The sequence below is a fragment of the Lissotriton helveticus genome, chromosome 1_2 (genome assembly GCF_964261635.1).
Source record: "Lissotriton helveticus chromosome 1_2, aLisHel1.1, whole genome shotgun sequence".
Classification (NCBI taxonomy): domain Eukaryota; kingdom Metazoa; phylum Chordata; class Amphibia; order Caudata; family Salamandridae; genus Lissotriton; species Lissotriton helveticus.
Window position 1 is genome coordinate 252,832,088 of NC_136058.1, and position 1,061,754 is coordinate 253,893,841.

General features: G+C 45.4%; 2 protein-coding genes and 1 non-coding gene across 3 annotated transcripts; all 3 read right to left on the reverse strand.

The window, feature by feature from the left end:
- Window positions 1-121,403: 121,403 nt before the first annotated feature.
- Window positions 121,404-586,914, reverse strand: LOC144800615 (vitamin D3 hydroxylase-associated protein-like). The gene is made up of 15 exons (XM_078671693.1): window positions 586,648-586,914; window positions 420,824-420,937; window positions 383,065-383,208; window positions 345,956-346,089; window positions 319,981-320,187; window positions 318,964-319,004; window positions 301,544-301,668; window positions 282,576-282,701; window positions 194,550-194,647; window positions 192,778-192,877; window positions 168,407-168,450; window positions 144,986-145,025; window positions 135,397-135,505; window positions 134,072-134,217; window positions 121,404-122,548 (listed from the first exon to the last, which is right to left on the reverse strand). The coding sequence occupies exons 1-15, from the start codon at window positions 586,840-586,842 to the stop codon at window positions 122,429-122,431; spliced, it is 1,743 nt and encodes a 580-aa protein (XP_078527819.1). The 5' UTR covers window positions 586,843-586,914; the 3' UTR covers window positions 121,404-122,428.
- Window positions 200,074-200,146, reverse strand: TRNAA-AGC (transfer RNA alanine (anticodon AGC)). The gene has a single exon. It is a non-coding gene; the product is annotated as a tRNA-Ala (tRNA).
- A 270,594-nt stretch (window positions 586,915-857,508) lies between the features above and the next one.
- NSUN4 (NOP2/Sun RNA methyltransferase 4) lies at window positions 857,509-1,035,021 on the reverse strand. Its single transcript, XM_078671695.1, has 6 exons — window positions 1,034,885-1,035,021; window positions 1,012,805-1,013,247; window positions 981,857-982,011; window positions 981,434-981,594; window positions 870,550-870,674; window positions 857,509-858,017 (listed from the first exon to the last, which is right to left on the reverse strand). The coding sequence occupies exons 1-6, from the start codon at window positions 1,034,969-1,034,971 to the stop codon at window positions 857,741-857,743; spliced, it is 1,248 nt and encodes a 415-aa protein (XP_078527821.1). The 5' UTR covers window positions 1,034,972-1,035,021; the 3' UTR covers window positions 857,509-857,740.
- Between the last annotated feature and the right edge of the window lie 26,733 nt (window positions 1,035,022-1,061,754).

Below are 1,061,754 nucleotides of genomic sequence, written 5' to 3' on the forward strand. Positions count from 1 at the left end.
GTCTCTGAGAGCCTCCACTCTATGGCCATTAATGGTCACCCACTGCCTGTATTTTTAGTGTTCTCAGGCAGCTGAGTTTTCGGGACCATCTCAAAGTCTCCTAACGAGACAAGGGACATTTCTGCGGGACACCACCCACCTTGGGCACCCATCTCCTCCCCACCCAGGGCTAAACTGGCCATCTGACGGGGTGGTGCACGGGGTGGCACATACTGTCCTTTCTGAGGATACTGAGATCATACCGACGGTGTCCCACCAGCTTGTACTGAAAGCAGGTAACAGGCCCCCTATGAACAGGTTTACCTGTTGGGGGAGGCTGGGAACCCTTACCTTGGTTCCCTTGGGAATTACTTTGGGGACCTTTTTGGAACTCCCTCTGTTTACCCTTGTCCCCCACCACTCTTCTGCTGGGGACCCTGCCCACCTTTGGCGGAGTCTCCCACAAGACCCTTGTGGACCCTGGTACTGACCCAGCGGTCCGTCTCTTCAGCAAGCTTTCTAGGATTAGTCAACTTGCAATCAATAAGGTGCTGGCGTTGCTCTGGAAAACAATTAGCAGACAAGTGCTCCCTAGCAATCAAATCCTAGAGCGCTTAAAAATTATCAACATTGCTACCCCTCACCCAACCATCCATAGCTCTGCAAAAGAAAGACACATATTCTACCCAAGTGGTTCCCTCCAGTTTCTTACAATTTCTGAACCTCTGTCTATAGAGCTCTGTAGTTAACCCATACCTTGTCATCAGTTCTTCCGCCATGTGGGCAAAAGACATTCTATGAGAACTGGGCAAGTCTAACAAAGTATCCCTACCCTCAGTTAAAAAGTGGCCCCACAACCCCGCTCCCCAATGCTTCTCAGGGACACGTTGGGCCAACATTGCTATCTCATGGGCTGCAAACCACTGCCCAATACCTTCACCTTTGTGAAAATCTTTGATGACATCCTTGGGGATATGTACCCTGCCTTCTGAAGGCACAGATGATGCACTGCCACCGGAGGGATTTATTTCTAAGCCCTTGGCCTTGATCTCTAACTCCCTCAACATTCTCTCATGCTTCATTCTCATTTTCTCTCTTTCCAAAGACAACCTGTTATTCTCTGTTTCCCTCTGACCCTCCATCTTAAGCTTAGCCAACTCCAGCTTGAGTGCCCTATTTCTCTCCCTGTCTTCCAGCTGCCTGGGGGACAGGTCTTTGGAAGAGATGCTGTTGCCAGGTGGGTACGGCACCCCTCCCCTGGATGGAAATTCTGGCCTATCAATTTGGCCATCTGCATCCCCAACAGGCTCCACAACAAGATCAGGGGCATTTCTTGCTTCTACCCAGGCCCTCAGCGCCTTTTAGTAGTCTTCCTTTTTAGAAATGCCTGGTGTAGCAACTTTCAATTTCCTGCAGAGATACTTGAGCTGTTTCACAGTGTAGGTTTCCAACCTCTCTTCCTCAAAATCAAGATCCATAGATGCAACAGATGCTGGTTTACTCATGGTAGTAAACATTCGGAGTCTTCAGGAAAAACTAACAGTCCAAGGAAAAAGGATTCTAAAAAAAAATATGTGGTCGCGTTTGGTCTGCACTCACTAGTAGTGTACACCAATCACTGTATATGAAACACAAATGCAAAGTCTAAATCCTCACCGCTGACCATCAATGTTAGATCTGGGGGTCTATAGTTGGCAATGGTTATCACCTTTATCCAAATTGGGACCCTTACTTCTAAGTCAGGATAAGCGGATTACACTCCTTAATAACCCCTGCTCACCCCCTTGGTAGCTTGGCACGAGCAGACAGGCTTATCTCAGAGGCAGTGTGTTAAGCATTTGTGAATATACACAGTAATACAGTGATAACACTACAGATGGACACAACACAGGTTTTATAAAAATACGTATTCTTTATATAGACATTAACACAAGACCACAAATGACAAAAATCCACACTACTATACTTAAGATTACTAAAAAGATGATTAAAGTCTCTTTGTTCAAGTTGATGGTAGATGCGACAAAGTTCTCAACAAAGTACCTGGATGCGTACGCAAAGTAAACAAAAAAGGACTCACATAAGGGGAGATGCGTCGGTTCCGTGACCCGGGGGAATGGTTGCGTCCTTCCTCAATGCTTGCGCAGAGTAGGGGACTAGTCGTGAGCCGTACCGGTGCGGAGGTGATGCGTAGATACTCGACCTGTTGCGGTGCGCAAGATGGCGCCTTGATGCGATGCGATGACGATGCAATGATCCAGTTGCGATGCGAGAAGATGGCGCCCTTGATGCAGTGATGCGATGACAATGCGATGACGCCCTTGCAGCCTTGCGGCGACTCTGTACTTAGGAGCCGCGACAGGCCCTGCGACGCGCTTCTCCGGCGATGCGATGGCGACTCTCTCGATGGCGTCACGCTTCTCCTTTGATGCGACAGCAGGCAGCTTCGATGAACACACGCTTCCAGGGAGATGCGACTAAGGCTCGCTTCTCCGGTGTTGCGACGATTTCAGCTGCGCGGCGACACACTTCTTCTCAATGCGTCGCGCTTCCAGCTCCCAGCGGCACGCAAGTGACTGGAGTCAGAATTCCCAGCAAGGAAATTCAGGAGGGAGCTGGGGTGAAGTTTTTTGGCCCTGAGACTTCAGCAGGAGGCAAGCACAGTTCAAGCCCTTGGAGAATATTCTGTAGATGAAAGTCCTTACAAAGTTCCTTCTTCCTTTCCCTTGGCAGTAAAGCAACCACTGCAGGCCAACCCAGCAAACAGCACACTGGCATAGGGGCAGTCCAAACTCCTGCAGCTTCCTTGGTTCTACTCCTTGGCAGAAAGGTTTCTTGTTCCAGAAGTCATCTAAAGTCTGTGGGACTGGGTCCCAATATTTATACCCCAAAATCCTTTGTTCTCTGAAGTCAGAGAGGCCTCTGCCTAGTTCAACCCAGTTCCTGAGCACTTTGTTGACATGACTCTTCTCTTCCTTTCACTTTGCAGGGCAGAGACATCAGCCGCCCCACAGGAGGTGGAGCCAGCACAGGGGAGGGAAGATACAGCTCTGGAGCACTCTGTTGACAGGATTCCTCTTCTTCTTTCACTGTGCAGTGCAGAGATATCAGACAAGCCACAGGGGGTGGAGCCAGCATTGTAGAGGGAAGGCACAGCCCTATTCAGGTCCCAGGTGCACTCTCCCCCTCCCATCTGGATGTAAATCTCCCTATTCACCACTGGGGTGCCCCAGACTGTCTCCTAGAATTTCCCCAGCCCTGTCACACACAAACCCAGACAAGGAATACACAAACCAGCAGAGGCAGGCTCAAATGGTTAGGCAAGCAAATACCTGCTTTCTAAAAGTGGTATTTGCAAACACAGGATATTAAATTAAACTTTACTAAAAGATGTATTTTATTATTCTCAGTTCAGGCATACTAAATTCGAATTTCTAACATGTTCCCTGAGTCAGTTAGGATTATAAGAATGTAATAATCTTCACTGCCCATTGTGGCCTGTGAGAACAGGTAGCCTTCAATAGTGAAAAACGAAAATGGCTGTAATTCACTATTAGAACATGCTACACACATCAGAACATGTCCTACCTTATACTTACAATGCAACCTGCCCTTGGGCCTATCATAGGGGTGTCTAATATGAAGCAAAGGGAAGGTTTAGGGACTGGCAAGTGGGTGCACTTGGCCAAGTTGACATGGCAGTGCTAGACTGCACACAGGCCTTGCAATGGCAGTCCTGAGACATACTTTACAAGCTGTTTCTGTGGGTGGCACAACCAGTGCTGCAAGCCCACCAGCAGCATTTGATCTACAAGCCCTGGGCACACATGGTGCACTGTACTAGGGGCTGATAGTAAATCAAATAACCCAATTGTGGAATAACCAATCAGTACATCAATTTAACATAGGGAGCACTTGCACTGTGGCACTGATTAGCAGTGGCACAGTGCCCAAAGCATAAATCCAGCAAAAACATATCAAAACAGAGGAGGAAATCCGTCAAAAAATGGAAGTGAGACTTACGCCAATGATGTCAGGGCAAACACACTTCCTACAGTCTGTCCACACAGACTGGATGACAGGGCCTGGTAAGTGCTGACCGTCATCTCTAAAACTGTACAATTCTATGTCAGGTATAAAACATAGTTTCTGTGAGAAACTGGGTTTATGGTTGTCTGAGGTGTGAGCCCTGCTCAAGTAGCAACCACAATCCTTGTCAGGGTGAGGTACAAGCAAACCAAGTTAACCTGTGCAAACTCTGGTAGCTTGGCACTGAGCAGTCAGTCTTAACTGAGAGGCAATGTGTAAAGTATTTGTGCAACACTTCAAACAGTAAACAGTGAAAAAACCACCCAAAATGATCCCACACTCAAATAGGAAATAGATCAAAAGTTAATACATAAAACAAGACCTAAACAACAAAATCCCAATCAGTAGAACCTGTAGTCTGAATTTTTAAAGAAGAAAGTGGGAAATATCTCCTAAAAGCACAAAGCACGAACGGCGGCTAACTGGTCGAGCTGGACTGGGTCAAAGTTAAAAGTTTAGGCTGACAGCAATGGAGTACCGATCGGCTACAGACAGAGATTAGTCCTGCTGAAGTTTTACCTTCTCAAGTTTTTTTCCAGGAGTCCCATTCGCATTGGAGATGGCAGCTGGGAGCAAGGACAGCATCGGGGAGACTGTGGGCGTGGCACGAATAGGAGGCCAAGAATTGCGGATGCGTGGGTTGGAGCTTTGGGTTGGGGGCCCTCCACGATCGGTCGATGCTGCATGGTGAAGAAATGCACTAGTGGCGCTTCACGCTGATTTTCGGTGCAAGTGGCGCAGTCTTTATGCAAATTGGCCCATTTGCGGTAGCAAAGAGCGCAAAGCTTGATTTAAGCTTGCTGAGCCACACCAAGGGTCCATGTCCTGAACAGCACCACTTTGGGGTCAGGAACGCGGTCCAGGAGCTGGTTAGGGAGCACTTTGTGTCACCTAGGCTCAGCTCAGAAGGCCAGCAGACTAGTTCTTTGAGTCACTCTAGGATTCCGGGTTGATGATGAAGTTGCATGTCCAGTTCTCCCTTCCTATCAAGGTTTTATTCCAAACTCCCAGGATCGGCGTTGTTGCTCTAGTGGGTCCACCTCTCAATCGCACCTCCCTCTGAAGCTGTAATAGCAGAGATGGTTGGGGTGATTAAGCGAGGGAAGGAAAGCATGGGGACTGTGGGGAGAGAGACCTATAAAACAATAAACACAAACAATCAAGCATTAAAAAATGATGGTCTGCAATGTCCCGGGGCCACTACTGCCATTTCACAATATCTATATAGAGCTTTTGATACCTGTAAAGAAAAAAAGAAAGCTGCTCTGTATATTATTCCAATAAAATGTAAATGTAAATGTCAGAATTTGTAAAGCGCACAGCTACCTCCACCGGAGGTGTCCCGGCGCTGTCCGTATACCGCTTAGGAACCCTTCCTGGCTTTCCTGGGAAATGTCCACTCCTGGGCACCCCCAGGTGCAGCCAGGCATCCCAGCGCTTTTGGGGCCGTTGTGGAGACTAAGCAAGCTATTGCCCAGAGTTGCAGCGTGGGACCCATGATCAGAACAGGTACTGAGGCGAGAATATCCAGTCAGGGGAATTAATGAGTCAGAGACCCGCCGAGGCGGGAATCGAACCCTGGTCCCTGGCCAGAGCTCTGCATCAAGGTCTGCCTGCTCTAACCATTGAGCCACACTTCTCCAATATGAGAATACCTTTCATCATCTGAAGGCTCTCTAACACAAGAAACATCAGTCAGTATATAGTTGGTGTAGAAGTGGAAGCTAACTAAAATACACACACACTCTTGTCTTTTACCCACCATAATTACAAAACAATCTTGCATCACTGAGGGTGTGGGTGGGCGAGTAAAGACACACACCTCATTCCCCTGCTAAAGAAAGAAGAAAAACAAAAGCATTTTGATGTTAGAATAAACACTTCTGCCCCCTCAGGTTAGGCATTAGTAATTCACGCCTCTTGTAATGTCGCAAGTAACAGCAAGACCTTACTGTTTATGTCACAGCACAGGTAAGCCACAAGGTAACGCTCCACTGATTGTGAGCACAAGGAATTGAACTCGAATAGTAAATGGCATACATACGCGATGCAATCAATCATAAGCAGAAGGGATTCTCTGGGCAGCCCCCTCTTATTACTGCAATCTCTGTTCCTTGGCTTCCGAACACCTTTCTAATAGTTCCCCATACATGCCAACATTTCAGGAGAGCAAAGTGGGAGATTTAAAAAAAAAATCGGGAGAATGGGGCTTTGAATCGGGTTACTGTCATGTGTGGGCTTTGGAAGTGTGCTGCTGTAGGATCGGACATTTGAAACGCAAATGCACGTTTTTTTCTTACCTTTCAGAAGCACATGGAGCATAATGGCAGACAGAGAGGGTGATGCCTGGCAGGTTGTTGGCAGTGCATGTACCCCCACTCCCCTGTGGCAGCCCGGGCTGGACCCCCCCGCCCCCCCAAGTACTTTGCAGGTCTTTAAAAGACGATTCCCTTGTTAATGACGCTTTGTTGGTTTTTCACCCGTTCGAGAGCCCCTGCATTGCCGCTCTTTGCTGGAAGAATTAGCACTTTACACAATACCAAGCCCTGTCAGCTGAAACCCCAGAGGAATCGGGTTTTTGCTTGTACGAATCGGGAGACTAGCCTTCAAATCGGTAGTCTCACGCCTGAATCGGAAGGGTTGGCATGTCTGGTTCCCCCATAAATCCAAGCTTTGGCAATACCAAGGATATCCGGCTTCTTATCCAGAAACAAGAGTTTGGTGACAGCATCACCCTTACCGCCCTCATAGAAGATAAATTTAGTTAGTTTCTCGCCCTGACTCCGACAGGCTCTCTCGATACAAAATACACAGCAAGTGACAAACACCAGCACACTTCTTTTGTGCTTCCGGGTTCAGGTGTCGTCATTTGTGCGCCTCGATAAGACTCCCGGGCTGCTGGGAGTTGTAGTTCTGACACGAGTTGGAGACACTTCCACTGCATCTCTGCTCGCATCGGCAGCATACACCCTGACCCCGGGCACAACGGTCAGTGAGGTGTAAGATTCCCCAAGCAAGAGGACAGCAGGTAGCAGGTCAGCACAGCACAGCTGCATTTCCTTTAGAGCAACAATCTAGCGGCATGACAGTCCTTGTAGCAGCACAAGAATCCATAGGTCTAGAAGTGTACTGAGAGTTGATGTTTCAGGCCCATTATTTAGTGCCTTTGAAGTGGGGGAAAAGCTTCTAGAGGTGTCATGGCCATGCATCTCAAGATGAAGTGGTGAAGAACTCAGAAGTGCAGATAGTGTCAGGGACGCATTCTAGTAATGCTGCACTCCCCAACATCAATGCCTAGTCTGGAAGCCCCTGCTTATTGGCAAGATTCCTAGGAGGTGGCATCATAAAAGGCTGAACCTGGGAGCATACAAAGCGCTTGCAATTCTGTGCCTGCATGATTTAGCTCCCTCATGCTTACTGGATTTTTTTTGGAGGACTGCAGCTATTTGAAACCTGTCCCGCCTCCCTGTGCCCCACAGCCCGCCTGCATGTTTGTTTGGGGAATACCTTCTCTGCAGACTTCATCTCAGAAAAACCTGCAAGATAAAAGGGTATAAAAGTACAATTACAAACAGCTGACAGTACTTCTTTGTTGGTAAGGTGCATGTTTATTTACTTTATTGGATATTTAATATTTCACTGTTGGCTCAATGATAGGGCGAGCCTTTGCAGTTTGAAGAATTTCTCTGATTAGAAAGGAAAAGACTATTATTTTTTTTGCTACTGTTTTTGAGTGAACCTTGGAATTCCCTACTCTCCTGAAGGATGATACATCTATATACATTATTTATTTCTCTGCTACTTGTGGTGGGAACAGATTTCCTTCTGAAGTATTGTTCTGCTCGATTTTCCCGGCCCTCTTTTGAGGAAAGGTGATTGATGGTGACTTCAGTCTCTTATCATTCCAGTGCAAGGGTTAGAGTAGTGGATAGAGCCTATTTACAAGGCACTTTGATATAATTCTGTATTCTCCTCCTTAGATTAGGGCTTATACATATAGGCTAGGGGATAGATTCGCTAGTATTAGGGATAATCCGTCCTTTAGTTAGGGTATTATTATACTTTCAATGGAGTTATGCTGAATTCGGGCCTGGTAGGCCTCAAATGGGAGAGACTCCATCTTTCTTTCTGCCCCGGCAGCTTGGGATGCTTCTAGGTCAAGTGTAATGTTTTAGTTACGAGGTGTTGTTCGCTTGGAGAGAACCGGTTCAGGCCGGCCCTTGTCGAAGGATTGTATTTTTCTTCATGACGAAGACACAACATCAGGCCGGCCGGCTGGGAACGTGTCCTTGGTACGGGGAGGTACAAGAATTTGGTGGGCGGCAGGTTACTGGCTGGAATTTTCCATGAAGAAACACGCTTCTATATTAGTGAAAGCCCGAGATAGTTGGAGTCAGTTAGTCCGTAGGCGGCATCTAGCCGTTAGTAGCAAACCTATTACTTATTCCAGGGAAGACAGACGCCATTCCAAAGGCGGAGAAGAATCGAGAGACAGATACTCTCTTAGCAGAACAGCCAGGGAAAGAGAGTAGCCGATGAGAGAAAGGTTCCAGTGACTTGGAGAAGGGTGAAGGGAACAGCGCATAGCGGTGCAGCCGTGTACCCGTGATTGCGGAGGTGTGACTTCAAGACGAGCCAAGGCACAGACGAGAAGGGAACCTAGATGACTGCTGAGTGCAGACTTCATATTAATAAGGTGATGTCGACCCTTTCTTATTAGAGTGTACAACCTAATCTTTCACTTTTCTTTGCAGGTTATGTGTTGTAGTATGGTGTTATATGTTTGTTTATTGTAATGAGAAATAAAGTACCCCAGTTCTTAGTGAACCGACATGTGCTGCGTGTTCTTGTATGAGAGGGTAACCTATTCTTCTAGTCAGATGCTGCTATGTGAACAGATGCTAACCCTGATCAGGTAAGTGGTAACTGAATAAGGGAGAGAGGAGCCCCTTGAATTAGAGAATGCGTTGTACATTATCCAAATTGGCAACCGTTGTGTGATCGGGAATACTGTAGTTTTATAACCCTGATGAATAGTGAGACCGACCCCTTTTATGTAACGGTAATCATAGGATAAACTGCCGTCTGGGTAGAGAGGTCTGGGTTCGTATGGGACCGCGAGGCCGCCGATTCTGATACTGCCGTCTGGGTAGAGAGGTCTGGGTTCGTATGGGACCGCGAGGCCGCCGATTACTGCCATCTGGGTAGAGAGGTCTGGGTTCGTATGGGACCGCGAGGCCGCTGATTCTGATACTGCCGTCTGGGTAGAGAGGTCTGGCTTCGTATGGGACCGCGAGGCCGCCGATTCTGATACTGCCGTCTGGGTAGAGAGGTCTGGGTTCGTATGGGACCGCGAGGCCGCCGATTACTGCCGTCTGGGTAGAGAGGTCTGGGTTCGTATGGGACCGCGAGGCCGCCGATTCTGATACTGCCGTCTGGGTAGAGAGGTCTGGGTTCGTATGGGACCGCGAGGCCGCCGATTCTGATACTGCCGTCTGGGTAGAGAGGTCTGGGTTCGCATGGGACCGCGAGGCCGCCGATTACTGCCGTCTGGGTAGAGAGGTCTGGGTTCGTATGGGACCGCGAGGCCGCCGATTCTGATACTGCCGTCTGGGTAGAGAGGTCTGGGTTCGTATGGGACCGCGAGGCCGCCGATTCTGATACTGCCGTTTGGGTAGAGAGGTCTGGGTTCGTATGGGACCGCGAGGCCGCCGATTACTGCCGTCTGGGTAGAGAGGTCTGGGTTCGTATGGGACCGCGAGGCCGCCGATTCTGATACTGCCGTCTGGGTAGAGAGGTCTGGGTTCGTATGGGACCGCGAGGCCGCCGATTCTGATACTGCCGTCTGGGTAGAGAGGTCTGGGTTCGTATGGGACCGCGAGGCCGCCGATTACTGCCGTCTGGGTAGAGAGGTTTGGGTTCGTATGGGACCGCGAGGCCGCCGATTCTGATACTGCCGCCTGGGTAGAGAGGTCTGGGTTCGTATGGGACCGCGAGGCCGCCGATTGCTGATATTATAGGAGGTACATGGTATGCATCTTAGGAATTCCCTGTCCTTAGGTGGTAGATATATGTTGTTACCTATTGTGAATAGGTTCTAGGGAGGGGGAGAGAGTAACGTTCTGGCTGAGTTAGTAAGGCTCTGATGAGCTGGTTCTATCTAATCTGAGAAACCAGGCAGAACATTTGGCGTCACGAACCGTTTACGAAACCTGTGTGCGTTGTAGTTGTTTTTCTATTTGTCCTCGGCACGTACGTGATTTCGTTTGTGTGTTATTTGTCTCTATTTGTGTGTATAGTTTCGTTTTGTCAGGATGTTTTTGAAAAAGTCGAAATCTGTTTTTAAGTTGCCTGTTGATATTCCCGGCTGGGATTCAACGCCTTATGAGGCCTTGGCCCGCGAGTGGGCTGATTCTACTGGTTTGAGTGAAAATTGGAATTCTTGTCTGGAGCTGGCGGAGCCGGCTGATGTGATTTCCTGTTTGCAGAAGGCGCCAGTAGCGAAGGGTGATGAGCTTCCTATTTTAGGGCGCAGAGGTTGGATTGTTTTGTCTGCGTACAGGCTTGTACACAAGAGATTGTTGAAATTGCAGAAGGAGCATGTGGAAATGGAACGGAAGTTTGTTGAAATTCAGAATGATCATACTTTGTTGCGGTGTCAAAATAAATTGCTTGCCGACAAACTTGAAACGTATCAGACCATCGCTGAAAGGGCGGCTGTGCGGATTGCACGATATAAATACAAGAATCGTCGGGGTCGCGTTTCTAAACGGAAAGTGCGACTGGTCGTGGCGAAAGCCGGACTGGATTGGAATCCTGATGAATGGGATGGTAATATCTGGAATTCGAGTGATTCTCGTTCCTCGGATGAGGAGTCTAACAATCGCGAGTCTTCTCGCTCCGGACAGGCTTTTAAATCTGCTTCTTGTGCTGCAGATGTTGAGTCCCGCGACTACGATCGCTCTTTGCATTCTGTTGATACTTCTCATGCGGATTGTTCCCCTAAGTTTACTGATCGGGCTCCTTGTGGTGATCTTCCTGCGGTCTCTGCACATCCTGTTTTTCGTAGGAAGTTGCAGCAGGCTCCCGGTAATCCGAACGGTATTCCTTTGGATTCTTTGGAGGATTTTACTCAACAGGAAATTAGTGATATTTTGCAGCGATTTCGACAGCGCGCTGGTGAGACCTTGCTTACGTGGATGGTGCGCCTTTATGAACTGGGCGCTGCTGGCATTATGTTGGATGCTGGCGATTCTTTGAAATTTTGTTCCTTGAGTTCGGATTCTACTGTTCAAGATCATTTTCGTAATTATAATGGTGGTGGTCAAATCAGTTTGCTTCAGTTGGCGACTGAGGGTTGTAATCAAAAGTACCCTACTGAATCTGACTGGCCTGTGAATGACAAGCCGTGGTATACATTGCGCGATGCTGCACAACGTCTCAAAGAGGAGGTGATGAAAACTGCGATTTTTCTGAGTACTGCTGACAGGTTGCTTGATGGTTTGTTGGCGTCTTCTGTGCGGAATCGTATTATTCGTTCTTCCCCGGTTGCTTATAAGCAAGTAATGATGACTTTATTGATCAATCAGACTGGTAACGCGTTGTCTATGGTACTGGAATCTGTACGCCAGCTCGGTGAGTTGGGTGATTGGTTTAAACCTGACCGACAGTCCCGGTCTGACACTCGTACTCCTGGAGACAATAAGCTTACTAGACGTGACATGTTTATGGCACTTTTGGCTGATGGTGTGAGGAAGGAGGATATTGATGGTGAAACTACTTCTCGTTTGTGGGACTTGTTTCGCAAACGCGGTTTAGACCGAAAGGAGGGTGCCCGGCGTGTGCGGTCGAATGAGTGCGATCGTGATTATTCTGATGACAGCGGTGATGACACCCGTCGTGTGCGTTCTGATCGTCGTGATGATCGACGATATGTACGTGATGCGTCCCCTCGTCGTGGAAGGGAGAGAGAGAGAGAGGGGGAAAGAGAGAGGGGGAGAGATGATTATGTTAACAGCAGACGTAGAGATGAAAGGGATCAGTCCCCTGAGTTGAGGAGGAGGGAGGATCGACACAGATTTTCTGATCGAAATTCACAGTACAATACGGAGGACAGGAATCCATTTCGTAAGGGAGATGGATATGAACATGATATATTGATACCTGAGAAACGCGAGAGCATTTATCCTGATTTGTCCTGGATGATAGAACGCAGTAAAAATGACTAGGAAGTAGGCCAAGCTCCCGTACACAGATGGGCTCACCGAGATAATAGACCCTATGTAGATATTGAAATTTTTTGGAGACATCGTAATATTCAAAGGGCCCGAGCATTGGTAGATACAGGAGCGGAGGCCACTCTTATTCATGGAAAATCAAAGAAATTTAAAGGTCAATTTTTTACAATTACTGGTTTAGGGGGAAAGGAAACTCCCGCAGTACAAACTACAATTGAAATGAGAATAGGCAGAATTCCTAGAAAAGAATATTCTGTATTAGTCGTGCCACTCTTAGAGTACATAATTGGAATTGACATTTTGAAAGGAATGACTTTGCATTTGGATGATGGTTGTTATCAATTTGGAACTAAACATTATATATCATCCAGACCCGTACGGGTTGGTCGTTTAAGAATGTCCCCTATAAAGATTCCCCAGGCGACAAAAGTGGTTTGCCAGAAGCAGTATCGTATTCCAGGTGGTCATGAAGAAATTAGTGCCACTATTCAGGATTTGGTGGATGCAGGAGTTATAACTCCGGTTACTTCTGCTTGGAATAATCCTGTTTGGCCCGTGCGTAAGAGTGATAATTCCTGGCGCATGACTGTTGATTATCGAGAATTGAATAGGTATACACCCCCTTTGACTGTCGCAGTACCGGATATCATTACTTTAATTGAAAGAATTCAAAAGCATCCAGGTACATGGTATGCGTCCATTGATATTGCTAATGCTTTCTTTTCAATCCCGATTGCCCCTGAATGCCAGGAACAATTCAGTTTTACATGGAACGGACGTCAAATGACGTTTAGAAGTCTTCCCCAGGGCTATGTGCATAGTCCTACGATATGTCACCGGCTGGTGGCAGAGCATTTGGCTGAGGTACCTGTACATTCGAGAATTCAGATATGTCATTATATTGATGACGTTCTGATTCAAGGTGAAACACAAGATGAAGTTCAGACCCAATTAGACAAAATCCTTGAGTGTTTGCGTGAGAAAGGTTGGGAAATCAACCCGGATAAATTACAAGGTCCATCTCAGACTGTAAAATTTTTGGGTATTAATTGGCACGAAGGTCACAGAGAAGTGATCCCACAGGTAAAACAGAAGATTCTTGATTTTGCAGTTCCGAGGAATAGGAAAGAAGCCCAAAGCTTCATCGGCTTGTTTGGTTTTTGGCGTCAGCATATTCCACATTTGAGTCAAATATTGGCCCCCTTGTATCGAGTCACTCGTAAAAAGAATGCGTTTGAATGGGGTAAACCACAGCAAGATGCGTTTAGTTTGGCAAAAGAAGCGATTCAGTATGCCTTGGATTTATGGCCTGTGTGCGATGGTGATGTGGATTTGAATGTGTCTGTACAAGGCCTTTATGCAAATTGGAGTCTGTGGGCGTTATACACCTTTTGAGAAACAGTTGCTTGCATGTTACTGGGCTCTGGTGGATACCGAGCAATTAACTTTGGGACATGGTGTGGTCCTGCGACCTGAAATTCCTATCATGCAGTGGGTTTTGAGTTCGCCGAAAACTCACAGAATTGGACACGCTCAGGAGGCGAGTGTCATGAAACCACACTCACAGCCTCTTCAATCCCCATAGAAGTAAAAACCTGCAACACGCACGTTTAAAAGCAGGGCCAATACTCAGTTTAGGAAACCCACCCCTGTCCCGTGCATCCAGCACTCCGTGTGTATATGTTTGTGAAAATGATGTTTAAGGTGAATTGTGCGTGCATGCATCATTCTGTGTTAACACTTATTTCCTTTTGTGACTCTTGGCGGTGTAAGCTTGATTTAATCTGTTTGATAGGATGTAACTTTAGGCGGTATGCATTGTCATGCTTGAACTTATGAATATTGGTTTCTGCCTCGCCTCACTTTAGCAGACAATCTGAAACACGCTTGTGCTCCGCTTCAGCTGAAAGCGGAAAGACGCGTTTGTTTACCTTTCGAGAAGACGCGTGTGCTCCGTTTCAGTCAAAAGCGGAAAGACGCATTTGTTTACATTTCTCTCTGCGCAAAGAGAGAAGCCCAGCGTCAGAAGGCACGCATGCGTCTCAGCGTTTGGGTGTGGTTCGGCTATAAAAACCACACCCGAGCTTCTGGAAGATGCTTAGCCTTCCAGCCTTGCTTGGGGAAACATCGCGCTTCATCGGAAGACCTTCAGGATTCCTTCAAGGTTCGCAGATTGCAGTAAATCGTTTGAAGGACCAATTCAGGACAATGCAGCAACAAGATACTGAAAGCTAAGTGCAAACTCTTTTCCTCATAGGCGCCCACCGCTAGCAACCTTTTTTTTGGAAAGAACAATTTTTGGAACATTCCCTCTGAATTCACAAGAAGGGAATTATTGGAAGAAAGACATTTGAATTAATGTGTTAAATTTGGACATTGATTACAATTTCAGTTTAGTCTATATGTATATTTCTCTGTTTGCTGTATATGTATATTTTTTAGTTCTTTAAGCAGGAAATCAAAGTCATCTGAAAACGTGGAAGTGGTGAAAGATATTACAGTTAGCAAAAAAGTAAGTGCAAGTGGAATGAAGTCGGTTTAGGATTTTTTCTTGTAGAATTGGTATAATTGTGCATTTGTATCTTTGTAGTGAAACTGATGCCACGCTGCATTTAACTTCAAGAACTCCATCTCCTCATCATCTCATCTCTGCTAACCTGTTCCGACACACCACACCACTTCCAGGACGCGAAGCCTCTCTTAGTAGATCGCAGGTAGGATACTTAAACCTAGAAAGAGGTTAACAGAATTATAGATTAAAAGTAAGAGAGTGTCAACCCCATTGTGGCCAAGATACTAAGGTGAGCTTGTTGCTTTGCAGGTCGACTACAAGAACTCACATTAGCGTCAGATCCGGCCACTCTCCCTTTTAGCTATCCAGCATCTTGGCGCGTAAATCTGCTAACCACCAGAGGTAGGATAGGTTTCAGGGAGTTTGGCTCATAGCGTCTCTGCAAAACCCGTCAAGCACCTTACAGGTAAGATTACACAGCCTTTCAGGTAAGAGTGACTTGATTCACCTGACAGAAGGCTAAGCCCACGGAAAACAGTTTTGCCCAGACGCTATGGACCAAACAGGTCAGGTGTCTCTTCAAGACATAGCAGCTATGTTAGCTGAGATTAGACACGAGAATGCTGAACTACGTAGGGACGTTTCTGAACTACAAAATAATTTACAAACTTCTAAAACATCTTGGACTTCTCCTATTAGGCCAGCAACCTTTCAACCTACAATGCAAACCTTGTATAGTGGTGACACATCTAGTTCCCCTTCTGCATCTACCCAAATTCAGGTGGTTACCCCTGTTCCTGTACCCTTAGCTCCGCCAGAGAGATTCTATGGCGACTGCAACAAGTTTGCTATATTCTTAAATCAATGCCATCTGCATTTCGTAGCCAAACCCACAGCATTCCCTGATGATTCAGCGAAGGTAGCTTTTATTCTTTCTTATTTGGGTGGTGAAGCAGCTCTCTGGTCTGTACCTTATGTAGAAAGGAATGATGCAATTCTATATGATCTAAGGCGATTTAAAAACACCATGAAAAAACTATTCGCCAAGCATGTCTTTGTGCAGTCGGCTGATTACGAACTACTAAGTTTGAAACAAGGGTCCTCAGATCTTTTACATTATATCTCCTCCTTTAACAGATTAGTAATAGCAGCTGAATGGCCAGAAGATAAGCGAGTGTCTTTGTTCTATAGGGGGTTGAAGGATGATTTGAAAGACATGGTTACACAAATTCTTGATCCTCCCACTGACTGTGAAGAATTTATTGATCTGGTAGTTAAATTAAATCATCGTATAATTGAAAGAAAGGGAGAAAAAGGAAAGACAGATTTCAAACTTTTCTTATCTAAAGACAAAACAAATCCTAAACATGAATCCACGCCAAGACAAGATCCAACAGAACCAATGCAAATAGGGACAGTTAGAGGGCCTCTGTCTAAAGATGAAAGAGAGAAGAGGAGAAAATTGAATCAATGTATGTATTGTGGGAAATCTGGGCACTTTGTCAAGGAGTGCCCAACTCGACCCACAAAACCTAAAACAAAATCAGTCGATGTCAACGCGATATCGCAGTCGGAAAACTAGTGAACTCGGTAGATCAGGAGGTCAGTTTATCGGGTAAGCAACTTAGTTTGGCCTCTAATGCTCCAACTATCTCACATAGTCATCTCTGTATGAGAGTTCTACTTCAATCACAATTAGACAACACTCGCTCATGGTCTGTGGATGCTTTGATAGATTCAGGAGCCACAGGCAATTTTATCGACACCCAATTATTTGAGAAATTAGGTTTGCAAAGAACTGAGAAAAAGTCTCCAGAAATTGTCAGGGCCGTGGATGGAAAAGAATTGACTTCAGGTCCTATACAACATCACACTGAGATCTTGACTATGATATGTGCAACTAAACACAGTGAAGATATAACCTTTGATATTATTGATGCCCCTCAGTTTGGTCTAATCTTGGGTATTCCTTGGTTAGTCCTCCACAACCCTTACATTGATTGGGTTAATAGAACCATTCTCTTCAAATCTGATTATTGTCATGCAAAATGTTTTCGGCAATATCCAGGTACCGATCTCATAGTTCAGGGCTATAATTTTCCTAAACAAATTCAGAGTGTACTAACTATTACAGGGGTTCCAGAAGACTATCATGATCTTCTGGATGTATTTGACAAAACAAAAGCCAATACCTTACCACCGCACAGGGATTATGATTGTCAAATTGATCTGGTTCCGGGAGCTACATTACCATGTAGTAGAATCTATGCCCTTACTGAGAAAGAAAATGAACATCTTAGGACATATTTAGATGAATACCTTGCTAACGGTTTTATCAGACACTCTAAGTCCCCAGTCTCCTCTCCTTTATTCTTTATACCAAAGAAGGGTGGAGAATTGCGCACTTGCATAGACTATCGCGCAATTAACAACATGACTGTCAAGAATAGGTATCCATTGCCCTTGATTCCAACTCTACTTGACCAAATTAAAGATGCAGCAATTTATACAAAACTAGATTTACGAGGAGCATATCATCTAGTAAGAGTCCGAGAAGGTGATGAGTGGAAAACTGCTTTCCGCACAAAGTTTGGACTTTATGAGTATCAAGTCATGCCCTTCGGACTCTGCAACGCTCCTGCAGCATTTCAATTCTTCATAAATGAGGTATTAAGGGAATTTCTTGATGTATGTTGTATCGTCTATATTGATGATATCCTCATTTACTCCAAAAATACTTCTGAGCATGTGAAGCAAGTACGAGCCATTTTGAAGCAGCTTTTGCAGAATTCTTTATTTGTTAAACTAGAGAAAAGTTTGTTTCATGTTACCACCGTGGATTTCTTGGGGTATATCCTCAGTCCTTCTGGCATAGAAATGGATCAAAAGAAAGTGCAAGCCATAATTGATTGGCCCATCCCAAACAGCGTTAAACAAATCCAGAGCTTTTTGGGATTCGCAAATTTCTATAGGCGATTCATTAAGGATTTCTCACAAATCATCACCCCAATTACTAAATTATTGAGAAAAAACGTGAAATTTGAATGGGACGCTGAAGCTGAAACAGCTTTTCAAAAATTGAAAACTCAATTTACTACCGCTCCAGTTCTAAAACACCCAGATCCTTCCCAACCATTTATTGTAGAGGCTGATGCATCTCAATTTGCTATTGGAGGTATACTTTCCCAAAGAAGTACTACTACTGGTCAAATGCATCCGGTTGCCTTTTTCTCTAGAAAACTCAATCCCACAGAGCAAAACTATGCCATAGCAGATAGAGAATTGCTAGCCATTAAAGCTGTCTTCAAAGAATGGCGACATTACTTGCTAGGGGCCAGACATCCTGTGACCATTTACACAGATCATAGAAACCTTCAGTCACTTAAATCTGTAAAGGCTTTATCAGCTCGACAGTTAAGGTGGACTTTGTTTTTTAATGATTTTGATTTTATCATCACCTATCGTCCCGGAAAAGAAAACAATAAAGCGGATGCTTTATCAAGAATTGGAGGTAGTGATGATATGAACATTAGACAAGAGCCCGTACTTCCGATCATTCCTGCTGAACGTTTTCTTGTAGGTCTTGTAGACTCGGATGTTGTGTTAGATCTTAAAGAAGCCTTTCAATCACAATCAAAGGAGGAATGGAATAAGGCCTATCCTTTGTTACAGTGGAAAGAAAATGTTTTGTACATGAATAATCAGGTGTTTGTACCTATTGAATCTCTTCAGAAAAAAGTTTTACAGTTGTATCATGACACCTCTCTGTCCATACATCCTGGAGTAACAAAGATGTACCAACTGATCAAGAGAAAGTTCTGGTGGCCTACATTGTATAAAGACATACAACATTACGTGGACACTTGTACTGTTTGTAGTCAGAACAAGCCGGTACATCATGCTCCTAGTGGTTTCCTATTACCATTAACTTTACCACCTCAGCCCTGGCATACTGTGTCGTTAGATTTTATTGTTGAATTACCTCGCTCCAAGTCAGGCTACACTACGATACTCACGGTAGTAGATCATTTCACTCGCTATGCTCATTTCATACCTCTTTCTAAGCTTCCCACAGCTTCTGAATTAACTCAAGTATTCATGAAAGAGGTAGTGAAATTACATGGAATACCATCAGTCTTAATTTCAGACAGAGGTCCACAGTTTATTTCCCATTTTTGGCGTAATTTGGGGAAGGCTTTGAATATGGAAATTCGTACCTCCACGAGTTACCATCCCCAAACTGATGGGTTAACAGAGCGCACAAATCAAACTGTTGAACAGCTGTTACGTTGCTTGTTAGCCACTCATGATCAGGATTGGTCAGAAATTCTTTGGGCCGCAGAATTCGCATACAATAATGCTGATCACTCCTCTATTGGTATGTCCCCTTTCTTCTGCACTTTTGGTTATCATCCTAAGGAGATACTAGGATCAGATTTTGGTTCAACCTTAGTTCCAGCAGTTTCTGACTATGTAAAAGATCTAGTTGATATTCAGCAAGAAGCACAACAACATCTGGCACAAGCCAAAGAAACCCAAAAATTGTATGCTGACAAGCATCGTTCTAAATCACCTCTGTATTCTGTAGGAGACAAGGTTTGGTTGGCAACTAAAAATCTTAGGTTGAAATGTCACAAAACTTTCCGCCCCAGGTTCATTGGCCCCTTTCCTATAGAAAGAGTGGTCAACCCTGTTTGTGTGAAATTAACGTTACCAGCTAGGTTTCGCATTCATCCTGTATTTCACATCTCTTTGATTAAACCATGTAATCCTGGAACCAGAAGTCTTAAAAATCCTCCAGTTATAGATGTTGATGGAGTTCCAGAATTTGAAGTCAAAGCTGTTCTGGATTCCAAAAGGGTAAAAGGAAAATTACATTACCTAGTTGATTGGAAGGGTTACGGTCCTGAGGAAAGAACTTGGGAACCTTTGGTGAATCTGCAAAATGCTCCTAAAATTCTGAAGGTTTTTCATGCTAAATACCCTAACAAGCCCAAACCGGTTCCTACAGTGTTAGGAGGGATTCTAAGAGGGGGGTACTGTCATGAAACCACACTCACAGCCTCTTCAATCCCCATAGAAGTAAAAACCTGCAACACGCACGTTTAAAAGCAGGGCCAATACTCAGTTTAGGAAACCCACCCCTGTCCCGTGCATCCAGCACTCCGTGTGTATATGTTTGTGAAAATGATGTTTAAGGTGAATTGTGCGTGCATGCATCATTCTGTGTTAACACTTATTTCCTTTTGTGACTCTTGGCGGTGTAAGCTTGATTTAATCTGTTTGATAGGATGTAACTTTAGGCGGTATGCATTGTCATGCTTGAACTTATGAATATTGGTTTCTGCCTCGCCTCACTTTAGCAGACAATCTGAAACACGCTTGTGCTCCGCTTCAGCTGAAAGCGGAAAGACGCGTTTGTTTACCTTTCGAGAAGACGCGTGTGCTCCGTTTCAGTCAAAAGCGGAAAGACGCATTTGTTTACATTTCTCTCTGCGCAAAGAGAGAAGCCCAGCGTCAGAAGGCACGCATGCGTCTCAGCGTTTGGGTGTGGTTCGGCTATAAAAACCACACCCGAGCTTCTGGAAGATGCTTAGCCTTCCAGCCTTGCTTGGGGAAACATCGCGCTTCATCGGAAGACCTTCAGGATTCCTTCAAGGTTCGCAGATTGCAGTAAATCGTTTGAAGGACCAATTCAGGACAATGCAGCAACAAGATACTGAAAGCTAAGTGCAAACTCTTTTCCTCATAGGCGCCCACCGCTAGCAACCTTTTTTTTGGAAAGAACAATTTTTGGAACATTCCCTCTGAATTCACAAGAAGGGAATTATTGGAAGAAAGACATTTGAATTAATGTGTTCAATTTGGACATTGATTACAATTTCAGTTTAGTCTATATGTATATTTCTCTGTTTGCTGTATATGTATATTTTTTAGTTCTTTAAGCAGGAAATCAAAGTCATCTGAAAACGTGGAAGTGGTGAAAGATATTACAGTTAGCAAAAAAGTAAGTGCAAGTGGAATGAAGTCGGTTTAGGATTTTTTCTTGTAGAATTGGTATAATTGTGCATTTGTATCTTTGTAGTGAAACTGATGCCACGCTGCATTTAACTTCAAGAACTCCATCTCCTCATCATCTCATCTCTGCTAACCTGTTCCGACACACCACACCACTTCCAGGACGCGAAGCCTCTCTTAGTAGATCGCAGGTAGGATACTTAAACCTAGAAAGAGGTTAACAGAATTATAGATTAAAAGTAAGAGAGTGTCAACCCCATTGTGGCCAAGATACTAAGGTGAGCTTGTTGCTTTGCAGGTCGACTACAAGAACTCACATTAGCGTCAGATCCGGCCACTCTCCCTTTTAGCTATCCAGCATCTTGGCGCGTAAATCTGCTAACCACCAGAGGTAGGATAGGTTTCAGGGAGTTTGGCTCATAGCGTCTCTGCAAAACCCGTCAAGCACCTTACAGGTAAGATTACACAGCCTTTCAGGTAAGAGTGACTTGATTCACCTGACAGCGAGTGTGATTAAGTGGAAATGGTACATACAAGACAGGGCACGTGTGGGACCAAAGGGAGTTGCATCCTTGCATGAGCAGGTGGCGCGGGCGCCATCGGTTGAAATGGAGAGTGAATGTTCCGTACCTTTAGTACAGGAATCCCCTGTTAAGTGGGGTAAGCCATTTGATGATTTGTCCCCGGAGGACAGAAACCACGTTTGGTTTACGGATGGTTCGGCAAGGTTCATAGGTACAAAACGACATTGGAAGGCAGTGTCCTATAACCCGATCACACAAAAGTTGCTGAGTACAACTGGTGAGGGAAAGAGCAGCCAATTCGCTGAGCTTTATGCTGTTTATCAAGTTCTGAAGCAAGAATTACCTGGCACATGTCATATTTTTACTGATTCCTGGTCTACTGCCAATGGATTGGCAGTTTGGTTACCGACTTGGCATTCCCATAATTGGGAATTGCATTCAAAAGAACTGTGGGGAAAAGAATTATGGCAAGAGATTTGGGAAATGCTCCCGCAAAGTACTGTTACAATCTTTCATGTGGATGCTCATACCCCAATAGACTCCCTTGACAAATTCTTTCATAATATTGCAGATGAAAAATCTAAAATTGCTGAGGCACTGGTGGACATGCAGGATTCTGATATGGAAGGATTGGCGAAATGGACCCACCAGAAAGCAGGACATTATGGAGAGAAAGCCACTAGCAGGTGGGCCGCTGATCGAGGAATTTATATTCCTTTAGATTTAATCAAAGACATTATTTTGCATTGTCCCATTTGTCAGCATGCTAGACAGCGGAAAGTGCCTCAAATTGTTAAAGGTCATTTACATCGAGGAAAATTGCCCGCTCAAATTTGGCAAATTGATTATATTGGTCCACTTCCTATGAGTAAAAATTGTCAATACATTTGCACCATTGTTGATACATACAGTGGCCTATTAGTGGCCCTTCCCTGTAAACAAGCTACCCAAGTGAATACTATTAAAACGTTGGAATTGATTATGCTTTATTATGGTGTCCCATTCCAAATTCAATCTGATAATGCATCCCATTTTCGTGGAAGATTGGTGCAGGAATTTTGTGTGGAAAATAATATTGAATGGGTATTTCATATACCATATTATCCGCAGGCCTCGGGCCTGATCGAGAGGTCGAACGGTTTGCTGAAAAATCAACTGCGTAAGTTAACCGATGACAGATATAAGAATTGGAGGGATTATTTGTTTCAGGCCTTATTAATTTTGAATAATCGTCCCTTTCTAAATGCTGAATCTCCATTGATGCGTTTGTTCCCTCCGAATGTTGATGCAAAGCCCAATTCTATTGGTGACACTGTGATGTACTGGGAAATTACCCCCGGAGCACTGGCTCCATGCAGAGCGACCCCGGGGTCGGCAGGTCTAGACCTGCATGCCATGAATGATACTACTATAAAAAGTAAAGATCGAGTCATCATTGAAACCGGTGTTGGTGTCTGTATACCCACTGGAAATTTTGGATTAATCGCCCCTAGATCGGGGCTGGCTGTGAAAGGTGTTCAAGTGCTGGGAGGAGTCATTGACAGTGACTATCAGGGAGAGATTAAGGTGCTCCTGCTGAATAGCAGTGAGGTTGATTTACCAATTTATAAAACTGACCGAATTGCTCAATTGTTGATAATGCCTGTTTTCAGTGGTGAGATCACAAAAGGCACTGCCCCAACGTTGCTAACTGTACGAGGTCAAAAAGGATTTGGTTCCACGGATAATCCTGGAGCTAGAGTTTGGGTGCAATCGCCTAAGAATCCCCCTGAACAAGCTGAGATTATTGCAACCGGTCATGATAATACTGTTTTAGTCATGAGACCAGGGAAAGATAGCTGGGAAGCTGTCCCGGCTGACAAATGTTACCTACGAGAATGAATAATGCCTGTATTTGATTTTCTTTCAGATCATTCTCTGGACTGTTGCTGCAGGATGTGTCGGCGTTGGACTCCTTTTGGACTGCTACGACGAGAGAGGAGGGAACCCATCGACCCGGGCTGATCTGAGAACCCGAGTACCGCGTTCCTTTGCTGCGTGGGATTCGTCATCGAACTTTTGGACTACTTTGGCCAAGCGAGTGACTAATGCCCCTCATTTCTGTTTAACACCGATGCGTTCGGTGACTGACATTCTAGCGACTTGTTTAGTTGCTGTCCCTGCTTCATTAGAGACTTTGGCCCATATTTTTAATATATCGAATGCCCGTCCTAATGTCCTTTTGGGAGATTTTGCTACACATGAATACTGCCCTTTATGTACTGAGTTGTCCGATTCGACACCCCTGATCCAATCCCAGATAATCACCTATAATATCACGCAGGGTGATTTATGTTTTTTCCTTACTTGTGATCCCAATGCTATTTCTGAGTGTGTGCGTTTAAAATTGAAAGGTACTACTTCATTCACAGCTCATGAAAGGACTTTGTGCTTCCGAAGATCACCGAAATTATGTACCTCTGTTCAGAATAATATGACTTGTAAGAGTTTAGTGGTTACCCCCAGTCATTATCGTACAATGCTGCTACCCTCTGGTTGGCTTTTCTCGTGTGGTAACACATCCTGGCCATATATTCCCGCGAACATTTCCGGAGGCCCTTGTGCCATCACCAGACTGAGTTTGTTGATGTTCTCATCGCATCCTACTGCCAATTCTCGTGTGATTCGAGATACTGTGATGTTACAGGAGGACTGTGATTCGTCTATGCATTTATATTCCAAATCTGAATACCTTAGTTTAGCTATCTCAATTGTTGGTGTTCCTGCCTTGGCGGTCTATAATGCCAAGTCTATTGGGAAAATGGCCTGCTGGATGGTAAAATCCATTAATCATACTTCTACAATTCTGTCTGACATACTATTAGACGCCCAGGGTGAACGTAGAGCTATCTTGCAGAACCGGGCAGCTATTGATTATCTTTTGCTTAAACATGGACATGATTGTTCTGATTTTGAGGGTCTTTGTTGTTTTAACCTGTCTGACCATACGAAATCCATTCAAGCTCATATTGACAAACTTCATGACTTGACGGAAGAGGTTAGAAAACACATTGACCAGGGCTGGTTTGACTGGCTCTTTAATTGGCTACCTGATTTACATATGTTGCGTCAAATATTAGGGGGTATTTTGATTACTGTTAGCATTCTGATTGCCATCTGTTGCTTCATTCAGTGTATTCCTTCTCTACTTCAATACTGCAAACCTGGTACTAGACATAGATCAGTTAGTTTTGTTTCCTATTATTCTTCCACAGATGTTAGTTCTGTTTGATGAATGTATAATAGACTGAAGTCAAGGGTGAAATGTTCTGCTCGATTTTCCCGGCCCTCTTTTGAGGAAAGGTGATTGATGGTGACTTCAGTCTCTTATCATTCCAGTGCAAGGGTTAGAGTAGTGGATAGAGCCTATTTACAAGGCACTTTGATATAATTCTGTATTCTCCTCCTTAGATTAGGGCTTATACATATAGGCTAGGGGATAGATTCGCTAGTATTAGGGATAATCCGTCCTTTAGTTAGGGTATTATTATACTTTCCATGGAGTTATGCTGAATTCGGGCCTGGTAGGCCTCAAACGGGAGAGACTCCATCTTTCTTTCTGCCCCGGCAGCTTGGGATGCTTCTAGGTCAAGTGTAATGTTTTAGTTACGAGGTGTTGTTCGCTTGGAGAGAACCGGTTCAGGCCGGCCCTTGTCGAAGGATTGTATTTTTCTTCATGCCGAAGACACAACATCAGGCCGACCGGCTGGGAACGTGTCCTTGGTACGGGGAGGTACAAGAATTTGGTGGGCGGCAGGTTACTGGCTGGAATTTTCCATGAAGAAACACGCTTCTATATTAGTGAAAGCCCGAGATAGTTGGAGTCAGTTAGTCCGTAGGCGGCATCTAGCCGTTAGTAGCAAACCTATTACTTATTCCAGGGAAGACAGACGCCATTCCAAAGGCGGAGAAGAATCGAGAGACAGATACTCTCTTAGCAGAACAGCCAGGGAAAGAGAGTAGCCGATGAGAGAAAGGTTCCAGTGACTTGGAGAAGGGTGAAGGGAACAGCGCATAGCGGTGCAGCCGTGTACCCGTGATTGCGGAGGTGTGACTTCAAGACGAGCCAAGGCACAGACGAGAAGGGAACCTAGATGACTGCTGAGTGCAGACTTCATATTAATAAGGTGATGTCGACCCTTTCTTATTAGAGTGTACAACCTAATCTTTCACTTTTCTTTGCAGGTTATGAGTTGTAGTATGGTGTTATATGTTTGTTTATTGTAATGAGAAATAAAGTACCCCAGTTCTTAGTGAACCGACATGTGCTGCGTGTTCTTGTATGAGAGGGTAACCTATTCTTCTAGTCAGATGCTGCTATGTGAACAGATGCTAACCCTGATCAGGTAAGTGGTAACTGAATAAGGGAGAGAGGAGCCCCTTGAATTAGAGAATGTGTTGCACATTATCCAAATTGGCAACCGTTGTGTGATCGGGAATACTGTAGTTTTATAACCCTGATGAATAGTGAGACCGACCCCTTTTATATAACGGTAATCATAGGATAAACTGCCGTCTGGGTAGAGAGGTCTGGGTTCGTATGGGACCGCGAGGCCGCCGATTCTGATACTGCCGTCTGGGTAGAGAGGTCTGGGTTCGTATGGGACCGCGAGGCCGCCGATTACTGCCATCTGGGTAGAGAGGTCTGGGTTCGTATGGGACCGCGAGGCCGCCGATTCTGATACTGCCGTCTGGGTAGAGAGGTCTGGGTTCGTATGGGACCGCGAGGCCGCCGATTCTGATACTGCCGTCTGGGTAGAGAGGTCTGGGTTCGTATGGGACCGCGAGGCCGCCGATTACTGCCGTCTGGGTAGAGAGGTCTGGGTTCGTATGGGACCGCGAGGCCGCCGATTCTGATACTGCCGTCTGGGTAGAGAGGTCTGGGTTCGTATGGGACCGCGAGGCCGCCGATTCTGATACTGCCGTCTGGGTAGAGAGGTCTGGGTTCGTATGGGACTGCGAGGCCGCCGATTCTGATACTGCCGTCTGGGTAGAGAGGTCTGGGTTCGTATGGGACCGCGAGGCCGCCGATTCTGATACTGCCGTTTGGGTAGAGAGGTCTGGGTTCGTATGGGACCGCGAGGCCGCCGATTACTGCCGTCTGGGTGGAGAGGTCTGGGTTCGTATGGGACCGCGAGGCCGCCGATTCTGATACTGCCGTCTGGGTAGAGAGGTCTGGGTTCGTATGGGACCGCGAGGCCGCCGATTCTGATACTGCCGTCTGGGTAGAGAGGTCTGGGTTCGTATGGGACCGCGAGGCCGCCGATTACTGCCGTCTGGGTAGAGAGGTCTGGGTTCGTATGGGACCACGAGGCCGCCGATTCTGATACTGCCGCCTGGGTAGAGAGGTCTGGGTTCGTATGGGACCGCGAGGCCGCCGATTGCTGATATTATAGGAGGTACATGGTATGCATCTTAGGAATTCCCTGTCCTTAGGTGGTAGATATATGTTGTTACCTATTGTGAATAGGTTCTAGGGAGGGGGAGAGAGTAACGTTCTGGCTGAGTTAGTAAGGCTCTGATGAGCTGGTTCTATCTAATCTGAGAAACCAGGCAGAACAAGTATCTTTTGGGGGGTCATGTTTAACCATACCTTTACTAATGAGGTAATTATCAATAGATCAAATTGTTTTGGGGATGTGTTTTGTTAGTACCAACATTTACTTACCGTTTTCATGTTTGCTTCCATCAGCAGTACTTGCATCCACCAGGCCCCTTCTGATACACACTGGTGGGGAAGTGAAAGGTGTTTGGTAAGAACATATAATTAAATAGATAAACCTATGCTTGTATACCTTTCTATGATAAGTACTTATAGTCACATACCATGTATTCATTAGATTCACCATGAACACTGACCCTGAAGGCATCGACAACCCAGAGGATTCAGACGGTCACACTGAAGGATCCCAAATAAACCACCTATGGTTTTTCTCCACTTCCCCTTTACCCGGAGCACTGTTCTCACTTGGAGGTTATTCTATACATCAGGTAGTTACAGGGTCCTGGTGGCATAGGGAATGTACTTCTGGCATTTGCGTCTCGCTCCCACAAGATAGTGCAACCACATTTGCTGTGTTTGTGACCAAACATTACAGAATTGCAAGTCCACGTAAAAAAGATTCTTATCTGAGCAAGATGGAATCCTAGAACCCCTCCTTGGCCAATTTCATTGCTGTCCTAGTAGCATTACAAAATTAAACCAAGGATTTACGGCAGGCAGTTCAACAGTCACAAAACAAAACACAGCAGCTTACGCAAAGGTTAGATGGTTTGCAAGGAAACCTGGGAAGAACCTGTGCCAGACCCAAAACCATGTCTAATCAGGGAGGGAACACTCAGAATCAATTTACATTTAAACCACCTACCTTTGCATATACGGACTCTCAGTCACCAAAAACAGAGACTGGTGCAACCAGCAGGGAGAGTACACTAAACTCGGTTGTTTATGTGTTTGCTCCACACGCCATTCCACTAGCACCACCTGAGGGTTCTGTAGGAACCACCTAAATATGCAGCCTTTCCGAATCGCTACCTGTTGCAATTTATGTACAAACCGGCCTATTTTCTAGATGATTAGTCACGAGGGGCATTCATCATTTCCTATTCTGGAAGCACTGCAGCCACATGGTTGATACCCCTGGTAGAAAGGGACAATCCGGTCCTCTATACTTACATAGCCTTTAAAGTTGAAATGAGTAAACTATTAGATAAACATACTTTTATGCAGTCCATAGACACTGAGTTGTTGATTCTGAAACAGGGAAATAAGGACCTTATAACCTACTTATCACCTTTAATACTGACGTTGCAGAATCCGGATGGCCAAAAGGTAACAGAGCCTCATTGTTCTATCGGGGCTACGGGAAGAGTTAAAGGATCCATTTGCCTAGGTGGTTGGCTCACCAGAGGATTGTGAAGATCTCATTGATTTAGTAGTTAGACTGGATCATAGATTAACAGAAAGGAAGTCTGATCAGGGTAGAGTAGAATCAAGAATATTCAGAGCCCGAGAAATGAAGATGGAAAGAAAGGTAATGGATTAAGCGTAGCCTATGCAAATAGGGGGAATCCGTGAGCCTATTACTAATGAGGAATGACAAAGGCACAGAGATAAGAAACTTTGTTTACATTGTGGAAGGTCAAGTTATTTCCTAAAAGACTGCACCGATAAACCTAAAGAAATGGCCAAACCTATATCTGTGGTTCCCATGGATACGGGGAGCGCTTAAGCCCGGTGGTAGTAGACACCTAATTACCAGGCAGAATGGAAACTAAGGTCCTTTCTGAATTGGATTATACAAGTTGTGAACATCCCATCAAACATTTTAATGTACCTGTATGCATAAAGTGGGAAATGAGTAACAGTGATTCTATAGATCTGTTGATTGATTCTGGGGCCATGGGTAATTTAATGGGTGTATGTTTTGCCAAAGAATTGGGCATTTCTATTGTATCTAGGAACAAGTTGAGACAATAAGAACAATTGGTGGTAGGAACATTGTATCAGGCACCGTAGACTCACAGACAATACAACTGACATTGATAATGGCTGGTAACCATCAGGAGCCTAAACATTTGGACATAATTGTGGCACCCCAATTTCGTGCTATTCCAGGGACGGTTTGGTTATACCAACATAATCTGGTAATAGACTGGGCTTCAGGCACTATAGTGTTTCCATCTATCCACTGTCAACAAAACTAAACTGTTTACAAAAAGCTTTGTTAGGTTGGGAAGGTCTATATGTCATCCTTAAGGTGTCTGATACTGATATGCCTGTGGAATATTGTAATTTTACTGGCGTCTTTGATAAAAAGAAAGCAACCGTTTTGCCCCCTCATCGAGCTTTGAACTGTAACATTGACCTCCAACCTGGGGCTCAGTTACCCTGTAGCAGGATTTACACTCCTACTGAACGAGAGAACTTACACTTACGTTAATATCTCGATGAACTCTTGGGCATAGGTTTCATTTGCCCATCCTGGTCTTTGGTCTCATCTTCATTGGTTTTTTTCTTAAAACTTAGAAGGGGGTTGAGTTTTGGATTTGTATAGACTATTCAGCCCTTAATTTTGTCACAATAAAAATAGATACCCTCTTTCTCTTATCTCTTCCTTACTGGATCAAGTGAAGAAAGCCACCATTTTCTGTAAATTATACCTTAGAGGGTTTTACCATCTGACAAGGTTCGGGAGGGGGATGAGTGGAAGATAAATTTTCGAACTAATGGCCTTATTTACAAGCCCCTTGCGCCACTGGTATGTCTCTTTTCCCCATATTAAAAGTTATGCACTGGTGGCGCAACAGGCTTGTAAATAAGCCCCCAAGTTAGGTCTTTACAAATATTTGGTGATGCCCTGCGGGCTCTGTAATGCTCACGCTTCATTCTAATAATTACGCCAGCCCGCCCGGTGACTTTGGGGCAAAGGGTAAATGACCTCTGCTGGAATTGCGACAAGGAAAAGGGAGATCTTGCACACCTTATATACCGCTGCCCCAAGGTTAGAAAATTCTGGGATAAGGTCTTTACCTTTATAAACAGAACTCTAAGATGTACACTCAAACCAGAATTCGCCACACTAAAAACCGCTTTTGTGTCTACAGAGCTAGACTCGCAACAGGACAGAGACCGACTGGACCTCCTATTAACATCAGCGGTAAAAATAGTCCTCACTAAATGGAAAGACACCTCTAAGGCAACCTTCAAGGGCTGGCTCAACTGGGTGACGTATTTGAGGGGGGCTGACACAATCGCCCTGCAAAACTCACCGTGGAAACAGCCCCGCAAGGGCATGTGGGAAGCCCTGGACAAATACCTAGACACATATCCACGAGGCGGGTGACAAACCCCACCCCGGAGGCAAGTCTGTACAGAGTGATAGCAAACCTCTTCCTTCCCTTCTCTTTACTCTTTTTCCCTCGCCCCAAATTCTCACCCCTTTACCTACTTTCACAGGGTGCAAGTGGCATACTGAAGAAACTCAGGGTACATAATTAATTTGCAAAATTGGAGAAATGCATATTTCATGTCGAAGTGATTGAATTTCTTTGTTTTATCATTTCCACTGGAGAAGAGGTCTTCAAACTTTTTGATGCCGAGACCTCCCTGTTAAAATTTTCTAGGCATAAGGACCCCATCCTGATAAAAATGTCCGAAACCTGGTACTCCTCAACAACCATAAACATTAGGGGTGGGCGGAAGTTGTGTAAGGGACTTACGCGGAGAGGCACGGAGATTAAACCAATCGCCGTGCCTCTCCTCATATTTCCGTTAGGCGACGCCCGCCCGCCGCCCGCCACCCGCCTCCCGGCCGCAATATTAAATGACTTTAAGCCTAAAATAAGATTTAAATAAGAACTTACCTTATCTGCAGTGCACATGCTTTGTTCTTGTTCAACTAAAGAGCTTTGAAAGATGCTGAAGATTCTTCTCAACAGATATCTTTTTTTTCTTAATGTCAATAAACCAGGCCTCAAGTAAACACTGCTTTGTTCTTATCTTGTGCAGCAAATAAACATTTGGAAAGGTGCTGAAGATTCTTCTCTCCAACTACTTTTTTGTTGTGTCTGAAACCGAGGCCAGCAGTATCCATTGCTTTGTTCTAGTTAAACTAACCAAAGGAGTTTTGAAAGATGCTGAAGATTCTTCTCTATAGCTATCTTTTTTTCTTGAGCTCAACAAACCAAGCCTCCAGCAAACACTGCTTTGTCCTTGTGCAGCAAATAAAAAATGGAAAAGGTGCTAAAGATTCTTCTCTCCAGCTACTTTTTCTTGTGTTTGTAAAACAGGCCTGCAATACACATTCCTTTGTTCTTGTTCAACTAATAAAACGTTGTAGGGGGCTGAAGATTCCTCTCTGCACAGCAACTTTAATCTTGGTGTTAGTAATGAAACAGATACGTAGATTTGGGATTTCACCAGGAACTGTCACTGAACAAGTATTGATTACGAATGCATAAAAATAATTTCTGCGAGAGACTTGACACTGCATGGTGTCCACTAATCCCTTGTAATCTGGGGTGTAGCTTGAGAGGGCAACTCGACGTGTGCGAAACTTAGATTTTATGAAGTTCATATCGGAAAAGGCTGATTCACAAAGATAATTTGAGCCAAACAGGGAAAAAAGTTTCAATGCAGCTGTGTGGATGTTCTTAAACTTTTCAGCATCCACCAGAATCCAGAAATTAATGTCAGATTGCCTTGATTTCAATTCAGTGTCATTTTGAAATGTGACAATCTCCATTTCCATGGTGGCTAAGTCAAGGTTCGAAGCACACTAATTTTCTCTGAAATGTCACCATCATACACTTCCATGAAGGGGTTGGAAGTGAAAGTCACACAGGGCTCTAGTTGCTCAAAATCACTAAATCTGTAACTGAGCTCTTGATTAAGCCTCATGAGGAGGCTCCTGTATTTTTGTATGTCCAGGAGCTCAACCTCAGCTTTGTTTTCTGAAAGGATTTGGAGAACTGTGGGAAAGTGTTGCATCTTTCTTTTCTGTTCATGCTGTATGAAAAGGTCAAGTTTTGATTTGAATGTTTTCACAGAACTAATCATGTTGGGTATTGTCTTGTTTTTGCCTTGCAACTCGTATTTCAATAAATGTAATTTCACTACAAGACCGGAGGCTACCATTATGCTTTCAACTTTTAATGCAGACCCAAGCAGCCGCATATGTCATAAAGTAAAAGTTCTATACTAGAACATAACAGATGAAACAATAGCAGTAGTAACCAGGCAATCAGCCTCTTTTAAATGCGGCTCCAAGCAGATAAGTCAAGCTTTTACTTCCTCCTGACTATTATATAATTCTTGCCTATATGTTACTTTCTATATGACTTTATCGTTTATATTTAGTGGTAATACATATATTGTAACCCGTTTCCATTACAGCTTTAACGCTTTTTTTCCTAGATTCCTCCAACCTTTCATATTGCCGGTTAAAACACGGCCTACCCTACTTCACGCTCGAATTTCCGACCTCCAATTCTCAGATTCATCCCATTGAAGAGAAAAATATTTGCATGTCTTTAAATCCCGGTCTATCTGTACTATCATTTTATTTAATTGAATAAAGTGCTTTTGACTTGACTTGTACTATCATGTTGGCCGATAATGCAGATACCCTTCTTGCCATAGTGTTTGACCCTAACTGCACATCTGAAATGGCAGACTTAATTTCAGGGCTATTTTTAAAGTCTTTGAATAAGGACTCAGCCATTAGAAGCATTGCTTCCTTCACAATGGCTCCATCTGAAAACTTTGCTTTGTGCTTGATCAAGTGATGAATAGCTATGAAAGATGCTTCAGTTGCCGCAGTGGCTTTCTTCGTTGGGTTTGTAAAAAAAGATTGCTGTGTCTGCAATGCAGATTTCAGTTTGTTTACTTTTTGTTATTTTTATGTACTCCTGTTCACGATTTTTGGCTACAGGTCTGGGCTCAAATTAATCTGATTTTTCATACTTGTATCCCCTTTTCTCACATACACATCTTCCTGGGCAGCCTTTCCCCTTGCTGGGACAATGTTGATCTAAAGCCTCAGATTGTTGACTTACTACTGGCTGCTGCTTTCCAGCAAATAACGGTTAATTGGAAAGACTTCTCCAATATTTCCTTCAAGGCGTGGTGGTTTAATGTCTGTCACAATCATAGACTTGACACTGCTTATGTTTTTCCGACATGTATGGCTGCAAAACGCATGGACTTATGGTTCCCTGTCACGCTTTATTTGGACTCATGTACTAAGCGTTTGTTCCATCCACCACCTTCGCAACAGGAAGTCCTCAAACCTCCTTAATTGCTCAATGCATTCCATTTTTCTTCATTGTACCATCTTCTTATTCCTTTCGAATATTTTCATGCTTACTATGTTTGCTGTTTAACATGCTTTTCTTTTACCTTTTCTTTTTCCTTTCCTCCATTACCCAGATTTACCTTCTCATAATATTTGCATTTGTATGCTTGTTTTATTCTCCTCATAGTATTCAAATTTATATTCCAATGTACTTTGCTTTGACACCTGGTTTTTCTCTTGTCATTATCAAATAAAAATTTCTTGAACTTAAAAAAGTGATGAATAGCTATGAAAGATGCTTCAGTTGCCGCAGTGGCTTTCTTCGTTGGGTTTGTAAAAAAAGATTGCTGTGTCTGCAATGCAGATTTCAGTTTGTTTACTTTTTGTGACCTCGGGCTGCTTCCTTTAGGGAACTTCTTCTCAAAATGCATGTGCTTGGTTGAAAAATGCCTCTCAACATTGCCTTTTTTTCCACTGTAACTTTTGCTCCACAGATCAATCATACTCAGTTATCTTTAATTTGTGTAAATAAAAAATCGTTCTTCCAATCTTGATGGAAGTAGTATGTTTTACTGCTCTTTGGCCTTTTGGAGGGATCTGGCTCTTCATCCATGATTGTAGTAGTAGTAGTTAACTCTGTACACAAGAGTAGAAATGTTGGTGAATTCAACATCCAATCCCACAGGTAAGTGTACCATGTGGCCACCTTAAATTATGTTGCATTTTACGCCATTTGTAATTAGCAGCCATGCTGGTAAATTAAACAGCACAGTTGGAAAATGAGATAACTAACTCAAATTAGCTATGTTTAATTATGAACACTGGATGACTGCTTTTCACAAATGACCCTACATTTGATTCAGCATGACCTAAGAAGAGCCAAAAACTATGAGTTATGTGGACTCGGAGTTTAGCCGAATTCTGTAAATAGAAAGAAGTCTACAATTTCACCACACAAAACACCCAATTCACAAAGGTGAAAGAATTGCAAATATATATTTATTGTGTACTGCTACATTTGTAACAAACACTGGATTTCTCATAAATTAGGACAAGTTATCAAAACGTCTCCGGATAATGATCGTCCATGACAGCTGCAGATTTGATGACATAAGCCTCTCGTCTACGGCATCTGGGATCACCCACATTTAAAAAAAACTATCAACCTCCTAGACTAGACAAGACTAGACTATTCATTCTCCATTTCCTTGGGACCACACTCTTAAATGCCTGCCTTCACCTGCATTTTTGAGTTAACAAGTCAACACGTACCCAAGACAACTAAAAATTCAAAAAATCATTGCAATAAGTACATGCTCTTTTTTTGCTACTTCACATGAAAGCACAGTTACACGAAAATATGGCATGGACCTGTCCCAAAACCTAACTGAGTTTTAAACCAAATATTTCTTCCTTGGGTGAGGTGTGACCTATGGCTACCATATGCGAACTTCATATTGCACACAGCTAACTGGGGCAGGGAAAAACTGATTATATATCCTATGACAGCCTGCCCTATTATATACTTAGGACTGAAAATGTCTTAGTATCAGGATGACAATTGTTCTTTGACTGGCCCTTTTGCAAAAAGCCAGGTCACTGAGCACTGCGGCTCTTAACAGCCACTGTGCTCGACTAGTTTCTTAACTTCTTCATCAATCTGCCACAGGCCACAACTCACCCTGTGTAGCACTTAAGGTGGCAAAGCCATTGCTAGGGAGATGAAGTTACCTATTGGCTGAACTGTACAACCCGAAACCAGAAAACCTGGGATCAATCCTGGTTCCCCTCTTCAACAAACTGTGTAACCCTGTCCTTGTGATAGCCAACTAAGGCTGCTATGCAGACTACTAACTACAATCACCTGAAATACCAATGGGACGTATAGAGCTGTTCAAAGCTGTCAGCAGACTGAAAATTATAACATAATAAAATAAACTGTACATCTGTCTCACACCTCATCCACCACACGGCTACTCACTGCGTCCCCTAACATGATATAACCCTGGCCTGATATAACCGCACATTGGTGTTTATCAGGGAAGACCATGAAGCACTTCCCACATAGGATCACAAACCAAAGTAACCACTTCCAACCACCCACCGTACACATGCCATAGCTTGTTGACCATTGTAGGTAAAGTGCTTTAGTGCCACACAATGGATTAGTAAGCAACAGAATAGATAAAATGCTGTAACAGAAGGGCTCCCTTTTGTTTATTATCAAATAAAGTAAACAAAGGGAGAAAAGTTATGTTACAAATAAATACATATGATTTTCTTTCACACTCGGGCCTATGCAGACTATTAAAACAGCAACAAATGGCCAGCATTTGGAAAGGTGGCAACCCTAGTTTCACTATAAAACACTTCACTCTATGATAACACATGCTTCAACTCTGTAAAGTCCATTTTCAGAAAATGCATAGTTCTTCACTCTGTTCAGCAACACACTGTCTCCTAGGCTTGCACTCTCTGCCCAGCCTCCTACTTCCAGTATTCCAACTGCACTCTCTTGGCAGCTTTTTATTTCATCAAAATGTAGTCTCTTTTACAATTGTTTACTTTGCAGTCCAGTTTTCGTTTAAGTCAATTATGTTCTCACACTTCGTGCTGCACTGCACAGATTTCAGATGGCAGCATTCTCTCTTCACTGTCCTGTCCTACACTAAGCACATACCCATTTTCTCAAAAGTCATTCACTACTAACAGTACAGCTGCCCACTGTGCGCAATTGCTACATACCCCTAAGGCACACAGGTGTCAACCTCTTCAAAAATGTTTTTTGAATGTGCGTGCATCAATCTGTCTGAGACTCTGTGTTCAATCCCAGACATGGTGCTGAACCTGCTCAAAATGTCAAGTCCCGCCAGTGCATATTTGAATGTATTTTACTTGTCATCATCATCTCAAAAACCCTTCTGCTCTACCTGTTAATATTTTGGTTAGCCCACCTCTAAAAAATGTTTGATGGGTCTCCTACCTACATAAACGTATTCCAGAGAGCTGCTGGTGCCTTACTGCAAATGTAGGAGATTGGGAGTAAAAATGTATTTTCCCTTCTGACATTCCCCCTTTCTGTGGCATGAATATAGCAACTTTGCAGTCTGGGATTTAAAACGCAGAGAAGAACAAGACAAAACTCATCAAAGGAACTTGTTCTTTGAATTGTGACAATGCCCTGCTTATGCCTGTTGAGAAGTGCAGCAGAAGGTAAATTTGCAAAGGAAGAGGCACAGACCTACCTTTTTCAAAAACATGTACTTTCAGTAATGCTGAAGGTGCGAGTACTGTTCTGGTTGGCACCAGTCTGACCTTCATTTTCAAAGTGCACCTCATTTTAATTACAAAAATGCGGCTCAGTGCGTGTGAGGCCCTTTAATTTCAACCTCTGCTGCCACCGCGCTTTACTATTGAATGAGGATGTAAAGCGCGGTGGCAGGCGACATTAGAATCCAAGATCCTTACATTCTCTGAACTGCTTTCACTCTACTACACAAAGGCAAATATATATATAGCGCAGTGTAGAAATCAGTGAAAGGCTTTCACTGATTACTACACTGCGCTATATAGTTGCCTTTGCATGACAGTGAAAGCAGTTCAGTGCAGGCAAGCACCATGGATTTTTGTGCTGGCTGCCACCGTGCTTTATTGAAGGCAGGAAGATGTAAAACACAGTAGCCAGGGCCGGCTTTAGCGCTGGTGGCGCCCAGTGCGGCAATGCTTGTTGACCCCTCCCCCCAGTGACCACCTCCGCTACGGATTCCTTCATAACCATCCTTTAACAGTGCATCTCAAGCCCTCATAACTACTCTCTCTCAGATGCATTTATTTTAATTAGTTTTATAGCGCCACTCCTACCAACCAGTGTAAGGTGTCAGAACACTTTACATGACACAGATTTACACAGAGACAACAAATCAGTAAAATGTTACATAAGACAGAGGACAAGAAGGTATAGGAGTCACAGGTCATCCATACTGGTAGGCAGTATAGCTTGAGAGTGCTTGGTCAGGAGAGGCAGAAACATAGAATTTAAAACCTATCTCCTAACACCATGGTTGGGGGATTCTAATAGGAATTGAGTCCTACCCAAATTAACCTATTTTGCAACAACTGAGGGAAATCATAACGGTCCAGCCCAGGCAAGCCAGGCTATAAACGAAACTTTCCAAGATGGAGGTCTCCTCAGAGAAATCCAACATTTCCAATCCAAGGTGAAGAAGAGGTTTTTCTTGCAGTGCCAGCTCCTGTTTAAATCATATATAAGGAGGTACTTACAAGTGAAGGATGCCTCATAACGCATTTGTTCCCTTATTTTTCAGCACATTCTCACGTCATGGGGTGATTTATGCCTTGCTGTTAAGGTATGTATTAAAACTTTATCTTCAATCAAGAGCTACGAGATTGCCCAGGAGGTTTTTTTTATTAAGCACTGTGCTTTTTCCTACCTAACTTGGCCCTCAGAGGGAGATACTTGTCACATTTTGTGTGCACGGTTAGATGTGGGATGGTATGGTTAGATGTTGGGTAGTACAGTTAGGTGTGGGGTAGTATGGTTAAATGTGGGGGTAGTATGGTTAGATGTGGGTTAGTATGGTAAGATGTGGGGTGGTATGGTTAGATGTGGGGTGGCATGGTTAAATGTGGGGTAGTATGGTTAGATGTGGGTTAGTATGGTAAGATGTGGGGTGGTATGGTTAGATGTGGGGTGGTATGGTTAGATGTGGGTTAGTATGGTAAGATGTGGGGTGGTATGGTTAGATGTGGGGTGGTATGGTTAAATGTGGGGTAGTATGGTAAGATGTGGGGTGGTATGGTTAGATGTGGGGTGGTATGGTTAGATGTGGTGTGGTATGGTTAGATGTGGGTTAGTATGGTAAGATGTGGGGTGGTATGGTTAGATGTGGGGTGGTATGGTTAAATGTGGGGTAGTATGGTTAGATGTGGGTTAGTATGGTAAGATGTGGGGTGGTATGGTTAGATGTGGGGTGGTATGGTTAGATGTGGGTTAGTATGGTTAGATGTGGGGTGGTATGGTTAGATGTGGGATAATATGGTTAGATGTGGGGTAATATGGTTAGATGTGGGGTAGTATGGTTAGATGCAGGGTATAACGGTGAGTTCTGGAAGCAGTCACCAATTCCCAAGGCTATCAAGAAGGAGACTGTACAGAACTTCTCAGCATCCAGTCCTTGGCAATAAGCCAGCATTTCTTTTCATGACACAAACCTAATGGACGTAAATTACCTTAAATAAACCACTGTATTTTTCAACTTGTTGGGAATCATGCAGATATTGTCTCATGCGCAAAATATGCTGCCATCAATCACAGTGGTTTCAAGAGCATGATCTTTAAACATGTTGCAGGTACAATATGCAGGCAAAGTTATTTAATTAAGATGCTCATTTTCCTTTCAAGGCTCTTTCCCTTGGCAATGCTATGTTAAGAAACATTGGCACATTGAGTAAACATGCAATTGACTACACTTTGCCACCTTAAGGTCACGGTTTCATGTTGAACTCAAAAGGATCATGGCTTTAAACCTTGGATAAATTATGCTTTGATTCCATTCCATAGACTGCTTCCTTAGCAAAGCTTACAATACAAATGTGAAATACGCTCATTAGTACCTGGTTTTAATATTGATTGCAAAGTTATTTGCTTACGCAGCAGAGAATCAACACTTTAATTTAAAAAGTGTAATAAAAAGGTGATTGTTTATCAAGGTGATGCTGATCTTTGAATATAGACAGAAATTCCATTTCTGTTTTGCAACCGGCAATACAAGGCATAATTGTACTCTGATCAGTTACGATATTTGAGAACTTACAGTTGCATTTTTTTAGTGCGAGATGAATTCGTTTATCTGGAGAAATCAGAAGTTTGATTTCTTTTTGACTTGCTTCAGTGATTCCAAACAGCATATCTGCAAATGTAATTGTAATCTGCAATTGTTTTATGATGCAATAAGTAAAGCACACACGCTTTGGGATGCTTCAAGTCATTAGGACAGCATGGAGACAGAGTCTCATCAAAAATCAATTGTGTATTAAAACTATCTAGTGCATAAGGTGTAAGCACCAGTGGTGAATCAAATTGAAATATGTGTGGATGAAAGCAGAAAATGGTGTGAAAAGCCTTCTTTAATTAAAATTCAACATAATAGTTTTTTGCTATAGATATGATTAACTTATTTTCCATTTTATTCTGTTGTTACATGCATGCCATCAGTAATGTCAAGATCTTACTGAAAGTTGCATGCATTTTTTGAGTGATCCTTGTTCTACAGGCCTTGTTCTACAGGCCTGCTTGTTCCTGGAACATCACTCTCAGTGAATACTGAGTGCTTCCACTGCCAAGACCTTTCTGGCAGCTCCATGCTCGTGGTCACCCAGAACAGTGTCCCGCAAGTCACCTAAAGCACCAGGAATTAAAGGTAGCAGTGAGGTCTTGGAATCCAGTGTGGAACAGAGGATGACTTACTTGAACTTATTCAATCATCAAATGAACAACATGACTTTTTAAAACGGAAATTCAACCAGCCTTATAACCCTCCCTACCCAACGTGTTGGATTCACCCTAGAGGATTATATAGGATTGACAAGGAGGGTTTTTCCCTTTTATTGGGGTTTCCAATGTAGTAACAAGCTTTATTTCGATATAATTCATATCTTAAAAAGCAGTACAGATACATAACAATATAAAGCCAGTTCATGGATAATAAACATACAATTCATAATACAAGTGGCTTGAATAATATACATAAAAACAGTCTAAAATACATATTAAACAAGGTACAAAAGCCTGGTGGATCTAATGCGCCATGCCCAACCCAGAAATTTAGCCAAGCCACATGCAAACAGGGGCCGAGGATCCGATTTTAAAATTCGTAAGGCCTCCTTATGGGATCTAGTACCAAGCTCTCTACAGAGTGGCTTCAGCCATCTGCGGCGAGGGACTGCATAGGCCGGGCATTCAAACAATAAGTGGGGAACTGACTCTGTCCTATTCACACAGAAAGGACAAAAGGGAGTTGTCTGCGCCGGAACCTTCCAACTAGCAGTCAGTTGCCCCACTGGAAGTAAACCGACCCTAAATTTAAAGTATAGAGCACTATCCCAGGATTTTAGAATGATATCCAGGTACGGTTCGCAAAAGTGCACCTCCTTGACCAAAAGAAATTCCACAGTGGTCTTACACAAATTGGCCTTGCTGTTTCTGCCATCAGTCACCCAACTCCAATATAACTTCTTCAAGATTGACTTGGGCGGGGCAGTTCTAGAAATCCAGGCATCTTCAAGACCCAGGTCAATAAGGAGGCGCTTAACTTCCCTTAACCAACGAACCTTAGACCAACAGGGCGTTAGAAGAACTTCTTTTAAACCCTCTGCGTAACTGGACAATTCTGGGACTCTCCAAATGCGTGCCCACAAAAGAAGAGGACGCAGCCTCGCCTGGTCACTAATGGGCCGAGTGCCCATGTCTAAAAGAAGTGGGAGAGTTGGTGTACTATAAGGGAGGCCCATGAGGTCCTTGTGGAATTTGTTTTCTGAGCGGGACAATTGATCCACGTTCTGCACACCCCAGAGTTCTGCCCCATAAAAGGCTGCACTGACACCTCTTGCCCTGTAGATGTCAAGTACCGGTGCAATGGGTTTAAGGGATGAGGCACGTTGTTCCTTGAGGAGGGCCCCCACCACCCTCTTATGGGTCAACAGCATCTTTTGGTGATGGCATTTCCAACTCATAGAGTCACAGAGGCGAATACCTAGGTAGTCGAACTCCTTGACCCTCTTGAGTGGGACTGATTCCATGGTTGGTGGATTAACGGTCTTCTTCGGGGGGTTTAAGACCAGGAACTTAGTCTTCCCTATATTTATAACTAGTCCCCTTGAATCACAAAAGGTCTTAAAACTAGTTAGGAGACTCTGCAGGCCTGCTGGGGTTTTGGAGATCAGGAGGGTATCATCTGCAAATAAGAGGGTAGGTATTTTCCTGCCAGCCAGGGAGGGTGCGTCTGCTGGATGTTGTAGCAAATGCTCCACCACTCCGTTAACATACAATGAAAACAAAGTGGGGGCTAGCACACATCCCTGGCGGACACCTCTATTTACAGGAATTCGTGGTGTTTTTTGTCCCTGGTTACCCCACCTGATCTGCGCAAAGTTATCTACTTGTAACTTTATCAGCATGTTAAGTAAGTATGGGGGAATACCCAATGCATCAAGTACACTCCAGAGTTGGTTACGTGGGACCAGGTCAAAGGCAGTCCGAAGATCTATAAATGCAAGGTACAGACTGCCTTTGCCAGTACAACCACTTTCCAAAAAAGCATCATTAACCGGAATGATTGCTCAATAGTCCCCATACCAGTTCTAAAGCCAGCCTGGAAGTCTGAGAGAATTTGCTTCTCCTCTACCCACTGTAAGACCCTTCCTAGAACCACTTTGCCTGCCACCTTCTGAGTGGAGTCCAAAAGGCTTATAGGGCGATAATTAGCAGGGTCGTCCTTCTGCGCCCTTCCATGAGTCCGGGAGAGTCCCACCAGCCAAGCCAGCATTCAGTAGGGAAGCAATGAGTCTCCCCCACTCATCTGGATTAACCCGAAGCAAGTCCCCCGGAAGGCCATTAGGACCCGCTGCCTTGTTAGGAACAAGGCACTTAACCGCCCCCACTACTTCCTCAGGTGAAAAGAGTAATTCCTCATTGGGCTCTGTGCATTCTATGAGGGGCTGTTCCATCAGGGTTGCATCAGGACCCGCAGGCAGTGTATAAAGCTGGGAGAAGTGGTCAAACCACACTCCCCCAGCTATATTACATGTTATCAGCGAGTCCACTGGGTTGTCCCTAGCTCTTAACAAGTCCCAAAATCCCTTGGAATCCTTCCTTGAGCTAGCCACCTTCAGATCGTTCCAAAACTGGTTCTCATGCTCAACCCTTGCCTTAGATAGAACCCTTCTATATTTTCTCCTAGCAAGGCTAATCAGGTCACCCTCCTTGGCTTTCACCGCTTTAATTAGCTCCCTTTTGGCAGCACGGCAGGCAGAAGAGAACCAACTCGCATTACCCATGGGTCCCCCTCTTGCATTGCCCCTTGTGCCTACTGGGTGAACCACAAACAATTCACCTAACGCGTTGGTGGTTTCGGCAAACAAGGTTGGAACCTCATGCTTGCTAAATCCAGGGGAGTCTAAACACAACATAGTATTAGACATTATGGATTTGACTTCCAAGATCTTTCCCTCGTTGACAGCAATTTTGTTCCATTTCAGACGCCTACCACAATTGGAAAGGCGTACTTCTTGCGTTGTTTTCCATACGTGTGAGGTTGGGGCTGAGATCGCTCCCGTCCAAAGAGGGGACAGGGTCAGGAATAGGGGGTTGTGGTCACTATCAATAGATGGTAAAACCACCATGTCTATCAGGTGAGCCCAAATCCTGTAGTTCAAAAGAATGTAGTCGATTTGTGAGGAGTGGCCCACTCTATTAAATGTATGTGCCCCGGAGGAGTCTGACTTTGATCTACCATTAGTTGCCCTAAGGCCATATTCCAGGCAAAGGGCATTAAGGTCAATGGCGCTTTGGGTCCAGCTTCTAATGGGTGGTAAAGTGAGGGGGGTGATGCCTCTCCTAACATCATCTTCCCTGGTGCCCAATATATCCTCTCTAGCAAGGGGTTCAAATGTACAATTGAAATCCCCAGCTAGTATGACAAGGGAGTCAGCACCACAAGATCCGAGTCCCTCCTCGATGCCCGTAAGGGACAGCATAGATGTACCACCCCTTAACCCTCTGACATAGATGTTAAAGACTTCGAGCTTCCTCCCCCCACATGGCCCTCTAACTGATATTCTCTGTAGGTCAGATGATTTGGTTGCTATAGACCTGATGTTAAAACCCAGGGAGACACTAGCCCAAATTAATAGGCCGCCAGACGGACAGCCTTTCCCTCCAGGCGATTGTAACGCGGGCACAAAGTAGGTGGTATAACCCACCTTGTGGCGTGGTTCCAAGCACCAAGTTTCCTGGAATAAGCAGATCCCGAAGGATTCGACAAATGAATTCCATTCAGGTATGTCAATATTCCGTGCAAGGCCCGCTATATTCCAACTGACCACCTTCAGGGCTGCGCCAACAGCTCCTCCCAACCCTGACATAGGATCACTCGCAAGAGGGTCAAGAGTAGTGCTAGGAGCCTTATCCATGGACAAAGATAGAGATTCCCCCCTGGAAACCTCCGGGGGGGGGGGGCCGGGCAAGCTCCACCCGCGAGATTAGCGTCAGTAGTGAGTTGGAACTACTACCGGGAGTACCTTCATTTGGATTTACTACATCCGATGACGGTGGCACCGGAGGAGTCGGCACAACTTGGGGCAAACTGCATGATTCGTGCACCACCCTTTGTAAGGGATTGCTCGTCGCACCCTGTTCAACTGATACTGCCAGGCCTATCTTATCACTAGTGTGCTTCGGGACTGGATCAAAATCTAAGCAGCTGGTCGCTCCCTCCCTGTACCCATTTCTGTGCTTACAGGTAGGTTACTTTTTCCTAGGTTACACCTAATCAGCATGGGTTCAGTGCCAAATGTAGGGGATATACCTTCAGAGCTAGTTAGACAAGCTATCTTCGGGGTAAGTCAATCCACTTCTTCAAGGCAACTAAACCTGTTGAAAGTTGGTGCCCCATTCCACCAACTGCGGTTGCCCTGCCAGCCATCTCCAGCCCCTCCCCGAGCATGGTATCTAGGCAGGGACCAATTCCCCCCATGATTGGAACGTGTCCGCGGAGGATAAAAGAAAGTGAGTGGTCTAACTACAATAGGCGAGTTCCCACCATAGGTGTTCCATGAGCATATGTGGTGTACCGTGTTTGGATCTTCAAATGAGACAACAATACAATCGCCTGGAATGGATTTATATGAGGGGCCTATCCATGGCACCCTTCGCACCATTAAGATTTTACTTCTCAGGTGATTGGGTAACGGCCTGTTTTCATCCAGCCAGTGAGTTACCTTATTTCTCAGTGACCAAAAATGTTCCTGGTAATGATTGCCAGTTTCAGGTACCCCTGCTAGCACTACTACGTACGGCCTTGCATCTGGAGGAAGATCTATAAAGCCCTCACGATGTTTCTCTATATTTTGAGTCCCCTGTAGGTTAGTTTGGTGGGCCTTAGCTTCTTTCACCCTCGGGGCAGCGGCATCTTTCTGGGGTGGTAAAGATTGTGCAGGCAATTGTTTGGGTGCCTTCGCTAAAGGTTTAATATCTTTGAGTTTGTAGGCCTTTGAGCGAGGTTTGGGTATTGGTTTAACTAGAGGTAATGTTGGTGGAATAACAGTAGGTACCGGTGTGCTTTTATCATCATCGGGTAGGCTATTTGGTTTATTTTCCTCTAAACTAAGGCTTGCTAGGGTTAAAATACTCTTTTCTACCTCAAGCAGGTGATTTTCTATGCGCGATAATCTAATTTCTAGGGGGATTAGGAGTTTTTTTAGCGTTTCCCATACAATTTTCAAAAATTCCTCATCTCTTCCCTCTACCTCACATGCAGGTACCTCACCATTCACAGCACCAATTTGTGAGTCATGCTCCCCTTCTGTTACATCCACATTAGCCTCATCTGCATTCAAGCAGTTTTTTCCAACGCTTGGGTGTGCCTGGAATGGGACACCACCCCCACCTCCTACAATAGGCTTCCCGCCATTAAAATACTGAGCCTTTGCAACTTTAGCCTTCTTCCTAGTATAGGCAGATGTGGTATTACGCTTCCTTTTTTGGACTGCACCCTCATTGCTGGCACACAAATTGCTCCCACACACCCCTTTTACTTTAGGAATTATCTCAGTGGGTTTCCCCAATTCTAAATCCATTACGTCCAAAGATAAACTCTGGTTAGTTGGTGGATGGAGTAACCCTGGATTAGTAACTTGCGTGGGTGGAATTATGTCTAGGGTATGATGCACGTCCGCCAGCGTCATAATTGATACTGGGCCAGTCAAACGCTCTGGGGTTTTAGCAGATGCAATGTGCCCTAAGGATGATTTCTTAGACATAGCAAGATCCTGGGACAATCTTCTAGCTGCATCTAATTCTATAGAAACTCTCTGTTGCATTTTAGTAATTTCCACATCTATAGCAGTATTGGTCTTAATTATAAAATCGTCGAGAGTCCCATTCAACTGCTTCCCTCCTTTGGCAGCCCTGCTACGGCTTTCTCGCGTACACATTATTCCTAGGGTCCCACCAAAAACTAGTAAACAGAGAACAATGTCTATAGAACAGAGCTGGAACCAAGAGGGGTGGCACGGTCCGGTCTCACTCGGTCCCTAACGGCCTCAAACGGCCCGCCCTTTGCCCGGGCTTCGCCCCGTGCTCTGTCCCGCGTGCGTCCCGCATCGCGGACTGGGCTGAATGGTTTTGTGTCTCCAAGGCGAGAGGGCGTGGCCGCTGCGGGAAGAGGCTGCAGGTGTGTCCTGTTCCTGCCTCGCAGTCCCGCAGCGGTGCAAGCAGGGAGAGCGGCACGCCCGTGGAGCGGGAGCCGCGCATGGTGCAATCCGACGGTGAGCCTCCAAGGGAACAGTAATCCGCCCAGTTATTCAGCAGGTAATCAGTAGTGAGTGGCACCCGCCAAGCGGGTGCCGCGAAAGGTTATTGGCAAACCGGAGGGCGTGGCCGCTGCGGGAAGAGGCTGCAGGTGTGTCCTGTTCCTGCCTCGCAGTCCCGCAGCGGTGCGAGCAGGGAGAGCGGCACGCCCGTGAAACGGGAGCCGCGCCTGGTGCAATCCGACGGTGAGCCTCCAAGGGAACAGTAATCCGCCCAGTTATTCAGCAGGTATTCAGTAGTGAGTGGCACCCGCGAAGCGGGTGCCGCGAAAGGTGATTGGCAAGCCGGAGGGCGTGGCCGCTGCGGGAAGAGGCTGCAGGTGTGTCCTGTTCCTGCCTCGCAGTCCCGCAGCGGTGCAAGCAGGGAGAGCGGCACGCCCGTGGAGCGGGAGCCGCGCCTGGTGCAATCCGACGGTGAGCCTCCAAGGGAACAGTAATCAGCCCAGTTATTCAGCAGGTATTCAGTAGTGAGTGGCCACTGGGGGTTTCCTCCTTTCTAGTGCTCTCTTAAGAGCCAGTTGACATCATTCATTAATGCTATTCTTCAGGGTGGCATTGTGGCTACTGGGAGGAGTTGCACTGCAATTGGGCAACCAAGAAGAGTACTTAAAAGGGGAAACAACCATTACAACGCAACTTTTACAACGCACTACCATTACAACGAAACTTTTACAACGCAAAAACTTTTACAACGCATGTATTTACAACGCATGTTTTTACAACGCAGGTACCTTTACAACGCATACCATTACAACGTAAGTATTGGTAAGTATATAATTATATTTTAAATTTTATATGTTTGGGTTTTTTAAGGGGTATTTTTAGGGTTGAGGGTCAGTTTTTAGTTTTTGGGTAAAGGGGTATTTTTAGGGTTCAGGGTCAGTTTTCAGTTTTTGGGTAAAGGGGTATTTTTAGGGTTCAGGGTCAGTTTTCAGTTTTTGGGTAAAGGGGCATTTTTAGGGTTCAGGGTCAGTTTTCAGTTTTTGGGTAAAGGGTATTTTTAGGGTTCAGGGTCAGTTTTCAGTTTTTGGGTAAAGGGGTATTTTTAGGATTCAGGGTCAGTTTTCAGTTTTTGGGTAAAGGGGTATTTTTAGGGTTCAGGGTCAGTTTTCAGTTTTTGGGTAAAGGGGTATTTTTAGGGTTCATGGTTAGTTTTCAGTTTTTGGGTAAAGGGGTATTTTTAGGGTTCAGGGTCATTTTTGGGTTTTTGGGGTACAGGGGTATTTTTAGGGTTCAGGGTCAGTTTTGAGTTTTTGGGTAAAGGGTTATTTTTAGGGTTCAGGGTGAGTTTTGGGTTTTTGGGGGTACAGGGGTATTTTTAGGGTTCAGGGTCAGTTTTGGGTTTTTGGGGTACAGGGGTATTTTTAGGGTTCAGGGTCAGTTTTGGGTTTTTGGGGTACAGGGGTATTTTTAGGGTTCAGGGTCAGTTTTGGGTTTTTGGGGTACAGGGGTATAAGATAAAAATAAAATAAAATTAATTTTAAATGAAATCAATTAAATAAAATTAAATAAAATAAAATTAAATTAAATTAAATTAAATTAAATTATATTATTTTCAATTATTTTAAATTAAAAAAAAATTAATATATACTTACCAATACTTACGTTGTAATGGTATGCGTTGTAAAGGTACCTGCGTTGTAAAAACATGCGTTGTAAATACATGCGTTGTTAAAAGTTTTTGCGTTGTAAAAAATTTGTTGTAATGGCATGCGTTGTAAAAGTATGAGTTGTAACGTCATACATCCACTTAAAAGACCTGACTAACTTTCAGTCCTTGATATCTATGCATTTTGCATTAAGGAGAATGTGTCAATTCTGAGTATAACACAATGGGCAATGCTGTTAAAAAAGCATGTGTGTATCCATAGCCAAGTGAAAACTTTGCCAACAATCTTACACTAGCATTACTTTTTTTGGGAATGTCCTACCATCCCAACTTTGTCATATTCAAGCTCTCTGTGTTTTTGTGTGTGTGAGCTGAAATAATATCTGCAGCATCAGGTACTTTGATGTACTATGGCTGCTGGCTTACCATACTTGACTGATGTCGCATTTCAGAACTGTTATTATGTATGCACGTTGAGGCATAGAGTTTCTTTTCTGGATCTTGTGAACTATATTAAAGAAATTATTCCCAAAAAAACTACAAAGGCCCCAAAACATATAGGCCTCTGCATCTTTTAAAAGACATGAAAGTGAAGGCCCAAGTATCTTAAGGATCTACAGGACCAATTTAATTGCATTTCTTAATTACGTCATTGGTGATTCAGAAACGTTTGAATGAAAGACTGGAATAGAACATCATTTCATCCTTTGTTGACCATTAACTCATTTGCTTCAAAGGTCAGTCTCATGAGTCAGAGACCATCTACATGGTGTTAGGTTATTTGGGTGTTGCTGAAGTTCAAGGAGAATGTGTGAGCTAAAGAGCCAGTGTGTGACCCTAAACGCCGACAAAGACAAAATGCAAAAACAAAGTCTACAGTCCAGGATGTCTCTTCTTAAGAATGGAGCATATATTTCTTTTTTAAAGAAGCCTGGCCAGGTGCTCATGTCTCTTTGAGAAAATGCTCTAAAGCTCTGTGGAGCTAGACTGTCGTGACTGACCTACATGTTAGAGTGCTGATATCTTGAGCTTTAGGTAGAGTAGGGTAATGTGAATGTGCCTGCTGCCTACATACAAGCTGTGGTAGAAGACACCCACACCTTTTCTCATTCACAAAGTGGCCTGTACTCTCAGAGCACAGCCCTGAGCGTACATTGAATCCATTGATGTATCTACACAAAAATAACCTTGTCAAACTATTGATATGCTGTCATGCCTCCCAATGGGCAACGTGTGATTGTGTTTGTCTGGTGCCAAACAAGAGGCATATTTTAATGGGACCGCAAATGGAAAATAACTATGCTGGGTAATAGCTCCTCAAAAAAAATCAACATCAAAAGAGGCAGGTGTATGATAGTTTCCTAGAAACTAACAGTGTCTCATGTTGCTGCAGAACCCCTATGATTATTAGGATCTAAATCTGAAGGACAAAGTGGAACTGGTTCATATCTTGCAGCTCTGCTAGTGAACCAGTTCTACTACAACCAGGGCAGAAAGGAGGGAGAAAGACATTTTTTGCCAGGACTACAACATTTGGGACTGACACATTTTGAAAATGACTCAAGGCAATGACTCCAGGCACGACTTTTACCAAGCAGCATGTGTGGCTTGAATTATAACACACCAAAGGAATTGCACATTTTTTGCACAGTGGCACATTAGTACCACTGGGGCAACATACCAATGTGGAGTTTTAAAATAAACCGAGAGTGGTAATGGAGTGAGGAACCTAATCACTGCATTCATTACTTCCTGCCCTCATGCAAGAGTTCCTCCATTGTTGTGCACTACTGTGTATTGCCCTACACTGAATGCTTGCGATAGTGATTCCTTTAATGCATAGCAAGTAAAGGAATCCATCACCATGTTGGAAGGGCAGGCATTACCATCTGGAAATCCCACATTACTGCCCTTTGCCAGCTGAAAGAATGAGTGCTAACTTCTCTCAAGCAATGCACCTCTTTGTAGTGCATAGCTCTGCGAATAAATGTAGGGCATATCATTTATTGGGGATTTAAGACATGATTTTCGCTCTGTGTAGGTTTTTAGCTGTACATTTAGTTTAGGACCTCATCTCACAGAGAAAGACACAAAGGCATACACGTACATACTGTAGGAGAGTAGGATCCGCTTCTTATAGTTACCCCCACTTTTTGCTGATGTTGCACTGTTTTCGACTTAGTCTGGCTGGGATCCTGCTATCCAGGACCCCGGCCTAGCTGCTTTCTCCTATAAATTGACTGCATGTACTTTAGGTACACTCCAGATTAGATTTTGTGGTACCCTTATAAATGCCTACTATATGGTGTACTAGGTACCCCAGAGAGCTCCCACGGGCTGCAGCATGTATTATGTCACCCCTGGGAGACCATTCAAAATGACACCACAGGTATGCTACAGCAGCCTGTGTAAGGTGGTGTATGCACTATATCTACCTTATATCACTGCACATATAAACCTATCAGTCACCCCTATGGCAGGCCTCATCAACCCTGAAGGCAGGGTGCTGGGTTTTGTGTGAGAGGGTGCCCATGCATGAGCAGAGCCCCTCTGCAACCTTTGGAATCTATTCTCCGGGGTTATTATGTGATGCAGCCAACCATATACTCTGAAGTGCATTATAACCTCGCGGTAAATGCTTACTTTGAAATGTCTACAAGGAAACATGTTGTGTTTGGTGTCAAACACATTGGAATCATACCTCCCTGTCCGTTTTGGGGGGGAGGTATGATTCCACCCTCCTGGGTGGGTGCACTCCAAGAGTGCTTTGATGTCTGCACTGGGTGCACACTTGGTGTGCTCAAACCGGTTGCAGGGGCTATCAGCCCCTGCTCAAGTGCGAAACTGGACAAAGGACATGGGTGTAGCCACCCCTCTGTCCTGACCCTCCCATAGGTGGATGTCAGGGTTATCTTCCTTCCTCGGGATCTGGACGTGAAGACACAATGGACCCACCTCTCGATACCTTCAACTCTGGCTTTAGTTTTACAGAGTATTGAAGTGATCAAGCAGGGGGAAGGGAAATTATGATGGGAACAGCCGGGAAGGAGATGTGTAAGAAAAAATGTTGGCAACAACACAAAATACATTAAACAAATATTATTAAATGACACTTTTAGATGTGTTGATTCAAGCAGAACCTTTATGAGCTTCTAAATGCTTTGTCTCAAGTTTCCTATGATTATATGTGTGAGTTTAACAGCACTCACTAAATCTTCTTTAATACGTTGCCTTTTGAGTTAAAACACTCAACAATAATCAAATGATACTATCATAATGACTCTCTTGAACAAAATATGAATGTGCTGTGTCCCTGTACAACTGCACAAAGAATGACATGCAAATGCGCTCTTACTCAGCAAAGAAAAGTTCAAACTAAATTGTATTCCTGTTCAACAACAGCTTAATAATATGCATAATGCTTGGCATTAAAGAAAAAAAAAAGTTGTGATAGCTGTGCGATTACGGAACAATTCCGTATGCAAATGCATGTATAACAATTCCGCGTGTAAACAATTGAACGAATTGCGATATCTCTACACAGCAAAGAGATGCCTATGTTCTCCTCTTACCTACATAGTACAACCTACTCCGGAATCCCTTACTTGAAATGGATTGTGGCCTGGAAACACTGCAGGAGCCAACGGAGCCTGCTGAGAGCAGCAAAAGGGGCCAGCCGCAACAAAAGAACAGCCGACTGAAGCCACTGGGAACCTTCGACTGAAGAGAGCCCCACACAGGAAGCCTCAAAGACCACCAAGACACTCAATAAGGACCTGCAAGGGGGCAACCAGAAAATGGAACCGGTCTAAGAGCAGAAGCTCCGCACTCGTGAAGCCTCCGAGAATAGTGAGCACAGAGGAAGGGGCGTGGCCGATGATGAAGACGTTTCCACGCTCACCGTGCCGCCCTCAAGCATGAGAGGAAATGTAGTCCACGAGCAGAAAAACTCTCCTGCAAAACAATAAAGAGCTATGCTCATAATGATACAAAGGATAACAATGTTAAAGGCAAATTATATCACATCACCTACAATGAGAGCACCAAGCCCACCATTGAGTTACTGAAACTGCTTCATGAGCCTTGCCACAGCGCACCTTAGTGCGCAGTGGAAAAGGCACATGACTCTGGTGTAAAACAGGGATGTGTGTAGTGAGTGGGGCGGGCACTAGACCGCGTGCCGCCCTGGACCCGACAGTGAGTCCCCAGAGTTTGCCCCACCCCTTCCTTGGGTATAAAGTAGGAACCCCTGGCTACAGGACTTTAGATTTTACCTGGACTAAACTCTGCTACAGAAACCAAGTATCCTTCGACGATCTACGCTTTGCTGGATAACTGAAGAATCTCCCTTTGAGTAAACGAGTTACTCCGCTGCAAGGTAGGCACCTTGTCGCATCTGAGCGGTTGGCATCTACGCAGCTCCTGAAGGCAGATTTTGCAACACAGGAGGTGGGTCCCTAAGCTTCCCCATGGCTGATCAGTGCGCTCAGCAAACCTGAGACCCGCAGCCCTCGTGGGGACCGTGCAACCCGAACCCCTGGACACCGTGCACATTTGCAGCAGCATATGTTTTTTGGCAATACCCGAGGCTGTGCTTTGGGCTACTAGTAGTCCACGCACCGAGCAGTGTTTCCACTGAAGATTACTGGCCTACACTCCTAGAGTTGGGCTGATGAGCTCGGATAACGCACCTATGCGCCGTGAGTGGTACTACACCTGTTAATATTTGGCAGCCTGCACAGCGAACCCCCGTAAAATACCTATACTCTGCTGATGAAGGAAAATAATCCTGAAACACCGGTGTCCAGAGTTGGTGCTGCAACTTTGCTTTCTACACTTCCAGATCTACGAGAGGCGTACACGCCTAGAAGAACTGCATCTACCGTGATGCTCTTGGGTTACACCCGCTGGTGAGTGGAGTAGTGTGCGACCCATGAACTTTTCATTTACAAATGGTTCCCTCGAGCCATTGGGCTGACGAGCTCGGACAACGCACCTACGTGCCGTGAGTGGTACCAGACCTGTTAATATTTGGCAGCCTGCACAGCGAACCCCCGTAAAATACCTATACTCTGCTGATGAAGGAAAATAATCCTGAAACACCGGTGTCCAGAGTTGGTGCTGCAACTTTGCTTTCTACACTTCCAGATCTTCGAGAGGCGTACAAGCCTAGAAGAACTGCATCTACCGTGATGCTCTTAGGTTACACCCGCTGGTGGGTGGAGTAGTGTGCGACCCATGAACTTTTCATTTACAAATGGTTACCTCGAGCCATTGGGCTGACGAGCTCGGACAACGAACCTATGCGCCGTGAGTGGTACCACACCTGTTAATATTTGGCAGCCTGCACAGCGAACCCCCGTAAAATACCTATACTCTGCTGATGAAGGAAAATAATCCTGAAACACCGGTGTCCAGAGTTGGTGCTGCAACTTTGCTTTCTACACTTCCAGATCTACGAGAGGCGTACACGCCTAGAAGAACTGCATCTACCGTGATGCTCTTGGGTTACACCCGCTGGTGGGTGGAGTAGTGTGCGACCCATGAACTTTTCATCTACACTCCAAGAGTGTTCCGTGGACTGGTATTTTGTGATTCCTCTCGAGGTCCCTTTGTGATCCCTGGTCTGTCGACCTGTGGACCTTGTGAAGGTAACTTTGACTTTCCGTGGGCTTTCCTGGTTGCTCCAGACACGCCATGACTCTCCATAGCTTGGGGAGTCCCCAGGACCTTGATGGTCCTCGCCAAAGGATCTTTTCTCTCACCACATGGGTTACAGTTGCCATGGCTTGTTGGTCTCCAATCCGGACACCGACGCCCCAGCACTCGACATCCTTCATGGGACAGCTCGCCTGCGGACTTTGGTCATTGTCGACGTCTCCTGGTCCCCGTGGCAGCAAAATCAAGCTTCACCTCTTCGCACCTGAAAACCCAACATCGGTGGGCATTCGTCTACCGAGTCCCTGGTCACAGGCAAGTGACCCAGACTCTGTCCCCTCTGCTTTCAGGTTCTTCACAGCTCTGATCCAGGCTTGGATCACACCGGACACTTTTCCTCTTCACGGCAGCAGCACTTTGCAGCATCACGCCATTGAAAACGACAAAGATTCCTAACACCATTTGACACCTATGCACCCGGCTTCCCTGGGTAAGGTAACACGAGTACTCTGGTGCTCACGTGGGTGCTGGTATTAGAACCTTCCAAGTTTTAAAGGGTTTGCTTAAAGTCCTCTCCTAAGTGTCCTTAATCTTTTAAAATTCCAACTGCGACTTTCCCTTAGGATTGTACGGAGCTCGCGGCTGTGTTCTCACACTGCACCCGTGGGTCCCCTGTGTCACTACTGTGGGTGGTTCCTTGGGGTCCCAGCAATTCTACGTGCTCTAAGCCCTGTATCTAGTCAAGTTGTGGTTGTTATACAACTTTCTTAGTATATGGTTCGGTCTCCCCCTGGAGCCTCCTGTGTATTGTGCTATTTACTGTCATTTTACTACTGTATTATTGTGTGCCTTGTTCTCTAATCTCATAAAGAGTTTAGTAGCGAGTGTTTAGTAATAAATACATATGTTTTATAAATACCTTGTGTGATTCTCCTTTCATTTGGTCATTCAGGAGGTTCTAATCTGGTAAACCAAGCTGCTTTACATTCCTTCGAGACTTAGCCTGAAGGCTGCTCTGCATAGCTACCACTAGGATAGCTTTCAATAAAGGTTGTCTTTAACCTAATCATCAATAAGGGTCGATTGGACTGGTACAAGGTGCCCACTATAACTAGTGCACAGCATATACCAGGCCAACTTCTCAAATTGGTGTGTAGCGGTTGGGATTTAAGCTTGCTATTGCTTTACCAGATAATCTCTTTGAGTGACTAACTGAAAACGACTATAGGTACCTAGGTACATATAAATTGCGATTCTCCTATTAACATGACTAGAGAATCTGGATTTCATTAAAGACACGGAGTCTAACATTATGCTTATATCTTTTAATTGCAGACCAAGCAGCCGCATATGTCACAAAGCAATAGTTCCATATTAGAACATTCTGAACCAAACAATAGCAGTAAGCACTAGGCAATCAGCCTCTTTTAAATGTGGTGCAAAGGAGAAAGGAAATGTCCTAAGAACAAACTTCAACGAAGGGACAACGAAACTTCACAACTTGAAGAAATAAGGATGGACAAAACCTCCAAGATCCGTACAAAATGAGTGACGAACATGAACTCACGAGAGGTTATCTGAAAAGAAAAAGGCATAAATGAAACCAGGAATATAAACAAAGATCAATCCTGCAAAGGAACATAAGAACATAAGTGCAAGTTAAGTATACCATCAACCACCCAAGGGAAGGGTGGGAGGGATAATGTTAGCCTCTGTGTCTTTAATGAAATCCAGATTCTCTAGTCATGTTAAAAGGAGAATCGCAATTTCATTACAAGACCGGAGGATACCATTATGCATGTTGGTAGCCCTGTAAAACAACATCAGACTTATGAGTGATTGGTTTGCAATAGTGATGAGCAAAAGTCCTAGAACTAGACCAATCAGCAGCTTTAAGTATATCATCCAACTTACCACCTGACCAGAATGACTTACTGGCCATAGCACCTCTGATGGAATGAGGTTTGAAGAGATCCAGATCGACACCTGCAAGGCCCATAACAATTTTAACCCATCTTGCAATGGAAGCAGGAGAAATACCTTTGTGAGGTTTAACAAAGGAGATAAGCAATTGACTCACACCAGAAGGGTGAAGAGAGTTCATTCTCAGATCATATTCTTTCATACAGTGAACAACACAAAGTTTATTGCATATGTCAAAGCATGGATAGAAAATAGAATCAGATATAGTCTTGGTTCTTCTATGCAGTTCAAATTTAACTCCAAACATATCATAAGATCTATAGGAAATATCTAGAGCTTTAACATCAGAGACTCTTCGACATGAAATCAAGCAAAGAAGAGTAGCCAATTTGAAAGAAAGGTTCTTTCTGTTCAAAAGAGAGTTATCTGGCCAAGTACAGAAAAGGTCAAGAATTAACTTAACATCCCATAGAGATTGGCATCTAGGTTTAGGAGGCCTTCTAAGTCTGATACTCTTAAGTATTCTACAAATAATAGGATTTTTACCTACCGTTTTATTGTTGACAAGGGAATGGCCAGCGGAAATAGACGACCTATAACAATTAATAGACCTGTATCTCAGACCTCTATCGAATTGTTCTCCAAGAATATTAACTATATCAACGAAGGTGCCTCCACGGGATCCAGGTCCCTCTCCAAGCACCAAAATAACCAAACTTTCCAAATGTTGTTATACCGGTAATGTGTGCCAGGGGCCCATGATTCGTCAAGGAGAGTTGAAGCTGTCAACTAAAGTCTTGTGAGACAGTTGGATCTCCTGACACCTTCCAGGCAAGACGTTTCAAATTCCCTGTCTGAACAAGAGGGTGAATCTGACCATCTACATCTGTAAGGAGGTCTAGCAGGGAAGGAATCAGGAAGGGAAGATCGTAAGTTAGTTCCAGGGTAGTAGGGAACCATGCCTGGGATGGCCAAAAAGGGTTTATCAGGACAATCGAAGAGCGTTAGTGCCTCACCTTCTGAAGGACTCTCTGGATCATGGCAAACGGAGGGAAGGCATAAGCGTTGATCCCTTCCCACGATTGGAGAAAAGCGTTCACCGCTATAGCACCCGGGTCGGGCATCAAGCTGTAATAACTTTCCAATTGGAATGTTAGTCTGCTCGCAAATAGATCTATTTGGAAAGGGCCCCAGAAATGATTGAGTGAGTTGAAGACAGAGGTGTTGAGCTTCCAGTCGCTGTAGTCCAAGAGGAACCTCAAGTTCCAATCTGCACAGAGGTTAGATTTTCCCGGTAGATATTCTGCTCTGAGAGAGATTTTGTGTTCCAGGCAAAAGATCCAGAGTTTCTTGGCCAGGTTGGAGAGGTCCTCCGATTTGGTGCCACCTAAACGGTTTATGTAGGCGACAGCAGACACGTTGTCCATTTTCAGAACAACCGATCTGCCTTAAAGAGAATGCTTGAAACTCATCAGAGCATAAAGCCCTGCGGTTAACTCTAGGTAATTGATGTGTTGAAAAGATTCCACCTGAGACTAGACCCCTTCAGTGCTCACATTGGTATGTAGTGGTTGGGATTCAAGCTTGCTATTGCTTTACCAGATAATCTCTTTGAGTGACTAACTGAAAACCACTATAGGTACCTAGGTACATATAAATCAAGTCTGGAATAAAGTAAGTATTACTGAACTTAGAGTTGGGTAAGTCAAGGGTCTAGTACACCCTTTCTCCAACTCAAGAGAGTTTAGTAGTTCCCACTAGGTTAGGTAGGTGCCTATGCTCCAGCGCGGCTCCATAAGTCATTTCTAATCAATACTCACCATCACCTCGAAACCTTAACACACAAATCATGCACCAGTGGGGCCCATAACACTGCGCATTTACCCTGTTCACTTACACTAGGCTTTAAGGCTCTGGTGAATCACACTGGAGAAACGCTGTTGCATTTGGTGAAGCGTCTAAACCTATTTATCTTTTCATTATTTACACCTGCAGATTTAACATTTATCCATAGACTAAATTATTGAGACACACCACCATAGTGGCAATGGATCTGCTAGAATGAAAATTAGGCGTAGGAAGAATCAAAGACCAGCTTTTACTTCTCCATTAAATATTCAAAACAAACTTTATCATGTCTGACATTTATGCATTAGTAAATCTTTTTATTCAGTAAAATCTTAAACTTTATTTCAAAATGATCATTTTATTTGAGCTCAAGAAAGAAATCGCTTTATTTCAGATGACAGTTAAAATCAGCAAAGACAAGATAGTTCCAAAGTCATTCTCTCCTAACATCCTAACTAGCACCCTCATCTTATCCTAAAAACCTGCAAAGCAAACAAGAAAATTCTTAAGAGTCTTACATCCAGGAATCGGTCAGCAATCGGGCAGCATCTCCGATGGAAATGGAAAAAGCGACCCCAACTAGACAAATTCAGGGGTTTTTATACCTTAATTCCCTAACTTAATCTATCTAAAAAGTATCTAACAATTTTTATTCAAGTTTTCATTGGACAATTTCGGGGTGGGTGAGCATCATCTCACCATTACAGCATCAATTTCATAATGTGTCAGCGAAAAAAGAAAGGGGCTTTGTTTTAGGACAGTCTTTGGCCTAGGCATTTCTTCCAGTGGCAACATCTATACATCTTCCCAGGCTCTGAGCACGACATCATCTCTGTTTGGCACCCATCCTAGGTTCCGGGCCACATCAGCCTTTACCCTTTTCGAGCACAGGCAGTTCATTCTGACTTGCAGGTTTTGGCGCGCCTGCGCAGTTCAGCTCTTGCTCTCAGTTTACCCCAGCGTCCATTTTCATACAGGCCTCAAAGGCCACTTTTGGAACTATTATGAAAACAAACACTGATTTATGTTAAATTGTGAATTTTAAACCCGTTCTGTTTACCTCCCGCCTTACTACTGTTTCCCAGTTCGTTTTTACCTAGCAGACAAACCACATAAATGCGTTTTATACTCACATTTCGACCTCTCCATCACATAAATTAATACAATAAGCACATTTAAATTGCGTTTGTTTACGAATAAGCTGCACATTAGTTCACAACACGATAACAATACACATTAGCTAGTTTTATTTGTGCCATACAAGCAAGTTAGTCTTTCCCGTGTGTAAAAATAAAAATAAAGGGGCAGATTTATGATAACTGGCGCATCCCCAGGGATGCGGCAGTAATTTTGCGCCGCTACTCCGCCACCCATGGTGCGCCGCATTTACAATGCGGCGCACCGTGGGGCAAAAACGGCACAGATGCGTGACGCATCAGTGCCGTAAAGGTGGCGCATTGCTGGAGTTGCGTCGCAAGCGCTACGCAGCTCCAGCAAGGCTCGGGGGTGCCCCATCTTTACAATGCTGCGTCAAGACCTACGCCTGCTTCAAGCAGGCGCAGGGTTTTGACGCAGCATTGGCCTGAAAGTGACTGAGTGAAATCTTATAGATTTCACTCAGCCACTTTTGCGAGGCGCACCTGCCCCGGAACGCCCACCCTGCGCCGGAACGCCCACAAGTGCCTAGATGCGTCACGTTGTAAATGGGTCGCAGGGATGCGCCACGTTTACGCCGCAGTTGCGTGACGCAAACGTGGCGCATTCCCAACATAAATCTGCCCCAATGTGTGCACTTTACTGTATGGTTGGTTAATTTCACAAAACATGCAATCAGTCAACATTATAGTTATAGGACATTAATTTCACGAGGGGTACACAAAATTTTGCGTTTGCCACCTCGCTCCATCAATTCCCTCATCTGGTGATTCTATCACCAAATAACCCCTCAAAATTTTGGAAAACTTAACAGAACATGTTTCAACTTCTTCTTATTAGTATCATCTATAATTTTGTCTCTTTTTCTCTCGAATCTTTGAAAACTTTGTCTTTAATTTTTCCATTTCTATCTCATTCTTTTCTCTTATCCTTGCCAATCGTTCTTCGTTTCTTTTCTTCATCAAGTTTCTGAAATCTCTTCTACCTTTGTATATACAGCATAACCTTATAAAGAAAATTACTATCACTATAACTGTTATTGGAATTAGTATCTTACCTATAATAGAACTACCTATTTCTTGAAACCAGTGTTTAATTGCTGAGAAACTTTTTCCCAACCTTACAAGGACACCTTCAACCTCCAGTGGTTCAATTTCTTTATGTCTGTAATATTTATAATATACTTTTCAATGTTCTGACTTTTGTCTGGAATATAAGTACAACAATGTTGAACTTTCAAAATTCCACAGACTCCTCCCTCTTTTGCTAAAATTATATCAAGGGCAAGTCGATTTTGCATAACCATAGCTCTCATAGCAACCATTTCAGTATCTACCATTAGGAATCCTCCTGCTGTATCTTTTGACAATTTATCAACAATTGTGGACAATTTTCTGATCCAATTTGCATTGAACGAAATTCCCACTGCTGGTAGCAGTGCTCCAAATACATCACCTATTATTTCTAACACAGTCTCTCTTCTTTTTCTTCTTAAAACTTTACCTATTTCATGCTTTCCATTAGTACCTCTATCTACATGAAAACATTTAGGAAAGACCAAACCTACATAACATGTCCCATACCAGTGGTCAGGCAGTCTATAATAAGCTTTATTCCCACATATGAAATAAATTCCAGGGAAAACAGGATAATTTCCCCCTTTAAATCACCAACCTCCTAAAATTCTATAAGTGTCTTCACATTGACTTGCCCCCACAAAATAATTGTCATGCATTGAATTATCTCTTCTAATACAAAATGTTACCAACATTGGTGCATCTATATTTAATGTTACATTCACATTCTTATCTTCAATATTCTCATCATCAAATGTATAATATTTTTATTTTGCATGCTTCATCTTTTCTTTTGTGAGCCATTCTCCTTTCCTCAACCATATTTAAAAAGTTTTCTCTTCAATTCTCATTTTACAGGTCAGATTATTATTAAATGCATATTCGTGTGTTAATTCATCTACTTCTATAAAATATTCTCCCATCACTTTTGCATGTCTCCTTTTGTTTAGTTTGGCATCTATCTTCAACTTTGCAAATATTTCATCCACATTTGAATATTGATATTCCAATTTTCCAGTTTTATGAAACAAACTCGAGATTACACTACAAGTAACTCCATAAGTAAGAGGAAGGTGATGATAGGTCACCCCTTCTGACACTGATGCTGGCAACTTTACACAAACATAACAATCATCAACATTCATAGTGTTAATATATTCAAGCAATAATTTTGAAAAAGTATTCTTAGTGAAGTCACTAATTGACTTATCTTGATGCAACTCAGGCTTATACATATATGTCTCATGTACATTTTCTTTCTCATTTGGCTTGTTGGTACTCACATTCGGTTTTAATTTTGTTAAATGAGTTTGGAAAGGAATCCCAATAGCTAAAATTACCCATAATATAGTCAATAACCCCATGCATATTGAGCAACACCTGCACCATTTTCTAAAAATAGAACATTTTGTCTTATGATTGCTTATTGCCATTTTCTAAGACTTTTTCTTCGACCTTGTGTCACCTATAATTTTCACACCACACAGTTCTCTAACAAGTTTTCTTCGACCTTGTGTCAGTTTCTACTCTAAATAATACTATAATTAGGCTTTCTAACAAGTTTTCTTCGACCTTGTGTCAACTCCGACCTCTTCTATATTTACAAAGAACCGTCTCACTGGACTTCTGGACTTTTCACTTTAAATATCATATACTTTGAGCACCTAACTTCTCATTTCTTGATTGACTTCTTTACTCACTTTTCCCAATTGGCTTTGGGTCGTACAGGTTTTCTTGACTACTATTGATTTGAACAATATGTGGAAGGACAATGTAGGTCCACTCAGGTGACTTGTACCTCTGATTTGGACGTCTAACTCTTTTTAGCCTTTGAATTGTCTCTATTTTCTTGCCCAGCGTCTCTTTCTGACTGGTAATTTCATTCACTTGCTCTTCTTGTTCCTTTGCTGTATTTACTATTTTGAATTTCAATCCTCCTGCTCCTTTAGGCCAGTTGTCTCCTTTACAGACTTTCTTAGTCTTTGGTTCTACAGTGTTATGCTCCACTCTCCAAGCTCTTTTTCTTGTGCTTTTTCTTAATGGAGTCTTATCTGCACTGTCATCAGTTTCACTTTCTGTATCTTCTACTGTATCATTTATTATGATTTTCACAATGTCTTTGTCTTCATCAGTCTTAGTTTTCTCTACTGTCACTCTGTCAGGAACTCTTTAATAACTGGAACTTGGAATCTCATCCTTATCGTGAGTTACTTCCTCTTCCCCAGTTTCAGGATTTCCGTTCCTACTTCCAGAGTTTTCAGTTTGCGTTTCAGCTTTCTCCTTTTCTACAGCTTTCTCTTCACTTTCTTTTGCGTCTTTACTGGTGCTTGCCTTTACCGATTCTCGATCTTCAAGTTGATCTTCTGAATCTGGTATTTCAATAATCTCCCTTTCACCTTCACCTTCAGACGCAGAACTGGCTTCTGATACTTCCAGATGTCGACGTTCTTGTCGATCTTCAGTATCTGGATCCTTTTCTGGTTCAGCCTCAGAATCAAAGTCAGTTGTACTTTCACCGTCGTATGGATATTCAGGTTCAGGCACACGGATGGTGTAACTAGCATGAACCCACCTCTTCAATCCAGCACATTTAACTGCAGTATTGCTGATCAAGATCACCTGGCGTGGTCTCTGCCACCTTGGTACCAAACAATTCCTTCTTCGATGAACTTTCACTCTTACCCAGTCCCCAGGAACTAGATCATGAGCTGGAGTTTTCTCTTTGGGATTTGATTCAGTTCCCACTTGGTGGAGTACAGAAGTTACCACGTCAGATAGGTTTTTGCAGTAATCCAGTATGATGTCATCATTTATAGCTGGCAACCTATTAACTGGTACAAAAGCCTGTCTCATCACTCTACCCATCAAGATTTCGTGAGGGCTTAATCCGGTTTTTCTGTCAGGTATGCTTCTTAATGTCATCAACACAAGGGGCAGAGCGTCTGGCCACTTCATTCCTGTTGCCAAACACATCTTTGCAATTCTATTTTTAATTGTTCCATTCACCTGTTCAGCTACTCCAGAAGCCTCAGGTCTATATGCACAATGTAGTCTCTGGCGAATGTCCAGATCTTCACAAATCATCTGCAGTAAATCATTTTGGAAATGCGGGCCTCTGTCCGTTTCAATCGTGACCGGGAACCCGAAGCGTGGTATTATCTCATGCAAGAACAGTTTAGCAACAGTTATTCCATCATGTCTTCTCGTGGGGAAAGCTTCTACCCATCGAGAGAACAAACAAATTATCACAAGAACATATCTAAGTCTGTTACATGGAGGTAATTCAATAAAATCCATCTGAACTCTTGTGAATGGGCCACCCTCCCGTCCTATGGTTCCCACGCTTACAACAGTTTTTCTGTTTGGATTAAATTGCTGGCAGACCAAGCATCTTTGACACAAACTTTCAGCAATCATTCTGAATTTCGGATTATACCAAGTCTGCCAGAAGAGACGGATCATGGCGTATCTGCCAATATGTGCTTGACCATGGTACATTCGCGCCATATCTGAAATCATGCTATCAGGCATTACTGGTCTTTCATCTTTGTAAACCCAAATTTCATCTTCCTCCCTTTGTCTGCAACCTGATTTTAACCATGTATCTTTTTCTTCTGTGCCTGCCTCTTCCTGCATTTGCTTCACTTCCTGCCAAGTTTCTACCACAGTGGTTAGCATTAAAGGACTTGGAACATGTTCTTCAGTTTTCTCCCGATTAATTGAAATTTGATTTTTAGCACAATGCTTTGCAATTGCATCAGCATAACTGTTTCCTCTGGGGATATAATCATCACCTTTCTTGTGGGCTGAACATTTTACCACAGCTAATTTTTCAGGCAGCTGTATCACGTCAATCAATGTCTTTACGAATTCAGCATTCCGAATGGGTGTTCCTGCGGAGGTCAAATAACCTCTTTGGGACCAAAGTTGTCCATAATCCTGAACAACTCCATAACCATATTGACTATCAGTCACTATGGTTACTTTCACCTCTTTTCCCAACTCACATGCTCGTATCAAAGCAATCAACTCTGCTATTTGAGCAGAAGGAATTCCTTTCAGACAAGATGCTTCCAATACTTCTGCCACGGTACAAACAGCATATGCAGCACTTAGAACACCACTTTCCATCCTCAAGCATGATCCATCCACAAACATGCCAAAATCTGATTCATGCAAAGGTTCATCTTTTATGTCTGGACGAGGCTTTGTGCAATATTCCAGAACATCCAAACACTTGTGATCTAGCTCTCCTTTCACTTCTGCCTCAACCGTATCAGGTAACAGTGCTGATGGGTTAACATTCACACATCTTGCAATTGTCACATTCTCAGCTCCCAAAATTATTTTCTCATAACGTGTCATTCTGCTGTTAGTTATGTATTGTGTCTTTGCTCTTGTGAGGAGAATCTCCACTGAATGAGGTACATAGACTCTCACAGGAAATCCCATCACAATTCCTTCACTTTGCTCCAGACTTACACTGGTTGCTGCTACTGCTTTCAGACAACCTGGCAAAGCCTTTGCAACAGGGTCCAAAACAGCTGAGAAATACGCAATTGGTTTTCTCATCCTTCCATGCCTCTGAATTAATACTGACATAGCACATCCCTCTCGCTCACTGCAGTACTGTTCAAATTCTTTTTCATAATCAGGCATTCCCAAAGCTGGTGCTTCACACAATTTAGTTTTAAGCTGTTCGAATGCTTCAATCTCTGTTTTGGTCAGTACAATAGGATCTCTGATATCTGCCTTTGTCAATCTCTGCAATGGTTTAGCAATCAATGAAAATCCACTTATCCACTGTCTGCAGTAACCTACCATTCCCAGAAATATTCTTACCTGTCTTTGAGTTTTAGGGGGCTGCATTCCTTGTATCATTTTAATTCTCTCAGTCGTAACTTGTCTGGTCCCTTTAGCAATCTTGTGACCTAAATACTGTACTTCTTTCTGGCAAAATTGCAATTTTGATGGAGACACTTTATGTCCCTCCTCTGCCAAATGATTCAATAATTCTACTGTGTCAGCTACACAAGCATCCTTTGCCTTTGATGCAACCAAAAGATCATCAATATACTGCACCAACACAGATTCTCCAGGCATGCTCAAATTTTCCAACGATTTCTTTAGCAGCTGATTGAAAATTGATGGACTCTCAGTCTACCCTTGCGGAATTCTACACCATGCTAGGATACGATTTTGGAACCGAAACGCAAAAATTGGTTGGCTTTCTGGATGCAATGGAACAGTAAAGAACGCATTGCATAGATCAATCACAGTATACCACTCTGCATCATGTGGTATTTGATACAGAATCACTGCTGGATTCGAAACGATTGGGCAACATGGAACAACAATTTTATTAACTTTTCTCAGGTCCTGCACAATTCTGAATGTTCCGTTTGGCTTTTTCAATCCCATAATTGGTGAATTAGAAGGATTGCTCTCAATTTCTCGCAAAATTCCCTGCTCAATCATCTTATCAATTACTGGAGTAATTCCTTCAATTACCTCTGCAGTCATTTTATACTGAGGTATATTCGGATAACTTGCACCTTCTTTTACAGACACTTTTACAGGATCAACTCCTTTCATCAAACCTATATCTTTTCCAGTGAAATCCCACACACTTTCTTTTACTGCCTCTTTCAATTCAACAGGAATTTTCTCTTCATCAAAAACAGGACACAGTTTGTCCTGTTCTGCCTCAATCATGAGCATTGTCAATTTGTACAAACTATCCTCATCTGGAGTCTGCAATTCTATGCCATCTGGTGAACAATATATGGCACAGTTCATTTTACACAATATATCCCTGCCTAACAAATTTACAGGACTGCTGTCACACACCACAAACCGATGCATATCTTTGTATGTCCCAATCTCTATTTCAACTGGTTTTGTTAAAGGAGTATTCATCTTTCTGTTAGCTACACCTACAACCTGGATTGTCTCAATCCAGAGAGGAAGATTCTGGATTTCCACTGACCTAACAGTAGAACGGGTAGCACTAGTGTCCACTAGGAAACTTATTTCCACATCATTCACCTTTCCGCTCACAAATGGACCTGACTGATCTACCTCAAGAGTGGCTCCAAGCACACACTCTTCTTCCTCTCTCAGGCACCGTCAGAAACTTTCATCCGGCTCACTGCCATTCTCTTCTTGCAACCAATATTGAGAACACGCACTTGCTCTCTGTGGTCTTTTTACCTGCTCACCTCCGCTGAATCCTGTCTCTGCACTGTATCTCTGTTGATTCCCACTGTATGGCAGTGGCGGTTGCGGCACCTGACTTTGCTGATTTGCTATCTGCTGTTGCTGCTGATTTACCTCAAACTGCACCTGCGGATTCAATTATGTATTTTCCCCATTAACTCTAGGTGGACATTTACACTCGCGTTTCCAATGCCCTATCTGGCCGCAATTGAAACATGGCATTTTCTTTTTCATTTCATCAATATTCCCCACTATCTTAGATTTACCTTTGAACCCAACATTTTTGTTCTCTATTTGTGCTACTTGCTGTTCAGCTACTTTTACTTGTCCCCACATGGCTTTCTCTTTCAGCTTCTTTTGTTTTGCATCAATCTCCTCACTACAATATTTTGCTTGTCTCAGAACCTTATCTACTGAACTCGACTGCCGATCCATCATACTGTGTCTAATCATGTCTGAGATTTCTGGTCTCAATCCATATACAAATCTATACACAAATTGACTCATGTCCTTCTCATTTAGCTCCTCATAACCACTGTACTGTTTAAAAACTAACAACAACCTTTCGTAAAATGAATGCACAGTTTCTTTCGGTTCCTGTGTTGTTCTGTCTATCTTTACCCAATCAGTTTCTTTTGGAGGTATTTTGTTTTTCAACCATACTATCACTTGCTCATATTTCCTCATCACTTCTGGTGATGGGGCTCCTGTTTTCTCATCTCTTTGTAACTCCTCTCTTGGCCAATCCACAGATATTTTACATTCTGTCCATAAATCGGTTGGCACTACTTTGTCAAATAATCCATCCAAATCAGTCCACAGTACCTTTGACACTTTTACAAATCTGTCAACCTGCCGGTACCATTCTACTGGCTTCTTTCTCAATCTGGGAAAATAATTCGTAAATGACAATATGTCTTGTCTGCTCCAAGGCATAGGTACATATCCTCCTCCAGGAATTTCTCTCATAGGGAATTCAGTTGCCACTTTTCCATTCTCTCTAACGGGGAAAGCTAAAGTAGATTTATCACTATTTTCTTCTTTCTTCTCTGCCCATTTGACTCTCCATTTGGCTACGTCACCCGATTTGCGTAGCAACACAATCAAATCTTTTATCTGAACTTGTCTTCCTGCAGTATTCATATTTTCAATGTCTTTCTCTGCAAAATCTACTCGATAAGATTTCTGTAATGACTTTATTTTTGAAAAATCTATTCCATTTTCACTTGCCACTTCTTCCAATTGATCATACATTGTTTTTGCTCTCCATGTTATACTTTCACATAAAAACATGAGCTCGTCATCCTGGTAAGTTTTTAATCTGTCTGTTCCAATTGTTCCAATTATTAATTCCTCCATGTCTATTTTTAATTTAGCTACATCCAATATTTTTGATTCTTGCTCTTTTAATTTTAAAGTTTTTAGTCATTCACTTAATGCTCTGTCTGATGGACCCATAGGCGTTTGTGTCAAATCTATTTTGTCTGCACTCCTCTCTGGAGTCGCGGAATCAGATTCTGCTCCTGTCGGGAATCCGCATGTCAAATTTTTATTAAAAGTTAACTCTGGTGGATTTACACTCATACTCTGTCTTATTTCTGACAAATCAGGATGAGCTTTGTTGTAACGGAATAGTTAGTCTTGGCTCTCTTATTTTCTGATCATCAAATACCGGTATCACAGGTCCTATCGTTACTGGTACAGTTACAGCTTCCATATTTTTAGTAAGGTTTTGGATCAATTCATGGGCTGAACGCTCATATTCAGACACACTTGGCTGTTCATTAGTTTGTCTTTCCAGACTTAACATAACTCTGTGTGAATCATTACTTTGTACAGGAGTACCTGTAATTCTAGCTTCTCCTATTGGTGTACTCGGGATATATCTTGTTTCTACCCTTTCAAGGGAATCTCTGAAATTTGATGGTTGTCTTGGTGTTTCATCCACTTTTTCTTCTGACATTGGGGCATTTGGGGTAGTCCATAAAGAACTTGGCTGATATGGGGGTGGTCTCCTATTTAATATTTCTTCTAAAACAGCATCTTCTGATTCACTTTCACCATAGCTTTGATTTGCCAATTCAGTATTCTTTTTCTTTTCTGTACTCTTTCGCCCCTCATATTCTTCTACCAATCTGACTGGGTACATGCCATCGCACATACTTGCATCCCTCCATCTTCGCATTCTAGACTCATGTGTTTCTCCCCACAAATCTCTGCCTTTACCTCTCGGTCTAAGATGCCTACTCAACCTCTCGCTTTCCATTTGATGCATCTCATCTTCCCATTCCACCAAAGCTTCAAACTGAGTCGGTCTAGGTCTTGGTTCAAGTTTCAACATTTTGTCTCTCAAATTTCTCAAAATTGCTACATCAAACGATCCTCCTTCTGAAAAAAGCTAATACACCATCATCCTTGGTGTAATGTACCCAGTTTTCCAACCAAACACATGTATGGTAACCATATTTGCTCAACATATCGGAAGCAGGCGTCTTCGGTGAAGGAAGTACCCTTCCCTCTCTCGTAACTACCTCTTTGTCTTTTACAAACATCTTTTTCAGCTTTTTGAACCATGAGGATTTCTTCCTATCATCATCATAATAGTAGTATGACATTTTCGGTAAACTTTCCTGCTTTCAAAAGATCGCGTACTATTCTGTTGTTGATTCCGTAACACCAACCTAACACAGCGCGGTTCGCACTAATTCACCAGTTAGAACACGATACGTCACTATAGTGCTTAACCAATAGCTTCTGCTGCTTTCTGTGGTGAACTAATCAACTCCTACTCTGTCTTGGTCACGCGGACCAATCCCAGCGCAATACTTTTGACGTCACCAGCGCTCCGGCTTCTGCAGCGCCGACTGACCCCTCCTTTACAGGGTTTTTTCAAGAAGCCGTATTTACAAGATATTTTACAAAATCAGTTAGTACCTTTACACAAAACAAATCCACTAATCTGTTTCGCTAATAAAGTGATAGAATTTCCAATCACACAAGTCTTCTGTAACCGGAGTAGACGACGCTTATCTCCTCAGAATTTTTAGACTCGCCGATAAAGCAACACTACTGGCTTTACCCTTCTATCAGGCAATAACGATCTCGTTTCTCCAGGAAAGTACATAGAGATCACCTCCTTAGAGTCAGTCCCAGAGTTTCACTTGAACGCGTATTGCAATATCATTTACACACGTTCATACGGAAAATCCTATTCATAAATACATGAACTCTGTGTTACCAGTAGGCAGCGCGTCCACTAACCCACCACAGAATTCCTCTTTTGTTAGCACAAGAGAGACGCCACTCTCTTTACCCTTCAAACAAGTTCGGGTTAAGACCTATTACTCTCCCAGCAGTAAGTTTTAGTCAGGAAGCACAGAATGATCCCTATATTTGAAGGCTGAAATTTAATAGGCTGTCCTCACTATACATTTATCCTTTCACACCTAAGGTCCCTAAACAGTGATATACGCCGATACCACCGCAGTATTTGGCAATACTCCTTTTTTGAAACAGACTAATTCACTGTGCGACTACCTTGCCACACTTCCTCCACCTGCAGACGGAGGCACTGGCTTCAGCCTACTCTATGAAGCCTTTCCAGGACTACATGTAACGTAATACAAACTCAACAGACGTTAGTCATAATTCTGTACATCAAACTCTATATAGTACATTACCATACCCTAGCTAATTTCCTTAGCAACCACTACTCTGCTACCAAGTAATATACTGCTCCAGCGCAGCTCCAGAAGTCATTTCTAATCAATACTCACCATCACCTCGAAACCTTAAAACACACAAATCATGCACCAGTGGGGCCCATAACACTGCACATTTACCATGTTCACTTACACTAGGCTTCAAGGCTCTGGTGAATCACACTGGAGAAACACTGTTGCATTTGGTGGAGCGTCTAAACCTATTTATCTTTTCATTATTTACACCTGCAGATTTAACATTTATCCATAGACTAAATTATTCAGACACACCACCATAGTGGCAATGGATCTGCTAGAATGAAAACTAGGCGTAGGAAGAATCAAAGACCAGCTTTTACTTCTCCATTAAATCAAATTTTTATTCAAAACAAACTTTATCATGTCTGACATTTATGCATTAGTAAATCTTTTTATTCAGTAAAATCCTAAACTTTATTTCAAAATGAACATTTTATTTGAGCTCAAGAAAGAAATCGCTTTATTTCAGATGACAGTTAAAATCAGCAAAGAAAAGATAGTACCAAAGTCATTCTCTCCTAACATCCCTAACTAGCACCCTCATCTTATCCTAAAAAACCTGCAAAGCAAACAAGAAAATTCTTAAGAGTCTTACATCCAGGAATCGGTCAGCAATCGGGAAGCATCTCCGATGGAAATGGAAAAAGCGACCCCAACTAGACAAATCCAGGGGTTTTTATACCTTAATTCCCTAACTTAATCCATCTAAAAAGTATCTAACAATTTGTATTCAAGTTTTCATTGGACAATTTCGGGGTGGGTGAGCATCATCTCACCATTACAGCATCAATTTCATAATGTGTCAGCGAGAAAAGAAAGGGCTTTGTTTTAGGACAGTCTTTGGCCTAGGCATTTCTTCCAGTGGCAACATCTTTACATCTTCCCAGGCTCTGAGCACAACATCATCTCTGTTTGGCACCCATCCTAGGTTCCGGGCCACATCAGCCTTGAACCTTTTCGAGCACAGGCAGTTCATTCTGACTTGCAGGTTTTGGCGCGCCTGCGCAGTTCAGCTCTTGCTCTCAGTTTACCCCAGCGTCCATTTTCATACAGGCCTCAAAGGCCACTTTTGGAACTATTATGAAAACAAACACAGATTTATGTTAAATTGTGAATTTTAAACCCGTTCTGTTTACCTCCCACCTTACTACTGTTTCCCAGTTAGTTGTTACCTAGCAGACAAGCCATATAAAGGCGTTTTATACTCACATTTCGACCTCTCCATCACATAAATGAATACAATAAGCACATTTAAATTGCGTTTATTTACCAATAAGCTGCACATTAGTTCACAACACGATAACAATACACATTAGCTAGTTTTATTTGTGCCATACAAGCAAATTAGTCTTTCCCGTGTGTAAAAATAAAAATAATGTGTGCACTTTACTCTATGTTGGTTAATTTCACAAAACATGCAATCAGTCAACATTATAGTTATGGGACATTAATTTCACGAGGGGTACACAAAATTTTGCGTTTGCCACCTCGCTCCATCACCTATGTAAAGAAGGATCATCAAGGGGTAGCAAATAAAGTAGAGTTTATTGGATAACAAGCAGGTACATCTTCTCCATGTCAGTCTCTGCCTTCAACTAACTTACAACCACCCATTCTGGAATCTAGCAGCAATGCATCATCCCGTTACCATGGAACCTGGCAACTAGAAAGATGCATTACACAGACACCACATCTTCCCTCTTTACTTTAACAACAAAATTAAAGCAATACACTTTACATAAATTGACAATTCAAAACAATTCATTAACAATTCAAAACAATTCAGTTAATGAACTACACAACGGTAAACCCACATCTACCCCCTCAAATAAAAAAAAAAAAAAAATAAAAAAATGATTAGCAACAACAGCAAAAATAATTTTGGGGAAACATACTCAATTTTACATTACCTAACTCCTGAGACGAGCAGTAATTCCATCTGTTAACCAGTGCATGTGGTGTTTGGATTAAGACTAGAGGATGAAGCAGACAACTGTGTAGACAGTGCAGGGGCAGACAATTTTGCAATTATATAATTCTAGACGGCATGTTCCCAAAATCATTAACATACGCACAACTCAGAATAATAGGTCAACGGGTGACATGTTTGGAAGCAATATAAAAAACTTAGCATTTAAATCGTCCCACATCCCATTCCTTATCGATGTAACACATGACTATTCTCAATATTTTCATGTATGATGACTACTTCCAAACTCATAACACATGTCCAACGTTGTAATTTAAACTAAATTTTCCATTTATAACAATATCTAAATTGATTTGATCAACCCAACCCAAGATTTTTACGATTTTAACTATAAAAAACTATCATCACTAGATGAATCTGAATCGTTAATGGTTGTCTCATCAATCTCATTAATACACTGGACTGTTTCCTTTTCTTTGTTTAATTTAATTTTGCAGGCTTTGGTGAAATGACCAATTTTGTAGCAACGACTGCATTTAGATTTTAAGCCAGGACATTTAGTTTCGTTAGCATAATGCCCACTATGACCACACTTGTAACAAATAGGAATCCTATCATTTTTAGTACTTTGTGATACCATGTTAACTGTTAACCCTTCTTCTTTATTATCGTCCTTCAAAGCAACCTTAGCACACCGTTTAGACATCTCTACCTTCCTTACAATTGCAAAAATTTCATTCAAGGGAGCATCACCACAAGTCCATAATTTTTCTTGGATGGATGAATTGTTTGAGTGCATTACCAGTTGATCCCTAATTAAACTATCATGGAGTATCCCAAAATCACAATTAATGGCTAATTTTTTTAAGGCCGAAACATAGTCTTCCACAGACTCAGACTTCCCCTGTTTCCTTTTATAAAATTCATATCTGCACTGTCTACACAGTTGTCTGCTTCATCCACTAGTCTTAATCCAAACACCACATACACTGGTTAACAGATGGAATTACTGCTCGTCTCAGGAGTTAGGTAAGGTAAAATTGAGTAAAACACTAAACATACATGAACAGGCTTTTCAAGATTAATCTTACCGCCTCCACACAGCTGTCCACGCTATGCCTGCACCATGCAATAGCTTTAACTTTACAATAAAAATGCCTGCACTGTCGTCATGTAGGTAAAAAGAAGATCATGTATTGTGACGATGACTTTGTGATGCCAATGAAATAACGACCAGTAGATCTGGCAGCAAATAGCCAAAATATCTGTTAGAATTCCTCCTTTAGCTCCGATTCTCCGGTGTAGATCATAAATCTTGTTCCATCTTCCAGCTCTATACGTTCTTCTCTCGATCAGTTTCTTGTATCTTCTTTGTTTCTTAAAACAAGAATTGCACCACTACTCGAAGTATGCGGTCGAGTGTTGCTGAGGTGCTCACGGTGCGAATAGAGTAAAAAATAGAATAAAGTTGAAACAAGTTCCTTTTCAAGTCCGATTTGCGCAGATATCAGTGCGGCGATATACGTTAATAACAACAATCAGCACCACACGACGTGAAGTTAGGCGATAGTACCATGTTGGTAATATTCATCAATATTGTAAATCCTTACATTAAATAATAAACAGCTACGTTTGTAAGTCTGTGCACTCCCACGCACAATTTAACGTTCCTACTTACTTGGGGAAATCCAATTAATCTCAGCTTGTCGGTCTTTTCTTTTAAATAAACCAGAGCATAACGTAAATGTTCCTACTTACATGAGAAGGAAATCAATGCAGAGGTAATTTCAAGTTCAAGAAGAGGTTTTAAAAAGCAACTTCGCTTGTCTGTAACGTTTTAAGCACTCCTAAGCATCATTTAAACGTTCCTACTCACACGAGGAAATCCATGTAAGGAGTTTTGACATCACGAACAAGTTTAAAATTGAGGAGAAGGTTTCTTTAATTCGTTGACCAGAGAAGACGAATGAAGGAAATTGAGTCCATGTAAAATAGTCCCAAATGAGGAAAGAATTGATTTAAATTTCCAGCCTACGCGGTGTTAAACCTAAGGTCAAGGGACAATCGATATTTGCCCGGCGGTATCGCCTCTTTAACCCACGAATTATTAATCAATGAAGAGGCAGGCGCTGGAGACGGGAAGGCAGGAAACAAGGTTTATTCTCTCCGGAGGAGAACACATCAGTTCAGACAGCAGGTATCGTCATGAGGTGCTCTAACCGCATCTCTGAGGCCTGGCCTCTTATACACAAGTTTATTGCTTTATTACATACAACACATCCTTGGCAATGCTTTGATGTACGGAGGGATATCCTCCGAATCTCCCCTCCATACCCGTTCCCACACACATTTACAGTTAAAGTCCTCTCCCCGGTCACAACAGGTGATGATTATCGCGCAGCTGGACATTCCGCCGATTCATGGAATGTGGGGGTTTGGTCGGATCTCATAGGGTGAGGGCTTTGATCAACTCGGGGGTCCTTTGATGAGGAAAGCTTTCTACTGTACGGGGAGGGGCAAGGAACAGTATCGGCAGAGCTAGGTGTCGGCCTGGGAACGAGGAAGACAAACGGGCACACAGGAAAAGGGGTTTTGTATCAAAAAGGGCCTGGGACCATAAAGGGAATGAAGGAAGGTGTCGCGCTGGGGACAGGATGGGGTTCTGAGGCAGAGCTGCGCTGAAGTGGGGTTTATGACCCAAGGCATGTGCGAGCGGGGGTTTGTCAGAGTGCGGGCTTTGTGAGGGAGGAGGGCTATGCCGGGGGCCAGTGGCATGCGAAAAGGGTTGTTCTGATCGAGGCACCTAAAATGGCGGGTGCGCATGAAAAAAGTGTGGCATCAGGGAAAAAGGCAAGATGGCGCAGATAATGTTTACCAGACCGTACTAATTTTCCACAGTCCTCCCTTTAACATATCCAAGACATCTTGCTGGCCTATTTCCAATTCATGTCGACTGTGGTGGTCATAGGAAAAGAAGTAGGTACCCAGGTGAAGGAGTTATAAACATTACATTTTAAAATCTTTCATCTTAGGAGGCGGGTCTATCGATAAAAACTCGTTTGCAGGAAAGTCATAGTAATGCAATAACAGACAAAAATGATTCTGTAGTGAGAGCATTGAGTACATTTCATAGCTACTTATAGTCGTTTGGAATGTGAATTGATAGGTCATTACATATGTGAGTTCTGTTCATGTTTGGTTGGGGCATAATTAATACAATGGTGGCTGGGAGAGAAATGAGTCGTAGCAGAAACGATGATTGAGGGTGTCAATGTTCGAAGTTAATGAGTTCTCAGCATTCTTTGTCGTCTTTTGTTGGCGCTGTGGAGCACCGGCGGTGGAGCTAAGGGTCCAGCTCTATTCTAGGTCCCGCGTTGCAGGGCACGACCTTTTCCTCGCGTTTCTGGTCAAAAAGGTCCTTTTCGCCCTGTGTCCTTTGAGTTGATTGTCAAAAAGGTTCGTATGGAAGAAATGTGCGTGTGAGCAGTCCTTTAGGGTAGGTCGGAAAAAAAGGGGGATGGAGCAGGGCCAGGTCGGGAACAGACTAGGGGGACGGAAAATTTCAGGTAGGCGGGCTCATGACCGAGTTTAGAGAGCGGGGACTTTTCGGCATACATTGGACATCGAGCAGGGGCATCAGGTCAGCCCTTTCCTCTCATTTTGTCGAAAACAGTGCCTCGTCCTGCAGCTCCTTACTGTCGCGGTCTCGCCTTGGCCAATGTCGCAGATGTTCCATAGTCTGTAGTCAGGCCACGTGCTCCCACATCCGGTCCTTCTTTCCTCCGACAGTCGTACCCTTAAATGAGTTTGAAAAGACAGTCTTTAGTGAATTGGCAGAGGAAGGTAATCACATAAGTCTATTTCTCTCCCAGCTCCCGGCAAAAATGGAAACATCCGTCATATTAGGGTTCGCAACTAACATATAAATGATTGATGATGGGCCTGCTGGATTTACTATAACTTTCCTTCACAACCATTTCTGTTTGTTGGTCGTGAGACGAGATCTGGTACCTATTATTGCATTACAGTTACGTCAGTTCTTCTGACGGAGACCCACCTTCCTAGTACGAGCTTTACAAAGCTATACCGTTCTCCTGGGCTTTATATCAAAAAACGCAATGTGCTATCACCATGGTCTGATAGATATCTTTCTGAGAGATGAACATAGGCTAAACATTTTTCATTCTATCAATGCATCCTGCCTTTCAGCTAAACATTTTACTTTCAACAGGGTTCATTGCAACGATTTCTTCACTTCGGTCTAATCTTAATTTTGCAAACATCGTTCTAGTTTCTACATGGCCTCTTACAACCTAACTACTTAATTAAAAAACCGGGGTTTTATGGAAAACAACTAGGGACATAGAAAACTGTGGTAAGGGCGTAAATCGACCCATCTCTTACAACCGGGGGTGAGGGACAGTTCTATAACTCTCGTCTGGGGCAGCTGATATGAAACAGGGGGCGTTCCGGGAACATGAGGGTGTTTCGATCACCTTTACTGTTTGGGTATTGCGACAATTCGGGACGGGGAAGGTCGCGTTATCTGAGGCATCTTTTTATAACACAGGAGCCGCTGACATGTAGTTCCTTTATTTCGGGTCAGATTAGGGAACCTCAGTCGTCTTACCTGTCCTTTCCCTAATGGCCAAATCTCGGTTTCATCAATTTTTTAGCAGAAAGGAGAGGTAGTGACACGGCGTCAGGGTGATTTTTATTTAGGATAAATTTTGAGCAAATTCTTGTGGTATTTGGGGCCAATTGGTGGTGCACTAGGGGTGGGGGTTTGCCAATTTAGGTGCTAGTCGTTCGGAAGAGCGAGAGAGAGAGAGAGAGAGAGAGAGAGAGAGAGAGAGAGAGAGAGATGTGCAACAACAAGCTAAATAGTACACGTGCGACATGGGGAGTGGCCGTGCATTAAGATAGGCTATTCAGCGCATTATACAACATAAGACATTACGGGTCCGTGTTAGAAGGTTGAAAGCATGCAGTTTGGGATGGACGAGCATTAGGCCGGGTACAGGGGACATGCATCGAGTAAAAAAAGGGCACCATTGTCGCATTTCTTGCATTCTCGGTCCTTTAACCAGTTAAGTCAACGCGTCAGTCATACACAAACATCATCTCATAGTTTCAGACATACGTGACAGGTGTCCATTCACGCAACACGGATTAAGGGTGATCGCTTTCATCATGTCATACAATTTATTGGCTCTTTTGGTAAAAGAGCAGTTTGTGGGTGTGTTTAGGTGCCACCAGGCAGTGTTAGTCCGCTTCATGTATCAGACATGGCGAGGCTTCAGATCTTCACCATACCTTGGTCGTGATTCCGATGTGGCCTGCAGGGGGGAAAAGGAGGGGAGGGGGACAACATTCGAGCATATCAAAAGCGCGGGTACGAAAGTCTTTTACTTACCTCATACTCGTCTTATCTCCTCGGGATAGAATCCCTGGGGTTGTGGTTTCTGGAGCCAAGGGGGGGGGCAGTGTGTCCTTATAGGCTGTGAGTAGGAAAACGTTAGAGAATCAGAGGCACTTAGCGCGAGGTTTCTAGTTGGTAGGTGTATGTAACTATCGGGGTCCTTAAATCTCTTTCAACGCTGTGATGTTTTAAGGTTTATCAGCTCTTCGGTCAACTCTGTTCCCTAGTGCCTTTGAGTGTCGTATCTTTATAGTATTCTATCATTTACATCGTTTCACTTTACCCATCCTTTATATTCCATCTTTTACACCATTTCGCTTTTACCCATCCCCAGAAGTCGAGGTCTTTCTCCATGCGCGAGTCCCTGAGTCAGTCGCATATTTGACGGCAGAGTGTCGTGTCTCAGATTCGATCCTCCATCCGGGGCTGGGCAACCATCTTCTATTAACCTTAAAGAGAGAGCAGAGCAGGGTGCACAGAAAAGAACTCTCCCGCCGATCCCACATTTTTAAATAAAACATGCAATACCCGTTCATAGTTTCGAAAACCTTTATTTGCACAATCATTCAGCATGTTGATAGGACAGTGTGATCGGGGTTGGCCGGATACGGCAATGGCTAAAGTGCGTACAGTAGGGGGGGCTATTTTGTAGGATTAAAAACATGTTTAAAAAGGTTCATTCATTCATTTGCAGGGAACTAAAAACGTCTATCGAATAGTTGAGGGACCAAGGGGCATTCATTTCATAATTGGAAACACAGTTGGACTAGTTGTAATCAAATTCCTATAGGTATACCATGGGTGTGCGTTATAAGCGAGGTCACATGATAATCTCATAATGAATCGTACATTGAAAAAACATTTTTCACGGGGTCTTTTTACATGTTCGTCGAGTGAGTCCTCCCTCTTTTCCGTCAAGTGTACAGAGGATCATAACATATCTCGGAACATCGAGTCGTTTTAGCAAAAGAAAACACCACGAGGCGTTCGTAAGTTCCTATTGTTACCGGCGCCATTTTGGGCGGGCCGGGTTGGTCCGGAAGTAGTATCAAGGAAAAAAATGTTTCCTACAACCGGCAGTTGGACCAGAGTCCTTTTCGGCAGTTCGAGAATTCATGCTAACAGAAGGAGTGGCTATGTCATGCTTATTTCGTTAGCGATCAAGGCAGTTGTTCCTCACCGGAAACCTGCAGGGGCCGAGGGCTCCTGGGACTTTTGTAGAATCTTCAAGGCTGTGGGGGTGCTGTCGGAGGTGGGGGCTCGTGCCCCGGTGGGCAAGCGCCCGAGTTACATTGCTGTTCAAAGTTACTCTAGCAGCCGAGACCCGCCTTCCAGCGGACCCAGACGCCATTTTGAGGCCCTGCAGCAGCCCCCCTCGTCGAGTCTGCAAGAGTGGAAGAGACCTTTCTGGGGAAAAATAGGGAATGGAACTCCGTGTTGTGGAAGCAGGACGTTCGGCTAGGGTGCAGCTGTGGTGCCCCCACCTGGGGGGCGAGGGAGACTCGTTCGCGCCGTCTCCCTCTCCCGGTGCACTCCATGCCGCTCTCTTTCATGGGCATGCACGATGGTCTCTCCACACCCTGTGCTCCACAAGTCCCATGCCCAGTGCTGCGGAAGTATGGCCACCTGCGGCGCATGTTCGGTGCTGCGCAAGTACTGGGGCGCCACCATGGTATGTTCGGTGCTACGCAGGTATTGGCACCACCGCCTGGCTGGAGGAGTTCGGCGCTGGGCCGGGGGCTGGGAAACCTCCTATCCGTGGAGGTGGGAGAGGCTCGTCCGCGTCGCCTCTCCCTCCCAGCCCGACCTGGACTAATTTTCGCGGAGGTATGTACAGGACATCCCTCCCCCCAGAGTTGTCGCAGCCATTATTCAAGTGGCGCCGGTCGTGCTGCTGCGGCCATTACGGAGGGGAAAAGAAAGAAGTGTCCCGTCCTTCTCTGGGCCGGGCTTCCGGTGGATGTCGGCCGGACGCCCCTTGCTCTGGCCCCATGAACGGGTTCCTTGGCTCATCGGCTGCAGCCGGATCCAGTTGGCCCCAGTCCCCGGCCATTGGTGGCCGGACCGGGAAGACATGTGGCGGGACTACCTGCAACTCCCACGCGCCACCGTGGCCGGACTGGGGGAGAGAGAGAGGGGGGTCGAGGACATAGACATTCCCCCCCCTTACAACTCTCCGGTGTGGTCAAGGTGATCCCCTGGCTGGGTCCCGCTGGCCCTTGTCTCTCCTCCGGCTCCACCCTATGTTACGATTTCCCGGCCGACTGTTGGCAGCAGGACCCGCCTTATATGGGTTGCTGCCGGTTGGGCGTAGCCGTAACCCTGCCCTACTTTGGAAGGTTCCAGAATGGGGGGGGGCGAATGTTCTGCTGACTTTCATTTTCTAGTTTACCGTTCTTGTTTTCGAACGTTTTCTGTTGTTAGGGCATTAATAGGTGTTATTATTACGTATTGTTATTTGTTTCTTGTTCGTTATGTTAAATAAAAGTTCAAGTTCATCAGTGGCCTACGGATTTCGTTTTCCCATTCCTTTCTTTCCAGGTTGTTCCATGCTAAAGCTTCTATTAACAGAAGTTTAAGTACCACGGTAACACAGGCAGAGGGATGACGCAGATTCATGCATCACGTACACACAAACTCAGACGGGGAGACAGTACAAATATTATATAAAAGACCCAAGACAAACATAAAACAGTTATTGGCCATAATTATCTTTTTTCTATATGCTGCGCATACTTTTTGTTAGAGCAATGGGGCAGGCTTTAGTTATATGCCTATAAGGATGCGGGAGAAAGGAGGTAGTAGGTTTTCAGACATAGGCAATATCCCTAGTCCTATCGGCGAAGGATACTTGTGTAGCCCTTACCTCGAAATACCCTAAACTTTTCCTTACTTGGCTAAACGTAAGGATGCTTGATCATGTGTGTACATTATTCTTTCTGTTTTCTTCGGGGTTTGTCGTCTGTCAATTTAGAGCTACACTGGGTTTTCCCGTCTTATCGTTGTTGGATCTATGAGGACTCGAACATGTCGCTGAAATCGGCTTAGCGAAATCTGTGCCATCGGGCGTAATCGAACGTGGTGGTTCTATCTGGCCTGTTCAAGTCAGTCTGATTCATCTTTGTCTCGCGCCTTTTCCCTTTCTGCCGGCCTGTTATTCCTGTCGGTCCTCTGCTCCTACTCACGTTCAGTAGAGTCGGGCATTGGGCTTTCCAGTGCCCGGCATATCTACAAAAAGCACATTGGTTTTGCCCTAAGTCTGGCCGTCCTGTGCGTAGTGTCGGGGGATTACTTTCGGGACGTTGTGTTCTGGGGTCGTCCTGTCGATATGTTCCTTTACCTGCTCTGTCCTCGTCTCTATTCTTTCGTTGCATTGCTTCTTTGCGCCACATACCGAGGCAGTCGAGCATAATAGGCGTTGTCTTATTATCACGAAGGGCTATTTCTAACGTTTCTATTTTATCAAGATCGAAGGATCCTATCAGTGGCCACTGTTTCTCTTGACTTTCTTTGGTATACCTGTGCCACAGTTTACTATAGGCTATGGTAACTAATCCATAGTTTATGAACATGTCTTTATTAGGGGTGCCTTCCAGCGGAGCTAGATGATCCACCTCTAATAAACGGTCCGGGCTGAACCAGCTATCGACCAGTGGGGAGAAGACAGACATGACAGCTCACAACAAGGGACAAAAAGTCAGCACTGCCTATCTTATCACTGCGCGCAAAGACTAGACAGAATATTTCTATTCTGCGTTGTTTGCAGGCAGTGAATACCCCATGAACCAATAAAAATAAAAAAACAATTCAGTGGGGAGAATAAGTAGATTCGCAAAAGGTCTGCTTCCTCTACCCTTTCACTATCTGCAAAGGGGAACCTGTTCTTTCCTGTTTGCAGACAGAGAATCTCCAGAAAACAATCCGCGAACAGTAGTTCGGGGTCAAAAAACAGTTAATCAGTGTCCGTTAATAAATAATTAATCAGTGGGGGAGAAAGATAGGCACGACGGCTGCGTTACCTATCCTTCACTGTTTGCAAAGAGAAAGAGCCTACTGTTTCTTCATGTGCAGACAGTGAATCTCCAAATAGGTCAACAAAGAGTAATACTAGTATTTTCTGAACAATTAAACAATTATTTCGTGATTCGTCGTGTCTACACGACCTTACCCGGACCGTATGGACAGTTTCTTGTCTTCCGAATCCAGCGCCCGATCGTCCTCTTTTCTTTGTATTCCTCGCAGCACTCCTGATGGTTCCCAGTCAGGACCGTAGATCACTCGAGAGAGGTCTGTTCGGAACCAGTGAAGTTCGGATGATCGGCTGCCAGACGAGGGTCTATTGGGCAAGAGCTCTCCCGATCGTTGCAGTCGCTCACTCTGTCGTCAGGACCTCTCCCACTGGATCCACGAGTCGCTGATGGGCCCCACGCTTGGGACGCCAATTGTTAAACCTAAGGTCAAGGGACAATCGATATTTGCCCGGCGGTATCGCCTCTTTAACCCACGAATTATTAATCAATGAAGAGGCAGGCGCTGGAGACGGGAAGGCAGGAAACAAGGTTTATTCTCTCCGGAGGAGAACACATCAGTTCAGACAGCAGGTATCGTCATGAGGTGCTCTAACCGCATCTCTGAGGCCTGGCCTCTTATACACAAGTTTATTGCTTTATTACATACAACACATCCTTGGCAATGCTTTGATGTACGGAGGGATATCCTCCGAATCTCCCCTCCATACCCGTTCCCACACACATTTACAGTTAAAGTCTTCTCCCCGGTCACAACAGGTGATGATTATCGCGCAGCTGGACATTCCGCCGATTCATGGAATGTGCGGGTTTGGTCGGATCCCATAGGGTGAGGGCTTTGATCAACTCGGGGGTCCTTTGATGAGGGAAGCTTTCTACTGTACGGGGAGGGGCAAGGAACAGTATCGGCAGAGCTAGGTGTCGGCCTGGGAACGAGGAAGACAAACGGGCACACAGGAAAAGGGGTTTTGTATCAAAAAGGGCCTGGGACCATAAAGGGAATGAAGGAAGGTGTCGCGCTGGGGACAGGATGGGGTTCTGAGGCAGAGCTGCGCTGAAGTGGGGTTTATGACCCAAGGCATGTGCGAGCAGGGGTTTGTCAGAGTGCGGGCTTTGTGAGGGAGGAGGGCTATGCCGGGGGCCAGTGGCATGCGAAAAGGGTTGTTCTGATCGAGGCACCTAAAATGGCGGGTGCGCATGAAAAAAGTGTGGCATCAGGGAAAAAGGCAAGATGGCGCAGATAATGTTTACCAGACCGTACTAATTTTCCACAGCGGGTTCTTAATTCTTCTGCTTGTTATCTTCTGATCCCATCCTCAGTCGCCAAAATGTAAAGAAGGATCATCAAGGGGTAGCAAATAAAGTAGAGTTTATTGGATAACAAGCAGGTACATCTTCTCCATGTCAGTCTCTCCCTTCAACTAACTTACAACCACCCATTCTGGAATCTAGCAGCAATGCATCATTCCGTTACCATGGAACAGATATCAGTGCGGCGATATACGTTAATAACAACAATCAGCACGACATGACGTGAAGTTAGACGATAGTACCATGTTGGTAATATTCATCAATATTGTAAATCCTTACATTAAATAATAAACAGCTTCGTTTGTAAGTCTGTGCACTCCCACGCACAATTTACCGTTCCTACTTACTTGGGGAAATCCAATTAATCTCAGCTTGTCAGTCTTTTCTTTTAAATAAACCAGAGCATAATGTAAATGTTCCTACTTACATGAGAAGGAAATCGATGCAGAGGTAATTTCAAGTTCAAGAAGAGGTTTTATAAAGCAACTTCGCTTGTCTGCAACGTTTTAAGCACTCCTAAGCATCATTTAAACGTTCCTACTCAAACGAGGAAATCCATGTAAGGAGTTTTGACATCACGAACAAGTTTAAAATTGATGAGAAGGTTTCTTTAATTCCTTGACCAGAGAAGACGAATGAAGGAAATTGAGTCCATGTAAAATAATCCCAAATGAGGAAAAAATTGATTTAAAATTTCCAGCCTACGCGGGTTCTTAATTCTTCTGCTTGTTATCTTCTGATCCCATCCTCAGTCGCCAAAATGTAAAGAAATATCATCAAGGGGTAGCAAATAAAGTAGAGTTTATTGGATAACAAGCAGGTACATCTTCTTCAGGTCAGTCTCTCCCTTCAACTAACTTACAACCACCCATTCTGGAATCTAGCAGCAATGCATCATCCCGTTACCATGGAACCTGGCAACTAGAAAGATGCATTACGCAGACACCACAACCTACACCACATAACACTAGTATGTCTTCAAGGGCAGAAGCAAATGGCTCCATGCTAATTAAGTATGACCATCTTCCATTTCAGGAACTGAGGAACATGTGTGCATCTAGAAAACTGAAGACAGGGAAAAACCCTAGAACTCAACACCTCATAGAGGCTTTGCTTTTATATGACCTCACAAAGACCCCAGGTTCTGATGAGGCATTCAAGTTGGGTGGGGCAGCAGAGGAGGAAAGGTTAGGAAGTGAAACATCCATGACCCAGACTCTGAAGCTGACCAGGAGGATCAAGATGATTCTAACCTGGACAATCCAATTCTTCCTAAGATGGTGGAGAAGGCCAAATTTATCAAGAAGATGAAGATCTCCTTCTCAGGAATCTAATCATTCTGGTACTTCTGTAGGGACGTTGAAGAAAGTGGTACTCGCACAGCAGGGTATTCCTTGAAAATGAAGACTTGTAAAGAGTTTTCGTGTGCAGGAGGGTGGAAAACACTGTCTAGCCTTGCAGTGTGTCAATGGACATAGTAGAAGAAGCTCTCCCGCCTAGGGAGAGAACAACCCAACGCACTACTTTCAAAGGACCAAAGGTCTGATTCATTACTTCAACTGTGAGGATATTCGTACTCAAGATGAAAGAATGTTCAAATGTGTGATTTATTCATATCCATATCAGGATTTCAATATAGATGGTACATGTCAATAATCTGTATTCCACACGTATGTTCGGGTGTGTTATCACATCACACAACCCAATGCATTTCGGGCATGGCCCGTCGTCAGGGGAATTACTCTACAAACAAAAACATACAAGAACCAAATGTAATACGCATGTAACAATATCAGCAAAAACCAAACTAGAATCCAATCCCAGTAAACGTGTGTTTGAAAAATGAGAAGTGCTCGACTACGTGAACGTGACAGAGAAGCGAGAGTATGTGACCCTGTAAATGAAATTATAGCCTTAGAACCAAAAGTCACAACCGAACCATAAACCATAGTGAAACGCTATATATAGTGACTACTTCAATCAAACGGGTGCACAAGATAGAATATATCTTCAGTAATCCAGTAACCACCACCAATCATGCAATAAGAAAACGAGTCCCCGATCGTGGGTACTTACTCGTGTGAATGTAACAGCGGGACTCCGAAGAGTTCCACGAGGTGAACGCGCAGTGAGAAAGCAGGAAGTCAGAATATACACGACAGTGAACATAGAGATAGGACTAAACGTAATGAATAGAGTGTGGGCGCCATCTTGAAAGGTGCAAACCAGTAAGGCAAAAGTAAAGTAGACAGATCAGAGATAATTCAACAAAACGGGATGACAAAAAGAATCACAAATAACATAAAAATTCAATGCGATCATTGAGACCCAACGGGGCCATCGTGGAAAGGTACCGGATCCAAAAGTTCTCTCTCTTTAGTAGGTGGTTCTTATTGTTGCATGTGATAGGAACTTGTTCCAATATTTGGAATTTAAGCTGAGCCACTGTATGTCTGTGCTCAAGGAAGTGGGTGGCAACACTAGATTTTTGATTTTCAGTTCGAATGTTGCTCTTATGTTCCAAGATTCTCGTGCGAATCATTCTCTCAGTGTGGCCCACATAGCATTTGCCACATGGGCATTTAAGAACGTAGATCACATTCTTGCTGCTACACGTTGCGTTGACCTTCAACTTGATAGGGAAACCTTTCATCGGGTGGTTCATGGTATTGCCTTGGATGCTGTTATGACAGTTGCTGCAATTGTGGCATGGTTTAAAGCCACTGTATATCACTGCGGATTTGGGACTGCTGGTGTTGTTCAGAATCTCTTTCAGGTTTCTGCCCCTGGTGAAGGCAAAGATGGGGGGTTCTGAAAATAAACCATTAAAATCAGACTCATGTGTCAAGATAGACCAATGTTTACGAATGATCCTTTGAAATTGTGAAGAGGCTTTAGAAAACTTAGAGACTACCACCATACGTTCGGTGGGGGTCTTGCGTTTCGGTTGTAGCAAAGATGCTCTACTGAGTTTCTCACTTCGCTGGATAGCCAAATCCAAGATGGGATTAGGGTATCCCCTTGCGCGTAAACGATCAAGGACAGTTTTGATCTGAGTCTTGCTCTCATCAGGCCTGGAAACGATTCTTTTCACCCTGAGTATCTGAGCATATGGCAAGTTGTTTTTGAGTCCCATCCGGTGGAAGCTATGATAATGTAGGGTAGAGTTTCTGTCTGTGGGCTTGCGGAAGACTGTAGTGGACCAGTCTCCCACCTCTCTTAGTATTTTCACGTCCAAAAAATGGACGCAAGATGTACTATGTTCCCAAGTGAATTGAATACGCTGTGTGACTTGATTCCAAGTGTTGAGAAAAGTAATGAGGGTCTCATTAGAGCCTGCCCAAAGTAAAAAAATGTCGTCGATATACCGCAGATATAATCGACCATTTTCTTGCCAAAGGTCTTGGGAGAGAATGTGATTCTCTTCGAAGATTCGCATGAAAATATTGGCGTAGCAAGGAGCAGCCGAATTTCCCATGGCCGTACCGTTAAGCTGTAAAAACCATTTGTCAGAGACGGTGAAATAGCTATGATATAGCGTAAACAAAGTCAGTTCCATCAGAAATATTTTCAGATCTTGGTCAATGTCAGAATGGGCCAAAGTGCTCTCAATCGCATCAATACCCCCGTCATGGGGGATTGACGTATAAAGGGAACTAACGTCCACGGTGCACATGATGAGATGATCATTTTTTAGGGTATTCATGACTGGTTCTAATTTCAAGATGAAATCTGTTGTATCTTTTACAAAAGAATCCGCTGAGATGACAAATGGTTGGAGGTATTTATCCAAGAATTTTCCTACGTTTTCGTGAATGCTGTTTCTAGTAGACACAATGGGTCTACATGGCGGATTTGACGGGTGTTTGTGTAGTTTTGGTAGTAAGTACAAGACAGGAGGTCTAGGATTGGTGGGTGTGAGATATCTTTTGGTTTTGTCGTTAATAGTGCCATTGTCAAACGCCTTGTTGATGATGATCATCAAATCATTAGTATATTCCTTGGTGGGATCTCCAGGGAGAATGTCATATGTGTCGGTATCTCCGACATGAGCTGTGATTTTGTCCATGTAGAAGTTGGTATCCATGACTACCAGAGCCCCTCCTTTGTCTGCATTTTGACAGATGATGTTGGGATTGTCAGCAATTTTCTGGAGTGTGTTTCTCTCTTTACGGGTGAGGTTTCCCCGTTTCGCTGTCTGTATGAATGGAAGTTTTAAAATGTCTTGTCTGACTAAGTTCTCAAACGTGTCGATGATTTTGTGGCTTGATGGTGCCAAGAACGTGCTGTGAGGTCGTAGGCCTCTGAGCATGTCTTCCTCCTGTGTGGTGATCGGACAGATATTGCGAAAGTAGTGTTTCAAACGCATATTGCGTATCAATTTGAACGCGCTCACTTCAAGTTCCAATGTATTCGTACCAGAGGTAGGAACGAATGATTGTCCTTTCTGAAGGATGCGTGTTTCTTCGTCGGACAGGACCGTTGAGGAAATATTGATCACTAGGTTCTCTTCCATGTTCAGCGTCTTCCTTTTACTTTTTTGTTTTTCACAGGCGGTGTTTTTTCCGGTTCCTCGGCGGGTTTTTCCCCCCCGGGTTCTTTTTGTTGAGTGGTACCCAGCTCTAAAAAAGGAACCGCAGTGTTGTTAAAGGTACTGGGAGTTTGGGCATCAGTGTCTGGTCGGCTCTGTGCAGGTCTTGTTCTTTGATCATCCTCTGAGGATGAAGTTTCATTGGCGGAGAATGGATTATATGGCTTGTTAGGACGCCGGCGGGCGTATGCCTCGGCCCAGGAATAGACCTCGCCCAATTTGTAGTCTATAGTATCCCTTTTAAATTTCCTGAGTTTTCGCTCCTGTGTCTCCCGTATATGTTTATCCAATTGGATGTTGATATCCTCCAAGGATTTTTGTAATTCTTCGGCGGTCATGGTGTCGTCTAGTTCCTTTCTCACGTTTGTGATTTCTAGTGTAAGTTCCTCCAAAGTCTTAGATAGCTCCTCCACAATCAATAAAATAAGATCGAGGGAACATTTATTTAAGATCGAATACCAACGTTCCACAAACTTGGTATTATTTTTACAGAGAAGAGGTTTTAGTGGGACCCGTAGGCCACGGGGGATCCGTTGCACACGATGGTACCGGATGAGGGTACTTGCATGAAGTTTTTGATTAGAATGTTTTTTTAAAAAGTAGAGTAATTGACGAAGATTACTTTCTGCACTTCGGGTGTTGCCAGTGACGATGACATCCTCCTGTATCATCCCGTAGATTTTATCTGCATCATCTGTGGTGTATGCGAAAGTGCTTGCTTTCTGGTCGGTCATTCCAGAAACCGAATCAAAATTCATGGTGTAGGCGTGCTGAGTTCCAGTAGCAGAAAAATAGAAATGTTGAAGAAAGTGGTACTCGCACAGCAGGGTATTCCTTGAAAATGAAGACTTGTAAAGAGTTTTCGTGTGCAGGAGGGTGGAAAACACTGTCTAGCCTTGCAGTGTGTCAATGGACATAGTAGAAGAAGCTCTCCCGCCTAGGGAGAGAACAACCCAACGCACTACTTTCAAAGGACCAAAGGTCTGATTCATTACTTCAACTGTGAGGATATTCGTACTCAAGATGAAAGAATGTTCAAATGTGTGATTTATTCATATCCATATCAGGATTTCAATATAGATGGTACATGTCAATAATCTGTATTCCACACGTATGTTCGGGTGTGTTATCACATCACACAACCCAATGCATTTCGGGCATGGCCCGTCGTCAGGGGAATTACTCTACAAACAAAAACATACAAGAACCAAATGTAATACGCATGTAACAATATCAGCAAAAACCAAACTAGAATCCAATCCCAGTAAACGTGTGTTTGAAAAATGAGAAGTGCTCGACTACGTGAACGTGACAGAGAAGCGAGAGTATGTGACCCTGTAAATGAAATTATAGCCTTAGAACCAAAAGTCACAACCGAACCATAAACCATAGTGAAACGCTATATATAGTGACTACTTCAATCAAACGGGTGCACAAGATAGAATATATCTTCAGTAATCCAGTAACCACCACCAATCATGCAATAAGAAAACGAGTCCCCGATCGTGGGTACTTACTCGTGTGAATGTAACAGCGGGACTCCGAAGAGTTCCACGAGGTGAACGCGCAGTGAGAAAGCAGGAAGTCAGAATATACACGACAGTGAACATAGAGATAGGACTAAACGTAATGAATAGAGTGTGGGCGCCATCTTGAAAGGTGCAAACCAGTAAGGCAAAAGTAAAGTAGACAGATCAGAGATAATTCAACAAAACGGGATGACAAAAAGAATCACAAATAACATAAAAATTCAATGCGATCATTGAGACCCAACGGGGCCATCGTGGAAAGGTACCGGATCCAAAAGTTCTCTCTCTTTAGTAGGTGGTTCTTATTGTTGCATGTGATAGGAACTTGTTCCAATATTTGGAATTTAAGCTGAGCCACTGTATGTCTGTGCTCAAGGAAGTGGGTGGCAACACTAGATTTTTGATTTTCAGTTCGAATGTTGCTCTTATGTTCCAAGATTCTCGTGCGAATCATTCTCTCAGTGTGGCCCACATAGCATTTGCCACATGGGCATTTAAGAACGTAGATCACATTCTTGCTGCTACACGTTGCGTTGACCTTCAACTTGATAGGGAAACCTTTCATCGGGTGGTTCATGGTATTGCCTTGGATGCTGTTATGACAGTTGCTGCAATTGTGGCATGGTTTAAAGCCACTGTATATCACTGCGGATTTGGGACTGCTGGTGTTGTTCAGAATCTCTTTCAGGTTTCTGCCCCTGGTGAAGGCAAAGATGGGGGGTTCTGAAAATAAACCATTAAAATCAGACTCATGTGTCAAGATAGACCAATGTTTACGAATGATCCTTTGAAATTGTGAAGAGGCTTTAGAAAACTTAGAGACTACCACTTCTGTAGGGACCTCTGTTTCTCATAGGAGAGAATCATCCTATGATAAGTGCAGACTGCTTGAGTTTGAAAAAGTTAAGCTTAGAATCAAGAGAGAGCAGTTGGCCTTACACAGGGAATCCCCAGAGCTCCAGTGAGCTTCCAGAAGGTTGGGACCAGAGCCCCACGGTGGCAGCAACAGTATCCATAGAGGTAGAGAACATACTCATGACCATAGGAACCTGAACAAGATTGTCCCTCCCTACCAGAGTGGGGATGACATCCACAAATGGATAGCTGCACTGGAGAGGGCCTGTAAAGTATAGAAGGTCCCTCAGGAGCAGTGAGCAGCAATCTTGTGGCTCTCCTTTGCAGACAAAGGTAGAGACAAGTTCTTCACTGTTAATGAAGAGGATGTTGATAATTGCAAAGTCTTGAAGAGTGCTCTGATTGATGGGTTTGGCTTAACTACTGAACAATACAGGATTGAGTTCAGAGACACCCAGAAGGCACAGACTCAAGACTGGCTTGATTTTGTAGATTGTACTACTAAGGCTCTGGAAGGCTGGTTACTTGTCAGTAAAGTGTGTGATTTTAAAGGATTATACAATTTAATTATGAGGGAGCAGATCCTTAATAATTGTCAAAATCAGTTGTTGCATCAGTACCTGGGGGACTCTGGTATGACCTCTCCCCAATAATTGGGTCAGAAGGCAGACAAATGGGTCAGAACCACGGTGAGGCAGAAGGTTCAGAACCAAGCTGGTGACTCCACGAAGCAATATTCAAAACCCTCCGACAAGGGTGGAGAAGGGTAAAGACCAGAAGTCTTCTCTAGGGCCCCAAAAATCTTCTAATGGTGGAGAGTCACAATCCACCAAGGGAAATGGCAAGAAGAAACCATGGTGTCAAATCTGGAAACAGAAGACTCATTGGACTAGTGACTGTAACAAGTCCAAGGACTCAACTCCAACTACCACAGCCCCTAAGGCAACTGTTCCCCATGGTTCAACTCCAAGTGGCGGTACTCAGAATAAAGGTGTAGTAGGGTTAAGCCTGGGATCTGAGAAGGACTCTTCTACCCCAGTGAGCCAAGTTCGAAATCTGGGAGTCATCATGGACAGCTCCCTTTCCATGAGTCAACAGGCCAGCAAAGTCACCGGCCTATGCCTCACCATCATTAAATGGCTGAGGAAAATCCTTTGGATGCTGCCCCTTTCCACTCAAAAGACCGTAGTCAATGCCCTCATAACATCACGGCTTTACTACGGCAACATTCTGTACCTTGGCTCTAACAAAGCGGTAGTCGATCGACTACAATTGGTCCAGAACGCAGCAGTCCGACTACTGTGCAAAATCCCTCAAAACTCCGGAGTCTCGAGCTACCGTCGGGAACTCCATTGGCTCAGGGTTGAAAGCAGAATCCGTTTTAAAGCCCTGAACTATATGTTCAGAATTAAAGCAGGGACTGCACCTAGATACCTTCTAGCTCTGGCCCACCCCTATACTCCCAAGCGTAATCTTCGTTCGCAATCAGCTGCCTATTTCTGTGTACCAAGATTTAAATTGGCAAGAATGGGAGGCCGATCTTTTTCCCATCTTGGACCATCCCTTTGGAACGCACTCCCTCCCTTCATTCGAAAGGAGGAAAACCATGTCAGGTTTAGAAGGCACGTCAAGACCTGGCTTTTCGAACAATAACATGAATAGCCAGAACCCTCTCCTGACTTCTTTCTAGCTGTGTCTTGGCGCCGGGAAACCTTTTTTGGGTAGCTGTTGCGCCTTACAAATTGAAAAAATAAATAAATAAATAAATAAACTCTGGCCTTATCAGAGTTCCTACTCAGGCTGTACTGATCTGTGATGGAGGCATGGATATGGCCTCCTTATTTGTCAGTCCCCGTAATCTGAGCAAATACAGGCAGCAGCCTTTGATAAATGGAAAAGAGGCCTTGGCATTCAGGGACACAAGAGCAAGTGTCACAATGGTGACAAAAGATCTTGTGGCTCCTGAGCAAATCATACTTAGTGAGATGTACCAAGTGACCAATGCTAGCAATGTCAGGACAGACTATTCCTTGGCAGTTGTTAATTTCACCTGGGGAGGGGTAACTGGCCTTAAGAAGGTTGTGGTAAGTGCAGACCTCCCTGTTGAATGCTTGTTGGGCAATGATTTAGAAACTTCAGTTTGGGCTGAAGTGGAACTCAGGACTCATGCAGAAATGTTGGAAATGTTGGAAATCCCTGCAGATGTGTTTGCTATGACTAGGTCACAGGCAAAGATGTCGAACACTAAACAGGTCCTGGATCCTGGAAAAATAGACCAGGTGCCTTCCAAGAGAAGGAGCAGTAGGGGTAAGGCAATTTCTTCCACCCCGACCCAGAATACTGATAATTCTATTGAGGGAGATGATCTTAGACCTGAAGAAGGAACTGTCCCAGATGAGCTTGAACCTGACCAGGTTGAGTTCTTGGGGACAAGGGGCCCTTCCAGGGCAGATCTGAGCCAGGAGCAGCTGAGCTGCCCCTCTCTTGAACCCCTCAGACAACAGGATGTTGCTGAGGCTGCTGGGAGTGCTAGTGGGTCCCAAAGGATCTACTGGGATGATGGACTCCTTTACTCAGAGAGTAGAGACCCCAAACCTGGTGCCACCAGGAGGGTTTAGGGGCTTCCTATTGACACTAGCACACGACATACCTTTAGCAGGTCACCTAGGCCAAAACAAGACTTGGGACAGGATTATCCCTCACTTGGCCTCACATGTCTGAAGACACCAATGAGTTTTGTCGCTCCTGTGTCACCTGTCAAGCCAGTGGGAAGGCAGGTGGTACAACTAAGGCCCCCCTGATACCACTACCTGTGGTGGGGGATCTCTTTGAGAGGGTTAGGATCGATATAGTTGGTCCCATGGATCCTCAAACTGCATCTGGCCACAGATTTATACTGGTGGTGGTGGACCATGCCACTAGGTATCCAGAAGCAATTCCCCTTAGGACCGCCACAGCTCCTGTGGTGGCAAGTTCCCTCCTGGGTATCTTTTCCTGAGTGGGTTTCCCTAAGGAAGAAGTATCAGACAGAGGGGCAAACTTCATGTCTAGTTACTTGACTGCTATGTGGAAGGAGTGTGGAGTAAATTACACATTTATTACCCCTTATCACCCACAATGCAATGGGTTAGTTGAAAGGTTCAACAAAACCCTTAAAGGCATGATTAAAGGTCTCCCAGAAAAGCTTAGGCGCAGATGGGACATACTTTTGCCCTGCCTTCTCTTTGCCTACAGAGAGATTTCACAGAATGGGGTGGGTTACAGCCCATTTGAACTTCCGTTTGGACATCTAGTTAGGGGTCCATTGTGTCTAGTGAAGGAGGGATGGGAGTTACCTCTCAAACCCCCTATACAGGATATTGTGGGCTGTGTACTTTCTCTCCACTCCCGGATGGCTGAGTACATAAAGAAGGCAACTAAAAACCTTGAGGCTAGCCAGGAATAACAAAAGGCCTGGCATGACCAAAAGGCTGAGTTGACTGTTTATCAGCCAGGACAGAAAGTATGGGTGTTGGAGCCTGTGGCCCCAGCAGCCCTCCAAGACAAGTGAAGAGGGCCTATAGTTGAACAGAAGGGAGAGGTTACCTACCTGGTGGACCTTGGAACTCACAGGAGCCCCCATAGGGTGCTCCATGTCAACAGGCTCAAACCATGTGTTGGCAGGACAGACATGGGCTTCCTCATGGCTACTGATGAGGGACAAGAGGAAGAGTGTGACCCACTCCCTGACCTGCTCTCACAGAACCCTGATGATGATTCAGTTGCACTCATGAAGGGGACACTGGGGACAGTGTGCCTGTTAACCCCTTCCGTGCTCCCGTCGGACAATGGAAACACTCCCTACCCAGTACTGCGAAAGGCCAACGGCCGACGGAACCCCGCCCACTTATTAGAACGCCCGCACCGCAGCGGAATTGCCACCGCGGTTAACGAGTGAAAAATAAGATTTACAGGCAACCTGACCATGTATCAGGAATGAAGTCCAGAAGATGTTGGATTTGGGAGTGATTGAACCCTCAGATAGCCCTTGGGCTAGTCCAGTAGTCTTGGTACCCAAACCTCACACCCAGAATGGTAAGAGCGAGATGAGGTTTTGTGTTGACTACAGAGGTCTCAATGCAGTCACTAGGACTGATGCTCACCCAATCCCAAGGGCAGATGAGTTTCTGAGCACATTTGAGCTGACAGCTGGCTACTGGCAATTCAGACTAGCTGAGGATGCAAAGCTAAAAACTGCATTTACTACCAATTTATGGTGATGCTCTTTGGTTTGAAGAATGCAACTGCCACTTTTCAAAGGTTGGTGAATAAAGTCCTTACAGGCCTGGAAGCCTATAGTGCAGCATATCTAGATGATATTGCTGTCTTTAGCTCCACCTGGGTGGATCACCTGGTCCACCTGAGAAATATTTTGGAGGCCCTGCAGAAAGCAGGCCTCACTATCAAGGCCACCAAGTGCTAGATAGGGCAGAGCCAAGTTGTATACCTGGGCCACCTGGAAGGTGGAGGTCAAGTTCAACCATTGCAGAGCAAAATCCAGACCATCATCGACTGGGTTGCTCCAACCACCCAGATGCAGGTCAGAGCTTTCTTGGGCCTGACTGGGTACTAAAGGAGGTTTGTCAAAGGATATGGATCCATAGTGACCCCTTTGAATGACTTAACTCCCAAGAGAATGCCAAAGAAAGTTCAGTGGACAGTGAGCTGTCAAAAAGCATTTGATGACCTGAAGCAGGCCCATTCTACAAAGTCCTGACTACTCCAAGCAATTTATTGTCCAAACTGATGCATCCGAGTTGGGGGTAGGGACTGTGTTATCACAATTGAATAATGATTTCGTAGTAGAGCGGCCCTCCTCTGGAACGCACTTCCTGCTCACATCTGTGGCCTTAACAACTACCTAGATTTCCGGAAGGCCATTAAGACTCACCTTTTCCCTGCACAGTGGTCCTATTATCTGTTCCATCCGCACGTGTCAGTTGCTCGGCTGTCAGCGCCGGGATGCCCCTTTGCTGGGTAGCTGTTGCGCTTTATAAGTTGTGGTAACATAACATAACATAACATAACATGAAGGTCAGGATCAGCCAGTAGCTTTTATTAGCCGAATGTTGACCCCCAGAGAGAAATGTTGGTCAGCTATTGAGAGGGAGGCCTTTGCTGTGGTTTGGGCTCTGAAAAAGCTCTGGCCATACTTGTTTGGCACTCACTTCATTGTTCAGACAGACCATAAGCCCCTCTTATGGCTAAAACAGACGAAGGCTGAAAACCCCAAACTTTTGAGGTGGTCCATTTCCCTACATGGGATGGACTATAAAGTGGAACATAGACCTAGGAGTAACCATGCCAATGCAGATGGACTCTCCAGATATTTCCACTTAGAACATGAAGACTCAACTGTCAAGGTTAGTTTAATGTCCTGACGTTTGGGGGGGGGTTGTGTAGGAGAGTAGGGTCTGCTTCTTATTGTTACCTCCACTTTCTGCTGATGTTTCACTGTTTTCGACTTAATCTGGCTGGGAGTCTGCTATCCAGGACCCCAGCCTAGCTGTTTTCTCCTATAAATTGATTGCATGTACTTTAGGTACACTCCAGATTAGATTATGGGGTGCACTTATAAGTCCCTAGTATATGGTATACCATATACCCAGGACACAGGTACGCCAGAGGCCTCCCAGGGGCTGTAGCATGTATTATGCCACCCCTGGGAGACCATTCAAAATTACCCCACAGGTCTGCTACAGCAGCCTGTGTAAGGTGGTATATGCACCTCTTACTTAGATATAGGTTCCCTATATATACCTTATATCACTGCACATATAAACCTCTCAGTCACCCCTATGGCAGGCCTTATCAATCCTGAAGGCAGGGTGCTGGGTTTTGTGTGAGAGGGTGCCCATGCATGAGCAGAGCCCCTCTGCAGCCTTCGGAATCCATTCTCCGGGGTGGTCTGTGATGCAGCCAATCATATACTCTTAAGTGCATTATAACCTTGCGGTAAATGCTAACTTTGAAATGGCTGCAAGGAAACATGTCGTGTTTGGTGTCAAACACCTTTAAATCATACCTCCCCGCCAGTACTGGCGGGGGAGGTATGATTCTACCCTCCTAGAGGGAGAAATATGACAGCACCGGTACACCTGGTACCAGCTTTCTCGACCTTGGCATCACAAGATGGATGCTGCCAGCCACAGACACACGTCAGCCCTCCTGCTGCTGGTTGAAAATCCAGCAAGGGAGGCTGGACAATAGGTTTCCTGTCACAGGGAGGTGGAACCACATCCCAGGCAGGCTTTAGTGTATTGGGGCTGGGCAGGTGCACTCCAAGAGTGCTTTGATGTCTGCACTGGGGCACATTTGGTGTCCCTGTGCATAGTACAGCTCAAACCGGCTGCAGGGGCTATCAGCTACTTGTAATCCATACCCCAAGCAGTGTTTCCCCCAAAGAATACCAGCCTACATTCTACGAGGGTTCCGTGGGCTGGTATTTTGTGATTCCTCTCGAGGTCCCTTCATGATCTCTGGTCCGTCGACCTGTGGGTCCTTGCGAAGGTAACTTTGACTTTCTGTGGGCTTTCCTGGTTGCTCCAGAAGTGCCCTGACTCTCCATAGCTTGGGGAGTCCCCAGGACCTTGGTGGTCCTCACCGAAGTCTCTATTCTCTCACCGCATGGGTTGTAGTTGCCAAGGCTTGTTGGTCTCCAATCCGGACACCGAACCCCCAGCACTTGACATCCTTTGTGGGACAGCTCGCCTGAAGACTTTGGTCACTGGCAAGTGACCCAGTCTCTGTCCCCTCTGCTTTCAGGTTCTTCAAGGATCCGATCCAGGCTTGAATTACACTGGGCACTTTTCCTCTTCACGGCAGCAGCACTTTGCAGCATCACGTCATTGAAAACAACAAAGATTCTCAACACCATTTGACACCTATGCACCTGGCTTCCCTGGGTTAGGTAACACGAGTACTCCGGTGCTCACGTGGGTGCTGGACTTAGAACCTTCCAAGTTTGAAAGGGTTTGCTCAAAGTCCTCTCCTAAGTGTCCTTAATCTTTAAAATTCCAACTGCAACTTTCCCATAGGATTGTACGGCGCTCGCGGCTGTGTTCTCACACTGCACGCTCCCCCATGGGTCTCCTGTGTCACTACTTTGGGTGGTTCCTTGGGGTCCCAGTGATTCTACGTGCTCTAGCCACTGTGTCTAGCCAAGTCGTGGTTGTTATACCACTTTCTTACAACTGTGGTAGCATAGCCCCACATTACCTTTATTGGACCATAATTCACTCCCACTTTCTGCCACCCCTTCATCCTATCACTTCCCCCTGGGCCTAAAAGGTTGCCCTCTCCACCCCTACTTGTAAAGCTGGTTGCTCCTCCGCTAAATTTAAGAGAGGTAAGCTTCTAAACGTCGTAGAGATTCAGAGTTATATTACAGAGCACGCATGGTTGTGGTATTCTTTGTATCCTGCATTGTGTGAATGGTTACCTTTTTTTACATTTACATTTCCTTTAGCAACAGAAAAAGCGTAAAACTCATCCAGCTCACGCTGTTTCAGGTTGTAAATATGTGCCCAAGAGAAAGCCTCTGAAAGGCGTGATGAAGTGTGCTTTGCATTTCAAATCCCCCCGAGCAGGCTCACGCACCATGACCTGTTTAAGTCCTTTGTGTCTCAGAAGGGCAGACATGGAAATACCATCTCCCCAGGGGCAGTGCAAAGAACTCCCTTGCAACATAAAGGAGGGTGCATCTTTTATTCAGATACTAAGGTCGACACCGTCTTGGAAAAATGCACACGGTAAATCGGGCTAAAAGTGATCTTTTAGGAATTTATATAGCAACAGCATTCAGGAGGCTGAGGCCACTGGCACTGCATCTGCCCAATTCAGGTCTTCTTCGACGTAATAGAAAAATATATATACAACTGCCACGTTCACCATTTGAAACACAAATATAAGGGAACAGCTATTCAGCAGACATCTGGATAGTGGCAACACAGAAGGGGACCTAAGCATGCTGTTGCGAAGTAAGAAAAGGGACCTTCTGTGGATGACGAAGTCACTCTTATTTCTACTTTGCTTGGCTATCGCCTTTGTCTTTCTTCTGCCCCATTGGTCCTAATCAGTGAATAGGCGCATTATGGAGAAGAAAATGAAAGTCAAGAGACCAAATAAATTAAAAAAATACATACATACATAATACCAGTAATAAAACTCCCTCATACGTCATCAGCTACCAGGAACCCTGAAAGGATCGGTCACCACGATGGCTAGATGAATTTTTTACTCTATGTTCACAATGGCAATTCAGCTGACAGCTTGCAAAGGGAGGCGTTTTCACCATTAGTTAGGATGAAGGGATTTCAATGTACAAGTAGAATCGGTGGGTGCAGCTAGAGTAATATATGGTTTATATTGGAGAACATCTGGATAGGAGCCAGTGGAGGCAATATGGAACAGAAACGTAAATTTTGGTAAATGTTGAACGGTTTGGCAATGTCAGGCCTGTTCACTGTTAAGGAATATTGGCCTGCTCTTTAAGATAACAATGCTATGTCAGTGGCACTGTTCATTGTCTCTCCAATCCCTGGGAATAGGGATTGTGTAAGCGTAGAGAATACATTACCTACATCTATTGTCCTCCCCTAGGCAGGCTAAGATGGCTGCCTGGATGGAACAAGAGGCTTTAAGCAAGTTGCGCGTGGGGCATTTGCCATCATGCGTCCAGAAAGTATATGGATGTCCTTAGATGAATTAAGCTCAAATATGACTGAATTCTAAATGACAATGCCATTTATTTTTGTTTTAAAAATAAAAACATAAATAAAAATGTCATGAACAATGCCAATAGCTCTAACTTTAACAATGCCGAGACCATTGCATTGTAAATGCTTGTTTTCTTTGCCTTTGAGCAGTTCAATTGAGCGCTCGCGTTTTCACTCGCTCTGAGCTTCGTAAACAGGCTTGTAAATCTTGTTCTTATCTTGTAGCATTTGCTGTGCATTCAAGGAACTAGGTCAAATGTTAGACACGGTTTTCAAGGGCGCCTGTTTAATTTCTTTCTCTGACTTCAAAGGGAGAGGATTGCCCAGTGTTGCTTGAATGTTCTCCAATCCCCTCCCCCTTCGCTGCTTGAGCCGTGCCAGTGTGGCTTGTTTGTCTTTTGTTTCTCTCTACATATTTACCCATGCCCCAGCAGATCTGTCTGTCTTCTCGGTCTTAGAGCTTTCACTTTCAGTGCGATAGCCATTTTGTAACCTTCTGAAAGGGAGAAATAATATTTTGGAAAATAAAATCTAAATCCGCTGCCAATAAAAGTGAAGGGGCCAGTCAGAGGGAGTATTGTAGAGGTTTGTCATGGACTGTATATGTTGATATGAAACGCTGCTCCTCTCCTCTCGACAGACAGTATGGCTGTATTTGTGTGTCTGTGAGAGGAGAGTAGTGAAGGCTCAAAAGTGCCCCAATACGGCACACGTGTAGCCAATATACTGACTTTTGTTCATACTGGTGTGACCTACTTGTGACTTGTCTTATATTCAAGAGGTTTCAGTCCCTGCTGTGAAATGGTGTCTTGTACTTTATAGTCTTATTATTCCCAAACTACGTCAGTCTCATGGTAATGTTCTTCAGCTATACCAACTCGGTATTTGAGAGGGCACCTGCGTTGGAGTCTTTTCCACTTATGCCAATACCATATCAACCGTTTACCCTCATGCTTTTGCGCGGCCTCTCGCCCTGTAACTCTTTTCACCGTACCGCACAGTAAAATACCCAACCTCATTGGAGATTAATCAAGTAGTCAGTTGCAGTATCTTTGTATCAACTTCTAACCCCTAAAGTAGGGTCAGTTGAGTCAGTTCTCATGTGCACACAGTTTAGGGTTACCAAAAGTGCTGAGTCCTTCCTAATTGTTGTACACATATGGGCGTATTTTTGTACATAAGATACTTTATTGCTCATTATCTGCAAGTCTCCTATGTCACGTCATCCATCTGAGTTTATATACCAGTGTGGCAGAGAGGTCTTGAAATGCAATACTGCATCAAGTCAAGTCAAGTCAAGTTAAATAATTTATATAGCGCTCTACATACCCAGAGGGTCTCAAGGCGCTTGAGGAGGGGAGGGGAATTACTTGTCAAATATCCACGTTTTAAGTTGCTTTCTGAATGCTAGGTGATTCTGAGTAAGGCGAAGGTGAGTGGGAAGGGAGTTCCAGGTTTTAGCTGCCAGGTAGGAGAAGGATCTACCTCCCATGGTGGATTTGTTGATGCGGGGTACAGTGGCAAGGGCTTGGTTGGATGATCGTAGCTGGCGGGAGGGGGAGTAGAAGGACAATCGTGTGTTGAGGCATTCTGGTCCGATTTCGTAGAGTGCTTTGTGTGCGTGGGTTAGGAGACGGAAGGTGATCCTCTTATTGACGGGTAGCCAGTGGAGGTTTTTCAGGTGACCAGAGATATGTTCTTTACGCGGGATGTCTAAAATGAGCCTGGCTGAGGCGTTTTGGATTCGTTGGAGTTTTTTCTGGAGTTTAGCGGTAGTGCCGGCGTAGAGGGTGTTTCCGTAGTCCAGTCGGCTCGTGACCAGGGCGTGGGTGACCGTTTTCCTAGTTTCGGTGGGGATCCAACGAAATGTTTTTTTGAGCATGCGAAGAATGTTGAAACAGGATGAAGAGACGGCGTTGACTTGTTTGTACATCGAAAGTGAGGAATCAAAGATGACGCCCAGGTTCCGTGCATCACTGTATCCTTCACTCCAAATGTGCTGTTTTGCAACATGCTGAGGCTAGTGTAATGTTGGGGGCCCTGGGCCCTCATTGTTGGAAAGGACTGACGCAGACACAGTGAGCTACATGGTACAACTGGCCCAGAGCACGTGGGCTCGGCCTCTTTTATTCAAGCTGTGTCACCTGACCAGTGACATCAGTGGTGGGTGGGTGTTTAGTGTAGGGCATACAGAAACACTAGACTGCTGACTGTGACTCTGGGTCACTACATCCCTCCCAAACTTGGGGGAAAATTAAAACAAAAGAAAGTCCAACCTGTGGGAGAAAAAGTGCCGTTCGCAAACCCCACGACAAAGTTCAAACCTGTGGGAAAGAAAATGTACATACAATATAACACTGGACTCTATGGTTTGAAGTGAGTCTCTTTGGTGGATTGCAGGTCGCAGATGGTGTAGTTGCTACATCCAGGACTCATGAGTCACTGTGGCATGGTTTGCAGTTATTCGGCGGGTCCTATCTTCTGTCTGCGCCGCCTGGACATTGTTATCTGTCTTGCCTTTGCTTGGCATCACTGGTGACAGTTGGTAGTTAGAGAGAAGGGTGACATGATCTGAGTATTGTTTATCTTCTCGGTTCTCCTCTTCAGTCCTGGTCCTTGGTGATGTCTCTGGGCAGGCTTCAAAGTATTTCTGGGCAGATGAAAGGAGTAGGTGCATACATCCCTCTCACTAGGATGCCCCTCTCGCCGGTATTCCTCTTTCACAAGATGTCCGGGAGGACCTCTTTGCCAGGTTTCCACTGGACTGGTGTTTTCGGTCATGTTGCTCCACCATAGCCTTCGGGCCGTGAGCGGGGCGCTCCACGATCTTCACCGTTGTGTCCTAGTTCCACCTGAAGGTTACGCTGTCGACTCTTTTCTTGCACGTGAAGCTTTCCTCTCCGTGGGTCTTGCAGACGCACCGTTGTGGACCTGTCTCTCTTGTGGGACTTGCTGCCACCAGAGTCCCTTGAAGCCTTTGCTTCTTGGGCTGCCACGGGTTGGTGTGGAGTGGTCAGTTCCTCAGCCGGATGTGTGAGCACTCTCGCCATCCAATCTTCCGCTCACCCCAGAGGTAGATTGTTGTCAACAGTCCAAACTTGCCCTCTTCTGCGATCGCCACCTGGATGGATGGCTCGTAGGTGGATATCTTTGACTGGTGCCGCCGGTGTTCATGCCAGGCCTTGTTCTCCGCTGCACTCCCGTGTTCTGGTGCATGTCACCATCTTCTTTTGATGGGTGTGTGAGTTGACTGGTCACACCTCTTCTCTTCTTGTGATCTTCTAGTGGCACCGTGGCACTCACTACCCTTCTTCTCCTCCATTCCTTTCACGACATGGTTGGTCCCTTTTCTTGTCTTAACTACCCAGGCCATCTCCGTGTGGCGTGCACTCCACACGTGTCTCCCTGGTTGCGTCCTACCCTTAGGACACGCCTTTTCTTCCAACGACCAAAAACAGGCATCGCACCTTTCTTCCTGTCGCTCCTCCTTTACTTCGGGTCGGTGTTATCAGACCTCTTCTGGTCCCGTCCATGGACCTCTTCTTGAACTTCACGTCGGTCTTCATGTCAGAATATTCAGTTACTTTAGCTCTGACTGTCTGGCAAGTCATCTTCACAGTCGTTTCCTTCTGGCAGGTCATCTTCTCCTTTTCTTTCCGGGCGACCATCTGACTGGTCATCTTCTCTTTTTCTTTCCGGGCGACCATCTGACTGGTCATCTTCTCCTTTTCTTTCCGGGCGACCACCCGACTGGTCATCTTCTCCTTTTCTTTCCGGGCGACCATCCGACTGGTCATCTTCTTCTTTTCTTTCCGGGCGACCATCTGACTGGTCATCTTCTCCTTTTCTTTTCGGGCGACCACCTGACTGGTCATCTTCTCCTTTTCTTTCCGGGCTATCATCTGACTGGTCCGCATCTTCTTTCCTTTCTTTTCCGGGTGACCATCTGACTGGTCAGGTTCTGGCGGTGACTTTCTGGCAAGTCATCTTCGCTGTGACCTACTGACAGGTCTCCGAGGACGCGATCCCTGCGTTACTCGGTCGTGGTGGCATGGAGTTCCTTCACTCCGTACACATTCCTGCGCAGTGCTGTTCGGTCCTGAGGTGTGGAGTTCCTTCACTCCTTGCGCGTTCCTGCGCAGTGTTGTTCGGTTCTGAGGTGTGGAGTTCCTTCACTCCTTGCGCGTTCCTGCGCAGTGCTGTTCTGTGGCATTGGGGTTCCTTCACCCCTTGCGCTGTCCTGCGCAATGCTTTGCTTCTGGCGCGTCTCGGCGCTGTCTTCTTGCGTGTTCCTGAAATTTCCGGCGCGTTCCTGCGCTGTCTCCTTGCGTGTTCCTGGAGTTTCCGGCGCGTTCCTGCGCTGTCTCCTGGCACGTTCCTGAAGATTCTGGCGCGTTCCTACGCTGCTGGTGAGGCAGTTCTTGTTCTTCTGGCGCGTTCCTGCGCAGTTCTATGCTGTCCTGTGTCACTGGGCAGTGACGGTGGGTTTGTGAACACTGTGGTTTGTGTTGGTGCGCAGTCACCTCGTGTTTTGCTTTTCTTTGTGCACTGCTGTGCTTCAGTGGAGGTGCCTTGATTTTCTTGCTGTAGGTCACAGCAGCCTGAGATTGTTTCTGCCTGATTTCCCCTGAGTCCTTTAGTCTGTACCAGTGATGGTTTCTTTACTTCAGGGGCGCAGTTGCTCAAAATGGCCACTAGATGGCAATGTGGGGTTTACTAATGCAAATTACGGGCGTGTTTCTATGCTCCTGGACCCTCGCTCGGTTCCGTGGTGCTTGCCTTTTCTGGTTTTCCTTAGGAGGGCTGCTTGTGGCAGAGGAAATGGAGGACAAACTCGTGGCGTGACAGGTACTGCCTCCCTTGTGAGACCGATGGCCTCAGGCTGCAGGCAACTTTGTGTTCTTGTGAATGCTGCCTGGAATGCATTCCCCTTTCAATTTCCAGAGTTGGTCCCAGCAACTTTGCCCTGGCTGCGGACTTTGCGTCTCTGGTGTGGATGACTCGGGACTTTGCTGCGGGGGTCTCACACACTGCGGGTGCGGTCCCAACACTTGACTCTTCCGAGGTTCCTACACCGGGCAAACAGCAACTCCCTTTTCCCTCCCGGTAAGCTTTCTGTGATTATTTCGCCTGGGTCGGTGACTGGAGGTACAACTCACATTCAGTGCTTTGGTCTTTGCGGTGCAGGTCACGGCGCTGGGCGCATGCGGTCATTGTTATTAGCTCTCTGCCCCACGCTGCAGGCCTTTGCTATTCACGGCCGCGGGGGGGGGGGGGGGGGGGGGGGGGAGGGGTGCTTGTGCCGCTCCTCTTGCTGCAAGGTGGGCACTCATATCCGTCGGCCTCTATTGCTGCGCGGGTGGGCTCCGCTGCAGTTCCTGATGTCGGGCGCTCCTTTGTGGATCCGTCACCCCGCCGCCACAGCCTCAATCACACGCGGCACGGCGGTCGCTGTTAGCAGGCCAAGGGTGGGCTCCGCGAGCCTTGCTTGACTGCCGGGATGATGTCTGCACTGTTTGGGGGCACAGTCAGTACTTGTAGCGGGTGGGCTCCGCTTCATTTACTTAGGGCCCGGCAGCTCTCCGCACGCTGTGGGCTCACTCGCCTCACCGCCGCACTTCACCTACGCTGCGGGACGGGAGACGCTGCAGGCAGGCCGCGGGTGGGCTCCGCTGGTCCTGCTTCCATGTACAGTTTATAGTTGGCCGCTCGGCGGGGCGCAACGTTCATGCGGGTGGGCACCGCTTTATAGTGTGTTCTCGGGCGGCGCTAACAGGCAGCCGCCATTTGCACTGTTGTGACCGTTGCGGGTGGGCTCCACTTTCGGTGCTGGTCACGGCATGGGCCTACCTTCGGCCAACGGGCCACTCTTGATCCACGGGTGGGCGCCGCTTCAGTCACCACGCTGTGGGCTCCGGTCGGTCCGCTCACTCCCGGGCACTTCTTGCCGCGCCTCCACGACGCGCTCAGTTGCGGCCGGCGCAGGTGGCTCTGGTCGGTCCGCTGCACCTTCGCGTCACGCCGGGAGGCTCACGCTGGGCATGGAGGTGCGGGTTGGGCTCCTGGTCACCTCCTCCCGGATGCCTAGGCCCGTGGCACGGCACACGCCCCTCGGGCCTCTCGACGGCGCTTCCCCGGAGGGGTGCCCTGCACATGGGCACTTCCCTTCTTCTTCCCCGGGGTTGTCAGCTGCGGCACGCGTGGCTAGCGTCTGCCCTCCTCGTAGCCAATGTAATGTTGGGGGCCCTGGGCCCTCATTGCTGGAAAGGACTGAGGCAGACACAGTGAGCTACATGGTACAACTGGCCCAGAGCACGTGGGCTCGGCCTCTTTTATTCAAGCTGTGTCACCTGACCAGTGACATCAGTGGTGGGTGGGTGTTTAGTGTAGGGCATACAGAAACACTAGACTGCTGACTGTGACTCTGGGTCACTACAGCTAGGTCATTGTGCCCTGAAGATTCCATTCATGTGACCCTAAAAATTAAACCCTCGCAGTTTTGTGCTCTACAGCGTCCACGTCAGTCGGACAAGCCCTAAGTGGATTCAGATCTCCTTTATATAAAGATATTTAGCTTACATCGATGATGCTGTGTGAGTGAGAATGCATACAGAGCCACGGTTTGCAGGAGAGAACAGGCATACTAGCCGACCAAAAAGCAAAATATGGAAGTATACATTGAATATACAGATCTACGTGTATTTCCCGGGCAGTTAATACAGAAATGCCTTTCTATGGAGCTCATTGTATCATTTGATTCATTCTATGATGTTATTCGTAATATTTTGTCATCCGCTCTAATTCCCAGGATTTTGATGATGTCACACAACACTGTTTCAGCCCCGATTTACAGTATGTGGGAAATGTTTAACATTCATCAAATTGTTGCAGAACTTAACCATCGCCCATATTAGTAAATTAGCCTACTGTCCTGGTTTAGGAAAAGTTTCATTTTCCCTGAATAGTCTTAAGAATATTATCAAATAGTAAATTATCCGTCTTTCATCCGTCTTTGCACATGTAAATCTGCATCCTTAGTGTACACCTGAAGGCAAGAAATTCGAGGCAGTTGCTGTGCTTGTCAAAGAGGCTAGAGAACAGTGCAACACATTTCTGTGTGGGAGCTTGTGCTACAGACTGGAATTACTAGGGGTTTGTAAAGATTTGTTTTAAACAGTAAGCACCTGGCTTGAATGGTGTCTGGCAGGTTGTGAGCGCTAATATCTTTGGCTGGGTCTCTTAAGAAAGTGTGAGGTTTTATTGAGTTGGTTAGTGAACTGTCCAGATTTATGACATTAACCTGAACATTTAGTAATTTCTTCGGGGAAGAGGAATAGTGTTTAATGGGTGTGATCGGGCGCTTTAATCAGTTTATATAACACAATTTCGTGAAGAAATATATTTTCCATGATTGTCTGTTGCAACAAAGCCTGTCTAATTTCTTATAATATTTTTTACCTGTCCCTGTCTATGCAAATGGCATGTAACAAACACTAAGAGTTGTTAGTGTTTGTTCTGTATTTGTGTGTGGCCTGAGTCAGTAGGACCAGATGGCTGAGCAGAAGCTGTGTCCTCTACATGACATAAGACAGGTTACCTTTGTTTTCTGTTTCTATGGTTCATGAGCTGGTTGTTGCTGTGATTCAATATGTTTTTAGTCTAGTTGCATGGTAACTAGACATTATACTAGACATTACTCCTTATGTGTGTGTGTATATATATATATATATATATATATATATATATATATATATATATATATATATATATATATATACCGGGAACACATAAGGAGTAAACCTGTCTGATGTCATGTAGAGGACACAGCTTCTGCTCAGCCATCTGGTCCTACTGACTCAGCCACACACAAATACAGAACAAACACTAACAACTCTTAGTGTATATATATATATATATATATATATATATATATATATATATATATATATTCTCACACGAACAGGTAGCCCCCAAGAAGTTGAGACCGCAGACATTTCATGAGCTTGCTAATTTAATGGCAAAATGCAAGCAGGCAGCAAGTAACAAAACCGGCATCAATTTTCATAGCGCCAGACGCGTTTCGAGAGTCTTCACTCTCTTCTTCAATGGCAAATAATCCAACTGCGAAAGCAAAGTTCAAGTCACACCTGTGATATTAAGCTTACCCGCCCAGGTGGGCGTGGCTCTCTCACAGCATTCTGGTAGTTGTGGTGCGAAAAGTTCATATCCCCAGTGGGCATGCTTTCATCCAGGGAAAATAAAACAGTTTGTTCCCCTACGCACACATACACACATGTCTCAGGCAGCCGTGTGGACAAAATGTCTGGCTTTGTGTGGCGATGGCATTGCAATGTTTAATATTCCTCACTTTGTGCAGTCGGTGTCTGTTTATTCGCTTGCCAGGCTTCCTTATGGAAGGCATTCTGTTTTAGCTGCAGTGGTAGGACAAGCATTGGCAAAGCCAATAGGTCTCGCCAATGTGAGATGTGCTGACTTTGTCAATGTTTTTTTTGCCATGAAAATAAAAGAGCTATGCAACGAAAATAGGCACTATAACATGGTAGGTTTTGATCACGCCATAGCGCGTTTTCTTTCTTTCTTTTAGCCATGTTGCACAGCAGCCACGCTACTATACAACATGACTAAAAAACATTGACAAAGACAAAAGATCTCGTATAGGCGAGACCTATTGCCTTTGCCACTGCTTGTTTACACTTATAGCACTTTTCAATCAAAAACCCAGACCTGTTGGTTTTGTCAATGTTTGCTGACTTGTCACTTCCCTACACAAAATACCAGTATAGGATGCATTAGGCGTCATGCACTCATTACACTAAGTCTCTTGTATTTAACTTTTTGCTTTGGTGGGGTAACTGGTCTATTGTATCTTCCCCTGCTCTCCAATCATGGTCAAGGAAGTAAGCTTCCAATTGCTACGAGGACACACATATGTACCAACATTACCAAATGCAAAAGCTTTACCAACATTCCTTATGCTGTCAATAAAGAAGAGCCTAAGCAATAGGAAAATTGATAGCACTACAGATGGTATACCTTTATGCAATTAGAATCTTCATAACAACAATTTATGGGACCAAAGGAGCTTTGCTGCTTAAGTCGGAAGAAGGCAAGCGGAACGGTAGCTCTAATAGGTATAATGTATGTTGAAGCTCCCGTACCCAACTGGACTCTGATCCTTAGAGTCAACCATTTTGGGAAAAAAAGGACCCCTGATGCTAAAATAAAAACATTTTTTACTACATTAACGAAATTAACATTTTATAATGTCACTGTTTAAATTCCAAGTAACTCAAAAAGACTTCTGTGGTGCAGAAATGTTTAATTTTAAATACTTTAGTACATTTCATAAAAACGATTCATACAGAGAATACAATTTAACATCATAAAAGTTATTTCAAATGTTTTCTTGTCAGAGTAAAAAAATACGAAAATTCTCGTATTGATGACATTCAATAAAATAAGTAAAGAGAAGAGAGAAACAATGTAAGAAATTAGCATTAAGTAAAACAGGTTAAAATATCTGGGGATCTGGGTATCCAAAGACTTGTCTCGATTCTATGAGACTAACCTACGGCCTCCGCTAACGCGCCTTAAATCAGATATCCAGCACTGGAAGTTGCTACCCCTAACTCTCCTGGGACGTGCGGCATTATTTAAAATGATGTCCCTCCCCGACTTTTATATGCGTTACAGAACACACCACAACCAATAGCAGCGTCGTACTTCAAGGAAATAGAGTCCTTTGTGCGGGAATTATTATGGGAAGGTAAGCCCCCCTCATGGCCATGCAGAAACTCACGCTGGGTTGGTTCGACAGTGGAATTAGGCTTCCGGATATGAAACAGTATTATTGGGCTTCGCAGCTTGTTGCCATCAACCAATGCCGATATAGACGACACGATGACCCGGCCTTCCGGATAGACCAATGGCTCCTCCCAGGAGGCGGTTTTGAGGGGGGTGGTGTACAGATATTTCACCGATATCCATCCTGTCCAGTCCGACCAAACATGCTGTGCATCTATGGAAAGACGCTACCAGGAGTCTGGGTTAGGAGGGCAAACTCACCAGGGCCACACCTCTCTGGCATAGTGACCGCTGGGTCGACTGTCGCGGTCCCAGAGATTCGACAAATGGGACACCATTGGCATCTCCAGAATTGGGGACCTATGGAAATCGGGCGGGGTAATACCATTCACTTAGATACAGCAAGAATATTAAATGGCCGATTCCAAACGGTTTCGGTATTTCCAGATTAGGCACGCACTTCTTGCAGCTCCCTCACAAGGGGCTCACCTCCCTGAGTCCTCTCCGCTGGAGGACAGGATTTTGGATGGCAATTTGCCGGTGAAGTCTATATCCCTTATATATAGAAAACTCATCAACAACATGCCAGACCCCTTGATCCGCCTCAGGGATAAATGGAACCACAATGTGTATGGGCTGGAGGACGAGGAGTGGCAGACTGCCGTGACGTCCCTGTGGTAGGTCACCATCTCTTCCAGATTACGACTGGTCAAACTCAAAATCCGCCATAGAACAAATTTGTCTGGATCCTCTCTGGTCCACATGGTTTATGCCCAAGACACTAATTGCGTCTGGCACTGTGGACAAAAAGGCACTTTTATTCACACACTGTGGGAATGTGCTAAAATTCAGAAATATTGGGAGAGGGTGGTACGTATGATGGAGGAAACGATGGGACAACAGATACCATGCAACATAAAACTGATTTTGTTGAACATCTGGGACTCCACGGACCTCAGTGCCAAGGAGAGAAGTTGGGTGATTCTGGGCTTCATGGTGGCAAAGCGCAATATTGCACGATTGTGGAGAGCCCCAAAACCTCCCAACATTGGCGATTGGGCTAAGGACATGGCCTTGTGCATGGTGACGGGGATACCTATCTATGTCTCTAGGGGATGCCCGACGAAATGGTCACAGGTATGGGGGCTATTTCACGGAGATATATGTGAACCACCCAGGGGAGGGAGAGGGATGCAGTTGCACTGTTATAATGTATGGTTTTTGATGACATTTGGAATGTAGTGTACCATGGACTTTTTCCAGCCGTACTCATGTGCTCTACAGGCCCTTTGAGCACTGTGGTGTTTTGACTGTTTACATGCCTTTTTTCAATAAAAAGAATTTTTTAAAAAATCGACTCAAGCGACAGAAAGGAAGCAGCGCCCACTTGTGCTGGGCATGGTGCTGTTTGCGATGATTGCACAGTGCGGCTAAGCACCCAGGACTGAAAATCACTGTGAATGGTATTTATCTAATGCACTTCACCGCTTGCTTAGCTCCGCGTAGAGCAGCGGAGTTTTTTTGCGCTTAGCGGAACTCTGAGAACTCCGCCCAGGCTTACTCGGAACTTCCAATCATGTCTGCAGGAACAGGACTATATATGATTCTTTGGATCTCAAGTGAAAATACACACAAAGTATGCAAATATCCAGTTGTCGAACTTTGGACTCAGGCAGAGCAATGCCCGAGGAGTCAAAGATGCTGAACTATTTTGACATTAAACCGTAATATGGACCCGAGTGTGTGCTCTCTTTCCCTCTTACCTGTCTGGTGAGTCGAAGCTTCCTGTTCTGTAGATGAAGTCAAATACTAACATCCTCCTCTCTGACTCCCTCAACTGTGTAACCTGTGATGGAGTGAGAGACTACCTACTTCCATCTGTAATACTGAACATTTCTGCTAATACCTGTAGACAAACTGCTCCTGCATACAATAATAGAGATACAGGGGAGCAGGAGAAAGGTATGATGTAGACAAGAAAAAAAATTATATATATATGCCAGAAGAGAATGAGAGACACACAAGGAGATATGCAAAGTTGACCAGGAAAATGAGAGAGCAAGTTCAGGACAGAGGAAAAGAGACCGTAAACATCACAAACTGACAAGCGTTAGAAAAAGACACGCGAGGAAGAAATCTGAATGTAGGAAGAGAAGGAAAGGTGATGCAGGTATATATATATATATATATATATATATATATATATATATATATATATATATATATATATATATATATATATATATATATATAGACACATGGAGAGAAAAAAGGGAGAGAAGAGAGACAGAGGAGGGGAGATAAAGAGACTGCCGGTGTGGGGGCTGAGATAAAACCCAACATGGAAGAGGAATAGAACAGACTGGGACAGAGAAGGAGAGAGATAGAGAACGAGAGACAGACTGAAGAAAGTGGATAGCGAAGAAGAGAGATTAGCGAGAAAGAAATACAAAATCACCAAAATGGTAAGGAATAGCAAAACAGGAACAAGACCAGGGCAAGGAGCTGCCATGAATGTACAATACAACTGACATTTTCTTCTCTAACCCGAGTGTTATATAATGGGATGTATTCTGTGTCTACAATAATCTACATTTATTCTCTGGTGAAAAATGATTAGTATATGTCACTCTAAATTATAAATTATAAATGATTAGTATATGTGACTCTAAATTATAAAGTTGTTTGCTGAATATTTTAAGAAATAAATACATATTCTTTGACACATAGCAAATTATAATCAAAGAAACAATGTCCCACTGACATTTTTTAAATGCACACTAAAAATTGTTTTGTTTTGGTGGGGAAACATACGTAGGCAGCCCTCACTCAACGTTTGATCCAGGTAGAACGCTCCAATGCCTAGTTTTAAAATGACACCTTCACATCGACAACCAACGGTGTCTCTGCGGCAGGAGAACACTCTCCAAGAGGATGTAAGCACTGGTGGCTCGACCGCCCGAAGCACAGTCAGGGAATCTGCAGTTTCTTTGGTAGAACTTCCATAACCCCCCTCTTATGGATCTGTTTGATGCCCTATGCATGAACAAGATGTGCTACAAACCAAAACTAATACGGGTAATCAAAATAACCAGTGTGCACCCTAAATACTGAAGTCCTTGTATCCGCATTCATTAAAGGATGGACCAAAATGGGATATACAACTGAAATGTAATCTTTATTCCATCAGAGACAATGTAGGAGTGCATCATAGTCCAGCGTAGCCAGGACTCAAATATACTCTGTCGTAATTAATGTACTAGTTTTGCACACCGAAGTACTTCATTTGAAACGTATGTGTTTAGAATGTGATCAATAAAGTTAAGTGACAATTTACCTATTAATGTGATAGAAGAAATTAACATGATGCATCTTAGTGTGAAATATTTAACTAGGATGTGTGCAACTAGTATTTGACACATTCATACATATAACCTGAATTAATCACATGTAGGTATCATTTCAATGACACTTTCATAGTTTGTTGCATTAAATTCATGGTTATAAGTAGCTGCATATATTTGTTGAAATAGGCTTACGTTTGTAACCCAGGGCACAAACTAAAGTCGGTGGTCAAATTGCAGCCTAATATGTACGTTTGCTTAGCTTCATGTGTTATTTCAGGGAAACATCCTTTACAACACAACTTTTACCACGCAGTGCCTTTACGACGTAACTTTTACAACGCAACCCATTACAACGCATTGCGCTGGGGGGCGCTCTAGGATAGGGAATGTGTTTAATGTACTATCCAACACCTTCCCTACTATCCACGGGGACTGGAGTTGGAATAGTAAATTAAACAATTCACTATCCAGCGCCTAAAAGCATTATGCGTTGTAATGGTATGTGTTGTAAAAACCGCGTTGTAAAAGCATGCGATGTAAAAGCATGCGTTGTAATGTCATACATCCGTTATTTCATCTTAGCCTAACGCTCTTTGTTTCAGTGCAAGCTCATGTTGCAATTTCATGTTTTGGCTGTGTTTAGCCTTCACGGTAGAATGGTTTGTCTTATTTTTGTTTCTACTGCAGATGTAGATAAGCCTTATTAGTTAGAATAAAGGAACATTGTCTTAATTGATCGCAAAGCATGAGAAGAAGTCGGCAGAGGAAATCGTGGTAACAAGCGATGAGAGGAGTTCTCATGGAAGAGGAGAGGTATGACTAAGGACAAGAAAATGATTGTGTCTTATCTAGATGGGAAAGGTGCTGAAAGTATCCAGTTGTGCCAGAGCTACAGAAATTTCCCAAAGAAGAACTCACGTGGGCCTGCGCAAAGTGTTCAAGTGGATTCCGGCAGAGGATCGGAAACCTTTAGTCCAGGGTTTAATCATAAACAGACTGGACTACGGGAATGCGCTCTTATTAGCCATAAATGAGCATCACTTGAAAAGATTACAGGTTCTTCAGAACACCGCAGCGTGGTTGGTTTTAAACCTTCCGCGAGGATCTCCTTCTGCCCCATGCCTGAAGAGCCTTCACTGGCTCCCTGTAAAAAAACGAATCCTTTTCAAAACACTATGCCTAGCCCAAAAAACACATGTATGGAAAGGGCCCAAAATATTGGTCTCAAAAGCTCACATGGTATGTACCCCGAAGAGAACTCCGATCCAGTGCCAAGGCCTTGCTTACTCCTCTTAGAACACAAACCTCCAGGAATGGTGGTCGGGCTTTCTCCTTTCTTGCTCCTATACTTCTACTTATGTGGCTATACACTACTTAACTCATTGTCAGAGTGCTGTCTATGGAAGACTCTGAGGCTGACACCTTTCTTTCTTTCTTTGCGGACTATGTCTTTACCCAAATGTTTTAGTTAGTTTGCCCTTGTTAAGGTAGTGTAGGGAAACATAGTTTGCTCATGCTAGTTAAAGAAAATCATCTGATGCAGTTTAATCTTCATTTTTCCTTTCTGATAGTCTGAGTCATTATATTTGGGATAATCAATTGCTCTGTACTATATAGGGTACATTTTTTAAGAAGATTTGGACTCATTCTGATCTTTATATGATTATGGTGAGATTGATCTACATAATTTATTCTTGAATATATCATTACAATCTATGAAACTCAGTTCAAAGAGTCGAGTGGACTATTGAGTGGCCACATTGGCTGTATCGTATTGAGATGCTAATACGCGATTCTCCCTTTCACCGCGTTCTCTTCTAGAAATACACATCCCCTTTGAAGAAATTTGTGTAAATGGGCCTAGAGTTTAACACAACTCGGACGCTGCATTTAATATGAACCCCCCTATGTCTTTGCTGGTTCTTCTTGTGATCTTGGGCAACTCACTAGTAGGTATTAAGTTTAAGCAGCAATGTGACTGGAGACAATGTAACACAAGGGTTTGCAAGGCCTATAACAGGTCTTTGAAACATGAGAGAAGAGACATTATTTCCTCTTTCATACCTGAACCTGTGACATATCACTGTTATTGATGGCCTGCACGTTTAATGATTCTGTCAACTGAGGCCCAATTGTGCAAAATCTTTATGACCAGAAAAGTAGCCATACTGATTAAAAACCAGGATCAGGATATTTATAGCACGTATGAAACACTTAATCTCCCTGAAGCCAAAGCCTGTAAGCGCCATATAACTAGTTTCATAGTTTTTCTGTATGAAACTAGATGCTAAACACTTGAAGCTAAATACAGTGCACCTAACACTGAGATCTGTGTAACCTGCGAGATAGGTCTTCTGTCTAAAGTCAAAGCTTGTAGACTTGGTGTGCCCTGGGAGGTAGCTCGGCTGTACAAGTACTGAGTGTGTAAGATTCCTCAGTCTGGGATATAGTTCTGTATAAAAGCTAGCCACCAAAAACACAAATACGTAACGTTAAGGATCTCTCTGCTGAGCAAACCGGTAAGGAGGCATGACAAGAATATCATGCAGGATATGTGGGCACTGTAAGGAATCATGCAGCTGGGAGCTGGAAGAGGAGAACAGGAAGAAGGTGTTACCCAGACTTAACCTGTGGGCTATCTGTGCAATTCAAGGGATACTCATAGCTGCCAAGGTTTCAGATTGCTTATGTGTGACATGTTCATAATTTCAGTGACATAGAGAGTGATACTTTCTAAAGAGCAAAATCAAGCAATGAAGACAAGGGAAACACATATCAGGATATACACCAATTTAAGAAGACTGCCTCTTCAATGTGCCATCATCTCCTCAGTCAAGAACCCCATCTTGTGAATCAAGAGAGTCTCATAAGTCATGCAACTACTGACTAATGCCTGTTTCATCATATGAGGCCAACACCCTGTCAATTGGATAAACTTCTGATCAAAAGACATTCTAGTGGTAGGAACAACACAGGCCCTACAATTCAGACCAAGTTCTATCTCTAGGGGTTGTCAGAGAAAAGTCCTGGGCTCTGTAGTATGGCTGGCTTCTTAAATTCCCCAACAGGCGGCCCTGGAACTTCCATAGCGTTCAGACTAATCACAAACTCCCATTAAATTTGATTGTGTTATAATTACACACTGTGACTTACAACACTTGAAGTGGCTGGTGGTTATACTTACTGTTCTGTTCTTCTGATCTTTCAGCCTGAGCCCCAGGTAGTGTGACAGGTGTGCCAGCTAGTCACTGTGCATGGCAACTCAAGTGGGCCATGGCAATTAACATGCTTTCCCTCTGTGGCTGGGCTCGGAAATAAATAATTTGTGGGCGGGGAGCGGAGCAGCCATAAATATAAATTTAGCCATAGAGCGCCGGCTGCCCGACTGGGCCGGTGTGAGTAGCAGTGCTCTGCGAGCCGGACGACCACCAGGATTAGTCTGCCGTTGACCGACCTCACAAAATGTAACTTTGGACCCTGCAGTAGGCTCTGACAGTAGCAGGACGTGATATCGCACTCCCGGCCCCTTGGCGCCACAGCCCCAAAGTTGTGTCAGTACCTGACTGGGGCAAGCTGGCCCCAGCTATCTCAGTAGTAGTTGGGCACTACCCGGCGGCCGGGCAAGGATATCAGGCTGTCTAAACACAGAGCCACACAGCGGCACAGGGGTGGAATGTTGAAGATACATTGTTAGCACCACACTGACTCTGTGACTCTGTGATCCGGTTCAGCTGCTGGGAGCACCCGAAGCCTGCGGAAGCAGGGCAGGCTGAGGCACGTGCTCACTACTGCCACACATACTCAGTTTGAAGCACTTTGTCACAGGAGACTATGCATTATGCATGACAATGCATTTTAGTGCAGTCATGTGGAGCACCACACTGAAATGCGTTAGTCTAACGCCTGATACTTGGCAGGACTGGAAATTTGAGCACTGAAAGGGCTTAAACAGCTGGGATCTGGGAAAACAAAATTGGAAGGCATGACCGAGACTTTAGCTGTAGGATATCTGGGCACTGTAGGGGATCATATAGCTGGGAGCTGGAAGAAGAGAGCAAACACAAAGAGATGATGGTCAGAGTGCTGAAAACTTTTCAAAAACTCACCCCCAGTCACAGATCTGGGTTGAATCCATCATCGTTCTTTAGCTCACTTTGACACCTCAGTTCAGACCCAGCTATATGCAAATCAGCCTTGACTCTGTTTCTAGGAACAATTTAGCCCAAATAGTCAAGGCAGGTCTTCCCTGAACCGGAAACAAGCATCCTGGGACCGGTTTCGGGGGAAACACTCCTCTTCAGCCAGGCTAGCTTGAATCCAGTGGCAAAGTGAGCAAGGAACCCATGTCTGGGCATACCCTGCCAACTAAGGGCGAACAAAGCAAACACAAAGAGATGATGGACAGAATGCTGAAACATTTCAAACACTCACCCCAGTCACAGATCTGGGTTGAATCCATCATTGTTCTTTAGCTCACTTCGCCACCTCAGTTCAGACCCAACTATATGCAAATTAGTCTTGACCCAGAGCCTCATGGGAACAGTCCAACCCGAACTGCCAAGCCAGGTCTTCCCTGAACCAGAAACAAGCATTCTGGGACCAGTTTCGGGGAAACATCCCTCTTCAGCCAGGCTAGCTTGAATCCAGTGGCAAAGTGAGCAAGGGACTCACGCCTGGGCATACCCTGACAACTTAGGGCAAACTAAGCGATGATGGATGGTGTGGTGGAACATTTCAAACACTCACCCCCCTGTCACAGTTCTGGGTTGAATCCATCATCGTTCTTTAGCTCACTTTGCCATCTCAGTTCAGACCCCTCTATATGCAAATTAGTCTTGACCCTGTGCCTCATGGGAACAGTCCAGCCCTAACTGCCAAGCCAGGTCTTCCCTGAACCGGAAACAAGCATCCGGCGCCTGGTTTCGGGGAAACACCCCTCTTCAGCTAGGCTAGCTTGAATTCTATTACAGGACCGGAGGCTTCAGATTATGCTTCTCAAACTTTACTGCATCAACACAGCAGCCAATGAAAATATATTATTTTCTCAAGTAAACAATAAAATTACTACATTTCCCATGAACACCATGGTTATAGGCACGCCCCCACAGTCCATAAGAACCCCCTGCGTGCACATCACTTCCTCTTTCTTTGCTGCTCAAGCCAGAGTTAAGTGCACCTTCCCTGTTCCCTCACTCTGCTTGTTGGTTTGGGGGTGCTAGGGAGACTGTTGTGTATAATCTTTGGATTGGGGCGGATCGCTCCGCTACATGATTGAGGACATATGTTTATATGGTGCGCTTGTTGTTATTTAGCCTGTGAGCATGCTTTAAGACTATTTTGTGGGGCAGACGGATCGCGAGCGCTCACCTTGCAGGGCGCTCGGCTTGGGCCGGCTTTTTTGCCTCAGGCGACTCCCGCTGTGGAGCGCGCGCGCTCAGCGCTACTACAACGGTCGCTGACCGGCGGGGGGCCGCCGCGATTTGCAGTTGGGCCCGTTTCACCGGCAGCCTGCGGGCGCACGGGAGCTCCCTAATGCGCCCCGTGTAAAGGCCGGGTGGCTCACGGCCGACGCGCGCGCCAAAAACGCTGCTCAATTGGGCTACTTTTTAGTAGCTTTTGGTAGCGTTTTGGGCGGCGCGCCTCAGCTCGTTCCCCTGGCTCACTGGAACGCGCGTTTTTCTCGTTCCACACACCGGCTGGCCCCTCGTTTTACCGCCAGTGCTGGCTGTAATAGTCTAAGGTCCAGAGTGAGCACACACTCTTTATATATTGGGGACCTAGGTCTTTGGCCTTGTGGAATACAGCTTTGCTGAGGGGGTTTGGGTACAGTTGCCAGTTTTATTTATTGTGTGCAGTGGGCTGACCCCCCCCACCACCCCTACACCTGCCTCAGTGATTTACTATCTGAAAGTGAGCATGGAGAATTGGGTTAAATACCCCGAAGAAGAGGAGGCTGATGGGGAGGATAATAATGATGGGCAGCAGGAAGCTGTTCTGGAAGACAATATAGTCGAAGCCTTGGATGCCTCGGTTCAAGCTTCGGTGGACAGAGCAATGGAGACGAAGGTCCCCCAGACTGTGCAGCAAGCACTAGCAGTGGCCCTGCGCCCCATTCGCAAGCAGTTAGAAGGGTTTGCTAAGCGACACGGATATGACAAGGGGAGGAAGCAGAAGCGGGCTACTCCCTCTACCTCTACTTCTATTTCTGAAGAGCGCAAACTGTGGCCGCATGCACAATCCATGGCCTCATTGCCGGCTCGTGACGCCCCAACTGACCATCGTTCTGGGGGCAAGGCGAAGAGTAAGCGCCAGATCGTGATAGACACGGATACTACCACCACTAATACTGACACCGGTACGGATACTGATACCTCGGAGGAGCAGCCTCCTCCCCCCAAGAAAGCCAAGCCGGCTTCCAAGTCAGTGGAGGACAAAGCCTCTAAGGCTTTCCACTTTGACCCTTCGGACATCGTCCACCCCCGGTCTTCGGACTGGGTTCCGCCGGCGGACGTCTCTGAGTATATTCATGATCACCTCCGGAAGAGCTTCACTCGGGAGGTGCGCAACCGACTGCGGTCGGAGTGCCCGCGTCCGGATATTCCGGACTGTGTCGCTGACACACCGGAAATAGACGCAAGCATGTTGACATTTCTTAAAAAAATTTCCAAGGATCCTAAGAGGGGGCTTGACAGGGCCTGGCGGGGCTGTCAAGACAAGATGCTGGATGTCATTGGGCCCCTGGCGAAGATCCTAGAGATGGCCTTAGCGGCCAAGGAGGGTGCGACTCCTGTGGATCCGGACATCTTGGCTGAGTGGACTCAGCGCGCCATTTGCTTTCTGGGTAACGCAAATTGCGCCGTCTCTTCGGAGAGGCGCAAGTCCTTACTAATGCGCATGGACAGCAATTTAACGGAGCTGGCGGAAGCTGAACCTGGCCCTCTGGCCGGTGGGTGTCTCTTCGGAGACAGGTTCGTGAAGGACGTCACCAAGTATGTTGGCACCTTCACCGCATTGGATAAGGCTCAGAGTGGTATTAAGCGCGCCCTCACGCAGGGTGTTTTCAACAGGGCCGGGCGAGGCGGGGGTCGCTCGTCAGGCCGAGGGTTCCAGAGAGGCTCCCAGAGAGGGGATTTTGGCCGCGGCCGCGGCGAGTGGGACTCTACCCGCGGAGGAACCTTCTATCCCTCACGACGAGGCTTCAACAAAGGCCGTTTCCAGTCGGGAAACAACAGGGCGAATTTCAAGGCCCATCAAAGTTCCGGTGAGTCTGACAGATGTGTCTTTCCTTCCTTTGGGGGGTCGCACGCAGCATTGTCTGCGGCAATGGCAAGTGTTAACTCAGGATGTTTGGGTCTTGCAGACTGTTCAGGGATTCAGGCTGGAGTTCTACTCTCCCCCTGCGCAAGCGTTTCCCCCGCCACCTCTCCATTTTTCCCAACTAGATCACAGTTTTATAGAAGCAGAGGTGGCAGACTTGCTGAGGAAGGGCGCGATCGCTTTTTGCCAGAGAAGTCCTCGCGGCTTCGCCAGCAATGTCTTTCTAGTCCAAAAGAAGGGAGGTGGCAACAGACTTGTGCTCAACCTCAGAGATTTCAACCAACATCTGGTGTACAACCATTTCAAAATGGAGGGTATCCACATGTTAGCGGATTTGTTACAAGAAGGAGATTGGTTAGTGCGATTAGATCTGAAAGATGCATATCTTTCTATTCCGATTTTTCCTCCACACCGCAGGTTCCTGCAATTTCAGTGGCGCGGCCAGTGGTACGAGTATTTAGCTCTTCCTTTCGGTCTCTCCTCGGCTCCCTGGTGTTTCACCAAGGTAATGAAACCAGTGGTGGCCTTCCTCAGGGAGAGGGGTGTGCGCATGATCATTTACCTAGACGACATTCTGATCATGGCGCAAGACCGGTCAGTGTTACAGCAACACTTGACCATGACTACTTCCTTGTTGCAAAGCCTGGGGTTTGTGATAAATCTAGCGAAGTCAGTAGTGATCCCGGCTCAGGTAATAGACTTTCTGGGGTTCACGGTCAACTCCCTCACGGCGCAGTTGCTTCTTCCACAGGCGAAGTTGAGGGACTTAAAGAAGGAGATCAGGAAACTGCTGGACAGGCAATTGGTCTCGCTCAGAACACTGGCCAGGATTGTAGGAGTCCTGGCGTCCTCTATCCAGGCGATATTTCCGGGTCCTTTGCACTACAGAGCCCTCCAACGTCTGAAGATCAGACACCTTCAGAAGGGTCTCTCGTATACGGACTCAGTTCCGCTTACGGACGAGGTTCGGCACGAACTCCAATGGTGGCTAGGCCACGTGGATGCCTGGAACGGCAGAGCGATCTTCGGGTCGCGACCAGATGTGGTAATCGAGTCGGACGCCAGCAGATGGGGCTGGGGCGCGCGCTGTGGAGAGGTTTCCACAGGCGGCAGATGGTCGTCTCAGGATCTGGAACTTCACATAAACTGTTTGGAATTACTGGCAGGATCGTTCGCGGTCCGCACGTTATCCCCGAAGCAGACATCATGTTGCATCCTCCTGCGCATGGACAATGTGTCCGCAGTGAGGTATATCAACAAGTTGGGCGGCACGAGGTCGTCTCTTCTTGTCCAGATAGCCAAAGAGTTTTGGCATTACTGTCTTCAGAACCAGATTTCAGTCATAGCGGAGTACATCCCGGGTCAGGCCAACCAAGTGGCAGACTGGCATTCCAGACACTTGAGGGATTACAGCGACTGGAAGCTGCTTCCCCAGGTCTTTCTCTGGTTACAAGCGATTTGGGGTCCTTTTCAGACGGACCTGTTCGCCTCCAGGTTGACGTATCAACTTCCCCGGTTCTTCAGCTGGAGACCGGATCCGATGGCGGAAGCGACGGACGCATTTCTCCAGGTTTGGTCGGAGGGGACCCAGTATGCATTTCCCCCCTTTCTGTTGATTCCCAGAGTAATGACTCATGTGATACGGCAAGCGGCGGAAATTGTCATGGTGACTCCGTGGTGGACATCACAAGCGTGGTTTCCCAAGTTGTTACAGTGGAGCTGCGACCGCCCCCGGCTACTGCCGGAGTTGAAGTGGTTGTTGCAGGGCCCTCGTCAGGAACAGCACCCGTTGCTGTTGGAGGGCAGGTTATCCCTGATGGCATGGAGGCTTTCAGGGAACAGTGGCAAATGCCAGGAATTTCGGACAAGGCTGCTGACTTTATCAAGCAGGCTTGGGCACCTTCCACCAGGAAGCGATACTCCGCGGCCTGGAAGAACTGGGTGGATTGGTGCGTGGGACGACGTCTGGATCCCGTGGGGGCAGGATTACCCCAAGTGTTGAACTTTCTATCCGAGAAGGCGGCAGGTGGCCTAGCGTATCGTTCGGTCAACAACTTTCGCTCAGCCCTCTCGGCGGGGCATGCCCTGGTGGATGGTAAACCAGTAGGCATGCACCCGGTTGTTTGTAAGTTGTTGAAAGGCATCAGGGTGGCCAACCCTCCCAAACCCAAGTATTCAGGTTTGTGGGATGTCTCGGTGGTGATTTCTTTGCTCGACAGATGGCCGGTTAATTCTCTCCTGTCCAGGAAGCAATTGTGGGCTAAATTGGCCATGTTGCTTTGTCTATCCTCTTGCAGAAGATCTTCAGATGTCAGAGCGCTCGACGTAACAGGTAGAGTGTTTACCCCAGAGGGGGTTTCTTTTCATATTACAGGTCGTACTAAAACAATGTCTCGACATATATCTTATAATGCTTTTCCTGACAATGAAAAACTATGTGTGGTCCATTGTTTGAAGACCTACGAGGAATGTACGAAGGCCTTGCGGCCGCAGGGCTGTTCGCAATTGTTGATTTCTATTCAAAAGCCCTTTAAACCAGTGGCGGCTGCCACTATTGCTAGATGGCTTCGGTTCATTATGAAGGAAGCTGGTGTTGATACGAGTATTTTTGGTGCTCATTCAGTTAGAGGCGCGATGGCGTCCAAGTCGTATGGTTTAGGATCCAGTATCCAAGATATTATGCATTGTGCAGATTGGTCCTCTGATTCAACGTTTAAGACGTTTTATTACAAGCCGGTGGGAGATATTACTTCTGTGGTATTTAAACAGCGTTAAACTAGCATAATCTGAAGCCTCCGGTCCTGCAATAGAATCAAAAATTTGCTAGCATTCGCGACAAGAATTTTCAATTCTATTAAGGACACGGAGGCGAGGATTATCCCACCCGGCTTAATGTACTGTATGTATTAAGCTTACCCACCCTTTTATGCAAGAATTACGGGGTGTTGTTTCCTTTATTTCAGGATCGGATAAGAAGTCGGACTGACAGACGACTGACGTCGAGATGACGACCTGAAGTTCTTCTTCCACGTTGGAGGATTGTTTGGTTCATGTTATGGACTGTTTTGTTTGGTTCACGTTATGGACTTATCGCCTCAAAGAAAGAGGAAGTGATGTGCACGCAGGGGGTTCTTATGGACTGTGGGGGCGTGCCTATAACCATGGTGTTCATGGGAAATGTAGTAATTTTATTGTTTACTTGAGAAAATAATATATTTTCATTGGCTGCTGTGTTGATGCAGTAAAGTTTGAGAAGCATAATCCTCGCCTCCGTGTCCTTAATAGAATTGAAAATTCTTGTCGCGAATGCTAGCAAATTTTTGATCCAGTGGCAAAGTGAGCAAGGGACCCACATATGGGCATACCCTGCCAACTATGGGTGAACAAAGCAAACACAAAGAGATGATGGACAGAGTGCTGAAACTTTTCAAACACTCACCCGAGTCACAGATCTGGGTTGAATCGATCATCATTCTTTAGCTCACTTTGCCTCCTCAGTTCAGATCCAGCTATATGCAAATCAGTCTTAACCCTGTGCTTCATAGGAACAGTCCTGCCCGAACTGGGCTGGAAGAAGGGAACAGGAAGACAGTATGACCCAGACCTAACCTGGGAGATATCTGGGAACGCCAAGGTCTCAAACAGCTGGGAACTGGAAGAAGAACAGAGGAAGTTAGCATGACTCAAGAGTAGCATGAGGGATATCTGGGCACTGTAAGGGTTCATACAGCTGGGAGCTAGAAAAAAAGAACAGGTTGAAGGCGTAACCCAGGCCTAACCTAGGCATGAATTGTAGGATATCTGTGCACTGATGGGCTCATACAGCGGAAAGCTGAAAGAAGAGCCAAGGACAAAGGTGTGATCCAGGCCTATCCTGTGAGATATCTGGCCACTGCAAGGGCATATACAGCTGGTTTCTGGAAGAACAGAATAAGAGGAAGGTGTGACCCAGGCATAACCTGTGGGATATCTTGGCACTGTAAGGAATACCTGGGCACCCTTAGGAGCGCCTAAAACTGGGATCTGGAAAAGGAGAACAAGAGGAAGGCGTGACTGGGGTTTTAGCTGTGGGATTTCTGGGCACTGTCAGGGCTCATACAGCTGGGAGCTGGAAGCAGAGAACAAGAAATAGGTGTGATTCAGGTCTATTCTGAGGTACATCTGGGCAGTTTAAGGGCTCATATTGCTGGGAGCCTGAAGACAAGAATGGGAAGTTGTTCCCCAGGGTCATTGTGGGGGCCTAGGTACTGCGACACCGCTGGCAAAACACGTAACAGTACTTAGGTGCAATAGCATACTATGACAACACTGCCAAGTGCTAAGATGCATTAAAAGGCATTAGTGTCAATGAAATGGGTTAAATGATGAGCTGTGTTCCCTATTTCCAACAGGTTTACAAAATACTTTTACATAATATCTCAAACACTATGTTGTCTGGTTGACATAGCTCAGAGTCCCGTTCCTGCTCCCAGCAGGGCACGCTTCATTCAGTTCCGTAAATGTGCAAGGGTTTCCACTTCCTTCATGAAGCGCAGGCACAGCTCTTCCTGCCAAGGCAAAGCGACACACTGCACCGCTACAGGGAGCCCGACACTTCCCTCCACAGCCTGTAGGGACAGCACAAGAGGAATTAATTATAACACTACTAATACTACTTCTGAAACTATAACTACCCACACTACTAATGCTAACACTACTATTACTACTACTAATAATAATTACAATAACAATAAGCACCAGTAATGAAAAGCACTAATAGCAATAATATTAATAGTAACAATAATAATGCTAGTACTTCTAATAATATCTTTACTTCAATGGAGAAGAACAAGTTACTTACCTTCAGTAATATTTTTTTCTGGCAGAGACTCTGTGGTGATGTTATTAGAATAGAATATGTAATAAAATGGAATGTTGTGAGTTTGAAGGGACACTGGCATTCTAGGAGTGACAGTTGTCTCTGATTCCCTTGTAGATTGCATGTCGGTTTATGCAGGTAATAAATACTGACAAAATAACAATGTCTCCTGTGATGGCAATGCTACGATACTCTCCATAATTGCAGATTTATCACCTTAGAAATTCCCCAGGCATTAGACTGGACCCAGAACATTTTGAGCTGTACCTCTGCGCATTGGTAGATGAGATCAGTCGACTCAAAGTCATTGTGGTGCTCACATAACCACCACCCCAGCGCACTCACTTCAGTTTCTTTCATGACTACATCTGCGCCAAAAATGCAGAACCACAATAAAAACAATATTTGATCAATGCACAGCATCTAGTGAGATCTTTGAGGGCAATGGTCCAGTTAGCGGAACGAGAGGATGAGACGGAATCTGCGGGTACATAGAGCCTCTATCAGAAAAAGCGTTACCAAAGGTAAGTAGCTTGTTGTTATGATTAAAGATTCCTCACCTTAGAAAAATATCCAAGCAGTACTTTGCTGGAGGTGGGTCTGCAAACGGACTCAAACAGAATGTCCTGGGGGACAGCTATGGTGAAATGCCCATCTCTACAGACTGGACTGACCAAACAGTGCTTTGTGAACATGATAAGTGACACCTACATAGTAGCTTGGCAGATGCCCAGGACAGGTACCCTGTGTGCTAATGCCGAATTGGGATCGTTGCCCAGGTGGAGCGGGCCCACAAGTCCTCAGAAGGCTGCTTCTTAGCTAGTGCATAGCAGATTTGAAAGCACAGCACAATCCATCTAGAGATGGTCTGCTTCTGCACCACCTTGGCTTTCTTCACCCCAGCAAACCCAGTAGAGTGTTGATCACCTGGGGATCATTGGTGCGATCGATATCAAAAGAAAGGGCTATCTTTGGGTGCAAGCAATGGACCCTCCTCCTTAGAAAGATGAGGTGGATCAAAGAAAGTGGTCAGGAAGATATTCAGGTTTACATGAAAAGGAGTGACCATCTTTGGCAGAAAAGAGGCACGCATCTGAAAGAACAGTCTGTCTGGGTACAAAGTAGTGTATGGAGGGTTAACAGACAGAGCTTGTAGCTTACTGACCCCTCCATGCCGATAAGATGGGCATGAGAAAGTCCATTTTTATAGTCACCAGCTGCAAAGGGCAAGGAATCAAATCGAGCAAACATCAAGAATGCCAAGACTCAATCGAGATCCCATTGGGGCATGACAGAGGGAGTGGGAGGAAACAGTCTTGTAAATCCTTTAGAAACCTTGTCTCAACCAGGTTGGCCCAGCAGTCACAGGAAAGCCGATTTGAGTGAAGTATAACATTTAACAGTTCCCAGGAAAAAAGGCCTAACTCGGCTAACAAAGGAAAACAATAATGTATAATGCATCTAACAAGGTCACAGAAAGGGTATCCACCTGGCATTGAGCATCAAACCACAAATTTAGCCCAACGGCAGGCTTATACTATCTTGTTGGAGGGACGTGTGGTTGTCAAGATGACATCACAGACCTCAGTAGGGAGATCAAACACTCAACTGTTGCCACTCAATCTCTAGGCATGTAGTTAAAGATAGGGCACAGGAACCTGCCCTGTTGCTGCGTCAGAAGGTCCTCCCTGATTGTCAGCCAGATTGGAGGACTGATGCTCAGGCTCAGAAGTTCTGATAACTATACTCGCCATACCCAATCCTAAATCACAAGAATTACTGGTGCCCAGTTGGTCCTGATCTTCAGGAGTCGAGGCAGGAGTGATACTGGCGAAAAGGTGGACTGGAGGTCCACCACGAGGGGGAATGTGTCCCCATGCCAAAGCCGCATTTGAAACTCCAACATGCAGAAGTGCTGACATTGCACATCCTCAGTAGTGGTGAACAGATCGAACCAAGTAGCATTTGTATCTGCAAGACATCGATGACTGTTCTCATTTGTCCTGGAGTTCAGAGATCCCACAGGGTATTATGCAACGCGGAAAATGTCCTGGCACTCCGACCAAGTCCTAAGGCTTAGGGCCTCCTGGACAGAGCCTATAACTCCTCCCCGCCATGTGTTTGATGCAATACTACATATCTGTGGTGTTGTCTTTGAACACCTGAACCAGCCTTCCCTTCGAATCCTGATGGACGAAAGGAAGGCTTTGAATGCCATACAGAGGGCCCTCCGCTCCAGAAGAATGATGTGAAGTCAAGACTCCGCCAGAGACCAGAGACCTCTAATCTCCACCTTTCCTAGATGGCAGCCTCAACCCAGGAATGATGCATATGTCACTAGTAAAAGCTCTGGGTAGAGAAGGGAGAGGTGTCAGTTTCTGACCGAATCACAGTTTGTCAGCCACCACTTCAGATCTTGTGCCATCTGGACCAGGCCGGAGAGATTGATCTTATGATGCGCTCACTGGGACATCAGATCCCACTGCAGAACCCACATGTGCTATTGGGCATGTTTCACCAGCAGCATGCAAGAGAAGATGAGGCCCAGCAGCCTGAGAGTCAGTCTCAATGTTAGACCTGGCATCCTTGGCGCGGTTTCACCCTACCTTTTGTCTTTAGACATCCTGTTTTTGCCAATTTCGCTTTTGCTGGCCTTAGGACTCTGCTCACTTTACCACTGCTAACCATTGAGCGTGTGCTCTCTGCTTAAAACATGTTAAAATTCTCTTATACTCAATTGTACTATTTAATGTACTTATAAGTCTCTATTAAAATGGTACTACATGTGCCAAGATCCTGTAAATTAAATGCCACTAGTGGACCTGCAGCACTGGTTGTACCACTCACTAAGTGGTGTTATAAACATATCTCAGTCCTGCCATTGCAGAGCCTTTGTGTGCAGTTTAAACTGACATTTCGACCTGCAACTTAAACCTTTTTCAAGGCCTTAACCCAAGTTTTTAATACATGTACATCTCTCCTAAAGTAGGCCCCTAGACACCCCCAATGGCAGGGTGAAGTGTATTTAAAAAGTTAGATGTGTAAAACTCTCAAATTCGTTTTTTTTTTTAACACTGTAATGCCACACACCCTGCGGTCGGCGCCGTGCTTTGGGATTTTTTATCTGTCATGTCATAATAACTCGGAGGTCTTCAAACTTTTGGATGCAGAGACCCTCCTGTCAAAATTGTCCTGTGTAAGGACTCCCTCCTGATTCGCACATTCAAAAGATACTTAAATGGTCCCCGAAAATCATTTTGATAGCAAACCTCATAGATCACCTCTCAGCTATCTTCTCTCACCCTTCAACAGTAGCCCTCCTCTCTGCCCTCACCTCTCCTCTTGCATTTCCGCACTTCCTTCGCCACTTCACAATTCTCCTCATCCCCAACCTCTTAAATTGAACTCTCACCATCCCTTGCCGTCCTCGTTACCTCTCTTGGCTGTCTCCTCTCACCCTCTCCCTCTTTCACGTCTCTCACCTTGCGTCTGCTCACTTCACTCACATCATCCACTCCTTCTCTCCGGTCCCCTCTTACCCGCATCCTGCCTCTCACTCTGCACCTCTCACATTGCCTTCCAGTCCGCCTCGCATGGACCTATCTCCCATCCGCATTCATAACATATTATGGTACGTGTTTTGCACCAATATTTCTTCTGTATGTATATGCACAGTATGTTTGGTTTTCTATTTTAGCAGTCTGTTTATTCCTATTTCCTCGTTATACATCATCTTCCAAGTATTTGCCCTTATTTTTCTCTTGCTTCTTCTGCAAAGTTTGAGGGGCACTTCACAAGTTTGGGGTAAAGTAACCCTTTAATCCAGATTGTCCTCGAGCTTTTTTGCTGTTATGGTTCATAGGACACACTATATGCACAAAAGCAGAATAGAAATGACAAATTCTGGCTCCATGTTTGCCTCTGTGTGTATCATCGTGCAGCACGTTGACACTCTTCAGAGGCCTTAACTGCGCTTCAAAAAACTATACTAAATAATATGAGAGGCCTTAACATTTTTCAACCAAAACAGGCCCGAGGCTAATAGAAACATGCCTTATTAAAACAACCCTTTATGCCTGGTGTAGTAATTACACAAATGCAGGAAGAACTTGAAGAACTTGTAAGAGGTTTATTCTCAGGAGACAGCTTGTACAACCACCACAGATAAGTACACAAGCTCAACTGAAGCTTGACAGAACATTACATATCCAAGAATGTGACAAGAGAAAAGAATCATAACCATTCTAAATGGAACGTGTAAGATGGAATACCACACCTGGCCTAAGGAATATTCGACCTCATTAAAAAAAATGAGTCTTCAAGGAGGAATAAAGTATTGTGGGAAACAGTTTCAGGCAGGAAAATTGTTATAGATAAGAATGTGTGTGCGTGTATGTTTGTGTGTATGTCTGCGGGGTGAAAAGTCAGGGCATGGTGGATGAGGCAGCTTACTAACAAGTTCTACGAAGCTTCGGTTGCCTTGGCAACATGGAAACAGCTTACAGAGGATTGCAAAGGCAGCCACAAGTAAGAAGCATGAAAAGGACATCAGCTGAAAAAACCGCAGCAGCAACGAGATAGACCGGGAAAGGGAAAAGGGTGGAGTGCAAGGAAGCGGGACAAAATAATAACAAAGCACTCCAGAGCATTACACAGCTGCATATTTAGGGCCTCAGTTTCTGGCCCGGCATTTCCTGATGTTCATCCTGCAGTCTCTCTGATTGGAGGACAGTCATGGATGACGTTGTATTCTTTTACGATGTCCTCCAATCAGAGAGCACATTGAGAGACACTATTCTGAATCCAAAACAAAGAGCAAACATTTTGGATTCCGGATCCAGGCAGTTCCATGCAGGAGTGCGACAGGGAATGCGCAACCCCCTTTATATGTCTCCACGCCCCCCCTGGGGGTCATGCCCCGCAAATTGAAGACCCCTGTAATAACTCCAGATGGAGTTATTTGTTGCTACAAACTAGTGAATAACCAGTTTTTAAGGATATCTTGATAACTGTATTGTGAATTTTTATTGTTTTGGTTTATATCAGGGTTACTTATTTTTCTAAACTGGTGTGGTGTCCATTTGTAGTGTTTTCACTGTATTACTGTATGTGTTCAAAAATGCTTTACACACTGCCTCTGAGATAAGCCTGTCTGCTCCTGCCAAGCTACCAAGGGGGTGATCAGTGGATTATTAGAAGTGTATCCCCCTAACCCTGACTACAAGCAAGGGCCCCTATTTGGGCAAGGTACCTCCCTCTGTCAACTTTAGACCCCCATTTCTAACATTTACCTTTAGAAGACTGTTGGAGCAGGATGAGGCGATGAGTAGGGGTGAGCTGTGAGCGCACCTGCAAACCCCACTCTGCTGGTCGTAGGCAGAGTTTATTGCCAGAATCCGTACTTCAAGTGGAGAAGCAAAACGCCGCAAACTCTGCCAATGGAGCGGAGTTTACCACCCACCCCCAGTGTTTTCACTGTTTTACTGTTTAAACTGTTGCATGCACACTTTACACATTGCCTCTAAGTTAAGCCGAACTGCTCTGAGTCAAACTACCAAAGGACTGAGCACAGGGTAATTTGGAGTTTCTTTGTTCCTTACCATGACTGGGATTGTGGTTGCTGCTTGACCATGCCTCACACCCTAGTCAACCAGTAATCTAATTTCTAACACTCACCTAAATCCAGAATAGAGGCTGCAATGTCAGAATCAAAGCTTTAATATCTTGGCTTGTTGCTCTGGAGGTTAAGTGCGTAATCACAATGTGTCCAGAAGGGCTCTGATGAGTGACTATTTAGGAAGGGGTCGGGCTTCATTTTGGCACATTGATAATGAACCCCAGAAAATGCAGCAGGTCCACCATAATCTGGAGGTGAGTGACAACTCTCTTGGATGTGTTGGCCTTCATCTGGCAGCCGTTGAGGGAGGAGAGGACTGCAAACCCCGAAACCATAGATGGGCTGCTACCACTGACATCCCTTTCATGAGCACTTGAAGGGCACTTGTAAAGCTGAGAGGGCGCTCAGTGAACTGGAATGCTTGTGGCCCACCAGGAATCTCCGGTAATAGCTGTGCTCTGGCAGGGCGGGATGTGGAAATACACGTACTGCAGGTCCAGTGCTACCATCCAGTCTCCAACACCAGGGCATACATAACATGAGCCAATGTGAGCATCTTGGATTTATCTTTCCTTAGAAAGCAGTTGAGAGGGTGCAAGTCTAATATAGGACAGACGCCTCCATCCTTTTTAGGCACCATAAAGTAGGGTGAATGATACCCATCTTCTGGTGCGGGCACCCTCTTGATGGCTCCTCTCGGCAGAAGAGTCTGTACTTCTCATCACAGCAAGGAGAGCTGGCACGTCATCAGCTATTCTGGGGATGGTGGCAAAGGCAGATGGGTTTTCACACATGGAAGGGCAATCTCATTCTGCACAATTTAGAGCACACACTTGTAACTGCAGACCACTGGAACAAGTGGTGCCTGATCCTGGCGCCAATGGGATAGCTGTGTTGGAAGGGGGTAGGCTAGAGAAGCTTTGAGGGTGTGGCAGCTGGAGAAGTGATGGCCTGAATTGCACACAGGGTCTGGCTCCCATATCCTTTTTAGGATCTGCAACTCAGTACATGAAAAGGATGGGGTAGTTTGCTGAACTGACTGGTATGGCAGGTATTGTGGACACCCACATGTGACACAACCACATCTGCAGTAGTGGTGAAACGACTGTTCCTGGGACCAGGCAGTTGGAGAAAGCCATACCATGAACCGGCTCTCCAGAAAGTGTTTGAGTGACGTGTCTGCTTTGTCACTAAATAGCAGAGCCCCTTCAATGGGTAAGTTAACCAAGTTGATGATTGGACCCAGATAGCCCAGTGGACCACAACCAGACATGGCAACGCAGCACCACCATAGAACCTATGGCTCTACCCAGGGAGTCCGTGGTATCCAGTCCCCACCTGATGGTACACTTCACTGCATCCTGAAGGTCTGTGAGGGCTTGCTTGAGGATGGTACAGTCTTCCTCGGGAAGCAGCTCCCCAACACATGGGAATATTGGTCCAAGATGCATGCACAGGTCACCGACCACAACGCTAGGCGAGAAAATGCACTTCTCAATGGTGTCCATCCTCTTCAATTCCCTGTCTAGTGGAGTGAAAGGGAACCAATTTGGATTGACCTTGGCTGCTGAGCCAGGCTGCCATGGGAGGAGTGCTGGTAGACGAAGCCCTGACATCCTGGGGCAGAACACTGTTGCGTCAAGCAATCGTGTGGGCCACAGGAGCCCCTGTGCAAGGTTTGGCCCAGGCCCCCAGAAGTACATCGGTGAAGGCTTCATTGATGGGGAGCACAGCCAAACCTGCTTCTTCGTGAAGTATCTCTGTTAGAATGCTGGTCTTGACCTCAACCGCTGGCAACTGCGCATCATGGTGGCTAGGGAAAACATTCCAGAGTCTAGAGAAGCGCGCAAGACACTGGGGTCACACAGCTCCTCATACCAGTTTTCTTGTGGCTTGGGGTTCTCCTCTAGGGATTCAAACCTTTCTTTCTCATCCATCCCTTCAGGAAGAAAGGGTCTATGTACGGGAACTTAGCCCAGGGGTTTGTAGAGCCTTGACGGTGCCAGCATCAATGTCGAACAGATCTGGGGCAGTGCCAACTCATAGTTCGGGAAGATGATGTCCTCATCATCAAGCGGCACCTGTGGCATCAGGGATGGCACCAGATGGGATGGAGACAGTGGCAGCGTCAGTCTGGATCTTGGGGGCAGATCCAGAGGTCCTGGCTGGCATCCGAGGTGGACCTGCCGTTGGTAAGGCAACACAGACACCTTCAGCCGCGTAGGGTCCAAAGGTATGCCAGAGAGAGTCTGTGACACAAAGGTGGCATGCATGACATCATGGAACTCCTTCAACTGAACAGGCTCCAGGAATTTCTGGAAAATGCTCAATGGGGCTGGATGCCAGCTTTCATGTGGAGTGCGGGAGCAGGGCTTTGAAGCACGATGTCACGAGGGGGAAGACAAAGAACACTTCAAAACCTTTTTGTGCTTCTGTTTTTTTTTACCTAATTTCGAAGAGGATGTCAAGGAGTAAAAAGTGAAGCATACACAAGAATAGCTCCAGAAATGGTGCAGAGATCTCCTTTGAGAAGAGAGACAGGTCTTCTTCTGCTACACTGTCAGGAACTTCACCAGATTGTGGACTGCCATTGGATGCTTTAAGGCCTTAGCACTGTGGCCCGAACAGCTCCTTTTTTTTACCTATTTCACTGGCGCGAGGCCTACATACTAACTCATTCAAAGTTCCACTGGTGTGTGCTTTCTTACCCATTGACCTACAGTGGTTTGATGTGGAGTGCCGTTGAGCACAGGACTGGTATATCTGTACCAGGGTGTATGTGTGCCTGCGATTGGTCCAATATATGAAAGATTTAGTGCTGGGCAGTGTGTTCTTGGTAGAAGCATGTACTGGGTGAATATGTGCCTGAGGGTGGTGCACTACATGATGGAAGTAGTGCGGCGCAGTGCATACATGGTAAATGCATGTGCTGGGTGTGCCTGTGAGGGCTACAGTAAATGAAAGATGTACTGCTGTGCAGTGCGTGCATAATAAATGGGTGTACATGTGCCTATGAATGGTGCAGTGCATGGAGGCCCCTAGATAAAAAATTTGGAGATCCAGGGCTTCATGGTGAAACATAAGGAGAGGAGGTAGGGGATCCCCCCAAGCATATTTGTGTACAGCTGCAGTTCTGTAGGTTGGGTGGGACAGACTGGAGAGGGAAGAGGAAGGCTTCCCCATACACTTCAAAAGGGGCTCTTTGATTCAGCGAGAAGTTACAAGGAAATTGTCTAGGCACATCTCAGGAAGGAGATTTGGCTGATAAGAGATTCAAAGAGAAGGGCTGAGGGCCTGGGATAACCTCTTAATGCTAAAATCATTGTGGCTGATTTCCAAGTTGTAAACTCTAGTCGCTCCCATGGCCTGTTTTGTGGGCTATCAGATTTCGAGTCACTCCTGCTGTTACAGACTGCTTTCAAGGGGAGGAGAGGGCAAAAGAGTGGGCACTTCAATAGGAAACAGACCCCCAACATAAACTTAAGACTCAGACTCTAAATCACATTTGGTGTGTGGAAATGGGACTACAATAAGGTGAACTTGAGACCCCAAACCTGGTGAACTACCACGCAATTAGATGGGATGTGTGAGGAGGGGAATCTCTGCAAGACTTCGACCAGTGACCAGTACTGGGGGCCAAGGCCTGCTAGTCTCGCAACTGGGTGAGGGGAAGTCACAGAGGGAACCCAGGACCACCTACCCTGGAGAACTATTGCATGCCTGCTTGCCAATACCACTTTTCCCTATGAGGAAGAGGAGGGCGTTGGAGGAAGCAAGAACCAGTGGAAAGCCCCGTCAAGTGGATTCCCATTGTGAGGTGTATGGAGATGGCTGCTGCATCGAATACGTCATATCCTGTGTAATGGACGAAGTCAGCGATCCCTGTGAGCCATAGGAGAGCTGCCATGAAGTGAAGTGTGTAAATTGCAGTGCCAATTAGACCAAAGCCCTTGTACAGTGAGGATACAGTGACGATGTACGCCAGAGGGGGTCACCAGGACCATCGCTGTAGGAGTGATGCTGCTGTGGGGACCTATGGACAACTACACCGGGACAAAGGAAACACAGGATGAAGGAGAGGCACCAGGACCTTAGCACCAGCCACCCCGCCAAATCACCGTGGGATGAGCCTGAGTCTTACCTTGCAAGGAGGAGCCTCAAAGAACCTTCAGCCACTGAGGTGGCATGACCGTGTGCACTTAACTTGAGAACCGCTGAGTGTGCCTACAGAAGAGGAGCACTCAGGAACTCTGGTTACTCCAATCCTACAGGTGAGGGTAAGACTGATCGTGGGCCAGTCAGCCTCAAGGGAACGTGCTTCCTAGATAGCACTATGGTCCTGCCACACTGTTGACTTTAATTTAGAGTCAGAGTGGACTCTTGAGACTCGGACTACTAGTGTGGCTTACGCTGGATGTATGCAAAAAGAACAATTGTTGGACAGAATGCAGAACAATGTCATACATTCACCCCAGTACAGAGACCTGGGCCTAAATCCATTGTTTCTTTGCAACCCATGCCATCCCAGGTTGAACCCAGTCATATGCAAATTAGTCTTGACCCTGAAAACCAATGGGAATAGCCCAGCCCAATTCCAGGGCAGGTCCTTCTGGACTGGAAACAAGCACCCTGCCACCGGTTTCGGGGTTTCACCCCTCATCAGCAGGATAGCGTCACTCCAGTGGTATGGAGAGCACGGGACCCACGTCTGGGAATACCCATCCCACTGGGGGTGACAAATGCAAAAAGAAAATTTGATGGACAGAATGCAGAACAATGTCATACATTCAGCCCAGTATAGAGATCTGGGAATAAATCCATCATTTTTTTGCTCACTATGCCATTCCAGTTTGATCCCAGCGATATTCAAATCAGTCTTGACCCTGCGCCCAATGGGAACAGTCCAGCCAAACTGCCAGCAAGGTTTTCCCTGGACTAGAAACAAGCATCTTAGGACCAGTTTCGGGGTGTCACCCCTCATCAGCCAGGATAGCTTGACTCCAGTGGCATGGAGAGCACGGGACCAACGTTTGGGCACACCCGTTCCACTCGGGTGACAAATGTAAATAGAACAATTGATGGACAGAATGCAGAACAGTCATATATTCACTCCAGTACAGAGCTCTGGGCCTAAATCCATCGTTTGTTTGCTCCCTATGCCATTCCATTTTGATTCAAGCGATAATCAAATCAGTCTTGACCCTGCGCCCAATGGGAACAGTCCAGCCCAAACTGCTAGGCTAGGTCCTCACTGGACTGGAACAAACATCCTGGTTTAAAAAAAGGCTCTTTTGCTCACATATAAATATTTATTCTGTTATTTACTGCTACGAATGTTGTTCACCATCTTAGAATGGTAAATAAAAAAACTAAACAGAATGGGGGCTACGTTATGCAGTATGCACATAAATACGTAGTTACTCATGTATTCATACGTCATAATGTTGGGCCTTCTTCACAAAGTCATGAGCCGTGCTAACACATCACCACACGTTTATTATTTTTAAATTTTTTTACAAGTGCTGCAAAGCATTGGCAAAACGCATTTCCAAAGTCAAGCGGGCAAAACAGAAAGACATTTAGGCTTTGCCAATGCTTGCTTAGCAACGTTATTCTTTACCCCGTGGGCAGTCAAAATATAGATGTTGCACTCACCTCTGAGAAGCTTTTATCCCAGGGATCCTGGAAGTGGCCCTTGTAATGTTTCAGCTCTTCCTCGTCTTGTGTGGTCACTAGGGTAACGGGCACCACCCCAGCAGGAAAGTCCAGTACGTTATAGAGAATTGTGTAAGATATTGCCACTGTAATAAATGAATTACAACAAGCTGTGAGTGCTAGATTGAAAGGAGAATTTTAGTAAGAATTACTATAATACATTTTCTACTTATCTTGTTGACCATGGCCTGGTGGAAGAGTTTTTAGGATTTTGAATTAGAATTTGAGTTATGGTCGATTTTAGGATGCTTCTTAAGTAAATGTGCTCTCCCCAAAAGTCGAGGCGTATAGACTGTTGTAGTGAAGTAGCAAACTCTGCCAATCAGCAACTTAAACCCCAAGACATATTGTCCAATTGCTGATGCGCTTAGGCGCTTAGATAACCGCGGGCAATGAACTCCGCTCGCGGAGGTTGCAGAGATTTGTTAACTACGCATTACATTGAAAACACGGAATTCATGCAATAATTCCGACTCCGCCACATAGCAGAGTTAGCTACTGCACCCACAACCCTTTGATAAAACAGCTTTTCCTTTACATGTAAAAAAAGCATATAAAAAGTGCACAAAAGTGAACTTTGAAAAATACCAGGCAATGAGAGAGGTGATAATTGTAGAGTCACCCCTAACCTTGGAGGGGGGGGGGGGGGCAAGCAGACGCCTTGAGCACAAAGCGCATATCATGTTCAACGATTGGGAGGTGGTCCCATCCTCCTAGGACCACCCCAAGCAAAGTTATGGGCAAAAATACAATGCCAGCCAAAGGCCCAGCAAAGTATTCTGGGGCGAGAGTCTAGAGTGCAGTGAATATTATGGGATTAGCTCTCAGCTGAGCCAGAGAGCCTGCCCTTTGAGGAATGTTTTGATATTGGATACTATAATATTCACTGCACTCTAGAATATCGTCCCATAATTCTTTGCAAGGCCTTTGGTTGGGATTGTATTTTTACCCATAACTGTGGTTGGATAGGAGACAAAATGCAATTGGTATGCCTTGAAGGGAGGGTTCCATCCGGCAACCAATTCAGATGTTGTATCCTAGCAACAGAAATAGCAGAGATGTGGGTCAGAAGGGCTGGGGCACATGAACAGTGCCAGGGGTCGTTGAAACGCAAGCTCTGCCCTGCAGATCACACATGAACCTGAAAGCAGTTTGATTTTGGTGCCCCTGGAGAGATGGCACACCGCCCCCGGGTTAGGTTAGGCCAGCTGTCCATGCTTATAAACAGCGCGCAGCGCCCTACAAAGTAATGTGCTGCTGCATACCGAAGAGCTTCCCGGGATAGCCAATGGTGAATGCGGGGGACGGAATAGGGCACAGCATCACGTCAAGGTCCAGTTCTTTCCACTTGGCTATGAATTCCTGGCGGTATTCCTGTAAACAATAGTGAGACATGCATCTAGTGTGTGCACATTTAACTGATTCATCGACTGCAGAGGGAGGCAGAGATTCAAGACATAGGAAAAGACGAGTTAAGAGATGGTGGAGAATGACTGACCAGGAACCCTAATCGTAAATGATGGCATGGCAAACTACCCCTCCTCTGCCCACGAATCAGCTGTCCCTGATCAGGATGTCCCGTTTGTTCACTCAAAGCAGACACTGCATTGTCAAGCAAGCAATGGAAAAGCTATACAAGAGCTTTTGGCTTTTTATCCATGTTGTACACCAGCATGGCTTCTGTTCAGCATGGGTAAAGGTTAGAAGGGGAAAGTAGAGTGGAGTGGAGTGTGGTAAAGTGGAGAAGAGATGAGTGTTATGGAGTGGCGTAGGGAGTCGTGGAGTGCTGTAGATTGGATTTGAATGGTGTGGAGTGTCACGGAGTGGCGTAGAGTGGAGTGTTGTGGAGGGAGTAGAATGTCAGAGTGGAAGATCGTGGAATGGAGTAGAGTGGAGTAGAGTATCACAGAATAGAGTGGCATAGAGTGTCATGGAGTGGTGTAGAACAGACTAGAATAGCCTAGAGGTTGTTGCATACAGTGGAGTAGAGTACTGTAGAGTAGAGTGGAGTAGAGTAGATTGACGTAGAGTGGGGTGGCACAGCGTGGAGTAGTTTAGGAAATTTGAATGGCATAGAGTCGCATTGAGTAGAGTGTTGTAGAGTTGAGTGGTGTTGAGTGGAGTGGCACAGAGTGTCATGGAGAGGAGTGGCATATAGTGGAGTGAAGAGCAGAGTGGAATAGTGTGTCGTAAAACAGAATGGAGTAAAGTGGCATTGAGTGGCATACATGAATTAGCGTAGATCATCGTAGAGTGGCGTTGTGTTGCAGGGTGGCATAGAGTGGAGTAGAATGTTAAAGAGTGGAGTGGCAGAGTGGAGTACTGTGGCCTGGATTGAAGTGGCATAAAGTACAGTGATGTGGAGTATATTGGTGTAGAGTGCACTGACATAGGGTGCATTGGTTTTGAAAAAAGTGGTGTAGAACGCATTGGTGTAGAGTGCAGTTATGTGGAGTAGAATGGTGCAGACTAGACTGCAGTGGTATAGAGTTCAATGGTGTGGAGTAGAGTGGTGCAGAGTAGAGTACAGTGTCGTGGAGCGCAGTGGTTTTGTATGCAGTGGCATAAAGTAGATTGTTTCAGAGTAGAGTGGGGTGGGGTGGGGCAGGGTAGAGTGCAGAGGTGTAGAGTAGAGTAGCAAAGATTGCAGTGGCATAGAGTGCAGTGGTATAGAGTGCATTGGTACAGAGTTCAGTAGTGTGGCATAGAGTAGAGTGGTGCAGAGTAGAGTACAGTGGTAGAGAGTAGTTGGGGTACGGTGCAGTGGCATAGAGCACATTGGTTTTGAGTAGAGTAGTGTAGAGCAGAGTGATGCAGAGTGGAGGGACGTAGAGTGGAGGGACGCAGAGTGGAGGGGAGTGCAGTGCCATAAAATAGATTGTTTCACAGTAGAGTGAAGTGGCTTAGAGTGGAGTGGTGCAGGGTAGAGTGCAGTGTCATAGAGTAGTGGCAAAGAGTGCAGTGGCATTGAATGCAGTGTTGCAGGGTAGAATGACATGGAGGAAAATGGCGTAGAGTGAAGTCGCGCAGAGTAGAGTGGCGAGCCTTAGACTGGAGTCGTGTAGAGTGCAGTACCAAAGAGTGCAGAGGTGCATAGTAGAATTGTAGTGTGCAGTGGCATAGAGTAAAGTGTTGTAGAATAGAGAGGCGTAGAGTGCATTGGTGCACAGTAGATTAGGGTGGCGTAGAGTGGATTGGCATATAGTGTAGCAGCATAGAGTGTAGTAAATTTAAAAAAAAATACTAGTGATGTAGGGTGCACAGGTGTAAAGTGCAGTAGAGTGGCGTAGAGTAGAGGGGGGCAGAGTAGAGTGAGGCGACAGAGTGCAGTGGCACAGAGTAAAGTGGTGCAGATTTAAGTGGCAGAGAGTTAAGTGGCAGAGAGTTAAGTGGCAGAAAGTGCGGTGTTACAGAGTAGAGTGTTGTAGAGTGCAGCAGTGTAGACTAGAGCAACACAGAGTGCAGGGCTGTAGAGTGTTGTGAAGTAGAATGTACTGGCGTGCAGTGGTGCAGAGTGGATTGTGTACAGTGGAGTAGCGTAGGGTCAATTGGTTTTGAGTAAAGTGACAGAGTGAATTGGCGTACAGTGAAGCGGCGTAGAGTGCAGCGGTGTTGAGTGGAGTGGGACAGGGCAGATTGCAGTGGCGTATAGTTGAGTGGAATAGAGTGGAATGAGGTAGAGTGGAATGGGGCAGAGTGGAATAGAGTGCCATAAACTGCAGTGGCATAGAGTAGAGTGTTGTAGAGTGCAGTGCCATAGAGTGCAATGGTGTAGAGTAGATTGTAGTGGCTTAGAGTGTATTGGAATAGAGTTCAGTGTCATAGAGTGCAGCGATGTAGAGAGTAGCGACATACAGTGCATTGGCGTAGAGTGGTGTAGAGTAGAGTGAATTAGCATAGAGTGCCATGGTGTTGAGCCGAGTGGTGTAGAGTTTAGTGGCGGAGAGTGCAGTGTTACAGAGTACAGAGGCATAACGTGGAGTGGTGCAACGTGGAATGCAGTTGCGTAGAGTGCAGTGATGCAGAGTAGAGTGGTGCAGAGTAGAATGACGCAGAGCAGAGTGGTGTACAGTGCAGTGTCATAGAGTGCGGTAGTATAAAGTGCAATGGCATAGATGGCAGTGGCAAGATTGCATTGGCTTAGAGGGCAGTGTAGCAGAGCAGACTGCAGTTGTGTAGAGTAAAGTGGCATAGAGTGCATTTGTATAGAGTAGAGTGGTGCAGAGTAGAGAGACGTAGAGAGCAGTGGCATAGAGTACAACGACTTAGAGTGCATTGGCGTAGAGTGTTGCAGGATAGAGTATAGTGACGTAGATTAGAGTGGTGCGGAGTAGAGTGTCATGGTGCAGAGTACCATGGCGCAGAACGCAGAGTGCATTGGAGTAGGGTAGGTAGTTTCAGAGTTGAGTGGAGTGATGTATGGTAGAGTACAGTGGCGTAGAGTAGAGAGGTATAGAGTGCAGTGGTGCAGAGTAGAGTGACGTAGAGAGCAGTGGCATAGAGTACAATAGAGTACAGTACAGTTGGCTCAGAGTGCAGTGGCATAGAGTGTTGCAGAGTAGAGTATAGTGGTGTAAATTAGAGTGATGCAGAGTAGAGTATTTTGGTGCAGAGTTCCATGGCGCAGAGTTCCGAGTGGAGAAGGGTAGATTATTTCAGAGTAGAGTGGAGTGATGCATGGTAGAGTACAGTGGCGTGGAGTAGAGAGGTATAGAATGCAGAAGTGCAGAGTAGATTAGAGCACAGAGTGGATTGGCATATAATGCACTGGTGTAGAATGGAGTGGATCATCAGAGTAGAGTGCATTGACTGAGTGTGCAATGCAGAATGGAGTGGTGTAGAGTGCCGTGACGAAGAGTGCAGTAGTGCATAGTAGGGTAGTGTGGAATAGAGTACATTGGCATAGAGTAGAGTTGTTTAGAGAGGTGTAGAGTGGAGTGGTGCAGAGTAAAGTGCAGTAACACAGTGTGGAGTTGCATGGAGTGGCGTAACGTGGAGTGGTGCAGAGTAAACTGCAGTGGCATGGAGCGGTGCAGGGTAGAGTACAGTAAAGTGGAGTATGCATGGTGCAGTAGCACACTGTCATTACAGACAACACAGCTTCAATTGAAATGACCATTACATTTGCATAGGCATAAAGTGTTACTGATGAAAGTATACAGCACACAAATGATAATGTGTGGAAATGTCATCACTTAGTGTATTGATTGTTTCATTTACACACTTACATTTTGTTGTATGCTAGAAAAAAATAGCATCCTACAGCCTTCTGACCAGCATAACCTCAGCAGCCAGCATGAATGTCACATAAATCCTATCACTTTGAAGTCAAAAAAGAAAAAACACTAAGCTACCTGGAACAGCAAAGCCTGACATTTGAACTCTGTCTTTGACTACAAAGTAAATGTGGTACGATAAGAACAAGATGTAAAGACCTGTTTACTGAAATCCAGTACTGGTGGAAGAATACAGTAAATAGGATTTCGGCATGGGAAGGGACAAACTCAAGCCGGAAACCATAAAGCAAATAAAGCCAACAAATAGAAAACAAGCAAATGTGAGTTACAAAACACAAAGCCAATGGAAAGCAACAGTCAGCTTTTCAAATGTCCCCAAGATGTCAGACAACTCTGCTGTCTGGTAGACTTCGACCTGATAACGATGCACAAGCAGATTCTTTTTCTAATTCTCTTGTCTCATTAGCAGACTCAACAAGTATTGGCACAGCCAATAGGTCTCAACTTTGGGAACGATTAGCTATGCCAAGGTTTCCAAAAATACTAATCAGCATGGCTAAAGAGGTAAAAAAAAAAAGGCAGTGTATTTTTGTAGGCGCGTGCTTTGCACATGCACGTGCCTACAAAATGCGTTACTTTTTTTTAATTTACTTATCCAGGTTGGATTAGCAAATTTTCAAAAATGCTTTGTCGAAGCATTAAAAACAAAAGGTGAAAAAGGTGGGATGGGGAAGCAATAAGGAGGGCAGGAAGGATCACAAAGGACTAATGCTCAATTTGAGGCGGTGGTCCTCTGGCACTCATTTTCGGGAGTTGACACTTACTTTTCCTCATCAGACATTTCTGAGTGCAATAGAGGGAAGCACAAATAAACAGGAAAGGAGGAAGAGAAAGTAAAAAAAAACTTCACCTAAGGAAATAGCAGAAACCTGCAAAAGTGAGAAAGAGGGTCAGAGAGAGGATGTTAGTGGATTAAAGAGGGCCAGAGGTGGATTACAGGCTAAACAGACGTGATTTCATGGCTCTGACACTTAATACCGCCAGCAGTGGGCTTCTGAGCAGCTCTTTGGACACCTGCAATCAATGTTTTTCAAATTAAGCGCTGCAAAGAACTGGGTCTGAAGCAAACACGTAGGGCGTCGGAAGAAGTACACAACACGGGTGCGAGGGAGCAATGAGGAGCACCGGGGAACAGAAGCACATGGGTCAGAAAGAGTGCAAAATCCTACCATCAACATCCTACCGTAGTGTTCATTCTCAACGATCACTTATTGATTTCCATAGTCAATGCCGACAAGTAGATAGATAGCTGTAGATGATTTGTAAGTGTTTCCTAATCTTTGATATGACTTAGCTTGACGGTGGTGCTTAAGGTGGTGGTGGTATGGATGAGGGTGATGAAGTTGGAGATGAAAATGGTTAGGGCGGTGGTGGTTAGGGTAGGGTGATGGTAGTGATGGGTAGGGTGATGGTGGTTAGGATGGTGGTGGTAGGGTAGTGGTGGGTAATGTTTGTGGTGGTCATGGTTGGTTGGTGGTGGATAGGGTGGTATGGGATATGGTAGGATGGTGGTTTTTAGGGTAGCATGGTGCTGGTAAGGGTTTTAGTAGAGGGTAGGGGGTGAAAGTGCTGGTTAGGGTAGCTGTGTTTATGGTGGTGGTGGTGGGTAGGGGTGGTGATGGTTAGTAGGGAGTGGTAGTTAGGGTGGTAGTGGTCAAGATAGTGGTGGTAGGGTGGTGGTGAGGGTGGAGGGGGTATTGAGATGGTTATGGTGGTGAGGCTGGTGGTAGTTAGGGTGGTGGCGGTAGTAGGGTAGTGGTAAGGGTTGATGAGGGGGTTAGAGCAGGGTGGTTATGTTAAGGTGGCACTAAAGGTAAATTGGTGGTGGTTAGGGTAAAGTGGTGGTTTTGGATATTGTAGTAGGGGTGTATGTTAGGGGTATGGTAGGCTGGTTAGAGTGGTGGTGATTAGGTTGGTGGTAGTTGAGGGGGAGGTCGTTAGGGTCGTGGTGATGCTTAGGGAGCTGGTCAGGGTGGTGAGGAGAATGGTGACAGTTGTTAGGGTGGTTGTGATTAAGGTGGGGTGGTGGGTAGGGTCAGTGTGGTGGTGGTGGACATGGATCAGGTCGACAATGGCGGTGGTTAAGGTCAGGGGTAGTGGTAAGATAGGCTCTTTATGATAGGGTGGTTAGAGTGGCAGTTGGGGTAGGGTGGTTGTAGGAAAGTAGGATCTGCTTTCATGGTCACCCCCAATTTTGCTGGTGTCATTCTGTTTTACTGACTAGTCTGACTGGGATCCTGCTAATCAGGACCCCAGTCTCTGTTTCTTCCCTATATTGGACATGGTGAGTATTGGGTACACTCCAGAGTGGATACTGGTGTACCCTTGTAAGTGACTAGTATATGGTACTAAGGTACCCAGGGCATAGGTACACCACGGGTCTCACATGGGTTGAAGCATGTATTATGCCACCCTCGAGAGACCACATAAATTGTGCCTACAGGCCTGCCATTGCCGCCTGTGTAAGCTTGTGCTAGCACTACTTACAAAAGATAAGTTTCCTTATATCTGAAGACACTGCACTTAAAACCTATGAGACACCCCTAAGGCATGGTGCTTGGTTCTAAGTGTGAGGGTGCCCCTGACTGAGCAGGACACCCCTACAACCTTCAGACTCCATTCTCCCGGGTTCAAAGTGCATCAGGATACATAGAGTGACCATACGTCATTCCACTATGGCCATCTATAAACTGTCTGTAACAAACCCAGTTGCGTCTGGTATCAAACATGTTAGAATCATACCCCACACCGTAAACGGTGGGGGAGGTATGATTCCATGCACTGTAAAGCTCCTCCGGGAGGCCCTCAGTGCTCCTGGTATTAGTCTTCTAGACCCTGACAGCAAACTATGGCTGCTGTCGACCAGAGACACAATTCTGCCCTTCTGCTGAGACAAGGTTGAGCAGAGGAAGGCAGGATAAAAATGTTCCTGTCAGAGGGAGGTGGGACCACCTCCCAGACAGGACTTCGTGTATTGGGACAGGTGGGGGCCTTGCAAGACTGCTTTGAAGGGCACATTTGGTACCCTTCTTGCAAACTCTAGTTGAAACCAGTTCAGGGAGCACCTGGCTCCTGCTCTGGCACAAACCTGAACAAAGGACATGGGAGTATCCTCCCCACTGTCCAGCCCCTCCTGTGGGAGGGACCCCTGAATTGTCCCAACCGTTTCCTTAGGGCACTTACAGAGTTACCTGTGGGGGGGTTGTAGGTTGGTCCTTAGATTCATTGTGGGACAAGATTCAGTTCCAATACCACTTCGATATCAACCGTCTGGGCACTCTCGACATTGCTGGACTTCGCTTTGGGAACCGAGACTGCAACTGGGAAGACTCCTGCTGCTCCTCATCTCATTGTCCTGCAAGTCTGCTGCAACATCTGTGCCTGTGCTCCATACAGGTTCTTCACAAGGCCTGTGGACATCCAAAGCACCCGAAGGACTCTCCCTTGGAGTGAAGGAGTTACTCCCCTGCATCGCAGGCACTGCAACGAAGTTGACCTGTCTGCTGTTCCTGAGCTCCAATGGACTCCGAAAGTTTCAGCAACACAGGTGGTCATTCTGCAACTTCCTCGAGGCCTGCACTGTCTTCCAAGCAAGTTGGAAGCCAATTTCCCTTGTTGGAACCGCTGGAGCAGTACCCTTGTGTATTGCATCAACTAGCCGTTGCCAAGGCTTGTTGAGTCTATCCTCTGGAGATCTTCGGGCTCCAAGAAGATCCCACCTTATGCATCTACTGCAGCCAAAATCTTGCCTGCACCACATCCTTTGCATGGTGGGCCAGCATCTTTTGATGAGCTGCTTGAGGTCCTCTTGTGATTCCTGTGCCTCCAGCCTGTGGGTCCTCTTGAGGGTCTTCTGTGTCTCCAGTGGGCTCCCCCGATTTCTCAGGGCCTGCTCTGACTTACCTGCTTGTAGTGAGTCACTTGGACCTTGCTGGTCCTATCACTGCACCTTTTATGACAACTACATTGTTTGTCGCTACCAAGGCTTGTTGGTGCCCCTGCCGGACACTGACCTTCTTGGCTCTTGACATCCGACATGGGACAGCTTGTGAATGGCTCCTGGTCTTCCTCAGCATTGCCTGGTCCGTACAGCTGCAACTTCAATGGCATAGTCAACTCTCCAGCATCCCAACATTGGTGGGCATTCGTCTTCCGTGCCTCCTGGTCACTACTGAGTGGCAGACTCTGTCCCCTCTGCTTGCAGAAACCGCTTATCTTGAATCCACCTTTCGGTTCCACCGGACACTTTCACCTTCTTCGCCAGCTGCATCTTTTCTGAAGTCCTCCATTGTGGTCTATGGCGGTTTCCAATGTCATGTCACACACATGCACCTAGCTTCCCTGGTGTAGGTATCCTGGTTCCTGGGGTTTCCACGGGTGGGGTGACTGACCAACCTTCCATTTTCCACAGGGTTTCTTCAGGGTCCGCTTGGAATGGTCCTTCTTTAAAATTGCAACCACACTTACCCACAGACTTCCATTGAGTATGCGGTCATGTTCCCACACTGCACACTGCCTCCTTGGAGCTCCTACATACTCACCTTCGTTGGTTCCTTGGGGCCCCAACTCTTCTACATCTTCTGGGTCCAGTCTCAACTTAAGTTGTGGTTCGCATTCCACTATTTTAGCATATGGTTTGGTCTCCCCCTGGAGACCCCTGTGTATTCTGTGACACTTACGTATTCTACTGACAAAGTATTGTGTGTTTTGTGTTGATATCTCCTGGTAGGAGATACTGTAATGTGTTAGTGAGTGTTAATAATAAATAAATAAAAATTATAACTACACTGTGTGGTTCTCTTTCACTTAACATACCATACGATTAAGTACTAGTAAAACAAGTTACTTTACACTCCTTCTGGACTCTCCACAGCTACCACTTAGAGAACTTTCTAAGGTTGTCAAAACCACTAAAATCGTCATATGGGTTGTCTGGATTAGTGCAGGGTGCTACACTTACATAAGTGAGCACCATATACTAAGCTAGCCGCCTACACTGGTGGTGGTTGTTAGGGCAAAGTAGTGGGTGGTTTTAGGTTTCTGTTGGTTGTGGTTAGGCTGATGGTGGTGGCTAAGTTGGCTGTGTTTATGGTGGTTGTATTGGGAGGTGATCGCAGGGTGGTGGTAGGCTGGTTAGGGTGTGGTGGTGGTGGTTAGACTGGGGGTAGTTAGGGTTGGGTTAGGGTGGTGAGGGGGTTAAGGTGCTGGTAAGGGTAGTGGTGTTAGGGTCAGGTGGTGGTGATTAGGGTAGTGTAGTTAGGGGTTGGAGGTGGTTAGGTGGCACCAGGTGGAGGTGGTAGGGTGTTGGTTAAGGTGGTGGTGTTTAGGATGGTAGAAGATGGTGGTTAGGCTGATGGTAGTTATGATGGTGGTTAGTGCTGTAGGCAGGCAGGCAGGCAGGCAGGCAGACAGACAGACAGACAGACAGACAGATAGATAGATAGATAGATAGATAGATAGATAGATAGATAGATAGATAGATAGATAGATAGATAGATAGATAGATAGATAGATAGATAGATAGATAGATAGATAGATAGATAGAGTGGATTTTTACCTCAACTTCAACATGGTGCTTCAGGAGTGCTTTAGCAGATCTATAATAGTAATTGGAAAATTGAAATGTTAATAGCAATATTCACAGAAATATGTATTTAGTAAATGAGATGGGGTCAATGAAACCCAATAGTAACATATATGAACAGAATTTAACAGAGTAACAGGTCTCAGAACGAGGTACACACATTTCTAATCCCATTTAATTCTTTCGCTTAAGATATCTCACTGTAGATGTACTTGAATAAGCAAGTATATAGACTTCTGTGAATTTCTATGAAATAACTTTAATTGAGTGTGTATGTACCTCCTTCTGATAGATTTGCATTATTGATAAACCAGTAAAGCTGATTGGAGGTGAAGGAGCCAGGCTACAGACCCCTAACATTTTTAGGTCACACCTAGAGTCAGCGCGCATGCGCTGCTCTACGAGAATTGCTGTACTGGAAATGGAATAGAAGCCCCGTCCACTCCCCATCCATATTTTTCATTGGTTGTGTCTTTGTCCTTCATAAATGCTGGCTTCTGATTCAGTAATTGGATTGTTAGTCCCTCCTTAGTACGGCCTTGTTTTCATTTGTAACCTTCCATTGATACTGGCCCTTTGTATTCGGTTGTTACAAGGTATGTCTCTTTAAGTCTGTAAGCACTACTTTACTTAATGAGTTTTTTCTACGTCAGCCATGACATGCATTCCTGCAACATTCATTGCGTGATGCACGCTTTCATTTTCCAAGCAGTCGGTCACTTGTTAATTACTTGCTTTATGCTACCGTGCGCCCAAAATAAACACTAATCTCCTGTGAGCAGCCTGAACCCTGTCCCCTCGGGAGTGAGGGGGGCTTCCTCCCTTACCCCCCAACCTCTATGCAAAGACTTCAGGCTTAGTTTGCGTCAACAATTAAAAAAAAACAATGTGCATTTCATTCATCCGCATTCCCTGTGTCCGCTACTGGCTTCGGAGGTGGGGGTAGAAAATTCCACTTGCGTACCACCATCCCCTCTAATCTGCAGCTGGTTGGCTGTAGTTACCAGCCCTAGATCCAATGTACGAGTTTGGGCAAAGTATCTGCTCAGAACCTCAGCAAGCCTCTGGGCGTTGGGGGCGTTCACACCTCAATTAAGGGGTGGGGGTTTGTTATTCTAAACATCTTGTTGTTTAATTTGTGAAATTAGTGACTGCGCCTTCCCCTTGATCACCCATTCCACCCCACATATTTTACACCCAGACTGAAAAAGGCAAGTTTAATCAGCAGAATATACTCCAAAGCTGCTCGTTTACCCCCCACACCCCTGCCAGTGGCCACCTCTCTCGTCCACTGGGGAGAGAAGCCCTATTGTGTGCGCTCCTCTCTATCTAACACGGGCGTTGGGCGCAGATTCTCAGCCCCCCGGGCGAGTACAGCACCTTCAGGCCTGGGGGTGTGATCTGTGTTTTCTGCATGCAGTGAATGTGCCCTCCAGTGAGCTTCTTTGGTTGAACACCCCCACCTGTCAATTAATTGGACAGAAAACATACCACTCCCACCACACTTGTAGCAGCCGGCATCATTAACTTCATGGGTGGGGGTGGTAGCTGGTGCCCGTTCAGTGGTGAGGTCAGGTTGAAGCAGCCTGGAGTTGGGGGCAGCTCGTATCTCCCAGCTATTCGGATTACTCAGTTTGTCAAGTGACCTCTGACCTCAATCCCAAGGGGGGGGGAGGGGGGGTGTTGCTGCTGGTCGAGCCAAGCTTCGACCACCTCACTGCCCCTATCTCACCTTTCCCATATACAAGCTGTGGCCAACGAAGCGGCTGTAGAAGGGCAAAGACCCTAGGACCGCCCACCCCGGGACTTTAAATATAACCACTATTCTGTGCTGAAATTAAACTTAATAGTTCACTGAATGTGTCCTTTGTCTCGGGTGGGGTTAAGGGTGTCAGTGATTTCCCAAAGCTGTTTGAAGGTGAGGGTGTTTTGTCCTCTGGGAGCTGTTACGAGGCTTCCCACTCTTGCTCACAAGCAGCATGCCCCCGAGCTGGTTCATCTAAGACAGGGGTCTTCAACCTATGGGGCGCGACCCCCACTGGGGCCATGGAGTCATGGGAAGGGTGTCGTGCATTCCCGGGCCTCACTTCGACCTGGACTTTCAAACAGGCGGGCAACTAGAGACATAAAATATTTCGGGGGGGGGGGGGCTAGTTCTTCGAACCATAGACAGAGTGACTGAAAGAAGGGGTTAAAACACAACAAAAGCCTAATTTACAAGTAAATGGTCTTTAAAAGACCTGTTAAGTATTCGGGTGCGGCTGCAATTAGATCGTCGCCAGCCCGCGAAGCTGTGTCAGCCCGGGCTGACACACATGACGGGGGGGGGGGGGGGGGCTGAAGCCCCGTGAGCCCAATGGGTGTTGCGCGCCTGCTTTAAAAAAGAAAACTAACCCAGGCAGTTCATAATGAAATCCAAATACTTCAAGCTGCAATGTTCTCTTGTGCTGTGAAACCAGAGCTGATCAGACAGCTAAATTAGGCTTTTTTCCTTTCAGGATGCCTGCTTGTCTGAAAGGGAAGGAAATATGTGCTACGAGTTATTTTGAAAATGTAAAAGGCAATTTACACCTGAAAGAAGGCTTGGGAGCTGGTACTGGCTTTCACTGATCGAATCACTGTAAGCTTTGTGATGAGCTATGATTTAATTCTAATGGTAAATATATTTACATAGCGCTTACTATCCCAGTGGAAGGCCAGTAAGGAGCAAGAAAAAAAGGGAAAGCCGGCGTAGGATGGGCAGGCTGGCAAAGAAATTGTGGTGAAATGTGTTGGAAGAATAGGAGTGTTTTATACCCAGTGAAGTGCCCAAACACCTGCTAATATGCATTACAGATTGCTGCTGTAAACTGTCACTTACCTGACAGGCACATTGTGAATTCCTATTCAGACATTTCTGTAGCTGACTTTTTATCAGCAGATCAGTACCCCTAAGGCTTTTTATGGGAGCTGACAATAGGTTAAAATGTTGAGGTACTTCAGTTTCATATTCAAATTAATTTTCACAGAGAGGGTCAATGTACTGAAAGACCTTACTAGAAAAGGTGTTTCAGAATAGACAACTGATCTCTGCAGTGCGTGCTTTTAATTGCATTTATATAGCGCTTACTATCCCTAAGGATGCGTTTAAGGGACAGTTATGTACAAAAATTGCATTGTGTATGGTCTGGATATTACAAAAATCTATATTTCGGAAGCACCATTTCATCATAAAATGGTTTTCTCATTTTGTAGCAGTTTATCTTATACTGTGTATAATGCTAGTTTAATAATGACATATATTCACAGTGCTTTCTGTCACAGACTATAACTTCATAGCACCAACCAAGATTTATTTATGTGGCTCTCTAGTTACACAAAGACCATTTAAGGTGGATTAACTACTAAATGTTTAATAATGTACTATATTGCATTGCCTACTGAGTAGCACTTTTTAAAATGCATTTTTAATTTAAGTTGACCCTTAATTTATATGTAGCTACCGGACAGTGAAGGACTTCAACATACAGAATATTTAGTTTTTAGCCATACGTTTGACCCACCCAAGCGCTCACGCTCTCAAGGCCCTCCAGCCGCCCCCCAAACATGACTGAAATCAACAACAGCAGCAAACTAATATAACCAGGAGTCAGTTTTTGCTAAAATAGAAATGTCTGTTTTCATAATGTTAAAAATAAAACCTTTTTAGAAAAATAGTGTGAAAGAAGATTCAGGGACCTCTTCCTCCCCTGGAATTAAAGAAAGCATCCTACTTGGACCTTTCAGTTCATCATTGATGACTGTAAATGGTATGTTTCAATGATGATAAATGATGTTCAGAAACCCCCAGTTCCATGCAGTTGTAAAAGTCAAGCCACCAGCATCCCATGAAATATATTATGGTTCTCCTCGGATGCCTTGCACTAAAGTTGCTCCCTATACATTACAGCCATTATAACCAGGGCCACTGGGATTATGCGTTTGAGAAACTGCAGCGATTTTCACATAATTATAGATTTGCCACATAGTCAATCATCTGCCACATAAGCTGCTGATTTTAACACAAAATTGTATTTATAGCTACACCGGTTCCCTGGTTACTAAAAAGCAGCGACACATGTTGCTGCGCAGTAAGGGCCTTTGCAAAGCTGGACTAGTCACAGTTTTTTTGCTTATTGCTGTATTTGGGTGTTAAACTGGTATTTATGAGGTGCAATCACACATTGACCGTCTCTCTGGAGAAAAACAAACAGACTCATCACATTAGTTCAGAAAGGTGTTATCATCCATATAAATTTTGCCAAAATATGTTTTATTTATGAAAAAGTACCATTGTGAATTTTTGAGTAATTCTATTGGAGGCTTTTTGTTTGAACTCTGTAGTAAGCCTCTGATACACCAAACCACAGACAGCCACACACTTTTGGCTTGCTAAACATGGTTTAATTTTGTTTCCCCACCATAAAATGATTTGCCTACCTTTTTTTTTCAAGCGGGGCGGAATACAAAAAAAGAAAATTGTACTTTACGTCTGAAGAGACAGTTGTGGCCAAGAAATTGCCAACCCACACCCTCCCTTACTCCGCACACACAGCATTGCCTGTCCCTGCAGCTCCACAAGACCAACCTTTGCAATTTTCATCTAGTAGCCCGGCCATGGACAAGGGAAGGATCTGTCACTGTGAGCATTCCCAAGGCTCGGGAAAGGAAATCATTCCCCAATATAATGACTGTAGACGAAGGTAAAAGGTATGTGTTTGTTTAATTAGCGCTTGTGTTTTCAGCTGATCCTCGTTAATTGTTTCAAACTTAAGAGGATCACCTGAAAACACAACAGCTTGTAGCTTGTTTTCAGCCTGTCCTCGCCCCTCCCCTCCAACCCCTCTGTCCTAGTTTACTTTATAGGCAACCAAGGAGAACACAATCCCTAATTCACCCATGCTGTTGCTGCTCCATCTCTTGTATTGGTTCCCTCCTCCCAGCTGTTTCTGCTTGCTTTCCCGCCACATTAAGATCACTGTGGAAATGAACCTTTTAAGATGAGGATTCCAATAAATTGGAGAAAAGGGTCATAATGGAGAGAAGAACGTCAAATGCCAAGGCTAGATTTGTGCTACATGGTGCAATGCCGACGGCATCTGTTGCGTCACTGGTTGCCAGAAAACACACAAGACTACTTTCATGCCACTTTAGTAAGGAGTGAATTCTAGTTTGTGCTTTTAGCATAACCAAGCTTTTCCTATGAATTTCCAGCCAAACATCAAGTTTAAAAAAATCTTTTATAATGAGTCAATTTTGAAAATAACCTATTTTCTAGTATGTAAGAAAAAGATCACACCTATCGCATCCCAGAACATACCACAGACTCTGTCACAGAACATTAAACATGAAAAGAGACCTTTACACAAAGAGCTTTTTTACAAGAACAGATCTGCAGCGTTCGTAAGCAAATATAAATTAACAAAGTAATTATGACTGTCAACACTCTTATCATGCTTACCTTCACAACCAGTATGCGAGACAATCCTTTCCAACAATTGTTACATGTTAACATTACTTTAAAACAGGCTTTTTTCACTGTCAATTTTGAGTAGCTTCCCACAGCTAGTTGTGGCCACTCTTACCTAATAGCTTCTTCGGCTCAGTGCTACGGATTAGCAGGCTCTCATGGAAGAACAAGATGGAGAAAATCTAAAAAACTGGTCGCGTGGTTGGCAGACATCAATGTCAAGCACAAGGAAGAAGAGATGGGTAAGGGGTTTTAATAGACGAACAGAGCCTAGGTCAAGGTCCATGTTTCAATGGGAAGTACACAGCCACAAATAACAGCCAATGTGTATATGTGCATGGGGCCTTAGCTCGACTACGGAACCCTGGCCTTTAATAGTGGTGAGTAGCAACAGGTTGAAAGGTCATTGCCTTATACCAGACAGGATTCTACTGAGGAGCCGTTTCAAGACCCGTAGGACAGACAGACTTGTTTCCACGCAACTTTGGTTTATCCTGTGGTTCATCACTGAAGAGGCAGCACTCAACCCAGTCCTCACAAGTGGCAGCTCCTCCACTAAGGCTGAGGAGCATAGTCCCACTGCTTTTCGCAGTGAAAAAAAAGGAAAAATAATGATAATACCTCAATGCTATTATCATTTTATCTGTTCCTGCTGCGGCATCTTGGCAGGGCAGGCGGATCTGCTCTGCTCTCAAATCAGGGGGAGGAGTGGTGAGCACTATGTAAGTGCGCATGAATGTTTGGCTGGCCCTCTTGGGCCGGCCAAACATTCATGCGCACTTTGCCTGTTTTCCACCCAGCCTGTATTACAGCCTGAGCGGAGACCATGCCCAGGCTCCTATTTCCTAGCTGAGTGCTGAACCATGGCGCTCAGACCAATCATAATGCTGCATTACAGCTTTAGATTTTTTTATGGGGATACTGGGAGCCCGGGTCCTTCCAGCTTCCTGTTTCAAAAGAAGAAGCCAGGAAGAGGACAGAGGGAAGGCGGCGACTGGCAAGTGATTTTTTTTAACCCATTTTCCCTCCTCCCTGCCCCACTGCTGTTTTCCCGGACCAGGCACCAATGGTCCTCATATAAAAGTAAAAAAACAAGCATTTGCAATGTAATAGGTTTCGCATTTACGCGAATTTAAGCTATTGGCATTGTAAGTGACAATGCCTTTTATTTATGTTTTAAAAACAAAAATAAAAGGCACTGTTATGTGCAAGGTCAATAGCTCAAACTCGCGTAAATGCGAGATCTATTGCATCGCAAAGGCTTGTTTATTTATTATTATTGTGAATGTTTTTTGAAAGGCACTGAAGTGGACTGCTCAGACCACAGCGGAAAATTCTCTGGTGCTCCACACAATAACAAAATTGCATATCTGGTGCATGATAGCTTCTTGGTAAAGTGATTTTATTTGTACTCTGTTCCATGTAAAATTGCAGCTAATTAAATGCCGAAGATAAGGGCGAGAAGTGGACTGAACAATGTGCTAGTAGATGCCATTGAAAGAGCCTGAAGTACTGTGAAAATACTACTGGGGCTGGCGGGCACAGCCCTCGCCACAGCTGTCTATTCTTTAGAAACGAAAATACTGGTTTGGCGCTCAGTACACAACACTATCTAATGATGGTCACGGCGACACGCCCGCCCTCCTTTTGTGGCTTCCTGCGGGACACGCATGACGTATATGTGTCAAATGTTTTCCCCTCCACACAACCAGTGTCTTCTTCGCTCAACCTAAATATTTGTTCCTTAAACTTTATATCGCAATGCTTTTAACCCCTTCCATGCTGATGCGTTACCCACCGTGTGCTGATGACGAGCTGAGCTCGTCATGTAACGCGGTAATTACAAAAATGCCGCACACAGCGGGAAAAACGGCCGCACACATGCGGTTAAATGATGGGGCTGGTGAAGGAATAATTCTAAAACCGTAGGTTCTTTGCGGTTTGTGTAACAATGATAACATGTTTCTGGAACATTAGAGGGAGCTGCCTGCTTTCCATGCTGTCTTTGCCATTTTTAACAAACATAGTCTGGTGCCGAATAAACGAACATACAAACGTATTCAGTTTTATCTTTCTGCCAGGTCCAGATTTTTTTTATCCCACCGGTGCACCTTATTTGTACATGGAAGTGGGGTACAGATGGTGCACCCTAAGGGCGCTCTTTGAAATGTGAAGCAGAGGATCCTAACGACCTTCAGCTACTACCATACAAAGGGTTGGCTTTCTGCGTGTAGCCCACTGAGGGGTTCAATCTCCTCATCAAAAGCAGGTCCATTTTTCTCAAAGCAAAAGAAGGAACAGTGGGCTAAAACGTATCCATACTCACCAGGGCAGACAACAAATCTGAGAGTTTGTGCCTCTGTTGCCAGTGGCCAAACTTTCCAATGGAGCCCGATTCACATAACTAATCTGAGATAAAATACTAAACTTACTACTTTTGTTATTCACAGAAGGCATTTAGTAGTAATAAAGTTAGGATTTTGTCTTAAGACAGACTTAAGACGGACAGGTGTGCACCAAAAGGTTACACTGGCAGAAGTTCCGTTGGTTGGCATTAGAGGGGTTTGTAGAAGTAATGGGCACTTTGCTTGAGCTTTGAAGAATAGGAGATTAATAGGTTAATTTATAGCCTGGCAAACCGCCCTGCAACCTGACAAATCAGTAGAGACCATTTATTTATTTTTATTTATTTTGAGAGTTTTATATAGCGCGAACAAGATCTTTGCAGATAACAGAGCGCTTTACAAAGGCAGGTGGAGGGCAGGGGAACAAGGGGGCATAGTGGGGAGGTAGCTCAACATGATCATGTACATAGCACCAATATAGTATATAACATAGTACCAATATAACGTATAGTACAGGTATGAGGTAGCAGGCATAGTTGGAGCGTAAGTCATCACCAGGTTCATGTACATAGCACCAATATAGTATATAACATAGTACCCTTATAACGTATAGTACAGGTATGAGGTAGCAGGCATAGTTGGAGCGTAAGTCATCAACAGGTTCATGTACATAGCACCAATATAGTATATAACATAGTACTCATATAACGTATAGTACAGGTACGAGGTAGAAGGCAAAATTGGAGCGTAGGCCATCCACTCGCTGTAAATAAACACGTGCATAGGAATATATAGGCAATATCATAGCGCCAGACTGGTAATACTGTTCTTAATGTAAAACACACGAAATTGTTCAAGTGTATTTAGCCATAAGGATACTTTTAACTTCTTTCTTAAAAAGAAGGGAGGAAGAGATGAGTCTTGTTTCAGGAGGCAGTGCGTTCCAGATCCTGGGCGCCATACCAGAGAAGGAGCGTTTGTAGGTTTTTTCCTTCCGGAATCTTCGCGGTTTCAGCAGAAGATTGTTCGTGCTCCTGGTGGTTCTGGACCCACCTGAGATTGTCAACTTATGAGTGAGGTAGCTGGGTGATTTCAAGTGTATAGCCTTGTGCGTCATGCAGGCAATTTTCAGCTGAATTCTGGCTTCCAGAGGCAGCCAGTTCAAGGCTTTGAGGTCAGGAGAGATATGCGAATGCTTTTTTGATCCAGTGATGAGTCTTGCTGCCGCATTTAGTGACGCTCTTAGGGGTGCAGTTGTCGTTAGGGGGAGGCCGCAGAGGGCCACGCTGCCATAGTCTATGCGAGGGATGACTAGAGCTTGTACTGCTGTTTGGAAGTCTTTTGCTGGGAGGAAGGGTTTCAGTTTTCTCAAGGTGTTTATTTGGAAGTTCGCCCCCTTAGTAGCCTTGCTGATATGCTGCTGCATGCTGAGGTTTGTGTCTAGTGTTATGCCTAGGGATTTAGCTGAGTCCACGATGGTCGGTTGGACATTGAGTGCTGTTAGGTGCTTAAGCCATGTTTGAGCGGAAGACATTTTCGTGGGAGGTGAGATTAGGAGGAACTCAGTCTTCATAGCATTGAGTTTGAGGTGGTTGTCAGCCAACCAAGATTGGGTGCTTCTGATCGTTGAATTCAGACTCAGGATGTCTTTGGGGGATTGTAACTTGAGATATATTTGAGTGTCATCGGCGTACATGTGAAAGTGTACATTGGATGCTTGTAACAGAGTGGTGAGAGGTTCCATAACTAGGTTGAACAAGGTAGGGGATAAGCAGGATCCTTGAGGGACGCCTAACGATACCGGTACTGGGGAAGACATTAGGTTTTTGCTCTTGAATTTTTGAGACCTGTTGTGAAGAAAGGAAGTGAACCAGCGAAGCACAGTCCCAGATAGGCCCATTCTTGATTTTAGGAGTTCGAGTAAGCTCTCATGTTTCACTGTGTCGAATGCCGAAGAGAGATCAAGAAGGATGAGGAGGCAGGTATTGTTTTGATCTAACATTTGGATGGCGTCGTCGATAATGTGAGTCATAGCGGTTTCAGTACTGTGCCCTGCTCGGAAGCCTGATTGGTGTGGGTTGAGGAGATCAAACTGTTCTATGTGCTTTGTCATTTGCAGTTGGACGCATTTTTCTAGCAGCTTGGCGAGAGTGGGAATGTTGGTAATCGGACGGTAGTTGTTTAGATCGGTGGGGTCGGCTGTTGGTTTCTTCAGTAAAGGTGTAACTTGTCCAACTTTGAGGGAGTCCGGGATGGTTCCTTGTTGTAGTGAGCTATTGATAATTTTAGTCCAGAGTGGGAGTAGCAGAGGGATGAAGTCTTTTACGGCGGGTCAGTGAGGTGATTGGATGGTTTTAGAGTGCTGAGTATTCTGCCAATTTCTCCTTCAGAGTAGGTGTCAAAGGATGACCATGTCGCATTGTTTTTTAGTTCAATGGGTGTTATGCAGTTGGGTATTGAGTACAGGCTTGCGTCATTGCGGAGGTCTCTCTTTATATTGTCAGTTTTATTGTTGAAGAAAGCTGCGAAATCTTCACAAGAAGGGGTAGTGCTGATAATGTCGACAGCTGGGGGTTGTTCCTTAGATTGAGATCGAATTAGTTCGAACAATTTACTTGGACGGTTTTTAGCTTGGTCTAGCTGGATTCTGAAGAACTCTGACTTTGAGCGTTTTATTTTCCTGAAGTATGCATTTCTCTTTTTCCTAAGAGTTTTGCGATGCAATGTCGAGGGAATTGATCTCCAGGTACGCTCTGCCAATCGCATAGCCCGTCTCTCTTCATTGAGACTCCCGTTGTACCAGGGGTTGGATGTCTTCGTGGATACTCTTTTCAATTGCATTGGAGCGGCCTCATTGATTATTGTGGCCATGGAGTTGAGATAGTGGTCAGTTAGGGCCAGCACATCAGAGGTGTCGGTAGGGGGGAGTAGGAGATTGCAGCTGTTGGGGGGTAGAGAGTTTGGATTGAGTTTCCTCATGTCTCTTTTCCAGACTTTGGGCATGGCGTATTGCACCGGGATGAGTTTTACCTTTTCCTTGATGATGAATGTTATAATATGGTGGTCTGACCAGTCACAAGGTTGTATTGAGTCGAGTTGAGTGGTGCCTTCTTTGGAAATGACCAGGTCGAGGGTCGAGCCTTTGTCGTGTGTCGGAGTATTGCAAATTTGAGTGAGGTCAGATGCGGTAAGGAAACTTTTGAGGCTGTTAACTACTGCGTCACTGCCATCATTCCAATGGAGATTGTAGTCACCAAGGTAAATTTGTGTGTGTAGCCGTCCTGCGTTGATTAATATTGTGTCCATGAGTTGTTGGGAGAAGACGAGGTTGTCCCCCGGGGGTGGTACATGATGTGTAACGAGCATACAGGTTTATTCTCACTGGTGACATCAAGGCAGAAGTATTCACAGGAGGTAAGAGAAGGGGCGGTGACTTTATTAATAGAGAGGTTGCTCTTGTAAATGCAGGCGATTCCGCCACCTGTCTTGTTGGGCCTGTCAAGTCTAGTGATGTGGTAGTTGGGGGGGACTAGGATGTCCATGATAGGATTGGAGGATTCAGTTAACCATGTTTCAGTTAGTATGGCCAGGTCAAGGTTCCTAGACCGGATGAGGTCAGCGACCTCCATCGAGTGTTTTTGGGCCGACCTACAGTTGAGAAGTGTGCATTTGAGACTGGGGGTGCAGGGGGAGGTGGAGGGTTCCGTAGTGAGAGGGACTTTGGTGAGGTTGTTGGGAACAGAGCCTCTGTTGCTATACGTGGGGTGCCTACTGGGGTTGGAGAGAATCGTAGAAATGGACATGTGCGTGGTGGCTAAGCTCTTTTGGGTTGCCGGGACATATGTGCTGAGTAGGGTTTGTATGTCGCGGTCCGAGAGAGTCTTGATAGCGCGCTGGGGGCGGTTGGCGGTATTGCGAGAGGGGATAGAGGTCCAATGTGAGGGGTGGTTCGGAAGTGTCTTGATAGCGCGCTTAGGCCTGTTGGAGGTATTGCGAGAGGGGATAGAAATCCCATGTAAGGGGTGCCTAAGATGTGGGGGGGTGTTGTGTATTCGTTGACATGTGGTCGTGCGGGAGGGGTGCGGGAGGAGTAATTCTTTGAGAGAGTGAAGCTCTTCTTTCACTTGGAGGAGGGCGGTCATGATTATATCCAGCGTGACGTGTGTTCTCCAGTCTGAGGCGCTGTGACTCTTGCTGCACATGCAAGTCTGAGGGTTTGGGTCATTCATGTGTTCTCCAATCATAGCCTCAGCTCTGCTGGCAGAGAACTCCCACCACATTGAGAGATGCCCACCTGCCTGGCAGGAATCACATCACCTTCTGTGAACCCACCACCGGTTTCCCAGAAGGTAGAGATGTTTGCTGAGCAATGCCATGTTGGTTTTTGCCCCATTGCGCACACTTTTTTTTGTCAAACCAGAATTGGATGTTGGTTCTGGGGACAACAAAAATAGAGGTCACTTGAATTGTTTTCCACTTGCCACTTGCAGGCTGTCCTTGGTGGTCCCTGACAGACACAAGCATTTGCAATGTAAAAGGTCTCGCATTTGCTAGAGTTTGAGCTATTGGCATTGTTAATGACAGCGCTTTTTATGTGTTTTGAAAACCTTCAAGCAGTGCGTAAACACGTATTTAGTCGTTATAGCCATTGCTTACGAGAAGCAAGGCTGACAGTAACTGTGCCTCTTTTGCTGCCAGGCTTGCTTCTCCAAAGCAAGGACCAGAAGTACAAAGTGCATGTTTATGCATCGGTTGCAGGTTTTCAAAACGCACAAATAAAGGGCATTGTCATTTTCAATGCCAATAGCTCAAATTCTCACAAATGCGAGACCTATTGCATGGCAAATGCTTGTTTTCCTCAGGACCAGGGTCTGTGTGAGGTGCCACGGGTACAAATGTAGCAAGCTAAAAACATCAAATGCCCATATTGTATTCTAAGTGTGAAAGCATTTTGTCCCTGGTGGACACTTGTGATGGGAGACGGAGGGTCAGGCCAGTCTCGAACAGTGGTCTACAAACTTTTTAATGCCTCCCTACCCCCATGTCCAATCTTGAAAAAATGTCATCTCGTATACCGCAGAATTAAAACAGTTTAAACTATTATTCTACAGAATTGGCAGCCCATAACATTTTGAACAATTCAAACACTGCAATTTGCTCAGGGATTACTTTAAAATGCAAATACATGTTTGACAGCTTTGTTTTAGCAGCCTGGCATTCCTGAATTTTAAAAGTATCCACATTGCGGTTTTTTTTTCTAATTCTTGTCTAGGCAGTGCTTGCGCTACTGCGATTGCATAAAAAAATAAAAGGAAAAAAACCCATTTGCAATGCAATAGGTCTCTCATTATTGGACGTTCGAGCTATTGGCGGTGCAAATAATAACACGCCAGTAGCTCAAACTGTCAATAATGCAGGTCCTATTGCATTGCCAATGCTTGTTTCATTTAAGTTACAGGTTTCGGTGAAACTGATCCACCTGTAATCATGATTAGCCTAGGTGAATTTATGCCGTTCGTAAGTCATCCCGCGAGTGACATCTTTGTCCAATGTTTTCAAGTATATAAGTTATTGCTGGTCTAAAACTGATGCTCAAATATAGACCCTACAGGCTCAGTACATTCACTGCACTCCTCCCCACCACTCTGAGTACTCACCAGGTGACCAACTTGCCACCAAGGAACACCGTACCTCTTTTGTCTTCTAGTTCTACCCAGGGCAAGTACGGTGGTCCTATATCAAGCTCTTGTACCCCTTGTTGTTCACGAAGTTTGGAAACAGACAGGATCTACTTGCACTGTAATCAGTACGCTCAGAGTAAGGAGAAGATGTTCTACCAAAAGCAAGATCATGAGCGAAGAACAGGTGGGAATGGAGTAAAAGGTTTGAGCAATCTGCAAAGGAACTTTCACTGTGGACTGTATTCTGTGCCAGTGACTTCTGTGGAATTCAAAGACACGCGCACATGTGGGTTGGCGCTTCATAATCAAATGTTAGAGGGAAATATATGATTGAATCTACAAAATGCGTCTCTATGGATTCCTACAGACTTTAATGAGTGATAAACTTCGAGAAAGAGTCGCATTACACTTTTAAATGAATGTATATGTCTGTATGTTCACCATCATGCCGATAAAACGTTACACAAGATATTGAGTTCAAAGACAAATGACTAGGTGTACAGTAAGCAAGGAGCTAGAACAGTCCGTTTTGTAGGTCACAGGAATAGACCAACACTGCACTGTTTAATTCAATGTTTGAATTTCAATACAGTGATGTATATACACATTTTCAGGCATCAGTTCTGCAGGTTCTGTAGTGCAAATCTAAGAAATGTCCTCTCCTATAATTCAGAAGTTGAGGAAAACATTTAGTGGTACCTATTTAGCACTTATTTCTGAAAATGAAAGGGATAGCTTGTGCAAAAATCAGAAGTCGCCTTTTATAGTAAATTATTATTTCGCAGATTAATTTGAGGGCTGAGATTCTTTGTTTATATTCTTTTTCACTTTACATTTCATTAACATTTATAACTTTTAAAAACGTTTATGCTTACTGTGTTGCTGGATACTGAAGCGAAGTTACTTGCAAAACTTCTATTAGAAGAAATAATGGCTTGGGTAGAAGACCAAAAATTCTTGCACATTACTGGGTTTACGAGTCTGTGTTCTTCAGTAGACAAAAAATAGCCATAACACAGTTTAAGACAAGATAAAGTCCAATCTCAGCTGTGTGTTGTCAACCACTCTGTTTCCGCTACAAACAAAAGAGGCGACTGTGGCATGAATTAACATATAAGGGATCAAGTGTAAGAACTTAATACAACTTAAGTATTTCTAAAGAGTAGGTTCACGTTTGGGCGTCTTGGTGCTGAAATCATAAATGTTTGACATATCCAGCTCAATGTAAGTCACCGAGTTGGGTAATGTATTGTCTTTAATAATAGATAACTGGATAATGGTGAAAATAGACTTACAAAGAAACCTTACACCTAAAAAACTGATGCCGAAGCACAGATGTTGTTGTGGCCTCATTCGAGTGAAGATGCTTGTGACGTCATCTGTAGAATGATATAAACAGTTTGGGTATAAATGTCCATGAGCGAATTTGATGAGGACAACACTGGGAGCAAGATATCAGCCTGGAGGTGTCCTGTAAAGTAATGTTGATGGTGTTCTTGCAATAAAACGTCTGGCAAGATTATGGAGTTTGTGATTTCTTTGGAATAGAACAGATGTGGCCACCAGGAGCTCTCTGAGCGGAGGGCAGGTCATTCTCATCAATCCACCACCCCTTAGGATTTCCTCAGTGTAATGACTGATGGTGGCTATCTTGAATTGGATTGGGAGAATATCCCTGATGCATTAATAGGCTTTTAAGTGTCAGAACATTTCTGGCAAACTATTCCAGGGGATGTGCTTTTGTTCATTATTAAAGGAGGAATGTTACTCCAAGCGAATTACGGATTTTTTTAATGGAATTATTCTCTATCCTGGGAACCCTTCAAATGTACTTTGACCTGTTCAATGCCAATGTATTCAGACGAATGCTTATAACTGTTGCTACTATTTTAGTTTGTCATATTAGCCTGTTGTATTAGTTTATGTTGTCATTATACTATTTTAATTTTTAATTTCGCCGAGACCCAATTGCAATGGCTTCTATTAGTATGCCTCAGCCTCCACCATTCTGGAGTAATGGAAGAGAACCAGTTCTTCCTTGGAAAAGGTGGAAGAAGTTATTTGACTCCCATTTGGTGGCTATTGGTGGTGAGAAATGTTCTCCAGCAAGGGAGTAGTTGTTCTGCACAATTTAGGCATAGAAAGAAGAAACATTTACAAAAGTTTGGAAGAGATTCCTATTGGTAAAGGTGGTGGTGAAGCTGGTGACATATATGAAATGTATCTCAAAATGCTTGAGGCACATTTTGCGAAAACAAATAAATGTGATGTTGGAAAGACACATATTGTTCTCTTCGCAACAGGGTTAACCTGAAAGAAGTGGAATTTCCTTAGCTTCTTTGAGGAACTCAGTGATGACCTGTGAGTTCGTTGATCTAACTGTTGCACTAATAAGTTATGGGAGAAACTTCTTATGAAGAATCCGTACTTGAAGGATGCAGTTGCTATTATTGAAGGTACAGAGCAAGCATACTTGTCAATGGGTGAAAGATGAAAAATGATTCTGGCAAGCAAACTAGAAAGTTTGAAACTATTGTTGAGATTAATAAGCTGGACAAGACATCTAATGAATTTTTTAACTTAAATGCTAGTAACTTTAGATGCTACAGATGTCGATGCGGAAACCATGGTTCCTATAGTGCTAATCACATGGCCAGGAGTTCTGTCTGTAGGAAGTGTGGTAAGCATGGTCATTACGCTCGGGTGTGGAAAGTCACTAATGAGAATGTGAAGAATGAGAATGCTAATATGAGACAAATTGATGATTCTAATGGAAGGCATTAGGAAAATTGCACTTCACATAACTAGGAGACCTGTCTGTGGGGTCTCTCAAAATGCCAGAATGCAAGATCACTCTTGGTGATAGAGAAATTAATTTATTGGCAGATTTGGGTTCACCTTTTACCTAGATTGGTGCCAAGAATTGAGTGTTTGGAGAGGAGAATATTTCTTTGCAGAAGCCTGACATAAATCTGTTAGGGTATGGTTCTTGATTTGATTGTTTGATTGTACCCAATAAAATTTACTGTAAGGGTAGAGAAACTTTTGGAAAAGTGTATGTCGCTCAAAAAGGGGACAACTTGTTCAGTTGGTGGCATCAACGTGATCTTGGAATCACACTGAAACCTAATGCTACTGACCAGGTCATAATGGCTTCCCTTATCGGTGACAATGAGAACGCAGTAACACAATTCCTTGACATGCTTCGGGACAGTTTTAGGGTAACTATGCAATTTTAAACATAACATTATTCCAAAGAAATAAAGAAGTACGTGTACAAAGCACACAAAGTGCCTCTTCTAATGATTGCATCTTTTAAGTGTGAATTGGAGAGATGAAAACAATTGGTGTGATAGAGGAAATTGAATGCTCAAAGTGGTTGGCACCAGTTCTTTTAGCCCCCAAGGATGGTCGCAAAAGCATAAGCAGGAATGTAGATCTAGGTGATTTGAGTGGATGTATATGGATGGATAGACAGCCCTGGCCTAACATATCTGAGGTGCTTTCTCTTCTGAATGGTGCACAAATAATTAGTGTGATGGGCCCATCCTCAGCATATCATCAGGTTGGTCTAAGTGGTGAATCCAAATCATTGACATAATTCGTTACTCCCTTAGGTCCTTATTGTTTTCTTAAGAGACCTTTTGGGTTACAGACTGCGGGCACTTGTTTTCAAAGTAGAATGAAAACTGTTTTTGAAGGCGTATAGAAAGTTTGTTTTTTCCAAGATGATATCTTGGTTTTTAGTAAAGTCAAAGAGGAGCAAGACACAATCCTTGTGGAAGCTTTAAGTAGGTTGTAGATGCATGGTTTGATCGTGAAAAAGGAGAAATGTCAGTTTAGAGCAGGAACTTTGAAATATCTTGGATACACAATTTCAGGAGAGGGTATCAGTCCTAAGAAGGATCTTGAGGAAGTTATTGTTAAGGCACCTGTGCAGTTGGATAAAAACTACTTAAGGTAATTTTTAGTTTTAGCAGAATGCTATTCAAAGTTCATAAATAACTTTGCATCTATGATTAATTCTTTATGGTCTCTGGTGAAGAAGGTTGCTGAGTTTGTGTGGTCGGAGGATTGTGATGTTGTTTTTCAGAACATCAAGAAGAAATTGGGGTATTTGCCTACTTTGGGATATTTTGATGTGTCCAAAAGAACTGTGTTGATAATGGATGCTAGTCTCCGTGGCTGCGGCAGTGTTAACATAATTGCCGATGGTGAGGAAAGATTAATAGAATTTGCCTCCAGAGTGGTCATAGGTGCAGAATCCAATAACTCAGTTATCAAGTGGGAAGCATTTACCTGCAATTGGGCCATACTAAAGTAAACATTTTATCTGTGGGGTTTATCCTTCACCAGTAAGTGACCATGACCCTTTGGTTCATATTTTATCTTGCAAGGAGGGTCGGGCATGTCTCCACACATAGAGGGGGATAGACAGTGTGAGGGAGTACACCTTTGATGTGCAATACATTCCAGATATGCAGAATCAAGGGGCCGATAGTTTGTCTAGGATGCCACTTATGAAACAAGGATTTTCAGAAGCAGCTGGGTATGAGGACTAGGTCATCAAATTGGCCCAGTGGATTCACTAAAAAAGAAGATGAGGTGAAGACTATTCAGGAGGATAAACATATGAGAACATTGTGGGTTTTCTGGTGAATGGTTGCCCTGATGTAGCAGAACTGGATCATCAAAGTAGGAAGTATTATGTTGTCAGGCAGGAGTTGTATTTGATGGAGGCAGCTGTGTGTAAAGCTAACAGGAAAGGTCCTATTCGAGAGCAGTTAGTGAACATTACTCATGAAGGACATCTGGGAAGGAACATTACTCATGAAGGACATCTGGGAAGGAACATTACTCATGAAGAACATCTGGGAAGGAACACAACTAAAGCGTGATTGAGGGAAATTGTATTAGTGGCCCTGGGTGCATAGGATGGTGGAGGATGTGGTAAGAAAGTATTGTGTGCCCAAAATGATCAGAATAAAATTGTTGGACAGGCACCATTATCTCCTGCATCTGTGCTGATGAACCTTGGATGTTCGGTTTGGCCATTGAGGGTCCATTTGATTTGCTAGGAAAGTTTTTTCATTGTTTTGGTTGACTACGCCACAAAATTGGGCTTCTGCAAAATGTGTGAGTGAATGACCACACATGTGATTCTGGAATTTATAAAAGATGAATTTGAGCATGAAGGCATTCCAACAGTGATTATTATAGATAATGGAGTCCAATTTACATATGAAGAAGCGAGACTTTATCAAGAATTTGGACATTACACATTTATGCACAGCCCTGCATTGTCCTCAAGTTGATGGACTGGTGGGGGGTATGAACAAACTGGTGAAACCTAGTGCACAGAGAATTCTCCAGTGGAAGTTGACTATGCATACAATGTTGAGGGAGAAGTTGTGGGCGCATAGGACAACACCGAATTATGCCTCTAAAATAGCTCTCTCCGAGGGCATGGAGGGTAGAACGTCAGCTTCCAAACTTACCCCTTTTGGTTGGGTGCCTCACTAAGTTTGAAGGAGAGTACAGAGGCATTAAAGTCGAGGATTGTGAGGCATTAGGAGAGGTCTAAAGTGTGGCATGATAAAGCACCCAGAACTAAGCAGAAGTCATGGACTGTTGGTGAGTGGATTCTGGTTAAAGGCTCATATTTGGAAAGAAACGTATGTCACCATTTATGGGGCCTTTCAAAATCAGAGAGGTCAAGAGAAATGTAGTGGTCTTACACACAGGGGAGGTATATGGAATATGTCAAGGTTGGTGAAGTGTGATAAAGTTGTTGTGAATTATGATCTTCTCTCGGGTGACCACAGTGTGAATTCCACAGTCATTTACGAGCCTGGGAATGCTACAACATTTTCTGCTTATGGACTGCTGATTTGGCAACAGTTTTTCCAGTCACATCCTGGAGGCAATGGTCAATAACTGTTTTGGCTATGCCAATGCTTGTTTTATATTGGCGAGAAGTGCCAGCTTTCCCAACGAAAATAACGTGTTTTAAAAACTATGACAAAACAAGCATTGACAAAGTAAAATGACTGGCAACCAACTATGGGCATATTGGCTTTGCCAATGATTTTTATGTTTTGTAATCAGTAACAGAAGAGGGTGAAAAACAATATTGGAAACAAAAAGCTGTATGTTCCCAAGAGTTATACGCAATTCTAAATTCAGGAAGGGGTTACCATTTTAAATAACCTACATTTTCCATACTGGTAACATCATAAAAATAAAGTTCAAAGCATTGGCTTGTGCTATTGCCTCTCATCAATGTATAGTTATAAAACACATTGTTGTGAACAGAGACCCTATTTAAGTGTAAATGCACTTGCCTCCAATTGCGACAGATTTCATTTGAACTTTTATTGCATACCCATCATCCCTCATTTAGTATGATTATGTGATTGACATAATTTGGTTGCGGAGACATGCAAGCTATTTTGAAATTATTGGAAAATATTATGTCATATCTAGATGAGTTGACAACAATTGCAAAACTGGAAATACCCATACTGCAGTGCAACAGTAAGAAGATTTTATGGAAAGTATTTGTCACATTTACTTACAATACCACCTGTACGATTATATTGACAAAGTGATAACAAATAGTTTCTACATATCCAGACAAATGGGTTGGGCTATAAATGTCTCCAGATTGAAATAGCAAAACCAACGCATGGTCAAGGAAGGTTATATAGTGTCTGTAAGAGCAACAGTTCAGTTGCATGTATAGGAGTGACAGTTTCTGCCAGAGTAAATCTGATACACAACTTGGTGTTTCTGCGTTATTTAGTCTCTGGAACACTTGGTTACACAACAGGAGTTGTATAACCCCTTGTTTTTTCTCTGTTCACTCCTTTTTGGCAGTATACGTGTAGTATTGGGAAGACTGTTATAGTGCCATCCTGAGCTGATATCATCACTGGAATGTTGGAGGTGGTGCTAAAGTAAAAGTGAGTGTAGGTTAGTTGGGAGAATGACTAAGAAATTGAAAGAGAAGAAGAGGAGTGAGGAGGTGACAAGAGAAACGTGGAGATCAAGAGCTACTGTTCATGCAGGTAACCTTAACAGGAGATTAATTTCTGGCTGCGGGAAGGAAGTATCACAAGTACTTATGTATGAAATTATTCTGAAACGGTGCCCAGCGAGAGCTTCATGTCAAAGATTAGCTAAAAAGACAGCAGACAGTACAGCGCATTTCTGACAGCCAAGCTTGTTTTCAAAACCTGTAAAAGGTTAAAATAATGAAAACCACGTGAAATGTGAGTATAATGAAATCAATGGAGTGCATGTCCCCAGGATGCATTTGGAGAACTGTTGCAGCCAGCATGCCCAGCAGTGTTTCACTTTTGTGAAATGTTGAAAGGCTCTTTCCAACAGGAGATGCGTCATGGTTGTTAGAGCCAGTGGGACGGCACCTGACTTCCATCGCTCTAATTGATTAAGAATGTAACGAGCGCTGTTTATATGCGTTACCAGGCATGATGGATACGAAATCCAAAGATAGTGTTCAGGGATCTTTTAGATGCAGATAAAAGATTCTTTGTGGAACAGAGCCTCCAATAGTGAATGGAAGCCAGAGTAAGACAGAGTAATTGCTCATATAACTTTGGACCACATAAAGCAGAGTCACATTAGTCGCAAAATCACAAAGCCTTCAAGCAGGCGCTGAAATAAATGTGTGGTGCACTTTCAGACACCACCATTTGCCACAACTTGCGGTCATCACTACGAAAACACAGTAAGCAGTTGTAGAGCACAGCAGGTTCTCTAAGTTATTTTCACTCTTATTTTTCCCTCGATGAAGTTAAAACAAGGCACTGTGATTTTAAAAGTCTTTGCAAGAGATCAATAAACAGGATAGCTGAATACTGCCACAGAACAAGTCAGACAATGCCACTCTAGATGTCTCAATCAGAGCAGGCGCTGAAATGAATGTATGAAGCATTTGGAGCGCAACCGGCCGCCACTTTCTACTGGAGAGCATTTAGATAACAAGGCACTTTCACTCTATCTCACTTTATTGCACTCACCGAGATGTTTTTTTGGGAGAAATTCGGCTGACTTATTTGACTTTAGGGCCGGGTATTAGACCCTGGAGAGGGCTTTAGAGACGTAGAGAAACTAGCCCAGGAGTTGTATGCGCGAGCGCGCACCGCAAAAGTGAAAGTGCATCGCGATGCACTTGGCAAAAGTGAAAGTGATTGGAGGCGTGTTGTTTTGTTATGCTTTTGAGAGGATGGGGTAGAGAAAGTGCTGCTCGGGCAATCGCGATCAAGCGACCAATGGCGGAGCAAGGCGCTAGCGCTTGTGCGCATAATAGTAAGCTGGTGGCTGGCCTTTGGTAGCCCTTGAAAAACTCGCTTACTAAATGTCTCGCCAGATCAGCACATGCGCTGGCTCTAGCGAGACCTAAAAATTAAACTTATAACTTACATTTTTTTCTTTATAAATGCATCCCATTTTCCTTTAAGGAAAACTGGCAGCATCTTTTTTTAAAAAAGCAACCACAGACATGGTAGTCCTCTGACCTCAGCAGGCCACCATCCCTGTGATGGCTGCAATTCTTAATGGGTCACAAACTACGACCTACCTCAGTAATGTTCAAGAGGTAGGTCGATTTGTGACCCACTCGGAATTGCTACTTAAAAGTTGTAAATTGTGTTACATAAGGAATTGCGATGTCTTAATTGCGATTCGGTAATAATCACAATTTGGAATTCGCAATTTCTACTTTTTATACATCTGGCTATTATTTTTAACATAGCAATTAGGAGATGTGTGCAAATTGACATACCTCATGAATATTAATGAGGTAGTTCGCAATTTGTGACTCACTGGGATCACAGCAATGACAGCGATGGTGTCCTGCTGGTGTCAGCAGACCACTAGGTCTATGATTATTTTTTAATAAAGTAACTTTTTTTAATGCAGCCAGTTTGCCTTAATAAGGATGTATTTAAAAAAATACAACATGAAACGTATAAGTTGTAATTTTTACAAGTAGGCAGTGGTTCTTGGGACCACTGCTCTTAAAAAATATGTCTAATTTGCTAATGGGTTACCACCTCCTTTGAAGAAGTGGTAAAATATTAGTGTTTTGCAACCAGAAGTCAATTGCAAAACATAGCACTACCATTCGGTATTTGCAAATGATGCCATAAACACGCCCTTTCTAAATATCAAACTTGTTACCGAACTGCAATTTGAGGTTTGTACACTAAAAAAGCATTGTTGAGGTTGCAATCAGCATTATTCTACCAATCTGGCTGTTTGCTACTTCAAAAATGCTTCGTACATCCGGCCCATAGCATCATGGCCAGCATCAGCAACAAAGACCAGAGGTATTCATACCTTTCAGTCCAGACCAAAGACTAAACTCCCCCCGCCCCCCAATAAAACCAAGAAAATGGCCACCCCACAGTGGCCTAACAAGAAATATTAGATTTCTCTCCGAAGTGAGAATGCAACACTTGTTGCTGTCACTATCCTCATGGAGAACTTTTCATTTTGTAATATGTGTGCAAACATGCGGTTCTATACCTTATACTTATAAGTGATGCATTTTGTATTTCTTAAGTTTGTTATATTCTAGGTCATTTACATTTTACAAATCGATTTATGCTTTAAAGTATTGCATTAATTAAAAACCTTTGTAAACACCATTGATTCACAGCTGAAAAAATGCAACACTTGGATAAAGGAAATGATTTTAATGCCCATTCTTTCACATTACTCAGCCTCAGTTTTATTCCCTGTGTGCCAGGAAGACAACTACGCATGGACACAAAGGCAACTCCCACTGCAATTCATCAGAAAGTGGACATCCAGCTACCCACAGTGACAGGCAACTGTGAACAACACTTACCCCATGCCTCTAAATGTTCGGCAGACATGTGAAAACCTGGGAAACTGAAGGAAAAACAAAAACTTTTTTAATGTTTTCTGGACTATGACGTTTAAAGAAATCTGTGATCTAACAACATGCCTCTATCAATTGGGACCTCCTCAACGGTGCTCAAATTTAGGAAAGAGTTGAAGACTCGCCTCTTTAAAGAACACTACATCAGAATGCATTAACCATTCACAACCCAGCTTCCTCTCTCCTATTACTTGTTGACTTTATGCATGATTTTGACCATGTACAGTGTTCTGCCGTCTTTTGGCTAGGTTTGTGCTATAGAAAGAAACAGAAACATGCATGCATACATAGATACACAAAGCTTGTTAATTGAACTTAAGTGATGGTGTCAAGACAGAGTCCAAAACACAGTGAAACTATTGTATATATTTAGATTTTTATAGAGTGCTATTTGTTTCAGCTAGTTTATTAGGAGCCCTAGGTGAAATACAGAAAATGGGTTTGGATTCCAACTGGTGTAGGGAGGATCCTGGTGTAACAGTCTTTAGCCTTTATTGCCAGAGATGGAAAGTTTAGTTGCCTGCTGAAGGAGAGGCTACAACCTGATGGAGGATATTTAGTCCTTTATGCATTAATCTTCCCTCACATGCAGCATTTATCGAATATATGTTGTTACTTCGCAAAACAATAGTACGCATGTTTTTACTTAGCGGTTTTTACTTAGCGATTACCATTACTTCGCAAACTTTAACTGCGCATGCAGGGTGAAACCCAAAAACCGGTCCTAGGATGGTTGTTTCCGGTCCAGGGAGGACCTGTCTTGGCAGTTCGGGCTGGACTGTTCCCATGAGGCACAGGGTCAAGACTGATTTGCATATGGCCAGGTAAAAACTGGGGTGGCATGGTGAGCAAAAGAATGATGGATATAACCCAGATCTCTTGACTGGGGGTGAATGATTTGATTTGTTCTGCGTTCCTTCCATCAATTGTGTGTCTTTTGCTTTCTCGCCCTAAGTGTGCCAGACGTGGGTCCTGGGCTCACTGTGCCACTGGAATCAAGCTATACTGGCTGATGAGGGGTGAAACCCCGAAAACGGTCCTAGGATGCTTGTTTCCGGTCCAGGGATTACCTGGCTTGGCAGTTTGAGCTGGACTGTTCCCATGAGGCACAGGGTCAAGACTGATTTGCAGGAGGAGGAGCTTAACGCGCATCCGAGATGGCCGCGTGAGCCTCGCTGCCTCCCGCATTTATCCTGTGCAATATCCTGATTTGATGGAAGATCATTGAAGACACAACCCGGCTGATGTACTAGCAGGTTTTTGGGTCGAAATCGGACGCAGGGTCCCCGAGCTTTGCCGTCTTGAAATTTGCGGCCTTCTCCATGGAACAGCCTGGACCTTGAGTTGTGGCAGTGCCCGTTACGTTAAAAATATTTATACCGCGCACGTTCACCAACGGTTTCATGGCGCTCTTGACATAACGGCAACTGGGGTGGGGGAGTTACTGAAATGCTGACTGAAACAAGTAGGTTGTTAACAGTCTGCGAAAGTGAGCGTAGTTGGAACAGAGGCGGAGTGCAGTTGGAAAGGAGTTCCAGGTGGTGGGGGCCATAGCAGAGAAACTCAGACCACCGTGCTTTTTGCGTCTGGTTTTAGGAATGACAAGAAGATTAAGAGTTGCAGAACGAAGGTCTCTGTGAGGCACATACCGTGTCAAGCAGGAAGAGATGAATGCAGGGGCTAGGTCAGATAGGGCTTTGAAGGTGATACAGCCCAGTTTGAAGGTGCAGCGTTTAGTGATGGGGAGCCAGTGAAGGCTACGCAGAAGAGGGGTGACATGCTGATATTTTGGCTGGCGGAAAATCAAACGGGCTGCCTGGTTCTGGATAAGTTGTAACCGGTGGAGATGGATTGATGGAATTCCGGCATACAACGTGTTAGCATAGTCGAGTCTGGAAGTGATCAGTGCTAGGATAACTAGAGTTAGGGCATCTCTAGTGAGGAACCTACTGATTTTACGAATCCGCCTTAGATGAAAAAAACAGGATGAGGTGACTGCGTTGATATGAGGTCTCATAGAGAGGTCCTCAGAGATGACCACCCCCAGACTCTTCACAGTGCTGACCGGGCTAGGTGGAATCCCCAGGGAAGAGGGCCAAAAGGTGGAATTCCACGGATTAGTGGAGCCCCCTACAAGTACCAGCTCCGTTTTTGTGGGGTTCAGTTTTAACTGACTGTGGAGCATCCACTCAGCGATGTTGAGCAAAGTGGTTTGAAAGTTAAAACGGGAGGAAGGAAGAGAGTCAATGGGGAAAATTAACTGCAGATCGTCTGCGTAGTTAAAAATAGTGACCGGAGAATTACAGAGGGAAACAAAAAGGGGCTGTAGGTACAAATTAAATAGTAAGGGCGAGAGCGCGGAGCCCTGAGGGACCCCGCAGGTGAGAGGTGAGTAGGGCGCAGAAAAGGTAGATAAGTGAACTGCTGGAGTCCGGTGGCTCAGAAAAGGTCTGAGCCAGTCGAGGGCCACCCCCTGGATGCCGGCGTTGTTGACACGGTCGATCAAGATAGTGTGATCGACCGTGTCAAAAGCAGCCGACAGGTCCAAGAGGACAAGGGCCTGAGAGATGTTATTGTCGGCACCTTTCCTCAAGGCATCCATGACGGCCACTATGACCGCCTCAGTGGAGTGGAGGGGTCTGAAGCCAGCTTGTTGGGCATCCAGGAAGGAGGAATTCTGGATAAAGGTACTCAAGCAGCGAGTGACGTAAGTCTCCAGAATTTTGCCCAGATAGGGAAGGAGGGAAATGGGACGATAGTTACTCAGAATGGTGGGATCAGCATTAGTTTTTTTTAGAATGGGTATGACAGCTGCCTGTTTAAAAAGACGAGGGACCTCCCCAGTAGCAAGAGAGTTGTTAAGCAAGGCTAATGGGGGGCCAGGACATGCCAGGAAAGCCTCTCTAAGGATCTGAGGGGGGCAGCAGTCATTAGGGGAACCTGAGCTAACCTTGAGAAGAAGCGAGGAGAATTCATTTTGAGAGATTGGTGGAAAGTAAGTCAAGCGGCTAGGATTCATGGGGGGGAGAGGTACCGGAAGAGGTGATGAGGGGGGAGGGATGTTGTCTTTGATAGTGGTTATTTTGTCTATAAAATAAGAATTCAGAGAATCGCAGAAGATTTGGGTTGGTTGGGGTTGGGGAGTGATCCCGTCAGGCAGGGAAAGCTCATTGACGATAGAAAAAATGTCTTTGGCTTTGGTGTTAGAGTCCAAGATTTTTTGAGAAAAATAGGCTGTTTTGGCAGATAGAATGGCTTTTTTGTAGGTGTTCAGGGCATCTACATAAACCAGTTTAAGCTGGGGATCGTAATTGCGTCTCCAACGGCGCTCTGCCTGCCGAAGAGCAAGTTTATCAGCCTTGAGCTGCTCAGAAAACCACCGTTGAGCGTCGTGGGGACGCTTAGCTTTAATGGTTTTATAGGGAGCAACTTTGTCACAGGCAGATAACAGCCATTCTTCAAGGTGGGCAGCCTGGTCAGCGCCCGAAATCGTAGGTGCTGGAACGGAGGAAGCCAATAGGGTATGGAATTCGGTAGTGTTGGCTTTCTTCCAATTACGAGCAGATAAGTTATTAGTAAGAGGAGGGGGGCGGGGAGTGTGAAGATGGAGAGAAAAGGAGATAGAATAGTGGTCGGACCAAGAGCAGGGAAGAACAGAGGGAGGGGAAATATCAAGGTTGGATGTCCAAACTTGATCCAAACTATGACCTTTGCAGTGAGTAGGGGTATTAATATGCTGGTGAAAATTCATGCCTGCTAATAGGTCAGTAAACTGAGCAGAAAGATGGCTTTCGTGGGTATCAGATGGCCAGTAGTTGAAGTCTCCGACGATCATGATATTGGCATGATTGATCGAGAGCTGAGAGATGGATTCGCCAAAAAGTTGGGAAAAAAGAGGCATGTGATCAGGGGGCCTATAAACTAGGACACAGACAAATGAGGATTTGGGTAAGGAAAATTTGAGGGGGAGACAATCAGTTTTGGGAATGGGGGTCATCGTCAGCTCCGAAACTTTAAAATCAGAGCGGATAATGGCCGCCACCCCTCCACCGGACTTGCCGACAGGACGGTTAGCTTGCATAATATAATAACCTACAGGAATAGCTGCGAGAATGTCAGGGCCAGAGTCCTCGGTTAGCCATGTCTCGGCTAAGAGGAGGATGTCAATAGTGCTACCATGCAATAGTTGGAAAACTTCAAGCTGGTGGCGAACTAAGGAGCGGGTATTTAAATACAACACCCTCATAGGAACAAGTGTTGGGAGCGTGGAGGTACAAGGGGTGGAGGAATGTTCAAGGGAGGAAGGGATTTTAAAGACAGGGATTATCGAAGGGACAAGAATACCGCATTGTTGGGCGGCCCTGGTAGCGCGACCAGAGATGGGCCCTGGGAGGTTGTGTTTATGAAGGTCAGTGGAGGAATAGGAAATACAATGGGCATTACGGCGGGGCCCTGGGCCCGGTCGGCGCGGACGGGCGCAGACGGGCTTGACTTGTGCGCGACTTCGGCGCGAAGTCGGCGTTCCCGCTGCGCTCGTCCGCTGCGCTTCCGCCATACCGCCATTATATACCAGAGGTGAGGGAACACTACACCGCTAACCTGCAATGAGTAGGTGCAGGGCGGAAGTGTTGTCGCCAGCAGGAAGTGACGCTCCTTAATCTGACCCTCCGCACAAACGGCACCAAGCCGGGGCGGAACGGGGCCACGAGCGGATGAAGTACAGGTAGGAAAGCGCTTTGCTATAGTCACAGCGTTAAACACAAATACACTTTAAAATGAAAATTTTCAGTGTGCTCTTAAAATCAGCAGTTATTTTTAAGAAATTTCATCAGCATCCACAACACACATCCGCAGCCTAGATCGCCGCGTTAGTCAATGGGCGGGAGCTGGAAGCCCAGGTCGTAATTTAACAACAACGGCTTGAGGGGATCAGACCACAGCCTCACTACACTTTCGGTTTCGTTTCTCTGGCGCACTGCCTCATATATGCGGTGTGTCTGTTGATCGGACGAGCCCTGATGCCCGCTCATTGAGTTTCGAGCGGGCGACTGTTTGGCTGTGGACTCCACTTGGCTCAACTTTGCCTCCTGTATTCCCGTGTGTGAATTTCAAGGAGCCATTTGGACCAGATCCCAAGCCTCCCTCCGGGGCACCCGACTCGCCATGACGGGCAAGCCTGAGGGTGAGAAACGGAAGGTCAAGACCACCATCCGTGGAGGTTCAACCCAGACGAATGTCATGGATCGCTGTACACTTTCTAAAGGATCCCCTGGTGGCGCACCTAAGACCCGGGAGGAGGTTGTCGACGATCCTGCTGTGTTGGCAGACTTAACACTACAAGACGTGATGGGCGCCATTGCTGGTATTCAATCTTCTATTGGCCAACAGTATGAAGCCTTGGCTCTGAAGTTGGACACGGTGGCTATCGATGTCAACCTCATTCGAACTGACTTGGCCAAGACGAATGAGAAAGTGAAGTCATTAGACCTAAAGACATCCAGCCTTACCACGGACGTGTCCGACTTGCAAACAGAAGTGCGCAATCTTAGATCTGCTAATGACTTTTTTGCTCGTCGCTTGGAGGATTTTGAAGGCCGTGCACGGCGCAATAAGGTGCGTATTTTGGGGTCCCGGAAGAATCTAGTCCACTCGCCACTGATCTTCGAGTGGAGGACCTCATTCTTAATCATCTGGCACCAAAGGGCCTGAGCAAATTCTTTGCCATCGAACGTGCGCACAGAGTGCCAGGGAGGCAGGCGAAGCCCGGTCTTCCCCCCCGTCCGATTATTGCACGGATCTTCAACTTTAGAGATCGCGACGCCATTTTGCAGGCGGCTCGGACAAGCGGCCCTACGCAGTTCGAGAACGCCGCTGTGAATTTTTATCCGGACTTTTCTCAATCGGTCCAGAAACAACGTATGGGATTTCAAGGTGTGAAACGGCGACTAGGAGACATGGAACTAAAATATGTGTTAGACCTGGCACCTTGGCGTGAGTCTCCCTTTCACTTTTTGCTGATGTGCCTCAGATGTTTTGCTGGTGTTCGATGCTCAGGGCACTGCGCCACGGCCAATCCGTGCCGCAGTGCAAGTGCTCCCAATGTAAAGTGTATGTACAATTGATTTCCACGATTGGCTTATTTGGTTTACTGTCAGTCCCCAGTATCGTGCACGAGGAGTGCCGGGGTTTGTAGATACAAATGCTGCTAGTGGGCTTGCAGTGCTGGTTGCGCCACCCACAGAAGCGGCCTCGTAAAACATGACTCGGGTCCGCCATTGCTGACCCCGCGTACAGTCCCGTACTGTCACGCTGACTACGCAAGTGCCCACGCTTATCAGTCCCTGAACCTTCCCTAACCTCCATGTCAGTCGCCCCTATGGTAGGACTACGGGCAGGGTGCATTGAAGCGTAAGGTAGGACAGGCCTACAGTGTGGCATGTCCTCATAGTGAATTACCGCCCTTTTCGTTCTTCACTATGGAAGGGCTACCGGTTCTCTTAGGCCAAGATGAGCTGTCGGAACTATTACACGCTATAGTTCCGGCAGACTCAGGGAACGGTAGCATGTCAAGTTTAGTATGCCTGAACTCAGAATAATAAAATACTTCCTTTAGTAAGGTTTATTTTAATATCCTGGGTTTGCAAATGCTACTTTTAGAAAGATAGCCTTTGCGCACCTAACTATTTAGCCCGCCTCTGCCAGGATGTGTATCTGTTGTCTGGGTTTGTGTGAGTGACAGGGCTGGGAGATTCCCGGGGACAGTTGGGGCCCCCAGGTGGTAAATAGGGTGCACCAGGATGAGTGGGCGGAGTAGTCCTTGACTCTGAGTAGGGTTGTGCTCCACCACCACAATGCAGGTGTCAGGTTTCGCCGTTCTGTCCCCAGGATTGTATTGATGCTCAAAAGGGGCCCACCTCTAGATCATCCCTAGTCTGGCTATGGTTCACAGACTCTAAAGGAGATCAAGCGGGGAAAAATAGGATGTCCGGAGGGGAACAGCTGGGCTGACGGAATTGGAGACCTGCAAGACATACAAAGCACGAAATAAGTGGTATATACCCGGTGATACCAACTCCCTATATTAGGAATGCTAAGAGTAACACCTCACCTGTAATACTAACAGGAAAGACCGTAGCAAGAGTGAAGTAGAACGGGCTTCTTCTCATTCCCTAGGGATGCCTATATTCATAAAGAAAAGAAGAAAATGGAATTACAGGCTTCTCTTCTGCCCTTAACCGTTACTGAGGGTGAGCTAGAGTAACCTACCCCGAATCAGGACTGAGGATGACCATGAAGCCCAAAGAAACAGCACAGACTTCTAATTCACTCTTCTCCGCATAAACAAAAGAAAGTCAAAAGATGAACCCACAGGTTCATTCACCAATATTATTCTTGGTACCCCCTCCGAGGTGTGGATCAATGATTAGAAATCAGGAGTCCTGAGTATGGCATATGAATGTCTCACACACCCTTACGGCTCATGCACACCATGTCCTTAAAGAAAATGTTATGCTCGAATGACAGAGCACAAACGCAGCCCAGAACAGTACAAAATAAATCAATGGCCGTTGCAGATCCTTCTCTGCAAAAGCAACACAGAGAAAACACTGTCTTTTACGGTGAAAAGTCAAGACCCCTTAGCGTCCTGAACCAATGGAAAGAAACAACCCCCACAACGAGACCTGAACCAGGGGATCCGGTTTACCAGATGCGGGCGCTTCCTAAGCCCCACCGTGAAATCCACAGAGGTTCACAGGTAGCGGAGACTGACGAACAGCGGGTGTCTTCCAGCTCACACCCGGACGAAAGAACGAGAGGCGAGAACTCAGCACGCCGCTTCGGGCGCTTCCAAAGCCCCGCCAAGAAATCCAAGGGATTGCATACAAAGAACATGAAACAACTCCGGCAAGCCAAGTACACAGAATAATCGGCGCCGCATTCTCTGGTGACGCCGTATTTGTCTATTTCCTGTCGCCTGGCGTCATACTGCCGCGCCATCTCAGGCATCATGGGAATTGTAGTTTCTTGACCTTGCAGGTCCGTATCTACCGCAGGCAGTGATCTACCAGCGGCCGGGGAATCCTGACAGCTGGCTCCAACCCCCTGCGGAGCGTCAGATGTCCCTGCCCGCACTCTGAAAGAAGACGGCAGCTTCCTGTAAACAGAGTACTCCAGAACCGGGTTGAACTAGGCTCAGGCCCCCTGGCCTGCAAAGACAAAAGAATCTCGGTATAAATATAGGAGCTCCGCTCCTTACAAATCAGATCCAGTTTTGACCACGACGAACCTCTGCCTGACTAGAAGAACCAAGAGAAGCTGAAGGACGGAAACCGGTCGGAATCCTGGAAGACTGGCCTGCAGTGGTGCCTTGCTGAGAACGGAGAGGAAAGGACCAGAAAGGACTTTGTAGACTTGTGCCTGAAACGATCTCCAAGGGCTTGATCGAGAGCTGGCCCCCTGAACGGAACCCCAGGACCATTGGGTTCCATCTGCTTGTGCCCGTCTGCTGTTAGGCCTTAGTTCTTATTCCCTCGCCGGAGTTGTGACTCGGGTGCCTTCGCCCCCTCCCAGGTCGTGACAGCTCGGAGCCTGGTCGCCCCGCCGTAGAGAGCCCGCTCATCCCTGAGTCGCTCTCCGCTTCAGTGCCGGGCCGCCTGCTCTCCTGTCACCTCGCCGCTAACGGAGCGCGTTGTGCACCTCTCATCTCCTCCCGCCGGAATCTGCACGGAGCACATTCCATAGCCTCGGACGGTCCGTACGTCGTAACGTACCCGACTGTCTCGCTTTGCCCTCCTGCATACCAAGACCCGAGTTGCACCTCAAGAAAGGCCTCCCTGTACAGTGGTACCGGAAGCCTGGTGTTGCACCCGTCTGCCGTAGAACGTGACGCCCTCACAGATCCACGAGTACGACCCAGCGTGCTAAAAAGTAGTACGCCCCGCAGGCCTGAACGGCGCCTCGCCCCATGAGCTGCATCTACCCCGGATCGCCGCAACCCTCCACAGTCCTGCTCCTCCACCTCGCACCTCGAGGGGGACCTGAGCCGGAGAGATCCTCTGGAGAACCGTCGGCCTCGTTCGGAGTCCGCCCTCACCAGCCGCGCCTGAAACGCCTCAGACTTCCACAAGCAAGGTACACTTAAACTCCGTCTCGAGTTCACATCGGATCCAGGGTCCGCAACGTTCTTATTTCCCTGTCACCGTACCTTGCTGAACAACGAACATTTAAAGACTAAAGCTTGCCTAAGTATCATCTGTTGGCTTCGAATCGCTACATGTATATGGTCTTGTGATAATCCTGCTTGAATCTATCTTTTATATAAAGTCTACGTATTTTTGATACAACTACACGACTGGTGTCCATTTGTGGTGGGTCAGTGGGTTTACTGTGTGTGATCATAAATGCTTAACTTACTATCGCCCTGAGGATTAGCCTTGTCTGCTCGCGCCACACTACCTAGAGGGTGAGCAGGGGTGATTCGAAGGAGTAGTTCCCTTGCCCTGACGTGGAGCTGAGGGTCCCTGCTTGTCACAAGTGCATACCTGTGCCAACCAGAGACCTCCGGTTCCAACATTGGTACCAGCGGTGAGGATTTCGGATTTGCATTTGTGATTTATATACAGTGAATTACTGATCACCAAGTAGTGAGAGCAGACCAAGTAACGAGCCACAGATTACGTCCTTGCCAAGAGATCTCCAATCTCCGAAACCATGCCTGGTTCACTCCCCATGAGAGCACTCTCTGTTATCTCTGGATTCGACGAAGTTGACTGGGAAGGGCTTGGGCAAATGAAGGGTGACCAGTTGAAAGCCCAGTGCGAAAAGTTCTGAGTCTCCCAAGCGGGCTGCAAAACCAGAGCCCAGCGCATCAAGGCACTAACAGCTTGGAAGGAGAAGAGAGATCCGGAAAATCGAGTGGTATTGGACCCACCCGAGAGTCTTATCGAAGTGCCGGGAGGTCTGTCGTCAGAAGAGCTGGCGGACAGGGCCGCAACCAGAGTGCATGAAGTGGAGATGGCCAGATTAAAAGGACAGATGGCAATGGAAGAAAAACGGCTCCAGCTGGAGCATGAGATACGACTAAAAGAATTGGAGCTGAAAGCAAAGAGCTTGGACGCAGCTCCTGGTGGCAGCACAACGCCAGCCCAGGTAGAGTCCAGGGTCTACGTACCGAAAGATGTGGTGAAGGAGTATTTTAAGGGGGATGACATAGGGCAGTGGTTCCGTGCCTACGAGGTAGCCATGTCTTCCCACCGGGTCCCTGAGAAAGACTGGGGAGTGGGGTTGTGGGGACGGTTCCTGACCGAGGGGCGGGATACCCTGCTAGATCTTCCTTCTGAAGAGTCCAACTCCTACCCGCACATGAAAGATGCCCTGATGAATCGATTTGGGTTAACTCCTGAAATGTACCGACAGCAGTTTAGGAAGTGTGTGAAGATTCAAGGGGGTACGTATGTGGAGTATGTGACCTTTTTCTGCAGAGCGCTGGAGGGTTGGGTGAAGGGCAGTAAAGTAACTGATTATCAAGGGCTGCTTGATTTGATGGCATGGGAGCACTTGTCGGATAATTGTTTTCCTGAGTTACGCCAGCACCTGACCGATAGCAAGCTGTCCAACCAGAGGAAGCTTGCCGAGGAAGCGGACCGCTGGCTCAGCACCAGGGTCCACAAAGGTCCAGTGGGAGATTCAGCCAAAGGTGGGCAGGGTCCCCAGCAGAAGAGTGGGGGGGACAGGGGAAAACAGAAAGGGTTCCAAAAAGGCCCCCAAAGTAATCCCCAAGGGAACCAAGGGAAAGATTCTCAGCCTCCTCCACCCCCGAAATCAACCGGGGCCCGACAGGTAAACCTGTTCAAAGAGGGCCCATCGCCTGCTTTAGGTGTGGCGACCTGGGTCACATTGCCTCTGACCCTAAGTGTAGCTTGTTCGTAAAACCCGCACCCACTGGTGCTCCACCCCGGTAACTAGCTAATGTTAACTTTGGGGAGGAAGTAGCCGTCCGACTGGGTGGGGATCCCGTTCAGATGACCCTAGTCTCGCTAGGAGACAGTGAGATGGTCCCCGAAAACTACCTGCCCAATAACACTACAAAATATGCGCAGGTAGTGACCATCAACGGTAAGAAGGCGGAGGCTCTTCGAGATACAGGAGCCAGTGTGACTGCAGTGAGGCAGCACCTGGTGTCTCAGGAGCAGGTAGTACCGCACGCCTACTGTAGGGTTGTCAATGCTGACAATTCTGAGAGCCAATGTCCGATGGCTCAGGTTCCCTTTGAGTGGGGGGGGGGGGTCTCTGGTACTCTGCAAGTCGCTGTGAGGACCTCCATGCCTGTAGATTGTCTGCTAGGGAACGATTTGGAGAACTCCCCTTGGGGAAAGGTGGAGAAAACGACTCATCTGCGGATGGTGGGTCTACCCGACTGGGCGTGCGTGACCACACGGTCCATGGCAGCCAGTAGGGGTGTTGAAGAGGTCCTGGAGCCTGAGGGAGAGGCCCAGGAACCGGCCTTAGAGAGAAGGCGTAGGGGGCGCGGACAACCGGCTACCGAAGTTCCCACGGCCCAGGAGGAAGCAGACCTTGAGGGGATGCCCTGGAGCCTACCGGGGAACAGATCGCCGAACTGGGAGACCTGCCTGGGCTGACCCATTGGCAGCAGGAAGGGGGTCCCTCCAGGGAGGAATTCTGCCGAGAGCAGAGAGAGTGCACTTCTCTCGTAGGGATGCGGCAGCAGGCTGCAGACCAGGCCAATGGTGTTCAGTCCAGAAAACACTTGGTATACTGGGAGAACGATCTCCTGTATTCAGAGCCTAAGGCTGCTGAACCTGGGTCAGCCCGTGTGCTGGTGGTACCCCAGAAGTTCAGATCCTTCCTACTGGGTTTGGCTCACGATGTGCCGTTAGCAGGACATCTGAGGATGGACAAGACCTATGACAGGCTTGTCACCCACTTTTACTGGCCCCAGATGCACCGGAGCTCATATGCTCACTGTAGGACATGCCCGACTTGCCAAGCCAGTGGTAAGTGTGGAGGGAAGAACAAGGCTCCCCTCCAACCATTCCCCGGCGTCAGTACCTCATTCCAACGAGTGGGAATTGACATTGTGGGGCCCCTGGACCCCAAGACAGCCATGGGCAACAGGTTCATCCTGGTCTTGGTGGACCATGCCACCCGGTACCCTGAAGCCATCCCTCTGAGCACAGTGACGGCCCCCATGGTGGGACGAGCACTGATGGGAATTTTCTCTCGAGTAGGATTCCCTCTAGAGGTGGTGTCTGACAGAGGTACCAATTTCATATCGAAATATATGAAGTCCCTTTGGCAAGAGTGTGGTGTAACGTACAAGTTCACCACCCCTTACCATCCCCAAGGAAACGGGTTGGTTGAGAGATTCAACCGAACCTTGAAAGGCATGATCATGGGCCTAGAAGGACCAATGAGGCGTAAGTGGGACGTCCTCTTGCCATGCCTACTGTTTGCGTACCGAGAGGTGCCGCAGAAGTCGCTCGGGTTCAGTCCCTTCGAGCTTCTGTACGGTCACCCGGTCCGAGGACCTCTGAGTCTGGTTCGGGAAGGCTGGGAGCAGTCTCCCAGGAAACCTCCCCAGAATGTATATAGCTACATGCTGGCCTTCCGAAACCAGACCCGGCGATTCAGGAAACTTGCTGAGGCAAACCTGGAAGCCAGCCAGGAAGAGATGAAGCGGTGGTACGACCAGAATGCCACTCTGGTAGAGCTTCAACCTGGACAAAAGGTGTGGGTCTTGGCCCCAGTGGAGCCCTGTGCACTTCAGGATAAGTGGACGGGTCCATTTGAGGTTGTGGAGCGCAAGAGTCCTGTCACCTACCTGGTGAACTTGCAAACTCCCAGGAACCCTTTGAGGGTCCTACATGTTAACCGCCTTAAGCCCCACTTGGAGAGGTCTGAAGTGGGCATGCTGTTGGCAACCGATGACGGAATGGAGGAGGAGACCGAGCCTCTTCCGGACCTCTTGGTGGCCTCCGAGCGAGACGGGTCAGCGGATGGAGTTAACCTCTCACCCTCCCTGACCCCTGAACAGCAGAGTGATTGCCGCCAGCTGCTGGGGCAATTTTCTGACTTGTTCTCCCTGGTCCCGGGTGTCACAGATTGGTGCGTCCATGATGTGGACACGGGAGCCAGCTTGCCGGTGAAGCACAAGGCTTACCGTGTGACTGACAGGGTACGAGCCTGCATCAAGGAGGAACTCTCGAAGATGTTTGCTCTTCGGGTGATTGAGTCCTCCAGCAGTCCTTGGGCCAGCCCAGTGGTCTTGGTCCCGAAGGCTGCGACGCCGGGAGCCACACCCAAACTACGGTTCTGTGTGGACTATCGAGGTCTCAATTCGGTCACGAAGACTGACGCGCACCCCATCCCCAGAGCTGACGAGCTCATCGATCGGTTGGGGGCGGCCCGGTACCTCAGTACGTTTGACTTAACGTCTGGGTACTGGCAGATCGCCTTAACTGAAGGGGCCAAGGAGAGGTCCGTGTTTTCAACCACAGATGGGCACTACCAATTCCGGGTTATGCCCTTCGGGATGAAAAACGCCCCTGCCACCTTCCAGAGGTTGGTACACCGGGTGTTGGTTGGACTGGACGCAGTGTTCAGCAGTACGTGGGAGGAACACTTGCGACACCTATGGGAAGTGTTGGCGGCTCTGCGCAAGGCAGGCCTCACGATCAAGGCAAGCAAGTGTCAGATCGGGCAGGGTTCAGTGGTGTATTTGGGACACCAAGTTGGGAGCGGCCAGGTGGCGCCCCTTCAACCCAAAATCCAAACCATCCTGGATTGGGAAGCCCCCAAGACCCAAACGGAGGTGAGGGCCTTCCTCGGACTCACCGGGTAATACAGGAGGTTCGTCAAGGGATACAGCACCATCGTTGCCCCCTTGACCGAGCTGACTTCGAAGAAGCAGACCCGGAAAGTGATCTTGACTGACGCCTGTCAGGTAGCATTCGACACCCTGAAGACGGCCATGTGCACGGCGCCCGTGATCCTGGCTCCTGATTTCTCCAAAGAGTTCTTAGTGCAGACAGACGCTTCAGAGCATGGGATTGGGGCTGTCCTCTCACAGACGACTGAGGAGGGATGGGATCACCCTGTGGCCTTCATCAGTCGGAGGTTACTTCCACGGGAACAGAAGTGGAGTGCAATTGAGGGAAAAGCTTTTGCTGTGGTCTGGGCCCTGAAGAAGCTAAGACCCTACTTGTTTGGGTCTCACTTCCGAGTTCAGACGGACCACAGGCCCCTCAGATGGTTGATGCAAATGAGGGGTGAGAACCCGAAACTGTTGAGGTGGTCCATTTCTCTACAGTGTATGGACTTTACGGTGGAACATCGCCCTGGCATAGACCACGCCAATGCTGACGGTCTGTCAAGGTTTTTCCGCCTTAGTGATGAGGAACTCCCTGGGCTAGGGTAGTTCTCCCCACATTTCAGCTGGAGGGGACACGTGTTAGACCTGGCACCTTGTTGTGAGTCTCCCTTCCACTTTTTGCTGATGTGCCTCAGATGTTTTGCTGGTGTTCGATGCTCAGGGCACTGCGCCACGGCCAATCCGTGCCGGAGTGCAAGTGCTCCCAATGTAAAGTGTATGTACAATTGATTTCCACGATTGGCTTATTTGGTTTACTGTCAGTCCCCAGTATCGTGCACGAGGAGTGCCGGGTTTTGTAGATACAAATGCTGCTAGTGGGCTTGCAGTGCTGGTTGCGCCACCCACAGAAGCGGCCTCGTAAAACATGACTCGGGTCCGCCATTGCAGACCCCGCGTACAGTCCCGTACTGTCACGCTGACTACGCAAGTGCCCACGCTTATCAGTCCCTGAACCTTCCCTAACCTCCATGTCAGTCGCCCCTATGGTAGTCCTACGGGCAGGGTGCATTGAAGCGTAAGGTAGGACAAGCCTAGAGTGTGGCATGTCCTCATAGTGAATTACCGCCCTTTTCGTTCTTCACTATGGAAGGGCTACCGGTTCTCTTAGGCCAAGATGAGCTGTCGGAACTATTACACGCTATAGTCCGGCAGACTCAGGGAACACGGTAGCATGTCCAGTTTAGTATGCCTGAACTCAGAATAATAAAATACTTCCTTTAGTAAGGTTTATTTTAATATCCTGGGTTTGCAAATGCTACTTTTAGAAAGATAGCCTTTGCGCGCCTAACTATTTAGCCCGCCTCTGCCAGGATGTGTATCTGTTGTCTGGGTTTGTGTGAGTGACAGGGCTGGGAGATTCCCGGGGACAGTTGGGGCCCCCAGGTGGTAAATAGGGTGCTTGCACCAGTATGAGTGGGCGGAGTAGTCCTTGACTCGGAGTAGGGTTGTGCTCCACAACCACAATGCTGGCTCCACCCCCCTGCGGAGCGTCTGATGTCCCTGCCCGCACTTTGAAAGAAGACGGCAGCTTCCTGTAAACAGAGTACTCCAGAACCGGGTTGAACTAGGCTCAGGCCCCCCGGCCTGCAAAGACAAAAGAATCTCGGTATAAATATAGGAGCTCAGCTCCTTACAAATCAGATCCAGTTTTGACCACGACGAACCTCTGCCTGACTAGAAGGACCAAGAGAAGCTGAAGGACGGAAACCGGTCTGAATCCTGTAAGACTGGCCTGCAGTGGTGCCTTGCTGAGAACGGAGAGGAAAGGACCAGAAAGGACTTTGTAGACTTGTGCCTGAAACGATCTCCAAGGGCTTGATCGAGAGCTGGCCCCCTGAACGGAACCCCAGGACCATTGGGTTCTATCTGCTTGTGCCCGTCTGCTGTTGGGCCTTAGTTCTTATTCCCTCGCCGGAGTTGTGACTCGGGTGCCTTCGCAACCTGCCAGGTCGTGACAGCTCGGAGCCTGGTCGCCCTGCCGTAGAGAGCCCGCTCATACCTGAGTCGCTCTCCGCTTCAGTGCCGGGCCGCCTGCTCTCCTGTCACCTCGCCGCTAACGAGCGCGTTGTGCACCTCTCATCTCCTCCCGCCGGAATCTGCACGGAGCACATTCCATAGCCTCGGACGGTCCGTACGTCGTAACGTACCCGACTGTCTCACTTTGCCCTCCTGCATACCAAGACCCATGTTGCACCTCAAGAAAGGCCTCCCCGTACAGTGGTACCGGAAGCCTGGTGTTGCACCCGTCTGCCGTAGAACGTGACGCCCCTCACAGATCCACGAGTACGACCCAGCGTGCTAAGAAGTAGTACGCCCCGCAGGCCTGAACGGCGCCTCGCCCCGTGAGCTGCATCAACCCTGGATCGCCGCAACCCTCCACAGTCCTGCTCCTCCACCTCACACCTCGAGGGGGACGTGAGCCGGAGAGATCCTCTGGAGAACCGTCGACCTCGTTCGGAGTCCGCCCTCACCAGCCGCGCCTGAAACGCCTCGGACTTCCACAAGCAAGGTACACTTGAACTCCGTCTCGAGTTCACATCGGATCCAGGGTCCGCAACGTTCTTATTTCCCTGTCACCGTACCTTGCTGAACAACGAACATTTAAAGACTAAAGCTTGCCTAAGTATCATCTGTTGGCTTCGAATCGTTACATGTATATGGTCTTGTGATAATCCTGCTTGAATCTATCTTTTATATAAAGTCTACGTATTTTTGATACAACTACACGACTGGTGTCCATTTGTGGTGGGTCAGTGGGTTTACTGTGTGTGATCATAAACGCTTAACTTACTATCGCCCTGAGGATTAGCCTTGTCTGCTCGTGCCACACTACCTAGAGGGTGAGCAGGGGTTATTCGAAGGAGTAGTTCCCTTGCCCTGACGTGGAGCTGAGGGACCCTGCTTGTCACAAGTGCATACCTGTGCCAACCAGAGACCTTCGGTTCCAACAATATGCTATGTTATTCCCAGCCCGACTGCGTGTTGAATATGACAATCGAACATTTTTCTTTGTCAGGCCTGAGGAAGTGAGTGACTGGTTGGACACTTTGCCGACTCGCCGTGCTGGCCAGGAACATGCTGGTGGTGCGGAAGGGGGACTGATGGACCAAGAATGATTATGGTGCCTGTGTCCGGAACACTTTTCAACGTGATCAGCCGGAGTTCACTGACTTTTTTTGATCATTCCGTTCGTATCTTCGGAGGTAGAGGGGATGGCGGGACCCTTTCCTCCTCTGGGGTTTTCTTTGTGTAGATTAGTTCATGTTTCTAATTGCTATGGCGACAGGCACACTGCAAATTGGGGTGGCTTTTGAGTCAGTGCAAGGGTGCAGGGGTGCAGGGTGGGGGAGTTGTGTTGGGAACCTTGGGGGGAGGGAGGGACATGTTCTGGGATTGTTTGTCTTTTCTTCTTCAAGGGAAGGTACTTTCATTATCTTTGACATTGGTGTGATGCTCGTTTTGTGATGGGAGTTCATTGTGGATCTGGATGGGGGGTAGAGGGTTGAGGGTATTATGCTGGAATGTGAATGGGTTGGGTGATCGCATAAAGAGAGGGGTGGTTATGCAGCTGTTGCGGCGCCTTTCGCCTGATGTCGTTCTGCTACAAGAGACACACTTGATAGGAAACACTTGTCACGCCCTTAATAGATGGGGTTATCGTCCTGCTGCCCATTCTGGATTTACATCTAGTTCTAGAGGAGTGGGTATTCTGCTTAGGGTTTCCCTCCCCCTCGAGGTTGATGATGTGATCCTCGATGCCAGGGGTCGATATGTTGCACTTGTCGGGCGGTGGGAGGGAAAGCCAATCTCGTTGGTGTCAGTTTATGTCCCCCCGGGCTTGCAATCCACGACATTTACGGACCTGGGGCGGATGGTTCTGGGTCTCCCGGAGGGTGTTTTGATACTGGGTGGTGATTTTAACTCCGTCATTTCTGGCAGGATAGACCGCTATCCCCCCCCCCCCCCCCCCCCGAGATCTTCCTGCTGCGCAATCCTGGTTGGGCGACTTCCTGGAAAAATTGGGCCTCATAGACTGTTGGAGACTAATGCATCCAGAGCAAACACAGTTTACTTTCCACTCGGGAGCTCATGGTAGTCTTTCTAGATTAGATTATATCCTGATACCGGCGGCACTGTCCCCCTCGATTGGAGAGATTAGACACCTGGCCCGGGGTATATCGGACCATTCCCCTATTTGGTTTCATTTTAATCTTAGCATCGGGGCCGAAGGCAGGGTGGCTCCGATTAACCCCTGGTATTTCCTCAACCCTAAGACACGCGCTGAATTGATTAAATCATTTGATCTGTATTTTACTGAGAATGCTGGTTCTGTATCCTCACCTGTCTCGTTGTGGGAAGCTTTTAAGACTGTGATCAGGGGACAGGAATTGTCTTTGGTGGGGTGTGCCAAGAAATGTAAGAACGAGGCAATTGTTCGAAACTGAAATCACAGACCTGGAGACGGCATTGGAGCGGGGGGTGTCTCGAGAAGCATTACATGTCCTCCGCCTTAAACAATTAGAATATAAAACTTTGGTTACTGATGCGGCAAAGACGATGAGTAGGGAACAGCAGGGACGGCTCTATGATGTGGGTGATAAAGCAGGAAAATTGATTGCCTGGCTGGACAGAAGGGAGAGAGCGAATCGAGTGGTTCCGGTGATTGTGACGTGTGGTGGTGTGAGTGTAACTGATCCTGTTGGCATTGTTGAATGTTTTGCTGATTATTTTCGAAAGGTCTATACCTCGGTGTCCGACAGGCCTGAAGAGGATTCGCACTTGTTGCTTCGGGACATAGCGCTCCCATGTTTGTCGGAATCGGAGCGTGATTGCTTGGATGCCACGCCCTCGGTGGATGAGGTGGCTCTCGCGCTGCGCTCCCTTTGCTCCGGCAAGGCTCTGGGTCCCAATGGCCTTCCTGTGGAATTGTATAAGTTTCGCCCGGATACTTTAGCTCCCTATCTCCGTGATATGTTTTTGGCTCCCTCCCCAGAGATCAGCGTCTTGCGACCATTGTGGTGATCCATAAGGAGGGTAAACCACGAGATCGCTGCTCGTCTTATAGACCCATTTTGCTTTTAAATGCGGAGCCCAAGATCCTCGCCAAATTGCTTGCTAATCGTCTGATTACGGTTATTAGCGACCTGATTCATCCGGATCAATCGGGTTTTATCCCGCACCGTAACACGGCATTAAATTTGCGACATCTGCATGGTGTTCTCGCGAGGGCCCCAACGCTGCGTGAACCAGCCATCTTGGCGTCCTTGGACGCCATGATGGCCTTTGATACAATCGAGTGGTCTTATCTCTGGGCGGTACTCGCCAAGTTTGGATTCGGCGTGGGTTTTATTGGTTGGGTCAAACTCCTGTATGAAACACCACTAGCCCAGGGGGTGGTTAATGGCCGCGTCTCCGTGCCTTTTACTCTTGGGAGGGGCACACGACAGGGTTGTCCGTTGTCCCCGCTCCCTTTTGCTTTGGCATTGGAGCCTCTTGCAGCTTGGCTACGGTGGGAACCTTCGATGAAGGGTATACGCTGGACGCCGGAATTTGAGGATCGCATTTCCTTATACGCGGATGATATTTTATTGTACCTTACATCTCCCCAAAAATCGCTCAATGTGTTGTTTGACGTACTTACCTCCTTCGGGAAGAACTCGGGCCTCATTATTAATAGGTCGAAATCCTACATTTATGTACTTGCGGGTAATGTCCCTCGTTTGCCACGGGGCTGTCCCATCCAGTTGTCGCAGTCTGGCTTTAAGTACTTGGGTGCGTTTATCTCCATGGATCCGGCGGTTCGCTACGAACGTAATTTGCTCCCCCACTCCAATGGTTACGCTCCGATGTAGCGCATTGGCGTAAATTACCGTTGTCTCCCCTAGGGCGTGCGGGCCTTTTTAAGATGATGTCCTTACCGCGGTTCCTATATGCCCTCCCGAATAGTTTTGATGTCATCCCGTCGACATATTTTGGGGAAGTAGAATCGTTGCAGAGGCAACTAATATGGGACGGACGTTCGCGCATAGCTCTTCCAAAATTGACACTCCCCTGTTATGATGGCGGTATAGCGCTCCCGGATATTCGTAGGTATTATTGGGCTTCCCACCTTGCTGCTATCAACCACGGGATGTATGGCCCGGCGTTGAATCCAGCATTTGAAATTGACAAGTGGCTGCTCCCGAGTGGTGATTACTATAGGACACTTTACTCGGGATCCTCCCGTTCACAACTCACGGGACCTACCGCTATAGCTGTGCGGGTATGGCATAGCGCAACGGCGGCTATGGGCTGGAGTGATAAATTAACGGGTGCGACACCGCTCTATGCCTCTGCGAAGTTGGGTGGCCTATGGAGGACGAAGGGATTTGATAAGTGGGACATGATCGGTATTGGTAAAGTGCGTGATCTCTGGGTTAAAGGAAAGGTTAAGGCCTTCTCGGAACTGCAAATAGAGTATAAGCTGAGTGACAGGGAAAGATTTTGTTGCATCCAGGTACGTCATGCTCTGAACTCTGTGTTGCCAGTGGGTAGTGCTGTTCTGGATTCCTCCCCCCTCGAAGATCGTATACTAGATGGCTATGTGCCGGATAGTACTATCTCACTGTTCTATAAGAAAATGATTAATGACCGATCGAGTCTGCTTGATCGCCTCCGTGAGGCCTGGATTGCTGATGGTATTGAACTGGATGACTAGGTCTGGCAGTCCGCGATCTCCTCTGCCAAGGAGGTGGCGATTCCGGCCCGCCTCCGTCTGGTCCAACTCAAGATCCTCCACAGAATCTATGTCACTGGTCCCCGTCTGATTCATATGGGTTTCTCTACGGATGGCATGTGTCGGCGTGGGTGTGGTCTCCTTGGCACCTATCTCCATATCATATGGGAATGCCCTGAGGTGGTGCAATTCTGGAAACGTATACATGAGATTATGGATGATGTCACGGGTGTTGTGATGATGCCGGAAGCCCGACAATGTTTATTGAATATATGGGGTCCGAATGACTATGACGTGTCGCAGCTTCGGTGGGTGACTCTGGCCAATATGGTTGCGAAGAGGGATATTGCTCAGTTGTGGGGATTGCCAATGCCGCCTACAGTGACTGCTTGGAAAGAGATTCTGGACTGGTGTATGTTTCGAGAGAAAACAGTATATATCGCAAGAGGCAGGCCCAAAAAATGGGGGAAGATTTGGAACCCTTGGAACTCATACCGTGGAGATATTTGTACGCCCCCGCTCACCGCTATCCCGAGTCCTTCCCAGTTGCCCTGACCTACATCCCTTCCAGCTGTGGTATATTGTGCTGTTCATATGCAATTCTGCCTCTGCCTCCCTCCCCTCATCTGTATTCAAAGACGTTTTTCTCCTGCTATCATGTATCTCCCGTCCTCCTTGAGCACAGACCTAATGGTTGTATTATTACTGTACTGCCTTGCTTGTTTGTTTGATGTTTTGTTTCTTTGTGTTTCAAATAATAAAAAGTAAAAAAATAACTGATTTGCATATGGCAAGGTCTAAACTGGGGTGGCATGGTGAGCAAAAGAATGATGGATTTAACCCAGATCTTTTGACTGGGGGTGAATGTTTTGAGTATGTCAGCATTCTGTCCATCAATCGTGTGTCTTTTACATTCATGTAATGCAGCAAAAATGGATGCAGTAGTTCTGGTTATTAAGCTGACGGATCCTTTCATGATGCCTGCCTGCTGCCTAGAAATCTGTGCGCTGATAGAACTGCCCTTGACTTACTTAAAATGTATAAAACACAAATATCAAGCTTATAACTGCAACTCGAAGATGTTTTCAGCCATGGGGCAAGATAACTGCCTGCCTGAGATGTGTTGGGCTGATAAAATGGTCAGCTAGGACAAGTAAAATGGCACTCAAAATACTGGAGCTATCTTATGTATGGGGCTGGGACTAGGCCCGTCACAGGGTCTGGGATAAATCAGCCACAGACCTGGAAATAGGTATGTGATGGGGGTTAGAATTCTGTCAGTGTTGAAGGCATGTCTGCCAGATGGCTAAAGACATCCCTTTCATAGAGCAAGATGCAAGTGTGTCATGGGGCCAGAAGACAAGTCAGTCATAAAGTTTGAAACAACTTAATGTGTCTTGGCTCCTCTCTTCATATTTTCTGAACATGTTTTTGTTGGCCCTGGAGACTCTGTGCACTTTACCTTTGCCAACCGGTGCTAAAAGTGCTAGTGCTCATTCCTTTAAACATGGCAAATGTGTGTTACACCTAATTGGCACATTTAATTTACTTACGAGTACCAAGTAAAGAAGTACTGCATGTACTCGCAAGTCCTTTAAATTAAATGCTACTAGATGGCCTGCAGCACATATTTTGCCACCTACTTGAGTATCCCAAAGTCCCAGGCCTTCCATTGAAGCCTGTGTGTGGTTTTAAACTGCCAGCTCGATTTGGAAAAATCAACCTTTTGCCAAGCCTAAACCATCCTTGTTAATACATATGTCACACCTAAGGTAGGCCCTAAACAGCCCATGGGGCAGGGTGCACTGTATTTGAGAAGTGGGACATGTACTTTTAGGTTTTACATGTCCTGGTAGTGAAAACGTCTTGAATTCGTTTTTCACTACTGCACAGCCTACCCCTCCCCTAGGATATCATTGGATTACCTTATTAGGTTAAATAAGTGCTAACTTTTGATTGGGAAGAGGTAATTTAAAATTCTATTTAATGGTAAAGCTGGATTTTGAACCACAATTCTAAAAATGCCTCCTTTAGAAAGTTGGAATTTTCTGGTACTAACCATTTAGTACCTGCAGCCTGCGTTTGGGTCACATATTTGGTAACAGTGGGCTGTTGGCCTTTGTGTATTTCTCCCAGACAGTGACACTAAGGGGGACTAGGTGTTGGCAGGATGGGCCCTCCTGTCAGAATGTGAGAGGCAGAACTGTTCCTTGTCTCATTTTCATTTCAAAGGGTCTGCCTCCAGCACACTGCAAAATAACTTGAAACCAGCATTTTGTCACCCTAAATATCTTGGAGCCTGGGCTGGGGAAGGAGTGGACATTTCCAGGACCAGATGTAGAAAAGCCTAGATGTATGTCCCATTTCAAAGTCTGGCACCATGTATACATATTCGACCCTCAGGCCAATTCTTCAGATCACTCCTGGACCTGCAGAGAAACCCCAGAAGGACTGCTTTGTACTTCAGAGGACTGCGCTGTTACTTGAGGCCTGCTTTGTACCTCAGAGGACTCCTGTGCTGCAATCAGAGGAAGAAAACACATTTGTGTGGCATCCAATTGCGAACTTATCTGAATCTTGAGTTTGAGATTATTTAGTTAACACTTGAAGTGTTCACTTTTTAATAGAATTTCCTATCCACATCGTGTATATGAACAGCGCTCAATCGCAATTGGCTATAACTTTCGGGTGGGGCAAAGTCTCTTGCGACTAGATGCCTGCAGTTGGAGCTTTGATCTTTTAAGTGCTATTTTTCACCCAAAAAAAAAATATTCACAACTCCAGTTTTACTGATTGCATTTAATTAATTCAGGTGTTTTTGTATTTATGACAATGTTCTCAATTTTTCTAAATTGGTGTGGGAATTTTCTTGTGTGGTCTTTTCACTTCATTATTGTTTGAGTGCTGCAAAAATACTTTACACATTGCCTTTAAGTTACGCCTGGCTGCTTTTGTGGCAAGCTACCAGAGGGTTAAGCATAGGCTAATTTAGTGATTTTCTTTGCTGTTCACCCTGGCAAGGATTGTGGTTGGTGCATGAGGAGGGTTAGCACCCCAGAAAGCAAAAATCCAATTTACTACATCACCCATCAATTTGGACAACTCCATGGACAGTTAGGTTCATGCCAATTCCATTTCAAGCAAAAAGTGTTGTGGGGTAAAGAGCGTCAGTCAAAAATTGGTTGCTATGTAAGTGATATGTCAGAAGACCAATCTGTCATAAGACCGTAAACTGTAGTGTAAGGCTGGGCTTCAGTTCAGCCAGTGTTTGCATTAGAGACATTTTGGACACAAGGATAGAGAAGTCTCAGTCAGCGTTCTAGAAATATACCCCTTATTGGGATGAAGATATGTCAATTTAAGGGTGAAGGTACTCCAGGCAGGTCCTTAATGGACCAGGGTTGTCACTCATTGGCTAGAACTATACCAGGCATATGTCATTGGATGTGATGTTAAAACTGCCAGTGACATATTGGTATTCAGGCAACAAGGATCCTTCAAGGGTCTCTAAATGTGCCGATTCTTTAACTAGAGGGATGTCACTCATTGGGCTACAAATATTTCAGTCACATGGTCGGAAATACGTTAGTCAAAGACACAATGGGACAACAATGACGTTGTGGAAACAACAGTCCTTGGGATAGCCATGTAGCGTAAGACATGGTCTGGGAAACATAAGTCATGGCAATAAAAGAACAAAAAAATACTCACCAGTGGCTTTGTAATAATGGACAAGAGGGCCTTTATCACACGTGGAATTCGATAAAATCTGATTTGGTCTTTCAGGTTTGGGTCTATTAAATCCCCTTTGCTGAAATAAAAAGCAGTTTATTGGTAAAAGAAGCAAGAGTTCTCAACACAATTTGTAATCTAGCAAAGACTTTTCATCCAGGTACATGAATGGGACAGGGGATAATCCTGTTCTGCATACAGCAGCCATTTGTAAAATTTACGTTCGAAAGGTAAATAGATAATTTTCTTATAAATGAATGTTACCAAATAAACCACCCAACATATGGATTGCCACACCAGTCTCCTCGTTCTTTACAAGTTCCTAACAAAAGTAAATCTATATCTTCCTATGATCAAGGAAAGCAGATCATAAGGATATGAAAGGTCCCATCCATCTACTATTCGATTCACTTTACACACTGTTACATTACAGGTCTCAGCAATCAATTTGGTTGTCTCTTTTCTCAGGGACATATTTCAGTCAGTTAGACTTTCCCCTTTAAATTGTCCGGAAAGTGAATTGATGGGTACCACAAGGCTCTTTTCTCTCTCCTCATCTTTTTAATTTATATATCAAAACCCTGGTTCACTCTCTCAAAAACATGAAAGTTAAAAGTTTTAACTATGCTGCTGACATGCAACTCCACTTCACTGTTGACAGCACACTAAATACTAAGCTGCATTTCCAGGACACAATGCTGTTCATCTGGGATTGGATGAACACTAAACTCTGACAAAACAGAGATAGTAGTCACCAAAAATAAGCCCGACCTTTGGCGTCCTTCCTTCTGGCTCAATGAGAGGAGCCCTTCCCACTCTTCAAAGAAGTTGGTAAAAAGTCTTGGTTTCATATTTGACGAAGGCTCTATCTCTGAAACTGCAACTTGGCTCGGTGACATCCTTCTGCTTTTTCCAACTTCACAGAATTAAAAAGATCAAGAAATTCCTTACTACCGACGCCTTGCTTCAAGTTATATTAGCGTTGGTCATGTCAAGAATTGACTATGCCCATTCTCTTTACTTGGGTCTCCCTAAACATCTTACGTGGGGGCTTCACTTAGTCCAAAACCAGGGCTGCGCGGCCGATGTATCAGCTTCCCAAATATTGCACTATTTCTAAAGGGACAGAAGACCTTCTCTGGCTCCCAGTGACGCACAGATCTACATTAAAAACTTGTTGCAGGATTTTCAAAGATTTGCACATGAAAAATCCAGTTTTTATTAAATCTCGAATTTACAAGTACTGCATGTCCCCCTTGGAAGTCAAGCCAGGTTGCGCTGTAGTACCCTTTGTTAACATAGGACAGTTTGCCTAAGCAGCTAAGACCCTCTATTGTGGAACATTGTAACCTTGGGCCAACAAACAAGTACCTCTGTATAGGGTGAGCACCAGCAAAGCCTGCCTATACGCAAGGCAACACTCACGCGTGCATGGCATTGTGACGAACATTGCCTATTAATGGATTTGTTCTTTGATTAAGTGACTGTATTTTCCTGAAACTTGTTGCATATTGCCACATGTATAATAAACTCTTCAAGGAAGGTATTTTATACGTTTTTCTCTCTCTTAGTGCCAGCTGGAAAACATTAACTAAAATATGAGGAAAAACATCACTAGTATTGACAGCCTACAGTGATGGAAAAAATGCCCCAATGGTAGACAGTGAAATAAAAAGCAATTAGACTCAATGATCCCCAAATAGTTTGTAAATTTTACTTCCCAGATTATTACACAATTGTGAAATACTCACAATTTGTCCAGAAAAGTGTCACCTCCATCTGACAGAAGTCCTTTGTAGCCCAGATCAATAGTGGCGTATTCTACGTTTGGAGGTGTGAAGGCGACCAGCTAAAAAGAAAGGATGAAGGAGATTAGAACAGTGGGTCTAAACCGTTCAGTCTATTGAAAATACATACCTACGTCCGAGCGAAATGTCAATGGTAGACCTGGATTTAGGAGGCATCTAGAAAGTTTTGATCAAGCCCTGTTCACACAGCCATCTTTCCCATCCCAGAGGTCTAGTGTGAGAGCTTTCCACACCAAGGGACGCCATAATAGGTGGGTACCAATGTAAACTTTTTTTGTCAAGGGACCCTAGTGCTTCCTTGCCCTGGTATTCTGTCATCTGAAAGCAGACATCACTAGCTCTGAAGAGGTGTTTAATTGAAGAGATGCTAGAATAACCAACATTAATGATGAAGCACATCCCCTCATGTGATGGTTTTCATAGTTGTCTTTTCTGTAGTTGATTTACCTGCTATTTGCTGTACTTCACTTCTCATTCCTCGCAGTATCTCAACAACAAATGCTCTTAGCTCTCCACAATTTTTCAAAATCCATCAAAGATTGATAGATGCTTAAATTAGGTATGCCTTTAAGCTGGTGGGATAGCTCAGTGACCCTAACGCTGGCCGCTGACCTACCATGCATTCACCTACCAGTCACAAATTTGAATCCGGATGAGGCAGACTCAGCCTTTACCCAGATCAAATGAACACCATTAAACTTGCTAGTAGTAGCACTGTTTACTACATTGCTTAAAACTTCAAAACTGGAGTATGAAACACTCTGTAAAAGACAAATTATTTAGCAAGATATCAAATTATAGTGAAGTTAACTTCTTTGCCAACTTGTAACAAGCCGATGGATCTATTGGTAATAACTAATGACTTCTGTTGAGTGAGGCGCCCATCTGTTAAAGGCAAGAACACATATATGAACATACATCTATCAGACAAAAAACACGCCTACACCAGGGCTTTTTTAGTAAAGTGAAGGAGTTTGATTAATAAGGAGTCGGTCTGAATATAGCAGAAAGCACTACAAGATATCCAAAAGCATGACCTTAGTGTTTACCTAAGGTAGGCATTCTAAAAACATTCTCTGCAGGATTCAGCATTCATTCTGGCCTCTTTAAAATTGTATTACACTAACTCTTTGAATACAACCACCTCTGGGTTTGGTTACAGGCTCATTCTTCAAGACGCTGTTTTCACAAATTCTTCTTTAGACGGATAATTTGGTTTGCATGCTAGCGATACAATTCTTCTATGTCTTTGACAAAGGGAATGACTCCTTCTATATATGGATCTATATCAAACTTCTTCAGACCACCATCCGACTAGCTCTCCTTATACCTTGGTCAAACCTAAGGTTGCTTGGAACTTTGGTTGCAAACCATTGAGTGCAAACAAGGCACTTGTTCCCTTGATGAATGGTCTAAGTACCAGCTCCTCTAGAAGCACAAATCTCTCTTGTCCGATTCTGATGCAGATGCTCAGTCTCTTATACTTAGTGGATGCAAAAAAGCGAAACCAAGTTTTCATAGGTTAAAGTTCACCATGGAGTTCTGTTCAAAACTTTGCCAAGATCTGGTGGGAGGAGAGTTTCTTCCTCAAGTTTATGCACATTTTTGTGCGGATACTCAGGAATCCGTAATCAATTTCCTTTTACTTTGCAGTGCTTACAATAACAGCAACAGCTGCTACCACTTTTCATATCAGATGTGAGTGGCACAAACCAAGAGCGATCCTTTTAGGCAAATCTGTATCTTGGTTTTTGAAGTTTCCTATTTTTAAATTCTGAATCACAATTCTGCATATTGTAGGCTTTTACTCTACACATCTTAGCCATACTGTAAGTTTACAAAGTTGCATCCATTTATTTGTTATACAAATAGTTTGCATTAAAAATAAATAAAAAACAATAGTCTCTGGATAAAATCATTCATTCGGCTCAAGAGACAATTGATGGACGGGATGCAGAACAAATCAGCCAGGAGATCTGGGCTAAATCCATCATTATTTTGCTCACCATGCCACCCTAGTTTTGACCTGGCAAGATTCAAATCAGTCTTGACCCTGTCACTCATGGGAACAGTCCAGCCCAAACTGCAAAGCCAGGTCCTCCCTGGACTGGAAACACGCATTCTAGGACCGGTTTCGGAGTGTTACCCCTCATCAGCCACGATAGCTTGAATCCAGTGGCACAGTGAGCCACGTCTGGGTATAACCAGCGTACTTAAGGCGAGGAAGCAAAAGACACACAATTGATGGATGGAATGCAGAACAAATCAATACATTCACCCCCAGTCAAGCGATCTGGGTTAAATCCCATGAGGCACAGGGTCAACACTGATTTGCATATAGCTTTGTCTGAACTGGGGTGGCGAAGTGAGCTAAAGAAAGATGATGGATTCAACCCAGATCTGTGACTGGGGGTGAGTGGCTGAAAAGTTTCAGTACTCCGTCCATCATCTCCTTGTGTTTGCTTTATTTGCCCTAAATTCGCAGGGTATGCCCAGACGTGTGTCCCTTGTTCATTTTGCCACTGGGTTCAAGCTAGTCTGGCTGATGAAGGGTGTTACCCGAAACTGGTCCCAGAATGCCTGTTTCTGGTCCAGGGAAGACATGGCTTGGCAGTTCGGGCTGGACTGTTCCCATGAGGCACATGGTCAAGACTGATTTACATATAGCTTTGTCTGAACTGGGGTGGTAAAGTGAGCTAAAGAATGATGATGGATTCAATCCAGACCTGTGACTGGGAGCGAATGTCTGAAAAGCTTCAGTGCTCCGTCCATCATCTCCTTGTGTTTGCTTATATTATAATGGCAACAGTGATGGGTAATGTTATTGGAATTTTGAGAGCCAATTGAATTTCTTTTTTTGAATTGAAGCCCTTTCTTAATAAAAAATATGGATGGATGTCTTTTTATAAATTTATACTACACCCAAGAGTTTTTTATGGTAAAGAGAGCAACAATTTGATGCACCCAAATGCACTTTTTGGGCATTCACTGAGACTCCTGAAGAACTGGATCTTGTTTCCCTAAAAGCAGAGAAATGGCGATGATAGTGATAATCTAAGTTATATTGGGCCAGATGTAGGAACCCTAATACCGGTCGGTAATGACCAAAATTACCGAATTTCTGCCGTTACCGACCAGTATTAGGCATTTGGGGTGTAGGTGGCTACATTTCAGATTCAGTAATTTACCAAATCGGTATTTAAGAATTCGGTAAATTACCGAATTCTTAAATACCGATTCGGTAAATTACCGAATCTGAAATGTAGGAAGCACTCAAGTGAGTGCTTTTCACCTGTAAGGATTCGTTATTTACCACCAACTACAAGTTTGTGGTAAATTACGAAAACCCTAAAAAAAGCATTTTTTGCATTTGATAACAGTGCCATGTGGCACACATACATGCCCTTAGGGCATGTATGTGTGCCACATGTGCACCCATGCACAATTCAGGGGTGCAACAGGGTGTTAAAGTGACACCCTGCCACCCTTGAATGTTTCCCCCCTTTTACCGAATCGATAAATACCGATTCGGTAATTCCCATTCATTCCTATGGGCCTGCAGGCCCATAGGAATGAATGGGAATTACTGAATAGGTATTTATCGATTCGATAATACTTACAGAATAATTACCTACATAGCATTTACCGATTCTAAATTACCGAATCGGTAAAAATCGGTATTTTAGAATCGGTAAATGTAGTTTACCTACATCTAGCCCATTGTTTCAAGATGTAGCATGTCTTTCTTACTAGGAAGCAAGAGTACTGTAAGGAGAGATCTTGTCAACAAGTAAGCTAAATATTTTAGACAGTTAATAGGGTATCAGAGCAATGTGAATATGTCAATGATGTTCTCACTGGTGCTCAAAGTGCATTATCGACTACATACTACAATCCAACTGTGCCATTCCAACATGATACCTGAATGAAGTCTACAAAATAGGTCATTAGGGATACCACCTTCACACCTGTACAAATTGTGGCGCATGTTGCTAAGGCTGACAAGGATCAACACAGTTCTCAGTGCCTTAAATTTGGCACTTTTTTCCCTCTAATAGCCTGTGACGTGCAAGTTAAAGGTGACTAGTGAGAAGGATGGGCATATCAATGTAACCATTCCGCTGGTACAGGTCACATCCACTCATCCATCTAACTGATCCAAGCGTAACAGGATGTACGAGCTATGTCACTTATGTGCTTCTGTTTGTGTTTTGTCTGAGGACTGTATATGTGAATGTGTCTGTATTGTCTCTGTGCACAGGGATCATGTGAGCCTGTGTGTTGTTTTGAGTGCGTGCAATGGGTACCCTCATGTCACTTAGCCTGTGTGCACACGCATTTGTTGGTCTGTAGACCTATGTGCATCTGCTTGGGCTTCTACAGCAGGTTTGTTGGTATTTGTACATGGATTTCTATTTGTGGTTCTGTCTGAATCAGTGCCTGTTGATTTGGTATTTATGTGTGCATATATGCGTGATCTAATGGCGATGTTGTGCATGTTGTGTGTCTTAATGGTCAGGCACTATACAAAAGCCAAGTCTAGAGGATTTATTGAATGCACCTTCTGGTTATTTTTCCAATGTTTCTAGAAATGCATCTGCTTGTTATAGGTTGTTATAGGTTTTAAATACCAAACACGTGGCTTCCTAGATGGAAATTGTGCTTTCACCAATCTGACAAACCATCTCACACACGTCAAAAGATGTCCTTTGTATATACCTGATGGGTGTCTAGAGAAGGTAACATGTCTTTCATATGGGCTAAAAAGAAACATATACAGTGGGGAAACCAAACATGAACCTTTCACAAACCAATTCATAGCTAAACAAGCATTTGCAATGCAATAGGTCTCGCATTTACGTAAGTTTGAGCTATTAGTATTACAAATGAAAATTCCTTTTATTTTTGTTTTCGTTTTTAAAATATAGACAAAAGGCATTGTCATTTACAATGCCAATAGTTTAAACTTGCGTAAATGAGAGACCTATTGCATTGCAAATGCTTGTTTTTACTGTTTTGCTGACTTGGACTAGAACTGGAGGGGTAAAGTACCCTTCAGGTGGCAAACCTACAAACAGCCCGCTGCATATTGCCCAATTGTAACCCATGTTTTGCTGACAATCATTTTTAACAAATCTGTGAAAAAAATAGTATAGTCTTTTTTCCATATTCACATAATTTCTATCACGAATTTTGGGTTAATGTTTTAAAAAGGAGATGGGGGTCAAAATATGTATGTGCCCATTCCAGAACAAGGGCATAAAAATGTATACCACAGATCTTGAGGGCAGCACACTCACAAAAACATGGCTTCTGCCTTAGCACGTGGCATCAAAGTATGCTGCAGCCGGCTCCCGTTGACGAGCATTAGCTCAGATTTTTTAGCTCTTGTACCACTCACCCCACTGGACACGTACGAGAATTTAAATAATCTACAATTTGAGTTTAAAAGTTATAAAATATATTTTGGAGAATGCGGGCATCGATCCCGCTACCTCTCGCATGCTAAGCGAGCGCTCTACCATCTGAGCTAATTCCCCGCCTAAATTCGGTAGACACTGAGCCCCCTCTATTCATGTTCAACACAGGCATTCATTCCATATGTAATGGAGTTGGTGTTTTATTTAATCCTTTCGGTCTGCCCATCGAGATAACCAGCTCATCAGCAAACATGTTTTCTTACCTCAGTAGCCCAACAGAAAACTATGCTGACATTTATTCCAGTATAAAAATAAAATGTTAAAAACTGATCGGCATGAATTCTGACCCCTGTTATATGACAAAGAAGCATGCTGCCCCTCGATAGCTTGTTATAATGTAACAATGGATCTAATTGTATCTCACAAACTAACAAGTTCAATTCAACTCATCAAAACCTTAATCAGCGTCCTGCTGCTCGAAAGAAAGCGCCTACAGCGGATGCGCCTTAAGCAGACCACGTTTCATGGCTTCAGCCTCGTCAGTGAAGAGAAGTTTGCACTTTAACTTAGTTTCCCTGGTCTTTATCACCACCGTACGTTGTCGAATGAATGCTAGGAGAAGTATTAACTTCTGTTCCCAGATGAGGCATGTGTAAGTTAGCAATGGGGCGAGGGTGTGGCGTAACGGCCAGCGCTACCCCACTAGATGCTGGGTTCGAGTTTTGGCGTTAGCTCAACATGCTGGGATTCTGGGCAAATCACTCAATCTTCCGTGCCTACCAAAAATGAATGTGTCCTTGTGTAAGGTAACTGATGCTCATGTAAAGCGCTCCAATACCTTCGAGTCGCGCTATATCAAACTGCAAAAAACACAAGCAATGGTTGGGGTAAGGAAGAGAGGAGACTGGGTGGACACAGGGGAAGGTATTAATAGGGACGGGGGTGTAATACCTCACGACGGTAGGGGAAATAGAGATGGGTTCAATGGAGCACACTCTTGTGATAAGCCCGGTATTCACACTTTCCACTACAATGAGATTCGGCTCACGGGCCAAGGTCTCCAGCTCTTGCTGCAGCGGTGAAGGGGTGGTGGGTGGCGGCTGGGACCGCGGGGCTCCTTTACATTTTTGTGGTGTAAATGGAGTATGGCTGTAGTCTAATCTTCTGCTTACTGCACTCCCTGTTCTCTTGTCTGCCGATGCTGCTTCTGTGTGTCTAGCATGACAGAGTTGGTATTTTCACTGTAGTGATGGGATCGATGTGTTAATGAGTGTCAGTGCAGGTGCGTGCTTCTGCGTGATGGCTTTAGTGGGTGCTTGTGAGTGTGCGCACAGAAGTCGTTGTTTGAGCCTGTGTGATAGTGCCCATGTGTGAGCTGGCTACCTGGTGCTTGCTGTGCGTGCACTTTAGTGCTAATGTGCGAGTACATAGGAGCGATGTGTGAACTAAATACACAACGGCGACGGTGTGAGCGCGTCCACTGGAGCGATGGGGGGAGTGAAGTACGGGTGCGCATGCGATTAGGAGAGGTGTGAGTGTATGCTTGGTACGTAGAGTGGTAGAGGGCGTAGCAGATCATTAAGATGATGGAAACGCTTACGGTGTGTTCACTGAACAGCTGATATAAGTGCTGTATATCGTTAGCGCGTGCTTGTGTCTAGTGATGAGGTAAATGCCGGCTGTTCTAGCGCCAACTCTGTATAGTGGAAAGAGATGGGCTGAGTGCTAGTGAGGTTAAGAGTGCAACCTGGCCATTACAGTAAGTAACCCATGTGCCCCAGGGGGTTGCGGTCTACTCAGCAGCTACGAGCGGGGGGAGGATCTTGCACCCCCTAAACAGAGATAGGAAGGGGTTAAGGGAGAACCTGTCCTGCATGTGTGAGCTGGCTTCCTGGTGCTTGCTGTGCGTGCACTTTATTATTATTATTTCTGAGTTTGTATAGCGCCTGGTTACACTGTCAGTGTGTCCCCGCGCTGTCAGAAGAGCTAGTTGCTCCGTCAGTCAGACATAGACGGGGCTATTCTTTAGGAAAGAGAAATGTTTTAAGTTTCCTGCGGAAGATGAGCTCCGATGTTTCCACTCTTAAGCTCAGGGGGAGAGAATTCCATTTATGTGCCGCCAGAGAGCGAAAGGATCTACCCCCCATTCTGGCTTTCTTGTGTCTGGGGACAGCGAGGAGGCCTGCTCCTAATGAGCGGAGTTGTCGGGTAGGCGTATAGGGGCAAAGAAGGTTCCGAAGGAAGGCCGGGCCCTTGCCATGTACGATCCTGTGACCAATACATAGGACCTTGAAGTCGATCCTTTCATTGATCGGAAGCCAATGAAGTATTTGTAGAGATTTTTTTGAGGCGGCTCTTCTGGGCAGCCGGAGGACCAGACGGGCGGCAGCATTCTGGATTGTCTGCAGTCGACGCCGACTAGTGGCGTTGGCGCCTAGATACAAGGCATTGCCATAGTCCAGTCTCGAAGTGACAAGAGCGTGGACCAGGGTCTTCCTTGAGGATTCTGGGAGCAGGTCCAGGGTCTTACGGAGTTTCCGTAGAATCGAAAAGCACGTACCAGCTACCCGTCTGGTGTGGTAGTCGTAATTTAGCTTTGAGTCCACCCATACTCCAAGGTTCTTGACCTGATCACTGGGGGTAGGGAGAGGCCCCAGGGTCTGTGGCCACCAGGCAGATGACCAGACTGAGGGGGGTTTTCCTACAATTAGCACCTCAGTCTTGTCTCCGTTCAGACGGAGGCAGTTCTTCGCCATCCATCCAGCCAGCTCTTGGAGGCATGATGAGAAGTTCGCGGCGGCTTGTTCAGCTGGTTGGGTCAGAGCGACCACCAGCTGAGTGTCGTCTGCGTATGTCACTACTTCCACCGCATAGCGCTCCGCAGTAATAGCCACGGGGCTTTAGTGCTAATGTGTGAGTACATAGGAGCAATGAGTGAACTAAATACACAACGGCGACGGACGGTGTGAGCTCATCCACTGGAGCGAATGGGGGCAGTGAAGTACGGGTGCGTGTGTGATTAGGAGAGGTGTGAGTAAATGCTTGCTGTGTAGAGTGGTAGAGTGCGTAGCAGATCATTAAGATGATGGAAACGCTTACGGTGTGTTCACTGAACAGCTGATTTAAGTACTGTATATCGTTAGCGCATTCTTGTGTCTAGTGTCGTAGAAAGGCTGTGTTTGCGGGGAGAGAGAGGGGAGGTGCTGGTGTGGGAGGGGGAGGTGCTGGTGTAAGAGAGGGGAGGTGCTGGTGTGGGAGGGGGGAGGTGCTGGTGTAGGAGGAGGAGTGCTGCTAGGGCAAGGCTGTGTTTGCGGGGAGGTGCTGGTGTGGGAGGGGGGAGGTGCCGGTGTGGGAGGAGTGCTGCTAGGGCAAGGCTGTGTTTGGGGGAGAGAGAGGGGAGGTGCTGGTGTGGGAGGGGGGAGGTGCTGGTGTGGGAGGAGTGCTGCTAGGGCAAGGCTGTGTTTGCGGGGAGAGAGAGGGGAGGTGCTGGTGTGGGAGGAGTGCTGCTACGGAAACTGGCTGGGGAGGGGGAGGAGAAATGCTAGTTTATGGCCCAAAAGCGCGTGCCTGTGGCCACGTGAACTTCATGAAAACGCCAGCAAAAAGCTGGTGGTTTCATGAGGATTTTGAGCACTTGAATTCTCGATCCCTCAATGCGCTTGCGCGCATTGTAGGTCACGAGACCTAAAAGGCAATGACTAGTGCAAAGAAACAAGCAGAAATATTTTTTATGTGCCTCAACAATGTCCTATTTCTGGCATCTCCTACAGCATATTTTCCATGCTACTTTAGGTAAAACAAATGCAAAAAGATCAATTGATGGACAGAATGCAGAACAATCTCATACATTCACCAAAGTACAGAGATCTGGGCCTAAATCCATTGTACAGGGAAGACCTGGTTTGGCAGTTCGGGCTGGACTGTTATCATGAGGGACAGAGTCAAGACTGATTTGCATATAGCTGGGTCTGAACTGAGGTGGCGTGGTGAGCAAAAGAACGATGAAGGATTCAACCCAGATAAGTGACTGCAGGTGAGTGTCTGAAAGGTCTCAGTGCTCCGTCCATCATCTACTTGCATTTGCTTTGTTCTCTCCAAGTTGGCAGGGTATGCCCAGACGTGGGTCCCTTGCTCACTCTGCCACTGGATTCAAGCTAGCCTGGCTGATGAGGGGTGTTACCCCGAAACCGGTCACAGGATGCATATTTCCAGTCCAGGGAAGACCTGGAGTGACAGTCTGGGATGGACTGTTCCCATAAGGCACAGGGTGAAGACTGATTTGCTTATAGCTGGGTCTGAACTGGGGTGGCGAAGTGAGCTAAAGAACGATGATCGATTGATGATCTGTGACTGGGGGTGAGTGTCTGAAAAGTTTCAGCTCTCCGTCCATAATCTCCTTAGGTTTACTTTAAGTAAAACAAGCATTTAGAAAGCGAAAATGTTTGGCCATTGTAGTGAATGCATATAGAGATATACAGCATCCACAAACACCTTAACATAGGTTACTCATACATGCACACATACAGCGTTGCGATTGGCTCACCTAAGCCGTAATTTGGTGCACAGAAGGGGACTGGGGGCCAAGTCATGTTCTCCACCCGGGCTGCAATGCTTCAAATGAACTGGATTGCTTCAAATTAACAAAAACGTTCCCAAATCACAGCAAAGCAGTGCTTAATTTGTAAAAGAGTAAGTGCTGGGGCACAAGGTTTGCTCAGAAGCCTGTGGCTAGCATTATTGAAGGTATGGGCGCTGAATGCCAAGGCTCCCCCGTCTGGATTCCTTCCACCCCATGCCTTTCATCCACCACCACACAGTCACTGCCGCTTTATCTTGCTTTTTCAGGTTGCTTTTCTTCCCTGCCACGTCAGGAATCAGTTTGCACCAGCCCATTTATCCCGTTAACGCAACCTAAAACAAAAACAACTAGTAACCATGAAAGTTGGAGGAGGGTGTGGCATAATCACCAGATCTAACTACTTCGGAGCTGAGGAACCAAGTTTGAGTCTCGGCATTGGCTCAACATCCTGTGATTGTGGGCAATTCACATAATCTACCCGTAAATTAATATGTCCTTAACTGGTGCTCATGAAAAGCGCTGTTGATGATTAAGTGTCAGTGCTGAGGACCAGAAACCACTAGCTCAAATTAAGCACTGCTCTGTCTTGTTCTGGATCAGAGTCTGTGGGGGTAAAATAATTCCCCAAACATTAGTGCTGGTGAAGCCCGCCTGCAACTAACACTCAATGTAAGCACTGCTGCAGAGGAAATAAAGATTACAACTCCTAAAATATAATAATCTGTTCAATAAAAACCTAGGCCTGGATGCATGGTGTTTGCCGTACGCTGCCTATACATTTGGTGTATTTGTATTGGTAGTTTTGTAGCAAAGTAGACAACGCTTGTTGCTCGATTCTGATTGGCTATGGCATATTTTGCTTTGTTTACGTTGCATGCACGTGGTTCCCCTGCAATACATATTTGCATTGAGATACGAGGGATGGAAAAGTTTTCAGTAAAAACCATTCCTTATTTCCATAGTCTGCCAAATGCATTGATAACCCACGAAAACAAAGCTCTTTTCTTCCAGCGTCAGGCAACAGATGTTTCAAAAGTGTGTAGATGTATGACTGTCGTAAGAATATTAACTATCTGCATAGCCAGCAGTTCAACATCGGTTGTCCTTAATTCATATTTCAGCAAAATGCTTTGCTACTTCGTGGCGTTAAGAAAGCAAACCCCCATTTAAGAGAATGTTACAAAATAAATTCTCTAATATGCGGTAGAACTGAAACATTCCCCACGAGTGTGTGATGTCAATTTTACAGAGGTAATGGTGCACAAGAGCAAAAATGAAAGAAAAGAGTCAGTGAAAAACTGCAATAAATATATGTGGTATTATCCCCATGCAATATTTTACGTGCTTATTGGAGTGTTTAGGTCTGACTTGGCAGAGCGTCTGTCGAGATGAATAATACCACCAAATGATTCAAATATACATTGAATGGGCTTTGGCTCCACCCAGAGGATTATTTGTCTCATCACATGCTGTTTCCAATTTGGTGCATTGTTCTGCTTTTTGGGGAGTGTTTCCTTTGACAAATTATGCAGTGCAATGCGCAGAACCGGCTCCTCCACTAGGGCAGAAGAGCGTCGCCCTACTACTTTCTCGCAGTGTGAGAAGCAGAAACACAAAATGCTTCTCACACTGCGAGAAAACAAAAGGGTTTGGTTGGGCACGGGCCTGCTCTAGGGCAGGAAAGGAGTGGCTTGCCCACTGCTGAGGGCGCTGACTGTAGTCATGCGCACTCTATTTTCTCCATGTAGGCTGCATGCAGCCTACATGGAGAATATGTCCTACATGGAGAATATGGCCTCCTCATAGGCGCCAGGTTGGTCGGTGTCCCGGACAATCACAAAGCTGTCATTGCAGCTTTGTTACTGGCTGAGTGGAGGGAGGCTGCCTGCTTCCTGTTCCTGGAAGGAGAGGAGCAGAGACGATGCGGTACCGGGCTGGCGAAGGTAAGTTAACTTTTAAAACGTATTTTTATATTTTAAATTAAACCCCCCCAATGTACCCCTCCCCACCCGCGAGTCATGCAGGCCGCGACATGCCACGCCCGCCACACCCCCCTATTGCTTGCCATCTGTTGGCTTCAGTGTCACTCTTCTTTGCAGCCTCCGCAACTGGGTAATGAAGGCAAAACGTAACTCAAAATCCTTTCTGTGGGACAGGGCACACCCGTCCGCTGCGCCCGACATGATTGAGGTACTATTTATTTTTCTTTCACACTCACCCTACCTGGTATTTCCAGCATAGCGCTTTTTCTAATTTCTTTTACATTCTCTGGAGTCGTGCACTAAGCATAGAAGGGCATATTTTGTCATTGGACAGCGGCCCTTTTACACCTTGGACTGGAGTTAAAAAAGGCAATCAAGCCTGTCTTTAACATCTCCTTTTAACTTTAGTCCCACAAAGTAAGCAGGAAAGTGGTTTCAGTACATTAAATTAGTGCGACCCATGCTGCTGCAGGCTTCGGGGTGCTATTCTGTGGCAAAGCAATCCAGTCTCCCCATTTTCACTCTGTCCTCCTTTCCTTTCATATTGACAGCCAGCTTTATTAGCCACTATTTTCTAACTTCTAACTTTAAAACAAATCTCTGTTGAGAATGGGACGAGGCGAGCAGGGTTTCTAGTGCAAGCTGTGGGCTCACCTGCCTCCTGAACAACGACCCCATGATCCTGATTCCCATGTGGGTCGTCGCCTGATCTGCAGTGCAGGCGGTGCTCCCCGCCGTTTAGGTCGAGGACCGAAGACTGCGCTTGTGCAGTCTCCGGGAGGAGATTTAATGTTTTGGAGTATGGGGGCTTGAACCCGCCTCTCTCCTCCATTGGCTGGCTTCCTAAACTGAGGCCAGCCATTGGAGGAGACGGGCGTTACTCATTTAAAGCCCCGTCTCTTTTGTATTCGGGGGCGTGCTTTTTTGCGTTCTTTCACTGTGACATCACCCGTCACTCAAAACGCCAAAACACGCCCCCGTTTACGAAATTTTCGGAGCTTTGCGTCTGCCATTTTTTTCCCTGTTTGTGCCGTTTTTCTTGTTTTACAGGTCTTGGCAGTCCGTATGAGCAGATGAATATAATTCGGGACGTAATGTGTTGATCTATTGAACTGTGCAAATAACACTGGCCCATTGCTTTTCAATGGCGACACTTTGCCGTGTTTTGTGGACACGTCACACAAGACAAGCACAAAAGGTGGTGTTGCGTTGTAAACGGAACACAGTCGCTACTGCCAGAAACCTCTGTTTGGGTCATGTCGGGGTGAGCGATGCGACTGCTATGCAATTATCACGCCCCTAGTTAAGCAGAATGTATATTTAACAAAAATTACACAGTTAACAAACGTCATTCCAGGGGCCGCTGACACCTGCGGTGATATACGGCTAGTTAGGGCCAACTGAGTCATCAATTCTTCTCAGGTCTGTAAATGACCATTAAATTGGGTAATGGAGATATATGATATATCGGTGGTTTAGAAACTGCAGAAGTGCGCCATGAAGCAACGAGGCATTCGGTACACGCCGGCAGTACTATCTTTGTGCCACAGCGAGGGCCACCGGGGGTATGTATACCGGGGATGCTACCAGCCACGTCACACATCAAAGGCTCTATTTCGAGGGTGCAGTCGAGCGCGTGCTCTCGGGGCCACTTACTGGGTGGGCGCTCCTTTTTCTAATGCTAATCTATGTGGGGTGAGATGGCTTGAGAATGTAACACTGGTTGCAGTACGAAGACACGCACAAAAGTGTTAAATGCAAATATATATGTATCTGCGTATAAATGTGGGTTAATGGCTCAGAGTGACAGTAAACTAATGAAGTACAGGAAATACGGGGAGGCGAAACCACCGAGGAAATATACACATGCATGTAGATGTAAAATTGGAATTACACGATTGTTAAAACAACCAGCTGCTAGCTAAAATCTGAAAAAAAGTTTGTAAAACCGTGAATAAAACTCTGCGAAAACAGTTAATAAGAAACCCTCAAATATAAAACACCTGACAACAACAAAATAATAGAATATAAGAACTGAACGCATAGGCGTGGGCCAAATAATTCACTTGAAAAAACTAAACCCGGGAACTGTACCAGCGCTGACAGGTCGGAGCAGCAGCAAGCACCAAACCTGAAGCTTTGGTGCTTGCGTCTCTCAGAATGACCGGTGCCCAGAGGGCAGTAGCGCGTAGCTAACCTTGGACACTGGTGCTTGAGGGTCCCGTGACTGGCCAGTGCCCAGAGTCATGTTTAGTCCCTCCCTCCAAGGGCACTGAATGACCCGACACCGGTCCCGGCTAGTCACTGGGAAGAGCGCGTCCCGTGATGACGTCAACGCTCCTCTCTACTGCGTGGCAAAGACCACAGAACTTATCACATTTGCGGTTATTCAGATGAGAAGGTGTCTCTGTTTAATTCAATATAGCCTCAAAATACGAGGCAAAGAAATGCATTGCACAGTGGTTATTTATTTATTTATTTATTATTTATTTATTTAATGGTTTTATAAAGCGCGTAGTAACTCAGGGAGCATCCCAGCGCTGACCTGTTCTCCGAGGGGGGGGGGGGGGGGTTCAGCCGTCTGATGAAGTTAAGTCTGCGGGAAAAGGAGGGTTTTTAGGGTTTTTCTGAACTGAAGGTAGTTCGGTTCTAACCGGAGTTTTCGTGGCAGATGGTTCCATTGTCTTGCCGTGTGAACCGAGAAACGACGTCCACCGGTCTTGGCTTTTCTGACTCTCGGAACTGCCATAAAGTTTTCTGTGCCGGACCGGAGGTCTCTCTCCGCTTTGTATGGAACTAGGATTTCTGTGAGAAGGGGGGGCCGTTTTTGTTGAGGGTTTTATGGGCCAGGCACAGGGCCTTGAAAGTGACCCTTTCCCTGACTGGGAGCCAATGGAGAGACTTAAGAGCCGGCCTGGCGGAAGATCTTCCTGGGGTGCCCGTAAGTAGGCGGGCGGCGGCATTTTGGACTTTTTGCAGTGAATTCAGGGTGGCTTCAGGGGCTCCTAAGTAGATGGCATTACAGTAATCCAATCTTGCCAGGATTAGACCCTGAATGAGGAGCCTCCTTGCGGTCTCAGGGAGTAAAGGAAAGATCTTCCTACAGGCTCTGAGTAGTCCAAAACAAATCCCAGCCGTTCTTTTAGCCTGGGTTTTAAAGCTCATATCTCTCTCAATCCACACGCCCAGGCTCTTGACCTCTTCCTTGGGTGTAGGAGGGTCGCCTAGGCAGCTAGGCCAGAGGTGAGATGGTAAGGAGGGCCCCTTGTGGCCCATCAGAAGGATCTCAGTCTTAGACCCATTCAACTTGAGTGAGGAGAGGTTCATCCATCGGTGGACTTCGGAAAGGCAGCCGTGGAGGTCTGATGGGGCATGGTGGGGATGTGAGAGGGTTACGACCAGCTGGGTGTCGTCGGCGTAGTTGATAATTGACACGCCGAACGAGCTGACCCTCTTCTCCAGTGGGGCCATGTACACGTTGAACAACGTGGGGCTCAGGGATGAGCCCTGTGGCACTCCACACTGGAGGGGGAAGATGGATGAGCAGCTGTCGTTTTCCCGTACCTGAAAGGTGCGTCCTGATAAAAAGGACTCTAACCATTTCAGGGCCATCCCCTTTAGTCCGATCTGTTAGGTTAACAAACCCTCTGTAGGAGCACATTAATTTATTTTGGGAAGTCGGTGGCCGTGCAATTTTTTCTTCCATGAGTTCATGAGTAGTACCCCACTCGCCCCAATTCTAAAGCTCACTGCACTTAATTCCTCGAATAATCATCACACTATTGAACTGAATGTATTTAACAGAACACACTTCCTGAATTTGCCCTTTTTTATTATGGAATTTGCTCAAATGAATGTTGGTAGAGTACCGTCGACCTTTTCAGCAAGAAAATGTTAAAAAGTTATCACTCAGATATGAAGGCTCGCCCTCTCCCTTAGTTGCGAATTTCCTCGATAGCAGTTGTCCCCGTTTGCCTGTCTTTACCGGCTCCTCGTTATTCCTTAGCCTGTTCTTTTATGAATTCCAACCCTGCTTTCTTTCAGTATGTAACTCTTGAGGTTTTTTGTTTCTCCCTATCTCTTAATATATTGCATGTTTAGCCTCGTCAAGGGCCCCTTTCCCTTTTCCGTTTTCAATATGTGTCTTTTCTATACTCGCCCGTCTTCCAACCTATTTTCGTGCCTGTTCCTCGGAGGTGTTTCGGTATTTCTCATGTTTCTTGCCTTTCTGCATTTTCTCTATGTGGTTTTCTTTTTTCTGCTGTGTTTCAGACTCTTCGTCTGCTGAATGGTCACGGTTTTCGCCTGTCCGTGTTTCTCTCCCTGTACTGCGTTTTCAGTATTTCCGTGTCTCTTTCTCTGCAGGTTTCAGTCTGTTGCTGTGTCTCTTCTTATACAGTGTGTCTGGTCTGCCGTGGCTGTTTGTCTGTAGTGGTTTCAGTCTGGTCACCCTCTCCCCTGTTTTAGTACGTTAGCGTCTCTGTCATTCCTCTTTTTCGAATACGACTCTCTCTGTCCCTTCCACTGCTGTGATTTCAGACTGTCTCTCGTTTTCCTGTTTTTTTATATGTGTGTCTCTTCCTCCTCACCTCTTCTACTCTTTCATTCTGTTGTGTGTCTCTTCCTCGTTGTGCTCGTGTCCCCCCACCCCGCTGTTCCTCGTTGTTGTGCTTGTGCCCCCCCACCCCGCTGTTCCTCGTTGTGCTCGTGGCCCCCGCCCCTCATTGTGCTCGTGGCCCCCCACCCCCCTGACCCTCATTGTGCTCGTGGCCCCCCACCCCCCTGACCCTCGTTGTGCTCGTGCCCCCCACCCCTGACCCTCGTTGCGCTCGCTTTTCTGACCTCCCGCCCCCCTGTTGCTCGCTGTGCTCGTGCCCCCCCACTTCCCCCCTCCCTACAGGCTACCCAGGAAGGTAGCGTGGGGACACAAGATCACAACTCGACTGTTGACCAACATTAACTTTAAATCCCAGCCTACCTTTTTTGTTTTTGGAAAAAAGTACTTTTAAGGACACAGGTGTACTTAACACTACACAAATCAATGACAAATACAGAGAGATGCCCCTGATCTCAACTCACTGTGGGGGCTAAAACCTGTCCCTCCTCTTCATGTTTCTGTCACCCGGGTCACCCTGTCTAAGATTGTCCCCAGCCAGCTTTGGTAGAGCACGAATAAGGCTCAGGTGCAAATTACGTTTCCCACAAATAAAATGTGCAGTCAGTTCGTTGTCCACTCTAGTTCTTACCCGTCGCTTAATTGGACAGAAAAACAGTCTTTAGTTCTCGCACTCACCTCAGTGTTTTCAGAGAGGCTTCTGACCGCAGATGGTGGCCGGTGGTATTCATGTGCTGCCTCAGCAATGGACACCATGGACGTCATGCAAAGCTTGTGTCTTCACTGAGCGTAGCTGCCTTGGACTGTCAGGATGGTACTCAGTGCCTTCTGCTGCTACGAGGCTGGCTTCCTCAGGAGTCGCAGCCCACTTCCGAGCCAACGAAGACACAAGCTAACGCAGCTGCAGCCTGACCCAGGCCGATGCACATTGCGAGGCAGTTGGAGCCCCAGTCTGTACCGACACAAACAGCAGGTAGCGCTGACCCTCCCCGGGCCAATACACAGGGCAAGGCAGATGCAACCCACCTTAAGCCAATGCACACGGCAGGCAGTTAAAGCCAGATATAGACCAATAAACAAGGCAAGGTACATGCTGGCTGCGTTGGGCCAATGTACAGATATATGTACTCTTTCATGGTTCTCACGGGGAGCCGAGCTGTGCTTGCTTCCCTGCCCCCTGGCTGTGCTTGCTTCACTGCCCCCTGGCTCCTGACTGTGCTTGCTTCCCAGCCCCCTGGCTGTGCTTGCTTACCTGGCTGTTCTTGCTTCCCTGCCCCCCCGACTGTGCTTGCTTCCCTGGCTGTGCTTGCTCCCCTGCCCCCTGGCTGTGCTTGCTCCCCTGCCCCCTGGCTGTGCTTGCTCACCTGCCCCCTCTCTGTGCTTGCTTCCCTGCCCCCTCTCTGTGCTTGCTTCCCTGCCCCCTCGCTGTGCTTGCTCTCCTGTGTGTGTGTGTGGCTCTGTGTGTGTGTGGCTCTGGGTGTGTGTGTGTGACTCTGGGTGTGTGTGGGGGCTCTATGTGTGTGTGTGTGTGTGTGTGGCTCGGTGTCCGCAAATACTCTCTACTACTCTCTAATGCTCACCTATTGCCATTCTAAATGACAATACTATTTATTTATGTTTTTAAAAAAATGAAAAAAAATGTCATGAGCAATGCCAATAGCTCTACCTTTAATAATGCAGAGACCATTGCATTGTAAATGCTTGTTTTTATTCACATCTTTATATCTCAGAGTACGGTAATTCTGTTGTGAATGTGAATCCTTTAAAACATAGAATTACATTATTTTCCTGGAAACGATAGGTAACTCAGTTTGTGGCCTGGCTGTTCTTTCGTCAAATTTCTGTAAGTGTCGTCAAGTTTTTTTTTTTAAGTGTATTATCATTCAGTCGGTTTACTTGAATAGCACCACTATTCCATCACTACTCTTTGTAGTGATTGGTTCATTATTTAAGGAAGTGGGTTATTCTATAGATGCTCTATAAAGCGCTTCACTTCATTTTTCAATGCTCTTTCTAGCGCTTGGTTTATTCTTTGAAGAACTAGCGGGTTACTCGGTCACTGCTTTTTGTAGGTCTTTGTGGATTCTTTGGGAAAGCGGTTTGTTCTGTCTGTGCTCTTTGTAGTGCGCTGTTCATTCTTTGGCCAAGAGGGAAGTGCCTTGATAATAAGTGCAGGGCATATTTTGACATGTTTTGGTGACTGCCTACCAGCTGGTCTTACAAACAGAATACAAATTCCTAGGCACACAACATATCAATTCATTCGTATTATGAACAGTAACCCAATAGATTGAGTCCTCGAAAAAAAAATTCTTTCACTTCTTCTGTTTGAGCAATTGTAGTTCTTTATTGCCCAAAAGACCTTACGCCAGCCGACACGTGTTTCGTCAGAGTACAGAATTGCTCTGACTCTTCAGGGCTGGAAATAAAACAAGAAATGAACAATTCGTTGTGATTATTGTCACTGTACATAGTGACTAACAAAAGTTTGGCAACCATTCTTAAAGGAAATTATCCTTATCTTATACAAACAAAGTAAAAATAGAATGTCAAAAATAATTTTTGTTGCAGAAGTAGAGGTTTAAAAGCAACCAATAAGTCCTCTTGGACCATTAAACACATGAACCCCATTACATCACATGGTTCAGTATGGCCGTTTAATCCTGCATATGCTATGCACGTATGTGAGTGACATGCACATGCTTAGAAAAGTGAAAAAGAAGTGACTGCGACAAAAACGTCTAACTGTTCAATCCAGATTCCAATCATATTCCATATTACTTTTAGTACACACGTTGAGAATACAAAGAACCCGCATTGGAGATTTCTCTAACATGTATTTGTGGTCTGTTGACCATAAACTATAAGTAGCACACAAAATGATATACATCGTGCTCTGTGGAAGTGCAGATTCTTAGATAAGTGTACAATTTCCTACGCATATCGAAAGAAGCCGTGAAGAGAGAGTACCTCCACCTACAAAGTAGTATGTGAGACGAAATAATTCTAAAACCTGTATCCAAGCCAGCACATACCTTTCTTGAAATGTTGGCGTATAATGTAATACCTATTAAGAAACGTATGGGAATTGCTTTAGAATTAAAGAAATGATGGCAGGGTAAGCATGAGACCAACTTGTGATAGGTTAATAAAAGGATCACTACTACACTTACCACTTAACCGGTGATAATTCCGACCCGGTAAGGGTATCTTGCTCGTTCGATTGATGTGGCTCCCTCAATGTTTCTTCAATGGCTATGAGTACAGAACCGCAGTCACAATATCCCAATACCCGAAGGTTATACGTGGAAAAAATATAAACGGGAAACAATTATTTAAAATGTTTGTGAAAATCACAAAGGTCAATATACTCCATACCTATGTACTACTGGGGTATTTTAGCCCTAAAACCCAAGTGGGTTGAATACGTTCTGTCCAGGCTGACCTAATGTCGGTTGCTACTCTTGAGATTATAAATTTACTACTTGTGCCCGAAGAACGCGGTTAGCTACTAGTTCCAATGACTATCTAAATTATCACACGGAACCCGACACAGTCTATAATTTCACGAGTATTACCCCAAGCATGTCCGAAGTGGTGGAAATTAGACTAGAATGACCCCTAAGCGAACTGTAGGCTGGGGGTCAAACAGATGATTCATGAATTGATTTTTAGCCCAATATTAATTAAACACTCAATAGCCATAACATGTCGAAACTGACACAGTATTTACAAAAAACAGACTTGGAAGGGTTGAAGACACGATTGCCAGAACACAGCTCACCTAGAAAAAAGAAGTTCAAGTAACTGCAATGAAGGCCGTATCCGATGTGCAAAGGAAAATTGCAGTGGATCGGTAAAAATCCAATCGTCAATATCTGAAACAACGTGTCCGTATTACTATTGGATACCCTTCACTAAACGCATTAAAACGTAATAAACACGTGGCAGTGGTTAAGAAAAGAGTACGAAACTTACATAAAGATAGGTGCTCCACGGTTGGTAAGATAATTTGGCCGGAAAAACCTTATTTGTCAAGTTCCGAGGTAAAGTCCGTATGTCCCTGGACCTGGGTACAAAATTAATACCATGATTGTAAAAAACAATAATCGAGCAACCCCGATACTCTAAGCCCGACTCAAGTGTCCCGATGATTGCAAAATACCTTAACGTGCACCAAGCCGCGAATCCGGCGTTCTGTCTGCACGAGTTGCAACGGTGTATGCAGAGGAGGAAAAAGTTCCCGCGATTGCTGTTATTTTGAATGGCGCCTCCTCCGTGAAAGACTAGACCTGCGTGGTCTATTTCCGGTTGAATGTAAAATGTACAACCGGAAAGGGATGAAATCTCGGTGCATAATAGTAAAAAATGGCAAATACGCGTCGTCAATGAACACGAAACCATCCATATTCTCTGTATAAACAAGTGCGGGCACAAAGTCCAAGCCGAAAGAAAAATGAGCGAGCGATGTGAATCAAAACCCGATGGCACGTGGTGCTAAAATGGCTATGGGGTCATGTGCGGGGAATTATGTTAAGGTAAAAAGACTGTATATCTTGAAAAGAACCTTAAGAGAGACAATAGTTGAATATAGTATATGTGTACCCGAATTAAACAAATTGAACCCAGCAATGAATATTGTTGGCTGCTTACTAGAATACACGATGGCACACATCTATTTAAGAAGAGAAGGATATGTCGCGCCTAATCATTAGCGAAGTTCGCTACATGACATTGGTAGCGTCCTGTAGTGAGGAATAATGTGTGTAGCACGGCTCACCGTCACCCTGTGGTTCATACTCAGTGACAACCGGATAATTAGTGAACAGCACACGAATCATACATTAAAATAAAAAAACATTAAAATAAAAAAACCTCGGTTCTAAACGCAGTATTTTCAATGAACATCAATAGAGTAAACATGTTGTATAGATTCAAATACATGAATTGTACACTCTATAATTATACAGTTAGTCCAAAGTTACAGTGCATGGTTGATGGTACATGTTTATCCTATATATGGACACATTATGATGTACAGCTGTGTATTTCATAAACCTGAATGTGTATTTATCCTAAGAAAAACTGCATTTCGGAATCGCAATTTAGACCGCGTTTAACCGAATCCAAACGCATTATCCTAATTGCTTCTACCCTGCGAAGTCTCAATTCTCTGTCACCTCCCCTGGGGTTGTGCTCTATAACTTGGATACCAAAAAATCGAATTTCCCTATGGGTGCTTTGCGCTGGGTAGAGTGATGCATGGATTGCTGCGGGGTATCTAGGGTCCACATTTTTCAGAGCTCTTATATGTTCTGTAATACGCTCTTTCAATGGTCTAATGGTGCTGCCCACATGGAGGCGTGACTTGGACGCTGCCCGTGATGGCGGCGTGAGCGATCGGCTCCGCACCAGGTCCCGCAATAACTCCTGAAGACACCGGGAACAGTACCCCCTGAGTGGTACACTTCGCTGCCCTGGGTGTAGCGAGACCGAGGGACCCCGATCGCGACCTGGTGGGTGCCTGGACGCTGCATTCCTAGCAGGTCCCGAGTCCCGACGGAGCTGCGCCGCAACAAAGGAAGATGGCGGCTCCGGGGCACTGACGGAGCTCAGGCCGGGTGTAACGGGGCTTCGGACGGAGGCAGGCTGGTGGACAGAGTGCGGAGCAGGGACAGAGCGGAGGTGAGCCGGCGGACTGCTCCAGCACTAATTGGGGCGGCCGAGTGGTTGCTGCCGGCCGGGAGCCGGGCGAGCACGGAGCCCCTCCCCCGCCTCCCTGCACTACTGTACGGGTGACGTGCGGCGCCCCCGGAGCCCGGAGAGCTTGGCGAGGGTGGCGGCGGCCGCGGCGGAGACCTGTGATAGGGGCCCCCCAGCAGACCCCCGGGATTGTATGAGCGGAGGGGGCGGTCCTGCAGCCCAGAGGAGAGCACGGTGCGGTTATGCGGGGGAGCCGGTCACACGCTCCCCTTGGGACTCTGCTGTCTGTTGGCGAGGCGGAAGGGTGACAATAGCCTGCTGAGAGGCATTACTGCTGCCCGTGGAGTACGGAGAACAGGGGGTGTCCCTTGCTGCATAGCGGTGCAGCCCACTGTGGACCTGCGCCGGGCACGCCTGCAGGTTGTGTGGGGTGGGAGGTCCGGCCTGGGGCGGGTCGCCGCCTGCAGATTGGGCACCCCCACTATTGGACTGCGTTTGCCCTGCACGTCCTCTTGGCGTTTGGAGTATCTCTGTTGAGGCCCTGGCTGTGGGCTGCACCCTGCCACGTGTACTGGTGGTGCGTTGGTCTGGCGGACCCACGAGGAACTTTGGCTTCAAGAGCTGGGTAGCACTGGTGACCGGCTGGCCACACGACGGGGGAGGGCGCTCGGTTTGGTGACGACTTCGGAGCGGTGCTGTGGGGACTAAGATGGCCGCTACTGGTGGAACGCCCGAAGTGCTTGCACGGTCACAAGATGGCGGAGCGCCTGGTCCATTTGGCGCGACGACTCAGGAACAGCGGCTGCATGATCGGTTGGACAGTATCTTGGACGCGATCACTGCGACAAAAGAATCTCTACATCAGGATATTGCGCAGGTTGCCACGGGGCTGGGACTTCTCAAAGCGGACCATACGAAGCTCGCTGACAAGGTGAAGAACAATGAACAGCTACTGCAGGAGTTGAAGCCGGCAGTGGTCACTGCTGAACACAAACTGGTTGATGTCCTACGCCGATTGGAGACCCTAGAAAGACGAGCGGAGGACGCCGAAAGTCGTAATAGGAGGAATAATGTGCGAGTTGTAGGCCTTCCGGAGAAAATTGAAGGGGAGGATGCTGTGGCCTATATGGAGAACTGGTTTACCACGGTGGTGGCGCCGGAGGGCCTCTCTTCCTTCTTCTCTCTGGAGCGGGCGCACAGGGTCCCGGCTCGTCCGCCTCAGCTGGGTAGTCCTCCCAGACCAATGGTGATAAAGTTGCTGCACTATAAGGATCGGGACCTCCTGATACAGAGGGCACGCTCGCAGGGCCCATTTCAAGTGGAAAACAGTAAGGTTACGATCTTCCCGGACTACACTCAGGAAGTCCAGAGGAGCCGGGCGTCCTTCTTGCCGGTGAAGAAGGAGTTGAGGGATGAAGGGATCCAGTACTCGTTGCTTTTCCCGGCCAAGCTGAGAGTGATCCTGGATGGCACAACCCACTTCTTTCTGACTCCGGACGAGGCGTGGTCGTGGCTTGAGCGCTACCGTGTTGGGACTGACCGCGCTGGCAAAAGTGATAGGCCTGCGCAGCAACCGCCTCGGATCAGAAAATCTCAGCGCATTCGAAAACGGAATAGACTTAAGATGGCGATGCAGAAAGCCCAGATGGAAGCGGACAGGAAGGGGGCGCTGGCGGCAACCGCGATCATCACGGGATCGCAACAGGAGAGGACGTCGGAGGGTACTGGTTCCGACGACGATGGAGTGAAAACGGGAGGAGATGAATCGGAAGAGGAGAGCACGAGGGGTCCGGAGGTCACTCCACAGACATCGGATGAACTTTTCAATGAGTGAGGTACAGGGGCATTGCCCGATTGTGACTCTTATGTGGGCATGGCCACTCTGATCGCTCAGTGAACACTCAGGAGTGGGATTGAGGCCACACTATGGGACCTAAGGTGTGGGGTGGGGGCTCCGCTGCTTCTGGGTCAGGCGCTGAACCACCCTCTAGTGGCCCTTAAGGCCTTCTGTGGTAGAGTCCACAGAGTAGCGTGTTGTGTGTTATGTTGCGAGTTTGGAACGGGGCTGAAGCTGGGTTATTAAGTCCTGTCCTGGGGAGAGGGGTTTGGGGGGTTTTGTTGGGTGTTGGAGTTAGGGGATCCGGCTGCTGCGGTGTGAGGGGTGTTGGGCTAGTGCTGCTTTTGTACCGAAGAGACTGCTATGGGGACGTTACCTGATTTAAAATGCATTTCATGGAATGTCCGTGGTCTCAGGACGATGGTGAGACGTCACAAGGTGCATGCCCACTTAGTGCGGCGTGGAGCTCAGATTGCGATGCTGCAGGAGACCCACTTGACTGAAGCAGAATGCGCTGCACTGCAGAGGAGGTGGCGGGGGCAGGTGTTTGGGACCACGTACTCAGCATTTGCCAGAGGTGTGTTAATTTGGGTTAGAGCTGGGATACCGTTCCAGGTCATCTCTAAGCGGGTGGACCCAGAGGGCAGATATGTGGTAGTGGAAGGGAGGCTCTATGGTCGAGAAGTGACCCTGTGTAGTGTGTACGCCCCTAATACGGAACAGGCCTTATTTTTTGATAAATTGTCGGGCTCATTGGCGCATTACCTGGTGGGCCCCGTCATTTTGGGTGGGGACTTTAATTCGATAACTAATGTGGACCTGGATAGATCCCATCCACCATTGACCGATTCGACAGTGCGCAGGCTAGCTACCCAGAGGAAGGAGTGGCAGCACAGTTGGGGGTTACTAGATGTGTGGAGAGAACAACACCCTTCAATGAGAGACTATTCCTTTTTTTCAGCGTTACATGCATTACATGTGAGGATAGACTCTATACTCTGTAGTGATCGCCTGGCCGCATTGGTTAGACACACGGAATACTTAACTAGGACAATTTCGGATCATAACCCCTTACTGATATCGATACATTGGCAACAGGTGAGATCGGCGATTCCCACGTGGAGGCTACAGCCCCACACGCTGGAGGATCCGGTGTTTAGCGATGCCGTCTGCCAGGGCATAGAACACTACTTCAGGGAGAATGAGGGCACAGCGGCGACGAGACTGGTGGAATGGGATGCGATGAAAGTGGTGGTGAGGGGAGTGTGCATGGGCAGGTTTGCCAATGTGCGGACTTCGCTTTTGACTGACCTGGCGAAGGCTGAGAATGTGCTACGGGGATTAGAGCAACGTAGACCGGAACGACCGGAATTGCAGGAGCGATTGCTTGAGGCCAAGGAATTGGTTGCGAGGGAGACTGAGCGGCTGCGGTGCTACGATTATAAGCTATATATGGTCAAGGTGCATGCGGAGAGGGACAAGGTGGGTACGCTCCTTGCCAGGCTCGCTGATCCAGAACCTCGGGGGTGCCCAGTAATGAGCATACGAACGGAAACGGGGGACGTAGCTTACTCGCAGACGGTGGTCTTATCGCGCTTCGCGTCCTATTACACTGATCTCTACGAGTGCCAACTAACGGTAGACGCGCCTGGAATACGTGCGTATCTGGACTCTATTGCTTTGCCGGTACTAGAGGCGGAGGATGCAGAGGATATAGGGGGGCCCATAACGCTGGCGGAGATTAGACTGGCCATCAAACAGATGGCCAAAAACAAAACGCCGGGCGTCGATGGGTTGCCCATAGAATTCTATGGGAAATTTGTTGACATTTTGGCACCTAGGCTGTTGGTAGTGTACTCGGAAGCGGGACAGCAGGGATGTCTACCCGAAACGATGAGAGAGGCGCTGGTGGTTCCGTTGCTGAAGCCGGGAAGGGAGGCGCTGGATGTAACGTCCTATCGACCCTTATCCATGCTGACGGTGGACTACAAGATCCTGAGTCGTATCTTGGCCGCCAGACTCCTGCCGCTTATGACCAGGTTGGTGCATGTCGACCAGGCAGGGTTTATCCCTACCAGGAACACGGGATGCTCGCTCTCTCCTCTGCTATTTGCACTGTCCATGGAACCTTTAGCAGCACTGGCAAGGACGGGCGTGCACTTTCGGGGGGTGACGCAAATGGCGAGGGCGCACTATATATCACTGTACGCGGACGATCTATTACTGTACTTGGCCGACCCCGGACAAGCGCTAGAGGGAGCTGTAGCCATGCTCTCACGATTTGGTGAAGTGTCAGGCCTTAAAGTAAACTGGTCCAAGACCTGTGTGTTTCCACTCCGGGAGGGCACGCGCAGCCCCCCCCTTGGGCTGGGTGTGGTCTGGGAGCCCTCCAGCTTCACATATCTGGGTGTTCGTATCTACCATGAGGCCACGAACCTATTGGAAGGTAACGTGGGGCGCTGCGTGCGCGCGTTGAGGGGTTCTGTGAACTTCTGGGCCTCTCTCCCCTTGTCGGTGCTGGGCCGTGTAGCGCTCTTGAAAATGGTGGCACTCCCGAGGCTACTTTACTACTTTAGGACTTTATCGGTGTGGATCCCGCGGCGCATGTTTGCGGACCTGCAGATGCTGGTGTCCGGATTCCTGTGGGGGCAGAAACGGCACAGAGTAGCGTTGACGACCCTGACTAGGCCCAAGCTAGAGGGGGGGATGGCGGTGCCGTTTTTGAGCTGTACTATCTGGCAGCCCAACTGCAGGTACTGACGCAACATGTGGCCAGGGAATTCAGAGGTCTGGACATTACTAGGGGGCAGGGTATCCAACGGCATGTCTTATCGTACATTATCATGCAACAGAAGCTGGAGGTGCGGGACCTAACGCTGGAAGAAAAGACGCTCAGACTCTGCTGGAACAGGAGCCTGAAGAGAGCGGATATCTCCCGAGCGTACGCGCCGGAGATTCCGCTAGGGATGCTGACCGCGCTGCCGCATGGGGGCGACTGGTCCCCGCTATCGGACTGGGAGGAACTAGGGCTGCAGGTAGTTGGAGATCTATACATCGAGGGGACACTGGCCCCGTTCCGGGAGGTACAGGACAGGTTTGGTCTGCCAGACGGGGATTTCCTGTTGCATGCGGCAGTGATCGCGGCAATGCAAAAACACTGGAAAGGGGGGCTGGTGGAACCGGAGACGACTATGGTGTGCCAATACGTGGTTATGGCTGCGGGCACTACCAAGGCGGTTACCTGCCTCCATAATAGACTACAGCACGAGGGTCTGGCCCCGCTGGGGGCACTGAAGGCAAATTGGGAAGCTAGTATAGGTAGGCCCATTCCGGATGTAGTCTGGGGCCATGTTTTGGAGCGAACCTGGAAGGGAACGAGGAATGCCCGATTCCAACAGATACATTTTTTCATTGTTCATAGGGCTTACCTGACCCCGGAGAGGATAGCGAGATATTTTCGGGTACGGGACGCCGTATGCCCGAGATGTTTGGCGCCTGAGGCGGACTTAGATCATTTGCTGTGGGGGTGCCCGGGACTAGGGTCATACTGGCATGACGTGGGAGACCTCCTGAACGCAGTTACAGACAGGGAGGTGGATTTTGATATGGCTGCATGCTTGCTACTGTGGTTCCCTCATACAAAGCGGACGAAAATCACTAGCAAATTTATCGATCTGGGCCTTATGCTGGCCCAGAGGGAGATTACCTGGCACTGGAAGTCTAAAGAGGGACCATCGGTGAAGCGGTGGATGCATGAGCTGTTGAAATGGGCGGGCTGTGAGAGTAGAAATATCAAAATAGGACTAGCTACGTTGTATTTAGTGGAACTCAGAAGGTATATCTGCGGGCAAACCCTTAGGTTTGGACATGAAGCCCTCACACACCAACCTAGTTGGTGTCATGCTTCATCATCGGGCCCACCACAGTGACACCGAATGTGTCCCGGGTGTGCTGCGACTCCAGATTACTGAGGAGCTGGTATTCTTGCTGAGTGTGCAGTGCTAGTGAGAATGAGAGTGAAAGGTTAAAAGCTATACAGGTGGTCCCAGTTCCCGAGGGTAAGAGGTAAATTTAATACCTGGGCCCCTGTTAGCAAGATAAAAAGGCTGTGGACGATGTGGAGTGTATTAAGAGCTCCTACGTCCTTGTGGTCTACATGTTTCAGCCAGGCCTTTTGATTAAAACTGGCTTTCCTCAGGACCAATGAGTATGTGTGAGTGATGGTAAACTATATTAAGTGACAGTGTGTGGTAAAAAAGTGTTGCACTCGCTAAGGTGCCGTACGTGTAAGAGGGGGATTCCCTCTACTTTACTGTACATAAAACACAAAGACAATACAGACATACAAGGAGAACCAATGAGAATGGTATATACCAAAACACAACATATGGCCGACTTCTAGTGTGCGTGAGCGACCTAGAGCGGCAAAGAACTTGGCCATGAGTGGTTGCCATGGCTAAGGTGAACTATGGCGGTAAAATATTAAACGCGGTGGCAGTGGTGGGCTACACAGCGAAACAAGCATAGCGTGAGGTACAGGTAAGTATGGTACATAATTCCTCACACTTGCTACTTGCTGTTAAAGCCTCATGGGTCACTTGGCAGGGAGGGAGAGGAGACCCTAAACGTTGTAAAAGGTCATAGTTAGGATGGTACCTGTGGGGAGAAAATGCTGCTTACCCAGAGCGTCGTGTAGAGATCACTCGTTTACTCACGGTATTTCCGATCAGCGTGCTCCTGCGACCTATCGTCCTGCTCCAGTGTCCCGAGTGAACTGTGCATGGATCAGGTAAGGGCTTAAGTAGCCGGTTCAATAGGTATCACCTGGAGAGGGGAGAGGGTGCGGTCGCGCTGGCTAGTAGTGCGCATGTGCTGGTAGCTAGCGCTGCGCATGCGCGATGGGCAGTTGTAGCGCATGCGCGATGGGAGGCGTTGGCACTATACATTCGCGCATGCGCCTCGGTACCCGGAGTGGTACAGCATTGATATTAACATGTGCACTCTAGTGCGTGCGCCATGGGGGGGAATAAAAAAGGCCCGTGAGGGACCAGTGAAGTTAAAAAAGCAACAATAGCGAATGGAGGCGTCTGGGCAAACAGGGCAACTACAGAGTAGGGACAGACCACGAGTCTGAGCGCAGACAGGGATACAGACCACTTACATAGAAGCGTTTTATCTCGCTAGAGCATTCCACGGGATAGAATCATTGAGCCCCTCTATATGGGTAGAAAGGCGATAAATCCAGCGTTGCTCTTTAGAGAGCAGAGTTTTCTCATCGCAACACGAAGGTGCGAATTGTTCGATGACTGTCCAGGTGAAGTCGTTAGGGGTGTGATTTTGCACGATGAAGTGTTGGGTTAGCTTGCTGATATTTTTGCCACAGCGCATTGTGCTCCTGTGCTCGGTCATCCTGGTTCTGACTTTTCTGGTAGTCATACCGATGTATCTCAGACCGCAGCGACAGGTGATTAGGTATATTAGGTTAGACGAGTTACAATTAGTAAATTGCCTTTGTGTCCAGGTTTTACCAATTTCAAGTGTCAATGTTTTGGAAGGGGTAGTTAGGTGGCAGACGCTGCAATTGTAACACGGTTGGTGGCCTGTTAGTTCTGGTAGAACCCATGTATTCAAAATTGTCTGGCCTGTTAGTTGTGTCTTTCTGGGTCTCGTGGAAACCAGCTGGTCCCTCAGATTTTGTGCTCTCTTGTATGCGAACCGGGGGGGATCCCAGTTCCTTGTGCCCGAATTGATGATCTTCCAATTTTTGCGAATTATGCTGGAGACCTGGTTTGAGGCGGTATTGTAGGTGGTGACGCATGTCATCAAGGGAGTTTCTGGTGGTTTGACAACAGTTTCAAGGAGGGCCTCCCTGTTCTGGTTGCGTGCTCGCTTGCAGGATTTTGAAATGATTCTAGTTGGGTAACCACGGTCTTCCAACTTGTGGACCAAGGCTTTGGACTGATGTTTGAAGTCATGGAGGTTGCTGCAGTTCCGGCGTATGCGCAGGAACTGCCCAAATGGCAGATTCTCCCTCAAGGGTCTGGGGTGGAAACTGTCAAAGCGTAACAAGGAGTTCCTCGATGTTGGTTTGTAATGAGTGGTCGTTGTCAAACCCCCTTGATCAGCTCTTATGTTGAGGTCTAGGAACGCTAGTTCCGTAGGGCTGCTAGTGCAGGTGAACTTGAGGAATGGATCAAGGTTATTGATCCACGTGAGGAAATCTTTCAGTGTCTCCTCATTGCCCTCCCAGACAATGAGAATATCGTCAATATATCGACGCCAAATTGTTATATTTGCTGAGTAGGGGTTCGTGGGGGCTTCGATGTTGGTCTGTTCAAAATGGTGGACATATAGCCCCGCCACGCTCGGCGCAAAGACACTGCCCATCGAGGTACCATTAGTTTGTAGGAAGAATGTGTCCTCATATTTGAAATAGTTCTCTTTTAATGCCAAAGTGGCGCAGTCCAGAATGAAGTGACGAGGTGTGTGATGTTGCCAGTCAATCTCCATCAGGACATCATGGAGTACCTTCAGTGTGGCATCCTGGGGGAGGCTCGTATAAAGACTCTCCACGCCCAATCCAACCAAATCCAGCCGGGCTGTGAGAGTGTCATCAGACTGCGGCAGGCTACCAGGAGTGCCACTGATAAATGCATGGATGTGGCGAGAGCGTGGGAACTGATAGTGCAGGCGCTGCGCGACTATGTGGTAGGAGGCGAGGCTGATGTTGGTGAGCACTAATTGGAAAGGACTGCATGAAGCATTACTATACGGTAGATTCTACTGGGCGATGTCGTGATCTGGTTTTACTGTAATTTATGTACACTCGCACTAGCAGCAGCTGGGCAAGGGGGGGAGGGCAAGACACACTCACCTCGAGGTAGTTGGGATCACCATGCGGGCCATAAGGTGTTTAGGTGCTGGGATCTAGTGGTAGGTTGCAGATTAGGGTCCCTAGAAGACTATCCCTAGAGGACAGGGAGGCGCGCGAACTGTGTCCTATAGCTGGTCACCATTACCATATATGATAGGTTGCCATCACATTGGTTCCGGCGCCAGGGCTGGTCCTGGAACTATCTCGTTGTGAATGGGTTGTAAGGGGAGTTGTTGTTAGGGGGATTAAAAGCGGAAACTGTGTATCGTAGATATCTGACTATTTATACAGGGCGGGCACACTGGCGTATCAACATCTGTGAGACACCCCACGCCGCCTGACCTCCGGGTTGTGGGCTGAATGGCTGTGTATGTTATTGTAGTTGGATTGGTTACTCAATGATGATCTAAGTGTACTGCCTGTCCTGATTTGAGATTTTTGTTCAGAATCCGCAATAAAAACCTATTTAAAAAAAAAATGGTGCTGCCCACATATTGTTTATTACATTTACATACAAGTACGTATACTACATATTTTGTGGTGCAGTTGATGTTCGGTTTGATTTTGTAGCCCTGGTCGTTGGGTCCTCTAAACTCTTTAGTGTTATGTTGGGCCCATTTGCACATGCTACACATTCCACATTTGTAGAAACCTAAGCTATATGGTGTCATCCATATGTTGATCTTAGGACTTTTAGGCATGGAGGGGCTAAGCCTGTTGCGTAAAGTCCTCCCTTTCCTGAATGTGATTAGTGGCTGGGTGGGTAATTCTTGTGATAAAATATTGTCCCTTTTAAGAATTCCCCAGTGTTTGTTGAGTGTTTTCCTCAATTTCTGGTGTAGACCATTGTATTCAGTGATCAGACGAACTGTAGTAGAGTCTGATTTGTTTTTTGTAGCAACTTTTAGTGTTTCTGCTCTAGATGTTTGTCTTATTCTGTTGGAGGCTCTCGATAATGTAGCATTATCATATCCCCGATTTTTGAACCTTTGTTCCATATCCTGCATACAGGTTCTAAAATCTTGGTCTTTACTGCAATTGCGTCTGGCCCGTAGATATTCTCCATAAGGTATGGATCTGATTTGGTGTGGGGGGTGGCTACTGGCTGCATGTAATACGGAGTTACAAGAAGTGTCCTTTCTGAAAAGTCTGGTGTTCAGTGTGTTATTTTCAATGTACAATTCTATGTCCAAAAAATTGATTCTGTCTGTGCTTAGTTCCATTGTGAACTGCATCCCATATTTATTTCTATTTAGTTATTCACTAAATTGGTGCAGTTCTATGGCCGAGCCCGACCATATAAGCAGACAGTCTTCTATATATCGGCCCCAATAGACGTTGTGATCAATCCAGTCTGAACCTTCTGTGCCCCATATGTAGTCAGTTTCAAGGCAGCCCATGTATAGATTTGCAAAGGAAGGCGAAAATTTAGATCCCATGGCCACCCCTTTGTTCTGTTTATACCATTTATTGTCAAATAAAAAGAAATTGTTGTTTAAAATCAAATCCATCATTCCAATCAGCATTTCGTTGTGCAACCACTGTGTAGCTGGTCTGTTGTTTAGTAGACGGGTGATTGCTGTTAGTCCCTTGTCGATTTCTATGCTGGTGTAGAGGGACACCACGTCTAACGTAGCTAGTAAAAGGTTCGGTTGCCATTGTAAATCCTCTAGTATGCTAAGTATGTGCTTAGAGTCTTGAATATAACTGGCCATGGTACGTACTATAGGTCCTATAAATAGGTCTACATATTCAGACAACTTTTCAGTGGGCCCATTAATTCCCGCCACTATAGGTCTACCAGGAGGGAACGGCAGATGTTTATGAACTTTGGGGAGTGTGTAAAGGATCGGAAATGTAGGTCTGGTGGTCTTTAAATAAGATAATTCCTCATCATCAAGGATCCCTTCTGCATGCCATTTGGTCAGATTTTTGTTAATTTCAATACAAAGGGGTCCCATCGGATTGTATCCTATATGTTCATAACATGAAGTGTCATTAAGTTGAGACAAGATCTCTGTGTTATAATCCTCTACATTCATTATCACCACATTCCCCCCTTTATCAGCCTCTCTGATGATAATAGAGTGATCGTTGGCAAGTTCTGTAAGAGCTCTTCTTTCTCCTGCCGACAGGTTGCAATTTGTAAACCCTTTCTTGGTAGTTTTGTTCTGTGTGATTGTATCTAAATCTTCTAGAACTCTTTTATGAAAGTCATCTATCGCATTGCCCCCCGGTAATGTGGGTGTCAATTTAGATTTATTTCTTAGACCACTGGATAATGAGAGATCAGTATCTATTTCAAGTTCACCCAAGAGTTGAGACATGGTGTAGGGAGTCTCTTCCCTTTCAGTAATAGACAAAAGTATCCTTGTGGCTTGTACATCTTGAATGGATGGTACATCACACACAGCACCCAAATTCTTGTTGCATGCTCTTTTATTAGACATTGGATTGCACAGGAAATGCTTTTTTAATTTTAAGGTACGTACGAATTTATATAAGTCAATTTTCAGTGTGCATAAGTCCCCATCTTCACTAGGATTAAAACTTAAACCTCTACTCAAAAGACTGACCATATCTTGGGTCAAGGGCTTGGAGGATAAATTCAATACTTGTACCTCATCTGTTTTTTCTTTTACTTCATCATTCCTTTGCCTGATCTCAATTTTTCCCGGTAATTGTTGTTTACCGCCCCTGTGGCCTCTCCTGGTTTTGTACCTCCTAAAGGGGTTGTACCCATTCGCCGATTGCCTCTCCTTGCTGTTTTCACCTCCTGAAAAAAACTTGATCTGGCTACACTGCTCCCAGCTGCTCCCTCATTCTCACTCTCGCTTAAAGTAGGAGTATTAAGAGAGGAGATACTAGACGAGAGCGAAGTAGACTCACTTCTAGCTGCTTCGGTGGTTTTCGTGTTGCTAACTCTTACATCATCGTACTTCCTAGCATATGTATATACTCTGCCTATTTTGTAGTCTACCTCATCCCTCTTCATTTGTCTGAGTTTTCTGTCCTTTATATCTTTTTGGTGGGCCGCAAGTATATCTTTTAAGATAACATAAGTTTTTTCTGTAGCTTCTTTTAAGTTCAAGTCTTTTATTTCTGATTCTACGATGTCTATTTCTGATTGTAATTTAGTGACCTTACGCTCTGAGGATTCAATTAGAATGTCCATCAAGGTGAATGAATTAATGTTGAGAGAATCCTCCCATCTGGTTAATAGGTCATCATCTAATTCATCGTACGTTGGTAGGATCTGTGCTCTTAGTCCCCTAGGAACTCTTTTGAGCCTCAAATATTGTTTAAGTGTGGTGGCATCCCACCATCGGGCATTTTCAGTCTTTTTTAATCTTTCTAATTTGAGGAATTTATCCCTCAAGCCTTCTACTCTATTCTTGTTACCACTTGTTGTAGTTCGGTTGGAACCAGACTCAGTCGTCATGTTGCCAAACAGTTCCTCCGCTTCCCTGTCTCTGTTCATTTTGATGATACAATGTAATATTGTGTTCGCACCGCTTACTGCTTAAAATATCCTAGCGGTTAATCAGTGTGGCTGCAAAACCTGTCTGTCAATCTATAAACTCAAAGGCAATGGGTTTTATGGACAGGGACAACTTGCGCTCAACATAAGTTCCTGACAGCTTGTTAGCTTACAGACAAAGTTACAATTGGTGCCACAGGAAAAGGGAAACCCTCTAAACCCTTTACAAAGTGTTGAGAACAACACCTAGACTATACAAAATACAAATTCCTAGGCACACAACATATCAATTCATTCGTATTATGAACAGTAACCCAATAGATTGAGTCCTCGAAAAAAAAATTCTTTCACTTCTTCTGTTTGAGCAATTGTAGTTCTTTATTGCCCAAAAGACCTTACGCCAGCCGACACGTGTTTCGTCAGAGTACAGAATTGCTCTGACTCTTCAGGGCTGGAAATAAAACAAGAAATGAACAATTCGTTGTGATTATGGTCACTGTACATAGTGACTAACAAAAGTTTGGCAACCATTCTTAAAGGAAATTATCCTTATCTTATACAAACAAAGTAAAAATAGAATGTCAAAAATAATTTTTGTTGCAGAAGTAGAGGTTTAAAAGCAACCAATAAGTCCTCTTGGACCATTAAACACATGAACCCCATTACATCACATGGTTCAGTATGGCCGTTTAATCCTGCATATGCTATGCACGTATGTGAGTGACATGCACATGCTTAGAAAAGTGAAAAAGAAGTGACTGCGACAAAAACGTCTAACTGTTCAATCCAGATTCCAATCATATTCCATATTACTTTTAGTACACACGTTGAGAATACAAAGAACCCGCATTGGAGATTTCTCTAACATGTATTTGTGGTCTGTTGACCATAAACTATAAGTAGCACACAAAATGATATACATCGTGCTCTGTGGAAGTGCAGATTCTTAGATAAGTGTACAATTTCCTACGCATATCGAAAGAAGCCGTGAAGAGAGAGTACCTCCACCTACAAAGTAGTATGTGAGACGAAATAATTCTAAAACCTGTATCCAAGCCAGCACATACCTTTCTTGAAATGTTGGCGTATAATGTAAAACCTATTAAGAAACGTATGGGAATTGCTTTAGAATTAAAGAAATGATGGCAGGGTAAGCATGAGACCAACTTGTGATAGGTTAATAAAAGGATCACTACTACACTTACCACTTAACCGGTGATAATTCCGACCCGGTAAGGGTATCTTGCTCGTTCTATTGATGTGGCTCCTTCAATGTTTCTTCAATGGCTATGAGTACAGAACCGCAGTCACAATATCCCAATACCCGAAGGTTATACGTGGAAAAAATATAAACGGGAAACAATTATTTAAAATGTTTGTGAAAATCACAAAGGTCAATATACTGCATACCTATGTACTACTGGGGTATTTTAGCCCTAAAACCCAAGTGGGTTGAATACGTTCTGTCCAGGCTGACCTAATGTCGGTTGCTACTCTGGAGATTATAAATTTACTACTTGTGCCCGAAGAACGCGGTTAGCTACTAGTTCCAATGACTATCTAAATTATCACACGGAACCCGACACAGTCTATAATTTCACGAGTATTACCCCAAGCATGTCCGAAGTGGTTGAAATTAGACTAGAACGACCCCTAAGCGAACTGTAGGCTGGGGGTCAAACAGATGATTCATGAATTGATTTTTAGCCCAATATTAATTAAACACTCGATAGCCATAACATGTCGAAACTGACACAGTATTTACAAAAAACAGACTTGGAAGGGTTGAAGACACGATTGCCAGAACACAGCTCACCTAGAAAAAAGAAGTTCAAGTAACTGCAATGAAGGCCGTATCCGATGTGCAAAGGAAAATTGCAGTGGATCGGTAAAAATCCAATCGTCAATATCTGAAACAACGTGTCCGTATTACTATTGGATACCCTTCACTAAACGCATTAAAACGTAATAAACACGTGGCAGTGGTTAAGAAAAGAGTACGAAACTTACATAAAGATAGGTGCTCCACGGTTGGTAAGATAATTTGGCCGGAAAAACCTTATTTGTCAAGTTCCGAGGTAAAGTCCGTATGTCCCTGGGTACAAAATTAATACCATGATTGTAAAAAACAATAATCGAGCAACCCCGATACTCTAAGCCCGACTCAAGTGTCCCGATAATTGCAAAATACCTTAACGTGCACCAAGCCGCGAATCCGGCGTTCTGTCTGCACGAGTTGCAACGGTGTATGCAGAGGAGGAAAAAGTTCCCGCGATTGCTGTTATTTTGAATGGCGCCTCCTCCGTGAAAGACTAGACCTGCGTGGTCTATTTCCGGTTGAATGTAAAATGTACAACCGGAAAGGGATGAAATCTCGGTGCATAATAGTAAAAAATGGCAAATACGCGTCGTCAATGAACACGAAACCATCCATATTCTCTGTATAAACAAGTGCGGGCACAAAGTCCAAGCCGAAAGAAAAATGAGCGAGCGATGTGAATCAAAACCCGATGGCACGTGGTGCTAAAATGGCTATGGGGTCATGTGCGGGGAATTATGTTAAGGTAAAAAGACTGTATATCTTAAAAAGAACCTTAAGAGAGACAATAGTTGAATATAGTATATGTGTACCCGAATTAAACAAATTGAACCCAGCAATGAATATTGTTTGCTGCTTACTAGAATACACGATGGCACACATCTATTTAAGAAGAGAAGGATATGTCGCGCCTAATCATTAGCGAAGTTCGCTACATGACATTGGTAGCGTCCTGTAGTGAGGAATAATGTGTGTAGCACGGCTCACCATCACCCTGTGGTTCATACTCAGTGACAACCGGATAATTAGTGAACAGCACACGAATCATACATTAAAATAAAAAAACATTAAAATAAAAAAAACCTCGGTTCTAAACGCAGTATTTTCAATGAACATCAATAGAGTAAACATGTTGTATAGATTCAAATACATGAATTGTACACTCTATAATTGTACAGTTAGTCCAAAGTTACAGTGCATGGTTGATGGTACATGTTTATCCTATATATGGACACATTATGATGTACAGCTGTGTATTTCATAAACCTGAATGTGTATTTATCCTAAGAAAAACTGCATTTCGGAATCGCAATTTAGACCGCGTTTAACCGAATCCAAACGCATTATCCAAATTGCTTCTGCCCTGCGAAGTCTCAATTCTCTGTCACCTCCCCTGGGGTTGTGCTCTATGACTTGGATACCAAAAAATCGAATTTCCCTATGGGTGCTTTGCGCTGGGCAGAGTGATGCATGGATTGCTGCGGGGTATCTAGGGTCCACATTTTTCAGAGCTCTTATATGTTCTGTAATACGCTCTTTCAATGGTCTAATGGTGCTGCCCACATATTGTTTATTACATTTACATACAAGTACGTATACTACATATTTTGTGGTGCAGTTGATGTTCTGTTTGATTTTGTAGCCCTGGTCGTTGGGTCCTCTAAACTCTTTAGTGTTATGTTGGGCCCATTTGCACATGCTACACATTCCAAATTTGTAGAGACCTAAGCTATATGGTGTCATCCATATGTTGATCTTAGGACTTTTAGGCATGGAGGGGCTAAGCCTGTTGCGTAAAGTCCTCCCGTTCCTGAATGTGATTAGTGGCTGGGTGGGTAATTCTTGTGATAAGATATTGTCCCTTTTAAGAATTCCCCAGTGTTTGTTGAGTGTTTTCCTCAATTTCTGGTGTAGACCATTGTATTCAGTGATCAGACGAACTGTAGTAGAGTCTGATTTGTTTTTTGTAGCAACTTTTAGTGTTTCTGCTCTAGATGTTTGTCTTATTCTGTTGGAGGCTCTCGAAAATGTAGCATTATCATATCCCCGATTTTTGAACCTTTGTTCCATATCCTGCATACAGGTTCTAAAATCTTGGTCTTTACTGCAATTGCGTCTGGCCCGTAGATATTCTCCATAAGGTATGGATCTGATTTGGTGTGGGGGGTGGCTACTGGCTGCATGTAATACGGAGTTACAAGAAGTGTCCTTTCTGAAAAGTCTGGTGTTCAGTGTGTTATTTTCAATGTACAATTCTATGTCCAAAAAATTGATTCTGTCTGTGCTTAGTTCCATTGTGAACTGCATCCCATATTTATTTCTATTTAGATATTCACTAAATTGGTGCAGTTCTATGGCCGAGCCCGACCATATAAGCAGACAGTCGTCTATATATCGGCCCCAATAGACGATGTGATCAATCCAGTCTGAACCTTCTGTGCCCCATATGTAGTCAGTTTCAAGGCAGCCCATGTATAGATTTGCAAAGGAAGGCGAAAATTTAGATCCCATGGCCACCCCTTTGTTCTGTTTATACCATTTATTGTCAAATAAAAAGAAATTGTTGTTTAAAATCAAATCCATCATTCCAATCAGCATTTCGTTGTGCAACCACTGTGTAGCTGGTCTGTTGTTTAGTAGACGGGTGATTGCTGTTAGTCCCTTGTCGATTTCTATGCTGGTGTAGAGGGACACCACGTCTAACGTAGCTAGTAAAAGGTTCGGTTGCCATTGTAAATCCTCTAGTATGCTAAGTATGTGCTTAGAGTCTTGAATATAACTGGCCATGGTACGTACTATAGGTCCTATAAATAGGTCTACATATTCAGACAACTTTTCAGTGGGCCCATTAATTCCCGCCACTATAGGTCTACCAGGAGGGAACGGCAGATGTTTATGAACTTTGGGGAGTGTGTAAAGGATCGGAAATGTAGATCTGGTGGTCTTTAAATAAGATAATTCCTCATCATCAAGGATCCCTTCTGCATGCCATTTGGTCAAATTTTTGTTAATTTCAATACAAAGGGGTCCCATCGGATTGTATCCTATATGTTCATAACATGAAGTGTCATTAAGTTGAGACAAGATCTCTGTGTTATAATCCTCTACATTCATTATCACCACATTCCCCCCTTTATCAGCCTCTCTGATGATAATAGAGTGATCGTTGGCAAGTTCTGTAAGAGCTCTTCTTTCTCCTGCCGACAGGTTGCAATTTGTAAACCCTTTCTTGGTAGTTTTGTTCTGTGTGATTGTATCTAAATCTTCTAGAACTCTTTTATGAAAGTCATCTATCGCATTGCCCCCCGGTAATGTGGGTGTCCATTTAGATTTATTTCTTAGACCACTGGATAATGAGAGATCAGTATCTATTTCAAGTTCACCCAAGAGTTGAGACATGGTGTAGGGAGTCTCTTCCCTTTCAGTGATAGACAAAAGTATCCTTGTGGCTTGTACATCTTGAATGGATGGTACATCACACACAGCACCCAAATTCTTGTTGCATGCTCTTTTATTAGACATTGGATTGCACAGGAAATGCTTTTTTAATTTTAAGGTACGTACGAATTTATATAAGTCAATTTTCAGTGTGCATAAGTCCCCATCTTCACTAGGATTAAAACTTAAACCTCTACTCAAAAGACTGACCATATCTTGGGTCAAGGGCTTGGAGGATAAATTCAATACTTGTACCTCATCTGTTTTTTCTTTTACTTCATCATTCCTTTGCCTGATCTCAATTTTTCCCGGTAATTGTTGTTTACCGCCCCTGTGGCCTCTCCTGGTTTTGTACCTCCTAAAGGGGTTGTACCCATTCGCCGATTGCCTCTCCTTGCTGTTTTCACCTCCTGAAAAAAACTTGATCTGGCTACACTGCTCCCAGCTGCTCCCTCATTCTCACTCTCGCTTAAAGTAGGAGCATTAAGAGAGGAGATACTAGACGAGAGCGAAGTAGACTCACTTCTAGCTGCTTCGGTGGTTTTCGTGTTGCTAACTCTTACATCATCGTACTTCCTAGCATATGTATATACTCTGCCTATTTTGTAGTCTACCTCATCCCTCTTCATTTGTCTGAGTTTTCTGTCCTTTATATCTTTTTGGTGGGCCGCAAGTATATCTTTTAAGATAACATAATTTTTTTCTGTAGCTTCTTTTAAGTTCAAGTCTTTTATTTCTGATTCTACGATGTCTATTTCTGATTGTAATTTAGTGACCTTACGCTCTGAGGATTCAATTAGAACATGGGTACTCACAAACTTTCTCTCAGGGGCCAAATTTACAGTGTGGTTTGTGGCCGGGGGCCACACTGTTGGGGGCGGGGTCAGTGAAAGAGGGGGGCGGGGCTAGAGCAAAAAAAAAACGGTGACCATAAGGTTGAACACAGGCCCCTGCAGCGGACGTCTTCGTCCACTGAGCCACCAGACCCAGCATACACACATCTCTCTCTCTCTCTCTCACTCTCTCTCGCTCCCTCCCTTCCTCCCTCTCTTTCTCTACCACCCTTCCTCTCTCTCTCCCTCCCTCTCTCCCTCCCTCCCTCCCACTCTCCATCCCTCCCTCTCTCCCTCGCTTTCTCTCTCCCCCTCCCTCTCTCTCTCCCTGTCTCCCTCCCTCTGTCTCCCTCACTCTCTCTGTCTCCCTCTCTCCCTCCCCCTCCCCTGACTCTCCCTCTCTCTCCCTTCCCTGACTCTCCTTCTCTGTCCCTCCACTGACTCTCCCTCCCTCGCCCTCCCCTGACTCTCCCTCTCTCTCCCTCCCCTAACTCTCTCCCTCCCCTGACTCTCCCTCTCTCTCCCCTCACTCTCTCCCTCCCCTCACTCTCTCCCTCCCCTGACTCTCTCCCTCCCCTGACTCTCCCTCCCTCGCCCTCCCCTGACTCTCCCTCTCCCCCCTGACTCTCTCCCTCCCCTGACTCTCTCCCTCCCCTGACTCTCCCTCCCTCGCCCTCCCCTGACTCTCCCTCTCTCTCCCTCCCCTGACTCTCCCTTTCTCTCCCTCCCCTGACTCTCCCTCTCTCTCCCTCCCCTGACTCTCCTTCTCTCTCCCTCCCCTGACTCTCCCTCTCTCTCCCTCCCCTGACTCTCTCCCTATCTCTCCCTCCCCTGACTCTCCTTCTCTCTCCCTCCCCTGACTCTCCCTCTCTCTCCCTCCCCTGACTCTCTCCCTCCCCTGACTCTCTCCCTCCCCTGACTCTCTCCCTCCCTCGCCCTCCCCTGACTCTCCCTCTCTCTCCCTCCCCTGACTCTCCCTCTCTCTCCCTCGGCTGACTCTCCCTCTCTCTCCCTCCCCTGACTCTCCTTCTCTCTCCCTCCTCTGACTCTCCCTCTCTCTCCCTCCCCTGACTCTCCCTCTCTCTCTCTCTCCCTCCCCTGACTCTCCTTCTCTCTCCCTCCCCTGACTTTACCTCTCTCTCCCTCCCCTGACTCTCCTTCTCTCTCCCTCCCCTGACTTTACCTCTCTCTCCCTCCCCTGACTCTCCTTCTCTCTCCCTCCCCTGACTCTCCCTCTCTCTCCCTCCCCTGACTCTCTCCCTCTCTCTTTAATGTCTTGTGAGTGAGCATAGAAGACAAGTCTGTTAAGGCAGATTCATGTGCATAGCATTCTTCATACAGCACCCCGTGATTATCACACATCTAAACATACTATATAACTCGATTCTCTGCTTTATATTTCTAATCCCTGACTACCTCACTTGATGCAATTTTGGGTGAATCCTTAGTAGCACCTTATGTGGAGACATTTTCTCATCTCTTCGCCCTGTTCGTTTAGCTTTCAAATGCTATTCAGCCCTTTCCTATTCCCGAGAAAGGTGACGATTCTTGAGTTTGCCTGTCTTTGGCGTTCTCCCAGGGACATAATCAATACAATTACGTGGCCTGCCACTGGCAGACATTTCATTATCACATTTGAAAGTTGAGCAATGAAAGAAAAGAATGTGTAGGATGGTTGAATACGCAACTCTGACAGTCCGTCTAAAAAAGCCAACCCTACAGTCAGCTCAACATTTCAGAACAAAAGCGCCAACATTTGCCTTTGTGCCGCGCTAGCCCTAAACGAGCATTGAAATACTTATGGCGGCAGTGCAGAAAGATGACGCGTTTGAAGGTGGACTATTTGATTTCATACTGGAAACGGTTACTGTTTGCAAATTAAGAATATTATTGGGCGGCACTTTCAGTGTATAAACCTTATTTTACCCGCTGCTTCCATTTTCTGTATTCAGGCTGTTTCATTCAGCAGGGGCTCCATCATTTTACCACCGGAGGACTTCACAGGTCATTGAAAGACCATTACCGTGTTAATGAGGCTTTGTTCTGTTTCACCTCTTCTGAGGCCCCTGCAGCTCCACTCTATGGCTCGAATCTCCCGGCCCCCATAGAGCAGAGCCTCTCTGAGACCGGGCTGCTGCAACCAGTGGCGTTTACTGACACTCTTGATAACATTTTTTTTTTTTTTAAATGGTACATGTCTGCAAGCTCCACGGGCCGCCAAGGAAGGCTTGCCGGGCCGCCACAGGCCCGCGGGCCGTACTATGAGTACCCCTGAATTAGAATGTCCATCAAGGTGAATGAATTAATGTTGAGAGAATCCTCCCATCTGGTTAATAGGTCATCATCTAATTCATCGTACGTTGGTAGGATCTGTGCTCTTAGTCCCCTAGGAACTCTTTTGAGCCTCAAATATTGTTTAAGTGTGGTGGCATCCCACCATCGGGCATTTTCAGTCTTTTTTAATCTTACTAATTTGAGGAATTTATCCCTCAAGCCTTCTACTCTATTCTTGTTACCACTTGTTGTAGTTCGGTTGGAACCAGACTCAGTCGTCATGTTGCCAAACAGTTCCTCCGCTTCCCTGTCTCTGTTCATTTTGATGATACAATGTAATATTGTGTTCGCACCGCTTACTGCTTAAAATATCCTAGCGGTTAATCAGTGTGGCTGCAAAACCTGTCTGTCAATCTATAAACTCAAAGGCAATGGGTTTTATGGACAGGGACAACTTGCGCTCAACATAAGTTCCTGACAGCTTGTTAGCTTACAGACAAAGTTACAATTGGTGCCACAGGAAAAGGGAAACCCTCTGAACCCTTTACAAAGTGTTGAGAACAACACCTAGACTATACAAAATACAAATTCCTAGGCACACAACATATCAATTAATTCGTATTATGAACAGTAACCCAATAGATTGAGTCCTCGAAAAAAAAATTCTTTCACTTCTTCTGTTTGAGCAATTGTAGTTCTTTATTGCCCAAAAGACCTTACGCCAGCCGACACGTGTTTCGTCAGAGTACAGAATTGCTCTGACTCTTCAGGGCTGGAAATAAAACAAGAAATGAACAATTCGTTGTGATTATTGTCACTGTACATAGTGACTAACAAAAGTTTGGCAACCATTCTTAAAGGAAATTATCCTTATCTTATACAAACAAAGTAAAAATAGAATGTCAAAAATAATTTTTGTTGCAGAAGTAGAGGTTTAAAAGCAACCAATAAATCCTCTTGGACCATTAAACACATGAACCCCATTACATCACATGGTTCAGTATGGCCGTTTAATCCTGCATATGCTATGCACGTATGTGAGTGACATGCACATGCTTAGAAAAGTGAAAAAGAAGTGACTGCGACAAAAACGTCTAACTGTTCAATCCAGATTCCAATCATATTCCATATTACTTTTAGTACACACGTTGAGAATACAAAGAACCCGCATTGGAGATTTCTCTAACATGTATTTGTGGTCTGTTGACCATAAACTATAAGTAGCACACAAAATGATATACATCGTGCTCTGTGGAAGTGCAGATTCTTAGATAAGTGTACAATTTCCTACGCATATCGAAAGAAGCTGTGAAGAGAGAGTACCTCCACCTACAAAGTAGTATGTGAGACGAAATAATTCTAAAACCTGTATCCAAGCCAGCACATACCTTTCTTGAAATGTTGGCGTATAATGTAAAACCTATTAAGAAACGTATGGGAATTGCTTTAGAATTAAAGAAATGATGGCAGGGTAAGCATGAGACCAACTTGTGATAGGTTAATAAAAGGATCACTACTACACTTACCACTTAATCAGTGATAATTCCGACCCGGTAAGGGTATCTTGCTCGTTCGATTGATGTGGCTCCTTCAATGTTTCTTCAATGGCTATGAGTACAGAACCGCAGTCACAATATCCCAATACCCGAAGGTTATACGTGGAAAAAATATAAACGGGAAACAATTATTTAAAATGTTTGTGAAAATCACAAAGGTCAATATACTGCATACCTATGTACTACTGGGGTATTTTAGCCCTAAAACCCAAGTGGGTTGAATACGTTCTGTCCAGGCTGACCTAATGTCGGTTGCTACTCTGGAGATTATAAATTTACTACTTGTGCCCGAAGAACGCGGTTAGCTACTAGTTCCAATGACTATCTAAATTATCACACGGAACCCGACACAGTCTATAATTTCACGAGTATTACCCCAAGCATGTCCGAAGTGGTTGAAATTAGACTAGAACGACCCCTAAGCGAACTGTAGGCTGGGGGTCAAACAGATGATTCATGAATTGATTTTTAGCCCAATATTAATTAAACACTCGATAGCCATAACATGTCGAAACTGACACAGTATTTACAAAAAACAGACTTGGAAGGGTTGAAGACACGATTGCCAGAACACAGCTCACCTAGAAAAAAGAAGTTCAAGTAACTGCAATGAAGGCCGTATCCGATGTGCAAAGGAAAATTGCAGTGGATCGGTAAAAATCCAATCGTCAATATCTGAAACAACGTGTCCGTATTACTATTGGATACCCTTCACTAAACGCATTCTAACGTAATAAACACGTGGCAGTGGTTAAGAAAAGAGTACGAAACTTACATAAAGATAGGTGCTCCACGGTTGGTAAGATAATTTGGCCGGAAAAACCTTATTTGTCAAGTTCCGAGGTAAAGTCCGTATGTCCCTCGACCTGGGTACAAAATTAATACCATGATTGTAAAAAACAATAATCGAGCAACCCCGATACTCTAAGCCCGACTCAAGTGTCCCGATGATTGCAAAATACCTTAACGTTCACCAAGCCGCGAATCCGGCGTTCTGTCTGCACGAGTTGCAACGGTGTATGCAGAGGAGGAAAAAGTTCCCGCGATTGCTGTTATTTTGAATGGCGCCTCCTCCGTGAAAGACTAGACCTGCGTGGTCTATTTCCGGTTGAATGTAAAATGTACAACCGGAAAGGGATGAAATCTCGGTGCATAATAGTAAAAAATGGCAAATACGCGTCGTCAATGAACACGAAACCATCCATATTCTCTGTATAAACAAGTGCGGGCACAAAGTCCAAGCCGAAAGAAAAATGAGCGAGCGATGTGAATCAAAACCCGATGGCACGTGGTGCTAAAATGGCTATGGGGTCATGTGCGGGGAATTATGTTAAGGTAAAAAGACTGTATATCTTGAAAAGAACCTTAAGAGAGACAATAGTTGAATATAGTATATGTGTACCCGAATTAAACAAATTGAACCCAGCAATGAATATTGTTGGCTGCTTACTAGAATACACGATGGCACACATCTATTTAAGAAGAGAAGGATATGTCGCGCCTAATCATTAGCGAAGTTCGCTACATGACATTGGTAGCGTCCTGTAGTGAGGAATAATGTGTGTAGCACGGCTCACCGTCACCCTGTGGTTCATACTCAGTGACAACCGGATAATTAGTGAACAGCACACGAATCATACATTAAAATAAAAAAACATTAAAATAAAAAAACCTCGGTTCTAAACGCAGTATTTTCAATGAACATCAATAGAGTTAACATGTTGTATAGATTCAAATACATGAATTGTACACTCTATAATTATACAGTTAGTCCAAAGTTACAGTGCATGGTTGATGGTACATGTTTATCCTATATATGGACACATTATGATGTACAGCTGTGTATTTCATAAACCTGAATGTGTATTTATCCTAAGAAAAACTGCATTTCGGAATCGCAATTTAGACCGCGTTTAACCGAATCCAAACGCATTATCCAAATTGCTTCTGCCCTGCGAAGTCTCAATTCTCTGTCACCTCCCCTGGGGTTGTGCTCTATGACTTGGATACCAAAAAATCGAATTTCCCTATGGGTGCTTTGCGCTGGGCAGAGTGATGCATGGATTGCTGCGGGGTATCTAGGGTCCACATTTTTCAGAGCTCTTATATGTTCTGTAATACGCTCTTTCAATGGTCTAATGGTGCTGCCCACATATTGTTTATTACATTTGCATACAAGTACGTATACTACATATTTTGTGGTGCAGTTGATGTTCTGTTTGATTTTGTAGCCCTGGTCGTTGGGTCCTCTAAACTCTTTAGTGTTATGTTGGGCCCATTTGCACATGCTATACATTCCACATTTGTAGAAACCTAAGCTATATGGTGTCATCCATATGTTGATCTTAGGACTTTTAGGCATGGAGGGGCTAAGCCTGTTGCGTAAAGTCCTCCCTTTCCTGAATGTGATTAGTGGCTGGGTGGGTAATTCTTGTGATAAGATATTGTCCCTTTTAAGAATTCCCCAGTGTTTGTTGAGTGTTTTCCTCAATTTCTGGTGTAGACCATTGTATTCAGTGATCAGACGAACTGTAGTAGAGTCTGATTTGTTTTTTGTAGCAACTTTTAGTGTTTCTGCTCTAGATGTTTGTCTTATTCTGTTGGAGGCTCTCGATAATGTAGCATTATCATATCCCCGATTTTTGAACCTTTGTTCCATATCCTGCATACAGGTTCTAAAATCTTGGTCTTTACTGCAATTGCGTCTGGCCCGTAGATATTCTCCATAAGGTATGGATCTGATTTGGTGTGGGGGGTGGCTACTGGCTGCATGTAATACGGAGTTACAAGAAGTGTCCTTTCTGAAAAGTCTGGTGTTCAGTGTGTTATTTTCAATGTACAATTCTATGTCCAAAAAATTGATTCTGTCTGTGCTTAGTTCCATTGTGAACTGCATCCCATATTTATTTCTATTTAGATATTCACTAAATTGGTGCAGTTCTATGGCCGAGCCCGACCATATAAGCAGACAGTCGTCTATATATCGGCCCCAATAGACGATGTGATCAATCCAGTCTGAACCTTCTGTGCCCCATATGTAGTCAGTTTCAAGGCAGCCCATGTATAGATTTGCAAAGGAAGGCGAAAATTTAGATCCCATGGCCACCCCTTTGTTCTGTTTATACCATTTATTGTCAAATAAAAAGAAATTGTTGTTTAAAATCAAATCCATCATTCCAATCAGCATTTCGTTGTGCAACCACTGTGTAGCTGGTCTGTTGTTTAGTAGACGGGTGATTACTGTTAGTCCCTTGTCGATTTCTATGCTGGTGTAGATAGTCATTGGAACTAGTAGCTAACCGCGTTCTTCGGGCACAAGTAGTAAATTTATAATCTCCAGAGTAGCAACCGACATTAGGTCAGCCTGGACAGAACGTATTCAACCCACTTGGGTTTTAGGGCTAAAATACCCCAGTAGTACATAGGTATGCAGTATATTGACCTTTGTGATTTTCACAAACATTTTAAATAATTGTTTCCCGTTTATATTTTTTCCACGTATAACCTTCGGGTATTGGGATATTGTGACTGCGGTTCTGTACTCATAGCCATTGAAGAAACATTGAAGGAGCCACATCAATCGAACGAGCAAGATACCCTTACCGGGTCGGAATTATCACTGGTTAAGTGGTAAGTGTAGTAGTGATCCTTTTATTAACCTATCACAAGTTGGTCTCATGCTTACCCTGCCATCATTTCTTTAATTCTAAAGCAATTCCCATACGTTTCTTAATAGGTTTTACATTATACGCCAACATTTCAAGAAAGGTATGTGCTGGCTTGGATACAGGTTTTAGAATTATTTCGTCTCACATACTACTTTGTAGGTGGAGGTACTCTCTCTTCACGGCTTCTTTCGATATGCGTAGGAAATTGTACACTTATCTAAGAATCTGCACTTCCACAGAGCACGATGTATATCATTTTGTGTGCTACTTATAGTTTATGGTCAACAGACCACAAATACATGTTAGAGAAATCTCCAATGCGGGTTCTTTGTATTCTCAACGTGTGTACTAAAAGTAATATGGAATATGATTGGAATCTGGATTGAACAGTTAGACGTTTTTGTCGCAGTCACTTCTTTTTCACTTTTCTAAGCATGTGCATGTCACTCACATACGTGCATAGCATATGCAGGATTAAACGGCCATACTGAACCATGTGATGTAATGGGGTTCATGTGTTTAATGGTCCAAGAGGACTTATTGGTTGCTTTTAAACCTCTACTTCTGCAACAAAAATTATTTTTGACATTCTATTTTTACTTTGTTTGTATAAGATAAGGATAATTTCCTTTAAGAATGGTTGCCAAACTTTTGTTAGTCACTATGTACAGTGACAATAATCACAACGAATTGTTCATTTCTTGTTTTATTTCCAGCCCTGAAGAGTCAGAGCAATTCTGTACTCTGACGAAACACGTGTCGGCTGGCGTAAGGTCTTTTGGGCAATAAAGAACTACAATTGCTCAAACAGAAGAAGTGAAAGAATTTTTTTTTCGAGGACTCAATCTATTGGGTTACTGTTCATAATACGAATGAATTGATATGTTGTGTGCCTAGGAATTTGTATTTTGTATAGTCCAGGTGTTGTTCTCAACACTTTGTAAAGGGTTCAGAGGGTTTCCCTTTTCCTGTGGCACCAATTGTAACTTTGTCTGTAAGCTAACAAGCTGTCAGGAACTTATGTTGAGCGCAAGTTGTCCCTGTCCATAAAACCCATTGCCTTTGAGTTTATGGTCTTACAAACAGCCCTTGCTAATGTGTGAGGTCACAAAATGCCTATTGTGTGCTGCAGAACTCCTGTCCTCTGCTGCAACTTCTGGGGGTTGTTCTCAGCAACGTGCAGCTCAGCTCAAGTGCCTCAATTTCACTTCAGCTTTGTCTCTTTTTAGTTCGGAGATAAAAGGAAATATTTATGGAAAATAACAACTGTCAACCAAGTTAAGGCACGGGGGTGTGGCTTAGGCATCCGATGAGTTGGCAGTATCCTGCTGATCTCCGTCCATCTGCGGAGTAAAGAATTTAACCTTCGCCCACATTGAGACCATGCCCAGTGCACTCAAAGCTGGTCTCCAACGTCTCTTCATTGTGGCAGTCTCTTGAGTGAGTGGGGCTGAAATTATACCCGCTTTTTATCGCCTTTCAACACAATGCACAACTCTCCTTGAGGTACGAAGCGGCCGCCATTTTAAGCATTCCGGCGCTCGCACTACCTTTCCTCTACCTGAAATATTTCTAATTTTGTACTGCATATGCTGGGCTTCTTGAACCGTTTACAAACCCAATTACAGACTGCATGGAGCTTTTATTTCCATGATAAAATACAGTTTCACAAAAGTGCAGGGCAAGGAAAACGAGTTGTGTTGTCCTTTGAAATCAAAGACAATGAACTTCTGTGTCAAATACCAAAGGACCCAAAAATGGTCTCTAGTGGAATTATAAAGCACTGCGGTTCTACAATCATGTAACAAGTGGCATTCCCAACAAACCTCAGACTTTTCTTCAACAGCACGATTATCCCTGGGTCTATTTGTTACAGAAAGTGAGATTCCATTTCTGTTTTGGTTCACTTTTTGTTTGCAGCTGTCAGGACTGGGATTTTATCGTGAAAATGCGCACGCTGGGCTCTTTGAAGTACCAAGCAGCCGCCATTTTATGGATTCCGGCGCTCGCGATGCATTACCTCCACAGAGTACACATGTGACTTTGCCTTTTTGGCTCTCTTCAGGTCTGGAACTTTCCTTCATCCTACGGATCTCACATCAATGCCACATTATAATGCTCTAGTTTATTGTATTAAGCACCTGTAAATGGAATTTGTGTCCTTTTGGTGCTTACTGCGCAAATTACTTCACAACTCGTTTTTTTGTGACTACATTTACTGCTACATGCTCTTCATATTTCTCAGCAACATGAATTGTAATGTGATTATTTATACCTCCAATTTTTTCTGTGTACGTATTTGAGGTACTAGCGCATACAGTGTGCTGTTCTCTTATGATTCCTCCATTACACCCTTTTATGAGCAGAATTTCTCCTACTACAAAGCCTCTTCAATGTCAGACACACATTTTTAAAATGCCTACTGAATCACTTAGCCTCTCTAAGGCTTCCTCCTCTGGCACCAAACCTAAAAGAGTCAAGAAGGACCCGCCTTCTCCAATTCAGTCATCCTCAAATCTGGTCCTGTATACACTTCTGGACGAATTACATACATGAGTGCTACCAACGAGAAACTGCAGTTAATTAAAGATAGATGCATCAGCATGGAAGGTAAAATCACCGAAATGGAACAAAATGTGGGCCACATTCAGGACTTGACGACCAAGAATCCTATGTTGGAACAAGAAATCCAAAAGCTTAAGCTTCATACCAAGGATCTTGAAGATCACAACAGAAGGAACAATTTACTTATTTATGGTCTGCTGGAAAATATTGAAGGCCCGGACCTCCTTTCCTTCCTGAAGAAATGTTTACTTGAACTCTTGGCTCTTCAGTCTTCTGCACCTTTATACATTCGAAGAGCACACAGGCTTGATCGCCTTCAACATCGTTCCACCGTACTGCATGGTATCATACTGCTCTTCCTAGAATTTATTGACCTAATGCGAGTACTGAAATGTGCTAGAGAGAAACGCTGTCTTGTCTGGTCATAACATCTTTATTTCCAAAGATCTTTCTAATGCGACCAATGATCGACGCAAGGAATTTCTGGCACTACGTCCTAAAATGAGATCTCTGAGTATTCGCTATGCTTTACTACATCCCTGCCTCTGCAAAGTTACTCACGGGGGTGTTTCCCGCTCTTTTGAAGATCGGACCAAATTAAAATGATTCCTGCAATCTATCACCAGGTCATCCATGGACACGAATGTCTAATATACACTGTTCTCATGTTATTTCAATGCAATTACTACTTTTTAGGTTTCTAATTTGGTTCTCTAGTTAGGTTCTCTAATTTTTGATTACGTGGTTCGAAATGTTCTTAATATATTACCTTCTATTTCTCTCTGATGTTGCTTCTTGTTTTTGGATGCTTACTTGCCTGTGTCTCTTATTCCTCTTTTTTTCTATCAGATCTGGCTTATGGTTCTTGATCTGTCTCTTCTTTTTCGTATCGCTCTTATTTTCTTCTCATTCTTTCTTGCTATTTGCTACCCTTCCTATTCCTGTTTTTCCATTTCTTTTCCTTTTTCCCTTTCTATGTTTTTCGTAACCCTTAATTTGTCATGAATGAAGGCTTTACGTTTTTATTTATGTTTTTACAGTGTTCCTTCAATGTTCCTGTACCCGTGTTGTTAGTCTACACCATGTTTAATGTCGTATTGTGGAATGTTCGTGGTCTAGGTCATCCTGTTAAACGTTAAAAGGTACTATCTCATTTATCGAAACTTAAATGTCAAGTTGCTTTTTTACAAGAAACTCATTGTAAGGACGTTGAATCCCTCAAACTTAAACGTCATTGGGTGGGACATGTCATTTTTTCTCCTGCTCTTAATCGTTAGGGAGGTGTTGCCATTCTATGTCATAAATCCTTAAAGCTTCAAATTTTATCTACGGAGTGTGATACAAGTGGACAATGAGTAATACTTAATTCCAAGGTACCAAACAAACAAGTCACCTTCTTTAACAAATATGGACCAGTCAAATCTGATCCGGATTTTTGGCAAATGATTAAGCTAAAGTTGTCCTCTATTACTAATCCTAACATCATTGTCGCTGGAGATTTTAACAATTTTAACAATTGGCTAGACCCTTTTTCTGACAGGAAATCAAATTGTAAATTTAACCTGATGAATCCCATAAGGTATTTCAATCTGCTATTGCCCCTCTATGATGTATGGAAGACAAGTAATCCTGATAAATATGAGTTTATATTTTTCTCCAATGTACATCACACCATGTCACGCATTGATTACATTTTGGTTTCCAAATCCCTATTTCCCTCTATCCAATTGTCTGAGATTGGCTCTATTTTTATCTCTCACCATGCTCCTGTCCCTGCCTCACTTGATTTGTCCTTCACTACTTCCAAACATGCTCGATGCAGATTTAATAATTCCCTATTATCTGACCAAAACGTTATCACTGAGGCTTGCTCCCTCATTAATGAATGTTTTAAGTTCAATAAGTCTGATGACACTTCTGTCCATAATAACTGGGATGCTTTTAAAACCTCCTTCCGTGCCTTTACTATTACGTACAATGCCAGGAAGAAAAAATCACTCCCAATAATTATCTAGTCTCCAACATATCAAAACGCTTGAACATGCCTACTTTACATCCAACTGCCCTACTCACCTTCGGGACCTTATTAAGGTGAAATCAGATTTATTCAAACTAGCTACTACCGATGCATGTAATCTTTTACTTAATATAAAGTCCAAGTATCATGGGGTCCAAAACAAAGCGGGTAGAATGTTAGCTAATTACTTAAAAGTGAAAACGGAAAAGAAATCCATTGGTCCTATTCGTAATACCCTTACTAATAATTTATTACATTCGGATTCAGACATTGTAAATGCTTTCAGGTCCTATTATAATTCATTATATACAGATGAAACGCTTCCTTCCGAAAATGATATCCTATACTTTTTTGCTGATCTCCCAGGTCCTCGCTCTATACCGGAAGTTATGAATCTTCTTGAAAAGTATATTGTGCTGCAAAAGATCTAGCTTGCCATTAAATCCCTAAAAAGAGCTAAGGCTCCTGGCCCTGATGGTTTTTCTGTAGAGCTTATCTCCTCTTGCTTTTCTACTTTTGCTCCTCACTTACTTGAACTTTTCTCCTCATTCATTTCAAACTCTAAATCTGACGGCTCCTTTCTGAATGCTCTCATTGTACTTATCCCTAAACCTGATAAAGATCATACTTTATGTCAAAATTACCGCCGAATTACATTAATTAATTATGATTGTAAAATTTTTGCTAAAATTCTTGCCTCTCGACTTGTTGAGATTATACTTTGCTAGTTAAACCTGATCAATCTGGTTTTATTAAAGGTAGGCTAGCTTCAGATAATGCTAGAATGTTCTCTAATATTCTTAAGCTAGGGAAAAAAAATCCAGACCCTCTTGTTGCATTGTCCCTAGATGCTAAAAAAGCATTCGACCATATAAATTGGCATTTTATGTTCAAGTCTCTCAATTGGTTCGGATTTGGACCCAAATGTATTTCATTCATTAAACTATTATACTCAGAACCTCATGCCTGTATCTCAGTCAATGGTTTTTTATCCCCGTATTTTAGTCTGCACAGAGGTACTAGACAAGGTTGTCCACTCTCCCCTCTTATATTTCTTTTATGCCTGGAACCTTTTCTTGAACGCATTCGTCACAATCCCCTTATAACAGATTTTCAATACAATACCCATGAAATAAAATTATTTTGATTTACCTCTCAAAACCTATCGCTTCTATGCCCCCCTTCCTGCAGGAGATTGATCTATATTCTAAAATTTCTGGATACAAGTTAAACTTCTCTAAAACTGAAGTTTTGCCTTTAAATTCCTTATGTTACCAGTAGATGTTCTCTAATACGAACTTTAAATAGTGTTCGTCTAAACTCAACTACCTAGGTATTTGTTTTTTCTTCTACCATGTCTCACACTCTCTCCCATAATTTTAATACCTTAAAACCTAAAATTCAAATCTGCTTGCTTATCTTGGTGGGGCAGATTGGATACTATCAAAATGATCATTGTTCCTCTTATTCTTTTCTTGCGTTCTATACTACCTTTTCGCATCCCAAATTATTGTTTTAACCAAATTAATTCTCTATGGACAAAATTTTTATGGTGTAATAAACCTGCACGTATTGCTTTATCTAGATTACTTAAACCAAAAAATGAAGGAGGGGTATGATTCCCTAATTTTAAATTATATCATATCAACTTTTTGATCGGACAATTTTACCCTCTAAATCGCCAAGACGCGGATTCACCCATACCTCGCTGAGTTACCTTTGAACGCTCCTTGTTGCATGAATTCTATTTTAATTATATCTGCTTTATGTCCAACTTTACTTTCATTTCTAAATATCCCATTTTAAAATATTCTCAACACTTATTACATTCCTTATTTACTGATGGCTCTAATTTTTATCCAGCTTGCTTGCCTCCTCCATCTGGTACAACAAATTCAATACATTTTGTTACAAATCTTTCTACTTTAAACACTGGAAAGAAAAGGATATTTTTATGTTCACCAACTGATATCACATAACTCTGTCATACCCTTTACTACATTACAAGAACCTGCCCTCTTCATATATACCCCATTACTCACAATTAGCACATCAACTTCAATCCTTCCTAATATCCAAAAATGTCCATGATAGTTCTACTCCATATTCATCCCTCTGACCCCTTTATACAATATTTTTTCCGAATTCTCCCCTAAAGCTTCACTTATCTATAAAATGCTTGTTACCCCTATACTTGAAAGACAAAAACCCCCTGTTGAACTGGCATGCGAACAAGACCCCTCACTCTCTGGATTTAAAGATGGGATAAGTTATGGTACAAAATCTTTACCACCTCTAAAGCTGCTAATAGTACTCAATCCTTATTATTTTTATACAATAGAGTAGTCCAAACACCTGTTTTTATTCATTAAATTAATCCCGCTTCCGCTCTCCTTTGCTGGTCTTGTCTTTCCTCTGATGGCACACTATTGCATTTAATTTATTAATTTATTACTGCCCTAATGTTTTCAAATTTTAGAACTCCATTTGGTCTGTAACTTCTAAGATATTTCAATGCTGTATACCACTATCAATTTCAAATGTCTTCCTTGGTTCCATGTTTGATGAATTTTCTAACAACTCCTCTAAGATGAATTGTTTGACCTTTTCATTGCTCTTGCTTTTAAAGTTATTTTAACCTGTTGGAAAGATAATTCCAAAATGTGTATTTTAACACGGTGGAGTCTTATTTGTAATGTACATAGCATCTCTACTGTTTCTTCATTAACGCTCTCTCAGAAAATTAAATCTGATTTGCTTTGGCTTCCTTTTACTTCTTACTTATCCTCACATCCTTCTTTACACTAATCCATTTTCTGATATTTTTTCCCTTCCTTCTCCTCCTCTTTCACTTTCTTTTCTCTCTCTCCTTTTATTGTAAAATCATTGGTATAACATTATTTGATTTATTTAGTACCTTTAATTCTTCCCATTCCCTTTTAATGCATAAGGTTGTTTTCCCTTTATGTCTTTTTTGATGACATCATTTGTAACATGCTATTCTTTTTACCCTGCTAACTTTTCCACCTCATGTTGACTGTTAATTTGGTACTTTCTCTTATATTAATAAAAATGTATTTAACAAAAAACAAGTTGAGGGGCCAACTGCCTTGTATATCCTCCTAATTCAGGCATAAAGAAAGTATAGTAAAATGCAGTGGCTGCCAGCAAAGGTCGAAGGTGGTGGGGCTGGTACAGGGGGAAAGATGGGGGCACGGGATGCAATGTCACAAAATATAAATATACACTTGCATTGCTGCCGGGTCCCGAATCTCTGCTCCTACTCTCCTGTGCTCCACTCCAGGAACAGAAAGCACAGGCCAAGCTTCCCTGACCAACCACTACGCTGCAATGCAGCCTTGTGATTTGTCTGAGTGCTGTAACACGGTACTCAGCCAGGGGCTGGAGGGGTGTTCTCCACGCAGTCTGTACTGCAGCCTGCATGGAGAACAGGGAAGTTCACATGAATGTTTTGGGCCGACCAAACAGTCATTGCGCACTTAGAAGCGGGCAAACCTCTCCTCCCTTGCTCTTCGGCCTCACATCTCATGCAAAGTTACCAAAGAAGGGAAACAAAATCACGTGATAATAACATTACATTATTATCATTTTATTCCTTTCTTTTACTGTGGGGTGAGGCTCCTCAACCTTAGCGGATGAGCCACCACTGATAAGATGTACTTCATGTCGTAAAGGTCACGTCTTAAATAATAATAATACATGTTTGAGCTTGCATTTATTTAAAAGATAATCCTCCTGGTGCTTGAGCTCCATGCACCAATTCATAATTTGGCAACCATTCTTGCACCAGCCTCTGTCCTGCAGAATAGCTAAAATGATATCAAGTGACTGTAAGGGTGTCCAAGGTAGATCCAGGAAACCTGAATTCATGCCCGATATTCTTGTCATCCACATAAAAATTTATTTATATTGACCTGAAAAATAACTTCTGTAATTAGTCATTAGTTTGATTATCATTCAAATATGGTGTGAATCGAACCCATCTGGACCTGGGTTGAATACCCGTGTATGCCTAACATTTCCTCACACACGGACGTTCAACAGATTTCACACTTCACTGCCCAGCACCCGGTCATCCAGACTCACCCCTCCCGCATTGTGTTGCTTGTTCCATCTTCCTCCCAAGGTGTGTTGCTTGCCCAGTCCCCCCTTCTGCGTTGTGTTGCTTGTGCTACCCCTGCCGGCAGAAAATAAGCGCTATGATGCAATCAGCACTGGCCGCACTATAGCTCTTTTTATTCTAGCTTTTAGCCATGCTGCACAACAGCCACAGGTTTGTTCAATCTGGCTACAAGATGTTGAAAAAGCCAATAGGTCTCACATAGGCTAGGCCTGTTGGCTTTCCCAATAGTTGTTACACCGGGTACCACCGTCTGGTCAAAGATGTCCCCTTATTAGTACCAGTTTAAACCTCAAATATAGCAATAAGACATTTTTAGATGGCCAGCCAATCTTTACAAAGGGCATTCCACTACGCAGGAACACAGGTCATAACGTTTATAGAAACCTTTGATCCTTTGAGTTAGAAACAACTTTTTTTGTTAGAATCTGCAGAATAAGCTTCAGATGACCAATTATGTGGCAACTGCGATAAATACATATTTAGGTAAAAACGCCAAGGCTGAACAATCGAATGATTCCAGTCAACCAGGTAAAAGCCATGTCTACAAAACACAAGGTAAAGACGCAAATGGAAAAGTAGTGCATAGAGGCTGCGTGAAACTGGGATAAAGGGACAGGTCTGGGGAAGTGAAAGAAAAGGTGAATATTTTTGCCATGTGCCCTGAGTGGGGAACTGGTAGAAACTGAGGAAGGGGTGTGGTGGGGTAGGGTGAGTTTGAGGTTGGCTTTTGCCTCTAGAACTGGTAAGACAGTAAGGCTTGTGAGCTTGTAATGGGAAAGAAGTGGTGGATGTAAACTTATGAATCACACTCGGACAAGTGGGAAGAGGAGGAACTCCTACTTTGACCTCCACTGAAAATATCCAACTACACACAAAGGGAAGTATGAGTAAACTATGACTCACTCCTAGAGACTTATTGCAAAGTGAATATGTATGTTTGAAAAACTGCCCTCGCCCACAGAATTGTGGTATGCTTAATCATTGGGCTGATATACAACACCCCTGCACAGACCAATGCATGGGGTGGAGCAATAGGGAAGGGAAAACAATACAAACATAAGGAGTAGGGCTCAAGCAAACAATATGTGCAGAAAATGGACTCTAAGACCAGCTCTGTGATATCCACTTCCCGGTTTTATTTCATGGATTTCCTGGCCAGGAATAAAACTTCAAATAGAGGATGGTGGGTGTTGGACCTGGCCTCGTGGCGTGGTTCCCCCCCATTCCTCAGCACCCCGTTAGCCTAGCTCTGCACCCAGAAACCCCTGGTCGTCCCGTTCCCTGTCCGCCCCGCTCCCTACATGACCCCACCAACCAACGACCAGCCCTGCATTCCACCATCCTCCTTCCCGGTACGGGGCGCCCAGAACCTGCATCACCCCAGAAGGCCCCGGCCGCCATTTCCCTTCCCGAGGTCCCTGACTCCCTAGGCCTGGCCTGACCCCGGCCCCAGCGACACTTAGGCTCCATACGCGCCATGCCCAGTGGGGTAAAGGGCTCCCTGAATGAGATAAGACCAAGGAGTTTCAATTGCACCTCCGGCCTCCCCTGGGAGACTGGTTTCTCTCACACCTCTGGCCTTCCCCTGTGGGCCGGTTTCAATCGCACCTCTGGCCTCCCCGAGAGCTGGCTCCAGACCCTGCTGGGCGTCTGGGAATTCCCAGACGCATCTTCAAAAGGATCAAAGGGCCAACCGACGGAACACTCCAACGATCAGCACCGAGGCATGAGATCTGCGCCTGCGAGGGTCCGGACATCAAAGGGCCACAGCGCTATATCAAGGCCCGCCCAAGAACTAGCGGGCAGTTGTATCCTGCTGATCTGATCGCGGCTCAACCCTTGGGGAGAAGACTGAGCCCCGGAACTTATCGAGCCCTGCTGACGCTGTCGCGGCTCATCCTCGTGAAGACTGACACTGGAACTTATCGAGCCCTGCAGACGCTGTCGCGGCTCATCCTCGTGAAGAAGGAGCTGGAACCTCAGAGCCCTGCTTACCTCATCGCGGCTCATCCTTGAACTCTAAGGACATTCATCGAACACCCTGAGCCCTGCTGACATGGTCGCGGCTCTTCAAGAACTGACCGACACCCTGTTCACTCCGGATCGAGCCCTGCTGACCTCGTCGCGGCTCGAGGAGTACTCTGGTCCGGCTGGACCATCGACGCTACCAACACGACCTGGCTCGAGAAGAAGTGAGTAGAGCACCCAGTACGATCGCCATCCTCCGTATCCCCCGGCTCGAGGATTGAGAGCTGTGCGCAGGGTACGCTTTGTGCTGGCCTAAAGCTCGAGACTGTCCCGCTTCCCTCTTCCTCATCACTGAGACTTTACGATCCCTCGATCGCTTGTAAATACGTGTGCATTTTGCCTGAAATCTTTACTGTTGATAAAGAACTTGCTTACTGAAATCCCCGGTGTGGTGTCCGTTCATAAGTGTGGTGTGAGCTCAGTGTGTACAATCCTAGACTCGAAGTCATCCCCGGCGAGGGCCACATATTAAGACTCAGCATTATTTGTGGGAGAGGTGGGTCACGGAGTGGTCGGGAGAGCCTACCTGACCCTCTGGGATTGCCCCTTCTAACAGTGGGGATAGAGTTACCATTAACGACTCCTCTCTGCATGTAAGTCAACATATTTCTGCCGGTTATTGTGTCTTTTCCAACTTTCGTCAGAACCACAAGATCCCCTTTATAATAACCTCCTTTCCTACCTTTATTTCAGCAGATAGAGGACTGACTGTTTTTTATACAGGATGTGCATTTACACTTCAAACAAGATCTGTGGATTGGACATATAATCAAGTGAAAGATGTGCAAAAAAGAGAGCCAGATATGTGTATATATAAAGAAACATATAACTGCGCCGCTCTAGAATATGTTTACAACAAGGGGTGGTGATGGACAGAGTCTCTGAATTAAGCAGAGTACTCTCACCCAGTCAAGAGATCAGGGCTAGATCCAACACCGTTTTTTAGCTCATTGCACCATCCCAGTTTCAGAACCTGGCTGTATGCAAATTAGTCTGTCCCTGGCCCAGTGCATCATGGGAACAGGGCAGACCAGACTACAAAAGCCAATTCTTACACTGGGAAGGAAACAAGCTTCCGGGGACCGGTTTCTGCCATTTCAGGCGTCTTCGGCCCGGCTTGCTTGAATCCTGATGGTGCAATGAGCAAGGGACTCACATCTGAGTATACCCTTCCACGCTTAGGGTGGACAAAATTATTTACAACAAGGGGTGGTGATGGACAGAGTCTCTGAATTAAGCAGAGTACTCTCACCCAGTCAAGAGATCAGGGCTAGATCCAACACCGTTTTTTAGCTCATTGCACCATCCCAGTTTCAGAACCTGGCTGTATGCAAATTAGTCTGTCCCTGGCCCAGTGCATCATGGGAACAGGGCAGACCAGACTACAAAAGCCAATTCTTACACTGGGAAGGAAACAAGCTTCCGGGGACCGGTTTCTGCCATTTCAGGCGTCTTCGGCCCGGCTTGCTTGAATCCTGATGGTGCAATGAGCAAGGGACTCACATCTGAGTATACCCTTCCACGCTTAGGGTGGACAAAATTATTTACAACAAGGGGTGGTGATGGACAGAGTCTCTGAATTAAGCAGAGTACTCTCACCCAGTCAAGAGATCAGGGCTAGATCCAACACCGTTTTTTAGCTCATTGCACCATCCCAGTTTCAGAACCTGGCTGTATGCAAATTAGTCTGTCCCTGGCCCAGTGCATCATGGGAACAGGGCAGACCAGACTACAAAAGCCAATTCTTACACTGGGAAGGAAACAAGCTTCCGGGGACCGGTTTCTGCCATTTCAGGCGTCTTCGGCCCGGCTTGCTTGAATCCTGATGGTGCAATGAGCAAGGGACTCACATCTGAGTATACCCTTCCACGCTTAGGGTGGACAAAATTATTTACAACAAGGGGTGGTGATGGACAGTCTCTGAATTAAGCAGAGTACTCTCACCCAGTCAAGAGATCAGGGCTAGATCCAACACCGTTTTTTAGCTCATTGCACCATCCCAGTTTCAGAACCTGGCTGTATGCAAATTAGTCTGTCCCTGGCCCAGTGCATCATGGGAACAGGGCAGACCCGACTACAAAAGCCAATTCTTACACTGGGAAGGAAACAAGCTTCCGGGGACCGGTTTCTGCCATTTCAGGCGTCTTCGGCCCGGCTTGCTTGAATCCTGATGGTGCAATGAGCAAGGGACTCACATCTGAGTATACCCTTCCACGCTTAGGGTGGACAAAATTATTTACAACAAGGGGTGGTGATGGACAGAGTCTCTGAATTAAGCAGAGTACTCTCACCCAGTCAAGAGATCAGGGCTAGATCCAACACCGTTTTTTAGCTCATTGCACCATCCCAGTTTCAGAACCTGGCTGTATGCAAATTAGTCTGTCCCTGGCCCAGTGCATCATGGGAACAGGGCAGACCAGACTACAAAAGCCAATTCTTACACTGGGAAGGAAACAAGCTTCCGGGGACCGGTTTCTGCCATTTCAGGCGTCTTCGGCCCGGCTTGCTTGAATCCTGATGGTGCAATGAGCAAGGGACTCACATCTGAGTATACCCTTCCACGCTTAGGGTGGACAAAATTATTTACAACAAGGGGTGGTGATGGACAGAGTCTCTGAATTAAGCAGAGTACTCTCACCCAGTCAAGAGATCAGGGCTAGATCCAACACCGTTTTTTAGCTCATTGCACCATCCCAGTTTCAGAACCTGGCTGTATGCAAATTAGTCTGTCCCTGGCCCAGTGCATCATGGGAACAGGGCAGACCAGACTACAAAAGCCAATTCTTACACTGGGAAGGAAACAAGCTTCCGGGGACCGGTTTCTGCCATTTCAGGCGTCTTCGGCCCGGCTTGCTTGAATCCTGATGGTGCAATGAGCAAGGGACTCACATCTGAGTATACCCTTCCACGCTTAGGGTGGACAAAATTATTTACAACAAGGGGTGGTGATGGACAGAGTCTCTGAATTAAGCAGAGTACTCTCACCCAGTCAAGAGATCAGGGCTAGATCCAACACCGTTTTTTAGCTCATTGCACCATCCCAGTTTCAGAACCTGGCTGTATGCAAATTAGTCTGTCCCTGGCCCAGTGCATCATGGGAACAGGGCAGACCAGACTACAAAAGCCAATTCTTACGCTGGGAAGGAAACAAGCTTCCGGGGACCGGTTTCTGCCATTTCAGGCGTCTTCGGCCTAGCTTGCTTGAATCCTGATGGTGCAATGAGCAAGGGACTCACATCTGAGTATACCCTTCCACGCTTAGGGTGGACAAATTTATTTACAACAAGGAGTGGTGATGGACAGAGTCTCTGAATTAAGCAGAGTACTCTCACCCAGTCAAGAGATCAGGGCTAGATCCAACACCGTTTTTTAGCTCATTGCACCATCCCAGTTTCAGAACCTGGCTGTATGCAAATTAGTCTGTCCCTGGCCCAGTGCATCATGGGAACAGGGCAGACCAGACTACAAAAGCCAATTCTTACACTGGGAAGGAAACAAGCTTCCGGGGACCGGTTTCTGCCATTTCAGGCGTCTTCGGCCCGGCTTGCTTGAATCCTGATGGTGCAATGAGCAAGGGACTCACATCTGAGTATACCCTTCCACGCTTAGGGTGGACAAAATTATTTACAACAAGGGGTGGTGATGGACAGAGTCTCTGAATTAAGCAGAGTACTCTCACCCAGTCAAGAGATCAGGGCTAGATCCAACACCGTTTTTTAGCTCATTGCACCATCCCAGTTTCAGAACCTGGCTGTATGCAAATTAGTCTGTCCCTGGCCCAGTGCATCATGGGAACAGGGCAGACCAGACTACAAAAGCCAATTCTTACACTGGGAAGGAAACAAGCTTCCGGGGACCGGTTTCTGCCATTTCAGGCGTCTTCGGCCCGGCTTGCTTGAATCCTGATGGTGCAATGAGCAAGGGACTCACATCTGAGTATACCCTTCCACGCTTAGGGTGGACAAAATTATTTACAACAAGGGGTGGTGATGGACAGAGTCTCTGAATTAAGCAGAGTACTCTCACCCAGTCAAGAGATCAGGGCTAGATCCAACACCGTTTTTTAGCTCATTGCACCATCCCAGTTTCAGAACCTGGCTGTATGCAAATTAGTCTGTCCCTGGCCCAGTGCATCATGGGAACAGGGCAGACCAGACTACAAAAGCCAATTCTTACGCTGGGAAGGAAACAAGCTTCCGGGGACCGGTTTCTGCCATTTCAGGCGTCTTCGGCCTGGCTTGCTTGAATCCTGATGGTGCAATGAGCAAGGGACTCACATCTGAGTATACCCTTCCACGCTTAGGGTGGACAAAATTATTTACAACAAGGGGTGGTGATGGACAGAGTCTCTGAATTAAGCAGAGTACTCTCACCCAGTCAAGAGATCAGGGCTAGATCCAACTCCGTTTTTTAGCTCATTGCACCATCCCAGTTTCAGAACCTGGCTGTATGCAAATTAGTCTGTCCCTGGCCCAGTGCATCATGGGAACAGGGCAGACCAGACTACAAAAGCCAATTCTTACAGTGGGAAGGAAACAAGCTTCCGGGGACCGGTTTCTGCCATTTCAGGCGTCTTTGGCCCGGCTTGCTTGAATCCTGATGGTGCAATGAGCAAGGGACTCACATCTGAGTATACCCTTCGACGCTTAGGGTGGACAAAATTATTTACAACAAGGGGTGGTGATGGACAGAGTCTCTGAATTAAGCAGAGTACTCTCACCCAGTCAAGAGATCAGGGCTAGATCCAACACCGTTTTTTAGCTCATTGCACCATCCCAGTTTCAGAACCTGGCTGTATGCAAATTAGTCTGTCCCTGGCCCAGTGCATCATGGGAACAGGGCAGACCAGACTACAAAAGCCAATTCTTACACTGGGAAGGAAACAAGCTTCCGGGGACCGGTTTCTGCCATTTCAGGCGTCTTCGGCCCGGCTTGCTTGAATCCTGATGGTGCAATGAGCAAGGGACTCACATCTGAGTATACCCTTCCACGCTTAGGGTGGACAAAATTATTTACAACAAGGGGTGGTGATGGACAGAGTCTCTGAATTAAGCAGAGTACTCTCACCCAGTCAAGAGATCAGGGCTAGATCCAACACCGTTTTTTAGCTCATTGCACCATCCCAGTTTCAGAACCTGGCTGTATGCAAATTAGTCTGTCCCTGGCCCAGTGCATCATGGGAACAGGGCAGACCAGACTACAAAAGCCAATTCTTACACTGGGAAGGAAACAAGCTTCCGGGGACCGGTTTCTGCCATTTCAGGCGTCTTCGGCCCGGCTTGCTTGAATCCTGATGGTGCAATGAGCAAGGGACTCACATCTGAGTATACCCTTCCACGCTTAGGGTGGACAAAATTATTTACAACAAGGGGTGGTGATGGACAGAGTCTCTGAATTAAGCAGAGTACTCTCACCCAGTCAAGAGATCAGGGCTAGATCCAACACCGTTTTTTAGCTCATTGCACCATCCCAGTTTCAGAACCTGGCTGTATGCAAATTAGTCTGTCCCTGGCCCAGTGCATCATGGGAACAGGGCAGACCAGACTACAAAAGCCAATTCTTACACTGGGAAGGAAACAAGCTTCCGGGGACCGGTTTCTGCCATTTCAGGCGTCTTCGGCCCGGCTTGCTTGAATCCTGATGGTGCAATGAGCAAGGGACTCACATCTGAGTATACCCTTCCACGCTTAGGGTGGACAAAATTATTTACAACAAGGGGTGGTGATGGACAGAGTCTCTGAATTAAGCAGAGTACTCTCACCCAGTCAAGAGATCAGGGCTAGATCCAACACCGTTTTTTAGCTCATTGCACCATCCCAGTTTCAGAACCTGGCTGTATGCAAATTAGTCTGTCCCTGGCCCAGTGCATCATGGGAACAGGGCAGACCCGACTACAAAAGCCAATTCTTACACTGGGAAGGAAACAAGCTTCCGGGGACCGGTTTCTGCCATTTCAGGCGTCTTCGGCCCGGCTTGCTTGAATCCTGATGGTGCAATGAGCAAGGGACTCACATCTGAGTATACCCTTCCACGCTTAGGGTGGACAAAATTATTTACAACAAGGGGTGGTGATGGACAGAGTCTCTGAATTAAGCAGAGTACTCTCACCCAGTCAAGAGATCAGGGCTAGATCCAACACCGTTTTTTAGCTCATTGCACCATCCCAGTTTCAGAACCTGGCTGTATGCAAATTAGTCTGTCCCTGGCCCAGTGCATCATGGGAACAGGGCAGACCAGACTACAAAAGCCAATTCTTACACTGGGAAGGAAACAAGCTTCCGGGGACCGGTTTCTGCCATTTCAGGCGTCTTCGGCCCGGCTTGCTTGAATCCTGATGGTGCAATGAGCAAGGGACTCACATCTGAGTATACCCTTCCACGCTTAGGGTGGACAAAATTATTTACAACAAGGGGTGGTGATGGACAGAGTCTCTGAATTAAGCAGAGTACTCTCACCCAGTCAAGAGATCAGGGCTAGATCCAACACCGTTTTTTAGCTCATTGCACCATCCCAGTTTCAGAACCTGGCTGTATGCAAATTAGTCTGTCCCTGGCCCAGTGCATCATGGGAACAGGGCAGACCAGACTACAAAAGCCAATTCTTACACTGGGAAGGAAACAAGCTTCCGGGGACCGGTTTCTGCCATTTCAGGCGTCTTCGGCCCGGCTTGCTTGAATCCTGATGGTGCAATGAGCAAGGGACTCACATCTGAGTATACCCTTCCACGCTTAGGGTGGACAAAATTATTTACAACAAGGGGTGGTGATGGACAGAGTCTCTGAATTAAGCAGAGTACTCTCACCCAGTCAAGAGATCAGGGCTAGATCCAACACCGTTTTTTAGCTCATTGCACCATCCCAGTTTCAGAACCTGGCTGTATGCAAATTAGTCTGTCCCTGGCCCAGTGCATCATGGGAACAGGGCAGACCAGACTACAAAAGCCAATTCTTACACTGGGAAGGAAACAAGCTTCCGGGGACCGGTTTCTGCCATTTCAGGCGTCTTCGGCCCGGCTTGCTTGAATCCTGATGGTGCAATGAGCAAGGGACTCACATCTGAGTATACCCTTCCACGCTTAGGGTGGACAAAATTATTTACAACAAGGGGTGGTGATGGACAGAGTCTCTGAATTAAGCAGAGTACTCTCACCCAGTCAAGAGATCAGGGCTAGATCCAACACCGTTTTTTAGCTCATTGCACCATCCCAGTTTCAGAACCTGGCTGTATGCAAATTAGTCTGTCCCTGGCCCAGTGCATCATGGGAACAGGGCAGACCAGACTACAAAAGCCAATTCTTACACTGGGAAGGAAACAAGCTTCCGGGGACCGGTTTCTGCCATTTCAGGCGTCTTCGGCCCGGCTTGCTTGAATCCTGATGGTGCAATGAGCAAGGGACTCACATCTGAGTATACCCTTCCACGCTTAGGGTGGACAAAATTATTTACAACAAGGGGTGGTGATGGACAGAGTCTCTGAATTAAGCAGAGTACTCTCACCCAGTCAAGAGATCAGGGCTAGATCCAACACCGTTTTTTAGCTCATTGCACCATCCCAGTTTCAGAACCTGGCTGTATGCAAATTAGTCTGTCCCTGGCCCAGTGCATCATGGGAACAGGGCAGACCAGACTACAAAAGCCAATTCTTACGCTGGGAAGGAAACAAGCTTCCGGGGACCGGTTTCTGCCATTTCAGGCGTCTTCGGCCTGGCTTGCTTGAATCCTGATGGTGCAATGAGCAAGGGACTCACATCTGAGTATACCCTTCCACGCTTAGGGTGGACAAAATTATTTACAACAAGGGGTGGTGATGGACAGAGTCTCTGAATTAAGCAGAGTACTCTCACCCAGTCAAGAGATCAGGGCTAGATCCAACACCGTTTTTTAGCTCATTGCACCATCCCAGTTTCAGAACCTGGCTGTATGCAAATTAGTCTGTCCCTGGCCCAGTGCATCATGGGAACAGGGTAGACCGGACTACAAAAGCCAATTCTTACACTGGGAAGGAAACAAGCTTCCGGGGACCGGTTTCTGCCATTTCAGGCGTCTTCGGCCCGGCTTGCTTGAATCCTGATGGTGCAATGAGCAAGGGACTCACATCTGAGTATACCCTTCCACGCTTAGGGTGGACACATTTATTTACAACAAGGAGTGGTGATGGACAGAGTCTCTGAATTAAGCAGAGTACTCTCACCCAGTCAAGAGATCAGGGCTAGATCCAACACCGTTTTTTAGCTCATTGCACCATCCCAGTTTCAGAACCTGGCTGTATGCAAATTAGTCTGTCCCTGGCCCAGTGCATCATGGGAACAGGGCAGACCAGACTACAAAAGCCAATTCTTACACTGGGAAGGAAACAAGCTTCCGGGGACCGGTTTCTGCCATTTCAGGCGTCTTCGGCCCGGCTTGCTTGAATCCTGATGGTGCAATGAGCAAGGGACTCACATCTGAGTATACCCTTCCACGCTTAGGGTGGACAAAATTATTTACAACAAGGGGTGGTGATGGACAGAGTCTCTGAATTAAGCAGAGTACTCTCACCCAGTCAAGAGATCAGGGCTAGATCCAACACCGTTTTTTAGCTCATTGCACCATCCCAGTTTCAGAACCTGGCTGTATGCAAATTAGTCTGTCCCTGGCCCAGTGCATCATGGGAACAGGGCAGACCAGACTACAAAAGCCAATTCTTACACTGGGAAGGAAACAAGCTTCCGGGGACCGGTTTCTGCCATTTCAGGCGTCTTCGGCCCGGCTTGCTTGAATCCTGATGGTGCAATGAGCAAGGGACTCACATCTGAGTATACCCTTCCACGCTTAGGGTGGACAAAATTATTTACAACAAGGGGTGGTGATGGACAGAGTCTCTGAATTAAGCAGAGTACTCTCACCCAGTCAAGAGATCAGGGCTAGATCCAACACCGTTTTTTAGCTCATTGCACCATCCCAGTTTCAGAACCTGGCTGTATGCAAATTAGTCTGTCCCTGGCCCAGTGCATCATGGGAACAGGGCAGACCAGACTACAAAAGCCAATTCTTACGCTGGGAAGGAAACAAGCTTCCGGGGACCGGTTTCTGCCATTTCAGGCGTCTTCGGCCTGGCTTGCTTGAATCCTGATGGTGCAATGAGCAAGGGACTCACATCTGAGTATACCCTTCCACGCTTAGGGTGGACAAAATTATTTACAACAAGGGGTGGTGATGGACAGAGTCTCTGAATTAAGCAGAGTACTCTCACCCAGTCAAGAGATCAGGGCTAGATCCAACTCCGTTTTTTAGCTCATTGCACCATCCCAGTTTCAGAACCTGGCTGTATGCAAATTAGTCTGTCCCTGGCCCAGTGCATCATGGGAACAGGGCAGACCAGACTACAAAAGCCAATTCTTACAGTGGGAAGGAAACAAGCTTCCGGGGACCGGTTTCTGCCATTTCAGGCGTCTTTGGCCCGGCTTGCTTGAATCCTGATGGTGCAATGAGCAAGGGACTCACATCTGAGTATACCCTTCCACGCTTAGGGTGGACAAAATTATTTACAACAAGGGGTGGTGATGGACAGAGTCTCTGAATTAAGCAGAGTACTCTCACCCAATCAAGAGATCAGGGCTAGATCCAACACCGTTTTTTAGCTCATTGCACCATCCCAGTTTCAGAACCTGGCTGTATGCAAATTAGTCTGTCCCTGGCCCAGTGCATCATGGGAACAGGGCAGACCAGACTACAAAAGCCAATTCTTACACTGGGAAGGAAACAAGCTTCCGGGGACCGGTTTCTGCCATTTCAGGCGTCTTCGGCCCGGCTTGCTTGAATCCTGATGGTGCAATGAGCAAGAGACTCACATCCGAGTATACCCTTCCACGCTTAGGGTGGACAAAATTATTTACAACAAGGGGTGGTGATGGACAGAGTCTCTGAATTAAGCAGAGTACTCTCACCCAGTCAAGAGATCAGGGCTATATCCAACACCGTTGTTTAGCTCATTGCACCATCCCAGTTTCAGAACCTGGCTGTATGCAAATTAGTCTGTCCCTGGCCCAGTGCATCACGGGAACAGGGCAGACCAGACTACAAAAGCCAATTCTTACACTGGGAAGGAAACAAGCTTCCGGGGACCGGTTTCTGCCATTTCAGGCGTCTTCGGCCAGGCTTGCTTGAATCCTGATGGTGCAATGAGCAAGGGACTCACATCTGAGTATACCCTTCCACGCTTAGGGTGGACAAAATTATTTACAACAAGGGGTGGTGATGGACAGAGTCTCTGAATTAAGCAGAGTACTCTCACCCAGTCAAGAGATCAGGGCTAGATCCAACACCGTTTTTTAGCTCATTGCACCATCCCAGTTTCAGAACCTGGCTGTATGCAAATTAGTCTGTCCCTGGCCCAGTGCATCATGGGAACAGGGCAGACCAGACTACAAAAGCCAATTCTTACACTGGGAAGGAAACAAGCTTCCGGGGACCGGTTTCTGCCATTTCAGGCGTCTTCGGCCCGGCTTGCTTGAATCCTGATGGTGCAATGAGCAAGGGACTCACATCTGAGTATACCCTTCCACGCTTAGGGTGGACAAAATTATTTACAACAAGGGGTGGTGATGGACAGAGTCTCTGAATTAAGCAGAGTACTCTCACCCAGTCAAGAGATCAGGGCTAGATCCAACACCGTTTTTTAGCTCATTGCACCATCCCAGTTTCAGAACCTGGCTGTATGCAAATTAGTCTGTCCCTGGCCCAGTGCATCATGGGAACAGGGCAGACCAGACTACAAAAGCCAATTCTTACACTGGGAAGGAAACAAGCTTCCGGGGACCGGTTTCTGCCATTTCAGGCATCTTCGGCCCGGCTTGCTTGAATCCTGATGGTGCAATGAGCAAGGGACTCACATCTGAGTATACCCTTCCACGCTTAGGGTGGACAAAATTATTTACAACAAGGGGTGGTGATGGACAGAGTCTCTGAATTAAGCAGAGTACTCTCACCCAGTCAAGAGATCAGGGCTAGATCCAACACCGTTTTTTAGCTCATTGCACCATCCCAGTTTCAGAACCTGGCTGTATGCAAATTAGTCTGTCCCTGGCCCAGTGCATCATGGGAACAGGGCAGACCAGACTACAAAAGCCAATTCTTACACTGGGAAGGAAACAAGCTTCCGGGGACCGGTTTCTGCCATTTCAGGCGTCTTCGGCCCGGCTTGCTTGAATCCTGATGGTGCAATGAGCAAGGGACTCACATCTGAGTATACCCTTCCACGCTTAGGGTGGACAAAATTATTTACAACAAGGGGTGGTGATGGACAGAGTCTCTGAATTAAGCAGAGTACTCTCACCCAGTCAAGAGATCAGGGCTAGATCCAACACCGTTTTTTAGCTCATTGCACCATCCCAGTTTCAGAACCTGGCTGTATGCAAATTAGTCTGTCCCTGGCCCAGTGCATCATGGGAACAGGGTAGACCGGACTACAAAAGCCAATTCTTACACTGGGAAGGAAACAAGCTTCCGGGGACCGGTTTCTGCCATTTCAGGCGTCTTCGGCCCGGCTTGCTTGAATCCTGATGGTGCAATGAGCAAGGGACTCACATCTGAGTATACCCTTCCACGCTTAGGGTGGACAAAATTATTTACAACAAGGGGTGGTGATGGACAGAGTCTCTGAATTAAGCAGAGTACTCTCACCCAGTCAAGAGATCAGGGCTAGATCCAACACCGTGTTTTAGCTCATTGCACCATCCCAGTTTCAGAACCTGGCTGTATGCAAACTAGTCTATCCCTGGCCCAGTGCATCATGGGAACAGGGCAGACCAGACTACAAAAGCCAATTCTTACACTGGGAAGGAAACAAGCTTCCGGGGACCGGTTTCTGCCATTTCAGGCGTCTTCGGCCCAGCTTGCTTGAATCCTGATGGTGCAATGAGCAAGGGACTCACATCTGAGTATACCCTTCCACGCTTAGGGTGGACAAAATTATTTACAACAAGGGGTGGTGATGGACAGAGTCTCTGAATTAAGCAGAGTACTCTCACCCAGTCAAGAGATCAGGGCTAGATCCAACTCCGTTTTTTAGCTCATTGCACCATCCCAGTTTCAGAACCTGGCTGTATGCAAATTAGTCTGTCCCTGGCCCAGTGCATCATGGGAACAGGGCAGACCAGACTACAAAAGCCAATTCTTACAGTGGGAAGGAAACAAGCTTCCGGGGACCGGTTTCTGCCATTTCAGGCGTCTTTGGCCCGGCTTGCTTGAATCCTGATGGTGCAATGAGCAAGGGACTCACATCTGAGTATACCCTTCCACGCTTAGGGTGGACAAAATTATTTACAACAAGGGGTGGTGATGGACAGAGTCTCTGAATTAAGCAGAGTACTCTCACCCAGTCAAGAGATCAGGGCTAGATCCAACACCGTTTTTTAGCTCATTGCACCATCCCAGTTTCAGAACCTGGCTGTATGCAAATTAGTCTGTCCCTGGCCCAGTGCATCATGGGAACAGGGCAGACCAGAGTACAAAAGCCAATTCTTACACTGGGAAGGAAACAAGCTTCCGGGGACCGGTTTCTGCCATTTCAGGCGTCTTCGGCCCGGCTTGCTTGAATCCTGATGGTGCAATGAGCAAGGGACTCACATCTGAGTATACCCTTCCACGCTTAGGGTGGACAAAATTATTTACAACAAGGGGTGGTGATGGACAGAGTCTCTGAATTAAGCAGAGTACTCTCACCCAGTCAAGAGATCAGGGCTAGATCCAACACCGTTTTTTAGCTCATTGCACCATCCCAGTTTCAGAACCTGGCTGTATGCAAACTAGTCTGTCCCTGGCCCAGTGCATCATGGGAACAGGGCAGACCAGACTACAAAAGCCAATTCTTACACTGGGAAGGAAACAAGCTTCCGGGGACCGGTTTCTGCCATTTCAGGCGTCTTCGGCCCAGCTTGCTTGAATCCTGATGGTGCAATGAGCAAGGGACTCACATCTGAGTATACCCTTCCACGCTTAGGGTGGACAAAATTATTTACAACAAGGGGTGGTGATGGACAGAGTCTCTGAATTAAGCAGAGTACTCTCACCCAGTCAAGAGATCAGGGCTAGATCCAACTCCGTTTTTTAGCTCATTGCACCATCCCAGTTTCAGAACCTGGCTGTATGCAAATTAGTCTGTCCCTGGCCCAGTGCATCATGGGAACAGGGCAGACCAGACTACAAAAGCCAATTCTTACACTGGGAAGGAAACAAGCTTCCGGGGACCGGTTTCTGCCATTTCAGGCGTCTTCGGCCCGGCTTGCTTGAATCCTGATGGTGCAATGAGCAAGGGACTCACATCTGAGTATACCCTTCCACGCTTAGGGTGGACAAAATTATTTACAACAAGGGGTGGTGATGGACAGAGTCTCTGAATTAAGCAGAGTACTCTCACCCAGTCAAGAGATCAGGGCTAGATCCAACACCGTTTTTTAGCTCATTGCACCATCCCAGTTTCAGAACCTGGCTGTATGCAAATTAGTCTGTCCCTGGCCCAGTGCATCATGGGAACAGGGCAGACCAGACTACAAAAGCCAATTCTTACGCTGGGAAGGAAACAAGCTTCCGGGGACCGGTTTCTGCCATTTCAGGCGTCTTCGGCCTGGCTTGCTTGAATCCTGATGGTGCAATGAGCAAGGGACTCACATCTGAGTATACCCTTCCACGCTTAGGGTGGACAAAATTATTTACAACAAGGGGTGGTGATGGACAGAGTCTCTGAATTAAGCAGAGTACTCTCACCCAGTCAAGAGATCAGGGCTAGATCCAACACCGTTTTTTAGCTCATTGCACCATCCCAGTTTCAGAACCTGGCTGTATGCAAATTAGTCTGTCCCTGGCCCAGTGCATCATGGGAACAGGGTAGACCGGACTACAAAAGCCAATTCTTACACTGGGAAGGAAACAAGCTTCCGGGGACCGGTTTCTGCCATTTCAGGCGTCTTCGGCCCGGCTTGCTTGAATCCTGATGGTGCAATGAGCAAGGGACTCACATCTGAGTATACCCTTCCACGCTTAGGGTGGACAAAATTATTTACAACAAGGGGTGGTGATGGACAGAGTCTCTGAATTAAGCAGAGTACTCTCACCCAGTCAAGAGATCAGGGCTAGATCCAACACCGTGTTTTAGCTCATTGCACCATCCCAGTTTCAGAACCTGGCTGTATGCAAACTAGTCTATCCCTGGCCCAGTGCATCATGGGAACAGGGCAGACCAGACTACAAAAGCCAATTCTTACAGTGGGAAGGAAACAAGCTTCCGGGGACCGGTTTCTGCCATTTCAGGCGTCTTCGGCCCAGCTTGCTTGAATCCTTATGGTGCAATGAGCAAGGGACTCACATCTGAGTATACCCTTCCACGCTTAGGGTGGACAAAATTATTTACAACAAGGGGTGGTGATGGACAGAGTCTCTGAATTAAGCAGAGTACTCTCACCCAGTCAAGAGATCAGGGCTAGATCCAACACCGTTTTTTAGCTCATTGCACCATCCCAGTTTCAGAACCTGGCTGTATGCAAATTAGTCTGTCCCTGGCCCAGTGCATCATGGGAACAGGGCAGACCAGACTACAAAAGCCAATTCTTACACTGGGAAGGAAACAAGCTTCCGGGGACCGGTTTCTGCCATTTCAGGCGTCTTCGGCCCGGCTTGCTTGAATCCTGATGGTGCAATGAGCAAGGGACTCACATCCGAGTATACCCTTCCACGCTTAGGGTGGACAAAATTATTTACAACAAGGGGTGGTGATGGACAGAGTCTCTGAATTAAGCAGAGTACTCTCACCCAGTCAAGAGATCAGGGCTAGATCCAACTCCGTTTTTTAGCTCATTGCACCATCCCAGTTTCAGAACCTGGCTGTATGCAAATTAGTCTGTCCCTGGCCCAGTGCATCATGGGAACAGGGCAGACCAGACTACAAAAGCCAATTCTTACACTGGGAAGGAAACAAGCTTCCGGGGACCGGTTTCTGCCATTTCAGGCGTCTTCGGCCCGGCTTGCTTGAATCCTGATGGTGCAATGAGCAAGGGACTCACATCTGAGTATACCCTTCCACGCTTAGGGTGGACAAAATTATTTACAACAAGGGGTGGTGATGGACAGAGTCTCTGAATTAAGCAGAGTACTCTCACCCAGTCAAGAGATCAGGGCTAGATCCAACACCGTTTTTTAGCTCATTGCACCATCCCAGTTTCAGAACCTGGCTGTATGCAAATTAGTCTGTCCCTGGCCCAGTGCATCATGGGAACAGGGCAGACCAGACTACAAAAGCCAATTCTTACACTGGGAAGGAAACAAGCTTCCGGGGACCGGTTTCTGCCATTTCAGGCGTCTTCGGCCCGGCTTGCTTGAATCCTGATGGTGCAATGAGCAAGGGACTCACATCTGAGTATACCCTTCCACGCTTAGGGTGGACAAAATTATTTACAACAAGGGGTGGTGATGGACAGCGTCTCTGAATTAAGCAGAGTACTCTCACCCAGTCAAGAGATCAGGGCTAGATCCAACACCGTTTTTTAGCTCATTGCACCATCCCAGTTTCAGAACCTGGCTGTATGCAAACTAGTCTGTCCCTGGCCCAGTGCATCATGGGAACAGGGCAGACCAGACTAAAAAAGCCAATTCTTACACTGGGAAGGAAACAAGCTTCCGGGGACCGGTTTCTGCCATTTCAGGCGTCTTCGGCCCAGCTTGCTTGAATCCTGATGGTACAATGAGCAAGGGACTCACATCTGAGTATACCCTTCCACGCTTAGGGTGGACAAAATTATTTACAACAAGGGGTGGTGATGGACAGAGTCTCTGAATTAAGCAGAGTACTCTCACCCAGTCAAGAGATCAGGGCTAGATCCAACTCCGTTTTTTAGCTCATTGCACCATCCCAGTTTCAGAACCTGGCTGTATGCAAATTAGTCTGTCCCTGGCCCAGTGCATCATGGGAACAGGGCAGACCAGACTACAAAAGCCAATTCTTACACTGGGAAGGAAACAAGCTTCCGGGGACCGGTTTCTGCCATTTCAGGCGTCTTCGGCCCGGCTTGCTTGAATCCTGATGGTGCAATGAGCAAGGGACTAACATCTGAGTATACCCTTCCACGCTTAGGGTGGACAAAATTATTTACAACAAGGGGTGGTGATGGACAGAGTCTCTGAATTAAGCAGAGTACTCTCACCCAGTCAAGAGATCAGGGCTAGATCCAACACCGTTTTTTAGCTCATTGCACCATCCCAGTTTCAGAACCTGGCTGTATGCAAATTATTCTGTCCCTGGCCCAGTGCATCATGGGAACAGGGCAGACCAGACTACAAAAGCCAATTCTTACACTGGGAAGGAAACAAGCTTCCGGGGACCGGTTTCTGCCATTTCAGGCGTCTTCGGCCCGGCTTGCTTGAATCCTGATGGTGCAATGAGCAAGGGACTCACATCTGAGTATACCCTTCCACGCTTAGGGTGGACAAAGTTATTTACAACAAGGGGTGGTGATGGACAGAGTCTCTGAATTAAGCAGAGTACTCTCACCCAGTCAAGAGATCAGGGCTATATCCAACACCGTTTTTTTAGCTCATTGCACAATCCCAGTTTCAGAACCTGGCTGTATGCAAATTAGTCTGTCCCTGGCCCAGTGCATCATGGGAACAGGGCAGACCAGACTACAAAAGCCAATTCTTACACTGGGAAGGAAACAAGCTTCCGGGGACCGGTTTCTGCCATTTCAGGCGTCTTCGGCCCGGCTTGCTTGAATCCTGATGGTGCAGTGAGCAAGGGACTCACATCTGAGTATACCCTTCCACGCTTAGGGTGGACAAAATTATTTACAACAAGGGGAGGTGATGGACAGAGTCTCTGAATTAAGCAGAGTACTCTCACCCAGTCAAGAGATCAGGGCTAGATCCAACACCGTTTTTTAGCTCATTGCACCATCCCAGTTTCAGAACCTGGCTGTATGCAAATTAGTCTGTCCCTGGCCCAGTGCATCATGGGAACAGGGCAGACCAGACTACAAAAGCCAATTCTTACACTGGGAAGGAAACAAGCTTCCGGGGACCGGTTTCTGCCATTTCAGGCGTCTTCGGCCCGGCTTGCTTGAATCCTGATGGGCAATGAGCAAGGGACTCACATCTGAGTATACCCTTCCACGCTTAGGGTGGACAAAATTATTTACAACAAGGGGTGGTGATGGACAGAGTCTCTGAATTAAGCAGAGTACTCTCACCCAGTCAAGAGATCAGGGCTAGATCCAACACCGTTTTTTAGCTCATTGCACCATCCCAGTTTCAGAACCTGGCTGTATGCAAATTAGTCTGTCCCTGGCCCAGTGCATCATGGGAACAGGGCAGACCAGACTACAAAAGCCAATTCTTACACTGGGAAGGAAACAAGCTTCCGGGGACCGGTTTCTGCCATTTCAGGCGTCTTCGGCCCGGCTTGCTTGAATCCTGATGGTGCAATGAGCAAGGGACTCACATCTGAGTATACCCTTCCACGCTTAGGGTGGACAAAATTATTTACAACAAGGGGTGGTGATGGACAGAGTCTCTGAATTAAGCAGAGTACTCTCACCCAGTCAAGAGATCAGGGCTAGATCCAACACCGTTTTTTAGCTCATTGCACCATCCCAGTTTCAGAACCTGGCTGTATGCAAATTAGTCTGTCCCTGGCCCAGTGCATCATGGGAACAGGGCAGACCAGACTACAAAAGCCAATTCTTACACTGGGAAGGAAACAAGCTTCCGGGGACCGGTTTCTGCCATTTCAGGCGTCTTCGGCCCGGCTTGCTTGAATCCTGATGGTGCAATGAGCAAGGGACTCACATCTGAGTATACCCTTCCACGCTTAGGGTGGACAAAATTATTTACAACAAGGGGTGGTGATGGACAGAGTCTCTGAATTAAGCAGAGTACTCTCACCCAGTCAAGAGATCAGGGCTAGATCCAACACCGTGTTTTAGCTCATTGCACCATCCCAGTTTCAGAACCTGGCTGTATGCAAATTAGTCTGTCCCTGGCCCAGTGCATCATGGGAACAGGGCAGACCAGACTGCAAAAGCCAATTCTTACACTGGGAAGGAAACAAGCTTCCGGGGACCGGTTTCTGCCATTTCAGGCGTCTTCGGCCCGGCTTGCTTGAATCCTAATGGTGCAATGAGCAAGGGACTCACATCTGAGTATACCCTTCCACGCTTAGGGTGGACAAAATTATTTACAACAAGGGGTGGTGGTGGACAGAGTCTCTGAATTAAGCAGAGTACTCTCACCCAGTCAAGAGATCAGGGCAAGATCCAACACCGTTTTTTAGCTTATTGCACCATCCCAGTTTCAGAACAAGGCTGTATGCAAATTAGTCTGTCCCTGGCCCAGTGCATCATGGGAACAGGGCAGACCAGACTACAAAAGCCAATTCTTACACTGGGAAGGAAACAAGCTTCCGGGGACCGGTTTCTGCCATTTCAGGCGTCTTCGGCCCGGCTTGCTTGAATCCTGATGGTGCAATGAGCAAGGGACTCACATCTGAGTATACCCTTCCATGCTTAGGGTGGACAAAATTATTTACAACAAGGGGTGGTGATGGACAGAGTCTCTGAATTAAGCAGAGTACTCTCACCCAGTCAAGAGATCAGGGCTAGATCCAACACCGTTTTTTAGCTCATTGCACCATCCCAGTTTCAGAACCTGGCTGTATGCAAATTAGTCTGTCCCTGGCCCAGTGCATCATGGGAACAGGGCAGACCAGACTACAAAAGCCAATTCTTACACTGGGAAGGAAACAAGCTTCCGGGGACCGGTTTCTGCCATTTCAGGCGTCTTCGGCCCGGCTTGCTTGAATCCTGATGGTGCAATGAGCAAGGGACTCACATCTGAGTATACCCTTCCACACTTAGGGTGGACAAAATTATTTACAACAAGGGGTGGTGATGGACAGAGTCTCTGAATTAAGCAGAGTACTCTCACCCAGTCAAGAGATCAGGGCTAGATCCAACACCGTTTTTTAGCTCATTGCACCATCCCAGTTTCAGAACCTGGCTGTATGCAAATTAGTCTGTCCCTGGCCCAGTGCATCATGGGAACAGGGCAGACCAGACTACAAAAGCCAATTCTTACACTGGGAAGGAAACAAGCTTCCGGGGACCGGTTTCTGCCATTTCAGGCGTCTTCGGCCAGGCTTGCTTGAATCCTGATGGTGCAATGAGCAAGGGACTCACATCTGAGTATACCCTTCCACGCTTAGGGTGGACAAAATTATTTACAACAAGGGGTGGTGATGGACAGAGTCTCTGAATTAAGCAGAGTACTCTCACCCAGTCAAGAGATCAGGGCTAGATCCAACACCGTTTTTTAGCTCATTGCACCATCCCAGTTTCAGAACCTGGCTGTATGCAAATTAGTCTGTCCCTGGCCCAGTGCATCATGGGAACAGGGCAGAGCAGACTACAAAAGCCAATTCTTACACTGGGAAGGAAACAAGCTTCCGGGGACCGGTTTCTGCCATTTCAGACGTCTTCGGCCCGGCTTGCTTGAATCCTGATGGTGCAATGAGCAAGGGACTCACATCTGAGTATACCCTTCCACGCTTAGGGTGGACAAAATTATTTACAACAAGGGGTGGTGATGGACAGAGTCTCTGAATTAAGCAGAGTACTCTCACCCAGTCAAGAGATCAGGGCTAGATCCAACACCGTTTTTTAGCTCATTGCACCATCCCAGTTTCAGAACCTGGCTGTATGCAAATTAGTCTGTCCCTGGCCCAGTGCATCATGGGAACAGGGCAGACCAGACTACAAAAGCCAATTCTTACACTGTGAAGGAAACAAGCTTCCGGGGACCGGTTTCTGCCATTTCAGGCATCTTCGGCCCGGCTTGCTTGAATCCTGATGGTGCAATGAGCAAGGGACTCACATCTGAGTATACCCTTTCACGCTTAGGGTGGACAAAATTATTTACAACAAGGGGTGGTGATGGACAGAGTCTCTGAATTAAGCAGAGTGCTCTCACCCAGTCAAGAGATCAGGGCTAGACCCAACACAGTTTTTTAGCTCATTGCACCATCCCAGTTTCAGAACCTGGCTGTATGCAAATTAGTCTGTCCCTGGCCCAGTGCATCATGGGAACAGGGCAGACCAGACTACAAAAGCCAATTCTTACACTGGGAAGGAAACAAGCTTCCGGGGAATATGTTAGCGAGTTAGTGACTTAACCTATTGAAAGTATATTTTCGTTTTCATTCGTTTGCCGTACATCATGAATAAACCTTCAGCAGATTTCAATCATCATTATTCTTTGTAGTTATTTTTTATATGAAAATCCACGGTATAAAACAACCACGAAAAGGAGGGTGTATCGTCATAAAATTGGACCAGTGTCACCACACCGAGTTTCACAGTTGTTGAAGCTCGAAATGGTGTGGGAGCGAGTGCAGCTCCCTGAAGTCACACACTGGTTATAAAAGGGAGGTAATGTATAGAGAGTTACAGTGAGACATTGTGCCAACCTGTGTTTTACCATTATGCACATGCCCTAACCGTGAGCTACACTCCACCGGTAAATGGTGGATATCAACAGATTTAACAGTGTCTGAGTGTTCTATCGATATCGTATGTTCCAAACAAAGTCCTGTGTGACTACGGAATTCCACTCTTCCTCTATCAGTATATTGTGATATTAATCTCCGCACTCATCAGAGTGCTGCACCCCCACCAGACCCATTTTACTTCATCAAGGTGAGGCACTGTCTCTCCGTACACTGCAACGGTTCCTGGCAAATGCCCAATCTCCCTCTACGGCGAACCTGCTCTCCATCACATCACCCACGGAAGCGATCACATGATCGGAATCTTATTTTCAAAGACTAGAGCATGTCTACCCCTCTGGCTTGTCTTTCCTGTCTGGAGTATTGAATCATTTTTTTTTTTTATGTACGACATCTCCTTTTGCCGGCACGTGGCCAGAGAGCATGGTCACGTGATCGGAGACTAAATTGTTCAGCCTTATTAATGTACTATGCTTAAGTGTTAACATTGAGACAAATGAGTGTCATTAATCCGATCTACATTATTATAGATGTGCCACAGGTCGTATGACATTATTAGCGTGTTTTACACGTAATATATGGTGTGTACCTTGAATGAGCTCGGTATACATTTTAAAAGATGACATATGTGTCATGATGTGGCTCTACCTGGACCTCAGCGGCAGAACCATGACACACTCACATGGCACTCGCATGATGTCTCCTCCCTCCACAGGTAATCCATCCAACTTGTCACTGAAAGTTCAGCTGAGCAGGTGCGAAATCATTAACATATCAAGCCTGGTGTAAGGTCTTGACTAACTAGTAACCGGCCCTGGCCCATCCTTACTGTCCTTTCTATAAAGGACCTCATGCTTCTTTCTCGTGAGGGGTCTTTAAGGTCAGTCGGCCTCAGAATGGAGGGATAGTGAACACTGGAGGATGGAGAACCATGAAGTGAAAAGAAGGGAACGAATAAGAAGTACAAAAAGAAGGAGACAAGACTAGTGTTGGTGATACTGAAAAGAAAGATGGACAATAGATTGAGATTAAGAAACAGGGGCAAGGAAGCGTGAAAGGGAAAAATAACAAGGGGAAGATTATTCAATATAAAGAAGAGAAACCAGTGAGATGGCAAGGCATATGAGAAGACAAGCGACAGGAAAGAAAAGAGATTAAAAGGAGAGAGGAAATAGCAATGGGGAAAGAAAAAACAATAGCAAAAGAATAGAAATAGGAAAGAGAGGGGTGAGAGTGGTGAAAGTAAAAGGAAGAGGCAAGGAGAATGGGAAAGAACAGACTGGTGAAGAGGAAGGAAGAAGAGACAGAAGAGAAGAGTAGAGTAGAGAGAAATAAGAAGACGGACAAAAGAATAAGAAGGGAAAGAACAATGAAGACTTGAGAGAAAAAGGGGTGGTAAAGGACAAGGCATAGTGGTGGAATAAATAGCTGATTATATAAAGGATACACGTATATACGTATACACGTACATAAAAGACATTTTAGGGATACTGCAAGTCAATGAGGAGTTCAATAACCACATAGAAGAACGAGGCTAGGTTCCTTTAGAAGGTTATAGAACTCATAGGTGACTTGCAATTTTCTTACCATGTACACCAGGGAGTACTTCATTCTATACAATACATGACCACACCATCACCTTTCCCACAAACCACTTAAAATGTTGGTGCATCGCTCTTTCATATGAAAGAGCGAGCATGTTTGAAAACATTAAGAAGTAAAATAAAACAACTAGTGCAAAACGAAATAACTAAAAAAAAACTGTTAGATATTTGTTGCAAACTGATATTGGAAAAAGTTCAATACAAGTCAATTAAAAAATGTAAAAGAAAATATGTTGTAGCTCGGAATATGAGGAAACATGTAGAAAGATTCTAGCTTTTCTCCATCTAAGGAGTGCAAAAAATAAACATGCTCTATTTGCTTGCCTATGTAAGCAATTGAACCAGAACAGAATAAAGAAACACAAAGTTCTGTTTTTATAGCTTTAAACAGCTGCTTCATTTATGCTCCTTGACCTGACCTGCCTTTCACCCCAGCAGCTGGTTCTGGCAGCAGGCATTATGACATCAGCACTCAACTGTAGTAACTTATAATAATCAAGTTCTGACATATATTCTTTATAATAGGCGACAGAGTGAGTCACAAGCCACAGATTATAGAGAATTTAGAGACTGTAGTTTATGCAGGGACTACATCATCCCATGTATTATAAGAGGATAAGAAGGTGAGCACTGAGAAAGAATATTCAAGTGGAGAGTCAATGACCGAATCTGAGGAAGATCATTCTACCTGTTCTTTTTAGGTCGAGCCCACCAGACAGTGCAAGCTATCGTTTTGGAAACGACCAACTGTGGGCTTACCAACTACTTAAAGGGCTTAAAGCCTACCCATTTCTAACCATTGGTTCACTTAATGGTCACTCTAATTTGCTTGCTTCTTATTGGATGGCTTCCCTTAACCCAGCTTGTCCATCTTGTATTAGTTACTACTCTGGACCTATCTCTATATGGCTGTCTTCTATCCATTCACGGCTCACTTTTAGGGAAGTATCTTTTTTCTTTCAGATTAAACACTCATCTATTTTCCTGCTCTCTCCTTCAATAGATTTCCCCACAATCAATGTTGTTCTCTCTCCGCTATTGGAGGCTCTCTCTTGTGTGCTTCTCCTACCATCCAAACTACTGCCCTCCCCATGCTCTGTGTTGATGACTTGTGTCACTCTATCTAGTGTGCCATTGTCTCCTCACACTCCCTATTGCTTACCCTCACCCACTCCTCCATTACGCCTCATACGTGTATTTTTGAAAAAAATATATTTTTAGGCGTGGGGGTGACAGAAGGACCAGGCAGCAGATTGATACAGGCCCTTCCACCTTAAACAAGCATTTGCAGTGCAATAGGTCTCGCATTTGCAAAAGATTGAGCTATTGGCATTGTAAATGACAATGTCTGTTTTTTACGTGTTGTTTTTAAAAACAGATAAATAAAAGGCAGTCATTTACAATGCAAATAGCTTAAACTATCGCAAATGGGAGACCTATTGCATTGCAAATGCTTGATTACTGTGCTGTGCGCCAACCATAAACCCATCAGTTGCTATTCACTATCACCGACTGCCATTACGGGGCGAGGTTCCTGTGGGTGGCAGAGGGGGCAGGCTCTCTGGTGCCGCTCGCTGCAAGCCAGGCAACACTGCAGCCCACACTGCAAAAAGGAAGGGGTGGTGTGAAACACTCTACTCAAGACACAGAACCAGACACCACGAGAATGCTGCTAAGCAACAGATCGCAGGCGTTTTTGCAAGGATGAACAACGTCTGAAAATTGTAAACCTGCGTTCAGGACCTGTGAACCCCCTGCTACGGGGGTTCACAGGACCAAAATATTGATGTCGGACCCCTCTGTGAATCAGCTTTGTTATCACTTCCAAGGCTAGACCCGAACCTAGATGTTGACGAACTCCCCTCCCAATGCCTCACAGTCCTTGCAGCCGAAATCAATAATGTCGCTCCACTCAAAAGCAAAAAGATAAGGCCCACTCCCTCAGCTCCTTGGTTCAACAAATCCCTCCATGAAGAAAGGAAGCAGCTAAGACTCCTGGAGAAACAATGGAGGCAAGTGCCCTCTAAAGATAATTTGGCCACGCTTCGCTTCAACATCCAAGTACCACAAGCATATCTTCCTTGGGAAAGCATCGCACTTCAAAACCCTTCTTGACTCAGCCAAAATTAGACCCAAAAAACTATTCGATCTCATCAAGATTCCTAACTGCTCCCCCCCAACCTCCAAGTTGGAGGATTCTACAAAGCAAGCAGCGGATTTCGCTATATTCTTCGATGAAAAAGTGAAATCACTTGTGGATCAGGTCTCTCATCCTACCCCTCCAGAGGAGCGCAAATCCTCAGCCATTTGGCAGAACTTTGACCCCATCTCTGACGATGACCTCCTCAATTGCATCCGTGAAACAAAGCCCTCCAACCATTCTCTGAACCCTATCCCCAGTGCCATTGCCATTGACTTCTACACCCATTCCCTTTCCTATTGGACCACTCTGGTCAACCTCTCCCTTTGTCAAGGATCCCTTCCGGTCTCCTTCAAAACTGGGCAGGTCACCCCTCTGCTTAAAGAACCCACTGCTGATGCGAAAGACCTCAACAACTTCCGCCCCATCACTAATCTACCCTTTCTTGCGAAGATCACAGAAAGATGTGGAGCGAAACAACTCTCTCGTCATATCAAGGACAATGATATTCTTGACAATTGTCAGTCCGGCTTCATCCAAAACTGCAGCACTGAAACAGCCCTACTGCAAGTGGTTGATGACGCGCGGAGGATACTCGATACGGGGGGGTCCTGTCTTCTAATTCTCCTTGACCTTTCTGCAGCCTTTGACACTGTCAATCACAACACCCTCCTCAACACTCTTCAACAGAGAATGGGCTTGGAGGGCACTGTGCTTAAATGGTTTGCCTCCTTCCTCTCAGATAGATCCCAAATGATCAAAATAGAGAACAGTCTTTCATCTCCTGTGGCGGTAGGTCAAGGTGTTCCTCAAGGCTCTATACTTGCACCCACTTTGTTCAATCTCTATTGAGAACCACTGGGAAATCTCCTAAGTAAATCCGGGATCCACTATCATCTCTATGCAGATGACACTCAAATCTACCACAAGGTCGCCTCCACACACGATCTCTCCATCCTAAGCTCCACTCTCGACTCCATTCAAAACTGGATGTCAACTCATCAACTGATTCTGAATCCCTCCAAAACTGAATTCCTCCTCCTCTCCTCCTCACTCTCTCCTCCCCCGGTTCAATCATGGAGGGATCAGATGAATCTACTTAACAATAAACCCATCATTGTCGACAGCGCAAAATCCCTTGGTGTCATACTCGACAAAAAACTCGATCTAATCTCCCATATCAATTCCATTGCAAAGTCTGCTCGATACCAATTGCGCCTTCTTTGGGGAATTCGTCTCTTTTTCCCGGAGCAGGACCTTAAAACCCTGGTGCAATCGCTGGTCCTCTCCAGACTGGACTACTGCAATTCTCTTCTCACTGGCCTCCCCAAATCCCACTTGTCCCCCCTTAGATCTGTTCTCCATTCAGCAGCTCATTTCATTTATGGGGCCAAAAGAAGCGACCACATCACACCGATGTTATCCACCCTCCGCTGGCTTCCCATCGAGGCTAGAGCTATCTACAAGACTGCCTGCATTACCCACAAAGCCTTTCACTCCTCCTGTCCTCGCTACCTGGCGAATAAATTGAAACTCTCTGGAGGCTCTAGACCATCACGTAATGCGGACAATCTACTGCTTGAACCTCCCACTTTCAAGAAGGAAAGATCGATGGCCCAATCTTTCTCAGGCAATGCAGTGAGAATATGGAACTCCCTTCCGCCTCAGCTCCGGACCACCACCTCCTCCCAGGTCTTCAAAACGGACCTCAAAGTTCTCCTCCTCCAAAGACATCTCCTAAAGTAATTCACGCTCTCTCTATTATCTGAAGGAAGACCTCCCATCACTGAAAACTCTATTCTCCATGACTATGGAAGTGCCTCCCCAGTGCGTTCGTGTGGTTGGAGTGTATGCCATTTATTGCAGCATTATACTAGTATCTGTGTTTGGTTCTCTTTTGTAACATGCACACGCCACTTTTCTCTGGCAACCTCTCACATTTTGTTTGCTTTTGATACTTGCACAAGTGCCACCATTACCTACGTAACGTTTGTTCTTGTGCCTCTGTGTCTAGCATATATTGCAGTATATTACCTCCAAATGTACTTTGTTTTCTCTTGTAACCTGCACACTTGTCACTCTCTCCTCCTGTATTTCACTGTTTGCTACCTCATGTATTTTGTTTGCACACAATTGTCACTTTTACCGCATGTAACTTATCGTCTGCTTTTGTAATTTGTTCACTTGTAATTTTCTGTTTCTTTTGTGAAGCGCTCTGACGCCTTCGGGTAAAGTCCGCGCTATATAAAAACGCATAAATAAATGAATAGTATAACCCACTGAAAACTGTTTTGGCAAAAGCAACTTTTTACAAACAATTTATAACAACGTTACTGAGGAATCTATCCAGTAACGAAGAAACAGAAGGGGGCAGAGGGGTTAAAGTGAAACGCAGTGTCACGGAAAAGAGGGATGGCCTGAAAGACAATGCGTTAAAGCAGCCACAAGAAATCCAAAAAACAAGAACAACAAGCTTTCGGAGAGAGGTTGTGATGAAAGGATCAGCTAAAGTGAACAAACCTGCCGCCGTCCATCATGTCTGCAGGGACTCCTGGGATCTCGGAGTTACCTACGTCCAGGCAACACAACAGCGCTAAGGTCACATAGGGAAAGCAGAAGATGCTGAATAGCTGACAATAGGTGCATGGGCACCTTTGTTAACGTTAAAGCTCAGCCTTTTGTCGCTTAAGAGGGAGTGTGTCCTGCTTGCAAAAGCAGGTAGGACAATGCTATTTCAGAAAATAGTGCTTGGCCGCTTTAACTAAAGCTTACCAAGCAACAACACACGTAACAGGAGGTGTCGCCATTGGAGGTTCCAATATGAGACAAGGCGGTACTAAGGAGGGACTACTACGCTTTTTCACCAATGAACAGCAGCAGTTTACAGTGGACAATGACAAGCCGATCAAAAGCATAGGCAGAGAGTAGGTGGAGCTTCAAGTCCATATTCCAATACAGCATGCCTTACAGAGCAGCGCGTGCGCTGCCCAGGCTCGACCTAAAAAGGGCATTTTGCTCTATTTTATTTACCAATCCATCTCGGATCTGTAAATAAAAAATAGCCGTCCTAATCATTATGTAGGTGCATGTGTAACGATGCATGCACAAATCTACAAATTGTCTCAATTGTTTGGTTTCTCTTTTGATGATGCTATTCAGCTTTGCCCGAATGGATTAGAAAAACCAATGGGTCTCAAAATAGAGACCTACTGGCTTTGCCAAAGGTTGTTAGGTTCAAGTCCCTAAAAACGTCTACTGAGTCTGGGGAACAGTTTATAAATGTCAAGCTACCTGACGCATTTATACTAGCAACAGGATGGTTCAGTGAGCAGAAGGCTGCCAGCAGTGAAACTACTCGTAGGTGTTCTGGAGGTTGTGATTTGGAATCTTGCAAGACAGGTTCAGTCACAAAATCAGTAACAGTGGCAACTCTTATTTACATTGTTCAGAAACAGATGTACAATATGAAGGTCTATATAAAATGCTCATTATTAATTTATTACTTTCCCCTGCTCAACCACCCCTTCATGAATGGACCTTGCATGTGATTGGCTTTGTGCTAACCCTATTAGCGCGTCAGAAAAAGTGCTTGGCATGGCAGTTCTAGCTGGTGAAATTAATGTAATAAATATACACTTAATGGAGCAAAAGTATATAGGTATTTCTGTTTCTTAAATATTTAACGGTCTATGTTTTTATCACTTTTACTGATGCCCAGAGAAGAGACTCCTTGTAAAGTCGGTTCAATGTTATCAAAGAGCGGTAAATGTGAAGTAATGTCACTTCCTGTGATGTTACTGTTATTTTTTTGTCAGACAAAAAATAGAGGGGCCTCCCACTTTCCCCTTTCTGTCCAGGGCATCAAAAATAGCAGGAACAGTCATCGACCTGGGTTTTAATCTCAGCTCTGGTACTATATTTAGTAAATTCCTTCCTCTCCCTTTGCCACCAATTGTAAGCTCATGAAAAGGATAAGGATTGATTGTAGGACTGTTTCTAGTCCACGACAGGGGCTAATTTCCCGATCACATACTAGTTTCAGACATCTGGTCTTAAAATGACGACCTGCACCATACAGCTGTACATAAAGCACACCATGCTTAGATGCCACTGCAACAATAACAACATTCTATGGCAAGAGCTCCTCAGCGTCTTGGCGGAAGGGCCAGCCTCTATCAAATATCTGAAACGATTGAAGCTGAACGAAGTGTTAACTCAGAGAGAATTTTGTTTGCATCAAAAGCCACCAAAACTTCATTTCAAATGCCTATATGCAACATTATAAAAACGTTTACTTGGTGATTTCGCATATAACTTATAGCAAACAGTACCTAAGACCTAGCTTCACTGTTGTGGCTGCTGTTAATGTCTCACCCAAATACATTTGGGTCTGCAGACAGACACACATTGCAGACCTAATGGATCTAGCCTTGGCAAAGATGCAATCTTTTTATTTATTTATTTATTCAAACCCTTGCAAAAGGAATGAAAAACATATACGTATATAAACGTTTAAAAACGCTAGACTCTAACAGTAGCATGCATATATTTGCATAAAAAATAAACAGCAAAAAATGGCTGGTTGCAGAATCAATGACCAAACATAAAAGTATATATACAAGCAAAGATTGGCCTACCAGCGCTGGGACTCAAGTCGACTTCGTTTTAGATGTATGTACAGAGGAGACCTAATGGTTGCACTCTACTGTGGTGGGTAGGTGCAAAATGTGAATGACCCATGAATGGATGAAGAGGGCCCATGTATGTACTTTCTTTTAATATACACTTTGACAAAACACGAAGCTGACAAATCAGCTAACACTATCTTTAGGTAAAACCTAAAAATAGAAGGCTCTTTCAGATACGCACCGTGTGTCCAGCTTTCTCCAGCCTCTGCTTCATCTCCAGCACCGCGCGTTTCATGGAAGGAGAAGGCATGATAAAGCCGTCTGTCTCATAATACCCCACTCGCAGAGGCCGGGGGCTGGAGTATACCTGAAAAGAGAACAGTGTATAGGGCATGAATTGTGCTTGGGCTTAAAAGTGACGCGGTAGAACGCTCAGTTGTAATTTGTCAAACTACCCGATCCTTGCGGCTTGTTGATATGAGTTTGATGTAGGAGTGCAATTCCCTGACAAGGAAACCTGCAGAGGGCAAACTAACAATCTAGGGTGCTCCACCATCATTGGACTTTATGCAATGGGGGTATTTTTATGTATTTTGTTTTTTGTTTAGTGTTTTATAAAGTTTGAACATGACCCAAGAGCATCAGAGCACTGTACATACGATTGGAAACAGAATTAGAGTCCCGGGACATCAAAACTAACATCTAACATAAAAAATATAGAACAAAAAAACTAAAAAAGAGCAATACATGGTATGTTGCATCAGAGCTAGTATTACACATCTGCAATGCAGTTATGAAGCACTGGGACAAATTCTCCAAGATGTCTTTTTGGATTCAGATTCAGTTCCAGGAACACCGAGCAGTAGTGTTCATGTATATGGGTAGGGGGGTCTTATGGGACCTTAAATAATAAACAAGGATCATGGGGGCTGGCTTCGTGTTTAATGCACAGGATACTCCACTGCAAACATGGCAGAGTACTCTGTCCACCAATTTTACAGGCACCACTATTTAGAGAGATATTAATGTTTGTTGTGTGCTTAATAACAAATCCTCAATAGTACACTTATGTAATTGAAGTCTCTTTAATTGTTAATTGTATCAGCAATCTTATTGAAACCCTAAACAATTAACACATGTAAGCACACAAATAACACAATGATCTGACATAAAACAATTATTCCATGGACTACATTTCTAAGTAACTCCATCCATAGAAACTTTAGCCATAGCAAACTTCAGCCAGCACGTGAACTAAGCTGCTTCTTCAGGGTTGAAATAACAAGTATTAAAATTAGAAAATATTTAAAAAATATAGTCTAAATCATATGAGTAGGATCAGCTATATTCAGTTATACGAATATCTATACCAACATATAAACATTTTAAAGTTCATTCACAGATGGATCCTGCATTTTACATCACTATAATACTATATTTTGACAATTACATACAAGTACTTGATTTGACAAATTCTAAGCCAAATCCCATTCAGGGTTTCCTGTTTGCCCAGAGAACCAATGTATGAATTGCAAAATTAGACCAAAAAAAGCACTTCTTCAAAATAGTATAAATCATTCTCTTGTAAGAGCCTATCTGTTGATCATCAGATATAAGAGCACCTATACAAATAGTGAGGACTTTTGCTCCGAAGAACTGAGAACTCGCAATAGACTAGAGAGAGATTACCCTTTGAAAATACTGTTGGAATAATCCAGACGAGCCCAGAAAGTGCCACAAGACACCCTTCTGAGAGGAGATTGAAAAATAAAATATCAAATAAAAGTCAACAAATAAGATTTGTTATTAGGTTCTGTGCAGAAAACAGTAATATATATAGTATTCTCAAAAAGCATTAGGCAATTCTAAAAACTGATAAAGATCTGCATGTCGCCTTTACGACTAAACCATTGGTTAACTTCGGAAGACAACAAACCCTCAAGAATATACTTATTCCAAGTGATACCATTAGATTTGAAAAGAGTGAAATAGCCAATTGGCTGCCAGAAAAAATATGTGGGTGCTACAAGTGTAATGACTGTGTATGTTTGCAGAACATTTCAGACAAAACCAAAGAATTTCCAATCAAGATGGCAGTAAACTATTTAAAATCTGATCATTCATGAACTGTAACACTGTCTTTTGTGTATATTTGGTTACATGTTGTTAGAAATTGGGTTCTCTAGTTGGCAGAGGTAGGCGCATTTGGCCAAATAGGGACCCTTGCTTATAGTCAGGGAAAGGGGGATTCAAACTTTAGATAACCCCTGCTCACCCCTTGGTATCTTGGCACGAGCAAACAGGCTTATCCCAAAGTCAATGTGTAAAGTATTTGTAACAACACTCACAGTAACTTAGTGAAAACACCACAAATGGACAACACACCAGTTTAGAAAAATAAAATATCTTTATCTAAACTAAACAAGACCAAACCAACAGAAATCCTACATACACAGTTAAAAATATGACTTTCAAAAGGTTTCAAGAACTTGTACTATAGAAAACTATGGATGCGTGACTTTTACACAAAGTACCTGAAGATACGTCAAAATTCACAAGGCCAGACCGCCGCAGAGAAAGGAAGCGTTGGAAAACACAGCGATGCGTCAGTTCCGGAGTCCTTGGGGAGGCGAGGCGGCAGTTTTGCTGCACACATGAGAAGTGATGTGTTGAATCCGGCGTGTAGGGGGAAGTGAGGCGTCAAAAGCCAAGACAATTCAGGTCTGCGGGTGATGCGTGGAAAATTTGGTGCACAGGTACGACGCGTGACACACCGGAGGCGATGCATAGCTTTGCGAGGCTTTGCACGGTCTGGCATGGGTGCTGGGGGCTGCGCGGCGAGACTTTGCGTAGCCCAGCGAGACTGGGTGAGGCTTCGCGTCATCCGGTGTCTGTTCCGAAAGACTTTGTACGGCTTTGCGATGCTTCACTCCGGTTCTTGCAGAGATTAGCTGCAAAACCCACCTCTGAGGCCCTTTAACTGGAAGGAGGCACCTCAGGCAAGGGTAGGACTCACAGATGGCAGAGTCCAGCAGCAGCTGCAGATTTGCAGGAAGTCTTTTGTGTCCCTGAGACTTCTTAACAGGAGGCCAGCACACTTCAGGCCCTTGGAAATCTCCTTCAAGCTGGGGACACAGCACACAGTGAAGTCTTTCTTTCCTTCGCAGAAACAGCAACTGCAGGCCAACCCCAGACACACAGCAAGGGCAGTACTTCTCCTCATCTCTCAAGCTCTTCTCCTTGGCAAAGGTTCCTCTTGAATTCCAGGAATGATCTAAAGTTCAAGGGTTATAGGTCTAATACTTTTACCCCAAAATGTCTGTGTTCTCTTTGTGTCGGGGCTCTAAGCCCAGTTCAAAACAGTTCTGGGGGGCACTCTGCATGTGAACAACAACATCCATAGTCAGTGTAAGCCTTGGTTCCAGACACACCAAGGGTGGGCAGAGCCAGCATTGGGGCAGGCAGGCATAGCCCTATTCAGGTACAGGTGCTACTCCTCCCATCACTCCAAATGCAGATCAGGCCTATTCAGCCTAGTGCTGCATCATCCAGACTCCTGGAGCCACTGCACCTCCCCAGCCCCTGTCACTCCAAGGCCAGACAGTCAATCCACAAACAGGTAGAGGCACACAGGATGGTTGAACAAGAAAATAGCCACTTTCTAAAAGTGGTATTTTTAAAAACACAATTTATAAACCATCTTGACTAAAAGATATGATAACAAATTCTGAGTTCAGGGATACCAAACTCAATTTTTCAATCTTATCCCTATGGGAAGATAAACTTGTAAAATGTCACAAACAATAATGCCTTGGGATAAATAACCAACCCTAAGTAGGTTGGAGAGATACTTTAATTACCTCTCCCTCCCGATAATAATCTTTAGACCAAATCTGACGATTTAAAAGGAATCACTAGCAAAGGTTAACCCAAAACAAATTTCAAATGCTTTAGATAGCAAAGTGTTTATTTATTATCACTTTTCTCTTTTATATGTTTTAGTAAAGACTCACAAATAAGTAATACGCTGACTCACATATATATGTACAAACATTTACAACACATAGATATAGATATACAAGACATTTATACAACAACATAAACAAAAAGTATACAATTCACTTGTTTCTCGTAGCCCTAATATTTGATTAGGATGCTCTTTAAACAAAATTCCCTACCGAGCATTCCTTGTACAGAAGATCCTATTAATAGAGCATTAAAGGCTATCAACTTACGCCCTTATTTTTTCAACAATGCCTACAAACTTATTTCATATATTTTTTAGTTTTTATGGGTGTCTTCAATTATACTGTCGACACGTTTCAACCCATCAACTTTCGGGCCTCATCAGGACTTAGGCTTCAGAGTAACCACTTTTTTTCAAACATCACCTACAATATCAAAAACACCTTGGGGCATATTATCAAGGGGGTTTATCTCCGCTTTTTGGGCTTTAAAAGCCAAGAAAGCGGAGATAAATGTATCTCCCCATTACCTAGCTGTCGCTAACACCAGTTAGCGACAGCTAGTAGGAGATAGCGACTATCTTGGGCCCCACTTTGCATGTCAGAGAAATTTATCACTAATGACATGCAAAGTGGGCGTGCCAAGATGTTAGCGACTGGAAACAGTCGCTAACATCGCTATCTCCTATTACCAACTTTTGGAGATATTCGCGCTAAGCGCGAATATCTCCAAAAGCTAACACCTGCCCTGAGCTGTTCTTAGCCATGTTATCCAATGGGAGTTGGATAACATGGCTAAGAGCATTAGCTTGGTAATGCCTGAATATCGCTGACTTTTCAGCTATATTCATGCATTGCGGCCGATTTTTATCGCATTTGCGATAAACCTTGGTAATACCAAGGTTTATCTGCGATAAAAATCGCCACAGGTCGGCGATACATTTTTGTCTCTAACCAAGCAAAAGCGATAATTATTGCTATTGCTTGGTAATATGCCCCCTTATTTGTCTTCCTTTATCTACAAATATTAATCTCACAAATGAAATATGCTCATTCGAACAAATAAACGTATACATAGGAACATACATACAAGTATTTTGTTGTATACTGAAGTGGCAGCAGGACAGCCTAAACCTTAATGTGTCTAGAGTCATTCCCTTTGCGAAACGCATTAAAACATACGCAAAAATGCGACATAACAGTGACATAAAAAATACACCGTGTGGAAGAATAGGAAAGTGAACCAGATGAACGAAAGAATCGTGTAAAGGAAAAAGATCCCACTATTTGAATAAAATTCCCTTCAACAACTAAACCAGAATCAACATAAACCAATACCTATGGAGATCCATCCGGATAACCACCAATAACAAATTTCTTTCGAGTAGCCAATTTCTTCAATGTCATGTGTTTCCGTTTTCTTAATAACCAGGAAACTAGAGGCAAAAAATATACTAACTTAATCTGAATCGCAATGTATTACTGTAGACTATCCATGTGGCTCAAACACAACTGGCACTATACTTACTGGTATACGGGGAAAAACAACGTAACTGTTATTGAAAGTGTCCGTCGCACTCTGTAAGTCCTTGGTGTCTGCCTTTCTGAAAATAAGACAGATGCCGAATAAACATGATGCCGACTAAAAACGTACTTCTCTGTCTCATCTAACTTAAAGGAGAAGCGAGGAGACATCCCTATTCTTGCCAAACCGCATCCTAACTTAATGCGCTAGTCTCCGCTCACAGCAATCAATCGTCCGCCATTGCCGCATCCATCGCGTGCATAAGGTCACGTGATGCGGAAGCGGCGATATATCCGTACGTAAAGGATACTGAAGAAATACTGCGGAGGGGCCCATTTTAATTGTACTTCAGTTGTGAACAAAGAATACTATTAAGCTCCTCCATAGCAAAATAAGTTAAGTAAGTTACGAGTGAATCAACATGTGATAAAATGCAAATTATTACGCATCCATATATTTATTGTTTGCCATGCCTCCTAATGTACCACAAGTACCCTGATCAACATCCCACTTCACTCGCATCTCATACGGAAAGGAAAACTAGTATGCTTTATTATAAGTAAATGGAGGACCGAAATGAAAACTTCTGTTATATGATTAAAACGATCTCCTATGGTTCACAATTTACAATTAGCGACCAAAAGCCACAACTCATTAAAATGATCAACTACTAATTATATTAAATACTAACTATAAAAAATTGTGTATCACAAACCTTATCACCCAGTGTTAGACCGCCACTCCTTACAATCTAGTTTTACGAAGTACCCCAAATTCTAAAGTTAGCAACAGCGATATATACATAGAAGCAGGTATTAAAACCATGAAAAGCTCACATTTGCAAATGCTCCAGCACTACGTTTGACTTATACCAGCTTCAATTCATGTTTGCAGTAAAGCCCAAATCTCATCTTTATCATTAAGGCCCTCTGTAGCCGTATGGTATTTCTCTATAAATCTGGCCTCTAGCCTATTTAGTTTATTTTGAAGTTCTTCTCCAAATGAATTCGCAATCACACTTAGTACTGACCATTTTATGTTGTTTTCTGAACGATTTAAAGCAACGAAATGTTGTACCAAAGGAGCCCCTTGTACTTTACATTTTATCCTTGATTTATGTTGCAATACTCGCTTTTTTACAGGTTGAGTGGTTTGCCCTATATAATATTTCTCACAAGGGCATTTTATGCAATATAATGCATTCTTGGAATTGCAATTGGAAAATACCTTTTGGTGATGTATCTGTCCATTCATTTCCAATTGTTTGGAATCTTCTGTAAGTCTACAGGCCATACAATTTTGGCAACGATAACGACCGACCACAGGAGGTAAACAAAGCAAATCTCTCAGATCTTTTTTTGGGGACTCGGTCTGTCTACCTGCTCACCAGTTGTTGCCGAATGTTCTTTCCTTGTTTAAATGCAAAGAGGATTTTGGATTCCTAAAGGTTAAATCAGTTTCCAGTTTTCTTTAATGATTTTTTTGACGGGGTTCGCTTTTGGATCAAACGTAAGAACACACGTCAAAGGGGTATTTTTATGTGATTGTTTAGGCGTGAGAAGCGTCTCTCTTGGCGTACACCACGCTCTCTTAAATAGATATTAAGCGGCGACATAGAAATAAGCAAGACATGCAGAGGTTGCCCTTATTGGGCAGAAACAGAAACATGAACACCAGGCCAATTAGATAGATTTTAAGGCTCCAGTCAAAAGGACAGCAAAGATGCACCAAACATTAGTGAAATACCAAAAGACAAAATTGTTATGTGCATTTCTACCAAAACCCAAAGTGATTTGAGCATACAAGAATATTCAATTCATAATGGTCAATACCGATTTAAAATGGAGGCACACCACGTTTCACAATAGATACGCTGGCCATCAAGGAGCCACGCAAATGTCAGATCCAAAATAAGGAAGATTCAACCAGGGCTCTGTAGAGGGAATATAGGACATTCTATGTATAGGATGTTGCTTCTCAGAGTTCCAACAAGAAAGTAGTTCGAAGCAACCCAGTAGAGCCCCTGAGAAAAGTGTTTGAACAAAGGGGGAACCTACCAATTGTAATCAGGGTCATTCATTGAAATTCCTATCCAGTAGGAACTAGCGTGAGGGGTTGGAATAGAAAAGGTCAATACGTCTCGGTGCGCCTTTCCAAGGTAATTGGCGTTCACGGAAACCTTTTAATTTTCAACAAAAATAGTAAAGAATAACTTAATAAGTAATTTAAAGGGATAAAGACTCGGAAACATTAGGTCGGATTTAGGGACCCCTAAGGCAATCGCAATGGTTGAAAGTGGAGGGCCTAAAAATAAATACATCCCATTTGCTAGCCGAGTTATTCCAGGCCCATACCTGAAATAGAACGATTTTTCTAATCATGCAGCCGAGACACTACAGGAGCATGCAAGCGGAAGCCCAAAATATCAGCTGCCAGTAACTTAACATGCGGCGTTATAACAGCACAGGTACAGAGATCGACATATATACACCTACTTCATTCTAAATAGAGGTCCGCCACATGGATTAATTAGGGGGCAAACATGAGAGAGCATAAGTTAAACGAGAGATCATCTCTAGTGTGCCACCAGTAACGGACTAACGCACTAAGGGAATGGCAGAGAAAACGCCATCTGAACTACTTCCCCATCCTGCCAGAAAGCAACGCCCAACTCACCGGGAGTAAGCAGAGGATATCCGAAATGTGGTAGCTTCAATGGACAGAGAGCTCCACTAGAAGGTTCCCACAACACCAGGTGTCGGGATAATATGAACTCGGCGCCTGATATAGAGGTCGCAAACAGGCGCAAGGGTGCGTCACAGGACGTCAGAAAGGTTGACATAGATGACGGACTAAAAGTACTGAAGTACCCGACGCAAATACAGAGGTGGCCATATTATAATGATATAGTATCAACTTGTCCCATGAAAAGAACATCCAGGGGCCATTTCATGTATGCTCAAAGAAACAAGGAACAATAGATCAGACTAAATAAACCACCATAAAATGAAAGCATAAGCTCTCCAAATCAATAACTAAAACTGCCAAAACCAATAAGTGGGCTATGGCTTGGAGACTACTACCTAAGAAAAAGAATCTAAATCTAAGACGCCGCAAATCATTGATTTGACATTGATACCCTACAGGATAAAAGAGTCTCTCCTTAAGACACACTGATTTATACTTAAAGGCAAATTTATGCTATTGTTAGACGCACCCAAATGAGACTTCCACAGGACTTTATTCCTCTACATTGTTAAGCAAGGACAGGTGGGCAGTGTTTCTCAGTAGTGGATTTATTTCTAGAAAAGCAGTCTTTATTGAATGTTCGCAACTTTATTTCTCTTTACACAGACAGACAATTGCTCAACATTACTTCCTTTTATATCTTCATTTCTACACAGAAGGGGAAATTAAGGTAAAAATAGAGAGACTTGAACATGGAGTTATTAAATTCTCTCCTAACCCATTGACCCCATTTTTTCCAGCCTTTTGTTTGTAAAGAAGACTCCTGTGGTGATTGAGTTACGTCGAGGGATTTCTTCCCTTCCTTTCCTTGTTTTGTTTCCCTTCTTCCCCGGATTACCATTGTTGCTTGGCAGACACAATAGGTGGTTGGGTGAAGTTGTGGATCTTTCTTCAGTTCCTTGGCGTTTCCGCAGAAACTAAGGTGAGAACCTGACAATCAGGACATGTTACCCACACCAGTACATGTCCTACCTCTCACATACACTGTACCCTGCCCAGGGGGGTACCTTGGGCCTACCATAGGGGTGCCCAATATGTAAGAAAAGGGAAGGTTAGTGCCTGGCAAGTGGGTGCGCCTGCCAAATCAACATGGCAGTTAACAAACTGCGCACAGGTACTGTTGTGGCAAGCCTGAGACATCTTTTCAGGGCTACTCATGTGGGTGGCACACTAGTAGCATTTGATTTACCAGCCCTGGAACACTAAGTGCACTTTACTAGGGACCTACCAGTAAATCAAATATGCCAATCATGGATAATTCACACAGAGAGCATATGCACTTTAGCACTGATCAGCAGTGGTATAGTGCCCAGAGTCCTATAGCCAACAACCACAGGTCAGGAAAAAATAGGATGAGGAAGCAAAGAAAGTTTGGGGATAACCCTGCAAAAAGGGCGATTTTCAAAACATGTGAAAGTAAACATCTTTATGTTGGTTAAACCATTCATCCGCTAAAAGAAAAAATCAAAGAACTTATCAATTTGAGGAAAAAATAGATTGTAAGTCACCTTGGAGCAAACACTTCAAGGTTGAAGACCTATCAGCTGTCAGGGCTATTGGCATTGAACACATAAAGGCTAATTGTACAGGAGGAGATAGAAATCGCAAACTATGCCTTAAAGAAACCTTTTGGATTGAAACACTGCGCAAAGTAAATATAGGTTTGAAACTAGGCAGAGAACTAGAACTTCATACAACTCTACAATTATGCAGAATACATGGTTCTAACTTAGTTTACCACCCTTTCTATTTATGGTATGACTTACTACGATTTTCCTATTTATAGGACTCACCATTGAAGATAGAAAGTTAAAGAACGAGTGGTATAAAATTAGAAGAAGAGAACATTTTGATTGACCTTGTGGTCTATACACTGGCTAATGATGCTCTTGGTATCATACAATTATGAGGACTAGATGCTAGTTGATCACTCCAAACGGGTTTATACTACTCAGTTAGGAGAGCCGATCGGCTCTGATGGTGAACATATCAGTTAAACAAGAATTTAAGTTTGATTCCTCCCCATGGACACAACTAATTCATAGAAAGAATCTTTAAATGAACATATTTTCTATTTTCATTTTAAATCAGGGGATTTTGGATATGCAACTTAGTTTTTGTCAAAAACGTTTACAGTCTAATATTGTGCTTCCCTTTATGTTTTACAGGATTAACAGTGATCTGCAATACCAGAATAACCGAACGGCGTAATCTGGAGTGGTGAGCTTAAGAGTTTAAATCCCCATATGGGATTGTAATATCCTTGTAAAATACAGGAGCTGGGTAAGAATTGGAGTTTGATTCCTCACCATGGATATAACCAAATCAATAAAAAGATATTTTTTTCTAATTCAACCAATTTCAATTTCCCTTGCAAATTATTGGATTATGAATACTTCGAGTTTGTTTTAATTTGCATAGAGCAACATTATGTTTCATTTAAGTTTTACAGGACTCATAGTTATAAGTAATATTATATTATACGGTTTAGTTTTATGCTTTAAAAGGATCATTAGCAATTTGCAATACTAGAATAGCTGAACGGCGTAAAGTAGAGAGTATAGGTGTGGTGAGGTTAAGAGTTTGAATCCCTATAAGGGATTGTATTATAACTATTTGGTATAAACTAGAACAGGCCGTCTTCATACTCTTTTTTTTTTTTAAATGTATTTTTTCATGACGTTTAAAATGAATACTGAGGATTTCCGATGTATTCTTGTATTTGCGACTATGTCTCAGCTTTTATAGCGGTAGGTAATTCACAAATAGCCTATCGGCGTGCTGGCGAGATTTTGAGTGTGGTGTGGTGAGGTAATGAGTTCGAGTTTGTCATTTTCATAGATTTTGGATTTTCTCTTTTTTCTTTTGACTGACTGGACATGTGGACACTTTATCGTACGTATTTTCTTTGGGATTGCTGCCTGTGCTAGTTCAGTTGATGAATCTAGTTCGGACTGAATAGCTCACTGAGAGCAAAGATTTTTTTTAATGTTCAGTGGTCCCAGGTGCAATCAATCAGTGACAAAGCTGTCGAGGGTGCATATATCAGCGTTGGTTTTCTGTGACCATTAGTTATTCAGAAACGCTGCCGTGCGGTTGGACCTTTTGTCCAGATAGAGAGAGGGAAGCACTCAGGAGGAGATAGTTTGTTTATCTCACTACTGCACGGATTAGCTCTGACAAGTGAACATTACCATAGTGTTCGGATTTTTATTTCCTTTTCCTAGATTTCTTTACTTCAGTTTGATATAAAGATGTTAAGGCAGAAAGGAGAGATGCAGGGAAATTCACGTTCTCACGTATTTACAGTGTTAAACTGTAAGGCTCCTTTGGGATCTAATGAATTGCTGTCTTTTTTTGTTTCTTTCTTGAAGTGTGCCTTTGTTCAATGTGTGGGTAGCTATGAAGGATTAATGCTGTGACCAACCCGCACTTTAGAAGGAGGACATGCTTGGCTATGAAATGCAGGGATTCAATGTGGCTGTTTGCTATAAATAGCTACATAACTAGAAATGTTTATACCAATGTGGGTTACATACTGAAGCTTATCTGTTTCATTTTCTTTTTCAGTAATTTTGTTTACATTTTTCTTCTTTTTGGGTGACAGACCAACCACATGTCTATGGGATATTCCGAGAGGATGGACATGATAATTGTGATTATTAGATCTTATATGAAAAGTCCTTTTAGGAGGTCACACTCTATTAATACTTGTTCGACAATCAAACCATCACATGTAGAATCTAACTTAGAGGCGAATGGAAACTTCAACCAAATTACAAGGAGATTATTTATACTATTGTGAATAAGTGTTTTTTTTTGGTCTAACACTACAATCTTTATATTGGTTCTCTGGGCAAACCGGACTTGGCATAGAATTTGTCAAATCAAGTACTTGTATGCACTTGTCAAAATATAGGATGCATATGTTGTAAAATGCAATATCCATCTGTGAATGTAATTTAAAATGATTATTATTGGGATGTTCTTGTAACTGAATATAGCTGACGCTAATAATCTGATTTGGGCCACATTTTTTAAATTGATCTGGTTTCGGCCCTGAAAAAGAGGGGCTTAGTTCGCTGCGAAACACGTGTTGGCTGAAGTTTGCTATGACTTACGTTTGCTACGGATGGAGTTATTTAGAAATGTAGTCAATGGAATAATTGTGTTATAACAGATTGTTGTTATTTGTGTGCTTACATGTGTTAATTGTATACGGTTTTAAATACGTTTTCTACTAAGAATAAAAGAATTCAACCACATAAGTATACAATTGAGTATTTATGTTACAAGTGTCCGACAAGCATTATAATTGTATCTTGAATATAAGGGCCAGATTGGACAACTGGCCTTTATATGTGGCAGCTTGTGGGGGGCCATTTCATCATGTTGTCCAAATATTCTAATTCCTATTAAGAGCGATGGTCTGATGTATTTTATCAATTTCATCAAAAGGAGGTTGTTGATCAGGTCTTGTTCCCCCAATCATTACTGCTCTTTCTTGGCCATGAATATCATAACAGTCCTTTCGTTTATTTTTTTTCTTATTGACCTCATACCACCGTAAGCGTCTGCAATCGTAACATGTTAGACCCCTTTGATCCTGGGCCCCCTGGTCCATGTTCCTGCATTCGCTACGGGCCCCCAGGCCTGCTTCTTTGTACGAGGCTTGGTGTAATCCTTGGACAATCTTATATCAACCTTAGTGCCTTCCCCCAGCACAACAAGGGCGCCCAAATGTTACCTTCTGTACAGTCAAGCTTTGCCATTGCAAATGCAGCCCGGAGCCATTTCTCATACTCAGGAGCAGCTGGATCTTTCCATAGGATGCATAATTCCCTTCGGGCCAACAGAATCACATTTAAAAAAAGGCCAGTCTGTGCTCTTGATATACAGTTTTCCAATAAAGAGTTTAAACCAAAAATAACCAATGCTGGGTCTAGATTAACCGTGCGATCAAATATACCCGTTAATGCCAATTCCACATTCTGTCAGTACCTTTTTAATTGAGAACATTCATAAAACATATGCAGATCATCTGCCTTAAGCATACCACATTTAGGGCACCTAGGGATTGGGTTACTGACAAACTTAGCAATTCTATAGGGGGTATAATATATCCTATTGATAGTAAAGAAGTGTTTTTTTTCAAAGAAGCTGATTTTACGAACTTGTAGAGGTTTATAGTAGATGGAAGATAAAACTCTAGAGCTCCCATTTCTAATATTGATGTTCTCCAAACCTGAAAAGGTGGAGGGAGTTCGATCTCTTCTCTATCTAATAGACTCCTGTACCATATCCTGACTTCCTTTTTCAAGGGGGTGGGGTTTTGGAGTTTAGAGTTTAGACTCTATTTCCCAATTTCCGCCAATATTGGGTTTTTTCTGCAATATACCATGAGCGTAGTTGTAGAAATTTAAATCGTGAAAAAGAGTCTCCAATCCTTACTCTCAAGACCTCCCAGGGAAGAATCCCTTCTGCAGAAATTAATTCAGACCATATGGTAATGCCAGCGGATTTAACCCAGGAATTTGCCTCTACTCATTCTACTACCGAGGACATGATGTTTATGCCCACCTGGATAGGTGGGTGGGCTCCCTGGCTGTGCCCCTCTTTTTCTTCTCTTGAGTACATGGGATGGGAATTATTGGACCATAGCCCCCTGTGATTGTGAGTGAATTGGGGTAGGCTATGTTACCCATCACGAGTAGTGCATACAACCTTCCACTCTTGGGATGCAGTGTCAGACAGTTTTGTACATTTCTTTGAACATAAAGTGGACTTAGCTTTTTTGCCCGTCGTTGAATGGGAGGCCTTTAATGTGGTGGTCAGGGGCGTTTACTCCTGGGCCATTCCGGAATTGCGTAGAATGCTGCTCCTATGCCTCGACGCAGCAGAGAAAGAATACATAGAAAGGGAGCAAAGGGCGGTCGAGGATCCCTCCTGGTGCCCCTTGCTTTCCCAGCTACAGGAGCACGAGGCCCAACTTCTAGAAAGCCTGCATTGCCTTGACTACATGGCAAACACAGCTTGTGCACACTTCGAGGGCAATAAATCTGGCTGATTGTTAGCATAGCTCTTAACAACAATTTTCGTCACAGATAGTCTCGGTCCATGGCCCCTATAAGCCATCCTCCATCCCCGAATGAGATTCACAATGCCTTTACTGCATACAATTCTTCCCTCTAAGCTCCATGCCGGTGAGCAGGGGCACACAACGGGAATACCCCTTGTCCCCTCTTCTCTTCGCCATCATAATGGAAGTCCTGGTGGCTCGGGCCAGACAGCAGAGAGGGGACTAGGGCATTCCTCTTCTCGTCACCACACACGCTATTTTTTTATATGCCGATGACATCCTCATTTTATCTCAAATGTGTTACTGCTGTTTGCTCCCTGATGAACAGAGTTCAGTGAACTAACGGGACTCAGAGTCAGCTGGCACATGTCATGCATCTTCTCCCTGTTTATGGGGACACACTAGACACATCTTGCCATTGGGATAGACCCAAATAGCTGGGCACCTACTGCCTTCCGATACCTGGATATTTGAATCTTCCACTCCATTGCAGATTTATTGGATGCCGACTTAGCGGCTACGGTGCCAGCCCTGTGCTCCCAGGTGAGGTTCTGGAGGTGCCTCCTGATATCCGTGGTAGGTAGAGTAACCATTTCTTAGATGGTAATGTCCCCTACTGTCACTTCTCTAGCTACCACTCACCAATACCAGAAGCCCCAAGCCCCCACAATATCTCAAAGTGGCCCAACATGTTTTCGCAGAGTGGTGCAGTTCATCAACCCTGCGGCCGTGTATGCATCAACTGTCCCTCTTCTGGGTCAGCTTTATCTCGGACTGCCTGCAGTGCACTTGGATTCAGGCTGTCTTGACCAGACAAGGGGATTTATTTAAAAATGGACAGCTTTAACTCTTTGTGGCCTTGATGACCACCTCAGCCTTCATTCAGGTCAATTCTTAGTTTATGCCGAAATTGTTAGCCTGTTTTGGGATCTTTTGTGGATTCAGAGTAACCAGCCCATCAACCAATCCCTCCTCTAATCTCTTCACATGATAGGAAGTGGCCGACTATGATTTACTGGCTTGCTTGGTCCTTTATGGCGCTATCCCGGGATATTTTCCAGAGACGTATGATGAAGAAATTGGAGGAGCCCTCCACAAGAAGAAATGGCTCCCTTTTCTTTTGTAAAAATCCAACAAAAAAGTTTTTTTAAAAACACAACAATTTTAAATTATTCTCTCATAGGAGAGTCTGCTTCATTGAATGGAAAGCAAGAAAGAACAGAGGTGTGTCTCCAAGTCCAAATACTAAAAGGACAGATAGGCCTTAAATCGCAGAGGGAGAGACAGAAATGTATCTTGGCTCCAGACAGAGAACAATGGCATGGTAAGACTGATCCCAAAGATTGATATTGTCTTAAGATATAGTATATCTTATCTATACCCAATATATTAATGTCATTGTTGAAAGAACATTGTTTCACTGGAGTTACTAAGGCTTGCAGCTTTTAGTCTGGTCAGCTGGAAAGGGCGGGACTAAGAGAGTAGAGCCACCACCGATGAAAGTAGAAGTGGGACGGGGATTGCAAATGATGATTCTTGATTAGGGTGCTTCTCCATTAATAACAGATTCTGTGAAAAGTACACAAGGAGGAAAAACAAGGAGAGGCCATATCAGATTTGTGTAACTAAATCTCTATTGAGTCAGGTTGCTTGAAGACAAGAAGCATGAACTGACCACAAGTCATGGACAATACAATTCATCAGATCTAAGAGAAACTTCATCCAGGACAGAATCCTCTCCAGCTGCCACAACTCCAAGGAACTCTTCGCCATTGTACAATAGTTCACCAGACCCCACAGTGAAACTACCAACGTCCCTCCCGCTCAAGACTTCTGCAACAAACTCAGCTCCTTCTTCCACCACAAGATCAGGACACTCTACGACAACTTTGATGACCAAGACAACAACTCTGACCCTACACCCTCCACCAGAGACGCCAATCAGCCGACCCTCCTCACCTGGACCCCTGTCACCACAGAAGACACCTCAAACCCCATGAAAAGCATTCACTCCGGAGCACCAAGCTGACCCCTGCCCACAGCACATCTTCCACAGGACTGTCACAGCACCTGAACTACGACGTACAATCAACTGCGCCCTCAAAACAGCCACATTCCCAGATGACTGGAAACAAGCCGAAGTCCAACATCTTCTCAAGAAGCCCATCTTCTCAAGAAGACTGACCTCAGGAACTGCAGGCCCATCTCCCTTCTCCCCTTTGCCACCAAAATCAACAATAAAGTCATCAACTCCCCGCTAATGGACTTTGTAGAAACCAACAACATCCTAGACTCCTCTCAATCCGGATTCCGCTTCAACAACAGCACCGGGACTGCCCTCCTGGCCACCACTGACAACATCCGAACCCTCCTTGATCAAGGCCACAAAGCAGCCCTCATACTACTAGACCTCTCAGCAGCTTTCAACACCATCTCCCACGGCAGACTCCTTGACGCCGGTATCCAGGGAACTGCTTTAGACTGTATTGGATCTTTTCTCTCAGGCAGAACACAAAGAATAAGACCCCCGCATCGTATCTTACGCCTACGACACCCAGCTCATCCTCTCCCTCATCAAGGAACCCAACATCACCAGGCACAGTTTCAAAGAAGGAATGAAGGACGTCACAGCCTGTATGAGCAGCAGCTGCCTGAAGCTCAACTCGGAGAAAACGGATTCACACCCTCAGTATGGGACAACACCTGGTGGCCCACTGCCCTCAGAAACCCACCCACCCCTACAGAGCACGCCCACAACCTCAGCATCATACTCGACTCCTCACTCACCATGAACCACCAGATCAATGCTGTCTCCTCCACATGCTTCAACACCCTCCATATACTACGCAAGACCTTCAAATGGATCCCCCCAATTCCAGGAAAACAGTCACCCATGCACTCATCACCAGCAGACTGGACAACGGAAACGCACTCTATGCCGAAATCAACAAAACATTCTTTCACAAACTCTAGACTGTCCAGAACGCCACAGCCAGACCCGTCATTAACAACCCATGACAGGACCACCTCACCCAGCACCTCCGCGACCTCCATTGGCTCCCTGTTGAAAAAGATTAACCTTCAAACTGCTCACAAACGCCTACAAAGCCCTCCATAACACGGGACTCCAATACCTCACCGAAAGAATCTCCTTCCACCCTCCCAAAAGAAACCTCAGCTTGGCCGACCAAGCCCTAGCCATGGTCCTACACATACACAGGGCCAGAACGAGTAGCAGATCCTTCTCCTACATCGCAGTCAAGACCTGGAATGAACTCCCCCTTAGCGTCATACGAAGCCCGACACGGCACCTATTCAGAACACAGCTCAAAACCTGGCTCTTCGGATGACACGGAGCTGCCAGCACCCCCTCCCCCCCTTCTCAGGACCATGAGACCCACACAGGTGAGTAGTGCATTTTACAAACGCCTGATTGATTGATACATAGCTCACATAGTGAGCTTGCTGCAGGACAGGACATTCATTGTTTCGTTGGCAGAAGAAGGGAAGAAGTTGGTTGTTTAACTGTTGTAGTATGAAGCGGCTTGTTTGTGCAAGAATGTCATCGCAGGGTTAACTTCGCTTCAGTCAATGCTTCTGTTCAAGTGAGAAGACATGCAGTATTTGCTAAGACTGCATTAAATGTGTAGCCTTCTACTAGCATTTATGCCAAGAAATTTGTAAGCAAACTATATGTATATTGCTGGAGTTACTTCTTCCTGATTAGTCAGCCAAGATTGGGAACATTTCCCAAAGGGGAGGGCATTTTGGCAAGTTATGAGCATGTAGAGCATTCATAAAGATGGAGGCTTCTCTTAGGAGTCTGGTACACTGGACTGGCTCCAGGGAACAGAAGGGGAATGCATTGGGATGAGCATTAGTCACAAACAGATTCTGTACTTTTGCTTCTCATACTCGAATAGCCACATCACCAGAGTCTACGAGGATGGTTCCATCAAGGCTACCAAGTGGATCAATGAGAATGATTGGCAATTTATTAGCTATAAAATGCTGTATCGCCTTACCTTTATGGGAATTCCAGATAGTGCAGACAACTGGCTGAGTGTGGCCCAAACACTGTACTGCAAACATCAGTGGGGGGTCTGTGGCATTGCTTGAAAGGTATGTGAGAGAATCTATCTGATATTGCCTGCGAGCTTATATTGTTTATTCTTTTATTTCATGCAACTGATAAGGGAGATCAACTATGCTTTTATAATAGTGCTGCTATTCAATGAATTGCTGTATGTTCTCAATTACATTTCCTCATACCTATATTTGGCGAGGGTGGTTCTGCTGTTTCTACATGGTAAATCCCATTTACCTACACTAAAAAAACAACAAGGCTTAGATGTGCATACCTGTATAACACAACTGTGCATGTAGAAGAAGAGTGACATTTTGATCTGGAGTGAGGTAAAACATTACTGTAAGTGAGGATGGAGACTTTTGGGGTTTGTGGTGAGCAAGAGTGAAAAGTTGCAAAAGGAGATGTTAACTAGACCTCCATACTGGAGCCCTGAATAGGCCAACCTATTGTAAATGGTCTCTTCCAGCTGCTAATTCATGAACAATGTGTTTGTTTCCACCAACCACAGTCATACAATAAGACAATTTATCTTAAGTAACTTAACTGTTACTTCTCCCATGTTACACACACCACTTGTCTTTGTATCACAACTGTTGCTAAAGGCAAAATCTTACAGCTGCTAAAAAAAAAAAATACAAATAAAATAAATGAAAATGCACTTGACTTACCACTGCTTCTGAATGGATGTCTGGCAGCCCTTGATGGGAAATGCATTGAAATGTTTAATTAAGCACTAGAATGGAGTTTCATAAAAGGGAAAGCCTCGAAACCAACAGGAAATTTGGCTAAGTTATATTTTTACCTCCTCATTGAAGGGGATGGGTGGCACAGTTGGGTCCAGGCGAAACATGTCATCGCACAGGAGGGCTCTCATGCATAGGACCACGCTGTCCACATCCCTCGCAAGAGGGCCTAACATCGCAATAACTAAAACAAATCAAACAAAACAATCTCTAGCATACAAACAAAAACATCACCTTAGCACAGAGACATAATAGAAAATGTACTGATCTGAATGCAACCAACTAGCATCTACTCTACATTTGGCGATCTGATGACAGTAATTGTTGCAGCTAAATCCATAAAGCTAACAAAGAAGTGTCTGAAGTCAACACATACTTTTCCAGAGTGAAATAAGTAGGCACAATAACTTCAGACCCACTAATCAAACCAAAGATCCCACACAGAAAACACACACAGTTGAGTAAACTTCCAGGGGATATATGCACGAGCTGTTTCACATTAAGATTTAAAAATGTAAGCATTTTCAGATTTGAAGAAAATTTCAATGGGATGGTTCACCTCCTTTCATGATTTTGCGATTTGTACCTTTGCACCCTGACAATGTCCTAAGAACCTGGAATAAGGATTTCCACCCAGCTCACTGGTTTTATACATTCACATCCCATTAAAATAGTACTCTTCACTCCAGTACTCTTTTTTCTTTTAATTATTTCTTGGTTATTTAATTGTTTAGTTAACAGAGGGGTGAAAGTTGGGTCATAGAAGCAAATAAGCTGCCACAGTAAGCTGAAGAACCAGACGGTTGTTATCCAATTGTCAAACAAAAGAATCCTGCCAGGACTTAGTGGAATGTTGGACAATTGGCATTTGCAGTCAGGTCAGCATCTTCTGTTTTTGCCAGACACCAGAAGAGGCTCACCCTCGCCTCAATCGCAACCAGTTTTATAAGTACCTACAATGCAACATGCTCAGACGGTTTTCAGCCATTATCCCGCATTTTTTATCCGGCAGACTTTCAGTCCGCATACCATTATCCCGCAAGGTCATTGACCTCGCATACCATTATCCCGCATTTTTTCAAAACGCTTGTGCATTTATCATGCATGCCTTTACATCGAATTACGTTTTAAAGGCATGTATGGTAAATGCACAAGCGTTGTGAAAACCACGATGACGAGAGAGGTAAGTGGGTTTGGGTTAATTTTTTCGTGGGTTAGTGATTGTGTAGTGTAGTGTTGTGTAGTGTAGTGTTGTGTTAGTGTAGTGTACAGTTGTGGTGGTTGTTTCGTGTAGGGTCGTGCTGGGGGAAGTGTTATAGGGTTTAGGGTAGTGTTGTAGTGTTTGTGTAGTGTAGGGTCGTGCTGGGGGTAGTGTTTTAGGGTTTAGGGTAGTGTTGTAGTGTTTGTGTAGTGTAGGGTCGTGCTGGGGGTAGTGTTTTAGGGTTTAGGGTAGTGTTGTAGTGTTTGTGTAGTGTAGGGTCATGCTGGGGTGTAGGGGTTTAGGGTAGTGTTGTAGTGTTTGTGTAGTGTAGGGTCATGCTGGGGTGTAGTGGTTTAGGGTTTGGGTAGTGTTGTAGTGTAGGGTCATGCTGGGGGTAGTGTTTTAGGGTTTAGGGGGTGTAGTGGTTTAGTGTAGTATTGTAGTGTTTGTGTAGGGTCATGCTGGGGGTAGTGTATTAATGTACTGTTGTAGTGTTTGTGTAGGGAAGTAAAGTGCTTTATGGTAGTGTTGGGGGGGTCGTGCTGGGTAGTTTAAATGTCGAAAAAGGACTGTGTGTCAAAGGTGGGTGGTGCAGGGGTACTACATTAGAGTGTAGGGTAGTGTAGGGTAGGGTAGTGTACTTTTACTTACATTTACAGCTTTTACAACGAGTATACCTTTAACATGCGTTGTAAAGGCATGGTGCTAAAGGCATATTCGTTCTAAAAGTTTTCGTTCTTTTAATTTGCGGCCTAATAGTACATGCGGGATTATTTTTGCGGACTGATGGTATGCGGGCTGTTTGTCTGCGTGATAACGTCATATATTCGCTCAGACACCATATACTAAAACACTTACAGACCTCCCCAAATTCCACCCACTAGAAGGACGATTACTAATGGGAGACTTAGGAGCACACAAGATTAGACAAATATATCAAACTATAGTCACACATGGCACTACACTTGGTAAGTCACGAAGGACCTGGGTGGGCAGCATTACAGGTCTTTCAGATGATGATTGGGCAGAGGTGCTGGTAAGTCCATTGAGTCCAGCTACCTCCTGATTCACTTTAAATTCATCCACCAAGCCTATTATGCTAGGTCTCCACTCTACTGTATGGGAGTTGCCTGTATGCCTCTGATGCAATGGAGAAGACGGTACCTATTTTCATACAGTTTGAAGCAGTAGCGCTCTCCAGCCCTTCTGGCATAAGATAATGGCCTGTCTTGCAAAGGTGATGTCTTGGAGTGGAGTGGAGTGGAGAAGTGTGGCTCACTGGTTAGAAGCGGCGGCTCCTGAAGCAGAGATCGGCCCGGGACCAGGGTTTGATTCCCGACGCGGCAGGGTCTTGGTTCAATGTCCGCGGACTCGACAATTCTAGCCGAGGTGCCTACACTAACCATGGGTCCCACTCTGCAACTCTGGGCAATAGCTTGCTTAATCTCCACAACGGCCCCATCAGCGTCGGGGATGCCTGGCTTCACCTTGGAGGTGCCCAGGAGAGACCATCACATTTACAGGGAAAGCCAGGACGGGTTCCCCAGCGGTATACAGCGCCAGGACACTCCGAGATGGAGTAACAGTGCGCTTTACAAGTATACTTACCTTTACCTACCTTGGCAACTCCAGTTTGATCCCAAACAAGTGCTACTTCATAGTACAGACAAGATCGGAGGAAATCGGTATAAACAACATCTCCTATTCCTCAGGCTTACCCCTAGCCAAATGAGACATCACCCAACATTGGAAGGGATCCACTCCACCACCGCTGGGAACGTGGAAGAAAGCCATGGACAGGTGTATGGGAATGGAATTAGCGGTATTTCAAGCATGGGGTTGCCCGCAGAAGCACAAGAAAATATGGAAACAGTGGGCTGAATAAGGGTGGTATAGACTTGCCATTTGTGGAATCCCGCGAATCTTTCATCAAACAGGAAATGCAATCTAACCGACGTAGTCTCACCTAAAGCCGACACTGCTAATCAGCCCAACACTATGCTTTAACACTTGGGTGGGGCGAGGGAGGTAAGGAGTACCTAATCTGTGCCAAGTTTTACAGTGGTGTATTGTTTTTGCTCTACTCTAAACTGGTATAAAATTCGAATCAAAACCTGTTGATGTATGGGCCTTCTGGCCAATGCTGTACCATGCATAAACTTGAATAAAATGTGTAAAAAAAAAAAAAAGAAGAGACTCAACCATCTGGGGGAGGGAGTAACATGGAATTGGGGGAGCAATATGAGAAGGTAACACTGGGTCATTGAAGCCAACAGTAACTCTATGTACACTTCACTGGCCAATTGACACAATACTTGTACAAAAAGAAGCAGCAGTGAGCACTTCATCATTTTTCATGCACCAAGCATTGTGCAAACGAAACATTTACATTAGAAGATAGCAGTGGATGTTTGAGGCTAAACCTGCGCTTGGCGAGACTGCTAAGGGCAATTTGAGGTTTGATCTAAAGCAGAATGTCTGCACTGCGTATTGAGGGTTATAGTTGTGCTTGGGAAGGCAGCAGTGAACTTTTGAAGCTAAACTTAAGCACTGTGCGGCTTATTTCGGAATTTGAGGCGACACCTGTACATTGTGAGGCTGCAATAGGCACATGAGGTTATACCTGCACATAGAAACACTGCAGGGAGAACTTGAGTTTATGCCTGCACATTTCATGAGGACATGCATGCAAATTGACATGCATTGATAGACGCTTAAGGGTATATCTCTGTATGGGGCTGACTCTCCATTAAAGGCTATATCTCCACTTATGGGTTAACGAAGAACATACATGATTAAACACAAGCATTTGAGCAAATGTATTTATGTCTGCATTTCTTATTTCTGTATGGACACATGATGTTGGGTGTAGAGTCTTGACGCTTTGCTTAGGCGTTAGGCCCAATGAATGGGCATATGAGAGTTGTGTCTGGAAATTTGATGCTGCTTCTTGTCATTTGAGATCCTATGCTTAACATTCCAGAAAGTATCTGGATACCAGAAACTGCGCACGAGCATTTAAATCTGTGTCCTGGTACACAATGGATGTGACTGGGGATTGAAGCTGTAATTAAGCATACAAGGGTGTGCATTTGCATATGCTGGCTTTGCTTAACATAAGATGGCTGCATCTGAGTAGGTGATGATTATATTCCAATTAAAAAAGGGGGGTGGTGATGGACAGAGTATCTGAATTAAGCAGAACACCCCTACCCAGTCAAAAGATCAGGGCTTGATCCATCACCGTTTTTTAGCTCACTGCACCATCCCAGTTTAGAACCTGGCTACATGCAAATTAGTCTGACCCTGGCCCAGTGGACAGAGTATCTGAATTAATCAGATCACTCCTACCCAGTCAACAGATCAGGGCTTGATCCATCAGACACGAGTCCCTTGCTCACTGCACCATCAGGATTTAAGCAAGCCGGGCCGAAGACGGCTGTAATGCCAGAAACCGGTCCCCGGAAGCTTGTTTCCTTTCCAGTGAAGAATTGGCTTGGTAGTTTGGTCTGCCCTGTTCCCATGATGCACTGGGCCAGGGACAGACTAATTTGCATATAGCCAGGTTCTGAACTGGGATGGTGCAGTGAGCTAAAAAACGGTGATGGATCAAGCCCCGATCTGTTGACTGGGTAGGAGTGTTCTGATTAATTCAGATACTCTGTCCATCTCCACCCCCTTTTTGAAATATTTTGGCCACCACAAGTGTGGAAGGGTATGCTCAGACATGAGTCCCTTGCTCACTGCACCATCAGGATTCAAGCAAGCCGGGCCGAAGACGGCTGTAATGCCAGAAACCGGTCCTCGGAAGCTTGTTTCCTTTCCAGTGAAGAATTGGCTTGGTAGTTTGGTCTGCCCTGTTCCCATGATGCACTGGGCCAGGGACAGACTAATTTGCATATAGCCAGGTTCTGAACTGGGATGGTGCAGTGAGCTAAGAAACGGTGATGGATCAAGCCCTGATCTGTTGACTGGGTAGGAGTGTTCTGATTAATTCAGATACTCTGTCCATCACCACCCCCTTTTTGGATTATATTCCAAGGCATGTCATGGATACCCCTGGAATATCATACCAGTTTTCTTGTTAACTAATATAGAAAATCATTTATTTGAACTGCATTGTTATTCAATTCATTTTATTTCCATTTTCTTTAACTCCAGTGATATCCCCTCCTGTAATATCCTCATGACAACAGAGGTATAAGTGAATTTTGTGCCACCTCTGCTGCACCTGGTACTTTGGTGAATCAATGTCAATAGAAGAGAGTATAAAAAGCTTGATTTGCCTGAGTGGATGCAGATAGAAGTTTGCAGGTATCTCAATTTCTATAGCATGTGTGAAGGGAAAAGATAGTTTCAGTAGAAACCACACTGACTTCGCTTGTTCTGGTCATATTTGGGCAAAATCTATCAATTCATATTTTGGACACCCATGCTTGTTAACATTTGGTGGAGCGTTTTCAAACCATTAATCCCACATGACCTTCCTCGTCCATTTCCAGGTATTCTCATCAGACACTGCTGGGTCCCACATTGACCATGTTACACAAACGAATACTCTCTATTATCCCACAAGACTGGCACTTACATCTTTGAATGGAGTGTTACTTACCAATGGTTTTACAGGATACTTATTGAGGGATTTTCAAATTGCACTTTGTTGGGTCCTTATACTCTTCAATAGAGTCTAATTTATGGAGAGTTTTGTTGCTACACTACCGGACTACATGCTTTTCCATTCTAAAGTCAATTAAGTTTTTAAAGATACGCACAATAACAGTAGGAAACCCACACCTACATGTATATGAATGTACACGCAAGGAGCTTAGGAGGAAAAGACACTGAGACATTATTAGCTGGTTTTCTGCAGGCGGAGTCAGCGGCGGTAGCGAGGTACGTCTGTGCACTGTGCTGAGCCAAGCGGATAAGCGGGGATAGAAGATGGGGAGAAGGCGACTCCAGCTCTTCAGGACAGAAGAGGCGGCTAGTAAGAGACTGAAGTCACGGCAAAGGAGCCCTGATTTTCTGATCCTCAGTGCCTGGAGCTGCGGCGGAAGTCATCAATAGGCAATAAGATGCAGGACACCTGCAGATGCTAAGCAGACGCTGTTAAGTGTAGTGGAGCAGTGATCCTGTTTTGTAGCAGAATCTACATGGCGCATTGGTGACCCTTAGTGACTTCTGGTGTCCCCTGGTGACTTTGGTGAATTGAGGAACAGTGGTAGCCCACTTAGGGCTTTGGAGCTGGCTTGGCTGTGAGCTAGTTCCTGGGTGCTGGGGCTATATAGTTTGAGGAGGGGGCGAGGGGGGTGGGGGGGTCGCGGTTTCTCAGTGACCTGCTCTCTGACCTCTGTTTACCACCTCCGTAGTTGTCACTCCACTAGCCCAGTAGTCGAGGGCTGGTAGTGAAGAGCCCGTTGGGTAGTAAAAACTCTTTACTGACTGCTCTTTTGAACTTAAGCCCCTCAGCCCCTTTAGCCGGTTGGGAACTATTACAAGTAGCAGTACCAGTAGCAGCCACAGTGAAAGAGCTTCTCAAGATTGTTTTATGCCAAATGGTCAGCAGATCAGTCACTTAGACAGTGGTTTTCCAGGGCAACAGTGATAGTAGTTCATTTTGTTATTTTATTCCCTCACACACCCTAGTGTTGTCATGCTTCATCATTGGGACACCCTAACGCCTAGAATTAGGGTTTGGCAATAGGGTCCTAGGACCATAATATCCCGAGAGACCCTATATATCATTTTTTAATATCATTGCCAGACCCAAGAATAAAGGGACACTGGGGTCTGACAGTGATTTTTAATCTTTAGCCCCCTGGCCAAATACTATCTTACTAAGTGCTCCCTGAAATATGGTCGAGCCCACCCTAACTTCTAGGCGTTAGGGTGTCCCGATGATGAAGCATTACACCACTAGGGTGTGTGAGGGAATAAAATAACAAAAGGAATTGCTTCCTTCCCCACGCAGCAGTGGTGGTAATACTTCCGATAGGGCATACCACCTATTCCAATAAGATTCATACTGTTCCAGTTTTCCAATGAATTCTCTGACGGTGAACTAGGCAGTATAGGGAGTATCTTTTGTGATACAGTATTAACCTACGGGAGGGTGTACTCCCTTCTGAGTTCCTCTCGGCCCCTTACCAAGCAAGGGACTTCGTCCCTCGCATGGCTTTGTGTTTCATCAACAGTGAAAGAATCCATTAAAAAATCTTGGCTATGAGGCCATGGTGGAAAGCATGAAGCTGGTGCGGTGAGGGTGGTGATTTGGCATTAGAGCCTACTAGGATATGGTGCAGCCTGCGTCTTTTGGAAGATAGTCCTCTCTCTGTACTATTTAGTCCAAAGTTGTCGGCTATGTTCTTTCGATGGGTTTATGGTTAAGACAATGAGCCATTCTCCTTTCTAATTAAAAATGATCCCTAAGGTCCGTGTGCCATATCAGTCTACAAGTTGTCGACTCATTACGTAACATCTGAGAATGTCTGAGACCACCAGAGAATGGTTCCGTATTGGAGCCCAGTGCCCGGTAACTAAAAGGACAGGTAAATTGGAAGAAAACCTGAGGTCACTCAGTTTTTCTTCCCAGGAGGCTGTATCTTGTGGTCTTTCCCAGGTATGGCAGGCTTCAACTTCCTAAGTCAGAGCCTAGTGCCCAGTACCTAAAAGGGACAATAAATTAGAATAAAAACCGGAGGTCTCTTAGTTGTTCAGCAGCTGGGGGTGCGCGTGCCTGTCAGGGGACTGCATATTGTGGTCTTCCCTTTGGTGCTGTAGGCCCCAACCACTTGTGCCCAGTAGAAGATGACATTGAAAAGAATTGCAATCTGGTTGCATAAATGCTTCACATTTTCCCTTGAAGTAAAAAAAAAAAATCAATCTCCTGTAATAAAAGATCTCTGATGCATCCCTTTAAGTCTTACCCATCAATTTCAGACTACTTAATCAGGGCCAATAAAGAAGACATAGAAGTCACAAGTCCCTCTCTAGTCTTGGTTAGCCCTCTAGGCCGATTAAATTAAAATCTGAAAATGTGTCTTGGATAAGAGCATGTCATTGATGGTCAATGGTCAAGAAAGTGGTAGGGATGCGCTCTCTTCTGTTTGCGACTAACATCCTCTGGTAAGGAGGAGAATGAGGAGGAGCAGGAGGAGAAGATGTGGGGAATGAAAATCTCCCACTGTTTCGGACTCACTGGCACAAGGAAAAGACCCTGTGGCAGCAGCGGTGCGTCCATTAGGGCGCTGGGGCGTTGACCCACAAGCTGCGCTCGACTCTCCTGAGCAAGTCATTAAGAGAGGTTCAGCTGCTCCCTCAGCAGCTCAGAGTCTGACTGTCTGAAGGGGGTAGTCAGAGCCGCCAGCATGTTGACGTGACTCCGGCCAGCGTCATGCTGAATGACATGACTCAGCAGGCCAGGGAGTGGCGCAGAGACCACTGCAGGCAGCAGCACAAGTGCGCATGTTGGGTTTAGATCGGAGAATTTTTCCAACAAGCCCAGTCATGCGCACTAGTGTTTGCTCTGGTTGGCAGCTGCGCATTAGGAGAGCGAGGGTTGATCAACGCTGCAGCCCTCGGTCTCCTAATGGCTGGCGAGTATGCCTGCTAAGCCTATCCTGGCGCTGGGGGAGAGAGAGAGGCGTACTGCGTGTCGGAGAGCTCGAGAGAAGAGTGGGATTCTAGTTGCTGACCAGGACAGGAGGACCATGCTGGTGTGACCGGCTGCAGGAGAATTACCCACGATGGAGTCCAGGGAGCTGAGCATTGGTAAGTGACGGGCTCCTACATCCCATTCCGAGTGGAATCATTCACTATGATGTGCTGTAGTTTTGGGGAAGCGTGTCAAGTTATGCCACTCATTTAACATGGCAGTTCCTCTGCACAAAGCACCTCCATCTTGGACTGCGAGTTTGAATGTGTGTCCCAACGTTGAGAGGCCCACCTACGCATCAATCATTCATTTGAAGAAAGCACCCTATTCTTGAACTGACATTCCCAGAACTCTCAAAGCTCCTCTGTTATGAATTTCGGTGTGCTGAAATCAGGTATTGACATGAGGTCTTTTCATTCATTCTCCTCATCTCAGTCCAGATGGGAGGTCAAGCAACTAATTTTTCTGGTTCTATAATTCAACACTTCTAACTCTGCAGGTCACAAGGTACAGTGACAAGGTACCACGGGAACGCGTGGAGAAAGCTTCCAGAGTGTGTTTGTTATATTGACAAGGAAGTTAAAGAAGGCTGTGTGTCTGCAAGTGATTTGTTTGGCACTGCAATCGCTGACGAGGACTCGCCATTTTTATTGCCATCTGTCCCAGGCCTGCTTAGTCAAGTGATAGGGACTGCGATTTTAACAGCTGTGTTTTCGCTTTTTTTGAATTTTGGATTTTGTTACTGTTGCAGTGTCATTGGAATGTGTGCCAACGCATCTCCCTCCCTTCTTCATGATGCCCAATGTGTGCTGCTGGGCCGAGCGTGGTACGCATGGGGAAGTTAACTATGTTGGAATTTCAAGTGAGATAACTGTGCATTTGTGTGACTGAGGTGCAGCTGGGTGGTTCGTATGCTAGTGGTGGTGGCAGACTGGATGCCTGGGTGAGAAGGCTATGTCTAGCAGACAGTTGTGTCGGATGTACAAACACAAGCTGTGTTAGCTGAGGTACGTGTGCGAGCGAGAGACTACTGTTTGGCAAATTGTCTGTCTCGCAGTCCTTCCTGATGGTGGTGTGCGGAGCACAAGAGGTTGGGTGAAGAGAATGCGTGTGTAGGCAGCGACCATGCCTAGTCAGGACTGAATGCGTGGACAAGAACGACCTTGGAGGTGTGTGCGCGAACAGGTGTCTGTGGGTATGCTAGATAGCTCCAGGTCTAGATTACTTGTACAAGAAAGAGTGATGGACGGATGCATGTGTGAGTGAGCATGTGGTAGGCAAAAGAATGTTGGATTGTTATCGTGCATCTGCTGGGTTGAGTGTGCGCACATGTGTGCATATTATGGCGAGCGAATATTTGGATGGAAAAGTTTAAGGCTAGGAAGTGCTAGTTGCTGGGCAGAGTGTTAAATGTGATGCATGTCTAAGGACAAGACGTTTCCAATGCCAAGTGAGCAGTGATTGTGTGTGTGGATAAGTGTGCCATGCACAGCATGGATAAGGAGTCCTGGGTGACAAAGCTGCACTGGAACAGAGTTTATGTTCACACTTCATACAGAAGTGTGAGTTTTTAGGGTCGAACCATTGGGTGAAGGGTGCTTGGAAGTGAACTCGATAAGAAATATGAAGCTCTTAAGATTGACAGTGTTTTACTGTAATCTGAACATTTATTATTGGCTTATTCAAATCTAATAAAGTTAATTTAATGATGCCAGTGTGTTAGTGCTCAGGGGCAAGTTTAGTGTGCCTTGAGACTAACCTAATGTTGTAGTTAGCACACAAGGAGAGAGAAAAGTGGGGCTTGTGCTCAAGGTATGGCCAATGGGCAGATGTTGCATTTGCACAGGTAAGTATCAGCAGAGGCCTGTTTTTCAAACAAGTGGGAGCCTCCTCTCCCTTCCTTTCTCTCTCTCTCTCTCTCTCTCTCTCTCTGTTGCTTCTCTCTCGTCTCCCTCCCTCTTCCATTCTTCCTCCTTCTTCCCCTCGCACATCATCGTCTGGCCCTTGCTTTATTAACCTTCCTCAAACTTGTTTGAAAATGCACTATTTGCCCACTCTTTTTTCAAAACTTTCTCTGGGGGAGAACCCCTCCCCCCGAACCCTCCTTATGGCAGTCAGCCTCGCTCACCACGTTCACTCATCACAGAGCGCTCATCCTGAACTTTTACACCTCACCACTTTCAAATGTCACTAGCCGTCACTACCCTGTGGGGAGTCCCTGGGTGAGTGCCTCCACAAGACCACCTATCCAACAAGAGGTGGTTCAATCCGATTTAAGTAAGGTGGAGGACTTAACATTGCCAGACGTAGAACTGGTCATGAGAAATCTGCTGGAGATGGAGTTTTTTTTTAGTTTTTTTAAGTCTCCCGATGCAGCTGAAAGTGTAGGGCTGGGGCTATTTCCTCAAACCCTGAATATTAGGCCCTCTTTGCGCATCTTATATAGCAGCACTTCTTCTTTGGGGGACTCTATGGATTGTGAAATATTAATTTCGCCTACTTTACAGTGGACGTCAGAACCCCCTAATCCTGATAGGGAAAGGGTTCCCCAGAGGTGCTATTTTGTATTGAGAAAGTCCTTTCCTTTATTGTATTACTTCTGGAAAAATCAGTGTCAAACTCAGATCATGTACTGGACATACTGTCTGCAAAACAACAGGGGATAAAAACCTCAACACTTCTGGAACTGCTAGCTTGCACCCACAAAATGTTAAATCACTGAAATCAGTCATGACTGATTCTTAAATGTGAAGTCAACGATGTTGGTATTAAAGTGGGTAAACCCAGCACAGTACAAGGTTCCCAGAGTATGGCAGTCTCTAACAACCCTAATTTAATGAATAAGCAGGTATACTGCCTAAAAACATTATTTGAGGAGACCAGGTGAGAGGTGTTGTCAGAGCCGGGTTGGTGGAGTGGTTTGCAGTTTTTAAGAAATGACTAAAATCAATTGATGCTGTAACACCTTCAGCTAGATCAATGGATGCTCTTGATCTATTGAAGGACGAGCAAAGTGCGGAGTGTAATCTAAAAGGACCCACAGGTAGCAAGAAAAAGAATGGGAGATGTAAGAAGAAAAGGCATATTGTGAAACAGAAGGAGAAACAACTAAGATTTGAGAATGAGTCAGCTGTGGATAATCCCAAGCCAACATCATCATTGTTTTTTCCAGCTGTTCTGGCCAGCATTCCAATACAGTCAAAATCCACCTGCCAAGCCGGAAGAAGTCGCGGCTAAAATCCCTGTTGGCATCCAAATAAACTAAAGTCCAATTCCAAAAAAGGGTCAGTACTACATAATGCTTTATGGTGTTCAAGAAATTCCCAGCCAGGAACTTGGGTTAATGTGAAAGGCCCAGATTCCATAAATATTGATTATGATAAACTAGCAAATACTGATGAGGCTAATAAAGTACAGTTGGAACATATGAATGTTCAATGTGGAGATTTCTCTACGCAAAGGGTCCTTTTAGAGGATAATAATAACATGGTTTCTCATACATCGGCCACTACCCTCCGTGGTGCATCAGCTTGGAAAAACACAAGGCTTTCATGTCCATTAAATCATGGGGAAAACACCTTTAATCCATGAGCCAAATGTCCTGTTCCTGGGAATGACCTGTGCAATTCAAATAGTGGCTATCTGGGCCCCAAGCTGAAGATGAACAAGTTGAACTTTGTTATATTGTTTGGCCATGAAATGTATCCCTTCAAGAAGTTTGATCTTGTATTCTCTTTGGCATTGAAATCAGTGAAAAGTAGTGATATTGTAAATGTGTGCATAAATTCATCAGCCTCTGTGCCCAGTTCAATAACTACCTTTGGGTCAGTGATTATTGTAAATCTAATAACGCAGAACTGTGATTACTTCTTTAGCCGAAGTATTGATGTAATCCTTGTAGTGTAAAGAGTAGGGTTAGATTTCAATATGACTAGGGTGTCCGGTGAGAATAAGAACAGTGAATTGGTGACGATTGGCCAGATAATGCCATACTGCCAGGAAACCCTGAGAATGTTATTGTATCAAAACAGCAGATGAGTTATCCAATAGGAGTTGGTGGTAGCAAACCTGAATAGGGAACATTCTAAATACAACAGCCTGAGTTGTGGCGGGAATTCCCTTGGAACAATCACATCATGGAATTTGGCAGGCATGGGTCATCATGGAGTAAAATTGAATTTTCTAACGTATTTTAATCCAGCAATTGTATACCTGCAGGAAACCTGGGCATCCTCCGAGTTCACATATGAAAATTATTTTGTCTGCTTGCAAGTCAAAACTGGTCACCAAAGGGCATGCTGGTGGGGGAATTGCAACCTTGCTAAAGAACACTACCAATTGAAATCAATATTTGTTTGTTCATACTGCTAAATTAAGCCTGTTTTTAAAACTAGCTATAAATGAAGGTTTAGGAGGTACCTCTTTTTTGTTAGCTAACAAATGTGTCTCTCCTGGAAAAATGTATTGTCATCTGGGATACTTAATCTTTATCTGTATCCATGATATTAGTGTGTCGGAAGATTGCCCTAAGGTAATAACTGTAGGTGACCTAAATGCAAAAGTCTCTAATCCGGCATCCCGGTCGTTTGCAAATTTGGAAAAGTCAGACATTTGGTCTATCCCCGAGGTACTGCTACTCACTAAGAGCAGGACGAATAGGCTTTTTTTTATTGCTGGACTCCCTCAAAATCAATTAATTTGTGTTCTTGAATGGGCGAATCCTAAAGGAAATGCACGTATCATTTTCTTTTCATTCCTCTCATGATCAGTCCTTGATTGATTATAGGATTGTCGCCTATCAGATGAATGGGGCATGCTCTAACTTAAATGTGCAGTCATATCTTTCGAGTGATCATTTTATCTTGAGTATACATGTGGAACTATCGCTGCAGGATTCAAAGCTATGTAACCACTTGAGGTGATGTAGCCTATAATAAAACAAATATGCACATCTTCTGGGACTCTAGCAGTATAATGGCTCTAGGTTTAAAACTTTCAGAGGTTATCAATGGTACAGAGGAAAGGGAATGCTGGGATAATCCAGTATGCTTATGAAATTGTTCCTCAGTTTGTGGAATAAAGGCAACATTTCCATGTTACCCAGAAAAGTTAATCAGGACTTGAAGGCAGAAAATCAGGAAATAAACCAGCTGGTAAAGAAACTATGTGTGTCCTTCTCCATCCCCAGACAAGGTGAAATTTAAAGACTTAACAGAAGAGAACTTGACTAAAGGCCCTAGTTCGGAGAAGGGAATTTGATGAAAAATTGATTAAACTAAGAGACACCACGGCTTCAAACGATCTTAGAACGCATTGGCGATTAGACGCTCAGTATTGAGATTACAAAAATAAATACAAGTAATTTCCATCTCTGAAGCTGATTGGACAACTATATTTCCAATCTTTATGCCAGCAATCTCAGTCCTAGAGGCCCTCTGTATCTTACAGTAGATGCAATACTGTTCGATTTGTATGGGCCCCCCACACCTCAGAAGATCATCTGGCGCAATGGGCCCTGAGGAAATCCCAATCATTAGACAAAATGATACACTCTGCACAACTTCTTTGTGTCCATTATTTGAATGCTTTTATCTCTCAGGAAGCACCCCCCACCCCCATCTTACAAAGGTAGTATTATTGTGCCACTATACAAAAATGTCCCAGAGCCCTCTCCTGCAAGTTATAGGCAAATAGTGTTGCTAGATGCAGTGGGCAAACTGTTGGCTAAAAGTACAATTATTTCACCTTCAACAATGGGTAACTGAAAAGAACATCATTCCCCCACAACGGGCTGGATGTAGGAAGAATTGTAGTACATTAGATAGCTTAGCAATACCATAAGCAAAATAAAAGAGTACCCCCAGTCACTTGAAATATCGGTCTATACAGACTCTGACACCTCAATGGCATTTGAAAGAGTTGGTCGTCAGATACTGTGGAGAAAGCAGTTCCGTCAGGGTATGCCATCACATTTGTTGAGGCTAGTTATAGGCTAGTTATAGCTATCACCCGTCAACCTGGAGTCAAGAACGATCAGGTGGAAATCAGGGATTATCCCAAAAAGGTCTGACGCATAATGGCCTGAAACAAGGCTGCCTATTGGCGCCTTTGTTGTTTTCCTTATATATTAATGATATCCCGTCCTATGTTGGTCTTCAGAGGTGTCTTGGAGCACAGGAACAGTATGCAGAGGAACATTACTTAAATAAACATTTCCAAAAGTAAGATTCTACCTTTCAGGAAGAAGGGCTCTAGACTGGGGAGAACATTAACCAGTTTCTGGCACATGGAAAAATGGAGAAGGTGGAATTATATGTCTATTCAGGTTAAATCGTCTCTCATAATTGTGGTGAATACGACCATCTAAAACATTGTTCGAGTAAGGATATATTGCAAGCTATGCTAGTAATAGAATATACAAAATATTTTAGAGAAAAATGTCCTTCTTCCTGATGTTTGGGAGGTGATGGATATGCGGTATTAGACCTTCTTCAATGTGACCGAAGGCCGCACCTTGCGTCAGATTTGCAATCTGAATCCCATGGCTCCCTCATGCCTCCTACGACTGGAGTTTGGACTATTATCAACTTTTGTTACAGCACTAGAGGTAGTTTTGAGGTGGGGGATGGGTAGAAAAGCAGGGTCAGTATGTGCGGCTTTAAGGTATGAAATGTTCATTTTAAGAAAAGAAAAGAGAGCATTCTCTGTTACTTTTCAAAAGCCAGGGAATGTTCTGGCACAGATCATGCTAGGGGTTGTCCTATGACCAGATTTTTTTTTTTAAAGCTACCTAAAAAAACGTATATTACAAAGTAAGTTTAAACTGGGACATTTTGTTATGCAGCATCATGAGACAAGTGTAGTTTTACAAGAAAGCGGTTTATGGGGAAAAATCTTATCTTACTTGGAATATCACTTATGCGATTCGGAAAACGATTTTAATATTGAGATTAAGGGCCATATGTATCAAGGCCAAATGGGTTCGCAAACGCCGAAATTCGCAGAATTTCGGCGTTTGCGAACCCATTTTTGCAAAATGGTATGTATGAAAGTATTTGGGTGCAAAATAAGGAATCGCAAAATTTGCCATTCCTTATTTTGCGATTGCAGTTAAGGAATCGCAAATTTTGCGATTCCTTTAATGCAATGTATGATGCAAATAAAATTCCAAAATGCCCTTAAGGAATCGCAAATTACCACCAACTTGTAGTTGGTGGTAATTTGCGATTTCTTTTACAAATGCACTTTATGCAATTTGTAAAGATGCCATGTGACGCTCATACATGCCCTTAGGGCATGTATGAGCGCCATATGCGCACACATGTCATTTTCAGGGGTGCAGCAGGGTGTTCTTGAGACACCCCTGCACCCTTGAAATTATTCTCAATTTGCGATTAGCAAATTGCGAATCGCAAATTGAGAATAATTTCACATTCATTTCTATGGGCCTCCTGGCCCATAGAAATGAATGGGAAATTATTCCTTACTTGCGATTAGCAATTTGCTAATCGCAATTAAGGAATTTTAAGGAATCACTAAAAAAAAGCGATTTTCTACATACATACCATTTTACGATTTCTAAATAGCGATTCCTTAATATTCGCAAAAGGGTATGTTGATACATATGGCCCTTTATGTGTTACCCCTGCAAATAGTAACAGGCATCTGGGACATTGTGCCTAAGGGAGAGAAAATTTGTGCTGTGTAATCTCCATATACAAGATTTAAATCATCTCATTTTTGCATGTCCCTCCTTGAACTCTGCATGTTGTCACTTTTTTTCATACCGGTGTTTTTAAACTACGATGCACAATCAGCGCATGAGGTTCGCCAATGCTGGTGCTCTCCTTTTCCGTAAATGGCATGTGCCAAAATGTTTAACTTTTTTTATTTTGTATGATCGGTCTGGAATTTCTTTGAAGCCGTGCATGTTGTAGATTTTATATCGTTCTTATGTGGACCTCCCTCAGAGCTCCGAAAAATAAAACAAATAATTGAATTGGTGGAGTGTAATGCAGTGGGGCAGGGGACCTGGTGGCTCATCACAAAGTGTTGTTGGGCTAAAAGCCTTTCCACACCAGGCCCGCCAGTTAATACAATCTACCAATCGAATACAACGGAAATATTAACTGGAAAATGCCTCAGTAAATCAAAACGAATATTAGGGTGAGTAGATCCTATCTCAGTCTTCAAAGAAAAGAAGGTATGCAAAAATGGGCACAACTTGCTATTGCAACCAAAAATGTGCAAAATGAGCTTGGGGCCATTTGGGAAGGTATAGGAGGTCCCAGTCCTATCCATTTTGCTTCTGTCACGTGCATACATAACATCTCACAAATTTATATTTAAAAAGTACTCTGTAACAGACAAAGGTATTCTTAGACCAATAAAGGAACATGCCCAGCAAGCGTGTTCCTTTACGTATTCTGCACCATAAAAAAATACAATCCAGACCCAAGTTAAACTCTGGCATATACAAATCCTTGCATATGGCATACTTTAATATAACTAACTCTGGACCAAAATCAATAGGATGATTACTTGTCGGATTTTGGCAGGCAAAGGAAACATTACAGACCACATTATTGATTAAGATGAACTATGAGAAAAAGAGAATATCTCACCTGTCTTCTGGCCAGATGCACTGGTAGACATTCCTCGCTTGCTGTTGGGAGAGAGAGAGCTTGTAGCATGCAGCACTACATCTAAAATACATTTATAGTGATATACACTAAGTTTTACAGTAGCGTCAGCATCAAGTTAGTCACTGGTCAATTCACCAACTACATATCATGTTTGAAAGTGAAACTGTCTTATGCATGAAAGGTACTTCTACCTAATATTATAAGGAGGTGTCTTTACAGTGCAGTAGTTCCGATGAGCTTGCATAATTTCTGTTATATCACACAAACAGCAGCGGTCCGTGCAGGTATGCTGGGTGAGGCGGGGCAAGGGAGGAAGGCGACAGACGATGGAATAGGGAAAATTAAATAAATGAGTAATTCGGTCATCTGTCGACATGCCCCACCACCCCGGCTAACTGCCCCACAATGCTGACCTGCACAGAACGCTGCTGAAAACAAAGTAATCCTGCTACCAATGTTGAGGGACATTGGTGCCTTACCTCATCATGGTAGGATGTGCCAGGTTTCCTCCTAATAAAGTCTCCTTCCCCTTTAGAACTTTTTTGCCAAGAAGAGGGATATTATACTAATAGTACCACAATGCAGAGAGAAAAATGTGGGTAGTCGGTTCATATATTTCTAAGACAATGTCTGTGCAAATCTAAATCGCTTTAGTCTTGAGGTAAATCGTATTTTTGAGACACATAATCAAAAATACTAAAGAAAATTATTTATTCTTTGCACCCTAACCTTCTGACCTGAAATACCATGAGTGAAGACATTTCACCTTCTACCCCTTCTTGATCCTTCCACCAAACGAATAAATGACTTTTGGCAGCAGGACAGCAGCATCTGCTCAACTGGACAAGACTGCGATCAAAATAAAATATCACCTGGTAGTTAGTGCCATGACAAATTAATGAAGAGTTCGTAACCTGCCATGCACACATCAAGTCACCTGTAAAGTAATTTGCATAAAAATCTACTTAAACACACATTATAAACTACTTTCATTACCTGAGCCGGTTTCCGGTTGGTTTAAAGCCGCAGATCCCACAAAAGGAAGAAGGGAGGCGGACGCTCCCTCCGACGTCTGATCCAAACCCCAAAATGGACCCACCAGAAGATATAAGAGCTCCCTCGCCGCCAGAGGATCCACCGGGGGATTTCTTATGGTCCATGGGATTCACAGTTTGTCCAAATATTAAATTACTGCAGTCGTAGCTGAAATGAATCAAAACAGCAACACTCATGATATTTTAGTTTTTTTGGACGATGGACCCAGGAAAAGTATTAAATTAGAAGACATTGATAAAAAAAATTGCTGCATAAATACTTTTATTAAAGGTAGTTTACAATGCTGTTGGCCAAGCACAACCATGTGAACATTTTTGGTATGGTTAATTGGCACTTTTACATCATCAAAGGATTAATAGCCTTAGTCTCAGATACTACTATCTCAACAACTGACCACCACAGTTCTTCACCATTCGATTTCCTAATATCTTAATTATCTCAAAAATTATCACACGGAAGAAGCTTATCGGTCATGATAATAGACAGACACATTTTAAAATGGGACTTATCTCGTTCACATTTAAGATTTAATATATCAATGGGAGACAATATCACTTTAGAAAAAAACTTTCCAGTCAAACACCCTAAAGTATCATCCTCATATTGAGAAATTATCTGAATAATACCCACAATAACAGACACATTTGTTCCTATATCACCCTAACCTGCCTACATTGACCACACCATGATGTCTTTATTTCCAGACCGAAGGTGTCCATCCGTTTTCGACACTGTCATACGAATAAAGCCTTGAAACCCTGAAAGATGTGGGTGCGTATCACACTGTGTCGCTGCAACCAAGCCCTACCAGCTGATGAGACCTAATAAGGGAGAAAACGTTCCTGTGTTGCTTGTGTTCTGGTTCAGGGAGGACCTGGTTTGGCAGATCTGGCTTGACTGCTCCCATCAGAGCAGGGTCAATATGGCTGGCTCCAAACTGAGCCAGCATCATGTGCAGAATAACAATATACTGGAATGCGGCCCAAATAATTGCCAGTGGCTTAGATGAATTCAAGCATTCCATCCATCACTTTTTTGTATACTTCAGTACTCTAACCTCTTCCACACCCAGACATCTAGGATGAGAGCCACCTCCCAACTCAACTACGACGAAAAGTCACGGGTACCACTATGGATTACTCATTCGACTTATCCATTGGGAATTGCCTGTAACCAAGCCACTTGCAACATCCCAAGGCAAAATCTGTGGTTGTACCCCCTCTGTCCGCTGCCTCCTCCTATCTGCCAGTATCTCTAGGCTTCCACCTCCTCTCTAGCGACAGCCTGACACAGTCCTATGGTCTATCACAGAGCGCTATTTGCTCCTCTCCTCCATGGTCAGTGGCTACACAAACATCTCATGATAGCCAACTTGAATGTCAAGCTGATCGTACTGGAGAATCCAGCCACCTAGATTATGATAGTGACTGCTTAATTTGCTTTTTGATTGGTTAAGGAGTACAGATTACCACACAGCAAAGGTTTAGGGACATCATCATGTCAAGCAAGTGGGCTGCATTTGTCCCCAAGCACCAAAGTCCTATTTGAAGGCTCTATAAAAACACATCTTCAGCCAAGTGGCTATACTCAATCAGCAGAAATAGCATTATGAACTGCACCTCCTGGTGACAAGAAGCACATAGTTCTGCTTAAAGTACATATCAGCCACAAGCAACCCTACTTTGAGGATCTGTCTACAGTTTCATGTTCCCCATAGGCAATATATACAAGCCAAACGCAGTTTATTAATGATGAAGTCAAAACAAGAGTGAAACGTGGACAATGTGTACGCTTCTGCAAATGCAAGGAAAATGTATACGCTTCTGCAAATGCAAGGGTATTTTTCAGCACAAAAACACAGCTTTACCATGAAGTGTTTGTTCTAAAGGCAATGTTCCTAAACTTTGGAAATCTCAACAACAAATTGTTTTAACTGAATCATGAAAAATGGCTCCATTCACATCTAAAGAACCCTCTACTAGCCAACCTCCGGATCAGAATCCATGCATTGGAGACTCTTACACGTGACCAGTCTGTACTATATTGTTGCATTGTCTATAATTATATGGGCCTACATGTTAGCTATTATCTAAAATACTTGAGTCTCTGGAAATAAAATACAACAATACCTGTCCTGAGAAAAGGGCTGCTACTGGGCACATACATTTGCTTTAATGCATGTTCACGCATCTTCTATAACTCTTCACTAGTATTAACAACAGGGAAGTGGGAACTAGAAAGGCTCAAGCATGTAAGTGGACAAGTAGCAAACATTAGCCATGTGGCTGACACAAAATGATCATTGCCTTCATCGAGATCTGTATAATGAGCATGGACTGCTGAAGTGGCTCCCTAGCAGAAGAAGCAAGTTTCAAAGCGCCTTTTCATAACATTTCAGACACTTGTTTTTAACCACTTCAGCGCGGCGCAGATTCCTGCGCTGTGCTGAACGTTCTAATGAGCCAACGGACTCATGACGGAACGGTTCCGTCATGAGCACAGGCCAACCGACGCTCATGACGGAACCGTTCCGTCATGAGCATCGAAGGGGTTAACTAAGCTGTTTTAATCAAACAACTGGCTACAACAAGCACATGACAAAACACATTCGAAAGAGCAACTTAATATAGTGGTGTTCGGCACAATGGGAAAAACTATGTAATTCACTGATCCTTTAAATACCATTATACAAACTGTCAGCTGGATGCAAAAGTGTTTCATTTGGTTGAAAGTAATCCAGCCAGCTTTCTTTTCAGGAATCAAGGTTTCAAGCTCAACCACCCACAGTGAGAAATGAGATCCAGTGTGACTGAGACAACTGGAGAAATGACTGAGGAAGGTGTTAGTTCTGGTCTATGACCAGCAATGGGATGATCATGTGTTAGAATTTGAAGAGGAACCATCAGATGAAAATTGTGCTTCTTTATCTTGCATTTCAGAATCACCTCGTGGGTTATGGGGAGGAAGCATGCACAGGACCTGTAATGGCAAGGCAAACAGTTCAATTACAGGAAGTTGAGTACTTGAGGACAGGTGAACATCTGGTGAATCCTGAGATGGTCTGAGACTTGAGGGTGTTGTGGTCCTGAGCCCAAGATGAACTTTCAGGACCATAGACCAGAATCGTTTGTCCATGTTGTGGCATTTGAACATTTGCCATGAGATGCTGACGAGATGGCCACGTGCTATGGAGCTCCACTGCCGAAGGCCATTTATGAGGCAGCATAATCCAAAATAACCTTGAGAAAGATTCCAAAACAGAATGCGGACATCTTGATGGTACTGTGAGCAATATAGCATGAACAGTGACTCTACTAATTACCCATACTCAACGTTTTTAGAGACAAGCCTCAGGAATGCTGAACACCATGGTGGCAAATGACCCTCAAATGCTGGAATGTGTCCTCAGTTATACAGCACTGGGTGACAGAGAAAGACTGATGCAGAGATCAACACTGCAATGGGACTACCATGCACCTTTTGAACCTCAGGTAAATCTGAGTGGTGACAGATTCGTCTCAGTTTGTTCTGCTTGTCTGAGCTTAAAACGGTGCTTGCCAGAAGGTCCTTCCAGAATCATCATGTTTTAGAGCACATAACCGGAATTTGTTTCTTATCGCCTGGATGCTATTGATGAAATGTGGCAAGCGAGTTATGCTTAAGGAGACATGCAAGATGAATTTAATCCAAACTTAAGGCCTCTTCTCATCATCTGCAAATACTGTTACACAGATTTCTTGTCACTCAAACGAAGCTCAGCCAGTACCAAGCAGTCTCAAAACATGCTGGAATAGTCCAATATCAACATCATACTTCGTGTTAGATATCCCATGTTTCTCCAGATTCAAAGTGTGTTACTACAATTCTGCATCTGCAACTCACACACACCATATGCACCTAAGTGCACGATCTAGACAGACAGAGGGGCCATTTCTACTCTCAAATGTCATCAAACCTAATCAATCCTCTCTGACCTAGAGTGCAGCATTAGCCACATGGTCTCTGCTTGAGGAAATAGACACACCTACACCCACATTCTATAGCAGACCATGACCGACAAGAGACAGAAATGGTCACTTAAATGTACAAAGGCGGAATCCACAACCACTGACTCACTGATTAAAGACAAAACTAACTGTGGGGAGCAATGGACCTAATATTGAATAAAAACTAGCAGCAGTATAACACCCAGCACAAATGTGAATATGGGCCTGATGTAGGCAGAAATTACAGGAAATCACAGACATAAAAGGTCTTCCAAGAATACAGTCAGAAGCCAAATCTATAATTACTTTCCTAGAAGATAGGAATATGAAAGTAAAGAGTCACACAAACAGTTGAATCTAAAACCATGGAAATGCAGAAAGAGGTTTTGTACTGAGAGAACTGGATTCGCAGAGGCAAACGCTGTATCTTTGGACTCTCAGGAGTAGAAAACAACACTAATTCATCCTCGAAGAAATTTAGGGTAGAATGATTTCCATCATATATACACCAGATCACTTGTTTTCCTAAAACTCCTATTTTCAGATCCCTGCATTACCAGCACATAGAGCTTGTTCCAAACGCAATGAAGAAAAAATAAACAAATAGTGAAAGTATAAAAATAAATAGGTCACAAGAAAAGTCGAAGGCGACTGTAGCACTTCACAAGAGAAAATATCTTAAAGACAGAAATCTGTTTTTTTTCTGGTCTAGCAAGGGTCAGAGTGTCATACAAATAGAGAGCCTGCAGATATGGTGACATTCTTATACAATACCTCAGTTGGATGTCGGCTCGCAGCACTCATGACGATAGTTAGGACTGCGGTTTTGGATGATTTAATCACTCACGCGCTGTTGTACAACACTCACTACCAATGCTGGATTCTACAAATCTCCTATAACGTTTGCATCTATATTTTTCCAATTACTCCAATAATTCAGTTCAAGTAAATATTACCTGATCAATAGTCAACTTCTTGAAGGTTCGGTACACTTACAGCTGTACGATTCAGATTCAGATTCAGATTATAGGTGATCTTTACAGCTACCTTACTCTAGAAAGGAATGTTTAATGAGCTGCTCTGTACAGGTCATTAATGTGCTCCGACTTAATAACATGTGCCCAATTCTCATTTTTAACACTACATACCAACCACTGCAACAGTCTATCCTAATCTAAAGGTTTATAATTGAACTTGGAAATTAATAGTTCTAATGATTCTTGTGTCATTTGAGTCCAATATTAAGATTTACTTTTGTTAATTGGTGGGTTTGAAGACTCTTCTTTGGAGGTTCATTGTCTTCACTCATCGCTAGAGTTGGATGGGTATGAAAAGGAATGATTTACAAGGCAATTCCCCCATATTTTATCCCTTTAATTATTTCACTGCTGATTAGTACTTTCTCCAATTTCCCTGCTATATATTGTGTCTCACCCTAGTTGTTATAGTGCTTTATTGCGGGGTCGCTGGGTGGCCCTGTTGAAAAGTAATATGGCTTATTATAAGGGATCGTTTCTTTCGTGTTTAATGATTCTATCACTTGAAAGATACCACAGTTCACTAATTTGACAGAATGATATAATTGCAGTCACCTTTATATACCAAATACAAAATGAGTACAGAACATTCTATGGCTTAACACGAAAAGTCACACCCACCAAATTGGCAGAAATATTCTGGTGAACTTAAATGGGTCATTGCTTCCTCCAAGAGTCTAGGCCAGGCTTGAAAAAGGCAATGTCCATGTGTAACAAAGGTGTAGCAACTTTAATAAACTCTGTCATCCCTGTAAAAACAGATGAGAATGGCACATGGCTCATAACAAGATTGCAAAAAGACAACATAAAATATATATATCACATCCCTATATATATATATATATACCCTTGCTATCAACGACCCACAGTGGCTCAAAATTAAGCAATAAGATAGGAACCATCCCTCAGAATAATATATTAATTGTTTGAGGAAATTTTTTACCTTCCATTCGAAGGATATATAGAAAGGACTTCAATCTAAATTTCGCCTCACCAAATCTCAAATGTGTGTGTAAACTTTGCAGCTAGGTTGACCTCAAAGATAGCTGAAGGATCCAACACCCAAATGAAAATGATCTTTCTTTCATCATTTTTCCAGCAAAATGGACTCATGGTCACCAATTCAAGAAAATGTTAAGTGACTTCAAGTAATGTGATGTGGCCCTTGACTCATTGGAAGCTATATCGTGGGACCATTTGAGTTAAGTTTGAATTGAAATCATAATCATGTTATAATTAAAATTAAATATACGCACTTAACATGATAATGTTGATATTTTGAATCACAATATTTTTTAACATGATGTATGTGTTGCAGGGAGTTTGCGCAGACACAGAACCATGCGTATGATTATGAGACTTTAGTATATAGGGACTGAGACATTCTATCACCTTAGTACCCATAAGCCCTGGACCGACTAGCTATAGTGTCTCACATGCCCTACTACTCACTCACAGAGAAACAAGTGATTAGACTCCCCAGCACAGAACACTCCCGACTCTCTCAGGAATCGGGGTTGCATGACACACCCTTTCGCTAACACTCTTGTACTTGTCCATAATAAGATCTGACAGAGACACGAACAAGTTTAAAATATTTATTTTAACTAACGTGCTCTAATATGCAGTATACTTGCCACAATAGGCAGAAAAATTCATAACACAAATACGGTCACCATAGCAAGTAGTCCGTAAATCATAAAAGGGCCTGCGATTGTGAGAAACAGCATATCATAACCATCCTCCCCTTGTGCAGAAGCAGGATGATTATATTTTAGAAGCTCTCTGGGCGTTATCTGAAGACCCAGTACCACTGTCTATTGATGGTAGATCTACATCATAGGTGCTGTCATGCTCTTCTCCCTGGAAAGGTCTCTCTCCAAGTGTCCGCTACCTATCCATGTGTTCCAATATGACCAAAGTACGTATTCCCAAACAAGAGCTGCATCTGTATGTTTTGTCTAGGTGCTAGGGCCTGACCATAACAGAATAACAAGGGGCATTGTTGTTCGACCTTTTTCACGATGCTCCGACTAAGTCCCGGGAACCTGCAAAGTGTGAACACAGCGGTAAGTTCTCATGTAAAAATATCAAAAAAGGCATTTGCAAAATAAACTTGAGTAGTAACGTGCGCAAACAAGCGGTCAGTCTGCAGCGTACTCATGCTAACTTATGGAAAACAATGGTGTCCCCATGGGCCACGTGACATGTGTACCTTAACCTATATTTATTATAAGAATATAGCTTGGGGGTTAAAGTTTTGACCATGGTATTTCTGTACTAGAAACATTATTATGATTGATATTCTGTCATACAACCCAGACCTTGAGCTTTTTGCAATGTCTTCTTAGTTGTGGCAGAAGCCTTTGAAGAGGGCGATGTGTAATGTTGCTCTACAGTGTGCAGCCTTATAGATTTTACCATGCACTGCAGACTTAGTTTTCAGGCCTGAATGACCGCATGAGCTGGTACCGCCCTTCCAAGCGTCTGTTCACCACCACAGCGGCTGCTCCTGGTATATAGGAGGGCATGGGTCACCAGGTTCAATCCAGTAGTAGCTGCTGCAACTTCTGGTGACTCCTAAAAGACGTCCACAAACCTTCTCAGTTATTGATCATCTCTTAATTAAAAGCCAGTAACTTAACCAACCTGAAGAATCCTATGCAGAGTCCATGGTCATATACAATCAAACTTGCTTCTCTAGGACTCTAAAAAGTCGCATGCTGGACCGAAAGCAGGTATTGGAGGTTAAAGCAGATGTTGGAGGTTTAATGATGACCTGTTAAAGGTCCCATCCACTCTTCACTCAGGAAAAGGAACACGCAAAAGTTTTGTTATGGAGAATTTGAGCTCTTCCCAGTCTCCACAGACTTTTGAAATGCTTTCAAGGTTGTGCTGTTTGGGGGGTGAATTAGCATAATGATCAAAAGCAATAAAACGCTAAATGAGCAATTAAATGTACTTAAATTAAAGATTAAAATATGGAAACCCAATCCAAGAAAAACCCACTCTTTATAGACCTCAAAATCCTCTAATAGAACGCAACCCCATTCGTAGCTAAAGAGCCTTCGAGGCAGAAATCTACTAGCTCATGCAAATTTAATAAATGGGGGATAGGTCTGTTATTATATCTGAAACTCAAGTTTACTAAGATATGTATCTCAGTGACCAAAGTATCGAAGGGGTGTAGACACTTCTATTCCTATATTGTAAAGTGAGTTTTGCTTGTTTGCTGCTAGCATTGCTATTGCTTCCATTGATTCGTGTCTACAGTTTAACTACACAAAAACATTTTTTATAGGATCTGCACAATTTGATAAACGTACAATTTGGCAGCATGCCACTTTTATTTATTATGGGGGAACAAACATACTTTCTTCCTTGGGCTATTTCCACATAGTCTGCGTTTTTCACAATTAACGTTTGCTGCTGTAATATTTAACATACAATACTATACAATGTCTGGCCAGACCATACCCTTGTATACTACACAACGATAGGTTGTACCATACCATGACAGGCCATACCATACTATTAATGACAAGCCATACCAAGCCATGCAATGACAGGCATGCCATAGCATACCATTGCATACCTTACCATACCGCACTATACTATACAATGGCAGGTCATAACATAGCATATCACACTACAGAATGAAAGGCATACCACACTAGACTATACAATGACAGGCCATACCACACTATACTGTACAATGACAGGGTATACTATACAATGACAGGCCATACCATAGTATAATATATATATATTACCTACTGGCAGTCGCCAGCAGGTAGTTCGAGTTAGGACCTAGTTACCATAGGAAAATTGCAACATTCTATTCCCAATAACTTTGGCGCAGATTGACGAATCTTCGCGAAATTTTCAAAACTTATGGCCCTCTTTAGTCCACTCCTATCATGAAAGTTTCGGGGTGATTCGGCAAGTAGGGGCAGAGAAAAAGTGGGGTCCCAAAACGTGTTTTCTCCATGCAATTTTTTATAGGAAACTTTAGACACGGCTACAGCCCGAACTGCTGAATGGAATTACACCAAATTTAGCAGAAAGGTAGCCCTTGGTTCAGAAAGAGCTCTTCTTGTGAAATGGTGTAAATCCGTTCAGTAGTTTTTTTTAAATATTAATGGAAAAAGAATTATATATATCTGGGCCAAGCCTAACCACACATCTCATCGTGAGATCTGATTGGCTGTTTATCCAAAAAGTGCTGGCAGCCATCTTGGGACAAATATACATGATAGCACCCCATTGAAATGCATTGCAGTTAATAGAAGGTTTAAAGACTTTAGTTACATTCAAAATCATTTGTTGATGGTACCATACTCATTTTAGGAATTGTGGTGTGCTCTAAGGTGATTTTACCATGGGAAAAAGCCTTCTGCTGGGATATCATGAATCATGTTTGAGAAAAAACGATTTTCTCATGCTTTTCCCACAGAGGTTTGGAAGGTGATCTATAAACTAAACTGAGAGCATATTTTCTGTAAATTCACATTGTCTTTCTCAGTCATGTGAGAATGAAGTCTGACATTCTGAGTACAACATGTACATCCAACAAGGGCAGAGGCTGCCAGTTGATTCCTTTGTGTTCTACTGCAGCTTCTCAGAGTGTTCTAAAGAACAACTAGAGCGGTAACAGTCCTACTTATTACAAAGGAATGGCACACCTGACGCCATCATGATTGGAATAAAGTGGTAACTTTTAAAACATTTAATTTAAAAAGGAACAAAATGAGGGGGTTCATTTTGCTATAGAAAGTACGATTAGTGCTGCAGAAAGAAAAATTAGGGCACATTTTGAGGGACTTCTCAAACCCTCTTCTATTTTATTAAATAATTCTGACATGCAGACGGAAACATGCACTTTCAATACCAGCTGCAGACTTCCCTGGTGAGCAGTAGCTTTACTACAGTGATCTAATGAGCAACTAGAGTGCTAACATTCAGAATTTATGGCAAATATGTGACACATCTGAATGCCTTTGTGATGGAATCAAAGTAAAAAACTGAAAGTATTTCCTACTGAGGAGACTGTAGTAAATGATGAAATTAGGAAACTTCATAACAAATAAATCCCCCAGGATGGCCACCAGAGACAAAACAGCCCAAATGTAGCACAAATATCACCCACATGTAGCCCACATGTAGCCCAATGACAGAAGTGTGCAAAACACTTTTTATTTTTGGTGTTTTTTTGCAGTTTTATATAGTGCAGACTTGACAGGTATTGAAGGGCTTTACATGAGCATTGGTTACATCACACAAGAACAAATTTATTTTGGTTTTAGACATGGGGAGATTAAGTGATTTGACCAGAATCACAGAATGTCGAGCTGAAGCAGAAACTTCAACCTGGTTCCCCAGTTGCAAAGTCTGCAGCTCTTGAATTAACACCACATCCTCTCCCCTAAGTGGAATCAAGTGGTCAACTGGATAAAAAAACAAAGATAACAAATAATTTAAAAGTGCTTTGTCGCTATTTGAAAACTCAGAACATATGTCCTCATTTTAATTTTTTAGAGCACTAACCATAATTTTGATGCAAATAAGACCCTCTCATATATGTAATTTCTAAAGGAAATGATCTAGGTATTACGGTTTTAATTACATCAAGAGGACGTCAGGTGTTCCACACTCTTGTAATAAATATAGAATGTTAGCAATCTAGTTGTTCATTAGGATACTGTTGAGAGGTAGAGGTCAAGGGCACGGACTCTGAAAATTGAAGGAAGGTAGGAGGGTGCAGAGGTAACAATTCAACCACACTGGGCAGGCAGGAAGGGCAGTGGCAGCACAAGAGACTATGGAGGGCAGTGGAAAGGGGGGCAGGGGCAACAAACCAACAATACATGACTGGCAAAAGAGGCTGCGGCAATATACTAGACCATTGTGGGTCGGAAGGAAGAGACAGTGGTAGTACAACCATACATGCCAACAGACCCGATTCAGTCAGGGAACATCCAATGTTTTTAAGCCCAAATGGGCTTTATTTGATCTTTCTCCCGTCTACAATCTCCTCTTTTTCAATGCAAATACCCCAGTTTTTTTCTCAAAATCTCCCTCTTACCAAGTTCAAAATGTTAGCAAGTATGGTACATTGGATCATGGAAGGCAGGAGGAATTGGGGGAGGGACATGGGCTCAGATAACAGAGGACAGGAGGGACATGGAGAGGTGCACAAAAATTACCCTACAGGGCAGGCATTAGGGTTTGCAGCAGCCCAATACACCACACAGGGCAAGCGGGATGGGAGTGCAGTCCATTGAAAGCAATAGGGAGGGGACAGGACCATGCACATGGACAACAGGGAACAGAGGGGAAAGAGGCAATGGTAGCTAGCTGATCATAATGGACAGACCGGAGAGAAAGCTGCAGCATAACGGACCATAAAGGGCAGGAGGGACAGATCAGGGGCATTACAATGGAACAGACCAGCCAGGAGGGAGGGAATAGGGGTCTGCACATGGAAAGAGAGGGCTGGGGGCAAGGGGGTAAATGGGCCGGGGGCAGGGCAGGGCAGGAGCAGCAAGATGACCACGGAGGTCAGGCAGGATGGGCACTAGAAGCAAGACACACCATGGAGAGCAACAGTGAGACTATAACGGCATACACACAGACCATGGACGGGGTCAGGTGTAGATAGCTGACCACACAGGGAAGGTGGGAGGGGATGTAGCCACTCAGAAGACCGTGCATGGCAAGCGGGAGGGTTAGTGGCAGCACAATGGCTATGATGGCCAAGAAGGAGGGTGCAGGGGCATGCACAAAGGACCATGGAGGATAGAAGGGAGGGTCAGGATCTGGGCACAGACAAGAGAGTACAGGGGAAGGTGCCCCACAGCAGACCACGCGGGGCAGGCAGGAGGAGCAGTTGCAGCACAACAGACCAGGAAGGGCAGAAGGGTGTGACAGTAAAACGGACCATGGAGGACAGGAGGAAGGGGATAGGGGCATGGAATGTGGACAGGCAGGGTGGAGGTGGCAGGGGGAGGTTACAGTCATCTGACAATGCTAGGCAGGTGGGAGGGGAGTGGCAGCTCAACAGAATAGTAGATAGGAGACAGTAGATAGGAGTGGCAGGTCCATGGAACTTGGTGGGCAAAAAGGTTGGAGCAGAGGCATGCACACAGACATCGGAGGGCAGAGGGGAGGACAATAAGGGCAGCAAGCTAAGCACAGAGGCTAATCAGGAGGTCAATTATGGGGCATAGAATTGGGCAATGGAGGGTAGGAGGAGTGGACTGGTACATCATGCTAAATGGAGGGCAGTGGCAGCACATCAGACCATGCATGGCAGGAGGGAGGAGGGAGGAGGCTAGTCCATGGATTCAGACAACAGAGGATGGGGAGAAGGTGGATGGGGCAGCAAGCTAACTGTTCAGAGAAGGCGGGAAGGCCAGTGACAGAACAAAGGCCACACAGGGCTGTAATAAGGGAGCAGGGACATGGACTTGGACAATGGATGGCTAGGAGGAGGGAAGGCAGGAGCAGCAATCTTGGGTGGGGGTAGTACAATGCCAGGCCCTGCTTCCAACCCCACACCATCCATTGTAATATGCAACTTACTTAACGTTAAAAAAGAAACCTAGAATTTTGGTGTCCCTTCCTGCACAACACAGACATCCTTGCACCATGGTTGTGCCAGTGTCACCGCATGGCTGCAGTTTGTGCAGCAGTGCAAAGGGAAGCACAGAGTTGCAACATATTCATGTACATATGTTACATCCCTGTGCTTCGGAAGTGCCGCAGTGCAGCTAAAGTGATTGCAGTGTCACGCTGCAGTACTTCCTCATGAATCTTCACCTATAAATTCACCATACACTACTAATGCATTCTTTCAGTCAATCATGCTGTATACATATATTCAACCAAACTTTCACACATTACCTTGCAATTATAGTTATTTCTTTAACCAGATAAGGTAGTTCTGATAAGAACTTTTTTTTTCTTCTTGTTTCTTTTGTACTTTTTTTTAACAATGTTGCATTTTTGGTGGAGTTTTTTCAAAAAATGAACAAAAAATAGGGCGAATAAAACAGGAAACTTTTGGAATTATCATTCCAAAAACAACAACAAAAAAATGTAACAACGATGGTTGTGTTGCGCAGCACAAACTGCATCCACCGACTGCTCACCGAAGCATATAAGTTTCTTACACTTCACGCAGTGTTGCTCGAGAAAGGCGAATTCTGGACTAATGTCCATTGCAGGTGTTCTTGAGGATGCTCCAGACGTACTTGCCACAGCAGGTGAGGGGTTCAAAGCAGCTCAGCTCATTTCCTCCCGAGCAAGATTGAGAGATGTGTCGTCCGGAGATGCATTTACATAGAAGCAGTGCCTCCAGAGTATTTTTTCTCACTGCCTCTTGACAGGACTCGGTCACAAATTGCGCACGTTACCTTTCTCGCATTTACTTCCTTCTCTCCAGGTGGAAAAGTGAAGAATATCCACACTACAGATTCTGGCCTCTGTGGACGTTGTGCCTCCTGCAAGAATTCTTCTTCAGAACATACTTCCTCCTGCTGCTGCTGCTGACAGATGCCATTGAAATCTTTTGTTTTAGGTCACATGGGATCCGCGCACTCTGCGCTCACAAAGTACGTACCCGACGCGACTTCGCAAAAATATATTTAAAATTGATATGTTTATTATAAGTACACATATTTTATTTTTATGAATATATTAGATCATCTCTAGCCCTAATATATATATTAAAGACACATACATATCATTTTAGAACATAAAATTTTTTTGCAGGAGTCGCGCATCCAGCTCGCCCCAGCACATATATCACGTCACGCCACCGCGCAAGCTTCGCGTATCGTAATGCGCATGTGTCGCGAATGCTCAGGAGCAGGAGTTGCGGACTGGTCGCATACCAATCGCGCACATCACGTAATATTAAATGTATATGATGTAACTGAAAAACATGCAGCCGCCACACACCGTACGCAGAACCTTCGCGATTTTTCTAAAATAGCGGCTAGAATCCGCGCACCCACCGTGATGTGCACACTTTGGGTGCGCGACTCCAAAAAAATTTGGGAAAGAAATGAATTTTTTGTTTTGCAATTTTCAGAAAAACATTTGTTATTTAATGAATAAAATATTTATAAATAAACAGTTAAAAAACTGTAGAAAATCAGTACAAAAAAATAGGTATAACTACTATTACACTTAAAAATTAGCATTTAAAAAACCTTTGAAATTCACTGAAAAAACCATAGGTTTCAGAGACGTTATAGTTAGAAATTAGCATTTATAAAACCTCTGAAATTCACTGAAAAAAATCATAGGTTTCAGAGACATTATACTTAGAAATTAGCATTTTAAAAACCAAACATTATCGAGACACAATTCATAAGAAGGGCTACATTACTATTACACTTTCATGCTACTAACATCTGTATGTAATCTGGGCATGCTTCGCAAGATATCACATGGAACAGATATAGGAAATAGTTTTGGAAGAAAAGATATACTCTCTGGACCTGAAACAAACATGTTTTGTCTTCAGGGTATTTTTTGGGAATGTAATCATGGTCCGATTGAATGGGTAAAATTACAATCTCACAATGGGGTTTACCGAATAAAGTGAGTCTCGGGTCTCGAACCGCGATCTGTACGAATCTAGTCTGGCGCTAGCGATGTACTATCAGTGTAGCTATGCTACATCTGTGGAGCTGTAATGATCGCATTTACGATATTGTACTACTGAGTTTTCTTAGCCCAACTGCATGGTTAAAATTACAAACCCAAAAACGTGTTTTTTTTAAATATAACCGGATGGAGCGGGTCCCGGGTCTCGAACCGTGATCTGTTCCAAATTTGGTTTTTAGCTGACGCCGTGCTATCAATTTAGCTATGCTACAGCTGATGAGGTGAAGTGATCGCACGGACGATATTATATGACCCAGTATTTCTGAAGTGCCATTATGTGCTATGATAATATATTCCAACTACAATTCCCAACAATGCTGGGCCACATACGTTGTGATAGTGGTCCAACTGGTTGTAAATGTCTCTACTCCCTAATTGAATATATCAATAATATACATGTGGTGTTATGCACAACAATATGCAATGCAGAGAACTATATTTAGACAAAAAAATGCTAATAGTCTGGAATATTGCTATGCTTCTTAATTGTTGTTTTTTTGTGATTTAGTAATCTTTGTTATCTCACTTTTAGATATCAGACTGTGAATACATAGAAACTATATGGTGGCTGTCGCTATAATTTTTCGGAAAAATTACTAATTGAGGTATGAAAACCAAGAGACTGTTTTATGAAATATAGATTTAATGGCATTCTGCACACATAGAACAGCTATCCATACTGCGGTCACTATTGTCAAAAGATATTTGCTACATATGTTTATTGTGTAGTCTTCACCACAAACTATAAAAAAGAAGGTAGTTCTTTTTAGCATGTCTCCTCCCGATTTGTTTCTGAAACTACCTTGGCTCACATGTCAAGACATCATTATAATAATTGTGGTTTAAACTTCCCCAGAATACTGACTGGAATAAGATATGCAAACGATTTGAAAAATGATTATAAGAGTTTTTTTACTGATCTTAAAAACACTATATGAAATGACAGGAGCTATGTGCTTGTTTTTAATAGTTGTTAATTGTAGAGAGATGTATTTGTATTGTAATATGTATGTTTTTTATATAATTGCTTACAGCCCTGAAGAAGTCACGGATGTGACAAAATGCGTTGGCAACAAGCAATTCTGTTATTTTTAATTGAAACATTGAATAAAGAAAATTGGAAAATCTTCAATCAACTTCTTTTGAGATTCTTATTTGTGGGAAGTTTTCTTCTTAACATCAATAACACTTGTGAAATATAGAAATCTGATAATTAGGTACTTGTATATAAACCTTGTTGCGGGTCAATTTTTTGCGATATATGTTTCCGTGACTGTTTAGCCACTATCAGGGGGTGTATATGGGTCACATCCTCGACCGTGTCGCACAAGGAATATTTTGCTAGATAGGCATTACTAATAGTGAAAATTTGTGCCGGTCATTATAGCTCTGACCCTTGAGCGTTTTTGTGTTAAAAACCAAACAATCCCTGCAAGAGGGAACTTTGCCAGTGATCTTTTTAATAAATCGCTAAAGGAGGACTAAGAAAGTGACCAAACTACCAAGCCAATTCTTTACTGGAAAGGAAACAAGCTTCCGGGGACCGGTTTCTGGCATTACAGCCGTCTTCGGCCCGGCTTGCTTGAATCCTGATGGTCCCCGGAAGCTTGTCTCCTTTCTGGTGAAGAATTGGCTTGGTAGTTTGGTCTGCCCTGTTCCTATGATGCACTGGGCCAGGGACAGACTGATTTGAATATAGCCAGGTTCTGAGCTGGGATGGGGCAGTGAGCTAAATAACGGTGATGGATCAAGCCCTGATCTTTGGACTGGGTAAGAGTGGTCTGCTTAATTCAGAGACTCTGTTCATCACCACCCCCTTTTCTGAATCGTTTTTGGCCACTATAGGTGTGGCAGGGTATACTCAGACATGAGTCCCTTGCTCACTGCTCCATCAGGATTCAAGCAAGCCGGGCCGACGAGGCTGAAATGCAAGAAACCGGTCCCCGGAAGCTTGTCTCCTTTCTGGTGAAGAATTGGCTTGGTAGTTTGGTCTGCCCTGTTCCCATGATGCACTGGGCCAGGGACAGACTGATTTGCATATAGCCAGGTTCTGAGCTGGGATGGGGCAGTGAGCTAAATAACGGTGATGGATCAAGCCCTGATCTTTGGACTGGGTAAGAGTGGTCTGAAATGTAGGCAGCAGACACAAAGGGCACACAAGACAAAGCTGAGTGTTTAAAATTAACAGAACTGAAATCTGGGGCGGACCGCTCTGGGTGCATGGGGTTGTGGTGATGCACACTGGGACCAAGTGCAGTGCGACCAGGAGCAGGGAATGACGAGACCCCACACTGGTTTACACTCCGGGCAGAAGACCCTGAGCAGTCTTCGCCCCTTTATTTATCTCCTCTGGCCACTCTCAGGTGGTGGCAGCTCCTGAGGTTCGCTGGGGGAATTGACAGCAACACGAACTGCTACACCGCGCATAATACTTTTAGAAAGCCTGAGGACAGCGCGGGCATGATTTAGATGCTGGTGCTGTTCTGATATTTTAAAATTATTTTAAGAGTGTCACTCACCATTTTTTGTGCACTGTATTGATTTGTAAAGCACTACTTGAGTTGTACCTCGCCCGTTCCACCGCGGCTGACTGTGCAGTTTGTGTGGAGGGCGAGGCACCATCTTGGACTGGGTTGGACCGGAGCTAGCGGTCTAGCTCTTCTGGGGAGTGTCTTCGAGAGCGCAACGGATGAGCGCAGCGGGCGCAACGAAGGTGCGCCTAAGGTAAGCCCGTCTGCGCCCGTCCGCGGCCGGCCGGGGCCAGGGGCCATAGACCATGGCCAAATATTTTCTTACTCATCAGATGATTTACTCTCCTTAAAACCTCCTGATCATCTCTGCCCAACTTTACCCCCGCATATTTTGAAGACACACTTTCTGGCCCCGATCACAAATACAAAAATTCCCAATTTACCGGCACTCACGTAAACACTAAGCCACAGCTGAAACTTCGCTGCATGCATTTGAATACACGATCGATGGTGAAACACCAAAGGGACATTTTCTTACTACTGACCTCTCAGAATCCTGATATTCTTCTGATTACAGAAACCTGGCTTACCGAAGACTCACCAACAGACATTTTAGCTGCACTCCGGTCCGATTACTCCATCATAACAGCTAACCGTCCTTCTGGTAAATCGGGTGGGGGGGGATTGCCGCTATTATCCATAAAAATCTCAATTTCATTGCACTCCCCTCCTTGGTCTTAACAGATACTGAGAATATTGTCATCAAAACCGACACTGACAGTTTTGCTTTATCAACCCCCACACTCCTACGTTCCCTACATCACTTACAGAACAACTAGCCTCGCTGGTAACAAACTACCCTAGGATTGCCCGGATCGGGGATCTTAATTATTGGTTCGACAGCACAGATGTTGATACCCAGGCATCAGAACTTCTAGACCTGTTCACAGACATAAATCTGACCCAATATATACACTCCCCTACCCACGAGAAAGGTCACAGCCTGGACCAAATATGGTCCCATAACCTTCCATTTTCCGCTATTTCCATAATGCCCTGCATCTGGTCTGACCACTTTCTCATTCATTTCACATTCACAATCAGCAGGTACATGAGATCGTCACCTCGGGCGGGTGGGGAAATCAGGAAATGGAAAGACACAAACTTACCGGCCTTTCTAGATACACTGGCCACGTCACTGCCCTCTACAAGTACCGACCTAGACAATATGGAGATGGCGCTTCTGCAATGGCTCCAGCAGGTGGCTGACACTCATGCGACTCTAGTGAACTTCTCTGGTTCACGTAATAGTGATGCCCATAAATGGTTTACTCCTGATCTAAAGCATTTAAAGCTTGAGGTCCGGCAAAAAGAAAGGAAATGGCGAATAAACTACCAACCACAAGACAAAGAGGCCTACTGTTTTGCTCGAAAAAACTATCAAAAAACTATTTTAAAGCATAAAACAGACTATTTCTCAGCAAAAATTTTAAACTCTCAGAATAAATCTAAAGATGTTTTTAACATAGTTAACGATCTCTGCAACAATGAGAGAACTGCCCCTCCTGTAATCCCCACGCAAGAACTATGTGACTCTCTAAATCATTTTTTTAAACACAAGATCGTCACCATAAAACAGAGCATACCCATACCCTTAAATCAGGTTCCTACGGATGACAGTTACTTTAACCCTGTTACACTGGAATCCCTCCCTCCCATTGATACAAAGTCCTTCTAGGAACTCCTTTCCAGGGTCAAGTCAGGTTCTCCTAATGATATCTGTCCACCACATATTTTTAAAGAGACAGCTATTCCACAAGGCATTCTTCCTATACTAAATGAGTCCCTCTCACAGGGTAAGGTACCCAGCAGCTTCAAGAACGCTCTGCTTATTCCCCTAGTAAAGAAACCGGGAGCGGACCCGCTGGATTCAACCAACTACAGGCCTATTTCTCCCCTGCCCTATCTGTCTAAACTTTTAGAGGCGTATGTCTCTAGTTGCCTGTCAAACTTTATTGAGAGTACCGAGTATCTGGAACCGAACCAGGCAGGCTTCCGTCCATGCCACTCTACTGAAGCCGTGATACTAGCAGTACAAGACACTCTAAGGTCCAATGCAGATAAGGATATCCATCAGGCCCTTGTGCTCCTCGATTTGTCGGCCGCGTTCGACACGGTTGACTATGACATTCTGATCAACCGTGTTGAGCAGGCGGGCCTCAGGGGCCCTGCTCTGAGCTGGATAACCTCCTTCATTGAAGGCCGCACACAATCAGTGCGATTAGGGACTTTCACAGCTTCTAGATCTCTCTCCACCTGTGGGGTCCCTCAGGGATCCTCACTTTCCCCATTATTGTTTAATCTATACCTCCGCCCATTACTACACTCCCTAAAGAATTATAAAGTCACCATTTTTAATTATGCAGACGACCTTCAGCTTGTCTTTCCCTTAAATACTCCAGACACTGTGGCCGAGTTCCAAAAGACTATGACACACATACAGAGATGGATGAATGTCAACCATCTTAAGCTGAGCCCGGGTAAGACGGAACTGATCTTGCCCGAGAAAAGCGAACTAAGCTGGGGTCCACACTTTTGGCCACTTGACCTGGGCCCCCCCCCTGCTAAACCTATGTCGGTCAAGAGCCTGGGGGTCACGCTCAGCGCAGATCTTTCTCTCAAAGCACAGGTGGGAGCTGTTGTATCTGCCAGCTTCTTCCAGCTTAGAAAGATTAAAAAAAATAGCACACTTGTTGTCACATTCTGCACTGATTCAGGTGACTATTGCACTTGTTCTCTCCCACTCAGACTTTTCAAACAGCCTCTACTTAGGACTCCCAGCAGGTCTTTTGAGAAGACTACAACTGGTCCAGAACCAGGCGGCCAGACTTATCTGGAAACAACCAAAATGGCAATCTATTAGACCTGGCCTGGAAAAGCTACACTGGCTTCCGTTAGCTCAAAGAGTGGCCTTTAAAACCGGATGCATCACCTTCAAAGCTCTACAGAACAAAGGCCCCAATTTTATCAGGGAGCTAGTGTCAAAATATGTCCCCTCACGGAACCTCCGTTCCGCTCACAAGGCACTAGTAATTGTACCTCGGTTTAAAAGGAAATGACAGGGCTGCAGCTGCTTTCACCACCTAGCGGCTTCCCTCTGGAACTCCCTACCACTGTCGATCAGACAGAGCCAGGATCTCCTGATATTCAGACAGACCCTAAAGACCTGGCTTTTCAAACAGGCCTACCATTAGAGTATTATGTTGTGTTTATACTACCCTCTTCGATAGCGCCATGAAGCCCACGGGCGTACGAGCGCTTTAAAAATATATATGAACATAACATAACATAACAGAGGGCATTACGGGGTGAAGTGTCCTTCAGTGTCACTCCTGGCACCACTATCACAGTGCTAGGATTGTTAAATACCTTCCCAACTTGGCATAAAACTGCAACTAAAAAGTTAAACAAAGTCTTTCAGTCTCTGACTTGGCTGTGGGTTCGGCCTCAAGTTATAGTGCTAAGAATTGGAACAACTGTTTTCGTCCTGGCTGTCCAGCTTGGGATGGAAACAGGTGTCCTAGTTTTCACCTCTCTCAGTTGACTCAACTTGAGGGCCAGCCATGGAGGACCTTTCAGAGCCTGGCTGTGATTTCCTGATTTGGGTGGTCCACCCTCCGAAATCACAACACGCTCCTGGTGACTTCTTCTCCAAAGCTTGGCGTTTTACTGCAGTCCTGTTTATACGCAAGACTGTCCATGTTTCTGGTACGAAGAGTGTCCTGAAATTTCATCCGGTTCGGCGGTTGCGGATCAACACCGGATTACCTGGTATGAGCTGTAGAGTCTTGGCACGTCATCTCATGCTGGTGCATTTACTGCTCTGGACGTGGCAGGCTTGTTCATATGGCGGTGGAGACCACTAACTGGACACTGGGATGGTGTTCTGCCTATGTCTGCTGAGCATCAAGGACGAAGGGGACCGTTGCATGGTACAGCATGAGGTTCGTCAGTATTTCTTTAGGAACCGATGCCGAGCTGTCTCAGTATTGGTACCTTATGCCACAGCAATTCACAACACTTTGTTCAACGTGCTCATAAAGCGATCCATTTCATCATTGGCCTGGGGCCACTGCGGGGTGATACGGCAATGTCGCATGCCAAAGGGATGCAAGTAGGTCCTTGAAGTCTCCCCTTCGAATGGCAGCCCATTGTCCATCTTTACCTCCTGGGGTAGCCCTAATAAGGCAAACGTCCTTTCCAGTACTGGGGTGATGTTAGTGTAAGCTGTAGACTCTATGACTGACTATGGGATAATTGAAATAGCTGTCAATAACTACTGCAGTCACTCTCTTGTCTGGAAAGCTTCCAAAATCAAGGCTAGTCCGGGACCAGGTAGTCAAGCAGGGTTCCTCTGTGATGATTGGTGCCAGGGGTTCTTAATTGTGGGATGCTGCCAGTCCTGCCAGATTACGTCAAAATCATCAACTGCAGTTTCTAATCCTGGGAACCAGATCTTTTCATTCAGAGACTTCATTCCGATTGTTCCTTGGAGACCTACGTGGGCGAGGATGGACACCCACTCTTGCAGTCTCTTGGGGATTACGATGCGAGACCCCTGAAACACCAGGCTGTCTTCCGTAGCACTCAGGTCATCACGCACCCTCCATATCTTCCCCAGGTGCTCCTTATCTGTGCCGCACCAGTTGTTGGCATCTAGCAGGAAGTTGTGCCATGTGCCTCGGCATAGGGACTTCATGACTTTGGTTAGGAATGGATACCTTTTGGTAGCTGTGCTGATCTCCTCTATTATAAGGGCATGGGGACATGCTCCCTGTGATACCATGATCATTTATTGTTCCATTTTAACGGAGTTGTCAACATCTCCCTCTCTTGGAATTGGTGGACGCCTGGAGGGAAGTCTGCAGGGTTCCTCGATTCTGGGCAGTACACCAGCTCCATCTGCTAGTGTTGCAGCTGGATTGCCCAGCCTTCGATTTTAATTGGAGGTTGTGGAGCTATGCCTCGGAATAGCGGGACGAGCGGCTGGTGGTCGGTGACTACACAAAAGGTGTGCCCTCTGATATAGAGGTGGAAATGTCTGCAAGCCCATTTGATTGCCAGCGCCTCTCTCTCGATCTGAGAATTTCGCGCTTCCGTAGGTGTGAGGGCTTTGCTGGCAAATGCAAAGGGCACCCATTATCCTGGCTCTACCTCTTACGTGATCACTGCTCCAAGGCCCACAGGGCTAGCATCCACGAGTACTTCTGGATTTCGTGTTGAGTCAAAGTAAGCATGGTATTTGGCTGAGCAGTGCTTCCTTGACGTTCGGGAATGCATCTTTTTCTCACCCTCACTTCCACGAAGCATCCTTTTGGTCAAAGCTCACTGTTGCCAGTTTGGGGATAAACTGTCTGCAGTAGGTGGCTATGCCTAGGAAGCTACGTACTACGGATACTGTGGTTGGCACCTGCTGATGGTGTGGGACTTGCGCGGATCTACTTTAACTCCCTCCTGGTTAAACATATAGCCAAAGAACTTGATGGAGTTTTGAAAAAAAGGAACACTTGTCATTGGGGAGGGTGATGCCATGGTCAGACAATTGTTGCAGAGCTGCTCCCAGTTGTTTGTGGTGCTCTTCAATGGATGATGAGAGGATTAAGATGTCATTGTTGATGTTTAACAACCCTTGCAAACCGGATAGGGTTTCTCGGACTGCATCTTGAAAAACCTCGGCAGCTGATGAGTTACCGATGTACAGCCATTTGTATCAGCGCAATCCTATGTGTGTTGAGAACGTTGTTATGTAACGGCTCTCATCCACTAGCCTTAGTTGGTGGTATCCAGCGTTGAGGTCCAGCTTGGAGAACAATCTAGAGCCGTTAAGGTCAGCTAATATGTTGTTCATCGTGGGCGTTATGTGTGTCTTCCTTTTGATAGCTTGGTTGGGTAGGTGCATTTCTATGGACTACGGTAACGTGCTCTATCTGGGGTCTACCAAGGCAGTCATACGCCGTCTCCAATTGGTTAAAAATGCTGCTGCACGGCTTCTCTGTGGTTGCCGTAAACGGGATCACATTACTGAGAGCCTGAGGGAGCTTCACTGGCTCAGTCTTGATAACCGTGTAAAATTAAAGGCACTGTGCTTTATGCACAAGATCAAGCTTGGAGTTGCCCCCTCTTATCTTCAGGCCCTCGTTACACCCTATATCCCTGCCCGTTCACTTCGCTCCTCGTCCCAACACTTATTCTGCATACCTAAGTTCAGACTCTCGAGAATGGGTGGCAGCTCCTTCGCAACCTTGGGACCCAGACTTTGGAACTCACTTCCCTTGGCTTTGCGGATGGAGAACTGCCACATCCGTTTTCGTAGAGCCGTGAAGACCTGGCTTTTTGTCCAATAATTCTCCTGGGTTGTATTTTGCTGCAATTGTCTTTCAGCGCCGGGAAACCCTTACGGGTAGCTGTCGCGCTATATAAACTTAATAAATAAATAAATATGTACAGCGTATTTTGCCCGGCTGTTTTGGTTTCTCTGCGATCACCATGGGTGAGACTCATGATGTTGGACCAGTGACCTTCTCTATTACTCCTTGTCATTCAAGGTTGTGCAGCTCCTGTTCGACGAAGGACCTCATGTGGAATGGTATTCGGCAGTGTCGGAGTGCCACTTGTTTGACAGATTTGTCAATGTGGAGTTTGACTGGGGGTCCCTTCAGGCATCCAAGTCCGGTAAAGAGTTGCGGAAACAGGTCTAGTACCTAGTAAGTTTGAAGCGCTTTAACAGCATAAGCGAAGGTGACCAGGCCTAAATCTTGCGCTGTGTGGCTCCCTACCAAGGTGTCAGCCTCTCTGTCGACCACATGGAATATGGTTGTGATCTTAGTCTTCCGCTCTTAACTGGACGGTCATTTTGCCTTTTAGGGGTTGCAGTGTTTATCTTCTATAATTGAATATTTTTACGTTGGTTGGGGACAGCTGAGGGCACGGGTGAAGCCGCCAGTAGTGTTGAATGCCCATTAAGTTGACGGATGTGCAGGTGTCGATCAGGGCTTTGACACTGGATCCTGGCACTTCGATTACGCATGACTGTTGTGGACACCTTCATTGCTTTATGTTACGTGCAAACGATATGAGGAAGCATTCCTCTTCATCATCGGAGGGTTGAGTTTTCCAGGCAGTAATGGTGGTGTTGCTAAGCTTTGGACTTTTTCGGGGTTTCTGTGTCTTCTAGGAACAGTTGCCACACAGACTTGGATGGTGGTAGTGTTCCTGGTGCGTCTCTGCCTCTTGGCCCTCCTCTGCACAAGTTGGCGAAGTGATTGAGGGTGCCGCACATGAAGCAGGTCAGTCCTTGGGCTGGGCACTCCTCCAGGGGATGCTCTTCTCAGTATCCACATTAGGATCCAGGTAGTGCACTCTCCAGTTGCCTCTTACGGGTGTTCGGATTGCATCGGCACATTCGGTCTTTACTGTGACTGGTCTTTCTGGCTGTTGGCTGATGGCAATGTTCATCTCTGCTGCTCTGGTGTCTGACAAGTCATGTGACTGCGCCAGGACGAGGATGTCTTCAAGTGGGATTTCAGGCTGGAGAAGGAGGAGGCTTCTTAGGGTCTTGTTACTGCAGCATAGTATCACTTGTACTCTCACTTCCTTAGGCTGGTCGTCGGCCATGCACAATGCTGGCTAGTTCTCGCAGGCGTGTGTAGAAAGCTCCCATAGACTCCTCTTCTCTTTGGCAGGCTTGGCAGAGTTTGAAGTGTTCATAGTCTGGGTTGAGTTGCTGGTCAAAGTATGCATCAAGGGCTCTGACAGCAGCGCTGCAGTCGTTATCCGCTCTTGTGTTTGGCAGATGTGCGAAAAGTTTGTACATTTCCTCACCTGCGAAATGAAGCAGCAGTGATATCTTTATCGTGCTGTCTGTTTCTCTGGTCGCGACAAAGTAGTTGTCTAGCCACCCAATCCAGATCTTCCATCGGGGAGAGGCAGTGGCTGGGTCGGCGAGCTTGTTGAATAGTGGCAGTGCGCTGACCTGCATGTGTTGTGGGTCCACCGGCCGAGAGCAGAGAATGACAAGACCATACACTGGGTTAAACTCCGGGTGGAAGACCTCTGAGCGAACTTCACTCCTTTATCTCCCCTTGCCACGCCTGGCCAGATGGCGTTACAAGGTGGAGTGTCCTTCCAAGTCACCCCTAGCACCAAGAGAGTACTCGGGAACAACCTGGCATTTTTGCCAAAGCTAACTTACAATAGGCATACAAAACTGAGGCGAAATTAAAGGCGTCCAGTATTGAATGGTCAGTAAGATTAGACAAACAGGTCTGCAGTATCTCCTCACTCTCCCTCTGGAATGACTGCCAGATCAGCCTCCCAAACGTCACTGGGGAGGATGTGTCCTACTCACACAAGAAACAAATCAACAGAAACGGGCATCAAGGACAGGCGTATTGAAAACAAGAACTGTGGACAAAATTACATCATGTTCTAGTCAGTGGAAAGTTGAAATATAAAGTACATTGCACAGGTGTGTTCTGCAGGACTGGGGAACATGTAGAGAGCCTGTATTTAGTAAATGTGTAATCATTTGGGACACTTGCTGGTTCTTGCCACACGGTGGCGGTGTTTCACAATCCACAAAAAAGGGGGATCCAGTTCTAAATTGAATTTTGCATATAATTCAGAAATGTTTCCATTTGAGAATATGAGAATTGTTTCAAAAAGAATAATACACTTGGTTTACTTTAGCATTGACTGTGGTATGTTTGTTTTCACAAAAGGGACAGCGCCCTGCTTCTTCAGAACCTGAACCACAACACAGTCTTCAGATGAGGGATGGTCGAGGAAATTGACTAGGCCCATAGAGGAGTCATGTCCCTAGAACAAAAAATGAGGAAATGTATTAATATAGTATCTAAGAAATAACCTTATAACCTTAAACCAACAATCTGCTCAATGAACACATATGCTGGACCCAAATTTCAAAGTCACATCAAGAAACAGCCATCCTCTCATATAGATGCACTTCTTAGTCCATATTCCCCACACATGCACAGCGCTATATATATATATATATATATATATATATATATATATATATAAATCAACACTTAGTGGCAGTCGCCGCTAGGTAGTTATAGTTAGTTAAGCCGTTCCTAAGGAAAAGCATTTTTGTGTTGCTAATAACTTTGGCACAGTTTGATGAATCTCCATGAAAAGTTGCAAAAAGGTGCACCTTTTTGAGTAGTTTGTGCATAGAAAGTTTTGGGATGATCCATCAAGTATGTGGCCTGGCATGCGTGATGCGGCACTTTAAAAAGTATCCTCGCTCACAACACTTAATCTGTGCACTGCCGCTCTGCTGTGAAGCCCAGGGGCCGCAGCCCCCGCGCTCCGGGGACCCCCTCGCTCTCAGCTGAGGGAGATGGCTGCAAGCAAGCCTCAGTCTTCGCAAACAAAATGGTGCTCAAGTTAACAGCGCGCAAGGCCTGGCTGAGGCCTCCCCAAGTCAGTCCCCATAAATTAAACAGTGGCGGGCACTTCACAGGAACAGATTCTTCTAAGCCTCGCCCTCTCTCTTCATTAATTATGGTGTTGTGCGCACGCCTGACTCTGAGCCTCTTAATAAATTAATTAAATAGTTGGTGCACAGTACGCGCCCGGGCCGGCTCTTCATAATTAAATGGTGCGTGGGCGTGGCGGCGCGCAAATGTCTATGTGTCTGCGCGGTGCCGCGGTCTTCAGGGCGGGGGGGGGGGGGAGGGCTGGTGACTAATGCCTGCCATTGTCATGCGCATTGTAATTAAAAGTGTGCGTGACTTACACTAGTAGATGTAGAGAGCCATCCGGGCTCTCACCTACAATGTATCTTTTCACTGCACGCACGCACACGCAACCTTGGGGCGGGCTCGCCCCTTGGTATAAATAAACAAGCGGAAGACCGCTCGGGGTCTTTCCGGCTAAGTACATGCTGGTGTCCGTGTGCTTACTAGCTGTGTGCACACACGTGGTAGGCCCCGCATCACCATTCTACATTGGCGACGAGGCCGGTGTTTCCTGGATCCACGTGTGCCTGGGACCCCGGGTTGCCTGCCCGACGCCTGCCGCACGCTGCGGTGCATGCCGCTGTGTTGTCCCGGCCTCCCGTGCGCTTGAGACCCGCCCACGCGTCTCCCGTGAGGGAGCGCCTTCAGCTGGCGGGACTCGAGGCGGCGGGAGCCGACGTGCGGCCTGCTGCGGATCCTGCGGGTGAGTGTTCATCTGCCCCGCTTGCGCGGCCCCTGCCTGCCACGCTCCGCCTGTCGCCGCAGAGGAGGCGCGCCTGCAGGCTGCAGGCCTGAGGAGAGGCCCAGCGCACATCGCAAGACGGCCCGCTCTGGGTCCGCCCCCGCCCTTCGACGACGACGCGCATGAGGCGCCAGTACTGTGGCACGCGCGGAGACACGGCGCCAGGCCCCCTGCTGTGCCCCTGCCCTCACGAGCTCGAGGGAGGACGTAGACTTGCCTGAAACACAGGGGGTGATATTAAACAAGCATTGGCCAACACAAGAGGGAAACTCATGAACAGTGGCACAATTGTGGCCGTGCATCATTGACTCTGCCACCACGTTTGGTCCCTGAAGTCCTCATCTTCGCCACTGCTGACTCTTCCTGCGCCACGCCATACAACGCCTCGACACGCAGCGCGGCCTACGCCCCTGCCCTGCGCCTCACGCGGCCACCACCCCGGAAAGCACCATCAAAGACAGAGTGACGCCACGCCATGAGCCTAGTTGCGCCAGGAGCGGCCCAAGACGGGGCTGGCCAGCCCCCCCAGCAAGCTGTTCAGCAGCAACCGGCTGCGCCCGCCGCCCAGCCACAGGCCCATGCCCAAGCTGGGGCGGGTGCCCCAGCAGGACCCCCAGCGCCCGCGCCCCACGCGCATCAGCACGCTGGCGCAGCGCCCATACCACCATTCAGCGAATCAGCTGACCCGGCAACGGCGGCCATCCGCTGGAAGGCATGGGTTGGACGCCTCAATCTGTATTTCAAGGGCACAAGGGAGACCGACGGTATAGTGAAGAGGTCGCTCCTCATTCTCTATGGGGGTCAGGAGATCTATGACTTATTTGAATCGCTCCCGAACACCGGAGCCGAGGATGACTATGACGCCGCGGTCGCGGCCCTCAACGCGCACTTTGACCCTCAGCTGAACAATGATTTCGAAAAATTTAAATTCAAGCGCGCGTGGCAGTTGGACTCCGAATCGGTCGACATGTACTACACTCGACTCCGACGGCTCGCGAGCACGTGTCCTTTCACCAACCCTCGCGACGAAATCAGGGACCAGATCATCGTCGGCTGCAAATCTAAGCTACTGAGAAAGCTGATCCTCCGACAGCCAGGGATCACCCTAGACGAGATCCTCGTACTGGCGAGGTCGCACGAGTTGTCGGATGCCCGGGCGGAAGAGATGGAGGTCGCACTGCGCACCCCGGTGATCGCCCCGTCTGGGGCAAGGGCCCCGGCCATCAAAGAAGAACGGGTGGATGCGATCCAAAGAAGATTCCCGCCAGCAAGGCCGCGAGGTGGCCCGCCACGGGACAGTCAATGCGGGTACTGTGGTGTGGACCACCCTTCCACGGCCACGTGTGGTGCCAAAGGCAAGACGTGCCTCAAGTGTGGACGCATGAATCACTTCGCTGCTGTCTGCCGGGGAGGGAAGTTCAGGGCAGCAGGCCCGCGCGCCAGAACTGTGACCCAGCGTGTCCGACAACTGTCTCTCGACCAGGAGAGACCCCCTCCCGACACAGAGGCTCAGGACCGCCGGCCCAGATACGAGGACGACGAAGACGATGAGGTGTATGTCGTCTCCTACGTGAGCCGGGCATCCACGAAAAGACGACCGCCTCCAATGTGTTCCGTCTCAGTGGATGGGACGAATGTCAATGCGCTGATAGACACAGGGGCGTCCGTGAACGTCATGGACTCGGACCAGTATGAGCGCATGTCCCCAAAACCAACGCTGGCACCGTCCGCGGCACGCATCTACACCTATGGCGGAACGGAACCCATGCCCCTTCGTGGAGTCATTCAAACCACCGTGATCAACGGAGAATATTCCACTGTGACCAGGTTCCACATCACTGAGGGCAAAAAGGGCACCCCCCTGAGCTGTCACACAGCAGAGGATTTGGGGCTGGTGTTTTTTGCCAACCAAGTACACCAGGCTCACGCAGACTTCATGTTAAAAGAGTTCCCAGGACTGTTCAAGGGCCTCGGCAAGCTCAAGGGCAAAAGGTTTAAGCTACATATCGATGCGACTGTGAAACCTGTCGCTCTCAGACACCGGCGAGTGCCTTTCAACCTCAGGCCTCAAGTCGAGGAAGAGCTTCGCAAACTTGAAGAGTTGGGAGTGATTGAGAAAGTGTCGGGTCCGACACCTTGGGTCTCGCCACTGGTAGTCGCTCCCAAACCGAAGCAGCCGGGGGCCATACGTCTGTGCGTGGACATGAGGCTACCCAACACCGCTGTCAAGCGTGAACGGCACATCACCCCCACAATGGACGATATCATAGCTGACCTCAACGGGGCGAAGTGGTTTTCAAAACTTGACCTCAACTCAGGCTATCACCAGCTGGAGCTAGAGCCGGCCAGCAGGTATATCACCACATTTTCGACGCACGTGGGGCTGCGTCGTTACACTCGGCTCAGCTTTGGGGTCTCGTCGGCAGCCGAGGTCTTTCAGAACGCCATTCGCGAGGTGCTCTCCGGACTAAGAGGGGTGATCAACCTGAGTGATGACATCCTAGTATACTCATCGACCCTCGAGGAGCACCACGCCAACCTGAGGGCGACCCTGCAGAGGCTCGCCGACAGCGGCCTTACTCTCCACCGCGCCAAATGTGCCTTCTATCAGGAATCAGTGGATTTCTTTGGATATATCTTCACGAGGGAAGGCCTGAAAGTTGATCCTAAGAAGGCAGAAGCCATCAAAGCAGCAAGCACTCCACGGAGTCAAACCGAAGTCCGAAGTTTTCTGGGCATGGCCACCTACTGTGGCCGGTTCATCCCGAACCTGGCTGACATAGCGGAGCCCCTCCGTGCCCTCACCCGTGCTGATCAGAAGTGGGACTGGACTGCTGCTGCAAACAAGGCGTTCCAGACCATCAAAGCCAGTCTACTTGACAACACCACCATGGCGTACTTCCAGCCTCGGAGGCGGACTGAGTTGATTGTTGATGCCAGCCCAGTTGGGTTAGGAGCTGTTCTGCTGCAAGAGTACGGGCCGGAAGAGTGGAAGCCCGTTGCCTATGCCAGCAAGGCCCTGTCCGACACGGAGACCAGGTATGCTCAAATTGAAAGGGAAGCGTTGGCTATCAAATGGGCGTGCCAGCATTTCCACCTCTACCTCTGCGGGCAGGAATTCACGGTGGTCACAGATCACAAGCCCCTGTTGCCCCTCTTTGCGGGAACGTCCCGGCTTGCTCCCCCTCGCATCGAGCGGTGGGCTGTCCAGCTGCAGGGGTATCGGTTCAAGGTGGTGTTCAGGCCGGGAGCACACAATCCCGCTGACTACTTGTCGCGTCATCCAGATGTCACCCCGCCAACGGCCCTGACAGACGACGGGGAGGAGCTGGAAGAGATGGTACATCTGATCACCCAAGCGGCGTGCCCCGAGAATATGTCGCTCCAAGACATTAGCGACGCCACGGCGACGGACGAAACCCTGGTGAAAGTCAAAGAGGCACTCGAGGGAAATCGCTGGGCCCATTTTCTCGATGGTGCATCGTGCCTCCGGCCGGAGGTGAGTCACGCCAGACAACAGCTGTGGCAAATACGGAGTGAACTTAGTATCGGAGATGAAGGAGTGGTGCTGCGCGGGCACCTCATTGTCATGCCCGAAAGCCTTCAGCAACGAGCCCTGAGCCTGGCCCACGTGGGACACCAAGGTATAGCTAAAACCAAGGCCCGTTTGAGGAGTAAAGTGTGGTTTCCTGCAATGGACAGCCAGGTGGAAGCCATGATACGGTCCTGCCACGCGTGTACAATCACGGGCAATGACCCTGCACCAGCACCCGTGCTCACGGAAGAAGCACCCCAGGCCCCGTGGGCTCAACTCAGTATTGACTTTGGCAGTTTTCCGGACGGTCGGCACATGCTGGTGCTGGTAGACTCGTTCTCAAAATTCCCTGTTGTAGAAGTCATTGCATCCACTGCGTTCCCGCAAGTAAAGAAAGTCCTCAACCGAGTGTTTGCTACGATGGGGCTCCCTGAAGAAATCAAGTCCGATAATGGGCCCCCCTTTCAAGGGAGAGAGTTTCAGGCCTACTTGGAGGCTCTCCGGATCAAACATCGGAAAATCACACCCCTGTGGCCCCAAGCCAATGGGGAAGTCGAGAGGCTGATGCGGACATTAAACAGAGCGCTCCGGATTGCGGTTGATAACGGTGAAGACCCGGAGGCCGCCCTGGACGATTTCCTTGGAGCCTATCGGCAGACACCTCACTCAACGACAAAGTGTGCTCCCTCTATGTTCTGTTCAAGCGAGCTCCAAGGGATGGCATTCCCACTGCAAGCACGTGGGCGCCGGGAGAAAGGGACGCTGAGGCCATACAGGCCCGGCGACAGGCCACCAACATCAAAGCGAGCGCCAATCGGCATGCCAAAGAACCAGCCCTCCGGCAGGGGGACACAGTCGTTGTCAAGGATCGCCATCCTGGGTGGAAGTTTCGAACTCCCTTTGAGCCCGAAGTGTGGACAGTGGAGCGAGTGCAAGGGACTATGATTACAGCTAGGAGGAATGGCCAAACCGTGACGAGGAATGCCTCGTGTTTCAAGAAGATACTGGACAATGTCGACGTGCGTCAAAGAACTGAGAGAACGGAACATGGAGACCAAGAAAACATGGACTTAGATAACTATTCTGGTCCAGCACCTACTCCGCCAAGAATGGCCACTCCGCCAAGGCCAGTGTCATCAGGCCCCGAGGTCGGGCGGAGTCAGCCAAGGGTCGAGGATGCGAGAGAGGGTCCGAGGACAGCCCCGGCCGGGGTTGTCGAACTACCTCGGACCCAGGATCGTCGCTACAACTTGCGGCCCAATCCAAGGCCGAGTCAACGGTTGTTGGACTTTGCCTGTTCGTCTCCATGAGCAAGAGACTACAAACGTGCCTGCTGACAGTGACTAAAATAAAGGAGGGATGTAGAGAGCCATCCGGGCTCTCACCTACAATGTATCTTTTCACTGCACGCACGCACACGCAACCTTGGGGCGGGCTCGCCCCTTGGTATAAATAAACAAGCGGAAGACCGCTCGGGGTCTTTCCGGCTAAGTACATGCTGGTGTCCGTGTGCTTACTAGCTGTGTGCACACACGTGGTAGGCCCCGCATCACCATTCTACAGTACGGACTCCAGAGAAGGGTGCGGCCGCCGTGCCAGGTTAATTATACTAGAGTCCTAGCTCCTAGCCTCGCCCTGTCTTCTGCTGCGCGCTCGCCTCCGAAGCTGCAGGTGAGTATGTCCGACTCTGAGGCAGGGCAGGTCAGGTCAGGAGTAGTGGTCCGAAATGGCGAGCTAATGCCCTGGTGGTGCCGCTCACCGTCCCGAGGTCGGAGTGGAGAGTCTCAGAGAGGTGGGTGGTGGCCAATGGAATCCTGGTATGGGGCCCTGCCACTCCACTCCACTGCACTGCAGATTTCTTCTGTTCATTATACTTTTTGCAGCCCACCCCCTCCCATGTACCCCCCCCCCCCCAATCCACGATGAATACATTGCAGAGGGAGTATTGGACGGGTTGAGTTGAGTAGAGTAACAACAATACATACGACAGGCCTTTTCCAGGACTAGAATCTGTGGAGGCGGGCGACCAGGCCCAGCCAGCCCGCCTCCGCGGTAATTACCCACTGCTGCAGCTCACAGCCCGCCTGGAAAGCTGAGTCAGAGAGGCAGCACTCAGAGAGTGCAGGCCGAACCTGCTTGGCTCAGGCGCATGGTGGCCGGGGCACCACTTTCCGGGCGGCCCAGCTCAGCTCACCCTTAGTCGGGCCCGGCCAAGGCTGTCCATGGCCTCACACAATCACACAAATACACAAATTCTCAGAGAAACAGACATAAAAATATAAACAACCACAAAATTGCAGGGGCATACAAACAAACAGGCACACGCATACATTTCATAATGCCCACAAATGCATACACAGGTACTTACACAAACACTTTTAAATAGGCACATACTCGCACAGAGATGGAAACATAAATGCACAGATTACAAACACACACTTATAAATAGACTAGCAACCCGTCCCGACGTTGTCCGGGGCAGAAGGGGGCTGGGTGCAGCACCGCTGCAGGAGACGCTCAGCAGAGTGGCCAGCAGTGGGAGCAGCAGGAGTGTCGAGTCTGTGTCTGTTTTCCTTAGGGAACCCTTTGCATGGCGTCGTGAAGGCTGTGACGTATGTAATAGCAATAGTCGGGCCATGAATGTAGCTTTCCTATGTAACGCCTCTTGTTGATGGAAGCCGCGACGTTGATGGAAGCCGCGCCCCTTATAAGGCCTAGTTACAGAACTGATGCGCCGAGTGTGTCTGCCTGAGGTGAATACACATCAATTTCTACATTCATGGCATATGTGAATGTTTTTTCCGTTTACTTACACATGGCGAAGTCCCTCAAACCCCCGCCCACGCTGTTTATGTCACCTCCCTCAGTAAGTTACACCCGCCCACGCTCTTTATGTGCCCACCGTCACTATCGCTTACTTCTATAGATGCTTCAATGTTGCAGCAAGTTTCTGTCTTCATGCAGCGAGTTTCTGTGTTACTGAACTTGCAGTGTTTTCTGTGTGCCTGCTGCGCTCTGTGTGCCTGAAGCTCGCAGCCCCTGGAAGCGAGTGACGTTGTATGGGCCATGCCCCTCTGGCAATGTTTCCGCCCACAGGTTTAGTTTGACACGCCCATGCTACTCCCTAACAGCAGAAGAACGCTCACAAGGAACTACTTTACCCCGAATATTGTTTTCACTTTGTAATGTAGATGTTGCCCAAATGTATAGCCTATGTCCATCTCCTGGACCTCCCCTTTCCAACGCTGTATTGGGTGTTGTGATTGGTGGTGTACTTTTCGAGTTTACCTGGTTCAAAGGACAGAGTTCTCTCTTTATAATAGTAGTATAGATGCGTATTTAAACACAGACATTTACTTGTACAAGCATTTGGCCTCAAAAAGCCAGGGATGTTGCTTTCCCTGAAAGGTGCACATACATCAGTCGTCCTACTCCCACCTACACCCACCACAACTCCTGACGAATGCTGTACAGCCACAGTGCCAGAGTCCTAGTCCCTCCCCCGAATTAGCTGACCAGCGGCAGTACATACCGCAGCAGGCGTGTGTTAATAATGAGCTTTTTTTTTTACTGTAAGCTGCAGCGCGCACCGCGCGATGAACTGCCTGCCTCTGCTGCGCTGCCAGCTAGTAGACAGATGCATTGCTTGGAGATGTTTGGGATTTGAAAATAGAAAAAGAACGCAGCGTGAACGGAGAACCAGGGTTCAAATCCCAACGTTCACAGTTGACCACATTGTGTTATCCTGTGCAATTAACCTACCTTCTCCACCTTTCATCATCTGCCGAAAATTATTGGGAAAGTCTAGGGATAATTCAGTCTACAATGTGCCACCCACAGAAAAAACTCGTTCATTCTTTGTGGATGAGAAATAAAAAAGCCCAACACATAATTTAAATGAAAACATGTGGTGGGTAAAGACTGATTATCAGACACGGAGTCCTTAGAAGCCTCATATTCATTAATCAATAGTCCAGCGAAGTGCATACTGTTTGGGTATTTTCCAGATACAAACTGACGCCAAGAAACTAAGGGATGGCTAATCAGTCAATTGTGAGATATTTCCATTTGTTTGACACAGGATGTAACTACCAAAAGCCATTTGGGTAACTAAGATTAATTTAGCCGCTCCACAGGTTGCATGTATTGTTTACAAAAGTCGTGAATTTTCACTTGCTTATGGTAGAGCAAACATCTCAGTGGTGTGGAGTGGGCATTCGAGTGGGGGGGGCCTTGAAAAATAGTGGAAAACTTGCAGTGTGCGGTTATTTGCAAAGTTTGGAAGGCATTCCCAACCTTGATCTAGTAGAGGGTTTACACATGTTAAGGGTGGGAATAAATAGCTATCCAGTGTGAGGATGTGCAGGGAGCAAGCCTTGATGTATTTGGAGAACATGAATTTGACATGGGCTTAAATTATCTATATCCAAATTGGGAATGTGGAGGGCATAAGTAATTCTTTATTGTTTGATTAATTAAAATCTTACAATACTTCCATTACAAAAACATTTTCAATTTATGTAATACAATACAATACAATAAAAAGAGAAAGCATTTCTTTTATCCTTAAAATTGAGATGATTGGACTTAAATAAAAATATAGTAAACATTTTTTTTTAAATATCTATTTATCTGTTTATGATTTCATAAAAGCTTTTTTCCTCATCTACTTTTCTAATTCAGTAGTTATAATTTTTAAAAATTTTACAAAGGCAACGTTCATAACTATATCATTTGGATCAAGACAAATTTTCAATGCCTGCCTGCATGTTCTTGTGGCCCGAAGATTAAAATGAGGTTTAAGTAATGCACATCTTTCCCTGCTAAGGCCAGGACAGATACATAGGAGATGGACAATATTTTCTTCTCCACCTTTGCAAAGTCTACACAATAAACTGGAGTTAAATTTTTTCCATGGCAGAGCGTGACTGAGGCCTGGCAAAATTCCAAATCTTGCATTCATGAAAAATTGTTTACTTTTCTCAGACCACGGTATCTCCAAGTATTCTTGCACTTTCTTTTTTTCATATCCATTTATTACTGTCCACGCGTGCTTCCTTTTTGCCAGCATGTTTTTATCATATAATAGTGATAAGAAACTGGTTGTTCGATTCACTATTTTTTTGAACGATCCATTGTTTATTGTATTGTTCCATATAGGCATCAATGAAAACTCCTCTAGTGCATCATGAAGATATCTCCCAGCAAGTGATTTTTTATTATTATTTACTTCTTGCCAGAGTATTTGTGAAATTTGATTATCATGGTCATTCTTAAACCTATACCACATTTTAATAAACTGACCTTTTCTCGCTAACTCTTGATTGGTCAAACCAAATTCTAGTCTTATTTGTGCTGGTGAAGCATTCTTAGGAAGGTGGAAGAGAGATCTATATACTTTAGAGAGTGCCTTATTAATTGGTGCCGCATCCTTACCCATCAATGCCTCACTTCCATATGTAATAGTTGGGAGCAATTTAGCACCTATGATTTTCAATAGTGGGCCATAAGTTAAACTTCCAAGGGATTTTTGTGCTATCTTAAATGCTGCTGTTAGTGAGTTGGCTTTCCTTTGGATGTCCTGTTTCTGTAGGAGATAGTTTCCCTTCTGGTCAAACAGTACCCCCAGGTATTTGTACACCTCTATTTGTTCAAGTTGATTATTTCCCATGTACCATTTATTTTTTTGTCTCATATTTTTGTTCCTGGATACCACCATGATTTTTGTTTTGGTTTCGTTAATAACCATTCCATTTTCATTTGCATACAAGAGTGTACTGTTGATTAAACGCTGGAGACCTATTTTAGTGTGGCTTAATAGGATCGCATCGTCCGCATACATCAAGTTGGATATCAATTTTCCCCCCAACTTAGGGGGATGTGCATTAAGATCGTTCAGGTTGACCGATAGGTCTCCTAAAAATAGATTAAAAAGGAGGGGGGCCAGAACACATCCCTGTTTCAGCCCTTCCAATGCAGGAATTTCCTTTGATAATGTCTGACCATCTCCCATCCTTACTCTCACCCAGGTTTTGTTGTGCAGCAACTGTATAAGTTTTAGTAGCGCGGCCGGGATGCCTTTTTCAAAAAGTTTTTTCCACAGTAGATTTCTTTGCACACAGTCAAAAGCAGACTTAAAGTCTACAAAGCATAGATATAAGGGCAATTTTATTCTCAGTGATTTTTCAATTGTTAGCGATAATGCCATGATGTTTGTCATTGTTCCAAGCCCTTTAATGAATCCAGTTTGATTCATTGGTAAAATATTGTTTTCTGTTACCCATTCATTTAGTTTGTTTAAAAGCACACCAGCAAACAGTTTAGCATCTGTATCTTGTAAGGTAATGAGTCTGTAGTTCTCTGCAAGAGACCAATTACCTTTCTTATATATAGGAGAGATTAAAGATCCTCGCCATGAATCAGGGATTTTTCCCGTCTCTATCACTTCATTGAATACCTTTACTAGGTACGTCGACCAAAAATCAGGATTTTCTTTATATAGGGCAAATGGAATCCCGTTTGGTCCTGGCGCTCCATCTTTCTGCTTCTTAATCAATCTTATCAAATGCATTTTAGACATTACAAATTGTTCTTGCATCTCATCACTGGCTATAAAGCTGTTTTGCATACTCACAGCGATTTTTACTGCACCATTGTTGTTTAGATGTTTTTCTAGGAAAGTTACCCATTCTTGTTCGGTTATTGACGACGAGACTACCAATTTGCTTGGCCGTACTAATCTGTTTATGATTTTCCAGAATTCTCTCGCATTAGCCTGTTTACTTGCGTGTAATAGTTTGGACCATAATTCCTGTTTTTCTTGATATTTCTCATTCCATATAAGTTTCTTGAGGTGCTGGTTCAAAGTTTTTAAATTACTCAGGGTCTCCTCACTAGTCATTTTGGAATTTTGTTGTCTTCTGAGCCTGTTCCGTGCTCTTTTTAACTTTGTAATTGTATAGGGGAGATTCATGTGTGAGTCATTTTCATCAGCATCCTTATTCAACCTCATATTGCTTGTGTTAGTCCGAGATTGGGGTTTCACTAATTTTCTGGTAAATTCCACCCATTGTTCAACGGCTGACTCATTCCCATTGCCAGTGAAGCAACTCTTTATAATATTTTCAACTTTTTCATTCATGCAGTCCTTATTGAAATTGGTCCAAATTAATTTTTTATAATTTATCGTTCCAGTAAGACCTGGCATAGTATGATATTGTTGATTCATATTGTTTGTAATATTGGTGGTTATTATCTGCTGGCAATGGTCACTGTCTTCAACTTTAACCAATCCATAAGAGATTATATTCTGAAATATATTCAATGAGACCATTGTATAATCAATTCTGGAGCTTATATTATGGGCTATATATGTATTTGCAGGCGGACTATCATCTTTAAATCGTCCATTAAGGACTCGCAAACCCAGCGCTTCCATATCCTTAACGAATGTTGTCCCTATATGATTTCTCCTCTTAATGCTCGAAATGCCAGGCTGCTCTTGCTGCGGTATTAACCATTGTTGGTCCTGGGATTGTGTTACATCATCCCTTATAAATGGTGTTAATAGGTTCAGATTAAAATCCCCAGTCAGCACATAGTCTACTAATGGATTATTTAATATTTGTTCCAACAGTATAGTATTAATGGTGGCACATATATCCATCCTGCTCACTTTTGTTGGTTGGATATATACATTGATCAAAATTATTGACCTATTATGTTGCTCAGTATTTTTGTATTTCATTTTTACTATAAGAATGTTTTTACTATTAGCTGCAATTTTTTCATGTTCTACTTGCAAGCTGCAGGAGACAAAGGTTGCTAGCCCCCCACTTGCTCGACCATGTCTATGATTTTTTATTGCATTTTCATAGTAACCTACATATCCATTCAGTGCAAACGGGTGGAGTTCCCAGGTTTCTTGTAAAAATAAGATTTGACATGTTGTGGGTATACATCTTATTTGCGAGTTAGAAAGTTTGGACCCTACTCCATTTATGTTCCACGAACACATTCTCAACTTAGCTGTTTTTAATTCAAAAATTGGTTTTTTAATCCTTCATTGTTCGTCCTTGTTATGCAGGGCTTGCACAATCCATTTTTCATTTATTCCTGATGGAATATCTTTCAAGGTAGGTGGGGATGCCGCTCCTGATGTGCTAATGGATCTACCCCGAGCATTCCTAAGTATAGTTCCTTTTTGTTTGGTATTTTGCTCTGTTAGGACCAAGTTTGCCTCTTTGGTGAACGGGATTGGATACACTTTCGGGGCCTGCTTTGTAATAACTATTCCCCAAGCCTTAAATGTTGAAATTTCTTTTAGTATTTGATCTGCTATTGTCATCGAATTAACCGTTACCAGTGTACTTTCTTTGGAACTGTTCTTATTAGCAATAAATTCAATGGAGTTAATGTCATCATTCTTGATATTGTTTAATGCTGGGATTGATTTGAATAATCTGAGAATATTCCCTCTATTCAGAGTATCGCATCTACCTCTGGATTCATATTCAGGGTTAAATATCAGTTGAATTTTCTCCACTACCACTTGATTTTCTTTACGTGATGAATCCTTTGTTTGGGTTGTTTTATATTTGATTGTTTTTTCTCCTTCTCGTTTTTCGATTACTAATTGATCCCAAAGAGGAGATTTAATTTTGTGCTCAACTATTGTTTCAGAGTTCCTTCTAGGTTCATCATTCTTGATTCTCATCAAACATGGCTCTATGTTACCATTATAAAGCCCGTCTTGTTGGTCGGAGGATTTACTCATTGTTTTTAGTGACTGAGAGTTTCCATTCGTATGATCCTGTTTAGAGTCATTCACCTGGGCTTCAATTTTCTCAATTCTGTTTTGTTTTATACAAGGGGGGTTCATTCTAGCCATCTCATATGATCTTATTTCATTTTGACTTTTTTTATCCACATTATGTAATAGTGGTTTCTGTGGTGGCTCTTGTATGAATATTGAGAATACTTTCTTAGGTTCTTTGATGGACAACGGAGGACTTTTTCTTTCTTTACTATTTTCTTCTTCTTGTTTCAGTACTCTATTGTTTGTTAGACCATCAGATTTTATTGTTTCTTCTTGTTCCTGGTGATTGGTCTCTATTTTATCCTCATTTTTTTGGTAGTTAGACTTTTGGTTTTTTCTTGACTTACGTAATTTTTTCCTTTGCCTTTTTGTCATAGTATAACCTTTTGAGTCTTGCCTCTTACAGTCATATTCTCCTATTTCTGCTGTATTTATATCTTCATCATGCATTACATTCTTTTGGTTGATTACAGATAAAGGGTCACTTACATCATGTGTTTCTTCTTTGTCCTCTGACAACCTTACTACTGCTTTTTCTTCTTTGTTCTTTTTAGCAGTAATTTTAACCTCCTCCATATTAACTATATCCCCATCCTTTTTTTTCCTTATACCCAGTTCGTGCCCAATCTCTTTCTTTAGCACATTTTTTGTGTCCTCTATTATAGTGTGCAGGACCTCAGGTATTACTGCAAGTTTCTCCAATAGGGGCAAGCAGATACATTCCATGTCTATTTTTTGTTTATCATTTTGGACTCTGATTATCAGATTATTAAGCTGCGCGAGTTTATTGTCTATCCCTGCAACTGATGATGCCATCATGGTGAGGAGATCAATCTGAATGTCCATCTTATTTGATTGGTGTTTTAGTGCCTCTAGAGTTAGCGTTGATGTTTGATAGAATAGATCCCATTTTAATCCGACCGTTGGCATTTTTGTTCCGATCGGGTTGTTTTCCAATGGAGTTTCATTTATAGGATCTAATAAAGAAGAAGAATCTGTTTTATGAATGATATTTGCCTTTGAGAGCAACTCCTCTCTTGTGGAGTTATTTTGCCCTATTTTCAACATTTCTTGATTTCCGTAATCTTTATGTTTGAGTAATTTGTTGTGTTCGGTGTGACTATCATCCTTATAAGACTGAGGTTTCTTCCTAATTTCTACATTTACTTCCAATGGTATTACTGTCTGTTTTAACTCCATCATGCTGTTGGCACTTAGTAGATTTTCTTTTTCCAGCGTTCCTGGAGCGTTTGAGTCAGCTAGGTCGACATTGTTTGAATCCTCAGTGATGGTTACATTTAGGATATCATGATCATTAATTTGGAACTCATAGTCATTCCTTTGTAGGTCACAATCTCTTTTTATGGGGGTGCTTTCAATAATTTGCCTCATGTGCTTTTCGGCTATCATCGGATTTATAGGCGTTTGTAGATTATCTTTTTCCATATCCTTATGCATGAGTATGAGAGCACCAGCTGGGTCTTTCAAGAACTCAAACTTGTCCGGTATTTTTCCTGATTTTGCAAACATTCTGGCTATCGGAGAAATTAAGGTTTGATTTGATCTTGAAATATTGGCTTTCACATTTGGCTGCTGGAGTTTTTTTAAACGTCTGGCAGTAGTCCCTGTTGTTCTTACTTTGCCTGAACGCATTCTGGTTTTGCGTTTTGTACTATTTGATCCTTAGTGCCAACTACGGGTCCTCAAGTTCAGGGGAAAGACAGATTCCTGCGTGTCTCCACACTCACGCCAAAAGTACAAGAGTACAAGAGTACAAGAGTACAACAAATATTCTAGCCCTCAAACCCACAATTCCTTGTTCGTTTGTTGATGTCCACTCTCTGGGTGGCCTGTTCCCCTTGCCTTGTTGTTGTTGCACTTCCTTGCCTTCCTTGCCTTTCCTCCCACTCCCTATGAACGCACCCTCCCAAGCCCGTCTGCCCAATCAGTAAGGGTCAGCTGCTGTCAGGAAGGGAACAGAATCAAGGGCAGGGAGGTTGGCTGGCGCTGCAGCAGTTTAGCAATAAAACAACAACAAGCAGTAGAGCAGGAGCCCTACCCAGAGACAGTTGTCCTCGCACCTCCTTATGTGCTTTTAAACTTTTAAACTTATGGGTCACGTTCACTCTCACGACCTCTGGCGCCCCTTAGATAGATATCCGCTGTTTATAGCAATAAAGCGCCTCTGTTTGCTGTGTAGTGCTTTATAGTGCTTTGTGTACTTATATGAGCTCTATATGAGCTGTAGTTAATAATCCACCGGGGGGGGCCTGCTAGTGCTCAATGCCTATTACCCCACATTGCTCACCGCTCACCGCTTGAAGTCATCAGTGGTCCGTGGTGATCATTCGTGGCCTGCAGCGGTCTGCCGCGCCTCTCCCTCGCCCTCCCTCAATCGTGGGCGGGAGGCTGTATGCACAAAGTGGTACAAAAAAAAAAGCAGAGAGCAGAAAACACGGTCCAAGTCTGCCACAGAGCACAACAGTAGTCCACAAGCAGACCACAAGCACAAAGCAGTCCCCACTTCGCTGGAAGAAATTCGGTGCACTGTCCCCTTTTGTGCTCACCGTTAATTCTGCTCAAAACGGCTCCGCCGCTGCACCTCTTCCTCTGCCTCCGGCCTCCGCATAGAGTCACTAATGACAAGAGGGGGGGAGGGGGGGGGGGGGCGGCGGGCGGGTGCCTCGGGGGTGCTTCAATTGAGCGCGGCGTCTCCGGGTTCTACTGTGATGTAGCGAGTACCAAAAGCGGCTCCCTCGGCACGCCTTAGCCTGCAGCTTACACAACTTTCACAACTTGCTCTGACAGTCAAAGTTGGGATCAGAGCCGGTGCCGGGAACCCTCCGGAGCTAGGAGCCTGAAGCCTAAAGCCTGGGTTTCGTTGTATATTTGCGGCACACACGACACACGGAACACATGAAGCACACTGTGGCTGCGTCTTCACCGACCGAGATGGCGTTCTGGCGTTCTGGCGTTTGCAGGAAAACAGCGCTCTAGCACCCTCTGTGGAGGGAACACTCTCTAAATTTATGGGGCTAGGGGGGAAGTTTCTATTTGCTTCCAAGAAAAGTTACACACTTTGTTAACTTGCCTTTAGTGTTCTAGTTATGTACTTGTTTTATAATTAATTTGTAATTCCCTAACCTACTACCAAGTAAACTTTGCACTTCGAGTAGGAGAGAGATGGAATTCACAGTATAAACATTCAGCTTGAAGACGATCTTGGGCAACTGTTAGGGGTGCATATTTGAGATGGATATTGGTGGGAGCTACAATGTGAGCCAACAGACCGCGAGGAGCGCCATGATAAAAAGGGTGGTCCTGAATAGTTTCTGCTCATGGTCATAGGTTTCTTTGAATAACTTTTTCTTCAGTACTTTGTTGAGGATGAATGTTTGACGGTGAATTGAAGGATGTGGTGAAAGGAATTCCAAAAAGCATCCCCTGAGCTCTCACTGTTTTCCGCATGCTGCTTTCATCTGAATGTGGGACTATTGGAGGACTTGTGCTGCTTAACCCCAGGTTGTTTCCTGGCTTACATTTGGGGTCAAGTTACCAAGATAGAAAGGACCATTTACTTGAAAGGATTTGTATACATTTCATTTGAATGTAATTCTTAGTTTAATGGAAAGCCAGTGCAGTTCCTTCAAGGCAGGAGGTATTATACGGATTAAATGATGCTCCTTGGAGACTTGTGTGGATGTCATTGTAGCTCATTGACATCATGCATTCATTAAGTAGCGCTGTCTTTTTGCCTGGCTGTGCATCAAGCAGTTTAGAGTCATGTTTCTTTAAATTGCCATTGATTCCTGTCAGGGATGTGTCTTACACCTGTCTTTACTTACGGTCTTAAATTCTCGTTGTTCTAAAATGATGTGAGCCACATTGCCAGTCTGACAAGTGGCATCAATAAATGAGTTAACAGAGATGTTAGGGTTTGTAAAGCAAGTTAATATTAATCGAACTGTAAATTACATATGAGACCAAAACAAAACATTGCTAAATGATTTATGAGAAACCCTTAGTGGGTGTCTGCTGTACTTCAGATGAACCTGGGCCAGAAGTACAGCTACGTAACAAGGGTGAGAGTGAAAAAAGAGGAGTGGGGGGGCTTAAAGACAGAAAGAGGGGAAATGAGAGAGCGGAATGGAAGGAAGGAGAGGGGGGGAGATGACAGTTAAGAGAGTAGAAGGGAGGGAGGAAGAAAGGAAAAGGGAGTGATGGAGAGAAGAAAGGAGGGTGGATGGTAAGTATGGAAGACAAGCTAGAAGAAAGATAGAGATGTCGTAAAGCAGAAATGAAGGAAGGAGAGAAGGGAGGAAGCTTGCAAGGAGATGAGGAGAGAGTGATGGGGAAAGGAAGAAGACTGCAAGGGAGGAAGAGAAGGAACAAAGAAGGAAAAGAAGAATCGAGCTACAGAAAGGGTTGAGGGAGAAGGAAGAGAGGGGAAGAAATGGAAAGAGTGGAGAGTGATAAGGGAAGGAAGGGAAGTAGGAAAGCAGAGAATAAGAAAGGAAATAAAAGAAAGGTTGGAAAGAATGAACAAAGGTCGAGGGAGGGAATGTCGCCCATTCTCAGTTGTCCATTTTGTAGCCTTAGTGTGGTAAGGGGTGACCCAAGGGCTCAGCGAGCATACTTGCATTTACTAATGCTGATAAAGGCAGATTGAGGATCCTATCGCCACAATATATGGTGGTCAGCAGGTAGTGTTCCCCCCCCCCCCAACCCCAGGAGTCAGCAAAGATAGCCTCAGACATTGTAGCCACCCTTAATGTGGTGGAGGTAGTTCGTTTTTTCCTGGCTGACAGGGCTCTGCATGGTTTCCTCTCCTAAGGCTGATAAAGGCAGATAGCAGGTCTCCTGTCACCACAATGCCAGGGGTCAGCAGGATGGGGCCCACCCAGGAGTCAGCAAGGATAGCCTCAGACATTGTAGCCACCCTTAATGTGATGGAGGTTGCAATAGGATCCTTGGCATAGTTCTGATTGCTGCCTCAGTTAAATAATCTGCTTTTGACATATTGTTACAAAAGGCATAGTTTGTATGGTAAGAGTGTTTCCCACTTTCTCATTAGAACTTAAAGAAAGACAATATAGAGGCATTTCATTTAAATGTCGGAGGTTTCAAATCCAAATATGCTAGATATCTGGGTGGTAGGGCAAAGTGGTAGATGGTGGGCCGTGCCGCCGGAGGAGAGGGGGCTCCATGTGCTTTGCAGGGGGCCCCTTCAAGTTTCGTTACGCCAATGGAGAAACCGCTCTGCCTAGAAACAAGTTAGCCTGTGGCGGGCCTGGGAGGCTTGTTGTTATGGTGACCATTTCATTTCTGTGCCCCAAAAACAAATCGAGCTGCCTCCTACAACCCCATCCGGCCTCTCTGAGCCACAAGTGTGCTGTTTGATCGGAGAATGGCACGGACGAGGCAGCTAAACTCTGAGTCATTGAGTGGGGTTTATTTCCTCTTGTCGCTGGCTGCTGTATGAGGCTGCAGAGCGCGCAAAATGAATTCGATGTGATAGAGTGGGGCAGCCTTGAACTGCCACCTGCTGCTTCGAGATGCGGTGCAGCTTACAACACAGCAAGTCAGCAAAGCACCTAGCCTCAAAGACATACACCACAGGTGATTCACCCACTGTCTACAAACTCTGAACCGACTTAATGTTCTAATCTAAGCACCATGTGCTTAACATAACCATACTAGGCTGCAATAAAGAAGTGTAATGGCGTAGAGAGTGACAAACGTATTATTACTTGTTTACCTAAATGGGAGCACAAACCTTGAGTGCTGCATGCTTAACGTTGCAATCCCTATTTTGGACTCATTCTGGTGTTTTTTTCCGGATATTTGTAATTTTAATTGATGTCAGACCTGTCTGTCACTGTACTCGAGTGGGAAGCGCAGGCGCGGTGCAGGATGTCGGCACTGGAGTCTGCTCCTGGCCTCCAATCAGAATCATAAGCGGGTGTCAGTCAGTTGATGGCCTTCCTTTTATGGTTTCAAAACTTCGCTGGTGTAGGAACTAATAGTTCCACTTTATTGCATATGCAAAACAATGATCTTAAACTACAGGTGACATCGTAACTTAGAATCCAATAAATTCTCACTTCGACTGCATGCAGCAAATTCCTTCTTTTGGTGAAAGCAGCAAGCCAGCAGCATCATGCACGGTATTTACGGGCAGGGCTGGACTGACTATCTGGCGTTTTGGTGTGGTGCCGAGCTGGGGGCTAATTTCACTGCAGTGGGGGCTGATTTTGTTGATGAGGACCTGTGTGTGCTTCGAAATAAACAAAGCAAAACAAATGTTTTTCATCACACGCAGGTCCCCATCAACGGAATCAGCCCCCAGCTCGGCAGCACACCAAAACGCCCAGTAGCCAGTCCGGCCCTGTTTGCAGGCTGCTTGGCAGACAGTGGCATAGGTCAGTCCACGGGGAACTTGAAGTTAGCACAAGGGAAAAGCTCATGAGGGATCTGATCTGACTCAAGAGGTGCTACAGAGACATAACGAAGGAAAGAGAATGCCCTAGACCAGTGGTTCCCAAACTTTTCACTCCTGTGGACCCCCATTGAGTCAGCACCGGAAGCCGGGGACCCCCAAGAAATTTGTAGGATTTAAATTTCAAACATTAAAACAGTAATTCGAACAAAATAAACACAGGTGTACACAAAAGAAAAACTAGAATTACTAACAATTTTTGGGGCATATTTACAAGCCCCTATCCCCATGGGAACGTCACTTTTTGTGATGTTCTTGTGGCGATATGGGCTTCGCCTTATGTACAAGGCAGCGGTGAGCCACTTACTGTGGCTTAACTCTGCTTTGCAAATAATACCCCCTTTCATGCAATACTTAACGTGAAAGAGGTGGGCAGTGGGTGTTGCGTTGGGTGTTCCACTGCAACACCCATTGATTTTTTAACGCTGCCTCCTATTTACAAGGGCAGGGTAAATAGGAGGCTGCGCCAAAATTAAAACCAGGAAACACCTGGACTTAACTAGACGAAACGAGGAGAAATGCTTTATTTCTCCTCGATTTTGCTTTTTCCATGTGTGCTGCCTTATGCAGGACACATGGAAAAAGCAAAACGCCTTGGGTTTTTTACGTTCAGGAAGGAGGATCTTCCTGTACATAAAGAATCTTCCCCTGCACGCAGTCACACTTGCACTATGGTGCAAGGGTGCCTGCATTGGTGCTACCCTGCTAAGTGTAGGGCCAGCGCAGGGGGAAACGCAGGAGTGCACCATATTCTTGTAAATATGGTGCAGCCCTACGTTTCCGAAGTGGTGGACTGTGTCATTAAGCCAAGGAAGCTAACGACACGCTCCTCCACTTCTGTTGTAAATATCCCTCTTAACATTTTATATTGAAAGCATTTGCAAAAAACGAAATAATTTAATGGGAAGATTAGTGCTGCATCCCAGTGACAAACTTTTACATGGCTGGTTTTCTTTTGTAGTACAAGGCTCCTGCTCCAGGAAGGGCCAGCCTGGAAACCAAAAGCAGCCCAAGAAAATGTTTTCAGACCAGTCCCCATACGGTGCATACCAAGTGCAATGAATGAGCCTGGCCACTACAAAGGGGTCTTTGGAATGCTCTCCCCCAAAAGTTTTTGGGAAACAATGGTGCAGTCTACAACAGTTATCATTACATATTGAATTGTATTAGCTTTTAAAGAATAGTAAATGAAGACCTTATTATGCACCAGGATACGACAATCTGGGAAGAAAAATAAGTTACTGACAAAAGCAGTAAGTAACCGACTGACTTATGCACATGAAATTTAAAAGAAATTAAATGCATGGTACATGGTCTTTGCAGTAGGCATATTAACCCTCTGTGATACATTAGATAAGTTAAAGCTGCCACTGGACAAAACTCTCCTCTCTCTCCAGCAGGTACATTAATCACTGGTGTTATCTTGACACTTTTATTGTTGCTCGAAAACTGCTAATTCTGCAAGGAACTTTGAAGTGTTTTTAAAACTGCTGCCTGCGGACCCCCTGGGAATGTGTCAAGGACCCCTGGGGGTCCGTGGACCACAGTTTGGGAAACACTGCCCTAGACGATGAAATGAGCCAAGACGCCTCCCTGCTGCAGCCCACTGCAGTGAGACATCGGTGAGCCAGGGGGTGGTGGTGCTGCGGAGCCACCGCAGGTGAGTGCAGAGTTTTCGGCCCACATGGCCCAATTTAACAATCGAGTTGCCGCTGGCCGGAGACCTGATACACCTTCGGCGCGGTGGCAGCCTGTCCTGAGAGTGCAATGGTGGCACTCGGGCTAGCTTTAACACTGGTGGTGCCCTGTGCGACAATGTCTGTTGGCTCCCCCCAATGACCACCTTTGCCACTGATTCCCTCACTAGCACCTTTTAACATTGCCCCTCAAGTCTCCATTACAACGGTCTCCTAGATTAATTTAGTTTTATAGCACCACTTATACCAGTGTATGGTGTCTGATTTACACACATATGATTGTCTCTGTGCAATGTGTGTGTGATGTAAAGTGATCTGTGTATAGGAAATGTTACATCAAACAGGACTACAAGGTGTAGAGTAGGAGTGACATGTCAGCGATACTGATAGGCAATATAGTTTAAGAGTCCTCATTCTGGAAAAGCACAAATTCAGAATTTAAAATGTAACATCATTGTTAGGGTTTCTCTTTAATAATAAGAATTGTTTTCTACCCAAATTAACCCTTTTTTCAAGATTAGGATGATGAAAGACTGGGCAAAAAACATATAGCTCTAACATATACCTTGCAGTTTGCATGCAGCTCTTTGATGACAGATAATAGCTGAATGTTCTATATTAGTATTTTGACTTATAAACAAGTTACAAAAGGAACTCTCTTACAGAAGCAGTAACCTTCTGACCTATTTACATTATATGCACTTTATTATAAGCATAGTACACGTTCTTAGCAGCAGGTATTTTATCCCTCTGTGCTACCTTAGGATGAGTCAACATTTACACAAAACAAAACTCCAGTCTCTTTCCAGGAAGACGATTAATCACCAGAGTTATCCTGACAATTTAATTGATGCCTGAAAATTTCTAGAGGGCAGGAACACTGCAGCAGGTGCTTCTAAAATGGTAATATACTTTCAAAAATGACACCCCCAACCCAAGTCAGCACCCAGTGCTGTGGCATCGATCACACCACCCTAGAGTCTGCCCTGGTGGCACCAAGTGGCCAGAAAGACTCCAGTCATACCTGATTAGGGAGAGTGGGCTGCTGATGATCTGGGCCTCCTCCTCTCCATCCCGGTCAGAACTGAATAGCCCCCTGGACATCCTGGCTGCAAAAAGGTGGCTGAAATGCCCCGAAGGTAGCACAACTGTTCCCTTAAGTTGGAGGAGAACCTGCGATACCTTCAGCCGAGGCTCAACTCCCAGAGACGATCCCAGTGCTGGCCAGTGCTGTTGGGTGCTGGTGCATAAAACTACACGCCTAAAGGCTGCTCTGTGATCTGGGGCACACAGGGTTTAAACTGAAACGTAATGCTTTACAATACATTTTGCGCCACACCCGCAAGAACTGCCTCAGTTGTACAAATAGGAGTGGAAGTGAAGAACTCCACCTGGGGAAAACCGACAGGCCGCAGTGGATGATTACCCCAGGGCAGGCAGCAGTGAGTACCCAAGTGGACTACCTTAATGGTCTCCATTTCGCAATCAGCCCATGCTTGAAAATACACCATGTTGAGTGGAAATGGAGGATGTGGCTCACATCAAACAAAACAGGAAAAATACACACTGCAGAAAAACCAGGACGCGCAAGGGGCCCGACGGAGGAGACTCCAGCACTTACACAAACGGCTATGGAAAAAGAGGAACTCACTCTACACTATATCATAGCCGCTATCAATAACATTTGTACTTCACAGGAAACGCGAATAGACACCGTCTCCACAGAGGTCTCCCTCATTAGAGCTGACCTGACAGAGTCCAGGAAGTGGAAGACACAGCACAAACTCTAAATGTGGATACTAAGCTCCTTCAACAACAAGTAAAAGACCTACAGACTACGACTAAGGTACTCAAAACTAAACTGGAGGACGATAAAGGTAGATCAAGAAGGAACAATATGTGTATTTTTGGCGTGCTCGAGAGAGTGGAGGTACCTGCTGCGGACTTATTTGGAGAAGACATGATCATGAAACACCTGCAAATTTGTGGACTATCGAACTATTTCTTGATTGAAAGAGCCCACCGTCTATCTTCATACTATTTTAAGCTTCGTATTAAACCTACTACAAGTACGATGCATCAAGCATTTCTGCAGTGTGCTATGGAAGACACTCCATTTTTAGCATCAAAATGGAGTAGACTTTTTTGTCTGAGGTAACAGCTGGAGAAATTCAGATGGCCATAGATCTGCTGGACCACTCTGTAAACTCTGTCAATCTACGTCACAACTTTGGCGTACGTTGTGTCTTTTATATTACACCCCAGATGTAATCTTAAAATGGGGAGCAACTGCTTCGACAGATAGAACAAGCTGTTGCTGATGTTCGCACTGTGCCTATGTTTACAAATATTCTGGGAAGGGGTGATGAATTTTATGTCACTAACTCTGGGCTTGCCTGTACATTTATCTGTTAAGGAGAAAACGACAGGTATTAAGTATGAGTTTGAGGGGGCCCTCGGAAATTAATCTTAATTTATTATGCTGGCATCTGGCCGACTGTATTGCTAGGGCATGGATCTCGGGGAGTGCTCCTAAAGATTCTGGATGGTGTTCCCTTATCCATCAGATATACAAAGTGCATCTCAGTTTGGCTAAAGCAAGGGGCCCTTCTTCGCTGTTAAAGTTTGAAAGGATCCGGAAAAATTTTAGATGGAGTTTTTACTATGTCAATATTGAATAATTAGATACTGAAATGGTTTTACATATGTTTCTATCCCTGTATGGCAATATAATTTAATCTTGGTCAGTTTATTAATTAATTTATCTTTGAAATTCATTGCGAATGAATGTATGAATTTGTGAATCATAATTGTGCCGATTTTCTTTTAAGTCTACCCTGTCATTATCTGTGTTTCACTATGACCGATACAAAATAAATAAAAAAATGAAGGAGCCTACCGAATTCCAGAAGGAAGGTCAAAGCCAAGGCCCTCACCCCAACCCCATCCCCAACCCAGAGAGTGATATTGGCCCGAGTCTTTAACTCGGGCCCTTTTCCTCCTCTCACACCAGACTCTTGCTACAATTGCTCTCTGTTTACCCCACTACCTACCCAGCTCCCGCACTCAGGAAACATCCATCACAACATCATATAATAACAACCGCAGTGGTTAATCTCACTCTCTCATTCCCACCCTCCTTCCCATACTCTCAACATAGGACCCCACGCTTCCCTCTTGACTCCCATACACACATACTTACCTTAGCCCATAATAAATTAGTCACAGCAGTCTTGCTATTTTCACCTTCCTCTACCCACCCTCTCTCCCTAACTCCTCGCACCGGACTCCATCTAAGTCCCATATACTCTCTTGCGCCCTTTTCTCACACTCTTGCACCCCCTTCACCTCACCTACTCTTCAGCGCATAACATGGAACTCACAGGCATACATACATACAATATCATTTATCCCCCAAACTCTCAAAAGAAATCTGCTAAACGCTTCAAGTACAATTTTATTAAACCACACCCTGAAACTCCCTTCGCTGATCCCTATATCTCACTACACAATAGGATCACAACCACCGATATCATTTTCCACACCTGATGTAGAGCCCAATGGAGGGAAGCATTCCTAGCCTTATTCTCGATATCTTCCACTAGGAAACTGATTCAGTTTACTTAAGTTCAAAGACGCCGAGGGAGCTGCGGGCTGGGACGCACCGCGCCTGATCCACCCCCATTATACAAGATGTCACATCTCCAACCCCCTCTTCCCCGGTTACCACTAATATCGTATCCAGATGCTGCTTCCACCCTCACTTCCCCTCCCACCAATACACCCCTCCTCACCTCACCTCACCTAACCCACACACGCCACCTCCATCCAGTACGACTGTGACAACATCCGAACACCTTATAGAAACTGAACCCCCGCCGGATGTTAGAGGGGACATCAGAGCTAGCCCCTCTAACATCTCCCCCTCCATACTCATTGCTCCCTCTACCCCAGCCTTGCATCATAAGGACACTTCTAACACTCCCCCCATCCCAGTACTGAAACGATTCAGGCACCTACAATAGTAGTTGGACCGCCTCCGTTTACAATAGCTGCTCCCCCCTCTATCACCACCCCCTCCCCAATCATCTCTCCCCCTACTTCATCCCTGCCTCACAACTTCGTCCCTAACACGGACTCCCCCCATGCCAGCCAACCCCACACAGGCCACTTGTTGGCACATATTAGGACACCGCAACACCGCCTCCAATTCTACTCCTCCCCGCATCAGATCACTCACCTAAACAGGCCAATGCTCAGTCACCCACACCACAATCACAGACACCTACCCCAGTCTTAAATGATTTGATGAGATTATGTCCGCACTCCACCAAATCAAAGAGGAACTACACGCCTGCAAAAAGATTATATTGAGACAACTATGGCGCACCAGATCCGCAAGAACTCCTACATCAAGCACGCTCCCTACCCACCTACCTCGCACCCCATTCACATTTTACCTTGCTGGAAATCAACTCCCTTCCGTAATTCTGCTACCTGCCCAATGCAAAGCCTCAACCCATTTTCGGAGAACGGTCTACGCTCTCTTCTACACTCTTACGAACCTTCTCCTACGACCCCCACCTCTCCCGCATACTTGCCCATCCCTACTATCCTCCCAACCCTCACAGATACTCTACACACAGCAATAGAGGAATCATCGACAATAATCTTAGAAGAGTCACACTCACTCAGGATCCCACTTCTTCCCGCATCACACCCTGTCTTAAATGCACACTCCTGAACTGTAGATCGGCCTCTAGACACGCAGCCGATATAGCTGACCTCATTATCGCACAGGATCTGGACCTGATATTGCTAACCGAAACCTGGCTAGCAGAATCCTCCTCACCACTCCTTGACATTCTAGTCCCCCCAAATTATGACATCATCAGATTGGACAGGAGTGATAAGACTGGCGGAGGAATCGCATGTATACACCGTAGCAACATCGTCGTAAACAGATCCATATCCACTATATTCCCCTTGTGCGAATACATATGCCTCGACATCAACAGCAACGGCAACCCATTATGCTCTCTACACACTATCTATCATCCACTTGATGACAACCTCATCTTCATCGAACACCTCAAGGACATGGTCACAACGAACACTGGACAACAAAACACCGAAATATTCCTTGGCGACTTCAATCTCCACTGGAACGACCACAACTCAGTGGTCAAAAGTCTCAAAAACTTCCTCTGCACGCTAGACGTCACCCAAATCTGCAACAGCCCTACACACAATAATGGCTCAATCTTGGATTTAATAATCTCCAAAAATGACACCATTCAGCTTGAGTCGATCCAACCCTGTCATTGGTCAGACCACCGTATCTTCACTTTCTTTATCAATGAATCATTGAAACTTAATTTGGTTCAATCCACAAAACCAAAGGTATTGAAAAGAGACTTGAAAAATCTCAACCCAAACACATTACCTCCCTCCAGTTACAATCTACTTCTGCCCCCTGATGGATCATCCAACATGCATGATCTCACCAACCACTACCTCAAAGCTATGAACTTGATAATTAATGAGGTTGCTCCCCTTCAACTAAAGAGAGTTTCCACAAAAGACTCTAAACCATGGCATAATGGTCTACTTAACGAAGATAGACGTTCTCTTAGAACCTCGGAATGCAACTGGAGATCAGTACCATCTGCTAAGCACCTCAAAACATTAAGAAAAAAGAGAAATGCATATTATAGAAAGATCAAGCACACAAAAGCAGACTTCTTCAGCCACCAACTAGACCAAGCAAGAAACCGTCCCAAAAAACTGTTTGAATTCATCAATACTTAATCAAAGGATGAACCTCATCGACCACAAGACACAGCCCGTCCACAACCCACATGCGAATAATTCTCCACCTTCTTTAAACTAAAGACTGACATTATTAAGAAAGATCTCCTCAATGACTTGAACTCACACGCCAGTCCACACATCAAAACATCCCCGCTGCTCCCAAGTTCGTCACACCAAACCAGTGCAAAGTTTGACCTAAAAAACAACACAGCTTGGTCTTCCTTTAACACTTACATTGAAGAAGTTATTGGCAAAATCCTCAGTACCCTGAAGCCTGCCAATCACCTCACCGATCCTCTCCCCGCAAACGCTGTTAAAGACTGGACCCCATTGCTTCTGCCACCCTGGACCAAAATCATTAATAGTTCACTTCAACAAGGTTGCATCCCGGACACCCTTAAAGTAGGACAGGTATCACCCATCCTAAAGAAACCCACAGCTGACCCTAAGGACTTAAACAACTATCGCCCTATTTATAACATTCCTACTTTGGCCAAATTGTTGGAAAATGTGTACACCACCAATTGACAAATCACATTGATCACTTCGACACCAATCAGGATTCCGAGCAGGCCATGGCATTGAATCAGCTATGACACACATAATTGATGATGCGCTTCAAATACTTGATCAGAACGGTACATGCCTACTCATCCTACTAGATCTCTCCTCAGCCTTTGATACGGTCAAACACGAGACCTTGATAGATCTGCTGAACCACAGAATCGGGCTATCGGGGCAGTGCTTAACTGGTTTCTTCAAAACCGGACTTAAAAATACAAGGTCAACAACACCCTGTCCAAACCAGTTCCAGTAACGTTGTGAGTACCGCAAGGGTCCTCGCTATCCCCGACTTTGTTTAATTTATTCATGGAACCACTCACAGAACTTTTGCAATCGTCTAAAGTGCAATATCACATGTACGCAGACGATACCCAACTATACCTTAAGATACACTCCCCGGAAGACATTCAATTGCTCAACTCAATACTTGGGAACACCCAGACATGGTTGGCAGAGAACCATCTCACATTGAACGCTCTAAAAACTGAATTCCTCCTAATCGCCCCACTCGCCGAAGTCCCCATCATTCATGACTGGCTCAAACATTTTACTACATTCAACGTTCAACCAACCTTGGTGGACTCAGCGAAATCATTAGGTATAACCCTCAACTGCAAACTCAATATGCAGAAACACATTAGCAACACAACTAAGGGAGCAAACTTCCAGATAAATACACAGAGAAAGCTGAAACCCTTCTTGCCCGCCAATGACTTCAAGATGGCAGTTCAATCTCTTGTTATCCCTTGGGTGGATTATGGAATTGCCTCTCTCTTCCGCCTTCCTAAAGCAACAACAGCACCTCTAAGAGCCTCCATTAATGCAGCAGCGAGACTCATCATGGGCTCGAAAAGAAGGTCCCTCATCTCCCCAGATCTAAAATCCTTGAACTGGCTACCATTTGAAAGCAGAATTCACCTGAAAATTGCATGCATGATGAATAAGGCCATACATCACAATGCACCCAGATATCTCACACAGAAACTGTCATTCTCCGGTGGTATACGATCCACTAGAAGTGCAGAAAACCTTCTACTGAAACCACAAAGATTCAACAAGAAAAAAACATAAACCATTCTTCTCAGGATGGCCCCTAGGATATGGAATGCACTACCTCTAGAAACCAGACTTAATTCCTCCACTGCATCATTAAAAAAGAAAGTAAAATCGAGCCTCATGGCAAAATTCACCTGATCATATTCTAAGGAAACTCAGAAGATCTTTCTTACCCTCACCAGTACTCTCTCTATTACAAGGGTTCACTTGACAATCTGGATATTATAGTTGCCATTGCACTGACTCAACAAGACTTTATGCGATGACACCCTCTTTGCTTTGTTGCACAAGATGTTATGTATACCTGATCTACATGCTTTATTTGTTGTATAAGTACCCTCTTTGTTGTATAAGTAGCCAAAATTCCTGTAAAGCGCTCTAATGCCTGCAAGGGTCTTGTTCGCGCTCTATAAAACTTTCAAAATAAATTAAAAAATGAATTAGACGTCATACTAGAGACCACACGCAACGCCCCGCCTGTTCCCTATGAAAAAAACAAAATCACATTCTTCCCAGATTTCACTATTAACATACAAATACAAAGGCGCAACTTTCTCGACGTCCAAAAAGCCCTCTGAGACAAAGAACTCAAATATGCCATGCTTTTCCCAGCTAAGATAAGAGTGGAAGCAGAGGGAAATACCTGGTTGTTCTCCAAACTTGAAGAGACATGGGAATGGCTGGTGGAAACTCAGTGGGGTAGCAAGGTCAGGTGGTACCCGGTGCGGAAAATTTCTTGTCATGACAAGTGTCATCACTGAGGGGGTGGCAAAATGGCCAAAATATGTGTTTAAAACACATATTTTTGTCATTTTGTCAGCCCCCTCAGTGATGACACCCGGGGCGGCCCGCACCCCCCTTCCTACGCCCCTGCGGACAGTTGGAAACTTAAGCCCCTTCGGGAAAAGGGCAAGACATCTTGGGAAATGGCAAGAATGTACGGACTCATCTGGAGAATAACACCCATGTGGATACAGAAACCAACAAAGATGAATAGCAAGTGAAGTTGCCACACAACCAGTTGGATATGGGAACCCAATCATACAGATCACCACAACAAAGTAACCAAACAAGGGACATTGCACAGGCGGGCAAACTAGATCTGAATGAATACTGTAAAGAGTACCTTTTGATAAGAGTAGACACAGACAAAAGAAACTCGTTTATTACGAGTCAATTATCAGGTTATTACACCAATTAATTGCACATATGAAACTGGCACTGTCGATACAGTTATTGAACAAGGGGTGGAGGGTTTTGGGAGACCTAGTCCCCTTAGTTCGGTTGGGGTGGGATGACAGACGTGCTGCAATGTTGGGAGGGGGGTAGCTCACAAACTGTCGTGCAGGGAGGCATGGTGGGGGGGATGGGGTTATCAAGTTACAAACAGAAGCACACTCTGCATTTCTGGCAGAAGTTGGAGAGGGAAGAGGGGTACGTTTTATCAGTAGCAATGACACAACACATACAACCCCGACTATATGACACACTGCAACAGTGAACTACTCCAATGTGACAGGACAAAAGAGAAAATCAACAATATATCTTCTATCACTATTTTACCACTGAAAGGGTGGGGATTGGCAAGCAAAGCCACACCTCCTATGGCACCAAACACTATGGAATCATCCATCCGATTGCTCTCCTGGGATGTTAATGGGCTAGGAGACAAACGGAAGAGAGGGATGTGATCCAATTATCAAATGGCACACCCCAGACGTAACCCTCCTACAAGAGACCCACCTCGTAGGTAACACCTGTAGAGCATTGAATAGATGGGGATACACATTAGTTGCCATGCAGGGTTCACTTCAGAATCCAGAGGGATGGGAATACTCCTGCGCAGATGCTTCCCCTTTATCGTAGGGTGGTCCTGGACAGATCCATACGGTAGATATGCAGCAAAAGCGGTCACATGGGAGAGGAGAGACCATTTAATATCCTATATGTCTACATCCTGCCAGCACTACAGAAGATAGCCCTGCCAGACCTGAGCAAACTAATCCTTGAACTACCAGACGGTGATCTTCTATTAGGAGGAGACCTGAATATGACACTATGATGACAGAAGGACCGAAATCCCCTGAGATGCCACTCAGATGCAGGCTCTGGTCTTGCAGGCTTCCTAATGGCGTTGGGACGGCAGATGTCGGGAGAATGCACAATCCACACACATCGCAGTTCATATTCCACTCAGGGGCACACAAGAGTCAGTCACGAATAGACTATATCCTAACACTAGCAGACCAAGTACCTATTTAAAACTTCCCCACATACAAAAGGGCTAGACTCAGACTACAAAGTGATACTTCAAGGAAAAAGAGGGTTCTGTTGAGTCCCCACAGATTCTCTGGGAAGCATTTAAAACTGTAATTGAAGGATAGGCAGTCTCGCTAACTGTGGGCCATAAGAAGGACAAGAAGGCGGTAGTGACAGAGCTAGAAAATTGTATACTACATAGGGAAGCACAGACGTCAAATCAGATAATGAGACTGCTAGACACACCCTGGCCATAAAGTGGCAAGAAAACAGAAACTTAGTGATGGAGGCAGCCAAAGCAGACATGTGGAGATGCAAAACAAACTATGAGACAGGAGATAAAGCCAGAAAACTATTGGCATGGTTTGATAGGCCCGAGCGGGCGGACAGATGGGTGGCCTTAATTAGGACAGACCATTGAGAAATCCACATGAGATAGTGGAGGGGTTCGCAACACACTTCACACACCTATACTCACCCACGATGTCCACCACAATCAACGATTCTAGAGAATTACTGACCGAAATTCCTCTCCCTACCCTCACCCTGAAGATAAAGCCTTACTTAATTGCTACATTACAGATGATGAAATAATTGCTGTGATATGCAGTATACAATCCGTGAAAGCAATGGGGCTCGAAAATTGCACCCCATCTGTGGCAAATGTATAAAGACAGAAGACATAAGGGAGTCCTACCTAAAGATCAGAGATTGGCCTCCATAACAGTAATATACAAATAGGGCAAATGAGCTGAACTCTGCAGTTCCAATTGATCAATCTCATTGCTTAATGTGGAGGTTAAAATGCTGGCAACTAGACTCATACCCATTATCACTAAACTCGTCCATGTGGACCAATCTGGCTTTATGCCAGAGGGAAACACAGAAATTAACCTGCGCCGCCTTCGGGGAGTGTTGGGAAGAACTAGGACAATCAAGAAGGATGCAGTGATATGACCGCATGGCATTTGACACCATCGAGTAGCCTTATCTCGTTGCAGTCTTGGATCGAATTGGGATTGGCCCCCAATACATGGTATGGCTCTGCCTGCTTATACGCGGAATCGCTTGCACAAGGAGGGGTGAATGGCCATACTTCTCCGATGTTTTTCAGAGAAGGGACACAAAATGGCTGTCCCTTATCGCCAATGATCTTTGCCTTAATGCTAAAACCTCTGGCGACTTGGATAAGAGGAGATCCACTGATCTGAGGGCTGCACTGAACCGAGGGATGGGAGGATAAAATCTCCTTATACGTGGACGATAAACTACTATATGTGGTGTTGCCGGACTCCTCCATAAGTAGTATTCTGCAAACCTTCACAAACGTCTGAAAATACTCCAGTTATCCTATTAACTGGTTCAAATCCATACTATTTATTCTTCAGGACTCCACTTCAAAGCTGCCCCCGGATTGGCAGTTGCAGTAGTAAAGATGGCTTCCGATACTTGGGATATCTTTGTGTTTATAGAAGAGGTCTTGTTCGGTTGTGGCAATCTGCTATGCCCCCTAACATGATTGCAAAGCGACACACTGCACTAGAGATCAATGCCACTGTCCCTGCTTAGCCGAACAGCCCTTTTTAAAAAGATGGCATTGCCACGATTCATATACATCCTGCAAAACACACCATTCCAGTTTCCTGAAACATATTTTACCACCATAGAGAGTGAGATTAGAACCCTGCTGTGGGACGGGAAGCCCCCGCGTATAGCAATAAAGTCACTCATGAAAGGATGGTACTATGGAGGATAGCATTACCTGATATCTAAAATGTATTATTGGGATGGCCAACTGGTAGTGGTCAACCAGTGGGTACACTGATCATGCAATAAACAGCCATACCAGATGGATAGACTGCAATGGGCCCCAGAGGGTATAGATACGCCCTAAACATCAAACCCTAAACAACAACATCTGAAGGGCACAACACACTATTAATCTCTGGCACCAAGTGGCCAATAGGTTGGGATGGCATAATAAAGTGATTCAATCTATGCCCCTCTGGGAGGCAGAAAGACTCTGTACACTAATTTAATGCCCAGGATTTGACACATGGGACATGATCTGTATGTAAAGTTCTTTCAGAATCTGCCATGCCACTTAATTTCTAGTAGGGGGATTTGATGATTATGTGATTGTAATTAATTTCTGCTTGCCTCTATAAGCAAACATTTTGATACGTTACGAATGTAGAATGCTTTCCTTCTCCTATTGACTAAAAAATTCAATAAAACTTTTGGAACATAAAAAGTATTCTGGATTTATTAGGAGTTCATCTTTTTTTGTTTTCCCCTGACCTAACCCATAAACCTTTAATATTTTTGTGGAAGAAGATATGTTTTTGCATGTTACTGATGGGTTCACTCCATAAGTCTGCTCTGTACAGACTCTGCAAGTATCAGACTCGTGCAACGCCGGTATCTGTGTCTCAGTCTGAGTACTAGGGATGTGTCGGTCATATTCACCAGGGTATCTCAAAAAACAGTACAAAGTATTCCAAGCGCAGTCATATGGAGGACTGTTCTTGAGGATAACTCACTCCTAGCCGGGCACTCCTTCTCAGCTGGTCTAACTCTCAGACACTGTATGGGACAACCAGAGTACTCCGAATAGTACAGAAACTGTATCCCAGACATTCAGAAGACAACGTCACCAGGTTGTCTTGGAAACAGTGCTTGATGTCTCAGGTAAGGTCATCTGTTGGATGTATCGCTTCCGTGCAAAGTTCTCCATATCTCTCAGACACAGCCCTCCGAGTGTCTCACACTACGAGACAATCGTTATGGGTTTCTCAATCGGAGTCGTCAGGATGTCTTGGGCACAATCACCATGGTGTCTTGGAAACCTTTGTTGACTTTTCCTTCAGATCTCTCGATCCCAGGGACAGAACTGCAGGTGTCTCATGCCTTAGTCTAAGTTTCATGGAATCTTGGGCACAACTACCATGGTGTCTCAGGCATAGTCTTAATAGTTGCCCCATTCTGAGTCTTCAGAGTGCCTCAAACCCAGGCACCAGCGTTCTGTGAAAGCAGTCCTTGGTAGTTCAGGAACATTTGTCTTCTGGATGTCTCATTGTCAGGCACAGTCCTCTGGAAGTTATACTTTCAGATTCAGGCACAATCCTCTGTGTCACGTGCACTCATTACGGGTGGGTCTCTATAAGAGATTTTGGAGTGTCTCAGTCAAATTTACTAGGGTGACTCAGAAACAGTCATGGGTTTCTCAGGGACAATTATCTCCATGGTGTCTTACTCTAAGGGACTATACTCTAGGCAACTGTCATGCTTACCTTTGTATATATTGGCAAGGGAGAGAGCCTGGTTGATCTATAAAAGATGTACTCAGCAACTCTTGCAACGTATTTCATCCCTTCCAAACCCTCTTGGTGCAATTGTGCTCAGTCATTCAGGTAAATTTAAGCTTATGACTTCTGTCTCACCAACTTCAAAGTTCACCATCTTCAAAGTTCACCAGCCGCCACTGCCCTTGGCCAATAGTTCTGAACTCCAAATGAAAAGGAGGAGATGATGAGTTCTCGAAGTAAAAATGACACCACCCTAGAGCGGTGCCTTTGATAGTAACTACTGCCAGCCTGGTGATCAAGATTTTATGTGCGACCATATCAAAGGTGGCTGCTAGAACAAGTAATACAAAGACCCTTGCTATTTCAAAGCTCACAGGTTGGATTTGTCACAGGTCACTGGTTGCGGAATCACAGAAAATATTGGTCCACCTACAATAGCAAACCTGAGACAGCACCGCGGAGGCACTCAAAGATCGTTCACTGCTGAAAAAGCATTCTCTTGTGGACTATTATTGATGGAACAAGTGCATGAATTACTTCTCAACACCCGTTTGGGGGCTCCATCGGATCCCTGTCCTAGAGATATCCAACACCAAGTTTCTGGAACTATAGCGAGTGTTTTAACTCCAATTATTAATGTAATGTTTAGGCAGGGTTCCTTTCCATCAAATATGAAAGTTGCTTCAGTGCTCCCACTGCTAAAGAAACCCCAATTGGACCATTTAGATGCTAACAATTATTGCCTTATTTCCAGGCTTCCCTTTACAGCCAACCTTAAAGTGCCCAAGTTTAGAAGAATTTGTTGGGGTGGTAGGAATTTTGTTTATGGCGCAACCAAATGGTGGAATGCCCTACACCTCAATTTAAAGACCTGCTCCTCCCTGTTAGTTTTTAGGATGAATCTTAAGACCTGGGTTTTTAACTTATAGCTTCAAATTTAGTTGGCGTAACTATCCCTCTGCTGTGTTACCAGCACTAAGACGCCCAAGGGCATTCGAGTGCTTTATAAACTTGTTTTCATTTCAAAGCCAGTATAAGAGAACATCCCATGGCCTGAATACCCAAAGATCCCAAATATCTGGAAATGCTGCTAAATATAGCTCTGGAACAGATTGTTGAGAATAATTTAAGTTTAGTGATCTTCGAGGCCCAAAATGACATTGCACGATGGGCCCACCTCTTCTTATTGTATTTGCGTAAAAATTACAGTAGTGTCTTATTATACTTATGTAATTGCCATGCTTCCCCCTACAAACATGACCCACGGTACTAGCCTCTACTGACAATGGAATCAAATAATTTGCATGAAGTGGCACATCCCAGTCTGAGTTCCAAAACTTCACACTCACTAACACACAACAGCCGGTGGATTACAAATGACTCACATACACAATTATTAATTTGCACAGACACTCACAATTGATCCACTTCCTACCTGGTATGAAAACTCCAACAATCTGGGTTCTGCTAGAATGTGTGGCCATAGATGACGTCAAGGACCTCGGACTTCTCCATACACACAAAATGCTACCCCTGGCATTTGTCAAGCCTGTCCTGCAGGCCACTCTATTTATTTAAAGGCCAGCACAAAGAAAACTAGCAATCATCAACCTGGATCAACTGACTACAGGTGACATGCTCAAGTGTTTTGAAACTTTGAGAGCAGACTTTGCACAACAGAGTCCTGTTGCTGGTAGATATCGCCAATTGGCTCATTTTCTGTGAAGAAGATCTAGAAAGGCGTGTTACCTATTCCACGGACAGCATCACCCATCATGAGATTAATTAGGACTTGTGTGTCAAACCGAGACAAACAGCTAGACGTGCGAAGCCTTTTTGCAGTCGCAAACGGCCCAAAGGGCAGAATCAGGCAGTTTGCAAACGCAAAAAGGGCTTTTACGAATGTATAAAACCCAACCTGATATTCGGTGCCACATTATCAATTTGCAACGTTATAATTAAAGGATGCAATAAAAGAATTTCTGTGAAAACAGTTTATTATTCCATGATTGTACCTTGTAGTTAAAATTGTCTTTGAGGCTGATTGGAACACCATAGAGAAGCCCTTTGTTGTCCTGTTTCTTCGCATCCTGAAGCTGGGCCTCGCACTCTGGAAGGAAATTGGTCAAGCAGTTCACATCCTTGTGCACTTCGAGGGCCTTAAAAAGAAAAAGTTTCATCAGTATGTTACACAACAAGTCCATCAACACACCTTTACCATTCTTAATAATACACACAGGCAAGAAGTCCCACAACCAAAGGGTTATGCGCTAATTACTTACCGATTGATAATCTACATTGCACTGAGTCCAAGTCTTTCCTCATTGCCCTACATCCCCATTAAAAGTTCCTCCCATCATGAATTGTTTCATTCAGAGGAGCAAGAGGCGATGGAGAGGTTTGGGGAGGAGGTGTTGAACCTTGTTTGTTCAGAGCACCACAAGGCAGACAAAGGCTACTTATCCCCAACAGTTGTTGTTGAGGTCATTTGCCACTGGTGTCCTTGGCACTGGCCTTGGTTCTACAAACGGGGACACCCTTTCTGCACTTGACTCTCAGAGTAGCGAGGTCGAACAGTCACAGGCTTCACAGGAAGGTTGAGTAGAAGACAAGACCTCAGAACTTAGTCAAACAACAGACACAACAACGTAGTGTTCAGCCCTGTGCTCATCTTTATGAAAAAAGTATTTTTCATTTCATATAAGTACTACACATTCCAATTGGTAAGTTATAGAGCATAGTCATAAATTGCACTTTAACCATGAGACACTACACTTTCCTATTGCTATGACCATCCCCATTTTATTAGGGCACAGGGTCAAGAGCAGATCACTCAAAGGTTCTTAGGAGTTAAGTTACAGCTCAGTTAAATGTCTTAAGCTGCTTTTGCACAAAAATGCTTAAGAGGGTGCAACAGAGTTGCCCTTATGTTTCAGTCTCTGTCTTGTACGGAGGTGCAGCTGAGCCCTGCAGCTACTGGTTAGTTATCAGCAGCCATCTGAGCTAGCCGACAGCTATGGGTAGCATTCCTGACCTCATGGGGTGGACGCTTTATGGTGTACGGATGTTAGTGTGTCACCGAGAAGGAGAGATAGTACCCATAAGCAGGGATAGTGCAAGAGAGTAGCACTGCAATATTTAGTTTCCCAGAACACATCTCGATCGAATATTCAGGGTTTAGATCATTAATGGTTAACAGTGATTAAGATGTCATTATTGGGGGCGTGGCTTGGCCGGCTGCAAGATGTCCGCACTCTGAGTGAGCTCTGCCGGCCAAGCCTAATATCCGTGAAATATCCTGCGGACACAGCGCACATCGCCGCTCCACACCGTGCCACTGCCACTCACCTACTCCTGGGACGCAGTTTGCATGGTCTGGGACTACCGGCCACCCCCCGCCTTAATACACAGACTACATTACTTAATTCAACCAGTCAACACATAAGTCTTTGGAAGGCAGGGGGTCAGGGACCCCCTGGCCGTATTTATAAAAAATATGAAACAAAATTAAAAACTTTTAATAAAATAAAACCTTTATACAATTATTAAATGCACACTTCAGAACATTAGATTAACATCCATTTTGATATGGTATGATGGGCTAACCTTAACAAGTATCTAGTACATCGTGGTTCCTAACCGAATCTAACATCCTGAAAAATAACTGTGCATTCTAATAATTAAGTCGTACGGCAAGGTCGCTAACCGGTGTCAGATCCTTTTACAGCTACGCTCTCACGTTCGAGATGCGCATGCGCAACCCAGGGCACGTTTCACCCACGTGCGCGCGCAACCCAGGGCACGTTTCACCCACGTGCGCTCCATGAACTCCATTTAACCATAACAGGAGGGCCCGTACACTCGCGCACCTTGATGACGTCATAGTGTATGTGAGGGGTGGCTACCAGCCTGAGGAAAGCGTAGACTCCCTCCCCCGCACCCTTCTAAGCGATGGATATCCTGCCCCTGAAGTTCTGGGAGAGACCAGTGGCCCCTCCCGCTGGGCGGCCCCTTTCGTGAATGGGACCGCCCCCCTCTAAGGACCTTAAATTGCTGCTCACCGATTATGACCTTACCGCCAGACCCACATAATAAATACGACATTGCTATTCTAAGATGGAAAAAAAAGGCCTAAGGAAATTTAGTTAAAACCACAGCAAAGCACCCAAAACATATACATATGTACATTTGCCTGTAAACGGGAAAAAAGGCCTAAGGAAGAAAAGGCATTGTATTCCTATGATCTTGCATATCGCTACACAATATACCTACCAGTGTCCTTACCCAAATTCTGCTAACCAAGGGGATGGAGGGTGGGAAATTTAAACTGCCCCACGGTGGGGCGAGGAGCGAGCCTGGGAAGCGCGGGCAAAAAGAGGCCGCTTCCCGCGCTCCCCAGGCTCTTAACCCCTTCGCAGCCGCGGCCCCGCCCCCCCGGCCCGGAAGTGCCCAACGACTTCCGGGGCAGGGGCGGGGGCAAGCCACCACGAAGGGAATGGGGAGATATGGGAGGGGCCGGGCCCCGCCATGCATGCGTGGGGGCCGATTGGCCCCCCCTTTTCTGTTGTACTCCTGTCTCCCTGCTACGCTGCTGGGCTAAGATTCACCGCAGCATGTGTCCTGAGCCTGGGCCCGCTGCTGGCGCAGCCGTAACGGCCATCCCGGGTCTGAGTGCGGGCTCCCTCCAGGCCACCGGACCTGCCTCCTGCATCCAGCCGTTGTCACTGATAAACTTCATCCGGTACGTGGGTTGGGGGCTCACGGGTCGTACCGCCCGACCTGGTCTGCTCCTTCGCGGGCGCCTCGCTCTTCTCTCCGGCGCCCGCTGCTTAGGCCTCCCTCCATCGGGCTGGGCGACCCCTTGGCTCCCCAGTATGAGCTGCCCCCTTTCTGCTGCGGCCTGCCGGCTCCCTGGGTCATCCTGCTGCGACGGCTGCACTGCCCTTCCTTCTCCGGCCTGCTGCGACGACTCATCCATCGCACCTCAGGGGCACCCATTCTCCTTCTCTCCAGTGTGTGAGATGCCCGCCTTGCACGTCATCCACCACTTGCCACCGCTTCTGAGCACCACCGGCAACACTCACCGCTTGCCGCCCCCCGCTGGGGTCGGGCCGGACGTAGCCAGCGCTTGGGAACTCCTGGCCTCCTCACCCTTGCTTGGCTCCTATGTTCTGGCTCGCTGTTGGTGCTGGCCCTCCACCCACTGCAGGGCCGTGCTCTCGATGGCGCCCGGCACCTGTTGTGCCCGTGGTCCATCACTCCTCTGGCCTAGACCTGCCTACTCCCATGGGGTCCCCCCACCTGGGCGCTAAATTGAGGAAGCCTTCTTCCTGTGCCGGTTGCACCTTTGCTCACCTTGGCCCTGCAATCGCCTGACCGCTCCTTGGTTGGAACGACGTTGCGGCACGGTCAGCCTCCCAGGCGTCCTGCAGATCACTTGGCTGCTCTGCGGTCCAGCCCCCTGCCATTTGCCAGTCTCCACAACTTCCCTCCAGTGCTGGTGGGCCCGCTCCTCACCTGTTTCGACCGCCTGGAGTTGGGTTTGTCGCCGTGAGCCTCCGCGGTGCGTCACAACCGACCTAGTTGCACACTGCTTTGCTAATAGTTTCCATCAACGGCTGATCCTGCTCCTCTGCTCTTTCCAGAGCTGCTCCACCTCTATCGAATGCAGCGCTCACCTCCCATCTCAGCCTCCTCTACATTGCTGCTATACTGTTCCTCCAGACATGGGGAGGACTGACCCCAAGAAGGCCAAAATCACCTTTGATCAACGCCGCCAGACGCATCAGGAGGGCGCGGGCGCTGACAGAGGGGACCCCCCGGCTCCTTCCGACATGGCTTCCACTCGTGAGCATGACTTAAAGGCCATAATTCTGGATGTTAAGTCCACTGTCGCCAACATCGCAGCTCAGCTGGATCAGCCGTCGGCTCGCCTTGACACAGTGAAAGCCCGAGTCGATTCACATGATGCCCGCCTCCTTCCTGTAGAGACCAGGGTATCGGACACAGAGGATGCCGCCACCCAGGATCATCAGAAATTGTTACAGATGGACAAAATACTTGATCTCATCCGGAACAAGAACGAGGATTTGGAGGCACGCTCCCGCAGGAGCAACCTCCGCATCACGGGAGTGCCTGAATCAACCAATATCTCCCGCATGGAGGACTATGTAGAACAGCTGGTCCACAAGCTCTTTGGTGACATCCTCTCCCTAGTCTTCATTGTCGAGTGGGCCCACTGCTCTCTCGGCCCTCACCCGGGCCCTGGCCTTCCGGCCCGCCCCATCATAGCAAAAAGTTTGAACTTCAGGGACCGTGAAGCCGTCCTGCGGATGGCCAGAGAGAAGGGGGAAATCCGCCACCAGGGTAACTCCAGGTCATTCTATCCTGACTATACAACGGCGGTACAGGCGGCCCGCCACGAGTTCCTGCCGGCGAAACAACTCCGCCAGAAGCACAAGATCTTCTACCCACTGGCATATCCCGCCAAGCGGCGTGTCAAGCAAGGTTCCAAGACTTTCACTTTTTCAGAGCACAGGGAGGCGCTGGCATTTGCTAAAAAACTGGACAGGTCACACCGCTCTTCACCCTCCAACCCACAGGCTGCTGCTGCAGATAACCTTAGTGATAACGACTGACCAGATGGATTGCCATGTTTGTTTGGGGGTTTTCCTTTGGACCTTTTGTTCCTCAACCTCTCAGTTTGAATGGTGACTATTGACTCAACGTTGTTTCTCAGGCCCATCTGTTTTAACTCTTTTGCTGTTGGCAAGGTGTTTTATACCTCCTGCTGTTTACTCCCTGGTGTCTGCCACTACAGATGGCTTGGCCACCCTGTCTTTCTGGCAGGGTGTACGCTGAGCGTTGCCATGCCCACACAGGATAATTCCCATCTTGGACACAGACTCTTCCCTTCCCAGTTGTGGGTCCCTGGGGTTGGTAGGGGTGGTACCTCAGCCTGATTGTGGGGTTGTTGTGGGAGCAGGGTTAGTGGGTTTTTTTTGTTGTTTTTTTTGTTTGGGGGTGGTTCGGGCAGTTGGGCGATGGAGGCCAGTGCTGTGCGACCTCCGAACGAGACAATGCTGTTCCCATCACTACCGGCTTGTCTACCCGGCCCTTTCATGTTCTGGTCTTTCCCCTCCTTGGTCCATTTTCCTGTTGGGGGATTGTTTTGTTTGTTTTGTTGCCTCCTTATGAGCATTTGTTGTATTTTCTATTGCACTATCTCAATGCGATTCCATTGCTATTACACCACCACATTTTCTTGTCGTTCTTTGCACCGTGCGTGGCATTTACACACAGACTCTGTTCTCTTTTACACCATCTTCACTTCTCTACCGCATGACAAAGCATCATGACTGATACTACACTCTGGACATGGAATGTCCGTGGGCTGAATGACCACCGTAAGGCACGGCCAGTCCACGCCCACCTCATTTGGCACATGGTGGACATTTGCTTTTTCACAAGAGACTTACCTATACCGGCCACCTCCTCCAGACTCCTTTCCAGACATTGGGGTGAAATTCACTCCTCCTTGTATTCCAACTATTCCCAGGGGGTTTCCATTTTATTACGCAAATGGCCCCCATGACAGACCTCTTAAGTGCACACTGATCATGCGGGTCGCCTTTTGATCCTTCATGGCACCCTACGGGCCCAACCTGTGACGCTTGCTGCTTTATGTGGCCCAAACTGTGATGACCCAGACTTGTTTGCACAAGTCTGGCACCACATCTCCTCATTTGGCTCTGCAGCACTCCTTTGGGGGGGAGATTTTAATGTAACACTATCCGCTGCTCTGGACAGGTCCAGAACTCATGCTGCTCCCCCGAGCGCAGCTTCGCTCCTCAGCTCCATTCTCTCGGACAATTCCCTGAACGACGTGTGGAGTCACGCTCACCCTGCTTTACAGGATGGCACCTGTGTCTCTGGTACTCATGGCTGCTGGTCCAGTCTCAACTTGTGGATCACTGTCCCGGATGCCTTATGGCTCACCTCCGTAGATCACATGACACGCCAGGATACCCGTGGGGTGACAGTAAGCGCTATACAAGTTTTAAATCAATCAATCAATCAATCAGATCATGCCTCTGTTCGCCTCTCCCTCCATCTCCCATATTCTCCTCACTGTGCCTTTTCCTGGCGGCTTCCCCCTAAAGCATTACGCGATTCGGTCTACAGTGACGAAATACAAACTGCAATCGTAAACTACTTTGAGCTTAATGTAGGTTCCGTGGACTCACCGTCTACGCTCTGGGTGGGGTTTAAAACTGTTAGCCATGGGGAGTGGATCTCTAAGCAATCTGGCTTCTTCGCTCCATCCGCGGCACTCAAGATAGATTGGAAGGGGAAATTAAGGCGCTTGATGCCTCCCATGCCCTGGACCCTCATCTGCGGGGAAGCTAACTGACTTCGCCGATGAGGCTGGCAGGGAACTAGCGTTTCTCGCCAGGGAGGCGAGGGCACGCCGCTTCAGCGAGGGGGATCGTCCTGGGAAAACCCTTGCCAACCTCCTTCGCCAGCCGAGGGCGGCATCCTACATCACCGCCCTTCGGGACGGCGGCCCCAATCATACAACCTCCCCTGAGGAGATTAAAACGCACTTCATCACTTTCTACGCACAACTCTATAGGCCCGGAGCGGTGCCACGGCGTGAAGTACTTGACCAATATTTCAACACCCTTCAGCTTCTTTGGCTCGGCAATTCCCATTGGGAATATCTCAACGAGCCCTTCTCTTCAGCAGAGATCCTCGCAGCAATGAACAGCATGCCAGGTGAAAAGGCCCCCGGCTCTGACGGCCTGCTGGCTTCCTTCTATAAAGCTTTTGCCCCGCTCTTGGTTCCTCATTAGCTTCTATGTATAATGAATCTTTCGAAACAGGTTTGTTCCCCCCGTCGATGCGTGAGGCAGTGTTGACTTTGCTCCTCAAACCTGATAAACCACCCGAACAGGGAGATTCATATCGTCCCCTATCCCTCATCAATACAGATAATAACATTTTCGCCAAATTGCTCACTTCCCGTCTCCTACCCCTCATGCCGCTCATCGCACGCCCAGATCAGTCTGGCTTCATTCCCTGTTGCGCGACCTCTCACAGCCTCCGGACCATTGTTTCGGTTATTCATCAAATTAATCCTCCGCTCCCGGCAGTGGCCACCCTTCTCAACGCCACCAAGGGCTTCGAGACCTTGGAGTGGTACTTCCTTATTTTTTCTCCTCCCACGCCTGGGCTTCAGCCCAGTTTTCTCATGCAAAGTGCAGCTTCTTTATGCTCCACCTACTGCCCGTCTACGCATTAATGGACAGGTCTCTGAGCCCATTCCCATCGGACGCGGTACTCGACAGGGTTGCCTGCTGTCCCCCATGCTCTTTGCTATTGCCATGGAGCCCCTCGCGGCTCGTCTCCGGCAACACCATACCCAGAGAGGCATAGGTTTTTGCGGCTCGTGCCTTGCTAGTTTCCATGTATGCCGATGACTTCACTCTTCATGTCCGCCATCCCCAGGAGAACCTCAGCCCACTAGTCCGTGAGGTGATTCGCTTCAGCGGCTACTCCGGAATCCAGGTCAACTGGAGCAAGTCGGTACTGTTTCCCTTTACGGATGCTAAAACACCCTTTGTTCCCGACTATCCCTTTGTGTGGGCATCAAAGCCCCTTAAATATTTGGGCATTTGGTTGAGGAGGGACGTTGCTGAACTTTGGATAGTTAACTTCGGTCCGTGCCGTGGACTGGTTTGAGTCTAAGATTCCTCTTTGGAACCGGCTGCCACTCTTTCTGGCTGGGCGTTTCGCTATCGCCAAGATGGTGGTGCTACCGATGTTTCTATACTTATTTGTCAATATCCCCATCCCTTTAACCGCTCACTTTTTTTGCAGGATTCGCTCTCTGCCAATTACTTTAATTTGGGCTGGTCGGCAACCTCGCATTGCCTACAGTACCTCACTCTTCCAATGTCACGTGGCGGGCTTGGCGCCCCAGATGTCAAGCTGTATGCTCACTGTGCTCAAGCCAGTTTTCTTCACTTTTGGCTTCACCCCACTTCGTTTCAACCTCACGTCGCGGTAGAGGCTGACCTCGCTTCCTCGTGGCCGCTCACCACTGCCCTATTCCCCCCTGCGAAACTCCTTTGCACTGAATTAGATACAGTTGAGACGCTGGGCTTGGGACGGGCTTCGCAAATTTTCTGCCTCCGACATGCTTTCCTCGAAAAATATGCCACTCGCACATCACCCTGCCTTTCCACCCCTTCATTCTTCCGGGATAATCAAACACGCTACTCATCTGGGCCTCTCTACAGTCTCGGACCTTTACCCTGGGGACACATTTTTTTCTCTTGCTGCTGACTCTGGCACCATGGATACTTTGTTTTATTATCAACTCAGAAATATCTGTAGTAAGCTTCACCCCACGTTTCCCCAGCCCCCCCCCTTCGATGGCCTCCCTCAAACCTCTTTATACATCTTCCTCTCCTAAAAAACTGGTCACAAAAATCTATGCCTACACACTAGCAGCAGCTCCCATTTCCACTGACCAGGCGCGCGTGGCATGGGGCGATGACCTGGGAGCTGAAATCTCCGAAGCCGATTGGTTATACTGTTGTAATCAAATCAAACGCCTCTCCCCAAACTATCGTTTGCACCATATCCATTTCAAATACCTCCATCGGCTATATCGGACTCCCGCCCAACTCGATAAGCTTGGACTGATTGCCGGTGATAGATGCCTGTGCAGCTCTGCGCCCGCTGCTGACTTTTCTCATCTTGCCTGGCTGTGCCCCCCGGGTCTCTGCATATTGGCGCGAGGTATGCGCTGCGATTTCAACAATCACCTCGTCTCCAATTCAGTCTGACCCCTTGCTCTGCCTCTTAGGCTTCATTAAATTTTGTGCAAAGGCCACCCGTCACTTGACTGCCATGCTGCTGGTCCTCGCGAGGCGCAGGGTCTCAATGTGCTTGGGCCACAGGCCGGCGCCCAAGGTTGCCCTCTGGCTTGAGGACACTTCTCACTGCCAGACTCTCCTGGCTGAGTTTTGGGACCTCCAGCCTGCCAAATCTCATCCCATTGATATTTGAGATCCGCTTGTAACCTACCTCTTAAGTCGAGAGTCACACCGCCTTGCGACCTCTCCCGCGCTCCCCGCCGGCGTCCGCCCGCGGCAGCAGCCGGTGTAGGTTCATGAGCTGTCTACCCGCTGCTCCCATCCCCCCTCACACCCCCTGCCTTTTTGCCCTACTGACGACACTATTTTCTGCTGTACATTTCACTCCCCCGTGCTTACAGGTTACTGTCCTCTAACAATGTCCCCACTGTGCCTCAAGTTTCTGATTGCCTTTACTGTATTGCATTGTCATGCTGTGCTTCATTCATTGCAATGGTGGAATCTTGTAATTGTGCTGTACAATTTTCTCTAAAAAAAAAATTTTTAAATTAAAAAAAGGGGAAAAAAATTAAGATGTCATTATCATGGTCAGCGACCAAGAACGGAGAAGCTCAGAAAGGCTGTGTCCCTCTCAAACCAACTGGCACCAAAAACTCATCTTGAAACGAGCCTCCCAGTCACAACTGAAGACATCACCAGTCACTCAGCCCACCATAGGCTGCTGAGTGGCTCAGAATTACACGCTCCGGCACAGTCCTATTTGCTCAAGAACTGAAGAGGGCGACTGGGGACCTGTTCGTAGTACAGTTCACTCCTGGATCGCTCTCTCGGGATTGTCACCTCCGCATGCTGGAAACATTCTTTGCCTCTCCTCCTGCAGGTCCAAGCATACTTCTTTCCTCTCTTAGTAGCAGGTAGGCTTCTAGGCTCTTCACATAGACTCACAACACTTGCTGTGTTGGCTTGGCTTTAAGCGATGTCCTTTCAGCCCTGGGAGATTGGCTGTGAGACCGACACAAGCCTTGGGACACACAGCAACACTTCAGCAAATCAGCAGAGTTCTGCTTTACTTTGTTAACGACTTGGGACTGAAACAAAGGGGGGCTTGGATCCCACATATTCCTGAAAGGGGAGGTGAATCGACTTCTCATTCTTCAGAACTGATTTGGCTTTATTCTTGTTGAAAAGCAATTTACAGGCTACTCTCCACACAAAGCCTTTGCGCAGAGTGATTGCTCATTGAGAAATGGGACTGGCCCAAATCAGGAGTGCTGATATCAAGGGCACAATGAAGTGTGAGATCATGGCCAACTGGTTATCAACTTCCTGAAGTAGTAATCAGGGACAGACAAAAGGGCAGGCCCTGTTTAGAAATTCTCTCACCATATAAAAATAGAAGCTGCAGTCTCGACCATCGCCCCTACCATCTACCAAATGGCAGTGCTCAGGAAGAACAAATCAGCAGCCCCTTGCTAACAAAGTCTTCATGGAATTTCGAAGGGCAGCCCTGTCTCCATCCTTTTCACTTCAGTATCTGGGCTCCATCATCCAGCTATTAGAATACAGACAATACACTTCTACTGTCTAAGGAAGCTATTCCCACCCTGCACCTGGTGCCATGCTACAATCAGGAGCATCCAAAATGCATTCTACTGGCCTCAGTACTAAGACTCTGAGAGCTATGGGATGCAACTTTAGTGCAAGGGACAGGTTAATAACAGAGAAGCATCTCTTTAAACAGCAATTTTTTTTATTGATTCTGATACCAGCATTTGTAAAATGCACAGCTACCTCCGGAGAGGTGTCCCGGTGCTGGGGCCATCGAGAAGATTAAGCGAGCTATTGCCCAGAGTCTCATGGTGCTGGGCTAACCTGCCGCTGGCACTGGGGATCGATCCGTGACCCCATGGTCCGGAGTCAGGCATCCTGCCCGCTGCGCCACACCTCTTCCGCAATGATGACCACTGGAATATTACTCTCGGGTACACACTGAAGACCCTCAATCAAGGTTTGTTTTTGCATAACCAGCAATGGGTATGTATTCCAGAAAATCACTTTCTGGCTTGGATTTTACTTGATTTAATATTGGCACTTGCTACCTTCAGACAAAGGTTTAACTTGAATGTTGAAATGACTTTCTTTTAACTTGGGATTCACTTTATTCATTGTATGTGAATTGAATTGAAAAGTTTTTCTAGAGTGCATGGCTACCAGAAGGCCTCCCAGCACTAGAGACAGAGTCATCACCGAGCTATGAACAGGAGTCATGGAAACAGAGGTTTTTAGGCGCTTCCCGAAGGACATACAGTTGTCTTCCAGACGAATGTTAATGGGAGACAACTATATGTGCTTTGCAGTGGTAGGAATCTTGCAATATTTAAGCTCCATGGAAATTAAGTAATGAAACAAAATCGACTACTCATTCTCCAAAAATGATACACAAGGTACAGTTTAAACCTTGCTCAACGACAAGTACCTTGTCGGCTTCAAACTCCAAGTTCACTGAATGCCAAGTCACCTGGACTCACCCTTTTATGCTATGTTAGGTTAATTGGTTTTATTAAGCTCAACAAATCGCTCCCAAAAAAGTATCCCATTATACTGGCACTATAGACTGGAACCAGAGGATCCTCAAAAAGGAAGGGTGGAGCCACACAAATAAAAATAGCCAAGTCTTGATCAATTTTATTAAACAGAAACATTTTGACATAACCAAATATGTTGAGGCGATTTATTCCAATGATGGGTTCCTAAGTATGTTAAAGAATGGCCCCCATATTGGGAGGTGTGGATGTGGTGAGAGATAGTCAATGGCAAATAAGCCAATCTAAAGTTTTTTGCGGACTGGTAAAATTGTTTTTGCGCCCCAGTATGTGTGCTCTCACCCCTCGACACCCACACAAAGCTTGGTGAACATGACACAAAGGTTTAAATATACAATGCTGCCTAATAGCCCATGCAAAGATTTCAAAATTGAATCTGCCATGCAGCCGCGGTCCATTCAGGTAACAGCGGTGGGGCAGGATAAGGGGGGATTTCGGGGGACGATGCAGAGGGAAAGTTAATTATTTATTTAATTTTGCCTCTGCATCGTCCTACGAAATCCCTCCTTACCTGGCCCCACCACCCCACCGCTGTTACCTGCACGGACCACGGCTGCTGCCATGGTCCTTGGGTGTAGATGTATACAAAAGGGTTGTTACTGGGCGCACAGCTATTTAGATTCGTTTTTTATTTGTTTGTAAGGTGCTCCAGAGTATCGCCTTCTGACAGGAGGCGTGGGAAATGTGAGGGGTAGCACTCTCAATATTGAGAAATGTCCTCCGGGCTCCTCAAATGTCCTTATAAGAAGGTTTCTTGCAAAGTTAAATACAAAATAAACTGGAAAGTTCAAACGGCAGTGATGCTCTAATTTTTAATCAAATTTTCTTCATGCATCTCGTTGTATTCACAAGTATACATTTCATGATGTCATCACGGTTTAATAAATGCACTCATACTATCCCAATGCATTTCGGCATTTAAATCATGCCTTCTTCTGGGGACATGTTCTGTTAACAAAAAGAGAAAGTGTACTCTAAGTATTGACTGAATGAGAAGAAGACTAATCACATATATCAAACGTCATGGTGAAGTGGTCGTGCAGTTTAAGTTAAAAGTCGGTGAACGTGGTTCAACGTGATTTAAAACGGTTACGAGTGGATTAGTGGTTGGAGGGGGTGCTCAAGCATGCCTTTGACTTCAACAAAAAACCATTACTGACAATTACCGCGCTGCAATACGTGGCTGACTCGGAGAAGGATGGTGTGGTGCGCAGCGGCAGTCCGCAATTAAGTAAAAGGTAAGGTGAAAAAAGTATTACAACCGCAGAGCTCTTGGTTAAAGTGCACTTTTAAGAGTAGAGAAGTAAGTGCATGGCTTACCGTGCTTTTGGAAGTGCCTTACGCGTCACCACAACTTCCCCTTAATACTCTTCCGGGGTTAAGACTTCCCAAAGCCCGGTCGAGAAGATTTTGTTGAAGTCAAAGGCATGCTTGAGCACCCCCTCCAACCACTAATCCACTCGTAACCGTTTTAAATCACGTTTGAACTTTCCAGTTTATTTTGTATTTAACTTTGCAAGAAACCTTCTTATAAGGACATTTGAGGAGCCTGGAGGACATTTCTCAATATTGAGAGTGCTACCCCTCACCTTGGGTGTAGATGACATACCAATCTAGTAGCTGCATTTTGCACCACCTGCAGCCGGGGCAGCAGTGCCTCATTAGGTGCTACCTGTAAGGCGTTCCCATACTTGAGGCGACTAGTTATGAGGACCTGGGTAATTTTTTCATATAATGCAAAGGCATCCAGGTAAAGATCTTCCTGAGCATGCAAAGGAACTCCAACACGGGCCTTGCGAACAGCCAACACTTAAATTGTCATGTTCAGCTTGTAGTCCAATAAATGCACAGATGTTTTGCCACCTTTTTGGGGCGAGGGTGACTGCCCAACTCAGCAGACTACCGGTCCTTAGTCCATATCTTAGTGGCCTTTCCAAAAAGAAAAAATTCAGTCTTATCGACATTAAGCTGGAGAGAATTCTGCTTCGTCCAATTTACAACACCAAAAACGCAGTTACCGAACCTAGTTCTAGTGCATCATGATTATGGACTATAGACACCATCCAATTGGATGTCGTCGGCATATGATAGAATGTCTAAGCCGTATTCTCTAACAATTGTAGTTAAAAAGCCTTAGAAACTATCAAAACCAAACAGTGGAGAGAGAAGTTTCAGTAAAGAAGAACAGAGAGGAGCTCAAAATAAAATAGAGAAGAGAGGGCAAGTGGAAGGTGACAACCAAAGGATACAGAAGTTCAGCATTCAGGTGAATGCCAAAAAGTAGATTTATGAGGTTTGTTTTTCAAAAAAGGTCAGCGTCCCCTGTATTTATTTACTCAGTGAACTTGTTTTCGGCCTTTATTTTCTTGTGGAGCAAGTCCCTAAAAGCAGATTTATTCTGCCAGTTAATTTCTCGCTAGAGACTTGTTCTCCCGGAAGGCTGTGTCACACTTTGTTTAGAACCACTGGCTTTTCTGCAGCTTCTGTCTCTGGCAGCGTGTTTATTTTTAACTTGCATCAGAATGAGGGGCAGAAATGAAGTTATTCTATTCCCCCTGCTAGACCATGGCAGCAGCAGCTAGTCTGCAGTGATGCCCTTTAAATTAAAATCCGCAGGGGCGCCCATTAAAATAAGAAACAAAATAATTTGTTTGTAGAGGCTTTTGGTTTCCTGTTCAGAAACGGCATGAGGGCGGCAGTGGCGTAACGAAACTTGAGGGCCCCGCCTGCAAACTACATGGAGGGGGACCCCTCCCATCCTCTGTGCCAGTCTAGAGGTCTTAGGCCAGCGACCCGCCATACTGCAGGGGATGCGGGGCGATTGTTACGCCACTATCACCAACACAGCCGTTAGAAGTAACACTGGCTGGTGGAGTTAAAGGTTGGGCTTAGTCTGCCAGAAGGCTATCATAGGTGGTGGTCCATTCATTACAGGGTCTCTGCCATCAGTACGCCAGGGAAGTTTGCCCAATTTTAGGTGGGGTTCCTGATGCAGACTCCTGTCATGATATACAACATCTGGTCCACTCATCGTTCAGTTTTGACAAAAGTGCATCCACTGCTCCTTCTCGTTTCTGTTTTAAAACATTAGACAAAGCGACAATGCAGTATTTCAAAAGCAGATGTAAATGTAGGTGTAAATGTAGGTGTACTTATATAGCGCAAACCTGTCACCCAAAGGGCATCCTGGCGCTTGCTTAGGGAACCCGTCCTGGTATTCCCCTGTGAGAAACCCCGGCAGGGTGTCCACAAGGTGAAAGCCAGGCATCCCGCCGCGAGGGGCCGTAGTGGAGATTAAGCAAGCTATTGCCCAGAGTTGCAGAGTGTGACCCCGTGATTCGAGTAGGCACCGGAGCGAGAATTGTCGAGTCCGTGGAATTTTGAACCCGAGACCCGCCAAGGCGGGGAATCGAACCCTGGTCCACGGTCGATCTCAGCTTCCGGGTCTGCCGCCTCTAACCACTGAGCCACGCTTCTCCAGATGTAACTACAAAGAGCACATTTTGATAATACATTTTTATTAGTAGACAATAGCAATCTTAAGAGGCATTGCATAGCTTCATATACACTGTGACCCCAATTCCATCACAGTCTCTCTCTCTCTCAATGAGTCAGTCTCTCTCTCTTTCTCTCAGTCAGTCAGTCTCTCTCTCTGTCAGTCAGTCTCTCTCTCTCCGTCATTCAGTCTCTCTCAGTCAGTCAGTCAGTCAGTCAGTCAGTCTCTCTCAGTCAGTCAGTCTCTCCGTCAGTCAGTATTCAGACTCAGTCAGTCAGTCTCTACTCTCTCTCCACCTCTCTCTCTCTCCATTCTCTCTCTCAACTCTGTCCACTCTATCTCCATTGTCTCTCTCCACTGTCTCTCCCTCCACTCTCTCTACTGTCTCTCTCTCTACTGTCTCTCTCTCCACTGTCTTTCCACTCTCTCTCCTCTCTCTCCTCTCTCTCTCTCTCCTGTCACTCTCTCCACTGTCGCTCTCGCCACTGTCTCTCACTCTCTCTACTCTCTCTCCACTCTCTCTCTCCCTTCTCTCTCTCTACTCTCCCTTGTCTATCTGCTCTCTCTCCACTCTCTCTACTCTCTCTCCACTCTCTCTACTCTCTCCACTCTCTCTCTACTCTCTCTCCACCTCTACTCTCTCTCTACTCTCTCTACTCTCTCTCCACTCTCTCTCTCTCTCCACTCGCTCTCCACTCTCTGCCGACTCTCTCTCTCCACTCTCTCTCTCTCAACTCTCTCCTCTCTCCACTCTCACTGTCTTTCTCCACTGTCTCTCACTCTCTCTACTCTCCCTCCACTCTCTCTCCACTCTCTCTCTCTCCACTCTCTCTCTCTCTCCACTCTCTCTCCACTCTCTTTCCACTCTCTCTCCTCTTCTCTCTCTCTCTACTTTCTCTCCACTCTCTCTACTCTCTCTACACTCTCTCTACTCTCTCCTCTCTACTCTCTCTTCTCTACTCCCACTCTCTCTACTCTCCACTCTCTCTCTCTCTACTCTCTCTCTCTCTACTCTCTCTCTCTCCACTCTCCACTCTCCACTCTCTCCACTCTCCACTCTCCACTCTCTCTACTCTCCCTCTCCACTCTCTCTACTCTCTCTCTACTCTCCACCGCTCTACTCTTTCCTCTCTCCACTCTCTCTCTCCACTCTCTCTCTCCACTCTCTCTCTCCACTCTCTCGCTCCCTCTCTCGCCACTCTCTCTCTCCACTCTCTCCACCCACTCTCTCTCTCTCTCACCACTCTCTCTCTACTCTCTCCCTCTACTCTCTCCCTCTACTCTCTCCCTCTACTCTCTCTCTATACTCGCTCTCTATACTCTCTCTCTATACTCTCTCTCTATACTCTCTCTCTCTATACTCTCTCTCTCTCCACTCTCTCTCTTTCCACTCTCTCTCTCCACTCTCTCTCTCCACTCTCTCTCTCTCTCTCCTCTCTCCTCTCTCTCTCTCTCCTCTCTCTCTCTCCTCTCTCTCTCTCCACTCTCTCTCCACTCTCTCTACTCTCTCTCTCTCTCCACTCTCTCTCTCTCCACTGTTTCTCTCCACTCTCTCTCTCTCCACTCTCTCTCTCTCTCCACTCTCTCTCTCTCCACTCTCTCTCCACTCTCCCCACTCTCTCTCCACTGTCTCTTTCTCCACTCTCTCTCTCTCCCCACGCTCTCTTTCCCCACTCTCTATCTTCCCACTCTCTCTCTTCCCACTCTCTCTCTTCCCACTCTCTCTCTTCCCACTCTCTCTCTTCCCAATCTCTCTCTCCACTCTCTCTCTCCACTCTCTCTCTCCACTCTCTCTCTCTCCACGCTCTCTACTCTCTCATGCTCCACTCTCTCTACTCTCTCTCTCTCCATTCTCTCTCTCCACTCTCTCTACTCTTTCTCCTTCCACTCTCTCTCTCTCCACTCTCTCTCCACTCTCTCTCTCCACTCTCTCTCTCTCTCCCTCTCTCTCTCTCTCCACTCTCTCTATCTCTCACGCTCCACTCTCTCTCCTCTCTCTCTCTCCATGCTCTCTCTCCACTCTCTCTACTCTTTCTCTCTCTCCACTCTCTCTCTCCACTCTCTCGCTCCACTCTCTCGCTCCACTCTCTCTCCTCTCTCTCCACTCTCTCTCTCTCTCCACTCTCTCTCTCCACTCTCTCGCTCCCTCTCTCTCCACTCTCTCGCTCCCTCTCTCTCCACTCTCTCGCTCCACTCTCTCTCTCCACTCTCTCTACTCTCTCTCTCTCTCCACTCTCTTGCTCTACTCTCTCTCCTCTCTCTCCACTCTCTCTCTCTCTCCACTCTCTCTCCCACTCTCTCCTCTCTCCACTCTCTCTCTCCACTCTCGCTCCCTCTCTCTCCACTCTCTCGCTCCCTCTCTCTCCTCTCTCTCTCTCCACTCTCTCTCCTCTCCACTCTCTCTCTCTCTCCACTCTCTCTCTCTCTCCACTCTCTCTCTCCACTCTCTCGCTCCCTCTCTCTCCACTCTCTCGCTCCCTCTCTCTCCACTCTCTCGCTCCACTCTCTCTCCTCTCTCTCTCTCCACTCTCTCCACTCTCTCTCTCTCTCCACTCTCTCGCTCCCCTCTCTCCAATCTCTCGCTCCCTCTCTCTCCACTCTCTCGCTCCCTCTCTCTCCACTCTCTCTCTCCCTCTCTCTCCACTCTCTCGCCTCCCTCTACTCTCCCTCTCTCTCTCTCCACTCTCCACTCTCTCTCCCTCCACTCTCCACTCTCTCTCTCTCCTCTCTCCACTGTCTCTCTCTCCACTGTCTCTCTCTCCACTGTCTCTCTCTCCACTGTCTCTCTCTCCATCTCTCTTCTCTCTCTTTACTTTCGCTCCACTCTCTCTACTCTCTCTACACTCTCTCTACTCTCACTCTCTCTCTCTCTCTCTCTCTCTCTCTCTCCTCTCTCTCTCTCCACCCTCTCTCTCTACTCTCTCTCTCTACTCTCTCCGCACTCTCTCTCTACTCTCTCTCTCTCCACTCTCTCTCTCCTCTCTCTCTCTCCACCCTCTCTCTCTACTCTCTCTCTCCACTCTCTTTCTCTCTCCACTCTCTCTCTACTCTCTCTCTCTCTCCACTCTCTCTACTCTCTCTCTCCACTCCCTCTACTCTTTCTCTCTATCCCTCTCTCCATTCTCTCTCTCTCCACTCTCTCTACTATTTCTCTCTCTCCACTCTATCTCTCTCCACTCTCTCTCTCTCTCCACTCTCGCTCCACTCCCTCTCTCTACTCTCTCTCCACTCTCTCTCTCCACTCTCTCTCTCCACGCTCTCCCTCTCCACTCTCTCTCCACTGTCTCTCCACTGTCTCTCCCTCCACTCTCTCTCTCTCCCACTCTCTCTCTCCCCACTCTCTCTCTCCCCACCTCTCTCTCTCCACTCTCTCTCTCTCCACTCTCTCTCTCTCCACCTCTCTCTCCACTCTCTCTACTCTCTCTCTCCACTCACTCTACTCTCTCACTCTCCACTCTCTCTATTCTCTCTCTCTCTCCACTGTCTCTCTCTCCACTGTCTCTCTCTCCACTGTCTCTCTCTCCACTGTCTCTCTCTCCACTGTCTCTCTCTCCACTGTCTCTCTCTCCACTGTCTCTCTCTCCACTGTCTCTCTCTCCACTCTCTCTTCTCTCTCTTTACTTTCGCTCCACTCTCTCTACTCTCTCTACACTCTCTCTACTCTCCACTCTCTCTCTCTCTCCTCTCTCTCTCTCCACCCTCTCTCTCTACTCTCTCTCTCTACTCTCTCCGCACTCTCTCTCTACTCTCTCTCTCTCCACTCTCTCCACTCTCTCTCTCTCCACTCTCTCTCTCCTCTCTCTCTCTCCACCCTCTCTCTCTACTCTCTCTCTCCACTCTCTTTCTCTCTCCACTCTCTCTCTCTACTCTCTCTCTCTACTCTCTCTCTACTCTCTCTCTCCACTCCCTCCACTCTCTCTCTCTATCCCTCTCTCCATTCTCTCTCTCTCCACTCTCTCTACTATTTCTCTCTCTCCACTCTATCTCTCTCCTCTCTCTCTCTCTCTCTCTCCACTCTCGCTCCACTCTCTCTCTCTACTCTCTCTCCACTCTCTCTCTCCACGCTCTCCCTCTCCACTCTCTCTCCACTGTCTCTCCCTCCACTCTCTCTCTCTCTCCCCACTCTCTCTCTCTCCACTCTCTCTCTCTCCACTCTCTCTCTCCACTCTCTCTCTCCACTCTCGCTCTCTCTCCACTCACTCTCCACTCTCTCTATTCTCTCTCTCTATTCTCTCTCTCTCTTCACTCTCTCTACTTTCTCTCCACTCTCTCTACTTTCTCTCCACTCTCTCTACTCTCTCTCCACTCTCTCTACTCTCTCTCCACTCTCTCTACTCTCTATCCACTCTCCACTCTTTCTCTCTCTCCACTCTCTCCCTCTCCACTCTCTCTACTCTTTCTCTCCCTCCACTCTCCACTCTCTCTCTCCACTCTCTCTCTCTTCACTCTCTCTACTTTCTCCCCACTCTCTCTACTTTCTCTCCACTCTCTCTACTTTATCTCCACTCTCTCTACACTCTCTCTACTCTCTCTCTCCACTCTCTCCACTCTCTCCCTCTCCACTCTCTCTACTCTTTCTCACTCTCCACTCTCTCTCTCTCCACTCTCTCTCTCCACTCTCTCTCTCCACTCTCTCTTCTCTCTCCACCCTCTCTCTCCACTCTCTCTCACTCTCTCTCTCTCACTCTCCACTGTCTCTCTCTCCACTATCTCTCTCTCCACTATCTCTCTCTCTACCGTCTCTCTCTCTACCGTCTCTCTCTCCACTGTCTCACCACTGTCTCTCTCTTCACTGTCTCTCCACTCTCTCTCTCTCCACTCTCTCTCTCTCTCCACTCTCTCTCTCTCCACTCTCTCTCTCTCCACTCTCTCTCTCTTCACTCTCTCTCTTCTCTCTCTCTCCACTCTCTCTCCACTCTCTCTCTCCACTCTCTCTCTCCACTCTCTCTCTCCACTCCCTCTCCACTCTCTCTTTCACTCTCTCTCTCTCCACTCTCTCTCTCACTCCCTCTCCTCTCTCTAACTCTCTCCACTCTCTCACTCCACTGTCTCTCTCTCCACTGTCTCTCTCTCTCTACTGCCTCTCTCCCCACTGTCTCTCTCTCTCTCTCTCTCTCTCTCTCTCTCTCTCTCTCTCTCTCCACTCTCTCTACTCTCTCTCTCCACTCTCTCCACTCTCTCCACTCTCTCTCTCCACTCTCTCCACTCTCTCTCTCCACTCTCTCACTCCACTGTCTCTCTCTCCACTCCTCTCTCCACTCTCTCTCTCTCTCCACTCTCTCTCTCTCTCCACACTCTCTCTCCACACTCTCTCTCCTCCCCCACACTCTCTCTCCACACTCTCTCTCCACTCTCTCTCCTCTCTCTCTCCTCTCTCTCTCTCACTCTCTCTCTCCACACTCTCTCTCCACACTCTCTCTCCACACTCTCTCTCCACACTCTCTCTCCACACTCTCTCTCCACACTCTCTCTCTCCACACTCTCTCTCTCCACACTCTCTCTCTCCACACTCTCTCTCTCCACACTCTCTCTCTCCACACTCTCTCTCTCCACACTCTCTCTCTCCACACTCTCTCTCTCCACACTCTCTCTCTCCACACTCTCTCTCTCCACACTCTCTCTCTCCACACTCTCTCTCTCCACACTCTCTCTCTCTACTGTCTCTCACTCTCTCTACTCTCCCTCCACTCTCTCTCCACTCTCTCTCCCTTCTCTCTCTCTACTCTCCCTTCTCTCTCTCTACTCTCCCTTCTCTCTCTCTACTTTCTCTACTCTCTCTCTACTCTCTCTCTACTCTCTCTCTACTCTCTCTACTCTCTCTCTCTACTCTCTCTCTCTACTCTCTCTCTCTACTCTCTCTCTCTACTCTCTCTCTCACTTTCCACTCTCTACTCTCTCTCTCACTTTCCACTCTCTCGACTCTCTCTCTCGCCTCTCTCACTCCCTCTCTCTCCTCTGTTATGTTATGGTATGTTAATTTTATTTATATAGCGCATGGCTACCCCAGCAACGGGGCGTCCCAGCGCTTATGGACATGCCAGAAGGTACAGCAGCGCAGCCAGTGAGAGTAAGTTAAATGGAAGAGAACAACCAGGTTTTAATCTGTTTCCGGGAAAGCATATGGTTAGTGGTGGCCCGGGCCCTTAGGGGGATCGAGTTCCATAGCTTTGGGGCCAGGTACCTGAAGGAGCGGCCACCAGCTCTACTCCTCCAGATCTTAATTGTACCGGCAAGAGATAGATCCGCTGAGCGGAGGGCACGTGTGGGGGCATAAAGGGCACAAAGTCCCTGCAGAATTTGGGGACCAGAGCCATACAAAATTCTATTTGGTTATACATAGAGTTTTGAATTGGATGCGTTGTTTGATTGGCAGCCGATGGAGGCGTCGAAGAATCAGGGAGATGTGACAGGTTTTAGGTAGTGCAAACAGAATGCGAGCGTCAGCGTTCTGTGCTCTTTGTAGCCTATTTATCACTGTCAGGTTAGAGCCCAGCATAAGTACATTACAGTAGTCTAGGTGGGATAAGACTAGAGCCTGGACTATAACCTGGCGAGTGGGGGGCTCAAAGAAGCAGAGAATAGGTTTGAGGGAGCGTAGGCGACCATAGCAGGTGCCTGCCACTTTTTTGGCCTGAGTCTCTAGAGCAAGTGAATTATCCAACATCACACCAACATTTTTAACTACCTCCTTAGGAATGGGTGGAGGTCCTAGTGTGGGGGGCCACCAATGTTTGTCCCATCTCTGAGTTTCTTTGCCTATTAAAAGTACCTCTGTTTTGGAGGAGTTTAACTGAAGACAGTTCGGAGACAGCCAGTTTGATATGGCCAGAATATCTTCTTGGTATTTGGCTTGGTCCACCGCAGTGTTTTTAGAGAAGGTAAAAATAAGTTGTGTATCGTCCGCATACGATATTAACTTAATCTTACGATCTCGAGCCAACATAGCCAGGGGGCGGACGTACACATTGAACAATGTGGGGCTGAGCGCAGAGCCCTGCGGAACCCCGCACTCCAAAGGGTGCCTACTGGACGAGTACGGCGGGGCATGCACCTGGAAGGAGCGGTCAGATAGAAATGACACGAACCAGTCTAGGGCACTCTCTCTGACTCCGATCTCCCACAGTCGCTCAAGCAAGATCCTGTGGGAGACCGTGTCAAAGGCCGCGCTCAAGTCCAGAGAACGAGGTCTCGCCCTGGTCTAGCACCTCCCTTAGATGTTGCGTGACGGGCAGTAGGGCAGACTCCGTGCTGTGTTTGGCACGGAATCCGTTTTGGGACTCGTCCAAAATTCCATTGGATTCCAGGTAGGTGGCCAAAATGGAATTCACATGGGCTTCCACCACCGTGGCAAGGTACGGAAGTAAGGAGATAGGTCTGAAGCTATCCGGCCTAGCGGGGTCCAGCGTTGTTTTTTTTAAAAGAGGGACTACCTTAGCATGTTTCCAAGATTTAGGGATGGCTGCTAACTGGAGTGAGTTGTTGATCAGCGTCTGCCCCTCCCGTAGAATAGAATCCTGGAAAGTTCTGAACAGATCAGGTTTTACGGGATCTTCTGGGGAGCCGGGCTTTGCCTTTAAGGCCAGGGATTCCATCTCAGTCTGCTCAATGGATGGCAGGGTTTGAAGTGAATATGGAAGGGCAACTGGACCTACGGTGGAACTCGGGGTCGTACTGTGCCCATCCGGATGTAGAGAGTTGTAAATCCCTTTGACTTTGTCCAGGAAGAAACAGGATAGCTCTTCGCACTGTGCGTCAGATACTATCAAATTACCTGTTCCATCCGGAGCCTTGGTCAAGTCCTTTGGTCGATTTAATAAGTTTATGATATGCTTTAGTGGCAGATCTAAAATTGATTTTGGCCAGGTGATCGTATGATCGCCTCCAGATGCGCTCCAGTAGCTTGCATTGCTTTTTTTTGATTGCAAGTGCCTCAGAGTACCACGGATGGGACTGCACACGCTTGGGCCTCGACCGTTTCATAGGGATGAAATGATCAAGTGACTTATTTATCCATTCTCTGTAAGCTGTGTGGCCTCCTCCATATTGCTAGGCCAGACTGGACAAGATGTTTTCAGTCTGGTTTCAAACAGGACATTATCCAGTTTATTCCAGGGGCGTCTCCACAGCAGGGAGGGAAGCTTTTCCCTGCTGCTAACTGGGGTCTTAATCGAGATGAGGATCGGGAAATGATCGGTCGAACTGAGGGGAATAGGAGTAGTGATTGTAACTTTCCTGGATGTTTGTGAACACCGGATCTAAAAGATGACCTGCCTGATGCGATGGCCCATTGACTAGCTGGCTGACAAGCCTCCAGGTCTCACAGAAACTTTAGGATAGTGGGTGAATCACGATGCTCAAGATGGAGATTTAGGTCCCCCAACACAGTAAAGTTAGCTGATTGTAGAGCTAGCGCCGAGACAGCCGATACCAGTGAGTCCTGGAAGGCGTTCGCTGACCCTGGGGGCCGATATATCAGAAGCCCCGTAAGGGTAAAAGTGTCAGAGACCCCCACCTTAAATATCGCACTTTCACAGTTAGCTATGCTTGTGAGGTTAAGGGTACAGGTATAGTTGCTTTTAAAAATTACCGCTAAGCCACCCCCCTTCCTATGGGTCTGTTCTGGGCACGTATAAGGTAGCCTGGGGGGAGAGCCAGGGTTGAGACAGCCGGAGTGTCATCGGTTAGCCACGTTTCTGTCAGAAATAAGAGGTCGGGGGAATGATCTGTGAGAAGCTCATGGACATCTTCGTGGTGTTTCACTAGGGACCTACAGTTTAGGCTCAGTAGACTTAGTTTTGTGAAGTTATTTGCCACTGGGGCTGCAGATAATGTAAATGTAAATGTGGGATACTTGTAAAGCGCACTGTTACTCTAACCGAGTGTCCTGGCGCTGTAGACCTCTGGGGAACCCGTCCTGGTTTTCCCTGTGAGATGGTCCCTTTCTGGGTATCTCCAGGGTGAAACCAGGCATCCCCGGCATCTGGGGGCAGTTGTAGAGATGAGGCAAGCTTAATGCCCAGAGTTGCCGAGTGTGTTCCCTGGTTAGAGTAGGCACTGAGGCGAGAATTATCGAGTCTGTTGACCCTGGTCCAAGATCCTGCCGCGTCGGGAATTGAACCCTGGTCCCGGGCCGTTCTCTGCTTACAGGTCTGCCGCCTCTCCACACCAGCCACACCACTCCACCGTAATGTCGTCAGATGGACCTCTGAGGCCATGAAGCCACAGTGGTCACATTGTGTACACAGGGAGCCAGGGTGCCACATATGTGGTATGCAGTTTGCATGACTCCTGATAGCGATCAGCTCCTCACGTGCATAAGGGGCCATTCGGGTGCCTAGCGACCAGGGGTCCAGGCTCCTGGCGACGGATTGGCGCAGACGGGCTCGCCTTTGGCGACCCGCCGGCGGTCCGCTGCGCGCGTCCGGTGCGCGGGAGAATGATGTGCTGCCTAAGAAGGCACCGAACCCGCCTCTGGCGGAAGTGAGACGCCCTCAGGGGCCGGGCCAAAGGTCAGGAACGCCCTCCACGCAAGCGGCACAAGTCGTGGTGGAACGGGGCGGCGACCGAGTGACAGACAGGGTGAGTTGCACAAAAATACAATTTTAAAAGCAAATTGCCAGAACGTGGTATTTAAAATCAAAGAACAAACTTTCTACTCGCTGCTACAGCGCCTCGCATATCAGGCGCGTCCCTCTCTCACTCCCTCTCTCTCCTCTCTCACTCTCCTCTCTCACTCTCCTCTCTCACTCTCCTCTCTCACTCTCCTCTCTCACTCTCACTCTCCTCTCTCACTCCCTCTCTCTCCCTCCACTCTCTCCCTCACTCTCTCCCTCCACTCTCTCCCTCCACTCTCTCCCTCCACTCTCTCCCTCCACTCTCTCCCTCCACTCTCTCCCTCCACTCTCTCTCTCCACACCCTCTCCACTCTCTATCCACTCTCCCTCCACTCTCTCTCCACTCTCTCTCCATTCTCTCGCTCCCTTCTCGCTCTCTACTCTCTCTCTACTTTCTCTCTACTCTCTCTCTACTCTCTCTCTACTCTCTCTCACTCCTCTCTCACTCCTCTCTCACTCCTCTCTCACTCCTCTCTCACTCCTCTCTCACTCCTCTCTCACTCCTCTCTCACTCCTCTCTCCTCTCTCTCCACTCTCTCTCCACTCTCTCTCCACTCTCTCTCCACTCTCTCTCCACTCTCTCTCCACTCTCTCTCCACTCCCTCTCTCCACTCCCTCTCTCCACTCCCTCTCTCCACTCCCTCTCTCCACTCCCTCTCCCTCCACTCTCTCGCTCCCTTATCTCTCTCTACTCTCCCTTCTCTCTCTCTCTACTTTCTCTCTACTCTCTCTACTCTCTCTCTACTCTCTCTCTACTCTCTCTCTACTCTCTCTCTACTCTCTCTCTACTCTCTCTCTCTACTCTCTCTACTCTCTCTACTCTCTCTACACTCTCTCACTTTCCACTCTCTCTACTCTTTCTCTCTCTCCACTCTCTCTCTCTCCTCTCTCACTCCTCTCTCTCCTCTCTCACTTCTCTCTCCTCTCTCACTCCCTCTCTCTCTCCACCCTCTCTCTTCTCTCTCTCTCTCCACCCTCTCTCTTCTCTCTCTCTCCACCCTCTCTTTTCTCTCTCTCTCCACCCTCTCTCCTCTCTCTCCACCCTTGCTCTCTCTCTCTCTCTCTCCACTCTCTCTCCACCCTCTCTCTCTCCACTCTCTCTCTCCACTCTCTCTCTACCCTCTCTCTCTCCACCCTCTCTCTCTCCACTCTCTCTCTCTCCACCCTCTCTCTCTCCACTCTCTCTCTCTCTCCTCTCTCTCTCTCTCTCCACTCTCTCTCCCTCCTCTCTCTCCCTCTACTCTCTCTACTCTCTCTCTCCCTCCACTCTCTCTCTCCACACTCTCTCTCTCTCTCTCTCTCCACACACTCTCTCTCTCTCTCTCTCTCCACACACCCTCTCTCTCCACACCCTCTCGCTCTCTCCACACTCTCTCTCTCCACACTCTCCACCCTCTGCACTCTCTCTCTCCACCCTCTCCACTCTCTCTCTCCACCCTCTCCACTCTCTCTCTCCACCCTCTCCACCCTCCCGCTCCACCCTCTCTCTCCACCCTCTCTCTCCGCCTCTCTCTCTCTCCACTGCCACTCTCCACTGCCACTCTCCACTGCCACTCTCCACTGCCGCTCTCCACTGCCACTCTCCACTGCCACTCTCCACTCTCCACTGCCACTCTCCACTGCCACTCTCCACTGCCTCTCTCTCCACCATATCTCTCTCCACCATATCTCTCTCCACCATATCTCTCTCCACCATATCTCTCTCCACCCTATCTCTCTCCACCCTCTCTCTCTCCACCCTCTCTCTCTCCACTGCCTCTCTCTCTCCACTGCCTCTCTCTCTCCACTGCCTCTCTCTCCACTGCCTCTCTCTCCACTGCCTCTCTCTCCACTGCCTCTCTCTCCACTGCCTCTCTCTCTCCACTGCCTCTCTCTCTCCACTGCCTCTCTCTCCACTGCCTCTCTCTCCACTGCCTCTCTCTCTCCACTGCCTCTCGCTCCACTGCCTCTCGCTCCACTGCCTCTCGCTCCACTGCCTCTCGCTCCACTCTCTCTCGCTCGCTCCACTCTCTCTCGCTCGCTCCACTCTCTCTCGCTCCACTCTCTCTCGCTCCACTCTCTCTCGCTCCACTCTCTCTCGCTCCACTCTCTCTCGCTCCACTCTCTCTCGCTCCACTCTGTCTCTCGCTCCACTCTGTCTCTCGCTCCACTCTGTCTCTCGCTCCACTCTCTCTCTTGCTCCACTCTCTCTCTTGCTCCACTCTCTCTCTTGCTCCACTCTCTCTCTCTCTCTCTCTCTCTCTCTCTCACTCCACTCTCTCTCTCTCTCACTCACTCCACTCACTCTCTCTCTCACTCACTCCACTCTCTCTCTCAGGGGGGGGGATTTTTTTTACTTCATCACCATCTCCCTTGCACTCTTCTCTCCTCTGCCTTGCACCCTTCTCGCCCTCTCCCTTGCACCCTTCTCCCCCTCGCACCCTTCTCCTCCTCGCACCCTTTTCTACCTTGCACCATTCTCCCCTCTGCCTTGCACCCTTCTCCCCTTTGCCTTGACCCTTCTCCCCTCTGCCTTGCACCCTTCTCCCCTCTGCCTTGTACCCTTCTGCCCCTCCGCCTTGCACCCTTCTGCCCCCCCGCCTTGCACACTTCTCTCCCTCTGCCTTGCACCCATCTCCTCTCTGCCTTGCACCCATCTCCTCTCCGCCTTGCACCCATCTCCTCTCTACCTTGCACCCTTCTCCCCTCCGCCTTGCACCCTTCTCCCCTTTGCCTTGACCCTTCTCCCCTCTGCCTTGCACCCTTCTCCCCTCTGCCTTGTACCCTTCTGCCCCTCCGCCTTGCACCCTTCTGCCCCCCCGCCTTGCACACTTCTCTCCCTCTGCCTTGCACCCTTCTCCTCTCTACCTTGCACCCTTCTCCTCTCTACCTTGCACCCTTCGCCCCTCCGCCTTGCACCCTTCGCCCCTCCGCCTTGCACCCTTCTCCCCTCTGCCTTGCACCCTTCTCCCCTCTGCCTTGCACCCTTCTCCCCTCTGCCTTGCACCCTTCTCCCCTCTGCCTCTCCGCCTTGCACCCTTCTCCCCTCTTTCTCTCCGCCTTGCACCCTTCTCCTCTCTGCCTTGCACCCTTCTCCCCTCTGCCTTGCACCCTTCTCCCCTCTCCCTTGCACCCTTCTCCCCTCTGCCTTGCACCCTTCTCCCATCCGCCTTGCACCCTTCTCCCCTCCGCCTTGCACCCTTCTCCCCTCCGCCTTGCACCCTTCTCCCCTCTGCCTTGCACCCTTCTCCTCTCTACATTGCACCCTTCTCCCATCTGCCTTGCACCCTTCTCCCCTCTCTGCCTTGCACCCTTCTCCCCTCTGCCTTGCACCCTTCTCCCCTCTGCCTCTCCGCCTTGCACCCTTCTCCCCTCTGCCTTGCACCCTTCTCCCCTCTGCCTTGACCCTTCTCCCCTCTGCCTTGCACCCTTCTCCCCTCTGCCTTGTACCCTTCTGCCCCTCCGCCTTGCACCCTTCTGCCCCTCCGCCTTGCACACTTCTCTCCCTCTGCCTTGCACCCTTCTCCTCTCTACCTTGCACCCTTCGCCCCTCCGCCTTGCACCCTTCGCCCCTCCGCCTTGCACCCTTCACCTCTCTACCTTGCACCCTTCTCCCCTCTGCCTTGCACCCTTCTCCTCTCTGCCTTGCACCCTTCTCCCCTCTGCCTTGCACCCTTCTCCCCTCTGCCTATCCGCCTTGCACCCTTCTCCCCTCTGCCTCTCCGCCTTGCACCCTTCTCCTCTCCGCCTTGCACCCTTCTCCCCTCTGCCTCTCCGCCTTGCACCCTTCTCCTCTCTGCCTTGCACCCTTCTCCCCTCCGCCTTGCACCCTCCTCCCCTCCACCTTGCACCCTTCTCCCCTCTGCCTTGCACCCTTCTCCCCTCTGCCTTGCACCCTTCTCCCCTCTGCCTTGCACCCTTCTCCCCTCTGCCTCTCCGCCTTGCACCCATCTCCTCTCTGCCTTGCACCCATCTCCTCTCCGCCTTGCACCCATCTCCTCTCTACCTTGCACCCTTCTCCTCTCTGCCTTGCACCTTTCTCCCCTCCGCCTTGCACCCTTCTCCCCTCCGCCTTGCACCCTTCTCCCCTCTCTGCCTTGCACCCTTCTCCCCTCTGCCTTGCACCCTTCTCCCCTCTGCCTCTCCGCCTTGCACCCTTCTCCTCTCTGCCTTGCACCCTTCTCCCCTCCGCCTTGCACCCTTCTCCCCTCTGCCTTGCACCCTTCTCCCCTCTGCCTTGCACCCTTCTCCCCTCTGCCTTGCACCCTTCTCCCCTCTGCCTTGCACCCTTCTCCCCTCTGCCTTGCACCCTTCTCCCCTCTGCCTTGCACCCTTCTCCCCTCTGCCTCTCCGCCTTGCACCCATCTCCTCTCTGCCTTGCACCCATCTCCTCTCTGCCTTGCACCCATCTCCTCTCTGCCTTGCACCCATCTCCTCTCCGCCTTGCTCCCATCTCCTCTCTACCTTGCACCCTTCTCTCCTCTGCCTTACATCCTTCTCTCCTCTGCCTTACACCCTTCTCTCCTCTGCCTTACACCCTTCTCCCCTCTGCCTTGCACCCTTCTCCCCTCTGCCTTGCACCCTTCTCCCCTCTGCCTTGCACCCTTCTCCCCTCTGCCTTGCACCCTTCTCCCCTCTGCCTTGCACCCTTCTCCCCTCTGCCTTGCACCCTTCTCCCCTCTGCCTTGCACCCTTCTCCCCTCTGCCTTGCACCCTTCTCCCCTCTGCCTTGCACCCTTCTCCTCTCTGCCTTGCACCCTTCTCCTCTCTGCCTTGCACCCTTCTCCTCTCTGCCTTGCACCCTTCTCCCCTCCGCCTTGCACCCATATCCTCTCAGCCTTGCACCCTTCTTCTCTCTACCTTGCACCCTTCTCCTCTCTACCTTGCACCCTTCTCAACTCTGCCTTGCACCCTTCTCGGCGCCCCCTTGCCCCCCCCTGCGGACACCCACATGGTGCTTCTAACAAGAGTACTTACCTCAGGGCACCATTTTGCTGCCTCTTCCCTTCGCATATGAGCTTTGCCCTGGAGAATGCTCTCTCTGGGGGGCCCCCACTCTTGCCCTTGTCAGGGTCCTGAGCAGTGATCTATGCTGCCTTCTGCTCTCTCTCTGGGGCCACCACCCCCGTCCTTGTCAGGGTCCTGAGCAGTGCTCTGTGCTGCCTCCTACTCTCTGGGGCCTCCACCCCATCCTTGTCCTTGGCTCTTCTCAGAGGAGCAGAGCCCTGTGGGGACTGCAGTCTCTGGGCCCCCACCCCATCCTTGTCCCGGTCTCTTCTCTTCTCTTGTGGGGTGAGTTTTGCTTATGGAGAGGAGAAAGTGGGGGCCAGGCTCTGTGCTGCCTCAGAGGAGCAGTGGAGACTGCTGTCTCTGGGCCCCCACCCCGTCCTTGTCAGGGTACTGAGCAGTGCTCTGTGCTGCCTCCTCTCTCTCTGGGGCCCCCAGCCCCCATCCATCCTGGTCAGGGTCCTGAGCAGTGCTCTGTGCTGCCTCCTCTCTCTCTGGGACCCCCAGCCTCCGTCCTTGGTACGGTCCCAAGCAGTGCTCTGTGCTGCCTCCTCTCTCTCTGGGGCCCCCAGCCCCCGTCCTTGTCAGGGTCCCGAGCAGTGCTCTGTGCTTCCTCCTGCTCTTTCTCTGGGCCCCCCCCCCTCCTTTTCAGGGTCCCGAGCAGTGCTCTGTGCTGCCTCCTGCTATCTCTCTGGGGCCCCCACCCCCGTCCTTGTGAGGGTCCTGAGCAGTGCTCTGTGCTGCCTCCTGCTCTTTCTCTGCCCCCCCACATCCTTGTCAGGGTCCTGAGCAGTGCTCTGTGCTGCCTCCTGCTCTCTCTCTGGGTCCCCCCTCCTGGTCAGGGTCCTGAGCAGTGCTCTGTGCTGCCTCCTACTCTCTGGGGCCTCCACCCCATCCTTGTCCTTGGCTCTTCTCAGAGGAGCAGAGCCCTGTGTGGAATGCAGTCTCTGCCCCCCCCCCCCCTCCTTGTCAGGGTCCCGAGCAGTGCTCTGTGCTGCCTCCTGCTCTCTCTCTGCCACCCCCCACATCCTTGTCAGGGTCCTGAGCAGTGCTCTGTGCTGCCTCCTACTCTCTGGGGCCTCCACCCCATCCTTGTCCTTGGCTCTTCTCAGAGGAGCAGAGCCCTGTGGGGACTGCAGTCTCTGGGCCCCCACCCCATCCTTGTCCCGGTCTCTTCTCTTCTCTTGTGGGGTGAGCTTTGCTTATGGAGAGGAGAAAGTGGGGGCCAGGCTCTGTGCTGCCTCAGAGGAGCAGTGGAGACTGCTGTCTCTGGGCCCCCTCCCCCACCCTTGTCCCAGGCCTGCCTCCGGCTCTGACTGAAGAGAAACAATGTTGATACTTTGTTTCTCTTCAGTCAGAGGGAGGGGGTGATTGGATCAGAGCAGGCTGCACCTGCTTCAGACAAGACAGAGAGAGGCTTGCTTCAGCTCAAGCCTCTCTCACAGCTCTCAGAAGAGCTGAGGGGGCCGGGCCCCCTTCATTAACTGAAGAGAGTGGGGGCCCCCTGCACCACGGGGGCTGCGGGGGCGTTTGTTATGCCCCTGGAGGGCGGGTGGAAGGAATAAAGAAACACATGCAACTGGTGGGTCAGTAGGGGAATAAAGAAATACACACATTACAGCATGATCTATGGAGGGAAAGAAGCAATAGGGATCGGTGCGAGTGGGAGAAGATTGAGTGAGTAAAAACATGAGCACTCATGCGGAGTGCTCAAAGATAAATAACAAGCATTGAAAATGCAATAGGTCTCGCCTTTGATTAAGTTAAAGCCATTTGCTTTGCTAATGGTATTGTATAGCAAAGCAAATGGTTTTAACTTAATCAAAGGCGAGACCTATTGCATTTTTAATGCTTGTTTCTTTTTGTCAATGTGGAACAGCATAGGCAAAAGGCACTGGTAAATCCCCAACGAGAGATGAGGCATATTGGCTTTAACAATGCTTCTTAGATAATGTACACCTACATCTAGCCATATTTTATCAGTGTTGGGGTATTAAGATAACGCACCAATCCGTTAGAGTCGGCTAGTCATCGTAATTGGTAGAGTAGTTGAGGCCTGCATCATTCTTGTTTTCTGACCCCTGCAGGCCGTAGGCATTGAGGCGAGTATAGGTTAAGGAAAACGTTACATTATTTTTATTTACTCTTTTCTGCTTTCTGTTTAGCATAGCTAATTTTTCATTTCCTGCACATGCGCTTTTTAGATCCTGTATATTTTTGATGCGCTTTGTCACGCTTTGTTTGCTCCTTTTGGCTGAAAGATTTTGGTGCGTTTCTGGTGCCATAAAAACACATGACACCTCTAAACAGCATTGTGTTTATGGCGGAGGCTCAGAGACACATAGCGCGTGTATCACTGCCTGTCAATAAGGCGGCCAAATTACACATGTAAGCAGCACAGTACAGCTTATGAGTTTGGAGGCCAAAAAACACATGGGCATGTAAGTGCAATGGTCTGTCAATATGGCGGCCCAGAAACACAATGCAAATGTAAATAGCATGGCCTATCCAACTATGTGAAACAAGAGCCCCTCTCCCAGAGGATGTCCCAGGGCCAACTACATCAGGCAGAAATTCAAAGACCACGAAACGTCCAGCGCCAGACAAGGGGGATAGGGCACATTGTTTACTATTGATGAGGCAGGCACCAGAGAAGAGGAACTCAGTAAGCAACCTACTGTGGCCGAGAGCTGAGGACATCGATGCGAGAGGGGCACTCACCTGCCCGGGGCACCTCTGGAACCAGCTTGAGCGGCCCAATCTGGCGGATTTGGAAGGATGTCCTGACCTCATAGCAATGGGGAGACTAGGCCCCGCACACACAGGGCAAAAGTCTCACCAGAAGAAGAGGTGTTTCAGACTCTAAAAGCAGCACCAGCAGGCAACGAGGTCTGAGGGGCACCCTCCTTGTAACTCCAACCACAGCATCCGTCAGCTCACCTTGCGGCGAGCACAAATGCCGGGGTACCATCTTCTATTGATTGAGAGGTAATTATGGAATGGAGGGGAGAGTGAGCAGGTGCAGGGGGTAAAGTTGGAACAGGGTTTAAGTGAGATGGTGGCACCTAGAGCAGGGGTGCGGATGGAAGTACACTTGAGACGGGAAAGAGTAGGCAAGATCTTGACCCCATAGTATGGGAAGAAACAGCGGGGTACTCTAGGGGCGGAAAGGTCAGATAAAAAAAGTGTCAGAGAAATAGGGAGGGGCAGCTAGTACCCCAGAAACATGTATCCTTGGGCCTGGCAGAGCAGGGGAGGGCTAGTATTCGGGTCATAGGACAGGGGCGGTGGACTCTTCTTAGGTAAAAGGGACTCCAGGGAGCGGCGTGGAGCGCATGATGCAGGTTGTATCAAGGGAAAAGAGGTCAGAAGCGTGAAGACGGGGTATCTCATATGACGGGGGCGAGGGAGTCAGGACAGGGAGGGGAGGGGAGGGAGGGAGGAAATCGCCAGAGGACCAGGGGTGAGGAAACGTGAGATCTCCGGGACAGAAAACAAGCACGGCTGAGCAAAAGTGAACGCAATCGCGCTAAGGCCACGCTAATTGAAAGCACGCCACCATGCCCCTGACAGCAGCTGACATAACAAGCGCACAAAACAAGATAGCGTCGACTGTCCACTGTCCGTACGTACGCGTTCATGATTTGCTTTGTTTCAATGGCGAGAGCAGCCATGTTTGTCCATCTGTACGCGTGCATGTTCAGCTTTGGCAGAATCGATCGCAAAAGGCTCTCGCATGGCGAGTGCAGCGCCTGCGCGCTGCTAACGCCAGGCGAGACCTAAAAAAACAGTCCCTAAAAAGGGAGCAGTGAATGGACAGAAGGATCCTTGCTCTAGGGTAGTGCAAAACACAGGAAGAGGCATGACTCATGCATCCTTTGAACAAATAGGAACAAATGATAAGAGGGTGACAATGAAGCGATCAGATGGAAAGCATATGGGTGGGCTGCAGCCCACTGTTTGTAAACAACATGTCTCCAAGAGACAGCGTATGTGTGGTTAAGTCGGGACTAAAAAGGACCGGGCCAGACACAGGAGAGCAAAACCACTAAAAGGTCAAGACTTCAACAATTTAGGATCTAAACGATAAAAGTAAGTAGGTGAACAAGCAGAATAGAGGTTGTTAACAATTCAAACTGGCCTCTGAATACTCAAGAAAATAAAGGTAGAAGGCAATAACATTTAAAATAAAGATAACATATGGTGAGAATGCATAACCAGGGGAGCACTAAAACATAACTAGAGCGCCCCAAATCAAAACGAGGCAACACTAAACCATAATCCATAGCAGGGGGCAAGAACTTATTATATAGAAACAATTATTAAAACTGTTTTATGACGCTCACCATGTGCAATAATGTGCAACGGAGTCTGCCATAGCCAACTGGCAATAATTCAAACCATCGCCCAGCATTTTTCAGCAACAGTGAATGAAAGCTGACTACTGACTACTGTTTCATGACTGAAACGTGGCTTATGACTACTGTTTCATGACTGAAACGTGGCTTAAATCCCATTCCACTCCTTCCATTACATTGGCCATTCCTTCGGGATATAAAATGATCAGGTTAGACAGACCTAAGAAAATAGGTGGAGGAATTGCTATTGCTCATAAAAATCCCATCAATTGCTCTGTTTTGGCTGAACTCTGCACTCCGGATATTGAATTGCTGATTTTTAAAACAACTCATTCCACCAAACAAACCAGATTAGGAGCCCTGGTTTATCGTCCCCCTGGACCTAGCTCTAACTTTGTCAACATATTACTGGAAAATCTTGCGCCATATGTTCAAAAAGACAAAGATTTTTTGCTAATAGGTGACTTTAACCTTCACAGTGAACTTATAAATTGTAAAGAAGCACAGGCTTTTCTTAACGATCTTTCATTGCTAGGTCTCCAATCACACAATGTGGGCCCAACTCACGTGGCCGGACACACTCTAGACCTCATTATAACCAATTTCCCTAGTGTCACATGCCTTCCCCCTACACAGGTCAGCTGGACTGACCATTTTATCCTTGAGTTTTATACTCCCTATCCTGCAACCACTACCCTCAAAACCACCAACATCCCTGAAATACGGCGGCAATGGCATAAAGTTAATGAGGCCTCCTTTGCTGAGAAATTTGTCCAACCCTACCATGTGATTCCTGATGATAAAGCTATTGATATGTTTAGCAAAGACATTATAACAGCCATAGATAAGATAGCTCCATTAAAACAATTTAGACCCCGACCAGCCAAAAAACAAGAGATCTGGTTCTCGGAACAGCTCAGGAATCTCAAGAAAGCAGCCAGGAAATTAGAAAAGATTTGGAGATCTACCCATCTGGTAACAGATAGGAAACATTATTGGGACGCTCTAAGTATATATCATAAAGCTATCAGAACGGCGCGAAAAACCCATATTACCACTCTTATCACGGCTGCAGACAATTCCCCCAGAGTACTATACCAGGTCCTTCATTCTTTCACCAATCCTACAGCATGTGAGAGTGAAGACACTTCGTCACAACTACTTTGCGACAATATATCGCAATTTTTCTGTAATAAAATGGATCTTATCTATGCTAAAATAGTCAACTCGAACATCAATTTGACTACAAATACAGTCCCTATCTTTCAGGATTCAGAACTTGATAGTGGCCCTCATACTTTAGACCTCTTCCCCCCTATCACTCATAAAGAGGTATCTCTGCTCATGACGCAGATTAAAAGTGGAAGTCCTGATGATGTCATCCCGGCAAGACTCATGCCCACCTTGCTCGGAATCCTGTCTCCCACCATCGAAAAACTTGTTAACTTATCCCTCTGTACAGGATCTGTCCCCAAGCAGTGGAAACAGGCTTTAGTCAGGCCAATCAGGAAGAACACCACAACTCCATGGAATGACTTGTCAAATCTCAGACCTATTTCGTTGCTGCCATTTTTGGGAAAGCTCACTGAGAAGTATGTTAATCGTCAATTATCCAGCTACATTGAGAAAGCTGGCGGCCTAGACTACTCTCAATCTGGGTTTAGGCCGAAACACAGTACAGAGTCCACCCTCCTGTCTGTCACTGACGATCTGCATATGTTTCAGGACAAAGGCTACTCTGTAATTTTGGTGTTATTAGACCTTTCAGCCGCGTTCGACACCGTGTCACATAACATCCTCATTGACCGGTTGTCGAACGTAGGGGTTAAGAACAAGGCCCTTGCTTGGCTAAGGAGTTTTCTTACGGATCGGACCCAGACTGTCACCATGGGTAAATACAGATCAACTGAGGTAGAGATTACGAAAGGGGTGCCACAGGGCTCCTGTTTGAGCCCAACACTCTTTAACATCTACGTGGCACCCCTGGCAAGAGTGATGCGCAAATTTGGTTTCATCCCCGTGTCATATGCGGATGACACGCAGCTCCTCTTCCCCTTTCAAAATCTCACCACAGAAATAAGAAACTCCTTCTCCGCTGGCATGAAAGCCGTCGCACAGTGGATGTCCACCAACTTCCTACAGTGCAATGTCAACAAGACGGAAGTAATGCTGTTTGGAGATGCCAAATTACTGTGGACCCCTGACTGGTGGCCATCTGACTTGGGTACTGTTCCAGAGCCCAAACAGATTGTCAAAAATCTGGGGATACGCCTTGATCACGACCTTTCTCTCAAACAGCACAGTAATATGGTAGCTGGCTCATGCTTCCACATCATCAGCATGATGCGCAGAATATTTCCACTGCTACCGGATTCCTTCAGAAAAACTTTGGTGCAAGCCCTTATATTGAGTCGTATTGACTACTGTAACGGACTGCTCCTTTCTGCTAATGAAGGAGTTCTGGATAGGCTCCAGGTGGTCCAGAATACGGCAGCTCGCCTTGTCCTAAATGCTCCCCCTAGAACAGCATCAAAACCTCTATTACAGAAACTACACTGGTTGAGCATCCGACAAAGAGCCAAGTTTAAGATATGTTGCATTATCCATAAATGCTTAAACGGAAATGGCCCTATATACCTGGAGCAGAAATTTACCCCCTACACTCCCTCCAGATCGTTGAGATCTAGTGAGAATTTTCTGTTGGCAGTACCTCGTGCAAAAAAAACCAGACATGGAGGGAAAGCTCTATCTGTTGCAGGACCCACACTGTGGAACAAACTGCCTCTGGCCCTCAGGCTCTGCACAGACCATTTAAAATTCAGGAAGCAACTGAAAACTCTGCTGTTCATTGATAAAATCTAGTCCTTTCCCCTCATCTGCATATTTATTTAGACTCTATTTGGTATCACAGCGCAGAGATACTCCGGTTGGAGTCGATTCCAGCGCTATAGAAACATATATAAATAAAGCTTTTATCAACATTTCCAAAGAAAAGAAAAAAACGTGATCTATCTTCATCAGGCCATTAACTATTGTGATCTTGAAAACAAGCTTTCTATATGTGTTCAGTTGATCTATGTCATTTCAGGACAAGGCCGGGAAGCCAAACATGTGTAGAAGAAAGTAGTAGTCCTGAAGATACCAAAGTGACTGAGTTTCTGTGAGGTCCAGTTACATCTGAGGTTAAATTGAGGAGTTGCATTACAAATAGGGTTGTATGTTGAAATGTGGACTACGCTCATCAGGTGTCATAGCACCTCTTAGATGCATTAGGCATCTGAGGTGGGAACCCAATGATGAAGCATGCCACAAACTAGGTTGGTGGGTGAGGGTTCTTTTAAGAAACCCAATAGTTTGTCTGGCACATGAGTGGAAGACATGCATAGATGACAACATTTAATTTTCGCACCAATCTCTGTCCAGGCAGACACTGACTTGAGAACAGTGGATGCAGTCACCGTCTGCTCGCAGGAAGAACATGATACAGTTATGACTCCTGAATACTGGGATCAGCCTTCAAGATACATATTATCTACGACCATGAAAGCAACAGGTCTCCAAGACCATGTGACAAATGGCACCAGTGACATTGCTTTGAGGTGTTTCAGTGGTCAAGTGACATTACATGTGACTCAGTGACTATGAAAAGCACAGATGCTTCACAGCGCTACACTTGAAAGTTACATGACCCTAAATGGAACATACTGTGTTTTTTATGCTCTTTCCTACTAATCAGCAAATTATCTTGGTGTTTACTTTTGAGGTTCTTCACTCAGGTTGGGCAGCGACATCATTAATAGTCATCAGTAAAAATTAAAACCACTGACTCACCTTTTCGATGTATGTATAAAGGACAGACTCAGGGGAGAGAGAACCATTCTGGATCTTCTCAGTGAGCTGCACCAGGGACAGTGAAAGGATGGGTCCAGAGTTTACCCCAGGATTCTGAAGCAAGAACATAAAACACCTTTTATCACCAAATGTTCCTTTAACTTGGCAAAAGCCTTACAATTTTCAATTTGGAACTTCAATTTTAGATTAATAAAAACAGGCCAACAACATTTTAAAGAGTCAGTAACATGTTCAAAGAATAACAAATCCTACACTTCTGACCATGCCACCTAATCTACTTTCGTACACTCCTGACCATGCCACTTAATGTAAATGTAAATGTAAAATGTAAATGTGTGTATACTTGTAAAGCGCACTGCCGCCCCATCTCGGGGCATCCTGGCGCTGTATACCGCTGTGGAACCCTTGCTGACTTTCCCTGTGAGATGCCCCCTCCAGGGCACCCCCAAGGTGAAGCCAGGCATCCTAGTGCTGTTGGGGCCATTGTGGAGATTAAGCAAGCTATAGCCCAGAGTTGCAGAGTGGGACCCATGATTAGAGTAGGCACCGAGGCGAAAATTATCGAGTCCGCGGACATTGAGCCCAAGACCCTGCCGCATCGGGAATTGAACCCTGGTCCCTGGCCTGACCTCTGCTTCAGGGTCTGCCGCTTCTAACCAGTGAGCCACGCTTCTCCACTTAATCTACTTTCCTACACTCCTGACCATGCCATTTAATCTACTCTCCTACACTCCTGACCATGCCATTTAATCTACTTTCCTACACTCCAGACCATGCCTCTTAATCTACTTTCCTACACTCCTGACCATGCCACTTAATCTACTTTCCTACACTCCTGACCCTGCTACTTTATCTACCTCCCTACACTCTTGATCGTGCCATTTAATCGAATTTTCTACACTCCTCACCATGCCATTTAATCTACCTCCCTACACTCCTGACCACGCCACCTAATCAACCTTCCTACACTTCTGACCATGCCATTCAACTCACCTCACTACACTCCTAACCATGCAATTTAATTCACCTTCCTACACTCCTAACCATGCCATTAATCCACCTTCCTACACTTCTGAACATTCCATTTAATCTACCTTCCTACACTCCTGCCCATGCCATTTAATCTACCTTCCTACACGCCTGACCATGCCATTTAATCCACCTTCCTACACTTCTGTGTAGTAGCAATTCTGTACTTTAAATTCTGCAACATGCTTCTAGTTGGGTGATGTTTCCCAGTTCTTCAGCACTCATTACCATGCAGAGAAATAGTCTGCACAATCAACAAAGCGAAAGGATTTTCCAATCAAGTTTTATTTCCTCTATAAGTTAACTTTTGGCCTCCGGAAACTGGGACCAAAATACTGCCTGTGGATTCAGTCCGTAATTTAGGGGTTATACTAGATCAGAGGCTTAGTATGGAGACCCATGTAAAAAAGACAACTGCCTGCTATTTTGCCATCTTACGTTCCTTGAGGAAAGTATTGCCACTTTTACCATCTCAAGCCGTGCTAAAGTGATAAGGTGTACAATTCTCAGCAGGCTGGACTATTGCAATGCCATTTTTTTGGGGTCCCCTGAGTTTTTGTTGGATAGGCTCCAAAGGGTCCAATCAGCAGCGGCTAGGTTGGCTCTGGGGCTTCCGAGACGAGCACATGGGTTGTCCGCCCTTGCGAAGCTACATTGGCTACCTATGAGGCAGAGGATACATTTTAAGGCCCTCTGCCTAGTTTTTAGGGCTCTCCACGGAACAGGTCCTGCCTCCCTGCAATCGAAATTTGCTTGGTACGCTCCAACTAGACAGCTTCGGTCTTCCACGGCCAAGTTGGTGAAGGTACCAAGATTCAGGAAGGTCAGAGCTGGAGGCAGATCCTTTGAGGTGGCTGCTGCCAAACTCTGGAATCTGCTCCCACTCGAGATCAGGCAAATCTCTGAACTTCTTCTGTTTAGGAGAAAGATTAAAACATGGCTGTTTCCCAAGTTAACTCTGTAAAAGATCTCGCTCCAGTTGCTAACGTCCGTTCTGAACCAGTCAGCGCCAGGATGCCTGCAAGGTGACAGTGCGCTTAATAAATGTTTTAAATAAATAAATAAATAAATAAATAAAGTATATACAAACAAAATGTCCAGGTAAAAAGGAGATTGCGAATGTTGTGGGCAGACTGCAACATGAGCCGAATAAGTTATAAAAGTTGTGAATCTACCTTGATTGAGTGGACGTGAGCACATTCTCTTACAAATGTGGAGGAACCTGTAGCAGATATGTTTTTTCAGATGTATGTATTTCAGAGGTATATAGGAAAACCCTACAGCCACCTCTCAGTGCGAGAGCAATCTCAGAGCCAAACCAACAATGGCAATTGTCTGAACCACATTGATCAGAGAGTAAGAGATTATTTCCGATGAATGGTTTGAAAACAGAGCTCCTATTGATGGTTGGGCTAAAAACAAAAATGGCTTCCGAATTGCCACCATCCTTGAGAGAACACTCATCCCTAACAGAACAGCTTACCACGTGGCCAATGTTTAACTCTGCATTTTCCCACAACTCCTCTAATCAAGCTGCATAGCGTTGTTAACCAACTCCCACTGTGCTCAGGTCATTGATGTACTGCCATTATGATATATATAGTGGCACACTGAAAAAGTTAATTGACAAAGTCAACTAGAAAAATCCCATGTGGTAAAAACTGACAGAAGCTGGACCACACCAATGCAGACATGAAAACATTCAGATGGCTCCAATGGAAGCTAGCATCAAGTTGAAACGATTACAGTGTTTTAGTAAAAGCCCACAGATTTTCTGTTTTTGGTAATGGTTCAGGTTATTCTTTAGTCAGGTCAACAAAGACACTCGTCAGATTCTCAGGAGTACAGGGTTGTAGAACGTATCTGGTGCCTTTAGTCTGGAGCGACTGGTCAGAGTTAGAAGATGGAATATAGTGCGTATTGGAAGACAGAATTGGAGTGTGTAAGGAGATGGTTTGAACTGTGGTAGTTGGCATGCTTATTCACAAACCCTACCTTTTGCTTTTGGTTGCGCCAATTGATTCTCTGTTTTAGATTCTCCTTTTTCTCTAGCAACTCTTACCATTTCATGTTGGATGAGGCTTTCCCTTTATTTAGGATTCTTAGCTGGGCTTTTCCCTCCCATTACTTAGCATTTAACGGTCGCAGTAGGGTTTATGCAGTTATTCATGCCAATCCATCACGGACCAGTGAGGCTAAATGTCTCCCTCAGTCAAGGGCATCTAGTTGGACTGATTGTGTATCCATCATCTTCCTAATATCTCCCTCAGGCTTAGGCTTAAATGGCCAAGTCCTGAAGATGATCCCACATCTGGAGGATGAGGAGTTGATGTTGGTGTGATATCCAAAAAAGACACCAATGTAGGCAACAAAAAGAATGTAGAGGACTATGCTCATAAGAAATGATAGCAGAAGTCATATGGGTAACTCAAAAACCTGCCAGGCTCTTGGTAAATTCTGCAACAGGTGCAGGAAAAAGGACACTTTGGGAGAGTGTGTAAGGGTTGGAGAGATAGCATGGTTTGGGAGAGGTAAATGGGGGGAAGATTCGAAATTGGATCTCAACGCAGTATAGAGTGTAGGGGCAGAGAGAAAGAGCAAGGGTTGACCCAAATGCAATATGTTTTTAAATGGTTGTCTAGTGAATTTATGGCGCATTTATGAAAAAAACTCTTATCCGTGGATGTCCAATCAGAAAGCTAGAGTGGTCACAGGCTAGATATATTGGGAGTAAATTGAATAATAAAGGGTATAGGACTGGTGGCAGGCAAGGTGAATCTTTCAGAGAAAGGTGAAGGTACATTTGCCTGTTCCCATTAAATAAAGATGGGAACAGGTTTATATTCAAGGGCGGATCCCCTAGTTTACGTTACAGGGGGGAGTCAAGGACTACATGAATGAGAATATGTGCATGCAAGTGAGAACTGTACAGGACAAACATTGCTCTGTCTTTTCAAGGCAGTTCCTCTAATTTTATCAAAGCTATCGATGGAGCCATACCTGTCAAACACAGAGTGAGGATTATGCCTGTGTCCTGCAGGCCCAAGATGAAAGAGATATTGGAAAACTTGTGCGTAAAAGATGTAATAGAGCCAACAGAAATGCCCCAGTGTGTGGCTACCATAGTAATTTCAATTAAGGGGATGAGGGAACGGTGCATGGCCGTTATCTAGGGGGCCACCAGGGGTCCCAGCAGTGACCCATGGCTTGCGCCTTGCAACCCCTGGCACTGCAAGAGAGAGGAACCTTCCAACAAGTACATACACGTGAAGAACCGGGTTTTCTTAGAACACCCGAAGTCTTCGAGTTCACCTGTCTTGGAATACAGAGACACGGAATACTTCTAGGTGGCGTCAGAGATCAAATTTATTAGCTGCAGCTAGTAACAGTAATCCCAGCAATACAACACGGTGTACAACTCAGGAAACTGCTCAATTTTCGTAGAGCAAGACATCACCTTTTATCCTTCCTTTGCTCATTACAAATGCACACCCACTGCGACAAATACTGACGAATGAAATACATTTTCCCATACATTATTACATCATAAAAAGCTCACTTTACATTGTACCAACCCACAAGTTAATTATTAGGAATGTCCCAAATTCAATTTCTACAAGTCGGACAAACCCATAATTGAAAGCACTACCCGTAATGAAAAGACATAAGGAAAGAAACCAATTCAGATGCTTAATAGGATAAGATATGTGCAAGCAAACTAAAAGTTAACGATATCCTGAACACTGATTGGCAATCTCAGACAACGATCAGCCAGGGAAATTGGCTTCGCAAAGGGTCAGTTTCAGGTGACGGGGTCAGCGTCCTTCAGTTCACTCACAAGTCAGAAAAGGCCTAGTTAATATGCACATGAACAACGAAGCCCATGCAACTTTGTTCGTTCGGTTACCTCCACAGGCCTACGTGAGGGCAACACAAAATGACGTCACGAAAAAAGCAAACAAAATGGAGTCTGGTTCGCAAATCACAGAACCTCAGCCCCTCCTTTTGCCATTACGTAGGCAAACAAATTCATTAATAGGGACAAGAAGAAGGGCACATACAAGGTTTCAAAGAAAGTGGCTTTATTGCCAATAAAAGCTGCAGCTTGAGATAAATTGCAGGAGTGCAAAGTGATCTGGTTTTTCAGTAAGCAAGCCAGTTCTTATATACAGTTTTCAGAACCTGCATACATTAATTATTAACAATGACATCATGGTGTGACCATGCTAGAATTAGGTCCACGTGTACATTACAGTATCAAGGTGCATTTCAAAAATATGTCTACGTTCACAGTTTACATTAGTTGCAATACATCTGACCATGCAGCTATAGGTTAATCTTTAAACTACCGCCGCCTCCTGACTTTCAACCTTGCCTTGACCGGTTATCTGGAAATGTCAATGTGCAATGTTGATCTGATGTCAGCAGAGGCCCGTGTTTTCTGCTTTTCCATACAGATGACGCACTTGCTATCTATGTTATCTATGCTGAGCAAACACTGCCCTTTCACTTAACCGGGCGAGGGGCAGAACAAACTTGGCACGTCCTAGGTCAGCGAGCGATTCTTAGAAAGGTCTCGCTGAACTGACTCTGTACATGGGTGAAAGCTAGTAATACATTAAACAAGTAGGAGCTACAGTAGAATGAGCACGCACACGTTCACCATCTATCCTTTTCTGGTTTTAGCTGAATTTCAGACAACTTAATTTAACTCTCTGTGTACCAGCTGTGCATCATGGAGCAGCATTTCATTATGACTAGTGGGCTTATTTTATTAGCAAGCAGGTTAAAGACAGAAATTAATATAAACTACGGTTCAATTTAATATTTTCATTCAACAAAGGGCCAACTTATTTTTCATCTTTTACAAATCGACCCTTTGAACCTCAGTTTAAAATAATTTCATCACGCAGCATATCACAGTCTAATAATTATATTGTTCATTCTTATCAATGTCAGAAATGTCTATGTTCATTAACTCAGTAGTGGCTGTTTGCATCAGCATTCTTTCTTTTTCCTTTAATTTCCTCACTGGGCATTTAGTCAGCTGTCCCAATAGTTGACAGCACATTGGCAGGCAATTAATTAATAGGCAACAGCCTATTATTAGTAGGAAAATTGTTATGAACACCATTCCTATCTTCCAACCCCATGCGCTCAACCAACTCCAAAGTGAACCTCCTATATCCCATGTACCAGACTCCTGATGTGCTTCTACACCTATATGATGTAATCTTTTTATTGCTTCCCTGACAGTAACAGAGGTGTCAGGGACATAGGTACAGCAGGACGCCCCTATAACTGCACAGACTCCTCCCCTTTCTGCTAGCATCATGTCAAGAATCATTCTATTTTGTAATGAAACTAATCTCACAGCTTGAAGCTCTACTGTAATATTTTCAAGTACACTTGTAGTTTCGTTTATTGTTGCTTCGAGTAGTCTGGCTAATCTACGTATATCCCTTGAGTTGATAGATGGACCAACCCATGGTATTATTCCTTTAAATATATCACCTGCTATTTCTGCTGCTGTATCTCTTTCATCCACACTCCTTCTGCCTCGCCGTGGTGCATGTCTTTGCATGTCCCTTCGTACTTCCTTTGTGTCTTTTATCGCTATAGCAGGTAATACAAAACCTAGGTGACAACAACCACTCCAACTTGTTGGAAGCCATGTATAAGCCTTATCTCCACAAATGAAATAAATTGAGTCACCTACGTAAAATGGAATGCTAATATTTCCGGCCGTCATTTCAAATGTCATATTGCAATTTGTACTATTGCCCACCTGATAGGTCCCGTTACTCTTAATACAAATACTCCCTATTGCGTTGTGTTTTCTTAATTTTAACTTCAAAAATGGTATATTCTTATTTGCCTCTTTTGATGGGCCTGCTATCCCAATGCTTGTATTCTGAGTTGGAAAGATTGGGGTAAAGATGTCAGACAAGGGGAATGTTGCATTCTGCTCTACTACCTCCGTGCAATTTCCCAGTGTCAGAATCTCTGCCATATATTTGTTATATAATGTTCCTGCAGGCGGAGCCATAGTTGCCCCTGCACCACCAGAGGTGCTTTTCTTTAAATTCTGTAAAACAGCTATTATCTCTATCTTTACTATTGTTACGTAAATAGCGTAACAGGATGCTGCGAAAGGCAGTGGGACTTGAACCAGGGGCAAACTTTGGTCTACCGAAGCTGGGAATTGCAAACATATCCAGCAATCTCCCCTTGGTAATATTTTATTGGTATGATGCAACAAAGTCACAAAAGTATTGTGGTGCATATCTTCTCTGTGGGCTATTTCTTCAGGTGACAAAGTGTATGCAGGTATTGTAGCAGGTGTTGTTGGTGCTGGGATCAATTTTTCCATAGGATAGAACACATCTAATAGATATACAATAATTAATGCTAGCAATAACAGACAGAATATCACCCCAGGTATACACATTTTAGACTTGTACCATTTTTTCTTCATTTTTAAAGCTGTATTTTCCCTATCCATACCTATCTATTCTTATACTCTTGTTAATTGGATGTAGAGCTATTGATGACACTATGTTGTGAATTATCACTGTGAATTTTTACTATAATATAAGCTAAACACACAAAAAGCATGAACACATATAAGGTGAGGCTGTAGTACAGAATATATTGCGAACAACTATTCGTTAATATTTCAGATGGTCTCTGAGAATTTCTTGGTACTTCTCGCCTCCCAAAGATATGCATGTAATTTTGTAATGCACGACCCTTTGATATATATCAGTTGGTGGTGCAGCCACACTTACTTTCACAGGAGTGTCCACTATACCTCACCCCTCAGGTAATTTTCTAAAGCTAGCTGTCTCGACGACCTGGAAAAAGTTCTTTGCTGGTTGCTGCAGCAGCACGGGTGCTCGCAGTGACAGGAGGACTCGCAAATACCTCCCGGATCAGTTCATCTACTAATGGCTGCAGTGGCACGGGCACTATGCAGCTACAGGAGGACTCGCAAATACCTCCCGGATCAGTTCATCTACTAATGGCTGCAGTGGCACGGGCACTATGCAGCTACAGGAGGACTCGCAAATACCTCCTGGGTCAGTTCATCTACTCAACGTTGAACTTCCCTGATGAAGTGTGCTAAACTTTTCTTGTTCTGCAACTGAGCTATTACTCCTGGTGGTAGTGTGCAATATACCTTAGTTGTATTTTCTTAGTCTGAAAGTACTCTACTCAAGGCTTCTTGTAATGCTATGCTATTTAAATCTCGCATTAGTTGGTATTCTAGCTGATCAAATACTTCCTCAAGGCAAATGAGTGCATTTTCATTGTCTTCCTCACTGCTATTCTCAAAGTCAAAAATTGTCGTCAAAATATCTGTTAGGATGATATCTAGTAGTAATACTTCACCTACTTCCTGTAGAAGATCAGGTACTGGAATCACTGACATTTCATCTCCTTCTTCTTGGTAGATCTTAAGTTGTACCTTTTTTCCTCTTTGACTGGTTCTGGTGTTGGCGTGTGTTGCTGACCTGTGTCTTGACTGGATGCCGTCTCAGTGGGTGCCCTTTTTATATGGCTGGCATGAATCCAGGATTTGTAGTTGGTGCACTTCACTGCTGTCTTTGTAGCGAGCAGCACCTGCTGCGGTCCCTTCCAGCGGGCTTGGAGGCAGTTGGACCTCTGGAATGCTTTGATGAGCACCCAGTCTCCAGGCTTGAACTTGTGCCCCTCGACCTGCAGTGGCTCTGGAAGTGCTCCCTTCACGTGCTGGTTGATAGAAGCAAGAGTACGTGTAAGTGACATGCAGTAATCATTCAACAGTTCATTCGTCATCATAGGCAGAGCATTTTTGTCTGGAACTCCCCAAGCTACCATCGGCAACCCAGTGACAATCTCGTGTGCACTGAGTTTGGTCTTGGCATCTGGTGTGCTCCTCATGCTCATCAGGGCAATAGGTAAGGCATCCATCCAGGTCAATTTTGTGTCAGCACATATTTTAGAGATTTTGGCCTTGAGCACGCCATTTTTTCTTTCCACTGCGCCAGCGGCCTCTGGATGGTAGGCACAGTGTAGCTTCTGCTGTATTCCCAAGGCTTTGCATGTCAGTTTTATTAGTTCATTACAGAAGTGACTGCCATTGTCTGAAAATATTGTTTTTGGGACCCCAAAACGTGGGATCAACTCCTTTATCAGGCACTTGGCTGTTGAGATGGCATCATTGCATTTTACCGGGTATGCCTCTATCCATTTTGAATACATGCACACCACCACCAGGATATACCTATACTTATTTGTAGGGGGCATCTCCACATAGTCTATTTGCAGGGCTTCAAATGGCATCGTTGGCTTCTGAAAATGTCCCTTGGGTACTGGAGCAGTCTTACCCACATTGTACTGTGCACATACCATACATGTTTGACATATCTCCTGTGCTATCTTTCTTATGTTCTTGTTCACCCAGAATTTGTCCATGCAATTTACAATTGCATCCCTGCATATATGTGCCGGGCCATGCATGGCCAAACACATAGAGTAGACCATCCTGTCTGGTAACATATATTTATCTTTGGCATCATTCATCCAACATCCTTGAACAAATGACCCGTTCTTTGACCAACTCATCTGTTCTTCTGCTGTTGCTCCTTGTTGCATTAGTCTTATACCTTCACTTGTTAGATCTAGTGACTTCACTTCATCAGGTAATTCTTGGACCGTTAGTACTAGTGCTGCATTATTTCTTGCTGTCTGTTTTGCTGTAATGTCAGCAAATGCATTTCCCTGGCCTACCTTGTCTGTAACTTTCTTATGAGCACTGCATTTAACTATGGCCAATTTCTTTGGAAGTGCCAAGGAATTAAGTAATTTAGTGATCAGCACTCCATGCTGTATCTTTGTGCCTTGTGAGGTAATAAAACCTCTTTCCTTCCAGAGTCTTCCAAAGGAATGTGCCACATTAAAGGCGTATTGGCTGTCTGTATATATGTTAACACACCTTCCTTCAGATAATTCACAAGCTCGTGTGAGTGCCACAATTTCTGCTGCTTGTGCAGACAACTCAGGTATCTTACAGGACTCAACTACAGTTCTATTTGTTACAACTGCATAGGCTGCTGATGTATTTCCATCCTCTGTTCTAAGGCAGGACCCATCCACCCACAGTTCTCCTTCAGCATCTGCATAGGGTGTATCAGTCATGTCAATTCTACCCTTCGTTTGTTCTTCAGTTAACAGAATACAATCATGGTCTGAATCCACTAAATCATCAGTGGGGACAGGTAACAGAGTGGCAGGGTTAAGTACATTGCATTTGTGAAGTGTCACATGTGCTGCGAATAAACAGATCTCATACTGCGTGAGCCTGGCATTTGTGAGGTGCTGCGTGCGTGTCTTATTCAGTATCAACTCCACGGCATGTGGAACATAGACATCAACTTCATGTCCCATTATAATGCTTTCTGCACGTTGTAGTGCTAAAGCAGTTGCTGCAACAGAACGTATACAGGAAGGTAAAGCCTTGGCTACAGTATCCAAGGTGGCAGAGAAATATGCGCATGGTCTTTTGTGGTCACCAAATTGCTGGCATAGAACCCCAAGAGCACTCCCGTCAGATTCATGGACATAGAGTAGGAAAGACTTAGAATAGTCTGGTAGGCCTAAAGCAGGAGCAGAGCAGAGAGCTTGCCGAATGGCAAGGAAGCTTTGTTCATGTTCTGGCAACCACTGAAGGGGTTCGGGAGTGTCCTTGTGGGTCAGGGCCAATAAGGGTTTTGAAATCAAGGAGAAGTTAGCAATCCACTGTCGACAATAGCTGGCCATACCTAAAAAGGCTCGCACCTGCTTTTGGGTGCGTGGCACTGGTGTCTGTAGAATCAATTTAATGCGCTTGTCATCCAATCTTCTCTGCCCTTTCGACAGGATGTGTCCTAAATAAGACACTTCCTGTTGAACAAATTGTAGTTTCTCTGGGGAAACTTTGTGACCACGTTCAGCTAGGAAATTCAACAAATTGATGGTGTCAGTTATACATTGTGGCTCAGAGTTGCTGCCAATCAGCAGGTCATCTATATACTGTATTAGCACAGAATCTGGTGATAAATTGAAAGTATCTAGTTCTCTTTTCAAGGCCTGATTGTAAATGCTTGGGCTTTCTGTGAACCCCTGAGGAACCTTCCTAAAACAAAAGGTCCTCCCGGAGACTGAGAATGAGAACAGATACATGCTACCCTCATCTAATGGAATTGAGAAGAAGGCATTCTTCAAATCGATCACTGAAAAATATGCCATTTCTGGTGACAATGTTGACAGTATTGAGACTACATTGGGGACGACCGGGAACTGAGGCACCACAATCTTATTAATTTCCCTGAGATCAAGAATGAATCTATAATTCTTTTCAGTAGTATTTCCATCTCCCTTTTTAAGGACCGGTAAAATAGGGCTGTTGCAAGGACTGCCTGTTATTTCTTTCACAATTCCTTCTTTGAGCAAGTCAGTTACTATATCCTGCAACCCCTTTAGGCCTTCTGGAGCTATTCTGTACTGAGGTATCCTTGGTAATTTCACATTCTGTTTAATTGTAATTGTTACAGGTGTCATGTTCATTCTTCCTGTGTCATTTTTATGTTTCGCCCAAATTCTTGAATCTATTTGATCCAATATGTGTGCTGGTATAGTTTTTATTCCTATTGACAGTAAACAGTTGTCTATTTCCTCTGTCATTGGCCCATCTACTTCCAAGAATACTCCATCTGCCCTACACGTAATTGTTGCATTCATTTTCTTAAGCAAGTCTAATCCCAACAAATTAAATGCACATTTTTCTGATATTAGAAATGAATGGGTGTCCTGTAGTGGGCCTATACTGTATTTCAAGGGAGCCGAAATTGGGCTAGTTACAGGTATGTTGGTGAATCCCACTGACTTATTTATTTTTCCCGAGAGAGGAACATCTGGAAACTTTTTCTTTGTTAAGGAGGAATTGGTGGCCCCTGTATCTATTAGTAATTCCACAGGTGTACCTTCAATCTTACCCCTGACATATGGTCCAGTGGGATCTACAGGGATTACCATCCTCTGTATTAACTCTCTCGGGCCTCCCTATCGTGCATAATAGTCCCATTCCCCTTGGGGCCCTTCCTGATATATTCCATCGTAAGGGTGATGCACCTGCATTTTTGGTATTTGTGCATTATCAAAGAAATTTGTGTTGGGGGGATAGTCTGTAGGGGCAGGTTGTGAGTCACGTCCTTGCTGTTGATAACCAGCTCTTCCCATGCTCCTACCCCGACCTCTTGATCTCCCCAACCCACCCCCTCTCTGTGACTGTTTAAGGGGGTGTGGGCATTGAGCTCTCCAATGATCATGACCCCCACAATTAAAGCATCCTTGTGTGTGTCCTTGTTCATTTGTGGTGGTATGCTGTGCAGGGGGAGTAGAAAACGACCTTTGTGGACCCCCACGGCCTCTTCCTCTACCCCTTCTTATTTCTCCTCTGCCGCTATACTGGTTTGCCTGCTGAATCAAAACTTTAGTTTTTAACTCTTTTAATTTGTTATTTTTACTTTCCAAGTCCTTTTTACCTAGCATTTCGTAATACTGTGCCAATTGTAAAACTTCTGTTAGTGGTTTGCATGACCAAGTAGGGTTGTATTCTAGAATCCCTTTTTTAATAGATGGTTTTAAATTATTTACAAAACAAGAGACAAGTGCACTCTGTGTTGCTTCCTTTTCAGTATCTAAACCACTTGAAGCTGTGAAGACTTTCTGTATTCTAGCGAAAAACCCAGATACTGTTTCTTCAGTGTCTTGAATGCATGCATTTAATTTTGACCAGTCTATTTGTTTTCTGGGGATCAGTGTATTTACTTTAGCCATTATTTTTGCTGGTAAGGCTCTAATCTCATCTGATATATCATCTCCTCCTTTTCTAGTTTCTGAAGTTATATCGTCCCATTTTATTTTGAAAAGTTCATCATCTTCTCTCCTTATTTTTCCCCAAATGTCTGGTGGTAATATTATAGAAAACATTTGTTCAATGTCATCCAATGTCAGAGTGCCAACTCTTAGTATTATTTCTGTTTGCCTGTACCATTCTTCTCTATTTTGTCTAATGTCTGGAAACTGAAGCGCAAATCTATGTAATTCAACATTTGACCATGGTGTGTGAACTTTAATAGTGGGCTTCCCTTCCTGACTTCCTGGTACTTCTCTTAATGGCAGGGCTCTAGAAGTGGAAAGAGTACTATCTTCTTCTTTTTTAGAAAGAGTACTATCTTCTTCTTCTTTACTTTTTTTCTTTTGTATACATTTTTGTTGTAGTATCAGAAGAGTATCTATCCATTCGGCTAATATCTGGACAGCCTCTAGTATCTCTGTGCTTAATGCCCCTACATCATCTATTGCTGCTGAGATCGTGTTGCTATGAGCACGGGACAATCTGTCAGGTTGGGGGTAGCTGTGTTCCTCTGGCCAAAATTTGGCCCAATCTTTAAACCAGTTGTAACTTTTTTTGTCCAATTTATGCAAAGCACTGCGTTGAAGTGCAGGCGTGAAATCTGGGGGGAAGCGACATTTTGCAGTACGCCATGCAGCGGTACCATATTTCATAACGTCCATCACCCATTCGTGTATCATTTTCTGTTCTTTTTCTGATATTTTTTGTCGTAACCCCTGTCTACCAGAGTGAGAGAGAGGCGTGTCATGTAGTGGTATAGGTACTGTCTTGCTAGGTGGTGATGTATGTTGTGGTGTGTGTGTCTGTGCTGCTGATGGAGTTTGCATTGTTTGTGGGCTGTATGGTGGTGGAGTTGTTAGTAATGCTTCTATTACAGGATCTTCGGTATCTTCCTGTTCTAAGGGAGCATTAGGTAGAGTTGGGTAAATATCTGGTATTGGCTCGTGAACTGTGAAGCATTTGTCTACTTCCATTTCCTTTTCCCTACAATTACTTACATGTCTTTCTTCCCATTTCTGCCTATCATGTACCATTGCTTTTCCTTTCATACTTTTAGGTTCGCATGAGAATCTTGAAGCTACATATGACCTCCATGCATGGAAAGCATCCCACTGCAACAAACGTACCTTCTTCCCTTTCTTTTCACGTTCTCTTAAACAATCTTCTAAATAAAGCATTTTATCTTTATCAAACGTGCCATATTCTGGCCATTGCAATTCAGTATTTTTCCTTGTGTAATGAGTCCATTGATGTAGATGGACAATTGCAGAGTATCCCTTTTTCCTTGACACGTACCATGCTGGGGTACCGCGAGGTGCTGTCGGCTGAGTGACATCTAATGCTGCCCTGCGGCCTTTAGCTGTGCTCAGAAATAATTTACTAAGCATTTTTTAGTTATGTATGTATGTATTTATCAATTTATTTTCTAGATATACACTGTTCTACACTTTATTTAAACACTGTTGTACAACCTATTTCAGTAATATGCATATTTTTCTAGACGTCTTTCAGAAGCATGCTCTGTCTAAAGGCGACCACCCACGGTCCCTCTTCTAAAAGCGACCACCCACGGTCCTTCTCCTGTCCTTGAGATCCTCAAGATCTTTCACAGGTTGGACAGTCTTCCTCAGGTATCTTTCTTAAAGGCACCCTCAGACCTCCCCTAGAGACCCCTAATGAATCTCAGTATGTACCTTCTAATGTATTTTTAGAAAAACACTATTCATTTAATAAACTTGAGTTCAGTGCATTTAAGCACTGCCTACCTGATCATCAGACCAGACAGTATGATGCCGTTGTATGCGTCCCTCTTTGTTGTGGCAGCAAAAAAACCTGATGGTTCAAAGGAAGCTGGTGGTGTCTTTTGTCAAAGGATGATCAGCGGGAGCCTTGCCTTCTGGGCGTGTCAGGAAACAAGTCCTCTCCTCAGTAGCTGCGCAGATTACACCGAGACTGGAAGGCCCCTGAAGATTCCAAAGACAGCAGTTCTTTATCCCCTGCAGAGACCATCAGTTCCCCTTGGATCACGGCACCATTCTGTCAAAGCAAACAAATTCATTAATAGGGACAAGAAGAAGGGCACATACAAGGTTTCAAAGAAAGTGGCTTTATTGCCAATAAAAGCTGCAGCTTGAGATAAATTGCAGGAGTGCAAAGTGATCTGGTTTTTCAGTAAGCAAGCCAGTTCTTATATACAGTTTTCAGAACCTGCATACATTAATTATTAACAATGACATCATGGTGTGACCATGCTAGAATTAGGTCCACGTGTACATTACAGTATCAAGGTGCATTTCAAAAATATGTCTACGTTCACAGTTTACATTAGTTGCAATACATCTGACCATGCAGCTATAGGTTAATCTTTAAACTACCGCCGCCTCCTGACTTTCAACCTTGCCTTGACCGGTTATCTGGAAATGTCAATGTGCAATGTTGATCTGATGTCAGCAGAGGCCCGTGTTTTCTGCTTTTCCATACAGATGACGCACTTGCTATCTATGTTATCTATGCTGAGCAAACACTGCCCTTTCACTTAACCGGGCGAGGGGCAGAACAAACTTGGCACGTCCTAGGTCAGCGAGCGATTCTTAGAAAGGTCTCGCTGAACTGACTCTGTACATGGGTGAAAGCTAGTAATACATTAAACAAGTAGGAGCTACAGTAGAATGAGCACGCACACGTTCACCATCTATCCTTTTCTGGTTTTAGCTGAATTTCAGACAACTTAATTTAACTCTCTGTGTACCAGCTGTGCATCATGGAGCAGCATTTCATTATGACTAGTGGGCTTATTTTATTAGCAAGCAGGTTAAAGACAGAAATTAATATAAACTACGGTTCAATTTAATATTTTCATTCAACAAAGGGCCAACTTATTTTTCATCTTTTACAGCGCCAATTGATTCTCTGTTTTAGATTCTCCTTTTTCTCTAGCAACTCTTACCATTTCATGTTGGATGAGGCTTTCCCTTTATTTAGGATTCTTAGCTGGGCTTTTCCCTCCCATTACTTAGCATTTAACGGTCGCAGTAGGGTTTATGCAGTTATTCATGCCAATCCATCACGGACCAGTGAGGCTAAATGTCTCCCTCAGTCAAGGGCATCTAGTTGGACTGATTGTGTATCCATCATCTTCCTAATATCTCCCTCAGGCTTAGGCTTAAATGGCCAAGTCCTGAAGATGATCCCACATCTGGAGGATGAGGAGTTGATGTTGGTGTGATATCCAAAAAAGACACCAATGTAGGCAACAAAAAGAATGTAGAGGACTATGCTCATAAGAAATGATAGCAGAAGTCATATGGGTAACTCAAAAACCTGCCAGGCTCTTGGTAAATTCTGCAACAGGTGCAGGAAAAAGGACACTTTGGGAGAGTGTGTAAGGGTTGGAGAGATAGCATGGTTTGGGAGAGGTAAATGGGGGGAAGATTCGAAATTGGATCTCAACGCAGTATAGAGTGTAGGGGCAGAGAGAAAGAGCAAGGGTTGACCCAAATGCAATATGTTTTTAAATGGTTGTCTAGTGAATTTATGGCGCATTTATGAAAAAAACTCTTATCCGTGGATGTCCAATCAGAAAGCTAGAGTGGTCACAGGCTAGATATATTGGGAGTAAATTGAATAATAAAGGGTATAGGACTGGTGGCAGGCAAGGTGAATCTTTCAGAGAAAGGTGAAGGTACATTTGCCTGTTCCCATTAAATAAAGATGGGAACAGGTTTATATTCAAGGGCGGATCCCCTAGTTTACGTTACAGGGGGGAGTCAAGGACTACATGAATGAGAATATGTGCATGCAAGTGAGAACTGTACAGGACAAACATTGCTCTGTCTTTTCAAGGCAGTTCCTCTAATTTTATCAAAGCTATCGATGGAGCCATACCTGTCAAACACAGAGTGAGGATTATGCCTGTGTCCTGCAGGCCCAAGATGAAAGAGATATTGGAAAACTTGTGCGTAAAAGATGTAATAGAGCCAACAGAAATGCCCCAGTGTGTGGCTACCATAGTAATTTCAATTAAGGGGATGAGGGAACGGTGCATGGCCGTTATCTAGGGGGCCACCAGGGGTCCCAGCAGTGACCCATGGCTTGCGCCTTGCAACCCCTGGCACTGCAAGAGAGAGGAACCTTCCAACAAGTACATACACGTGAAGAACCGGGTTTTCTTAGAACACCCGAAGTCTTCGAGTTCACCTGTCTTGGAATACAGAGACACGGAATACTTCTAGGTGGCGTCAGAGATCAAATTTATTAGCTGCAGCTAGTAACAGTAATCCCAGCAATACAACACGGTGTACAACTCAGGAAACTGCTCAATTTTCGTAGAGCAAGACATCACCTTTTATCCTTCTTTTGCTCATTACAAATGCACACCCACTGCGACAAATACTGACGAATGAAATACATTTTCCCATACATTATTACATCATAAAAAGCTCACTTTACATTGTACCAACCCACAAGTTAATTATTAGGAATGTCCCAAATTCAATTTCTACAAGTCGGACAAACCCATAATTGAAAGCACTACCCGTAATGAAAAGACATAAGGAAAGAAACCAATTCAGATGCTTAATAGGATAAGATATGTGCAAGCAAACTAAAAGTTAACGATATCCTGAACACTGATTGGCAATCTCAGACAACGATCAGCCAGGGAAATTGGCTTCGCAAAGGGTCAGTTTCAGGTGACGGGGTCAGCGTCCTTCAGTTCACTCACAAGTCAGAAAAGGCCTAGTTAATATGCACATGAACAACGAAGCCCATGCAACTTTGTTCGTTCGGTTACCTCCACAGGCCTACGTGAGGGCAACACAAAATGACGTCACGAAAAAAGCAAACAAAATGGAGTCTGGTTCGCAAATCACAGAACCTCAGCCCCTCCTTTTGCCATTACGTAGGCAATAACCTAAACTCACGTCAATCTGAATCCAGGTCTATATCTATTCTCATCAGGTCATCAAGGTGTTGCTGTAGCATCATCTTATTATCCTTCACTTCTCTCTGGATGGGTCTTCTCACACAGATTGTAGCACAAAGACTACAAATGGCGGGACCACACTGGATGCATAAACAACACGAGAAAAGGATAGCTAAAGCCATACCAAGGAACATCAGAATCTTCCATCCCCATCTAGACAACAGTTCCCAAATCCATCCAGTCAATGACCAGTTCCCTTCGTCTACATGTATAGACTCAGCAGACTTATGTAACTTCATGATGGCTTGGTACACTGTCGGGGCATTATCTGGTATGAAAACGCAGCACCTAGACCGGATCAATTTACATACCCCACCTCTATCTGCTAATATGATATCTAAAACCATACGGTTTTGTAACGTCATAAGACGATCCGCCTGAAGCTCAGCTGTAACATTGCTAAGAGCACCTGCAGTTTCATTTACAGTGGCCTCAACCACTCTCGTAAGCTGACGAATATTCCTACTATTGGCCATAGGACCCCAAAAGGGCACAAAACCCTTGAAAAAGTCTCCAGCTTCTTGTGCGACAGTATCTTTCGCATCGATGACACCTCTACCATATCTTGTCTTATGGTAATTGAAAACAGCAGTGTATGTAGGGGGAAGCAAAAATGCCACATACCATATACCTGAAAAGTCAGATGGCAACCATGTTTATGCTCTATCGTGACAAACAAAATACGTGCCTTTAGCTGGCACGAACGGTGGAGATTTCTGGGACGTATAGACATAGGTGTGAACACACACACTCGTACCAAGCTGAGCTCTCGGATTCTGACCATTACCTTGCAGACAAAGGGGACCTCGGTGGGGTACAATCCAAATAGTGGGAGACCTTTTTCGTCTCTCCTTCTCTGTCAGGCTAATGCTATATTCAGTCTTGTTCCAACCAATATATGCTCGTACTTCATCCTTAGGGATAGCATTATACGCATCGATATCTCTGATCATATCTACTATTCCCTGTATCAAGGCATTATTACTCGCATTATCTTTGACGGAACGAAAAGGAGATGCTTCATTCGCATAAATAAACATTGCGTGGAGTGCCCACACTGACCCATTAGGCGAAAAAGGCAAAACCAAATATGGCATTCCCTTATCTGTCGTGTGCGGCATAAGACCACATACCCAGCAGTTCGTCTTATTTACTACTAGCTGATGCTGATGCAACAACTGTATAAACGAATTGTTAACAAATTCTGATCTTCGTGTCTGTTCATGTTCAGGCAACGTATGAAACTCATGTGGAGAAACAGTGGAAAAAGAAAGAGTAGGTTGGGATGTAGATGCATACGTCTGTTGTGTAACATAGACAATACAACCCACACAAGCCAACATAATATTCAAAAGCATCAAAAAACACAATATCAAAAAGCATTTGCTACGAACCAATGTACACATTTTCATTTTAAAATCAATTCTCTCAACACTTTTCTCAGATCCAAAAGACTCCATCCTCTAACGTGCTGCTCACGGCTATTACCTTCTTCACTTAAGTGTGTGTCAAGATCGTACTAACGACCATGAACCACAGACCTTTCGTCAATTCGCGGTTCACCCCTTAAGGCTGTACCGCGACCCTGCAGCTGAGTCCGGATGGTGACTCGAAAAAGAAAAATAGTCTCTTGATCTGAAAAGGTGTAACTCACAACAAAAAAATTCAAGTTTTATTTGTCCATTTATTTGTCCTTTCTCGGTCTTAGGTTGTAGCACTCTTTGCCAGGCACAGTTTGGTCTTGAAAAAGTGTTTCCGGATCCGTTGTATCAATTCTTAGATGTGGAGGCACAGAAGCTTGCAAGATATCGTCGTCCTCTCGTTCTGACTGAGTCCATTCCAAATGTGCGTCACTAAAAGGTACGAATCTAGGAATTCTTTCACATTCAGAATCAGCTATACCTCCCTTCACCCACTTGTCATACGGTAAGGGCAATGGAATCTTCTTACAATGGGTGGCATGCACCCAGTTCTTTTTACCAGCTACCCTAACTGCAGTCCGAGTCACTAGCAAGACTAAATGCGGTCCAGTCCACCTTGGCTCCAAGTTCTTAGTTCGTTGAAAATTCTTCGTTAAGATGTATTCACCAGGTTGAATCGTGTGACCTGGATCCGCAGTTGCTGTCGGTAAACTGTCATAGACCTGTTGGTGGAGAACACGTAATTTAGCAGTCAAGTCATGTAAGTAATCCACCAACATAGGGTACTCGATGTCGCTGTACTTCTTGGGCCTTGGGACACCCCATTGGCCGGACGACCAAACACAATTTCATATGGGCTAAGTCCCACACGAGAATGTACGGTCGTCCTCGTTGACAAAAGAGCCATAGGCAAGGCATCTGGCCATGTAAGACCAGAGCTCGCTGGTATCTTAGCTAACTTCAACTTCAAAGTGCCATTGTAGCACTCGACAAGTCCAGCTGACTGGGGGTGATTAGCAGCATGGAATTTCAGATTGATACCCAAACCCGCACACACTTTCTTCATGATCTGACCCACAAATTCACTCCCATTGTCTCTCCATACAATTCTCGACAAACCGTACCTGGGGAAGTACTCTTTGAGCAAAACCTTGGCTGTAGACAAGGCAGTATTATCCTTTAGGGGGTAAGCCTCTATCCATCTGGAAAAGGTGCAAACAACCACAAGGACATACTTCAAATTATTGCATCTCTCCATGTGAATGTAATCTAGCTGTATCACTTCAAATGGATACGTTGCGGGAGCAAAATGACCAGCTGGCGTTGGGGTTCCCTTGCCAGGATTATGCATCAAGCAAATCATACAATGCTTCACCAAATTCTCAGCACATTTAGGAGTTCCAGCATTCTGCCATACTGGAGCCAACAACTTACATATCCCTTTCGAACTTATGTGAGCCATTCCATGAGCCATAGTAACCACTGGGAGCACATACGCATCAGGCAACAACCATCGCTGGTGCTCCGACAACTCAACCCAACAACCTGTCGAATCCAACATACCCGTACTTTCTCTCGACGTACTCACTTCTTTCTCAGTAGCTTCAGCCTGAATCAACTTCACGCTTTCTATTGTGTCTTCACACATTCCACGTTCTTTTTTTTTTTTTTATATTTTATTAAAGCGTGATAAGCAATCCACAGAGGGAAAAAGCCAATAACATAGCCAGTGCCGGGAACATCATATGCCATAGGAGTATACATCAGGATTGCGGAGTTATCATTGAAATGATACAAGGTTAACGTTTTGAAATACAGCAACAAAAAAGCATAAAACAGAATTACAAAACACAAATATGTAAACCAAAAATAGAAATCAAAGACAAAAAAATCATATCTACGAGATTGCAAACCCAATACAGTCAGCAAGTCCGCAATGTGCCAAATAGCACCATGGGCAACAGTAGTAATACAGACCCAACAAATGTCATCCATCCCCCCGGCATCTATCGAAATGGGCATCAAGGAAACACAAAAATAGGTGAGCATTAGTATGAAAAGGCAGTGAACAGTATAGGCAGTCGTAACCTGGTAGACAGTCCGGAGCGCCGGCCTGAGTGAGCCAGTGTCGGGGGCGCGTCCAAACTGCATAGGAGACGCATGCGCAATGAATGGTTGTCGGGACGCTACCATCGTTGTAATGGGGATAGGACCACCAGAGGACACACACCCCGCCATTTGGAGCATGGGGCAAGCGCAAGCTGCCCCCACATCAAGGTGTTGTCGAGTGTGGCCACTAAGCAGCTCTTGTTCTAGCCCACCCCAGTCGGCGTGACAGGATGAAGCGACTGGGAAGGCGTTTCCTGAGCGAGTTTCGCAATGTACTGTCGGTATGGACCCCAAATGTCAGTTGGGCGGGAAGAAGTAGGAAGTTGTTCCGAATATTCAACACTATCCACGTTGCAGTAGGCCACACTCCTGAGCCATGAAGCTAGCGTCGGAACGCGTCGTGCGCACCAGAGCAGTGCCACCTCCCTTTTGGCCAAGAGGAAGCAAATGGACGCCAATCTGCGAAGATGGCGGGGGAAATTTGTAACGTAGCCCAGCAACGCAATTTTGGGAGTAGCAATCAACGTCAGTCCCAACATGTCGCCCAACACCCGGTGTACCTCCAGCCAGTAAGTGTGTAACCTAGGGCAGGTCCAGGACAGGTGCGAGAAGTCCGCCTGCGGGGCGCCACACTTGGGGCAGCAGTGGGGCCTACTGGTGTCAATTCTGGGAGCAAGCGCCGGGGTGTGATACATCCTTCGCAAGAATTTAAAGTGTATGAGCTTATGTCTACTGTTCATGGATACATCGCGGGTCACAGTACAACATGCCTCCCATTGGTCGTCCGAAATCGGCGTGCCCAGATCCCGCTCCCATGCAGCACGCACCACCCCGTCTGAAGCAGGAAGAGAGGCCAAGCACAGTTTGTAGATTCTGGACACCACATGCGCCCCCAACGTGTTTTGTATTATAAATGTAAGTACGGGGTTGTCTTCAGGGGAAGGGGGAATGTGGGAAATTCAGCTCGTAACATCGAGTGGAGTCTCGTTAAAGTGAAGGAATCCATGAATGTTCGGTCGGGGAAACGGGAGTCCTCTGTCAGAGAGAAAGCATGACCATCAGGGAACAAGTCGCCGATCGTGAGTAGTTGGAACTTGGACAGCGTACGACGAATCACCGACTCGCCGGTAATGGGGAGCCAGTGAGGGTTGGGTAAAGGAAGAGCAGAGGAATACAATATGTCTATGTGTAGAAATTGCTTCAGCCTGTCCCAGGCCCAGGCAGTGGTGGACAGCGGGTGTATGTCATGTGGGTCACGGGACCCCTTTTGGGAGAATTGCGTTAAGTGACAGTGGGAGCGCTGCATCAGCCTCCGGTCTCAGATGTGGGATCCTAGCATCCGGGTGAAACCAAGGGTGTGCATACGAACATTGCGCGACCAAGTAATAAAGGTAAAAATCTGGTACCCGAAATCCTCCTCTCTCATATGGAAGAGTTAATGTGCGCCAGGCCACACGGGGGTGTTTACCGCCCCACACTAACCGTAACAGGGCAGTGCGTTGTTGGGCGAAAAAAATCTTGGTGAGAGGGATCGCGATGTTATTGAAAAGGTACAAAAACCAGGGGAGGACTACCATCTTGAAGATAGCAAACCGGCCAGCCATGGACAAAGGGAGACGGAGCCACTGGTCCGTATTATCTTCCAAAAAATCTAGGTCTTGTCCGTAATTCAGACGAATAATGGACACTGCGTCAAGGTGCACGTGGATCCCCAGGTATTTAACAGAGTCCTCGCACCATTCCAGTGGGAAGGAGCAAGGCCACCGTGTGGTGGCGGGGGTGAGCGGAAACAGCTGCGATTTGTGCCAGTTGACTTTGAGGCCGGAGTATTCGCCAAAGCGAGCGATCTCTGACAGCAGGGGTTGCAGGTTGACTTCTGGGCTACGGACATACAGGACCATGTCGTCTGCATATAGCGAGACTAAGAGTGGGCCGGTGCGGAATTGGAGCCCCCTGTGGAGATGTCTCTCCTGAAAGTGTCGCACCAGGGGGTCCATCGCAAGGATGAAGAGGAGTGGGGATAAGGGGCATCACTGTCGGGTGTCTCTAGAGAGGTTAAACCCTTCAGTGATGGTGCCATTCAAGCGAATGCGAGCCGTGTGGGCAGTGTACAGCAGCTCAACCGTGGCAACAAACATCGCGGGCATGCCCATCCGCCGCATCACTGACAGGAAAAAATGCCATTCCAGAGTGTCGAACGCCTTTTCGGCGTCTAGAAATACAGCCGCCGCCGGAGTGGAGGGGTCGATCCTATGTAAGACGGAAAAAAGCGTACGGAGATTCAGGGAGGTAGACCTATGGGAAACAAAGCTGGACTGGGCCGGTGACACAATAGTATCTACCAACAGCGCCAGTCGTATCGCCAGCACTTTGGCCAAAATTTTATAGTCGAGGTTGAGGAGCGAAAGCGGTCGATAGGAGTCACAGACCGTGGGATCGCGTCCCGGTTTGGGCAGCAAAACAATGACTGCCTCACGGAGCGTTGGAGGGAGAACGCTGGTCTCCAAAGCCTCCGCATAAACTTCGACAAGTCTTGGTACCAGTTCATCCTTATATTCTTTGTAAAAGTCGGCCATGAAGCCATCAAGACCAGGCGCCGAAGAACCCTTCAAGGAGTCAATGGCTTCAATTATAGAGTCCGGTGTGATGGGATCGGCCAGGAAGTCTTGCATGTATTTCTCTAAGTACACCATGGCAATTTCATTAATATACGACCCTGGGTCCTGGCGGTCCCCTGGTAGGGCGGAAGTGTAAAGGCGGCGGTAGTAAGCCAGAAAGGTGTCGCATATATCGGGGGTGGAAAAAAGGTGTGTGTCCTGTGAGCCAATTATGTCCGTGATGTATGCAGCTTGTCGTGGTGGGCGAAGCAGCTGAGCCAGTAATCTGCCCGACCTATCCCCCTCACCATATTGGCGTGCCGAGTGGTACTTGCCCAGAAACCGCAGCTCCCTGTTGGCGGTTTCCCTGAACTCAAGGAGCAGCTCCAGTCTCTTAGCATCGCGGGTCGGCGAGGGATTAGCGAGAATCTCGCCCTCCACCGCCAATAGCTCGGCCTCCACACGGTCCAAAGTAGCACGGACCTCACGCAGAGCCCCAACATGCTTGGTGATACAGACACCCCTGATGATGGCCTTGAACCCCTCCCATAACGTGGCCCAAGTGGCCACAGAGCCAGTATTGATGTCGAAATAGTCCTCAATGGCAGTACGGATCTCCTCAGTAAAGACAGGGTCCGCAAGTGCTCTACCCGGGAAACGCCACTGTCATTCGTACCCACCCAACCTTGGCACCGCCAGGGTCAACATCACTGGAGAGTGGTCAGAAAGGGTTCGCGGAAGTGTGCTGAGATCAACCACCAATCCCGCCAGGCCCGGAGATAGTAGCCAATAGTCAAGTCTTGTGCTGGTGTTATGGAAGCTGGAGTGGTGAGTAAAAGCGGGGGCGTGAGCATGCAGTCTGGCCTCCACGTCTAGCAGGGAGAAGTGTGAGCAAATAGCAGCTACCGCAGCGCGAGCAAGTGGCTTGCGATCTGGGGAGGATGATGTACTATCCCTGCCAGGGTCCATCAATAGGTTGAAATCGCCTCCCAACGCCAGCAGCTCTATGTCCGAGTGGAGTAGTGTTCGGTGCAGGTCATGGAAACAGGCTGGGGAGTCAGTATTAGGGCCATAGTCCCCAACCAAAGCAACTTTGTGTCCATACAACACACCAGAAAGCAGCGCATATCTGCCTTCCCTATCCACCTTACTGTCCGTAACTACAAAGGGAATTCGTTTGTGGACAAGGATCGCAAACCCCCGTGCATACCTACTGTAAGTGGAAAATACTCTATGAGTCCCCCAACCCCTAGCCAATGAGGCAGTGTCTGCCTGCACCAAGTGGGTTTCTTGTAGGAAGAGGATGTCCACCCCATGACGGTCAGCATATTGCAGAACCTGTTTCCGTTTTCGAGTGGTGTTCAAGCCACGAACATTCCAGGACATCAACTTAAGCCTGGAGGGACCGGACTGCAGGCCTAGCCTGGCCATAGCGCTAAACCAAGGACTGTAAATGGTGGGCATACAGCTAACAGACCGATACCATGAATCTCGCAATCAAACACAAATATAAAATTTCTCACAGAAAACATACACCCCATCTCCCACCCACCTCCCAGCCTCCCAACCCCCCAGGAGAGGCAGAACCCAAACAAGCTCTGAACAGTTGTGCAGAACACAAATAGCAAGATGTACATTGTAATAGAACATATCTGCCAACAAAAAAATAATAAACCCCAATAGGATCTGAACAAACAGGCATTCGCCATTGGGGGAAGCAACGCAGCCCAGCAGAGCGTCCAACGAGGTATTAACACGTACTTGAACCCACCAGAGCGGAATTCTCAATTGCCATACAGAAGGAACCCAAAATAGAGAGCAACTGGGTGATCCGCCTAGGCCAGTTTCAGCGAACAAGTCAGCACTGGCCTGCGTGTCAGACTGAGGCGGAGAATGAGGCCTGGATCCGGGAGCCGAGCCCTGTTGTTTCTTGTAGCCATGGCAGAAATCTTGGGCCTCCGCCGGAGATTCGAAGATGCGAAATCGGCCGCCCACTTCCACTTTCAGCCGTGCCGGATAGAGCATGCCGTACTTCAAGCCGAGATTGCGGAGGGCGGCCTTTACACTAGTGTACTTCCTACGTGCCTCCTGCACCATTAGTGTGTAGTCCGGAAAGAAGGACAACTTGCTTCCCTGCCACTGTACCTCTCCCATCTCGCGTGTGGCGCGGAGTGCAGTGTCACGGTCCCGAAAGTTCATAATCCTGGCAATGATGGGACGAGGTGCTTGCCCAGTGCATGGCCTGGGTCCTAGAGACCTATGTGCCCGCTCGACGACAAATCCAGCCGTGAAGGTGTCTTTTCCGAACAGTTCGATGAGGAGGTGTTCCACAAAGGTATCAAACCGGCCCGTGGCAGTTGTCTCCGCCACTCCAAGGATGCGAATATTGTTCCTGCGACTACGCGCTTCCAAGTCCTCATTCTTAATGGCCACATCCTTAAGAATTTTTTTGACACGTTCCAGCCGTTTCAGTGTTTTGGCGGCCCCGTCTTCAACATCGGAGATTCTGGACTCCGCCAAGTCGAGGCGGCAGTCATGTGCTTGCACCGTGGTGCCAATGTCTGACAGTTTCTTCTCCAGGGTATCGAAGCGAGTGTCCAGGGCCTTGAAGCCAGCGCGCATTTCTCCCATCATGGCAGCTACCATGGACGCTGCGTCGCCACCGCCCGTTGAGTCGGCAGCACCAGAGGCCGCACCAGGCAGGGGGTCCGTGGTGAGGAGGGGAGTCTTATCGAAGCTGAGCTTCCTCTGCTTAGGATCTCTTTTCCCCATCTCCCAGGCCGTGTGGAAAAGCGCTGCAGCCGCAAATATGGCGAAGGAGGCGGACAGCCAGTCAGAAAGCAGGGACCGATACTCAACTCGGCGGCCCTACCACGGTGCCACCAGGGTGTGGACAGGCCAGGCGATGGTAAAGGCAAGAAGGCAGGACCCAGTCCCTGGGCGTGTGGTTCCAGAAACCAGAGGTCGGGAATAGCCAACTCCACAACCTCAAAGCGGGACCCACTCTTGAACGGGTGTGTCGCCACACTGCGCGCAGCGAGGCAGGGAGCAACCCTCTCTCGGTGACCTCCACCGGAGGAAAGGGGAAATACACGGTCTCCCAGCATGCGAAAGGCGGGGCCGCTGTGTGCAGCCGGAGAGCGCCGCCAGTTGCCCCAGCCGCCTCGTTCCCAACCCCCACCGGCCAAGCCCTACCGCGATCGCCCGAACACCAGCGCGGGCCCAAAATCGAGGCCCCGGCTCCGGCGCTGCCCTAGGCCGTAGGCCGTAGGCCGTCGCTTCGCACCGGGAGCCAGGCGCCCCAGAAACGGGAGCCGCGGAGGAAGGGAGATGCACGCGTGAACCCAGTGGGGGGAAAAGCGGGGGAAGGAAGCACAGCGGCCGGGAGCCGAGCCGCACTCACCCAGCGCACCAGCGCAGAAGGGAAGATGGCGCCGAGGTCCGGAGGCCTCGATTCCCCTCCACCGTTTATGCAGCCTAGGTTGCTCCCGTGGCACAGAAACTTCGCTCAGCTGCCCAGGGTGTCATCAGCAGTCGGCTCCTTGTATCTGGGGGAGGCAGGGGTAGCGGATCACATCCCGCTCGCTGCCGCTGGGTGCCCGCATGGAGGAGCTTCACGGCAGAGCGGCCATTTCGTTCGCCGCCATGGCCACGCCCCCTTCACACATTCCACTTTCCACAACCCATCTTGCAGGACCCGCAACATATATTCGACTAGTCACATCCTTCGCTGTTTCCTTTGCAACTTCATCTACAAACGCATTCCCTCGACCCACATCATCTGTAACCTTTTTATGCGCACTACACTTCACAATTGCAATCTGCTTTGGCAGAGTCAGTGATTCAAGAAGTTCATTCACCAATTGTCCATGCTGAATTTTCGTACCATGAGAGGTAAGAAATCCTCTCTCTCTTCGCAAGCGGCCGAAACTATGGGCCACACCAAACGCATACTGGCTATCAGTATAAACGTTCACTCGCTTTCCTTCTGACAATACACACGCTCTAGTCAATGCTATTAACTCAGCTGCTTGCGCTGAATTCTGTGCTATACGTGCTGTTTCAACAACTGTATGTAAAGTTGTGACGGCATATGCTGCAGTCGTCTCTCCATTCGAAAGCTTAAAACATGAACCATCTACCCATAGAGTACCATCAACATTCGAAAGAGGAGTGTCTTTTAAATCAACTCTAGCCTTTGTTTCTTCCTCTGTCCGAAGAAAACAATCATGCTGTTCCTGAACATCTGTCTCTACAGAAATCGGTAACAACGTAGCTGGATTCAACACATTGCACCTTTTGATGTGCACATGACTAGCCAAAAGCGTCAACTCATAACCTGACAAACGTGCACTAGTAAGGTGCTGTGTCTTAGTCCTATTCAATAAGGTATCCACTGCATGTGGGACCATCACAATCAACGTATTATCCAATACCAAACCAGCAGACTGTCGGATAGAAACAGCCGCTGCCGCTGTAGCTCTCAGGCAACTCGGCAACGCTCTAGCTACTGGAACTAACGTCGCTGAAAAATACGCACAGGGACGCTGCTCGTCTCCAAATCGTTGTGTCAACACGGACAACCTTCTCTCTCGTGTACGTACAGTGTAAAAGGTTTACTGTAGTCCGGGGTACCCAACACCGGAGCAGAACACAATGCATCACGTAATTCAGAAAAACTTTTCTGACATTTATCAGACCAAGGGATAGGATACGGAGTATCTTTAAGAGTCAGTGCCAACAGAGGTTTTGCTAGCAGAGAAAAATTAGGGATCCATTGCCTACAATACGAGGTGATACCTAAGAAGGCACGCACTTCTCTCTGGGTGGATGGCACATTCATTTGGGCAATCGCTTGAATTCGTTCTGGGGTGAATCGCCGTCCCTCCTTCGACAAGAGATGACCTAAGTAGGTTACTTCTTGACGGCAATACTGTAACTTTGAAGGTGACACTTTATGATGAAGGTCAGACAAATGTCGTAACAAAGAAAGAATAGCTTCTTTATAAATCTCTTCGTCATCAGCAGCGACCAGCAAATCATCAACATACTGGATAAGAGTAGCACCAGAAGGCAACGTAAAATTATCAAGCTGAGTTTTCAATGCCTGACTATAGATTGAGGGACTTTCACAATAACCTTGAGGAGCTCTCTTAAACCGGAAGCTGCGGCCTCCTAAAGAGAAGCCGAAAATATCTCTACTTTCCTCAGCGATCGGAATGCTAAAGAAAGCATTCTTCAAGTCGATTACTGAAAACCAAGCAGCTGAAGCAGGAATTAGAGTCAATAAAGCAGTGATATCCAGGACAACAGGAAACTGTGGCACCACAATCTTATTCACTTCTCGAAGATCGATCACAAACCGATACACAGGTGGCTGAGAAGCATCAGTACACTTAAGGACAGGCAGAACAGGACTGTTACACACATTACCTCTCGTTTCTTCAACTACACCCTTCTCAACCAAATCATAAATAATCGCTAGAAGAGCTCTCTCACCATCACTAGATATTTTATATTGCGGAATACGAGGTAGCCTAGCATTCGACTTAAGGGTAACAACATAGGGTGGAATCTGCAAGAGACCAACATTATTGGGACCTGTAGCCCAAAGTGTATCAGGAAGGGAACTCAATTCCAGTGGAAGACAATCTTTAGACAAATACATCGGGGAAATCACTTTCTTACCAATCGTAAGATGTACTCCCGAAGGAGAGCAATGTAATGTCGCATGCAATCTTTTCAGCAAGTCCAAACCCAACAGATTCTCACCACAACCAGTCGTTAGGATAAGAGGAGCTTCCAATTCACAAGGACCAATAGAAAGGGGCAAAGGATTAGAAACCGGGTTACAAACTGGGGCGCCAGAAAATCCTACTGAAACGTTGGTCAAGCCAGACAAAGGTGCGCCAGGAAGTTTAGAGTGCATAATAGAACTCTTTGTCGCACCAGTATCCAAAAGAAAAGGTTCTGCCACACCTAATGTAATCACTTCAACATAAGGTCCACTCTGGTCTACTGGAACTGACACTACTCCCTCTCTTTGCCCATGGCTGTCCTAACTATCATTATAACCAGCACTCTCACTCTCGACATAATAATCATCAACGTAGTACTGTGCAGACTGAACAGTCGGAACATTCTGTCCGTCAAAACAATTCGTAGAATTCTGAGGGGGAAAGGAACGCTCATTCCGGGGAAACACACCACGTCTTCTACCCCTAGGAACTTGTTGGAAACCACCACGACATCTCTGATCAGATACACCATTCGCACGCTGTAACAGAACCGGACAACTATGCTTAAAGTGACCTTCTTCTCTGCAATAAGCACACTGATTAGGGCCTGGCAAAAATCGCGGAGCAAAATACTCGGGCTTCTGTAGCAATCTCTGAAACTGTGGGGGTTGCTGAAACTGAGGCTGATTCGCTTGCTGCAAAAGAACTTTCGTCTTTAATTCTTTAGTCTTCTTCTCTACTTTATCCTTCTCATCTTTATCCCTGTTCTCATAATATTGTGCAGTAGCCCATATCTGGGCTGACGAAGAAACAGCCCATGAACTCTCAGAGTCCTTTAACTTATTAGACAATTCGGGAAGTAAATTAAAGACAAATGTGTCCACGAACAACCTCTGACCACCTTCAGTGCTCATGTCGTGACCACTATGATCAATAAACGTTTCCTCAAACCTTGTGAAGAAATCAGACACACTCTCATCTTTCTTTTGTTTGCATGCTGCTAACTTGTTCCAATTCACTTGCAAAGGAGGCATCATAGTTTTCATTAAATGAATAATTCTACCAGGTAATTCTGCAACCAAGGGTTCAGGTTTGGCACCTCCTACCTGTCGACCATCTGCAGCGACAATATTAGCCCACGTATCTCCTAATTCTTGCGCATGATTCTCATGACGAATCTTCGCCCACAAAGGTTGAGGAACTACATTACCCATCAACATATCTATGTCAGCTAAATTCATAATACACGCATCAACTGTCTGAGACAACTCCTTGTAATAACCAGCAGGATTCTTACGGGGGTCAGGTAAGGTCTGCTTAAGAGCCAAGACCTCTGCTCTTTTCCAAGGGACATGTACCCATACTCGCTGAAAATGAGCAGGCTCAGCCTGAATACCCTGATTAGCATTAGCAACAACTGCCTCTCTCCACAGAGGGGGAACTTCTCTCATAGGATACTGCTTCACTTTCCTCCTAACAAAGGAATCAGGTTTGTACAATGTCTGAGGCGGTAGCCTAGACCTAAAGACAAGAATCGTCTCTACGGCATCTGTAACATCAGATTCCACTATCGTCCCTTTAGCAAATTCTGACTGGACATCAAGCACTTCCTGCAGAATCGGACCCAACTCATTATCTTCCCATTCCTGACGGAGAAACGTACACATTACATCAAACACATACCTTTGCTTCAGTGGTTCCCACTGAAAGAAAACATCCATAATCGCTTGTAAATTATACCTCGAAGCATTTAAAACCCATCGTCGAGCCAAAAGATCCAACACTGCCCGCTCTTCGGGACTAGGAAACTGACTACGACTCTGCCTACGTTTCGAAACAGGGGTCATATTCAATTACCCAAAGAGTGGAGACAAAAGATTAGCAACAGTCTCAGTCATTCGTTTTCGAGCAGAAGGAGAAGTAGCCATAAGAACAGGAGAAAGAGTATTTTGAGGCAAAAGAAGAGTAGGGACAAGAATAGCAGGAGTCGGAGATACAGAAGTAGAAGACAAAGGAGTTTGAGGCAAAGCTGATGTCAAAGCTGGCAGCCCTAAATGAGGCTGCACCATAGAAGGAAGAACCATCTGTGAAGCAACAGGTGGCTGAACAACAGCAGGAGGCTGAACAACAAGGGGTGAAACAACCGGGGGTAATGGAGGTGCAGTAGCACCCTGCACATAAGGAGGTGGTAATCTCAGTAAATGAGAGATCAAAGGATCTTTTTCGGGGTCTTCATTCACTTTTGAAAGAGAAGGCTGCAAGGCCGGATAACATTTATCGATAGCCATGCAACGCTGTCTATCTAAGACTTCACTCGCACGCTCTTCTCCATCTTCCTTAAACTGCCTAGCAGCTTGTAGTACTGACATATTCTTATCTTTCCTATCCCTCTTTGCTTGCTTAATTTCTCGCTGTTTGGCTTCCTTACGCCAGAGGCGGAAAGAGTCAAACATCGCCAGCCGGGCTTTCTTCTTAAATAGCGCAACTTCCAAATTATCTAAAATATTTAATTCGAAACTACCATGTTGGGGCCATAGTAAAACATCATCTTTCTTCGTATAGCGAACCCACCCTTCATTATAAGTAATAGGACCCACTCTGTGTTTTGAATAGAGCTCGTAAGTCGGAGTTCCAACCGGAGTTATCGGACACGAATCCTCCAATCGGGAATCCCTGTTGCAACCACAACTAAACCATTTCCTAAATTTGCTAATAGCAGGCATCTTATAGCTCACTAATCTAGCTTCAAACTTCAAGGGGTTATCAACTATCAATACACTCGTAAATATACGAGCCCCTCGGCTTCGACTATTGCAATAACCGAATCAAAACCAAGGACCAAAACAAAGATCGTGGGAGCGACCCACTTATACTTAACCAAAGTATCTGTCACACCACCAGAAGACCGTCTATCGTCTCGCTTTACAAAGGATCAATCGAGGGTCCAAGACAGGGCGACAGTCAGGGCAGCAGTCCTTCGTAGCCGTCGGAAAGGGGAAGCCTCGCAGGAGAAACCTTCGGTCCACGTCGACATACAGGGGTCGATGAATTGGTTGGCCTTCCTCCAGAATTTTCTCACGGGGCTCCTCACGATCCTCGGGCTTGGACCGGTACAGCTGAAGTCGCCCCACCGTTGGGTGCCAACTGAAGAACCGGGTTTTCTTAGAACCCAGCGGTGCCAGGGACACACCTGAAGTCTTCGAGTTCACCGGTCTTGGAATACAGAGACACGGAATACTTCTAGGTGGCGTCAGATCAAATTTATCAGCTGCAGCTAGTAACAGTAATCCCAGCAATACAACACGGTGTACAACTCAGGAAACTGCTCAATTTTCGTACAGCAAGACATCACCTTTTATCCTTCTTTTGCTCATTACAAATGCACACCCACTGCGACAAATACTGACGAATGAAATACATTTTCCCACACATTATTACATCATAAAAAGCTCACTTTACATTGTACCAACCCACAAGTTAATTATTAGGAATGTCCCAAATTCAATGTATACAAGTCGGACAAACCCATAATTGAAAGCACTACCCATGTAATGAAAAGACATAAGGAAAGAAACCAATTCAGATGCTGAATATGATAAGATATGTGCAAGCGAACTAAAAGTTAACGATAGCCTGAACATTGATTGGCAATCTCAGACAACGATCAGCCAGGGAAATTGGCTTCGCAAAGGGTCAGTTCCAGGTGACGGGGTCAGCATCCTTCAGTTCACTCACAAGTCAGAAAAGGCCTAGTTAATATGCACATGAACAACGAAGCCCATGCAACTTTGTTCGTTCGGTTACCTCCACAGGCCTACTTTAGGGCAACACAAAATGGTGTCACGAACAACGCAAACAAAATGGAGTCTGGTTCGCAAATCACGGAACCTCACACGGAGTGGTTAGGAAAGGCAGTTACTAAACATACACTAGTAAAAACTATTGAGAATTATAGAAGTAGACCATTTCTGCCGTGGGCCTCCTTTCAGCTCAAGGAGCTAAAGCATAAATGCCGTAAAAAAAAGTCAGGCGGAAGCAATATAAAGCAGAGAAGATTAGATACAACAACCTAAATCAAGAATATCAAAACCTGATTGTCTCTGAAAAGACTAAGTATTTCTCCCCCCCAAAAAAAACTCCACAAGAGATTTGTTCAAAACTTTTGAGACATCATCTAATTTACCCTTTTAACCGGATTTCATCCCCCCCAGTCAGTTCTTTTGCGACTAACTTGCAGTCTTCTTTCAAGAAAAGATAGAGGGAATTGCTATGGGAGGAAGCTCTTTGGTAAAAGTTCTCTTGCTTCTGGAGGGAAGAGTGACTGAACTTGTCAGTCAAACAAAATCTAGAGCTTCCTCAGATCCCTGCCTCCCTAACATAATGCATGAGATTGTAGGCACAATCTCACCATCTCACTCAGTTGTTGAATTCCATTTTGGAATCTGGAGATTTCTGCTAGAATGGAAAAAAACTTCTATCTTCCTGGGGAAACAGTATTTAGATCGCATGCGATACATCGCCTGCCATTACAATGAGGTCATTAAAATGACAGCGTTGTAACATCGCGAACCATTACATTGCAAGTTGTTATAACGACTGGCCATAGGGGGCACAAAGGTGTTAATCCAACACCTTCCCTGCTGTTGCACAAACTGGAGTATAGTAAGTAATACTATTGACGAACGCGGCGATTAAGGCTGTGGTTGTGTGTTGTTGTGGATGCTGCTGCTTACCATTTCTTGCTGCTGATTTTAATGAGCACGCCTGATTGCATTTTAAAATTGTAACTTGCACACTTTCTATATTGTCGCTGCTGATTTTAATAGTACGCCTGACAAGCACTTTAAAATTGTATTTTGCACCCTGTTTGGGGAACTATTTGAAGCTACCCTTACCTGCACTCTCTTTCCCTCGTGGCCCCGTTCCGCCCCGGCTTGTGCCGTTTGTTGCGGAGGGTCAGATCGAGGAGCGTCACTTCCTGTTAAGTGACACCACTTCCGCCCTGCACTGAATCTTGGCAGGTTAGCGGTCTAGTACTCCCTCCCCTCTAAGTACTTAATGGCACTCTGGAGGAAGCGCAGCGGACGAGCGCAGCGGGAGCGCCGACTTCGCGCCAAAGTCGCGCACAAGTCAAGCCCGTCTGCGCCCGTCCACGGCCGACCAGGCCCAGGGCCCTGTCGTAACGCTCAAAGCTACTCTTATTCTCCTACCGACCTGCTAAAACTAAAGAAATCAGGGCCTATTCCCGCCCGTACTATAAGGGCGGCCCAGGATTGCGGCATTTTCGTCCCCTCCGATGTGCCTGCTCTTGACTCGTGTCACACCCCCTCTCAGGCCCCCCTCTCGGCACAGTCGCCGATCTCTGACTCATTACTTATATACTACCTCAATACCCGCTCCCTTATTCGCCACCAGCTTGAGATATTTCAACTGCTCCATCTGAGCAGCATTGACATCCTTCTTTTAACCGAAACCTGGATCACTGAGGACTCAGGCCCTGATGTCCTCGCTGCAATTCCCTCGGGATATTATATTATGCAAGCCAACCGCCCCGGTGGAAAAACGGGCGGCGGGGTAGCGGCTATCATCAGCTCCCAATATAAATTCTCTGAGATCACCGTTAATCCCATTCCTAAAACTGAATGCTTAGCTCTCAAATTCTCTTCTGAAAAATCGTCTTTCATCTGTGTCATTGTTTATAGGCCCCCTGAACATATGCCTCTCTTCCCCCAACTCTTTAGCGACTCAATCTCCCAACTTGCGATCAACCATGCTCATATCATGGTTATAGGCGACTTTAATTATTGGCCGTCTGCTGCTCGGGAAAATCAATCCTCCTTAGAATTCACCGACTTATTAACTAGCATGAATTTCTCCCAGCACGTTCATTCCCCCACACACTATAAAGGCCATACCCTTGATAAAGTTTGGACGTCCAACCTTGACATTTCCCCTCCAGCTGTTCTCCCCTGCTCTTGGTCCGATCACAGCTTTATCTCATTTCAATTACATCTTCACATTTCATGCCCTCCTCCCCTTGCTAAGAATCTACTTGCTCGCAACTGGAAAAGAGCAAATCTACTTGACTTTCACGCCACCTTGGCTTCCACTGCACCCTTGCTATTGAATTCGCTAAATGATCAAGCTGATCTTCTGGACGAATGGCTTCGTCTCGCCAGCAATAAAGTGGCCCCTATCAAAGCTAAACGCCCCCACGACGCTCAACGGTGGTTCACGGACCAACTCAAAACCGTTAAACTCGCTCTGCGGCAAGCTGAACGCCGTTGGCGTCGTAACTATGACCCACAGCTCAAACTTCTTTATACCAACTCTCTAAAAACCTACAAAAAATCTGTTCTGAAAGCAAAAACGGTATACTTCTCTCAAAAAATAATGGACTCTCATAGCAAAACCAAGGACAATTTTGCAATTGTCAATGAGCTTTCCCTGCCTGATAGGGTCACCCTCCAACCCCAACCTACCCAAACTCTGTGTGACTCGCTAAACTCATATTTCATCGATAAAATTATAACCATAAAAAACAATATTCCGACCCCTGCATCTCCTCTTCCTCCTCCCCTTCCCCCCAGGAACCCCAACTCATTGGTGGAATTTCCTCCCATTTCCCCTCAGGAATTTTCCTCTCTTCTTTCTAAAGTCAGCTCAGGCTCCCCCAATGACTGCTGTCCCCCTATGATCCTGAGAGAAGCCTTCCTTGCCTGTCCAGGCCCCCCACTGGCATTACTCAATAACTCCCTTGCTACTGGGGAGGTCCCTCGCTCCTTCAAACAAGCAGCTGTTCTACCCATTTTGAAGAAGCCCAATGCGGACCCCACCATTCTAAGTAACTATCGTCCCATCTCCCTCCTTCCCTACCTAGGCAAGATTCTGGAGACCTATGTCACCCGCTGCCTGAGCTCCTTCATAGAGAAATCTTCCTTCCTCGATTCCCAACAAGCCGGGTTTAGACCCCTCCATTCCACTGAGGCGGTCATAGTAGCAGTCATGGACGCCCTCAGGCAAGGTGCCGATAAAAACATCCCTCAGGCCCTTGTCCTTTTAGATCTCTCGGCTGCATTCGACACGGTCGATCATGCCATTTTGATCGACCGTGTCCACAATGCTGGCATTCAGGGGGTGGCCCTTAACTGGCTCAGATCTTTCCTTGACCAGCGTTCGCAAGCTGTTCATTTGTCTACCTTCTCTGCACCTCTCACATCCCTTTCTTGTGGTGTTCCCCAAGGTTCTGCACTGTCCCCTCTCTTATTTAATTTATATCTGCAACCTTTACTAACGTCTCTCCGCAACTCCCCTATCACAATTTTTAATTATGCGGATGACCTTCAGTTAATTTTTCCCATCGATTCTTCTCCCTCCACCCGTCTTAATTTTCAGTCCACAATGCTGTCTATCGCTGAGTGGATGTATCACAGTCAACTAAAGTTGAACCCCACAAAAACTGAACTTGTACTGGTGGGGGGTCCCTCAAACCCCTGGAATTCCTCCTTCTGGCCAACCTCCTTGGGGGCGGCACCCACCCCTGTGAGAACAGTGAAAAGTCTGGGGGTGATTATCTCTGATGACCTTTCGATGAGACCTCAAATCAACTCGGTCACCTCATCCTGTTTTTTCCATCTCAGGCGGATACGTAAAATCAGTTGGTTTCTCACCAGGGAGGCCTTAATCCAAGTCATCTTTGCCCTCATCACCTCCAGGCTTGACTACGCCAACACGCTGTACGCGGGTATTCCCGCATGCCACCTCCATCGGCTGCAGCTGGTTCAGAATCAGGCGGCCCGCTTGATTTTCCGCCAGCCTAAACACCAGCATGTCACCCCCCTCCTCCGTAGTCTCCACTGGCTCCCGGTCTCTATGCGCTGCACCTTCAAACTGGCATGTTCAGTTTTTAAGGCCCTCTCCGAGGCAGCCCCAGTCTTTATCTCATCCGCCTTGACACGTTACATCCCCCTCAGAGCTCTTCATCCCTTAACCTTCTAGTGGTTCCTAAATTTAAACGGAAAAAACATGGCGGACTGAGTTTTTCCGTGTTGGCCCCCTTCACTTGGAACTCCCTGCCACCTACACTTCGTCTATGTCCCAGTTATGACTGCTTTCGCAGTTTACTAAAAACCCGGCTCTTTCAGTTTGCCTTTGAATAACCCCCCCCTCCCTTGATCACTGTACTTGTCAAGAGCGCCATGAAACCATTGGTGAAAGTGCGCGGTATAAATAATTTTAACGTAAGGTTTAACGTAACTATTGCTAAGTCCAGTACGCCCCCTACAGCAAGTCGCTGTAACGCCTTGCCATGTAATGGTTCGCGATGTAACAACACGGTCGTTGTAAAGACCGCGTTGTAATCGCATGCGTAGTAAAGAGACATATTCATCCTCCTGTTGCTAAAAAGGCCAACACTTGATCCTAAGGAAGTAAAACATTTCTGCCCTATCTACCGACTGCCTCCACCAGCCGAGGTTCTAGGAAAACACATGAACATCACTCTGTCCAAATTTGTGGAGGAGAACGAAGTGTTGGGCTCAGCCCAATTTTGCTTCAGGTTGAATCATTGAACAGAGTCCGTCTTAGTGGTGGCGGCAGATGGAGTGAGAAACATATTGGATAGTGGTGGAAAAGGGTGCAATGATTGTGTTGGACCTGTCAGCAGCATTGGACACTGTGAATCATGAGATTCTGATTTACAACTGGCGGAGATTGGTATTGAAGGTTTAGCTTTGAAACTACTCTGCTCCTTCCTCTCCCAAAGAGAACACTTGGTGGTGCTGGGCGACTTCTTCTTTAAGCCTTTCACTTTGCCTCGTGGGGTACCGCAGGGCTCATCATTGAGCCCTACATTGTTTAATATCTATGTGGCCCCCTTGACAAAGCGGATTTGATCTTTTGGCTTTGCGCCGTAGCATATGCAGATGATACACAGCTGATTGTATCCATTTCGAACAACACTAAAACGATGGCACTTCGTATTAGCAACTGCATGAGCAGTATAGTCCAATGGATGAGTAACAGGCTCATGCTGAATTCAGCAAAAACAGAGGTCCTTCTCTTTGGGTAGAACGTGCCATCATGGGACTATTCTTGGTGGCCACAAACCTCAGCATTCCCCCCCCACCACACTAGTACCTACAGTAAACAAATTGGGAAAAATATTTGATTCCAACGAGACTTTTAACACACAAACAAACGTACCTCTTCATGATTCTTCCTATAAGGAAAAATTAGGCAGATCTTCCGGTATATACCTTTTAAACTACAAAAAGAAGTTGTAACAGCACTTGTGTTATCTAGACTGGACTATTGCAATGCACTATAAGTTGCTATCCATCAGCGGTGCTTGCAAAAAAAGCAATGTCTCCAGAATGCTGCTGCAAGACGGCTGAAGAAACTTCCTAAGTTACGATCAGTGTCTGGAATGCTTCGAGAACTTCATTGGCTACCGGGGAAGTAGAGGATTAGATTTAATTCCCTCTTCCTGGCCCATAAATGTAAATGTAAATGTAAATGTAAATGTAGTTGAGCTTATATAGCGCACAGCTACCCGCAGTGGGTGTCCCGGCGCTTGCTTAGGGAACCCTTCCTGGTATTCCCCTGTGAGATAGCAGGGTATCCACAAGGTGAAAGTCAGGCATCCCGCTGCGAGGGGCCGTTGTGGAAATTAAGCAAGCTATTGCCCAGAGTCGCAGAGTGTGAACCCGTGAGTCGAGGAGGCACCGGAGCGAGAATTATCGAGTCCGTGGAATTTTTTAGCCCAAGACCCGCCGAGGCGGGGAATTGAACCCTGGTCCAGGACCGATCTCAGCTTCCGGGTCTGCTGCCTCTAACCCCTGAGCCACACTTCTCCACTTTATGGAGCTGCCCCTGATTATCTAAGGAAGAATCTTAAATGTCATAAGCCTGGCAGATCATTAGGACCGGGCAATTGAAGAACAAACGGTGTTCAGAGAATCAGGAGATCCAAATATGGGGGCAGAAGCTTCATTCACACCACAGCCCATCCCTGGAATAACTTACCAGAACATCTGAGTCTGAGAAGTCAATCAAAATCTCGAACCTTCAAAAAAGGTCTTAAAACCTGGCTGTTGTCCGATTCTTAACACAGAGATGTAATGCTTGTCAGCAAAGACCATTTAGTCAGCAGATCACATTAGCGCCACAACAACATTGGCATTTGCACGCTTTATAAAACATGTCAATATCAATCGGCGACTCTTGGACCCAGAGGTGGTAAAATCTGTTCCAGAAACATAGGGTAAGCTCATCCTTCTGGACATCAGTTGGGTCTCCAATCTCCTTGTTGTTGGTCAGGATTTTTTATTACACTTATGGTGATTAACAATATTCACCATTGGTGAAAAAGTACAATAAGCTGGAATATGGCAGTTGACGTAAGTAACAAAGGTTTTTAAATGTATGTTGCGTGCATGGCTGCAGGTGAGTGTGTTTATGTGAGAGCCAGTGTGTATATGCAGTGGCGGCTGACGACAATACGAAGAGGTACGGCGGCAAGAAGGGGGAGGTGAGGCATAAATACATGAAAGAAATGTATAAAAAACAAATATCGACTTACCAGGCGCTGCGTCTTCCTCCTCTCCCGATCCCAGACTGGCCCACACTGCGCAGGCTCCCAGATGCCAATCGCAGCGCTGATCTCATGCTGGGAATGACATTCCCAGCATGAGAGAAGCAATGGGAGTGGTTGGAGCAGACTGCTTCGCCGCTCAGACAATGCCTGGTAGCCTGTGTCTTTTCTCCAACCGTCTACACAACAGTAGAGCGGGATAGAGTACAGAGACTGCACTCCTCAAAGTTGTGGAAAGCGTACGTGAGACTGTGGACCAGGGTAGAGCAGCTATGCTAGTGTTACTTGACCTGTCCGCAGCATTTGACACTGTAGCCCATCCGATTCTCCTCGAGAGACTTAAACATCTGGGAGTACAGGGTACAACTCTGCCCTGGCTCCAATCTTTCCTGGAGAAACGCTCCCAATGAGTATTTGTCTGCCCCTATGTTTCCTCCCAGAAGCCTTTTGTATGTGGGGGTTCCACAGGGATCTGCACTGAGTCCCTTACTCTTCAACGTATACCTCACCCGCTTGCGACCCTGGTTGAGACTCCTGGTGTGAAAGTGATCTCCTATTTAATTTAATATTAATTGTGGGTTTATATAGCGCTAGGAATAGACTCCCGGAGGAGTATCTCCACGCTTCGACCGCTGGGGAACCCGTCCTGGCTCACCCTGAGAGATGGTCCCTGATGGGTATCTCTAAGGTGCGACCAAGCATCCCCGGTGGTCTGGGGGGGCCGTTGTGAAGATGAGGCAAGCTGATGCCCAGAGTTGCCGAGTGTGGTTTCTGACTAGAGTAGACACCGAGGCGAGAATTATCGAGTCCGCTGACCCTGGTCCACGACCCTGCCGCGTCGGGAATCGAACCCTGGTCCCGGGCCGTTCTCTGCTTACGGATCTGCCGCCTCTAACCAGTGAGCCACTTGTCTTCTATGCCGATGACACCCAGCTGTTCTCACTCAAAGAACACTCGGAGGCGGCTTTTTTCAACTTTAGGCAATGCCTGAATAACAACTCGGCCTGGAAGTCTCAAAATTGCTTAAAGTTGCACACAGAGAAAACTGAGGTGCTATTCTTCAACCACTGGTCCCGCCACACCCTAAGCTCTGGTGGCCATCAGAGCTGAATCCTCCACGGACTCCCGTGGATTTGGCGAGAAATCTTGGGTTTAAATTCGATAATGATCTTTCCTATAAGACCGAGATTCGCCAGGTTTCCTCATCGTGCTTCTGGAAGTTGCGAGCCCAGAGGAAATTTCTCCACTTCCTCTGGATGGATTGCAGGAGGACTGTAGTCCATGCCTTGGTCACATCTCAACTGGACTATTCCAATGGTCTCTACTTAGGACTACTAGCCTATCTGGTCTACAGACTGCAACTAGTTCAAAAAGCTGCAGCCAGATTAATCAGAAATGCGCCATTCTGCCATTGCATCTCTCCACCTCTGTGGAGCCTCCACTGGTTACCTGTCGGTAGGAGAATTGAATTTAAGGCACTTACTCTGGCCTACAGAGCCACCAGGGGTCAGCCCGGCCTACTTGAGACTCAGATTGCAAAATTACCCACAAGACCGGGTCCTGAGATCAAACCACATGAAATTGTTCACTATTCCTTATTTCCGTATGGCCAGTATAGGTGGCAGAGCATTTGCGGTCAGAACTGCGAAGCTCTAGAATGCCATGCCTCTCCACCTTCGCATGAAGGAGCCAGAACCAGGCTTTAGAAGAGCATGGAAAACCTGACTCTTTAACCGTACATAGCTCTTCTTTTTGTGCCTTTTATGTGAATCTGCTCCCTTAGCACAGGTACACCTTCATTGGAGGTAGCCACGCGCTCTATAAATATCAAATATATAAATGGCCATCCAAACAGTAATGCGCACTTAGTAGAGCCTACAACAGCTCCCCCTTAAGCTCAGGAGGATGGCCCGGCACCGCCCAGCAACTCGGCTACCCAGCAGAGGCAACAGTGAAAAAGAAAATTATAATAAAGACATTTAGTTATACTTCATTGCATAGGAGTCACACCTGTTTATATGCGATTGTTTGTGTGTGTGTATATATATATATATAGCAGCGGAGGACGATTGCAGGACTTCTTGGACTCACAACTGGTGGGGTCCCCTCAGCGTGACTTTACAGGCATCACAAAGTGAAGCAATACCCATTACCCACCCACTGTTTTTTTTTAATGTTTGATGGGGAACACTCACGGAGCCCACTTGGGAAAGATATGGAAGACCACAAGTACCATAACGCCCGGAGGCCAGTGGGCGGGGCTTGTTTGTGAATAAAATGGTGGTTTCTTGCAAACGTTCTGTGAATGATTTCCTGTTGCCAGTGATCAAGGGATGAATATCCTAAAATGCGTATGGCTGTGAACTGTGGTTGCCTGCGCTGCCCTCCCTGCTGCACATCACGCTTGAATTGAGGACTGCACAACCCAGCAGTGGTGCTCTTTCCACAAGGTGCAAGTCCTTTTTTCGAAATATATGTATATATCAATAAATTCACTGAAAAAAACATAGGTTTCAGGGCTGTTCTAGTTAGTTGGACATTTCACTCGTACAAAACCATTGAAATTCCTCCGTTATAGTTAGTTCTACTAACTATAACTCGCGCGCCTGCAATCCACTGTTGATGATGTCACATATTACATCATTCATGACATGGTCAGTGACATCACTGATGACATCTCAAATGACATCACTGATGACATCATCCAGTGAATGTGCTTTGGTTTGTTCTTTAAATATGTATTATATATATAGCAATGTGCATTGAAGAATGAGTGGATATATAAATATAAATATCTTGATGGAGGATTTAGTAGCAGTGTGGTTGACTGTTTACTTGACTAATGTATAGTGTCTCACTAAATATATTGAATAGTGACTAAACTGTGTGAATATGGGTATCACTGTCAGTTGCTGCACTAGTTGGTTACTAGCTATGGGAAAGTTTAGATTAGTTATTGATTAGTTAACTGAGTATTTGTATGGAAGAGTGAATTTGTGTGTGGTTCGGTGGGGGGGTGTGACTGCCCAAAGATGTGTGAATAGTTGATTCAGTGGGTATATGAGGTTAAGACTACATGTTACAACAGTTGCTTGGGTGAGTGAATATCTTTATGGGTGTGGTGATGAACAAATATATCTCTCAGTGGTACATGTCCAACAAACTATAAAAATAAAAGGCAGTGTATGTGACAGTTGTTGTATATAAATAAGTATACATCAGACTCAGTGATTGTATGAGTGACTGTATGGATAACTGTATACTTGTAATAGAGATTTTATTACACACTAAGTATGAGTTACTATCTATATGAATAAATGAAGTGGTGTTTGTATAAGTGTGTAGCTGAGTAAATGCAAGAGTATGATCCATTGTTTGCATAAGTGAGTAGGATGACTGCATAAGTGAATAGAATGTGTGCTGGTGTGTAACCTCGATATAGGTGTATAAGTATATTTGATAGTGTTTTATTGATCATTGACAGCATGTATGAGTGAATCTATAGGTAAGTGATTAACTGTGTGTGTAGATCTAGGAATCACTGAGTGGGTTAAAAGAAACTTGTATTGGTGTGTCAATGGAGTCAAATAAGGTACTCTGTATTTTACAGTGAGTGATGAATGGTTATACTACTGCATGATGATGTGTATCTGATTGTCACGCGGATAATGTCATCAGTGATGTCATTTGAGATGTCATCAGTGATGTCACTGACCATGTCAAGAATGATGTAATATGTGACATCATCAGCAGTGGATTGCGGGTGCGCGAGTTATAGTTAGCAGAACTAACTAGAACGGAGGAATTTCAATGGTTTTGTACGAGTGAAATGTCCAGCTAGCTATAACAGCCCTGAAACCTATGTTTTTTTAAGTGAATTTCTAAGGTTTTTTAAATGCTAATTCCCACTTATAACATGTCTGAAACCTATGGTTTTTTCAGTGAATTTCAAAGGTTTTTTAAATGATCATTTTTAAATGTAATATTAGTTATATGTATTTTTTATACTGATTTTCTACAGTTTTTTAACTGTTTATTTTACATATTTTATTTTTTTAATTACATTATATATCTAATATAAATGGAAAAAAAAGTTTTTTGAAATATTGAAACTGAACTTTTTTTGTTTTATATTTTTATTGTAATATAGTTATATTATTTTCTTAATTTTTAGGTCTCGGCCTAGCGTACACTGCGCAGCAGTGTCACGCAGCCAGAGTTCTTTTCTCGGGGGTTTTGAAAATGGACCTGGAAATGCCACACAGCTCTTGTGTGTTATTTCATAGGTCCATTTTCATTGGCCTTTGTGTGCGTGTATTTTTAAAACAGAACACGCAATAGACCCTGGGCGGTTGCGTAGCTCCACCCATGGCCTACTGGTGTCTGTTACGCGCACCAAAGCCCATATGTCTTCAATTATCGCGGCCAGATGCGGCCGCGATAATTGAAGACATATGCTGGCAGTGGTGCACGTCCCCCCCCGCCGTCCCCGACATGTCCACTCCGCTCGCTGCCAAGCCCGTCCCGCTGCAGCCTTTGTCTGAGTTTGTAATTTATCTGAAATGCATTTCACTGCAGAGACCCGGTGCCAACACTCACCAGAGCTAATAGTAGTAAGAAACGTAGGTGATGCAGCACTACAGAAAACTGGAAAAAATATAAACACGTGAAGAGAAATGGTAGGCGCCATATTTTTCCACTCTACTGTTCCGTTTTAGCGGGTAAGATAGCACAGTGGGTTGAGTGGCTGTAAAACGTAGTGGGGTCTGAGGATGCTCCAATCACGAGGCGACCTTATACCTGTGCCACTTAGGAATGGAGTGAAACAGGAATGCATTAGGCAGATATATCCGAGGATTTCATTGCCTGGCTTGTTCTGAGCTGGTCATGCATTTGGTGACAGTGCAGTCTTTGGCGCTCTTCTCATAGTGTGGCGCATCCTTATTCTTGCCAGAAACATATGTCAACTCGTGGCATCTGTACAGAGAATGATGCACCGTCTAAGCAAGACTTTCTGAAGGGAGGGGATAGTCAGTCGAGGGGCCAGTGCTGCTTTTAAGCTATGCCAGAGAGCGTTGATCCATTGAGATAAAAATAAAATAATGGAGTCTCATTATCAGGTCATTCGAAACCCAGTTTGCTGAGTTTTAGTTGATAACAACGAGGAGCATTTCAGAGAAGTGCAGATGATCTTTGATCTGGCAGAGGCCCAGCTCTCTGTCTGTTAGTTGCTCCTTTTTGCATATTCAACACACATTTGCATTATTTTCAAATACAAAGTTAACTTGCTTTATAATGCGCTTCAAGCCTGCCAGGCTGTGGCAGGTTAGCGCCTAGAGTGGTGCTGGCTGACACAAACGCGTCTCTCCGTGCCCAGGTGTAGGCTGGGCTCTCCCCACAGTCATGCACAGAGAGCGAGCGTTGGCTTCTAGGCGGTACTTTATCTTCGGAAGCCGGGTGTTTGCACCTGGGAAGTCCGAGGCTGTACCTCCATGGAGCGGAGACTGGCTCGTGTTCGATGAGACCGAACCCATCAGGCATGGTCAGGAAGTGACGAAAGACTGATCCGAGGCACAGAGGACAGACTCGGGCAGGTACGAGGAAGCGCGAGCCATGACGGGCACGAGGAGGTACAGATTGAGTGACGGGGCTATAGTGTGAGGCAGAGGTACAATCAGTGCACCGTGAAATATTATGAAGTCCCACCTCCGGCCCTCACTCGGCCATCAATCTCGTGATCCTGGCAAGCCGCCCCCGAGCCCCCTAGCCGAGAGACGCTGTGTGTGAGTGACGGGGTGCAAAACGCGAGCCTGAAGAGGAACAGAAGTGGCCGTTTAGGTGTCTCAGTGACTTAGATACTTTCTGCTCAGTGAGCCTGGACTGCAACAGAAGTGGCCGTTCAGGTGGCTCAGTGAGTTAGGCACTTGCTGCTCAGATCGTTTGGAGCTAGCAGATTCTCAGTAGGTCCCCGCCATGACCAACCCACACTGTCATCCTTCTAAGGTCGACGCATTGAGTTACATTAAACTGGGAAACAACAACACCTTTTATATACAGAGATTAGAAACTACAGCTGCAGTACTAAGCGCTATGTAAAACACAGCGCATGCTCATGTTAAAGGCATGCCACCTATCCCCTCTTCTATTTGTATTCTTTTCTCCCTCCCTGTCGTTTTTCCAGTCACTCACTCTGGTGCCTCGGTTCCCCTGTCATTTATCACAATGGGGTCCTGGGGGGGTTTTGGGTGTTTTGGTAGCTTTTGGGCTGGGGGCGGGGCTTGGTTGGGCCCCCTTTTGGGCTGGGCTGTAGTATCCGTCCGGCCACGCGGCAGAGACACCATTTTAAGTGAGGTGTCTCGGCCGCTGGGCGGGGGGTGGCGGTTGGACAATTTTTTATGGACAAACCTTTCAAGTCTCCATTGTGGCTAGCGGCACGAGTGGATGGCCTGCAGAGGAATGGACTTCACGATGGTGTGGGTACGATGGGACATTGCAGGCTTTACGATGGGACATTTCAGGCTTGAAGGTGAATTTCACGGCGCGGGACACATCGCGGCATGCAGAGGAATGGCCTTCACGATTGTGTGTGTACGATGGGACATTGCAGGCTTTACGATGGGACAGTTCAGGCTTGAAACGAGGATTTCCCGGCGGGGGACACATCACTGGACGTGGGGGGAGCTCGGGAGAGCAGCATGCGGCTCCAAGCGACCGAGCGGATAGGCCTGTTCTGGCTAGTGCGGGCGGTCAGGCTCCCACGTGGGACTAGGTGAGTCCTTTCTGCCCCTACCCGAAGGGTCCATACGGCCGCCGGGGTGCTACTTTGGGGCAGGGGGGGAGTAAACCCCTTACGTGCGATTGTTTGCGGTTTGCAAATGTGGATTATGGTTATTAAATATTGTTGCGGTTCAAAATGTGGATTATTGTTATTCAGATACTTTTAATGATGTTCTTATTGGGGGGTGTAAATGTTTGGGAGTGTACGCTGGGGGTATGGACTTCTTAGTGGTGTTAGAGGTGGAGGAATGGGCGTTACGGTGCCGGTGGCGTTCTCAGTGCGATGTGTTGCAGGTTTCAGAGGGGCCTGCCTGCTCCTCACAGTCGGGGAGCGGTGGCTCGTGGCCTCAGCGCCTCTCGGAGCGGGAACATGGATCGGCGGGGGCGCGGGGGAGGTTTCCATCCCTGAAAGTGGGTGGGGGAGGGTTGCGGGCAGGTGCGTTACTACAGCGCAGGTGAGTATTAGGGCTGCGCATGGGGAGCACGTAGGTTGCAGGGCGTGCAGTGTAGTGCCGCCGGGCTGCCAGCCCGCCTTGTGGGTGCGGGGGTTTGACGGCCACTTGCCAGGGGCGGAAGAGCGGCGCTCCGCTGACACGGGCGCTGTTCGCGCCTTTTCTCACGGGCGCGGCCTGGCGGCGCCACTGTCCTGCAGGACTGCCCGCGATCATGGCGGTGCATCGCCTGTGAGGCGGTTGAGGCGTAGGATACATGTCCTCTCTGCATATTGATGCACAAATTACATTGCTAGAGCATTCTGTTAGAGATGAGAGTTAGAAACACTGATATTGTTTCTCTGCTTAACTTTTGTAAGGTGCGTTAAAACCAAACCCTTTATCAAATTAAAAGAAACATCAAACAACTATGTGGTACTACAGCAAAAGAGCCAACTGTCAAAACATACCAATCGCAGCGATCTTACAAATTTGAGCAAATGAAAGGATCGAGTCAATACCTAGCCTCAGAATTAAAGAACAATGTACACAAAGCTGCTTCTGAATAGGCAAAATAATTTCTACAAGCTTCTTACATGCCTTGTTCGCGTGACTAGAACACATGAGTCTTTACTATTATGGTCGCACAAATCGACTATAAATTTGAGAACTGTAATTTTACCACATTCTAACAAATCTACGGAGGGTTAGCGAGTCCCAAACGAGGAGGTAGGGATAGGTCAGGGAGTCTGCGTATTACGTGGAGTGGTCTAAAGTAGTGTTTCAGGGCAGTTGTATCCTGTTGGAGGCAGCTTTGAAATTGTTGGAAGACTTGCATCTTCTTGGCGGTGATAAAAAGAAAGCAGAAAGGTGAAGCCCATGCATGTGTCACGGATAGATAGAGTGACCAGCAACTGAAATGTGTACACGGTCTGTGGTTATTAGCCCTGCATCTCTTGGTAGTTGTCATCAATTGAAGTTTTGCGTGAGCTCTACACACTGGTGGATTTGCTCAGCCCCCAGGGTTGAATTGAGAGCGTTCCATAGTTTATATACCAAAGGTATTGCTGCCAGCACTTTGTCCCTTTTGTCCTGGCTGTCTGAGTCGTTACGTGCTGCCACCCAGAACAACCTGGCGAGTACGTAGTACTGGTAAGAAACAGTTTCTCAAATACTCCGTCTTTGGTCTCGCTGCTCCTTTATTGACGGGTTCTATCTATGCAGAAGTTACCTGGACGAGTATGCCATCTCCTATGCTAAGGTAGGGAGGAGATGTCTTGCATATGCAGTGGGAAAGTTTGATTACATCTTTCCTTGATTAGTAGTGTTATCTTGTGGTCATGGACACAAAATATTGTTTTACCGACTTCTTAGTACGAGGAATAGGGCTCTGTTGGGCAACTGAATGGTGTAGGCCCAGTGCGCTCATTCACTCTGAATCGGAATATGGAGCATATGGCCTTGCGTCCTTTCATCTAACATGAGCGATGCATGTGCACTGACAGGACTAATATCAGCTACTTTACCGAAGTGGTGGGGTCCACATGTTTCTGAAGTTGCGAAAGATTGGGTAAGTGGAGAGCAGAGCGGGATCAGATGCTTGGCAATCCAGGTATGGTATTGTACTTAATTTTAGATGGCGCTTATTACCCCTGTCGAGGTGCCGGAGCGCTTTTCAGGGGGTAGCTTGCTACTCCGGACCATATAAAGGATTAGTATAGTGAAATAGGAAGGTAATTGAATGGTGGATAGGTTAGTGAGTTTCTTTGATTCAGGGGGACTGCGGAGGGGTAGTAGAGGGACGGAAGTTTTGCGTTTATGTAGCGCACGTACAGTCTGTTTTAACACGAGGGCCATCAAAGACCTGATTGCACGGCAACTCTTGGTACATTTTGTGCTACACGGCTTTTTCGGTAGAGCAATGCGGAGTTGCACTTTGCGCCTCCGTTTCAGTGAAATATATTGAATTCGGGGCCCAGGTTCCTGTTCTTGCATTTTGTGTTAGACTCCTAAGCTATGAAATGTATACATACTTTTCTTTACAGTTTACATATTGCTGATCTTTTCTATGCAAAGGTGCATTACGGAGTACCACGCGGATATCTTCTGTAGGACCATTGTATTAGGGTGGAACAAGGAGGCAAGCGCATAGAGTTTATGACAGTGACATTTTTCACAGTTGAAGGCCTGGAGTGAACAACCTAACAAAATATCTGCAGGTGCACGTGTGTATACGGCACACAAAATTAACGTTTCAATGGGCCGCGGGCATTTCGAGTCGCGCGGGATGAGGGGTACATCCTTTGCAGTGGGCTTTTTCCTGGCGGACAGGCTCTGGGGGTGACGCACTGTGTGGAGGACTTCTTTCTGGGTGCCAGAGAGGAAGCACGGTCCCATGTCGGTGTCGTCATTCTACGTGGTGAGCTCGACTCCGTGGCCAGGGAGCACGCCCGCCGGAGGACAGGGGGGTCGCAACGCGCAGTGGGGTCTGACGCCGAACGGTGCCGCTGCCATGTCGGGGGCTGCGGGGTATGATACGTGACGGGGGGGGTTGGGGGCACTGCGGCAGGGGTTTCTTCCTGACGGACGGGCGCAGGTGTGGGACACGCATCCGGAGGGCTTCTCTCTGGTGGGACGGCCGGCTCGGCGGGCTGCCTGTAGGCGCTGAGCGGCTTCTCAGGCCTGGTGTTGACAGGGGAGGGCCCTGGGCGCCAGAGAGGGGGCACGGCCCCGTGTTAGTGCGGCATACCTGTAGGGAGCTCGATTCCGCGGCCAGGAAGCACGCCCCGGGGGTGACGTCGACTGAGGGCATGGCCCTATACAGTTAGTGACGGAGGGCATGGCCCTATGCGTGGGTGGCGGAGGGCATGGCCCTACGCATTGGAGACGGAGGGCATGGCCCTATACATTGGTGACGGAGGGCATGGCCCGATATGTTGGTGACGGAGGGCATGGCACTAGATCTGGGTGACGGAGGGCATGGCCCTATACATTGGTGACGGAGGGCATGGCCCTATACATTGGTGACGGAGGGCATGGCCCTATACATTGCTGACGGAGGGCATGGCCCTATACGTGGTGACGGAGGGCATGGCCCTATACGTGGTGACGGAGGGCATGGCCCTATACATTGGGACGGAGGGCATGGCCCTGTGGTTAGGGGGGAGGACCTGCCGGCGGTTTGAACGCGTGGCCCGGACAGCACGGGGTTTGAGGGGGGTCCGCGGCAGCCATATAGTTAGGGGGTGGTCCTGCCGAATGGGGCAGGTGGCGCGTCCCGGGTTAAGGGAGGGGGAGTCCTAGGGGGGGGTCGAGGACCGTTAGCACGTCCCTCGAGTGGCGGTTCTTCCTAATATATGGGGGAAGAGTAGGAGAACTGTTTGGAGTATCGGGGGGTAGGTCAAGCACAATAAAAGTATTTAGCCAGGTGGAGAGGCAAATTGACGTTATGCTAATTGTTAATGTTTGTGGATTGTGGGAATCAGTTAGGGGAGGGGGTGGGGGTGAGGCAGGAAATTACATATTTATGAGGTTTAGATTGTGCGGCGCAGGCCGAGGATGTTATTGTGTAGGATGCACCTGCTTCCAATAAAGCGGCCTTTATCACACTTACATTGAGTCTCGGGTCGGTGCTTTCTCCCCCCCCCCCCTTTCCCCAATGGGGTCCTGGGGGGGATGGCCGACCGAAGGGAGGCCTGCCCCGCCCGGGGGAATTTGGGGCCGGGGAGAGGGGGGGGTAGAGATGGCGCCGCACGGGGACGGGTTTTGGGTGTTTTGGTAGCTTTTGGGCTGGGGGCGGGGCTTGGTTGGGCCCCCTTTTGGGCTGGGCTGTAGTATCCGTCCGGCCACGCGGCAGAGACACCATTTTAAGTGAGGTGTCTCGGCCGCCGGGCGGGGGGTGGCGGTTGGACAATTTTTTCCCTCCCTCCCTCCCTGGGCCATGATTCGGGGGGGGGGGGGTGCCCACGGGCAGGCACCACTCTTTACGGGGGAGTTTCCTTTGCGGGGGAGTTTGGGGGTAATGGGGATTTTGGGCATTGTTTTGTTGGAGGCTGGTGCAAGAAGGGGTTTGAACGGGGTGATGAGTTTGTTGGACGTTACAGCTTGGTGTCCTTAGGCTCAATTCTTTTTTGTATGAATAGAAGCAGAAGAGTTCGTGCTTTGTGGATAATTGCTCTTTATTTGTATAGATAAAAACATAGACAGCCGACACGTGCTTCGCCTCTGTGGCGAATTGCGCCAGGGCTTTTTCAAGGCTATTTGCAATGTTTTGTATTCTGTGCAAAAAGGGGGTTTTTGGATTGGGTGGGGGGTTTTCGCATGTCGCTGGAGCAGGTGTGGGGTGCATTCTGTATGTAGGGGCGGTTCTTCCTAATATATGGGGGAAGAGTAGGAGAACTGTTTGGAGTATCGGGGGGTAGGTCAAGCACAATAAAGTATTTAGCCAGGTGGAGAGGCAAATTGACGTTATGCTAATTGTTAATGTTTGTGGATTGTGGGAATCAGTTAGGGGAGGGGGTGGGGGTGAGGCAGGAAATTACATATTTATGAGGTTTAGATTGTGCGGCGCAGGCCGAGGATGTTATTGTGTAGGATGCACCTGCTTCCAATAAAGCGGCCTTTATCACACTTACATTGAGTCTCGGGTCGGTGCTTTCTCCCCCCCCCCCTTTCCCCAATGGGCCCCAAACGCTCTATCTTCCGGCACCACCTTTCACATCATTTCACTTTATTATTTCCTTTCACACTTTAACTTATTGTTCAACACACCTTTTGTCCATCGAGATTCCTCTGAGAGAGCTTCTTTTCTTTCGGAGCACCCTCGTCTTCCGCCTCGTCTCTTTCCTCCAGCCTCACAATCAGAGAATGGGTGTCATGGTGCACACACCTACACAGACACACTCGCACGCACACACACACATGCACACACACTCATGCACGCACACACACACACAAATGCACAGACACGCGCATGCATGCACACACACAAATGCAGACGCGGACTGCAGAGGAGACTCGTTTATGTGGCGTGAAATCTCTCCTTGTGGAGTGAATCTTGGGACACCAGAGCAGGGGACCTGCATTACTGAGGTTGGTAGAACTGCAGATACAACAGTGCAGGAAAACGGATGGCTATTTGTGGTGCCTCATCTACAACTGGGGGCTAACACGAGCATATTTAATATGGAGTGTTCTTTATTGCCTTGTAAACTCGAGCCGAGTACTTTTTAATGATTTAAGGGTTCGTAGCCTTTGTGATTTTTTTATGAATACACATTACTGAGCAACAGATAAAACAGTTTGTGATGGATCATTCTTGGCCCGGCCTACAAAGCGATGAAGTGTGGTTAGGCGATAGCTCACGGCATCGCACACAATACACACATACTCACGCACACACACACATACATACATACAAATGCAAACATGCGCACACACACACCCACACACAAACACCCAAGCATGAACACACACACTCACGCACACACACACATGTGCATGCGCATACTCATACACACACCTACACAGACAAACTCGCACACACACACATGCACACACACTCATGCACACACAAACAAATGCACAGACTCGCGCAAGTGCATGCACATGCATGCACACACACAAATGCCGACGCGGACTGCAGAGGAGACAAGCTTATATGGCATGAAATCTCTCCTTGTGGAGTGACTCTTGGACACCAGAGCAGGGGACCTGCATTACTGAGGTTGGTAGAACTGCAGAGACAACAGTGCAGGAAAACGATGGCTATTTGTGGTGCCTCATTTACAACTGGGGGCTAACACAAGCATTTTTAATATCGAGTGTGCTTTATTGCCTTGTAAACTCAAGCAGAGTACTTTTTAATGATTTAAGGGGTCGTAGCGTTTGTGAGTTTTTTATGATTACACATTCCTGAGCAACAGATAAAACAGTTTGTGATGGATCATTCTTGGCCCGGCCTACAAAGGGTTGAAGTGTGGTTAGGAGATAGCTCGTGGCATCGCACACAATACACACATACTCACACACACACACATACACACATACACACATACACACCCAAGCATTAACACACACGCACACGTGTGCACATACTCATACACACACCTACACAGACACACTTGCACGCACACACACATGCACACATACTCATGCACACACACTCATGCACACACACACAAATGCAGTGCAATAGCATGTGCGTGAATTTCACTTTCTTGGAGCACAGGCTGTCGGTATTCCACCTGGTGTCTTACAACCTGCAATCGGTGCATAAACACGCACTTTGAACGTAAAGTCCTTGCTTACGATGAGCAAGGCTGGAAGTAAAAGAGACTGCCAGCCTTGCTTCTCATAAGCATGGACTAGAAGTACGAAGTGATTGTTTACGCAATGAAGCAAATGAATAAAAGGCATTGTGTTTCTGTCTCTCGGTGCACATCTCTGTCTCGGTGTGCATGTCTCTATCTGCGTGTATTTTTCTGTGTGTGCGTCTCTATCTCTGTGTGTGCGTCTCTATATGTGCATTTGTCAATGTAAGTACGTCTCTTCTCTGTGTGTGCATCTTTGCTTCTATGTGTGTCTCTGTCAGTGTGTGCGTCTCTATACGTGTGTCAGTCTCTATGTGTGCATAACTGTCTGTGCGTCTCTGTGTGTATGTTTCCATGTGCGTGTCTGTCTCTCATGCTACATCATTTCACTACACAAATACACTCCACACCACACAATTTCATGCCACACAATTCCACAACGAACAATTCCAATCCAACCCACATAATTCCACTACACACTACATGCATACACCCTATAACACATGGCTAAAAGACATTGCCATTTACAATGCTATTAGCTCTAACTCAAATATATCCGAGACCTATTGCATTTCCAATGCTTTTTTTCAGTTGGAATTACCAATGTTATCCTATGCAAGGAAATTCAATTTGCAGGTAAAGTATGTTCATGTTACTTTTGTAAGCCAGTGCTGGACTCCTAGATTCCGCACTGGGACCTCTATCTAAAACAGGCAAGTAATTACATTTTTATCGTTGGCACGATTTTTAGAGAATATTTGTAAGTTTCAAAAATCAACACTTAAAAACTTTTTCAGCAAAAAGCAGGCAATGTTAGCCTAAGGAAGGAAATTCAAGTTGCTGGTAAGTATGGTTAGAATTACTTTTCAGGATCAGTACTGGGCTCAAAGATGCAGCACGGAGGTCTCTCCTGATAACAGGTGAGTAAATTGTAATTCGTAGTTCGGTTGATTTTAGAGGAATATTTGTAAGTTCCAAAACTCCACACACAAGAATTTCCAAGTGAAACCAGTCAATGTTAGCCTATGGAAGGAAATTCAAGTTACTGGTAAGTACGGTTAGAATTACTTTTCAGGATATTTTAGAGGAATATTTGTAAGTTTAAAAAATCGACAGAAACTTTTTCAGCAAAAAGCTGGCAATGATATCCTCTGGAAGTAAATTCAAGTTACTGGTAAGTACAGTTAGAATTACTTTTCAGGATCAGTACTGGGCTCAATGATGCAGCACTAAGGTCTCTCCTGATAACAGGTGAGTAAATTGGAATTCGTAGTTCGGCTGATTTTACTTCGGTCCAGTATATATAAAGCCATTTTCCTACACCATTCCCTCCCTTCACCACTGTGCAAACACGCCCTGTGGCGCGTTTTAAGTTGGGGAAATAATTCCCCTTCAATCCTGAGGTTCCCTAGAGTCCAACTAGGTACATCCAGTAAGCGCCACAGAGCTGCGTAGCAGATAGATGTAAAAAGGGGCACAGCCTGCACTACCTCTCTGCAACGCAGCGCAGTGGCGCTTCCTGGAAGCACCTGGTGGGCTACTTGGCCCCCATGGTCCCTCAGGATTGAAGGAGAATTTTTTCCCCAGCTTAATACACGCCACAGGGCGTGTTTGCACACATCACCTCAGGCCCCGTCCCCTCCCTTCACCACTGTGTAAACGCTCCCTGTGGCCGTTATAAGTTGAGAGATTAAGGTCCCTTCAATCCTAATGGTCCCAAGGGTCAAACTAGCCCACTAGGTACCTTCAATAAGTGCCACAGAGCTGCGCTGAAAAGAGGTGTAAAAAGGGGCGTGGCATCTGAACACCTGTCTGCAACGCAGCTCTCTGGCGCATACTGGAGATACCTGTTGGGCTAGTTGGCCCTCATGGACCCTCAGTATTGAAAGAGAATTAATTCCCCAACGTAAAACGCGCCACGGAGCGCATTTGCACAGTGATGAAGGGAGGGGCATGGCCTGAGGTGACATGTCTGCAAACATGCCCTGTTGAGCCTTTTAAGTTAGAGAATTAATTCCTCCTCAATTCTGTGGGCCAACTAGCCCACCAGGTACCTCCAGTATGCGCCAGGGGGCTGTGTTGCAGAGAAGTGTTAAGAGGCCATGCCCCTTTTTACAACACTCTGCAACGCAGCTCTGTGGCGCTTACTGGAGGTACCTGGTGGTCTAGTTGGCCCCCAGGGACCCTCAGGATTGACAAAGAATGAATTCCCCAACTTAAGCCGTGCCACAGGGTGTGTTTGCACACATGTGAACTCAGGCCCGTCCCCTCTCACCACCATTGTGCAAACGCGCCCCATGGTGCGTTTTAAGTTGAGGGATTAACTCCCCTTGAATACTGACGGTGCCTGGGGTGCAACTATCCCACCAGCTACCTCGAGTAAGCGCCACAGAGCTGCGTTGCAGAGAGGTCTAAAAAGGGGCTTGGCCTCAGAGCACCTCTCTGCAACGCAGCCCCCTGGCGCAACCTGGCGCATCCTGGAGGTTCCTGGTGGGCTAGTTGGCCCCCAGGGACCCCCAGTAGTCAAGGGAAATGCGTTCCCCGCTGCAAACACACCAGGGGGCACGTTTGCAGAGGGATTTAAGTTGGGGGCGTGGCATCTGGCGCGATGCAAGTCTTTTTTTTTTCTTTTTTTAAGAAGGGGGGCTGTGTAACCCCTCTTTTTCATTTTTTTTGGCCATGGGCACCCCATCCCCTTGGGCCTGCCCCCCAATTTATTAATTTTTTTAATTAAAAAATGTGGAAAGCGGCCGTGTGGCCCCCCTCCTGTTGCTTTAATCAGCCCTGGGGACCCCATCCCCCGGGGCATGGCCCCCCTCCCGGACCTCTTGTAGCCCCGGGGACCCCATCCCCTAGGCCTGGCCCTCTCATTTGGGTACGGTGGGGGTCCCCAAACCCCCCACGGTCCCAGCCGGCTCGCCGCGTCCTGCGGGAGCCGGCATTGCTTTTCCACATGGGGGCAGCTAACATGCTGCTCCCCATTTGGAAAAGCAATCTGCTTTGCTTCATTGAAGCGAGAGCAGGTTTCCCTGCCCTCGCTTCAATGAAGCAAAGCAGTTTGCAATGACAGGGTGGGAGCCGCGAGGCTCCCACCCTGTCATTGCAAACTACAGTGTATCGGGGTGGGCACCCTGGGACACTGCAGGAGCCGGCCCTGGGGGGTGGCTGTCTCCAGGGCCATCAATGGCCCCAGGAGGGGGGGGGGGGCACGCGGCCCCCTTCCCATATTTTACAAAGCCCCGGGGTGGTGATCCCCGGGGCTAGGGGGTCCGTCATGGACCCCCCCAATTTGAATCTTTAGTGCCCCAGGGGAACAATCTGTACTGTTTAATCCTGATTCTTTCTCCAGTACCTTTAAGGTTATAAAGTATGATTACTACAAGGTCTTAGTAATACATTAACGACAATATTACCCTGGATAATATCCTTATTTTACAATTCAGCATGCAGTGTGAGTAAAGGTATTTTTCATAGAAATCGCCATGAAGTTAAGATAAGCACAATAGCCAAACTTCTACAGGACGACCCTTCTCAAAGCTCACGAAGCTTTCAGATATAGAGGATCAAGGAGCCACATCTCCTGGTGCATCAAGATCCTACATTCGCTTCAGCCCATCATAACAAATCTCCATGTCCATGTCCTTAGCCAAAAAAGTTCCATAAGACCAATAGAGCTCTAGAGCTCTGTACATTTTATAGAAGCAGTTCAAGGCCTCCCTTACCCCTTGGCCACCAAGTGACACTTTAAACAGTGATCCAGTCCCAGGCTTGTGGCTTGCATCTTGTTTGGAACAACTACTTGAAGGCACAGGGATTTAAAAACCCTCATCACATTTTCCTCACTTGCCACTTTAAGGTCTTTCACTTAACAAGTCAAGGGACTAGATTATTTGAATTTGAGTCAGTTATTCAGTATATCGAAAAGCAGAGCCCAGAGAGAGTGGACACAGGCCAACTGAACCAGAGGCTCACCTTGCAGGTCTTGAGATAGGCAAAGCCACAAGGTCAGGCATGAGGGGTTAGAGGGCTCCATCAAGGAGATTAATTTTGAGGCACTTCATTACAATGTTGATGTTCTCTTTCTAACAGAATAGTATCCCCAGCAGAATGGGCTTCAATACCACCCTCTTAGGTCCTGTTAATAGAAAGAAGGTCAGATGTAGATTAGGGACTGGGCTAGAAGTTAGATGCACGCTTTTCTTATGTTTAGAGTTGTTCGCCCATTTAAAGTTCTGTGGCCACAGGGTTTGTTGCATGCTGTGTCTGCCAAACACCAAGTGTATTACGCCCAAGTTGTCTATGCCCACATTCCTTCTGAGATCTATGTACCACATCGGCCAAAATATTCCTTTTCTCATTCAATGTAGTATTTGCCCCAAATTCAGGGGCTTTTGTAGGTTTATACTTTGAGGTTCTACTCCACCTTCAGGATCCAACCTGCTGCACAGGACATATTTTGACTATCTCAGTATTCTCTGTCATGGCCTGCTTCCTATCACATTTTATCCACCAACTTCTGCCCTCTCGGTCTTGTTCCCTCTCTCCCCTCACATACTGTATGCCTGTTTGCCAAACATATGCGTATGTGTTGCTAGCGATAATCCACTTTCACACTATGTATTATATGATGAATAAACAAATGTTTTTGGGATATATTTCCAGATAACGTTTTAGTCCATACAATGACAGCCTTTGGCAAAGCCAATAGGTCTGTTGTTGGCTGTCGGCCTTTTCATAGCTTCTTTTGACATGGTTTTTGTATTGTTGGGGAGGGTGCAGGGTCCTCATCAATCTAAAAATAAAACAGCTAGAGGCACAAATATGTTTTTGGTCTCAAAAAACATGATGTACCATAGAAAAGTCTGGCATTGAAGGAAACTGCTTTGCGTGTGGATGTGCTCCTTGTAAATGGCAGAATGCTATCACTCATAGGTAGCCAGTGCCTGAAGTGGGATTACCATTGTCCCGTGCTGTATGCTGTAGTGGGCCGAAAAAAAAAGAATAACAGAAAAGACCAATGGTTGAAGAGGGCTGGCTGAACGCCACTATAAATCAGTATACAAAGCATATAATTAGGGTTTCCGGTTTTCAGTTAAACCTAATTATAACCGATAAAACGCCAATGAAGGGAACATTTGGTTCATATTAAAAACTGTAAAACACCATATTCTACTGCTAAGGCAGACACTGGTATCAGACAGTAATAATGCAGTCCCTACTTTAAGCACGTTTCTGTGTTGGGGTTTCTGCTATGACCCACTGGGGTATGCTAAGCTACTTAATGTGTTCTTGTGGGCATCTGCAAGGTCCTTGGACTCCTAGGACCTACTTCCGCTCCTGTTTTGGGAGCACAGTTTACATCATATGGCTTCACCTCACTGTTAACCGCATGCTGCTGTGGTAGCTTAACTCGGAGCAATGTCTCAGTCCAGGGCAAGGGGCACATCCAGGATACCATCCTCCTTTATTTAGAAAGGGATGTAAACATATCTCCATTCATGGACAGCCTTGACATGGTGTGCGACTGGCTTGCTGGAATGAGGCATTGGAGTACTGAGAAATTAGATAGGAAGGAATTGACAGAAATAGGGAAGAGTTACTTGAAAGCAAATTTTATGACAGGGTACAGAGAAGGGACTTAGGCAAAGAAACAAATACATGAAAAATTAACAGGGATGAATGAGGGAAGGAAGGACACAAAATCAAACTTCTTTATAAACACTGGAAAAACACAATAACTTGGATTATGTATAAAGCATAAACGAATAGACACTAATAACCACTTTTACAATTTTAAAAAATATTGGAAAACACTGAAAAAACCCACCAGTATTCATAACAAATAGAAACTGAAAACAGAAAAGGTTACATCTAATTTAACAGAATCAAAAGGTATTTGCTAATGCCACACCGAAATTTTTTATTTTTTATTTGGCCTAAATCCTATTGTATTTGTTTAAATAACCTCTCTGGGAGTCTCTCTGTCTTCAAACAATCCCAAAGGTACACTTTAGAACTGGGAAAGCAGTTTTGAGGAAAAAAGTGAATGGTCCTTAGTAATGTAACTTGTGGCCATGTAAAGCACTCCAATAACTTTAGGTCGCGGTTGTGCTATATAAAACTGCAAAAAGAAAACCAAATTCTTAAAACAACAATACGTAAATGAACAAGTGCCTGCTATACACACTTTTTAAACAGCTCCTCACAGACGCAGCCTCAAACATATTACTATTCTCTAGTTAGTTTCTTCCTCGGCTCTGTTGCCTCTTCTAATTCAATTTTACAATTCTAACACCAACTCTCACTATTTGAGAACCCCTCCCACTGCATTGCGTTATGGGATAGTATGTAAATTCACTGGTGTGCAACTAGACTCAAACTTCGCGGAGGGCTTTTTTTTTTAATTTAAAAAGGTTTTATATAGCGCTACTGGACCCAAGAGTATCAGAGCGCTTTACAGATAGGTAAACAAATTGAGACAAAATTACATTGTGGATTAAACTAACAATAGGATAAGGCATTTCAGTTAGACGAGGGAAAGGAGGAAAGAAAGTAACAAAGAGATAACTAAGGGAGACGAGGAAGGTTGAGAAATAGGAGAGAGATGGGAAGAGGGAGAGGGGGAGCGAAAATAGGAAAAGGAAGAAAGAGGGGGTGGGTCGAGGAGAGTACAAAATAAGGACATTGTCATTACAGCAACATTAGGTACCCCAGTATTTGTTGAGAAGAAGCACCGTGAGTCTTTTTTTGAAGAGAGGGTAGGAGGGGTTGCAGCGAAGATCTTTGCGGAGAGAGTTCCAAATCGTTGGGGCATTACCAGAGAATGCATCTGATTGGGTCTTCTTTCTTACATTTGAGTCTCGGGGGGATGAGGACAAGGGCGTTAGTGCTTCTCAAGGACCTGGAGCAACCAGCTTTTTGTAGTTTGTCAGAGAGGTAGGAGGGGGTGTTTTGGTGAAGGGCTTTGTGAGTGATACATGCCATCTTGAAGGTGGATCTACCTTCAATTGGGAGCCAGTTGAGGTTTTTGAGGACAGGAGAGATGTAATCAAATCGCTTACAGTCAGAGATAAGCCTGGCAGCCAGGTTGAGAACAGATTTTATCGGGGCAAGGTGGACTTTAGGGGTGCCTACAAGGGTGGCGTTGCCATAGTCAATTCTGGAAAGTACAAGAGATTGGACAACGATTTTGAAGTCATCAGCTGGAAAAAAAGGTTAGATTTTTTTAAGGTGGAGAAGGGTGAAGAGAGCACCTTTAGCAGCATTTTTAATGTGAGGGATGAGAGTAAGATTCTGATCAATGCTGATGCCCAGGGATTTGACAGAGTTAGAGGTGGAGAGGGAGCAGTTGAGTGCTTTGATATCATTGATCCAGCGTTGGATAGGCAAAGAACAGTTTTTGGGAGTGAAAAGGATTATTTCAGTTTTTTTAGGATTCAGTTTGAGATGATTAAGATGGAACCAGGCTTGGACTTTATTCAAGGTATAATTGAGGTGAAGGATGTCATGGTGGGACTTGATCTTGTAATATAGTTGTGTGTCGTCAGCATAGAGGTGGTAGCTGATATTAGCTTGTTTGAGAATGAGGGCGAGTGGTTCCATGAATAGATTGAATAGGGTCGGGGAAAGGATAGAACCTTGTGGGACACCAAGTGAGACAGGTTAGGGTTTGGAGAGGCAGTGACTGAGTTTAATTTCTTGGGATCTGTTTTGAAGATATGAGGTGAACCATTGGTGAACAATGCCCTCAAACCCAAAGCGGTCTTTGAGAGTATTAAGAAGGGTGGGATGGTGGAGAGTATCGAAGGCAGCAGAGAGGTCTAGGAGGATAAGGATGGAGGATTCGCCTTTGTCAAGAGAGCGATGAATATCATCAGTAATATTGAGCTTAGCGGTTTCAGTGCTGCATCCTTTTCTGAAACCAGATTGGAAAACATCAAGGAGATTGAAGGAGAGGATATGGTTGTCTAATTGGGCCAGGACGCATTTTTCAAGGGCTTTAGAGAGCAAGGGAAGGTTAGAGATAAGGCGCATATTGTTAAAGTTGTTATGGTCAGCGGTGGGGTTTTTGAGGATGGGGAGATTTGACCTAGTTTAAGGGATGCTGGGACATAACTAGTGGCAAAGGAGGAATTGATGATATTGGTCCAAATGGGGGCAATGATGTGTTTGAGTTCCTGAACCAGCTGGGCGGGAAGAGGATCTTTGGTGTGTGAGGATGGTTTGAGTTTAGAGATGCTGTTGAGGACAGTAGATTCAGATACTGGACTGAATTCACTCCAGGATGCTTTGTTTTTAGCATGGGTGTTCCTAAAAATGGAGTCAGGGTGGGGTAGAGTAGGTAGAGAGGGGTCCTGACATGAAGGGGAAGAGGAAAAAGGTGCAGTAGGCATATTAAGGAGGTGGTGTTGGCTGAGGGGAGATTGGAATGGGAGAGGGGAGGAAGAGAAGGATAGTTCAATCAAGTTGACTTTATTCGAAAAGTAGCTGGAGATTTCTTTGCATCTTTCAACAGTGCCTGTTATTTTAGGGGGACTGGAGGAAGCTTGTTTTTTTACAATGCTAAAGAGTTCTCTGGGACGGTTTCTAGCCTTGTCAAGTTGCGAACGGAGGAAGGAGGCTTTTTCATTGAAGATGTGCTTCTTGTATTTGGCTCTGGCGTTTCTAAGGAATACCAGGTTAGCAGGGGAGGGATGATTCCTCCAAGAACGTTCAGACTGCCTGACAGACTGTCTTTCATTATTAAGGTCGGAATTATGAGGAATTATTTTTTATTGTTTAAGTTTAATTGGGGAAATTTGGTCAAGGGCTTTAAGGATAGCATTATTGTAATGTTCAGTTAGGTCATTGGTGCTGTGAGAAGGGGGGGAGAAGCAAGCGGGTTTTGATTGAGGATTCCAAATCGCCAGGGGGGATAAGGTGAAGATTACGAGTGTGGTTCATGGGTAAAGTGCCAATAGGGGTGGGGCGAGTAACAGAGCAGTTCAAAGTGAAGAAGATAAGGTGGTGATCAGACGAGTCTACGGGAGGGATCATTGAGAGCGAGGCCAGATCCTTGCTAGTTATAATAGCGTCAAGGGTGGCGCCTTTGGAGTGAGTCGGGGATTGGCAGAGTTGAGACAGGTCAGTAATGTCCATGGTGTCTTTAAAAAGGATGACAGCAGGGTCATCAATTTTATTCCAGTGAATGTTATAGTCGCCAAGAAAGAGATTCTTGGAGCGAGTGAGCGAAGATTGAACGATAAGATCAGACAGCCCCTTGGTAAAGGGGATAGAATTGCCGGGGAGGGTGGTAGATAGAATGTAAACAAATTGTGGGGGAGCCAGGAATAGTAAGATCAGCACAAAGGTATTCAAAGTGGAAGGGTCCTGGAGATGGACTGGCGTGAGATTAAGTTCATCTTTAAAGATTAGGGCAAGGCCACCTCCTATTTGCTCGATTCTATCTTTCCTAATGATGGAATATCCAGGAGGAATGAGCAAGTCGAGGATAGGAGTGGAGTGGGGGTTGAGCCAGGTTTCAGTTAGGAATGCAATGTCGATGTTTTCTTTGAGAATGGTTTCCGCATGGCACAATGCGGATCGGCAGTTAATCAACATGCAGTAGAGGGGTGGAGAATCAGGGTATTGGGTGAGGGACCAGGGAAGATAGTTGGTAGTTGTTGAGGGGGTCTAGGTGATGTCGGGTAAAGGGGGAGTCTGCTCGTTACCAAGAGAACTGGGATAGTAGACTGCGGGCAAGGGGGACAAGAGGACGAAGAGGGAGGGGGGAGACAGGGGAGTTTGGAGTAAGTTAACCTTCAAGGATATTGTGCAAGGAACATGTTGGGGAGTGGAGATCGTAGTTGCCGTGTAAGTGGGGGGGGGGGTATTGGAAAGTTCAATGGGTTTGGGTGGGATCAGGAAGTTGGTGGGGAGGGGTGGGCCATGTGGAGAATAATCGATGTTACCAGTATTAGGGGAGCTGTTGATGGGGGAGGTGAGAGGGGTGTTTAAGTGCGATGATAAGCTGTTTAATGAAGGGACCGATGTGTGTGCGTGATCAGAAGAGTGGGCCTTAGCAAGGAGAGAGACATCAGATCTGAGGGAGGAGAGTTCTAAAACAAGGGACGAAAGGAGAAATTCTACATTAAGGAGTGATAGAGTAAGAAGTGAGGAGTGGAGTGGATCAAAAGTTTTTGGGAGGTGTGAAGAGTAGGAGTTATCGAAGAGGGGGGATTGGAGAGAGGAAGGGGGGGTAACCTGGGGTGGGGAGGAGAAGGAAGTTATGATTGGTGGGAGGTTTCGTATTGGGGAGGGGGACAGAGGAGGTAGGAGTGGTTGAGGCATTAGGTTTAGGAAGATAGTTTGGTAACTGAGGAGGAGGGACAGTATAGGGTGGTATGGCAGGTATATTGAGGGTTGCAGGAGATATCAAGTGAGTGTGAGAGGGAATGGTCAGCAGAGGAGATGTGAGGGTTGTTGGGTGGTATGGGGGCGGTAGAACGAGGGGGGGGAGAAGATAAAGTACATCAAAGGGTAGGGTATTATGGGAGTCGGAAGGAGAGAGGTGAATGGAGGGGAGTGAATTATTGAGAAGAGGGGGTGTAGAGGGGTCCATGAGAGAGGTTGGGGGAGACGAGGAAGAGTTGTAAGAAGTTGAGGATGGAGGGGGTTTGTTCATGGGGCGATCACAAGGAGTGGAGTGTTCAGCAGAGCTTAAAGACTGCGGGGTTATAGGGGAGGCAGGAGTAAGCGTGCGGGTAACAGGAGTAACAAACAAGTTTGAAGGCTTAAGAGAAGTGGGTGGAGTAGACCCTAATTGAGGGAGGCAGTGGGCAGAGGGGCGTGAGGAGGATGGAGGGGTAGGGGAGAAAGAAGAAGACGGGGTGAGGGGACAGGCGGAAAGAGGGTGGTGTTGGGGGATAGAGGGGTGAGGGAGCGAGGACGTAGAGGTGAGAGGCAAGGATGTAAGAAGGTGGGGATGGGACAGTGGGGGTGGGAGTGAAAGAAGGGGTGTGAGAATCACTGGTGGAGGTGGATGGGAGAGAGGCAGAAAAACTGGGAGATTGGGAGATAGGGGTGTCGTTACAGGTTATAATGTTAAGAGAAGGGGTGGTTTGTAGTGTAGTGTCAATTAGTGGAGAGGAGAGATCATGAGAGCAGTGTCAAAATTACTTATGGGGAGTCCATTTACTGTTCTAATGCAATGTAAAAAACCTCTTTTGGCAAAAAGTGCATTTTAAAACACACTGATCTCACTAGGTCAGTAACATTGTTCTCCTCATAGCAGGTCCTGGAGCGTTCCCTCGGCATCTTTAGGACTTTGAATGGCAAATGTTCTATTTTAATACACATTAGGGTAACGGACCTGGGGTAAACACCAAGCTCTCGTGGACATACCACTATGTACCGAACGGCACAATCCAAACACATTGTACCAGTTGTGTCAACCTAATAGGCCCTAAAACAAACACTTTCAAAAGATATTTGAGCATTTTTCCCTTAAAGGAAGGTTTGGAAAATAGGAAGCAAAGAGTGCACACTTCTTTAGTTATCATTCTGTTCCTTTTTCATTTACCTGCTCTCAGTACTGATATGTTATCTGTAGAATATTATGTTAGTGTAGTAGATGGTTCTGTTGCTATCTGGGGGTGGCGTCTCATGTCCAACCTCTGTAGGACATAGAATGTTGAAAATATATCCTTTGGTGCTGTGTGACAGCTCCCATTAAATATTATTGGCTTTGAAATGTAGGAGCAGTAATTTAGCCTGTAACTCAACTCATGTTTCATTAATTCATGCCATTAAAGCAAATATTATCATAGACACTGAGCACACAAGTAGGATTATCCAGGATATTTCCACATCAACCATGCATGTCAAGTTGTCGTTGTAAAGTGCAGGAGCTGTTACCCTAGTTTTCTATTCGGTGCTCATCATACTGCACTTGGTACCCTTCTCTCAGTGGCAGGATGAGGAAGCAATCAGAGCTCTAAAAGTCTGATTAATTTTCTTTAGACCACATTCCAGTCTCCCCCAATGTGCAGCAATTAGCTCTTATAGAGACAAACATGGGCCAAGAGATCAAACTGTGATGCCACTTCAACTACTGCAGGCCCTTTAGTGAAGGAATGCGTCAACAGGGTGGAGCGAACCCACCATTGCCGCAACTAGGGACTCCTAGTCACTATCTTCCTTGCACCAGGAGGCCCCACCAGTGAAGTGAAAGGGGTCACGACCCTCAACAGTGCTTGAAAGCACGCCGCGGCTTTCAGCTGTTGGAGGAGCGAACCTGCCACTGCCGCAACTAGGGACTAGGAATCCCAGCCTTCTTTGCACCAGGAGGCGCCACCAGCAAGGACAGATGGGTCACGACCCTCAACAGTGCATGAAAGTTCAATGTGGCTCCCCATTGTACAGGACACTCGCAGGCATGGCCGGGACAAAGCAGTGAGCCAAAAATAGAGTATTTCAAAGAAAACCTGCCCTTAGGGAATTAAGAGTTCATTGTAATCATTTGTCTAGAAAAAAGACTTTCTTTCTCTAGAGACCCGTCACCCACCAAGGTTGCCCCTGGTGGCATGCTTCATCATTGCGGTTCGTCTCAATCCTCTATGGATTGAAGCATGCTGCAACTTGCGAATTACGTAGGAGCACTTTTTATTGTAGACTATGTGTAGTGCAGTGATGTGAAGTGGAAAGGGAAAGAAAATGTAAAAATACCTAACTAGTTGGCCACTCTTTTATTACCGCCCCAAGTTGGTATAGTTAAAAATCAGGAGTCATTACTGAGAAAAAACCGGACCTTAATGAGTCTGGTTGTCTCAATAATGTTTTTTTGTCACCATGCTTCTAGCTGTTCCCCTAATAGCTCTTCATCAGGACTCCACGGGTTCCAGCCCTGTGTGTTCCACTCCTAGTGAATCCTATAAGGACACAAAACATGCACTCCTAATGCGCATGCACTGTATACATACAGTTCTAGTGATTAATCTGTATTTCCGTTAATGCTATATTATTGCATCATGTTCAAAGTCAGGGGTAGAGGAGCTTGTAGTCACACTTTCGTCAAAGCCACCTCCGGTTCAGTAACCTACTTCTCTCCCTCGGGACAAGAGCAGGCCTGTCTCCGTGCGGCCGAACAGGGCCAGGCTTGGCATACCCTCTTGATTTTGGGATCCCACTGATTCTGCCAACAGTTTGGTGTAGGCACCCTTCAGATATTTGATCAATTATCCGACATCTGTTAAGTAAGTGGGCCTTTTATTATTTAACGCGCCTCCCCACTTTCTGCTACTTTGGTAGGAACAAGCTATGAGTAAACGTAAAGCTGGTGGTCTTAAGACACACATAGATGTAAACACCATTCCCAAGCGTACTACTATGGAATCCTTTTTAGCACGCGCTGTGGGAGTTATAGCCTAAGACATTGACATAGCAGAAAGGCGCATATTGTGGAGTATGGCTTTGCCAAATTGGGGCAGATGATGTGGTGAACACTGAGGATTCCAAATTTGGACTGGGTAAAGACCAAGAGACTCATGGTAGCAGTGTTACGGAGTTTTGGACGGTACGAATACTCACCAACCACCCATTGTGTCTGGGACTGTGATAGCTCCTTCTCTACCTCCTTCTTCTGCTTCTACAACCCCAGCATGTCCACCTGCATCGAAGTGTAAAAGGAAGGCATGGAAAGATTGAGTAACTATTTCCAGCCTCACCAAATCTCTTGTTTGTCACGGGGCTGTTGATCATGTCATCCCTACTGATGACCCTTTTTGGGCTCCTTTTTCGAGTAAATTAACTGTTACTATTATTGATTTATTGATGCCTCTTAGAACAAAGTTGCATAGGTTAGAGAGTGAAATGAGAAATGTAACATCTTTTCGTCAGAAATTGTCCACCAGGAACAGATCAGGTGTTAGTCTTGTTGAGCCACACTCATCAAAATCTGGGCAGGAGAACTTTGTTAGTAATATTGCACCGATTTGTCAGAATGCTATGGTTTTACCTGGGGCTGGTATTGCACCAAGGCACACTTTAGCCAGTGCCGAAGGTGGATGTGCACAGGGTGCGACTCATAACCCTCTGCCCAGGCACCCATTACTGGTAACTTTCATCCGAGTAAATCCACCATCCCTAGTACTCCGGCTCCGTGGGTGGCAGATAATCATACCTAATACCACATTGCCTAGTCATGACCCAGTAACAATTAATCTTCCTCCTGCGAGTTGTCCCTAAGTGGAGGGTTTGGTCAATGTTCTCCCCCCCCCCCCTTGTGACCAAAGTTAGTTCAATGGCTTAGCTCTAATTGTATTTAACCTACTGATAGAGCACACCAGATTTTGTTTGGTATGAAAGTGGGATAGATTGGACCCCTAAAGAAATACCTGAAGGGGGATTGTGTAGTTACTAATTTAATTTTCAGACCCTATTCTTCCCGTTGTAATCCTTGCTAGAGTAGTGCCATCATCTCTATTCATTCAGAATATGGCTTTATTTACCCTGGATTTGTTCCATCATCATCTACAGAGTCTAGACCATACCTTCAATGCTGTATGGAACTTGTGGAGAGTGTTAAGGCCCCAAATCTCCTTTTTGCTTTGATCTAGCTGTGTCCAATAAATTTCAGCCATTGAGTTCCTTAGAAGGCAATGACGGACTTAGTTGTGGTGGACAGATCTATATGAGGTCTGGAGATGATAATTCTGGAGAAACCGCTACGGTTTGTGATAGCAACCGGTCCTGCAATGTCTATTTGGGATTGGATTGTACTATGAGTAACCAGGACCCTACAGTTGACAATGTGGGTGGACTAATGAATAAGCTAGGTAATGCTAATTGGGCTAATACCATATCCAGCTTCGATGTCTTCTGTCTACAAAAAACTTGGTGTATGACCCTAACATTTGTGGAGGGGTTTTCCTCACATTTTTGGGGTGTCATACCCCTTCAATCCAGGCTGGCGAAAGGGGGCCTACAGATTCTTATTTCCAATAAGCTCCCTTTATAAATGTTAAGGTGGTTACATCAGTTAGGCCACATTCCCAACCACTGTGGCTTAATAGAAAGAGGGAAGAGACCTGGTATTGGTGAATTTGAACAATGATGTTTGATGCTACTCGTAGTAGAGTGGCTACTGCACTTGATCATGGACTGGAGGTCTTTTTACTCTATTCACTCTAATTTTGGATTATTATAGGCAGGTGATTTTAACATTGTGCACGGTCAGCTACAGGTGTATATGGCTTTACTAATCACGTAGTGATGAGGTGTACTCACTTCTGTCGCAATTAATATAGGGAGGTTCTAAACTCCATTATTTCTAAAAAATAAAACAAAATAAAAAATATAATTACTGAGGTGTGGCTGTGATTCCAATAGGAAGCAAGCCCCATTATTCACTGGAAGACATTCATCTACAATTATTGATCACCGGGTCTGGTGGCTCAGTGGACTAATGCGTCTATTGCAGGGGCCTGTGTTTGACCTCATGGTCACAGGTTCAATTCCCGGTAGGTCCACTCATCCTTTGTATATGTATTTGAGCTTGTAAAGCGCACTGCTACCCATCCATAGGTCTCCTGGCGCTGTAAAACTCTGGGGAACCCGTCCTGGCTTTCCCTGTGGGATGGTCCCTGCTGGGAGTCCCCAAGGTGGAGCCAGGCATCCCCGGAATTGATGGGGCTGTTGTGGAGATTAGGCAAGCTAATGCCCAGAGTTGCCGAGTGGAACCCCTGATTAGAGTAAGCACCGAAGCCAGAATTATCGAGTCCACTGACCAAGGTCCACGACCCTGCCGCGTCGGGAATTGAACCCTGGTCCCAGGCCGACTTCTGCTCTCGGGACTGCCGCCTCTAACCAGTGAGCCACACTACTCCACACTACTCCTTTCATCCATCAGAGATCGAGAAAATTAGTAACATTGAGTTGGGTAACAATAAACATCTGTTATGTAGCGCCAAGATGCCTTCGGGTCATTGTGCCCTTTACAAATACACATGTTATGTTATGTTTGTTTCTGATTCGGTAACCGCTATGAGTGGTACCCGGAATATTGACCCTTCAATATTAAGTGAGCTTAACCCTATTATTCTGCCATTCTTTTTTGGGGGTGAGAAACTTGAATCATTGACTATAGTAAATATTATTGCTCCAACTAGGACTAATGGGGTACAAATTAGGTGGGCTAGCATTGATCCCACTAGTATGTTATATAAAATAGTAAAATAGTGATGGCAAACTACCGAAATAAATGACTATTTAAGTGAGCACGTTTCTTTAAACCTGTTGGTGGATAATTTTAATCATATTATTAGTTCCATTAAAATTTAGCTGATGCATCCACCCAAACAATACATGGGAAATTATCAGAGGACGGTTTGACCATACTTGTACCTCACGGTTATTAAAGCAGGCTTTACTGCCATGATTGACATGTATGATCATGTCAATCAAGTAACGTGTACCTGTTACAGGCTGATGCATTCCCTTTGCAACATTTTTAAATGGGTCCCACTGTCTACCCATCTCCCATTGTTTCAGGGAATAATTATCAGTTGCCTGGATTATGGGAACGCTCTAACGGCATCCACAAATGAAGAACTTTTAAATAGGCTCCAGGTTTTGCAGTACACACCGGCCAGAGTGTTTTTGAATCTTCCCGCTCGCTCCCCTTCTGCACCTAGCCTGGGGCCCTCCACTAGCTGCCAATTAAGAAGCGGATACATTTTAAAATCTGCTGCTTTGTTCATAAAACTCTAAATGGACAGGGTCCCCAGCACTTGGCAAATAAACTGAAAAAGTATCAGCCAACACAGACACTCCACTCATCTGTTGACAATCCCTAAGGTTCGAACAGGTAAATATGGTAGCAGATCATTTTCGAAACTCGCCCCCACTCTTTGGAATTCCATGCTATTGCACCTGCGAACCGAATTAGATCACAAGAAGTTTCATAAGTCCCTTAAGACCTGCTAGTTTAAATCTACCCCTTTTTCAGCCATCTTTCCTGTCTGTCCTTAAGTTTCGGCAAAGTGCTAGGAGACCCTCGGGTGATATATGCGCTCCACAGGAACTTGTACATAGACACATAGACATAGGCTTTATGTAATTCTCCACAGGATATTGCAGTTGTTAAATCTTTTCCAAACATATAAACAGGCTCTGGCTGCTAGGAAAAAGATGCTTTCAGTTGAAGCGTGGAACAAATTGGCTTATGCAACAGGAACAAAGGACATTAAGTCATTTTGGGATACAATGTCTGCATATTTTTTTTAAAGGGAAAATATCCCACAGCTTTGTTCCCTTGCATCTTGTGATGCTTGGGTGGCACACTTCTCTGAAATTTTTAAACGGAGCATTAATGATGCCAAACATTGCGTTAGTGAAGTGATGCATCCATTGGAAATTACCAACAAAGTGCTACTTTAGCTCTAGAGGGTAGTGTTGGGGGGACGGGCCCCTGGACCCAATGGGTACTAATAGATGTTTTGAAATCTGTTATGAACTCTGGGGGCCTATCCTTACGAGAGTGTTCAACGCAGCTGCCGTTGACAAGATTCCATCCTCTTGGGGAGTTTTAATAATTGTACCCATTTATAAAAAGGGTGACAAAGCAGACCCCAAAAATGGTTGTCCTAACTCTCTCCTGGACTCATAGAAAGTAATGAGTACAGTTTTATTAATAAGGTTAGAGGAATGAGCCCAAGAACAAGTGCCCAATCTATTTGATCCCCAGTGCAGTATGGTTTTAGAAAGAAGATGGGGACTATCGAACAATGAATACATTTGGAGCTGCTAATTCGGAAATACACTAGAGCCAAGTCGGGAGCCTTATATCTTTGTTTTGCAGATTTAAGCAGCGCTTTTGATTTGGATGACCATAATCTTCTTTTGTCAGCACGGATTTCGTTAGGTGCACCCAGGACAATTATAGGACTTCGCTCTCATTTGTATGAGTATATATCTAGTAAAGTACGCTTTGGGCCTCAGGGTGAGTGCTCACCTACCTTTAAAGTAGGGTGAGGCATTCAACAAGGATGTGTGTTAACCCTTCTACTGTTTTATTTATTTATTAATGGGGTGGATATTCATTTGCAGGCCTTGCAAGCTTATGCTCCCTGGGCTGCCTGGCGTCCTATTCCAGTATTGGTATATGCCGACTATGCTCTTCTGCTATCACGGACACCACTTGGCTTACAAACATTAATAAAAGATGTGGGGGGAGTGTACGTCATCTAAGAAAATGGTGATTAATACATCTAACACATTTACCATGGTTTATGGGCCTAGGAATAAACAATGTAGAACTTTTTATATTGATACTATCCCAAATATTACAGCATATTCATTTTGTTATCTGGGTGTTCTATTCACAGGTAACGGATCTTGGGGACAGCACATTTTAAACACTAAAGTTAAAATGAGTAGGGTTTCTCAAGGGATTATTTAAATTTTCATCTAAATTAGGTAGCTGTCCCATCAAGGAAATGGTTGAAATTTACAAGGCTAGAAGGTTGTCCGCTGCCACATATGGGGCTGGTCTCTGGGGCTATGCCAATTGCACTGCCTTACAAGTGGAGGAAAACACTTTCTTAAAATGGCTACTTTGCCTACCTACTTCTGTCTCAAATAGGATTATCCACTAGGAGGTCGGTCTGCAGTACCTAGAAGATATACTTTTGGTAAGACATTTTCTATTGTGGCTATCACTACAGGCTAAAGAGGATGTTCATATTACCAGATCTATTATGTTCTATTGTTTAGTCTTGGACAAGGCTTCGAGTATCCCATGGTTATCTAATATTAACTCTTACTTTAATTTGTTTTTTAATTTGCCCATATGGTCAGGCCCTGTACAGGTGCTATCATTAACTATGAGGACGATCAAAGATACTTTTTTTCATTACAGATCTAGACACTGATTGTCTGTTAATAATACAAAATCCTCAGTCATTTTATACATGTCATATGAGATTGAGGAGTGATGTTACAATTATCTAGCTGGTGTAAGTATGCAACACCGTTTTGTTTTGGTAAGACTGAGATGTGGAATTGTGAATCATTTAGTGGCTTTCCGAATCATGAAGTCTTGCCCTTCTGATCAAACCCCATGCCCATGTGATGGACGGAGTAAGCAAAGCAGGGTGAACTTTGTATTGTTTTGTACATGTTATCAGAATTTAAGGAGTTTTAATCTAAAGCCTATCTTTGTTAGACAGAACATTGGATCATGTAAAGCTGCTATGTAATACTTGATTGCACTATGCAAACCCTCTATGTGTTCTAATGTGGCCCGTTACATTTTGAAAGACATCCGTTTAAGGAAGAGCCTTTTGTGTTAGCTAGCCCTTGATTTTAAATTGTTTTGAATGGATTTTATCTAATGGATTGACTTCATTGGAATGCCATTTCTAACTGGACTATCCTAATGCACTTTTATGTCTCTTCCAACTAGCTGAATAACGTTTATAAACAGAACTGCATTGACAGTTCATAACTCATACCCAAACCTGCAACTTTCCCTTGATAAAAATAAGACAGATTATTAAACAGTAATACCATTCATAAAACTATTTACAACAGTACTTGAAGACTTAGTGCATTTGTTCTTATCATATTGAATTCCAAGGACCCCCAATGACTCATTAGTGGAAGTTGGGGACCTCTGCCTAAACAATTTCTATGATGTGAACCTCAAAAAAATGCAAAGTTTCAGAAACAAGTATACATCAAACAAATAAAAAAATTATGAAATCTTTTCTTTAAATCACAAACAAAAATTAACCTTTTTATGGGAGGATAGAAGCTTTTCAGAATGTGCAGGTTATGCTCTACTGTATCTCTTTGTTTTTGTTTGCCACTAATGCGTCCTCTTTTTCTGTCAGCGCATGTTAGTGATTCAATTGTGGTCACTAATCACCAATACTACTGTTTGAAGTACTTGTGCTGTTTCCATGAGTCAAACTAAGGATGTCAACTTAATTTTTAGCATCCAGTTTAAAATGGTCTTCACATTTACAGAGCATTTTAACATTTTCAATTTTTATTTTTTGATTTCTTATGTATCTATACTTTATCAATCTAGGGACAGCGTTAGCGCTGATGGTGCCCGGTGAAGCAATCTTTGTTGACACCCACACAATTACCTTTTCCATTGATTTCCTCACTAACAATCACTAATGGTCCCCTAATTTCTTTATAGCTCCTCTCTCATATTTATACGTTTCTTTAATTTTTTTATAGCACAACTTCTCCTAATACAGACAGAGCGCTTCATATCTCACACATACAAATATTATACAAAGACTATGATGTATACAAGTGTGGGATACAGGGTGTATGTGTTTCATATGATCCATATTGGTAGGAATTGAATGTTAAGAATGCTTGTAAAATTGTAAATTGATACTTGTATAGCCCACTACTCACCCGCAAGGGTCTCAAGGCGCTTGTACGAATACCACTGTGGAACACATCCTGGCTTTCCCTGTGAGGTGTCCACTCCTGGGCACCCCCAAGGTGGAGGCCAGGCATCCTTAGCGTTGTGGGGGCCGTTGTGGAGATTAAGCAAGCTATTGCCCAGAGTTGCAGAGTGGGACTCCATGATTGCAATAGGCACTGAGGCGAGAACTATCAGGTCCGTGGAATTTTTGAGCCCAAGACCCGCCGAGGCGGGGAATTGAACCCTGGTCCCGGGCTAGACCTCTGCATCAGGGTCTGCCGCTCTCTACCATTGAGCCACACTTCTCCACTGCCGCTCTAACCATTGATAATAGCCAGTTATGATGGGTTAAACACTCATCTAGTTGCGCACTGTGCACATGGTGTGTTCCTACACTTTAATAATTTTTACACTTTCTCCTTTATATACACACATTGATCAATTATTTATTTTCATAATCTGATTTCTTCATATCATCGATATGTTATGCTTTCCATAATCATTGTACACTTTTGATCATTATATATATACACGATACATTGTAGAAGAATAACAATGTTTACAATTTGTAATCAATAATCACATTATTCAATTATCAATCCCTGCCCAATGCATTTCGGCACTCACTAGTGCCTTCATCAGGGGCTGTTCTGTCTATTTTTCTTGTGTTGATTGTCAGCCTATTATTCCTGAGACTTGTTGCTCTCTTATCTTCTCCAATTATAGTGACTGGAACGGTAAACTATTTTGGCGAACCTAATGCAAGACGGCTTTCTTTAGCAGCGACGGGAGATAATACAGGAAGACCAAATACCGCTTCGAAGGTCACTATAATTGGAGAAGATAAGAGAGCAACAAGTCTCAGGAATAATAGGCTGACAATCAACACAAGAAAAATAGACAGAACAGCCCCTGATGAAGGCACTAGTGAGTGCCGAAATGCATTGGGCAGGGATTGATAATTGAATAATGTGATTACAAATTGTAAACATTGTTATTCTTCTACAATGTATCGTGTATATATATATAATGATCAAAAGTGTACAATGATTATGGAAAGCATAACATATCGATGATATGAAGAAATCAGATTATGAAAATAAATAATTGATCAATGTGTGTATATAACGGAGAAAGTGTAAAAATTATTAAGGTGTAGGAACACACCATGTGCACAGTGCGCAACTAGATGAGTGTTTAACCCATCATAACTGGCTATTAACAACGGGCGTGACAAACCCAATTAGTTGCAGCACCAATTGAGTGGAGAGACAAACAAATTAAGGAGTGCTCCTCACACACCCCCATTACTGTTTGCTCTAACCATTGAGCCACAATGGCCATGAGTTATTTAAAATGTAACACATAAAATATTACTATACAAGGGTACCCTTTTGAGCAACCTTAGAATAAAAAAAAGATTGAGGGGGAACACACTAATTTTCTAAACAAACACGTTGACGTTTGCATTCAGCTATTTGATGCTGGTCACTGTGCCATATTAAAGGTATTGTTTTTTTTAAAAATAAAAGCATCTCTATGACAAAATCATTAACCTACAACCTACAATCTACATGACATACAAATCTGTGATTTGCATGTTAGATGTTGTCCTTTGCAGTGGGCACGTTTACCCTCTTTCTTTGTGATGAATCAAAACCTTCACAATACAAAACACAGATCTCTCCAGCAAGTACGTCAATCACCATGGTTAACTTGATATTTTTATTGTCGCCCGATAGTTGCAAGTCTCACGAATAACTTTGCAATATATATTTTAAAGTGAAGTGCTCTTGAACTTGGTGCCCAGTGTGGCGGTGCAATCCTAAAGCCGGCACTACTAATATTGAATTCTCTGGACAAGTTGCAGACCCTCTGAGTAGGAGTCACAGACCCCCTGGGGGTCCGTTAACCACAAGTTAGGAATCACTGAATTCATGTATTTCCCGATAACACTGTTACATATTTTAATTTAATTCCTGTGTGAAGCCAGGGGGCACGAAATAAGACTTGGAGTGGAAGTTCAGGTGCAGCTTGAGAAAGTAATCTCCCCCCTCATAAAATGCTGACAGATGGAGACAGTCTTCTGACAAGAGTATTGGGACTAAATTAGAACAATTGGAAAAAAGTTTTTGGACAAATGGGAGTAATCCTAGTGTGACAAAAAGGCTATTTGGCAAACCAACTAGTCTCGACTATATAGCAGGCAGCAAATTAGGCACATTTGATAGGTCCTGAAAACCTCATGCCAACCTCATTTGATTTTCAGAGCTAACGTATTGGGTCATCTGAGCAGTAAGCAATTACTTCAAAGACAATAAATACCTGCACTTAGTATTATCCATTTTAAGCATAACCACTCGTGCTAATGGAACCTCCTCCCCCCTAAGCCATTGTTGAAAATATATTTTTCCATGCTGGCCTCGGTCCTTAAAGAAGCCCGTATCAGTCTTCCATGTTCCATCCTGCGGTCTCTTCAGCTAAATGTAACTATTACAGGGAGTCTACTGCAAGGTCAGCCTTGAGGCACTATGAAGCAGGTGGGCAATTCTTGCTTCTCAGGACGTCTTCTTGGCCTGCCCTAGAACTCTTAAACAGTGCAACTTTATTTCTAACTATTTTATGCCCATTCCTCTCAAGGTCAACCTTCTCTCTGAAAATAAGCCTCTTCTTCTCTACTGACCCCTCCTTCTCTCTTCAATTCTTATTTTTCCTGGTCTCGCTACCTTTTGGCCAGATGCCAACAGTAGGCTGCAAGTAAAACACCTTTAAATGGCCTGTGAGATACCAATGTCCTGAGGAAGTCCCGTTCAAATCACAAGGATCTTTCCTCATTTGCTGAGACTTGTGTCCTACCTTCCTTCTTCCATGTTTGTTTTCATGCCCCCCTCTCTCTGTCTCTCAATGCATTGAGGCAGCTTTATGCTGGTACAACCAGGTATATAAAAAAAGAAACATCATATTATATAAAGTTCATCTGCACAACTGTAGTAATCTTTCCTTTAAACACTATTGGCTGGTGCTGGGTTTTTCTCTCTCTCTCTCTCTCTCTCTCTCTCTCTCTCATCAGCCTATGTTGGCCTGTGCACTGCTGCAGGGTGGAAAATTAAGGAGCCATTCATAGGAGCAACTGAGCAGGCATAGGCAATCATTATTGCAATTCTACCCTTCATCCGTCGCCTAACTGGCCTTCGTTTCTCATCTTCCACTGTCACAATGGTGTCCATATGAAGTTCATTGTATGGCATTATTATAATATGTTTTAGAACCCCTAAAGTACAAAGTTTTCAATACTGCATCAAATTTCACCAAAGTTTGCATACACTTGTAATCTATCTGTATTTTGGAAAATAAAGGTACAATGGCAGCTATACATGTAGCGCTTGGTGCACTCTATGTTGTCTGTTACCGCTCTGGCACTAGTAAATTAATGCAAAAACTAAAAAAAATATTTGATGCACAGAAATCTTCTAAGGAGTCCCAATCAAAAGTTCTGATATCAACAGTCACCGCAGACAATTGTAATTGTAAACTACCCCTGATGAGTCAAATCGCTTTTTCGGCGAGTAGCACGCTACTCCGGGACTCTTAGAGGATTAGTGTTGAATTAGTATAGTGAAACATGCAAGTAAATTTTAAGTGGTGGATTGGTTAGTCAGTTATTTGGATTTGGAAGGATAGAAGAGGAAAAAAGGTTTGTATTTTTATAGCGCTCGCTACCCCTGATAGGGTGTTGAAGCACGCTACTCCGGAAACCCATAAAGGATTAGTGATGAATTAGTATGTGAAATAAAAAAGTAATTTAAGTGGTGGATACTAGTCAGTTATTTGGAGTGAGAAGGATAGCGGAGGGATAGAAGGGGAAGAAAGGTTTGCATTCATATAGCACCTGTTACCCCTGATTGGTGTTGTGGCGCTTTTCTGGCGAGTAGCACGCCACTCCGGAACCCATAAAGGATTAGTGTTGAAAATTAGTATAGTGAAATATGAAACTATATAAATACCTTCAAGGTCACTAGAAACGATCAGTATTCATAAATTTGCTGTCACAAAAGTTGTTATGTTAAGGTAATTTATACCGCGCATGGCTGCCCAAGCAACAGGGTGTCCCTCCGCTAGCAGAGCCGGACGCCAGAAGAAATGACGCCAGATGGATGTGAAAAGCCAGGTTTTAATCAGCTTCCTGAATGCCCAGTGGTCGTGGGTGCTGCGGGCCACCCGTGGGATATAATTCCATAGTGCAGGGGCCTAGGCTTTGAAGGAACGATCCCCCTGCTCTGCATCGGCCAACTCGTGGGACGCATAGCAAATGAAGATCGGCGGAGTGTAGTACTCGCGTAGGAACATAGATGGTGCAAAGTTCCTGCAGGATTTGGGGACCCTGGCCGTGCAGAATCTTATGAATGGTGCATAGGGTTTTAAACTTAACTCTTTGTTTAATTGGCAACCAATGAAGACGGTGGAGAAGATTGGAGGTATGGCACTGCCTAGGTAAGGCAAAAAGAGTATGTGCCGCTGCATTCTGTACTAGGAGTCTTGCAGTGACTGTTTTATTGACGCTGAGCCGGAGACCATTGCAGTAGTCTAGGCAAGATTGAAGAACTGATTGCACGATCAGTTGACGGGTAGGAGCATAAAAAAAAAACAGAATAGGTTTGAGGCTGCGCAAGAGGCCGAAACATGTACCAGCCACTTTTTTTGCATGAGTCTCAAAAGAGAGAGCAGTATCAATCAAAACCCTTAAATTTTTGACAGCATTTTTCAGTTGCGGGGGAGAGCCCAAGGTCGCGGGCCACCACTGGTAATTCCATTTGTGGGTGTCACGACTAACCAGGAGCAACTCAGTCTTAGCAGAGTTCAACTGTAGGTAGTTGTTTGTCATCCAATCTGAAATTGCCAGAACATCTGCACGAAAATTCAGTTGGTCTAATGCCGGGTTGTTGAAAAAAGTGAACCCCAACAGGTATCATCCGCATAAGTTACCATTCTGATGTTACGTACTTTGGCCAGGAGGGCCAAAGGGTGGACATACACGTTGAACTACGTGGGGCTCAAGGCAGTGCCTTTGGGAACACCGCAGTTTAGAAGGTAGATACTAGACAGATAAGGGGGGGGGGTGGACCTGGAAGGAGAGCTCTGATAGAAACAAGCTGACACAGTCTAGAGCCCTGCCTTTGACCCCGATCTCCTCTAGCCGTTGGAGAAGGATCTTATGGGAAACCATGTCAAAGGAGGTACTAAGATCGAGTAGAAATAGTGCCGACATATTGCCCTCATCTAGCGTTGCCCACAGCTGTTTTGTGACCACCATGAGTACTGATTCCGTGCTATGTCTGGATCGAAATCCATTCTGAGAACTATCCAGAATCTGATTGGACTCTAGATATTTAGTCAGAGTGACGTTAACATGGGATTCCATAATCTTGGCCAGATAAGGAAGCAAAGATATAGGTCAGAAATTCTCCAGCAGAGATGTGTCTAGAGTGGGCTTCTTTAGCAATGGAACGACTTTGGCATGCTTCCAAAATGTAGGAATCGCTGCCGACAGGAGGGAGTCACTGATAAATTCCTGGCCCACCATCAAAAGGCAGTTGTAAAATTTCCTGAAGAAGTCTGTTTTTCTGGGTCATCAGGAGAGCCCGATTTTACTTTAACTGCTAAGGTAGCTTAGTCTTCAGGAGACACAGGTGGCAGAATTTCTAGGGAGTGTGGGGGTACTCTTGAGCTAGGGGTTGCCATGAGTTCAGGGGAGCTTTGCCTCGTGCCAAGTGCGTGTCTTTAGGGATTCTCTAGAGACTGAATTGGTCAATGAAATAGTATTGAATTTGGTTGTAGATCTAGGAGGTGCATCCTAATACAACATTCACTTAAATATCAAATTAAAGGCCCAGGACAATGTCTAAAGGCAGAAGGATTTTGCAACAAAGTTCTCCAGTGAGCAGACTCCCTGACTAACTTCACAGTGAAACCCTGGGTTTAATGAGACCTCACATGTAGATCTATAGCCATCTTATGTCCAATCAACATGAAAAGTTATATTATCAGTATTTGTATCAGTATTTGTATAGTGCATTCTACCATCAATATGGTACTAGGGTGCTTCTTTAGTCCAGGAGCCCTTTTTTACGGCTTCAAAGAGATTACTGCTACCAAATGTGAATCTCTTCTAATTTTCTCCTCACCTACCCCTGCCTTCTCATTTTTAAGGATATAGAAGCCTCCACAAAACAACTCCACATGCACAGGAGCCACACCTCTGTGTCACTGAATCCCATAAAATCTCTGGGAAACTTGAGCATCTGGTATCTCTAACCAAAACTCAATCAAACAAGATTCCTCCTGACCAACTAAAAACTCACCATCTTCCAAGTTGTCTCCAGCATGACACACTGAGTTGGACAAACTCTGGGCATACTTGTTTCCCCACCAGGATTCATTAACTGGACAATAAATATTTCTGTCATCTACAGAGACAAACCCCTCATCACCTTTGAAATTTACTGGGTCACCATTACCACTTTTACAATATCAAAGATCAACAATACCGTCTGCAGACATTGAAACAAGTTCAGCATCATCACACTCAACTCCCACCAAATTGCATCCTTGGCATCGCATCTGCATATCAGAAGAGAAGGCCACAAAACAAGGGTCTCACAGAAAGAACTCATGACCTCCTCATTCCTACATCACAGACCAAAGGCACTGTAGCTTAATACAAATATAAAGATGTAGGAGAACGGAACAAGAATTTCGGGGAAAAAAGTCTGCTTCCAGCTTCACACAAGGAATTACAGATTGGCTGTTGAAAAAAGCAAAATGACTACGACTTCCAGTGGAGATTCAAAGCATAATGCATATAGAAGGAACTGTGCTTCATCCTCTTCAAAGTACGCAACAAGGCCTGCACAGATACAAAGATCACACTACCCCAAGAACTAAGTGATGTGCTTGCAGACCATAAGGTCATGATAACTGATATCCTAGAACACAGCTCCAGATACAAGTCACTCAGTAATCTCCATCCTCAGTCCAAAAAGCACAATAAAATGGGTGGGGAACAGATTGTGGCAACCATTAAGAAACACTTCCCCACCCAATTTTAGGAACTGCCCAAACACTAGCCACCCCAATAGCTCCCCAGCAGATGCTTGTGAAGCTAGCTTTAGAGGACATCCAACTTTCCAAGAACACTCCTATCGAGGCCTCAGCTATTACAAAAAACTACTAAACTCCTTCCCCTCAAATCCTCAAACACCAAGCAAATCATACAAAAAAAGAACCTTGATCTAGTTGATTTAGCCAGCTGCTGATCAATCTCCAGTAGAGCACTTAGGCAAAAGAGCTGCTTCAGTCAAATCTCCAACTTCCTGGAAGAAAACAACTCCGCTTATAGTCACAATGGCTTCTGCCCTGGCAGCGGATCGCAATACACCAACATATCTATCAGAATTTGAACGGAATTGCCACATAATGCCTTGAGGCCTGCTGGGCACCATTGAGTTTAGTCTGCCTTTTCACCCTACTATAGGGTGAAAAGGCAGACTTTTTCACCCGTAGACTTTTTCATTCGTAGATCTTGGCATGTAACTAATAATTTTAGACTGAGCCTCCTCCTACCATTCTGGCTGATAAAGCATCAACTGGCACCCACCAAACTCAATTAATTTATTCTACTCTGGCTTTGAAATGGCGCAAGATTCAATTCTATGTCAGGACTGGAGGCGAGGATTACGCTTTTCTCTCTTCACTTTATTAACATAGCAGCCTCTTTTAAACAACTTCCTTTAACTTTGTGCTTGAAAGCGAAGAACTAACAGTCACATCAATCTCTGGGAATGTAGTACAAAAAAAACAGCCAATCACAATGAAACCGTAGTCCATAGGGTAACAAATCAGAATCCAGAACATTTCTCTCTCAGCTTCGATCCCCCCCTTTCTTTGCTGGTACGCAGCCCACAGTTAAGTTGTTTTCTTCATCTCTGATGGTTTTATTGTAAGTGTGTGTTTTACTGATGTTGTATGTGTGCAGTGCACAGTGCTGAAATTGTCCCGGCCGTGGGAGTGTTTCACCCGCTCCTCCGCGGCCCATACCTTCAGTGCTGAGCCGCGGTGCGGTCCCTCGTTCTTCCAGGTGGTGCTATGACTCCGACAGTTTTTCCTATGTGATGCATAATCCTTGTCAGCTTCAAATCTGACAGGATCGTACTCTCGTTGGGAGAGGTAAATACAAAGAGCCATTAGCGTGGAGCGAGACGTCCAGCTCGCTGGGTGTGTATTGCACAAAATACCCATTTGCCATGCCCTACATAAAGGCTGACACTGTAGTGTAGTTCCTATTATCCCAATAGGCTCTGCGCATTGGAATAATATCTTCAATAGTATAGACCTAGGGCAGAGGTTAACTAGGTCTTCTACTGACGATATTAGACTTAAAGTTTTTGGTTTTGCCAGCTAGCTCAGAGTTCACTAGAAACTTTCTCGAATAGACAAGGAGGAGTTTAACTTCCCTGGATAGACAAGAAGGGATTTAGTTTCTGACAACCATAGAACATGACAACTTTGCTCTCCCCCAATCAAGAGTGTATCTCTAGAGTCGTGTGAAAACAAAAGACAACTTATTTTGCTCAGTCAGTACGTGCATTCTTAGTTTCACCAGTTTGTAGAGAAAAGGAAGAGACGGGCGTGTTCAATAAAAGATGGTATTTATTAATCAGTCTCTTTTCTCGTACAAGAGAAATGAATCGATATTATTGCGATACTTATGGTTAAGTAAAGTGCATACAATAAAAGCAGAAGTATAAAATAATACTGCAGAAGCATTGATATGGTTTCTAAGCCATATGATATTTAAAATCGATGAAATAGATATATACATATATACATTGACTAATCGTACTCAACTGGTGCTTCTAACCACTCCTACCCCAGTGTACCTGACCTAAGCCTAATACATGAGCGGGAGTAGATAAGTAGCAGTTTAAGTTAAGTTTGTTTTGCCAAGTGACTGACTCAAGAATTCTCTGCAAGGGGTTGTTCAGTTCTGTACCTGAGATCTAGAATGGTTGAGGGCTGGTATCTCTCGTCTCTGGTCTTGATATTCCAGCTGCCTGCGAGGGCTGCTTGGAAGCGCCGGAGCTGGATTTCTCGGCAGGAGAAAACAGCGTCTCGTTCTCAGCGCGTCAGGAAGGCGGGGCAGCGCGTGTGGGCTTCACTCTCTGCTGGGCTCCTCAGCACGTCTCGCTGCTCCGATCTCGTCACCACCGCGTGTGTTTGCTTAAGGCAATGTCGGTAATATTTATACCTGTAAGGTGTCGAGATTGACGTAAGGATGGACATGGATACGTCAATAAGGATGTCATACGAACGGGCTTGTTCGCACATTCTTTTGCTGAAGTTCTTGGTGAAATCAAAACAATGGCCGCAAGGATTTTCCCAGGTTGTCATAGGTTTGATTTGTTTTGAGAACTCCGTATGCCTTATCAGGGGCTGGAGGAATAGTGCTTGTCTAAATAGATGACATGCGTTATTACCTAATCAGATAACACGTTTCTGTGCCGTGGTGTGGCTTAATCAGATAACAGTTTTTTGCACCGTGGGTCGGCTGCTAGTTAAGTATTAACCAGAACAGGGTCAGGAATAGGGGAATCGATACAGAACCTATAGGAATACATCACACCCACTCCACGCTGACTATGTCCATATTTACAAGATCTAGGCATAGTAAATATACTAGTAGAGCATGTGTATACCGTACCACCCCAAAATACATCCATATGCATTTTGAAACATGAAATATACGAAAAGATATATATATACATTATATGCACTCAAGCAGTATATTAATGCTAAATAAATCACGCATATTCATACATCATTATTAATAAAATATGAAAATTACACATGAAATGGCTCTTAATACAGAAGAAAAAAATGCGAGACCATTTCATCACAAAATAAAATATTTATGAACATGCCAGAGGGCAGCTAATGTCTCTAAAGTTCCTAAAATAGAAATATAGTTCTCTAAGAATAGTTTCTACTTTAAGCAGAAGATAAGTGTTCCGAAAAATTGTAAAATATTTTTGGGGCCGCTGAAAAATTATGTTCCGCTGTCCGTAAACTGGAGAAAATTGTTCATGATACTTTATTATCAAAGTTGAAGGCCAAATTCAGGGTGTTGGGAACGCCTTGTGCTAGCTTGTTCAAAAGTCATTATTTCTGCTCTGGTGAGAACATCATATCATTTAGACTCTCGAAAAAGCTGTCAACAGCTTCCTGTGAAAGTTCCATTAACTCGGAAAAAGATGTTACCATGCATTCGTGAGCATGATTGCCTTCATTGATGTTTGGATCAGCATAGCTGACAGAAGGTCGTACCTGATCGATGCTGCTTTCATCTTGAACCTCACTACCCCTTAATCGTAGTGGTGAAGTCTCCACGAATGCCGTCATCAGGATTGGTAGCCGCTGGGGACAGCACAATGCATGAGCCGTAACTGGACCCAACAAAGTTTCTGCATCCATTGGCGCATCCGATTGTAGCGTCAGACAGGTGTCCAACACGCATTCTTCTCCGCATAGCAAGCACCTTAATACAGGTAAAACACAGCTTTGCCACATAGGTCTAAATGAAAGAAACCAAGTCATGTTCAGGTCTCTAAGCCGGGACAGTCCAAGGATTTTAGAGATCTGGTCCCGGTATCCAATGGCTAGGATTGTTTCTTCCCTTGTCGCAGGTGTTTTGTCTGTGACACGGTTTGCCATAGCGAAATAACAGGATCAAAAATAGGATTCCTGCCACTAGTCCCAAAAGGAGAGGAAGTCCACCAAAGACGGAATGGACAAAGTCTGGAAAAATACCCAGAATGGCTTTAAATGGTGTTAGAGCTCTGAAAACACTGTCTTAAATACATTTGAGACTCCACTGGTATCTGAAATATTTAAGATTTCGTTCAGGATTTCTGCGAAATGTATGGGGGAATTAGTCGATAACAATGAATGAATCTCTGCCGTTGTCCTTGCAACTTGGAGATCATACGTTTCTTTTGATGACGTGAGCCTGGTCGGCGTCTGAAGGAGCACAGTTTTCATTCTGCTTAAAGTATCAACTCTAATGGAAGAAATTTTCAAATTCGGCCATAACCTTGCCTCCCTGTCTGGCATTGCGCTGGGGAACAATACTCGTTCACAGCACATGACCTTCGCAGTCGTAGTTATGAGATAAGCTATTCCGGGCACCAAGCTACAACATCTGCGGTCTACAATTATAATGTAACTCCCGTTCGATAGTCTCCTAAAGAATGGTTCTATTTGTGTCGCAGGTGTGCCTAGCTGGTGACATGAAAGGTTATTTGAGGACCCTTCACAGGCTCCGTGTAAACTAATACCATTACACAGAAGTGTACCGCTTAGTGACATGGCACAATTATCGCCACTAAGAAACACTTTCCGGCCTTTATTACTGACACATGCATGTGAATAGGGCAAGTTCCATGTTGACTTAATGTACCCTTTACCCAATTTTTCGTACATGCCAGCCTGTATATATTTTTGGCAGTATTGAAACCTGAAAGTAGATATTGGAATATTAATTATTCCATGTATTATCCACTCACTGACAGGTCGTTCTGACATTGTCAATGGTAATCTCTCGAGTTTCTCAATGCTCAGGATTGTATAATCAGCACCCTTCTGTGCCATACTGATTTGTTTATCAGTAAGGTTAAAGATATTGAACAGTGACGTTGTGTTGATTAAACACCAAGGCACATAGGCTGAACGCAGATTTTGTAACGTCCAGCCAAGTTGTACAATAGAACGCAATTGGGACTGACCGTGTTGTAATAACAGTAAGTCTTGCGATATTATGTCGATTGCTGAAGACACAATGCTGTCCAAAGAGTATATTCTGGAGGACAGAGTCATTAACCCATTGTCCACCACAGAAAGTGATTTTTCCAAATTAATACGGTCAATTTCCCGTATTTTATCTGATGTTTCAATTTGAGTTATTTTCCAGGCTTCGTTATAAGCTGCATATACAGAGGCTGCTATGAAGCGTTTTTGACGCTGTTTGCGTGGTCCCATAATGAAATCACGCAAGTCAGCACCATCAGTAAGTAAAGTTAGGTGTTGCTTAATTTCAGACAGTGTGGATGTTTGTAGCCATTGAAGGCAGAGTTTGCCCACACTGTACGTGGTAATTATCCCTGGGTGTTGTCTTTGGGAATATCTAGGGTCTGGCCTGGTCAATTTGAACCCCTGGATTTTGTTCAGGAATCTGTCTTGACAGTTATTAGTATCTGTGGGCCAGATCAACCACTTTTTCCAATCTGGATGTGTTCTGTTTTGGCTTAATATATGGTTTACGTCTATCTCCTCATCTGTAGAGCTATTACTGTTCATTGTTGGCTTTGGAATAGACGGTTTGTTTAAATCTTTGATTTTGGCTAGGCCAAGACAGGTAGTCTGTTGAATAGTGTCATTCAAAAATATCATTTGTTCTGGGATCATGCAGGCTCTAAACAATGATTCTATACCTTGTACTTGCCATTCCTTTGTACCCCAAACACTTTTTACTTCAACATTTTTGTCCCAGTAATCAAAACCAAATGCACTCATTTGTTCAAAAAACGAGTCTGAATATATCAATTTAGTGTTTGTAAGCATGGTCTTTGTACCTGTCTTATTTGATAATTTGAAATAAAATGTTTCTGCATTACTTGTGTTGAACCCTGAAAAATATGAATATTTGTCATAAAAAGTTCTTGAGCTACCTTTTGGAGGGGTTGCACAGTGTTCCCATTGATTATAATTTAAAACATTTCTAGGTTGTGCAGATTTATGCAGATAATGATTACTATAGTGATTATAGCAGAACATTTTATCATAATTAGACGAACCCTGCAAATAATCATGTTTTGTAAATTTAGCAGACATCACTAGGTCAGACATCATATTATTAATGCTTTCAACGTCCCAATCATCAGCAACTGAGCTTGGTTTTACAAAGTCACTCAATGAGATCTTGATTTGATGTGGATACTTCAGGATTTCAACCGGACCATAGATTTCATAATCAGTATTGTCCCATTCTACCCCACCGGGTATAGGATTGGCTGTGAAGTTGACTGAAGAAAGTTCCCTTTTCTCGATGTGTGAAGACGTGTGTGGTTTGAGGACCAAGTTGATTTTCTGGCTTGCTGTGTCCATTTTAGCATATTTTCCCTCAATGAAGTGTCCCAAACATAGTACCTTGATGAGCCAAAGTATGAGGATAAGTGCACCTAAGGCCACCCAGAATTCAATCCATGGAGAAATCAGATAGGTTTCTTTCAGATGTTGAAAAAGTTCCTTAGCTTTATTTTTTAAGGTTTTTGTTGATTTTTGTTCCTTTGATTCACTCAGGTTTTCAGATGAATCACTGAAGTTGATGAAGTAACCGGATGCCGTTCTGTCTATTGTTCCAATTGCTTCAGGATTGATATTTGCTTTATCAGTGTGTTTTGTTGCAGCAGCATAGTCATTTATTACTTCATTGTAGATTGGTGTGTCTCTGCTAAATGTTTTTATTTGGGTTTTTAGAGGTTTAAGTTCCATAGCATTGTTGCATAGTCCTTGTTGTTGTTCTTTTGGCATTTCAAATGTGAGTAGCCTCTTAGATTGAACCTCTGTGTTTGTAGCAAACCTTGGTGTTCTGCTACTTATCGGGAGTCCACTTGGCCTACTGTTTGTTATCGGCCACATGATTGTGGTTTTATCAGGTCGATTGATACAACCCTATTCTCCTTTTTACCAGCAAGGGGCGGTAGTACTACTGATCTTGTCCCGTTGATAGACAAGACAGGAACTGCTTTTCTGTAAGAAGGCCCAAATTCCTTCTTTACCGCGATCTTTTCTCTGACTAGATCCCCGACTTTTGGAATCCAGACAGGTCTTGCTGGGACAGGTGGTTTTTCTTCAGTGGTCGTTGGCTGTTGTTTCAACTTTATGTTGCTCAGGTCTTTCCTTGTTTCGTTTAAGTCCTGTAAAATAGCCAAACGATCTTTGATATCAAAGCTTTTTTCTTTAACCACTGAAGTCTGACTGTCAAGATCTAAGACCATCATTCCAGTTCCAAACAATAGTTCGTACGGACTGAATCCCCTCAGAGAATTTCTTGGCAGGTTATTTAGACTACGTTGGACACTTATTAGATGTTTGACCCACCCAGCACCCGAACCTAATACCTTCGCTGTTATAGATTGCTTTATGTCACGTTTTTTTCTTTCTACGATTCCGTTTCCCTCGGGATGAAATGGACAAGAATACCGCAATGCAATGCCCATGCTGGTCATGGCCTCCTTATAAGCTTGAGAGCTAAAAGCAGGATCCTGGTCAGAATGCAGCATGCCAATTGCGTATGTGCCAATAAAGACTCGCAAATCTTTTATAACAGTTCTGGCGTCAGCCGATCGCTGGGGCCACATCCAAATGAATCTCGTGCAGGAATCCACTGCGACCATGATATATTTATAGTTACCATCCCTTTGTAAGGGACCACAGTGGTCCAGGTAAACACAAGCTAACGGTTTATCCGAGATTAGAAGGGGCATCTGAGCTGGTCGTCTCACTGTTGATACTTTCATTTTTTGACATATTTCACATTCTAGAACATAGTTCCGTGTTTGTCTTCTCATTTGTGGCCACCAGTATCTCTGTTTTAATAACGATACTGTGGCTGAGATGCCAGCATGTACAGAAGCAAGTCCTTCGTGTGCCGCTATGATAAGTCCTAACCTATGTTCCATGTTTGGAATTGCCCTATCCCCCACTCCAGGGATTCGAGCAAACGGAACATTGTTTGTATCGGTCATATACGAGTATTTCACTGGAAAGCCTTTCGGGAGTGTTTCTATCGAATCTTTTCCTGTAGCGCTGACAGCTTGTAATATATCGCTGTCTATTTTTGTTTTTGACCGTGTGATGGCGGCTACGGAAGCCGTTTGCACCGCTGCCTTCGCTGCCTCATCAGCCAATGAATTCCCTGCAACGTGAACGCCATCACGTTGATGACTCAGTGTATGTATCACGTGAGTCTTTGGTAGTTCTTTTTGCAAATGAACTACTTGTTCCCAAAGCATTTTATGCTTGATTGTGCCTCCTTTTGCATCCTTAAAACCATTCTGAAGCCAGATCTGCAAGTATTCATTGTAAGACTGAACGCAATAATACGAATCGCACACTATGAGTGTGGGGAATTCTCGATCGGTATTTTCAAGCGCCATCTTGAATGCTAGTAGTTCAGCTCGCTGAGCTGTACAATCTCCTAGAGATTGTGTTTTAGTGACCGCTGGTTTAAATTTCCCTTCGTGCCAGCGACCTTTAACAATCGCGCACGCAGCACTGTAAGCTTGTTTACCCCCTACTGCGGGTTGTGCTGACCCGTCTGTATATATCATACAGCCGTAGTGCTCTAGAGGCAGAATTTCGATTGGCGGAGGACATTCAAATTCGTATTGGAGAAATTCTTGTGTTTTTAAGTTGGGATCAAATTCGTATACCACGTCTGTTGCAGCAAGAGAATTAGCCCACTGTATCCACCTTGGATGGAGTGCTTTAGCATTTGGAATGCTTGCCTTTGTTACCGCCTCCACGTGGTGTCACGATGATTATTCGTTTACCTTGTGCTAGGGCCCTTTCCTTTGCTACAGCAGTCTGTACCGCGGTCAGAATTTTTTCCGTTGGACTAAATTTCATTTCAGCCTTTGTGTACAAGTGTGATTTGTATGCAATTGGTACCTTTTCTCCCTCATTAGAGGTCAGGTATGTGAATCCGCATCTTCCTGGGATGACTCGAATCACAAGATTACGTGTGTTATCACGTGTTTCTAATTTTGTTTTAATTAGCATGTCTGTTTGTAAAGATCTCAAAATTTCTGTGTGTTTTTGAGTCCAATTGATTCTTTTAAAATCTGGTTTTATTAGATCATAAAGGGGTTTGACCCTTTCTGCAAAATTTTGCAATGTATGTTCTTCCGAAATTTAGGAAGCCTAGAATTGATTGTAAGTTTTTTAGTGTTCTAGGAGCTTGGAGTACAGCACATTTCTCTAGGAAATTGTCAGCCAGGCTTTTGCCTTCACTTGATAATTCATATCCTAAAAACAGGACTGTTAGATGGGCAATTCTTGATTTTTTAAAGTTGAATTTGTAACCCTCTGCTGCGAACCCAAGTATTATGGTGTTCACTCTCTTCAAGTGAGTATCCAAGTCATCATCTGTTAGGTAAATGTCGTCGACATATGATAATGCCTCGTCATCGTATGTTTGTAGTAATTCTGTTACTCTCTTTGAGAATAATCCTGGGCTATTCTTGTGCCCCTGGGGTAAACGGCAGAAACTTTTTTGCGAGCCATTTACCGAGAATGCAGTCAAATATCTGCTCTCTTGTGCTATATTTTGACAAAAGAAGCCATTAGAGATGTCTAATGTTGTTTTGTATTTTTTGCGTACTATGTTATTCATTAGTGCAGCACTATGTGAGTTTTGACATGAGTTAAGGTGTCTGTAATCCAAAACTAGACGATATGAGTTATCTGGTTTGGAGACAGGAAACAAAGGATTGTTCATTTGTGAGGTGCAAGTTTCAATCACCCCCTCGTATTCCAGTTGATCTAGGATCTCTTTTACCTGTTTTTTAGCTTCTTGCTTAATTGGGTACTGCCTCTGTGCAGTAGGTTGTGATTTTAACTGGATTTTGTGAGGAGGAGAGTCCTCATCCCATCCTACATGATTTTTATATAAAGCAGGAGCTTGAGCTACTGCCCACTTTCTAGCAAGTGTATATTTTTTATGAATTGGAATATGATTTGAGAAGGCAGGCATAATTATTTCTTCGCCATGAGGGCACTCTCTGACAAACTCGGGTGGCCAGTCTCGTTCAGCTAGAAGGATGTCATAGCCCTGGGAAAGATTATCCCAAAAGAGACCCCTTATTTTTCTAGTCTTATCCCCCTCTATACGTAATGTTATTTCATATATTTTGTGAGGTTTGCTAACTCTGGTGTCTGCAGTTTCCACTTGAATATATTCATTCGTGTCCACTGTCTCCAGATGATTCATAAGGACTTTGCGAGCTATGCTCACTTCTGCTGCGCTGTCTAGCATTGTCTGAGCCCATTCTCCGTTTTTCAGCTGTGTCCTCAGTATTCTCGGCATCTTTGACTACTTTAATACTGGCTACCTTCTTTTTTGGAAATTGTAACTTTTTATTTGGATGAGCAGGTTCCTTGTCTTTGGACTTGACGTGCTCTTCCCTGTGTTCTGATCGTCCTCTTCTTTCCGATTTCTGCGAGGAAGTCTGAAAAGATTGAGAGGGACGTGTATCATTATCTTGATATCTATCAGGTTTCTTTATATTATCCCTATTTCTAAGGTTGTATTTTTTCCCAGAGGGCTCACTTTGGGGAGACCTGCGTCCTTGGTTCGGAGATCTTTCTCTCCGCCGAGGAGACCTTCCTCTGGACTGGAATCTTTTTTCTTTAGGATTGGATTGTTTGTTTCCATCCCAGCTCTTTTTTTGAGTGTTTAAATTATTTTTAATAAATATCTTTTCAGGACTTTCAATCAGTTGAGGTTTTACCGGTATTCCACCCAGACTATCCCTTCCTAGTTCTTCATAGGATTTCTCTATGATGTCATGTATTCCTATCGGTTCTGAATCGATCCCCCTATTCCTGACCCTATTCTAGTTAAACAAACCAACAAGTTAACTAGCAGTCAGCCCATGAGGCAGAAAACCCCCATGATGCAGATACCGTTATCTGACGCAGTCACACTACGGCACAGGAACGTGTTATCTGATTAGGTCATAACGCTTGCGATCTAATTAGACAAGCGATATTCCTCCAGTCCCTGATAAGGCATACGGAGTTCTCATAACAAATCAAACCTATGACAACCTGGGCAAAACCCTGCGGCCATTGTTTTGATTTCACCGAGAACTTTAGTAAAAGAATGTGCTAACGAGCAAGTCGTATGACATCTTTATTGACGTATCTATGTCCATCCTTACGTCAATCTCGGCACCTTAAAGGTATAAATATTACCGATCTTGCCCTATGCAAACACACGCGTGGTGACGAGACGGAGCAGCCATACTTGCCGAAGCCGAGAGCAGAGTAGACCCCGCTGGCAGCAGCCCCGCCTTTCTGACGCGCTGAGAGAAGCTGCTTTCTCCTGCCGAGAGACCCAGCACCGGCGCTTCCGGGTAGCCCTCGCAGGCAGCCTGGAATATCGAGAGCAGAGAAAGAGATACCATTCCTCATTCATCCTAACTTCCAGGTACAGAACTGAATAACCCCTCACAGAGAATTCTTTAGTTATTCACTTGGCAAAAACAAACTTAACTCAAACTGTAACTTTCTATTCCCGCCCACGTATTAGGCTTAGGTCAGGTACACGGGGTAGGCGTATTTAGAAACACCAGTTGAGTACGTTTAGTCAAATGTATATGTGTATGTAAATATATTTTATTCATTTAAAACATCTTATGGCTTAGAAACCATATCAATGTTTTTATAGTATTACTTTATACTATTGCTTTTAATGTATGCACTTTACTTAGCTATAAGTATTGCAATAATATCGATCCATTTCTCTTGTATGAGAAAAGAGACTGATCAATAAATAACACCTTTTTATTGAACACGCCCGTCTCTTCCTTTTCTCTACATTCTGATGAGACTAAGAATGCACGTACTGACTGAGTAAAATAATTTGCCTTTTGTTCACACGACTCTCGAGATTGACTCTTGATTAGGGGAGAGCAAAGTTGTCATGTCCTATGGTTGTCAGAAACTAAATCCCTTCTTGTCTAACCAGGGAAGTTAATTCCTCCTTGAACATTCGAGAAAGTTTCTAGCGAACTCTGAGCTATGCTGGCAAACCCAAAACTTAAGTCTAGTATCGACAGTAGTAGACCTAGTTAACGTCTGGCCTAGGCCTTTACTGCTGTAGGTATTATTCCAATGCGCAGAGCCTATTGGGAAGATAGGAACTACACTACATGGCGCCCAACGTGTTTGGAAAGGGCGATAAAACTAACGTAAGACATTTAGAGTAACTCAGTCGTGCTTTCTCACTCAGACCCCTTTTCCCACAATACTCCAAAGACGTCTGGAGTGGGTGAAAGGTTATATCCGCCAGACCTCGCAGGAGGGAACTCCTATGTATGGTTCTTGGTATAGTCAACGTTGAAGGATACACTGTTCCAAAATATTGTGCATCTAATCTTTGTTTCCATAAGAAACCTGATCTGCAAACAAACATAATACCATCCTGTCGGTAAAATGGGAGACAGTGATGAAGAAAGAGAGGCAGTTAGATTAGCAGCTGAAATAGCAGCAGCTGATACTGCACTACAAGACGCAGACGGGGATATAATACTAATCCCGGTCACCAAAAGGAAATCTATAACCTTAAAACTTATAGAAAATGGACTGACACCTAGAGGTGGCACAGTCATATTCGTAATTGAGGCACACGAATATCGGCAGACAGAGGTATATTATTCATGGATACATTTTCCAGCAGCAAATGCTGTAACAAAGTACTTCCACTATTACAAAATAGAGGTACCACCTGACATTTACACTCCTTTCGAGGAGGTGGAAGTACCACTCAAATTTCAAGAGCATTTGCTCTTATTTGATGGCGCCCTAATACATAACAATCACATTACAAGGCTCGGTCCTTTAGGTAGACCAGGAGCAACGTGGCCGGTCCCAGCCGGATACACACCACATCCAGACATCGATAGGATGGCTGCAGCAGAGCTGTTAATACAGCTAAAACAATTAATAAAAATTCATAGACAATTAGTCCAGTATGTAATGCGGACAATTCAGCCAGCGATTAAACTTCCACAGCTGACCCCTCACCAGGGGAACACAAATAAAATTACACCACAGAACATCCAGTCTTGCCTAGGTAAAGTACCGACTAAACGGGAACAGATACCATTCTGGTTGGCACAAAAAATCACCCAAATAGAGGCGGTGTTTCCTGACACCACCCCGTTAGAAAAACACAGGATTCTGACTGTCTTCCAATGGGAATCGCACCACACATTGAGGACTGTGACACTTGGGGTACAGTCTTCACTTCCATCTACACAAAAACGCACGGTGTTCCATCCATTTCGGGAATACCAGATGTGCTAAAACAAATTCAAGATGAATACGGTCCAGAACCCGCTTTAACTCTTGGTATGAAATTACTAAAAGACTTCAAGCAGGTCTCGGATATACTATTAGCCAACATAAAAGGTGAAGCAGCAAACGTGGCGATCCGCCAGAGGTTAAAAGAGACAGATATAGCAGACCAACCAGCTGAAATTGCCAGAATCATAGAAAAATCCTATGAGGAACTAGGTAGAGATAGTTTAGGTGGAATACCAGTAAAACCGCAACTGACTGAAAGTCCAGAAAAAATATTTTTTAATAATTCACCAAAAAAGAACTGGGATGGAAACAAACAATCCAATCCTAAAGAAAAGAAATTCCAGTCCCGAGGAAGGTCTCCTAGGCGAAGAGAAAAATCTCCAAACCAGAGACAAAGGTCACCCCAGAGTGACCCCTCTGGGAAAAGATATAACCTTAGAAATAGGGATAATATAAAAAAACCTGATAGATATCAAGACATTGATACACGTCCCTCTCAATCTTTTCAGACTTCCTCGCAGAAATCGGAAAGAAGAGGACGATCAGAACAAAGAGAAGAGCACGCCAAGTCCAAAGACAAGGAACCTGCTCAGCTAAAAAAGAAATTACAATTTCCAAAAAAGAAGGTAGCCAGTATCAAGGTAGTTAACAATGCCGAGAATACTGAGGACACAACTGAAAAACGGAGAGTGGGCTCAGACAATGCTAGACAGCGCAGCAGAAGTGAGCATAGCTCGCAAAGTCCTTATGAATCATCTGGAGACAGTGGACACGAATGAATATCTTCAAGTGGAAACTGCAGACACCAGGGTTAGCAAACCTCACAAGATATACGAGATAACATTACGTATAGAGGGAGATAAGACTAGAAAAATAAGGGGACTATTTTGGGATAACCTCTCCAAGGGCTATGACATCCTTCTAGCTGAAAAAGACTGGCCACCAGAGTTTGTTAGGGAGTGCCCTCATGGCGAAGAAATAATTATGCCAGCCTTCTCGAATCATATCCCGATTCATAAAAAATATACACTTGCTAGAAAGTGGGCAGTAGCTCTAGCTCCTGCTTTATATAAAAATCATGTAGGATGGGATGAGGACTCTCCTCCTCACAAAATCCAGTTAAAATCACAACCTACTGCACAAAGGCAGTACCCAATTAAGCAAGAAGCTAAAAAACAGGTAAATGAAATACTAGATCAGCTAGAATACCAGGGGGTGATTGAAACTTGCACCTCACAAATGAACAATCCTTTGTTTCCGGTCTCCAAACCAGACAATTCATATCGTCTAGTTTTGGATTACCGACACCGTAACACATGTTGCAAAACTTTTGCAGTGCAAAACTCACACAGTGCTGCACTAATGAATAACATAGTGCGCAAAAAAGTACAAAACAACCTTGGACATCTCCAATGGATTCTTTTGTCAAAACATAGCACCAGAGAGCAGATATTTAACTGCATTCTCAGTAAATGGCACTCAAAAACAATTCTGTCGGTTAGCCCAGGGGTACAAGAACAGCCCGGGGGTATTCTCAGCGAGAGTAACAGAATTACTACAACTATATGATGATGTAGCATTATCTTATGTCGATGACATTTACTTAACAGATGATGACTTGGATACTCACTTGAAGAGAGTGAACACCATAATACTTGGGTTCGCTGCAGAGAGTTACAAATTCAACTTTAAAAAGTCCAGAATTGCCCATCTGACAGTCCTGTTCTTAGGATATGAATTATCAAGTGAAGGCAAAAGCCTGGCTGACAATTTCCTAGAGAAATGCGCCGTAATCCAAGCACCTAGAACACTAAAAAATATTCAGTCGATTCTAGGCTTCCTAAATTTCGGAAGAACATACATTGCAAATTACGCAGAAAGGGTCAAACCCCTTTATGATCTCATTAAACCAGATTTTAAAAGATCCAATTGGACTCAAATACACACAGAAATTTTGAGATCCTTACAAACAGACATGCTAATTAAAACAAAATTAGAAACACGTGATAACACACGCAATCTAGTGATTCGAGTCATCCCAGGGAGATGCGGATTCACATACCTGACCTCTAATGAGGGAGATAAGGTACCAATTGCATTCAAATCACACTTGTACACAAAAGCTGAACAGAAATTCAGCAACAAAGAAAAAATTGTTCATGCAGTTCAAACCGCAATAGCTAGAGAAAAAGATCAAGCGGACGGTAGACATATCACAGTCAGAACAGCAAAATCAGCCTTTGAGGCACTAACAACACCGTGTAATTTACCAACAACAACATTGAATCCGGAATGGATACAATGGGTGAATTCTATCACAACGGACAAAGTATACTACTACTTTGATCCAGAACTAGAAGAATTGAAAAATCTAGAATATGAAGAAACATATCCTCTGCCAATCGACATTCTGCCTTTACGACATTACGCCTGTGTAATCTATACAGACGGACATGCTCAACCGTCCGTTTGGGGAGAACAAGCATACAACCCCACATGTGAGATTACAAAAGAAGTGTGGCGCGGAGGTAAACTAAAACCTCTATTAACAAAATCACACTCAGTAGAAACTAATTCAGAAAAACAAACTGAAATAATAGCATTGAAGATGGCGCTAGATAATGCGGATCGCGAATTCCCGACACTTATAGTGTCAGATTCATATTACTGCGTCAAATCATATAACAGCGATTTGCAGGCATGGATTCAAAACGGTTACAAAGATGACACAGATGCACCAATAAAGCAGAAACTGCTCTGGGAACAAATAGCTCTTTTACAAAAAGAACTACCAAAGACTCACGTGATACACACGCTGAGTCATCAACGTGATGGCGTTCACGTTGCAGGGAATTCATTGGCTGATGAGGCCGCGAAGGCAGCTGTGCAAACGGCTTCCGTAGCTGCCATCACCCGGTCAAAAACAAAAATAGACAGCGAAATATTACAAGCGGTCAGCGCTTCAGAAAAGGATTCGATAGAACCACTCCCGAAAGGCTTTCCAGTAAAATACTCATACATAACTGATGCAAACAATGTTCCTTTTGCTCGAATCCCTGGAGTGGGGGATAGGGCAATTCCAAACATGGAACATAGGTTAGGACTAATAATAGCGGCACACGAAGGGCTTGCTTCTATACATGCTGGCGTCTCAGCCACAGTATCATTATTAAAACAGAGATACTGGTGGCCACAAATGAGAAGACAAACTAGGAACTATGTTCTAGAATGTGAAACATGTCAAAAAATGAAAGTATCAACGGTGAGACGTCCAGCTCAGACGCCCCTTCTAATCTCGGATAAACCATTAGCCTGTGTTTATCTAGACCACTGCGGTCCCTTACAAAGGGATGGTAACTATAAATATATCTTGGTCGCAGTGGATTCATGCACGAGATTCATATGGATGTGGCCCCAGCGAACGGCTGACGCCAGAACTGTTATAAAAGATTTGCGAGTCTTTATCGGCACATACGCAATTGGCATGCTGCATTCGGACAATGGTCCTGCTTTCAGCTCTCGGGCTTATAAGGAGGCCATGGTCAGCATGGGCGTGCAATTGCGGTACTCTTGTCCATTTCACCCTGAGGGGAACGGAATTGTTGAAAGAAAAAACCGTGACATAAAGCAATCTATAACGGCAAAGGTATTAGGTTCGGGAGCTGGGTGGGTCAAACATCTAATAAGTGTCCAACGTAGTCTAAATAACTTGCCAAGAAATTCTCTGAAGGGATTCAGTCCGTACGAATTATTATTTGGAACTAGGATGTTGATCTCTGACCTTGATAGTCAGACTTCAGTGGTGAAAGAAAAAAGCTTTGATATCAAAGACCGTTTGGCTATTTTGCAGGACTTAAACAAAACAAGAAAAGACCTGAGCAACATAAAGTTGAAACAACAGCCAACAACCACTGAAGAACCACCACCTGTCCCAGCAAGACCTGTCTGGATTCCAAAAGTCGGGGATCTAGTCAGGGAAAAGATCGCGGTAAAGAAGGAATTTGGGCCTTCTTACAGAAAAGCAGTTCCTGTCTTGTCTGTCAACGGGACAAGATCAGTTGTACTACCGCCACTTGCTGGTAAAAAGGAGAACCGAGTTGTATCCATCGACCTGGTAAAACCACAACATGTGGCCGATAACAAACAGTAGGCCAAGTGGACTCCCAATAAGTAGCAGAACACCAAGGTTTGCTACCAGTACAGAGGTCCTAACAAAGAGGCTCATCACATTCGAAACGCCTACAGAAGAACAACAAGGACTATGCAACAATGCAATAGAACTCAGACCTCTGAAAACCCAAATAAAAACATTTAGCAGAGACACACCAATCTATACTGAAGTACCAAGTGAAAATGCAAGAAACAAAAATCCTGAACCAATTGGAACAATTGACAGAACTGCATCCGGCTACTTCATAAACTTCGATGATTCCTCTGAAGGCTTCAGTGAATCAAAAACACAGCCATCATCAAAAACCTTTAAAGATAAAGCTAAAGAACTTTTGAAACAACTGAAAGAAACATATCTAATTTCTCCATGGATTGAATTTTGGGTGGGTTTTGGTGCATTTATCCTCATACTTTGGCTCATCATGGTACTTACTTTGGGACGCTTCATTGAGGGAAAATATGCTAAAATGGACACAGCAAGTCAGAAAATCAGCTTGATCCTTAAACCACACACATCTTCACACGTCGAGAAAAGAGAACTTTCTTCAGCCAACTTCACAGCCAATCCTATACCGGGTGGGGTAGCATGGGACAACACTGACTATGAAATTTATGGTCCGGTCGAGATCCTGAAATATCCACACCAAATTAAGATCTCCTTGAGTGACTTTGTAAAACCAAACTCATTTGCTGATGATTGGGACTTTGAAAGTATTAATAACATGATGTCTGATTTAGAAATGTCTGCTAAATTTACCAAACATGATTATTTGCAGGGTTCTACAAATTATGATAGTATGTATTGCTATAACCACTATGGTAACCATTTTCTACATAGATCTGCACAGCCTAGAAATGTTTTAAATTATAATCAATGGGAACATTGTGCAACACCTCCGAAAGGGAGCTCAAGAACCGTTTACGACAAATATTCATACTTTTCAGGTTTTAACACAAGTAATGCTGAAACATTTTATTTTAAATTGTCAAACAAGACAGGGACCAAGACCATGATAACCAACACAAAATTGTTATATTCAGACTCATTTTTTGAACAAATGAATACTTTTGGATTTGATTATTGGGACACAAATGTTGAATTGAAAAGTGTTTGGGGTACAAAAGAATGGCAAGTACAGGGTATAGAAGCTTTGTTTAGAGCCTGCATGATCCCAGAACAAATGATATTTTTAAATGACACTGTTCAACAAACCACCTGTCTTGGCTTAGCCAAAATCAAAGATTTAATTAAACCGTCTATTCCAAAGCCAACAATGTTTAGCAATAACTCTGATACAGATGAAGAGATAGACGTAAACCATATATTAAACCAAAACAGAACACATCCTGATTGGAAACAGTGGTTGATCTGGCCAACAGATACAAATAACTGTCAAGACAGATTCCTGAACAAAACACAGGGGTTCAAAATGACCAGGCCAGACCCTAGATATCCCCAAAGACATCACCCAGGGATAATAACCACCTACAGTGTGGGCAAATTATGCCTTCAATGGCTACAAACTTCCACACTGGCAGAAATTAAGCAACACCTAACTTTACTTACTGATGGTGCTGACTTGCGTGATTTCATAATGGGACCACGCAAACAGCGTCAAAAGCGTTTCATAGCAGCCTCTGTATATGCAGCATACAATGAGGCCTGGAAGGTTACTCAAATTGAAACAGCAGAGAGAATACGGGAAATTGACCGTATTAATTTGGAAAAATCACTTTCTGTAGTGGACAATGGGTTAATGACTCTGTCCTCCAGAATTTTTTCTCTGAACAGCATTGTGTCTTCAGCAATCGATATATTATCGCAAGACTTACTGTTATTACAACACGGTCAGTCACAATTGCGCTCTATTGTACAGCTTGGCTGGACGTTACAAAATCTGCGTTCAGGCTATGTGCCTTGGCGTTTAATCAACACAACGTCACTATTCCAAATCTTTAACCTTACTGATAGACAAATCAGTATGGCACAAAAGGGTGCTGATTATACAATCTTGAGCATTGAAAAACTTGAAAGATTACCAATGACAATGTCAGAACGACCTGTCAGTGAATGGATAATACATGGAATCATAAATATTCCAATCTCAACCTTCAGGTTTCAATACTGCCAAAAATATATACAGGCTGGCATGTACGAGAAATTGGGAAAGGGGTACCTTAAAACAACATGGAACCTGCCCTATTCACATGCATGTGTCAGTAATAAAGGACAGAAAGTGTTTCTTAGTGGCAACAATTGTGCGATGTCACTAAGCGGCACGCTTCTGTGTAACGGAATTAGTTTGCATGGAGCCTGCGAAGGGAATTCATACAACCTTTCATGTCACCAGCAAGGCGCACCTGCAACTGAGATAGAACCATTCTTTCAAAGACTCTATAATGGGAGTTACATTCTTATTGTAGACCGCAGATGTTGTAGTCTTATGCCCGGGACTCCTTATCTAGTAACTACTACTGCGAAGGTCAAGTGCTGTGGACGCTCATTGTTCCCCAGCTCCTTTCCAGACAGGGAGGCAAGGGCATGGCCCGATTTGAAAATTACTTCTATTCGAATAGATACTTTAAGCAGAATGAAAACAGTCCTTCTTCAGACGCCTACCAGGCTCTCGTCATCAAAAGAAACGTATGATCTACAAGTCGCAAGGACGACTGCAGAGATACATACATTATTATCAACTAATTCCCCCGTACATTTCGCGGAAATCCTGAATGAAATCTTAAATATTTCTGATACCAATGGGGTCTCAAAGGTATTTAAGACAGTATTTTCGATGGCATTAACACCATTCAAAGCCATACTGGGTATTTTTCCAGATTTCGTCCATTCGATTTTTGGCGGACTTCCCCTGATCCTGGGACTAATTGCAGGAATCCTATTCTTAGTCCTTATTTTTCGTTATGGCAACCCATGTCACAGACAAAACTCTTGCGACAAGGGAAGAAACAATCCTAGCCATTGGATACCGGGACCGGATATCAAAAATCCTGGGACTCTCCCGGCTTAGAGACCTGAACATGACCTGGTTTCTATCATTTCGACCAATGTGGCAAAGATGTGTTTTACCTGTATTGAGGTGTCTGCTATGCGGAGAAGAATGCGTGTTAGACACCTGTCTGACGCTACAATCGGATGCGCCGATGGATGCAGAAACATTGTTGAGCCCGATCAAGGTTCATGCTTTGTGCTGCCCTCAAAGGCTACCAATCCTGATGACGGCATTCGTGGAAGCTTCACCACTACGATTGATGGGTAGTGAAGTTCAAGATGAAAGCAGCATCGAACAGGTACGACCTTCTGTCAGCAATGCGAATCAGAATGTCAATGGAGAAAATCATGCGCTAGAATGCATGATTACACCTATTTCCGAGTTAGTGGAACTTTCCCAGGAAGCTGTTGACAGTTTTTTCGAAAGCCTAAATGATATGATGTTCTCACCCGAACAGAAATAGAGACTTTTGAGCAAGCTCGCACACGGCGTTCCCTGAATTCGGCCTTCAACTTTAAAAATAAAGTCACATGAACATTTTCGCTCCAGTTCACGGACAGCAGTTTTTTCAGCAGCCCCAAATATTTTTTGCATATTTTTCGGGACACTATCTTCTGCTTAAAGTAAGAACTATTCTTAGAGAACTAAGGTTTCTAAAATTTAGATAGCTTATAGACATTAGCTGCCCGCTGGCATGTTCATAAAGATATTTTATTCTGTGATGGAATGGTCTCGAAACTTTTTTCTGTCAGAAACCATTTCATGTGTAATTCTCATATACCAAATAAGCAATAATGTATACAAATGCAATTACTTTGGCATTTTTCTACAGCTTGAGTGCATACCATATATATATGTCTGCAATTTTTTTCAGTATATTTGAAAATTTCAAGATGCATTTATGTATTTTGGGGTGGTAAGGTATACACACTTCTCTATAGTATGTTGTACTATGTTATACTATGCCTAGATTAGTAAATATGTCCATAGTTAGCGTGGAGTGGGTGTCATGTATTCCTATCGGTTCGGAATCGATCCCCCTATTCCTGACCCTATTCTAGTTAAACAAACCAACAAGTTAACTAGCAGTCAGCCCATGAGGCAGAAAACCCCCATGATGCAGATACCGTTATCTGACGCAGTCACACTACGGCACAGGAACGTGTTATCTGATTAGGTCATAACGCTTGCGATCTAATTAGACAAGCGATATTCCTCCAGTCCCTGATAAGGCATACGGAGTTCTCATAACAAATCAAACCTATGACAACCTGGGCAAAACCCTGCGGCCATTGTTTTGATTTCACCGAGAACTTTAGTAAAAGAATGTGCTAACGAGCAAGTCGTATGACATCTTTATTGACGTATCTATGTCCATCCTTACGTCAATCTCGGCACCTTAAAGGTATAAATATTAGCAATCTTGCCCTATGCAAACACACGCGTGGTGACGAGACGGAGCAGCCATACTTGCCGAAGCCGAGAGCAGAGCAGACCCCGCTGGCAGCAGCCCCGCCTTTCTGACGCGCTGAGAGAAGCTGCTTTCTCCTGCCGAGAGACCCAGCACCGGCGCTTCCGGGTAGCCCTCGCAGGCAGCCTGGAATATCGAGAGCAGAGAAAGAGATACCATTCCTCATTCATCCTAACTTCCAGGTACAGAACTGAATAACCCCTCACAGAGAATTCTTTAGTTATTCACTTGGCAAAAACAAACTTAACTTAAACTGTAACTTTCTATTCCCGCCCACGTATTAGGCTTAGGTCAGGTACACGGGGTAGGCGTATTTAGAAACACCAGTTGAGTACGTTTAGTCAAATGTATATGTGTATGTAAATATATTTTATTCATTTAAAACATCTTATGGCTTAGAAACCATATCAATGTTTTTACAGTATTACTTTATACTATTGCTTTTAATGTATGCACTTTACTTAGCTATAAGTATTGCAATAATATCGATCCATTTCTCTTGCATGAGAAAAGAGACTGATCAATAAATAACACCTTTTTATTGAACACGCCCGTCTCTTCCTTTTCTCTACATTCTGATGAGACTAAGAATGCACGTACTGACTGAGTAAAATAATTTGCCTTTTGTTCACACGACTCTCGAGATTGACTCTAGATTAGGGGAGAGCAAAGTTGTCATGTCCTATGGTTGTCAGAAACTAAATCCCTTCTTGTCTAATCAGGGAAGTTAATTCCTCCTTGAACATTCGAGAAAGTTTCTAGCGAACTCTGAGCTATGCTGGCAAACCCAAAACTTAAGTCTAGTATCGACAGTAGTAGACCTAGTTAACGTCTGGCCTAGGCCTTTACTGCTGTAGGTATTATTCCTTGAAAGCGAAGAACTAACAGTCACATCAATCTCTGGGAATGTAGTACAAAAAAACCAGCCAATCACAATGAAACCGTAGTCCATAGGGTAATAAATCAGAATCCAGAACATTTCTCTCTCAGCTTCGATCCCCCCCTTTCTTTGCTGGTACGCAGCCCACAGTTAAGTTGTTTTCTTCATCTCTGATGGTTTTATTGTAAGTGTGTGTTTTACTGATGTTGTATGTGTGCAGTGCACAGTGCTGAAATTGTCCCGGCTGTGGGAGTGTTTCACCCGCTCCTCCGCGGCCCATACCTTCAGTGCTGCGCCGCGGTGCGGTCCCTCGTTCTTCCAGGTGGTGCTATGACTCCGGCAGTTTTTCCTATGTGATGCATAATCCTTGTCAGCTTCAAATCTGACAGGATCGTACTCTCGTTGGGAGAGGTAAATACAAAGAGCCATTAGCGTGGAGCGAGACGTCCAGCTCGCTGGGTGTGTATTGCACAAAATACCCATTTGCCATGCCCTACATAAAGGCTGACACTGTAGTGTAGTTCCTATTATCCCAATAGGCTCTGCGCATTGGAATAATATCTTCAATAGTATAGACCTAGGGCAGAGGTTAACTAGGTCTTCTACTGACGATATTAGACTTAAAGTTTTTGTTTTTGCCAGCTAGCTCAGAGTTCACTAGAAACTTTCTCGAATAGACAAGGAGGAGTTTAACTTCCCTGGATAGACAAGAAGGGATTTAGTTTCTGACAACCATAGAACATGACAACTTTGCTCTCCCCCAATCAAGAGTGTATCTCTAGAGTCGTGTGAAAACAAAAGACAACTTATTTTGCTCAGTCAGTACGTGCATTCTTAGTTTCACCAGTTTGTAGAGAAAAGGAAGAGACGGGCGTGTTCAATAAAAGATGGTATTTATTGATCAGTCTCTTTTCTCGTACAAGAGAAATGAATCGATATTATTGCGATACTTATGGTTAAGTAAAGTGCATACAATAAAAGCAGAAGTATAAAATAATACTGCAGAAGCATTGATATGGTTTCTAAGCCATATGATATTTAAAATCGATAAAATAGATATATACATATATACATTGACTAATCGTACTCAACTGGTGCTTCTAACCACGCCTACCCCAGTGTACCTGACCTAAGCCTAATACGTGAGCGGGAGTAGATAAGTAGCAGTTTAAGTTAAGTTTGTTTTGCCAAGTGACTGACTCAAGAATTCTCTGCAAGGGGTTGTTCAGTTCTGTACCTGAGATCTAGAATGGTTGAGGGCTGGTATCTCTCGTCTCTGGTCTTGATATTCCAGCTGCCTGCGAGGGCTGCTTGGAAGCGCCGGAGCTGGATTTCTCGGCAGGAGAAAACAGCGTCTCGTTCTCAGCGCGTCAGGAAGGCGGGGCAGCGCGTGTGGGCTTCGCTCTCTGCTGGGCTCCTCAGCACGTCTCCCTGCTCCGATCTCGTCACCACCGCGTGTGTTTGCTTAAGGCAATGTCGGTAATATTTATACCTGTAAGGTGTCGAGATTGACGTGAGGATGGACATGGATACGTCAATAAGGATGTCATACGAACGGGCTTGTTCGCACATTCTTTTGCTGAAGTTCTCGGTGAAATCAAAACAATGGCCGCAGGGATTTTCCCAGGTTGTCATAGGTTTGATTTGTTTTGAGAACTCCGTATGCCTTATCAGGGGCTGGAGGAATAGTGCTTATCTAATTAGATGGCATGCGTTATTACCTAATCAGATAACACGTTTCTGTGCCGTGGTGTGGCTTAATCAGATAACGGTTTTTTGCACCGTGGGTCGGCTGCTAGTTAAGTATTAACCAGAACAGGGTCAGGAATAGGGGAATCGATACAGAACCTATAGGAATACATCACAACACCATCTTTAGGGTTGGTGTTGTTTGGTTTCATTGATGCCTTAAACGGTCCTTATGGGATGGTGACCACAAGATCACTTCAGGGAACACACTCCCAGGCACTTAACCCCTTCCATACCAGTAGCACCAGGGGGAGTGTTCCCAGGGCTCAGACCAATTGTCGGTAAGGCTCTGCCCACATTGAAACATTGACTGTATCCCCTGTCCCTAATTTGCAGCCACCAGTATTGCCCATATCCCCCGTCTGTGGGGTGTGCTTTGTTAGTAGCACATAGCCGGATAGTTACATATATAGGGTTCTATAATTAATTACAGCTCTGTGTTGGGTTTACCTTGGTTTGGAGCATTTCAGCTATACCCATGGAGGCTTCAGAAGATGTGTATGAGGACCCTTTAGATTACCTCCCTTGGGAAGATGATTTTAATAATGCTGTGGATGCTTCTATTTGCAAAATGGTAGATGAGGCTCTGGGCCCAATGGAAGAGCGCCTTGCTCAGCTCATTGCACAGGAGGGCACCAAGAGGCCCTAGACAGCGCCAGCTGCACCTCAGCCGCCCCCTACCCTACCAACCCCCTACATACAGACTCTGTACCGGAAAAACGACAGAGGGAAGAAGGTATTGACCTAGACGCTTTTGAGCAATTAAAACACTTCTTTATGGTGCAGAGTCTTCTTGCAATACCCACACCCACCCCAGAGCCCAAGAAGGAGACTCTTGCCCTGCATTCCCCGACTTGCAAGATATTGAGCTATCAGATGAGGAGGAAGGGTCATCAAGAACATGGCGGCCTCCCCCCGCCCCTCTCCCAGCGAGGTGACAGCAGTGGTGTTTCAGTCAAACACATGGGACCCAGACCAGATCCTTTGATTCTTTACCCACTGTCGGTGGAGTGGGTCCCATGAGACAAGGTGACACAGTATGTAGCTAATCGCCTACGCAGACGTTTGGAAAATGAGGTGCATCGTTGCCCAAGAACAGAATGCCCCAGACACGCTCTAATAATAATAATAATAAAAGTAAAGTAGGACAAACCCCCGACATACTCCCTAAGATGACCACGTTCTTGGCCAAGTTTATTAAGGATCCTAAAAAGGGGATAGACCAGTCCTGGCAAGCTTGCCAGGACAATCTGTTGGACACTATAGGTCCATTAACAAAAATCCTAGACATGGCTGAAGAAGCCAAGGTTTTGGGTGCCATTATTTTCAAATCTTCCTTCGGATTGTCATCGGCTCCTTGGTGCTTCACCAGGGGCATCAAACCAGTGGTGGAGCACCTCCGAACGCAAGACATACACCTCATTGTTTATCTGGACAACATGTTCCTCATGGTCCAATGTCCTCACCAACTGTCGGTCCACTTACAGACTGCAGGAGACCTCCTGGAAAGATTGGGGTTTGTGATAAATGAGGGAAAATTCCTCAAAGTTCCTTCTCAGACAGCAATCTTTTTGGGGTTTACAATCAATTCCACGACCTCTACCCTCAGCTCACCGACCTGGACAGTTACAAAAATAAGGCATGAATTACAACGCACTTTGGCCAAACCTCACACTTCCTTGCATCAGATTGCCCGGCTAGTAGAACTAATGTCCTCCTCAATCCAAGCAATTTTACTGGGCCCATTGAATTACCAAGCTCTGCTACAGCTCAAGGCAGCACACCTTCTCAAAGGCCTTACTTACTCCCAAATGGTCATTTTTACAGACGAGGTTCCAGCAGAAATTTTATGGTGGCTCTCGCACATGGAGGCCTGGAAAGAAAGAGCGATCTTCGGATTGGACCTGGTTCTTAGAGAGTCAGACGCCAGCAGATCCGGATGGGTTCTCGCTGTGGCGAGTTCTCAACAGGGTGATCGTGGTCTCCTCATGAACAATCGTTACACATCAACAATTTGGGACTTTTTGCCGTGTCCTTCGCAGTTCGATGTTGGATGAAGGACAGAACCCAGTTGTGTGTGCTGCTCAAGATGGAGAATGTGTTGGTCGTCTGATACATTAACCATCTCAGGGGCATGCGTTCCAGGGTCATCTCTGACCTGGTGACCAGCTGTTGGCCAAATTGCCTGGAGCACAATGTCTCAGTGACAGCGGAATACCTACCGAGCCAGGAAACAAAGGTGACTGACTGGCACTCCCACCATGTGCGGGACTCCAGCCCGTGGAAACTAAACCTGCATGTGAATGCACCTTTGGAGGAGAGATGGGGTCCATTCTCAGTGGACCTGTTTGCATCTCAGCTGGACCATCCGGTTCTTCAGCTGGAGACCGGACCCTCTGGCAGCTGCAACAGATGCATTTCTGCAGGACTGGGCCCTGGAGAGAGGATATGCCTTTCTCCCTTTCGCTATGATCACTCGAGCCTCGGCCCAAAGCAGTTTTTAAGGCTTTCTCCGTAGGAGAAAGATTAGAGAGCATTATGAACGCTGCAGATTGCTCCTCAGATTCAACGTTTAAGAGATCTTACTTCACGCAGGTGCTGGATATGGCTCATTTGCTGGTGAGCAAGCTTTTAACCAGCATAATCCTTGCCTCCGGTCTAGACATGGAAAGAAAGGTGTTCCTAACTCTTGTGTAGGAAAGTTTAAATTCTATTAATGACACAGAGGCGAGGATCATCCCACCCGGCAAGAAGGTACTTTCTCTTTCTGGAACCCACCCTAGGGAGTAAATACCAAATCTATATGATGGTGTACACCTGCAACATTATTTTTTGAAGGATATGTTGATGATGACATTAATTTCTGTGGCTAATCACGTTATCACGATTTAGCCTGAACCGTCTCTCTTATTCCAAGGATCGGATGGTGCTAAACAGGATCAATGAGGAAGTGACTGTGGATTAACTTGCAGGAGGAAAGAGGGGGATCAGTGTTGAGAGAGGACTGTTACAGGCCCAACTGGATCCCAATTGGTTACCTTATGGACTATCGTTTTATGGTGATTGGATTTTATTTCTACTACATTCCCAAAGATTCATGGGACTGTTAGTTCTTCGCTTTCACGTAAAAAGTTAAAGGAAGTTGTTTAGAAGACGCTGCTATGTTAATAAAGCAAAGCGAGACAAGCATAATTCTTGCCTCCTTGTCATTAATAGAATTGACAAACAATCAAAAACAACATGTCCCTTAGTGTGTATTTGGACAAACCGATAATAAATAATACACCATTCATCCAAGCCTAGCAATATCACCAAAGAGCGCGGGCCGTTTGCAAAAATTCAACATATGAATGTTTATTCTGTAAAATCAGTTAAGAAAAGTCATATAAAGAGTGCATATAAGAAAAACATGGATTATTTCAAAATAAAACGTTAATGTTAATGATATTTGTAGAGCGCACTGTTGCTCATGGGCGTCCTGGCGCTATAAGTGATGGTCCCCTATAGGCACAGATGGAAATGCCTAGAACTTTATGCATTAAATAACCAGGTTTTTAGGGTCTCTAAACAGAGAGCCACATCAAAATTTCACACTGATCATACACATTGTTACAACAATCACAATAAATGAATGCAGGAGAATATCATATATATTAATTTTTTGTCATCATTACACACTAATCACAAATAACGCCATTGGTCAAACAACTATTTTGTACATTCTCTTGTTTGGCCAAGATAGGTTTGATTTAGTGCTTTTGTAGAACCAGCGCAATGCATTTCGGTGGGTTAAAATGATCCGACCACCATCTTCAGGAAAAATACCTGGTGTCTCCCACAACTTCAGATCGGAATTGGTGATGTGTTATCATTCAATGTTCACTCTTGGGAACTGGCTCCTCAAGGTCAAGTGCCACCCATCTGTTTTAGGGTATGCTCATCAAATGTGGGGCTCTCTCTGTGAGTCTTCAATGCAATGCAGTCTTAATATATGCTGAATTTTCTGTCACTCGAGTTCTGGGATTGAACAATCTCCAAATTATTGATCCTCCTTACTGTGGTTACATTTGTAGACTCCTTCAAGTTAAAATCAATGCCGGGCACGTCTGCCTCCAGCCTCACTTCGGTGGTCTTTCCATTGTGTATGTCTTTTTATATACAAGTCATTTTTGATTTTTGTAACATTGTGTATGATCTTTGTGACATTTTTATGTGGTTCTCTATTTAGAGAGTTATTTTATCTTAAAATGATCCATGTTTTTATTATATGCACTCTTTGTATGACTTTTTCTAACTGTTTTTACAGAATAAAACATTCATATATTGGATTTTTGCAAACGGTCAGCACTCATTGGTGATATTGGTATGCTTGGACGAATGGTGTATGATTTATTATCGGTTTGTCCAAATGCACACAAAGGGAATTGTTGTTTTTGATTATTTGTCAATTTGGTATCCTGTCCTTTTGTGTGAGATGGACCCATCTCTTTTTGTTAACAGAATTGAACCTAACCCTACAAGAGAGTTAGGAACAATTTTTACTATCTTACCATTCCTCTAGAACCAGACCTCATCAAGTCTTTCAATCTAGATGTGAGGAGAGGCAAGAAACGAGCCCAACTGAGTGGATTCCTTACCTGCCCCATGACGACGAAGACAGGGTCCCTCGTAATCCCATACCAGAGACTCTTTTCATCGCCCCACAGCGCGACCACGGTGCCCCGGAAGCCGATCATTCCGGAACGACCAGCTCGCCAAGGACGGACCAATCAGTGAGGAGCCTAGCAGGTCACGAGTGGCAGAAAAAGCCGGAACCAGAAAACCTCAGCGCGCCAGCTGGAAGGAGCACTGAGGAAGATGCCGATCGAGTCCAGGACGCCGCGACGCGTGGAGAGCGGCCCAAGGAGACTACACCCGAGAGCCCAGAAGATCCTGACATCCGGACAGAAGACTGGTGGATCCCGGGGGACACGCAGGAGCCGTCACAACTCAGGAGAGTTGTGGCTGACACTGGTACGTGACGGGTACCGAGGGAAGAGTGTGGGAGGGGTGGGACAAGGTTTTGAAAAAGGGGAGCACCGTTTGCATTGCTGTTCTGTTAATGGCCACCTGACACTTTGTTACTTTAAGTTGCATGATCAAACGCTAGGAAAAACGCCTGAAGTGAAGGCTGCACTCCCCTATCGCTACCCTGTTCTCTTCCTACCCTCTTCCTACCAAATCCCTTTTCTGGCCTAGGAAGACTCTGTACATCACAAGAAAACAATAACCACCCCCCCCATCACTTGACTCTAAATTACACACGGTGTGGTGACGGTAAATAGTATATGAAAAACCAGGATATGGGCAGTGACCCCTGTTTTCTTTTTTTCATCTTTTTGAGCTGAACCCCGGGGAAAGCCACCACTCCACGAGAGGACGAGGCGAACTACAGAACGCTTGTCAACCCCTGTGGAAGAGATACCAGCCCAGAGAACCATAATTTTTACGCTCCAAAACTGAACTTATTCTAAGACTTTATTTTTTTTTACTTATCCTGCTGCAGGGTTGTTTATAATCAATAAAAACCCTACAATATTTAACCCATACGGCCTCCTCACTTCTGTTTCCGACCGTCCCTCCGACATTTGGTGTCAGAAGTGGGATCGGAGGAAATGGAGGCCGTAGTAAAAAAAGATGGCAGAAGGCCAAGAACGTTTAGAGAGGATTATGGCCCAATTTTTAGAAACTGCCGAAACTGAGAGGGAAGCCTTACACAAAACCTTCACTGGACAAAGTCAAACTCAGGAGAGCACCATAGGCAAACTTGCCGAAGCCTTAGGGCAACCCCGTGGGTATACCGCCCCTCCTTCAATGGTAATACAGAAGTATGTTGCTGGTGAAGACCCTGATTTCTTTTTATCTAATGTTGAGAGACTTGCCCTGGCCGCCAAAGGGTCTGAGGATAGGTGGGGACAATATTCAGGACTGCTCCTTAGTGGCGACCTACAAGCCGCACACCAGGCTGCAAACCCCCTCGGGAACACTCCCTATCCGGACATAAAACGATGCATATTAGAACGTATGGGTATTGACTATGAGTGTTATAGGTTGCGACTTCGCCAAATCAAAGAAGGTCCCCAGGAGAACCCTAGAGCTTTATGTTAGCGTATAAAAGATGCAACAGACAGATGGTTAAAGCCCTTGACTTCCACCAAAGAGAATATAATGGAAAAGATTTATCTAGAACAGTTTCTTGGTTCCTTACATCCCCCCATCCAGAGATGGGTACGCCAACATACTAACTTAAATTTGGAAAGAGCGGTAGAAGTAGCAGCCGCCTTTTTTCGAGCCCAAGAAGTACAGAAGAGAAAAGAGAATCACATTTGGAAGTCCCCTATCAATCATTCCGTAAGGAATCCCCGACCACCTAAAATTCCCTTAAAACCCGAGTCTGTAACAATAGTCCCTAACCCCGTAGTCCCTGTACCCAGACCTTCCCCTCCTGTGGGACCCCAATGTTTCCAGTGTGGTGCCTTTGGCCACATAGCCAGAGTATGTCCTCAAAAAGAGGAACCTATGGAGATTGGATATGTGAGAGCTCTTTACAGTCAAATAGGAGCAGACCTATCCCCTTCCAAAAACAAATCGCAGTCAATGGAGAGCCTAGGCAAGCTTATATAGATATAGGGAGCAAACAAACCCTAAAGAGACCCCAGATCATCCCAGGAGGGAGATCACCTGTACCTACCACAGGTGTTGTAAATATCCAATGCATTCATGGAGATTGGAAAACGTATCCCATGACTAATGTTGATATACGCCAAAAAACAATGAGGACAAGCTTTGTAGTTGGTTCAGGTAAGTAGTTTTTAACCTAAACTGTTATAGACAGGAGCGCAAACAACTCGTGTTGTTTTTTTAGGAAACCCCTCACCCACCTACCTGGTAGGTGGCATGCTTTAACATCGGGGCCCAGCCGGACCACCTAATGTAATCCGGGAGTGCTTCAACGCCTGAGTTACAGCGGAGCTGATTGTTGATGTGACAAGAGTGAAGTGCTATGTGAAGTGCAGTTATGTGTTAAAAAAGTCTTTAGGAATACCCAATATTGATATACAACATACCCCTACAAAAGGTCCAGTGAATATGAGGTAGGACTTCTTCCCCATCTTCCCGAACCAGTGCTCTTAGGTACAGATTATCCTGACCTTCACCAATTACTACCTAACCGAGAGACAGGTCCGAGCGATTGGCGAGAGGAGGCCCCATTCTTCCATGAGACAGACCCTGAATGGGAACCAGGAAAAGTGAACAACAACGAAGAAAAGAAAAGAAAAATGGGAAACCCGTCCTTCTGACTCAGTCAGACAATCCTTCATGGAGTCATGATCAGAATTTTCATACAGCCCAGAGGGAAGACAAAACTTTACAGGAAGCCTGGAGACAAGCAGCTGAGCAGGAAGATCCACTACACGTAGGTCCCCAGTTCTTTAAAAAGAGGGGGTTGTTATATAGAAAGGGGGTATAAACCTGCCCATTCAATTACTTGTACCTCTTCCTTGTAGAGAAAAAGTCCTATTCCTAGCCCACAGTCATTTACTTGGAGGACATTTTGGTGGGGAGAAAACCGAGAAGGCCATTCTGGAAAGATTCTATTGGCCATATCCCCAAGTCAGGGAATGTGCAGTATGTCAAAAAACTAGTCACCTTCTTCCATCCAGAGTTCCTTTGAAACCGCTACCTATTATTGATATCCCATTTTCCAGGATAGGGATGGACATCATTGGACCCCTCTTGTCCTCACGTAGCGGCTATCGCTATGTATTGGTTCTTGTGGATTATGCCACTAGGTTCCCAGAGGCCATTGCCCTCCGACAGACCAACACCACACAGAAAGCCAAAGCTATGATTAACATCTTCTCACGGGTGGGCTTTCCTAAAGAAATAATCACCGATCAAGGCACCCCTATTACCTCCAAATTGATGAAGCAGGTCTGTCAACAGTTAAACATTAAACAGATCCGTACTGCTGCCTATCATCCGCAAACAGACGGATTGGTAGAACGCTACAATGCTACTCTAAAAACCACACTAAGAAAAATTTTAAACCTAGACTCACGGAAGTGGGAGGATATGCTACCATTAGCTTTGTTTGCCATATGGTGTGTACAACAAAAGAGTCTAGGGTATTCCCCTTTTGAGTTACTATATGGAAGGCCACCCCGTACCCTTATGGATATGGCCCGTAAGGAATGGGAAGAAGAGGCAGATACCTCCAAACCCCTATTAGAATATGTAACGAACCTTAAGACCCATTTAAATCAAATTAGGGAAATTGTAAGAACCAACCTGGAACAAGCTCAGGACGCTCAAAAAGCCCATTACGATAAGTCAGCCAAGGATCGCTCTCTACAAATAGGAGATCAGGTCCTATTACTACGCCCAACATCAGAACATAAATTATTAAGTCAATGGCAAGGGCCCTTTACCATGGTTGATCAGGTAACACCTGTCACCTACAAAATAGAAATGGGTCCTATTGGGAGTCCCACTAAAAGCTACCATATCAATTTATTTTAAAAAAAGGGAAGGCCCCACACCAATGTTGGTGGCTGAACCATCCCCCTCTTTAGTCGAACAAAGTATTGACAAAGACCTCGACACCAACCTCATACAATAGTTAACAGAGGTGCTACAACCACTACAAAACGTAGTTTCTCAAGTTCCAGGCAGAGCTACTTTGATGGAACACGAAATACACACAATACCAGGGAGAATTGTCCGCCTACGGCCATACAGAATCCCTGAGGCTAGAAGGGAAGCTATAGAGCAGGAAGTATTACAAATGCTAAAACTAGACATCATTGAGCCTTCCAAAAGTGAGTGGAGTTCTCCTATAGTGCTCATCCAAAAGTCAGATGGCTCCATCCGCTTTTGTATCGACTTTAGGGAGGTGAACAAAATATCACAGTTTGATGCTTATCTGCTCCCTAGAGTCGATGATATGATAGAGAGGCTTGGAAAGGCTCAATATGTTAGCACGTTGGATCTCTGTAAGGGATACTGGCAGGTGCCCCTAAAACCTCAAGCTAGAGAAAAAACGCTTTTTGTACCCCTACGGGGCTATATCACTTTAAAGTGTTGCCCTTCGGGCTACACGGAGCCCCAACAACTTTCCAACGGCTGATGAACGCCATGCTAAAGGATCACAGCCAATATGCAGCCGCATATTTAGACAACATTATTATCCACAACAATTCTTGGGAGGAACACCTTCAGCACCTAACCACGGTGGTTCAAACTTTGGGCAACGGCGGTCTAACCATCAACCCTGCCAAGAGCCGATTGGCTGCCCGATCAGTTAAGTATTTGGGGTTCCTCTTAGGTGACCTCAAGAAGAGAAGAGAAGGTAGCTGCCATATCCCAGGTTCCATTCCCCCCCAAAAAAAAGATCTGAGAGTGTTTTTAGGCTTGTTGGGTTATTATAGAAGATTTATCCCCCATTTTTCACAGGTTGCTAGTCCCTTAACAGATTTGTTAAAAAAAGACATACAAACAGAAAAACGTCTGAAAATCCTTCTCCTGTGGAACAAGCTGCATTCCAAAAACTCAAACACCTTATTGCCTCCCGGCCCTTTCTCTTGAATCCAGATTATGATAAGCCTTTCATCCTCCAAACAGACGCGTCTGACCAGGGTATTGGGGTCGTTCTGTCCCAAACTGATGACAAACTTCAAAAACGACCCATTCTTTTTATCAGCCGCAAGCTATACCCTAGAGAAACCCGATATGCGGTGATCGAAAAAGAGGCACCGGCCATTAAATGGGCAGTGGAAGCCCTCCGATACTATCTGTATGGTAGGAAGTTCCTCCTCTACACCGATCACGCCACTCTCAAATGGATGTCCCAGAACAAAGGTCATAATCCCAGAATCCTACGATGGTTTTTAGCTCTTCAACCTTTTCAATACACTGTTCACCATAGGAAAGGAAAAGATCAAGTCAATGTTGACTTTCTCTCTAGGTACCCTCAGAGTCCTTTTCTTGTAAAGAAGAAAGATAGGGTAGGGGGATGTGAGGAGGGGCACGAAACGAGCCCAACCGAGTGAATTCCTTACCTGCCCCATGACGACGAAGACAGGGTCCCTCATAATCCCGTAACAGAGACTCTTTTCCCCGACCCACAGCGCCACCACGGTGCCCCGGAAGCCGATCATTCCGAAACGACCAGCACGCCAAGGACGGACCAATCAGCGAGGAGCCTAGCAGATCACGAGTGGCAGAAAAAGCCGAAACCAGGAAACCTCAGCGTGCCAGCTGGAAGGAGCATCAAGGAAGACACCGATCGGGTCCAGGACACCGCGACGCGTGGAGAGCCGCCCAAGGAGACTACACCCGAAGGCCCAGAGGATCCCGACATCTGGACAGAAGACTGGTGGAGCCTGGGGAACACGCAGGAGCCGCCACAACTCAGGAGAGTTGTGGCTGACATTGGTACGTGACGGGTACCGCAGGAAGAGTGTGGGAGGGGTGGGACAAGTTTTTGAAAAGGGGGAGCACCGTTTGCATTGCTGTACTGTTCATGGACTCCTGACACTTTGTTACTTTAAGTTGCATGATCAAACGCTGGGAAAACGCACGTAGTGAAGGCTGCACTCCCCTATCGCTACCCTAATCTCTTCCTACCCTCTTCCTCCCAAATCCCTTTTCTGGCCTAGGAAGCCACTGTATATCACTTGACTCTAAATTACACGCGGTGTGGTGACAGTAAATAGTCTAAGAAAAAGCAGTATATAGGCAGTGAACCCGGTTTTCTTTTTTTCATCTTTTTGAGCTGAACCCCGGGGAAAGCCACCACTCCACGAGAGGACGAGGCGAACTACAGAACACTTGTCAACCCCTGTGGAAGAGATAGCAGCCCGGAGAACCATCATCTTTACGCTCTAAGACTGAACTTATTCTAAGACTTTATTTTTTTTACTTATCCTGCTGCAGGGTTGTTTTTAGTAAATAAAAACCCTACAATATTCAACCCATACGGCCTCCTCGCTTCTGTTTCCGACCGTGCCTCCGACACTAAATTACTACAGCTACACAGACGACACCCGGATAATCCTCAAGCTGAAAAAACAGGTAGACCTTCAGTGATCTAGTTTAGACCATTCCCTGGAAGGCATAGACCAATGAATACCAATCAACCGCCTGAAACTACTCATTTGAAACTGAGATACTCAAATGCAGAAAATGGATGCAGCACTCTACCTACTCAGGAACCACAAAAATGTTGCTGCAAGGCAATTATTTCACATATATTTAGGAGTCTACTTCTCTCCAAATACTTGGTCGGGTGTCCTCTTTCAAAAAACTTTTTTCATGACCCACAGGGGAATCTAAATAAAAAAGCAGTAATATATATAGACTAGAGCACTGGGTTTGTTGACATTCCGGCTGACCATCCTGTCGTTCAAGATAGATGCACATTGTTGGAAATTCCTTCTCTGGCCTCACAACAAAATGTTGAAACCGATTTGCAGCAAAGATAAGAAACATCTGTAGTGTAGTTCCTATTACCCCAATAGGCTCTGCGCATTGGAATAATATCTTCAATAGTATAGACGTAGGACTGTGGTTAACTAGGTCTTCTACTGACGATATTAGACTTAAAGTTATGTGCGCCAGCTAGCTCAGAGTTCACTAGAAACTTTCTCGAATAGGCAAGGAGGAGTTTAACCTCCCTGGATAGACAAGAAGGGATTTAGTTTCTGACAACCATAGAACATGACAACTTTGCTCTCCCCTAATCAAGAGTATATCTCTAGAGTCGTGTGAAAACAAAAGACAACTATTTTACTCAGTCAGTACGTGCATTCTTAGTTTCACCAGTTTGTAGAGAAATAAGAGATGGGCGTGCTTCAATAAAAAGATGTTATTTATTGATCAGTCTCTTTTCTCATACAAGAGAAATGAATCGCTATTATTGCAATACTTATAGTTAAGTAAAGTGCATACAGTAAAAACAGAATTATAAAATAATACTGTAAAAGCATTTATATGGTTTCTTAGCCATATGATACTTAAAATGGATAAAAGATATACATACATATATACATTGACTAATCGTACTCAACTGGTGCTTCTAACTACGCCTACCCCGGTGTACCTGACCTAAGCCTAATACTTGGGAGGGAGTAAGTAAGTAGCAGTTTAAGTTAAGTTTGTTTTGCCAAGAATCTGACTCAAGAATTCTCTGTAAGGGGTTAGTCAGTTCAGTACCTGGGATTTAGAAGGCTGGAGGGTTGGTATCTCTGTCACAGGACTCGATATCCCAGTTACCCGCGAGGGCGGCTGGAAACGCCGGAGGCTGGATTTCTCGGCAGGAGAAAAGGCAGCGTCTCTCTCAGCGCGTCAAAAGGGAGAGGCAGCGTCCGTGGGCTTTTCTGCATCAGCTGGGCTCTCGGGCAAGTAGCGCTGCTCAAAGCTCGTCACCACCGTGTCTTAGCTTAGGGCAGCGCCGGTGTATTTATACCTGAAAGGTGCCGTGTTTGACGTAAGGATGGACATAAGACGTCAGCAAGAATGTCATAAGGACTGGTCGTTCTTACATTCTTTGCAGGAGTTCTTGAGCGAAATCAAAACAATAGCTGCGGGGGATTTCCCAGGTCTGTTGGAGGTTTGATTTGTTTTGAGAACTCGGTGTGCTTCTCTAGGGGGCTGAAGGGATAGTGCTTGCTTAATGTGACAGCATGCGCTATGACCTAATCTGAAGACGGGTTTCTGTGCCGGTGTATGGACATTAGTGAATTAATAACCGGACAAGGGTCAGAAATAGGAGTATCAATATAGGTACCTAGATAAACACACTACACCCACTCCACAAATTTATGTACATATTTACTAACCTAAGCAATAGTAAACATAACTAACAGTGCATGTGTATACCGGACCACCCCAAAAACATTTTCGTATTTGAAAAATGGTGTATGCGAAATGCACGAAATGAGTATAGGTACTGTATGCATTCAAGCAGTATAATCATTCAATAAGGAGATGCACATTTTATATCGGCATGAATGATTTGCGAAATTACACATGAAATGGCTCTTGATACAGAAAAAAATTGCGAGACCATCTCATCACATATAAACACAATGAATTGCATATAAACTAGAGGTTGAGGTAATGTAATGTCTCTAGTATTCCTAAGAATAGAAGTTCTGTTCTCTAAGAATAGTTTTACTTTAAGCAGAAGATAAGTGCCAAAAAGGTAAATATTTTGGAATTGGAAAAAAGTTTTCGCTATTCAGGGGAGAAGAGAAAAAATAGTTCACAGTCACTTTGTTTTCAAAAGACTGAAGGCCAAATTCAGAGTTCAGGGAACGCCGTGTGCAAGTTTGTTTAAAATCATTCTCTCTGTTCCGGTGAAAACATAATTTCAGACAGATTCTCGAAAAAACAGTCTACAGCTTCTGGTGAAAGTTCTACTAGGTTAGAAAATGTCGCTACCATGCAGTCACGCGCATGATTGCTTTCACTGATGGTTTGATAAGAACTGCTTACAGAAGGTCGTACCTGGTCGATGCTGCCTTCATCTTGTACTTCACTACCCTTCAATTGTAGTGGTGAAGTTTCCACGAATGCGGTCATCAGGATAGGTAGCCGATGGGGACAGCACAATGAATGAGCCTTTACTGGACCCAACAAAGTATCTGCATCCAATGGTACGTCTGATTGTAGTGTAAGACAGGTGTCCAACACGCATTCTTCGCCGCATAGCATGCACCTTAATACAGGCATAACACAATTCTGCCAGATAGGTCTGAATGAAAGAAACCAGGTCATATTCAGATCTCGTAGCCGGGCTAAGCCAAGGACTTTAGTTATGCGGTCCCGGTAGCGGATAGCTAGGATCGTTTCTTCCATTGTTGCTGGAGTCTTGTCTGTGACATGGCTTGCCATAACGAAGCAAGAGTAGCAAGAATAAAATGCCTGCTACGAGTCCCAACAGGAGTGGAAGTCCGCCAAAGATGGAATGGACGAAATTTGGAAAAATACCCAGGATCGCTTTGAATGGGGTTAAAGCGCCTGAAAAAACTGTCTTAAATACACTTGCGATACCACTTGTATCAGAAATATTTAAGATTTCGTTCAGCATTTCTGCGAAGTGTAGGGGGCAATTTGTTGATAACATTGAATGAATCTCTGCCGTTGTCCTTGCAACTTGGATATCATACGTTTCTTTTGATGACGTCAACTGGGTTGGCGTCTGTAGGAGCACAGTCTTCATTCTGCTTAAAGTATCAATTGGAATAGAAGAGATTTTTAAACTGGGCCATAACCTTCCCTCCCTGTCTGGAGCATCATTCGGGAACAATACTCTTTCACAGCACATGACCCTGGAAGTCACGCTTACGAGATAAGGTTTTCCTGGCAGCAAGCCACAACATCTGTGAACTACAATTAGAATGTTACTCACGTTCGAAAGTCTTCTAAAGAATGGTTCTATTTGTGTTGCAGGTGTGCCTAACTGGTGACATGAAAGGTTATTTGAAGTCCCTTCACAGGCCCCATGTAAACTAATACCCTGACACAGAAGTATGCCACTGAGTGATTTTTCACAATTATTACCACTAAGGAATACACTCTGTCCGTTGTTACTGACACATGTGTGTGTATAGGGCAAGTTCCATGTGGACTTAATGCATTCTTTACCCAACCTTTCATACTGGCCTGCCTGTATATATTTTTGGCAGTATTGAAACTGGAAAGTTGTTATCGGAATATTTATTATCCCATGTATTATCCATTCAATGACAGGTCGTTCTGACATTGTCAATGGTAATCTCTCAAGTTTTTCAATGCTCAGAATTGTATAGTCAGCACCCTTTTGTGCCAAACTGATTTGTTTATCAGTAAGGTTAAAGATATTAAATAGTGACGTTGTGTTGATTAAACGCCAAGGCTCATAGCCTGAACGCAGATTTTGTAACGTCCAGCCAAGCTGTACAATAGAACGCAATTGAGACTGACCGTGTTGCAACATCAGTAAGTCTTGTTCTATTATATCGATTGCAGAAGATACAATACTGTCCAGTGAATATATTCTGGAAGACAGAGTCATTAACCCATTGTCCACAACAGAAAGTGATTTTTCCAAATTAACACAGTCAATTTCCCGTATTTTTTCTGCTGTCTCAATTTGAGTTACTTTCCAAGCTTCGTTGTAAGCTGCATATATAGAGGCCGCTATGAAACGTTTTTAGACGCTGTTTGCGTGGTCCCATGATGAAATCACGCAAGTCAGCACCTTCTTTAAGTAAAGTTAAGTGTTGCTTAATTTCTGACAGTGTGGATGTATGTAGCCATTGAAGGCAGAGTTTCCCCACACTATAAGTAGTTACAATCCCTGGATGTTGTCTCTGGGAGTATCTTGGGTCTGGCCTGGTCAATGTGAACCCCTGTATTTTGTTCAGGAATCTGTCTTGACAGTTATTTGTGTCTGTGGGCCAGATCAACCATTGTTTCCAATCAGCATGTGTTCTGTTTTGGTTTAAAATATGGGATATGTCTATCTCAACCTCCGTAGTGCTATTACTGTTAGGTGTTGGTTTTGGAATAGACGGTTTATTTAAGTCTTTAATTTTGGCTAGGCCAAGACAGGATGTCTGTTGAATTGTATCATTCAAAAATATAATTTGTTCTGGGATCATGCAGGCTCTAAATAATGATTCTATACCTTGCACTTGCCAATCTTTTGTGCCCCAGATCGTTTTCGTTTCAATGTTATTGTTCCAGAAATCAAAACCGAATGTATTAATTTTTTTTTAAGATGAGTCTGAATATATCAATTTTGTGTTTGTAAGCATGGTTTTCACTCCTGTCTTATTTACATTTTAAATAAAATGATTCTGCATTACTTGTGTTGAACCCTGAAAAGTATGAATATTTATCAAAATATGTCTTTGAACTGCCTTTTGGTGGAGTTGCACAGTGTTCCCATTGGTTAAAATTTAAAACATTTCTAGGTTGAGTAGATTTATGCAGATAATGGTTACCATAATGGTTGTAACAAAACATTTGATCATAATTAGATGAACCTTGCAAATAATCATGTTCTGTAAATTTAGCTGACATTACTAGATCAGACATCATATCATTAATACTTTCAAAGTCCCAATCATCAGCAAATGTGCTTGGTTTTACAAAGTCACTTAATGAAATCTTGAATTGATGAGGATACTTCAGGAGCTCAACCGGACCATATATTTCGTAATCAGTTTAGTCCCATGCTACCCCACCGGGTATAGGATTGGCTGTGAAGTTTACTGAAGAAAGTTCTCTTTTCTCTATGTGTGAAGACTTGTGTGGTTTCAGGACCAAGTTGATGTTCTGACTTGCTGTGTCCATTGTAGCATATTTTCCCTCAATGAAATGTCCCAAGCATAGTACCATGATGAGCCAAAGTATGAGGATGAATACTCCTAGTGCCACCCAAAGTTCAATCCATGGAGAAATCAGATAGGTTTCTTTTAGTTGATGAAAGAGTTCCTTTGCTTTATCTTTAAAAGTTTTTGTTGTCCGCTGTTCCTCTGGTTCACTCAGATCTTCAGAAAAATCATCGAAGTTGATGAAGTAGCCTGATGCTGTTCTGTCAATTGTTTAAATTGCTTCTGGATTCCTTTTTGTTTTTGGAATTTTCTTTCTTTCATTAGCATAGTCTGTGGTTACATCATTATAGACTGGTGTTTCTTGATTTAATATTTTAATTTGGGTTTCAAGAGGTTTAAGTTCCATGGCTTTGTTGCATAGTCCTTCTTGTTTTACTGTAGGTTTATCAATTGTGATTAGTCTTTCAGTTTGAACCTCTGTGTTTGTAGCAAACTTTGGTGTTCTACTACTTCTTGGGAGTCCACTTGGCCTACTACTTGTTATCGGCCACATGATTGTGGTTTAACCAGGTCGATGGATACAACTCGGTTCTCCTTTTTACCAGCAAGGGGCGGTAGTACTACTGATCTTGTCCCGTTGACAGACAAGACAGGAACTGCTTTTCTGTAAGAAGGCCCAAATTCCTTCTTCACCGCGATCTTTTCTCTGACCAGATCCCCGATTTTTGGAATCCAGGCAGGCCTTGCTGGGACAGGTGGTTACTCTTCAGTGGTTATTGGCTGCTGTTTCAACTTTATGTTGCTCAGGTCTTTTCTTGTTTCGTTTAAGTCCTGTAAAATAGCCAAACGATCTTTGATATCAAAGCATTTTTCTTTAACCACTGAAGTTTGACTATCAAGGTCCTGGATTAACATTCTAGTCCCAAACAATAGTTCGTACGGACTGAGACCTCTCAGAGAATTTCTTGGCAGATTATTAAGACTACGTTGGACACTTATTAAATGTTTGACCCACCCAGCTCCTGAACCTAATACCTTTGCTGTTATAGATTGCTTTATGTCACGGTTTTTTCTTTCCACAATTCCGTTTCCCTCAGGATGAAAGGGACAAGAGTACCGCAATGCAATGCCCATGCTGGTCATGGCCTCCTTGTAAGCCCGAGAGCTAAACGCAGGACACTGGTCAGAATGTAGCATGCCAATTGCGTATGTGCCGATAAAGACTCGCAAATCTTTTATAACAGTTCTGGCGTCAGCCGATCGCTGGGGCCACATCCATATGAATCTCGTGCATAAATCCACTGCGACCATGATATATTTATAGTTACCATCCCTTTGTAAGGGACCGCAGTGGTCCAGGTAAACACAGGCTAATGGTTTATCTGAGATTAGAATGGGCGTCTGGGCTGGTCGTTTCACTGTTGATACTTCATTCTTTGACATATTTCACATTCTAGAACATAGTTCCTAGTTTGTCTCCTCATTCGTGGCCACCAGTATCTCTGTTTTAATAACGATTCTGTGGCTGAAACGCCAGCATGTACAGAAGCAAGCCCTTCGTGTGCTGCTATAATGAGTCCTAACCTATGTTCCATGTTCGGAATTGCCCTATCCCCCACTCCAGGGATTCGAGCAAATGGAACGTTATTAGCATCAGTTATGTATGAGTACTTTACTGGAAAGCCTTTCGGGAGTGTTTCTATCGCATTTTTTACCGTAGCGCAGACAGCCTGTAATATTTCACTGTCTATTTTTGTTTTTGACCGGGTGATGGCAGCTACAGAAGCCGTTTGCACAGCTGCCTTCGCGGCCACATCAGTCAATGAATTCCCTGCAACGTGAACGCCATCACGTTGATGACTCAGTGTATGTATCACGTGAGTCTTTTGTAGTTCTTTTTGTAAAAGAACCACTTGTTCCCAAAGCATTTTATGCTTGATTGTGCCACCTTTTGCATCTTTAAAACCGTTCTGAACCCAGATCTGCAAGTATTCATTGTAAGACTGAACGCAATAATATGAATCGCACACTATGAGTGTGGGGAATTCCCGATCGGTATTTTCAAGCGCCATCTTGAATGCTAGTAGTTCAGCTCGCTGAGCTGTACAATCTCCTAGAGATTGTGTTTTAGTTACCAGTGGTCTAAATTTCCCTTCGTGCCAGCGACCTTTAACAATCGCACACGCAGCACTGTAAGCATGTTTACCCCCCACTGCGGGTTGTGCTGATCCGTCCGTATATATTATACAGCCGTAATGTTCTAGAGGCAGAATTTCAGTCGGCAGAGGACATTCAAATTCATATTGGAGAAATTCTTGTGTTTTTAAATTAGGGTCAAATTCGTATACCACGTCTGTTGCAGCAAGTGAATTAGCCCACTGTATCCATCTCGGATGTAGTGCTTTAGCATTCAGAATGCTTGCCTTTGTTACCGCCTCCAGAGCTAGTATTGGTGTCTCGATGATTATTCGTTTACCTTGTGCTAGGGCTCTTTCATTCGCTACAGCAGTCTGTACCGCGGTTAGAATTTTTTCCGTTGGGCTGAATTTCATTTCAGCTTTTGTGTACAAGTGTGATTTTTGTGTGCTATTGGTACAGTTTCTCCCTCATTAGAGGTTAGGTATGTGAATCCGCATCTTCCTGGGATGACTCGGATTACAAGGTTGCGTGTGTTATCGCGTGTTTGCAGTTTAGTTTTAACTAACATGTCTGTTTGTAAAGATCTCAAAATTTCTGTGTGTTTTTGAGTCCAGTTGATTCTTTTAAAATCTGGTTTTATTAGATCATAGAGAGGTTTAACCCTCTCTGCATAATTTATAATGTAAGTTCTTCCGAAATTTAGGAAACCTAGAATTGATTGTAAGTTTTTTAGTGTTCTAGGTGCTTGGATTACAGCACATTTCTCTAGGAAATCTTTAGCCAGGCTTTTGCCTTCACTTGATAATTCATATCCTAAAAATAGGACAGTCAGATGGGCAATTCTTGACTTTTTGAAGTTGAATTTATAACCCTCTGCTGCGAACCCAAGTATTATGGTGTTCACTCTTTTCAAGTGAGTATCCAAGTCATCGTCTGTTAGATAGATGTCATCGACATAAGATAATGCCTCATCATCATACATTTGTAGTAACTCTGTTACCCTCGCTGAGAATAATCCTGGGCTGTTCTTGAACCCTTGGGGCAAACGACAGAAATTTTCTGCGAGCCATTTATTGAGAAAGCGGTCAAATATCTGCTTTCTGGTGCTATATTTTGACAAAAGAATCCATTAGAGATGTCTAATGTTGTTTTGTATTTTTTGCGCACTATGCTATTCATTAGTGCTGCACTGTGTGAGTTTTGTACTGCAAACGTTTTGCAGCATGAGTTAAGGTGTCTATAGTCCAAAACTAGACGATATGAATCATCTGGTTTGGAGACAGGAAACAAAGGATTGTTCATTTCTGAGGTGCATGTTTCAATCACCCCCTGGTATTCAAGTTGATCTAAGATCTCCCTGACCTGTTTTTTAGCTTCTTGCTTAATTGGGTACTGCCTCTGTGCAGTTGGTTGAGATTTTAACTGGATCTTGTGAGGAGGAGAGTCCTCATCCCATCCCACATGATTTTTATATAATGCAGGAGCCTGGGCTACTGCCCACTTTCTTGCAAGTGTATATTTTTTATGAATTGGAATATGTTTTGAGAAGGCAGGCATAATCATTTCTGCGCCATGAGGGCACTCCCTGACAAACTCTGGTGGCCAGTCTTTTTCAGCCAGAAAGATGGCATAGCCCTTGGAGAGATTATCCCAAAATAGACCCCTTATTTTCCTAGTCTTATCTCCCTCTATACGTAAAGTTATTTCATATATTTTATGAGGTTTGCTAACTCTGGTATCTGCAGTTTCCACCTGAATGTACTCATTCGTGTCCACTGTCTCCAGATGATTCATCAGGATCTTGCGAGCTATGCTCACTTCTGCTGCACTGTCTAGCATTGTCTGAGCCCACTCTCCGTTTTTCAGCTGAGTCCTCAGGATCCTCGGTATGTTTTTTCAAAACCAATTTTATTGAGCAAGCAGGCAAGAAGGGGGTGGCACCCCACCAATCGGAGGTCACCACCAACATCACAGGTACAAGATATCAGATAAGAAGCAGGTATTCAAATATGCATTGAAAGTAAGCTCGACATTAATAAACTCCCAAGCCCACCCAATCCCACAACCCCCGGCCCTCCCCAACTCCCCGCAACCCCCCCCCACCCCACCCCCCCAAGCACGTGTACATACAGCAGCGGATTAAGGACATAGGTGTAGTGCTACAAGAGTGTCACAGAGTCAGGCCTATTACATCCATTCAATCAGACATCCTCCTCCCGTTCCACGGGGGGATCCAGAGACAGGCCCCGGTATTCGGCCCATCGCTTCCAAATTTTGTAGTGTTTGCGAGGGCAGCCCCGCGCCTCAAAGATCGGCCTCTCAAGGCCCATGAAATAGTCCAGGCCCGCCTTCCATGCCGACAGGGGGGGGGCCCTCACACTCTTCCACGCCTGCGCCAGGTCTCGCTTGGCCACAACAAGCCCCAGAAACAACAAATGCCGCTTATAGACGTTCCCACCAACTCCCTCCATAATATGCAGTAACCCCAACCGATGGGTGCGAGGGAGGTCCCAGCCGAGGACTTCAGATAGACAGCCCCACACACCTCTCCAAAAGCCAGACAGTCTACCACACAACCACACAGTATGCAACAGGGATCCAGGCACCATCCCGCAACGCAGACATTCCGGGGACGCAATCAGCCCAGCTTTCCACAGTCGTTCGCGGGTGTAGTAGGCCCGGTGCAAGTACTTAAATTGGATGAGCCGGAGCCGTATAGCAATGGCGGCCCCACGAGGGGATTCTAAAGCTTCTCTCCAGTCATCATCATCCAGGGGCCCCACGTCCACCTCCCAAGCAGCCCGAAGAGAAAGTAGGGTAGAGGAGCAATGAACAACTAGTGTCTGGTATATCCGGGATACCTTCTTATCTCCCAGGTCGCCCATGAAGACCTTCGCCTCGACCGGACTGAATTCAGGCAAGGAGTGAGGGCTCGGGGTGAGGGCATGGCGCAGTTGCAAATAACGGAAAAACTGAGACTGAGGCATGTGGAACTCCGTACGCAGTTCCTCGAAGGACTTGAGGGTAGTGCCGGACATGACCTGGCCCAGTAGCGAGATACCTATCGCCTCCCAGCCCTCAAAGCCTGCCAGGGCCGCGAGCTCCGGGAGCCGGCCGTTATGCCAGAGAGGCGTCTCAGCCGTCAGCCTGCCCCACCAGCCCATGCGACGGAGGGTCTGCCTCCACACCGCAAAGACCACTCTGGTAACCGACGGCAGCGCACGACGCAAACGAGCCGAGTATAAAAGGGTGTGCAGCGTGTGGTCGCCCATGAGCGACCGCTCCAATGCATACGCCGGGTCCCCCCTGTCACCATACCACCACTCGTTGAGAACAAGTAGATGGGAAGCCTGGTAGTACGAGAGGAGGTCAGAGGTGGCCAGGCCCCCGCAATAAGTGGATAGGAAGCACGTTTTCAACGCCACCCTGGCCGCCCCACCGGCCCACAAGAAGCGATCCAACGTCGAATTGACTTGGCGAAACCAGTGCAGCCCGATAGGGTGCGGGAAGTTTTGCAGCTGATATAGCAGTCGAGGAATTGCCACCATTTTAAAGATGGCCGACCTCCCAAAAATAGTAAGGGGCATTCTGGACCAAGTCTTGACATCGGCCTGGACCCGTTCCCAGACCGGCAAAACGCCTCGATCCCACGCTATGGTGCGCGATCCCGAGAGATAGACGCCAAGGTATTTCAGCCCATCCGTCGCAACACGCAGTCCCGCGGCCCAGGGGTCCGTCACGACCCCGCCACCCAGCACCCATAGAGTGGACTTGCGTAGGTTGAGCCGAAGGCCGGAGATCTCACCAAAGATGCGCATGACCTCCAGTACCCGGGGACCCGAACGCTGTAGGTCAGTAATGAAAAAGAGGAGATCGTCGGCATAAAGTGCAATCTTATCCACTAGGTCCCCACCCCATTCAAACCCGCGTATCTGGGCATCTGCACGCACCCGGGATGCCAAAGGCTCCATTGCCAGGGCAAACAGGTATGGGGACAGCGGGCAGCCCTGTCGGGTACCCCGATCCTCGGCATGTTTGATTATTTTAATGCTGGCTACCTTCTTCTTTGGAAATTGTAACTTTTTACTTTGATGAGCAGGTTCTTTGTCTTTGGATTGACGTGCTCTTCCCTGTGTTCTGACCGTCCTCTTCTTTCCGATTTCTGCGAGGAAGTCTGAAAAGATCGAGAGGGACGTGTATCAATATCTTGATATCTATCAGGTTTCTTCAAATTATCCCTATTTCGAAGGTTGTATTTTTTCTCAGAGGGCTCCCTCTGGGGAGACTTGTTTCCTTGGTCCGGAGATCTTTCTCTCCACCGAGGAGACCTTCCTCTGGACTGGAATCTTTTTTCTTTGGGAGTGGATTGTTTATTTCCATCCCAGTTCTTTTTTGAAGTGTTTAGATTATTTTTAATAAATACCTTTTCAGGATTTTCTATTAGTTGGGGTGTCACTGGTTTCCCACCCAAACTATCTCTTCCTAGTTCTTCATAGGATTTTTCTATGATTCTGGCAAGTTCAAATGGTTGGTCTGCTATGTCTGTTTCCTTCAATCTTTGGCGGATCGCCACATTTGCTGCTTCCCCTTTTATGTTTGCTAGTAATATTGCCGAGACCTGCTTGAAGTCTTTCAGTAATTTCATACCCAGAGTTAAAGCAGGTTCTGGACCGTATTCATTTTGAATCTGTTTTAGCACCTCTGGTATTACCGCCATGGACGGAACACCATGTGTTTTTGTGTAAATGGAAGCAAAGACTGTACCCCAAGTGTCACAGTCCTCCACATGTGGTGCGATCCCCATTGGGAGACAGATAGTCAGAATTCTGTGTTTCCCCACAGGTGTGGTATCTGGAAATACTGCCTCTATTTGAGTGATTTTCTGTGCTAACCAGAATGGAATTTGTTCCCGTTTAATGGGTACTTTACCTAGACAGGACTGTATGTTCTGTGGTGTGATTTTATTTGTGTTCCCCTGATGAGGGGTCAGCTGTGGAATTTTAATAGCTGGTTGGACTGTTGAAGTCCGCATTACATATTGGACTAGTTGTCTGTGTATTTTAATCAGTTGTTTTAACTGTGTTAAAAGTTCTGGTATTGACATTTTTCCAATGTCTGGATGTGGTGTGTATCCGGCTAGAACCGGCCACGTCGCTCCTGGTCTACCTAGTGGACCGAGCCTAGTGATGTGATCATTATGTTTTAGGGCGCCTTTAAACCAGAGCAGGTGCTCTTGGTATTTGAGTGGTATTTCCACCTCCTCGAAAGAAGTGTACTCATCCGGAGGTTCCTCTATCTTGTAATAATGGAACTCTATTGTTACAGCGTTTGCTGCTGGAAAATTTATCCATGAATAGAATACCTCTGTCTGCCGATATTCGTGTGCCTCAATTACGAATATGACTGTACCACCTCTCGGTGTTAGTCCATTTTCTATAAGTTTTAAAGTTATAGTTTTTCTTATGCTGACCGGGATGAGTATTGCACCCGGGTCTTGCTGTAGGAGACTTGTGTCTTCCTCTAGGGGTTGAGCTGCTATTCTAGCTGTCTCCCTTTCTTCTTCAGTTTCTGACATTTTACTGTCAAGAAGGGTTTTTGCTGCAGATCAGGTTTTCAAGGAAACAAAGATTAGATGCACAATATTTTGGAACACTGTATCCTTCAACGTTGAATAAACCAAAAACCATACATAGGAGTCTCCTCCTACAAAGTTTGGCGGATTTAACCTTTCACCCACTCCAGACGTCTTTGGAGTTTTATGGAAAAAAGGGTCTGTGTGAAAAAGCACGACTGAGTTACTCTAATGTCTTGCGTTAGATTTATCGCCTATCCAAACCGTTGGGCGCCATGTAGTGTAGTTCCTATTATCCCAATAGGCTCTGCGCATTGGAATAATATCTTCAATAGTATAGACGTAGGACTGTGGTTAACTAGGTCTTCTACTGACGATATTAGACTTAAAGTTATGTGTGCCAGCTAGCTCAGAGTTCACTAGAAACTTTCTCGAATAGGCAAGGAGGAGTTTAACCTCCCTGCATAGACAAAAGGGATTTAGTTTCTGACAACCATAGAACATGACAACTTTGCTCTCCCCTAATCAAGAGTATATCTCTAGAGTCGTGTGAAAACAAAAGACAACTATTTTACTCAGTCAGTACGTGCATTCTTAATTTCACCAGTTTGTAGAGAAATAAGAGATGGGCGTGCTTCAATAAAAATATGTTATTTATTGATCAGTCTCTTTTCTCATACAAGAGAAATGAATCGCTATTATTGCAATACTTATAGTTAAGTAAAGTGCATACAGTAAAAACAGAATTATAAAATAATACTGTAAAAGCATTTATATGGTTTCTTAGCCATATGATACTTAAAATGGATAAAAGATATACATACATATATACACTGACTAATCGTACTCAACTGGTGCTTCTAACTACGCCTACCCCGGTGTACCTGACCTAAGCCTAATACTTGGGAGGGAGTAAGTAAGTAGCAGTTTAAGTTAAGTTTGTTTTGCCAAGAATCTGACTCAAGAATTCTCTGTAAGGGGTTAGTCAGTTCAGTACCTGGGAGTTAGAAGGCTGGAGGGTTGGTATCTCTGTCACAGGACTCGATATCCCAGTTACCCGCGAGGGCGGCTGGAAACGCCGGAGGCTGGATTTCTCGGCAGGAGAAAAGGCAGCGTCTCTCTCAGCGTGTCAAAAGGGAGGGGCAGCGTCCGTGGGCTTTTCTGCATCAGCTGGGCTCTCCGGCAAGTAGCGCTGCTCCAAGCTCGTCACCACCGTGTCTTAGCTTAGGGCAGCGTCGGTATATTTATACCTGAAAGGTGCCGTGTTTGACGTAAGGATGGACATAAGACGTCAGCAAGAATGTCATAAGGACTGGTCGTTGTTACATTCTTTGCAGGAGTTCTTGAGCGAAATCAAAACAATAGCTGCGGGGGATTTCCCAGGTCTGTTGGAGGTTTGATTTGTTTTGAGAACTCGGTGTGCTTCTCTAGGGGGCTGAAGGGATAGTGCTTGCTTAATGTGACAGCATGCGTTATGACCTAATCTGAAGGCGGGTTTCTGTGCCGGTGTATGGACATTAGTGAATTAATAACCGGACAAGGGTCAGAAATAGGAGTGTCAATATAGGTACCTAGATAAACACACTACACATCCAAAATCACCTCAGAGTCAGAATTGCAGGAAAAACCTGGCTATTCCCTAACAGGTGACACCCTGTCGCACAGCAGTACCAGATCATAACAGATCATAACAATCACACAAAGTTGATTCAGTTATCTATGTACTAGGGGTTGGTATTAGCATCTCTCACTCCTCTTGGCTCCGGTCCAAGATTAAGTGCATCTGCAACGTTGCTGCACAAAATAGCAATTGTCTGGTCATCATGCCCACACCAAAATGCTTCCTCCTATTGGATAAGCGCAATCCTGGTAACAATAATTATTAGCAACCATGGGTCTCAATGATCTTTGCTTCACTCCGCATACATATAGCTGCTTCACAACAGAAGAATCCCAGGAGTCCCCAGGGCTGAGATACTCTTTCCATTCAGGTCACAGTAGAAACGTACAGTTTTCCATTGAAGCACAACCAAGAGAATGAGAGAATAGCTTGCTACTCGTCCACAAAGAAGGAATTCAGGGCACACTGCAATGCAATCGGTCATGTCTCAAACTGAACATAAAGGAATGTGTGTTTGCTCTAATTAATGTACAGTCGGAAAGGTAAATGTAAACTATTCCAAAGTAATGAGCATGTCAAACAAAGAATAGATGTGCTGCTCGTCGCACCAAATCTGCATGTCCTGGTATTTACAGGGCATTTATCCAATCAAAGATTTTCCAGGTAAATTTCAGCAGGACAAACCTGTCAAAATTTACCTGGAAACATCTGGGGGTTTGCTGCTAAGTTTGTAATGCTGATATGTGCTGTTAAAGGACATTCATTTCAAAATTAACTGCAAATGTAATTTGTAACTTTAGCTTCTTAAATTCACGTAAGACAAAGTTTTAAGCAGCAATTAAGGGTATAATGGCGAACCCTACAACATCTCAAAAGATTTTGAAAAGCATAAATCACGGAGATTTTGAAGCCCTAACTAATTCGACAGACCAATATTACTCCACGACCCATGCCATAATTAAGGGCCTTATTTATACTTATTACTCAATCACCATGGTGGAGAGTCTGTCCACCTAATTTATAAATGACCGCCAGCAGGCGGCCATTTACAAAGGCACTGGCAGGAACTGCCGCAATAGCGGTTCCTGACAATGCATTTTATTGTTTACTACAGGGCTGCATCAGAAGGATGCAGCCCTACCGCAAAAAATATTCTTTTAAAAAAGGAAATCCTGAAACAGGATTTTCTTCTTAAAAAGAAAAAAAGTAATGCTCCTCTCACCATGGGAGTCTTCGCCCATGGCTGGGGGTGGGGGGGAATTACACTATTTTTACTGTTCTATACGGCTATGTTTTACCTTTGCGTAAGGAACAGTAAACAAGCATTGGTAATTGTATTAGGTTTCACAAATGTGATTAATAATAAACTGTTTTTTGATGTAAGTTGTAGCTTGCTCAGTAGTTGTACAATATAAGTTACAGAAAGTCTGTTAAAGTGTTATGACTTGTTTATGTACAAAAAGGCAATATATTGTGCTGTTACTAGTTGTATAGTGTGGATAAGTAATAGCAAAATTTTGAAAAATTATATGAAAGAGGAAAATAATAGAATTGATGTAATAGCAATTTTATGTGTTTAGATGAGTTGACAACTTTTGGGCCCGGTGCCAGTGCATCGGCCGCACCATTCTAAACCATGATCCTATGATAAGGTAACTGCACTTATGACTGCCTGTATAGCAGCAAAATATTGCAATATTTGGTTTTTAGAGGGGTCCCTAGAGCTTTGGGCCCTGGTGTCACTGCGCCTGCTGTACCACTGAAATCATGACCCTAGTGCCTGCAAGGTAACTACACTTGTGACTGCTTATATAATAGCTAAATATAGCAATATTTGGTGTTTAGGAGAGTTCTGACAACTTTTGGCCCCAGTGCCACTGCACCTGCAGCACCATTGAAATCAAGCACCCTTTAACTGCAATTGCGTCTGCCTGGATAGTAGTGAACAGTTTAATAGAAGACACTCTTCTTGTCTCAAAACCCTCATGAATTTACAAAATTATTAAACCAATTCAAGCTCTTCTGCAAAGGGCAGGGCTTGGAAATAAACTCCTCCAAAACTAAGCTAATGCTGCTGAACCCCATAAGTCTTTCAAAGAAAACTTGCTCTTGGACAATACTCCTCTAGAGAGAGTGAGTTCCTTTGATTACCTGTGAATCAAACTATCAGAGGGCATGGCCTAGAAATACCATCTCAATAAGGCCCACCTCAAATTTTCGTAGGTAGCCGGGGCTCTGTGGAAGGAGCATTGTCTCTCCTATACCAAGCCAATAGCATCCACGCTGAAACTATATAGCTGTAAGGCTGTGAGCAGCGCCCTAATGGGCAGGGCTGTGGGGCATGGTAAGCGCAAGTGACTTCTCGGCTAAGGAGAACAAGTTTCTTAGAAATCTGTTATCTCTTCCGCAAAGCACCCCTCTCTGTCCATTAAAGCTTGACAAGGGCATTAAGCCTATTAGTGACTTAGCAAAGCTTTGCCCCCTGCTATTTTGGCAGAGAACGGTCACTGTTGAATTGGCACCCAATGCAGCAGCTTTTAATGAGGTTTGAGTCCTGGATATCATGAACAAAATTGGCTGGATCAAACATGTTAAAAGCTTTTGTCCAGCATTGGCCTATCAGAACATAGTATTGGCTGCCCACCAACCCACACCAGAGTCCAGATCAAACTATTATGCTGGGTATGGGTTGAGCAAAATGCATATTACAATAACAACCAGGGAAGACTAACAGAAGAATTTAGAGATTTGAAAGTTGGCCGCTCTATAGAATGCTGCCTTTAAGGTGCCAGCCGACAGGAAGCGTTACATCCAATTCAGGTATGGCAGTATGCCAATCAATGTTTTTACAAACTCTTGGCTGATAAACAAAGCCTAGCCTAAGGGCTGTCCTTGCTGCCCCTGTCCACACGAATCAATAGGTCATGCTCTCTTTGCTTGTACAGCATATGCAAAACCTAGAGGTTAATGGTTAGCCCAGTCTGTAGACAACTTGGGACTCGAGACTCCAGAGTGGCCCTACGCATATTGAAATCAGATGCAAGACCTCTATTTAAATGCGCAACTGTGAAATTTCTGGGCCACTCTTGGGCGATCTGAAGGAGGGAACTGTTAATTCCTTTATCTACTCCTGAGAGCCATAGATGTGATGACTCGCTTCAACAAGATTAATTGTCAGAATGGTCACTCATTTTTAAATGCAAATAGTCTTTTTATCTTTAATACAAACACATTTTAATTCTTACTTCTCTGTTTTACTGTGAATACTGGTGTACTTAAATAACTATATGAATCTTGTTGTGTTATGTCTTGGAATGTAAATTTAGGGTCTAACACAACTCTTAATGAGCGCATTTGCACTTTAGATAAGCGACCCATATTAACCTTTGGCTCGTCTGTGGCCCAAAAGCTATCATTTACATGACAATTGTTGCGCTTAGGTACCCTTTGCTTGCTGCAACAGTCTTGTTAACTTGTGTTATCTTTTAGCTGTATTTCTTTTTAACGCCTTAACCGCGGCGGTTTTTCCGCTGCGGTGCGGGTATTCTAAAGGGAGGGTGGGGCCGCGTCGGCCGTTGGACGTGCGCAGCACCAGGGAGGTAGCGCGCGCGATGTCCATCGGCCGACGGCAGCAGGGAATGGGTTAATATTTACCCCATGTTGTTTTTTAAGCCGGAATGTAAGAAGTTTGTTTTGAATGTTTTTATCTTTTATGGTATTTTACCGAAATAAACAGTTTGATGATGAATAGTATATTAGTAAAATTTCAGCAATAATCTGGATTTAATGAGGTCCCTAGAGCTTTTGGCCTGAATGCCACTGCACCTATTGCACCACTCATATCAAGTCCCTTTTAGCTGCAAGGTAACTGCAATTGTGGCTGCTTGCTTAATAGTCATATATAGCAATATTATGTGTCTACAGGAGTTATGAAAAGGTTTAGGCCCGGTGCTACTACACCTCCTGCTCCATTCAAATCATGAACCTGTTGTCTGCAATGTAACTGCACTTGTGGTTGCCTGTTTAGGAATACAATATAGCAATATTAGGTGTTGATTGGGGTGTCTGGAGCATTTGGTCCCAGTGCCACTGTAACTGCACTATTGAAATCATGACCCTAGTGCTTGCTAGATAACTGCACTTATGACTGCCTGTTTAGTTGTAAAAGATAGCAATATTAGCTGTTTAGAGGACGTCTGACCGCTTTTGAGCCCGGTACCACTGCACCTAAGTCATTCGATTAATGACCCTGTTGCTTGCAAGATAGCTGCATTTTTGACTCCCTGTTTAGTAATAAAATATGGCAATATTTGGTGTTTAGAGAAGTTATGACAAATTTTGTGCCAGGTGTTACTGCACCTGCTGCACCATTCAAATCAAGTCCCTTTCAACTGCAAGGTAACTGCACTTGTGACTGCCTGTTTAGTATTCAAATATAGCAATATTATGTGTTCTGACAACGTTTGGGCTCGTTGCTACTGCATCTGCTGCACCAATCAAATCATGACCCTGTTGTCTACAAGGTAACTGCACTTGTGGCTGACTGTTAAGTAGTAAAATATAGCATAGCTCTTGTATATTAACTTTATTTTTAATGTGCAATGTTTATTACAACATTTAGAATTTGATCATAATGACCAAATAGATTAAGATGAACAAAATCAGTCTGATAATGCCTACAATGTGCAAAGAAAGGTACTGAGACATGAATAGGAAATGCCACAAATGTCCTAAGGCTAAAGCATCTGCTTTACACTACTAAGTAGTAAACAGCAAGAATTCCAGCATAGTGTTAGAGCTGTCTGCCTTTTCCGTTGGAAGAGATCTTATATTGGTAGAAGAGATCTTATATTGGTAGAAGAGATCTTATCTTGACAGTGCATGAGGCTTAAATAGTGTGAACAGCTTTAGTAGAAGTATCCTAAATGCGTGCAGCCAGGGTAAGTTCACAAAAACAGGTTCCACACAAAAGTGAAAGAGCACAGTAATTCTGCCACGGGAACTGATAAGAGCCCCCTTTTGAGATGTATTAAATACAAGGAATTTCATGCAAAACCTAAAAATGACTCCATGTCCGCCCATCTAAATTAGGTGGGACGACATGTAGCTATTTCTCTGCCAGCCCTCACTCGCACAGGCCATTGGAGAAGTTTGGCCGGGGTGGAGACAGAGGAGTCTCTTCCGTGGCCAAACTTAACATCCACCAGCAATTAAATTTGTTGGGCAGACCACTGTATTGGCGTGGAGTGAATTCGGTCGCTGTTGCGAAGAAGCATCCTCTCCGTCAACATATAAATCAGGTTCCAAGATACTGGTCAAGTGCATAGATTTTAAAAAGCAACCCAACTGATGTCCTCCTATTCTATTGAGACTTATTTATAGATGTTCTAGAATGAAACACGGTTGACCTGTTCATTTCTGCAATCTTTTGTCCTTTTGAAATGCAATGTTTGGCGATTACTCAAGTTTTTGTTTTAAAACTAAATTAAAAAGATGGGCGTGTTTTTACGTAAGCACATCCGATGTCTCCTATTTCACATTAGTTTAGTGTACTACGCACTCCTTGGGCATTAGTATGAACTCTATTCTGTGCTCTCCTTGACCCTCATTGAGGAAGTCATCAGAAATTGGCGAACAGCCACTGACTTTGCAGTTTGCTATGTACCGTTCTATTCAGGTTATCTATTAATTAGCTTTGAAAAATATTTTTGCAGACTGCCTGAACAGATGTCGAGACTGTAATTCTAGAATGAAGACAAGTCAAAATTGCTGTTTCCTTAATGGCAAGATTGTGCTGTGCGCATCGAAGATCATGCTAAGTGTGCACTGTAGGGTCAGCACCACACCTTGGGCCTGAGGCAGTTATTTTAGAGTATTTTTCAATTTTCCTTCAAAATTGAAATAATGTAGACTCTACTCCTGCTTCAATGAATCGCAGCATACCCTCATGTCTTTTCATTTATTTATTTTTTTACATTTGTTGAGGGAACGTATTTGTCAATTTCAGGGCCACAGATATTGTGCTGAAATTCTTATCAAGTGAAAACAATGCCTGTTTTTTTAAAGAATAAAACATTGCATTCTCAAGCTTGCAGGGCAATACTGTACTATAATTCAGTGAATGTAAGATAGCCTGTACCTTTCTCCATACTAAGTAGAGGCTGTGCCAGACAAGAGCTGTTATAACAATAATGTTTGAGAAGGCTTCTCTGCTTTCATTCCATAAGACGGTTTAGGTAGTTGATAAAGACCAGGTACCACATAAGTCATAAGAAAATGCTTCCGAAATCAGTTTTCTTTTTCCTCTTTCTTTTTTTTTTTAAATCACAGAATGAGATCGCACATTTTCTGTATAATTTTGGTCACTTGACTGCAGAGGCAGCATAAGTTTGTTGCTGCTACAATGCCCAACAGGTCTCTGTCGGTTGCCCTTTTTTGGACTCGCATAAGTGGTGAAACTCCACCCATTGAGTTTATATTTGTGTTTTAACTTGCCATTGGTTAAATCTGGCATTGCTATTTGTATGTAGCTCATTAATTGGCTGGTGGTCCGAAACGTCATTTCCCTTTTGCTTCCGTTTTACAGGAAGCAGCACCGACTAACTACAGTATAGCTCCGCTGCTCCAGGTTATCTACTCATTTAGGGACTACTTTCTTGTTTATTTTCTATTGCCCTTCACCACTAGCTGCCGAGTTTGGAAGTGTTGGCTTTTTTGTTTCCTGTTCCGCCCCCTCCCGCCTGCTGTCCGTGTCCTTGTTCCCGCCCCCCTCCCGCCCGCTGTCCGTGTCCTCGTTCCTGCCCGCTGTCCGTGTCCTCGTTCCTGCCCCCCTCCCGCCCACTGTCCGTGTCCTCGTTCCCGCCCTCCTCCCGCCCGCTGTCCGTGTCTTTGTTCCTGCCCCCCTCCCGTCCGCTGTCCCTGTCCTCGTTCCCACCCCCCTCTCGCCCACTGTCCGTGTCCTCGTTCCTGCCCCCCTCCCGCCCGCTGTCCGTGTCCTCGTTCCTGCCCGCTGTCCGTGTCCTCGTTCCCGCCCCCTTCCCGCCCGCTGTCCGTGTCTTTGTTCCCGCCCCCCTCCCGCCCACTGTCCGTGTCCTCGTTCCCACCCCCTCCCGCCCACTGTCCGTGTCTTTGTTCCCGCCCCCCTCCCGCTTGCTGTCCCTGTCCTCGTTCCTGCCCCTCTCCCGCCTGCTGTCCGTGTCCTCGTTCCCGCCCCCCTCCCGCCCACTGTCCGTGTCCACGTTCCCGCCGCCCTCGCGCCCGCTGTCCGTGTCTTTGTTCCCGCCCCCTCACGCCCGCTGTCCGTGTCTTTGTTCCCGCCGCCCCTCCCGCTTGCTGTCTGTGTCCTCGTTCCCGCCCCCCTCCCGCCCACTGTCCGTGTACTCGCTCCCGCACGCTGTCTGTGTCTTTGTTTCCGCCCCCCTCCCGCGGTCCGTGTTCCCACCCCCTCCCGCTGTCCGTGTCCTTGTTCCCGCCCCCCTCCCGCCCACTGTCCGTGTCTTTGTTCCCGCTCCCCTCCCGCCCGCTGTCTGTGTCCTTGTTACCGCCCCCCTCCCGCCCGCTGTCCGTGTCCTCGTTCCCGCCCCCCTCCCGCTGTTTGTGTCCTCGTTCCTGCCCCCTCCCACCTGCTGTCCGTGTCCTCGTTGCCGTCCCCCTCCCTCCCGCTGTCCGTGTCTTTGTTCCCGCCCCCCTCCCGCCCGCTGTCAGTGTCTTTGTTCCTGCCCCCCTCCCGCCTGCTGTCCGTGTCTTTGTTCCCACCGCCCCTCCCGCCTGCTGTCCGTGTCCTCGTTTCCGCCCCCCTCCCGCCCGCTGTCCGTGTCCTCATTCTCGCACGCTGTCTGTGTCTTTGTTTCCGCCCCCCTCCCGCGGTCCGAGTCCTCGTTCCCGCCCCCTCCCGCTGTCCGTGTCCTCGTTCCCGCTCCCCTCCCGCCCACTGTCCGTGTCTTTGTTCCCGCCCCCCTCCCGCCCGCTGACTGTGTCCTCGTTCTCGCCCCCCTCCCACCCGCTGTCTGTGTCCTCGTTCCCGCCCCCCTCCCGCCCGCTGTCTGTATCCTCGTTACTGCCCCCCACCCGCCCGCTGTCTGTGTCCTCGTTCCCGCCCGCTGTCTGTATCCTCGTTCCCGCCACCCTCCCGCCCGCTGTCTGTGTCCTCGTTCCCACCCCCTCCCGCCCGCTGTCCGTGTCCTCGTTCCCGCCCCCCTCCCACCCACTGTCCGTGTCCTCGTTCCTGCCCCCCTCCCGCCCGCTGTCCGTGTCCTCGTTCCCGCCCCCCTCCCGCCCGCTGTCCCTGTCCCCATTCCCACCTTCCCTCCCGCCCGCTGTCCGTGTCTTTGTTCCCGCCCCCCTCCCGCCCGCTGGCCGTGTCTTTGTTCCCCCCTCCCGCTGTCCGTGTCTTTGTTCCCGCCCCCCTCCCACCTGCTGTCCGTGTCCTCGTTCCCGCCCCCCTCCCGCCCGCTGTCCGTGTCCTCATTCCCGCCCGCTGTACGTGTCCTCGTTCCCTCCCCCCTCCCGCCCGCTGTCCGTGCGCCGCCAATGCTTGTTAATTTTTTTATATTTGTTATGTTTGAGGTCGACTTAGTTGGTTTCACGGAGCAGTAAACACTGCACCCCAATTAAAGGTTCATACTATCAATATTTTATTCAATATATACGGATCGCTTTTCAGTTCGAGTAACCTGCATTTGGTCTCACGGACTCTTGCATAATAAAGTTTGATGTGAACTTTTTTCTTACGTAGGGTTGTGTATTCAGGCGGCGTCTTTTCATACACATGCGGTTCCTTTAAATATACTGAGCATGACGGGTAGTCTGCATGCACTTCGGCATTTGCGTGACACACGCGGGAGGAGAAAGAGGCTTTTGAATTTTCTGATACGGTGAGAATTACGAGGTTTACCGTGCATGAAACAACATTGCTGTTGCTCGTGTTACACCGCTTTCTCATAAGATTAGGCTCATGTTGTACCTCACTTAAATTTTTTAGAATACGGACTACTTATCTTTGGAAGGGGATCGGCATGCGCCATAGGCTGAGTTTCAGACATCGTACAGACACGGTGAGAATCATGGCGTTTACTATCGATGATTCATTATTGGAGTTGGCTTTGCCTCTCGGCATTTTGAATAAGATTGGATTTATGTTGTATCTAATTTGCATTTCCAGGACACGGAGTACTGCATTGGGACAGACATGCATATTTAGGAGCAGACGCATATTACTGTCAGATGGGTAAGATATCTTTCGGCATTACCGTTAACTCGCACATTGTTTTAGCAAGGCATTAAAGTCCTTTTTAGGTCTCATTTTAGCCAACGCGCATGCGTTGGCTGCGATAATAGGACACTGAGTCTCTCTGTAGTTGGTAGCACTCTGAGAGGGGATGGGCGGTGCAACTACAGGAAACAACTTCGTCAAGTGAGCACACAGACAAATGTGACTGACCTGAACAGCCAAGTTGGCCACGAGTACCCCAGGGGCAGCTGCTGCCTCTCACCGACCCTCCGTGCTGCCTCTCACCCAGCTACCCTCCGTGTTGCCTCTTGTACACCCACCCACCCTCCGTGTTGCCTCTTGTACACCCACCCACCCTCCGTGTTGCCTCTTGCCCAATGTGTTGCCTCTCGCTCAATGTGTTGCCGCTCGCCCACACACCCTCTGTGTTGCCTACCACCCACCCACCCTCTGTGTTGCCTACCACCCACCCACCCTCCGTGTTGCCTGCCGAACCCCCAACCACCGTCTGTGTTGCCCGCCGCCCTCCCACCCATTCTCCGTGTTACCTCCCACCCTTAGTGTTGCCGACTGCCCGACTGCCCACCCGCCCTCCGCGGGGCTCACCGCTGGCCCACCCATCCTAAATGTTGCCTAACCCTCTGTGTTGCCTAACCCTCTGTGTTGCCTAACCCCCTCTGTTGCCTAACCCCCTCTGTTGCCTAACCCCCTCTGTTGCCTAACCGCCGCATTGCCATACCCACGCTCTGTGTAGCATTACACCCACCCTCCCTCTGTGTTGCAGCCCACCCTCCGTGTTGCATCCCACCCACTCACCCACTGTGTTGCAATCCATGTTGCATCCCGCCCACCAACCTTCTGTGTTGCCTCCCTGTTGTCTAACCACCCACCCTCCATCACTGCTGCCTATCTCTTACTGTTGGCTCCCACCAACCATCCCTCCCCATTGCCTCCCATCCACCCTCGCTCCTTCCCTGTTGCCGAAACGTGTTTCGACCCAACCGCCCTTCCTACATCCGTGTTGCCATTGACTGCCCTCCCTCTTTATTGCATTCTGTCTACCCTCCCTCCGTGCTGCCTCCGCCCTCCTTCTGAGTTGCCTACTGACCGCCCTCCCTCACTCTGTATTGCCTACCACCTCCCTCTGTTGTAGTTCTGAAAATTCTGAACTCGTGAATAAAACTTCGTCGTAGCATGACGATTTTTATACACTATGTACAAGCATTTTCGTCATATTCGAGTGACGATTTCACCTCGAAATCGTCATTTTTGTCTTGAACCCTTGGCGTCCATTTTGTGTACGGCAGCCATTTTGTGGGTTGCCCTGACATAGGCTTATAATACAGCTAAATTCGATATCAAAGGACACGTACACCTTGATTGACTTTTCTCTGACCTGGGCAAGCTGAAACCTTTGCCTCAGGCCGAACCTGTTTGGTCAATTCCTCTTCCAGTGGCCGAACGAGATAGCATCAAGGCACAACATGTCATAAACCCTTTTCATCACACACACCCTGCCTAATCTTGCTCCCACCTGTCCCTGTTCCTTTCTCTCTGACTTGCTTTACGAGGAGGAGGTGCCCGTTTTTATTGGGGGTCCACCGATATCTGATGGAAATGTTGCGCCTTGCCGGGTAATTTGTTGTGGGCTGGACAAACTGAAATGTGGGCTTGTCATCATGACTCTGCTTTTTCTTTGTAGTGGAAACATGTGAATAGTATACTGAAATGTGGAGAATGTTTGCCTGAAGCACAATATTTTGTATAAAAAGAGAAGCCTGGCTTTGTAAGATTGAGCAGTCTCCTGAGAATATACATCCCGTGTTGTTGTACTTCTAGGACCTGTTACTTGGTTGCAGCCAATAAAATCGATCCTTAACTTCACCTAGAAGACTGAGTTTCTGTGGTCTAAATCAGGAAAGTACTCGAGGTCTTTGGGTGTGTACCCTGACACCACTGGGTTACCGGTTCTGAAAAACCCAGTACCTCAGTTGGCGCCCAACGTGGGGCGATACCAGCGGTACCGGTCCAGCCAGAGGTTCGTGAGGAGCTTCGTGTGAAAATTCTGGAGGAAGGCCAACCACTTCATCGACCCCTGCATGTCGACGTGGTCCGAAAGTCTTTGCTGAGAGGTTCCCCGCTTCCCGACGGCTACAAAGGACTGCTGCCCTGGCTATCGCCCTGATTTGGACCTTTGAAGTTTGGTAGAGCGAAACGATAAGACGAGTCTTCTGGTGACGTCATCGATATCTCAGTTAAGTATAAGTGGAGCGACTCCCAGTCATTAGTTGGTCTTAGTTTGGGTATCCCCTTGGGATCACTTTATTTGGAACTTGCAAGTGCCAAACTCAAAGGACTCGTGTATTCACGAGAAATATCGTAATCGATAATCCTTTGAAGTTTGAAGCTAGACTAGAGAGCGAAGATGCCTGGTCTTAGCAGACTTGGAAATTTGTTTTGTCTTGGTTGTAGTAAAAGGGATTTCCGATTGGAGGACTCGTGTCCGGTTCCTCCGATTGGAACTCCAACATATGAACTGTATGTGAAACATGGAGTAGGCCCCATCACATACAATGAAGTGTGGATCAAATACACCAGAAAAGATGGTGTTTTAAAATGGCCCCAATATGGTATATTTGACACGGAAATCTTAGACAATTTTGAAGTTAAACTTTTTAAGAAGAAAGCCCAGCCGGCGATGTTTGACTCTTTCCGCCTATGGCGTAAGGAAGCGAAACAGAAGGAAATTAAATTAGCAAAGAAAAATAAGAGAGAAAGGGGTATTTCGATAATGCAAGCTGCTATGCAGTTTAAAGACAATGTAGAAGAACAGTTGAGTGAGCAGTTGCACAGGCAACGTAAAATGGTAATAGATAAATGCTATCCAGTTTTGCCGCCTCTTCAGCAAGATGCAGCAAAAGAGCTTGAAAAAGATCCGTTAATGGCGCATTTGTTAAGATCGCCACCCCCCTATGCGCATAATGCTACGGCACCTCCGCAACCTTTAGTTGCGCAACCCGTGGTTGCATTGCCTCCTGCTCCTCTACAGCACCCACCAGCTGTTCTTCAGTTGGCTCCTGCTCCTCCGGTGCAGCCTCCTCAAGGGCCACCAACTTTTACATCTGCTCCTCCTATACTTCCTTCAACTTTGACTACTATATCGACTACCACTCCTGGTACTTCTCCTGACACTGCCTCTGCATCTGCCTTGCCTCACCCTGCTTTCCCTCTTGTCTTTTCATCGACTTCTCCTTCTGTTCATCAGAGAGTGGCTAGTACTGTCGCTAGTTTTTTGCATCCTCTCTTTGGTGCAACGAGTGTGACTCCTGACACAGAGCGCAAGCAATTGCGTAGTCAACTGCCTGATTCTAGGGAGAAGGAAACGTTGAATTGTTTGGCACATAAATGGGTCGCTGACCCAGAAAAATATGATTTAGAAAGTGTTATGGATGTCTTCACCCAGTGGGAAACATCGAAGCAGAGATACGTTTTTGAGAAAATGTGTGTTTTCCTGTGTGAAGATTTAGAGGAAAATGATTTGGACTCTAATCCTCCTGAGTTGAGCCATGTACAGTTTGAGTTTTCAAAAGGCGCAATTGTGGGTTCAGATGTTAAGAAAGCAGTTGCGACGTTGTTGTCACTTAGGACTGAAGGTGTTTCTAAGTCGTTGTTTGAATCTGATTCTTCTGGTAAAAAGAAGGGAAGACAATATCCCGTGAGAGAAGTTCCTCCAGTATGGAAGGAAGAAGTAGCGGCTGGTCCTGGTAATGTTCCACCAGCTATACCAGCACATTTTCAGCATGTATGGGTACATGTTCCTTGGAAGCGAGCTGAAGTTTTGGCCCTTAAGCAGACCTTGCCTGATCCCCATAAAAATCCCGCAGGGTATTACAAAGAGTTGTCACAGACTGCTGGGTCATGGCCATGGCAGCAAGAATAAAGGGCAAGCAGGCCAAGCAGGAACAGGCAAGGGAGTTGTTGAAGTCGATTGCTAAAACCCCACCCGTAGTCAAGGGGGAAAGAAAAAATAAACGAAAAACTCAGCAAAAAAACGCCCTGCGACAAAAGGCTACAGTGACACAAGCTTTGATGTTTGCGTTTTTGCACAGGGGAGGATTTAAATTGCTGCGTACAGATGTACGGGTTATTTGCCTATTTTGCACAAAGCGAGGGGTCTGTTATTATAAATATATGCACTGCTCATCTGCCTATTTTTGCACAAAGAAATGGTCTGCTGCTAGTATTATTTGCACTGTTTACCTGTTTATCTTGCACAAAGAAAGGATTTGCTGCTATTTATTTGCTGCTATTTGTATTTGCACTGCTCATTCGCTTATGGCTGCGCATAGAGTTGTTGTACTATTGCACAACCCATTCGACTCATTTGCGCAGAGAGTGTGTTTTTGCCTATTTTGCACAATGAAATGATTTGTTGCTATCTATTTCTGCTGCTATTTGTATTTGCACTGCCCTTCTGCCTATTGCTTCATATAGAGTGTTTGCCTATTTTCCTATTTGCCTATTTGCACGAAGAGAGGTCTTTAGATATCTACTGTGCTATTACTCTGCTCACTCGCCCCATTTACACAGAGAGTGTTTGTCTGCTCGCTCCTTGCATTATTTGCACAAATGCTACCTTTCAATATTGTTGTAGAATGACTGTATTTACGGGTTTACGCATAGGGAAAGGGTTGGCTAGGGTTTATAATTGCGCTGCCTATTTGCTCATTTGCACAGAAAGAGACTTGTTTTTGCCTCCTATTTTGAACTTCTTTAATGCCAATATGTATAGTCTGAATCTTAAAAATCTTTTCAGAATACATATTCACTATGGGCATCTCTGAGTATGTCTCTAATTATCGCCCTTTAAAAACCCAAACAAAATGCTGAAGTTTATCTCCTTTAATGCAAATGGTCTGAATAATATTCGCAAAAAAAATGCCATCGAATGTTGGTTAAAACTTTTTAATCCTGACATTATTTATCTACAAGAGACCCATTACAAAGACCAGGCGGATGCAGATAAAATATTCAAGAGTTGGGCCGGTTATACAATATCAGCTTCAGCCGGATTGGCGCAGAGAGGAACATGTATATTGATAGGAAAACATCTAGACTTCACTCTGGCAGGTACAGCCACAGACCCCAGAGGTAGATGGGCTGTGGCATATGGGAAAATAAACAATGTGAATATTATTTTAGCTTCAATTTATGCCCCTATCCTAGATGATTCTCAGCCAATCTTGGGACTAAAGAATGTCTTAACAGGCCTTCCCGGATTAATAGTATGGGGGGGTGATTTTAATTTGTTGCAAAATCATTTACTAGACTCATCCAAAAAAGATCGCCGTCAAAACAAACCGCAATCAGCGTTGGCGATTCAAAGTTGTAAATTAGACCTCGATATTAGGGATCATTGGCGAATTAACAACCCTCTCAAACGAGAATATTCATGCTTTTCGGCTAAATATAACTCCGCTTCAAGATTGGATTTTTTCCTAACCTCCCATGAGCTAGAGCTATATAACTATGTACATTTATCCAATGCTTTTTCAGATCACGCGGCGCTCTCTATGGAGGTAAAACTGGGACCACAAGATATAAGTGCTCCGAAACAATGTTTTTTTAACAAATCCAATCTTCTAGATCCCCAATGGTGTATAGAAATCGAAGAATTTATAGACCAGTTCTTTGCACAAAATAGAGGGACAGCCCCATTAAATACGACTTGGGATGCATTTAAAGCCACTCTACGGGGTTTAATTACATCTAAAGAAATCCCAAAATATAAGGCAATAAGGGAGGAGAGAAGCAAATTACAAATTGATCTTACAGAGGCAACCCAATACCACTACAGGATGAGAACATCGCACTCTAGGCAAAAACTCTCCGAGGCTAAGGGTAGGATGAGGGATTTTTATTACGCCCTGGGTGAAACTAATAGTAATTTTTACGCCCAGAGGATATATGAAGAGAGCGAGTACACTGGGAAGCTCCTGGCATGGCAAGCCAAGGAAAAACAGGCTCGCAATAGAATAAATCAATTAACCGACCCCATTATTAAACTACACGTTAAAACTACAGACTCAATCGGCGAGTCGTTTTTAAAACATTATGAGGGAGTCTATCAAACAACTGAAGAGGCCTCATCTGATTCAATAGGGGAGTTTTTATCCCATCTTACAATTCCCAAGTTAGAGGATGGAGATAAGAAATGTCTCATCGAGACTTTCTCAGAGTCTGAACTAGATAAGGTGATCGGTTCCTTCCCTAATGGTAAGGCTAACGGAGACGATGGTCTCCCGATCGAATTTTTAAAAAAATTTGGAGGAACTTTGCGTAAAGAACTTTTAATCTTAGTTAATGATCTACTCCAAGGAGGGACCCCCCCGGACTCTTTTCACTCCGCTGTAGTGGTAAGTATTTTAAAAAAAGGAAAGGACAGGGACAATATAAATTCGTACCGACCCATAAGTCTATTAAATACAGACTACAAAATTTTTACGAAGCTTTTAGCCAATCGATTGAATAAAATAGTGGGACGTCTGGTAGTTAATGATCAGTGTGGTTTTATTGCAGGCAGACATCTCCACTCAAATACAAAGTTTGTATTGGAGGCACTAGATTTTTTTTAAATTAATAAAGTGAAAGCCCAAATATGGTTTTTAGACGCAGAAAAAGCGTTCGATCTAGTGTCATGGAACTGCCTTTTTGCTATTTTGCACAGTTTTAGTTTCCCGAAAGTTTTTATTTCTCTTTTAAAACAACTATATACGAATTCTAGGGCACAGATTATTATTAACAATTCTAATATTGGGACATGCCAAGTCACTAGAGGTACCCGACAAGGTTGCCCTCTGTCGCCAATATTATTTGCATTATTTATTGAACCTTTGGCGATTGCGATTAGAAATATACGAACTGACACAGCCCCGGTAGTCGGCATGACTAACATAAAACTCTATGCCGATGATATTGCCCTGTTTTTGGATTCTAACCCCTTAAGTCAAGCGAAAGTTTTAAAAATATTCTCCGACTTTCAAAAATTAGGAGGTTACAAGATTAATGTTAACAAGACGGAAATTATTCTACTAAATTGCACTGTAGACACTTTAATCCCAGAATTTAGGCAAATATACAATCGATTGCCGAAGAGATATCTGGGAATATTTATATCGGATAACTTAGATGATTTGTTCTCACTTAATTATTCACCATTGCTAAAAAAAGTGGGGTCTCTTCTGGAACGCTGGAACTTATTACCCCTGTCTTTAATAGGCCGAGCAGCACTTATACAAATGTCAATTCTACCTCTTTTTAATTTTTTATTTAATGCAGCCCCCTGTGTTATCCAGGTCTCCTTCTTTAAAAAAGTGGATGCCTTGATTTCTTCTTTTCTTTGGGCCCAAAAGACCCCCAGGCTTGCACTTAGCACTTTATATTTCTCATCTGCACAAGGAGGGTTGTCCCTCCCAAATATTAGAGAATATTATTCCGCGTCATTTGCACACCATAGTTTTAGGTTTTTCTTCTTAGATGCTAACAAGGCAGACAATTTTTTTATGAAGAAGATGTTGTCAGAAGTAAAAATAACTGATCCAATTAGAACCACGAAGGATCCAAAGAAAGTTCGCTACAAGTCCCTCCAGTGGATTTTCAGACAGAAAATCCAGTTTCTGAGGTTCCATTGTATTCCCAGAATATGTAACACAACGGACTTGAATAATTTTAACCTTGGGGAAGAGGGGTGTCTGGATAGTAAAATAATAAATCTCTGGAAAGATAATGGCTTTGAGAAAATTGAGGACTTCCTTGTTGGTAACTGGTGGAAGTCATGGGAACAAATTGCCAGACAGGTACAGCATTCTCATTCCATTTTAAACTGGTCTTTTTTATGCTCAATCCAATACTCACAGAGCTGGATATTGTAAATCTTTATTATAACGAAACTATTTCAACAGCATTGAATAATAAAATTTAAAAAAAGATGAGTACTTGGATTAAAATATTGAAGGAGAATAAGGAACAGGAATTGTCTAGTAAGAGTATTGAGAGGTGGAAAAAAAGGGAAGATATCGAAATCAACCAACAAGTATGGGATAAAATAAATAAATTTAACAAAACTATCTTTCGCGGCGCTAATTTTAAACGCATGCAATTTTATAACAAATGGTTGATCTACAGAACTCCTTCTTATCTCCATAATATCTTCCCCCTAGTTCCGGATAAATGTTTCCGCTGTGAAGAAAAAGGAAACTGGAAACATATTGTTTGGGAATGTCCTAAAATTCAGCCACTCTGGAAGGAAATTGAAAAATACCTCTCCCTCGAGCTTAAAACCTCTATAATATTTGACGATTTAGTCGCTGTTTTAGGTTGTTCAGCGATTCACACTCAGTATGATGAATTCTTTTTTATTGCTTCTTTAATAGCTAAATCGCTTATTCTACAGTCCTGGAAAACCAACCAAGTACCGACATTTCAGGCTTGGAAGGCTAAATTATTACGAATCCAGGGCAGGGAAAGAAAATATGCGTTAAGATCTGGGGCACTAAAGAAATATGAAAAGTTCTGGAGTGTGTTCGAACAATAAATTTTATTTTTTATTTTTTATTTATTTTTATTTTTTTTTCTTCTACTTTTTACTGTCTGATAACATCCAAATCTTTGGAGTATTCCCAGATTCATTAGTCTGCTTTTATGCACTTTGCACTTTATAATTAAGCACTGAATGGTTTAAAATGTATTACGTTTTTTCTATTCAACTTTGCACTTTATAATCAAGCTGTTGACAATCAAACGCCAGTATTGGTTTGTATTTATATTTATATGCCATGTACTGTACTAAATTTCCTTACAATTGCATTTTGTAATATTGATATTGTGTGTATGAACTCTCAATAAAAAAATAAAAAAATAAAACAGACTGCTGGGTCATGTATCATGAATTTAGCTGACATAGACATGTTGTTTGGGAACGTTGTTCCACAGCCTTTATGGGGAAAGATTCGTCATGCAGATCATGATCAGGAGTTAGGTGACTCATGGGCTAATATTGCTGCTGCAGATGACCGACAAGTTGGTGGTGCTAAACCTGAGCCTTTAGTAGCAGAACTCCCTGGTAAGATCATTGATTATATGAAAACTATAATGCCTGCGATGCGTGTAAATTGGGATAAGTTGTCTGCGTGTAAGCAGAAGAAATATGAAACGGTTTCTGATTTCTTCACCAGGTTTGAACAAACGTTTGTCGACCACAGTGGTCAAGATATGAGCACAGAAGGTGGTCAGCGATTGTTCGTCGATAAATTTGTGCATAATCTGCTTCCCGAGTTGTGTAAAAAGTTAAAAGATTCAGAGAGTTCTTGGGCAGTTTCCTCTTCAGCACAGATATTGGCTACTGCACAATATTACGAAAATCGAGACAAAGATGAGAAAGATAGGGCAGAGAAGAAAATTAAAGAGTTAAAAACGAAGGTTTTGTTACAGCAAGCCTATCCGCCACGTGGTGGTCAAAATAGTGGTGCTCAGAGCAACTATCAGAATAATTATCAGCAGCCTCAACAGTATCAGAGGAACTCGCAAAGAGTCGAGTATACTGTAGGCCCCAATCAGTGTTCATATTGTAAGGAAGAGGGTCATTTCAAGTATAGTTGTCCTATTTTATTACAGCGTGCAAATGGTGCTTCTGGTGTAAGAGGTCGAGGTGTTCAACAAGCATCTAGAGGTAGAGGACGTGGAAATTTCCCCCAGAACACACAGTCTCTTCCACCTCAAAATTCGATGAATAGGTTCGATCAGCAGAATAACGCATCTGGTAGGACGGCTAAGTACTATGCTGATGATTACTATGCAGAAGATGAGCATATGGACGGTAATGATTGCTAGGACAGCCATAGACAAAGAGAGGGAGTGGTTTCAGTTCCAGTAGATCAGAGTGGGCCTTACGTTGAGGTGATTACATCAGATGTGTCAGAGCCTTTTCTGTTGGATACTGGTGCTACAAAGAGTTCTATTATGCACTCCAAACTCCCTGGCGCACCTTTGTCTGGCAAAACGAATTTATCAGTAGGTTTTTCTGGCGCCCCAGTTAGAAATCCGATTTCTGACCCTTTGTCCCTTTCTGTTGGACCTTGTGAATTCGAAGCACCCCTTATTCTGACAACAGGTTGTGGTGAAAACGTGCTAGGATTAGATCTGTTAAAAAGATTGTATGCGACTTTGTACTGTTCTCCTTCAGGAGTACAACTTACTTTAGGTAGAAAGTGGTTTCTCCAATGTATTTGTCAAGGGATAAACTTCCAACAGAATTGTCGTTTCTTCCTGATATTCTTTGGGCTACTGGTCCTAATGATGTGGGTGTTTTAGAAATACCACCATATGTTGAAACATTGAAAGCCAATGTTAAAATGCCACGAATTCCCCAATACAAAATCTCTAGTGAAGGTGAAAAAGCTTTACTAGCGATCATTTACGATTTGATTGAAAAAGATGTAATTGAAGAGACAAGAGGCAATGTTTGCAATAGTCCTGTTCTGCCTGTTTTGAAACGAACTGACCCTTCCCAGCCACCTGTTTACAGATTTGTGATTGATCTTAGAGAGGTGAATAAAATAGTTGTGCCACAATTTCCAGTTGTTCCTGACATTACTGCCCTATTGACTATGATTCCAGCTTCTGCCACCTGGTTTTCGGTGATTGACTTGAAGAATGCTTTCTTCAGCATCCCGATTGCTGAGGAGAGTAGGGATATTTTTGGCTTCAGTTTAGGAGGTCGCAGCTTCCGCTTTAAACGCGCTCCCCAGGGCTACTGTGAAAGTCCATCAATATATAGTCAAGCTTTAAAGACACAGCTTGATACGATTGTTGTACCTGATGGCGCTACACTCATTCAGTATGTAGATGATTTGCTTGTTGCTGCAGATACTGAGGAAATCTGTAAAGAAGCCACGTTGTCATTGTTGCGTCATTTGTGTGATTTGCACCACAAAGTGTCTCTCTCAAAATTGCAATATTGTCGACAAGAAGTGACCTACTTAGGTCATCTCTTATCGAAGGAGGGAAGGAAACTGACCCCAGAAAGAATTCAGGCAATAGCGAAATTGAGTGTGCCAAGAACACAGAGAGAAGTGCGTGCTTTCTTGGGCATTACATCATATTGCAGGCAATGGATACCAAATTTTTCGTTATTAGCCAAACCTTTGGTGGCATTAACGTGTAAAGATACACCCAATCCCGTTCCTTGGTCTGAAGAGTGTCAGAAAAGTTTTATTGAATTTCGCACAGCATTATGTTCGGCTCCTGTGTTAGGTACCCCCAACTACAGTAAGCCCTTTACATTGTATGTCCATGAGAAAGAGGGTTGTGCATTATCAGTGTTGACTCAGTTGTTTGGAGACAAGCAGCGTCCATGTGCATATTTTTCGTCGACTTTGGATCCGGTAGCTAAAGCATTACCGAGTTGTTTAAGAGCAACGGCGGCGGCAGCGGTTTCTATTCGACAGTCTGCTGGTCTAGTGATGAATAACATGTTAGTTGTGATGGTTCCACATGCAGTGGACACGTTGTTAAACAGAACCAAGACACAGCACTTAACTAGTGCTCGCTTGTCAGGTTACAAATTAACCTTGTTAGCAAGTCATGTGCACATAAAAAGATGCAACACACTCAACCCAGCTACGTTGTTGCCAATTGTAACAGAGTTAGATGATTCAGAACAGCATGATTGTTTTCTTAGAACAGAATAAGAAACATAAGGGAGAATAGACCTCCAGCACACTCCTCTTGCAAAGTGTGGTGGTACCTTATGGGTGGATGGTTCATGCTTCAAGCTTCCGAATGGTGACACGACTGCAGCATATGCTGTCACGACTTTGCATACAATTGTTGAAGCTGCACGTATTCCACATAATTCAGCTCAAGCAGCAAAATTGATTGCACTTACAAGAGTATGTGTGTTGTCTAAAGGAATGAAAGTGACTATCTATACCGATAGTCAGTATGCGTTTGGTGTGGCTCACAGTTTTGGACGATTGTGGAAAGAACGTGGGTTCCTGACTTCGCATGGAGCTAAGATTCAGCATGGTCAGTTGGTGAATGAGCTTCTTGAATCACTGACCTTGCCTCTGCAAGTGGCGATTGTGAAATGTAGTGCTCACAAGAAGGTGACTGATGATGTTGGTCGTGGAAATGCATTTGCTGACGAAATCGCGAAAGAAACTGCAAGGAATGTGATGAGCCGAATGTATGTTGCAGGCCCTGCAAGATGGGTTGGTGATGTTGGAATGTGTGAAGACACGATAGAGAGTGTGAAGTCTATTCAAGCTGAGGCTACAGAGAAAGAGTTGAACATGTGGAGAGAAAGTACGGGTAGAATGGATGCAAATGGTTGTTGGGTTGAATTGTCAGAGCATCAGAGATGGTTGTTGCCCGATGCATATGTGCTTGCAGTGGTTACAATGGCTCATGGAATGGCTCATATCAGCGTGAAAGGGATTTGCAAGTTGTTGGCTCCTGTATGGCAAAATTCAGGAATTCCCAAGTGTGCAGAGAATGTCGTCAAGAATGGCATGGTGTGTTGAAACACAATCCTGGTAGGGGAACCCCAACTCCAGCTGGTCATTTTGCACCTCCTACGTATCCGTTCGAGGTTTTGCAGCTAGATTTCATCCACATGGAGAGGTGCAACAATTTAAAATACGTACTCGTTGTTGTTTGTGCCTTTTCAAGATGGGTGGAAGCCTATCCCCTAAAAGACAACACTGCCTTATCCACAGTTAAAGCCCTTGTGAAAGAGTTCTTCCCCAGGTTCGGAATGCCTAGAATGGTCTGGATTGACAATGGGAGTGAATTTGTGGGTCGTGTGATGAAGAGAGTATGTGAAGCGCTAGGCATTCAGAAAAAGTTCCACGCTGCAAATCACCCCCAATCAGCTGGATTAGTAGAATGCTACAACGGCACTTTAAAACTTAAATTAGCCAAAATTCAAGCGAGCACTGGTCTTAAATGGCCTGATGCTCTGGCACTCCTATCCACCAGAATGACTGTGCATTCGCGAGTGGGACTTAGTCCCTATGAGATCGTATTCGGCCGCCCGGCCAACATATGGGGAGTGCCAAGGCCCACTAAGTTCAGTGAAATAGAACACCCTGTTTTGCTTGATTATTTGTACGAATTGACGGCTAAATTGCATGTTTTACACCAACAGGTCCATGACACCCTGCCTCCGGTCTCTGAGACTCCAGGCCACCCCATCGACCCTGGAACCTGGGTTCTCGTGAAGAATTTCCAGCGAACCAAGAACGACCAGCCCAGGTGGACCGGACCGCACCTCGTCCTTCTTTCCACGAGATCAGCTGTTCGAGTGGAAGGGAACAAGCACTGGATCCACGGAGTCCACTGCAAGAGGGTACCTTTACCTCTGCCGTACGACCAGTGGGTCCAGAAGGGTGTCGCCGACTCAGAAACTGAAACTGTGCCACGTTTTCTGCCTTTCAGTGATGCACGAGTAAAAGGAACACTTACTGAACAAGAGAGTGATAATATTTTGCAACCAGCTGTATCACCATCAGTTCGATTGGACACTACAGAACCTGAACTCCTTTTCCAAGATAATACAATACCAGGAAAACAACGGTATAATCTGAGGCCGAGAAATACGAACTAATAAAAGTTTTTTTTTCCTCCAAGTACTATTTTTGAAAGCGCAGCTCTCCCATCTGAGAAACTTGCTTATTTTTGTTTTTCGAACTGCCATCCGGGTTCCGCTGCTAGGGCCGCGATTGCCCAAAGTCTTTGGGGTGCAGCTGACGATGTTAGGTCTACAGTTCTGGTTGGTCCAAGGGAGTTGCCCTAGACTGACAGAAGCATTCCTTAGCAGAAACAACCTCCCATCGCGGGCAGCACTTTAGAGAGGATGGAGTTTTTTGAGATGGAGAGACCTGCCAAAACTGTGAACTTTAAAAACCGAATATGTAAAATAATGACAAAGAAAAGCTTTTTGATATTGTGCATTTTCATATTATTCAGTGTGCTGATATTTTTAATAAGTTATGTTTTATTCTCTTTTCGAGTAACATTTGCACCCACTACATCGCCTATACCTCCTCCTTCTACTGGTTCCCCACACTCTTTTCAACCCCTTCCTGAACACGAATCCGCTAGAAGATTAGAGTTTATTAATAACTCCTTTGTTCAGCTTTTGCACCAACACCAACTAGTAATGAACACAACTAACTGTTGGGTGTGTGGTCTTATGCCTCACACAACAGATAAAGGTATCCCTTATCTGGTCCTGCCTTTCACCCACAATGGTTCTGTGTGGGCATACAGAACAATGTTCATCTATGCACATGAAGTCTACCCCCTACGTTCTGTGGAAGACAATCCTAAGAATAGTGCTCTAGTCAAGGGTATAGTAGACATGATTAAGGAAGATATTTCCTACGAGACTATCCCTAGAGATGAGACACTAGTATACATAGGATGGAACGTAACCGGATATAGAGCTACTCTGAGTGAGAAACAGCAAGCTAAGAGATCTTCCCCGATTTGGATTGTACCCCATCAGGGTCACCTGTGTCTGCAAGGTACTGGCAAGAATCCCAGAGCTCAGCTAGGGAAAAGCATCTGCACTGAAACATATGTTTTTGCATCTCAGACTTCCCCTCCGTTCTTAGCAGCTAGGGGTACCTATTTCATCTGCCATGGTAGAGCCTATACATGGTTGCCCCCTGACTTTTTGGGCACATGTTTTGTTTCGTTCCTGCTGCCTCCCACCTACACAGCGGCGGCAGATTACCACAAGACAAGGATAGTTAGAGGTGTCTTCAGCGAAGAAGACACTGCAGGACAAGAATTTGGGGACTTCGTAAAGGGTTTTCTGCCGTTCTGGGGACCCATGGTTAACAGCAGGAACATAAGGCAATTGACAAGGGTGGTTGAGTCCACCGTAATTGAAACTGCTGGTGCCCTTAGTAACTTGGCTGCTGAGCTCCAGTCGGATCGTCTTATGACCCTTCAGAACAGGGTCGCATTAGATGTCATACTTGCAGACCGAGGTGGGGTATGTAGATTGATCCAATCGAGTTGCTGTGTTTTCATTCCAGATAACGCTCCAACAGTGTACCAGGCCATCTCTAAACTGCGTAAGATTTCCGAATCTATTCATGTGGATAAAGGAGATTGGTCTTTGATGGGATGGTTCTGGGAACTGATATCCGGCTGGGGATGGAAAATTCTGATGGTCATTGGGATGGTCTTAGCCATTCTTTTCCTGTTCTGTCTGTGCGTGCAGTGTGCTCCTGCAATATGTGGCCTCTGTGCTACATCATGTGTAAGGAAACCTGTATCAAAAGACGAACTAAGTAATAGAATGATGTTACAGCAACATCTCAATGACTTTAGGAATATAGACCTGGACTCAGATTAGCATGAGGATAGGTTAATTGCCTATGTAAGGGCAAAAGGAGGGTTTGTAGTTCTGAAAATTCTGAACTCGTGAATAAAACTTCGTCGTAGCATGACGATTTTTATATCAAAAGACCGAAAATGGCTAGTACACTATGTACAAGCATTTTCGTCATATTCGAGTGACGATTTCACCTCGAAATCGTCATTTTCGTCTTGAACCCTTGGCTTCCATTTTGTGTACGGCAGCCATTTTGTGGGTTGCCCTGACATAGGCTTATAATACAGCTAAATTCGATATCAAAGGACACGTACACCTTGATTGACATTTCTCTGACCTGGGCAAGCTGAAACCTTTGCCTCAGGCCGAACCTGTTTGGTCAGTTCCTCTTCCAGTGGCCGAACGAGATAGCATCAAGGCACAACATGTCATAAACCCTTTTCATCACACACACACCCTGCCTAATCTTGCTCCCACCTGTCCCTGTTCCTTTCTCTCTGACTTGCTTTACGAGGAGGAGGTGCCCGTTTTTATTGGGGGTCCACCGATATCTGATGGAAATGTTGGGCCTTGCCGGGTAATTTGTTGTGGGCTGGACAAACTGAAATGTGGGCTTGTCATCATGACTCTGCTTTTTCTTTGTAGTGGAAACATGTGAATAGTATACTGAAATGTGGAGAATGTTTGCCTGAAGCACAATATTTTGTATAAAAAGAGAAGCCTGGCTTTGTAAGATTGAGCAGTCTCCTGAGAATATACATCCCGTGTTGTTGTACTTCTAGGACCTGTTACTTGGTTGCAGCCAATAAAATCGATCCTTGACTTCACCTAGAAGACTGAGTTTCTGTGGTCTAAATCAGGAAAGTACTCAAGGTCTTTGGGTGTGTACCCTGACACCACTGGGGTACCGGTTCTGAAAAACCCAGTACCTCACTGTGTTGCCTCCCACATTCCCTCCCTCCTTCTGTGTTGCATCCCGATCCATGTCCTATCTATCGCCCTCACTCTATCTATCGCCCTCACCACAGCATCACTCAGGGCACCACAGCATCAATCTGTGCAACCATTCAACTACACTGATTCAAATATGTTCTCTCAATGTTTCAAGCTTTATTACAAATGTCACAAAAAGATGTTAATATTTCACTTCTGTTCTTGGATTTTCGTCACAATAAAATACACTGAACATAATCTTCACAAAAGTTATTTACAAAAGTTTCAGCTATTGCCATTATAAATTACAATAAATTTTATTTAAGTATTAAACATTACAAAAATTAAAAGCCATTGTTATTTGTAATATCAATACATTTAAGTCACGTAAATACAACGCATATTGCATTACAAATTCTATAGGTGTCACATTTGCGAAAGTTAAAACTATTGGCATTGTAAATGACAAAGCTATTAATTTCGCTATTTTCAAAACCAACACATAAACAAAAAATTGTCATTTACAATACCGATATCTCAAACTTTCCTAAGGCGAGACCTATTGCATTGCAAATGCTTGTTTTTTATACATACAGATTTGTATGTATATATATATATATATATCTCATTTGGATGGTTTTGTTTATTTTCCTTATCTTTTTCAGACTTTGGCAACTGATGGGGTGGGAAAATGAAAACGGTACTATGTTTTCCTGCTTGTATGTTCAGTTCGCACTGTACAGAAACTTTAACAACCATATTGGTCTGAAGAAAATGTCAACTGCATTTTTTCCATCTGTACAGGAGGTTAATGCACGCAGGCGCGGTGCGTCCATTGGGGCGTGGGGGCCTAGCCCCCCCGCCCGCAGCTCCCTCGGCGTCTTTTAACTTAAGTAAACTCTCAGTTTACTTAAGTTTAAAGACGCCGAGGGAGAACTGACAATCATGTCAGTCAACATGACGCCGGACCGCCCGGTCCGCGTCATGTTGACTAACATGATTGTCAGACCAGTGGGGGGCAACAGGCAGCAGCACAACACAAGTGCGCATGAGTGGGGACGGAGGGCGAATTTTCGCACCGTGCCCACTCATGCGCACTTGTGTTTTGACCTGTTTGCGTATGCCCATTAGGCCTATTGGCTCCTCATGAGCGTGCTACGGGCGAAGAATAGCCTTGCCCTGGCGCTGCCAGGATTGGCTTAGAGTGGCTGTACCTTTGGTGATAAAAGTGAGCTCTTTTTATCCTGCCTCCCGTCTGTGTGTGGAGGCGCTGCGCTCCCTCATCACACAAAATGTCCCACTGCGAGGAGGGTTAAGGGTAAAGAAGGGGACCATTCATGTTTAACCATAATTGTTTAAAAAACCACAGACCCTCCTGTGATGTAACGTGGAATTTATTGCCTTAACATCAGAGCGCGGAAGGCTGCGTTTGTATGGTTACATCAGTACTGACAAGAACTATCTACACCTGGGGTTTCACAGCTGGCGAGCTGTTCTCTCTGCGGTTTGATTGGCTGGTACCAGGGCTATTGTTTCAGTAATAACTCCACAAACTGAAGTGTCCACCTATCGAATAAGTATCTTTTAGGCATTTGCAGGACATAAACCTGGCCTGAGGGGCGGCGAATCGCTTTACATAATGAAAGCAGAGATATGCAAAGCGAGTAGTCTCAAATATAAGGATACATTGGGGCAAGTAGGAAGGTGGGGGCGCGGAATGTTAGGGCCACTGTTTGGTTTTAAAGTGACCATAGCTTATTTTTATGACATGAAAATACAAATACACTGCGGCATCCGCTGGTGGATATCAGGCACAGCAACCTGCCGGGGATACTGGTGGATGGGGGGAGGGAGAGGGGGAGTGGTCCTGGTGGCTGCGAGAATGGATGAATTGAATTCTATTGATGAAGGGTAGATGGATGAATGTCATGTGGGAGAGTTTGAATTCATGGCTGCAGGTGGATGGGTGAACGTCATGGATGCAGGATGGATGGATGAATGTCATGGATGCAGGATGGATGGATGAATGTCATGGATTCAGGATGGATAGATGGATGTCATTGATGCAGGATGGATAGATGGATGGATGAATTATGGATGCAGGATGGATGGATGAATGTCATTGATGCAGGATGGATGGATGAATGTCATGGATTCAGGATGGATGGATGAATGTCATTGATTCAGGATGGATAGATGGATGGATGAATCATGGATGCAGGATGGATGGATGAATGTCATTGATGCAGGATGGATGGATGAATGTCATTGATTCAGGATGGATAGATGGATGGATGAATCATGGATGCAGGATGGATGGATGAATGTCATTGATTCAGGATGGATGGATGAATGTCATGGATTCAGGATGGATGGATGAATGTCATTGATTCAGGATGGATAGATGGATGGATGGATGAATCATGGATGCAGGATGGATGGATGAATGTCATTGATGCAGGATGGATGGATGTCATGGATTCAGGATGGATGGATGAATGTCAGATGCAGGATGGATGGATGAATCATGGATGCAGGATGGATGGATGAATGTCATAGATTCAGGATGGATGGATGAATGTCATAGATGCAGGATGGATGGATGAATCATGGATGCAGGATGGATGGATGAATGTCATTGATGCAGGATGGATGTATGTCATGGATTCAGGATGGATGGATGTCATGGATTCAGGATGGATGGATGTGGTGGAAGTGTAATTAGAAGGTATGCTCCGCTCGCTCGCTACATGCCGCTCATCCTGAACTTTAACGGCTCACCACTTTCAAATGTCACCAGCCGCCCCTGAATGCACCATATGAAATACTTAAGATCTTTATTTACATTATCTCGGTTTGATTAGAGAAACTAATAAAGTATTCTTGAAACACTTTGTAACAATAACATTTCTTGAAACCGGTTTTATTTAATTTAATATATAATCTGTATTCTATGTAACACAGGCTACAGTGTACTGTTTTGTTCTGCAGGACTGTATATGTCCTGTATTGTTATCCATTTTATCAATCCCTGAAGGATGAAAGGGCAATATGGCCTTGTTGATATTCAAATCTAGTTCAAAAGAAAATTGGTTCTGTTGGGTATGAACAACACTTATTTTCAACGTTATTATTTAATTTTGTAAACCAGTACCCCCTCTGCAAGAAAAGAGAAATGAGGTTTCTTACAATCGAATGAAAGAATAACTTACAAGTGACTCTGTATTCTCTTTATATTAACCGCATCAATGCGGCGGCTTTTCCCGCTGTACGCGGCAATTTCAAAATTACCGCGTTACATGACGAGCTCAGCTCGTCATGAGCGCACGGCAGGTTACGCTCATGACGAGCTCTCGTCATCAGCCTGGAAGGGGTTAAATGAATCACAACCTTACAAAAATCATTTTATCTGTACACAAGACTGTCAATTTCTTCTATGTAGTGCAACAAAAAGTGAAAACAATGAATAGTGATCACGGCGCAACAAACGCCCGACATCGCCATCGCCATCCCAGAGGGCTACAAGATCACCCGGAGGGACCGCACCGCCAACCAGATGGGAGGAGGCATCGCCATCATCCACAGAGACACCATCCGCATCACGACCAACACCGACGACACCCTGACAACCGCCGAACACCTGCACTTCCAGATCCACACCGACCCCAAAACCACCCTCAGAGGCACCCTGATCTACCGACCCCCGGGTCCACGCACACGATTCAGCGAGGACATCGCCGACTTCATCAGCCCGCATGCCCTCCCCTCCCCTCCGCCGACTACATCCTCCTGGGGGACCTCAACTTCCACCTGGAGAACAACAACGACCGCAACACCACCACCCTGCTCGACAACCTCGCCAACCTCGGACTCAAGCAGCTGGTGTCCACCCCCACCCACCTCGCCGGACACACACTCGACGCCGTCTTCTCATCCAGCAAAGACATCGCCTTCAGCCACGCAACAGGACTCCACTGGACGGACCACAGCTGCGTCCACTTCACCTTCAAAAGAACGACCATCCACCACCATCAGCAACAGGTTGCCCGAAGAAGCTGGAACAAGATCACCGCCGACCAGCTCACCGCCTCCCTGAGCCAGCACCCTCCTGCCGGCTCAGCAAACCCCAGCCAGGCCGCCGACAACCTCACGAAGTGGATCAGCAACTGCGCGGACGAACTCGCCCCTCTGAGGACCCCGCCCAGCAGACCCGGCAGCAGAAAAGCCCCATGGTTCACCGACGAACTCAAGAGCTCCAAGAAGAACTGCCAAGCCCTCGAGAAAGTATGGAGAAGGGAACCAACAATGGACAACATGACCACCCTCAAGCTCGCCACCCGGAAACACCACCAACTGATCCGCGCCACCAAGAAAAATGCATACAAGGACCGGCTGGACAACAACGCACACAACTGCAAGGAACTCTTCAACATCGTGAAAGAGCTCTCCAACCCCAACGCCGGAAACAACGACATCACCCCGTCGCAAGACCTCTGCAACTCCCTCGCCTCCTACTTCCACAACAAGATCGCGGACATACACAACAGCTTCAGCATCCAACCGACGCACGCCACAACCGCAGCAACGCCACCCACCACCACCCTCCGCGCCTGGACTCCGATCAGCACCGAAGACACCGTCCGCACAATGAACTCCGTCCACTCCGGATCTCCGACCGACCCCTGCCCTCACCACGTCTTCAACAAGGCCGACATTGTCATCGCACCCCACCTGCGGGACATTATCAACACCTCCTTCGACACCGCCACCTTCCCTGAGAGCTGGAAGCACGCAGAACTCAGCGCTCTACTCAAGAAACCTACAGCGGACCCCACCGAACTCAAGAATTACCGCCCCATCTCGCTCCTCCCGTTCCCAGGCCAAAGTCATCGAAAAGACCGTCAACAAACAGCTGGCCGCCTTCCTCGAGACGAATGGATCCCTCGACCCCTCACAGTCTGGCTTCCGAGCCAACCACAGCACCGAGACCGCCCTCATCGCTGCCACCGATTACATCCGAACCCTGATGGACAACGGAGAAACAGCGGCCCTCATCCTCCTGGACCTCTCCGCGGCATTCGACACTGTCTGCCACCGCACCCTAGTGCAGCGCCTCGGCAACATCGGAATCCAGGAGAAGGCACTGGAATGGATCACCTCCTTCCTCGACGGAAGAACACAGAGAGTCCGCCTACCACCGTACAAGTCAGAGGCCACCGAAGTCATCTGCGGCGTCCCTCAAGGATCCTCGTTGAGTCCCACCCTCTTCAACGTCTACATGAGCCCCCTCGCGGCCATCGCACGCCAACACAACCTCAACATAATCTCCTACGCCGACGACACCCAGCTGATCCTCTCCCTGACCAACGACCCCGCCGCCGCCAGAGCCAACCTGCACGAAGGGATGAGAGATGTAGCCGAGTGGATGACGACCAGCCGCCTGAAACTGAACTCAGACAAGACGGAGGTCCTCATCCTGGGCTCCTCGCCCTCCGCCTGGGACGACTCTTGGTGGCCCCCCGCCCTGGGCACCGCACCCAAACCGACGGACCACGCACGCAACCTGGGCTTCATCCTGGACTCCTCCCTCTCCATGACCAGACAAGTCAACGCCGTCTCCTCGTCATGCTTCAACATCCTGCGCATGCTACGGAAGATCTTCTGGTGGATCCCCACCGAAACCAGGAAGACTGTCACCCAGGCCCTCGTCACCAGCCGACTGGACTACGGCAACGCCATCTACGCCGGAACCACCGCCAAGCTCCAGAAGAGACTCCAGCGGATCCAGAACGCCTCAGCCAGACTCATCCTCGACATCCCACGAAACAGCCACATCTCCGGACATCTGAGAGACCTGCACTGGCTCCCCGTCAACAAAAGAATCACCTTCCGTCTCCTCACCCACCCACACAAAGCCCTACACGACCAAGGCCTGAGCTACCTCAACAACCGAATCAACTTCTACGCTCCCAAGCGCCACCTCAGATCAACCAGCCACGCCCTCGCCGCCGTCCCCCGCATCCGAAGAGCGACAACAGGAGGAAGGTCCTTCTCCTACCTGGCCCCGAAGACCTGGAACTCCCTCCCGACCGACCTGCGCCTGACCCAAGACCACCTCTCCTTCAGGAAGAAGCTCAAGACCTGGCTGTTCGAGCAGTAACGGCACCCCCCCCCCTCCTAGCGCCTTGAGACCCTACGGGTGAGTAGTGCGCTCTATAAATGTCTTGATTGATTGATTGATTGACAATAATACAAAAGACTATATACACAATCAATGCATTCAATTAGACAATCTATACAAATATACAACAGTTACAAAGATCTTGTTTTGCAAAGGCCATCCACTGATGTAAACTTCTTGAAACCTTTTGATTTCTTTTATTTCATCAGAGTTCTAGAGTTAAGGGGCCTGTGGGAATTGTCGACGTTTCGACCCTATCAAGCGCCAACTTGTTGGTCGCGGCGGGTCTTTATCAAGGCGGTTAAATGCACGACAGTCCTAAATTCCAAGTGTAAGATTGTCACCTGAAGTCCGGATAAAATCTTCTGCTCGGTCGGTTGGAATAACTTTGTCTATATCCAATCCAGCACGGTGGCTTCGTAAAGACTGCTACTACCCGGCTTGTGATTTCCGACGAGTTTACTCAAATCGGTCAGCTCCAAGCTGTTCTTACAATTCATTTGATTGTAAGAAACCTCATTTCTCTTTTCTTGCAGAGGGGTACTGGTTTACAAAATTAAATATTAAACGTTGAAAATAAGTGTTGTTCATACCCAACAGAACCAATTTTCTTTTGAACTATCATTAACCCAGGTTCTGAGGGACACAGGGTCAACCCCGTTTTTGTTTATAAAAAGATATTCAAATCTATGCACACTGGGCTTTAGGTCTCTGAAAAGTAAAGCTAGGATCAAGCCAGATGCCTGGTTCTGGCTCATCTTGAGGTCCCAGCTCTCATGTACCCTGCCACCCACGCACTAACTTCAAGTGCAAAGAATTATAGACAAAGCATAAACCTTTGATGTGAAATAGGATGTCGTGATAGTCATCTTGTGGCTGAACTGCACAATGTGAAAACTGAAAAATGTAGTTAAGTCCCGGCTTCCCGGCTTGACTAAATTGTGGCCCTAGGCAACATTTAATGTAATCATTCCTCCTGTACTTGCATTATTGCGCAAGAGAGCGCCTTGAAATACAGGAGATAATTATGTGTGTTATACTGAATTCCATCTTGCATTTGATTTATTGGACTATAAAATTGCTACACGTAAAATAGGAATGTAGTACAGATATAGGGGTGCACATGGCAACCGACTTGCCCTTTGTTCACTAATAGCATCACCGTCAGGATCTGTTCTTACTTTGGGGCAGATTTATGACAACTGGCGCATCCCCAGGGATGCGCCAGTTATATTGCGCCGCTGCTCCGCCACCCATGGTGCGCCGCATTTACAATGCGGCGCACCATGGGGCAAAAACGGCACAGATGCGTGACGCATCTGTGCCATAAAGGTGGCGCATTGCTGGAGTTGCGTCGCAAGCGTGACGCAGCTCCAGCAAGGCTTGGGGGTGCCCCATCTTTACAATGCTGAGTCAAGACCTACGCCTGCTTCAAGCAGGCGCAGGGTTTTGACGCAGCATTGACCTGAAAGTGACTGAGTGAAATCTTATAGATTTCACTCAGCCACTTTTGCGAGGTGCACCTGCCCCAGAACGCCCACCCTGCAACGGAACGCCCACAAGTGGCGCAGGGCTTTACAACGTGACGCATCTGCCTAGATGCGTCACATTGTAAATGGGTCATAGGGATGCGCCACGTTTACGCCGCAGTTGCGTGACGCAAACGTGGCGCATTCCCAACATAAATCTGCCCCTTTGTTTTTAACTTCTAATAAATGCTACTCTATGCACCGATATAATCTGAAGTCTTAAAATGACACGATACGGCATTTTAAAGAAATACTTTTTTTTATTGTGGCCGCAGGCACTGAGAAAATAATACAAGTTCTTGGAAATGTTTATGTTGAAATGCGATGCAGTCCTAATTTCGTTTACAATTTACTTCCCAATGCATATTCTTTCGGGAATTTCATTGGCTCGTGAAGGGCACTTTATTGCATGGGGGTGTTACTGGGTACTATGTATACGAGCACCTGATAACTGCAGCTTTCAGAGCAGCGGCTGCGCTCACAACTCTTCCCCGGACTCATCAGGTGTTGCTAAAGTGTAACAATAAGTGTCACTCCTTAACTTCGAAATTATTAGGCACTGCAGGAAAAGTGGAGTGATGCACCTGAAAGGTACAAATCCGTTTAAATGCACCTGTATTGTAAAACGAGATTAATATTGTACAGTGGCTGTCTCGCAGGCCATGCTGGCAGCCAACAACCCCAACCCAACCATCCCAGAACACGGCTGGTGACGGGGGCGGTAAAGCCCTGTTTTTTGCAGTAGCAGTTTTATATAGCGCAAATTCAATCCGAGCACTAGTGACATTACAGACCGACACCTTCATTTTTTTTAGGCACGATGAGATTAGGTGATTTGCCTACAATCACAGGATGTTGAACCGACGCCGAGACTCCAACCTAATTCCCCCAACTCCGAAGTCGACAGCTCTGGCCGTTACGCCACCTGTCCCTTCAGCCAATGGCTGTTGCGCGCCTGGTCCAGGCACTGCAGTGCTCACCTCCTGCCGGAAGAGCTGAACCGCCCGTTCCATGTGCTCGAGCGCCGCCTTCCGCCTTTGCCTGGCCCGGACCATCTTGTCCAGAGTGCGCCGCTTGCGGCTGTTCCAGCGCAAAGCCAGCAGGAGCAGCGCCGCGACCGATCCACCGACCAGCAGCGCGCACAGAGGCGCTACCTCCATCCCCGGGGTCTCCATGGTGCAGAGTGAGCTGTGGTACCCGGCTCAAGGGGTAAAGTATGCTGCGCTTATCCTGCTCTGCCCAGCCTGGAAAAAACCGGAGTGGACCTCGGACTGAAGCGATAACTGAGTGAGCACCCACTGACAAGCGCCGTAAAGCACAGTAAAAGCCGCAGTGGATTTCACGGGTGCACGGACTGGAGTCGCTGAAATTTGCCCTGGGACAAATAAAGTGTGTTTGTTTTTATTAAATCACTTAATAGACAGACACTCGTTTTCTATTGTGGCGTAATGCCGTTCCCAAGGAAAGAGTTTTCGACTAATGTAAAGAATAGGACGCAAGTATACCTCACAGGCAGGCTGGGATAGTACAGCCCCTAACCCGTAGTCAGAGGCATCATTTTGGAGGACAAAGGATTTTTAAGGTCTGGACAATCGAGTACCGGATTATGACATAGAGCTTCTTTTAGTTTATTAAAGCTATTGTTTTGTGTTTCCGACCGTGCGACTTTAGCATTTGTGTGACGGTTAGTATGTGCTTTTTTATTTTGTTTTTCAGACCGTGAGACTTTAGCATTTGTGTGACGGTTAGTATGTGCCTGAATGTGTAATGTAAATACGAGCTCATGTAAAGGGCTCCAATACCTTCGGGTCGAGTTTGCACTATGTAAATATGCACACAAAAAAAGTAAGCAGATCGGTAAGGGGACAAGCTAGCTCGGAGAAGTTGTGGTATCTTGTTTTGGGTGCTATGTGGCTTCCCCACTTTCCTGTCTTGCTGCTCAGCCAGTGTGGATGAATAGTGGAATGTTGGTATGTGTGATGTAATATAGAATGTGGGGGGTGCCTGGTGGATGGATGTCAGTTGAGAGATTGGGTTGAGCAGCAAGAAAGCTGCCCCTGGTGGGGCTTTTCTATATTCAGTACTTAAGACCTGATCCTTCATTTAATCCTGTACTGAAGATTCAATAAACCTATTTAATCATCATACCTCGGCTACTTCTATACGTATTACAGAAGTGGGGAATAAACCAACGGTAATACCGCACTAGACCGAGGAATGACAGTATTTCTTTCTTCGAGGATGGCTGGGGGATGTTACGTATGGCTTCCACTTTATTCACCTGAGAGTGGATGTGTCCTTGTGTGATGCAGGACCCTAAATAGTTTATGCGGTCTGTAGCAAGAAGGGTTTTCTTTGGATTAAGGATTAGACCTGCTTCTGTGAGCGTGGACAGGATCATCTCCAGGTGGACCAGAGGAGTTTTCCAGTCTGGGCTGAATACTACAATATCGTCTAAATAGGCAGCTGCATAATGTTGGTGGGCTCTTAATATTAATATTATGTCCATCAATCTTTGGAATGTGGCGAGTGCGCCATGTAGTGCAAATGGAAGAACTTTAAATTGATACAGACCTGATGGTGTGGAGAAGGCCGTTTTCTCTCCAGTTGTCTGAGTAAGGGGAATCTGCCAATACCCCTTGGTGAGATCTATAGTAGACATCACTTTGGCTTTCCCTACTTTTTCTATTAATTCATCGACCCTAGGCATGGGTTAGGAGTCAAATTTAGATATAGCAATTAACTGTCTGAAATCGATACAAAAATGAAGATTACCATCTGGTTTGGGTATAAAGACTACAGGAGAGCACCATGCGCTACAAGAGGGTTCTGTCACCTCTGCCTTTAACATATCTTTTATCTCCATCTCTATGATTTGCCTTCTAGCAGCAGGAACGCAGTAGGGCTTTAGTCTTACAAGTTTCTCTGTTTCCTTAATTATATCGTGTTCTATAAGTGCGGTTCGCCCTACTACTCTGGGGTACTTCTCTAGTAGGTTCTTTATTTGTTGCTTTTGAGTCAGGGTCAGCATCTCACCCATATTAACTTCCTCTGGGGAAGACTCCACCAGTATTTCGGGCGGAAGGTCAGGGGTTTGGGTAAGGAATACAGTACCTATGATTGAGTCCTTCTCTCTTAGGGGTTCCTCCTACTTTTTTAACAGATTTACATGGTTTATTGTACCTCTCTGGTTTTTATTTTATAGGTAACAGGAGTGACTTTACCCAGGACGGGATAAGGTCCTTGCCATGTAGCTAGAAGTTTTTTTTATTGTTGCTGGGCACAAGAATAAAACCTTCTAGCTTACGGCAAACTCCCTCGATTTTGCCCCTTTGTCATATTCTCTATTTTGTTTTTCCATTGCTTTCTTATAAGGGCCCCCACCTAGTTTAGAAGTGCCTGTCGTCAGGTGTATGCTCGGCCTCTAACAAACCAAGTTTTTAGAGGGCGAGGACAGGTCAATGATGAAGCATGACACCAGGTGGTGTATGAGACCAGTCTTTCACTTTTAGTGAGATGCCTGCACTCACAAACTAACACTTTAGCACCTCAGTCTCTTAACTGGGAGAGGCCCAATTTGTGCTAAACATACTTCAGGGTACTGTCATCTTTTTGTGCTGTTCTGAAGCTTTGGACAGGAACTGTGTCATCACCTGGGGATGAGAGAACAGAGGTAACAGGGGGTTGGAATGAATGCCAATAAATCACTCTCTCATTTCTTTTTTCCCTTCTAGTTTTGGAACCTTTACTATGGGTGTTTATCTGTCTACTCTGGAGAAGGGAGCCTCCCCCAACCACTCCACCGGTTGGGTGTCTCTGGTCGTATTCGAGAGGTAATCGCTGAAATGGTGCAATTCAGTCCCTAGTATTGGGTTCTCCTGTAGTTGGGGGACGACCCCCACATTGCGTAGCTGGGGTTCCCCATCGATAGTCAGTAACACATCTGCAACAGGATAGGTTTTTATGGCCCCTTGTACATAGGAAACTGATATAGTTTTGTTCCCTATTATTTGGGCTTTTGGTATCAGCTCCCGGGAAACCACTGAGTGGCGACACCCGGTGTAGAGCAAAGCGTCGATTGGTTTGCCGTTAAAGTAAACCATTTTCATGTAACTACCTTTCTCTCCCCTTATTACCAGTACTCTTTCCTTTGCATAGCCCACTTCCATTGGTTCCGCTGCCTCTATCTTGTGGAGATAATTGCCCACATGCATCAAGGTAAATTGCATTCGCAAACGGTGCGAATTGCAAAATTCGTCCATTTGCGAATGCAATTTCCTTTTTTGGGATGCATCATGTTTTCTCATTTTTTCGCAATTTAAGGAATCGCAATTATGTTGCGATTTCTTAAATTGCGATTGCATTTAAGAAATCGCAATTTGTGATTTCTTAAATGCAATGCATGAATATTTTTTTTTGCGAATTCGCAAATAGGAAGAGGTAAATTACCATGAAGTTGCACCTCATGGTAATTTGGGAAAACTTTCAAAAATGCTCAAAAGTGCATTTTTGAAAGTTTCATTTTACACAGCCTCCATATCGCTGGATCCTACTTCTGACGCCATCTGTGGGAGGACTGCGTGGGTAAATAGACATGGAGGCTGAATATATTTCTTGATGGTGATGTATTTAGTGAAGTATTTTGATAAACAGGAATTGATGGGCCGGATGGTTGGATACTATTTGTTTTAAAGTGATGTTCTCTTTCTGTTTCTTCCAGGTTCCTCCTCTAACAAATGGAACCCCTAAGGGGCTTAGAGACAGAGAGACAGACAGCAGTAAGTATGATGGTTTATTATTCTTCAGGAGTCTTTATTCTACCTGCACAACACATCCTTCCGGAGTCGTTGTTGGGGTGTTGAGGGTTAAAGGGGCATGCAGGGTGATATATGGGACATGAGTGCTCAAAATAAAGATGCAAGTTTTTCTGTGCCTTATGAATGGAAAAAAGATCCCAATAACAAAAAATTCATAGGGTTAGCAAAATCCCTACATCCGGTGGTCCCTAGGTTTTTTTCACCTAGAGAGAACCTAATAATCCATTTTCTTCGGGATTTCAGTGTTTCCTCTTGCTACACCGCGGCTCCAGAAATCATTTCTAATCAATACTCACCATTTGCCTGAAACCTTAAAACTCACAAATCATGCATCAGTGGGGCCCATAACACTGCGCATTTACCCTGTTCACTTACACTTGGCTTCAAGGCTTTGGTGAATCGCAAAGGAGAAATGCTGTAACATTTGGTGGAGCGTCTAAAACTATTTAATATTTACACCTGCAGATTATTACACTTTACCATGGTTTTATTCAGACATTTCATTATTCAGACACACCACCATTTTGGCAATGGATCTGCTAGAACGAAAATTAGGCGTAGGAAGAATCAAAGACCAGCTTTTACTTCTTCATTTATCTAATTTTTATTCAAAGCAAAACTTTATTATGTCTGACATTTATACATTAGTAAATCTTTATTCAGTAAAATCTTAAACTTTTTTTCAAAATGATCATTTTATTTAGAGCTCAAGAAAATCGCTTTATTTTAGAAAACAGTTAAAGTTTAGCAAAGAACAGATAGTTCCAAATTCATTCTCTCCTAACATCACTAACTAACACCCTCACCTTATCCTTCAATCCTGTAAAGCACACAAATAAAAAGCATTAAGATCTTACATCCAGGAATCGGTCAGCAATCGGGCAGCATCTCCAGTAGAAATCAGGAAAGCGACCCCTTCTAGTCAAATCCAGGGGTTTTTATACCCTAGTTCCCTAACTTAATCTATCTAAAAAGTAACTATCATCCCTTATTCAAAATTTCATTGGACAATTTCGGGATGGGCGAGCATCATCTCACCATTACAGCATCATTTTCTCGATGCTTCAGCAGAAAGATAAAGGGTCTTTGTTTTAGGACAGTGTCTGGCCTAGCTGTTTCCTCGAATAGATACATCAACCAACTTTCACATGATCACAACGTTAAAATGTCCAGGTTTGGCACTCATCCTAGGTTCCGGGCCACGGCAGCCTTGAACCTTCTCGAGCACAAGCAGTTCACTCTGACTTGCAGGCTTTTGGCGCGCCTGCACTGTTCAGCACTTGCTCACTGTTTACCCGAGCGTCCATTTAATTTTAGGCCTCAGAAGCCACTCTTTGTAACTATCATAGAAACAAACACAGATTCATGTTAATTAATGAATTTAAACCCATTCTGTTTACCTCCCACCTTACTAATGTTTCCCAATTAGTTGTTACCTAGCAAATAAGCCACACAAATGTGTTTTATACTTACATCTCGACCACTCCACAACATAAATAAATACGATAAGCACATTTAAATTGCATTTTGTTTATATTTAAGCTGTGCATTAATTCACAACACAATAACAATACATATTAGCTAGTTTAATTGCAACATGCAAGGAAAATTAGTTTTCCCCTGTATAATAATAAAATAATGTGTGCATCTTACTCTATGATTGGTTAATTTTCACACAACATACAATCAGTAAATATTAACGTTATGGGACATTAATTTCGGGAGGGGTACACAAAATTTTATGTTTGCCACCTCGCTCCATCAATTCCCTCATCTGGTGATTCTATCACCAAATAACTCTCAAAATTTTGGACAATTTCGCAGAACATGTTTCAATTTCCTTTTGTTAATGTCATCTATACTTTTGTCTCTTTCTCTTTTGAATTTTTGAAAAACTTTTCTTTTATTTCCTCCATTTCTGTCTCATTCTTTTCTCTCATTCTTGCCTGTCGTTCTTCATTTCTTTTCTTTACTGAATTTCTAAAATCTCTTCTACCTTTGTATATACAGCATAACCTTATCATAAAGATTATTTTCACTAAGATTGTTATCGGTATTAGTATTTTACCTATAATTGAACTACCTATTTCTTGAAACCAATGCTTAATTGCTGAAAAACTTTTACCCAGTCTTTCAAGGACACCTTCAACCTCCAGTGGTTCAATTTCTTTATGCAAATCTGTAATATTTATAATATACTTTTCAATGTTCTGACTTTTATCTGGAATATAAGTACAACAATGTTGAACTTTCAAAATTCCACAGACTCCTCCCTCTTCTGCTAAAATTATGTCAAGGGCGAGTCGGTTTTGCATAACCATAGCTCTCATAGCAACCATTTCAGTATTGACCATCAGGAATCCTCCTGCAGTGTCTGTTGATAATCGATCAACGATTGTGGACAATTTTGTGATTCTATTTGCATTGAACAAAATTCCCACTGCTGTTTTCAGTGCTCCAAATACATCACCTATTATTTCTAACACACTTTCTCTTCTTTTTCGACTTAGAACTTTACATATCTCATGCTTCCATTAGTACCTTTATCTACATGAAAATTTTTAGGAAAGACCAATTCCACATAACATGTCCCATACCAATGGTCCGGTAGTCTATAATAAGCTCTATTCCCACAAATGAAATAGATTCCAGGAAAAACAGGATCATTTCCTCCTTTAAATCCCCAACCCCCTATAATTCTATAGGTATCTTCACATTTACTCGCACCCACAAAATAATTGTCATACATTGAGTTATCTCTTCGAATACAAAATGTTTCCAACATTGGTGCATCTATATTGATTGCTATATTCACATTCTTGTCCTCAATATTCTCATCATCAAATGTGTAATATTTAGACTTTGCAAGTTTCATTTTCTCACTTCGTTTGTAAGCAATTCTTCTTTCCTCAACCATATTTAAGAATGCCTTTTCCTCAACTCTCATTTTACATGTCAAATTATGATTAAACGCATACTGGAGCGTTAACTCATCTACTTCTAGAAAATATTCTCCCATTACCTCTGCATGTTTTCTTTTATTTAATGTATTGTCGATCTTTAATTTCGCAAATATTTCATCCACATTGGAATATTGATATTCCAGTTTCCCAGTCTTATAAAACAAACTTGAAATTACACTACAAGTTACTCCATATGTAAGAGGAAGGTGGTGATAGGTCACCCCTTCTGACAATGATGCTGGCAATTTCACACAAACATAACAGTCATCAACATTCATTGTTTTAATATACTCAAGCAATAATTTTGAAAAAGTATTCTTGGTGTAATCTCTAATAGACCTATCTTGATGCAACTCTGGCTTGTACACATAAGTTTCATGTACTTTTTCTTCCTCAATTGGCTTACTTGAACTCACATTTGGTTTTAATTTTGTTAAGTTAGTTTGAAAAGGAATCACAATAGCTAAAATTATCCATAATATAGTCAACAACCCCATGCATATTGTAAAGCATCTGCACCATTTTCTAAAAATAGAACATTTCATTTTATGATTGGGCATTGCCATCTTTCCTTACACCGTTTCTTCGACCTTATGTCAATCACTATTCTAAATTATACTATAATTAGATTTTTCTAACAAGTTTTCTTCGACCTTATGTCAACTCCGACCTCTTCTATATTTACAAAAACCGTCTCACAGGACTTCAGACTTTTTACTTGAATATCATATACTTTGAACACCTAACTTTCCATTTCTTTAGTTGACTTCTTTACTCACTTTTCCCAATTGGTTTTGGGTTGTACAGGTTTTCTTGACTGCTATTAACTTCAACAAATGGTGGCAGGACAATATATGTCCACTCAGGTGACTTGTACCTCTGATTTGGACGTCTTACTCTTTTAGGCCTTTGGATAGTCTCTATTTTCTTTCCCAATGTTTCTTTCTGGCTAGTGATCTCATTTACTTGGTCTTCTTGCTCTTTTGTTTTGTTTACTATTTTGAATCTCAATCCTCCAGTTCCTTTAGGCCAATTGTCTCCTTTACAAACTTTCTCAGTCTTTGGCTCTATTGTATTATGCTCCACTCTCCAAGCTCTTTTTCTTGTGCTTTTTCTTAATGGAGTTTTATCTGCACTGTCATCAGTTTCACTTTCAGTGTCTTCTACTGTATCAGTGATTATGATCTTCACAATGTCTTTGTCTTCATCAGTTTTAGTTTTCTCTATTGTTACTCTGTTAGGAACACCTTCATAACTGGTACTTGGAATCTCATTCTTGTCGTGAGTTACTTCCTCTTCCCCAGTTTCAGGATATCCGTTCCTGCTTTCAGAGTCTTCAGATTGTTTTTCAGTTTCCTTCTTTTCAGCAACTTTCTCTTCACTTTCTTTTGCGTCTCTACTGGTGCTTGTCTTTACCGATTCTCGACCTTCAAGTTGATCTTCTGAATCTGGTATTTCAACAGTCTCCCTTTCACCTTCACCTTCAGACGCAGAACTGGCTTCTGATACTTCCAGATGTCGACGTTCCTGTCGATCTTCAATATTTGGATCCTTCTCTGGTTCACAATCAGAATCAGTTGTACTTTCACCGTCGTATGGGTATTCAGGTTCAGGCACACGGAGGGTGTGACTAGCATGAACCCACCTTTTCAGTCCAGCACACTTAACTGCAGTAGTACTGACCAAGATAACTTGACGTGGACTTTGCCACCTTGGTACCAAACAATTCCTTCTGCGATGAACTTTCACTCGTACCCAGTCCCCAGGGACTAGATCATGAGCTGGAATTTTCTCTTTGGAATTTGATTCAGTTCCCACCTGGTTGAGCGCATAAGTTACTACATCAGATAGATTCTTGCAGTAATCCAGTATGATGTCATCATTTATTGTCAACAAGTTATTAACTGGTACATAGGCCTATCTCATCACCCATCCCATAAAAATTTCGTGTGGACTTAATCCAGTTTTTCTGTCAGGTATGCTTCTTAATGTCATTAACACAAGTGGCAAAGCATCAGGCCACTTCATTCCTGTTGCCAAACACATTTTTGCAATTCTGTTTTTAATTGTTCCATTTACCTGTTCAACTACTCCTGAAGCCTCAGGTCTATATGCACAATGTAGCTTCTGGCGAATGTCCAGACCTTCACAAATCATCTGCATTAACTCATTTTGAAAATGCGGGCCTCTGTCCGATTCGATCGTAACAGGAAACCCGAAACGTGGTATTATCTCACGCAAGAACAGTTTAGCAACAGTTAATCCATCATTCCTTCTCGTGGGGAAAGCTTCTACCCATCGAGAGAACAAACAGATTATCACAAGAACATATCTGAGTCTGTTGCATGGAGGTAACTCAACAAAATCCATCTGAAGTCTTCTGAATGGGCCACCCTCCTGTCCTATGGTTCCCAAACTTACAACAGTTTTTCTGTTTGGATTAAATTGCCGACAGACTAAACATCTTTGACACAAACTTTCAGCAATCATTCTGAATTTTGGATTATACCAAGTCTGTCTGAAGAGACAAATCATAGCGTCTCTACCAATGTGTGCTTGACCATGGTACATTCGGGCCATATCTGAAATCATTCTATCAGGCATTACTGGTCTTTCATCTGTGTAAACCCAAATTTCATCTTCCTCCCTTTGTCTACAACCTGATTTTAACCAAATATCTTTTTCCCCTACTTCTGCCTCTTCCTGCATCTGCTTCACTTCCTGCCAAGTCTTAACTATCGTGGTTAGCATTAAAGGACTTGGAACATGTTCGTCAGTTTTTTCTCGATTGATTGAAATTTGATTCTTTGCACAATGTTTTGCAATTGCATCAGCGTAACTGTTTCCTCTTGTGATATAATCCTCACCTTTCTTATGAGCTGAACATTTTACCACAGCCAATTTTTCAGGTAACTGTATCACGTCAATCAATGTCTTCACAAACTCTGCATTCGAATGGGTGTTCCTGCAGAGGTTAAATAACCTCTTTGGGACCAAAGCTGTCCATAATCATGAACAACTCCATAACCAAATTGACTATCAGTCACAATGGTTACTTTCACCTCTTTTCCCAACTCACATGCTCGTATCAAAGCAATCAACTCTGCTATCTGAGCAAAATAAATTCCTTTCAGACAAGATGCTTCAAACACGTCTGCTACTGTACAAACAGCATATGCAGCACTTAGAACACCACTCTCTGTTCTCAAGCATGATCTATCCACAAACATTACAAAATCTGATTTGAGCAAAGGTTAATCTTTAATGTCTGGACGAGGCTTTGTGCAATACTCCAGAACATCCAAACACTTGTGATCAGCTCACCTTTCACTTCTGCTTCAACTGTATCAGGTAACAGTGTTGATGGGTTGACATTTACACATCTTGCAATTGTCACATTCTCAGCTCCCAAGATTATTTTCTCATAACGTGTCATTATGCTGTTAGTCATGTACTGAGTCTTTGCTCTTGTGAGGAGAATCTCCACTGAATGAGGTACATAGACTCTCACAGGAAATCCCATCACAATTCCTTCACTTTGCTCCAAACTTACACTGGTTGCTGCTACTGCTTTCAGACAACCTTGCAAAGCCTTTGCAACAGGGTCCAAAACAGCTGAGAAATACGCAATCGGCCGCTCGTAGCTTCCTTTCCTGATTTGGATCGTGACTCTTGGCTGACTGTTAGCCTTGCCTGCTGCTTCCTCAAGCGAGGGTGTTTGACCGCTGTGTGCGCTGTGTGCACGGTGAGGAAGGCTGCTGCTACAGGGGCCGGGACTGCGAGACCCAGGTTGCAGCGCGGGATCTTTGGAGCGCACCTGGAGTCTCTTCCCGCCCCTGCTTCGCCCTGTTTGGCCGCCTGCCCTGATTGGCTGCCTGTTCTAACAACTGCTCGCGGCCCCCGCTCCGCGAGTGCCGCTCGTAGCTTCCTTTCCTGATTTGGATCGTGACTCTTGGCTGACGGTTAGCCTTGCCTGCTGCTTCCTCAAGCGAGGGTGTTTGACCGCTGTGTGCGCTGTGTGCACGGTGAGGAAGGCTGCTGCTACAGGGGCCGGGACTGCGAGACCCAGGTTGCAGCGCGGGATCTTTGGAGCGCACCTGGAGTCTCTTCCCGCCCCCTGCTCCGCCTATAAAGACACTCCCCGGACGCTAAGCGGGACGCGTGCGGGACGCCGGGCTAAGCCCGGGCAAAGGGCGGGCCCTCTGTGGCCCTCAGTGGCCGAGGTAGGCTGGGCTGGGCCCGGTTACTTTCATTGACTGTGTCATTTTAATTGTGTTACCTCCTGCCTATTTGATTTACGTCGGACTGTCTGAGGAAGACTTATCTATTGAAACTGCTCCGTAGCTTCCTCGAACTCTTCATCTGGTCGGTCTTCATTGCATCTCCAGGACTATATTTATTATTTAGGAGCATTATTTTAATATTTGTTATCACTCTTCTGGAAGTAAAGTACTTTTGTATCACAATTCTGTGGATTAAACGTTATAAAAGATGTCTAAAAAATTGCGTTCAGGAAGGGAAGTGGGAGGCACACCGGGCGCACAAAAAGATCTTATTCGTACAAGAAATAAATCTGTTAACAACCCCCCATTGAAGGGTCAATGCCAACTCTTTGATCTTTGGGATTTGCCCACCCCTAAGAACGCTAATGTGTCTATGAAAAAAGCCCCTGGTGCCACGGTCCATGAGGTTCTTACTCAAGTCATTACATCTCCCCTGCCTATTTCTGTGCAGCCCGCAATACAACAATCTGTATTAGTGGTGTCCTCTTCCCTTGTTCACTCTGAAGGGAAGGGAGAGAGTAAGGTCGATCTACCTGGACCTGAAGGGGAACCTATGAATCATCCACCTTTGCCTCATACTCCACAGAATAGGTTGGGTGGTGACCTGTCATCACTATCCATAGACCCTGAACTCTGCGGCCGTTATGTAAATACAGCTAAAGTGGAGACTCAGGCCCCTATTAAACTTTCGGGGGGTGCGACTCCCTCTGGGCTTATGTTGTATAGTAGTACCCCCTCGTTAAATGGTCAGGACATGTCTGATCTGTTAGATGCCTCTGGGTCATTGGGTCTTAACCTATCTGGTATATGCCGTCCACTGGAGGCGTGCGAAAAACCAAATTCTGAATCCATGATTGCTTTGGAACAATTATTAGCCTCTATTCTATGTCTTTTGGGGAAATTTGTTGGCAGCTCCGATTGTATCCTGGATTCAGTTACCCAAATTTTGAAGGCTTTGTTACAAAAGTCCTCTGATACGAGATGTGTTTCCCCTCCCATGATCGAACATAGCCTGCCAGTGGGGGAAATAAATGTGCCTTCAGTGGTCTCTAATATGAAGGCTGCGACAGCAGTTCTGAAATCACACACTGTAGCTATTCCCTTAACTGCAGTGCCGAACTGTATTAAGAACTCAGTTTTAGAGATCGAGGAGGAAAACAAATCCATCTCCGGCCCTAAAGGGGTTCAAGACCTATTCCCCATCTTCATGTCCGAGAATAAAAAAGAAGCTAATGATTCTAAACATGAGGTAAAGGTAAAAACCGGTAAATATAGAAACAATAAAGGGAATAAAAGGAAACCAATTCGAAAATACAGGAAGAAAAGGCAGCGTCGGATAATTTTTCAAAATTATTCGGCTGAAGTGGAGAATGAAGAAGTTGCATTGGATCCCTCCTCTTTATCCGCAAAGGCAGATGCTGAATTGAATTCATTCATTTCTACACCTTTAAAGGTCGAAAGGGAACCGTGTCCCCCAACGTCTCTGGAAGTCCTGTCACAATTAGGGGGTCATTTTCCAAGTCTCTCTCTACCACCTGCGACTGGAGCCCCAACTTATTATCCATCTGGGTCCCTTAACCCCTTGGCTCCTCCTTTCTCTACAGCCTTAGAGACTGGTGACTGCCATCTATTGGATCGCCCCCAAACAACATTAAAAGTTCCAGTGGACACTCTTGTGTTAGACTTTTTACCTCTATTTGATGTTGACCTTCCCTTAAACAGAGCCTGGCTACTTAAGCGTTTTAGTGAGAGTGAAAGTCTCCACCATATTCAAACTAGGGACATTGAGTTAGTTACCCTGTTTGGTGAAGTCAAGGTTTCTAGTATAAGGGTTAAATTTTATTCTCCTATTATTGTAAATTTGATACTGCAGCAAGCGGAGAATTTCCAACGCACAGGTATTGATGTTCTCCCGATCTTCAACCTTGGCAATACAAACCACTCCTTTGGGGAGGCATTTGGAAGAGATGAGAAGAAGGGGGTAGCCTCTTCCCTTAGGGATCTGAAGATTCGGGTCTCTGAGGGAAAACGCTCGGTTTCGCAAGTGAAGCCACTTCCGCTAACGCAGAATTCCTCTCTTATAGAGGATAATGATCGGTGGAACTGGCTGCATAGTGCCTTATCTACAAAAACTAAAGATAACCCCAGATTGTTTCATCATCTTTAACACTTCACTTAAAATTATTTCTTGGAACGCGGCAGGGATTCATAGTAGCCCAGAGAAATTTGATCTCCTATTTTCTCTAGGAGCTAATGTGATTTGTTTACAGGAAACTTGGTGTGTCAATACGTTGAATGTTTCTAAGGATTACTATGTCTTGGAAGTGCCTGCTGCCCCTTCCAAGAAAGGGCACGCTAGGGGGGGAATCGCCTGTTTATTATCAAATAAATTGCAATGGAGATTCTCCCATTATATTGATTCCAGTAAACTTTTCCATGCTATAACCATTGAAAACCTGTTTAATAATAGCATAAAGTCCCCTATCGTAATTCTAAATGTGTATATTCCTCCAGAAGAGTGTTTTAACGTGTTACTGAAGCAGGTATTTCGATATATAGATCAAATTAAAAATGTCCCATCCCCTCCAGAAATTATGCTTGTGGGAGACTTGAATTGCAAAATTTCTAATGTCAGTCTGGAACTCTTTAGGAATAAGTCTAAAGAAGAGGCGTACTTTGTCCCTCAAGCTCTTTTCCCTGATAAGTTAGTGACAAATAAAAGAGGGAAGATTTTGCTAAAAGAATTAGCGGCCGTCGACGGACTTATATTAAATGGGAGATTCCCGTCGGACGTGCCTGCAAAATGTACCCACAAGTCTCCCTTTGGGTCTTCTATCTTGGATTATGCAATCGCTGACTATGGCCTGTTACCATCTATTCAGGACCTTAAGATTATACCTACTCCTCTGAGTGACCATAGTATATTATTAGTAACTATTTCCTTAAATCCCCTGTCCACTGCACCTTGGTCTCTCAAGGGCAGTGACGCTGCCTTCCACGCTTCTTCGGGAAGGTGCTTTTGGAATCCCTCAGCCATTAATGGGGTATCCGATACCATTTTAGTTTTAAATGAGTGGCGTGGTAACGAAATAGTATACTTTGAAGAATTCTTGCGTAAGATCATCTCTTATGCTAATAAATCTTCTCGACCTAGAAAAGGGGTAGAGGTTCCCAGTATACTGCGTATCCTGAATAAGGAAATAAATAATCTAGTCCGTGAACAATATCTAGAAAGAGGCATGGAACGCGGAAAATAAATTTCCAGGCTAAAAAGAAAGAGAAGTAGACTTAAGCTAAAAATAAAAAAGGTTAAGGAAGACAATGTTTGGATCAATTTAAGGGAATCTGTTGTTCATGGTAGGATCAGAGAATTTTGGGCAATAATCGGTAAGGGGTGTGGGTCTAGACTAAGCCCCTCCCCTATCCCTATAGCGGAAGAGGTATGGATTACTTATATTCGGGATCTTTATGCAGGGAATTGCACTTCTGGTGATATTGCCTCTGATGATATTCCAGGTGATGATACCGCCATTGGTCCCACTCCGGAAGGCCTAATCAATTACCCCGTAGAAAAAGAAATTGAGTTGGCCATAAAAAACATGCGTGTCTCCGGGGCAATGGGCCCAGATGAACTCCCCATGACGGTCCTGAAACAGGATCCTGCAAGGTGGAGTAAAATTCTGTATCCCTTGTATAAAGCCTGTTTTATGTCTAAAACGGTACCTGCCTCTTGGAAGGGGAGTATCTTGGTCCCCATTTTTAAGAAGGGAACAAGGGATAGCCCCAGTAATTATCGTCTGATTGCTCTCCTCGACTCAATCGGAAAGGTTTTTGCGAAATGTCTTTTAGGATCCCTTTCCGCTTGGGTTGAGGAGAATAATATCCTGCCGCTCGAACAGACTGGCTTCCGCAGGGACCACGGAACGTTAGATAACCTCACCGTTCTTCATGTGGTTACAGATAAATATGTCCAGGTGAGAGGAGGGGTAGTGTATGCTGCTTTTATTGATTTCTCCACGGCGTTCGACAAAGTTGATCGTGGAACGCTGTGGAGAAAATTGGCTGCGCTTGGTCTCCCATCTTATTTGTTGGAGTTGGTGCAGGCTCTCCATACAGAGACCTGGTGTAGGGTCCTGTTGGGGGGTGAAAGGGGGCTATCCGATTCAATTCCATCTGGTAATGGCCTTAAACAAGGCTGTTTATTGGCTCCCCTTTTGTTCTCCTTATACACGGCTGACCTACCCGCCGCTTTGTCTGCCACAGAGGGCATTGCCCCGGTGGTGGGGGGGACCCCTATATCCTGCCTGATGTATGCCGATGATGTCCTTATCTTTGATCTAACCCCTAAAGGACTTGCAAATCGGCTACATGCTCTCCATATTTTCGCTGTGGCTCATTGCATGAAGATTAATATAACAAAAAGTAAAGTTATGTGTATAGCTGGCAAGAAGAGGTGTCGATCTGCAGATTTTGGCTGGTTTATCGGGGGTCAAAAACTGGAGGTTGTAAAGTCTTATATTTTTTTGGGGAAAGTCATCACGGCTAATCTGAGTGAGAAGCTCCATATAGAGCATTGCACTCGCAAAGCTCTTGCCCATGGCAAAGGTTTAAACTCCCTATACCATGAACGGGGAAACGGCACTTTCCGAGTTTATTGGAAGTGTATAGATCTAAAATCCCCGCAACAATACTATATGGTATCGAATTAATAGAGGTGAAAAAGTGGGATTTTTGCCATAAGATTGAGGGGAAACTTCTAAGATCTCTCTCTTCCCTAAATACTGCTTGCCCTTTGGCCGCTTGCAGGCTTGACTTCGGTCTTAGGAGTAGTTGGGTACAGGGACAATGTGCCCTAGTAGGATGGGTGGCCTGTCTTGCGAGAGCGGAAGTAGGGACAATGAGAGCTCTCCTTAAAAGTGAATTATTGGGTAATTTTAATGAGTTTTCTCAACTTGTCCGTAATTTTAGAAAAGCCGTAACTCTTTTAAAATTAGATGAAACCATTCTCTTTTTATATTCTCCTTCACAGTTAAAACTTGTTTTAAAAGCAGCCTCTTGGGACCTATGTTTTCAATCGGATAAAAAGTTAATTTGTGGAAAAAAGAATGTAGATATCCTTCTTGAATCCTATCTGATGAAACTTCCACAACCTTATGTTTTATGGTCCCTTCCCCATGGGATTCGTAGATTTTGGTTCCTTCTACGTTACGACTTAATACCCCTAAATCTTCTGTTATCTAAATGGTATGGTTCCTCTTCTTTGTGCAATTTATGTAATTTGAATATCCAGGACTGTATGCATGTTCTACTGATTTGCCCTGCGCTCCGTAAATTGCGCTCTAGATGGTTAAAAGTTATTTGTCTCCGTCTTGGCATTGTCACTTTGAATGACTTTCTTCATGCACTTTATTGTCCTCCTAATGAAATGTTCTACTTCCATATTTTTAATTTTTTTAAAGGTTTTTTAGCTATTTATTAATATTCCATGGAGATGCTTTGACTTGCCAATTTTCTACAGTTCTGTCGTGTATATCAGTTTTGTATTTAACTTAGGTATCTTATATGGCAGATCTCGTTTTTGCAATGTATTTGTATTGTTCTTAATTCTGTACATTTTATGTGGCCCTCTGTTGAGAGCCAAAACATAATAAATAAATTGATTACGCAATCGGTTTTCTCATTCTTCCATGCCTCTGAATTAATACTGACAGAGCACATCCTTCTCGCTCACTGCAGTACAGTTCAAATTCTTTTTCATAATCAGGCATTCCCAAAGCTGGCGCTTCACACAATTTAGTTTTTAGCTGTTGAAATGCTTCCATCGCTGTTTTGGTCAAAACAATAGGATCTCTAATGTCTGCCTTTGTCAGTCTCTGCAATGGTTTTGCAATCAATGAAAATCCACTAATCTACTGTCTGCAATAACCCACCATTCCTAGGAACATTCTGACCTGTCTTTGAGTCTTAGGGGGCTGCATTCCTTGTATCATTTTAATTCTCCCAATTTTGACCTGTCTGATTCCTTTAGCAATCTTGTTACCTAAATATTGTACTTCTTTCTGGTAAAACTGCAATTTTGATGGAGACACTTTATGTCCCTCCTCAGCCAAATGATTCAACAATGCTACTGTATCGATTATACAGGTATCCTTTGTTTTTGATGCAACCAAAAGATCATCAATATACTGTACTAACACAGATAGTCCAGGCATGCTCAAATTTTCTAATGATTTCTTTAGCAGCTGATTAAAAATCGATGGACTCTCAGTGTACCCTTGTGGAATTCTACACCATGCTAGGATACGATTTTGGAAACTAAACACAAAAATGTGTTGGCTTTCTGGATGCAATGGAACAGTAAAGAACGTATTGCATAAATCAATCACCGTGTACCATTCTGCATCATGAGGTATTTGATACAAAATCACTGCTGGATTCGGAACAATTGGACAACATGGGACTACGATTTTATTAACCTTTCTCAGGTCCTGCATAATTTTTAATGTTCCATTTGGCTTTCTCAATCCCATAATTGGTGAATTACAAGGATTACTCTCGATTTCTCTTAGAATTCCCTGCTCAATCATTTTGTCAATCACTGGAGTAATTCCTTCAATTACTTCGGCAGTCATTTTATACTGTGGTATATTCGGATAACTTGCACCTTCCTTTATAGACACTTTCACAGGATCAACTCCTTTCATCAAACCTATATCTTTTCCAGTGAAATCCCACACACTTTCCTTCACTGCCTCTTTCAGTTCAACAGGAATTTTCTCTCTATCAAAAACAGGAAACAGTTTGTCTTGTTCTGCCTCAATCATGAGCATTGTCAATTTATACAAACTATCTTCGTCTGGAGTCTGCAATTCTATGCCATCTGGTGAACAGTATATGGCACAGTTCATTTTACACAATATATCTCTGCCTAGCAAATTAACAGGACTGCTGTTGCACACTACAAACCGATGCATATCTTTATATGTCCCAATCTCTATTTCAACTGGTTTTGTCAAAGGAGTATTTATTTGTCTGTTAGCTACACCTATAACCTGGATTGTCTCACCCGAGAGAGGAAGATTTTGAATTTCCACTGATCTAACAGTCGAACGGGTAGCACCAGTGCCCACTAGGAAAGTTATTTCCACATCATTCACCTTTCCGCTCACAAATGGACCTGACTTATCTACCTCAAGAGTGGCTCCAAGCACACACTCTTTTTCCTCCCTCAGGCACCGTCAGAAACTTTCATCCGGCTCACTGCCATTCTCTTCTTGCAACCAATATTGAGGACACGCATTTACTCTTTGCGGTCTTTTTACCTGCTCACCTCTGCTGAATCCTGTCTCTGCACTGTATCTCTGCTGATTCCCACTGTATGGCAGTGGCGGTTGCGGCACCTGACTTTGCTGATTTGCTATCTGCTGTTGCTGCGGTTGCTGCTGATTTACCTCAAACTGCACCTGCGGATTTAATGATGTATGTTCCCCATTAACTCTAGGCAGACATTTACACTCTCGTTTCCAATGCCCTATCTTGCCGCAGTTGAAACATGGCATTTTCTTTTTCAATTCATCAATATTCCCTACAAATTTAGGTTTGCCTTTAAACCCACCTTGATCCCCTGTATTCTTATTCTCCATCTGTGCTACTTGTTGTTATGCTACTTTTACTTGTGCCCACATGGCTTTCTCTTTCAGCTTCTTTTGTTTTGCATCAATCTCCTCACTACAGTATTTTGCTTGTCTCAATACCTTATCTACTGAACTTGACTGCCAATCCATCATGCTATGCCTAATCATGTCTGAAATTTCTGGTCTTATTCCATATACAAATCTATATACAAAATGGCTCATGTCTTTTTCATTTAATTCCTCATAACCACTATATTGTTTGAAACCCAATAACAACCTTTCATAAAATGAATGCTCGATTTCTTTCGGCCCTTGAGTGGTCCTGTCTATCTTTACCCAATCAGTTTCTTTTGGAGGTATTTTGTTTTTCAATCACACTATTACTTGTTCGTATTTTCTCATCACATCTGGTGATGGAGCTCCCGTTTTCTCATCTCTGGGATATTCCTCCCTTGGCCAATCCACAGATATTTTACATTGTGTCCATAAATCTGTTGGCACTACTATGTCAAACAATCCATCCAAATCAATCCACAGTACCTTTGACACCTTTAAAAATCTGTTAACCTGTCGGTAGATTTCTACTGGCTTTTCTCTCAGTCTGGGAAAATCATTCGTAAATGACAATATGCCTTGTCTGCTCCAAGGAACATGTACATATCCTCCTCCAGGAATTTCTCTCATAGGGAATTCAGTTGCCACTTTTCCCTTTTCTATAATGAGGAAAGCTAAGGTAGGCTTATTACTATTTTCTTCTTTCTTCTTTGCCCACTTGACTCTCCATTTGCCTACATCACCCCATTTGCGCAATAATACAATCAAATCTTTTATCTGAGCTTGTCTTCCTGCAGTGTTCATATTTTCAATGTCTCTTTCTGCAAAATCTACTCGATAAGTTTTCTGCAATGACTTTATTTTAGAAAAATCTATTCCACATTCACTTGCCACTTCTTCTAATTGATCGTGCATTGTCTTAGCTCTCCATGTTATACTTTTACATAAAAACATGAGCTCATCATCCTGGTAAGTTTTTAATCTGTCTGTCCCAATTGTTCCAATTATTAATTCTTCTATGTTCACTTTTAATTTAGTCACATCCAACACTTTTAATTCCTGCTCTTTTAATTTTAATGATTTTATCCATTCACTCAACTCTTTTTCTGATGGTCCCATGGGTGTCTGCGTTAAATCTACTTTATCTGCACTTCTCTCTGGAGTAGCAGAGTCAGATTCTGCTCCTGTTGGGTATCCGCATGACAAATTTTGATTAAAAGTTAACTCTGGTGAATGTACACTTATATTCTGCCTTATTTCTGATAAATCAGGACAAGTACTCTCTTTCGCTCTCTGTAGACTTTGTAGTAATGGAATGGTTAATCTCGGCTCTTTTAATTTCTGATCTTCAAATACTGGTTTCGCAGGTCCTATGGTTACTGGTACAGTTACAGCTTCCATATTTTTAGTAAGGGTTTGAATCAATTCATGTGCAGAACGAACGAACGCTCATAATCAGACACATTTGGCTGTTCATTACTTCGTCTTTCCGCACTTAGCACAATTCTGTGTGAATCATTACTTTGTACAGGAGTTCCTGTAAATCTAGCTTCTCCTATCGGTGTACTTGGGAGATATCTTGTTTCTACTCTTTCAGGAAAATCTCTAAAATTTGATGGTTGTCCTGGCGTTTCATTAACTCTTTCTTCTGCCATCGGGGCATTTGGGGAAGTCCATAAAGAACTTGGCTGATATGGGGGTATGTTGGAACTGGGGTCACCAGTCCCCTAGGGTAGCATGGCACGAGCGGGTAGGCATCCGAAAGCACATGTGTTAAGCGATTATGCAGCACACACTCACACTGAGACAGAAACCTGGGCACGCAATAAATGACTCCACTCCACTCCAGAGCATGTATAAAAACAAGTGATTTGTATTAAGATAAATAATCAGATAGATAGAGCAGGATCAGGGAAATCATAAATTCATTTAAAATACATGTGTCTCAAAACTTGCGATCAATATTAGATGAATAAATATCCGTTCTGCAATAAATATTAAATATTGGATCAATAAAAAGTTAAATACATTTTTAGTGGGACACAGGCCCGACCTACGCCTTGCTTCTTGGTCAGTACCTGAAAGGAATACATCTCAAAGTCATAAGAACAACACTGCATTAAGCATCAATATCCATTTCCTCAGGTAAACAAAGGGACAGTTCCATAACAGAAACATCTCCCCGCTGTAGGAATAAACAATTCGTTAAGTGTAGTTCAAACATTTCCTTAAATATGAAACATTTCATTTGCCACAAAAGTATGTGGACGTAACTCTCCTCCTGTAATAGGAATTAAACATTTCATTAAGAATAATTATTCCATATAACAAGGTTGGGCATCCCTTTGGGAGAACTTCTCATTGGGCCCAGCTAACCATTGCATTAGCCAGCACTAACTAGGAGAAAACATTGCAATCTAGGTAACCATCCCCTTGTGCAGGTTTAACTGTATCAGGGCTACACCAACATTCCATCAGGGAAGTAGAAATCCCTACATTGAGCAGGTGTAAGTAGATCTCTGTTATAGCAGGGGTATGAGACCCTTCCCTGGGCAGGAGTAAACATTGCCTCAAATGAGGTCAACACCTTTCATTAGGCATAAAGTATTTCTTTAGGCATCACACACCATCCTATTACCTGATGCCTGAACAGGCAGGGCCTTCCCCCTATTAATCAGGAGCTTACAGGTAAAACATTTCCTGCAATAGAGATAATCAGTTTAGCAGAAGTAAAACACTTCACTGAGGGTAAAACATTTCATTAACCATTTCCTTAGGCAGGAATGAAACTCCTATGGCAGGAATAAAAACACGCCACTGCGGATAAAACATCTCATTAGGCAGTGTAACTATATCCTTATAGCATTAACGTTCCCCTACTCAGCAATCAACAGTTAACAACTCTTCAAGGCAGAGATAAGCCTGAGCTTAGAAGACTTGGTTTATGCATGTAAAGCCTTTTAGTAAATGTAAACATTTCTTTTAAAGCAAGGAGCACCTCACTCCATAACTGTGGGCATGTGCTCCACCTTTCAACCAACATGAATAAATGTTTCATTAGTCAGCAGACACAGTTCATTATGCAGCTGTTGGCGTTTCCACCCCCAGGCCAGGATCAACATTCTAATCCTACATTAAGCAGGCATAAACCTTTCAGCACCCAAGAGTAATCCTGTAAATAAGTAGAGGTTATAACACTGGGGCAGGGGTGTAATAAAACTTCTATAGTTCAGAATAATCCTGGTTCCAAGCAGGAATAACCCCTTCAAAACTCTTCCCCAATCATAGGTAACATCCCCCTAATCAGGAGTAAACATTACAGGGAAGGAATCAGGCATAGGCATTTCATTAAGTAACTTATAAATAGAACATTACTCATTGCTAGAGAGCAACATCTCATTAAGCAAGCACAGGCCTTGCTTTAGATTAGTAAAACATTTCTGTTAATTAAGGTGAACATTTCAATAAGCAATTCAGTAAAGCATTCTCAATGAGCATTTTACTATGCCTTGGACTCCCCTATGCAGGGCTAAGCCATCGCAGGTGAACTCAGTATGTCTTTAGGCCTACGCCGGAACCAGGGCCCAAACAGTTAATGAATGGCAAGCCTGTCCTCAGGCATAAACAGTAACTTAATGGCCTCCACGTCACTAGAGGCACATAGGGGCCAACAGGTGGGCACTTAAAGTCAAAAATACAGCGTTTCTCTGGGGCCTACAAGAGAGCGCTTGGAGGCACAATTACAGCGCTTCTATGGGACATTCAAGAAAGCGCTTGGAGTGAAATTACATCGCTTCCCTGGGCACTACCTCAGTTCCTCACATGACAGCGCTTGGCCACAGGCAATGCTGGGGACAGCGCTTCAGCAGGCAATCAGGTTTAGATAATAGCACCCTGCAGGTACAGCACTTCACAAGGCAGCAACCCCCTTCAGTACCTCATCACTCTTCACAGGGACAGCAAAGGAGCGTTGGGGGAGCAGGGAGTCAGCGCTTCAGAAGGCAGCAACTTCTAGAGCCACAGAAGTTCTTGGTGACACAGCGCTTCAGGGGGATAGCGCTTTTCAGGATTCACAGCGCTACGATATAGCAGGCAATTCACAGCAGAGGTAGCGCTCGGCAGACGGTTCATTCCAGGTAGCGCTGCTGAAGGGCACCACAGAATATAGCGCTTCAGGCAGGAATCACGCCCAGGATTCTAGCGCTTCACAGACAGCAGGGTGCAGGGCTATAGCGCTTTGGCCCACAGGAGGTGGGGGCAAGACCAGCAGGTCTAATAACATTCAGTTCAGGGTGCTGCAGTTCAGGCAAATATAGCGCTTCAGAAGGCAGCAACCCCCTCCATTACTTCAGCGCTCTTCACAGGGTCAGCAAGGGCAGCGCTAGATATACAGGACAGGTGACACCCCAGTAGCAGGTTAGCAAGGGAGACCCCAGGTGACATCAGGAAACGCAGGGTCAGTACCGCGCCAATACCTGTTTGCTTCTTCAAAAGTCCTGTGATGATTTAATTTCTTCTTAGCGCTTTAGGTTTCTTGCGCCCTTGTAAATAGAGGCTTAGTTTCTTGTTGGCGTGATGTTTCTTGCGCCCTTTGGTTTCTTGTTTCCTTGAAGGGGGTTAAGTTGGTGGCTGGTGTTAGATCTCCTCAGCCAATCCCCTCAAGTGGTCCCTGGGGGTTCCCTGCCGCGGGGTTAGGTCAGTGGGGGGGGTACAGGATGCCTCAATACTTGTAAAGCAGCACTCTAGGCCCTGTCATTTCCAGCATCATAAGACCCTGCCCTGACCCTCACTGCCTATCCTCCTGCGTAGGTTCTTCCCCAGGTCTTCCCCTCAGTCACTCTGACAGGAAAGTTTTTCTTCCTTTCCTTATACAGTGCCAGTTGACAGTTGGCAGTGGCAGTTGGTGTCACCTCACCTGTTCCAGAAGGTTCCAGGGGGTTCTAGGAGGTTCCACCATTCTACCTGTGGACAGGCTGGCAGGCTAAGTTGATACATTGTTTGGAGGGTTCCAGCCAGGCCCTAGCCACTAGAATGCGCCCACTAACCCCGCTGCAGCAGCAGTGGTCAGTGGCAGCCATGTTAGGGGTTTAAGACACCTGCATCTTAACATCAGTTTCACAGTACACAGGGCTTTCCTCACTACACAAGGCCTATACATTGTTGTTACAATAGGGGCATTCTAAATTAAAAGGGGTAAAAAAACGAAAAATTTCTGGGGAAAGGGCCAAGTCCCACAGGGGTGGTCTCCTATTTAATATTTCTTCTAAAACAGCATCATCTGATTCACTTTCACCATAGCTTTGATTTCCCAATTCTGTATTCTTTTTCTTTTCTGTACTTTTTCAACCAATCTGACGGGATACATACCATCGCGCATACTTCCATCCCTCCATCTTCGCATTCTAGTCTCATGTGTTTCTCCCCACAAATCTCTACCTCTACCTCTCGGTCTAATATGCCTACTCAACGTCTCACTCTCCATTTGATGCATCTCATCTTCCCACTCAACTAATGCCTCAAATTGAGTTGGTCTGGGTCTCGGTTCAAGTTTCATCATTTTGTCTCTCAAATTCCTCAGAATAGCCAAATCAAACGATCCTCCTTCCGGAAAAGCTAACACACCATCATCCTTGGTATAATGTACCCAATTTTCCAACCAGACACACGTATGGTAACCATATTTTGTCAACATATAGGAAGCAGGTGTTTTGTGTGAAGAAAGTATTTTTCCCTTTCTCGTAACTACCTCTTTGTCTTTTACAAACATGTTTTTCAGCTTTTTAAACCATGAAGATTTCTTTTTGTCATCATCATAATAGTAGTATGATATTTTCGATAAACTTTCCTGCTTTCAAAAGATCGCATACTATTCTGTTGCTAATTCCGTAACACCAAACTATCACAGCGCGGTTCGCACTAATGCACCAGTTAGAACACGATACGTCACTATAGTGCTTAACCAATAGCCTTTGCTGCTTTCTGTGATGAACCAATCAGCTCCTACTCTGTCTTGGTAACACAGACCAATCCCAGCGCGACACTTTTGACGTCACCAGCGCTCCGGCTTCTGCAGCGCCGACTGACCCCTCCTTTACAGTTTTTTTTTCAAGAAGCTGTATTTACAAGATATTTTACAAAATCAGTTAGTAACTTACACAAAACAAATCCACTAATCTGTTTCGTTAATAAAGTGATAGAATTTTCAATCGCACAAGTATTCTGTAACCGGAGTAGACGACGCTTATCTCCTCCGAATTTTTAGACTCGCCGATAAAGCAACACTACTGGCCTTACCCTTCTATCAGGCAATAACGAACTTGTTTCTCCAGGAAAGCACATACAGAGATCTTTTTCACCTCCTTAGAGACAATCCCAGAGTTTCACTTGAACGCGTATTGCAATTTCATTTACACACGTTCATACGGAAAACCCTATTCTTATACACATGAACTCTGTGTTACCAGTAGGCAGCGTGTCCATCTAACCTACCACAGAATTCCTCTATTGTTAGCAAAAGAGAAACACTACTCCCTTTACCCTTCAATCAAGCTCGGGTTAAGACCTATTACTTTCCCAGCAGTAAGTTTTAATCGGGATGCACGGAATGATCCCTATGCTTGAAGGCTAAGATTTCATAGACTGTCCTCACTATACATTTTTCCTTTCACACCTATGGTCCCTAAACAGTGATATACGACGATACCCCGCAGTATTCGGCGAAACTCCTTTTTTGAAACAGACTAATTCACTGTGCGACTTTACCTTGCCAGACTTCCTCCGTCTGCAGACAGAGGCACTGGCTTCACCCAACACTTGGAAGCCTTTTCAGGACTACATATAACGTAATACAAACTCAACAGATGTTAGTCATAATTCTGTACATCAATTTTTATATGGTACTTTATACATAACCCTAGCTAATTTCCTTAGCAACCATCCTCTGCTACCAAGATATAACTGCTACAGCGCGGCTCCAGAAATCATTTCTAATCAATACTCACCATTTCCCTGAAACCTTAAAACTCACAAATCATGCATCAGTGGGGCCCATAACACTGCGCATTTACCCTGTTCACGTACACTTGGCTTCAAGGCTTTGGTGAATCGCAAAGGAGAAATGCTGTAACATTAGGTGGAGCGTCTAAACACATTTAACTATTTATTATTTACACCTGTAGATTATTACACTTTACCATGGTTTTATTCAGACATTTAATTATTCAGACACACCACCATTTTGGCAATGGATCTGCTAGAATGAAAATTAGGCGTAGGAAGAATCAAAGACCAGCTTTTACTTCTTCATTTATCTAATTTTTATTCAAAGCAAAACTTTATTATGTCTGACATTTATACATTAGTAAATCTTTATTCAGTAAAATCTTAAACTTTATTTCAAAATGATCATTTTATTTAGAGCTCAAGAAAATTGCTTTATTTTAGAAAACAGTTAAATTTTAGCAAAGAACAGATAGTTCCAAATTAATTCTCTCCTAACATCCCTAACTAACACCCTCATCTTATCCTTCAATCCTGTAAAGCAAACAAGTAAAAAGCATTAAGATCTTACATCCAGGAATCAGTCAGCAATCGGGCAGCATCTCCAGTAGAAATCAGGAAAGCGACCCCTTCTAGTCAAATCCAGGGGTTTTTATACCCTAATTCCCTAACTTAATCTATCTAAAAAGTAACTGTCATCCCTTATTCAAAATTTCATTGGACAATTTCGGGGTGGGTGAGCATCATCTCACCATTACAGCATCATTTTCTCGATGGTTCAGCGGAAAAATAAAGGGTCTTTGTTATAGGACAGTCTCTGACCTAGCTTCCTCGAGTAGATACATTGACCAACTTTCACATGATCACAATGTTAAAGCGTCCAGGTTTGGCAGTCATCCTAGGTTCCGGGCCACGGCAGCCTTGAACCTTCTCGAGCACAAGCAGTTCACTCTGACTTGCAGGCTTTTGGCGCGCCTGCGCTGTTCAGCTCTTGCTCACTGTTTACCCGAGCGTCCATTTAATTTTAGGCTTCAGAAGCCACTCTTTGGAACTATCATAGAAACAAACACAGATTCATGTTAATTAATGAATTTAAACCCGTTCTGTTTACCTCCCACCTTACTAATGTTTCCCAATTAGTTGTTACCTAGCAAATAAGCCACACAAATGCGTTTTATACTTACATTTCCTACCACTCCACAACATAAATAAATACGATAAGCACATTTAAATAGCATTTTGTTTATATTTAAGCTGTGCATTAATTCACAACACAATAACAATACATATTAGCTAGTTTAATTGCAACATGTAAGCAAAATTAGTTTTCCCGCGTATAATAATAAAATAATGTGTGCATCTTACTCTATTTTTTTTTGTTTAAATATCCTTTATTAGGGGTACAGGAGAAGTAAAGCATGAATGGTACAATACATATAGTATTACATCTCAAGGATGTCTGTCATGTATACGGGGCATAGCACCCAATGCACTGGTTTTCTTGCTTCATACATCATGGCTACATTTTCCATCACAAACGTTTCAAACCATGTTTGTGTAACAGGGATATAAATTCCGAAATAAACATCAAGGGAAGGAGGGGAGGATAGGGAACAGGGGACATAAAGGGAAAATCAGGAAAGGGTGGATATGGTCAGCTGATGCTGGAGTAAGAGGTGTGCGTCTTTGTTTGGGGTGTGGTATCATGGGGAGCGTGAGTGACACTCAGAAGTGTCTAACGAAGTGGGCATGGCCCGGGGGGTGAGAGCATGCCCGTCACTACGGATATCAGGCGTGTGGGGAAGGACGTGTCGGTGGGGGTGTCATCAGGTGCGTCCGCGTGGAGTGTGCACAGGGGGTGCATCGTCGGTACTGTCCGGGTGGATGACTCCTGTCGTGGTTTGTGTGAGAAGGTGTTCCTTGTGGAAGGAGGTGAGCATTGTGTCCCAGAATCGCGCAATCGGGAAATGACGGAGGCCTGCCGTTTCCTCGTTATGGAGGGCGGTGTTTTCCGCTTTTGCCCAGGTGTCTAGGGATCTAGTGTCATCAGTATCACCCCCCAATATGTCTGAATCCGTGGGCACTGCCAGAGCATGTGTAGTAAGTCTGCCTCTTCCAGCGCACATCTCGGGCATTTGGCCGCCGCTCCTGGGAAATAGCGATTAATCTTACTGGGTGAGAGGTACGCTCTATGTAGTATGTAGAACTGTATCAGTTTAAAGCGCGCGTTCCGTGGCACGTGTCTGGGGCCTAATAGGATCATATTCCACTCCTTATCCGACCATTCCCTCCCTCTGTCTGTGGCCCAGTGGTCACGCAGTGGTTGCAGCGAATGTTGTGTGTGCGACAATAGTGCCTGGTGTAGCCAGTGCACTACGTGTGTGCCATCACCCATGACATGTAGGCTCTGTATCAATTGGTGCGTCGGTAGTTCATCAGTGATGTTGCCCCACCGCTGTGTGTATGCGAAGAGTATTGAGGCGTGCTGTAAAAATTGACCCGTCGGGAGACCTGTGTCTGCCGCTAGCGTTGCAAATGGTATCAGGACACCATCAGCATATAGGTCTGCCATAGTGTCCACTCCAGTGCGCGTCCAAGGTTCCAGCGCTGATTCTGTGACTATAGAGGTGGACTTGGGGGTCCCTAGGAGTGGTAGCGCCGGGGCATATGGCTTGGTCGCCCTCGTGAGCCGTAGGCTTCTGACATAACAACGTATCGCTACAGCGACGTGCAGCTGATTGGATTTCCTTGGGTGTGTCAGGGGGTGGAATATTGTATGTAGTTGCGTGGAGGAATACATGTCCGTATTCGTAGCAGTGTCTCCCAGGTGGTTGCCCGCTAGCCAGGCGGTGACCCATTGCAGCTGGGCTGCCAGATAATAAAGTTCGAGGTTCGGTACCGCGAGGCCTCCTTCATCGACCGGGGCATATAGTTTCCGGAGGGCTACTCTAGGCCGGCCCGTGTTCCATATCAGGTCTCTAACCATGGAGGCCAGTTCTCTAAAGGTGCGCACCTGTACGTACACTGGCAGGTTGGCGAAGTAGTATAAGAGTCTGGGGAGTATAATCATTTTTGTCAGGGTCACTCTACTCGGGACATTGAGTGGTAGGGATTTCCAAAAGGCAATCTGGGATTTTAGAGCCGTGATGGCACGTGTCAGATTACCATCCAGTACAGCTTGTGGTGTCCTGTAGATGTATACTCCTAGGTATTTGAACGTCGTGTGGTGCCATGGCAGCCTTTCCCCATTGATCGTGACTCCGGGGTCAGGGATGTCAGGGTTGAACGAGTATGCACCTGATTTGGCCCAATTAACCTTGAGGCCTGACATGGAGGCGTCGAGGTATGCGGGTGAGGTCCCTGATGTATAAAAGGAGATCGTCCGCATATAGCGAGACCGTGTGTATGCCGTCCGCGAGAGGGATCCCCCAGTGTACGCCCTCTGCGCACAGTAGTGCAGCAAGGGGTTCTATGGCTAATGAGAAAAAGTAGCGGGGATAGCGGGCAGCCCTGCCTGGTGCCGCGTTGCACTCTAATGGCGTCCGAGAGTAGCCCGCCCGTGCGGACTCGCACCACCGGGCGTCTATATAGCAATCCCACCAGTTCAATAAAGTCATCCCCGAGGTCGAATCTGCGCAGCACTGCCAGCAAATAGGGCCATTCGAGCGAATCGAACGCCTTCTCCAGGTCCAGGACTAGACATCCCGATCTGGGCCAGTCTTGTATTGCATACTCTTGTACCCTGAATAGTCTATGGATATTTTGGGAAGTGCATCTGGAGGGTACAAAGCCGTTCTGGTCATTATGTATCAAGCCGGGCACCAGTCCTGCCAGTCGTCGGGCGAGAGTCGAGGCTAGTACCTTGTAATCAGTGTTTAGCAGCGCTAGGGGCCTATATGAGCCGAGTAGTGTTTCATCTCTACCTGGCTTTAGGAGGGACACTAATGTTGCTTCATTCATGGACAGGGGTAAGTCTAAGTCTTCCAGTGCCGCAGCAAACACCCTCAAGAGCTCTGGAGTTAGGATGTCTGAGCATGCTTTATAGTACTCCGCTGGCAACCCATCAGGGCCAGGCGCCTTGCCGTTCGAGAGGGCAAAGATGGCGTCGCGAAGTTCCTCGGCAATCAACGGTGGCCCCAGGTCCTCTCGTTGTTCATCTGTTAGGGTAGGCAGCATGATGTCTTCCAAGTACGTGGCTATTACTGATGGTGCAGTCAGCAGTCGGGATTTGTACAGCGCGCTGTAATGAGCCACAAAGGCCTCGTGTATCCGCGTCTGTGTGTATACCACCGGGCCTGCCAACGATTGCACCGCTGCCACCGGCGTGACACGTTGTTCACGCTGGATCAGCCACAACAACAACTTGCCTGGTTTGTCGCCAAAGTGGTGAGTGCGGGCTGCGTGGGCCTTGTAATTGACATTTTTCAATCTGTCAATCAGGGTATCATGCTCCGCCCGTGTTTGTATTAATTACCGCGGTGGGGCCAGCGGTTGCAGACTGCTCCAATCGTAGCAGGTCAGATTCAATGCGCCTGAGAGCCGCTTCTAGGTGTCGCCGGGAGTGTGCTTGGGTGCCTAGACATTGTCCCCTGAGGACCACTTTGAACGCGTCCCATTCAATCTGAGGTGTTGATGCCGAGCCTGTGTTGTCTTCAAAATATTGTGCCGTCTGTGTGCTGATGGAACCCCTAAACGTGGCGTCTAGTAAGAGGTCGGGTTGCAACCGCCATGTGGGTATTGGTGGTCGAGGGCGATCCCACATCAGGTCTAGGAGGTGTGGGTTGTGATCGGAGTGTGTGCGTCCCATGTAACATGTGTCCGTGATAATGGGCAAGAGTTCACTAGAGACCAATGAAGCGATCAAGGCGGACATGTAGGGTGTGTGCCCCCGAGTAATATGAGTAGACCCTGGATTGTGGATTGCGAGAGCGCCATGCATCTTGCAAGCCCCACTGCATGGACCACGCCTGTAGCGCCTTCGTGGTGGCCTGAGCTTGTGAGTTGGGTAATGTAGGATGAGAACGGTCAAGTGTCAAGTCTAGCGAACTATTGTAGTCCCCGCCAATGACCCATGGGACCCCGTGCCAGGGGGCTAGTGTGCGTGACAAGCCTGTGAGAAAATCCGCTAACCCCGTGTTAGGCGCATAAATTGAAGTGATTACCATTGGGTTACCATCTAATTTGCCGTGGAGAGCCACCTATCTGCCCTCGGGGTCTATATGTACATCTTGTGTGGTCCAAGGGATGCCCGGCCTGACCCATACCAGCGTACCTCGGGCGTATGATGAGAACCCTGTAGCATAAAGTTGTCCGCGCCACCTGCGTCGCAGCGTAGCAATTTCAGTGCTGTTAAGGTGAGTTTCTTGAAGGAGGGCAATTTGAATGTGGTGGCGTTTGAGGTATGAGTAGATTTGGTAGCGTCGGGATGGTGTGTGTATACCTCTCACGTTCCACGTGCATATCTTAATGGGGAACATTATAGCAATTTAACCAAACCACCCGCCCGTCTCTGCCACCACCCCTCAATACATGCCCGCTCATCATCATGGAATCTGTCCCCGCCACCCCATAAGCATTTGACGTGACGCTCCTGTGCTCTGTGACCATGGGAGGGGGAAAAAACATGGTTATCGAAACAATAAACCATTGAACAATATGAACTTGTAAAATACCAAAAGGTTTGATGCAAAACGTGCTCCCGTCCATACTCTCTAGGAGAGCAACAATGTTCAAGTCTAAGGGGGTGGTTGTGCTACATGCACAGGATCAAACGGATTATGTCAATTTATTTGTGAAGTGAAGGCTTATTGCTTTCCCGGGGGGGGTGTTTCAGTCAATGCCGCCCTCGTAGTGAATGAGCCCATCACACATATGCGTAAGATGCCATACATTACGTGTTCCAGTTGGGCCGTCTCCAGGCAAGGCAGAGTGTCTCCGCAGCTGTGCTTCGTCAAGTGTGGGCTCTTATCGCCAGTGCTTGGAGTCATGACCATCGATGTGTCCCTTGGTGGATGCGTCCCAAGGGGGTAGTACGGAGGACGAGGGGGTTGGTCCGCCATTTCGCACAGGGTTCATTGTAGTCGTGGTGTCGCTGGCCCGCCGTGTTGGTCACTTGTGTACGGTTCCGTGGGGAGTTGCATTCGGCGCCTGATCAGCTGATGTAGTCTGCCGTTTGGGGGGTGACGTCAGGTCGGACATCCGATGTCGGGGAGTCTGGCACTCCATAGATGGCTTCATCGTCACTCTGGAGGCCTTGTGTGCCGCCGCTTGCCACCTCGCTCTGCTCAGGGGAGCCGCTGAGTTCCATGACGAGGCGGAGGGCATCTCGCTGCTCCCGCCGTCTGGCATCTGCAGGAGGGGAAGGCAGAGTCGCCGCATGTGTATTCGGCTGAGAATTCCGGCGGGGCCGCCGCCGCCGTCTATGATTGCCGGATTGTCGTCGTGACGCAGGACCTGTCGCCATTTTGGGTTCTGTGTCGACTCCGCTGTCTAGCCAGGTTTCCACTTCCATGGGGTCCGTGAAGAAATGAGTCCGTTCTCCCGCCACAACTCTCAGCTTCGCAGGAAAGAGAAGGGAGTACTGGAGGCCCACCTGTCTCAGTCGCTTTTTCACTGCGAGGAAGTCATGTCTCTGCCGCTGGACCTGTATAGTGTAGTCCGGAAAAAACATCACCGATGCATTCTCTATTCGGACCTCCTGGAGCTTGCGGGCCTCTCGTAGTATGGTGTCTCTGTCGCGATAGTTCATTATGCGGATTAGCATGGGCCTTGGGTTGGAGCCTGTCATCAGAGGTTTGGTGGGGACCCTGTGAGCCCGTTCAATCACGAAGTGTGGGGAGAGCGATCCTTCCGGCAGGAGGCCTCGTAGCCACTGCTCCATGTGGACTTCTGGGGACCTCCCCTCCCATTTCTCCGGAACTCCGACCAAGCGCACGTTGTTCCTGCGGGTCCTGCCTTCCGCGTCTTCAGCCCTGTCTTCCAAGAACTCCACCCTGTTCAGCAAGTCCTGGATGTGTTTATGCGACTGGTCCGCACGGGGTTGAAGTGTCTGTAGCGTGTCTTCCAAGGTGGTGGTGCGTTCCGCCAGCTTTTTGTGATCTGCTCTTAGGTGCGTGAGATCGATGACTACGCTGTCGATTTTGGTGGCCAGGGAGGTGCGGGTTAGGCTCAGTGACTCCTCAAGTCTCTCCATTGCTGCCAGCATAGTGTCCAGTTTGGCCGCCATCTGGTCCGAGTCGGTGTGTTTCCCGGTTTTATCCATCTTGGCCTTCTGGTTAGCGTTGCTGGAACCAGTTCTCGTTTTGGGCCCGTTAGACATCTGCGGCACTCCCTCGGGCTCAGCCGAGCAGTCCACGGCGTCCTCAGAAGGCCGGTTCGTGCAGTCAGCAGTCCAACCGCTGGACAGGCGTGCGCTGTATAATGTGCGCGGTCCCCGTGGTGACACGATCCCCGGTTGTGGTCCGCGGCGTCTTGCGCCTGGCGGGTCGGTATGATCTGGCCAGTGCGTGGTGGAGGGCAAGTGCGCGGCTCGTTTTGGAGGGTCAGACACTGCTGCGGGCTATGGGGGATCTCAGCGGCACTTCCAAGGCGCACGTGGTCACGCAGTCGGTCCTGGGGTTGGGCCGGGGGTAATATCACGGTCTTACCGGCACTTGCTGCCACGTGGGCGCGCCCCACGGATCTCATCGCCGGGTCCTCGTGGTTGCCTTGCCACGTTGCCGGTGTCTGCCCTATGAGAGGGCGAGGCGGCTGGGCTGCAATGTGTCCTTGTGGCCGGTGAGTCGGGCCGCACCAGCCGCCGCTTGGTCGAGTGAGGCAGGGTAGCGTCGCTCTGTTCCGCGAGGCCGCACCGCCAGCGTGGTACCTTGGTGAAGAACAGCCTGTCGGTATAGCCACTGTGTAGAGCAGGTTTGGTGTGGCAGGTCTAGTTCACGTCCCTCCTAGCGTTTCGCGGCCTTTGCGTCTGCCGGGCCGAATTCTGGGCATGTGTCCTCGGCTGGAGCCTCGGTCTGCCCTGCGCGCCTCCCGGGTTAGGGAGCGAGGAAGGCGGCAGCAGCCCGACGATTACTCCGGTGTGCCTCGGGTGTGCCAATTTTTTTCAAAGTCGGCCAGCAGGCCGGCGGCGATGTCCGGTGTCGGCGCTGATGATTTTCGCCGTTCACAGGCGGCGATTTGCACGGATAAGTGCCCCGGGAAGGCAAGCCTGGCGCGGAGCTTCACTCCAAGGCGGCCATTCCCGTTGCGTGCGTAGCCACGCCCCCGTGTGCATCTTACTCTATGATTGGTTAATTTTCACACAACATGCAATCAGTAAATATTAACGTTATGGGACATTAATTTCGGGAGGGATACACACAATTTTGTGTTTGCCACCTCGCTCCATCACTCTCTCGATTACTTCCCTCTCTCCAGAGAGGTTTCCTCAATGGGTTAATCCGCCTCCAACTAAAATAAGCTGACTTTTAAACCCCCAAATGATCCATGCACCCTGTCCTTCACCATAACTCTACATCCCTTCCGGCCCAATAGGTTGCCCGGCCATCCCGCACTAATTCACCCACTCTGACGCAACTCTCCAGAGTTGCGACTGCACTTTTTTTTTTTTATATAATTTGTTTTTATTGTGATGACAAGACAGACATCGGATTAAACCATAACTCAATGCATCCTTGATTTGAGGACCTGAACATTACTCAGAAAGAACACAGCCCTTCAGCCCACATCCCGGGGGCCGGGCGGCAGCATGGTAACAGATGCATGGACTCCGTGGTCATGGTGAAGCGACATGTATGCCGTTTTAACAGCGAGGCGAAATTATATCATCAAGTTTTGACATTGGTTTCGAATGAAAACTTCAATGTAATATAAGAGCAGCAAAACAGTCCCCCCATAAACTTGGCATCAATAAGAACACAAGCGTAGACAGTCCGTTCATCTCAACAGGGCCCATCCGGGCACAGGTACCAAAGTCAGAAGCAGATCCGTTTGGGAAACAGAGCAAATTACAATGACTACAGGGATTATACGAGCGTTACTAGCAGGACACACTTTTCCACTACAGTCCCCCCATCCCCGCTCCCTCCACCCTCTCCCTCGGACTCCGACCCCTCCGGGGTAAACAGTTCAGCACTGGTGGCGTCCGAGTCGCTACCTGAAGTCCCCACAGCACACATCACCCTCCACGCAAGCAGGTCCTCCTGCAGCTTCTCATCCCTGCGTGTGTGTTGCATATGTGTTTCTCAGGGGCTCTACATCCCATCCAAGTGAGCGACTACACTTTAGCATACTCTGGTGGGCTCCGCCATTCCTCGCTCCACCTCTCAGGAGTTTTGTCCATCACATGGCCATCTTGCGCCTTCTTTGATGACACGGGTCCTGTTCGACCAGCTTGCAGGGTTTCGGTGGCCTCCTCCTTTTGCTCCGGGCTCATGGTTCCTTCCTGGTTCCTTCTATCTTCTTCGTCCTTCATCTTTCTCCGTTGCTACTGACTTCCTATTCTCTGTTGTTCATCTCCTCCCTTGGCCTGCAGTGATTGGTTCCCTTCTCTCGGGTCTCCACCTCCCTGTTGTGATACAGGATAGGCTAGTAAGGTAGGGGATTGGGCCGTTTCCTCACACCTTCTTAAAGGTAAAAGGCTAGGGGAGGTATTTAAACAGGTTATAATTTGGTTACACAGGATCCCCTTTACTTATTCCCAACCATGGCTCATAGTTTATCCCTCACTTCTGGAGAATGTTATGTGATCTGTTGGACATTGAGGTGTGGTTATCCACAAGCCATCACCACAAAACTGATGGCCAAAAGGCAGAGTAAACCAGTGTCTAAAACAATATGTTAGGTGCCAAAACTTACAGGATAGTGCCAATTGGGGAGCCTTATTATGGACATCTGAATTCGCATATAACAATTCCACTAATGAGTCCCTGGGTTTTTCCCTTTTTTCTGAACTTATGGATATCATGGTGATATACAACCACCTCCGATAGTTCCTGCTGCACACGACTTCCAGGAACATATTAGTAAATACATCAAACAGCACAGCAGAATCTAAATCAGGTATGGTTATCTACAAAACATCTTTGTCTTAAGGGCCAAAATAGATTTCATTACAAGACCGGAGGCTACCATTATGCTTATATCTTTTAATTGCAGACCAAGCAGCCGCATATGTCATAAAGTAAAAGTTCCAAATTAGAACACTACAAGCCAAACAATAGCAGTAAGCACTAGGCAATCAGCCTCTTTTAAATGCGGCTCCAAGCAGATAAGTTCATTATCCCTTTCGCTCCTTGCTTAGCTATCTAAGATATTCAATGTTACTTATTTACAGCTGTTGTTTGTGATTTCAATTTTACTCTGCTATTGTCTCTGTGTTGGTATATTATTATTATTCCCTTCACAGATTATGCTAAGTTAGCTTGTTGATTCTAGCTCTTTTTCCCCCTTTATTGGTTTATCTCCTCGTTACTAGGCTTTCGCCTTTTGGGGCTCTGTGGATCTTTTTCTGATTCGCGTTGCACTACCGATCTCCAATTTACGGAGATCGGCGTAGTCCTCGTTCCCCCCCTCCCTACTATAGGAGTCGATTGCCTCGCTCACTCGGGGGAGAGGTTCGCCGCCTCAGGCTCCTCTCCCCCGTACACTTTTGGCAGTATTTCAATGTATTCATTTTAGTTTGGTTCCCTTACCGCTCGAGGCTGCTCCGTTGTTCAGGGCTTCACGAGCGGACAGGCATTTGATGAATTCACCTTGGCAACACCCGCGTCGCGCACGCACGTTGCCAACTAACTTTCCTCACTCTAACTCGGGGATTTTAGCTGATCGGACGCGCGACCACGATCCTTCAGTTGCTCGCGTCCTGGATCAGCTGTCAGTTGCCGTGCCTCTTCGTTTTTCTCATTTTAACCGTTTTGTCACTGTTTAAAGCCCCCCCCTTTATATATTAATCATATTTGAGAGTCTCTTTGTCCTACTGGACCCTACCCCCTCCCCACTCCACCCTTGCTATATTAGAATATTTTTAAAAAAAAGAGAGAAAGGGAGTATTATTTACATATATTTAAATATAATTACATATATATATTAAAAAGGTATCAAAAATATTATAACAAAAGGCTAATATTTATATAAAGACAGGAGATCAAGACCTTTCTTAATCTCACCATGTCTGATTCAGATTCCGATCAAGCTAATGCAGCCAAATCTGACTTTCCTAGTGATGCCATTAAAAGCCTTATTCATAAAGAGATGAGATCATGTATGTTTTCTACACTCTCCGATCTTCCAAAAGATCATTCCTTACTGAAGAGGATGACTTTTCAGAGGCAGACATGGCGGACGATCTCACTGAGTCAAGGGGTAAGAGGCATAAGAAAACAAAGAATATTGATTTTACCCCGGAGAGCATGGGAGGTTCTAGCACCTCTAAATTTACGGGAGGTCTTCGCACCTCGATTGCCTCAGGTGTCCCTAGCGGCACAAGATCGAATGGTGTCCTTAGCGTCACAAAATGTATGGGTGTCCCTCGCGGCACAAACTATCAAAGTGCTCTAGACTAACCCTGGGCGTAGTTCGCGGAGCCGCACTCCGCGGAGCTACGCGAAGACGCAGTTGCACTCCGCGACCTTCGCGTAGCTCCGCGGACATGCGTAGTAGCTTGCTAGACCCGTTCGCGCGCCGTTTTTCGTCTTCGGGAGCGCGGTGCGCGTGTTCGGGGCGCTGCCTGCATGCTCGAGATAGCTGTGTGTTAGACATGTTCGGGAACTCATCTTCTCGTTCGCACTGCCAAAGTGCGTGATCGCGTCAAATATTGCGCGAACTTACCCCGGCGCACGCGATAATGTTATTCAGCGCGCGAGAACTACGCTACGCACCGGATCGCGGAGTAATCGACAGCTTCGCGTTCTCTGTAGAACGCGGAGTTGCCAAAACTCCGCAAGCTCCGCGAACGGAGCGTAGTTCTTCGCCCAGGGTTACTCTAGACGATACAGAGGGTCCTGAATTTATTCGTGATGATACCTCAGAGTTTCCGGATGAATACATCCTTGACCTCGATGAGGATGACCGTGATATTGACTCCCTTCTCTATAATAATAATATTCCGTCATCTTCTAAAGATAGCGTCATGGATCCTTTGGGTGAGGAGATGTTTTCTCCCTTTAATATTAAACACCCAAGAAGTTCCGAGTGGACCCCCCAAGACCATGTGTGTAAATGTATTACTAAATGGCTTAGGAATCCTTTGGAGAGGGAGACTTGCAACTTATTAAGAGCCGAATGCTCCAGGCCTTCTATCGAGGGTAAAGTTTGCCAGACCCCAAACCTTGACCCCAAACTTATTACCTACCTTTTTTAGCTTGGCAGAGACCCTCGAAAGGGGCTAGAAAGATCCCTTAAGATCTGCCAGGACAAAGTTCTATTAATATAAATGGAGTAACCCAATAGGTCCCGGACCTGGGTATCTTACAATATCAAAAAACAATGGTCCAAAGGACTTCTATATCTTCTCAGTTTCTCAATAAATCTACGTTTTGTAATTCACCGAAATGAAAAAGCAACAAACCCAACTATACCAATATCAGTGGCTATTTATTTTCCACTTGTATATATTATAAATGTTTTCATTATACATACAGTACAGGGTCATACCAGTTGCCCCAAAAGGGAGCGTGCAAAAGAGAAAGGAAAGATAAATAAGATTTAGTGATAAAGAAAAGGGGGAAATGTTTAAAGAGTGTGACATAAAATCAATCCAACAATTCAACAAAAGGATCAATAATCATCCTAACATAAAGACCTGACCTCACAATAATTCAAACATGTATTTTTTATCCTTTTTTTCAAACCCTATGATTGGTTAATGTATTTGCACAAAAGACGGGAATTATATGGGTCCAGGTCATGGGGTTTCGGAGCAATGACATTCCTGTGTGTTTTCTTCGTTATTGAAATTTCATGTGTGTTTGGAGCACCTAGTGCGGCACCGAGAACCGTGTCTAGGTATTTCCAATTCTTATGGAGCAGTTGTTTAGTCGTCTTCTCACACGTAATAGATTTGATTCTCTTGGGAGGCTGTCTCCAAAAGCTGCACTTAATTGCAACGCGTCTTCTAACTCGAGCCGATGGCTGGGAACTGCTGTCCTCAGGAGGACAGCAGTTCCCAGCCATCGGCTCGAGTTAGAAGACGCGTTGCAATTAAGTGCAGCTTTTGGAGGAATGTCACTGCTCCGAAACCCCATTGAGGACACATAACTTTTCAGGAGGACGTTTTCATTAATTGAAAATATTTATATATATTAATAAAGAAAAACCAACAGAGGGGATCCAGCTACGTGAGGGGTCATTCCGCATGACACAAGGTTGCCCGCTGTAGTCCTGATGAAGACTCGCCCGGCCCAGGCTTAATCCACCATTGGCCATAAGTCGAGTCGAAACGTCGACGCATAAAAATCCCTTGACCTGGACCCATATAATTCCCGTCTTTTGTGCAAATACATTAACCAATCATAGGGTTTGAAAAAAAGGATAAAAAATACATGTTTGAATTATTGTGAGGTCAGGTCTTTATGTTAGGATGATTATTGATCCTTTTGTTGAATTGTTGGATTGATTTTATGTCACACTCTTTAAAAATTTCCCCCTTTTCTTTATCACTAAATCTTATTTATCTTTCCTTTCTCTTTTGCACACTCCCTTTTGGGGCAACTGGTATGACCCTGTACTGTATGTATAATGAAAACATTTATAATATATACAAGTGGAAAATAAATAGCCACTGATATTGGTATAGTTGGGTTTGTTGCTTTTTCATTTCGGTGAATTACAAAACGTAGATTTATTGAGAAACTGAGAAGATATAGGACAAAGTTCTAGACATCCTGGGTCCCTTGACTAAAATAATTGACGCTGCAGAAGAAAGCTATCTCAATGACTCCCCTCTTGACACACGTTCAATTCGGGGTTGGAGTCAGAGGGTTCTTGTATTGTTAGGCAATGCTAATGCGGGCCTCAACTCTGAGAGGAGAAGGGTGGTTCTGACCAAAATTAGGCCTAAATTAAGCGACTTGGCCGAAAAAGAGACTTCCCTTAACCCGAAAGGTCTACTTTTTGGAGAAGATTTAATTAAAAACCTAGGCAGGTTTGTCTCTACCTTTACTGCCTTGGATAAGGCACATCAGACCATGAAAAAAGCTTTCAATTCAAACAACCTTTTTGGAAGGGCTGGAAGAAGGGGCCAATCCTCCGGCCGCTTCAACCGATGGCCCTATTCTAGATCAAGAGGTTATGGTGGAAGTTATGGTGGAAGAGGATACCAACCCCCTAGCCAGCCTCAATTATATCCCCCGAGAGGAAGAGGCTTTCGTTCGAGAGGATTCAGGGCGAGAGGAGCTTCTGCCGACACCAACCCTCAAAGTGAGTACTCCTCCCCTCCCCTTTCTTCGAATCCAAAAGTGGGAGGGAGACTGAAATTCTTTTACCACAACTGGAAACTTATCACTCAAGACCCTTGGGTATTAAATACCATACTCGGCTTTTCTATAGATTTCACTCAAATTCCATTTCAGAAGTCTCTTCCCAAAGCAATTCCCCTTACTTTAGATCAGGAAAAAATAATAGAGGAAGAAATGTCCTCAATGCTCCTTAAAGGTGCAATTATAATGGTCCCTATGGAACTTCTCAGATTTATAAGCACTCTCTTACTTGTAGAAAAGAAAGACAAAAGTTGGAGACCTGTCATAAATCTGAGGGAACTCAACAAATACCTTGTTTACAGACATTTCAAGATGGAGGGCATCCATCTTCTCAGAGACCTTTTATTAGAAGGGGATTGGTTAGTCAAATTGGATCTGAAGGATGCCTACTTTACCATCCCTATGGCCAAGGAACATCAACCCTTTCTTCAGTTTATTTGGAAGAACCATCTTTTCCAATTCCAAGCCCTTCCCTTTGGCCTCTCCTCAGCCGCCTGGTGTTTCACCAAGGTGATGAGGGCAGTCTCCTCATCTCTAAAAGAAAAAGGTATTTGTCTCATCATTTATCTGGACGACATCCTTATACTGTCTCAAGATTACAGTCAGATCATTCAAGATCTCAAAACTGTTGTAGACCTTTTAGAAAGTCTGGGTTTTATCATAAACAAGGAAAGATCGATACTATCCCCCTCAAAAACTATGGAGTTCCTGGGTTTCACCGTAGACACCACAAATTGCCTTCTCCTTCTTCCTCCAAAGAAGATTTCCAAAATCAGGAAAGAGATAAGACATGTCCTGAAGCAACAGAATCTCTCCTTAAGAGTACTAGTCAGACTCTTGGGCCTTCTCTCTTCTTCCATTCAGGCTATCTTTCCGGGCCCCTTGAATTATCGAGCCCTTCAAAGAATAAAAGCAAGAGCTCTCAGATCAGGACTCTGGTACGGAGATCGCGTCTCTTTGAACCAAGAAGCCATCTTAGAACTGACTTGGTGGTTGGACAATCTTGACGCATGGAATGGCAGGGCGACATTCGTTTCAGCACCAGATTTTGTTTTGGAATCAGATGCAAGCCTTCATGGCTGGGGTGCTTGTCTCCAGGATCAAAACACTGGAGGGATCTGGTCTCAGGAAGAATCCTTTCAAACCATCAATTACCTAGAGTTAACTGCAGGCCTTTATGCTCTGATGAGTTTCAAGCACTATCTTCAAGGCAGATCAGTCATTCTGAAAATGGACAACATGCCCGCTGTCGCCTACATAAACCGGTTGGGTGGTACCAAATCATAGGACCTATCAAACCTGGCCAAGAAACTTTGGATGTTCTGCCTGGAACACAAAATCTCTCTCAGAGCAGAATATCTGCCGGGAAAATCCAACCTCTGTGCAGATTGGAACTCGAGGTTCCTCATAGACTACAGCGATTAGAAGCTCAACACTTCTGTCTTCAATTCCCTCAATCATTTCTGGGGTCCTTTTTATATGGATCTCTTTGCCAGCAGACTAACATTCCAACTGGAGAGTTATTACAGCTGGATGCCCGACCCGGGTGCTCTAGCGATGAACGCCTTTCTCCAATCTTGGGAAGGGATCACCGGTTATGCCTTCCCTCCGTTTGCAATGATCCAGAGAGTACTTCAGAAGGTGAGACAACAACGCTCTTCAATTGTCCTGATAACTCCATTTTGGCCGTCCCAAGCATGGTTCCCTACTGCTCTGGAAGTAACGTACGATCTTCCGTTCCTGATTCCTTTATTCCTAGACCTCCTTACAGACATAGACGGTCGGATTCACCATCTCGTTCAGACAGGGAATTTGAACCTTCTTGCCTGGAAGGTGTCAGGAGATCCAACCTTCTCGCAAAACTTTCGTCAACAGCTTCTGCTCTCCTCGGAGAATCATGGGCCCCAGGCACACATTACCGGTACAACAACATTTGGAAGTTATGGTTACTTTGGTGCTTGGAGAGGGACCTGGATCCTGTGGAGGCGCCTATCATTGATATAGTTAATTTTCTTGGAGAACAATTTGATAGAGGTCTGAGTTACAGATCTATCAACTGTTATGGGTCTGCCATTTCTGCTGGTCATTCCCTTGTTAACAATAAAACGGTAGGTAAAAATCCTATTATTTGTAGAATTCTTAAGAGTATAAGGATTAGGAGACCTCCAAAACCTAGATACCAATCTGTTTGGGACTTTAAGTTGGTTCTTGATCTTTTCTGTGCATGGCCTGATAACTCTCTTTTGAATAGAAAGGACCTTTCTTTGAAATTGGCCACTCTTCTTTGCTTAATTTCTTGTCGAAGAGTTTCTGATGTTAAAGCTCTGGATATTTCATATAGATCTTATGATATGTTTGGAGTTAGATTTGATTTACATAGAAGAACCAAGACTATGTCTGATGCTATTTTTTACCCACGCTTTGACATGTGTAACAAACTTTGTGTTGTGCAGTGCATGAAAGAATACGATCTGAGAATGATCTCTCTTCGTTCTTCTGGTGTTGATCGATTACTTATCTCTTTTGTTAAACCTCACAAAGGTATTTCTTCCACCTCTATAGCAAGATGGGTTAAAATCGTTATGGGTCTTGCAGGTGTCAATCTGGATCTCTTCAAAGCACATTCCATCAGAGGTGCTATGGCCAGTAAGTCATTCTGGTCAGGTGGTTAGTTGGATGATATTCTCAAAGCTGCTGAATGGTCTAATTCCAGAACTTTTGCTCACCACTATTGCAAACCTATTACTCATATGTCTGATGTTGTTCTACATGACTACCAACAAGCATAATGGTAGCCTCCGGTCTTGTAATGAAATTGTGATTCTTCTATTAACATGACCAGAGAATCTGGATTTCATTAAAGACACGGAGGCTAGCATTATCCCTCCCACCCTTCCCTTGGGTGGTTGTATTTGATTTTTGTTCTTCTATTTTAATCTCATGGTATGTTTATTTAAATGCTTAACATGCTCTTAAGCTGTTACGTTCCCTTGCAAGATTTATCCTTCTTGTTTGCATTCTTGGTTTCATTTACACCTTTCTCTTTTCAGATAACCTCTCGTGAGTTCACTTTCGTGGTTGCTACCCTGCGAATTTCAAGTTGACTCCTGTCCTGAAGATTTTGAGGTTTTTTCGTTCCTTCTTCATTCGAGTTACGGAATTTCGTGGATGTTATTTGGACATTTCCTTTCTCCCATGCACCACATTTAAAAGAGGCTGATTGCCTAGTGCTTACTGCTATTGTTTGGCTTGAAGTGTTCTAATTTGGAACTTTTACTTTATGACATATGCGGCTGCTTGGTCTGCAATTAAAAGATATAAGCAGAATGCTAGCCTCCGTGTCTTTAATGAAATCCAGATTCTCTGGTCATGTTAATAGGAGAATCGCAATTTCAGCCCAAATGCGTGGTGTCTTTTAGGATATGCAAAGTAATTAATCCTGTAGCCCTTAAACTAGAATTGCCCACCACTTTATCAGTACACCCAGTTTTTTATGTATCTCTGATCAAGCCCATTGTAGCTGGCACACGCCTAGATACCATTCCACCACCATCAATAGAAACTGGGGCAGAACCTAAATATGAAGTGAAGCCGATTTGGGATTCTAAGAGAATAAGAGGGCGGTTAATTGACCTCATTGATTGGAAGGGTTATGGTCCCGAGGGTAGATCCTGGGAACCGGCAGTACATATACACACACTCCGGTTGATTAGGAAGTTTCAAATACAATACTCTGCCACAACCAAATTGGTGGGAGGGGTTTTGGGGAGGGTGTACTGTCACAGCCGCACATCTCCAGAGGAGTAGTGCGGTGAAGAACACAGAAGTACGGATGAGGCAGGGGACAGGGTCTAGTGTTGCTGCACTCCCCTGCTTCAACATCCAGTCCGGAAGCCTGCGCTTACCTCTGCAAGACTCCTTGCGTGTGGCAGCATAAAAGGCTGCACCCAGGAGCATACAAAATGCCTGCAATTCGGCGCCCATATGAGTTTGCCCTGTAACGCTTATCTGCATTTGTTTCAGAGGACTTTGCCAGTAGTTATTTGGAACTTCTCCTGCCTGCATGTGTCCCACAGCTCGCCTGCTGGCTTGTTTAGGGAATACCGTCTCTGTGGACTTCACCTCCGAAAAACCTGCAAGGCAAAAGCGTATAAAAGAACACCAACAGCTGACTGTACTTCTTTGTTGGTAAGGTGCATGTTTATTTACTTTATTGAAACTTCAGTTCATTCAAATTGCTGCCGCCTGGTTCCTGCTAGGCATGAATAAAACCCAGTCAGCTTGTTTGGCACTCAAGTACCTCCGCTGGCTGCCTGTGAGTTCTAGAATACAGTTTAAGGCGCTATGCATTTTACATAAGACAAAACATTACAGGGGCTCCTCCATTTTACAGCAACTTGCCACTCCTTAACAGGCCAACAAGGATCTGAGCTCAAATCATCTTCAATTGCTCTCTGTTCCCAGAATTAAGACAGCTAGAACTGGGCGTAGATCATTCAGTTATCTTGCCGCAAAGCTCTGGAATTCCTTGGCAACTATTATTAGGACAATGTTATCAATTTCAGGGAAAAATAACTCAAAACATATCTCTTCCCTAAGTTTTAAAGGTTTTTAGTTTTCTAATTCACTAACTCCAATCAGTCCAACAGCGCTGGGAAGCCCATTGGGTAACTTTGCATTTTATAAATCCTGAAGAATAGAATAGAATATATAATAACTCACCGTCCGTGCATAGGAAGGGTGGTGCAGTTTGAAGAAATTCTCTGTTGAATGAAAGGAAAATACTTATTTTTTTGTCATTATTTTTTTGGATGAACCTTGGAATTCCTTACTCTCCTGATGGATGAGATATCAATATAAACTCTTGATTCCTTTGCTACTTGTGGTGGAAACAGATTTCCTACTGCAGTATCCTTTTGGGGTTATGTTGAACCATACCGTTACTAATGAGGTAATTATCAATAGATCAAATTGTTTTTAGGATGTGTTTGGTTAGTACCAACATTTACTTACTGTTTTCAAGTTCACTCCCCTAAGCAGTACTTGCACCCGCCAGGTCCCTGCTGATACAAACTGGTGGCAAAGTGGGAGGTGTAAGGTCAGAACATATACTTAGATAGACTAATCTATGCTTGTATATCTTTCTAGGATGAGTACTCATAGTCACATACCAGGTATTCATTAAATAAACTATGAATACTGAACTCTGAAGGCATTGACAGCCCAGAGGATTCAGACAGTTGCATTGAAGAATCCGAAGGTCACCATCTGTTGTTTTTCTCCACTTCCTCTTTCCTCAGATCACTGTCCTCAGCAAGAGGTTGTTCTATCCATCAGGTGGTTACAGGGGCCTGGTGTCATAGGGAACTTACTTCTGGCATTTGCGTTGCGCTCCCATAAGATAGTAGGACCGCATTTGCTTTGGGTGTGATCAAACATTGCAAGAGCTTTCCTTTTCAAGTCCCCAGGCAGCCTGCCTTCCCTGTCATGGCTCCAGACTAACTACAATGGGTATGCAGCCCTTTCTGTGGAGGCAGAACACATCCCATTCAAGTGTAAGTGTGGCTGTGTTCAGCTCTTCCTTCCCATTCTGCTGGTGATGGCCCATCCAAGCTCACCTAAGCTCTGTTTTGTGTGTGGTTGTCTAGGAGGAATACACAAAGCTCAAATGTCAGCTACACACAGTCATTAGACCCAGGAACAGGCACTTAATGGCTTAGGCAAGAAAATGCCAGCTCTTCTAAAAGTGGCATCTTCAGAATTGCAATTTAAAATCCGACTTCATCAAAGATTTAAAATTATGATTCCAAAGACAGCGAACATGAACTGTTTTTTTTTATTATTTATTTCTTAAATTTGTATGAGCGCAACAGCTACCCACAAAGGGTTTCCCGGCGCTATCAAAGGAGCAGCAGAGTCAAAACAGCCTACTGGCCAAATAGCCAGGTTTTCAGTGACTTTCGAAACAGGAGGAGGTCGGAGTGCAAACGCAGAGAAAGGAGAAGAGCGTTCCATAATACGGGGCCCAAGTATGAAAAAGACCGACCGCCCATACGGGAAAGTCTTATCTTGGGGACCTGGAATTTAGCTTGTGTGGAAGACCGAAGAGTGCGGGACGGCGCATAGGGGAGGGCTATGTACTTGAGATAGCGGGGAGCTCTATTATGCTTAATGCGGAACATGTAGGTGAGAGCCTTAAACCTGGTCCGTGTTTCAACTGGGAGCTAATGAAGCTTATTAAGCAGGCTAGAGGCTGAGGAGAATTTGGAGGCCTGGCACAGTAATCTTGAGGCCATGTTTTGCACACGCTGCAACTTGCGCATGACATCTTTATTAGCTCCCAGGTAAAGGATATTTACGTAGTCCAGCCTAGAGGTGACAAGGGCCTGGACTACGGTTCTCTGGGTGAGGGCCGGTAACATCCATACAATCTTCCTCAGCCATCTCAAGATGATGAAGTAGGTAGCCGTAACCTTGGTGACCTGCTGACGCATAGATAGAGTTTCGTCCATGATAAAACCAGGGTTGCGGACCTGCGAGGAGGGCTGAGGGAGAGGACCCATTTCTGTCGGCCAATGTAGAGGACCCCAGAGTCCTTTCTCCTTGCCCAGGACCAGCACCTCTGTTTTTCCCCCATTCAGTTTTAGAAAGTTTGCATTCATCCAGGACACAACCTTGTTTAGCCCTATCCTAAGAGCTGAGGGCTCTGAGGTCTTTCCTGCGGAAAGAGAGAAGACTATCTGGGTGTCGTCAGCATAGCAAAAAATCGACAACCCAGATTCCTCAACAATGGTAGCAAGGGTTCTAATATAACTGTTGAATAACAAGGGACTAAGAATGGAACCCTGTGGGACCCCATAGGGTGATGAGTGGACCCTGGACTTGGCAATAGGTGAAAAAACCTGGAAAGTGCGGTTCATGAGAAATGAAATCAGCCAGATTAAAGCGGCGCCCATAACTCCTATGGATTGGAGAGATTGTATTAGTACAGCATGGGAGACCGTATCGAAGGCCGCACTCAGGTCCAATAACACCAAGGCCACCGTCTCACCCGCATCAGTGTTCCTGCGCAGCAGTTCAGTAACTTCTAGAAGCGTCGTCTCCGTTGAATAGCCGGTCCTAAAACCGGATTGGGAGGGATGGAGAAACTCATTGGTTTCGACGTACTGATATAACTGGGCGTTGATATCTCTCTTTAAGACTTTAGAGAGAGTGGGGAGTAAAGAGATCGGTCAATAGTTGGAGGGAAGAGCCGGATCCGTGTTAGCTTTTTTCAATAGAGGAACCACCATAGCATGCTTCTAGTCAGCAGGGATGGAAGACTCCGCAAGAGATGTATTAAGAAGTTCCAGAGTACATTGGAAGGCTGGCTGTTCAAGCTGTTGTAGTACAGAAATGGGAAGGGTATCGAGCGGGGATCCAGAGTGGGTCCTATTAAGAAGTAACTTAAGCATGGACATGTCAAGGAGTGACCAGGGATTGAGAGAGTTTCCCCGGCCAGGGGCAAGGGTAGTTGGACCGTCAAGCAAGTGGCAGGATTGATCAAAACTGAACGCAGACAAAGGATAGGAATATAGGAATCTAGCTGGGGTCAAAAGTACCAGACAATGGTCTAAACTCTTTAGTCAGTCCCCACTACTCTACTACTCTCTGAGGGCTTCACCCTAGAGGAAAACGTAGACTTGAGCTACGAAAGACTCAACCAACGGATCGTGTCCTCAGTAGACTCCTTGGCCCCTTTACGGAAAATCAGAAACAGGCCGACTCCGGCTATGCCATGGTTTTCCGAGGAGTTGTTCCAACTTAAACTCCAATGTAAGCGGGCCGAGCGTATCTGGAGAAAGAACTACTCGGACTTCGACCGGGCTCTCTACAAACAGGCCCTGTCCATCTACAAAGCACAGATCAAACGTGCGAAGGCCAGGTTTTTGGAAGAGTCTTTGCGGGTGGCAGTAAACAAATCACAGACTCTGTTTAAAATCGTGAAGGATCTGTCATGCCCTGCTACCGCGGCCAATGTTATCCCCGCATCTCAGTCTTTGTGTGACTCACTGGCGCAGGCCTTTGAGGATAAAATCGCAGCCATTTTGAACAATCTTGGCGTTACATCCAGCGGTAATCCTCTAAGAGGCAATGAACTGCACCCTGAGCCCATCACAGAAATAACCCCCAGCTTTGCCAAGTTGGACTGTTTTCCACCTCCTACCTTTGAGGAATTTGTTTCCTTGGCTCACAGCGTGTCGTCGGGATCTCCTTTGGACCCGCTTCCACATAAACACTGGAAGCTGTTCCGGGAAGAACTTTTCCCCCCGCTGTTTGCCATTTGTGATCAGTCCCTGGTTTCAGCACGGGTACCAGACTGCTGAAAATTGGCTGTGGTCTCTCCACTTCTTAAAAAGGATACCTTGGACCCGGCTTGCCCAGCTAACTATCGACCTATTTCCTTGCTCCCGTTTCCAATAAAAATTCTGGAAAAATGGGTTACAAAACACCTGTCGAAGTATCTGGAGACCGGGTCCTACCTGGATGAGGTTCAATTCAGATTTAGACCGGCTCACGGGACCGAATCAGCGCTGGTGACTGTGTTAGACGATCTTAGGACGCGAGCCGACCATGGAAGAGCAGCCTTTTTAGTGCTGCTCGATATGTCGGCCGCGTTCGACACAGTCAACCATGAAATTCTGATTAAAAGACTAGAGGAAGTGGGGGTGGCAGGCCTTGCTCTGAAGTGGCTGACATCATACCTTGGAAATCGTCATCAGGTAGTGTCATTGCCACCTTTCAAATCTGACATCAGGAAAGTGGAGCAAGGGGTCCCACAAGGGTCGGCCATCAGCCCTATCCTCTTTCATTTATATCTGCGGCCTCTGGTTGCGTTAAGTAGATCTTTTGGCATAGCGGTGACGAATTACGCGGATGACACTCAACTTGTCTTCTCGCTTGAGGGCAAGGAAGCAGTGACGCTGGACACTTTCCACCGATGTATGCTCGCAACTGCTGATTGGCTGAATCAGAATTTGCTGCAGTTTAACAGCTCTAAGACAGAAGTCTTACACTGCACTACTGATCGCGTCCCTAGACCTCTCCCGTCTGACTTTTGGCCGCTTTCCTTCCAGAGCACGTCTGTGTCTGCCACCTCGGTCCGCAATCTGGGAGTGATGTTTGGGTCTAACCTCCAACTGGATGCAGCTGTTAATAAAACAGTGAGTAACTGTATGGGACTACTTCGAATGCTGAGGAAGGTCCTTCCGATGCTTCCCTTGGACAGTAGGCCAGAGGTGGTGAGAAGCATTATTGTAAGTCGTTTGGACCACTGTAATGCTCTTTTCCTTGGAGCACCATCCACTTTGACAGGAAAACTGCAACGGGTGCAGAATCTTGCAGCTAAACTAGCGTTGGCTCGTCGCCGTTTTGACTCTTCATCCCAGGCACTAAGGGACCTTCATTGGTTACCGGTCCTTCAGCGGATTGATTTTAAATCTTTATGTATTGTATTTAGGGCCCTCCATGGACAAGGCCCAGTGCCACTACAGAATATGTTTCATTGGTACACTCCGTCCAGATCCCTCCGCTCGGCTTCCGCTTACCTTGCTGTGGTGCCTAAAGTTTTGAGATCGCGACTGGGCGGCCGATCTTTTAGCTTTACGGCAGCCAGGCTATGGAATGCTCGCCCACTAGGATTGAGAAGTACGAACGATCTCAATTCTTTTAAGAAAAACCTAAAAACACATCTTTTTCCTAAGGCTGGGATACACTAGCTCCTTTAAGTCAGCATGGTGCGAAGCAGGTTCCTTTTTAGTCAAATCGCCAGGATACCCGTTGGGTGACAGACATGCGCTATAAAAGAGTACCAATACATACATACATACATAAGGTGGAGGGGTGTTACCTGCTAATGCAGAGTATATAGTTTCCACTTTATTAAGGAAAAACTGAGCAAGGTCCTCGCATTGCTTTGTATTTAGACTAGGGGGGCCTGCGCAGTGTCTGTACCCGTGAGCTCTTTGACGATCTTGAACAGGGTTTTAGGGCAGTTGTTAGCCCCTGAGATGGTGGAAGAGACAAAGTTGGCATGTGCAGACCTGCAGTGGGAGTGATACGTCCTTTTTGTAGACAAATAGGCAGTTTTAGCATCAGGTCCATAGTGTTTGCGCCATCATCTTTCCTTGTTTTTGCATTTAGTTTTTTCCCTCAGAGAACCAGCGGGCGGGAGGAAGGTGGATATTTCGCTTCCTAGATGAAACTGGAAGACAAGTATCCAGTGCTGATTGAATCCAGCATTGAAAAGCCACCAAATCAAGGGCAAGAATATTTTTAAAGACAGGAGTGTTAGCAGAAAGACAGTTGAATAAATGCAACCATGTCTAGATCTTTCCAGTTTCTAGTTGTTTTTTTTTGCGCTGGCGCTCCATTTATGTGAGGGATAGGGGACCGCAAGGGACAGGCTCACTAAGAAATGGTCAGACCAGCCCAGTGGCGTAGCAGCGGGGCAGAGAAGGCGGGGGATGTTAGAAAAAATAGGGTCAAGCAGATGACCAGCTTTATGGGTAGGGCCCAAGTTATGAAGTAAAATATTCATAGCAGCCAGGTCAGAGATGAAAGTACTACTAATACTGCAGTCCGAATTTTCCAGATGGAGATTAAAATCTCCTAACATTGTGAAATTGGCCGAGTTGAGAAGGAAAGGAACAATAAAATCAGGTAGATATGTAGCCCAAGGGCCGGGTGGCCCTGGTGGGCGGTAGAGTAGTATCCCGGTGAAGGAAAAAGAGGGTTTCAGACATAATTTAAAAGCTGCTGCCTCACAACTGGGAATGAGCAACTTACAACTAAAACATTTTTTAAAAATTATAGCAATGCCACCACTGATGCTGTCTTCTCGATCCTTCCGGACTATGGCATAGTTGAATGGCAAGGCTCTAGCAACATCTGGGCTCGAGCTAGCATTCAGCCATGTCTCGGAGAGAAAGATCGCATCCGGCTGAGAATCCACAAGTATGTCAAATACATCAGCCTGGTGTTTTTGAAGGGAGCGGCAGTTAATATTATGAAATAGAAAGTTATGGGTAGGAGGTTGCTTTAAATTCAGCTTGTACTCAGTGGACTGGCTCGAAGCCATGTGAGCTGGAAAAGCGCGATCAGATGCAAAAGTAGCTGTATTAATAAAGAAGGTGCACCCAGGGCAGGGAAATATGGTTCCACCTGTGTTTAAGCAGGTACAATCAGGCCTGGGGGGTATGCGGAGACTGTGGAGCTGGGAAAAAGAATACCTTAAGATGTCGAGGTTCAGAGAGGCAGGGGTTTGGGCCCCGGGTCCCGGCCTGGTGCGGACGAGCGCAGACGGGCTTGCCTTAGGCGCGCCTTTGGTGCGCCACCGGCGCGCCCGCCACGCGCGTCTGCTGTGCGTAAGCACCATAGGCTGCTTTTGAGGTGCCCGCCTTGGGAGGGGAACGCAACGACTAGAGCGTCCCTTTCCCCAAAATGGCGGCGGCGTGTGGCACAACCCAGAAGTGGGTTCGAAATGAAGAAAAAATTAGTCCTGTGGCCTCCCTCCACAACAAACAGTCTGCTCTTGACTGCGGTGGACCGGGGGGGCCACAGGAGAACAGAACACAACCCTACGAAGGAACAGTGTCTCCAACAACATAAGTTAAAAACGCGAGGTTAGTGATTTTTGAGTGGTTATTCAATACAATTCAAATTCTCCCAAAGAGTACAACACATCCAATTCATTCACACTTTAAAATAGCAGGTAAAATTTCAGTTTCGTTTATCAGCAGTAGTGTTACTCGCAGGGCTCACTCTAGATGTATCTGGCGTGTGCGAACACCACAGCCTCCCTTTGAGGCGCCCGCCTTGGGAGGGGAACGCAATGACTAGAGCGTCCCTTTCCCCAAAATGGCGGTGGCGTGTGGCACAACCCGGAAGTGGGTTAGAAATGAAGAAAAAATTAGTCCTGTGGCCTCCCTCCACAACAAACAGTCCGCTCTTGACTGCGGTGGACCGTAGGGGCCACAGGAGAACAGAACACAACCCTACGAAGGAACAGTGTCTCCAAACAACATAAGTTAAAAACGCGAGGTTAGTGATTCTAGAGTGGTTATTCAATACAATTCAAATTCTCCCAAAGAGTACAACACATCCAATTCATTCACACTTTAAAATGGCAGGTAAAATTTTTGTTTTGTTTATCAGCAGTAGCGTTACTCGCAGGGCTCACTTTAGATGTTGCCTATTACCATTTGGAAATGACACCTATAAAATGTAATGAGGTAACTCCAATGTTATCCATGGGAGAGGTAGGCCTAGCAGTAGTGAAAAATGAATTTAAGAGTTTTTCACTACCAGGACATATAAAACTTAAAAGTGCATGCCCTAACTTTTAAATACACTGCACCCTGCCTTCTGGGCTGTCCAGGGCCTACCTAAGTGTGACTTATATGCCTAAAAAGGTAGAGTTTGGGCCCGGCAAAAGATTTATTTTGCCAGGTTCACATGGCAGTTAAAATGGCAGGCCTAAGACATGTTTAAAAGGGCTACTGAAATGGGAGGCACAATCAGAGCCGGAGACCCACTTGTAGCATTTAAAGTACAGGCCCTGGGCACATGTAGTGCCACTTTGCTAGGGACTTATAAGTAACATATGCCAATTGGGTTTAAGACAATGTTACCATGTTTGGAGGAGCAAGCACAATCACTTTATCACTCGTTAGCAGTGGTAAAATGCACAGAGTACTAAGACCCGCAAAACAAATTCAGTTAAAAATAGGAGGAGGAAGGCATAAAGTTTGGGGGGTGACCCTGCAGATAGGGCTAGGTCAACAGTTTCTAGTACAAGGGTGTTCAAACTGGGGGGCAGGCCCCCCTAAGGGGGCTTCAAGTGATCCCGGAGGGGTGGGGGCGCCAGGCTCTGGCCTTTAGAAGCATTATGCTGATAACAGTGCTTTGTTCTCAGTGGGAAAAAAAACAAAAAAATTTGCAGCAGTAAGTTGCTCTGTAAAGGGCCATCCCTAACATCTTTTGTCATATCCTGGCTGGGAGCTTGTGTCCTAAGGGAAAGGGCTCCAACATTCTTCCAAACCCCAGCCCCATTGCTAACAATCTCACTGTCGATACTTTTACACCATAGTAAGGCCTGCCGGACCAGAACAGTAGGTCTGGCAATCAGGTACTAATTGCATTTTTAAAACGGTATCATAACTTAGCTGCAATGGTTAAATATGTCTAAACATATTTAAACATTGCCAGTTTAATATAATAATTGTGAAAACCTCTGAGGGGGTGACCCGATGATTTTGTTTTTCAGTGTGGGCAAGGTGGGATTGGAGCATTAAAAAGTTTGAAGACCACTGTTGTAATATGTTATCTAAAATACTTTCTCACAAAACACACTATGTGTAATGCTTATTTCACACAGTTGGGTTGTAGGAGTCCTCACACAGTTCACAAAAAATGTGTTAATGTCAGATCCAAAAAACCTAACCAAGGGAATGGGGATTCTGCTGAATGCGCGATAAAACACAAGACCCTTGTCCAAAGAAAAAAAAAGAAAATAATTCACTCACCCAGGGTTGCCCCTAGGTGACATGCTTCATCAATGGGGCCATCCCAAACAGCTGCTGTTTGGGGCGTGCTGCAACTTGCAGAACTACGTAGGAGCACTTTTTTGTGACGAAATGTGTAGTGCAGTGTTCGTGGAGTGGTAAAAGTGATGTTAAAAATACCTTGCTAGTGAGCTAATATTTTATTCTTGCGCCTAGTTGGTATGGATAAAAAAGGGGGTTAAATAGTAGAAAAAAGATATAACTATTATGTGTATACAGTCCCTAATATTCGGTCGACATATTTCGAGGTATCCCCTAAACCTCTTCTTCAGGAGCACAAGGGGACTAGCCCCATGCGTGCCAGTCCTGTGAAAACCTTTAAAAAAGTGAGGATGCATACCTAATGTGTGAGCACCCGATTCAAAAGACATACGGTTTAGTCTTTGACTCGTAGTATCTGTACCCAATGAGGTAATCTGATCAATGCACTCCTCTATAGTTGATGCCCTTAGAGATAATAACTTTAAAAACACTTGGGAAAAATCTGGACACCACATGACATACAACATGTAAACACGTAATGTTCTCAAAACTTCTGGAACATACTTATGCTTTGGCAATACTATGCCTCATGGTCTGCAGGTGTAGAGGGACTTGTAGTCATACCCTTAAGAGATACAGAGCATTGTAGTTAACTGTGAAAAAAGAGAAGGAAATTAGAGTACTACCAGCAAAACATATTGCTGAGTCTGCCCATAACGTGGATGGCAGATGCTCAAAGGAACAGAAGAAATAGTGCTTTGAAATGTCCGGAAGAACCTGTTGAGGAAAAGGAACTTACTTCGTCAAAGCACACCTCCTTCTAATAACACCTACTGGTACCCGGGCGGACCGCATCTTAGCGTGTCTGTCTCCTGGTGCAGTTTAAATAGGAATGAAAAAGCCCAGTCATGCTAGGGTACCAAGTTTGACTAGACCGTGGAAGTTAAAACAGAACCAAGATGGCCGCTACTGTTGGCAATACACACAGGCCATCTTGGGAGGATATGAAAGTGTTCCTCGGTCTTGCTACCGCATCATAACTGAGGCAGGTACTAGGGCGGTTGTCAAGAATATCAAGATATCAAATTGATAACACTGGAAGTTAAACGAGGCAACATATAAACAGTCATGAAACCAAAGTGTGGCCGGGCCGAGTGTGTTGGAAAATCAGCCATTTCTCTTAGCAAAAAACGGGGCCATCTTGGAGGGGTGAAATCATTAATGGTAACTACCCTCCTAGTATCGTCTGTCTGTCTAGGACAGAGGAAACATGCTATGGTCAGCGTGTAATACTGGAATGAAAATCAGAAAAAGATAATAAAGATATAATAAAATAAAATAAAAATAAAAATGTTGTTAGACCGTCAAAAAACAGAAATTAGTCTCCGTGAGAGGCTCATTGTGGGGCCATATTGGATACAAAAGGGTGATGCCAACGCTGATATATTAAAAATATATATCTAGAAATTAAACATAAGGGCCTACATGGGGGTCCACTTGTAGGAGAAATGTTCATAAAGAGCACAGTGCTACTCAGATTTGACGACTGTTCACTCAGTGTTTGTGGCACAACGGTCATGTTGGATATGAGACCAGTTGGCCCTTGCTGGTATCATGAGTTCCTGATTTTTGGTCTGAAAAAGATGGAGGTGGAACGAAAGGAACAAAAAGCATGCAATATCTAGGATGTTATAGATGTATTATCAAGGTTCTTCAAAACATTCGTCCAGGGTGATAATACTGTTGGGAGCTGAATGTGTGATATATGGGTAATGTGGTTCATCTATTAAACTGTCCCCACGGAATAATGTCAATCAGGCCTGCCATGTCTGTATGCAATTTATACACCCATCTTTGCTCCTTTTCTAATAACCTCTGTTCTAGGTTACAGCAGTGTTTTATGTGCTCTAACACTACCCAATGCATGTAGTTTAGAGTGTGTTTCATGTCGTTGAAATGTGCTGTCATTCTGGTGCTGGCTCTGTGGCATATGATGTTGCTACGATGCTCACATATCCTTGTTTTGACCTTCCTAGTGGTCATGCCCACATAGTGTAGATCACAAAGGTATGTGATCATGTACACTACCCCTACGGTGTTGCAGGTGGTGGATTTTTATAATTCCCATGTTATTCCTGTGTTGAAGGTCACCTTTTTAGTGGTAGTAGTTTAAGTGACACACACGTCTGCAGCTTAGATGTTTAGGTCTAAGAAAACCAGTTCTGATCTGCTCATGGTGTGAGTGAATTTCAGGTATGGGTCCTGTTGATTTAGCCACTCAATGAAGTCCCTCCACACTTGGAGCAAAGGTGCTGCCCATGCTGGTCCCGTGCTGTTGTTGGAACAGAAGTTCCTCAAATTGAAAGTAATTTTCCGTCAAAGCCCACTTGCAGCATTCAAGGACTAGGTGTTTTGGTGTATGGTAGGTCCATTCTGCTCCATGGAGGACCTCTTCTATGATGTCTAGGGTTTCTTTGTGGGGTAAGCTTGTATAAAGGCTCTCCACATCTAAACCAATGAGGACATTGCATGTTGGGGTGAACTGTAGGTCTTGAAGGAGGCAAAGTACTCTCTTCATGCCCTTCAAGTAGGTGCTGTTTTTTTGTATCAGGGGCGCAAGAAAGCGTCTGCAAATTTTGAAAGTAGCTCCAAAATCGATCCGATCCCAGAAACGATTGGGCAATATGGGGGGTTTTCCAGTAATTTATGGATTTTTGGGATTGTGTAAAAATAGGGTATGACTGGGTGGGTATTTACAATGAATTCTCCTTCCTTCTTGGTAATCCAGTCATGTGCCAACGCTTCTTCCACCATACTGGTAATTCCAATCCGTAAGCGTTCTGTAGGGTCTCCCTTGATCCACTTGTAGTTCCTTTCATCTGTCAGGAGTCTCAGGCATTCCTTTCGGTATGCCTCTGTGGTTTGTAGGATGATTCCACCGCCCTTATCTGACGATTTTATTGTGATATTGGTGCAGCACGCTTATCCCAAGAGAGGAAGGACAAAATACACACACTAGAGGTTTGTCTGAAAACTTTCCAAACAGTAACAGAGCTGAAGCACTCAACAAAACAATGACAGAATTTGAGGTAACCCTGAAAGATACAAAGTTTCAGAAATTTAAGAAGGATGCCAAAAACTTTAACCATGACAAGGTGTATCCGTACACCAGAGATGACTACCATTTGTCAGGGAGAAATCCAGGGTATAACACCGACACCGAAGAATCTGACACAGTGTTTATTAAATTTCATTACCTATATTTGAAAGAACTTGCAGGCTGGCTGAAACCAATATTTTTCGCACCGATGGCCTAACAGTAAAAAACTCAGCTGTCTCTAATTCATAAGGATTGCACAAATTAGAGGGAACTCAAAAAGTGTTTTAATGAGCAGAACATTCAATGTGATGCTATATATCATTATAAGCCATGTGTGCAAACAACTCCAATAACCCTCTTTGTATATACACAGGAGAATTCACCAAAACGTCATTATCTCAGAAATACATCATATCTAAATTAAGAATAGCAGAAAATGTCTTAGCACTGCAGAATTGTCCATAATTCTGGCACACTAATATGGTATTTAAATACTAAGGGCCAGATTTAGGTCGGCAAAAATCCGGTCGGTAACGGCCGATTTGACCGGTATTTGCAAATGGAGATGTAGGGGGCATTTTATTTACAGAATCGGTATATTTACTGATTCGGTAAATTTAAAGAATCGGTAAAATACCGAATCGGTAAATATACCGATTCTGTAAATCAATATGTAGGTGGCACTTCAAAGAGTGCCACAGGCCCTTTAGGAGTCGGTATTTACCACCCAATCCTATTGGGTGGTAAAATATCGAATTCCAGTGTACATGCACATCTGTACATGTACACCTATGCCATGTGACACACAGACATGCCCTTAGAGCATGTCTGTGTGCCACATGGCACACAAGCCTGCAATTGGGGTGCTACAGGGTGTCAAAGTGACACCCCGTTCCCCCTGCCAGGATTCGGTATTTACCGATTCGGTAAATACCGAATCGGTATTTCCCATTGATTCCTAAGGGCTTCAAGGCCCATAGGAATCAATGAGAAATACCGATTCGGTATTTACCGAATCGGTAAATACCGAATCTTACAGAATCGGTAATTGTAAAAGAAAAATTACCTACATCTGCCTACTTCCAATTTACCTACTCTTTAATACCGAATCGGTATGATTCGGTATTTAAGAGTAGGTAAATCGGAATTACCTACATATGGCCCTAAGTTTTTCTTTCCCCTTTTTGTTCAGCTCATAATGAAAAACGCGCCGAGAAATAGTGTATATTCCTTAATGTTCTGTTCTTGTCCACAATCTTAAACGTTAATTAGAAATGTTTCTCTGGTTGGAATCGTCCCAGAGACTCTGTGACCAGTGTATAGTACATCCAAAGAAACCACCATTTAGGACCTCTCAATAGTCATATATGGATAAAAAGAGTCAATAACTATTCCCACATTCTTGAAAATACTCACACTTTTCGTAGAAGCGGTCAGTCAATAAATGTCCTTCCATCTCTGGCAGTTTTCATGTGCACCCATAAAATAGTCCAGAATGACGTAATTTTAGCCTTTTCTAGCACTAATCATCATCTAGTAAAGTGGAAAGAGAAAAACTTTCATCCATTGCAGCACAATTTTTGTCTATGCCATTGTCTGTACATGTGGAAAGTGTATATAGGCAGTACAACAAGAGCTTAGACACCGAATATCAGAACATCCCAGAGCCGTCAGGAATGGTAATTCTGCCTATCCTTTATCCACACATGTATGAGATAGAAACAGAGACTCTCCTTTAACTTTCCATGGCATTGATGTGTTTAAGACTAATGTACGAGGTGGTGACAGGGAACTTTTGTTAAGGCAGGGTGAATCAAAGTGGATTTCTCATTTACGTACAGGAGAGCTTGGGCTCAATAAAGAATATGAGTTCCATCACTTTCTGTAGAGTTGTTAATATTGTGCCTGCAGTTTCCTTCACAGAGTGGTATTCCTAATATTGTGGGAAGCTATCATTTTACTTATATTAGCAGGTCCAATCAACATATTTGTTTAGATTAACCATTGACAAAATATGTCTCCATCTATTATTTTTCGTCCTAGGTTCTCTAGCAGAAATGTATCCTTATATTAGTGAAATCAAGATATAGTAAATCAGTACTACACAGCCTCTTTTGTGATGGATTGCTTCCATTGAATAATTTGTGGCAAATCATTGTGGCTAGACATTGGTAGTTTTAGAACAACTGAACTGACGCTATATAGAGATACCATATTATATATCCATCAAATAGAACTTTCCACTTTACTAGTGAAACTTTAAAACGTATTGGACTGTTTTATAAGGCAGTTGCTGTAGTAATCTGCCTCCACTGAGCAATTGTGGTGAGCAATCAAAACTGTTAGTTATTGAATGTTGCAGGACAATGGGATTTATCTCGTACGGAGATACTATGATATCCCTTTGGCTTCGTTTCAAAGAATATCATGAGTTCCTCTGGAATTTGTCATCATATTTGCCCTAACGGTACATGCTACTATAATCTCCGGTTTGACATGAAAAAGTATTTGACTTGATTAGTCCTTAAAGCCAAAAAGTTTACATACTTCTTGATAAGGTAGTATTTACCTACTTTCTATTGGCCACTTATTTTAGTAATATTTCAGAATACAGATTTTCAAAAATGCATTAGTATCTCTGGGTATGATTAATGCAGTTTTCTAAATTATTAGTCAAGAATTACGAACAAGAACTAGTATGGTTACCCACTACAAGATGGCCGACACTTTGTTGCCAAAAGCGGTCTCATTTCTATGTCATTACATGACATCGTAAACCAGTTGGCATGATATGTGGGGTATTTAAATGACATGATACTGTGAGCAAGGTTTCATGCTCTTTTTGCCGGACGGCCCTTTCTGTATTTTTAGGTGAGATCCTAAGAGTGGCAAACAGTTTGGTTTATCCTTAGCCTGTTTTAACATTTTGTCACTCAGTCTGTATTACTAACGTTTTACTAGAAATTACTAAACTAGTATCCAACTTACTCCATATTTTGATTACATAATGGTAGTTTGTTGTAGTCCGACATACCTATTCTGGAACATAATTCAAAGTATTTCGGCGGGCTTTTACAAGTACACAGTTATAAGGAGTACTTCCTCATAGTGGTTTTTCTCTTTCCACTTTACTAGATGATGATTAGTGCTAGAATGCGCTAAAATTCCGTCATTCTGGACTACTTAATGGGTGCCCATGAAAACTGCCAAAGACAGAAGGACAATTATTGCCTGGCCACATCTACGAAAAGGGTGAGCGTTTTCTAAGAATGTAATATTTGCAATCCTTATGATTTAGAGACATCTGAGTTCTTAACTGTTACGCCATCTGTACAAATAATATTGGTTTCAGTCAGCATGAAAGTTTTTTCAAATATAGGTAATGAAATTTAATAAACATTGTCTATGTAACTCAATTGAGGGTGTGTTGAGAGAAACTGCCTCAAAGTAGGGTGTAGTAATTGAATTTCTAAACTATACAATGGAATAGGGAGAACAAACTATACATTCACTTTCTGTAAATATAAATGTGACTCTATTGTACAAACTTTTTGTGTTCTCTTTGTTTGTGAGGTAGTTATGTTCACTCATTTGGATTTCTAATCAATTTGTACGCTGGAAGCTATGAACTATTATTTCAATATTTGTTGTCTTGTTACTAAAGTCATGTCTTATGTGTGTTTTTTAACAGCCCTCAAGAAGTCCCCCGAGTTTGGGATGAAACGCGTAGGCTGTATTTTTTAACATGCGTTATGTGAAGAAGAATTACAAATAAAAAAAGAAAGCAACATCTAAAGAAATTTCTCTTGTTGTTTCTTTTCAACTCAAGAAGTGTTTGATTGTTCTTTTATAAGTGTGTTCTGGGAGATATGAGACACTAGTGTTCTACGGAACCGTATACTTGTACAAAAACTGTCTACTCTTGCATTATAAATTTTACTTGTCTGGGTTTTTCTTAACGGTTGTCCTGAAGAGTGATTAATACTCAGTGAACTAACAGTGTGCAGCAATCATATACCATAACCGTTTTTCTATTAATAACTCCATCCTTCATCTCGCAATCAAACTACCCTTTAGCAATGATCGAATAAAGAGAGCTAGAATCTGCCATAATATTTAAGATCTTTCTTAGGGCTAAAATGGCACATATGTTTGGTCAAGCATCATCTTCTTTCTTGAAACTAATTATGTTTCTGACAACCAGTATCATTTCTAGACTATGATGGATGACTTATTTTTTGGTTTTGTTATAATTTTTGCAGACTCTTGAAAAATGCCCTCTCTGACCACATGAGTTACATTCCTTGTCAACAGAGGGGCAACCCTGAAAGGTACCCAAATAGAAGATGCTTTCACATCTATACCATGAAGGGTTGCTTTCACTTTTCCTCTCTACCACAGTCTTTCCTTCCACTCTTATCAGCAGTGCTAAATATTTCACTTTCTTTCCCCGCTGTGCTATCCTCGTTCACCTCCTACATCCTAGAAACTGATTTTTTAATAGCTTCTGCTGCTTTATCAACAGCATCAGGAGTGCAATCCCCCATAATCCACAATTGCCCCTGATTTATTTTGTCAGATTTGGTGTTTACTATAAACTGGTCCCTAATCCTGTCATACACTGAGGTTCCAAAGTCTCGAAAGTTCACAAATCCTTTAAGGGCAGTGAATAATACATTTTGAATGACTCATGTACCTTTTGTGTATGGTTATAGAATGGATGTCTTTCTAAAAGTACATCAATACTAGGTTTAAACCTTTTCTCAATCTAGATATCACTTAGTCAAAGTTATTCAAGTCACTAGCCGCTCTGCTGGTACAATTCTTGCTAATGTCCTGAATATCTCAACCTAAAGCGGTGTAGTAGAAAGCGTTTTTCATTTCAGTAGGCATCTGTCTTCTCTATGCCTGTTAAATATAACACTAACTCTTCTTCCATCTTTAACCTCGAACTAAATCCACTCAGAAAAGGGGGAAGAGAACTACTTCCTTCCCCAACCTCTCCAAACTATCATTGTTCACACATAAAAGAGAGGGGAGTGGAGGATGTAACGTTATAATCTTCTGCAAGTGGCATGTGCTAAGTGCAAAAAAACTGCCCTCACTCACAAATTGTGACATGCTTCATCATTGGGCTTGCTAACTAACACCCCCACACAGACCAACACCCGGGTGGAGCAAAGGGGAGGGGAAGACAATACACACATCACGACTGGACTACGGCAATGCCTTATATGTGGGATTTCAGTCACAGCTCCTACTTAGTCTTCAACGAATGCAGAATGCAGCGGCAAGACTGGTTCTGGATATTCCTAAATATGAACCAGTCACCCACCGACTGAAAGATCTCCACTGGCTTCCAGTTGGAAAGAGAATTACATTCAAGTCGCAATGCCTGGCATATAGGGCACTACAGGGAAAAGGGCCACTGTACCTGAGAACACATCTTAGGAAATACATGCCAGCCAGAAATGTAAGGTCAGCTCAGGCACAACTACTGTCAATTCCCAGGTACAAGAAAGCTTGCTGGGGGGGCAGGAGTTTCCTTCTAGGAACAGCAAAGATCTGGAATTCGCTACCTATGTTGATAAAAAACAGCAAGTCGCTGATTTCATTTAGAGGACTGCTGAAAACATGGTTATTTAATAACTGAAAGGTCAGAAGTATAGCTAACCTGCAAAATTCAGCATCCCCGTCATTCATAGTGCCAAGTCGCCCATGGGCATACTTGCGCTCTATAAGTCTGTAAATCAAATCAAATCAAATCACATCACATATCAAATAATAACGAGATGAAAAAAATAATAAATGTGCAGTTAGTGATCATTAAAACTAGCTTGGGTATGTCGGCTGCTGCGCTATATTCCTGGAGTACCCGGCCAGGGTTAAAAGAGAATAGGATGGTGGTGAAAAAGATTGTTAGTAACCGTTCACCCCTCCTTACTGCATGTTCGTCAACATGTTTCTGCCAGTTTCCATTAGCCCTCAATTGAAGGTCTGTACGGCTTTCATCAGGACCTCTTGATCCCTTTATCAGACCCCCTCCTGTCCTACCTTAATTCTGTAGGTTAATTTGGGGATTTCCCTTTTCATTCATGGGACATGTAAAACATACTGCAGTGTTATCTGTAAATATACATTTTGCCAGAATCACTTATATAGTAGACCAAACAGCAGATAAATAAAATTACTGCACAAATACACTATATCCCCAAGTGTCTACTCATGTTAAGCACTGGTACAACGCCATCCCTCCTGTATTATGCCCCCTTAACGGGTCTATGGGACATAAATATTTGTGTGTCCCTACTCACTGCTTCAAATCCAATCGACCCAAAAGCCCAGTCAATCATTTTTATTTTATAATTTCCAATATTTTTAGCAAACGTTTTTGCACCGGTGTACCTAACCCTCTTTTTGTTCAAATAACCCATTCTGATTGTTATTTTATTTCCTTGTTGTTATAAAAAGGTCCTATCCTGTGTCCCAATTAGTATGAGGTTCAGCAGTATGTGTGCTCGAAATGGTGTAGGTGTAGCTCCCTGTAGTCACAAACAGTATAAGTTAGGAGACAATAAGTTGTTAGTTTAATGCTCTCATATCTGTTTTTTGCACATTTGTTCTAACGATGTGCTTGTTTGCATCGTTGTAAAACCGCATCCTCTCGCCATGCGGGGCCAGTATTGAAATGCGCAGCCACCCCTTCTGATGGGTTACTAATGCCTTAATGCACTTTCTCTCTTCAAGGGCCGTTTTGACCACGGTTCTGGTACACATATGCTTTTCTAAAACTCGTGACATTTGACCCTGATCGGTGGAGTAGAAATCAATACTCTAATACTATAGTGTAGGGCACAGCTTTCCAAACTTTTCATGTTGGTGACACACCTTTTTGTGAAAGAAATTTCAGGGACACGGTAACGCGAGCGAGCGCAGCGAGCTAGTCCAAACCACACACAACCCACACACACAACCTCTCACACACACAACCCCACACCCCCCCCCACACACACACAACTCACCCCACCCCCACAACCCCACACCCCCCCCACAGACCCCCCACACACACACCCCCACACACACACACACCCACACACACACACACACCCACACACACACACACATCCCCACACACCCACACCCACACACACACCCACACACACACACCCCCCCACACACACCCACACACACACCCACACACACCCACACCCACACACACCCACACACAATCCCACACACACCCACACCCACACACATCCACCCTCAGATAATGTACTTATGTTTGTATGGATCTGAAGAAAACCCACATGGTTGGTAACAGAGCATGAACAGTAGATTTGCACATTTGTGATATTACATTTTATATATTTACAATCATGTTACATTCCACACATATTTACAATTTTATGCACAGTGAGGTCAACTAATTTGCCCAGAATCATGATTTTATTTTTTAAATTAAAATTGGCACAACTGCCGCTGCACTTTTTCTTCGGCAGCTGCGGGCCTTTGGTGCCTGTTGACATTCTTACCGAAAACAGACTCCCTTAGAGCCAGCCTTTTACTGGTAAGCATGGCACCTAATTTACAAAAGATATTTACAAAATTTTAAGCTATTGTCATTATAAATTACAATAACTTTTATTTAAGTATTAATAATTTAAAAAAATTAAAAGCCATTGTTATTTGTAATATCAATACATCCAAGTCACGTAAATACAACACAAATTGCAATAGAAATGCTATAGGTGTCACATTTGCAAAAGTTAAAAACTATTGGCATTGTCATACACAATGCCAATAACTCAAACTTTAATGCTGCGAGACCTATTGCATTGTAAATGCTTGTTTAGGTTTAGAACCCTTGCACATGCACAGACTCTTACCCGTCTTCGTCCAAGAGACAAGGAGTTAATACACATTTTTGTCATCTGTATAAAATATGAAAGAAAAAGGAAAGATCTGCTCATCAGCTGTGCAGAGAGCCTTTGATGTTTGCGCTTGAAATTCTCTCCTCCCCTTCCCTTGCTACCTCTGAGCGGAACGTCCCCTCATGTCCTCATGGCTCCGGGACGTGGGCTGTGCTCTCCGGACACCCTGGCTCTCTCCTGGGTTTGCACTGGTGCCAGAGTGCTACTAGCCTGCATGGGAACAGGGGCGGCTCTCGGCTCATGGTGGCCCTGGGCAGGGACCGTACATAGGGGGCCCCGGAAGAGGGGGTCCGGAGGGGCGAGCACGGAGGCCAGTGAAGATGGGGGGGTCAGGGTGTTTGGAAGTGGAACAGAGCCGGAGGCCGCCAAATCCCTGCCAGGGGTCGCAACGCAAATATGTATCCATCCTCAGAGGATTATTATATTAAAGATATATGTTGGTGTGGTGGCCCCTGGGGTTTGGAGGCCCTGTGCAGGTGTACAGCTTGCACATGCTTAAGGCCGGCCCTGATGGGAATCTGCAGATTTCACGGCAGGCCGGTGGCTCCCAGAAGCAAATAGGGCTGGGACAGTTGCCTGACAGGTGAAGTCCAACGTGTGACTGACTCCGTCTCATCTCTCATTGCCCGCCAGAGGTTCTGAAAGCTTGCTAAAACCGCCAAAGTTTTTCCATAGCTCGCCTCTGTCCTGTCGTCTCCCAGCACTGCTGGGTGTTCCCTCTCTGTGCTGACAAACATCAGTCCCTCACTTTCGTTTGCTACACCTCCCCGATACTTAATTGTCACCTTTGCCTCATATAATGTAACGTTTGCTTTTGTAACATGCCCACTTGTAATTTGCTCCTCATGTAACGCCACTGTTCCTATTGTGAAGCCTCTGACACCTTCGGGTAAAGTCTGCGCTATATAAAAATGCATAAAACAAAAAATAAATAAATAAAATAAACGCAGAACTCCCCGCCTCGCTCCACTTTCGATGCTATCTTCACCTCTCGGGAACATTCCTCTTGCCACCCCAACCCCGCCGCTCCACTCCTGACAGCCAAGGCGCTAGCATGGGCGCTGCTGTTTACTGGTATTATTATGCTGCCGCAGTCTCCACCGAAGCTACATTTCCAAACAATTGGGACTTTTCACACCACTTCAGGCTTCTTGGCGCTCAGAACAGGAGCATTTCTTTCTATCTCAAATCTACATTTTTCGTACTGTTGAGAACAGTTACCAGTTGCTTACTACCTTCACCCTCCCACACCTTCACACATCTTTTGTAAGTAAACAAACAATGACTTCACTTACATTTCTCCATTGGCTGTGTTTCTGCACGGAGCGCCGCAGGGAGATGCATCTTTAAAAGACCATTTAACGTGGTAATAAGGCTTTGTTGTTATTCATGTTAGAGCTCCTACAGCGCCACTCTGCCTGTTGCTGGAAGGCCCGCGGGGGTGATCTAAACAGCATGTTGATTGCGCGACACACCTAAGCATGGGGCGCGACACAGTAACGTGTCGCACCACACAGTTTGGAAAGCTGTGGTGTAGGGTATTGTGTTGATGCATGCTTGACCAATATGAACTCATGCATCCTGGGAAATGTAGTGCATACCGTCATTGAATTCTGGGAATTCGGAAGGGGGTAGTGGGACTTTAACGTCACCTATTTAGTGAATTCCACGGGATGTCATCATTGAAACCTGTCTCATGGCTACAAAGCCTATATACCCACTTCTGTTCCCTCAGGAGTAGTTTTTTTTTATATCTCTTGCGGTGTTGTAAATGTTTGCTTCATCCAGCGCTATCCAAAATATGTCATCTACTGAATTATGTTCTTTTAGATAGTGTCTGATGAACATAGTATTTTTTTTTGGCAATGTATGTTGCTTCTGTGTTCCGTGATGCATATTTTTACTTTTCGGGTTGTCATACCAACATATCGTATTTTGCATGTACATTCAATCAAATATATGACATTCTCCGAGTTGCAATTGGTGTATTTCTTCAGCACCCAAGGATATGTTAGCCCCACATCTATGCTCTTTGTAACTTTTGTTAAGTTACATACATCACAAGAGCCACATCTAGTGTGGCCTGTAACTGGAGTATTAAGCCATTGGCCCTGGGTTCTGTTTGATGTTTTACAGTAGGGTCTTGAATGCACATTGTATGCACATGTCGGTCTCTCAGATTGGTACTCCTTCTGAAGGAGAACAGGTTTTCCAGATGTAGATCATTTGAATTCAGAATACACCGGTTTTCTAATATGAGGCATCTGATATTGTGTGAAGCTATATTTAAAGTCGTGACACTCACTGTGTTTGTCACATTCAGTTTTTCAACTTTGCCCAGGTGTATCTCCCTATTCAGATTTGTGGCTCTTTTCCATGCCTTTTTACCACTCTAACCGGATACTGTCTCTCACAGTGTTTCTTCGAGAGTAGAGTGGATTCATCCTGGAAATCTGTTTTATGTTTTCAATTCCTTCATAACCGGAAGAATTGTCACACAGGTAAGTTTTCCCACAGAGATCTGGGGTGGAAGCTGTCAAAGGATAATAGGGCATTTTTATATATTGGCTTATGGTAGACCTGAGTACACAGTATTCCTACCCTTGGCTCTATTATCAGATCTAAAAATGGGAGCTTTGGCCATGTGATGGTCGATGTGAAATGTAATAATGGATTCTGATCGTTAAGCCAGTGTAAAAAATCTCTTATTGATAGTTCATCACCCCTCCAAATCAGTCAAACATCATCATTAAACCTACGCTGTAATTTAATATGGTGGAACCAGGGGCTATCCTCGGTGTGAATGTACTCCTTTCAAAAGCTCCAACATACAGTCATGCCAGGCTTGGAACAAAAGTACTACCCATTGAAGTACCATAGGTCTGTAAATAGATGGTACAATTCTTGCTAATGTCCTGAATATCTCAACTCAAAGCGATGTAATAGAGGGTGTTTTTTTCCTTTCACTAGGCATCTGTCTCCTTCTGTGCCTATTAAATATAACGCCAACTCTTCCTCCATCTTTACCATGGAACCTTTGGGTCACCTTTACACTGTAAACATTCTTATGGCGGAACACATTGTATGCTGATAAAGCATAGTACAATTCATAGTTGAGTCAACTCAAATATGTAACATAAATTAGAGGAGTAACACTGGAAACTACAGTCTACAGTCATGACAGTTAATCACAATATCACATAATATTGCAAAAAAAATACAAGGATGTAAGTATTAATGTTTACCACATTGTAAATATTTCAGACAAATATAGGAATGACACAACTATTCAATTCACAATAACTCACTCCACATGTGATAGCACTGTCAGAGCTCACTTAAATATTTGCTGGCTATGCTAATAAATGTGTGTGTATCATAGACTTTACAAGGTAAAGTACACACTTGATGTGTTCTCTACCCAAAAAGTAACCGCCTTCCCAGCCCTTTTTATGCATGGCCAAAGCCCCAAAATAAATATATTACAATATATGTATGTTGAGCTGAAAACGTAATGTGCAAGGCTGCAATTTATTCAAGATGCACGTGTTAGTTAACTGTGTATCTTTACTACTGCTTGTACTACCAGTTGTCCTTGACTTGTCTCTTTGAAATCTAGCAAAGCTCTACTCCCCACATAACTACTGCGTTGCAAGTCCTAATCTCCCACCTATTCTGTGACTCTGTGCTAATTTATCTACATACTTTCTTAAAGGTGTGTTCTCACAAAGCAGGCCTGTAACTTTCTATCTCTGCTATGTCTAATTATATTTCTCTACTCTACTGAAGCTCACATCGCCTTCCATCCCCCCGGAACCATTTTGTGTTGGTCTTCTTTTCTACTATTCAAAAACAACAGTTGATGGACAGAATGCAGAACAATGTCATACATTCACCATAGTACAGAGATCTGGGCCTAAATCCATCGTTTTTTTTGCTCACCATGCCATTCCAGTTTGAACCCAGCCATATGCAAATCAGTCTTGACCATGTGCCCCATGGGAACAGTCCAGCCCGAACTGCCAAGCCAGGTCCTCCCTGGACTGGAAACAAGCATCCTAGGACCGGTTTCGGGCTTTCAGCCCTCATCAGCCAGGATAGCTTGATTCCAGTGGCATGGAGAGCACGGAACTCACGTCTGAGCATACCCATCCCACTCGGGGTGACAAATGCAAATACAACAGTTGATGGACAGAATGCAGAACAATGTCATACATTCCCCCCAGTACAGAGATCTAGGCCTAAATCCATAGTTTTTTTGCTCACCATGCCATTCCAGTTTGAACTGTGACTGATGACGGCTGATAGCCATAAAGTGGTCCTAGGATGCTTGATTCCGGTCCAGGGAAGACATGGCTTGGCAGTTCGGGCTGGACTGTTCCCATGAGACACAGGGTCTAGATTGATTTGCATATGGCCATGTCTGAACTGGGGTGGCGTGCTGAGCAAAATAACGATGGAGTAAACCCAGATCTGTGACTGGGGGTGAATGTTTTGCCAATGTGCAACATTCCGTCCATCACCTTGTGTGTTTTGCTGTTTGCCCTATGTGGGAAGGGTATGCCCAGACGTGAGTCCCGTGCTCATTACGCCACTGGAGTCAAGCTATCCTGGCTGATGACGACTGATAGCCAGAAATCGGTCAAGGGAAGACATGGCTGTGAATCAGGCCTTTTGCGCCCTCAAAACAGCTACATACATCTGGCCCTTATATCTTAAGAAAGCTATCTCTTTTATAGAGGGAATGGAACATGCGGAATTAGGATACAAAATGTGGAGGACGTGGCTTTGGCGCCATTTAAAATGGCCGCCTAGCGCGAAAGTTCTGGCGCACTGCAGACAGAGAAATTAAATTTCGTCATTCCCGACTCCGATTTTTCAGGAGGTTTGTGACTGCGGGAGCAAGTGGAAAAGCAGAGATGCTGCCTCGCTATTTTTAGGAAAGGTGCTGCGCATTTCCTTTTATATTTTACTGATGTAAAGTCCTCCTCAATAGCGGCAGCCATTATATATTCGGTTCCAATTGACTGAATTGAACTGCTTATCATGCGCTTTGGGGAGCGCCTGAAATAAACTTGTTCTCAGCAGTTTTTTATATTCATGGGACACTGGAAGCTTTGATGTGATTGGCTTTCTAGAACCTCAGTGGAGTTTTCCTTTATTTTTATTGGGGATATTTTATGCTGCAGTGTTCTATCGAGGGCTTTATACACTATTTCCTTACTGATCTGTTATAACACTGCTCTGAGGACATACATGTTTGTATTGTGACTATATTTTGGCACCTGAGTGATTTTTATTTTGCCTGCTGGGAAGCATTTGGAGTTACATTCAATGGAAACGTCCTCATATGTCTAAGTGCAAGCATGTTACTTTTGTGAGTAATATACTACTACATATACTCATATACACACAAAACACATATTACTACTATAATACTGTAGTTTTCTTGTCTAATGGAGAATTATGAAAGCTGAAGTTTGTTTTTACTCTTAAGGCTCAATCCTAATCTGGTTTAAGTCTTGCATTTGCTGCCTCTGCTTCAAAGATATTATCAATTGACTCTTTGGATTCTTCTTATGAAATGGCTAACTTTACGGTGCCTTGTACTGTATCTCTGCAATCCTCCCAATGTAAAGATCAAGCTCCTTCTTCAGTTTCTACACGGCTAAAACAAGATCCTCCTTCTCCCGAGAAGTCCATGTCTCCTATTTCTCTAGAACTATTGCTGGAAGAGATTCATGCACTATGTCCTTTCGTGGAAGAGACTAACAACAGGATGCAACGCTTGGATGAAAAATGGTCAAGATGGAGTAGCATGTATCTTTGGTAGAAGAACAGATTGTAGACCTTCATGCGGAAACTAATAAAATCAACTGTCTTTAAAGGGAGGTTTTTCGACTTAAATAACACACAGAAGATTTGGAAAACAGGAACAGGCTAAATAATTTCTGCATTTATGGCCTTCTGGAGGAATTGGAAGGAAATTATCCTGTCTCCTTTTTCACCTCCTTCCTTCTGAAATTATTAGATATGGCTTCCTCTACTGCAGTGAGCATTCAGAGGGCGCCCAGGCTAGGTCCGTGTCCTGCATTGTCATCGTCTCCTTTCGAACCAACGGGAATCATTATTCTTTTTCTAAAGTTTACTGACCTGTTGACGGTTCTTTCTGCAGCTGAAGCAAAACATCAAGTCACTTGGTTGGGTGATAATGTTTTCCTTTCTCAGGATGTTTCTAATGCAGCTGCAGCCAGAAGGACGGAATTCCTTAATCTCTTGGTGCCAGATATGGTCTTTTTCATCCCTCTATTTTTAAGGTGACATTCCAGAATAACAGTGCAACATTTAAAGATCCATCTGAACCTAAAAAGTTCATACAATCTCATACCTTGGTCACTATAACATACAGCTGGTCCCTCTAATGGTTGATGTTTTCTTTTTCTCCTTTGCAGGTTTTTTCCTCTTTTCTGTCAGTTCAATAAGGCTTCCTTGAAGTTTTATTATTTAATATGTCTCATGAGTAAATGCTTTAATATGTTATATTATGTGCTCTAAGTTGTTTTCCTTGGCTTCTTTGCAGACTCATTGTGTATGTTTACTTTGTGCAGTGCTATCAGTGTGTATAGTCCGGATGCAACATGGATTCCTTCCCTTCTGGGTGTGTCATTGTTTCATGTGTTGTCACCAACCCATTTTTCTCCTATTGTTATTTATTCAGGTATAGCCTTACAGTAATCCTTTTAGGATATGTGCTGTCTTTTCTTTCTGCTTCTCATTTTTTCTTGTTACCCTCACCTCACCTGGTTTTCATCATTTTTTATCTGTCACTTTCTTCTTTTATTTCCTCCTTTACTGTCTTTTCCTATTTTCTTTTCTTTCTCCTTCATGGTTTCCTTTTTATTTCTTGATATTGAAGGTGTTATTCTTTAGTAGTTTTAGCGTTCTCAAATTCTTTACCCCTAATTCACTTTATAAAATTCTGAGTATTATCATGGAATATTAAGGAGTCTCTCAATCCGGTTAAATGACAGAGAATATTACCGCACTTAGGTAAATCTAATCCTGACCTCGTTCTCCTTCAAGAAAACCATCTTACCCAATCTGAAACTGGGTTGGGCATGTGTTTGTTTCTCCCTCTGTAACTAAAAAAATGGGGTTGTGGTATTAAGTAATAAGTCTCTTAATCTTACTGTGGTTTCACAAGAAACAGATGATGCTGGTAGATGGGTTATTATTAATGTTCTTGTAGATAATATACCTCTAACTATATTGAATGTTTATGCTCCTACAAAACCTGATCATACTTTTTGACCGTCCATTGCAAGAAAATGTGTGAAATATTATGATGTATACTTTATCTTAAGAGGGGATTGTAACCAAATCTTAGATCCTTTTTTGGATAGACAGTCGTCAGATCAATTTGTGTCACAAATAATGAATAAGCAATTTCTTTGTGCCATTTCTAAAAGTGCATTAGTAGATTCATGGAGGCTGTCTTAAAGATTATACCTTTAATTCTGCCACTCATGGTACACTTTCACAACTGGACCATATTTCTCTCTCTAAATCTCTCTCTCAATGTCTTGCGCAATTCTACATTACTCCAATCGTACTTTCTGATCTTGCCATGGTGTCACTGACTTGGATTTGGTTCCCCCTAGATCTACGCCATTAGATGGAGGTTCAACAATTGTTTTACTCAAACATGCTCAATTTTATAGTTCCTTTATTTCTTTTTACTTATGAATTTTTTCCCTTTAATAATAATTCAGAAATTTCACCTGCTCTGTTGTGGGACACGTTTAAAGAGTCTGCAAGAGACTTTATTTTGAATTATGTCTCTTAGAAAAAGAAAAATAGAATGCAAGAACATAATTCATTACTCTCTTCAATCCAAACTTTGGAGCAGCGGTACTTCTCTTCTAAATCGTCTTTAGATTGACATAATCCCTACTGAGAACGCCAATCATATACTCCTGAGGGAAAATGCTTGTTATTACGGTGGGAAAAATAAAGTGGGTAAATAGTTAGCTAATTATTTAAAGACTAGAAAAGAGAGATGTGTTATTAATTCTAAATCCTCTTCACAAGGAGAGTCTATTACCAATCATCAAGCTATGTTAGAGGAGTTTGTTAAATTATATACGTCCTTATACACTCCGGAAGTAGTGCCCCCTTCTTCCACAATTGCAGAATATTTAAGTCGGACTTCTCATATTACTCCCCCTGACCTGGATTTTGACTCGTTGGAGGGTGATTTTACTTCTGATGAATTGTCCGGAGCATAAAAATCATTAAAATTAGAGAAAACACCAGGTCCTGATGGGTTCACAATGGAATTTTATCTCCATTTTTCTCATCTTCTTCTTCCCTATTTATAGAGGTTATTTAAATATTTTATTGATTCCTCTACTACTTCAGGTTCTTTTCGGAAAGCAAATATTTGTCTTATACATGGTAAAGATCCCCATGGTTGTTAAATATATAGACCAATCTTCTTATTAAATGTGGATTATAAAATTGTTGCTAAACGTTTTGCTCTTCGATTGGAGTTGTTTCTCTCTTATCTTATTGGGAAAGAACAATCTGACTTTATTAAATGGAGACTTATATCGGATAATGCTCATTTGTTTTGTAATGTTCTTAGTAAATCCTCTACTTTTAAAGCTTCTCTTGCAGACATAACCATTGACGCTGAGAAAGTGTTTGATAGAATAAGCTGGGAATTTATGCTCCAATCATTACAATGGCATGGATTTGGTCCCAACTTTATAGCTCTTATTTCTATTCTATATTGTGCTTCATGTGTGTCAGTGCTGTTCAATGGTAGGGTTACTTCCTGTTTTTCTCTTCATAGAGAAGTTAGACAAGCGTGTCCACTTTCCCCTCCTTTATTTGTCTTAGCGCTTAAACCTTTTCTTTCCCGCATTCGTAACAGTTCTTCTAATACTGGTTTTCCTTACGGAGATCGTCATTTAAAATTTGCTGCTTATGCGGATGATATTCTTCTATTTATTTCCTCTCCTGATAGTTCCTTACCCCCGCTTCTGCAGGAAATGTCTTCATTTTCACACGTGCCAGTATATAAAATGAGTAAAGAAAAATTAGAAATCCTTCCACTCAATAATTATACTTTTAGGCAATCCTATAATCTCACCGTGTGTAGGTGGTCTAATTGTGCCACAATTAAGTATTTATGGCTTTGGTTTGCCAGTTCTATTCCCGATACCATCAAATTTAACTTTACAGAACTAAACATTGGAATCAAAAGTACTCTATCTTAATGCAATCCTTTATTTTTATCTTGGTGGGGTCGCTTAGACTCTATAAAAATTATGATCGCTCCTCTTTTGCTATGCCTTATTTCTGTGTTACCAATCTACATTTCAAAGTATTTCTTTAAGAAAATTAATTCTCTTTGTATTAGGATTTTATGGCATAATAAAAAGACAAGAGTAGCTTTAGTCACTTTACAGAGATCTAAATTAGCGTGAGGTGTGAATTTTCTGAATTTCTATCATTATCATAAAGCTTTTGCCCTCCACCAAACAGCACTCTGGACTTCTGAGCAGTCTTCATCTTTCTCTCCATTGTGGCTAGAGCTAGAAAAAGCCTATATATTTACTTTCAAAGAGGTGCTATCTTTTTCTTCTACAAAGTTGCTTCTTCACTTTTCTATTTTACAAAAAATTATTTCATTGATCCAATGTTTGCTTCTCCCTATTACTTTGACTTCCTATATATTTCTAAAGATGCCATTATAGTATAACTCTTTGATAGGGATACTATGTGAGAATCTCAACTTTTTCATAATATTCCTATCTCTTTATCTCAATTTTGTCTTGATTATCATTTTCCAAGTCTTTTTATCCTTGTTTCTTATCATTGAATAATGTTATTCTTGATGTTTATTTTTCATTACAGCAGTCCACTTATTCAGTTTCTTTTGCATCTGGATTCACTGATTTCCTGAAAACTGGTCCTAAAGCTTCATTTATCTATAAAAACTCTTTCTCTTCCGGATCCCTCTCAAACCAAATCCAAGTTTGAGTTCATAGGGGAACAGGACCTTGATATTGTTTGGGAAGTTACTTTTTGGAATAATATATGGGCATATAGCTATAACATTTCAAGGTCAGCAAGTATCACTCAATCCCTATTTTATATTTATTATGAACTATATTTTACCCCCCTGCAATGTTCCAGTTTTTCATCAGATGCCTCTGATAGAATCTGGTCTTGAAGTGTTCCTAAGGCTGATCGTATACATCTACTTAACAATAGATTAGGTGTCCTAATACACTTTCTTTTTAGCATAAGGTTTGGTCCCAGATCAGAAAGACTTTTAATTTAGAACATCCCTTTAAGATTCTTTATATGTTTCTAGGTTCTATAACTAACTATTGTTTACCGTCTTTCCCTAAACATAAGTTATTAGAGATTTTCTTGTCGATTGCTTTTCAGCAAGTCACCTTTCATTGGAAATCATCATCTAAGTTATCTTATAAGGTACTTTGCACACTAATTCAATGTTTATCTTCTCTCAATGCTGAACTGTTATGGTTACCTTTTACTGCATTTCTTAATCAGGTTGATAATGTTAAGTTTAATACTGTTGCAGTATTATCTGAGAATGTCTATCCCCCATAATTATTCTCTCTCCGCTTTGCTATTGTATTTGCATGGAAGATGGCATTAGGTCTATTGTATGACATTTGTTTCACTTTGAAATAGGATGTAGATGAGAACATTTTTTCTCACTTCGTTATATTTAGGATATTGATTATTTTCTTTTTATCCTTATGCCCCCCTTTCTTCCCCTCCTTGTGAAATAATTAAGACTTTAGTATTTTTCTCATGTTCTTGGTACCATTTGTGAATTGCTGATTACCTACCACAATTCTTGTGTTGTATTATGGTATTTATTGATTCTCAAAAAAGACTTTGTGACAGGATACAGAATGTGGGAGTAGTCGGCGGAATGAGAGACTTGAGAAAGGTTAGGAAACGTGATTGAATACCAAAAATAATTGACAGTGGTAAATGCAGCTGTTACAGATGTGGACATGGGTCTCATAGTTTAAGTAGTTGAACTGTTGTGCAAAAAATGCTGTGTGCACAGATGTGGAAAGTAGGGATACTATGCCAAAGTGTGCAGGAGCATAAAAGACAGGGGTAAAACTAGGTCACTGAAAGATTTCAAGAGGGTCTGAGGAAAATAGTGCTGCAAGTCACAGCAGTGAGTGAAGTAGATAGTAAGCGTAATGTTAAAGCCATCAAAATGCTTGAATGCATCATTACTGTGTGGAGTTTGATGTCCTAGCTGACACTGGGTCACCATATACCTTTATCTAGTGAAGATATTCTCATGTGAGAGAAGTGAAAAAAACCGATGCTAAGGATAAGTAGGTGGATGGAATAATAATAATAATAATAATAAAAATAATAATAATAATCTTGGAATGAATCAAGAGTGTAATTGCTAAGTACAGAATTTGGTTGACTCCAAGAATGGTGCTTCCGGCTGTTTGTCTTGGTCATTTAACCACCACTGAAAGTTGTGTGGATAAAGGAGAGTGCTGTGGGAGAAGAAGAATGGGAAAAGGGTAAATCAGAAGATGAGGTATTAGGCAAGGACTCAGTGGTGAGAGATGTGTTGTATTTGGAGGAAGATGAATTATACAGGGTAGTACCACTGGAAGGTATCAAGGGGAAAGTGGTAAATCTTGCCTATGAGGGATATTTAGGTCGCAAGAGAGCAGATTTGATGGCCCAAGATAGACAAGACAACTGAGAAAATCATTAAGGAGTGTTCACAGTGTCTGAGTAGTTGCAAGGACAAGACAGTAAGCCAACCCCTTTGATACCTGTGGAGGCAGCAGAGGAATCAAGGCAGAAGTAAGTTAGGTATGAACGGTGTGGGACCATTTGAATTATTGCAACACTCTGAGAGGTGTCTTGTGGTGTTAGTAGATTAGGCAGCTATACAACTGTCTAAGCTCAGTGACTACTTCCACTGCAATAGAGTTAATAAGCGAGGAGTTTGCCAGGGAAGGTATTCCAAAAGTCATTCTGACTGACAATAGGGTACTGTTTATGAGTTTCTGAGTGGTCGAACAATCTCTCATCACTGAACGGATAATACTTTAATACTTATAATCCCGGACCCCTGATATACCGCCGTGAAAAAATTATTGTCCAGAGATTTTCATTTTTGATTTTGTGATTTTGGATCATTAGAGAAGCATTTAGCTTGGGTATACATTGCTGATCTGGGATGAATTTTTATGGAGTATTTTTTTAAAAATAGCGGATGTGTTGAAGTGATGATGTAATATTTCAGCAACAATGAGACCTATATACTTCATTTTGGTGTCAAAACATAGGTTTTGGGGGCCAAATTGTCTTAAAACAGAAATTAATTCCTCAGAGCAACCCTTCCACCATTTTCCCAACTGACAGCTATAATAGAGGAAGAAGAAACATATATAGGAATGAAACGAATGATAATGGTTTTTGATCCTTTTGTGCATACACCAAACAAAGTTTGTGATCTGAATATGAAAAATAATGATGTTTATCACTCCTGTTTTAGACACATTTTTATTGTTCACTTTATTTGTTTTGGCAATCACTCACGGTACATTTGCAGAATGTTGAACATTTGAGAGAAGCATTGACAGGGACATCTCTTTGTAGCACAGGTTGGGCAGGTACATGTACGTGTAATTTCTGTAGGTAGTGACTTTAGAAATTTCGTACGTTTTAATACCCCATCAATATCTTCTCAACCAAATTCCCATAGAACTTTCTCTACGTAGGCATGATCCAAAATATTTACACATCTTCCGATCAAGTAGAATGTGCCTTTAATAAGTCCACGCACAGAATATGACTTCGAAGGAAGGTCACTTAGCGAGATTGATCTCTTCAAATCACTGTACCTAAGATCATCAAATATGTGACAGTCAGAACTCGTTTTCCACACAGGCAAAAGGTTTTTTTCTATGACTGTAAGGTCACATTCATCTTCTGTCCCAGCAAATCCTTTTAGAAACTTCCCAGGATCAACAGTGTAAAGCAGCAAGCTTTGTTCCAATTTTTCTCATAGTGTCATCACCCATAAGAATATGTGCCTTGATAAAAACACTGGGTATCTCTGGGTCACGTTTCTTGTGCAGAATATGAAGCAGAAGTAAGTGTTTTTTGTCGCCTGTTCCATAACATATCCATAACTCTGACAATCCTTGACTTATGAAAATTGCAACAAATCTAAATAGCACAATAATAACATCTGTGTCATTTGACAGTGCAATGACTCATTTTGAACCATTTCAAACAGCCCATTTAACGTTTTGCAAAACACAAATGTTAGCTTCCTCCAATTCGCTGTTAAGTGATTTAACAAAATGCCCCATACCTTTTGAATATTTCTCTACAGGCACCAATTCCTCATTGACAATCATTACAATCACAATATTTGGAAATTCAGTGTGCACTGAAGCATTAGCAAGGTTTTGGCGAGTTAACATCTGTATGAATGTATAGGCATTTATATAGCGCACTACTTACCCGTAGGGTCCCAAGGCGCTTCGACCGCTGCGAAACCCTTCCTGGCTTCCCTGAGAGATGGTCCCTTAATGGGTATCTCCAGGGTGAGACCAGGCATCCCCGGCGGTCTGGTGGGGCCGTTAGTGAAGATGAGGCAAGCTAATGCCCAGAGTTGCCGAGTGTGAACGCTGATCAGAGTGGGCACCGAGGCGAGAGAATTATCGAGTCCGCTGACCCTGGTCCAGAAACCTGCCGCGCCGGGAATCGAACCCTGGTCCCGGGCCGTCCTCTGCTCTCGGGTCTGCCGCCTCTAACCAGTGAGCCACACTACTTCACCATCTCCAAGTTCATCTTATTCAATGTTGATGACCACAATTTAACAAGTTGCTCAGGTATAGGTGTGAGATTTTTGATGCAGGCAAGGTCAATTGTTCAACTTGTCATTTTTTTTGTTGAGCTCTTGTATGAGTTTGTGCTTCACTATCAGCTATTTGGCTGAAAATTACTATCTGATCAGTTGTTGGAGTTCGATGAGGGGTAGCCATCAATCTTATAAGTGGATGGGCATTGAGTTTGGTTGTTGTTGCTTCTCAGAAGACTCAAATATTATTGTTGTGATTCACTGGTTTGTGCTATTTTTTGACAATTTTTCCAGACTTTTTTCCAGTTTCGATGACTTGCGGTACTTGCTGTTACAATGAAAAAATATTTGGTCCTCTTCACCCATCAGTTTCATTCCTTTGTGAACTTCGGCATGCCATATTTCTGCAGCACCTCAAACTCTCTTCTGTCCAGACACAGCTGTAGTTAGCTTTTCTTTTGGATTAGTTTGGCATATGGCACATTTTTCTTTGTTGAAGGAGTCCTCAGATTTTGTAGATAGCAACACTCTGTCAGGAGGTAAAGATCCTCTGCTACCGCCTGCTTCACTTATGTTTATGAATCTGAATCAACGGAAAACCTGAAACAATAACAATATTAAAATGAATTTCCAATAGATGGCTAAAACACATCATTATAGAGCCAGGATGCTCCGAGGACTGATTTGCTGTCTCTTTAAGACATCTTGACCAGCAAAACCTATGCTTTGACACCAAAATGAAGTATATAGGTCTCATGGTTCCTAAAATATTACAGTATCACTGCAACACATTGCCATTTTTAAAAATGACGTCCAGAAATTTTCAGCCCAGGTTAGCAATGTCTACCCAAGCTAATTTACTTCTCTAAAGATACAAAAACACAAATCAAAAATGAAAATCTCTGGACAGCAATGTTTTTACAGGGGTATATCAAGGGGCCAGAACTATTGCCATAGACAAATGATTTGGTCAAGAGTATGAACCGTCTGGTTAAAGGCTGTTGACAATGTACTGAACAGTTAAGAGTACTGTTGATAGGTGATTTAAGAGAAACATTATGTCCCCACAGATCTACATCCTACAGTGCATCACTAGAGTGTCACCACTTGAGGGTCTATTGGAATGCCCCATTGCATTAAAATGAAACCAAGTCAGGTTTGAACTGGGTGAAAAGAGGGTTGAATCTAGAAGTTCAGAAATAGGCTCCAAGGTGAAGAGATATCAACAGCAGTATAAAGGCGTAAGGTAAAGGAAAACGAGTGTCAGGTTGGTGTCGTAGTTTTGGTGAGGTGACTGGGGTTTTTCACAAACAGGACTTCAGAAATTATTGGACCATTCAAGATTACTAAGGTCAGGAAAAAAAAGTGGTCATGCTGGACAGGGATGATGCCTGAAGCACATTCAGACTCATGAAATCTACATGCAAGGAGTTGCAAATCAAGAACATGAAAAATGACATCAAACGGTTTCTACAAGTTCTGTTTGCTACAAAAAGAGCCAAAAATAAGTTTATTTCACAAAGGCAAGAAACTCCTGAATTTGCTGAATGTTTATAACTATGAGTAGCCTGTTATGTTCCCATTTGCTATGTGATGTGGAAGCTTGTGTCAGTATTCACAGCTTCGTGCTACCAAAATATAAGTTACATACACAACACTGTGTGCATTTGTTTTCCATGTTTGCTGTTCTTTTGTTATTAATTTTTGTGTAGGTAATTCTGTTTAGGGTTATCTCACATTTCACTTCTTATCTGGGAATTTTTTTATGTTTTCATTTATGTTGTTTTTCCTTGTTAGAATGGGAGATGTGTTGTTGCTTGCCATCTATGGGCTAAACTGGTGAAATATGTCTGTTTCACTAACATGACTTCTAGAATGTGTACTGTGGGGTCTGTTGGTGAAGGCTGTCAAGTTTGAAGGCCCATTTGGTGAAGTAATCCTATTCTAATAAAACTTCTTGCTCCCATATCCTTTGGAATTCTCAACTTCAATGAGCTTTGCAGAAGGACATAGCCGTATTTCCTGAACCTGCATTGTCAACAGTTGCTTTCTGTACCTGTACTGCTTTGCAGTGTAGCCGTGTTTCCTGAAATCGGTATTGTAGTGCATCCTTGTTTCCAAAGCTTGCACAGTTCTGATTCTTTGAGCTAGCAATATTCTACACTTTCTGATTCCTTTAACTTTCTCTTCTTCTTCAGTTTCCCTTTTTACAATCCTTGCCTTCTTCCACCTTCTATAGTTGCCAATGTATTGTATTCCTTTGCCTGCTTCATTAATTCCCAGGGCCTTATTTATGAAGGCCTTGCGCCGTCGGTGCGTCACTTTTTCCCATTTTAAAAGTGGCGCACCGGCGGCGCAAGGCCTTCATAAATAAGGCCCCCGGTGTTTTGCTTCCTGACCTATCCTTGCTGTCTTAGTTTGCAGATCCCTGGTCTGAAATGTTTACTTGCTTTCTGCCAAGCGTTGCTTGTGTTTTTCTTGTTGTCCTGGTAAGAACAACTCCACCCTAGTTACTTGGTACCTTGACAGCGCATTTAGGGCCAGATGTAGGTAATCCAGATTTACTGATTCTAAAATACCGAATTTGACCGATTTGGTATTTCAGAATCGGTATATGGGCTGTAGGTATTTATTCTGTAAATTTTACCGAATCGGTAAAATTCGGTAAATACCGAATTGGTATTTACCGATTCGGTAATTCCCATTCATTCCTATGGGCCAGGAGGTCCATAGGAATGAATGGGAATTACTGAATCAGTAAATACCGATTCGGTAAAAGGGGGAACACATTCAAGGGTGGCAGGGTGTCAATTTGACAACCTGTTGTACCCCTGAATCGTGCATGTGTGCACATGTGGCACACATACATGCCCTAAGGGCATATATGTCTGCCACATGGCACAGTTAAAAAAGCACAAAATTGCTTTTTTTTAAGGTTTTCGTTATTTACCACCAACTTATAGTTGGTGGTAAATAACGAATCCTTAAATGAGGAATGCACTCACTAGAGTGCTCCCTAAATTCAGGATTCGGTAAATTACTGATTCGGTATCTTAAGGATTCGGTAATTTACCGATTTCTTAAATTACAGATTCGGTAAATTACCGAATCCTTCAATTTGGCCTCCTACATCTCACAAGCCTAATACCGGTCGGTAACGGCCGAAATTCGGTAATTTTGGCCGTTACCGACCCGGTATTAGGCTACCTACATCTGGCCCTTAGTTCTTCACACTTACTATTACCACCAAGCATGGTCACTGAGTGATCACCAGGATTTGTGGGCAAAATTGTCAATGTAACTGTTTTTTTTATCTACTATGATCATTGTCCTTATGTTAACTTTAATAATATCACCATGGGTATGAGCACCATTGAGACTGACTTTACACATTGTCCCACATATTTTGCATCAGTATCTCTAACACCAATTATGGGTAAGGAACTTACTAAGCTTCAGTCATGCTGTGTGTAACTCCAACATGCTTTACCCCAAATCACATTTACTACTTATATTGTTTTCTACATATCTTGCACACCTTATTGGGAGTTATTCTAATGTCTTTATGAATGCCAAATTGCCTCTTGAGTGCATGTTGTACAGGAGGTTAACCTTTCATTGTTACCATGTACAGAGATTTATCATTTGATCAATATTATCCTCTTTTTGTTTGATCTTGAGCATCTCTATTGACAATATTCTCTTCCCTTTGTCTTCCATGCAACACGTCTTTGCCAGATCCTAGACACGGTGTGAACTCAAGATCAAGACCGCCTCGGTATGGCCTATGGATTGAGGTATGTTCCACAATTCATCACTTACTCAATATTATCCATCCACTGTAGTACTAGAACCAAAACGTATGGCTCTTGTGAAGTATTAGGCCATACATTTCTTGTCCTATGAGAACCTCACCAGTTTGTGGAGCTAGACTGTCAGGAGTGCTGAGTGTAGATCGATGTCTAAGCCTGGCTGCTAGGTGATGTTGTGCAACAGGCTAGATCAGTAATACATCTGTGTGAACTCGACATTTTAGCATGTCTTGCAGATGCCAAATGTTTGTTAGACAATGCCTATGGTCAGTGTGTGTGCTCTGCTCTGCTGTTGAGGCACAGTGCCTAGATGTCTGAAGGGGATGAGGAGATGAGGGGAGGGGACCCTTTATTTGAGCCTTGTGCTCTATGACCTTTAAAAACTGGACTATATAGAGGACCGCTGTTCACCTGGTTGTATCTACCATGTACAGGTGTTATATGTATGAGGTTTTGTGAGTGTGTGAATGAGTATGACTGAGTAGGAGGTATATGTATTTATTGTACATGAACCAGGGTTTACAATAATGTTGTTTGTGTCCCTTGTATAGGATTGATTTTATAATATGGAATAGAAATGTTCAAATTTATCTTTTGTATTTGTTAAGTTTTTGACTTTGAAAAAATAGAAAATAAGATAAAAACAAAAAACAAGAAATGAAATGAAATGAAAAGAAATTAAATAATGAAGTGATATGGAAAAATAAATAAAGATAATGAGTAAAAGAATTCTTACTGTTGTGTAATTCCATATACTTATGATTAACAAAAACTATGTTTGATTGTAAAGTATATATAGACTACGAGGGAGTTCATGGAGTAGGGAGATGAGGGGAGGGCCATAGTTACAACCACCCACGAAGATTAATTAAGAAAGGATCAATGAATGTCTTCATTCACATTCATTAACAGTTCCTTCATGCAAACCTTTTCAACTTGCGTCAGGGGTTATTTAGGGCATGGCACTGGTATGGTATGCCCGATTGAACATGCATGCCTCACATACTCACACAACAGACTCATATCTTCATAAACCCTAGCATTCAACAGACTTATAATCACTAACTAACAGAAGAACTGAGTGTGCGTGAAGAGGCCTGTGCATTGAAAACCTCTTGCATGCTGATGGAGTGCCTAGGCATATAGTTTGTTGGAATGAGTGAAATGCCACACGTGCTTTCGATGTCTCCAGATACTTAAGGAAAATGGGTAAGGGCATATAACAGCTATGTTTTCCTTTGCTCGACTATATTGAAATAGGAGGCAGTTCATATACAAGCCTTGACTCAGTGGCCCAATAAAGATTCCAAGAAACTGTAGGTCAACATGAACCAGGCTGTAGCCCATGGGGATCCTCTTTAGTTAGAAATAAAACCAAGGAATATAGACATACGTGATGTGAAGAAGAGGGTGATGAGCACTTGGGACCATTTATTGGCTATACAACTTTCCCCTTACCCGTGCCTCTACACAGGGCAAGATCTTTTTGTATGGAGACAGCTTGTATCATAGCCAACCTCTTTTAGTGATTGCTTAATCAGTACAAATGGACTTCAGGGTGGGGGAGCCGGATACATTGCGTTATTTGAATTTGAGGCAGTGGGTACTTCAGCCGGATAATAAGGTTGCTGCAACTTGAGGTTGCAATTGTGGGGGGGAGTTAATTTATATCTCCACTCCTCAAACCTGGGTATGAGGAATGGATACATTAAAAACAGTGGGAACATACTCTAACGATCCAGATTACAAATGATGAGAGGAAACACCATGTTAATGCAATGTTATCTTTCTCTCCTACGACTTCAGAAAATGTTTCTCAACCAACTAGAGACAGGTTGGGGTTAAGAGCATGCCAGAGCATAATTTTTTCATGCATGGTCAGAAAGAGTTATAAATACAATTTGGTAGTTAGTGCCATTGAGGACGTTTTAGTCTATAATATTATGATCAGTATTACTATCAAACCCAGCCTGGGGGAGTGTATTCTTGGGACTTATCTGCTGGGTAACACAAAGAAACAAAATATACAAACATTGAAAAAGTCAACCGCTCCCAATGTTCTACAGTGGCATCATAGGATATTAGAACTACTTGGAATGGAAAAAGTGATGTGTGATATAAGGAAACAAAGAAATGTAAAACTACTTGGATTGTGGTGTTAAATTACTTCTTGAGAATTGATTGAAAAGGTGTAGCCTTGGTGTCACTAACTTGACTCGTGCAATATCAACGTTGATGTCCATGTCCCCATTTTACTCTTACATCTACAGGACAACAGGATCCAGGTGGTAGGAGTGTGAAGTGATCATTAGAGTTTTTAGGTTGATGGCTAACAACCACCATTTGTTGTTTGCAAAGTTTAGATCCCTGTATAGCCACGTTTTTGCTTTGTGCCCAATAACCTATGTTGCAACACATTCTTCTTACTTTCTTGCTGTTATAGCAAAACCAGCATAACAGAATTTGTTTAAAAAAAAGGTCAATGTTAGACAAAATTCTGAAAACTCCAAGAACATTGAAGGCTCGCCAAGTAACTTTGAACAACTCAGAGGCATCCATTATTACCTTTAGACCAATGATTAACTTACAATTGGAACATCTTCTGTAACGAGGGGCTCAATGTTCACCTAAGAACATAGATGTCCTTTGCCAACTAATGACTAACCCTGGGCAATGAATTGCAAAGATTTGTGAACTATGCATTCCATGCAAAACACCACGTAGTGGAGTCAGCTTCTAAACTGCACCCACATATGCTTTGATTAAGCAACTTAACATGTTAAAAAGCATATAACCAACTCATAACAGTGAACTTTGACATTGAAATATATCAGGCAATGAGAGAGGTGATGATTTTGGGGCCCCTCCTAACCTAGGGGGAGGATCAAGCAGATGCCTTGAACACAAAGAGCATATCATGCTGAACAATTCAGTGGTGGTCCCATCCTCTGAGGACCACCCCAAGCACAGCTATTATGGGCAAAAATACAATCCCAACCATAGGCCCTGCAAAGCATTATGGGATGAGATTAGCAGTGGGCAGTGAATATTATAGTATCCAGTATCAAAATAATTCTACAAAGAGCTGCAGTTCAACTTGTCGTTACTAGGTGTCCCTCACGAGTCAAACACAAAAGCATTGAATCAAGCTGCAGTTACACTAGTCATTACTAGATGTCCCTCACGAGTCAAGTACAAAAGCCATTCAGTCAGTCAGAAAAACGTTATTTCGTCTTTACAGCCATGAAAGCACGAATTTTTAAAACAGTACACAATAATGCAAAAGATTACAAAAGACAACAGTTGGAAATTTATAGCAGTTTGTACAAGATATAATTGGTGCCAGCAAGATATTATACTATTCTATAAAGGTTATCTAGAGCCAAAACAATCATTTAAGACAATAATAGAATTTAAAATCTGTACAGATAAAAAAATAATTTAAAAATAAGATCATTTGAGAACAAGTAACTATGCATAAATTTCAAATAAGTTCCCCACGTTAGAGACATTGGTGAATTTGAGCCATAGTATATCTAGTCTGAGGCCTGAGTTGCATTACTAGCCAACTGGTTTGCCCTTATGATGCCTCTACGAATGCACCACATTGCAAATAAAAACTTGGAGGTGACAGCTACGATTAATGGGTGTGTATCATATTTAAGTAGTCTGAAAACCTCGATATAGTTACGTATCCCCATATTCCTACGGAACTGAAGAACCCACTTAGACCATGTCTTCTTATAAGCAGGGTAAAAGAGTATAACGTGGAGTTTGGTTTCTTCTGATAGAGAGCACCCAGGACAGTCTTGTTTAGTGGCTCCTTTCCATTTATTCGTAAATGCACGCAACGGGAGCCTCCCGTGCCTGAATTGTAAGACTAACTTCTTTGCCATTAAAGGTTGGATGCTATCTAAGGCCGACTTTAGCTTGTATTGATCTTTAAACTAAAGAAACTTCGAAGTCAAGGAGGATGAGTCTGCGCTCTGTAGAATGTGGGCCAGTTTGTAGTCTTTAAAAGCAGTAGTTAGGGACTTTTTAGAAATCAAAGGGCAAGTATCTTCTGGTGTTAGCCACACATTTTCCCTCCCCAATGCCTGACTTAAGTTCCTGATATAGGCCAACCAAGGGAGTTTCCCTGCATGCTGAGTGGGCATAACATCCTTCAATTCCTCTCTCTAAGGAGCTAGCTCCGGCGTGCTCCAGAGACGGCACCAGTAGAGGGGTGGACGAGCGGCAATTAGTTCGGCAATAGGGCCAATTCCCAAATCCATCCTAAGTGGGGTTAGGGGAGTACATATTGGGAGTCCCAGCAACTGCCTTGTAAAACTATTCTCAGTCGCTGTCAGATCATTGAACGGCGAGTGGCCCCAAAGTTCAGCACCGTATAGCGAAGCTCCCCTCGCTTGTATCTTAAAAATTTCTGCTAGTGGGCCTACCGTTTTTTGGGTACAACTCTTGTGAACTTTTAAGATTTCCCCTGTGAACTGTATTAATCTTAGATCGGCTTTCTAAACTTGAGTCCCCCAGTCTATTTTATCAGTTAGAGTAAGACCCAGGTAGTCGAAGGTAGACACCAGCTCTAGGGGCCTTCCTTCCAGTCGAGGGTGTGGACAATTACTGGTATTGGTGTGGAAAACCATGTATTTAGTTTTCCGGAGATTTATTTCCAGATCCCTTTTCTTACAAAATAAACTACATTCGTCCAATACCTGCTGCATACCCATGGGTGACTTAGATAAAAGGAGAGAATCGTCAGCAAACATTAAAGCTGGCATTTTACGTTTTGCCAACCTGGGGGAATCTATGTCCTTGACAGCAAGGAGGGTGTTAATTAAACCGTTGAGAAAGAGGGAGAAGAGTGTCGGAGCTAGCACACATCCCTGCCTCACCCCCTTCTCAACTGAGCTGTTAATTCTCCATTCTTACTGTGTCTAATCCTTGCATAGGTGCCTTCGTGCAGGCGCTTCAGCTGGTGGCATAAGTATAATGGTACTCCCATGTCATGGAATAGGCCCCAGAGCTGATCGCACCGCACCATGTCTAAGCCAGATTTAAGGTCCACAAAGGTTAAATAAAGACTACCACCCTCCACGACTACAGTTTTCCAAAAGATCAGTTGCAATCTAAATAACTGGTCGATGGTTGAGACTTTAGACCTACAGCCAGCTTGTCAAGGGGTAAGTACATTCGTCTCATCTATCCATGATTGTAATCGACCAAGGAGTACACAAGCAAAAATCTTTTGCGTCACATCAATAAGACTGATTGAACGGTAGTTTGCTGGGTCGTGTGGAGAGCCTTTTTCATAAATTGGAATGATCTCTACACCAGCCCAAGTGGGAGGGAGATCCATACCTTGGAGATGGTGTTGAATAGGGTCCATAAATAGGGTACCCATACAACTTGGTTGTTTCTGGACAGGTCTCCAGGGATCCTGTCTAGCCCAGGTGCCTTGTTTGGCAAAAGTTTAGCCAGTGCCAAGGTTATATCTGCCAATGTGCAGAGTGGTGTAGTGGTATTATTAACGGAGATCTGATCAAAACCTATAGCCATATCATCAATTTCTCTATCACGGGGTTCGCTGTATAAAACTTTTAAATGGGATCTCCAAGCTTCTTCTCCTATATTGAGTTCGATAGCTGAGTTGCCTTCGGATTTTCCTGTTTTAGCTAAGTTCCAAAAGCCTCTCAAATCTCTATCATCTAAAGCTTTTCTACTTGCTTCCCATCTGTCGAGGTCCCATGTTGTTTTGGCTTCAGCAAGGGTTTTTTTTGTAGTGCACCCTGGCATCTCTAATACGTATATTATACCCTTGCCTTAACTCTGAAGTCTAAGCGGATTTAGCTTCCCTGCACGCTTTGTTAAACCAGGGATTTTCAGATTTGGGCTTTTTTTTAAAGAGTTTTACTGGTGTAAAAGAACTCTGACAGTTTTAAAACCATATCTTGGTGATTCTTAGCTATCTTTGAATGAGTTTCATAGCCACCACTATTTTGAACAACCGTAAATACGGTTTCTAAGAAGGGAATCATTTATTCATACATGGAGGACATTTTTTCACCTGATTGAACAAAAGTTCCCCAACGTACTCTTCTGCCACCTTCAATTGCAATTAGGATGGGGGGCATGAATCTGGAGTTCCCAGAACTTCTTTGAGCTGAACCAGTGGATTATGGTCGCTTTCACATCGTGGCAAAACCAAAAAAGGTCTTACAGCCAGATTCATCATTGAAAAATGGGCTCGCAAAGGGCCAGATTCTGAGAATCGAGCGCAATTCTTGCATTTGGGATTCATCATCCCAAATGCAAAAATCGCTAATTGCGAAATCGCATATTTGCAAGGAATTGCATTTAAGGAATCTCTATTTGAGATTCCTTAAATGCAATTCATTAACCATTTATTATTTGCGAATTCGCTATTTCTGGCCGCTATTTACCGCGAAGTCTGACTTTGTGGTAAATAGCGAAAACTTAGAAAAATGCACTTTAGTGCATTTTTCTAAGTGGTATGTTACACACACACATGTCCTTTGGACATGTGTGTGCGCAACATCAGGCTAAATTTACATTTCAGGGTTGCTACAGGGTGTCCTTTGGACGCCCCAGACACCCTTGAAATCGCATCCTTATTTGCGATTAGCAAATTGCTAATCGCAAATAAGGAATAACTCCCCATTCATTCCTATGGGCCTTTACCACGCCTCCCAATGCGGTGGTTAAGGGGCCGGTGCACCCTTTAGGCCCATAGGAATGAATGGGGAGTTATTCCTTATTTGCGATTAGCAATTTGCTAAACGCAAATAAGGAACATGTAGAAATCGCAATTATTTTTGCGATTTCTACATGAATCCCGTTTTGCGAGTCTTTAAAAGCGATTCCTTTATAATCGCTATTAAGAACTCGCAAAACGGGACATTGATGAATCTAGGTGTTAGACCTGTGCCACAGCTCAACGTCTACCAGAAAATAATCGATTGTAGATGCCTGCCCCATTTTGGTGGGGTTACCCGGACAATCAGATGGGAAGTGACCGTTACACGCCCTGCGTGAGTGAGTGAGTGTACACGTGTTCATTTGGAGGACAAGGGGGTCCACCCCCTAGTCGAATAGATGTTACAGATGTTACATTCTGGGATTCCCAAAACCGAATCTTCCTCACTTGTTATGGAAGAGGATATGCCATTGAGAGGTTCGAAATGACAGTTGAAGTCTCCTCCAATTATTACATGTATTGGCTGAGGTAATGTAGAAAGAAAGGAGGCCAAACAATCTAAGGTCTGCGAGGTTTGGCCATATCTCACTGGGCGCGAATAAACATTAACAATGGCTAGCTTAGGGAGGGTATCTGAAGAAAGAAGAATACACAGAATGTCTGGGGAGGAGGTGTCTACCATCTTAATGGTGCATCCCAAATGAATACCAATCCAAATACATAGGCTCTCTGAGGGTCTACCCAGGGCGGCAGGTATGCAATAGGCGACATAACCTACTCTGTACAATGATGTTGTTGCCCAGGTTTCCTGGAAGAGTCATAGCTCATGGGTATCTATGAAATCTCCCCAATCCATGAGATCTGTTTTTGATATTGAACCTGGCTAAGAGCTTGGTGCACTGTATATTTGATATCTTAGTGGGTTCCAAGGGCAAAAGTTGTGAGGGCACCGGTTCCTCCTGTTGACGTGGTGCTGAATATGGGGTCTCCACCCATCCATGTGTAGAACTAGGAAGAACCTCGGAAGTTCCATCAATGGCTCCTAAAATATTAGCCATTGGTAGAGCGTCTTGGTTTCCCTTACTGTATTGGTCGGGAAGTTCAATTATTTCATAGTTATTGGGCTCAACTGGCTGGTTATCTATTGAAGTGATGCGTTCAACTCAGTTGTTTAGTCAGTCCACCTGATCTAGAGAACTGTATCGGTTGCTGACAGGAATGTTGAACGGTGAGTTAATTTCAGAACCCCAGCCTATGTTAGATGGGCTGCTTGGCTGAGCTCTCATTTCCCACTTTCTAAACACACTTCCCATTCTCACAGGGAAGGAGCTGGGGGATAAAAGTAGCCTAAGGAAAGTGTCTGAATGCCCCTAGTTACCCTATGGTGTCCCCACTCTAGAATATGTTGAACTGCCCAACTGTCTCTGAAATTTATCAAGACACTATCTCCCATAATTTCTTTCTGCCTTGTCCCCAGCCAACTCACCCTAAGTGCGAATAGAATTTCACTGCGAATCTGGGGTGGTAATGGTCTGTGTTAATTTAACCAGTGAATGGTTTTATTCTTTAATTCTGGGTAGGGTTCCACACGACCTGTTTCCAACTCCGGTACTCCAGCTAGTATGACCACATATGGGGTGGAGGCTGGAGGCAGGTCTATGCGTGGCAAAGTGGCATTAGTTTCCCTTGGGTTGGGTCGGTGTAAATTCTTGTTATCTCCATTGCCCTTTCTAGAGTGGCAATGTTCTGGGGGGCAGTCCGAGGTTGGTACCATAACTCTCGAGCCTGGGGCATTAGGTGCAACATAAGTCGCTCTTTGATTGGGAGGAAAAGGACCCTGGGGTTCTTGGGGTGGATGGATCAGCCCCTTGGGTGCATTCGCTTGGGCTGGTAGATCTTGTTCATCTGGGAGAGATGGCACAGTTAGGGTAAGTGGAGTCACTGGGATTTGTTGGGGTGCGGAGGCATAGGCCTGAGGTTTATTACTGTGAATAGTGTTCAGGGCGGTATCGAGCTTGCTTCCCCAGGAGTCTACCAATGAATATAATTTATCAATACAGCTGAATACAGCTGCAAGCTCAGATTTTATGAGATGTTCGAAGTGGGGATTTTAATTCCTTTATCAAATGAGAAACTCAAGTAGGTGGCTCCATTGCTTCATTGCTACTAACACCCACCATGTTGCCCAGCTGCAGGTGGTTGGGCCCCGCCACTGGAATGTGGTTCCCAGATTTAACTCCCTTATGTGATTTTTTGTTTCCTGTGGTCACCTTTCCTTTTCCCGCCCCCACCCGTAGATGTTTTACTGGGCGGCTCCTGCACTGCACTTACTTGTGCAAGCGATAGGTCTAGGGCGGATGAGGAGTCTGTTATTTGGGAAGAACAGGGAGCTACTAACTCCCTGGGTGGATTAGTTCTTGGTAGGGTTGGTGTTAAGGAGAGGCGTCTCTCAGTGCGTTCAATTTCACTGGAGACGGCTCCTATTGCTTGCCTTAACATTTTGTCAATCGCTGTGGGTTTGGCAATTGGGGTATGCGCAAGAGCTCTATGCCTAGTGTTTGGCCTAATGGGCGGGGGAGTATCATTCCCCATACTGTTGGTTTTAGGGCCTCCTTTTCCAAATTACAAATAATATTTAAGATTCGTTGATAAAGAGGCCAGTGCTTCCCAAAAGACTTTAATATTTTGATCCCTGTGGTTTACTCAAACAGGCCCGCAATACCTCCCCTAGGGTCATCAATTCACTGGTTCAACTAAGAAACACTTACTAACATAACAACTCACAAGGAACAAAATGTCAGGGGGGTGGCCCAGCCCAGCCTCGAACAGTCGCGGACGGGCTCAGATGGGCCCGCCCTTGGCCCGGGTTTCGCCAGGCTCGCCCGTGCGCGTCCCGCGCCACGGTGGTTGAGGCAGCGCGATCACCACGCCTCACCCTGCAGCAGCTGGGAGCAATGCGGTGGTTAAGGGGCCGGTGCACCCTGGGACAGCGAGGCCCACCAGGGTGTGCTGTTCATGAAATGGGAAGCCGCAATGTCGTGGAAAGCAGTCCGAGTACCAGCACAAAAGAACAAAGTTGCCAGCAGCAGGTATAGCAGGAAGGCTCCCCTGTAGAGTCCCATGCCGCGGTGGTTGAGGCAGCGCTTTATAGCGCGATCACCACGCCTCCCAATGCGGTGGGTAAGGAGCCGGTGCACCCTGGGACAGCGAGTCCCACCAGGGTGTGCTGTTTGTGAAATGGGAAGCCGCAATGTCCTGGAAAGCAGCCCGAGTACCAGCACAAGAGAACAAAGTCACCAGCAGCAAGTATAGCAGGAAGGCTCCCCTGTAGCATCCTACAAAAGCATTCAAACCCTTTCATGAAGCTGCAGTTCAGCTCTTTATAGAATTTATAGTATTAGCTCTCAGCTCAGGGTTTTAATGCTTTTGCATTTGATTCGTGAGGGACATCTAGTAACGAATAGTGGAACTGCAGCTTGATGTAATAATTTTAATGCTTTTGCATTTGAATCGTGAGGGACATCTAGTAACGACTAGTGGAACTACAGCTTGATTCAATGCTTTTGCATTTGACTTGTGAGGGACACCTAGTAACGACGAGTTGAACTGCAGCTCTTTGTAGAATTATTTTGATATTGGATACTATAATATTCACTGCCCACAGCTAACCTTGTCCCATAATGCTTTGCATGGCTTTTGGATGGGATTGTATTTTTGCCCATAATAACTGTGCTTGGGGTGGTCCTAAGAGGATGGGACCATCACTGAATCGTTCAGCAAGATGTGCTCTTTGTTTCCATGGCATCTGCTGGGTTCTCTCCCTGGGTTTGGAGGATCCCAAAATCATCACCTCTCTCACTGCTTACTAAATTATCACTTTCACTTTTGGGAAATGACTATATGCATTTTAGCATTTAAAGACAGTGATACTTGTTATTTTACTAAAAATATAGGAGGTCTATGCTTGCAGAGAGAGTAGTAGTACTCAGCCAACTATGCCCACCCTTACTAATGACCAGAATGTATTTATAACAGAGAGAACAGATATAGACAAAGCACCACTGTCAATTTTAAGGCAGGAAATTTTGTGTATAATTCATATAGTTTTTTACACCACACACTTCCTTCCAATGTTATAGTCTGCACAGATGTCATGGAAGCAGGAACAAGTAAAGTTGCCTTTTGACATATGCTCATCACAATAAATATATGTAAGAAATTACTCATACTTGGGCCCCCATTAGGATGGCGGGCGGACTTTGCCCGACCGCCATCTCATCGTGGAAAGGGACCGCCTGCCATAAGGGCGGGGGTCCCGTGGGGGGAATTAGGAGGGCCCGCCACGGTGGCGGGCGCTTCCTGTATTTTTAACATTGCGGCGCGCGGTGCTGCTTGCACCGCCCGCCACGGAAAGGCATTGGTAAATGCCCATCCAAATATGGCTGGCGGTGTCTGATAAACACCGCCACCATATAAACTCTTTTCTGCCCCGGTCACAAGGCGACCGGGCGGAAAAGCAGCAGACGGTCTTTCCGTCCGCAGCGGACCCCCCAGCCATGCTAATATGGTGGGGGGTCATTCCGGCACGGATGGCTGGCGGATCGCCCCTGCCCGGCCAACGATACGCTTTCTGAAAGCGTATCATTGAGTGGAGGACCACAGGAAATTTGCCAATGGTTCTATGTAAGGGAGAACTGTAGGAGAGTAGGAACTGCTTACTATGATTACCCCCACTTTTTGCAGTGTTTCCCTGATTTATCGACTTTAGTCAGGCTGGGGTCCTGCTAACCAGGACCCCAGCCTAGCTGCTTCCTCTCTAAACTGATTGCATGTACTGTTGTATAGTATTTTAGGACCCTAGGGTAATTTTCCAGATTCATGCCCTTATATAGGTATAAATCACCATATCCTTATATAGCCAGAGAAATCATAACCATATTTAGACATAGCTCATGTAGTCCAAATACAGCAGGGCTACTTCCACTAGTTCCGAAAATCCACAACGATTTCTTGGAAAACTCGGCTCCAGCAGCTAGGGACTTCCCCTTGCTTGAATACTGACTTGTCCAAGAACTCATGGAGTATTCAAAGAACTGAGACTCCTTGATGACGTTATTATGTCCACCTTTACGTCAATCTCGGCACCTTCAAGGTATAAATATGCCCACACTTGCTATAGCAAACACACGGTGGTTTGGAGCAGTTAGACTATCTACTTGCCCGACGCATCCTGCTACAGCAGGTGCCGAAGGCAGCAGACCCTGCAGGAGACGCACTGAGAGAGACGCTGTCTTTTCTCTTGCCGAGAAATCCAGCTCCAATGTTTCCAAGCTACCCTTGTGGGTTGTTGGGAAATCGAGTCCGGAGACAATGAGATACCAGACCTCCTTCATTCTAAACCAAGGTACGGAGCTGATTAGACCCTAAGAGAAATCTTGGATAGATTCTTGGCAAAGAATACTAAATGTTTGCTACACCTCACTTACTTCTTCCCTTGTACTAAGACTTACGTTAGGTACATTGGGGTAGGCGTATTTTAGAAGCACCTGTTGAGTACTTTTTAGCCTTTGTTATTTATGTATGTATTTATCCATGGTCTAGGAACCATCCAATGCTTTTACAGTATTATTTCATAATACTCTTCTTGCTATATGCATTATACTTTGCAACAAGTATTACGATTGTAGCAGTTCACTTCTTCTGCATGAGAAAGAAGACTGTTCAATAAATACTCTTTTATTGAAAACGCCCGTCTAGCTATTTCTCTGTACCTCTGGTGAAATGATGCATGCACGAATGACTGAGTAAAATATATGTCTATTGTTTCCACGACTCTGAAGATCAGTTTTATCTTGGGGAAACAAAGTTGTCATGTTTATGCGGTTGTCAGAAACGAAATCCCTTCTTGTGAACTCGAAAAAGTTTCTAGTGACCTCTGAGCTAGCTGACACTAACAACTAAGTCTAATATATTCCATAGCAACCTAGTAGACATAAGTCCTACATCACATCTATAGGATATATTATTCCAATGCGCAGAGCCTATTGGGAATATAGGAACTACACTACATGGCGCCCCACGTTTGGTAAGGCACTAATTTAATGCTAGATACTAGAGTAACTCATTCGTGCTTTTCACAGAGACCCCTTTATCCCGTAAAATACTCCAATAGACGTCTGGAGCGGGTTAAAGGATAAAATATCCGTCATTACTGAGTAGGACGAAAATTCCTATTTATTAGTTTTTGGTTTGTTCAACGTTGACGGATACAGTGTTCCAAAATATTGTGCACCTTATCTTTATTTCCTTGAAACTTGCTCTGCAAGACTTTCAACAAAATGTCGGATAGCGACTCAGAGACCGGTAGACCTACAAGAACCAGTGGAACTGCAGTAAATGCAGACCAACCGGGTTTAGACGTTACAGGTTTCCGACAAGACAATGTGGATGCTATAATCATCCCGGAAAACGTAAGGAAAACAATAGCTATAAAGCTCATCGAAAATGGCCTATCAGCAAGAGGTGGTAGGGTAATTTTTGTCATAGAAGCACATGAATATCGGCAGACAGAGGTATTCTATTCATGGATTATCTTTCCACAAGCAAAGCCAACAACATATGTGTTCCACTTCTATAAGATAGAGGAACATCCAGCGGAATACATTCCTTTCAAGGACATTGAAATTCCACTAACTTATCAAGAGCATCAGCTCTGGTTTAAAGGCGCCCTACAACATCAAAATCCCATTACCAGGCTCGGTCCACTAGGAAGACCAGGAGCAACATGGCCTGTACTAGTGAGCTATACACCACATCCTGCCATAGAACAATTGACAGGTTCAGAACTGTTTGCTCAGCAAAAACAATTAATAAAAAAACATAGACAATTGGTACAAATGTCATGCGGACACTAACAGTCCAATCTGCTATCAGAATTCCACAACAAACCCTTCATCAAGGGAACACAAACAAAATTACACCACATACTATACAATCAGCCATTGGTAAATTACCCACAAAAAGGGAACAAATTCCATTCTGGTTAGCTAAAAAAATTACTCAGATTGCGGCAGTGTTTCCCGATAGTACACCTCATGAGAAACACAGGATTCTAACAATCTGTTTACCAATGGGTATCGCACCACACCGGGAGGACTGTGACACTTGGGGTACAGTCTTTGCTTCAATCTACACCAAAACACATGGTGTTCCGGCCATGGCGGTAATACCAGACGTCCTGAAACAGATTCAAAATTAATACGGGGCAGAGCCTGCTTTAAATCTCGGTATGAAATTACTGAAGGATTTCAAACAGGTCTTAGCTATAATATTAGCTAATATTAAAGGTGAAGCAGCATCAGTGGCAATCACTAAAAGAACTTGATGTAACTGAGCAACCATACGAACTGGCCAGAATAATAGAAAAATCCCATGAAGAACTAGGTAGGGATAGTTTGGGAGGAAAACCAGTAAAACCCAAACTGACAGAAAATCCTGAAAAAGTTTTTATCAAAAACACACTCACTACTCCTAAAAAGAAGTGGGAAAAAACAAGACAGACACTTCCTAAAGAGAAGCGTTCCAAATCGAGAGGAAGGTCTCCTCAAAAGGAGCCCTCTGAAAAAGTTATAACCTGAGAAATAGGGATAATTTAAGAAAACCTGATAGATATCAATATACTGATACACGTTCCTCCCGTACCTTTCAGACTTCCTTGCAGAAATCCAAAAGAAGAGGACGTTCAGAACACAAAGAAGAACGCGTGAAGTCGAAGGACGATCAACACGTTCCGAAAAATAAGAAAACTCAATTTACCAAGAAGAAGGTAGCAAGTCTTAAAATCAGACATGCCGAGGATCTTGAGGACACAACTCAAGAATGGGGAGTGGGCCCAGACAATGTTGAACAGTGCAGCAGAGGTTACCATAGCTCGGAAGATCCCGAAGGATCATCAGGAGACAGAGGACCTGAAAGAATGCATTCAGGTTGAAACTGCAGATACCAGGGTTAGTGTACCACATAAGTTATATGAAGTAACACTCCGAATAGAGGGGGACATAACTAGGAAAATAAAAGCACTCTTTTGGGAAAAACTATCTAAGGGTTATGACATTCTTCTGTCTGAAAAAGACTGGCCACCAGAACTTGTTAGGGAGTGCCCACATGGCGAAGAGATTATTATGCCAGCCTTCTCAAATCATATACCTATTCATAAAAATACACCTATGCCAGAAAATGGGCGGTGGCCCAGGCTCCAGCATTATGTAAAAATCATGTGGGATGGGATGAGGATTCTCCTCACCATAAGATCCAGTTAAAAAATCAACCAACTGCCCAGAAGCAGTATCCAGTTAAACAAGAATCTAAAAAGCAGGTTAGGGAGATCCTAGATCAACTTGAATACCAAGGAGTGATTGAAACATGCACTTCGTCCATGAACAATCCTTTGTTTCCGGTCTCCAAACCAGACAATACATATCGTCTAGTATTGGACTACAGACATTTTAATTCCTGTTGCAAAACCTTTGCAGTACAAAATGCACACAGTGCAGCACTGATGAATAACATTGTGCGTAAAAAATATAAAACGACATTGGATATTTCAAACGGTTTCTTCTGTCAAAACATTGCACCTGAAAGCAGGTATTTGACCGCTTTCTCGATAATGGGGACACATCAACGCTTTTGTCGTCTCCCACAGGGATTCAAGAACAGTCCTGGGTTATTTTCAGCCAGAGTAACAGAGTTACTGCAAACATATGATGATGAGGCATTATCTGATGCCGATGACATCTATCTTACAGATAATGACTTGGACAGGCACTTGACCTGGGTGAACACCATAATACTTGGATTTGCCTCAGAAGGGTACAAATTCAACTTTAAAAAAATCAAGAATTGCCCACCTCAACGTCCTATTCTTGGGATACGAACTTTCAAGTGAAGGCAAAAGCCTGGCAGCAAACTTTTTAGAAAAATATGAGCTGCTCCATCCGCCAAAAATGCTGAAAAACTTAGTCTGGTCTAGGATTCCTGAATTTCGAAAGAACATACATTCTAAATCTACGAATTAATCAAACCTGATTTCAAACATACTACTTGGAATCAAAAACACACATAAATTTTGCGTTTAGTGCAAACAGCAACAACACATTTACAGACACGCGTAAATGAACGAAACCTTGTAATCGGAATCATCCCAGGGAGATGCGGATTCACATACCTAACCTTTAATGAAGGTCAAAATGTACCAACAGCTTATAAATCACACTTGTACACACAAGCTGAAATGAAATTCACTTCAACAGAAAAAATTCTGACAGCGGTTCAAACTGCGGTAGCAAAAGAGAGAGCCCTCGCACAGGGAAAGCACATAAAAGTTGTTAAGCCTATTCCTGCCTTAGAGGCAGTGACAAAGGCAAGCATTCCAAATGCAAAAGCTTTACATCCAAGATGGATACAATGGGTTAATTCTCTTGCTGCAACAGACGTTGAATACGTTTTTGACACTTACTTGAAGACTCAAGAATTTCTCCAATACGAACAAGAATGTCCTCCGCACACTGAGATTCTGCCCCTAGAACATTACGGCTGTATAATATATACAGACGGATCAGCACAGCCCCCGATTGGGGGCAAACAAGCTTATAGTGCTGCGTGCGTGATTGTTAAAGGTCGCTGGCGCGATGGTAAATTCAGACCTATGGTCACAAAAACTCAATCTCTCGGCGACAGTACAGCTCAGCGAGCTGAACTACAGGCTTTCAAGATGGCGCTTGAAAATACTGATCGCGAATTCCCCACACTCATATTGTGCGATTCGTATTACTGCGTCCAGTCTTACAATGAATATTTGCAGAACTGGGTTAAAAATGGTTTTAAGGACGCAAAAGGTGGCACAATCAAGCATAAAACGCTTTGGGAACAAGTAGTTCTATTACAGAAAGAACTACAAAAGACTCATGTGATCCATACACTGAGACATCAGCGTTATGACGTTCATGTTGAAGGGAACTCCTTGGCTGATGAATCCGCAAAGGCAGCTGTGCAAACGGCTTCCGTAGCTGCAATCACTTGTTCAAAAACAAAAATAGACGGTGAAACAATGCTAGCTGTCAATGCCACAAGCAAAGGCAGCGGAGCAGCGTTACCTCTAAACTATCCACTCGAATATTCATACATAATTGATGCCAACTCCATTCCTTTTGCTCGAATCCTTGGAGTGGGGGATAGGGTAATCCCAAACAGGAATCGGAGAGGTGCTTTGATTCAAGAAGCACATATGGGAGATGGTCTGATACATCAAGGGATCTCTAAATCTCTACTAGAATTACAAGAGATTAACTGGTGGCCATTTACGAATTTGGAGTTAATTGCGATGTCTGCTACAGAGATCACAGCTTGGAGCGCCACCAGATTCCTAACTACAGTGTAGCCAGCCCAGTACAGACACCATTGTTAGATAGCATTAGACTATCCACGCGCAGACGTCCCTATGGACAAAAGCGGTCCCACAAGTATTAGGACAAGATTCATATGGATGTGCCTCGGCGCTCGGCTGACGCCTGAACTGTTATACAAGATTTGCTAGTCTTTATCGGCACATACGCAATCGGCATGCTTCATTCTGACAAGGGTCCTCCTTTTAGCTCTCGGGCTTACAAGGAGGCCATGGACAGCTTGGGCGTTGCATTGCGGTTTTCGAGTCCATTCCATCCTGAGTGGAAAGAAAAAACTATGACATAAAGCAATCTATAACAGCTAGGGTATTAGGCTCGGGTGACGGGTGGGTCAAACATCTAATAAGTGTCCAACGTAGTCTTAATAATCTGCCAAGAAATTCTCTGGGTGGAATCACTCCATATGAAATCCTTTTTGGTACTAGAAGAATGGTCGAAGACCTTGATCGTCATACTTCAGTGGTAGAACAAAAACCCTTTGATATCAAAGCTCGTTTGGCTGTTTTACAGGACTTAAATGAAACAAGAAGTCTAAACAACACCATGCAAAAGCCAACGACCACTGAAGAAAAACCACCTGTCCCAGCAAGACCTGTCCGGATTCCAAAGATTGGGGATCTGGTCAGGGAAAAAATAGCGGAGAAGAAGGAATTTGGGCCTTCTTAAAGAAAACCAGTACTAGCAGTCCACGGATCAAGAACAGTGTTACTGCCCCCTTGCTGGAAGAAAGGAGAACCGGTCTGAATCAATTGACCTGATGAAACCCCACCATGTGGCCGATAATAAGTAGTAGGCCCAGTGGACTCCAAAGATGTAGCAGACGACCAAATCTTGCTACCATCCAAGAGGTTCAAACTGAAAGACTCATCACTTTTGAAGAATCTGCAGTGAGAAAAGGAGGACTGTGCAACAAAGCCATGGAACTTGTGCCTCTTGAAACCCAAATAACAGTTTGTCAAGAAACTCCCGTCTACAATGATGTAGCATCTGACTATACTAACATGTCAAGGGAACAAGAAGCTCTAGCGATTTCAAATAATCCGGATGCAATACTAACCATTGACAGAACTGCCTCTGGCTATTTCATCAACTTCAATACCTTTTCTGAGGATCCAAGTGAGCCTGAAACAACGCCAACAAACAAAACTTTCAAGGAACAAGTAAAAGAACTTTTTCACCAGCTTGCAAATACATATCTGGTTTCACCATGGGTTGAACTTTGGATTGTGTTGGGTATACTTTTTCTCCTACTATGGCTCATTCTTGTTTTAAGTTTGGGAAAGCTAATAGATGGGAAATATAGTAAAATGGACACATCAAGTAGGAACACCAACTTGCTCCTGAAGCCACACAAATCATCTCATCGTGAGCAAAGAGACCTGTCATCAGTAAACATCACAGCCGTTCCTCTACCTGGTGGTATCACTTGGGATAGAACTGATTATGACATTCATGGCCCTGTTGAGCTGCTGAAGATTCCACACCAATTTAAGGTTTACTTGAGTGATTTTGTTTCACCGAGTACATTTTCTGATGATTGGGACTTTGAAACATGATGGCAGACTTAGAAATGTCAGCAACATTTGCCAAACATGAATACTTAGATGGTTCATCAAATTATGAAGAAATGTATTGTTTTAATCCTTTTGGTCATCATTATTTACACAAATCTGCAAACCCCAGAAATGTTTTAACGTATAATCAATGGGAACATTGTCCAACGCCACCAAAAGGTAGCTCGAAAACATTTTATGATAAATGTCCATACTTTACAGGTTTTAATATCATAAATCCAGAAACCTTTTACTTTAAAAATGTTAATAAGACAGGCATGAAAAGTATGTTAACTAATACTAAGCAAATTTATTCTGCGGCCTTTTTATGCTCAATTGTCCACATTAGGCTTTGACTTTTGGAAAGACAACATTGAGACAAAAACTGTCTGGGGCACAAAAGACTGGCAGGTACAAGGTTTAGAAGCATTATTTAGAGCATGTATCATCCCAGAACAAATAATGTTCTTAAATGAAACTGTTCAACAAACATCTTGCCTTGACCTGGCTAAGATAAAAGATTTAAACAAACCGTCTATACCAAAGCCCACACCTGATAGTAATAGAACTACAGATGAGGAGGTAGACGTAAATTATATTTTACAACAAAACAGAAGTAATCCCGAATGGAAAAAATAGTTAATCTGGCCCACAGACACGAATGACTGTCAAGATAGATTCCTGAACAAGACACAAGGGTTTACAGTAACTAGGCCAGATCCAAGATATGTCCAGCGACAACATACAGGGATATTAACAACTTACAGTGTAGGAAAACTGTGCCTTGAGTGGCTACAAAATCTACACTCCCAAATATAAAACACTTCACTTTACTTAAAAATGGCATTGAGGGGCGTGGCTAGCAGCCGGCGAAGATGGCTGGTTGCTGAGGGAGCTCCGGAGTCGAGGTGCCCTTCCCGACAAATCCGTCCACTAATCCTACTCATTAACGGGAGGCTGGTACACCCGTGCATGTCCGTGACCGAGCGACGTTGCATGCTGCGGTCCTGACAAAAATCCGCAGCTGTAGACCGGAGCTGTTCGAAACCGAAGGAAAGCGGCCTACTCTCGTGAAGGAAGCCGGGGCCTCGAGTTATTCGCCTGCCGGGAGACATCCAGTAGAAAGTGCGTTGGAGGTGGCCTTGATTGAATGAGGGGAGGTCCGCGACCGGAGGATTGAGGGTCGGGAAGCCTGTTCCGCACACTCCTAGAAAGGGGCCCAACAACGTGGCAGACGGCAGGCGAGGCGGTGGCTGAGAGGCCGGAAGGCACAACAGAACGGCGACCTGAGCAACGGAGGTAGGCCTAGCTCCGAGGCCCATCAACGCGCGGACACTGCCGAGTACATGAATCCCGACATTGGTTAAAACCTCCGGCAACTGAATTGGCACTCATCTAATGGCCTGAACGGGTGGGAGAAGCCCAAGTGATTCATTGGCCCGGACAGCCCCCATGACCGCCACTGCAGCAGAGGCCCGCTTCTCACCGATGGCCAGAGGGAACACACCGAACTAAAACTCCGCATAACATCGCAGAGGGGGTGTGGCATAGGGGCCTGAGGAGCCGGACTGTACTGCCCAGCGCCATAGAGTATCAAAATCCGGCCTAGGGTAGCGGCGCAGACCGCAAACTCTTGCAAAGGGACACATAGACAGACAAGAAGGCAGCGGTGGTGCCCCAACTCATAAAGATCTCCCGAATAGCAACGGATAGCCACCTACTGACAACCCACAAGCGATATTCGGTGGAAGAGTCGGATAAACGGAAGGCCCCGGCCTGTTGCGGACACCCCACTACACCCCAAGTGTGATCCAGCAGCAAAAACACTTTACCACAGTTTAATACCACCAATTTCCGGTGAACTCAGTAGAACACAGGTGCATATAAGCGCCTCCCCCCCCCATAGGTGGAGGCTCAACTGGAAACCCCGGAGTGCCACAAAGTGAGACAAGGGCACCACCACACCGAAGGGGGCCCGAGATCCGCCAGTCAACCTTACAGATTGAAGCACAGTCCCCACGGCCGACTCGGAACACCACCATGTCAGGTAGAGGCCCCAGAAATCTTACGACCTAAGCCATCTGGATAAATATGCGTATAATAGGGACTTTCCCCCATTACAGGAAGGGAGAACCTCATCGGGTGGGGCGCAGGGAGAAGGCGCAGCCAAAAAAGTGACTTTGGAGGACATAATGGCAGCGCTGGCCAACGTACAGACTATGGTGGGCTCCATTTCCACGGACATAACACTACTCCGGGCAGATTTCCAGAAAATTACCACCAGAGTGGCGGAGGTGGAGCTTACCACGAAGTCCCTAGTAAACGACACGGCGGTGCTGCAGAAAACGGTTTCACGGCTCGAGACGGAAAACAAACTCCTGGCCGAAAAACTGGACGATCAGGAAGGGCGCTCTCGTAAGAATAATGTTTGAATTTTAGGTATTCCGGAGAGTGAAGGCACCCACGCTATGGACCTATTCGTGGAAGAACTGATAAAAACTAGACTACAGCCCAAGGGACTCTCCACATTCTTCTCAGTAGAACATGCCCAGGCGGAAGGGCCAAGCCAGGGGCGCCCCCGAGACCGGTGCTCGCGCGCCTATTCAACTTCAGAGACAGGGATGTCATTCTTCAAACGGCGCGAGTCTCCCCGCAAATCCGCCTGCAGAACTCATCGATCTCTTTCTTTCCGGACTACACGGCAGCGGTGTCGAAACTGCGTCGCAGATTTCTGGAGGTCAAAAAAGCTTTACGAGCCCGTGAGCTACCCTACTCAATGTTATTCCCCGCAAGGCTGCGAGTGGCAGCAGAGGGGAAGACTTGGTTCTTCGATACCCCTGAGGAGGCTTATGACTGGCTGGAAGGCTGGAGGAAAAAAGATGGAGCCCGTCGTGGGGGTAGAGACCGCAGTCAGAGCACCGACGAAGCAGAGATGGGCAGTCCGGAACTCTTCACACATGATGATGACAACTCACAAAGATCGGAACCGACAGACTCTGGTTTGAAATAAGACGGATCGAATGGTACAAGACTATATGTGGGTCGCCGCAGACTCACATTGTCATTTCCTAAGTGCCGGCTCTGGACATGGGGCAGCAACGGGCCCAGCCGGGAAGGAGGGGTCACGCTCACACCGGACTTCGTAACCCCTACACGCAAGTACTCTGTTAAGACTTGGGATAGCGCACTCTGCTGAGTTGGGGCGGTGGGCAGTTCTAAGTCCGTCGGGCAGGGAGGCAGGGAGGGGGGAGGCATTGCGGGGTGGGGAAGTTCAAAGTTCTGGAATTTTTGTTGAACATTTCAATGGACAAGGTATCGAAGCACGACACTTACTATATAGTACACACTTACAGGCCATGACAAGGTTACACTACTCGTTACTCATCCCGTTTAGACATGATGACAGACACAAACTGCGCTAATACACAGATGGAGAGCCAGGTAGCCCCTGTGGCCCCGCTTAAAGTGGTCACTTGGAACGTCCATGGGTTAGGAGATAGAATTAAACGAGGGCTAGTGCTACGTGCCCTTAAACGGCTAGGCCCCACTTTGGTGCTCCTACAGGAGACTCACCTCACGGGAGCGGTATGTAAAGCACTGGACCGGTGGGGGTTTACAATGGTGGTTCACGCCGAATTTTCCACGGGATCTTGAGGGACTGGCATTTTACTGAGGAAAAACTCACCCTTCATAGTCAAAGAAACAAAACACGATGATCAGGGGAGATTCGCAGCAGTCCACGGTCAATGGGAGGGTAGAAGGGTTAACGTGGTATCAGTATATATCCCCCCAGCATTACAGATGGTGGCTCTCCCGTCCCTTAGCGATTTCGCACAGTCACTACCCAGTGGAGACCTCCTTCTTGGCGGGGATTTCAATGCCACAATGGATGTCAGCTTAGACAGACACCCGGAGCGAATGACAACGCATGGGGTCTCCCGCATGCGGAGCTTTGTGGAAGCGCTAATAGATGTCTGGAGACATAAACATCCATCAGAAAGACAGTATACATTCCACTCAGCAGTACATGACAGTCTATCCAGACTAGATTATTTCTTAACCCATGAGTCCACCCTCTCCTCTGTTGAACACATCAATATCGGGCCAAGAGGTATCTCGGACCATTCCCCAGTGTCCCTGACGCTTTCTTCCTCACATACCTCTCGCAAACGACTATATCTAATATACCCTGGCTACCTGCAAGTACCACTAATACGGAAGGAACTCCGTAACACAACCAAACATTTCTTTACCGAAAACGAAACCTCGGTAAGCTCACCAACCATATTGTGGGAGGCCTATAAGACGGTCGTCAGAGGTCAGGCTATTTCATCCATAACGAATCACAAACGCACAAAACACCGAGAACTCACCACCCTTGAACGAGAGCTCCAAGAGGCAACCATTGCACACTCGACCAACCCAACGCCAGATTCAGCCCACGCACTTTCACTAAAACAACAACAGCATAAGGAACACCTTAGACTAGAAACGATAACAGCCCTCACAGCAACCAGACATAGAATTTACGATTTGGGAGATAAAGCCGGGAAGTTATTGGCATGGCTAGACGGGAGGGAACGGGGGAACCGCACCATAGCACAACTACGCACAGCGGAGGGACATCTCACCTCGGACCCAGATGTAATTGTTGAAACGTTGGCTGAACATTTCAGTAGGGTGTACGCTTCCTCTTCATTAGCCACGCAAATAGAGGCAGCAAATTTTTTGCGGGAGGTGGAACTGCCTAGACTTGACTCCGAGGCCTCCGAAGAGATCGAGGCTGACCTCACTATCGAGGAAATCGGAGAGGCCATTAAATCCCTTCAATCCGGCAAGGCGTTGGACCCAAACGGAATCCCACTGGAGCTTTTTAAATTATTAACACACACCCTCAGCCCACACCTATTAGCGATGTACAATAACAGCCTAGAGCAGGGATCACTTCCTTTTGACCAGAGAATAACCACCATTGTAGCCATGCCAAAACCAGGAAAGCCCCCAACGGAGTGCCCCTCATATCGCCCGATATCCCTGATCAATGCAGAATCCAAAATTCTGGCTAACCTGATTGCAAATAGACTGCTAACACACCTTCCTAACATAGTTCACCCGGATCAGTCAGGCTTTATGACAAACAGGAACACAGCACTTAATCTCAGGCGATTACACAGTGTGCTGGCGAGAGAAAACAGTCTGTCGGAGACAGCAGAGGTCCTCTCTCTAGACGCAAAAATGGCCTTTGATATGGTGGAGTGGCCGTACCTGTTTGCAGTTCTTCCACGCCTGGGCTTTGGCCCTAAATTTTGCGCGTGGATCCGGCTCCTATACGTGGGTCCAGTGGCTCGAGTGGCGGTGAACGGGCGGCTATCAGACCTCATCACATTGACGAGAGGGACTCAGCAGGGGTGCCCACTATCACCACTTCTTTTTGCTATGGTATTGGAGCCCCTAGCAGCACAGCTCTGTAACACTCCTCTTATACGTGGTATTGCCTGGGCGGAGGGATGGGAAGACCGTATATCCCTTTACGCAGACGACGTACTAGTATACATTACAGACCAAGTAGTGGCTGGGTAAGTTTTGCGCAACAACAACTGCTGTAATATTCTCAAAATAAAGCGGCTCAAGGGAACAGGGGGAAACGGCCACCAGCGCCCCCAAAAGGAGAACTCTTCTGAAACCAGGGAGTTCACTTAACAAAGATAAATTGTCCCCGAGCACATAGATACAGATTCTTAAATTGTCCCAAGAGAAAAGATAACCACAATCAAAAAATTGCTCTTTCAAAAGTTCTTCAAATTAATTTCCTTTAATTTTCATTTCTTTTCTCTTCATATATCAACGAAATTCTTCATAGTTTCCTTCAAATTGACATAGAAATGTAGCCAATGCATCAAGGACCAATGCCAACACGTGTTTCGTCAGAGGGTACAAATAACCCAAATGACTTCTTCAGGGCTACAATAAAATAAAAAATACATAATATATACAATTCTCAATACATATAAGGCCAAACCATCACCAGTGAATATACAGTTCACCTAAAGCAAAAAGTAAAGTGTGACATAATATACTGTTTGCAGGATTTGAGACTGTCACAAAAGAATTAACAGAAAGGGCAACTAAATTCATCACTAAAAGGAGAGCAAACATATGCAAAATAAGTTCCAGAAGAACAAAAGTCCAAATAATATAGGAAAAACACCTAAATGTGGTAGATCACCCACACACAACCAAAGTAAAACCTTATAACCCAAAGTGCAAGCTAAAACACACGGGAAGCTATAGAGGGCTGTAAAGGCGAAAAGTAAGACTGCTAGTGATATTTAATATATATATATATAAAGGAGAAAAGACTCAAATCTCAAAGGCCATATCCATTTATAATGAGTTGCCTAACCCTAGGATCATAATTCCACCAGAGCAGGGAAGTTTACTCACCAAAAGATACAGTCCAAATTTGAGATCAGGTAAACAACTTCCAGAAGATATTAGTTCCTCAAATATTACTGAGAACTAAATCAAAAGGGAAGAAACCAGTTTCAATACATTTTTTCTGGGTGCTATATCATAGCATCCTATACCTATCCAAACAAAACAAAACTCAGTAGAACTTAATCAGATTTAAAAGGACCCATCTCAGAATGGGTAGTAGGGAGAGTTACCTCAATCCGTTTTCTATCTCAGAGTTCTTCTTTGTAGAGTAAAATATAATAAGGATCTGTAATTAAAATACAAACCAATATACATTATCAGAGTTCACCTCAGTATATTAAGAGCAGCTTAAGATTGCAATATACTGACTCCAAACTCCCTGGAAATTAATCCATAGGTATGTGAAAAAAGTCACGAAATAAATCAGGTAATAGTTTTGTTAAAAGGACATATTTGTTACTCACTACAATATAAGTCGGTAATATCAACCCAACTTATATCTATAAAAAACAACTATAAAATACGTCAGTACAAACTGATCAAATTACCAAAACATAGGGAGCACACATAACACAACAAACAGTAGGTTAAGTAGTGAAAGTTACAGCACCACTTTGGCTCCCCGCATTACCCACAGACAACTTGAGCCCATATTAGTGGCTTTGAACTAAATCGGAGAGTGCTCCTCAAGCCGTCAGCACAAGGAGGTTCGTTTACGCTAAGAACCAGATTATTGGTATAAGGCGTATTAATACACACTCCCGCCAAATTCTCCCTACCGGTCCCGGAATAAGCATAGAGCGTCATATTTTACTCCCAAAGTGAACATACCAGACGAAATGCGCAGTCGGTTACACAAACCATAATGCTGCACTACTATAGCTCCCCGCATTATCCACGATTAGCCAGCGCCCATGTAAGCCCCCCTAAACCTACCCAGGAGAGTACTCCTCACGCCGTCAGAAGGGGTTCGTTTTCTGTGAGAACCGAGATGTTAGTTTATGGCGTTTAAATAGCCGTTCCCGCCAGGTGAATCCTGCCAGTCCCGAAATAAACATAGGACGTCAATGTTTACACACACCCAGTAAATAGCGCCATCTTGGAGTGGTAAAATATCGAGCATAATTGCACTCATATGCTAGTATACATAACAGACCCCGAAAACACTCTGCCGAGGCTGTTCGAGCTATGCGACACATTCGGTAAGCTCTCAGGTTACACCATAAACTGGGATAAGTCGGTCCTATTCCCTTTAAAGGGCTCGACGCCACGACTCCCCCCTCATTGCCCGCTGGCAATTTCCCAAGAAACGTTTAAATATCTGGGTATATATATATAACAAGAGACCCAGTGACCTTCTTTACTAGGAACTTGGCTCCCCCGCTAGAGCGACTACATAGAGATGTCGCTCACTGGGAGTCACTACCCCTTACACTGTTAGGTAAAGCGGCACTACTCATAATAATGGCACTGCCCAGATTCTTGTACGCGCTGGAGAACACGCCATATCCAGTGCCCATTAAGTATTTTAGGAAAATAACAGCATAAGTATCCACACTACTGTGAGGCAACAAACCGGCCCGTGTGGCACAGGTCAAACTACATTGCAGCTGGTACGACGGCGGCATAGCTCTTCCTAACATGCGCTTGTACTATTGGGCCGCACGCCTCAAAGTAATAAATCAATGGATACACGCCCCTCGAACAGACCCAGCATACATGGCTGATTGGGCACAGCTGGGATCAGACAACTTACTAGTGGCCCTAAATAACAGAAGGCGAGCGCTGACACTAGCAGGCCCGACTAGGCACACTGTCATGATATGGTATACAGCACAGGCGCAGCTGGGATGGAAAGAGGTCATAACCAAACTATCGCCCCTGTGGGACACAAAACAGTTAGGGACCCTCAGAAATAGCAAGGGATTCGAACACTGGGACAGCATTGGTATTTCCACAGTTGGGACCTATGGGACAAGGGGACTTTGATCAGCTTAGACAGCAATACGAACTACAGCCAACTGAGTTGTACCGTTACATGAAAATCAGACACGCACAACAAACAACTCTCCCCCAGGCAGAAAACATACCAGAGGCCTCCCCACTGGAAGATAGGCTCCTCACAGACTTTATGCCCAAACGAGCCACCTCCTTCACATACCGCAAACTAATAAATAATATATCAGATCCTACAGTAACACTGAAAGAAAGATGGACAACAGAAATTGATGCCATGGACAAGGCAGAGTGGCAGATGGCACTCGCCTCTCCTCGGGAGGTGGGAATATCGGCCAGGCTCCGACTTGTACAATTTAAAATCCTACACAGAGCCTATCTTACTAGGTCTACGCTCCATAAGAGCGGGAGGGCGCACACCCCATATTGCTTAAGAGGCTGTGGAAATGGGGGTACCTTTTTCCACACAATTTGGGACTGTGCTCGACTAACGGATTACTGGCTCCAGGTCCTACGTACAATGTCTCAAGCAATACACGTTTCCCTGTTGCCGGAGCCACGAAGGTGCCTCCTCAATATCTGGGAACCGAATGACTTATCCCGATACGGGCAAATCTGGGCGAATTTGGGGTTTATGGTGGCCAAGAGGAATGTGGCTCAGAAATGGGGGGCACCCGAAACACCTTCATTGGGTACATGGTGCAGAGATATGGACACTGCAATGATTACGGAAAGAGCGGTGTATATGAATAGGAAATGCCGTCGCAAGTGGACCAAAATCTGGAACTATTGGAATACATATAGAGGGAATATCTGCGACCCAGTTCCCGAGTCGGACGATAATAGCTCAGATGACGACTCAGAAGAGGGTTAAAGAAGCGGGGGAGGGACGATGGTATGGAACGAGCTTTATGGAAGTAGAAACGGGAGCTAGTAGCGAAATGAGTCACTTTTATCGATGCAATGTGATGATTGTAACCCTGAAACATGTACGTGCATATTGTCTTTTTGTTTTGTGTATTAAAACCAATAAAATTGTTTTGGAAAAAAAAATGGCATTGATTTGAGAGAATTCTTAATGGGACCTCGCAAACCTCATACACATCATAAACGTTTCATATACGCCGGTTTATACGCTGCTTATAATGAAGCATGGAAAGTCACACAAATGGAAACTGCAGAACGAATACGGGAAATTTATTACGTATTAATTTAGAGAAAGCTCTCTCTGTAGTTGAAAATGGGTTAAGAACTCTGTCGTCCAGAATTTATTCTTTGGACAGCATTGTATCCTCTGCCATAGACATAATGGAACAGGACTTGCTAATGTTACAACATGGCCAGTCTCAATTGCGTTCTATAATGCTGCTAGGCTGGACGTTACAAAACCTTTGTTCAGGCTATGTGCCTTGGCGTCTAATCAACACCACGTCATTGTTTACTGGATTTAACCTTACAGATAAACAAATCTCTTTGGCACAGAGGGGAGCAGACTATACGGTGCTGAGCATAGAAAAACTGGAGAGATTAGCATTAACCATTTCTTAGAAACCAGCCGTTGAATGGATAATACATGGCACCATCACGATACCAGTGACAATTTTCCAGTTTCACTATTGCTTAAAACATATACCAGCAGGCCTGTATGAAATGTTGGGTAAAGTATACACAAAGTCGACCTGAGATTTACCATACACACACAAATGTTGGAGTGGGAAAAAGGAGGTATTTCTTAGTGTTAAAAATTGCAAAACCACATTAAGCGGTACAATTCTATGTCAAGGCATTAATTTACATGGAGCCTGTGATGGTTCTTCAAACAACTTATGCCACCTGCAGGGTTCCCCAGCAGCAGTGATATATCCAATTTTTCGGCAGCTTTCCAATGGAAGCTACATAATGCTGAATGATCACAGCTGTTGTGGAATGATGCCAGGAATAGCCTATCTCGTTAGTGTGTCAGCCAGTCACTTGTTGTATGCAAGTATTGTTTCCAAAAACTAAGACAGATGGGGAGTTGCCACTATGGCCTTCACTGAACATTTCTACGAATCTATACGAATTGATACTTTAAGCAGAATGAAAGCCATTCTTTTACAAAAAACTGTGCCACTGACCTCGTCCAGAGAGACGTATGATCTACAAGTTGCAAGGTCCTCTGCGGAGATACATGCATTATTATCAACAAACTGCCCCATACATTTCGCAGAAATGTTAGGTCGTATCTTAAACATGTCTGATACCAGTGGTATTGTACATGTATTTAAGACTATTTCTTCAGGACTGTTAGCACCCTTTGAAGCAGTCCTAGGCATTTTTCCTAACTTCGTGCACTCTGTGTTCGGCGGCCTGCCTCTCGTCTTGGGACTCATAGCAGGGATACTATTTTTATTCCTCCTGATCCGTTATGTCAAGCCCAATCACCAGCGATACCCAAACTACCATGGAGACGCTCTTCTGGCAATGCAGTATCGTGACACTGATTCTTGGCTTGGCTTGTTTGGGAGATCTGAATACCACGTGGTTCCTGTCATTCAGACCAATCTGGCAAGATTGCATCTTACCTGTTCTACGATGCCTGCTTTGTGGAGAGGAATGCGTGTTGGATATCTGTCTAACACTTCCATCAGCAATGCCAACGGATGTTGACGCCTTACTGGGTCCGATAACGGCTCATGTGTTGTGTTGCCCCAACGGCTACGAATCCTGATGATGGCATTCATAGAGATCTCACCGGCAATTCCAGCTGAAGGTAAGGTACGTGGACCAACAGGCACACAGGTACCATCGACTGCGAACATTGCTAATGCGATTGACGCTGACGGCGATGCTTCTCATCTGTGTACAATTGATCTACTTAATGAAGTGGTTCAACTTTCATCTACTGTGGTAGACGATTTCTTTGCCAGCCTAGACGATTTAATGTTTTCTCCTGACACCAAGAATAACTTTTAAAGTTAGCACACAGCGTTCTATTAGCTTTGAATTCGGCCTTCGTTTTTCAAAACAAACACTTCTAGCTTTGGAACTCTATTTTTCTACGATTTGATTTGACTTTTTTCCAAAAATGAACTTTGACACAAAGCAATCTGCTTAAAGTAGAACTATTCTTAGAGAACAAGAATTCTTTGAACACTTCCTAGAAACAATATTGACCTTATCAAGAAACCAAAACAGTTTATATATTCTGCTATGGGATGGTCTCGACCTTTTTTCTGTATTTAGAGCCATTTCATGAATGTAATTTTTTTATGATTCATTCAGTTAGCAATACTGACAACATGCTACATGATTGAAATGAAATCACTGCTTTTAAAATGTGTGCAATACAATACAAATGCTCATTTTTTCGTGTGCAACCATTTTCAAATGCATTTTTATGTATTTTTGGGTGGGATTGCAGACACATGCTTTAGAATATGTTTTATTGCTTGAACTTAGTAATGTTGAGCATAATAAAGTGGAGTGGGTGTTGTATAGCATTTTAGGACTCTAGTGTAATTTTCCCGATTCATGCCCTTATATAGGTATAAATCACCATATCCTTATATAGGCATAGAAAACATAACCATATTTAGACACAGCTCATGCAGTCCAAATACGGCAGGGCTACTTCCACTAGTTCCGAAAATCCACAACGATTTCTTGGAAAACTCGGCTTCAGCATCTAGGCACTTCCCCTTGGTTGAATACTGACTTGTCCAAGAACTCATGGAGTTTTCAAAGAACTGAGGGGCATATTATCAAGGACAGGCGATACATTATCGCCGCTTTTATCGGCAGGAAACTGCCAATAAAGCGGCGATAATGGCCTTGATAATATTCTCTATGAATTCCAATCGAAGCCCATGTTAGATGTGTTCACATCTAACATGGGCTTCCATTGGAATTCATAGAGCATATTATCAAGGCCATTATCGCCGCTTTATTGGCAGTTTCCTGCCGATAAAAGCGGCGATAATGTATCACCTGTCCTTGATAATATGCCCCTGACACTCTTTGATGACGTTATTATGTCCACCTTTACGTCAATCTCGGCACCTTCAAGGTATAAATATGCCCACACTTGCTATAGCAAACACACAGTGGTTTGGAGCAGTTCGACTATCTACTTGCCCGAAGCATCCTGCTACAGCAAGTGCCAAAGGAAGCCGACCCTCCAGGAGACGCACTGAGAGAGAACTAACTTAAGACAAAATCCTAAACTTACTACCATTTTCGTATTCACAGAGGCACTTACTTATTTTGGTATTCACAGAAGACACTTACTCATTTCGGTATTCACAGAAGTTAGGAGTCCTAACTTTAGGACTCCTAAATGCCTTCTGTGAATACCGAAAGTCTTAAAATTAGGATTTTTCTCAATTTAGTAGTAGTAAAGTTAGGACTCCTAAATGCCTTCTGTGAATACTGAAAGTCTTAAAATTAGGATTTTTCTCAAATTAGTAGTAGTCCTAACTTTAGGACTCCTAAATGCCTTCTGTGAATACCGAAAGTCTTAAAATTGGGATTTTTCTCAGTTTAGTAGTAGTAAAGGATTTTTCTCAGTTTAGTAGTAGTAAAGTTAGGAGTCCTAACTTTAGGAATCCTAAATGCCTTCCATGAATACCGAAAGTCTTAAAATTAGGATTTTTCTCAGTTTAGTAGTAGTAAAGTTGAGAAAGATCCTAATTTTAAGACTTTCGGTATTCACAGAAGGCATTTAGGAGTCCTAAACTTAGGAGTCCTAACTTTACTACTATTAAACTGAGAAAAATCCTAACTTTAAGACTTTCGGTATTCACAGAAGGCATTTAAGAGTCCGAAAGTTAGGAGTCCTAACTTTACTACTACTAAATTGAGAAAAATCCTAATATCTGAAAGAGACACGTTAGTATTAGATTCCTCACCTTAGAATATCCCCAGGCGTCAGACTGGATCCGGAAACTTTTGCGTAGCAGTACCCTTGCGCGTCGGTAGGCGTCATCTGCGGCTCCACGTCCGTCGTCGGCGTCGTGGGCGCCGTGATGACGTCGTCGGAGTACTTAGACGCCGCCTCCGCGTGCTGACGTCAGTTCTTCTTTTTTCCGCGCCAGCAAGCGCAGATCTGGAAAAAGCAGTAACCCTTAGTCAATTTTTGACTAACTTTTTGGATCACTTTTGATCATTTCTCGAAGTCTTACGACTCCGATAGGTGCCGTAGGGATGCCTGGCTTTAAGCACTGTGAGGATTGCGACCGCACGATGTCGGTCCCGGATCCTCACCACCTGTGCCTAACTTGTCTAGGCGTCGACCACGACGACAAGGCCTGCTCCGACTGCCGGGCCCTCTCTTCGAAAGCCAGGCGGTAGCGGTCCCGCAGGCGACTCGAACTCCGGCAGTCGGTCCCGCGCCGCGAGAGGTCTCGGTCCCACGGGAGGTCGAGGGACAGGTCGCGGGCTCGGAGCCACCACAGTTCCGAGAGTAGGCCGCACTCCTCCGGGTCGAAGTCGTCATCAGGTAAGAAATACAAGAAGTCCAAGAGGCATCATCGCTCCTCGGACTCCCCCCGACGCTCTTGCGATGCGGCCGGGGGTTCGGGTGACACCACCCACGCGGCTCCGTCGGAGTCGCGGGCGCCGCGTCCAGCCCCACACCCTCCGGTCCCTGGGCAAGACGCGACGCCGGAGGAGAACGAGCGCTTCCTTATGGCGATGAGGAAACTCTCTCCTCTGACGGGATCCGCGGCGCCTCCGGGCCCAGCGGACCCGTCTGGGGCCTCTAGCGGGTCATGGGCTTCTGCCCCGACGCCGTCGGGTGCTTCGGCCCCGACGCCGCCGACGCCTTCGGGCCCGGCGCCGCAGGGCCCCACAATCCCGACACCGCCGGTGCCTTCGGGCACGGCGCCGCGGAACCCCGCTAGACCTTCTTCGGGATCTGGGTCGTCGCCGGTGGACCTTACGACCTCCCCGGCGTCGGACCATCTGGTGTCGCCTCCGGCGCCGTCCTCGGGCGGCGCCGTCCCCGATACCTCCTTCGTTCCTGTTCCGGCGTCGGGACGGCCCCGATGGGCGCCGCTCCCGACGCCGCTTGGGGAGTTTAACTTCTATGAACAGGCCCCATTGATTGAGAACCCTGAGTATCAGGAGATGGGTGATGAAGGGGATTGGGAGGGGTATGAGGACCCTCTGACCCGAGAGTGCCAGTCTTATGAGGACTGGGCAGGAGACCTTGGGGAGGCCAGTGGCCTGGACACCTCTCCAGACTCTGGTTTTGTCTCCCCTTCTACCGTGGCTTCGGAGGAGGGGGCAACCTACAGTGTGGTGTTGATGAGGGCTGCCAAGGCCTTGAGCCTTGAGCTCCCCGTTGCGGCCGTGAGGACTAATCTCCTCACTGAGGTCCTTAAACCGCAGTCCAGCTCGGCCGAGCCTCTGCTGCCCTTTAATGAGGCCTTGAACGACGTTCTTCTGGGCACTTGGTCCAAGCCCGCTATGGGTTCGCCTGTAGATAGGAACGTGGCCAGACGCCACCGCCCAGCCCCGGGCGACCCATGTTTCTTGTCCACCCATCCCACCTCCGAGAGCCTGGTCATCCAGGCCTCCAATTCCCAGACCGCATTCCCGTCGGCGCCGCCGGACAGGGAATCCAAGAGGTACGAGCAGTACGGTAAAAAGATCTTCTCCTCCCTTAGTCTGGGACTGCGGTCTTCCAACACCGCATGCCTCTTGGGCCGCTACACCCACTCTCTGTGGGATACGGTTGCGGAAGTGCTGCCAGAGTGTCCGTTGGAGGTACGGACCAAACTCGGCCAAGCCCTTGTGGAGGGCCGGGATGCAGCCAAATATTCTATCCGGTGTGGGCTCGATACCACCGACTCAGTAGGTAGAGCGATGGCAACGACGGTGGCGGTCAGACGCCACGCCTGGTTGAGGTCCGCCAACTTTTCGGCCGATGTCCAAAACACACTGATGGACATGCTGTTTGATGGCCGTCGCCTATTTGGCGACAAGGCAGACCATGCGCTTGAGCGCTTTAAGGACTCCAGGGCTACGGCCAAGTCCTTGGGCCTCTCGGCCCCGCGCCAGCAATCGGCTGCCTTTCACTCCTTTCGTGGCCACGGAAGGGGTGTACCCACACGTGCTGCCAGCCACGCTCCGCAAGGTAATACCCAACGCGGTGGCGGCCGTGGGAACCGCCGTCCTGGCGGTCGGGGACAGCGGCGAGGTCAGTCCACACCTTCCCCCGCAGCATCCACCTCTAAATCCTCCTAGTCCGTGCTTTCAGGCCCATGTGACACCAGTGGGGGGCAGGGTTCGCCATCACCACCTCCACTGGCGCACTGTCACTTCGGACAGGTGGGTGCTGCAAATCGTCCGAAGGGGCTACTCCCTCCCCTTCGAGGCGACTCCTCCAGCCATGCCACCGCAGAACCACCGTGTATCGGGGGATCATTTGCGACTTCTGCAGGAGGAGGTTACGGCCCTCTTGTCCAAGGGTGCCATCGAGCGCGTTCCTGGGCGAAAAGTAGGGTGTGGTTGCTACTCCCACTACTTTCTGGTACCCAAGAAGGGCAAAGGGGGCCTACGCCCTATCTTGGACCTAAGGAACGTCAACGGCTTCCTCCGGAAGGAGAAGTTCAAAATGCTGACACAGGCTCAGGTCCTAGCTGCCCTGGACCCAGGAGACTGGATGGCAGCGTTGGACTTGCAGGACGCTTATTTCCACATCCCCGTCCTGCCGGCCCACCGGCGCTACCTGCGGTTCACGGTTGGCCGCGAGCACTTTCAGTATACCGTGCTCCCCTTCGGCCTTACCAGCGCCCCACGGGTGTTCACATAGGTGATGGCGGTGGTCGCAGCTCATCTGCGCAGGTTAGGGGTTTCAGTCTTCCCCTACCTCGACGACTGGTTGTTGAAGGCGGGCTCGCCCCAGACAGTCGTCAGCCACCTCCAGACTACGGCAGATCTCCTGCACCGGCTGGGGTTCTCCATCAATGTGCCGAAGTCACACCTGTGCCCCTCTCAGAAGCTCCTTTTCATCGGAGCGGTTCTCGACTCGGCGCGGTTTCTGGTTTATCCACCCGAACAGCGGGTCCGGGATATTCAGGCTCTGATTCCCATCTTTCAGCCGTTATCCCGGGTCTCGGTCCGGTTGACGCTGCGGCTTCTGGGGCTGATGGCCTCCTGCATCCTACTGGTGCATCACGCCAGGTGGCGGATGCGGGCTCTGCAGTGGGACCTGAAGTTTCAGTGGGCCCAGCATCAGGGCAACCTGTCCGACCACGTCCTGATCTCGGAGGGCACTGCGAGACAGCTGCAGTGGTGGCTCACGGACCGCGATTGGGTCAGCGGCAGATCCCTCTCCCTCCCCCAACCGGAGCACGTAGTTGTGACGGACGCGTCCCTCCAGGGCTGGGGAGGCCACATGGGAGAGGCGGAGATCAGAGGCCTCTGGTCTCCGGCGGAGGCCCGGCTCCACATCAACCTGTTGGAGTTACGGGCGATTCGTCTAGCACTGAAGGCATTCCACCCCTCTGTCCGGGGGAGTGTAGTGCAGGTGTTCACGGACAACACCACCGCCATGTGGTACTGCAACAAACAGGGCGGGGTGGGGTCATGGACCCTTTGCCAGGAGGCTCTGCGCCTCTGGCAATGGCTGGAACGCCAGGGCGTGACCCTGGTGGCTCAACACCTGGCAGGTTCTCTGAACGCCAGGGCGGACGAGCTCAGCCGTCGGTGCATGATGGATCACGAATGGCGTCTGAACTCGGACGTGGCGCAAGGCCTCTTTCAGCAATGGGGAGAGCCTTGGTTAGATCTATTCGCCACCGAAGAGAACGCGCAATGTCATCAGTTCTGCGCGTTGGAATTTCCAAGGCGGCACTTGCTCGGAGACGCTTTTCGTCACGAGTGGAGTTGTGGTCTATTGTATGCCTTTCCGCCTATACCACTTCTGCCCAGAGTGCTGAAGAAGATCAAGCGCGACCGGGCCCAAGTCATCCTTGTGACCCTGGACTGGGCACAAAGGTACTGTTATCCAGAGCTACTCAGTATGTCAGTCGATCCCCCGGTTCATCTGCCTCTTCAGGAGGACCTTCTGTCGCAGCAACAGGGGACGGTCCTCCACCCGAACCTGTCAAGTCTTCACCGCCATGCTTGGAGATTGAGCGGCGACAGTTGAGGCCATTTGACTTGCCTCCTGAAGTCTGTAATGTGTTTCTGGCAGCCAGGCGTCCCTCCACAAAGTCTGTATACGCCTGCAGGTGGAACAGATTTGTGGCATGGTGCACAGCAAAGGCTGTGGATCCTCTTGCTGCCCCTCTTTCTGAGGTTCTTCTCTTCCTTCTTTCTCTTGCCCAGCATGGCTCTGCTTTGGGCACTATCAAGGGCTACCTTTCTGCCCTTTCAGCCTTTCTAAGGCTGCCTGATCAACCTTCTTTGTTCAAGTCCCCTATTGTAAATAGATTTCTAAAGGGCATCACACACACATTCCCTCCTGTTCCGTTTGTGATGCCTCAGTGGAACTTGAACTTGGTTCTTACGTTTCTGATGTGCGCTCCCTTTGAGCCACTTCACAACTGTCCTCTCCTCCTTCTTACTCTGAAGACTGCTTTCCTGGTTGCCATCACCTCTGCCAGGAGAGTGAGTGAGCTCCAGGCCCTTTCTTGTACTCCACCGTTCCTTTCTGTCCACCCGGACAAAGTGGTGTTGCGTACTAAGCCATCTTTCCTGCCCAAGGTTGTCATGGCCTTCCACATCGGGCAGTCTATCACCTTGCCAACCTTCTTCCCGCCACCGCATCCCTCTACAGAGGAAGAGCGGCTCCACCGTCTGGACCCAAAACGTGCGCTCTCATTTTACTTGGATCGCACACGCCAGTTCCGGGTGGATGACCAACTCTTTGTTGGTTACATGGGCGCTAAGAAGGGGAAAGCGGTGCACAAGAGGACCATCTCCCGGTGGAACAGCTTGTGTATCCAGGCATCCTACTCCTTGGCTAAAAAGGAGCCCCCTGTTGGATTGCAGGCTCATTCTACCCAAGCCACGGCGACCACAACTGCCCGGGGCCGGGGAGTGCCCTTACAAGACATCTGTCAGGCAGCTACGTGGGCATCGCTGTACACGTTTGCAAGACACTACTGCCTCGACAGCCAAGTCCGGAGGGATGGCTTCTTTGGCCGTTCTGTCCTTCAGGACTTTCTGGTGTGATTATTGGTTCGCAGACCCACCACCGGGGTTGGTATTGCTGGGGTATCTATTCTAAGGTAAGGAATCTAATACTAACGTGTCTCTTTCAGATGCACAAGTTACTACTTGTGTAACAATATATCTGTAAGAGACATTAGTTAGTATTAGATTCCTTACCGACCCACCCATCCTCCCCGTTCTGCGAACCGATATCTAGGGTTAGGGTTACCCCCTTTCAGGGCCCTAGTTTCAATGGCACCAGTGTTGGTTTTTAACATGGCTCTGTGTTAGTTTCTGGCGCGGAAAAGCTGTGTCTAAGAACTGACGTCAGCACGCGGAGGCGGCGTCTAAGTACTCCGACGACGTCATCACGGCGCCCACAACGCCGACGACGGACGCGGAGCCGCAGACGACGCCTACCAACGCGCAAGGGTACTGCTACGCCAAAGTTTCCGGATCCAGTCGGACGCCTGGGGATATTCTAAGGTAAGGAATCTAATACTAACTAATGTCTCTTACAGATATATCGTTACACAAGTAGTAACTTGTGCTTTAAGACTTTCGGTATTCACAGAAGGCATTTAGGAGTCCTAAAGTTAGGACTCCTAACTTCTGTGAATACTGAAATGAGTAAGTGCCTACTGTGAATACCAAAATGAGTAAGTGCCTTCTGTGAATACCAAAATGGTAGTAAGTTTAGGATTTTGTCTTAAGTTAGTTCTGTGAATCGGGCCCGCTGTCTTTTCCCTTGCCGAGAAACCCAGCTCCAGTGTTTCCAAGCTACCCTTGCGGGTTGTTGGGAAATCGAGTCTGGAGACAGAGAGATACCAGACCTCCTTCATTCTACACCAAGGTACAGAGCTGATTAGCCCCAAAGAGAAATCTTGGATAGATTCTTGGCAAAGAATACTAAATTTATGCTACACCTCACTTACTTCTTCCCTCGTACTAGACTTAGGTTAGGTACATTGGGGTAGGCGTATTTTAGAAGCACCAGTTGAGTACTTTTTAGCCTTTGTTATTTATGTATGTATTTATCCATGGTCTAGGAACCGTAAAATGCTTTTACAGTATTATTTTATAATACTCTTCTTACTGTAGTACGCATTATACTTTGCAACCAGTATTACGATTGTAGCAGTTCATTTCTTCTGCATGAGAAAGAAGACCGTTCAATAAATACTCTTTTATTGAAAACGCCCCCCCCTCCACAGGTCCTCCCATAGGTGGGACCTTAGAGTTAGCCCATCCCCTAAACTTAGTATAAGTATAGGAACCCAGTCCCTAGGTCTTCAAATTATCCTGTACGAAACTCTGCAATATATACCTTCGACATTCTATGTCAACTAGAACACTGAATAAATCTCCCTTGGGGTCAACAAGTGACTTCCTTGTTCAAACAGGCACCAAAGAAGCATCATGCTGGTCTGCATTTTCGAGGCTCCCGCCGGATCCTGAAGAATCTGCGACACAGGACATGGACTTCCAGTCATCTTTGAGGCCAACACGAGTCCCCAGCAAAGCTGAGACCTGTAGCCATCACGAGCGACGTGGGACCGGAACTCCTGGACATCCAGCACATTTGCTAGTGCATCGCCCTGAGCTTTCCCGAAGCTGTGCATTGGGCTACTTGTAGACCAAGCCCTGAGCACCTTTTGCACTGAAGCTTGTGGGCCTACACTCCACGAGTGTTCCATGGACCCGCTTTCTGCGTCTTTGCTCGAGGCCCCTTCACGATCCCTGGTCCATTGACTGGTGGGTCCCTACGAAGGAATCTCCTTTGTTTCTTGGGCTTTCCTGGTTGCTCCAGACGTGCCCTGACTTTCCTCCAAAGGGTGAGTCCCTCAGACCTTGCTGGTCTGCACTGAAGCCAATCTTTGCATTCTATGTGGGTTGCTGTTGCCAAGGATTGCTGGGTCCAATCCTGATACCGACGCTGCAGCACTCAACATCCGATGTGGTGCAGCTTGAATGCAGCTCCGGGTTGTCGTCAACGCCTCTAGGTCCTCGTGGCTGAAGAGTCAAGCTTCACCTACATCACCTGAAAACACCCGACATCGGTTGGCATCTTCTTGTTGACTCCCTGGTCACTGGCTAATGACCCAGACTCTGTCCCCTCTGCTTTCAGGTTCTTCAGATCTCCGATCTACCCTTGGATCTATCCGGACACTTTTCACCTGGTCGCCTGCAGCACTTCTTTGCAGCTCTCCTTTGGAAACGACAACGAAACCCGACATGAAAAGACACCTTATCACCCGGCTTCCCTAGGTGAGGTAACACGAGTACTTTGGTGCTCCCAAGGTCTTGACTCTTGAAGTGTCCATTACTGAAGGGGTTTTACCGTAGTCCACTCCCAAGTGTCCTTAATCTTTAACTTTGTAACTTTAACTTTCGCCATAAAAGTCAATAGTGATTTGCGCCTGTGTTTACACACTGCACGCATCCCCCATGGGTCTCCTGCGTCCCTACCTTGGGTGGTTCCTGGTTGCCCCAGCGGTTTTACAGGCCCTAGGCCTAACTTCTATCCCTCACGTGGTTCTTATACAACTTTCTTAGTATATGGTTTGTGAGGCGCCTTGGGCAAAACGTATACAGTGCTAATTTACTGTGTGCTATTTAAGTTCTTGTATTGTACTTTTACTTCTAGCCTCATAAAGAGACTAGAGGGGTGAGTTTAGAATAAATACATATATTTTATATATATACCTGGTGGGGTTCTCCTTTCATTTGATTATTCAAGGGATTATAGAGTGGTAAAACAAGCTGCTTTACTTTCCTTCAAGACTTAGCCCGAAGGCTGCTCTCCACAGCTACCACTAGGATAGCTTTCTCTAAAGGTTGTCTTAAACCTACCATCAATAAGGGTCGTTTGGACTGGTGCAAGATGCCCACTAGAATAGTGAACATCATATGCCAGGCCAATTTCTCACAAGAACCACTGTTCTATGCCCAATATGTTGTTTTGTTAACCTCTGAGGGTAATACATGTATTTGTCACAAGTGAGATCAGTCTAACTCAGCCCAAGACTCAACTTTTTAACGTTTGGCCCCATGTAATAGATGACCGATGTTCACCACCTAAGAGGTTGCTTTGTACTCCAGTTATTGCCATACCTTGCCATACCTTTATTTTGCTACAACAGCTGCTCTATATGAAGCCTTGTGACACTCTCGAGCCTTCTACACTCTACATAGAAATTGTAAATAAATAGTTCCTTCAGCCCCTGAAATGACAGGTTTCTCTGAACTCCTCTCCTTTTCCGAAAGTGATTGGGCAAATATGCCACTACTTAACTATCAGAATATGAAGACAATGTTTGAATTAGACTATGTATATACAGTTGAAAAACATTGAGTATTTATTAGGTGCCAGAAAGAAATCGAACAAACAGCCGACCTGTAATTTGCCCATATGGCCGGCAAGCCAAGGCCTTTCTCACGGCGGAAAGTCTCGTAGCTAAATGCTCGGTGTATCTTGTAAAAAGTTAGTGGTTCTAAAGTGAGGCGCTAATGCGTCTTGGAAAAAAGGAAGGTCTCTGTGGTCAGGTTGACTCAAGACACACTGAGCATTTCACTACGAGACTTTCTGCCTTCAGAAACTCCCTTGGACTGCTGGCCAACACATGTCGGCGGTTTGATTTAGTTCAAGCAACTAATAAATACAGAATACTATATTGAAAACAACATCGGATTTGGGGATTTCTTACCACAGGAACGTACGTACATAAACCATGCACCAACCAATCACATGTTTCAAATAATCCACTTCAATCCAGTGGCCCTTGTGTGAAGCCATCTGATAGGCATGCGCCACATCAAGATTCGGGTCCTGTCTTATTGCGTGTGAACCAAGACAGCACCCAACCCCTGAGGTTGATAGCTAACAACCACCATTTGTTGTTTGCAAATTTTAGATCCCTGTATAGCCACATTTTTGCTTTGTGCCCAATAACCTATGTTGAGACACATTCTTCTTACTTTCTTGCTGTTATAGGAAAACCAGCATAGCAGAATTTGTTTTAAAAAAAAGTTAATGTTAGACAAAAGTTTGAAAACTCCAAGAACATTGTAGGCTCACCAAGTAACTTTGCACAACTCAAGAGGCATCCATCATTACCTCCAATGATTAGCTTAAAATTGGTACATCCTCTGTAACCAGGGTCTCAATGTTCACCTAAGAACATGGATGTCCTTTGTGAACTAATGACTAGAATGTATCTGTAACAGAGACAACAAATACCCTGAAGGTTTTTTTTTCTTCTTTTTCTTGTTGTAGGACTTTCTCCGCCTGTTGTGTGGCGTTTGTTTTTGAAGTAAAATGAAGACCAACATAGATGACCTTATGGCCTTTGTAATTTTCACAAAAAATAGAACACCACGCAAGAGGAACTTTATGTAGGATGGCAATCTTGCTGTTGCATGAACCATACCATTTCTTTGAATCCACTATTCACCAGGACAGTATTGAAGAGATCAGAGTTACCTCATATGATCCTAAACGTAATTACTAGGAACTACTGATTTTAAAATAGACACACAGGTTACACTTATTCATCCCTTCATTCGTTTAGTCCTGCTGGCTCATCAGTCAGTGTTAGGGAAATAATGCCATTGGTTAATGATGCTTAATTTGGGATATCAGTAATTTAACTGTGATCCGGGGATTATAGGGTCTACCCTTCATTTCATAGCACCACATTAATGTAATTGCTTGGCTTATCTGAATTTGGACCAAAATTTGGAAACTGGAACACCAATGCAGATCAAACATGTCAAAGCACCACTGTCAATTTTAAAGCAAGAAATTCTATGATATAATTCAGATAGTTTGTTATACCACACGCGTCCTTCCAATGTTCTATTCTGCACAGATGTCATAGCTACAGGAACATGTAAAGTTAGTTGCCTTTTGACATAAGCTCATCTCATCATCATAAATATATGCAAGAAATTAGTCCTTGGTTTTTAATAAAATGTAATATCTCAATGATTGCAAACACTGGAAATGCTGCGCACTCTTCAAGGAAACAATTATTTGGTAAGGCTCTAGCAGACTGAGTAGTCTAATTACTGTATGGTTCTCTGAAAAGCGTATCTCTGAGTTGAGGGCCACAGGAAATTTGTCAATGGATCTTTGTAAGAGAAAACCACTGTTCTATGCCCAGTATGTTGTTTTACTAACCTCTATGGGAAATACATGTAGTTATCACTAGTAAGATCTGTCTAACTCTGCCCAAGGTCCAAGACTCAACTTTTTAACATTAGGCCCATGTAATAGATAACCACTGTTCACCACCTAAGAGGTTGTTTGTACTCCAGGTATTGCTCTACCTTTATTTTTCTACAATAGCTGTTCTATATGTAGCCTTCTGACACTCTCGAGCCTTCCAAGCTCTACATTACATTTTGAATAAATAAATAAAATAAATAGTTCCTTCAGCCCCTGAGATGGCAGGTTCTTCTAACGTTCTCTCCTTTCCAGAAACTGATTGGACAAATATGGCACTACTTACATTTCAGAATATGAAGACAATGTTTGCATTAGGCTATATGTATACAGTTGAAAACCATTGAGTTAGCTTGTTCAATGAAAGCAGAAGGAGACGATGGACGGAGCACTGAACTTTTCAGACACTCACCCCCAGTCACAGATCTGGGTTGAATCCATCATCGTTCTTTAGCTCACTTCGCCACCCCAGTTCAGACTCAGCCATATGCAAATCATTCTTGACCCTGTGCCTCATGGGAACAGTTCAGCCCGAGCTGCCAGGCCAGGTCCTCCCTGGACCGGAAACAAGCATCCTGGGACCTGTTTCGGGGTAACACCCTTATCAACAAGGCTAACTAGAATCCAGTGTCAAAGTGAGCAAGGGACCCACGTCTGGGCATACCCTGCCAACTTAGGGCGAACAAAGCAAAAACAAGGCCCAGAAACAAGCATCTTGGGACCGGGCTGATGAGGGGTGTTACCCTATCCTTGTGTCTGCATAGCTTGTTCAATGTCATTTGCACCTATACACTTTGATGTCTATAGCTTGTGTTACGAAATAAGCATTTTTCTCTTTTTCCTTCATTTTAGATATTTACATAGTGCAGACCTGCTCACAGGGGCTACAAAGCGCTTCACAAAGAAACAATAAAGAAACAATTAAGATACAAATAATACAAAGTAGTTAAAACAAAGGATTACGTCAGCAGGGGGAACTTAGCATAAAAGGAATGGGGGACAGTTTATCAGAAGGAACAAAATATTAGGTTGGGAAATATTTTTTGAAGAGATTGTCTTAAGGGTTTTCTTAGTAATAGGAGGATCAGATTAATTCCCAGGGCATCATGGAGAAGTTCCACTGTCTAGGACGAGGGAGAAGAAACATTGGTTGGCAGTTTTCGTTTTCTTTGACTTTAAGAGTTTGAGAAGGAAGTTTGTTTTTCTTGTTGTAGGACTTTTTCCACCTGTTGTTTGGAGTTTGTCTTTGAAGTAAGATAAGGTCACAAAAAGATAGAACTCCACGCAAGAGGAACGTTATGTAGAATGGCGATCTTTCTCTTGCATGTACCATACCATTTGTTCAAATCCAGTTTTTATCAGGACAGTATTAAAGAGTTACCTCATAAAATCCTAAACGTGGATACCAAGAACTTCAGATTTTACAATAGACACACAGGATACACGTTTTCATCCCTTTATTCATTTAGTGTACACAATGGCTCATCAGTCAGTGTTAGGGAAATAATGCCATTGGTTAATGATGCTTAATTTGGGATCCCAGTAATTTAACTGTGATCCGGTGATTATAGGGCCTGCCTTTCATTTCATACACCACATTAGGCTTATCTGAATTTGGAAACTGGAACACCAATCCAGGTCAAACATGAGAAAGGTTAGCATAGTTCTCTAGCTTTGGATCATCTCCATCATTAAATGTCACTTAAATATGCTTACAAGCTTTGGCTGGCAGTCAGTAAGCATGCAGCCATACCCAATAAGGAAGGAGCAGCACCAACTCAACGTGCAAAGACAGTCTGATTCAAAATAATAATAATAATAAAAACATTTATTAAGCGCCTGAATACACTAAAACAGTGCGTCTCCGCGCTAGCATGCATTCCCACCTAAAATAAGACAGAGATCACCACCTACTAAGGAGAAAGAAACAGGGAGGGGGGGCGCTAGGATAATACTAAACTACAGGAAACAAATAGGTCTTAAGTTTCTGTCGGAACCTCGTTTCCGACGGTTCCATATGGAGCTCAACAGGAAGATCGTTCCACTGCTTACTTGCCAAGAACCTGAAAGAGCTCCCACCCATCCGTGATTTGTAGATGCGGGGGACCGAGAACTGCATACTGCCCACAGATCTCAAAAGGCGTTTCGGACGGTATATGGTAAGTAACCTATGGAGATGAATCGGGCCCTTGCCATGTGCAATCCGATGACTTATGCACATGGTCTTGAACCGGAATGCGTTCTCTCATGGGAAGCCAGTGCAGAGTCTGTAATGCACATTTCCCCGAGGACATCATGCATCCATTCCCACAAACAACTCTATTTTTGGGAGCTTCAAAAAAGTTATTAGGTCTGTCACAAAGACCCAAAATCTGGGTTGCTAGCAGGCGTAAGCCACAGTGACTTGGTCAGCCTCATGTTGAGTAGATTGATTTTCTCCCAATGATGTAGAGTGTAAGCACTCTGGTTCTCTTTGATCTTAAAGGTACTTCATCAGTTTAAAGTGGCACACTGTGAGCCCATAAATAAAATACTTAAACGCTGTAGGTCCCTTAAAACCCTGAATAACGGCTGGCTGGAGAGACCTAGGGTAGAAAGTAGTGCACTAGGAGGAACACCTTTTCATTCAACCTTGGTCAGATGGTGGAATGACGTTGCTGATGGGGTTAGAACATTGAAGATTTCGATTTGCATGCTCTGAGCTGGTGTTGTATGCAGGCACCTCTATACTCATGGGTCATGGAATTTTATAAATATTAACTTGACTTGAGCAAGGAATACTTTTGGGTGTGGGTAGTTCCTGAATCACTCACATATAAGCATTCACACTTCGATAGTACAAAGTCAACCACTTATGGAAATGCAACATGATTCTCTCTCTAGACAGTAGTAGTTTTTCTTATCACATTTTAATACTCTTTAAAATGTGATTAGACCCCCTAGCTAGACATCCCATTGTCCCTACATCTTCTCTATGCAAGTTGTTTCCTGCTGTGTGCCTTTAAGGAGCAAGGTCTAGTACCATGATGAACACTGATGGGATATGTGGATGTTACTACTCAGACTCCTTCAACCCCGAGTTGCAATTGGACTTCACAACCCTAAAGAAAAGTAGTTACATAGACTAATGCTGGGGACTGCCTGTATGTACTCCTCCTCCAACAGGGTTCATAGGCCAATGTGGTCAATTATAGATGCTGCAAACTTTTGTTTCAGTTTTGGTAATGTTTGTGCTGATTCATAATCTGGATCCAGACCACTACACTTTGCCACAGTAGTAGTGGACCAGGTTACTTTAGGGGAGTCATCCTCTAGTTTCTCACGATAGGCTTGATGCCGATCTGTCTGACTCTTTGTTTCTAAGTCCTATCCAGACCCATAGGACTCATCTATGAAAAGGCTCTTCAGGGCAAAAAGCATTACTGCGCCTCCTCTATGGAGCCTCTCAGAAGGGTCACATACTGAAGACTCAAGCCGGATTCATACACTGGACCAATCTGTCCAATCTGGCTCCAGGCACACTCCATTGTCGACGTAAACTGGCATAACTCAAGAGTGGGTAGGTGGAAACTGAAACCTGCTGACCAGTGTCGAGAGTTAGATTTTGCAAGATGTGTCAAGAAAATATATTTATTTTAAGAGAAACGTGGACCTCCCTACCCCTTGGGTGGCATGCTCCTCATCCATGTGTAGCATCATGATGGACTCACCTCAATATGGAGGGAGTTCTTCCAGTGGGGGATGAAGATGGAGCTATTAGTAAGGAATCTGGAGGTGCTAATGAAGAGGGCTGTCCTCAACCCTGATACTAAGAGAAAGTAAAGGAATCACAAAAGAGGGAAGTTAAAATTATCTCGTGGTGGATGTTGCAAAGTGGATTATTAGGAGTGGCAAATATATATCTGCCACTAGCAATAAGGCCACTAACACAATATACAGCTCAGAATAGGTCTCAGAAAATTATTCCCATGTTCAATCCTTGGTAGCTTGGCTGCGAGCAGGTAGGCTTAACTTCAAAGACAGGTATGTAAAGCATTTAATACCACAAACTTAGTAAATAATTAAGATTCAACTTGCAATAAAAATCCAACACCAATTTATAAAAATAAGAAATATGTGTATCTTTTAAATGACATCAAACCAAAAATAATACAATGTTAAGAACCAGAGATATGAATTTTTAAAGATTTAGCATTATATAGCACATAAAAACCTATATCGCCAATTGGGACTTCTGGTTGTGCTAGACCGGGACAAAGTCAAAGGTGTAGGCCTACCGCGAAAGAGCCCTGCGCAGCTACCCCTCACGGTAGGTCTCTGTCAAAGTTTTTACCTTCAGACTTGGAAACTTTTCTGGAGCTTTTCTTCCCAGGGCCACTCGAAGCTCTCAGCCAGTCTGGATTAGGTGCAGGTTCACTGGCTTGCCTTATGACAAGCTCCGGTCAAACTTGTGGAAGACAGACCTCCGGAGCTTTCCAGTAGGATGAACCAGGGATCCAGGGTGGCTCGCGGTTGAAGCTGGGTGGCTTGACTCTTTTGGTTGGTCCCTGTCTCATCTCTTTCCTTCAGACTTAGAAACATCCATGGAGCTTTTTCTTCAGGGGTCTCTCGCTGCTCTTCACCAGGCCAGCTTCGGTGAGGGTTCACCGGCTTGAGTTTCAGCCAACTCTCGGTCATACTCTGGAAGTGGGACCTCCGGAGCTTTTCAGCAAGACAAACCTGGATGGCAGACCGGCTCGCTGTTCAGGGTCGCCAGCTTGGCTGGCCAGGTCGAGTTGGTCCACCTATGGAGTATTTATTTCAAAGTTGATCCAAAGTTCTACAAACTTCTGGAACTTCTTCCTGAAGTTCTTCAGAGGGTCCCAAAGTGTCCAAAACTTACTACAAGGGTCTGCAAGCTCCAAGATAGCCCTTGAAAATTTGGGACTTCAATTCCAAAAAATTCACTTGGACAAATCCCGTACAAATCCTCTTGTAGTGCTCCAGGCTGGGGATTCTTGATGGTGATGGTCCAGGTGTGCTTTGTTAACTTGTAACTTGCAGGGAGTCCACTCTTTAGTCATGAAGCAAGTTGGTTCCACAGGGCTGCAGTGCCAGATTGTGCAGCAGGTGCAGTCTTCAGAGTGCAGGGCTTGGTTGGTGCAAAATACACTTCTCAGCAAGGACCCTTCTTTTTTCTTCAGTTACAAGCAACAGATCTGAGAGGCTCTGCCCCTCTCAGATACTTATTCCAAGTTCTCTGGGTCAAGCAGGAGGGCACTACTGTCCAATGAGGTGCAGGGCAACACCCCATGGTATGACCATATCCTCCAAAATGTAGCACTGTAATCTTACAGAGAGCACTATTTCTCCAAAATGCAACATGGCTGATTTTCCAGCAGTGAGAAAAGAGCTAACTAAACCAGCCTACAGGATGGATAATCTACCTTTATTTGCCTACCCTTTGCATCGGGAATTCGTGCCTCAAATCTGCCATGTGGCTGGGTTCAAAGGGTAAGGCTGTAACTGGACCTGGCTTACACTGCCTGTCCCCTCCTTTCTTTGAAGAGGCTGTTTTACGACCCCTCCTCCTGCCATAGCATTCCTATGTAGCAGAACCCTTCTCCTCCCAGTACAGCTCTATGACCGCCTGGGCTCTTTACTACCTTATCAAAGCAGCCTGTCTAATCCACTTAACTCTGGACAATCTGGTAGGGCACTGGAAGGTTGAATTTTGGATTACAGACAAGAAAGTCTTATAGCTTCTTGTCAATACATTTTAGGAACAGTTCCACAATACCTAATTGTTGCATTTATCAATACCGTTCTAGGAAGTCCTTGAATTATATTTTTATCACCTCCTTGATGTTAATTATTATTTAACAACTTCTTGCCATGTCAATGTGGCTGGGGATCTTCAATGGGGAAAATGAGCTGGGCAATTTCTTCAACACCAGTGCTTATAAAACATATTTTATAAGATCCCTGTCCATCTCCACAGGTCCTCCCACCCCTGGAACACATAAGGGAGACTTTAGGGGTTCTGAATATGTACAAATATTGCAGATCCTCATTTCATAGTGCTCCTAGCAAAAGTTGATTTTGGGTAGCACTTTACTGCAATGTGATGGAGTGAAATATGCAATTTCAATAATCCCAGGGCATATAAAAAACATTTTATGAGGATCCTCCTTAGAACTACTTGACCCCCCAACCATCGGACACATAGGGGAGGCCCTGTGGGTACCTATTATGCCCATTGTAGTTTATTAATTTGTTAGTGCCCCAAACACCAAAGTCGAGTTTGGGCACAATTTACATTTTAAAAGCAGTCCTGCAACACAAGGCTGCTTTTTAACTGACCTCAGGCTTCCGCAGTGCACACATGCAAATGCAGAAAGCACTGCTGGCCTTGAATATGCCATGCCCAATTATATACTAGAAACTTAAAGGGAATCTTAATCCCCTGCCCTATTATGTACTAGGGCATTATAGGGGAGGTCATGCCAATGATAGGGGTGGCCTAACGCATGGTGTACCCTGGTGTATGTAAATGTTTTACTGTGTTCTAAGTGTGTTTTCTGCATTGTACTGGGCCTGGTTAGGTAGAGCCCATGATAAGTCAGTCAATCAATCAATCAATCAATCAATCAATCAATCATATTATTTGTAAAGCGCACTACTTACCCGTGAGGGTCTCAAGGCGCTGGGGTTTGGAATGCTGCTACTGCTCGAAAACCCAGGTCTTGAGGAGTTTGTTGAAGGTCAGCAGGTCTTCGGTCTGCCGTAGGTGGATGAGGAGGGTGTTCCAGGTCTTGACGGCGAGGTGGGAGAATGATATGCCACCGGAGGTCGCTCTTTGGTAGTGGGGGACTGTGGCGAGGGCGAGGTCGGCGGAGCGGAGCGGAGCTGGCGGTTGGGGGTGTAGAAGCTGAGTCATCTGTTGAGGTACGTTGGTCCGGTGTTGTGGAGTGCCTTGTGTGCGTGGGTGAGGAGCTTGAAGGTTATCCTCTTGTTGACCGGGAGCCAGTGCAGGTCTCTCAGGTGGGGTGTGATGTGGCTGCGGCAAGAGATGTCGAGAATCAGGTGTGCAGAGGCCTTCTGGATGCGTTGGAGCAGTCTCAGGAGTTTGGCCGAGGCTCCTGCGTAGAGGGCATTTCCATAGTCCAACCTACTGCTGACGAGAGCCTGGGTGACCGTTCTTCTCATTTCAGTAGGGATCCACTTGTAGATCCTGCGGAGCATGCAGAGGGTGTTGAAGCAGGAGGAGGAGACGGTGTTGACCTGTTTAGTCATGGAGAGGGTAGAGTCAAGGATGACCCCTAGGTTGCGTGCGTGGTTGGTGGGTGTTGGAGCGGTTCCCAGTGCGGTCGGCCACCAAGAGTCATCCCAGGCCGAAGGGGTGGGTCCGAGGATGAGGGCCTCCATCTTGTCCGAGTTCAGCTTAAGTCGACTGTTCCTCATCCATTCAGCGACGGCCTTCATTCCTTCGTGAAGGTTGGTTATGGCGGTGTGGGGGTCCTTGGTGAGGGAAAGGATCAGCTGGGTGTCATCGGCATAGGAGATGATGTTGAGGTCATGCCGTGGGCGAGCGGTGCCATCTAGATGTTAAACAGAGTTGGGCTGAGGGATGAGCCCTGGGGTACGCCGCAGATGATCTCGGTAGCTTCGGAGCAGAAGGGGGGAAGGCGGACGCTCTGTGTTCTGCCGGAGAGGAAGGAGGTGCTCCAGTCCAGGGCCCTCTCTTGGATCCCAGCGTTGTGGAGGTGTGTTCGTAGTGTGTGGTGGCAGACTGTCAAAGGCGGCTGACAGGTCCAGGAGGATGAGGGCTGCTGTTTCTCCGTTATCCAGCAGGGACTTGATGTCATCGGTGGCGGCAATGAGGGCAGTCTCGGTGCTGTGGTTGCTGCGGAACCCAGACTGGGAAGGGTCCAGGATGTTGTTCTCCTCGAGGTAGCGGGTCAGTTTTTCATAGATGGTCTTCTCGATGACCTTTGCCGGGAACGGGAGCAGGGAGATGGGCCGGAAGTTCTTGAGGTCCTTGGGGTCCACCTTGGTTTTCTTGAGTAAGGCGTTTATCTCGGTGTGCTTCCAGCTCTCTGGGAAGGTTGCTGTCTCGAAGGAGGTGTTGATGACTTTCCGGAGATGGGGTGCGATGGATGTGCTGGCTTTGTTGAAGATGTGGTGTGGGCATGGGTCTGCCGGAGATCCGGAGTGGATGGTGTTCATGATCTTGATGGTGTCGTCGTTGTTGATGTTGGTCCAGGAGAGCAGGCGGTTGGTGCGGATGGTGGTCATGGGGGCAGAGGTCTCAGTGGTTGTCGGGGCAGTCATGGCGTTGAAGCTGTCGTGGATGTCTGCGATCTTGCAGTGGAAGAAGGTGGCCAGCGAGTTGCACAGGTCTTGCGAGGGTGGGACGTCGTTAATGTTGGAGCTGGGGTTGGAGAGGTCCTTCACGATGTTGAAGAGCTCTTTGCTGCTGTGCGCGTTGTTGTCTAGGTGGTCTTTGAAGGAGGCCCTTTTGGCGGATCTGATGAGATGATGGTGTCTGCGGGTGGCGTTCATATGGGCTGCGTGGATGTCCGGCGTTTGTTCACCGAGCCAGATCTTCTCCAGCTTTCGGTAGGTTTGCTTGGAGGCCCGGAGGTCTTCAGTGCACCAGCTGGCTTTCGTGTTGGTGTGACTGTTGGAGGGTTTCTTGATCGGGACGAGGGTGTTGGCACAGTCATTGATCCACTGTCTGAGGTTGCGGGCGGCGGGGTCGGTGGGTGGGTTCTGGGCGAGGGTGGTGGTTAGCTGGTCTTCGGTGACTTTGCTCCAGATTCCCTCGCAGAAGCGAGGGAATCTGTTGGGTGCAGTTGTGCCTGGTGGGTTTCTTGAAGGTGAAGTGGATGCAGCGATGGTCAGTCCAGTGGAGTTCGGTGGTGTGGTTGAAAGAGATGTGGGGGCTTGCCGAGAAGATGGGGTCAAGCGTGTGAACAGTGGAGTGGGTGGGTGTTTTGACGAGTTGTCTGAGACCGAGGTTGGCTAGGTTGTCGATCCGAGGGTGGAGTTGGTGTTGTTCTCGAGGTGGAAGTTCAGGTCCCCGAGGAGGATGTAGTCCGTGGAGGCGAGGCCATGTGTGCTGGTGAAGTTGGCAATGGAGTCGCTGAACTGTGGTCGGGATCCGGGGGGTCTGTAGAGGAGGGTTCCTCTGAGTGTGGTGTTGGGGTCGGTGTGGATCTGGAAGTGAAAGTGTTCAACGGTGCTGAGGGTGTCATCGGTGTTGGTCGAGACTCTGGGAGTGTTCCTCTGGACGATGGCCATTCCTCCTCCTGCTCTGTTGGTGCGGTCACTGCAGGTGATCTTGTCGCCTACAGGTACGGCTATGGCTATGTCGGGTGCCGAGGCGGGGTTCAGCCAGGTCTCCGTCAGGAAGGTGACGTCTGGGGAGGTTGAGTTGAGTAGGTCTCAAAGTTCAACTGCGTGTTTACGGGTGGAGCGGGTGTTGAGAAGGATGCATCTGAGGTGGTTGGGTTCTTTCCTGGTCAGCAGCATGGTGGGGCTGATGCTTGTGAAGCTGCAGTTCCGGCAGGTGAAAGCTCTGTGGGTGTGCTTCGGGCGGTCAGGAAGCAGGTGTGTGATCGTGCAGTGTTGAGTGCGTGGAGGGTTCTGTCATCGTAGCGGTGTCGGGCGTCGTGGCGTTCGCGGGGTCCTGGCGCTGGGCACGGTCCAGGCACGGACGGGCACAGACGGGCTTGCCTTAGGCACGCCTTCGGCGCACCTGCAGGGCGGCCGCTGCGCGCGGCCTCCATATGAGGGAATGTGGGAGGGAGGAGCAGCTGGGAGGCAGGAGCGGGGCAGCAAATGGGATTGCAGGGGGCGGGGACACAGTGGCAGGAAAAACTGGCAGAGCCACGGGAGAGCTGGGCACAGGAAGGAAATACAAGTTTAGGCAAAAAAAAAGTACAGGCACAGAGGAATAAAAACAAGTCTGGGCAAGAAAGCAAGTTAGGCACAGGAGAATAAGAACAAGTCTGGGCAAGAAAGCAAGTACAGGCACAGGGGAATAAAAACAAGTCTGGGCAAGAAAGCAAGTACAGACACAGGGGAATAAAAAAAAAAATCTGGGCAAGAAAGCAAGTACAGGCACAGGGAAATAAAAACAAGTCTTAGCAAGAAAGCAAGTTAGGGGGAGCGACCTGCCTGCGAGCAGTCAGTCAGTCAGTTACCACCAGTACCAGTCAGCAAAAGGTTGAGGGTGCCCAGGGCACAGGATGGCTTTGCAACAGTAGACCTACGCAATGTATTTTGGGTCACACAACAACAGGGGAGTCAATTCTACCAGAATTGGTGGTAGAAGGTTTCAGCCTTCCATTAATGCCTCTTAGAGGCCCAAAGACGTACTTCAGGACCTAGATCCAAGAAGTAAATTCAGTGGAAAGAAAGGGAAACAGGTAGCTGAGAGTATCATCTCAAAATGAAAAGGGTAATACAGGATCAGCTATTTTCCTTTGAAGCTGGGACAGGTAAGTCACTGAAACGTATCAGTAATACATCTAGACATAGAAGGAAGACGCAGCAAAGAACAAATCAATGATTTAATAATAAGTGACTTGGTAATATATATACCTTTGCTTGATACTTCTTCAAAACCTAACTCTCTACATTGGTCATCTGTTTTAGATTTCCTCTTATGCACTTCTAGAATAATACAAGATTACTTGAGTTTGTCTACGAAAAGGATTTACTGTATCTGATGGTTTTCCTCTCACTCCTTTTGAGTTATCAACGCTCTGTCATCCACCTAGCCATTTACATACACTCAACATACATGCTAACATCCAGGACCTTCCAAGAAATGTTATCCCATGCTCTTGGGAGTAGTTTGACAGGCCCACCCAACAATCCCAAAAGTAATTTTGACACAATGACACGCCCACTTCCTAATTATGACACGAAGAGGTGACTTGGTCATAGCATGTATTAAGTTTAAGCCTTTCACTATGTATGGCGGAACTCTAACACCACATTTTAGAAGATATTACGAAACAAAACTGCAGTGTTCCATCTTGCTGATTTTATTTTGAGTTACTTGGATATTACGACCCCACAGGCTCTGATTAGTTCTCTTAAACATACCCCTGCCAACATTCTGGAGAAAAGCTTTTAATTTATGTTATGTTATGTTATAAAGGGCTCTTCTATAGCGCACGGCTACTCCGTAGAGTGTCCCGGCGCTTTGGCAAAGAGAGGTAAAAGAAAAGTACACAACACAACGCCCTCCGCAGGCCGGATTTAAATTCCATTAATGTGGACCCTAACTTGGTATTTTTCCAGGCTCTGATTTAAGAAGGTGCACACTTTCAATAGTTTATATCTCATTCAGACAAATGTGCCTTAAAGTTACCCACTAATAAAGTACATTCAATGGAAACCTTAAGATTCAAACCTGTAGAAGTTACACAAGCATGCAGTGACTTTCATTCCCATTACTTAGCTAATTCGAATAATATTTCTTTGCTATGAATATCATTGTCAATAAAGGCCTCCTGCAGTCTTTATCATAGCTACTAGAGGCCACTTACCATCCATATCATTTTCAATAAAAACTGCTTGGTGTCTGCATAATTTCCAATAAAGATAATTGTGCAATCTTTATCACTGCCAATATAAACCTCTTGCAGTCTGTGCCATAGCTAACAAACCTTGTACATTCTGTATCATTGCCAAGAAAGACAATTTACAATCTGTATCATTGCCAAAAAAAAGACCTCTTGCACTCTATATCATTCCCAATAAAGACATCTTACAATCTGTATCGTTTCCAATGGGGACCCATTGACACTTGTGCCTTGTACTGTATATCATTGTCAATTTACCTCTGCAGTCTGTATCATGGCTAATAGCGACAACTTGATCACTGCCATAAAGACAACTTACAATCTGTATCATTGCCAATAAAGACTGGCCTGAGTCTGCATCATTTCAAGAAAGGCAACTTGCAATCGGTACAATTGTCAGTAGAGATCTCTAGAGTAATCAGTGCTCCTCCACCAAACCACAAGTCATATTCTGTTCTTGTAAAGTACTGGCGACTGTAAGCCAGTAAAAACAAAAGAATCTTAAAGTCACATTTTTTATATTCAAGGATGACACTTCCTAGGAGTGAGGATGTTGAAGGGTCTTTTCAGGCTCTGCTGCTGCCCTTCTTAGTAAGAGAAAGAATGATGTTGGTGCCATGGGCAAACAGACCAACTCTAATTTAGCCAACAGGTATTTTCTTTCTGCTGCAAATTGTTGGCTCGGAGATAGATTAAGTGTTACAGATCAGTTATGAACAAAGTGTTATTTTAAGGATACACAGTGCTCAACAGAACATGTCCCTGCACAAAACACTGGTTAGAGTTGAAACATTACTAGATCTTGAATATGTCACTCATTGAGGCTTTTCCAAAGGCAAATCTTTAGATTCTTTACCCTCTGTGACCTGGTATCTGGTGTTCCCATATGTACCTTACTCTCCGGTAGATAACACATTGGGCATTGAAATATCCTCACATTCTGATGATGATGAAGATATCTTTATTGTTCAATTAATTAAAATTGTTACAATATTCTATCAATAAAACAAAAGCTTGGTTAAGAACTCACACAATTATTTAAGAATAAAGTAATCGTTTAAAAAAGATTTAAAATAATAAAAATGACTGTTATGATTATTTTCTTAACTGGCAGTAAAATATTATACATAGAATTTAAGAAAGAAAGTTTTTATCACAGTCTCTCTTTCTCAATGGCCAACTAGTCCTGTTATAGTTCAATTTGGCTCGGATGGCATCAGTGAATTTCCCTAGTCGGGCCACAATTTGAGGTGTTTTAGTAGAGAAGCACAGGTCGGACACTTCACTGCAACTTTGTAGGCCAAGAAACCTACAAATAGGGAGAACCAAGTGCTGCCTCTCACTGACTAACTTTGGGCAACAGCACAACAAATGGAGCCAGGATTCACAATGGTAATTACAGAGTCGACAAGCCACTGAGTTATCCTGCCGGGCCCAGGTTGAATTAAAATCCGTAATGGGCAAAGCGAGCAGTCTCATGTAAGAGATTCTTCCCCGGGCCAGGACTGTCAAAGCTTGCTCTAGGTAGGGTTGTGGTGTTCCCATGGTATATGAGGAGTCCAGCGAGGAGAGATTTGATTGGTGATGCAGGCTTTCCAAGTCCCTTTCAAAGGATATCCTCACATTCTAACACTGGCCAATGTTGGGGTCCTAGCAGGAACTCCCTTTGCGAATATCCACGTACACATTGACTAAGCGCAGGTGTGTACTTATAGTACCTTTCTATTATTGTTATTGTTATTGTTCTATGTACTTCTAAAGCGCAACACTCATCCAACAAGGATATCACGGCGCTAAAATTGAGCAGTAAACCATGAGCAATTTCCCGAGACTACTATTTATTCTGTTTTAGGGAATAATGCAGTTTTTAGTTTTTTTCTAAAAGTGAGGTAATAGTCAGTACATCGTAGATCGATAGGCAAGTCATTCCAACACTTGGCGGCAAGGTGCGAAAAGGCACGTCCACCCATCCTGGATAGTTTTATTCGTGTGGTGACTCCTTTGGCTGTGGCTTGTGAGCGTAAGTTCCGAACTGGTGCATAGAGCTTGATTCTGTTCCGCAGAATGTAAGGACCAGTATTATGCAAAGTTTTATGAGCAATGCATAACATTTTGAAAGATGCTCTTTGCCTCATAGGCAGCCAGTGTAATGCTCTCAGGCAGTTTGTAGCAGAATCGTACTTTTTCTTATCGCAGACAGCTTTGGCTGCCGCATTCTGGACCAGCTGTAGTTTTGAGAATAGATAATCCGCCATACCAACAAACAGCGAGTTGCCGTAGTCCAGCCTACTAATCAGTAAAGATTGAACTAAAATCTGTCTACATTCCATCGGAATCCAGGGAAAGACACGTTTCAGCATTTTTAATGTGGCAAATCCTTTGCCACATATTGTGGTAACATGATGCTTCATGGATAAAGTAGTGTCCATATGGATTCCCAAGTTTCTGGCGGTCAGGGTTGAGTTTGGTGGAGTGCCTAAAGTATTTGGCCACCAAGAGTTGTCCCAAAGCTGTTTGGATCCACCAAATAGAAGAATGTCCGACTTGTCAGCATTTAATTTCAGGTAGTGACCATGCATCCAGTTAGATAGCTCTGACAAGCAGTTATGTAGCCTATTTTTGGCGTCCTCTTCATCATTTAGGGTTACCATCAGCTGAGTATCATCAGCGTAAGAGCAGATATTGATACCCCATTTTTTGCCTATGGATGCCAATGAAGAAACATAAACATTGAACAATGTTGGGCTCAATGTTGCTCCCTGTGGCACCCCATATTTGATCTTCGGAGGAGTGGAGGTAAAGTTTCCTAAGCAAATGGACTGGGATCTATTCAATAGAAAAGACTCCAGCCAGTTCAGGGCTTTACCTTGTATTCCTTTAGCAGCTAGCATATTTATTAGCAGTTTGTGGGAGACGGTATCAAACGCCGCTGATAAATCAAGTAATATCAGGGCGACCATTTTGCCTTTATCAATCTGCGTTCGAATATCGTCCATCACAGCCAGGAGCGTTGTCTCAGTACTATTATTCGATCTGAAACCTGTCTGAGAGACGTCCAGCAGGTTATTAATTTCCAGAAAACTTGACAACTGTTTAGTTACCAATCTTTCTAAAACCTTTGATAGGTATGGAAGCTGTGAAGATGGGACGGTAATTGGCTGGATCGTTTATATCCGCGCCGGCTTTTTTTAGTAGTGGGATTACAGCTGCATTTTTCCAGACTTCTGGGAATTCGACTTGGTCCAAGGAAAGATTAAGAACTTTTGTAACTACTGGACAAATTACGGGTGTAAGTTGGGAAAAGATATAATGTGGACAAACATCCCATGGTGATCCTGATTTAATTTCTGACATAGTCTTGCTAACTTCTTCTTCAGAAAAAGGGCCGCAAGTAGAACAGCTGGCCTGCAGAGTAGAGTCAACATGATACTCTGCATGATCCTGGCTATTATTTACAAAGGAAGCATACATTTTGTCAATTTTTTCACTAAAAAAATCACTAATTTTGGAGCAGTTTTCATGTGAAGGAGTCAAGTTTGAGGTAAGACTCGGTGGGTTACAGAGTTCTTTTACTATTTTAAAAAGCTCCTTAGAAGAGTTTTTATTGTCTAGTATTTTTTGGGAAACATAGTCTTTCTTTGCTTTATGTATAGCTGTGTTGTATACTTTCAGCTGATGTTTATAAGTAGCTCTGTCTTCAGGCATTTTACTTAATCTCCATTTGTGTTCTAGTGTGGTACATTTTCTTTTTTCAACTTTTAGGTCTAAACCGTACCATTTCTCTGAGGTTTTTCGTTTAGGTCGATCTATTGTACGGGACAATGAACAATGATCCAACGCTTTCTCAATGTTGCCAAGCAGTTGACGAATTTCTTCCTCACTGGAAGTTCCAGGGCTAAAACTATGATCAAAATCTTCTTAAAAGTTTTCCACAGAGAATTTTTTCCAGCATTTTGAGGAGTTTGTCGACTGAACGAAAGGTCTTTTATTCTTTATGGGTAGGTTCAAATTAAATTCGATCCTATAGTGATACGTCCAAGTCAAAGGTGTTATATTTGTAATAGTAATATTTGTTATATTGGTAAAGATAAGATCTAGCATATGCCCCGCTCTGTGTGTGGGGTATGCTATTTTCTGCGTCAATTGCATAATTTCCATATCAGTTGCAAGGCGTTTAGTTAGGGGATTGTCATGGAGATCAAAATGGACGTTGAAGTCGCCGAGGACTATAATGTTTTTATGTTTGAGGCAAACAGGAAGAATTTGTTCCAGGAGTTGGGTGCTAAAAGCAATCGTGCTACTAGGAGGGTTATAAATGATAGCACCTCCAAAGATCACCTGAGTATCAATGGAAATGGAGAAAATCAGGACTTCATGCTTGCCTAGTTGCGTAACTGTTTCTTGACGACAAGAAAAAGTGTCTTTAAAAATCATAGCCACCCCACCACCCCTCTTAATTGATCGATTTAAATTGACAATTTTATACCCAATGTGGAAAATGACAATGTATATGTACATAAGCGGCGTTCATTTGTGTTCACTCATTACCAACTGCATGTACCCTAAGACTCCGAATTTCGAAGCTGAACGTACGAAAGCTTTGTATGATATCGAAATACGTAATATAATGGGGATAGACATAAATTGACATGCTGGCTAGATATGTTGAAAAGGGAGGACTGTTAAAAATCTGGATTGTGGCGTAAACATTATCGGCGCCATCTTGTCCTTTTCAGATCCATACGTGCGCGTAAGCAGCAACCATTTTGATTACCATGGCCTCTCTGCCCACTCCCGATAGCCAGCGTCTCTCTCTCCCCCTCACTCCCCAGCCTCGCAAGCATCCCCGACAGCCCCCGGTCTCTCATGCATATTCCATAAAACCTCTTCCTCTGCGCGACCCTGCTCTAAAAGTGACACCCCTGCCTGACCGACACCCCCTGCATTCCTCCCAGGAACACCCTTCCCCTCTTCTGATGACTCCCCCCCGGCTACACCTGGCCTCTCGACCCGGTCCCAAGTCATAAAACAAAGCCTCATGGATGTACCTCCCCGGCCCCGCATAGCAAAACGTGATACATCAACCGAAGTGCCCGATCTTATCGCCTGCCCAACCTTAGATCTGACCACCCCCTCTTGCCCTCGTGTCCTGTTGGAATGTCCGGCTGCAAGATTACAATCACATGTTACATTTGGGAGGGGAAACGACATCCGAGCGACAGGCATGGGAATAGGCCTGAAGCTGGGATTCCAAACGTGCCTTTTCGTACTTCAAAGTTTCTTTATTGCAATCAGGAATGTTTGTGCATCATAAACCTGTGTATAAAAGACGGAGCCTCAGAGAAACTTGTTAGAGCACCTCTTGAAGACAATGTGCGCGTGTCCGAAATGACAGGCTCTCCTCATGAGAAATAAAAATCTGTTCTTGCAGTCCCGCTTCCAGCGCCCGTCTCTTTATTTGGTAACTGATCGAAATGGGAACTAAGAGGCGTCTTGTGCCAGCAGCCTGGGCATCGGTTGTAATTTGGGCTGTTTTTCCTCAATTGGCGTCCCAACGCGGGGCCCATCAGCGACAGAAGGTCCGGTAAGAGAGGTCCAGACGATGGGGTGAACATCTGAACGATTGGAGTATACCTGCCTTGAGAGGGCCCTCGTCCGGCTGCCGATTGAATGAACTTCACCGATTCCGAACGGACCTCTCTCAAGCGACCTACTGTCCTGACTGGGATCCCACAGGAATGCTGCGGTAAAAACATGGAGTAAGAGAACGATCGGGCGCTGGAAAGGGAAGGCGAAGAACTGTCCACACGGTCCGGTCCGGGTAAGGTTAAGTGGGACTTCTTTACGTCCGATTGATAGGATGACTTTATCCATCTGATTGATTGATTGTTTATTTTGGAATCGGTATTTAAATACTGGTATTGTTCATTGATTGGTTCATTTAGCCTTGGTTGCTACTTGAAGTATTGGTTCTCTTTGAGACATTCACTGTTTGCAAACAGCGACGAATAGGAACGTTCCTCTCTCTTTGCAAATAGTGAAGGATAGGTAATGCGGACTTTTGTCCCCCGTTGTAATCCGTCATGCCTATTTTTCTCCCCACTGATTGATTGATTGCTCTGTTGCTCTTTGAGACATTCGCTGTCTACAAACGGGGAAGAATAGGAATATTCTGTCTCCCTTTGCAGATAGTGAAGGGTAGGTAATGCAGACTTTTGTCCCCATTGTAATCCGTCATGCCTATCTTTCTCCCCACTGATTGTTTGTTATCGATTTTTATCGATTATCGCTCTTTTTGAGATATTCCCTGTCTACAAACAGAGAAGAATAGGAATATTCTGTCTCCCTTTGCAGATAACGAAGGATAGGTAATGCGGACTTTTGTCCCCCGTTGTAATCCGTCATGCCTGTTTTTCTCCCCACTGATTGATTGATTGTCTGGACATTTATTGTTCAAGGAATAGTTCTTTTGAGGTATTCTCTGTTTGCAAATAACGTGGAATAGAAATATTCTGTCTAGTCTTTGCAAGTAGTGAAGGGTAGGTAATGCGGACCTTTGTCCCCCGTTGTAATCTGTCATGCCTATCTACTCCCCACTGATTGGTAAACTAGTTCCACCCGGACCATTTATTAGAGGTAGATCATCTGGCTCAACCGGAGGGCACCCCTAATAAAAAGGACATATGTAAAATACGAAGTAACCACCGTATCCTGTTAACAGAAACTTTAGCGCAAAAACACACTAGAAAAGGAAGGAAAAAGAAATCGAGCAAAATCAGTAGGCCACTGATGAGTTTTTGACTTCGCTAGAAATAAGAAACGTTAGAAATAGCCCGCAATAAGAAACATGAAAGTGGTGAGAGAAGCCAAGCTTGATATCACGGCAGCCACGAGGTAGCTAGGCTCCGCCGCCCCTCACTGCTCCAAACATGTCTGTTCCACCGCCCGTCACGCCCAATAACGGTAACATAAGATAGATACAAGTCAGCAGATACCTACCCCCATTCCAGAAACTCCCGAAGTGCAACAGGTCCACGGTTACGCCCATCCGGAAGACGAGGCCTTGACACGTGCAGGGTGGGGCCCGGCTGGCCGCCATCGGCCGGAGAGGCCGTGGGGTGGATGGCCCGGAATGTACTGGTCTTCCCATCCTCTTCTTCTGGCGCCTTGCAGGCCACGGGGGGGATGTCTTGCTTATGCCTCCGACCACCCACCCCTCTCTCATCGCCTGGTCCGGCCATCACGAATGTCAGCGCCAGAAGACGGCGTGGGGTGCACTGGGAGGGAGAGGCGACGCGGACGAGCCTCTCCCACCTCCCCAGGTGGAGGCCCCTCAGCTGCACCCCCAACGCTCCACTCACCCGACAAGGGTTCGTCCACTCTTGCGGTGCAACGCCACGCCCGACAGGCTGGAGTCCGTCTACTCTTGCGATCCAGCGACCGCCGGTTGCCGCGGAACTCATAAAATAATGGTCGACTCTTGGGAGATTGGGCCTGGCGTGCAAGGATGGCCAGGTCGCTTGCCAGCTAGACAATGAGTCCCCCGTCCAGAAGCGTTCTCCTCAGCTTTAAAGATTCTATGAGAGCTGCAGGGGCCCCCGACCCCCGCGGCCCCCCCCCGATGGGGAATGACTGCCATGATTGCCCACGGAACGACCAAGACGTAGCCACGAGACGTCGGCGCTCTCATGCTGGCGCCAGCCTCAGTTTGAATGACCAAAATCCTGCAGACTACCAATTTGATCAGTTCCGGTGGAACACCAGTATGACCCGGTAGGAAAGATTGTTGCCTCCCTCCCCCCTTTGACTGATGGTTCATGTCGACGGCCCCTTCTGTTGCCCTTTAACGAAACTTTTGGACTGGCGAAAGAGGCTCTGGTCCAACCACGAGTTGGTGGAGACATTTTGACTATACTTGGACCTGCCTGACCTCACCCAAAATGGCGCCGGTACAAATGAAACTCGCAACTCCCTGTTGTGTTCCGGTTGCTCAGCCTTGATCGCATGGCGGGAGGGGATGGGTACTGATTGAACACTTGGACAATGAATTGATGTTAAGTTCTGACGCGTCATTGATTACCGTATTATTGAAAGTTCGAATTTTCGACACTTATGGTACTTGCCCACAATGAATTTTCGATATGATTTTATTGCACTTTTCGCACCTTTATAAAATCAACGGTCACCGACTCCGTTCAAATAAATATCCCCTCATGTACAGTTCCAGTCTGCTCCGTGGCCGGCCCACGTGGTTGTAGACCCGTATTTGTGCACCAACATTTTTGAATAAAGGTTTTTTTGAAAAGCAAACATAGTTGTAGCGCTTAGATTGGTAAGTTTCGAATAAATGGCCACTGTTTCCAATATAAGTAAAATACAGGTGAAATGAGGCAACTCGATTACTTAAAGGTTAAAAAGCAAAGTACACAGAAATATTGCAAATATGAATGGTCCAGGTTTGTTGTGTGTGTGTTTTTATATATATTTTTATTTTTGTGCAACGTAAAGCAATCGATAAAGGTCCCGGTATTTAGCCTTTACTTTATGTGCCACATGTATCAGGGAAGTTGTTTCAGATTCCCCTAAGCCACTCCGAAGGAATGCCACCTAACCCCTCTAGTTTCCGTGCCTGATGAACAAAAAACGACCCTGTACCGCTGTAGACCATCCCTCCTCCTCGAAGGAGATCACGAGTTCGCCCCCACTTTACACTGACTGCCCTTTGTTTTGACCCTTCCCTACACACGATCCGTAATACCACACTTGGGCGATCTATGCAATACACAGTCCATCCATGATTATCTCTCCCGCACTACTGGTCCCTCTGGTCTTAAATGCAGAGATGAAAGGGACTGCATCCCGCGGAGATAGGTCGAGTATGTGGTAAGTAAAAGCATTTTCGGGTTTATGCGCGCTGATGTGTTATAAAACGCTGTCCCCACCCCTTCTTTTCCCCTTCTTTTCTGCAGGTCACATCGGAACGTCGACTAGAGTATGGAGAAGACCTACGCAATACGCCATGGTTCCGCACGAAAAAAATTGTATATTGTCTATGGGGACTGCCCTGAGAACGTGACGAATTCGTGTGATATGAATGCACGTGTGTATGCCCTGATGTCTATAGCTCGACTAAATACACGTTGCACATGTTTGGAGTGATAAGAGAAATGTTTTATGTATGACTTAAGTGATAATCGAACGGCCGATGGAATGGGGAAGAGGGGTCTGAACATGGTACCTATACACGACGAACAAACAAAGATATAGCACTCCCTTACTTAGAAACGTCTCTCTCTCTCTCTGAACCCAGCGACTGGGAGGGTGGCCTGAAGCAGAAACTTGGCGGGTTATTGCAGTATGACAAAATATGACTCCAACCGGCACCCCAAATAAGCAACTAAGAATGACGTGCACCCATGAGTAAATTCATACGGTAACTAAATAGGGAAAGGTTCAGGAATATTCCGGGGTGAGGTTTACCCAAGTACCCTCCTCCTGGAAGACTAGGAATATTGTCAATGTTTAAGATTTACCACCTCCTTCTTGCACCCTCATAGACATGAAACTCAAAGCTGCCCCATTGTTCTCCCGACTGAACCCTCCGTTGCCTCAGCCTGGATACCCATTCGCTAAAAATGATTCGAAGATCCCACCGTGAGTATTAGCCCAACCAGGTTAGTTCCCGAACAATTGACAAAGGTGTAAGTATTTGCAACCAAGGCCACCAGCAAAGGCAGCCAGATGAATCAAGTAGGATACTAAGGATGCGCAGCATGCAGGAAGAAATCTTTTTGGCCAAGTACTGTTCTATGTTTTGTCTTGGATTTTTGTATATAATACATGCACTATTCCCCCCCGCCTGAATTCATGTGTACGTAATGTATGGATCTACGTCGTCCCTCAGCCTGTGTTTCTGTATAACTTGACCCCTGCTGTTCTGTGTTGTGTGCGCACGAAATGGCCTATTATTGTACACGTTTCTCTCTCTCTCTTTCTCTCTCTCTTTCTCTCTCTCTCTCTCCATGTCGTACGTGTACTAAATAGTTCATTTAAAATGCGGGCGACTCTCTCTCTCTGAGGGTCCCCCTGTTCCCTCTTCCTTTGTGTGGTAACTTTGTGCCCCGCCGGCACAAGCCTAATTGGTTTTTGAACACAAAGGTGTTCGGCAAAATTGACAGAAACTAAAACAATTGTAATTTGCCATATTACTACCTCTCCTTTCTGTAAAATGATGGAACTTGAATTGGCTAAGAAGGAAAGGACAGGTAAGACGACTGATGACCCCTAATCTGGCCTTTTTATAGGTGGACTATATGTCAGTGGCCTTCTGTTCTCAGTTCGTTAGAAACACGATCCCCAATGCCCAGATTGCCCCACCTCTCTGCACCCAAGTACGGATGTCCAAAGCGTCCTCGTTTCTCCCGATTGACCCCAGCTCCATATCCCGAAGTATAACTGATGACCCTGATTAACCGTTGCTCCCCGAGAAATGAATGTTTAGCCTCTGTCCCTCTCTCATGATGATAGAAGACTGCCAGGGCTTGGGTTAGAAAGACGAGTCTCTACCGAAGGATCCGATTTCGAGTCTGATGGAATACGCAGTTGATAGGAGTCTGCCTTCTCTCCATATACGTCATGAACGAACGCCAAATAGACTTAGTACAAACTCAGTAAAAATGCCCGCATACATACTCCATAGTGATAACTTCTGACCGTGACCGATGAACGTATCCCCAACTACTTAAGATTGGGGGCGGAATTGAAATGTATAAATGTCTTCTCCTGCCAGTTCTCTAAAGCTTGTTTTGCACCCATTCAAAGATACACAATCACCGGAGGAGAGGGGCCGGACGTGACGCACAGCCTAGCCGCAGATCATGAAGCACATGTGACCTCGACCAAAGGTGGAGCCGCAGAGCAACGAGACGCGGGACGAGGCACTACTCTCAAACACGGAAAATGAAAGGATGGAGGGCTGCCTTGAAGCCCTCTGCTTGCTGACCCACGCGTGCCAGAAGTCCCCGCCCCTTTGAGCCCGATTGATGGGCCTGCCTGCTTGTTATCCTTTGCTCCCTTGGTTTGTCTCAAAGATCTGATCCCACTCCGCCCTCTCTTCCCTCGATTATCCGACCCCCCCCCTTTTTTTTCACATGGATTTTGACTCCGCGAAGAAGAACAGCATTTAGGTAGAATAGGGTTTGCCACGGAAGGAGAAAGAAATGCAGGTGCCCAGCATGAGGCACCCTTAAGAAGATTAGTTAGGAAACAGGACTGTGGTCTAACAGCAGAGGACAGATCACACCCTGCGACGTGTAAGGATGGATCCGAGCTGGACCTATAGCTCCACCGCCGGTGCTCAACAGCGCCAACGGAAGAACACGAACTACTAGAGCCTACCAGTGATGGCTCGCTGCTAAAAAGACACTGTGGCGAAGACCCCCCCTCCCCTTTCTGAACTTTCTACCCCCCCCCTGACTACTTGCTTGTATTGAACTGAATTCCTCCCTCAACCACTTTGTATTGCTTTCAAAATGTTTCATCGGTCACTTTCAACTGTACCTTGATACCACCGGAGAGAGAGTCAGAACATGGTTCCATAATGTGTCGGAACATTTCTTTGATTGACTCCGACTGAGTTGTATATCGATCTCTAGACTCATATATATAACACGACAAATGTAAATTCATATGTATTGCACCTCGTCTATCGCATCGACTGCACATGGTTATATGCAATTCGCCAGTATTGACAGACGCTATTTCATTGACCACACATGGCTATATGTACTCCCCGTCAGTTATGATAAACATGGAAATGAACTAACTTATGTTAAAAAGCGGCGACTGTGGAAAATGACAATGTATATGTACATAAGCGGCGTTTGTGTTCACTCATTACCAACTGCATGTACCCTAAGACTCCGAATTTCGAAGCTGAACGTACGAAAGCTTTGTATGATATCGAAATACGTAATATAATGGGGATAGACATAAATTGACATGCTGACTAGATATGTTGAAAAGGGAGGACTGTTAAAAATCTGGATTGTGGCGTAAACATTATCGGCGCCATCTTGTCCTTTTCAGATCCATACGTGCGCGTAAGCAGCAACCATTTTGATTACCATGGCCTCTCTGCCCACTCCCGATAGCCAGCGTCTCTCTCTCCCCCTCACTCCCCAGCCTCGCAAGCAACCCCGACAGCCCCCGGTCTCTCATGCATAGGCCATAAAACCCTCTTCCTCTGCGCGACCCTGCTCTAAAAGTGACACCCCTGCCTGACCGACACCCCCTGCATTCCTCCCAGGAACACCCTTCCCCTCTTCTGATGACCCCCCCCTGGCTACACCTGGCCTCTCGACCCGGTCCCAAGTCATAAAACAGAGCCTCATGGATGTACCCCCCCCGGCCCCGCATAGCAGAACGTGATACACCAACCGAAGTGCCCGATCTTATCGCCTGCGCAACCTTAGATCTGACCACCCCCTCTTGCCCTCGTGTCCTGTTGGAATGTCCGGCTGCAAGATTACAATCACATGTTACATTTGGGAGGGGAAACGACATCCGAGCGACAGGCATGGGAATAGGCCTGAAGCTGGGATTCCAAACGTGCCTTTTCGTACTTCAAAGTTTCTTTATTGCAATAAGGAATGTTTGTGCATCATAAACCTGTGTATAAAAGACGGAGCCTCAGAGAAACTTGTTAGAGCACCTCTTGAAGACATTGTGCGCGTGTCCGAAATGACAGGCTCTCCTCATGAGAAATAAAAATCTGTTCTTGCACTCCCGCTTCCAGCGCCCGTCTCTTTATTTGGTAACTGATCAAAATGGGAACTAAGAGGCGTCTTGTGCCAGCAGCCTGGGCATCGGTTGTAATTTGGGCTGTTTTTCCTCACCAATGGGTAGTGCTGCCGTGATATCAGGGGTATTGTGCTCACCAAGCCAAGTCTCCGTGATAAAAGCAAAATCAGGTTTAATCTCCTGAAGCATATCCCATATCACAATAGAATGTTTGGGAAGGGACCTAGCATTAACATAAATGCAAGAGAGATCCTGAGTGGGAGTTATTTCAGATATAGAACACTCCGTATAGTTGCTATTCCATCTAAAGTTCCGACAGCTAAAGGGACCCACGATGTCTAAGGGTCCTACTGTAGCACAATGGGAATGACATAATGGACTGGGAGTATTAAGATTGAGCAACTCTCCGCGAGAATATACCAGTGCAGATCTACCTGATATATCGATAGTTGGAGAGTCAGGGGTTGTGGCCCCTGGTCCCGACCTGTCGTGGACGGGCGCAGACTGGCTCGCCTTTGGCGAGCTTTCGGCATGCCTCCGGTGTTCCCGCTGCGCTCGTCCGCTGCGCTTCCTGGGTAAGGGGACCATTTTATCTTATCCAAGGCGGGAGGGGCCGAGCACTAGTCTGCTCACCCCTGATCCTCACCTGAGATGGCGGATGGTGATCCGGGTCCCAAGCAGCGCCGATCAGCTGCGAAGGGGGTTACCGGGTAAGGCAAGGCAAATGCCGGACCGCGGGTCAATGCCCACTGGCACAAACAATTGTTGCGCAAATTATAACAAACTAAATCATAACATCGATTATTTGTTTAAAATGGCGAAGTGAGTGCCACTAAGAATCACACAATTGCAGTATTAAAATCACAGTAACACTTGCTAAAGTCACGCACACCAAGTCCCGGCTTTCCGCCTCAGGACCTCACTCATGCACACTGTCAATCGTGTGCTGGCAGTGCCTCTGGGTTTTTATGTTATCGAAGGCGGGAGGGGCCGAGCACTAGTCTGCTCACCCCTGATCCTCACCTAAGATGGCGGATGGTGATCCGGGTCCCAAGCAGCGCCGATCAGCTGCGAAGGGGGTTACCGGGTAAGGCAAGGCAAATGCCGGACCGCGGGTCAATGCCCACTGGTACAAACAATTGTTGCGCAAATTATAACAAACTAAATCATAACATCGATTCTTTGTTTAAAATGGCGAAGTGAGTGCCACTAAGAATCACACAAGTGCAGTATTAAAATCACAGTAACACTTGCTAAAGTCACGCACACCAAGTCCCGGCTTTCCGCCTCAGGACCTCACTCATGCACACTGTCAATCTATTATCTATTATATGATGCAGTGTTTCATCAAAGAAGAATGCCGCTGGTTGTTTTATGCAAGAGTCAAGGACTGTGCATGTTTCTTCACCATACAAGCAGAAATGGCCAACATTCAGCTTTCCCTTCGGTGGCCCAGCTGATAACCTTCTTTCATGCTCAACAAAAATTGAAACATTTTGTGCAGTTCCCAACACAAGCAATAATGGCATGCTTTGGTTCAGATTTAGTTTCTCCGTTGTTGCTGTGTCCGGTAATTCCAATTACCATGCAGGGGTCTGAATAGTTACAAGCTAAAGTTCTCCTGTGGCAACAATGGACACACATGGGTGATATTTCTAGAAACTTTTGTCCCAATCTGTCACTTCTTGCGTCACTTGTGTTCCGTTTGCCAACCTGCCCGGCACTGCAGAAGTGAAGAATTTCCCAATCCACTACCCCCACCGCAGACACCCTACACCCAACTTAATAATCAGGGAGATGGGTGACCCCGATACACGGAGAAGGTGGGGGAACAAAACTGGGAGCGAAGACTTCAGAGGTTTCTCAGGTACTGCAGCGTACTTCCTTGTCTATCACCCAACCAGCACTTGACAGACCACAGCCGTGACCTTAAAATAAGAAGGGACAACAAGATATTACTTTGGGATCACACACCATGATATAGATACATTACAGGCATAACTAAGTGCACACAAGAACTCACAGAACCCCTGGCTTACCCAGTCATGTGGATAAAGACCCTCTCGATATGAAGAGGAGTAAGTTCTCCTGATGATGGACTCCACTTAGCCTGAGTGAGTAGAGGAGTATACAATAACGAAAATGGGGGTGGGGAAAGGGAACTGCGATAATGCCGGATACAGTCTTATCTCTCGCAGTACAAAACGCACCTTCTCCAAGTAGACCCAAAAGAAGGGGGAAAACAAGAGAATTTCAGAGGGCTCTTACGAGAAAAAAAACACCTAGCACGAAAGAATAAAAGGAGCACTGAAAAATACCCGATTTTCAGCTCCTTTGTGATTCCGCCCAAACAAACAAAACAAGGCGGATAGGTTATAATAATCCAGGAAGTCCAAGCCAGGAAATATGGAGACACGCAGCCGCGTCTCTCCGTTATCTTTTCTTCTTCTCCGTGGGACCGAAAAAATGACTCACCTTGAGCCAGAATACAGGGAAGAAGTAACCAAGTAGGCACACAAGAGCCCTACGAGCAAGAATCCAACAGCAAGGAACCAGGACATCAAAAACAGGAACCGGAAGTCCCGAGGCAAGGGACCGTAAAAGAAACCAAGCAGCGGTATCCTGGAGGTAGGTCCTTTTATGGGAACCTAAGGGACTACCTACAAGTTCACATGTGCACTCAATCAAGCAGGCAATCACATAGGAAAAACTATGGGAACAAAAAGGAAGGCACCCAAGCCCTATTTCTCCTATATCCCAACAGTACCCCCTCCCAAAAGCCTTCCCACTGGCCTTGGTTTACTAGGATGACAAACATGGAACAAGCGCACCAACCTGGGAGCATGTACTTAATTGGTCGGTTCCCAGGAACAATCCTCCGGGGCATACCCCTTCCAATCCACAAAATAGAACAACCTCCCCCGTCTCCTCCTGGAATCCAAAATAGCATTCACCTCGTATTCCTCGTGATCATCAATCACAACAGGAGGAGGAGGAGGCAACGCCTGAGTGGTTTGATTATATGGCATTAACAGGGGTGTGTGAAAAACTGATGGATGCTATACTCATCAGGCAAAGATAATTTCATCGCCACTGGGTTAACCACCTTCAGGATAGGGAAGGGACCTACAAACCGTGGCTGCAACTTCCTAGGACCCGCCAACTTCAAATTTTTCGTCGAGAGCCATACCATGTCACCCACAGCATATGAAGGAGCAGGACGCCTATGCCTATCAGCCTGCGTCTTCATACTTAATTTGGAAGCCAACAACTGCTCTTTTGCCTTCTCCCATATTCCAGCCAACACCCTGCTCAAGGTATCCACAGCAGGTAACTGCTCAGAAGGTTGTATAGGTATGGCTTTGGGATGAAACCCCATCGAACAAAAGAACGGGGTCATCCCTAAGGCCGAGTGCAAGCTGCTATTATAGTCAAACTCAGCCAAAGGGAGGGCTTGTACCCAACTACCCATCAGGGAGGCCAGCAGACACCTCAAATACTGTTCCATGGTCTGGTTAGTACGTGCAGTCTGCCCATCACTTTGTGGATGGTAGGCAGAAGATAACCATAACTCCATTTGCAAAGACGAACATAAAGCAGTCCAAAATTGGGATACAAACTGAGCCCCCCTATCGGACACAATGGCAGAGGGCCGCCCATGCAATCTCAAAACTTGAGCAATAAAGACTTCAGCTAACTCCTTAGACATCGGCAGTTTCAACAAAGGAATAAAGTGTGCTGTCTTGGTAAAGAGGTCCACTACTACTAATATGGTGGTAAACCCTGAATCCAGTGGTAGATCAGTCACGAAATCCATACTAATCATATGCCACGGAGTGGGTGGTACGGGTAATGGGCGTAACAAACCAGACGGGGAATATGCATAGATTTGCTTACAGCACAAACAGGGCATTAGGCCGCAAATACCTGTACATCATGTACCAACGTATTCCACCAAAACCATCGCAAACAAATTTCCTTGGTCTTATTCATTCCAGGATGCCCAGCAAGAGACGAAGAATAACAATAAGTAAGGACCTGCGTTCTTAATTGAGGAGGCACAAACAACTTCTCTGCATGGTACAACAACCCATCTCGCAGAGAAAACACTAAGTCAGTTAACCATGGAGTCATATCCAAATGACCTACCTCATCCTTAACTTTCACCAAGAAATCCTCTATGGAGGCACACCCCACAATTCTATCGGCCGATATCATGGGCTTGCTGTCACAATTTAATCCACCCTCTAGAGGACTCACATATATGCGGGATAATGCATCCGACTTTACTTGTTGAGCAGCAGGCCTGGAAGTAATGATGAAATCATAATCAATCAATCAATCAATCAATCAAGACATTTATAGAGCGCACTACTCACCCGTGGGGTCTCAAGGCGCTAGGGGGGGGGGGTGCCGTTACTGCCCGAACAGCCAGGTCTTGAGCTTCTTCCTGAAGGAGAGGTGGTCTTGGGTCAGGCGCAGGTCGGTCGGGAGGGAGTTCCAGGTCTTGGCGGCCAGGTAGGAGAAGGACCTTCCTCCTGTTGTCGCTCTTCGGATGCGGGGGACGGCGGCGAGGGCGTGGTTGGTCGATCTGAGGTGGCGTTTGGGAGCGTAGAAGTTGATTCGGTTGTTGAGGTAGCTCGGGCCTTGGTCGTGTAGGGCTTTGTGTGCGTGGGTGAGGAGACGGAAGGTGATTCTTTTGTTGACGGGGAGCCAGTGCAGATTTCTCAGGTGTCCGGAGATGTGGCTGTTTCGTGGGATGTCGAGGATGAGTCTGGCTGAGGCGTTCTGGATCCGCTGGAGTCTCTTCTGGAGCTTGGCGGTGGTTCCGGCGTAGAGGGCGTTGCCGTAGTCCAGTCGGCTGGTGACGAGGGCCTGGGTGACAGTCTTCCTGGTCTCGGTGGGGATCCACCGGAAGATCTTCCGTAGCATGCGTAGGATGTAGAAGCACGACGAGGAGACGGCGTTGACTTGTCTGGTCATGGAGAGGGAGGAGTCCAGGATGAAGCCCAGGTTGCGTGCGTGGTCCGTCGGTTTGGGTGCGGTGCCTAGGGCGGGGGGCCACCAGGAGTCGTCCCAGGCGGAGGGCGAGGAGCCCAGGATGAGGACCTCCGTCTTGTCTGAGTTCAGTTTCAGGCGGCTGGTCGTCATCCACTCGGCTACATCTCTCATCCCTTCATGCAGGTTGGCTCTGGCGGCGGCGGGGTCGTTGGTCAGGGAGAGGATCAGCTGGGTGTCGTCGGCGTAGGAGATTATGTTGAGGTTGTGTTGGCGTGCGATGGCCGCGAGGGGGCTCATGTAGACATTGAAGAGGGTGGGGCTCAGCGAGGATCCTTGAGGGACGCCGCAGATGACTTCGGTGGCCTCTGACTTGTACGGTGGTAGGCGGACTCTCTGTGTTCTTCCGTCGAGGAAGGATGTGATCCATTCCAGTGCCTTCTCCTGGATTCCGATGTTGCCGAGGCGCTGCACTAGGGTGCGGTGGCAGACGGTGTCGAATGCCGCGGAGAGGTCCAGGAGGATGAGGGCCGCTGTGTCTCCGTTGTCCATCAGGGCTCGGATGTCATCGGTGGCAGCGATGAGGGCGGTCTCGGTGCTGTGGTTAGCTCGGAAGCCAGACTGTGAGGGGTCGAGGGATTCATTCGTCTCGAGGAAGGCGGCCAGCTGTTTGTTGACGGTCTTTTCGATGACTTTGGCCGGGAACGGGAGGAGCGAGATGGGACGGTAGTTCTTGAGTTCGGTGGGGTCCGCTGTAGGTTTCTTGAGTAGAGCGCTGAGTTCGGCGTGCTTCCAGCTCTCAGGGAAGGTGGCGGTGTCGAAGGAGGTGTTGATAATGTCCCGTAGGTGGGGTGCGATGATAGCGTCGGCCTTGTTGAAGACTTGGTGAGGGCAGGGGTCGGTCGGAGATCCGGAGTGGACGGAGTTCATTGTGCGGACGGTGTCTTCGGTGTTGATTGGAGTCGGGGAGCGGGGAGCGGGGAGGGACGACGGAGGGCGGAAAACCAGTCAAACAGCGGGAAAATCAACCACAGAAATACAAATACAGCGGGGGAAGCCCCAGTAAGGACAGATACAGCGTGAGATAAACAATTAGGGCAAATCCAGGGGGAGAAAAGCAGTTAGGAGAAATACAGCGTGGGAAAACACAATGAGGTCAAATACAGCGTGAGGAGACCAATTAAGACCGGGGGAGAAAAGCAGTTAGGAATAATACAGTTAGGAAAAATACAGCGTGGGAAAAAACGATGAGGAAAAATACAGCGTGAGTAGACCAATTAAGACAATGACAACACCAGGGGCACAGGCGGCAGTCGGGCAGCAAGGCAGAGCGGAGGGGGAAGCGCACGCAGCAGCTGGTGGCCGTGCGGCGCGGGAGCGTCCTAGGGCTAGGACACACTCACCTGCGTCGCACGGTCGCCATATATGGCCAAGTGCGCGGGTGGGCGGAGCAGCTGGGAGGCGGGAGCGGGGAGGGAACAGAAGGAAGAAATGGGCGGGGTCAGCGGTGGTGGCGGGAAGCGGGGAGCGGGGAGGGACGACGGAGGGCGGAAAACCAGTCAAACAGCGGGAAAATCAACCACAGAAATACAAATACAGCGGGGGAAGCCCCAGTAAGGACAGATACAGCGTGAGATAAACAATTAGGGCAAATCCAGGGGGAGAAAAGCAGTTAGGAGAAATACAGCGTGGGAAAACACAATGAGGTCAAATACAGCGTGAGGAGACCAATTAAGACAGGGGGAGAAAAGCAGTTAGGAATAATACAGTTAGGAAAAATACAGCGTGGGAAAAAACGATGAGGAAAAATACAGCGTGAGTAGACCAATTAAGACAATGACAACACCAGGGGCACAGGCGGCAGTCGGGCAGCAAGGCAGAGCGGAGGGGGAAGCGCACGCAGCAGCTGGTGGCCGTGCGCAATGGTAGGGCTAATCATTGAAGAACAATACCCATCTCATTTGCCTTGGGGTTAAAGCCCTTGCAGAGCGAAAAAACTCCAGGTTTTTATGATCTGTGTAAATCGTAATGGGATGTCGAGCACCCCACAAATGATGATGCCACTCTTCAAATGACAATTTGATGACAAGCAATTCCCTCTACGCCACGGTGTAATTCTGCTCAGCTGGTAACAACGTCTTAGAAAAGAAGGCTATAGGATGTATCAGACCTGTATCACTGTCTCGCTGGCACAACACCCCACCTACGGCTAATTGAGACGCATCGGCCTCCACATAGAACGGGAGAGCTGGATCCGGATGCTTCAAAACAGGGGCAGTCGTGAACATGTCAATCAACTGTTCCAAGGCGGACTGAGTTACAGATGACCAATCAAAAGACACACCTTTCCTCAACAGAACCGTCATAGGTGAGACGATCTCTGAAAAATGGGAAATAAAATGCCTATAAAAATTGGCGAATCCAAGAAGAACCTGAATATCCTTTACACAGGTAGGAGTAGACCAATTTACAATGGCTTCAATCTTGCGTGGATCCATCTTAATCCCATTACTGGAAATCAAAAACCCCAAAAACTCCACATGTGCAGCACTGAAAGTACACTTGTCTAATTTCACGACAAATGATGTTCCCACAATTTAGACAACACCTGAGACACATGGTGTTCATGTTCCACAAGCGACTGAGAAAAAAAACAAATTATCGTCTATATAGACGATCAGACTCACATCTAGAAACTCACGCAAAACCTTGTTTATAAAAAACAGAAAAGCAGCAGGGGCATTACATGAACCAAAAGGCATAACACAATACTCAAATAATCCAAACTTAGTGCGAAACGCAGTCTTCCATTTGTCGCCCTCGTGGACACGAATGAGATGATATGTGCCCCTCAAATCGAGCTTCGTAAACACATTAGCATGCCTTAACTGATCCAGTAACACAGGTATCAGAGGGAGTGGATACTGGTTCTAAATCGCCACTTTATTCAGCGCTCTGTAATCCCCACACACTCTGAGATCACCCTCTTTCTTAGGAATGAAAAAGATAGAGGAGGAGACAGGCCAAGAAAACGGTTGAATAAAACCAGAACCCAACATTTCATCCAAATAACTTCGCAGATGCTTCTCTTCAGGCTCAGACAACACATAAACAAGGCTGCAGGGTAAGGGAGCCCCTGGCACCAAATCAATGCGGCAATCAAAAGACCGGTGCGGGGGTAATACACTTGCTTGTTCTTTATTAAAAACATCCTGAAAAGCAGTAAAGGGAAACGGTAGACGGTTCTGTTCACCACAATCACTTACCGCACAAGTCAGAGGCATCACCCAATCAGTGGCCTCCTGATAACAATGCTGGAAGCAATATTCAGAATCCAAAGTCACCATCCGTCTCACCCAATCTATCCTAGGGTTATGTACCTGTAACCAAGGTACCCCAAGGACAACGCCAAAGGAAGGGGCTTCTATAAGATCGAAACATATACTCTCCGAATGCCCATTATCACAAGTCATCAAAAGCGGTTCTGTCTGTCGGATTATTGACCCAGAAGAGAGTTCTGCTCCGTCAATAGCTCTCATCGGCTCAGGCTGTTCCTTGAACACACAAAGAACCATCAACCTCTCAGCCAACTGGATATCCATAAAATTTCCAGTGGCACCAGAGTCCAGCAACACTGATAGAGTAGCCCTAGGATAGGCGTCTTGGCGCTAGTGTAAGTGGGAGGAATGTCACATGGTTACCAAGCTATATTGGTGAAAACAGCCAGGTTTTTAGATCCTTCCTAAAAGATAGATGGTTAGACTGCAGTCGCATGGCAGTTGGCAGTTTATTCCACAGCTTAGCTGCGCGGTGGGAAAATGTTCTTCCACCCCATCTCACTCTCCTAATTTTGTCTACTTGCATGAGGCAGGCATTGCTAGACCTTAATGTCCTTGCTGGGATATAAGGCCTAAATAGTCTCTGCATATCCTTGGCCGCTCCCCCATAATACACTTTATGGACAATACATAAAGCCTTGAATTCCACCCTTTGCTGTACGGGGAGCCAGTGGAGAGCTCTGATTCCCTTAGAAATTGAACTGCCTTTGGGAATGCTTAACAGTAGCCTAGCAGCTGCATTTTGCAAGGACTGTAATTTGTTACTCTGGGCTTTATCAATTCCCAAAAGCAGCGCATTAAAGTAGTCCAACTAAGAGAGCAAAAGACCCACTACCACTGTCTTTTGCAGAGCCTGGCCAATGATAGGGAAGATTTTCTCAGCTTTTTTATAAGGAAGAAACAGGAGGAGGTAAGGCTGTTTACAAGAGCTGAAAAATTAAGCTGACTATCAAAAATCACCGGAAAACACAATTTTGTAAAAGAGGGTCTAGGGGATAATTTTTAACGACCATGTAATTTCCACACCCCCAATCAAATAGAGTTTAAACAACTATGCTCTCGCAACCACAAAACAGTGTGACAATTAAGACAAAAGTGACAAAAAGTAACAGAAAGCAGCAGATCTCTGTGTTCGTGTTCTATTTTCAAAAGGATGTTTATTTGGATCCACAATCAGCCACAATCAGCCGACACGTGTTTCATCGTGTTGAAGTGGAGTCAACACGACTCTTCAGGGCTGATAAAATAAAATAAACATATGTATAATACATTTCACTGTAGCACATCTGGTACACTTATCAGTGAAAAAGACATGCACGGAAGTGAAAAGTGACCCATCATTACGTTCCTAGTGGCCGTTTAGTGATTATGTGCCGTGCACATCCACACTCGCAAACTATTGATGGTGGTAAAGTGCGTGGGTAGCAATAGCACCATTCCCCTGTGTTTCATCAGTTCATTCACTATTGGTATAAAATCACAAACACATGGTTTCTCGTCTCACGCTCACGAGGAAACTGCGTTTAGTGAAGGTTCAGGGTCTGAAAAGTGTTGCTTGATCCATTCTATTTAGCATGCAGTGAGTATGTCATGCTCAATACCAAGGTAGGTCCATGTGCGAGGAACAAATTCATGCAACTCTATAAACCCCAAAGTCTTGTACCTAGTAGCCTACCTGGTATAAATTCCAGGTATTGTTTCGTCGATGGAAAAAAATTTTGTGAGCAAGTAGATCGATATATCTAAAGATATGACAGGTAAATAAAATTAAAAAAGGGAGAACATTAATAAGCGGCAAGTGGAAAAGACTACAGGGTGCAGTAAAGCAGTGTTAGCTGTCGCTTACCCTGAAAAAATACTTGACGGGTATGTCAATATATGATTGGCGTAGAGAACCCTGGTATCGGGTTAGAAGTTAAGTGATCACAACGCTGTATTGTTCTGTTAAAATGCTGCTCGTTTATTCCAAAATGAGACTGCACGAGAAAAAACAAAATAATACCCAAACTCAATGAGAACATCGAGAAGTAAACGAGTAAAAATCAAGTCTTGGAAATGCAGATGCAGTACATTGCATTAATAAGCCAAAGTGTACATACCTAAACACATGTATGTGTTTAGCCATACCGGGAGGGGATCCGACTGTTTGTAGTGTTTTCCGGATAGAAATTGGGTGCAATTCTCCGTAGGTAAACGTACTAGATAAAGAAACACAAATAGGGGGGCGGTAGTGTTTAGCTCTACCAGCCTTAAAACCTATATCGAAAATAACATAAATAAAAGGGAGAGTTGTGTTTCTCTTACCTGCCGCGCGGTATCCCTCCTCTGTGTGTTCCCGGTCGCCGTGTTCCAGAAACGGACACGTGACCGGAAACAGGATAGGAAGATATAGTCTCGTAAACTAGAGAGAGCCGGTCAGCTTAAACGTCACAAAGTGACCGCCATCTTGGTTAAGTGTATATATTTTAATGAGAGGCTTAACAAGAGCACCTCTGAATACTATTTGGACTTGATCTCCTTCCAAACGTACATTGTCCTCGTAGTGATTATCACTATCGTTTAAACAGTGACTTGCATTGTGTATTACGCTGCTTAGGTGACTTACAGCGAACTTTTTCACAACCAAGATGGCGGTCACTTTGTGACGTTTAAGCTGACCGGCTCTCTCTAGTTTACGAGACTATATCTTCCTATCCTGTTTCCGGTCACGTGTCCGTTTCTGGAACACGGCGACCGGGAACACACAGAGGAGGGATACCGCGCGGCAGGTAAGAGAAACACAACTCTCCCTTTTACTTATGTTATTTTCAATATAGGTTTTAAGGCTGGTAGAGCTAAACACTACCGCCCCCCTATTTGTGTTTCTTTATCTAGTACGTTTACCTACGGAGAATTGCACCCAATTTCTATCCGGAAAACACTACAAACAGTCGGATCCCCTCCCGGTATGGCTAAACACATACATGTGTTTAGGTATGTACACTTTGGCTTATTAATGCAATGTACTGCATCTGCATTTCCAAGACTTGATTTTTACTCGTTTACTTTTCGATGTTCTCATTGAGTTTGGGTATTATTTTGTTTTTTCTCGTGCAGTCTCATTTTGGAATAAACGAGCAGCATTTTAACAGAACAATACAGCGTTGTGATCACTTAACTTCTAACCCGATACCAGGGTTCTCTACGCCAATCATATATTGACATACCCGTCAAGTATTTTTTCAGGGTAAGCGACAGCTAACACTGCTTTACTGCACCCTGTAGTCTTTTCCACTTGCCGCTTATTAATGTTCTCCCTTTTTTAATTTTATTTACCTGTCATATCTTTAGATATATCGATCTACTTGCTCACAAAAAATTTTTCCATCGACGAAACAATACCTGGAATTTATACCAGGTAGGCTACTAGGTACAAGACTTTGGGGTTTATAGAGTCGCATGAATTTGTTCCTCGCACATGAACCTACCTTGGTATTGAGCATGACATACTCACTGCATGCTAAATAGAATGGATCAAGCAACACTTTTCAGACCCTGAACCTTCACTAAACGCAGTTTCCTCGTGAGACGAGAAACCATGTGTTTGTGATTTTATACCAATAGTGAATGAACTGATGAAACACAGGGGAATGGTGCTATTGCTACCCACGCACTTTACCACCATCAATAGTTTGCGAGTGTGGATGTGCACGGCACATAATCACTAAACGGCCACTAGGCACGTAATGATGGGTCACTTTTCACTTCCGTGCACGTCTTTTTCACTGATAAGTGTACCAGATGTGCTACAGTGAAATGTATTATACATATGTTTATTTTATTTTATCAGCCCTGAAGAGTCGTGTTGACTCCACTTCAACACGATGAAACACGTGTCGGCTGATTGTGGCTGATTGTGGATCCAAATAAACATCCTTTTGAAAATAGAACACGAACACAGAGATCTGCTGCTTTCTGTTACTTTTTGTCACTTTTGTCTTAATTGTCACACTGTTTTGTGGTTGCGAGAGCATAGTTGTTTAAAGTCTATGATAATCCTCGATTGTCTTGAACGGTTTTAGGGTTTTCCGTTCGCTCTGAACGCACCACGCGTCTGAACTCCTCTCCTTACAGGTTGTAACGTTTACTTCAGGCAGAGCACCGTTATCTGAAATTTCTCTCAACCCTATTTAGCTGTTTTCCCAATCAAATAGAGGAAAAACAAAACAAGAGATTACGGGTCAATTTATCAAACTTCGTACAAGAGCCCAAGAGGACAAGAACAGATTTGTGGCAGAGTGGGCTAAAGAACGGTGATGGATTAAACCCAGATCAGTTGACTGGGGGTGAGTGCTTGTATTGTCAACGCTCCGTCCATCATTTCCTTTGGTTTTTCTATGCTCAGACGTGAGTCCCTTGCTCACTTTGCCACTGGATTCAAGCAAGCCGGGCTGAAGACGGCTGAAATGCCAGAAACCGGTCCTCGGTAGCTTGTTTCCGGTCCAGGGAAGGCATGGCTTGGCAGTTCGGGCTGGACTGTTCCCATGAGGCACAGGGTCAGACTGATTTGCATATGACCATGTCTGAACTGGGGTGGCAGAGTGGGCTAAAGAACGGTGATGGATTAAACCCAGATCAGTTGACTGGTGGTGAGTGCATGTATTGTCACCGCTCCGTCCATCATTTCCTTTGGTTTTTCCAGATTTGAGTAGCACCAGGCTCAGAAACAAATCCCATCAGCCCACCACCCTGGCGGAGCATCGTCATCTGGGAGATGATAGAATGAAATCTGTGTAGCTAAACCCCAAGTGGAATAGCTATATAACACTAGATTTCTATCCAATTGTTGGCCCAGCCAAGAGTGCTCTCAAAACAGTGGTGCTAATAATGTGCAGTGCGAAGTGAATCTAAAAACTAAAAATGATTAAGAGAACAAAAAATATGTTTATTCAAAATTGTCCAAATGTCAAGATTAAAAACAACCTGATAGTGTGAAAAAATGACTATCTTTTGGCAATAGGTGAAAGGTCAACATGTTTCAGCCATGAAGGTAACAATGACCGGCTTTCGTCAGGACCTACAGAGAGTTATATGCTACTGCAATAATATAAACAATATATAAGAAATTCAGAAATCCTACTAAGAAAATATGTGCACCAGTGGTAAGGAACCACCCTACCCGAACCTGGTATAAACCGAAGTAGCCGGGCGGAAGACGGCTGAAATGCCAGAAACCGGTCCTCGATAGCTTGTTTCCAGTCCAGGGAAGGCATGGCTTGGCAGTTCGGGCTGGACTGTTCTCATGAGGCACAGGGTCAGACTGATTTGCATATGTCCATGTCTGAACTGGGGTGGCAGAGTGGGCTAAAGAACGGTGATGGATTAAACCCAGATCAGTTGACTGGGGGTGAGTGCTTGTATTGTCAACACTCCGTCCATCATTTCCTTTGGTGTTTCCAGATTTGAGTAGCACCAGGCTCAGAAACAAATCCCATCAGCCCACCACCCTGGTGGAGCATCGTCATCTGGGAAATGATGGAATGAAATCTGTGTAGCCAAACCCCCAAGTGGAATAGCTATAGAACACTAGATTTCTATCCAATAGTTGGCCCAGCCAAGAGTGCTCTCAAAACAGTGGTGCTGATAATGCGCAGTGCGAAGTGAATGTGATATATAAAAATTACTAAGAGGACAAAAAATATGTTTATTCAAAATTGCCCAAATGTCAAGATTAAAAACAACCTGATAGTGTGAAAAAATGACTATCTTTTGGCAATAGGTGAAAAGTCAACATGTTTCAGCCGTGAAGGTAACAATGACCGGCTTTCGTCAGGACCTACAGAGAGTTATATGCTACTGCAATAATATACACAATATATAGGAAATTCAGAAATACTACTAAGAAAATATGTGGCAATAGGTGAAAGGTCAACATGTTTCAGCCATGAAGGTAACAATGACCGACTTTCGTCAGGACCTACAGAGAGTCATATGCTACTGCAATAATATACACAATATATAAGAAATTCAGAAATACTACTAAGAAAATATGTGCACCAGTGGTAAGGAACCACCCTACCCGAACCTGGTATAAACCGAAGTAGCCGGTAGGTGCGTGTGCAATCTTCTTTCCTGAAATAATACAATAGAAAAATATGTGATGTTAATTGATGAACTAACATCCTCTTGAAAAAAATTTACAGTTTGAGGATTGTCTCAAAAGTAGACAAACTAGCCCAAAAAGTAGCAAAGCAGAACTGACGCTGAATATCCTTATTAATTCATTCAAAGAAGCTGTACTCACCCAGCTTTGTGTGGGAGTAAGCCTCACTTTACCCGGCAACTGCTCGGTAAATGAGGCCCCGCTCTATTTGTGGGTAAAATAAGGAAACACAAATGAAAAAAAGGGGACTCCAATGTGTTCCTTATCCAACAACACATTAAAAAACCTTAATTGTCACTAGGATTCTGATAAAAGACTAGAGGGCTTTGAAACAGAGCTAGAACAACAGTGGAGTTGGATGATAGGGTTGACCAAAGTAGATATGTATATGATACTCATATATAACCCCAGTTTCTAAATCAGCATGTGCTCTGGTATAAACCAGGTCAGACCAACTGATCTCAAACTCTCAGAGTAGTTCTTAAGAAGAAAATAAAGAGAAAATGCCAGCCCTCCAGCAGCTACGGTTGCGGGTCAAAGTGTAGGCTCCTAGATTAACTAGGTTCTAGTTTCTCTGCTCACCTTATTGATTTAGTTTGATTCTGATTTGACTATGGCTGATTTTGCAGGGTTAGCCTTTGATGATGACGTTCTCAACTCTATCCTGACCAACAATCCAAGTATTTTAGACTCTCTACCGGAGATTACGAGTAACACCAAAGACGACTGGCTCACGTTGCTGAATTTGAAAAAAAACTCACTCTCGCACCTCCATTCAAGGAGTGGCGATGGCCGAATATTTACCGGGCAAATGTGCACCAACATGCCTCATTGTCACCAACACACCTAGGCTCTTTTTGACAGATAAAGAGTTCTTACGAGATTGGTCACTCATCGCGTGGCGGTGTACCCGCGATTGGCTTATTCTCATAATAAGCATCTCGAAAAGATTGGCAGATGCCATTCTCATAGAAATCCAGGTTCTTGAGGGGCAGATTAAAACCACTATTAGTGGTACCCTCTATAAAAAACATATGGACGAAACCAATAAAACAAACAAGGAGTATAGAGATAACATCTTAATCCATAAGATTGACAAATTCAAAAAGGATCTTGCCCGCTTTTTCCTGGTGAAAGTATATCCATGCACCAGTGATACATATGTAGCGCCAGAATATAACAGCAGAGGCAGACGGTATGGCTCCAACTATTCGACATCTGGGTCAGACCCAGGCTCCAGCGATTCAGATGCATCGAATGCTGGCACATCACAGAATAGAGGAAGAGGGTCACTACGAAGATCTAATAGGAGACGTGGTATGCAGGGTTTTTATCAAAACCAAGGACAATGGTGGCCGCCAGCTCCATGGGGATACCAACCGCCACCATTTGCACAACAGATGCCTGCTTTTCAACCACACCCACAATTTTTTCCTGACCAATCTTTTTTAGGACAGGGCCGGGGACGCAACCGCGGCAAAAGAAGGGGAGCTCCCTCCATACATTGGGGGACGGATTCCACTTTCCTCAATACACGCAGCAGGAGAGGACAACAGCAGGCGATCAACATGAACCCGGACGGGGAGATTTAATTGTCAATCTCAGTTCACGCACCCTAACAGCAGACGAACATAAGGTGCTCAACAAAGGCTTGGGATTCGTCCCTACTAATAAAGGAGACCCTTTTAAATTAAGGTGTGAACTTGAAAAAAATTTCAGAAAAATCCGCCTCCATTTCTTTTTAAAAAATAAAGAGGGTGATACTGTTGTACAGGATAGCAGTTTGACTAATACAGTGCTACGCCCTAAGTTGGTCTTCACATCTTTGATACACCAAGTTCCTTCCCAAGTGGCAACATTCGAGAAAGCGGTCACTCATGACGTTATGACGTTGTGTAACTCTCATCAACAAAGTTACCAGAATCTCTCGACAAGAGAAAGAACAGCTTTAGAAGGTCTGGCGAAGGATGGTTCTATTACAATAAAGCCCGGTATAAAGGTGGTGCAACGGTATTGATGGATACCGACACCTATCGATCTGAGTGTCGTAGACAACTAGACGACACCAAATCATACCGCTTGCTTTCCATAGATCCCACATCCAGACTTACCACTGAGATTAAACAGTTGATTGATGAGGCTAGCATGGAGGGGTGGATTACTCCACATGAAGCTAAATTCCTGGTCACGAGTCATCTGGTAATCCCTTATTTTTACTGTCTGACAAAAATCCACAAGAGCCAGAGACCACCACCTGGACGTCCCATCATTTCCGTGATTGGTTCTCTTTTGGAACCTCTATCCACTTTTGTGGACTATTTTTTAAGGCCGTTGGGTAAAGAAATGCCAACGTACCTCCAAGACACCGCTGATGTCCTCAGACTTCTTCCAGATATTCACTTCGACGTCACGACTGACCTATTGGTCAGTTTTGACGTTGAGTCATTAAACACCTGCATTCCTCAGGAGGATATTCTGCAATCTATTAGAGGCCTCCTTGATGCACGTACCCTGGATAGCATCACTCCAGTCAACTTCATCATTGAGTGTGCCAGATTGGCAATGATGGAGAACTTTTTTCGTTTTGAGGCACAAATTTTCCTGCAGATCTCGGGGACATCGATGGGCAGGATTTTTGGCCCAGCCTCGCCAACCTGTATGTCCATTTGTTCGAGCAAGATCATGTTCTCAACCACAGCAACCCGTATTTCCATCAAGTGGTGCTGTGGAAGAGATACATAGATGACATCCTGGTGGTTTGGCGAGGCTCGACCACGGAGATCCAGGCATGTTACGGTTGGCTGAACCAACAGAATAGATTTCTGAAATTCACAGTGGAGTTTAGTAAGATCAAATTCCCCTTTCTGGATATCCTCATCTTTCCGGAGAATGGCAAATTGCAATGTGAATTATTTAAAAAACCAATGGCCAGGAATTCATTGTTGGCATATGGGATTCACCACCCTAAAGCCCTACACGAGAATTTGCCCGTAGGCCAGTTCCTACGTATCCGTAGGAACTGCTCAATGAAACATCTTTTTGACAAACATGCTAAAGAGTTAACGCTACAACTACAAGATCGTGACTACCCGAAACGCCTTGTTTGACGGGCATGGAAACGGGCCTCTAACAACAACCGCGAGGACCGTCGTGCGAAAGCACCGCTGGAAAAACTCACATTTGTCAACACCTTTTGCACTCTCTCAAATAAGGTACAGAAAACTGTACACAAACACTGGGGTATTCTAAATGTGGCTGCTGAGAACATCCCTTTCCCTTTGTTCTCCTTTAGAAAGGGCCCTAGCCTACGGGATAGCCTGGTACATACGAGGCCCAGGACTCGGCCCCATGATAACACCAACACATTATGGAATCTCCCTCCTGTCTGTGGTCACCATCCATGCGGTTCGTGTAGTGTGTGCCCTCAAACATGCAAGACAGAGTCTGTGGACATTGGCTCAGGGAAGCCATTGATTCTGAAGACTCATACTAACTGCAACTTGGATCGAGTTATTTACATGATTATGTGCCCATGCTCACTGAGATACATTGGTCATACCACATGGAAAATTAAACTCAGAATCAGCGGACACAAAAGCACAATTCGCTGTAACAAACAATGCACGGGTCTCACCAATCATTTCCTTGCGCTTAAACATAAAGCGGATGACATGCGGTGGCCTGTGTTGGAACGCCCATTCCTTCCACCCCAAGTTAGCGACATCTCGAGATTGCTTTTCATTAAAGAACAAAAGTGGATTTTTAAATTGAAATGTGATACTAACGGTCTTAATGACAATATTCCGTGGGTCTCGCTATGAATGGGTAATGACCTTTTCTATGCATAGTAGGCTCCTTGGTTGGTTTATTATTTCCCAGAGCCACATTGATGATCACTGTATGTAGGAGGCATTTCCAGTAGTGTATTATTCAAGTAAATATGGATGTGGAGTTACTATAGCCATGTTCTACACCCCTACCTGACTTACACTAACCTCTTTCGAAGGGGGTACTCTCTTATCTGACTGTCTGTACGAATCACCTATCGGCTCTGAGATCCTTCGTTTGAGTGGGGCACATTTGGCACATTTGCCACGTCAATATGATAAATTCATTTTCTTAATAATGATATCTCGTCCTTATGACTGACATGTTAGCAACAGCTCTGGGGGGATGCACTGATGTGATCCTAAGATGCCTTTCAAGTGGGTATTATGGAGACACAGCTTTTGCTAAATGGTACATTTATGTCAATTAAACAACTATCAGTATGCATTTTACTATGTGCTTTGAATTTTGAGCTGCTTTTCCTAAGTGAGGTTTATTACAGGATCAACTATAAGCTGCACCGTTTTTCGGTGGAATATTCATGTAGTTCTGTTTTTTTCATACAAAGGCTTCTTGGCCGGTCCTTCTTGCTCTTTGGACAGCGCATCTATGGCTGCAATGGTACGCTGATCTCCCGCAACGCGCATGCGCGTCTGGGAGTGCCGGGGTGTCTCGGCCTCTGAGCATGCGCGGAAAAAGGGATGAAGCATTGCCGGCTCCGCACATGCGCTTTATTCAGCAGGGCATTTTTCCGGGATAATGAGCATGCGCGGCACAAGCGGAAACTAGCGCTAGTCTTTACCTTATTTGCCGAGCATCCAATCAACATTTAATTAGTCTCTGTAATTGCACCAATCAGAGGCAGTATATTAAGCGTGTTGGCCTGCCGTTCGGTACCTCCCCTTCGGCTTGGTCTTCAATCGGAGGTACCGACGGACAGGTAAGCAGCTTGCAAGTGTTTCCAGTTTATCATTATTTGTTCCTCTCTCCAGGACTTATCTATCAAGCAAATTTATTTTAAAAGGAGGTTACAGATGTAGTTCCTGGAGGGCTGGCATTTTCTCTTTATTTTCTCCTTAAGAACTACTCTGAGAGTTTGAGATCAGTTGGTCTGACCTGGTTTATACCAGAGCACATGCTGATTTAGAAACTGGGGTTATATATGAGTTTCATATACATATCTACTATGTATTTGGTCAACCCTATCATCCAACTCCACTGTTGTTCTAGCTCTGTTTTAAAGCCCTATAGTCTATTATCAGAATCCTAGTGACAATTAAGTTTTTTTAATGTGTTTGATAAGGAACACATTTGAGTCCCCTTTTTTTCCATTTGTGTTTCCTTGTTTTACCCACAAACAGTGCGGGGCCTCATTTACCGAGCAGGTGCCGGGTGAGGTGAGGCTTACTCCCACACAAAGCTGGGTGAGTACAACTTCTTTGAATGAATTAATTAATATATTCAGCTTCAGTTCTGCTTTCCTACTTTTTGGGCTAGTTTTTCTACTTTTGAGACAATCATCAAACTGTACATTTTTTTCAAGAGGATGTTAGTTCATCAATTAACATCACATATTTTTCTATTGTATTATTTTAGGAAAGAAGATTGCACACGCACCTACCGGCTACTTCGGTTTATACCAGGTTCGGGTAGAGTGGTTCCTTACCACTGGTGCACATATTTTCTTAGTAGTATTTCTGAATTTCTTATATATTGTGTATATTATTGCAGTAGCAATATCTCTGGCTCTACTGATTGAATTTTTGTTGTTCGGTCTCATTTTATAAAAATGCTACACTATTTTATTAATTTGTGTGCAATTTTTCTTGTGTTGTGTTTGAGTTTGCAGTTAATTACGGTTTGAAGTGCTGCATAAATGCTTTACACATTGTCTCTAAGTTAAGCCTGATTGCTTTTGTGCCAAGCAACCAGAGGGTTAAGCAGAGATTAATTTGGGGTTAGCTTGTGTTTCAATCCTGACTGAAATTGTAGATGCTGCTTGAGTAGGGTTTCCCCACAACCAGTTACCCAGCTTCCTACATTGGTGTTCAGCTGCAAGATTAGGATTTGCGTTTGCGCAGTCATACAGTGATTTTGTGTATAATGAAAATCCTAGATAGTTGGATTCCATTTTGAAGTTTTTTTTTAAAAAAAACATCTGCCTCCATGGCTCTTTTGCTTACTTTCAAATTCACCCTCCATCTACTTGAATGTTATACCTGGAGTTACACCAGCAAGGATGAAATTTGTGCTTGCCAGCATGGATGCCTACATGAGGTTCTGTAATTCTCGAGACTGACTCCATTTTATATTGTGCCACCATTTTGTGTTGCCCTCACGTAGGCCTGTGAAGGTAGCCTGGCGAACAAAGTGGCCTGGCCTTCTTAGTCCATGTATACATTAACCAGGGTTCTTTCTGACTCTGGAATGAACTGTAAGAAACTGACCTCTTCACCTGAAACTGACCTCGCAAATCCAATTTCCCTGATCGATCTTTGTCTGAGATTGCCAATCAATGTTCAGGACATCGGTAACTTTTAGTTTCCTTGCATATGCCTTATCTTGTTCATCATCTGTTACTGTTTCTTTTTTATGTTTCTTCATTACATGGGTTATGCTTTCAATTATAGGTTTGTTCGGCTTGCAAAGATTGAATTTGGGACATTCCTAATAATTAACTTTTGGGTTGGGATACTGTACATGTAATCATGCAATGCCCTGCAGTGCCATCTAAATCAGATTAACCTTTGTGAACTATGTAATTATAATGTTTTGCTCATATCCTGCTAAAACCACAAAGGCTACTCACCTGCTGACCCTCCAGATTTTCCATTTGTTTAGGAATGTAATTGGTACAACTCCCTTACATGCCTGGGGCAGGATAAAGAGTATATAATATGTGAAGTAAGACCATTCTAGCAGACTGCCTCATTCAGTTGCTAAGGCTTCTGTGTGACGTAGTCTCACTCTTTCGAGTTTAATAAAAATGTTCTCTTTACATTCCAGCTTCTGTGTCAGATTCTTCTTTTGTATTAGTGAGACCCCTGAGAATGAAGATTTGAGTTTCTTCAAATGGCGCGGCCAACGCGGGCCTCATCAGAGAAGTGGCTATCTGAGGGAGTGATCTTGTCAGAAGACAGAAATCTACTGAGGAGGACAAGACAGGACTCTACTAAGGAGGTACTCTGTGCACGGAGGTTCTGGGGATTCTTTGTCTCTGCAGCCCAGTATATTCCTGATCTTCCTGATTTTGATCCTCCACATGATGTCACTCCTGACTGAGAACCTTTTTTGGCGTGAGTATTCTAAAAGAAAACAGACCGTTAGGTCATGTAGAACTTGAACAACTATTTGTTTGGTATAGCTTTGGAATTTTGGAATTTGTGTTGGCCAACTTTGGATTTGTATAGGTTTGTATATGCGAATTGCAATTTGTGTAGGCAGGTAATGAGGAGATTTTTCTCTATCTGGTTTTGTTGAACGGTGCACGTACGAAAAGTACATTAAGCACTACTTTGTTTATAATACTTGCATATTCTGCAGTATTTTTGGCATGCCTGTTGTCAAGCTCACATCGTAGAATGTGTTGCTTTTTTGGAAGGTACCATACTGTGATGTGAAGTAAATTAGCCGGCTCCCCTAGAGGGAATATCGAAATAGGTTTAGATTTCAAAACATATTTCTTCCTTGGTGATTTTGTATCCCCAAGGAATTAAAATATGACATAATACAAAACAAGGATCCTTTGTTCTGCGTAATTTTATGAATGAAGATATGCAGAGCGATTTTTTGTGTTCTGCCAGCCAAAGCTAGTGGATTGAGTGTGTTTTGGCTTCTTGGATATGCAGCAGTCTGTTTTTGCAGTCTTTTGGAACACTATTGAGAAGCCTTTCTTGTAAATATGACTTACAACTAGTATTTACAAATGGTTTGGTTTAAGTACAGTCTGTGGGCTGTCCTTTGTTTCTGTCCTGAGTATTGATGTGTGGGTTAAATGTGTGTTTAAATGTCTATGTGGTTTTCCCATTAGTGCAACTTCTGTAAGTGAATAGCGATGGCGCTATTCACGAAATAAAATGGCTAAGGCGCGCTGTATTGTGTGTCCTGAGCGTTTGACCCCTTTCTGTTTATGTCTGAAATGAGCTCAATGTGTGGTTGTGGTTTTTCTTGATGTTTTCAGTCTATTAGGCAAAATGTCCAAATGCTTAAAAAGATAAAATTAAAATTCACATTCACTAGAAATATAAAAGGCCTCAAAAACAAATTGTGTGTTTTGTAGAAAAACGAACTTATAGCATTTTTTTTACTTACATACATTGTATTACATGTAAACAGGCAAACACTTCAGCTAAAGTGAATTTTTGCTAAATTCAAATGCATATTATTGCACACGCATTTTAAAACTTGAAATGTCTGTTTTAAGTAAGACTGCCACTGTGCTCAGGTTTCAACACTGTGAAGGGCTCTTACTGCCGTTAAGGAAGCAGATGTTTTTTGAAGGCCACGAATAATATAGGAATGTTTATTTAGCCAGGACTTCGCCGTTTCAGAATGTTGTTTTCAAAAGGTTCCAAAACTAAGGTTCATTATTTTGTATTACAGGAAGACATTTCAATTAAGGGTTTTCCTCTCTTTAAGCATTTTTGTACGTATATTCTTGGTTCTGTTGCTAAATAAAAATTGTCCTTTTTAAAAAGAAAAAATGTGGCGCCAAATTTTGTCATGTTTCAAGTTAGGCTTCTGTGCCTAGACTTATGAATGAATGCGTCTAAAATAATAGGCAAGGGATGCAGCTTGCTTTTATATGTGGAATTATCAAAAATTATTGGGTTTATTACAAATAATTATTAATTATGAAAAATTATTATTAAAAATAAGTGCTTCTAAATTTGTTTTTTAATATTTATAAAGCTTCATACTCATACTATGACCTCCTAGCATTAAAATTTAATTTAAGTTGTGTTTTACTGCATAATGAGGACATTTGCATGTGAATTTTACTTGGCGCAGGCGTAAAAAACTCATTTTTCTAAGGATTTACATGAGATATGTCCAAGGTCCAATCTCTGCAATCTGTAAAGAACATTCTGAGGATGATTAATATGTAGCACAATTATAGGATATTTATTTTTAAGTGCCCCAGGTGGCAAAGTCAAAATTGGGTGAGAGCACTATTTAGGCAGCATTTTTTTTCATTTAGAGTAGCTTTTAAAGTGTCTCAGGCTTCAGTAAATGCATACATTTGTGTATAATACAAACTTGCAGGTTGTTACCATTTGAGGTTGCTTTTCATATCTCAGTGAGCCAATGTGCCCGGTGCAGAGGTTTGAGTTTAATATCAGGGTTGAAGGTTTTAACTCTAGCTGAACCTACAGAGACGTTCATCCATTTAAGGTTGCTGAAATGAGTACCATTGCATAGGGTAGTAGCAAACATTTGTTCTAAAGCTGGTATGTTATGTTATTATGTTCTGCAAATTATTCACAGTAAATGTTTTAATAATCTAAGAATTAATACATTGTAGCCCCTAACAGGAGTAATATATATATATATCATGTGTTTTTAAATAGGGTTGGTTATTGCAGGTAGAAAGAGTTGGGAAGGCTTTTTGTCTTTGTCAGCCTCAGAGTGAGGAAGAGGGAGAGGGCTGAGGAACCTGCAAGGCAGATTTTGACCTTAAGGTCAGTAAGGTGGGAGTTAGGGGTAAGTGTAAGATGGAGAAATGATTGCTTGGAAAAGCAGGGCCTCAAAGGTGGTTGGCGCACGTGACACGCAGAGTGTCTGTGAAAGACTTTTATTTTTGAAAGTCAAACTTAAGGTGGTTTAGCATGTTTTCAAAAGATGGTTGGTTACAGTTGATATTTTGTGTGTTATGTGCAGTGTCAGCAGTGTGTATCAGAAGAGACACAGTAAGTTGTATTTGACAGCCAAATCTCCACTAACTGGTGATCTGCTGTCAAAAGGAGGGTGAGTATTTTAAACATGACAAATTAAGCAGGCCCGAATATTGGGTTTTGGGCTGCAGGTTCACAGTGCATAAAGTGCATGCAATGGTGTTGTGCGTCACCGCTCATTTATATATGCTATTGTGTTGTCTATGCTTTTTGTGCTTGATATACAGCAAGTATATCTGATGGCTTGACATGTGCGTTTTGTGTGTTTTTTTTAATTTTTATGCACGTTTTTGTTTTATGTTGTTGCCTCTGATACATTACAAGTTCCCCTGTGTTGTGAAGGGATTTTACATGACGATGCATATCGCTGCACAACAGTTGGGTGAATTTGCTCTGACAGTAAATTCCACAGATATGATATTTTCATGCTGTGAACAAGACAGACAGCACTTCACCAGTGTATGTCAAATTTGGCTATATTAGTATTGAAGAAAAATAAAAGAGATATACAGGATCAAAGTGTGTCACCTGCTGTTAGTCACGTTACTGCCCCCGTCCCTTAAGGAACAGGCAGCCCTAGATTTATGTATCCTGATTGGACGTAAGGATAAATTATAGATCTGTGACTCTTGTACATGGTGACCTAATTTCTATATTACATTAGTCAGTTTTGTTCTGCTTCCTAAGTAATGTATGGCTTTGTACCATCAAGGAAACAAGGTTTCATTTTTCCCTGAAGAAGGAACTGGAACATTAGCTGAGGTTACCGTATATGGGTTAGCGGCCAGTGGTAGAGCTAACATTTGTGAACTATTTTTGATTTTTTGTATCACCCATACTCTTGGTATTGTGTCACATGCTTGACTATCACCCAAGTAATTTCTTATTTTTCCTATAGATTTTTCTTTTTCTCCCCTGACCGATGTCGCATCGTGCCTAGTTATTGGGGATTTTAGCTGTGTCCTAGTTCCATTTCCCTTTTCCGTATTCCTTTCACCAGTCAGCCCATTTATTATAATTAGTGTATTGTTCAGGTTCACACTTCCAGACTGCAGTGATGTACCAGGGACCCCCATATTATGTATAATTCCCTTTTGTATGACCAGACTGGTTTTCAAGAATTTTCTTCAGGCCTACTTTGATGTTTTCCAGTCTGACTGTCAGGGTAGTGATGGACTGGTTAACTGACTTCATACTATAGTAAGCCAAGTTTTTCACCTCAATAGGAGATACCTTACGTTTATTTTTTGAACATGATAAATTCAATGCCTATTTTAATTTGGTTTTCAGTTCCCTTTTGTTCCTGCTGCTTTAATTTTTGTTGGACCAGATGTGTTTTAATAATGCAGGTGGAAATGAGAAGAGGCAGTCATTGAAACACTCGAGGTATGGGCTTATGTAACTTTCTTGGTAATTAGGAATTCAAGGGACAGACAAGGGAGCGTTTATATTGTTTGATGGGATCAGTTTGAATGCATTTTCGGGGATCATTTGACAATAAGCACGTAATGAAATAAGGGGAGTTTAACTCATATTATCAATCATCATGAATTCTGCGGGCAAAACGTCGACCACGGGGTGAACTTTAGCTTCAAACATTTACTGTTGATATGTTGTACATAGGATGTTAAATATGATGAACTCAAACCATTTCAATATGTAGCCTAATAATTGTGTTTTTAAATTTGTAGTTTAACCCCTGACGAAGTGCCATGAACGGCACGAAATGCATTGGGTGAAAAAGACTTAATCAAGGAGAATCTATGTAGCATTCCATGCTATAGAACAAGGCTCGTCAAGGCATGTCTAAAGCGTTAAGGATTTTATGTTAACATAGTGCTTCCCACTTGTGACTGAATAACCATGATAAATGTTACACATGGAAAGACGAAATGAAAATAAATAACACTGACAAATTGGATTAACCTCTGGCATCTTTGTTATGCTCCTAACGCTGTGCGTCCGGAGTGGGGTGCAAACCTGCCCCCACGTACTTGAGTTAATAATGGAAATACCAGGACTCTAGTTCTTGTCTTTTGTTTCCACATTTTGATCATTAGCCTGTATTGCATCATGCACCTAATACACCATTGTTAAAGGGAGGTATCTGTATGCCTCTGATAAATTGTTCCATACGTTTCCCTTTTTTTAAATATGTTCTAGATAAGAATTGTAGGAGCTCATAGATGTAGTATTTCAAGAAATGTTTACCCCATTAGACAATGCCACTATGTGTGAGGACATACATTCAGATAGAATTCCCATGTAGCTATCTACCCTTAGATGGCAGAGAATAATGAATAGAACCCAATTGAAGAGGCTAGAGCTCCTGTTTTGCCTACTGCCTTTGTCTTTTATTCTATGAGAATGACAGTGTATTTTAGATCACAATAGTCCCATGGCGTATGGCCACTCCTTTGAAGATTGCAGGCCACCTGCTTGCAGTCCCCTTGTTAAATACAATTAACTGTTTTTGTACTGAATTTGAAGGAAACTAACAACTGTGTCACATTTCCTACGTCACTAAGTTCTGCGGTATCAAGTCATAATACCCTGCAGAACGGTGATCAAGACGAATCCTAACTCCCATCAGTGACAGCTACAGATGAGGGCCGGAGGTCTTGGCCCTACAGTCCCAGCACCCAGAAAAGTAGCAAGGCTAGACAGTGATCGCCAGCGTGCCATCAATGGTATCTCCAAAGCAGCGTGCTTGCTTCATCAGAAGGCGTTGAACATCAGAAAAGAAGGAGGAGCTGGTTCAGTGCAAAAGAGCGAAAGAGAAGGATCCCTGTTATTGATGGCAGGGTTGATTTGAGCCTTGAGTTTTCCACCTGTCATGTGCTGGTAACCTCTGACAGTGTGCAGTCCTTTGAGCCCCTTGGCCTGAGTTTTGGCCACCCCCCTTTTCCTTTGCTCCAACGGAATGGCAGCGCACCGGAGGATCTACGGTTGGCAAAAGGCACTACATTTGTGGTACCCATGAAACAGCGGCCTGAGCGTCCTCTGACACTGAATAGTGAGTGTTGGAGCCTGAAAGTGTTGCTGAGCGTGAAAGTCTGTTGCTCTTTCTCGATTAAAAGTACTTGGGACTGTACGATATGATCTGTGCCCATGATCAATGAAGAGCACACTATCTGTAGAGTTTGCCGCAGAGGAGAGACACTGGTGCACTGCATTGAGACATTGAGACTTTCAAATGAGCTGCGAGTGTTTGCCAGGAGGGCACTCCAACGGATACTGAGAAGCACTATTTTCATGGAAGGCCTGAATCAAGAGGCCCAATGAGAAAACAATGGGAGCAGATTTGATGGACAATAGAAGCCTGCCAGAGAGGTTTGAACGGACTTTGGGCACAGTTGCACAAGCGGTTCCAGTGCAATTGTATAAAGTAAATGTAATTAAGTTCTCATTTGACTGAATTGCCATGGAAGAGGAAGTGGCTCCGCCTCTAGCATCCAAAAATGGTCCACCAGAAGTGAGTCTTTGTGCTACTATGTGTGTTCGGAGACCTGTCCCGAGAGAAGTAGAGAATAATAAGATGATGTTACAGCAACACCTTGACGACCTAATAAATATCGATATAGACCTAGATTCAGATTCACATGAGTTTAGGTTATTGCCTACGTAATGGCAAAAGGAGGGCTGAGGTTCTGTAACTCTCGAGACTGACTCCATTTTATATTGTGGCACCATTTTGTGTTGCCCTCACGTAGGCCTGTGAAGGTAGCCTGGCGAGCAAAGCGGCCTGGCCTTCTTAGTCCATGTATACATTAACCAGGGTTCTTTCTGACTCTGGAATGAACTGTAAGAAACTGACCTCTTCACCTGAAACTGACCTCGCAAAGCCAATTTCGCTGATCGATCTTTGTCTGAGATTGCCAATCAATGTTCAGAACATCATTAACTTTTAGTTTCCTTGCATATGCCTTATCTTGTTCATCATCTGTTACTGTTTCTTTTTTATGTTTCTTCATTACATGGGTTATGCTTTCAATTATAGGTTTGTCCGGCTTGCAAAGATTGAATTTGGGACATTCCTAATAATTAACTTTTGGGTTGGAATACTGTACATGTAATCATGCCATGCCCTGCAGTGCCATCTAAATCAGATTAACCTTTGTGAACTATGTAATTATAATGTTTTGCTCACATCCTGCTAAAACCCCAAAGGCTACTCACCGGCTGACCCTCCAGATTTTCCATTTGTTTAGGAATGTAATTGGTACAACTCCCTTACATGCCTGGGGCAGGATAAAGAGTATATAATATGTGAAGTAAGACCATTCTAGCAGACTGCCACATTCAGTTGCTAAGGCTTCTGTGTGACGTAGTCTCACTCATTTGAGTTTAATAAAAATGTTCTCTTTATATTCCAGCTTCTGTGTCAGATTCTTCTTTGAATTAGTGAGACCCCTGAGAATGAATATTTGAGTTTCTTCATACACTGGTGATGAACTCTACAAGTTCTGCAAGGAGACTGGACCCACAAAAGGTGCTGAGGGCCTGGAAGGAAGTCCACCAGTAATTGGCTACAGCAGACAAAAGGGATGATGATATGGAAGGGCAAGGAGAAGACCTAGGTGCAGGGCTTGCGCTGCAGCATGGAGGGGAATGTCTTACCTCCAGAAGAAGAGATCCATCCCTTCCAGAGCGGAAAGCAATGTTTCCTCCCAAGGCCTGTCCCCAAAAGAGCTGGATTACAGGAAAGCTGAAAGAGTTTAGGCTGCAGATGGCCATATTCAAGATGGAGGAAGCAGCAGCCCAGAAAGTCATGGAGGAAAAGAAACTGGCCTTGGAAGAGAAGAGAATGGCACATGAGCCAAGTCGCAAAGAGTTGGATATAAGAGCTTGGCAAGTTGAATCTAGCAACAATGGTGGCAGCATATCCGCAGTGTTTTCTGGAGACAAGAGGGTCTGCATTTCGAAAGGATCTGGAGCCTAACTGTGTTGAGAGAGAGGACACTGATAGGTGGTTTGTAGCCTATGATGTTGCTCTGGAGATGCAAAGGTTCCCTGGCCTAAAGAGGAATGGGAAGCTAGTCTCCGGGAACAATACCTAGGGAGAGATGCCCTTCTGGCCCTAGAAAAAGGGGACAGGATGAAGCATCCCCCCACGCAGGACACCCTTGTCAGGAAGTATGGCCTCACCCCAAAAAACATATAGGCAGAAGTTTAGGGACAGCCTTAAGCTGCCCCCATCATTGGATTGTATAGATTCCTTTTGAAAGGCACTGGGTGGTTGGGGGAAGGGCAGTGAAGTCAAAGATTACCAAGGGCTGTACAATTTGGTGGCAAGGGAGAACATGTTCATGCTTTGTTTTCCAGCTGCGCCAACACCTGATTGATTGTAAGCTCACTGAACCCAGAGGGCTTGCTAAGGCAGTAGACCTCTGGCTGACTACCAGGGTCCTTAAGAAGGTACATGGAAGTGACCAAAAGAATGGTGGCTCGGGTTCCCCCTAGCAGAGCGAGGGTGAAGTCCAGGGAGACACAGATACATCCTAGAATAAGGTGGGGGAGTGTTCCCATGCCACTTCTGGGAAACAGGGAGGAGGTTCTGGTGGGTGGTGGCCCACAGTGCTCAATTTCTAGTGCCACTACTTTGACTGTTTCCAGCTGGGACACAGGCAAGGGGTTACTGACTGTTCTAAGAAACCCCCCAGTGGTGGAAACTTTACAGGGGTGGATAATATAGGTGTATGAAGTCCCCATGTGGCAAGTCATAGACCGTGCTCTGATCTCCCTTAGATGGTAGGTAGATTAAGAGGGTGACGTGGGAGTCATCTCTTCCATTAAGGATCACTGTCACTGCATTGAGGGACATTGGGGTTAGGTACTACAAAAAACAAAAGGTCCAAAGCTTGAAGGAATAGTGTACTTATATTGTATAGACCACAATAGGCTACTATACGTTTTCCTTGCCCAGCCGGGCAGGGAATTTTATTAAAGTTGATTTAAATATTCTTGGTTTTTAAATACATTTTTGCAACAAACAAGTTTTGCTGTAAGGCACAGTCCTGCGCCGTACTGGAAAATTGAAAAATTGGAGGAAGAGAAAAAGAAGGTTAAAGACAAGTGCTTCAGGCAACAAAGAAGTGAGCAATCTGGGCACTGTAAGAATCAAAAATTAACAGTGTTTCCCAGAGCAGAACATACAATAAATAATAACAATGGTAACCAGTATGTCTGCTAAGAAAGGTCCTTTCTTAGCAGACGTACTGGTTACCATTGTAATATTTAAATCAACTTTAATAAAATTCCCTGCCCGGCTGGGCAAGGAAAACGTATAGTAGCCTATTGTGGTCTATACTATATAAGTACACTATTCCTTCAAGCTTTGGACCTTTTATTTTTTGTAATAACTAATACCCATGGTCCACAGCTACCAATTGGGTCCCCCTTGTTTTCTATAAAAATTGAGGTTAGTTACATCACGGTAGTGCAAAAGCTGGTTTCTCCAGAGCAGCACACCGACCAGGTGTGTAAGGTTACTCAGGGCCAGGGGTGTTGTGTAGCTTCTACTAATCTGTAGGATCTGCATATTGTTTGGACAACATAAACGAGGGGCTTAGTACCAAGACTGATTCCTGGCACCCCAGCAGGATAGGCTGCCTATGGGCCAGCTAGCTCACAGTACCACCATACTCCCACCCCTCAACCTACCAGGGAGCGAATAGTTTCTGGCAGCCACTGAACGTGACAACCCTGACCCTTCAGGGATCATGGAAACAGTACAGAACCGGTCACTTGTGCTCACTTATTCTCAGATATGTACACAGAGAATACACAGTGGGACGTTTTCAATATATTTATTGAACTGGTGTTATTCTTGTATAGAATACATATGCTGCAATGATTAATAGACAGAAGCAGATAAAAGTGATTGCAAGTACCAAAAGCGTGAATAGTAGATATAGTTCTACCATGGTGCTAAAACAATGCATGTATGCAAGCATATAAAACAAGGTAGTAATCAAACACACTCCTATGATGCGAACCATACTCTAAGTGTACCTAGTATGTAAAGAAACCCCTTCCCCCAAGGGACGATCCAACCCCATTACCCGACAGGAGAGAATGAAAGACGCTGTCTTGGTCAGAAACTGGACACCCCTAACGAGATGTCAGGCTGCATAGTGAATCCTCAGCATGAAAAGACCCTTGGTGTCAGCAGATGTGCCTCCTCTGCTAATCTATCAGGATGCTAATCTTTTAATAAAATTTTTAAAAAGCAGCCTTGCGATGTGAGGATTAGTGATATTATGTATATGTAGATAGCCCTAACACTCTGTGGATGAAGACAGATTACATTAGTACATAGTGCAAAAAGAGACCTTGTACATGATGTTCAGGGCATTGTGATAATGTTGAGCAAAGCTAGATGTGTAAACAAGTTTCATTATAGGTAAACTAATCCAACATTGTCATGCACGCAAATATGTGCAAAAGGTCACAGCCAAAATGTTACTGTGATGACAATGCAAGAAATAAGCTGCTTCTCCACGTGAGACTAACTTGGGAATTTAACAGTGAAAGGACTTTTTGCACCCCATGTCCCCACAATCAATGGAGTGAGGTGGGGACCTGACACAGAGAAGGATCATAGTTAGCCCATAGACTGCATTCTGGGGAAGGAGTTGTGCCGGTGTCAGAAGAGCTGAGAGTGGCAGCAGACTAGGGTGCCCTGATCAGTATTCTGGGACTGCCACCCACAAGGGAGAGTACAGAGGAAGGAGGTGGAAACAGTCCAGTACGAGAGGACCAATGTATCAGGGGTTGCCAACTCTGAGACCAGAGCACCCCATGATTGACCTTGGTGATGCCACTTCTGACTTGGAGGAGCTCTCTGCCCTGTCAGAGAGAGAGACAGGGACCTGCACCAGGCAGACCCCTGCATTACACAGTGTCATTCTGTGGGGTGTGGGTGGCTCCACCCTAGAAGTCCTGGCTCACCAAACATCTGGGTACAGACCTGGGGTTGAGTGGCCAGTCTCAGACTACCTACTACATGGGGCTGTTTCCCCCACTCGGAGAAGCCTCATAGGTGAGAGACCACTGGATGGCTTGCCTCTTAACACCAACATCTGTCAATGGATTTTTTGAGTTGGGGACAAAGGTCTGCTCCAAGAGTGGAATTGGCCACATCACTTTTTAGGCTATGTGTGCTGACTGGGATTCATCTGTGAGCAAGTTACGGTTAGCAGCTGCAAAGATGGGGTTCACAGACGAGGAGAAGTGTTCCCATGGATCAGGTCAGTGGCTCAGGATAGTAGAATCAAATGAAAGTTCAGAAGGGCATAAAATTGACAAGTGCAATTCTATAACATGGCCTTTGTCCAGTACCCATAATCATGTCCATCAAGTCTTAGAAGGGTGCAAGTGTTTCTGAGGAAGTACGCCAAAGTTGCAGGACTTCTATGGGTACATTAGTCTTCTCTTCAACAAATAGAAGTTGGAGGTCCAGCACTTCAGCCTCCCTTGTAATTACTACTCTGAACAAGGCTGATGGATTCCTTTGTGGAAGGCCTGGGGTTTACTTAAAAGATTTTTCTGGGAAAGTGTCTAGTCCACTGGCCTCTTGAAGGTCCAATAAAAGTTTTTTCTGCATCACAGTATTGGGGTGAATTGGAGTATATCATCCCTGTCATTTCCATAACTATGCTGGTTTTATGAATCTGAAAAAAGAACCTGGGATGATTAAGATAAAGGCATGATAACCTCTGGGTCAGAAAGATGCTGAATCAGCAGCATCCGAGGTTGTTGAGGACACAAATCTGATCAAGGTCATGTTGGGTGTGCTTCAGAGTCAAATATGCCAATAGGATCTTCCTTTGGGCATGTTGATGCATGGGGGACCAGCGAAGATCTTGGTGCTAGGTTTAAATTCAGAACGGCTTCAGTCCTAGAGTCAGGGGGGATGTGCGATTGGCATCAGGAGGAGCAGACAGCATCAAGGATGGATCTACCAACAATAATCAGACTGCAGGCCTCCTTGGATCCTTGGGCCCATAGGTGCTCCAGTGGAAGTCGTAAGGGTGTCATAGATGAGCAACAAAGCCTCCTTGAAGGTATGAACTTGTGCAGCATCACAGATGAGCCCATGAATTCTCGCTGGATCGAGATAAGTCTGGTAGCAGACTGGGACCGAGAGCGAGAGGCACCTTGACGTCCACGCCAATATGTCTGACGAGAATAATAAGAGGAAGGGAGAGTTGAACTTCAAGTTGTGTTTCTTTGCTTTGGATTTACCTAGCAACTTTGAATGTGTAGAGTACATCTACGGAGGACGAACCTAGGAGCAGGAACGGGTTCGTGTCCTAAACCGGGACTGATTCTTATGTGCCTTCACACTGTGTTCAGCAATGTCGAGCTAGGCTACATGGTCCAGGATCACCTTGGGATTTACCTTGGTGCAGTCGCCACAAGACCTGGAGTCATGCGACAAACCCAGGCACCAGAGAAATTCCGGGTGGGAGTCTGCCACTGGCATCTACTTGTGACAGCCCCTGAAAGGTTTCAATCCTGTTCTCTTTTGACAAAAAATATCTTGTCAAACGACAGAAGAGTGGCGGGTGCACACCCCAGATCCACTTCCAAAGGCGCAGAAAGAAAGGAACAGATATCAGTACAAAGGGGTGGCAATTATATGTGGCTCTGGTGTCACTTTCGATGCAACACTGAGAAGACACAGAGCCACGCGGTTCCACCCACCGGCATGTGAGGGAGGTCCTGAGAAAATTCTGCAGGTCCAGTCTGGAGCCTGGAGGTATTCACAATACGAGGAATCTGCAGTTAGAAGTAGTCATCAGAAATACAATTGGCAACCAGTTGTTTGGGGAGTAACCAGGAAATGGGCAGCACATGCTTAACAACGGTCTCTGTTAGCCATTCAGATATAAGAAGTATATATTGAAGGTGACCTTGAATGTTGGAAGAAAGAAGGTGGCCTTCAGCTCTCTAAGGAGAGCCTGCCAGTGGCGGCAGCCCAGTAGACAAAGTAACGAGAAGCAAAGCAGCACGAGCAGGGTTAGCGACAAGGAGATTTTATTTGGCAAAGCCTAGTGTACAAATGCATCAATCGAAGTGTGGCAGTGGTACATGTGAGTACTTGGTGAAAATGACAAATGTATGTTTGGTGACAAATTTGTATTTACTAAAATAGAACTAACATTATGGAACAATTCTAGAATTGTTCTTGGAAAGCACAAGGCGTTCTGGGGGTGGGGGGAATGGATGATATTTTAAAATGAAAACATTGTGTTTGGTAGCAAAATGCAAGTGGTTTGAGAAGTTGAAGATTGGAAACAAAATTACTGCCTTTTCAAATATTTATTTAAAGAGGCACTACTTTCTACCGCGGTCTGAAATTATAATCTGTAAAATAAATATAACCCATCTCCTTTCTACGCATGAAGGCGTCTCCGAAATGAGTGCCAGCACTGCCGTAGGTGCCTGTAAATTCTAATCTAGTTCTTCTTTGGTATCGAAGATTGCACAAGTGTGTGCAAATATTTACTTTTTAAGCCGGTCCCTTCCAAATCGATTCTCAGTTGTAACATATGATTGAGAACCTACTTAAAGGAGAACAACAGAAACACAAAAGGGAGGGAAATGTAGATGACCAGTTTAATGGTGTGCCAAATAAAATGCCTTGAGAAATTGCATTTTCTGAATTGCCTGTGTCACCAATAACGTTTTAGACATATAGTCTCATATTATAAATAGGGTGCGCTTTCCCTGTTTGAGCCACGGTGCACCTTTAAACAGCTGCACCGGAGCACACAGACAAAGTGCACTCTTATGATGAATGGGCTGTCCTCAGGGCAGCTGGGAAATTGCCCTGCACTCGGGTTAGCACATTCAGTGAAATAAAGAGCTGCTGCTTCAAAGCTATGTGGGCGGCAACCCACCTACAATTTGAAGAGGGGTTAGAGATTCCCTTGCAGGCCGGTCTAGTGAGGGGCAGCACCTGCGCACAGGGGACTGTCTGAAAGGTCCCTGGGAACTTCTTTCGCCCTCCAAGAGGGTTGATGGCAGGGACGAGTATTACAAAGTACACTTTGTGGATTGGGATAAATAACATATTTAATAAGTTACATGGAGCAACCCCTAGGCACGTCTCATCTGCATCAACTGTCTTAATCAAGTCTGGTAACCATCACTAGGCTACATCCACAAGAAGGTTGCTGGGCTACTACAGATGACAAATCCATTTTGGCAGGGTGACTGAAATTCAAATATAGGTTAATGTCCGGAGTTTTCACTATACTATAAATGCCAACCAATATATATTAATATATCATTGTCAACAGAGTATTAATTACATGGCTGTCCAAGAAAACACCAAAAACAAAATTTAAAACAAATAAAGGGGTCACCGTTGTCTTTTCAATCGCTGTTCTTTTAAATTGATGTTAACTAACATTTTGTGTGATTTTGTATTGTTCTTTCACATAAAGTTCTTGTTTCCTGTTGGCTCCGTGCGTGGTGTACTGTTCCTTTAAATTATGGACTCCAGTGTTGTTCCTCCTCTTAAATAAACACTCAATTTCCTGTTTCCTGTTGCCTGCCTGTGTGCCTACTCATTAATACGTCATTACATCACGAGGTGCTTTGTGAAACACAGACTGCGCAGAGACTTCATAGTAAGCAGAGCGGTAATTATTTCCTGGTGCTCGCTCTCAACGCTCGCCTTGTTTATTTATGACTTGACTGCTTCGTCAGCTTTGTACTTTTACTGGCGCTCGCGCTCCTTGTTTATATACAAATACTTCAAGGGCGGCAATCGCCTCTTAGCACTCGCCCTCACGAGCACCTTGTTTACTTGCAAATGTCTTGTTACGGCCACATTAGCATTCACGCAGCTACACGGGCGCTCGCTCGCACCAAGTATACAGTTGATATATACAAATGTCTCCTGAACGCTTCACTCACGCTAATCTCAGGCGCTAGTTCGCTATACAAAAAATAACCAAATGCTTCGCTCACACGTTCCTTCCTTTGTTAGTTTAATTTAACAAGACGAAGATACAATAGGCATTTTTTAAAAAAATTCTTTTTATTAAAACACACAACAAAAAATCATAAATACAAACCATAAAGTGCACTGGGTTTCGATAATGCAAAATAATAAATGATGTCACATACTCCTAATCACAAAAAACACAATACAAATAAAGACCTACGGTTCAGGGATCTTCGACAGAGGAGAATCGTCTAACACAACGGGGGGAGCACAAATATCTCCTCTATAGGCATTCCAGGCCCCCCAGATTTTCCCCCACTTCCTGGGTCTCCCCCTAGCGACATACACAGCACGCTCACGAAACATACACCAGTCCAGGTCCTCCATCCATTTCCCAACAGTAGGTGGTTGAATCGCCCCCCGTAATTGAGCAATGTTACGCTTAGCAATAGCACACGCCCGCGTAGCCCACACCTTTCCATGAGACGTAAGATCAGTTGGTTCCCAAAGAATCAAGAGACAACACCGTGCCTCCAACTCAAAACCAACTCCCCACACCTCACGTATTTTACCATGGACCGCAGACCAATACCCCCGGCTAAGGGTACAGTCCCACAGCACATGCAAGACCACAGCCTCTTCTGCACTCACCACTGTCAGCCAATCCCATGCACACCAATCGTGGGCCAGTGACATAGCATCGATGGAGAATCTTCAATTGCACAAACCGGAGTCTCATCTGGATAGCAATGACTCTAGGAGAAGCCACTGCCTCCCTCCAATCCTCCTCATCAAAAATCAGCCCATCTGAAGCCCATTAATCTCTAAGAGCCATTAGAGGGTCCCCCATATGGTTAACAAGTTTCCTATAAACCAGGGAGATAGTTTTCATCGGAAGATGACCATCCAATACCCGATCTTCAAGCGGGGAGGCCTCCGGGGGAGTTATCCCTCGGGGGATACTGGCTAACAATGCATGTCTGATCTGCAAGTAGCGAAACCGCTCACTTCCCTGCAGTGGATACCGCCCCTGCAGAGTCTCAAACGTAAGGATCCCATCTTTACCCCACATATCATCTACTCGGGTGATCCTAATAAGGTCCCACTTATCAAAGCCTTTGGTGTTCCACAGGCTACCCAAGCATTCAGCGTTCCATAATGGCGTAGCCATAGTTATCGTCCCTTCCCAATTAAGGGAACGAGTAACTTCATGCCACACCTGGACAGCCACCGCCGTAGGCCCAACCAAAGGGAAACGCCCCCGTCTGGCATATAGTGCCCTAGAGAACTCACCACCGGGAATCTGGCCACGGTCCATGGCGTATCCCGGGTCATGCGGTGAACCATAAGTGGCATGATTAATTGCCGCCAGCTGAGACGCGCAGTAATACTTCCGGATATTCGGTAGGCCGATCCCCCCGTCATACCAGGGCAACATCAATTTAGCAAACGCGATTCGGGGCCTTCCCTCCCAAAGGAGTTGTCTCTGGAGAGACTCGATCTCCTTGAAGTACGACAGGGGAACCGGGTCCATGGAGTTCTGGAGCACATATAGAAAGCGGGGAAGCGCCAATATCTTAAACAGAACCGAACGCACCAGCAAGGAGAGAGGGAGAGACTTCCACCGATCGACATCCCTCCGAAGCCGGTCCAGAGGCGGCGACAAATTATTAGTATATCTACACTGCGGATCCAGGGACACAAAGATGCCCAGGTACCTGAACCCCTCACCCTCCAGCCGGACCGGGCAGCCTGCCGGAATAGCCGTACAATAGGCATTTAATTCTTCTTCATATCACATTGCTGTATGCGGGGCAGGCTAATTCACTAAGCACAGTAGGGGTCTAATCTTTCTTCGTGCCACGCATCAGGAAATGCATCATCTTTTTTTGGAGCACCTTCAGTGCACCAAGTAAGGTCATGTTTGCCAGTGTCTGTGATACGGGCAGAGGCAAAGTAATTTCCTTATTTGCTTGGGGTCAGGCCCCATGCTAATGAGAGAACAACCTCTTACTATCTCATTGGTGCTATATGTGCTCCAGTGCCATCAGTATTACGGAAGGAGCTGAATGCAAACATCTGCAACTCCTTCTGTAATGCCAAGGTGCCCACCCATGGGGCACACAAAGCGAACGTACACGCCCATTGTGCCCACAGGACAGTTTCTGTAATATTGTCCTGGGAAGTGTAAAACTTTCTTGGATCACCATTAAGTATTGAAACATTTCACAAAAGCCACCTTGAAGTCCATGATCTTTTTTTAGGGAATTCTAGCGCATTTTGCTGTAAAATGTACTGTGACCTTTAGTTTTTTCAGATTGTTGTTGGGGGATCTCTTTGTGGTCCCCTCTTAATGAAGTTGGGCTCGGTGCAGTTCAGAGCAGGAATTGTGTCCCCCACTTCTTTAAAAGCCTATTGAAAACAACAGTTCTCTTCTCTAAAGAATCATTCTGAATCACACATTCATACAGCTTTGTTAACATGATTATCAGTGCAATAAAGTCCTTAACAGATGGCCATCAAACAAAATTTTAATCAACATACACTATTTATAATGACTACAAGTACTGTGCTTGGTGTCTCTAAATGATCAAATACTGAAGAAACAATAATAATGACTGGTGGTGTGTGTGTATATATATATATATATATATATATATATATATATTACCTACTGGCGGTCGCCAGTAGGTATATATAGTTAGGATTTTTTCCCTATGGGATTTTTGAAAATTCTATGTCTAATAACTTTGGCGTTTGTGGACGGAATTGGCTGAAATTTTCAGGAAAATGGAACATTGTGTTTATGAGCAGCCCCTGAAAATTTGGGGGGGGTTTGTCAAGGGGGGGCCGAGAAAAAAGGGGGGTCCCAAAACGTGTTTTTCCCATGTTAATTTCCATAGGGCGGTTGGCCTCACTTTTAGCCCGAACGGCTGAATGGATTTGCACCAAACTTGGCAAAATTGTAGGGACTGTTAGCCCGATGTGCCTTTGCTAGGTCTCAATATATGTGCTCCAGTGGATTTTGAGAAATTAACGTTCAAAAAAAGATATATATCTGTAAGCGCGCTCTGGGCAGCGCTCCGGTTCGCGTACTTGACGCGTAACGGAACTTCGCGAAGCGAAGCTGATTGGCTCTCCGGTGTCTGTCAACATTCTAAACAGTCCGGAGCGGCCGCCATCTTGTCTCTCGGTAGGATCGAGAGACAAGAGGAGGCCAAAACAAAGGGGCAAATGACCATAAGGGGGCATAGTAGATCCTCCCTGACCCCCTAGGTTTGATGTGGAGGCTTTAAAAGGGCCCCGCAGGGCAAAAAAAAAAAAAAATTTTTTTTTTTTGCGTGGGGAGCGTCCGGTTCGCGAACCGGGAAGCGTTCTGGGGAGCGTACTATAAGGAAAAAAGAATGATAGACTTTTCAAATACTGTATGTTAATTGATTGTTGGTTTTGTTGATTATTTTTTAATTTCTTTATTTTTTAAGCAATTATTTATTATTGTGATTGTGTTTCAAAATTTAATAAACTTTCTAACATTTCACTGTCTGAAATGTCATTATTTTCATTGAACATAGTTTGTAATCTCTGAGGGTGTAAAATGTCCTCATTTTGAAGGAGGTCATCTACTGCTTGCACACATGGCAGTAGTTCTTGGTCCCAAGTTTCATCCATAAATTCTATATAATTTGGATCAATTATTTCTTGGCTGCTCTCTTGTAGGACAATTTGAAATGAAACTTTGTGTTCGCCTTCCATTTTGCCTGAAATTTGGATAAAAAAAAATATATATTAGTAGAGATAGGGCACTGTTGGGATTAATTTTAGATAGGCAGTTTTTATCAGTGAATTTATCTTTGGGCAGTGTATAGTATCAGAGTGGAAGTAGGAATATAAAAAAGTGTATGTGATTTAACGTAAGTAAATTCATAATTATACAAGAGAAGCCTAACTCCATCCATAACTATAACAGAGAAGTCTATCTAAATCTATAACTACTACAGAGGGATAGTATATAACTATCAGAAAAAGTTTACCATATTAACTTATAGTGCACAATATACTTCAGTTTTAAAATAACAACTTACCTTTACAAAGAAGTTGAAGTGATTAGTGAAAATCCAATTGAAATGTACACCAGGAAGTAGTAGTCAAAATGGCTGTGTTCCCTTCTCTTCCTTTAAATATATTCAGGTATATAACGAATCAAATGTCAGGTAAAAAAAGTAGAAAATGAAAGTAACATTTTCATTAGTTGTCAATTCCAACACTTCAGATGTGTTTTGTGAAGTAATTTACCTCACGGTATTTAGAGAGGTCTACAGGCTAAATGGCTAAATGGAATTTCAATCAAATTTGTGAAAATGATAGGGATTGGTATGTAGTATGAGCTAATCTATATTTGGTGAGAGTGTCTCCAGTCGTTTTTCTGTAAATTACTTTCCCACCTTTTTTGATGGTGCGCTTCCCAGGGAGCGACCCGGTACGCGAACTGGCGAGCGCCCCGGTACGCGAACCTGAAGCGTAACGGGAGTCCACCATTTTGTGTTTCAGTCGACTTAAGATACAAGATGGAGGGCAAATAATGTTCAGAATGGGTAGAAGGGGGCACGGTAGACTTATCTTGACCCCCTAGGTTTTCTGAGGGTGGCTGAGGAGGCTTATATGTGCGGAAAAAAAACATTTTTTTTAAAAATTTCGCGAGGTTAGCTTCCGGTTCGCGTACCGGGTAGCGCCCCGGGGAGCGTACTTTGTTGAAAATTAGTGAAAAAAGTTAGAGAAAAATAATAATTGTGAGTGAACAGATGTAGGGTAGCTCTGAGAAGAGCTTTTGGGTTTATGGTACATTTAGGTACTTATAAGTAGGTACCAATGCACAGTCTTAAATTCAGAATGAAAATTCTGTTGCCCTCATCTGAGAAGTGAACTCCATCTCCTCTGTAGATATCTTGCATGTAGAAACGCAAGTTATTGTTGTACATGGAGCCCATTCCATGGTCTCTCATGTAAGCTGAAACAGATTTGTTTACATGCTTCCTCGACTTCTCAATTTGTGGACAAAATTGGTTTGACCACCTCCATTTCTGTCTTTGGCATATATTTGAATATACCAAGGCAGTTTGAGGAAAAAGTGCCATCAATTGCTCAAAGGTGTCCTTTAAAAGCATTTCCAGACCTACCCCAGTCAAAGTGCCCAAATCATTACCTCCACAGTGCACAATTAATAGGTCAGGTTTTGGCAAATGCATAAAGGTTTTCACCAATGGTATCAATTGGTGACATTTTATCCTCTGTGGCCAAACCACTTAATTTCCACATCTTGTAAATTGAGGTTAGGTAAATTTCTGTTCTCAGCATACCTCTGAGCCCAATAGATGTAACTATGTCCAACAATCCAGACAGAAAACATGGTGAGAGAAGGTTCTGCTGCAGTCAGATGAAGTGTGGCAATGAAATGGCAGTTGAAAAAATAAGAGTTTAAAATGAAAAAAATTGTGGAGTTTCTGTGTTAATGAAGCAGTAACAGTGATTGGTTGATTTTGATTGCTGAAAACAGAAAGTTAGGGTGCATGGATGAGTTCTTTGAAAGATGTATTTTGAATGGTCAATAAAAAATCATTAAATGAAAGATTGCACTGGATATGCAGGTGCACTGAGAGTTCAGAGTTCAATTGAAACATTGTTGTGTGAACTTGCAAACACCAGAGGTCTTCCAAGAGGTGGTTGCTATGCAAAAAAGGCAGAGAGGGCAGAGGGGGGAAGGGTTTTGATTTGAAAAAAGTGAGGGAAGAGTTTTGATTGGGTGACATGAGAGATATGTGTGAAGAATTACAGCATTTCTGTGCTTTTGATAGCTGCAGACTCTGGAGTGCATACCTTTTGCTCTGCTGAAGACAAATTGGTGTGTTTCTGAGACTGTTTTGAAACTCATAAAGTATTTGCTAAGGTGAGAAAAGATTTCTTTAATTTAGATAGAGAATAGTGTGCTTTAAGGAGAAAATTATGAAGAAAGTTGTGTTTTTAAAATGTTGCTTTGTCTCAAGTGTTTTACAAATAGATTTTGTTTCTTTGAGAAATTGTAATTGGAGAAAATGTGAAGTATTAGTACTGACAGGGTGTTTTTGTGCATAGGAGCTGTGGAGTGTTTTCAAATTATGACTTGAAAATCGTTTTTGAGGAAAAGGAATGGTTTTAAAATTTATGACAAGGACATAATGGTGTATGCTTCTTTATAAGGCATTTGAGTGTCTCTGATGTTATTTTTCCCATTTTAATGTAAGACCTTTCCCTGTGGAGCAAATTCCTTGTAAATATGCTCCCACCTTTGCATGGCAAATTTAGATTTTGATTGTTTGCGTTACATAGCCATGTTAAAAGTGACCCAAACATGCTGCAAAGGCAATCAAAAAACGCTTTCATGTGTCTTAAGGACATTTTAAGTCATTTCCCCATGTGGAGTGTTTTCAAATTATGACTTGAAAATCGTTTTTGAGGAAAAGGAATGGTTTAAAAATTTATGACAAGGACATAATGGTGTATGCTTCTTTATAAGGCATTTCAGTGTCTCTGATGTTATTTTTCCCATATTAAATTAAAAGACCTTTCCCCGTGGAGCAAATTCCTTGTAAATATGCTCCCACCTGTGCATGGTAAATTTAGATTTTGATTGTTTGAGTTACATAGCCATGTTAAAAGTGACCCAAAAATGCTGCAAAGGCTTTAAAAAAACGCTTTCATGTGTCTTAAGGACATTTTAAGTCATTTCCCCATGTGCAGTGTTTTGAAATTATGACTTGAAAATCGTTTTTGAGGTAAAGGAATGCTTTTAAAATTTATGACAAGGACATAATGGTGTATGCTTCTTTATAAGGCATTTTAGTGTCTCTGATGTTATTTTTCCCATATTAAATTAAAAGACCTTTCCCCGTGGTGCAAATTCCTTGTAAATATGCTCCCACCTGTGCTTGGCAAATTTAGATTTTGATTGTTTGAGTTACATAGCCATGTTAAAAGTGACCCAAAAAAGTTGCAAAGGCTTTAAAAAAACACTTTCATGTGTCTTAAGGACATTTTAAGTCATTTCCCCGTGGGCAGTGTTTTCAAATTATGACTTGAAAATCGTTTTTGAGGTAAAGGAATGTTTTTAAAATTTATGTGCGCCATATGCCCCCAAATTTCTTTTTCAGGGGTGCAGCAGGGTGTTCTTGAGACACCCCTGCACCCTTGAAAAATTCCTAATTTGCGATGAGCTAATTGCTAATCGCAAATTGCACCTTCATTCCTATGGGCCTCCTGGCCCATGGAAATGAATGGGTAATTTGCAATTAGCAATTTGCTCATCGCAAATTAGGAATGGTAAAGAATCGCTATTTATTCCTTAAAATTCGCTATTTAGGAAATGCAAAATAGTTTGATGATACATATGGCGGTTCATCTCTAACAAGATAAGAAGCTTAGGGATAGATTTATGATGACTGGCGCAATGAAGTGGACATCACTTACTTCATTGGTAGGCCTTTACATGTATTATCTCCTCTGTATTCTTCAACAAGCGTAACTTTGATCTGCAACCCTGAGTAGGCCTCACCTTAAACAAACCTCTGGATAGGCCACACCTTATCGTCATCCTGAATTAATCATTTAAAATGCTAAGGACAGATTTATGATAGGTGTATGCCTCTTTTGCGCCACTGTGCGTCACTTTTGTGATGCAGCGGTGGTGCAAAAGATTTGCTATGAGGCGACAAAATTACAAATTGATGCATTTAGGCAGATGTGTCATGCTGTAAAAAAAACGTGCCACATGAAACCCGATGCAGCAGTGATGCAAAAGATGCACCATGTTGCAAGACAGGCCTCACTTGGGGCCATATGTATCAAGCTAATTAGCATTCGCAAAGGCCGAAATTCTGCGAATTTCGGCCTTTGCGAATGCTAATTAGACAAATGGTATGTATCAAACAAGTTTGATGCAAAATAAGGAATAGCAAAATTTGCTATTCCTTATTTTGCGATTGCACTTAAGGATTTGCAAATTTTGCGATTCCTTAAATGCAATGTATCAAACAAAAAATATGCAAAAAATGCCATTAAGGATTTGCAAATTACCACCAACTTCTAGTTGGTGGTAATTTGCAAATTCTTTTCAAAAAGCTTTTTTTCCAAAAAACAAAAGGTGCCATATGACGCCCATACATGCCCCTAGGGAATGTATGTGCGCCATATGCCCCCAAATTTCTTTTTCAGGGGGTGCAGCAGGGTGTTCTTGAGCCACCCCTACACCCTTGGAAAAATTCCTAATTTGCGATTAGCTAATTGCTAATCGCAAATTGCACCTTCATTCCTATGGGCCTCCTGGCCCATGGAAATGAATGGGTAATTTGCAAATAGCAATTTGCTCATCGCAAATTAGGAATGGTAAAGAATCGCTATTTAATACCGATTTTGTACATACATACCGTTTTGCATTTCCTAAATAGCGGTTCCTTAAAATTCGCTATTTAGGAAATGCAAAATTGTTTGATGATACATATGGCGGTTCATCTCCAACAAGATAAGAAGCTTAGGGATAGATTTATGATGACTGGCGCATCACCAGGGATGTGCCAGTCATCCTGCGCCGCTGTTCCGCCACCCATGGTGTGTTGCATTTACAATGCGGCGCACCATGGGGCAAAAACGGCACAGATGCGTGACGCATCTGTGCCGTAAAGGTGGCGCATTGCTGGAGTTGTATCGCAAGTGCGATGCAGCTCCAGCAAGGCTCAGGGGTGCCCCATCTCCACAATGCTACGTCAAGACCTATGCCTGCTTCAAGCAGGCGCAGGGTTTTGACGCAGCTTTGTCCTATCTGATTGTAAATGCGGCACACCATGGGTGGCAGAGCAGCGGTGCACGTTAACTGGTGCATCCCTGGGGATGTGCCAGTTAACATAAATCTGCCCCTTTACATTTAAGTATGTGCAGGGGACACAGAGTCGGTGAGGCTTATCCAAGGTTAAGAAGAGATGAGTCCTGTTCACTGAAAAATTGGACATAGGCTTTACCTCCCAGCATCGCTGGACATGGCTAAATAATAGCTGCAAAATGTTACTCTTGTTAAACAATTTTACTATTATAATCTCTGAGATTTGTCTCTTACTCTGCAACATCTCATTGTTGTTATCTTTCTTTAAAGATAAAGACAACATCAACATGAGCGACAATCAGCAATCAGTTGATTTCGACCTCATCATTGAACTCGTAATTGAAACATCAGTGGATGTTGATCCCTTGGATGATTTAAATCCTGAGGATGAAGAAGAACGTGATGAGGATGCAGATTTGTCAGAATTGTATGACATAGGATGGGAAGCTGACGTGCTTGAGCCTATGGAACTATAAACATTTATTTAAAAAATGTATAATAAATGAAAAGTAAAAATGTAAACCGTTTCATTTAAAAATAAAGACACCTTCAAAAACAGGTTATGTGTAGTGTCTTCAATAAAATATTAAAATATGCTCATAAAATTAGATCAGATTCACATATAAAACAGCACAGGTAAAATGAATATAAATTCCATTTCTTTTCTGCTATTTCTGTATTCTAAATTTGCCAAGCACTAAAAAATCTTCTATGTAAAAATGTCAAGTAGTGTGTTAAGTTTTTGATGACTTTTATTGATTTACTGTTTGGTAATAGTGGTTAATAACATTTTTTATTATATTTTACCACAGATTCAACTGCAGATCATTTAAGATTTCAGCATGCCAACCAAAGAAAGACTGAGAAAGGCTGCAAAACGTCAAAGACAGCAGGTCAATGAAAAAAAGCAGCAGTCCTCTAACAAAAAGATTTGTCAAGTCACCAAGAAAGCACCGGGTAAGAGTACAAAAACATTCATAAGAAATATCTGTAGTAAAAAAAATATTACTACAGAAAATGTTTCAGTCCAGAAAAAGAGAAGCAATTTAAACGGAAAGGAAAGGCCAATGAAAAATGTTACTGCTAGAGCAAGAGATAACTCTGTGCATGATAGTAGAAGGAAACAACAGTTTAGGGACATTCGTAAACGAATGTTCCGCAACAGGATAATTGGCAATTTGTTAAAAAATATTAAGAAAGGTCAACAGAAAGAGGTTTTTTATAAGAGAAAAAAAATAGTTGAGAAAGTTATTGATCAGGCATTTGAAATTAAACGTAAGTTATTTATTTTGATAATCAATAGAATTAGGAAGCTAAACAAGGCAATTTATGATTTCAAAAGAAAAAGTAGATGGAAGAGAATAGTTAATCGTAGTAATTTTTGTGAAGTTTTTTCTGGAGAATGGATGCATAGTTCAAGCTGTGAGGCATTTTTTAATGAGGAGAGTTATTTCCAGGATAATGATTTGGTGCATGCAGTTGACACCAGTGGTCGAGCTTATGAAGTGAAAGATGGTTGTCCAGTTGAAAAAGAAAAACTTGTGACAACAGAGACAGAAGAGGTGTTAGGTAATGAGGTTTTAGGAAGACGTCCTAAGGGTCCTGTGTACACCTGGAAGTGTAGTAGTATTTGCAGTGTGCGACAGTATTCCATCAATTTGCTTTGTGATTTTGTACGGTCATTTAATAAGAAAAGTTTGAAGCAGAAAATGAAGTTGTTGCAAGAATTAGATCCTTGCAGAGTGAGAGAAGTGACAGGTTTGCATGGTCATTCACTGGCTTGTCTTTCCAGGAGAGTATGCCAGAGTGTTTTTCATCATTTCAGGATGCTAGCAGTGCATCATAATAAAGTGAGGAAATTAGTTAGAATGTTGTATTATGCTAAGAGTCCAGCAATTATGCTTAAACAATTATGCGCTGCTCTTTTGCATGGTTCTGAAATAGATGTGAAGAATATATGTGAAGAAATTGAGTTTTGTTACTTTGGAAGTAAAGAGGAGAATGTTGAAATTGACCAAGAAGAAGAGGGTAATGTGGAAGATAGTGTACAGGTTTCCAGTACAGATAATTTCCAGAGGGAAATTGCGACGTTTCAGGTGAAATCAAGTGAGAGGCCAAATTTCACTTGTGTGTGTTGTCGACGCACTTATTATAAGAATCAGACTAAGTTAGTGGATTTATATGCAAAAAGTGAAAGGGAAAATAATAGTGAATGGAAGGATTTCACAACATACTTGATGGTAGAAAATTGTTTTGATTTGGGATTGGATCAACGTGTGTGTACTTATTGTTGTAATAAATTAAATCAAAACCAGATGCCTGCTAGAGAAGTTCATAATAATCTGGAATTGGTTGAGATTCCTTCTGAATTGAAGGATTTAAATACTTATGAATCTATTTTGATTCAAAGTATCCATCCCTTTCAGGCTATTGTAAGAATGGAGCCAAAGACAGGGAAATTACCTCCATCAGATTTACAGAGAGGATTAAAGGGAAGAGTTGTTTATTTGCCTCTAGATTTGAAGAAAAACATTAACACAATTGGAGTAGAAAAAGTGGAAGAGGAACCTCTGGTTATCTTAGTTATTTTTTTTTTTTTTTTTGAAGACCTTTATTTGCATCATTAGGATAAACATGTACGGGCCTACAACCATTCCGGCCGGCCACAAATCAAAGACAAACAAGATGCAAAAGAGACAACACGAGGCCAGGTGGCAGGCAAGCAAACATAATCGAACAATACTCGAAATGGGAGAAGCAGCAATGACGGCCCAACATAAGGATCAATGAGGTCAATTTTATAATGAGGGGACAAGGCTCATGGCTGACTTATAAATACGGTAAAACCCCGAAGCAGGATTAGACCCATGCCAGAACAAGGAGAAAGGGGGGAGGGGGAGTGGGGGGGGAGGAGGATGCAAGGGCATGATACGACCATAGCACATACAGACGCAAAATATTGTGGAGAAGCTTACAAGTGCTACCAAGATCTAATGACCCCCACCCAATAACACGCTAACGGAGGCAAGAGGAACGGAAAAATGTACGAATCAAGCCCACGTCTCACAATACGAGCCTGGGAAAAGGGGGGAAGGGGGGGGGGGGGAAGGGGGGGGAATAGAAGGGAAGGGGGGGGAAAAATAAGAAGGAAAATAGGGGGAGGAAACCAACAAAGGGACAGAAAAGGGGGAGGTAAGGAAGGGAGAAGAACAAAATAAAGAAAATAAAAGTGAAACACAATCGTGCGAGACGGGCGCCACCCCGGGCCAAGCAACCCGTGGCTAATAATACAGAAGAAAGTGGTAGCAGGCGAAAAGAAGGGTGTGGCAATCGCAACGAAGCATCGAAACAGCGAAAAGCGGCAAAGCAATAGACCCAACCCACCCAAGCCTGAGAAGCGAGGACAGAAGCGGCACCACTATAAAGGGATAGAAAAGGGCCATAGAACCAAAAGAAAACATCCGAAAGACCCCACCCACCCGTCCCACCCGCACCCGTGCAGAAGGCTACGGCCTACCCTCCAAACAGCGTGCCTGTCGCCCTAATCCGAAACCCGAAATATAGTGAAAGAAAAGTAAAGGAAAAAGACAAAAAGAGAAGGGGATAAAATACAAAACAAAAATAAAGTATGAAGGAGGAGCCAAAGGATATGAACAAACACATTCGGCCACGACCCTCCCCGGCCAACAAATGAATAAATGTCAAATCAGTACTACACCTTCACGTACAGCAAGAACCACAGGGAGGGGGAGGAGGGAGAGATCGTAACGTTTCCCCACGTCGGGAATACAGACATCAAAGCAACGGGCCGGTGGACCAGCAAACTATCATGTCGTACAACTCACCCCCACCCCTTCCTGATCACGAAACCAACCCAATCAAGGATAATGTGGGGCGGACCACCCAGCAGAAAATAATCATTACGTAGTCCAGAGTCACGATAATGATAGAAATCAGATAGAGTTTTCGTACGGAGGGAATACAAAAAGTCAATTAAGCAAATCAATTGTAGCAATAACGACAAGGCAAGCAAAGGCAAGCCGGAGTCCAAGTGCGCAGTTCGACAGTACAAAGGTATCCCTCCAGAACAAAAGTTCGAGTCCAACAAAGCGGGAGCAAACAGCGGCCCACCATGAGTCCCAGGCACCCGAGAAGAAGCAGATCTCCGCGGCGTGTGGAAGACCTCGGAATCCAGGCGATGAGGAAGCAGAGGGTCAAAAGTCACCGGCCCATCCAGCGGCCGAAGAACAACAACAGCAACTCCTGGCGCAGCCGAAGGGGGCGAAGCAATGGCGGCATCAGGACGATAAGGGTGCATGAAGGAGCGGCGGCCCAAAATGGCGGCGAGCCGCACGGGGTCAGCAGAGGCACCGGGGGCCAGGACAGCATACAATGACATCAAGGCGTCCAGGACATCTCCGGGCGTGGGCGCTCGAGTACACACCCAGGCCTCTGCACAATCCGGCCAGCAAGGAGCATCGGTGCAGAGCGGAGTGTCCCCCACGTTGTCGGCAGCCATCTTGTGAGTTTCGCCGCCCCACACTCCACTGTGGGCCCCCAAACAGTTCCCAAATGTAGGACTTTACAGACCCACGGAGGCTCCCAACAACGGCCTCACCGGCACAGGATGGGAGAGCGGCCGGTGGGGGGGGGGGATCTTCTCCGAACAGCGGCAGGCCCCACAGGCGAGAGCCAGGCGCGGGGTCCAGGACCGCCGGACAGAACAAAGGCGAAGGGACCCCTTCACACGGTCAGCCCCCAACACAGCTCGACCCCCTCCAGCCGTACGGCCCAGTCATCGGGCCGGCTCAGGATCTCCAGGGCACACGCACAACGGTTCCCACCAGTGGCTCACTGTCGCGGCCGGGGCCAGCAAACTTTTCTCCGCCGGTCGGGTCCCGCAGGAACCACGCCTCCGCCGGTCGGGTCCCGCAGGCGAGGTCCCGGTCTCGAGCGCCCGGAGGCCCCAAACGCACCGAGAGCACAGCAGCGGATCCACAGCACCCAGGGACCTCCGGATCAGACGGTGAGTAAGAGTGGGTGTTCAAAGTTCGAATTCTGTATGGAAGTAGCGTCGCAGTGCAGGATATATGACAGGATAGTCGAAGTTAGCCGGAGGGTCGACGGAGCCGAGCTAAAAGGCGGCCATCACGTCCGCGAGCTAGGCTCCTCCTCCTGGTTATCTTAGTTAATGGGGTTCCGACAAAGAATAAGAAAATATGGCAAGATTTAGTGGATGTTAGGAAAGTTAAAAAGGCAACATTGTATTTTAAAAAAAATAATAAATACTATAAGAATGTATATGTTGCAGAAGAGGAAGTAAGTGAGGAAGAGGATAGTGATTTGTGTGCTGGTCAAATTGAGAAAGTAGAACCCTGTACTAGTGAAGAAATATATGAACATTATAGTGTTCATCCTTTGCATTCCAAGGAAGTCATGGGGAATGCTATTGAGTTGTTTCAAATGAAACAAGCCAAAGGGAGTCCCATTAGTGTTTAGGAGGAAAGTTTGGAAGCTCGGTGTTTCCCACAGCTTTTTCCAACAGGTCAGGGAGGAAGATATGATGAGCGACCTCATCAAATTCCTGCTTCTGAATACCGGACTTTGCGATTGTATGCAGGAGATGCTAGGTTTCGACAATGCATTCCCTATTTGTTTCATCTCCTGTTTGAAAGCGATCTGTCTGGACTGTCATATGCAGTGAACCACATCTTGAAAAGTGGTATACACATGCAAAACATCTCGGCAAGTGACTTTATGGATAAAGTCAATGTCCAAGACAGTATTTTGGATTCTCACCTGATTAATCTCATGGCGTGTCAGCGTGGTACTAATGAGTACTGGTACCGTCGTCATGGTGATTTAAAATGTATGCTGAGGAACTTAGGAACTCCCACATGGTTCCTCACTCTGAGCTGTGCCGAGTATGGCTGGGAAGACTTACTTGAATTTCTACGAGAGGCAAATGGAAACATCGAAAACATCGAATTCAAGACACCCGGAGAACTGTGCTCTTTGGATCCAGTCAATGTATGCAGGTACTTCAATCATAGATTTGAAGCTATGATGTCTTTCATCATGAATAAGAAGAATCCACCTCTTGGAGAGGTGTTGGATTTCTTCTGGAGAAAGGAGTACCAAGCAAGAGGTGCTCCTCATATACATATGCTGCTGTGGATCAAGGATGCACCTAAATTTGGAACGGATCCAGAAGACTCAGTGATGAGTTTCATTCAACAGTATTCTACGTGTGCTGTTCCAAACGCAAAGGAGAAGAAAAGCCTAAGAGAAAAAGTTCTACGTTTCCAAAGCCATCAATGTGGAAAGTACTGTCGTCGTAAATTCCGAAACAAGGACAAGTTCTACACCAAATGTCGTTTCGGCTTTCCACGACCGGTGATTTCTAAAGGAAGAGTAAACAGTTTGATGTCTTCGCTGCGACATAATGTGATGAAGAAATCACCTAAAAACACATACAATTTGAAGAGGAACGAAGAGTCCAAGTACATCAACGACTACAACCCGGTGATTTTGTCCATGTGGAATGCTAACATGGATATACAGTTTGTGGCTGATAACTGTATGGCTGTGGCTCGGTATGTGACATCTTACATCACCAAAAAAGAGAAGACAGAATTGAAGGATATGTGGGAGGACATTTCCCATGAAAAGAGCCTCAGTAAGAAGTTGTACAGTTTCAGTCTGAAGATGTTGTCGCATCGAGAAATCGGAGCTTACGAATGTTCTGACCGGTTGTCTTCAGCAAGTCTCTATGCCAAATCCAGGAGTATCGTTTGGGCGAGTCTTGGTCTTGCTGCAACGCGTAATCGAGTTCTGAAACCTGTGCGGGAAATTGAGTATTTGGCGGAAAAGGAGCCAAACAGTACCGACATTTTGAAGACCAACATGTTGGATACATATTATCCAAATCGAAGCAGTCACCTCGAGAATGTTTGTCTGTATGAGGTTCTTCAAAATTACATATTCAAGAGGAAGATCAAAGAAGATACTGAGAAAGGAGTGTATGCTGTAATAGGAAGTGAGGGATGTCTGGTCAAGCAAAGAAAATGCCACTTGGTAAACCATCGAAAATTGAGTGGCGAATCTCCTGAAAAAAAGGAGTTTTTCTATTTAGCACTTTTGCAACTTTTCAAGCCTTGGCGTGCAGAAGAGGAACTGCTTGGAGATTTCCTCTGTTACGAAGACTCTTTCAATGCTGCCAAGGAGACCATAGAATGTCCTGCTTTTCCCAAATATGTAGAAATGTTGAATGCGGAAATTGAGCAGGAAGCAACGATTGCAGCCGAGATTGCCAGAGACAGTTCTCAGGACAGTCAGAGTTCTGCTTCATTGAGTCAGGATCCACTAGGAGGACCTGTTATCGAAAACGAAGCTGCCACTGCTATGAATGAAGTGGAAAGAGCCATGGCACATGCTCAGGAGGATGCGGTTAACTTAGAAGAGTTGGAAAGACAACTCAACGTTGAGCAGAGGAAAATATATGACGAAGTTACCATGCAAATTGATCATGGATTAAGTCATGAGAAGAAAGAGTGCTCATGTACGTCGTTGAAGCCTGTCCGACTGTACGTGAGTGGAGAAGCGGGAACTGGAAAAAGTTTCCTTATTAAAGCAATTTCATGTTATTTGCAGGAAAGGACTGAGTCATCGCTGTCTTGTGTTGTCACCGCTCCAACTGGACTGGCAGCACATAACATTAAAGGGATTACTTTACATCGTTTACTGATGCTGCCAGTGGAGCATGACAACAAATTACAATATCACAAGCTATCTGGAGATGCTTGTTGTGAAGTTTCAAGAATCTTGAGGAAAATGAAACTTCTTATCATTGACGAAGTAAGCATGGTTTCCAATGTCATGCTTGCCTTTGTGCATTTGAGAATGCAAGAAGTTCTCAAAACAGAGTATGATGTGTTATTTGGTGGCAAACACATCATTGTTTTCGGAGATCTTCTGCAGCTGACACCAGTGAAAGGGCAACCTGTGTTCAAAATGCTCACGCATGAAGCTACCAGGAAGTGCCTAGGGAGCATTGGCAACGTCAATATATGGTTAAACTTCAATTATGCTGAACTGCATGAAAATATGCGTCAGGCGAAGGATGAAGTTTACAAGACTATTCTACAAGATGTTAGAATTGGAAAAGTGACCGAGCATGGGAAAGAAGCTTTACATGCACGATTACTGTCAAATTTATATCCAGAACAAGATGTTGTGCCTGAGAATATTTTTCAGAAAATTACTGAGAAGAAATCTGGAATATGTTTGATGCCAACTCTTGCAGAATGTGCCAAATTCAACAACAAAATGTTGCATTTAGAAAAGCAAGAGATTGTGAAACTGGAAGCTATTGACAGAGTAGAGCATATGGGATCAACAATTATTTTGTCTGAGAATTTGAAAACAAAATTGGATTCATTAGAGAAGACTATATCTAAAACTGCAGGTTTTGAAAAGACTCTGAATGTGTGCTTGAACTGCCGTATAATTTTAAGAAGGAATTTACATGTTGAAAGAGGTCTGGTAAATGGATCAATGGGTAATGTTGTTGATTTTGTAAAATACAGAAATAGAGATGGAATTGAATTTTTTAAAATTAAATTTGATGGCATTGAGGAAGTACAGCTAATTGGTCGTTGTTCTGCTAGATTTTTGCTTGTAAAAGACTTATATGTTCGCCGTAAGCAGTTTCCTGTTTGCTTGGCATATGTGGTGACAATCCATAAATCGCAAGGTTTAAGTGTAGACAGTGCATTGGTGAATATTGGCAGTTCTGTGTTCAAGGAGGGTATGGCATATGTGGCATTGTCACGAGTTAGAACTTTAATGGGATTGTACTTGATTGAGTGTGATGTCACAAACATTTGTGCGGATCTAGATTGTGTTAAGGAATACAATAGGTTAAGAAGAGAGTATGCGCCACATTTGCCTCAATATCCTTTGTTTGAGAAACGTGTGGTAGGCCGGAAACAAAGAAATGTGACCAATACTGGGGAGGTTGTAGCAAAAAGACGAAAAGTCGATGAACCTGAAATTATAAGCAGAAACAAAAAGGATTCTGTTGAAGATGTTGTTGGTTTTCAATTTGAAAACAGTTCTGGTGTCAACTGCTATGCTAATGTAGTGGTTAATGTTTTATTTTCTCTAGAAAATGTAAAAGAAGAGATTGTGGTCAATTCTGATCAAAGATTTTGCAGTTTGTTAAATTCTGTGTTAGAGAAATGTAGCACTGATAGAACAAAAATAGAAAGTGTGTCTGAAATTCGAAATCTGTTAGACAGATGTTCAGGCCAAACACAATTCTCTCAAAATATTCAGCAAGATTGTCAGGAGTTTTTAATGTATATGCTTGATGTATTGCATGCTGAAGGTGTAGATGTAGATCACCTGTTTGGGCTTTCTTATCAATGGCAGCATGACTGCGAGAACTGTAGGGTATCAAGTACTACTAGTGTAGACTCAGAAAGATTTATATATTTAACTTTGCCAGACAGTAAATCAGTCTCTTTTAATAAACTAGTAAAAGCAGCTGAGCACAACATGGAGTGTAGCCAATGTAAATCTGAAATGATGTCCACATTATTTATACGAACATATGGCCAGTATGTTATTTTAATGTTCCAACGATGTAGGCCTGATGGAACAAAATTGACAACTTTAATTAAAAATTTTGTGGCTTCACAGTTGTCAATATCAGGAAGGACTTTTGTAACTGCAGCAATTATATATCATGACGGTCCTTCAATAACATCAGGACATTACACAGCTTATTTAAAGTCTAGAAATGGCTGGTCATTCTGCAATGATTCTGGTTTAATTTTAAAAAAAAAATTGCCGTATGACCTTAAAAACTCTTACCTGGTGTTTTTAAAACCAAAATTTTAGGGAAAGAATCTCGGGATGTGCTCTGAGGAATTTGAAGAAGTTCTAATGGCTCCTACACGATTTGGCCTTGAGGATAAGTGTAGTACAGAGACATAACTTCTTACCATAACACTGGACGTCATGGAGAAATAACTGCACTTTGAATGAATTCAGAAAAACTGTTTCTTTTTATAAGCAAATTGAAGCAGCCAATCAAAACATGGAGTAGAGGGAATGTAAGTCTGCAATGCTGTCTACTGTTTTATATTGCTTTGTGATTAAAAGTGATGTAGAGAATTAAATAATTGTAGTAGTCATAGAGATAGTGTAAGTCTGCTTCATAGTAAGCAGTATCAGTGTCATAGGAAATGTAGAACATGACTGAGCAAGAAGGGGAAGATATTACTAGTCCAGGATTGTGAAAATGATCTTCAACATTTTAATTGTGAAAGTTGCGGAAATACAACATGACGGGATTGGCTTACAAGAATTCTAAGAGTTATAAATGGCTCTGACATGATTTGGCCTTGTGGAAACGTGTGGTAGAGAGCAAGAAGTCATTTATTGTATGTAACATGTTTTTCAAAACGATGGAGGTTTTCTTTCAGAAAGTGGCGGTCTGAAAGTAATAACAGCACAACAGAGTGTAAGCTGTTCATAGGACATCCTTCGACGTCATGGAAAGTAAGTTAACTTTAAGGAGTTCTGAATTCTGATTTGTTATGTTGTATGGGTTTTTTAAACACAATCATTTTGATTGTGTTTTTTTTCCCCCGCTGTTATATGATGAATACCTTCAAGTCACTGTTTTTAGTGAAATTTGATACATTCTGAGAACAGCAAAAATAAACCATTTAACATGTATAATTAATTCTGTACTGTTTGCATTTATGATGTACATTTAGAACTGTGTAGGAGGCATGGAGAAGGAGAGGCTTCTGTAAGTGTCAAAGTTGTTGCATACAGTGCTCTTATTCTACGTAGTCTTTCATATGATAGACTACATTTCAACAATGAGATACCTAAGCAAAGGAAACACAGGTGATATGATTGTGGAATGAGCAAAAAAATTGCACGTTTTTCAATTATATTACCTGTGTTTCCTAACATTACACATCACATTGTGTAGATGAGGTTTAGGCCTGTTCCTGGAGACAGAGGAGGTCTGACATTTGTTCAAGAGTGCAGTGGACATGACTCACTTCGTTGGTAGGCCTCCACATGTATTATCTCCTCTGTATTCTTCAACAAACCTAAATTCCATCTGCAACCCTGAGTAGGACTTACCTGAAACAAATCTGTGGATAGGTTACACCTTATTGGCATCTTGAAACAATCATTTAAAATGTTAGGGTCAGATTTATGGTGGCCGTGCGCCTCTTTTGCTCCATTGTGGGTCACTTTTGTGTAAAAGATGCACCATGTTGCAAGATAGGTTTCAGTTCATCTCCAGCAGGATACCATCAGTTTAAAATGTATATAATTAGCACTGTGTAGGGGGCATGCAGGAGCTGAAGCTTTTGTAAGTGTCAAAGTTGTTGCATGCAGTGCTGCACTTCTGGGTACTGTTTAATATGCTGCACTACATCTGCACTATGAGATACCTAAGCAAAGGCAACACAGGTGATGTGATTGTGAAATGAGGAAAATAAACTCCACATTTTTCAATTACATCACCTGTGTTTCCTAAGTTTACGAATGACATTGTGCAGATGAAGTTTAGGTCTGTCCACGGACACAGAAGAGGTCTGGCCTTTGTTCAAGAGTGAAGTGGACATGACTTACTTCATTGGTAAGCCTTCACATGTATTATCTCCTCTGTATTCTTCAACAAGCATAAATTTGATATGCAATCCTGAGTAGGCCTCACCTTAAACAAACCTCTGGAGAGGCCACACCTTATTGTCATCCTGAATCAATCATTTCAAATGTTAGGGACAGGTTTATGATAGGTGTATGCCTCTTTTGCGCCACTGTGCGTCACTTTTGTGATGCAGCGGCGGTGCAAAAGATTTGCTATGAGGCGACAAAATTACAAATTGATGCATGTAGGCAGATGTGTCATGCTGTAAAAAACCTGTGCCACATGAAACCGATGCAGCAGTGATGCAAAAGATGCACCATGTTGCAAGACAGGCCTGACTTCATCTCCAACAAGATAAGAAGCTAAGTCTTCTGTAAATGTCAAAATTGTTGTATATACTGCTCAACTTCTATGTACTCTTTGATATGCTAGACTCCATCTGCACTATGAGATACCTAACCAAAGGCAACACAGGTGATGTGATTGTGAAATGAGGAAAAGAAACTCCACATTTTTCAATTACATCACCTGTGTTTCCTAAGTTTACGAATGACATTGTGCAGATGAAGTTTAGGTCTGTCCACGGACACAGAAGAGGTCTGGCCTTTGTTCAAGAGTGAAGTGGACATGACTTACTTCATTGGTAGGCCTTCACATGTATTATGTCCTCTGTTCTCTTCAACAACTCGAAATTTCATTTGGAACCCTGAGTAGGCCTCACCTCAAACAAACCTCTGGATAGGACACATCTTATTGGCATCCTGAAACAATCATTTAAAATGTTAGTGTCTTGCGACACTTTTGTGAGACAACAGCAGTGCAAAAGATGCACCATGTTTTAAGATAGGCCTCACTTCATCTGCATCAAGATACTGTTAGTTTAAAATGTATATCTTTAGGACTGTGTAGGGGGCCTGGAGAAGCAGAAGCTTCTGTAAGTGTCAAAGTTGTTGAAAAACTGTTTGTCCTTCAATCTTTTCCCTTGTCTTTTCTAATTTTTAAATACATGTTTTAATATTTTTCAAATGTTTGTTCTCTCTTTCACAGATTGAAAGTATAAAAACAAAAAGTGAGTAAGTTAACGACAATTATAAGGTAAATGTTTTGTACTCTTTTCGTTACATTTCTATCACATTTACCTACTAGTAGTTCGACAGCTTCATTTCTTTAACCCTCAGTTTCCTGCCTTTCCTACTTCCCTCATTCCTTTCTCTATTACCTACTTACTCTACTCCTTCCACTCCTTTTCTCAGTCCCTCTCTTCTCATAGTTCCTCACTTTTGTTCACTCACTCCGTCTCTATTACTCTTAGTGTCTTTGACTGATCACTCTTTCACTACTTGTTCATTATGCTTTTTCTGTGTAGTTGAAGCACACTGAGGGGCATATTATGAACACAGCCAATAAAATTATTGCTGTTTTTATTGGCAGAAAACTGTTGCAAAAGTGGTTTTAGCAGCAGTTTTCCGCCGCAAAAGCGGCTTTAGCAACACATTTCTGCCGATAAAGCTGCAAAACTTTTATTGCCTATGTTGATGATATGGCTCTATGTTATTTACATTTCTTTGCTGTTTCAATTAATCTTTTTCTGTTATTTTTTCTTTTCTGTTTTCTGTTTTTTCTCTCTGTTATTCCACATGTTTTAATCTTATTTTGAACATTCACTCACATTCTCCAAGAAACTCTTCTTTGTTATTGTTCTACTCTCTTTTTTTTCTTTCACTTCCTTATCTATTTTGTTTTTCACAATTATACCCTCTTCCATCTTTTCTTCGGTAAATAGATCTATTAAACAGTATCTCTGGTTTACTCCCTATAGCTGTCTTTCTTTTAACATTACTCTCTGTTTACTTCCCTTATACTTACTCTTCTTTTTTTTTTTTTTTTTTTTTTTTTGGTTCGCTCCCGGTTCGCGAACCGGGAAGCGAACGGGGAAGCGAACTAAAAGAAATAGAGCTTGCCAGAGTGCTAAACATTCTAGCAAGGGGAGGTAGTTCTGAAAAGAACTGTTTTTTTAATGTTTTTGTTTTATATATTTTTTTATTTTTCTGAACATTTTTTGTTTTTTTTGTATTTTTTGAACAGTTTTATTTTTTTTTGTTTTTGATGGAGGGGAAACAACAAAAAACAGGCATTGAAAAGGGCTCAACAGGAGCAAAAAAAAAAATTACTGTCTGGGGCGGTTAGGGCAATTGTGATTTTTATAAGCTAGGTTGATTAAGTTAATGCTCATGTTACCACATGACAGCAATGCACCGCAATACAAGCAGGTCAATTTGATATGAACAAAGTTCTCCTGAATGTTTGGCACGGTTTCCCGTGCCTCTGCTCCTGTCAACGATATCTGTGATGTTGACCTGGCCACAGGAGTTGTTGTTGGGTTATCCTGCAGGTCACGCATCTCTGCTTGGCTGTAGTTCAATTGATGCCACCTGCTCATGTGGCGATGCATGGTATAGTTACCGAAGCTATACTTTTTATCAGTGCCTCTAGATAACTGGTCTTTACAAATGAGGCAGGTGACATACCTAGCATTTACTTTCTTCTGCCCTCGAGGGATTGAAAAAAACTGCCAAATAAAACTGGCTTTCCGATGGGAAACCCGGGGAACCTCTTGTAAGAACTGTGGTCCTTCTGTCTCCTCTTCCTCTAGTTCATCCTCTTCCTCCTCTGTGTTGCTGATGAACTGGGGAGGTGGTCCTCTCTTCCCATGAGGAGGTGGAGGTGGTGGTGGGGGTGCACCAGCTGAAGCAACTAATGAAGCCATGGCTCAACTATCCAAAAAGGTCTTCCTCTCACAAAGATGAAAGTCAGAGTGAGGAAAGAAGGAGGGGTTTTCATCATTTGGGAAAAACAATAGTTCTAAACCAATGAAAAGTGTTATTTTTAGGTCACCTGACCTAGCCTTACATCATTATGAAACCAAAAGTGAAATGAACCAATGAAAAGTTTTATTAACAAGTCACATGACCTCTTACGCTTAAGTTACGCGCTGCGGAACGCGCCCCGGATCGCTTCCGGGTCGCTGCGCTTCGCGCCTCGGTTCGCGCTCCGGAGCACTTCCGGGTGCGCTAACGCGGCGCGTCATAAGACGCATTACGCGGCAACGCGATACATCGCGCTTTCGCGACGCGGATCGCTTCCGGGGAGCTGCGCTTCGCGTCTCAGTTCGCGTACCGGAGCACTTCCGGGTGCGCTAACGCGGCGTGTCATAAGACGCATTACGCGACAACGTGATACGTCGCGCTTCCGCGACGCGTCACGATGTTGATTTCTAACGCGGCAGTTGCGCAAACAGAACGTTTACCGGTTCGCGGACTGGGTCGCGGCATCAAGATGAGCTAACGGGAAGCTTCCCGGTTCGCGAACCGGGAGCGAACAAAAAAATATATAAAAAAAATTTTTATTAATAAACATATAAAATATATTTTGGGATTTAAAGAAGAATACATTTTACAGCTACAGATATTAGCTTTTTAAAAACCAATGAAATTCACTGAAAAAACCATAGGTTATAGACCATATATAGTTAGGAATTAGCATTTTCAAAACCTTGAAAATTCACTGAAAAAACCATAGGTTATAGACCATATATAGTTAGGAATTAGCATTTAAAAAACCTTATTTTACTCACACAAAACCATTGAAATTCCATATATAGTTAGTTGTACTAACTATATATCGCGCACCCGCAATCCACTGCTGATCATGTCACATATTACATCATTCATGACATGGTCAGTGACATCACTGATGACATCACTGATGACATCTCAAATGACATCACTGATGACATCACTGATGACATCTCAAATGACATCACTGATGACATCACTGATGACATCTCATTTGACATTACTGATCACATCACTGATGACATCATTCATGTGATAATACGATGAACCTCTTCAGACTCTAATATAACTTTAGATATACTCAGTGTAAACAGACACTCACAGACTGTCACTCATCCATGGAGTTACTCACACACCTAGTCAGTCATGCAAAGAATCAATCACACCTCCATTTCCTCAACTATACAGTTATACACACCTTACTTATTCAAACATATACTAACACATATTTACTCTCTTTTACAATGCCTGATACAAGTTCACAATGATCCATACAGCCACTCACACATTCACTGGCTCTTATGCACAGTTATTTATATATGTCAACTGTCACATGTACTGTGTTTTACATATGTACTTACTTTGACATGTAGCACTGAGATATCCATTCACTCACCTATGCACTCAGTCAACCGCCCATACAGGTGTTTCTACATGCACTTTTGAACCCATACATCTAGTGAATCAACTGCTCACACATCTATGCACAGAGTCATACACCTCCCAGCCACCCACACACACACACACACTCAGTCTCCCATACAAATACTTGGGCAACTAATCAATAACCCATATAGTTACTCATATAGCTACTGATCAACACATGCAGCAGTTTACAGAACAACAGACATAATGATGCACAAATTAAGACAGTTTAGTCACTAACCCATGCACTCAGTGACACACATTTATTCACTCACTCATACAGTCAGTCATGCACCTACTAAATCCTTCATCCAGACACTTATACATCCACTCATTCTTCAATATGTAAGACATATTTTAACTTTACAGAAACATACAGTCACTGGATGTTGTCATCAGTGATGTCATCAGTGATGTCATTTGAGATGTCATCAGTGATGTCATCAGTGATGTCACTGACCATGTCATGAATGATGTAATATGTGACATGATCAGCAGTGGATTGCGGGTGCGCGATATATAGTTAGTACAACTAACTATATATGGAATTTCAATGGTTTTGTGTGAGTAAAATAAGGTTTTTTAAATGCTAATTCCTAACTATATATGGTCTATAACCTATGGTTTTTTCAGTGAATATATATATATATACATATACATATATACATATACATACATATACACATACACATAAAGGGTGGGTTAAGGCTCAATACCTGTTGGTCAAGGGACAGCTAACAAGTCATCCAGGTTTCTTTAAGGCACACTGGGTTGCCCATATCCCCTCCATTAATAGACATGATGCACAAAAGTATCATACTCTGACTTTTTAATTAAGGGAAACTGTTAGACCTAGGGGTCGCTATTTGGCTGAGGTAGGTACCTTAGGCCAAATAGGGACCCTTGTTACCATGTCAGGGAAAGGAAGGACACCTTCTTACATAGCCCCTGCTCACCCCCTTGGTAGCTTGGGGCACAAGCAGCCAAGCTTATCTTCAAGGTAAGTGTGTAAAGTATTTGCAACCACGCTCTCAGTAACCCAATGATGATACCACAAATGGACTCCACACGAGTTTCATAGAAAAACAAGTATATGTTTATGTTAGACGGGGACCTGGAGGGTCGGCCGGGTACAAGGGGAGAGGCCTCCGGTGAGGGCCGTCTCTAGCGATCGTACAGACAAGTAACTTCCCCCCCACAGATGGACACCACACGAAGATAAGGTTAACACTCTTTATAGGCAGTTCTTTAAGTAAGGTAGTACGGTACAGTGAGATCTGGACCCGGGGATCCTCTCAATTCTAGTTTCTAGTAGGGAAAGGGGGTAGCGGGACAGTCTTGGTACCCACTGGTACTGAGATGAGACGGTGATAGCTCACAATCCTCGAGCTCGGCGTTCGGGCAGGTCAGACCGCGGCAGCGCCAGCAGGTCCCGAAGAGGTCGTAGGTGGCAACGGGCCGCGGCAGCGCCAGTAGGTCCCAACGAAGATGGCAGTTACAACGGGCCGCGGCAGCGCCAGCAGGTCCCACGAGGATGAAGGTTGCAGAAGGCCGCGGCAGCGCCAGCAGGCAGGACGATAGTTCACAAGGCAGGGCTGCGGCAGCGCCAGCAGTCCGTCAAGGATGAGTTCTTCACAGGGTCTTCTCGACTCCAGGATACAACTCCCTTCCTGCTCCGGAGCTGCCTTAGTTATAGGTCTGGCGCCCTTTGATGTCCGGACCCTCGCCCCTGGAGGTCGGGAGGTCCGGGATGAGGGAGTCCAGACACCCAGCGGGGGGGTGGAGCCAGCGCCCGGGGAGGCTGGGGGCGATCGGCACCTGGCGGGGGAGAGCCATCGACACTTCTTTCTCTCATTGACCTGCCACGTGGTCCGTTCACCTCCTGGGTGGATGGTGGTGCCGGGATGTCGGGGCCTGGCCAGGCCCAGGGTTGGGGTCGAGTTGAGGCCACGCGGCCGCGTGGTGCAGTGTCCAAGATGGCGGAGTGGCCAGGCAATGGTGCTGACGGTGGCCCGGGCGAGTGACACAGAGATATCCGGGAGCCGGCGTCCCGTAGGGGACGGGTTGCTGGTTGCTTCTGGGGGTAGCACCCGGAGAGCCGGTGTTTGGGCCCTGTCATGCGGGGAGGGAGCGAGCCCTTCATGGGGCCTGTCCAACATGCGTCCCCCCCAGCTGAAGGCGGGGAGAGTCACCCATCCTCTTGGGGGCTCTCCTCGTCGAGGCGGAAAAAGTGGGACAGGCCATCCGCGTTAGCGTGGTCTTGGCCAGGGCGATGCTCCACAGTGAAGTCCATCCCCTGCAGGGAGATGGACCATCGCAATAATTTGGGATTCTCCCCCCGCATTTGCATTAGCCATTGCAGGGGGCGATGATCTGTTTGTACCCGGAAGTGGGTACCGAAGAGGTAGGGCCGGAGCTTCTTAAGGGCCCATACGACGGCAAAGGCCTCCCGCTCAATGGTGCTCCAGCGCTGTTCTCGGGCTAGCAGGCGTCTGCTGATGAAGGCCACTGGTTGGTCAACTCCCTCGGGGTTCAGTTGGGAGAGGACGGCCCCGATGCCATGGTCTGAGGCATCAGTCTGGACGATGAACTCGCTGCTGTAGTCGGGGGCCTGGAGCACAGGGGCGGTGCACATGGCGGCCTTCAGCTTCTAGAAGGCCGCTTGACAGTCGGGAGTCCAGTTGACTGTTTTTGGGTTGTTCTTGGCTGTGAGTTCCGTGAGGGGCCCCACAATGCTGCCATAGTCCTTCACGAACCGCCGGTAGTATCCGGTGAGCCCCAAGAAGGCTCGGACCTCGGTTTGGGTTACAGGGGGGCACCAGGACTGGATGGCAGCGATCTTGAGTTGGAGGGGGGCCACCAGACCGCTCCCCACTTGGTGTCCGAGGTAGGTCACGGACCCCTGGCCGATTTGGCACTTGCTGGCCTTGATTGTGAGGCCGGCCTGTTGGAGGGCCTGCAGGACCTCTCGGAGGTGGCGGAGGTGGTCTGACCAATGGCGGCTGTATACCGCGATGTCGTCCAGGTATGCGGCGCTGAACTCTTCGAGGCCCGCCAATACCTGGTTCACGAGTCGTTGAAAAGTGGCTGGGGCGTTTTTCATGCCGAATGGCATCACTCTGAAATGGTAGTGTCCATCCGGGGTAGAGAAGGCGGATCGTTCTTGGGCCCTGGGGGTGAGGCCAATCTGCCAGTAGCCCGCTGTCAGGTCGAAGATGCTTAGGTAGCGGGCCGCCCCCATGCGGTCGACTAGTTCATCGGCTCGGGGGATGGGGTGAGCGTCGGTTCGGGTGACAGCGTTCAGACCCCGATAGTCAATGCAGAATCGGAGCTCGGGTGTGGTGCCCGGGGCCGCAGCTTTGGGGACCAGTACGACCGGGCTGGCCCAGGGGCTGTCCGAGGGTTCGATGACTCCGAGTGCGAGCATCTTGGAGACTTCTTCTTGGATGCAGGTGCGTACCCGATCTGGTACTCGGTACGCCCGGTGTCGGATAGGAGGACTGTCCCCAGTGTCCACGTCGTGCAGGCACTAGGGGGTGACCCCGGGTGTGAGGGAGAATAGGCTTGCAAATTGCAGCAGGAGGGCCCGACAGTCTTGGCGCTGCTCCGGGGTCAGGGCCTCGGAGAGTCGGACCCCGTCCACCGAACCATCTTTTTCACGGGTCCTCAGTAGGTCAGGGAGGGGCTCGGAGTCCTCTTCCGCTCCACTGTCTGTAGCCATCAGCAGGCTAAGCTCCGAGCGCACGAAGTGTGGCTTGAGTCTGTTGGCGTGGAGGACCCGGAGGGGGTTCCGGGGGGATTCCATGTCGATAAGATAGGTGACGGGGCTCTTGCGCTCGATCATCTTGAAGGGCCCCGTCCATTTGTCCTGCAAGGCACAAGGTTCGATGGGGGACATCACCCATACCTGCTGTCCAGGCTCGAACTCGATGGAGGAGGCATGTTGATCGTACCACTTCTTCATGTCCTCCTGACTGGCCTCAAGATTGGCCTTGGCGATCTCTCTGAATCGCCTGGTCTGATTGCAGAGGGTCAGGAGGTACTTGTAGACGTCTGGAGGGGTCTTCAGGGGGGCCATTTCCCATTCTTCTTTAACTAGGCTGAGTGGCCCGCGAACGGGGTGTCCGTACAGGAGTTCGAAGGGGCTGAAGCCGAGGGACTTCTGGGGGACTTCTCGGTAGGCGAAGAGGAGGCACGGTAGTAGCACGTCCCACTGGCGGCGTAGGGGTTCTTCCAGCCCCATGATCATCCCCTTGAGAGTGCGGTTGAACCGCTCGACCAGTCCGTTTCCTTGCGGGTGATAGGGGGTTGTGAATCGGTAGGTGACTCCGCACTGCTGCCATAGGGATTTCATATATTTTGAAATAAAGTTCGTGCCCCTGTCGCTGACGACTTCCCGGGGGAAGCCCACTCTAGAGAAGATCCCCATTAGGGCTCGGCCTACCACTGGTGCTGTTACAGTTCGAAGGGGAACGGCCTCGGGATAGCGGGTGGCGTGGTCCACCAGGATCAGGATGAATCGATGGCCTTGTGCTGTTCGGGGGTCCAGGGGCCCCACAATGTCTATTCCCACCCTTTCGAACGGGGTGGTCACAACGGGGAATGGTTGCAGGGGTGCCTTGAGTTTGCGGCCGTTCTTCCCGCTGGCCTGGCAGGTCGGGCAGGACCGGCAGTGGTTGGAGACGTCATTTCTCATTTTTGGCCAGTAAAAGTGTGTTACCAGGCGGTTGTATGTTTTGTCTTGCCCCAAGTGTCCAGCCAGGGGGACATCATGGGCCAAGTTCAAAAGGAAGTCTCTGAAGCGGAGGGGTACCACCAGCACTCGACTGGCCCCCAGCTCCGCGATTCTTTGTTCGCTGTACAGTAGGTCATTGTCCCAGTATATCCAGTGGGCCCCTGTGGCGTCTCCCGCGCTCTGGGCGAGTGCTTGCTGTCGCAGTCCCTCGAGGGAGGGACAGGTCTTTTGCTCCTGCCGGAATTGCTCCTGGGTGGGTCCCCCTTCTTGACGCCACTGGGCTAGGTCTGGAAGGTCTTGGGGCTGAGCGGGCCCTTCTTGGGTTTGTTCCGGGGGGTCGGTAGGGATGGTGTCTTCCTCTGGAGCGATCGGGGGAGGAGGTGCCGGCCATTCGGGTTCTTCAGGTCCAGGGATGGTGCGGGCGGCCATGGACCGGGTTGTCACGCACGCCCAGCCCGGGAGGCCCAACATCCCCAGATGCTCTCTTCTTTCAACAGCCGCCCATGGGGAACTCTCGAGATCGTTTCCCAGGAGGCAGTCCACGGGGGCATCGTCGCGGACCGTCACTTTTAACATACCGGACACTCCTCCCCATTCAAAGGGGACGCAGGCCATCCGACACAGGCTCTCCGAATTGTCGGCCGATCGGACGGGGCAAAGAACGTTTGGCAGGATTTGTTCCGGGGTCACCAGGTGACAGCGGACGGCCGTCACACTGGCCCCCGTGTCACGCAGGGCTTCGGCCTTGCGCCCATTTATGTTCACCCACTGGCTGTATTTTCTGGTGTTGGCTGGTAGGGGAGCCCGCGGGATCATGTCTCTTCCCCCTAGGCAAGCCAGGGTCATGGCGGCAGGTTCCCACTCGGGCTGCTCCTGCCCGTACTCTTCATGCTCTTCGGAGACTTGTTCTTCTCCTAGGGCGGTGGCAGTCACCAGGCGGGGCCCGGGGGACTGGTTCTTTGGGCAGGTCGGGTCACTGGCATAGTGGCCGACTCGCTGGCATCGGTGACAAGTAACATTGGCTCGGAACCCCGGGCGCATCGGGGGGTTGCCCCGGCCGGCCGGGGGCGGGGTGTTGTTAGCGGGAGCGGCAGGGACGGCGTCTCTGCCCCGGCCCTGTCCTCCTCCTCCTCCTCGGGGACGATGATGACCTTGGTTGGTTCTGTTCTGCTCGTTGGACCCACTCCGGGCCACTCGGGTGCTTTCCCAACGGTCAGCCTCAGCGGCGAGCTGCCGGGGTTCGGTCAATTTACTGTCGAGGAGGTGCTGCCTGAGCTCGACGAAGCAGTTGTTGGAGAGGTGGTCCCACACAATGAGGTTGAAAAGCTGCTCGTAGGTTGTTACGTTGCTACCCTTGATCCATCCCTCGAAGGCTCGGCTGAAATAGTTCACATATTCTACCCAAGTTGTACCCGGGATCCGGGTGCAGTCGCGGAACCTCTGGCGGTACATCTCGGGCGTAAGCCCATATCGACTGAGGAGGGCGGCCTTCATGTGGTCATAGGACGTCATTAGATGGTCCGGGAGCTGCAGCAGGGCATCACAGCCTTCATTGACGAACCTCCCCCATAGACCGGCTCCCGAGTCACTTCGACCGATCCGGTGGGCAGTCATGGCGATCTCGTAGGCCTTGAACCACTGCTGTATGTCGTCGTTCCGAAAATATTCACGGACCACATCTTTGGGGATGTGGACCTTCTGTTCGGTAGCACCTGGGGGGCGCGGTTGCTCGGGCACCCCTAGGTCTTTGTTCTGTTTCCGCATTTCTATCTCCGCTAGCTTGCACTCGTGTTCGTATGCCAGTTTTTTTTCTTCGAGTTCTCTCTGTCTCTGCTTTTCCTCCCGCTCTTCGCGGAGCCGTAAGTGTTCTAAGTTCATCTTTTGTTCTGCCAGTTTCAGCTCTCCGTCCAACCTGAGCCGTGCCAACTCTAATTCGTGTAGTCTATTTTTCTCTCGTTCTTGGATCTCTCCCCGGGAGAGACCCGTTCTCCTTTCTTCCGTCAGCGTGGTGTTTGTCTCCGGGGCTTCGATGTTTTGGTCCCGGGGTCCGGCGGCATTTGTCTCTGCCCAGGATTCTAGGGCGTGTTTGAAGTCATCTTTCGTGCTTAAACCGGTGGTAGCAATGCCTAGTTCTATGCAAAACTGTTTTAGCTCTCGGTGGCTGTAATCTTCCAGTTTTTCCATCTGGAATTTCTCTGTCGATCCGCTCTCTTTGGTCGTCATTGTGGATTAGTCGTGGGGTGAGTTACTCTCTGTACGATTACGCGTTGGTTCGGATCGCGCCGCTGGCCACCAATGTTAGACGGGGACCTGGAGGGTAGGCCGGGTACAAGGGGAGAGGCCTCCGGTGAGGGCCGTCTCTAACGATCGTACAGACAAGTAACTTCCCCCCCACAGATGGACACCACACGAAGATAAGGTTAACACTCTTTATAGGCAGTTCTTTAAGTAAGGTAGTACGGTACAGTGAGATCTGGACCCGGGGATCCTCTCAATTCTAGTCTCTAGTAGGGAAAGGGGGTAGCGGGACAGTCTTGGTACCCACTGGTACTGAGATGAGACGGTGATAGCTCACAATCCTCGAGCTCGGCGTTCGGGCAGGTCAGACCGCGGCAGCGCCAGCAGGTCCCGAAGAGGTCGTAGGTGGCAACGGGCCGCGGCAGCGCCAGCAGGTCCCAACGAAGATGGCAGTTACAACGGGCCGCGGCAGCGCCAGCAGGTCCCACGAGGATGAAGGTTGCAGAAGGCCGCGGCAGCGCCAGCAGGCAGGACGATAGTTCACAAGGCAGGGCTGCGGCAGCGCCAGCAGTCCGTCAAGGATGAGTTCTTCACAGGGTCTTCTCGACTCCAGGATACAACTCCCTTCCTGCTCCGGAGCTGCCTTAGTTATAGGTCTGGCGCCCTTTGATGTCCGGACCCTCGCCCCTGGAGGTCGGGAGGTCCGGGATGAGGGAGTCCAGACACCCAGCGGGGGGGTGGAGCCAGCGCCCGGGGAGGCTGGGGGCGATCGGCACCTGGCGGGGGAGAGCCATCGACACTTCTTTCTCCCATTGACCTGCCACGTGGTCCGTTCACCTCCTGGGTGGATGGTGGTGCCGGGATGTCGGGGCCTGGCCAGGCCCAGGGTTGGGGTCAAGTTGAGGCCACGCGGCCGCGTGGTGCAGTGTCCAAGATGGCGGAGTGGCCGGGCAATGGTGCTGACGGTGGCCCGGGCCAGTGACACAGAGATATCCGGGAGCCGGCGTCCCGTAGGGGACGGGTTGCTGGTTGCTTCTGGGGGTAGCACCCGGAGAGCCGGTGTTTGGGCCCTGTCATGCGGGGAGGGAGCGAGCCCTTCATGGGGCCTGTCCAACAGTTTATATAAAAAGAAACACGATGAGACCACACGATATAAATTCAACATATGCGTATTTGTAATATTCCTCCTGGCCTGTTATTAGGCCAGTGATAAAAAAGACTGCAGGCCAGTGAAGATTAGAAGACCTTTATTCCATACTGCTCCTCTCTCCACCAGTGAAGCACTTCATCACAACATTCTAAAGCAGCCTCCTGAAAACATGGCAGGTGCCAACTAGAAGAAACGGGAGGGAGTGGAATGTATCAAGATATCAACCCATGACAGTGACATTCCATGACGGTACCTTGAGCATATACTGTAGATACATATTTATAAATAAAGAGGGAAAGTACCAATGTGACCTGTGAAACAAATATAACAGGTTGTAACACATCTTCCCCCCTTAACATAACCAGGGAAAAGGAAGAGGCAATATCAAGATATTACAGCACAATGGGACAGACAGGATGGGTTATTTGTACATAATAAAGTCTTTGTGGCATATTGGTGTTTTGCGTGTTCTTTGGGTATGGGTAGGGGTAGGGGTGAGATGTAACTGGGGACTCCTGCTGAGTTGCGTTATGTTCTTGTTGTGACTTAACCAACCTGTCCATACTCCACATTTGGTCATTGTTTAAGATGACAGTGTTGCCTCTCACTTCGGTTATGCACATGGGTTTTGAGAATTTACTCTCAGGATCACTCCTCCTGGGATTTTTGATGCAGACCCAATCTCCTTTTTTCCATTCCTGCATTTTGGTACCATGTTTGGAGTCATAGTGGTCTTTGTATTTGCTCTAGTGATTTTTGATTTTGTCCTTTAATCCTTGCATGTACCTTTGTGACGTGAGATCCCCCACCTAGCCAGTTGGGGAAAAACTTAGTACAAGGTTTCCTCCCTCTTAAAGCTGAAAAAGGGGATATTCCTGAGACTTGGTTGAGGGTGGTATGATAAGCCCACAGCATATCTTGTAGTGCCAGGTCGATGTGAATAATCCAACTAGCTACTTGCTAGTTGGATGCATCCCTTGACCATGCGGTTCATTCTCTCCACTAGGCCGTTTGCCCTGGGGCAATATAATGGTGACCTTATATGTGTTAAGTTTAGCAGGTTCGGGAATTCTGTCATGGCATGAGATACAAACTGTACCCCGTTGTCCATGACAATGGAGGCTGGAATGCCCTCCGTGGCAAAGGTCTCTCTGAGACATTGAATGACAGTAGCAGTAGTGACTTGGGTGACCATCTTGACTACAGTCCAGTGAGAATGATAATCTACTAGGACCAATGCAAATTGCTTGGTTACTCTAGGAAGGTTGAGAGGACCCATTATGTCTGGAGCGATTTTCTCCCAATGTTTGTTTGGTACTGGAATGGGAAAGATGGGAGTTTTCCTAGGTATCTTGGACTTATCACTGTTGGCGCAAGCATGGCAGAGTTTGACTTTGTCTTCAACTAGTGAGTCCATGTTGGGGAACCAATAACGTCCGTATAACCTGGCTTTGATTAGGCTTCTACCCAAGCAGCCTTCGTGAACCAGATCAATTATTTTGTCATTGATGGCTTCAGGGGGAATGATCTTGTCCTTCCTGAATAACATGCCTTGGTCTATGTTAAGTTCATGGCGCACCTCCCAGAATTTCTTTATGTCAGTGCTTACTAGGTCTTAAGAATCAGGCCATCCCTGTAAAGTGCAAGATAAGAGTTGCGTCATGGTTTTGTCAGAGTTCATGCAATTTGACCATTCTTGGGAGGAGATAGTAGAAAGGTTGACCTGAAAGATGGAACATTCACTTACATCAAACTGTTCTTCTTTCTGTAGTGGACTTCTGGACAGGAAATCAGCTGCAGAATTTTGTATTCCGGGTACATATTCAACCTTGAATCAGAACCCTTCCAATCCGAGAATCCATTTGGCTATGCGGGGAGTGTTGCAGGAATTGTTTTTCGGATTGAACATATAAACCAATGGTGTATGATCTGTGCGTATACAAAATTGTAGTCCCCACAGAAAAAACTTGAAGTGTTTCACGCCCCAAAAACAAGCTAGTGCTTCTCTTTCTACTACTGAATAGTTCAATTCAGCTTTGGTCAAGGACCGTGACGCGAATGCAACAATTCTTTCTTTTCCATCAATCCTTTGTGATAGGGTAGCTCCTAAGCCTTTCCCGCTTGCATCTGTGGTGAGGATGGTTTTGCGGTTGTGTTCAAAATTACAAAGATACGGTGATGCCAGTATGCTTTCTTTCACTTTAGAAAAGGATGTTTGGTGTTCCTCCAACCATTTGAATTGAACATTTCTCTTTGTGAGATCTCTTAGATTGGCAGTGAGTTCGGCAAAGTGACTGACATACTTCGTCATGTATTCAGCCAATCCCAGGAAGGATTTAAGTTCTACCTTGTTGGTGGGTGCTGGGGCCTCTTTGACCGCTTCAACTAGACAGAGTTTAGGTTTGAACCAGTCTCTGGAAATGCAGTGGCCCAGGTATTCCACTGACTCCACTCCTAGCTGACATTTCTCTTTTTTTAGTGTGAGACCAGCCTCCTTGAATTTTTGCAGCGCTTGTCTCAAGATATTGTCATGCTCTTCAACGTTGGCACCATATATTAGAACGTCGTCCTGGAAGCATAGTGTATTTTGTATTCCCCCCAGAATGTGCTGCATAATTTTCTGGAAGATTGCTGCTGCCGAAGCTAGCCCAAACGGCATGCGACAGAACATGAAGGTTCCTAGGGGGGTAGTAAACGCCGTGAGTTTTCTGGAATCCGGGTATAACTCCACCTGATGATAGGCCATGGAGAGATCCAGAACGCTGAAATGCGTGGCCTTCCCCATAGTGCTCAACATCTCGTGGATGCAGCGTAAGGGATGTCTTTCCACTAATATGCGGTTTTTCAAATCTCGCAGGTCAATGCACATCCTGATGTCTTGACTATGGTTCTTTTTCGCGATCAACAGTCATGGGGAACGAGATGCACTCCAGTATTTCACACTTTCAACATATTAATCCAAAATTTTTCCTGTTTGCCTCTTTTTGCGTGCAGACTTCTTAAGTGTAATGCCCAAACACACTTTCGTGTACATGACACCATTTATAAACGCTTTTTCGCACCAATCTGTCGTACAGCATTACCAAGCCTCTTCTAGCCATTAATCCAACAACTATACCATCATTCTTTCACTTTTTTCATCTAATCATCGTTGTCACTTAATCCATTCATTCTGTTTTCATGTATTAGCATATTACTCAAACGGGGTGTTTATGCCATTTTCCAGGTTTCTCATGTTGCCACCGTGTCCATCCGGACCTCTTAGTAAAAACACGAATAAAGCATTCTTCGGTCAGGGCAGTGTTTATTTGTAAACAACCCAATGCATTTTGTGCATTATATGCACTTCTTCAGGGGTAACTATGGAAGAAATAGTAAACAATCAAACTGTGGGTTTTGATAACTTTACATATATGCATGAAAACTAACACCTACTACCAATGCGTAATTCTGGACTTCTATCATGATGTCATTGTTTTCTCTTCATGCTGGAACCGCAAGTTAACTATCCTTAAAACCTGATATTAATGTCTTATAGTCTGGGCTTGCTAATCACATTTAAAAATATATTTAAAAAACCCGTTACCAAGGACCTGGCACTCGAGACTCCAAACTACCGCTTATTTATTTATTTATTTATTTATTTATTCGGAGTTTTATATAGCGCGAACCAGATCCTTACGGATATCAGAGCGCTTCACAAAGACAGGGAGGGGGCAGTAGGAGTGAACAGAGACAATGGGAGCAATATAGTAGTCACTTACATGGTGGGGTAATAGTGACATACATGATACATGAGTGAACAGAGACAATGGGAGCAATATAGTAGTCACTAACATGGTGGGGTAATAGTGACATACATGAAACATATCACAATACAATCAGGTAAACAAGTAATATAAGATGGCACAAGTCATTGATCCCACTACAGGGGTGTTCATGTGTACCTTGGGTGTGTGGATGGCTTATACCAAAGTCTTAGTGTAGCGAGACCACTGAGTAAGGGCATCTGGAGAGTGAATCAACGTGTAACATATATTGGTAGTGACAACATCAGGTTAGAAGTATAGTGCCAGAGGACAAGGTGAGCAGTGATACAGAGCAATGCAGAGTCTCTGACCCAGCACCAATCATGTTCAGGAGATCTTGGCCAGGAGGATGCTTTTCACCTCTTTCTTGAAGAGTGCAGTGGAGGAGATCAGCCTAGTTTCAGGCGGGAGCGCGTTCCAAATCCTGGGTGCCATTCCAGAGAAGGAGCGCTTGTATGTTTTCTCTTTCCGGAATCTACGAGGTTTCAGGAGTAGGTTTTTTGTGCTTCTATTGGACCTCGAACCTCCTGAGATAGACAACTTTTGAGCGAGGTAGTTGGGTGCATTGTGGTGCACGGCCGCGTGTGTCATAACTGCAATTTTTAGCTGTATTCTGGCTTCAAAAGGCAGCCATTTTAGAGACTTTAAGTCTGGGGATATATGCGAATATTTTCTTGAGCCAGTAATGAGTCTCGCGGCAGCGTTCAGGGAGGCTCTTAAGGGTGCTGTTGTGGATAGCGGGAGTCCGCTGAGGGCCACAATTCCGTAGTCTATTCGAGGGATGACTAGAGCTTGTACAGCAGTTTGGAAGTCTTCGGCAGGGAGGAAAGGTTTAATTTTCCTCAATGTGTTGATTTGGAAATTAGCTGCTTTTGTGGCTTTGCTAACGTGCTGCTGCATGTCGAGCTTGGCGTCGAGTGTGATGCCTAGGGATTTCGCCGAATCCACTATGGCAGGTTGGACATTGAGTGCTGTTAGATTATTGAGCCATGTTTGGGTGGTGGAAGTTTTCGTCGGGGGTGAGATGAGTAGGAACTCTGTTTTCAGAGCATTTAGTTTGAGGTGATTATCTGCCAGCCAAGATTGAGTGTTAATAAGCGTGGAGTTCAGATGTTTGATATCTTCATGAGATTGTAGCTTTAGGTAGAGTTGTGTGTCGTCGGCGTACATATGGAATTGGACATTGGAAGCTTGGAGCAAGGTGGCGAGCGGTTCCATGACGAGGTTGAACAGTGTGGGGGAGAGGGAGGATCCTTGTGGGACGCCTAGATCTGCAGGCACAGGTGTGGATAGCACATTGTCGATCTTGAACTTCTGTGATCGATTGTGAAGGAAGGACGAAAACCATTTGAGAACAGTTCCCGATAGACCCATTCTAGTGCTAAGCAGCTCCAGCAAGTTCTCATGTTTGACCGTGTCAAATGCTGACGAGAGGTCAAGAAGGATGAGGAGGCAGGACTCATTGCGGTCAAGAATTTGGAGGGCGTCATCAATTATGTGTGTCATAGCTGTTTCCGTGCTATGTTTCGCTCGGAAGCCTGATTGATGAGGGTTGAGGAGGTCAAATTGGTCATTGTGTTTAGTTAATTGTAGTTGGACACATTTTTCCAGCAGTTTGGCCAGGGTGGGGATATTGGTGATGGGCCGGTAATTGTTTAGGTCAGACGGATCAGCTGTAGGTTTCTTGAGTATAGGCGTGACTTGCCCCACCTTGAGGGAGTCCGGTATGAGGCCTTGTTGCAGGGAGCTGTTGATGATTTTGGTCCAGAGAGGGAGGAGCAAGGGGATGTGCGCTTTATTTTCCTGAAGTAGGCGTTTCTTTTGTTTTTAAGCCTTTTGAGGTGCAGTGCTGAAGGGTCCGATCTCCAGGTGCGCTCTGCCATTCGCATATTACGCCTGTCGTCATTGAGACTATCATCATACCAGGGGTTAGAAGTTTTGGTGGAGACTCTCTTCAGTTGAAGTGGGGCGACTTCATTGACTACTGTGTTCATAGCGTCAAGGTAGTGGTCCATCAGTGTTTGAACATCCGAGGCACCTGAAGGGGGAAGGAGGAGATTGCCGATGTGGGGGGGCAGGGTAGAGGGGTTAAGGTTCTTCATGTCCCTTTTCCATGTTTTGGATTTGATTGGTTGAGCTGGGATAGGTTTCACTTTTTCATTGATGAAGAAGGTAATAATGTGGTGATCCGACCAGTCACAGGGTTGAATCGCCTCCAGTTGTGTTGAGTTCTCTTTGGCAATGATGAGATCGAGTATCGCGCCTTTGTCATGTGTTGGTCTATCGCATATTTGGGTGAGGTCAAGCGCATTAAGGAAAGTTTTGAGACTATTCACCACTGTGTCTTTCTGATCGTTCCAGTGTAGATTGAAGTCACCCAGGTAGACGGGTTGTTTGCCGACCGGCATTGGAAGTGATCAAGTCCATGAGTTGTTGGGTGAATATGAGGTTGTCACCAGGCGGGTGATAGATGAGATGTAAAGCACAAGCTTGTTTGCCCTCGCTGGTGATGTCGAGGCAGAGGAGTTCACTGGAGGGGAAGGAGGGGGGGGTGATTTTAGTAACGGAGAGGTTGCTCCTAAAAATGCATGCAATTCCCCCGCCCGTCTTGCCAGGAGACCTCTCCAGCCTAATGATGTGATAATTGGGGGGGACTAGTATGTCCATAATCGGGGTAGAGGCTTCGTTAAGCCACGTTTCCGTTAGAATGGCTAGGTCCAGATCCCTAGCTGAGACGAGATCAGCGATGTCGGAGGAGTGTCTCTGGGCCGATCTGCAGTTGAGTAGGATGCATTTGAGTTTGGGAGAGAGAAGGGTGGTCGAGCTTTCTAGTGTGAGGGGAACTTTTCTGAGGTTGTTAGGGACGGAACCTCTATTGTTGAGTGTTGGGAGCCTCAGAGGGTTTGTAAGAATTGTGGGTATGGGGATGTGTGCGTTGGATGTGTGTTTTGCCGGACCTGGGCCATAGGAGCGTAGTAGAGAGCATAATTCACGGTCCGACAATGGGTTGAGGACAGCATTAGCAGGTAGAGGGTCTGTGAGGTGATTAGAGGGCTTCAAGGTGCAGAGCAGTTTGCGTATTGCATCTTCCGAGTAGGTATCGAAGTACAGCCAAGATGCCTTGTTTTTAGGTTGAGTGTAAGACATTCTGGTGTTGTTGGGGAATCGACTTACATCCAAGATGAGGTCATTTCTTATGTTGTCAGTCTTTAGCTTAAAGAAAGCAGAGAAGGCTTCACAGTGTGGGGTGTCGCCTGTTGTGCTGTTTGATTGTAGGGGTTGGGTCTTTGTTTGGGTCTTGATTAGTTCGAACAGCTTTCTTGGCCTATTTTTTGCTTGGTCCAACTGACGGCTAAAGAAGCTAGCCTTTGTGCGCTTTATTTTCCTGAAGTAGGCGTTTCTTTTGTTTTTAAGCCTTTTGAGGTGCAGTGCTGAAGGGTCTGATCTCCAGGTGCGCTCTGCCATTCGCATATTACGCCTGTCGTCATTGAGACTATCATCATACCAGGGGTTAGAAGTTTTGGTGGAGACTCTCTTCAGTTGAAGTGGGGCGACTTCATTGACTACTGTGTTCATAGCGTCAAGGTAGTGGTCCATCAGTGTTTGAACATCCGAGGCACCTGAAGGGGGAAGGAGGAGATTGCCGATGTGGGGGGGGCAGGGTAGAGGGGTTAAGGTTCTTCATGTCCCTTTTCCATGTTTTGGATTTGATTGGTTGAGCTGGGATAGGTTTCACTTTTTCATTGATGAAGAAGGTAATAATGTGGTGATCCGACCAGTCGCAGGGTTGAATCGCCTCCAGTTGTGTTGAGTTCTCTTTGGCAATGATGAGATCGAGTATCGCGCCTTTGTCATGTGTTGGTCTATCGCATATTTGGGTGAGGTCAAGCGCATTAAGGAAAGTTTTGAGACTAATCACCACTGTGTCTTTCTGATCGTTCCAGTGTAGATTGAAGTCACCCAGGTAGACTTGGGTTGTTTGCCGACCGGCATTGGAAGTGATCAAGTCCATGAGTTGTTGGGTGAATATGAGGTTGTCACCAGGGGGTTGATAGATGAGATGTAAAGCACAAGCTTGTTTGCCCTCGCTGGTGATGTCGAGGCAGAGGAGTTCACTGGAGGGGAAGGAGGGGGGGTGATTTTAGTAACGGAGAGGTTGCTCCTAAAAATGCATGCAATTCCCCCGCCCGTCTTGCCAGGAGACCTATCCAGCCTAATGATGTGATAATTGGGGGGGACTAGTATGTCCATAATCGGGGTAGAGGCTTCAGTAAGCCACGTTTCCGTTAGAATGGCTAGGTCCAGATCCCTAGCTGAGACGAGATCAGCGATGTCGGAGGAGTGTCTCTGGGCCGATCTGCAGTTGAGTAGGATGCATTTGAGTTTGGGAGAGAGAAGGGTGGTCGAGCTTTCTAGTGTGAGGGGAACTTTTCTGAGGTTGTTAGGGACGGAACCTCTATTGTTGAGTGTTGGGAGCCTCAGAGGGTTTGTAAGAATTGTGGGTATGTGGATGTGTGCGTTGGATGTGTGTTTTGCCGGACCTGGGCCATAGGAGCGTAGTAGAGAGCATAATTCACGGTCCGACAATGGGTTGAGGACACGCCGGGGGCGGTGGGCATTAGTGCGAACGGGGATAGTCGGCCAGCGCGGGTGTCGTTGGAGGCGAGGGTATGTAGGGAGGGTGCGTCGTTTGTAGGGTAGAGGGATGGTGGGAGGTAGACTGGGCTGTGAGGAGAGAAGCTCTTTGATTGCGTGGACATCTTTTTTGATTTGTAGAATATCATCTTTGACTTGCTGGAGGGTGGATAAAGTCTGGTCAGGGGGTGTATTGGGGATGGGGTTTGTGATGAGAGCCATTGGAGAGTCGTTGAGTAGTAAGTTGGAGAGCAGGCAGGGTATCGAGGGGGTGGATAAGCTGGCGTTGTTGGAGGGTTCTGCAGTGCTAACGAGTGGGATGGCATTCAAAGTGGGGGCCTTTTTGTGGGCGAGGGGTGTGGGTGAAGTAGGTGAAAGGGGCGGTAGGTGGGAGGCATAGGTAGTGACGTCAGTGGGAGACGGTGTCGGTGGGTAAAAGAGTGAGTGAAGGCTGAAGACAGTGGGGGAGACAGGAGGGTAGTGGGGGCTGAGAATAGGAGGTGGGAGAGAGGGGGATGCTAAGGTAAGGGAGGCGGTATATTCTGTATCTTTTGTTGGGAGGGTGGGAGTGTCTTGGGTGGGAGTGGGGTGGGAGCTGGAGAGGGAGAGGTGTCCGCTGCAAGGGGGATGTGAGTGGCGGGTGGATAAACTCCAAATGGTGGTGTGTTCAGATGGTGGCGTGTGGGTGAGAGTTATTGTGTCAGGTGTGAGAGACTCGTGGGTGGGAGTGGGGAGGGAGCTGGGGAGGGAGAGGGGTCTGCCGTGGGGGGGAAGGGAGGAGGGGGTGGATATGCTCCGGGCGATGGTGTGTTCAGATGGTGACGTGTTGTGAGTGTGAGTTGTTAGGTCAGGGGGGAGTGGGATGGAGGGGGTGTGAGTGGGGGTACGAGGGGTCCTGTTAGAGGGGCGGCTAGTATATGAGGTGGAGACGTTTGTGACTGTTCTTGGGGAGTGTGGGGTGTAAACCGCAGGTGGGTCATTTACTGGGGTGCTAGGGGTATAGGTGTTGTAGGTGGGGGCTGCGACGTCAGGGGTGGTAGTGCTGGTGGAGTTCTGGGTGGGGGTCCGCAGCTTGGAGAGATATTCTTTGAACTTGGGGAACAGGTTGTCTAGCAGTTCCAGGTTCTTATCCGTGGATTGAATTAGGACAATCCCGTTATTGTAGATAGTAATGGTAGTCCTGCCAGGGAAGAGGCGGGAAGGTGTGATAGAGAGAGTTAGGCAATGAGTTGTTTTACTGGTGGTGGAGACGGAGAGTAGGGATAGGAACACTTTTCTCCATTGGGCTCTGCGTGAGGTGTGGAAGATGATATCAGTGTTCAGGGCTCCATTGCCCGGTGAGAAGTAGGTGTCGGCAAAGGGTGTTTCAGGGTGTGATCTCAGGAAGTTATGTTTAAAGCGTTTAGTGGTTTTTTGGGTGAGTGTGGGAGGGTAGATAATTCTAAAAGTGTGCATGTCGTTGGGCTCCATTATAGAAAGGCTGTGATGTTGGGTATAGGGGATAGGACGACAAATAAAAACTGTCAGCCGCTAGTTATAGTGCAAAGGAGAGACACTTGAGGGTGACCAATGTGTAAGAGGTAGAAGTCAGTGCAATCCTAGAACAACAGTGCGTAGGTGCAGCTTACAAAATGTAACCTATATGCGAGGTAGCAGTCCGCTTGCACCATGTACAAAATATGAGAGGTAGAACCGGTTAGGTGGAATCAGATTTACACACAGAATGTCCGAGGTAACAGTGGTGTAGTCTAGGTGTAGAGGGTGACTGGGTGCAGCTTACATGACTAGACTAGGTGAATGATGTAGTAATAATAATCAGTGCAACATCGTGAGGTATCTTACATCGAAGACCCAACACATAAATGGGGTAGCGAACAGTGAGTGATAGGGATAAGGGTGGGATAGGTGTAGCTTACCGCACATACAGTATGAGAATAGCGCTAAATTATTAATGAGTTACTGAGTCCAATATGTGTGCAAACAAACAGGTTATAGCAATAACAAATACGACAGTAGAATATGAGGTAGCAATCAGTGCACTGTCAGAGAGTAAAAGGGAGGATGGGTGTATGTTGCCCAAGATGTAGGGTACCAGTGGTAGTATAATACTGCAGTACAAGGCAGATACTTAGGCACATCAAGAGCACCAGGTTACATAAACTGTAAAATACAAAAGTGATAAAATACCGCAGTAAAAGACAGGCACTTAAGAACACAGACATTTAAATACAGAGCTATGTGGAGTCCTTGGTACCGATAGTAAATAATAGTCGGAAGGACTAGTTCATGATGGCCGCCACAGAGAGCAAGAATAGTTTAAAAATGGCCACCAAGTAGGGAGGATGTAGTCATTAGTCCTCTTTTAGTTGTTGCTGTTATGACAGCAGGGCAGAGCAGTTTCACATTCAATTCCGGCTATCTCAGGGTCCTGCATACCAGGGGAGTCTTATCTCAGATTTATTATCTGAAGAGGAGCTGTCGAGGGGCCTAGTGTGTTCAGGCGGGGGTTGGGTATTCAGTTTATGGCCACGGCCATTTTGAAATAAAGAAATGTTTTTAAAGATGAGTCAGTAATAAAATCGCGTGGGGCAAACTAAGTAACTAATCCAGCAAAGGTATTGGGGCACAGTAAATACCTTAATCAGCCTTCACTTCACTTTGGCATGCGATCTGCACACCCAGCCGCCGGGGCAAATACGACATTATTTGCCAGCGTTTGCCTATCACAGTTGCCGTGGTGTCCAGATCGACAGGCTCACCGGCCGTCTCAGCTCCCAATTATTGCATCTGTTCAGCACATCCCGCAGAGAAACGTGAACGTGCACAGGGTCGAGCAGACCACCTCCCCAGGTGTCGTCAGAGCGAGGCGCAGGAGACGGACCCCCCAGGTTTCCTATATAGACATTGCCTCTGCGAGGTTTTTGGCTTTAAGCACTGAAAATTTTAAAATATATTTAAAAAACCCGTTACCAAGGACCTGGCACTCGAGACTCCAAACTACCGCTTAACCTCAACCCTCTTCCTAACTTACTCGGAGGACTAACATTCTACCTCTCTTGCTTCTAAACTATCTTTGCAAATCATTCAGTACTTGTTCTTATAAGCGCAAATGCCAAACGTTTAACCTTACTCATTTACTTCAATACAATGATCAAAGCGTTCTGCTTACATACCTGCGCTGAACTGTTTAAAAACTCTGTTCCTCTTTCTAACGGCTGCAGCTCTTCACGTTAACCCTCCCATCGTGCCACTGCCTTTAAACCTTCAATGTAGACCCGCCCATCAATCAAATCAGTTTAAAAATCGCGCGCTATTGGGGGGCGTGGCCAGCACCATGACTGGCTAGGACGTGACTCTACGGAGCTCCGGCGAGCTGCCTCAATATCCGTCTTCCATACCATCCCATGTCACACCAAATTGACTCAGGAGCTGCCCCTGACCAATCGGACCCCGAGGTGACCACTTTCCCGCAGAGCCAGTAGCGGACTGCACCGCGGCGCAGACTTGAAGGCGAGCCCCCGGGAACCCTGTGGACGGCAAGATGGCGGCTGCCGAGGCGAAGGTCCGTGATCGGTGCTGATCTGGGGCTACCCGATCCATAGGAGACCCACGAGCGAGTGGCGCTGCTGTCCGGGCCGGATACAAGTGCCCCTGTGGAGATTCGGGCTGATTGGGAGGCACCGGTGGAGTATCTGGGGTCCCCGTCGGGTCCGGCACCCTTCACCAACATGGCGGCGGCCGCGGCGCTGAGGAGCTGAGGCCATCTTACAAGCCGCCCCCCACACGGGTCCAGCGGAGCACGGAGCGTGATGGTGAGGAGTGCTTGGAGGGCCCCGGGGGCAGCAGAGACGGTAGGGGAAAGCCGCCTGATCCCCTCTGAACATCGGCGCCTTTACCAACATGGCGGCCGTTGCAGCGAAATAGTGCCTGGTACACCACGGCTTGGATCCCGGCTGCCGCCCGTTCCTCGGCACGTGAACGCTGCCGGCGGCTGGACCCCCCCCCCTGCCTGGCGCTTCCCTTGATGAGACTGGGACCGCTCGGGGGAGAGACATCCAGAACCGGTGTGTCCTGCAGGGGGGTCGGCACCATCCATAAGAGGCCCACCTGGGGGCGCAGGAGGAGATCGCCCTGTGGCCTGTGGGGAGGTCCTCAGAGACTATCGACACTCCGCCGGGGGGACCCGGACGATGGGCGGCGAGGTCACTGGGGGTGTAGATTCGGACAACTTCAGGAGGTGTGGCGGAGCTCGCGGGGCACCGCTGTGAGACTGCACGGCACCCGGGGTGCACCAGGTTGGCCGTCGGTGCCGCGGGCCGAGGGAGAGAGTGACCCACGTCCCAGCCTGTGACCCCCTTGCGGCCCAGACGCTTTGCGACGGCCCTGCCACGCATGGACACTCACCTGGTGGGGCGCTCCGACGAGGCGGTTCTCCATCGTACGCCTGCCTACCTCTGCTGATGCCTGGCCTGGATACAGGACTTGCCGCTTGTAGCCCTGGGGTTGGGGGCTAGACTCCTGGAAGCGGCCAACAGAAAAGAGGAGATTGATAGACCTCCCTGACACCGCCCGCCGGAGACCCGGCCAGCGGGACAAGTGGAAAGGAGGACGACGGTTTCCCGTGAGACCCACGGGGTGAGGCTCCTACACAGGCACCCTGGAGAAGACGCGGAGTCGGCGGACCATCCTCTGGGCTGTGAGTGGCGCCCGGGGCCTAGGGTGACTCCCCGTCCGCCCAGAGTGCTTAACAAGCTGCTCCAGCGAGCCATGGGGAAGAGAGATATACCATCAAAAGGGCCCAAACAGGGGACCATGGACAATTTTACCGCCCCGCGTACGGTGGTGGAGGGCCTCCATAACGCGTCAAGCGCGCGCTCGGACACCGAGTTGCTCATGGGGGCCATCCAGGCCTCACAGACGGATATTCAGGAGTCCAGAGCGGCCCTGGAAATAAAGATAGGAGAAGTGTGCTCGGAAGTGACACTCCTGCGACAGGACTTCCGGAACCTGTCCGACAGGGTTACCTCTGCAGAGACGCGGATGGGCGAGGCAGAAGATTCAATCACTACCCTCCGAAAGGACATGGCAGAGCTCAAGGCATTCCATTGCCAACTTCTATGGAAGGGAAAATAGAGCGCGACGTAACAACCTGCGCTTTATTGGCTTTAGGGAAGGAATTGAGAAAGCTGATATGGTATCCTTCCTACACACGTGGCTCATGGAAACTTTCCCAGCGGTGCAATTCTCACCCTGCTACATTATTGAGAGGGCGCACAGGGCCCTCCTGGCAAAAGCTCCGGAGGGGGCAAGACCGCGACCAGTCATGGCGCATTTTCTTAATTTCGCTGACAGAGACCTTATCCTGAGAGAGGCGAGGAAACTGGGTGAGATTCGTCTAGAAAATGCACATATCATGGTCTTTCCGGACTACAGTCAGGAGGTTCAGAAACAGCGCCGCGCCTTTCGACTCCGTGAAGGCGAAACTCAGGGACTTAAAGATCTCATACATGCTCCTCTTCCCAGCGAAACTTAAGGTGCTATACAAGGAACAGTCACTTTTCTTCACCCACCCGGAGGATGCTTGGCAATGGCTGGAGGAACGCCCGATCCTCAGCAGCAGAGAAACCGTTGGCCGAGATCTTCTGGATAGGTCCTTACGAAGTACAACCCAATGGGAAATACCGAAGGCACAAAGACTAAAATCAAGGAGGTCTAGGAGGCAAATCCCGACGACACCCTATCGAGGCCGGGATACGGGAAATACGCGGAAAGGGCATTCGGCCTCCCCGAAAGGTGCTGCCGGGACAGGCTCAAGATTTGTTGACCTACGATCCACTGCTCGCTCAGAAGGAAGATGAGGAGGACCTCGATAGCCGCACGTCTGGAGGAGAAGAAGGGGAGGAAGGGAGTCAATCCGCTCACCCGCTGGTGGAGGAGATTCGAGTGCTGGAACAGGACTTCTCTGGACAACATAGTGCGCCCGAATCAGAGACTCGGGACTCCAAATCATGAATCGTGGAGATTCGGGCCACTGAGTATGCACTGTGAGGTGAAGATAACCTCACAATGGCACGTTCTTTGAATGGTAGTGCACTTGGAAAATGGGAATGGCAGCCCGACAGAGGAGAGCACGCAAGTTGACACGCTTCCCTGTTTTACACGTTCTACTGTTCTTTGGTTCTTTGACGGGAGGGATCTGTGGGTGGGCGACAGGCCTACTCTTACGGAAAGTTAGGTCCTGTGTTGGGATGAGACTGGACAGAGAGGTAGGTGGGGAGGGAGAGGTGGAGTTCAAGTTCAAGTTCATTCAAGTGGGGGAACGGGTGGGAACAGTTGGGGAAGGGAGACGACAGATGTTAAGATGCAGCAACGCGCACTGAGCCTCCACGTCACCTACACATGCCAAAGTCTAACCACATAAAACCTCCACATCTTCCAATGGCAGGTACCATAGTAACCCCGCAGGAGGGAGATCGGAGACTGAGCGTCCTGACATGGAATGTCAATGGCCTAGGCTCTAAGATCAAGAGGGGCCTAGTGAACGCCTACATTAAAAGGGTAGCCCCGGACATTACTTTCTTGCAGGAAACACACCTCAAAGGTACTCAGTGTGCCTTCATCGCTAGAGGCCGATACAGGGTCCTGGCCCATGCGGGTTACACATCTGACTCCAGAGGGGTAGCAGTCATTGTTAAAAAGTCCTCACCATTTTGCATCACCCGCACCTGGGTTGACCCACAGGGGACATACGCGGGAGTACAGGGCACCTGGAATAGACGCACTTATACCCTGATCTCGGTCTATGCACCACCCAAACTACAGTCTCGTACACTCACAGCTCTTGCTAACATACTTTTAGATACTGCAGACACTATACAAGTGGTGGGTGGCGATTTTAACGATGTCATGAACATAAGGCTCGATAGATCTAGAGACTCAGCGAGAGCAGCGCACCAAATCGCACTGTTCACTCAGATGTCCACTATTGGACTTACAGATATATGGCGGTGGCTCCACCCGACTCAGCGAACCTACTCATACTACTCTGGGGCACACAAGGTGTTCTCGCGTCTCGATTATATTTTCATGTCCCGCCAGTATCTGAGGTCAGCCGATATTGCAGAATATAGGGCCAGGGGCGTATCAGATCACTCGCCATTGTATGTGAGGGTAGGACATGACCAGGGCAGGGGCAAGGGTTCCTGGCGATTGGCGGCCTGGGATCTCCATAATACCGCCATACTGAGAGGCATTCGAACAGACATTAAGGTGTATATTGCAGAAAATGAGGGTACGAATGACTCGAGTGTCACCCTGTGGGAAGCCCTAAAGCCAGTACTGCGAGACAGGATAAACTCCAGACTGGGAGAGGAAAGGAGGAGGCTCCAGGCTGAGGTAGCTGCCCTAGAACAGGATGTCCTGGGACGGGAGAGGGACTATCTGACCCGAAAAGACAGCGAGACTCTCAGACGATTACTTGATGCCCAGAAACAGTATAGGGAACTGGCAACTGACGAGGCGAAGACACAATCCCTTGCCACCCTACATCGGTTATACGATGTGGGAGACAAGTCAGAGAAACTCTTGGCGTGGTTCAGCAAAAGGGAGCGGGCGGCCAGATGGATAGACAGTATAGACACCGCAGATGGGATCACTGTTAGCACCGACACTAAGATAGCAGAAGCATTTGCCACGTATTATGAAACGTTCTATGCTGCCCGTGATCTTGCGACTCATGAAGAAGCTTTACAATATTTGGACACTACGGTCCTACCGGTCCTGCCCCCTGAGACACTGGAGGCGGACATAACGTCTGATGACTTCACGGATGCCATAGCCAGGCTGAGAATGGGCAAAACCCCAGGCCCGAATGGTTTCCCCGCGGAGTTTTTCAAGCGTGCAGCGGATCTTTTGACCCGCCATCTTAAGGGCCTCTTTACTGGGGCCTTCAAAGAGGGGTAGCTCCCTCCGGATCTTGCCATGGCCACGATCATCCCCATATATAAGGAGGGCAAACCACGAGAGAATTGTTCCTCATACCGGCCTATCTCCCTACTAAACTGTTAGCAACCATATTGGCGGTCCGCTTGAGGGCAGTTATTACAGGCTTGGTTCATTTGGACCAATCAGGCTTCCTACCAGACAGAGCAACTAAACAGAACCTTAGAAGAACCCATAACTGGCTGCAGGAAGTGGGGGGGCGAAGCGACCCACATTGGTTCCTTTCCCTGGATGCCGAGAAGGCGTTTGACGCGGTACACTGGCCCTTCCTATTCGCAGTGCTCCATAAGTTTGGTTTTGGGCCCAATTTTATCAAGTGGGTCCAGCTTCTTTACACTGCCCCGAGGGCCAAGATGAGGGTGAATGGGGAACTATCGCGTGAGTTCCAAATTCAGAGAGTCACTCGACAGGGCTGCCCCGTCTCCCCTCCTCTTTACGCTCACCATTGAGGTGCTCGCAGCCAGGATCCGGCAAAACAATGACATTCATGGCTTCATGAGCAAGGACACAGACCCGACATCAGAAAAGATATCGCTATATGCGGACGATGTCTTGCTCTACATTACTAAACTAGGGACTACCGTCCCGGAGCTCTTTCGAGAACTAGAGCAATATGGTGGGAAGGCGGGGCACAAAATTATCTGGCATAAATCTATACTCTACGACCCTGGGGGACGCGACCGGTGGGGGAGGCTGCCGGACAAACTGTTAACAACCACGGAAGGTTTCCAATACCTCGGGATCTATATAACCATGAGTGCGACCCTCTCGTTCCACAGAAATTTGGAACGGATCATAACTAATGCGGTGGCAGATATGGACCGATGGAGACAGCTCCCATTGACACTCCTGGGTAGGGCGGCCATGTATAAAATGATCACTTTGCCGAAATTTCTCTACGCCCTACAAAACGAATACTATCCGATACCTGCGGCGGTCTTCCACAGGATCCATGCGGACCTGCGGTCCTTCCTTTGGTTGGGCAAACATGCCAGAGTGGCTCTGTCCACGCTTCAGAGACACCAGTATAGTGGAGGGATTTCGCTCCCCAACCTGGAGGCCTACTATTGGGCTGAACATCTAAAACCGATTAATGATTGGCTCCATGCCCCGGCGGACCACCCGACTTATGCCCTGGAGAGAAAAAAAATGTCCTCGAAAAACCTATTGTGTTACCTCTATGGGAGCCCTGGCAGGGCTCACCTCCTCCCGGCTACGTCTATAACACTTAGTGCATGGACAAAGGCCGCAAGACATATGGGTTGGGATAGGAGGCCAACGAGGCAGACACCGCTGTGGCACTGCCAATGGTTGGCGGAACTGAACAAACTGCGAGGTTTCCAAAGGTGGGACGATATTGGCATTTCCACTATAGGAGATGTGATAGCCAAGGGGGAGCTAAAATCTTTTCAGGTTCTTAAATCAGAGTTTGGGCTGCATAATACACAGCAGTTCAAATATATCCAGCTACGGCACGCTTGGAGAGCCCAAAATATCACACTCTCAGACATCCCAGAGTATGCACCACTAGAGGGGAGGCTCCTTCAAGAACAACTTCCGGGAAAGGCGGTCTCCCTGACGTACAAAACATTAGCTAATCATATGTTGGGAGATCTGGCAAAACTCAGGGCCACGTGGGAGGCTGAGGTGGGAGAGATGGAAGACCTGGATTGGGAAATAGTGTTGATGCATCCCCGGGAGGTGGCTATCAAGTCAAGACTACGGCTCATTCAATTTAATGTACTACATAGAACCTACTACGACAGACTCAGTCTAAGCAAAATGGGGAATATAGAGGACCCACGATGCCTTAGATGCCTCCAGGGAGAGGGAGATTTCTATCATACAATATGGACATGCGACATAATACAAACCTACTGGACACAGGTATTTAAGGAATTAGAGGAGGTCCTAGAGGCTCCGATCCCACAGGATCCCAAGCTGGCACTGTTAGGCATGACTAACGAGGTAGACCCGACTCGCCCACTTCTTACATTCCTGCTCCTTGCGTTGGTTGTTGCGAAAAGGGACATCGCAAAGCACTGGGGAGCGGCGGAACCTCGGGATCTGGAGGAGTGGGTTAGATCTATATATGGCAGCCGAGAGGGTAACCTATAAGGCTAGGGGATGTCCCAAAAAATGTCACAGAGTTTGGTCCAAGTGGCGACACTACCATGGGCTGGATGGTGGGCTGTGAGGGGGGGCTTCTTGGGGTGGACCATGGGTCAGGACACGGGGACGATCGGGACACCTATACAAAGGGTATGACGAAACACACCGAACTTGCAGAGTGCCGTGAGACTCCTGCTACTTATGGCTCAGAACTGTGAAAGACTATGCTGGCACTAGAGGGACGAGGGGGGAATTAGAAATGCAATTGCTGCTGTTTTTCGTATATGCAATGTTGGGGGTACGAAACTTATGTTTATTGTTCATTAGGGGGGGTGGAGAGGGTTCAGCAACAGAATAAAGAAAAAGCGGATTCCCGGAATGCCCATTACATGCTTGCATTTTCATATGAGTTTGTACATACAGCACTCTCCTGATACTTGCCGCCCAACCTCCGGGGTGTGGGCTAAATGGCCTTGTATCCCTTTACCGACGGTGAGATGCGCCAACTGCGCTGAATACCTGGAATACCTGCTTAATTGCTCATGGCTTCCTGTGGATCTGCAATAAAAATATTTAAAAAAAAGAAAAATCGCGCGCTATTTGTGTTTCAATAGTTAACGTCCTGTCCCTTGGTGCTCATAAACTGCATGTCCCACAATCCCTTGTACCCCAACATTTACTTCCGATCTATAAAGTCATAGACCTCCAACTTCAACATATTGTGTACAACATCCTTTTCTCAATCAAATGAACCTGGTCCTGACAGAATCACGATGTTAAGTCCGAATGAGTTCACTAATTGAGATCTTCTCTTATTAGTTGCAATTTTCGCGATCACAATGGGGGCCACCCATTCTGAGCAATCCACTGGTTGAATGATGTTCAACTCCTTCAGTCTGGTTATTTCTTTCCTTAATGTTTCCCACATCAGGTGAGGAATCGGTCTGGTTTTGTGAACCACAGGGCAAGCGTTGTGCTTCAATTGAATCTTATGTTGGAAGTTTCTGAGTAGCCCTAACTTTTCCGAGAGACTTCAGGGAATTCTTTGGTATTGTCTTCGCTATTATTTGCAGGGTTGTTGAATAACACTTGCTCTGGATCGTTGGGGTCCAGCTTGATTCTTAATTCTTTTTGGTGTTGCCACCCCAGCAAATTAGAACCATTTTCCACAACATAGACTTTGCCCACGGTGGAACGGTTCTTGAAAGAAATGATGGATTGAACATCCCCTTCATGGGAATGCGGTCCCTGTTATAACCACTGGGGGCTATGTCGGCTTTGGAGAGTTTACTTTGATCCTGACCTGTTAACGAATTGAAGTCCGAGTAATTCACCAGGGTGAAAGGGGAACAAGAATCTGCAAACATTTTGAAGTTTTTCCCTTCGATGATATCTTCACATTCAGGATATTTCTTTTCATCTGCCCCTACTTCGTTGACTTGCAGGATTATTTTCTTCACCGGAGTTCTATCACTGGGTTTGTTGCTCCAGGTTTTCTTCGGGATGCATCCACACACCCTGAACAGGTGTCCTTTCTTATTGCATTTCCTGCACCAAGCGGATATCGCTTGACAATTGGGATCATTCGCTAAGTGGTTGTTGCTCCCACAACGATAACATTTTATTTTTATACTCTCCTGGTCCCCAGCCTGGTTTTGCCCGTGGTCTTTCTCGCTTCTTATTTTGCAGATTTCAGCCTCTTCTTCTACGTTGACTACCTCTGCCACTTTGTCACTAGGGTCAGTGTTTATTTCCTTGATACAAATGTTTGTATGTTCAATGGATTTAGCAATTTTAATAGCTTCTGGAGATCTGGTTGCTTTTGTAACAACTTCTTTTGAATTTCCTTGTTGTTTGTGCAACGTACTAATTGGTCTCTAATTAAAGAATCATTTAAGTCCTGGAACTCACACAGTTTACTGAGACCCCTGGGGATTGCAACATAAGTGGAAATGCTTTCCTGTTTTCCCTGAATGCGAATGAAGAATTTATGTCTTTCTAGCACCACATTCACTTTATCTCCAAAGTGGATGCGCAATTTAATCAGGGATATGTTGTATGCATTGTCATCTTCATCCTCTATTTCTGGTTTCGGGAGTGACTCAAACACCTTTCTACCGGTGGGGCCTAAGTTGTGCAATAAAATATGTTGCTTCCTGAACGCGCTGAATTTCTCCCCTCCGATGGCCACCAGGTAGGATTCAAAAACTTTCTCCCAATCTTCCCATGGGACACTGGGTTCCCCAAACTCATTTAGAAAAGGTGCAGGTTGAGACATGCTGGCAGCTGCCATGATGGATACCCAGAAGTGACAGAGAAGTAAAGTAAGCTAGGGAGGTTGTAAAAACAAGGGGAGGACAGAACTCTCTGTAAGTTAAGGCAGAAGACGTTACTGGACTCAACATGCAAATTCCAGCAAGTAGGCTGTGCAGACCAAAGATATGCGGATTAAAGGTTCAATAAAGAGCTAGCATGACCCACAATTGAACAAATGACTGTATGACCTTGTGTAGACAGCTTGGTTATAGGTTTGTACATATGAATCATAAGGCATTGACACGCTGAAGAAATGAGGTAAGTGTGCCACCTAGTATATCGCCAGCCAAAGTACCTACAGAGGAGTGCGTGTCTCCGTGAAATGCTTCTGCGACAATACTTTAAACTCAAGTGTGCTTGTCATACAAAGAATGACAAAGCGTCCAGTCAATGACACGCATATGGAGTGCGCATCTCTGAAGAATACTTCTTAATATAATTTATGGGCTGTTTTAAGGAGGCTGGGAGGCTGGGAGGCAGGTGTGCGTGTCACCACAAAGGACAACCAGCTTCCAGTTACTGACACGCATATGGAGTGCACACAAATAGAACTTAGGTAGCGGTCCTGCGCAGGCTGGGGCGCCGGAGGTGTTCTCTGAAGATATCACGTGAGGCGTGGCAGTTCAGGAAGAAGCCGCACTGCGCAGATGCCGTGTGGGAACACAAGCTCGATGCTGGCCCTTCACTGCCGCTGAGGAGACGCTGAGGAGTCTGGTGTGTCCCGCCCTGATGAGCCTCATAGGAGAGAGACTCCGCCAAAGAGCCGATGAAGTGCCCCGCTGCTGAGGAGAACACTGCGTGCCGAGCTCTGAGGAGATTGTGAAGAGTTCGGTGTGCCCCGCCTGGTTGATGTGAAGAGGTGGGCGCCGCTGAAGTGCCTACCATGCGCTGACTGAAGTAGCCAGTGCAGGAGAGATGGAGGGTGAGGGCTGAAGGAGAAGCCGCTGAGAAGGCAGCGCGGCTGGGGGGCGGAGATGGCTGAGATAAGTGTGAAGCTCGACTGGAAATGGTTGGGTAGCCCTTAAAAGCAGCTAGCAAAGCTAATAAATGTTCCTAGGCAGAAGAAGGAGGGAGGGAGTAAATAGTCAGCTCAGGGGTGCCTATAATATTTCTTATTTCCCACGTTGTGGAGATGAGAAAAAAACTCCCTCAGTCACATCCCAGTAATGTACTTAACCGCGGCCTCACCAGCAAGTTTGAAGTAGAAGGTGACAGGAAACAGGTGTCCGATGAGAACTGCTGAGGCGTAGTAGTAAGTTATACCACAGTTCACCGAAGTGAAGATTCAGAGTAGGTGGTGGAGTTCAGAGTAGGTGGTGGAGTTCAGAGTAGGTGGTGGAGTTCAGAGTAGGTGGTGGAGTTCAGAGTAGGTGGTGGAGTTCAATCAGAAGGGGAGGAGCAGGAACCATCTGTCCCCTTCCACAGATCATCACCAGTGATAAAAAAAAGACTGCAGGCCAGTGAAGATTAGAAGAACTTCATTCCATACTGCTCCTCTCTCCACCAGTGAAGCACTTCATCACAACATTCTAAAGCAGCCTCCTGAAAACATGGAAGGTGCCAACTAGAAAAAACGGGAGGGGGTGAAATGTACCAAGATATGAATCCATGACGGTACCTTGATCATATACTGTAGATACATATTTATAAATAAAGAGGGAAAGTACCAACATGACCTGTGAAACAAATATAACAGGTTATAACAGCCAGCCAGTCCTGTAGGTTCTGGCGATATTAATGAGCAATTCGAGAGGATCCACTGCAGTCCTATGCAGTTCGTAATGCAAAAATCAGGCACTTCGCAATGTTAAAAATAATGTTGCTCGTTATGCAACAATTAAGCAGTTCGGTATGCCAAAATAATGCAATGCGTAATGCAACAATCAGGCAGTTTGTTATGCAAATTAATGCAATGCGTAATGCAACAATCAGGCAGTTCAAAATAAAGAAATATTGCAATGCGTAATGCAAAATCAGGTCATTCATAAAGCAGAAATATTGAAATGCGTAATACAACAATCAGGTAGTTCGTAATGCAAAAATAATGCAATGCGTAATACCCTAATCAGGTAGTTCGTAATGAAGAAATAATGCAATGCGTAATACACTCCAGCACAAATCACGGTGCTTTAGACAGTCTCTCTGCCACTCGTACTGACTCGTGGTCAGCTTCCTTCAACAGATGCCCCCAACACGGGCATGGTGTAAATAAAAGTGCAGCTCAGTACTCCGGCCCCGGTACTGCCGCTCTTCGGCAAGTACGGGCTGCGATACGAGCTGAAGTAGAGGCTTGCGCTGCAAGAATGGGAGAGGCCGAGAGCAACCCTCTCCGAGCCTGCTCCCCGCCCGAGGCGGCAACACAGGTTATCTGGGGGGTAAGCCCTCGCTCTCCTTTCCTCTTCTCGCGACTTGGGCCTCCGATGCGACTTTGTAGATTCCAGGCCGTTGGCGATAACGTAGATCTCAGGCTGCAACATGGCACAGGCTCACAGCGTCGCTGAGACCCACTTGAGCTTCAGGTGTGCATGATCACAGGGCAATCCTTACGAAGGTCTCAGGCTACAAGAAGCACACGCACACAGCGTCGCCAAGACTCACTTGAGTTCCGGGTGCACGCGATCACAGGGCAATCCTCACAAAGGTCTCATGCTGCAAGAAGAACACACCAGGCGTCGCTGAGACTCTCCTGGAAACGTTTGTGTTCCACAGCACACAGCAAAGTCCTTTCAAGCAGAGGGACACAGCACACAGCAAAGTCCCTTTAGCCTCTCCTTGGTTAAATCAGCAACCTGCAGGCCAGCCCCAGAACACACAGCAAGGGTCATTCCTTTCCTTCAGTCTCTTCAGCTGGTTCTTCCTTGGCAGAGGTTCCTCTTGACCACAAAGTAGTTTCAAGCCTTTTCAGTCTTGAGCAATCCAATGTTCAGGGGTTTCAGCTCTCATAGTTATACCCCTAAATGTCTTTGAAGTCTTTGTGTTCAGGAGGGCACTGACCCCTGTCCAAACCAGTTCTGGGTGTCTCCCTGCCAGTGACACCTTCTTCCTTTGATAGTGGGGTTCTGGATCCTTAATCACACGGCAGGAGATGGAGCCATTGTTTTATGGCGGCAACCCAGGCCTCTTCACCTCCAGTGGCTACTCCTCCCCCCTGCACTCGAGAAGCAGGTCAGCCTTTTGTGGACTCACCTCCTCCACTGGGTCAAGACATTCCCTAGATCCTATCACTTTCAGATCCAGACAGTCAATCCACAACCAGGCAGAGAGACATAGACATGTTAGAGCAGAACAAACCAGCCATGTCTAAGAGAGTGGCTTCTAAACACAAAGCAAAAACCACCTTCACAAAAGGTTGTGTTATTGAATTGTGAGTTCAGGCACACTAAACTGCACCTTTCCATCTTAAGCCTTTGGGAAGATAGGGTGGAAACATATTACACAGTCTCCCCATTCTATCTTATGGGCAAGATGGCCTTTCAACAGTGAAAAACAAAATGGAGATTATTTCACTGTCAGGACATGGTACACACCTCAGTACATGTCCTACCTTTCACACACACTGAACCCTGCCCAGGAGGTACCCTGGACCTACCGAAGGGGTGTGTCTGATGTGCATAGAAAGGGAACGGTAAGGCCTGGCAAGTGGGTGCACTTGTCAGGACAACATGGCAGTTTAACAAACTGTGCGCAGGCCCTGCAGTGGCAGGCCCGAGTGCTCTCTTTTAAGGCTACTTGTGTGGGTGGCACAATCAGTGCTGCAGGCCCACTAGTACCATTTATATTACTAGCCCTGGCACACATAGTGCACTTTACTAGAGACTTTACTAGTAAAACAAATATATCAATTATGGACAACCAAGTATCATTACACATTACACAGGGAGCACTTGCACTTTGACACTGATAAGCAGTGTGTGACGTGAAAACAAAAATAGGGCTGGCTCTATTCAGCAAGGCTGAGCCTATATACTAAGCAACAAAAAGAGATGCCAGTGCTGAAAACATTTATTCCATACTAGCATTGGTCAACCACAAACAGAAGATTAATTCCAGAGAGGGTATTGCTATTTAATTGCAATTTTATTTTGAAAAAAGTCTACAGTTTTAATATAAATTTTACTGTACATCAGAGAAAAACCAAGGAAAAATTAACAATTAGACGGACACATTATATTACATTCGGCTGAAAACATCAATCACTCAAAACTCCAATCATATCACATTCGCAACACATTCAACCTTGACTCAAGCACACTAAGTAAAAGAACAAGGTCTGCTTGAATTTGATAACAAATGGAAAACAATTTTTTGAAAATGGTACAAAACCAAAGAATTTTTACTTTCAACCATTCATTTTAACTTGATACACATGGTTAATGTACTCAAAAATTGTAAGGGGTTAACAAATCAACTCCTATACGAGAGAGCAGACCGTAGAGATGTTAGGCCTACGCGTTTCGAATCTCCTTTAGTTCAGCGGAGATTCTCATCAGGGCCTCAGGCGGCTAAAAAGAGGGAAAACAGAAAACATACGAATAACATGATTTATAAACATAGATACTAACAAATGTGGTAGAACAATTACAAACATTGCATATACCTAATGATTTACATAAAGGACGCATACTAGGAGTCTCAAAAACTTAGTGAACCACACCGCCTAAGGCGGCCAAAGGCAGTGAAAGGGGGGAACAATGACTGGTGTTAAGACCAGTGCGAGTGGGTCAACACTCCAAGGATTGATAAATTAGTCCCAGCAGTACTAGCGTAAACTAGAAAGACTTACCAAGGATAATGCTATCCAGGGACCTGCGTGGGACCAAAGGGCCAGGGGAGCTTCTCTGAAATGGGACCGCCTGTAATTAAACAAAAACGGTCTAATGGACCATGGAGCTGAATGGATTGACTCAAGTAGCTAGCAAGACAAGAAAATATAGGATTACCGCGCTGTATGAATCAGAAAACACAGGCGGTTGAAAAATGGTGAATTGCCAGGGCAACCTGCAATCAAATAGAACAATCTCAAAAGTTGCCTTAAAGAAGTCTAGTTTTTAGATGTCAACAGTTAAATAAAAACCTCTAAAAGAAACCTCTAAAGGAAAGAGGTAAAGGCAGATACCTTTGAGTAACGATAGAAACTGCTGGAAAGAAGACGTCAACTCGAGGGGGAACCGCGAGCCTTCAAAATTTGAGAGGACGGCATGTGGATTAGCAAACCACCAACTTGTGAAACAAAATGGCTAAAAAGGCAATAAAAAACCAATTAGTGCCAGCGACTTAAGGTGCGAGGTCGAATTCATGCACAGAAACCTAGGCGTATCTCACCTATAATGAAATTATCCGTCGCCACACTTGGCTGGAGGAGGTGCGCTACAATGGCAACACGGTGTTGGATCTAGCCCTGATCTCTTGACTGGGGGAGAGTATTCTGCTTAATTCAGAGACTCTGTCCATCACCACCCCTTGTTGTAAATAATTTTGTCCACCCTAAGCGTGGAAGGGTATACTCAGATGTGAGTCCCTTGCTCATTGCACCATCAGGATTCAAGCAAGCCGGGCCGAAGACGGCTGAAATGCCAGAAACCGGTCCCCGGAAGCTTGTTTCCTTCCCAGTGTAAGAATTGGCTTTTGTAGTCTGGTCTGCCCTGTTCCCATGATGCACTGGGCCGGGGACAGACTGGTTTGCATACAGCTAGGTTCTGAAGCTGGGATGGTGCAATGAGCTAAGAAACGGTGTTGGATCTAGCCCTGATCTCTTGACTGGGGGAGAGTATTCTGCTTAATTCAGAGACTCTGTCCATCACCACCCCTTGTTGTAAATAACATTGGCAACACAGGCGGTTATTTAGCATGTGCTGAAAATAATAAATCAAAGAGTAATTAACAGTACATGGCCGAACAGAAAAAGCTGCGCCTACGTTAAGGCAGTCAAGGGGGCTGGTGCTCAACACTTACCGAGCATTCGCGGTCCAAGATGCAATTAATAGCGAGGAAACCCGGCGGCGTCGGAGCGAGTACTAATCACTCGCGCAGGCGTGTTAGCCCGCAAGATGATACACTGCCTATTTATAGTATGCGCAGTCAAAGCGTTCCATCAGGTGGGCGGATCTTGGTATTCGAGACGGTGCAAGCGCGGTAGAGGGACACTCTCCGCGAGAAAGGAGGCATTCCATTTAGTACCCAACACGGGCACTCCGTCCCCACAAGGAGGCGGATCTTAATAATAAAGACATTGCGTGAGCGGTTGGAAGACACTCTCCGCACAAAAAAGGGGGCGTCTCGGGATAATTGTAGCCCAAATAATTGAAGGGGCAAATGAACCAAGGTGAATTGGTGGTACCACTCGTTGTACAAAAAAATTTGAATGGTGTGCATATAAAGGTTGGTGCATACACGGTGAAGAATGACTCGCCGGGAGCAAAAAGGCAATTTAGAAATCACACAGTAGGTCAAATAAGTTACCCCATGGGTAAAAAGTTAGTTCACACGCGGGTTGGGGGGACTATAACTGGGAAAGAAAGGGGGAGACCAAGGAGTGTCTGACATGTTTTATCTGAACAGGGATCATAATTAAAAAATTTCAGATAGCTCATTAAGACCTGACACGGCCGTGTCAAATTTCACGATTAACATTGCTTCCCTTTTGGATAGCTGGAGGCTCAAATCACCACCTTGTGGGACTTGTTCTATCCTAGAAATCACTGTCCATTGGAACTCATTGAGTCCGTGTTGCTTTCTAATATAATGGTTGACCAAAGGAGCATTGTCAACCTGTCTCTTCAGTCTCGACTTATGTTGTGAGATGCGTTAGGGCAAAAGGTACGCCAGGTTTGTGTGACTACCTTTTGCCCTAATGCCAATCAATTTAAGCGCATTATTGGTCAAAACTGGCACTTGGTCAAGAATCTGGATGTAAGTTTGAGAGATCCACCGCTTTTTGCGTTCAAGAAAGAGAACAGCGTGGCGAACCATTTGGTGAGGGCTGCCATGCCAACTAAAACCCAACCATCTCTCCGTCAAATGATGGGATTGGCACCCATATTAGGCCACCACAAATGTGGCACATGCCTATGCTGTGCTACTACCATACAGGGCTCCGTGTTTCAACATAAGGGAATATCCTGGAAGCACGAGGTATTCAGTAATTGCAAGTCTAAATTCGGCGTGTATGGCATAAAATGCCCTTGCGATTGCCTCTACATTGGCAAAACTGAACAGGAAGTACGCCAACGCATCTCACAACATAAGTCGAGACTGAAGAGACAGGTTGACAATGCTCCTTTGGTCAACCATTGGATTAGAAAGCAACACGGACTCAATGAGTTCCAATGGACAGTGATTTCCAGGATAGAACAAGTCCCACAAGGTGGTGATTTGAGCCTCCAGCTATCCAAAAGGGAAGCAATGTTAATCGTGAAATTTGACACGGCCGTGTCAGGTCTTAATGAGCTATCTGAAATTTTTAAATTATGATCCCTGTTCAGATAAAACATGTCAGACACTCCTTGGTCTCCCCCTTTCTTTCCCAGTTATAGTCCCCCCAACCCGCGTGTGAACTAACTTTTTACCCATGGGGTAACTTATTTGACCTACTGTGTGATTTCTAAATTGCCTTTTTGCTCCCGGCGAGTCATTCTTCACCGTGTATGCACCAACCTTTATATGCACACCATTCAAATTTTTTTGTACAACGAGTGGTACCACCAATTCACCTTGGTTCATTTGCCCCTTCAATTATTTGGGCTACAATTATCCCGAGACGCCCCCTTTTTTGTGCGGAGAGTGTCTTCCAACCGCTCACGCAATGTCTTTATTATTAAGATCCGCCTCCTTGTGGGGACGGAGTGCCCGTGTTAGGTACTAAATGGAATGCCTCCTTTCTCGCGGAGAGTGTCCCTCTACCGCGCTTGCACCGTCTCGAATACCAAGATCCGCCCACCTGATGGAACGCTTTGACTGCGCATGCTATAAATAGGCAGTGTATCATCTTGCGGGCTAACACGCCTGCGCGAGTGATTAGTACTCGCTCCGACGCCGCCGGGTTTCCTCGCTATTAATTGCATCTTGGACCGCGAATGCTCGGTAAGTGTTGAGCACCAGCCCCCTTGACTGCCTTAACGTAGGCGCAGCTTTTTCTGTTCGGCCATGTACTGTTAATTACTCTTTGATCTTATTATTTTCAGCACATGCTAAATAACCGCCTGTGTTGCCAATGTAGCGCACCTCCTCCAGCCAAGTATGGCGACGGATAATTTCATTATAGGTGAGATACGCCTAGGTTTCTGTGCATGAATTCGACCTCGCACCTTAAGTCGCTGGCACTAATTGGTTTTTTATTGCCTTTTTAGCCATTTTGTTTCACAAGTTGGTGGTTTGCTAATCCACATGCCGTCCTCTCAAATTTTGAAGGTTCGCGGTTCCCCCTCGAGTTGACGTCTTCTGTCCAGCAGTTTCTATCGTTACTCAAAGGTATCTGCCTTTACCTCTTTCCTTTAGAGGTTTCTTTTAGAGGTTTTTATTTAACTGTTGACATCTAAAAACTAGACTTCTTTAAGGCAACTTTTGAGATTGTTCTATTTGATTGCAGGTTGCCCTGGCAATTCACCATTTTTCAACCGCCTGTGTTTTCTGATTCATACAGCGCGGTAAGCCTATATTTTCTTGTCTTGCTAGCTACTTGAGTCAATCCATTCAGCTCCATGGTCCATTAGACCGTTTTTGTTTAATTACAGGCGGTCCCATTTCAGAGAAGCTCCCCTGGCCCTTTGGTCCCACGCAGGTCCCTGGATAGCATTATCCTTGGTAAGTCTTTCTAGTTTACGCTAGTACTGCTGGGACTAATTTATCAATCCTTGGAGTGTTGACCCACTCGCACTGGTCTTAACACCAGTCATTGTTCCCCCCTTTCACTGCCTTTGGCCGCCTTAGGCGGTGTGGTTCACTAAGTTTTTGAGACTCCTAGTATGCGTCTTTTATGTAAATCATTAGGTATATGCAATGTTTGTAATTGTTCTACCACATTTGTTAGTATCTATGTTTATAAATCATGTTATTCGTATGTTTTCTGTTTTCCCTCTTTTTAGCCGCCTGAGGCCCTGATGAGAATCTCCGCTGAACTAAAGGAGATTCGAAACGCGTAGGCCTAACATCTCTACGGTCTGCTCTCTCGTATAGGAGTTGATTTGTTAACCCCTTACAATTTTTGAGTACATTAACCATGTGTATCAAGTTAAAATGAATGGTTGAAAGTAAAAATTCTTTGGTTTTGTACCATTTTCAAAAAATTGTTTTCCATTTGTTATCAAATTCAAGCAGACCTTGTTCTTTTACTTAGTGTGCTTGAGTCAAGGTTGAATGTGTTGCGAATGTGATATGATTGGAGTTTTGAGTGATTGATGTTTTCAGCCGAATGTAATATAATGTGTCCGTCTAATTGTTAAATTTTCCTTGGTTTTTCTCTGATGTACAGTAAAATTTATATTAAAACTGTAGACTTTTTTCAAAATAAAATTGCAATTAAATAGCAATACCCTCTCTGGAATTAATCTTCTGTTTGTGGTTGACCAATGCTAGTATGGAATAAATGTTTTCAGCACTGGCATCTCTTTTTGTTACTGATAAGCAGTGGCAAAGTGCCCAAAGCATCCAAGCCAGTAAAACGAAATCCATCACATCATCAAAAATAGAGGAGGTGGAGGTAAAAAGTCAGGGCTAATCACGCCGAGAAATGCCTGGTCTAACAGAAACATTCTCCAAATTAATGTAAATTCAAAAAACTGTCTGTTAGAATAGACCGCAGTCACCACAGTCACGTGCATGGTTACTATTTCAGAAAGTAACAAAATTCCAAAAATGTGTAGGGTGGCCTCAGCAACTACAAGACTGGATGACAAGTGAAAGAGCAGCCATTACCCAATCCACTGGACTAACCAACAGTATCTGTATAGAGGAAGAATATAAGGGCATACACATATAAATTTGATAATAAAATATTAAAATCAGAAACTAAATGTACAAAGGAGCTGGTCTACCTAGAGTAAGAACAGCAGAGACCTCATATCACAGTTACGTTTTTCTTTCAAGTCAAGTACAGCCATGTCACCAAACTCGCCTGGACCGGCTTCCCCATCGTTCCAATTTTTCTTTTGTAAACCACATCTGTTGCGGTTTGCACATCAATAACTAATAGCCATGCCATTCTATGAAATTATACATTTTATTAGATTATGCTGATATTTCCAAAGGCATTCAATCATCTAACTTCCCTCCCACTACTCCCTCCTCATGGGATGCCATAGTTCACTTTACCCTAACAGGAGCATCATGCACCACCACCAAGACCCCCAAGGTCCTCCCACTGCAGCTGGAATAAAGTGACAGATACCCAATGGACAGGCGCCCTCAACACCACCCATCCCGGTCTTGCAACCTTTAAAATCAGACCTCAAAAAATGGCATCAACGCCTAAAAAACACAAAACAAAATGTGCCCTGGCAGACTGCATTGAAGCCTGCTCCAACCACTGCAAGGAACTCTTCGCATTGTCAGAGAGTTCTTCTGCCTGTCAGCCACCGAGAAAACAATCTCCCAATTCAAGGAACTCTGCAAAACCCTGGCAGACTACTTCCACAACAAGATATCCACCATCTACAGTAACTTCAACCCCCTAATCAACAACCTCTACAGCCCTCCACCGCTAATGCCACCCACAACCCTACGCTCACCGCATCAGAACAGCTCACCATATATTACACATATTATCATGAACTCCATCCACTCTGGAGCCCCCAGGGGATCCCTGCAGCAAACTTGCCTCTATTTTCAATGCATTCATCACCACAGTCAACTTCTCTGATCAATGGAAACAAGTAGAGGTCAGACCCCCTCCAAGAAACCTTCCGCCGACCCGAACACACTCAAGATCTGAAGCCCCTTCTTTCTGCTCCCCTTCTCCTTCAAAGTCCTTGAGAAGGCCATCAACCGACAACTCACCGTACACCTGAAGAACAACCACATGCTGGACAGCGCCCAGACGGACTTTGGCATCAACAGCAGGTCAAAGAATGCCCTGATCGCTGCCACTGATGACATCAGAACCCTCCTCGACTGGGGAGGCACAGCATTAGACAACGTATCCCACCACACCCTTATAAAGAGACTCTGCCACATTGGGATGCAAGGAGACACCCTCAAATGGATCACATCCTTCCTCACATGATGAACCCAGAGAATCTGCCTTCCCACTCGTCCCACAAGGTTCCTCCATCAGCCTCACCCTGTTCAACACCTACATGATACCCCTGGCCAACATAGTCAGTACCCATGGCCACAACATCTTTTTCTACATAGACAACCAGCTTATCCTCTCGCCCTCAGAAGACCCCTCCACCACAAGGACCAACTTCCATAACTGCATCACAAGCGTTGCTGACTGGATGAAGACCAACTGCCAGACTCAAGTGTTGATCTTTGGATACATCATCTCCTGTAGAGTGACACCTGGGGGCCCTCCAAACTTTGGCCCAAAACAACAGACCACGCCTATACCCTTGGCACCTTCCTGGACGACAAACTCGCCATGAAATGTCAGATCAATTCAGTCACATCCGCCTGCTTTCACCTCCTTTGTATGCTCTAAAAGATCTTCAGATGGCTCCCAGTCGATACCAGGAAAACAGTCAATCAGGCCCTAGTCACCGCCGACTTCACTACTGCAATTCGCTCTATGCAGGAATCACCAACCCAATTCCTGAAGAGACTTCAGATGATACCGAACTCAGCTGCCAGACTCGTCCTCAATATCCCTAGACCCACATCACCCCCCACCTCAGGAACCCCCTCTGGCTACCCATCCGGAAAAGATACCAATATGAGATGCTGATAGACGCCTACAAGGCCCTCCGCGACCAAGTATAGTCATATCAACCACCAGCTTTCCAGACACCTGCGCTCTGCCTCCCACGCCCACACTCTTCGAATCTGCCAAAGCTATAGCGGAGGACACTCCTCCTACCTTACCCCCAAGTCCTGGAACAACCTTCCTTTACACCTCAGAAAGGCATCCTCTCAGAAAGGGACACAAGACCTGGCTTTTCGACTGATCACAGCATGGTCATAGCGCCTGGATACCCTCAAGGGTGATCATAGCAGGGTCATAGGGCCTGGATACCCTCATGGGTGATTAGTCACGCTCTACAAATCCAGATTGATTTCCATAGTGAAGAGGACTACATTCCATTTCTGCAAGGGCAAAACTCGATTTTTTTCATTCTAAACTCAGTTATGAATCACATCTATAGTTCCATGTTTACAACCTTATTCTGAAATGGGATTTCAGTCTATTGTAGAATTATATAATCCCACGATGGCGGATGTATTTGTCTGCAAACTCAACAAAAATTATTGTTATTATGAGACTGCCTGCCTTCCAGTTTACTGTTCCTAGGTGGCAGTGCCTTGGTTATGCACATTGCATATATTTACAGCATGGTTTTCTTGACATAAGTATTTGAATTTTACTTTAGAAGTTATATTTTGTTTCATCACACGTTCAGTGTCTGCTGACCAGGTGTTTATGGATCAAGAAGGATTGTGTTTAAACTGTTCCAAAAATGGAATATAGCACTTTAGCAAATATTGTTTTTAGGAACAGGACTAAATAACTTAGTATTTCAGTGTATAAGAACGTGCGCTCAACTGCCTTTCCACGGCCGAATGTATTGTATTGTAATGGCATTTATATAGCGCTTACTAACCCCCGACGAGGCGTCAAATCGCTTTTTCGGCGAGTAGCACGCTACTCCGGGACCCATAGAGGATTAGTGTTGAATTAGTATAGTGAAACATGCAAGTACATTTTAAGTGGTGGATAGGTTAGTCAGTTATTTGGATTTGGAATGATAGCAGAAGGATAGAGGAGGACAAAGGTTTGTATTTATATAGCGCTTGTTGACGCACGCTATTCAGGAAGCCTACAAAGGATTAGTGGTGAGTTAATATGGTGAAATGTGAAGTAATTTCAGTGGAGGATATTAGTCAGTTACTTGGAGTGAGAAGTATAGCGGAGGGATAAAATGGGAAGAAAGTTTAGCATTCATATAGCACTTGTTACCCCTGATGGTTGTTGAATGGCTTTTCTGGCGAGTAGCATGCCACAACAGAACCCATAAAGGATTACTGTTGAAAATTAGTATAGTAAAAATAAAAAAATATGAAGTAATTTGAGTAGTGGATATGTTATTCAGTTATTTGGGTAGCATATTAGTATAGTTTAATATGGAATTTGAGAAGTGATCATGTTAGTCTGTTAATTTCGATTGAAAAGGATAGTGGAGGGATAAAAGAGTGAAAGATTTTTTTATTTTTTTTATGTCTTAGCAATAGAAGGAGGCTTTGGATGAGTAAAAGGTGTTTTGGAGGGGAGGACTCAGGGGAAAGTTTAGAAAGGTTTGTTTTAGGGGATCGGTATAGTAAAAGAGGTGTCAGATGATGCATGGAGGGGTGGAGTAGGAGAGAGTCTAGAAAGGGTTATTTTGGCAATCATAGCAGTGGTATGGGGTTTGGGATAAATGAGAGAGTGGATGTAGAGAATATATTGATAGATGTATAGGATGAGAGATAGGGTAGTGCATTGGAAGGAGTAGTAGAAGAAGTTTGAGATGAGTCAGAAGGTTGGGCTAGAAGATATATTGAGCGAAGTATAGGCTGAGAAATAGGGTAGTGCATTGGAAATGCTAAATTAGAAGAAAGTGATAAATGTATAGATCCATAATTACATTAAAAGTATATAGATACATAAAGGAGGTAAGTATACGTAGATTAAAGATATTGATAGATGCACAGGATGAGAAATAGGGTAGTGCATTGGATATGCTTTTTCAGGAAAAAAGTAACAGACACACAGATACAAGCACATGGAAGGTACATAGATGCACAATGGATGTACATGTAGACCAAAGATGATGTTTATTAATTTATTATTATTTTTTCTCTCAACAACATTATTATTTTACATGTTTATACAAAGTAATACACAAAGATAGGTGCATATTTAGTGAAAAAAAATGCTTGTATAGAGGGATATGCTGTAAATTCTGTTTGCGCATGGTGCTTAAGTGGGGAAGGGCCAAATCTTGAGTAGTTTTCTGAAGATAAGGTGGTTGTCAGTGGACCTTATGTTGTGGGGTAAAGAGTTCCATACTTTTTCTGCTTGAACAGAGAAGGATGTGCCACCCATGGTTTTTTTCTTGTATGGTGGAATTTTGAGGACAGATGCTCCTTTGGAGCGGAGGTTTCTTTGTTGAATGTGTTTGGTGATTTTATTCCGGATGAAGAGTGGTTCCATTCCATGTATTGCTTTGTGGGGGATACAAAGCAGCTTGAACGTGGATCTTCTGGAAACCGGTAACCAATGCAGGACTTTCAAGGCAGGGGAGATGTAGTCTCGCGGTTTGATATGCAAGAGTAGTCTGGCAGCCGAGTTCTGAATCCGTTGTCTTTTCATGGTCGTTAAAGGTGATTCGTGTATGGTTTTGCATTGGTGAGAAGGTCGTAGATGTGATGCTTGTTTTTAGAAAGGGATCGAGCAGTTATTAGTAGACAGTTTAGTGAGTGGCCTTTGGTGATAGTGGGACTTTGTTTGGTAGAAGAGTGATCAGTCAACGCTGAGAAAACGGAGGTGCTGGTTATTACCAATCAAGAAAATCCTTGGTGTGAGCTGTTCTGGCCTCCAGAATTAGGGACTATGCCAACTCCCGGAACAGTGGTAAAAAGTCTAGGCCTGAAGATTGATGCAGATCTATCCATGGCCCCTCAAGTCTCGGCGGTGGGAGGTTCCTGTGTGGGAGTGCTCAGGCAACTCCGGAAGCTGGTACCTATTTTGTCCTCCTCTACTCTGCAATCCATAGTATCCGCCACTGTCATCTCTCGGCTGGACTATGGTAATGCTCTGTACCTGGGCCTCCCGCAGAAACTCCTGAGGAAACTGCAGGTTGTGCAGAACGATGCAGCTAGTCTGATCTTTTCTCTGCCAAGGAGCTCTCATGCGACCCCCCTTCTCTTGAAGCTGCACTGGCTGCCTACTAAACTTAGAGTGCAGTTCAAATGTCTTTGTATGGCCCATAAAGCCATTTTTGGAAAGGCTCCCAATTATATCAAAGAGCGCTTGAGGAAGTACGTCCCGGGTAGAGCTCTGCGCTCTGGCAAAGCCTGCAAACTAATTCAACCTAGATTTAAGCTGAAATCTAAAGGTGGCAGAGCCGTATCAGTACTCCTTCCGCAACTTTGGAATGAGCTACCTGCAACTTTGCAGGGAGACTCAACATTACTTTCCTTTAGAAAGAATTTAAAGACCTACTTGGGGACAGGTGGGGGTGAGGGGGTGGGGGGTAGGTGGGGGCGGGTGGGTGGGTGGCAGGGGGGCTGGTTTCACTGGCTTGTGAACACAAAATGGTGGCTGGGAGTGCACTGTTATAACATACAGATCTTAGCACAGAACAAAGGAGAAACTTGGAGGGAAAACAGAATTGTCACCAAGGAATGAGAGGGACAAACTACAGAGGTTGGACTGCAAATCCCGCAGTTCAACACACTAAATGGAGGCAATCATGGGCAGGGAAAACCACAAATTTAAAACACAACACAGGTGATAAAATATGCAATTACAAGCAGGCTAAAACTACAATTTTTAACTGCAACAACCACAGGCATAGACAGTAAACATAGAAAGTGAAAATCGTTTTTTAAACAACTTTTTGTCTTGGGAAGAGACAGTACTAGTCTGTCTCCTTACCACTTCCTGGACTCTGCTCACTGCAATCTGGGGCACAGGTAGGCTGCAACTCACAAGATGGAGGAGAATGATTTGGGGTGCACCAAGCAAGGCCTTAAGGGGCCTGGGCAGGTGTGAGAGGAGGGCTCAGACTTGCCGGATAGCTGAATAGCCAATGGTCTGCTGGCCTGGGGGTGGGGGCTGGGCAGCTGCTTCTCCTGTTCAGAATCTCCTAGGAGACAGGCAATACTGTTTGAATAAAACTTTACTCCCCCTGCTGGCCAAAAAACGAAGTGCACAGGCCCTAGTAAAACACAGTTTAAACAGCTCACAGAAGCACCCTCTGGTGTAGAAAAATCCCTGTTGCTGGGGGGAGAGGCAGGGGGGCTGGTTTCACTGGCTTGTGAACACAAAATGGTGGCTGGGAGTGCACTGTTTTAACGTACAGGTATTAGCACAGAGCAAAGGAGAAATTTGGAGGGAAAACAGAACTGTCACCAAGGAATGAGAGGGACAAACTACAGAGGTTGAATGCAAATCCCACAATTCAACACACTAAATGGAGACAATCACGTTGCTCTGTACAGGACAGTTTGGGGTTTTCTTTTAAAGGGTTAATCAATTATCATCAAAGCAGCGAGCGTGGGCGCAGCTTCTCTCTCAAATAGTGAAAGGGGTTCCTTTGCTCTGGGTGATGAACACAGTTGGAAAACGTATTATCCCCACACATCAGTAGGGACGGGCCTCTCTTAGGATCCGGGACAGAGGAACAAATGGGGAGGCAGTTGCTTAACAAAAAACTTTTCCTATTTTTTTTGCCCTGAGCTGTGCGCTCAGGGAAGCGCTTTCTCCAATTCAAAAATCACTATTTAACCCTTTCTGATATGGCTTTTTCACTGACTGGCCAGCTTTTTGTGTATGGTTGTGGAGATGTAAAACTGGGTGAATACAAGTCACAGTCAACGGGTGGAGGCACTGATGCAAGAGTGAGTGCACGGACTGGTTATGTGACGGAGTGCGTCAAAGGATGAAAGGCTTAGAGACCGTGACTATATGTGAATGCATGAGCAACCTTCCGCCACAAACAGGACCATGATTACCCCAGAACCATACCATCACCCATCCACATACACATTTGTTCATTCATTACCTTTGCAGATTCACACTTCCCAGTCATCTGTGCACTTGATTACTTATCCAGACATTTGTCCATTTAGTCACTCAAATGTATCAGTCCATACACTAGTCCATGTATGACGCCCGCACCGTGACACAACTCGTCTCCAGCCATGCACTCATCAGTAATACCTTTTATTCACGCACTTATTCACCCGCCTTTTGAATCATTCTTGCCTTCCCCAATCAGTACCACCACACGTGCAAACAATGAAGATGGACTTGCAAAAATAAAAAGACCAGTCCTTAGTTTATCTTTTTAATTAAGGGTGCACGAGTTCACATATCACCGGTTGATGTTTCTACTTTTCTTAGAAACAGATGAGGGTCGGTCATACTCCACCGTTCTAGGACATTTCATTCTGCTCTGCAAATACAACACACTTGGGTACATCGTCTCCTCATGCTTCCTCTTTTAGTGTGAGCTAGTTAATGGGCATCACAGGTATCAGCAGTGCACACTCTATTCTTTATGACACGGAGTTTGGAACACTCCGATCCACTGCCCACATCGACAGACAGACAGATAGATACAAACACACACACACGCGCCCACACACACACGCACGTAGTGTCACTGGCAGGGAGACAGAAAATCTGCAGGCTGCAGACACAGAAGCATCTTGAGCAAGCAAGACTAGTGGCATGCAGATGCTGCCCCCTAAAAATTGAGGAAATAGTGAGCTGAATTGTGGAACTTCAATCAAATAGCTGAGAAACAACAAGCACTGGCAAAGCCAACTAGGTCGCGCCTATGCAAGAGCTATTGGCCTTGCCAATGTGTTTTAGCCATGTTGTACACCAGCTTGGCTGTCGTTCAGCATGGTTAATAGTTAGTGGTGTAGAGAAGAGTGGAGTGGCAGACGGGAGCGGAGGGGAGTAGAGTGGAGTAAAGTGCGGTGCGGTAGCAGAGTCTCGTAAAGTAGAGCGGTGTACAGTGGCATAAAGTGGAGTAGCGTAGTCCTGGAGTAGCGTAGTGTCATGGAGTGTCACGGAGTAGCGTAGTGTCATGGAGTATAGTGGTGTAAATTGGCAAACAGTGAACAAGATTGGAGTGGCAGTGTCAGAGTAGTGTGTCATGGAATAGAGTGGAGGAGCAAAGACTGTCGTAGAGTGGAGGGTCGCAGAGAGGAATACATTGGCATAGATTGGAGTGGCAGAGTGGCATGGAGTGGCGAAGTGATGTAGAATGGAGGGGTGTAGAGTGAAGTGTTGTAGGATGGAGTAGAGTGGAGTAGAGTGTCTTAGATTTGAGCGGCGATCAGTGGTGTACAGTGGTGAAGAGTGTAGTAGAATAGAATGTGATAGAGTGGCAGAGTGGAATGGTGTAGGGTGGGGTACAGTGGCACAGTAGAGTGTCATGGAGTAAAGTGTCGGAATGGCTGTGTGTGAAATGTAGAGTGGTGTGGCATAGAGAAGTGTAAAGTATTGCAGAGTGGAGTTCCGTGGAGTAAAGTGTCCGAGTGGAGTATTGAGGAGTGGGATCGCATGGAGTGTTGTAGAGTGGAGCGTCACAGAATGGTGTAAAATGTCAGAGTCTCGGAGTGTAGAGTTTCATAGAGTAAGGTGGCCTGGAGTGGACTAGAGTGGTGTGTTGTGGAGTGAAGTGACGGAGTGGAGCAGCACGGGGCAGAGTGGAATGGGCGGCGCAGAGTGAAGCGACACATAGTGGCATAGAGGGCAGTATGCATGGTGTGGTAGTGCACTGAAATTACAGACAACAGTTTCAATTGAAATGACCATTACATTTGGATGGACATTATTTTACTGATAACTATGCAGCTCACAAACAATTTATAGAAATGGCATCACCTAGTGTATTGCTTTTTTTGATCGTAATAAATTACATTTCCACCCAATTCAGAATTACAAAAAAAATTTGCTTCATCGCGCTTTCCTAACTCAGATATTTTCTGAAATACATTTTGTTGTGTGCTAGAAAAAAAAGTGTATCCTTTCACATCCCCAGATTGTCAGATACATACGTTGAAGTATGAGAAAGAAAAACTAACAATCACAGCAAGCGTGACAAAATAATAACAATATTTAAAGGTCTGTTTACAGAAAGCAAGAACTTGTGGAAGAGTAGAGTAAAAAAGGCAATGCTTCAAGGAGGGACACAGACATTCTGAACAGCCTAAAACAAAAAAAGTAAGCAAATGGAAAGCAAGCAAATGAGTTACAAACCACAAACTACAAAGCCAGTCAATGGTAAGGTATAGGAGGAGCTACTGGCCTTCAGATGACGCCTGATCCCTTGTATTGCTTGCTGGCACTGGTCCGGTAACTTAAGAAACAGAATCTCCCGTATAAACTGCTACAACTAATGCTAGTGTTAGCTAGGCGCAGGGTAGCTATAACTTGGATGGGGCAAAGGGCCCCAGAAGTACACCTCTGGCTCAAAGACGTGCGTGCGTGGTCCCTAGCCGAGGAGGTCCACATGAAACTCACCAGAAGGCACGAGAAGTTGCAAGAAGATCTACTAGTCTGGTGGGCCATGTGTGTCTCTGGGTTGGCAGAGGGGGAATTTTCTATGCAAGATGTAACGGACAGCGAGGAGAGTGATTTGGATATAGTCTGTGGACCCAATCATGAGGGGGAAGGTTGACCCTGCTAATGTACGCTTTGGCCTTCAGTGAAGTGCCCGGATTTCTTCCTCACTATGATATGAATATGAATGATTTTCTCCTTTCCCAATGGTATCTTTCCCTTCCGGATGCTACCTCTTGCCTTATACTCCATTAATATTGTCAACGATATGCCTACATATGCCGATTTGATGCCAAATTGTTTTCTTTTTGTATTTGCATTTTGTAAATTGAAAAATAAAGTAAAAAAAAAAATAGTAAGCTATAGGAGGAATGCATTCTGATGTCGGCTTTCAGAATGTCCCCAAGAATTCTTTAGCAACAAGACAGCTGGCTGTCCGGTGGGCTTCGACCTATAAAGGTACGAACTGTAGCTCAAACAATTTGGGCATGCAACTTGACATGGCAGATAGTTTTTTCATGTTTTGTAGCCCCTTATTAGCCCTTCAGAGCAGGGGCCTAGGCCTACTTTCTCTTGGAAGAATCGAAATAAATGCTGTCACCAATGATGAACAGGCATGGGAAGTTGAGGTCTTAATGTGGACATGTGTACCATGCATGCCACAAGTGTCGCACCCCTCAATAATCACAAGTACAGTACCACTGTTTACTGTTTAGACATTTGTAGAACTGCAAATAAATCAGTTTGCTCGAATAAAAGAGATAGCATACATCACCCCTTTATTGGTAAAAATACAGGAATGTGGGTGCTGACAGCATTCTCGTAGAAGGGAAAACAAGTAGGGGGCACATTCTGGGAAATAAGGCGATCCCATATCCAGTCTGTAATCATAAAATACACTCTCGCAGAGGGACCACACTCCTAAGCCACAGTGACGCCTAGGGGTATAGACTCGTGTATTTAGAATGACACCTAGAATCCCTATGTTCTGCATAACGCTAGGCTAATCACTTCTGGTCTCTGTGCTTCTTCTCTATTAGAAGTTCCCCCACAAGTTAGAAAAAATGTAGCTCATGGTTTCAGGTGGGTGGTGCAGGCTTGTGAATGTAAGGTGAGAGGGTTGACCATCCCATTCTCTTTCAAGGAACATACATGGGACTGGAGTGCAAATGTCGTGGCAGGTTGCTTGCAGATCACCAGTACAAACTAACATGTCCTAAGGACAATGGCATGAGGCTGCCAGCGGCCCAGTCCTACCCACTGGTTTGGTGGCCTCATGTGGTAACCAATGGTAATTTAGGTGTTGCCTTGGAGTATGTGAGTGGTTCAGAGACCCAGTGGAACACCAACCATAGGCTCCAGACCAGTCTCCTGCCAACTTATATCAATCCCTGGAACTGCAAAATGTATCAACATCTTCAGAGGCTTCTCTTCCCTTCGCACCACCCCCTTACGCTCCCACTTGCCAGTGTGCCTAGAGTAAGAATGGAACTGGCCATCATGTAGCCCACAACTCTACATGTGAGCCTGCGAGCTACAAGCCGAAAGTTACAGGGTAAGTAACTAAGGATGTCATCATAATGCATATATCATCTGTTTGCATTAACGCGATTGTGTTTTAATACCTGCATAAAGCACTACCAAAGCATATGCATGATTGCACACTGGAGCACATTTTAAATTAACTTCCATCTTGTATTGCTGTAAACTGCTCATTTAGCATGACCATTCAGGTAAGTGTAGCCTCGTTCTGAAGCTGGCATAATGTGTCCTATTGCCTTAAGAAATGCTTGTTTTTTATTGTGCCCCAAACTATATAGAAAAGCGCTCCCACCCGATCTGTATATTTTTACTGTAGGCTAGTACTAGCTCCTTGGGCTACCCGCTGCTATACAGACACGTTAAACATGTATTTATACGTTTTGTTCATTTTATTATATTATTCAATTTAGTCTTACTTTCATCTATGGAAAAAAGTGTTTCTTTTTTTACTTCAATTGTATAAAAGTAAACATGTTAATGTAACCACCAAATATTTTTAAAGTGCAAATGTGCAATTATGAAATTTCAACAGACTTGTCATGTTTGTTTGAATATATCCTCTCAGTAAAATGTGCATGCACATTGAAACATTTAGTGAATCCCCATAATTCAAACATATTCTCATCCTAACATATCACACAACACCAACCACATCACAGACATACACTTCCCAGCCTTTATCCGCATACACTGTTGGAATTATGGAGAGAACTCTTCATGAATGTCCATGATTATGTTGCCAGCTGGGATTTTTATTGTAACCAGGTGAACACACGTTTCAGTGGAAATTGCACATTATGTCCACTGTCATCAGGACCACCCTTTCTATATTCTTTAAAGGTGAGTGGCGGGGGAACATAAAAGTCAGTAGTTAACATCTAGGATGCCGATCGTCACTCCCCTAGATGCTGAGATATTAATGACCTCTCCTGTAAATCTATGCAATAGCCAGATAGCATTTGGGCCACTGGATACAAGTCCGCCACCAGTTGGTGCATCATGTAGAGCACCAAAAAGGCGGCCTCAAATTTTGCACTGTCAATTGCACTCAAGGGAACTCTTATTCAGAGAGTTCAGTTATCTGAATCAGACATGTGGCAGAATAAGTGCAAATTGCAGACCTTGATACATCTTTTTGTTAGCCATCCTTATATTGCCAACCAAAATTGGAAGCCGCCTTTTTAGTGCTCTACATGATACACCAACTGGAGTCGGACTTATATCCAGTGGCCCAAATGCTATCTGGCTATTGCATAGATTTACAAATGAGTGGTCATGTATATTTCCACATCCAGGGAAGTGGCGATCGGCATACTAGATATGGACTACCGACTTTCATGATCCCCTGCCACTCACCTTTAAAGAATCTTGAAAGGGTGGTCCTGATGAAGGTGGACATAATTTGCAATTTCCACTGAAACGTGTGTTGACCTGGTTACAGTGAAATCCAGGCTGGCAACATAATCAGACATTCATGCATTCATGAAGGTTACGCTCCATGATTCCAATAGAGTAGGCTGATTAAGGCTGGGAAGTGAATGCATGTGATGTGCGCAGTAGTGTGGTGTTGTGTGATAGGTCAGGATGAGAGTGAGGTTGATTTATGGGCATAAACCACGTTTCAATGTGCATGCAAATTCTACTGAGGGGATATAGTCAAACAAACATGACATGTCTGTTGAAATTGCTTAACTGCACATTTGCACTTTAAAAATGTTTGGTGGTTACACTAACATGTTTTTAACTTTTGTACGACTGAAGTAAAAAATAAAATGTTTTTTATAGATGAAAGTAAGAATAAATTAAATATAATAAATTTAACAAAAAATATAAATAAATGTTTGACTTGTCTGCATAGAAGTGGGTAGCCCAAAGAGCTAGTACTAGCCTACAGTAAAAGTATACAGGTCGGTGGGAGCCCTTTTCTATATAGTTTAGATATTTCCCCCTTATTCTCAGACCTATAAATAAACCTTGGATGTGCCAAGAACCAACAAAAAAAAACCATACTGCACCTCACCATGCACATTTGCTCATCTTTGGCCCGACCCACCTACTGATTACACTCAACTGGTCATAACGGTCGCACTGCGCCCATTCCCGGAACCGTACCATACCAGTGTACCTGTATTACTACACACAGCCAACAGTTGTTTTTTTGAGGTGGTTGTTGGCCGCAGTTTTATTACTTATTACATAATTGTACAACTCCCCTGGATGCCTTTCTCAGGCCGGAGACATAAATCATTATCATACATTATTACAGTTGGTTATCGCTCAGTGTCATTTGGACATCATAAATCATGGGTCATAAATCATCGGGCATCATAAATCATTCTGTCACACATCTCTCATCTTCTTGTTGTCATAAATCGCTCTGCCTGCTGGTCATAAATCAGCCGTCATAAATCATCGGGAGGTCATAAATCATTCTGCATGGGCGTCAGAAATCATCAGCCATAGATCATCAGCTGGCCATAAATCACTGGTTTGTCTTTTGCATATCCTAGGGTCGTAACCTGACAGATTGTAGCTTGTTCTTTGATATTTTCCACGCCCCTTTGCGTGTGGGAGGTAGCCTTTTCCTGGAGCCAGGCCACAACTCGCTACCTTGCTAGTCTCTCCTGCGCCCTGCCATCTCGCGGGGGATGGGCTGCGAGGGCCATCTCCATTTGCTGGGGATATTTCAACATTGCTTCAATTTTGCTCTCCCCATATGTAGCGGTGATGTGTTTTGTTTGTTTTGATGCACTTTATTCTGCTCACCTCCGTCGTACTTAACTCATATTCTCTTGACTCCTGCCCCTTTCTTTCATATCATCTCACTTTCCCTTTCTTTGTTCTTTTCCTCAGCCGAATTCTCCCCTTACCCTTTACCAATACTGCGTCCTTCCACTCTTCCCTTCCCAAGTTTTTCCCCCCACAGCCTCAACCCATTGCCTCTCCCTTGACTACGCACGTGATTATCTGACTCTCCTCTCCCCTATTTTTTCCTTTGCCCACTATGCCTCCTCTCAATATCCCTTCCCCCTCCCAGGATCTCTCTCTATCTAAACATGGTCCCAACTCCTGGTCCATCCCGTACCCCCCCAATATTTCTAAACACGCTAGGAAAAAACTCAAACACAACCTCCTCATTCGAAATCCGGAAACACTTATTGTTGACAACTATTACAGCCCTACTGCCCCCATTAAAACGAATTACATCTTCTACTCCAAACGCCCCTCTAAATGGAAAAGAATCTTCACACAACATCTCCCAGTCACTAAAACCTCCAAAATACCCCATGGCGACAAACTTTCCACCACTCCATCTCCAACCTTTTGTGGTGAAATCAACATCTCCATTTTCAAAACTGGTAACATCCTCATCCAAGCGTCCGTACCCCATCTTAACACCTTCGAACTCCATTTCAGATCCTTGGCCATCCAACTTTCCAATTCCACCAACAGCCCCCCATACCTTCCACCTCCTCTCTCCCCACCGACCCTGCCCCACCAGCCCACCTCTCCCGCCCCTGACCTTTCAACATCCAATGACACTATGCATACGTTGTCACCTATCCCCTCTTTCCTCACTATGACCTCCACTCTCCCCTTGATCCTCCCCTCAACCCCTCACTCCCAATCCCCCTTGCTCCCAACCAGCCCACCCATTCCCCTACCTATTACTCCACCCTCCTGGCCCTCTTTCTCTGTCTCCCCTTCCATTCCTCCTATAACCCCCTCACTCCTCCTCTCCCAACTCATCCTCACTCACACAGAATCACAATACTCCTCACCCAGATTCCCCTTCCATTCCTCCTCCATCCCCCCCTCATTCCTCCCCTCCCAATTCAGCCTCACACCCTCTGAATCACACTACCCCACACCCTTCTTCTCCCAACTCATCCTCTCCCTCCCTGAACTATACTCTTCCCATTAGCTCCCCCCTCACTCCTACACCATTCCGCAACTGTACCTCCTTGCTATCCCCAAACTTCTCTTCCACAGAGGTCTCATCTCCCCTCTACCCCGACATGCCACTCCTTCTCCCTTTTAACTACAGCCCTCCCTGCTCTCCTGCCTGCCTCGGTTCATCCCCTCCTCAGAACAGGCCTCCTGCCTGCATCTGCTCACTGCCTCCTCAGAGCAGACCCCCCTCTGCAGCTAACTCCGAACCCCATTTGTCCTCCTCCCCCCCACACTCTACTTACTCCCTCACTCTTATCTCAAACTCCCTTCGCAACATCGAACTTAACATCTCCACTCTTACCAGAGATCTTTCTAGTCTTAGGAACGATTTCCTCAACCTCAAATCCAGCGATCCCCGTCCCCGAAGAAACACCGCTAGACCCGGTCTAATAAACCCCACCACCTCCAAACAGTGGAAAACGACTCCCTTGCTTTGCCGGGCTCAAAGACCACTCCGCACTACTTGCACCCTCTCTCACCAGGAGATCTCCGACCTTCAAAATTCCTACCCTCCATACTCATCTACCATGAACACGCCTCCCCCCTTCTCAAACATCCCCGTCATATTGGGGACTAGTCGTATTCCCCTTTCACCTGTCTCACCTAGACCCCCTCCTCTTCTCACCTCCATCCATGCCCTCCCATCCCCCAAACCCACTCCCAAACCCCTCACCTGCATGCTTGTTAACTGCCGCTCCGCTGCCCGACATGCCATAGAAATCTCTGAAACCATCCTTAGCGAATCCATCGACATTGCGTTCCTTACAGAATCCTGGCTTAATGACCACTCTACAAGCATTCTTGACATACTCTCACCCCCGGGCTACTCCATCATTAGGAAAGATAGACCCATCCGAAAAGGCGGTGGTGTAGCTATCATCTTTAAAGACGAATTACAGCTCTCCCTTATCAATAACGCAGAATATGCCTCCTTTGAATACCTCGTAGCCAAACTCAAAATACAGGGTTCTCCCCCCATCCGCCTTCACAATATATATAATCCACCTGGAAATCACTACCCATTTATTGATGAGCTATCTAACCTTCTTACCCAATCCTCAATTTCCAAATCTAAAAACCTCTTCCTGGGAGACTTTAATCTCTATTGGAATGATACTAAAGATCCCTCAATCTCCCTCCTCTCTGACCTTCTCGAAATGAATGACCTCAATCAAATCTGTCAGTCGCCAACCCATTCCAAAGGAGCCACCCTTGACGCTATCATAACCAGCAAAGATCTAGCCCTCCTATCTAACATCATTCCCATTGACTGGTCCGACCATCACCTTATCCTGTTCACCATAACCACCACTGCCTCCCCCCCTCCTTCCAAAACTATTAAACCCATGAAACTGATCAGAAATCTCAGTCTTATCCCTCCCGACTTACTTGAATCCAAACTTCATGCCCAGCTTCTCGCTATCCCACCCTCCCTTAACACGAATGAACTAACCGAACAGTATAACAAAGCTGTCACTGCTACCCTTGACCTTCTTGCGCCTCTCAAACTCAAAAAGCAAAGAAATATCCCCTCCAAATCATGGTTTAACACAGACCTTAATAATGAAAGACGTAGACTCAGACTGACTGAAAGATTATGGAGACAGCACCCCTCTCCTTCTAACCTGACCCGCCTCAGACTTGCTAGATCGTCCTATAAAAAACACATCTTTAGACAAAAAACTTCCTTCTTCAGATCACAACTAGATCAAGCTCAGAATAGGCCAAGAGAACTATTCAACATTGTGCGCAATCAAACTACTTCCGCCCCCCCTGTCCCACTGGCCTCGACAACTAGATGTGAAGAAATAGCTCTCTTTTTTTCAGACAAAATTAAACTTATTGAGCAATCCTTCCTCTCTACTGTGATCCCTCCCACCAATTCAAACATCTCTCTTAATATCCCACTCTCCACCATAACTCCCCCTACACCCACTACTGCCCATCAAAACTCTGATCTCCCTCACCCCCCCTTGCCCTCCAATTTCCTTGACTCCAATCATCCTAACTCTCTTACTAAAAATAATGCCACGTGGCTTAACTTCCAGCCAGTCACTGAAAGAGACGTCTTTAACATCATTTCCAAACTCAAGCCTTCCTCCCACACCAAAGACCCTCTCCCCTCCAAACTTGTCCTAAACCTCAAACACATCATCACCCCTTACTGGACCTCTATTATCAACAGCTCCCTTGCCACTGGCTGTGTCCCCACTTCATTGCAACTAGGCCAAATCACCCCCATTATCAAAAACCCTTTGGCAGACCCAAACAACCTCAATAACCTTCGTCCCATCTCCAACCTTCCCCTTCCTTCTAAAGCCCTGGAAAAATGTGTCCTTCTCCAACTAGATAGACACATTGAACACTTCAACTTACTAGACCCCTTCCAATCTGGCTTTAGGAAAGGATGCAGCACTGAAACCGCCATGCTAAACATTATTGACGACATCCACCACTCACTCGACAATGGTGAATCTAGCCTGCTGATCCTCCTTGGTCTCTCTGCAGCGTTTGATACTGTTAACCACTCTGCTCTACTAAATGTTCTTAGAGATCGATTCGGCCTGAATGGTACGACACACAAATGGTTTGTCTCATACCTACAACACCGTTCTCAACAAATCAAAATCCAAAATTGCCTATCTAACCCTACCTCCATCTCCTTAGGAGTTCCGCAAGGATCCATCCTCTCTCCCACTCTCTTTAACCTTTTCATGGAACCCCTCACACTCATTCTTAAACAAGCCGGGATCAACTACCATCTCTATGCTGACGACACCCAACTCTATTATAAGATTAAAACTCATGCCGACATCCTTCAACTCAACAACACTCTCATCAAGATCCAATCCTGGTTCCACATTAACCACCTCAAACTCAACCCTAAAAAAACTGAAATCATTCTTTTTTTCCCCTAAAAATAACCAGCTCCCCATTCAGAAGTGGATCTCTGACCTTAACGCCCTCAACTGCTCCTTAACTTTGTCCTCCTCAGTCAAATCACTAGGGATCTCCCTGGACAACCTCCTAACCCTCAAGGTTCCCATCAATAATTCTGCCAAAGGAGCCCTCTTCACTCTCCGCCACCTTAAGAAAATCAAGCCCTTCATCCCGATCGATGATTTCAAACTAGCAGTCCAATCCCTTGTTCTTTCTCGCATCGACTATGGCAATGCCATTGTCACCGGAATTCCCAAGATCCACCTAGCACCTCTTAAATCTGTGCTTAACCTTGCAGCTAGGCTTACCTCAGACTGCAAGCGATTCGACCACATATCCCCTGCCCTTAAAACCCTTAAATGGCTCCCCATTGAAGGTAGATCCATTTACAAAACGGCCTGCATTACACACAAAATTCTCCATCAGAATACACCGACCTACCTCGCTAGCAAACTCACTAAAGCCGGTTGCTCCCGCTCCTTGAGAAGTACTAACACCCTCCTTCTTATCCCCCCCCTTCAAAAAAAGAAAACCACCCAGTCCAGATCCTTTTCTGGCAACGCTCCTTGCATTTGGAATGCCCTTCCAACTGACCTTCGCTGCAACCCTTCCTACTCTTGCTTCAAAAAAGAACTCAAACTACATCTCCTTAATAAATACTGGGGACCCTAATCCATATCTGTTCTCTTCCACTGGCTACATCTGTCCGACCCTAGATGCATTCACCTTCCCTTGTTTTTAGCCTTACTCGCCCTTTCTCCTCGTCACTTCCCCCTCCCTGTTTACCGCCTTCACTCCTCCTTGCTCCCCCCTTCCCTTGTCCACCCTCAGCCCGCATCCCCTTCAACCCCCTCCCTTCCTATCCTGACCCTGCAATTTTCCGGTTTTTTTCAATTTGTGCCTTTTGATATGTTTGATTTATCACATCTTACACATTTTGTTGTGCTTATTTCCCATATTTATCTTTTTGAAATCTGTCAGACGGAGACTTTTATGTTGTTTATTTACATTGATGCTATGTATGTCCCTTGTTTTATTGACCTTTCTTGTCTCTAAAATTGTAAAGCTCCGTGTCCAGCCAGCGCTATATAAAACCTCTAAAATAAATAAATAAATAAATAAATTTGCTACCCCGCTTTTTCGTCGGCGTACTCACTCAGCCGTGAGGCATCCCAAGTGGGTGGTCCTCCTTCTACACACCGCCCTGTCGGTGTGTTTCCATAACCAAACCAATACACCTTTGTTTTCGCCACGCCGCCAGGGAGGCTTCAGTCTTCCTGCGGCTCCCCCTACCCTGTGTCTCTTTGCGCCTCCGTTGTTCTTTCTGTGGGCCTGCCCATGCTGTAGTACCCCTCGAGAGCTAGGATACCCACCTCTAGCTGTGTCTCTGGGAGGCTGACGTCTGGTAGGGTCTGACGGCAATCTTCACCACAAACACCATGGTGTGCTCTGCTCCGCCCTTGCCCTCATGTGGTGGCACGCTTGCGTCTTGTTCGGAGTCATATCGCAATGTATTCTCTCTGTATTTTTTTTTTTTGCTTAAGCTTTGTAAGCGCGCCCCAATCCAATGTACTATTTTACGACTATTTCCTCGTAACACTCCACTCTTGGAAGCGCATTTTCCAGTGTACCACTTACTTGCGCCTTTCCTTGTGGTACTCTGTCACCTTGGACTCTTTCCTTTAAATCCTACCCCCTTACTCCTGCAAGTTTTTGGAAGGATAAGGTCCTGAGCTGGCGCTGCTGGGGGTGGCGAGAACATAACCTACGCGTTTGCAAGGTGCTCTTGCGCCCGGAAGCGATGCTAGAGCTGATTCGCAGCAGATTATTGTTACCCAACTCGATGGTACTGCTTTTATATTGTTGTATACATTCTTGAGCCTTCGACCAGACCTCGCAAAGATCTCTTCCCCTCCCTACTGCACCTCTCAGCATGTGTAATGGGCGCAATTATATCTAATGGTGAGGCCACCCCAGCTCGCACTCTACCCCTGCCCCCGGGGGCCAGGCGCTACCAGAAAGCAGCCTGTGACCTGTTCTATTGAGATCCAGCAGCCATTCCCAATTTGTGAATGTTGCATTGGCAAAACATTTGCTTAAACTTTGTAGATGCCTACTCCAGTGTAATATTGTACGAATATTTTTCCCTTTAACACTTGTGAAATTGCATTTGCTCCTTCTATGGTATAATGGTGCCCTGGGCCTCCTTACTGCAAGACATGCCCAGGAGTTTATATTCAAGAAGTAGGGACCTGCTATTACCAGTCTGGTGTGCCCCTCTGCTGCCGAGCGCCCAGCAGTCCTGGGCACTGCTTGACTTGCTGGCTGCCCTTCTTGATTTGGTTATCATGATTCTCACTGCTATGATATGTCTGTTTTCGGGTTCCCCCCAGGGAAGCATGCATTATTCCGATTCACCTACCACTGGTGACACATTTGCCGTATTGTGCCATGCTTCAACCAGGCCTGGCATCCTGCGCCTGCTTGGAAAACCGCCAAAAATCCACATCACACCTTCCCACATCAGCTGGGCAACCCAACACCCCTCTTATCGGTCATGCTTGTGCGTGAGATATCAGAGGAGATTGAAATGATCTAAAGTGCGGTTGGTCCATTTGTTTATTTTCAGAGACATGCTCCTGGCCATTATACTTATCTTAGCGAGGAAGTCTTTCCTTTTTTTTTAAAGTTAATTGCCAATGCCACCAACTAGCGAACCTGAGTCACGCCAGTGGTGGAGGTCCCTGTGGAATACAACTCTCTAGCCATTTGTGAGGGTTCCGCTTCCAGCCAGCAACTAGCTGTAGTTGTTTACGGCAGCCGCATGCCCTTTGTACGGTTCAGTAACATAATAATGTGCATATATTATAGTGCCAAATGCCGCCTTTTGTGTTTTTTTTTTTGGTGCCACTCCCCCAGCTCCCTGCAGCAAAAGGTGAGCTACCCAGGGGGAGCGTCGCCTTATATCCCCCTCCCCCTTCCTTTTTCCCTTTGTTCTTGGGGAGGAGAAGGGCCTCAGGCACTTTTTGCCGCGCGGCCATTCCTGGTGGCGCTAACCTGCGCAAACCGGATTAGTTCCTCGTGGAGCTCGGCGGCCGTTAAGGCCCCCTTCGGGGGCGGCCTCTGCTAAAACTTATTAGATCAGTTCTTCTGGCCCTTGATCTTTAAATGTATTGGACTAAATAGAGAGATGCATATGAACGTATTTTTAAGCCGAATACACCGGCGAATGTAGGTCAAATGAGGACAGGACCATTCAAATGGTACAGGAACATAAAATAAAGTCCACATTTGTAAAGCGCACAATCACCCGTAAGGGTCTCTAGGCGCTGGGGGCCGTCGGGAAGATTAAGCGAGCTATTGCCCAGAGTCACATGGTGCTGGGCTAACCTGCCGCCGGAGTCGGGGATCGAACCGTGGTCCCCAGATTCCAGCGTCAGTCGCCCTGGCCGCGGCGCCACACCTCTCCCACTTCACATTCTTCAATTTAAGTACACTATATCTGTTGCACTGTTTATTTTATGAATCCTGTATTGTAAAGTCAGGATTTTCAAGTCAACATGGGAGACGTAACAAAGTCATAGTTTATTTTTTTCATAAAGTAATCTCTTGTAATACGAGTGAGTCTTATCAGAATAGTCATCTCTGGTTACCCTGAAGGAGTCTTGTAATAACAGTCTAAAGAATGAGGTTGCCTTCATGAAGTTACTGATCATGCTCTATACCAATAGTTCTACTTTATTCTGCGTAATTTACAGAAATACATGGGCCCGAAGTTTGCTGTGAGGTGAGGCAGGATGAACTCCCCCACCCTGCTTGTGCTGTGAAAATGAAACGTGTTGCAGTACAGCTTGCGGAAGTGGCTCAGATCCTCTAGTACAACATGGACGCCATGGTCGGTGGCTGCCAGCTCTGCAGCTCGCTCAACCACAGACTCGTTCTGCAGCTGGGAAAGGGAGCACGTAGAATAGACCACGCTGCCGCCAGGCTTCACAGAGCGGATTCCAGACCTGAAAGTGAAATACAGTAGAAGCAGTTAGAAGAATCATAGCTAAAACCTTATTAATTGGGGTACATTTTTGTAGCTACATGCACAATGTTGGCTTTCAATTGCCGGCATTTGACTGAGAAAAAAATGAAATGTCCTCTATATTAGTGCCTCAGTGTAGAAGATTTGTAGAAAACAAACACTACATTCAACATCAAGTTTGATTTTCTTCTATTCGGAGAGTGTTCCCGTCCCTTTGCAGTTCCTTTCCACAAGTCTGTAGTAACGTGCAGTCACAAACACCTAGAAATTAAATTTGAGCCGGAAGTTGAGGGTACAGAAGCATGCAGAGGAAAGACGTGTCATGACACTTTTTTCCACTCTCAACTGTCCAGTGTGTCTGCCTTAAATTGCTTCCTGCTGGAAAGGACAGGCATTGCCATCCAAAAGCTAGAGTTGTGCGACTGCCCTAATAACTGAACATAAAGTTTAATCCTGCCAGCACCTCACAAGCAACTCATCTAAGAGGGATCATGCATACTGCATATCACTGCCTTCAGCCAAGGTGCCGGAAGCAAACTGATAACTAACTCATCAACTTATTCCAAGAGCACTCACTGTCACCCTCATGCCACTGTGGCACTTGAGCACAGATTACTAGGCTTTGCCAAAACAATGTTAAGAAGATACTGATATCTTTATTTGAGACACAACCTCAACAACAAACATGAGCCATTTTGAAAGTGGTCTAATCCTATAAATAAAAGAATCACCTACAACAACTTCTAAAACCTGTAAAACATACACTAAAGGGGAACACTATTAGAAATACAGCACAGCAGCCTGTAGGTCATAAAGAGCACTTCTAACTCAGAGAACCTTGCCATTAGCAGCTCCAAAAGCAACAAAATACAACCTGGGAATTATCGGAAGACGGTGGTTCACAACCGCTATTAAAATTGACCAAAGTGAGCCTAAGGAAAGTACAGATGAAACCCTCAACAATTCGCATTTTAGAACATATGAAGTGACTATCACTGGTTCTCTAGGTTTCATCATAAGGCTACCAAACATACAAAGACCACTTCTTGTCTACAAAGTCACTGTGCACTCCATAAACATTCATACATATGTAAGGGAGGTAAACAGATTCTCCAGGAAAAAAGGCATCATCTCTAGCCAGAGGGAGAAACTGAGCATGTTCTAACCATTGTCAAAGGAAAACCAAGAAGACAGCAAGCAGGATTTTATGTCCACAAAATTTTGTTGTAGTCCAGGAGAAGAGTTTTGGTAACTCAAGAATATTTATTATAACGAGGGAGCAGGTTAGCATCTCCACTGTCTCTCTAACTCTGTTTTATAAGCTGAACTATTAGTGTGCAAGCTCATGTAGAAAGAGTGAATCCATCCACTCACATATAACACACAATAATGAGAAGATAACTGTATTGCATCCAAAGAATCCGTTTTTTTTATATTTCAGGGTATAAAATTAACAAGGAAAAGATTAAGTATGTTGAAGTAATTGTTCAGAAAGTGAAAAAAAAATTGGCCATATCAATCTAAAAAAAAATTAGGAGGTAAAAGCTTTGTTTGTAAAGTAGAGGGGCAATTCTATCATCCTTTTTTGGTAAGGTACATATACAGAGCATTATCTTTTCTCAAGTAAGTCTTTATTTTTACACCATTAGACTACATTTTGATAAACAGGAAGTATAGAAGCTGCGATAAACGCCTTTATGTGGAGTGGCAAGGCCAATCAGTTGGCTTTGAAGCGGAGTCACCCTTTGAAAAAGAGAAAGTGGGCATTACCAAAGTATCAGCTATACTGTTTGGCCTTTACAGGCAAGCAGTCGAGGTCACTTAGTGCGTATCGGAGCAGAGAGGACCCATGGACTGGCTTGACGCCATAACTGCACTGGAGTCTGGCGGGGTGTTTCACACAAGTGTCATACAAGTATGTGGCACCTGAATATTGTTTAAAATTTCAAGATGGAGGTGCTGCATGCATCTGCAAAGATCTGGAGGTAGTGACAAAGATGATATGCATTCCATACCAATCAATGTGGACGTCACAGGGCACTCCTGAGAGTCTAAATGACAGATTAAGAAGCACGCAAGAAAATGCTAGCATATGTTTCATTGCGGATTTCTTTAGTACACTGACATTTAATTCTTGGGAGGACTTTAAAGATCTGTAATGTAGGAGGTTCAAGTTTCAAATTTTACAAGCTCATTTAACAACTATCAAAATTTTTTATTAAATGGAAGTAATCTCTGGCGACCAAATGAGAATATTAAGGCAATATCAACTGCTTCACCAAATGTGGAAACCTGATTAACTTGATGAAATATGGATGGAGAGCTTGCCAAGGCTGAACAAACAAATATAAGGCATGTATAGATTACATAAGGTGGAGCAACCAATAGCATGGAAGAGAAGCCAGTTTTTTGTTTAGCAGGTTGTATTGGTAACCAAAGTAACTTTTCAGTTCTGCACAATATTTCCCGTTTTGTGTTCCAAGTGTAGATTGGAGGAAGTGAGGTGTTGCAAATATAGGAAGTCCATGCCAGGTATATATCACACGTTGGTTTTAATAAAGCTTAGTTCCAAGTTCAGGTTCAAGTAAACAAGTTAAGATGATAACAAATACCCCACCAGGAGCAGCCTCCCTGCTGCTCAGCCTGCATCCACCAACAGCCACTCCACACATCTCCAGACCCCAGGCATCCCATGACATCACACACACCCAACATTCCAAACATCATCAAGTAGACAAGCACTCACTCTGGCTGAGCAGTAGGGAAGAGACAATTAAGTTATAACATATGCCCCTTCCTTGGGGAAAGTAAAAACAGAAATGATGCACAAGAGTATGAACATCATTAAATACATCACATAAGGAGTGATGGAAACAACTCACAACATGCATGCATAATATTGAAATGATGTAGATAAATGAAAAACATCATTAAATATAAAACATCAGAAATAATGAAATTATTTCGCCAATACATGCATACAAATTATGGAATTGACCAAATACAAAAATAAAACACTAATAGAGATTAACCCCCATCCCCAATAAATACATTAATGGAGATTTACCCCATCCCCCTCCCTTAGGGAAACAAAAAAACACACCTCACCAAACATACAGGGGGTGAAACAAAACTGGGGCAGAAACCACCCCATAACTGCAACACATAATACCAACCCACAAACTCACCAAACTCACTGGGGCACTGACCACCCCACAAACTCTCCACCGTAGGGCACTATCCACCCTAAAACAACACTGGGGCACTGACCACCCCACAAACACAACACCGTAGGGCACTATCCACCCTAAAAAACAAGCACTGGGGTACTCACCACCCCACAAACTGACTTCATAGGGCACTCATCACCCTAAAATAAACAACACTGCGACACATAATACCAACCCACAAACTCACCACCGTAGGGCACTATCCACCCTAAAAACAAACACTAGGGTACTCACCACCCGACAAACTCACCTCCATAGGACACTCACCTGCCTAAAATAACAGCACCAGGGCACTGACCACCCCAGATACCAACCACCCCACAAACTCACCACCGTAGGGCACTTACCACCCTAACCAAATAACCTCAGGACTGGATACACCACCACCAAGTCCTCCCCTAAGATGACTGCACAGTGCAATATACACTGATACAGACCTTAGACACAAACCATGACCAAGAACCCACACACACACAACGAGACAGACATTAAATTGACCAGCAATATAATGTAAGAGAAAGTCTTGTGTTCCAGAGAACAGTCTCTCACCCGAGGTCTCCAAAGGAGTAATAATCTCTGTCCTTAAACAGCCAGAAGCTGTATTTTCCACTAAAACAAACTACACGGGCCATACATACAGCTCCCACCACTTCACACACCACCACCCCATAACCTGTGAAACAAGGAACACCTCTCTATTAGGGCAAAACTTGAGCACTAAACACCACCGACTTTACAGACCAATCAGGACAATAGCTCCCTAACAACAAAATTCACCACATTGCAGAACACATTCCGTTTTAAATGCATAGTAAATAAACCGACAGACTCTGGTGAGCGACCCCTCAACCGAATTGAAAGCAAAGTCCAGTGTCCTCTATGCGTAATCTCCTTGTAATGTCCACCTGCCGAAAATAAACATCCTCCATTGGTTGGGACATCTTCATGAAATAAGCTTGCATGTTGTTAAAAAAAATTGTTGCCAAAGTACAGTCCATTCTCCCACGTTGCGATTATTTCCAAAAGCTTTGGTAGTTGCTCCAGATTTGCGACTGGCAAAACAAAGTCTCTGACATGAAGCTGATGTTATCCACAAAATGGCGGGACACATCACACGTCGCACCGGGTGGCTCTCGGCACACTGGTGCTTGAAAACGTGAGAGATGAGCACTGTTAATCTCCCCACGACGTCAGAAAGGCAGAGAATTCCTCCTCGCGGCAGACATAGCAGGTAGGTTCTGTGCAAGTTACCCTGCTCGCGCACACTTAGCATAACATGACAGTTAAACTGTCAACACCTGCGCACTCGAAATAAAATTAAAATGAGCATATTTTCAACTTTCACGCAGAAAATATGTGCGCTGCTGGTAATTAATTGTAACAGGCTCTCCGCATACCTGCACTTAGTTGCAGAAAATCTGTGTGCTGCTCGTAATAAATTGTAAAAGTACTTACATTCACCAAACTGTAGCACTAGTAATGTCTACTCCGCATTGAGCAAGCTGCTTGGATAGTCGTGATGCAATCCATTCACTGCCGATCACTCAAAATAAATCAGATCTCTCAAAAGACATTTTAAGTGCTCATTCTAAATATAAATGTAACGCTTCAGAAACTTTTTGGTTTCTCTCAAAAACACATTGTTGTTGCCACGTCCCCAGCACTACTTCCCAAACACAGGAAAGCATCACTCATTAGATAAGGGTTGGACACAAGAACCGTGACTCTTCTGTCCTCCGTGACATTCCTGCCCTCCCTGTGTGGAATTTTATCACTCGCTGTACTTACTGTGTTAAACGCCTTGGGCTGCAGGCTGTCAATATGGCAAATGACACTGGTGGGGTTAGGCAAGGCATTTCTGTTCTTGTAAGATGCTTAGTTTCAGTAGTGTGCTTTAATCGAAGTCTCGCCTCAAAGCTGTAAATTCTTTTCAGTAGTTCCAGTTTCTCTTGTCTATGTAGGTTCCTTATTCCTTTCTGTTCCTGCACGTTGTAGGTTCTTTTCAGGTTCTCCAAACGTCGCCAAATAATGTTGTAAATAAAGGAAGTTCATGCCAGGTATATATCACACGTTGGTTTTAATAAAGCTTAGTTCCAAGTTCAGGTTCAAGTAAATAAGTTAAGATGATAAATACCCCACCAGGAGCAGCCTCCCTGCTGCTCAGCCTGCATCCACCAACTGCCACTCCACACATCTCCAGACCCCAGGCATCCCATGACATCACACACACCCAACATTCCAAACATCATCAAGTACACAAGCACTCACTCTGGCTGAGCAGTAGGGAAGAGACAAGTAAATTATAACATGAGGATTAATAAAAATGCAAACAGTGATGTTCGAATTATCAACAGTCCTGAAAGTAAACGGCTCAGGGAATGATGAAACCAAGCCTACGCTTCAATAGGTCACAGAGAGGCAGGCAGAATTAATACATTTATTTTACAGGCTGGAAGAAGCAGAAGACTGGATAGGCCGGATGGAAGTTGAATCAGTGAGCATCCCTAATTTGTGCCTAAACATCTTAACAAGTTTGTATACCAAATGAACAAGTTCAGATGCAAAAGGTGACAGCGAGCCAGGCCCTGGTGAGGTTTCCAAATCCAATGATAGCCAATTTGCTAAAAATGTAATTCCACTACTGGCTAGAGCTCCAAAGAGCATGCAGAAGCTGTGCAGGGTTTGCAACAATTAGGAAATGAGATGCTTTCTGTGGTGCAGTTAGTTAAGGTAAGGTCTCCTGCAGCAATATCTATTGCTAAAGGAAGGGAACAAATTATTTGCATTGGAGACCCATCGGTACAATGGCAAAGATTAAGGTTTTTTGGGAGATGTGCAACAGGGGTCGCAGGACAGGAGATATGGCATATTTAAACCATGCAGAGTACTGATAATTAAAGCTCAAAATGGTTGAAAACCAAAACATTCTGTGAATTGGAAGCTTTGGATTAAATTATTACTCAGAATGAGGAAAAAATTAGGGACTGTTATGTTATGTTAAAAATACTTGTAGAAAGCACTTACACCAAGCAGTTTCATGGCGCTGACAGCGGGGTGGCCACAGTAGTAGAAAGACGGAGGCTTACTCATATGCTTGTGAAAACAAAAGGGTTTTAAGATGTGTTCTGAATTGAGAGTAGCAAGTTACAGATCTGAGTTCAGTCGGGAGGGAGTTCCAGAAGTGGGGGGCCAGGAAGGAGAATCTGAGGCCGCCATGTTTTTTCCGTTTAAAGGAGGGGATCGTGAGCAGGATGAGGTGGGAGGAGCGGAGTTCGCGTGCAGGGGCATAGCGGTGAATCCTAGAGGAGATGAAGGCTGGGCTCTGGCCAGCAAGGGCTTTAAAGATGGTGCAACCCAGTTTGAATATGCAGCGTTTGGCCACTGGGAGCCAGTGGATGCTCTTCATTAAAGGGCTGACGTGTTGAAGCTTAGGTTGATGGAAGATAAGCTGCTTGGTTTTGTACCAGCTGTAGGCGGCGAAGTTGGTATGCTGGGATGCCGACGTAGAGTGAGTTTGCATAGTCAATGCGGGAGATGACCAGGACCAAGATGACAAGAGTGAGGGCCTCAGTGGTCCAGAATCTACAGATCTTCCGGATTCTGCGGAGGTGAAAGAAGCAGGAGGATACTACTGCACCAATCCGGGGCTTCGGGGACAAGTCATTACAAATTAAGACCCCAAGGTTTTTTACCGTGTCCACTGGGCAAGGGGGGTTGCCCAGGGGTGGCGGCCAGTAGCTGGAGTTCCAGGGGTTGGCAGCACCTCCAGTCAGGATTAGCTCAGTTTTATCCGGATTAAGTTTTAATTGATTGGTGTACATCCACTCGCTAATTGAGGTCATGGTAGACTGGAAATTAGTGACTGAAGTATTAGACGAGTCTATGTCGAACACCAGCTGAAGGTCGTCAGCATAATTGAAGGTTATGGCCGGGCTATTACGTAAGGACACGATCAGGGGTTGCATGTATAGATTAAATAAAAGGGGCGACAAAGAAGAGCCCTGGGGGACCCCACAGGTCAACCTTATTTTTTGGGCCGAGAAATTGGCCAGGCAAACTGCCTGGAATCGCTTATGTAAGAAGGAGGAAATCCAACTAAGGGCCAGACCCTGGATACCAGCATTACTGACATGGTCGATCAGGAGATTATGATCGACCATGTCAAAAGTGGCAGACATATCTAAGAGCACCAGGGCTTGGGTGGTGTTTTTATCGGCTTCTCTTCTAAGCTCATCCATGACTGCCCGAATGACAGATTCTGTGGAGTAGGCTGGTCTAAAACCCGCCTGCCGAGGGTCGAGAAACTGGGAATGCTCAATGAATGAGCTTAGGCAGTTCGTAACATGGGCCTCGAGTATCTTACTGAGGTTGTGGAGCAAGGAAATCGGGCGAAAATGACTCAGTACCAACGGATCGGCATTTGTTATTTTTAGGATCGGGACAAACACAGCTTGTTTAAAGGTGTCGGGGAGAATGCCTAATTTGAGGGAGTTGTTCAGGAGTGAGAGAGGCGGGTCAGGGCAGGCAAGGAAGGCCTCTTGTAGAATGTGAGGACAGCAGTCGTTGGGGGAACCGGATTCCACCCTTTTTAGGAGAACCAGAAACTCCTCTCTGGAGATCGGGGGGATTTGGTCCAGAATAGAGGGGTTTTTACATGGAATTGGAGGGGTAGTGAGGGATGTGGGGGTGGGAATGTTGTTTTTAATGGAGGTGATTTTGTCAAAAAACAAATTCAGGGAGTCGCATAATATTTGGCAGCTGCCAAATTGTGGAACAGCCTGCCCATTGACATACGCCAGATCCCTCACCTGCTTCCATTCAGGAAGTGCATTAAGACCTGGCTTTTCCCCTAGACCTCCCCGCCTTTACATACTTCGGTATCTTCTTCAGTAAAGTATTTCCAGCGCCAGGAAGCCTGCAAGGTATCAGCTGCGCTATATAAATAATTAAAATAAAATAAATAAATAAAATAAATAAAATTTGTGAGGGGGCAGTTTTAGCGATCACTCTGTCGGCTTGCGCGAGCTTATCGACTATTGCAAAGATGTTTTTGGTTTTCGAGGCTGAATTGGTGATTTTTGAGGAGAAATAGGCTGTCTTAGTCTGGAGGATGGACTCCTTATAGTATTTTAGCAAGGCTACGTAGATGGTTCTTTCCCCAGGTGCATATGCTCGTCTCCATCAGCGCTCTGCTTGTCTAAGTGCTAGTTTCTTCCTTTTCAGGTCATCGGAGAACCAGCGTTGGGCATCATGGGGGCGTTTAAGGTTGGTTCTCTTGAAGGGGGCAGTCTTGTTACTGGCTGATTCAAGCCATCGGTCGAGGTCTGAAAATAGTTTTGCTTAACTTGACTGGTGTCAATCTGTTAAGCTGAAATCGATGCTACAATATTTAAAAATGCATAAACAAGGTGAAGCATTACTACAAAGAACACACATATTAAGCAAAGATGCTACTTTACTAAAAAGCAATTTGATAGAGATTGGAAACATGGGATAAAGCGAATGGAAAGAAATGTGCAGTGTCTGATCCGAACACTCAAAGAAAATGTCAGAGCGCACATTGATATTTACAAATATGAATGTCCAAAAACAGTCTCTAGCTCAGGGAAGATATACTACCAATGCTAACAATTTTACCTTTTATTCTCATCTCAATAGGTTGTTGATTTAGATTAACAATTAGAGACCGGTATGTAGTGTTAGATGTCTTCTAGGAAAGCCCAGAAAAGTGAAAGTAGGAGACTACAAGGCTATGAAGGTTCAAAGTCGCAATTAAGGAACATTTTAGAGAATCATGGAAAACATAACAACCTACCTAATGGGATGAAACAGTTTACGATTATGTGTTTTTAGTATCTACACAAGGATGAAATACTTTTCCATATCCAACATATTACTCAAGATCAGAAATGGAATGTAAAAGGCAGGAAGCATATCAAACTATGAAGTGACATGTAAAATTGAATATGTTAAGGGACACCCAAAATAACTAAGACTAAGTTTACTCAAGAACCATGCATGTAAGACTAGGCTTTTGAAAATACAGAAGAATATACTAAACTTAAAAGGAGGCACGTTCAGGAAATTGTATATACAAAGCATTTACGAAAGACAAAATTATAAGTAATGTAGATGTAGGGAAAAGCGAGGAAAGGATGTTCTAATTAAAAACTGAATAATTGATGAAGGACTTTAATACACAGGATGCTAGCACAGTCTCTCCAAAAGCTACAATTACAAAGGAACAACTGAATAAAAACTTCGAGGTCGCCAAAATAGTAATAAATGAAAGTGTCATCAGTAAAATAAACCTATCCCTAGCAGAGGACACATCTTTTATAAAGTAATGGGATTAGCTTTACAGGTTTGTCTAATTGCACCCAAGCAGGGAAGGATCATTTACATGTTTCTCCGATTGTACCCAAGCAGGGAAGGATCATTTATGGGGCTAGTAAACAGGAAATGTGTTTTACAGTGTTTGGTGTTTATTAGTTACTGCACATAAGTGAACACTGGCACGTCAATTACTGGCATAGCGGATATAAAAAATTGATGGATGTTCTTGCAGGGGATCCCTATGATGTTTAATACAGTCATACTACCCTACTGCTTGGATGGACCGAACGTACTGGCAAAAAATGTGAACACTGAGCCTAAATTATTGCTTGCATTCAAAAACTGTGGTGATACCTTGCTCACTTGCCTCTAAATAAGCAGTCCATCTATGCAATCCCATGATTTATGTATGTATGATCATATCTCACTGGCCCTAGCTTCTGTTGATACCTAAAAGGCCTTATATCAAATACACCAGATCACCTTTCTAAAATAAGCGAGATCTCTGGCATCAACAGAGCTCCTAGTAGTGACTATTCTTCGAATCAAGACACCCACTACAGAAAGAAGACCATTCTAAGGCAGTCCTCTCAGCAAATGCATCACAGATTAGAAAAACTCTCATATTGACCCTCCTTCAACATCTTAAAAAGTAAGCAAAAAATTCACCTACCAGTTGTGCCCTTTCCCCATCACACAGCCTCAATCACTCATTCCGCCCATCATCTCCCGGATCTCATTTGCTAAACGTTCCTCCATCCTATGCTCATTTTCCTGACCTCTACATAATGTCCTTTGATGCTCCTGTCCTGGCATTTCTCTTGCTTCTTGTAATCTCTTATTTAAATGGAAGAAATGCGTTACTTACCTGTAACTGCAGTTATCCAGTATTAGTGTCTTTCATAGATTTACATGCCTGAATCATTCCCCGTCGTCGAGACGGGAGCCTCCGGTATATATAAAAGTAATGTCCTATAGACATACATAGAAAAGAATAGGCCTAAGGGTCTCACCTTAGTGTCCTATCCACGTCCTTATGTAAAAAAGGACCAAAACAGAGTAGGCCCAAGGGTCCCACCTTGGTGGCCTATCTGTGTCCTTTTGTAAAAAGGACCAAAGTAAAGAGAACCAACCAATAAGCTACCACCTCCTTCTAGAACCTTCCTGTCAGGAGCCCAAGTCTCTCAGATTTCTACCGCAAGTTGTGCTAGGGAGTCTCCACCAGAGTTCTCCTCAGGAAACTTCTTTTTCTTCAAAACAGTGACTTTATTCAACTTAGATAATTATGTCTGATAGCCAGAAGAAAGGTCTTTTTAGGGCATGTTCCTCCTGCAGCAAGAAAAGACTTCATGTTGAAGATAAACATGAAACTTGTTTATACTGTCTCTACCCTCACCATCAGGCCAAGGACTGCAAGATATGTAGGACCTTCTCGAACAAGACCCTCAAGGACCGAGAAGGACGCCTACTACTCTGGCTCAACAGACTCAAGGACAAAACAGATGACTTGGTGTCGGAAGGTGTGAGTGTCTCTGGAACTTCAAATTTTTCCTTGAAGAGGCCAAGGGTTACTTCCCCTAGCCCCTCAGACACCCCTCCTATGAAGACTTCCAAAAAGTCCTCAGAGGGCAAGACCTCAGTGTCTGGCAAGGAACTTCCTGTCAAAATGCGCCCTCTCCAAGAGGAACTAACAAGACAATGGACACAGGCTACGGGATCTTTCGAGGATCGCATACGCGTCACTCGACCCATGGTCAACCACTTACAATGGTGGAGTTCACTCAAACACCTGTCAAGGGGACTGCCGTTCCTCCTCCCTGCAGAACCACACGTCATAACGGACGCATCCCTGGAAGGGTGGGGAGCGGTGCTCCAAGAACTTCAGATCAACGGCAAGTGGACGACACAGGAGACCAAGCTCCATATCAATCTACTGGAGTTGAGAGCGGTCTTCCTGGCTCTCCAGGCGTTCCTACCGCGCATTCGAAACTCCCCAGTGCTCGTCAGGAGGGACAACACCACGACGATGAACTACCTGAACAAACAGGGGGGGACGCGTTCGATCTCACTATCTCGAGAATCGCAAAGGGTCTGGAACTGGAAGGGTGAAGGGGCATAGTTGGAGCTGAAAGGAAGAGGAAGCATGGGATCTGTACATTTCTCTGCTTACACTATGTTAACGGTGAATATGTAATAGCGATGTAATGTATATATTGTATTGTATTTTATTTGCATTTACATAGTGCTTACTACCTCTGACGAGGCCTTAAAGTGTTTTTTCGGCGAGTAACATGCTACTCCGGAACACAAAGGGTAAGTGGTGAATTAGTATAGTGAAAAACAAAAGTAATTTGAGTGGTGGTATGACTCCATAATTTTGAGAAAAATCAGTGGCGGACAAAGATACCAGGGAAGTGAGAAACTAAAAGCAAGGTTGGGATGCTCGGAAAACTCTGGGTAATAGAGCAGGAGACGAAGTACACTCAAATGTGGAAGGTGTGAACCAAAAGGAGTAGACACTTCAAACTTGCAGGTAGTGACACCAAAGAACCATCTATGTGCCTGATGCACCAACAAGCTTATTCGAATCAGTCTCTTTTAGTAGGTCTATTCATCAACAATCTTGTGTGTGGGAGCGGGAAACAGTGCAGAAGCCCTCACGTTCACAATGATTCGACTCTGAGGGAAGAGGGATATATGTTGGGCAGTGGGCAGTAGAACTACTTAGAAAGGAATTATGGCCTTATCTACATATTACTTACAACATTTGGTTGTGTAAGCAAGATGCAGGAATTCCAACTCTAAGAGACTAACTTATGCACTCTTTGCTCAAGAACCATATACTGCTGTTCAAAGTAGAGAAAGGTATTTAATAGCTTTCAGTACCACCGTACATGGTGATCCTGGCTCGGTTAGCCTTAACATCATCTAAATTGCCATACTTACACAAGCAACTCAACCTGAAGTAATGGCAACATCTGCCGCTCTTTCGTTCTCAACTTGTGGAAAATGTTATTGTCTTCTTCCATGAGGGAGTGTCGGTCAGTGGTACAAGGGACATCGACCAGCACCTGTAAAACAGGGTAAAAGGGACATTGTTACACTTTCTATATACATTAAGAAACTCATAAAATAAGCTTAATGAGGTAGAAAGGACGACCGTCCCATTTCATAGTCATTGCTAGGGCGATGGTCCAGAAGACCCAGGCCAGTCCACACTTCGACTGGTCAACAAACCTTCGCTGTTTATTTAAACTATCCTACACATTGGAACACTTCAAAATCCAATGCTTTAAATGTCACTCCTTTCTTCAGGAATTCTGTACCAAAAGAACTGGTACTAACACAACCGGTTTCTGTTCCATTTACAAATCTCAACATTCAAAGAAGCGGTAATGAGAAAACAATCAGTAGACCGCCTTTTACTAATCTTTAACTAAACCTACTAAAAGCTGTAGCACATCAATTCCTTGAGCTCTTTAGCCTCTGTCTATCCAGCACAAACCTTGTATTTTATTATTATTTTCCCCCCCCTTTTCTCGCATATCCAATATTTAAAGAAAACCCTACTAGATCCATCCAGTTATTCCGGTTCATACATGCTGCATTAACAGAACCCTCCCACTTCCATGAATCCTTTAAGCCCGTGTCAGGGGCTCAAAGTGCCATGAACTCTTAAAAGTCATCCTATCTAAATGATCAACCATCAAAGCTGCTTTTCCCTTGGGCGACTCTGCGATTGGGAACTGATCTGATTTACCCGGATAATTGGACTTTAACAAATGTCTTCTTTCCTTTCTGAGTAATCCGAGACATCATGATGGTTGGTAAATGTTTAATGTATTCTGCAAGTGAGAGGAGTATGTGCCCTGTGCAATGAAAGAACTCAGTGAGAAGCTTTACATAAATCATTCAAGGAATTCAGTTGTTGGATCAGCAACATCCCCATGGTAAAATCATCCAAAAGTGAAGTCAGGGAGCAAATGCGTATTCCTCCCAAGCACCATGAATTTTCACACTATGTTCCCTTACAACCACCATTAGTAGTCTGGGTTGGAACGGTGTATAGTCAGTGGGACACTAGTAATGCAGAAAGCAAAGAGCTAATAATAGATATATTTCCCAGAGAACAGCAAGTAGGTTGTATACAAGTTGGAAGTCAGTCCCGCTGAAAACATTTCACCTCGGTACAGAGGATACTTTTTGGAAAAAATATCTCCAGGAAGGCATGGTGTGTCTCAAAAAATGTAAGCAGAAAATAACAGCAAAGTTGAAACATCTCAGGTTCTCCCTTTGCAGGCCGTCAGTAGAAGGTTTTCAGAGACTCCAGCACACATCTTTCAGCTGTAGTGGGTCCAATAACTCAGCTTTCAATGCAACAAGAAACGAACAAGGAATCCTTACGGGGGGCTTTTTCTCAGGACCATATGGGTGCCATGAAATCTAGAAAGATGGTCCACACGGGCAAGTCTGCTACATTAGGCCTCGGCCCACTTTAGGTCAGCAGGAGATGCTCATTTGAACTGCAGAAAAATGCTGGAAGCAGAGGTTCATGCAGAGAAGGAGGGAACTCTCACATTATCTCTGGCAGGAAGGCAGAAGTATCTAGAATCAGAAGGCAGAGGATCCAGGCAGCTTTCTCTACTCAGAGTTGGTCGAACTGAGCATTTTAAAAGGTAACCAGTTAGCCACTGGTTGAGGGCTTTAGTAAATTTTTCTGAAATTCCCCAGGTTCCTGCTCCTAGTTGTTCAATAAACCTTTGCACTTCATGTCTGCGGTACATGAAATCTAGAATGGTGATTTGTCTCCACAGTGCAGAGCTGATCCATGCATTACAATTCCATGATCAGTCCCCCACTGGAAGGTCTTAGCTTAGGCTTACTGCACGGTAGGCTTCACTGAGTCTCACGGGCTTCACTTCTGAATAGCAAAGAGTGCTCCAGATTCTATTTAAACCAATGCTTCCCAAATGTTTTAGAACCACACCCCACGTTTTAGAACAACAAACATTTGTGACCCACCTATCTGTAATGGCTACGAGACTGGCAATTTTTAATCTAACTAAATCATCACGCAGCAGCGCACTATCATTTACTGGCAGCAGATTTTCAATTGAAATGACAACTACATTTGTGCAGGAATACAGCTTTGCTGATAAAAAATATTCTGCATATACACAAATGTGGAAATTGGGGTTCAATTAATATTTATTGTTCATGCATCACCAAGTAAAGTGTCTTGCTCCTATTGAAATCTTTCTTTCCAGCACACTTCGTAAAGCAAAAATTAAGCAAATTGTTGTAATTCTGAACTGGTGAATGTGAACAGTTCATTTACAGGTATTTACATTTTGTGTGTTACGAAAAAATGACATCCAACAGACTTTCCGTTCACAGGCTGAACCCCAACAAGATTGCCACATGATCCACTTTACTTTTCTCTCTCCGACTGCAAAGTGAGAGGAATTTATAAACACTAATTCCTGTGTTAAACAAGCATTGTCTTAGCCAATAGGTCTTGCCTTTTTGATTTTATAAGTGTATAGCCTTGCGGCACATTATCCTGGGTGCTGCACCGTCAGGGATTGAAGAGTTGGCACTAGCAAATCAGCCTATTTTACTTAATTATTTTTTTCATACAAATGTGTATTAGCTATTAAAATTTTAAAGACAATGTAAAAAAATGTCTATCTAAGGGTTCTGCTGCCATGCAGATGCCACAAAATCACGAGGAACTAAAAATGTGAAACTTGTAGAAACATAAGCTTGCATTTTATATTTGTATTGAGCCCCTCAACCACTGAAAGATGATTACTATTCCAAGGTAGAATCCACTTTGCATCATGACTGGCAGAACCAGGGAACACAATGATACTTTAGGAGAACAGTTAAAAAAGAGGCTGCAACAACTGCAGCTTTTACATGTTGACATCCTGTTAGACATACAGCACTACTGCTTCCCTCAATATGGCTAAGGATAACTACCATTGGAGGGACAGACCCCCCCTGCCGTAGAAGCAGCTGAATGATGTGCAGAACCCCATTATATACAAGCCAACCATAGGAGGTAAAATGCACTCCTATAAGGCAAAGACCCAGTCCCTCAGAGAGCAGTCACTGGAAGCACAGACCCTATGATACACTGAGCAATGAGACAAGGCAGAATGCAGCTAGGAGATGCTGACCCCCTATCTACAAAGGCCAGTCACAGGAGGTAGAATGCATTGAGAGGACATAGAAAGCACCAAGCCACAGAGCAGCTGTGTGAAATACAATGCAAGGCTAATAGGCAGATTAGAGAGCTGCCTTAGGAGGAACACACATTCAACCTACAGACAGTAGCACCAGGAGGTAGAATGCAGTCACAGGAAGTGCTGACAGTCCTGCAGCTAGGCCATAGAGCGAAGAGTCAGGAAGCAGTTAGGAGGCAAACTGTGCCATAGAGCAGTGGTGGCTGGTGACATTTGAAAGTGGTGACGCGTAAAATTTTTGTTGGAGTGCACCGCGGCGAGCGAGTGTAGCGAGCGAGCCCTAACAACCTAAGGGGGGGTTCACCCCCATAGAAATATTTGAAAAAACAAGAGTGGGCAAATGGTGCATTTCGAAGCAAATTTTAGAAAGCAAAGTTGTACTGTGCACCCTTCCTGCCAGTATGAATGTCTATGCATTCTGGGCAAACATTGAAGTAAGCACAAATCGAGTTCTCCTACTCCCATTTTTATTGTTAATCTACTGCTCTTTCAGGCCATTTTCACCACACTTTATTACATGACATTTTTCCAATTAAAACTTGCCTCAATCTGCTTTGTTCCACCAGTGGAAATTAATCTATTTATATTCACATGTACTAATGCGGAGCTATCTCCCAGCCACTGCTGCCTTCGTTCTTCAGCCCCTGCCACCTAAACTCACAAGGGGAGAGGGGTTGGCCTAACGGCTAAGGCGCTCGACCTCGGAAACTTGGTTCGAGTCTCGGTAACGACGACAAAAACCCCCTGTGATTCTGGGCAAATCACTTAATCTCCCCGTGCCTAAAAAAATGAAAGTGTGTCCTCATGTAACGTAACTGGTGCTATGTAAAGCGCTCTGATAACTGATTCGGTTCGGTTCAAGTTCGCGCTATATAAAACTCTTAAAAAAAAAACACACTTTTGTCTCGATTAAACTGTGATTTAGCCGAAATAAATATAATTATGGCTGCAAATAAAATGATCAGCATTGAAGAGCGATTTCCTTAATGAGATGGAGCGGTTGGAGGTCACGGAGTGGAGGGGGTCGCATTAGGCGCAGGTAATGAGGCTTGGGGGGGGATATTGGAGCTACAAAATATATAAACTGCTAGGAACCCCATGCCTGGCCTAAAGTTGCTGAAGCAGGCTGCGCGAGCGCAGCGAGTCAGGGACAATGCAACACGGTCATCAAAACAGGATGATTTTACACAGGAGCGTTTTTCCTCTGGAAATAAAGTACCGTCAAATATACATTGCATCCATCCTGCGCACATCGAAGCCACTGACTGAGGATGCTATTTTATCACACATATGCATGCGATGAGAGACTCGTCTCGAGCTCTACAATCTTTACACAGAACATACAATGATGAACTGCTCTGTAGTACAGAGTGTCCGTCTGTAACGCAACTGGTGCTCATGTAAAGCGCTCTGATACCTTCGGATCTAGTTCGCGCTACATAAAACTCCAAACAAGAACAAAAACTAAAATATAGTTGGTTTTTTAGGTCTCGCATAGCGTTGCAGTGCAACGCGCTGTCATCGCTTTGCGAGGCATGCAGTATACACTATAGCTGGGGGCAGCTCCGCTAACTTTCCATCCATAATTTCCATTGGCTGCAATCATAAATTCAGCCTTGTGATTGATTATTTGATTCTTAGTCCCGCCTCCTGGCGGCCATGTCGTCAGTTTTGTTCTTCAGAGGCTATCAGCCAATTTACTTTAAAAATTGTTTTGTTACCCTACCTCTCCTGGTTCCCTCCTGCAGTCTGTAATTTTTTGACTACAACCAGCCCCCTAACCCCTCCCATTCGTGCCTTCTTTAATGACCTCACTTCTGTTTAAAATGCAATGGGGCTCGGGTAAATACAAGTCCTATTGCATTTTGAGTGCTTGTTTGTTTTCGGATTGGTGGCTGAATTTGTACTCTTTGTCTCGCATGCGCGTGATGCCTTACATCATACGCATACGTGACAAAACCATGACGATTCACTGTGGGAGGCAGACACTTATTACTCTCCCTCCCGGTGTCCGTAACTTCCGGCTTGACTGCTGACAGACCAGGTAGGAGTTCAGAGCATGCACCAGACTGTTCGTTATTTGTTGAATGTCAAATCAAATTGAGACTGACTGTTGGAGGCATTTGACACATTACTACCGTAAGCTTTAAAAATGCGCTCATAAACCGATGCTTTTACATTTGATATTTTCTGCAACATTTGTGCTTTATGTTCTACCACGGCGCTTGCCATAATTTAATATGCAGGGGCGCCACGTTTGATGTTCAAGCTCCGCGCCCAGAGTCTACATTATTGTTCTTATTTTATAAATCATCCAACTCGGACCTCCTAGTGCCTCATTTAAGCAAGGCGCCCGCTAAATTTAATATGCACAGTACTTCATTTTTCTTTTCTGAGTACCGTTTATTATGTGGGGGCTTAGTAGAGTGGACGGGAGAGAAGGCTCACTACTTCTGCCGGTAGATCAGAACGTTTAAGGTTGTGATGTAGTACTAGCAGTGTCATAGTTGGAGCGACAATACAGGCCATAAGTTCCTATGAGTGGGGTCCTAAAGTGAGTGTGACAGTCAAGTCTGAGTATCATGTCTGGATAATGTGCAGAGTGTCATGAGGCCTCGAGCAGTTTGCGATCCGAAGGCTCTGATCAAATTAGGGAGCGTAGGTTGTGAGAGTCTTACACTGGGGTCGGTAGGGAGGGGCAGGCTATCCCTCTTTTCCGTGGAGGAGACCTGCATCGGTATGAGGGTGACCTATCACAAGGGGGTTAGTAGAGACTGGATTAGACGCTAAAGATTGCAGGGTAGAAACATCTGTGTTCAGTGTTTCAGAGTTGTTCTATCCATCACATTATTATGTTTTGCAGTTTTATATAAAGGGAAATAGACCTGGAGGTATTGGAGTGCTTTACACAAGCACCAGTTAGTTACATTACAGAAGGACACATTCTTTTTTTCTAGGCATGGGGTGTTTAAGAAATTTGCCCAGATATGTTGAGCATACGCGGACACTCGAACCAGGTCCAAAGTTGTTAGCCATAACGCCACATCCTCCATAAGTAATAGTCCAGCTTTGTGACAATGCCTTCTTCAGCGATCCTCTTTTCTCCACGTTTTCGTTCCTTTGCGAATTATAACTCTGTGTGTACACCGTGACTTTCATCCCCGGGTCATTAAATCCCCCGGAGACTGCTTATCTGACTGCCATCTAAATACTTAAGCTTTGCCCAATAATGAGAGGAGCGCGATGTTTGTAAGCTCAGAAACACTGAGTGAAATAGCTCTGGACTACAGAGTTAAGGCATGCATGCTCACAGTGAGGCTTTTAATATTTATTTTTCAAGTATCTTGTGTCAGTTAAAAAACAATTTACAGTGTAGCTGTGAGGCTAATAGCGGCGTTCAGTTTCAAAGCTGTGTGTTCCTTTCCCAATGTTAGCTTTTTTGAGATTCACTGATTATTCACATCACGAAATGTATTGCATTCATTAGTGATGAATGAGTCAATTTTTTCACTATCCAGTTATTTATGCCAGTTACATCCAAAGCGGAACATATACAGCAATTCCTGCTGTAGTTCGCTCTAGATGACTGTGTTTCCGTTTATGAGCTTTTATTAGCTGACCCATGTCAAGAATAAAAATGAATATAAGGAAAGAAATACAGTTTAACAATGACCCCCCTCACCAAAGTAATTTTTTTTCGGAGTGGGCCAGTGTTCCATTACAGTATAATAGACAGACAGTAAGATAAAAGTGTGAAAAGTTCACTGAAGGGAGCAGTACAAAATCAGAAGAGATTAAATGGATTCAATATTACTTTGCAACATTTCAGTAGCATATTATCCGAAATTGCGAAAAAAAAAGATTTTACATTTAATTGTTTTTAAATTGTGACAACTTTTATTTGGCTGTATAGACCACGGCGGATGGTAGCACATTTTCTCCCTGCACCTGTTCTCTTCCTTTGCATTCAGGGGTAGTAAGTCCTTAATGCTGTTTGCACTTAACAGTTAAGTGCTTGTCATCCAGTGTTAGCTCAGTAAAAAAAAGTAATCTTTCGACTCATCTTTCAGCGATTCGTCGGTCATTGGCAAGGAGCAATCCTGTCTTTTGGAAATGCTTGGCAAACCACTTTCATTTTTTCAAACTGTTTACCCATCCAAGCACCTAAGTGCATCCTCAGGGCTGTGTGCACATGCGTTTTATGAATTATACCCACTCTCCTTCCTTTCTTCCAAAATGAATTGTTTTATTCTTACATCTTACCGCCCGTAACCCCTTACGTGTTCATGCACTGATTAACTGACAATTTAAATTGACTTTGCAAGGATAAAAGACCAAGTTGGCCTTATTTATCTTCCCTAACCTCAATATTAGTAATTAGTCTTGTGGAGCTGGTGATGTGTTGGTGACCAATCTTGGAAGGATGAAAGACCGAGTCAGTCCGGTCTGTCTTCTTTTTCTCCCTCACAGGTTGTCCCTCTGCTTAATTTGAGCCGCTGGTTGAGCACCCAGGTGTGAGAAGTTAGCCTGGCATATGATGTCCACTAGTTTTAGTGGGCATCCTGCACCAGTCTAATCGACCCTTATTGATGGTGGTTGTAAAGTCAACCTTATAGAAAGCTATCCTAGTGGTAGCATGAACCAGCTGTTTACAGGCTAAGACTTTAGTAGGCGAGTTAAGCAAGTTGTTTTACCATATATAATCCCTTGAATACCAAATGAAAGGACACCACACACGGTATATATCAAATATATATGTATTTAATCTAAACAAAACCCCTCTGCACTCGTTATGAGGTCAGAGGTAAAAATACAATACAAGTCACACAGTTAAAATACAATAAATTGCACAGTATAAGTTATGCCTTAGGGGCCTCACAAACCACATACTAAGAAAGTGGTATAAGTACCACGTGAGAGTTAGAAAGCAGGCCTGGGGCCTGTGGAATTACTGGGGCCACACTAAACAACCAAAGGTTAGGAAGTAGGAGGCCCACGGGAGACGCGTGCAGTGTCTAAACTCAGACGCGGGTTACCATTGACTTTCTATGGGAAACAAAGAAGTTACAAATATGCAATTTAAGGACACTTCCGTATGGACTAGGATGGAACCCTTTTATACTTCGAGAGTCAAGACTCACGGGAGCACCGGAGTACTCGTGTTACCTCACCCAGGGAAGTCGGGTGCACAGGTGTCTTTTCGTGTTGGGTTTTGTCGTAGTTTTCTATGGAGAGCTGCAAAGAAGTGCTGCAGGCGACCAGAGGAAAAGTGTCCGGGTGAATCCAAGGGTGGATCGGTGATGTGAAGAACCTGAAAGCAGAGGGGACAGAGTCTGGGTCACTAGCCAATGACCAGGAAGGAACCAGGCGATGTCGGGTGCTTGAAGGTGAGTTTGTCTTTTCATCCACGAGGTCCAGGAGGCATCGACGATAACCAGGCGCTGGATTCGAGGTGTCCCACGATGGATCTAGATGACTGCGGTGTCGGTATCCGGATTGGGCCCAACAAGCCCTGGCAACCGCAAACCACGCAGGATGTCGAGATTGGCTCTGTTGCAGACCAGCAAGGTCTCTGGCACTTCTTTACAGGGAAGCTGGAGCAAGCCTGGAGCAACCAGGTCAGCAAAGTAAATTCAAGATGGCGTCTTCATGGGGCTCACTAGCCAACGGGCAAGGAACCGGGAAGACGCGTCGAGCTCAAATGCAAAGGCGGGGCCCACGGCACACTCGCGGAGTGTGGGGGCCGGTCTTCGGTGCAAATGGTGCTCGGGGCTGGGGCTTCTCGTACCCCAATGCACAACTTATTGAGGCTTCAGGAAAGGAGTGCAGGTAGCAAAATGCAGGATGTCCAAGATGTCCGGTCCCACGTCTCTAGTGTCCGCCACGGGTCTCAGCTTTGCTGTGCATGTGGATCGGGGTCAGAGAAGTCTGGAAGTCCAGTTCTTGAGTCGCAGAGTCTTCAGGTTCCGACAGGAGCCTTGAAACTGCAGACCAGCGAAGTTGCTGTTGGTGCCTTTTGCACAGGGTGGTCACTCCTTGACCACAAGGGAGATGTCTTCCGTCTTCCAGTCAGAATTGAATGTCGAAGGTCCAAGATATGTCTTTCAAAGATTCGTCCAGGATAATCTAAAGTCCCAGGGACACAGCTCCTATACTTATACTAAGGATGGGGGCTGGATTACCCGACTAGGTCCCTCCTATGGGTGGACCTGAGAAGGGAGTGGTTACACCCCTTTCCCTTTGTCCAGTTTCGCGCCAGAGCTGGGGCGCCCCAGCAACTGGTTTGAACCGGGCTATGCATGGAGCACCTTGTGTGCCCCAGGCAGTGTCTAGATGCATTCACTGAATGCAGCCCTCCCTGCCCCAATACACAAAACCCCTGTCTGGGGAGGTGCCAGCACCTCCCTGGACAGGAAACCTATTGCCCAGGCCACCCCTGCCAGAGTTTCATCCAGCAACAGGAGGTCAGACTTGTGTCTATGGCAGCAGCATTCATTTTGTGATGCTGAGGCTCTGTTTAACTTTAACTAGGTAAAGCAGTAACTTGCATGTCTTTTCCCTCTAGAAGGGTGGAATGCTACCCCCGCCGCCAGAATTGGTGGGGGTAGTATTCTAAAGTGTTTGACACCTTACACGACATGTTTTGATAAAGCCAAACCAAAGTTAGCATTAACGGCGAGGATTATAATGCACTTAAGAGTATATGGTATGGCTATATCCGAGATGGTTCCGAAAGCTGCAGAGGGGCTCAGCTCATGCTAGGGCACCCTCTCACATAAAACCAAGCACTCTGCCTCCAGGATTGTCGAGGCCTACCATAGGAGTTGCTTATAAGTGTATATGTGTATATATATATATAAAGGTAGATATCGGTATACTATATAAGTAAGGGGTGATTACACCACCTTACCCAGGCTGTGTGAACAGACCTGTGGTGTCAGTTTGGAAGGCAAACCAGGGGTTGCACAATACATGCTGCAGCCCCTGGTAGGCCTAGGGTGCACCTATGCCCTGGGTACACTATACAGGGGCTCACAAGGGTGACCCAATAACCAATCTGGTATGTACCTAAAGTACATGGAATCATTTTAGAGAGAGAACAGCTGGGCTGTGGCTCTGATTAGCAGGACCACAGCCACACTAAAGTCGAAAAACCAAAGAATCACAGCAAAAAGTGGGGGTGACCATAGGATGCAGACCCTACTCTCCTACACCAGGATAATGTGCTAGATGGATAAATACTTATAAGGTCCCAAATGCGAGACCAATTGCATTGCAAAAGTTTCTTAATACTGCCTCCCACTTTCACTTCACATCATTCATCCAAAGCCCGGGGTACTGACTCTTCCAGCCTTCCCGCTGTCCTGCCTTCTACGTCCCCGTACGTCGTCCTCCCATACCCCCGCCCGGCCTCTAACCAGCCCAGAGCCCTGCTGTATCGAACTGTAACAAATAGCTGCCTGCAGACGCATCCTTTCGAAACAAGCATTGGCCATGCCAATTGGTCTCGGCATATTAGTGTTTTATGAAAATATGATAGTAATAATACATAATGTTTGATATATTATTTTAAATAAACAACTAACAGTGCTTTAGTATTTTGAAGCCAAATTTTATTTTAACACCAATCGACTTTTCTTTGCTAAAGTAGCAGTAAAACGGGAAGGGGCGCAGTACTAGTGGTCAAATTGCCAAGTAAACTACAATTTAAAATAACGGATGATGGCGCATTTGATATAAATGTGTGCCTTAGAGGCACAACACTGCCAATAGAGAAACACAGCGGAAAAGCAAGCCTTGTAGTTAACAGCAACAATACAGCCTTGTTAACGTATACATGTTATTTTATAAACCTGTGAAGTAGTTACCTGTGGCTCAAAGAAGACGGACGCCAAGCTATGATGTTACTTTGAAGTTATTTGTTTCTTCCATGGTGCTAAAGCACACAATGTGAAGAAGACCTGTGAAGTACTTGGGTGCGGCTTTAACACCAAGCCAAGCAGCAAGGATGCAATGTTGTGTTTGTATTGTAAAAGAGAAGTGCACAATGAAAATGAGGCCTGTGACTTTCTTAGCTGTGAGCTGTAATAGGTACCGCAGGGTATGGGATGCCACATATAGGCAGTAAAGTGGGGTCCTCCTGTACAGCGATGATTTAGTGAAGATGATGATTACACATGCGGGTACTACACAAACATGGTTTATAGGTAGGGCTAAATTTGAGCCAGTGGTTCGGGTATCGGCACTGGCACTTAATTGTGAACATGAGCACTGGCACTGATGACAGACTGCCACATGGTGATGCTGGCTGTGTAATTTAGAGATGGGAACAGCAGCTGTTTATTAATAAAAAACGATTAATGCCTACCGCTCAAGCCATTCTTGAAGCTTTGGGTGCCTGGAATAGTCTGAAATGTCACACTTACAGGAGTGTTCGGATTAGTACTTGTGTTGGTATCATTGCATTGATGGCAGCGCTGGGAGGGGCAATGGGTAGTTAAAGCTGCAGTGACCTCCTGATGAGGTGTTAAAACTAAGGTCAATGGACAATCAATATTTGCCCGGCGGTATCGCCTCTTTAACCCACGAAATATTAATCAATGAAGAGGCAGGCGCTGGAGACTGGAAGGCAGGAAACAAGGTTTATTCTCTCCGGAGGAGAACACATCAGTTCAGACAGCAGGTATCGTCACGAGGTGCTCTAACCGCATCTCTGAGGCCTGGCCTCTTATACACAGCTAAATGAATTTTATTGCAGGTAACACAGTCTTGTAATGCTTTGAAGTATGAAAGAACATCCTCTGAATCTCCCCTACGGGCCCGTTCCCACACACATTTACAGTTGAAGTCCCCACCCCGGTCACAACAGGTGATGGTTATCGCGCAGCTGGACATTCCGCCGATTCACGGAATGTGGGGGTTTGATCGGAACTCATAGGGTGGGGGCTTTGATCAACTCGGGGGTCCTTTGATGAGGGAAGCTTTCTACTGTACGGGGAGGGGCAATAAACAGTATCGGCAGAGCTGGGTGTCGGCCTGGGAAAGAGGAAGACAAACGGGCACACAGGAAAGGGGGTTTGTATCAAAGGGCCTGGGACCATGAAAGGAATGAGGGGAGGTGTCGCGCTGGGAACAGGATGGGGTTCTGAGGCAAAGCTGCGGTGAAGGGGGGTTTATGACCAAAGGCATGCGAGTGTGGGGGTTGTCAGCGTGCGGACTTTGCGAGGGTGAAGGGCTATGCTGGGGGCCAGTGGCGTGCAGAGGGTGGTTCTGATCGAGGCACCTAAAAATGGCGGGCGCGCACGACAAAAAGTGTGGCATCAGGGGAAAAGGCAAGATGGCGCAGATAATGTTTACCAAACCGTACCAATTTTCCACTGTCCTCCCTTTAACATATCCAAGACATCTTGCTGGCCTATTTCCTATCTATGTCTACTGTGGTGGTCATAAGTAAAGAAATAGGAACCCAGGTAAAGGGGCTATAAACATTACATTTAAAATCTTTCGTCTTAGGAGGCGGGTCTATCGATAAACTTGTTTGCAGGAAGGTCATAGTAATGCAATATCGGGCAAAAACGATTCTGTAGTGTGAGCATTGAGTACATTTCATAGTTACTTGTAGTCATTCGGAATGTGAACTGATAGGTTATTACATATGTAAGTTCTGTTCATTTTTAGTTGGAGCATAATCAATACAATGGTGGCTGGGAGAGAAATGAGACGTAGTAAAAACAATAATCAGAGGCGCCATTGTTCGAAGGGGAGGTCCTATTGTCATGGACCGTTATTAGTGAGTTCTCGGCATTCTTCGTCGTCTTCTGTTGGCACGGTGGAGCGATGAGTCCAGCTCTCTTCTGAGCTCCGCGTTGCAGGGCATGACCTTTTCCTCGCTTTCCTGGTCAAAAAAAGGTCCTTTTCGCCCTGTGTCCTTTGGAGTCGATTGTCGAAAAGTTCAGGTAGAGGAAGAGTGTGTGTAAGTAGTCCATAGGGTAGGTCGGAGAAAAAGGGGGGATGGAGCAGGGCCAAATCGGGAACAGACCAGGGGGGCGGAAAATTTCAGGTAGGCGGGCTCATGACCGAATTCAGAGAGCGGGGACTTTTCGGCACACGTTGAACATTGAGCAGGGGCATCAGGTCAGCCCTTTCCTCTCATTTTGTCGGAAACAGTGCCTCGTCCTGCAACTCCTTTCTGTCGCGGTCTCGCCTTGGCCAATGTCGCAGATGTTCCACGATCTGTAGTCAGGCCACGTGCTCCCACATCCGGTCTCTCTTTCCTCCGACAGCGGTACCCTTAAATGAGTTTGAAAAGACAGTCTTTAGAGAATTGGCAGAGGAAGGTAATCACATAAGTCTATTTCTCTCCCAGCTCCAAGCAAATAAGAAACATCCGTTACATTGGGGTTCACAACTATCATATAAATAATTGATGATGGGCTTGTTGGATTTCCTATAACTTTCCTTCGTAACTATTTCTTTGGTGCTTGTTGGCGTTACATTCATTGTCGTGGTACGAAATCTGGTACCTATTCATCGTATTTTGTGTATTACAGTTACGTCAGTTCTTCTGACAGAGACCCACCTTCCTAGTACGAGCCTTACAAAGCTATACCGTTCTCCAGGGCTTTATATTTTTTTTGAAAAAAAGTGCAACGTGCTATCACCATGGTCTGATGGGTATCTTTCTGAGGGACGAACATAGGCTAAACAATTTTCCATTCTATAAATGCATCCTACCTTTCAGCTAAACATTTTACTTTCAACAGGGTTCATTGCAACGATTCCTTCATTTCGGCCTAATCTTTAACTTCGCAAACATCATTCTAGTTCCTACATAGCCCCTTACAACCTTATTACTTTATTAAAAACCGGGGTCTTATGGAAACAACTAGGGACATAGAAACCGGTGGTTAGGGACTATCATCTTGCTTTGTGTCATAAGGGCGTTATTTAGCAGAAGGCCACAGTTCAGTTGGTAAGCGTTCAGTGACATTTCTCGAATTCTAAAACTCCGTAGCTTGCTCGCCAACAGATCATTTCTAGGAGCAACGGCTAGCCCGTGTTAGTTGTAAGTCGACTTGTTTCTTACAACAGGGGGTGAGGGACATTTTTTAAAACTCTCGTCCGGGGCAGCTGATACAAGACTGAGGGGGTTCTGGGAAGACGGGGGATGTTTCGATCACTTTTTACTGTTTGGGGATTGCGACAATTCGGGACGGGGAAGGTTGCGTTATCTGAGGCAATTTTTTATAGAAGCCACTGACATGTAGTTCCCTTATTACGGGCCAGATTAGGGAACCTTAGTCGTCTTACCTGTCCTTTCTCGTTTGGCCAATTCTAGGTTTCATCAATATTTAGCAGAAAGGAGAGGTAGTGACACAGCATCAGGGTGATTATATTTAAGACAAATTTTGTGCAAATACTTGCGGTATTTGGAGCCAATTGGGGGGTGCACTAGGGGTGGCGGTTTGCCAATTTTGGTGCTAGTCGTTCGGAAGAGTGAGAGTGTGGAGGGGAGGGGAGGGGAGGGGAGGGCAGGGGAGGGGAGGGGAGGGGAGGGGAGGGGAAGAGAGAGAGAGAGAGAGAGAGAGAGAGAGAGAGAGAGAGAGAGAGAGAGAGAGAGAGAGAGAGACAGAGAGAGAGAGAGAGAGAGAGAGAGACAGAGAGAGAGAGACAGAGAGAGAGAGAGAGAGAGAGAGAGATATGCAACAATAGGCTAAATAGTACACGTGCGACATGGGGGTGGCCGTGTATTAAGATAGGCTATTCAGCGCACTACACAACATAAGACATTACGGGTCCGTGTTAGAATTTCGAAAGCATGCAGTTTGGGACGGACGAGCATTAGGCAGGGTAGAGGGGGCATGCATTGAGTAAAAGACATCATTGTATCGCACTTCTCGCACTCTCGGTCCGCCGACCAGTCAAGTCAGCGCCTCAGTCGCACAAAAACATTGACAAAGACATACGTGACACGTGCCCATTCACGCAACACGGCATAGGTTCAGACATACGTGACACGTGCCCATTCACGCAACACGGATTAGGGGTGACCGTGTTTTATCATATTATATAACTTATTAGCTCTTTCGTTGCAAGAGCAGTTTGTGGGTGTGCTTAGGTGCCATCTGGCAACGTTAGTCTGCTTCGTGTATTAGACATGGCGGGGCTTCAGATCTTCACCATACCTCGGTCGTGATTTCCAGTGTAACCTATAGGGGGAGGAAAAGAGGGGAAGGGAGGGGGACAACATTCGCGCATTTCAAATGCATGGGCACGAAAGTTCTTTACTTACCTCATACTCGTCTTGTCTCCTCGGGATAGAATCCCTGGGGTCTTGGTTTCTGAAGCCAGGGGGGGGGAAGGGGGCAGTGCGTCCTTATAGGTCGCGTGTAGGGAAACGTTAAAAAATCAGGGGCTCTCAGTGCGGGGTATCTAGTTGGTAGATGTATCTAGCTATCGGGGCCCTTAAATCTTTTCCAATGCTGTGATGGTCTAAGGCATATCAGCTCTTCGGCCAACTCTGTTCCCTAGTACCTTTGAGTGTTGTACCTTCATAACGTTCTATCATTTACACTGTTTCACGTTACCCGTCCTCAGAAGTCGAGGTCCTTCTCCATGCGTTAGTTCCAGAGCCAGTCGCATACTTGGAGGCAGAGTATCGTGTCTTAGATTTGATCCTCCCTCTGGAGCTGAGCAACCATCTTCTAGTAACCTTAAAAAGAGAACAAAGCAGGGTGCACAGAAAATCTCTCCCGCTGATCCCACATTTTACAAAAAGCATGCAGTACCCAGTTCTTAGTTTGGTAAACCTTTATTTGCACAATCGTTCAGCATGTTGATATGACAGTATGATCTCGGTTTGGCCGGACACGGCAATGGCTAAAGTGCGTACAGTAGGGGGGTTATTTTGCAGTATTGGGAATATTAAGAATATTAAAAAGGCTTATTCATTCATTTGCAGGGAACTAAAATGTCTATCGATAGTTGAGGGATCAAGGGGCATTCATTTCATAGTTGGCAGTATAGTTGGACTAGTTGCAATCAACTTTCCTATATGTATAGGCGGTTCGTCCATTGGGGGCGTTGGGGCGTTGCCCCACTAGCCATGGACGACCGTCACTGCATACATACAATTATGAGTCGCATAATGCATGCATATTGAGGTCGGTCGGAGTCACTCACTACAGTGACGTCGCTCATCACGGAGGTGTGGGGGGCGGGCCTGCGCCGGCAGTGAGTGGCAGGCGCTGGGCTGCCAGATAGCAGCAGCATGGCAGGGGGCAGCAGCAGTGTGTGCGCATTTAGGACAAGTCATTTTTATGACTTGCCCACGCATGCGCACACACGCAGTAGCCCCTTCCCTCCTCCTCCTCTCCTTGCACTTACACAGGCAGGGACCCGGGGGAGCCGGGTCTCATTATGGGCAATATTAGCCCTGCTCCATATAGTCAGTGATTGGCCTGCGCTGTGGGGACGTCACCACGCCCTAGCGTGGACAGGAGGACTGATTCAAGAAGAACACCAGTCCCGAGGAGAGAGATGGCACGCGCTCCCCCTTCCTCTAGAAAGTTTAGAAACAGAGCTGTTAGTGATTTTACTGACGGCGCTCGCCCTGAACTGAGCATTTTGCTGCCTGGGTCTTTCAAGCTCTCCGTCTGCCAGCCTCGGTATGTAGTGCCGGCCTGAGCTGCTCTGCCCACCACGGAGCTACAACAGATTAGAGATTAACGGTCCGGGCCTTCCGAATTCTGCAAGAGAGGAGCCTGTGCAGCTAAAACGCGCCTCTAGCAGACCCCTCCAAATCATCTTGCAAATGAAAGGTTAAGGTAGGTGTTATTACAGTTTCGTTTAGTCAATTTATAGGACTACGTGTTTTTTTTTTAAATAAAGGAGTGTGCGCTTTAAATTAAAGTTAATATGTTCATCTTCGCGCGAATGTGAAAACTGAAGAGCTTCAATCATGTGAATAAATGCAATGGGGGATTGGAGTTCTAAAATATGTAACCAATTAAAAGAGAAATTGCGATTAAAGGGGCAGGGGTACTAGTAACGCCAGCAATGGTTGGTTTAACCGTAGTGAATTTACCACGGCACCTGGTGCAGTTTGGCAATAATTATTTTCCCTTTGCCAGGCTTCGATGTCATGTAATCCAATTAATACATCTCTGCAAAGGCCAGCAATGTAACATGACTAATCACCGTATGGCTTTATCATAGCAATACTGTGATTGGCCATTTCTGCTCTTGCCTCTCTTCTCTTCACTTCGTGCACATTGCCGGTTTTGCACATCACCTTGTGAGTCCCCTCGCCTCTGGACTTGTCCTGGGCCGGCCGAAATTACAAACACATTCCAAGTCACAGAAGCGGCGGGCCACAGAGTAAAACAATTTTCTTGATTTTCTAAGTTTAAGCGTTTTTATGGTATGCCAATGCCGCCGTCGCCAGTGTTCAAATATGCGGCTGTAGGCTAGTGGAGTTTATTTTTTAAGGGTGCTGCTAATAATATATTGTGTTTGTAACTATTTATAAATTACAAGCAGCGGAACCAGGCTTGTGTCTCGGCGTCCGCTTAATCTCCTGTGATCCTGAGCAAATCACAATCTAAATCTCCTCGTGCCTAAATATAAATGAATGTGTCTGTGTGTAAAGTAGCTGGTGCTCATGTAAAGCACTCTACTACCATCTTAAACCCTGCTATGAAAAGTGACTTTTGTTTTTCTTGCTACTAGGCAGTAGGGCACGAATTGCTGGCTGTGACTCAGACACACTTCATAAACTATTTAGATTACAATGAATGTCTGGCCTGTCCTATGGATGAAGTGTGACTGAATTTATTTTAATTTTTTCAACGGACCGAACAGTAAAAAAGTGTGCTTTGTTCGCCCTTGTGAAGAGCAGGGAATCTCGCCTCGCTATAAATCAAAGGGTACTGTAAACTCCAGTGTTTTCAAGCTTCTGTGGTTATGAGGCCGGATCAACTCTCTTTTGTCTTTATTGTCACTTTACATATGCTCTATAATTGGGGTAAGTGCAGGCCCTTATGGTAGCGTGCTGATGTGTCAAAAGTGTCAGACTTCCACGGATTTTGACTTTATTTATGGTAACGGCAAGGGAGTCTCCTCTTTAAACACTACAGATGCAGACTTGCCTGCATGTGGCTCTTTTTTGCTAGGCCTATGAAGGAGCCAGAGTTGATCTCCCCTATTCACAAAATATATATTGTAAACAGTGCACTTTGCTGTTAAAATGAAAATACCTTTGCCTGGCCCCCACATGTTTAACTCCGTTCTGTCAATCAGCCTGAGAACTAATATAACCCCATAAAAAAATGCACAGTAAATCGCCACGGACTTCCATAAAAATGTTGTGCCCCCCTCTCAGCTCACTACTGTCAGACTTCACCAACCACCACTGACACATAGTAAGTCTTGCTCCTGTAACGAGGTACTGTTGCCATCGCAGCATCAGATGTAAGATGCTTCACTAGCATATTCAGAGGTGTTGTCGCAAGGTCTGTTATGAAGTTCTGTAGATATACTGGATAAGCAGCTACTATGTCATTATCATATGAAATCTTTTTATTGATTTATTTACCAACTTACTTTCTCAAATTTGCTTGGAAATGCACCATTTGGCCACTCTTTTTTTCAAAATGTTCTTAGGGGGAAATTCCCTGAACCACTCTTTTGGCGGCAGTCTCTGTTGCCGCCGGTAACTCACGCACAACCTTTACGCCCCACCTCTTTCAAAAGTCACCAGCCGCCACTGCCGTGGGCGTGTGTCGTAAGCGAGGTTATGTATCGGCTACAATAAACATCAAAATAAATTGTACATTTGAAAAAACATTTTTTTCACCCGGGCCCTTTTACATGTTCGTCGAGTGAACCCTCCCTCTTTTTCGTCAAGTGTACAAAGGATCATATACATATTTCAGAACATCGAGTCTTTTTAGCTAAAAACACCACGAGGCGTTCGCAAGTTCTCATTGATTCCGGCGCCATTTTGGGCGGGGCCGGGTTAGTCCGGAAGTAGTATCAGGGAAAAAATGTTTCCTACAACCGGCAGTTGGACCAGAGTCCTTTTCGGCAGTTCAAGAATTCATGCTAACAGAAGGAGTGGCTATGTCATGCTTATTTCGTTAGCGATCAAGGCAGTTGTTCCTCACCGGAAGCCTGCAGGGGCCGAGGGCTCCTGGGACTTTTGTAGAATCTTCAAGGCTGTGGGGATGCTGTCGGAGGTGGGGGCCCGTGCCCCGGTGGGCAAGCGTCCGAGTTACATTGCTGGTCAAAGTTACTCTAGCGGCCAAGACCCGCCTTCCAGGGGGCCCAGACGCCATTTTGAGGCCCTGCAGCAGCCGCCCTTCGTCGAGTCTCTAAGAGTGGAGGAGACCTTTTGGAGTGAAAGAAAAGGAACTCTGTGTCGTAGGAGCAGGACATTCGGCTAGGGTGCAGCTGTGGCGCCCCCACCTGGGGGGCGAGGGAGACTCGTTTGCGCCGTCTCCCTCTCCCGGTGCACCCCACGCTGCTCTCTTTCATGGGCATGCATGATGGCCACTGCACATCCCGTGTTCCTCGAGTCCCGTGTCCAGTGCTGTGGAAGTATGGCCACCGTTGTGTGTTCGGTGCTGCACAAGTATGGGCACCATTGCATGTTCGGTGCTGCGCAAGTATTGGCACCGTTGCATGTTCAGTGCTGCGCTAGTATTGGCGCCGCCCGGCTGGAGGATTTCGGTGCCGGGCCGGGGGCTGGGAAGCCTCCTACCCGTGGAGGTGGGAGAGGCTCGTCCGCGTCGCCTCTCCCTCCCAGCCCAGCCTGGACAAATTTCCGCAGAGGTATTTGTGATGGCCGGACTGGGGCTGGGAAGCCTCCTACCTGTGGAGGTGGGAGAGGCTCGTCCGCGTCGCCTCTCCCTCCCAGCCCGACCTGGACTAATTTTCGCGGAGGTATGTACAAGACATCCCCCCCCCAGAGTTGTCGCAGCCATTATTCAAGAAAGAAGTGGCGCCTGGCGTGTTGCTGCTGCCATTACGGAGGAGAAAAGAAAGAAGTGTCCCGTCCGTCTCTGGGCCGGGCTTCCGGTGGATGTCGGCCGGACGCCCCTTGCTCTGGCCCCATGAACGGGTTCCTTGGCTCATCGGCTGCAGCCGGATCCAGTTGGCCCCAGTCCCCGGCCATTGGTGGCCGGACCGGGAGAGCATGTGGCGGGACTATCTGCAACTATCACGTGCCACCGCGGCCGGACTGGGAGAGAGAGGGGAGGGTCGAGGACATAGACATTCCCCCCCCTACAACTCTCCAGTGTGGTCAAGGCGATCCTCTGGCTGGGTCCCGCTGGGCCCTGTCTCTCCTCCGGCTCCACCCTATGTTACGATTTCCTGGCCGACTGTTGGCAGCAGGACCCGCCTTATATGGGTTGCTGCCGGCTGGGCGTAGCCGCAACCCTGCCCCACCTTGGAAGTTTCCAGAGTGGGGGGGGCGGATGTTCTGCTGACTTTCATTTTCTACAGTTTACCGTTCTTGTTTCTAGCGTTTACTGTTGTTAGGGCATTAATAGGTGTTATTATTACGTATTGTTATTGTTTCTTGCTCGTTATGTTAAATAAAAGTTCATGTTCATCAGTGGCCTACTGATTTCGTTTTCCCATTCCTTTCTTTCCAGGTTGTTTCATGCTAAAGCTTCTGTTAACAGAAGTTAAGTAACACGGAAACACAGGCAGAGGGATGACATAGATTCATGCATCACGTACACACAAACTCAGACGGGGAGACAGTACAAGTATTATATACAAAGACCCAAGACAAACATAAAACAGTTATTGGTCATAATTATCCTTTTCTGTATGCTGCGCATACTTATTGTTCTGAGTTCTTTTTACCTGTTTCTTATCTTTTTATTCGTTGGCTGCCTTTTTCTGGTGGCTTTGATTGTACGCACTTACGCCTTTGGCAACTGGTCATGAACTAACCTAGTCGGGCTAATGTTCACAGAGGGTTTTTTTTTTTTTTTCGAGTCACTTTAGCAAGTACGTTTCCAGGCTGAGACAAACCATTGGTGTCAATTGGAGAGCAATGGGGCAGCTTTTAGTTATATGCCTATAAGGATGCGGAAAAAGGAGGTAGTAGGTTTTCAAACATTGGCAATATCCCTAGTTCTCTCGGCGGAGGATACTTGTGTAACCCTTACCTCGAAATACCCTAAACCTTTCCCTACTTGGCTAAACGTAAGAATGCTTGATCACGTGTGTACATTATTCTTTTTGCTTTATTCGGGGTTTGTCGTCTGTTAATTTAGAGCTAGACTGGGTTTCCCGTCTTAGCGTTGTTTGATCTATGAGGACTCGAACATGTCGCTGAAATTGGCCTGGCGAAATCTGTGCCATCGGGCATAATCGAACGTGGTGGTTCTATCTGGCCTGTCCATGTCAGTCTGATTCATCTTTGTCTCGCGCCTTTTCCCTTTCTGCCGGCCTGTTATTCCTGTCGGCCCTCTGCTCCTACTCTCGTTCAGTAGAGTCGGACATTGGGCTTTCCAGTGCACGGCATATTTACAAAAAGCACATTGGTTTTGTCCTAAGTCTGGTCGCCCTGTGCGCAGTGTCGGGGGATTACTTTCGGGTCGTTGTGTCCTGGGGTTGTCCTGTCGATATATTCCTTTACCTACTCTGTCCTCGTCTCTTTTCTTTCGTTGCATTGCTTCTTTGCGCCACATACCGAGACTGTCGAGCATAATAGGCGTTGTCTTATTATTACGAAGGGCTATTTCTAACGTTTCTATTTTATCAAGATCGAAGGATCCTATCAGTGGCCACTGTTTCTCTTGATTTTCTTTGGTATACCTGTGCCACAGTTTACTATAGGCTATGGTAACTAATCCATAGTTTATGAACATGTCTTTATTAGGGGTGCCTTCCAGCGGAGCTAGATGATCCACCTCTAATAAACGGTCCGGGCTGAACCAATTATCAACCAGTGGGGAGAAGACAGACATGACGGCTCGCGAAGAGGACAAAAAGTCAGCACTGCCTATCTTATCACTGCGTGCAAAGACTAGACAGAATATTTCTATTCTACGTTGTTTGCAGGCAGTGAATACCTCATGAACCAATATCAAAACAATAAAGAACGACCAGTGGGGAGAATAAGTAGATCCGCAAAGGTCTGCGTCCTCTACCCTTTCACTATCTGCAAAGGGGAACCTGTTCTTTCCTGTTTGTAGACAGAGAATCTCCAGAAAACAATCCGCGAACAGTAGCTCGGGGTCAAAAAACAGTTAATCAGTGTGGGAGAGGGAATCTCCCGAAAACCGTTAATAAATAATCAATCAGTGGGGGAGAAAGATAGGCACGACGGCTGCATTACCTATCCTTCACTGTTTGCAAAGAGAAAGAGCCTACTGTTTCTCCGTGTGCAGACAGTGAATCTCCAAATAAGTCAACAAAGAGTAATACTAGTATTTTCTAAACAATTAAACAATTATTTCGCAGTTCGTCGTGTTTACACGACCTTACCCGGACCGTATGGACAGTTTCTTGTCTTCCGAATCCAGCGCCCGATCGTCCTCTTTTCCTCGTATTCCTCGCAGCACTCCTGATGGTTCCCAGTCAGGACCGTAGATCACTCGAGAGAGGTCTGTTCGGAGCCAGTGAAGTTCGGATGATCGGCTGCCAGACGAGGGTCTATTGGGCAAGAGCTCTCCCGATCGTTGCAGTCGTTCACTCTGTCGTCAGGACCTCTCCCACTGGATCCACGAGTCACTGATGGGCCCCACGCTTGGGACGCCAATTGTTAAAACTAAGGTCAATGGACAATCAATATTTGCCCGGCGGTATCGCCTCTTTAACCCACGAAATATTAATCAATGAAGAGGCAGGCGCTGGAGACTGGAAGGCAGGAAACAAGGTTTATTCTCTCCGGAGGAGAACACATCAGTTCAGACAGCAGGTATCGTCACGAGGTGCTCTAACCGCATCTCTGAGGCCTGGCCTCTTATACACAGCTAAATGAATTTTATTGCAGGTAACACAGTCTTGTAATGCTTTGAAGTATGAAAGAACATCCTCTGAATCTCCCCTACGGGCCCGTTCCCACACACATTTACAGTTGAAGTCCCCACCCCGGTCACAACAGGTGATGGTTATCGCGCAGCTGGACATTCCGCCGATTCACGGAATGTGGGGGTTTGATCGGAACTCATAGGGTGGGGGCTTTGATCAACTCGGGGGTCCTTTGATGAGGGAAGCTTTCTACTGTACGGGGAGGGGCAATAAACAGTATCGGCAGAGCTGGGTGTCGGCCTGGGAAAGAGGAAGACAAACGGGCACACAGGAAAGGGGGTTTGTATCAAAGGGCCTGGGACCATGAAAGGAATGAGGGGAGGTGTCGCGCTGTGAACAGGATGGGGTTCTGAGGCAAAGCTGCGGTGAAGGGGGGTTTATGACCCAAGGCATGCGAGTGTGGGGGTTGTCAGCGTGCAGGCTTTGCGAGGGTGAAGGGCTATGCTGGGGGCCAGTGGCGTGCAGAGGGTGGTTCTGATCGAGGCACCTAAAAATGGCGGGCGCGCACGACAAAAAGTGTGGCATCAGGGGAAAAGGCAAGATGGCGCAGATAATGTTTACCAAACCGTACCAATTTTCCACAGAGGGACCTGGCACGAATTTTATTACACATTAAGAACTACTTCTGGAATAAATTGTTCCTTCTTTGGAAGAACTCTGCTTTGTACTAAGGGTAGGGCGGGCGGGTTTTAACGCCTTAACCGCGGCGGTTTTTCCGCCGCGGTGCGGGCGTTCTAAAGGGAGGGCAGGCCTGCGTCGGCCATTGGCCGACGGCAGCACTGGGGAGGTAGTGCTCCCGTCAGCAGCACGGAAGGGGTTAATGGACCATAAACAGTGTTAAGAGGGAGATTCCGATCAAATGACGTGTGCCTACCAGTCAGACTGTATTCCAGTTACATGAATAGGTGGGAGACGTAATACTGTCAAACAAGACTATTTCTCAAAGTTTGAATGACAAAGTTAAAAATGTTGGAGTCAGATCATTTTAACAATTCCCCCTGTAGCATTTTTAATTGCGCATGGCTGAAGGAAATGATGGATCGGGGATATTTTAAGGTAAAACCCACTGGGCCTTCCAATGTTTCTGCAATGGTACTGTTTGCACATTCCGTTTAACAGAGTCATTCTGCAAACTGTTGAATGAATAGACATACAATGCCAAGTGAAGTAATATGTGAGGGCCTGATTACTGCACATCTCATAGCTTTCTTTATTTGTAAAGCTCTTGTGTGCCAGCCTCTTTGTCCTTATTTCACACTGTGCCCTCCTGTGCCCAGTGCTAAGGGCCATCTGGAGATCTTCCCACAAGTATCATCGTCATTGGGCATCACGTGGGGAAGAGGACATGGCTGCGATATGTTGTTATTCTACTTTCACACATCAGAGCAGTTCCCTTTATAGTTTTAGCTGCATTATTAGCAGCGTTTGTTGCCGTAGTTTTAAACCACACCGCCACCTGCCCTGGGGTCTGTAGACCATGCACTTTTTCTCTGCTCTGCACCACAGCGTCAGGTTACAGAACGTGCCAAACCTTATCCCACCCTCAATATTGATGGCTATTTTGGGGTTTTAGTGCATATTCTGTGATTAGATTTAGGCTTGTAAAAGCGTGGCTTTCCACAGCATTTGCCACTTTTTTTTTTCAAGTTTGAAACACTGACTGCCAAGAATTGTTAACTATTTCAACAGTGTTAATTACTTTGTTTGTCAGACACCAGTAAAAAAAAAAAACATTTTATAGTGTGCAAACTTCAAGCGCTTTACTAAATTACACAATAACATGATGTTGAGCCCAGTTAGGCTGCAACCTACTTTCTCTGCTCCAAAAGCACCAGCTTTCGCATTACGCCACACCTTCACACTTAACAACAAACATTTTAACCGCATACGTGCTAGCGAAATTCCGCTCCTGTGCTGAGATTTTTAAATCCGCATGTTTCATGACGAGCTGGGCTCGTCATGAGCGTGCGAGGAGGCTACCTCATGACGAGCCCAGCTCGTCATGAGCGTCGAAGGGGTTAAAGTATACGCATGGGTTATATGTTGCACAAAATCCCCCGTATTTATGTTAACTAGAAACAAACTCTCTACATTGACTTCACGATGCCACTGTTGGCTAACTAACCTCATTCGTAAACAAAAAACGGCTGATCATTTTGCTTTTATCACCCGGCTGTGTGGCACTTACAGAGTTCTCACTATTTTTACCACTGTTACTAAAAAAATGCTAAAGTCGCACATATGGTAGGGCGTTGTACTCCCGTCCTAAACGATTCAAACTAACAGAACCCACGAAGCACTCAGTTCAAATTTGGCATGATGCCACTCATTTTCTTGGTTGGAGGCACAGACTAACTAACACTGGCCAACCCTCTTTGGAATTGAGAGAAGTTGGGCGATCTGTGGAAAACAAGAGGTTTCGACAAGTGGGACCTTATTGGGATCTCGGTTATTAAAGATATTTGGGGAAAAAGGGAGATCAAGTCCTTCAGCACGCTCCAGAGTGAATATGAATTGGCAGACACAGAATTCTTTCGTTATATGCAGGTCCGGCACTCACTCCAGTCGTTATTGCCCGGAGGAGCTGATCCCTCGGAGGCTTCTCCCCTGGAGGACAGAATCTTAGATGGCCACCTCCCTGACAAAACCATATCATTAATATACAAAAAGCTAATTAATCACATGACAATCCCCCTCCTGACATTGCGAGATAAGTGGGAACATGATGGGATAGAGCTAGACTATGATTGGTAGGCAGCTGTGTCCTCCCCCAAAGTGGTGGCTATCCCGGCACACCTGCGACTTGTTCAGCTTAAGATTCTTCATAGGATTTACATAACAGGACCTAGATTAGTACACATGGGGTGGTCTGACACAGGGGAATGTAAAAGACTATGCGGCCTTCCTGGAACGTTTATGCACATTATCTGGGAATGCGCGCATATCAGCTCATATTGGCGTCAAGTACACGACACGATTAACAAAGTATTGCATGTCTCTCTCCGCCCTGAGGCGAGAAGATGCCTCCTATATATCGGGAGCCCACAGACTTAAACACTTCTCAGACGCAATGGGCCACTCTGAGGTTCATGTTAGCAAAAAGAAACATCGCTCAACTCTGGAGGGCAGCTCATCCACCCACGTTGGAAGCCTAGAAAAGAAACCTGGCCTGGTGCATGTTCAGAGAAAAGACCTTGTTTTTGCCAAGGAGGTGCCCTAAGAAGTGGTCCTGTATCTGGAGCCCTTGGAATAATTTTAGAGGAGAGATCTGTACACCACCTCACAATGTAGATCATGATGACCCGATTTCTCCATAATGTTCCTTTCATATGCACTCTCTATGTATCCTTCAGATCATGCGATTTGTGAAAAGTAAACTACCTGGTCCTCTATAATGTACCATTCACCGATGTTTGTTTAGCATTTTTTTTTTTACCACATCCTTTTATTAAAGTCACCAGCAGCACAACTTTAGGTGCATGCGTGTTTGTTCACACCACCATTCACATATTTACAAACATTACAGGAAACAAAAGAAACTGCTCCCACAGTACAGACTTCATGGCGCACGCCCTCGTCTTTCGTTTTTACAAAAAGGGGCATGCGCATTCGTTCACAACTTTAAAAACATTACAGGAAACAATTAAAACAGCTCCCATACTACAGAATTCATGGCGCACGCAATGGTTTTTAGTATAACAAGATGCGTGCTGATTAGTTCACTGTACCATTCACACATTAAAACATTACAAAAAATAATAGAAACTGCTCCCACACTACACACTTCATGGCACAAAACGTGTTATTTCTTTTACCAACAAGGTGCGTGCGCATTTTAAAAGGAGGGGAGGCGGGCAGGTCGGAGCTCGGCACAGCGGCTGATCATTATGGCTGGAAGTGGCTTTGCCACTGGTGAAGACGTGGGAGGAGCGTCAAATGGGCAGCCCGTTTTTGGTGGCTGGAGGGGGAGCAGATGAAGCTGCAAATAAAATTAAAGTGCAGGGCTTTTAAAATCAGCACCACGCTAATGTAAATTTGAGCATTTTAAAACAAGCACCTCCGGAACTTCACTTGCACAACCAAAACACTTCTACAGCTGCCGTGCTGAACCAAAACACATTACAGTCCCTTGCCGCTTGACCTAAACACCTGTACAATCCTCTAAACCGCACTTTATAAAATTCAACAGACCCACCAATAAAACTCCTGTGCAGCCCCACAGAGTCAAGCTGCGAAGGAACGTGTCACAGGTGAAGACAATTACACTTCTGGCCGAGCGCGTTGTTTCATTTGACATTAGACTTCTAAATACACAAACCACTCAACGTCTTCGGGAACATCGCTTTGCAGATTGCCCAAAACAGCGAGTAAACTAATAAAACAAGCTCCGCATACAGCGAAAAGTGCCTCCTTCTTCCAATGCTAATACTACTCCCGGGTCTACAGCAATGTGTGGTGTTTTGTCGCGCATGCGTACGATGTAAAGCATAGCACGCATGCGAGACAAACAGTGCGAATGCACCCACCAATCAAAAAGCAAACCAGCACTGAAAATGCAATAGGACGCATATTTACGGGAGTCCTATTGCATTTTTAACAAAAGTGCAGATGTAAAACAAGGCACGAACAGGAGGGGATGGGAAGGTGTTGTGGGTGGAAGAAGTCACGGAGTATATAAGGGAACGGGGAGAGGCAGTGGAGCCAAACTGTTGATGAAGTAAAGGGGCTGATAGCCGAGGAAGGGAAAAAATGACGACATGCCGTCAGGAGGCGGGATTACCAAGCCAAGCACCAATCACAATGCTGAAAATATGATGCAAGCTAACCACAAATAAGCCTGGAAAGTGGGCGGAGCTTCCCCCACTATACTGTATACAGCATCTCTCTGACGAGACAGCGCATGCGCTGCCTAGTACGAGACCCAAAAATGATAGTAGCGCCCAGAGGCTGGCCGGCTGCAAGCATTGGCACTATCTCATAGCTTAGCTAAGTATGCAGTCCGCACACACTGAATTACTTCGCACGGTACAGACCTTTATTATGCATGTCGCACTACAGAAGCCCCTGTAACCTCTAGCGCGCTGAGCGAAATCACATGCGCACTTCCTGCCCTTTTGTACCAAATCAGAAGTGAGGAGCCGGTAGGGAGAAAAACGCAGAGAAGGAGAACGTGAAACAGAAGTAAAATAAGGTACTAAAGGAAGAGTACAAAAAGATGTATAGAGAGGTCTTTAATTGTGATTAAAAGCAGTTTGGGAGGTAAGCTCAGCAGAAGCAAGTGCCCTGGGCTCGCCCATGCCTGGCGCTGGCCCTGAGCTCGAGTGACACCACAAGTAAACAACCTCGCTCGAGATTAATATCCTGGCAATACTACGACAATTTTAGCTCTGTACCACGTCCAAAAACAAGCTCCCTTTAGAATCATAATGCACATTTCAAAAGAGACACAGATGGCCTGACGCCGAAACGTGCAGCCTGTTTCCCTGAAGCAGACCTCTGTACCAGCCCTTGTACTATGTCAGCGGAAGCGATGTCCTGCTGCCAGAACCTGCTCTGACCCTCTGAAGCACGCCCTCAAAACCCTAGTACGCACCTTATCAAACAATGCCATAACATGACACATTACAGTATGTAACCACAAACTCTCCCAAACACACATGCACGTCCGCCTGTAGTACTCGCTGCGGACAGTTCCAGTGCTACCTACGATGCCACACCAGTGGCAGTTAAACGCTACACAAATGCTAAATGCTGAGATAAAATAACCCAACTTCCCACTGAGGCTGGGATTTCAGCGTGGGGCAGTTAGGAAAAGTTCTGAATGAGGAATTCATGTTTAGTGCTTAAACACTTTCAAGCGCTTTAATGGCAAATGTCAGTATTTCACAGCTCAGTGGATCTCGTGTTATCGACCTAGGACGGATGACAGCGCGAGTCAGCCCCTCCAGGTTTGCACTTGTGAATTATACCCATTCTGCATGCGGCGTGCCCTCCGAGATGGACAGAAGAAACACATTAGTCTTTGTGTGTTCTGGCTGCCCCTGTGCGAGTCCATACAACCTGCGCCAGCACTCGTTACACACACACACACACACACACACACACACACGCGCGCGCGCACGCACACACGCACACACACACACACACACACACACACACACACACACACGTGGCTTCTCAATACATTTATCTGCATACCCTACATAGATGAGTAAAAGTTTACAATTTTACACGGTCATAGAAGAGAAGCGACTTACCATACAGAAGCAAACAAAATGTATAAAGAAAGTTGATATCAATGAAAAATATGCAATGTCCTGTCTTCGTTTCATGCAAGAATATACTGCCACATTAAAGCACACTTCCTGTAAACTACGAGCAAGCCTTTGCAGTGGCTGCATAACCTACTGAGCGATTTTATCACGATTCTAACTTGCAACCTCGACCACTGTGGTCAAAGCTACGAATGGATTAACCCGTTACGCTTTCTTGCCAATATTCAGACCTATGACCTTCAGATTACACACAGTGCTTTGCAGCTGCTTATATTAGAGTGGGAAGAAGGGGAAATGCGGGGAAGGAGGAGGAAAGCGGGAGGGACAGTGCGGCTCGCAATACTTGCGGGTGGGGGTTGGGGGCAGGGGGGACTCACTCAGGAAAATAAAATGGAAAATAAAATTAAGAAAAAAACTTACTTGATGGAAAAAGTCTAGTTTTCAATTCCTTCCTAAAGCGTGATAGAGTGTTCATTTGTCTAAGCTCAATTGGCAGAGAATTCCAAAGACGGGACGCCGCAAAACTGAATGATCTACCGCCCAATCGAACTCTATTGACACGGGGACTGCATACAAGATTGGCTGAAGGGGAGCACAGGCTTCTAACTGGGGAGTACCATTGGAATTTCCTCTGTAAAAGCTAATGCCCCATTTTATGTATTGCCCTATAGAAAATACACAGCGACTTAAACTGGACTCTGCACAATGGGCAGCCAATGAAGATCTTTTAGGACAAGCGAGGTTGATGCACTGCGTTGTCTGTTTAACGCAAGCTTGGCTGCCATAATCTGTATTCTTTGCAGTTTTTTTTAACAAAGAAGCTGGAGCTCCTAGGAGTAGGGCATTGCAGTAATCTAATCTGCTCATAATAATACTCCTTACCACTTGGGGTCTAACTGAGGCAGGTAGAAAGGGGAGTATTTTTCGAAGGGCTCGGAGCAGAAATAGACAAGTGCTCATGGTTTTATTCACTTGAGAATCAAGTTGTAGATTACGGTCAAGTAGTACTCCCAGATTACGTGCTGTCTTGACAGGCAGTGGAGGATCATTAGCAGGGATTGGCCAGAAATCTGCTGGTAGGGGGCGAGGGACTCTACTTGCAGCACAGCAGAGTACTTCCATCTTGTCCCCATTAAATTGTTATCTCTGAGCCAGCCTGCTGTTTCTCGCACACAGTTATGGAATTTCACCAAGGGAACTGCATTGTTGCCCTCAATGGAGAAGACAAGTTGGGTGTCGTCCGCGTAATTTATGACGTCAATGCCAAAGGATTTAATAAGGGAGATGAGAGGACACAGATATAGATTAAAAAGGATTGGACTAATAGCTGAGCCCTGCGGGACCCCGTATCTTATGGGGCTATCTTGGGAGAAAAATGGCATCAAGGTCACTGCCTGCTGTCTATTTAAAAGGTAAGACTGCATCCAGTTCAGTGCCTTGCCCACAATGCCAATCTTCTCAAGCCTCCTAATCAAGATCTTATGGTTGACCATGTCGAATGCGGCTGACATGTCCAACAGCACTAAAATGGCTGTTTGACCATTGTCAGCCACATTCTCAGGTCATCCAGGACCGTCACCAGGGCAGTTTCGGTGCCATGTCCTGGCCGAAATCCAAATTGGACTTCGTCCAAAAGATTGTTTTCCTCCACATATTTAGAAAGATTTACTCACTACTCTTTCTAAGATCTTGATCGGGTAGGGTAACAGGGAGATGGGTCTATAATTAGAGGGGCACTGAGGGTCCAGCGATGCTTTCTTTAATAGGGGAGACACAACTGCCTTTTTCCAGCAATTAGGTACTGTGCCATTAGTTAGAGATTGGCAGCAAATTTGGTAGAGATATGGGAAGAGCTCAGTACCAAAGACTTTCCACACCTTATGTGGGATCGGGTCCAGAGGAGAGCCTGAAGAGATACTGGCTGCAATCCTATTGAACTCTTCTTGTGAAGGGACATGGAAGCACTCCAGGGGCAGCGAAACCTCCCTAAAGGAAGTTCCATCTGGGGTTCCACCACTTGGTAATAAATGCACATCAGCCTCTCTATCCAGTTCAGCATCCCTGGAGGAGTTGAGCCCAGTTAACATTTTGTTAATTTTTTACTCAAAGAACACTGCCAGATCGTCACAGAGAGCTTGTGATGCTGGAATCTTAGTTTTTGTGCAACCTGGGTTAGACATATCTCTTACTAAGCTAAATAGCTAAATAGGGTTTTGGACTTATTAGATGATTGTAAGATAGTCTACTCAAGGTATTTGGCTTTGGCCTTGTGTGGTATTCTCCACTATAATCCTTCACCCTTGTATTGCTGTTCAGTATATTCTAATGTAGAATGAGGACACTTGGAATGTTAAGTTCAGTGAGAAGCCATTTGTCAGCTGGGCTTTGGTGGAGGAGGTCTCTAGTTACTGCTCTACAATAAAGCCTCCTTAACTTTCACCCCTGGTGTCCTGACCTTCATTTGGACGGCGTTACTACATTTTGGCGACGATTGGACCTACCTACTGCACACCTAGAGACCTCAACTCATCGCAATTCTACCCTTCCTGGATGGATTGTCTGTTTCAAGCTCCTTTACAGCTGCTTCAAGTCACAGCCTCTCCTTAGGTAAAATCTACTTTTTCAGTCTTTTTTCCCCATAAAAATTTCAAACTTCCCACCACCTTTCTATCGTTTTGGGGAATTTTCAAAGGAACTGTGTGGCCACTACATCGATTTAACTTTCTTAAAGTTTGGTGACTTTTATCCTTATCGCAACCTGGATCGTTTTGGTGTTTTCGTGTTACCAGTGAACTGTCATTTTCAGAAAAGATCATTGGTTTGCCTCGCCTAATAACGACACCAGCGCACAGTATTACCATTTAAAACAGCGCCTAGCAACGATTTTTACCTCGCAACCCGCGGAGAGGCTGTCAGCTGCATTCCATCTTCTGATCCGCCGAAGGTGACTCCCTCGTCACAACGCTGGATCCAAGCATCGTCACGTGTCTTCCTCACGTACCGTGCTGACGTCACTACGTCTACCACATCGTCCGCCATCTTGGAACAGTAAGAAGTCTTTGTGTAAAGGTGAAACCGTTTCTAAACTCAACCGCAACTGAAATCTCTTCACAGAAACCCTTTACCGTGAGGCTTGTCACTCTTCTACATACAATTTTCGCTTCAAGTAAGCTGATAACTTTGTTTTTGTTGCCGATCCTCGCTGATTGACACAGCGTATCATCCTGCCTGTTACTCGTCACAGCTGTTCTTGTGTACTGTACCTCACACATCACGCTGATCGGCTCAGCTTATGCCGGTTATCCATTTTCACTCTTGATCCCATTTTCTACAATACCTTTGTTTCTTGCTTTAATGAGCACTTTTATTATTTAAGAAAAATACAAAGAAAAGTAACAATGTTTTATTAATGTGCTTTATCGCTGATCTATAGTGATATTTTGCCATTTGGGGTTAAAAGATTATATTGGACCTGTTTCATTTCATATAGTCTCTCTCTGTGCATCGGTTTTCTCTTCCAACATGCAAAATGTCACTGCTCCACCTTTCTTCCTGTCTGAGCCTGGCGATCCTCCCATCCCTTGGCTTAAATGGAAAAAGGTTTTTGCACACTATGCAAGAGTTTGTGGCACCTCACTCAGTGCAGAGAGAAAATCTTCCCTTTTCATGCACTGTTTGGGCTCTGAGGGGCAAGATGTTTTCGAAAATCTCCCGGAGTTGGATGGTTCTTCCTCTCTTAATGAATATGAGATTTGTATTAAGAAAATGGATCTCCATTATCTTCCTAAACTCAGTATGGTGTTAGAACGTTTTCATTTTGGTAAAAGGATGCAGAGACAAGATGAAACTGTTGAGCAATATGTCACTGCTCTTCGTAAACTTGCTTCTACTTGCTCTTTTGCTGGCTCTCTTGATGAGCGCCTCAGAGACCAACTGATGCTTGGTTCTGCTCTTGAGAAAGCAAAGGATAGCTTATGGCAAAAAGACAACCCTACTCTTCACGAAGTAATAACAGCACTTAAATTTCATGAACATTCGAATACTTGTTCGGAGGTGATTCGTAAGAATAGTTCTGAAGAAAAGAAAGCAACCACCGAGGTCAAAGAAGTGAAATCTTCCCAAAGTGTCTCTCAAAAATCTTCATCTCTGGAGTCTGGCAATTTTAACGAAAACAAGAACTCTAGTTCAAGTCTTAAATTGTCAAATGTAAAGTGTTATCGGTGTGGCAACATGGGACATCTAGCCAATGCCAAAGATTGCCCAGGTTGGAAGATGACTTGTTCTGTGTGTAAGAGAAAGGGTCACTCTGCTAAATGCTGTAGGTCAAGCAAGGGTCAAAAGAAAGTAAGGGAGGTAGATATCTTTGATCAAACACAAAGTGACATTGTTGTGTCTCAGGTCAATACTGTTGATATGGATGGTCCCATAGAGAAGGTGCTAATTGACAACTGTTCTGTTGATATGTTGTTTGATTCTGGAGCCAGAATCACCTTGATACCCAAGACCTTCTTCGAAAATTGTCTCGTTGGTAAAGTCAAGTTACTCAAACCGGACATAATTCCGAAGGGTTATGGTGGTCAAGTCATAGATCTCTAGGGGGACTTCATGGGTACTATTGATTTTAAGGGAAGAATCACAGCTGGTAAGATTTATGTTTCCATGAAGGGGAATTCCCTCATTAGCTGGGCACACCAAAGGGACCTAGGTGTTTATCTTGACCCCAACCAAACTCCTTCTTTGTGTTTGAGAGATATTCCTCCTTGTGTGGATGTTGTTTCTGATGACTGTCACTGGGCAAAGAGATATCCTAGTGTTTTCAGTAAAGATCTTGGTTGTCTAAAAAAATATCTTCATCTGATTAAGTTAAAAAGGGATTCGGTTCCCAAAGTAGCCAAAGTTAGGAACGTTCCTCTTCTTGTACGTGACAAAATGAGAGCTGAGTTGGATAAACTAATAAGTAATGGTGTGATAGAGGAGGTGGAGGGTACGGAGTGGGTTTCTCCGGTGGTTATGGCTCAGAAGGCCAATGGCGAGGCAAGATTGTGCATTGATATGAGAGAGTTGAACAAAGCTGTTATTGTCGACCACTATCCGTTACCCAACATAACAGAAATGACGTCTTCCTTAGGTGGTGCAGCGTATTTCTCAACATTAGATCTCTCCTCCGCTTACCACCAGGTCAGATTACACCCATCTTGTCAGGATTTTACCACTTTTATCACTCCTTTCGGCACTTATAAATTTCTCAGGATGCCATTTGGTCTGATATCAGCCGCTTCTGTATTTCAAAGAGTGATGGAAGGGGTTTTACTCGGGATTAAAGGCATAAAAGTCTATCAAGACAACATATTGGTTCATGGTTTGACTCGTGTTGAACACGATGAAAGGGTTTCTCTTGTCTTGGATAGGTTGAGGGATGCAGGACTCACCCTTAGGCTTGACAAGTGCAAGCTTGGTGTGGAAACTATTCAATACCTTGGACATTTGGTTTCTAGCTCTGGTATCAAGCCTAAACCTTCCTTAGTGGAAGCAATTTCAAATCTTAAATATCCTAGCTGTAAGGATGAATTGGTTAAATTTCTTGGGATGTCGGAATTTTATAACAAATTCGTCCCAGGGTTTGCCCAGAAGACTGAAAAAATGAGGAACTTACTGAAGAAAGGACAAGAATTTCTGTGGGACAAGGGATGTTGTGATTAATTTAATCACAAAGAGTTGTCTTGGTAATGCGCAGAATTTGGGTAGTTTTGATCCTGAAAAGGACTCTTTTATTATGACTGATGCCAGCTGCAAAGGCATTGGTGCTGTTCTACTGCAAAAGGGTGAGAAGATGGACAACACAATTTTATTCATTTCGAGACCGCTAAGGGGTGCTGAGTGTAATTACTCAGTAGTTGAAAAAGAAGCCTTGGCTGTATATTGGGGTGTTCATAAGCTTAAGAAGTTTGTGTGGGGTAAGAGCTTCACAGTTGTTTCAGATCACAAACCACTTAAAGAGGTCTTTGGAAAGAAGGGTTTGGATTGTATTTCTCACAGAATAAGGAAATGGGTGGTGTCATTACAGGATTTTGAATTTTATGTTTCTTATTTACCAGGCACTAACAATGTGCTTGCGAACTGTTTGTCCAGACTTACAGGTGATGAGGTACATGATGACCCGAATGATACTTCTCTTGGTTTTGATGATCCCTTGGAGAGCTTTAAAGTTTGTCTTGTCACACAGGGTGTCATCACTGAGAGTGAATGGTTCTCTGAATTAGATTCTGATCCTAATCTTCAACGAGTGGTTAGCTTTGTGCGTGATGGTTGGTGCCAAAAGAAAGACTGTTGTGAAGACATTAAAGCGTATTGGTCTGTAAAAGATGAACTTGCTTTACTCAATGGTTTGTTAGTCAGAGGAAGTAGACTCATACCTCCTGTAAGCTTAAGATCCAAGATTGTTAATTTTGCACACTAGTCACATGGGCATTGCAAAAACTAAAGCCAGGGTTAGAGATGTGTATTGGTGGCCCGTCATGGACACTGAAATTGAAAGATTGGTACGTGATTGTGTGGAGTGTTCAGCGAGCGACAATTTTGAAATGTAGAACACAGCCTATGGTTATTAGGAAACAATCTGAAGGACCGTGGGTAGATATCTCATTAGACATTTTGGGTCCTGTGAAGGTAAACAGTCAGGACAAATATGTGTTGGTGTGTGTGGATAGGTTCTCCAGGTAGTCTCTTGTGTGAATTCTTCTTCTGTCATCTCTTTTCTAGATGAACTGTTTGCTAGTGAGGGTTTACCCAGTTCTGTTCTTACTGATAACGGGGTGCAATTCACTTCGGATCTTGTTGAAAGTTTTTTCATTGAGAGGGGTATCGTTCATCAACGTGCTGATGTATATCATCCAAAAAGCAACGGTGTCGTTGAGAGATTTATTAAGGTTCTTAAGGAAGCTATGCAGTTAGCTATCGTTTCAAAGAACAATTGGGAAGAAGCTCTGAAAAAGAAAGTTTGTGAATACAGATTCACTACACATACTTCCACTGGAGTCACGCCCTTCATTTTGTTCAAAGGTAGATCTGCTTTTACCCCGCTTAAACCTGCTTGGGTCTCTAGGAAAATTGGTCTGTCTGCAGGTTCTACCGACAACACACGTGACACCACTTATTGAAAAGAGAAAGAGTTAGAAAAGATGCATGAAAGAAAGCGTGTGTATGATGAAAGAAATGCTGTTAAAAAGACTGTGGTGTGTGTTGGTGATGTGGTGAGAATCAAGTTGCCAGAGAGGAAGTTTGGTGTTTCCAAATTCAGCAAACCCATAAAAGTTATCAAACTTTTAGGCAACGCCGTCAGGACAGAAGATCATAAGGTTTGGAATCTCAGTAGGATTGTTGTTTGTCGCTCAGATTGTGTCATTTCTGATACTACTTCTTCTTCTCCTTCCTCCTCACTGCCTTCTCCTGGTGAAGTCAGAAGATCCACGAGACAGAGATTTACTTCTTCTCGGTTGAGCGATTTTGTCACTTCTTAAATTTTATATTCTTTAACTTTAGTTTCTTTTAATTACGGCTGGTGATGGGAGGGAGGTGCTGTGGTATTCCCCACTATTCTCCACTGTAATCCTTCACCCTTGTATTGCTGTTCAGTATATTCTAATGTAGAATGAGGACACTTGGAATGTTAAGTTCAGTGAGAAGCCATTTGTCAGCTGGGCTTTGGTGGATGAGGTCTCTAGTTACTGCTCTACAATAAAGCCTCCTTAACTTTCACCCCTGGTGTCCTGACCTTCATTTGGACGGCGTTACTACACCTTGCCTATCATTTCCTTACAGATATGTAATAGCTTTTTCAAGGCTGCCTTGTCTATCACCTGATATTTCTTCCTCCATCTCCTTTCTGCTTGTTTGCAGGTGGTCTTCATTGCCCTCAGTTCCTCATTATACCAGGGGCGGACGGTTTCTTGTTAGTTTTGACTTTCTTCAATGGAACCATCAGATCTTGTGAGTACGTGATCTGATCGCATCCACCGAATTGTTATAGTCAAAGCTACTGCTATCAACAAGCCTTGGGAGTTCGTTTAGCTTTAAAATTTTAGACCATATCCTACCCGGTCGAGCGTTAACCGGTAGAGGAGTTTGTCCATATGGGGCAGCTAACCTTAGGGAAAACAAGACCAGAAAGTGGTCTGTCAAGCACAGTGGGAGTATCTCCTTCACAGCAACGTCCATTACACTGGCAAAGATAAGGTCCAACACATGACCTTCCTGATGGGTAGTGCGTAGCACCAGCTGCTGTAGGTTAGTGTTCTCGCACACCTGGCATAATTCTTTGAGAGACATATCAAGGCTGCCATTCTCCCAGAGGTTAAAGTCTCCAAGAATCATTAATTTAGAATGGGAGAGTGATAAATTATATATCACATCAATCAATACTTGGTAGTGGGGGGTAGTACCACCCGGTAGACTATAGCAGAGTATACCGGAGCATAGAGCGCCACCATTGTCCTTAAGTGAGAACCCGAGTAACTCAAAACCCTGGGCTTGCTCTACGCACAATGGGGCAAGGTTCCAGGTATCTTTAAATATAATACCTACCCCTCTGCCTCTCCCGCCCACCCTAGGTTTATGAAATATTTTAAAACCCGGGGGACAGGCCAGTCCTAATTCCACTTCCCTGTCTGGTCGTATCCAGGTTTCCGTGAGAAACAGAACATCCAGGTTCTGATCTTCCAACAGTAAATAAATCTCGAAGTGGTGCTTAATGAGAGACCTTACATTAACCAGCCCACAGTTAAGGTCAACTAGCATAGTTTCTTTAGGAGTAACCTTACCACCAGTCTCTCTTCTGCTTTCTGAGGCCGTATGCTTCTGTGCATCAATCGCAATAAGCTCATCTCTGGAGTATGTATGACGGGCAGCAAAAGGTACAGCATGGCTGGCGCTGAGTGGGGCCGGTGCGCGGACGGCCGCAGACGGGCTTGCCTTTGGCGCGCGCGTGCTTGCATCGCATCTCTTATGTAGTGAAGAGTGCGATGGACAGCTAGAAGGCTGACCAGGATGGCGGAGTTGCCGGTGACTCGCTCCAACAGGCGAGAACACCAGCACACCCTGGAAGCGATTTAAAGTGACTAAGTGCAAGCAGCACCCACTGTAACACTTTTAAAAATATTGCATTGTATTAGGGGATACAATGCAATATTTTTAAAAGCACCCCCTGTGAGTTGGTCTCGCGCCAAGTCCAAGAAACAGACTCACTAACGGAAGTACTGCAGGGATCTACAGACCACGCGAGAAGGCACTGACCCAACCCAGGGGCAACCCACGCGTCACTACAAACCAAAGCTAAACGACTACTTTAAAGTCAGAATGGAGTCTGACCAGTTTAAAGCAAATTAGAGTCCTCTGAAGTTGAGGCATAGGCATGACTTCCCTGCTAGCACTGGAGCAGTGATGTGTTGAAAACTAAGGTACAGTCTGGGTGGCTAAAGTCTGTTTGATGCACCAAATACTCATCTCGAACGCACCCGGCGCCTTGCAACATAGAACAAATCTTTTTCTATTACCAATAAGCGTACACATTTTAGGGAGGCAGACTAGTTATTTTCAGAGTTATAGAGATGAAGCGTTGAGCATGCTGACCCCCAATTAAGGGCATGCTGACCCCCATTAAGAACAAGAGTCCTGCAACGTAAACAGACACATTTAAAGACCCAGCCCTCGCCTCCTGACCCGTCCCAAGAGTGCACATAATCGTAAACAGCCTTGTTAAAGGCACCCATTGTGGAAGCTATAAAAAAAAGAAATAGTACACGCACTGTGTAACAACCAAGTACATGGGCCAGTAGCCATGGGAGGATAGAAATGGCGACACGGCTGTACTAAGGATGGCCTAAAAAGCATCATAATCAATCAGAGGCCAGCATTACGAAGGACAAAGCCACAAGCCAATGAAAAGTATGGGCGGGGTTTCTCTCCCATAGTGAACTACCCCAGATCTTCCCTAGAGCAGCTCTTGCTCACTGGCTCTAGGCTCAACCTAAAAACATAAGCAGCACTGACAATTTACCAGTCTTTGAAGCGCAGTAAATGTAACAAGTTAAATACAAATTTACAGACTTCTTTATTTCTTGTATTTTCCAGACGCAACCCACCGTCTGGGAAACATTGATTTAGGCACAAATGTTCACTTAGTTGACTGCAGGGGGTTCCTCCCTCTCTTTATGGTCAATGGATAAGGAATCCTTTAAAGGAGTCGCTGGGGTGTAGGGTCATCAAAGATTGGCTAAATGTGTACATTATAGCAAAGCAAGGAGTTCAAGCAAAATACATTTCAACTCATAACTTATGTAAAGGAATTGAATAACTGGAGTTTAAATTCATAATTGACCTTTTTAACACACTCTACCTAGACACTAAGTGCTAAATGTTTTACCGGAGCATGGTGTCACCCATGACTGCCAGAGTAAACCCTTTTTGACATGTTGAAAAACCTACTTTTAACATTTGCAAAGTTATTTATAAGTAGACCTTGGAGTACACAAACTATGGGTGCACAACATATAACAGTAAGGTATCCAAAGAATGGAGATAGAATTCCCCCACAGCCATTTACCACTGTGAAGGCCTGATCAAGATTCAAAGTCATTTTCTATAAATTGCCTTTTGGATTAGTAAAATAAGTCATCTTTGCTCTCCTGGAATACTAAAAAAACAATTCAATAACGAGCATGTATTTTGATAAATATTCCCCATAGTGGATTCTAAAAAGCTGGACATCTCTGCAGAACCTCGGACAGGTTCCACCAGGATCCCTCTTATACTCTGAAAATAATTAGATTTTCCTAGCAGGGAATAGTTTGAAATGGTTCCCATCAGACGACTAAGGTCCTCTGAGCAGCTGACCTGACAGCAGATCTCTGGCAGGATGGATGGGGAAGTTAATTACTAGCTATGCACCTCTTACCTTTAATGGGAGGAGAGATGAGTGAACACGTATACCAGATGGGTACCGCAAAGAACAGGCAAGAGCACTATCCGAAATTGGGCTAAGACATTAAGGAATATGCTACTTACCAGTATGCATCTGTTCTTGGCATGTAGGGCTGCTGACATTCATATCTGTGCATAGATCGCCGCCTAGTGTTGGGTCCGGATGATTGCACTTTGTTGTCCTGGAAGAGTCTTCGAAGTATCACGAGATAGGTGACTCCTCCCCTGGACTACAGTGCGCATGGGCATCCTTTCCATGCTCAGATTGTTTTTCGCCATTGTGGCAGAGGTGGAGATAGGAAAGTAAGAGATGTCCATGCTAGAGATAATGCTGCAGCTGCGACAGGCGCTGGGGAGGAGGGCGGGCGATATGATTGTCAGCAGCCCTACATGCCAATAACAGATGCACACTGGTAAGTAGCATATTCCGTTCGAGGCATGAGGGCTGCTAAATTCATATCTGTGCATAGACTGAATAGCAGTATCTCCTCTAGCGGTGGCCACCTGCGCTAGCTGCAGCAGTTTGGAAAAGAGTTTTGAGGACAGCCTGGCCTACAGCAGCTTGCTGTTTTGCTTGCACGTCTACACAGTAGTGTTTAGTGACAAGTGTGTATGGTGGACCATGTGGCTGCATTACAGATGTCTTCGAGGGGAATATTTCCTAGGAAAGCCATGGATGCCCCCATTTTCCGTGTAGAGTGTGCTCTAGGGGGACTGTTAAAAGTGCGTTTAGCTTTTAGATAACATATTTGAATGCATTTAACTATCCATCAGGCTATTCCTGACTTTGAAATAGGATTTCCCTTGTGTTGTGGGGCAAAAGCAACAAACAGTTGTTTTGTTTTCCTAAAGGATTTAGTTCTGTCCACATAGTATAGTAGAGCTCTTCGAACGTCTAGTGTGTGCAGGGCTCTTTCAGCGACTGATTGTGGATTCTGAAAGAATACTGGCAGTTCAATTGCTTGATTAATATGGAAGTTGGATACGACTTTAGGCATGAATTTAGGGTTTGTTCGAAGAACTACCCTGTTAGCATGTACCTGCATGAAGGGTTCCTGAATTGTCAGTGCTTGCAATTCGCTCACTCTTCTGAGTGAGGTGATGGCAACTAAGAATGCTACCTTCCACGTTAGGAATTGCAATTCGCATGAGTGTAGAGGTTCGAAAGGAGGTCCCATGAGTCTGGTAAGCACTATATTTAGATTCCAGACTGGGGAAGGAGGGTGTCTTGGAGGGATCACTCTTTTTAAGCCCTCCGTAAATGCTTTAATTGCTGGTACCCTGAAGAGTGAAAGGTGTTGCCTGTTCTGAAGGTATGCTGCTATAGCAGCGAGGTGTAGTCGTATGGAAGAGTATGCTAAGTTACATCTTTGTAAATGCAGCAGGTAGCATATAATGTTTTGTATGGAAGCGTCTAATGGGTTGATTTGGTTATTGTTGCAGTAAATAACAAATCTTTTCCATTTGGCTGCATAGCACGCTCGTGTGGTTGGTTTCCTTGCCTCCCTAATGAGGTTCATGCAGTCTGGGTGCAAGTTTAGGTATCCGAACTCTAGGACTTCAGGAGCCAGATCGCTAGGTTCATCTGATTGGGATCTGGGTGTCTTATTTCTCCATGGTTCTGAGTTAGGAGATGTGGAGCAAGGCATAGATTTTGATGAGGAACTACTGAAAGTTCTAGGAACGTTGTGTACCATGGTTGTCTCGCCCATGTGGGAGCAACTAGGATTAGGGAGAGTGAGTGTTGTGGCAGTTTGCGTGCCACCAGCGGGATCAACGGTGCTGGGGGAACAGCGTACGCAAATCTGCCTGACCAGTTCATCCATATCGCATTGCCCAGTGACAAGGGATGTGGGAATCTGGGGGCAAAGTACTGGCATTTGGAGTTTTATTTTGTGGCAAAGAGGTCTACCCTGGGTGACCCCATTCCTCAAAGAATGGTTGGAGAACTTGGGGGTGAATCTCCCATTCATGTATTTGTTGGCTGTGCCTGCTGAGCAGGTCGGCAATCTGATTGTCCTTCCCTAGGGGGTGTTCTGCTAGGAGAAAGATGTTCTTTTGAATTGCCCACTTCCATATGCTCTGCGCCAGATGGGACAGCTGTGGAGAGTAGGTTCCTCCCTGTTTCTGGATATAGTACATTGCGGTCATGTTGTCCGTCCGGATCAACACCGTCTTGTTGTACACGTGTTTTTGAAAGGCTTTTAGGGCTAGGAAGATCGCTAGCAACTCTAGTTGATTGATATGCAGCCTTCTTTGTTTGTTTGTCCAGAGCCCTTGTACTGTGTACTGAAGGAGATGGGCTCCCCAGCCTGTCAGTGATGCGTGTGCTGTTAGTACTAGTTGTGGAACCGGCTCTTGGAACAGTCGCACCTGTGAAAGGTTTTGTGGGTTCCACCACTGCAGAGATTTGCATGTGCGACTGTCCACCAACACTAGGTCTTTTATGTGTCCACGAGCCTGGTTCCATTGCCGTGCTAGGCATTCCTGTAACGGGCGCATTTGAAGTCTGGCATGGGGGACAATGAATATGCAGGATGCCATCATGCCTATGAGCTGCATGAAAACTTGGGCTGGCAGGGAGTGCTGTGGCAGGAATTTGCGAATGAGTATCTGCATGCTGGCTATCCTTGCTGTGTTTGGGTACGCCTTTGCCACTGAGGTGTTTATAGTGGCTCCTAGGTATTGCTGTATGTGAGAAGGTTGCAGATGCGATTTTGTGTAGTTGATTGAAAAGCCTAGGCTGTGTAGCAACTGAATAGTGTGGGACGTGTGTGTTGCACACTCTTGGTACGATTTTGCTTGTATTAGCCAATCGTCCAGATAAGGGTACACATGGACGTGTTGCCTCCTGAGATGCGCTGCTACTGTCGTTAAGCATTTTGTAAACACTCTTGGAGCCGTGGTAACCCCGAAGGGCAAAACCTTGAATTGGTAGTGTTGCCCTTCTATTGTGAACCTGAGATATTTTCTGTGGGCTGGATGGATGGGTATGTGGAAGTACGCATCCTTGAGGTCCAGTGTTGCTAGGAAGTCTCCTTGTTGTAGGAACGGGAGCACTTGCTGTAGTGTGATCATATGAAAGTGCTCCGACAGTATGTATTGATTTAGGGGTCTGAGGTCCAGTATTGGTCTGAGGGAACCGTCCTTCTTGGGAATAAGGAAGTATAGGGAGTATACTCCTGTCCCTTGCTGGTGGAAAGGGACTGGCTCTATGGCCCCCTTTTCCAGCATGCTTTTCACCTCTTGTTGAAGTAGGGTGATGTGTTCTATGGACATAGGACGATGTCTGGGTGGCATAGAAGTCAGTTCTAGGCAATAACCAGACTGGATAATTTCTCTTACCCACCTGTCTGTGGTGATTGCGTGCCAGACAGGTAGGAACTGTTGTAGTCTGCCTCCGACTGGTGTTAAGTGTTCCGGAGGCAGCGTAATGAAGTCACTGTTTTGTGGTGGCGGAGGCTCTGGTGTTATTGCCTCCCTGCCCCCTTCCCTTAGGATTGTTACCTCTGTAACCACCTCTGTTAGTGTTCTTTGTGAAGGAACCTTGTGTGTTACCTTTGTAGGAGGTAGATGTTTGTGAGGCATTTCCTCGTGTATTTGCTCTGTATGAGGAGCGCCGAAAGGAGCCCCTATGTTGCAGAAATTGCAGTGCACCCATGGATTTAGCTGTTTCTGTGTCCTTTTTCATTTTGTCCAAGATGGTGTCTACCGCAGGACCAAATAAAAAATCTGGGTTAACTGGTTGGTTTAGAATGGTGGACTGCACCTCATTCTTAAAACCTGAAACCCGCAGCCATGCATGTCTGCGGAGGAGGACACTAGTATTAATGGATCTAGCTGCGGTGTCTGCAGCGTCCAGCACACATTTAATGGAGGCATTGGAGATTAACTTTCCCTCCTGAATGAGATCATTTGCTTGTGCTTTAAACAGCTCGGGCAAATGTTGCATAAGGCTTTCGAGCTGATCGCAATGTGCCCTATCGTAACGAGCCAGTAGTGCCTGTGTGTTAGCAATTCTCCAAGAATTGGATGCCTGTGCCGCTACCCTTTTGCCCGATGCCTCTAGGATTTTGGACTCCTTATCAGGGGGAGGTGCTTCCCCTGTAGTCTGAGAGTTGAGTCTTTTTCGTGCGTTAGCGACCACTAGGGAGTCTAGTGGCAGCTGGCCCTTGATATAGTGGGGTCTGTAGGAGCCGGTCTATACTTTTTTTCTATTCTGGGATTGATTACCCGTGCCCTGGCTGTGTCCTTGAATATGTCAGGTGCATGTTTTAGAACTCCCTTCAACATAGGAAGTGTTTTGACACTTTTCTCTGCAGTAGTGAAAGTGTCAAAGAGGAAGTCCTCTTCTACGGGGTCACTGTGCATGTCCACGTTGTGGAATTGCGCTGCCCTGTCTGTGAGTTGGGATAAATACTACTGTGTCATCAGTGGGTGATGGTTTAGTAGGATAAGTGGGCACATCAGAGATAGGATGTGCATCATAAGGGTCTGTTGGCTCCTCCCAAGGTTCCTCTTGATCTGGATCTTGAGGAAAGTCATATAGGGGCTGTGGTTCATATCCTGTGTCTCCCTCATCGTCATCGTGGTTAGAAGGTGAGGTAGGTGCAAGTGGTGTGGAGGGCATAATAGGTTGAAAAGGGAGTGAGGGTTTCGTGGGAGAAGTGACAAAGTCCTTTTTTTTTATTGGGTTAGGTGAATCAGGTGCAAAGTCCAAAGGTCTCTTTTTCTTATGCAGGATGGTAACTTTACCAGTGTCTGGGTTAATGTAAATTTTTGCTTGGTCCTCGGATGGATCTGGGTGGAATAGTTCTTCCTCTACAGACAGTCCTGGGTTTAGGCTTGGACCTTTTTGGTCGACAAAGGCAGGTTTGTCGACGACCTTTGGTGTTTTGCTGGGTTTTTTCGGCTCGGGCCCTGATTTCAGGTCGACTCATGGTTTCGGGTCGCCGGGAACTTTCGGGTCGACACGTTTGTGCTCCGTAGGCTTCTTTGGGTGAGTGTCTTTCACCGGATCTACGGTCTTTTTTGGATCGACCGGTGTCTTCGGAGCTGTTAATTTTGGGTCGACAGGTTTGTTCGGCTTCAGTACGGCACCGGATCGACGGTTTTTGGAACCGCAGGCTTGGTCGGGTCGGCAACCTTCCTTGGTTCGGCGCTCTTCGGCTGCGTTCCCTTGCTCGGCTCGACCGATTTTCTGGGGTCGACGGCTTTTGGCTGAGCGGCCTTTGCGGGGTCGACAGTCTTTTTTGGCTCGTCGGTCTTTGGCTGTACGGCCTTTTTTGGATCTACGCCCTTCGGGTCGGTGACCTTTTTTGGCTCTGGAACCTTCTTCGGGGCAATGTTACTAGGCCCTGGGGTGTCTGAAGGTTTCGGTTTCGGAGCCGAGCCTGAAGGCGGGGCTATCGAAAGTCTTTCATGATCTTGGCTAAGGCCTGGTGGCGATGCCTCGACCGGAGCCTTTGGCGAGGGGTCAATTTGTGTCGGGGGCAGTGTACTCACGATGTGGCCCGACGGGAGTTCGTCATCGGAGTAGTCCTCGACCGTGACGATCTCTAGGTCCGAGTCTTGAGCGTCCGGTAGGGCCTGGTCATCATCCAAGATGTTGTCGGGTTCCGGTGCCTGTCGCTGCATCTCTTGCCTAGCAGCCCTTCGGATCCGTATGGTTTTTTCGACCGGAACTGGGCGCAGGCCGGGCAGGTTTCTTCCCTATGGTCTGGGGAAAGGCACTTGTTGCATACTGAGTGTTTATCAGTATGGGGGAACTTTGAGTTGCATTGTGGGCACCTTTTGAAGGGGCTTCTTTCCATCGACGGTCAGCTCACGTGGCGTCGAAAAGGCCCAACGGCCTGCATCGACGACCGATTCGAGATGGAAGGTTGTATGGAGTAGAGAGGTACCGAAGGAGAACAATACCTTTAGAAAAGTTTTATTTTGATTCAGAGTTGGGGTATAGGAGTTTGTTTTTTTCCGCTATTGGGTTCGGATGCAATCTGAGCATGGAAAGGATGCCCATGCGCACTGTAGTCCAGGGGAGGAGTCACCTATCTCGTGATACTTCGAAGACTCTTCCAGGACAACAAAGTGCAAATTATCCGGACCCAACACTAGGCGGCGATCTATGCACAGATATGAATTCAGCAGCCCACATGCCTCGAACAGTAATCTTTGATGATGGCCTACTACCAAACAGGCTGACTCCCATCACACCAAACTGTAGCGTGACGAAAGACCTAGCCTGAGATAGTTTCTGAGACATCGTAAGAAGAGTTTTCCTCATTTTAGTACAAAACCCCCTGGATGGGAATACGGAGCTCCACACAGTAGCACTAGGAAATACCTTTGTATAAAACCCCAAGAATACCTCCTGCTAGGGATGTTTTACATTGAGTCGAAGGAAGAGCTACAAACGTTGCCTAGGATGTAGTGTATGAACGTACCTGAATAGGCTGAAAGCTCACTGTTGTAGCGTTAAGCGGACTCAGAAGGTCAGCTGATAGAATACTATGGCATGAACTCTGGAGTCCCATGGAGATTTCTTCAGACTTTATTGAAGGCAGGCTCTCTGTGCTTCCCAAATGCCAGTTGGTTTCAACTAACTCCAGGAACCACAAGTGTGTTCTTACTACACATCTGGCTGAGTCCAGAAGGGCTGAAGGAGGCTCTAATAACGCTACAAGAACCCCAGCCCAAATACAGCAACTTCCTTCTAAACTGAGCTGCCGCACCATATCCTCTGCCACTTCTCTCCACCTGGAAGTGTGTCTGTAACACAACATAAATCAACTGTAGGAGCTTTAGTTTGCTGAAATGGTGCTTCTTTTTTCACCTAACACTGTGCGCGCGCTGTTTACACCTGCAGAGTGTTCTTTTCTCAAGCGCTTCTCAGAGGTAAAAGCAGGTGTAGAATATTCATGATAAACACCGCTGAGAGAGCGTGCCTCAACAAATCATTATGTACTTGACCTGAAGTGAACTTCTCCTGTACTGTTCATCATGTCTACATGCATGCACAGTTCATAATAAGTACACAAAATCGCACTGCTCACTCTCCAATGACAACAACTTATTCCTTGGCAATTTCAACTTACACTGGAACGATGAGTATGACATATGTATCCAATCCTTAAAAGATCTCCTGCACATCAACAACCTCATCCAGCACTGCAAAGGTCAAAACACACCAGAGGCGCAACTATAGATGCCATCATAGCACTCAAAGAAGCAGAAAGCATCGATAACATCCTGACTGGTGGACCACCACATCATCCTGTTCCATATCAATCAATAGGAACCATACCCCACTAGCACTCAAAATAACATACAATGGTTCTGCAACTGGAGTCAGATTCCCCTCGAAGATCTGAAAGACAAAATGAGGCCTCTACCTCTTCCCCCTACCGACAACCTCTCTACAGATGATCTTAGTCACCACTATATCTCTACAATCTCTTCCATCGTAGTCCAACTAGAGCCTCAGAAACTTAAAAAAGAATTCTGAGGCACACCCTCGAGAGCTTGGTTCAACACAGACCTCAAAGCAGAAAGTAGAAAACTGAGAGCGACAGACTCTGGAGAATAAACCCCTACTCCACCAACCTCTAACAACTCAGAATGTAATGCAGACAATATAAAAAACACATCATAAAAGAAAACTGCATATTGGTCCACAAAGCGCTTAGTAAAGCAAAAAAAAGGACCCAAAGAACTTTTCAATATCATTAAACAGCAAACTTCAAAATCAGCTAAACCAAATCCCCAATTCCCCCAAAGAACAACGTGACGAATTCGCAAAATTCTTCAACGACAAAATCTCAAAGATCAAACTCTCTGTAGACCCCACACTCCTCCTCCCACTCGAAACTGCCCCATCAGAATGGAGGAAAACGACCCTTGTCGCACTCGCCAAACTCCCTGGGAGTGGCCACCCACCCAACCCCTCTTGATGCAATATAGAACCAGAATCCCAGTCAACTCTCAAGAGCTGAAGGACATTCAACCTGCTCACGGAGGAAGACATATCAAAGATGATCGCAAATCTCAAGCCCACCTCGCACTAAGCAGATCCTCTTCCGGCCTCTCTAGCGAAGAGCCTCAACCACGTCCTAGCACCGCTCTGGACGAAAATAATAAACAACTCCCTGAACAAATGGTCAATGCCCGACTGATTCAAACTAGGACAAGTCACTTTTTAGCTAAAAAAACCAGGTGCTGACCTCAACAGCTTCAGGTCCATCTCTAATCTTTATTTCCTGGCTAAAATACTTGAAAAATGCATCCTCTCCCAACTCAACCAACACATCGACTCCAACAATCTCCTTAACTCTATCCAATCATGTTTTAGGAAAGGATGTAGCATGGACAAAGCCCTACTTAACATAGCTGATACCATTCACAAGTCCATGGAGTCTGATAAATGCTGCCTACTCATCCTCCTTGACCTGTCAGTTGCCTTCAACACGGACAATCACAGGATGCTTCTTGAATCCCTTCAAAAGCGAATTCGAGCGAATGGCCTGGTCATGAAATGGCTCACCTCATATCTTCATATTCGCTCACAAAAAATAAAAATAAACAGTTCAACCTCTGACACATCCACCATAACCAAGGGTGTCTCCCAAGGTGTAGTCCTCCAACCTACTCTCTTCAATATTTACATGGAACCCCTCACTACTATACTGAAACAAGCAAACAACTTCTACCACCTCTATGCAGATGACACACAACACTACCTAGAAGTTTCCTCACTAAAAGACCTACAACGAATTAACTCAACTCTCAAAACCGTCTGAAACAACGAAGATAAGATGGAAATCCTGCTCCTATCCAAAAATGCACCGACAAAACAGGTCCAAGAGTGGCTAAAAACCATAGACGCTCTGACTTGTAAATTGAAGCGGACTGTCAAATATCTAGGGATCACCCTGGACCTAAATCTGAGCATGAAGCAACGCATAGAAAAACACCGCCAAGAGCACATTCTACAACCTAAAACTCCTACAGAAAATCAAACCCTTCCTCCCCCCAAAAGACCTAAAACAGCCACACAAGCGATGGTACTGTTGAAACAAGACTATGGGAACTCCACACTCACCGACACCTCAAAGTCACCCCTAGCCTCCTTAAGAGCCACACTAAATGCAGCAGCAAGGATTTTCCTAATGAGTAAATTCCTCTTGTAGATGAGAAGAGACTTCACCGCCGCCACGACATTGCTGTGCCAAAGCAGAACAACAAAGGGAAGTAAAGAGAAAGTCTCTAATTGCACTGGGAATAACTAGAGACGCTATACTTATCCAGAATCGGGAGTAGAAAGACACAGTTAAAGACTATTGGTCCTTTTGTTATTGTACTTCAATTTACAGTATTGTAGGCATATAGAAAATCATATATGATAACCTTGAAGACAGAATCCGGCTGAACCTATATTGGAATATGCACTTGCCGATGGCAAGTTGTAGTTTAATTTACTGCGCCATTGTACATTTTTATGAGAAAACGCAGTACATTCCTACATTTACCCACCACTGATCAGTATTAATCATTTTACTACATAACCTTAATCTTACCTACCTCGCTCTCGTAATGGTTGTGATATGCAAGATTTATCCCTAACCCACCTATTGTATTGTACCTGTATATGTGAAGCGCTCTGATACCCATGGGTCACGTTCGCGCTATACAAAACTTTCAAATAAATAAATAAATAAATAAATAAGGATGGTCACTGGAATAAAAAGATACGATCACATCTCCCCCTCCCTAAAAAATCTCAAGTGGCTCCCAATCGCAGCCCCCTGCAGATTCAAAACGGCCTGCCTCACGCACAATGTCCTCCACATGAGGAAACAAGCCTACCTTGCATCCAAACCATCAACGGCAGGCCAGTCAAGAAATCTAAAAAGCACCAATACTCTTCTGCTCATCCCACCAAAAAAAAAAACACACACACAAACAAAAAGCCCTTGCATGCGCCTTTTCGGGCAATGCTCTCAATCTGGAACTCCCTCCTGGTCCAGATCAGGATGAACCCCCCCCCCCCCCCCCCCTACCCCCTCCTATATGAACTTCGAAAGACAACTAAAAGAAACAGCTCCTCAGTCGACACCCCAACCCTCTGGACTCTATCACCCAGCTATTTACTGTAGGCTTGCTCCTGCCCAGAACTTAAGTGACCCAATGCTGAACAAGTCTAATTTCTACAACTCAGGTTTCCTTCAAACTGTTTTGATCATCTCTGTAAAGCGCTCCGATACTCCCAGGTCTTGCCAGTGCTATATAAAACTCTTTAAAATAAGCACCACGGCCTGCTGTTCTTAAAGCAACAGTGCCATCCAGTGGATTTCCTGCAACATTTCAACCTACCACACCAATACTTAAAAGTATACACAACACGTCAGCCAGATTAAATTAATTACAACATGGAAGCCAGCAAATCTACCAAGGAAGGCAAAATAACATTTTGCTCTATTTCAACCCCAGTCTGTTAAACACTTAGCAATGGCCTCCTCACAAGCAATAATTATCCCGCCTACCTTCCTCGAATGTTCTGGAGTACCTTTATTATATTTTTGTTTGGTATTATATTTCTTCTTTGCCCGTTACCTCCAATTAGCACTTCGAATGATAATTTTTGTTTATTGTTTTTGTATGTCCAAAGTATAGTTTTATGTGATAGTTTTAACTTTTTATGTAATATGTACCTATAGTTTATAGAGCCATGATTTATTTTTTTTGTTTATCAGAAAGGGAGATATTTTGTAGCTTTAAGCCGACTCAGAAGGACATCTAATAGAATATTATGGCATGAACTCTGGTGGTTCCTGGAGAAAGCTGAAAACAGCAGGCCTCTGGGAAGCACAGAGAGCCTGCCTTCAATAAAGTCTGAAGAAATCTCCATATGACTCCAGCGTGTTATTACTACACACACCCACTATTGCTCAACTATTTTCTGGCCTACATGCACTACCACCTCAGAACACAAATGGACTCAGTGACTATGAGAAAAGGAGGAGCCAGTCATCTGTCTGCCTCAGAAATAAATGTGGCCTGGTTTGTTTTCCCTTGTATACAAGAGTTGAAAATGCTTTAAGGATAAGCCCAACTGGCCTTGCATCGTCCCGTGGGGACAAAGGTCATAAAATACATATTGCTGAAGATGAAGCAGACCAGTGAACTAGATTATGGCTGTGCCCTGGGTGAAGAGAGTAGCTGAGCTTGCTTCCCATTGCTATCTACGCCCCCAGTATCCTAGAGGCTGTTTCCTGCATTGTGCGGTAATGAGGAGTGTTCAGGAGAATGAACGTTACCATTCTTGCAGAGATTGTACCCCAAAAAAATGCCACTTGTAAGGCAGAGACGTGGTTACCAGAGAAAGTTGAGCCTTGAGCAAACCGGATTTCCTGGTTTCTCCCACTCTGAGCTCTTGGCAGGAAAGTTTGAGGTTTCAGAAGGACTGAAAAATCTAAATCTGACCTCATGGAGCCCTGACCAGCCTCGTCCCTTTGGAGGATTTTGTGTACCAGATCAAAAAGGGCAAAGTCTGAAGGTAAAAAGCAGGGCAAAGTCTGAAGGTAAAAAGCAGGAGTGTATCAAAGCAGCAACCTGGCCCTGGCAAAGAGATGAATTCCACAGTTATGATTTCAGTCTTGTCCGGCTGAGAACTTGAGAGAGCACAAGTCTGAAAAATGTATAAGTGCATCATATTTACAAGCACGTAGTTAGTTTAAACATGTTTACACACGAGTGTTTTATATTTAGAAGTGAAATACACAGAGTGTCTTATGTTCAGTAGTGAAATGTATAGAATGTTTATGTAGAGTAACAATAATCATAACTGTGTGAGATTAATGTAGAAATGTTGGAATGAATATGAAAACCTCACGTTCTCATGTTAAAGTAATCATGTTAGAGTTGAATAGAACTCTGAAAATCCAGTATATTGTGTAGGCCTTAGGGCAATTCACAGCAAATCTAAACGTGCTGCTAAAATAATGTGAGATGGGGTTAACCTGGTTCTTCCATAAATTGTATTATCGAAACTTAGTATGGAAATATATGCTTTATAGATGTGTTGTTTTAGAAACGTATGCTAGTTAAGAATGCTGTTTAAATCAAGTTAATGTTTTAGAGTGCAGGGACTTGCTTCATGTAAATCAAGTAGGCCTGAACTGATAATGTCATCTCTTTTGATGTGCCATGTGCTCGTTAGAAGAGAAGTTGAGAGGCGTCTAGTGCAGAGATTCGCGTATGCTTTATAGCCTATAGATATGGTAAAGTCTGGAATTTGAGGCCCACTGCAGGACGAACTGTATGCAGGTGCGAGGGTCCTAATCAGCTAGAATGAAAGGGGGCTTTGTTCAGTGGCGCTTGGCGCAGGCCTGTAGGAGTCTTCAGGAATTTCAGGGGGTATCGGCGCACTGGAGAAGCAGCCTGGGAACCAAGGTCAACTTTAACGAGGGTCTTGAAGAGTATCATCATGGAGTTTACCGCGCAAAGATGTACCACGTGAGGGGCGTCCCAAGGGGCGTTCCTATCAGAAATGTGATTTGGTATTAGGGAAAGCGACCCGGGAGGAGAGCAGAGCAGATGATTTTGGGAGCCTAAGGAAGCGGATGGATAGGCAGATAGACCGATCAGGAGAGACCCATTATCAGAAAAGAGACAAAGAGAAGTGCGTGATCTTCTTAGGAAGTCACCACGGCTGACACCTAGAGGGGTAAAGATCTTGTTAAGTAGGGATGTCACTTAGTATAGTGTAGGGACAGACTAACCTTAATTTTCTTTTCTGTAATGACTTTGAGGTTGCAACTTGTATCCATTTTGGCAACGCTCATGTTATTGGAAGTTGTACTCATTATTCTGTTTTTCAGACTCAGACTATTCAAAAAGTTCATGTTCATAGTGATACCAATTTATCTTCTGAATCTCATTTTGAGAAGTTTGTATCTTCAGTTATCTTTGACTTTATATTAAATCTTTGAAACTTAAATTTGGTCAGTGGTCATTTAGAGTGGTGTAAGTTCTTAATTGATTGACCTATTGTTAGATTACCTTTTTACTCAATGACAGATACCAACGATCCAGTCGACTTGGTTTGGGATCTGGTAAGGTAACTAGTAACCAGTAATCCCGCGTTAACAGTTGGTAGCAGAGTTAGGATGGTTATCTTCTTGAGGAAGGTAATCTAGAGAGGTTAGTTTACCCCAAGGCCCCTAGACGCCGAGAGACGAGCAACGGAAGAATCGTGTGCCGAAAGGTGCAGACGGTGCGAGAAAAGCAGCAGTATCGGAGAGTGAGTATAAAAAGGGTCATGCGTGAACAGATTGCGGTGTTTTGTGTTGTATTTGTATTGTAATGTCTTGCGGAGTTGAATGCCTGTAGTGTGAATGAGAGAAGGTTGTGAGCGCGCGCAACCTGGTAAACTGGTTACCTGGTAAACGGGTGAACTGGTGAAATCTTAAGCTCAGGCCAGAGCTTAAGTGGTTTTGGGTGTATCGAACATCCAGGGTAGTTGTCGACCATAGTACGGAGGTCACGAGGTACCATTGACCGCTGTGGGACCGAGATAGGGGGAGTGTTAGAGCGAGTGTATGAGTAACGGACGCTGGTCGAAAGTTACTGTGTGTGAGAAACCTATCAGAGAAGGCGATTGTCTGGACGTAAACGGAAAGACATCTCGTCAAGTTAAGGTGACAACTACAGAAAAGACTGTGGGCGTACAGTCAAGAAAGGTGATCGCTTGGACGGAAGTAATCATTTTTCAGAGTATGAATGGGACGCGTGCATGACCGAGGAGACGAGCTGAGAAAGGAGGGGAACTGCTGCAAAGGGGGACGGGTGACGTTGGCTAGAGCCGCGCTGTGATTGAGCGATTGGTGTGACGTTAGCGGGAGCCGCGCTCTGGTTGGGCGGCTAGAGTGACGTCGGAGGAAAGTCGCGTACGGATAGGCCAGTTAGCGAGAACTACGCTGAGATTGGTGGAGTGTCATCAGGAAGTAAACAAACGCGGAGAAAGAGAGAAATCATGAAGTGTTTTAAGTGTTTGAAAGGGATTTTTAAAAGAAAAAGAAGTGAACATTATTACAGGGAAGAGGCTCCGCCGGAGGGTACACCAGCTCATTATATGGGAACGAATGTGGGGCTGCATACCATATTATGGATTGGGGCTTGGAATAAGCTTACGGAAGGGAATGAGGAAATGCAGTTCCCGAAGTACGGAACATTTAAGTTAGAGGTGTTGCATAGGCTAAAAGCAACCATGTCCTCATTGAAACCCTCACCTAGACCTACACAGTTTGAGGCCCTTAATGCATGGATTAGGGCGGCACATGACAGAAATTTGAACAGGCGTCAACAAAGACTGACGCGATCGGTAAGAGCAGTGCGAGATTCTAAATGGGATGAGGAGGCAAAGCGGTGGAGGGTACAGGCTATTGAGGTGGAAAAAATGTATCCGATGAGGGAGGTGGTAGGAGGAGGAAACCTCATGGAAGAGGACGAAGAAAGTGAATCGGAAGACAACCTGATAAACAGGTTGTTGTTAGATAGACCACCTCCGAGAGTTGGGGAGATCGCAGATAGGGGACTCGCAAGGGAAGATGGGAATGCCATAGAGGGGTATACACCACTCCCAGTATCAGAATGGACACCTTTCAAAGGCGAGGAGACACCTCATAACAACAATGTACAGAGTGTTGTGGGAAGGTTTGTGGTGCAGAAAACGCCGACCACCGAAAGGATTGAGTCTGTTGGATTGCCAGATGCTCTCCAAGTGCCTGTTACCATAGGACCTATAGTATCGATCTATAACTCAGAGAGAGATAGAGAGGAAGAACAGAGGCAATCGGATAGAGAAAGGATAGAGATGGAAAGGAGGAATAATGTGACAAATGCATGGAAACAATTGCCAGGATCGGTAACGTGGAATACTCCATTAGACACAACTGTCGGTCCCGATTCAGGACAGGGAGGTCCAAGAGGACCAATGGATCTAAGGGGACCGCGGCCAAGGCCCTATTCAGAATTAAGAGCTGATTTGAGGGAGTGGGACGGGTCCACAGTATTCTCGAGTAACAGGACAAGAACAGAACCAGAGTGGGAAACCAGGGGCAACGGGACCGTATCTCATTGTGGGGCCAGCGAGAGCAGTCAGGGCCGAGAAGGTCAAAGTCAGGAGAACAGAGGAGTTACCTGTCCGATGAATGGGAGGGAACAGCAGGAGCAGAATGGTAGGAGTATGGAGTGTGAGGAAGTGTCTCGCCTCATGCAACCCGAGGGAGACCAAAGAACGCAAGAGTACAGGGATAGGTTTAGGTGCACTCATCACTCACACGCACCTGGGGAAAATGTACATCACTGGCAAAGAGGAAACAGTGAACGGTCACGTCATACATCGAGTGATCGGAGGTCACAGATGCATGAAGAAGACAAGCATTGGAAATGCAATAGGTCTCGCAGCATTAGAGTTAGTGCTTTTAGAATTGTTTATGGGTTTTTTTTGTAAATCTTTAGCATTTTTGTTTCCTGTAGCCAATGCTAAAGAATTACAAAAAAAAAAGCCATAAACATTTCTAAAAGCTCTAACTCAAATGCTCCGAGACCTATTGCACTGTGTGAGGGTGAGGGGTTGAGGGTGAGTGAGGGTGAGGGTGGGTGAGGGTGAGTGAGGGTGAGTGAGGGGTTGAGGGTGAGTGAGGGTGAGGGGTTGAGGGTGAGTGAGGGTGAGGGTGAGTGAGGGTGAGGGTGAGTGAGGGTGAGTGAGGGGTTGATGTTGAGGGTGAGGGGTTGAGGGTGAGTGAGGGTGAGTGAGGGGTTGAGGGTGAGTGAGGGTGAGGGTGAGTTAGGGTGAGGGGTTGAGGGTGAGTTAGGGTGAGGGGTTGAGGGTGAGTGAGGGTGAGGGGTTGAGGGTGAGTGAGGATGAGTGAGAGTGCAAGAAAGTTGCAGTTTGGCTTTGAAACGGATCTGAGAGGTGTCTGCGTGATAAATGAATGATGCATAGGAATGGACAGAATGGAAATGTGTTTCGAGGACGTGCTCGGGGTGTGCATACTGGAAGCAGGGGCAGACAACATGGTAGCCAAGACATATGCAAACAGGCAGGGCGGTACGAAATCTGCTACCCTGAACCTAACAGCAAAGAAGATTGGTCGCAGGGCAGAGAACCACCCTCTAGCCCTAAAACTGTTCACATAAGAGCAAAGGACAGTGTTGAATTAGACTGCCTAAGAAGGGTGTTTCTGGCTTCTCAGGACCTCAGCTCACAGCAAGAAGCTTTGCGAGGAATTTTGTTAGAAGTTCAGAATCCCAACATTAGACATGTTTGCACCGCCTGAGAAGAAACAAGTACACAACTTCTCATGCTTTCTTGGTCTGGAATTTGGGTGGGTGCTCTATTCCATGGCCTCTACAACCTCTCTTTACCATTACAACTTCGATGCTCAAACCTCTGCTTTCACCCTCATAAGCGCCCTATAAATTGAAAGCAATCGTATAAACCACCATTTACTCCGCAGGCCAACACTTACCTTCTCTGACATCTCTGGAGATTGGCGCTTTGCTGTGGAAATTATGTTTCAGCGACTTGCCTGCAAATAAACAAAGCGAATAAGGCAAAAATCACCCAGAAACCCCAACTATGAACACAATTCCCTGAAAAAAAGCTTCATCAAGGTACCATGCGTGTATCCCATAGGCATGCGCAACATGAAATACTGATCGCATGCGCACAGCGTGATTCGAGGGAGGAGGCTACACTGTGATGAACTACTCTTTCAGACAAGCGCGCAAATATACTTTACTCTTTTGCACCTGCGCACAGCTTAAGACACTGCTCACCTAGCCCTGTATGGACGGAATATAAGTGGACAGGGCCCCGAGGTTTAATTTAATATAAACTCGAGACTCCGGTGAAGTAAAATGTAACTGTTAAAAACATAATGAAACTTATACAGATCCAAAAATCTAAAACACCGATTGAATCCAGAGGAAAACATTTGAAGCTGACGACAACTTAATCGCTTTTGGGACGACTCTCAAGACAGACCCATTAGGTGTGTTCTCCCGACACCCATTATACGTGTTGATACACAACGAACTAACTGAGCACGAGCTTTTTGGTTACATTAGTTTGTCAATATACCGTTTACAGGCAGAGCAGATTAAAGAATGATACAGACTAAAAGAATGCCGTACAACACGGGTATCCTTGACTCGAGCTCCAGCTACAGCTAATGTTTTTCCTAATTGGAACGTGACTTTATTTTACCTTTCTGTCACATTTGTTTACAGGTAGTGGTGTATAATGTAAAATATCCTACCTATTGAGAGGGAATTCAATTCTCGTCTTGTCTCGAACAGACTGCGGGCAGGGGAGGGGGCGGAGCGGGGAGAGGGAACAGACGGAGGGAAGGCCAGATAAGGGGAGGGGGGAGGAGAGTAGGAGGAGGAGAGTAGGGGAGGCACGGCCTAGCGGCCGTGCAATCAAGAAGTGAGGGGGCGGGAGAGTAGGCAAGGCAGGCGGCTGGGGGGAGGGGGGAGGAGAAATGCGACGCGACATGGCAGGCAGAGAAAATGGGGAGGGGGCGGATCCGGAGGTGCGTCGTGACACTCGTGAGGGGGAGTGGAGAAGGAGGGGGGAGTAGAGTAGGGGAGGCACGGCCTAACGGCCGTGCAATCAAAAAGTGAGGAGGCGGAGCTGGGGGAGGCTGTGACAGAGAGAGCAGGCAATGCAGGCGGCTGGGGGCTTGTGCACGCGCTTTGAAGCTCATTGCGCATGCGCATTGAGCTTCAATTTCTCGTGCACTGCAAGGAATCGCCACGATTCCTTGCAAGTTGGATAAAGAGTGGATAAGCCCCCATAGTCTCGCAAGCTCGATGCGCATGCGCATCGACAGGCGAGACCTAAAAAAGGGAGTAACGGAATATCTTACCAGGCATCCCGTGAAACTAGACAGGATGGGGAACGCGGGGCTATGAGGCGCGAGGGAGTGTTTCACTATCCACCTCGAGAAGATGGAAAGGCATGGGACCTAGAGAGATGGGAACAGGGGAGGACTCCCGCTAATTCACCGGTGCCTAGGCGCAGGACTAGGAGCTGGGACGGGCGGGATGTGGAAGGAGCATCTGGAGCGGAGGTACTAAAGGCTGCGATAAAGGTTAAAAGGCTTGATGTCTCTAGCCTGAAATCCGATCTAGATGAGATTATAGAAGGAACGGTGCCTTTAGAAAGGATTGATTTGTACGAACAGGATGAGCTACTGTTCATAGCGAAGGATATTACTAGGAAAGCTAGAGCGTTTCATGAGAAACTGACCAGTTTGGCAGACAGGTATGCCGTAGATTTATCCAGGACAAGGGCATTGCAGAGTAACCACAGATTACAGTACTCGGACCAAGATCTAGATGAGAAGAGAACCACTGGATTAAAGACACACATAAGAGAATTGGTATCAGGAATAAGGGTGTGGAGAGAACTGGACAAGTGGGAAGAGAGATGGTCGAAAAAGGGCACTGTTAGAAGGAGTGCAAGTGTGATGACCCCAGAGGGAAGGGTAATGCAGATGGAGGCATTCCCTTTGCGAGAAATATCAAACGGAAATTATGTACATGTGCCCTGGAGTAGAGGGGACTTAGCTGCATTTACCAACTCATTTCCGAAGTTAAGGGACAATCCAGTAGAGTGGTATAAGCAGGTAGAAAGGTTTGTTAAAATTTCGAAAGTATTGTGGATTGATTTGAACACGTTGTTTGACATCTTGGTCCCATCTGATTTGTGGACCCCGTGCAAAACTAGTGTCGAATGGCCAAATACTGAACCAGTGAGGGATGCTCGAACTAATGGACCGTCTGAGATTGTCATGCAAAAGTATGAAAGGGTAATAGCTTGGCTGAAAGATAAGGTACCACCACAGGATATAGATTGGGTGAAAATAGACCGAACGAGACAAGAACCGAAAGAGACCGTCCATGAGTTTTATGAAAGGTTGTTGAAAACATTCAAGCAATACAGTGGACTCGATGTAATGGATCCCAAAGATATAGGACAGTTTGTGTCTAAGTTTGTCTTGGGGTTGAGACCAGACATTTGTTTGATGATCCAACAACATTTAATTTGCTGGCAAAACAAACCATTAGACGAGATCCTACGTTATGCGAGATACTGTAGTGACGAGATAGATTCTAAAGCTAAGAATTTAAAGGAGAAATTGATGGTGGTGCAAATGCAGTCAGCCGGGAAGGGCGGACAGCAGAAACAGGGAATGGGGACAATGGGACGGAAGTCAAGTGGTCAGAGCAAGGATAATGAAGAAGGTCAGAGACCTAGGGTAGACTTTGCCACTCTAAAGAAAACGACAAAGTGTCACCAGTGTCACCAGGTGGGACATTGGCGACGCGAGTGTCCCTTTAACCCTGAAAATGGAGAGCTAGAAGTTGAAGAACAGGTTCAGGAGGTTCCAGCTCCAAAGGTATCAGTTACAGGAAGCAAGGGGGCCAAAGGGGGGACTTCGGCTCCACGAGCTCAGTTCCCACAGCCACCGAAAATATCGACAGGGGGAAAGGTCTTCAAACAAATGCCTCTCTTTATCGAGGAAGAAAAGTGTTATTACATTGATCCACTGACAGGACAACGTGTGAGTAGTGAAGAGGACTGTACCCTCGGAGCAGTCTTAGAAGTGGATCAAAGAGGACCGTTTGTTGAGGCAGAGGTGGCAGGGTGTCCTACAACGTTCTTAGTGGATACTGGGGCTACTCGATCAACTCTGAGATCAGCGGTGGTTCCAGGTTTACCGATGTCAGGGGAAACGATTCAGGTGGTAGGAGTTGCAAACAAAAGAATGACTAGTCCTTTAACAGAACCGGTGTCTGTGAAAATAGGAAACCATATGAACGAACATCAGTTTGTGGTTTGTGATTCGAGTCCTGTATGTCTGTTGGGAAGGGATTTGTTGTGTAAACTGAACTGCACAATATACTGCACCCCGCAAGGAGTGGAGGTACAGACTACAGACGATGATGCTACTTTCAAGGTAGCCAATTCAAAATCCTGTGTAGAACTATATCCTACTCTGACAGTAGAAGATCTTCCCCAAGACTTACGAGATACAGTAGCGTCAGAGGTATGGGATTTCACAGGAGAAGAAATAGGATTGATTAAAGGGGTAGAACCGGTAAAAATACTGGTAAAACCAAATGCCGAGTTTCCAAGAACGCCTCAATACAAATTGTCCCAGGAAACGATTGCAGGAATAAAACCTGTGATCGAGTCAATGATACAACAGGGAATACTGAAAGAAATCGTGGGTAGTCCTTGTAACTCCCCGATTATGGGTTTACAGAAACCTAGTGGAAAATTCAGGATAGTGCAGGATTTACGAAAAATTAACAACATAGTCGTTTCATGTTGTCCCGTGGTACCGAATCCATCAGTGATACTGTTTCAAATACCATGTCAAGCAGAATGGTTCACAGTGATAGATCTTTGTCAGGCTTTCTTTTCAATCCCATTGGATGAAGAGAGCAGGTATCTTTTCGCTTTTAAAATTGGAAGATCGCGTTTTAACATGGTGTCGAATCCCACAAGGGTTAACAGACAGTCCATCTATCTTCAACCAGTTGTTGAAAAAGAATCTCGAAAATCTAGTACTGCCTCAGAACTCGGTTCTGGTCCAGTACATAGATGACCTACTTGTTGCGTCAGAGACCGAGGAAGCTTGTAAAGCAGATTCGATTGCCTTACTGAACCATTTAGCTGAAAATGGACATAAGGTATCTCCGAGCAAGTTACAGTATTGTCTGACTGAAGTGCAGTATCTGGGACACCGGTTAGAAAAGGGAAAACGCAAGGTGTCCCCAGAGAGGATTGAGGCGAAAATGAAGATGAATGCGCCTACAACACAGAGAGAAGTTAGAATGTTCCTAGGAATGGTGGGTTACTGCCGACAGTGTATATTTAACTTTTCACTGAAAGCAAAGCCCTTACAAAAACTGACGCACAAGGAGGTGAGTGATCCGGTACCATGGGATGACGAATGCCTAGTGGCGTTCTTGCAGCTGAGAGACGATTTGTGTCGTGCTCCGGCTCTGGGAATGCCCGATTACGAGAAATCATTTTCACTCTATTGCTGTGAGAGAGAGGGATGTGCTTTGTCAGTCTTGGCACAGACCCACAGAAATGCCCGTAGACCAGTTGCATATTTTTCGGCTACATTAGATCCAGTAGCCGCAGCGTTGCCCGGATGTCTCAAATCCGTTGCTGCAACGGGTGTCAGCATTGAAAGAAGCGAGAGTATTGTGATGGGACATCCATTGGTGGTGTATGTACCGCATTCAGTTGAATTGTTAATGACCAGGACGAAGACGCAGCATCTGACCAATAGTAGGCTCACGCACTACGAGCAAGTTATTCTTGCTGCAGAGAACGTGACTCTCCGGAGATGCTCTGTCTTGAATCCTGCTACTTTGATGCCATTACCTACTGTAATAGAAGGCGAAGGATGTGAAGACCACGATTGCCTTGATGTGACTGAACTATGTACGAAACCCAGACCAGATATTGTGGATGAGCCATTGTCTGACCCCGAGGAAATTTATTTTGTTGATGGCTCATGTTTAAGAGACGATACTGGTCGGTTGAGAGCAGCTTATGCTGTTTGTACCATTACTGGAGTTGTGGAAGCCGCTTGCCTGGAAGGAGTACATTCCGCACAGGTAGCAGAAATTATTGCCCTAACACGTGCCTGCATAGCGGGAAACGGAAAGAGAGTCACCATCTATACGGACAGCCAATATGGGTTCGGTGTGGTTCACGATTTCGGGCAGTTGTGGTCTCAGAGAGGTTACATGACCTCCTCTGGTTCGCCCATTCGAAATGGAGAATTTGTGCGATTGTTGTTAGAAGCATTGCAAGGTCCAGTTGCCATTGCCATAGTGAAATGTGTAGCTCACACCAAGAATACAGACTTTGTATCACAGGGCAACAGGTATGCTGATGAAGTCGCACGCTATTGTGCAGAACAAAACTATTCTTTCTCAAAGGTGGAAATTGATGGTACTGAAGAAAAGACAGAATTGAGCATGATGTTAGAGACCGTGGACACCTGGGAAGATTTAAGGGTAATGCAGGAGAACGCACCAGAAACTGAGAAAAAGGCATGGGAAACAGCAGGTTGTGTGCGAAGTGAAATGGATTTTTGGGTTTCAGCAGATGGGAGGGCTGTGTTACCTGAAGAATTAGCTAATCCCATGGCGAGAGAAATACATGGTCCAGTACACCTAGGAAGAGATGCTATGCTGAGAGTTTTTAGGCAGACTTGGTATTGCCCGAAATTCAGAATAGCAGCAGAATCAGTATGTAAGCGATGTGTTACTTGCCAACAGCTGAACGTAGGCAAACGTACACCAGTCACACTAAGTCACATTGGGAGGTCGGGGGGGCCTTTCAATAGAATGCAACTAGACTTTATTGAAATGCCAAGAGTCAACCGCCTTAGGTATGTGTTGGTGATTGTATGCGTATTTTCCAGATGGGTTGAAGCATACCCTACACGTAGGTGCGATACACTCACAGTGGCTAAATTGTTGCTCAGGGAGTTGATACCGCGCTTCGGGGTGCCTGCCTCTCTGGAATCGGACAGAGGAAAACATTTTAACAGCGAAATAGTGAAGATGTTGTGCTCCACACTAAAGATTGATCAAAAACTGCATTGTAGTTATCGACCAGAAGCTTCAGGAATTGTGGAACAAGTGAACGGCACTCTGAAGAATAGATTGGCTAAAGTAGTGGCATCCACATCTTTGAGTTGGCCAGATGCTCTTCCTTTAGTGCTCATGAGCATGCGCAGCACCCCTGACAGGAGGACAGGTCTCTCCCCACATGAGATTCTGATGGGGAGGGCCATGAGACTTCCCACAGTTCCAACTACTGCCCTATTGAATATTACAGATGATCTGATCTTGGATTATTGTAAGGGACTGTCTGACGCCATCCATTCTGTGTCCCTTCAGGTGCATGCGGCTGAAGTTCCAGCATCAAGGAATCTGTGTCACGACCTGAACCCAGGGGATTGGGTGCTGGTCAAGAAACACGTCCGGAAGAACTGCCTAGATGTTCGTTGGCGTGGGCCCTTTCAGGTAATCCTGATCACGAACACCGCGGTGAAGTGCGGGGGGCTGCCAAATTGGATCCATGCATCCCATACTCGAAGAGTTCCAGCACCTCTAGAAGAAACAGCTCCTATCCCAGACGACAGTCCAGAAGTGGAAGAAGAGTCACAAGAAGGGATCGAAACAGCTGAGGGGGTGTCGGAAGAAGTCGGGAACGCATCGGATCCAGACGAAGAGCGAAGACAGAACGGCAGTGAGACTGAGGACGCAACTGAAGGAGAGAGCAGTAGTGAATACGACTCAGACACAAATCAGTATCAGAGCGATCAAGAACCAAGTGAGAGGACGAGGAATAGGAGAATAAGGCTTGGAGCTGCCACTTGGCCGGAAAGAAAAAGGAGGCTAAGTTTAAGGTCAGCTCAAGAAGAAACTCTTGCTCCTATATCCGAAGACTCAGATCCAGAAGAAGATATCCAAGATCAAGCCGAGGAGGGTCTTAGAAGATCAAGGAGGGTGCAAGTGCCTAGCAGAAGATACTCTACTCCCGATTGGACCTACCTCGTTGCAGATGTCCGGGGGACACAGAACCGGGAGGATCAGGGAAGTGGACCTGGTCAGAACTGACCCGATCATCACAGTGCAAATAAGGTTCCTGCTGCCAGGAGCGGAGACCGAAAGGTTACTGACACTCAACATCGTTCATCCTCCTCTCCTGAGCGGAATAAGAAAATTGATTTTAGAAACAGTTGAGTTCCCAGTTTGCTGTTCACGATATCCAATATTGGAGGGAACTCTTCTTCGTTTGGAAATGCTTGAGCGAGTAGTAGAAATTCTTGGAATGCTCATTGTTGTGGATTAATACCTTAAAATCATTGCAAGATAACCTAGCGCCGAGTGGAAGAAGAAAAAATGGTAGGGGTTTCCTTTTAGCGGATGGAGAAGGGCTAGGGTTGTCTGTTTTCTACAGGACTTTAAACTGTTTTGCGGAGTAAATTGTCAGCTTTTCAGAGTCAAAAGAAAGAGACATTGTTTTAAAGAAAGACTTTGTTCAGAGGGAAGAAGAAGTTAATGCTGGAAGAACATCCAAAGCTACACTGTTAGAGAACATGGAGGCTGGCAACCCGAACCGCAGGGCAAAATGTATAGTTGGCACACTTTTAGGAGTAGTGATTTCTCTTATAGTTTTAGTGGTTACCGTCTCATACATAGTGGGACACGAGAGAGATGCAACTGCAGTCAAAGAAGTCAAGGGAGTGTCAACACCGAGAACTACTACTGTAAATTATAAGGGAAACATCAATGATACAGACAAAACGTTGTTAGATGCAGAAATAAAAAGGTTACACACAGACGAGTCACAGGGAAATTTCAGGTCAAATGCTTATGCCAAATTGCTTTATGAGTACATTGATGTCATGGAGGCGAAGAACTGCTACGTATGTATGAAGTTACCAGCTTCTGTGGAGGAGGGTATTAGATACCATCATCTTCCATTGACATATGGAATCACATGCAGTTTGTTGTTGAGCATATTCTATGGACGAGAAGGATTCGAGTATTATTTCTCGAACTTCGACTCGACTTTGCCAGAGGTCCCAAACTACAAGCATCTGAACAAGTGGGACTATTACAAGAGCGAAGACAGATTACACAAATGGTTCATTCCATGGAGAACGTTAGATACTTCACATGCCCGGAGGAATAATCTGACTTGTCAAGTGTCAGAAATTGAGAAAAAGTTTATAGGGCAGGTGGATACTAGATACAGGAGGCAGAAGATTCTAAAGGCTTCAGGACAATGGGAAACAGATTGGACCAAGGAGGAAAGGATACAACAAAGAAAGGGTAGCTTTGGTCCAATTGCTCTAGACAAGGAGAAACGGGGGAAACTGTGTATTCACAGGAGTTACTCCTACTATGAGAATCTGTATGTAGGTCAAGTCAGTTGTGAACATGCTTTCCAATTGGAGTACTACTCCAAAGATTTTTTGAAAGAGATGCAAGCAATTCCAAATGTATATTTTGTATGTGGAAGAAATGCATATGTGAAGCTACCAGATAATTGGTACGGATCATGTTATCTAGCAATTGTCTTCCCCAAAATATATCATGTTGAGAATTTAGAATCGACCAAGAAAGGAATACCAATCAGAGGAAAGAGAGGGTTAGGAGCTGAAGAAGTAATTGGGGATGTGTTTGGTGCTGCATTCCCTATCTTGGGAGTGATACTGAATGACATCAAAATTAGAAGACTAGCTACAGTCGTAGATAGGTTATCTGCCAGTACTGCTAGATCATTAATGCTGGTGGAAGGTGAGATGCAATCGATTAGGGCAATGGTTCTTCAGAACTGACTTGCTTTAGACGTTCTGTTAGCCAAAGAGGGAGGAGTCTGTAAGGCTTTGAAGGTCCAGGAATGCTGCACTTACATTCCGGACAATTCAAAACCTCTAGAGAAGTATATACGAAACATCACTGCAATTCACCATGAAATTGAGGATCTGGCAAAGGTCAACGTGTGGGAAAAAGTAGGTCATGGAATGGGTAAAGTTGGAGGTTGGTTTGCCAACCTAGGAAAGGGTATCATTTGGTACATACTGAAACCCATCATCATAATTGTGATTTGTTTGGCCTAGAGCGGGGTGCCTGGTCCTGGACCTGGAGAAGGCCTTCGACTCGGTAGAATGGCCATACCTGGGAGCCGTGCTGGACAGATTCGAGGTGGGTGAGGCATTTGCTGACATGGTCGGACTGCTCTACCAGAGACCCAGTGTCCGAGTGAGGACGGGAGGGCTGCTGTCGGAGAAGATCGGGGTGCGTAGAGGCACCAGGCAAGGCTGCCCCCTGTCGCCCCTCCTCTTCTCCTTAGCCATTGAACCACTAGCGGCTCTGCTACGAGACAGAGGAGCGGAATGGGGGATCCCACTGGCTGACGGAACGCACATAGTCTCACTCTACGCAGACGACCTGCTGCTTTATGTGCGGGACCTCACTGCGGTGCCAGCCGAGCTATCGGACGTCTTCCAGACCTTCGCAGAGGTCTCGGGCCTCAGGGTCAATTGGGACAAGTCCGGGGCATACTCGTTCAGCAGTGACCAGGAGGAATGCGATGTGCATCTTGGAGGGGCCAGGCTCGCTTGGTACCCGACCACGTTTAAATACCTAGGGCTACACATCTATAGGGACCCACAGGACTTACTGGAGGGCAACCTGGTGCGCGCCATTTCTTCTCTGCGAGCTCAGATGTCCTTTTGGAAAACCCTTCCGCTGAACGTGCCCAGCCGCATAGCTCTTACTAAAATGATAGCGCTCCCTAGGCTGCTATATCACTTCGCGAATATCCCCACGTATGTCCCCACGCGGATATTCCGCGATCTGGAATCGATGCTTCGTGGCTTGATCTGGAACACGGGGCGACCTCGAGTGGCGCTGGCTAAACTGTACTCCCCGACCGCGGAGGGAGGAATGGCTGTCCCCAACATGGAGTTGTATTACCTGGCCGCACAGCTCCAATGGGTGACGTACTGGCTCAACGATGTACATCTGGACGATACGGCCACTGCGGACTACCAGTGGACGCATTCCCGGATCTGCGCCCTGTTTCACCCATTGACCAAAGGACCCCGTCCCCTGCCCATGCATGTGGCCGTGGCCCGCAAATGTTTTCTCCGCAGCCTGAAGCTGACGCACACTACCAGACCATATGCTCCCGCCCTCCCCCTGCTGGGCACCCCCAGGAGGAGCGGGATGGTTACGCCGCTCAATCTGGAACACTGGGTCACGGCTGGAGTAGAGACCATGGGTGACCTGTATGTTGACGGGGCCCTGCTCTCATTCGCGGAGTTATCTGACACCACGGGACTCCCGGCCGGGCAGTTCCTACTCCATGCGTCGGTACTGCGGGCATACACTGACTCCTGGGGTGACATCCAGGTTGAGCCGCCGATGCACCACCTGGTCCAATATCTACATGTAATGGGCAGAGGATCGCACATCACGCATTGGTTAGCGCAGGCGCTTCTCACCCACACGCAAACACCCACACAGCAGATCAGGGCTAAGTGGGCGGCGCACCGTGGGAGGGATTGGACGGATAAGGAGTGGAACATGGTACTAGCTAGCCCCGTAAACATCCCCCGCAACTCCCGCTTCCGCATCATCCAACTGTACATATTGCACCAGGCATACCTAACGCCAGATAGAATAAACAGATACTTCGCGATCGACACTGCCGTTTGTCCCAGAGGCGACCTGTTGGGCGCAGATATCCTGCACATGCTTTGGCATTGCCCAACCCTGACCACGTACTGGGGGGAGGTGACCTCACTCCTGAATCACAGCACGGGCCCGGGCCTGCCAGACACGTGGGAGGCGTGCATTCTCGGACTCTATAACAGAACCAAACTGAACAAAACACAGGCACGATTCTGGGATTTGGGCCTCATCACGGCCAAACGGCTGCTTACGCGACACTGGAAACGGCGGGAACCGCCTACCCCAAAACACTGGTTCGCATCCTTTACAAACTGGGCCAGGGCGGAAGGCACGGCGCTCCACCGGGAAGAAATAGCGGGTCTGCGGCAGTTCCCGATAGCACAGCTCTGGGATGGCATCCTGGGGACCATGCAGGGGGAGGGCACTGCCAGAGGGCTCACGTAGAATAAGTGAAACCGGAGGTGGGTCACAGAGGCTAATGCTGTATCGCAGGAACCACCGCAAGCGACGCCCCCCCCCCCTCCTGACACAGACAAGAATCAGCCAGCGCGTAGACCTCGGATACGACCCAACGCCAATGCGGGCGCCCATCAGCAGCCATTGCCCAGCAGCGCGCCCCAAGCACAGAGTTGCTGACATCGCCCCCGCAAGCACACTCCACCCCCCCCCCCACCCACTTTCACATATATGTTTACATGTTTACAGTATCGGACCCCTGCTCACAGACGGTGGCCTCCCTGACCCCCCGTGTTGAAGTGGGTAGGAGCCACTGGCGGCACTACAGACGGCGACTGCAGGCGTAGACGCCGATAGCCACACCGACAGCGAGGCTCCTCCACCTGATTGCAACATGCTCCACTAACAAGGCCGGCGACCGATGACACATCATGGCCCATAGGGGCTGTCCCACTCTAAGTTCAGGCACACTTGCGCACACACACCTCTGACCTCCAGTTGCACTGTAACAGCATCGGCAAACAACACACCGATCAGAGGTGGTTCCTACTAACACCGTGCAGGTGGGGCGGACTTCGAGTGGGGAAGTCGCGAAAGGAACATTGGGACATACCGATACGAACTGTTTTGTTTAGTTTGCCGATTTCATGGCTAAGTTCTAGGAAAAAAAAGAAAAACAAGGCGTCATTTATGGACTTTTCCTTTCTAGACTTACGAAAATGTGACTATCTTATCCATGTCCTAGCACACCGGGGACACGAGGGACGCAATGACATGCCCTTTTATGATGACCCACACCCTCACGATTCACCGTTCATTTGCAGCCGGCCCGCAGGGTTGTAGGCTTTGCTATATGTACTGTACCTTTGAACACTAATAAACGTCTTAAAAAAAAAAAAAAAAAAAATCATAATTGTGATTTGTGTGATCACTTTGTGGGGATTGGTGCGTTTGTATCAGTGGTATAGAGCAAACAGGTTGCAAAGATCTATGAGGAAACAGGAGAAAAAGTTGACAGCGATGCAGGACACTCAATACAAGAGTCTGAAAGCATTGGAGACAATGAAAAGAGGTGGTACTGCAACGACTTCACTTTGAAGAGTTCTACATTTTGTGATGGTGTCTTGATGGTGATGACCCCTGAAGGTCATCAAAGGGGGGATTGAGAGAGCACAAGTCTGAAAAATGTATAAGTGCATCATATTTACAAGCACGTAGTTAGTTTAAACATGTTTACACACGAGTGTTTTATATTTAGAAGTGAAATACACAGAGTGTCTTATGTTCAGTAGTGAAATGTATAGAATGTTTATGTAGAGTAACAATAATCATAACTGTGTGAGATTAATGTAGAAATGTTGGAATGAATATGAAAACCTCACGTTCTCATGTTAAAGGAATCATGTTAGAGTTGAATAGAACTCTGAAAATCCAGTATATTGTGTAGGCCTTAGGGCAATTCACAGCAAATCTAAACGTGCTGCTAAAATAATGTGAGATGGGGTTAACCTGGTTCTTCCATAAATTGTATTATCGAAACTTAGTATGGAAATATATGCTTTATAGATGTGTTGTTTTAGAAACGTATGCTAGTTAAGAATGCTGTTTAAATCAAGTTAATGTTTTAGAGTGCAGGGACTTGCTTCATGTAAATCAAGTAGGCCTGAACTGATAATGTCATCTCTTTTGATGTGCCATGTGCTCGTTAGAAGAGAAGTTGAGAGGCGTCTAGTGCAGAGATTCGCGTATGCTTTATAGCCTATAGATATGGTAAAGTCTGGAATTTGAGGCCCACTGCAGGACGAACTGTATGCAGGTGCGAGGGTCCTAATCAGCTAGAATGAAAGGGGGCTTTGTTCAGTGGCGCTTGGCGCAGGCCTGTAGGAGTCTTCAGGAATTTCAGGGGGTATCGGCGCACTGGAGAAGCAGCCTGGGAACCAAGGTCAACTTTAACGAGGGTCTTGAAAAGTATCATCATGGAGTTTACCGCGCAAAGATGTACCACGTGAGGGGCGTCCCAAGGGGCGTTCCTATCAGAAATGTGATTTGGTATTAGGGAAAGCGACCCGGGAGGAGAGCAGAGCAGATGATTTTGGGAGCCTAAGGAAGCGGATGGATAGGCAGATAGACCGATCAGGAGAGACCCATTATCAGAAAAGAGACAAAGAGAAGTGCGTGATCTTCTTAGGAAGTCACCACGGCTGACACCTAGAGGGGTAAAGATCTTGTTAAGTAGGGATGTCACTTAGTATAGTGTAGGGACAGACTAACCTTAATTTTCTTTTCTGTAATGACTTTGAGGTTGCAACTTGTATCCATTTTGGCAACGCTCATGTTATTGGAAGTTGTACTCATTATTCTGTTTTTCAGACTCAGACTATTCAAAAAGTTCATGTTCATAGTGATACCAATTTATCTTCTGAATCTCATTTTGAGAAGTTTGTATCTTCAGTTATCTTTGACTTTATATTAAATCTTTGAAACTTAAATTTGGTCAGTGGTCATTTAGAGTGGTGTAAGTTCTTAATTGATTGACCTATTGTTAGATTACCTTTTTACTCAATGACAGATACCAACGATCCAGTCGACTTGGTTTGGGATCTGGTAAGGTAACTAGTAACCAGTAATCCCGCGTTAACAAACTCTTGGTGCCAAAATTGAAGGTTTCAAGGGGATCTAACATCCAGTGTATCCAAATTCATGGATCCATTAGAGTCTACAGTGTGCAGCCTCGCCACACTGGCACATTGTGAGCTCCAAATAAGAAAATAAGTGCGAACAAAGAAGCTGCCGGTTGGAAAAGTCTGCTGCTGGGATCACCAAAACAACTTCAGATGTTACCTCTGCATCTTATCATGCTCAAAGCATTTGGAGCCAAACCTGAAATATTCAGCAGAGGCTCAAATTCTTCATATTCAGCCTCATGAAGCCCTCTCCAGCCACGGTGTCCTGCCTTGCCCTGCTGGAGAATTTGATTTCCATAATTCCCTCTAACTGAGAAAGTAACTTTGGTGACCAAGTGGAACTGCTATGCTCACTCAACACGCTACATAATGGTAGGCAAGAAGCTTAGTATCTGGTCTTCCCCACCCACAGACTTGCACTCATGCTTGGCAAGTTTTTTGGATCGTTTTGACTTTAAAGTTGGAAATTTATTTTCTTCTGTTCACCTTAGTCCGATTTTACCCATTTCTGCATTATTTTGCTTATATATTAGTTTTCTCCTTTAGCAGTACTGCCAGCCTTAAGTAATTAAAAAAATTACAAATATAATGCACTGCAGGGGTTGTCACTGTAGTTAGATAAGAGCTTCTATAGGGAGTGATTTTGTTTTGCTAATAACTGTGACAAAACATGCATTCTGAGATATGATGTAAATCTGTTCCACAGTTTCTAAAATGTACCTTTAAAGAGGGTCTCGGGGATGGCTTGGAGGGGTAAACAAGTTAGGTCTATCAGGACGGTTGGTCCCGTGGAGTCCTGTGGTAGCGTCAGTTTAAAAAACAAGGCCTTCTGATTGGCCCTGATAGCTTTTTCTTCCTTGGACCTGTTCGAAAGCACAGTACCAAGTAATCTAATCGGCTAGCCACAGCTGGATTCAAAAAGTAGCAGTCGCCATTCCAAGACCGAGCCCTAACAAAAATTAAAAAAAAATATGACAACCAATCCAATCCAAAAATTCTTTATTTCGGTCATATAGACCATAAAAGAGACAGTAAAAAACATCACATACATTAAAATACACAATATATTTAAGAAAAATACATATTATAAGAATACTCATTCTAAAACTCCATCCCTGGCGTGAGGATAATTAAAACACTAAAAGTTCAAGAGAGTTCAGCAGATCCTTTTTTTTTCCTGATCAACCATGTAGCCATAAGAAATTTCGAGACGGCAAACACAATGTGACCCAAGGTACTGGTTTTCAGAATCCTATATGCCTGTGCATACTCTCTGAACCCTAGGTTTTTACAAAGTGGTGCTATCCAGCGTTTCCTAGGCCTTTGGTAGGCGAGGCACACAAACAAAATGTGAAGATCGTCTTCCAAGTGGGTTTTACAGCATGGGCAGAATTTATCGGCCGTGTTAGACCACTTGGATGTAAAGGTTTTAGTAGGCAGTGTGCCAAGCCTCCACTGGACAAAGAGTTTTCTCGCCAGGATGGGAAAAATAAAATCCATAAAAGGTTCAAAAATATATGAATTTTTGGATTCTAAAAATCGCAAAGTAAGGGTGCCACTGTGTTGCGCATTTACCAAAAGTGCAAGTGACCTGTCCTTAAAAATTTGTGACAGAGCTTTGCGCGAGATTGCTTGGCAGCCTCGTGCTGGGTCCTCCCAAAGGTCACGGAGATTCATTGAAGTCAGTTGATTTTTCACAGAGGCAAGCCAAGGAATTTTTCCACCACAATTAAGACTCATAACATGGGTGAGGTCCTCCCTATAATGGTGCAGTTCATTCGTGGACCAAAGCCTGTGCCAAAACTTCACTGGTTTGGACACAAGCTCCTCTGCAATAGGGGGTAGCCCCAGGTCCATTCTCAAGGGCAGAAGTGGCGTTGCACGCGGAAGAGTCAATAAACGCCTTAGGAAACTATTTTCAACTGTAGACAAATCCCTCGCCGCTTTATGCCCCCAAAGTTCACAGCCATAAGTGGCCGCTGCCTTGGCCTGGGACCTATAGGTTTCGAGGGCCGGGCTCACGGGCTTAAAGGACGGAGAATTAGCCACCTTCAGAATTGCACCAGACAGTTGAGACAGTTTTACCCTTGAGCGTGCTATCTGGTGGTCCCAAGATAAGTGTTCCTGTATTGTTACCCCCAAATATATGAAGGTGGACACCCTCTCGAGACTGGCCGTCCCCAGGGTAGGATTAGGTCTTGTTTTAGTTGGTGGATTGAAGATCATGTACTTTGTCTTCTCTGTGTTTATCTCCAACCCATGCTGAGCACAGAAAAGACCAAATCCATCCAGGATCCTCTGAATCCCCATGGGGGATTTGGAAAGAAGGAGGGTATCGTCGGCAAACATAATTGCCGGTACCCTCCTTCCGGCCAGGCAGGGGGCGTCGTTGTTATTGACATTTTCCAGGTGGGAGATGACATGGTTGATGTACAAACAGAACAGGGTTGGTGCCAGGACACAACCCTGCCTCACCCCTCGAGAGACGGGGAACCTTGATGACAATTTGCCATCTTTCCCACACCTGACCTGCGCATAGTTGTTCTCATGCAGCCTGACTAAGATGTTAAGTAGCTGGGGGGGAACTCCCAGCTTTTCCAGCACCTCCCACAGCTTTCTGCGCGGGACTAGGTCGAAGGCTGACCTCAGGTCCACGAAGACCATGTACAGTCTTCCCCCCTCGATGATCACGGTCTTCCAATAAAGGAGGACGAGGCGGAAGATCTGGTCCATGGTCGACGTGTTCTTCCTGAAGCCAGCCTGCAGAGGACTCAGAATGTCATTGTCCTCTACCCAGTCTAATAGATGGTTCAGAATAAGACGCGCAAAAAGCTTTTGGGGGACATCTATAAGACTAATTGGCCTATAGTTAGTTGGGTTCAGAGGGGAGCCTTTCTTATGGATTGGGACAATTTCGGCCCCTAACCAAGAGGAAGGAACCACCATACCTCCTAGTATAGCGTTAAATAAAATGAGAAGGTAAGGGGCCCAGATGTCGAGATGGTACCTAAACAGATCCCCGGGAAGCTTGTCCAACCCCGGTGCCTTCCCCAAGGCCAGACACTCCAACGCTGTCTTCACCTCACCTAAAGAGAATTCCAGGGACATATCTGAGGGACAGGGAAAATCCACCGCCAGCCCATCGGGCCATAATGTGGTTGCATGGTATAATGCTCCAAAGTGGGCCTCCCACACAGAGGGGGCAATATTAGGCTCCACCGCAGGCGTGAGCACCCCAGTACCATTATTTACCAGAGCCCAGAACTTCCTAGAGTCTCTGCACTTCAGGGCTTCAAACAGTTCCTGCCAGTGGTTCCAGTCCCACTCTGCCCTAGCGCTGGCCACTGCTGCCTTCTACTCCCTCCTCAGGGTTGCAACCCTCTCCCTATCACTACCTTCTTTGATGGCTGAAAGTAGGTCGGATTTAATTTTCCTACAGGTAGGGGTGTACCAGGTCGCAATACGGGTAACTTTCCTTCTTGCGGGCACCACCGGGTTAAAGACATCTGCAAGGTCCCTGACCAGAGTCTGATGGATGCCGGAAAGTCTCTCATTATAGTCAGAGAGTCTGGGTTGACTAATGAGAGCATCCACCTCCTGAAACAAGGGGAGTGCTATACCATATAACTTATTCATGGCATTTTCATTATTAACCAGCTTCCCCCACTTCACCCGTCGTCTGCTTGTGGTGAGGAGTTTGTCCCCCTGATCACCTCCGGCGTCAGTGGTTACCAACCCTACAGCGGAGATTGGGTGCTGAATTTCCAAGAGGAGAGAATTATGATCACTGTCTGTTCTGGATACCACTTTGAAGTCTTGCACTTTAGGCCATAAGGATATATCAATAAAGATATAATCCAGCCTGGACTCGTGCCCCTTTCTGTTAAATGTGCACACCGATGGAGTATCGGAGGGAGTGCGCCCATTGCACGCCCTCAGTGCGAAATTCAAAGTAAGGGAGGTGAGTTGTATTGCCAGCGGGGACCATGCTTTAGGGAGGGGCGAGGAGGAGGGGGGAACTCCCCAGTAATCATCCTCAGCTGTAAATGGTCCCTCCATTAAACCCTCGAGTGGTTCAAAATGGCAATTGAAGTCCCCTCCCATCACTAATTTCAGGTCGGCAGGTAGTTGACCTAGAAAGGATGAGAGTTCGACTAAGGTGGGAGATTCATTGCCCACAGCAACTGGTCGAGAGTAGACATTTACAATTGCCCAAGACCCTTTGCCAGGCCAGTTGAGGCGAACACACTGGATGTCCTGGGAGAGAGTATCCATACTTTCCACCTGACACCCAATGTGGCTCGCCACCCAAATTGCCAACCCACCCGAAGGTCTCCCCCTACCATTCCATTTAGCCGGGATTTCGTGTATATCGTACCCCCTCCTATAGTGTGGTTCCCTTGCCCATGTCTCCTGCAGGAGAATAATGTCACTCCCATCGACCAGGGTCTCCCACTCCGGAGTACCCACCTTATTCATAATACCCGCCACGTTCCATGACAGAATAACTAGCCCTGATCCTCGGGATTGCGGGGAAACTTCACTTAGTGCCAAACCTTGGGGTTGGAGGGGAGCTTCACTTAGTGCTGGCACAGTGTCGCAAGTGTGCATTGCCAAAACACCCAGCCCAGGTGTAGTAGGCTTCAGGGTGGATGGTACAGCACGCTCCTCCTGTTGCAATATAGGGACAGAGCTTGAATAGAGTGGTTCCTGTGCTTGCACTTGGGTACATCCCTCAGAGGACCCCCCTCATTGGAAAAAGCCTGGATCTTTACCTCAGCTACAGGGTGGAAAATGTCCACCCCTCTAACTGAGATCGCATGGGGAGATTTTGCAGAGTGTTTTGGTATAACTCCCCATTGTGGTCAATCAACATGGTCCAGGCAAGAAAATCTGTTCTGGTGAACAAAATTACCAAGAGCGGGGATTGGGTTATGCTTGGGTCTGTACCGTGAACCATCAATTGCAAAGCCCACTCTAGTCCAGCTCTGCTCCCTCCCCGTGGGTAGTTTAGTCGCCTGTGGATAAAAATCTGAGAGTGGCACTAGTTCTATATTAGATTTATCCGGCCTTACCAGCCAGTTGCAGATGTAGGGAGCAACTAGTGGGCTTTTAAAACTAATTATGACACAGTCCCCGACCCTATTCTTAGGAGTGACTCCAATCCATGGAATCCTTCTAACCATTAGGACATCTCCTTTGATATTGGGGGGGAGGGGTCTGTTAATATTAAGCCAACTAATTACCTTATTGCGAAGTGAGTCCTGCGGCTCTCTGGAACCACCAGTGAGCTCAGGAACTCCCACCATTATTGCCGTATACGGCACTGCCTCCGGGGGCAGATTAACCACCCTACGCCGCCGTATACGGCACTGCCTCCGGGGGCAGATTAACCACCCTACGCCTGGTATTGGGACTGGTAATATGACCAGAAGGTGCATTAGTGTCGAGCCCCACACTCCTTGGTTCAGGTACTACTGGTGGCTTAGATCTTCTTGGCGCGGGGATAGGGGGCCTACGAGTTTGTGAAGGAGGAAGTGGGGGGGCATGGTTGGCTGTAGTTCCTGTTAGTACCCCAATCTGGGCCTGTATAGATGTTTCAACAGTAGGACGGCCGCTCCCCCCAGGTTCTCGAGGGAGCAGCCGTGCGCTTGCACCCAACCCCCCCCCCAGTAGTGTTTCGCATATGCGCATTTTCTATGGCTGTGAGTCTAGCGTCTATAGAATCTAATTTCATAGATAGCGGTTCCAACAAGTTCTTAAAAATAACCGTAAGTGAACTAATTAGAGCATCTGCGGGGTCAACTGGGGGCCCCCCAAATATGAATGGCCCCGAACGCCCTGGTTCAGCTGTGACATTAGGTGAATCTGGTTGGTCAGACTCAAATCCCAAGCCAGTACTATCAAAGGATGCCGACATGTCCGTGCTGGCATCCAGTGTTGGAGTAATCGTATCCACTTTAGCCCTTTTTGAGCCTGTTATCTCTCTTGACCTTTTCCTTTTCGGCGGATGAGGCCTTCCAAGACCTACAGAGTCTGTTGCCAGTAAGGCCTGGGCCTCCTCCATTGACTCGATTGATTCCACACAGTTCACATACGGAGTGGTTTCCACTACACCGGAAGGACACAAGGGCTGACTGTCCCTCGATTGGATTGTCGGGGTCCTAAGTTGTTGGAGCACTGACTCAATTGTCTCATCAATGCTATCCAGGAGTGAGAGGTGAGTATTATGAAGAATTATTGGAGTACTGGCATCATTTGACGGAGAAACCAGAATTTCCTGGGACAGATTTTCTGTATTCGCCTCAAGCAGTGTCTCTGTGACTGTGGAATTTTTCCTAGCCGCAGCGCTAGCCTTGGAGAAGAAATTTTCAAGGGTGTTAGCCTGCTGTTGGGCAGACTTACTCCGGGATCCTCTGGAAGACATGGTTGCGAATCAAACAGGAAGAGCAAACTTGGGAAAGCAATGGCAAATAACAGAAGAGGGCAGGAGTCAGAGGAATGGCCCGGTCCGGTCTCTTCCGGCCTCTAACGGCCTAGAACGGCCCGCCCTTTGCCCGGGCTTAGCCCGGCGCCCGCCCGCGCGCGTCCCGCGTGCGCGTTACTGGGCGGGGCTAAGTAGGGAGGAAGGGGGGAGGGCGGGAAGAGTCGCAGGTGCGCTGGTGTCCTGAGCGCTACTCCTGCTGGGACTCGCAGTCCCGCCCTCACAGTAAACAGAGCCCCTTACAGTCCTGGGAAACCAAGTGTTCACGAAGCGCTGATTGCAGCTTTCACCCGCCTTCAGAGAGGACTCCTTCAGACGCTCTGACCAACTCCAGCAACGAGCGGCACCCGCGGAGCGGGGGCCGCGAGCAGTGTTTTATTGGCAGCAGGGGAGGGAGGAGGGGGGAGGGCGGGAAGAGTCGCAGGTGCGCTGGTGTCCTGAGCGCTACTCCTGCTGGGACTCGCAGTCCTGCCCTCACAGTAAACAGAGCCCCTTACAGTCCTGGGAAACCAAGTGTTCACGAAGCGCTGATTGCAGCTTTCACCCGCCTTCAGAGAGGACTCCTTCAGACGCTCTGACCAACTCCAGCAACGAGCGGCACCCGCGGAGCGGGGGCCACGAGCAGTGTTTTATTGGCAGCAGGGGAGGGAGGAGGGGGGAGGGCGGGAAGAGTCGCAGGTGCGCTGGTGTCCTGAGCGCTACTCCTGCTGGGACTCGCAGTCCCGCCCTCACAGTAAACAGAGCCCCTTACAGTCCTGGGAAACCAAGTGTTCACGAAGCGCTGATTGCAGCTTTCACCCGCCTTCAGAGAGGACTCCTTCAGACGCTCTGACCAACTCCAGCAATGAGCGGCACCCGCGGAGCGGGGGCCGCGAGCAGTGTTTTATTGGCAGCAGGGGAGGGAGGAGGGGGGAGGGCGGGAAGAGTCGCAGGTGCGCTGGTGTCCTGAGCGCTACTCCTGCTGGGACTCGCAGTCCCGCCCTCACAGTAAACAGAGCCCCTTACAGTCCTGGGAAACCAAGTGTTCACGAAGCGCTGATTGCAGCTTTCACCCGCCTTCAGAGAGGACTCCTTCAGACGCTCTGACCAACTCCAGCAACGAGCGGCACCCGCGGAGCGGGGGCCGCGAGCAGTGTTTTATTGGCAGCAGGGGAGGGAGGAGGGGGGAGGGCGGGAAGAGTCGCAGGTGCGCTGGTGTCCTGAGCGCTACTCCTGCTGGGACTCGCAGTCCCGCCCTCACAGTAAACAGAGCCCCTTACAGTCCTGGGAAACCAAGTGTTCACGAAGCGCTGATTGCAGCTTTCACCCGCCTTCAGAGAGGACTCCTTCAGACGCTCTGACCAACTCCAGCAACGAGCGGCACCCATAAAGGGAGCATGGTGGCCACACCTACCCCAGGCTCATGTGGCGACACCCACCCCTTGAAGTTAAAAGAAAAAAAAGTTAATTCAGGATGAGCTGGGTGCCTGCGTTGTGTCTGGCTGCAGAGACTGGGTTCTGCGGTCAACCCCCAAATGCACATGGCCAAAGGTGGTTTAGTGGGGTTGACTTGGGGACCTGGCAGAGGTGAAGGTTGGCCATAGGCTGTGCGCAGCGGGGAATTGGCTATGATTAAAATATATATATATATATATATATATATATATATATATATATATATATATATATTACTGCACGTTCCTCCTTACATCCGTTATTTGGAAAAGAAAAGAAAACGGCTGGCACTCTGGGATCCGTTTCAAGAATTTATTCTACCAAACCCCCCTCACCCCAAACAGACGCGTTTCGCCTTTGCAGGCTTCGTCAGTGTTACGTTTGTGCCACATACGAGTCACTATTTTAAAGCCTTAGCCTTTCTGACATTGTCATAAACATAAAAAACGGTTACTGGCATTCAAAAAGATGGTGGCCATCTTGTAACATGCAAATTGCATTGAATTATACAAGGTTTTGAAAGGTGACATTAAATAAAGTGCATAGTGCTCATTTAAAAAAACATGTAACACAAAACTTTCATTAAAAAAGTATTCTACACACAGTGTTATCTATAAGTGCAACCAATTCAATTATTTTCTATATCTTTATAGAAATTTCATTTTTTGGCATCTTGCGTAGATGTTTCCCAATAAAGTGCAAAATTGATAGGCTAATTCATTCCTTTAATGCCTTACATTAGTTGTGCAGCCCTGAATGGGCAATTATATTGCAGCACAAATTTCCCAACAGGATTCATGATTGAGCAGTGGAGCATTGTCATTGTCCCTAGGGGGTGTTAGATGGACACATTTCACCCTAGTACTCCATATGTCAGACTATATACAGATTAAAGGTGAACCCATAACTCTTCATTGTTATTAAGGCCCCACGGAGTCATGGTTTTAAGACTGATGATACACTTTGACTCCAAGATACGTAGGGCCTTGTCTCTGTCCCCTCCCCGTTCTAATTTTGGGGCCTGGTCTATGCAATAGAAACTAAGTTTCTCCCAATTGCCTTGGTGATACTCGGCAAAGTGGCGGGCAACGGGGTACGTCCTGTCGTTGTTAGTAATTGCTCGCATATGCTCCAGGACTCTTAATTTAGCGGGTGTCATGGTGCTGCCAATGTATCGCAGCTTACAGGGGCAGGTTAAACAGTAAACAGTGTATTCAGAGTTACAATTTAACAACTGTTTGATTTTTATGTTGGGTTTCTTTTTACCAGTACGATTAGCATAGTCTGACATTTTTCTGCTAAATCTACATGCCTTACATTTTAGACATGGAAAAAAGCCAGTTGCTTTTGACACTTTGATGGGTTGAACCATTGTTCTAAAATGACTGCGGACTAGATGATCGGCCAGAGACGGACATCTTTTATATGTAATTAATGGTCTCTGTGTTATGTGATTTTTTAACGTTTTGTCTGTGGTCAATATGTGCCAGTGCTTTTTAAAGATATTTACAATTTCCCCCGATTTGGTGTTAAATTCGGTAATCATTCTTACTTCCTCAGGCATCTCTACTTTCAATTTCGGTGTCAGGAGAGCCCTCCTGTTGATACCTGAAGCTTTTGCACTGGCCTGTTGTAAAATATTTTCATTGTATCCTCTTGTTTTAAACCTCTCTTTAGCATCCTTATTGGCCTGTATATAATCTTGTTCCAAGGAACAGTTCCTCTTAAGGCGAAGAAATTCGACATAGGGCACATTTTTTACCAGACTTTTAGGATGGTAAGAGCCAGCATGCAGTATCGCATTCCCCGCCGTCGGCTTTCTATATAGGCGGGTTTGTAAAGTGTTGTTATGTACAAATATTTCCAGATCTAGATAATTGATACTGCTAGTGCTCATAGTGCTGGTAAATTTTAAGTTGAGGTTGTTCATATTGAGGGTAGCAATGTAATTCTCCGCAGACAAACGATCACCATGCCAGATAATAAACAGGTCGTCTATGTACCTGGTCCACATCAAAATGTTTTCAGTATACATACCATTGGTATCTTTCCAGGCCTCGTGCTTCTCCCACCAGCCGACGAATAAATTCGCGTAGCTGGGAGAGAAGCACGAGCCCATGGAAGTACCTCTCTTTTGGTTATACATTGTCCCATCAAACAAAAAGTTATTATTGTACAAGCAGAACCTAATCATTGCGAGAATCATGGCACTGTGACTGTTAAAGTGATCTGGTTTTTGATCTAAAAACCATTTGATGGCATTCAAACCCTCCTCATGATTGATGCAGGTGTATAAATTGACCACATCTAACGTTATTAATAGCATTTCAGAGTCCCATGTGACACTGTCCATGAAAAAAAAAATATATATATATATTAGATTAGAGGGACATTATACAAAACCAGAGAAATTCAGCTGAGCTAACTATAACTGGCGCCCCTGCAAATGCACTGCTTAGGACCTTACATATTACATCACTCATGACATGGTCAGTGACATCACTGACGATATCTCAAATTACATCATGATGACATCATCCATAGAACCTGACGCACCCACTCACACCCCCATGTAACTTTTCATACACCCACACCCACTTCCACACTACCATTCTTAAACCATTGAAACACCCATACCATTACTTACATACCCCACTCACTGATTCATAGGTCTACACACATCCACTCAGTCATCCACTCAGTCACCCACTCAGTGACCCATTCAGTCACTCATACACCAACAAAGCTACTGATATATTTACTCATACAGCCATTCACACTCTGTCACCCATAGAGCTACTCACACATCTAGTCACTCACCCATACAGTCAATCACACAGCCACTTACTCACCTATTCACTTATACACACACCAACTCACTTATTCATACAGATACTAACAGATTCTTACTCACCTATACAACTACCGATAAAAGCACACACTCACCCATTCAGACACTCACAATCACTCCCTTATACAGTCACTTATATGCACTCCAACACTCACCTATATTGCCTTTCACATATGCAGTTACTCACCCATATATCAGTGACACATACATTCACTCAGTAACACAGACATACACACACTAACTCACCCAGACAGCACCTCACAGACGCACTTATGAACCCATACAGCCACTGATTCATCCACTCAATCATCGATGCGGGGAGTCACACACACCCTCACCCACCCACGTAGACACTCCTACACCCATACAGGTACTCAGACAACCAATCAATAACCCTTACAGCCACACGTGCACCTGCTAATTTTCTATGGTTTTGTACCAGTGAAATATCAGCCTAACTATAACGTCCCTGTCACCTTTGATTTTTTAAGTGAATTTCTAAGGTTTTTAATGCTAATTCTTAACTATAACGTCCTTGTCACTTTTGGTTTTTTTCAGTCTGTAAGGTTTGTTTTAAATTCTACTTTTTTATTGTAATGTCATTTTTTGTTTTAAGTGAACCTCTAAGATTTTTGTATTTTCTTTCTATAATTGGATATTGTGTATTATATACCACTCATGTTTTGATTTTGTATGTGTTAATCTGTAATTAAATTAATAACTGGTTTTATTTTTAACAATTTTGAGAGTCGGCACAATACTGTCGCATTTACTGTGAAGAATCTGTGATCAGTAAATGCATTTCACATACCGAAAAAACACACTTAAAGAAATTTTTTAAATAACGTTTAAGTATAAATATTTAGTAAAATATTGTTTTAACTTTTCTTTCTGTGATCAATTTAGAAGACACTTTTCCCCAAAAAATTATATTCGCGACTAAAGACGTAGTTGCGGTGACGTCGGTAGTCGCAAAGAGCGCATGGTTTGTACAAAGTGTAAAATATATATATATATATATATATATATATATATATATAGACATATTCTACAGTATATTTAACAGTAGAGCTTTATTAGAGTACTTTTCAAACTCATTTTTGTAGTGAGTTTACAGAATAAACAGTCTTCAAGCACATTCAAAAATAATCCATTCTGAACATTGCAATATACATATTACTATATACATACTTCTTTCAAAGTATGTTTGAACTCATTTTTCTACAAAGTACTTTAAAACCATCTTTCAAACCTATTTTCTGTTTTTGAGGTTATTCAGGACATTGCGATGAAGTTGTTAACTGCGACGATCGCGCCTTTTCCATAAAGTGAAAACATATGCACACATATTACAGTATTTTCATACTAGGGTTTATTACTGTACACTTGACACTCATGTTTTTCTAAAACAACCATCTCTAAAACCTATTTTCTGTTTTGGCAGTGATGCCGGAGATTACGATGATGTTGGTCATAGCGATCCCCGCAGTTACGTCGCGAAAGCGGAAGGCAAAAGCAGCAATTCAATGGCCACAAACACATCCAAAAATTATAACGATATAATTAATTCTAACCATCACAGTAGATAACACTATATAAATAACTCTATAAAAACATTTAGAAAAATGTCAATATCTCTATAACAGTACATATTAATGCTTCACTAATATATTTTATTATACTTTCCACAATATTTGCGACAACATCAATAGTCGCGATGTACCCACAATGGCAAACGGGGGCCGCGCTGGCAATCGCGTCGTCGTAAATATCACGCGCAATTTGAAAAATCTATTTTGGACACATAACTTGTGTCACTAACACCTCCATTTCTCAAACATGGGGTAAGAGTATCGCCACCCTGACCCCTTATGTGGGTTTTCACACAAACATTCAGCCCCGGGAACAGTTCCCCACAAATAAAATGGCAGCCGTATCTTTCGGTTCAGGTTGCGTTGAGCCAATCAGAGCATTCGTGATTCATCGTGGGAGAGGTGTGGCGCCGCGGCCAGGGCGACTGACGCTGGAATCTGGGGATCAGGGTTCGATCCCCGGCTCCGGCGGCAGGTTAGCCCAGCACCATGTGACTCTGGGCAATAGCTCGCTTAATCTTCCCGACGGCCCCCAGCGCCTAGAGACCCTTACGGGTGATTGTGCGCTTTACAAATGTGGATTATTATTATTATTATTATCGTGAAACCACCACAAAATATCCGTGGCCAGAGATATCACTATAATTTTCGGATTACATTTATCAAAAACTACTGAACGGATTTGCACCAAATAAGCAAAAGGCACTTCCATGAACCAACATCTACCTCCCTGCCAAATTTGTTGGAAAAAGTTGGAAAGGGGGGAAAGGGGAAGAAAAGGAAAGGAAAGGCATAACCCCCCATCCCCCATTCTGGTCACCAAAGCAAATAATGGGGGCAATGGGTCAATCCAGTTTAGTCAATGCTTATCTTGCATTGTCATGTGCAGTCGAAAGACAACAGATAAAAAAATCAAGATCTTTGTAATGACTGTTGAATATGCTTGCCCTGGACAGGAGGCGCTCATCTCACACAGTGAATCTAAGGAACTCTCTGTGGGTCTAAAGGATGGGAATATTAAAGTAAGTGCACCCAGAGCAGTGTCAACTGCTGATCTAGGCTGTTGCCAACATCTGATTTGCATTCTACCGAAGATGAAGTTGGAGAAACTGGTTGATATTGTATAAACAAATTGTAATGTTATAGCCATGTTCATTTTGAGCCGTGGAATAGACTGGCTGGCCTCTCAGATAAGGAACCACTTACTCCCTACAGAATTTCACTTCAGATGGTTTGAGGCAATGTCGGCCTTGTAGCTGAAGTTGAGGAAGCTGTAGAGCATTGTAGTTTCAAACCACTCAAGTCACGTGTATGCAGAAGACCCTGTTCGGAAGATGTTAAAGTGACTCAGCTGTAGGCTTAGGAGTGAGTTAGGAATTCTTATTAAAAGAAGTCAAGACATAGGTAGGAGGACTCACTGGTCGGGAAAGTTGTGACAAAAGGAGGCCTTGGCTTTCAAAACCTGCAAAGCCTTTGGACGCTGAAAGACATGTAGGGCTGGTCATTACTGAATGGACGGAATTTGTGAGCGACCATAGCAGTCTTGTTCGAGGTCTCGTCAGGGGTACTAAGCGATATATAAATGCATTTACAATATAATACAACTACAGCACATTTTAAGTCAAAGGTTCAAACAGGTTCTTCTCTTTGATGCATATATCAATCACTTTATCCTGGACTTCCTGATTGAGGCTTAAGGTATGCCTATTGGATCATCTCAAAACAAACATTCATGCTCCTTACTGCAGAGCCAAGAATTTCACTGGACATCGTCAGTATTTGCTCATATAGAGATTCCCCCCAGGAGATTTCTCTCCCCCGACCACTCGCCCGCCACTCCTGCCCCAATGGCCTGCCTCCCCATAAATTGGCAACGATGGCTACGATTTTGCACTGTATTTTAAATGAATGATCGACTATCAATCCATTCAATAAAGAAGAAAACAAGGTTTTTCATAAAAACATTTGTTTGCATTTTGCATATTTTCTTTGGAGAATGGTCTATTGTTCCTTGAATAACTTTGGGTTTGGGATCATTAATCCTGTGACACGCATTATAAAATACATGGGTATGTCCTGAGCAGATCTGAATCTTGTGTTTTTGGTCATCCAAAAGTTGAGGGAACTAGGGAGGTCAGGTTCCCAGCTCTTGCACTACCATATGTGCTCAATCCTACATAAATATAATTATACCAGTGCATGACTTTAGTGCCCTGACCTTTTTTCCTGTGTGTTATATTTATGATAGCCTAAATGACGTGATTCTCATTAATGTACCGGAGAATGACATGCCCGATCACAACTATTGTGTAGGTTATAAAAACCAAATACATTATCATTTTTTAAAATCATTATTTGCTCATATGCCTTCTTCCACTACAGCCTATATGTCTGGATCATCACATTGCTCTAGGTGGTTTGAGTGATTAGACAAAACTTACAGGCCTGATTTAGAGTTTGGTGGAAGAGATACTCAGACACAAACTTGGCAGTTGTCCTGTCCACCAGTATGGCACTTGGAATACAGCAGTTGGGATATCCTCCATGTTTTATGAGAGTTTCTCATCCATCAATACTAAATAAGGCACCAAGACAGAGTCATTGATTCCTGGGAGGAATAATGAGTAGAAATACATTGTATTTTTGTATTGTTTTTGCATTTATATAGCGCTTACTACTCCTGACAAGGCATCAAAATGCTTTTTGGTGAGCAGCATGATATTCTGGAACCCTTAAAGGATTAGTGGTGAATTAGTATAGTGAAATATGAAAGTAACTCGAATGGTGGATATGTTAGTCAGTTATTTGGATTAAGAAGGATAGCGGAGGGATAGCAGAGGGAAAAGGTTGCATTTATATAGTGGTTGCTATCCAAGATGAGGTGCTTTTTCGACAAGTAGCATGCTATTCTAGAACCCATATAGGATTAGTGATGAATTAGTATAGTGAAATATGAAAGTAACTCGAATGGTGGATATGTTAGTTATTTGGATTGAGAAGGATAGATAAGGGATAGAAGAAGGGTAAGGTTTGCATTTATATAGCAATTGCTACCCCTGATGAGCTGGTGAAGCGATATTCGATGAGTAGCCCGCTACTCAAAAACCCAAACAGGATTAGTGATAATTAGTATAGGGGAAATATGCAATTAATTTGAGTGGTGAACATGTTAATCTCTTTTTTTGGATTGAAAATGAATAGTGGAGGTATAGAAAAGTGAAGGAGGGATAGGAGAGGGAGGGTCTAGAATCTTTTTTTCTTTGAGTTCATAGCAGTAGGGGGGGTTTGGAATGAGTAAAAGGGAGATGGAGGGGGAAAGAGTCAGAGGTGAGGGTTTAGAAAGGCTTGTTTGGAAGACCTGAATAGTAAAAGAGGTATTAGATGATGCAGTGAGGGGTAGAGGTGGGAAGAGTCTAGATAGGGTTATTTTGGGGATCATAGTAATGGGAGAGTGGCGGTAGAGGACATATTGATAGAGATGTAGGGTGCGAAATAGGGTAGAGCATTGGAAAGAGTCATAAAATGAGTTTTGAGATGAGTCGGAATTGAGGTAGAGGATATATTGAAAGTGGTATAGGGTAAGAAATCGGGTAGTGCATTGGATATGCTGAATTAGAAGAAAAGTAATAAATATATAGATACATAAGTACATAGATACATAAGTACATAGATACATAAGTACATGGAAGGTATATTTAACAAACATAAGGAAGGTAGTATATGTATAGTTGAACCCCTGTTTCATGAACTTGAAGATACAACAAAACCAACAAGAGTGCAATACATCTAAAGGAGAAGGAAGGAGCCACTGTTAGAAAACAGAATGGAGCACCACTAAATTGTGTACAGTGCTAAGGAAATCTTGGAGAAGCAAGGTCAATTTTCCAACTAGCCTTCTCAACCAAACCCTCCCTAAACTCAATCAAACCAGGGTCAACTAGGTAAAGACGAGGGAATGGGGAAAGAGATAATTGCACATGCACCTGGATCAAATCCAACCGAGAAAAGAACACAGCGAGAGAGTATGCAGTTCATAGTGACCATGTTGTGCACCCTCTACTTTGATTTCCAGTCCCGCCAAACTCACAGCCACCTGTCTATTGCGTTTGTCCTTTCCTATGGAAAGTATGCCCGGCTGATGTACTGTTAAGAGTGTTACGAACTCTGTTCAGGAATGGCAGATGGGACTTGCAAATACTAAGGGAAACACTCACTAATGAGTGAACCTTATCAAGGTTAACTGTGTTAACTATGATATTCAGAAAAATGCAGCTTACATGTCTTTATACATAAAAAGTATTTGTACCAAAACTGCAGAAAAGATGTCTATTCTGGTCAAGTCAGTCCATTGGCGCTACTGTCTGAAAGCCCTGCAATATCAGTAGCCGCGTTCTTGGAGATACTGTGATTTGCTTTAAAATGTGAGCCATAATTTGCCCCGTTTGTGTATGCATGAAGGGTAGGCCTGACTCAATCAAGGCTAGAGGAATAGTATTTTGACTGTTGTTGGGTTAGGCCTCTGACATTTTGCACGAATCTTACTTGTCCTGTTTACTGTAATGTTGTGGGGCAGCCAGTACTACTGGTCGACAATGGAATAGTAGACATTCGAAGATCCACTGTTGGGGCACTGCAGGATTACAAATCATTGAAGAAAGAAAAGTTCCAAGGAAGTCTCACATAGACAAACTTCATTTGTTGATAAGAACCAATAATGCCCTCTGCACATTAGCCTGCACCTCATGCTACACAGGTTCCATATCATGTTGGAAACTGTACAGTGATGTTAGCAAGTCTGCTGACCTAATGAGAAAATATATCCTTCAGCGTAAAAGCCAGTCAGCAGGCTGCGTTTGTTGCTGTGTACGCACATTAAACAGATGTAAGCATATTCGATGTGTCTAGTGCCAAACTTTAACTAGTTTTATTTTAAGGTTTTTATTAAAATGTTGCTTAGTATACAAGAAGCATGAATACTTTTACATACAGCACGTGACTGCATTTTAGAGCATAACCGCATACATATGACTGTCACCATGAAGCATGAAAGGACAGTGTTTGAGCAGGCCATACATGCACTTCACTTTAGAATTCCTATGTCTCAAATCTTGAGGAATGGGATTTAAACACCTTCACCCCCCTCCCTATCCCTCAACCGCCGCTCTACATCTACGCCAGCCATCCCATATTTTCTTCCACTTCTTAGGGCATCCCCTACTCTGGTAGACCAAATGCTCGGTTCTCTGACAATAGTCTGCATCTGCCTCCCAATCTACAAACAGTTTAGCTAGTATGGGGAGAGGATGTAGCTTTATGGCTAGAGCAGTCTACCTCAAAGCTGGGTAACCAGGTTCCAGTCTCAGCAACAACACTTAACATCCTGTGAGTCTGGGCAAATCACTTAATCTTCCCATGCCTAACAAAATAGAACGCGTCCATCTGTAACAAAACTGATGCTCATGTAAAGCGCTCTGATATTTTTGGGGTAAGTTCGCACTTTAAAAAATAAAAAAATTAAAAAAATTAAAAAAAACACCAGTGTACCCACGTAGGTCTGTTACTGAATATTACACAGGTTGGCGTTTAAGTGGCCACCACAAGCTGAATCCTCACCTGTACTGCTCATTTGTATCCTAGGAAGGACAGTCCTGGTTTAGTTATCAGTAGTTCTATTATGGCATTCTACAAAGGTGTGCTGTAAAGATGTAGTGCATTGTTCGCTGTCACCGCTGACAGAGAGGCCACTTGACCAACTGAATGAACGGGACAGCGCTTTTCTCTTTGGTGTGGTATAGACAGCCCAGCAATAACTTCTACAGGTCTGCTCTGTGCACACCAAGGCTCACATACTATGCGCCACATGGAGAGAACAACATTTGTCATTAAAGAAATACTGGTGTTCCCAAAAAGTAGATCAGTAAACTGGAGCATATATTGAAAGATTGATGAACACAAAATATATTGAAGAGCAGAATTTTGGATTAGGTTCTGGTGTGTCCTGACCACAGTCAACCACTTAACCGCTAGAACGTACAGGAGAGAATGGGCCAAAACGAATAGTTTTCTTACCTGTCGATGTAGTTTTGCAGCTTGAAGATCTTTCTGGATTCACTATGCTGTGCATTATTCCGCGGTCTTGTGGTTGGGTCCGGATTCGTAGTCTTTTCTTTGTTTTTTTTTCTTGTATTTTTTCTTAGCCCAGGTGGGCGTCGGCGTCACACCCCCTTGGGTGTATTTCCGGTGACGTCGGCATGCTTCCTGCGGAAGCTCCCACTCTTGGGCGCCATCTTCGGGTTCTTTTTTTCCGTGTTTCTTTCGTTTCCGAAGTAATGGCAATGTTCTATTTAGTTGGTATTTTACCGCTTTGTACTTTTAAAGTCCTTTCTTTAGTTAACCACCTCTTCTCTCTCCAGCCTTATCTTTCTGGCGGAAGTGGGTGGGTTCACTAGTGAATCCAGAAAGATCTTCAAGCTGCAAAACTACACCGACAGGTAAGAAAACTATTCGTTTTGCAGCGTGAATCTTTCTGGATTCACTATGCTGTGCATAGATTTTGTAGCGGTTTCTCATCTCTGTGGCGGCTAGGTGGAAGATGAGTGTTGGGTGTTGAATATGTGCTGTAGCACCTTCTGTCCAACTTGAGCTTCCTTGTTCATTTGTATGTCCACACAGTAGTGCTTCGTGAACGTGTGCACCGAAGCCCATGTTGCCGCCAGGCATATGTCCTCTATGGGTGTGTTAGCCAGGAAGGCTATTGTAGCGGCCTTCTTCCTGGTGGAGTGGGCACGTGTCCCCTCTGCCAGTTCTTGTTCTGCACGCTTGTGGCAGAGTTGAATTGTCTGTGCGATCCATCGTGCAATGGTCTTTTTGGTTACAGCTTTCCCCATGAAGCTGTTTGCGAATGACACAAAAAACTGTTTTGTTTTCCTGTGTCCTTTGTCCTTTCAATGTAGTGCATGACTGCCCTTCTGGCGTCCAGGGTGTGCAGAGCTCGCTCTGCGCTGGTTGTTGGTTTTTGGAAAAAACTCGGTATCTGTATAGACTGGTTCATGTGAAATTTGGATACCACCTTCGGCATGAAGTGTGGGTCAGTCCTCATCACAACTCTATCATTGTGTATTTGTATGTAGGGTTCTTGTAGCGTCAGCGCTTGAAGCTCGCTTACTCTGCGTAAGGACGTTATTGCAACCAGGAAGGCTGTTTTCATAGATAGCATCTTTAGGGAGGCCTTGTGAAGTGGTTCACAGGGCTCTTTCATGAGTTCCGTTAGGACTGTGTTCAAGTTCCATGCAGGTGGCGGCACCCGCTTGGGTGGTGCGATCCTTTTCGCTCCTTCTAGGAATCTCTTCACCACCTGTGATGTGAAGAAGCTCCTGCACGTTTCTCCCCTTGTGTAGGCGACTATCGCTGCCAAGTGAACTCTTAAAGAGGATGAGCTAAGGTTCTTCTCCAGCAAGTGCGTCAGGTACCTTAGCACTGTGGAGTCCCTCTTCATTTTATTGTGGAGTCTTTCCTGTCTGCACCATATTGTGAATCTTTTCCATTTCGCAACGTAGCACTTCCGAGTGCTGGGCCTTCGTGCCTCCTGAAGTACCCTCAGGGTGCTTTCTGGTAGTCTCAAATGTGCGAACTCTATGTCCTCAGGAGCCACGCTACTAGGCTCATGCTCTCTGGCTCTGGATGTAGTACCTCTCCGTTCTGCATGGAGAGTAGGTCTTTCCTCCTGCTGAATCTGTGGGGTGCACACTGTGTCATCTCCATGATCTGCGAGTACCATGTCTGCCTCGCCCACTGTGGTGCGACCAGTATCAGTGTCATGTTGCTCCCTCTGCACTTGCTCAGCACTCTGTGCATCAGTGGTATCGGGGGAAAGGCGTAAGCAAATGTCCTTGACCAATCTATCCATAGGGCATTCCCCAGTGACCCCTCCTCGGGCTGCCTGGATGCGAAGTTTTGGCATTTTGCATTCTGGCGTGTGGCAAACAGGTCCACCGATGGTGTCCCCCATCTGTCGAACAGGTACCTTGTCTCCTGAGCATTGAGCTCCCACTCGTGGGATGCCGATGTCTGCCTGCTGAGCCAATCGGCTTGTATGTTGTCCTTCCCTGGTAGGTGTATGGCTAGCAGGTCTATCTTAAGAGGGATGGCCCATCTCCATATCTCCTGCGCCAGCGTTGAAAGCGGGGCTGACTGTGTGCCCCCCTGCTTGTTGATGTAGAACATCGCAGTGGTGTTGTCTGTTTGTATCAACACCTTGTGTTTGTACAGTCTTGTTTGAAAGGCTTTCAGTGCAAGGAAGATGGTCTTCAGTTCTAGGTAATTGATGTGTTTTGCCGCATCTGTTGGCGTCCACAGTCCCCTCACCTTGAGCTCCTCCATGTGAGCGCCCCATCCCTTCAGGGATGCGTCTGTGGTGATGGTCACTGTTGGCATTGGGGGCGTTAGAGGCTTTCCCCTTGTTATGTTCTCCATGGTCCACCATGCCATCTCCTTCTGCACTGCGTGCGTTACAACCACTAGATCCTCCCAACCGCCTGTAGCTTGTGACCATTGCTCCTGTAGCCATTCTTGAATGGGTCTCATGTGGAGTCGTACATTTGGTACCAGGTGGATGCATGATGCCATCATGCCCATGATCTTGCTCTCAGTCCTCACTGTCCGAGCTTGTCCCTTCCGGTAGAGGCGAGTTTCCTTCACCAGCGCCCTCGCCCTCTTCTCGTTGGGGAACACCTTGCCCTGTAAGGTGTTGATCTGTGCTCCCAGGAAGATCTTGACCTGTTCCGGCTCCATTGATGATTTCTTCCAATGGATGGAGAACCCCAGGCTTATGAGCGTGCTCGTCACTGTATGTGCGTGCTGCTTGTATTTCTGGTATGAGTTTGCTTTCACCAGCCAGTCGTCCAGGTAAGGGTATACGTGTATTCCTTGCCTTCGTAGGTGCGCTGCGACTGCTGCGAGGCACTTTGTGAAAACTCTTGGTGCTGATTTTAGTCCGAAGGCCAGTGTCGTGAACTGGTAGTGGCTTTCTCCAATGGTGAACCTGAGCATGTGTTTGTGCTTTCTGTTCATTGGGATGTGCAGGTAGGCGTCTTTGAGGTCTATTGTGACCATGAAGTCCCCGGTCTGCAATTGTGGGAGCACCTCTTGCAGGGAGGTCATTTTGAATTTTTGCGTTCTTATGAATTTGTTCAGGAACCGTAAGTCCAGGACGGGTCTCATTGTCTCGTCTACCTTTGGTACCAGGAAGTATGTTGAGTATATTCCTGTGTTTCTTTCCTTGAAGGGTACCCGTTCTATGGCCTGCTTCCGCAGGAGTTCCTTTGCCTCCTCCTGAAGACACTGCAGCTGCTTGCTAGTGTTTTTCTTTCTGGTTTTCTGCTTGTTGGCCTCCCCTCCAACTCTATGCAGTATCCGAATTGGATAATGTTGAGGATCCATTTGTCTGATGTGATTTCTCTCCACTCTCGGAGGTAAAATCTTAATCTTCCTCCCACTGGTGTCATGTGGTCGTAGGTGTCTAGTTTGTCTTGACCCATCTGTACGTGCTGCCCCCTGGGATCTTTTTTGTGGGCGGGCACACTGAGTTTTTTTAAGTCACTTAGAGGCGGGCTGCTGCCCCCCTCTTCTATTTTGTCCCCGTCCATTTCTCCCTCGAAAGGACTTGGCCTCTTTGTTGGTACTGCCAGGACTGCTTCTGCTGACCATGCTGAGCCTGCGAGTCTGCCTGGTGCGTTTGCTGGAAAGCCTGGTGTGATGTACCTGGCTGGTTTCCGCCTCTCCCGCCGGGCCTGCGTGACGGGGTGCCCCTCTTGTTCCCTCTGAACTGCAATGCTCCCATGGATCTTGCTGTTTCGTTATCTTTTTTCAGTTGACTGAGCGTTTCATCAACTGTTGTTCCGAAAAGCGTGTTGCCGTTGAACGGTGTGTTCAGGATGCTGTGTTGCACCTCCGGTTTGAAACCTGAGATCCTGAGCCAGGCGTGCCTCCTTTCCGTGACGCCCATCATCATGAGCCTGCTGGCGGTGTCTGCCACATCCAGGGCCGTCTTAAGGCAAGAATTTGCCGCGTTTTTTCCCTCTTCAACCAGCTTTTCGGCCTTCTGCCTGGCATCCTGGGGCAGGTCCTTCACCAACTGCCCCAGCCCCTCCATGATCTGGTACATGTGCCTGTTTATCAGGGCGTTGGAATTAGCCATGCGCCAGTGGGTCGCGGCATTCCGTTCGATCCTTCTGCCCACCAGATCCATCCTTTTGCTCTCCTTATCCGGTGGCGGGCCCGAGGTAGTGGGTACGTTAGCCCTCCTCCTTGCTGTGGCCGTGATAATGGAGTCTGCGGAGACCGTGCCCTGAATGTAGGCCGGGTCCTTTGTGGAATGTTTGTACTTCTTCTCAGTTCTGGGAGTTACTGCCTTGCATGTTGCGGGCTCCCTGAATGCTTCCTTCCCCTGAGCCAAGACGCTTTCGAGCATTGGAAGGAACTGGCTCCTCGTTTGTGTTGGGAGCAATGTTTCTAGAAGGAAGTCTGCTTTCTGCTTCTCTTCGTCGAGCTTGAGCTTGAAAGCTGCTGCGGCAGATTGTATCACCGAGTTGTAGGCCCCGATGTCGTCCGGCGGCGAGGGCCTCGAGGGGTAAGTGTCGACCACCTCCTCCGGGCTGTCGGTGTCGACATCTATGTAATCTACCTCCTGTAGGTCAGAGGGTGCCGACTGTGTCCGTCCTGCTTTCCTCTTCCTCCCCATAGTTGTAACTATCGTAGGGATTCTCGTACTCCTCCTGGTCGTCGATCACCTCGACGTCCTGGTCTTGTTCCTCGGCGACTTCGGCGATCTCATCTTCCTCCTCGACCGCCTCCACCACCGGTGGCTTGGTCTTGTGAGGGATCGTGAAGGCTTTCATCTTTGCGTCGAAATCTTTCTTCCGCTGCATGATGTTCTCCATTTCGGCCTCGAGGCGCCTTCTCTTCTTCTCCATCTCGGCCGCGTGTTCCGCGTCGGATGGGTCGGCCGTTCTTTTCGGCGGATGGCTCGTCGCCGTGCCTTTCGGTGTCGAAGTTTTCGACGTCGAACCGGATTTTGGGTCTCTGGTCGTCGTCGTCAGTTTTGGGTCTTTCTCCCTCGGCGTCGATCGATCCTTTTCGGGGACGATTTTCGACGTTTTCTGCTGATCAGCAGCTCTCGGCGCCGGGGACTCCTTCTCGGAGGATCCGCTGGGCCTGGGAGTAGTCGCGGACGCCGCTTTTTTGGCGTCGGCGCTTTCGGGGTCTTGCCCTCGATTTTTCTAGACTCAGAGTCTCTCGGGTTCTTGGGGGCCGAAGAGTCTCCTACCTTGTCAGAAGTCTTCGTGTAATCGGTCTCTACGACCGTGTAGCTGTCGTCTTCGGCGGCAGCGTTGTCTTCTTCCTCGGAGGACATCCCCAGCTCGTAGAGGGACGGAGTCGGGGCCTTCCCCTGCAGGGTGGCGTGTGCTACCCTCTGCCTCTCTCTCACACGAAGGGTCTTCGGGGCGAAGGCGGAACAGGCGTTGCAGTCTCCGCTTTCGTGGTTCACCGGTAGGCAAAGGTTGCATACCGGGTGCTGGTCCTTCTGCGCGTACTTGTGGTGGCAGTTACGGCAGAACTTGAACGGCGTGTTGTCCATCATCGAGCATCCAGGGCTTCCCTGGTCGCGTGTTCGTCGACGGTCGTCGAGGATCTCGATGAAAAACGCCCTCTCCTTGCTGACTTTTCGTCGATGAAGTCCCCTGGAGTCTTCAGATGACTTCTCCTCGTCTTTTCTGTATTTTCTTTCTTCTTTCTCCAAAAATGTCTGGAGCCCAAACGGGAACGATCCAGACCCGACCGCGGAAAAAAAGAATCTGAAGATGGCGCCCAAGAGTGGGAGCTTCCGCAGGAAGCATGCCAACGTCACCGGAAATACACCCAAGGGGGTGTGACGCCGACGCCCACCTGGGCTAAGAAAAGAAAAAAAAAAAAAAAAATAAAAAAAAAAAAAGAAAAGACTACGAATCCGGACCCAACCACAAGACCGCGGAATAATGCACAGCATAGTGAATCCAGAAAGATTCACGCTGCAAAAATATGTTTGCACAGAAATTGATATAATACAGAAAACTATAAAAAACATTTTTGATAAATAAATAAAACTGGAAAGAATTCAATTTCTGTGCTGAGATTTTGTCTCTCTTGGGGAAATGTCTACTTTGAGTAACACCATTGTTTAAATTAGATAGGCTTCATAAGAGGTTTTTTGTATTGCATTTATCTTCTTCCCTCTAATCTTAGCCCTGAACTCAAATGGGGGATACCTTACTGTACACGGGCGAAAAATATGTTTGGCCACATAAAAAGTTGTTCGGATGGTACATAGTACATTTGGAACATCTGTGATTAATGTATTTTAAATCCTGCTGGTCATATTTCACAAACATTTCTAAACAATAGGCAAGTCTGCAGTGTCGCATAAAGTAACAAGTACCTCCTCACTTTTCTTCTTGTCATGTGTCGGGGAATGGCAAGATGGTGGCTGTCGTGTTAACGTTCCACTGTTAATGCAGGGGAATAGTGTCTCAAGAAACATTCTGACATTTTACAGTACTGGGGAATCCCATGAATGTGTTTATTCAAACTTCTTTTAAATCTACAAAAATTGTACCTTGGTGGCAAATTCTAATACTCTGTTTAAATGCTGTCTTTTTGCAACTGTAACCCATCACAATAATGAACAAAAACTCTCTCCACTCCAGTTACAAAGAACTTGTTTCATCAGAAAAGAACTGTTCATAAAAATAAATATACTCCAACTCTTTAAGGAACTCTAGTAATGTTATGCCTACAAATGTGTTTCAATGCAAGTGGGAAAAAATGCAAACCACAATCTCTAGCGGTTTTTTCAAAGTTTTTTTTATACAATCTGAAAAAAATACATTCAAATAAATACATTACCCCTGTCAAAAAAGACAGTCAGTGCAGCAGTACAATGGCAAACCATTCAGTGTGTCCTGATGGCTTCCCCTTGCACACGACTTTGTTTCATGCGTTCCACTCGTCTACACGTCTTCTCTGAATGAATTCACCTGAAAGCCTACATTGAATGCTGAATTTCATAGAGGAGCTCCTAAAAGAACAGTGGAACAAAGGCACAAGGAGACTATGTGATCGGCCCAACATAATAAGATGGATAAGTAGAGGAAGCCAGGATTTAAAATAGTCATCTTAGGCTGAAGCCTGCATTTTCAACTAAACCAGTGACCGTTAGCTACCAAATGCATCAGGGCTCTGTCTTTCCTATTTTTAGCATCATGCTACTTGGACTGAAATGCCATCTTTAACACTAATTTCTAAACTAGCAATGGTGCTTTTGAGATTGTTATATTGAAATAAAGTGGTGTGCTGCTAGATCGGTCTCTGGCCGGCTGGTGCTCTCTGACCCCCAAGATCAGGCAGCCAGGCTCATTTGACAAGCAAATCTACACTGGTGCACATGTTTGCTTTTGTGTAGTCTTGATAAGCCAAGGGTTTGCTCAAGTCAAGGGTCTTCTTCAGGGATCACAGAGTAGTGTCACTTTCTGACACCGCCCCAGGCACTTTGGGCTCAACCCCTGCAATGGCTAGGGCTGCATTCCAATTTTGAGGCTTCAACAGCACCACCCCCCCATCCTTTCCAAATCATTTGGTGGGTTAAAGGGTTAGCAAACCTTGCAGACCCTAACGAGTTGTGAAAGGATGGGATTTTAGAAGCAGATGTTTGCGAGCATGTCAACAGAACTTAATATTGCACGCATAGGATTCTATGTCAGGGCCGGAGGGTCAGATTATGCTTTACATTTTCCCGCTCAAAAGCCTTATCAACATAACATACAAAAGACTACAAATCCCATGAGTCTTTGTACTAGAAACAACAGCAACAACCATAAAGGCAGTCCCATATAAACAATTGCAAGGAACAGCACTTCTTTCTTCACTGCTCAGCAGTCAGTTAAGTGCCTATTCTTGCTAGTGCTCATTTCTGTATGCGTGTATTTCTTGCGTACCTTGTTGGGTGGTGTTAGTTGGGGGCAGTGGTCGGGAACGGCAGAGCACGGCGTGCCCCTACTTCTTTATTTCTGTAGATTCAGTTCCCCTACTTTTTTATTATGAACATGCGTCCCTGGACGTCAGAAATATTCTGTTCGTGGACAGGCGGGGAGCAGAGAAGGAAAAGGCCTCTGTCTCTTACTTCCTGCCCAGACAAGACAAGGAAGGTGTCCGCTTCTGCTCTGCCGCTGGCAGCTGCCCCCTCTTTCTTACTCCTATTCCCTCGCGTTCTGTCTAACTCCTTCTCACTTTTCCGAAAATCATGAATCAAGAAATGGTTCTCACCGTCTCTTCCTGTCGTCCATTTGTACCCCTGTGAAATGGATGCAAAAAAGAAAAACACTTTTGCTGGAAATGCCGTTTTGACATTATTCTATTCCAAAGTGCAGCCTCGGAAATAAAATGTTCAAACTCTGAAAAAGAATTAAATAAAGCAAGATGGAGTGCTCTTAAAGTGGCCAGATCATTTTTTTCAAACCCCAACACATTAGCGCCGCTTTACAGAGTTTGCCAGTAAAGCGCTACTTTTGTTTTCTTGTCTTTCTTTGAACAGCATTGTTTTCCTCCAGTGCCTCCTATCTGGAGGCAGGGCCGGCGCTAGGCTTGGGCAGTGTGGGCAGCTGCCCAGGGCCTGGCACTCTGCCTGCCAGGATGGGGCCACCCACTATGGCAATTAACACCCCACTAGTCCTCTTGTATATCTGCCGATCAGAGTGAAAGAAATGCTTCACAAACGGCCTCATGGGAGGGGGCCACCCCTCCTGGGGCCTCTAAGGGATGGTGTTGGAAGGCCTAGGGGAGGGTACACCTCTCAGGCAGCCAGATCAGAGACTCGGCAGGGCGCCCATTATCAGCACTTTAGCCCACACAGGTTTAACTCAGCCCCAAGCAATTCTCACACCTTCAGTTCGAAATGGGCTGTACAAGAGTTGCTTGGGGTGGCTGAGAAGAGGAGCTGCAGCCCAAGTGGAGTCTGCACAAAGCAGCTTCCCTGAGATCAGAAGGTGTCACTTATGTAGATTTCAGGGGCCTCCCACATTCCCTTTTGCCCAGGGTCCCGAAAATCCTAGGACCGGCCCTGCCTGGAGGTACTGCAATACCTGGTTGATGGGTGGATTGGAAAATGAAATGTGTACGGTGGCTTTGTGTTCACAAATGTGGTCTTTTGAAACCATACTGCTTACGTTTTGTAAGCATATAAGCAGTGGACATTGAAATGGGTCCTTTCTGGGCCCTGTAGTTATTTCTTAACTTTTCAGGCAAAAATACTTGTTGATTTCTGAATAATGACTGTAAAAGCGTTAAGTTCACCATGTTCCTGCTTACATTTTACATGCTTTATTAAATCTTTCATTCCTTATGAGTGTTTGTTTTTTCCAGGATGTTGTTACCTTTTCTTTTAGGCAGCATATTGCTCTTGCCTAATGTGTAATTTGAATTGAGTCGCATCCAGTTATTTATAGCAGGTCAAATTGGATTGTAGCTGAAGGCAGTAGGAGTTTCTCTCAGTGGGGCAGTATGGTGTTCAGTGAGGGAGCAGATGTAGCACTGGGGGCAGAGCTGCTAAATTTAGAACTGGTGAACCAGGTTCAGCCTTCATGAACAGTCCTCCAGACCACTCTCCTGAGGGAGCACATTCCCATGCCAGACCTTAGAAGGCACCAGAAAAGCCCTGGTGTGTTAGCACCAGCAGGTGGACCCTAGCAGTGGCAAGTGTGGGTTCACCTTGAAGGCTTGCCCACCACAATCCATACTGAAGTTCACCTCCAGTCTTGCGGGCAGGCCTACGAAGTAGCAGACCCTAGAGCAACAGTGACTCTGTCACTGAGGTCACAGGACCCCTGAGAAGAGCTGGATCTAGGGCGGTGCGACTGGTGTGACCGCAACGGGCGCTGAGTGGGAGTGTCGTATATTATGGTTTTAAAAGCACTTGCTGCCTCCTTCCTTATTTTAGGCAATAATAAAAATGTCATGATAACTCTGATGAATAAACTTCTTCCTAGAGCGAGATCGGAGATTTGTCTAGTGGAAGTTTTGACTCATGGAAAGATAGCGCAGAGGGTTATTGTGCCTGCTGCAAAGAAAATGTACCAGGCCCATCACAAAGTGCCCATATTGTAAATAGGTCAGTGGGTTACTGCTTTTGTCAGTGAGATCCTTTTGCTACTTGCAGTTTATAAGTTAAAATCCTAACAAAGAACAGTGAGCTATTAACTTTCATCTAAGAGCTGCATACAAACTGCAAGGTATAAACTGGAGCGCTATGGTTTTTTCCCTAAGCCTTTGATTATCCTAATGTTGCAAAAAGTGTTATTTTTGATACAAATCAATAATGATTTTTAAAGAGAACCCCCAATCATGGTATTAAGTTTAAAATTCTGAGTTTGTGTTTCTCCAGGCCAATCACTATTAAACTATACTGTCTACTAGTATGGTTATCAAGTGACTCCTACACCTTGTAGTCATTTGTCTTAAGTAACATTTCCTATACAGTCATTTACACACGTAAAATTGATTGTCTCTGTGTATATTGCTGACGACAGAAACTCCATGGCTCGGAAACTAATTGCTCGTGCTTCCACTTTTAAGCATTTTTGGGACATTCTGTGATTAAAATAAATTCACAAAGTGGAATATGTTTCTAATGTCAATAGCTCATATTAATCGTTAAATAATCATGTGTATCCATTGGTTGAATTACATAACATAATAAGCTGTAACTGGTCAGTGAAATGCCACACAAATACTAAAGATTGGGATGTTTTGCTCATCCTGGCCACACCTCTAACTCCACCCACTGATCCAATCCTCAGGTTATTCCCGCCCTCTGATTCTCCGCCCACAGTTCCCCTACTATTTTTTCCCCACTTCGACCACTGGTTGGGGGCCATTTTAGCACATAAGTGATCTCTGTGCTATTGCGGTATTCCACCCTATCGATAGGACAGTGTTTCTTAAACAGGTACGCCCCCGCCTCCTCAGGGAAACCTCCGCCACAATCCTCCTTCGCCTGGGTCTACCTAAATAAACAACACAGAGCGAAGCAGCAGTTGTTCCTCATTGGTTCAGGCGCATACCCTGCCATAGAGGGCATGGGCTACCTCTTTTGTCCAGTCTCAGCGTTTTTTAATCCGGTGCTGCAGGAGTCCTGTGCGTGCTGTGCTCCGATCTAGATCTCCACAGAAGACGGGGCACTTGTGTGTGTGCTCCCGATGGAGAGAGGAATTCCTCTCAAATTCCTGACATTCCTTGGCGTTGCACAGGGCTGCTTCTGCCTCATGCTTTCTGTAGTGACTGCGCATCGGAGGCAGCATCATTTTCATTGTTCAGTGTTTTCTCATTGCTATTAAGGCACCTAGTGACCTACTTGGCTCCAGAGGGCAGTTCTTCCGCAGAGCGTTTATCTTGAGTCAAGCCCACACACTTAGTGTGCATAAACCTCCCCAAACAAGCTTTCGCTAATCCAAGGGGTTTTAGCTACATTTCCCCTTGTCTGGTGCTCAATATATCGCTACCTTTACATAAACTGACCCCAGGGATGAGAAGCATTCCCTGCTCCCTATCCATGTGGAAAGTGCGTTGGATGCATCCCTGCAAGGGCAGTCTCCTCTGCGATTGAACTCTTGAGCCAAAGGATTATTGAACTTACGGTCAGGAGAACCATGGTGCCTTCATCAGAGGAAGAACGGAGGGAACCCTCTTCTGGTGCAAGAGGCCCGTCCAAGGGTAAAGATAAGCGCAAAGCATGTGCTGATCCTCCCAAGACTGCCGGTTCTCTAGATGCTTTTGAGAGGCTGAACAAGGCCTTCCTAAAGAGGTGCCATGATGATGACGCTCAGGAGGATTCTCCGCTGGGCGATTCTCCCCTCCCCCACAGACAAAGATTTCTGCCCCCAGGATGAGACAGAGGACAATACAGGGGTTGATACAGATCCAGATGGTGACTCGGACAATGAGCCAAGTCCGAGCAGACCCTGGCACTTGGAAGGGGGCACCAAGAAACCCCAGCTGGAAGCACCTCAAACTAACAACACCTCAGATACATCAGGTATGCTGGATCCTGAGGCTATCTGTCACCCCCACTCTGCGGATTGGGTACCGGCGCCCTTGGTGGTGTGTTACGTGACCAGCTGCATCAGAAGACGTATGGATCAAGAGGTCCACGACCGACTGAAGGCAGAGTGTCCTCGACCCGCCCTAGCGGATAATGTGGCTCACACCCCAGAAATTGATGCCAGAATGGCGACATTTATTACAAAGTTATCTAAGACCCTTGTCTTGCCAAGATAAGGTGATGGACATCCTGGGGCCACTCACTAAAATTCCAGACTTCGTCGAGGACGCCAGAGAGACTAGCCACTTGATTGATCCAGTGATTCTCTCGAGTTGGGCCCAAAGAGCCATTTGTTTCCTTGGAAACGCAAATTGTGCGCTATCATCAGCGCATAGATAGTTGATAAAGACTGAGCCCAGACTTGATGAACTAGCCACCACGAAGGCTGGCCCGGTGGCGAATGGAGGCCTCTTCGGAGAACCGTTCATAAAAGACGCGTCTTGGTTAGTTAACACGTTCTCCTCTCTAGATAAAAGGCACAGCAGTCTATCAAGTAAGTTTTCGGTCAACAAATTTTAGGAGGGGCCAGAAGATTTAGTGGGGTGGTCCTCCAGCCGTGCATTCAATTCCAACCACTCCAGACTAAACGTTCCAAGCAGTAGCAGAGCCAGAAGTAGTTCAGGGGCATCTACCCCTCAAGAGGACACGGCAAAGAACATGACAGAAAGGGCGACTTCTGCATAGCCAACAACGCACCGCATGGTGACACCGGTAAGGAATACCCCTTTTTTTCCTACCAGATGTGAGGGGGGAGGCAGCAGTGGTTCAGGCACAGGTGGGCAGCAGTTCCACTGGATGCTTGGGTACTATAGACGGTCACTAGGTTTCACAGGACACCGCATCAACTGTCCTGACCAAGACCTCAGGTCTTCTCACGGGAAGGAGCGCATGAAGCAGATCCCCAAGAAGAGGCCATCGCACCGGTGTCTCTTCATCCCAGAGGCTTCATCAGCAACCTCTTCCAGGTTGAAAAGAAAGACAAAGGGTTCAGGCCAGTGATCAACGTTTGGGATTTCAATCGAAGGGTGGTTTATCGCCACTTCAAAATGGAGGGTGTACACCTTCTCAGAGATGTCCTACTACCATTCGACTGGATGGTATGGCTCGACCTGAAAGATGCCTACCTACCAGTACCAACCTTTCCCCCCACAGACGCCTTCTTCAATTTCAGTGGAACGGTCTCTTTTACGAGTTCACCTGTCACCTACCATTCAGCCTCTCCTCAGCACCCTTGTGCTTTACAAAGATATTAAGACCAGTCATGGAATGGCTCCGAGCACTGGGTGTACGCCTCAGTCTACCTGGACGACATCCTTCTGTTACACCAAAAAAAAGGAGGTGTTACTTACCCAACTTCAATTGACTCAAGCCCTTTTGCAAAACCTATGGTTTATCTTGAGTGACCTGAAATCAGTGTACACACAGGTGCAATGCATGATGCTCCTAGGGTACGAAGCGGATACCATGCAGCAATGCCTGTGATTACCCCAGCTGAAAATACGCTTGTTTGCAGGGAACTGCGCCGTACACTGGCAAAGGAAACGTTCTCCCTGAGGAACTTGGCTCGGATTGTCAGACTCTTGTCTTCAATCCAGGCGATTTTCCCCAGCCCTCTTCATTATCGGGCTCTACAACTCCTGAAAACACAGCACCTACATCGGGGTCTGACATATACTCAACAGATCGCCCACTCTCCGGTGGACCGCTTAGAACTGCTTTGTTGGCTAGAGCACATGCAAGCCTGGAATAGGAGAGCCATCTTCGGCTCGGCTCCAGAACTAGTGATTGAGTCGGATGCCAGTCACCTCAGCTGGGGCACCCGTTGTGGGGACATTGCAACAGGCTGACACTAGTCAGAGCACAAGGAGTCTCTCCATATCAATTGTTTGGAGCTCCTGGCAGGTTCTTTTGCGATTCAGAGACTGGCGGCCAACAAAGTATCCTTCGCCATCCTACTGAAGATGGACAATATCTCCGCAGTGAGATATCAATCATCTTGGGATACGAGATCCAAGGTTCTGGTGGATTTAACCAAAGAGTTCTGGAACTATTGCCTCAGTCAAAACCTGCCGTCACAGCGGAATATCTTCCGGGGAATCTCAATAAGACAGCAGACTGGCACTCCAGACACCTGCAGGATTTCAGTGCCTGGAAGTTGAATCCCTTGATCTTTTAGAGCCTCATGGCACATTCGAGTCCCTGGCAGGTGGGCCTTTTTACGTTGAGTCTTTATTACCAACTACTTGTTACTCGATCCGCTCACGGAAGCGACAAATGCATTCCTGCAGGACTGGTCTCTGTTTTGGGGCTATGCGTTTCCCCCCTTTTCCATAATTCCTAGGCTGACGGCATTAATTAGGTGGCAGAAAGCGGAAGTGATCCTGGCGATGCCGCTCTGGAAGTCGCAAGTCTGGTTTCCAGTTCTGCTGGAACTTTCCTCAGATTTTCCAGTCTACCCCAGACTCCTCATCTGTTGATGAACTCAAGCGGCAAGTTGGACCCTCTGGTTTAAGAAGGGACACTCACGGTCTGGAAGATTACATGAGCCATTGGGAAATCCTGGACCATTTGGCGGGGGCTTCCTCCCTTATCAGAAAGGCATGGGCAGATTCTACAGTCAAACGTTACAAATAGGGTGGCAAAGGTGGTCATGTTGGTGTCTGCGACAGCGTTTGGATACTGTAGGGTCAGATATAGTTCACATAGCGAATTACTTATTAGAATTGATCAATAAGGACCTAGCCTACCAGTCAATTAATGCCAGTCGTTCTACAATCTTGGCAGGGCATGTTCCCCTTCATGAGGTCTCGGTGGGAGAACATTCCCTGGTTTGTAGATTGATGAGGGTTATTCGGTTGTCTCTTCCCCCATGTTGAAAATATTCTTCTTTATGGGACGTAAACATTCTCCTCAGACTGCTTCAATCTGGCAGGATAACCGTTTTCTTTCATGAAAGGAGGTAACAGGAAAACTAGCCCTGCTTCTGTGCCTGATCCCTTGTAAACTAGTATCAGATGTGAGAGCGCTGGAAATCTCTTATCTTTACGGCAGAAGGTGTGTCTTTTACGATTGGCTGAAATCCAATACCAGGTTAGTTCATTATCCGGCGTTCCCGGATCACCCAAAGTTGTGTGTGGTACATTGTCTCAGGGTGTATTAGTCAATGACGGAAGAGTATCATCCCCCTGGTACCTCACAACTTTTTCTGTCATTAAGGAAACCTTTCAAACTGGTCTCGTCCACTACGATCGCCCGATGGGTGAGATGGATACTTAAGGAAGCTGGGTGGAAACCTCATCTTTTGGAGCACACTCCACCAGGGGTGCCATGGCTTCGAAAGCTTTTGCACTAGGGTGTCATCTAAAGGACATCCTTAGAGCAGCGGATTGGTCCTCGGACTGCACTTTTAAGGCCTCCCATTTCAAGTCTATCTCAAGCACGCCTTCGCTAGTGGTCAATCAGCTTTGAACTAGCATAATCTGAGCCTCCGGTCCTGGCATAGAATATAAAATGTACTATTGCACCCTCCCTGGATGTACACGCCATTGGCTGTTGGATAAGTATACCTGCCTTTCGAAAGTTAATCATGTTGATGTCGGTCATTTACCGGGGTACATTGATACATATGAGTTATTGGATGCGTTTCTTCAAACATTTTTCACTAAAGTATATTCTAGCCCATCTCAAGCATGCCTTCGCTAGTGGTCAATCAGCTTTGAACTAGCATAATCTGAGCCTCCGCCCCTGGCATAGAATATAAAATTTACTAGCTGTTGTGAAGGAAAGTTTCAATTCTATTAAGGACGGGGAGGCGAGGATAATCCCCCTTAATTGGCCATACATGTTTGCACCCTCCCTGGATGTACACGCCATTGGCTGTTGGATAAGTATACCTGCATTTCGAAAGTTAATCATGTTGATGTCTGTCATTTACCGGGGTACATTGATACATCTATGAGTTATTGGATGTGTTTCTTCAAACATTTTTCACTAAAGTATATTCTAGTCTTATAAGTGTGGTTTGACATTTTATTTGGTGTTCATTTTACCGGATACTGGTTCCCTCTGTTCTTCGCAGGGTCAGATCAGAAGCAAGTCTATTAAACGGAAAGTGGGATAACATCCGTTTCGCCCGAAGAAAGAGGAAATGATGTTCCTTACTATTGTTTATATGGAACAGCCTCTATGGTTGTTACTAGTACAAAGACTCATGGGATTTATAGTATTTTTTATCTGTTTTGCTGATAAGGCTGCTGAGCGGGAAATTAAAGGAAGAGTAAAGCATAATCCTCGCCTCTGCATCCTTTTTTTAAAACTTATTTTAATTATAATACTGCATTGTTAATCACAAAAATTATTACGTTCTTCATTTACTCGGAATCCGCCCATGGGCCATCAACAAGGATTACATTGCAATGTCCGTAATGTATCAGGGTTACATACCCACTCATCATTTATACTTACAGTCCTTGTACAGTAATCACAATAATAAGGATCATACAGTATGAGTAAGAGAAAAAACAAAAACCTTATAACATTGTACAGCAGTGACTGGTGATTGAGTTCGCTCTAAGGATTGAGCATACCAAACCGTTAATTATCCATTTCACTGGACTGGGCGACCGCTAATCATTCAGGGGTTATGTTATGTGTTGCCAGTACTCGAAATCCCGTTCAGCATGTCTGTCCATGCGTACAATTTTTAGGAGACTTTCTTCCGCCACCCCGTACTCCAGCATGTCTGACAGCCATGTAGCAAATTTTGGAGGGAGTGTTTGAGTCCAGTGTAACGGAATGCGTCGTTTTGCCAGTACTAGGCGTGCAAATTTGTGTCTGGCGCGTGTTCCCTATTTAGGTCTCGCCTACGTAGCGCGCATGTGCTGCATAGGCAAAAATACCTTTTGGAATTGCTTTGGCTTTTCAGCCAAATACGTGCACGCGTTCCATTGCCTTCAATGACAAAGCGTGCACGTGTGGCGATTCACTTGCGGGAGCGAGCAGCGCCATATGGGAGCAATTATCGCTTCTGGCGCTGCTGGCTCTCACAAGTGAAACGCTTTCACTTTTGCCAGCACACCTCCCACTTGTCAGTATGAAACCAGCGTCCCCATTATCTCCCGTTGCCTTCGCGCATTGAAGTTGGTGACAGTCAGGAGCGAGGCAGAGGCCGTCGCCTTTGGAAGATCTTCTGCCGGGAGGAGGGAGGTATGGGTAGGGTCTGAGCAGCACCTAGGGTAGTGGGCAGGCTGCGCGGAGTTAAAGCGAGCTAGTCTCTGAGAGGTCAAATACGTACAATGTAAGTAGTGGAACTGGGTAAGTTTAAAACTAGCGTTACTAGCTACCACCGGACCTGTGCAAATGCCCTTTTCCATTAACAGTCCCCAAGGGGGACCGTCAGGTCGGCGGTTCACCTGAATTTTATCTGTGATGTCTCGTGATGCAGTCTTCTTTAAGGCTTTGTATATGCAGGAGATTAGGCCTCTAGTTGAGCATGGGTTTAGCAGGAGGGCCAGTGTGTGTAACTCTGCTGGTTCATCAGGAAGTGTCCTCTAGGTATTTGGTACCATTCCATTGCTTCCTCATAGGCTAGGAAGGTCCTGTTAGCAAAGAGATCCTCGGCTGTCGAGCACCCTCCTTCATGCCATTTAGAGATGTTCATGACTGCCTTAATTTGACAGAACCCCTGCAACCTTTGCAAGGGGAGCAAGGTTGTGTAGGGCGCACTACGGACAACACGCGTGATCGCCTCTTCCAAGACCGTTGCTACCCATTGGATTATGAATGGGCACGAGCTGGGGACCAGAGTGCCCATCATTAAGTATTTGGGCAGATCAGAACCGTTATTACGGTTCGCTAATAATGCTTTCTCCATATTGTGCCCCTCCATGCACCACTGTGCTGCATATTGAAGCAGTCCAGCAAAATAATATAATCTAAAGGTCCCGGAAACCCAGTCCACTAAATCAGTATCTAGTTTGAGTGTGTCTAATTTCACACTATTCCGACCACCAGCCCAAACCAGGAAAACCAACAATCTATTCAGAGTAACAAACGTAGTGTCAGGGATATGGCAGAGTGTGTTCTGTTGAGGATATAGACACCAAGGTAACAAGACTATTCTAGCCAATGTAACACGCCCCATAATGGAGAGAGGGAGCCTGTTCCAGAACCGGAACGACTCAGCGAGCTTCACGATTACCGTCCCCATATTTAGGGCATATTGATCTTCAGACCTGTGTGTCACCTGTATGCTCACATACCTAAAATGACTAATTTCCCAGCTGAACTCTACTGTCGGGGGATCGCCTCCGCGTCCTTAATAGAATTGAATAGGTCCTTCACGACAGCTATGACATTTTATATTCACTGCACTCAGTTAAAAAAACACAATCTTTCTGGGTTGTGGACATGCAGTGGATTCTGCAAGAGTAGTGTGCCACTCTGCCTGAACTTCGTGCTCCCAGCTGCCGACGAGTGCCTGTCTCAGTGCTAAGGCCAGTAAGTCGTGCCTAGTATCTGACCTCCTGCATGCTGGTTAGGGCTCACTGAACACACAACCCCCTGCACAATGGGCACGCATGACATGCTGTGAAAAGATGAAGTGTGTTATAAATACATCTCAAAAGCTTCCGAACACGTTCTGTTTGTTTGCTGAAAAGATATAAAAACAATGAGTGTCCTCAATTTAAGAGGCTTCTTCTCACAAGGACACACAGTGTTTAGCTGTATGTCCTGTGTATTCAATACAGACAGAGAACCCTTGTGCTCTACAAATGCAAGCATGCTATTCTGAATGGAGACAACCTGTTCTCTAATACACACAGTTTATATAGGAACTTCATATGTTCTTCCCTTCATACACAATACTCCAATGTGAGCAGCTGTGATGCTCTTCCAATGCAAACATCCCCAATTCTAAAACATCTTGGCCCTCTTTCCTTGTGTACCAAAATACAACTCCCAGAGCAGAGAACTTTGTTCTTTTTCCCAGTACCCACTTTTCATACCTTAGAGAAGTCCCTGTTTCATGCATGCATGCATGCATGCAATGTGTCTCATGCAGCGAATGGCATGTACAATACTCTATAAATATGGTTCGTGGAAATGGGAAAGAATTTGACCACCTGAATGTATTTGTTTTTTTTACAAATTAAACATTGGTGCATTCTTAACAGAACTATTTGAAGGTGGTCTATCAATCCCAGCTACCCAACTGACCAAATTGCGTGATCATAGGCAACTGTCTCATTTAATTGTGCCCCTTAGTCCATTATCATTACAGTAGATGTGATGATAAAAAGACAAAAGTAAAGTGAATTAAGGCAACTGTCTATGATCAGATAATTTGAAGATAAAGACAAAGAAGCAAAGTTGGAAAAAGATCATTGACTCGGATCACACAATTTAGTCAAGAGGAGGAAGCCGGAATTAATCCCATGCTTCTTGGTTTCACATTGTGGAATTCAGACACTAGATGTTCACTTTTAAACATAAAACATGCGTGACCCTCGCTGGCCACATATTTCCACACAAACGTGTGCATAGGAGTTAGAAATACAAGTCCCCACCTCAGCTGTGAGGTAAAAGTCCCATAAAGTATCATAATGTAATGGTAGGCACAATGTAATCCAATGCGTTGTATGAACTGACATTTGTCTGGAGTGTGTATGGAAAAGCGAAAGACATTCTTCAGGGCACAGTAACTTTTCGGATGGCTATCCCAATGAATAAGTAATGTACCTTTGGTAATGATCTTTCTGGTGGCTAATCTATTCACCTTCAGATTTATCACCTCATAAAAATCCTCAGGCACTGATCTGGATACAGAAAGGTTTACATAACTACTGCACAGACGTGATGCCCCAACTCTGATCGATTCTAGTATCCTGACATCCCTCCCGCCCTACACCAGATGTAAAATATTGCAAAATCGTATATTGCACCATTCCACTTCTCAGTTCCTATCATTTTTTTGATGGCTTTAAATGCTGGGATGAGTCCGCCAAAACAATAGAACTGTAGTGGAGAAAACTATCTTGGAACTGTATTAAATGTGTAATCCACTCCTCAGAACGGGGAGGCAGGAGATCAGCGAGGGGCCTTTTTCTGATGGATACTTCTACCTGCACATTACTCGCCTCATAAATCAATGCCAAAGCAGTACTCCGAGGAGGTAGGTGTGCAGAGATAATGCAAAAAATAGGCTTAGCTATAACTAATCATCAAGAGTATTTCTCTGCAGCCCTAGTGCACCGGGTCTGGTAAGGGTGTGAACCAAGTCCTGTGTTAACGTCTGACCACATCTGTGCCAAGAACCCTCCTAGATATTGCCAAAGAAAGAGCATTTGCTCAGGTGACATGGGTCAAAATTCCCCATAAGCAATGTGCACCTTTTTATTGAAAAGTATACACCAGGATAACAATGTAAAACCAAGTACCGTAATAAACGGGAAGAAGTCAAAAGATATAGGAGTAGAAGGAGCTCACTACAGGACAGTTAGCTTGACAAAACGAATGAAACAACAACATTGAGCAGAGAGCAACTCAGGATCCACGTGAAATGAAAAAGAATGGATGCCAGGGAGGCCATATACAGCTCTGCGACAGCACATCCGTGGACCACCAGAGTCAAGCTAGATTCATAGCTCCACGTCTGCGCAAGAAAGATATTTCAACTTTTCCAAATATATTCTGGCACCAGGGCAGATTCAGGAGGTGAGGAATCTGCAAACTGAAGTATCCATCAGAAGCACGATGAGAGCACATGGATGTTCTGCTAAGGGTTTGAGCATTCCACAAACATCAAAGTAAAATAGAAAGTCCATCCCAAACAAAGGCAACAGGTCTCTGATAAGTGAATGTGCCAAGTCCCACACAGAGCGCCGATATCCCTGCCAGGAGTGGAATGGCAATACAAGGATCTGTGTGAAGGGAACATATCATCCATCTGACAGACGGTGCATGATCATTTGACAGACCTAGGAAAGCTTGCTTGCCATCCATCATTTATTTCAAGTGCACACAGGTGACAAACTATAATCTGATAAGTACATATATAAAGTTTTCAAAACACATTTGTTTTTGATCACTATAAGTGAGAGAATAGTCAGAGTTTGAGTGGAGGAGAGACCAAAGAGTCGCTTTGCTCCAACCAATGGCTTTATACTTGCTCTTGTTAAGTCAACAGATGTAGGCCACTGTTTTACCATAAACAACAGACAGTTGTATAGATTAGCGACTGGTTTACTTAAATGCAATGCTGTACATACCTTGTCATATCTGCTACTCTCGACTTCACCAATCCTTCTCCCATCCCACGAAGTAATACGGACACTCTCTGAATCGCTGTAGTTTTCGGGGATGTAGCTGTGGAGAACTCTTTGGAGTCGGGAAGTGCGGGAAATAGATACATCATTGGCTGCAAGGTAACCTGCCAAGTCAATGTAATCAGAGCTCTAAAACGTGTGGAGGGAGGTTATATTAACACTAATGATAACAAGAATAACAACAAGGGCAGCGGATAAACATCTGAGAACAAACTATACATAATTTAGTTGGAAAACAAACCTGTAAACTTTAAGTTACATACAGATGGCAACAGCTCATCTACTTTACTAGATTAATAATGGATAACATGTGTGATTGTATCATGTAGGATGTCTCATAGATTATGCACAAATATCTTTACTTACAGCACATCTGAGTCTGAAGAAGGGCTAGTGTTTTTCCGCCTGGTGCTGCACACATGTCCAGGACAATATCACCTGGTCTCACACCAAGAGCCAAGACAGGCATGACCGATGCAGCATCCATCAGATAATATGAAAGAATTCCAGTAATATCTGGTCTAGAAGAAATTAAAACAATAAAATCAGTAAGGCTAATATGTTAAGCACAAACAACTGTAAAAAGAAAGAATGTCTATGTCAAGGTTGGACAAACTAAAATACATTCCCAGGCATAGGGAAACAAAACATTAGATTTTACCTAAGGTTTGCTGAAGGCATTTGCTATTTATTCAGCTTTAATTCAAATATTTGGATTCAAACAAATGTATGTACCTTTAACCCTTTGAAAAAATATACTTTAAACCCCTGCTGTAGTTTCGGACAAACAGATTCACGCACACGTTCAAATTAGAATAATTTAAAACTACTGTTATTTTTAAGTAACGCAGAATGTGCCTCACCAATAGCTTGGTTATGCTGTCTGGTTCTCATTCAAGTGCAAAATATGACATACTTTATAATATAAATGTTTTCGTATAACACTTAATACTGCAGTCAATAATACTCAACTTCCTGGTACTCAATTTCTCAACCTAGGAAAGAGGATGACCGGTGAACTGAGAATGTGAGAATTAAGAGTTTGTAACATGGATGTTACACCAGGTAGCAGCAACAAGAGCCCCCCTAATTGGCTATTAGTTAATAAATCTGATCACATTTTAGTTTATGAAGCAAACAGCTACAAACTACACATAAAACTTATATTTGCACACAAAGTATATATTTCTCATAGTAAATTGAGGCAGATTCCAGGAGTCATGCCAGCGTCAAAGCTGGATATTTAACCCCATGCGCGCTGCGGGTTTTCCCGCTGTGCGCTGACTTTTGCGAAAAGCCGCAGTTGCGTACGACAGGCGTAACTCATGACGAGCTGAACTCGTCATGAGCGTGGAAGGGGTTAAGAGTCCTGGGTAATTATTTGACTGTGGGGATCTATCTGGAAAAATAGTACCATGTCAAGTAGAAACATGAGTGCTTGAAGGAGTAACTGCTCAAGTAAATACTTGGGAATCCCATGGGAATCCCAGGTGAAGACATTCAGACTGATGGTAACAAAAGCACCCAATGGGTGATGCGAGTGAATTAATCAGACAGAGGAGTGAGATAAACAATTAGAACCTCTCTCATTGTCTGTTAGGAATAACTCCAAGTATTCAGTTATAGATAAAAAGCTGAGTTGGGAACTGAGAACGAGGCTAGACAAAAGGATGCAAGAGCATATTAGCCTATGGGGCAGCAATCACAAGGCCAAAAAGAGAATTGTCGACAGATTAAGGCAGCAGCAGGAGTAAAGAACAAATAAAGACAACTATTGCGTAATACTACAGAAGAGGTTGCTGTGCAATCCCATCTTTCACGCCTCAGATTGTTCAAGCAGTGGGGCTGAAGCTCCAAGTGAGTCAGTGCCTGATCTTGAAATGTCTTTAAGCTGCCTAATACAAAGAAAGGGAACAATCTCAGCTAAAAGGAAAGATAGGAGCAAGCAGTCACAGGAGAAGCAGCCACATTTTCTTTTTATTTGAAATCTCTATTGAAACCATGCTCATCGTATAGTTTATACCGTCAAGACATGCTGAATATCGTGGTACATACATGTCAATTAAGTGACACCATCTAAAAACAGAACATGAAACACAATCAGTAGAGATGCTTTTACGGCCCATCACACTTTATACAGCAGTTGTCCACCTACCATCAACAGCCACATTCTTAACCATGGAGAAGACCACCTCATTGAACCATAGGAACAGTGAGGCACCGCTAACAACTTGGCCCCTTGTTTAACATAATAAAGTTCAACATTCAGGATATCTAGCCAAGTACATTACAGTAGGAGAGTTGGTAATAAAAATAGTGAAGACAAATGCAAATAAAGCAGCACCAGAGTTACAAAAGAACGTAGACAAGAGTAGCACAGCTGGACGCGTTTGCAACGCAGTCTGAATCAATGTCATATTGAAAGAATGCGAGTATATTGAGGTTACTATAATTAGTCAAAAGGGAATAATACCAACCTCATAGACTTGGGTGCAGGGTCATTGAGACCCAGGTAGGATGGCCTACCAGCCCACCAGATCAGCAGAGACTATTGCCACTGTTCTTCCGGCAACTGTCGTATTTACAGACCTGGACTTATGTAATGAAGCCATGTTCTGGAATGTGCGGATGGTTGCTATGATGGAATTACAGATGTGGGGATTCTTACTCAGTTGGCCATTGGATGTGGCTGGGGCCTATGTTGCCTATAACCTAATAAAGGAGTTTACTACAATATATTTGACAGTATGCAAGCTTTCTTCAGGGAACTTAACACTGGCGACAAGCTGCTTGCTAGGTTATATGCAGATGAAGCTGAAGAGATGCATTCTGAGACCCCAAGAATACAATCTACAAACTGCTACAATTTCGGGCGACTGGCACCCGCAATACAAGTCTTAAGGAGGGGTTCCTCATGGTCAGGTGGTATTTTTAACCATTTTGGGCCGTTTTCGCCTGTGCGGCCCCTTGCGCTATCCAATGGTTGTCTGGTGGCTTGAGCATTTGGGAAGCTCAAGAGCGCACCATGTGACGCTGCAGAGAAGGGCGAGTGATGTCTCCAGGCAACAGAATGAAAATGCACGCCTTGGTTGGAACGCGATGGCACTAGGAAGCAGTTACATGCTGCAGTGACAAAGCCTGTGTGGAACACCTCGACATTGGTGGGCATTGGTGTTGCTGGGCAACGTTATCTCCACACCTGGAAGCAATCGGACGTGCTGGTGTTGCTGCGTCATGTCTTATACCAAGTCACACACCCTCAGTGGTGCGTTAGGGTGCACAGATATGGCATAATTGTTTGAAACGTCACATTGTGCACCAGGAAATGGTTGCGCCTCTTCAAAGCGCTTCCTCAGCGGAGAATGGAGTGGTAGCGGCGCACAAAACTCTCCTCTACCAACATTGCATACGCCATTCAAGTAGAGCACAGTGATTCAGCTCTCCTTTCATCTACAGCAATTAAGCGGTATTTACAGATGTTGCGCTGGGTGTGGGGAAAGACGGCAACATTTTCACATGACAAGCACTGACACTGTGTGACGTGGCTAAATTGTTACTTAAGTACAGCATTGGATTTCAATTTATCGGTTATCATTTTGGATATCTATATTTCAGGTATTGAGGGGGACTACCAGTGTTCCTTACTGAAAATTATCACATTGTGTGCTACTGCTTACTTTATGTGCATTTTCTTGCCCTTTTGCTGTGGTTACACTGTTTTATTGATAATTTATCATGCAAAACGTTACTGCAACACCATTTTTCCTTACGACACATCCTATAAAATGGCAAAAATTGAGGAAGGTCTTCAGTCACTATGCAAGGTTTTGTGGCACTTCCCTTAGTGTGTAACAGAAAATGTCCTTATTGATGTACTGTTTAGGGCCTGAAGGTCAGGAGTATTTGAACATCTCCCTGAGCTATCCAAACGGCATTCTACAAAACTGAAGGAGTCTGAAATTTGGCTAAAAAAATTTGACTTGCATTATCTTCCCAAAATAAGCACTGTACTTGTGCACTACCACTTCGGGATGAGAATGCAACATCATGGGGAATCTGAGGAACAATACATGACTGAACTGCGTAAATTGGCCACCACTTGCAGTTTTGGTGTCTCTACCGAGGTACGGTTGAGGGTCCAATTTAGGACGGGATGCGTAGGAGATATGGCCAGGGAAATCTTGTGGCAGAAGGATAATCCATCCTTACAGGAAGTGCTCACGACAGCCAAAACACACGAGCATTCTAAAGCGGGTGTAGAAGTTATTCGCAAAGATGAGTGTCTTGCTGATGTTAATATGGAAAACGAGGTATACATCGATGGAAATCAAATATCAGCTTTATTAACAGATTCGCCCGTTGGGAACTCTACATCAACCTCGAATCGCAAATATGTAGTTAGAAGGGCCAGGAGAGATCTCCCAGGCAGATACGAAAGATTTAGACAGCAAAATCACACCCTCCGACATAAATCATGCAATCGGGTCGTTAGCAAAGAAAAAAGCAACGGATATGGACGGATTCCCACTAGAGTACTACAGCACGTTTGCGGCCCAGATAGTGCCCCACCTGGCGTCCACATACGACGATGCCCTAACCAGAGGTACACTACCAGAGTCGTTCCGCGAATCGATGTTGGTGACATTCCCGAAACCCCATAGAGACCCCACACTCCCAGCCTCTTACAGGCCGATAACACTTTTGAACGCAGACTGCAAGATCCTGGGTAAGCTGTTGGCCGATCACTACTGTCAAATTCTCCCAGCCTTGGTACATCCTGCCCAATGCGGCTTTGTGCCACGACCCAACACCTCGCATAATTTACATCGACTGTTTCATATACAGGGCAGGGTAAAAACACTGATTCCCACGTGCGGCGTGCCTCATCGTCGATCTAGAAAAGACATTCGGTACGCTGACATGGCCTCATCTGTTTGAAGTCCTTCGGAAAATAAATATTGGCCCCACACTGATGGCACACACAGATACAGAGGCCTCACCTCTAGGGTGAGAGTCGGCAAACTTATCTTAGCCCCATTCCTGGTGGAGAGGGGGACTAGGCAGGGGTGCCCCCTCTCCTCCTCCTTTTTGCACTGGCAGTGGAACCCCTGGCCATACGATTACGACGAGAGGGGGAAGCATGGGGTATCCCGATAGCGGAAACACTACACTGCGTATCGCTATACGCAGATGATCTGCTGATTTACGTTCGGGACGTAACGGGCAACCTCACCTCGATATGGGCAGCTTTACAGGATTTGGAGAGACCTCAGGTCTCAAAGTCAACTAGGGAAAATCGACAATTTACCCACTCGGTCCCCAACTGGCACCACAGAACATAGAGATAGGAATGCAGATATTGAAGTGGAGCGAAGCGGCCCCCAGATACCTGGGAGTACACCTATATCACTCCCCGGAGGACCTCTACGAAGGTAACCATTGCAAAGCGTTAGCAGGCTTACGATCAGCGGTAGGCTTCTGGAAGACACTACCCCTGGCGCCTATCGGGCGGGTAGCTATAGCTAAAATGATAATGGTTCCCAGAATGCTGTATTACTTCACGAATCTTCTAGTGCTCCCACCTCGGTCCTTCTTACGTGACTTGGATACGCTCCTCACAACGTTGATATGGGGGATGGTCAACAGAGTAGCACTGCGCACGCTGTATCTGCCCAAGACATGCGGAGGTTTGGGAGCCCCGTCCTTTGAATCATACTTTCTCGCTGCGCAACTCCGGTGGTTGTCTCACTGGACAGCAGAGAAACACATAGGTGAAACGATCATCGAGACTGGTAGGTTACCCCAACCCCCTATCAGGAGATTGCTCCTGCCGGGTACCAAGCCAGTCCGCACACACCCGATACAGGTTTGCATAGCCCGCAAATGCATGATGCGAGTGCACAGAATGTCGAAAGGGCGACCGCAATACTCCCCACTGCTTCCCTTGGTGGGCTCCCCCCAAAAGGAAGAATATTACACCGTGAGAGCCCTGCAGGTATGGACCGATCACGACGTGACGGAAGTAGAAGCTCTGTTCCACGAAGGGCAACTCAAAACATGTGAGCAAATGGTCGAATGGTACGACCTCCCACAAGGGCAATTCTCAACACATAGGCACGTTTCAAAAACATACAGTTTAATATCCTGCACCGTGCATACCTCACAACAGATAAACTGCATCTGTACTATCCGGACACACAATTCAAATGCCCCCGATGTCAGACACTAGAGGCGAACTTCAGACACATGTTCTGGGACTGCCCATCCATACAATGCTATTGGGACAAAATACATCACACACTACAAACAATAGTCAACCTGCCACAGATTACCACATGGGAGGCGTGCGCCTTAGGAATTTAGGGAAAAAGTCTGAAAAGCTGCAGTGGCGATTTGCATCCCTAGCTATCCTAGCAAAAAGAAACATAGCCATGCACTGGAGAGCCCATACAGGACACCCAGAAGCAGCTTGGGTGGGAGCGGTGAACAAATGGGGGGCAGCCGAGAAAGAGACCTTGAGATAGGAAGAGGTGAAGGGCACACGCAAACACCCAATCTCTACGGAGTGGGCGCAACTATTAATACAATTTAAACAAGAGACAACAGCAGAGGAGGCACAGGAGCCGACACAACCCCGCCCCACAAGCCTTCCCAACACCCCAGGTCTCAATGCCAGCCGAGTGATGCCCCCGGTGAGAGGATAGAAAAGGACAGACCACTGAGACTATCATCTACCCCCATGACAGATCACTCATTCCCCCTCCCGGGTTGCACACAACCCCACCCATCAGGCCAGTAACTGGTTTACATACCGCCTGCCACAACCACTTATCCCCACCTGCCCCTTGTACTCCACCCTCCCCTCTCTTTTGGGAGCCGCTTCTTCCCACGGTTTCCAGTCAAGTTCCAGGCGGCGATTCGGAAGCCGACCTATTCACAGAGTACTATTGATTGGACATGCAGTAAAGGGCGATCATACACAGAGGGGAAGAAGTTACACCAGTCCCCGCCATCATACAGCCCAAGGGACCGAACGCAACACAGCACAGCATCATGTAACGAGATGATCTAGTAACAGATACCCGAGAGATGATGTGTAACCATACTTGGAGGAATGGAACCTGAATGATAATGATGTGTTATAACTGTAGATGATGTGTAACAATTAAATATGTGATGATTGGCCTGTGATCTGTCTGACGTCCCACATGGGAATCTGTAAAGTAAAACCCTAATAAAAAGATTTAAACAAAAAAAGATAGGCCAGGCGAGCTAGGCCCAGGAATTGCTGATTGATAGGTCACAAGTGGGAGGGTGCATAGCTGGCAGGCAAGCATTCGGGCAGGAAACTCTTGCACAATCCCATAGATAAGTGTAGACACATTATAATGGTCAGGGGAGATTGTCCCAATAAAGCAAACATGAACGTGGAGGGGGTAGGCTTCGAAAAACACCATAAAGTCAGACACCACATGAGTTAGGAACACACAGCCAATCAGGACCTAGCACATGCAGTGTTCACACGCTCCACATGCTAGACATCTGGACACATTCACCACTGGCAACACTGTGCCCACGCGAGGTCGAGACCCACCTGTAGTAACCACAGACCATTAATTTAGGACTCCAAAGGCAGCAACCAGCATTCCTCACCATATATGGTACACCAGAAACTTTTCATTACCCATTGCAATTTGGTATAAGAAGAACATGTCAAATATTGATTGAGACAGTCCTCAGACCCAACGTCTGCAACTGTTCTCTCTGCCGAACGGTTTAATTAAATAAACTGTTCCTGTTTTGCCAAACGCCTCTTGTCTTCTGTTTTTTTCTAAGGGATTGTAACTCAAGGAACATTTTTTAATGAGCCAGATAGGAGGACTGCAGCCGAAGTAAGGAGGACTGCAGCCGAAGTAAGGAGACCCAGCCCGGAAGGATTCATGTTTGCGCAACGAGAAAGGTGGGCAGACACCGCAATTGATTGGGAGTTCTGCTGAAAGCCCTGGGCGGAGGTCTGTCCTGAAGCAGCTGTCACAAATGGGTAAGAGACAACATCCGAACCTAAAACACAGTCGAAAGCATCTGGAGTATTATAAACTAGAGAGAAGTGTAAAACGATAACCTGAGCGCACTGATAGAGTCTGGCACATTACAAATGTTATATGCCCTAACTGTATCAGTTGTAAGGCAGCCTCGGAGGTGTTCCCGTGGAAGTCACCTTTGTTCGATAGGCTGATAGCCAGCGGCTAGTTAAAGTGAATATAGTGTATATTGTGTATAGCCCTTGATAGCTCCCAGGACGCTGATTGTGGAGGCATATCTATCCTGATTGGGTGGAGCAGACACCTCAGTCTCAGTTTTTTAGTTCAATGGTTTTCCAGTGCTAAAGAGGGTTCTTAACACCCGCTGTATCTGGAAGGAGAGTGGGAGGTGCATCTAGCTTCACCCAGAGCATTACAGGGCGGAATTTGTATAGGGAAAACCTGGACACAGGAAACCGGGAGCAACTCGTGTGTGGCCAAGAGCGGCCGGTGTTTCCAGAGTTATTACTAAATGGTTTCTATGATTACCACCTTTGTCTAGGAGCAGATAGTGGCCAACTATCCAGTTCATTTTAGAACATACACACGCTAATCTTCTCTTACTAGAGGATAAAATGTGAAGACCATACACATTTTTTGACAAAGTAATTTGTCAACCTTTGAACTCAATACTGCAAACATTTTTTAACTGGTCAGTAAAAAAACATCCACTGAAAGGGCACAGATGACTCCCAGGTGGCCCAATACCTCGAACTACAGTACTACGACAAAAGTTATGTATATTTCTGTGGTTATATATGCTCTGTCTACTATGGGTAGTCCCACACTTGAGTACTACAGAGAAACTGCCAGTTCAAAAGAGATTCACTAATGAGGACCTACAGCGCCTGCATAGTGACCTCTCGTACGTCACCTACAATTCCATTAAACAGAACACCAGCATCCCACATTCACTGCACATTCACTTTTACATAACAGATGGTATCAGCACACTACTACAGTCGGCTCCCAAGCATCTGCCAGGTCATATGATGTCTGCTCATTGATCCCACATGCGTTAGGCACAGAAAGACTATTTGTCCCAAGAAGTAGCAACTGAGAAAGCAAAATGCCTTATACACCTCTACCTAGGTAGGATAAGGGCCAAGGTCCACCCCAACAAACTAGGGCTACTGAGGGTAGTTGTAAACATAACCAGATACAACACCAAACCAACAGCGCTATACATCTTCCCTGAGCCCACAGTTATCCAAACTGAGCTGGACAGCATGGGTAGGAAAGGTACCATAGGGGAGGATATCACCTGGCCCTGATATTTACCTGCGAAGAAATTTTTAGAGGGAGCCTAACCCCCAGTTAGTGCACAAATACATCCACTCCAGCATCCACCTGTGGACAGAGAGTGGCTCTTAGTATGTCCGGGGCAGTTTCCTTAAAACAACAAGTGGTCTCCCAACATGGAATTCCTGTATAGGGCCGTCCAGCTTGGGGAGAAAAAGGGGAATGGGTCGCATGGGGGAGGGTCTAATGGACTAACTCATGTCAGGAAATCTGGGACACTGAGGTGGGTGGATACGCTTGGCTAGAAAGGAAAGGTCAACCCCTAATTGTATGGAAACTTACAATGTATTCCTTGTTTTTCAGAAGAAAAAGAACGCTTCCAGCAGGGATAAATGTTATCGGCGGAGTGATACGACATATTCCGGAAATGCGATGGGGCACCTCCTAGCTTAGGGATTTTTTCGGCAGTGCGGCGAACATGCCTATACTCTTTTGGTTGACGGATGGAAAGGACTGTGTTCCCTGGTCAAACTGCACACCCCCACTCGAGTCATTCCTGGAGAACAGCTAACAGACTTATACCAGCACCCGGTAAAGAAAAAGGCCACCATGCTGCAGAAAGCTTGTGAAAAGGAGAGTAGCATACCATTTGGCTGGGCTCAGTTCTAAGACATTACTGAAGAATGTATGCTGTTCACAGAAGCACAGCAGGGGAGAGGGGGACTATTATGTACTGGACTTAATGACCACAATGGAGGGTGGGGGTCTGTGCCAAGATCTGCAGCGCCTGCAGCATGCTCATCCCAGGGAATGACATGGACAATGGAATACTGACGCTTGCCATTCAAGCACTGCATAATCCTCAAAGAAGCATGCATGAAGGGAGAGGTGCCGCTGGGCGGGAGTGGTTTTCAAATTGGTTTCTCCTGGCTCCCATGACGGATATTCGGTTTATTTAAATCACTGTGGCCATTTATCGTTGTGTTTCTATTGTTATGCGTTGGATATACAATTGGGGATCACCTGCAGTAAAAATGCAGTCTTCAAACTGGATAGAATGCAAGTAAATATAGGGAGGTAATGTTGTCAACAGCGAACTTAAGGAACAACAGGCCCCAAGTGCAGCAATTGTCGAAATGCATGTATCAGGTAGTGTGGTTAAAAAAAAAACAACTGGGGGGGATGTTAATATGGAAAATGAAGCATACATCAATGGAAATAAAATATTGTCTTTATTAACAGAGTTGCCTGTTCAACCTCAACTCGCAAATAAGTAGTTGGACAGGCTCTCTGACCTAGGCCCGGGAATTGTTGATTGGTAGGTCACAGGTGGGAGGGTGCGTAGTTAGCAGCAAACACTCGGGCAGGAAACTCTTGATCAATCCCACAGATAGGCACAGTAACACTACAATAGCAGGAGTGATAGCCCCAATAAAGCACACATGGCTGGAGGGCTTATGTGCACTCATAAAAACAACAAAGTCAGATACCCAATGAGTTAGGAACACATAGCCAATCAGGACCTACCACACGTAGTGATCACATGCACCCCATGCCTAACATCTGAACACATTCACCACTGGCCACACTGAGCCCACGTGAGGTTGAGACCCACCTGTAGTAACCATGGACCATTAATTTATGACTCCAAAGGCCGCAGCAAACATTACTCGCCGTATATGGTACGCCGGACACTTTTTATTACCTTTTGCATTTTGTGCATAAGAAGAACACAAACCAAATATTAATCGAGACAATCCTCAGACCCAGTGTCTAACTGTTCTACCGGCCAAACTATTTTTTCCTAAGGAATTCTAACTCAAGCAACATTGATAAAGGAGAAACCACGAGTGTTACAGTAATGTAAGACAAATCAGTCTGATCAGCCCTCATCGAATACCAAAGCTGCTGCCACTATGAACTCCTTTCAGCGAAAATGCTTCCGTTGTGGCAACTTGGGTCATATGGCAAATAAAGAGTGTCTGAGGGAAGGTGTTTTGCAAGAACTGTGGACACAAGGGTCACTTTGCTAAGTGTTGTAGGTCAACAACAGACTAAGAAAGTAAGGGAGATAGAGTGTGATGAGGATACCATTGAGGAAGTCCCGATTCTTCAGGGAAAAGAGCGTTCCTCAGGGGGCCCTTTGGAGGTTCTTCAGGTTAATGATGACCCCATCCAAATGCTGGTTGACTCTGGTGCCTAGGTGACACTCGTACCAAAAGACTTTTATGAACAGCACTTAAAGGGGAAGGTGCAATTATTGAGATCCGACATAAGGCTTAAGGGGTACAGTGGAGAACCCATGGAGCGGCTCGTATATTTGTGAAGCACCATTGAATTTAAAGACAGGACTATACAGGGTAAAATGTAAGTCTCCATAAAAGGGGATTCGCTCACCAGCTGGTTCCATCAACGGATCTGTGTGTGAGTATTTAGATCCCAATGAAAATCCCCCTGTCTGAGTTAAGGAGACGCAGTCTGTTAGAAGCATCTCAGGTGGGTGGTGTGACTTCATGAAGGAATTCCCTGAGGTATTTGCAAATAAGTTGGGGTCTCTTAAAGATTACCTGCTTTTAATTAGACTCAAATCTGATGCACAACCCAAGATGAGGAACGTTCCTTTGATAGTAAAGAACAGTATGAAACTTTAATTGGACAAGCTAATTAATAATGGTATAATACAGGAGGTGGAGGATACAGAGTGGTTGGCCCCAGCAGTTACGGCCCGGAAAGCCAATGAGGATGCCAGGCTTTGTGTGGAGCCTAGAGAACTCAACAAAGCAGTGGTGGTGGATTGTTATCCACTGCCAAACATCAAGGAAATGTTGAGTTATCTTAATGGTGCCAAACACTGTTCCTAGCTGGAGTAAAGTAAAGTCCACATTTGTAAAGCGCACAATCACCCGTAAGGGTCTCTAGGCGCTGGGGGGCCGTCGGGAAGATTAAGCGAGCTATTGCCAGAGTCACATGGTGCTGGGCTAACCGGCCGCCGGAGCCGGGGATCGAACCGTGGTCCCCAGATTCCAGCGTCAGTCACCCTGGTCGCGGCGCCACACCTCTTCCCTTTTGCTTACCATCAGAAAAAGTAGCATCTCCCATCTCAAGAATTGCCAACCTTTGTTACGCCCTTTGGCACCTGCAAGTTTGAGGGTTCCCATTGGACTAATCTCAGCTGCTTCGGTGTTTCAAAGGGCAATCGAGAAGATTCTTAAGGGAAATGAAGGTGGCAGGGTCTACAAGGACGATGTGTTGGTGTTCGCATCTCATTTGGATGAACACAGTGGTAGACTACAGGAGGTTCTGGCATGATTGCAAGCTACTGGACTGATATTGAAGTAAAAAAATGTCAATTCAATGTGATCGAAATGAAATATTTAAATCACTTGGTTGCAGCATCTGGTATCAAGCCTAAAACTGGTTTGTGGAGGCTATCAAGAATCTGTGTTACCCTCAAAATCATGAGGTGCTGGTAAAGTTTCTGGGCATGGCGGAGTTTTATAATACGTTTGTGCCACTGTTTACTGAGAAAACAATGTATAAGAAGCTTGCTGGCAAAGGGCAGATAGTTTCTCTGGTGGCCGTTGTGTGAGAAGAATTTGAAAGTGTGAAGCCGTGTCTAGATAAGGCTCCACATTTGGGATGTTTTGAGCCCAGGGATGAAACTTACGTGAGGACAGATGCCAGCTCAAAAGGACTTGGAACTGTTCGAATGGTGAGATCCAAGGGGCAGGACACAACTATATTTTTTATATCAAGCGAGTTGAGAAGAGCAGAGCTTAACTAATCAGTAATAGAGCAAGAGGCATTGCAAGTCTTCTAGGTGGTGAGAAAGTTTAAGAAATTTCTTTGGGGGTGCAGGTTCGAGATTAAAGCAGATCAATAGCCCCTCAGAGAGGTATTGTGGAAGAAAGGAGTGGTATTAATAACCCATAGGATTCCCAAGTGGGTGGTTGACCTCTAAGAATTTGACATATTGTTTGTGCCTGGTGCCAATGATGTATTGCTTTGCAAAGATGTTATACACCAAGGATTAGTATCCAGAGGAAGGAGATTTATCTGGTGGTGAGGAATATGAAGAAAAGGTGAAAGCTTGTCTAATTACCGATAGGATTATACATGAAGAAGAGTGGACGAAAGAATTAATGGATGACATGGTGTTGCTGAAAACTATTAGGATGATTTATGGTGGTTGGTGTGATAATGAGTGTGAGGAAGCTCTTAGAGGATTTTGGCAGGTGAAGGATGCTCTCGTTGTTGTTGATGGTTCAGGGGTGTGGAATTTATTAAAATATCTACTTGCCCATCGGGCAGGTTGCTTCATACATCTACTTGTCCTGTAACAAAATCCACTTGTCCCTTTGGTGCCATGTAGTGTGGCAACAAATGATGGCAGCAATCTCATTATTTAAGAGCTTTGATATTGCCTCTCTGATTATGCCAGAGCTCATACTATAGTAGTTCTTGAATACTTGCAATCCCCTTATGTTGCTATGTTTCGGCAGATCTATATATTGGGGCTGAAGGTAGTGGTAAGCAATAATTCACCAAAAAGCTTCCAACAGCTGCTGAGCAGAGTTTCTGCACCTCAATCCCTATATACAAAAAATAATAAGTGCCCTTTGCATCCACTTCTTGAGCCTGCCGCAGTTAAGTTCCACTGGTGTCCAGCGGGACAGAATCTGTTGAAGGTAAGAAGGTGCACCAGGGATGAAGTCAGAGTCATCGAGCAAGTCCAGCAGTTTCTTTTAATGAAGAAAAGTTCAAAAGATTGGACATCAGCCACAGCTTTTCGTTCCCTGGGGAGGTGGGGAACTTTATCAGGGCTTACGTATAATACGAAAAATTTTGCTTTTCCACTTATATGTAGTCCTATTAAAGGAAATAACCTCTCAGGCTTGCATCCACAATGGACTCATCCAATCTCCTCATAGATCAGGTGAGAGTAAATTTCTCTGTTAACAAAAGGTCAAAAGTTTAGAGGGAATCCCCCACAGTCATGGTCAAGACAGTATTCCAGTCAATCTTCTTGATAAGGGAAGTCTATATTCTCCGCAAATCCAGATTTCACATGTCAAGAAATTTACTCCCATCAATGGCAGATGTAAACCTTCTTCCAGAGTTGGGGAAAAAAGTGGTTGGAGGGAAAGGGAACTTGCAAACACTCAGATTTTCGCGTGAGCAAATCTACACATGCATATTTGCTCTTGATAAAATGCAGTTCCCAAATTTTTGTTAGGAGTACTATTTCTTGTCATACTTCTGTAAATTCTTGGCAATTCACGAAAGCCGTATAGCTGCACTTAATGCAAGGACATATACGATGGGTACACTTTTGAGACTTTCCTTAATAACTGGCCACTAAATTGGTTTGGTGTTGACCGTGTCCTTTTGTGTTATTTAAAATGATGTCGCTCTCTCTCGCTCTGTATCCGCTGGCTTCACTGTGAGGAACAGCATTCTGCTCTTTCATAAGGAGCATATTGGCACACAAAAAGTAGTAGTGTGATTAACTACTGTGGCAATATTTGCTTTTTGAGACCAAAAACTATTTTGCTTTTGCAAATGTTTGTTATAATGGCGAGGGCCAGGCAGCTCCCACACCAATAAGGTTTTACAAGAAACATGCCAAAAACAAGTCAAACATTGACGAAACTAAAAAGCTGACCACCAATTTCAGACTTACTGGCTTTGCTAATGCTTGTTTTTTTTGTTTCCCATAATCTTATTGGAACTGGTTACACCGATGTTCCGTTATGCATATTTTTGGGAAATACTAGCATGGATCAACACATGTTACTAAATTATGCTACAAAGAAATGGTACCTAAAATTTTACAGTAGTTTAGCAAAATGTTTTTTTATGAACTTTTTTTTTTTTTAAAGCAAAGGATCATCAATATTGCTTTCAAGCTTCTGCTAATATTTGCCTCAAATTTGATTTGATTTATCTATTTGTATAGCGCACGTATGCCCGAAGGCGTCTTGACGCTGAATTTGGGCGGACATGTGTAGACAGGCCCAAGCGATGCTCCTATAAAATTCCAGCAAATCAATTGGAAAATAGACATGTCTTCAGTAGTCTTCTAAAGGACATGAGTGATGTACTGCGTTTTATCGATAATGGCAGGAGATTCCAGGTTTTCGCAGTCCCCAATAGGAAACTTCTGCCTCCCCAGCGGACGTGCTTATACTTGGGTATTTGTAGCAGTTTTGGTTGAGATGTTCTTAGGTTTCTAGCTGGTGCATAGCATTTCAAGTATGATCTCGGATACAATGGCCCTGTTCCCTGGAGTACTTTAAAAGCAATACATTGTGATTTGAATTGGATTCTTTTTTCCATTGGGAGCCAGTGGAGACTCCTAGTCTATGTGAAACGGATTCATATTTGGGGATGTCCAATATCAATCTGACAGCGGCATTCTGCTGCTGTTGCAGTTTTTGTAGGTTCTGGGATTGTATCCCACAAGAGGGCATTGCCAGAGTCCAGTCTGGACAGCGCCATGGTTGTTACAAGTGCCTTTAATGCATCCGGGGAAATGAAAGAACGGATCTTCCTGATCATCTATAAAATATCCCAGAAGGTGGAGGAAAGCTTGTTAATTTGACCATCAAATATCAGTCTGTCATCAAGAATCACACCTAGGTTCTTGACCTTGGAAACTGGTGTCAGGCAATCGTCCAAGTTCGCCGGCCACCATCTCGGCGACCAGACGGAAGGACTGGAGCCTAGCAGCAAGACTTCCGTTTTCTCGTAGTTCAATTTCAGGCAGGTGGTCTGCATCCAAGTATTTACCCGAGCCATGCAGTTGTTAAAGCGATCGGCTGTCTCCTCCACGTAGTTTGACATTGACACTACCATCTGGGTGTCGTCCGCTTATGAGACCACTGAAAAACCACACTGCCTAATAATCGAGGCCAGCGAGCCATGTGAATATTAAAAAGCGTGGGGCTCAGAAGAGCCTTGGGGCACACCACATGGCAGTTTAAAAGATTTAGAGGCGGAGCCACCCAGTTCTACTGAAAAAGTTCTATCTGTGAGATAGGATGACAGTAGAATAAGGGCGGATTCCTGTATACCCAACTCCGCCAGTCTGTCGGTTAATATTTCGTGGTTGACCGCATCGTAGGCCGCCGATAGGTCTAACAGAATCAAGGCGGGCCTCCCTCCTGAATCCAGTGATCTTCTGAATTCCTCTGTCGCCATAATCAGAGCAGTCTCAGATCTGTGACCCTCTCTGAAACCATATTGTGAGTGGTCCTGGAGGTTTCCTGCGGAGATGAAGGAAGTAAGCTGTGTATTAAGCAGTTTCTCCAATACCTTAGATGGAAATGCTATTCTAGAGATTGGCCGGTAGTTACTAGGTTTCTCTGAGTCCAGGTCTTTTTTTTTTTTTTTTAGCAGAGGTAGGAATGAGGCAACCTTCCACGCATCAGGAAACCGGCCTGATCGTATTATCTCAGTGAAAACTAAATTTAGTTGTTCGCGGAGTATTTCGTGGAACAGATGGAAGACTTTGGGAGGACAGGGGTCTGACGGAGCTCCTGATTTAGTTGTCTTCACTACTTGGACAATCTGTTCCCAAGAGGGCGAAGAAAAGGAGAAACTAGTTTGTGGCGTGTGAATATCTGGTCCTGGCTTTGGTGATTTGGAGGAGGGGAGATTACTATCTATGAAGATTTTGTATACTGTCTCAACTTTATTTATGAAAAACTGATCCAGAGTATTGCAAAATTCCGAGCTACTGGCAGTCTTCGGTTTGGCCGGAAGATTGACTAGTTTTTACTGTAGCGAACAATTCCCTACTGGAATTCTTACCCTCCAAAATGTTTTGCTTTTTTCCTCGATGATCATTCTCTTATAGTCTGACAATGTTTGTGCATATTTTATTTTAATGGCCTTATTTTCAAACCAGAGAGCATTCTGGGAGCATTATACATAGCCTCATATTACTAAACTTTGAAAACGTGTGTACACATTTTCATACTGGAACCACTGTCAGTAGTGCAGTCAGAGCTTACAACATTTACTTAGAGAGTTCACACTAATATCAATGAATGAACCATAAATACAAGTTTGAACAGCATTAACATGGACAAAAATGTTACCTTAACTACAGACTGTCCCCTTCACTGAGCCATAATGTGGTACTGCAGGCAGTCAAAGGGTTTGTGCTGCAGGTGGTTAGGACTACTTGACCCAAGGACAAAATACACATGAACACTTGTTGCCCTTGACCCCAAACAATATGTCCTGGGCGTCTGTCTATAGGAATTCCACATCCCTGCACTGGTTTGTTGATGAGAGGAAATAAACTGGTACCCTCATAAAAATGTGAAGTAGTTGTTGGTGGATAATGCACATGCCAGTCATATGGGTCTAGCCAAATCCAAAGGAAGGATCTGAGAAGGCTATTGGTAGCTGGAGATGGATTTGATGATGGAGTGGGAGGTGAGGAACTGCATAGAGTGTGTGCGCAGTGATAAGGTGTTAAAGTGCAGGACCTAACTCATGGTCTTGAGAGAACAAGCTTCTGGTCAATGGGTAGATATAGAGTTGGACATTCTTAGTCCTATGAAGATCAAAACTTGGGACATACATCCTGATCTGCATTGACCTGTTCTCACAGTGACCTGAAATAAAAAAAAAAAGGTGAACTCTGTGGAGCCTGGGGTACATTTTCTGCAAGAGCTATTAGAGAGGGGAGTGTTTGCCTTCGATGCTCCTTACAGCTAATGGAGTGCAGTTCACTTACGGCGTGGCGGGGTTCTTGAAGGCAAGGAGCATAAAGCACAAAAAAGAAGTGCTGAACCTCCCAGAGAGTAATGGTGTTGTGGAACGGTTTATAAAAGTGTTAAAGGAGAGATTGCAACAAGTTGTGGTGTGAATTGGGAGAGGGAACTCAGGAAGAAGCTGCGTGAATATCGCCTCACCTCACACTCTTACGGGGTCGGATTCCCAATAGTGAAGTGGTCCCAGTGTGGGTGAATGAGAAAAGAGCAGAGGTTGATGATCAAGAAGGCAAGGTGGAAGGAGAGTGAATGAGAGAAAATGGTGAGAAGGAAAAGTCTTTATGATGTGCGCAAAGCAGCCTTATGAACAATTGTGCAGGATGGCGACTGGATAAAAATAAAATATCTAAGAGAGGAGAGTAATTCCTCCCAGTTTAGCCAGCCCTTGAAAGTTATCAAACTGTTTAATAACGCTGTGATCATAGAATCTGGAACCTGAAAAGAGTGGCCAAATATGATCAGGGGGATGGCGAGTGTCCTCTTGATGCATCTTCTCTATGTTCTCATTATGCACAATGAAGGGAAAATTGTGTGGCGAGACCATAACACATCAAGAGGGTGCCTCTTCAGCTACATGTCCGTTTAAAGCTTTGAGTCCGTTTGTTCTTGAGCCTGCATACTAACTATGCATATTCCCTTTGTATTATTGTTACATTTTAATTTTAGACTGTTTCCATTCTGATGTGTAATGCTGGGTTCTTAGGTGATGTGGTGTCTGTATTTATGTAATGATGTCACGATCTAGATTGTGTGGATGGTTGCTATGATGGAATTACAGCACTGGGCATTCTAACTCAGTTGGCTGTGGTCTCGGTTACCTATATCCTAATAAAATAGTCTACTACAATCTATTTGAAGACCTGCAAGCTTTCTGCAATGGGTTCACTGAAGACACTACATTTTGCAGCGCAGGCATCATAAAAAAACAAGCATTTGCAATGCAATAGGTCTCGCATTTGCGAAATTTTAAGCTATTGGCATTGTAAATGACAATGCCTTTCATTTATACGTTTTGAAAACCAACACATAAATAAAATGTTTGTTATTTACAATGCCAGTAGCTCAAAGTTTTGCAAATGCGAGACCTATTGCATTGTAAATGCTGGTTTTAATGTGTATTGGCTTTGAAAATATATAAATTAATAGCATTGTTATTCACAAAGCCAATAGCTTACACTTTCCTAATGCGAGTCCTATTGGATATGGCAATGTTTGTTGGTAGCAAGCAAGGACAGTGCTGTTGTGGTGCTGAGTGATGATGTGGGTGGGCTGAGTGAGGTGGCGGTGTCCCAGAGTGAGGTGGCGGTGTCCCAGCGTGAGGTGGCGGTGTCCCAGCGTGAGGTGGCGGTGTCCCCAGAGTGAGGTGGCGGTGTCCCCAGAGTGAGGTGGCGGTGTCCCCAGAGTGAGGTGGCGGTGTCCCCAGAGTGAGGTGGCGGTGTCCCCAGAGTGAGGTGGCGGTGTCCCCAGAGTGCGGTGGCGGTGCCCCAGAGCGAGGTGGCGGTGCCCCAGAGTGATGTGGCGGTGTCTCTGAGTGATGTGGCGGTGCCTCTGAGTGATGTGGCGGTGCCTCTGAGTGATGTGGCGGTGCCTCTGAGTGATGTGGCGGTGCCTCTGAGTGATGTGGCGGTGCCTCTGAGTGATGTGGCGGTGCCTCCGAGAGATGTGGCGGTGCCTCTGAGTGATGTGGTGGTGCCTCTGAGTGATGTGGCGGTGCCTCTGAGTGATGTGGCGGTGCCTCCGAGTGGTTTTACGTCCCGCTCTGCTTCAATGCAGAAGCCAGACAGGCTCTCCCGTCAGAGACATATGAGGCGCCGCCGTGTTTGATTTTGTGTGTGGTGCGACGACCCCGTAAAGCACCGACCTCACTTCAACTGACAGTCAGGCCGCTAGGTCCGCGCTATGTTCTGATGGGTTGAACATTGCATCGGGTGCAGAGGGCGACACTGAAACAAACAGACATGTTGGACGACGGCAATTAGTAGTGTTACTACTGCCACTGGTGTCTTTTAGTACCCAAAGTATAGGCGCTAAGTGCCGAAATATACAGTATACCATACACGCAAATTCATAGACGCCATACCTTACCACCCCACACTGTGCTATGCCATTACACAATGTAATGTGAGATAACAGTTCAGCACAACACAGACTTGCATCATAATACAGCCTAGCATGGCATAGCACACCGTATGATACTGTACACTATAATACAGTATGAATATGGGCAGTGTGGCACAGTATAAGAAAGCTTAGCACAGCATAACAGCATGGACTGACGTGACAGTGCACAGCAGGATATAGCAACACACACAATAACACAACATGCAAAATTACGATATGAAATGAAGCTTAACATAACATAAAATCACACAGTAACAGGTGCGGTTATGGGAGAAACTCAATTTTCTGAAACGCCCCAGAAAAATATATGACCACTGTCATACACAGAAACAAACACAAAAACACATCCAGAAACACTGAGACACATACGAATCAAACATGCAGCCAAAGATATTACAATTAAACACTATCATTTCTACGCACAAAAAGGAACCTACACAGAGCCAAGACACCCAGCTGAAGGGTAAGCATGAACATGCACATTACATACACACATCCCACACCACAAGGGGACACAAGGCAGCATCATCAGTGCAATGGGTCTCAGCCCGGGGCTAAGCCCGGGCAAAGGGCGGGCCGCTTGAGGCCGTTAGAGAACGGTAGAGACCGAACCGGGCTACCCCCCTAACGCCTTACCTTTCACGTTACTTTTACTGACCCGCCTGGTTGCCCAGAAGCTTGGAAGTAATAAAATGGCCACTAGAGAAACAAGAAGCAAGGCAGCTTCCATGGTCTCAGGTACTTTGGACAATTTTCTTCTTAAGGCAAATACTGTGGTCAACAAGGGACTTATTGTGTTGGAAAAACAAATTGCGGAGGGTGTAGAAAATTCCTATTTGTCTTCACCGGGGTTATCATCTAATGTTAGTACATCACTATTGCTTGATGCCACCCACTTATCACTCTTGGATAGTATTGACCAAACCATAGTCAGTCCTACAACAGCTAAGGACACCATCCAACTCGCATAGGGACAGAGATTCACTACGCATCATTGATGATGTGGAGCCCTCTCCCACCGCTGAGTCGGTACCGTCTAGGGCTCTGGGGGATGGTCCCATATCAATAGAATATATGGGTCATAGAGAGGATGCTGTCTCGAAAAGGAAAAGATCTAGGAAGCCCAAAGGTGCCAAAAGGGCTAAAGTTGATCCCATAATGAACACCATTGAAGATAGCGTGGGCGCCCCCGGGGCATTTGCCACGGGGAATGACATGGAAACGGCGAGCACTCCACCTATCGCCTCCATACCCACGCACACCGGCCCATTAATTTTTGGTGAGGTTGTTCCTAACACCTCAGAGCACTTCATCTGCTCACTTACTACTATCCTCAAAAGCCTTTTGGATCCTCTCTCCCTTAAATTAGATTCTATAGAGACTAGACTTCTAGCTATAGAAAGACTAAGTGGTAGTAGTGGCGATCAGTCAGGGCTAAGAGCAAGCACACATGGAGCCCATGGGTATAATATTGGGACTTCTCATTCCTCTACTGTTACAACTATCACGGCCCCAATTCTACCAATAGCTCCTTCCCTGGAAAATACCAGCACCACCACTTTCTGCCCCTGTACCCCTTCCCAGGCAACTGCCTCCGGTACCGACTGCTAGGAGGTCGAAGCCACCCGCCTCGGCCAGCCTATCTAGTCGGGAGAGACCATCAAATGAAACAGCCAACTGCCCAAACCGGTTGGTTAGTTCTAATAATAGGCGAAAAGCAGTTAATCTGCCCCCAGAGGCGGCAGCCTATACTGTGATTCTGATGGGGGTACCAGAGCTTTCCAGCGACGTGGCGGAATCCTATGATTCCCTACGTAATAAGGTTACTAGCTGGTTAAATATTCAAAGGCCCCTACCATCTAATCTAAGAGGAGATGTTCTTCCTAGATCTTTTCCTTTTCGAGACAGCATCCTCTCTATGACCCATATATTCTATTGATATGGGACCATCTCCCAGAGCCCTAGACGGTACTGACTCAGCGGTGGGAGAGGGCTCGACATCAACAATGATGCGTATGTTCTTATGGTTAGAAGGGTCCCGTGGGTTGGGTATACCGTTAAGAAAAGTGTGGGGGATTGTATAATTGTAAGCTTTAAGAGTCTTCAGGTTGCTACCTATATCTGTAATTGACTTGGTAGTGCAGGAAATACATCCATAGAATTGGTCCCCTTGTCATATTTTTACCCTAATGTACGTGATTTAACTATGAGGAGGGACGATGGCTGGACAAGGGTGGGTTTTGCCGTTGATGGGTCAAGATATAGGCCCAACCGTAATGCGATCCCTGCTTATGTCAACTATGTACACCCCAACAGATTCAGTTGTCTTGATCAGGTCGATTGACTCCAAAAGGGTGCTTCTTTACGACGCATCCAAAGCATCGATAGTGAATCTGTAGGACAGGGGATGGTGAGAGGTGATATTGATATGACTATTCGAGAATTGGATGCATGCCTTCGGGGTAGCTTAACTACTACTAGCTCCAGTGGCCAAGTAAGTAATTTACCCCAGAGTCCACCAGGTTATAACCCAACATCTATAGCCCCACTTGCTCCTAACTTAACATCTACTGCTCCATCTATCTTGGAAACATCACTGCAAGGGCCCGTAGTTCCATCTTCGGACATTGCATCGGAGAGAACTGGGGGGCTGGGATTAAATCGGGCATTGCCAATAAGTTACACACAAATGACTGGGATTCCCTAGTAGGCAGTAGTGATATCTGTCTTTTCCAGGAGACGTGGGCCAGGGAACCCCTGTGCAGAGCAGGATATGCAGTTTTTGAAATTCAAGCCAGGTGGAGTGGTAAAGGGAGGCCTTCAGGTGGTTTGGCAGTCTGGGTAGCAAGTCATATTGGGTGTAATGTGGAGAATGTACCTACGTTCTCGCAGGACATACACTGTGTTCTACTCAAGTGGCCCAATGCCTTAAATCTGGCAATTATTAATGTGTACTCTCGCCCAGTCAGTGCGGCCATGGAATCGCCCACACTTGAAGATCTTTCGTCATTCTTGGGCCAACTGCCCACTCATTGTAAGATAGTGATGGGCGGAGATTTTAATTGTCATTTTGAACCACTGGAAGGTTTAAAGGAGGGTGCCCGGACTGCTGAAGATGACTTCTGGGGTGTTCCGCCATGCCAATCCCCCCACCCTAAATCTTGGTCCCCTCTTGCAGTGCAAATCATGTCCCTTACTTTAAATGTTGTGCTAAGGGCCTGTAATGGACGCACTTCTTCTGATATCCCTTCATTATGTACCTTCAATAGGAAGGACCATGAATCAAGGTTGGACTACATTTTTGTAGACATTGGTCTGTGGTCCAAGGTCCAGGATTTTAGGGTAGTTGTAAGAACAGATAGTGACCACAATGCACTTTTACTAGATATGGTGCATCCTGCACCTGCTGTTGGGTCAATATCCGCTAATCCAAGTGATGATCCAGGGAATCTGGTTCTTAGCTCCAATAGACGTAGGGTAAAATGGGGGAAATTGGCAAACTCAGAAGAGAGTATAAGCAAAATCTACGAAATAGCACTCCCTAAGCTAAAAGAAGTGGATGTACTAATTAATCAGCCCAGACCCCCAGATTTTAATGACAAACTAGCTTTCGGACCCCACCGAACTCAAGAATTACCGCCCCATCTTGCTCCTCCCGTTTCCAGCCAAAGTCATCGAGAAGACCGTCAACAAGCAGCTGGCCGCCTTCCTCGAGACGAATGGATCCCTCGACCCCTCACAGTCTGGCTTCCGAGCCAACCACAGCACCGAGACCGCCCTCATCGCTGCCACCGATGACATCCGAGCCCTGCTGGACAACGGCGAAACAGCAGCCCTCATCCTCCTAGACCTCTCCGCGGCGTTCGACACTGTTTGCCACCGCACCCTAGTGCAGCGCCTCAGCAACATCGGAATCCAGGAAAAGGCTCTGGAGTGGATCATCTCCTTCCTCGCTGGAAGGACACAGAGAGTACGCCTGCCACCGTTCAGATCTGCAGCCACGGAAGTCATCTGCGGCCTTCCTCAGGGCTCCTCGCTCAGCCCCACCCTCTTCAACGTCTACATGAGCCCCCTTGCGGCCATCGCACGCCAACACAACCTCAACATCATCTCCTACGCCGACAACACCCAGCTGATCCTCTCCCTGACCAACGACCCCGCCGCCGCCAGAACCAACCTCCACGAAGGGATGAAAGACGTAGCCGAGTGGATGACGACCAGTCGCCTGAAACTGAACTCAGACAACACGGAAGTCCTCATCCTAGGCTCCTCGCCCTCCGCCTGGGACGACTCCTGGTGCCCCCCCGCCCTGGGCACCGCACCCAAACCGACAGACCACGCACGCAACCTGGGCTTCATCCTGGACTCCTCCCTTTCCATGACCAGACAAGTCAACGCCGTCTCCGCGTCCTGTTTCAACATCCTGCGCATGCTACGGAAGATCTTCCGGTGGATCCCCACCGAGACCAGGAAGACGGTCACCCAGGCCCTCGTCACCAGCCGACTGGACTACGGCAACGCCCTCTACGCCGGAACCACCGCCAAGCTCCAGAAGAGACTCCAGCGGATCCAGAACGCCTCAGCCAGACTCGTCCTCGACATCCCCCGACGCAGCCACATCTCCGGACATCTGAGAGACCTGCACTGGCTCCCCGTCAACAAGAGAATCACCTTCCGTCTCCTCACCCACGCACACAAAGCCCTACACGACCATGGCCCGAGCTACCTCAACAACCGCCTCAACTTCTACGCTCCCAAACGCCACCTCCGATCGACCAACCACGCCCTCGCCGCCGTCCCCCGCATCCGAAGAGCGACAACAGGAGGAAGGTCCTTCTCCTACCTGGCCGCCAAGACCTGGAACACCCTCCCGACCGACCTTCGCCTGACCCAAGACCACCTCTCCTTCAGGAAGAAGCTCAAGACCTGGCTGTTTGAGCAGTAGCGGCCCCCCCCCTCCTCCCCCCCCAAGCGCCTTGAGACCCTCCGGGTGAGTAGTGCGCTCTATAAATGCCTTGATTGATTGATAGATCTAGTGGGAGTCTTAGGTGAGGTTTTTTACCCAGTGGTAGTCCCACGGAAGAAAAAGACTCCAACCTCAACCTGGTACAATTCTTCTTGTAAAAAGATTAAGACAGAGCTAATAGCCACAATAAAAGCAGGTTCTGATAAGGGTAAGATCGTTGAGCTTAGGCGGAAATACAGGGAAGCCATGGCACTGGCAAGGTCGGAATGGGATTGGAACAGATGGCAGGACCTCTCTCTAGCACTAGAAGCGAGAGAGTCTAGAAAATGTTGGTCCCTGGTAAATATTGGCACAGGAGAAGCCAAAGCTGCAGTGGAGCCAAACATTGGATCTTCTGTATGGGAAGCCCAATTTGGCAATTTGTACCAAGATACTACTAAATTTGCCAATGATGTGGCCTCCGATGCTATATCCAATCCCGCAGCTGGTTTGGAATTTACCCTCGGTGAGGTGGTCAGTGCAATAGAGAGATTGGCTTTGGGGAAGGCCCCGGGACTTGATAGATTGCCCGGTGACCTTTTTAGACACCATCCAGAGATCTGGGGCCCGCACCTCCTCATTCTTTTCAATTCCATTGCGGGAGGTATGGAGATCCCCTGTACTTGGCTGGGGGCGGAGATAGTGCCTATTTTTAAAAAGGGTTCTCCTCTTCTCCCAGCCAACTACAGGCCGATCAGCCTCATAGATGTCCCCCAAAAACTATTTTCTCGCCTTCTCCTGGGCCACCTTCTAGATTGGATGGAGGATAATGAAATTCTGAGTCCCCTCCAGGCTGGCTTCAGGAAAAACACGTCCACCATGGACCAGATTTTCCGCCTCGTTCTCCTCTACTGGAAAACGGTGAGGATCGAGGGGGGGAGGCTGTACATGGTGTTCGTGGACCTGAGGTCAGCTTTTGACCTGGTCCCCCGCAAGAAATTATGGGAGGTCCTAAAGGAGCTGGGTGTTCCTACCCATCTACTGCATGCCATAATTAGGCTTCACGACAGTAATTATGCTCAGGTTAGGTGTGGGAGGGATGGAGCACGGTCATCAAGGTTCCCTGTTCTCAGAGGGATAAGGCAGGGTTGCGTTTTGGCGCCAACCCGGTTTTGCCTTTTTGTTAACAGTGTCATATTCCATCTCGACAATGTCAGGGACAATGACGCTCCCATCTTGGCAGGCAGGAGGGTACCGGCTATCATGTTCGCCGACGATACCCTCCTGCTTTCCAAATCCCCGATGGGGATTCAAAGGATTCTGGATGGATTTGGTCTTTTCTGTAGACAACATGGTCTAGAGATCAGTACGGAAAAGACCAAATTCATGATATTCAATCCTTCCCCTAAAACTAGACCTAACCCATTACTGGGTTCAGCAAGACTGGAAAGGGTGAAAACTTTCCAGTATTTGGGGGTAACCCTACATGAGAACTTATCTTGGGACCCCCAAATAGTAAGATCCCGGCTAAAGCTGTCCCAACTGTCGGGGGCAATTTTGAAGGTCGCAAACACTTCTACTTTCAAACCCTTTAGTCCGGCAGTAGAAATGTATAAAACCCAAGCTAAAGCTTCCGCATCCTATGGTAGTGAGCTATGGGGGTATAAAGCAGGGACAGAACTTGTCAGTGTAGAAAACAATTTCCTCAGACGTCTCCTGGCCCTCCCCCGTGGCACACCCTTGCTCCCCTTAAGACTAGATGTGGGCCTTCCTTCTATTGCTGAAGACTTGGAATTAAAGCCATTACGATTCTGGCATAGGCTCTGGACCACCGGCGAGCTCGCACACTATAGGCAAGACCTCATCCATGTAATGAACTTGAAACAGCGTGATAGGATCCCGTGGCTGGCCTTTATAAAGAAAGAACTGTATCGCTTGAGACTCCCTGAGTTATGGGAGGCTCCTGAACAAGGCTGCCAAAGGGTCTCTCGTAAAAGACTGGTGGAAATATACAAGGAGAAAAGTCTAGCTTCTTTGGTGTCTGCACCCAACAATGGCATTTTAACTGATCGATTTCTGGAATCCAAAAATTCTTATCAATTTGAAGATTTTATGGATATTATTTTCCCCATTTTAGCAAGAAAATTGTTTATCCAATGGAGGTTAGGCACTCTGCCCATCAAAATCTTTACCTGCAAATGGCTAAAGAGGGATGATAAAATCTGTCCTGGGTGCAGCAATCATGATGGGGAGGAAATCAGTGTTCTGTTTTTTTGCCCAGCTTATAACAGACCAAGGAAATATTGGCGTGTGCCATTATGTAGGAACTTGGGATTCAGGAGTTACTTGTACTCGTATAGAATATTGAAAACAAGTACTCTGCCCCACATAGTCTTTGCAGTTGCCAAATTCATAATGGCCATGTGGCAGATAAGGAAAAAACTACTAAAAGCCTGAACATTGATATGAACTGCAATGTAACTCCCATTCACCTCTGATGAAATGTATTTTTATGCAATTTTTTTTATATTAGTGAATGTTTTTAAATGTTGAATGTTATTGTATCTTTTATGGTCTAAAAGACCGAAATAAAGAATTTTTGGATTGGATTGGATATGGTAAATGTACAGCTATACAAGAACACAAGAGATGGAAAAGGAGAGACAGATTTGGGAATATATGCACAATCACCCTCGCATTCACACAGAAGTACAAAGAGACAAGTGCAGCTTAAATGCACACAACCGACCCATTAACAACAGCTACATTTGGGAGCACACCTATACGGGACAAGCACACACACACAGATGAACATGCACACGACCCATGCAAAGATAGCTAGACCGGAGAATAGATTGGCGAGGTTGTACACAGACACACACACCACATACACACAAGTAGCCAAGCCTGCAAGTCTGCACGCACATACCAAGATATGTCAGCATTCGCACACGCACACAAACATAGCTACACATTAAATATTGCACAAAGACTTACACTGAAACAATTCAATTCAGTTCCCAAAAAGCCTACACACAGACATGCACTTCAGCACAAATGTAAATGTGGAGACATGTGTATAGAATTCCTAAACAGGCAATGTCGAGGAGACACACATGCACACTTACAAGTGCAAAGCCACACTGTCAGAATGTCCCACCTGACAGCCCAATGGATAAATATGTACAGGCTATAGGTTCACATACATATAATCTGAATACAGACATACGCCTATTGATTCAAGTGTGCACAGGTAGATATTCATGCGCATCCATGCCTACACACACTCAAGCACACAGGCATAAACACATCTGTAACCATGCACTTCCAGAAGATGACCAGGACCAATCAGATCAAGCACACAGGCTGCAGATACATATGAACACGCATGTTCCTTTGAACACACGTGTAGAATCCCCAACTCACACGAATACATTGATTACACTATCAGGTATGCAGAAATCGGCATGCACCTAAACACACGTGCAAACACACATGCACCTAAAGACATGTAACCACTGTACATCTAAGGATATGAAGCTATAAACATGCATGGACGCAGACCTTCTTCAGACACAAGCATACATACTTGCACACCACACATGCAATGCACCCATGACGAGCCGGTGATTCTGCACGTAAGAGACGCCCCAGGCAGAGACATGCAGAGATTAATTTCGCTGAAATGACTTACCCTCTTCTCTGCTGTCTCCTGACTCTTGCCCCTGGGTAAGAAGAGAGGCAGGGGGCTGCCGGCAGCAGAAGAGATGCACACTTGTAAGAGACTCACACTCTGGAGAGACCGCTCACACTGAAAGGATTGTCCAGACAGCAGAGTCTGGAGAGACCTCACGCACCTCGAGAAACCACACACTCCTCACGTTGGGTAGTAGAGACTGCGAGTAGGAAAGGGGCAGGAGAAGGCATGGCTCAGTGTAGACCGCACACTCCACCACTGGGCAGAAGAGACTGCCAGCTTGTGTTATCGAAGTGCCAAGGAGTGCAGTAAGAGAGACCATGGGTAGTTTAGGAGATACCTAGGGTGGGGAGAAAGAGACTTGACTGGGGCATGAGAGACCACGAGTGGAGGGGCCAGAGCTCGTGAGCGTGGTGTGAGACATCGTGAGTGGAGTAGGAGAGACGACACACTGCAGGAGAGGCCTGGCAGCAGGCAGCCATTCTGTGGGGTTGTGTTGGACGTGCAGAGAAGGTGGGGCGGCCCAGGGGTGTTGAGTTCTGAGGGGAGATCTAAAGATTTCGCCTTTCCACACACACAATGTGCAAAGGGAGCCTGACCCCCCACCTCCCCCCAAACACATGCGGGCGCGTTATCTCTCTATTCTCATTGGGCTGTGAGGAGGCTGCCTCCCCTTCCTCGCGCAGTGCCAGGGCTGTGCCCATCTCTGCGCCAGCTCACCGGTACCTCCGCAATGAGCATTAGCGGGGCAGACCGAAAGCGATAAAGACAAAAGCAGGGGGAGGGACGGGAAGAGGCGGACAGGGGGGTGCGAGGGACGCGGAGGAAATGAAAACTGAGGAGTGGGCGACAGCAGCGGGAAAGTTCGCGAGGGGGGGGTCGAGGTGAGAGGATGGGGGATCATAAAAATGGGGGGACCATAAAAATGAGGGACAGGGTGATGGGGTGGAGAGGCCACGCAACAGGGGGTGATGAAGTGGATAGGCAAAAGAAGGGCGCGCAGGTGAATATAATTACCATAGCACATAGGGTGAACCAAGCGCGGAGATACCCCTCCGGGGGTCGAGTCCTGTGCTATATAAGCCATTAAATAAAAATAAATAAGGGGGGCTAGGAGGCTCGGGAGAACCACCCCGGGGGTTGGAGGGAGGGTGGGGAGGGGATCATTCAGAGACCACCCAAGCGTGGACTGCGGAAAGTGGTGAAGGGATGGAGAGAACACACAAAGGGGTGGCGGCGCAGTAGGGGTGCCTGCATAGACAGGGTGTGGGGGTTGGACCACACTAGAGGGGGGCAAAGGAATGAAAAGACATTACGGGTAAGTATTGAGGGGTTGAAGAGGTGGGGATGAGGAACCACAGAAGAGGAGATGTTGGAATATGGAATGGGGATCCCCCGTCAGTGAGGGTGGCGGAAAGGAGGGGAGACCTCACATGATGAGAGAACTCATAAGAAAGGTCTAACGGGATGACAAGACCCCAGCGAGCAACTAGACTCGAACTTCGGTGGAAGGGGCGGCCATTGGAGGTGTGGCGAATACTTTCAAACAACGGGGGGGAGCTATCTTTAGAACTAACATAAACATACAAAACAAGGGAGACGATGGAGGCTAAACAAAGTATAGAAAGTGCTCCCCTGCAGCTCGCCTCCTACTCTTGTCTCTCCCAGGGAAGGCTCGGACTCCTCACCGTGCTGTGTGCAGCGCCGACGCCGTCACGAACTCGACCGAGGGGGTGGCTCCGGCTGTGACTCAGAAGAGCACAACATGGCGGGAGCTGATTTCACCGAGCAGCACAAGATGCAACAAGCATTGGCCGCCCGGCAGTAAAGCTACGCGGCCGTGAAAGCCCTCATTTGCGTACACTGCAATGCCTCCTTCCACCAAGGAGAACGAGGCAACAATGACGAAAAACGCACGCACACAAAAAAAAAGGGGCGGGAACAGGATACTGAATCCCGCCCCTCCAGGACTCCCTGACCTGCCTCATGGTTGCCAAGGCAATATTTCTAAAAAATATTGTCGTGCTACCATAAGGCAGGTCATGGAGTCCTCGAGAGGCGGTATCCAGAGCAGACAAATCTGCTACACAGGAGCTTTTTCCAATGGCAGGCCTCCGTTTCGAGAGGCCTGCCAATGGAAAAAAGGGGCGTGGCTTCACGCCATACTGAAATCCCCTCCTCACAATATCTCTTTGCCTGCAGCAGCGCATGCGCTGCAACGCAGGCTTCGACTTAACAAGAGAGAGGGAGAGAAAAATCCACTGCTGGATGTTAATGTTAGAAATAGAAAATATTAAAGGTGTAGATGAGATCACAGGTTACAACGCTGACTGAAGATCAAGAAGGTTTAAAAATAGCAATGACGTACACTTATATACAAATGTTATGCATTACTACAAATACTAATACAATTGCAGCTTCGTCTAAGCTATACTGCACCTTGCAGGAGGAAATCGGCAGATGTCTCCTTTGGGAAAGGTATAACATTTGATGTTTGAAAAGTTGTGTGAGAGATTAGGGTCAAATGTTTGCTCCTGGCAAGGGGTCTCACCCCCTGAAGACCTTTCCACAGCTACCTGTCTGCCTGGAGCACCAAGGAGTTCAGCGGACGTCCGTTCTGCTTGGGAACCCACACTTTCACCTGGCTCAGAGTTTTGTATTTTCTTGTGAGACTCATAGATGAAATCTTCTGCATTAAGAAGCTCCAGCTCCTGCATCACCTTTTCTGTTTCTCCAAAATTGTTGACAAGAGCTCCATATTTCATTTCGCATAGGAGAGCGATCCGAATGGAGGGCCACTGGTCTCCAAACTGGACACTGTAGTTCATGTCAAAGTTCTGTAGCGCCATTTTAGTGCATGAAATCTTCGGCATGGTGGCAGCCTGTGGCGAATGAAAAAAAACAAAATGCTTTATGCGGTTTGAGTATTTACACACACTGATCCATTTGTAGACACCTTTAATGGTCACCAAAGAAGAGGTGTCAAACAGAGGGTTATTAATTTAGGAAGGCAGTGCCCCAAACAACTTAATAAGCACAATCTTGTCAGGCTAAAACACAGTTCTTACAAATCTCTGCTCACCCCTGGTAGTAACGGCACACTAAGCAGGCAATTCCCTGGAGAAAGGAGTGATAGTTCAAGAAGTATCAAAACATTTAAACTCAAGAAAACAAAAAATGTGCAATCCGATTCAGAAAAAAAAAACAATTTAGTGAGCTAATTGACCCCAAAACAATTACAATTGGGTAGTGGGAACCAGAAAGGACATTTTTAAAGCTTTAAAGAAAGTGTGCCTCTAAAAAAAAAAGAAGAAAAAAAAAAAAAAGACTATGATGGAGTGGAAGTTGGATACACCACGTGGGCAATCCTGATCAACGTTTTTAACTTGCGACATTGCCATGCCTTTGGTGCTCAAGGTCAAGTGTGTAGTGGTCAGGGGCCAGCTTTATCCTGTAGACTACACAGTGATTTAGAATGTCCCACACCCAATCTGGTCTATGCCCATCTCATTCTTCAGCACTTCCTCCTCACTTTAATGTGAGAATTCCAAAGCCCTAAATCCATAAATATGTAACCCATTTCTCCATCTGAAGCGGCTCTGGCTCTTCCTTAGACACTAAAATGTATATGACATTTCCTCCCACTGTAGTCAAAAACAAGTTCCCACTTCCCTAGGGTTGGAGCCACAAAGTCTGGGAGGGTCCTGGGAAAGAATAGGAGTAGGTCCTTTAAGTATCATTTGGCCTTGCCAAGTCAAAAAGATGTGTGAAGTCTGGCCTTTGTACTGCCATCTGCTGACCCCTCCAAGAAGGATAATCCTTGTTAAGTGGCAAATTGTTGAAAACACCCCTGATATCCTGGGTCCAGGTTCGAGTAATTGTTCTCAGTCAGCAGGATAATGAACTCCCAGTCAGGAACGTACATTAAGCTCTTTGAAGTGGGCTAACAGATAAAATTAGTTCCAAACCTGTTTTGTCTCAGCCAGCACAACGCAAAGTACACTTTTAGAAATGTACCTTTCCCCTTAACTTTTCAGAAATCTACTTTCACTGTTACATCAGATGTTTTAAACTAAGTGGGAAATAACTGAATCATTTTGCTAGTGTTTGCCTAAGCAAATATATAAAATAAGGATGTTAATCACTTCTCTGCCTGTCCAGGGAAATCTAGCTTTACCGGGATGGTGAAAACACCTCTTGGTTATTTATTGAGTGTGAGCATACACAAGTCACCAATATGGAGTAATCCACATTTTTGAAAGTATTAAGCAACCAGCCCTATGGGCTTACAAGGCACGATTCAGGGGTTACTTAATATATAAATACATGCAACCCGCAGCACAGCAAGAGCACAAAGTCATTCTTATGGGTGGTGTATGTATGGACTGCAGCTCATATGACATTTAACTTAAATGACACTGGGGCATTTTCTGCTCCAGGTACCAAGGCCTTACAACGAAGTTAAACAAGCAGTTTTGTGAAACACATTTTAACTAAACCATTTTAGAGGAAAGGAATACACATAATCGACAATGAATAGGAATGTCACAGTAGACAGAGTCCGAGCACCAGAAAAAATAAGGTCCGGAAAACAATAAAAAATCCGGGGAGACCAAGCAGAAAATGTGAATTTGCTACAAGATGACAGCATCAAAGGGAGAGCAGAGTGAGTTGCAGAATAATAGGTGGCCGCTACATGATTTCAGAAAGCAAGCAGGTTCCACTAAACGGTCCAACCAATGAGATCCTATAACCACCTTCAGTCAAAGGAGAGGTGATCTTTCTGAGCAAGGCCTTGCACTAGAAGATGCAGCATGCATTCCTGCTTAAGCTACACATGTAGATGGCCTCCAATAAGTAGGCCAAAGCTTTTTATTACATATACACACACATTAACAATCATGTGTCTGCACCAGGAACCATCGATAGGGGCGTTTGCAAAATGAAGAATGTTCCTAGGGCTTTGTTTATCGGTGAGATGTGCTGCACTGTTTTACAGATGTCATACGTGTGCAATTCATTTGGGGGCGGGGGGCGGGGGGCGGGACTTAAGTGACAGAGTTCTAAAATTCTATTCAGCTATTGTACTGTTATTATTCTCTCATCTGACATGAGGGCCAGATTTATGTCTGAATGTATTTAGTGAATGTTATAGGTTTTTAAAAATAAATCAAACAGAGTTGCCACTATGAGCCTCTCACTCTAGCGAACTCTTTGGATGCTAACTGAAATAAGCAGGCGGGAAAACAGGACGGGGGTAGAACCTGGCAGTAGAAAGGAGGATAGCTCTTGTAAGTGGGAATCAGGAATTCAGAATCAGACGTTTTGCTTTTGACCTTTTTAATGGTAACCACTACAGTGCCCTCTGCATTACCTATTAAGTGCAAACGATGTAAAACGTCAGGCCCTCACACTAAAGGCAGAAAAACCGTTGGTTGCTTGCACCAGAATGCTCGCACTTTAAGATAAATCTCGAGCTGTGAAGGAAGGCCTTTTGTCATAACCCAAATGTGTTCGTTTTAGTCTCTATGAAGAGCAGCACACCTTGCGTTCTGACACCATAGAGGCTGAAGTGAAAGCAGATGGCGTCTTTACGCATATATTAGTCTTCGAGCACCAATCACAGAGGGAGAGGGTGCTGCGAAGGGGAGAATGTCCCTTTTCCAATGGCACCACACCCTAGTGATACCCTGCTTTGGGATTGCCGCAGGAAGACGATATCCAAATAGTGATCCACCCCATAGCCACAAGGGCTGGCTGTAAGGGGATGGGTATGGCCAAGTTCGCTCCCAAATGTCTCCGCCACACATGAAGATTAACAGACTGGAGCACTAGAAGCCATGGATTTAATTTAATTTAAAAAGAAAAAAGTGTGGGGACCAGCCTGTCCTGGCAAGAAGCTGCACCCCCTCACCCAACCCCCCCAAACATCTGTGGTCCACCTGCCCCTGCCCCCATGATAATTTTCTCCTCAATCTACCACCACTGGGTGCAGAAAATCCCTCGATAGCCAATATATAATAAATAAAAATAGAATGCGCTCCTTACTCCCAGAAGATGATTGGGGATTTACCCCAAATCTTCTCCGCCAGGAGAGTCAGCATGCCCAGCCGATGACAGGAATAGATTTAAAAATTGGGTTGGGAGCCTGCCCAGCCTGGCATTGGGCCATACCCAACACCCATTAAGCCCTCACTACTGCAGCCAACCTCAAAGCAAGCAAGAGGAAATTTGGGTCCTTGATGGTGTAATTTTGACATGTGTTCAGAGAGGCACATTTTTAAGAATGCATAGGTTTCCTTCATACACATTTTTTATTAATTGAATTTTACAATATGGACTGATGCATGTTTTTATTTATGAGTTTATTTTGCTGTGCTTTTATGCTACATAAATGTGGCAAAAAAAGCTATATTTCCTCCTCGACTGGTGCGTGCACAATAAAATATTCTAAGCTATAGCTCAGGTGATGGCTCTGGGAATTGTGTGCTTTAGAAAACCCCACATACACTATATAAATTCCTGTGACCATAAAAGTTTGACAGATATAACGGTGTATTCATTCATTTTGTAAATGTGAGGTGGGGGGGAGGTTACAGATGCATCCGCTATCAAACATTTTTTTTCCAACTTAGCTGCGTTAGCATTTGGTTTCAATAATTAGATGCATCAGGAAAATCTTGAGCAATCTACATTAACTACCACTTGCAGAAATCAGCATTTTGGCTATATTTAAAAATGTATAGCTTGCTAGGTTCACTTATGGATTTCACACCTGTTTCCAGCACAAACTGCACGCAAGCAGAAACAACAAGACTAGGAAAAATTAAGTACTACTTAGAAAACTGGACAATCTGAGTAAAAACTTTTTTCCCCCTTTACAACTCTGCCTGATCCTGAAAGCTGGTAAGAGATCTTAACATAGCAAACCTTTTGTTCTTAGAAAAGAAAACATACTTTTCTCTACAACATATTTACACCATTTGAGCAAAAATTGAAACTCAAATTTGCTATATTATGGCTATTTCCTCAATTCTCCAGGAGACTCCACAAGCCCTGTGTACTTTTAGAATCCCCAGCATGTGGGGAAAAAAAGGCTCCAAGTATATCCTGGATAGACCTTTTGTGAAAAAACGTTTCTGAACGTTTAGCTTACTACAAAGATGCGAGCATTTTCACAGAGGTATTCTTTAAAGATGTAAGCATTATATCAGATGATATTCGGATTTATATACAGGATGCTACAATGGATCACTCCAGAATCACTCAAACACTGACAGAGTTTGAGCGTTTATCTGGACTCAGAGTAAAACTAGACCAAATCCCACTTTTTTAGGTTTCGCTTGCGCTTTTAAGTCTTTTGTATTTAAAAAAAAAATCTTAATAGAAGCTCAAAACTCGCTCCCCTTACCTACCTGAACTTATAATCGCTCTAATTTACTTGCTTCTCATTTGGCCAGCACGTCGTCCATTTTGACTTCCTGCTCTGCTTTTACAGTCACTGAAGCTTGGACCAAGTACACCCTCCAGTCACTGGCCACCAGCTGTCATCCGTCCACTGGCTACCTCACTCTGCAGGTATTTTTTATTTACAAATCGACCACTCACTGGAATGTTGCTTTCAGGATATCTAGTTGTTCGCTTTACCGTTCCACCTCTACGGCGCAATTTACTGCTCCCTTGACTTGCTCGCCTTCCTGGATGACAGCTGCACATATCGGCGGCCATGACGGCGCTAACCCTCTGGAACACAAGATGTTTTTAAACAGAGTGTCCTTGAGGTCATGGTTACTTTTAATATACAATAGTGACCATGGCCTTATGTGTCTCACTGAAACATTTGTAGCATTACCTGTGGGAATTACATTCATTTCTGAAAGCCTGAAGGATTAGACTTCTGTGACAGGCAAACTATGATCTTCGAGTTAATGCGGATATCATATGCAATTGGTGACAAGAAATTAAAACCCTAATTCAGTTTTACATTTCAATATTGTAGAAAATGAGTTTAGCAGCGTCAGAAGCCATGAAAATATATACATGTTACGTATAATTGCTGAAAGGTTGTTATGCCTGCAAAATACTTTTTGCATTGTATATTAATGGAGTAGCGGATAAGAGGGCACACCATAAACTTTACAACTCATGTGGAGTGACAAGAATAATGTGTAATGAAACGGAGGGACCAGCACTTGCCTTGCCAGACATACCCTCTCAATTGCATAGATTCCATATATTAGGAAGCCACTAACTTTTTATTTTATCTGCCCTTCATAAACGTTAAGGCATCTTTTTGGTGAGTGTTTCTTTTCAGGTATTTAGGATGGTAAGCTGGCCGTGGGTGCAAGGCTGTGCGTGGGTGTACACGTCAGGAGGAACAAACCGCGGTCAATAGACTGAGTAACACCACACCATTAGAAAAGCATAGCTCGCGTGCTTCAGCTCACGTGTACATCGAAGGACATCTTCCCTTTTTTGAATGCACACTGATGTATCCTTGGCATTTCCATTAACATGAAATACAACATAATATCACAATGCCTGGCCATGTGGAGTGTAGTGTGCTATATTCCTGACTCCATTATGAATAGAAATACAGTTCAAAAGTGCAATGCTTTATGCTTGGCACGATCCGCTTTTTAACGACCAACTTACAGTCACAGCACACATATAATGGTGGAACAGGCTTCTGAAGCCGTTGGCCAAGGATCAGACAAGATAGGTGGACGCAGTAAAGAGAACTGCAAGGGATATGTTCCTCCTTCTACTTCATAAAGATACGTTGGATGAAGAGGACCCCCATAACTGAGACCTAAGGGCTTAATTATTTCAACTGGGACAAAACCCGGCCAAATCTTTTGAGCCATATATCTATGCAGTTTATGCCAAGTTATTGAGGCTGGTAGTGGAAGCCTTGGGAATTAGGGGTGTGTGTGTGTATATGACTATTTACTTGGTTCATGGTTCAGGATTAATTCAGTCTCAGGGAACAGGTGTTGATGTCTGTAACTCAATCAAAGGATCTGCGTTTCCAGACCTCTGGGGCGACTTTGAGGAGGCCGTGGGTCTGCACACTAAGTCACTGAAAGCCCAGAATCACAGGATGTTGAGCCGATGGCAAGTCTCTTTGCCCCCTTTGTTGAGTTTGTCCTACCCTGCCCCTCCTAACACAAAAAGCACCATGATGTGGCTTGCACTGACCGCAACAGGGCACTTTTTTTCAGTGGCTTTCAGCCTTGCTGGACAGCAGATGTCCTGCTAGACAACATGGCTAAAAGACATTCACATTGACAAAGCCAATAGTTCGGGAATAGCCAAGATATATTGGCTCTGCCAATGCTTGTTCAGAGTTGGTGTCTTGCTGATCAAATGTGGAATTGATAGTATGAAACAGGTGAAGAGCTTTGATTTGAAGCGAGAATGTTTCATAATGGCCAGATCTGCAGACATGGGAACTGGGGAGCCAGGTTCGAGTTTCGGGGTCGGCTGAACAGTCATGACTCTGCGCAAATCACATATGCTCCCCGCACCGCACTCCCCCAACCCCCACCCCCCAAGTACGACAATGAATGAGTCATTGTGCAATATTACAGGGGGTACGTAAAGAGCTTCAATACCATTGGCTGGTGTTAAACACTAGGGCAAGATGGATGGACAAGCACTCCAAAACCATCGGTCAAAACAAAAATAAAAGCAGCAGCGACGAGGAGGGTAGTGGGGGGCTGGTCAAATAGGGGGTCAGGAGAGGATTCGGAGATGGGCAAGCAATGGCGAGAGGAAGCAGCAACAAAAATCAATGTGTCATTGTGAAATGTAGCTAGTGAGCACTTAATGCACTCCAATTTAACTTTAAGAAATACATTTGTTTATGTAAATGCACATGCATTTTAGTGGTATGTATGTATGTGTACAAGAGCGATGGCCTGAAAACCCAAGTACTATAGAGTGCTTGGAAACAAAGGAAAAGTAGCTGCGCAAACCAGGAGCAGTGTAAGGAGACATGCACTTGGTCCATGCTCCATGGGAGAGCCAAACACAGGAAAAGGGAATGATACCCTAATGCCATGACAAATGACAAAGAAAATCAGTGTGACGCGGAAGTTCACTAATGGTAGGAGGTGGGCAGCCTGTAAGCCCACAGATAGAACACAGAGCAGCACATGAGTTGCCTAGCCGAGACCTAAAACATTAGATTTCGCACAGGTAAAACCTACTGGCTTTTTGCCAATGCTTGTGTTTAGAAACAGGGAGAATAAGTGATATTTCTGTAATCACAACATTTGGAACGGAGGTTATGGCGTCCTTTCAGGAGAGAATGTAGCTTAAGGGCAACAGATGCAGACTACTTTGCCTCTCCCCGCATCCTAAACAAAACAAAGCCACTGAGAAGTTAATTGATTTAGCTCAATTGTAAGAAACCTAATCCTCCTTCCACCAGTAGAGGGCTCTCAACCACTGTTCAATGGCTTGAAGACAAGCGAGAACATTTGTATCGAGAAGAAAGAGCATGCTGGTCGGAGATAAAAATGTATTATTTATAGTTGGGATATAATGCTAGAAGCACAGTGACATCTCACAGTAAAGATTAGGAACGCCACCCGTGAACTCCCCCTGACAAAGACTCAGGGGCAAATTATCAAGACAGGCGGTAAAATTATCACCGTTTTAGCGGCAGAAAACAGCCGCTAAAACGGCGATAATGGGCTTGATAATATGCTCTATGGAATTCCAATTGAAGCCCATGTTAGATGTCCTTCACATTTAACATGAGCTTCAAATGGAATTCCATAGAGCATATTATCAAGCCCATTATCGCCGTTTTAGCGGCAGTTTTCAATGGTCTTTGTATTACACACACACACTTACATCAATTGTCAAACTTTCCAATTAGCAGAATGGTCAAGCAGTCACAGGTCTTCGACTACACCTCACGATCCAGCCCCTCAGTCACTCAACTACACCAGCCAACAATATAAGTTGTCCTTGCTGATGCCCCGTTGACTAGACAGTCCAGTTGGAACCACCTAAAGCGGAAAGAAACAGTTACTTAGTTTCGTCCATCCGGAATAGACCTCCAGCTGCCCAGCGGCACCTTCACGAGGCCGGAATTGCTATCCTCTTACACCCCCCCCCCCCCCCCCGTAGACAACACTTGTGACACCGGAAGCTGGCGTACCTCAAAATCTGGTGAAATGTTTCCACTAAGGCGGAGGTGAGAGCTGCTGTAGCTCCAGACAACCAACCGTAGGTGTTCACAAGGCACGACGAAACCCATCAGGCCACGTCACGATGTTCTCCACAACAAAGTACCTTGTGGAGTGGGCCCAGGGAGATGGAGCCTGCGACTTTGGACGGATGCAGCAATGTCAGGCACGGTTGTCCTCCTGATCTGGAGGTCGCAGACAGTCCCAGCTCCCAGCTCAGGTCCACAAACACCCCTCAGACTCCACACGCTCAAGTGCAAGTTAGCACAAATCCCCTGGTTGCAAGCACGGGTACCACTGACTCTGCAAGCATCCCCGCACTCCTCGCGTCCAGGCACCTTAGGCGGCTTCTGAAATGTACGAGCACACTTCTCTGCCCAGTGCGATGACAGTATGTCAGGACAGTCCTCGTTCCAACCGAAGATCACTTCCACCCGTTTCTGCCACACCCTGCGGTCCTTAAGATCTTGTGGAAACTGAGATCCTTTGTGTTCTTGGGATCACGTGGACAGGAGGCTAGCCAACCGGGCCTAGGAGAGCACTTAAGGGACCGGGCCACGACAGTTGGCACTTAGCTGCAGGACAGGCAAAATCTACCAAGTGATCGTTCCCTTCCTGGAGAACAAGCAGCTCCAGGCCACTACAAGTCTGCGGATATATAATCTAGTTGCAGTCCCTCCTGCCCTAACGATTCCTCAGGTCGATGTCACAGTGTCGAATCAGCGTAGTATGGTTACAATTCTCAAAAGCGTCTCTACTTTCGGAAACCAGAGCCCCAGTAGCTATACCCACATTGGCCATTGAAGATTCAACCAGTTCAAAAGGCCACCTTTGAAATGCACAGACCTTCTCTAAATTGTGTCCTGTCTACCATCCTACCCCAGGAGGTTTGATCACTATATTTAGTGGCCCCAAGATTCTGCCTCTTTGAATGCAGGTGCCAATTCCAACCCCACGTAACCGTCACAGAAAGGCTCCTCCGAGTCAGAGGTTTGCAGTTTCCCTTGAGCCCCTAGTTTATGGTAACTGTCCCCCTAGCACCCAGATGTGAATTGAAAACAGGCCCAGAGAGCCACGAGCATCGAAATGCCCACTTTCCCAAGGTGACATTTCCACATATGTAATGTCGGATCCACCCACACCACTGGAAAGGATTCGCCATTACGAACTCATCGATATCAAACACTACATTGCATCTACTCGGTCCGTAGGAAATACTGCTCAATAGACTTTCCCTACATTCCCCTGTGCTAAACCAATGTGAGAAGCAGGCCCTGTCATACTGAACATACCATCTGGTGCCATTCATGACCCTTGCCTGTAACGCACACATTCCCTAACTCTTCCCAACACTGCACCCCGTCACTCTGATATAGCAAGAAACATGCAGAAACTTGGCACGTAGCTTTTTAAATGCCATGCCGAATAACAGTATTCTGCACGCACACAGTCCCCACAAGGGCAAACCTGTGGCACGATCGATGAGCAACCTCCGTGGAGGACACAAACAATGCTGCAGGCCCACAGAGGAGCATTCAAGATACATGTCCTGGATATATGTCTTACCCCTACACAAGGGACTTACAGCTAACTCGAATCCGCCAATCATGTATGCAACAATCACCAGTGTGTATAGGACGAGCACATTGCTTTGGCACAGATTGGCAGTGTCAAACATGCTTTAAGTCCTAAAGCTGGCATCTAGAGTAGCAGAAAACTGGGAAGGGGAAAAGCAAAAAGTCAAGGGAAAGCACCCATTTCAGACACCAAGCTTGCAGAACATATCAGGATTAGAACAAGCATTTGCAATGCAATAGGTCTCGCATTTATGCAGTTTGAGCTATTGGCATTGTAAATGACAATGCCCTTTATGTAGGTTTTGGTTTTCAAAACATAAATAAAAGGCATTGCCATTTACAATACCAATAGCTTACACCCGCGTAAATGCGAGACGTATTGCATTGCGAATGCTTGTTTTGACAGTTCCTGGGCCAAATTGTGATCCCAATCCGACCCTGCCTGGCTCCTGAGAGGCAAGGACAGGATCAGCAGCCTGGGTCCAGGGCAGGGGAGGGAAGCCACCCCTCTGTTCAGACCACTGCCTGATCTGCCAGCTGCTCCAACGCCTTCCGGCTGCTGCTTCTCGTGCCCTCCCATCCAAGGTGCTGGGTTCTAAATGCCAGGGGAACAGAATGTTAGAACGTTTATGAATTAGAAAAGTGGTATTCGAATGTTTCCTTTGGGAAGGTGGCAGTTGCTGATCCCTGCCAGGGCTACTGACCGCTCTTTGATGCTCATTAAAGACCTCCACAGATTTCCTTTGGAGTTGCCTCTATTTACAAGCGCACAGACAGTGCATGAATGCCTTATTTGCATGACTAGGGATTGTTGTTTGTTTGACTCCCGCAGCCCCGCATTGTGCTGGAGCACCCGATGTGTCGTTTCTCCAGATACTTCTATACTATTCACTTTGACAATATCATGTTTAGTGCAGTTCTGCACCTGCCATATACAGCCACTCTAAAGTCTAGACATAGACCTGGCAGTGGGCAAGGTAGCAGTGCATGGTGCAGGGGAGACACAAGGCTGGCAGTGCACAGCGGAAGCAGGCACTGGGCTGACTTCTGGTCTGACATTCTGTGGGGCTGGCGCCATGTATAGATAGCATGCAGAGCACAGGGCTGGCTGTGAAAGGGGGCGCACAGTGCAAGCCTGGTAGTATGCAGAAGTGAGGAGTGCCAGGTAGGCGGCAGAGCACAGCATGGCAGGCAGAGCAATGGGCTACTTTGTGGTTGCCCGTAGACCAAACTGGCAGTGCTTACACCTACAGACCGACGGAGGGGATTCAGGGCTTGGTGCGCAGCATGCAGCTTCTCTGCTGCATAATGAAGCTCTGTTTGGCTAAAGGCACCGGCTGCTCCTAGGACTGTATGTGTGAGGGCAGCAAATCATCTTGGCGGGTGGTGCACCTACTTACCTGTGCTTGCGCCTGCCAGCGTGCATGTCTACTAGCAGGGCTGACTGTGCAAGGGCTGCCCTTCCTAGGGCTGTGGATGCATAGGGTTTTTTCTCTATGTGTAGGACTACCAACAGAGCGTTCTCAGAGGACACCTTTATTTGTAGGGCTGCCATTGCACAGAGCTTGAAGAGCACATGGCAACCGTTCACAGGTATCCAGGATGCCTGTGTGTAGAGATGGACAAAAACTCTTAGTGCAGGGCATACATCTGTGAATGTGCCAGCCTTTCCGTTGTGTGTATGTAAAATATCATACACAAACACACACACACACACACACACACACACACACAGAGCTGCTAACGTGCAGCTCTATCAGTGCACAGGGCTGTCTGTACCAGCCACTGTAGAGGGCTCTCTTGTAGAAACAATGGGAATGGACGGCGTCACTGCAGAATGAGGAGGATGGCGCTTTGGTGGAATGCAGAGAGTGGAAAACAACAGCAGCCAACTAGGAATGAGGAGTAGTTGAACTGAATGTAATGGTGAACGAAATTATTTTTTTAGTTCAGTTTTTACCCAACATGGTTGTTCTGCCCTCGGAAGAATGCAAGGCAACAAAAAAAAGTGGAAGAGCACCGTTTCCGCACACCATACCCGTGCACATGTCCTGTCCAGGCGTGTGCACATCTCCTGTCTGAGATGATCTGGAGCCAACGGGAAAAAGGAGGGAAAGTGAAAGCACACCAAGCGCGCGTTGTGCTGAAACACCGCGAGCCGTACACGTGCACATTGCCTGTCCGGGCACGTGCACATCTACTGTCCCCCTTCGGAAGCGAAATCGAAAATAATAGATCTCACCAAAGCGTGCAGCACATTCACTGCATCACTAGGCGACACCTAAAAAACACCTAAAATATACAGTGACTTCATCGTGTAAACCACAAGGTGTGTATGTTTAACAAAATCATCCCATTAGTTCTGGTTTGCCATGTAAGTGACATTTCTCTATGCAGTCCTGTTGGGGTACAAATGTTTCAACATGCTACTATGTGGTCTATATTGATTTGTTTACACTTGCTCCTGTTTGACTCTATTGATTTATACAAAAAGTGACGGATGGAATGCTTGAATTAATCTCAGCCAGTGATAATTACTCAGCAACTATTACAATCCATCGATAATTTGCACCCCAGGCCATCTCAGTTTGGACCCAGCAACATGCAAATCAGTCTTTACCTTGCTCCAACTGCAAAGCCAGGCCCTCCCTGAACCGAAATACCATTAGCCCATTACTGGTGTGCCCTTGTTATGGGCTCATCAGCCAGGTATAGCTCGGTTCCAGTGACAGTGTGCATGGGATCCACGTTTAGGCATACCCATCCCACTAGGGCGACATACTAAAGTATACAAAAATTAAATGCTTGAATTAATCTCAGCCGCTGATAATAACTTGGGCCACATCCCAATAAATTGTTATTTTGCACACCATGCCACATCTGTTTGGACCCAGCAGGGAGATGCCTCCGATTGGCTGTGTATTCAGTTGTGTTACTTGAACAAATACTATATAATGTAGAGATGGGGAGCCCGAGTCCTTTGGTATTTATACTCCCTACAGCTGTGTTTGTTGAAAAAACTGGTTTTGAAACTCACGGACATCTCTTTATAATTTGTTTCATCAATTCTGCTAGAGAATGCAGGCAGACTAGAAAGTAGCTATGCCCATTTCATAGCACAAGAATTTGGCGACACTGGAGACACAGACATGCTGACAAAAGTAAGATGAACATGCATTTTCCTTAGCGGTCTATAGGAGGGATTTGCCTGCGTCTCCCTAAGGCCAGTATGTCTGCGCTCGGTCACAGTCTTGCTGTTAAGTCTATGGGGATCAAAGACAAAAATGTTGGAGGCAGTGCTTTACTAGGATGGAGTTCTATAGGGTTAGGACATACATTTGGAGTGCGAAAGATGGGTGAAAGAAGCCAAGTCATCCAGACACCCGGGCAGTCATGATTCCCACCAGATTAAGACAGACTTGCACTGAAAGCACAGGGATGTCATGAAGGGAGTGTCTTTTCTCAGACAACCCGGAATAGGAAAGTACAACCAACAAAACAGAGGAGTTTCCTTTCTTACTTCCCTCCCTGTAGGAAGCTTGCTCTGTATATAATATGCCCGTTTCAAAAGTCAACACAGTGCAATTTTCAGTGAGTTCAATATTGTCCTATGGAGGAAAACAATAATGCTGGTATACAGGTAAGTACCCGATTTACAGTTTCCAGTCTTCACGACCAAAGGTCAGAACAGGGAACAGTGAGTACCGAAACTGCACCACCAACGGCATGGGGGGGGCCCAGGTGCATAGGTCAAAATCAGAGTTTGGCCAAATGAGTTTCAATGGAGACTGGGAATGCTCGAAGCCCCACTGCTTGCAGGTAGGTAAATCAGTTGAAGGGCCCAGTGCAAGCATGGGGAGGGGGGCATAAAGCAGTAGCAAAACTTACACCAGCAGTGACACAGGGGCGGCTGGGTGCAAGTTCATCGCAGGGTGCCCAATGCTTTTAAATGGAAAACGTCCTTCTGACAAACAAGCTGCAGGCGTCGCACCGGAGGAAGACCAATGACAGCAGAGGTAATTAGAGATGTAGAGGGTCATGGGGGGGCACCGTCAATTCAGCTGCATTCCAAATGCAGAAGGCCTTTGAAGCTTCCCCTTCGAGCACTGTGCCCATCCTTGGGGAGGAGGTGTGGCAGCTCAGTATGTACATTGTCTCTGGTCTCAGAGAGCAGAGGCTCTCCACCCAGGGGTCCAGAAACATGCCTGTGTGTGGCAGGCTGCCTAAAGTCAGTGAGTGTCCACACCAGGGTGGGTAGGTTTTCAGGTGGCACTTCCAACGTGCCCTCCGAGTACCTGGTTCACTAAATCCCAAACCGGCATCAGTGTGGGTTTACTGAAAGGAGTAGTTTGGTACCAAATACTCCTGGGTTCTCCGAAGCCATCATGGTGCTGTGAAACTCGAGTTGTCAAGCTCCCAGCCCATGTACTCTCTATAGCTTCCCAGGCACTTTCAATCTGAAGGAATAGACCCTAATACAGTCGGGCACATCTGTTCATGCAGATATGCCCTACCTGTGATACAGTGCACCCTGCCTTAGGGCTGGTAAGTCCTGCTAGAAGGGTGCCTTACCTATATCTTGGGAAGTGATAGTTGGCATGGCACTCAGACAGTATGCCATGTCGACTTGGTTGTTTTGTCTGCACCAAGCCATGCAAGTTGATTTGGCAGTCTGCATGCCCTAGGTGAGGGGTTCCTAGGGGACCCTCTTCAGTTCAGTCCCAATGCCCTAGGTACTCACGTACCTTTTACCTGGAACTTACAGAGGGCCTGAAGGATCAATTGTGGATCAGGTTTAGGGAAAGAACACTGGTACTGGGAACCAGGACAGCAGGAACCCCGTACTCTGCAGTCACATTTGCATCAAAAGCAGGCAAAAAGGGTGTGGGGTACTGCAACAGAACCCTATTTCCTCACACTCCCTAACTTTCAACCTTATCCTCCCCATCCTGTTTCCACAGGATGTGCCCTAATGTTACATTGTGGACCCCCTTTGAGACTGTATAAACCCTTGTAGTCTAATAAGGGAAAGAAACTGGACAGAGAACTCCAATGCTAAACTATTACATGGGGATCACCCTCCAATATTTTTTTATTGGAACAGAGAAATTTCACGGAGTGTCCTGTAAATCACAAGGGGGGGGGGGGGATGAGACTTCTCAGATTATATTGTTCTTTTCTTGGATCCCACCTTAAACATTAAGTCCACCATTTAAATCACCATAAACTTCATTGAAATTGAACCTATGAAGATCAGGTCCCACCTATGAAGCGATCTTACCTAGGATGTCCACTACTCTACATTTGGCTAAGAGCAACTAGGCTGTACACAGTGCACAAGGTCCAACCGTTCTACCCCGTTAATCCCCTCCTAGTCACCCATATGCCCGTCTCAGAATCTTCCATGGTTAGGGATCCAGCTTAGGCAAAATCACTTATCTATATTTTGCATTTCATAATAGAAGGTCACAATCTACCTAATGAACACAACAATGATACAATGACAGTCATTGGCCGGTTAAATGTGTACTCAAGAAAATCAAAAATCACATAACAAAAATTAGATAAATGATTGAAATATAATGAAATAACCAACACTCTGCACACATTAAACTCTGATGTGTTCAGTGATTTGCCCTACAAACAATGATTTGTCTAAAAGATGAAGATGTGGTCATTTCATAAAAGAAAATTCGAGTTTTAGGCTTGTTTTATTCAATACTACCTGTAACTTGAAGATAGTCAAGACAGATAATCAACAATGTTTATACTGCATTTATTGCTTCCACATGACATTCCAGTACCCAGCATGACACATTAGGCACAACACACCACTTATACCCAAGACCACCTTAATACATGGGTTACAATGTCACCAGCACCCAAGTAACAACAGAACAAATTACATCAGCGTTTCCAAAACAGTGGGTCGAGAAAGCCCAAACAATAAATAAATTAAAATGCCTTTACATTCGGTGTTTAGCTTATCAAATTTGCTGCGCTTCAAAGACAGAGGTCAAATGTCAGACTACGTCTTCTATTAAATTGCTGCTTATTTTATTTGTATTTTTTTTTTAACATGGGGGTTGGTGTTTGCAAACTCCTCTCACTTTGTAGTCAGAGAAAGAAAAGTAAAGTGAACTATGTGACAATCTTGCTCGGGTACATGGAGTGTGAAGGGAAAGGCTGCAGAGTATCTTTTTTTGTAACACAACAAAATGTATATATCTGTAAAACTACACCCATTCAGCTGCGAGGAAAGGAAAAAATATGCACTTCTTTTGTAATTCTGAAGTGTGATGGAAACAAAGATTTTAATAGGATCAAAACAAATCAGGACAAATATTAATTGAAAGACAAATTTCCGCACATTATCATTTTTGTGTAGTAGTTTTAGGAAAAAAACCTGTTTGCATGAGCAAATTTAGTGATCATTCCAAAAGAAAATGTGCTGTTTGTAAATAAAAGTGAGCTGTCACAAGATGCTTTACTTGCAATTTAAAAAAAATGTGCCCATCTCATGTCCTTTTAAGCTAGCCGGGTTGCGAAAGTTTGGGGTTCTAAAAATTGAGTTGGGGTTCTGAAAACGTTTGGAAAGCACTGAATTCGTTTGAATACCATGCATACATCCAACACAGATATACTCTCTAGTTTATTTTTCACTATGCTCGCACTATTATCCAACATACAATAGTAACAGTATTTCAACAAGACCTCATTCGGCAATATAGATGAGTGGTACTTTACACACCAGGACACTACACCAAGACACTCCATACTTAAATTGTGAAAGCCGAGCAATGCTTTGTTTAATGCCTAAGCAACTGATAAAAATCTCCAGTGTTATACCATTAACACCAAAACCATACACCAGAGATTAAGGCAGCCGTCTTTTCCCCAGACTGCAGTGACAGCAAGCACATCGATGTGCGCGTGCTCACACTGCTCACTTCTCACTAGTAGATAAGTTCACATTGACGTCAGGCCAAGTGAGCATTGCAGTGGAAGGGAAATCCTTTACAGAGTTATTTTCTCTCTGGATTTCCCTTCTCTCTTTTGAAACTCGGGAGCAGTAACATTGTTGTGGTGTCACCAGGGCTTTAAGTGGAAGCTTTTTCAATATTATATACAAGCCATAGTTGCTGCTTATCTTATGCAACTAACAGCCATTGGCAAAGCCAATAGTCGTGACTTGTTGTAGGTATGATGTTACTTGTATTATGTCTGGATGCAATGACAAAATCAGGAAAATACAAGTAGGGCGGCACACTATGCTAAGCACAGATTTTTAGCTTTCGTGTTCTTAAGCCACGCCCTTAATTACATTGACCACGCCCCTTTGAGACCACCTATTTTTTTTATCCCACTTGAAGCCCTGAATACAAGATCAGTAATCAATCAATCAATGTACTTTTAGAGCGTGCTACTTACCGTGAGGGTCTCAAGGCGCTGAGGGGAGGGAAGGGGGTGCTGCTACTGCTTGAAGAGCCAGGTCTTGGGTCTGCCGTATGTGGGTAGGGAGGGTGTTCCAGGTCTTGGCGGCAAGGTAGGAGAAGGATCTGCCGCCAGAGGTCGTTCGTTTGATGCGGGAGACAGTGGCGAGGGAGAGGCTGGCGGGTGGGGGTGTAGAAGCAGAGTCTGCTGTTAAGGTAGGGTGGTCTGGCATTGTGGAGTGCTTTGTGCGCGTGGGTGAGGAGCTTGAAGGTGATCCTCTTGTCGACGGGGAGCCAGTGTAAGTCTCTTAAGTGGGGGTGATGTGGCTGCGGCGGGGGATGCTGACGATCAGTCGGGCTGAGGCATTTTGGATGCGTTGTAGTCATCGTAGATGTTTGGCTGGGATTCCTGCGTAGAGTGCGTTGCTGTAGTCCAGTCTGCTGCTGACGAGGGCCTGGGTCACCATTCTTCTAGTTTCAGTCGGGATCCACTTGTAGATCTTGCAGAGCATGCGGAGGGTGTTGTAGCAGGAGGAGGAGACAGCGTTGACCTGCTTGACCATGGAGAGGGAGGAGTCGAGGATGAATCCTAAGTTGCGTGCATGGTCGGTGGGTGTTGGTGCTGTTCCCAGTGTGATCGGCCACCAGGAGTTGTCCCAGGCTGAGGGGGTGGGTCCGAGGAGGAGTACCTCCGTCTTGTCCGAGTTCTGCTTCAGACGGGTGCTCCTCATCCAGTCGGCGACAGCTTTCATTCCATCGTGGAGGTTGGTTTTGGCAGTGTGTGGGTCCTTGGTGAGGGAGAGGATGAGCTGATTGTCGTCGGCGTAGGAGATGATGTTGAGGTCGTGTTGGCCGGCCACTTGTGAGAGGGGGGCCATGTAGATGTTGAACACCGTCGGGCTGAGGGATGAGCCCTGGGGGACGCCGCAGATGATGTCGGTGGCTTCGGATAGGAAGGATGGGAGGCGGACGCTCTGGGTTCTGCCGGAGAGGAAGGACGTGGTCCACTCAAGGGCCATCTCTTGGATTCCGGCTTCTAGGAGGCTTGTTTTTAGAGTGCGATGGCAGACCATGTCGAAGGCGGCCGACAAGACCAGGAGGATGAGGGCCGATGTTTCGCCGTTGTCTAGTTGGCGCCTGATGTCGTTTGTGGCGGCGATGAGGGCTGTCTCGGTGCTGTGGTTTCGTCTGAATCCGGACTGGGACGGGTCCAGGATGTTGTTGTCTTCCATGTAGCGGGTCAATTGACTGTGGTCGATTTTCTCCATAACCTTTGCCGGGAACGGGAGCAGGGAGATGGGCCGGAAGTTCTTGAGGTCCTTGGGGTCTGCCTTGGGCTTCTTGAGGAGGGCGTTGATTACGGCGTGCTTCCAGCTTTCCGTGAATGTTGCTGTTTCGAAGGAGATGTTGATGTCCTTCCATAGTTGGGGTGCGATGGCTGCGTCTGCTTTGTTGAATACGTGGTGTGGGCACGGGTCTGATGGAGATCCTGAGTGGATGGAGTTCATGACCTTGAGTGTCTCGTTGACGTTGGACCAGGAGGTCAGGCGGATGGCACTGGTGGTAGTCACAGGGGAGGAGGAGTCTGGCGTAGTCGGGGCGGTTGTGGTGTTGAAGCAGTCGTGGATGTCAGCGATCTTGCGGTGGAAGAAGATGGCTAGTGAGTCGCACAGTTCTTGTGAGGGCGGGATGTCGTTGGCGCTGGGGTTGGAGAGTTCTTTTACGATGCTGAAGAGGTCTTTGCTGTCGTGTGCGTTGTTGTCCAAGCGGTCTTTGAAGGAGGATCTCTTGGCTGACCTGATGAGGTGGTGATGTCTGCGGGTGGCGTCCTTGTGGGCTGCGTGGATGTCCGGTGTGCGTTCGTGGAGCCATATTTTCTCCAGTTTCCGGCATGTGCGTTTGGAGGTCTGGAGCTCGCAGGTGAACCAGGATGCTCTCTTGCTGGCATGGCTGTTGGAGGGTTTCTTGAGCGGGGCGAGGGTGTTGCCGCAGTCTATCCACTGTCTGAGGTTGCGGGCTGCGGCGTCTGGGCGGGTATCAGCCGGTCTTCGGTGACTTTGCTCCAGCAGCGGCGAGGCAGCTGTTGGGTGCGGTGGTGCGTGGTTGGTTTCTTGAAGGTGAAATGAATGCAGCGGTGGTCGGTCCAGTGGAGTTTGGTGATGTGGTCAAAGGTGACGTGGGTGCCTGTGGAGAAGACGGTGTCCAGTGTGTGGCCGGCGGCATGGGTGGGCGCGGTGACGAGTTGTTTGAGGTCGAGGTTGGCGAGGTTGTCGATCAGGGTGGCAAAGTTGGCGTCGCTGTTGTTCTCGAGGTGTAAGTTCAGGTCCCCGAAGAGGATGTAGTCTGTGGAGGCGAGTGCGTGGGTGCTGGCAAGGTCGGCGAAGGAGTCGCTTAACTGAGCCCAGGGTCCGGGGGTCTGTAGAGGAGTGTTCCTCTGAGGGCGGTGTTGGGGTCGGTGTGGATCCGGAAGTGCAGGTATTCGGTGGTGTTGAGGGTGTCGTCTGCGTGGGTGGCGACCTTGAGGGTGGACTTGTGGACGATGGCTATTCCTCCTCCGGTTCCGTTGGCGCGATCCCTGCGGGTGATCTTGTAGCCGTCCGGGATGGCTATGGCGATGTCGGGCGCAGAGGAGTCGTTCCACCAGATCTTGGTCAGGAAGGCAACAGCTTGGGCGGAGGTGTCAAACAGGTCCCAGAGCTCGACGGCGTGTTTGCGTACGGAGCGGGTGTTGAGAAGTATGCAGCGGAGGTGGTTGGGTCCAGACCTTGGAGGATTGGTGGTTCTGTCACAGGTGAAGCTGCAGGTGCGGCAGGAGAAGGGTCCTTGGGTCCGTTTTGGGGTGGCCTGGAAGCAGGTGTGGTTTCGGCCGGCGTTGAGTGCGTGGAGGTTGCTGGCGTCGTAGTGGAGTCTGGTGTTGTGGCGTTCGCAGGGTCCAAGGGTTCTGGCGCTGAACACGGTCCAGGCGCAGACGGGCTTGCCTTAGGCGCGGCCGCGCAGCTGCCGCCATTTTAAGGGGAGCTGGGAGGGAGGAGCAGCTGGGAGGCGAATGGGCGTGGCCGCAGGGGCAGCGGAAAAGAGCAGTGGGCACGGGTGGGCGAGGAAAAGCAGTGCCCAAGGATGGGCAGAAAAAAAAAAAAAAGATACAGGCGCTGGCACGGCTGCAGCGGGGGGTGGGGGGGAGCGACCTACCCGGCAAGGTCAGAGGTCGCTTTCCTCAGCGCACGGCTGCCGCCGTTTTGAGGATAACTGGGAGGGAGGAGCAGCTGGGAGGCAGGGGAAGCGAATGGGGGTGGGGCAGCAGGGGCGGCAAACAGGCAGTGGGCATGGGGGGGCCAGGAAAAGCAGCGCCCAGGGATGGCCAGCAAAAAAAAAAAAAAGATGCAGGGCACAGGCGCTGGTGGGGCTAGGGGAGGGGGGGTGGGGGAGGGGACCTACCCAGCAAGGTCAGAGCAATGTATCATCACAACAAAAAGGATACCCCAATCTGCAATGTTAACCTTGTAATGAGATGAAAACCTGAAAAACAGACAAAGAGCTACGAAACCTTCCCAGTAGCAGAATCTTCACCACAAAAATGTTAATGTCCTTCATTAACGAACAAACTTTGATGGTCGTTTAATCATATTGTATGTATGAAGAGTTTAAATGGTTTAGTCACACGTCTATGAGGATTGGAAAACACATGGAATAAAGTACCCCCTTTCGTCTACATTATAAGAATATTACAAGTCACCGAAAACTCCCGTAAACACATAGAGGAAAGAGGAGTTCCTTTATAAACCATAGAATTACGAGGTCACTTGTAATGCTTGGCAGGAGTACTTTATTCCTAACAATACATCATTGCACTACCAACCTTTCCACAAACTACTTAAATACTTACTATGTTACGTATGGGGGCGAGTTGGGGTCACGTGCAAGAGAGAGGTCATGAAGCATGCGGGTGCATTACAGAACATCCTATGATTTACTAGTTAATCTTATATTTATAAGACTTCTTTACTAAAGTAGCCCTTTTTTAACAATGTCTCAAAGTAAGAATTTGACATCAAAATATTCTAATGCCAAAAAACGACAATCTCATCAAGCTTTCAAATTCCATTTGCGTCAGTTTGCTCTCACCCTTCTTTAAACTGTTAGAACACACAATTCTCCCTGCCCACTTCCCTTCCAACTTCACTGTCTTGTTTCTATTGGCCGTGCATGGATACTTTGTTTGCTTGCTAATAGTTCCCAACCACAAACAGTGCATGGACAGAAACACAGGACCCTTTTATGCACCGGGGTGCAAGGATAGCGCCTTACCCATTTCTTCTTGTATTTGTATCTGCAGAATGTCAATACTGGGCCGCGCGCCCTCAGCATGCACCGACACCCAGCCAGCGCCGCCATTTAAAAGCACCGCCCCCTTTGGCCAAGACGCGACTTTCCCGATAAATGTACCTGGTGTGAACAGTAGTGTCACCAAAGAGGCGGCCATCTTGGAACGGTATCATTTCACCGCTAAAATTTCGAGCATATATTTTTAGGTCTACCGACAGCTATATATTTTTTACATTTAAAAAGACATACTTACAGATTTTCAGTCAGCCCTCTTCATCCATTGGTTTGCTTCCGTTCACTACAGTAAGGGGCACAGGATCAGCCAACTTCAGTCACTCTTACCTGATTGTGAGTGTCATAGCTGCCAAGGTTCCAGATTGCTATGTGTGACATTTACGTAATTTTAGTGTAATTATGAGTGACATTCAACGACTATGAGTGACCCTTTCTCGCAAGCAAAATCAAGCAATGAAGGCAAAGGAAACCTATAAGGAAGGGCACTCATCTATAATCCTTGTGAGCTGACTGTAAAGTAAAAATAATTGTGTAACTGTGCAGTATATTTTAAGTGTTTGATCTGGAGGAGCACAAATTGAGGATTGAAAACGTACCATAGTAGTTGGGGTTGACTTTGTTAATAAGAATACTTTTTCTTTTTTTGAGTGTTTTATAGCGCAGAGTAGACCTGAAATATCCGGTATCAGAGCGTTTTACATGAGCACCAGTTTCGTTGCAGAAGGACACATTCATTTTTGTTAGGCACAGGAAGATTCAGTGATTTGCCCAGAATCACAGGATGTTGAGCATTGTTGCCGAGACTTCACCACCACCAGTTTCGAAGTTGACCGCTTTAGCCGTAAGGCTAAATCCTCTCCCCCATTTCTAACCAATCTAATCCCTTTTAGCAACATTAGGTTCTGTGATATGCATGAGGCACGTTCTTTGCAGCAGGCACATTAACCCTTTACGCTAGTGGTGAGTCAACTTGCACTGGGGCAAACCTCTCTCTCAGGAGGAACATTAAACCCCAGGTTCTCTTTGACTTAACAATGGAGTCAGTGCTGGGAAAATAACTTTTGCTGCTCCGCCTGTACTGCAGCTGCAGTCTGTGGTGACACTCTCACTGCAGACAGTTGCTTAGACTGTAGATAGGACTGTGATGTGCTGGAAACAGTTGCAGTCTGAAGATAGCAGGATAGCACAGTGACATAGATGATTTTGACGCTCCTCTCTGCATACCATAGAGTACTGCATTGTATCTTATCTACAGCAGTAGTTTGTGATTATTATTTAAGGAAGGAACAGCATGCTTTTTTTCTGAGAAGGGTCTGCATTTTCTACATCTGTTTCAAGGTGTAGTTCATTCACGGTTAAGCATTTCTCTGTCTCCTCGGAATGAATAATTGGGGAGAATGGTACCCTGCCTCTCAGCTTATTTTGCTCCATGTCAGCAGTTTGTGTCTCTTCTACTGTTTAACATTTTTTAATATCTGTGTAATGGAACAACCTCGAATCTCAGTCAACCCGATCTCCTTTTGTAATAAATATAGTAACTGATTCCAGCTCCTTTAGGCCTCTGCAACAGTGGGAGTGTAGGTATGAACAATGTATGTTCTCATCCTTTACGAGAATCTCTTATTGATAGTTCTTCGTTTAAACTAGAATTTCATTATAGCACAAACTGAAACAAATCAACGCAGGATCGACAATTTAATCGTCAAATGTTTCTCTTTTTTGAGGCAAAATTTACACATGATGGGGAAGCACAGTATTATAGCGCTAAGTTTTGTCTCTTTTATCACAAAAAGTGATCAATACTCAAATGTGAAATATTATCCACATTTGAAGAGGGCATGGCGTGGCTGGCACGCAATCTTCAGAGCCTTCAGGCCGTCGGCACATTCCCTTGTGATAGCCCCTTGAGAACACTTCCAGGGTGAACAATCAAAGCATAGCAGAAGTCATGTAGGCTGCTGTGCCCCGTCTGCTTTGTGTTTCTGTAACCTAACAAAATATCAGACTCTACAAACCATAAAAAACGGTAATACACCCAGCTTTTAAGTACGCTGATTGGCGTTACAATTGTTTTACATGCGGTAATGTAACTTACAATGTGTTATTGTCACACAAGATGTGTGACACTTGGCAGGGCTGGAGTGACAGCATTATATTCTTTCACATTGTGCAAGTAATCTACACAATAAGCCGCGTCCTCTTCATTTCCATGGACTACTGGTGAAATGTGTGCTTTGACATAAATAAATATATACATTTTGGCTGTGGCAGTTGTCATAAAATGTGTGCCTTCATACAAAAGAAATCCAGAAGCCAAATTATCATAGGCAAAACCAAAAGGTAAACTGAAAAACACAAATCCTATTGGTTTTGACAATTTCTCCCACAACAATAACACTAGCAGCTCACTCACCAGATAAATAACAAGACGATGTTCAAACACCTGTTATTCAGGAAGAAAGATTTAACAATTGCTATTTGCTAGTACTTCAGGCCCTACCATCAATCACAATTTAGATGTAGGCAAGCTCACAAATTTAGTGAAAGAGCCGAGCCAGAAGTGTGGCTTGGTTCTAAAAGCCAAAGCCCAAATCAAGCTATCAAAACAGTTTGAATGTAAATCATACAATAAACATTCTGTAAAAACATGCTGAAGATTTTCAATTTAAAAACAGGTTTCTTCATGAAGGCCTATTTCAGTTCAGTTTATTGCGATTATGTGAATGCATTAACATCTGTTAAAATTAATGTTTTTTAAAATTGTACTTCTCCCCTCCTCCAGTGCTCTGGCAACATTGCTATGAGTGAAATAGAGATGCTAGCTCATCATACTCACTGTGTGTATGGCCAGCATTGATGAATTAGTGTGTACAATATTGTCAATTAAACTATGTGAGTTGAATTTCCGAGGTCTTTGATTTGATGTTCAATTAAAATGAGGTACAGAGGAGTAACATAATTTGTGTAAGATCACACAAGATGGCCAACTGTGGAAGCTAAGAATTTGAACACAGTTTTTCCTGTTCACATATTGCGCTAGTTTGCGACAGGATCACCACTTGACCAGTATTTTACCAGTCTGATCAGTGTTTTCATGACAAGACAGGTAAGAAATTAGGAAAAACAGTATTTTGCCCCTTTGAGAGATAGCCTTAAAGCAACAAATACAAAACTAAAAAAACACATGAGAAATATCTTTGAGTTTTCTAAACTAGTGTTAAATGTTTTATAGCAAACAGAGGGCGAACTGCAGTTCCGAAAGGAATACATAGGATTTTACTATAAACAAGTACCATCTCCTACATACTTACCAACTCTACCAATTTAGGCAGTAGCCTAAGGCTTTTTGGTTAGTCTTACCGCCTACCAATTTCAGTTTCTGATCCTACCGCTGTTCAGGAGTCCTTATTAATCCCCCACTACACCTCCTACAATGATGCAATTAAACACAATGACCAGGGAAGTTCGCCAGTGATTAAGTGCAGAGGTATTACTGGTAGGTGAAACTAGAAGTATCTTCACATCTGGGAGTAAATTAGGGCAGCAAAGGGAGAGGCAGCTTAATCGTGAAAGCACAATCATTTTTTCTCATTGGATAGTTTGAGCTAAAGGTACCATCACTCTGTCTGCAAAATGCTTTGGATATCATCTTTGGTACAGGCACTGTCTGCGTCAGGGACTGTGTACGTGTTTGAGTACCAGGCTATGCTGATTTTTCACCAAAGAACAGTGGCACAGTATCAGGGAGTCTCTACCTCACTGCCCCCATCTTATGGGGCCTTTGTATTTTTTGTTTCAACTTTTTATTCCTCGGGTCAGGTCCGTGGGTCTCGCTGTCCAAGGTAGGTTTGAAGACATAGTTTGGTGCTTTTTTCTTTTTACTCTTTATACTTAATTGTTTTAATCAGTTATATGTGTTTAAACTATGGTTTCAGGTTCCATTAATTATGAGGCAATAGCACCTTTTTATTTCGACAATAAGAATCCTATGTTCCTGTGTTGAGCTTCAAAGCTAAAGGATTTTTAAGTACACCTGCATGTTAAGAAGCACCAGGACTGTTCTAAAAAATATATAAATATTTTTACAGTTCTATTTTTTATTGCAAGTATATAGCGTCCAATTTAGGCAGTCATGTTTTCTTTTTTTCTTTTTGGGGAATGTGCTTGCACTAAACATTGAAAAGACATTTACGTTTTTGCCCGCTTAGTAATCTATTAGTCTGTCAATGCTTGTTGGAAATGGTGGGTAGATAGACCAGCTGTTGTTAGTGACTTACCTCTGCATCGTGTGTAAGACCAGTACAGCCCCTTCATTATTGTTTGAATGTAATTTACACAAATGTCATTACTGTGAAAAAAGTAATGTGATGTCATTCCTGGTGATGTTACATTTGAAATGTCAAAACGTGGATAATCCTACCTCATTTTGGTTACAGAATGCTGCCAAGTATTTGTCCTGATCCTCCCAAAACATTAAAACATGCATAAATGGCTGAAATGTTTTCTATCAGAATGGTTCTACCCTATTCAGTCACGGCATGAATAGCTTCTTATCTGTCTCTCTACCTTCAGTTTTCAGTTATGTATAGCTATCTTCCCCAGATTTAAAAAAAACATTAAAGAGGCAGATGGTAAGCAAGCAGTGATAGTAATTCTGTGACAAGACTGAAGGCGAGAGTTATGCCTTCCTTCATTACTCTTTACTAAACAGCTCATATAAAAAAGAAAAAGAAAACTACAACGTCCTTGAGTGACAGCATACAACTACAAGTCGCATGATACAACATAGCCAGTCACCAGTAACAAAGTCCGAAATCCTGCACCACACAGAATTCCCTTACCATTTCCAATGCTGCTCGTAGCTCAGTTAAGCAAACTTGTCAACATTTGAGAAGAGGGAGGTTTTGTAGAAGAAATGGGACCTTATTTTCCCCATTGAATTCCACTGAAGTACATGCAATTTCAGGAGAGAGGGAGCTAAACTAAGGCAATTTCTGGATGGTTGCGCCTGAACTGGATGTGTTGGTGATCCGGGCCATTTTCCTGTACTTAATATCCTAGTGTAATCATCTGTTAAATTGCACTGCTGGTCGTATAGACCTTTGATTAATGACTCTTAAAGTGTATAAAAGGGGCTAGCATCAGCAAAATATTTTCATTACAGTGAAACCAATATGGCTCCATAAAAACAACAGAGAGGATGGTGTCCAAACCATGAAGGTTTATTAAAATGTTTAGTCAAGTTACGAATCAATTAATCAGTATATCCATAAAGCATGTATATTTACGAAATTATGCAATCCAAATTTGTATGTATTATGAAGGAGATGCAAAATATAACAAATGACAGCATACAAAACAGGAAATAGATTGGTTCCATAAAGGAACTTCCCTAATCTGAATAAGGCATTGAAAGCGGTAAGGGGAATTTAAAGGGAAAGTGTCAGCATCAGAGGAACCGTTAAGGTTCAGGGACATAGGCACAGATGTTCAAGCATAATGCTGAGGACCACGGGCAGGGGAAATCACCTGAGTTTGGGAAGGTCTTGGCCCAGCGAAGTCAGGACAGGATCTGCTAAACTAATCTAAGAATAACATAATTAATACGTAATAGAAGGTTCTGGAAGCTTCGTCCCACCAACTCCTCCTGGTTGAGTCAATCAGGATACATTGTCTCTTGAAAGGAAGTAAACAACTCACATTCTCACCACCAGAAAAAAAGCACACAGTTGCACAGCCTTGAAAGTAGCAACTGTCTGGTCTGCTTGGTACAAAAGACTCTCTTCCATCCCCACACACTGCATTTTCATGGCCAAGTTTCAATTATTCTAACAGTTTCTCAGCATACACAAAAGACTATTCTGTCTGACGAGCAATAAGGCACCTGCGGGGAAAAGAACACATTAGACTTGCAGACAATTCATATTTTACACACAGTGAGTATATTTGGTTTATAAATGTGTGGAAATCAAAATTACGCTGCTTTATTGGCATGTATAAGTGATAACCAGTGGTTTTACATTTAATGGTTGCTGTATGCTATGCTTGTACATTTTTGATTACATGCCGCAGGCCTACTGATTTATGCACTGTTATTTGGAAGCAATACAGCCTCTACCTTCCTTCCTTTAGTAGATTTCGTCAGTGGCTCTGCTAGCAGCAGGCTTTGTGGTCTCTGTGCAGGTACATCAGTGGTGCTTCTTTGTTGGTGGCCGTTCTAACTGGGAGACAGCGTTTACAATGTTGTCATTACATTGCAGTTCCTTTACAAAGCGGTTGTTACAACGACATCGTTGTTAGGACGGGATTCCTTAACAATGCAAGTCATTAGTTCGACTTGCTGTACAGGGCGCTCTAACTTAAGGAATAGTATAATTTACTATTCCAACACCTTACCTACTGTTGGGCAGGCTGGATTTGCGTTGTAAAGGTATCCCGTCCTAACAACTCAGTTGTTGTAATGACCGCGTTGTAAAGGAACGCGATGTAATAGCATGCAATGTAACATGCTATATTAATTCTAACTTCCTGGAACTGCCACTTATACTTGATTTTCAGCTGACTAGCGCAAACCTGCTAATTTTTCTTTTACAAAGAGTGCACTTCCCATGTCCTTGCTTCTTTCTACTCAGTTCTGTTTAAGGGGTGGTAAAACCTAAATTGCAGGCTAAGAGAGTTCTAATGGCATTCCTCGCTTCCTCAGGCCTAATTAGTGGAGTCTCCTCTCATATATACTCTTAGGTAGACCTCTGAAAAGTGCTGCTCGTGAACTGATCATACCCGATAAAAACTCTTGGGGTGAAAATATCTACATACATACATACATAAACATATACATACATACATAAATAAATCCACATTTGTAAAGCGCATAATCACCCGTAAGGGTCTCTAGGCGCTGGGGGCCGTCGGGAAGATTAAGCAAGCTATTGCCCAGAGTCACATGGTGCTGGGCTAATCTGACGCCGGTGCTGGGGATTGAACCGTGATCCCCAGATTCCGGAGTCAGTCGCCCTGGCCACGGCGCCACACCTCTTACACATACATACATACATATCACCTACTGGCGGTCACCAGTAGGTAGTTATAGTTAGGATCTAGTTTCCATAGACGAAGCACTTTTTATTTGCAAATAACTTTGGCGCTGTTTGCCACTCACTTCAGCGGCTGTTTGGAAAGTTTCAGGGTGATCCGTCAAGCAGGAGGCCCGTAGGGTTTTTTCACATGATAGCCCGAACCACTGAACGAATTTCACCGAATTTGGCAGAAACCTAGACCACTGTCCAAAAAGAGTGCCTTTTGTAATTTGGTGTAAATTTGTTTAGCAGTTTCGGAGTTATTGAAGGAAAGTGATTTATATATATTTAGGGATGCAGGTCCGACAGATCTCATGGTGAGAGCTGATTGGCTGCCAACACCCTCAACCAGAAGGTGTTGTCAGCCATCTTGGAACTCAGGACTGAGCATGAGTCCTCACCAAAAAATACCACATAAAAAGGGGGGGGTAGGGTAGAAATACCCCAACCCCCCATGGTCTGGTGGTGGGGTCCCAAAAACATTTTTTTTCTTTTACTATAAATTCACAGACAATGGTAAAGAGCTCATGCCTCTCCAAACTGCATTGATCTGTTTTCCAAAATGATCTAGAAGTTTATTAAACATAGTTTGATACACACCCAGCTGTGATATCGGAGTCATCATCTTCTTCTCCTTATTTTTGGGATACATTTTCATAAATGTTAGAAAGGCGGTCCCTGGGGGGGCAGAAGGTGTCTGACTGACCACCCCGGGACCCACCTCTCCGTAGGGAGTTGGCCGAGCGCCGTCGAGGGACCTCTTGGGTGAGGCTCCTCTCCTAGAATCGTAACAGCAGAGCGATCACACCACTACAAAAGGATACCACACAAGAGGATAACTTCTTAGGATCTTTATCAGTAACAGCGATTGGTTCTCTCGGTAGTATATACAAACGGATCGAGGGATCCTCAAAGTCTCGGTAACTGAGGAAAAAGGGGTAGCGGGACAGTCTTAGGACCAGCAAGGTCGGGCCGCGGCAGCGCCAGCAGGCTTCGAAGATGGTTTCAGCGAGGTTGGGCCGCGGCAGCGCCAGCAGGACCCCAGGATGGTTTCAGCGAGGTTGGGCCGCGGCAGCGCCAGCAGGACCCCAAGATGGTTTCAGCGAGGTTGGGCGGCGGCAGCGCCAGCAGGACCCCAAAGGTGGTTTCAGCGAGGTTGGGCCGCGGCAGCGCCAGCAGGCTTCGAAGATGGTTTCAGCGAGGTTGGGCCGCGGCAGCGCCAGCAGGACCCCAAGATGGTTTCAGCGAGGTTGGGCCGCGGCAGCGCCAGCAGGACTCCAAAGGTGGATTCAGCAAGGTTGGGCCGCGGCAGCGCCAGTAGGCTCCGAAGGTGGTTTCAGGGTTCAAGGTAGCGAGTTCCTTTCGGGGTCAGCCGCGACAGCGTCAGCAGGGCTCTCGACTCCAGAATACAACTACTGACCCATTCCAGAGCTGCCCCAGATATAGGTCTGGAGTTCTTTGATGTCCGGACCCCCGCGCCTGGGGTCAGAGGGGCCGGGATGAGAGCGTCCAGACACCCAGCAGGGGGGTGGAGCCAGCGCTCAGGGAGGCCGGACGGCGACGAAACCAGGCGTCCGGGGACGGCTGGAGGCCCATCGAAACTCCCCTCCTCCTTGATCCGTCAAGTGGCCGTTCTACCACCTGGTCGGATCTTGGTGCCTCGATGTCGGGGCTTCGCTGGGGTTGAGGCCGGGGACGGGCCGAGGCCACGTGGTCAGGACGTGGAGGGTCCAAGATGGAGTCGGGCCTGTGAGGGTGGCCCGGGTAGGGTCTGGACCAGTAGAGTGGGGCGAACAGGGTTCATGGCTGTCCCGGGCCCGCCACGCGGGGAGGAGCAAGACCGCGCCACGAGGCCGGGTCCAACACGCGTCCCCCCCAGCTGAAGGCGGGGAGAGTCACCCATCTTCTTGGGTGTTCTCCTCGTCGAGGCGGAAGAAGTGGGACAGGCCGTCGGCGTTGGCATGGTCGTTGCCGGGGCGATGCTCCACACTGAAGTCCATTCCTTGGAGGGAGATGGACCATCGCAGCAACTTTGGGTTCTCTCCTCGCATCTGCATTAACCACCGCAAGGGCCGGTGGTCTGTTTGCACCCGGAAGTGGGTGCCGAAGAGATAGGGCCGGAGTTTCTTGAGGGCCCACACCACGGCGAAGGCCTCTCGCTCAATGGTGCTCCAACGTTGTTCTCGGGCCGTCAGACGTCGACTGAGAAAGGCCACAGGCTGATCAATTCCATCGGCGTTGAGTTGGGAAAGGACCGCCCGACACCGTGCTCAGAGGCATCTGTCTGTACTATGAATTCCCGGCTGTAGTCGGGGGCTTGGAGCACGGGGGCGGTACACATTGCTGTCTTTAGTGTCTCAAAGGCGGCCTGACACTCGGGTGTCCAGTGCACCTGCTGGGGCTGTCTTTTGGGAGTGAGTTCATTGAGGGGGCCCACAATGCTCCCATAGTCTTTCACGAAGCGCCGGTAATACCCAGTGAGCCCCAGGAAGGCTCTGACTGCTGTCTGGGTGGCTGGGGTCTCCCAGGCCATGATAGCGTCGATCTTGGGTTGGAGGGGAGCCACCTGGCCGCTCCCCACTTGGTGTCCCAGATAGGTCACGGAACCTTGGCCTATCTGACACTTGCTGGCTTTTATTGTCAGTCCGGCCCGTCGGAGGGCCGTCAGGACCTCCCAGAGGTGCTTGAGGTGCTCGGCCCAGTGGAGGCTGTACACCGCAATATCGTCCAGGTAGGCGGCGCTGAACTCTTCCAGCCCTGCTAGCACCTTATTCACCAGCCGCTGGAATGTCGCGGGGGCGTTCTTCATCCCGAAGGGCATCACTCTGAAGTGGTAGTGGCCATCGGGCGTTGAGAAGGCGGAGCGCTCCTGGGCGCCCGGTGTGAGTCTGATCTGCCAGTAGCCGGCGGTGAGGTCGAAGGTGCTCAGGTAGCGGGCTGCCCCCAGGCGGTCGATCAGTTCGTCAGCCCGGGGGATGGGATGGGCATCCGTCCGGGTGACGGCGTTCAGTCCCCGGTAGTCAACACAAAACCTGAGTTCAGGGGTGGCACCAGGGGCGGCGGCCTTGGGGACCAGGACGACGGGACTGGCCCACGGACTGTCAGAGGGTTCGACTACCCCCAGGGCCAGCATTTTGGAGACCTCGGATTGGATGCAGGTCCGAACTTGGTCGGGAACTCTGTAGGCCCGGTGTCGCACAGGTGGGCTGTCCCCGGTGTCGACATCGTGTACGCACCACGGGGTGACTCCGGGGGTGAGGGAAAATAAGTCTGCGAATTGTCTCAACAAGTTGCGGCAGTCCTGGTGCTGTTCTGGGGTCAGGGTGGAGGAGAGGGCGACTCCCTGGACGGAGCCGTCTTTCTCGGAGGTGCTCAGGAGGTCTGGTAGGGGCTCTGAGTCGTTTTCGGACCCGCCATCCGTAGCCATCAACAGGCTAAATTCTGTGCGGACAAAGTGAGGTTTGAGCCGGTTGGAGTGGAGAACCCGGAGGGGGTTCCTGGAGGATTCCATGTCCACCAGGTAAGTAACCGGGCTCTTGCGCTCCACCACCTTGAAGGGCCCCGTCCACTTGTCCTGGAGGGCACAGGGTTCGACCGGGGACATGACCCAGACCTGTTGGCCCGGCTCAAACTCAATGGTAGAGGCGTTTTGGTCATACCAGTGTTTCATCTCCTCCTGGCTGGCCTCGAGGTTGGCTTCGGCCAATGCTCGGAACTTCCGAGTCTGGTTTCGGAGGGTCAGGAGGTATCTGTAGACGTCGGGGGGAGCATCTCGGACTGCACCCTCCCAGCCCTCTTTGACCAGGCTGAGGGGACCCCGGACGGGGTGGCCGTACAATAGTTCGAAGGGGCTGAACCCCAGGGACTTCTGAGGGACTCCCCGGTAGGCGAAGAGGAGGCAGGGTAGCAGCACGTCCCACTGTCGTCGCAGGGGCTCTTCCAGGCCCATAATCATCCCCTTAAGAGTTCTATTGAAGCGTTCCACCAATCCATTCCCTTGGGGGTGGTAGGGGGTCGTAAACTTATAGGTGACCCCGCACTGTTGCCACAGGGACTTCATGTATCGAGAAATAACGTTCGTACCCCGGTCACTTACGACCTCTCGAGGGAAGCCTACCCTGGAGAAGATCCCCATCAGCGCCCGACCCACCACGGGGGCCGTCACAGTCCGGAGAGGGATGGCTTCGGGGTAGCGGGTGGCATGGTCTACCAGGACGAGAATAAACCGGTGTCCTTGGGAGGTGCGAGGCTCCAGGGGCCCTACAATGTCTATTCCTACCCGCTCGAAGGGGGTGTTGACGGCTGGGAAGGGTTGGAGGGGGGCCTTGTGCTTCCCTCCACTCTTCCCGCTGGCTTGGCAGGTGGGGCAAGTCCGGCAGTGATTGCTCACATCGTTCTTCATCTTTGGCCAGTAGAAATGGGTCACCAGGCGACTGTATGTCTTGTCCTGCCCCAGGTGCCCAGTGAGAGGTACATCGTGTGCCAGGTTCAGGAGGAAGTCTCTGAATCGGAGGGGAACTACCAGCACCCGGCCGGCCCCTAGTTCAGCAACCTTTTATTCACTGGAGAGGAGATCGTGGTCCCAATAGACCCAGTGGGACCCCGATGGATCTCCGGCGGCTTGAGTGGCGGCTTGTTGTCGGATTCTCTCGAGGGAGGGACAGGTTTTCTGCTCCCGCCGGAACTGTTCTCGGGTAGGGCCACCTTCTTGGCGCCATTGGGCCAGTTCCGGAAGGTTGCCGAGTTCAGCGATTTCTCCCCCGGGGGGCCCCAGGGGCTCGGGGTCTGGCTCGGCGTCCTCTGCTACTGCGGGCGGCGGAGGTGCGGGCCACTCTGGTTCCTCAGTCGGGGCGTCCTCCGTCAGGGCGGCGGCTCGGGTGGACATGGAGCGGGTGGTCGCACAGACCCACTCGGGAAGGCCTAGCATCCCCAGATGCTCTCTCCGCTCGACGTGGGCCCAGGGGGAACTTTCCAGGTCGTTCCCGAGGAGGCAGTCCACGGGGGCATCATCTCGGACAGTTACTTTCAGCTTGCACGACACCCCTCCCCACTCGAAGGGAATGAGGACAATTTGGCACAGGCTCTCGGAGTTGTCCGCCGACCGTACTGGGCACAACACATTGGGTAGGATTTGGTTGGGAGTCACCAAGTGGCAACGGACGGCCGTCACGCTGGCTCCGGTGTCGCGGAGGGCTTCCACCCGGTGTCCATTAATGGTGACCCATTGGCGGTACTTCTGAGTGTTGCCCGGGATGGGGGCCCGGGGAATCATGTCCCTTTCTCCTAGGCATACTAGGGACATAGCGGCGGGCTCCCATTCGGTCTGGTCGTGGTCGTAGGTCTCTTCTTCGCCTCTCTCTTCTCCCAGGGCGGCGGTGGCTATCTGGCGGTTTGGAAGGCCGGTGGAGCCGGGTTGTTGGTTCATTGGGCAGAGGGGGTCATTAGCATAGTGGCCAGGCCGCTGGCATCTGTGACAGGTAACGTTCGGGCAGGACCCCGGCCATGCTGGGGGGGGCCCCTTCCGGCCAGGGACGGTGAAGTGGGGGTCGGGGGCAGCCCCGCGGGGAAGTCCCTGGGCCTGTTCTGACCTCCTCTGCCGCCCCGTGGACGGTGGTTCCCCGGGGGACCTCGACCGTAGTCTTCCATCGGGCTCCGGGGGACCCGGGTGCTCACCCATCGATCGGCCTCGACGGCGAGTTTCCGGGGCTCGGTCAGTTTGCTGTCAAGGAGATGTTGTCGGAGTTCGATAAAGCAGTTGTTGTAGAGGTGCTCCCATACAATGAGGTTGAACAGCTGCTCATATGTGGTGACCTGGCTGCCCTTGATCCACCCTTCTAGGGCTCTACTATAGAAGTTCACGTACTCCACCCATGTGGTACCGGGGAGTTTCTTACAGTCTCGGAATCGCTGCCGGTACATCTCGGGAGTGAGCCCGTAGCGCGTAAGGAGGGCAGCTTTCATGTGTTCGTACGAGGTCATCTCGGCGTCTGGGAGCTCTAGCAGGGCATCTCTCCCTTTGTTGACGAACTTACCCCACAAGCCGGCACCCCAGTCTTTGGCGGGTACTCGATGGGAGGTCATGGCTACTTCGTAAGCCTTAAACCATTGTTGGATGTCGTCGTTTTTGTAATATTCTTTGACGACATCTTTGGGAATGTGGAGCTTATTGTCTGTAGGGGGAGGCGGGCCCCGGTTCTCGGGGGCGCTGACTTCCCCATTTTTGGCCTTGATCTCAAGTTCTTTCAAGCCCCGCTCGTGCTCGAACGTGAGCTTCTTCTCTTCTAAGTGTCTCTGCCTTCGTCACTCTCTGTACGATTTGCGTCGGCTCGGATCCCACCGCCTGCCACCAATGTTAGAAAGGTGGTCCCTGGGGGGGCAGAAGGTGTCTGACTGACCACCCTGGGACCCACCTCTCCGTGGGGAGTTGGCCGAGCGCGGTCGAGGGACCTCTTGGGTGAGGCTCCTCTCCTAGAATCGTAACAGCAGAGCGATCACACCACTACAAAAGGATACCACACAAGAGGATAACTTCTTAGGATCTTTATCAGTAATAGCGATTGGTTCTCTCGGTAGTATATACAGACGGATCGAGGGATCCTCAAAGTCTCGGTAACTGAGGAAAAAGGGGTAGCGGGACAGTCTTAGGACCAGCAAGGTCGGGCCGCGGCAGCGCCAGCAGGCTTCGAAGATGGTTTCAGCGAGGTTGGGCCGCGGCAGCGCCAGCGCCATCAGGACCCCAGGATGGTTTCAGCGAGGTTAGGCCGCGGCAGCGCCAGCAGGACCCCAAGATGGTTTCAGCGAGGTTGGGCCGCCGCAGCGCCAGCAGGACTCCAAAGGTGGTTTCAGCGAGGTTGGGCCGCGGCAGCGCCAGCAGGCTTCGAAGATGGTTTCAGCGAGGTTGGGCCGCGGCAGCGCCAGCAGGACCCCAAGATGGTTTCAGCGAGGTTGGGCCGCGGCAGCGCCAGCAGGACTCCAAAGGTGGTTTCAGCAAGGTTGGGCCGCGGCAGCGCCAGCAGGCTCCGAAGGTGGTTTCAGGGTTCAAGGTAGTGAGTTCTTCTCGGGGTCAGCCGCGACAGCGTCAGCAGGGCTCTCGACTCCAGGACAGAACTACTGACCCATTCCAGAGCTGCCCCAGATATAGGTCTGGAGTTCTTTGATGTCCGGACCCCCGCGCCTGGGGTCAGAGGGGCCGGGATCAGAGCGTCCAGACACCCAGCAGGGGGGTGGAGCCAGCGCTTAGGGAGGCGGAGGGCGATCGAAACCAGGCGTCCGGGGACGGCTGGAGGCCCATCGAAACTCCCCTCCTCCTTGATCCGTCAAGTGACCGTTCTACCACCTGGTCGGATCTTGGTGCCTCAATGTCGGGGCTTCGCTGGGGTTGCGGCCGGGAACGGGCCGAGGCCACGTGGTCAGGACGTGGAGGGTCCAAGATGGAGTCGGGGCCTGCGAGGGTGGCCCGGGTGGGGTCTGGACCAGTAGAGTGGGGCGAACAGGGTTCATGGCTGTCCCGGGCCCGCCACGCGGGGAGGAGCAAGACCGCGCCACGAGGCCGGGTCCAACAATAAATATTCCATTCTTCTATTCCCAGGTTGTGTAATAAAATATGCTTCCTCAATGATGTAAAATTACATCTCCTTGAATCTCTTTTCATCCATTTAATGGTTGAAAATTAGTTTGACATGAAGGCAAAGCAAAACAGTGGTTAAAACTGACAATATTCAGACCAAAAAATGGGGTCACTGTTCCCGACAGAAAAAGGAAAAGTAGAGTCTAGGTTCTGGACAAAGTAAAGTGGACTGTCAACAAGACTGTTTCTTGTTGCCCTCACACATCCCTGGGGCTGTCATGCTTCATCATCAGGCGGGTGCTCCTCGTTAGGCCGGAGCTGCAATGCCCTACCACTCCCACAAAGGGTCACTTTGGCAGAGATCTTTTGGATTTTATTGCCGTTCCAGAGTGTGAGGAATATCTAAGTGGGGTAGTGTAAAGTGTGTGTGACAGAGTGAATTAAAATTGACTAGGGGATATCACCTCAGCCTTTTTTAAATGGATTCCCCTGTCAAATAAAAAAACCTGATAGGTTGGTGCTACAAGAACGGTTGCAATGGGCCCTCGTAGCTTAATGTGTTTTCCTTAGTAAGGCGAAACACGGGCCAATATGTTTTGCGCCCCTATTGGTCAAAATGATCCGTGGCACTTCTTCAGGACCTAAAACAAGGGTGAATAAGCTACCCCACACTTTGTTTCGTTTATTAAGTAGCATCCGGAAAGAGTGTAGCACCTACATGTGTTTAGATTCAAATGGTCATCTGACCTAGAAGGAGATATGAAAGACAGAGCAAACAACAATAACAACAATGTTCTAATGTTTCTGGAATAAGAACCTCTTATTGACCAGGAGGTCCCATGTCGTGGACCAGTGTGTTCGTCTGGAGCTAAAATAGTAGCTAGACGTGGAGACACATACAGATACACAACATAACAGAAAGGTTACTATAATTAATCATGTGTCAGTTTTTTTAGCGTTTTTCACCATGATGTAAGATTAGAAGTTGTGCCAATCTATATTTTGTAATGCGTGTGATGTCATGAATAAAATTAAAGTCCTTTATGCCACAGTAGACAATGACCAATTTTGTGCGTGGATTGCGTCATGCTATAGATTAAAAATCAATAGTTTCCTGTTTACATCATAATAATCTGGAGAACAAAAGGTAGCCTTACCTATAAAGATGCCCTATTGTGCCTCATGGGATGGGGTAGAGTATCTGCACATTGTCAGGCTAAAATAGAAAAAAAAGGAAGAAGGGAAAAAAGGGAGACAGAGGCTCAATATATTGCTCTCTCTCGGTGTAGGCAGAGACGCGTATCGGCTGTCAGCTCGATTGCCATCGGTGTATTAGGTAGAAAGATATACTCACAGTTTTGGATGTGCGTGCTAATCGCTGCACCTACCCTCCTCCTCCGCTCTCCAGTATATTGGCGGGGCGGGCGTTGTAAGTTGTATAAGTAGCAGTGTAGGTGACCGGCATCCATCTAGTCTTCCGGGTAGTACCTGGAAGGAGGTTATTGTGCATGTCTCACAGCCATCTTGGAGTGGTAAACTCCATTTGCCTCCAATAGGTAACAATGTCAAGTATGCCTTACCGCAGTGAATCAATCATGATTATGTGTGTGTGTGTCGCCATGGTGACACGCTGTATATTTAGTGCTGGCATAGTAAGAAGTAGGCATATGCTTGACAATGGTTACTGTCAAATATCAATTGAATCAGTAAAGGTCATGCATGTGTTGTAAATATATATAGCAATATATTTACCTGTATATTAAGCAAGTACTATTAGCAAATGCTCTAGTAGCTCCAACCTATCAGGTTTTTTAATCTGACTGGGAATCCATGTTTTAAATGCTGAGGTGCTACTCCCTAGTCGGTTTTTAATTCACTCCGTCAACACACTTTACACCACCCCACTTGGACATTCCTCGCACTTATCAAACGGTGATAAAAACCAAAAGATCTCTGCCAAAGTGACCCTTTAGGGGACCTATAGGGTATTGCAGTGCCGGTCCGACGAGGAGCACCCATCCGATGATGAAGCATGACATCCCATGGGATGTGTGAGGGAAACAAAAAACAGTCTTTTTGACTGTCCCCTTTACTTTGACCAGAACCTAGATTCTCTTTTTCCTTTTTCTGTCGGGAACAGTAACCCCATTTTTTGGTCTGAATGTAGTCTTTGGAGCACAGCCAATGGACCTTTATCAGCTCCCAGTCCCCTTTCTCCTTCTTTTGGTACAATTAATATTGACAATAGCCTGCACTAGAATAAGGACACTTGTAAGTGCAGAGAGTTTCCTTTAATGTTTTTCTTCAGTCCCCTTTCTATTATTACTGTGGCTCATGGGCGTGTAACTGAAAAGATGTTGCCTGCCTAAAGAGGCATGCAACGCGGCATGCACAGTACTACATAGTCTTTGCTGGTGAGTAATCTGAAGTCCATGCAGTGTGCACGTGCAACCCTGCAGCGAGTGCAGGAGACTCCACAAAGGTGGAAATCGTGCCCTGCGTGCACAGACACCGCCTCAGCCTGATGGAATCTAGCAGCGGTGACAAGATGTTGGATATTGGGCGCTCGCTTTGGTGCCAGAGGGCATTAGTAGCAGCTAACAAAGCTGGACTTCATGCTGCTGGGTGCGCTTGACATCTTTGCTGCCTGAGGGAATTAGGAGCATCCAACAATGTCGGAGATCGGTCGTGCAAACCCCTTAAGAACCTCATAGGCAATTGTTGCTGTCGCATGACTTTAGGCCTTAAAGAATGTGTGCACAGAGCTGAAATAGGTTGAATTCAATTAGTGCACGGCTGTAGTGCAGGTTAGCGGCAACAGGTGACAAGAATATTACTATAAAAGTGTGCTGGTGCCCAGGAAGGTTTCACTGTATAAACAGTTCCATGCAGCAAAGGCGCTTCAAAGTTAATATAATGTGGTAAAGTTAATAATTCCACACTTCAGGTAATTGTAGTGATCATACCAAGTCATAACACTGACCTTGTTTCCTTCCGTACTGCCTCTATACTTGTGGTGCTTGCTAGCTGAAATGTGACTTGGCACAATTTGGGGGTGATGGTGTCACTGTCACCACACAGCAAAGGTCATCGCCAATGTTGTAAATAATAAATACCTCTAAACAACAACCAGAAACTGAGAAGCAAGAAGACGATACTCACTCCTCTTCCCAAATTCTCAGAACAATAACACAATGAGAAAGGGCCTCCTGTTTCTTTTGCTACTATACCCTAAACCCCCTATTTGTGGTTCTTTTGGTATACTGCCTTGGAACCCATAGGATTTTCTTTAAAAGAACCCTGACTCACCTACCTAGTAAGTGACATGCTTCATCATTGGGTTTCCACCCTGGTCGCTGGATGCTTCCAGGGTGTGCTGCGGTGCCTGATTACACCGGAGCTGGTTAGGTTTTTTTAGGGGAGAACAGTGATGGTGAGTTAATTAGTGAAAAGTGCAGTTTTTTCAAATTGGTTCAAGAATTCCAGTCAGGTAGACATACATTTTGATCAAGGAAGTCTTGGTCAATGTTAAAAGAAATACAGTGAAGGACATATGTGGGATGTTAATTGATCCAATTTATCCTTACAGCGGTCTACATGTTTCAGCCATCTTCCAATAGTTCCTCTCAGGGTCAGAATGGCTTTCATCAGGACCAAAATGAACCAGCATACAGGCTTAGGCATGCAGTGATTGTGTGAGTGGATTGTACTTACAACCCACCTTTTTTTCAGGAAAATCACCAAATTGCTTTTTTTCCTGAAAGAGATTATTACAATACAGGAAGTGGTACTAAATAGAAGAAACAGATGAGCAACCTGATGTGTGCCTTCCCCTCTTCTTCCTTATCGTGACTAAATTGTTATGTTATATGTCACTCATCTTGTTTAAGCATTTCTAAACATGAGGGGAGTATGTATGTCTAAGACTATGCAGTTTTCACAGACAGACAAAACAACTAGGTAGTATTTCAGGTATACATATAGATTAGTGGTTTCAAAGGAAAACAAACAAGCCTAGAATATTTATCATGAGTAATCCAACACAGAGACTGTTCTTGTGAAGTGAAAGAAATGTATATAGCGCGCTACCGCTCCAAGGAGTATCTTGGCGCTTGGATTCCAGAAAACCACAGGTAGTAGATGAAAAAGAGACTACCTTTGTAAAAAAGCACATCATATGAATCCCGTGCATTCGGCGTTAGGCAAGGAATATCAATATTCTTATCAATAGTTCGTCATATATCTAAACCAAAATGTTGTTGGATGTATTCCGTTGTTAAGATTAGTCTTATTTTTATGTTCATTGATCAACTATTAGTGTTGTTTTTGTTAGGTTGAGAGAACATTTATTTTGAGGGTGTTCGGCGCTAACGTACAAAATTTGTCTGACAGCGTTTATCACCATTATGTTAAAAAAGGGGCTCATTCATCTTAGAAATGTGTCTATTCTTAATAAGACGTAATAAAAGAAGTTGGAACTTACTTTTGCAGTGGTAGCCTCTTGCTACCCGAGATAGGCCGAGGGAGTGCACCCTGTAGTCACACTCAGAAACCTTTAAGAGAGGAACAGCCTCCATGGTTAAGAACGAGGCTCCCCCTGTTCAAGTATTGGCCACTTACTTCGTCAAGGCATCTCACCCTCTGTAATACCTGCTTCGCCTTGGTTGTGTTTTTATGTGGGAATCAATTTCACGTGTCATGGTAGTTCCCTGTGCCAGTGCTCGTCTTGTGAAGGGCGGGGTTTGACCCTTGCACTCATGAGAAGCGTATGATGTAATCACGCATGGTACAATGAAAACTTAAGGAACCATAAGCTGGCATGTAAACATGCAGAGAGGAAATGGAGGAAGCTTAATGCAGAGGACAAGAAAGCTATTTGGAAGGAGAAAATAGCCATTTATAAAAAAAAGCTATTGTTACAACCAAAGCAGAATACTACTCCGACATATTTTCGAAGTCAACTAATAGTACTAAAAGCATCTTCAGAATAGTAAAAAACATGGTCAACCATGAATGTGTAAAAAATAAGATCTTGCATACACAGGAATTAAGTGATAGTCTGGCTTTCTTCTTCCAGGAGAAGATAAGCAACATTATCGAAGGGCTAAAGACGGAGGACACATCTAGCACTGTTAAGCAGGAGGACAGACAAATATCAAAGGTCATTGGGGTTAGGGACAGGGGGGCGATGCCATCAAAGTAGGACGCCACCCTGGACCACTTTGCATTACCCATAAAGGAAGAATTTATAAGAGTAGCTTTAGGAATTACATCTGGCTCACCCCTGAACCCCCCCCCTCATAAAATTTGGAGGGAACTTGGTTCGGAACTATTTCCAGTTCTTCGCCAGCTGTGTGACCAATCCTTCGGCAGCAGGTTAGCTCTATCCTGCTGGAAGCAGTCAATAGTAACTCCCCTTCTGAAAAAAACAACAGCAGACCCTAAATGCATAAAAAACTACAGGCCCATCTCTCTGCTCCCATACCCAGTGAAGATAGGGGAGCGCCTGGTTAGCAGGTCGCTGTCCCAATTCCTGGAGGCTAACAACAAGCTGCAGGACGAGCAATTTGGGTTCCGCCCAGGTCATGGGATGGAAACTGCTCTGATAACCGCCCTGGACGATCTCCGATTGCGTGCTGACAGGGGACAATCAGACATTCTGATTTTGCTGGACCTGTCCGCCGCTTTCGATACAGTGAATCATGTGATCCTCCTTGCTAGGCTGGAAGAAGTGGGGGTGATTGGGGTGGCCTTGAGATGGGTTCAGTCATATCTGGCCAACAGACAGCAGGCAGTGGCCCTCACTTCCTTTCAATCGGACTTAATTGACATCAATTACGAAGTACTTCAGGGGTCCTCAATCAGCCCTATTCTATTCAATGCCTTTATGCGGCCGCTGATAGGCATCATCAAGTCATTTAACACTAGGTTGGTGAATTACGGTAATGACACCCAGCTGATCTTGTCTTTGGAAGGGGACCAAGATGGTGCCCTGGAGAATTTTCAGTTCTGTATGCGGGAAATGGTAAACTGGTTGAGAGACAACTCCATGCAATTTAATAATGATAAAACTGAGATTCTGCACTGTGGAGTGGGTAGAGTGCTGCCAGCACTTCCTACCAACTTCTGGCCTATTCCCAAGGAGGTGCCTCTGGTACCCATGGGGACTGTGTGAAACCTTGGGGTCAGCTTTAACGATAAGCTGAACCTAGAATCTCATGTCAACAAGCTGGTGGGAAACTGCTATAATCTTATTAGAGAGTTGCGGAAGGTGCTACCAGTACTACCCACTCAGTGGTCAGGAGTGTCATCATGAGCCGCCTGGACTACTGCAATGCCTTGCTACTGGAGTTCCGAATATATCTGTTGGAGAGACTCCAGAGAATTCAGGCGGCAGCAGCAAAACTTGCCCTTATGAGACCACGCCGGTCATCTTCATCTCAGGCTATGGGAGAGCTGCACTGGCCCAAAGGGTACAGTTCAAATCCCTCTGTTTAGTGTTCAAGGCTCTACATGGACTTGGACCCAAAGCAATACAGAAAATGTTCGGATGGTATGCCCCTACACGTAACCTCCGCTCCTCATCAGCTAATTTTGTGATCATACCCAAAACTAAGAGGGTAACCGGGGGGGAGGGAGCGTTTGGAGTGGCAGCTGCCCATCTCTGGAACAGCCTCCCCCTTGAATGGAGACAGAATTGAGACAGATACAGGATCTGATGCTGTTTCGTTAAAAAAATCAAGACCTGGCTCTGCCCCAGAGTATAATCTCCTCAGTTTGATGTACAGCAGCCCTAGTGAGTAACTTAGGTGTCACAGTGCCAGGATGCCCATAGGGTTACAGCTCGCTTTAGAAATGTTCATACAATACAATACAATACAATACAATTACGTTCATTCGGCCGAGTGTTCATGTTATCATGGATACTGGATTTCCTTACGAGGTGGTGACAGTGTAAAGAATGTGTGTGTTTTCAAATATCGTTTCTAGGCAAATTTTTGGCCAACGTCTTTGTATATTCACTATATATCTTAATAGGTTGTCAGTGTTGATCGATTGCATTACCTACTAATTATTAGCTAAACTGAGCAGTATGTCTAGCTCGTTGTATAAAATGTTAATTCACATTCTATTATTGACCTCTGTAATTGAATACTAAGTGCATGGATGGGTAGATATCGTATTTGATCTTGTAGTCTTCAATCTATGTCGGATTTTGCCCCTTAGTCCTCCACGGGTGGGAACCCAATGATGAAGCATGCCACCTATAGGTAGGTGAGTGAGGGTTTAAAAAAAAACTCTATGGGTTCCAAGGCAGAATACCAAAAGAACCATGAATAGGGGTTATAGGTATAGTAGCGAAAGGACAAGCATTTGCAATGCAATAGGTCTCGCAATTGTGAGATTTTTTGCTATTGGCATTGTAAATGACAATGCTTTTTCATTTATGTGTTTAGAAAACCTGCAATAATAAAAGGCATCATTTACAATATCAATAGGTCAAAGTTTCTAAAATGCGAGACCTATTGTATTGCAAATGCTTGTTAGGAATCGTTAGTAGTTGTGTGTATGTTTAACATTTGCTATCATTAGCCGGGCCTGGGATCGGATATCTGATATGTGGTGTTTTCCTACTTTTTAATTCATTTGGGAATCGTTATAAATGGAATATCTCACAAAAATTGCTGATATTTTGCACTCCTGTATTTTGTATTCTCTATACTGCTTTTTTTCTCTTAAACCAAAAATTAGAAGTTTGCTAGTCAGATTTTGAAAAACCAGAGACTATTAATAGAGTTAGCCAAAGACGCAGCCTTGTATTAATCATATGTCAATGGACATTTTGACTGTGTACTGGCAACAAGTACCATCTGAGCTTCGTACCAATTATCCAGATAAAACAATTTAAAAATGCTGGGGCTTATTTACAAGCCTCTTGCACCATCGGTACATCAGGCGGCGCAAAGGCCTTGTAAATAAGCGCCATAGAATTTAACATTTTAAAAGCTTCTCCCAGAAGACCTTCTGATCCACCTAACCCAATGCAGCTTCGAAGCCCATGAAACCACAGAACTGGTGGTCATTGTTTGTGTTCATGGACGTCTGAGTTAGAAACCGTAGAGCAAATCAATAGTGGGGTTCAAGTTTGGACTGAACTCTGCCTGCTCTTTCAGATTAAGAAACGTTCCATAAGTCGGGCTTCTAAAGGCTGCAGAACAGTCATTACATAGTGATTTTTAGCTAGAATCCTGTTACAGATGACCCAAAACTTTGAGGAGAGAGAGGTGCAAAGAATGCAGATGTTTGACATGTTTCTAGGGCACTGGCGAAGTCGTATTGGCGGCCCATGGAGCTCATGGTGTCATTCAACGTCTGTATATGGCCCACCGGGTCTGTAACAAATGTGAAAATTCTGAACTGACAATTCTGTAAAAAACATGACACTGCTAACTGCTCTCTCCGGTCTCAAATGCAGATGAAAACCAGTCCAATCCTTACATCCTCGTACATACAGAGGAACATTCTGGTGCTGATCTAGCATATACACTGAGGAACAGGCTGATACATAAATTGAGAGATATTGGTAATTTCTTTGGATTTCGTAAGGTTCTGAAAACGTTCCTGTTTTCCCAACACGTCAACTACGTTCCAGTGACTCTTTTAATACTGTGAAGCCATTTAGGTGCGTGATGTAATGAAAACAAAATACTCCATACGATTGCATTTATGTGAAGCATAAATAATGCCTCGATGAATCAGTGTAAAGCGAACAGGGTAAATTAGCGTTAAACTGAGGCTCCCGTGGCCCGAGGGTGCTTTGATTACATGGACTATCGATCTCTGGAAAACAAAGATGTTCTGTGAACATTCCAGAATTTCACACTTTTCGGCTCTACTGCTGCAGTCAAAATGAATACAACACTTGTCTTAAAGCTTTGCTGTAACCCTGAATCGTCCAAGGAAAATCACGTGGAGAGTCAGGCAAAAATGGGCCCCCAGAGAGAACTGCTGGGGGTTGGGCTTGAGATACTACATCCGACAAGGCAGTCCAGTAGATCGCATTTGTAGCTCATTATAAGCCGCCGGAAGCAGGTGTCGAAAGGTTTAAAATTATTAAAAGAGCCATAAGGAAAACGCTCAACAAATCAACCGTTTCGTCCCAACCAGCACCGCCTCTCCCCTACCTCCTCCACCGCCGAGGAACGCGCAGGAATGACTGCAAAAATGGAAAAAAAATTAATAATAATTTGCCGGAAACGCAATAATGAATCCAGCCCCTCCCGGACTGGTGACCTGACTCATGGTTGCCATGGCGATATTTTAGAAAATACGCTTGCGACACCGTAAGTCACGTCAGCCAGTCCTCGAGAGGCGGGATCACAGCCGGATAAATCATCCGAACACGGGCTTTGTCCAGTGGCAGGCCTCCGTTTGGCGAGGCCAGCCAATGGAAGAAGGGGCGTGGTTTCATGCCCCTTCTTGCTAACAAGAACTCTCGCCTGCGACAGCGCATGTGCTGCAACGAAGGCTTCGACCTAAAAAGAACACCCATTCTCATTGTGTTATTGTACTGATTATTTTGGAAGAGGAACACGTATCATCCTTTTGTTTCTCACTCTCTGTTGTTCTAGAGGTACTAGTGCACCGCACAGCTGTGAGAGAAACTTAACTACAAGCCTTACAAGAGAATCCGTTCACTAAAAATCTCAGAACTTAAGAACACATCTCAGGAAGGTACCACAAGGACTATCTTATTGTACACACTCTGAGATAATTAACGTTTACAAATTTCCTGACACTACCAACAATGACACATAACCAAGGCCTCACATTCACAGATGACTATGTGGAAGAGATTCTCTCAGACCCACTGCTATTGTCAGACTGGGAACGTGGCTCAGACTATTGCACAGACAAAAGATTGGGACACATTAACAGAAGAGAAAAGAAACAAAATCTGTACCATTCTACATGGGGTCAAAATGACGGAATACTTAAGGCAAGCGCAGCACCAAGGGGGCTAATAGTTACCAACGCCCCTAGAATTTTCTTAGAAGACCCGGCCATTTGGAACGATTGGGCTCAAATTGCCTGGCATTGCACTCACAACTGGCTAATTTTGATTAAAAAAAAACAGGAAAACATCTCTCCGAAGAAATGCTAATAGAAATACAATTCACTGAAACACATTTAAAAAGCACAATCTCTACATACAAAAAGAAACTTTTTTTCTCAGTTTTTTAAAGCGCGAACTAGACCCGAAGATATCAAGTATTAGAGCGCTTTACATGAGCACCAGTTTTGTTACAGATGGACACATTCATGTTTGTTAGGCACGGGGAGATGAAGTGATTTGCCCAGAATCACAGGATGTTGAGAATCGTTGCCGAGACTCGAACCTTGTTCCCCAGCTTCGAGGTCAACCACTCTAGCTGAAATGCTACATACTTAACCCAATCCAAAATACAAAAATTCTAAAAGGATTTAAAGAAATTTGCCTTTGTGAAAGCTTACCTCTATTCTGCACCAGATTTCACCACAATGGAGAAAGGAGGCTACTCATCAGACAATTATACCCTAGAGGAAGGGACCTCAGATAGAGGGAGTTGGTCCAGTGATGATGGCAACAGGAACAAAAACAAACAAAGAGGAAAGAAGTGGCAACAACAATGGCAAGGACAAAACCATATATGAACCCAATGGGAACACCACAACAACCATTCTTCCAACAAGCAATCCCACCTCAATAGTTTGGTTGGGGCACACCTTTCCCCAACTGTGCACCAAATAACTTTCACCATACACAGCGCCCCATATTTCTAAGGAGTGGTGGAAGAGGCAGTGGGAAAAGAAGAAGAGAAAAACACATACACAGGGAAGACCCACAACAGAGAGTAAACACCAGGAGTATGTCGAGAGACAACCAACCGGGGACCAGCAGGGGCCCAATATATTAATCAACCTCTCTGCACTGGTACAGACAGACACACAAAGACTAGAACTGAACAAAGGACTGGGCTTTGTACCCACTGCTCACTTGGACAAATTTTGCCTCCACATCAAACTAGCGGAATTCTTTAGGAAACAGAAATTGAAGGCCTTCTTCGAAACAATGAACCCTACTCAGAACGTCCACCCTAAAGGAGATACTGATCTGAAAATAAAAATCATCATTCCCCCCTACATCGACAATCCCTGCAGAAATAATCACATTTGAACAAGATGTCATGAAATTGAGACATTGAAAGTCAAAGAAACATATCGCTTCATGACAAAAAAGGAGTCGACAGCTCTTAAAGAACTCGGAGAACATACAGATGTGATTATAAAATCAGCAAATAAGGGAGGTGGCATAGTTCTACAAAACCGGAAACACTACCAACAAGAATGCCTCTGCCTCCTGTCAGACAAGAAGAACTACAAAAATCTACAGGAAACCCCTACAAAAAACTGCAGGTGGAGATAAAACACTTAGTGGAAATGGCCGAGCAAAGGAACTGGATTTCCAAAAAAAAGCTAAATTTCTCATTACTCAGAATCTACAAACCCCATACTTTTACACACTGCTACAAATTCACAACAATAAGAACCCTTTACCAGGAAGATCAATAGTCTCTGGTATAGGGCCAGTAATAGAACCAGTCTCAGGTCTGCAACGTCTACCTAAAACCAAAAGTACAATAGATATATACCTATTTAGAGGATACCAAGGACTTGCCTGCCTACTACAGGACATGGATTTTGACCCAACTACCAGAACATTACTTACCCTAGATGTAGAAAGCCTATACACCAGCCTTCCACAAGAAGCCACTCTCAAAGTAATAAAGGAGACGTTGAACCAAGGAGAGTGGAATTATGTACAACACCAAAAAACGTCATCTTGAAATGCACCAAATGGCCCTAAAAGAGATGTTTTTTGAATTTGAAGATAACATTTATCTACAGTCCTTTGGAACATTCATGGGCAGCACTTTTGCACCAAGTATAGCAGGATTATATTTATACAATTTTGAGAGTAAATACATACTACATAACAGGAATATATACAAACAAAAAATACAACTTTGGAAACGGTACATCAATGACATCCTAGTAATATGGAAAGGAGACAACATGTCCATGCACAAATTCTTAGGTAGCCTGGGCTACTATTATTTTAAGTTTAATTTACGATGTAAGCTAAACTTTAA

What these genes read in the sequence shown, in the direction of transcription:
- LOC144800615 (XM_078671693.1), bottom strand. Translation starts at nt 586,842, where the DNA reads ATGGAGACCCCGGGGATGGAGGTAGCGCCTCTGTGCGCGCTGCTGGTC. An exon ending in ATACCACAGTCAATGCTAAA is followed by an intron (nt 320,188 to 345,955) that starts GTAAACCAAGTG and finishes GATTCATTTCAG; the next exon opens with CTACGACTGCAGTAATTTAA. An exon ending in TGCATCTGGCCAGAAGACAG is followed by an intron (nt 301,669 to 318,963) that starts GTGAGATATTCT and finishes GATTTGTTTTAG; the next exon opens with TTATTGCGATGTTAGGCCCT.
- NSUN4 (XM_078671695.1), bottom strand. Translation starts at nt 1,034,971, where the DNA reads ATGGCGGCGCTGGCTGGGTGTCGGTGCATGCTGAGGGCGCGCGGCCCA. An exon ending in TGCCGATTTCCTCCTGCAAG is followed by an intron (nt 982,012 to 1,012,804) that starts GTGCAGTATAGC and finishes AATTTCTTCTAG; the next exon opens with ACCAGATATTACTGGAATTC. An exon ending in TCTTCAGACTCAGATGTGCT is followed by an intron (nt 981,595 to 981,856) that starts GTAAGTAAAGAT and finishes TTGACTTGGCAG; the next exon opens with GTTACCTTGCAGCCAATGAT.